Source organism: Kogia breviceps, chromosome 15, assembly GCF_026419965.1.
Source record: "Kogia breviceps isolate mKogBre1 chromosome 15, mKogBre1 haplotype 1, whole genome shotgun sequence".
NCBI lineage: Eukaryota > Metazoa > Chordata > Mammalia > Artiodactyla > Physeteridae > Kogia > Kogia breviceps.
The window spans coordinates 68393502-69546934 of NC_081324.1; the positions used below are offsets into that span (position 1 = coordinate 68393502).

Sequence of the window (1153433 nt, forward strand, 5' to 3'; positions counted from 1 at the left end):
GTATTTAAAAAAATAAAACTGAATTTATTTATAACGTTTTATCTAGAGATATTTTCCCATGCATTACACTATGATACGACCTACAATTTTCTTTCTATTATTTCTCCACAGACTGTGTGATGGAATGTTTGTGTTGGCATTGGTCCACCCCAGGGCGGGTATGCTCCTCCCTAACCACAATACACACTCCTGGGTGGCAAGGAGATTCAATTAAAGGCAACTCTTACAACTGCTTCAGCTGTCTTTCACTTTTCTGAACTCTAGAATTTCTGCTCATTAACATTATCAATGTTGAAATCAGTTTTTCACTGATAAGATGAGTGGTGTTTAAGACGTGGACTAATTGGAATTACTTTGGGGGTGTCTTCATCCTGGCATTAATAAGGTATAAAAATCTAGTGAGCCCTTCACCCTCTTGTACTCAAGATAGCATTCTTGGTTTGATTCTTAACTTGTCCTGTGCTCCACACTGGTGGGGAGGTTTCTTGGTCATACCCTGCCACTGGAATACTTTTTCATTTGCCTCAGATGAACCTTTTGTGTAATGAATTTTGGAGAAACAAAGAGGAACAGAGCTGGGACTTGGAGATTCTAGAATAAATCGTATCACTATTTTGTGCTTGCTTGCTAAATGTCCTTAGTGAAGGAAGAATTCTTTTGTGAAACTTGCTTTCATTAAAACCTAGTAGAGGGCTTCCCTGGTGGCACAGTGCAAAGAACACAGGTTCAAGCCCTGGTCTGGGAAGATCCCACATGCCGTAGAGCAACTAAGCCCGTGTGCCACAACTACTGAGCCTGTACTCTAGAGCCTGAGAGCCACAACTACTGAAGCCCTCGTACCACAACTACTGAAGCCTGCGTGCCCTAGAGCCTGTGCTCCGCAACAAGAGAAGCCCCACTCGCTGCTACTAGAGAAAGCCCACACGTAGCAATGAAGACCCAACACAGCCAAAAATAATAAATAAATAAATTTATTTTAAAAAAACCTAGTAGAAAAAGAAAACAAAAACCAAAAACCCTAGTAGAACCAAAGGATGAAAAAGAAATCCCAGGGGAAACTGGGAAATGCTTTGAGATGAATGAAAACAAAAATACAATATACCAAGACTTATGGTATTCAGTAAAAGCAATGCCTAGAGGGAAATTTAGCTATAAACACTTCCACCTTAAGAAACTAGAAAAATGAAGAGTAAACTAAATACAAAGCAAGCAGAAGGGAGGAAATAATAAAGATTAGAGCAGAAATAAATGAAATAGAGTAGAAAAAAATAGAGAGAAATCAAGGAAACTAAAAGTTGATTCTTTGAAAAGACTAACACAACTGACAAACTGACAAACCGTTAGCTAGATGGATCAAAACACAGAAAGCAAAGACTCAAATTACTAAAATTATGAATGAAAGAGGGAATTATAGGGGAAAATCATAAACAAATGTATGCCAACAAATTAGATAATTTATATGAAATGGATAAATTCATTGAAAGACAAATTAAAACTGATTTGAGAAGAAATAGAAATTTTGAATAGACCTATAATAAGAGACTGAATTAGTAGTTAACAATCTTCCTACAAAGAAAAGACCAGGTCCACATGGCTTCACCAGTGAAATCTACTGAATATTTAAAGAAAAATTAACAGCAATCCTTTACAATCTTCCAGCAAATAGAACAGGAGGGAAATTTTCCCAATCCATTATAAGAGGCCAGTGTTACCTTGATGCCTAAATGAAATAACTAAAGAATGTCACTCACCATCCAGCTTTATAAGGATTAGGTCATTAGCCACTGCAATAGCTGACTTTCAACATACTCTGAAAGGAGTTCAGGGCAGAGATCAGGAATGAGGCACTCTGCTCTGGGAAATCTGGCAGGTGTGCCGGTAGATAGATTTTGTAAAAAAAATTTATTTTATTTTTGGCTGAGTTGGGTCTTCATTGCTGCATGCAGGCTTTTCTCTGGTTGCAGTGAGCCGGGGCTACTCTTTGTTGTGGTGCGCGGGATGTTTACTGCAGTGGCTTCTCTTGTTGCAGAGCACGGGCTCTAGGCACGTGGGCTCAGTAATTGTGGCTCTCGGGCTGTACAGCACAGGCTCAGTAGTTGTGGCACACAGGCTTTGTTGGTCCACGGCATGTGGGATCTTCCTGGACCAGGGCTCGAACACGTGTCTCCTGCATTGGCAGGTGGATTCTTAACCACTGCGCCACCAGGAAAGTCCCTGTTTGTAGATTTTTTGTTGATGGCTATTCTGACTGGTGTGAGGTGATACCTCATTGTAGTTTTGATTTGCATTTCTCTAATAATTAGTGATGTTGAGCATCTTTTCATGTGCCTCTTGGCCATCTGTATGTCTTCTTTGGAGAAACATTTATTTAGGTCTTCAGCATAGTTAATATTTTGATCTTGTTCCTTTCATTAATTTCTTCAGTGCAACCATCTTCACATAATTGAGATCATATTGTCTGCACAGGTTTGTATTTTGGTTTGTTTCTTTTTCTCTAAATTTATTTATTTAATTTTGGCTGCGTTGGATCTTCATTGCTGTGCACGGGCTTTCTCTAGTTGTGGTGAGCGGGGGCTACTCTTTGTTTTGGTGCACAGGCTTCTCATTACAGTGGCTTCTCTTGTTGCACAGCTGGGCTCTAGGCATGCGGGCTTCAGCAGTTGTGGTACGCGGGCTCAGTAGTTGTGGTTCATGGGCTCTAGAATGCAAGCTCAGTAGTTGTGGCTCGTGGGCTCTAGAATGCAGGCTCAGTGGTTGTGGCGCTCAGTAGTTGTTCCACGGCATGTGGGATCATCCTGGACCAGGGCTCAAATCTGTGTCCCCTGTTAGCAGGCAGATTTTATTTTTAATTAATTATTTTTTGGGGGGCTGCATTAGGTCTTTGTTACTGCGTGGGCTTTCTCTAGTTGCAGCAAGCAGGGGCTTCTCATTGCAGTGGCTTCTCTTGTTGCGGAGCACGGGTTCTCACCACATGGGCTCCAGTAGCTGTGGCTCACGGGCTCTAGAGCACAGGCTTAGAACTTGTGGTGCATGGGCTTAGTTGTTCCATGGCATGTGGGATCTTCCTGGACCAGGGATTGAATCCGTGTCTCCTGCCTTGGCAGGGGGATTCTTAACCACTGCGGCAGGCAGATTCTTAACCACTGCACCACCAGGGAAGTCTCTTTTGGTTTTTTTCTTAGTATAACTTTAAATTGCCATGGAAAAGCCTGAGTACATTTTTGCATTTATTTATTCATTCTCTCAATCAAAATATACATGTATAAATATGTATGTTTATAACTATATGTATATATGTGAACACACATACATATATAGTGATACATTTGTATTTAAGGTACTATGTTGGCTGCTTCTCGGAAAGTTTATTGTCTTTCACGGCACAAAAGTTAACTATAATATAAAGCAGACTATGAAGAATGTCCACGTTCTCTTGTAATTCAGACAAGGAACCTCTCTGGATTATCTAAACTTTGTCTCACAAAGTTTCTTTGTTTGTAGATTCCTCTCTTTGGTGCTAAGACTATTGGCCGGAGAAGTCCTGATGGACCAGTGCTGAGCAAAGCTGAAATTGCTGAGAAACTTCATCAGAGTAATCAGGCCTGTCATGATGGAGATTTCCACACAGCTATTGTTCTGTACAATGAAGCCCTAGCTGTTGACCCTCAGAACTGCATCTTATACAGCAATAGATCTGCAGCCTATATGAAAATCCAGCAGTATGACAAGGCACTGGACGATACAATCAAAGCCCGACTTCTCAATCCCAAATGGCCAAAGGTAGAAATTTCATTTACTTTCACAGAATCTTTTGTGTTGATTTCTTATTTTAATGTAAATTTTTTTGTGTTGATTTCTTATTTTAATGTAAACTTTTTTGACTGAGTGCAGTTATTAATTTTTTAATAGTCTGTACTTCAGCAAGATGTGGAATGGCTTCATTGAGCTGGTACATTAGTGAATAGCTTCCTTTTTTTTTTTTTTTTTTTTTTTTTTTTTTGTGCGATGCAGGCCTCTCACTGTTGTGGCCTCTCCCGTTGGGCAGCACAGGCTCCAGATGTGCAGGCTCAGCGGCCACGGCTCATGGGCCCAGCCACTCTGCAGCATGTGGGATCTTCCCGGACCGGGGCATGAACCCGTGTCCCCTGCATCAGCAGGCGGACTCCCAACCACTGCGCTACCAGGGAAGCCCAGCTTCCTTTTTTTATGCTTTGGAAATATGCTTTCCATGTCTAAGTTTAATGCTTTTCCTGTATGTTTGAGATACAAATTTTTTTTTCACTCAATTTCTTGATAGGATGCTTTCTAGTTATTTCTACAGGTTTTGGACATCTCTTTTTTGCACAGATGTTTTAGATGGAGTATTATGATCAGCCACATACAATTACTTAACATAGTTCCAACCCTGTTATAAATTTTGACTATTCAGATAATATAGAAAAATCCTTAGGACTTGCCTGCTGGTGCAGTGGTTAGGAATCCGCCTGCCAGTGCAGGTGACATGGGTTTGAGCCCTGGTCGAGGAAGATCTCACATGCTGTGGAGCAAGTAAGCTCATGCACCACAACTACTGAGCCTGCGCTCTAGAGCATGCGAGCCACAGCTATGGAGCCTGCGTGCCACAATGACTGAAGCCCACGCACCTAGAGCCTGTGCTCCGCAACAGAGAAACCACCGCAATGAGAAGCCTGCACACGGCAATGAAGAGTAGCCCCCACTCGCCGCAACTAGAGAAAGCCCATGTGCAGTAACAAAGACCGAATGCAGCCAGAAGTAAATTAATTAATTAATTAATTTTAAAAAAAGAAATTGGTCTTTGTCTCTGGTTCCTAGAGGGAGATTCTAAACCCTTGGAATTTCTTGAGTGATAGGTGTGTGTGTTATTCATGAGCTCCTCAGATCACTCCTGAGTTTATGCTAATGAATGAGGTGACTCCAGATGGGGGCTGGTCACCAAACAAACCACCCACATGATTAGAGGATTGTGGCTTTGAGCCAGCCCAGCCCCCATGGAGAGGAGGGAGACTGAAGATTGAATCCAACCACATGGCCCAATGATTCAATCAATAATATTTGCACAATAAAACCCCAATAAAAACTCTGGACACCAAAGCTCATTGGAGCTTTCTGATTGGTGAACACATGGATATACTGGGAGGGTGAAACACCCTGAATCCATGGGGAGAGGGCATGGCAACTCTTCACTCAGGACCCTACCATACCTTGTACTATGTGTCACTTCATTTGTATCCTTTACAATGCAACTGTCATCATAAACATAACTTTTTCCTCAGTTCTGTGAATCATTCTAGTGAATTACTGAACCTGAGAGGTGTCATGGGAACCTCCTGGATTTGTAGCTGGTCTGTCATAAGTATAGGTGACCTGAGGACCCCACGTGATGCTGGCATCTGAAATAAGGGAAATCTTGTTTGACCTAATCCTGTGCCCTTAAACTTGTGGAGTCTGATGCTAACTGTAGGTGGTTAGTGTCAGAATTACACTGCAGTATTGCACTGGTGTCAGAATAGCAAGGGACCCAGAAAGCCAAATGATCTTAAAAAAGAAGAACAAAGTTGGTGCATTCAACCTCTCTTCTGCGATGAGAAAAACACAGAGTTCTGAGCTGCTGCCCAGGCATTTTACAATGTGATAACCCTGCTCACATCCAGAGTCTGAACATCTAGATGAGGACTTGAGTTTAGCATACCTGCTGTTAAGTTCCCACTTTGCTTTCCCCAGGGTACCTCTTAAAGTAACCACTTGAGAGTTAAGCCTGTAAAACTTAGTCACCTCTGCCCCAACTACCTAATAAGTAATAGGTGCTTACTACCCTGGTCTCTATCTCCTGCTTACTCCTGACCTGGGATGGAGGACTGCCCTTCCCCCAGCTAATTGTAAACCATCTCCCTTTCTGGGATCTATAAGTAAAAATTCTTGTGACTTTACTTCCTTTGTGTGGGTATATTGAAACTTTGCCTTTAATCAAAATCACCCTGTGGGTTTCACTTCCCCAAAGTGGGAGCTCGGATGCTGAGGGAACTACCTGGGGATCCCAAGTGGGTGGTTTGTGCCCCCTTATTCAGCAGGTCATAATCTGCATATTCTTTTTTAAAAAATAAATTTATTTATTTATTTTTGGCCGTGTTGGGTCTTCATTTCTGTGCGAGGGCTTTCTCCAGTTGCCGCGAGAGGGGGCCACTCTTCATCGCAGCGCAAGGGCCTCTCACTGTCGCGGCCTCTCACTGTGGAGCACAGGCTCCAGACGCGCACGCTCAGTAGCTGTGGCTCACGGGCCCAGTTGCTCCACAGCGTGTGGGATCCTCCCAGACCACCAGGGCTCGAACCCATGTCCCCTGCATTGGCAGGCAGACTCTCAACCACTGCGCCACCAGGGAAGTCCCAATAATCTGCATATTCTTAATTCAATACACCGGCTCCAGCTTCTCAACACATTTTCCAATTTCAAAACAGTGGGGTACTGGTATAAGGATAGACATATGGATCTACAGAATAGAATTCAGAATGCAGAAATGTACTACATTTATGATCAGTTAATTTTCAACAAGGGTGCCAAGACAATTCAATGTCGGGGGGGAAGGACTGTTCAACAATGATTTGGGGACAATTGGATAGTCACTTGCAAGAGTGAGGTTGGACCCCTGCTTCACATCATACATAAAAATTAACTCAAAATGGAGGAGAACATTTAGAAGTAAATATTTGTGACCTTGGGTTAGGTAATGGCTTCTTAGATATGACACCAAAAGGATAAGAAAAGATTTATAAGTTAGGCTTCATCAAAATTTTAAAAAAATGTGGTTCAAAGAATATCATCAAGAAAGTGAAAAGATGGTTCACAAAATGGGAGAAAATATTTGCAAGTCATATATCCAATAAGGGACTTGAATCCAGAACACATTAAAAAAAATTCTTACAACTCAGCAATAAAAAGACAACCCAGGGACTTCCCTGGTAGTCCAGCAGTTAAGAATCCACCTTGAAATGCAGGGGACGCCAGTTCTACCCCTGGTCAGGGAACTAACATGCCATGGGGCAACTAAGCCCACACACCACAACTAGAGAGAAGCCCGTGCACCACAACGAAGAGCCTGTGTGTCACAATTAAGACCTGATGCAGCCAATAAATAAATAAATAAATAAATAAAAATACACCCCAGTTTTAAAGTGGGCAAAGGATGTGAACTGACATTTCTTCAAAAAGGATTTACAAATGGCTAGTAAGTACATGAAAATATGTTCAACAACATTAGTCAGAAATGCGAATCAAGACGAGATACCACTTTATACCTACCAGAATGGCTAACATTAAAAAGACAGACAGGGCTTCCCTGGTGGCGCAGTGGTTGAGAATCCGCCTGCCGATGCAGGAGACACGGGTTCGTGCCCTGGTCCGGGAAGATCCCACATGCCGCGGAGCAACTAAGCCCGTGAGCCATGGCCGCTAGGCCTGTGCGTCCGGAGCCTGTGCTCCGCAACGGGAGAGGCCACAACAGTGAGAGGCCCGCATACAGCCAAAAAAAAAAAAAAAAAAAAAAAAAAAGACAGACAATAACAAGTGTTTACAAGAGTGTGGAGAAATTGGAACCTTCATACACTGCTGGCAAGATTGTAAATGGTACAACCACTCTGGAAAACAGTTTGGCACTTCCTTAACAGATTAAACACAGGGTTACCATATAAAATTCTACTCCTAGGTATATGCCCAAGAAAAATAAAATATATGTCCACACAAAAACGTGTGCATTTATGCTAAGTGAAAGAAGTCAGTCACAAAAGACCATTTATCCATTATGTGAAATGTCCAGACTAGGCAAATCTATAGATTATTATTTGCCTAGGGCAGGTGGTGGGGAGGGGAAGGGGAGGTGGGTTGGGAAAGGTACAAATTCCTTTTTGAGATGACAAAAAATGTTTTAAAATTAGATCCTGGATTTCCTTGGTGGCACAGTGGTTAATAATCCGCCTCCCAATGCAGGGGACACGGGTTCGAGCCCTGGTCTGGGAAGATCCCACATGCCGAGGAGCAACTAAGCCCATGTGCCACGACTACTGAGCCTGCGCTCTAAAGCCCGTGAGCCACAACTACTGAGCCCGCATGCCACAACTACTGAAGCCCTCACACCTAGAGCCCATGCTCCACAACAAGAGAAGCCACTGCAATGAGAAGCCAGTGCACCGTAGTGAAGAGTAGCCCCCGCCTGCTGCAACTAGAGAAAGCCCACGCATAGCAACAAAAACCCAGTGTAGGCAAAAATAAATAAATAAGTAAATAAATTTTTAAAAATAAAATTAGATCCAGGTGATGGTTGCACAGCTCTGTAAATATGCTAAAAACCATTGAATTGTACACTTTGCATGGGTGAGCTTCATGGTATATATATCTCAGTGCAACTTTTTGAAAAAACAAACCCAGTAGAAAGGTAGTGGGGGAATAGCCAACCTCACCTACCTCATAGTCTTGGTGGTTTCTGACACTTACTGAAAGGAACTCTATAGTTATGCATGACCGAGTTGGCTTAGGTCAGTGTGTGTTACAAACTATCTTGCTTGTTACTGGTATGTGCTATTTTTTTTCTAATATATATATGTATACCTAATATATACCAAATTTCCTAGGGAATTTGGTAACTCTTGTGACTAAGAGATCCATAGGTGTTATAGTGAGGTTTCCTCTCCTCTGAGAATCTGAAACTAAGGAAGCCAGACAAAATAGAAAATATTATCATAGGGATCAAAGCAAACATTATAAAAACAGCATAGAGGGAAATGATGGCTCCTCAGCCAACACTTGCAATATAATTGGTGGTCAGGACCACATTTTCCTTCTTTCTTTTTTTGGGGGGGGTAAAATATATAAAACATAAAATTTACCATTTTGACCCTTTTTAAGTGTACAATTTTAAGTGCACAATTCAGTGGCATTAAGCACATTCGTGTTGTGCAACCATCACCACCATCCACCTTCAGAACTTTTTCATCTTCCCAAATCTACACTGTGTACCAGCTGCCCATTTTCTGAAGTTAGTAACCCGAGTTTGATTTTCCCCCAAACTATTACTATGTGAACTTGGAAGAGCTACTCTGCTCTTCAAAGCCTTAGTTTCTCCATCCATGAAATGGGGATGATAGTTCTTGCCTGAAAGGGCCCATTTGAGGATTCAGTGAGAAGCGCAGTGTAATGTGCTTATTAAATGCCCACCCACCAGATCTGTGTCTCCTGCCCAGTCTTCCTCAGCTGCAAGCCATCCTCCAGTTGCCTATCGAACATCTATAGGAAGTTCCAAGGTCACAAATACAACCTGTCCAAGTGGAGCTCAGCGCCCCCCCCCACCACAAGCTGCAGCCCCTCTTCCTGGGTCAAGGCCTCTCCATCCCCCGAGTGCTCACACCAGACACTTGAGTCCCCTTAACTGAGCCCTCAACATAGCCCTATTAGCTGCCAAGTCCTAATGGTCCCATCTCCTAGAATGCTGTTGAATCTGTCCCCTTACCATAATGCTGCCTTCACAGGAACCATCAGCTCTCAACTCTACCGAAGTCCCCAGATGGGTCTCCTTTACTCCAATGTCTACACTGCTCCTCCTGATCTGGCTGCCTCCTTCTCAATAGCATCTCTACCCCTTCCCACTCCCACCCTCACCCAGTTGCAGTAAGATTCTTCTTTACTTGCATGCATGACATTTCTCCTGCTAACCTACTTGAAAATACAAATGCCTCTAATCCTTCAAGATTTAGCTCACTGGTCAAGGTTAGGGACCCCTCCTCTCTGTCCCCATCTCATTCTAGGCTTCCCACTAATATTTGCTGAGTGTACTGCCGGGCCTTGTGCTAAGCACTTTGTGTGCATTATTTTATATTCTCTTCCCTCCTGATGTCATATCTGTACTTTGTCACGATTGAGGTTGGTGCTATAGTTATCCTTGTCTTACAGATGAGAAAAATGAAACCTAGAGAACTTAACTGCTTAAGGTCATACAGTGAGTAACAGGAACTACCAGATACAAAAACCAATTCTCTGATTCTCTGAAATCTGCAGTATCACAAATATAATTTGTAACCTAACTTATTCCTTCCTTGGTTCACTGGGTGAACTGTCTCATTTTTTACCCTACTGCTCTCATATCACTTCCTCTGCAGCCCTTTCTCACCTCTCTCCTTTCCCCAGCTGACTTAGCTGTTTCTTGCTTGGTGTTTCCATGGGCAACCCCAGGGAAATTTCCTGTTAAAATCCCAGTTCCAGCTTCTCTTGAAACAATCCAGAGATTGTCAACATCACGTCTGAATCTCGCCATGGCAGCAATTACCAGGGTTGAGTAGCATCTCCCGCCTCCTCCCCAGCTTTGAGAAGGGGCGTGTGCTTGCAATTCTTCAAAGACCTCACCCCTCTCTGATAGCAGCCACTTCTGCCACCGTCACCTGTGTGTGCTTCCTCCCTGGAGCCCTCACGCCTCTGAACTCTGCTGAGTCTCTCTTGCCTCCCAACAGCAATACCTAGAAAGGAAAAGATGGTGTCTTCTCTTTACTTTTTCATCTGGCCACATCTGATACATCCAACATGTTATCAAAAGTGACAGAACCAAAGGAATTCTTTGTCAAAGCAAAGCTTTAGGTCTGAGTCTGCTGCAGCTATTTGTCACTTGCTGCTGAACACACTATGTGGCATGACTGCCTTTGTCCACTCAGCAGCATCTTTCTCTTTGCCTGGTGGAGGCCACGGATACAGGAAAAAGCCCTTTTGCAACGGAGGTGCTTTCCTCTCTGATTATAGATTACTTGTTATATAATTCCCTCAACTGTGACAGGATCGCCCCTTGACTTCTGTGCAGAAAAGAGTTAACCCAGCAGCCCCAAGACTGCACATCCTTATAAAGTCCTGCTTACAAGATTAGCCCTTGGCTGGTGTCTTGGATTTGGGGAGGGTTTCCCTATTTCCAGAACTGATAACAGTGGCTCACTCTGCCTAAATTGTTTGTACAATGTAATTTATGCTGAATACCTGTTTTCTTTCTTGGAGTCTGGAATTTTGGCACATGCTAGACAAAGAGTGCTTATGTGACCAGCACCAAAGAAAAACTCTGGGTACTGAGTTTCTAACAAGCTTCCCTTGCAGACAGCATTTTCACACGTGTTGTCACAACTTGTTGCCGGGGAATTAAGTGTGTTCTCTGTGATTCCACTAGGGAAAGGAGCCTTGGAAGCTTGTGCCTGGTTTCTGTCAGACTTCACTCCATGTGCCTTTTCTCTTTGTTGATTTAACTTTGTATCCTTTTGCTGTAATAAATCATAGCCATGAGTAGGACTATGTACCAAGTCCTGTGGGTTCTCCCCTTGAGTCGTTGAAACTGGGGGTGGTCTTGGGGACACCTGACAGTCTCTGCTTGTCTGGATGCCACTTCCCCTCTTCCCTGAAGACTTCTTCCCTGGTTACCACACCTGGGAGTGATCTTTCCCTGTGCCCAGTGAAGCTGTACGTGCAAACTTTGGAAACAGAGACTTGGATCAAATCCTGCTTTGGCTTGGCATGGAGCAGGCCCTGGTAAACGGCCCCTCTTGTAAAGATTGTTTAGTCCCCTTGGCTGGTACTTAATCTTGGCCGGTTCAGCCTCCCTAAGAGCAGAGGCTTTGCAGACAAGGCCTGGGTTTGAATCCCTGCTCCTGACTCTCTTATGTTCTGGGAGCTTGCTTCTTCATCTGTAAAATGGGTGGAATTGGGTTTAATTTGATGGAATCATGCAAAGTACTGCCCATAGTGCCTGGCACACAGTTAGTGCAAAGCAAATGGGAACTTTTATCATTATTTTGGTTATTGGTGTAAAAGTCTTCTCCCCAAATAGACAGGAATCATCTCACTGTTCTGTGTTACTCTCTCAGGTTAGAGCATTCTCTTATACAAAGTAGGTGGTTGAAACTTTGTTGAAAGGAGAATATTTACTCTGCAGTGAAAGGCATGACCTTGTTGCCAAAATAAAAACAAAAGTAGTCATTACCATTTAAAAAATCACATTTGAGTGCTTATGTGCCATGCACTGGGCTAAACAATTTGCATAATTTATTCCATTTAATCTTCAATATGACCCTGTGAGTGTGTTACTATTATTATTATCACCATTTTAAAGATGAGGAAATGAAGCTTAGCACAATCATTGACTTACAGCAGATTAGTGGCAGAGCTGTAATTCAAAACCAGGTGTAGGGGCTTCCCTGGTGGCAGTTAAGAATCTGCCTGGGGGCTTCCCTGGTGGCACAGTGGTTGAGAATCCATCCGCCTGCCGATGCAGAGGACATGGGTTTGTGCCCCGGTCTGGGAAGATCCCACATGCCGTGGAGCGGCTGGGCCCGTGAGCCATGGCTGCTGAGCCTGTGCGTCCGGAGCCTGTGCTCTGCAACGGGAGAGGGCACAACAGTGAGAGGCCCGTGTACCCGCCCCCCCAAAAAAAAAAAAAAAGAATCCGCCTGCCAATGCAGGGGACACAGGTTTGAGCCCTGGTCCAGGAATATCCACATGCCGTGGAGCAACTAAGCCCATGCGCCACAACTACAGAGCCTGCATGCCACAACTACTGAAGCCCATGTGCCACAACTACTGAAGCCCACACACCTAGAGCCCATGCTCCACAATGAGAAGCCACTGCAGTGAGAAGCCCGCACACAATGAAGAGTAGCCCCCACTCACTGCAACCAGAGAAAAGCCTGCGTGCAGCAACGAAGACCCAACGCAGCCAAAAATAAAACAAACAAACAAACAAATAAAAAACCCCAGGTGTATTAGTCTTCTAAGGCTGCCGTAACAAAATACCGCAGATTGGGTGTCTTATTTAAACAACAGAAATTAATTTTCTCACAGTCTGGAGGCTGGAAGTCCAAGATCAAGGTGCTGTCAGGGTCAGTTTCACTATCTGTTGAGGAGTCTCTTCCTGGTTTGTAGATGGTGGGTGTCTCCCTGCCTTTCTCAAAGGGCCTTTCCCTGGTGCATGAGTGTGGGAAGACTGAGCAAGGGTGTCTTTTCTTATAAGGACACTAATCTATAAAACCAGGGCTTCACCTTTACAACCTCATTTATCCTTAATTACTTCCCTAGAGTCACCAACTCCAAATACAGCCACTTTGGAAGTTAGGGATTCAACATATGAATTTTGCAGGGGTACACATTCAGTCCATAACACCAGGCCTATTTGACACTGGAACAGTCACAAATTAGTCAAAACTTCCGACTTGTTCTGATGCCATGTTAAGAACGATGTGGGGTTAGGAGGTGGGTGCTTAATTTCCTTTATTCAGTCAGAAACTTTAACCCCAATAGGTTAACCTTTCAGAGGTCTAGAAGCATCCCTCCCATAAGGCTTTGTCAGGGAACACTTGAAAGGGTTCCTGGATTCAGAAGGCCAGCTAAACTTGGAGTTTAGACTAAAAGGGAAAGAATTTGGGAGAGGGGAAAAATAAGTAATTCCACTGACTCAGAAGCCATGTCTCAGAAAGTCTTTTTAATTTATTCCCCCAATCAGAAATGTTTGCTCAGGACTTCCTTGGCGGTCCAGTGGTTAAGACTCCATGCTTCCAACGCAGGGGGCAGGGGTTCGATCCCTGGTCTAGCAACTAAGATCCCACATGCCGTGCTGTGTGGCCAAAAAAAATAGAAAAAGAAAAGAAATGGTTTGCTGGGAGGTCCAGTGGCCTTTCCATCTGATGGCAACAGGTAAGGGAAAGTTTCTTTGAAGTTCCTCCAAAGATGCTGTTTGAAGCAAATTTGTTTATCTGATTTCTTTTTGTGGTCAGACTGCTTCGGTTTTGATCTTTGTTCGAAGGATGGAAGATTGTCTACAGGCATATTTCAAACAGTACTTTCATTTTCTCCTTTTCAGAAGCACCCAAACTAATCAGGACATTTGCTTGCTTTGTAATTATTTACTTAAAGGACTCCCTGTGTGTGTTCAGACAAGTAACTCCCTCTTCTTGTAAATTGTGAGGGGGTTGGAGATTGTACTGATATTCCCCAGTACCATTAAGCCAGACAGCTGCTGTGGTTCATCTGCCTTCAGAAGATCCATAAATCCTGAAATGTTAACTGAGTATAACTGGATCAGGATTCACAAGATATAAATTCTTAGACAATGACAAGGGAGGATGCAAAGCTCTAGGAGTAGTATTTAAACCTTGGTTCAGAACCCTGAATTTTTTCACTTATAAACAAGCAATTCTCTCTAAAAGTTTGAATGCTGTTTCTCAGAATTTTTAATCCGAATTTTCTATTTTAATCTTCCTTGATCCAGAGACTTAAAAAAATTTTTTTTTCTTCTGGAAATGAATCAAGAACTTAAACTGAATTTCCAAAGATCCAAAAAGGGAAGGGAAGCTGCTTCCGGTGACAGGAGGGCAGCTGTTCAGGAATAAATTAAAAATGCTCCACTCCACGAAGGTGGAGCTGAACATGTGGTTAGTGTTTAATACCAGACTTAATTCATTTTTTTAAAAAAACAGTTACTAACTTTTTAAAACTAACTTTTATTTTTGGCTGCATCAGGTCTTAGTTGCAGGCACGTGGGACCTTTTGTTGCGGCATGCGGGCTTAGTTGCCCCGCGGCTTGTGGGATCTTAGTTCCCTGACCAGGGATCGAACCCACGACCCCTGCATTGGCGGGTGGATTCTTAACCACTGGACGACTAGGGAAGTTCCCAGACTAATTCTTGATAATATTACCTATATTTCATGTAGATAAAATGCATTTATGTATTTTAAGTGTAGACCAAAGAGACCCTTAGGCAGCTTTGCACGGTTGCCAAACAGAATTCCTTGAAGGACACACTAACAAGACTATCTATTTGTGAACGTCATGCCACTGGAAGGAAGATGTGGTTCTACAGCAGAGGGTGGCAAACCCATATCAAATCTAGCCTACTGCCTGTTTAGTAAATAATGTGCTACAAGGGCAGAGTTTATTTGCAACAGAGGCGGTATGGCCCACAAAGTCTAAAATATTTACTACTGGCCCTTTGCAGAAAAACTCCCCTCCCCTCGAGGGCCTCAAGTTGGCCTTATTCCCACCTCCTCATCCACAGGCCTAGATGAGGAACATGGTATATCAAGTATCCCATGAAGAACTGATCACTCAAACCCTGGCTGGGCTGTGCTTCTGCTGACATGACAAGCTTTGCAGTCCACTAATGCTTGAGCCACAGGTTTAATTAAGATGGTCAAAGCGGGCTTCCCTGGTGGCACAGTGGTTAAGAATCTGCCTGCCAACGCAAGGGACACGGGTTCAAGCCCTGGCCCGGGAAGATCCTGCATGCCGTGGAGCAACTAAGCCTGTGTGTCACAACTACTGAGCCTGAGCTCTAGAGCCTGCAAGCCACAACTACTGAGCCTGCGTGCCTAGAGCCCGTGCTCCGCAACAAGAGAAGCCATGACAATGAGAAGCCCACGCACCGCCAATGAAAAGTAAACCCTGCTCACTGCAACTAGAGAAAAGCCTGCGTACAGCAACGAAGACCCAACATAGCCAAAAAAAAAGCAAGCAAGAAAAAAAAGATGGTCAAAGCGGTTGAAACACCTCTACTCTGAATCAGCAGAGTCCAGAAAAGAAATAGATAAGAACTTTATTTTTAAAACTTTAAAATTAGCAACCATTAGAGGGGAATCTTCTTTAACTTAATCTTTTCTTCAACGTTTGAAAGGTATCTCATCTTTGTTAAAAGTTCCTTGGCTTTCTCAAAATCATCTGAAATAAAGAGAGACATTAATGCGAGGCTTCATTTCAAGCAAGAATAAAATCACTCTATTATCCAAAGCAGCTGGATCAAAGCTGAGCCCCAGGCTCTGGAAGGCTGATCAATTACTCAGTAGATTTGAGAAAGAGAAAACATCTGGATTGTTCAGGGGATAAAGGGCTTAACCAAAGGGAGCAAAAGCATGCTTCTTCACAGCATTCAGACTGGAAATGAGAAGCTGCTTCTTCTTCAGGACAATACCCAATAACTAAGTTGTGTTTTAAGAGTTTTCCCCTATCATACTCGGTGGTCTAACCCTGACGAGGATGTGGAAGCCCCTGGTGCTTCCTCTGGGCCAGGTGCTGCGATACAGAGCTGCCCCCAGGAGGCTCGCAGGTTCTGGAAAGATGCCCTTAGAACCGTGGTTCTTGACTGCGGGTGACTTCTCGCCTGTGGGGATGTTTGGCAATGTCTGGAGACATTTTTTGGTTATCACCCTGGGGAGGTGGCACTGACATCTAGTGGGCAGAGGCCAGAGGTGCTGCCAAACAGCCTACAGTGTACAGGACAGCTCCCCACGACAAAGAATTATCTGGCCCAAAATGTTGGTAGTGCCAAGGTTGAGAAACCCTGACTTAGATTTATGTGTAAAAAAATAATACACCGTTATATTCATATATGGTTAAAACTACCAAGAAAAGCAAGGGAATGGTTAGTACAAAAATTCAGGAGAATAGTTGCTACCATGGAAGGGGAATGCAATTACAAAGGGCCTAAGGCAGTGGTCATGTTTTATTTCTTTATTTCATTTGATTATTTTTTTGTACTTATAAATATTCTTTTAATTATGATAAAATATACATGACATAAATGTACCATTGTGACCATTTTTAAGCGTAGAACTCAGTGGCATTAAGTGCATTCACAAGACTGAAACTCTATGTATGAAACAATAACTTGCTATTCCCCACTCCCTTTGGTCCCTGGCAACCACTATTCTACTTTCTGTCTCTATGAATTTGACTGCTCTAGGGACCTCATGTAAGTGAAATCATACAGTGTTTATCTTTTTGTGACTAGCTTACTTCACTTAGCATAATATCCTTAAGGTTCATCCATGTTGTAGCATGCATCAGAATTTCCTTCCTTTTAAACGCTGTATAATATTCCCTTGTATGGATAGACCACATTTGTTTATCCATTCATCAGTTGATGGACAGTTAGGTTGCTTTCACCTGTTAGCTATTATCAAAAATTCTATGAATGTTGGTGCTGACAAAAATTATCTCCTTCACCAAACTCTAGCCAGGCTCCTCTGAGCCCTCTTCTTGACTAGCCCTCCACCTTGGCCTATAGGTACTTGAACAAACAATAACATAGTTACTTACAGCTCAAAGGCGGCATCCCTAGGATGACCCCAGCCCCACCTTAAAATGCCTGCCTGAGAACACAGGGCTGCCAAAAGAATTTATCAGTTTATACCTGAAGCTAGGGCCCCTGTCTCCCAGGGTCTGTGGGAGGGTAGGAACCTAACTTCAAGAAGTGGCTGTTAGCAAACCCAGATGGGTTTCACATGGTCCAACTCCTGCTTCCCACTTTTTGTACATTTTCACTTCCTTGGCCCTGTGTGCTGCCCCCCACCCCCCGGTCCCACTCCCTCATTCTCCCTTTAAAATGCCCAGTCACACACACATCGAAGCTGAGTTCAGTTCATGCTGGACTATTCCCCTACTGCAATGGTTATTACTGATTAGAACCTGTCCTTAGCACTTTAACTAACGTCTGGCTTTGTTTATCTTTGACAGTAATCTGGTGCCGTGACTTGGATCTAGATTGGAAACACCATCAGGCCCTCAGACATGATGGCTGGACCTTTCAGTGAGCAGAGAGACCTTGGTCTCCTCTCCAGCCCACCTGCTCATTTGGGAACCTGGGGTGAGTCTGACGCCTGCTCAAATTCTGCAGACACACCTCTGTTGAAGCACGGTGAGGACACATTTGGATTCTCATGATTCTGAGTATCCTCTCAGAAGGATAAAGTTCCAGCCTTCTTTTGAAAGGTAGCTCCAGGCTGGAATTCTTTCCAGCTCCTTGTTTTGAGTGGGGATTGACTTCTGGGCTGGACATTTTCTTTTTCCTGGCTCCTTGAGAGGCCTCTATGTTCTATTTGACCCTGCTCCTCCCATGGGAACTTGTCAGTCCTCTGAAACCTCCTTCTTGAACTTCTACTGACTGCGTGTCACCATGGTGCTTGGTCTACCTCTTTTCCTACTGCTGTGACTTTATAGGCAGATCTTGTTCTATCACGCTTTGCAGATACTGCGTATTTTACAAATTGAAGGTTTGTGGCAACCCTGCGTCGAGCAAGTCTATGTATAAGATTTTCCCAACAGCATTTGCTCATTTCGTGTCCCTGTGTCAGACTTTGGTAATTCTCCCAATTTTTCGAACTTTTTCATTATTATTATATTTGTTCTGGTGATCTGTGATCAGTGATCTTTGATGTTGCCATGGCTAAAAGATTATGACTCACTGAAGGCTCAGAGGATGGTTAGCAATTTTTAGCAATACAGTATTTTTTAATTAATTGGTTTTATTAGACATAATGCTACTGCACACTTAATAGACTACACTTAGTGTAAACATAACTTTGACATGCAGGGAAATAAAAAAAATTCATGTGATTTGTTTTATTGCAATATTTACTTTCTTGTGGTGGTCTGGAACCAAACCCGCAGCATCTTCGTGGTCTACCTGTACTTAGGAAAAATTGGAACTTCTCCGGCTTCTTTGGGAAACTTAAGATTCCCCACACTGCCTCCTCCTCCCTCCTCTCACCACCTTCCATATTCCCTTCCGCTCCCTCGCATCCTTTGATATGGTCCCCTTCAAGCCCCTACCTCCTCAGTCCCTCTGTCCATCCTACCAGACCTTTCCCTTCTCACTCCCGCCACCCAAATCCCTACAAGCAATGGACTTTTGGGCCTCCTGTCCCCATCAGGGGCTTGCAAGGACTCAGGTACCTCCAAAAGCAACCACCTGAAGCTGAAAAGAAAAAAAAAGCTAACTGGAAACAGATATTTAGTTCACAGACTCCATAACATTATATATCAGGGTAAAAAAAAAAAAAGAACCCCAAAACAAAAAAACAAACAACCAAACCAAAAAAACTTTAAAAACACCTCTACAACTCACATTGAGCAGGCAACCTTTAAAACTTGCTCCATCTGCCAGAAACTCAATTCAGATAAATACATAAAATAGAGCAAAAATGAGAACTACCCATATAAGCTAGAGAGTTTTTTTTTCTTTAATTTCCCAGTTTTACTGAGATATAATTGACATAAAGTCATATTAGTTTTAGGTGTATAACATGATTTGATATATGTACATATTGCAAAATGATTACCACAAAAAGTTTAGTTAACATCCATCATCTCACATAAACTGAGTTTTATATTATCTTATTTGTGCCTGACTTATGGCAGAATTTTTAAATGAAAACTGTAAGATCTATTTGCATCTCTCTGTATATTTATGTATTTATACATATACATAAACATATATTTTCCTACCTTCAGATGGTATTACGAAATTAATTTATAAAATCCTTTGAAGGAACTGTATCCTAATTTGCTTAGAGAGAAATGAGTACTTATATAAATTAAATCTTCCTAAAACTTCCAGAAATATAAGAACCAACTCAAATGTTTTCAATTTCATGTAATTTGGGTAAATCTTTGGTAAATAAAACTAGTGTGATGTTCTTTTTTTTTTTTGTGCTACGCGGGCCTCTCTCTGTTGTGGCCTCTCCCGTTGCAGAGCACAGGCTCCGGACACGCAGGCTCAGCGGGCATGGCTCACGGGCCCAGCCACTCCGTGGCATGTGGGACCTTCTTGGACTGGGGCACGAACTCGTGTCCCCTGCATTGGCAGGCGGACTCTCAACCACTGCGCCACCAAGGAAGCCCGGCTTATTTTTATATGGTACAGAGAGAACAAAGGTATTTGGGTCTATTTTTAAACATGTTCATCTTGCCACATTAAAAAAAAATTGTATTATAAAAAGCATATGCCTTGAGGGACTTCCCTTGGTGGTCCAGTGGGTAAGACTCCATGCTCTCAATGTCGGGGGCCCAGGTTCAATCCCTGGTCAGGGAACTAGATCCTGCATGCATGCCACAACTAAGAGTCTGCATGCAGCAACTAAGAATGCTGAGTGCTGCAACTAGGAAGTCTGAATGCCGCAACTAAGAAGCCCTCCTGCTGCAACTAAGATGCCATGTGCCGCAACTAAGACCCAGTGCAGTCTAAATAAATACTTTTTTTTTTTTTTTTTTTTTTTGCAGTACAGGCTCTGGATGCGCAGGCTCAGTGGCCATGGCTCACGGGCCTAGCTGCTCCGCGGCATGTGGGATCTTCCCGGACTGGGGCACGAACCCGTGTCCCCTGCATCGGCAGGCAGACTTCTCAACCACTGCGCCACCAGGGAAGCCCAAGTCTAAATAAATAAATGAATAAATGAATAAATATTTTTTTAAAAAGCATATGCCTCTAGAGATTATGAAGTGGTATATTCATAAAACTTGCTAATCTGCTACAGAATACTGGTATGTAATAGCTCATAATTTCTACCTCCTAGTTTTCTCTGTAAAATAAAATACTAATGGTTAAAATTTATAATTGGTATATGAAAATAAAACTACTGGAAATGATAAGAGTGAAGAAAAACAACTTTGTACACAAAGTATGGGAGAAAAGTAGGATGTGTTTCTACATGAAAAGCATGTAAAGAATGTAAATGTGTATTTGTTAAGATTAAAAAGGAGTAATTTTGTTCTAAAGTAGACCGTGAAAGAGGGAAAGAATAAGACAAAACCTGAATGAATGTAGAAAGCTGTAAAAGGTTTGTGGAAAAGAAATTTTATGTTGTAAGGTCAAAGCTGGCTAAGATTAAGTGGATTTATACATAAAGTGTTTTTTAAAAAAATGCACTTTAATATCAATAGTGTACTAACACAAAACCAGAGTAGTTTTCTCTCTGTCAAAATGACAAAGTTCCTTGGATTACTGGTCTGCTGTTAATAAAAGATTGTCAAAGGTTTTTCTTTACCTTTTGAGTAATCTGCCTAGGAAACATATTCTGTCTTATCAAAATAATTTCCTGTGCTTCATGTTGTCTCTATCATGTCCTCGATTATGTAAAAGAATCGAGCCTCCTCACTGTCAAAAGAGCTAAGGTTTTTTTTTTTTCCCCATGTTACCTCACATTTCCCTTCGAAATTTTATTTTTTTAATTTTTAAATTTTTGGCTGCATTGGGTCTTTGTTGCTGCGCATGCTTTCTCTAGTGGTGGTGAGCAGGGGCTACTCTTTGTTGTGATGTGGGGGCTCTAGGCACACTGGCTTCAATAGTTGTGGCTCATGGGCTTAGCTGCTCTGTGGCATGTGGGATCTTCCTGGGCCAGGGCTCGAACCCGTGTCCCCTGCATTGGCAGGCAGACTCTCAACCACTGCACCACCAGGGAAGTCCCCGAAATCTTTTTATTATTACTTCAGTTTGATAAATAAGTGTTGTTTCACAATGATCTATGATCCTATTTAATTAAATATTCAAACCTTTTAACATTTTTGACAACTTCCCCAAGCCAAATTCTAAATAAAGTCTTCTTGACTTTGAACTGACTTTGAAGTTTCTGAGAGGCCCCCTGGAAAACCTCAAAGGATTTGTTCTTTCACCTTGTAAAAACAGAGATGTTAAACTGAGTAGGTTTATTTGATATATTAAATTACAATGGAAGGCAGTGTCAAAAGAAAAGATACTTAACCTTCCCTAGGTTATTTTTATATGGTTTAAATGTTATTATTTCAGAAATTGTATAAAGTTCTTAGAATTTGTCAATGCCCTCATTATCCATGATATATCCTGGTAAGATGTTATCACCCAGTTATTATTTTAAAATGTGATATGTCACAGAAACAACCAGATTTCCTTTTCAGTTGTGTTCTTTTTATAATAACCTCTCATCAGATCTTTAACTATGGCCATTTTAAGTCTTTTGCTATCCATGGATGGTTGTTACTTTACTCTGATGCTTTCCTAAAAGCTCTTGCAACCAGCTATAAGCCAGAGTACTTGTGATCAATAAACAGGTACTGTACCACGTACTCTGTGGTACAGGCTTCTGATGGCATTGCTTACATTACTGAGTTCAAATCAGTCAACTAGGGCTTCCCTGGTGGCACAGTGGTTGAGAATCTGCCTGCTAATGCAGGGGACACGGGTTTGAGCCCTGGTCTGGGAGGATCCCACATGCCACGGAGCAACTAGGCCCGAGAGCCACAACTACTGAGCCTGCACGTCTGGAGCCTGTGCTCCACAACAAAAGAGGCCGCGATAGTGAGAGGCCTGCACACCACGATGAAGAGTGGCCCCCGCTTGCCACAACTAGAGAAAGCCCTCGCACAGAAACGAAGAGCTAACACAGCAAAAATAAATAAATTAATAAACTCCTACCCCCAACATCTTCTAAAAAAAAAAAAAAAATCAGTCGACTAAGTCAGGATTTCCAAAACGCTAATGAAAAAGCCAATAGGTTCATGAAACTGCTAACCCAAGATCAAGCAGAACAAAATTAACTACATAGGATTGAGTAAACTGATAAGTTGATTATAATTTTTTATATTTTTTGTTCGAACTACTGCTGGCTTTTAAATGTTCTATTTTCTAGATATGAGGAAATCCCCTTTCCTTTTCTCTTAAGCTATCTATGACTCATTAACAATCTAGTAAATTATACACTTTTGTAAAAATTAAAACATCTTCTCCCTGCCTGATCCCTCAAAAAGTTAGAAACTATTATTGAGTATTCTTGTTTTCACGGAAATATAGTTATTTGCCTAGCTTCAGTAAGAATCTATCCTCTTTGTGATAGGACATAATTAAAAATAAGGCTTTGATGGGAATGTCATATTTGAAAATGATGCATAAAGTCATCAATTTTTAGGAAATAAGGTTGATTTTATAGAGATAATGCTTTCCAAGCCCTGTTGCAAAAACTGGCCTGGTATCTGGTTTACAGGTTCCCAGCCTCACAGGTGATTAAGGGCACTCGGCAGGCCCATGAATCTTAGAATATTTGGGGGACATTGGGAAGAGAGGAATTCACCTGAAACTATAGGTAATGCAGGTGAAGAATTCTGATGGAGAAATCTTAGCCTGACTTCCTAGCAGAGAGGTTTTTCAAGTCTAATCTGAGATTCCAGGCAGATTCTAATCTGAGATACAGGCAGACCTCAGAGATACTGGGGGCTGGGTTCCAGACTACTGCAACAAAGTGAATGTTGAAATAAAGCAAGTCACACAAATTTTTTGGTTTCCCAGTGCATATAAACACTGATACTATACTATAGTCTATTAAGTGCACAATAGCATTATGTCTAAAGAAACAATGTACATACCTTAATTAAAAATATTTTATTGCGGAAAAATGCTAACCATCATCTGACAACACAGGAGTGCTACAAACCTTTAATTTGTAAAAAATGCAGTATTATTGCAAAGTGCAATAAAACCAGTTATGCCTGTAATAAGTTCCATTAGGAAAACTTAAAAAGGCCTTTATGGTCAATTACCATTCTTGCTGCACTTAATAAATAATCAGGTCAAATTTCATGAAACTAAATTTATTTTGTAAACAAGAACAATGTTACTTTATCTTTGATTAAAAAGAGGGGGTGATTGTGGAGAGAAATTTTATGTTTCAGTGGAAAAGAATAACACAACCTTGAGAGTTATCAGAATCCCATCCTGTTCATTGTCTTTGAGGTTTTATTATCTACTTGTAAACTGAACTGGATCCTTACACATTTTGTTGGCCCTCAGCAAATCCTCAATTCTTCTAGTTTCTTTCAACATCTGGCTACAACTTTCCAAACCAATGTTTCCAATGTTCCTCCCTCCCTCCTGACTTACTGTCACTAAGAACTAAAACCTGACTGCCCAGATCCTCAGTGGGACTCAGGCTGCCTTATAGCTGCCCCTTTCCTCCAGGATCTGGAAAAGTCCTGCAAGCTGAAGCTGAAGGACTTGATAGAAACTTCAAAGAACTCATCACAACAAATCATGGGCAACCTTTGTGCCTGGAGCTGCTGGTATGTGGGCCACTCAGAAAGCGTGCACCTTCCACACTGTGCTCTGGGGAATAACCATGACCGTGATGCTGATGTCTCTGCCATCACCACAAACATTCCAACTACAAGCCAGGAGATGCGTCAGATTGCCTCTGCTGTCGTCATGCCACCACCTAAAGACGCTTAAGCGGTCAGTGTCTTCTCAGGTGGCTGCCCTCTGGACTCAGAAACTGGGGTTATAGTCGGCTCCAGCCATTGACCTTTGTTTTCCTTTTTGTTTCCACAGAGATGCTCCTCATTAAATGAACATTTGCTCACATCATCCCCCAAATATCCTCTACTATCAGGCCTCAACAGATGGCTCAGCTAGTCCTTCATAAACAAAAGACAAATGAGCGAGAAATGGACTTATGTCGTTCGGAGGAAAGAAGTTCTCTTCTGTCTCTTTCTTGCTATTCGTTCCAGTCAACACATGATGATAGGGCCCCTGTCTCCAGGCTCTGTGAGAGGGTGGGAGCCTAACTTCCATAAGGGCCAATTAACAAACCCAGATGGGTTTCATAGGACCAACTCCTTCTTCCCGCTTTTTGTAATATTTCACTTCCCCAATTCTACTGAGCCCCTGTGCGCCCCCGCACTACTCCCTCATTCTCCCTTTAAAATGCCCAGTTACCTCTGTACAAATCGAAATTGAGTTCAGTTCACGCTGGACTCTTTTCCCTATCACCATAGTTATTACTGATTCAAATCTGTCCTTACCACGTTAACTAGTATCTGGCTTTGTTTATCTGTGACAGTGCATCTCTCTGAGTTCCTGCTGTCATTTCTTTAGGTGTACACCCAGAAGTGGAATTGCTGGATTGCACCGTAATTCTATTTTTAATTTTCTGAGGAACTGCCATACTGTTTTCCATAGTTGGGTGCACTATTGTACATTCCCACCAGCAGTGCACAAAGGTCCCAACTTCTCCACATCCTTGCCCACGTTTGCTATTTTCTTTTTTTTTAATAGCACCCGTCTTTATAGGTGTGAGGTGGTTTCTCACTGTGGTTTTGATTTTCATTTCCCTAATGATTAGTGATGTTGAGCACCTTTTTTCTATTTCTTAACTGGGGTGGTGGGGACATGGGTGTTTCTTCTGTTGTTATTCTTCCATTGTACTTATGTACTATTCATTTTTTAAGAAATTGTATGTTATAATGAAAAAAATAAAAGCCCACAAAGGTATAACAGGAACTGGGGGTGGACCTTGGTGGAACATAATCTGACCATCTTAGCCAGTAGGCTGGGGACATGGATTTCAGGCAGATATGTTGGGCCAGGTTCCTGTCTTTTCTGCTATTAATCTATATTCCTCCCCATCTTTTTAGAGACACCCCCCGCCACCTTCTGCCTGCTTCTCAGAATAAACTCCTACAGTCCCTACAAAGTAGGCAGTACACTGTGCAAGCTTATCTCCTTGGCCCTCAGTGATGGGACTGGAGTGGACATCTGACTCAAACTGGGGCAATCAAATCCCCCCTCCCAGGAATCTAGACTGGATCTAGAAGATTCTAGTCAGATGGTAAAAGGTCCTGTTCTTATGAGGTAATAGACCAAGGAGGACTGAGGAGTCATCCAGTGGGGGAGGCCAGTTTGCAGTACTGTACACCAATAAGGAAGCAGACGGAACTGGTGTATAGCGGTGGGGAGAAGGATGGAGTGGTCAGCTAGGTCACCAAGTTCAGGACCACAGTCTTGGTTCCAGACTGCTTTCTGGTTCCCAGGTCTTGTGCTAGAAAAGCTTTTATCACACAATACTATACTCATCTCAGGGACTTTGGATTCTGAGAGACAGCCCTGATTCCTTAGAGTAACCTCCTTTTATCTGGGCTAGTATGAGTTACGTTCTCCTTTCTGTAGTCCAACGATCCCTAAGCCAAAGGGCTATTAATCTCTATTTAAGGAGTGGCACAAGTCAGGGATAGAGAGAAAGGCCGTTCTTGCTTAAAAATAGCTAGAAATAGATCTAGTCTCTTTAGCCTGAGAGCCAGGAGCAGTGGGGACAAGGATGAACACGCCCTATTTGCCATCTGGGCACAGCTCGGCCATGGGATTCTCCTCCTGGGCTTTGCAGAAGAAAGAGGTGTGCGGGCTTTGCCAAATGTTGACTGTGAAGCCTTGCCCTCAGAGTCTGCCTGTGTTGGCTTCAGCCCACATCCCTCACCTTATCTTCTCCTACTTGCTAAAGGGGAATGGGAGCACTTTCTCTCATCTAATCTTCAATGGGTGTATCACTGGTTTTGGCACACCCCTTGTTTCTCTAGCAAGACTGTGAATCCTTGAGGGCAGAAATGTAGACTCATCTATATTTTATAGCTCCCACAAACCTGTCATAGGATGGGCATATAATAGCTACTTATTGAATGGATGGTTATACCTCAGTGCTTACAATTTCTTTCCATATTTAAGAAAGTCAAGAAATGAAGGAAGTACCTCTTTCAAAAGCTCTGCTCACATTGTCAGTCAATTCTTTCTGTTTAGCTGAAAAAGAAAAACATTATCTTAATTTTTCTACTTAAATACACTCATAATACGAAGACAACGCTTTGTCATCTTGTTGTTGTGAACACAACACAGCAGGGATTTTGGATTCAAGGGTAAGGCCTCATAACCTCGGTCTCTACAGTTCCATGACGGCAGCTCTTGTTTAGTGCAGCTCTGGCTGATCCTAGTTACACTGTTTTTCTATCCATGAAGGTCTGAGGGGCAATCACCAAAGCTCATAAAATGGTTGTTGAAGCATTAAAAAAAAAAAAAAAAAAAAAAAGACAAGGAAGTGCCTTAGATCATCTCCACCAAGCACTCTGAGTCTTCCAGATTTCAGCTAGGAGAAAATTAACAAGCAGGACTTGCCTATCAGCAGGGCATTAGAGTGTGTCAGGCAACTACTAGCAAATTATACAGCCTCTCAGGAAAATGAAACATTTCGATCATATTGTACCTTAAGAGAGAAGATGCCAGATGAAGTAAAGGAGCAGCTACCTCACATTTTTATTGTTTCCTCATTAGAAAATTGTATGATAAGTGCCTTTTCCAGATACAAACAGTATCAATCATTTATATGGTGCCTGCTTTCAAAGCACTTTCAAATACATTATATCCCCATGGTAAGCAATGACAGGTACTGGGAGAACGTATATGGTCACATGGTTGGTGAGTGGAGGAGCTAAGAGCAGACCCCAAGTCACCTGATTTCTGGTCCAGTGGTTGGAAACTCGCTTATCAGGTAGCAACGTGGTGTTGACGAAAGAACACTGGATTAGGAGTCTGGAGGCTCTGAAGTCCTGACCCCGAAACTATCTAGCTCATGTGCTTGAACGTTCACATTACCTGGGCCTTAGCAGGTAAAAGGAAATTTAGGAATTACTCGAAATGAAGGTCAGTGACCTGCTCAAAACCAGATGTTAACTATAGAGCTAGAAACAACGCCCACCATTGATTGGGAACTTACCACAGGCCAGGCACTGTGTCAAGTGTTTTATATGCTTAAACTTAATTGTTGCAACAACGAGTACTAATAGTATCTCCATTTTACAGATGAGGAAACTGAAGCTCAGAGGGGTGAAGTCACTTTACTGAAGGTCACATAAAAAGTCAGTGGCAGGGCTTCCCTGGTGGCGCAGTGGTTGAGAGTCCTCCTGACGATGCAGGGGACACAGGTTCGTGCCCTGGTCTGGGAAGATCCCACATGCCACGGAGCGGCTGGGCCCGTGAGCCGTGGTCGCTGGGCCTGCACGTCCGGAGCCTGTGCTCCGCAACGGGAGAGGCCGTGACAGTGAGAGCCCTGCGTACCGCAAAAAAAAAAAAAAAAAAAAAAAAATCATTGATTCAATATTCAATAAATATTAAAAAAAAAAAAAAGTCAGTGGCAGTGTTGGGACTGAACCCAAGTCCACTTCACCCAGAGCTTCATGAACCTCTGCCTTCCAAAGCTGTACAGCTGGGCCTTCTTTTTTTTTTTTTTTTTTTAAGATGTTGGGGGTAGGAGTTTATTAATTTATTAATTTTATTTATTTATTTTGTGTTGGGTCTTTGTTTCTGTGCAAGGGCTTTCTCTCGTTGTGGCAAGCGGGGACCACTCTTCATCGTGGTGCGTGGGCTTCTCACTGTTGCGGCCTCTCTTGTTGCGGACCACAGGCTCCAGACGCGCAGGCTCAGTAGTTGTGGTTCACGGGCCTAGTTGCTCCGCGGCATGTGGGATCTTCCCAGACCAGGGCTTGAACCCGTGTCCCCTGCATTAGCAGGCAGATTCTCAACCACTGCGCCACCAGGGAAGCCCAAAAGCATTTTTTTTTTTTTTTTTTTTTTTGCGGTACGTGGGCCTCTCACTGTTGTGGCCTCTCCCGTTACGGAGCACAGGCTCCGGACATGCTGGCTCAGTGGCCATGGCTCACGGGCCCAGCTGCTCTGTGGCACATGGGATCCTCCCGGACTAGGGCACTAACCTGTGTCCCCTGCATCAGCAGGCGGACTCTCAACCACTGCGCCACCAAGGAAGCCCCAGCTGGGCCTTCTGACTAAAAATCCTGAGTTTCTCTTTTCCCAACACCACCCAGCCCTAATGTTTCTGGTACAACCCTAGCTGACAGCTCCCTCACCACAACTTCTATTTTACTGCTTTTAACTTCTTTGTTATTTATTCACTCATTTGTCAAATATTTACTGAGTCCCTATTATACAAGCACTACTGCATGTGCTAAGGATGTGAGGGAAGCAAAAAGAAGACAAAATTTCTGCCTCTGTAGAACTTCTGGTCTAGTAGGGGAGGCTGATATTGGTCCAGTAACCTCAGATAGACCAGTGATTAGTCCTACAAAGGAGGGGTACCCACGACCAAAAGGTATAGACAGAGAGGTCCTCTGTGGACTCGCTGAGGAAGTGAGGATTGCCCCCAGATCTGAAGGAGGAAGAGTTAAATAGATGGGTTAGAGGAGAAGAGGGTTTCGGGCAGAAGCAACAGCATGTGCAAATGCCCTGGGCAGGGAGGTACAAGGTACAGATGAAGAACTGGAAGCAGTCTGTGTGGCTGGAGTGGAAGGAGCAAATGGGAGGAAGCAGAGGCCAAGCCATGCAGGTCTCTTTAACCTGAGGTGGGGGGTGGGGAGCCACTTAAAGTTTTTAAGCAAGGCCAAGGGTGATATGATTAGATTTGGGTTTCAAAAAGATCACACATGTGACAGTGTAGGAATATATCAGACTGAAGGTAGAGATGGACCAGTGTGGAGTTACTCCAGTTGTCCAGGTGAGAGAGAATGGCAGCTTGGGACAGGGTGGTGGCAGTGAAAATGTATAGATGGATCTGAGACACATTTAGAAGGTCAGCTTTTCAAGACTTGGTGATGGACTGTCTGTGGGGGTAAGGGAGAATAAGTTGTGAAGGACACCTCCTCGGTGTTTTGGACTTGTGCAACTGCAGAGCATCATCAACTTAGAAAGGGAACATCAGCAGAGGAGCAGAAGAGAGACGCTCATGACTTCCATTTGGGACATATTGAGTTGGAATATATAAACTCCAAGAAGGCCCAGGCCATGTCTTTCTTGTTCACTGCTGTATCCTCAGTGTCCTGCACAGTGCCTGATACAGTAGGCATGCCATAACATTTGTGAAAGTTCGTATCTGCATACAATTTGAATGAGAAACCTGGAGCTTTTCTATATGGCATGGTTAATTTTATGTGCCAGCTTGTTTAGGCTGTGGTGCCCAACTGTTTGGTCAAACACTAGTCTAGATGTTGCTATGAAGGTGTTCTGTAGATGTGATTAACATTTACAGTCAGTTGACTTTAAGGAGATTATCTTCAATAACATGGGTGGGCCTCATCCAATCAGTTGAAGGTAGTAAGCAAAAACTAAGGTTTCCTGAGAAAGGAATTCTGCCTCATGACTAACATAGAAGTCCTGCCTGAGTGTCCAGCCTGCTAGTCTATCTACATATTTTGAACTTGCTAGCTCTCATAATCACATGAGCCATTCCTTAAAATAAATTTCTTTCTCTCTCTCTCCACATACACATACACTACTGATTCTGTTTCTCTGGAGAACCCTGACTGATACACTATGGAATAAAGTGGAAAGTAAAGCAATATGGGATCATAAGATAAAGGTTTCAATCTTTGCTCTGCTATATCTGCTGTGTGACCTTGGGCATTCCCATGAACTTCTGAGGCCTATTTTTCTTGTCAGAGATAATATTATTATCCAAATGATGTCATGGGTGGGAAGGAGCACAGCAATCTGCAAAACACTATTACATTCTTGGTTTAAGCCCGCCTTCCATAGAATTAGGAATTTTGCAAGTCTAACCTCTACACAAAATGGGTTTCAGCGTAATCAAGAAAAATAATTCCCTGAATCATTATGAAGGCCAATATGTACTCTTTATATCCATTTTTCACTTAACTCCTACATGTACTCAAAATAGCAATAAAATACAGTCGGTGGTATTTTATCTTTTACCTCTGACAATAGATTCCATCTCTTTCATGGCAGTTTCACCTTGAGGTTCTGCAAGTTTTTCATTGATTTCCATTATTTCCATGAGGAATTGACTGTCCATGTTATAATCTGTCCCTTCGGGAATCTCTACTCCACAAAGTTTTAGCTATTGGGGCATAAAGCAGGGAAAATAAGTTTAATTCAACAAACTATGGCCAGTCATAAATCCTCCTCACCATAAATCCTCCTCACCATTCAGAATAGAATGCCACTCACAGGGAAAACTTGAACTGTCCCAATAGTGAAAATGTGAGGGTAGGGTGCTGGAAAGTTAGACTGAGATTGGAGTGCTGGGATGGGATCACTCCCTGCTACCTGGAACTATGTGACCCTGGGGGAGTCATTCTTCCACTTGGGAAAAAAGTGGAAGGAGGTTGAATTAGATATTTGTAAAAATTCTATTAAATCCTAAAATTCTAAGTTGCTCACTTCTCCCCCCCAAAAAAACAGAACAAAACAAAATTACTCTTCCCTAAAAGCCAGCACCATCTAATCCTTGAAATTTATAGAAAATGGTAAAAAAAAAAAAAAAAAAAAAAAAAAAAAGGCAATTGGGCAAGTAAGATTTACAGAGATACTCAGAGAAAACTATACTCATGTAACAGTATCTTTGAGGTTAATTATCATTGGGTCCCTAGATTAGCTCATGTCTCAAGCACTCTTCTGTTGAACACAGGGGAGCAGCTGTCCTACAGAGCAATGGGACCAGGCTGTCATGATAGAAGGGTGGGAAAATCACCTTACAAGGTATAGTCCCCTGCTCAGGGGGGCCAGAAGGGTCTCATAGGCATCATTAACAAGGGTCGAATGCTTCTCTGAGAAATCCTTTTCAGTCTGTAAGTGGAAATGAAGATAGTCATATTACCACACAAATAGGCCATATTACATTCACAAACTGTTTCATAAAATACTGATAGGCAAGCACATAAGGAAGTGACCAAAGGAGAACTGGTATGGGATAAGCTGTTTTTATTTTCAGGTGATGGGTTCTAATTCTGCTGGGAAATTAGGTAAAAGCTGTGAGTGTAAGACAGGTCCAGCATCTGGATGGCTGGGGTCAGGCTGCCTCAGGGTGAAGCTGGCTGTCCAGCTCTGTCCCTGATAATCACATAACCATAAGGACACTGCCACCCACCCAGGGTACACACGTGTTTGGGTGTGATTATGGGTGGCCAATAGGCTACCTGAGACCTCTGGCTGAAGAAATCTGGGTGGATAAGACGCTGTAGTTGCTGGTACCTATGCTGGAGCTTCGCAGTGTCAACTCTGAAGGAGCGGTTGCTGGAAGGAAATCAGGAGATGAAATTCATGCATCAAATATTTATAGATTTGTATAGTATGGGCCTGGTTCCTGTTCTCATGGGGGATGATGCAATAAACATATAGACAGAGCTATTTCAAAAAGTGGTAGGTACTGCAAAGGAAAACAGAATAGGATCAGAGAATGGTAGATGTGGTGGACAAAGAGATGACATTTGAGCTGAGACCTGAATGATGATGATGAGTAATCGAAGATCACAGGAGTCATTCAGGCACAGGGAACATGCAAAGGCCTTGAAGTGGGAACAAGATTGGCATGCTTGAATAACGTAAAGAGCAGTGTTACTGCAGTCCTTCATTAAGTGCTCAGTGACTGGTGGGGCCAGAGCTCAGAGTTAAGCGGAAGAGACATTCCTGAATCCCACTCTATTTTTCTAAGGCCCAGGCCCCTTCATCTCTACCTCTCACTTTATTTTAATCGAATCATCTTCGCTTTCTATTCCCAGAGCGTGCCCTATCTCATTAGTTTAGCTACGCCCAAACTTCACCACCTCTCCAAGCTCCTCAACCTTCAGCGGTAAACAGAAAAAACATCTATTTCTCAGACCTTCCAATTCTCACTTTTCCCTTAGACTCCGCCCACAGCACTAAGTTTTTCTTTGCTCTTACTCTCTCATTTTGGATAACACCTCAGTATTTCTTGCTTAAAAGTCTCAACCCAACTTTAAACCATCTGAACCTATTCCTCAAGACTCCATCCGCCAAAGACCGCGCAAGCACCCTTCCCTCAGGCCCCACCTCTGAACTTCCTTTTCTCAGATCCCGCCCCTCAAGTCTCCCTCCATTGCAGGCTCCAAACCTCAATTTCCCCTAATCACACTCCTCTCCCCACCAGTCCACGCTCCACTCTCGTCTCCATCCCACAAAGCTTCGCCGCTCAGTCCGGCCCCTCGATTTCCTCTCCCGACACATCCCACCCACCTTCTCCCAGGCCCCACCCCCAGCCCCGTTCTCTAGGGCTCCGCCCACCCGTGTAACTGGTTCCGCCTTCTCCTCCCTTAGCCTGACCCGCCCTCCATCTCGCACGCCCAGACGCATTTCCCGAAACCGCCTCCCGTACCAGTCCATGAGGCTGAAGTAGTCTCGCGTGGGGTCAGGTGGCTGCAGCGCGCGGCACTGAGGGCAGAAGAACCGGTCCCCCCGCAAGGGGCCCCCTAGGCCGCCGCAGTTCCAACACCGGAGGGAGTTGCTTCCCGCCAGTGACGCAGCACTGCAGTTTAGCGGTCTCCTCCCGAGCACCCCTGTCGGCCATAACCCCGACACCCGGAGCAAGGCCGTGGCCCTTCCGCACCACATCTGGCCGGTGGCAGCCTCCCCGCGGTCACCTGTGGGGAAGAGAATGTGGTCGACCAGACTGGTGCTGCTGATTGGCCGGGAAGATTCTGAGTCCCGCTCTACATTTTAAACTACAACTCCCAGAAAGCATTGAGGCTATGTGGGCCGCCACATCCGCTGTTTGTCATTGGTCCGGCGGGGGCGAAGGGGTGTTTTGATTGGCGGAGGGTGGAGTTTGTATCAGCGGGTTTAGCGCCACTCCGCTGGTTACGGCTGCTCTGTGTGCGGTTCTAGGTGGGCTCGCGGTGAGTCATAGTGGGAACTTCTCCTGGGTATTGAGGGGTTCGAATCCTGTCCTCAGGGTCTTTTTGCGAGCTGAATTTCCCGAGCTTCCGTTTTGTACTGTGTTTGAGCTTGGGAAGGGGGAGAGGGATGCGTGGGCGACTCTCTTCCTTCTTTGTAGATAAATTTCGAGGTGAAGGTCGCTTCCCGTGTAATTTTCAAGCTGAAACTGGCCCAGACGTAAAGGATAAGGAAGAACAAAAGTTGCCCCCTTCAAAATGAGAGCGAAGTTGCTCTGTAGAGAGTTTTATAGGTGTTAGTAATTATTTCCATATTTAGGTTCAATCTGGAAAATGCTTACTGAGAACCCGTTCTTAGCTGCAAGGCGCTGCAGGAACTGGAAACACCGACTTGTGTAGGAAGATGCTCTGCCAGTGTCCCTGAGGAAGTGTGGGGGATGGGGTGGCGAGGGGAGGGTAGGAGGGCACCAGTCTTTCTTGGGACTCAGTTTCTCTACTGGAAAAAATTGTGTTGCACTAGTAAGGCCTTTTCCTGCTTTCAGATTCTTTGGGCCCAGAATTCCCAATTATCAAGCATTACCGAGGAGTGGGGGGAGGAAAGTTAATGCATCATCTCATTTGATTCGCAAGCTCTATCTGCTTTTCTGGGTTCAGAGAGGTTGCGATCTACAGAGTTGACTTAGATATCTGACTCGACTCCAGATCTGTTTGCTTATAACCTCTCCACTATACTTTTTCCTCATGGCAGAGGCCAATGTAGTCCTGGTCTGGTGGACCCTTCTTATCATGAACGATGATAGCAGCTACCTTTTGACACACTGTCTTTTGCCAGTTTTCAGGGCAGAGAAGTCTTGCTCAAGAAGCTGCAGGAGGACACAGCTCGGCTGAGGTGGTATTAGAGCAGCAGGTCCTGAAGTGGCGTACCCAGCTCTGGCAGCACCTACCTCCCTGGTGTGCTTTCAGGAAAACTCATCAGGACCTTTGCATCTGGAAAGCTGTGTAAATGCAATAATCAGTGTGAGTCATGTTTACTATATTCTCCTTAGGGGGTAGCCTGAGTGTGGGATTCAGGAGAGAAAGCACTTAAAAAAAAAAAAATCAGATTAGGGATTTAAAGTTAGGGATTGAAAGTTACTCTGACTTTACTGTAGGTTCTGTTATTGGAGTTTAACTGTCCATCAAATTAATTCTAAAGCTGGGGTGGGAACCTCTGTTATGGTCTTCTGTGTCTCATCATGGTTTTCTTCAGGCTTCTGTTGGGCTGGGAGGCCATTTAGGATGCTGAAAAGATGAGCCCCATAGTTAATTAGCATCACAAAGGGCTAGGTGGAGTTGTTTAGAGCAGTTTTTGTGTTTCACCTCATTAAGTGGCCCAGCTCTTAGTGTGGAGTCAAGGAATCTAGAATGAACTTGGGTCCTACCCTCCAGGAGCGGGTTTGGGGGAGAGGGGCCATCAGTGACATTTTATGTATAAAATAGTCACCCCTGGGATGATGCAGCGAATTTCTGTAGAGTTTCTCTTAGTCTATGCCAAGCCACCTGACTCTTCCCTTTCTTTCTTTTCCAAAAATATATATGAAGTTTAAGTGTAGTGTTGATAGTATTAACGAATACATTTTAGGTTCCATTTTTAATTTTAAAAAATTTGATGAGTGTAAGCTGTTATGAGTCTCTCCCCCTCCCCAATTCAGTTTCATTGCTTTTTACTTATTTACAGCCTTCAAATAATTTCTTTGTTTCTGTTCTCTGTGGTTGTGGCTGTCACACAAAAACATATCAGGTGAAAATGATGTGATGAAATGCTCAGCCCAGAAGAATGATAGGTCTAAACTGTTAGAATTTTAATTTTTGCAGAGCATGCGTATCCTGGATCTTTTTTTGGGGGTGGGGGGGCTGTTGTAATATACCCATCCTTCACTCTTGACCTTTACGATGTCTTGTTACTTGAAATTCACCTTACTGTTGGACACTTATTTTTGAGGTGGTGATGTCTCGGGAGACGGATGTGGAGTGTCATCAGCCCCATGGCAGTGCCTCCCCGCAGTCCCAAGGTGGCTTCTCGCAGCCCCATGGTCCCTCCTCACAGCCACACGGCTCCTCTTCACAGTCCCAGGGCTCGTCCAGCTTCTCCACCAGCACGGTGCCCACGTCCAGCCAGTCCTCTCACTCCAGCTCGGGTACGCTGAGCTCCTTAGACACAGTGTCCACGCAGGAACTCTACTCTATTCCCGAGGACCAAGAACCCGAGGAGCCTGTCCCTGCCCCTTGGGCTCGATTATGGGCCCTTCAGGATGGATTCTCTAATCTTGGTAAGACCCTTTGTAATATTTTGTTCAGAAAAACAGTTTTAGAAAGTTGTTGCAGCAGACAGCTCAAGATACTCCTGGAATGATTCTGGAGTTTGAAGGTGATGAAAGATGGAACCAAGGAAGCAGTTTTGGGTTGTGCACTGGCTCTTACTTGCTGTAGAGCCCCTTCATTTACACTTTCAACAAACATTAATTGGGCGTCTGCCATGTGTTGTCCATCTGAAGAGGGTTGTGGATCTGTTCCCTAGAAAAATGCTGATCCATACAAGCTTGTAAACACTTGTCATCTACTCACAGAAATTTCACTACTTAACTCCTGCTGGTGGTGCAGCAGTTTCAGAGCATCAGTTTCACAGTTTCAGAATGGGGAAGGTTATTTGTTGACTCCCTGTTACTTATTTTTATCTCAAAATAGCCAACCTTGCTGTTTAAATATACTCATCCTTTCTGACACCTGGTTCCAACAGTAAGGATTTGCTCTCTATGTTTTAAGTAGCATTTTTCCTCTGTCTCGAATTAAAATGACCTCTTCATTTAAAAAAAAAAAAAAAAAAGAACTTGACATTAATGGAATAGAAAATAATAATGTAAAGAAATGAATGGCTAATGTACCATTTTGTACCTTGTCACTCACCCTTCCCTTTTATGTCATGTGCAACTTTGATGACTTGAAAAAAACAGTAAAAAATGGAGAAATAATATAGCAATATTCATACGTACAACTTTAAATTTAGAAGTAAGCATTTGAAGGTAATTATTACTCATTTAAACTATATATTTAAGCTAGGCTTAGGACTGATGTATGGTGAGTGGGACACAGAAATGGTGAGTGGGACACAGAAATGGTGAGTTAGGGTGAAGTTGGGTGTATCTCCTTTAAACTTAAGATTACATACACAAAGAGCTTGTTAGGGAGACCAGCATAAAGTAATTGCTCAATAAAGAGAAGCTATAATATTTTATTGTTATTGATTCACACCTATCTTTTCTTCTAAATAATTTACAGTTTTAGCTCTTATCCTTTTTTTTTTTTTTTTTTTTTTTGCTGTACGCGGGCCTCTCACTGTTGTGGCCTCTCCCGTTGCGGAGCACAGGCTCTGGACGCGCAGGCTCAGCAGCCGTGGCTCACGGGCCCAGCTGCTCCACGGCATATGGGATCCTCCTGGAGTGGGGCACAAACCTGTGTCCCCTGCATCAGCAGGCGGACTCGCAACCACTGCACCACCAGGGAAGCCCTGTTATCCCTTTTGAGTTGATTTTTGTACACGGTATGAGGTATTGTCCAAATTCATCCTTTGGCATGGGAATGTACAGTTGTTTGAGCACTATTTCTTTCTTTAAAAAAAAAATAAATTTATTTATTTTTGGCTGCATTGGGTCATCGTTGCTGCACGTGGGCTTTCTCTAGTTGTGGCTAGTGGTGGCTACTCTTTGTTGCGGTGCATGGACTTCTCATCACCGTGGCTTCTCTTGTTGTGGAGCACGGGCTCTAGGCATGAGGGTTTCAGTAGTTGTAGCACGTGGGCTCAGTAGTTGTGGCTCGCGGGTTCTAGAGCACAGGCTCATTAGTTGTGGCGCACGGGCTTAGCTGCTCTGCAGCATGTGGGATCTTCCTGGGCTAGGGTTCGAACCCGTGTCCCCTGCATTGGCAGGCGGATTCTTAACCATTGCGCCACCAGGGAAACCCCCTGAGCACTATTTTTTGAAGAGACTATTCTTTCCCCCTTGAATGTCTTGATACCCTCATTAAAGATCATTTGACCATAAATGTGGGGGTTTAATTCCAATCTTTCAGTTCTGTTCCATGGATCTATGTGTCTGTCCTTATGCCAGTACCACAAAATCTTGATTACTGTAGCTTTGTAGTAAATTTTGAAATCCAGAGTGAGTCCTGATTTGTTCTTTTTCAAGATTATTTTGACTACTGTGGTTCTTTACTTTTCCATGGGAATTTTAGGATAAGCTTGTCACTTCCTGCAAAGAAGGCAGCTGGGATTAAATCTATAGATCAATATGGGTAATATTCCCATCTTAACTGTATTAAGTCTTCCAATCTGTGAACATGGGGTAGCTTTTATTTATTTAGGTCTTTAATTTCTTTCAACAGTGTCTTGTAGTTTTCAGGGTACAAGTGTTGTACTTTAAAAACTTTATTCCTTCGTATTTTTTAAGGTTTACTTCTTTTCATTGTGATAAAATATATATAACATAAAATTTTGCCATTTTAACCATTAAGTATGCAGTCCATTGGCATTAGTGCTTTTACAATGTTGTGCAACCATTACCATTATCTATTTCCAAAATTTTTTCCTCTGGTAATTTCTTTTCCCCCCTAGCTTTATTGAGACATATATAAGTGACATATATAACATTGTGTAAGTTTAAGGTGTACAGTTTGATACACTTACATATTGCAAAATGATCTCCACCATAGCCTTAGCTAACACCTCCTTCACATCACATAATTAACCATTTGTTTTCTTCTAGTTTTACGGTTTCACTTATTCTGTTTAAGTCCTTAATCGATTTCAAATTAATTTTTGTGAGTGGTGTAAGATAGGGGTCCAATTTTATTCTTCTGCATGTGGTTATTCAGTTTTCCCAGCACCATTTATTGAAGAGATTATCCTTTCCCCATTGAGTTCTTTTGGTAATTTCTAACCTATTTTCTCTGTCTTTGAATTTACCTATTCTAGATATTTTGTTTAAGTGAAATCATAATATTTGTCCTTTTGTGTCTGGCTTCTTTCATGTAGCATAATATTTTCAAAGTTCATTCATGTTGTATCATGTATCAGAACTTTGTTTCTTTTTATGTCTGAATAATATATCTGAATAATAATATTGTATAAATATATCACATTTTCTTTATCCCTTCTTCTGTTGAGGGACATTTGGACCTTTTGAAAAATGCTGCTATGAATATTTGTGACAAGTATCTGTTTGAGTATCTGTTTTCAATATTTTTGGGGGTATTTAGTGCCTAGGAGTGGAATTGCTGGATAACATGTTTAAGTTTTTAAGAAACCACCAAACTGTTTTCCACAGCAGCTGCACTATTCCATGTTCCCACTACTAATGTATGAGGGTACTAATTTCTCCACATTTTGCCACCACTTAATATGTCTTTTGATTTTCATCATCATAGTAGGTGTGAAGTAGTATCTCATTGTGATTTTGTTTTACATTTCCCTGATGGCTCTAATGATGTTAAACATCTTTTCATGTGCTTATTGGTCATTTTTATGTATTTGGAGAAATGTCTATTCAGATCCTATGCTCATTTTTATTTTATTTTTTTAAACATCTTTATTGGAGTATAATTGCTTTACAGTGGTGTGTTAGTTTCTGCTTTATAACAAAGTGAATGAGCTATACATATACATGTATCTCCATCTTTGCTCATTTTAAAATTGGATTGTTTGTCTTATTATTGAGTTGTAAGTGTCCTTTTTTATATGGTAGATATAAATCCCTTACTAGATATGTGTTTTGCAAATATTTTCTCCCATTCACTTCTTTTCACTTTCTTGATGATGTTCTTTGATTCACACGCATTTTAAATTTTAATTATGTCCAATTTTTATATTTTTTCTTTCATTTCTTTTGCTTTGGGGTCATATCTAGACAGAATTGCTTAACCCAAGGTTACAAAGCCTTATCACTATTTTTTCTTCTTAGAGTCTTATAGTTTTAGTTCCCGCAATTAATCTTTGATTCTCTTTTAGTTGCTTTTTGCATATGGTGTGAGGTAAGTTCCAACTAGATTATTTTACATGTAGATATCCATTTGTCCTAGCACCATTTGAAAAAACTATTTTTTCCTCAATGAATTGTGTTGGCAATTTGTTGAAAATCAGTTGACTGTAAATGTGATTTATTTTCTGTCTCTTAATTTTTTTCCATTGATCTGTATGTCTAACCTTTCACTAGTACCACACTGTCTTGATTATGATAGCTTTGTAGTAAGTTTTTAAATTTTTATTTATTTATTTTTGGCTGCATTGGGTCTTTGTTGCTGCTCATGGGCTTTCTCTAGTTGCAGTGAGCGGGGGCTACTCTTCATTGCTACTCTTTATCGCGTGCTTCTCATTGTGGTAGCTTCTCGTTGCAGAGCACAGGCTCTAGGTACGTGGGCTTCAGTAACTGTGGCACACGGGCTCAGTAGTTGTGGCTTGTGGGCTCTAGAGTGCAGGCTCAGTAGTTGTGGCGCATGGGCTTAGTGCTTCACGGCATGTGGGATCTTCCCAGATCAGGGCTTGAACCTGTGTCCCCTGCACTGGCAGGTGGATTCTTAACCACTGTGCCATGAGCGAAGTCCTGTAGTAAGTTTTGAAACTGCAAAATGTAAGTAAGCCCTTTGTACTTCATTTTCAAGATTGTTTTGCTATTCCGGGTCCTTGCTTTTTTATAGGAATTTTAGTTTGAGCTTGTTAATTTCTGCAAAGAAGGCAGCTGGGATTTTGATAGGAATTGTGTATAGTTTGGGAGTTTTGCCATCTTAACAACATTAAGTCTTCCAATCCATGCACATTTACATAGGTCTTTCAAACTTTTTCCAACAATGTTTTGTAGCTTTTAGAGTATAAGATTTGCATTTCTTTTGTTAAATTTATTCCCCAGTATTTTATTCTTTTTATGCTATTGTAAATGGAATTATTTTCTTAATTTCATTTTAGGTTGTCCATTGCTAGTGTGTAGAAATACAAGTGGTTTTTGAATATTGATCTTGTATCCTCTAATGTTGCTGAACTTGTTTATTTGGGCTAATCTTTTTTAGTGGGTTCCTTAGGATTTTCTACATATAAGATTATGTCATTTGTGAATAGGATTAGATAGATCTGCTTCTTCCTTTCCAATATGGATGCCTTGGCTTTTCATCTCCCTCTCCCTCCCTCCGTTAATTGTCCTGACTTGAACCTCTTACACGGAATAGAAGTTTTAAGAGCAGACATCCTTGTCTTATTTGTGATGTTCCTCTCCCCTGTCACCATCTCACCTGTGCCCCATTCTTCACAACTAGGGGAAGGGGCCCATCCTTCCTGGGGTTCTTACTCCTAATTGCCTCACTGAGAGTTTTGGTCCCTTTGCCTCCTGCCTTGCTGTCCCTGCCCTCCTCCACACATCTGCCTGAGGGCTCCTCTAATGAGCCATGGTCAGAGCAGGCTCTTCCATGGGCAGCCTCCCTTTCCACTCTCTGTCCATTATCCCTGGACTGTTGGTGTCCTGATGAAATCTCCATGCCTTTCCTCCTCAACTGTCCAGAATCTCCTGGTTTCTAGTAGAAATACCACGGTTCATTTATACCTTTCCCTGTTAATAGATGCTTAGGTTGTTGCCAGTTTTTATTCCTGCAAGCAAGACTGCAATGAATGTCCTTGTCTCCTTGGCCATTTGGACAAATGTCTCTCTAGGGTAGTAGAGCCTGTGTTGAGTTGCTGGATCATAGAATAGGCATGGCTTTACCTTGTAATGGGTACTGCCATGTTGCCTTCCAAAAGGGCTGTTCAATCTATCCTTCCTGTCTTGCCTCATGAAGCCTTTTTGATAGTCCCAGGCAGAGTTGCCAGAGCCTTGCATCTGTGCTTTCCCTGGAGAGTCTACCTGCTGTATTGTTGTTGCTTCCCTGTTTGTCTCCCCACCAGACTGCAAACTCTTCAAGCGATTAATTTAACTTTTTGAAGAGGTTATATTTGCATTAGGTGCAAAATTCAAAACAGGTGCAAGGCCTTCCATCCAATTTCTGTCTTTCCCCCAACTACTTCCCAGGATTGCTGATTTCTTATGTAGCCTTCCAGAAATATTTGGTGTACATATAAGCAACTAAGCATCTATGTGTTCTTTTTCCCCCTTTATTATTATTATTATTTTTAAAATTTTATTTATTATTATTTTTTTGCGGTACACGGGCCTCTAACTGTTGTGGTCTCTTCTGTTCGGGAGCACAGGCTCCAGATGCACAGGCTCAGCGGCCATGGCTCACAGGCCCAGCCGCTCTGCGGCATGTGAGATCTTCCCGAACCGGGGCACGAACCTGTGTCCCCTGCATCGGCAGGCGGACTCTCAGCCACTGCTCCACCAGGGAAGCCGTCCCCCTTTATTATTTATACCAACTGTAATTTACAACACACTGGTTGTAACCTGTTGTTTATATTTAACAGTGTATCTTAGACATTCTTCTATCAGAATGTAAACATCCCTATTTCTTTTGTAGATATATAAATTTATTGAACTAGTCTGTTACTAATGGACATTAAAGTTGCTATAAGAATAATGCTGTAAGTCTTCCCTGGTGGCACAGTGGTTAAGAATCCGCCTGCCAGTGCAGGGGACATGGGTTCAAGCCCTGGTTCGGGAAGATTCCACATGCTGTGGAGCAACTAAGCCTGCGCTCTAGAGCCCAGGAGCCACAACTACTGAAGCCCACACACCTAGAGCCCATGCTCTGCAACAAGAGAAGCCACCACAATGGGAAGCCCGCGCACAGCAATGAAGAGTAGCCCCCCGCTCGCCGTGACTAGAGAAAGCCCGTGCGCAGCAATGAAGACCCAATGCAGCCAAAAATAAATAAATAAATAAATAAATTTTTTTAAAAAAGGAATAATGCTATAGTGAATAACCTAGTATATATGTCTTTATGTCCTTTCGTAATACATATGATTCTATCTGTAGGATAAATTCCTAGAAGTGGGATTTCTGGACCAATGCGTGTGTGCATATATAACTGAGGAATTGAGGTGAAATTCACATTACATAAAAGTAACCATTTAAAAAATTATTTATTTATTTATTTATTTATTTATTTATGACTGCGTTGGGTCTTTGTTGCTGCGTGCGGGCTTTCTCTGGTTGCGACGAGTGGGGGCTACTTTTTGCTGCGGTGCGCAGGCTTCTCTTTGCAGTGTCATCTCTTGTTGCAGAGCACAGGCTCTAGGTGTGCAGGCTTCGGTAGTTGTGGCACACGGGCTCAGTAATTGTGGCTTGTAGGCTCTAGAGCACAGGCTCAGCAGTTATGGCATATGGGCTTGGCTGCTCCGAGGCATGTGGGATCTTCCCAGGCCAGGGATGGAACCCATATCCCCTGCATTGGCAGGCTGATTCCTAACCATTGCGCCACCAGGGAAGTCCCTAAAATTAATGATTTTAATGTGAACAGTTCAGTGACCTTTAGTACATTCACAACATTGTGCAACCACCACTTCTGTCCAGTTCTGAAATATTTCCTTTACTCCAAAATGAAACCCTATATCCATTAAGCAGTTACTCCCCGTCCCTTCCTCCTCTGCCCCTGGCAACCACCAATCTGCATTTTATGTCTATGGATTTAACTATTCTGGATATTTCATATAAATACAGTCATACAGTCTGTGACATTTTATGTCTGGCTTCTTTCACTTAGAATAATGTTTTCAAGGTTCATCCATGTTGTAGATGTATGCGTTTTAGCATTTATTCCTTTTTATGGGTGAAAAATAGTTCATTGTATGTAAATATCACAATTTGTTTATCCATCCATTGTAAGACATTTGGTTTGTTTCCATCATTTGCCTGTTGTGACTAGTGCTGGTTTGAACACTTGTGTACAAGGATTTGTTTGGGTACATGTTTTCAGTTCTTTGAGGTATTTACTTAGGAGTGGAATTGCTGAGTCATAAGGCAATCCTATGTTTAACTTTTTGAGGAACCACAAAATTTTCCAGAGGTGTACCATTTTACATTCCCACTAGCAATGTATGAGGGTTCCTATTTCTTTGCATCCTTGCCAACACTTATTATTTTCCTTTTTAAAAAAATTGAAGCCGTCTTCATGGGTGTGAAGTGGTTGCATATGTAATTTTTTTTAAAGTTATTTATTTATTTTTTTAGGCTGTGTTGGGTCTTCGTTGCTGCGCGTGGGCTTTCTCTAGTTGCGGCGAGTGGGGGCTACTCTTCGTTGTGGTGCCCAGGCTTCTCATTCCGGTGGCTTCTCTTGTTGTGGAGCACAGGCTCTAGGCGTGCGGGCTTCAGTAGTTGTGGCACATGGGCTCAGTAGTTGTGGCTGGCAGGCTCTAGAGTACAGGCTCAGTAGTTATGGTGCACGGGTTTAGTTGCTCTGCGGCATGTGGGATCTTCCTGGAGCAGGGCTCGAAGCTGTGTCCCCTGCATTGGCAGGCGGATTCTTAACCACTGCGCCACCAGGGAAGCCTCTACATATGTAATTTTGGTGTTGCCAAATTTTCCTCCCTAGACGGTGTATAAATTACATTCTTACTGGAAACTATGGGAAATACCTGCTTCTTCATGCCTCTTGGCAACACAGTATAATATGAAACTTTTTGATTTTTGTCAATCTGAAAGTTGAAACATGGAATCTTTTTTTTTTTTTTTTTTTTTTTTTGCAGTACGTGGACCTCTCACTGTTGTGGTCTCTCGCGTTGTGGAGCACAGGCTCCAGACGTGCAGGCTCAGCGGCCATGGCTCACGGGCCTAGCCGCTCCGCAACATGTGGGATCTTCCCAGACTGGGGAACAAACCCGTGTCCCCTGCATCGGCAGGCGGACTCTCAACCACTGCGCCACCAGGGAAGCCCGAAACATGGAATCTTAATGTATGGTTTTCAGAATTTCTTGTATTGGGTTAGCTTGACCATCTTTTCATATGTTTGAGCCATTTGTATTTCTGTCTCTTACAAAATTTTTTGTATCCTTTACCTATTTTCTACTGGATTGTTTGTCTTTTTCTTATTGCTTTGTAGAAACTTTACAGATATTAGGGAAATAGTCCTTTGATGGTGGCATGAGTTGGTAATTATTTTCCCTAGTCTGTCTTTCCATGAACATTTTGCTTGCCTACCATGTTCATTGTCCTAGGTGCTGGAGCTGTATTCTTTTTTTTTTTTTTTTTTTTTTTTGCAGTATGCGGGCCTCTCACTGTTGTGGCCTCTCCCGTTGCGGAGCACAGGCTCCGGACACGCAGGCCTAGCGGCCATGGCTCACGGGCTTAGTTGCTCCGCGGCATGTGGGATCTTCCCGGACCAGGGCACGAACCCGTGTCTCCTGCATCGGCAGGCGGACTCTCAACCACTGCGCCACCAGGGAAGCCCCTGGAGCTGTATTCTTAAACAAGAGACTCAAGGCTGCCCTTCTGGAATTTGTTCTAACAGGGGGATGCCAGGAGACAATACACAAATAATCAAGATAATTTTCAGTTATAGAGGGAAACATAACAGGCTCTTGTGATTATGGTGGGTGGGTGGTGAGCTGGGAGTGTGCTTATACAGAAAGCTGAGTGGAAGATGATAATTTGCAGACACAAAAGGCAAGCTGGCCATTCATATCACTGGGAATGAAGAATTCAAAGGCCACAAGGGAGGTTGAACTCAGCATATTTGGGGCAGTGGAAGGAGGCCAGTGGAGCTGAGTAGCGATCAAGGGGAGAGGTACAAGGTGAAGTTGGGAGGGATGCAGGGGCCAGATCCTGAGCATCTAGCCTGCCATGCGGAGTGTAGATTTCATACTAAGTATGATGGGAAGCCTCAGGAGAGTAATAAGTAGGAAGTTATTATTATATCATAAGTATTTTTCCAAATCATTAAAAATTATTTGAGAATTTTAATGACTGCTTAGCATTTCATGGCTATGTATAAACCATAATTTGTTAAACTCGTTGGAAATATTTGGTTTTTTTCTCTCCACTGATTTTGAATCTTATAAAATCTTGATGGACAAATCTAAAATTTTGATGCCTTCTTAGGCTATTTTCCTACAAGCAGATTTTATGAGCAGTTTTTAAAGGTGTTTGATACATGAAATTCAACAGCCCTCTGGGATGTGCTTTTGTGTTACAGAGTGTGTTAACGACAGCTACTGGTTTGGGAGGGATAGAAACTGTGAATACTGCTTTGATGAGCCCCTGCTGAAAAAAACCGATAAATACCGGACTTACAGCAAGAAGCACTTTCGGATCTTCAGAGTAGGTGGCAAATATCCAGACTTTTGGGAGAACTGGTCATCTAGACATCACTGTTAGTTGTCTCCCCACTGAAACGCCCACCATTAAAACTTTGAAATAAAATGTTTTCTATTTTAGGAAATGGGTCCTAAAAACTCATACATCGCATATATAGAAGATCACAGTGGGAATGGAACCTTTGTAAATAGAGATCTTGTAGGGAAAGGAAGACGCCTTCCTTTGAATAACAATTCTGAAATTGCACTTTCAGTATGGAGTAATAAAGGTAATATTATTATCTTCTGGTCACTGGAATTTTTTCTTCCTGTATAAAAGGAAAAATGACATTGTGTCCTTTGCAGAGTATATTTAGGTACATAAAGTAAGTAGGTTAGTATTCAAGATTCACCTCAATCCTAGTTGCATTTTTTAACAATCAAAATTTCTATCAAGACAGATTTTCTAAGGTTTAAATGGTTTGATTAGTTTTATTTAAAGCCACATGCTTTAAATTATCATTTTGCTTAGTTATCACTCATTAATTGATTCACTTTTATCACATCAGTCTTAGCTATCTATGAGTTGTTATTTTAGGCCATTAGTTCATCCCTTCCCCCTCTTTTTCTTTTCCTTCCTTATTCTTCCCTTTCTTTATTCCTTTTGGTCATTAATTTCTGCATATATTTATTGAACTATTATATATAACCTGGCATTAGGCTATGGGTTTTTCTGTAACAATCTCAATTTACACCTTCTACCTTCTTAAATATGACGTGGTTATCCTTTGAAAGTGGAGATGTTTATCATCATTATTAGGTAGTATTTTATAAGTATCTATTCCTAAAACTTCATGAATATCACATCTAAAATGAACAGTTGTCATTCGGTGTGATTAAAAACAACCTACAGAATTAAATATAGCTCACAGTGATTTTGAAATCTTGGACAAGAGGGATACTCTCATTTCTTTAATTTGAAAAAAAAACTCACAGAACTTCCCAGAACTATCTGAGAGTTGAGCGGCTTGGAATGGTATGTGTTTGTATGGATAATACCTTAAAAATATAGATTCCCAGAGGCACTGTCCCATAAATCCTGATCCACTAGTTCCAGGGATTTCAAAAATCCTGCCCAGGTGATTCTCATGCAGCCAGTCTTCAGACTGGCATCTCGGAATTATGGCTATTCTGGACATCTTGTAGTACATTTTATGATTGCCTTAGTTTCTCCTGTTTTCTGACTATTTTATTTCCTGTCTGATAATTATAGTCAGGACAGCTGCACAGGCTTTTGCTGTTTGTGAGCACCTGGTCGAGGTGGGCAACTGGTCGCTGAAATGTGGCCTGTCCTTTACTTGACAGGTGGTGTGCCATCTTTTTCTAATTGTTCTATCTGAAGGGCACCTTTTCTTATTTGAACAAAAGTGTTATGTGGCCGTGATGGAAATCGATCAAACTGGTACTCTGCAGACTGATTCAGCCTACTGACATTTTTTTAGGCCTTTACTGATATTTGTGCTTTAATATGAAAATCCAGTTTTCTTTGAAAAGATGGAATATCTGGCCATACTTGAGCATATTATCCCTAATTTGAGGATTTGTAGGTGCTAAGTAGAGGTTGCCTCCTTTAGATGGATGATGTTTTCCTGTTCAAGTCTCCACATCTTACACTCACTCCAGCCTTACCTGTGTGCATGACTTTCCTGGCTTGTGTAGTCAACTGAGTTTACAGCCCCTGAAGTAGACCTCGACACTTGGGAAAATACATCTCCAGAGCCCCTGAAATTCCCTGATTCTCAGGTGTCACTGTAACATCTAGGTTCATCAATATCAATAAGCAGGGAGGAATGGTTGTATCCTACGTAGCCAGCTGGTCTCATTCATTAGGCAGCTAGCTGTCTGCCTTCCGGGGACCAGCCTGGATTGAAGCATGCTGAGCTGGTTCAGATTTGTGCCAGAGTCTGATCTCTAGGTTACTCCAGGGAGGTCAAGACCCATCACCTGAAATCTGAGAAACTCAAGGGTCTTAACAAATTTCACTCTTTCCAGATATTATAGGCAGTTGAAAATTTACCACTTTGTAGAACTGGAATGTTTGATAACTGATTGCAGGTTTGGCCCAATGGATGGTTAAATTATGAAATGAGTGGTTTTTTGGTTTTCTTTTTCTGAGTTACAGGCGGAATAGTGAAGAAATAAAGGGGATTTTGGGGGAAAGTGTTATTTAGTTAATTTTACAAGTAAGTTCAAGGTGGTTTGCACTATAAAATACCAACTAGGTAAAGGTAGAAATGGTTGAGAGAAGATAATACTAGTATGTGACCTCTGGCCTGACTTTTTTTGGATATTTACTTGCCTAGAACATATTTTCTAGATTCAAACTAATTGCCTTTTGGTTCTGGGCCTGTGCAGTTGATAACTGTTCTGAGGTCAAGGAATAAGAATAGCATTTATGTATGAGTTTCCTGCATTATAGTGAGAATGATGCTGTGTGTTTCCATTGTGGAATGAAGCTTGTCTGTCATCATTTTTCAAGGGTTTCACGACATGCATTAGCCTAGCTAAATGATTTCTTTGGGATTAGATGTTAAATGGAATTAAGAATGATTGTCTTATATTCCATACGTTTACTAAGTTATAGGACCATTTATCTTTATCAAATGGATTAATGAGACCTATTTCTGTCATTTTTTCCTTAGTTTTTGTATTTTTTGATCTGACTGTAGATGATCAGTCAGTTTATCCCAAGGAATTAAGAGACGAATACATCATGTCAAAAACTCTTGGAAGGTAATTTTTTTTTTCTTGTGGAACTTGCACTTAATTTCTTTCTAAACATTTGTCATTGGTTAATTTTTTGTTCCTGGTTTTATGGCATTCATTATGTATTCATAATATTTGTAGGGTACCTATTTGTGATCGGTATGTTATTGACTTATAATGATCAGTTGAACAGTTTTTCTTTATAAATTTTATTGGTGATAACTTTTTAAAAGCAGTTTTATTGAGATATAACTTGCATACCATATAATTCATCCATTTAAAAATATACAGTTCAGTGGTTTTTAATATATTCACAGAGCTTTGAAGCCTTTACCACAATCAGTTTTAGAACATTTTCATTACCTTCCATAAAGAAACATTTACTGCATTTCTTTTTTTTTTTTTTTTTTTTTTTTCTTTTTTTAAAAAATTTTATCTTATCTTTGTCTGCTTTGGATCTTTGTTGCTGCACGCGGGCTTTCTCTAGTTGCAACAAGTGGGGTCTACTCTTCATTGTGGTGTGTGGGCTTCTCATTGAGGTGGCTTCTCTTATTGAGGAGCACGGACTCTAGGTATGAGGGCTTCAGTAGTTGTGGCATGCGGGCTCAGTAGTTGTGGCTCACGGGCTCTAGAGTGCAGGCTCAGTAGTTGTGGTGCATGGGCTTAGTTGCTCCGCAGCATGTGGGATCTTCCCAGACCAGGGCTCCAACCCATGTCCCCTGCATTGGCAGGCGGATTCTTAACCATTGCGCCACCAGGGGCGTCCCAGCTGTGGTTTCTTAAATGGCGCCAAAAGCGCAAGCAATGAAAGAAAAAAATAGAAAAATTAGACTTCGTCAAATTTTAAAACTTTTGCCTCAAAAGACACTATCAAGAGAGTGAAACACAAGCCATAAAATGAGAGAAAATATTGCAAATGATATATCTGATAAGAATCTAGTATTTAGAATAGATAAAGAACTTTTACAACAAAAGTTAACCCAATTAACAACCCAAGTTAACAACAACAAAAAGATAACCCAATTTAAAAATGGGCAAAGGACATTTCTCCAAAGAAGATATAGAAATGGCCAAAAACCACTTGAGAAGATACTCAGCATCATTAGTCATTAGGGAAGTGCAAATCAAAACCACAATGAGATGCTGCTTCACACCCATTAGGATGGCCATAATAAAGAGATGGAAAGTGACATGTGTTTGTGAGGATGCGGAGAAATTGGCACCCTTATGCGCTGCTGTTGGGAATGTAAGATGGTGCAGCCACTGTGGGAAATAGTTTGATGTTTTCTCAGAAAGTTAAACAGAATTACCATATGACACAGTAATTCCCCTTCTTAGGTATATACCCCCCATATTGAAAACAAATGTTCAACAAAAACTTGTGCACGAACAGTTCACTGCAGCTCTATTCACAGTAGCGAAAAGGTGGGAACAACCTAAGTGTCCATCAACAAAAGAATGGATACACAAAACGTGATATATCCATAAAATGGGCTATTATTTAGCTATAAAAAGGAATGGAATACTGATACATACTACCGCATGGGTGAACCTTCAAAACATTCCAAGTGAAATAAGTCAGACACAAAAGACCACATAGTGTATGATTCCACTGATGCGAGATATTCTGAGCAGGCAAATCCATAGAGAGAGAAAGCAGATTAGAGGTTGCCAGGGGCTGGGGGCAGGGAAAAAAGGAGAGTGAACACTTAATGGGTTTGGAGTTTCCATTTGTGCTGATGAAAAATTTCCGGAACTAGATAGAGGTGATGGCTGCACAACATTGTGGATGTACTTAATGCCACTGAATTGTATACTTTAAAATGATTATAATGGCATGTAAAGCAACTATATACCAATAAAAAAAAAAAAAAGAATCTTTAAGATAAAGCAAAAAAAAAAAACCCCACAAAACAAAACAAAAAATAAAATGTCATTTTTGTTAAAATGTTAATAGGATTGACAAAAAAGAATGATTACAATGGTAAATTTTATGTTATGTATATACACAATACATAGTAAAAAAGATGTCTTGGCACCCCCCCCTCACCCCATCCCCCAACCCACAGTGGTTAGAAAAGTCTACTTGAGGCAGGTAACGGGGGACTGATGCTTGATTAACTCTACTGGGTGTCATCCTGGGTAGCAGTCCTCCTCCATTTTAGCATCCCAATTAATTGCAAATCTTCAAGAGCTTGCTGCAAGCAGATACACGGTGCACTTTTGGTTTCGTATGTATTGTGATTTTATTTCGGGTGCAATTCATGGCATCAACTGTTTACGCACTTCCTTTGAAGACAGGATAAGAAAGAAGAGAAATGGATCAGTGAAAGTAATTCATTTGCAGTTGCTGTTTACTATTACTTGTTTCAGGCACTCATTTTTAACTTGGACTTGGTCATATTTGGTCTTTCTCTGGCCCCTGGGATAAATCATTTCTCTCTGATTTGTTCTTAGTGTCTTTCTGAGAGTTTCACAATCTGGGGTGACAGCAAGACCTAAGTCTATATCACTCAGCTCAAAAAGTGGCATTTGGAGCTGACTCAGTGCTGCTGGATGGTCCCTATTCACTTGTGCTTTTGACATTTTACACTGGTGAGGTTTCTGAAAACAGAGACAATGGGCTGTCTTTAACTCGAAATGGTTGAGGCCAGTTCAAGAGTGGTGGGTCTCAGGATTAAAAACATTTTGACAGTCAGTCACTTTCTGTGTTTTTCCCTGTAGTGGCGCCTGTGGTGAGGTGAAGCTAGCTTTCGAGAGGAAGACGTGTAAGAAAGTAGCCATAAAGATCATCAGCAAAAGGAAGTTTGCTATTGGCTCCGAGAGAGAGGCAGTAAGTACCCTTGTTTGTGGCTGTTTGGTCATTCTTAACACTTCTTACCTTCCCCAAATAATTTTAGAGTGGTGATTTTCAATGTCAGGAAGGATTTATTGCTCAGAATTTGTATCAAAGAACATTGAAAATTTTTGAGTATATTCAACTAATCTAAACATTTACTTATAGATAATTTAGTTCCAAAAATATTTGGTTATACATTATAATACACATAGCAGGAACTTGTTTTTGCTTTTTTTTCCCTTCCAAGTTGTTACAAGACTGTTTTTACAATAAATGAAAGGAAATTAGGAAAAAAAAAAATCCAGCCGTATCCCCACCACTGTAACCCCACAGCTGTTTTCAGTTTTCTACTTCCTTCTAGTCTTTGTTCCTATGAATTTCTATTTCTTGATGGTTGAGATCATATTGTGCATACAGTTTTGCATTTTGCTTTTTCACATAAGCATTAATACATATACTTTTCCCTAATATATCCTTTTTGATGATCGAGTCTCCGTTTAACCAATTTTATCATAATTTATTCAGCCATTTCTCTGGTTGATCATTTAGATAAGTTAGGTCATTTAGGGAATTTCTAATTCTTTGCTCTTGCTGATAACGTGCCAATGAATTCCTTCATGTTTATAGATTTTTAAAAATCTTAATTAAATTATTTTAATAGTCTCTTTATATGGTAACCATTCATTTTATTACATTTTCTATAATACACGCTTATGAGTTGCTGAAGTGGCCAAGTGTATTTGTCTTTCAACACATGACCCAGCAAAGTAATGTGAAACATAGCCTCTAATCACGTTTTCCTTTGTGGCCAGCTGTTTCTGGCTATTATACTCTAACATTCTTTAAAGATCAATTTCTTTTTTTTTTCTCCCTAGACAATGCCATTCTCACACAGCAAGAGGAATTTCCTTTCAGTGTTCACATTGTTATAGATCTTTCCCCTGTGATTCTGGATTTGTTTCCCATTTTGGGGGGAAGAAAATAACCTACCAGATTCTTAATGACTTGGAGCACAATTTTACTTCTTAATTTCATCTTTCAAATCCTATCGGACTCTTTAGACCTCTCCATCATCAGAGTACACCCGGATTTGGTAATAAGTTTACCGGCTTACAGGAAGAGGCAGGTTTTTAAAATTAAACATCTGGGTTTCTTTGCTGAAGTCCATTTTACATAAATATGTAATTCTATATCCTCTTTGCTTTTGGAGGGTGTAGCCCATGAGGTTGAGTAACTCGAGTCATCCTTTTGGAATTGTAATGGAGAGCAACTTTGCTATCCTGAAGCCTCCTCTCGTTAGAGTCTCAGTAAATATCTCAGCTTGCACTTGAAATTGGAACCTGGGTCCCCTCTATTATTAGAAATGTGACTTGACGTTTTCTTTACACATTTTAATTGAATACCTTCTTGTCTATGGTTTTTGTTTGTTGTATCATTTTTATGAATGTAAGCAATTCCACAGTTGATGAGACAAGCAGAGCTTACCAGGTCAGTGTGAGAACAGTGGAAACACACATTGTTTCTGGCTGTGGGAACTGCAGCAAGTGGCTTCCTTTCTCTGAGCCTCAGTTGTTCCATCTGTGAAATGGGGATACTTTTAGAACCCAGTTCACTTGGATTATGAGGCTTACATGAGATGACCCTTTTAAATAAAGAGCTTGGCATAGACCCTGGTCATTATTGAATGCTTACTATTTGCCAAGCATTTTGTAGGGTGATTTTAGGTGAGCTGTGTAATTCATCCACCTCTGCGCCTTGATTTCTCTGTGAATAGTGCTGACTTTGGAACTCAGGCAGTCTTTTTTTTTTTTTTTAATTGATTAATTAATTAATTTAGTTTTGGCTATGTTGGGTCTTCGTTGCTGCACGAGGGCTTTTTCTAGTTGTGGCGAGCGGGGGTTACTCTTCATTGTGGTGCATGGGCTTCTCATTGCAGTGGCTTCTCCTGTTGAGGAGCATGGGCTCTAGGCAGGCAGGCTTCAGTAGTGGCGTGCAGGCTCCGTAGTTGTGGCTCGCGGGCTCTAGAACACAGGCTCAGTAGTTGTGGCGCACGGGCTTAGTTGCTCCGCAGCATGTGGGATCTTCCTGGACCAGGGCTCGAACCCCTGCATTGGCAGGCAGATTCTTTTTTTAAAAAATAAATTTATTTATTTATTTGTTTTTATTTTTGGCTGTATTGGGTCTTTGTTGCCGTGCATGGGCTTTCTCTAGTTGTGGTGAGTGGGAGCTACTCTTCATTGCAGTGTGCGGGCTTCTCATTGTGGTGGCTTCCCTTGTCGCAGAGCATGGGCTCTAGGCGCGAGGGCTTCAGTAGTTGTGGCTCTCGTGCTCTAGAGCGCAGGCTCAGTAGTTGTGGTGCACGGGCTTAGTTGCTCCACGGCATGTGGGATCTTCCCGGACCAGGGCTCAAAGCTGTGTCCCCTGCATTGGCAGGTGGGTTCTTAACCACTGCGCCACCAGGGAAGTCCAGGCAGCCTTTATTCAGCTAAATTGAACTGTAAATATTTTCTGAATATTGGCTATTATTATTACTAATAAACTCTAATTTTTTTTTTCAAAGGATCCAGCACTCAATGTTGAAACAGAAATAGAAATTTTGAAAAAACTAAATCATGTAAGTACTGCTGTAAAAAAATGACCCATACTTAAATTCATTTATGTCAAAATATGGGGAGAGTGCAAAGCACTTCAGTGTAATAAAGCTAGTATTAACCTGGATTCCTTAATTGTGTGTGTGTGTACATGTGTGTTCGTGTGTGTATGCATGCATGCATGTGTTTAGCTATCATTTAGCTGGGAAGAGCTTTACCCTGAAATTTTGTAAGGACAATACTTTTTTTTTTTTTTTTTCCGGTATGCAGGCCTCACACTGTTGTGGCCTCTCCTGCTGCGGAGCCCAGGCTCCGGAAGCACAGGCTCAGTGGCCATGGCTCACGGGCCCAGCCGCTCCGCGGCATGTGAGATCTTCCCAGACCGGGGCACGAACCCGTGTCCTCTGCATTGGCAGGCGGATTCTCAACCACTGCGCCACCAGGGAAGCCCAATACTTTTTTTTTTTTTAACATCTTTATCAGAGTATAATTGTTTTACAATGTTGTGTTAGTTTCTGCTCTATAACAAAGTGAATCAGCTATACATATACATATATCCCCATATGCCCTCCCTGTTGCATATCCCTCCCTGCCTACCTATCCCACCCCTCTAGGTGGTCACAAAGCACCAAGCTCATATCCCTGTGCTATGCGGCTGCTTCCCACTAGCTATCTGTTTTACATTTGGTAGTGTATATATGTCTATGCCACTCTCTTACTTCGTCCCAGCTTACCCTTCCCCCTCCCTGTGAAAGGACAATACTTTATAAAGATTTTTATACTTAAATAATTATGTGATATTTCCACTGACTTAGTTCTGGACCAAAAGAGACAGTAAGTCTCCTAAATACAATGTCTTATGGGTGCTTGATCAACTGATTGTGTTTGTGGAGACAATGCTCATTTGGTACATTTGGTTTAATTATACCTGAAAATTTCACACCTCTAAACACCTCTTGATGGTGCCGATTTCCCTTCACCTCAGTTGGAATAAATCAAATAAATCCAAGGGTATCCAATAAGTATGACAACATCCTGGATGATTAAACGGTGCCTGTGGCCTCATTGAGTATAAATAGTTCTTGTCTTTTTTGTGCAGTGATGACCTTTTCTCAATGGAAAGAATCTAAAGATGTGAGAAGAGAAAGTTGTACTAGTGGGACTGATCCCATCTTCCTTTTTATTTTTTCTGTTTTGTCATTAATTCATGGTCCCCCATGCAGTCCTGAGCTAGGTAGGCACTGGAGTTAAACTTGAAATGAAACCTCCAGTCTGTCCAGCTAAGGATTGTCTGATTCTGGTTCTTAACCTCCAAACAACAAAAGGTTTCTTCTCCCTTCTCTGACCTGCTCAGACCGTCCTAACAGCAAATAGAAACTAAGAACAACATCACAGGGACACAGTAATTCAATAGCTTCCTTTAGAACTTGTGGTGGATCCGAAAACCCATAAGAATGTGAGTGGCTGACCTTCCTGCTTGACTTTCTTCTAATGCCCTTGAAACTTCTTCCTCTTCCCTGCATTTGCCTCCTTTTTCCATAGGATCTGGAATCTCGTTAAAGAGAGGAGCCCTCTAATTTTCTGGGGTGTTGTTGCTTCAAACATCCCCCAAAGATAAACACTTAGAATCCTCAGAGAATTTTCTCTGATGTCAGAAGATCCCCAAACATAACATTTTACAAATCCAATGTCTGCTGCAGAGGAGAGGAACTTAAAACCCTAAAAAAGATCCTGGGAGGTATTTGTTGGCAATTTACAGGGCCACTTGGAAGCCCTTGGGAATTAAAGATGGGCATTTTGATGTTTGGGGGCATCTTTGGGGACAAAGATGGGCTCATGAGTGCATTTTGATGTTTGGGGACAATGTTTGGGGTATTTGTTGGCAATTTGCAGGGGCACTTGGAAGCCCTTGGGAATTAAATATAGGCTCATGAGTGCATTTTGATGTTTGGGGACAATGAGTAGAGCCTAGCAGAGTCCAGTAGACCCTGGCCTTTGGAGTCCGGTGTTGATTTATCAATTGTCAAATGTTTGTTGTGCCAGCCTGTTTTCTAGGCTCTGAGCAGTGAGCACAGATGGACTTGGTCATCCCTCCTCTTATGTGGCTTCAGTCTAGTGGGAAGACAGACTTGGGTTCTCAGCCTTGCTCTGAGCATGTCATTTCACTTTGCAGAGCCTCTATTCCCTCATCTGTACAGTTGAGACAGTAGGATACTTACCTCAAAGGTCAGCGTGAGACTTGAATGAGATGTGTTCATAAAGGTTTCAGCACAGGGAACACACTAGGGGAATGACGGTGATCTGTAATTCCCTACTCTTTGCCCTGTAGGACCTAAATGGAGGGTCTGGGTTGGTGGCTTCTGGTTTCTGAGAGACACTTTCAGCTATGACAGCTGCAGCCCATGGCCCTGGAGATAGTGGGGACTGGAGACAGCCCATGCTGGCTCTGTGTAGTGGGGGCCTGTTCTTGCTCTGTGAGCTCCCAGCCCTACCCATTCCCAGAAGAGCACTGCCAGTGATGAAACCAAGCAGACCAAGCAGTTTCCATTCCGTCCTCTCATCTCCTATTCCTTTTCCATGTGTGTGTCTTTTCTTCTGCTTTTCATTTTATCAAAATATCACATGCATCTCCCTCCCTGCATTTTAAAACTCTTTCAGCTTGTTTTTATTATTATTTTTTTTTTTGTGGTACGCGGGCCTCTCACTGTTGTGGCCTCTCCCGTTGCGGAGCACAGGCTCCGGACGCGCAGGCTCAGTGGCCATGGCTCACGGGCCCAGCCGCTCCGCAGCACGTGGGCTCTTCCCGGACCGGGGCACGAACCCGTGTCCCCTGCATCGGCAGGCGGGTTCTCAACCACTGCGCCACCAGGGAAGCCCTTCAGCTTGTTTTTAAAAGAATTTTTTAAAAATTAATTTTTTTGGGAGTATAGTTGCTTTACAATGTTATGTTAGTTTCTGCTGTGCAGCAAAGTGAATCAGTTATACATATACATATATCCACTCTTTTTTAGATTTCCTTTCCATTGAGGTCACCACAGAGTGTTAAGTAGAGCTCCCTGTGCTCTACAGTAGGTTCTCATTAGTTATGTCATACATAATAGTGTATGTATGTCAGTCCCAATTCATCCCACCCTCCCCTTCCCCGCTTGGTAACCATAAGTTTGTTCTCTACATCTGTGAGTCTATTTCTGCTTTGCAAATAAGTTCACCTGTACCATTTTTCTAGATTTCACATATAAGCAATATTATATGATATTTGTTTTTCTCTTTCTGACTTACTTCACTCTGTATGACAGTCTCTAGGTCCATCCACATCTCTGCAAATGGCACTATTTTGTTCCTTTTTACGGCTGTCATATTCCTTTGTATATATATGTACCACATCTTCTTTATCCATTCCTCTGTCGATGGACATTTAGGTTGCTTCCATGTCCTGACTATTGTAAATAGTGCTGCAGTGCACATTGGGGTGATTTTTAAAGAATTTACCTCTTTATTTCTACATAATACACATAAACTGCTCTCTCTTGGTTTATTAATGATAATAGCTCATTGCCTTCCTGTTATATGAGAATTTCAGCTCTCCTTTCCTTTCTGTTCCTCTTTTTTTTTTTTTTGGTACGCGGGTCTCTCACTGTTGTGGCCTCTCCCATTGCGGGGCACAGGCTCTGGACGCGCAGGCTCAGCGGCCATGGCTCACGGGCCCAGCCGCCCTGCGGCATGTGGGATCTTCCCACACCTGGGCACGAACCCTTGTCCCCTGCTTCGGTAGGCGGACTCTCAACCACTGCACCACCAGGGAAGCCCTCTGTTCCTCTTAATTTAATGCTACAGTGCATATTCAGTGTTTCCATTATTGTGACAATAACAAATGGTCATGCAGAGCCAAGTATACTATGATATGATCATAGGTAAGGAGAGGTGGAAATGGTTTGCTCTCAGCCTGACCCCATGGCTGTTTAGTCCATGACCAAAATATGGCTGGCAAGGCTCACCCTTAGTGGGTGGTGTGTCTGTTATTGATGTTGATGGTATTAATCTGGGCAGCATATGGGTGTCTCCTGTGTGCCAGCTGCTCTGCTGAGTGTTGGTCTTAGAAAGATAAATAAGACTTGACTCAACCCATGCAGTGCCTGGTGAAATGAGACTTGTGGTGGGTGTCAGTTTCCTTGAGGGGCAACACAGATTAGAGCCACTGCAGGAAGTGTGGATCTCAATTCCAAGGGGGACATTTGAGCTGGGTCTTGATGCCTGAGGCCACGTGTGCCCAGAAGGCTGGATCACCAGACCTGGAGGGTAGTGTGAGCAAAAGTGTGACACAGGGAGAGAATCTGAGGCGGGCCGGGGGTTTTATGGACTGGAAAGGAGGATGTCTGGGACTGTCCACAAGAGATGAGGCTGGGGTGGTGGGTGGGACAGGAAGAGGCTGGGTCTTGAAGGGCTTGCTCATACCAGCTGAGAAGTTGGAATTTAGCCTCTAGGCAGCAAGGTGCTAAAGAATTTCTTTTTTCTTGTCTTCCTCCCTTCCTTCCCTCCTCCTCGCTCTTCTCCCTTCCTTCCTTTAAATAATTTAAAATTATATAATATTTGACATGTGTAAAATAAGTGTAAGTTATAAAGCAAACCAATAAAGTGAACACCTTTGAACTCACCATTAATTTAACAATGAAAACTTTGCCCATACAATTAAATCTATCTCATACTCTTTAACGTCTGTCGAGACTTGCCTTTTCCACTCGGCATTGTATTTCCAAGATCCATCGTGCTGGGGAGGCTGTGGGGCATTCATTCAACACTGTCTAACAGTTCATCATGGGGAGGTACCACTTGGAGTATTTTTTTCTTTAAGATTTATTTATTATTTATTTATTTAATTTATGTTTGGCTGCATCAGGTCTTAGTTGCGGCACGCGGGATCGAGCTTCGCTGAGGTGTGCGGGATCTTTCATTCCGGCGCATGGGCTCTAGTTTGCGGCATGCAGGCTCTCTAGTTGAGGTGCTTGAGCTTAGTAGTTGGGACGTGCGGGCTTAGTTGCCCCGCAGTATGTGGGATCTTAGTTCCCCAACCAGGGATCAAACTTGTGTCCCCTGCCATTGTAAGGTGGATTCTTTACCACTGGGCCACCAGGGAAGTCCCTTCTTGGAGGATTTTAATCAGCGATGGAAGTGGTGAAATTTGCTTTGTAGCAAGATCACTCTGGCGGGTTTTGCTATTCTTTTTCATCTAAAATCTAAAAATCTTACTGGACTTCCCTGGCGGTCCAGTGGTTAATACTCCGCACTGCCAATGCAGGGGGCACGGGTTTGACCCCTGGTTGGGGAACTAGAATCCCACATGCTGCAGGTCGTGACCAAAAATAAATAAATAAATAAATAAAAATCTTACAGCTCTCTTCTCTTTAATTCTTTTTTTAAAAAAAATAAATTTATTTATTTATTTTTGGCCACGTTGGGTCTTCGTTGCTGCACGCAGGCTTTCTCTATTTGTGGCGAGTGGGGGCTACTCTTCGTTGCAGTGTGGGGGCTTCTCATTGTGGTGGCTTCTCTTGTTGAGGAGCACGGGCTCTAGGCACACGGGCTTCAGGAGTCGTGGCACGCGGGCTCTAGAGCACAGGCTCAGCAGTTGTGGCGCACGGGCTTAGTTGCTCCACGGCATGTGGGATCTTCTGGACCAGGGCTTGAATCCATGTCCCCTGCATGAGAAGGTGGATTCATAACCATTGCGCCACCAGGGAAGCCATTCCCTTTAATTCTGACATAACCACAATCCTCTTCTCTGATGGGTGGGAGTGTATGTCCCTAATAGATACTCACCACATCATTTTTCTACCCCGACCACTAGCTTTACTGTCAGTCATTTGTACTATGAAAACAGTAGGTGTGTTTTCCAAGTATAAAATCACGCTATTAAATATGCATTTTAAACTGTACAATACTGTTCTCTGTTGTTCTTCAGCAAATGCACCCAGCATTGATCAGAGGTCACAAACTATGAGCCAAAGGTGTGTGTGTGTCTCTCTCTCCTCCACCCCACAGATGTGCTGTAGAGTTCTTATGAAACTGGAATTTCCCTCTTCTCTTGGAAAATGGAGGATCTTGTCACATGGGGTCCCCTGTGGTGCCAGTTGCTTGGAGCTGAATAGCCCTGCTGTCTGGCAGGGTGGCTGGGCTCCCCACCTGGCCCGCTCCCTTTATTCATGCTACCTGCTACGCTCCCAGGTTCCTTAAGTGTCCTTGAGTCCCTATGCTTGGGGGTCAGTGAGGAGGAAGGCTGGGAGGAGACTGGCCTCCCTTCTTGGCACCAGCCTTGTATACAAAGCGTGAACTGCTCTCTTACCAGCTTGGTGGGGTGGAGAGTTTCTTGTATTTTCTCACTCAGGAGCCAGCTGTGTTGTGTTCTGCCTTCCCCCGTGCGTGGAATTCAGAGTGTGCCGAGGCAGGGGGCCCGAGGCCTGGTCTGGGCCTCCTTGACCCCTTGGGTGGATGTCCTGAGTTCTGCTCTGGTGGTTTTCCTCTTGGGGAGCTTCTCACTACTTTTCCTCTTTTTTCCCCTTTTAGCCTTGTATCATCAAGATTAAAGACTTTTTTGATGCCGAAGATTATTATATTGTTTTGGAATTGTGAGTAGTAAACTTTTTTTTGTTTCCATTTAAACGTTTATAAGCCACCAAAGAGCCTAATGCTGGCTTGCATTTATCCATCCTGGGGACCTTCAATGTATGTATGTGGTGGGGGGTTAGTATCAATTCCAAAATCCCTCTAGTGTGTCCAAAGGCATGTGGATCTGAGGCCTGTGTTTGAATCTTACTCTGCTGGTGACTGACTGTCTACCCATGGGTTAGTTTACTTCACCTCTCTGAGTCTTGTATTCCCTGTGTTAAATTAGGGTAATAATGATACTCCCAGGCACAGATGCATAAGGTTCAAATGCTATGAGGGCTGGAAAGCCCCCAGCAGAGCACCTGGCACACTAGGTGCTCAAACACAGGTGCATATTGTTACTCTGAAATAACCGGCCTGGGTGGCCCTTGCTGCTTGGGATCACAGTACCAGATTGCATGGTGACACCTGAGTATCTTTCAGGTGCTGGTTTTCTTGCAGGTTTATTTGGTGTGATTAAAATAATTTCCTGTCTCATTCCTGGAAGAGGCCTGTTTTGATGTTCGTTCTGCATAAATGTGCAGTGTTTCTGGGAGTGGCTGTCATGGCAGACAGACAAGGCTTTATCCTGAGCGGGAATCAGTGGCTATGCTGGCTGACCATTAAGATTATAGAGTAAACAGCAGTCCCAGTCATAGCACTAGGAGAGACTGGACGGCCCTTGTACTTAAGGGAATATCTGTTGCTATGAAATAGGAGATTGTTCTTTGACTGGATCTAGTTAAAACATTTTAGGGCTTCCCTGGTGGCGCAATGGTTGAGAGTCCGCCTGCCGATGCAGGGGATGCGGGTTCATGCCCCGGTCCGGGAGGATCCCGCGTGCCGCGGAGCAGCTGGGCCCGTGAGCCACGGCCGCTGAGCCTGCGCGTCTGGAGCCTGTGCTCCGCAATGGTAGAGGCCGCAACAGTGAGAGGCCCGCGTACCGCAAAAAAAAAAAAAAAGAAAGAAAGAAAAAAACATTTTAATAGTAATAATCATACAATAACAGTAACTGATACTAATTAAGCACTTAATATGAGCCAAGTCCTGCTCTAAGCAGTCACAGGGATTGACTCATTTAACTTTCCTAACTGTCATCCAGATTACTTACAAGTTATTGGTGAGTTACTATTTTTAGGTCCACTTTACAGAAATGAGAACTGAATTGCAGAGGGATTGAATAATCTTGCCAGGCATCTCCACTGTGCCAGGTGCTCTACCTACATCAGTTATCTCTTAATTTTTACAACAGCCATCAAGGTAGGTGGGATTTTATCCCCATATTTTGAGGAGGTAGAAACAAGCTCAGAGAGGTTGTGTAACTTGCCCAAAGTCCCACAGCTGGGAAGTGGTGGAGCTGGGGTTCAGACCCCAGTTGTCAGATTATAGGTTCCTGCTTTCTCCTCTACACCAATCTCAGAACCACCTGGGGTGCACAATAAAAATGCAAACTCCTGGGTCCCACCTCCGATCTACTGCATCAGATTTTTTAAAAGCTCCCCAAGCGTCTCCCAATTCCCACTGTGCTCTTCCTCCATTTTTCCTTGTTCCTTAGTTTCCAACGGGCACATCTTTGTTGTGGAGGAGGCTTATTACCTCACTACCTTTACAAATGGGAGTCAAGAGTGAATGAACACTTTGCTTGTCTTAATGAGTTTGCTTTGTTTTTGTTATTTGCTTCCCTCCAAGTGAGTTTCCCTCCAGGAATGAACCCCCTGCTTTGCCTGTGTGTTTCAGGATGGAAGGAGGAGAGCTGTTTGATAGGGTGGTGGGAAATAAGCGCCTGAAAGAAGCTACATGCAAACTCTATTTTTACCAGATGCTCCTGGCTGTGCAGGTAAGAGAAGCCCTTGCTGCTTTTGACAGTGTACTTTCTTTTAAGTGTTACTCTCCCAGTTAGGCAGGAGATGAGGGACCAGGGATAAAAACCCAGAGAACAGAGTGTGTGTGGGTTGTTCCATTCTTGGCAAAAACATCCCACCCCTTTGACTCAGATGAGAAAGCTCTTGCTGTGAGGCTTAAGAGAGTAAAAAAAACGAAGTTAAAGAAATAAACACAGACCCACATGGCCTCTCTTTAGCTTGGAGGTATTTCTGGGGGAGGGGATCTCTACTGCTGCCTGATCCTTGCAGAAATCCCCCTTACCTCTCAAGAGGGGAGCTGGGCAGGTATGAGGACAGATCACACCCCCATGGCACAGTGCTAGGGGTTTCTTGCACATGTAGCATCTTGTTAACTGTAGCAGGCACATATTCTGCCTTCTCTTCAATATTCGGGGCAAGTGTTGGGTGGAGGAACAGCTGATGGCACCCTGTATGCTTCAGAGAACATCACCCTTTCTCAACCCAGATTTGGTTGTGGCGATTCCCTGCCAAGGCCTCTTCCCTTGAGAACCTAGTGTGTGCAAGAGACACAGTGATTGGGAGCAGCTCTTGCATTGGGTGAGGATTGAGGTTAGATTTTCCAGGGGCTGGTCTACCTGGGTGCCCACCCTGGGGGCTTCACCAGATCCCTTTCCGAGTGGAGGTGTCTTGGAGGATTTTTCCTCTAGGCCAGAGGGATATCCAGAGAAAATTGAAGCCCATAAATACCTAACCAGTGCTTTACTCTCTTAATGGTTTGTTCCCAACCTTATATCATACCAAGAATATTAAGATGAATTGAGTGCAGATCAGTGGATGTGGGAAACTTTTTTTTCCTAAAGAAATATGACTTAGTATATAAAAATGAACACACAAAGAAATATCACCATTCTATTTCAGCCATAGTTTTAAAAGACTAATCTTTGCATCAAGGAATATGTTAACTGGGTGTTCAAACAGATAATCTACACATGTGTACTTTACAGAGTCCCTTTAAAAATATTCTCAGGGATGGAGGGCTTCCCTGGTGGCGCAGTGGTTGAGAGTCCGCCTGCCGATGCAGGAGACGCGGGTTCGTGCCCCGGTCCGGGAGGATCCCACGTGCCGCGGAGCGGCTGGGCCTGTGAGCTGTGGCCGCTGAGCCTGCGCGTCCGGAGCCTGTGCTCTGCAGCGGGAGAGGCCACAGCAGTGAGAGGCCCGCGTACCACAAAAAAAAAAAAAAAAAAAAAAAATATTCTCAGGGATGGAATAACCAAATATACTCTTTTGGTGGAATTTTTATAGTTTAAGGTGGTCTCATAATATTTTATATCACCCATTTACATTTTTATTATTGAAATTGACATCTATTTTTGCCAATGTGAAGGGATAGTTATTATCTTGAAGAGTGAAGTAAAATGTCTACTGTCATAAGTTGCCTTTTTCATTTTTCTACTTTTTAAGGAGTTTCTTGCAAACAAATTTGTAAACACTAATCCATTTATCCAGTGGTTTTCTATGATTGGGGGGAATATGGTTGTGAGTAACATGGCTTACAGTTGCATCCAATTGTAAAATGTGTGTGTGTGTGTATGTGTGTGTGTCTCTCTACTCACATACTACTCCATATATCTAAGGGTCATGCCTGTCTTTCTATGCAGTACCTTCACGAAAATGGCATTATACATCGAGACTTAAAGCCAGAGAATGTTCTACTCTCATCTCAAAAAGAGGACTGCCTTATAAAGGTAAGAAATGTGTGTTCTATATGTGGCCACTCCAGTAGATTTCTGTTCAGAAACTGTTTTTAAATTCATCAAGTAAAAGGTGGGAGCATAAAAAGGTAGAGAACTTGACCTTCCCACTCTTAGCAATTCTTTTAGAGATCAGGTGGTATTGCTCCAATCCAGATGTAATGAGCATTTATTGAGCTCCATTGTGTGTAAGCCATTTCATCTTCAGAGGGAGGAAGTAGGGGTCTAGATGGGAGAAACACATCCCCTGTCTTCCTCTGTTTAAAACAGTACTTCCCAAGCCTGGCTTCATTTTAGAATACTCTGTTGATTTAAAAAAAAAAAAACACAAAAAAAACCATGACACCAAGGCTATGCCTCAGAATCGCTGTAGGTGGTACCCAGGTCTAAATATTTTCCCCAGACTCCTCGGGTATTCCAGTTTGCAGCCAAGGTTGAGAAACTGGGGTCTTAGGAGAACCAGGAATAAATAATTAGAATTCTAGAGTGTCTGTTTAGGGTTATAAGCCTTTTGTAAGGTTACAGAAAACCCAGATCTAAGTCGAGAGAACCTGGGCGTTAAAGTTCCTTGGCTCAGGAATTTTCATTTAAGCAAAATTAAATAACTTGCAGAGTTTAAAATTACCTTACCAAAACATCAGTGTGTAGATTCCAGATTAATTGCAGCATGAACCATAGGATAGGAACTGTTCTAATCTGCATGTCTTTTGGGACTGGCAGACTATGTTACTCTTTATTTTAAGATGTCATTAAAAGTGATTCCCTTTTGTCCTTACTTTAGATTACTGATTTTGGGCAGTCCAAGATTTTGGGGGAGACCTCTCTGATGAGAACCTTATGTGGTACCCCCACTTACCTGGCTCCTGAGGTTCTTAATTCTTTTGGGAGTGCTGGATATAACCGTGCTGTGGACTGCTGGAGTTTAGGAGTTATTCTTTTCATTTGGTAAGAAAAAGTTTTCATCTCTTCAGACCCTGGTTGGAGGTATTTAGGTGAAATCAGAAATGTGCCCAGGTCGAGAGCTTGATTTTAATTTAGGTCACTTTTTTTGACCACCGATTTAAAGCAACACCTAATTTTTCATGATGCTGAAAAAGAAATCGATATATCCATGAATGCCACTGAGAATGCCACTTGATTTCTTTTCCTTTCTCTCTCTACCAATATTAAGCCTTAGTGGGTATCCACCTTTCTCTGAGCATAAGACTCACGTGTCACTGAAGGATCAGATCACCAGTGGAAAATACAACTTCATTCCTGAAGTCTGGGCAGAGGTCTCAGAGAAGGGTATGGATACGAAAGGGTTAAGAATTTGTGGTTTGCTAAAATGTGTGTGCCGTGGTGGGAATTTCTTTTCAAATTCTGTGATGTTTTCTCCTGTCAATCCTGTTCTTATTTTCTGTTGTTAGTTTTGCACCATTTGAGAGGCAAAGCAAATTATTAGGAACTTGGGCTCCAGAGCCAGGCTGATGTAGGCTCGTGTCCCGGGTCTTCCACTTCCTAGCTGTGTGACCTTAGGCAAGTTACTTAACATCTCTGGGTCTCCATTTTGTTTATTTGTAAAAGGGGCACAATAAACCCCTACCTTAAGGGGTTTTGTGAGGGTTGTGTAATATGCTCACTGTGCCTGGTATCTATTTAAGTGTGGAAAATAACGGGTAACTTTTTAGTTACAAGGTCTCCCTTGAATTAGTAAGCACAGCAAGAGCTAAATGTAATTACTTTGTATTTTAGAATTTAAAAGGGGAACTTTGTAATTCTCAAAAGGAAAAGTAGAAAACTAAAACAATATACCACAGATGATTGTGCTAAGTGTCACAGTGTCTAAGGAATAATATTGCAATATACAGCCAGCCTCCACTTGGTGCTGGCTGTCAAGCTTTGTTTCTGCCAAGCCTGGGATTTCAAGGAGTGAGCTCTCTGGCGGAGGAACTCTCACCATCACTCTGTGGGTCTTGGAGAGAGTTGGCTGAACATCCTGAGTTTTAGAACTGGGGGAAGTTCAGCTTTAATTAGTTTGAACTTGAGTCCAGCAAGGAGAGTAGGGACGGAAAGCTAAGAGGTTGTGATGTCTGAGCAGGGAGTGTTGGGGAGCATCATGGTCGTTCCTAGTGTTCTAGAGCACATGGACAAATACAGAGTGGGGAGGATTAGGGGGCCCTGCCTACTGTGCCTACTGATCACAATGACCTCAGCCTCTCTCTCCTCTTTCTGGATGTTGGCCTGTGATTCTGGCACACTCTAATTTTGTTGATTTAATGTCTTTATTCTTCTCACTGTGATTTGCCAAATTATCTTACTGCTTTAGCTCTGGACCTCGTCAAGAAGTTGTTGATAGTGGATCCAAAGGCACGTTTTACGACAGAAGAAGCTTTAAGACACCCGTGGCTTCAGGTGTGTATGGGGCAGTGCCTGCCAGCCTAAAATACCTGGGCAGCCCTGAACTGCCTGAGAGATGGGAAGGGGGATGAAAACATACGTTTGCTTTGTTGGGTCTGTGTAATGCAATTTTTAAAGACTGAGGTTTAGGTGTGTGGGTATGTGTATGTTTGTCTATGGGTCTGAGTGTGGGTGTGTCTCGTGTTTGTGTGCAACCTTTACAACTTGACTTGGATAGACAAGCTCACTTTATGGCCTGTCCTGGTTCCACTTGGCTTCCCTGAGTCTGCGGTTCAGTTGTGTTCCTTTGAGAGGTTGTTCTAACTCCAAACTTCCACCCTAGCTATGTCCTTCTCTTCCCTCAAACACAGTACCCCAGACGGGTGGGATGGGCTGCGTTCCAGCCATCTTCAACCTTAGATCAGGGAAGCACGGGTGGGAGGAGGGGAGCAGCCTCGCTGGGGGAGAATCTGGCTATTTCTTAAGCCCAGGTGATCGGGCATGAGGGGTCCCACTTCTCGTTCATGGTGAGTAAGCATGCCGTTAGCAGATTGTCACCTGTGCCTTTCAAGTCTGTCTTTCCTCTGTGTTCCTGCTGGGGGTTGTGGCTGCCATTAGATTATGCACTGATCTCATTCGAGCTGCCAGGGTTGGAAGTCCTTAGTGGCTTTGGTGAGCTAGTCTTTGGTTTTAGAATTCACTACGGCCTTGGGCAGGCTTTTTGATGGATGCCAGGTCTTCTGTTAAGTGGAGTTCCTTTTAGCACAGCCATATGCCTTTCTGTTAACTTACATTTGGTCTCTGTTTCCTGTGGGGATGGGGGACTTAACCAGGTTGCTTGAGCTGGAGGCTCACATACTGTGGGAATTTCTAGTCCAGGAACTCCTTGGGCCATCTAGTCTCAGCACTGTGCTTCTGGGGCTCTGGGAAGACTGTCCTCGTTCTTTCTCTCTTCCAACCCTCCACACCAAACAGTTCTGCTCAGGCCGGCTCAGGTTGAGAACAAGAAATCCTTACAAGAAACAAAAAGTAGATATATGTGTTTGGGATGTTGCCCCGGAAACAGCAGTCCCTCCAGAAAAAAATCTGTCAGATGATTTAGCACTTAATAGACCACACAGATTTGAAACTGCAGGACCCTGGAGAAAAGAAATTTGGAAATAAAGGGTGCCTTTGCATGTGGGGACTTAATTTTGATGAAAAAGAAAAACATTCCTTTTGGCTCTTTTCATGTGCCTTAATAGGGAAACTCTTGGGGGCCAGATATGGAGGTAGAGGAGCTGTGTTAGTCTTGAAGAAAACAGAGCTTGCCAGGTAGGCCTGGGAACAGGGTTTACATCTGCCCAAAATGTACAAACAAGCATAGCCTATTTTTCTTGTACTTTTTGTCTCAAAATTGTTAACAACTAAGGAAAAGGTGAAATTCAACCCTGCCACAGGGGTCTCACTTGAATACTCTTTTGTCCACATTTTATTTTTGCAACAGAAGGTGGGGTGAACATTCAGTGAGGACGAGGATGCCAAGTGCCCACATAAATCACCTGCTGGTGACAGTTTAGGTTTCATTTTGGGAAAATTCAGTGTTTTTGAGGAAACTAAATGGTTTTATGGGTCTGGCACTGGACTGAGTGTTTGGAATGTGAGTTCTGATCTCTTTTTTGTTATTAACAGTGTCCAATTTTGGGAGCATCCCTTATATCCACCTTTGACCTCATGTTCACTTCTTTTTTAAAAAATACAAAATTTGTTTATTTATTTCTTTATTTTTGGCTGTGTTGAGTCTTTGCTGCTGTGCGTGGGTTTTCTCTAGCCACGGCGAGAGAGGGCTACTCTTCGTTGTGGTGCGAGGGCTTCTCATTGCGGTGGCTTCTCTTGTTGTGGAGCATGGGCTCTAGGCACGCGGGCTTCAGTAGTTGTGGCATGCTGGCTCAGTAGTTGTGGCTCGCGGGCTCTAAAGTGCAGGCTTAGAAGCTGTGGTGCCCGGGCTTAGTTGCTCCGTGGCATGTGAGATCTTCCCGGACAAGGGCATGCACCCATGTCCCCTGCACTGGCAGGCGGATTCCTAACTACTCCGCCACCACAGAAGTCCATGTTTACTTCTTGAAATAGAGGATTTTTTCCTGCTTAACTTGGAGGCATATTACAATGTCGTATTTTTGAATAGATTGTAGACATCTCAAAGGAAGGGTATTTACAGATACACATTCTATCTGTGGTATGTAATGATCTCCTTTTTCAGATTACTGCTTACCTATGACTCTTTTTATTTTCATTTTTGCCGTGCCGTGGCTTGTGGGAACTTAGTTCCCCAACCAGGGACTGAATCCGCGCCCCAGCAGTGAAAGCACCGAGTCCTAACCACTTGACCGCCAGAGAATTCCCAACTGATGACTTGTTTTAAATACAGGCTTAAATAGGCTTGTGGTCATTTCTATTTGGCTGCGTGGTTTCATTTCTTCATGCATTCATTCACGCTTTCAGAGGACAGGTAAGGAGCTCATGTGTCAAGCACTGTTAGGCACTGTGGATACACAGTCCAGGTGGCAGCCAACCCTGACTACAGAGCAGTGAGATACATGTGGTAATAGGGGTAGGCACAGAGTATGGAGGATCCCCAGGATGAGGACTGCCCACAGGGCTTCCGGTGTCCACAAGTTCACACGGCGTGGAGACTGTCTAAGGGCAGGGTGGCCTGGGGATGACATAGCAGTATTACTTTGCTCAGGCTGCCGTAACAAAGTACCACTGACTGGGTGGTTTAAACAATAGAAATTTGGGGCTTCCCTGGTGGCGCAGTGGTTGAGAATCCGCCTGCCGATGCAGGAGACACGGGTTCGTGCCCTGGTCCGGGAAGATCCCACATGCCGCGGAGCAACTAAGCCCGTGAGCCATGGCCGCTGGGCCTGCGTGTCTGGAGCCTGTGCTCCGCAACGGGAGAGGCCACAACAGTGAGAGGCCCGCATACCGCAAAAAAAAAAAAAAAAAAACAATAGAAATTTATTTTCTCACAATTCTGGAGTCTGGAAATCCAATTTCAAAGTGCCAGCAGGTTTGGTTTCTCCTGAGGCCTCTTTCCTTGCCCTGCAGGTGGCTGCCTTCTCTCTGTGTCTTCACTTGGTCTTTTCTCTGTGTGCTCACATTCCTGGTGTGTTCTCTTCTTATGAGGACATCAGCCATAATGGATTAGGGCCCCACCCTAAGAGCCCAATTTAAACAAAAAAATTTATTTTATTTAAGTATGGTTGATTTACAATGTTGTGTTGGGCTTCCCTGGTGGCACAGTGGTTAAGAATCCACCTGCCAATGCAGGGGACATGGGTTTGAGCCCTGGTCCGGGAAGATCCCACATGCCACGGAGCAACTAAGCCTGTGCACCACAACTACTGAGCCTGCGCTCTAGAGCCTGTGAGCCACAACTACTGAGCCCGCAAGCCACAACTGCTGAAGCCCGTGTGCCTAGAGCCCGTGCTCCGTCAGAAGCCACCGCAATGAGAAGCCCACCCACCACAACGAAGAGTAGCTCCTGCTCGCTGCAACTAGAGAAAGCCCGTGCACAGCAACAAAGACCCAATGCAGCCAAATGTAAATAAATAAATAAATTTATATTTTTAAAAATGTGTTAATTTCTGCTGTACAGCAAAGTGATTCATTTATATATATGTATACATTCTTTTTCATATTATTTTCCATTGTGGTTTATCACAGGATATTGAATATGGTTCCTTGTGCTATACAGTAGGACCTTGTTATTTATCCATTCTCCATATAATAGTTTGCATCTGCTAATCCCAAACTCCCAGCCCATCCCTCTCCCTCCTCTACTCCCCCTTGGCAACCACGAGTCTGTTCTTCATGTCTGTGAGTCTGTTTCTGTTTCATAGATAAGTTCATTTGTGTTGTTATTTTTTATTTTTTTTTGTGGTACTCTGGCCTCTCACTGTTGTGGCCTCTCCCGTTGCAGAGCACAGGCTCTGGAGGCTCACGGGACTAGCCGCTCTGCGGCGCATGGGATCTTCCTGGACCGGGGCATGAACCCGTGTCCCCTGCATCGGCAGGTGGACTCTCAACCACTGTGCCACCAGGGAAGCCCGTGTTATATTTTAGATTCCACATATAAGTGATATCATACTATAATCTCTAGGTCCATCCATGTTGCTGCAAATAGCATTATTTCACTCTTTTTTATGGCTGAGTAGTATTCCATTGTATATATGCACCACATCTTTATCCATTCATCTGTCGATGGACATTTAGGTTGTTTGGCTATTGTAAATAGTGCTGCTATGAATATATGGGTGCATGTATCTTTTTGAATTATAGTTTTGTCCAGATATATGCCCAGGAGTAGGATTGCTGGATTATATGGCAACTATTTTTAGTTTTTTGAGGAACCCACATACTGTTTTTCCATAGTGGCTGCACCAATTTACATTCCTACCAACAGTGTAGGAGGGTTCCCTTTTCTCCAAATCCTCTCCAGCATTTTTAATTTGTAGAATTTTAAACAATGGCCATTTTGACCAGTGTGAAGTGGTACCTCATTGTAATTTTGATTTGCATCTCCCTAATAATTAGCGATGTTGAGCATCTTTTCATGTGCCTGTTGGCCATCTGTATGTCTTCTTTGGAGAAATGTCTATTTAGGTCTTCTGCCCATTTTTTGATTGGGTTGTTTGATTTTTATTTTTGTTATTGAGCTGTATGAGCTGTTTATATATTTTGGAAATTAAGCCCTTGTTGCTCGAATCATTTGCAAATATTTTCTCCCAGTCTGTAGGTTGTCCTTTGGTTTTGTTTGTGGTTTCCTTTGCTGTACAAAAGCTTGTAAGTTTGATAAGGTCCCATTTGTTTATTTTTGCTTTTATTTCTGTTGCCTTGGGAGACTGACCTAAGAAAACAATGGTACGATTTATGTCAGAGAATGTTTTGCCTATATTCTCTTCTGGGAGTTTTATGGTGTCATGTCTTATATTTAAGCTAAGAGCCTCATTTTAACTTAATTATCTGTTTGAAGGCCCTGTCTCCAAATACAGTCACAATTCTGGGGGTTGGGCTTCAACATATAAATGGGGTCCGGGGGGGGCACAATTCAGTCATAACTCACACAGTTCAGCCATAACAATCACAATTCAGTTGCCACAGCAACGGGGGAATAGCATTTTCAACATTGATTGAGTCCCTCTGATATGGAGGCCCCTGTGCTTATTACAGTGCCTGGCATCTAAGGATCCTCAACTGTTCACTGAGTGAATGAGGAAGGTGGGTGAGGTGGGTGGGCAGGGAGGCACAGAGGGCATAGGAGGCTGTAAGCAGGTGTAGGAGGAAATAAAGAATGGACCTTTGAGAGTGGCCTTGCTGAGAAGTGAGATCCTAGAGGACAGTGTGGAGTGGAATCCAGATGAACTTGGCACTTGGGCAGTGGGGAGCTACACTGAATGATGCAATAAACAGAGTGATGGAAGCAGGTGATTCTAGCTACTAGATGTAGAACAGGTGAATTCATCCTCGAGCACTAATTTTTCTATATCCATCAAATTGCTGAATATTGAAGGCCTTCACTCCTAGGTCCTTTCTCCGTAACCACTGTGGTGCACTTGGCATAGTGGGAGGCATGGAGCGGGGGTTGGATGGAAAAGTACATGGGGATTTGGAAGTGGGCTGCTCTGGGTTTGTATTCTGCATGTGCTACTTGTGAGTGGCTGAGCTCAGCTTTCAGCTGGCCCCAAAGCCCACAGTCCTAGTCATGGGTGTTTCACCTTTCTGAAGGTGGGGAGGGCTGTCACCTCTCAGGGCTCCCAGATGCAGAAGTGAGCCCTACAGAAGTGATTATCCATTGAGGTGGGCAGGAGTTTTCTGTGTACCCTGCCCCACCCCTCATTTCCCTCTCCAGCAGCAGGAAACACCTGTTCACTTTTTTTTCTCATTAGCTCTGGGATGTTGTGGGCTTGAAGTCCTTCTGGCAACTTGTGCAGTGCTTGCTGGGTGAATTTTCCTAGGGTGCATGGTTGCTTTGTTAGGGTGGCCCCAGTAACTGGTCTCATTGTTGGCTTTGGGAGGAGGGACCTCCTGGAAAGATCTGGGGAGCAGCATGGAGCCAACCCCAGCCTCTGACCTCCTGATCGCCATCTCTCAGGATCTGGGATGCTGGCTCTGAAAGATTGACTCCTCAGGTCTATGGTTCTCTCTGACCCACCTGGAGCTCTTTTTTTTTTTTTTTTTCAAAATAAAATTTATTTGCTAATGAAATTAAAATACAGTGAAAACCAAGTAAATGCTCTTTCAGAAGATTTTATCATATTTCAGTTATATTCTATTGATAATAATTACTTCTGTTTTTATTATTTGTATATCACCTTTCAGTTTACAAAGTCTTATCTAATAATTCTCTCCTACTTTAACACTAGTCAAACCACTTGAAACCATTTGAAATCGTTTGATGGGGCTTTGTGACATAGTGTAACGCATTTTCTGCCACAGATTGTCAAGGATCATATAATGAAAATAAATTTATATGACAGGTTTGGATAAGCAACTATTTCTTTGCTCCCTTTTCACAGATGAAATGATGTAATTCAGTAAGTATATTTTAGTCAACCAATCCTTTTGTTACATAGTTATGTAATGGAAAGGTGACAGTTGCTCATTATGTTGTAGTCAGTCTACTAGTAGTAGACATTCACCCGGAGCTCTTAAGCGTATAGGTTTGGTGCAGCCAGTGTTGGCTGAGCACTGACTGCTGATTAGACTTTTCCCTTTTCTCCACATTCATCCCCATCTTAGCCTACTTCCCTGTTTCCGGGGGCATCCTAGCCCTGCCTTTCAGGAGCTTTCTTTCCCTCATTCACAGCCTGCTTAACGTTTTTCATTTCTTCACAGGACGAGGACATGAAGAGAAAATTTAAGACTTTGCTTTTTGAAGAAGAAAAGTTGATGACTCTGCCCCAGGTTCCCACCCAGGTATTCTGGATCATGGTCATTAAATGTAGGCTAAGTTTAAAGAGCCAATGAGTGGAGGATAAGGAGTTTGAATAGTCTCTTTAGCAGTGATTGCATAACATTTTTTTGGTAAGGAATAATGTAGTAGATACTTTGTTTCAGCTTGATCTGCTCTGTCACCTGTAGAAGATTGAATAATGAAGTATGTTTAATGCATTAGAAAAGCATAGCTAGGGGTTATCATTTGGGAAGGCTCCTGTAAGGCAAGACTGGAAGACTTATTAGAGGCTCAGATTTAAATTTGTTGAAAAATTTAAAATTGGGGGGAGTGGTTGATGATTTCTGATTATAATCTTATTCCTCTAAAGTTCTTTGTAGGTATCAGTTAATATCTGTTTATTCCTGTCCTGCCTTCTTTTGGTAACACTCCTCTTCCTACTGCTCCCTTGCAATTTTATAAATGGGGAAACAAAGACACAAAAAAGATTGTCTTCCCACAAAAGAGCAAGACTTGAGGCTCCCTGGGAGAGGTATTGTGGTCCCTTTACATTTTCTAATTTAGAAGACAACCAAGAGGAGGCTGGTTATGCTGCTTACTTTGAATAGACATCATTGAGTGGTTGAAGCCCCAACAGAGAGAAATGTCAGTCCGATAATGGTGTCTGAGTTTGGGAGGGGTGTGGTGGGGATTCAGAGTCAATGAGGACAACCAGTATTCTTGGTCCTAGAAGTTTCACATGAAAGGCTCCAAGTTTACTGGAAGTATATAGGGAAACTTGGATAAATTGTAACCAAGCCAGAGGTTTTCTTTGAACATCTCTCCCTTTTCCTTTACTTTCAGCCTTCTACAAGTCGAAAGCGGCTTCTCGAAGGGGAAGCAGAGGATGCCGACCCCACAAAGCGCCTGGCTGTGTGTGCTGCTGTCTCATGAACACCGGTTGACCATGAAAGAAATGTACTTTCTTGAACCCTGCTGCCATGTTCTTTTTTTTTTTTAATTTTGCTGTACGCGGGCCTCTCACTGCTGTGGCCTCTCCCTTTGCGGAGCACAGCCTCCGGACGCGCAGGCTCAGCGGCCATGGCTCACGGGCCCAGCTGCTCCGCGGCATGTGGGATCCTCCCGGACCGGGGCACGAACCCGCGTCGGCAGGTGGACTCGCAACCACTGCGCCACCAGGGAAGCCCTGCCGTGTTCTTTAAATCTGTTTTGCATAGCTTGTATTTTCATTATGGGAACAGTTGCTTTTCCACAATCATTGATAGACAATTCAAAACGTAGTGGAACCTGGGCTTTGTGCTTTTGCTTGTTGATCAGCTCTTAATTACACGCCTTTAAGTGTGTGCATATTTGAAGTTGTGTGCCTTTCCTCTGGTGCCTCTACCTTGGCTGTAACCAGGCAGGTTTCTTAGGATGTATCCCTGGGTGAGCTGCATACAAATTCTAAAGTTGCATGGGACCGGGCACAGTGAGTCAGGGTGGGGTTTGTTGAGACTGGCCAGAGTCCTTACAAGACGGTCGGTACCTTGGTACATCTACTATGGGCCAGTTTTTAAATCTTTTTTAACTTTAATTTTTTAAAATTTTATTTTTCATTTTTATTTTTTTGGCCATGTGGCTTTCGGGATCTTAGTTCCCTGACCAGGGATCGAACCCGTACCCCCTGCAGTGGAAGTGCGGAGTCCTAACCACTGGACTGCCAGGGAATTCCCCCATGGGCCAGTTTTAGAGTCCCATTCTCACCCTCATCATCCCTGAAACCACAGAGCCAGATAAGTAGTGAAATTCAAAAACTTCCTGATTTTAGGAAGAGGACCAGGCACATCAACTGTGTTTATATGTAATACCCCACTGAATCCTATAACCAAACACTTTAATATTTCTGCAGCAAATATTCACAGTAAGAGGAATAGAGAAAACTGTAAATAGCTTCATGTCACTTCAGGTCCATCTTTTCTGCCACGAGAGTTATGGAGGACTCTCCAGTTTCAGAGCTGTTTGGATTTTGGAAATGTAACTAAGGCATGTGGGCATGTCATGTTGACCCAATGATGACCAAGGAGGCCCTGTGTAAAGCGCCTCCCTAGGTTCGTCTTGTCTAGTGATTCTATGGGCTAGGTCCTTGGATCACCTTTATGTTATAGGTGAGGAACCCAGGCTGAAGGACTAAGGTGACTTACCCAGTGTCACACAGCTAGGAAGTGGCAGAGCTGGGACCCAACCCAGGGCTTTCTGACTCAAATTCATGTTCCTCATCTCCGTCCCTTATTCATTCAGACTCAGGGATGTTGACTCACACTGACAAAACTCACATGAGACTGATTTCTACATCTTGAATGCCAGTATGTTCAGTCATGATGAATGGGTACAACGCCATGATCTGTGGAAGCTGGGACATCTTGGTGACAAGGAACAGAGGCCCATTCAAATTACTTCATGGAAAAGGGGATCTGTTTCAACCTTACAGAGGGCTGGGCCTGGGAGCCATCAGGAGCCCAGGCAGTTCTAATGGCTGGCTCTTCTTGTCTCTTTCTGACCCACTGATTTTGCTTCTTTTGTAACTTTGGCTGACTGATGCTAGGCCACATTGTAGCTTGCTGACTATGCCATGAGTTGAGTGTCTTGGTTCAGATGCCACTGGTGAGCCGGCCAGGGGAGGGTGAGGGGCACACAGCTGTTGCCCCAGGCAGTGAGGGTGGTGGTTGGCAATGGAAATTAGAAGGGTGTGCAAGCATTCTGAGGCTTGGCTGGCCTGTTGCTGAGGGTTAGATGGGGATTTAGGTGGTTTGCCTATTTAAAGGAATGAGGCTGAGATTGCCAAGTTAGATGGATTTTAGCTCATTTGAATATTTAATGTGAAGGCTGTGGTTTCTTAGGGCATCTTTTACTCTTGGGGTAGTCAGCGAGCCCTTCTCTGTTGCCAGAGCACTTTGTATTAGCTCTCTGATTATACCTACCATGGGAGGATGAATAATGGCCTCCAAAGATGTTCTTATCCTCATCCCCAGAATTTATAATTATGTGCCTTTACATGGCAAAAGAGACTTTGCAGATGTGATTAAGTGAAGGATCTCAAAATGGGAAGACCATCCTCTTTTATCAAGGTAGGCCCAGTGTTATCACAATGGTCCTTTTAAGAGGGACACAGGAAGAGTCAAGAGATGGAGTGGTGCTCTTTCAAAACAGAGGAAGAGGCCACAAGCCACTACAGGCAGCCACTAGAAGCTGACAGACAAAAAGCAAGGAAATGGATTCTCCCATCGGAACCTCCTGAAGGAACCAGTCCTTTTACTTTACACCTTGACTTTCGCCAGGTGAAACTGATTTCAGACTTGTGACCTACAAAAGTTGAGAGAATAAATGTGTGTTATTTTAAGCCACCCAATTTGTGGTAATTTGTTAGAGCACCCAGAGGAAACTAATACACTCATTACTAGTGGGGAGACATCAGCTGCCAATCTGGGGACACCCAGCATCTACTTCCTCTTCTTAACCTTATACTTTGGTTTTCTTTTTGGGGAATTCTTTCTCCCTATCCCATGAAGTCATAGAGGGAGGGGGAGATGGTACCTAGGTGTCTGCATCCCCCCTCCCCTGCCCCACATGCTGTAGAAAACAAAGGGGTCCCTAGAGGTGGCTCCTCTGGTAGAGCTCCTCTCACTGCCCACCCATCTGGAGGTGGGCACAGGATTTTGAAATGTGAGCAAATGGAGCTGGGATGGCAACATCAGTAGTGGGAGCAATATTGTGCTAATCTGAGATCTCTGAACTTCCTGACCTTTAGCTTTGGACAAGTTACCTCTCTCTAATTGCTGAGCTTTTATTTCCTTATCTGTAAAATGGGTGCAATAACATACCATCTTAATACGGCGTTTCTGAGGATTCAGTGGTGGAAGTTTCATTTACAGTGCCTGGTAGGGGATCTGTCAGCGTTGGCTTCTATCATTAAAGGTGGGAGGGTCACATACATAGCCAGAGGGAGCCATAGAAAGTTCCTGAACAAGGAAGTAACATCACCTGTTTACCTTTTTTGGGTTCACATAAGATGGGTGGATAACAGATGCCTTTGACAAGCAGATTTGGGAGATGCCAGGTCTGGGGTGGGTGGTGGGAGCAGAGGTGGAGGGGTACCACCCAGTGACTGAAGTAACTGCCAGTCCCTTCTGAAGAACAGGCATATTGCTTGGTGGTGGACCTCCGGTGTCTTGATGATGGTGCAGTAGACAGCTGTACTTTGTGTCTGTCCTGAACCTGATACGGCTTATGGTTAATTGCAACCCTATTTTTTCTGGGGGAGGGGAATGCCTCTTCCCACTTGCCCCAACCCGAGGTCCTTCTGGCAGGGTTGACCCCACCCCCTTCCTAGAGGGGCTCCATATAGTCAGATTTGGCCAATCTTGCTGTGATTGGCTCAGGCAGGTCACGTGACCCAAATGGGTCCAGTGAAAGAAAACCCAAGACTTTGGCTGGAACTACTGGGAAACAGCTCCTGCTATGAATATGTAACATTACATTTTCATAAATTCTGGGGAATTAGGATGAGAACATTTTCGGAAGCCATTATTCACCCTACCATGGTAGGTGTGAGTTCGGAGCTGCCCAGGACACTATGTGGAGAGAACTGCATGAGAATGAAGTCATCACAGAGGGAAGCAGAGCTGAGAGGCTGTAGAAACACTGAGGTTATCCTTGAGCACCTGGATCCAGCTATGCCTTAAGTGAGGTAACACCCAGGACTTTTAAATTATTCCCTTAATTGTTTTACTCCAGGTTGAGTTTTTAAAGTAAAAAAAAATTTTTGGTCGCTTGTGTCTGGAAAAGGCCAGACTAATAAATTCAACCACTTACACCTACAAACTCCAGGAGACCCTCAGGCACTCTTCTTCCTTTTTTTTTTTTTTTTTTTTTTTTACAAGTGAAAACATTCTCTGCTGTTGTTTTAGTGCCAACTTTAGGGTTTCCAGAGAGGTTTGGGGCAAAGAATGGAAAGTGAATATGTGGGAACTAAGTCCCTCCAGCCCCAAGGTTGAGCGAACCCCCTCCCAGCTAATTATACCACAGGGTTTGGGATCAGAGCCCCCTTCACTAAACTTTAGGAGTCTTGGAAGATAGGGCTGGAATTATACCACTGAAGCTTGGATAGCTTGATGTGTGCCAGGCATTGTGCTCAGAGAGGTGTGTGCCTCATCGCAAAGCTCATCTCAACCCTGTGAGGTATTACTACCGCTCCTCCCTTTGCAGATTTAGAGATCAAAGCTCTCAGGGTCTGTCAAGTGACCTGTTGAAGGTTTCCCAGTTTGCAAGAACCGGAGGCAAGACTTGAACTGAAATTTCCTTTTTCAAGGGCCCTTGGTTTTTGACCATAAAACAAAATTACTTAAGAGGTCTTGTCACCGGATTACCATTAGGTGAGCACTAGGTGCGGTGTTGACATTTTATCTGGATTATTTCAAGTCCTCCTAATTTGCTGGACGTTCCTGATTAAGGAGAAACAGGCTCCTGGAGACCTGACCTTAATCAGGCAAAGGTGAGTGGAGATGCGGGACTCGAATTTCGGATTCTCCATTGAGTCCGGCTTTCCAGGGACATGGACATCAACTGTGCTACTTAGGCTCGCGCACGTGCTCACACACCTTCGCGATGGGGCTCTCATCACCTTAGCGGCGTCTTCCCCCCGGACTTATTGGGATAATTCCCTCTTGGCTTGGACCATCTCCTCAAGCCCAAGTAGGTGAAGCAAAAGGGGCAGTGCCGAGGGGTCTGGTTCGGCGTCGTCCACAGTGCGGCAGGCGGCGGCGCCCAGCCCAGAACGGCGAGCTCTCTGGGCCGGCCGGACGGCTGCGGAGGGGGTGGACGCAACGCTGGGAACAGCAGCCGGCTCCGGAGGGCGCGGGAAGGGGGCGCGGCGAGTGCGCGCTTGCGCGGTCGGGGGAACTCGCGGAGGCGCGCGGGGAGCGGGCGCGGCGATGCGCGCGTGCGCTGTGTTGGGTGTGGGGGGGTGTGGGGGTCTCCGCGGCGGCGCGCGGCACGGCGGGAACATGGCGCGCGGGGCCGGGGCGCGCGCCTAGCTGGTGGGACCGTTAGCTCGAGGCGGACGCGGCCCGGGCCCCGCGGAGATGGAGCAGTCGCTGCAGCCGGCGCTCGAGCCCACCCCGGGGTCGACCCCGGCACGGAGCCGTAGGCGGCGGGAGCCCGAGTCACCGCCGGCGCCGCCTCCGGTGAGTGCGTGAGGGGCGCGGGCCGGGAGACTTTCTTTGTGAAACTCCGTCGGTGCGAGCCGGGCCGGGCCTCGGCGGCTGACGAGCGCCCGCGAGGCGGAACCCGCCCGGTCGTCCGGGTTCGAGCCCTGCCTCGCGCCGCTCGGCAGCGGGACCCGGTCTGTTGCCTGCCCGCCTCAGTTTCCGCGGGAGTGTGTGTGCGTGCACGGGGGGCCGTATACAGTCGGCGCCTAATGCGCGCGGTGCCAATCCCTTGCTTCCGTCCCCGCTGGGCGGTTGCTGCCCGTGACCTGGGCCCACGGGAGAGGTAGACCGCAGCCGCTGGGAGACAGGTGTCGGCGCAGCCCCGGGAGGCTCAGGTGCAGACAGCCCCAGGTGGAATCTAAGGCAGTGAGCTATCCGTTGCCGGAAGGAAGCAAGTCTGTCGGTGTCTCGGCACTGAGTGATTTTGGAATGCTTTACATCCATCTCAGCGTGGTGGTGTTTGGGGTATTTATCGGTCAGGGTGAAGGAAGTTGCGTGAAATGGACTTCGGAGGTGTGGCTCCGGCTGGATGGGATGGGATGCCCCTGAGCATTGGGCTCCCCAAACAGCCAGGGCATAGGAATAATTTGGAGCGCTTGATAAATAAGCAGGCGTCACAACTCACCCCAGGCCCACGGACTCAGACTCTCCAAAGCAGAGGAGCAGATTTTGAATTTTTAACAAGCTCCTGAGTGATTATATCAGGCACATTTGACAAGCACTGTTTTAGTGTAAGCTTCCTGAAAGCAGGGACCTGCTCACCATGGCATCTTGGTATCAGGCGCAGTGCTTAGCACATGGTAGATGGTCAGTAAATATTTGTAGAAAGACTAAATGACTTAGGGAGTTTCCAAAATAGGAGTTCTTGTATTTTCAGGAGCTTTTTGAAGTTATTATCTCTGTCACATTTACTGTATGATGTGATTTTTGTCAGTCCCAACTTAACTTTTGTAACTGTTTATAAATGCCTTGTTTTCAGTATATTTTAGGCGAAAGCAGGGTATACCTTGCTTAGTATAAACCATCAACTATGTATAATCAATCCTAGCTAAGTTAAAATTAATTCTGAAACTAAATTCTGAATTAAAAAATTGCATTTTTCTTTCTTTTCATCATTTGAGAACACTAGGCTTATAGGATTTTGTTCTTTTGAGGCAGGTAAATATTTACATTTTCATCAAAGCAAATCTGAATTACTGTTTATTCAGCAAAGTTGGCAATTTGCTTAAACCTCTGAGTATTTGTAATTTTTATGTGATATTTTGAAATTGAGATTTATGTTTAGTTCAGAGTCAATGCTAAAGTAGAATTGTTTGAAAGTTATTTGATATTTCAGGAGCTTTTTTTTCATGTTTTTTGAATTTCAATACTTAATTTCAGTAGTTGTTCATGGACAAAATATGAATGTATACGAAATGTATACAAAAACAAAATTTTAGGAATATGCATGTGAAGAAGAAAAATTGAAAATTAGGTGCTTTTTCTCTCAGCGTTTCATTTTTGTAGTTCATGCACATGTCTTTTTAAAAATTCCTTATTTTAATTGCGATATCAATATAATTGACATGTAACATATTAGTTTCAGGTGTACAACTTAATGATTTGATGTTTATATATATTGCAAAGTGATCACCACAGTAAGTCTAGTTAACATCCATTACCATACATAGTTACAGATTTTTTTCTTGTGATGAGAGCTTTTAAGATCTACTCTTTTAGCAACAGTCAAATATGCAATACAGTGTTATTAACTATAGTCACCATGCTGTGCATCCCTGTGACTTTTTTATTTTTAAGTGTCTTAAAAAACCCCAGCTTTGTTGAGATACAATTAATCTTACAATATGTGGTCTTTTTGTGACTGGCTTCTTTCACTTATCACAGTGTTTTTGAGGTTTATCTATGTTGTACCTGTATCATTTATTTACTGCTGAATAATACTTAATTGAACAGATATACTGCATTGTATCTTTTCATGCATTGATAGACATAGGTTCCCCCCCCCCACTTTTTGGTTATAATGAATGATGCTGCTATGAACATTTGTGTACAAGCTTTAGTGTGGACATATGTTTTCATTTCTCTTGGGCATGTCCCAATTGCTGGGTTACTTGGTAACTCTATTTTAACCTTTTGAAGAGTTGAAAAACTGTTTCCTAAGTCATTGCATCATTTTGCATTCCCACCAGCAGTGTATAAGAGTTTTACAGTCTTGCCAGTACTTGTTATTGGTTTGTCTTTTTTTTTTCTTTTAATTAATTTTATTTATTTTTGGCTGTGTTGGGTCTTCATTGTTGCCCACTGGCTTTCTCTAGTTGTGGCGGACGGAGGCTACTCTTTGTTGTGGTGTGCAGGCTTCTCATTGCAGTGCCTTCTCTTGTTGTGGAGCACTGGCTCTAGGCATGTGGGCTTCAGTAGTTGTGGCACACAGGCTCAGTAGTTGTGGCTCGCAGGCGTAGTTGCTCCGCGGCATGTGGGATTTTCCCGGACTAGGGATTGAACCCATGTCCCCTGCATTGGCAGGCAGATTCTTAACCACTGCGCCACCAGAGAAGTCCCATGGTTTGTCTTTTTAACTTAGCCATCCTAGTAGGTGTTAAATGGTATCTTATTGCAATTTTGATTTGCATTTCCTTGATGACTAATGATGTTGGGCATATTTTTGTGTGTGTGCTTATTGGCCATTTGTATATCTTTGGAGAAATTTCTGTTCAAATCCTTTGTCCATTTTGGGGGGGTTCAATTTTTAAATGGGTTATTTGTCTTTTTATTATTGAGTTGTAGGAGTTTGAAAAATATTTTGGATACTAAATTAGATATATGATTTGCAAATGTTTTCTCCCATTCTGTAGGCTGTTTTAACTTTTTTGACAGTGTCCTTTGTTGCAAAAAAAGTTTTAATTGTGATGAAGTTCTTTTGTTGCTCATGCTTTTGGTGTCATATCTAAGAATCCATTGCCAAATTCAAGGTCATGAAGGTTTACCCCTATGCTGTCTTCTAAGAATTTTATGTTTTTAGTTCTTATATTTAGGTCGTCAGTCCATTTTGAGTTAATTTTTGCATATGGTGTAAGGCAGTGGTCCAGATTCATTCTTTTGCATATTGTCATCTAGTTGTCCCAGCACTATATATTGAAAAGACTGTTCTTATCCCATTGGGTGATGTTTACACCCTTATTGAAAAATCAGCTGAATATGTGTTACGTTTTTTTTCTGGATTCTCAGTCTTATTCTATTGTCTATCCTTATGCCAGTACAACACTATTTGGTTACAGTAGCTTTGTAATAGGTTTTGAAATTAAGTGTAAGTCCTATAACTTTGTTCTTTTTCAAGACTGTTTTGACTTTTCTGGGTCCCTTACATATGGATTTTAGGATCAGCTTATCAATTTCTGCCCAAGAGTAGCTGGGATTTTTATAGAGATTGTGTTTAATCTGTCCTTTCAATGATGTTTTATAGTTTTCAGGCCCAAGTCTTAACACTTCTTCCAAAAATTTATCTAAGTATTTATTTTATTCTATTAGATGCTGTTGTACATGGTACTGTTTTTAACATTTCATTTCACATCATTGTTCATCACTAGCTCATTGCTAGTGTATAGAAAAAATAGTTGAGTTTTGGATATATCTTTTAGCTTCATCATTTAGTGGTAGTCTGTTCCAATTTTCTGTTTTCAGATCTTTCCTCGAAAATAGTGAGGAAGAATTGTCTTTGAAAGCTCAAGTATGGATGCAAATCCGGGTTCATACCTCTAAGTTTTGGCTCTGCTACTTACTAGTTGAGTTTTTTTTTTTTTTTGCGGTTCGCGGTCTTCTGACTGCTGTGGCCTCTCACGTTGCGGAGCACAGGCTCCGGACGCGCAGGCTCAGCAGCCATGGCTCACGGGCCCAGCCGCTCCGCGGCATGTGGGATCTTCCCGGACTGGGGCACGAAGCCGTATCCCCTGCATAGGCAGGCGGACTCTCAACCACTGCGCCACCAGGGTTGAGTTTTTGACAAATCTTAAGTGTTATATATCCAGTGTTCTCATATGTATAATGGGACAGTAATATCCATTTCAAAGAATTGTTAAGTAAAAGAGAATGTAGGTAGATATTTAGAACAATGCCTTGTGTGTGGTAGGGATTTGGTACTTTGTTGTTTATCTTCTTTTGCTAATTAACTCTATTTAAAAGCAAGCCCCAAAGCAAACAAAACTGCCAAACCAAAAAAAAAAAAAAAAAAAAAAAAATCCCTCCCCCCTCCAAAAAAAAAACCAAAAGCACCCCCCACACAAAACCAAAACCTCAAACCTCTTCCTGTCCCCGTCACTTTTCTGTGACCCAAGAAATCCCTGAGTGCTTGAGGAACAGTGACAGACAGTCTTTCACACCACACAGTTGTATTGTAAAAGGCTGCTAAATCTAGGCTGCTCTAGATACGATATTTGACAACATATTTGTATGTATTATTAAAAATAATAAAAGTGTAACTGAAAGCTGTTTGCTCTTACCCCATAGTTCTTATTAATGTCCTGTTCTTTTACTACTTATTTCTACTAAAAGCAGAAGCAGTATTTTTTCATTAAGTTTGTTGATTACAATTCTTGCTTCTTTTGAATGATTGCTATTTTTTTAACATCTTTATTGGAGTCTAATTGATTTACAATGTTGTGTTAGTTTCTGCTGTACAACAAAGTGAATCAGCTATATGTATACATAGATCCCCATATCCCCTCCCTCTTGCATCTCCCTTCCACCCTCTCTATCCCACCCCTCTAGGTGGTCACACAGCACTGAGCTGATCTCCCTGTGTGATGCAGCTGCTTCCCACTGGCTAGCTATTTTACATTTGGTAGTGTATGTATATCACTGTTACTCTCTCACTTCATCCGAGCTTACCCTTCCCCCTCACCGTGTCCTCAACTCCATTCTCTACGTCTGTGTTTTTATTCCTGTCCTGACCCTAAGTTTGTTAGAACCATTTAAAAAAAAATTTTTTTAGATTCCATATATAGGTGTTAGCGTTCGGTATTTGTTTTTCCCTTTCTGACTTACTTCACTCTGTATGACAGACTCTAGGTCCATCCACCTTCACTGCAGTACTATTTACAATAGCCAGGTCATGGAAGCAACCTAAATGTCCATCGACAGATGAATGGATAAAGAAGATGTGGCACATATATACAATGGAATATTACTCAGCCATAAAATGATTGCTATTTTTAAAAAACTCTTAGAGACAAAGCCTGATGTTTGAATTGAAATTTAATATTATTATTGTTTGTTTGTTTGTTTTTTGCGGTACTCGGGCCTCTCACTGTTGTGGCCTCTCCCGTTGCGGGGCACAGGCTCAGGACGCGCAGGCTCAGCGGCCATGGCTCACGGGCCCAGCTGCTCCGCGACATATGGGATCTTCCCAGACTGGGGCACGAACCCCGTATCCCTTGCATCGGCAGGCAGACTCTCAACCACTGCGCCACCAGGGAAGCCCAATAGTATTATTTTTATTTTGGTGCTTTTTCAGTAGCTGGAGTAGATTGCTATTTTGTGCAGGAGGAAACCAGAGACAACAATATAATGCAGATATAATGCTTGTAACATATCATGTTCATTGAATGTATATTCACTATGAACCAAAGAAAATAATTGTTTATACTGTAAATATTATTTAAACAATATAAACTTACCTTCAGAATCACAATTATAATTAAATTTATAACCTACAGATCCACAGATTGATCTCACAGACATTTGTATAAGAAAATTTTATTTATTTATTTTTGGCTGTGTTGGGTCTTCGTTGCTGCGCACAGGCTTTCTCTCTAGTTGTGGTGCGTGGGCTTCTCATTGCAGTGGCTTCTCTTGTTGCCGAGCACAGGCTTCTCATTGTGGTGGCTTCTCATTGTGGTGACTTCTCATTTTGGTGGCTTCTCGTTGTGGATACGGGCTCTAGGTGTGTGGGCTTCAGTAGTGTGGCACGTGGGCTCAGTAGTTGTGGCTTGCGGGCTCTAGAGCGCAGGCTCAGTAGTTAGGTGCATGGGCTTAGTTGCTCTGAGACGTGTGGGATCTTCCCGGACCAGGGCTTGAACCTGTGTCCCCTGCATTGGCAGGCTGATTCTTAACCATCGTGCCACCAGGGAAGTCCCTATAAGAAAATTTTAAATCAAAGTGTCTGTATTAAAACAAAAATAAAAACACAGCCTTTTATTATTACAAAAACTGCATGTGTGCATGGTATAAAATTAGAAAACATAAGACAAACAAAAATACCCCCCCCGTAACGTTACTAATACAGTGATTACTACTATTAATACCTTAATACATAACTTTCTGGAACTTTTTCTGTACATCTTTCTATACAACAGTATTTGCACATATACACACAAATGTATATAGGTATTTTCATTAAAATAAGACGGCACAAAATGTCTTTACTTCTAATTATATTTTAAATCATCTTTATTTAGGTATAATTTATAAAAAAATAAAATTTATCAACTTTAAGTGTATAGTTGTATGAGTTCTGACAAATATGTATAGTTGTATAATCACCATCACAGTCAGTAAAAGTTGTAGAAGACTTTTCCTTTTTATTACTGAGTACTGTTCCAATGTATGTGTCCTGCAATTTGCTATCCAGTTACTAGTTGATGAACATTTGGGTTTTTTTCTGGTTTTTAGTGATTGTGAATAGAGCTCCTATGAACATTCACATACAAGTCTTTGTGTGTTTCATAAGACATACAGACAGACACACATTATTATATATTTTGTAAGTATTTAGGAGTGGGATTGCTGGATTGTATGGTGAACATTATATAGATACTGTTTTGAAACCTTTTTTTTTCAGGCATTGATCCCCCTCCCCACCAACTTTCTTCCCATTTAAGTAAATTTTCCTCTTAATAAATTCTCAGACAATATTAAAAATTTTGCCTATGGGGCTTCCCTGGTGGTGTAGTGCTTAAGAATCTGCCTGCCAATGCAGGGGACACGGGTTCGAGCCCTGGTCCAGGAAGGTCCCACATGCCGCAGAGCAACTAAGCCCCTGTGCCACAACTACTGAGCCTGTGCCCTAGAGCCTGCATGCCACAACTACTGAGCCCACAACTACTGAAGCCTGCGTGCCCAGAGCCTGTGCTCCACAACAAGAGAAGCCACTGCAATGAGCCTGTGCACTGCAATGAAGAGTAGCCCTGGCTCGATGCTACTAAAGAAAGCCTGCGCTCAGCAATGAAGACCCAACACAGCCAAAAATAAATAAATATAATTAAAAAAAAAATTTTGCCTATCTAAGAATGTTCTTTGAAGCTGTTATGTCAAAATCAGTATCTAATCCAGGATCATGCCTTAATTAGTGTCACTTAAGTTTCTTTTAATGTAGCATGTTCCCTTTTTTCATGATTCTGAGTCACTGAGGAGACCAAACCAGTTGTCCTGCAGTTATCTTCTGGATTAGTCTGGTAGCTTCCATGTGGTGCCATTTATCTTGTTTCTTTATTTCCTGTAAACTAGAAGCTGTATAAAAAGACTTGATGGATCCAAGTTAAATATTTTGGCTAGATTATACCACTGGTAATGTCTACTTAATGTTGTGATATAAGGCTTGTTTTATCATTAATTTTCTTGCTGTTGAGAAACAGAAAGCAGTTATAATATCCTTCTATTCTTTAACTAGAGATCAGAGACTAGTCCCTTTTACTAGAGATCAAAAGTAGTATTGGGAGATTGAACAAGCAGTAACAGTAACTAGAGAGTACAACAGTAAAAGGGGGGAAGCAGGTGTCATAGTATGGCTCTAAGTGCCCTTACTGTGACCACTACCAAAAAACCCCTTTTTATCTCATGGCTGTATTACCTCTAGGAGAGGAAATTTTAGTCTGGAGAACATGCATTATTTAATAATTAATAGTGTAAAGTTAAATTGCAGTAATCTGAAATGTGAGTTGTTGAGATTCTAGCTGACAAATAACTGTTTGTAATGAGGATGTGGTACTATGTTGTGGATAAAGAACGGATTGCTAAGAAATAGCAGGTGGTCTAAGTAAAACAGCAAACCTGACTCTGTTGTAGCTTTGCAAGAGTGGAAAATAAGTTTAGCTGTGACTGTTAAATATGGAAGGCATCTTATTGTATACGGTTTTCCTTTTCAGGATTATATATCTGGCATTTCCATGCTATCACTGGCTAAGTTTGCCATAGTAGAAGTTCAAAAATTGCCATAGTAGTGTTTCAACTTACTGTGGACTTAGTTCAGAAAAGGTAGGAAAATTTTCTTATCAGTATTCTCTTCACTTCCAGAATTGCATAAAGAATATCACTTTGATGAAGATGAAACTTACTATGATTATTATTTCCCTCTGTCAGTCATCATAAAAGGAAAATCAGAAACCTTGATACGTATATTTTGCCAAATCATGCATGTAGAAAGCCATTGGTGCCCATTTTTAGATTATAGATGCAAGAAAAAATAATTTTTGAAGATGAGGAGGGGAAAGTAAGAATAGGTTAAAATACATATTGGAAAAGAGTCATCCAAATAAATAGAAAGTAGGAGCAAGTGGAGATGAGAGAAGAGGGTAATTATTAGATTTAAAGGACAAACATTCTAAAAATTATTATTGGGATCTCTTGTGTGACCTTTCTTTCTTTTGTGATTGAACTCTGCAGCATCAAGTAAAGCTGGAATGGATTCAGTTCCTTGGGGCTGAAGGTATTTTTCTTGGTTGTTTTATTTTAGCAGTTGGACTGGGCAGTTTAAGGAATGTAGTTTTAAAATAATAAGTCTAATCTTGACATCCTATGTTCATGGACCAGAAGACTTAACAGTGTTAATATCGCAGTACTCCCCCAAATGATGTACAGGTTAAGTGCAATTCCTATCAAAATCCCATCTGCCTTTTTTTTGCAGAGATTGACAAGCTGATCCTAAAATCCATGTGGAAGTGCAGCATACCCAGAATAGCCAAGACAATCTTGAAAAAGAACAAACTTAGAGGTCTCACACTTCCCAATTTCAAAATCTACTATAAAGCAACAGTAATCAAGACAGTGTGGTACTAGCTTAAGAATAACAGGTTGGGGCTTCCCTGGTGGCGCAGTGGTTGAGAATCCGTCTGCCGATGCAGGGGACACAGGTTCGTGCCCCGGTCCGGGAAGATCCCACATGCTGCGGAGTGGCTGGGTCCGTGAGCCATGGCCGCTGAGCCTGCGCATCCGGAGCCTGTGCCCCGCAACGGGAGAGGCCACAACAGTGAGAGGCCCACGTACTGCAAAAAAACCAAAACCAAAACAAAACAAAAAAGAATAACAGGTCAATGGAATTGAGAGTCCAGAAATAAATCCTCACATTTACGGCCAACTGATTCTCAGCAATGGTGTGAAGACCATTAAATGGGGGAAGGAATGGTCTTTTCATTGAATGTTGCTGGGCAACAAACAACTGGATATCCGCATACAAAGTGATGAATTTGGACCCTTACCTCACACCATACACAAAAATTAACTCAAAATAAATCAGAGACCTAAATGTAAGAGCAAAAACAATGAAAATCTTATCAGAAAACACAGGTCTATAAGTGACAACATTTTTATAAATTTATTTATTTATTTTTGTCTGCCTTGGTTCTTCATTGCTGTGTGTGGCTTTCTCTAGTTGCGGTGAATGGGGGCCACTGTTCCCTGTGGTGCATGGGCCTCTCATCACGGTGGCCTCTCCCATTGTGGAGCACGGGCTCCAGGCATGTGGGCCCCAGCAGTTGTGGTATGTGGGCTCAGCAGTTGTGGCTCGTGGGTTCCAGAGTGCAGGCTCAGTAGTTGTGGCGCACGGGCCCAGCTGCTCCGCAGCATGTGGCATCCTTCTGGGCCAGGGCCTGAACCTGCGTCCCCCGCATTGGCAGGAGGATTCTCAACCACTGCGAAGCCTGTGACAACATTTTTAATGCAAGCATGTTCACCTCCATGTGCTTGTGAGATATTATGCCAAATTGTAGTGCAGAGGAAGCCATCAACTCTGTAAGACTTAACCCTGTGACCGTCTTTTACTAAGAGCTTAGTTTCCTGAAATTGTTAGTACAGTTTGATACTGAAGAGTATATATTTAATAAGAGCAAACACTTAGGTTGAAACAGTACCTTTTATTTTGGAGTTAATTGGTCATTCCTATTCCCCTCTCAGGAATTTGCATGCTACTAATGTGATTTTGGAATTCAGGCACCTTTATTGGACATTTGGTCCTGTGTATAGTTTCTTGTCCTTGGGAAAATTATCTGACGGGATTGCACAATTTCCTGAGAGGGTACTAAAAAAGTATTAAAAACACTGCCACACATGCTTTTGTTCTGTATGTAATGTTTTTGTGTAGAGTGCTGTCTTGGATCCTTATGGTTTTAGCTTATGTAGATACAGGATTTTTGAAAGTTGCTCCACTGTCAAATAATGCTCTTCTTAAATTCATTGCTTCTTTCTTTCTTTATTTTATTTTTGCCTGTGTTGGGTCTTTGTTGCTGCGTGGGGGCTGTCTCTAGTTGCAGAGAGTGGGAGCCACTCATTGTGGTGTCTTCTCTTGTTGCAGGGCATGGGCTCCAGGTGCGTGGGCCTCTGTAGTTGCAGCATGCAGGCTCAGTAGTTGTGGTGCATGGGCTAAGCTGCTCTGCCGGCTGTGGGATCTTCCCAGACCAGGGCTTGAACCCATGTTGCCTACATTGGCAGGCGGATTCTTAACCACTGTGCCACCAGGGAAGTCCCAAATTCATTGCTTCTTAATCTCCACAAAGATTTATGAAAGCCAGTTTTAAAAATTGTTCAGGAAATTGGTCATAAATTCCAAATATATTTCATAAAAATAAAATTTTTGTTAGGTATATTTGGAAGAACCATGTAAATTATAGAGTACTGTGTGTAGGTAGTGTTCCTTCCATAAGTATAAGATCTGTTGGTTTCAGATTATTATCACTAACATGTTGTGCTTACTATGTGTTAAGTACTGTTCTAAGTCCTTTACATAAATTAACTCATTTAATCCTCACAACTATCTTATGAGGTAGTTACAATTGTTATCACTGTTTTACACATGAGGAAACTGAGATACAGCAAGGTTACTAAGTAGTAACTTACTCAAGCTCCACAGTTAGGAAGCTGAGTTGCCCTGGATTCTAATTTAGTAGAATCTAAGTTCTTAACCACTGCCCTAGACGATCTTTGATTTGAATGATCATTAAGGACATAGTCATCAATTGGAACTTTTGCTACTGAATGTTAGGCTTGTTGCAGAACAGCAGTATAGGAATTCCCCTGGATATTTTGTTAAAATCTAGTTTTCATGGTGGGGTTTAAGGTTATGTTGGCACAGTATTCTGGAATTTGAGTCCTTATGATGATAGAGCCAAAGAATGAGTACTTGTTACTAACTTTATTCTTTCATTTTATTATCTTGCAACTTTTTTATCAATCAAAAGATAAAATTAACTACGATGTAAGCAGTTTATTTTTAAGTATTTAAAATTATAAAGCTGTTATTAAACTAAAGCTTAATGGAGTACCTGACATAAATGTTTCTTAAATGAATAATGGAAATTAAACCAGATAATGAAGAAAAGTATTAAACGAAATGAGTCTATTTAAAAATAATAGTTTTTAAGATAGTAAAGGAATGATTCTAATTTCATATGCATCTCTGAAATAAAAGGAATTATAAAATAAAATCATAGCTTGTAGCTTCCGTGTTTATTGATGAAGGGAATCAGTCTTTATAATGCAAATTAAAAGTTGTTAACTAAAAACAAAGCAAAATTAATACTATAAGTCATTTATTGATTCAGAATTTTAGCCCAAGGTCAGGTTTGTGAAATTAATGTATAATTTTAGTTTCCTAAAAGAAGTTTTTGATTGTTTAAAAAAAAAAGGATTCCAGAAATATATTCTTCATTTGAATTTCCTGTGAGAGTAAAAAGTAAGTATTTACTTAATAAATATCAAATTTTGAGCTTTTCCTTATTCTTGAAGGAAAGTTGAAATAATTGAATGTCTAGAGACAGTTTTACACCACTTTTTTGTTTGTTTGTTTTTGTTGCACTGCACAGCTTGGGGGATCTCAGTTCCCCACCAAGGGATTGAACCCCGGTCCCGGCAGTGAAGGCACTGCGTCCAAACCAGTGGACCACCAGGGAATTCCCTATACTGCTTTGTTTTAAGCCATGTCTGTTTGTGAACTCAAAGCTATTTAGAGAAGGATTTAAAATTTTTATCCTTTGTGAGATGGGTTGTAAACAAATTGGCAGATATTGAGAAATACGATTACTCTTCTACTTTAGAGTACATATTTATTTCTAGTTGAAGTTGGAAGAGATAGAATTAGTCGATGTGTTTGCTAGTTAATTTTTTTCAAAATGTCCTTGGTTTCCCACCATTGTCATAGCATTTTGATTGATTTTATAGAGGGAGTTGTGAAAGTGAATTTGTGTCAATTTGGCTCAAACATTTAAAAAAAAGTTTTTCTTGTGTATTTTATCACTTTTTGTTCATAGTGAGTGAGTTTAGATACAGCAGTATTTCAACATTGGCTTTTAAAAATTATGACATTGAAAACACATTATGTTTAACAATACTGCAGAAAATAAAAGTTACTTTTATTAAATTTCCACTTATACAAAGTTTGTATGTAAGACATGTATTTACTGTTAAGGATAATGGACTCTTAAATTTTATATTCTCAGCCCAAGATATTTTTGAGCTTCAGTAAATAGAAACAATAATTTATAAAATAAATTGTGTATACCTACCATGAATTACCTTACTTTTGATTTCTGAATGGGACAATAGTGAAGGTAGTAGTTTTATTTTGCAGTGTGGAAGATGATTTCATTGCCTGATTTTCTACCCATTTTGTCCTGTATGTGTTGTCAGGTCAGATGTTCTCAACCAAGAGTCTTAAAAAATCACTCCATATGTGAGAAAATTATTTCCCTTATAGCTGCAAGTCCAGATACGAACTTTAAAAAGCATGTAAGCAAGTTGTATTTAAGTGTTCCATTTCAAACGCTGCCTTAAATTTAGAGAGTTGTGTATCATGGCATTGTAGCATATGTAGTGTCAAAAGCATGAGATCTGCACTTTATTGTCCCATTCATAAAGTGAGAATGCTACCATTGCTTATTTTACAGGGTTGTTGTCAGGATTAAATGAATTAATACATATATATTATTTAAAACACTTTCAGGCACATAGTAAGTGCTAAATAAATGCTAGGTGTGTGTGTGTGTGTGTTTTGTTGTTGTTATTACTATTGTTGACCTAAAACAAACAGACTGCCAGATATTTCTCCAGCAAAGACGGGTTTATTTGGGATCAGCAGAGAACTGCAGTTGGGGGTGGGCATCCATGGTGAGCACACACGGCAAGGGAAGGAGAGCACTTTTATAGAGAGGAAGTTGGGAGGACTGTAGTAAAGGAGTCCATGGCTTTTCAGTGGTTGTGTCCTTGCCAGGAAAGAAGAGGAGCCTTTCTTTCTGTTGGGCTCTGCTATCATTACAGGGTATGGGAGCTCCCCTTTCTGGTCTCCCAACTCTATTTAACTGAGGTTTCTGTTTATTAATTTTTAACATTTCTCCCTTTTGATCAGGATCTTTCTCTGAAAGCATCTTTTATCGAGTCAGGTTTTCTAGTTTCAGTGGCTTTTTGTCCCTCAATGCCAGGAAGGGCCTTTCCTGGGTGTGTAGTATCTCATGTTGGAGGGAAAGTGCACAGACTGGATAGTTAGTGATGTCGTATTTGAGTAACAAGGAGGGCTAGGAGGGAAAACTCTCAAGTACTTTTAATCTAAAATCCATATGTTATCAAGATCACAGACACTGGAGATCATCTGAAGTGCTATGTTATCATCAGAGGTTTGGTGGCAAACTTCCAACAGGCTGGGTCCAGATATCTTGGGAAAGCTGTCTCATCAGATGTCATCTGCTTCAATTCCAGGAAATCTTTACTTTCAGATCACCATATGATGGTGCAGGTCCATTCAGGGTTTGGTGCTTACTTTAGGTATGTCACATGAATCCAAGAGTCTGTTCCTTGAAGTTTGGTGGTATAAGGGTTGGTTAGCAGTACGTGATAGGGGCCTCTGCAGTGAGGTTGAAGAGAGCTCTTCTGGAGGTGTCTTTTCCAGTAGATGAAATCTTCAGGTTTCAAGATGTGATGCTTAAGTATTTTGTCTCCCCGAGTACACTATGAAAAGATCGCTCTACCAAAGCATGGTTATTTTTATTATTTATTTATTTATTTAATGACATGCTACTTAAAAAAAAAATAAATTATTTATTTTTGGCTGCATTGGATCTTCATTGCTGCACGTGGGCTTTCTCTAGTTGCTGTGAGCGGGGGGCTACTCTTCGTTGTGGTGCATGGGCTTCCCATTGTGGTGGCTTCTCTTGGTGTGGAGCATGGGCTCTAGGCACGTGGGCTTCAGTAGTTGTGGCACGCAGGCTCAGTAGTTGTGGCCTACGGGCTCTAGAGTGCAGGCTCAGTAGTTGTGGCGCATGGGCTTAGTTGCTCCGTGGCATGTGGGATCTTCCTGGACCAGGGATCGAACCCGTGTCCCTTGCATTGGCAGGTGGATTCTCAACCACTGCGCCCAGCATGGTTATTTTTATTACAAGCAATTTTACCTTTGCAAAATTTCAGTATCTCTCCTTTTATCAGTTGTGCATCAAAAGAACCAGGAGCCAAGTGCATTAGGCATCCTGTGACTATCTCAAAGGGTAAGAGTTTATGAATTCCAAAAGGGATGGATCTGAGATTTGAAAGGACCAATGGCAATGCTTTTGGCCAAGGTATTTGGAGAGCTTCTACAGATTTTTCCAGTTGAGTCTTAATAAAGCCCTTATTTAGTGCATTTGACTAAAGCAGAGGATTGAGGGTGGTAAGCACAGTGAAAGTATTATAAAACTGGCCAGACTGCACAGACTTGTCGAAGTACCTGGCCATTAAATGGGTTCCTGGATCACTATGAAGGTTGAGGGCGTTCCCTAGGTAGGGATAATTTTTTCCAAAAGGACTTTTTAGCCATAAAGGAGGCAGTAGCCTGTCTGCCAGGGAAGCCTTGTCTAGTGTGATAACATACAGACCATAACTAAAACATATTTATATCCATGAGACAGAGGAAGTTGTATGAAATCCGTTTGCCAGACCTCAAATGGTCCATTAGGCAGTTTAAAATGTCTGAGAGCAGTACGAACAGGCTTCCCTGGGTTGTACTTCAGATAAATGGGACAAGTGAGATAGGCACTTTTGGTGGCCTTATTAATGATTTCTCACCAATATTGATTCACGAAGGCTATCATTTTGTCAGTAGACTAATGGTTTATTGCGTGTACAATGGTGAGGACTGGGAATTTTAGAGCCGCTGGTAGAACTTGGTTGTTATCTGGTCCAAACCAGAGCTTTCTCTCTCTTTTTTTTTTTTTTTTTTTTGTGGTACGCGGGCCTCTCACTGTTGTGGCCTCTCCCGTTGTGGAGCACAGGGTCCGCACGCGCAGACTCAGCGGCCATGGCTCACGGGCCCAGCCACTCCGCGGCATGTGGGATCTTCCCGGACCAGGGCACGAACCCGTGTCCCCTGCATGGGCAGGCGGATTCTCAACCACTGCGTCACCAGGGAAGCCCCAGAGCTTTCTCTTTTTATCAAGTGAACAGTTGTTGAGTTTCCAATCTTGTTTTTTTTTTTTCTGAGGCCAATTGTTGGGCTTCTCTAGCCAGTTTTTCTAAGTTATCATTTGGAGAAATATCCCTTTCGACCATGACAGAGGTTTGGCTATTGTTGGTTCCTTTAAGGGCAGCTTTCCTTGCAGAAATATCAGCAAGGTGATTTCCCTTAAATTTCAGAGAGTCAAGTTTAGAATGCCCTGGAATCTTAATAATAGCTAAAGTAGTAGGTAAAAGTATTGCATCCAGTAATTCCTGAACATAGGGGCCATTTTAAATTTTATTTCCACTGGAAGTAAGAAAGCCATGTTGCTTCCACTACATTTCAAAATCATGAGTTATTTAAGCACATCTACTCTTAATATAAATATTGGCAGTTTTGTCATTGGCTAAAGCATACCTCATTTTACTGTGCTTCACTTTATTGCACTTTGCAGATATTGCATTTTTTTACAAATTGAAGGTTTGTGGCAATTCTGCATTGAGCAAGTCTGTCGGCTACATTTTTTTCCAACATTTGCTCACTTCATATCTCTGTGTCACATTTTGGTAACTCTCACAATATTTCAAAATTTTTCATTAATTTTATATTTGTTATGGTGATCTGTGGTCAGTGATCTTTGATGTTAGTATTGTGATTGTTTTGGGGCACCACGAATTGTGCCCACATAAGATGTTGAACTTAATTGATAGATGTTGTGTGTGTCCTGACTGCTCCACTCACTGGCCGTTCTCCTGCCTATCTCTGTCTCCTTGGGCCTCCCTATTTCCTGAGACACAATAGTATTGAAATTAGGCCAATGAATAAACCCTTCGGTTGACTCTAATCAAAGGAAGAGTTGCAAATCTTTCACTTTAAATTGAAAGCTAGAAATGATTAAGCTTAGTGAGGAAGGCATGTCAAAAGTTGAGATAGGCTAAAAACTAGGCCTCTTACCCAAGTTGTGAATGCAAAGGAAAAGTTCTTGAAAGAAAGTGCTGCTCCAGTGAATACACAAACGATAAGGAAGCGGGACAGCCTTATTGCTGATATGAAGAAAGTTTTTTTTTTTTTTTTTAAGATTTTGGGGGTAGGAGTTTATTAATTTTATTTATTATTTATTTTTGCTGTGTTGGGTCTTCCTTTCTGTGCGAGGGCTTCTCTAGTTTTGGCAAGCGGGGGCCACTCTTCATCACGGTGCTCGGGCCTCTCACTATCGTGGCCTCTCTTGTTACGGAGCACAGGCTCCAGACGCGCAGGCTCAGTAGTTGTGGCTCATGGGCCTAATTGCTCTGCGGCATGTGGGATCTTCCCAGACCAGGGCTCGTACCCGTGTCCCCTGCTTTAGCAGGCACATTCTCAACCACTGCGCCACCAGGGAAGCCCTGAAGAAAGTTTTAATGGTCTGGATAGAAGATCAAGCTAGCCACAGCATTCCCTTAAGCCAGAGCCTAATCCAGAGCAAGGCCCTAACTCTCTTTGCTTCTGTGAAGGCTGAGAGAGGTGAGGAAGCTGCAGAAGAAAAGTCTGAGTTAGTAGAGGTTGGCTCATGAGATTTAAGGAAAGAACCTGTCTCCATACATAAAAGTGCAAGGTGAAGCAGCAGGTGCTGATGTAGAAGCTTCAGCAAATTATCCAGATCTAGCTAAGATAATTAATGAATGTGGCTACACTAAACAGTAGATTTTCAATGTAGATGAAACAGCCTTCTATTGGAAGAAGATGCCGTCTAGGACTTTCATAGCTAGAGAGAAGTCAGTGCCTGACTTTAAAGCTTCAAAAGACAGGCTGACTCTTATTAGGGACTAATGCAGCTAGTGACTTTAAGTTGAAGCCAATGCTATTTACTATTCGAGAAATCCTAGGGCCCTTAGGAATTATGCTAAATCTACTCTGCCTGGATGACAGCACATCTGTTGACAACACGGTTTACTGAATATTTTAAGGCCACTGTTGAGACCTATTGCTCAGAAAAAAAGATTCCTTTCTAAATATTACTGCTCATTGACAATGCACCTGTTCACCCAAGCGCCCTGATGGAGATATACAATGAGATTAGTGTTGTTTTCATGCCTGCTAACAAAACATCATGGATCAAGGAGTAATTTTGACTTTTAGGTCTTATTATTTAAGAAATACATTTCGTAAGGCTGTAGTCACCATAGATGGTGATTCTAATGATGGATCTGGGCAAAGTAAATTGAAAAACATCTGGAAAGGATTCACCATTCTGGATGCCATTAAGAACATTCATGATTCGTGGGAAGAGGTCAAAATATCAACATTAAAAGAAGTTTAGAAGAAGTTGCTTCCAACCCAGGTGGATGACTTTGAGGGGTTCAAGACTTCAGTGGAGGAAGTAACTGCAGATGTGGTAGAAACAGCAAGATAACTAAAATTAGAAGTGGACCCTGAAGGTGTGACTGGATTGTAGCAATCTCATGATAAAACTTTAACAGATGAGGAGTGTTTCTTATACATAAGTGAAGAAAGTGGTTTCTGGAGATGGAATCTACTCCTTGTGAAGAAGCTGTGAAGGTTGTTGAAAGTGACAAAGGATTTAGAATATTACATGAACTTAGTTGATAAAGCAGCAGCAGGGTTTGAGAGGATTGACTACAATTTTGACAGTTCTACTGTGGGTAAAACGCTATCAAACAGCACTGTGTGCTACAGAGAAATGGTTCATGAAAGGAAGAGTCAATTGATGAGGCAACCTTCACTGTGGTCTTATTTTAAGAAACTGTCATGGCCACCCAAGCCTTCAGCAACCACCACCCTGGTCAGTCAGTAGCCGTCAACTTTGAGGCAAGACCCTCCACCAGCAAAAAGATTACCACTCACTGAAGGCTCAGACAATGATTACCATTTTTAGCAATAAAGTATTTTTAAATTAAGGTATATATAGATATATTTTTGGACATAATCCTATTAACACACTTTATAGACTACAGTTTAGTGTAAACATGACTTATAAATGCACTAGGAAACCAGAAAATTCATATGACTCACTTTGTTGTGATATTTGATTTATTGCATGGGTTTGGAACTGAACCGGCAATGTTACCAAAGTATGCTTGTATAAGCCTACCACATTTTGAAAGATGTCTGGCAAAAACAGTAGAGTAGTTGCTATCAAGATATTATTTCTGATAACCGATAGCAGAATTGGTTAACCAGCATAACCTTTTATTCTCTGTAGCAAGGAAACCTTGATCACTGCTTCCTACTGTTTTGTGGATTCTAAGGGAGGTCATGGTTCAATTCATATGTAGACCATCTGTAGACTGAGTAAATAAAGTAACTTTACACATGCCTCTGTTTTTTTTCAAATATGTCTAGATACTGTTTTTTAACTTTAATTAAAAAAAATTTATTTAATTTAATTTGTTGCTGCGTTGGGTCTTTGTTGCTGCGTGTGGGCTTTCTCTAGTGGCAGCGAGCGGGAGCTACTCTTTGTGGTGCGGCGGGCTTCTCATTGCGGTGGCTTCTCTTGTTGCGGAGCATAGGCTCTAGGCGTGCAGGTTTCAGTAGTTGTGGCACGCGGGCTCAGTAAGGGAAGCCCCTTATTACCTTTAAATACATGTATATTTTATGAATCAAAACAGTATCTAGGGCTTCCCTGGTGGCGCAGTGGTTAAGAATCCGCCTGCCAATGCAGGGAACATGGGTTCGAGCCCTGGTCCGGGAAGATGCCACATGCCGCGGAGCAACTAAGCCTGTACGCCACAACTACTGAGCCTGCTCTCTGGAGACCGTGAGCCACAACTGCTGAGCCCATGTGCCACAACTACTAAACCCTGTGCGTCTAGAGCCTGTGCTCCGCAACAAGAGAAGCCACTGCAATGAGGAGCCCGCACACCGCAAAGAAGAGTAGCCCCCAATTGCCACAACTAGAGAAAGCCTGCGCGCAGCAATGAAGACCCAATGCGGCCAAAAAATTAAAAAATAAAAAAAATAAAAAATAAAGGCAATAAGAGTAGCCTTTGCTATTTCTTTGTATTTTCTCAATTAGCTGTCTTAAAATGGACAGTTAAGAGATCAGAAAAAAGTTTTGATGCTTAAAGGGGGTCAAGAAAGTATTGTCAATGATTGATTTAGATCAGAGGTTGGCAAACTTTTCCTATAAAGCTCTAGGTAGTACATATTTTAGGCTGTATAGGCTACACAGTCTCTGTTGCAACTACTAAACTGCCACTGTAGTACAAAAGCAGCCATAGACAATACATAAACAATTGGGTGTGGCTGTGTTCCAATAAAACTTTATTTCCAAAAATGGGTAGTGGGTTGATTTGGATCACATGCCGAAGTTTCTTAAGCCCTGATTTAGATCTTCTAAAAGTTCTTTCAAATTCTAAGAATTAACTTTAAAAAGAAGGAGGTGAGAGAAGGAGTCAGACTACAATCCTGTTTACACCTCAGAGAACACTTGTCAGTTGATCAAGGATCATTCCTGCCAATCGCAACTCTTAAACTAGATTAAAGTATAGGTTTTGTGAGTATTGGTGACTGTAAAGTTCAGAATCCCATACTTCTGTACGTTGACCTAGGTTTCACTCTCCCTTGAATGGTGCTGAGTACACAGAGAATTATATTTTCATTTTCATGCATTTCTAGGTTCCTGCTGGGTTGAGTTTATTTGTAGCACCTCTTCCTTCTAATTATTTCATGGCAGGCTTCTTTTGATTATATTTACATATATTTATAAAAGATAGTTCCTTTTCCCTGATTCTAGTGTACTTCACTTTGGGACTATCAGGAAAAATTGTGAAGGACTTGAAATGGACTTGGAAAAAGATCACTGCCTATCTTCATTGGAAAACTAGGTTATTAGGAATGCAGTGTGCCCTTGTAGGTTGTCTGATTCTATGAAATTTGCACCTTTCATTGTCTTTGAACTACTCTATAGCTGTATACATTGTAGATGAGTGATAGCAATGCAAATTATTCTCTCCAGATGGAGGGATGATTGATTTCATTTTCCTCCTCCTTGAAGGGAAGTTTGCATTGTCAACGAAATAATTAATCAGTAGTCTTAGAAAGAAATGGAAAATTTTATTGGAGCCAACCTGAGGATTATAACACTGAGATAGTCTTTCACAAAACAACTCTGAGGACTGTTTTGCCTGTTGGAGGTCAAAGCACAGTTATATAAGTTTTGGGGACAAAGGGTTATATGTCAAATGATGTATTAACAGTTCACACAGTCCAGCTCTGTGCTTACAAACTAAGTAGTGCGTCATGGGTCACACATGACAGTCCCAAAGTGAAGTACACTAGAATCAGGGAAAGATAACTATTTTTTATTGAAATAAATATGATCAAAAGAAGCCTACCATGAAATAATTAGAAGGAAGGGGTGCTACAAATAAACAGACTCAAAGTGAGTAGTGGGTCATGGGTCATTGAGACTCCTTCTAAGATTAAAAAGGACGGTTATCTCCTAAGGAGGTCTGGGCATCTGCACAATACCCACTAAAGGGGAGGGAGGAGGCCCAAAGAAGCAGAGAAAAATTTAACGTTTAAACTTGTCTTGTCTTGCCATAAAATATGAACTTTATTTAATCAACATCTATTTAGAAATTCATTTCAGCATTTCTAATTGCCTGTACATTTAATTCAGTTTAATTGGTTGTAATATTTTACTGTTTTACTCATTAGTTAATGAGTTAAATAAAGTCTTTGATGTGTGTCATTTTTTATTTGTATGAGAGTCGTGATTTTACCTTTACAAAAATGGGTATTTTAACAGGAATAAGATCATTTAGTGTTTTTTTATTCACTTGCTCACTTCTCACAAAATGCCTATCAATTATGGTCATAGAATTAATATTTTCATAACTTACCTGATTCTGCTAGAACCTTGGAACTAAAGTGTGGTGAATAGGCCAGCAATGCCAGTATCATCAGGAGCTTGTTAGAAAGGCAAAATTTCAGGCCTCATTCTAAACCTAGTGGATCAGCATTTTATCAAGATTTTTCGGTTGATTTATACGTACATCAAGATTTGAGAAGTGCTTTCTTAGAGAACTTTAATTTTTTTTTTTTTTTTTTTTTGCGGTCCGCGGGCCTCTCACTGCTGTGGCCTCTCCCGTTGCGGAGCACAGGCTCCGGACGCGCAGGCTCAGCGGCCATGGCTCACGGGCCCAGCCGCTCCGCGGCACGTGGGATCTTCCCAGACCGGGGCACGAACCTGTGTCCCCTGCATCGGCAGGCGAACTCTCAACCACTGCGCCACCAGGGAAGCCCGAGAACTTTAATTTTTATTTATTTATATTTTTTCAATTAACTTTTATCTTAGAGAATGTTAGCCCCACTTATTTCCTATATCTATACCTACATATATCTTTTATCTGTAGGTATATTTTGTGTTATATATATATATTTTTTTGTATTAAATTTTTTTTAACTTAAAATGTAAATACCAATATCGGGCTGTACAGAAAAGAGTTAACATAAGAGGACTGGCACTACTATTCCTAAAAGGTCTGCTTATAAGGTTGGTTCTTTTTAAAACAAATTTTTTAAATTTAATTTAATTTATTTTTTTATACAGCAGGTTCTTATTAGTCATCAGTTTTATACACATCGGTGTATACATGTCAATCCCAATCACCCAATTCATCACCCCCCCACCCCCACCCCCCCACAGCTTTCCCCCCTTGGTGTCCATACATTTGTTCTCTACATCTGTGTCTCAATTTCTGCCTTGCAAACCAGTTCATCTGTACCATTTTTCTAGGTTCCACATGTATGCGTTAATATACGATATTTTTCTCTTTCTGACTTACTTCACTCTGTATGACAGTCTCTAGATCCATCCTCGTCTCAACAAATGACCCAATTTCGTTCCTTTTTATGGCTGAGTAATATTCCTTTGTATATATGTACCACATCTTTTTTATCCATTCGTCTGTCGATGGGCATTTAGGTTGCTTCCATGACCTGGCTATTGTAAATAGTGCTGCAGTGAACATTGGGGTGCATGTGTCTTTTTGAATTGTGGTTTTCTCTGGGTATATGCCCAGTAGCGGGATTACTGGATCATATGGTAATTCTGTTTTTAGTTTTTTAAGGAACCTCCATACTGTTCTCCATAGTGGCTGTATCAGTTTACATTCCTACCAACAGTGCAAGAGGGTTCCCTTTTCTCCACACCCTCTCCAGCATTTGTTCTTTGTAGATTTTCTGATGAAGCCCATTCTGACTGGTGTCAGGTGATACTTCATTGTAGTTTTGATTTGCATTTCTCTAATAATTAGTGATGTTGAGTAGCTTTTCATGTGCTTCTTGGCCATCTGTATGTCGTCTTTGGAGAAATGTCTATTTAGGTCTTCTGCCCATTTTTGGATTGGGTGGTTTTTTAAATATTGAGCTGCATGAGCTGTTTATATATTTTGGAGATTAATCCTTTGTCCACTGATTCATTTGCAAATATTTTCTCCCATTCTGAGGGTTGTCTTTTCGTCTTGTGTATGGTTTCCTTTGCAAAAGTTTTAACTTTCATTGGGTCCCATTTGTTTGTTTTTATTTCCATTACTCTAGGAGGTGGATCAAAAAGGATCTTGCTGTAATTTATGTCAAAGAGTGTTCTTCCTATGTTTTCCTCTAAGAGTTTTATAGTGTGCAGGCTTACATTTAGGTCTCTAATCCATTTTGAGTTTATTTTTGTGTATGGTGTTAGGGAGTGTTCTAATTTCATTCTTTTACTTGTAACTGTCCAGTTTTCCCAGCACGACTTGTTGAAGAGGCTGTCTTTTCTCCATTGTATATTCTTGCTTCCTTTGTCATAGATTAGTTGACCATAGGTGTGTGGGTTTACCTCTGGGCTTTCTATCTTGTTCCATTGATCTATGTTTCTGTTTTTGTGCCAGTACCATATTTTCTTGATTACTGTAGCTTTGGGGTATAGTCTGAAGTCAGGGAGTCTGATTCCTCCAGCTCTGTTTTTTTCCCTCAAGACTGCTTTGGCTATTTGGGGTCTTTTGTGTCTCCATACAAATTTTAAGATTTTTTGTTGTAGTTCCGTAAAAAATGCCATTAGTATTTTGATAGGGATTACATTGAATCTGTAGATTGCTTTGGGTAGTATAGTCATTTTCACAATATTGATCCTTCCAATCCAAGAACATGGTATATCTCTCCATCTGTTGGTATCATCTTTAATTTCTTTCACCAGTGTCTTATAGTTTTCTGCATACAGGTCTTTTGTCTCCCTAGGTAGGTTTATTCCTAGGTATTTTATTCTTTTTGTTGGTAAATGGCAGTGTTTCCTTAATTTCTCTTTCAGATTTTTCATCATTAGTGTATAGGAATGCAAGAGATTTCTGTGCATTTAGTATCCTGCAACTTTACCAAATTCATTGATTAACTCTAGTAGTTTTCTGGTGGCACATTTAGGATTCTCTATGTATAGTATCATGTCACCTGCAAACAGTGACAGTTTTACTTCTTCTTTTCCAATTTGTATTCTTTTTATTTCTTTTTCTTCTCTGACTGCTGTGGCTAGGACTTCCAAAACTATGTTGAATAATAGCAGTGAGAGTGAACATCCTTGTGTTGTTCCTGATCTTAGAGGAAATGCTTTCAGTTTTTCACCATTGGGAATGATGTTTGCTTTGGGTTTGTCGTATATGGCCTTTATTATGTGGAGGTAGGTTCCCTCTATGCCCAGTTTCTGGAGAGCTTTTATCATAAATGGGTGTTGAATTTTGTCAAAAGCTTTTTCTACATCTATTGAGATGATCATATGCTTTTTATTCTTCAGTTTGTTAATATGGTGTATCACATTGATTGATTTGCGTATACTGAAGAATCCTTGCATCCCTGGGATAAATCCCACTTGATCATGGTGTATGATCCTTTTAATGTGTTGTTGGATTCTGTTTGCTAGTATTTTGTTGAGGATTTGGCATCAGTATTCAGCATCTGTATTCATCAGTGATACTGGTCTGTAATTTTCTTTTTTTGTAGTATCTTTGTCTGGTTTTGGTATCAGGGTGATGGTGGCCTCATAGAATGAGTTTGGGAGTGTTCCTTCCTCTGCAATTTTTTGGAAGAGTTTGAGAAGGATGGGTGTTAGCTCTTCTTTAAATGTTTGATAGAATTCACCTGTGAAGCCATCAGGTCCTGGACTTTTGTTTTTTGGAAGATTTTTAATCACAGTTTCAATTTCATTACTTGTGATTGGTCTGTTCATATTTCCTATTTCTCCTGGTTCAGTCTTGGAAGGTTATACCTTTCTAAGAATTTGTCCATTACTTCCAGGTTGTCCATTTTATTGGCATAGAGTTGTTGGTAGTAGTCTCTTAGGATGCTTTGTATTTCTGCCGTGTCTGTTGTAGCTTCTCCTTTCTCATTTCTAATTTTTTTGATTTGAGTCCACTCCCTCTTTTTCTTGATGAGTCTTACTAATGGTTTATCAATTTTGTTTATCTTCTCAAGGAACCAACTTTTAGTTTTGTTGATCTTTGCTATTGTTTTCTTTGTTTCTATTTCATTTATTTTTGCTCTGATCTTTATGATTTCTTTCATTCTGCTAACTTTGGGTTTTGTTTGTTCTTCTTTCTCTAGTTCCTTTAAGTGTAAGGTTAGATTGTTTATTTGAGATTTTTGTTTCTTGAGGTAGGCTTGTATAGCTGTAAACTTCTCTCTTAGAACTGCTTTTGCTACATCCCATAGGTTTTGGATTGTCATGTTTTCATTGTCATTTATATCTAGGTATTTTTTGATTTCCTCTTTGATTTCTTCAGTGATCTCTGGGTTATTTAGTAACTTAGTGTTTAGCCTCCATGTGTTTGTGTTTTTTCCTTTTTTTCCCCTGTAATTCATTTGTAATCTCATAGTGTTGTGGTCAGAAAAGATGCTTGATATGATTTCAATTTTCTTAAATTTACTGAGGCTTGATTTGTGACCCAAGAGGTGATCTATCCTGGAGAATGTTCCATGCACACTTGAGAAGAAAGTGTAATCTGCCATTTTTGGATGGAATGTCCTATAAATATCAATTAAATCTATTTGACTTATTGTGTCATTTAAAGCTTCTGTTTCCTTATTTATTTTCATTTTGGATGATCTGTCCATTGGTGTAAGTGAGGTGTTAAAGTCCCCCACTATTATTGTGTTACTGTCGATTTCCTCTTTTACAGCTGTTAGCAGTTGCCTTATGTACTGAGGTGTTCCTATGTTGGGTGCATATATATTTATAATTGTTATATCATCTTCTTGGATTGATCCCTTGATCATTATGTAGTGTCTTTCCTTGTCTCTTGTAACATTCTTTATTTTAAAGTCTGTTTTATCTGATATGAGTATTGTTACTCCAGCTTTCTTTTGATTTCCATTTACATGGAATATCTTTTTCCATCCCCTCACTTTCAGTCTGTATGTGTCCCTAGGTCTGAAGTGGGTCTCTTGTAGACAGAATATATATTGGTCTTGTTTTTGTATCCATTCAGCAAGCCTGTATCTTTTGGTTGGAGCATTTAATCCATTCACGTTTAAGGTAATTATCGATATGTATGTTCCTATGACCATTTTCTTAATTGTTTTTGTAGGTCCTTTTCTTCTCTTGTGTTTCCCACTTAGAGAAGTTCCTTTAGCATTTTTTATAGAGCTGGTTTGGTGGTGCTGAATTCTCTTGGCTTTTGCTTGTCTGTAAAGCTTTTGATTTCTCCATCGAATCTGAATGAGATCCTTGCTGGATAGAGTAATCTTGGTTGTAGGTTCTTCCCTTTCATCACTTTAAGTATATATCATGCCACTCCCTTCAGACTTGTAGAGTTTCTGCTGAGAAATCAATTGTTAACCTTATGGAAGTTCTGTTGTATGTTATTTGTCGTTTTTCCCTTGCTGCTTTCAGTAATTTTTCTTTGTCTTTAATTTTTGCCAATTTGATTACTATGTGTCTTGGTGTGTTTCTCCTTGGGTTTATTCTGTATGGGACCTGCTGCACTACCTGGACTTGGGGGGCTATTTCCTTTCCCATATTAGGGAAGTTTTCGGCTATAATCTCTTGAAATATTTTCTCTGGTCGTTTCTCTCTCTTTTCTCCTCTGGGACCCCTATAATGCTAATGTTGTTGCGTTTAATGTTGTCCCAGAGGTCTCTTAAGCTGTCTTCATTTCTTTTCATTCTTTTTTCTTTATTCTGTTCTGCAGCAGTGAATTCCACCATTCTGTCTTCCAGGTCACTTATCTGTTCTTCTGCTTCAGTTATTCTGCTATTGATTCCTTCTAGTGTAGTTTTCATTTCTGTTATTGTATTGTTCATCTGTGTTTGTTTGTTCTTTAATTCTTCTAGGTCTTTGTTAAACATTTCTTGCATCTTCTCAGTCTTTGCTTCCACTGTTTTTCTGAGGTCCTGGATCATATTCACTAACATTATTCTGAATTTTTGTTGTTGTTGTTGTTGCGGTACGCGGGCCTCTCACTGTTGTGGCCTCTCCCATTGCGGAGCACAGGCTCTGGAACCGCAGGCTCAGCGGCCATGGCTCATGGGCCTAGCCGCTCCGTGGCATGTGAGATCTTCCCGGACTGGGGCATGAACCTGTGTCCCCTGCATCGGCAGGAGGACTCTCAACCACTGCACCACCAGGGAAGCCCTATTCTGAATTCTTTTACTGGAAGGTTGCCTATCTCCACTTCATTTAGTTGTTTTTCTGGGGTTTTATCTTGTTTCTTCATCTGGTACATAGTCCTCTGCCTTTTCATCTTGGCTCTCTTCCTGTGAATGTGGGTTTTGTTCCACAGGCTGCAGGATTGTAGTTCTTATTGCTTCTATTGTCTGCCTTCTGGTGGATGAAGCTGTCTGAGAGGCTTGTGCAGGTTTCCTGATGGGAGGGACTGGTGGTGGGTAGAGCTGACTGTTGCTCTGGTGGGCAGAGCTCAGTAAAACTTTAATCTGTTTGACTGCTGGTGGGTGGGGCTGGGTTCCCTCCCTGTTGGTTGTTTGGCCTGAGGCAACCCAACACTGGAGCCTACCTGGGCTCTTTGGTGGGGCTAATGGCAGACTCTGGGAGGGCTCACGCCAAGGAGTACTTCCCAGAACTTCTGCTGCCAGTGTCCTTGTCCACATGGTGAGCCATAGCCACCCCCCGCCTCTGCAGGAGACTCTACAACACTAGCAGGTAGGTCTGGTTCAGTCTCCCCTGGGGTGACTGCTCCCTCCCCTGGGTCCCACTGTGCACACTACTTTGTGTGTGCCCTCCAAGAGTGGAGTCTCTGTTTCCCCCCAGTCCTGTCGAAGTCCTGCAGTCAAATCCCACTAGGCTTCAAAGTCTGATTCTCTAGGAATTCCTCCTCCTGTTGCCGGTCCCACAGTTTGGCAAGCCTGATGTGGGGCTCAGAACCTTCACTCCAGTGGGTGAACTTCTGTGGTGTAAGTGTTCTCCACCCAGCAGTTATGGGATTAGAGTTTGCTGTGATTGCGCCCCCTCCTACCGTCTCATTGTGGCTTCTCCTTTGTCTTTGGATGTGGGGTATCTTTTTTGGTGAGTTCCAGTGTCTTCCTGTTGATGATTGTCCAGCAGCTACTTGTGATTCTGGAGTTCTCACAAGAGGGAGTGAGAGCATGTCCTTCCTCTCCGCCATCTTGGTTCAGGCTCTGTCTTATATATATCTTAAACTTCACATTACAGTTACTATTTTGTATAGCTGATGTTCATTTATATTTACTCATATATTTGCCTTTACCAGTATTATTCCTTCCTTTCTACATTTCCATATTTCTGTCTAAGATCGTTTTCCTGCAGTATTTCTTTTAGTGTGGTGGGCCTGATGTTGATGAATTCCCTCAGTGTTTGTTTGAACAAGTGTTTATTTTACATTTAAAAAATTACAACACCATAAAATTCACCATTTAAAATTGTACAATTTAGTGGATTTTAGTATATTCACTACCATCACCACTGTCTAATCCCCAAAATTTCCATCACCCCAAAAAGAATTCCAGTACTTGTTAGGTGTTCCATTTCCCCCATCTCTGGCCCTTGACAACCACTGATTTGCTTTCTGCCTCTATGGATTTGCCTACTATGGACATTTAATATAAATGGAGTCACACAAACGTGGCCATTTGTTTCTGGCTTCTTTCACTTAACATAGTGTTTTAAAGGTTCATCCATATTCTCATGTGTATTAGTGTTTTGTTCCTTTTTTTGGTTCCATTGTGTGGCTATGCCACATTTTGTTTATTTACCCATCATTTGATGGATATTTGTGTTGTTATACTTTTTGGCTGTTATGAATAATGCTGCTATGAACATTTGTGTACATGTTGTTGTGTGGATATACATTTTCAATTCGTTTGGGTAGATACCCAGAGGTGGAATTTCTGGGTCATATGGTAACTCTATGTTTAACTTTTTGAAGACCTGCTAACTGTTTTCCACAATGGCTGAACCATTTTAAATTCCACCAGTAATGTAGGATCAATCCTATTTCCACTTCATTTTTTTTTTTTTTAGCAAATTGTATATTTACTTACTTATTTATTTATTTATTTTTGGCTGTGTTGGGTCTTCATTTCTATGCGAGGGCTTTCTCTAGTTGTGGTGAGTGGGGGCCACTCTTCATCGCGGTGCGCGGGCCTCTCACTGTCGTGGCCTCTCTTGTTGCGGAGCACCAGCTCCAGACGTGCAGGCTCAGTAGCTGTGGCTCACGGGCCTAGTTGCTCCGTGGCACGTGGAACCTTCCCAGACCAGGGCTCATACCTGTGTCCCCTGCATTGGCGCAGATTCTCAACCATTACGCCACCAGGGAAACCCTCCACTTCATTTTTGAATAATATTTTCTCTGGGTGTAGAATTGTAGGCTAGCTGCTAGTTCAGCTTCCATCATTCCTGTTGAGTTTGCAGCTTGTAGCCCCTTTGAAGGTAATGTGTCTTTTTTTCTCCTTTGTTTGCTTTAATATTTTCTTTGTTTTTGGTTTTTAGTGGTTTGTGATGTGTGTTGATCTAGTTTTCTTTGTGTTAGCTTGAGGTTGGATGGAGTTCAGTGGGTTCAGTATTCTGAGTTGATGTCTTTCATCTGTTTTAGAAAATTCTTGGTCATGAGGTATTCAAATATTGCATCTAATCCCTTTTCTTTCCTTCTGGGATCCCAATTATATGTATGTTAGACCTCTTTGGCCCATTCCTCTTGTCTCTTATGCACCTATCATTTTTCCCCGTTTCCTTTTTCTATTTGAGTATATTTCATTTTGGGTATTTTCTATGGACTTTCAGTTTATTCTGTCATTTGTGGGTCAAATCTTGTGAACCCATCCACAAAGTTCTTAACTTCATGTATTATATATTTTATATATAATACATATATATCATGTAATATATATTATATATTCTACATATATTTTGGAATGTACACTGAGTTCTTTTATTATATGGTCAGTTCTCCAGTGAATTTTGTCTTACCATCTATTTTAAAAACTACATAATTAGTATATAGCAGCTTATCCATGTTTGGCCTTTGAGTGAATTAAAGAAAGATACTACTCCCTAGCCATAAGAATAGCTTGGTGAGTAGAGAGTGACTTTGTAAGAAAGTGGTACCTCCATTCTAGGCTTATGTAGCTCTGGGCCAGGGTGCAAAGGCTGGTTTTTAATTCCCTTTCATCTTCTTAGCCAGATACCCTTAGAAAGTGAACAGATTTTGCAACCATATATGAATACCTTGATATATAAAAGTAAGCTGTGCTCTGTTTTCAGAATGATTTTTTTCATGTTTTAAAAAAGTAGGTAATATATGCATATAGTAAAATATCAGACAGTACAAAATTGAAAAGTTGGTCTCCCTACTACCTCTGCCTTCCTGTCCTCAAACAACTCTCTCTCTCTCTTTTTTTTTTTTTTGCGGTACGTGGGCCTCTCACTGTTGTGGCCTCTCTCGTTGCGGAGCGCAGGCTCGGGACGCGCAGGCTTATTGGCCATGGCTCACAAGCACTAGCCGTTCTGCGGCATGTGGGATCTTCCCGGACCGGGGCATGAACCCGTGTCCCCTGCATCGGCAGGCGGACTTTCAACCACTGCGTCACCAGGGAAGCCCCAACTCTCTTTTGAGACAGTTACTCTACTGGTTTTTATATTGTTTCTGGCATAAGTAATCCATAATATATTTAAGTATGCAAGTGTATGTACATGTATATGCATTATTCCTCCCACTTATTTCATAGAAGATAACATATCCTACCTCTCTGCTCTGCATTTTGATTTTTTCTAACTTTACATATCAGTATATAAAATCTACTTCATTCTTTTGGCTGGCTTTATAATATCAATTATATGGATCTATTAAAACTAATTGTCCAACATTGTGGTTATTTCTAACCTCATGCTAATACAAATGATGCTGTTATGAATATCCTGGTGTATGTAACTTTGTTTACATAGGTTAATGTATCTGAAGGCTAATGTACTAGAAGTAGGAAAAATTTCTAGAATTCAAAGGGTATGTATCTTCTACATTTTTATAAATATTCCTAAATTGTTCTATAATTACATCAGCTTACACTTCCACGAACAATGTATGGGTGGAACTTTTTCTTTGTTCCCTTATTAGAGTGTACTGATACTTTTTTTCCATTGGTATGAGAGATGAAAAATGATATTTCGTGGTTTGATTTTCTTTTAAAATAAAAGAAACCACACATTAAAAATATGATTAAAAGCCATATAGATTTCCTTTTTCATGATCTATCTGTGCATATTTTTTGTTCATTTATTCCACTAGATTTTATTTTTTAAAATTTTATTTATTTATTTATGGCTGTGTTGGGTCTTTGTTGCTACGCATGGGGTTTCTCTAGTTGCGGTGAGTGGGGGCTATTCTTTTCATGGTGTGTGGGCTTCTCATTGCGGTGGCTTCTCTTGTTGTGGAGCATGGGTTCTAGGTGTGTGGGCTTCAGTAGTTTTGGCATGCAGACTCAGTAGTTGTGGCTCGTGGGCTCTAGAGCTCAGGCTCAGTAGCTGTGGCGCACGAGCTTAGTTGCTCCGTGGCTTGTGGGATCTTCCCAGACCAGGGCTTGAACCTGTGTCTCCTGCATTGGCAAGTGGATTCTTAACCACTGTGCCACCAGGGAAGTCCTCCACTAGATTTTTTTTCTGATTTATTTGTAGGAGATTTTTATATAGTAAGCAAATTAGCTTTTCTTTTTTTTTTTTTTTTTTTTTTTTTTTGTGGTACGTGGGCCTCTCACTGTTGTGGCCTCTCCCATTGTGGAGCACAGGCTCCAGATGTGCAGGCTCAGCGGCCATGGCTCACGGGCCCAGCTGCTCTGTGGCATGTGGGATCTTCCCGGACCGGGGCACGAACCCGTGTCTCCTGCATCAGCAGGCAGACTCTCAACCACTGCGCCACCAGGGAAGCCCAGCAAATTAGCTTTTTGTCATGTGTTACAAATAGTTTTTATTTTATTTTATTTTTTTTTACTGATTTGTGACTTATTTTTTTGCTTAATTAAAAATTATTTTTTCTATGCAGATATTTAAAACTTTTATGTTGTCAGATTTATCAGTGTTCTCTATTATGTTTTTAGGTTTTGTGTTGTACTTAGAAATGCCTTCCTCAGTTTATGTGGTAAAAAATTCTGTGTTTCCTTTTAGTACTTTTATAATTTTATCTTATCTCAAACAGTTAATTCTTTGATTCCCCTATAGTTTTTTAATATAAAAGATGATAAGTATTTTTCTTTTTAAAAAATAACTTAGGGCTTCCCTGGTGGCGCAGTGGTTGAGAATCCGCCTGCCGATGCAGGAGACACGGGTTCGTGCCCTGGTCCGGGAAGATCCCACATGCCGCGGAGCAGCTAAGCCCGTGAGCCATGGCCGCTAGGCCTGCGCGTCCGGAGCCTGTGCTCCGCAACGGGAGAGGCCACAACAGTGAGAGGCCCGCATACCGCAAAAAAAAAAAAAAAAATAAAAAAATAAAATAAAATAAAATAAAATAAAAAATAACTTATTCTTTTAAATTTATTTATTTATTTTTGGCTGCATTGGGTCTTTATTACTGCGTGCAGGCTTTCTCTAGTTGCGGTGAGTGGAGGCTACTCTTTGTTGTGGTGCGTGGGCTTCTCATTGCGGTGGCTTCTCTTGTTGCAGAACACGGGCTCTAGGCACGCGGGCTTCAGTAGTTGTGGTGCGTGGTCTTCAGTAGTTGTGGCTCGCTGACTCTAGAGCTCAGGCTCGGTAATTGTGGCGCATGGGCTTAGTTGCTCTGTGGCATGTGGGATCTTCCTGGACCAGGGCTTGAACCCGTGTCCCCTGCATTGGCAGGTGGATTCTTAACCACTGTGCTACTAGGGAAGCCCTGGTCCATATGTTATTGACACTCCTTCTACCCTTTTAAGATGAGTTTGTCAGAGGGTCAGAAAAAAATATCAACAATGTTAATATATGTTGACATCCATAAACTATACCTATATGAAATATGTGTGGAAAGAAAGAATATCAGAGGAATTAAATGAGTATTTGAGAATTTTATTTTTTTTTGTCTCCTTAAGTAGTACTGTATATTCATCCTAGTACTCTATGAATTTAATATGGCTGCTTGTTCCAAGTACTGTATATATATATAATCTGAGAAATACATGGAAGTCTTTTTTAAATCTGTCTGTATTGCCAAGTTTATCAATTGCTGAGAAGATAGAGAAGGAATAGGCAAATTATATCCCCTTTTAAAAACCATACACAAAAATGGCTATTTCTTAGCCTCCTAAGGACCACATTTTAACCAACTGAGTAGATACAGGCATATTTTGACAAATTAGATACTTCTATGAACACTTAACTAGAGTGCATTTTCTCTTAAATTTGTGGGTACTTGGTAGTGATGATGGTGTTGGAGTTCTCCTCTAGTATTTATAATCTTTCTGCACTAGCATTGACTTTTCCATGGCGTTTTTCTTTGCTCTCAGCGGCCTTATATTTAATAGTTTACATCAGTGTTTCAAGCATTTTCTGGTCCAGCTAGGTACTCCACCAAAAAGATACTTTGATCTCATAATGTAGGGTATCTCTTCTCTCAGATTCACAGTGTGCAAAATAGAAGCTCTTAGAGGTCTTCCACTAAAGAAGAAACTTAATTTAACTTTGTTCATCCTAGTCTCCTGAGGACCTAGGGTTCCTTGGAACGTGTTTTGGAAAATGTTACTTTGTGTTACTGTATATGGAGGTAATAGAATACAGACTCTTTCTTTTTTTTTTTTTTTTTTTTTTTTTGCGTTACGCGGGCCTCTCACTGTTGTGGCCTCTCCTGTAATAGAGCACAAGCTCCGGACGCGCAGGCTCAGCGGCCATGGCCCACGGGCCCAGCTGCTCTGCGGCATGTGGGATCTTCCCGGACGGGGGCACGAACCCATGTCCCCTGCATCGGCAGGCAGACTGTCAACCACTGTGCCACCAGGGAAGCCCTGCAGACTCTTTCTTTTCTTAATTTGATTCTTATCTATTTTGTCATTGAACCAAATTACCCTGGGAAGAAGAGAATGCTGTAATAGTAGGATCATGTCTTTTTCACGTTTACACTACATGTGAACCTAACAATTTTACTTTTAAAGGCTGCTATTGCTATTTTTATGTTGTACCCCTGAATTTTCAAATGTAGAATTTGTTTCTATGACTTATGGCTAGTACTGCCTTTAAGTAGAGTCATGATGACTGTATTTTCCAAAATGAAATCAGTCTTATATATTTCACTGTCTTACATATTAGTTTGATGATGTGGATGAAATAAATAAACATCAAGGCTGTTTAGGAAAATCCTGGTTGTTTGGTAAATGTTCTATAGTCCATTCACTTTCAAGCAATATGTTTCATGATAATTAAAAACAAAAAGCAAAACCCTAACTAGAGTACATTATTGGTCACTTCTAGTATGAGGTAGTTGAAGGATATAACTTGGGCACTGATATTTGAAACTTCTAGGATACTTTAAATTGTCCTGGAAATCTAGGATGTGATATTCCTATAAGCAGAGGAAAAAAATCTGGTTGCCTGTGTGAGAGATTAGCTCTGCCTTCTTCCTGCTCTCTGTGAAGTCTGCTCTTTTTAATGCAGATACCTCTGTGAGGAATGTATTACTTTTGTGCATGTTGATGTGTCACATATTAGATCTATCCACTTTTTGCAGTGGTTAAGAATCTGCCTGCCAATGCAGGAGACACAGGTTCGAGCCCTGGTCTGGGAAGATCCCACATGCCGCAGAGCAACTAAGCCCGTGCACCACAACTACTGAGTCTGTGCTCTAGAGCCCGCGAGCCACAACTACTAAGCCTGTGTGCCACAACTACTGGAGCCTGCTCACCTAGAGCCCGTGCTCCACAACAAGAGAAACCACTGCAATGAGAAGCCTGCGCACCGCAACCAAGAGTAGCCCCCGCTCGCTGCACCTAGAAAAAGACTGAGTGCAGCAACAAAGACCCAATGCAGCAAAAAAGAAAAAAAAAAAAGATTATGCACTTTTGAATAGAGGGACTGGACTGAGTCTTAAAGGAAGACACCAGGAAGGAAATCACACTTTCCGTTGTAATTTCACTTAGGGCAAGCCTGCTTGAAATTGCAAGCTGTCTCTTTTGATACTGCTGTCTCTTTTTTTTTTTTTTTTTTTTTTTTTTTATTGCGGTACGCGGGCCTCTCACTGTTGTAGCCTCTCCCGTTGCGGGGCACAGGCTCCGGATGCACAGGCTCAGTGGCCATGGTTCTCGGGCCCAACCGCTCCGTGGCATGTGGGATCTTCCCAGACCGGGGCACGAACCCGTGTCCCCTGTATCGCCAGGCGGGCTCTCAACCACTGCGACGCCAGGGAAGCCCGATACTGCTGTCTTAAGCTTCTGTCCTCGGGACTCTAATGCAGTTTATAATTTTCCTGTTTTAAAAATTAACAACATTTGACTCATTCACTCCCTTTCATTTTAAAGTCACTGCTGTAAAGTCATAGAAAACTTAGTGATTTGGAAAAATCAACATCAAAGACAGGTCTTAAATTGCCAAGATACAATTTACAGCAGATGTTTTTTTTCTTTTTGGTGATCTCCAAAAACTGATGTTTGTCTTTGAAATTCCATGGTAGTAGCAAAATTATAGTTACCAAATTTGCCAGTCTAAAAAGATTCATGGTACATGAAAATTTTTTTTAAAGTTTTATTTTTTTAAAATTTAAAACTTATATATGCTTATTGCCCAACATTTGGGTAAGAGAAAATTTTAAGAAAATAACTCATAATCTTATATCCAAAGATAACTTAGTATAGTTTATATATATATATACACATATATGTATATATTTTAAAATTAGGGTATAGTTGTTTTACAGTGTTGTGTTAGTTTCTACTGTACAGCGAAGTGAATCAGCCATATATATACATATATCCCCTCTTTTTTGGATTTCCTTCCCATTTAGGTCACCACAGAGCACTAAGTAGAGTTCCCTGTGCTATACAGCAGGTTCTCATTAGTTATCTATTTTATACCTATTAGTGTGTACATGTCAATCCCAATCTCCCAGTTCATCCCACCCCCCATTTCCCGCCTTGGTGTCCATACATTTGTTCTCTAGGTCTTTGTCTCTATTTCTGCCTGGCAAACAGGTTCATCTGTACCATTTTTCTAGATTCCACAAATATGTGTTAATATACGATATTTGTTTTTCTCTTTCTGACTTACTTCACTCTGTATGACAGCCTCTAGGTCCATCCACGTCTCTACAAATGACCCAATTTTTTCCCTTTTTATGGCTGAGTAATATTCCATTGTATATATGTACCACATCTTTTTTATCCATTCATCTGTCAGTGGGCATTTAGGTTGCTTCCATGACCTGGCTATTGTAAATAGTGCTGCAGTGAACATTGGGGTGCATGTGTTTTTTTGAATTATGTTTTTCTGGGTATATGCCCAGTAGTGGGATTGCTGGGTCATATGGTAATTCTATTTTTAGTTTTTTAAGGAACCTCCATACTGTTCTCCATAGTGGCTGTATCAATTTACATTCCCACCAACAGTGCAAGAGCTTTCCCTTTTCTCCACACCCTCGCCAGCATTTATTGTTTGTAGATTTTTAAAAAATTAACTAATTAATTTATTTTACTTTTTTCTGCGTTGGGTCTTTGTTGCTGCGCACGGCCCTTATCCAGTTGTGGCGCACGGGGGCTACTCTTCATTGTGGTACGAGGGCTTCTCATTGCAGTGGCTTCTCTTGTTGCGGAGCACGGGCTCTAGGTGCATGGGCTTTAGTGGTTGTGGCATGTGGGCTTAGTAGTTGTGGCTCACGGGCTCTAGAACACAGGCTCAGTACTTGTGGCGTACGGGCTTAGTTGCTCCATGGCATGTGGAATCTTCCTGGACCAGGGATTGAACCTGTGCCCCCTGCCTTGGTAGGGGGATTCTTAACCACTGTGGCAAGCAGATTCTTAACCACTACTCCACCAGGGAAGTTCCTTTTGGTTTTTTTCTTAGTATAACTTTAAATTGCCAAGGAAAAGCCTAAGTACGTTTTTGCATTTATTCATTCATTCTCTCAATCAAAAATATATACATGTATAAATATGTATGTTTATAACTGTATATATATGAACACACATACATATATAGTGATACGTTTGTATTTAAGGTACTATGTTGGCTGCTTCTTGGAAAGTTTATTGTCTTTCACGGCACAAAAGTTAACTATAATATAAAGCAGACTATGAAGAATGTCCATGTTCTCTTGAAATTCAGACAAGGAACCTCTCTGGATTATCTAAACTTTGTCTCACAAAGTTTCTTTGTTTGTAGATTCCTCTCTTTGGTGCTAAGACTATTGGCCGGAGAAGTCCTGATGGACCAGTGCTGAGCAAAGCTGAATTTGTTGAGAAAGTTCGTCAGAGTAATCAGGCCTGTCATGATGGAGATTTCCACACAGCTATTGTTCTGTACAATGAAGCCCTAGCTGTTGACCCTCAGAACTGCATCTTATACAGCAATAGATCTGCAGCCTATATGAAAATCCAGCAGTATGACAAGGCACTGGACGATGCAATCAAAGCCCGACTTCTCAATCCCAAATGGCCAAAGGTAGAAATTTCATTTACTTTCACAGAATCTTTTGTGCTGATTTCTTATTTTAATGTAACACTTTTTTGACTGAGTGCAGTTATTAATTTTTTAATAGTCTGTGCTTCAGCAAGATGTGGAATGGCTTCATTGAGCTGGTACACTAGTGAATAGCTTCCTTTTTTTATGCTTTGGAAGTATGCTTTCCATGTCTAAGTTTAATTCTTTTCCTGTATGTTTGAGATATAAATTTTTTTTCACTCCGTTTCTTCATAGGATGCGTTCTAGTTATTTCTATAGGTTTTGGACATCTCTTTTTTGCACAGATGTTTTAGATGGAGTATTGTGATCATGTTTCTTTCCTTCAATTTAAAATAATTTTATTCACTGTCAATGACTGCGCATTTTCAGAATGTTATTTAATCAGAGAAACTTTTTTTTCCTAATAAATCATTGTAATTATCTATATTCCCTTGAATAGTTTGTCTTGAGTTATTATCTTCATTTTGTATATACTTTATTTTCATTGTGCCTCTTCACCTCCTAACCCCCAGTTTATTTTAGAAATGATTTCTTAAGATGTGACTTGAAGTGTTGAGATTATTTTTTTATTGAACCACAAAACCATTTCATCCTATTTTTGGCTTTCTGTTGGGTTAACAAAGGTTAATAGAAATTTCCTAGAAGTTTAAGAAAGATTCTTACTGTCTTAATAATATGTCATAGTCATATCTTTCTACCTTAATTCTGGTAGGTATTTTTGGCCTCATTCAGTGGAATTTCTAGTATTGCTGCTACGTTATGAGTTGTTTAGTATTCTGTAATTCCCTAAAGGATTTCTTTTATAAGTATAACCATTGTAAATTAAACAAAATCTGTTTTAAAAAATTGATGTATGCCAACATTCGGGAGTTAGATTGCTGTTTTCAAAGGATAGACCTAGGTTCAAATTCCTTCTCTTCTGTTAATGACGGTATGGTTTTGGATAAATCTCTTAACCTCTCTGGGGTTAAGATAAGTGGAATGATAATGCCTATCTTGTAAGGTTATTTAAGAGTTAGAGGTAATATGTTACTTGTACATACTTGGTGTTTGGTGTATAATAGCTATGATTGTGCATTTTTATTAAATGTTCAAATTAGTGAATTATTCTAGCAAGGCTTGGCCTGTGTCTTCTCTTTTTCTTTCTTTCTTTTTTTTTTTAAACCTGTGATTGATGTAATGAGCCTGATAAATACAGAGAGCTTAAATTTCAGATAAAGTATCTTCATCCATTTTTTATTGTGGTCCACTTAACTTGTGTCCTTATATTTGGGAATAGCTATAAACTTTTATCTTTCTCCTTTTTCTATGTCATTTCTACTTTCTCTTGTCAACCTTTTGTGATTTTTACACAGAAAATGGCTGAAAAGTTGCACTTTTATGATTATAGATGAAAAGTCAACTTTTTTGGATAATTTCAAGTTTTCATCTCTGATTTTTTTCCCTTATAAGTAAATTTACTGTATATTTATAATTTGCATTAATATTTCAACTCTATATTTGGCTTTAAGCAATCTAACTTAGGAACATTTAGAATTATACAAAATATAAATTAGGGTTATTGAAATCATGAAGGGTCTTTCTGTATAATATGATTCATAATAAAATTAATTTATAAAGACATTACTACTGCATAAAAAGTTGCATTTTATAAAAACTTGCTTTTATACTTTCTTCTCTGGGAATATACTCATTATGTAAAAGAAACTTCATTTATACTCTCTGTCATGAAGATATGCCTGGTAAATTTTTATCAATTCCTTTTTCTTTTAATTTTGACTTTTCTAACTGACTTTTTCATTATGATCCTTTCTGAAATCTTTCTCTGAAATGTCATTGTTGTCTAGTTTGATGTGGTAAAACATACCTTCCAATTTATATCTCTCTGTAAAAGTTAATTTTTTATATTAAGATGTAAGGGCTTCAGAGGTTGGTTGGAGAGTTTTTTATTCACATTTATTTTGTCTGAATGAAAGAATGATTTTGATGTTATATGGGCTGCAAAAGAAGTATGAGCAACAGCACTATGAGAGCCCCCCCCACAGAAAAGAATAAGCCCAGTCCCATTATGATACCTTATGTCCAAGTGCCTCTTAGCTGTTGTCTGTATATGTTCATTCTTTCTGTCCTGTTTAAGAAATATTTGTCTTACTCAAAGTTATAAAGTTTTCTTATCTTTTCTTCTAGGATTTTTATAGTTTTTGCCTTTAAGTCTGTGATTCATTTCGAGTTAATTTTGGGGTATTGTATGAAGTAAAGGTCAAGGTTTATTTATTTTCCATATAGATAACCATGTTCCAGCAACATTTGTATAAAAAAGACTATCCTTTCCACATTGAATTATCTTTGGCACCTTTGTCACAAACCATTTGATCATAAAAATATTGGGGTATTTACTGGACCCTCTATTTTGTTCCTTTGATTTATTATCTATCTTTATAAAAACCATACTATTTTGATTACTGTAGTTTTATTTTAAGTTTCAACAGATACTGTGAGTGTTCTAGCTTTATTCTTCTTTTTCTAGGTTGTTTTTGCTCTTCTGTCTTTGCATTTTTATATAAATGTAAAATCAACTTATCAATTTCTTCTAAAAACCTACTAGGAAACTAGTGGGATTGCATTGAATTTTTACTTTGGAGAGAATTGCTATCTCAACATTCCAGTCCATAAATATGGTATATCTCTCCATTTATTTAGTTTTTCTTTTATTTCCCTTTACAAATTTTTGTAGCTTTCGGGTCTTGCACATCTTTTATTAAATTTATTCCTAAGTATTTTGGTTTTTGATGCTATTATAAATGGATTTAAAATTTTTTATTTTCTAATTTTTAATTGCTAGTCTATAGAAAAAATGTATTTTTTTACTCTGTGTCATGTGACTGTTGAGTTTTCTTTTAAGTTCTAGTAGGACTTTTTATAGATCCCTTAGGATCTTTTGTGTACATGATCATGTCATCTGCAGGTAATGGTATTTCTACTTCTTCCTTTTTTTTTTTTTGCATATGCCTTTTATTTCTTTTTCTTATTTCATTGTACTGGTTAGGATATCCATTACAATTATGCATAGAAATGGTGAGAGCAAACTTCCTTTTACTCATTCCTGATCTTAGTGCAAAAGTAGTGAGCTTTTTATTGTTGATGATGATGCCCTTAATCAGGTGGAGGATATTCCCTTCAATTCCTATTACAACTGAGTGTTGAATTTTGTCAAAATTTTTCTTCATCTGTTGAAATTATAATACATATTTTTTCTCATTTAGTGTGTTAATGTGGTAAACTGATTTTGTTTTGGGATGTTAAGTCAACCTTGCATTCATGGGATAGATACCACTTAGTCATTATGTATTATCACTTTTATATATTGTCAAATTTGATTTGCTGTAATTTTGTTAAGAATTTTTGCATCTTTGTTTATGAGGGGTATTGATCTATGTTTTCTTTTCTCATGATGTCTTTGCTGGTTTTGATATCAAAGTGATACTGGCCTCATACAATGAGTTGTGAAGTGTTCCTTCTTCTTGTGTTTTCTGAAAAAAATTTATGTAAGATTGGCCTTGTTTTGTTCTTAAGTATTTGATAGAATTGACCAGTCAAGTCATGTTTACTTGGACTTTTCTTTGTGGGAAGATTTTTTTTTTTTTTTTTTTTTGTGGTACGCGGGCCTCTCACTGTTGTGGTCTCTCCTGTTGCGGAGCACAGGCTCTGGACGCGCAGGCTCAGGGGCCACGGCTCACGGGCCCAGCCGCTCCGCAGCATGTGGGATCTTCCCGACCGGGGCACGAACCCGCGTCCCCTGCATCGGCAGGCAGACTCTCAACCACTGCGCCACCAGGGAAGCCCGTGGGAAGATTTTAATTATGAATTCACTTTCTTTGATTGATATGAGGCCATTCAAGTTTTCTAATTGTTAGATTAGTTTTGGTATTTTGTTTCACTTAATTTTTACATTTAATCTAGGTTACAAATTTATTGGCATGAAGTTGTTAATAACATTCCTTTATTATCCTTTTCATTTCTGTAGGATCTATAATGATGTCCTTTCATTCTTGCTATTGTTAATTTGTATCTTCTCTCTTTTGTCTCATTAGTCTGCCCAGATGTTTATCAATTTTATTTCTAGACAATCAGTTGTTGGGTTTATTGATTTTCAGTGTTGTACATTTCCTCTTTAATCAATTTCTGCTCTTTATTATTTTCTTCTTTCTAATTATTTTACATTTAGTTTGCTTCCATTTTCATTTCCTGAGATGGGAGGTTAGGCCATTGATTTTAAATCTTTCTTTTATAATGTAATCATTTAAAGCTAAAATGTTCTCTCCAATCACTGCTTTTGCTGTATCCCACAAATTTTTGACATGTTATGCTTTCATTATCATTCAGTTAAGAATATTTTCTAATTTTCCTTATGATTACTTCTTTCATCCATGAGTTATTAAAGTTCGTTACTTTAATTTCCTAATATTTGGGTTTTTTAAAAAAATTATCTTATTATTGATATTAACCTACTTCCATTGTGGTTAAAGAACATACTTGGTATGATGTTACTGCTTTTCAATTTACTGAGACTTGTATCATGGCCAACATATGATTTATCTTGGTGAACCTACTATGAGCAATTGAAAAGAATGGGTATTTTGCAGTTGTGAGGTATATTTCTATGGATATCAACTTGGACAAGGTGGTTGATAGTGTTGTTCATATCTTCTTTGTCTTTGCTGACTTATATTTGTCTAGTTATTCCATCAATTGCTGAAATAAAGATAAATAGTTTCACTTTATTCATAAAATAAATAGTTTCGTTCTTATTTTGTTGTAATAACTTTTTTTTTTTTGTGGTATGCGGGCATCTCACTGTTGTGGCCTCTCCCGTTGTGGAGCACAGGCTCCGGATGCGCAGGCTCAGTGGCCATGGCTCATGGGCCCAGCCGTTCCGCGGCATGTGGGATCTTCCCAGACCGGGGCACGAACCCGTGTCCCCTGCATCGGCAGGTGGATTCTCAATCACTGCGCCACCAGGGAAGCCCTGTAATAACCTTTTATTGTAACAGTTTTCTCATCAAAAACTTTCTGTTGTTCCATATTGCCAATTGGCCTGATATTCAAAACTCTGTGCAAGTGGTCACATTTCCCCATTTTTTTCTTGCTACCCTGCTGATAAACCTGCTCTTGTTGGTCCAGTCTTTTCCTTTTTCTTCCAATTTAGATTTTGGAATTGGTGATTTTCCCCTTTAATATTGTCAAATTTTGCTCCATGTTTTTTGAAGCTCTATTATTAACATATACACTTTTATTATTATGTCTTATTGATCCTTTTATCATTATGCAAGGTCCCTCTTTATCTCTGGTACTAAGTTTTGTCCTAAAATCTGTTTTGTCTGATATTAATATAGCCACTCTAGACGTCTTCTGCTTACTTTTTGCATTATGTATCTTTTTCTATCTGTATATTTTCAATCTCTCTGGGCCTTTACATTTAAAATTCATCTCTTTTGGACAGCATATAATTGTGTCTTGAATTTTTTTGTTTTTGGTACATGGGCCTCTCACTGTTGTGGCCTCTCCCGTTGTGGAGCACAGGCTCTGGACACGCAGGCTCAGCGGCCATGGCTCATGGGCCCAGCCACTCCGCGGCATGTGGGATCTTCCCAGACTGGGGCATGAACCCATGTTCCCTGCACTGGCAGGCGGACTCTCAACCATTGAGCCACCACGGAAGCCCTGTACGTTTTCTATGTTACTTTTTCAGTGTCTGTCATATGTTTTCTATATGTCTTTTTCTCTTCCTGCACTACTTCCTTTTTATTAATGTTAAATATTTTCTAGTATACCATTTACATTCCCCTGTTATTGTTGTTGTTGTTGTTTTTACTGTATATATTTTTAATTATTTTCTTGGTTCCTAGGCATTATAATTAACATTTTTATTTAAAATAATATAGTTTGAATTTATATCAATGTAGTTTCAAAAGTATACAAAACTTTGCTGTGATATAGCTTCATTCCTTTCTTTCCTTTGTGCTATTATTGTCATACAGATTACATCTTTATACATTATAAGCCCTTCAGCATGATCTTATACTTATTGCTTTATGCCATTGTCTTTTAAAAAAATACATTTATTTTATTTATTTATTTATGTGTGCATTGGGTCTTAACTGCTGCGCGCGGGCTCTCTATTTGCGGTGAGTGGGGGCCACTCCTTGCCATGGCACGTGGGGCTTCTCACTGCGGTGGCCTCTCCCATTGTGGAGCACGGGCTCCAGGTGCGTTGGCCTCAGCAGTTGTGGTTTGCAGGCTCCAGAGCACAGGCTCAGCAGTTGTGGCGCACAGGCCCAGCCGCTCCGCAGCATATGGGATCTTCCTGGACCAGGGATCAAACCTGTGTCCCCTGCATTGGCAGGCGGACTCTCAACCACTGTGCCACCAAGGAAGCCCTATGCCATTTTCTCTTAAAACAAACAATTTCTACCTCTTTATTGTTATTCTCTATTTGGTGAGACATTGTACTCAGGCTTTTTCTTTTTTTAAATTCCTTAGACATGATTTTCTTTAGTACTTTGAACATGTTTATAATAAGTGACTTAAAGTCTTTGTCTTCTAAGTCCAACATCTGGGTTTCCTCAGATTCTCTTGCCTGCTTTTTTTTTTTTTGCAGTGTATGGGCCATACTTACCTGTTTCTTTGGGTATCTCATAATTTTTTGTTGAAAAGTGGACATTTTAAGTAACATATTGTAGCAACTTTGAAAAAAAATCAGTTACCTTGTTGTCCCCCCTCCCTGGGTTTATTGTTGCTGTTTGTTGTTGTTCCTGCCTTTTGTGAATTAGTGGCTTTCCTGGACTAATTTTTTAAAGTCTATATTCTTTGTCATGTGTAGCCACTGAAGTTTCTGCTTGGTTAGCTTAGTGGTCAGCTCTTGATTGGACAGAGATTCCTTAAATGCCTTGAACCAATAATTCTCCCAGGCTTTGTTGAAGAATTCTCTGTGTTGGGGCATACTTTCAGCATTCTGGCAACTTGCAACTCTGTCTTAGCCTTCACTTCCTGCTTGTGTAAAACCTCATGTTCAGCCAGCAGTGAGAGATTAGTACATTCTCAGTTCTTTCTTGAGCATGCACAGAACTGTACACATTCCTAGATTCCCAAGAATGTTTTGGAGTTTTTCAAAGCCTCCTATGAACATCTGATTGTCCAGATTTTTCTTCTAAGTTTTTTCTTTGGCCTCTTGTTTACCCAACTTGTATTGCAGCTTCAGACAGCTGTGATGTTAAGCAATTGCCACTGCTTTTGTTTGACACATGCCCTGAGGGGAGGGCTGTTTGCACTGAGCCATCTCTGAGTCAGGTCAAATAAAGTCCTATGACTGGAGCTTTCTTAAGAAGCTGCCAAACAGGTCAGATAGTGGTGTTTTTCTGTGGATAGGGTGCTTTGGAAAGCTCCAAACCATTATTACTCCCACCATTGGCTCCTAAGCTTCTGGTTTTCACAAGTATTTTGCTTGGGAGGCTGCTTGGTTTTTACATTTACCACAGAGCTAGGAGAAGGGGATAAAAATAGTATAGGGTAAAACCCCACAAACTTGTTGTTATTTGAGATTCAGCTGTTTCTTCTGAAGAAACACTTCTTGGGCTGCTCCAAGTCATTGGTTAATTTCCAGAATTCTGAGAAAGTTGATTTTGAAAAGTTTTGCTAATGTTCTCACTACTTTTATGGAAAAGCAGATTTTTGGAGGTCCTTACTCTGCTATTTTGGAAGTGCTTCTTCATAATTTTCTTTATGGAAAAATATAAAAAACCACTATGAGAAATGGAAAGTAGGAGGGTGAAAGCAGAAGCAGGCAGACCAATGATGATGCTAATTTGGACTAGAGTTCTGGTGGGGAATGGAAAGAAATTGAAGGACTTGGGATAAGCTTTGTAAAAACTCACTGAATGTCATAACCGTAAGGCTATCACAGATTCTTATAACAATCATCATAGGTGGTGCTCTCTTTATTTCATAGGTAAGGTGAGGTTTAGAGAGATTTAAGCAGTTTGTCCAGAGTAAGAAAAAAAATCAGAATTAGAAACTCTATTTATCTAACTCCAGTTTTCTTAACATCTGTGCATTCTGTCTCATGACATTAAAATCAAAGTTACGAGTCAAATATTAAATTCACAATAAATATTTACAATAAAATTGACCATCTTCTTTACATAATTTCTTTGCATAATTTTATTCTTGCTTTTAAGGAGGTGAGACTTTAGTTATTCAGAAGTTTTTGGTAGACAGTTGGAATGATAGTCAGGAAATGGGATTTTTCATATGCAAGAATATAACACTTCCTTTAAATTTAAGTGGACTCTATATTTTACGATAAGTGAAATCCATCACAGTCAGCTGTTTCTTCTTTTAATGTTATTGATTACCAAAACAAATGTTATTACCAATTTATCTTTGGGAATAAATGGTTTCTTGTTATTAATATAGGCTAGTATTTCATATGTCTTTTTTTTTTTCCTGTGTGCAAGATGTATATTAGAGAGTGGCCCAGGAGAGACCCTATGGAAGGGAGGGGAGGAGGCAGGGTGGGCAGACAGAAGGTGAGCTGTGCTGCAGTCCTAAACTCGTATGTCTTAAAACACATGATTTTATGACAGGCTTATTTTTTGTATGCATTTGAAGCTATGTTTCAGGTGTTTTGGATTAATCTATAAATTGTACATTCCCACACACAATTTTTTTATTATTACAAAAGTAACTCAAAATTACTTTTGGAAAAATCTCAGACAATAAAAATTATATTCCTCTCATTCCATTCCTCATCCCCTATTCCAGTCCTAGAGTTAACTGTTTTTATTCAATTTAAATATTGTTTGAGATATTTTGTGATATATGTACAACTCTACATGCACATACACATATGCTCACACACATATACCTACATACTTTTTAAATGTTAGATTTGTAATGTGTTTATTTTTCTCAATTTATACACCTAATTATTTTAACAGCTATATAATATTCCACCTTATGAATATGCCAATTTAACATTTTTAATTTTTTATTTAAGAAGAAGATAAAAATCTGTAGTAAGAGATGAGGTAAAAGTGGTTGAGAGTTTCTATGTTTTCTTGGGTGCATCTAAAGGGCACAGTGTAGTGTTTGTTTCTTTGTTATTCCCGAAAAGACTACAGAGATGACGAACAAAAGTATATTTCCTAGTTGCCACCATTTGATTGGTAGCTTTTTATATTTGTTGATGAAGTGAGTTTTAAGCTCATTGGTCATTGTTTACTTATTTATACATTTAGTTTTTATTTTATTGTTGTTGATTTGATATGAAAATCACAGTTTTTAATGAGAGGAATGTTTCTCATAAATGTGAGCCTGAAGTAATGCAGAGTCCACAGCATCTCCTTGGAAACCAGCCTTTTGTGGGATAGAACCAAGTAATTTAAGATGGGTGCTTTATCCTTAGGAAATTATTCAAGAAGTGTGGCAAGAAGGGAAGTCTTGCTGTAAACGAAATTCAGGAAATAGGAGCTCAGTTATTAAAGTCTCAGGTTTGTTTGTCATAATTCATTTCAAGAATGTTCTAATGACCAATCTGTAAACACATGATAAGTAACAAGTTTCACTTCCAGCTCCCAGATGGTACGAATTTATCACTAAGGAATGTGAATGCATTGTTTTAAATGAAGTGAAAGTTTTGTTGTCATTTATACTTGACAGTTGATTAAGCTGTAGTTGTATGCTTTGTGGGTGATATTGTTCAAAATGTATTAGGTCATTCAACTTCTAAAGATTTCTGTTTGTCTTGTTCTGTAATAAAAGGTTGGTAGCATTTTTTATGTTAATGAAAAGAGAAAACTATCCTAGGGGTTTCCACAGTCATTTCATTAAAGTATTTTCCAATAGTCTCAAAGGAACGTTTCAGATTAGAAGTTATGAAAGCAACTCCAGAAACAGCAGCAAAGAAGTGTTTTTCCAAAAAAATTTTTTAAATGATAAGATTGGTAGATGGCCAATATGTGTAAAAAATGAATCTTTTTTTTTTTGGAAATTGAAGTATTACTACTACCAGAATTGGAATTCTTTTTACATTTGTATTACTATAGCAACACTGGAAGTCATTGAGTAAAGCTAGTGATTGATTAAATTTAGTGATTTTTTTTTTCACTTATAGGAGATTAAACTTTCAGTTTTGAAGGCTACTAAAAACATTATTTTTATATTTATTTACTTATTATATTTTAAAAGGTAAAAAATATTTTACCTGCAGATTGCTTTCTAGAATGTGTACATTATTGCCTTCATTTGAATTCTCTGGAAAGAGCACGGTCTCATTAATTTGAGGAAAATATTTTTTCATGTTAATTGAGGTCCACTGAGGCTTTTAGGAATTGAGGTTAGAATTGCTCCATGTGTTTATCAGTGTAGATGCTTTTTGAGATGTACTATACTGTATTGTCAAAGCATTTCATTTCTTTTGTTTTTTTACTTTTTATTTAAAAATAATTTCATGTGTTTATTAGTTTAGATTTTTTTTTTTTTTTTTTTTTTTTTTTTTTTTGCCTGTTCCACATTCCATGTGGGATCCTAGTTTCCAGGCCAGGGATTGAACCTGCGTCCCCCGCACTGGAGGTGCAGAGTCTTAACCACTGGACTGTCAGGGAAGTCCCCCAGATATTTCTTTTAAAATATGCTACACTCCATTATCAAAGCATCTATAAATTTTATTTACTTAATATAGTTTTATATTTTTAATTTTGAAATAATGTGAAACATGCAGAAAAGTTGTGATATTAGTTCAAAGGGCTCCTGTATGTCCTTCATCTAGATCCCCCAATTGTTAACATTTTACCATATTTGGCTTATAATTCTTTCATTACCTATAATTATTATTGTTATTTTCTGAACCATTTGAGAGTGAATCGTGGACATGATGTCCCATTACCCCTAAATCCTTCAGTATGTATTGAGAACACCCTGCTATATAACCACAGTACAACACTTAAAATCAAGATGTTAACATTGATTTAATACTGCTATCCAATCCACAGACCATATTCAAATTTCAGTGAGGCTCCAGTAATATTTTTTATAGAGGCCCTTTCCTTTCTGGTCCAGGATCAAGTACCTGGCAGGAAGTATATTAGGAGTCTAGTTCAGATAGATAAACTGTAGTGTCAAGTCTGTACCACCTGCTTGGATTTCAAGTAACTTATTTAATTGACTGGATTGTGACCAGTCTTGGGTTCCTGATTGTTATTCCCTTGATTTGTGCCCTTAGTTTTGATCGCTGAAATAATCTTTATCCTTTGTTCTGGATTGTCAGCCTTTGCCCATACTACCTAACCTGTAGCTCACTGCTGCTGGTCTGGGCTTTTTGCCTGACTCTCTTGATCCTAGCAGCCAGTTCATCTCTCTTTTTTGTTTCCTTCACATAGTAATGTGTATGGGATAAGTAATATTCAGGTGCCTTTTCTGTGTAGAACGGAGGCAACATATGAAGCTACTGGCATTCAGAATAATTTCATGTGTCACAGCCTGTATTAGGACTATATAAAGCTGAATAGAGTTACATACCTAGAACTCTGTGTGTGTGTGTGTGTGTGTGTGTGTGTGTGTGTGTGTGTGTGTGTGTGTAGAGTATATTCTGCTGTGAATCTTAGGCTGAATGTGCTCTGCAGTTATTTTGGATTATGCTGCTGCCTATAGGCTCTGTAATCTTAGTCTGATTGCTTTACATACAGAAACTTCTCAGATGGTAGCTTATTATTTTATGAGGGAGTGAACTAATGAAATCATAGTCTATTTGGGAGCGACTTGCAACCAGTTTTGGAATAGAATGTTATAGACAGAATATTAACTACTCGAGAATTAAATAGCTGATATTAGTTTGACATAAATTTGCATCAGTTTCCAAAAGTTGGAGGTCTGTTTCCTATAACTAAGTTTATTATGATTCTAATCATTAAATGGAGAAGCTTTAAGTTATTTGAAAATAGGCATTTTAAGAGTTGGCTAGCTTCTAAATAGTAGGTTTTCCAAGGAGAAGTTAGATTAAAAGTCATACTTTTTCTTCTTTTCTTTATTTATTTAAAAAATTTACTTAACTTTGGCTGCATTGGGTCTTCGTTGCTGCGCGTGGGCTTTCTCTAGTTGCGGTGAGCCGTGGCTACTCTTTGTTGTGGTGCGCAGGCTTCTCATTGCGGTGGCTTCTCTTGTTGCAGAGCATGGGCTCCAAGCATGTGGGCTTCAGTAAGTAGTTGGGGCACATAGCCTCACTAGTTGTGGCTTGCGGGCTCTAGAGTGCAGCCTCAGTAGTTGTGGCACATGGGCTTAGTTGCTCTGCGGCATGTGGGATTTTCCCAGACCAGGGCTCGAACCCGTGTCCCCTGCATTGGCAGGCGGATTCTTAACCACTGTGCCACCAGGGAAGTCCCTGGCAGGCAGTTGTTAACCACTGCACCACCAGAGAAGTCCCCATACTTTTTCTTAATGATAAAATATTAAAATGTAAGTTTAAGATCTATTTGGATAAGGAATTTGTGTTACAAAGAGAAGCAGTGATTTGATTTCTGGAGAGTATATTGAGAAAGGGAAATATTTTCGTTGCAATTGGCCTCTAGTACGTGTACGAAGACTCCTTTGTAAATCCATGTGCCTATGTAGATGGTTGAGCAAATGTGACTTGCCTTTGGTTTTATGAATTTCCCAGACTTGTGCGCCCTCTTGTGTTTATTTATAGTTAAGACTGTTCTGACTTTCAGTAGTTTGATAGGTTGGGTTGTTACATGTGCATTTTTTGAAGAGATTAAAAATTTTCAAGTATAATGATAACTATTCAATGCATGTTACCTAATCTCATTATTAGAAGAGGAAAGAATGTTAAGTGTCTCCCTGGTTCTGTTCCCTACATTTTACTTTCACATACTCCACATCAAATTTTATTATATTTAGTTAATGAATTTATGAAGTATATCGTTCTAAACATAAATTATTTTTTAAAAGGCTAAGAAGGGGCTTCCCTGTTGGCACAGTGGTTAAGAATCCGCCTCCCAATGCAGGGGACACAGGTCGAGCCCTGGTCCAGGAAGATCCCACATGCCACGGAGCAACTAAGCCTGTGAGCTACAACTACTGAGCCTGTGCTCTAGAGCCTGCGAGCCACAACTACTGGAGCTGGCACGCCTAGAGCTCGTGCTCTGCAACAAGAGAATCCACTGCAATGAGAAGCCCGCATACCACAACGAAGAGTAGCACCTGCTTGCCGCAACTAGAGAAAGCCTGCGCCCAGCAACAGACCCAACTCAGACCAAAAAAAGGAAAAAAGGCTAAGAAGATTTAATTATACCATTATTTTTATATGAAGGTTCTATGGCTGTTGTAGGCTCTATTGGGTGATCAAGATAGTAAGTGCTTGGCACATTGTAGGCCTTCAATAAATATTTGTTGAAAGGAAGAATGGAAGTATCATAACTGATGATACTTATTGACCAAAAGATTTAAAATTAGTTGGATAATTGCCACCTTGCTGTATTCTGAAGAACAGCTTGTTGCTCTGGTTCCAAAGGCACCTGGAGAATAAGTGACTTTTGATCTTTGGGTCAGTATTTAATTGAAGCAGGACCTTTATACCCCATGGTACTTATAATCATGTTAAAATCTCACACTATAGCCTTTTTCTAATTGATATGGACCCCCCCACACTTTATCTGGACTCATCATGACAGAATTACTGTGATTGATTTTGTTGATCCATTAGAATCAGATGAACTTCAGTGCAGGTTTATGAGCCACTGTGCCAACTGATTGTAGAAGCTTAGCAAATAGTGTCATAAAAAAAGCATTCCTTTCAAAAGGGGGAGGAATTTATTTATTTATTTATTTATTTATTTTTATTTATTTTTAAATTTTTTTGTTAGGGGGAGGAATTTAAAAGGTGGTTATAAAGGGTTCACTACCAGAGGTTCAGAATTTGAGAATGCCTTGCCTGCCCACTAGATAATAATAAAACCCTCTTACATTTGATTTGTATAGGCAATTATAGGCTAACTCATACACTTCAGAGCTGGAAATAAATGACTTTATATGGCTTTCTTGATTATATTCTCAAATTTAATACAAGTTACCTTTTACAGAATGAGATATAGGATTCTTCATGTAAATTCCACATAGGTATGTAACTATATAATGTCACAGAGAGGTACTTGTGTTCTTGATTTTAGTGTTAATTTGTCCTGTACAGAATCTTGCCTGCAGTTGTGCCTTTGTAATTTTCATCAAACAAGCATTCCACTGATAGTTGTTCAATTTACCAAATCACCAATTCATAAAGAAAGTACTTTTGGAAAAAGTTACACATAGTATATTTTTCTGAAGGCTCACTGTTCTGTATCATGAATAACCACGCCTATAATCCTGCCCCTTTTGTTCTTATTATATGCAGTCTCTAGGTTTGTATTTTGATTTTTCTTTTAACTTTGACCTCACCATTAACAGATTTAAGACAGTTCATTTTCTTTGCACCAAATGGATAGAGGAAATTTTGCTGTCCCTTCATATTCAGGACACTCTATAAATCATTTGACAAATATTTCATAAACATTAATTGCATTCATAGCACTGTGTTGACTGTTTCTTGGTTACAAGTGATACAGTTTTTGATTTATCTTTAGACAGTTTATATATGTGTAGAAGTGTTTACAACTTTCAAATTGTGTTTATATTTATTATTTCATTCTTTTCCTTGTTTCAACCTTACGAGGTCAGCATGGTAGGCATTTTTATCTCTTTTACAGAAGAAGAAAACATCTGAGGGGTTTTTACTTAACTAAATGAATAGTTGTATGTGGAAGTTCCTGATAAAATATAAAAATAAAAGGGAAGTTTATTATTGTCTATTAGGCTATTCTCAAACTTAAGTCTTTTTATTTTAAGTCCAGTGTTCATTCTTCCTATGTACTATGTATTTTTCCATATAAATACATTGTATAGTGGCCAGTAACCTTACTTCTCTATAATAATTTTGTTAGTATTCATGGTGGATTGGAAATAGTGTAGTGTGTATTACAGTGTAATTCCTGGTCACTTCTGTGTTCTTGCCTACATATTGGAGACAATTAGCCCTCTACTATCCACATTTTAGTTTAGGAAACAGGGATGAAATTGTATTTAAACAAAAGCAAACCAACTAAAATACCAACTCACAAGCTTGTATACATAGTTGCTTTTGTAGGAGCTTGTGTAGTATTACAATGTAATATTATAAGTAAAAAACACCAGGAAGTGATATAGAAATACAGAGTTGAATGGTGGTTGCCAGGGGTTACGGGGAGGGGGAAACAGGCAGTTGTTCAGTGGGTATAGAATGTCAGTTTTGCAAAATGAAAAAGTTCTGGAGATCCGTTGTACAGCAATGTGAATATATTTAACAATACTGAACTGTACACTTAAAAATAGCTAAGATGGTAATTTTATGTTACTTTTTTTTACCATAAAAATAAAAACACATTAAAAAGGTAGAAAATACATAAAGTATAATATATCAAATGTGCCGGAACCTGCTACCTAGAATGTGCAAATGATAATATTTTCTCTGCATTGACTATTTGTGAGGTTAAATTTAACTGAATCTTGGTGTTGTAGCTTGGAATTAGCCTTGAGGCTTCCACAGCACCTATATCATCTCAGGTGAAATTTAAACCTGTACTTAATTTTTAGGCTATTGCTGTATTTTGTTCAGTTAACATGGTGAGAAGTGTTCTCTCTTCTAAATGGATATTACTTTTTTCATTCTGGTTTCTCTGGTAAGAGGAAGAAATTTATTATGTTTAATGACACTTCCATACTTTCACTCAGAACCTCCTCTCCAGATGTCTGTCTGGCACTCATCATGAGCTATTTGGAGATCTTAGGCTTTGCAAAATTAATAAGTGATTAGCATAAGATCCTAGTATAGTCATCTATAATGTACAGTGGTTTATGCATGAGCTCTTCAATTTCTTCCAATAATGATCGTCAAAATCTCATTATTCTAACTTCTGTTAACATGTTAGTAGACACTGCTGTTTTATCCTTTAGTCTGAAGATTTAATTATAAAATAACTTTTCACTAAAAAGTAATTTATTAAAACAGAAAGGCTCCCTAACCAATAGCATAGTAATTTTCCTTTCTCAGAATTAATTTTCCTTTAGTGCTCCCAACTACATAAATGCAGCAATTCAAATTGGCAAATACATATTACGGAGCCTTAAAGAATTTTCCATTTCACTCAGAATAAAATTCTTATCATGGCCCAAGAAAGCCCTGATCTGGCCCCTGCCCACCTCTCTGATTTCATATTTTATCACTCACTCATTGGTCCACTGCTCTAACCATGGTCTTTTTTTTTTTTTCCTGTTCCTTGAATATTTCCATTTCTTGCCCACTTTGGCATTTGCCACCTGGAATTGTCTTTTCTTCATATAGTTATGGCTGGCTATTTTTTATATTCAGATACCAGCTTGAATATCACTGCCTCATCTGTTGTAACTATATAGCCAACTGTAGTCGCATTGCCCTATTTTTATTTTCTCTATAGCTCTTCTTACTACCTGATAGTTTTTTGTTTTTGTTTTTTTTGGTCATCTGCCTTTGCCTCCTAGAATGCATGTTCCATGAGAGTAGGGAGCTTGGCTTTCTTTTTCACCGCTGAATCCCGTGTCCAGAACAGCCCCTGATTTTAATACCTGGAAAATGCCCGAATGGTTCATTGCTGTGTCTTGCTATGTGCCAGACACTGTGCAAAGTCCTGTGGATGTACAGAGTTTAGTTACAGAGACTGCCAATTCAATAATCATAATATAAAAGTGTTAAGTCTTATAATAGAGGGATCTATAAAATGTTATGGGGCCACAGTTAAAAAAGTAATTTCTCCTAGAGATAGGTCATGGGGTATTAGAGATGAATTAATGTATTAATGCTTTGTATTTTACATTAAACCATTCTGTGGCACTTTGCTGATTAGAGAACTGACTAGTACTTCAATTTCTGATACTTCACTTAACCTTGCTGTTTTTACTTTTCTGTAAAAAGGTGGTGGTGATATTGACCTCAAGAATGTTCTAAAGATTAATCATTTAATGTTGGCTAAGTGGTTTGAAAATGCAAAATGCTGTATAAGTCCTGATGTTCTTAATCATATCAACAACCACTTTCTATAATTAAGTTTTGTTATGTACTTTGTTCCCAATTATTCAGATAGAAATAAATATGACAGTTAAAAATAGAGATTATTTAGGAAAGGCCTACTTGTTATTTGACATGAACCTTTTGTATTGTGTTTTTAGTAGAAAATAATATCTGTGTTTTCTGTTTATGCATTTTCTCAGAAGAGTAGTAATATACTATAACCCCCAGGAGGCAGTAGTATACCAAGAAGATTGTGTGCTTAGGCAAGCTAAATAGCAGTGCAAGTCTGTTAGTGATTAGTGACTTGATTTACCATGTAGAGACTTCCCTTCTTATTGATCAGATAGTGAAGGCTGCAACAAATATTTTGACTTTCATTTTCCCATAGTATTGTGTTATCTTGTGTTTAAGAGTTCTTCCTTCCTAAAGAGAGGATCCTATCTCTTTCAGTAGTTGAAGTGTAATGATATCTAGGGATTGTTATATACATAGGGGTACCTCACTTTATACTATATTATACTATCCTATGCTATATTATAGATTTTCTCTAAAAGTTATGAATCAATTGGAATTCTAAATTTAAATTGAATCTTACTTTAAATTTATTTTGGCGGTGAATTTCAACCTTTGTCTCTAGCCTAAAGTACTAAGGGATAAGATATATTTAAACCTCTTACAGTGGCTTGCTGCTTCAGTGATTCTCAACTTATGGCAATTTTTTTTTCCAGATCTTAGAGGGCTTCATGTTTCATTATATAATTAAAGAGTCCTACTTCAGAGAATTAGGGTCATTCATCTTCACAAAATAAGGGATGGCAGTCATCAAAAAGAATATTATTTTAAATGCTTAACCCCTACATCTCACTTATCCTTAAGGGTTTTTTATATTAAATACCAGCAACAGTGTTTTATAAAGTATGGAAATTTAAAAGATTCTTAACTGTGGAGCATTTGGGCATTTATAGATTCTTCTTGGGGGTCCCTATGTGTGTTCCCATAATACTCTATCCTTATCCCTACCCTACGTATTGACTGATAACACTGTATTATAACTGACTGTTAGCCTTCTCTGTATCCCTAGACTATGAATTTCTTGAGGGTGGGAACTTTGTCTTGTTCGCGTATGTGTTCCAGGTCCGTAGTGCCTGGTACGTAGTAAGTGCTCAACAAATGTTGTAAATGAATACTGGATTTGTGTAAACTTGAAATATTTTAAATAAAGATACTTCGTGCAGAAACAGAAGGATGCCATTTACAGAGGTCTTCTGCTGTAGAGGGCGTTTGGGAGTTGTTTTACACAATGCATTGTATCAGTGAAATTTTAGGAATTCCTGCTGGGAATACTGGTTTCAGAGCTTTCTGAAAGCACCAATGGACACTTAAAACTAGTTTTACTCCTCTGTGACAAAGATATGGATGCTGAAAGGCTAGATAATATTTTCTGAAGGTGGTTTGGCACATTGTTTCATTGATTACTAATTTTTGGAAATTACATGGAGTTGATGAGAACTAGCATTTAAAAAAATAAATTTATTTATTTATTTTTGGTGGGGTTGGGTCTTCGTTGCTGCATGTGTGCTTTCTCTAGTTGCGGTGAGTGGGGGCTGCTCTTCGTTGTGGTGCACAGGCTTCTCATTGTGGTGGCTTCTCTCGTTGCGGAGCACGGGCTCTAGGTGCATGGGCTTCAGTAGCTGTGGCTCGCGGGCTCTAGAGCGCGGACTCAGTAGTTGTGGCACACGGGCTTAGTTGCTCTGTGGCATGTGGGATCTTCCGGGAGCAGGGCTCGAACCCGTGTCCCCTGCATTGGCAGGTGGATTCTTAACCACTGTGCCACCAGGGAAGGTCCCGCATTTTAACTTAATTTCAAAATAGGTGTGAGGCTTGATTTTAATGTTTAGTATTAACTTTTTAAATTTATTTAATTAATTTATTTTTGGCTGTGTTGGGTCTTTGTTGCTGCATGCGGGCTTTCTCCAGTTGTGGCGAGTGGAGGCTACTCTTCATTGTGGTGTGCAGGCTTCTCATTGCTGTGGCTTCTCTTGTTGCGGAGCACGGGCTCTAGGTGTGCTGGCTTCAGTAGTTGTGGCACGCAGGCTCAGTAGTTGTGGCTCATGGTCTCTAGAGCGCAGGGTCAGTAGTTGTGGCACACGGGCTTAGTTGCTCCGCAGCATGTGGGATCTTCCTGGACCAAGGCTCGAACCCATGGCCTCTGCATTGGCAGGTGGATTGTTAACCACTGTGCCACCAGAGAAGCCCAGTATTAACTTTAAAATGTAGAATGCCTGTGTAAAAGGCATTCTACATTCTCTATGGAGATATGAAGTTGTGAAACCCCTACTCTTCCTCCTGTGGTACTGTACCCTTACACCAATACATGTAGAGTCAGCACATGAATAGTTTAGGCCATGCTGTCAACTCGGGTAGCTTAAATAGATCGGTGACATGAGGTACTGTTCTGTTGTTTAGTTCTAGAAATATAGTCTTTGGCTAAAGCTTGATTGTCTGAACTTTCATCTGCTTACAGTTATGATAATTACACCCTCATTACTATCATCTGTACTAAAAACTGCACAGCTTTATGTTGCTTAGGTTGCTTTTTTTTCTCTTCGTTTTCTGAAATCCAGAACATGGGAAAATCCTTTTAAAAATACTTGAAACTCTAGAATAAGACTTCTCACTACAATGATTAGTTGTTTAGGGCTCATTGACAGATAAGTGTAAGGAACATTTTTCCCCCATTGTGATTTACAAGAATTGAAAAAGAACTTTAAAAAACCCCTGTTCTCTTCTAAAAGCCACATAGAAATCCTGAATTCTCTGGGAGAGAGATACTACCAGTTGGTAATGACTTTGGTAGTGGAAGTTAGGGAAAATATTCTAATGCTTCATTTTCCTAGATTCCCCAGAATGTATATTTTAGGTTAAAAGATCTAGTAAACTGTGGTAATTTATGTAATCCCTGATTAAAACCTTCAATTTATAGAAATTCCCAAATTATACTTCTGACTAGTCTCCTACTTTCGGGGTTTATTAAATGTTGGAATTATCTCATAATAAGGTCAAAAAAGCTATAATTTGGGACTTCCCTGGTTGTTCAATGGTTACAAATCTGCCTTCCAGTGCAGGGGACATGAGTTTGATCCCTGGTCGGGGAACTAAGATCCCACATGCTGTGGGGGAACTAAGCCAGTGCTGCAACTACTGAGCACATGAGCGACAACTCGAGAGAACCCCCCAGGCTGCAACGGAAGAACCTGCTCACCTCAATGAAAGATCCCGCATGTTGCAACAAAGATCCTGTGTGCTGCAACTAAGACCCAACGCAGCCAAAAATAAAATAAATAAATAAATATTTAAAAAAACTATAATTCTTCTTGGGGATGAGAGATGAGATTAGCTATTAATAATTAAACAATAATGCTGGAGACTAAATGGTCTCTAAAACTCATATTGTCTTTTAAGTTTTAGGTACAGCATAGATGTCTCTCATCACAGCTTCCAGCACTTTATCTGTGCCTTAATTATAGCACTGGGGACTTCTTGTTTTTATCTTTGTATCTTTCAAGGGTGGTTGATAAATATACCAGTGAATGAATGAGAAAATTTCTTCTTCCAAGCTTGAGAAGCTTTGACCAACGGCTCTGTAGCTGATCTTTCACCTATGAGTACAAAACCTCATTCCTGAGAAGTCGTTCATCTTCTCCGTATTCTACTACTCCTTCCAGCTCAGAATTTTGAACAGTAAAACTAATAAATGACCATAGGCAGAAAAAACCTCTGGGTCCGTGGGGCCCTTAGGGGCATAAAACAATAATTATGTGGGTAGGTAACTTTTAAATAATTACTTCATTTTTGAATAGGTTATACATGCTTATAGTATGAAGTTCAAGAAGGTACAAAAGGGTATACAGTAAAAAATAAGTTTTTCCTTTGATTCCTTTCCTCTAGATATTCAGTTTCCCTCTCCAAAGGTAACTTGTTACTAGGTTGTTTTGTATCCTTCCCAGGTATTTCATAGATATATAAATCTCTCCTTTTGTATTTATATCTACATATAAATATACACACAACAAAAAGTAAAATTTTATATATATATCTGTCTATACATAGATAGATATATAAATATATCTGTATATCTGTACCTAATCTATTTCTTTATGGTTGTTAACAGTTTGGGATTGATAAGGAAAATATCTTAGGAATATTTAAGAGATATTAATAATATCAAATAATAATAAATTATATAAATAATATTAAAGATATTTAATATCTTTAGGAAAATAAAGGCATTTATCTTAGGAATAAGAGTTTAAATCTGGGAATTAGGGCTTACATGAATATTGGAAGAGCTGAGGGAGAGTGAATGTCAGGGAAGTTACTTTGGAAAGTCAGGGAAGCTTCTGCAGGAAGGTCAGGGAAGTAGACATTGAAGACCTTCAGGGTTCTCAAAAACTGATTAGGAAATTGCTGCAATCATCAAGTATCTTTGAGAATGCTTCTGTCATGTGTCTTGGGCTGCAGCAGTAAAGCAGGAGATTTTCAAGCACTTGCCCCAAAGCTACTATGAATCTAACATCTGCCTCCAGCCACTCCAAAAAGTAATGTAATGGCTTCTATTCTTTCCATATCTCACATGCATTCCTTTCACTAGTACAGTCTAACCCAGATCCATATAGGGAAGGGGTTTCTGAGAAATATAGAGGAGTCTTGGAAGAGTGGATGGTTTGTGCTAAGTTACCCAGACAACGGCCAATGAGATTTTTGACCTGGGAAAACTGCTGTGTCCCAAATGGGACTGTAATTCTTACTTGTACTCTACGAAAGGGGTCTGAGGTTTCTGATAAAAGGCAATAGGTTAGAGACAACAAAAAAAGACAACAAAAAAAGTCAAGGGACTGCAGTGTCCTAAAAGCCAATGAAGGAGAAAGTTTCCATAAGAATTAAGCAGTTAATTGTAAACAGTACTGTCATGAGGATGATTAGGAGGAAGAAAAAGAAATCTACCAGGTTTGAAATTGAAGGATGGCCATTAGTGACATTCAAGAGGAGTTTTTGTGGATTAGCCAGAGCAGAGATGTCTTTATAATTGGTCTGTAGCATCATAATAACAAATCACATAAATGAAGAAAAGTTTATCAATCAAATCAACTTTGCCCTCCTAACTTACTATTTAAGAGGATTACTCTGGATACTGTGTTGAGACTGGACTGTGGGGTATAGGAATAAGAGACCCATTAGGAAGCCATTGAAGTAATCTATGTGAGAAATAAGGGTGGAAGTGTGGAGGTAGTGAGAAGTAGTCAGATTCTGGATATATTTTGAAGTAGTGCCAACAGTATTTTCTAACAATTTGGAGGAAGTCAAGGATGATTCCAAGGCATTTTGCCTGAGTAACCGGAAGGATAGATTTGCTATCACCTGAGATGCAGAAGGTTATGGTTGGAGTTGGATTGGGAAAATCAGGAGCTCAGTTTTAGACATGTTGAGTCTGAGATACCTGAAAGTTATCCATGTGAAAAGTTGAGTAGGCAGTTAAATATATGAGCCTGGGATTTTAGAGAGAGATATGAACTGGAGATACAAATTTGTATATAAATCCATGATACTGGATGGAATAACCGAGGGGAGATAGAAAAGAGAAGATGTCTAAGACTGAGTCTGGAGGTGTTCTACCATTTGGAGGTCAGAGAGAAGGCAAACAACAAGCAAAAAGGAGATTGAGGAGCAGTGATGAGCAATGAAGAAATAGACAAAAGAGTGTGGCATCTTGCAGGCGGTAATATAACTCATTATTGGGTCAACTGTCATTGAGCATGATCAAGATACAGGAAATGTATACAATATATTATATCAGAAAATGCTTTGTGAATATCATTCCTGGAAGTAGTGGGTTTAGTTTAAGTGGGTGTGGAAGTTGCTGATAGCATTCTATAAATGTCCTTTAATTGAAAAATTTTTTAAAAATCACAATTTCTATAATTGTTTTGCAAAGGTTCATCAATCCTGCTCATTCATTGCAAAAGCAAATATTTTGCATCATTGTTGGAGATTTTGGGAGTTCTTGCAAATTTGTTCTAAATTTTCCATGGAGAAGATTACTGAGGCCTGCCAGAAGACTTAGAAATTGGATGATGCTCGTGAAATCAAATAGGAAGTTATAGGAAACTTTTCAAGATCTTTGTTATTTTTGTAATTCACATAGTGAGAATTGTGGGAAGTTACTGAAAGCCCCATAGATTTCATAAAACTGGATTTAAGTACAACAGTCCCTTTCAGGGAAAGTGTCACTAAGAATATACAACAAGGTTATTTAGATAAACTAGAGGACTTAGGAATGCCTGCGGTAAGAATTGGAGGGACTCATTTCAGAGTATCTCAGTACTACTTTATTTTCTTTAAGTGATAAAAGAGAAATGAGAGCTAAGAAGGCTTGAGCCTAGTATATACGGAAGTTAAGGATGATGCTCAGTGAAAGACGCTTACTTTTTCTCTAGGATTTGAAAACTTGAGCTAGATTATATAAATATATCTCATAAATTATTTTTGAGATGTTACTTTAAAAAATCATTTATTTAGGTATTCTAGTCTTTGGAGGAGAATAACTAACCAAAAGGCAGTTTCAAAATATGAATGAACAGGTTTTCAAGAGCCAAACGGGCAGCATACATACCCTGGGTTTAGGCATTACTAGTCAATTTGTAAAGGAGTAAAGGTGCAAAAGTCCATCCAAAATGGAAGCTTTTTCTATAGCCCTGGTATAGAATGGAGTTTGCTCTGTAGTGCCTTGTCTGCTACTGGTGGTTGAGGGTCTTCAAGTTCAAGAAGGTATTTCATTTTTTTGTATTATTGTGCTAATGTCAGATCTGCTGGTATTTGTACTTGATGCTAGGGAAGCAAAGAGAAATGAACTTAACTCTTTCCTTGAAGGAACTAAGAATCAAGTTGGGGAGATAGACATAAAGCTACGCCTTTTCCATTTCAACCATTGTCATTTTGAAAAAGGTCCCTTCCAGTAGTTAATCACAGTAATTTAAAATTCCTTATGTATTAGTTGAATATCTGGGTGGATTCTGTTGATTGCATTGTCTCTTGACAGTGTGTTATCTTTTCTTGGTTCTTTGTGAGTTTTACATGTTTTGTTTGAAAGCAGACATGTGTAGAACAGCAGACACTGGAGTCAATAGTATTTATGCCTGGAAAGGGTCATGCCTCTTCTTTTGCTTGGCCTTTGTTGTAGGAGTTGTGTCAGGTTAGTCAGAAACTCAGCTGAGTTTTGGTTTTGTCGTTGCTGTTATTATCCTCACTCTACCACAGACTTCAAATTCCTTTAGTGTTACCTTGTGCTTAGCTGGGGGGCTGGTTTACCAGACTTTTTCTCAAAGTCTGATCTACCCTCAGCTTCCCTTTGTACCTGCGTGTCAGAGAGAGGGTCATTTTCATGTTCTTGCCTTTCCCCCAGCAGTAGATCTGCCACTATTTGTTACTCGGTGCCTCTTAACTTGGTATTGGGGGCCAGGGAGGGGGTGTTTTCCCCTGTCCTGGTTCAGCTTCAGCCTTAGGCAGTTACTGTGTTGGGGCCTTCTTGGTGTTTGTGACCCAAGTCCCCTCAGAGGTGGGAAATGGTCTGGACCTGGAACATTTTGCTGTCTTTTTCCCCACCTCAGGTCTTCTTCTGATTCCCTCTCCCAGCTTCAGTCACCTTATGGCTTTTATTCTGTAGGGGAGAAGGGTTTGGATGGGGCTTCAGGCTTTTCTTGGAGCAGCTGCTGCTTCCCTCCCCTGGGCCTGCACCACAAGGGAGGCCTTCTCTGATTTCTCACATTGTCCCGGCTCCCCATTTCCTCCCCAGCACCAGGTAAGGTCTCTAGAGAAGAACCTGTGAGGGTGCAAATTCCCCTTGTTCTGTGGCTCCCATGGGTTCTACACTCCTAGCCCACACACTGAGCTATTAGCAATTTTTAAACAATTTTAGCCCATTTTTTTCTACCAGGTGCGTAGTACCTGATATTTGCTCCAGGTAAGCAAATGCTCATGTTCTATTTCTCCTTGGAGGCATCTGTCTTTCCTTAGATTTCAGGGTAGTTGGTTATCCTACAACCTTAGCTCTCTAACAGTTTCCAGAAAAGTTATATTTCTTTAGCTTATCCATTTTTTCCTTGTTGTAAGAGTGGGAGCAGCTCTTCAACATTCTACATCCTAAATGGAAGCCAGGAATTATTTATGATGTTTTAAAATTTTAAACTTTGTTTCTGTCATAGCCAAGCTTAAATTTTGGTTGTGCTGCGCAGATTGTGGGATCTCAGTTCCCCAACCAGGGATTGAGCCGGGCCATGGCATTGAAAGCTGCGAATCCTAGCCACTAGACTACCAGGGAACTCCCAAGCTTAACTGACATTTAAGGATAAATTAGTTCTAGTCATTAATGACAAAAAGTGTAATGCTTTATTACTGAAGTTTACAGCTTTATACGTACTTTAAATTATATTTTACTCTTAGTAACATCATATAACATCATATACATATATTTTTTCTACTTTAGGGAAAATCACTCATAGTTAGAAATTTAAAAAGTATTTATCTTTAAATGTTTGTTTAAATTATGAGGATTCTTTTACAGTTCAGAATTTAAGATAAATGATCTGAAAGGTCTTTATAAAAAATTCAAATTGTGGAGCAAATGCATGGTTTTAGCATTAATTGAAAAATTATCAAACACATTTAGTTTCCCCTAATTTGTGACAAGTTCAGTGAAAGGTGATGCCTCATACCTTTCTATTATTCATGAAAAATATAGCTATTGTAAATTTTATGTTAAATTATTTTACTACAATAAAAATTTGGAAAAAATATAGCTGAAAATTATGTGTCAAAAGAATTTTGATTGCATGTAAAACATTAGTTTAAGAACTTTCTACATATGCTTTTAATGTGTCAGCTACCCAATATTAGCTAAACATCAAGATCAAAGGACTGATATGATATCACTTTTGTATGGAATCTACAAAATAAAGCAAATGAACTTATGTATAAAAGAAACAGACTCACAGACATAGAAAACAAACTTATGTTTACCAAAGGGGAAAGAGGAGGGGGGAGGGATAAATTAAGAGTATGGGATTAACAGATACACACTACTATATATAAAATAAACAACAAGGATTTACAGCACAGGGAACTATATTCAATATCTTATAATAACCTATAATGGAAAAGAATCAGAAAAAAATATGTATAACTGAATCACTCTGCTGTACACCTGAAACTAACACAATATTGTATATGAACTATACTTCAATTTAAAAAAAGATCAAAGGACTGATGATAAAAGAGAAGTACCTTTTCTGGTCTCACATGCATTCCTCTATTTCTTCCCATCACGGCTAGATTAAACCATCATCTTTAAACTTTTATTCTCATCTCCTCACAGAAAGTCTTGCCTTCTGCTTCACAGGGAAAATAGAGATCATCAGGTTTTATTTTCATCTGTTTTTGTCATTCCTAAGCGCCTTGTACTATAAACATATACACATTCACACTCACTTGATTTCTATCTTTCCATCTCAGAGGAGGTGATTTTCCTCTTCTCATCCAAGGTTAATATCTCTTGCCTAGACTCTGAGTTCCGTTTCTACCTATCTCCTACAGAGCCTTGCTCCATCAGTTACTCTATCACTCTCATCCTTAATGTTTCCACCGATCCTGCTTCAATCCTGCATTTCTCTTGTCAGTTCTGTATTGACCTTTAAGAGAATGAATTTTGGCTTGAAAAAGACCCGAGTTTTATAATCCTAGCCACACCAGTGTGTCCCTAGGCAAGATACTTAGCCCCTTTGAGGCTTTTTATAAATGGAGATGAGGTTTACTACAAATTTGTTTTGAGAATTAAATAAAGTTAAATGGAGTAATCAATGTGAGGTTCCTTCTTTCAAATTCTAGCACATGATGGGTTCTTCATGATGTTTTTTCCCCACTTCTTTTCTTCTTTCAGAGCCAGATTTCTTGAAAGAATGGTTTGTATTTGCAGGCTCTCTTTCCAGTGAGGTTTACAACTCTGCTACTCTACCCGTAACTTCTCAGTCTAAAATTAGCAGTGATCTCCTAGTTGCCAGATCGAATGAGCACCTTTCAGACCTTCAGCATTTGTTTTCTGTTCCCTACTCCTAAAATCATACTTTCTTAAAGCAGCCAGAAAAAGCTTTCTAAAATGTAAATTCAATCTTTTAGTAGCTCTCCATCATTTGCATGGTAAAGTAAGTCATTTCTGGTAGGGAAAAAGGCACTCTTGTTCTAGATCTGTACTGTCTAATATGGTAGATTACTAGTCATATGTGGCTATTTAAAAGTAAAATCAATTTAATTAGGTCTGGATCAAGATAGCAGAGTAGGAAGATCCTGAGCTCACTTTGTCCCATGGATACCCCAAAACTACAACTACATATAGAACAACTGTTTCTGCAGAACAGATTTTCTATAACCAAAGATATAAAGATATAAAGAAAAGGCCACGTTGAGATGGGTAAAAGGGGTAGAGACATGGTCTAGTCAGAACCCACACCACTGGTGTGTTGACCCATAAGCAGGAGGAATATCACAACCATGGAGGTGCCCTCTGTGGAGCAAGGGGTCTGAGCCCCATATCGGGCTCCCTAGCCTAGGGATCCTGCACTGGGAGGACAAGTCCTCATAACATCTGGCTTTGAAAACCCGTGGAGCTTTCATCCAAGAGAACTATAAGGCTGTGGGAAACTGAGACTTCATTCTTGAAGGGCTAGCGCATACACCCACTTGCTCTGAGTTCCAGCACAGGGGGAGCAGCTTGTAAAGGGCCTGGGTCCTAAGAGAAGGAGACTCATTGACTAATTTAGGGTGTACGCTAGAGAGGCAGGAATCTGGTGGAACTTTCTCTGGGGATTGAAAGTGATATGTTGATTACAACATAATTTATAATAACCAAGATATGGAAGCAGCTCAGTATCCATCGATTGATAAATGGTTAAAGAAGATGTGGTATATATATGCAATGGAATATTAGTCATAAAAAGAATGAAATCTTGTCACGTGGGACAACATGGATGGACCTTGAGAATATTATGCTAAGTGAAATAAGTTAGAGAAAGACAAATACTGTATAATTTCACTTAAATGTGGAATCTGAAAAACAAAACAAATGAACAAAGAAAACCAAACAGAAACAGACTCATAGATACAGAGAACAAACTGGTGGTCACCAGAGGGGAGGGGCCTGTGGCGTTGGGCAAAATAGGTGAAGAGGATCAAGAGGTACAAACTTCCAGTTATAAAATAAATGTCATGGGGGTGTAGTGTACAACATAGGGAACATAGTAATATTGCAATAACTTTGTGTGGTGACAGATGGTAACTAGACTTATTGTGGTGATCAATTTGTAATGTATATAAATGTCAAATCACTATGTTGTACACCTGAGATTAAAATAATATTGTATGTCAACTATACCTTGATAAAAAAAATTCAAGTTAATTACAGTTGAATAAAATATAAAAAGTTAATTTCTCTGTTACACTAGCTACATTTCAAGTATTAAATAGCCACATGTGCCTAATAGCTACCATATTGTTGATACATTCTCATTATTGCATAAAGTTCTATTGGACAGTGCTGATCTAGATTTAAGACATTTTTAAAAAGGGAGACAGATTGGCATTGTACCAGACCTAGCTGGGTTGAGCAAAGGAAGCAGAGGTGATGATGCTAGAGAGCTCATATTGTTAACTGGAAGAGTTAAGGCTCCTGGAGAGAAGCTGGAGCTTCCTTGAAATGAGGAATGCTTTATTTATTTAAATTTTTATTGGGGTATAGTTGATTTACAATGTTGTGTTAGTGTCAGGTGTACAGCAAAGTGAATCAGTTATACATATATCCACTCTTTTTTTTTTTTAGATTCTTTTCCCATATAACCCATTGCAGAGTACTGAGTAGAGTTCCCTGTGCTATACAGCGGGTTCTTATTAGTTATCTATTTTATACATGGGAGTGTGTATATGTCAATCCCAATCTCCCAATTTATCCTTCCACTCTAGCCCCTTATCCCCTGGTAACCATAAGTTTGTTTTCTACGTCCATGACTCTACTTGTGTTTTGTAAGTAAGTTCATTTGTACCCTTTTTCTAAAAAATAAATTTATTTGTTTATTTATTTTTGGCTGAGTTGGGTCTTTGTTGCTGTGTGCGGGCTTTCTCTAGTTGTGGCGAGTGAGGGCTACTCTTCATTGTGGTGCACGGGCTTCTCGTTGGGGTGGCTTCTTTTGTTGGGGGGCACGGGCTCTAGGAGTGCTGGCTTCAATAGTTGTGGCTCGCAGGCTCTAGAGTGCAAGCTCAGTAGTTGTGGCGCATGGGCTTAGTTGCTCCGTGGCATGTGGGATCTTCCTGGACCAAGGCTCGAATCCGTGTCCCCTGCATTGGGAGGTGGATTCTTAACCACTGCACCACCAGGGAAGCCCTCTATCCTTTTTTAAGATTCCACATATAAGTGATATCATATTATGTTTGTCTTTCTGTGTCTGACTTACTTCACTTAGTATGACGATCTCTAGGTCCATCCATGTTGCTGCAAATGGCATTATTTTGTTCTTTGTTATGGCTGAGAAATATTTCATTGTATATATGTACCACATCTTATTTATCCATTCCTCTATTGATGGACATTTAGGTTGCTTCCATGTCCTGGCTATTGTAAATAGTGCTGCAGTGAACATTGGGGGTGCATGTATTTTTTCGAATTATGGTTTTCTCTGTGTATATGCCCAGTAATGGGATTGCTAGGTCATATGATAGTTCTATTTTTAGTTTTTTAAGGAACCTCCATACTGTTCTCCATAGTGGCTGTATCAGTTTACATTCCCACCAACAGTGTAGGAGGGTTCCTTTTCTCCACACCCTCTCCAGCATTTATTGTTTGTAAATTTTTGGATGATGGCCATTTTGACAGGTGTGAGGTGATACCTCATTGTAGTTTTGATTTGCATTTGAATTGAGGAATACTTTGAAAGATCACCAGGAGTGATCACTAAGAAAGGCAGGAGGTACTTCTGTCATTATGTTGGACTATGGATGAGGAGTAAAAGCAATCTCATTGATTGAGAGAAAGAAATGGAATATTGCTGGAAATTATCCTTTTTGCATCAGGTTAAGCATTTATCTCAGAAGAAAAAAGTGGTGTTTGCTTTTATTATTAAGAGAAAAGAATAAGTGATTGGGAAACGTTTTCTTGGGATTTTAACCTTTTGGTAAATGATACCTCAAACCTGCTATTAACCCATCTGCTTTTTTGGTTTAAAAGAATTTCTCAAGTATAAATGATCTTGCCGAGTCAGAAGAGATATATTTATCCTTATATTCTGTAAATAGTTATCTCCAGTCTTTAGATTTATTTTCTGTTTGGCTATAGTCAAGAATGCTGTGACTGTTTTATTCCCATCTGAATAAATTATTATTGCTGTGATTTTTAAGCTTCTGGATATTAATGGTTTAAGTTCCTGAACTTCCGCAAGACAGGGTCCATACTGAAGGAGGCAGCAGTAAAACGCAGGTGCTGACAAGCAGAAAAACAGAGATTTTCACAGGGAATTGTGGGTATTTAATGTAACTCTTTAGTTCACTGTTCAATAAAACCATGTTGTTTCCATAGTACTTACATTCTGCATTAACCTTCTGCTGTATTGCAAAGTTAATTTTAAGGAGGAAAGATGTGTTACATTTGTTACTTGCTTCCTCTCCAGCATTTTAACTTTCAGTCCTTAGAAGGCAGGAATTCTACTGTACCAGCACAATTTAATCTATTTAAAGTATTTTTGTACACGATAAGGAAAGTTTAGTTTGTATCTTATCATGCTTGTGAAAGTGAATCACAAATTATAAGTGAAACTGACTTTTTATTTATACTTGCTCTGTTTTCTCATTATGTCCTTTTAAATAATGATTTTGTAAAATGAGAATACTGAAATGCTATAGAGGAATAAAGGGAGAAGTGGTTGCATTGTGAGTGTGGATAAGGAAGCAGGCACTGAAATCACTAGGCAACAGGCTGTGAGAAATGTAGCATTTCTCATTTGTGTAGTCATGTAACTATGGGAGAACCACCAGAACCTAACCTGGTATTTCTTTTTAATCAAGTCCAGCTGTTGGTCATGTGAACACACTCTTTCCTCCGAGTGTTAAGGATGTGTTTTCTCCTTTCCTATGGTATCTTAAATGGCTACTTACATATCACCTAGAATGTACTCACATGCTCTAGGAGCTCCTGCTATACTGGTCATTTTTCTTTATGAATCACAAGTAGAATGCTCACCCCTAGTTGCATAAAAACTTTAGAACAAAGAATGTGACTTGACCACATAAGGTTTTTTTTTTTCTAATTTTTTTTTTATTTTTATGAATAGAGCTCTTGTTTTTAATTTGATGAGCAGGGAACTTTCCAACTGTAACCCTCCCTTTACAATCTGTCTTTAATTTGTGAAAAAGTTGCATTCCAATTTTTCAGACGTAAAACTTTTTAATGCATTTTTTTTGGATTCACTGGTTCTCCAGTCATGATGGGTTATCCTGAAATTCGGCATATACCATTTCATGGGTTTCAATCTCCTTTTCTTATTTGCACATTTACATTTACTACTTTGATATTAAAAAGTGATTAGATGGCATCTCACCTTAGTCCTCCTTAAGTAGTACACAGTTGCAGCTGTTAGACTGTTTTTATAGTGTTGTTACCAACCTGGTCTTCCTTGAAAGAAGTATGAAAGCATTTTCAACATCTTGGATCATTTAGTTCAGTTTACTTATCCTCTGTGAGGCATAATCTATGTGAATTTTGAAGGCTGCTCTGTGCTTAAGCATGAAACTTTTAAATTCTACTGTATCTTCTTGGTGGCACTAATAAACAGTTATTTTTTTCCTCTGTTTTCTGGGATCTTCGCATTGCCCCTTAGTGTTGTAGCAAATATTTAAGACATTTAAAGTCCCAACACTGGGACAGAGCTTGGTCAGGTAATCATCCTGATGTATTCAGATAAAATAATCTAAAAATCTGTATAGTAATCATCTATTCTTAGCTAAGAAAAATGGGTAGTAATTATACATATGAACATTTGCTTTTTTAGGCCACAAAATTATTTCAGTAATGTTGCTTTGTTTAAAAAAAAAAAGACACCACTTAATACTGAATATTACTTTGAGATAAAAACATTTTGCTTGTCAAAGCATTCTAAACAATGCACCCTTTAAAAAATTTATAAAGCCCATAACTCTGTTTTAGGCCTTATATCAGTTACTTGAGATGCCACATACACCAGTGGGTTGTTTATGATGTACGAACTACTAATAAGATGATGGCAAGTAACATAGATACCTAGGAAAGTAGCCATGTGACAAAAGGAAGAATGTTCTTACGGTGATATCCGTAGATAAAAATCATATAATTTTATTTGTGAATGGTATCCTGCTCCTGCCTGTTGCAATTACAGATTGTATGTATATGTTTGATAATTGCTCATGGTTATTAGTTTCCTTAAATACTTTGAATAGTTATTAGACTTTTCTTCACTAAATCATAACATGTTATATATTTATTCCTTCGAGTTTACTGCTGTTTCTTAGTTCACTACCATAGTCCTATTTTGTGACATTCTAGGGTATGTTAGTTATCTCAAGGGATGATATAAATTCTTTAAAGTAAAATTTATTTCATATAAATATAGTTTTCTTAATTATTTTTGAGGAAGAGCACTGTTGCAAAATCAGACAATGATAGAATGAGAAAATTTATTTAAAGAAATGCTAATTTTCATTTATTCCAAGAGGGTATAGTTTGAAGCCTCTGGGACTTAAGTTACCTAAGACAATCTTTGCAATGAGTTAGATAACTGAAACCTAAAGACACAAAATGTCATGTTTTATAAATTACTTTAGGAATGAATAGCAGATTTGTCAAAGAAGAGTAGTAGAGTCAGGTGAAAATAGTTACAGTTCTATATTCAGTAGGAAGAATATTTAATTCTGGATTTTATACAGTGTTCAGTACATTACTGGTATTTGGTAAATATTATTTTTATAATGTCTCTAGTAAATGCTTAATTAAACATAGCTATGTTTGAAATTTATATAAAAATGACATTATTATTTCTGAGCAGATAGGTAAATTCATGGGACTCCTGAAAAAATAAATTGAATACAGTGTAAAGGGAATCTCTGTAGAGAGGTAAAGAGATAGTACAAGATGACATGGTACCTTAAACAGAGAACAGATTCGTGGTTACCAGAGGTGAGGGTCTGGGGGTGGGGAAATGAGTGAAGGTGGTCAAAATGTACAGACTTCCAGTTATAACATAAATAAGTTCTGCAAATTTAGTGAACAGCATGATGACTATTGTTAACAGTACTGTATTGTATATTTGAAAGTTGCTAAGGGTAGATCTTCAAAGTTCTCATCATAAGAAAAAAACTGTAGCTATTTGAGGTGATGGATGTCAACTGAACATATTGTGGTAATCATTTTGCAATATATACACATATAAAATCATTATGTTGTATACCTTAAACTTATACAATGTTGTATGTCAATTATATCTCAATAAAACTGGAAAACAAAGTGAAAATATTCACTGAGGAAAAAATAAAAAAGTGGCGTGGTAGCTGAAGATTTGCAGAAGAATCATACTAAAAGTAACAGCACTGTAAGAGAAAAATAGGAAGGTGTGGTTATCCTTTCAGCCTATATCATTACTTATTATTTGGTAGAGAAAGAATAATAAGTCGAAAACTATCTCCAGTTCAGACAGAGTGCCCCTTCTCTGTGTTTCCTTGTTACTCTGTATGTATCCTTATCACTGTCTTTATCACACAATACATTGAAATTATGTTTGCCTATTTATATATATGTTTTTTTAAAGAAAGAATATAAAGTACAGGCAAAGTTTTTTTTCAAAAAAGATGTCTATCACAGCATCATTTTAAAATAATGAAAAACTGAAAACAACCCAGAAGTCCTATATTAGGTAGGTGGTCTATAAATTTCAGTTCATCCACATGAGGGAATGTGCTGTGTTGCAAGTTGCCCACAACAGTTCCAGACACAACAGCCTCCAGAGGGTGAAGAGGAACTCTCTTTTCCTATCACTCCTTTAGCAGTGTGAAAATCTTTCCTGGAAGTTCCCAGCCTTATTTCTCACAGCCTAGAATTGGGTTTCAGGCCCAGGCATTGGCAAGGGTGATAGGATCTATGATGAAAAGGATTCAATTACAGTGACTGCTACAACAGTATATACAAAATGTTAGTTAAGAGTGGTTACATTTTTGTAGTGGGAATAATAGGTGTATTTTATTACCTCATTTTTACTTTCCTAGAGTTTAGAAGGTTTAAATACTGAGAATATGTTGCTTTAATCATCAGGGGAAAATAGATATTAATTAAAGTATTTATCTGTTTGTATGTCTGTGTCCCCATGCCATTTGAGGGCAGTGCAGTGGACTGAGACTTCTCTGTTATGGTACTGCCAGTGTATGCAGTACCATGCCTGGTGCATAATAGGTTCTTAGTAGTTGTTGAACTGAATCAAGTATTTAAAGTTAAAAAGAAGTAATAGGGACGCCCCTTGTGGTGCAGTGGTTAAGAATCTGCCTGCCAATGGGGAGAACATGGGTTTGATCCTTAGTCCAGGAAGATCCCACATGCCGTGGAGCACCTAAGCCCCTGCACCACAACTACTGAGCCTGCACTTTAGAGCCTGCGAGCCACAACTACTGAGCCCGTGTGCTGCAACTAGTGAAGCCCGCATGTTCTAGGGCCCGTGCTCTGCAACAAGAGAAGCCACCCCAATGAGAAGCCCGTGCACTGCAATGAAGAGTAGGCCCCGCTTGCCATAACTAGAGAAAGCCCATGTGTAGCTACGAAGACCCAATGCAGCAAAAAAAAAAAAAAGTAATAAAGGAATGTAAAATTCTGTTACTTTTAGGTACAGTTCATGTTATGAACCACACTGTTAAGTGCTAGTAGGTAAAATGAAATAATTAATGAAAAAGTTATCATTTACAATAGGTTCACATTAATTGCAGTACACTTAGCTCTTCCTGATGTTTTAATGTCTTTCTCTTTATAGAATTAATTTTTCTTTACTTTTCTGAAATATTATATAACTATACATAAAAATATATAACTTTACACAAAATATTACATAGCTATACATAATATATATATAACTATACATAAAATATGTATAACTTTAAAGATTAATTATAAAGTAAACAGTTCTCTAACCACCCCAAAAAGAAATAGAACATTACCAGTACCTTAGATGCCACGTGTGTGCTCTTCTCTGCACGTCTCACTCTCCTAATAATGTAAACACTTCTGGTTTTTATAGTAAATTATTCTCTTACTTTTCTTTACAGTTTTGCTATCTATATGTAGATTCGTAAACAATATATTACCTAGTTTTGCTTGTTTTTGAAATTTTCATAAGTGGAGTGATCTTGTAATTTTTCTTCTGTGACTTCCTTCTTTAGGTCAATGTGATATTTTAATATTTATCCATTTTGATGAATTAGCCATAGCTTGTTCATTTTCACTTCTTTACAAAATTCCATTACTACAAGCATACTACAATCTATTTATGTAATTTCTATATTTGTTTTTACAAGTTTTAACTATTATGAACAATGCTGCCATAAACATTCTGAATGTTGCTGTGAACAATTCTTTATGAAAGAGTTTCTGTTGGAGTTAAATTGCTGGTTGCAGATGACACACGTCTTCACCATTACTATATAATGCAAAATTGCTTTTCAAAATTTTGTTCCGATGTACCCTGCCACCAGCAGGATAAATTTTGATAGTGCTTTTTGCTCCACATTTTTGCCAATACTTGGCTATCACAATCTAAATTATTTGCCATGGATAAGTTACAATGCATTTTTAACTACTTAAACAACTATGGCTGAGTCTTGATTTGGAAACACAGGAAATTAATCCTTAATTTTTAAACATGTTCTTAAAAAGAATGTCTTTTCTGAATTATTATAAACTTTGATTTTGCAGTATCTAAATTGCTAAGGGAGAATTTTATGTAATTTCATGTTAAATTCATTTATCTAAATTGTTTCTCTCAATTAGAATAGATATCCAGGGCTTCAGTTATGATATAGAAATTTCAGACAGGTGGAAGAGATGGTGCTAGAGATTTACTCTGCACAGTTTTATTTTGCTTAATTTGGCTACTGCCCCAAATTACATGTAGCCCCATACAACTTTGCTTTGAGTAATAGGCATAAACATATTCTTGTGAGCATAGACCTATTCAGGACACATGCTTTCCTCACATGTTCATGCATATCATTTTGTATGTTGTACTTTAAGAGCAAATGAAAAGAGTAGTCTTGGACTTCCCTGGTGGCGCAGTGGTTAAGAATCCGCCTGCCAATGCAGGGGACATGGGTTTGAGCCCTGGTCCGGGAAGATCCCACATGCTGCGGAGCAACTAAGCCCGTGCGCCACAAGTACTGAGCCTGCACTCTAGAGCCCACGAGCCACAACTGCTGAGCCCACGTGCCACAACTACTGAAGCCCACACGCCTAGAGCCCGTGCTCTGAAACAAAGAGAAGCCACCACAGTGAGAAGCCTGTGCACCACAACAAAGAGTAGCCCCAGCTCGTTGAAACTAGAGAAAGCCCACGCACAGCAATGAAGACCCAATGCAGCCAAAAATAAATAAATAAATTTATTTTTAAAAGAGTAGTCTAAATCTTATCCATACAGACAGAAAAAAAATAAGCAAGCTTTAAAATTTTCTGATTACTTTTTAAAATTTAGCTTTCATTTTCATCAAAGTTACCCATATAACTCTTTTAAAGACGCAAGGGATTCCTATACTCCCCTGTAGTGCCTTGCCTCTCCTTACCCTCCCTTAACCATCTAGCTTCCCATACTCTTTTTAAAAAAAAAAAAAAAATTTACTTATTTATTTTTGGCTGCAGTGGGTCTTCGTTGCTGCTCACGGGCTTCTTATCATGGGGGCTTCTGTTGTTGCAGAGCATGAGCTCTAGGTGCAGTCAGTAGCTGTGGCTCGCTGGCTTCAGTAGTTGTGGCACGCAGGCTCTAGAGCTCGGGCTTGGTAGTTGTGGAGCATGGCTTAGTTGCTCCGCAGCATGTGGGATCTTCCTGGACCAGGGATTGAACCTGTGTCCCCTGCATTGACGGGCAGATTCTTAACCACTGTGCCACCAGGGAAGCCTTTCCTGTGCTTTTAGAGGCAACAAAGTACTTCTCTTAGCAATTTGTTTTGTAATTTACCTCCCATATGCTTTTGTTTCTACCTATTTTCCTTTTCATTGTGGTAAATATACATAACATAAAATTTACCATTTTAGCCAATTTTAAGGGTACAGTTCAGTGGCATGAAATACACTCACACTGTTGCACAACCATCACCACTTTTGCTGTTACTTAATTTTAAAGTATTATCTATTGTCTTCCCGAAATGAAAGATGAGGATTTAACTCTTTTGTCCCTTTCTGGCACAAGTGCACACTTATTGTACTCTCATTCTCCCAATATAATTATATCATAAATTTGTGTAGGTTAGAGTTGATTATGTTAGTGTTACTCTGAAAAGGCCATTCACAGATGAATCATTTGGTGTACTGTGATTACATTTCCTTTCTTATTTTCTTTCCGTCCCCAAATAGCCCCTAGTTCTCTAAATCTCTCATTGCACACTGAATGTTCAGTCACTTTTTTTTAAACATCTTTATTGGAGTATAATTGCTTTACAATGGTGTGTTAGTTTCTGCTTTATAACAAAGTGAATCAGCTATACATATACGTAAATCCCCATATCTCCTCCCTCTTGCGTCTCCCTCCCACCCTTGTAGGTGATCACAAAGCACGGAGCTGATCTCCCTGTGCTATGTCACTCACCTTCTTAATGACGTTTGTTCGTCTTCTGGAGGACATCTCTTCTGACTGGTTTCAGTTAGGACTTGTTGCTTTTCCCCCACATACACATTTGTCATCTGGAGTCTCACTTCCTCATCAGTCTGAAAATTCCCTTTGCCTGTAGCTTGTGTTGAATCCTGGTTCCCAGTCACATATCTTCTTCATTCTGCATTTATTTCCTTGTTTTGATTGTGTACTTTCTTTAGTAGCTTCCTAAGAAAGAGTGGATAGGAGGTAAATTATTTAAGACAGTGTAAGTCTGAAAAATACCTTTTTCTTCTGCCTTACACTTGATATTTTGACTGGTTGTAGAATACTAGGTTAGAATAATTTTCTGTCAGATTTTGATTGTCTTCTGCCTGGGTTGCCCTTCTACCAGGCTTTCTTAATCAGAAGACATTCTGAATCCATATCCTTGTGTGAAGCCTGCTTTTCCATATGGAAGTTTTAAAGCATTTTTTTTATTCATAGTTTTATGAAATTTCTTGGTGATGTATTTTAAGAATACTGTATTGGGTCTTTGATGATCTCTTTCAGTGTGGAAACTCATGTCATCAATTCTCTTTTCTTTATTGTTGATTTAGACCCATTTAATGTTTTTAAAAAATTCTCTTTCTGACATTTCTCTTTTACAGATATCGGATTTCCTAGGTTGACTCTCTAGTTTTCTTGTCTTTTTTATTTCTATGATTTTGTCTTTTTGCTCTGCTTTGTAGGATATTTTCTGTTTTATCTTCCAGTCCTTTCATTGAGCTTTTTGTTTCTGCTATCCTATTTTTAATTTCTGAGAACTTCCCTCCCCTTTTTTTAAACTATGCTGTCTTGTTTCATGGATGTAGTGTCTTACCTGAGGATATTTATGATAGAGTTTTGAATCTTGATTTGTTTTTATGAAATGGAAACAAAGGAAAATGAAATGAAAAAAGAGAAAAAACTAAATTAGTAAGCATTGTTAGTGTAGCTGGATTGAAAATATCTCATCCTGCATTCAGATGCTCAAAGAAAATACAGCTTCTGTATTTTTTGTGATAGCTCTAATCTTTCTTATAAGCATTTTATCCAATTAGGTAGTGATAGGCAAGGAGAGGGCAGCGTATTAGTTTAAACTTGCCAGTTAACATCTGTTTCATTAGGTAATTCAGCTTCTCTTAGGTATACGCTCAGTCTTTCAGATGCTGTTTAAGTGCTGTGGGGTGTGTTCCTTAGTTGATTTTGTGATAGTGGTAGAGAGTATCTTGGAATTCTGTACCAGTCTTCGCTGGTATCTGCTGGGGGTAGTTTCTCCAGTCTTGTCCTGGACTGATTTGACTGCTGAGATGGTTTTTTTGTCCTTTGGGAGTGATGTTTCTAGAGCGTATGGAACTTCTGGATCCTCTCTCTATATGTAGGCCATGGGGAGTCAGGAGTGTTGCCTCAAGCTCCTTTACTTGCTACTTTCCTCTGTTAAGGCTCTGCTGTTCCTTCTACCAGACTGTATTGCCCCAGGACCATCCTGCATGATGGTCTTCCCTTAGGGTTTAATGTGGGGAGCTAGGCAAAAACCTCCCACTGCTTTTGATTTTTCTCTTGTTTACATGCTAGGAGAGGAAGGAGTGGGCTTTCTTTTTCTTCCTAATGTTGGGAAGAACATTATTTCATAGCCCTTTCTTTTCCAAAGTAGTATTTGTCCAACCCTCTTGACTGGAGCCATAATGGGGTATAGAGGGAGAAATTTACCTGTAAGGGAAAATCCAAAAATATTATCACAATTATGTTAACTAATCATTTCATTATATAGCAGGAGAAATTTTGTCATCTTCCAAAATTATTTAAGCACTTCTGAATTTTTTCCATCTTTAATAGTAAATATACTTTTCCAACTCTGAATCAGTTGTTCTCAGTCATGATTTGTGAGATGTAATCTCAAAACAAAATTTGAAATTGGTAAGCAGTTAGTAAAGAGCGAGTTTTGGGCTTCCCTGGTGGCACAGTGGTTGAGAGTCCGCCTGCCGATGCAGAGGATGCCGGTTCGTGCCCCGGTCCAGGAAGATCCCACATGCCGCGGAGAGGCTGGGCCCGTGAGCCATGGCCGCTGAGCCTGCACGTCCAGAGCCTGTGCTCCGCAACGGGAGAGGCCACAACAGTGAGGGGCCCGTGTACCGCAAAAAAAAAAAAAAAAAAAAAAAAAAAGCGATTTTTATATTCTTATGGTATTTCTATAAGTTGGCTGGAATGTGCAGATTCCATAGCTGCCTTTCATTTGGGAACTCTTGGATCAGATCCATTTCTTTGAAAGATGGATTATGTGAATATTTAAGTATGTTTTAAGAGTGTATCAAATGTGTAATCAAGGAATCCCTTTTGATAGTGTTCAAGTACTTTTAGGACTTACTACTCCAAGCACACTATCTTATTAATTCTTTAATATTCCTGCCAGGTATCATAAAGTGCCTTCTTTGGTACATTTTGGAGAAATTTAATTTTGTATGGAAACTTTGGTAGATTAAAATTGTTCTTAATTTTCTTTTTTGGAGACAGAGCATAGCCAAGTATTACCCAGGTATATGATTTCTCTTGTCTTTTCAGCTGAAGTGAGTAATAGTTGTTCTCTGCTGTGGATTATTAAGTACTGTTCTGTATATGGATGAGCCTCACTGAATATAGCAAAGATCCTCATCTTTGATTGGGAGGATTCATATTCTTCTTTGAGAGTCTGATGAAGGCTATTTATCACTTCCCTCCTGGCACCTTCACCCCAAAATAGTACCTAAACACACTGTTCCTTCTTTAGATTTTTGCATTGGAATATATATGATTTGTAGAGCAGTGGTTCTCAAGATTGGTAGCAGGGCTGGGGCAAGGTGAGATGTGTATGGGGAGAGAGGGATCAGAATGATATGGGATATTTTGAAATTTGTACATGTTCTCTTATTTGAGGTATTCTCATATTCCTTGTTAGGTAGATATGACTAGCCATTTGAAAATCTCGTGAATCACTATTCTTTATGCATTGTGTACTAGTATTCAGATGTTCAGAGTGTTGGGGTGGAAAAAGTGTGGAAAACTATCTCAGACAAAAATATAACAATTGCCTATAAAGCATTATGTTAATGTCATTTGAATGTAAACACTAATAAATTAATGGTTACTTCCTTTATTCAAGTGAAACCAAATTGTCAGATATAATGATTAAGTCTGAATAGACCATTAAATTTGTGGAGTACTCTTTGAAGTGGCATCTTGTAGTTTCTTCGACATTAATTTGAGTTCAACCTTAGGTTTTGTTAAAAAAATTATTTATTTCAAATATTTTACACTTAAAGATGGAGGTAAAATTAACACTATATAAAATTAACAATTTTAAAGTGAACAGTTCAGTGGGATTTACTACATTTTAAATATTATGCAGCCATCACCTCTATCTTATTGTTCTAAGACATTTTCACCTCAAAAGAAAACCCTATACCTATTTGTAAAAAATGTTATATATTTATTTATGGCTGCGTTGGGTCTTCATTGCTGTGTGTGGGCTTTCTCTAGTTGTGGCGAGTGGGGGCTACTCTTCCTTGCAGTGCGCGGGCTTCTCATTGTGGTGGCTTTTCTTGTTGTGGAGCATGGGCTCTAGGCACATGGGCTCAGTAGTTGTGGCTCCCAGGCTCTAGAGCACAGGCTCAGTAGTTGTGGTGTATGGGCTTAGTTGCTCTGCGGCATGTGGGATCTTCCTGGACCAGGGATCAAACCCGTGTCCCCTGCATTGGCAGGTGAATTCTTAACCACCACGCCACCAGGGAAGTCCCCCCCTCATTACTCCTTTTTTCAAATATCTTTCCAGTTTTACTTGCATGTTTGTTAAAGATCAGGTGTCTAATTTAAATTTTTTGTTGATAATTTTAGGGACTTACATTTATAAAACAATAAAATTGTATATCAAAGAATTGATGCCTTTATAGCATTGTCTTTCTATCCAAGATAGGATAGGTCATTACATTTAGTCAGTGTTTCTCAGTAGTTTTAAAGATTTTACCATGTAGCTCTTGTACTTTTCTTGATAACTTGATTATTAGGTCAGTCATCTTTTTTTGTTGTTCCTATAAATGGAATAATTTCTTCCTTTATAAGAAATAGTTGTTGCTTATATATTTGAAGATCATTTTTAATATTAATTTTGTTGCCTTTAAAAAAGTTTTTCTAGGAATGCAACCATATTATTTGCAAATATAACTTTAACTTCCCAATTTTTAAACTTTCATTCTCTTATCTAACTGCATGAACTGTTTTAGAACAATGCTAAGTAATCATGGTGATAGATAATATGTTTTTGACTTTTTCCTGACTTTGGTGGGAATACTTCTAAAGTTTCCTCATTAAATATGATGCTGGTTTTTAGGTTGAGATCTCTATAAATACATATATCTATTTTATTATGTTAAGGAAATAGCTATGTTCTTTTAATTTACTGAGATTTTTAAAAAATTCAAATTTCTACCATTTTGTGTTGATTTCATGTTACTGGTATTTTTATTTATGTGTTTCCTTGCTTATTTATTTATTTCAGTTTAATTTCCATGCATACTTTAGACAAGTGTTCAAACTATTCTCTTTAAAGCAGTCTGTTTGAAAAATGAAAAAAAAATCAAAGCATGATTGGTATTATAGAGATTGGAAAGCAAAGTAAATTTATTTCCATTGGAAATAGACTGATATTTGCAAAATCACTAGTATAATGTGAATCAAAATATTTCTGCATCATGTTAAATATTACAAAATTATGATATATGAACTTTAAATATTTCAATTCCTACATTGACTTTTTTAACTAACTTCTTTGCAGTTTTTAATATGCTGCTCTAGGAATTACAGTATGTGTCCTTGAGATCTACTGGTACCAATTCACGTAAAAAGTAAGAACCTTGCAACAGTGTATCTCTGTTTATCACCTCCCTGTCCTTGGTGATACTGTTGTCATATATATTACACCATACACTATCAACCCCACAATAGTGCTTTAATTTTTGCTTTAAACAGTCATGTACTGATTGGAGGAGACTAAGGAAGCATTACGATTATATGCAAAGTGGGGTCCTAGATTGAATCCTGGAACAGAAAATGGTCTATCATTTACTTAATAGTGTTGCACGAATGATGACTTCCTGATTTTGATAATTATACTATAGTTATAAAAACGTTTGGGGGGGGCCTGAATAGAGGATACACAGGAAATCTCAGTACTATTTTTGCAACATTTCTTTAAGTCTAAAATTATTTCAATTTAAACATTAAAAAAGACAAAAGCTATTGTAAACAGTCATGTGTCCTTTAAGAAATTAAGAGAAGATTTTTTTTGCATTTACTCACAAATATATCACTTCCGTGCTTTTCATTCTTTCCCCAAAATGTGTTTCATCTGGTATTAATTCCCTTCAGTTTGAAAAACCTCTTTTAGAATTTTCAGAGGGAAGGCTTGTAGATGATAAATTCTCTCAGTTTTAATTTTTCTGAAAATAAGTTTATTTTGTTTTAATTTTTGAAGAATGACTTCACTGGATATAGAATTCTAGATGTGCAGTTTTTTCTTTTAACATTTAAAGATATTCCATTGTCTTCTGGCCTCACTGTTTCTTATGTGAAATCTTTCCTATTTCAAGTTTCAGTATCCCATTCTTACTCAGTGTCCTAAATTTCACATGAGAAATTTGGTGAGACTATGAATGCACCAGTTGTTGTAATTCAGTAAACCATACAATTAAATTTTGTGTTTGATTTTTAGCAAGATCTTCCCTGTGTCTACATGGAATAAAAGATTCTTTTAGGGCTGTCATGGAAGCTCTGTGAATCTCAGACCATGACTTGGGCTGAGAGTCAACAGACTTGAATTTGTCCTTTTTCTCTTTGTTAGCACTGAAATGTAGTCAAAAGAATTCATCCCATAATACAGTCCTTATAGTTGTCATTGTCATAATTTGTGAAGTACATCAGCCACTTGAGTTACCTAGGCACTTGCTTTATTTATTTATTTTTTTAACATCTTTATTGGAATCTAATTGCTTTACAATGTTGTGTCAGTTTCTGCTGTATAACAAAGTGAATCAGCTATACATATACATATATCGCCATATCTCCTCCCTCTTGCGTCTCCTTCCCACCCTCCCTGTTCCACCCCTGTGGGTGGTCACAAAGCACTGAGCTGATCTCCCTGTGCTATGCAGCTGCTTCCCACTAGCTATCTGTTTTACATTTTGCAGTGTATATATGTCAGTGCTACTCTCTCACTTCGTCCCAGCTTACCGTTCCCCCTCCCTGTGTCCTCAAGTCCATTCTCTACGTCTGCATCTTTATTCCTGTCCTGGGTTCATCAGAACCATTTCTTTCTTTTTTTTTTTTTTTAGAGTCCATATATATGTGTTAGCATACGGTATTTGTTTTACTCTTTCTAACTTACTTCACTTTGTATGACAGATTCTAGGTCCATCCACTTGACTACAAATAACTCAATTTTGTTTCTTTTTATGGCTGAGTAATATTCCATTGTATATATGTGCCACATCTTTATCCATTCATCTGTTGATGGACACTTAGGTTGCTTCCATGTCCTGGCTATTGTAAATAGTGCTGCAGTGAACATTGTGGTACATGTCTCTTTTCGAATTATGGTTTTCTCAGGGTATTTGCCAAGTAGTGGGATTGCTGGGTCATATGGTAGTTCTATTTTTAGTTGTTTAAGGAACCTCCATACTGTTCTCCACAGTGGCTGTATCAATTTACATTTCCACCAACAGTGCAAGAGCGTTCCCTTTTCTCCACACCCTCTCCAGCATTTATTGTTTGTAGATTTTTTTATGACGGCCATTCTGACTGGTGTGAGGTGATACCTCATTGTGGTTTTGATTTGCATTTCTCTAATGATTAGTGATTTTGAGCATCCTTTCATATGTTTGCTGGCAATCTGTATATCTTCTTTGGAGAAATGTATAATTAGGTCTTCTGCCCATTTTTGGATTGGGTTGTTTTTTTTTTTTTGATATTAAGCTGCATGAGCAGCTTGTATATTTTGGAGATTAGTCTTTATCCGTTGATTCGCTTGCAAATATTTTCTCCCATTCTGAGGGTTGTCTTTTCATCTTGTTTATGGTTTCCTTTGCTGTGCAAAAGCTTTTAAGTTTCATTAGGTCCCATTTGTTTATTTTTGTTTTTATTTCCATTTTTCTAGGAGGTGGGTCACAAAGGATCTTGCTGTGATTTGTGTCATAGAATGTTCTGCCTGTGTTTTCCTCTATGGGTTTTACAGTGTCTAGCCTTACATTTTGGTCTTTAATCCATTTTGAGTTTATTTTTGTGTATGGTGTTAGGGAGTGTTCTAGTTTCATTCTTTTACATGTAGCTGTCCAGTTTTCCCAGCACCATTTATTGAAGAGGCTGTCATTTCTCCATTGTATATTCTTGCCTCCTTTGTCAAACATAAGGTGACTGTATGTGCATGGGTTTCTCTCTGGGCTTTCTGTCCTGTTCCTTTGATCTATATTTCTGTTTTTGTGCCAGTACCATATTGTCTTGATTACTGTAGCTTTGTAGTATAGTCTGAAGTCAAGGAGACTGATTCCTCCATCTCCGTTTTTCTTTCTCAAGATTGCTTTGGCTGTTCAGGGTCTTTTGTGTTACCATATAAATTGTAAAATTTTTTTGTTCTGGTTCTGTGAAAAATGCCATTGGTTGTTGCATAGGGATTGCATTGAATCTGTAGATTGCTTTGGGTAGTATAGTCATTTTCACAATGTGGATTTTTCTAATCCAAGAACATGGTATATCTCCACATCTGTTTGTATCATCTTTAATTTCTTTCATCAGTGTCTTATAGTTTTCTGAGTATAGGTCTTTTCTATCCTTAGGTAGGTTTATTCTGAGGTATTATATTCTTTTTGTTGCAGTGGTAGATGGGAGTGTTTCCTTAATTTCTCTTTCAGATTTTTCGTTGTTAGTGTACAGGAATGCAAGAGGTTTCTGTGCATTTATTTTTTATCCTGCTACTTTACCAAATTCATTGATTAGCTCTAGAAGTTTTCTGGTAGCATCTTTAGGATTCTCTATTTATAGTATCATGTCATTTGTAACCAGTGACAGTTTTACTTCTTCTTTTCCAGTTTGGATACCTTTTATTTCTTTTTCTTCTCTGATTGCCGTGGTTAAAACTTCCAAAACTATGTTAAATAATAGTGGTGAGAGTGGGCAACCTTGTCTTGTTCCTGATCTTAGAGGAAATGGTTTCAGTTTCTCACCATTGAGAACGATGTTGGCTGTGGGTTTGTCATATATGGCCTTTATTGTGCTGAGGTAGGTTCCCTCTATGCCTACTTTCTGGAGAATTTTTTAAAATCATAAATGGGTGTTGAATTTTGTTGAAAGCTTTTCCTGTATCTGTTGAGATGCTCATATGGTTTCTAACCTTGAATTTGTTAATACGGTGTATCACATTGATTGGGTTGCATATATTGAAAAATCCTTGCATTCCTGGCATAAACCCCACTTGATCATGGTATATGATCCTTTTAATGTGCTGTTGGATTCTGTTTGCTAGTATTTTGTTGAGGATTTTTGCATCTATGTTCATCAGTGATATTGGCCTGCAGTTTTCTTTTCTTCTGTGACATCTTTGTCTGGTTTTGGTAGCAGGGTGATGATGGTCGCATAGAATGAGTTTGGGATTGTTTCTCCCTCTGCTATATTTTGGAAGAGTTTGAGAAGGATAGGTGTTAGCTCTTCTCTAAATGTTTGAAAGAATTCACCTGTGAAGCCATCTGTCTGGTCCTGGGCTTTTGTTTGTTGGAAGATTTTTAATCACAGTTTCAATTTCACTGCTTGTGGTTGGTCTGTTTATATTTTCTGTTTCTTCCTGGTTCAGTTTTGGGAGGTTGTACTTTTCTAAGAATTTGTCCATTTCTTCCAGGTTGTCCATTTTATTGGCATATAGCTGCTTGTAGTAGTCTCTCATGATCATTTGTATTTCTGCAGTGTCAAGTTGTTACTTCTTTTTCATTTCTAATTCTGGTGATTTGAGTTTTCTCCCTTTTTTTCTTGATGAGTCTGGCTAATGGTTTATCAATTTTGTTTATCTTCTCAAAGAACCAGCTTTTAGTTTTATTCATCTTTGCTGTTGTTTCCTTCATTTCTTTTTTCATTTATTTCTGGTCTGATCTTTATGACTTCTTTCCTTCTGCTAACTTTGGGGGGTTTTTTTGCTTTTTTTTTTTTGCAGTACACGGGCCTCTCACTGTTGTGGCCTCTCCTGTTGTGGAGCACAGGCTCCGGACGTGCAGGCTCAGCGGCCACGGCTCACGGGCCCAGCTGCTACGTGGCATGTGGGATCTTCCTGGACTGGGGCATGAACCCGCGTCCCCTGCATCAACAGCAGACTCTCAACCACTGCACTACCAGGGAAGCCCTGGGGTTTTTTTGTTCTTCCTTCTCTGATTGCTTTAGGTGTAAGGTTAGGTTGTTTATTTGAGATTTTTCTTGTTTCTTGAGGTAGGATTGTATTGCTATAAACTTCCCTCTTAGTACTGCTTTTGCTGCATCCCATTGGTTTTGGATCATCGTGTTTTCATTGTCATTTGTTTCTAGGTATTTTTTGATTTCCTGTTTGATTTCTTCTGTGATCTCTTTGTTATTTAGTAGCATATTGTTTAGCCTCCATGTGTTTGTACTATTTTTTACAGTTTTTTTCCTGTAATTGATATCTAGTCTCATAGCGTTGTGGTTGGAAAAGATACTTGATATGATTTCAATTTTCTTAAATTTACCAAAGCTTGATTTGTGACCCAAGATATGGTTTATCCTGGAGAATGTGGAGAATGTTCCATGGGCACTTGAGAAGAAAGTGTATTCTGTTGTTTTTGGATGGGATATCCCATAAATACCAATTAAGTCCATCTGGTCTGATGTGTCATTTAAAGCTTCTGTTTCCTTATTTATTTTCATTTTGGATGATCTGTCCATTGGTGAAAGTGGGGTATTAACGTCCCCTACTATTATTGTGTTACTGTCGATTTCCCCTTTTATGGCTGTTAGCATTTGCCTTATGTATTGAGGTGCTCCTATGTTGTGTGCATGAATATTTACAATTGTTATCTCTTCTTCTTGGATTGATCCCTTGAGCATTATGTAGTGTCCTTCTTTGTCTCTTGTAATAGTCTTTATTTTAAAGTCTATTTTGTCTGATATGAGAATTGCTACTACAGCTTTCTTTTGATTTCCATTTGCATGGAATATCTTTTTCTATCCCCTCCCTTTCAGTCTGTAAGTGTCCCTAGGTCTGAAGTGGGTCTCTTGTAGACAGCATATATATGGGTCTTGTGTTTTTGTATCCATTCAGCTAGTCTGTGTCTTTTGTTTGGAGCATTTAATCCATTTACATTTAAGGTAATTTTCGACATGTATATTCCTATTACCATTTTCTTAATTGTTTTGGGTTTGTTTTTGTAGGTCTTTTCTGTCTCTCATGTTTCCTGCCTAGAGAAGTTCCTTTAGCATTTGTTGTAAAGCTGTTTTGGTGGTACTGAATTCTCTTAACTTTTCCTTGTCTGTAAAGGTTTTAATTTATCCATCGAATTTGAATGAGATCCTTACTGGGTAGAGTAATCTTGGTTGTAGGTTTTTCCCTTTTATCACTTTAAGTATGTCTTGCCACTCCCTTCTGTCTTGCAGAGTTTCTGTTGAATGATCGGCTGTTATGTTTATGGGGATTCCCTTGTATGTTATTTGTTGCTTTTCCCTTGCTGCTTTTAATATATTTTCTTTGTATTTAATTTTTGATAGTTTGATTAATATGTGTCTTGCTGTGTTTCTCCTTGGATTTATCCTGTATGGGAGACTCTCTGTGCTTCCTGGACTTGATTGACTATTTTCTTTCCCATGTTAGGGAAAGAAATCCTGTGTGGATTTCAACTGTAGGATTATAGGATTCAACTATAACCTCTTCAGATATGTTCTCAGACCCTTTCTTTTTCTCTTCTTCTTCTGGGATCCCTATTATTCGAATGTTGGTGCATTTAATGTTGTCCCAGAGGTCTCTGAGACTGTCCTCAGTTCTTTTCATTCTTTTTTCTTTATTCTGCTCTGCGGCAGTTATTTCCACTCTTTTATCTTCCAGGTCACTTATCTGTTCTTCTGCCTCAGTTATTCTGCTATTGATTCTTTCTAGAGAATATTTAATTTAATTTATTGTGTTGTTTATCATTGTTTGTTTGCTCTTTAGTTCTTCTAGGTCCTTGTTAAACGTTTCTTGTATTTTGTCCATTCTATTTCCAAGATTTTGCATCATCTTTACTATCATTACTCTGAATTCTTTTTCAGGTAGACTGCCTATTTACTCTTCATTTGTTTGGTCTGGTGGGTTTTTACCTTGCTCTTTGCTGCATATTTCTCTGTCTTCTCATTTTGTTTAACTTACTGTGTTTGGGATCTCCTTTTCACAGGCTACAGGTTTGTAGTGCCCATTGTTTTTGGTGTCTGCCCCCAGTGGGTGAGGTTGGTTCAGTGGTATGTGTAGGCTTCCTGATGGAGGGGACTGGTGTCTGTGTTCTGGTGGGTGGGGCTGGATCTTGTCCTTCTGATGGGCAGGGCTTTGTCCAGTTGTGTGTTTTGGGGTGTCTGTGAACTTAGTGTGACTTTAGGCAGCCTGTCTGCTAGCGGGTGGGGTTGTGTTCCTGTCTTTCTAGTTGTTTCGCATTGGGTGTCCAGCACTGGAGCTTGCTGGCCATTGGGTGGAGCTGCGTCTTAGTGTTGAGATGGGGATCTCCGGGAGAGCTCTCGCTGATTGTTATTACGTGGGGCCAGGAGGTCTCTCGTGGTCCAATGTCCTGGACTCAGCTCTCCCACCTTGGAGGCTGAGGCCTGACACCTGGACAGAGCACTAGGACCCTGCCAGCCACACAGCTCGGAAGAAAAAAAAGGATTAAAAAAAAATGAACAGATAGAACCCCAAACCAAATGGTAAAAGCAAACCTAAACAGACAAAATCCACAAAGAAACATACACATGCACACTCAGAAAAAGAGAAAAAAGAAAAAAAATTTATAAAAAAGGAAAAAAAAAAAAGATGAGAGCAACCAAACCAATAAACCAATCCTTCAATGAATAACAAGCATTAAAAACTAAAGTAAGATAAACATAAAAACCAGAGAGAAATCAGATGCAGAAAGCAAAACCGAAGTCTACAGTTGTTCCCAAAGTCCACCGCCTCAATTTTGGGAACATTTGTTGTCTGTTCCATAGATGCAGGGTTCATCAAAGTTGATTGTGGGGATTTAATCCAGTGATCCTAAGGGTGCATGGAGAAATTTCCTTTTCTTTTCTTTGTTTGCACAGCTCCTGGGGTTCAAGCTTTGGTTTTGGCCCTGCCTCTGCGTGTAGGCCACCCTCAGGCATCTGTTCCCCACCAGACAGGAGGGGGTTAAAGCAGCTGCTGATTAGGGTTCTCTTGCTTACTCAGGCTGGGGAGAAGGAGGGGTGCAGTAGTCATAATTGGAATGTGGGCCGAGCCTGCGGCAGCAGAGGCCAACATAACATTGCAACAGCCTGAGGCACGCTGTGTGTTCTCCTGGAGAAGTTGTCCCTGGATCTCGGGGCCCTGGCAGTGGCGTGCTGCATAGGTTCCTGGGAGGGTGTGGGTAGTGACCTGAGCTTGCACACAGGATTCTTGGTGGCACCATTGGCAACATTAACATTTCATGCCTGTCTCTGGGGTCCGAGCTGACAGCTGCAGATTGCACCCGTCTCTGGAGCTTGCTTAGGCGGTGCTCTGCCTTCTGTGGGCACTTGGAGCAGGAATCCCCTCTCATTGCGCACCCTGATACAGTGGTCTCTTGCCTCTTCGGCAGGTCCGGACTTTTTCCCTGACTCCCTCCCGGCCAGCTGTGGCTCACTAGCCCCCTTCAGGCTGTCTTCACTTGGCCAACCCCAGTCCTCTCCCTGGGGTCTGACCTCTGAAGCCCAAGCCTCAGCTTCCGGCCCCCACCTGTCCTGGCCGGTGAGCAGACAAGCGTCTCAGGCTGGTGAGTGCTCGTCGGCACTGATCCTCTGTGCGGCAATCTCTCTGCTTTGCCCTCTGCATCCCTGTTGCTGCGCTCTCCTCTGTGGCTCCAAAGCTTCCCCCCAGCCCACCCATTGTCTGTGCCAGTGAAGGGGCTTCCTAGTGTGTGGAAACTTTTACTCATTCACAGCTCCCTCCCAGAGGTGCAGGTACCATCCCTATTCTTTTGTCTCTGTTTTTCTTTTCCCCTACCCAGTTACTTGGAGAGTTTCTTGCCTTTCGGGAAGTCTCAGGTCTTCTGCCAGTGTTCAGTAGGTGTTCTGTAGGAGATGTTCCACATGTAGATGTATTTTTGATGTATTTGTGGGGAGGAAGGTGATCTCCGCATCTTACTCTTCCTCCATCTTGAAGGTCTCGACACTTGCTTTAGTTGGCACTGTATTACAGACAACTACAGGTGATGTTTTGATTAGCTGTGACAACACTGTATACTCTGGGTTATTAACATCCCATTTTTCTATTGGCAAGGAGCTCATACTTCCCTCAAACCTGAGGGCCCAAACAGACCAATCCCAGAATCTCATCTTTAGGAGTCTATTTCCTGGGGCCACACCCTGTGATAATTCTGTATCATTCTGATTCCAGTCAGGAGACAGTAATTTAAACAGGGTAGTATAAAGAATTATTAAGCTATGATAAAAGTGTGTCTGTAAGATTTAAAAAGACTCTCTAGAGTATCCTAAAGTTTAGGAAGAATATCCAAGAAAGGACAAATTTGGAAGGGTGTCCCTTCCCCAAGGCTGGAGACCTTATTAGAGAAGGTGTAGCTATAGCCCATTGGATGGCAGCAAAGTTTCCTGTTTGCCTGGGCCAGAACTGGTCTGTAGTTTCTAGGCAAGCAGGAAGCAACTCTTGGGCACAGGCAAGCCTTACACTGGTCACCTCACTCTGGTGACCAGTAGGATGGGAATCCAGAGGAAGTGGGGGCACCAGTGCATGCAGGAGACCTAGAGTACGTGGTGTCCACATAGGTAGGCATGTGGCATTGAGATGGTTGTAGGAAACAAACCTCTAGGGGACGGAGCAAGCAGAGGGAGTTGAGGCACCAGTGTGGGCAGGAGACATGGGGCATGCAGTATGTGTGTCTAGAGGGCTGCAGGAATGTAATCACCAGGCTGAGCTGAGGACTGTGAATTTGCTAAGGGAGTGCACGTTCTTAGCACTTGGCTGGGGGCAGAGTGCTGCCAGATGTCCTCATACTGACACCACTCTTCCCCTGTGCCCCAACCAGGAAAAAAATCAGAGCTCCTTCCTCTTGCAGTGGTCCTCTAGTGCCCTCTACTGAGAAAGCTCTATATGTTGACTGTAAAGGAGAATTCCTTTCATTATTGTGGAACAGGTATTGAAGGGTGAATTAGGAGCCGAGAGACAACTCCATCCTCTAACCCTTCGGGCCAGTAAGACTGACTTTCTCTTTGAGTTCTAGCTGCCCTTTGCTGTGTGGACTGGGAGTGCTCTCAGATGAAAAGCCATATATAAACAATTCTTGTCAGCTGCAGTTCTCTTCTTTCAAGGGTTGACTCCTTTCCATCTTCTGTCTGATTTCAGGTGTTATATTCCTTTTAATAGTTATTTTGTATAGTTTGTTCACAGTTTATAATGTTTATTTTGAGAGGATCCGTATAAGTTACTCTATCATTACTGGAAGTAGAACCTGCATTTTTATTGTGGAAAGAAAAAATTAAAGCTGGGAAAGGTATTGTTAGAATAACTATATCTAACATACATTTAACATTTACCATATATCAAATGTGTAATGTGTTATTTTATTTCAGCCTTAAAGCTAGGTAGTTATTATCTCTAGGATTTTTTCTTATCAAGGATATTGAAGCTTAGAGAGGTTCTCATTTTACTGAGATCATATGGCAGAGCTAGTATTTGAATGCATGTGTTCCACTCCACGGTGCACGTCCCACACTTAGAGATGTAAGCACGAACACAACTTTGTTCATAGTGTTAGTATAGGAAGCCAAAAATATGTTCTATAATTCGTGCTTTGACTTGTCCATTATAATTCTAGTCTCTTAAGTGCAAAAATGGTATGCTGTCTCATTTTTGTGATGAATTCTTATAGGATGTGGAGCATAGTAGGTTGTCAGTAGGTATTTAATAAATTGGATTCATTTCAATCTAAAAAGCTATACAAATATTTGTAAGTATTGTGTTATGAAGTTATTAAATAAAAATACTTTCAGGTTTTTAATAGGTCAGTTTATTCTTCTTAAATATGTATTTTGTTGGTTTTCAGATTTATTTTCATGTTCCCTTGAGGCTTTAATAAATACTCAGGATACGAGAATGAATCCTTTGTTATATTCCTGGCACCTGCACAGACTCCATTTGTAGTATTTATGTCCTCTTTATTGGAAACCTCATGGAATATAGATAATCATACTATTTAAACAAAATTATTTATAAAAGAAAAAATGCATTCTCTTTTCTAAGCTCAGATATTTTTCCCCATTCCCTAGAGTGATCCTAATTTTAGTCATCCATTTAAAAAGATGTGCATGTGTTTCTGCCTGAAAAATCTGTACTAGGGAATAACTAATAAAAACAAAACTTCGGATTAAAAGATTTTTAAAAATACAGCACATTTTAGTTGTAGATCATTTTAAAGATACATTACAAATAATTTAACCCCCAGGAGTAAGTTCAATAAACATTTTTTCCATCTGGTGTGTCCTGAGCACTTTTTCATGGCTATAGAAACTTTTGGAAAATGTGACTTAGAATAATTAAATACTGTTTCATTATATACAGATATTATAATTTTATTGTGATTTATTTGGGGACATCAAGATTGTTTCCAATTTTTCCACATTAAAATAATACATGCATGAATCTTTGTCTATGATTATTCCTTAGTATAAATTCCTAGAATTAGAATTACATGGTTCAAGAGTGTTATGATTTTTGTGGCCAACAATATGTAATTCCAAATTGTCCTCCAAAAAGGTTATACTAATTTATATTTTCATCAGCAGCATATGAGAGTGCTTATTTCACCATGCCTTTGCCAATGCTGGAGGTTATAATTAAAAAAAAAAACTTCATATTTTTGTGAGGTAAAGAATGGTTTCTTTTCAATTTGCATTTCTTTGATTTCTAGTGAGGGTAACATTTTGCATATATTTACTGGCTACTATTAATTTTTTGAGGGTAAATTACTTACTCATGTTCATTCATCACCCTTTGAAAGTGACTTTAAAAATTCAATGAGATTCTATTAAAAATAATTTTAAATAAGGGTAAATATTGATGAAATTGTGAATTATTCAGAATCTGTTTTTTCATATTCTTCCTCCTTCCAAGTTTTCCTACTAAGTACTCTTCTGCCTTTATGTAATATTTTAAGAAGGCAGAGGAAAAGTGGGGAAAAAGAAGGAAAAGGAGGGACAACATAAGATAATGTAAAGTTGTTTGGAATTTATTAAGCACTTTGCAAAAATCATTAGTATTGCTACTGCTATTATTGTTATTACCATAAAAACACTTGTTTTCTGTTGAATTTCTTTAGGTCCTACTTTTTAAGATTTTAACTCTTTGGGTCCTAGAGTCAAGCAGATCTAGCTTCAGTTTGCTGCTTTACTATTTATAGATGTGACTTTGAACAAATAACCTAATCTCTCTGAGCCTCAGTTTTCACCTCTAAAATGGAAATAGCGTTTATCTCATAGGTTTCTTATGAGGGTTAAATTTGAAAATGAATAATATTTAGCTCAGTGCTAGCACATAGTAGGTGATCAGTGTTTGTATTTGAAAAGTTATACTTGATCTTTACAAGGCCTCACCAATTATATGTTTTCTTAGTAAAATGGTCTTTCTGAAAATCATGCTTCCATTAAGAAGTAACTTCACTGGTGATGTGGGATTTCAGACAGTGTGGCAGGTGGTAGGGGAAAGCTTTTTGAGTAAAGGAGCATGTTTTGGTGGTGAGGAGGAAGCCTAAGGGAAGTAATTATATTTCTGAAAAGGAAGAAAAAAATTCACTAATACAGAGAAAAATTTTGTATGAAAGGTCAGCTATTCACAGGGAGATCAGCTCGATGCTTTGTGACAACCTAAAGGGGTGGGATAGGGAGAGTGGGAGGGAGATGCAAGAGGGAGAGGATATGGGGATATATGTATACATATAGCTGATTCACTTTGTTGTACAGCAGAAACTAACACAACATTATAAAGCAATTATACTCCAATAAAGATGTAAAAAAAAAAAGGTTAGCTATTATTAAGCTTGAAGCTCTCACCTTCATAGCTGCCACTGTTGTGCATTTTGAATGGTGATAATGTGTGTTCAACAATGACTGCATAGATTGATAAGAGTGGATGAAAAACTATTAAATAATGGCATCATTAGCTTTTTATTTTCCTAGAACAGATCCTTTAGGGAAGTGACTTACTAATGAAGCTAGAAAGGTTGATTTATCTTAATCTAGGTCCTGATATAATGTTATGATTAGTCTCCATAGTTCCCTGCCACATAGTATTGCAGGCTTAAAAGTTTTTATTGATAGTGATTTACAAAAGGCACAGGGAAACTGCCATATAAATAATGTTTGGCTAGTTAATTCTCTTTCTCCTGAAACTCAACAGACCTCGGGCTTTGGTAAATTATAAGGAACTGAAAAAAATGAAAAATGGAGGGGCAAGATCATCATTATCTCATTCCTTGTTAAATAATTATTAATATGATCTTCTATGTAATTTGTGTTTAGTTACTTTCACTTAAAGGCAACTTGTCGAGTTCTTTGTGATTTTGTTTGACTTAAAAACTTATACTTTTATCTTGTTCCTTAGATTTCTAATTTGCTCTATTTATCAGCCAGCCTTTTAAATTTTCTTTTTTTTTTTTGATGAGAAAATAATAAAAAATTAAAAACCATAGTTCTTTTTTCCCCACTTTACCTAAATTGTCTTAAGGTAGGATAAATTGCCTAAATGCTTCTTTAATTTTTCTATAAAAGTATCCCTAGGGCCTTCCCTGCTGGCTCAGTGGTTGAGAGTCCGCCTGCCGATGCAGGGGACACGGGTTCGTGCCCAGGTTCGGGAAGATCCCACATGACGTGGAGCGGCTAGGCCTGTGAGCCATGGCTGCTGAGCCTGCGCGTCCGGAGCCTGTGCTCTGCAGTGGGAGAGGCCACAACAGTGAGAGGCCCACGTACCGCAAAAAAAAAAAAAAAAAAAAAAAATTATCCCTAAAGACAGAGTTTATTACTTCTTGGGAGGTTTGGTCAGAGCTGGCTGCTGTGACTGGGTGAATTCTTTTTTAAACCTAATGATTCATGTGAATTTTGTATTTTACTTCATAACATATTGGTATTTGTTTTTAATAACAAATGATTCTGGTTAGTATACAGTGAGCAAAATTGATACTACAGGAAGATGCACCATTTTTTTTTAATGGTTTGAGCTTCCTCACTATCATTGCCTCTTTGCCAAGAAGTTTCCATATCAGTTTGGAAAGTACTGCCTTAGAGAGTGTTGTTTTTGCCTTTTGGATAAAGCCTAAATTAGATGGAGGGCCTGCTGGAAGTTTACAGATGATCCATTGCAAAGGCTTCATGCATGACTTGCTTTGGATCATATTCAGGCTGGTTGCCCTTTTTTCTTGCTTCCTTTAGGTTTTCTGGAAGAATGTGGTCATTTTAACAATAGGCTTGGCAACCTAAATGTCCATCAACAGACAAATGGGTGAAGAAGATGTGGTACATATATACAATGGAATATTATTCAGCCATAAAAAGGAACGAAATTCGGTCATTTGTAGAGACGTGGATGAATCTAGAGACTGTCATACAGAGTGAAGTAAGTCAGAAAGAGAAAAACAAATATCATCTATTAATGCATATATGTGGAACCTAGAAAAATGGTACAGATGAACCAGTTTGCAGGGCAGAAATTGAGACACAGATGTAGAGAACAGATGTATGGACACCAAGGGATGAAAGTGGCGGAGGGTGGTGGTGGTGCTGTGATGAATTGGGAGATTGGGATTGACATATATACACTAATATGTATAAAATGGATAACTAATAAGAACCTGCTGTATAAAAAAAATAAATAAAATCGGAAAAAAACAAAGCAAAACAATAGGCTTGACATTGAACCGTGGCTCTACTATTTTCTCTGCTAGCTGTGTGACCATGAATATAGCCCCCAGTCTTTCTGAGGGTCTGTGTCCTTGTTTATAAAATGGGTACAGCTGACTGATTGTGCCATTTCAAGGCTAAATGAGACAACATATGTGAAGTGCTGAGTACATAGAAGCCTCTCAGATACTGACTTTCCTTCCTCGTCCCCACCACCCCTGACTTCCCTTTGAGAGCCTTAGAGGGCAGAACTAGAGCAAGTTCGTCCTCACTGAGGTGCCCGAAGGGTAGATCCCTATGACTGCCCAGGCTGAGCATTGGTGATCTCAGTACTACCTGGAAAAGTGTCCTCAGAGGTCAGGCCAATCCTGTCCCAGTGATGGTGGCAGCTGTTTCAGGCTCTGCAGGTTTTCTTTTTAAACAGGCTTACACCCTTTTTACTGAAAAATTTCTATTAGTAACAGTAAGCACACAGATAACTTGGCTTTTAATAGCATGGAGTTGGAAGGGAGCAAACACACCAAGATTCAACAGTGAGGTCTCCTGGCAAACAGAGTGGGAAGACCCCAGTGTTTCTGAATTTGGATTTTAGAATTGTCAAGCCTCATTAGTACTGTAGTGAGAAAAGATCTGTGTAAATCAGCCATGAGCTTAAACTGAATTATTTATTTTAAAATTAATATACTAAATACCTGAGAACAGGCATCTTTGGGCCCCTTTTATTTTATTTATTCTTTTATTATTTAAAACATTTTAATAAAATATAGTTGATTTACAATGTGTTAGTTTCAGGTATAGAGCAAAGTGATTCAGTTATACATATACGTATATATATGCATACATATACATACTTATATTCTCTTTTTACATTCTCTTCCATTATAGGTTTTTACAAGATATTGAGTATAGTTCCCTGTGCTATACAGTAGGTCTTTGTTGGTTATCTATTTTATATATAGTAGTGTGTATATTTTAATACCAAACTCCTAATTTATTCCTCCCGCCCCCTTGGTAACCACAAGTTTGTTTTCTATCTCTGTGAGTCTATTTCTGTTTTGTAAATAAGTTCATTTGTATCCACTTATCAGCGATATCATATGATATTTGTCTTTCTCTCTCTGGCTTATTTCACTTAGTATGATAATCTCTAGGTCTGTCCATGTTGCTGCAAATGACATTATTTCATTCCTTTTATGGCTGAGTAATATTCCATTGTGTATATATACCATATCTTCTTTATCCATTCATCTGTCGATGGACACTTAGGTTGCTTCCATGCCTGGCGTATTGTAAGTAGTGCTGCTGTGAACATTGGGGTGCATGTATCTTTTCGAATTATGTTTTTCTCTCAATATATGCCCAGGAGTGGGATTGCAGGATCATATGCTAGCTCCATTTTTAGTTTTTTAAGGAACCTCCATACTGTTCTCCATAGTGGCTGTACCAATTTACATTCCCATCAACAGTGTAGGAGGGTTTGTTTTTCTTCACAACTTCTCCAGCATTTATTATTTGTAGACTTTTTGATGTTGGCCATTCTGACTGGTGTGAGGTAATACCTCATTGTAGTTTTGATTTGCATTTTTCTAGTAATTAGTGATGTTGAGCATATTTTCATGTGCCTTTTGGCCATCTGTATGTCTTTGGAGAAATGTCTTTTTAGATCTGCCCATTTTTTGATTGGGTTGTTTGTTTTTTTGATATTGAGCTGTATGAGCTGTTTGTGTATTTTGGAGATTAATCCCTTGTCAGTTGCATCATTTGCAAATATTTACTCCCATTCTGTCTTTTTGTTTTGTTTATGGTTTCCTTTGCTGTGCAAAAGCTTTTAAGTTTAATTAGGTCCCATTTGTTTATTTTTGGTTTTGCTTCCATTACTCTAGGAGACAGATCCAAAAAGATATTGCTGAGATTTATGTCAAAGAGTGTTCTGCCTATGTTTTCCTGTAGGAGTTTTATAGTATCTGGTCTCACATTTAGGTCTTTAATTCATTTTGAGTTTATTTTTGTGTATGGTGTTAGAGAATTTTCTAATTTCATTCTTTTTTTTTTTTTTTTTTTTTGTGGTATGCGGGCCTCTCACTGTTGTGGCCTCTCCCGTTGCGGAGCACAGGCTCCGGACGCGCAGGCTCAGCAGCCATGGCTCACGGGCCTAGTTGCTCCGCGGCATGTGGGATCTTCCCGGACCAGGGCACGAACCCGTGTCTCCTGCATCGGCAGGCGGACTCTCAACCACTGCGCCACCAGGGAAGCCCACTAATTTCATTCTTTTACATGTAGCTGTCCAGTTTTCCCAGCACCACTTATTGAAGAGGCTCTCTTTGCTCTGTTGTGTATATATTCTTGCCTCCTTTGTTGATTAATTGACCATATGTGTGTGGGTTTATTTCTGGGCTTTCTATCCTGTTCCATTGATCTATATTTCTGTTTTTGTACCAGTACCATACTGTTTTGAGTAGTATAGCTTTGTAGTGTAGTCTGAAGTCAGGGAGCCTGATTCCTTCGGCTCTGTTTTTCTTTCTCAATATTGCTTTGGCTATTCGGGGTTTTTTGTGTTTCCATACAAATTAAAAATTTTTTTTGTTCTATTTCTGAAAAATGCCATTGTTAATTTGATAGGATTTGCACTGAGTCTGTAGATTGCCTTGGGTAGTATAGTCATTTTGACAATATTGATTCTTCTGATCCAGGAACACAGTATATCTTTTCATTTGTTTGTGTCATCTTTGATTTCTTTCATCAGGGTCTTATAGTTTTTGGAGTACAGGTCTTTTGCCTCCTTTGGTCGGTTTATTCCTAGGTATTTTATTCTTTTTGATGCATTGGTAAATGGGATTGTGTCTTTGGGCCCGTTTTAATGGCACTTACCAGCTTCACATTGTACCTGCTTTATTTTTGACATTCTTTTATGCACTGGTGATGCAACAGTGAAAAAATAGATACAGAATCTGTGATTACAGACTTTTCATATTTATATACTAGTTGAGAAGATAGATAAATAAAATAAGTTGTGTTAAATGCTAAGAGGTAAATACATGGAGTATTAGAGAATAACAGGAGAGACCTAATTAGATAGGGTGTTTAGGAAAGACATTTCTGTGAAGATGACTTTTAACATGAGGCCTGGAAGCTAAGAAGCATCCAGTTTTGTGAAGAACGTGGAGCACAAATGCTTTGAGGTAAGAAAAATTCTATTTGTTCTCTGAACTAACAGATGGACTCCATGATGCAGTGTAGCACTTGGGGGCAGAGTGGTAGGAGTTGAAATTGGGCAGGTAGGCAGGGGCCAGACCATATAGAAGTTTTACTTAAGAGCAGTAGGAAGCCATTTGATGGGTTTAATTAGGAAAGTGGCATGACCTAGTTTGCATTTTAAAAAAGTCATTCTGCAAGCTGGGAGGAGGAGAATAGCTTATAAGGGGGCCAGAACTGGAAATGAGAAGATAAAAGACTACTGTAGTGTCTAAGTGAAATGTGATGATAGCTTGGACTTTGGTAGTAGCATTGAAGATGGAAAGAACTGTAGGTGTAGGGGATAAATTTTGGAGGTGGCATTGACCTGACTTGCTAATGAAATGTGGTATAGAGAAAAGAAGGCAAAAATGACTTTGAGGTTTCTGTCCTTATTAACTGTTGGGAAGGAACAAACTCAGGAAGGAGAGGGATGAAATCAAGTGTTCTGTTTAGGACATGTTAAATTTGAGATATTTCTAATAGACTCAAGGGAAATATCAAATAGGTAGTCAGATATTTGAATCTGGAGCTCAGAGAAGAGGTCAGGGCTGGAGATAAACATATAAATTGTATTTAAAGCCATGGGATAGGATGAGATTATTATGGATTATGTGTAGTTTCAGTAGGAGAATAGGGCTTGGTACTGAATCTTGTATAACACTTGCATTTAAAGACTGAGCTGAAGAGCCAGCAAAGGAGACTGAGAGGAAGCTGCAAGTGCAATAGGAGCAAAAGCAAGAGAGTGTAGTGTCATTGGAACTGAGAAAGACTATCGTTTCAATGAAGGTGACAGTCAGATGTGTCAAAGGCAAGTGAGAGGTTGAATAAGATGATTTCAGAGAAGTGACTGTTGCATTTGGCAATAGAGAAATATAGTTGGCTTTGGTAAGTGGTTTCAGTGGAATGGTGCTGCCAGATACTATATTTGCATGAGAGGAAGAGTGAAGGGGGAGAGAGGGTTTGAGAAAGTTGGGGGTTAACCAAGTTGGGGGGACAATATTTTTTGGGGAATATAGCTTTGAAGGGAAGCAGAAAAATGAGGTGATACTTAGTATTTTACATGCCTAAGCATTGTACATGACTTTATCCCAAACCTGTGAAGGAGGCATTGAAGGTCACAGTTTTTAAAGCTGAACTTCAGTCTAAAAGTCAGCTATACATAGGGGTTGTACTTCAGTTTTAGCCTTGTTGATCAGAATATGACAGGTAATACCTTCTGCTGCAATCTTGTCTGTTAAAATGATTACAATTTTATTATTAACCAAGGAGATGTTATACCAGTTTGTTATAATAAACCTAGCTGGATATTCAGTTCCTCTGTGTTTTTGTAGATTTTCTGTCTGCTTGCTCTATCAGCCATTAAAAGAGGTGTATGAAGTTTTCCACTGTAGTTGTGGATTTGTCTACTTTCCCCTTTTAGTTTTGTCAATTTTTTGCATTATATATTTTGATATAGTATTGTGTTATGTTAGTTGACTTTTGCTGCATAACAAACAACCTCAGGAATCTCTGTGGCATAATAACAATAAACATCTATTTTTTGCTCATGGGTCTGTGGTTGACTGGGTAGTTTGCTTCAGGCTGCACATTGAATTTATTTCTACTTCATGTGGTATTGTTTTGTAGCTCCTGTTAATGGGGTAAGGCTATCTGGGTCATTCTCTTCTTATAGTAGATCAGTGAGCACAAGATTCAGTCCAAATTGTGCAGATACATTTAAGGCCTCTGTTCATGTCATGCTCACTGACAGTCCATTGGCTGATGCAAGTAACCTGGCCAAGCCTAACATTAAAGAGAGTGGAGAGACTACCTTCAGTGAGATGAAGGGGGATATATATATTTGCTGAATAATAACCCAGTTTATCATATGGATATATATAGATTTAGAATTGTGGTATCTTCTTGATGGATTAACTTTTAAACTTATTACTATGGGGACTCCCCTGGTGGTGTAGTGGATAAGAATCCGCCTGTCGGTGCAGGGGACACGGGTTCAAGCCCTGTTCTGGGAAGATCCCACGTGCTGGGGAGCAACTAAGCCTGTGCGCCACAACTACTGAGCCTGCGTGCCACAACTACTGAGTCCACCTGCCGCAACTACTGAAGCCCACGCGCCTAGAGCCCGTGCTCTGCAACAAGAGAAGCCACCGCAATGAGAAGCCTGTGCGCTGCAACGAAGAGTAGCCCCTGCTTGCCACAACTAGAGAAAGCCCGCACACAGCAACAAAGACCCAACGTAGCCCAAAAAAAGAAAAAATCTTAAAGAAACTTATTACTATGAAATGTCTCTCTTTATCTTGAATGATATTACTTTTGTTAAAGTCTGATACTCAGGTAGTTATATCAGCCTTTTGGTTTGTGTTTGCATGTTGCATCCTTTTCTATCCTTGTACTCTTTTTAAAAAAATAAATAAATTTATTTATTTATTTTATTTTTGGCTGCGTTGGGTCTGTTGCTGTGCGCGGCTTTCTCTAGTTATGGCGAGTGGGGGCTACTCTTCCTTGCGTTGCATTGGCTTCTCACTGTGGTGGCTTCTCTTGTTGTGGAGCACGGGCTCTAGGTGCATGGGCTTCAGTAGCTGTGGCTTGCGGGCTCTAGAGTGCAAGCTCAGTAGTTGTGGCATGCGGGCTTAGTTATGCATGGATCACCACTATCTAAATCCAGAACATTTTTATCATTCCAAAAAGAAATCCTATACCCACTAGCAGTCACTCTGTATTTTCCCTACCCTCCTCAACCTCCCAGGTTCTGGCAGCTACTCATCTACTTTCTGTCTCTGTGGTTTTGCCTATTCTGGACGTTTCATGTAAATAGAATCATACAATATCTGGTCTTTTGTGCCTGGCTTCTTTCTCTTAGATTGTTTTTTAGGCTCATCTGTATCATAGCATGTATTAGTACTTCATTCTTTAGTATTTTTTTTCTTGCTCTGTTTCAATTTCTTTTCTTTAAATTTAATTATATTATTATTTGACTGCGTTGGGTCTTAGTTGAGGCACATGGAACCTTCGTTGGGCATGTAGGATCTTTTGTTGCGGCGCACGGTCTCTCTAAGTTGTGGCGCACGGGCTTAGTTGCCCCACGGCATGTGGGATCTTAGTTCCCCTACCAGAGATTGAACCCGCATCCCTTGCGTTGGAGGGTGGATTCTTAAGCACTGGACCACCAGGGAAGTCCCTGTTTCAATTAATTTTCTGTTGGCTGGCTTTCTAGTTCATCAGTAATCTACTGTTAAACTCATCTATTAAATTCTAATTTTAGTAGTTTTTCAGTTCTACTTTTTCCGTTTTATATTTTTAATATTTTAAATCTCTGCTGAAATTCTCAATCTTTTTCTCAATATTTTCCATCTGTTTCTTCATTTTTAAAAACATGTTAATTATGGTACTTTAAAAGTTCTTATTTGTTAACCCTATTTTCTCAATTGCCTGTGATTCTCTTGGTTGTCTGCCTTGTCTTTCTTGGCATATCTGGTAAATTTTGATAGAAAGGTGGCCATTGTATATAAAAATTGGTGAGTCTTCAGAGAATGTTTTCTTTTGGAGAGGTTCTTTCTTTCCTCAGGTAGGCACATAAAGTGGGGCTGATCATCTTAATCCAATGAGATATTGAGTTGAGGCTAGCCTTCTAGAACTTTCTATGAAGAGCTCTGTGTCTTCATCAGGGCTTCTTTCCCCATGGGTTCTGAGCTCTAATTCTCGTCTCCTCAGCATGCTGAGACTGCTGAAAACTTTTTCCTGCTTATTGAAGGCTTTCTGCTTAGGCTGTTGTCCTGCACTATTTAGCAGATGTCTTAAGGAGAAAGCTGGCTCTGTGTCAGGCTTAGTTCTCTACCTCCCTCTTCTCTCTGGGATCTTGGCCCCTCAAGTTTCTAATTTTGTTTTACTAGTCCCAGGAGACAAGCAAAAGCTCTGCATGTTTCTGTGTTTTCCAGAAGCAGCCTTTGCTCTGGAGAGGAAAGCCTGGATGGATTCTCAGCCTCTTGACCTTTGCCCAGAATTAGCAATACCCACAGGGAAAGAGAGGCAGCAGGACATCAGCTCACCTCAGTTCCTTTCTCCTCTCTGAAATCTTGGCTGCTCTAATGCTGGTTCCTTTATCAGCTCTCTCTTATGACTTTAAACAGTTAAAAAATATATATTATTTAGATATTTTGGAGTATTTTTGATGGGAGAGTTGGTCTGCCACTCCATCATATCTGAAATCAGTAATTTGACCTAACTGGATAATCTCTCTGCTTTTGTTTATGAGTGGGTCAAAGCAGTATTGGTCAGAGAAACACTAACTCTTATTTTGTTGTATACTAACTTTTATAGTTTATTCATATCTATGCAGTTGATCTCCAGTTATTCTCTGTAAGAAGGTAAAGTTTTGATGTGAATTACTCCAAACCTTGGAGATGGAGATTTGTAAGATGTGTATGTGAGACACTAGTTTGTGAAAGGCTTTTATATAATTGTGAAACACTTTCAAAGATTTCAATTCATTTGATCCTTTCAATTTTGTGAGGATAAGTATTATTATTTTCTTCATTTTCCAATTAAGAGTTGAGCTTTAAAAGACTATGACTTGTCTTCTGTCTTTCATGTGCTGCTTTTGGGTAGAATTAGGTCTCAAACCCAGAATATATGACCCCAGTTCTGGTGTTTTTCCTCATATACATCCGTTTGGAACTCTAGAAACTGGTTCTTGGTGTAAATAAATATGTCTTATTGCCTAATAGGGTTATTATAACTGTAAAGTTGTGTCTAACTTAGAGATATACTCAATGGACACACTTTCTCTTTAATTTTTTCTAAGTAGAACATAAGCTCACAAGTAGTTTTGTGTCTTACTTTAATTGTCAGCACTTGAAAGTGATAAATTTTATTTCTGTCTTGTCTGTTTTTCTTCATCATCTAGTTCAGTAAAATGACCAAAGCAAAATTGAAGTGCCATAATAGAAATAAGACCCTTGAATAGTCTATAGCTAGAACAGCTGTTTTCTTCTATTCCTAACAGACTCAGATTATTGTGAGTGTTCCTGGGTCTGATTGTTAAAATATTTCAGTCACCTCCTCCTTTGTCACCTGCCAGTTATGCCATTATCAATGGTTTGCTTCTTGTTATACCTTCCTCTTCTCTCTGTAATTGACTATTTTTGATCTGCTATTGCTCAGAAAGCTAGATAACCAAGGATGTTAAAAATGTCTTTAAAAATAAGAATACCATCTTAGGACTTTAGAGGGTAGCTGAAGTAGCTTTTCTTTATTTTATACATAATGAAATTGAGGTCCAGAGAAATTAAGTGCTTTGGCCCAGATGCACAGCCGGTTAGTTAACACAGGAAAAGAAGAAATAAATATTCTTTTCTATGGCCTATAGTATGGTCTTCAATTTTTCCACCATTTTTATTTTTTAGGGCCTGAATGAGGGCCTAGAAGACTCTAATGGATAAAGCACATCATTCTTGAATATTTAGAGACCTTCTTCCTTCCTTCCTAATTGATAGATGAATTCTGCCAGATATGCTGCTTCAACATAAGTTCGGTTGTTTGTGTGTATGTGTTTATACTTATTTAATCACATACACTAATTCTTAAAAACTTAAATTTGTCATCTGTGATGTTAGAACAGGTATCTGTTATTATAAATAAACCAGTTAACATCTCAGTTTGCTGAAGCCTATGCAACTGAAACCCTATGGCAGTCTTCATTTTCATGAATCTGAAATCTCCATGCTGAAGCCAGAAAAAGCCAATGACAGGAATATTTGAAGATATCTAAAAATTGCAGAGCATAATATATCTAATATTTGTAGTAGATATGTCATAGATGCTTAATAAATGTTTGAAAAAAATGCTCTTTCCGAAAAACTTCAGAAAAGGGAAAAATTGCTCAACAGTCACTTTGTATGAATTCACATTTAATACATTAGTAAGCCTTGAAGCAATGTTGAGGAAGTAAAGAGTTGAAAGCAGTCCTAATTAGAATAGTCAGAATGTTGCTCTAATAAGTATTCAGCAAGTATTTTTAAGAAATTTAAATGACTTTATGAAATGTTTCCAGTCAGGATGAATTGTGGGACTTTAGGTTAACCTGTCTGTTGGGAAGTCTGATGATTGAGACATTCTGTAGCTTAGGAGCTTAAAAGAGTTTCCTTACCACAAAGATAGCCTTGCCATTGGCTTGTATGCTGGACCCAGCTGGAAGTTCACTGGCTATGATTCTGTCTCCCCTAGGCTCTGCCTTGAGTTCTCTGTCTATATTCCTTTTTGAGGTGGAGGGGACGGTAGGTACTTGAGTATCTTTTGTGGAAATCTTCTTTTTCACTTTAGATTGCTGATTTTCTTTGGTATATCACATCTTTAATGATGCTCTGTTTTATGTTGGGCAAAAACTGATTGGAATAGCCACTTATTTACACTAGATTGTTTTAATATTTAGGACCCATCAATTTTTACCTTTGGGAAGGCAACTTTTTTTTTTCATAAATTTATTTATTTTTGGCTGCATTGGGTCTTCGTTGCTGCACGCGGGCTTTTTCTCTAGTTGTCGCGTGTGGGGGCTACTCTGTGTTGTGGTGCGTGGGCTTCTTGTTGCAGTGGCTTTTCTTGTTGTGGAGCATGGGCTCTAGGCACGCGGGCTTCAGTAGTTGTGGCACGTGGGCTCAGTAGCTCTGCCTTGCGGACTCTAGAGCACAGGCTCAGTAGTTGTGGCGCATGGGCTTAGTTGCTCCACCGCATGTGGGATCTTCCCGGACCGGGGCTTGAACCCGTGTCCCCTGCATTGGCAGGCGATTCTTAACCACTGCGCCACCAGGGAAGCCCGGGAAGGCAGCTTTATCTCTTGGTTTTAGGGGACTGTTTTCCTCAAACACTGGATAACAAATAGAATGGCAGAATTTTAGAAGTGGAGTGTATCAAGGAGTCCAGTAAATATTGGGGGTTGTGGAGTAGTTTGCTTAGTGTTTTGAATTACATATATTTTAATCAAATAGAATGTGTCTTTGATCTTAGTTAATAGATTTATCATTACTTTTGGCTGTCAAAGAATGCTGGAAAATTCTGCTTTTATCCTGTTTACTTTCATATTATGGAAACTATAGTTCCAGTCCCAGTCTTCTCTGCTAACTAGTCCTTAGAGAATTTGAGCTTTATACTTTTATAGTAAGTCTCTTTAGATGTGGTCAGTTTCATATAGAGGAAAGCTGGGAGGCTTTAGAGTTAGTAACACTTGGTTTGAAAACCTAGCTCGGCTTCTTACTAACTCTGCAACCCTGGGCAAGATATTTATTGTCTCTGAGCCCAGGTTCCTCAACTATAAAATAGGTTGTAGTGAGTATTATCTACTTGCTATTGAGTAGTGAGTTGTAATGAGTGTTACTGATAACATATGAAAACTATTCTATTATCCTGGAGCATGGCATGGCATGGATTTTACACTTTAATCATTGATTTTTCAGAATCATCCTTGGGTCATACATTTCTAAATAGATTTTGGTTTTGAAATGCTTACACGATTCTTAAGAAGTATCATAATATCTGGTAGGAATGCTCATGCCTCTGAAAATTCATAGCATCACCATATTAGTTTATTATTTACATTAAAACAAATAATGTAAATTGTTACATCTCTTTTGCAAATCACATGATTTCACTGAAATTTTTTGTAAATGGATATGTTACTATCCATTTTTATAAAAAGATATGTTTGTTATGTAATACCTGGCTTCTTTTATAATTTATGATATTTCAGACCCCATGTATAGTGGTTAGCCTGTAACCTAACCTCATGTGAAAAATGCTAGCTAAACAAAGAGATGCTGAGGCCTTTCAAAAAAGAGTGCTCTACTTGGTTGCATTGCCCAGAGATTAGGTTTCTTGACATTTGCCTTAAAACCCTGAACAGTTTGTGTTAAAAGCTCTGCTATTTGCTGAACTACCTCAGGTAACCAGCATGCTGTGAAGCAAGACCCCACCTGAAATCTTTCAGCAATATCTTTTTACTTTAGTTTTCCTATACTGTACTTACACGTGGTTATATCATAGACCACTGGAAAAAATTTTATGTGAGTAATGTTGCTTTTTCCTCTAATTTTTTCACTGGTTTGAAAAGTAATTAAGCAGGGCCTTTAATGCCTCTTTGAAAATTATTATTGAGGTTTTTAACTATCTTGAAAGATCATGAATCCATTATATAATCTTTAAAAAAATTTTTAAATGTGATGTTTAAATTAGAAAAATCAATATTATTGAAAGCTTTTCTTTGATAAAAAAGCTGCTTTGATTTTTATTTCATAATCATTAATAAAAATATCAGTTACATAAATTACGATTTACAACTCACATAGTAATTTTCATCTATCTTCATAATAAAAATTCACTCTGTAATCTCTTGCATAAAAAGACAGTAAACAACACCTGCCAGAGTACTGTAGCAATAAGAGCCATCAAGTGTGTATTCACTTCACTATGCAAAACAACAGTGAAAGAGTTAATAAAAGATGAATACATTACAAGATTACAAAGGTTTTTATTTATTAGGGGATAGGGAGGGTATGGAATATATGGGGATGAAACATTAATAACCTCTCCATTCTGCAGGACCGACCTGTTGCTTTGGAACTACTCGCTTAGCCCCATAGGGACTGTGAAGCTGTGTTTTGGTGGTCTATAGGAGAGGTTCGACTTGGCAAATGTAGTCGTGAATGATGTCATTGAATGCATACCATATGTATCGAGAGTCACTGAATACTATTCTCACTGCCGTGCACAGGCATATGTAAGTGTTGGAATGGAAAAATCATTTTTATGAAAATACAGAAAAGTAAAACAAGAATGTTCTGTTCCGAGCCTGATCAAATCACCAGTAGCTGCCAAGTATGAATACTCCCTATAAGGTTTTCTCTTCTTAATTCTCCAGCTTCCGGCCTTTTGTTGGCTCTCAAAGTAGTCCATTCGGAAGGCCTTATTCAGCATGTTCTTTTTATTGATATGATATGAGCACCAAATGAAAGTTCTATTTTCTCCATTAAGTAAAGCTGGGAGAGTATTTTAGTGTGCGTGGTTTTTAGCAGATGGAAATGATTAATTGATTTAGCTAACTTGCCAAATTGTTCTCTTTTTCCTGGTAGAACAGGGTTATCTGAGAGATTGGTACTGCTCATCATTGTTCCACTTATTAATATATCAGAAAGGATATAGTTGGATATAATTATTCTCATTGCCGTTATTTAAGACATTATGCTCTAACAGTATATGGATATGTCAGTAATGGATATGTCAAATAAATAAGGCAATTGATTTCTGTTGGGAATTTACAACCTGTAAGATAGAATAGAAGAATACATGGAGATGCAAAAAATGTGAAGTACCCAGTTATTTTATTCATAGTGTCCTTAGTAAAAGTCCAGTTTTGTTTTTCTTAAGCTTGAATATATGCTATCTTAAAATCTTAAACTGTTTTGTATTATATTCAAAGACCACCTCATAAACAGTATGATTTTAAAATCGTATAAAAATAAAAGAAGGGTGGGGGGTGGGGGAATTGGATGAAGGTAGTCAGAAGGTAAAAACTTCCAGTTATAAATAAGTACTAGGGATGTAATGTACAACATATTAAATACAGTTAACACTGCTGTATGTTACGTACGAAAGTTGTTAAGAGAGTAAATGCTGAGTTCTCATTACAAGGAAAAAAAATATTTTTTTCTGTTTCTTTAATTTTGTATCTATATGAGATAATGGATGTTCACTAAACTTATTGTGGTAATCATTTCATGTTCTATATAAGTCAGATTGTTGCAGGAAGGGAGACCCCTTCCAGGGCCCGAGAGTGGGCGCTTGTCTAACATTTGGAAATGAATTGTCTGAGGAGACACACATGCTGGCAAAGCAAGAGACTTTATTGGGAAGGGGCATCTGGGAGAGCAGCAGCATAAGGGAACCCAGGAGAACTGCTCCACCACGTGGCTTGCAGTCTTGGGTTTTATGGTGATGGAGTTAGTTTCCGGGTTGTTTCTGGCCAGTCATTCTGACTCAGGGTCCATCTTGGTGGCACGTGCATCGTTCAGCGAAGATGGATTCCAGTGAGGATTCTGGGAGGGTGGTAGGACATACGGATTGGCACCTCCTCTGTCCTTTTGACCTTTCCCGAATTCTTCCAGTTGGTGGTAGCTTGTTAGTTCCGTGTTCCTTACCAGGGCATACTGTTGTAAAATAACTCATGCAAGTGGTTACTATCAGGCCTGGCCAGGGCAGGTGGTTTTGGTCAGTGGTTCCACTAACAAAATCATTATTCTGTACACCTTAGACTTATATAGTGCTGTATGTCAGTTATATCTCAATAAAACTGAAAGAAAAAAAGCAATATTTGCCCATTAGAGGGCATTAGAACATATAGTAAATAACAAAATAAAAACTATTGTGTATATTTTGTATATATAACAGAATTCTGTTAATATTTGATATATTTCTTTCTAGATTTTTCCTGTGTGTCTGTACATACATAAATACATGAACATATGTGTGTGTATATAGATATGGATGTATATTTTTATTTTTGTAAAATTTGGAAACCCTTTGAAATTAACATTTTCTTGACTATTTTTACTTTATATAGCATGAGATTTTCTCATGTCATTAAAATGTTTTTAGAAATCTCATTTTTTTTTTTTTGTTTGTTTGTTTGTTTTGCATTTCGCAGGCCTCTCACTGCTGTGGCGTCTCCCGTTGCGGAGCACAGGCTCCGGACGCGCAGGCTCAGTGGCCATGGCTCACGGGCCCAGCCGCTCTGCGGCATGTGGGATCCTCCCGGACCGGGGCACAAACCCGTGTCCCCTGCATTGGCAGGCGGACTCTCAACCACTGTGCCACCAGGGAAGCCCCAGAAATCTCATTTTTAATGAGAATTGAGTTTTTGTTTATAAAAGGAAATGCTACCTTTTGGAATAGGAAAAGTCAATATACTATTTCAAATAATTTGTTTGTTTGTTTGTTTTTTCCGGAAAGCTCGTCCCAGCTTATCCGGGCTCTCTCTCAGCTCCTAAAATTTGAACCAAAGAAGCAGTGGGTAGGATTAAATAGTAAGGTAGCTGAAGCTATCACTTGACACATTAACTGTCATGTTGGCTCTTTTCATTCTGTGTCAGCATGACTGCTGTAGGTAAAAAGCAAGAACTAATATTTTCCTGACTTTACATCAGAAATTCAGAGTGTGGGCTGGTTAATAACCACTACTTAACTGTGTTGTCCTGAGTATGATTATTAAAGAAAAAATTTTCAGGTGAAAATATTCAAAGAATCATGATATGTAAAATTCATGTGGAAATTACTTTTTTTCAGTTAAAAAAGTTTCATAATGGAAATTTTCAAGCATATACAAAAGTAGAGAGAATAGTATAATGAACCAATATCAAAAATTCATAAATTATCAGCTCATAGGCAATTTTATTTCACCTTTACATCATCCTTCCCCCCTTCCACTGGATTTTCTTGAAGGAAACAACAGACATTATATTGGGAATGTATTTTTTATTAAGAGCATGTCTTCCTTCAGAGCTGGGAATGGACAACCCCAGAGGCTGACTGTGAATCAGGTGTCAGAAAAATATTATGATGGAGAGAAGGTGTAAAATACATTTAGCAAACATTCACTGAATGTTTATTATGTTGAAACACTGTACTAGGTGCTGAGGATAATAGAGAGGGAAGAGATATGGAACATATGTATATGTATAACTGATGCACTTTGTTGTAAAATAGAAACTAACACACCATTGTAAAGCAATTATACTCCAATAAAGATGTTAAATAAATAAATAAATAAATAATAAAATAAAAGACATTGACCATGCCTTCAAAGAGGTCACTTTCTAGGAGAGGGTACAGATAAATACTACATAATTATAATACAATAGAGCAAGGGTTGACATTATATATATATGTGTGTGTGTGTGTATATATTGTACTTTATAATGTATATATGTTGATGTGAGGTGAATATTTATACATACTTATATGTACACATATATACATATATATTTATACACACATATAGGATACTATAGGAATACCTAGGAGAAGCATATAACCCAAGATGTAAAATTACATATAATTAGTAATTACCCTAATTACATATGATTAGTAATTGTGTATCTAGCTTTTAGTTGTTTATGAAGATTTTTTTTAAGTCTTTTCATGAAGACAGTTACCAGAGATACCTGAAAGAGGTTAATGGACAATTTGATTTGTATTTATTACTCAGATGAGAGGGAAAATAGTTTTTTTCCCCTACCATATTCATTGTAGAACACAGGAAAAGAAATGTGTGTTATTTTATTGCCAGGTTTATATTAAAGAGCAAGTCTGTAAATGTAGCAAAAATAACAGATTATTGATTTACATGAGTCTATTGACTCAAGCATAGTTGTGAGTGAATTGGAAAAGCTCATTTTTCCACTATTGATCCATTTTAACTGGTGTATTTGTTTGTCTGGGGCTGACTCCATAGGAAATGCTTCTTTCTGAGGCATGAATTACAGTGGGCCTGCCAGCTTTCATGTGAGATGGACAGTTATTATGAAACTGGCAATCGTTAGATCAGTGCTTAGAATCTGTCATAGGCTGCTACTGACTGGAACTAATGACCACTTATTAATTTTTGTCAGATAGTTCCATTATTTATTAGCATCTTGATAATCTGTACGATTTTTTGAAGACCTTAGCTAAGATTATTATGATATAGCTAAAGACAACATTAGCTATAATATGATGTGGAATGTCCTTGCTGAGAATAATAATAAATTAACATTTTTATACAACATTTTAAAGTTTAGAGTTCACCGTAAATCCCAACAGTTTAGTAAGGTAGCCTTTTCATTATTGTTTCATAGATATAATAACTGAAGCTTAATGATATTAAGTGACCTTTTCAAATTTACCTAGTAAGTTGTACAGCTAGGGTTCAAACTTGTTTATTTATCAACAAAAACTCATTTTGATTCTGCTTGTCAAAGGCCCTGGGGGTAAAGTTGTGAAAACTCATGGCACTTACATCTCCAGGGAGAGCCAGATATTAAACTAATCAATCACAGGATAATTATTTAATTACAATTGTGATTAATGGTGTGGAGTACAATGTAAAATGAGAGCAAACAACAGGAAGACCTGACCTAGTCCAGAATTCCCTGGAGACACTTCATCTGAATTCTGAAGAAAGCAGAGGAGGTGGGAGGAGCAGGGGAAGAATCTGAAATTATAGGTGTGTTTGGAGCACAAAGAATGTGTGAAAAAGATGTCTGGTGAGGTAGTCAGGGGTCAGGGTCCAAATCTCATGCTTTTTAGCAGAAAAACTCAACAAACTGTTTAGTACCTACTACCTTCCATGAGGCAATGTGTGAAGCCATATGAAAAAATACAAGTGTCCAATCTAAATTTAAAAATGCAAAAATAAAAATGCTGCCGAAAGCTGGCCATGGACTTTTATGGGTATTGTGGTATTATGTGATCGATTTTTATTAACAATATATATAACCCAAGCTAGGATATGCTTGCTTTTATCCTTGGTTTGAAGGATCAGTCCCTTTCCTTTGACGTTTATAAAAATTGGAGAAGATCTGCATTATCCAAGATTTCTGCATCGACAGCCTAATTGTCAGAATCTTGTGGAATGCTCTGTAGAAGGACTTTTGGGTGCTACCTGTACATTTTCCTTTATGATTTAGAAAGGGATTCACACAATTCTTAATGTGTTGCCAGTCACTGAGTGATATTTAGTGATATTGATGTCAGTAGATAAACATTTTCCAAGCTGCAGCTCTCTCAGATGCAGGGATAACAGGGGTTTGGCCATATTAGACAGATATTGGTGCTCCAGTGTAGAAACAGCAATTATCTCTCTTTTTTTATTAGGGTATAGTTGTTTCACAATGTTGTGTTAGTTTCTACTGTACAGTGAAGTGGAGTTCCCTGTGCTATACAGCAGATTATTAGTCATTTCTTTTATACATATTAGTGTTTTTATGTCAATCCCAATCTCCCAATTCATCCCACCTCCACCTCCCGCCCCCCATTTTCCACTCTTGGTGTCCATACATTTGTGTCTCTATTTCTGCCTTGCAAACTGGTTCATGTGTACCATTTTTCTAGGTTCCACAAATATGCGTTAATATATGATATTTGTTTTTCTCTTTCTGACTTACTTCACTCTGTACAACAGTCTCTAGGTCCATCTACATCTCTACAAGTGACCCAATTTCGTTCCTTTTTATGGCTGAGTAATATTCCATTGTATATATGTACCACATCTTCTTTATCCATTTGTCTGTTGATGGACATTTAAGTTGCTTCCATGACCTGGCTATTGTAAATAGTGCTGCAGTGAACCTTGGGGTACATGTGTCTTTTTGAATTATGGTTTTCTCTGGGTATATATGCCCAGTAGTGGGATTGCTGGGTCATATGGTAATTCTATTTTTAGTTTTTTAAAATAGAAAAAGGAACCTCCTACTGTTCTCCACAGTGGCTGTATCAATTTACATTCCCACCAACAGTGCAAGAGCTTCCCTTTTCTCCACACCCTCTCCAGCATTTATTGTTTGTAGATTTTCTGATGATGCCCATTCTAACCAGTGTGAGGTGATACCTCATTGTAGTTTTTATTTGCATTTCTCTAATAATTAGTGATGTTGGGCATCTTTTCATGTGCTTCTTGGCCATCTGCATGTCTTGTTTGGAGAAATGTCTACTTAGGTCTTCTGCCCATTTTTTAGTTGGGTTGTTTGTGTTTTTTTGATGTTGAGCTGCATGAGCTGTTTATATATTTTGGAGATTAATCCTTTGTCTGTTTATTCATTTGCAAATATTTTCTCCCATTCTAGCAATTCTCTCTTAACTGGTTGTTATCAGATAATTTTCAAGACTTCAGTTATAGACCATCACCAAAATTAGTAATGCTGTTCTGTTCCATTTGGGAAATATGTATGAGAATACTGTATTAATTATGTAAGTCTTAAAAGATTTGGTGAAAAAACATAATGCTTTTATAGATACTAGAGAAAGCTTCTAGTACCAATCACCTCTTTTAACTTAAAGCATTAGAATATACTGTAAAACCCAAAACTTAATGGCAGTTAAAAAATTCATTGCATCAAAAGAGATTAGTTATAAAAAAGTGAATAGGTAAGTGATGATTTTTTAAAAGTGTATTTCCAACATTGCATAAATTATGTAAAAAAGCAAAAAGAGTAGCATAAAAAAAAGACTCCTGGCTCATTTATTTGTATTATTGTGAAAATATGAAGTTCCAAAATTTACTTGGGAAAGAACTGCTTAGTAAGGTTCTAATTCATTTTTAAAAAATCTGGATCAACAAATAGGATTTCTTCAAATGTATGTAAAAGTTGTTCTTGGAGGAGATCTTGTTAAGAAGTAGAATAGGGGGCTTCCCTGGTGGCGCAGTGGTTGAGAGTCCGCCTGCCGATGCAGGAGACACGGGTTCGTGCCCTGGTCCGGGAAGGTCCCACATGCCGCGGAGCAACTAAGCCCGTGAGCCATGGCCGCCAGGCCTGTGCGTCCGGAGTCTGTGCTCCGCAACGGGAGAGGCCACAACAGTGAGAGGCCCGCATACCGCAAAAAAAAAAAAAAAAAAAAAAAAAAAGAATAGAATAGGAATAAATATCATATATTTCAAACTGACTTTTATCAGATCTGCAGTACAGACATTCTGAGATTCAAAATGTGAAGCTTCTTTCTACATAAGAGTGTGAAATATAAGCTATTTGTGTTTTGAAGTAATGTCCTGCTCCTATATTTATTTTGTATCCCTTATTACATCAGATACAGCATTTGCAATTAAAAAAATTTCATCTTCTGCTGTCCATTCTCATCGCCACTTCTCGTTTTGAACCACATTAACATGAAAAAACTTCATTTTGTTTCCATATAATATATATACAGAAAAGTGTAAAATCATGAGTGTGAATCAAGAGTGAACATACTCATATAACCACCACTCAGATTGAAGAAATGGAATATTACCAACATTTGAGAAGCACATCGTTTTGCTCCCTCCCAGTCCTTACCCACCTCATTCTTCTCTAAAGGTAACCACTATTCTGGTATCTAGCAGAATATAGATATTTACCTTTCTTTAAATGGTATCTAACAATATTTATGGTTTGGTAGCTTTTGGTGTGTTTTGGGTCTTTTAGCTTCACTATATGTTTGCGAGATTGACATGTTACATGTAACAGTAGTTTGTTCACTTTTATTGCTGAATATACAGCAATTTTCTTTTACATCCTATTGGATATTTGGATTGTTTCTAGGTCTTAGTTATTATGAATAATGATACTATGATCATTCTTGGGTAATTCTTTTTTTTGTTCACATATGTGACACACTTCCTCCCATGCATACTATTAGGTTTTGTTTTTTTGGCTGCTTTGGGTCTTTGTTGCTGCGCGTGGGCTTTCTCTAGTTGTGGCGAGTGGGGGCCACTCTTTTTTTTTTTTTTTTTTTTTTTTTTGCGGTATGTGGGCCTCTCACTGTCGTGGCCTCTCCCGTTGTGGAGCGCAGGCTCAGCGGCCATGGCTCACGGGCCTAGCCGCTCCGCGGCATGTGGGATCTTCCCGGGCCGGGGTATGAACCCATGTCCTCTGCATTGGCAGGCGGACTCTTAACCACTGCGCCACCAGGGAAGCCCGGGGGCCACTCTTCGTTGTGGTGCGTGGGCTTCTCATTGCGGTGGCTTCTCGTTGCGGAGCATGGGCTCTAGGCGTGCGGGCTTCAGTAGTTGTGGTGTGTGGGCTTTGGTAGTTGTGGCTCGTGAGCTCTAGAGCGCAGGCTCAGTAGTTGTGGCACATGGGCTTAGTTGCTCTGCAGCGTGTGGGATCTTCCCGGACCAGGGCTCAAACCCGTGTCCCCTGCATTGGCAGGCAGATTCTTAACCACTGCACCACCAGGGAAGCCCTTTAATCCATTATTTTTGTATATGGTGTAAGGTAAGTGTTCAGCTTCATTCTTTTGCATGTGGATATACAGTTTTCCCACCACTGTTTGTTGAAGAGACTGTCTTTTCCCAATTTTGTGGTCATGACACCTCTATCAAAGATCATTTGGTTGGGGGGGTGCAAGAAGATGGCGGAAGAGTAAGACGCGGAGATCACCTTCCTCCTCACAGATACATCAGAAATACATCTACATGTGGAACTTCTATAGAACACCCACCAAACGCTGGCAGAAGACCTCAGACCTCCCAAAAGGCAAGAAACTCCCCACGTTCCTGGGTAGGGCAAAAGAAAAAAGAATAAACAGAGACAAAGAATAGGGACGGGACCTGCACCAGTGGGAGGGAGCCGTGAAAGAGGAAAGGTTCCCCACACACTAGAAGCCCTTTTGCGGGCGGAGACTGGGTGGCGGAGGGGGAAGCTCCGGAGCCGCGGAGGAGAGCGCAGCAACAGGGTGCGGAGGGCAAAGCGGTGAGATTCCCGCACAGAGGGTCAGTGCCGACTGGCACTCACCAGCCTGAGAGGCTTGTCTGCTCACCTGCAGGGGCAGGCGGGGGCTGCGAGCTGAGGCTTGGGCTTCGGTCGGATCCCAGGGAGAGGTCTGGAGTTGGCAGAGTGAAAACAGCCTGAAGGGGTTAGTGCACCATGGATAGCTGGGAGGGAGTCTGGTTGAAGTCTGGAGCTGCTGAAGAGGCAAGAGACCTTTTCTTCCCTCCTTGCTTCCTGGTGCGCGAGGAGAGGGGTTTAAGAGCGCCGCTTAAAGGAGCTCCAGAAACGGGCGCGGAGCTGCCGAAGAGACAGGAGACTTTTTCTTGCCTCTTTGCTTCCTGGGGCGCGGGGAGAGGGGATTAAGGGCACCGCGTAAAGGAGCTCCAGAAACGGGCGCAAGCTGCGGCTGTCGGCGCGGACAGTAGAGACGGGTGTGGGACTCTAGGGTTGCTGCTGCTGCCACCAAGAGGCCTGTGTGCGAGCACAGGTCATTCTCCACACCGCCCCTCCCGGGAGCCTGTGCAGCCCGCCACTGCCGGGGTCCCGGGATCCAGGGGCAGCTTCCCCCGGAGAACGCGCGGCGCGCCTCGGGCTGGTGCAGCGTCACGCTGGCCTCTTCCGCCGCAGGTTGCCCCGCAACCGTGCCCCTCCCTCCCCCCGGCCTGTGCCAGAGCCCCAGAATCAGTTGCTCCTTTAACCCCGTCCTGTCTGAGCGAAGGGCAGACACCCTTGGACGACCTACGTGCAGAGGCGGGGCCAAGTCCAAAGCAGAACCCCAGGAGCTGTGCGAACAAAGAGGAGAGGGGGAGATCTCTCCCAGCAGCCTCAGAAGCAGCGGGTTAAAGCTCCACAATCAACTTGAAGTGCCCTGCATCTGTGGAAAACCTGAATAGACAGCAAAATATCCCAAGTTGAGGAGGTGGACTTTGGGAGCAAGATATACTATTATTTTCCCCTTTTTTTCTTTTTGTGAGTGTGTATGTGTGTGCTGCTGTGTGAGATTTTGTCTATATAGCTTTGCTTTCACCATTTGTCCCAGGGTTAGACCAACCCGTTTTTTTTTTTCAAATAGAAATTTTTCTTCTTAATAATAATTTTTTATTTTAATAACTATATTTTATCCTACTTTATTTTGTCTTTTTCCTTCCTTTCTTCCTTTCTTCCTTCTTTCCTTCCTCCCTTCCTCCCTTTCTTCCTCCCTTCCTTCCTCTCTTCCTTCCTCCCTTTCATCTTCTCTTCTTTCCTTCCTTTCTTCCTTCCTTTCTCCCTCCCTCCCTTCCTTCCTTCCTTTCTCGCTTTCCTTTCTATTTTTTCTTCCTTTAATTTTGAGCCGTGTGGATTAAAGGCTCTTGGCGCTCCAGCCAGGTGTCAGGGCTGTGTCTCTGAGGTGGGAGAACCAACCTGAGGACACTGGTCCACAAGAGACCTCCCAGCTCCACGCAATATCAAATGGTGAAAATCTCCCAGAGATCTCCATCTCAACACCAAGACCCAGCTTCACTCAAGGACCAGCAACGAACAGTGCTGGACACCCTATGCCCAACAAATAGCAAAACAAGACTACAGCCCCATCCGTTAGCAGAGAGGCTGCCTAAAATCATAATAAGGCTACCAACATCCCCAAACATACCACCAGATGTGGACCTGCCCACCAGAAAGACAAGATCCAGCCTCATCCTCCAGAACAGAGGCACTAGTCCCCCCAACCAGGAAACCTACTCAACCCACTGAACCAACCTTAGCCACTGGGGACAGCCACCAAAAACAACGGGAACTATGAACCTGCAGCCTGCAAAAAGGAGACCCCAAACACAGTAAGATAAGCAAAATGAGAAGAGAGAAAAACACACAGCAGATGAAGGAGCAAGATAAAAACCCACCAGACCTAACAAATGATGAGGAAATAGGCAGTCTACCTGAAAAAGAATTCAGAATAATGATAGTAAAGATGATCCAAAGTCTTGGAAATAGAATAGACAAATTGCAAGAAACATTTAACAAGGACCTAGAAGAAATAAAGAGGAAGCAAGCAACGATGAGCAACACAATAAATGAAATGAAAAATACTCTAGATGGGATCAATAGCAGAACAACTGAGGCAGAAGAACGGATAAGTGACCTGGAAGATAAAATAGTGGAAATAACTACTGCAGAGCAGAATAAAGAAAAAAGAATGAAAAGAACAGTCTCAGAGACCTCTGGGACAACATTAAATGCACCAACATTCGAATTATAGGGGTCCCAGAAGAAGAGAAAAAGAAAGGGAATGAGAAAATATTTGAAGAGATTATAGTTGAAAACTTCCCTAATATAGGAAAGGAAATAGTCAATCAAGTCCAGGAAGCACAGAGAGTCCCATACAGGATAAACCCAAGGATAAACACGCCAAGACACATAATAATCAAACTGTCAAAAATTAAATACAAAGAAAACATATTAAAAGCAGCAAGGGAAAAACAACAAATAACACACAAGGGAATCCCCATAAGGTTAACATCTGATCTTTCAGCAGAAACTCTACAAGCCAGAAGGGAGTGGCAGGACATATTTAAAGTGATGAAGGAAAAAAACCTACAACCAAGATTACTCTACCCAGCAAGGATCTCATTCAGATTTGATGGAGAAATTAAAACCTTTACAGACAAGCAAAAGCTGAAAGAGTTCAGCACCATCAAACCAGCTTTACAACAAATGCTAAAGGAACTTCTCTAGGCAAGAAACACAAGAGAAGGAAAAGACCTACAAGAACAAACCCAAAACAATTAAGTAAATGGTAATAGGAACATACATATCGATAATTACCTTAAATGTAAATGGATTAAATGCTCCCACCAAAAGACACAGACTGGCTGAATGGATACAAAAACAAGACCCGTATATATGTTGTCTACAAGAGACCCACTTCAGACCTAGGGACACATACAGACTGAAAGTGAGGGGATTGAAAAATATATTCCATGCAGATGGAAATCAGAAGAAAACTGGAGTAGCAATTCTCATATCAGACAAAGTAGACTTTAAAATAAAGACTATTACAAGAGACAAAGAAGCATATTACATAATGATCAAGGGATCAGTCCAAGAAGATATAACAATTGTAAATATTTATGCACCCAACATAGGAGCACCTCAATACATAAGGCAAATGCTAACAGCCATAAAAGGGGAAATCGACAGTAACACAATCATAGTAAGGGATTTTAACAGCCCACTTTCACCAATGGACAGATCATCCAAAATGAAAATAAATAAGGAAACACAAGTTTTAAATGATACATTAAACGAGATGGACTTAATTGATATTTATAGGACATTCCATCCAAAAACAATAGAATACATATTTTTCTCAAGTGTTCATGGAACATTCTCCAGGATAGATCATATCTTGGGTCACAAATCTAGCCTTGGTAAATTTAAGAAAATTGAAATCGTATCAAGTATCTTTTCTGACCACAACGCTATGAGACTAGATATCAATTACAGGAAAAGATCTGTAAAAAATACAAACACATGGAGGCTAAACAATACACTACTTAATAACAGAGTGATTGCTGAAGAAATGAAAGAGGAAATCAAAAAATACCTAGAAACAAATGTCAATGGAGACACGACGACCCAAAACTTATGGGGTGCAGCAAAAGCAGTTCTAGGAGGGAAGTTTATAGCAATACAATCATACCTTAAGAAACAGGAAACATCTCGAATAAACAACCTAACTTGGCACCTAAAGCAATTAGAGAAGGAAGAACAAAAAACCCCCAAATTTAGCAGAAGGAAAGAAATCATAAAGATCAGATCAGAAATAAATGAAAAAGAAGTGAAGGAAACAATAGCAAAGATCAATAAAACTAAAAGCTGGTTCTTTGAGAAGATAAATAAAATTGATAAACCATTAGCCAGACTCATCAAGAATAAAAGGGAGAAGACTCAAATCAATAGAATTAGAAATGAAAAAGGAGAAGTAACAACTGACACTGCAGAAATACAAAAGATTATTAGAGATTACTACAAGGAACTGTATGGCAATAAAATGGATAACCTGGAAGAGATGGACAAATTCTTAGAAATGCACAACCTGCCGAGACTGAACCAGGAAGAAAGAGAAAATATGAACAGACCAATCACAAGCACTGAAATTGAAACTGTGATTAAAAATCTTCCAACAAACAAAAGCCCAGGACCAGATGGCTTCACAGGTGAATTCTATCAAACATTTAGAGAAGAGCTAACACCTATCCTTCTCAAACTCTTCCAAAAGATAGCAGAGGGAGGAACACTCCCAAACTCATTCTATGAGGCCACCATCACCCTGATACCAAAACCAGACAAAGACGTCACAAAGAAAGAAAACTACAGGCCGATATCACTGATGAACATAGATGCAAAAATCCTCAACAAAATACTAGCAAACAGATTCCAACAACATATTAAAAGGATCATACACCATGATCAAGTGGGGTTTATTCCAGGAATGCAAGGATTCTTCAATATACGCAAATCAATCAACGTGATACACCATATCAACAAACTGAAGGAGAAAAACCATATGATCATCTCAATAGATGCAGAGAAAGCTTTTGACAAAATTCAACACCCATTTATGATAAAAACCCTGCAGAAAGTAGGCATACAGGGAACTTTCCTCAACATAATAAAGGCCATATATGACAAACCCACAGCCAGCATTGTTCTCAATGGTGAAAAACTGAAATCATTTCCACTAAGATCAGGCACAAGACAAGGTTGCCCGCTCTCACCACTCATATTCAACATAGTTTTGGAAGTTCTAGCCACAGCAATCAGAGAAAATAAAGAAATAAAAGGAATCCAAATAGGAAAAGAAGAAGTAAAGCTGTCACTGTTTGCAGATGACATGATACTATATATAGAGAATCCTAAGGATGCTACCAGAAGACTACTAGAGCTAATCAATGAATTTGGTAAAGTTGCAGGATACAAAATTAATGCACAGAAATCTCTGACATTCTTATACACTAATCATGAAAAATCTGAGAGTGAAATTAAGAAAACACTCCCATTTACCACTGCAACAAAAAGAATAAAATATCTAGGAATAAACCTACCTAAGGAGACAAAAGACTTGTATGCAGAAAACTATAAGACACTGATGAAAGAAATTAAAGATGATGCAAATAGGTGGAGAAATATACCATGTTCTTGGATTGGAAGAATCAACATTGTGAAAATGACTCTACCATCCAAAGCAATCTACAGATTGAATGCTATCCCTATCAAATTGCCACTGGCATTTTTTACAGAACTAGAACAAAACATTTCACAATTTGTATGGAAACACAAAAGACCCCGAATAGCCAAAGCAATCTTGAGAACGAAAAATGGAGCTGGAGGAATTAGGCTCCCTGACTTCAGACTCTACTACAAGGCTACAGTAATCAAGACAGTATGGTACTGGCACAAAAACAGAAATATAGATCAATGGAACAGGATAGAAAGCCCAGAGATAAACCCACACACATATGGTCACCTTATCTTTGATAAAGGAGGGAACGATACACAGTGGAGAAAAGACAGCCTCTTCAATAAGTGGTGCTGGGAAAACTGGACAGGCACATGTAAAAGTATGAAATTAAAACACTCCCTAACACCATATACAAAAATAAACTCAAAATGGGTTAAAGACCTAAATGTACCAAACTCTTAGAGGAAAACATAGGCAGAACACTCTATGACATAAATCACAGCAAGATCCTCTTTGACCCATCTCTTAGAGAAATGGAAATAAAAACAAAAATAAACAAATGGGACCTAATGAAACTTAAAAGCTTTTGCACAGCAAAGGATACCATAAACAAGATGAAAAGACAACCCTCAGAATGGGAGAAAATATTTGCAAATGAAGCAACTGACAAAGGATTAATCTCCAAAATTTATAAGCAACTCATGCAGCTCAATAACAAAAAAACAAACAACCCAATCCAAAAATGGGCAGAAGAATTACATAGACATTTCTCCAAAGAAGATATACAGATTGCCAACAAACACATGAAAGAATGCTCAAATCAACATCATTAATCATTAGAGAAATACAAATCAAAACTACAATGAGATATCATCTCACACTGGTCAGAATGGCCATCGTCAAAAACTCTAGAAACAATAAATGCTGGAGAGGGTGTGGAGAAAAGGGAACTCTCTTGCACTGCTGGTGGGAATGTAAATTGATACAGCCACTATGGAGAACAGTATGGAGGTTCCTTAAAAAACTAAAAATAGAATTACCATACGACCCAGCAATCCCACTACTGGGCATATACCCTGAGAAAACCATAATTCAAAAAGACTCATGTACCAAAATGTTCATTGCAGCTCTATTTACGATGGCCAGGACATGGAAGCAACCTAAATGTCCATCAACAGATGAATGGATAAAGAAGGTGTGGCACATATATACAATGGAATATTACTCAGCCATAAAAAGAAAGAAACTGAGTTATTTGTAATGAGGTGGATAGACCTGGAGTCTGTCATACAGAGTGAAGTAAGTCAGAAGGAGAAAAACAAATACCGTATGCTAACACATATATATGGAATCTAAGAAAAAAAAATGTCATGAAGAGATTAGTGGTAGGACAGGAATGAAATACAGACCTACTAGAGCATGGACTTGAGGATATGAGGAGGGGGAAGGGTAAGCTGTGACGAAGTGAGAGAGTGGCATGGACATATATACACTACCAAATGTAAATTAGATAGCTAGTGGGAAGCAGCCACATAGCACAGGGAGATCACCTGTGCTTTGTGACCACCTAGAGGGGTGGGATAGGGAGGGTGGGATAGGGAGGGTTGGATAGGGAGGGTGGGAGGGAGGGTGACACAAGAGGGAAGATATATGGGGACATATGTATATGTATAACTGATTCACTTTGTTGTAAAGCAGAAATTAACACACCATTGTAAAACAGTTATACTCCAATAAAGATGTTAAAAAAACCCCACAAAGATCATTTGGTTATATTCACGAGGGTTTATTCCTGGTCTCTCTGTTTCATTTGTCTGTGTGTTTGTTTTTATGTTTTACTTCACTGTTTCGATTACTATAGCTATGCAATATGTTTTGAAATCAGGAAATGTGGGGCCTCTTTTTTTTTTTTTCCAAGATTATTTTGCCAATTAGTAGTCCCTTAAGATTCCATAGGAATTTTAGGATTTTTTTTTCGATTTCTGCAAAGGATGCTATTGGGATTTTGATAGAAATTGCGTGGAATCTGTAGATTGCTTTGGGTAGTATGGACATTTAAACAATATTAGATCTTCCAGTCCATGAACACAGGATGTCTCTCCGTTTATTTGTGTCATCTTACCTTTCTTTCAGCAATGTTTTGTAGTTTTCATTATATAGATCTTTTGCCTTCTTTTTACTTAGTTAAATGGGCTTGTTTTCTTAAGTTCATTTGCAGATTCTTCATTGTTAGTTGATTTTTATATGTTGATTTTGTATCCTGCAACTTTGCCAAATTCATCTATTAGTTCTAAAATTTGTTTGTTTTTGGAATCTTTAGGGTGTTCTACGTATAAGATTATATCATCTGTGAACAGAGATAATTTTACTTCTTCCTTTCCAATTTGAATGCCTTTTATTTCTTTTTCTTGCCTCATTGCTGTGGCTAGGACCTAAAGTTCCATGTTGAATAGAAGTGGTAAGAGTGGGCGACCTTGCCTTGTTTTTGATCTTAAGGGAAAACTTAATTTTTCACCACTGAATGATGTTAGTTGTGGGCTTTTCATATATAGACTTCATTATGTTGAGGTAGTTTCCTTCTGTTCCTAGTTTGTTGAGTGTTTTTATCATGAAAAGGTGTTGAATTTTGTCAAATGCTTTTTCTGCATCACTTGAGATGATCATGTGGTCTTTGTCCTACATTCTGTTAATGTGTTTTATTACATTGAATAATTTTGTATGATGAACCATGCTTGTATTCCAGGGATAATTCCCACTTGGTCATGGCATATAATTCTTTTAATGTGCTGTTGAATTTAGTTTGCAAGTATTTTGTTGAGTATTTTTACATCAATTGGTGTGTAGTTTTATTTTCTTCTAGTATCCTTGTCTGGCTTTGGTACTGGGGTAATGCTGGCCTCATAAAATGAGTTTGGAAGTGTTCTCTTCAATTTTTGAGAAGAGTTGGAGGAGGACTGCTGTTAGCTCTTATTTAAATGTTTGTTAGAATTCTTTAGTGAAGTTTTTGTTTGTTGGGAGGTTTTTGATTGCCAATGCAATCTCCTTACTAGTTATAGTTCTGTTCAGATTTTTTATTTTTTTGTGATTCAGTATTAGTAGGTTGTATGTTTCTAGGAATGTATCCATTTTTCTAGGTTATCCAATTTGTTGACATATAACTGTTCGTAGTCTCTTATAATCTTTTCATTTCTGTTGTTATTTGAGTCTTCTTTTTTTCTTAGTCTATTTAAAGGTTTTTCAGTTTTGTTGATATTTTCAAAAATCCAGCTCTTAGTTGTGTTGAATTTTTCTGTTGTTTTTCTTTTCTCTGTTTCATTTATTTCTGCTCTAATCCTTATTATTTCCTTCCTTCTTTGAGTTTAGTTTGTTCATCTTTTTCTAGTTACTTGAGATGTAAATTAGGTTTTTATCTGAAATATTTCTTCTTTTAAAATTTATTTATTACTACAAACTTCCCTCTTAGCATTGCTTTCACTACATCCCATGAGTTTTGGTATGTTGTATTTTCATTTTTAAGATATTTTCTAATTTTCCTTGTGATTTCTCCTTTGACCCATTGCCATTCTTTTTAATTGTATCTATTCTTTTGAATGTGTAATGGTATCTTATTGTGTTTTTAAACTTCCGTTTCCCTGATGAATTTGTAGTATTATATATATTTTTCTGTGGTTATTGGCCATTAGTATATCTATTTTTGTAAAATATCTGTTCAGATTTTTTGCCCAGTTTTTAATTGGGTTGCTTCCTTATTATTATTGAGATTTTAAAAATTTATGCTAGATACAAGTCCTTCATCAGGCATATGCATGAGAATGTTTTCTCCTAGTCTATAGCTTGCCTTTTGATTTTTTTTTTTTTGGGGGGGTGTACGTGGGCCTCTCACTGTTGTGGCCTCTCCCGTTGCAGAGCACAGGCTCTGAACGCACAGGCTCAGTGGCCATGGCTCACGGGCCCAGCTGCTCCGCGGCATGGGGGATCTTCCTGGACTGGGGCATGAACCGGTGTCACCTGCATCGGCAGGCGGATTCTCAACCACTGTTCCACCAGGGAAGCCCTGCCTTTTGATGTTTTGATGGCATCTTTCAAAGAACAAGTTTTAAATTTGGTAAAGTCAGGTTTATCATGTATTTCTTTTATGATTCATGCTTTTTGTGTTATGTCTAGGAAATCTTTGTGTACTCAAAGACTGAATATTTTCTCCTGGATGTTTTATAGTTCTAGATTTTACATCTGGTCCGTGATCAGCTTTGGGTTAACTTTTATGTATGGTGTGAGGTAAGGTTTAAGGTGCATTCTTTCCTTGTTTTTGGTATATCTAGTGCCTAATACAATGCTTGGCATGTAGTAGGTGCTGTACAAATATTTTGAGGTTTTGCAAAAGCTCTAGAGATAGATGGAACAATATTTTCCAAAATGTTCAAATTTCATGCTATTAAGAAATATTCCTCTGGCCTCTGAAATTTAGTCAAATAAGATATCCCATTTTTCATGTTTGCAAGCAAATTAAAGGCAAGTATAACAGAGTATTGTATGTTGTTTTTATTCCAACCACAGAGTGTAGTGCCTCAAGTGATCTGTTCTAGTCTCTCTTCCTCCTGTCTCATTTTGTGAAATTGTTAACTAAATCTTTATTCTTTGTACAGCTTTATGAAACTCACATTATCAGGAATAATGCAGAAGATTGTTAATGCTAACAAATAGAAATTTTTACTGCTATTGAAAGTTATGGGATTACTGTGATAAGGAATTGTCTATTGTAAATGTTGAGGTTTCTGCATATTGTAGACTTTAATGTAATTAGCTGTGTCCTAGCAAGATTTTATATTATTCAAAAAGATAAAACTAATCTGAATATTAAGGATAAATTGGACCTACATTAGACGACTTTTGTTACCATTTGGTAATTATTTTCTCTTTGTAATAATGGATCCTTCTATAAGAAAAATATTTTTGAAAGGTTATTACATGTATCTGACATCACCTTTGAATTCTTCCTACTTTGTGAGCAAGCTTGATAAAGCCATATGGACATAATGATTAAAATAAATGACCTTAAACGCACTGACAGTGGAATTCTAACAGCAGAACATGTGAGAGCAGAACTCTCAACCACTGCGCCACCAGGGAAGCCCTGTTTTCTCTTTTTGTGTTGTTAGCAGCCACTGATGATCCTTAAATGAATTTGGAGTTGCAAAATGAAGATACTCTAAATAATTTTATTTCATCTGTATTTATTAGCTAGAAAACTTCTATAAAGCAGTCTTCCACTTACCAGTTATTTGGTTACCTATGATGTGGTTCCTATAGAAAAGCAGGATGATTGTTTCTTTCTCTTATTTTCCTATTTTCACAGTTATGAATTGGTTCCTTCATGTCCTCCAAAGGAGACCAGTGAATTTTTTTCTTTTTCTTTTTTAAAGTATTATCATGAACCGTTGTACTTAAGTGGACTCAATGTGTGTCAGTCTGTTGTCATTATTATCCTTGTTAGTGACCAATCTCTGGGCCTTGAAGCCTCTTCAAGTTGGCTTCTGAGTCCTTTGACATGACTCCAATGATCCTTGAAAGCTATCTTATTTTTTGCAATGACAAGATGTTTTGGGCACATTTTGTACATTTTCTGTCTCAGACCTGGAATCAGCCATTTCGCTAGGGAATTCTTTTCCTTTTTGGGGACATGATATTTAGAGACCACAGTCTATATTCTAGGGCTTCTTACACAGATTTTCAGCCAGTCCTTCCTTTTCCTTTTTTTTTTTCTACTTTTGGCCATGCTGTGCAGCTTGTGGGATCTTAGTTCCCTGGGCCCTTGGCAGTGAAAGCATGGAGTCCTAACCACTGGACTGCCAGGGAATTCCCCAGTCCTTCTATTTTTTTTTTTTTTTAAACCAACCACCACATCTTTTTTCCAGAAGTACCTGGTGCTATTGCTTCCCAAGCCTTTGGGAGATTCATTGTTGTAAATTGGTTATTTCTTAGCTTTCTCTACTGTTGGCTTAACTTTCTTGGATATGCTTCGTCTGTTATGACTAGTTCATTGACTTTACAGTTTCCAAATTTTTGTTGCTCTTTTTTTCTTTCTGTTCCAGGTTGGTTCTTTTTTTTTTTCCCTTGTGGATTTATGACAAACTCTCTCATTTTAGGTTTACAGTCTTTTTTTTTGTGCTAACTACTTATATTTAATCTGTTATCTTTAACTAGAAGCCACCCATTAACTTCTTATGAGCAACAGTTTGGCTATCTTGACTTTACCCTCTTCAAACCATCTACATATTAGGATATTTTCTTAAACCAAGACAGTGCTCTCCTTAAGAGAAACTCTTAAAAATATCTTTTATCACTTACCTTCAATGAGGAGAAAAAGAGAGACAAAGAGATAGGAGGGAGAGAAGGGGGCAGGAAGAAATGACAAGGCTGAGGATTTCATAGATCATTCCTAAAGTTTAAAATCTTGACAGTTTTATTGCCCATGTCTTTAAAAATACCTTCTAGACTAAAAGGGGCTTAAACTACTATATGTTTGACTTTTATGTTTTAGGCAAAAAGGCATTGCTAGTGATATCAGAGGAATTTCTTTTAAGTGCACAGTATATAATGGTGATTTTTATTTGACTTCTGTCTATTGTGGTATGTCAAACATTTTCTTCTCTGATTAGAGAAACATTAAGTTAGAGGGGTAAGTTACTTGGAAGAGTAGAGCCCTGGATAACTGCTGCATTTACTCAATTGATAAGGGAGCCTAGTGTCTTGAAACAGTGAACACCTGAGGCTGTTGTCAAACCCACACTTCTCTGAGACTACCTCGTGGTTCTCCACGGAAACCTAGCAGTGGAATTATTACTTAAACTTTCAACTGCTTTCAGTTTAGCATTTCTTTGTTTATATTGCTAATGGAGGTGAGTTGAAATAACTGTATGTGGTGTCCCTTAGTGCTGTTCAGTATTTCTGGTTCTCCTCATTCTAGGCACGTGGTAGGCTGGTACTTCCCTACCCCTTGAATTTAGGCATGGCCATATGACTTGCTCTGACCAAGTACATGTCAAGGGATAGGCTCACAATTTGCCATGTGCCATGTTCTCTTCTATCTTGTGATCTGTCTTGTTCTACACGGTAGAAGCTCTTGCAGCCTGTATTCCTGTGTGAGGACTGTAAAGAGCAGAGCAGTGGACATGCAGGGAGGGCAGGAAAAAAAACCTTCTTACTTAAAGCCTCAGTGATTTGGAGGTTGTGTTGCCGTGGTGTAACTTAGCCTTTCTTTACTAACCATACTGTAATGTAGACTTAATTACTCAAAAAAAAAAAAAACCGCTATTGTTTCCCTTGATCCCTGCTTAGGCAGTTAAGAACAAAAAGATAGAGATGAATGTTTTTTTGTTTGTTTGTTTGTTTTTAATTTCATGGCTATTTTAAAAATTAAGGTTCAATTTATGAAGGATGAAATTTCAAGGTGAGATTTCAGTGCTTTCAAGGTGAGATTTTGGAGGAATATGTACTTCAGATCCTTGATAGTTATGGTTGTGTCATAGGGCACAGAAATAAAACATTTGAATTCTGACCTTGTGGAAAGGTAAATATCTTTTAATGTAGTGATAAAATATAGCTTTCTTTTATAAAAAGCAATAATACGCTTGGAAGTATAAATCTGTCGTATTGTTTTTACTCACACTCATGGTGGCTTATTTCCTTGAGTGGTTTAGTGATTTTTAAAAACAAATTCTTAGTGCATATTTGAACTTAATCTGTGAGAATCCTTAGGGCCTAAATTGGGGATTGTTTATTTCAGGGATAATTTGCATTTATTTCTGTCTGAAGCTAAGGATTCTATAGATCTGGGGCCAGTTTAGCATCATTCAAGAGGCTGGGCTGGATTTTGAGGCAGGAGATGCTCATTCTGTTCATCCAAGATTAGTTCCTCTGTGCCCCTATTCTATTTTAGTTCCTTCTTCCTTTCTCCCACTTAGAGCTTTCCGTTACTTACTTGCTTGCAAATCCAGAAATACATTAAAATGAATTTTTTATAATATATCCTGATCTAGTTGTAGAATAGAGGAAGAGTCTTGTTTGCCATGGAGCAAAAAAGTCCTAGAAAAGTAATTCCTACAAATATTGAGAGACAGCATATATACTTGAAATGTTCATTCAGAACCTACTATGTTCGATTGATAGTAATATGTTACATTCATATAATCCAGGTTTACCAAGAGTTTTCACCTCCCATTGCATTTAATCTCCATAGCAACAAAGTATAAAACCTTAAAAAAATAAAGCTAGGTATGCTTGTTATTAAAACGATCATTTCCAAGAATGAGGAATTGGCTTTATAAATCACAATCAAGAAGGATACTTTGATATTAGTTCTTATGACAAAGTATCTCATTTGCTGTATTCTACTAAAGCTTTTTCATGCAGCAACATAGAACATGCTTACAATGGATAAAGAAAGAATATAAAATTGTACCTTTTATGATTATGTCAATTACATATTTATATGGACAAGCATTAGAAATGGAAGTGGCAAAAATAAAATTATTTAAGGTGTTGGGATTGTGGAAGTTTTATTTATTTTAGTGTTATTCTTATGATTTTGTACAGTTAATGAAAGACACCTAGGGAATTCCCTGGCGGTCCAGTGGTTAGGACTCCGAGCTTCCACTGCAGGGGGCCTGGGTTCTATCCCTGACTGGGGAACTAAGATCCTGCAAGCTGCGCGGTATGGCCAGAAAAAAAGAAAGACATCCAAAACCTATTCAAAGGGTGTTACTCTCTTTTTATTAAAACCTGTATATACATTTATACAGAGAAAGAAGTCTAAGATGGGGGTATGTGTGTATGTTTATCAGTCATAATCTTAATCACTATTATCTCTAGGTGGTAGGATTTCAAATGATCTCAAAAATTTATTCTTTATGATATTTTTGTAATATCCAGTTTTTAAAAATCAGGATAATTTATTAATTTTATAATGATAAAAATGATAAAGCTATTTTCATTTTGGAAAAAATGCCCCATGTACTGTTAAATCTAGGCTTTGATTTAAAACTTTATCTTTTAGTGGGGCTGAGGAAAAAAAAGTTTATGTCTAAAGGAAAAAGAAATTTACAACAAATCTTTCCATAAGTTTACCTCTGTATGAAAGTATCAATACATAAAAATTGAAGACTAAATGTTGAGTGAGAGTCATTGGGCTTCAGAAGATCACACAGTATACTCAAAACTTTGATCATTTAACAGTATATCCCAATGTTTAAATAAATATTTGCCTGACTTGTGTACTTTATTGGAGGAATTGACATTTACTAAGGAAAGAGCTAGGTACTTTATGTATATGATATTTAAATCACAGCCGTCTTTAATCTCACAACATTCCTGCAGAGCTGATGTATCCTTCATTTTTGTACATTTGTGGAAATTGAGACTTGAGAGATTAAATAAATGACATAGTCATTTAACTAGGAAGTGGAAGAGTCAGAATTTAAACCCAGTTCTAAGGGATTTGAAAGGCTTTGCTCTGTCCAGCATGGCCTCCCATGAAGAGTATACCCTTCCTGCTGTTTATCTTATTTGGTTTTGCTCTGTTTTTATACCATTTCCATTTGGTAGTTGGTTATTTCAACAAAGGAAGATACTGAAAATTACACGTAAAAAAGTTGATTAGTCATAATTCTCATGAGATTTGAAGGATTCTCCCTACCCCACTTTGGCAGCCTTCAAATGGTTAAACTTGATGAAATACTAATAAAAAATTACAGTTATTTGTTTGACTTTGCCACTTGGGACACTTGGCAAATGAGACAATTCATCTCATTGTGCAGCTAGTCTCATTTCTTAAAGAAAATTAATTAATGCAGTTTGTCTTCCTCCCCTATCTCTGATTATAGTCCTTTTATTATACCTTCACTTTCCTGCTTTACTTTTCTTCCCTGGAAATATCTGTTTTTCCAAGGCTTCCTTGTTTCTTTTGACCTGATAAGTAAAAGCAATTTTCCTCAGTATGAGAGTGTATTTTTAATTTTAGTACACTTTAGACAAGACAAAGACATTTGTACAATATCCCATAGGAAGAAAATTCCATACTAAAGAGTTTCGAAAGCATCAACCTCTCTTTTAAAGTGATTCAGTCAATTTTCTTTTATACTTGTCTTTATCACTCTTTGTCTTTTTTTGGCAAGATGGGTTAGTATTGTGTATATCTTACCACAGTTGTCTTCCAGCATAACAGCTCACTACTTAAATTTATTAATAACATGATTTTGCTCTTAAAACCTTTACATTTTAAAAATAATAATACTTATGATTTTGGAGCCATATTTTAGTGGTTTTTGAAGAACAGGGGGTTGTTTTCTATAATTTTAATAGTTATAATCACAAATGTAATTTCTTTGCAGGAAATGGCTAGAGTAGTTTGTTACTCAGTCTCTTTGTATTTTTCTTTATTTTCACAGTGTGGACTTCTCATTTTAAAGATAAGTGACTACATGCTCATTTTCTTTCTCTTTTGATATTCATCTGAAAAAGTAGGATTTCAGAAAAACTAGCTCTTAAATCACTTTTAACATTTTTACCACCCCACAGACCCAGCAAGGAATCAGTTTGAAAAAAATAAGATTGTTATCAATCATTTCCCATACCAATGTTGTATAAAAAATTTTTAATCATGCTGGTGAGACATGGAGAATTGGCATGAGTATATTTAAAGCTAACCAAATGAGAAAAGATATGGGAAAGAATGGATGGAAATGAAGTTAATTAGGAATTAAGCAGATACCTCATGTTAAGATAGCAGTTTGTATTTTAATATTAAAATTAAATAAAGGCAATATAAAAGTCACTGTTATAGATTATTTTGGTTTTCAGATTATTTTATAATATATGTAGTATAGTGACTTCCATATAACTAAAAATGAAATGTAATGAAAGGGCTTGATTCAGTCATGATACGATACTAGTTTAACAATGGAAGGATTTTATTTTTCCTAAGATTTGGTCGTCTTTTCTAATTTTCTCATCAGACTGGGTTTTAGAATTGTTGGATCATTTCATTCACTCACAACCTTTAAAAAAATGTTGACTCTATGTAGATTACAGAAATACTACTCCATTATTTGCTCCTGTGATAGCAGATATCTGACAGTTGAAGGAATGGTAACCTTTAAAATGAAATAACCCTGTCATAATATCATGGCAGAAAACTGACAGGGTAGTAAAAATAATACTGGACTTTGAGGAGCATTCTAGGGGGAGCAGTTTACAGATATTTTTATTAAGGAGATTTACAGATGCTATGCTATTCAGTGTACTTAGTGTCAAGCTGAGGAGACAGATCAGACACATAAATCATGTTTGAGGATTCTGAGATAACCCAGAAGAGTATTCAGATTTCTGAGAATAGTTGTGAGGTTTGTCTGCTATTCTTTTCTCTTTTCCTTTTGCTTACTTACTCTTCTTACTATATACTTTCATTGAATTATTTTGGTACAAATCTATATAATTTTGTCATTCGAGGTTCTTTTGGGCTTGGAGTTATGGAGGGTTTTCCTTTCTGGCTCCAGTCTATCATGAGTTTAATATCCATGGGGTAGATCTTTGGTAGAGGACCTGGGGAGCAGGGGAAGAGAATAATCATAGAGTCAGACGTGAGGCGTGTGTATAGGGGACATTGCTGAGGTTGTCTACCCCTTAGGCTTCCAGGGAAGGATCAGAGGAGCTCCAGATATTAAAAATGACAAACTGTGGGGTTTGCCTGTTTTTATAAAAAAGTTTGATATTCTCAAGTGCTAGAATCATAAAACTTTTAATAAAACTTTGGGGGAGATGGGTAATGACTATAGCAGAGCTTTTGAAGAGCAAGGACAAAAGGATATTGCTTATCAGTCTTTACAAAGTTGAATTATATATTATGAAAAAACATAACCTTATACTAACTCATACTAACCTCATAACCTTCACAATTCCTGTTGTGAAGTAGTATATTTCATATCATTTTTTTATATTAGCCAAACATTAAGAATTTTTTACACTTCTTCAGTACCCTGTTGAATTTCATATTGGATCATATACTTGATAGTAAGCTATAAACCCAATTTCTTCCTCCAGTGATTACGAATTAAGTTTATGCTGTACAGTTCTTTCATTGCTCAAAGATCCTTCTGGCATTGCTCTGGACCTCATAGCAGAGAAAACTATTCTGGAAGGTTACTCTGTCCTAATATCAAGTAATGATTATGTCACAACTATGACCTAAATAAACTTTTGGCTTACTTAAGTTTAGTAGAACCTCAAATTCTCTGAAGAGTCATGAGTTCAAGCAGATAAAATGGCAAGCTTTTTCTGAGAATCCTCAATTAGCTGATACTAACATTTGTCTTGGGGAGGAATGTGTAGGTTCAGATTTCAGCTCTGCTACTTAGTAGTTGTGTTACATTGGGCAAGTTACGTAAGCTCTTTTTGTTTAGATCCTACATCTGTAAAATGTGAATAATGGTATTTCTTATCTCACAGAGTTGTTAGGCATTCATAAAGCATTTAGAACAAGGCCTGGTACGTACTAAATGCTCAATAAATATCAATGTAAGTATATATAATTAAGTATAAATATATAATTAAGTATATTTTAAACACTTTAGAACAAAGTTTCCTTCATTAATTTTAATCGTTTTTTTGAGAACCTACAATAATACAAGGTGCTGTATAAGTTCTCTGGAGATGGAAAGATGAATTAGACATAGATTCTACCTTCAAGTTGATAGGGTAGTATAGCAATAATTTTGACTTGTTAAAAAATATTGATACTATGTCTGTTGTGTCAATAGTGTCCATTTATTCATTTCTTTATTAAATATTTATCAAGTGCATGCTATGCAATAGGGATTTCTTTTGTTTTTGAGGTACTTGCGATACAACAATAAACAGAACAAACCAGATTTCTGCTCTCAAAGAACTTACATTTTTGTGGGAGGAAGCTAGATAAATACACTAGAAAAATAATCCTAGATAGTGATAATGCTCTTAAGAAATAAATTATTTGATGAGGTAGTGATTTGGTCTCACTGTGGAGGTAATGTTTAAACTGAGACCTGAATAATAAGATGGAGTTAGCTTCATAAAGATTTGGGAACAAAGTTTCCTGATAGGGGAAAACCACAAATACAAAGACCCTGAGACAGAAATGAACTTGGTGTACTTGAGGTACATACAGAAAGAGCAGCATGCTGGAGCACAGAGACTGAAGAGTTATGATAGGAAATGATGTGGTTTTGTAGTAGGACATGGCAAGACATTTGGGTTTTATTGAAGTGCAGTAGAAAGCTATTGAAGAGTTTTAATCCTGGAAGTCCCATCATCTGATTAGTGATTTGGAAAGATCACTGTGGCTACTGTGTGGATTATAGGGGGTCAGAAAGGGAGAACAGGTAGGAGGTGATTCTTGTTGCATAGTTTCAGTGAGTGATGGTAGTGACTTGTTGCATAGTTTCAGTGAGTGATGGTGGTGAGCAGTAGAGAAGAAGAGACAAGGACAGAGTCTAGGGACTTCCCTGTTGGTCCAGTGGTTAAGATTCTGCGCTTCCACTGCAGGGGGCATGGGTTCGGTCCCTGGTCAGGGAACTAAGATCCCACATGACATGCAGTATGGCCCCCCCAAAAAAATTACTAAAAAAGAGTGGATATATGTATATGTATAACAGATTCACTTCACTATACACCTGAAATTAACACAATGTTGTAAATCAATTATACCTCAATAAAAATTAAAAAAAAAAAAAACCTTAAAAAGGGGCTTCCCTGGTGGCGCAGTGGTTGAGAGTCCGCCTGCCGATGCAGGGGACACGGATTCGTACCCTGGTCCGGGAAGATCCCACATGTCGCAGAGCGGCTGGGCCGGTGAGCTATGGCCGCTGCGCCTGTCGCGTCCAGAGCCTGTGCTCTGCAACGGGAGAGGCCACAACAGTGAGAGGCCCGCGTACCGGGGGGAAAAAAAAAAAAAAAAAAAGTGCTGATTGGTAAAAAAAAAAAAAAAAAAAAAATAGAGGACAGATTCTAAATATATTTTGGTGGTAGAGCTGATAGGGCTAGGTGATAGGATGGAAATGGGGAGGAGGGAAAGTTAAGAATCAAGGATGAATCCTAAGCTTTAGCCTTGAGTGATCAGTTGGATAGAGGTGCTATTTATTGCAGTAGGAAGATTAGAAAACGAACAGATATGGCAAGGAAAAGATAAAATTATGTCTTGTTTTTATTCAAGTTGAGATGCTTTGAAACATCTAACTGGAAACATTTTGGAGGCCATTGGATATGAGAGTCTGCACCTCAATGGAGAGGTTAAGGCTTAAGATATAGTTTGGGAGTCATAGCATGTAGATTATAGGACTGAATGAAATCACCTGGGGAGAAAGTGTAGATAGAAAATGTTATGGAGAATTTTGTTCTAAAAGACATGTTGTCTGTGAAAAAAAGAAAAGTCAATTAAGTAGTTGAAAGGTAGTTTTGAATTTAGAATGTAGAAATAATGGAAGCAACTTTTAGATAAAGAAACTTAAGAAAGTTGATTTGATTTTAGCTAGGATTTTGGGTTTTGTTTACATCCTAGGTTTATTAATATAAATAAGATATTAAGAACTTAAGTGAAGAATGGTATCTTCAGTCATATCGTTAAGATCTTTAACTGTGATAGCAGACTTTTAGTCATTCAGTCCTGTCTGGATCAGAATCCCACTTTTTTTTTTTTTTACTACATCTGTCTGTGTGATTGTTAACATTTACTTGATCTAAGTCTTAGTTTCTCATGTGTAAAATGGGAGTGAGGATGCTTATGCATATTAGATATGTATTTCTATATATGTTCATATACATGTATATGATGATACATATTATATATATTTTGCCTAATTATACCAGGCCTGTATTAGGCATTCAGAAGACAGCTTTATTGATACTCTGTGCTGAATATAATTCTTTCTGTATATTACTGTACAGAAGCTTATAATTCTTTCTGTATATTACTTATAATTATTTCTGTATATTACTGCCCTTCAGTATATATTACGTTGATCCTAGAATTCTTTAGCAGTTTGGACAGTGATCCTTGTTTTGGGCTGTAAACTTCTGATTTCTCAATTCATCTGTATAAACTGGGGCTATTCTCTAGGTCCGATATGGATAGCCATTTTTTCACTCAACTAAATTGACTAAAGACAGCCAAGGCACAGCTATGTTTGAGATCCTTTAGCTCCCTCTTAGAGGCTTCCAGATGTACTATTCAAATGTATTTCTTAAACTTTAGACTGGAAGGGACCTTAGACATCATCTCTTGTCCCCCCACCCCAACTGCACTTTTTGAAAATTGAGATACAGAGGAGTTAACTGACTTAGCCAAGGTAGTAAAGCAGGAAGTAGAACTGGGGTTCCCAACCCTTAGCCAAGTGTATTTCCCCCACATTTGGGATTTAATACTTTATCTGAGTTATTCATAACTTGCTAGTTACATTCTTTTGGGAAATTAATGGTTTGAAATTACTATAGAGTTCTGACATTCCACAGCATTTTATTTGATGATTACCTCTAACTGTGATGATATCAGAAATGTAGGTTTATCACCATAGGGCATACTGGTGATCAACAAAATTCACCAGATGGGTTTTTTTTTGTATTGTACAAAATAAATAGCAAGAATCTTTATATAAAGTTACTAGGCTGAATTAACATTCAGAAAAAAATCACAAAGGCAACATTATTCAAGCCAAAAAGATGAAAGTATTACTTTGGAAGAATGTAATATAAGAAATAATGTTTCTTAAAAAATAAATAATGTTTCAGTGACTATTGAGGTATTCGAAAAATATTTAATGATCTCATTTCATGTTGTTTACATCAGAGAGGCTTTTCCTGACCATCCTATATAAAATAGTACCCTCCCATAACTCTCTGACCCTACTCTGCTTAATTTTTTCATATCACCACCATCTGACATGACACTTATATGTATATGTATTTACCTATATAATAAAATTAGTGATTAACTTGTTTATTTATTTTTTTCTCACTAGAATTTAAACTTCATGAGATTGGGGACTTTAATGTATGGTTGGTGCTCAGAAATGCTTGCTTGGCTGTGGGAAACAATTTGGCAGTTTTTCAAAAAGTTAAACATAGAATTACTGTATGATCTTGCAATTTAATTCCTAGGTATATACCCAAAAGAATTTAAAACAAGCACTCAAATAAATACAGGTACACACATATTCATAGCAGCACTATTCATATTAGCCAATAGGTGGAAGTGTCTGTCAATGAGTGAATGGATAAACACCTTGTGGTATATATGTACAATAAAATATTATTCAACCAGAAAGAAATGAATATGTGATACATACTACAACATGGATGAACCTTAAAAGCATATGCTAAGTGAAAAAAGCTAGACACAAATTGTCATATATTGCATGATTCCACTTACGTGAAACATCCAGAACAGATAAATCCATAGAGACAGAATACAGATTGATGCTTTCCAGGGACTGAAGGAGAGGGGGAAATGGGGAGAAACTGCTTAATGGGGATGGAGTTTTACTTTGGAGTGATGGAAGTGTTGTGGAGCAGTGGTGGGGTTGCACAGCATTGTAAATGTACTAAATGCCACTGAATTATTCACTTTAAATGGTTAATTTTATGTTATGTGAATTTTACCTCAATAGATTAATTTTAAAAATGCTTGCTTGCTGAATAATGAAAGTGGTCAGTTTGTTTTGAGTGCCTGCTGTGTAGGGTATTGTGAATAAGACTGCCAATGACTAGCCCTGTGATCTGAGGAAAATGGGAGAGTGGGAACAAGCAACGATTAGGCTAAAAATCTACAGAAGTTTTTGGTTCATATGGGAGAAGGAAAATCCTTGATTGACATGGAGCACACCTAGAAATAGTTCCTAAAACATGATGTAATATAAGGGACAGAGCAGAATACGATTGCTGGTGCATGTAGAGTCTCTGTGACTGTGATGTTCACTTGTCAAGTTCAAAATGCTAATTTTTTGGCTCTTTCCTTCCCATGAGACTGACTGCCTGTGTGACAGAGCTCATTTTACCTACTCTTCCTTACTTTACCCTTGTTGTGGATCCTATATTACAGCTGAAATCTTTCCAGCTTGGAGGTGCAATCCAAACCCATTCTTTAATTGGCCGGAAGTATCACTGTTGAGTGAGATGATCTTTCGTCCTAGGGGAATGAAGGAGAACAGCACCAAGAAATTAATCCAAATTCTGTCTCAACATTTGAATTCAGTCATTTTACCCCAGCAGTTAGAAAATCTTGCCCTTCTTCAAAATAGAACAAATTTCCTATTCACATCTTTTCACCTGGTTTCATTCTGTAGCTTTGTTGGGCTCCACGATGATTGTCTGTCACATGCACATGTCTGCATTTTGCTAATCAGAATCTAGATTAATTTGGATTATTGTAAATTATAACCAAGTGTCCAGACTTGGTGTTTTCCATACTAAAGTATAGCCTTTTATGTATGTATGTTCTGTAATCATAAAGTGCTGTTTTTTCTTAATTTACTCATGTTCTCTTTTTTGTTTCATATTTCCATGTTTAATTATTAGCAATAGTTTCTCTATTATAGGCATCTCTCAAAATGGGGGACTATCCAAGCAATAAGCCCAGGGTTATTCTTAAATGTAGATTATAACTGCATTTCTATGGAAATTAATAATGAACAACCAAAATTTCTGTGCATGCCACCTGTCATATAAGTGACAGAAATAAAAATTAGAAACATTTCATTCTTGCAAAAGTATGTGTCTTGATATAGCTACATTTTTATGTTTAGTAAATTTTACAGATGTAATGCAATATATAACAAATAATAAAATAAGAGTAGCATAGTGGTTAAGGGTATAGGATTTTAGAATCAGACCTGAACGTGCATCCCTTCTCTGCTATTTGCTGACTGTGTGACCTTGGAGAAGCCATTTAACCTTAATAATACTCATTTTATCCATTTATAGAATGAGGATGATCAACCTATGTTTTTGGTATGTAAATCCCTTTAAAAAAATAGGATCTGACATGTGATCAGGGGTGATTATTCTTTTAAATTAGTGATTTTGAAAATACAATAAGAAAATTTGCAAGGTAACTTCTCTTTTTTGCAGCTGTGAACACTTGACTGCACTTTCTTGTTCTTGGTTTGCTTTCTTACTGTTGTCTGATTTGATAGGAAATAGTCTTAAAAGCATAAAAAAGCATTAAAGGATGCTAATCTATAAATGAAATGCCCTTTCTTCATCTAGAACCTCAGCTTTTGACTTGGCTCTTACGTGTGTATGCAAATGCAACACTGAAGAACTGTAGAAAGGACCTAAATAAAACATTGGTTTACCAATCATCAGATTGTTAGTATGCTAGAGAAATGTGCCAGACTGCTTTTGACAGAACCAGAATGAAAGTCTTTTTAAACAGCATGCCAAATACTAATTAATTTTCTGAACATATCAAGATTCCTACTGAGTGTATATTTCTGTCTTTCTGTATAGTCTGTGACCTGATATTATTGCCAGAAAGTTGATGGTGAGGTCACAAGTGTAAAACTTTAGTTTTATGGCAAGATTGCTGGCATAAAACTTTAGGATCTTTGTATAGCTTAGTTACAAGAGAAACAAGTATCTGAAAAACAAGAGAAAGAAAATTGTTGGATATGTTTGCAAAAATTTCCCCAACTCATTAAACAAATGCTTTTAGAATGAATGCTTATAGCAGCACTCTTGTTTCTCATATATAGCTTTTGTGAGATTGCTGTGGTAATCATTGTGACTGACAGTTCACATCTGGAGACTTGTAAAATCTGCATATTGATAACCCCCATTTGGCTTTGCCTCATCTTCTGTAATGTGAGCTTGCTGTTTGCCTTTTTCTCTCTCTCAGGAAGGAGATGCTCAGTCTGATAGGTAAAAACAATATCTTTTTATAGTTTTATTTTTCATTTCTTATATATTATTTAATAAATATTTTAATAATGTGAATGAATTCATTTTATTGGAAGCTTGGAGGGGAAGGGAAGAAAGAGGGGATAAGAAAAGGGATTGAAATGGGTGTGGAGGAAAAAAAGAAAGGGAATGAAAGAGATAAATTGAGAATGGATGGCAGAATGGCAAAGATGAAGAGACTGGGGTGTTGGATGTAGGGGTGGGGAGAATGGGGAGAGAGAACAAAGATGATTATTTTGAGGTTGGTGTCAGTGAGAATTTACACACTTCTCATTTTAAGCTTTGAGGTTCTGATTATCATCTGTTACCTATTGTCCTTTGAAAATGTTTATTAATTAATTATGATTCATCAGGTCTAATACTTAAGTCATTAGAGGTTTTATTCCAAATGGGTAAATCAGAGCAGCCCACTAGAATAGAAATTGTCTTAAGGTGCAATAGCAGTGACTAGTATAAGATCATATTAAGGTCAGATTTGTCATTGTCTTGTGATTAGATAAGTCTTTTTGGTCCCAAAGAAAAGAAATACTTATTACCTTTTGAATGAGAATTTATTTTGAGGCTATATGTGCATAGCACTGAAAGTTACTCTAATGGGGTTGTACTCACACCTGATGCAAACAGTGGAAATGCAAGGGTTGTTATGGAGAAACCATCCTGCTAGTAGTTAACAACCTAAGCCAAAGTGGCTCTCCTCATTCCGTCTACCGTTTGTGTATTTTCAGGACAGACAGTTTGATTGTGTCAGCTTGCCAGTCTGCATTGAGTACCCCTTTTGGTTGTAGTTCTGTGAGGATACCTGAGAGGTGTTTCTTCTCCTTTGTACTTAGTCTATATTCATTGCCTTAACGTGTGCATTTGAAACTTGGTTCAGTCAGCTGTGGTTTGATTTCTTTCTGTAAGCACCTACAGTGAGCCAACTGTGTTCTAGTGGCTGGGAAATCAGAGCTGAGCAAGATAGCCTTCCCATCCCACCTCACCTCATATTATTTTGACATATTATTTTATCTAAGAATATTTCAGTGTGTGTATAAAATATAAGGACTCTTTTAAACAATATGGCCAGAATATTATCATAACTAGAAAAAAATTAACAGTGGTTCCTTAATATCATCAAATATCTAGTCAGTGTTGAACTTCCAGTTGTCTGAAAATGCTTTATCAGTTTTCTCTTGTCACAATTATGCAGTATACCAAACAACCACAAAACCTCAGAAGTTACAAGAGCAAACATGGAGTCTGTGGAACAGATGGGTGTTTCTGTTGTGCTAAGCTGGGCGTGGAGGGACTCACTCATGTACCTGTGGTTAGCTGTGGGTAATGTAGTTGATTTTGTTGATCTTGGTTGGGCTTTTTCACATATTTAGGGCCTGGACTGGACCATCTTGATTCTGCTCCACATGTTTTTTCCTCCAGTAAGCAATCTTGGGCATGTTTTCATGGTGAAAGCAGAGAAGTAAGAGCAAAGCCCAATTGTGCAAGAGAGCAGGTGAGAATGAATGAGTGCTTTTCAAGCTTCTGCTCACCTCACCTTTGCTACTATTCCATTGGTCAAAGCAAGTCAGAGTGGGAGGGGACTACAAAGATTCAGGACAAAGTGGAGTGGATTCAGGAAAGCCATTCATTGACTTTATTGATGCAGTCAATCTAATGCAAATGCTGTAAATGATTTTCTCTTGCATTTTGTTTGAATTAGAATCCAAATAAAGTTCACACATTATGATTAGTTACTGTTTCTAGATTCTTCCTCCTTTACTTTTTTACCTTGTATTTTATTTTTTAAAAGAAATTTGGGAATTTCTAATAAATATTGAGAAGGCCAATGTGACTGGAATGTAGTAATGAGGGATTGAATGATAGGCAAGGTTTGGAGGGTATAGGCTAATTCATTCAGTGTCTTGGGCAGCCATGTTGGGTTTGGAGCTGGGGAATGACATGATCGATTTATGTTTTATTTTGTTTTTGGTAAGTCTAAGGTACATTTACGTGCAGTAAAATACACAGATGAGTTTTGACAAATGTGTACACTCATGTAACCACTACCCCAGTCAAGGTATCAAACATTTCCATTACTGCAACAAGTGCCCTCTTGCAGCTTTGCTGTCAATCTCTTTTCCATTCTAGTGACCACTGATCTGATTTCTATTATCATACATTAGTTGTACCTGTTCCAGAACTTCGTATCAGTGGAATCATACTAATATCATACTTTTGTATCTGTCTCCTTTCACTCAGGATAATGTCTGTACTGTGCAATCATCTATGTTGTTTCAAGCATTAGCAAATTCATTTATTTTTATTGCTATGTGATATGTAATGGTTTGACTATACCACACTTTATTTATTTACCAGTTGATGGACATTTGGGTTGTTTCCAGCTTTCTGATTATTATGAATAAAGTTGCTATGAACATTTTTATACAAACAAGTCTTTTTGTGAACATGTTTTCATTATTCTTTTTTTTTTTTTTTTTGTGGTACGTGGGCCTCTCAGTTGTGGCCTCTCCTGTTGCGGAGCACAGGCTCCGGATGCACAGGCTCAGCAGCCATGGCTCATGGGCCCAGCCACTCCATGGCATGTGGGATTTTCCCGGACCAGGGCACGAACCCCTGTCCCCTGCATTGGCAGGCGGACTCTCAACCACTGTGCCACCAGGGTAGCCCTGTTTTCATTTTTCTTGAACAAATACTTAAAAGTGGAATTGCTGAATCATATGGTTTAGTATATTTCAATTTTATAAGAAACTGTCAAACTGCTTTTCAACATTGTACCACCTCATTACAATCAAAGAAATGCAAATTAAGACCACGGTGAAATACTATGGTCACCTACTAGATTTATAGAAGTGCCATTTGACACAGTTTTGCAGGGGATGATTATCATGAGGAACTGTTATAACTTGCTAGTGGGAATATTAACTGGTATAACTGATTTTTAAAACCGTTTGGCAATATTTTGAAAGTTTAAACTTTATACTCTACAACTCCTAGGTACAGAAACTCTTATACAAGTGCACTAGGAGCTGTGCATTAGAATTTTGTGAGTAACACTGTTTACAGTAGCAAAGAGACAGGAAACAACTCAAGTGTCCATTGACAGGATAAAGGATAAGTTGTGCATAGTCACACATTACAGTATTATACATTAGGGAAAATGAATGAACTACAATTATATGCATCATTGGTAAAGTTAATAAACAAGCAAAACTAAATAATATTTTGTTCAGGAATGATGTGATAAAACTGTGTCAAAAAAGGCAAGGAAATGATAAATACAGCAGTAAGATATTTCCTCAGGCAGGAGGGAGGTAGAGGGAGGTAGATGGAATGGTGGAGGTAGGTGCAAATTATTGGCAATGTTCTGGTCTTGGATTGCTTTATAACTAAAATATAATTGTCAATATAGCTCTTGGTATATCAAACATTTAAATGATCATACAAATTAAACAAGTACTCTGGCTTTTTGTAGAAGAATAGATTATAATCAGGCAAAGGAAGAACTGATTTCATTCAAATCAGAATTTGTTGCAACTATTGCAGGAAAAAACTAGTTCATGCCTTTTACTTGGAAGGGGATACTGTATTTGACAGGAGTGGACAGGCTTGGCAACCCATCCTAAACACTATGGTTCTTGAGTTAGTGATTCCCCATTCATACTTCAGTGTGTAGGTCCAAATTTCCATTAAATCGGCATTTAGAAATGTGGAAACAATTTATTTAAAGTACATTTATAGCATTAATTCATAATTTATTAATTCATTTAGTGTCTGAGTGGCATCTCCTTAATTACAGCATTTATGTTTTCACTTGGAATATAAATAAGAATAAACCTTTATTGATGGATTGATCTACACATGTATAAGAGCCAATCCTCCAAAATAGTATTTTACTTTGCAATTTAAGCCCCTGTCTCCTGCTCTCTCCTCCCTTTCTTATTTTATCTCTGCTGCATAGCTGTTCTCAAAGGATTTCCCTTTATCATCATTTGGGGAATCTGTTTGCTTCTTACCTTTTTGGATCTTCTTTTCCCTGGATCCCATCATCTTTTTTGGTTTATTCTCTCATTTTGGTAGAGCATGCTCTTCTTCAGTACCTTCCTAAGAAAGGGAGCACGAGAGATACTTTACTCTCAGAATTAATTTAGTTCTAGTTTAGAAATTATTTTCCCTCAGAATTTTTAAGGCATTGATTGTTTGCTATCTAGTTTTCATTGTTGCAACTGCAAAGTCCAGTACTATTCTGATTCCTGATTCTTTGTTTGAAAGCTGGGTTTTTTCCCCCCCTCTCTCCTTAGAAGCTTGTAAGATCTTTTCTTTATCCCCAGCATTCTGCGGTTTTACAACAAAATGCCTTAATGTGGACCTGTTTTGATTCTCTGTGTTCAGGTAAAGTTTTACAGAACTTACAGACATGTAGTTTGACAGTTTACCTCTTTCTAGTTTTCTCTATTCTCTCTTCCTAGAATTTCTGTTACTGGGATTTTGAACCTCATGGGCCTGCCATTTAATTTTCTTACTTTTTTTTCCCTCCTAATTTCATTATTTTTTCATTTTGCTGTACTTTCTGGGACATCTCCTCTACCTTACCTTTCAAATCTTTTATTGAGTATTTCATTTCTGTTATCATATTTTTAATTTCAAAAATTCCTTTAAAAAAAATTGAGGTGTAATTCACATACCGTAAAATCCACTATTTAAAAAAAGTATAATGCAGTGGTTTTTAGTTTACTCACTAGGTTGTGCAACCATTGTCATTTTCTAATTTCAGAACATTTTCATTATTCCAAAAGAAACCCCTACCCATGAGTCAGTCTCTATTCCCCTTACTCCCCAACCCCTGGCAACCACTAATCTGCTTTCTGCTTCTATGTATTTGCCTATTCTGGGCATTATCATGTAAGTGGAATCATATAACATGTGAATTTTTATTTCCCGTATTTTTCACTTAGCATAATCTTTTCAGAGTCAGTTCATGTTGTAGTGGGTATATATGTCCTTTTTCTCCTGAATGTTCTTTTTTTAGTATATCCTATTCTTGTTTCATTCAAGCAGTATTTTCTTTTATTATCTTTAAGGTTATTAATGGTAACTTTTTGGAAATTTTATCTATGTGCATATTCTTTAATTTCTCCAAGTTACTTTCTGTTTGTTTTGGTGTCTGCTTTTTATTTGAGATGATTTTCTCAAAAATGTCTACCATCCTTATTTTTCTGCTTAGATTTAAGACTGAGGTACAATAAAACTTAATGGAAGCTCTCTAAGCAAGGGTGAGACTGTGTTTTTCATCACATGGTGATCTGACTAGATAGAATTCCTTTGGGTCTTTTCCCCCCTTCTTGCTTGTAGTCAGATTCTCCAGCACCAGCTCTTCCATTTTTCTGTCTGAGGATTTATGTTTGGCTGCCTGTCAGTGTTCTGAGAGCCAAACATATAAGCCTGTAATTCAGCCACCTGTTTTTAGTATGGAACCCTCCAACCATGCCTGTTATCTCTCAGCCCAGAGATCTCTGTTTTCCTTTATCCAGGCTTCTGCCAGAACAGAGAGGAGCAGTCATCTGGAAATGTAACTGCTTCTTAAATAGACTTTCAACCTATCTTTCGCTTTCTAGCTTGTCTTCATCTCAGCTTCCAGAGGTACATGGTTCTGCTACTTCCTGAGACTGATAGAGATTCTGCAGTATAAATTAGCTTTTCTCAGTGGCTTAAGTTTTGGTTCTGTCAAGACAGTTACCACTTGTCCATCTGCTTTCTAGCTTTTAAAACTTTGCTGTTTTTGCCTCATCTTCTGATCTTTTATTTCCATTGTGAGTTTATGACATTTATAAAATCCTTTTAATGTCATTTTAGTGAAATTTTAGGACAGAGGAGACCTAAATGCTTATGTTTAATCCACCATGTTTAACTAGTAGTAATTATTTTAGCAGAGTATTAGGAGTATTAGCTAGCTAGGGCTGCCATAACAAAGTATCATAGACTGAATGGCTTAAACAACAGAAATTTATTTTCTCGCTGTTCTGGAGGTAGAAATCCAAGATCAAGGCGTCAGTAGGATTGATTTCTTCGGAGACCTCTCTCCTTGTCTTGTAAATGGCAGTCTTCTCCTTCTATCTTCACATGGCTTTTACTCTGTGGGTGTCTGGTATCTGTGTCCTAATCTACTCTTATAAGAACACTAGTCATGGACTTCCCTTGTGGCAGTGGTTAAGAATCCACCTGCCAATGCAGGGGACATGGGTTCGAGCCTTGGTCCGGGAAGATCCCACATGCCGTGGAGCAACTAAGCCCATGCGCCACAACTACTGAGCCTGTGCTGTAGAGCCCGCGAGCCACAACTACTGAAGCCTGTGTGCCTAGAGCCCATGTTCTGCAACAAGAGAAGCCACTGCAGTGAGAACCCTGCGCAGTGGTCACTGCAGCTAGGGAAAGCCTGCATGCAGCAATGCAGACCCAATGCAGCCAAAAAATAAATAAATTAAAAAAAAAAAAAAAGAACACTAGTCATATTGGATTAGGGCCCACCCATATGACCTCATTTTACCTTAATTACCTCTTTAAAGATTCTGTCTCCAAATACAGTCACATTCTGAGGTGCTGGGAGTTAGGACTTCAATATATGAATTCAGTCCATCGTAAGAATATTTTTGACATTTATTAAGTGAATTGATTTTGGTACTTTCAGCCTGTATTCCTTTTCATTAAAAAAAAAAATATTTATTTATTTGTTTGGCTGTGCCGGGTCTTAGTTGCAGCATGCGGGTCTTTAGCTGCGGCATGCAAACTCTTAGTTGTGGCATGTGGGGTCTGGTTCCCTGGCCAGGGATTGAACCTGGACCCCCTACATTGGGAGCACGGAGTCTTAGCCACTGGACCACCAGGGAAGTCCCACCTTTTCATTTTTATTTCATTATAATGTAAATAAATGTTGTATGTTTATAGGAATAATTATGGGTCACTTTCTCCTTTTATTTTTTGATTATGCTTTCCCCAAGCACAATGAGATTAGTAATGTTTTAGCTAAGGCTCTTTTGCCATTCTTTTGCAAGGATTAGACATTCACCTAAGCTCGCTTAAATAGGGTGTTTCTGTTGAGAAGTCTAAAGCCATTCTGATTCTAAATCCTTTCTTCTCGACTCTTTAATATCTTCCTTTCTCTCAAAGCTTATAAGATATTGAGTGTTCTGAAATTTCTGATGTGATGCCTTGATGTGAGTGTATTTTCATCCATTGCATTGGGTATTTGGTAGGCTTTGTCAGTCTCCAAATTAATATCCTTTGGAATTTTCTTGAATCATTTCTTTGATGATTTCCTCCCCCTGTTTTCTTTACTCTCCTTTGCTGGAATGTTTGTTATGCAGATATTGGCACTTCTGGACTGGTAATTTTTTCCCTTATCTTTTCTCTCTTGCTTTCAAGGTTTTTTCCTTTTCATTATACTTGTGGAGAGACTTTCCTAGGTTTTATCATATTACTGTCCTCCTAGTGAGTCCTTAATTTTTATTATATATTTAATTTCTAAGAGTTCTTTTTGATCCTCTGTAGTATGTGTGTGTGTTTTTAAAGTAACCTGTTTTTATTTAGTGGTTGCAGTTTCTCTTTTTATATATTTGGGGATACACACATACACATTTTCTTTTTGTTAAAATGTGGTAGTCTACAAACACAAAGTTTACAAAACAAGGTGTATAATTTATCACCAAGCAAACACCTGTGAAACAACCACCCAAGATAAGTAATAGAATGCAGTTTTTCTGTCCTCTCCTTTTGACCTCCTATCCCCTGTAAGAATTATTTCTTCACTGCTTGAGGCTCATAACCCCCACTGATAAAAGAATAAACTATACAAGTCAGTCTTTACCATTATTCTATATAAAGAGAATAGTAGCCATTTACCCTAAGAAATGTCATTGCACTAAAAAAAAAAAAAAAAAAAAGAGTGATAGGGACATCAGGAAGGAAATAATCCAGGGTGGAGAATTGGAACATGAATGGTAGATATGATGTTGATATAAATTAATAAAGGAATGATAGATGTAAATGTTTCTTAGTTGGTTAGAGTATGGTATTGTATTTGGGGCTTTAATTATGTATATAGGAAAAGCAGAATCTTTGAAGAAAGGTTTTAGATATTCACTTGTGTCATTCATTTATCAAACATCAATTATTAAGCACTAAAGACTCAAAGATGTTTTGAGCACAGTCACTGCCCTCCAGAGGCTCAAAGAGGCTCTCTGACTTCAAATGGACCTTTCTTTAAAAGGTAGACCTTAATAGAGATCAGAACACGAAGCGTTAAGTTTTTACCCTAGCAAAAGAGTTGTATCTAAGACTAGCCTGGCAAGAGATTGGAATATTATGTTAATGTTCCCAATGTCCTTTCTCAGAACACAGAAATCACACTTCACTGATTCTAAGGTTCAGTGGATTAGAGGAAAATCTTAAACCCAGGAAGATTAATTCAAATCCTGTATTAACCTATTTGATCATTTCACAGTATTACTAGGTAATTTGTAATTAGTGACAAGCATTTAGAGTTCATGAATAATCCTGTTTGGGTGATTGCTCCCCTGTTTTGACCTTCCATGCTCCCTGTTGTTTCCAAGAGATAAATGAGCATGTTAGTTATCTGTTGTTCAGGAATTCTGCTTTTTCTTCACTAAATGATACAGTATCTTCCCAATTTATGTTAAGCATGTATTTTCTCCCCCGGGTCTTTTCTTTTGTCAGCGACTCCCTTCTAGGTAAGTATATCTTTATTTCCCATGATTTTTAGCTGTAGCATTTCAACCTAGATTAGGTTTCTGTTATGTTCGGATTTTGTTTTTCTGCATCACTAATCAAACAGTCTCTAATGACATCTTTCTTTTCATGTGAATTGAAGATTGAATACTAGGAATTTCAGCACTACAAAGACCTATCCCATAAAGGTACTGCAAAGAAAGATAACACTTTTAGGAGAAAGAGCTATTCACACATACCATTAAAAGGGTAAATAACAGACTGATAGACTAATAATAATTCACAGAAGTACAACTTTCCAAGCTTTGAAAAATGAAAGGATTGTTTCTCATTGTTGAAAATGGAAAACTGCTTCTCTCATTCTACTGAAATGTAGTGATTCATGTTGGGATAGTATAATTTCTGTACTGAGCTTGTAAAATAGGTTTCATTTTTGAAGCACATTTTGGTTTCTCTGTTGATCTTCTAAATCTGTAGGCCTTAGGCTGAAATGTGGGGAAAATCTGCTCGTATCATCTCCAGGTTTTGCATCTAACCTTCTCTAGGTACCCACTTCTCTTACACTGTTCTCTACTTGCTAAAACCGTTTTCGTTGCTAGTGTGTAAGTTTTTCCCACACCAACAACCAGTTCTCTGATTATCCAGACACCAACTGAGGGTCCAACAATTCATTTCATTTCTGAACTAACTGGAGTTAGTGTAGACCCCACAAGGTTAAGGGCTCAGTTTCACAAAAGTCACCTCAGACACCACTTGTAAGTCCTGGTTTGCCACCTGTCCTTCTGACCAACTGACTATAAATCAGGATTCCATGACCCTTCCTCTGGTTTGATAATTTGCTGTAACAGCTCACACAACTCAGGGAAACAGTTTATGGAAGAAATGCATTGGGCAAGATATGGTGGGAGGGGCACAGTGCTTCCCAGGGGCACTCTCTGGGTGTGCCATCCTTACAGTACCTCAGTGTATTCACCAACCCAGAAGCTCTCAGAACCTTACCATTTAGGGTTTTTATGGAGGTTTCATTATGTAGGCATGATTGATTAAATCATCTGCCCCTGGCGATTAACTCAACCTCCAGTGCTTTTCCCCTCCCTCGAGGTCAGAGGGTGGGGCTGAAAGTTCTAACCCTCTAATCTTTCTGAAGACCAGGGCCCAGCGAACAGTCATCTCATTAGCATACAGAAGACACTCTTTGGGAGGCATTGGAGGTTCATTGGTAGAATTTTCCCCTCCCGTAGACACTCTCACCACTGCAGAGATACCAAAGGTTTTAGGAACTTTGTGCCAGGGACCAAAGACAAAGACCAAATATATATTTCTTATTGTATCACAGCCACCTTACTGAATTTTGCCTTTTTAGATGCTGTTTTACTTTCCAGCCTCTTACAAGTTCCTTCCTGCAAGCGTAACTTTTCTTTGTCCTATTTCTTTAGGGCCAAATATAAACTTTGTTACATTATTTTGTTGACAAATTCATGTTGATGTGTTCAGTTGATGCAATTATATTGGGGAATTCCACTTTTAGGTAAAAAGAGAGTTTCATTTTAAAGCAAGGCCTTTTGGAGATAAAGCTACAAGAGTGACTACTGGGGTGGAGATTTGGGACACTGTTTTCCACCTTGTGGCAAATACATTTTTATCTGGAGACCATGCATTATGGTTCTTTTCAAATTATACTGCATAGCTTCTTATACTTTATTGTCCCTCTTTACATCTGAACTAAGCCTCTGGTTGGCTTAAGCAAAATGTTGTTTCATTGTAGTGAAACACTGGTTTCATTGTAGTGAAACACTGGTGTTTTGTGGAACCTAATGGCAAGATGTGCCAGCTAGGCCACTTGAAGGAATAAAATAGGAAGCAGTTAGAACTCAGGCATCCATTTTCCCAGGCTCTCTGTCTAGGACCACATGGTCTGTGTATTAATTTCCTGTGGCTGTTGTAACAAATTACCACACACTTAGTGGCTTACACAATAAATTTATTCTCTTAAAAGTGTGGGGGCTCAAAGGGAACCCTCTTGCACTGTTGGTGGGAATGTAAAATGATAACAGCCACTGTGGAGGTTCCTTAAAAAACTAAAAATAGAACTACCTTATGACCCAGCAATCCCACTACTGGGCATATACCCAGAGAAAACCATAATTCAGAAAGACACATGCACCCCAATGTTCACTGCAGCACTATTTACAATAGCCAGGTCATGGAAGCAACCTAAATGTCCATCGACAGATGAATGGATAAAGAAGATGTGGTACATATATACAATGGAATATTACTCAGCCATAAAAAGGAACGAAATTGGGTCATTTGTAGAGATGTGGATGGACATAGAGACTGTCATACAGAGTGAAGTAAGTCAGAAAGAGGAAAACAAATATCGTATATTAACGCATATTTGTGGAATCTAGAAAAATGGTACAGATGAACCAGTTTGCAAGGCAGAAATAGAGACACAGATGTAGAGAACAAACATATGGACACCAAGCGGGGAAAGAGGGGGTGGGATGAATTGGGAGATTGGGATTAACATATAAACACTAATATGTATAAAATAGATAACTAATAAGAACCTGCTGTATATAGCACAGGGAATGCTATTTCACTTCACTGTACAGTAGAAACTAACACAACATTGTAAAACACCTATATCCCAACTAAAAAAAAAAAGTGTGGAGACTCAGAAGTCCAAAAACACTTTCACTGGGCTCAAATCAAGGTGTTGTCAGGGCCGTGTTCCCTCTGGAGGCTTAGGGGAGATTCTGTTTCCTTGCCTTTTCCATCTTCTAGAGCTATATTTCTTGTATTCCTGGCTCACATCCCTTTCCTCCATCTTCAAAGCAGCATGACATCTTTCTTCAGTTGTCACATGGCCTTCTTCTTCTGTAGAAAAATCTCCCTCTGCCTCTCTCTTATAAGGGCACTTGTAATTACATTTAGGGCCTACCTGGATAAACCAGGGTACTCTCTCCAGCTCAAGATCCTTAACTTGATCACATCTGCAAAGTACTTTTTGCCATATAACGTAATTTTCACAAGTTCCATGGATTAGGCCCTGGATATCTTTGGGAGCTGTTATTTAGTTTACCAGTCTCTAATCACTCCTGCTCTATCTGCAGCTGTTCATGCTGCTGTATTTCTTCTGAAGACCACCTTTCTCTGTTTTGGCCTGCCAGGTACCAAGCATGTGTAACCCACAATGGCAGCCTTAGGTCCTGAGTTCACAGGAGAATCGTCCAGACTAATAAGATAGTAGGTAATAGAATTGAGTATTGATTCCAGATTCCTACAAGGTAGTTTGAAGCCCTAACTTGGTCAGATGTCCAACACTGGTCCAGCTTCCTATGGCCAGGGGGTGCAGAACAAACACAGCTTCAGGCTCTCAATCCTATTGATAAGGTGCAGTTCTCAGAGAAAGAAGGATAAGTAGGGTACCTAAATTGAGGTTGTTAATTTAGTTATAACTAAAGACAGAATAATTGCATGTTCTTGAAAATCATAATTGGAGTGCTTTGACTTTACCAAGAAGGATGAATTCTAACAAGAAATAATAGGTTTCTTAGTGAGTTTTATCCCTTTGCTCTCAAAACCAAATGAGAGACAGTCCTGCAATTGTGACCCTCAACATAGCATAAGAGGTAAACTCTTATATGTATGAAAGAAGTAGAGGAAGAAAGAAATGATAGTCCAAAGTTGGAGGAGAGATAGGACCCATAGACAGAGATTTAGATAGTTGTGTGTCTTTACTATTTATATTTTCCCTGAGATTACTGATTTCAAATAGCTTTTCCCATGACTCAAATAGGTAGATTCTGTGGGTCTTGGGATTGCACCTCGGGCCTCTCCTTGTTTCATTGTGAACATGAAGATACCCCCCTTAACTGCTCCCACCATTTGTAGAGCAGCTGCAGATTTGCCATGGGGATTCAGCTTCTTCTCTGAGAGAATTGTGTCTGTTGCCCCCCACCCTGCCCCACCCCCCAATCATGCTCACATCTTTGAGGATATTTTCCTTTTGGACATACCATCATATTTTTGTAACATTCTTACTTTGTACCTTATTTCTCTAAAATAAACAGGTCTTTTCTGAGCTCTTTCAGATTTCTTTCATTTTAGGATATAACAAAAATTCTAAGCTTGTGAATGCTTAAGGCACATCTTTATTTTATATCTGCTTGTCATGTATAGTTCCTAACACGATAGTTCCATACTGAAAACTAATTGAGGATCCATTAATTGCTGGCATTTGAGGTATAAGAAAATGACCATATTCAACAGTATATTGTTAGTCTAGAAACAATTTGTCTAGAAACAAATTGCTACCACAGCTGCCTTACTGAATAGGCTCACATGATGTGTCTGGTTGGAACTAGATGCCAACAGATCAATAAGTATAGAGTTATTATAATACTTGAAAATCAGTATTAGAATTTAACAAATAAAAGCCTTGGTTTTATAATTTTTATTGAATTTTTGACAATATCAGATATTAGTGTGGATTTTTCTTTAAAAGATGGAATAGGATTTATACTAGTAAAATATGTAACTCTCATTTTTGGTAGGGGGTGTTAATTTTTCACAAACAGAATAAAATGCCCATTTTCAAAATTGTCTTCCTTATGTGTTCTAAGTTAAAGTAACAGTTGTCTCTTCACGTCCTCCTAATATATTACTTAGCAAGGTTACAGCAGATGTTGGCAGGGGTGGATACTGGATGTGAGAATGCTGATTATGAGAAGTGGGGAAAAATAAGAATAAAGGAGTTATGCTAGGAAACTAATGAAGGGTGAGGGGTGGGTCCTGCCAAAGCCTGGGCACCCGTAAAGTACAGAAGATGTGGGTGCTGACCCACGAGTATATGCAGAGTGCTAGTCTCTAAAGCCATCTGGCTTAATGCATTTATATGAGCAAATTAGAGATGTAAATGTGGCCATGCAGGATTAATCACACACTGTGCTGTTCTTTGCTAGTCTTAGTGCCAAATCACATTTCACATTCTTGGTACTCTGTATGATTTCTTTAGATTTATTACTTTTGTTTGGTATACAATCTTTTATATACCATTGATGCTTTACAGTGGAATTTTTTGGTGTCTCTACCTGCAACATGGCAGAAAGATCTCAAGGGGAAAGAAGAAACAGGGAGCATCAAATCAGCATTGTTTTATTTCCTTCCATTGCTCAAATGCCATTTAAAATCCTTGGGAAATTTACTGCTGTGTCTAAGTTAAGAGTCTCTTGGCATTCTCAATATAACCCTGTACGTTCTGGTATTTTTCTTTCTTTTTTTCCCCCCTGCTTTATTGAGGTATAATTGACATATAACATTGTGTAAACACATATACTGCAAAATGATTACCACCATAGGTTACATGATTACTGTTTTTTTTTTCTTGTGATGAGAACATTTAAGATTTACTCTCTTAGCAACCTTCAATTATATAATACAGTATTATTAACTATAATCACCATGATGTACATTAGATCCCAGAACTTACTCATATTATAACTGAAAGTTTGTATGCTTTATATTTTTCTAGTTGATATTCTTCATGCCAAGAGTTGGGAGACTTATGATTGAGAAAATGAAATTGACTTGCCTGAGGTCTTAAGTCCTGGTGCTCAGAAACAACAAAATGTGATCATCACTGAGGCAGAAATTGCTAGCTCTTCCCCAGTATTCACTTCCTTTTTTTTTTTTTTTCCGTTATTAAATGGAATAAACTTTGCTGTTATTAACTGGACCTTTGGCCACCCAGAATAAAGACTACTCAACCCCATAGCTAGTGTGTATTCATGAAACTAAATTCTGGCCAGTGGGATGTAATCAGAAGTGTCTAGTACAATTTCTAGGACATCTTTATAGGGAGAGATGTGCTTTTCTTGCTTTCTCCTTCCTGATGGCTGGGATGTAGATATGATGATGGCTGGTGCTTAAGTAGCTATTTGAACTGTAGTGAAAGCCATGTATTAAAGATTGGGGGAGGCAAGATAGGGGAATGGATTCTTGATGGTAGTGGACATAATATATCAGCCTTGAACTTCTGATCTCTGGACTTTGTTTATATAGGAGAAGATTAAACTTCTCTCTTAGGTAAGCCACTGTTATTTTGAGTTATCTATTACCTGGAGCTAAATCTAACCCTGGCTAACATAATCATCCCAAGAGAAGACTTCTTTTGTGCCTATTATAAACTTGGATAATTAACCATTTCTAGAATTTAGATATATATTTTTGAAAATTAAAAGTTAGCTTCTGGTTTTCTTCTCATTATTTATCTCTGACCTATTGTATTCCTGTAATTTGCCTACATGTAGAGTTCACCCTAATGATTGTGTTTCAGTAAGACAGCTGAAGAAAAGTTTTTCTCCCAAATGAGAGAAACCAAAGTTTGTAAACCTAAGTGAGTAACCAGAAATGTAAATCTATGATGTTTTATGGTTCTGCTGATTATATATGATCATTGGACACAGAGGCACAGAGTAGCAGTAAGAAATTTGGGGGAGTCTATAAAATGGAAAGCATCTGGTGTGAAGTCTATAAAAGACTACAATATCAGGTCACTTCAGATTCTTTTGTGAGTTGAAATTTGGCTTAATATAAACGGCTTCCAAGTGGTATTGCTTCCTTCTGTTCTGGAAGAGGATATTAAAGCAGTGAAGAATGCTGTAGTTCATTCAGTTAGGTAGATGTAAAAATCCTGGGAGGGATCACCAGGTATATCATCTCTTCCAGTGTTGAACATGAAGTGATAACAGGAGGAACTTAGAGATAGTAGAAAAAGTAGAGATAAAGAATAAGTCCTGATACTGAAAGAGAAAGAGGATATTTCATTTTTAATTCTGTTCTAAGGAATATACAAGCCTGAGGATTTTTTTCCCTTTTGAAGTGAGCACATGAAGATCAATAAAATCTTATCATACACAAATTTAGTCTTTTTTCATAGATAGGAAAAATCTTTCCTAAAGAAAATTGAAAAGTAAGCATCATCAACAGATTATAAAAGATATGCACATAATCAGGAAAACAAAGGTGTTGATGTGGTAAATTAGCATCTAGCTTATGGGGCTACAACCATGACATGGCTTTATTTTCCTATAATCACTTCCTTCAACCACGTTCTGTCAAATCCCTCTTTCTGGGCAGATTCCCAGTTCCATAACTTTCTGTGTACTTTGGGGTATTTAAAAAATTCCAATTTAAAACTCCAGTAGTATTTCCAGTTTAAAGTTCTTCCCTTCCCCTTTCTCCAGAGCCAGTGGCCCAGGCTTCATCATGAAGTTTTTTTCCCCATCTCTTCTGGATATCTAGCTCTTCCAGTGTATTAGAAGGAAGGAAATAGAAAGAGTTTAATGTCTCTCACTTTACTGGTGCACTTGTAGCTCACTCACTGTTGATTGTTGCAGTTTCTCTGGTCACCATTGGCAGGTGTACAAATGCTAGTTCTCTTATGGAAGCATGTGTATGAGTATTTTGAAGGACACTTTAGGAACTTCTTCATTGCTGTATCTTTTTTTTTTTTTTTTTGCGGTATGCAGGCCTCTCACTGTTGTGGCCTCTCCCGTTGCAGAGCACAGGCTCCGGACGCGCAGGCTCAGCGGCCATGGCTCACGGGCCCAGCCGCTCCACAGCATGTGGGATCTTCCTGGACCGGGGCACGAACCCGTGTCCCCTGCATCGGCAGGCGGACTCTCAACCACTGCGCCACCAGGGAAGCCCTGTTTGTTTGTTTTAAAGATAGATTCAGTAGAGAACCATATGATCCAATCGAAAGGGAGAACTAGATTGAGAATCATAATGCTATTTCTGATACTTATTAGCCATTTTTCTTTGGATAAGTCAATGGTCATTCATTCATTCATTCAACAAAGTAACTATTTAATATTATTGTGTACTAGGCACCATTACAGGTACTGGAGACATAAAGTTGAAATGATAGAGATCCTATCTTTAACAAAGTTTTAGGCAGTTGGAAGGTAACTATAGAAAATGAAATAATGACAATAGGCAAGGAGGCTGCAATGAAGAACAAGCACGGTAGTGTGCCAGATACTCCTGAAGAGGCAAACCATAGATAAACATATCCTACCAGTGGGTCAATTAAATTATTGTATTTTGAATATGATGTAGCCATTTTATTTTATTTATTATTATTTTTTTGGCCACGCCACATGGCATGTGGGATTTTAGTTCCCTGACCAGGGATTGAACCTGCACCCGCGGCATTGGAAGCATGGAGTCTTAACCACTGGACCGCCAGGGAAGTCCCTAATTGTCGCTATTTTAAATTAGTGGAGGTAGCTCATGAGATGTCATAGATATTCTTTGGGGTAGAAAAGCAATCTGTAGGTCCATATGTAAAGTATTATCTCATGTGAGTTGGAAAAAATGTTTGTATATGCATACAAGAGTTCAGGGATGGGGAGGATGGGTTAAAATTTTTATTTTATACTCTTCTATCTGTTCACATTTTACCATAATATATTTTAACTTTATAATTACAACTAGTTAAACAAAAAGTATCTCACCATAATCAACCTTTACCCATGACTTTATCTCTGGACTCAAACATCCTAATCCTAAAACCTTCATGTTAACATACTTCAACTCTGACCTGGCTTCTTTCATTTATTCAACTTTTATCCTGATAATCCTAGTTGTATCTCCTTTTAAAGTCTCATCAAAGAGCTACTCTTTTCCTATATATTTTGAGGTTCACTTCTGTTATTTGTTTTGTTTTCAATTTTTTTTTATTGTGGTAAAACATATGTAACATAAAATTTGTTGGTATTTAACCCTTTTTCTCAATGAATATATTCTTCCACCTCCCTATTCTTCCTCCACAGGGCAAGCAACATTTCCTGAAAGGACAGCCTTGAAACTGATAGTTACAACCAAGTCTGGGCTATTTGAGAGCAGAGGACAATCCAGAATAGGAGATACATACAAAAGATCAGAGTCAGATAGTATATAAGTCAGGTATCAAGTTGTTCTTGAGGGCAAGAGCCAGGCTTTGGTTCAGGTTTCTGGGTATTTGGAGACAAGGAAGAAAAAACTTGAATAAGGAATAGGTACCAAGGCATCAATTTAGGAGATTGAACACAAGATAATTGCATCGTTAATATGGAACAACAGCAGTAACAAGAAAGAAAAGAGCTTGCATTAATATATACTTTTTTTGCAAAAAGCAGAAGCTGATCTTGGAGTATGGGTGGACCGACCTGACCTGGAAGAGGGAAGCAGGTGGCACTTTGAGAGAAAGGTTGGCGGGCAAGGCAGTTTGTGTCAGGTTCCACTCACCTTCTTTAGGCTTTCTATTAGAAAAAAAAGAATAAGATCTTCTGAGTAAGAATATAAAAACTCCCAAGCCACTCTTAGCGCATGTGTGCACACACAACACACACACAACACACACACACACACACACACACACAAACACAAACACACGCCTACAGGTAGGAGATCTGTTTTCCTGGAATGCATGATATGCTAATGATCTGCTAAAACAAGACTACACTGTTATTATTGGGGTAACTATTTCAATACTACCTTTCAGAAACTGACTTTTAAAAAAAGATTAAGCCTCTTGTTTAGCAACATATCTTTTGATGTTTCTGTCTTTACCAAATCCTGGTTTGTATTAGAACTTCTATTTCTGGGGAGATTATTGAGAAAGTTACTGAAAACCAGGCTTAGACACATCTGGAATTTTTCAAATTGTCTCACCCATTTCAGAGTGGTTTTTAGATATAAGTTTGAATGAAGTCCATACTACCTTCAAGCTAAACTCTACTAGGTTTTGTATTTCTTTTTTGTTGTTGTTGTTTGTTTGTTTTTGCGGTACGCGGGCCTCTCACTGTTGTGGCCTCCCGTTGTGGAGCACAGGCTCCAGATGCGCAGGCTCAGCGGCCATGGCTCACGGGCCCAGCCGCTCCGTGGCATGTGGGATCCTCCCGGACCGGGGCACGAACCCGCGTCCCCTGCATCGGCAGGCGGACTCTCAACCACTGCGCCACCAGGGAAGCCCTGTATTTCTTTTTGGATGAATTTGTTACCTTTCTTCCCTCCCTCCCTCCCTTTCTTCCTTCCTTTCATCCTTCCTCTCTCTTTTTGTGTCTCAATCTTCAGACCCAGGTTCCTTATCCATTTAAATGCATTTTATTATTATTTTGAATTGTACTCTAAGCTTTTTGAGGTAAAACGTTTAAACAGGGTTTCATATAAAATTAAGACAAAAATACTTACAGGAAACATATTTTATACCTAGAAAGTCCAAATGAGTTGACTAAGATATAGAAAAAATGAGAGTTCAATAAAATAAATAGCATTACACTTAGCAGATATGAAAATTGTGACTGTTACTTGTCATTACGATCTGACTGCTTCAGGAAGCAGCGGTTTTGTTTTTTTTTTAAGATTTCTTTTTCTTAAGTTGGAACTTGATTCTGACACAGAATAGTCACTGTGTTTTAGGATTGAAATTTAAAAATTTTATGTTTGAAATGGTGGTGCTAAAGTTGGTGAGAATTATAAGAAACAACCTCTCCACCTACTTTTTGGGGGCAGTTGAGAAAGGTTGGTGCACAGTTTTTTTTTGTTTTTTTTTTTTAAGAGTTTGTAGTCATAGATGAACCGTATTAGGCTAGCATATGTTGTTACAAAGATACAGATTAGTTTCATCTTTATTTGGCCTTACTAGCTTTGTTCTGTTTCATTGGTTCTAATGTGTCTAAACAAGACACCATATGGAGCTATGGTGTTCTTAGTGGAATGCTATAAAATATTGACATTTTATTATATCTTTCAAATGTTCTATAGATGATAATTACAGAAAATGGTTTTGTGGTACATACTTACAATAAATTAATATCATCAGCACATGTCCATGAATAAAATAACCCATTTAACCAAGAATGTTGTTGATCTGTTTTCTCAACTTTTCATACTGACATTAGTTTGCTAATTTTAAATTTTTGTTGTCCGGTGCTAGAAGATGAATGATAGCTCATGCCAAAGATTTAAAAACTTATGAGAGAAAAAGTTTTAAGTAGAGAGAATTATGTATTAACTTAATTTTTCTGTGAATTGGGGAAAGCTGATCACCTTTTAAAAAAATAACAGCTTTATTGTGATATTTTTCACATATCATAAAATTTACCCTGTTAAAGTGTACAGTTCAGTGGTTTTTCATTTGTTCACTAAATTGTGCAACCACTATCCAATTCCATATCATGTTAATCTCTCGCCAAAGAAACCCTGTACCCATTAGCAACCACTCTTACTTTCTCCTACTGCCCAGACCCTGGCAACCACTCACTAATCGACTTTCTGTCTCTAATCGACTTTTTGCCAGTTCTGGACATTTCATATAAATGGAATCATACAGTATGTGTCACTTCCTTTTTTAGCAGCAGAACATCTGAATCCAAGTCTGGAAACACCAGCATTCTTTTTTTAAAAAAAATGTTATTTTATTTATTTATTTATACAGCAGGTTCTTATTAGTTATCCATTTTATACATATTAGTGTATATATGTCAATCCCAATCTCCCACTTCATCCTACCACCACTGCCCCCGCTCCCCGCCACTTTCTGGAAACACCAGCATTCTTAACAAAGCAAATTTGAGCAAAACTTCAGTAATATTGCTAGACTGGATTCCTCATCCCAGCAGGTGGGATGATACACGAAAGTGTTGATTTGATGATAGATTCATCAACCCAGTAAACAGAACATTTCAAGGAGATGCTCTTTTGTTTAGAATTGTTAGTGTTGCAAGAGGGAGGAATACCTAGTGGAAATGTGAACATGAAAACCCTTTAAGATACTAAATGAAAAAGGAAAATAATTTAAAATAGTATTTGTATATTTTGGTTGAATCTTTAACCCTATTTTGGTAGTTATTTGCTATTCAACTTTTGTCATTTACAGTATATAGCTAACCCTAGCTACTAACATGGAAAGTCATCCTTTGCACTGTATTCTATGTGCAGAAGACTGCCAATAATTGTGTTAGCTGGTATAATTGATAAGAGTGTTTCTGTGGGGGTTGGATCTTCTGAATTACCTCCCATGCAAGTTAGTTTTTGTCTTATTTGTGCATTCAGAATAAACAGAAACTTCTTATGATCTTAATTGCTATTGCTTAATTTGTAATCAGAGTGTCCACTATCTGACCCATTCATATACCTTTGAAATAGGAAGCAAAAGCCCTCTCTTGTTTTTATATGGATAGCCAGATAGACAGCACTTTAAAAATTAGCATATGAATGTTTTGACTGTCTCACTTAAGACAGCCTGTCAGTTTGGCAGCTCTGAGCCTGTTATTTCTGTGTCTTCTCTTTTCTCATTTTCATGTTTTGACAAATGAGATTGTACTTTTGACAAGTGATTTGTACTTCATCTAAGGTTTTCAAAGTGTTTTTAATTTATTTATTAAACTATCTTAAAGATCATTTTATCTACCCATTTTTGGGTTAATGTAAGATTCTCTTTAATACAAATGAAAATGGAAAGTGATAGCACTGGAGTTCTTAAATAAAAAACATTATTGGGCAATAATTATTTTTCAGAATAATTATTGCTTATTTTTCAGAAGGTTATATTTTTTTCTATTAAGCATCTTCAGACTTAGGCCAGGGTGTAGTACTGATTTAACAGGAAAAGCCCCTTCTGATGTAGTTACCTGGGAGAGTGTATCTTTCAGAACTGAATGTATTTACAAGTATCCTTTGGTAAATGAATAAATGCCATGCTGAAAATTTTATTGCAAAAGGAAATTCTGTGTATTCTTATCATATAACCAATATTAGTTTCACTGATTCATTGAATGAATATTTAATGAGTACTTAATATATGCTGGGACCTGTTCTAAGTACTGGACTTACAGTGGTGAACAATACAGATACCACTCCCTAGACCTTACATTCTGTTGGGTGACATAGTGATCAAATGAGTAAATAATGCAATTTCAAATTGTAATATGTGGCTTGAAGAAAACAAAGAAAAGTAAGAGAGTATGTAGTCAATTTGGGGAGGGTAGTTGATTTTGTTCAGGAGGACTTCCCTGAGGACTTGTTATTTGAAAAGAGACTTGAATATTGAGAAGGAATATCTATTCTGGAGGAAGAGATTTCCAGGCAGACATAACTGCAACTACCAAGGTCATGAAGGAAACATAAGAAGGCAAGTCTAGCCACAGCACAGTTAAGGAAAGGTATAGGGGGGGTGGAAGGGGAAGCTGGGACAAAGTGAGAGAGTAGCACTGACATATATACACTACCACATGTAAAGCAGATAGCTAGTGGGAAGCAGCCGCATAGCACAGGGAGATCAGCTCAGTGCTTTGTGACCACCTAGAGGGGTGGAATAGGGAAGGTGGGAGGGAGGCTTAAGAGGGAGGGGATATGGGGATATATGTATACATATAGCTGATTCACTTTGTTATACAGCAGAAATTAACACAACACAACATTGTAAAGCAATTATACTCCAATAAAGATGTAAAAAAAAAAGTATGGTAAGAGATAAGGGTGAAAGGTAGAGGCTAGATGACGTAGGGAGGGCCTTGTAGGACGTGGAAAAGGCTTTGTATTTCTATTCTTTGTGCAAAGGGAAGCCTTAAGCAGGTTTCAGACAGGGAACTGCATGATCTGATTCACATTATTGAAAGATCATCCTGGCTACACAGAGAGACTGGATCACAGGAAGCAAAATGAAGCTACTATAGTAGTCCAGTTGATATTAATGACAACTGTGGCTAAAGAAGAAGGGGTAGAGGTGATGTGAAGTGGCAGGATATGAATTAAAATTTGTAGATAGAGAGCTGAGGACTTGGTATTGGATTAGATGTTGAGGGTGAGGAAAGGAGCGGAATCAGAGGTAACTGTTTAAAGTTTTTGGCCTGAGCTGCTGGAGGAATAGAGATGCCATTAATTGAGATAAAATAAATAAGACTGAAGAATGACCAGATTCTTGGGGGAAAATCAAGAATTTTGTTGAGATGTCTTAGTGAAGATGTTGAATAGGCAGTTATTTATACAAGTCTGGAGCTCAGAGAGGTAGGAATTTGAGGTATAAATATGGGTGTCATCAATTAAGAGATGGTATTTAGATGCTTGGGACTAGCAGAGATCTGAGGGAGTAATTATAGGCAGAAAAGAGAGCAGAAGACTGTGCCTTGGAGCTCTCCAGCGTACATACATATCTGTTCATGCATATATATTCATGCAAGAAAAACTGGTGTCCCAATATAAACAAAATCAAATGTGTCTGTGTGAGTCAGCCACGGTTCTTAGTTGCAAGTAACAGAAAACAACTGTGACTTCTAATCAAAAGGTACCTGGATTTCAGCCATAATGGGCCCACAGTAACTGCTGTATCCTGGTTGCCAGAGCTGGAAGCACCACTGCGGCTGGATGTTGTATATGGTGATGAGCTCCATTGCACTGATGACCGTAGCAACCGGATGTTTCTGTGGGTCCTGCTAGAGTAAATTCTCTCTGTCATTATTCTGAGTCACTTGCTTCACTTTCAAACTTCTGGCAAAAAACTTTGCCAGAGGTATTATGTTTTTATCCCAGGTATCGGTTGGTGGATATCAAGTAATTATCTGACCTCTTTGATTACTGTCATGAGAGATATTTCCTACATTCCACCAAGACTCAGATAATGGGGAATTCCCCCAAAACAGAGGATGAGAGTTAAGATACCAGGCAGTTCAACAACCATAAACAGGTGTCCATTTGGTGAGTGTGATCCGTTTGGTTGCTTATAAATTCATAGCAACAAGTCAGTATAGTGTCTCCAAATGGACCTCAAGAATAATATTTTTTTTCTACTCACTCTTTTCTCAAAGCCTGTTTCCTCCCATAGGATTGAAAAGAGATCTACTTTCCCTGTGTTCCTTTTAAGCATAGCCAGAGAAATATAGCCTCTTTTGGTTAAAAACACACAAGTAAATAAGCCCCCAGTTCAAGCATCTTTATTAAGTAAACCTTAATGTATTAAAACGCACATGTAATTACTACCCTTGCACATTCAGGATTCCTTTAAGAAGGTTAATAAACCCAAAGCTGTATATTCTGCCCCAAATATCTGACCACTGAATTTACTCCAGATAAATTCTCTAAATTTTAACTAAAGATAACATATGCTGAAGTTTCTCCCAGATTGATAAATTATATAACAGCAAAATTACACATGCCCTATAGCTATGGCTGTCTGGTAGAGAGAAGTAACAAGATTGTAGCCCCAAATATTATAGTCCATTGATCTGATCTATATGAGAAAATTGTAACACAGCCATAGTATTCTTAAGATGGAAGATTCGGACTTCCCTCATGGTGCAGTGGTTAAGAATCTGCCTGCCAATTCAGGGGACACGGGTTCGAGCCCTGGTCTGGGAAGGTGCCACATGCCGCAGAGCAACTAAGCCTATGCGCCACAACTTCTGAGCCTGCGCTCTAGAGTCCGCGAGCCACAACTACTGAGCCCATATGCTTAGAGCCTGAGCTCTGCAACAAGAGAAGCCACTGCAATGAGAAGCCTGTGCACTGCAATGAAGAGTAGCCCCTGCTCGCTGCAACTAGAGAAAGCCCACGTGCAGCAATGAAGACCCAACACAGCCAAAATAAATAAATAAATACATAAAGTAAAATTTATTTAAAAAAAAAAGATTAATTGCTTACCAAAGAGATAACAAAGTATTTCCAGGCTAGTACCCATGTCCTTTAATAAGCTTCGTTAGAAAATGACTGAATGCTGGACTTCTTCAGTGAGTGTTAGATTTTGTTGTCTTCCTTCAAAGAGTATTGAACTTTGTTCTGCCAGATAGTTACTTGTAGATTAAATGTGCTTTTTACAAGATTTGTTTTTAAGCTTTGTTAGGGTGAGTTTACAGTATATTTTAGTTAACCTCTTCTGTTAAGAAATGACATTTCTGAGGTCTCTACTGAATGTCCCAGGTATTCCCTCCACTCTGGCTATTGGAATTTGAAAGACTTGCAGCCCTAGAGAGTTCTGACAATTGTTCTGGTTACAGCTTCCCTTCACTTAGCCTTGTGGAGTTTTGCCCTACATTGGGCAGCGTTGTAGTCAACCAGATCTCAAGAAGCCCCTGTGTTGATCTCTGGAGCGCCTGTCCATGTAGCCCCCTTAGAGTTCATTTTCTCCGTTTCTCTACCCGGTGTTCCAGCTTCGTTGGCTTCCTCAAACTGATCTCTCTCCTCACGACCATTGTGCTCTGCTTGGGATCCCCTTCCTGCTCTGTGGTCCGGAAAGTGCCTCCAGGCAGAAATCCAGGGTGATCATAGGGGTTACCTCATTTGTTTTGCTTCTCTCAAGGTTCATAGTACTCTGTGCATATTGTTGTCTGAAACAGTAAGAAAACAGTGTTTTTCCTGTATTTTATCCAGTTTTCTAGTTATGCCAGGAGAGTAAGCCTGGTCCCAGTTGCTCTGTTATGAACAGAAATCCCATTAGAAAAATGATTTTACCACTGAAACACATGAAGATTAGTTCTGGCAGCTTGTGGCCCTTAATATATAATCAACACAAAATCCATGGTATGATGAAGAAAGAGAAAAAACTTAGGGTTAGCATAGTAAAACAACCACAATAACAACAATGCTAAACATATAGCATTATATACAGGTTATACTATATATGTGTATAATTACATATATAGTTTCATAAAACTCAAATAGATTTGCTAATGCCTTTATTAAAACCCTGTGCTGCTCATCATTGTATTCTAAGTGAGGAATTAATAACAAGGCTTTGGAGTCTGACTCCAATTTCCTTTCTTCTAGCCATGGTTCTTTGGGAATTTACTTAACCCTTTAGCCTTAATTTCCTCTTCTGTAAAATGGACATAATGATATTTCCTCCTCATAAAGGTGTTAGGAAGAATCAATGAATAAAAAAAATATATAAAAAACTTCAATGCTTAGCACATACTCAACAGATGATAGTTATTATTACTATTGTTAAGGTAATAGCATTCACAGCCCTCTAACCTTAAGTCCACTATGCCTTGCCTTGTGTTATATGTGTCAGATCTGTGAGATGACTTGCTAATGTGGCCCATGTTTACATACGTCCATGTTTTGGCTCATGCTCTTTTCCTTCAGTCTGGCACATTCCTCCCCAAACATTGTCTCAGCTTGTTGAAAGGATACTGTGCCAGCTCTTCTATAAAACCTTTCTCTGTTACCACAGTCAGAATTAATCACTCTTTAGGGCTCTCATAGTCTTAATGAGAGAATATGTCATTAATTATTTCATTCTTTTATCACTTAGCTTGCTCTAAGAACTTGAGCTCTCAAAGTCAGATGAATGGCAAGATCAGTAGGGTTAGCTGCTATTGTTATTGTTATTTTTATTAGTTGTGTACCTGTCTTCTCCTTCAACCTCACAAGACTGCTCTGTCCTTAAGGGCAAAAATCATCTGATTTATTTTTGTCTCCTCTCACAGTACTTAGTACAGTCCCTTGTATAGAATGAGTACTCAGTCCATATGTGTTGAATTTACAGGATTGGACTTCAGCCTGTCTGACACTGTCTGATATAGTGGAAGGAAGTGAGGTGGATAAAGTTAGAGGTGATTTTCCCTGGATGTTGTAGAACAGTTTACTTCCCAAGGAATGGGAGCATGGTCCTACATCTACTTTGCTGTGTGGCAGAATTCTTATGCAACAGGTTATTTCAGTTTTCTTTTTTTAGCAAAGCAAGGCCTTTAATATTCTGAAAGCACCCAATTGTGTGAAATATCACTAATGAGGCCAAATTTTTTGGTCTCAAATATGCTTCTACTTTTGTCCCTTTATTTCCTAATATCTCTTTAGATATTTGAAAATAATTTAGAGGTCTTTGGGAAAATTAATATATTTTCCAAATACTGTTTCACATTGAGTTTAATATTCTAAAACACAATAAATGTAAATAACTATGAAACTAGTTTTTCTGGGCATTTACCCTGTGATCAATGTCAGACACATCACTCCTTAGGAAATCTTGAAGAAATTCACAACAATGAAAAAAGGTGTGTTTTCTCCATTCATTTCCTCTTTCTTGCTTTTGTTCAGATTTGAATAGACAAGTAGTTATTGAGGAAAATACTACTTTAATAGACTGTTTTTTTTTTTTTTTTGTTTTTGTTTTTGTTTTTTTTTTTGCGGTACGCGGGCCTCTCACTGCTGTGGCCCCTCCCGTTGCGGGGCACAGGCTCCGGACGCGCAGGCTCAGCGGCCACGGCTCACGGGCCCAGCCGCTCCGCGGCACGTGGGATCCTCCCGGACCGGGGCACGAACCCGTGTCCCCTGCATCGGCAGGCGGACTCTCAACCACTGCGCCACCAGGGAAGCCCTAATAGACTGTTTTATAGTATCTCCCTTTAGGGAAGTGATTTGCAAAGTGCTATGTTTAAAAATGGAGTGGTACAAACGCCTTTTAGTAGCTGCATATCTGAGAAACTGTGTTCTTACTGTTGACATTGGATCTTTGAAACAATAAGCTAAATTACAACATTTTGATCTGTGTTAGCTTGGTACCCTCTATATAAATAATTTCTAAGGGAGAAAGTATACTGGTTTAATAGTAATTCTATAAATATTTCAGATATAATTACCCAGTCAGTCTGGATTAAGCAAAATAAATAAACAAAGGCACAAAGAAAAAAAGCAAGATGATTTAATATAGTATTCATATTTACAGCCTTCTAGGTAATGGTCTTCTTTGAGTGGTACCTACTAAATGAAAGCTGAAACACTCACCAGTCAACAGGGAAAGAAATGCCATATAAATAAGTGACCCAAAGGAAATATACCTAAAAAATGAAAACCAATTTAAAACTTCGCTTTGAAGTCTTAGATTATGTCAAAACATAAATATATTTCCTCTGTCTCCTTTCTTGTTACAGTCCACTGTTCTCAGACTCCCTCTCCCCCAATTTAAGTAACTTTGTCTTTTATTAAGTCCAACAACGTCTGAGCATGGGAGATTGCTCTTCAATCCACGGACCATGCGTGGTATGCATATGGATTCACAGATGCTCTCAAAAAACCACCCCATAGATTAGGAACCATGTAGGTCTCTTAATTTACATATGGGAAAGTGAAGCCTTGAGTGGTTAAATCAACAGTCACAAATTATGACTTGCAGATGGAATTTAGACCTACAGGCATGTTTTGTTTGGCCTGTTAGAATGCTTTAAAACTTTTGAGCAAACAATTAAAATCAGGAAAATTTTAGCTTCTCATGAAAATTTAGAGGATCTGGCACCGTTGGACTGATATGCCTGTATGACATCAATTGACTAGCATTATGTATCATGTAGCAACTCCCTCTTTTACATGATTTATCTTTCTCCAGATTTACAACCCTTACACAACTCCCTTTTACCTTACACCTGACTGTTTCATTTATTCATGTCATCTGCCTTGCCCTTCTGATAATTTTTGTTGTATAGCAAGTTAGAGGCAGAGTAAAAAATAGAAACTTTCATCTTGATCTCTAAGCAATTGTAGGTTCCTCCCCCCATCACCCAGGCGTTGGTTTTTAAGCCTTGGATTCTAGTCCTTCCATTATCATTGACTTGCTGGGTGGCATCGAAGGGGTCAGTTAACTCCTGCGAATTTCAGTTTTGATATCTATCATATCTGTCAAATGGTCATAAGCATTTTAATTATGTACATAATTTAAAAATCCAAAGGTTTATATACAAAACAGCCTCGTAGAATCATGGTTAATATTTTATTATATTAGATTGCTTAAAAATGCTGCTTCAGTCATGCCTCTTGACTTCTGTTAATACCTTTAATGCCCTGCATCCTACAGGATAAAGTCCAAATTTCTTTGCCTTACAGTGTTCCCTACCATTTGGTTCCAACATACCTTGCCAAAGTATCTTTTACTTTATATGAAATGGAATGGAATTTCCTTCATTCATCATTCAATCTCTATCTTCCCTTCATTCTTTTATCCCATAAATATTGAGCACGTCTGCTATGCCAGGCGCTGTGCTGGGCACTGAGGATTACATAGTTGAACAAGACAGAGTTTCTGCCTCTAACATTCTCATTCTTAAGCCTTATATTTTAGGCAGGTCAATATATTTTGTATCTTGAATACATCTTGTATAGGCTTCCCTCCTTTGCTCACACTATTCTCCCTTTTCTTTTTCTTTCATTATTTCATTCAACAAATATTTATTGATTGCTTATTGTATCAGGCACTGTTCACTGGGTGTTGATATTATACAGAGTAAAGTCTCTGCTCCCTTGGAATTTATATTCTTGCGGATATAAGACATTAAATAAAATATATGTCATAAAGGCTATGAAGTAAATGTAGCAGGGTAAGGAAGATAGAAGGTAACAGTCATAGTGCTATTATTTTATTTTATTTAATTAATTTATTTTTAACATCTTTATTGGAGTATAACTTTTACAATGGTGTGTTAGTTTCTGCTAATGCTATTATTTTAGAAGGAATGATGAGAGACAGCCTTTCTAATATGATATTTGAACTGAAGGAACTAAGGGAGGGATCAAGAGGGTATCTGGAGGAAGGGTGATTCAAGCAGAGGGTGCAACACATATATGCTTGATATATTCAAGGGACAGTGAGGTGGCCATATGGCAGGGGCTGAGAAAGGGAGTGGAAGAGGGGTAAGAGATGAGTTCTGAGAGGTAGACAGGTCCAGATCCTGAAGAACGTTACTGCCTGTGGTAAGGAACTTGGCTTTTGTCTCTAGAATGAGTTGTATCTCCTCTGAATTTCTACTTCATATTCCTTTGTGACACCTTCCTTGACCATCCCTGTTTACAGTGGTTTCTCCTTCTATCTCTTGGAATGCTACTTACCACGTAATTCATTTGTTTAACTGACCAATGCAATGTCTGATAGTCCTCTTATAGGTCTTCAGCTCTGTCGTAACTTCTTTGTAACTTCCTCTAGCGTAGGGACTTAGTTTTATACCTTTCTATCCTACATGATGTTTTGCACCTAGTTGGGACTTAATATATGTTTGTTTTGTGAGGCTCCAGCCTCAGATATCAGCAGTAAGAATTTGAAAGCAATGTCTAAGAAAGAAGTGAAAGGACTTCGTGATAGATTAGACATAGGAATGATGTTAATTAAGGTTTTAGTTTGTGATCCTGGAAGAATAACAGTGCTATGGACAGATATAGGAAAGCTGGGAAGAGAAACTGATTTGGGGGTAGATTGATTAGTTTGGAATTTATTGAACTTCCATGGTAGTAGGATATCCAAGTTAAGCTGTGCAGAATGATTTGGATATGTTAGGACATATACAGAGTATTGGTGCTATTTGTGACTGCTGCCTGCGGTATGTAATTTCAAGAGCAGGGATAGCCTCTTACTCATACTTCTAGCATCTGGAACAGGGGCTGGCAAATAATAGGTGCTTAAATCATAGGCACTTAATAGTTTTATTGAGCAGAGAGGTAAGGTTGGTATGCAGCTATGATGCATATCATGGCTTAACTATACTTGTTAATATTATTATTTTTTAAAAGACAATGATTTCACCATTGAATTTCAGACTCTTAGGCTTAGAAAAAATTCTCAAAAGTAATTTGTTTTAGTTAACTGTTTTGGGTATTTTAATGACATTTACAATATATCTGATATAGTTAGTGTCCAATCTGCTTATAATCATCCACATCAGCCAGTTCTGCCAATGCATTATAGAACTCTGACACTAATAAGTTAAATATTGTTGAAACAATGAAGTGATGGTACATCAGTTGCTATTATTATGTTCATCAGTTAGTATTCTAGTTGTTTACACTACCCATTAATTCCCAGCTATCAAAGTAGCCTCATGGTGAGAGAAGAATTTCTAGACATGTTGGATGACAAATAATAGAATTACATTGTATTTTGTATTTGGAGTTGTGTCTCCTTAAATAGGATGGAATCATTTTATAGAAGCTGAATGAAACTCAATCTTGATAGCAATATTTTTTATAATAATAAAATTAGTGCTAAATTTAGAGAAGCAGAGTCCTTTCTTGATTAAAATTTTTATTTTGTCAGATATATCTTAAATCTTTTTCCTTCAAGTCACACTTTTAGATTATATAGCTTTTTGGTCTAGAAACCTTTTCTGTTCCTTTTTTCTCTCGATATAACTCACAAATCTAGATCTTTTGAAATGGTTTCCTGATTCCGTAGGTCTATTCTGGCTCTGATTCCTTGGGAGCTGTTAGGTGCCTCTGAAACTGTGGGCTTACTTTTTGCTTTGGAACGGATGTCGTGGCACTAAGACCCAGAAACCATTTGCTCTGTGTGGCTGGAGCTGGGCAGGCTGTGCTCACACTGAAGGGAAGGAAGTCATTAGTGCAGACTGAGCTGTGGAGTTGGGTTCTTGCAGGATTTCCTTCCAGCCTTTCCCCACTAAGGTTCTTGGGAATTAAAAAAAAAAAAATCTAAACACACAAACCAAGTTTTCCTATTTACAGTGTTCAGGGAAGGTAGGCATTTCGGGAAGGGCAGATCCTTTCCCCAAGCTATCCAAGAAAGAAGAGAAAACAGCGTAAAGAAGCTCTGATTACAGATCTTTGGAATTTTCTTTGCTAAATTTTACAAACGAGAAATACACCCAGAATTTTGGGAATTGCTCCAGGCTGCGCGTGAGGGTTTGATTGCTTGTCTAATCTTTTTTTGAGAAGAGGAGAATTCGCCAAAAGGGGTTTGGATGGCAGGAGCCCGGCTGGGTTTGTGCAGCAGCTTGCGTTCTCCCTCTCTTCTCTGAGGGAGGGTCTTTGCAGCCGGCTTGGAGACCCCCTGCCGCAGGCTCTTTTTGCTGGCGCTGGCCTGAGGGGAAAATGCTCCGCTCTGGCAAGAGTACGCTGGTTGCCGCTGGGACTTCCTAGCCCCGTGGGAAGTGTGTTCGTGGTTTGGGGATACTTTTCATTGAACTGAAGGCGAAAAGACTTGGACTCTCCTGGGCTCTTTCCCTTCGCAGTGAATATGGGAAAGAATTAGGGGGTGGGAGGGAGGCAGCATGACTTGCAGTCGCCGCTGCCCTGCATCTGTCCCCAGCCCCCAGCCAGCATCTTGATGTTCCACGTATCGGCTGTACAAATATGATGAAATGGCAGCCCCGGAAGAAGGTAAGTGTCCCGGAGTGGGGACGGGGCCCTGATGCCCGACCCAGGGAGGGGTGACAGGGGGCGGTTGCCCTCGGGTCCCTCCACTCCTTCCGTAGTTTGCTGGACGGGCAGGTCCAATAGCTAAGGGACTTACACCAGTCCCTTAGGGACGGGTTACCAAGTCTGATCTACGTCCATTGCCCTCTTAAGTTTTTCCTTCTTGGTATGCCCAGACTCTTCAGGGGTGACAGCTCAGAAACATCCCTTTGCCTTAGAAGCCCGGTGGAGCCAGCCACACGATTAGCTTTGCAGGAGCCAGCCAAGAGCTGCCAGGGTCTAAGGACTCGGTGGCGCCTCGTCTACGGGGAGCCATTTGGGGTTGTATTCCCGACACATTCCAGTGTCCCCGCAGGTGGGTGTTGTAGCACCTACTTCCCCAAGGGGTTAATAGGCTCTGAGCCGCTGGCAGCCGCTTCCCCAGGGCCCCGCTGGGGGGCGAGCATCCCTAGTACAACCGCCCAGCAGCTGGTTCCTGGGCAGCGGGGGCCGCGGGGCCTCCAGCCTGAGCTCCTGGGGCCGGGCCGGCCGGGCCTTCTGCCCGCGGGGCTCCCGGGAGGCTGCGTGGGCCCGCGCGAGTGCACGCGCCGGCCATTGTCACGGGTGTGTGTCTGTGCGTGGCAGCGTGCACGGGCGTGTGTGCATCGATCGTGGGGAAGAGGGGGAGGGGGCACTTTGCTTTTTGCGAGATTATTTCCTAATATGGCTCCTTTGTTGAGAACTCAAGAAAAAAAAATCCAGTGGTTCTATCAAAATAAATTGCTATTGGTCCCAGAAATAACGTTTCTAAATGTGAGACTGGTCGCTACCCCAGGACGTTCAGGGAGAAAGACAGCTTTCTTCAAGTTGTTGGCGGCTGTACCTTTGGCTAGGGCTCCCTTTTGCTAACTTGTCTGACTGGCGCTGTTAGGTGAACCCAGTGGTTCACTGCATAGCAGGACTTATTCCCCCACTTCAAATACCTCATTTGGCCGTGTTTTTTATTGACATTCTTTTGAAGGAAAACAGCGAACTGAACGTGCTGTGCCTCTCCCCAGCCATGACCTGTCTCTGTTAGCAGCTGCCTGGTGTTTTACTTGAACTAGCTAAACTGACTCTTTCTTTGTGGCATGATGTGTGATACCATGTTTTACATCAGAGCTGAAATAGAAATCATGTGTGAAATGCATGAGAAGATATTGTGCATTTGTTTTATTGCTAGAAAATCTAACAAACCCTGCTTCAGTACAGCCTGGTGTATTGAAAGGTTTTCTTTGATATCTAATTTGCTATCTGAAACGAAGTCATTTCTGCCGCATTCTGAAGTCAGAATCTCTCATATACTAGTTCTCATAGAGCTTCTTTCAGTGATATTGGTTTCATGTGTTTTAGTTAAGAGATCCATGCATCTCCCCCCACCACCCATAAAAATCAGAGTTAGGATGAGGAAAACCCATAGAAGAAACCATATAATTAAGAAATTTAAACATATTCTGTGTATTCCTGGAGCCCTCCCCCCAATTTCTTCTATATTTGTAAACTGCATATTTATGAGTACTTTTAAGATGTCTGCAAAGTATTCATTTGTAAATGTCTGTTTTTTCTATTTTACCCAATATGCAGTAACTCATGTGGTTATGTCTGTGGAAACCCCTCTGGGTACTGGTATTGCTTGAACCACGGAAGTATTATTCTTGGCAGTCAGGTGGATTTCTGGACTCCGGAAGATTCTGTTTCAAGTGTTAGGATTCACTCTGCAGTATTTACTCACTCTGTGATGCTTAAATTGCTATACCAGAAGGTTGTGTTTATTCACTGCATTCATAATCCCAAATCATCATGTTACCAGATATAATTCTGCAAAGTTCATAGAAGATTAAAAATTAAGCTGAGCCATTAAGTACTGTGTGATTATTTGGTGGTGGCTTGAGAACAATTCTTCCTTCTTCTACATAGGAAACGGAAGCTTCCTTGGAAGAATATTCAACTCCTGTAGGGTACCAATAAGTCTTTACAAAGATTAGGTTTATTTTTTTACTCTTGCAAGAATACTCACATGATCAGATCATTGCTGTGGTTTCTGGCTGGGTCTGCTAACACATTTGTAGCGGTACAGTCACATGCCATGTGTTTTGTCAAACTGTTTCATAAAAACCATTTACACCACAGATGAAAAGTGATACTACATTGATGTGATTTTAACAAAGCTAAGAAGATCATCCGTAGAATGCTGCCCCAAGCAGCATTTGCTATAGCTGGGCTTCATGGCTAGGATTGATGGTAACTTGCTATCATGGTGCCCTGTCAGCCACTACCAGTGCTGGCTTTTGTAAATTCTGGGCTCACTATAAGAGAATGACCATAGGTTCTAGGTTTCTTTGTTTCTAACTGAGCATGCAGCTGGGGTACATGATTGAAGGGGAGTTCTTTACTCTTCTTACCTCTCCTTGTTTGCTGGGTTTAACTAAATACTAAAATTCAAGCTGTGGGCTCTGGAGTATTCAATTAGGGTCTGCTACCTTTTTCACAAAGAAACCACCAGAACACGATTAATCATGTTCCCCACTCAGGACCAGTGAGGAGCTTAGTTAGCCATAGCTTTGCTCCCTGATTTCTGGATACTACCACCAAGATGCTCTTCTTCCCTCCCCTTCCTGAAGAAACAGTGATTTTTATCTACCTCTGAATTCCTGGAACATTTAGAATCTATGCCCTTTTAGGCTGATTGTCCTTTACTGATAGTAAACTTTTTAAGTCTTAGCCTCTCAATTATTCTTCAAGCTCCTTGAGTTCAGGAACCACGCTTCACACCTCTTTTTTGGTGCCAGGGATAATATAGTTGCTCAGTAAATATTTATTTGATGTAAAAGTAAGTAAGAACTATTGCTTTGTAAAACTTGTATTTATTTTTAGGGTGGTATGATCTTTAAATGTAAAAAGGTTCAGAATGTTTCAGTTGACTCATAGGTATTAGACTGTAGTGGATTATTAAAGAAAACCAGAATATTTTAGCACTCGCTTCTAATCTTTTGTAGACAACTTCAGGGGAGGGACAGCTACACTTTCCACACAGGCTCTGTGGCAGTCATTGTTAAGACACCACTACCAGGCTCCGGGTCCAGTGTCATGATCCTTTTATTAACATAACCTTATTGGCCTGGCAAAATATACTTTCCCATGTTTTCACGTTAATAGGCTATCATGCAGCACGTTATTTTTATCTTGTATTTGCAGAAATGATAGTAATTAAAATGCTCATCTCATAGGAACATGTTTGTTTACAATTCTGAAGTGATTTTTGCTCTTTAAAATCCAAGGATTAGTATCAGATGACACTGTGTTAACACTGTGTAAATAAGACTGCAGTCAAAACCTTCAGGAAAACTGCTGCTGATTGGATTTTTTCATTCCTTATCTAATGTTATTTTACTGTTCACACATAATAAAAGATCATTAATAGGAATATGTCATATAAGCTACATTAATTATGTCATTTGAGAGTCATATGATGTATTTATCTTGTTCTACTTGTCACATTAATATAATGTGAATCTGGCTTCTTAAATGACTTCTCTGATAGAGCTTCATTTATTTCAAAGCTCACTAGTAAGGATTGTGTCCTGTAAATTTGTGTCTCGGAATAGCTTATTGCTTTTACAAAAGAGTGTATTTCAAATCCCTGAACTTTTTCTATGATAAAGCATTTTGTTTCTGGATTAGAAAGCTAAGTCTCAAATTTTAATACAGCTATACTAAATTACTTAGTTACCTGCCTAAATGCTGTGCTAGTTGATATTATTATGTTATTCATTTTGGACCACAGTTTGTTTATCGTATAAAATTAGACTTAAAAATAAGCATTGTGGACAAAAGAAGTTTTAAAGAGAAGTCTTAGAAATTTCATGATAAAGGTCTTTCTGCAGATCCGTCTATATACCATTCCCAGATCAGTGCAATCTAGAGACACAGGTTTTGGTTCTGGTACTTCCCATGACTTGTGTCCTTGGGCATGTCATTGAATCTTTCACATCTGACTCCCCACTGTTATAGTTTAGCGCCTCATTATCATTTGCTAGATCTATTGCAAATGGCATCCTAATGATTTTTCTTTTTCTTGTCTCTTTTTTCCTCTAATTTTCCCTTCTTATTCCTTCTAGAGTAATTGTTTAAAGAAACACATGTATTTATTCACCTTCTTAAAACTCTGCCATGTCTCTCCATTGTCTAGTAGATGTCTCCAAAGTGGGGTGAACACACCTTGGGCTAGGGAGTGAGCAAGAAAATGACTGGGTTATGGGGAAATATGAGGACTTCTGTTTTTGTGTATTTTTTAATCTAAAAGAATAAGAAATAAATTAAGCTGTACTCTCAATACAGTTTGCCACTCTTCCCTTCTTTGTGTGGGGGCCACAAGGGGTTCTTAGTGGTGCCCTCTCGTTGTTCATGCCAGTCATTCGTTCACCTTCAGTGTGCTGTGGTGTACTTAGTTTCCATCATAAAAGATCTTGCCTTAAGTGATTAATTTTATTAAAGAGGAGAAGAAAACAGAAGAATGTAGTGTAGGTTATATAGTATAGTGATGAAGAGGATGGGCTCTGAAGCGAGACTGCCTGGGTTTGAATTCCAGTACAGCCTCTTAGTAGCTGCATAGCCAAGTTATTCAGCCTTTCTCTACTTCAGATGTCTCATCTATTTAATACGAGTGGCCACCTAGCTCTTGGTGTGACTTTGAAGATATAATGTAAAATGCTTACAAGGAGTGTCTGGTACATAAAAGGTGCTTACTACACTTTTCCTGTTAGTATGATGGTACCCTGTAATCTAGCTGGACACAGCTTACTGGGCTTCTGTGCATTTGTACATACTTCTTCCTTTGCGTAGAATGTCTTCTTATATTCTTAACTCGCTTCCTTTTGTCACTGGTCATACCTTAAGAATTTACTCAGTCTTCTCCTCCTTAGTGAATCTTTCTACATAATTGCTGGGTATAGTTGGCCACACCCTACTTTGACCATACTTGTATGAGCCACAGTCATAGCTCTGTACTGTAACTGTCAGTATGACTGCCTCTATAAGTGTAAGGTTGAGGGCACAGGCACAGAGTAGGAACTGAAAGAGTGAATATTTGAAAAAATGCAACGCATTTATGGAATATGATGGTCAGTGATCTTCAACCAGCTGGCAAGATTCTCTAACTTGCCAGTTATTGGAAATGCCTAACTTGCAAGTTTATCTCTTTTTCTTACCCTCTCAGAACACCATATTGACTATGAGTCGGGGTGATTCATTAAAGGGATAATCTTAACTCCTTACCTATTAAAAATAAAGTCCCAGTTATGAGGTGATGGCTGCACAACATTGTGTATGTGCTGAATGCAACTGAATTATACACTTCAAAATGGTTAATTTTATGTTATATGAACTTTACCTCAAATGAAAAAAAGGGGGAAAAAGTTACAGTTATTTGTGATACATCTCACAGCTGGATCACAAGATACAAGTGCAGCAATACCATGGTTGTAAACCACCGGAGTAAATCTTTATTCCCTTCAGCCCGAAATATTTTGGATCTTGTAAAACTGGTAGGGAATGGTCATCTACAGAAAACTACTTCCAGGGACATTTGAGAAGCTGGGAATAGTTGATAGACTTGATACGAAGTGAAAGAAGTCAATGATGAGGAAATCTGATTTGGCACCTTTACTGTTCAGGAGCTAGCCAGTAAACATTGCCATTGTGAGGGGTTACAGAGATGAATTGGCCCAACTTCAAGAAAAGGTGCCAGCAGCCACCTTCATTTTGCTGGTCAGTCACAGTGATGACATGCTGTGGAAAACACAGCGGAAGCAAGAGAAAACCTGAAATCCCAGCCGGCCTTGTCAGCTTTAACTTCCACAGCGAATTCATTATATCATTAATAACAGTGTATGTCTCAGCTTTAAGACTTTGCTTTTTATTGATGTGCTAAAACCATGTAGTTTTATTGAAAGCTATAAAAATTATATCATTCAACTGACATTTTTAGGATATATATGACGCTTTTGTCCTGTACTTTCTTGTTAGTGCCCCCTTTTAGATTTTTGTAGCTAAGAGGCGTATTCTCACATGATTGAGCCCTTTAACTATATTCCTTTTTCAGCACACTTTGTTATTTATTCTGTTAGAGTGTTCTGTCTTCATTATTTTGAGTATTCTATTCTTTTAGCATATATCAAGGAAAAACATAAAATTATATCCTTTGGCTTACACCTTCTGTGTAATAAACGTAACATTTCTGGAAAAAGTACCTGAAATAAACTTGATGTCAGTTGTCAAAGCTGCACATAAGCTTTCTGCTGGTAGGCGTCTCTCAGTTTGGACTATCAAAGGACTGAAATTTCTATAGCTTACGTCTGGTTATGTAAGCCAATGTCCATTCATGAATGCACTTATATTTCCAGCACTATTTACTTTATGGGAGGTAATATTTTGGATTTACATCAAGTTGGAAGACTGTGGCTTGTGGAAACACAGATTTCTGAGGTAGTTCTGAGTTAGAGAGCAGTTACCATTTGGAATAGGGACAAAGTGCAGTTGGGAGCCAGGAGCTTATTGCGGGAACTCATTGTGTTTGGATATATACTCTCCTAAACACACAATATACGTAGACTTGAACTGAGAAAGGTAATAGTGGGAGTAGAGAAAGAAGAAACCTTCAAGAAAACTTTGTTGTACATCCTGGGATAACTTATGTCCTATATTGACAAAACAACATTTATTATCAATAGATAAGAAATTAGGATTTTAAAATTGATAAGTGATTCCTTATTTTGACTTGTCCAATGTAGGCGTTCCTTGCTTTAAGGAAAATCAAAATACAGTATTTGAATCTGAAAACAAACTGAATGCCAACTTGTTTTATATAACTAAAAACTTTGAATGTCCATTATATTTATCTGGTTCAGTACGTCATTGCTCTGACAGTTAATTGTTAAGCATATTTTATATTTTAAATATTTATAAATGAACATAATGGAAATGCACACACTCATTTTCAGGATTATGTTAAACTGTGGTTATCTGTGAAAAGCTGAAATGCGTAAGCCCAGATCTGTCAGATATTTTTGGAAACGTGTTTGCAGAGTTGAGATTCTCAGGCATAAATAAATAAGATTATTATGTTTTTGAGGAGTAGAAAGAAAATGTCATAGTGTTTGAGTGATGGTGGACCCATGATCATTTTGGTGGACTTTGGGTCTTTATTACTTAATAATTAGTTTTTTTCCAACAGAGGGTGGGCTGGAGAAATAAAAGATAAATGCAAACTACTTTATTGTTAATAATTTTGGGAAATATATTAGGTTGAACTATATGAAACTGCTGATGTTTCACCATCTTTTACTTACAAAACTAGAAATTTACTTTGGTTCAGTTAGTATTGGGGGGTTAGGAATGGTGGTGATAAATATTGAAATTAAGACTAAAATGTGTTTGAGGGATTAGTTATGAATTTTAATATTCTGTAGTCACCATGGTTTTTATGGAAAATCACTATGCTAATATTTATCTGTGGTGTTCTTGTGAATTTCTTGTTAACTCAAACTTAATTCATTAACTGCCAGCCCTTGTTAAATTTCAGCCATTTTTAATGTGAAATTTTCTAAAATATATAACACATTTTCTGTCTTTTTAAACAGAAGGTACTAAGCTTCTCCTGATTACTCAGGATCATTATCACAAACATGAATTATTCTACTTTGGCATAATGCAGCACTACTATAGGAGCTTTTAAGGAATGTAGAATTATTTGTTCCTATACTGACTGACCCCAGATTGGTTTTTTGTGCCTTTAAAAATATTTTTGGGACTTCCCTGGTGGCACAGTGGTTAGGAATCCACCTGCCAGTGCAGGGGACACGGGTTTGATCCCTGGTCCGGGAAGATCCCACATGCCGCGGGGCAACTAAGCCCATGTGCCACAACTAAGCCCATGCTCTAGAGCCTGCGAGCCACAACTACTGAGCCCGTGTGCTACAGCTACTGAAGCCTGCGTGCCTAGGGTCCATGCTCTGCAGTAAGAGAAGCCACTGCAATGAGAAGCCCACACACCTGCTATGAAGAGTAACCCCTGCTCGCTGCAACTAGAGAAAGCCTGCGTGCAGCAACAAAGAACCAATGCAGCCAAAAATAAATAAATAACTTTATTTAAAAAGAAATACTTTTATGATGTCTTTGTGTGGTTTTTACCTTTCTTACCATGTTGCCCAAAGTAATGCTGCTGTCATGTGCCTACCTCTTGCAATTCTGTTTTATGTATTTGTTTCCTATCTGTGGTGGGTGAGAAGTGCAGCTAACTGAGCCTTAGCTTGTGACTGAGATGAAAGTAAGTAGACTGAATGAATGAGGGTTTCTCTTATGAGTGTATGAACTTTAGAGTACAAACTGTGACTTTCTATTTTGACTACTTAAAGGGTTTTTAAAAAATATTTTCTGGTTTTAGGCTATGTTTTAGATGTTTAAGATGGTTAATAAATGACCTTTTAAAACAAAAATTATTTTGGAGGGCAGACAGCAGAAGCAAGAAGAACTACAATCCTGCAGCCTGTGGAACAAAACCCACATTCACAGGAAGACAAGATGAAAAGGCAGAGGGCTATGTACCAGATGAAGGAACATGATACAACCCCAGAAAAACAACTAAATGAAGTGGAGATAGGCAACCTTCCGGAAAAAGAATTCAGAATAATGATAGCGAAGATGATCCAGGACCCCGGAAAAAGAATGGAGGCAATGATCGAGAAGATACAAGAAATGTTTAACAAAGACCTAGAAGAATTAAAGAACAAACAAACAGTGATGAACAATACAGTAACTGAAATGAAAACTACACTAGAAGGAATCAATAGCAGAATAACTGAGGCAGAAGAACGGATAAGTGACCTGGAAGACAGAGTGGTGGAATTCACTGCTGCAGAACAGAATAAAGAAAAAAGAATGAAAAGAAATGAAGACACCTAAGAGACCTCTGAGACATTAAATGCAAAAACATTCACATTATAGGGGTCCCAGAAGGAGAAGAGATAGAGAAAGGACCAGATAAAATATTTTAAGAGATTATAGTCAAAAACTTCCCTAACATGGGAAAGGAAATAGCCACCCAAGTCCAGGAAGCACAGCGAGTCCCATACAGGACAAACCCAAGGAGAAACATACTGAGACACATAGTAATCAAATTGGCAAAAATTAAAGACAAAGAAAAATTATTGAAAGCAGCAAGGGAAAAACAACAAATAACATACAAGGGAACACCCATAAGGTTAACAGCTGATTTCTCAACAGAAACTCTACAAGCCAGAAGGGAATGGCATGATATACTTAAAGTGTTGAAAGGGAAGAACCTACAACCAAGATTACTCTACCCAGCAAGGATCTCATTCAAATTTGACGGAGAAATCAGAAGCTTTACAGACAAGCAAAAGCTAAGAGAATTCAGCACCACCAAACCAGCTCTATAACAAATGCTAAAGTGGGAAACACAAGAGAAGAAGAGGACCTACAAGAACAAACCCCAAACAATTAAGAAAATGGTCATAGGGACATATATATTGATAATTACCTTAAACGTGAAAGGATCAAATGCTCCAACCAAAAGATACAGGCTTGCTGAATGGATACAAAAACAAGACCTGTGGGCTTTCCCGGTGGTGCAGTGATTGAGAGTCCGCCTGCTGATGCAGGGGACGTGGGTTCGTGCCCCAGTCTGGGAGGACCCTACATGCCACAGAGCGGCTGGGCCCGTGAGCCATGGCCGCTGAGCCTGCACGTCCAAAGCCTGTGCTCCGCAATGGGAGAGGCCACAACAGTGAGAGGCCCGCGTACCACACACACACACACACAAAAATTAAAAAACAAAAACAAAAAAACAAGACCTGTATATATGCTATCTATAAGAGACTTACTTCAGACCTAAGGACACATACAGACTAAAAGTGAGGGGATGGAAAAAAATATTCCATGCAAAGGGAAATCAGAAGAAAGCTGGAGTAGCAATACTCATATCAGATAAAATAGACTTTAAAATAAAAATGTTACAAGAGGTAAGGAAGGACACTACATAATGATCATGGGATCAATCCAAGAAGAAGATATAACAATTATAAATATATGCACCCAACACAGGAGCACCTCAATACATAAGGCAACTGCTAACAGCTATAAAAGAGGAAATTGACAGTAACACAATAATAGTGTTACACCAATGGACAGATCATCCAAACAGAAAATTAGTAAGGAAACAGAAGCTTTAAATGACACAATAGACCAGATAGATTTAATTGATATTTATAGGACATCCCATTCAAAAACAGCAGATTACACTTTCTTCTCAAGTGTGCATGGAACATTATCCAGGATAGATCTCATCTTGGGTCACAAATCAAGCCTCAGTAAATTTAAGAAAATTGAAATCATATCAAGCATCTTTTCTGACCACAATGCTATGAGATTAGAGATGAATTATAGGGAAAAGAACGTAAAAAACACAAACACATGGAGGCTTAGCAATACGTTACTAAATAACAAAGAGATCAGTGAAGAAATCAAAAAACACCTAGAGGCAAATGACAACAAAAACAGGACGATCCAAAACCTATGGGATTCAGCAAAAGCAGTTGTAAGACGGAAGCTTATAGCTATACAAGCCAACCTTAAGAAACAAGAAAAATCTCAAATAAACAATCTAACCTTACACCTAAAGGAATTAGAGAAGGAAGAACACACAAAACCCAAAATTAGCAGAAGGAAAGAAACCATAATATTCAGAGAAGAAATAAATGAAATAGAAACAAAGAAAACAATAGCAAAGAACAATAAAACTAACGGCTGGTTCTTTGAGAAGATAAACAAAATTGATAAACCATTAGCCAGACTCATCAAGAAAAAGAGGGAGAGGACTCAAATCAATAATATTAGAAATGAAAAAGGAGAAGTTACAACAGACACGGCAGAAATACAAAGCATCCTAAGAGACTACTACCAACAACTCTATGCCAATAAAGTGGACAACCTGGAAGAAATGGACAAATTATTAGAAAGGTATAACCTTCCAAGACTGAACCTGGAAGAAATAGAAAATATGAACAGACCAATCACAAGTAATGAAATTGAAACTGTGATTAAAAATCTTCCAAAAAACAAAAGTCCAGGACCAGCTGGCTTCACAGGTGAATTCTATCAAACATTTAGAGAAGAGCTAACACCCATCCTTCTCAAACTCTTCCAAAAAATTGCAGAGGAAGGAACACTCCCAAACTCATTTTATGAGGCCACCATCAACCTGATACCAAAACCAGACAAAGATACTACAAAAAAAGAAAATTACAGACCAATATCACTGATGAATATAGATGCAAAAATCCTCAACAAAATACTAGCAAACAGAATCCAACAACACATTAAAAAGGATCATACACCATGATCAAGTGGGATTTATCCCAGGGATGCAAAGATTCTTCAATACACGCAAATCAATCAATGTGATAAACCATATTAACAAATTGAAGAAGAAAAACCATATGATCATCTCAATAGATGCAAAAAAAGCTTTTGACAAAATTCAACACCCATTTATGATAAAACCTCTTCAGAAATTGGGTATAGAGGGAACCTACTTCAACATAATAAAGGCCATTTACTAGAAACCCACAGCAAAAATCATTCTCAATGGTGAAAAACTGAAAGCATTTCCTGTAAGATCAGGAATAAGACAAGGATGTCCACTCTCACCACTGTTATTCAACATAGTTATGGAAGTCCTAGCCATGGCAATAAGAGAAGAAAAAGAAATAAAAGGAATACAAATTGGAAAAGAAGAAGTAAAACTGTCACTGTTTGCAGGTGACATGATACTATACATAGAGAATCCTAAAAATGCCACCAGAAAACTACTAGAGCTAATCAGTGAATTTGGTAAAGTTGCAGGATACTAAATGCACAGAAATCTCTTGCATTCCTATACACTAATGATGAAAAATCTGAAAGAGAAATTAAGGAAACACTGCCATTTACCATTGCAACTAAAAGAATAAAATACCTAGGAATAAACCTACCTAGGGAGACAAAAGACCTGTATGCAGAAAACTATAAGACACTGGTGAAAAAAATTAAAGATGATACCAACAGATGGAGAGATATACCATGTTCTTGGATTGGAAGGATCAATATTGTGAAAATGACTATACTACCCAAAGCAATCTACAGATTCAATGCAATCCCTATCAAATTACCAATGACATTTTTTAACAGAACTAGAACAAAAAAATCTTAAAATTTGTATGGAGACACAAAAAACCCCAAATAGCCAAAGCAGTCTTGAGGGAAAAAAATAGAGCTGGCAGAATCAGACTCCCTGACTTCAGACTATACTACAAAGCTATAGTAATGAAGTCAATATGGTACTGGCACAAAAACAGAAACATAGATCAGTGGAACAAGATAGAAAGCCCAGAGGTAAACCCACGCACCTATGGTCAACTAATCTATGACAAAGGAAGCAAGGATATACAATGTAGAAAAGACAATCTCTTCAGTAAGTGGTGCTGGGAAAACTGGGCAACAACATGTAAAAGAATGAAATTAAAACACTCCCTAACACCATACACAAAAATAAACTCAAAATGAATTAGAGACCTAAATGTAAAATCGCACACTATAAAACTCTTAGAGGAAAACATAGGAAGAATACTCCTTGATATAAATCACAGCAAGATCTTTTTTGATCCACCTCCTAGAGTAATGGAAATAAATACAAAAATAAACAAATGGGACCTAATGAAACTTCAAAGCTTTTGCACAGCACAGGAAACCATAAACAAGAAGAAAAGACAACCCTCAGAATGGGAGAAAATATTTGCAAATGAATCAATGGACAAAGGATTAATCTCCAAAATATATAAATAGCTCATGCAGCTCAATATTAAAAAAGCAAACAACCCAATCCAAAAATGGTCAGAAGACCTAAATAGACATTTCTCGAAAGAAGACATACAGATGGCCAAGAAGCACATGAAAAGCTGCTCAACATCACTAATTATTAGAGAAATGCAGATCAAAACTACAATGAGGTATCACCTCACACCAGTTAGAATGGGCATCATTAGAAAACCTACAAACAACAAATGCTGGAGAGGGTGTGGAGAAAAGGGAACCCTCTTGCACTGTTGGTGGGAATGTAAATGGATAGAGCCAGTATGGAGAACAGTGTGGAGGTTCCTTAAAAAACTAAAAATAGAATTACTGTATGATCCAGCAATCCCACTACTGGGCATATACCCAGAGAAAACCATAATTCAAAAAGACACATGCACCCCAATGTTCATTGCAGCACTGTTTACAATAGCCAGGTCATGGAAGCAACCTAAATTCCCATCACAGACGAATGGATAAAGAAGATGTGGTACATATATACAATGGAATATTACTCAACCATAAAAAGGAACGAAATTGGGTCATTTGTTGGGACGTGGATGGATCTAGAGACTGTCATACAGAGTGAAGTAAGTCAGAAAGAGAAAAACAAATATCGTTTATTAACGCATATATGTGGAACCTAGAAAAATGGTACAGATGAACTGGTTTTCAGGGCAGAAATTGAGACACAGTTATAGAGGACAAATGTATGGACACCAGGGTGGGAAAGGGGTGGGGTGGTGGGGTGATGAATTGGGTGATTGGGATTGACATGTATACACTGATGTGTATAAAATTGATGACTAATAACCTGCTGTATAAAAAAATTTATTGATTGATTTTTGGGTGCATTTGGTGTTCATTTCTGGGTGCAGGCTTTCTGTAGTTGTGGGGAGAAGGGGCTTCTCTTCGTTGTGGTGCATGGGCTTCTAATTGCGGTGGCTTCTCTCTTCTTTTGGGGCGGGGGTTCTCTCTTTTTTTGGGCCTCTCACTGTTGTGGCCTCTCCCATTGCGGAGCACAGGCTCCAGACGTGCAGGCTCAGTGGCCATGGCTCACGGGCCTAGCCACTCCATGGCATGTGGGATCTTCCCGGACCGGGGCATGAACTCGTGTCCCCTGCATCGGCAGGCGGACTCTCAACCACTGCGCCACCAGGGAAGCCTGAGGTGGCTTCTTTTGATGCAGAGGATGGGCTCTAGGCATGTGGGCTTCAGTAGTTGTGGCACCCGGGCTCAGTAGTTGTGGCTCGCAGGCTCTAGAGTGCAGGCTCAGTAGTTTTGGTGCTTGGGCTCAGTTGCTCTGCGGCACGTGGGATCTTCCTGGACCAGGGCTTGAACGTGTGTCCCCTGCATTGGCAGGTGGATTCTTAACCACTGCGCCACCAGGGAAGCCCAATAAATGACCTTTTGATAAGTGAGATATTTATTATGCTATTGATTACTGAATGTTAGATACATTTGAGGGTGCTTGGTTACAGGGACTGAAAATATTTTGAATGATTTGATAAATATCACTCCAGTTTTTCCTTTTCTGACTTTGCTTTAGTATGTGGCTTGGCAGTTTTTTTCAATAACTTGTTCAAATATATACATATAATAATCAACTATTGTAGAGGGAACTAGTATTAGTAGTTTATGTGAAGGTTAGATTTGTATATCTTAGGGATTATAGCTGATTGCTTATGAGAAGAAATGACCAAGGAATGTGGGGTTTATTGAAATATTAATTAGTTATATATTGATTAACTAAAACATTATCTCTTTAGCTACATAAATATTAATTTTAAACAACCCTTTTTGTTTTAGCATAGGCTCTTGCTAGTCAGCATTTATAATACTGAGACTAAAACATTTTTTAGAAATGAGAGGAACTTTAAGGAGCATTTAATTTTACAGATTAGAAAGTGGAGTACCAGTAGGGTAAGCTGGCTCCCTCGGAATCATGTAGCTATTCAGAGGCTGGCCATAGACCTGGGTACTCTAAGGAGAGGGCCCTGTCCACTGGGCTGTACTGCTTCTGTCTTTTCTCTAGGAATTCAGAATCTAGGGTGGGGCTTGTTTTGTAAAAAAAAAGAAAAAAAAGAAAAGACAGTTATATAGATGATATATTCTGAAGACATAAGAAATCTATTTGCTTTCAGACACCTTTTCTGTGACTTATTTTCCTAAAATTCTTTTGTGCCAATGCTTTAAAAATCTGTAGTAAAATGCAAATATGACAGTAGCATTTGTTTGCTGTCTGTTAACTTTGCTGCTCTGTCACCCAGCAAGACATTCAGAAACAGGATCCTTATAACCTCTTGATATAGCTGGTAGGGAGGGATTCATGAAACATCAGGTCCCTGGTCACTGAGAGGCCTAGTTTGAAGTGGAGGATGGGGTCACTTTGATGGGGACCCTGAGTAGAAAAGAAGTAGCATTAACAGGTAGCATTTGGGGGGACAGGAGAAAAAGATAGCCGAGAGTAGAAATAGAGGGCGTTGACCATAAACATCATGTACTCTGTAATTTTAAGGTAAGACCAGCTCTAGGGGGGAGTAGGTGACACAAAAGGACCAAGAATAAGGAAGAAAAATTAATGATCACTATCCATAAAGACAGAATAACTTATCTGAAAAGCAAACAGTTTACATAGGTTAATGCAAATATGAAATAGACATCATTGATAATAAATTTATCAGAATATACTTGTCATGATTCTAATTATTTCTGATGATAGCTATGGTTCTCAGGAAATTTTAATGAACCATATAAATGCTATCCCATTTATAGTGGTCATGAAACAAACAATTTAGAAGAACTGGGCTACTATGGAACCAGTGTTTCTAGTATAACTATAATTGTGGGTAAATCGTCTGTATTAATTTGAACAGAACTCTCTGACTTAATTTTTAAAAGTGAATTCATAATATATTGTTGCATTCCATCATTTCTGGATTAAGAATGAATGAGAATGTAAAATCCCTAAAGCTAATTTTAAAATTATTATAAGTCTACAGAATATACTGCTGACATTTAGAAGTTGATTAAAATAGGATAAAATGTGGAGAAAATGAGTAGATTTCTTTATCTTTTTGTTTAAAATTTAAATTAAAAATTCTAACTTTAAGAGATACCAGCTAGGGGCTTCCCTGGTGGCACAGTGGTTGGGAATCCGCCTGCCAATGCTGGGGACATGGGTTCATGCCCCGGTCCAGGAGGATCCCACATGCTGCGGAGTGGCTGCGCCCGTGAGCCATGGCCACTGAGCCTGTGCGTCCGGAGCCTGTGCTCCGCAACGGGAGAGGCCACAGCAGTGAGAGGCCCGCGTACCACAAAAAAAAAAAAAAAAAAAGAGATACCAGCTAAAGGAAGGATCTTAAATTATAGGTTATTGATAGGGTCAAGACGGGAATAAAGATGCAGAACTACTAGAGAATGGACTTGACGATATGGGGAGGTGGAAGGGTAGGCTGGGACAAAGTGAGAGAGTGGCATGGACATACATACACTACCAAACATAAAATAGATAGCTAGTGGGAAGCAGCCGCCTAGCACAGGGAGATCAGCTCGGTGCTTTGTGACCACTTAGAGGGGTGGGATAGGGAGGGAGATGCAAGAGGGAAGAGATATGAGGACATATGTATATGTATAACTGATTCACTTTGTTATAAAGCAGAAACTAACACACGATTGTAAACCAATTATACTCTAATAAAAATGTTAAAAAAATTATAGGTTATTGACTATATGTAATTACATATGCAAATATAATTAACATTTATACTGACCAAATAAACTAGGGAAGATTGATATGCACAGAGGTTATAATATCACCATGGATGAGTTTTAAACACTAATTTAAAAATATATGATTTTTGATTAAATAGAACCAGATATTCAGAGTTTTAAAAATATATGATTTCTTAATGGACACTGTAGCCCTTTTAGAGCCTATTTCAATAATAATATTAAAAATCAAATTTCTTTTAAATGATCAAATTAGTAAGCATTTATTAAAGCTGTTGGAGATGCAAATATGAATAAAATACATTTACTCTAGAAGGGAGGTTAAGACAAGTGCACAAATGTCTGAAATATGAGGTGGCATATGTTAAGTATCACCAGAGAGAGTGACTAAAAGGAGAGGGCACAGCTGAGTTGGTGGAAGAAAGGGAGGGGTTTGGAGTTCGGGGTAGGAATTAGTTGACCAAGAGAGTTTGCATGGTGGGGTGGCATTTCAGCTAGACTTGGTGAGCTTACTAGAGGGAGATGAGACCATTCTAGGCAGTGAGAATAATAGAGGGAAAGGCAAGCTCTGAGCATGTTTTTACAACATGGTAAGGAATCCCAGTTTGGCTGGAGAATGAACTTCAAATGCCAGCTGAAATCCAGACAGTAATTGGCCCCAAAGATGGTGAATTAGGTTTTCACATGCTTATTCTCCTCTTAATGCTTGGTGAGTAACTGGTCTTTCTCACAATTTCTTATTAAAGAGAAATGAAAAACTGAGTAGGTTGTAAATGATGGGATTTTATTTGGCTCTGCGAGGATTTTTATAAATACTACAGCAGCTGTTTACATGTTTTTCATGATTGCTCTATGCATATCAGAATGATTCTCCTCATTGTTTCATGCATAAGTCACACTTGACTCAAGTTTATATCTGAATGTTTGCCATTCTCATGTTTGTAATCCTTTGGGTAGTGTTAGTTACCTGATGATAGGAGTATCATAAATTTGGAATTTCAAGCCTTTCCAACTTCAGAATGTCATCTCTTTACTACCTCTTTTGAGGTCTGTAGCACAATTCACAAAGCAACAGTCTCTCCTGTATTTCCACATAAAGTATTTGAAGGGAATGATATTTGCAGAATGTGCTATAGTGGTAAATTTAGAGAGTACAAGATAATTACTTGTAATTATGGCAATTTCTGTAAGGGAAATCATCTTAATTTGTTCCTACCAAGGAATAGAATTGCTCTACTCATAGCATTTGAATCTTTTTAGGAGATTAATGCTGTGTGCCTTCGTTACTTTGAATGGACATTACAGCTTTTCACTACATCTGAAATTACCCCTTGAATTCACATTTCTGTTTGAATTTCTATTAAATGCAGTCTTTACTTTAAAAAAAAATCACATTCCAGAGCCCTTGTTGGAGAGAACTTATATGTCCATCCTAAGCAAGTTGTGAAAGAATAGTACGTCTCTACTAGGAGAATAAACTTCCAAAGAAGTCATAGTCTGTATGGTGACAAGAGTCTTTTTAACTCATCCTTGGAGCATTCTCCTGTCATGCTTCTCCCTGAAGATTTTAAAATTTAGATGGCCTTTAGGCTGATGGGTAATTGCTGTAGCTTAAAAGAAATGCTGTATCTTTGCGCATTTTTGTGAAGACAGAATTCTGACTACTTTTTTATTTTTAAGTATTTAATTATACCATCTGGGAAAGATAACGTGTATGTAGTTAAGACAGGGAGAATATTAGAGTGGGAAGAATGGGTTCACACTAGAATATAATTAATTGGAAAGAATATTGAAAAAGAAGTGACGGACATATGTCTGCATAGGTGACAAAGGTGCTAAGTATGGGAAATCAACTCATTGTTAGGCTGTGATTGTCTACAAAAAAAGTGATTTCAGTCTTCAGAGCTGTTGGGGTGGCTTTAAAAATTCTGAGTTTTTCAATTAGCACCTATTTCTTTACCTTGTATAGGAATTTCTTTTGGCTGCAGGGAGTTGAGAATGGTGCCTTAGTGCTGAAATTTCTGTCTCTCCTATTGCCAGGTGCAGTACTCAGCAGCAGTTAGAAGCCAGGCTTGAGTATAGCAGCTTATAGGAAGGATCAGGTAGAGCTAGTTCTGAGATGCAAAACTCATGAGCGATTAAAGAGTTGTTCTTAGATTTTGAACTATGCTGCCCCTCTACTAAGACCTAAACTTGTGGTCAAACTTGGGTTAATTGATTGAATGATTATTTCAATATGCATTTATTAAGGGCCTACTATGTGCCAGATGCTGGCTATTTATATCATGAGGAGGAAAAATGAGTAATGCTTAATGGTGACTCCATTATACCAACATTTTGGATATTCAGTTAATCCTTATGAATGTTTGCTAAGTAAGTTAGTAATTACTGAATTTGAGAGAACCAATTAAGTTACTAACTATAAGCACTCTAATAATTTATAAAGTGTTAGATTCAGATATAATATCCCCATTCTCAAGGAGCTTACAGTCTAGACAGGAAGTTAGATGAGAAAATAAATTATTTCAATACAATATATTAACAGTAGTACCACTTGTAGGGTGCTATGGGAACATTGAAAAGCAGGAGAAAGAAGGAAGGTGAGGTGATGTGAGCTAAGCATTGAACTATGTGTGGAAGTTGTCTAGGTTAATAACCACCATATATTTTCTGTAGTATAGATTGTCTCACCACTTATCCTGTCATTTTTATTACAGTGATTTTAAAAAGTAACTAAACTAATTTTAAAGGAGTTCCACATTCCTATTTCATTTATAACTTCCATGTTGTAATATTGTTGTTTATAGCTTGATTTCCTCTTAAATACTTTTGGAAGATTAATGCATTTCCTACATACTCACCTCTAATTAGATTAGTTTTCACAGTTGGATCCTAATAAAATAAGTGCTACCTGTAGTCACCCCCCATTTTTTTATTGCCTTGTGGCATAATGTTCTCTTTTTCCCCCGAAACTTTAATATACACACCTTTTGCATGTGTTATACCCATATTAAATTTTTTTCCTTGATTTATTTTTAATTTAGGAAAACAGTTCTTAAAGTACATTCTACTGGATTCACTGAGGATGGAAAAAATTCTGTGGTTAAATAAATTTAGAAGAGGTGTACATAGTATCTCCTTTGGCATATTGTGAGGGTTTTGAGTAGTCCTATAATTAAAAAATAAGTATGGAGGGGAGAAGAGAGACTTCTTTACCTTTATTCAACCAAATATTTCCCAATATGGCCTCTTTTTTTTTTGTGTGTGTGGTACGTGGGCCTCTCACTGTTGTGGCCTCTCCCATTGCGGAGCGCAGGCTCCGGACGCGCAGGCTCAGTGGCCACAGCTCACGGGCCCAGCCGCTCTGCGGCATGTGGGATCTTCCCGGACCGGGGCACAAACCCGTGTCCCCTGCATCGGCAGGCGGATTCTCAACCACTGCGCCACCAGGGAAGCCCCTGGCCTCTTTTTTAATAACATGAAAATATATGTGTTGGGAACTGCTTTCTTAACATATCTTTGTTTTGGATTAGGTATAAGAATTCATATACATAGTCAATATGGAAATATTCTTTTCTACTTATGGCTGAAATTAATTAGAAGGAAATAGGAGAAAAGGCAAGAGAAGGAAATAAAATGAGACAACTATAGGGATAGAGATGTGAGAAAAATACTGGTAGCAGCAGGAAGGTAAAAAGAAAACTTATCTTGTAAAAGTTAGAAAGTGTCATTAAAATGTGTTGTAGTAAAATCCACTTATCAGGTTCTTGGATTTAACATTTCCCCAGAGATATGAACATATTGTTAAGTGCCGAACTATTTTTCTCACATTCAATTTTTTACAGTGCTTAAAACATTTCCCTACTGTTTTTCTTGAAAAACATTATGAGGGTTTCACTTTATTATTAAAGGACTAAAATTTTTAACAGTATAAAGTTAGATAAGAGGGTGTAGTTCCCTTGGTGAATTTAACAATTGGGAAAAAACATTTTCCCTTCCTGACTTTTTAAGGGCTAGTAAGTTTGACGTGGTAGGAAAAGAGTCTCTGTGATGGGGTTTCCCTGGTGGTGCAGTGGTTGAGAGTCCACCTGCCGATGCAGGGGACGCGGGTTTGTGCCCCGGTCCGGGAGGATCCCATGTGCCGCGGAGCGGCTGGGCCCGTGAGCCGTGGCCGCTGAGCCTGTGCGTCCGGAGCCTGTGCTCCGCAACAGGAGAGGCCACAACAGTGAGAGGCCCGCGTACCGCAAAAAAAAGAATCTCTGTGATGCTGCCTGTGATAGTGTGAACTGTAGTAGACTGTCTTTAAGTCATGAATGAAGGTATGAATTGTTCAATTGTTTGGTTACTTTTTTTGATGGAGTGCTATCATTCTTTTGGAGCTCTAATGGGGTGAAAGGCCATTCCTGAACTTGGTTAAGGGGAGGTCAGGGAGAGTCATTGAGTCTGTTCACCTTAATCTTCCCAGATAGCTTAGATAAGAACAGGAGTCTAGTGGGAGGAGTGTGCCCTAAGCCTTGTCAAAATATTCCAGTTAGCTCCTGCATGGTGCATCACCAAGTGGTCCCTTTACATCAAAGCAACCTTAGGAAGTAGAAAGTAAGAAACTTGGGAAGTTGCAGGGAACCTTTGGGGTTAGAATGTAGCTGTTTTAGGAATTAGAATGACCTGATCCAACTCCTGGGGCAAACCACCTAACTATATGAAGATAGATTTGGAAAGCTAACTAACTGTGTGTAAGTCAGACTTTTTATATAATTGAATTAGTTAAATAATTAATGATATTCTCTGCTTAGTTTTTTTTTTTTTTTTTTTTTTTTCGGTACGCGGGCCTCTCACTGTTGTGGCCTCTCTCATTGTGGAGCACAGGCTTAGGACACACAGGCTCAGCAGCCATGGCTCACGGGCCCAGCCGCTCTGCGGCATGTGGGATCTTCCCAGACCGGGACACGAACCCGTGTCGCCTGCATCGGCAGGCGGACTCTCAACCACTGCGCCACCAGGGAAGCCCTCTGCTTAGTTTTTTTAACCTTGGCATTTTGAGTCCTTTTGAAAATGTCATCAGCTATAGCTGAAGAGAATCAAAGGAAGGTTTTACTATTGTTTTTCTCTACTTCCACTAGTTGGGTCTTTCACTGAACAAATGTTTGCCAAGTGCCTGTTGAAGTTTGATGAGGGAAGCAACACATCTCTTGGTGGCAGTAAGATGGTGACAGCCACCATCAAAGTGAATGGACCCCAGGGGAAAGTGAGATGGAGGAGATATTGTTAGGCTCTGTTGTTTTAGTGAGGAAGGGTTTCCCTTACTCTGTCCCCAGAGTACCCCACCTCATCTCAACTTGCCCAGATGGAGCTCATTCTTCAAAACCTAATTCAAGCCTTCCTCTCCGTGAGGCTCTCTGAGACCCACTAAGTTGGAATTAATCCCTTTTTCTTTTCTTTCTTTCTTTCTTCTTTTTTTTTTTTTTTTTACTGTTTTACCCTTATTAGAGCAATTATTACAGTTTGATTGATTGATTAGTTCATTTGTTCAACATGTTTGTTGTACACCATGTATCAGCCTTACAACATACCAGGAGGGGACTGATGAGCTATCTTCAATCGTATCTTCAGTGAGCTAATTGTTCATTGCTATTGCTTGTTTATATCGGTTTGTCCCACTAGATCTTAAACCCCTAAAGAGCAGTGATGGCTCTTACTCATCCTCTCCCATGTGCCCAGCATAGTGCTTGACTGTACAAGGCATTCAGCAAGTGCCTTTGAGTATACTGAATTTGTTTTTGTTTCTGACACACAGAACTGAAGATTCATGGGTATTGCTTCATTATAGTTGAAATTTGTATAATAGACTTATATTGGAGGAAACCAGCATTCTGACAGCTTATTTTTAAATATAAATTTATTTATTTTTATTTTTAAAATTATTTTTGGCTGTGTTGGGTCTTCATTGCTGTGCATGGGCTTTCTCTAGTTGCGGCAAGCGGGGGCTACTTTTCGTTGTGGTGCGCAGGCTTCTCATTGCGGTGACTTCTCTTGTTGCGGATCATGGGCTCTAGGCTTTTGGGCTTCAGTAGTTGTGGCTCGCAGGCTCTAGAACACAGGCTCAGTAGTTGTGGCGCACGGGCTTAGTTGCCCCGTGGCATGTGGGATCTTCCTTGGACCAGGGCTTGAACCCATGTCCCCTGCATGGGCAGGTGGATTCTTAACCACTGTGCCACCAGGGAAGTCCTGACAGCTTATATTATGACGTAGTCAGTCAGTAACAGATGAATTCATATTCTGATACTTTTTATGTTAGTTTGCAAGCCACTGAACTATCGTGCCTTACTTTAGCTTATTTTAAATAAACCAAATAACTGAAGGAACTGTGTTTTAGAAATATAAATGGTAGTAGTAACAAAGGGTTGAATCTTTGTTTATATGCACAATGATTTAGTAAGCAATAGAGTCAGATGTCAAAAGGCTTTTAGGTCACTGGTTGAGTAGCATTGTGGTTCATTATTTACCTTTTGCCTACCACAAATGTTCTTCTAATCCAAGAACCCAGAGTAAATGTTTGCTGAGAGTCTCTGCAATGCCTAAACAATGAAATATTCACATGCTTTAGTGGTAGCAAAATTGAATGGCATACAGCTGCCAGCAGCCATTCCTTACTGATCTAATCCAGGAGGTTTGTGAAAAGGGAACATGTGGACAGGGGCTAACTGGAAATTAGCAAAGATATAAATGTTTGACTAAATGTGGTTATAGTTTGGTATGGTAAAGGCCAGAGGTGAGAAATCACCTCCTATCAAAACCAAGTGGTAAGAAAGAACTTTACTAGAAACAGCTAAGACACAAACACAGAATTGGGTATGAGATGCTTTTACTTCAGACTATAATAAAAGGAAATTGCTATCAGACTTATACTATGGCTTGGGTATATCAATTATACTTCAAAACAGCCTAAGAAAGGCATGATCCTTGCCAGGGTGTAGTTGGGAGGCATATATTAATATTCAATTATAATACATTGTTCTGAGTATTCTAATGGAAGTATGTACTACAGATCATGGGTTCACTGAGAAAGGAATGTGAGGGAAATAGAGAAGGTTCCCCACACTTGTGGGAGGTGAGAGGGTTTTGTTTCAGGCAGGCCATCACCACAGGCAAAGGCAGGAAGATGTTGAACAGTAGGACACATTTATTTATTTACTTATTTATTTGTTTATTGTGGGAATGTAAAGTGTGAGGTGCAAGTAATTACTTAGAGCCTAATTCTCTTGTGAAAGGACAACCTTTCATTGCATCTTTTTATGTGCAGTTATTTTATTAGGTATTTTTTCAAGTTATTTCATAAGGTTAATTATACATAAGTATGCCAAAGCACCTGGCATTTCCAGATGCATTAAGATTTAAGATTTAAATTGTTCTAGTGATCCCAGAGAGTGATATAGAAATTTGTGATCTTGATAAAGCACACAGTGGCCCTGTGAGTTGCTTAGCTAGTGAGTGAGCATAGCTGGCTACCCAGCAACCTTGTATTCAGCCACTTTATAAATATACCCACGTTTGGATTACTGCTAGTGTATACTGACTTCTCCCTGCTATACAATATCCACTGCCATCCCTCTCTTTATCATGACGGCCTATGTGCTATATAGTGGTATAGTGGCCATCATCAGCCCTTGGAAGCACTACTCTGGTTTTGTACAGACAGGTAAGGTTAATGTAGCTACTGTAATGATGTAACTTAATGGACTTTAGTTTATTTGCATGGCAGAATTTATTTTAATGTTATCACAAATTACTTTAGTCCATTATTTATGGAACCATCAAGGGTCTGAAAAGGGTCACCTAAAAATTTCCGTCATATTTTAGTGAATTTTGTGGGGGAAGGTATATGCTATAGTATCTTTTGCAAATTTGGGGTGTTAGAATGATCCAGAGATCTTTAGGAATGTCAGGGACCTATAGTAGTTTTTAAGTTCTTGACTATTAATCTGGAATCTTTTTCTTATCAGATACATGGTTTGTAATATCTGTATTTCTTCATGAAAAATACTGAACTATGCTTTCAGTATTTTGAGTGGAGAAGTAGGTGACTGGAAATAAGAAAGTGGCAATTTGTATTATCCATTGATAAGAATTGTTAATAATGTTTTCAATACATTAAAAAAATATATACTTGATTTTTAAAATAAAAATTTGACTTTTAGTGCTTATGAAATAAGGGCTTTCTCTCTGACTTTTAAAATGCTTCTTACTGAGGCCTGAATAAAATATAACTTATTTAATATTATTGAATGGCCAAAGGTGCAGACTACATAGAATTTAGGTATATTTAAGGTTTCAAATCACAAGTGAAAAGATGTGAGGGTCAGTGGTTGTAGTGTGAGTTATGTGACTCCAAAAAAGGCTTTTGACCACTAACCTCTGAAACCCATCCATACGTTTGCCCTTTTATATATAGAACCCATTATTGCTCATCAAAGTCATTTAGCAGGGACATCATTCAGATATAAAGTGAGAGGTAGACAGCTTGCTCTTCATGTTTTTGAGCATTGCATTATTACTATTACAGTGTTGAGTATAACATTTTCTGCTTTGCTGACTTAACAGATACTTATGTTCATTTACTCCCTTCCTCTTAAAAATAATCATTGGAATTTTTAAAGAGAAATACAACTGGATACCATAACATCCCCATCAAATCTGTTTAAAGCTTATATTAGACAACATTTCTTGCTCTTTTTTTTTCCTTGACTAGGCATTTATTATAACTCGATTTGAAATAGTAACTGTAGGCATTTTGATAAATGTGTTAAACAGTTATATAGTTTCATCTTTTTTTTTTTTTTTTTTTTTTTTTTTTTTTTTGCGGTATGCGGGCCTCTCACTGTTGTGGCCTCTCCCGTTGCGGAGCACAGGCTCCGGACGCGCAGGCCTAGCGGCCATGGCTCACGGGCTTAGTTGCTCCGCGGCATGTGGGATCTTCCCGGACCAGGGCACGAACCCGTGTCTCCTGCATCGGCAGGCGGATTCTCAACCACTGCGCCACCAGGGAAGCCCCAGTTTCATCATTTTTTGAGTGTTATTTCTTCTTTAAGCAGATAATCAGCCATAAATTAATAATCATTGCTAATATAGATGGAAAAAACCATTCCTACCTCATTAGTCAACAGAGAAATATGATACAGGGTTGTTTATTTTTTTTGCTCCTGTTTCTTTTGATGTTATGCTTATTTGTAATTTTCTTCAAAAAGTCAGTAAATTACCATGTAGAGTCAAAACAATTCTTTTTAAAGATCTCACTCTACTACTTATATTTTCCTAGATTGAGACAAATTAGTTTTCTAGGGTTGAAGTTTTATTTGTTTAATTTTGAAAGACGATATATGTTAAGCATGCTTTTGGATGTGTGCATATAAGGATGGAACTGGATAGGATATGCCAATTCCTTTTCTATAGTTAGTGGATATAGGACAAAAGGAAGAAAGAAAGTAAAAAGAAATACTTTGAAAATACATGGGAGCACAATTTGAGGCCACAGAGCATCTTTATAGATTGCTTTGTCAGGTAAACCAGAAATGTTGTGGCTCTTTCTTGAACATCTGGTTATTGGTTAGCAAAGTACTAGTCTTTACAGGTCACGTGCAACTCTATAGCAGAGTAAGGTCTCTCTGTACTTAAATCATTTTAGTGGTAAAGAATTTTTTTATTAGGTCAGTCACAAATATGATACATAGTTTTTGGATAAAATGTGGCATTATAGATTTGAATATATATCAATTAATATAAAATATAGCAAAAAGAAGGAAGACATCTACTTTCTTTTCCAGGTGTATCTCAGCTAAAATTGTGTATAAAATGTTGACTTTCTTGGTTTTGTGATTGTAGAAACAGAATTAAAGTTGCTTTCTTTCAGGTGCTTAGGGAGAAAAAAAGGTTCAGAGAGTTAAGGCATGTGCACGCTCTCCCTCTCAATCTTTCTATATTTTTAAGTGTAATTTTGAGAATTATTTTAACTGCAGAGAAGAGAAACTACCAGGAAAGTACTTAACTTTCACCTGGTTGTTTCTATTTAGTAATTTCTAATTGGTATAAAGTTAGAAGAAGAAACCTGTTTTTTCAAAGAGATACGCTTGAACTTTTATATTATATCCTTGCTTTTTTTTTTTTTTACTGCAGCCCTACTTGATTAGCTAATAGAGAATTAAAAATAGATATTTAATGTGGAAGGAGAGAAATAGGCAAGTTTATAACTCAAGATGAGCAGTTAGTCATCTGGCCAAAAGCTTTCATCTGTCTTCTTTTACAATTAAAACAAAATCTATTAGTCCTGTCAATCAGCAGTCATCTGGGGTGATGACAAGCCCTGTACAAACACCAGTAGCAGCTGCCAAAGAATCAAAGATGTAACTTTTTACAATCAAACTTGCCTAATACAAAATAAATCAGCCTTTCATGATAAGATTGGTAACTTGGTTACTTTACTTCTTATAAATCTTAATATCCTGTAATTGGGATTTGGGGGTATTTTCCTTTTACTTATAATCATCTGTAGCCCTTTTTCTTGAAAATACACTGAGTCTTAGTCTCATTTAGAGCTGTAGTTGGGAAAATAGCATTCTAAGCTATCTGGATATTTCTAATACTTGAAAGAAGTGAAACAGAAAAACTGTACAACCTTACATTTAGAGTGTAACTTTGAGATTTTATTTAAAATGAAATAAACAATTTCTTTGTCATGGTCAGTTTGCCTTTAATTGAGTGCTCTGGTTTAACCAGAATGCTGACATGCCATGCCTAGAAGGTGGTGGTTTTCTTATTTAGACTGTTGATTTGCTGTTTAAGATCATGTTTTCAACAAGAGTCCTGAATCAGCAGTGTTTCTGAATAATGCCCCCAGACAGAAAGAAAAGACAAGTTCTCTTCTAGTTTATAAGTTTAGTTCAATTAAACAAATATGTATGGAACATGCTCTGAGCAAGGAATTAGATGCTGGAATAGATACAGAGATTCAATAGGTGAGGTTCCATCTGTTGAAGAGATTAACTTCTTCTTAGGGTGACCAATGTAAGCCAACATATTGTAATGCAGGCAGAGAATATAAGAAACATATTGTAGGGCTTCCCTGGTGGCGCAGTGGTTAAGAATCCGCCTGCCAATGCATGGGACACGGGTTCGAGCCCTGGTCCAGGAAGATCCCACATGCCGTGGAGCAGCCAAGCCTGTGCGCCACAACTGCTGAGCCTGCGCTCTACAGCCCGTGAGCCACAACTAGTGAGCCTGTGTGCCACAACTACTGAAGCCCACACATCTGGAGTCCGTGCTCGGTAACAAGAGAAGCCACCCCAGTGAGAATCCCGATCACCCTAATGAACAGTAGCGCCTGCTTGCTGCAACTAGAGAAAGCCACACGCAGCAACAAAGACCCAGTGCAGCCAAAAATAAATAAATAATTAAATTTATATTAAAAAAAAGAAACATATTAAAGTGCTGTGAAACACAGGGGAGGGAACAATTCCTGCTGAAGGATCAGAGAAGAGTTATTGGAAGAAATTGCATTTTAATTTGTCATGAATAATCTGTAGAATTTCAACAAGTAGATATGGGAATTTTTTTTTTTTTTTTTCGTTACGTGGGCCTCTCACTGTTGTGGCCTCTCCCGTTGTGGAGCACAGGCTCTGGACTCAGGCTCAGCAGCCATGGCTCATGGGCCTAGCCGCTCTGCGGCATGTGGGATCTTCCGGGACCGGGGCACGAACCCGTGTCCCCTGCATTGGCAGGCGGACTCTCAACCACTGCGCCAGCAGGGAAGCCCGGGAAAGTATTTTTTAAAAATATTTATTTATTTTGTTTATTTATTTAGGCTGCGCTGGGTCTTAGTTGTGGCACGTGGGACCTTTGTTGCAGCATGTGAGATCTTTTTTTCAGTTGTGGCATGCGGACTCTTAGTTGCGGCATGCACATTCCTACTTGCAGCATGCAGACTCTTAGTTGTGGCATGCATGTGGGATCTAGTTCTCCAACCAGGGATCGAACCCGGGCCCCCTGCATTGGGAGCACGGAGTCTTACCCACTGGACCTCCAGGGAAGTCCCAGGAAAGTATTTTATTTATTTATTTATCTATCTATCTATCTATTTATTTATTTATGGCTGCATTGGGTCTTTGTTGCTGCATGCAGTCTTTCTCTAGTTGCTGCAAGCAGGGGCTACTCTTCGTTGTGGTGCATGGGCTTCTTCTTGTGCTGGCTTCCCTTGTTGCGGAGCACGGACTCCAGACGTGTGGACTTCAGTAGCTGTGGCACGTGCGCTCACCAGTTGTGGCTCAAGGGCTGTAGAGCATAGGCTCAGTAGTTGTGGTGCACGGGCTTAATTGCTCTGTGGCATGTGGGATCTTCCCGGACCAGGGCTCGAACCCGTGTCCCTGCATTGGCAGGTGGATTTTTAACCACTGCACCAGCAGGGAAGTCCCCAGGAAAGTATTTTTTTTTTTTTTTTATCTTTTATTTATTTATTTATTTATTTATTTATTTATTTATTTATTTATTTTAACATCTTTATTTGAGTATAACTGTTTTACAATAGTGTGTTATTTTCTCTTTTACAACAAAGTGAATCAGTTATACATATACATATGTTCCCATAACTCTTCCCTCTTTTGTCACCCTCCCTCCCACCCTCCCTAAAGGAAAGTATTTTAAAACAATGATATTCTTTTTTTGTCAAGTATTGAGTTTGAAAGAAGGAGATGGTGATACAATGAGAAATTATGGCTTCAGATAGTTCTATAGAATTCTTGGTTATGATTCAGTGTTTAATAGGGGTTATTTAGATTCTTAAGAGAGAGACAGTATTCACTGGTGATTTCTAAACCTGGCCAATCATCATAATTATCTAGGCCTAGGAGTCTTAAAAACTATATGTTTCTGGACTCTGCTTCTAGAGTCTGTCTCAGTAAATGTTGGGTAGGGTTCAAAATTCTGATTTTAAGTTCTCTGTGATTCTGCCCTGCCCGGTTTGGAAGATAAGCTTCTTTATGAGCTTTCATTGCTGACAGAACATACAGCCTTCCTCCTCTCATTCCTGTGTTCCCAAATCAAAATAAAACAAATGGGCATGTTTCAGTCTATGCGTAGTTATTTGATCCTTGAAATTTCAATGTTCAAGTGGGGTTGGAGTTTATTGTTAGCTATAGGCACTTAGGTGCTCAATAAATATTTGTTGAATATTTGTTGAATAGATGAATGTACTAAAAAATCTTAATGGAGAATACCCCCAATAAATTCAAGAGACTCACCTTTTTTTTGGAGGGGGTCTGTTCTGTGTTTGACCACAGTATATCATGCTCTTAGATTTTTGGAAAAACCCTACAGGTTCCTTGTGGCCCATGTTTTGAGCACCACTGATAGCTGTGTTCCTGTAACATTATGAAGGGCAGCTAGATTAAGTGAGTCATATTGCTGAGGATTTCTATAATTTTAAACCTCTTTTGTAGCATGTATTTTTGCTTCTTAATCAAAAATCTGTTTTCTGGAGATTCTGAACAGGGAATGTATGCTGATGAGTATTTTGAAGTTCTAAGCAGTTCAACTGCTGTCATTGGGGGTTGAACTGTGCAGTATATTTGATTTGTTATAGCTTCTTTATTCTACTCGCTCAGCATTTTCCTGGCAGTTAATTACACAGTGGCTTTAGGGTGCATTCCATAAGATGCTGAAGACACAGCTTTGCTGAAGTCTGACACACTTTCCTCCTTGGTTACATAGCTAATGGCCACTCTGGGATAATTAGTGAGTAGAGACTCCAATGGCCCAATTACTGTCTTCTCAAGGTTTTCCCTTTTAATTCTACTTTGCTCAAGTCTTGAGAGATCGACTCCATTGTAGATTATGCTTGTGTGCTGTTTAAAACTGGGTTTTCTTAGTCACAGTCAGACAAAATGTCTGTATAAAGATCTATCTGTATTTTAGTGTGTTGGGAGTACTGTAATAAGTTGATCGTATTTTAGAGAAACCATGGCGTAGTACCACTCAGAGCAAGAGATAGCTAATATTTTCAAAGCCACAGTAATTCCTGGCTTAAGACTCATACCAACTGTCCGCATCTATGTAGTGAGAGGGCTTGAGGTTTCAGGCTCAGAGCTACTAGGGTTTCCATAGCTTGGCCTGATATGTAGACTAGTAATCAAATGTAGTGCCATTTTTCTGTCAGGAAGCTTGACTTGGGGTATTGTAATTTACTAATGTAATGAAAATGCATGTGCATATGCCTCAGTAATAAAACTATGTGAACATGTCTACCACAGTGTTTGGTAGGTAGACAGAATCTAAATCTTGTAAACTCCTGAGTCATCTAAGTCAGCCATATGTTGTCTGCCTTTTTAGAATTTCTTTCCAACATAGAACACAGTGATTTCACTCTTTTTCCTAAGGTCCATGTCAACATAAGGTAGTCCTTATTGGAACTGCACAAGTAAGTGTCTTTTTCTGAATTTTTTCCAAACTGGGGAAAAAATGACTATGTTAAAAGAAACTCCTTTGACAAATTGCTTTATGGAAAGTTATTAATATTATGCCTGTGCTATGGATGTGCCATGTTCTATGAATGTGTTCTTTATATATAGAGAAGGTACTCAGTGAATATTTGTTGATTGAATGAATGTAATGAAGTTTTATCATAGGAGTTCTAAATCTTTCCTTTCACTGCAGTCTTCCTGTTTGGTTGAAGTGTCCCCAGTTCCTTTGCAGAGCATGTTACTATCTCTTTTGTTTCAGTGTTGTGTACTGTGCTCTCCCAAGTGGCTCGTGAGCAATGGTAGGGGTAACTTAAAACCTCGGAGTGATGAAACTTGAGCCAAGTCATTCTGGAGCTCACCCTAACTTGTCATGTTTTATTGAAGCAGTAAGATTGATGGACATAAGAAAAGAATATTCTAGGAATATTACAACAGCAACAGCAACAAGTTCCTTTTTACAGCCTGACAAATCTTCCTCTGGTTTGTCTCCAGCAAAGTAAAAGTTCTTTGGGTGTGGAGGTTGGGGGGAATTGTATTCAGTATGTAATGACCACATGATGTTCAAGTAATTTCCATCACTTCAGATTGATACCTGGAGGGGCAGCGCCTGTGAAACTGTTCAGAATTCTATAGGGAATTGTGACTGCACCAGTAGGATATTTTCCTCTAGTATCCTCTCAATTAATAAATATTTTTGCTAAGAGAAAATCTTTCAAAGTGCAGAGAAAAAACAACGAATCAATCCATAGAATATTGTGATCTAATACACTGAAATCAATGGAACCAGAGATGGAGAATATATTCTTTATAACCATTGATATCGGCTTCTCCAGGGTATTTTTTCGAGTTCTGTATACTTGCATAAAGAAAAATCAGGCAATTTTTAGTCTTCTTTCATAGATAGGTAGATATTTAGGAAAATTCAAATTTTAATCTGAAATGTTGGAACTCTTTAACATTCTTAAACTTTTTTGAAGGTTGCAAAATATAGAAAATATATGAATTTGGTGTTTAAATATTTTTAAAAAATTATTTTGGCCCTTTTAATAAGTTACATCATTATTTGGATTTTGCCCAGTTTAGAGGCTGAAGTGCCTGATAAAGCACTGCAGGAAGATTTACAACTGTAGTAGCATAAGCTTTTCTTCCAGTGATGTGACTCCTTTCCTTTCATTGGAATAGAAGTCAGCAAATTGAGGTTTGCTGGCATTTCTTCTGTGTCCTAGCTGTATGATCATAGGCACATTTTATACCCATTCAGAGCCTCAGGCTGCTTATCTGTAAAATTGGATAAGGAACCTTGCCTGTCTCAGAGGGCTGTTATGAGGATCTCACAGCATAATATATGTGAAAGCATTTGGGAAACTGTAAAGCAATACATTACTATCATTTCTGTAAAAGGGAGTTTCAAATCATATTTACTTTTTGGTTGATATGGTATATTATAAGAAAATCTTTATTTAAACTTCTTTTTACTAATTTCCAAATGTGATTTCACCATAGTTCTAGAGTCACATTGAACATATGTTTCAATTCTGATTCAGTAAAATGATAGATATTTCCCTTAAACCTGTACCATATATTATTTTTTTCTAATAAAAATTATAATTGCTTATCTGCATGCCTCCAAAGAATAGTCTCCACTTTTCTATAATTGTTTCTTCAATTAAAATTTCTCTTATTTACCTCAAGGGAATTTCATTTATCTGATATTATCTTATTTTTCTCTTGTCATTTAAGGAATGTGTTAATTAAACTCAGACCCAGTACTAACCCTGGCACGTGCAGCAGACCCTCCTCCCATTTGACATATTTTCCTTTATCATTTTTCTCCATCTCAGAACCACTTTTCAATCCATCTGGTAGTGCTCATATTAGGCCAATTTTAATTAAGCTTGTGAATTAGACTCTGAGACCCTGTCTCAGATATTTTACTAGAATGCAGTTTTAGATCATTGGTTTTGCCATAATTCAACAAATTATGCAATTAAAATATTAAAAGTAAATTGGTCAAGTCTGTCCAACCTGATTACATGTTTTTTAAAAGTTGTAAGTATTGTATTGATTATTGCTTTTTACTCCATTTATTTCAAAGGAAAATATTTCTTGAAGTTTCTATACAGAATTGGAAATTGAACTATACAGATTGTGAATTTACTGGACAATTAGCAGAATTTTGCTCCACTTTTGGTGCTTAGATCATTGCATATTCACTTTCCCTCCCTCAGGGGCTGACTTACATCCCCGTCCTGCCCATCCTTCTCTCTCCAGTTCTTCCCCCTTCCCACCCACTAATATAAATATTTGGACAGACAACCTTCACTTTTGAGACACTTGTTCCTGTTCCATCTTGATTGTCTACATTGCCCTTGCATCTCTGAAGCACATGCCTCTGGGTGGTTTGTCTTCAGGGAGAATGCTTTTCCAACCATAGGCCAACTCTGCTTCAGTTTTCAACTCGGAACTGACTTCTCAATATCTTCAGGTATCTTAGTCTGACAAGAGCCAGCTCCTAAGAACATAACACATTGGGCTCTCCTCACATTCTCCATCACCTTACATTATTTTAGAGGGTTGCAGTTAGTATCCCAGATGTTTCAAATATTCCTTCCTGCAGGCACTCCCCAGTGACAGTCTGATCAACTTCAGATTTACTGCTGCTCTCTAGAGAGCTATGCTGCATCTGTGCAGGGTGTTTGTTTTTGAAAGGTCATTTCCTGGTGTGAATTCTAACCACAGGGGATCAAGCCAGAGTACAGCCTTTTTTCTCTTGTGTACTTATTTTACGTGGAAGAGAAATTAAGGTTCCATTCAGATGTGCTGCACAGCAAACAAAATTAGATGATGATGTGACATATTAATGATTGACAGACAGAAATAGGTAAAAATAAGAATATTTAAGATCATCTAAGCTTTGACATGTTTCTAGGTTTCATAGTGAATTAGAGAATTGTTTCTGAGTTTGAATTAGTCAGTAGTTTATCTTTTTCCTTATTGTTTATAATATCCCCTTCAAAGCTTAAAGATAACATAGCTTTCCACCTCTCTGTTGGTTTTTATGTCATTTGGCTGTCATTGTACTTTGCTTTTGAACAACCCAAATCAAATAGTCCTCCTTCTTTTATTCTGCTGTCAGTATTATCATAAGAGATATAGAACACAGCTCATGGGAATGGTGGGGAGAAGTTGCCCAGTGTTTTTTGAACCCTCAATCTTAATTGAACATTTCTAAAAACGTAGATTTGTTTCTTTAGGATTCTAAATAATTTTGACAAGGTATTTTGAAGTATAAAGCATTCCTCCTTCATTATACATTTAAAGTAAGTTTTCCTATAACAAAATTGATTCTTTTAACCCCTGTGGCTGCCTTCCAGGCTGTTTCTGGTATCAGTATAAGTACCAGAGTTCATTGTAGCATTTAAGCTTTTATCTTTCAGTATTTCATGAAAATAAAATCCAATTCACATTGTTTTTCAGTAATACATCAGATGCCTAGAAATAGTCTGATCTATCTTAAAGGAGTCATTAAGCATGTTGGTGCCCAAATTTTTTTTTCGGTACGTGGGCCTCTCACTGTTGTGGCCTCTCCCGTTCCAGAGCACAGGCTCCGGACGCGCAGGCTCAGCGGCCATGGCTCACGGGCCTAGCCGCTCCGCGGCATGTGGGATCTTCCCGGACAGGGGCACGAACCCGTGTCCCCTGCATTGGCAGGCGGACTCTCAACCACTGCGCCACCAGGGAAGCCCGGTGCCCAGATTCTTTATAGAAGCCTACCTGAATGTGCTCGCAGGCATTAGTGATCTAAATAATGCAGCAAGTGAGATGATTTTTTTTAAAAGCTGACAACCAAGGGTTTACATAAATATTTTAAATGGAGAAAGTTTGCCTGCAACTACTTTGCATTCCTGTCTGCTTGCAGCCCACCTGCCCCATTCCCTGCCCATTCTGTCACCAAGCATCACCATTCCCAAATACAGAGAAAGTATTATAGAGAAACACGGTACGTGCTAAAACTGAAATGAACAGAAGAGCAGTAGAGTAAGAAACTTTAACTATGAGAGCAGAATTGGCACTAAAAATGGAGTAAAATTTTGTCGGGTGGCAGAAGGATGGGGGAAGGGTATTCTGGCACAGAATTGTGAAAACACCTGGCAAACCTGGTAGGTGGAGAAGATCACTGTGGCTGGTTCTTCATGAGTTTGGTGGAAAATTACAAGGAAGCAAGGCAGGAAAGAGAGACTGGGTCATATTGTGAAGGCTTTTTATGCCAATATGAGGAGCTTTGGTTTTGTTTAGGAGCCAGTGAACATACAAGAAATGTTTTCCAAACTTGGTAGAGAACCATGATCACCTTTTCTCTCTCTGTCTCCTTATGGCTGCATGGTAGAAGATGAACTGGAAAGAAGCAGCTGTGGAGAAGGGGTAGTAGGAAGACCTGGTAACTACTGAGGCACTAATATTTCTAATCGAGGGGTAACAAAGCTGGACTAAGATGTTGAATCTGACCATCTGGCACAGCCTTCATTCATCTTCTACATGACAGATCTTCAGAAGTCTGAAAGACAGATCTTGTGTCCTTTATCAAGGCATGTATTTGGGGAAACTTTTGAAGTCCTACCTTCCCTCTCCAACTGGAACAGGGTATAAGGGTCAGTGACTTCTCAACCTGCTTGTAGAACTTGGCCTTACTACCCTCTTCTCATAATTTGTGTGATTGTACTATTCTTATTGCTTTGAAATTGCAGTGCTTCAAAATATTTGATTATTTTGAAATAACATTGATGTGAGGTCTTTATTTTGGGAAACTCCAGCAGGGTCTAGAACTTTTGGAGAGCAGAATTCTGGAGATTTGTGTGTTATGATTGTTTGCCAGATCTCAGTCTGGAAACTTTGGTTTTGGTTGTTTATCATATCTCTTGTGAGGAAAACAAATGATTCAGGTGTTACATGTGTTTCTACTTGTATACTGCTACCTAGCTCTAGTTGTAGTAGTTGTAGTTCCTTCCTACAGTGGTTAGAACTATTCTATTTTTAAGGCACTACTTTCACTGCCTTTGGAACTGAGGAGATCATCAATACTGAAGGCCATTAAACTGACATTGTAACTGTTCTTGTGAAAGTAGTATTTTCTTGCAGGCATCATTTAATCCTGTGCTTTTTGGAGAGGTTGTAGTTCTCATTTAGTTTTCAAAGTACATGGTGCTATCTTATAGCACTGCTTTCTGATGAACTCTTGCAGGAAGGACACTTTGTATTCTTTATTTTTTTGCAGAACTACTTAAAAATTTTAATAATATATTTTATTTAATATTATCAAATATTATCATTTAAATAGGTAATCAGTACAAAATTTATTAACGTGATATTTTTCCTTTATATTAAGTTCAAAATCTGATGTGTATTTCACACTTACAGCACATCTCAATTTCTGCCACAGAACCATTTTTTGAGGTTCTCCAGATGGATAAGAATGATCTTTTGAACCAAAAATCTTTTCCAAGACTATGTTTTTATTTTTATTTATTTATTTATTTATTTATTTATTTATTTATTTATTTATTTTGCCGTATGCGGGCCTCTCACTGCTGTGGCCTCTCCTGTTGCGGAGCACAGGCCCCGGACGCGCAGGTTCAGCGGCCATGGCTCACGGGCCCAGCCGCTCCGCGGTATGTGGGATCTTCCCGGACCGGGGCACAAACCTGTGTCCCCTGCATCGGCAGGCGGACTCTCAACCACTGCACCACCAGGGAAGCCCCAAGACTATGTTTTTATAATGGACTCTTGGAAGAAGCTTGCTTTTAGATGAGTAAATATGATAAACATGGCTGAAATGTGGTGGAGGTGCCTTCTGTTAAGAGTTGAATAACTCTGCAGTTGCTTTTCCTGGCTCCACATAGCTAGGATCTGCAAGTGTAGCTGTCATTGACCCTGCAGCTGGACTTGAGAGAAATTTTTAAGGGTGATAAAACATCATAAAAATATAATACTTTTATCTAAAATCAGTTAGAAGGGTTTGAGCTGGAGTTTTGCTGAATCTGTTAAAAAAAAACCAATGTGTTCTGAACAAGTTTTCATTAGAGTTTTAAAATATTTATCTGTAGACAAGAGAATTTAGTTCATCACTTTTAAAAATAACGAACTTGAAAATAAAGGAATTGAGTAAAAATGAAGTCTTATCCATAGCATACCCAAATTACTGTTTTAGAAACAGTTGTTTGGGTTGTCTTTGTGTTTTGTTTTAATTCCATCCAAGGTAAGGAAAATTGTTAATGAAAAAGTTGTATATTGAAGTTACATCATTAAAAATAGAATTATTTTCTTTTGAAAAGATTGAAAAAGAAAGAATTCTACCCTATATATTCACTTTATTTGCTAGTTCACTAAATTACCATTTTTCTCTCTTTCTAGGCATCTTTTCTTTTTATCCTCACAAATGTATCCTAAACTCTTCAGTTAAATGCTTTCTTGTTTATATCTCAGTAAATACCAATTGTGTTATCCTCATTCTGCTTTAGCCTCTCGTGGGCTCCTCCCAACCTACTTGACTACTCTCTTTTTCAGTGAACTCTTTCTGGATCCCAGACCTCATCTATTAATTACTAAGGTCTGGGCTTAGAAGTCACAATTGTCTCTTCTCTCACAGCAGTACAATCAATCCATGTTCCTTCTCACAATGAAATGTTTTCTAGAGTTCTATAATTTATTTTTATTCATTATTTAGCATGTTATGATAAGGCAGATGTAATTTAAGATGAAGATAAACTGTAGTATGCTCAGTTTAGCCACCACAGCTGAGACTGGATGACAGTGTGGCTTTTCAACAATTTCAGATGAGGAATGGTAGAAGGAAATGGATATCTTTAGTAGTAAGAATGGGCATATAGGGCTTCCCTGGTGGCGCAGTGGTTGAGAGTCCGCTTGCCGATGCGGGAGACACGGGTTCGTGCCCTGGTCCGGGAAGATCCCACATGCCGTGGAGCGGCTGGGCCCGTGAGCCATGGCCGCTGGGCCTGCGCGTCCGGAGCCTGTGCTCCGCAACGGGAGAGGCCACAGCAGTGAGAGGCCCGCATACTGCAAAAAAAAAAAAAAAAAAAAAAAAAAAAGAATGGGCATATAATATTGTCCTCAAGTATTTGAAGGATTATCATGTGGAAGAGGAATTAGCCGTGTTCCACATTAGCCATGTTCCACATTCTCAGCTCTTTAATAATATAGGAGTCAGTAGACAATAGGCATGATTATGACCTCTTCTTTAGTTTTAAGTTTAGAACCATATTTTCTAACAATTGTTATTTTTCTTCCCATGATTATCACCAATTTTTCACAGCAGGAGAAGGGTGGAGTGAAACTCCCACATCTTGAAGGCGGATATTGTATAACATTGCAAGGAGGACAAGGAAGCAAGGATAAGAGTCATAAATTGCAGCTGGAAGCTTGGAACTGATTTCTTTACCCTGCGGTAGCTCAGAAAGGATTCGGCTCCAAGTTTAATGAATAATGAAACATGATCTGAAGAAATTGTATGCAAGAAATACTCTGTTGCTTGGTTCTTAAGTGACTAGTAACTGTATGTTCTGCTCTACATGAGCAGCAGTTCTCTTCTTCACCTTCTCTTTCAAGAGTTTGAGGTGATAGTTCAGGAGTCTCTTGCAAAGCTTATTTTAATTGCAGGTTAATTTCAAACACATGTTGGTAGCCTATGGTCATTGACGGGCAGATGTAGAAAAGTACTGGCTTTAAAACTGAGCTTTTAAAATGAGTTGGGACTTTTTCCTCATAGTGTTTGATGATTGTATTATGAAATGAAACATTACTTTTGAGAATCATGGAATCTTCTAGGTGGAAGGGACCTTAGAAGACACCTGGTCCAATCTCCTTGTTCTTCCTGAGGAGCTAAAACAATTCAGTGGAACTGGAAAGTTGTGTGTTTGCCACATGCAATAGTGATGTTTTAGAAACTTCGTTTATTATTATTCCATCCTTTCCACTTTTAGGAAGTCTGCTTCCTAGCATCTTATTAAGTCTATCCTATAAACGTGTTTACAAAACAGGGAAAACAGAAACTATAGCTTAATTTACAGTAATTCTTCCATAATATAACCAAATTATAAGAGAAATTATTAAAATATAAGTGAGATTACTAAGAATTCACAAACATCTTTTCTGGAATACTATTACTAAACAGAATCAGCTGTACCTCTACTTGTCATTTTAAGAGTTAAATGACACCCTATGGCCTTAACTTCTCTATCCAACTCACATCCCTTAGAGAGGATGTTGACTCTGTAGCATTCATTTCCTTGTGTACTTGGCAATGTGCCAGAGTCAAAAGACTGGCCCTTTGGTCATTAAGCACCAGTAGAAGTGATTGGCTGTGTGAGAACTAGAAAAATAGAGGAGATAAGACATTTGTCACCAGGGTGATTCAGTCCTTCTATTCATTATATGTGCAAATCACAATGCATATTATACCACAAAAATACCTAGACCAAAAATGTTATTGTACCTGGTAACAACTGTGAGTTTTTTCTTTCTTGTAAAATAAGATGAGAGCTCTGAAAAACTTAATCAGTGAAGCAGTTAAATGGATTATAAGCCATACCTACCTTGACCCTCAGCCTTATAATCAAAAGACCTGTCTTGTCCAAATACCAAAACCTTGTATAAAACACTGCTTGTGTGTGTGTGTGTGTGTGTGTGTGTGTGTGTGTGTGTGTGAGTGAGAGAGAGAGAGAGAGAGAGAGAGAGAGAGAGAGAGAGAGAGAACACATAGCAATTCTTCCATATTCCCAAACCTTGGAGCCCAGGGAGCCTGGGCATGCCAGACAGAAAAACCTTCATTCATCACACCCTTGGAGAAATACCAGGTACAGAGTACCATAAACCTTGGAAATAAGCATTATTATGCTTGTGTTTGCTTTCCTCCCTCTTCCTTTCTCCAGATGTATCTTTGTCCCAGGTCTAGAAAAAGACTAGACTGGCTGGAAGAGAACTCTATTACTTTTCTTTCTACTTAGGCTAGAAAATAAGTTAAAGGAATTTAATATGCCATTTTTTGACGTATTTGCTTTCAGTAGAAAGGTAGAGACTCACCTATGAAATATCACAAAGGATAGTACTTATCCAGCTGCTAAAGCATAAAATATATTCCTTTTTAGTTGTTGCTTTCTAACACATTTCCATCTTGCTTCAGGCCAGCCACATACATACCTCTTTAACATAGTTAGAATTTCTAGGGCATGTACCTCCTCAGAGAGCCCTGTATATTTTTCTGTAAATTTTGCTAACAGCCTTTTCCAAGGTTTAAAGCATTTCCATGAATTAATAATAAACTGAAAACAACCTCATTTCCAACAGAATGTGAAGCATAGAATAGAACTCCATTATGAGTCCTGTTTCTTGTCTGAGGGGAAAGGTCTAGTAGAGGTAGAGAGAACACTCATCCAGGTTAACCAGAAGGCTGGGCTTAGTCCTTGGACTCCTGATGTTCTTATTAGGTGTTCTGAGACTTTGAAGTTTAGAGACTTGTTTCTGAGACGAAGCATTTCTTCATTATTAGATGTTTGCTAGTGCCAGTGTTGAACTTTTAATGTAGCAGATGTTACCAAAGTTTCTGATTGTCTTTCTGGGTGTCTCTAGGCTTGTTTCGCTGAATCCCAGTGGAAAATGCGTTTCTAGGCCCACAAGGCTGTTCCTCTGCTACACAGCAGGGACAGGCTCTTCCCCATCTGTCTCAATCATAGATTTCCTCCTGAAATTCAGGAAAACATTTGCTGTGTTAAGTCATTAACAACTGTTTCAAAACAGTCTTGATTTATAACAGTTGGTGCATGTGGAGATAACTAATTAAAATAATTCCAGTGTCGTTAATAAGATAAGTGTGTTTTCTAGTTGCTATGGGATTATTGCTGACAAATACAAAGGGCATGAGGTTTAGCCGAGTGAATTATGTTTGTATTCCAGTCCCTTTACCAGTTTCATTTGTAATTTAAGAGTTTAAATCCTTATGTTTTTTTCTTATATTTTCATTTCAATGAATGGAAGAGGTGACTTGGAGAAATGTTATAGATAGGAATACTAGCAACAGACATAATACCAAATCTTGGAGATTTTGCTACCCAGAGAAGTTCACAGAAATTGACATGCTAATATATGGTGAAAGAGCCACTGTCTGAACTGTCCCACTACCACTGTCTTTCCCATGAGTCTGTTAACTGAAAATTGATCTCTTCCTTCTCTGAACTCCCGGAGTGCTTTATCTATATTCTTCTTATGGTACTTTCTACTTTCTGCTGTAGCTGTTTACATATACACGTTTTACAAATGCTTCTCTTTAAAGGCAGGCTCTATGACTGACGACTCTCTTGTCTTCCATGGAGCCTACAGCAATGGCTTGCACATTGTGGTTTACTCGGTAACATTTGTTGAGTAAATGACCAATAGAAAGAAATAACATTTTCCCATTGACTTTAATCTATTTTACATAATCATATTCCAGGTCTTGCGAAGGGACTTACAACCTGTTCTTAGGTACGTAAGGATGTTTTTATTTTTAAATCTCGAAAACACTAATCAAAGTAATTAAGAAACTTTTGCATGCCGAATTTTATATGAGAAGAAACTGACATATGATCCTCTTAGCAGAATCAACAGTCTTGCAGACTGAATAACAAGTGTACGCGCCTTCTTCAAGAAAATGCTGTATGGAAATAGAATTCTTCATTAATTGTACAGAGCTCAGAGCTATCACTAAAGTCTCCTGTCTTAACAACACACACTGTTAAATGGTAAACTTATGGGCAAACAGAAGAAACTCGCCATGCATCTGAGGAGGTATTAGAAAATTAAATATTTGATCAAGCCCTGCTTCCATTAGTCATTGGTCATTCCCAGCCCTGTATGACTCTGAAAACAAATTGTACCACTGCTGTCTGATAGTTTTCTGCCCCTTGGTGGTGATCATTATCATCTCACTCCCCAGACCTTATCTTCCTTAAAGCTCTGCCCTCCTAGATAATTCTCATAAAACAAACATTACGATTTGGGCAGCTAATGATAATGCCATTGTTAATGCTCCTAGTAAGAAGTCATGTAGGGACACCTGAGAAGATAGTGAGAAAGGAAATCAAGGGTGGGTGGGAGAGAGGTGATAGAATGACTGGAGAGAGGGAGAAACCTGGAGGTTGGGTGCTGGCATGCAGGCTGTGAGTGAGAAGCCGCAGAGCTGACAGGCAGGCCAGCGCCTTGGAGAGGATAAGTGTGTGTAGGAGAACAGTGGTTCACATCTGCCAACATCATTCCTTTTTGTGTGTATGTCTTAAAACAAAGCATATATTCACTTTTTTTCTATCTTATTAATATTCAGAATGTCTTTTTGTTAGTGGTTTTGTGTCCTTTGCTTCTGGAGCCTGTCATTGTAGAAGCAAAGAGATCAAAAGACAAGGCACAGTCACATGAAGATGGAAGCTTATTACTTCAGGTTTGAGGGCAGGTGTTTCTTTACTTAAAAAAATTTGTCTATCTCCCCAGCTCTGGTGGACCTCCTCAGACTTACAGTGTGAATGGCTGCAGAGATGATTTTCATGACAAAATGGGACTCGTCACTCTTTTGAACCACACAAAGCTGTTTACCTCTGATGGCAAGAAGCCAAGCAAAACCTGTCGAAGGCTCTCCTATAGCCTCTCACAACCTTGTTATATGTGAAGCAGAAGAAATGGGGCCTTTGTGAGATAGGATGCTATTTAGAGTCAAGAGACAGCTTTTTTTTTTTTTTTTTTTTTTTTTTTTTTTGCGGTACGTGGCCCTCTCCCGTTGCGGAGCACAGGCTCCGGACGCACAGGCTCAGCGGCCAAGGCTCACGGGCCCAGCCACTCCGCGGCATGTGGGATCCTCCCGGACCTGGGCAAGAACCCGTGACCCCTGCATCGGCAGGCGGACTCCCAACCACTGCGCCACCAGGGAAGCCCAAGAGACAGCTTTGATTGGCTTTGATTTAATGCTTCTCCTGAAGCACTTGGGTATGGTAGCTGGAGGAAAGGCAAAATGGGCCTTCATGGAGCTTGCTGACGTGGGATAGTATCTGTATACAGGGCTTAAAACAGGAGGTAACATGAACAAATGTTAGCCAGGCTTTGACTTCAGACCCTGAGTCATATTTAACAGGGATCAGGGCAGTTGTCCACTTAATGAGTTGAGTTGAATTGTGGAATCCATCTGCCCATTCACTTCCATGTCCCCTTTTAGACCTTAGTATCTCTAATATTATAGGGAGGTAACAGCTTTGTTCATAACCTAATAGCCTGTGGCTAAAACAAAATGTTTTGGGCCAGTTTTCTTCCATGTGTCAGCCTAGTAGTAGTCATGTTGGGGATCTAATCCCAGCAGCAGTAGGTGACTGCCAGTAGCAAAGAGCAGTGATTGTATTCCGTGTTGGGTTCCATAAGTTTGTCAAGAGCCTGTTGGTAAACTTCTGTGTATGTCTCCTGGTTTACTTAGCGAACAGATTGATGTACAGTTAAAAGATATAAAAGCACAATATCTGTAACGTTTGAGACTGACTACTTCCATAGGTTAAATTGCCTTCTGGAGACTGAGAGATTGTATAGATTGTATAGACTCTTACTAGTCTGTGACCACAGAATAATTAGACTTACAATAAGAAAAAAATCTGAAAATTTTGGTTATAAGAGCATGATGGAGATAAAACTTTTGAAATTCTCTTCCAGTCTCGCAGATGGAGGTAAAGCAGAGGCATAGACAAACAGGAGAAAAGTTGTCAATGCTAATGCTAATAATAGCTACTATTTACTTCGCGCCTCCTGTGAGTTCGGCACTGTGCTGACATCATTGCCTCCTTCACATCCTAGCAATACTGCAGGAGGGTTTTAGAATGACTGTTTTACAGGGACGGAGACTGAGTCTAAAACTGGGTCAGTAACTTGCTGATGACCATGAAACTAGTAAGTAGAGATCTGGGGTTTGAACCTGGATCTGTCTGACACAGGTGTGGTGCACAATTCCTGTAGTTGTGTGCTTTAAGATGAAAAAAAAAATTACAGACAGGCCTATGAAGAAATAGTGCCAAAAATTCTAAGGCATTGAAGCCCAGAAAGCAGAGCTTTCAACATGTTTTCAAAGATCACAAGCTAACAACATGTGATGATCAGAATGAATTAGAGAGTGAGTTACTTAACTAATACTCTGTGGTAATTTCAGGTAAAGGAAAGTATTAACAGCTCTTATTTTTGCATGTGCCACCACAGGATTTTTAAGGAACTGATTTTCTGTGCTTTAAATATGACAATGTGGGGCTTCCCTGGTGGAGCAGTGGTTAGGAATCCGCCTGCCAATGCAGGGGACATGGGTTCGAGCCCTGGTCTGGGAAGATCCCACATGCTGCAAAGTAACTAAGCCCAAGTGCCACAAGTACTGAGCCTGCGCTCTAGATCCCGCGAGCCACAACTACTGAGCCTTTGTGCCACAGCTACTGAAGCCCGCACACCTAGAGCCCATGCTCTATAACAAGAGAAGCCACCACAATGAGAGACCTGCAAACCGCAACGAAGAGTAGCCCCTGCTCGCCACAACTAGAGAAAGCCTGAGCGCAGCCACAAAGACCCAATGCAGCCAAAAATTAAAAAAAAAAAAAAATGACAATGCTTGTGAGCCCTGTGTGTCCTGTCACTGCATTAGGCATTATTCAGTGCAGACACCAGGAACTTATTTTTCTCCTTCATCCGTCTACTGCTGCCACTGGAAACAGATGTTCCCCTAAGCCTATCATGCCAGTGCTTCGTCTGACGAGCTTACATTAAGTGGTGGTATTGTGTTTGCTGTTCTTACCATTTCAAGGGTTAGAAGACTTCAGTCTCCAGTGTACCAGCATTTATAGATAGATGTACTCTTTGGGAACCCATATATAAGTGTAATTAGTACTGAAATTAGACTTTAAATTTGGACTAAAGGTAGGGGAACTTAACCAGTAAGCAGATGGGTGGGAGATCCTGGCTTTTATCTAAGAAAAGGGTCAGTTAAAAAATCCTGTGTCTGAAACATAGCAGCTGTGAGTTAAATGCACAGATCTTCTCCATCAAGTTGATATTTAGGTTTGGCATCATGGATCTCTAAATTAGTTGATTATGTCTATGTTCTGCTGTGAGTCTAATGGTTTAATTTGATAATGGATGACTTTGATCTTCATTAGGAGACTTTAGCCCATTGAGAATATTATTTGAACTGGGTAAAGTGATTAAGTTGTTGTCGGTGGTGGTTTGTCATCCTCTGATTCCTCTTCTTCCTTTTGCTGCTCTTCCTTCTCCCCCTCCCTCTACTCTCTCCTCCTCCCCACTCCTTTTCTTGTTCTTCTTCCTCTTAAGTACATTTTATGATTTAAAAATCCTATTGATATGCTGGTATAGAGACAACATTAATTTGGGAATAATTATCTTGACATTAGGGATGTGTGACATGTGCATGCTTATTGCTCAGCATAGTGCTTTTAACAAACGGTTGGGAATGAATGAGGAGTACCCATGTATTTCTGAATCTGACTTCTCTGAATTTCTTTTAAGCACATTTAAAAGCTTTGGTTTTTATTTTTATTTTGGTCTTGGATAATCACTTAGTGAGCAGTAACCCTTTTATTGCTAATCTAAGGAGATACCTCTAATGGAAAGGCCAGTTCAGCCATTGTATATTTACTTCTCTCTCATTGGTTCCCTGACTGGCTATAATATGCCTTTGAATTTTCCCTTTCTTTCTGGCCCTGTAGCAGTGTTTCTTTCTGCTTCATTTTTAGACTGTAAAGTATCCTGTGTTATCTTCATATCATACCTCCCGATCCCCCCTTTTTCCTGCCCTTATTACTCCTATCTTCCTTCTCAACCCAAATATAAATGAGAATTAAAGAAGCTGAAACATTAATTTGAAATAAGAATAAAACTTATGCCTTTTCAATGTTTGATGAGTATGTGTATTTTTAAAAATGTTTCAGAGTCTAAGAGTTGAAACTAAATTGGATCTTGTTGGATTTCTTATGTACACATACTTGTTTAGAATATAGAAGGCTGAAAGAGTAATACTAGAAATATATTAATAAGTGGCCTGAGGAGTTGGCACTACTGCTGTTACCATCTGGTCTGTCCTAAGTATTTTAGCCAATATTTATGTATTAAGTCACAAATTCATTTAGATCTTCTTGATCAGTCTGGGTAATATGATCTCTAACTCGAAGGTTCTGTTTTTTCCAGGTTGAGGATGAGCTGCTTACTAACTCAAAGATTTTGCTTTGCATTAAGCTTTTTATGTGCACGATAAGGAAATGTTTCCGGGTGAAAGGTGCTGGTATTGTTTCTACTGCTGCTGCTGCTACTATTACTACTATATACAACTATACATGTAATGGGGCTTAGAGGAGGAGCACGTTTTGAGATATTGAACAGAAGGACTTGAGCTGTGCAGATTTGCAAAGGGAAGAAGGCAGGTCATACCAGGCTTGGAAGAGATAGCTTAGAGTAAAAATTTGTTGATGATGATTCTAGATTTGATACTAATTGAGACAAACCAGCTGGGGTCATCTGGGATATTTGAATTTGGTTTGGATATTAGATAAGATGAAAACTTATTGAAATGGAAAGGCAAAGGCTTTAAAAAGCAGGATGCAGAAGAATCTGTAGAATATAATGTTATTTTGGTGAAAACATGTATGAATATGTGTATATAGGGCAAGGGGAAGGACCTAACAGGGTTTAGCTCAAGATGTTAAAAGGGCTGATCTCTGAATGATGGAAATGTGAAATGTTTATTTAGAAAATTTTTGCTCATTTTATTTTCTAATTTCTGCAATGCATGTGCTTCTACTGTTATAATAGAAGGTTGTCTTCAAAAGTGGCTATTGAAGAGGAATATCTTGTAACGTCTCCTTTTGGTAGTGGATGAGGATGACTATTGGTGTGGGCCCAGGCAAGGCAAGATGAGGGACTGGGTGCCTTGAAGGCTTAAATCTAGTGACTTTGATAATACAAAACATCAGAATAACAAACTTATCTTCTAACTGATAGTATTTAAGATGAATTTATCAACTTGTGCGATTATGAGAAATTTACCTTCCTCATTATGTTTCACAGTGATAATAAAATTAGTTTCTATTCTCAGATTGTACACAGATTGTAGTGGAAAGAGCTCAGAAATGAGCTGGGTGGCTGGGGAAGCCAGCCTGGGATTTAAATTTTACAGAGATAATGCAGAGTTCATGGTATTAAGAGTTTGGCAGAAATCCCCAGGAGTTAAGAAATTTCAAACAAAGACTGACAGGAGACAGTTGGCTGGAAAATGAAAAAGTCTGGTAGAGTTGAAGTGCATCGTATATTAGGATCATCAGCAATGCAATGAATTTTCATTGCCAAATCACTAAAGTTATAAATAATAAAAACTGTTTTGGTTTCTTTAGTCCATATTTAAGCTTAAAAGAATCACATTCTCTTTGAACCAGTTATTGTCCTATTTTTCTAGGTTGGAGTAGGAAGAAGGATATAGAAATAATAATAAACTGGAAATTAGAAGAAGGAATAATGGCAAAAAGCTGGAGATACACAGGGGTAGGGAAGTCATGTTGCCCTGAGAAAAATATTAATGAAGCTACCTACCTACACCTTACTTGGGCAGTAGGTTCCAAGGTCAGTACCTAAAGTGAAAAATGGAATAATCAAAATTACCTTGAAAAATCTCTTAAAAAATTCCATGTTAGAAATTAGTAAGTTTAATACAGCAGATTTTTCCTCCAGTGTTAGAACAAAGCAACGTTTCTTTGGTTGAGCCCCAACTCAGTTGCATTTATAGGCCATGATGTTCAGGGAAAAGTAATGCTCTACACACTAGAACCACCCTCAGCATGGCCTAGGTTTCACACTATGAGAGGCTTATTGAAGGGGGAGCACGTTTGTAACATCCATCCCACACTTAAAGTTCTTGTTCCCACATTTTCCTTCCCCCTCCCCCATATTCTCTCTCTCTTCGCCTCCTCTTGCCATCTCTTCTGAGCACTCATGTGGGGCCAGTGTAACCACTGAATTCCATAGTCCTCAGGGTGTGACCATTTTAGGTACTTACCAGATCCTCTTTGGTTTGGAATGGGTTGGGGGCTATTGTTCTGGCCTGACAAGGTTTACACTGCACCTGACAATACCCGTGTTTCTGGAGCCATTTAGTCTTGGGGCAGCTGGGTCTAAACTGGGCTCTCAGGGTGTCCAGTCTGGTCTAGGTTCCTTTAGGATGTTAAGGCCTGATATATCTGGAGAAACCTATAATTAAAAATGTTACATGCATCCCTGTGTTCATAGCAGCACTATTCACAATAGCCAAGACAGGGAAACAACCTTAATGTCCATCAACAGATGAATGGACAAAGATGTGGTACATATAATCCAGCGGAATACTACTCAGCCATAAGAAAGAATGAAATAATGCCATTTGCAGTGACATGGATGCAACTAGAGATTATCATACTAAGTGAAACAAGTCAGAGAAGAACAAATACCATATGAGATCACTTATATTTGGAATCTAAAATATGGCACAAATGAACCTATCTACAAAGCAGAAACAGACTCACAGACATAGAGAACAGACGGGTGGTTGCCAAGGGGGAAGGGGAGATGGGGAGGGATGGACTGGAAGTTTGGGGTTGGTAGATGCAAACTATTATATTTAGAGTAGATAAACAGCAGGCTCCTACTATATAGCGCAGGGAACTATATCCAATCTCCTGGGATAAACCATAATGGAAAATAATATAAAAAAGCATGTATATATGTATAACTGAGTCACTTTGCTGTACAGCAGAAATTAACACAACACTGTAAATCAACTGTACTTCAATTTTAAAAAAAGATGTTAAGGCCTGGTTTACAAATTCTGAGGATGTGTGGGATCCTAGGGATGAATTGTGAGGCTGAGACTTGGGATGTATGCAGGGATCCTGGACTGAAATCCTTCTGGATTATTAAAGGAGTCTCTTCCAAGGGGAAATTCATGTGACCTGGACTTCCTTGGTACTGAAAAGAGCACTGAATGAGAGATAAAAACTTGATTTTATACCACCACTTATCCCCTCTGTGTTCTTCGGTCAATGTTCCTCAGCTTTTTAAATTCATGCAACATTTTTAAAAAATTTATATATTTGTGGCATATTTTTAAATGTCATTTTGTGATATAATTGAAGGGAATAAAATCTCAAAACAGCACTAAACAAATCAGTAGAAGTTCAGCAGAGTTAGAATTAGAGTACCACATGGTCCTGGCACCTGTAAAAGCATCCTACTTACATCATCACTCTTTCAGTGCTGTTTTGCTGTTGGAGCTGTTCACTGCCAGACTGGGCTGTCTCATATAATCATGATGCAACACTGTTTGTGGTTTCATTAAATATACTTTCTTTGGCACTAACTTTGTGATGTGTTATTCCTCTTGCCTTTTATTCATAGCAATTTTGTACTCTGAATTTGTGCTTTCACCTGTTAAGAGAAGTAGTTAGGACAGTCTTACGTACCTCAGCACTGGTGTAGGGATCAGTGAGCTATAAAGGATGCAAAAGTTTTACACAAACTTTTGTAAAGTTATGAAGGGTTATAGAACTGTAAGGGATTTTTTTGTTAGATTTTTGTTTGCTCACTTGTCTCTTTGCCTTACTAGACAGTAAGATTATTGGAACCAGGGACTGGATATTTTTCCTTTACTTTGTTCCCAGCATATAACTCAATGTTTGGGATATTAAAGATAGTCAATAAATATTCATTCAACTGAAATTTAAAATTATTTTTATTCTTAATATTGGATTGGTTTGCTGCACAGCCAATATCCTTTGTGTAAAGTGGTATCAATAATGCAGAGACCCAGCTGCGTACTGGTAGATCTCATCCTGTGTACAGGAACAAGATGAGTGTTTGGTGCTTCTGGTGGGTATGGATGGGGAGCAGGGACAAAAAGGTAATCAGATTTAGGTGCTCTCTTTTGAGAAGCATTCTTCCTAAACATAGTCAGCTGGATTATCTCATGGCTGCTGTGTGCAAGTAGAATGCAGCATTTTTAGTCCGGTTTGAGATGTTCTAAGTGGTTTTTATTATAATAGTATGTCTATGGGAGGCTCTTCCACAGCCTTATAGATTTCATTTTCTTTAATTGGGTTGGGGAGGGAGAGAAAGAACAGCATTTACTTGGCATTCTTGCCTTTTAGAGCTGTGGGTTATTGATTCAGGGGCCTAGAATAGTAATGTTTGGAAGTAAAGTTTCCCTTGGGAGCACTGATGTTAAAGGGCAAAGGGAAAATGATTAGAATTTAAATCTCCAGACTCCACTGAATTTGTGGCTTCATTAAAAAAGGGGGGGGAGGAGGAAATGATTTGGGCGGCTGCTGTAGGCTTTGTTTAACACTTGCATACTCAAACTGATAACTCAGAATTACAGCCCTACAAGTTGAGCTACGTGGCCAAGTGGGAACAGCCAGACAGTGGACTGCTTTTACTGTCGGGCCTCAGTTTGGGCCATGTTCAGTTAGGGACAATCAATACTAACAAAATATCTCTTATTTTCTAAGGGAGAATGTAACCTTTGGCTTTCTTTGAACTAGTGAAACCTCTTCTGCCTGTTTGTGGAACATGTAATCACCACATTACATACATACTTTTTCTTTGATGTGTAGCTCTTTAGAAATTCTACTTCCCCAAAGTCAGGTTTTCCTTTTAGACTATTTATCTGATACCTACTATTGCTACTTTAAATAGTACATTCTCTAGCTTTTGTATTAGCATAGGAGGGCAATGAGGAATAATATTAGACTGTAATGACAAATAAGTTCTACCACCAAACAGCTGTGTGACCTTAGACAAATCACTTAACCTCTCTGAGTATCAGTTTCTTTGTGTTTAAAGTGAAAGAAATTTTATCATTCTATGAAATAATATAGTCTAGTTAATCTTTCAACTTTCAGCTAATCAAAAAAAAATCTGTTTTCTTTTGAAATGTATGATTTCCTTTTAGAGAGGCCCTGTAAGTATAGTGGTTAAGAGCATGGGCTCAGAAGCTAGAACATCTGTTCTGCAGTTTACTAGTTGATAGTCAATCCTGGCTATTTTATCTCTGTGCTTCAGTTTCTTCATCTATAAAATGGTGATATTAGTAATGCCCACCTCCTAGGGCCGGTAAGGCTTAAATTAGGTAATAAATGTAAAGCACTTATTATAGTGCCTGGCACTTAAGTGCTTATTAAGTGTACTATTAATTTGTTGTTTTCCCAATGAATTTGCCTCACTAGTGATTCTACTTCAATAAATATTTAATGTAGCATATATTTTCTAAGCACATCCCAATAGATGGAAAAGGCTGCCAAAATTGTTTGGAGTTGCAGGGGAATGTCATATTGGTGTTAACAGATATGGAACAATTTATAAGAAGAAAATAGAGAGTTAACCAAGTACATTTGCTGAATTAGCATATATATTTCAGAAGCTTGCCAAAGATTCCTATCAATAATATTTTACCAGTGCTTCAGTTTATTTCAAAATCTGTTTTAAAATCATTGTTTTCTGTGAGAAGAGGCATCGTGGCATTCAAGAATCAGTGGACCTGGGATTCTAGTGTTGTGACTTTATACTGGTCACTTCCTCGCTATGAGATTTAATTTTCTCATGTGAAAACGAAGTGGTTGGAATATCTGATCTTTAAAGTACCTTCAAGTTGATATTTTAGAGTTCTAGGATTTAGGGCCTAAAAACGTAACTTGAAAGTGGTTTCTTGTTTGTCTGTATTAGCCATAGTTGTGAATATTTTTCAGATTCTGAGAAATATGAAATTTATTAGTGCCTTTCCTGATTTTGCCTGCTTTGATGAAAGATAAGCCACAGTTCATATCCAAATGGTGGTTAGGCCTTGGTTGCATGGTGTTTAAAAATGTTGCTTTTGTTTGAATATATTTTGTAATGTAAATAATTTGGTTGAGCAGCATATGTCAGGGATGAAATAGCCCTACAAGGACATGGGGGTTGTTTACACAGGGTTTATATAAATACACAATAACAGTGAACATTGGGATTGTTGCTGTTTTATAGAGGAAAATGTTTTCTGGCACCACACCCGCCTCCCTCAAGAAGAAAAAGGAAAGGAGTGAAGGAAGGAAGGAAGGAAGGAAGGAGGGAAGATTGATTTCCTCTCTCCCTCTCTCTAAATTATGTATGGCAGATATTTGTGTGTGTTAAAAACAAATCACGTTGCTGTATCCTTGAAGATATGTACATATATGGGCACATCTCTAAACTGGGTTAAAGGAGCGTCCTCAGGCCTGATTGGGGATATAGTATAATATACTTCTGATCTCCAAGTTTTTAAATTGAAACTCAAGTCTTAAAGATCAAAGTGTGGAGGCTTTCACTTAAAATGATATGTTGATTATTCATCTTATTGACAATAAGTAGATCATTTAAGCTGGTTCAGTAGGAGTCATAGATACTATTACAGCTCCAGTGTGTTTCTGACTATTCTGAGGAGGAGAGAGACAAAATATCAAGCAACTGGCGAAAATATAATATCCTGAAGGCTGCACTATTGAAATGCTGTGTGTTCTACATGCTATTGGTTTCATAAAAACAAAGCAAGAGACCACCCTCATTATGGAGATTGGACAGTAGCCCAAGCAGCTGTGAAAGTGAATAGAAAACTGAGCCTGTTTGTCTCCGCTTTTCCATTCATTGTGTCCAGAAGTTTAGCGTCACCAAGCAGAGAGGTCACATTGCTTATTGGGGTTTGAGAGTCATACTGATGGTGTTACAGGTTAGATCTTTTTATAACAATAAGTTGAATCTTACATTAACAGAAGTGGTTTAATTTCAGTAGTGATTTTCGTGTGATGAATAGATACCTTAGCAGGGAAGGACTCCTTGTTGGGTCTGGGGGTTTAGGAATCACAGAAAATGGATTTTAGATTTAAGATCATGTGGACAATGGCAAAATACAGTGTTTTTACTAGTTGTTTTCAGAATTAAATGCAGTAACCTTTAAGTGTTATATTCAAGGTAATGTGCTAATGACTCGGGATAATCATGCATTTTACTGTAACATGTATATGCGGTGTGTTTGTGTATATATATAAAAATAATAGGGATTATGAGAAAAATAGGGCTAGATGTAGACTACTCAAAATGTATGCAAGTTTGAACCATGGAACCAAAAAAACAGTAGCTTGGACAGCCCAGGCAGGTAGCTCAGCATGGGTGGAAGTTGCCATAGATATTAAAAATGCACTAAAAAAATGCTGACTTCCAGGGCTTCCCTGGTGGCTCAGTGGTTGGGGGCCCACCTGCCGATGCAGGGGACGCGGGTTTGTGCCCCGGTTCGGGAAGATCCCACATGCCGTGGAGCGGCTGGGCCCGTGAGCCATGGCCGCTGGGCCTGTGTGTCCGGAGCCTGTGCTCCGCAGCGGGAGAGGCTGCAGCAGTGAGAGGCCCGCATACCACAAAAGAAAAAAAAAAAAAAAAATGCTGACTTCCAGAAATGTGAGATAATGCATTTCAAAGTGGAGCCCTAAGCCAATGGGGTTGCCATTAAGGAGCACAGAAGGAAGTAAGACTTGCCCTGAGATGAGAACCAGAAATTATGCCTCTCTTAGCCTGTATACAGGCATTCACTTTTCATTTTCCTTAAGTAGAGCAAAGGGCCTTCTCTGTGTAGCAGACTCTCTGAAGCCATTTTACTTTTCCTTCTGAAGGTTATAATTCTATTCTACACTTCCAGCTCTTCTTGCCTAAGAAAAAAATCACATATGAACCAATACGACTTCCATGCTCTATTGACATGAGCTAAGTGGTGTTGTGGAAATGTGTTGTAGTAGAACAGACTGTAAAAGTGCAAGATATGAACTTTACCTCCATGGAATTGATCATCTAGTTGAGAATATGAGAAATAAAGTTAAATGATGAAAGATTTAAAAATGGCTCAAGGAAATACTGCAATAGTAACAAAATGCAGGATATGATTATCAGATGATTAATGTGAATATAATTGCTCTAGGAACTTAGAGATGGGAAAAGAGCTCTTCAGAGAGAGATGGTCAGGGACAGTTTATGACAAATTGATTTTAGTTTCTTATTCTAACTGACTTTCTGGCTGAAGCTAAATAAAAGCATTTAACTTCATGCTACTGAGGAGTTATACAATTCTTAAGATTCTATAGCTCTCAGATATTTAGTGTTCTCCTTCCTCGTATTTCTTCCCTTCTTCCTTTCTACTCCAAGGCATTTTTAAAAAAAGTTCTCAAAGAAGAATACTTCATGGAGTCATAGTATAGAAAGAATACTTATACCTGACTCAGTACTCATTCAAAGATAAATATTCTAGGGATGGATCTTTAGTTTTCTCCTCTAATGTTGAGTAACTTGTGATTTTGTAGTCAATATGTTCAATTGAATTCAACAGTTTTCTTTTTTTTTTTGGTGGTTTTTTTTTTTTTTTTTTTTTTGTGGTACGCAGGCCTCTCACTGTTGTGGCCTCTCCCGTTGCGGAGCACAGGCTCCGGACGCACAGGCTCAGTGGCCATGGCTCACGGGCCCAGCCGCTCCGCAGCATGTGGGATCTTCCCGGACTGGGGCACGAACCCGTGTCCCCTGCATCGGCAGGCGGATTCTCAACCACTGCACCACCAGGGAAGCCCCACAGTTTTTCTGAATGCTAAATATTGCACAGCACTGTGCTAATTGCTGAATAAAATGTGGTCCCTGCTCATCAAGAGAGAGTAGGAAAAGAGGCATAAACAAAATAACATGAAAGTATAGGAGAAAGAGAAATAAATGCCAACTGGTAAAACTGTGGATGTCTTCTTATAAAAAATGGGATTTGAGCTGAGCTTAGAAGGATCTCAGATTTTGGCAGACATACTGGAGGAGAAAAAAGTATTTTTGGCAGAGATGGGGCAAAGAACAGATGTAGGAAAATGCTGAATGTGATCAGAAGTAGCGAGTAGAGTTGTGGGTGGAGTAAAATTTGCATGGGGGGGCTAGTGGATGGTGGTGTTTAGCAAAAGATAAAGCTGGAAAACTAGGTTGGAGCCAAGTTGTGGAAGTCTTTGGATACCAGACTGAAGAATTTGATTTATCGGTATATAGTGGTAAGCCAGTTAAAGTTTTGAGCCAGGGAATACATGATCAGAGTTTGAAAAGGAAAAAAAACCCTCATAATAGTTGAGTGCCTGCTATGTACATTGCTACTAACATTGCATACTTCATATTCTTATTTTACTTACTCCTCATAATAGTTCTAAAAAGTAGGTATTATGTATGGAGGGAGTATGTGGGAACTCTCTGTACCTTCTGCTCAATCTTGGTGTGAACATAACATTGTTTAAAAAAATAAAGTCTGTAAAATTTTTTTTAAGTAGGTTTTATTATCTCCATTTACAAATAAGCAAACTGAAACCCTGAAAATTTCAAATGTTTTGTTCAAGGTCACATAGCTGGTAATTGACTGCTCAAGGAAAGTCTATACCTGTCTAATTTTTAAAGTCCGTAATCTTTCCACTTATGAAGTGCATTAGACAAGAGATTGGATGCAGAAAGAGCACTGGTAAGCCTGTTGCAGACGGTAGATGAAGGGGGCTGAACTAGCATTGGTAATGGAAATGGAGAGATGTGAAGAAGTGTAATGGACACAGATTTGAAAGAACTTAGAGACTAATGGGATGAGGGTAAGAAGGGAGAGAAAGTATTGAAGATACCCATTTAACCGAGAGAGTATATTCATATGGTCACCAAATATTTAATGCACACCTACCATATGCCTGATACTGATTTAGGCAGTGGGGATTCAGCCCTGAACAAAAAGGCCCTGCTTTCACAGAGTTTATATTCTAGAGGGAAACAATGCATAAATACATTGGGATGGGATGCAGTTTTATCTTGAGTGGAATAGAAAGGCATGTCTTCAGAAGTGATGTATGAGCAAAGACTTGGAAGAAGTAAGGGGGAAAGCCATGTGGTTTCTAGGAATAAAAAAAGAGTAGTCCAAGCAGGGGGACCATCAAGGGTAAAGACCCACAGTAGGAAATGTGCTTGCTGTACTCACAGAATAGGAAGGAGAACAATTTGTCTGGAGGGAATGAAAAGCATAATGGTAGAAGATGAGGTCAAAGAGGTTGTTGAGGGAACGGCAGATCATGTAAGATTTGAAGGCCATGGTAAGGACTTAGGATTTTATTCTAATGGGAGGAAATCAGAGGGTTTTGAGCAAAGTAGTGACATGTTCAGATTAATGCTCAAAAGGGTCGTCCTAGTTGCTATGTGGAGAATAGGCTATGTGGGCTTAAGGGCCATGAGACCAATTGGGAGGCTTGGCCCAAGGTGATAGTGGTAGAGTGGTACGTAGTGGTCAGGTTCTGGATCTGTTTTGAAAGTAGAACTGACTGGACTTCCTGAAGGATTGGATCAGGGGTATGAGAGAGATAATGGAGCCAAGTTATTTGGCCAGAGTCATTTATTGAGAAAGGGGAAGAATATAGATAAAGGAGGTTTGAGGGGAAGGGAGGTTGGAATTAAGATTTCAGTTTTTGACTCCTGTTAGACATCTAAGTGGAGATTTGAGTACACGTTTGGAATTCAATACAGTTATAAATTTGAGAGTTCTAGGTTTTGACTATGGTCAGTTACCCTAACATCACAAACTGTAAATGGAGGTAGGTAAGGGGATGTGGACAGTTTAGGATAAACACATCACCAATGTGGGCAAAGGAAAGTGTCTCCAACTCAACAATGTAATTTTCATCAAAGAAAGTGCATAAGTAAAGCAATAGACATAATAGAGAAGAAGTCAAAACCAAGTACATATTGGGGACTAGAATATTTAGAAAAGAAGACAGAATCAGAAACCAGGAAGGGAAACCAAGAAGAAATGGCTAATGGATGAATGATTACAACTGCTCTTTCTGCATCCAATCTCTTGTCTAATGCATTTCCTAACTGGAAAGATGGTAGATTTTAGAAGAATGTAGAGAGAATGGAACCCTTGAGTCCAAAACAGAAAAATGTTTCAAGGGTGAGGAAGTGGTAGGTTAAGTAAGATAAAATGAAAATTGATCAATGAATTTGACAGCATGGAGATCACTGATCTTGCTTAGAGAAGTTTTGGTGGCGAGGATTCAGGAAAGTGGAAGATGAACTAGTGACAGAAAGAATAGATAGTTTCCTGTGTTTTGAAGTTCTGTTAATTAGGTGCATACACATTTATGATGATACAGTAATGTCTTTCTGATGAATTTGCCCTTTTGTAATTATGAAATGTACTCTTTATCTCTTTGTTTTGAAGTCTGCTTTATCTGATATTAATGTAGCCATTTGCTATAGCCACTTGTATATCTATTTGGTGTCGTTTAATTCTCATATTACTTTGATTAAGGAATTAAGACTCTAAGTTGGAGGTATTTGCACAGTGATATGGGTTTGGTCTAACGTCATTTATTCTAGCTCTCCTGTTCATTTGCTCATTTACTTGTGTTGGATAGCTGATGAACTTAGGAACAGTTACCAAAGGTCAGGTCCATAGATAATCCTGTCAAAGAATCAAATTTACTCTGTTATCTATACTTTGAAGAAGACATAAGGTGAATATCATTTGCTGCGCATCATTTTTGTCAGAAACAGCTTTGGGGTTCAGGGAATGCTCAACTCATGATGAAAGCAGCTCAGAGCTCTTGCCAAGTCCAGTAGAGAGTAATAAAATGCCTTGGTGTAGTTGTCATAATTGCTACTCTGATACTGTGGATTAGGATATTCATATCTGTATCTTGAGGGAAATTGCAGAGAATTTACTTTAATCTGACATTTGGTTGGTTTGGATGACGTTTACTTTATTCCTTTTGATAGCTTGGATCATACCAGCAATCACGCTGCTTCATGACTACTGTGCCCATCCCTTAATAAGGCTCATGTTGCTAGTTACAATAGAATAATTAAGTTCTTCTTGGGTCTGGGCTGCTTCTACAATGCTTACCTTTTGGCTGTAAATCTGAATGTCAGGCTGGCTATCTACTGGTGTCCATTTTATTCTTTAGCCAAATAACAAATAGACCCTTTCTCTTCCAGTGCCTCCTGCCAGTACACATCAAATATATCTTAGAGTAGCATGGAGATCGAAGGGATACTTAGTTTTTAATCTAATCTGTTAAGGTATCAGAGAGGTATGTTTTTTAAAATATAAATATAATTTTTTAAAGGAAAAAATAGTCCCTAAATCTTGCAGTTTTCTTTGGCAGAAGAACAGTATTAACATCTGTTACCAAACTGTGGTACCCTTAAGAGAATTGGAGGTGGTCCAATTTCCAATAAAATATTGGATTAAGTGACTTCACTTGAGTTTTTATTATTTTTAAGTACATTTTTAAACCTCTGTTCTCTCTGTAATTTGCAGTTTGCATTTACTTGCAAGCAGTGATTTTCGTTTACATGATGAATCACACTCTATACCAACATTTGTAGAATACCACAAAAAAAATATCATCAGAGTGAAAATGCCAGGTTACTAAAATGCAGCAGACAGGAAGGCACCATCTACTAATAAGGCAGCTCCATCCTTGAATCCTTGTGTTGGAAGGGAGGGAACTGATATCATTGGGCACTGATCTTGTACCAGGAGCTTTACATATTTTATCTCTTTTAGGTTTACAATAAGCCTCTAAGGTAGGCTCATTCATTCCTCATAGCAATATGCTGAATCAGAAAGGTCAAATATTATAGTTTCTATTGCATTGGTTTGGAATCTTAGATAGAGGTTTGTGAGTTGCCTAAGACCACATAGCCAATCAGTGGTGGAGTTGGGACCAGATCCCAAATTCCTCATCCCTAGTCTATTCGTTCCTCTGATGCTTTTTCTTTGAAGAATGTGATGGCAGAGCTGTAGGAAACTCTAGTGGTTCACTTTTCTAGTTACTTCAGTCTTCTCACCTAACATTCTTTCTTTCAGCAGCTGCAAATCTTGTGCACATATATGCCTAATACCAAGGTGAATACTGTCCCACCTTGTAGGAATTCAGAGTAGGAGAGGTAAGGCAGGCATGAAACAAATGCTAGCAGCGACATTTAACAGGTGTTGATCTCTGAGGGCCCAGAGAAGTTGTGATTCAAGATAAACTTTCCCAGTGACATAGTAGAAAAGCCAGGGCTGGAGCACTCATCTGTAAAAATGGAGATAATAGTACATTTTTCTCAGGCTTGTTGTGAGGATTAAATGGATTATCAGATAATCCATGTGTAAAGTATTTAGAACAGTACCTGGTACAGAGTAGCTGTTCAATAAATACTAGTTTCAGTTTCGTGCTGTTTCTACTCCATAAAACTGCCTCTCCAGATTGAAATGGGTAAGAAGGTTGAGAATTGATACGTGGATCTCATGGACAGGAACAGTAGGGGGAAAACACCTGTCTTCTTATGGAAATTTAACCAATAAATTATTATTCTTTAGCATAAGGGATTGATTATAAGTGATTGGATTTCATACAGCACACAGGATTACGCAAACCAATCCTAAAAGCCTCTTCCTTTCTCTTGGCTCCTCCTACATTTCTTATGAACCTAGATCCCCACATTTGTTGGGTTAATTTTGGAATTTGTTTTACTGTCACAGGTATCACAACTTTGGTAAGGAGGCATTTTTTATTGTTTTATATATAGACCATGATTTTTATGCTGTTCCAACAGTGTTTGTTGACCTTATTCTCCCCTATACTCCTGTTTAAAAATAAACAGACAAATCAAAATTGCCTCTGTCTCCTCTAAGTTGATCTAAAATGTGCTCACTTTGGACTTTATTCACCTATATTAACAGGGGAACTTTTAACTCTTGTTGAAGGTGGTATGCTAAGCATGCTTTCTTCTTACTTTTAAAAATTTTTTTATTTAAAAATAATTTTAGACTTACAGAAAAGTTGCAAAAACAGAACAGAGAGTTCCTGTGTATACACTTCCCATAGCTTTCTTTAATGTTAACATTTTGAATAAGAATAGCATAATTATCAAAACTAATAAATTAACATAGGTACAATACTATTTAACTAAACTACAGCCCATACAGATTTTACCAGTTTTTCCCTAATGCCCTTGTTCTGCTCTAGGATATTATCCAGGATCCCACATTGCACGTAACTGTCGTATCTCCGTAAGTGGCCTCTGATATGTGACTTGTCTTCCTTGTCTTTATCAGTCTTTCCTTTAGCATTTTTTTTTTTTTTTTGGTAGTACAGGTCAGCTGCTGATGAATTCTTTCAGCTTAAAAAAACTTTTTATTGTGGTAAAAATACACATAACATAAAATTTACCATCTTAACCTTTTTGTTTGTTTGTTTTTGTTTTTTTTTGCTGTATGCGGGCCTCTCACTGTTGTGGTCTCTCCTGTTGAGGAGCACAGGCTCCAGATGCGCAGGCCCAGCGGCCATGGCTCATGGGCCCAGCCACTCCGCGGCATGTGGGATCTTCCCAGACCGGGGCACGAACCCGTGTCCCCTGCATCGGCAGGCGGACTCTCAACCACTTGTGCCACCAGGGAAGCCACATCTTAACCATTTTTAACTGTACAGTTCTGTAGTGTTAAGTGCATTCACATTGTCATACAACCAATCACCAGCACTCTTTTCATCTTGCAGAAACTGAAACTCTATAGCCATTAAACAACTCTTCATTCCTGCTTTCCCCCCATTCCTTGCCAACTACTATCCTACTTTCTGTCTCTATAATTTGGCTATTCTAGGTACCTCATGTAAATAGAATCATACTGTATTTATCTTTTTGTGACAGGTTTATTTCACTTAGCAGAATGTCCTCAAGGTTTATCTTTTGTTGTAGCATGAACCTGTGTATTTGTGTATCAGAGTTTCTTTCTAAGGCAAATAATATTCCATTGTATATATCATATTTTGTTTATCTGTTCATCTCTTGGTAGAAACTTGGGTTGTTTATACCTTTTGGCTATTGTGAATAATGCTGCTATGAACACTGATGTACAAATATCTATTTGAGTCCCTGCTTTCAGTTTTTTTGGGTATATACCTAGAAGTGGAACTGCTAGATGCTATGGTAATTCTATTTTTAATTTTTTGAGGAACCACCATACTGTTTTCCATTTCAGCTTTTATATGTCTGAAAATGTTTGTTTTTTGCTATGCTATTTGAATATTTTTACTGTCTAGAGATTTCTTTCATAGATGTAAAGATGTTGCTTCACTTGTCTCTCCTGTACGATTTCCAGTGAGAAGTCCACTGTCATTCTTAGCTTTGTTCTTGTATAAAATCTTTATTTTCTCTGGATGCTAACAAGATATTTTTTCTTTATTAATGTGCTTAAGAACATTGATTATGATGTGCCTTGTTGTAGTTTTTATTAAATAGTTTTTATTTTAAAAATAATGGTTTTTATTAAACCTGGACATATTTTAGTTCTTATTTCCTTAAATAAGGAGATTTTTTTCCTGCTCTTTTCCTCTTTCTCTTCTCCTTTAGAGACTCCCATTACACATACATTAGGCTGCTTGAAGTTGTACACAGCTCACTTATGTTCTGTTGAAACACTGTTTCATTTTTAGTTATTTCAGTTTGTATATCTTCAAATTTACTAATCTTTTCTTTAATTTCTAATTTGATGTTAGTTACATTCTCTGCATTTTGAAGTTTGAAACATTATGGTCTTATCTCTATACCTCTGATACATATCTTAAAAAATATATCTTCCAGGTCTCTACTTAACATGACCATGTTTTCCTCTATTTTCTTGAACATATAGAACATTGTTATAATAACTCTTAATATCCTTGTGTACTTATCTGTGTCATTTCTGGTTTGGTTTCTATTGAATTATTCTTCTCCTCATTTTGGATGGTATTTTCCTGCTTATTTGCTTGCCTGATAATTTTTGATTGGATGTCAGACATGGTGAATTTTACTTTATTGAATGCTAGGCACTCTTGTATTTACAGAATTTTTTTTTTTTTTTTTTTTTTTTTTGCGGTACGCGGGCCTCTCACTGTTGTGGCCTCTCCCGTTGCGGAGCGCAGGCTCTGGACGCGCAGGCTCAGCGGCCATGGCTCACGGGCCTAGCCGCTCTGTGGCATGTGCGATCTTCCAGGACCGGGGCACAAACCCGTGTCCCCTGCATCAGCAGGCAGACTCTCAACCGCTGTGCCACCAGGGGAGCCCTACAGAATATTTTTGAACTTTGTTTTGGAGCTTTGTTGCTATCAAATTATTTTGGAAATGGTTTGATCTTTCTAAGCCTCTCTTTTAACATTTGTTAGGTGGGACAGAGCAGCCTTATCTAGGCAAATTTTGCCCCACTATTGAGGCAGTGCCCTTTAGAATACTTCATGTCCTGTGTATTGTGAGGCTTTTTCACTCTGGCTCATGAGAAGGCTATTCCTGGGCCTGTGTAAGTTCTAAGAGTGTTCCACCTGCTTCTTTTCTGGTGATTCTTCCCCCAGCCTTGGATAGTTTTCTCACATAGCTGCACTACCCAGTTCTCAGGTGAAGGCTTGGGGTGGGGGGCCCCTCTTTTCTCTTTGTGTAGCTCTCTCCTCTCCAATATTCTGCCCTATGAATTCTACCCATCATAGCCTCCTTGAGCTTCCCACTCTGTCATCTCAACTAAGGTGCTTTTCTTGGGTTCCCCTTCCCAGAGCTGCAGCTTAAAACTCTCCATGCAGTGAGCTTGGGCACTCATAGGGTTTACCTCAATTTTAGACCTTTTTCAGGGATCAATGTCCTTTACCGCCTCTTGCCCAATGTCTGAAAACTGTTATTTCTTGTATATTTCTCCCCAGTTTAAGTAATTAGATAAATAAGTCTTGTCCCTGTTATTCCATCTTACCTGGAGGCAGAATTTGAGCCAAGTTATTCCATCTCCTTATGTTCTAGTTTACTCATCTATAAAATGTAGATAATATTTATGGATTTGTGAGGATTGAATAGCTCTAAAGCTATTGAATAGTTCTAAAGCTCTTAGAACAGTTCCTGGCACATAATAAATGCTCGGTAAATGTTAGTTGTTGTTATTATTGGCACCAAAAAAGGGAGAGAATGGCTTGTGCTAGTCAGAGAAACTAAGATGGTGAGCCAGTCCTTTTTATTCTGACTCACTTTCTCTGACATACAAGTCAGAGTATTAAAAAGCAAGAGCTGGGACTTCCCTGGTGGCACAGTGGTTAAGAATCCACCTGCCACTACCATACTACCCAGCAATCCCATTACTGGGCATATACCCTGAGAAAACCATAATTCTAAAAGAGTCATGTACCACAATATTCATCGCAGATCTATTTATAGTAGCCAGGACATGGAAGCAACCTAAGTGTCCATTGACAGATGAATGGATAAAGATGATGTGGCACATATATACAATGGAATATTACTCAGCCATAAAAGGAAACGAAATTGAGTTATTTGTAGTGAGGTGGATGGACCTAGAGTCTGTCATGCAGAGTGAAGTAAGTCAGAAAGAGAAAAAAAAATACCGTATGCTAACACATACGTATGGAATCTAAAAAAAAAAGGTTCTGAAGAACCTAGGGACAGGAATAAAGACACAGACGTAGAGAATGGACTTGAGGACATGGGGAGGGGGAAGGGCAAGATGGGACTAAGTGAGATAGTGGCATGGACTTACATGTACTACCAAATATAAAATAGATAACTAATGAGAAGCAGCCGCATAGCACAGAGAGATCAGCTTGGTGCTTTGTGACCACCTAGAGGGGTGGGATGGGGAAGGTGGGAGGGAGAGAGATGCAAGAGGGAAAAGATATGGGGATATATGTATAGCTGATTTACTTTGTTATGAAGCAGAAACTAACACACGATTGTGAAGCAATTATACTCCAACAAAGATGTTAAAAAAACAAAACAAAACAAAAGAATCTGCCTGCAAATGCAGGGGACACGGGTTTGAGCCCTGGTCCCCGACGATCCCACATGCTGCAGAGCAACTAAGCCCGTGAGCCACAACTACTGAGCCTGTGCTCTAGAGCCTGTGAGACACAGCTACTGAAGCCTGTGTGCCTAGAGCCCGTGCTCCACAGCAGGAGAAGCCACTGCAATGAGAAGCCCATGCGCTGCAACGAAGAGTAGCCCCTGTGCGCTGCAGCTAGAGAAAGCCTGCGCGCAGCAACGAAGACGCAACGTGGCGAAAAATAAATAAATAAATAAAAAATGTTAAAGAAAAAAGGAAAGCAAGAGCTATAGTAAAAGTGGTTTTCTCCCTCCTCTTCCCCTGCCCTCCCCTCCTGTTCCCTCCTGTATTTATTTATTTTTACCAGGCCTAAAATATCATTCTTAATACTCTAATCATTATAGGAAGTAGTAACTTTCTCTGAAACCATTTTTTTTTTCAAAATCAGAATAGTATAGTGATTAGGAGCATAGTCTATAGCATCAGACTTGAATTGAAATCCTTGCTTCCCTTTTTACTAATCTGCAGCAAAGTTATTCTGCCTGCCTAGTCCTCAGTTGCCTCATTTGTAAAATGGGGCAATATCACATATTTCATATGGTGTTGGAAGAATTAAATAAGTTAATGTATATAAAGCCCTTTAGCACAGTGCCTGACACAGAGTTAGGACTTAATAAATAGTGACTGTAAACTTTACTGGTAGTAAAGTTCACACCAGAGGTCTAAAACTGAAAAATCCCACCTAACTCCAACTTTCTAGGCCATGATTTATTTTTAGTGGCCTATTTTTTTTTTTTTTTTGCGGTACGCGGGCCTCTCACTGTTGTGGCCTCTCCTGCCTGTCACTGTTGTGGCCTCTCCCGTTGTGGAGCATAGGCTCCAGACGTGCAGGCTCAGTGACCCAGCCGCTCCGTGGCACGTGGGATCTTCCCGGACCGGGGCACGAACCCGCGTCCCCTGCATTGGCAGGTGGACTCTCAACCACTGCACCACCAGGCAAGCACTCTACTCTTTTTAATATACAACTTACTTAATAATATTTGTATATCACCTTATAGTTAATAGAATGTATTCACGTGCATTATCTTATCTGATGCTTGAATCTTTGTCTCTGTTTTCCAAGGAAGAACCTGAGACTCAGAGAAGATAAGCAGTGAACTTAAGGCCAAACATCTAGTAAATTACAGAACCACGACTATATCAGTGATGGGAGAACAACTGTTTAAGTATTTTTTGCACTATTCATGTCGCTTCCTAGTGAAGCATTTTACTTGTGTCTAGATTTACATACTGTCTCATCGACAATGGAGTTTATATTCTTTCTGGACAAGGATCCTGAGTAGTCTTACTCTTTTTATTTTGCTTAGTGACAGCATTCAATCTGTAGATATTATTTGCATGATATCTATGAAAAGAAAAACATAATTTTTTTACCCATTACTTCCTCAATATGAGAGTGACTATTGAGTAATTAATCCATATTTGTGACACTGTTAAATGATAATTCTTCCTTTAAAACGTAGATGTGTGGGACTTCCCTGGTGGCCCAGTGGCAAAGAATCCGCCTTCCAATGCAGGGGACTCAGGTTCGATCCCTGGTCAGGGAACTAAGATCCCACATGCCACGGGGCAGTTAAGCCCTCATGCCACAACTACTGAGCTCGTGTGCCTCAAATACAGAGCCCATGTGCCCTGGAACCTGCACACCACAACTAGAGAAGAGAAAACTGGCATGCCACAAGTAGAGAGGAGCCCTTGCCCCAACAAAGAGCCCATGTGCCACAATGAGGGATCCCACATGCCTCAACTAAGATCCGATGCAGCCAAATAATAAATAAAAATTTAAAATAAAATAAATTAAAAAAAAACAAAACGTAGATGTGTAACTGTACTCTTGAAAGATTTTAATTTTGAAGGCAAATATCTTCTATGTAGGTAAATTTATTGCATTTTCTTTTCAGAATCACATCAAATGGAGCTGCTATTTGCCAATTTCATGGAAGTTATGATAATTCCTTTAGTAGATTCCATTTATAGATCAAATGTCTATGACTAAATATAATTACTTACAGCTAAATCTGATCAAAGCAATAAGCTCAAAATAACCTACATGGAATTTAAAACAAAGAAAGGAGGCAGGATGTTTCAAATGATGGACATTTCCAAGTGTTTCTTTTGAAAAAATAGTCCTTATTTTGAAAAATGTCTGTGTTCCTTCATGTTTGCTTTCAGAAACAAAACAATACAAAAAAAACAAAAAGCACCTTTAACATTTATTTCATGGTTTTTGCTGATAGTATTCTTACAGGGAGACAGTTAAAATGACCTTGAGTAAATAGAGTTAACTGTCATAGTGCCTGAATTACCTGGGATAGTCTTAAAAATACAGATTCTGATTTAGTGGATCCTGGGACAAGACCTGAGTTCCTGCCTTCTAACCAATTCTCAGGCGGTGCTAAAGCTTCTGGGCCAAGGACAGCATTGTCTAACAAGGGTTTATAGTGTGGCTTCACTATCTTACTCTCCTCCTTTTCTCTGTCTTTCTTGATCTGTGTGTCTCTGCATCTCTGTCTCTTTCTCTCTCTGCTTCTGTTTCTCACTGTTTCTGTTTTACCTTCTCTGTGTATCTCTGCCTGTCTGTCTCTTTCTCTGCTTCTCTCTGCTTTCTCCTCTGCTTTCCCCTTTTTTGTCTCCTCTCTGTGACAGCCTGCTTCTCTGCTTATCTTCTTTTTTAACGTACCCTTTCAGTCTGTTTCTATTTCTCTCTCTGTCACATACACACACACAGGCACACAGACTACTCAGAGAGTTATAATTTAGGGAACAGAGATTCTCAGTGAAAAATGTTGACCAGTATTTAATGATGTTGATGATGTATTTCCCACTTTGAGTCTAAGCCAAACCATTCTCCCTGTTCTCAGAGATAAGGAATGATGCCAAGGGTGCATGAGGAGTCTGAATTTTTATTCAGCATCAAGACTCTGGACTCTGAGACATCCTTCTACGGGTGATCATGGTTCCCTTAAAAGTATTAGAAAAGCACATAAATTCCCCGAGCTGGCTTGATCATTACAGAAAGCTTACACTGGTAATTCAGAATCCAGCAATCTTAGCTGATAAGCGGAATTTCTCCCCCTAATTTAAGCACTCCCCTTCAAGGAGTCATACTTCTTATAGCCATATATCTTCTTGCCCCCAAGTTCATGTCCTGATAGAGTTCAGACCAACTAGCTAGTAATTTTGAACTAGTTACGTAAACCTTGGGCATTAAGTTCCTCCTCTGTAAAATAACAGTTTAACTGATGGTCTCCATGCCTCCTTTTAGCTGTTACATTCTGTGATTTTTAAAATCATTAGGTAAAGAACATTTCAAATATTGGCTGGTAGTTTGTTTAAGTTCTTGATTGAATCACTTCCACATCATAATATAAATTTCTTTTTCTGTAGAATGGGGCTAGACTTGATATGTTCTAGGTTTAATTGGAAGATTAATCAATATATTGCATTCATCTCTCAGTTATCTCTACTAATGTAGGTAAAGGGTAATGTAAGCCAAAAATCATTTTTATTTATTTTAGAACATATTATCTAATTACAGTGGAAACCTACAAACAGTAGGTTTGCCTGGGCTAACATATTGGGTATAGTTTCTATTTTGGAGGTACCTGGAGCTATCAATATACAGGTATAAAATTTAACACTAGTTAATCTAAAGCCAGAAAAGCCCAGCTGAGTGCCTTTTACTTTTCAGTGCTCTGGATACTCTGTACTTATTGTCACTGGACAGAAGTAGAATTAATAACTATCTTAGAAGATACCATGGATTTTGGAAACACCCATTATATTTTCTTTTGGTTTTGGTGGAGAAGAAATGATGATGTAAAGTAGAATGAGTAGGGCCCTGAAAAGCTGAGTTCCTTATGTATCTGAGCTTTTCTTCTATAAACAGTCTGTTTACTTATTAGATGCAGCACTCATAATACTAGCACTAGTTTGAATATTCCCCGGATTCAACATCTTAAAGTTTCACAGATGATATGTTTTCTATTAAATTATTTAATTACCGAGAAACCATAGATGTTTATTTTCTGAGATAAGATATATGATTATTTCCCAGGAAACTTTTGGATAAATAGATAATTGTAAATGTGATAATGCAGATTGGTGTGTGCAGTCACTTGTATCACAATGAAGGTTCAGATAGGTGGGGGATATAAGACTGGCCAAGATGTAGCATAGTCTTTATGTAAAATGTTCATTTATCCCTCAAAACAGGGACTGTCTTGCTTTAAAGATATGCAGTATGTAGAAAGTCAGGGGTTCACTGAAGAGAATTTAATGAGGACACTATTTACATAGGTTTGGGGAGGGTTAAGGAAACTGGAAAATGATAGTGAGGTATCTGGGATTAGCATCCCTGGGAAGCTGTCACCACCTCCCCTAGTCCAGAAGTAGAAAAGGAAGAAACAGTGTTATTAAAGCCTGATGAGAGCTGCTATTGTTGAAGAAGAGCTATGAGGTAGAAGCTGTAGCTGCAGAGGGATGAAGCCACTGAAAACAACTGCACTGAGGCAGAGTGAGAAAGCTGAGGGGTCTTGGGAGAGGGATCAGGAATAAGTACTCTGATACCTCTCTTCTCTTGCATTCTGATTTCTTGCCAGTGTCTCCCATTGGCTGAGCCCAACCTGAAGCCAAGGGTAGAGGGAGCCATAGTTTTCCATAGAGGTTGGCCTCCTGGTGCAGAGGGACCAGACAAGGGCAGGTATGGTTAAGTTGGGGGGGGGGGGGCGGGAGAGACAAACAGAATAATCAGCACAGAAATGATACATTTTGATTTACAAATAGAAGCGAGCTTTAATGTAAAATGAAGCACATCTATGATTTCTTCTCATGCCTACTGTATATTCCTGTTAATCTTTGGTATATATATATTTTAGCATCTATCCTTTAAACTTTTTACAAATAATAATTTTCACTATGCCTTATAAATACTTTAGGAAGAGGGAGTTCTATATAAATCCTAAAAGCCAAAATCAGCTTGTTCTGTAGATTTTGTTTATTTCAGCAAATCTTTATTACACTCAAGAAAAGGATATGTGCTAGTTGGTCAGGTTGACATTTTTTTTAAAGCTGATGAAAGATACTTTAAATTAAGCATGAATCTTTTTTTTTTTTTTTTTTTTTTTCCGGTACGCGGTCTTCTGACTGCTGTGGCCTCTCCTGTTGCGGAGCACAGGCTCCGGCTGCGCAGGCTCAGCGGCCATGGCTCACGGGCCCAGCCGCTCCGCGGCATGTGGGATCTTCCCAGACCAGGGCACAAACCCGCGTCCCCCGCATCGGCAGGCGGACTCTCAACCACTGTGCCACCAGGGAAGCCCAAGCATGAATCTTTGAAGAGCCTGTATATGGACTGTATGAAGAAAGGATTCTTTCTGTTTTAGTATTCAACCTTTTGAGTGATTTGTTGCTAATCTAATTATAGTACTTGTTACAACTGATCACACAGTGGATAACCTTTTTCAAATATTTCTGTAGTTGACATACCTACATGATACAACTTGGATCTTCCTATAACCTATCTTTCTAGAGGTTTACAAGCCCAGTTTTATTTGTGGCCCATCAGAGTCCCATACGGTGCTGTGAGACCTTATCCCTCGAATGAGACAGTTTTGTGGTAAAAACAAAACAATAACAAAATCCAACAGCTGTTTAATACATGTATAAGCAAGAGCTTCAGTCTGCTTCCCTTATATGTAGCCCTTTTGTGTTCACAATATGAGAGTTCCCTAGCCTGGTGAGTCTCTCTTGCACTGTCCACTCAGAGAAAGCTACTCCTGAGAACTAATACCCCGGCCCTGATAATGGGGCCAGATATCTTGCCAGTCACCTTGGTTCATTTCTAGTCCCTGATCGTCACACTCTTTTAGAGTATAGTACTACTCTATTATTAGCTTTTCATATCTAAACTTTTAAGAAAAGAGCTGATGTTTTTTGTTTTTGTTTGTCTCAAAAGTGGTTTAAGACAGACAAAAAGCAGTGGATACTCTACCTAGTGACTCTTTGAAAAGTCAGACATCCTTTTAAGTCCTTGATTCAGATCTAAAGAACATGGCTTGCCATACTATTGTAATTTGAGAAAGTAACTTCAAGTGTATGTACCTTAGCCAGGATATGACCTCATTCTGGACTGCTGGATTTCTTTCCCTTCTAGAATTGTTTAATAGTTATCTTTTTTAGAACTTTTTTTTTCAGGGCACGTAGAGGAGAAAGCCAAAGTATTGAAGGGTATTTATTTTGTTGGTATATTTTTATGAACTCTTGAAATAGATTTTAAAAATGTTTGTCTTCCCATTTTTTAAAATGTTTTTGCACGTTCTTTCAGTACCACCCACTGTTTTATCAGTTTAAACACTCATCTTACTAGACAGAGCATTTACATGTTTTAGTATACACATTCAAATGTGATTTCACAGTAATATCGAAGCCTCCTATTACCATGCCGGGTTGGAAACATTCTTTGTAGGTTTTCATCATTATAGTCAAAAAATTAAAAAATCAGACTACTGTGTATCACTAATTTTTTGCAGTCATGGGAAAAATAAGGAACTAAATAAATTGTTTGGGTAGTTTAAGGGAAACAAAATAAGGAAAAACAGATACTTTATAGATACCAGATTTCTTATGGAGGTGCCTAAAAAGTTTGGTCTCTACCAACTTGTGTATTCTATCCTTGTCTACTTTATTCATTTTATCATATGTAACTTTGTCACAAATGTGGAAAACTACCAGAAAATGCAAACCTTAGATAGTGCCTTTGTTGTACTGTCTCACATATTCAGTTCTCTTGCAAAGAAAATATGAAAGCAGGGTAGAAATGAAATGATTGTTAATGATTGAATATACTCAGTACTTTTTAAAAACAGTTTTACTGAGATATTGACGTTCAATAAACTACACATATATAAAGTGTACAATTTGATAGGGTTGACATGTGTATATGTCCATGAAACCATCATCCCAATCAAGATAGTGAACATATTCACCATGCCTGAAAGTTTCCTTCTGTGTGCCCTTGTAGTTCCTCCTAGCAATGCCTTCCCCAGGCAACAACCAGTATCCTTTCTATAAATTACTTTTCATTTTCTAGATTTTTATATAAATGCCGTCATATAATGTGTACTCTTCTGTGTCTAGCTTCTGTCACTCAGCATAAGTATTCATAATTATTTTGAATTTTATCCATGTTGTTGCTATATCAGTAGTTCATTACTTTTTATTGTGGAGTGGTATTCCATTGTACGGATATACCACAATGTATTTATTTATTCACATGTTAATGTGAATTGTTTCCAGTTTCTGGCTGTTATACATAAGATTGTTATAAGAATTTGAATATAAATCTTTGTGTGGATATATATTTTATTTCCTCTTGGGTAAATATCTAGGAGTGGAGTGGCTGAATCATATGGTAGGTGTATGTTTAACTTTTTAAGAAACTGCCAAACTGTTTTAAAAAATAGTTGTATCATTTTACATTCCCACTGTCAGTTTACGAGAATTCTAGTTTCTCCACATTCTTGCCAATACTTGGTATGTATGGTCAATCTTTTTAATTTAGTCATTTTAATAGGTGTGTAGTGGTATCTCATTATGGTTTTAATTTTAATTTCTGTAATGACTAATGATGTTGAACATCTTTTCATGTGCTTATTTGCCATTCATATATCCTCTTTGGTCAGGTGTCTAAATCTTTTAGCATTTTTTTCCCATTGGGTTGTTTGTCTTATTGTTGAATTTTGAGAGCTCTTCTTGCCCTGAACATAAGTCCTTTATCACATATATGCTTTGCAAAGATTTTCTCTCAGTCTCTGGCTTATCTTTTTATTCTCCTAATTGTCTTTTTTTTTTTTTTTTTTTTTTGGCGGTACGCGGGCCTCTCACTGCTGTGGCCTCTCCCGTTGCGGAGCACAGGCTCCGGACGCGCAGGCCTAGCGGCCATGGCTCACGGGCTTAGTTGCTCCGCGGCATGTGGGATCTTCCCGGACCAGGGCACGAACCCGTGACCCCTGCATCGGCAGGCGGACTCTCAACCACTGCGCCACCAGGGAAGCCCCTCCTAATTGTCTTTTGAGGAGCAGCAGTTTTAAATTTTGATGAAATGCACTTTTTTATTTTTAAAATTTTATTTTTTATTTTTGGTTGCCTTGGGTCTTCGTTGCTACACACGGGCGTTCTCTGGTTGTGGTAAGTGGGGGCTACTCTTCGTTGCAGTGTGCAGGCTTCTCATTGTGGTGGCTTCTCTTGTGGAGCACGGGCTCTAGGCACGCAGGCTCAGCAGTTGTGGCTCGCAGGCTCAGTAGTTGTGGCACCCAGGTTTACTTAGTTGCTCCACAGCATGTGGGAGCTTCCCGGACCAGGCCTCGAACCCGTGTCTCCTGCATTGGCAGGTGGATTCTTAACTACTGCGCCACCAGGGAAGCCCTGAAATGCATTTAAAAATTTTTTTATTTTATAGGTTGTGCTTTTGGTGTTATATATAAGAAATCTTTGGGAGTACCCAAGTCATAAAGATTTCTCCTATGTTTTCTTCTAGATGTTTTTAAGTTTTAGATGTTATATTTTGGGCTATGGTTGATTTTTTTTTTTTTTAAGATGTTGGGGGTAGGAGTTTATTAATTTATTTATTTAATTTTGCTGTGTTGGGTCTTCGTTTCTGTGCGAGGGCTTTCTCTAGTTGTGGCAAGCAGGGGCCACTCATCATTGCGGTGCGCTGGCCTCTCACTATCGCGGCCTCTCTTGTTGCGGAGCACAGGCTCCAGACGTGCAGGCTCAGTAGTTGTGGCTCACGGGCCTAGTTGCTCCGCGGCATGTGGGATCCTCCCAGACCAGGGCTCGAACCCGTGTCTCTGTGGCATGTGGGATCCTCCCAGACCAGGGCTCGAACACGTGTTCCCTGCTTTAGCAGGCAGATTCTCAACCACTGTGCCACCAGGGAAGCCCCTATGGTTGATTTTTAATTGATTGTTGTATATAGTGTGAGGTATGGATCCACATTCTTTTTTTTTTGCACATGTATATACAGTTGTTCTAGCACTCTCTTTTCTCTACTGCATTGCTTTTGTGCCTTTGTCTAAAACCAGTAGATTGTTCCCTTCTGCTTTTCTGCTCTGTTGTTTAGCACTATGAAAACAAAAGAACAGATAAAGACAAAACTCTTTGGAAAATAAACGAGACTTTTAATAATCATGCCCAGTTTATGCTTGTTCATCTCCTGCCGTAACTGGTGTCTTCCCATCTACCCCTGTTTTACTGTGTGAAATTGTTCCTTGACTGTGTCATTGGCTTTCTGGTCTCTGTGCTTTTTCACAAGCTCTTCCCTCTGCCTGAGTTATCCTTTCCCTAGTGAAGTATCAACTCCTTTGTTAAATCCATACAAATGCCACCTCTGAGAAACCTCTTAAACTGCTCCCTTCTTTGTATCACCAAAGCAATGTAGATAGACCTCTATTGAGCAGTTATTACTTTCTATTGTGATTGTCTGCATGCATTTCTGTCTTTCCTAACAGACTGTGAGCTCCTAAGAAGACAGGGACCAGCATCATGACTAATTCATCTTCGTATCCCAGTGGGTAGAACTCACTAAGTAAGAAAATGTTAAAAGAATGGGTGATTGAGAGAGGAGAGAGGAAATTAGGAGTGAATTTTTTTTTTTTTTTTTTTTGTAGTACGCGGGCCTCTCACTGTTGTGGCCTCTCCAGTTGCGGAGCACAGGCTCCGGATGCGCAGGCTCAGCGGCCATGGCTTACGGGCCCAGCCGCTCCGCGGCATGCGGGATCCTCCCGGACCGGGGCACCCGCGTCCCCTGCATCGGCAGGCGGACTCTCAACCACTGCGCCACCAGGGAAGCCCAGGAGTGAATATTTTAAGAGAAAAATTCATTGAGAAGAAAATACATGGTGTTTAGATGTTATTTGCCTTTGTGGGCAGAATGTCAAGTGGGCTATAGGAAATCTCAGAGCTGCATATTTTTCCATGGGTTTCTTTATCAACAGACTTCTTGGTTGAAATTTGGCATAGTTTCTTTATACAGTTAAATGCAGTTAGTAAGTGACAGAAGAAAATAACAGAAGATAAAAATCAGGAAAGGTATGTTGAGAATGGTATTTTCCACATATATATACACATAAAGGAAGAGGAAAGAAGTTGTTGAATCAGTAGCTGCTTGATTTGGGGCACATGCCTTTCCTTTTGGGTTCAGTTTTATATATTATTTAGCACTTAGCCATGTGCAAATTGGTGTTTAATAAACATGATTGATATGTGCCATGTTTTGTATTATTGCTTTTAAGTCGCTTGTGGTGAATGACTTTCAATACTACTTTTTACACAGTTTTTAAAAATTCTTAATCCTGATGAAAGGGATTTAATTAAAAATGTCCGTGAGATCTGATTTTGGTACTAATTTTACATTATATTATTCAGTAATGTTTGGCAGGATTTCTAATGACTAATAAATTCAAGTTAAAGGGAAAAGTGATCAGAAGTAATACACAGACAAATATGCATGTGTACATATGTCAATTTCAACACATAGATTTCATTTTTTTCTTTATGAGAATGGACTTCACCAGAGAGAACAAGATTTGTGTTCTAGCATCTGTAGAAACAGCCTCTAAACAGAGGCCCTGAGCCCATTAGCACTAATGAAAAGAGTCACCCAAGGGAATAAGATGGATGTCTTGTGTTTGCACGTGGTAATCTCATGTATGTCTTATGCTGAAGTTTCCCAAAGCTTGCTTCTGTGTTGTCAGGTTCATGTGCCTTTTTCCTGGTAGCTTTTAGGAATGACACTTATGTTTCATTACTATCAATCATCTCATGTCTTTATTTCCTAATTTTAAATATCACCTAAATAAATCTATCACATCAGATGGTTGTTCGTGTGTGCTGATGGTATTGAAAGAAAATTAATGTTTCTCAGTTTCAGATTTAATGTCGATGTCTTAAAAAAAAACAAAACCCAAACACAAGAAAATAACTTCCACTCCAATGTATATTTTACCATTGTTTCAGAAAATATTAATTTTATGTAAAAATAACACAATCCTAATTAGTGTTTGAAACTAGCTTTATTGCAAGTTACTAAGGAAGAAGTTTGCCTGATCTCAGGCACAGTATTCACAGGGTTCTGCCCAGGATCCCAGAGGAGGCTGCAGGCTCATTTAATCAAATAGGATTCTAGCACATACATTCTGTCTCCCTTCTCTGTCTGCATCTAAGCAGGCCTTTTAAAATCTGTTTTGTATATTGGACTTCTGGTTAAGATTTTGTTTGAAGATATTGACTGCTTCAAGATGATGATAATAGGGAGAGGGAGGAAGAGAGGAAAAGAGTGAGAGAGGGAGGAGGAGGAGGAGAAGAAGGGAGGGAAGAAGAGAAAAGTTTGGGTCTAGGCATCAGGTTTTAGAATCAGACCTTACTCTGTTATCTCTGTCATCTTGGGCAAATGACTTCTGGGCCTTACTTTTCATTTCTGTAAATGGAGGGAGAGAGGGTTTAAAGTAGATTATCTCAAGGTATACCATATAATATTCTGTGTATTGCTTGGAATAGGGGCAGCCTGAGCACACGCAGATCAGAGCTCTTTGCCCTGGCCTTGTCAGTCTCATACCCCCAGGCTAAATGATTTCATAAAGAGACATTGAAGCCTAACATTAGTAAGAGGGCACTCCAGTGTCTCAGAATTTCCCTCTGTGCTGAATGGTGCCCAGTAGGCTAGCCTATCCTGATCCATAAACAGGGCTTCTCTGATTACCAACATGCATCTGCTTGACAGTTGGCAGGTGGCACATGGGCCTACCATGAACCAGGTTCTGTTTCTTGGGATCTGCCCATACCTGTTACTTGACAGGCAGGTGAATGCCACCGGGTCCAGAAAGGATTTCCTTCCCAAAAGTCTTAGCCACTATGAAAGACTGTAGCATATGCAGAAGCACTTATTCTCTAACTCCAATAAAATGTGTCTCATATGAGGTAAAAGGGATTATTGGATTTTTGCTGGGTAGCTCTTTTACTGCACCCAATCACTAAACCAGATTTGCCTCATCAATTCAAAATCTGATTTGAGAGCTACACAAAAGTTGTTTATTTTATTTAAAATTTATTTTTAATTCTTATTTATTTTTTGGCTGCATTGGGTCGTCGTTGCTGCATGCGGGCTTTCTCTAGTTGTGGCGAGTGGGGGCTACTGTTGGTTGCGGCGCATCGACTTCTCATGGTGGTGGCTTCTCCTGTGGCTCGCTGGCTCTAGGAGTGCGGGCTACAGTAGTTGAGGCGCACAGGCTGAGCTGCTCCGCAGGGCATGTGGGATCTTCCCAGACCGGAGCTCGAACCCATGTCGCCCGTAGCGGCAGGCAGATTCTTAACCATTACGCCACCAGGGAAGTCCACAAAGGTTGTTTAAATGGGTGAGGTACATGACTACAGTCAAAGTTTTTTTTTTTTTTTTTTTTTTTTTTTTTTTTTTTTTTTTTTGTGGTACACGGGCTTCTCACTGTTGTGTCCTCTCCCATTGTGGAGCACAGGCTCCGGACGCGCATGCTCAGCGGCCATGGCTCACGGGCCCAGCCGCTCTGCGGCATGTGGGATCTTTCCGGACCGGGGCACGAACCCGTGTCGTCTGCATCATCAGGTGGACTCTCAACCACTGCACCACCAGGGAAGCCCTATGGTTTTTTTTTGTTGTTGTTGTTGTTGTTGTTTTCAGTCAATCTTTTTTTTTTTCCTGATATTATTATCCTGATATAACACCTAAGATAGCCACTAGGGATAATGGGAAAGATTTTAAGAAGTCTTTTAGATATATTTCCTTTACTTACTATTTAATATTAGTCATTCCAATCCATATTCTAGAATTCAGTCCATACGCTCAAACCTATTAGTTAAAATTATGCCAAAGTTTTTTACCCTTGAAGCGGGGTGTTCTTTTTTTTGGGGGGGGTGTTCTTATTAATGAAATAATCTGATTGTTAGAGTTATCATTATTCCTCTGTTTGGAATTGATTTTGTTATATAGTTCAGTAGTTTTTCTAGAAGGTTAGAGGAAACAGTAATTCTCAGGTAAGATCCCATCCCATTTTACTTAGAGAGCTCAAGATAGGAGATGTGAAGGCCACATAGAAAAGGGGACAGCAAAATAGTAAAAAGGAGAGAGTCAAGAATAAGAACCCACTGGGAACTGAAAAGAAGCCACAAGTGAGAGGAGTGTCAGGAATCACAGTGGTCCTTACTTCCTGCAACTCCTCCATTATAGGCCCATGGGAACATGTGTACATCAGGCTGGAGGCAGACAGTTACTTCAAGATAATAAGTTCCTTGGCATGAAATGTTTCATCTGTTGAGTAGTAGAATGAATTTTGTGATACATGAGGATATTATTGGCTTAGGACAAGGCTTTATTTCCTAATTGGAGGTGCTTTGTGGGCTCACTATTAGCATACCAGCTGATCCCTCTTGTGTTGCACTGCAAATTGCTGATTAACTGCATTTATGTATGCAGAGCTGACAAGTTGCCTCATTTAGAAACAAACAATAGTGCTCTAAGGAACTAGTCAGAAGTTCAAACTGACATTTAGAAATTGTAAACCCACAGACTTCATGACAAGTAATGCTGTCAGTTTAAATTATAGCTTTTCTACCTAGAGATAGGATAAAAAGAGCTAGTAATACAGCCTGTGACCAGTGTATTAGAGAGAGATTCTGCTCTAATGATCTGAGAGATTGTGCTATTTGGATCTAACATTCAGTTGCACTTGTTTTTCCTTGGATATTTTCTGGGTGATCAGGCAGTGTGAAGGGTCGATACTGCCAGTAGTTGTAACAAATGCATATTAGTTCAACCACAAAAAAATGCTCTCTTCTTGTTTTCAGGGGAGAATTTTGAGTAACTGAATTAGGAAATTGACAGTTCAAGTCTCAAAATAAAGTATTATCTTTTACATTAACATGAGGAAGTTTAGCAACAATTTCACTATCTGGAAAGATTGAATTTATATAAAGTATGTGGAATGTGGGTAAGGAAGAGTCAGGTTGAAGAAACTAGCTCCCTCCCTGATATTGGTATCTCCTAGCTACGTATGTGCCTCCCCATTATCTGTTGTTACTGTCTGGCATTTTGATGAACTTTCTTCCAATGAAATCAAGGGATCAGCTCTCCTATAGTGAAAAGTGTATTGTATCTCAGAGTGGCTTGGTCTCAAGGTGCATATTGGATGGGGTTCAAGCTAACTTTACACCTGTTGCTTTTACTTTTTTTTTTTTTTTTTTTAGGCTAGATATTTATATAAAGCCATTGAACTCTAGAGAGTAAAAGAGCAAGTTTTAAAAAATCTGACTGGAATTGACAGAAGTTTGGCAGAAATACTTTCCACCTGATGACTAAACCAGTGGCTCACGTACAGAAATGGTCGCTGTTCTAGTCCCTTCCCATCTGCCCTTTGCTTAGGAAGCACATTACACTAGAAAGAATCCTGGACTTGGAGTTAGGAGGTGGGTTTAACACTTGCTCTTCTGTGCCTTGGGCAGTGCGGTTCACCTTTCTGAGTCACTTTTTCCTCTGTAAAATGAGATATTGATCCATTTCTATTTATAGGTTTATTGTGGGGTTAAAATTAAATTGGAACTATTTGTGGACTATGATGTTTTATGCAGATGTAAGGTGGTATTATTATGATTATTAGGTGGTGTAGTCAGGATCAGGGTTTGCAGTCATTGTAGTTACCTAAAATATCATGCTCAGAAGGGGTGCTGTGCTTAGAATTTAATGCTGTGTGGTCATCATATTGACATTCTGCCTAGCTGTATCTTTGAAATTGTATTTTGTGAGTGAAGTCAGATGGGACAGTGGCACTTATGCTGGGGGCATGGAGCTTCTACGATCTAGCGTTTTCCTACTTCTTTTTTGTTTTGTTTTGTTTTGTTTGTGGTACACGGGCCTCTCACTGTTGTGGCCTCTCCCGTTGAGGAGCACAGGCTCCGGACGTGCAGGCTCAGTGGCCGTGGCTCATGGGCCCAGCCGCTCCGTGGCATGTGGGATCCTTCCGGGCCGGGGCACAAACCCGTGTCCCCTGCATCGGCAGGCGAACTCGCAACCACTGCGCCACCAGGGAAGCCCGGATTACTATATTTTTGTTTCCTTACCTGTGAAATGGGAATAGTAATCCCTGCCTCACAGAGGATTAAATGAGATAAGATATGCTTAGTACATTGGCACATGATTTGATGCTTGACAAATATTAGTTTCCTTCTTCATCCCTCTTCCTCTCACTGGGACGAAGTGAGAGAGTGGCACGGACATATATACACTACCAAATGTAGAATAGATAGCTAGTGGGAAGCAGTCGCATAGCACAGGGAGATCAGCTCCCTGCTTTGTGACCACCTAGAGGGGTAGGATAGGGAGGGTGAGAGGGAGACGCAAGGGAGAGGAGATACGGGGATATACGTATACATATAGCTGATTTACTTTGTTATACAGCAGAAACTAATACAACATTGTAAAGCAATTAGACTCCTATAAAGATGTTAAAAGAAATTATTGGCAAAATGTGCATGGATAAATATAGTAACACCTATATTTTAAAAGAAAATTTAAATAAGAAAATTACTGGTTAAAAAAAGATAAGTGTTGTGTGGCTATACCTTTCTTGATGCAATAGAGATGGTTGCCTAAATTATGTGCAAAATTAATTAAGAATTTTTAGTTAGGTTGGATGAAATTTCTGTTAAAAGAAAGCTTTCCATGATAATTCCTTTTCCAAAGACGGGGAAGTACTTTTGTAAAGAAAATAACTCCAGTTTATTTTTTAAAATATTTTTCTGTGTAATGGCAAATAGATTTTAGCCTCTGTGGCTCCCCCTTTTCTTATCTGTAAAGTCAGAATAATAATATACAATGTGATATATTGTATGTGTTGTTATGAAGTTCTTGCAAGAATGGTGGCTAGCACATTGTAAGTGCTCAGTAAATATGAGCAATTATTATTTTCTTCAACTGCATATTATTTTGAGATTTAGGGATCCAGTATTTTAAAGTACTTATACCCATATTTGTGATAGTAATAGAGTATTCTATATTCTTAAAGGTGTTTACAATATGTTAGTATATATCAATAATATTAGAAGGAGGCATACTGTGAGTCACATGCCATTTCTCTGTTTATTTGTTGTGGTAAAATATACATATCAGAAAATTTATCATTTTAACCATTTTTAAGTATACAATTCAGTGGCATTAAGAACATTCACAATTGTACAAACAGCACCACTCTCCAGTTCCAGAACTTTTCATCACCCCAAACAGAAACTTAGTACCCATTAAATACTAACCCCCCATTCCTCTTAGGTTATCCCAGTCCCCAGTAACCTCTTTGCTATTTTCTGTCTTTATGAATTTGCCTATTCCAAGTATATAATATAAGTGAAGTCATAAATTATTTTTTCTTTTGCATCTGGCTTATTTCATTCAGCATATTTTCATGGTTCAGCTATGATGTAGCATGTATCAGAATTTTGTTCCTTTATGTGACTGAATAATATTCCATTGTATGTATATGCCACGTTTTGTTTCTCCATTTATCTGTCGATGGACACTTGGTTATTTCTACCTGTTGGATATTGTGAATAATGCTGCTATGAACATTGACATACAAGTATCTGTCTGAGTCCCTGCTTTCCAGTTTTTTTGGGTATATACTTAGAATTGGAATTGCTTGATCATATGGGAATTCTATGTTTAGCTTTTTGAGGAACTGTGAAAGTGCTTTCCACAGTGGCTGCACCATTTTATAGTCCCACTTGCAATGCACCAGAGTTCCAATTTCTCCACATTTTTGCCAACATCTGTGTTTTTTCTTGCTATTTTTTTGATAATAGCCTTCCTAATGGATATGAAGTGATATCTCGTTGAAGTTTTGATTTTCCTAATAATTAACAAGCACGTGAACATCTTCCCACATGCTTGTCGGTCACGTATATGTTTTCTTTGGGGAAATGTCTATTCAAGTCCTTGGCCCATTTTTAATATATATTTTAAAATATATTTGTTGTTGCTATATATATATATATATATATATATTTGTTGTTGAATTATAGGAGTTCTTTATATATTCTGGATATTAATCCCTTATCAGATATATGAATTGCAAATACTTTCTCCCATTCTGTGGGTTGTCTTTTCACTCTCTTGATAGTGTCCTTTGTTACATAAAAGTGTTTGGGTTTTTTTTTTTTTTTTTTTTTTTGCGGTACGTGGGCCGCTCACTGTTGTGGCCTCTCCCGTTGCAGAGTACAGGTTCAGCGGCCATGGCTCACGGGCCCAGCTGCTCCGTGGCATGTGGGATCTTCCCGGACCGGGACACGAACCCGTGTCCCCTGCATCGGCAGGCAGACTCTCAACCACTGAGCCACCAGGGAAGCCCAAGTGTTTGGTTTTGATGAAGTCCAGTTTGTCTGTTTGTTTTCTTTTGTTGCCTGTGTTTTTAGTGTCATATCCAAGAAAGCACTGTCAGATCCAGTGTTGTAAATCTCTTCCCTTATGTTTTCTTTTAAGAATTTTATACTTTAAAAAAAAAAAAGAATTTTATACTTTTAGCTCTTATGTTTAGGTCTTTGATCCAGTTTGAGTTCATTTTTGTATATTGTATAAGGATCAAGCTTCATTCTTTTGAATGTGGATATCCAGTTTTCCCAGCACAATTTGTTGAAAAGACTGTCCTTTTCTTATTGAATGATTTTGGCACCCTTGTTGAAAATTAATTGACCATGTAGGTGAAGCTTTATTTCAGGGCTTTTGTATTGTATTCCACTGGTCTGTGTTTGTCTTTATGCCAGTATGACGCTGTTTTGATTACTGTAGCTTTGTAGTAAGTTTTGAAATCAGGTATGGGTCTTAGAACTTTGTTCTTTTTCAAAATTGTTTTGATTATTTGGGCTTCCTTGAGATTTCCAAATGAATTTTAGGATAGGTAGGTTTTTTTTTTTTTTTTTTAATTAATAAATTAAGTTATTTTAGTTGTGGCTGCATTGGGTCTTTGCTGCGCATGGGCTTTCTTTAGTTGCAGCGAGTAGGGGCTAATCTTCGTTGTGGTGCAAGGGCTTCTCACTGCCATGGCTTCTCTTGTTGCGGAGCACCGGCTCTAGGTGTACGGGCTTCAGTAGTTGTGGTGTGTAGGTTTTGGTAGTTGTGGCACGTGGGCTCAGTAGCCATGGCTCGTGGGCTCTAGAGTGCAAGCTCAGTAGTTGTGGTGCACGGGCTTAGTTGCTCTGTGGCATGTGGGATCTTCCCGGACCAGGACGTTAACCCATGTTCAATCTGCCTTGGCAGGTAGATTCTTAAAAACTGAGCCACCAGGGAAGCCCTAGGATAGGTTTTTGTTCTATCTGCTTTTAATATAGTCATTAATTTAATGTTAAAAATAGCAGATTGAAATAGTTTGTGAGTATTCCAAAAAATAAAATCCTTAAGGCTTCCCATAGTTGTCAACATATAAGGCAATACACAATATATTAAATTGATTCATAGTACAGTCGTCCCTTGGTATCTGGGGGGATTGGTCCTGGGACCCCTCACAGATTACCAAAATCTGAGGATGTTCAAGTCCTTTATATGAAATGGCATAGTATTTGCATATAACTTACACACATCCTCCCATATACTTTAAATCATCTCTAGATTACTTATAATCCTAAATGCAATGGAAATGCTATATAAATAGTAGCCAGTGCATGACAAATTCAACTTTTGCTTTTTGGAACTTTCTGGAATTTAAAAATATATATATTTTCCACTTGTAGTTGGTTGAATCTGTAGATAACAAAACCTGTGGATATAGAGGGCTGATTGTATTTTTTAAAGATCATACTCCAAGTGTACAGTGAGACTGTGATGTAATTAAATTGATCTTTGAATGTAAATTTTAGGAATGCCTTATTATTTTAAAGCTATGTCACTATAGAAACATTGTTATATGGTGATTAAGAGTATGCCTTTTGGATATATGCACCCCATTGTTCATAGCAGCACTATTTACAGTAGCCAAGACAGGGAAGCAACCTAAATGTCCATCAACAGATGAATGGATAAAGAAGATGTGGTATCTATATACAATGGAATATTACTTAGCCATAAAAAAGAATGAAATAATGCCCTTTGCAGCAACATGGATGGATCTAGAGATTACAAACCAGAGAAAGACAGATATCATATGATATCACTTATATGTGGAATCTAAAATATACAAACAGAAACAGACTCACAGACATAGAAAACAAATTTATGGTTACTAAAGGGGAAAGGGTGTGGGGGAGGGATAAATTAGGAGTTTGGGATTAGCAGATACAAAATACTATATATATAAAATAGATAAACAACAAGGTCCTACTGTATAGCACAGGGTGCTATGTTCAATATCCTGTGATAAACCATAATGGAAAAGAATATGAAAAATAATTTATATGTATATAAGAATACACACACACACACACACACACACACATACATACATACATAACTGAATCACTTCGCTGTATACCAGAAACTAACCAACATTATAAATCAACTATACTTCAATTTTTTTAAAAAGTATGCTTTTTGAAATCAGACACACATTTATTTGAATCCTGGGTCAGCCATTCACCACCTGTATGATTTTGGGCAAGCTGCTCATCTTTGAGCCTCAGTTTTCTTACCTGTAAAATGAAAATAATAATAGGGTTGTTTTGAAAAACAGTTGTAGTAACACACAAGGATTTTAGCACTATGATACACTTAAATGCTCAGATAGTTTAATAACTAAAAGAAATTTCAGGCTGATATATATTTTTTTTAAATGGGGTTCTCCATTTGGAAAGATGTTTGATAACAAAAGTGATCAGCTAGTGATCTGTGTGCTGCCAGCTTTTCCTCTAACACGGTGTATGATTGAAGACAATTCTGGGCTGTGATTTTTCTCTTTGTAAAATACGGTCTGTTCTAGATACTGTTTTTCAATTATGTCTTTCATTTTTCTCTCTATTCTCTTCTGGGATCCTTCTTAGATGTATTTTGAACTCTTATTCTATCTTCTTTGTCTCAACCTCTTTTTCCTGTATTTATCTCCTTGTCTATCCTGAATTTTGGGTTTTTCCTTGAGTTAATATTCCTAGTCTCTAACTATCAGCTGTGTACTGTTCAGACCACCTGTTGAGGTCCTACACCCCCTAAATCAGGTATACTTCCTCTTTTATTTCTAGAGTTTCTATTTGATTCTTTTTCAGATCTGCCTGATCATTTTCTATACTGTCCTTTTTAAAAAAAAAAAAACAACCTTATTACTTCTCTTCCTGTCTTTATCTCTTTTAACATTTTAAAAATAATTGTTTTAAAATTTTTTAGTCTGTTGAATTATGCCTAACTCTTGTGGTGCAGATGGTCCCATCTACATCACCATTCTGGGTGGTAGGTAGAGTTTTTTCCTAGTCTCTATTTCATGCATAGACCTTGGCGATTCTTGATTTTATTCAGGTAATTCGTGTCCATCCAGCAGCATGCGTGAAGCTGCAACCTGGGCACCTCTTACTGAGGTGGCATCAGGGCGCTCCTCCAGTGGCTGATTCTGTTACTTTTCCTGGGAGCTTTATTGGCTTCACCTCCTGCTCATTATTCTGTCTTTATTTCCTCTTTGCTTGTAGCAGTTGAGGGATTTCCCTTCCTTGAATATGAGCTCAGACATGTAGCCTAAAACTATTTTCATATATTCTACCCCTTGTATGTTTTCAGATCAAAAGCTGTCTCTTTCTGCAGAGGCCTAGTACACCATTTTCACAATATTGACTGGAAGCCTCTGCAGATATCTAGACATGTACATGTATATTCCCCTGTTTAATAAATCTTTAGAATATTTGGTTAAACATCTCATCTTTTTTTAGCCCTGGCATAATACTTTGTACAGAGATGGTTCTCAGTAACTAGGTGTTGAATGAGTGAATGAATGAATGAAATCTAAGGCATTGGTTTCCAGTTTTGAAGTTTAATAGCCCATTGGTGAAACTTTAAACTTCCCTGTTGCTTAATTTTTCAATTTTCTTCTGCCTTATTCTCTTTTTAAAAACAGTGAACAAAGTTAGAGGTGAGCCATAGAGGGGAGAATACCCAGAAACTAAAACACAGTAGAGAGTTCAAAATTGCATCAAGAATTAGTGATCCAAAGAGGAAGGTAAATATCAATAAGCCACTGAAACAGAATCAGTGAAAAGTCCCCAGGGACCCTTTTGAAAGGAGAGAGCAGTGTTATCAGCTCCCACTGTTTCAACCATTTGTGTTTTTTCATGAAATTCAGCTCCTTATCTTTGTAAGCAGACTTTGATAAAAGATTGCCAACTAAGTAGTGTGTTTTTTCTTGACTTCCAAAGCTGCTTTAATTTTCTCATAAATACCAAGATAATCTCACTTAAACTAAGTGCCTCCTTCCATCTCAGACAGAGCCTGTTTTCCTGCTTTTTCAGCTTGAGGAGGGTTAATATTGGCTCTGAATGAACATCTGCTGGCCCCATATTGACACAGGAATAAATTATTCAGCATGTAGTATTTGGGAATTTAAAAGCTCCATGATGAATTCTACAAAACTATATTATGTCTCTGACGTTCTAGGGTTTCATTATTTTGTCTTCAATTATTCACAAAGGCTTTTCACCTCTTAAAGCATATATGGAATTCTTCAGATCAAGTGAGCCCAAGGCTGAAAGGATGGAAGACTATATTAAGACATGATGTTCTCCTTTCTGTTTTGGTAGTATTTTTCTTTTTAAGTGGACTAAACAATCCTTTCTCTACACATATAAAATGGAATCTGTTTGTTGTGAGAGTGAGCTCTTTTGTTTGCAGAACACAGGTTGTTAGGAGACACTCTCTTTGTGCAGTGTTGCCAGTCCTCTCCTGACACCTCTGGAGAAATGTTTCTTGAGGATTTTAAAAGTAATTCTCAACCTTATGTACTATACAGAATTATCTGTTTCCTATATGTGCATAGAATGGTGCATTAAGATTTAAAATTGAGCAAGGGGGTCTCCTAAATACTCCTTGAATCATTTTCTGTTTCTCCACTATCAGTGCATTAACTCCAGCCCTCTTTGTTTCTGATAGCATTGCTGTGATGGCTTCCCACTAACTCAGAGATTCGTGTGTGTGTGTGTGTGTGTGTGTGTGTGTGTGTGTCTCGGATTGCCTTAGCATTCTGGTGGAGCCTGTGATAACAAGAGAGAATGATTGTAGAAATACAGTTCCATCCATGGAAGTGCTGTACAGCTCAAAGTGTGAAGTAATCTTTTAGTTTAACCTAATCCAGACCTCAAAAAATATCCCATCAAAGCTAAAACTTTCCATTCTTGTGATTAACTCCAAAGAAAATTTTTGGAGAGTTTGAGCAAAACACATTAAGCATGGAAAAAAAACCTCTTTTTTTTGATGAACAGATAACTAAAAACTATTAGTACTTTAAAAAGACTAGAAACTGAAATAAAGATTTTCTTAACAACATTAATCATACACACAATACATTTGAGTCCTAAAATTGCTAGTAAATCTGCTAGATACACAAAATGTATAATAGAAAAATAAGTTGATACAGTTTTGAGAAAATTGTACTTTATCTGGAATGCAGTTAATGTTTAAACTTGCCACTTTAGTACTGATCTTATACTCTTCTTTAGTTGCTATTTTATATACAATGTGTGTAGGAAGGGACCAAGAAAGGTGAGAGATAATGGATCTGTTTTTCTCCAGTGCTTATGTCACTCTCTGCTAAGGAGTTAGATATGAAAAGCAGTAGATTTATTTACTCTTTCCCCTCCTAGGTACATACTAGACAGGTATGTCTGTGTTTTGTACATGAAGACTATTGTCCCATCTTCATTGTAACATAGTGTTGAGTTAATTTTTTTAGAAGTATTGAGCACTCTGAGGGGTTAATAGTAATGCACTGAGAATGTGTCATTCATCCACCTTTTTTTTTTTAACATCTTTATTGGAGTATAACTGTTTTACAATAGTGTGTTAGTTTCTCCTTTACAACAAAGTGAATCAGTTATACATATGCATATGTTCCCATATCTCTTCCCTCTTGCATCACCCTCCCTCCCTCCCTCCCTATCCCACCCCTCTAGGTGGTCACAAAGCACAGAGGTGATCTCCCTGTGCTATGCGGCAGCTTCCCACTAGCTGTCTAATTTACATTTGGCAGTGTATATATGTCCCTGCCACTCTCTCACTTCGTCACAGCTTACCCTTCCCCCTCCCCATATCCTCAAGTCCATGCTCTAGTGGCACCTTTTTTTTTTTTTTTAACCAACTGGTTAGTGGAAAGTTAATTCAAATCTTTTCTGGGCTACAGTAAGTAATGATTTGTTTTCATATTTTGCCCCCAATACATAATGGAATAAATTATAATGATTGTTTACATTTGTATCTAACTGTTTACAGAACATTTTTACTTATTTGATCTTACTTTATCCTCACAGCAACTTGTGACATGAGTATGTCAGGGATTATTTTTCTCTGTTTCACAGACAAGGAAACTGAGGCCCAGAGAGGTTGTGACTGTGGCAGAGCTGAGACTGGAACTCTGGCCTCTTGGCTCCTTTCCAGTGCTCTTTCTGTAACTCCAGTCAGAGAGGGTTTGTTCTTTGCTTTCTCTGTAGTATCTTTTTGTACTACTCAGGCAGATGGATGAGCTTTTGTTCAGTCATGGTAATGGACATGGCTTATGTCCCCACCTGCTTGGTATACAATCAGTGACTATATGGAGCAATGTCCATTTAAAATATTAAATTGCATCAAAACTTATGACATTTAAAGTACATTTACAATTCAGTTAAGATAACAATTTCATCTGTTTCTATGTAATTACAGAGCTTTTCAGTCACTTTAATTTAGCAGGCTGGAAAAATATGACCTCTGGCTACATGGCCTTTTCATTTTATGTGCGCACATGTGCGTGTTTGTGTGTGTGTGTGTAACTGATGAACTTGGGGAGGTTTCATTACTTTCTGCTCTGCTTTTCCAAGGGCTCTAATTGTTCTACTGCAACCCCCAAGCCTCCTCCTGTCTGCTGACAGCAGTCAGGATTTCCATGTGACATAGAGCAGCAGATTATTGATTTTGTTTTTTGTGTCAGAGCACTGTGGTGTCACCTGAGGTGGTCGTGTGGGCATTTAGTTCATCAGTGATTATGCACAGGCCCCACTTTAGCTTGAGCGAGGAAGGAAATGTCAAACAGGAAAGGACTGGGACGATTCTTTTAAGAGTGAACACCAGGGAATTTATACTAGAAACACTGAGCTGTCACTTCTCCTTCAGTGTTTCACTTTGATTTCCAGTTGGCATGTTTAAAGAGGCTGACATTTCGTTTCTCCATGTTCACTTGAGCAGGGAGTATGGGATCAGAAGCCATCGATTGGTGAGAAGTAGTCTCTAACTCTTAAGTAGCATTCGATCATGAATGAAAGCTCCACATGTTTGGAAGTCAGCTCCCAAACAACTGGGTATATCTACCGCCTGTGGAGGTCTGTCTGTTCTGATTCAAACATGGAGAAGTTGTTCTAGTTCTTCTAGGCTTCAGGGAAGGGTTACTTCCTCTCAGGTGAGAGCTAATTCCAAGGATTTTAGGAAATCTCTGTGCTCTATCTTGGGCTCAGGTAACCTCTGGAGGCCTGTGAGGCTAGGCCCACACCTGGTATCCTCTGGGAACCCCAGGGAGTGCTAAATATCATCTCTTTCCTTTGACCCTTCAGCTACATTCCACCTTTCAAGGACGGGAGGCAGATGGGAGGAATTGAGGCCACTGTGCATGTGGGGAAGGGCTAGAGTTTCATCTACTGCTTTCACTTTTTTTTTTTTTTGACAACCTGAGACCACATCTATAAGTTCTGCAGTTGTTTCTAGTATCTAAGAGTGTAATGGTTATTTTCTTCTATAGATTTTACCCAAGGGTGAATCTTCTCCTATCACAGCCCTCAAGCACTAGGTGGACTGTCTGAAATCAAGGTACAGATTCTATCTAGACTGACTTGGAATCGTGGAAAGGCATGTGTTTGGCTCTTTCCTGCTTGCTTCAGACTCAAGTGGCAAGCCTGCTTTTGGTTTTGATTGGTTGATGCCAATCTGATAATTCTGAAGGGAGATGTCAAAACCCCATTGCTTTAAGTCTCTCTCACATTGTGTGAGATGCATAGTGCTGTTCTTCCCACTACCCTTGCTAGTGGGCCTCACCTGCCCCAGATGGGTTAGGAGTACATTTGATGATCCGGGGCATTAGGTGTTCCATGCATGTATATTGTTGCTGAGTAATATATTGATCATTGCTTCTCAAGCTACCTGTGGTGAGACTCTATTATGAAACTCTAGGGATGAAATATGAACTCGAATGGAGTGCATGTAAATGAAGAAGAGTGGTAAGTAGAAGGAGCATGTACTGAGGAGAAAAGTGATTTTCAAGAGCTTTTCCTTTAAAATCTTTAGTTTGTTTCTACCCTGATCACGTCACTGAATGTTTTTTGAATGTATTGCTTGCTTGTTTTTTGACTTTTAATTTTTTTATTTTTGTGGTTTTTTCCTTTTGATTTAAGTTGATTTCTTTCTTGCTGTGCTATGAAGTGTGCTTGTCCATTGCTCTCCTGCAGCTCCTACCCCATCTCCTGGAACAACGGGATGGGCACTTATTTTTACCCTATTCTCTCCCTGCTCCCCTTCCTCTATATGATCTACATTGTCTGTATGTAAAAAGTCCTGTATGTTACAGAGATTGTCGATCTGTGGAGTGTATACCAAGGATGGCTATTAAGCAGTTTTCATGGATATTTATTTCAACAAGTCCCACTCCTTGTCACTCGCAAGGGCTACTGTTGGCCACCTGCCCTAGCAGGTGGTAGCTTTTGGATCTCTCCCCCATAGTCTGTGGCCCATTTTCAGCCAGCTTGGATCTCTTGTTCTCAAACTCTGTTGAGAGTTTGGAGTTGGTGTGGCCCTCCTGGCTTTTAGAAGTTTCCAATGATCATAAAGTAGACCCAGTGTTTCAAATAAGAGCTGTTGGCCAGCACATGTCTTCATCCCCAGCTATTCAAGTTGCTGTCCCTGATCCAGTCTGACACATTAGAGTGAAAGCAATGTACAACCACTTTGACGAGGTTGGTATCTCTGGCATAAAGGATGATGAACTATGAACTGACAGGGGGATAGTTAGTTAGGTAAACCTGAGGTAACGTCCCAAATCTGCCACCTAATACCTTCTGGCCTTGGACATTTTATTTACCCTTCTGAACTTTAATATCTGCTAGTAAAATGGGCTAATAGTACCTATTTCACAGATTGTTGTGGAGATGAAATGATACCATATATGAAAGGTAGCCAGGGTAGTTCCTGACATTTAACGTTTGTTTTCCTTTATTTCACACAAGCCATCCCTACCACCAACTCCCACCCTGAAGATTTAATAAGAACTCACAAGTTTATAAGGGAAAATGAGTGTTTCACATTAGTTATGTGAAATAATTTGCCTGTGAATGCTGACTTTCTTTTCTGAGAGAAGGTTTTAACATTGAATAAATTCCCTGTTATTTAAAATGCTTCAATACATTTTGTTTGAAGTAAAGATGATGGTCTGTGTAACTACTTAAGATCCCTTCAAGCCCTGTAATTTTATAATTCATTGTTATCTCTGAAAAACCAATATAATATGCCTTTCTGGGTTTTAAGTTCTAATATTTATGCAGTAAAAGTCTTTGAAAAAAAAGAGTGAGCTTCATAAGAAATTTTTCTTGTTTATGTACCCGGAGCATTAATACTTTTGTGATGATGTTTTCTCTTAAAAATAAAAACAACTAAAATTTAGAGTTTCTTCGCCAAACTCTCAGTTTCTTTGCCTTGGGCTCTGTGAGCAAACTCAGGCAGGCAGATCCATAAAAGGTCACTGAAGGCACCTCAGCTAATTCAGTGACCATAGCTCTCTGAGACGAGTGAGGCTGAGGGAAATGGGAGGGCAGGAGGGCTGGGAAAGGAGATGGTTCAGGACTTGAGGACTCAGTAGTCCCACGTGCTGCGTAAGGATCTTCAGGGGGTGATTTTTAGCATTTTGGCAGCAGTTATTTTTTTTCCCTACCTGTGAGGTTTTTTTTCAGGGGTCTAGCTTTGGAAGTTCTGTTAAACCAGCACTTTATTGGCTGTAATATGACATATCCCTCTGTGGTTCCAAATATTTGTGGTTGTTGTGTTTGTTTGTTTTAATTTCAGTTCCTGTGATATTAAGCCCAGCTGATTAAAGTTATTTATTTCAGTAGGGAAAGGTATTATGACTAAACTGTGCTGAACAAAACTTCAGTCAGGGCAGCAGCATACTTCCATAGAAAGAGCAGGGCCTTTGAAGTTAGATCTGAGTTTGAATCCCAACTGAATTGCTTGAGTGTGTGTGACATGGGGGCAGCTGCTCAGCCTCTCAGAGGCTCCTCTCCCTTACTGGAAAAATGAATTGGTAATTCTTACGGTTTAGGGTGGTGAGAGCATTGATTTATGTCAAGTGTCCTATGTGTAAAGTTATCCCCATGTTCTTCTACTTCCCCTTCCACTCCTTATTCATAAAAGAATTCAACCTCTGGTTTCACGTGGGGCCAGAGCCTTTCCAGCTCCTTTGGCGATGAAAGGAGAGAAAAAACCCTCCCTTTCTCCTAATTAAGGTCAGAGAGACTCATTTTCTCACCCCTTTGGGAAACTTCCCTATCCCAATGGGCTATATCTTATTTCATGCAGATTATAGAATTAGGATGATTATAAAATAACTTTGAGAATAGAGCGTAAGTGGAGTGCCTGTGTGGTTGTTAATTGTAATAATTCTCATCGCTAATAATACCAATCAGAAGAATGGATTTATTATTTTCAGTTTTGTTTTCTTTAAACATTCCAAATCTTTTAACATGTTAGAGACTCAGTCCTATAATTTCCTTAATGCTTTCAGATTCTTTGGTTTGGCAGGTGGTATCATGATTTAATACTAGCAACAAGGTATTTGTTGTATGTTAATTCTTAAGCCTATTTCAAAAAGACCTTAATATCTGATTTTTTTAATCAGGAAGGAAAGCTGAAGAAATTTTGAGTTGAGATTATTTTAAAGGAAACATGGTTGAATTTGCTGTTCTTTCCTTGGTAATATTGCTTCAGGTAGTGAATGTTTCATTATTCTCTCTGGTCAGTGGCTGTTCTTTAAGATTCAGCTTGAAGGCACTTGTTTTAAATGTAGTCTAATTTCTGACTTGTGTTGCAAGATACCACACTAAATTTCTGGACCTGTGATCACAGGATTGGTGATGGTTAGCACACTTTTTCATAGACATAGAGCAGAAGCCAAATGACTAGTAGAATGACTAAGGCTGTTTTAAAATAGTAAATGCTATTTGTTTCTATTGAATTTTATAATACTGCTAAAGGGTAATCAGGGATATATACATATGTGGTTATGTTCATGTATAAGCAATAACATATACTTAATGTTGAAATAAAGAATTCTTTTCTTTGTCCTTTCTGTATGCTCCCAAGGAAATTAAAAACACCAGAACACTGAGTTAATCCAAGTTTTTATTGTTCATGTTCATGTAATTTTTTAAATAGGAAGAAGCTAGTTTTATATCAGCATTTGAAAGCTATAGAGCTGCTGTACTGGTGTGCAGAATACATAACTCAGTGAAAATGTTGCTGCATACAGACTCCAACAGATGTTTATAGATGGTTGCACATGTTCCAAATTAAATTATATTCATCTCCAGTGCCACGTTCTACAAGTCTCACAAAAAGGACTTACCTGTGCTCGATAAAAGTAATCCTTTAGAATTCTTGAATTAGACTTAGGACAGTGTTACTCCTCTGTATCAGAAACTTTGAAAGACATATGTGGTTTTCCCCATCCAGGATTTTCTGTCTAATCTCTATTGTATTTTATTCTATATTTAAACAACTTTGTGGATTATACATTTTGGAGATGGTTCTTACTATTAAGTAAATCTGTAAGTTTAATATGCATCATTCATAAGGTGTTGTACTTTTCCATTATGTTTACATGTGTATGTATGCCCTTTGCCACCAATTAGAAGTTGTCACAGTGAAAATATTTCTTTTGCTTAACCAGAATTAGCCTGGTTCTCTAGTAGCAGAGGCTGATGTGAATTTAAAAGTTTTTGGAATTTCCTCTCATGGGTCTAATAAAATTTGTAGTTTAGGTCTGAGTATGTATATGTTAATTTCTCACATTCATTTGAAAAATACTTTATACTTTAAGCTATTCTAGTTTCTCTTATCTGGTTAGTTTCCATAATACAGTTATAATACGATCCACAGTTTGTTCTACAAATTAGACATGCTGCATGGATACATTTATCTGATAAAATTGTGATATGCCTTCAGCTCTGATATACAAATTTGATTGGATCTGTATGAAAGATATGTTCTTAACACATGCTTTTACACATATATGCATGTACATATAATTTTACACATACTTTTTTGCATGTATCATACATATATAAAATCATAAGTGTCATAAATTAATTTCATCTTGCTTTGTCCACTTTTATCTGTGAAGTTTATATAACCAAATGACTATTTTAATAACCACACAAGGCCGGCTAGAAGTCCAGTGCACTGTTCTTTGTGCCACAGAGCCAGTTCAAATGACTATTTTAAACCAATTTAAATCAACATAAAAAATTAGAGAAATTCCAAATTTTGTAAAATAATATATGTTTGAATAGAAATATATTGGCAATATATAAGCTAAAATGAAAGTAATGATCTCTGGGTAATGACATTAAAGGATGAGCTAAATTTTTGTTATGCTTTTTATTTTTCCTAAATTTTCTGGAATGAACATATATTCTTTAATTAGAATAATATAAATAATTTAAAAATAAATTTATTTATTTATCTTTTTATTTTTGGCTACATTGGGTCTTTGTTGCTGCACATGGGCTTTCTCTAGTTGTGGTAAGTGAGGGCTACTCTGTTGCGGTGGCTTCTCTTGTTGCGGAGCATGGACTCTGGGTGTGCGGGCTTCATTAATTATGGCACGTGGGCTCAGTAGTTGTGGCTCATGGGCTCTAGAGCACAGACTCAGTACTTATGGCACACAGGCTTAGTTGCTCCACGGCATGTGGGATCTTCCTGGACCAGGGCTCGAACCTGTGTCCTCTAGCATTGGCAGGCAGATTCTTAACCACTGCACCGCCAGGGAAGTCCCTAAATCTTTAAAATAAGATAAATGTAGGGAATTCCCTGGCAGTCCAATGGTTAGAACTCTGCATATTCACTGCCATGTGCGCAGGTTCAATCCCTGGTTGAGGAACTAAGATCCCACAAGCCACCCAGTAAGGCCAAAAAACCCAACCAACCAAACAAACAAGATAAATGTAGTTTAAATTTTTTTGAAAGAAACATTTGAAATTTATTTATTCTACCTTTTAGTTGAGAAATGTGTTTTTACTTGATTACTAATGTGATAAATATATTAGCATAAAAATTTTGAGTTTAAATTATGAAATTAACTGTAAAATAATTTTTTAGTAATACTAACTTTTTTTTGCACCATCACATTAGCATGTTAATTATGCTCTGAGAACATAGTTCTCTAACCTAGACCATATGTAGCAATTAGGGAATTTAACACAAGAAGCAATTTTAGCTTTTATAAACCAAAGATCAGTAACTTTTTTTTTTTTTTTTTTTGTCTGCACCACGCGGCTTGCGGAATCTTAATTCCCTGACCAGGGATCGAACCCGTGTCCACTGCAGTGGAAGCACAGAGTCCTAACCACTGGACCACCAGGGAATTCCTCATATCAGTAACTTTTTTTTTGTTTTGTTTTTGTGGTACGCAGACCTCTCACTGTTGAGGCCTCTCCCGTCGCGGAGCACAGGCTCCGGACGCGCAGGCTCAGCAGCCATGGCCCACGGGCCCAGCCGCTGCGCGGCACGTGGGATCCTCCCGGACCGGGGCACGAACCCGCGCCCCCTGCATCGGCAGGCGGACTCTAAACCACTGCGCCACCAGGGAAGCCCATCAGTAACTTTTTATTACAGAGTTTTGAAGTATGTTCAGAGTACAAATACATACCAAAATTCACTAACGTTGAAACGTGTTTATGATATAATCTGAGCTAGTTCAAAATTGCAAAAACCCCTAAGGAAAGAATCAGGAAGTCTGACAAATTCCAAAAGAAACATGAAATTTACTCATGTTGTTATGACTTTGCAATTAATTGAGCAGCTTTTTTTCCCTTCCTCTGTTTTTTTGATGTATTGGTCTCCAAATGCCCACAATTTTTGTTTGCGTTTATCTTCAATTCATCTTAATTAGGGAGCTGAACAAAGGCAGTACTCTTTTGACCTTAGAGTTAGATGCTTCTTGGGATCCTCAGGGCATTTGTCATCATTAGGATTATTTTAGCCTCTTGAAGATGCTACAGGTTGTACTCTTTGGAGACTTTAAAGTATTTTCTCTTTCTAGTCATCTAGTTTAATTCAATATTTCAGGCTATATTTAATGCTGGAAAATGACATCTGGACAATAAAAAAATGTGATATTTTCAGAACATTCATTAAACCTGTAAAATGTTATTTTCTCTACTCTGGTCTTTTTATAGAGGACCTTGATTGTAGACCCTGTTTATTAGAGACTCTTGAATGCATAAATCAATTTTGTCATTTTCTTTGGTCTAATGATAATGTGACTTGTTAATAATTACTCTAATAACTTCTAATTAATGAGAATTGTGACTTCATATTAGATTCCTTCTAATTAGTACTTTGTCATTTTACATCATCAGAAAATGGTGTTTACTGGTCTGGAATTAAGGAAAGAGTTCCATTTGGTAATAGGTGGTTCATTAACACATGGAAAGAAATAGACTGGCTCACACCCTTCTTGCCAGTTGCAAATGTTTTTGTTAAAAGGGAAAGAAAGCTTGCCCTGCCTTGGGGGAAGGATGGTGGTGGCAGATATCTTTTCTAGACCCTTATGTTAAGTTTTCTTTTTTGGAAAAAAATGTTTGAAAAAGGCGACACTGAAATGAAACCAAGTATGATAATCACAAGATTCCAAATGATAGTGAATGTGGAAGTATTAAGGAGAAATTTAGGACCCCATAGCAGTTAACCACTCTATAAATAGTTAAAGAAGATCACATTTCATAGAACAGGATTTTAGGATGTTACACAGTTCTAAAGACCCTTAAGAGATCATTTAACCCAACCCCTCACTTTAGAAATGATGGAGTTGAGGCTGGGAGAGGGAAAATAATTGAAATTCATATAACTGGTCATTTACAAGGCTAGTACCAGCCCTAGGTTTCTTTACTACCTGTCTAGTGTTCTAGTTCACTACCATATATTATCACTGTCTTAATTAGTGTGCGACCAGGAAGATTAGGCTAAATGTGATTATGATTGAACTAGAGGCTAGAAAATACAGTGATTTGTTTTCTTTAGGTTTGTCAGAAGTTTGGTATAAAATTAGGCCAAAGAACTTTAACTTCTTTCACCATAATTGACAAAGTAAGTGATGAATAAGTATAAGGATTTTTTTAAATTTGGCATGTAAATGCTTTTTAAATTAAATGTCATAGGAATAAGGAGCCCAATTGTGTAATTTAAGAGATTTTCCTGTTAAGTGTAGCTACTATAGAAGTGTGGAAAGAGGCACAAAATGATCAGGTCAGTATTGAATGCTAGCAGAACAGTGAACATAACCTAGTTCATTTTCATATGGAAGACACCCCCTGGTATAGGACGGAGGGACATTCCCTTTTTTTTTTTTTTTTTTTTTTTTTGCGGTGCGCAGGCCTCTCAACTGTTGTGGCCTCTCCAGTTGCGGAGCACAGGCTTCAGACACGCAGGCTCAGCGGCCATGGCTCACGGGCCCAGCTGCTCCGCGGCGTGTGGGATCTTCCTGGACTGGGACACGAACCCGTGTCCCCTGCATCGGCAGGCGGACTCTCAACCACTGCGCCACCAGGGAAGCCCCAAGCCTTTTAAATTTTTTTTTTGGGGGGGGGGCAGTCTTACTTCATGGCTTGAAGTGCTTTCTCTGCTGTTGCAGTGTGAGACAAACAGCTGAAAAGATCAGGTTTTGAGTAGATAACTAATGTCTCCAAACTATTTTATTTCAAGTATACTGATACCTGTATACTGTTATATCTATTTATGTTGAAATCTAGAAGCCTTCACTCCCAGGGGAGGATGAGTGAGACAGCAGGAAGAGATCAACTCTCTAAGCCTCCCTTTCTGTTTTTATTACAAGATGTTTGTACAGTTGTTACTTTTGTCCAGTTTAAAAAAATATTCAGATTGTTTGAAATAAACAAAAGAAAACTTGAATGATTTTCAAATAGACTAAATTGACCTCTTGTAATTTAAAATCGTTTTATTTTTGTTTGCATTGGCTCTACTTATTGCACTTAAATATTTCTTCTGGAAGGACCTCTTCTGATCTGTGGTCTCACTGGCAAATGAAATCAGTGTAAGCACTTGAATTTCAAATGCATGTCTTTTACATTTAAATTGCTGTTCTCTGCTGTAGGAAAAGCTCATGAAAACCATCTATAGTTCATAAGACTGGACTCTTGCAGTGAAATTAGAGGCCATTAGAACTATTGGTCTTATTTCCGACTGAATTAGTTAACTGCCTGTTAAGGTTCAGAGCTTATTGACCAATAGGCATTTATTACCCTGGCCATAATGACACAATGATTTCCATTAAATTCTAGAGTTTATGGAAATAAAAAAGAGATCTTGCAAAGAAAGTGGTTAGTGGCTGCATTTAATTATTAGGATTAATTAGGCATTTAAATGTGGATATAAAGTATGTTTTAAAAACATGTATTTCTGTTTCATTGCTCTGAGCCAATTGCTGAAAGGAATGAAGATTTTGTTGTTCTTTCTTGAAAGTACTTCTGGTTCTCTTGTTTCACAGTGTATATACTGAAATTGCCGAGCCATGTCATCAGAGAGAACTTATCAATAGTACAGGATATTTGGTAGTTTAACATTTGCCATTAATAATATTCAGGATAATTTTGAAAATAATCAACATGGTTGGTATAGGATATTAAGTGTACTCTCTGGGAGCTTAAGAAAATGATTTGTCTTTTTTTTCAAGGACTTTTAATGTGAGAAATTCAGAACCTTTATTTCTATCACTTCTATATTTTTATTTAATTATAGTCACAATTGTATAACTAATAAGGATTCTTTACATAAGATACCAATTAAATTAGGGCGTTTATACATCATTTTTGAACTTGTAGTGGTTAAAAATGTATCTTAGAAGCTAGTTAAAAGAACTTCTTAAAAAATTAATGTATCCTGAAAGAAGGTAGAGAGAATGACAAATTATGAAGTGGAACCTAGTTTTTAAGCCTTTGGGATTCTATCCATTTCATTAAATGTTGATGTGGGATCTGAATATTCATCTCTAAGACCATATGAAATGAAAAGCTGTGGAATCAGAGCTACTTCTCTGTAGAAGGCTCATTTGCAAGTGTCAGCCAAGATTCCTTTCAAACAACTTGAAATGGGTTTCTTAATTTGCTGAAGAAGTGTACATTCAGGAACTTGATGCAACTAAGTTCATTTGCATTTCCTCTGGACAAAATAAATAGACTTCATTGATACTGGTTTGGATAATTCTCCCCAAGGGGCAGTGCATCTTTTTCAAACTCCTAGGTCCAAGAGCATTATGGGTAAAGCTTACTAGGTTAAATTCATATCTGTCCTGGCTAGGGAGCTTGCTGAGACCATAAGAGATGTAAATATAGATTTAGTCTTCTGGATTTCAGTATCTAACGAAAGGAAGGAGGAGAGAACTGAGATTTTGAAAGACATTGAGTTCAAGGAATGAATTTGAAAGCAGTCAGGATTACAAATTTAGGAAAAGCAGAATGAGAGGTGTGCTAGCAGGATGGAATTCTTTACTAATAAATATTTATTGATGGGTAGATTATATGTCTATGGTAGGCTATATGTATTTAGATATGAATTAAAAAAACCCCTGCTTTTGAAGAACTCATTTTTTTGTTAATTTGTTATTTGTTCATTCATTCATTCATTCAGTAATCATTGGGTAACTACTCTGTGTGAAACACCACATTGGAGATACAAAGATGAAAAGTCATTGTTTCTGCACTTCAGGAGCTTTTGGGTTGTGAAATATATTTCTGACATTCCCATTTGGCATACGGAAAAAGTGTTCCCTTATAAATGCTGTTTTAAAAGGAAGCTGCATGTTGTAGGAATGGAGTCCTGGCTTCAGAGCCAGGCAGTTCTGGGTTTGAATCTGTTCTATCATTTACAAGCTATTCCCTTGGGCAAGTTACTTAACCTTTATCAGCCTCAGGGTCCTTATCTTTAAAGGAAGACTTAATAATCTACCTTGCAGGATTATTCAGACTAAATAACATTACTTGTGTAGAAGTGCTTGTCACATACTAATGAATATCAGTTCCATTTCTGTTCCTTTCCGTAATATTGCTAGTCTTGTAATCCAGTGGCATTTTCTATGAAGTAGGTCATTGTGAACTGGCTGGATAATATAACTACCCTTTACAGGATAATTTTTTTAACGGAAAGATGCTTAAAACATTCTGAACAACTGGCTTGAAAATGAACTTTTAGAAAACAATATCTCTGTAAATTGGGGAGGATCCATATTCAATTTTATATGCACTTGTTCATATGCTACTTTGAAACAAGTCTTTAATTATCTAATGTGCAGCTTTTACATATGTTCCCAAGTTGATTATATGCTTTCTGAAAGCTGAGATTAGTTATCTCTTCTTGGGCTTCCCTGGTGGCGCAGTGGTTGAGAATCCGCCTGCCAATGCAGGGGACACGGGTTCGTGTCCTGGTCCGGGAAGATCCCACATACCATGGAGCAGCTGGGCCGGTGAGCCATGGCCACTGAGCCTGCGCGTCCGGAGCCTGTGCTCCGCAACGGGAGAGGCCACAATAGCGTGAGGCCTGCATACCGAATAAAAATATATATATATCTCTTCTTATATGCCTCTGTAGCACTGAATACATGATACATGGTAGTTAGAGAATATGTTATTGATGAAAGGTTAAAGTTACAGAAAAATGCCAAAGGTGAATTTAATTAAAAATATGAAATCATTTTGACTGCAGTTTAAAACTTGTCAACAAATAATACTAGAAAATATGTTTCAATTTAAAAGTTTTATAGAAAGAGAGCTTAAAGGATAGAGGGTACAATGTTAGCAATTTGTGATCTTTGGAAGGGGTGCGAATCACACCATTGCTGCACCAAAGGTACCTGTCAAATAGCACACCAGAATTATGTGCAAGAAGAATCTAACAGGTCAAAGAACAGCATTAATCTGGAACTGTTTAGCCAATCGAGGCATCAGTTGTCTGTGAATGTTATTCTTTGTGCATGATTACCAAGACATAGATTTATTAGTAGAGTTATGCAGTTGTATTCAGTTGTTGTGCTTGTTTTCACATGATTTTATAAAATACAGATAATACCACTGAACAGGTAATTTTTTGCACATTGATATTACACCTCAATAAAATTTCTGAATATTTCTCAATCAAAATAATTTATTAAGTTTTCTAGTTATGTAAGAACTGCTGTGCTATTCTGATGGCTCTTTTGAAAGATAATTCATTAACCCTGTTTCTGCTGTTTCTGTTTTGGAATTGCTGCCATAATTTTATAGGAATGCCTCACCAATAGGACTGTTACACAGATGAATGAAAGCATCCTGTGCTTGTTGGCAGGCACTAAGTAGGCTCTAAGCAAACTGAAATTCGTTGAATCTTAGCAGGGCTATTAAGAAAATAAGTAAAAATTGTCAGGAGAAGAGAATTTGTTCCTTAACATCATCACTTGACTCTTGGGTAAGAAATGTTAGGCAAGAAAGAGACTGTTTCAATTTGTCATACTCCTGAGACCTCAAGATGTTATCTGCAGTGCTGAAATAAACCATTCCTTTCTATAAGCAGAGAAAATGAGAAAATGGTTTATGCCCAGATTGGTCCATTTAGTTAGGAGGACAGTCACATAAATAACTACCTAAGAAAACAAAAACCAAGAAGGAAAATGGGAAACCTGAATCCCTGGCATAGACCCTTTCAGGATTAAATCTCTGTAAATACTATGTGCAAAACAGAACTGCCGGTTTAGGGTAACTGTGATGTGTGAAGAGGAAGACATTGTGAACTTTAACCTTTCTTTACCTTAGTTTTTCTATCTATAAAAATAAAAGCCATTTTCTTTTCATGTCTCATAGGGGAAAGCTAGATTAGCTCATGATTGAGAGAAAGCACTGGCATCAAGGGGTTACAGGGATGTAATGAGGATAATAACGTAATTACTGAACATGTGTCAGCAGTAGGATGTGACTATTTAGAAGTGCATAAGGTCCCAGGATGTACACAGACAGAGAGAGAGCATATATCAACTGTACTTGTTGACATCAAGTCCTATTTATTACATTTCTGTGACTTAGTTATTTTTCTTTAAGGTATATAAATATATCTACCTTAGTGAGACAGGAGAATCTTTGGAGGTGAGTCATAGGATAGCGGGAAGAAAGTGGGAGGCAGCATGATGTAAGTGAAAGAGTATGGATTTTGGCATCAATCCATCCTGATTGAATTTTTGCCCATGAGCTGTGCAACTCGAGCAAGTTTCTTTACTTCTCTGAACTCTTCAAGTTCTTCATTTTAAAAATAGGGTTGATAATGCCTACTTTCGAAAGTCATTATGGGAACTAAATGACTCATCTCATGCCATTCTTTCCCACTGAGGTGGGGTTCTTTGAATTCCATGAGCATACTACACTCTTTCTAGTCTCAGGCCTTTGCAACCCTGCCTGCAGTTATCTTTCCTTGGTTGGCTTCTTACCATCCTTAACTCTCAGCTTAAATGGTACCTTTTCTGGGTATGTTTTAAAATAACATATGTCTCCCCCACCAGTTATTCTTTATTACTCTCCATGTTTTGTTTCTTTATTGTACTTTCACAACTTATTTTTTCATTGTGTATTTGTTTACTCTTGCACTAGATATGAGCTTTAGAAGTGCAGAGAAAGTGTCTATCTTCTCTCCCTTGGGTTTCATTGGCACAGGGCCTGGCATGGAGCTAATCATGCAAATATTTGTTTAAAGAATGAGTGAATGAACGTAAAGCACCTGGAAGAGTGTTGGTAAATTAGGAGGCACTTAATGAGTAGTAGCTATTATGGTTATTGTTAGTAATTGTACCTCTCCTTATAGGTGGAGGTATCCATTCTTTCTCTGCTTCCTGCCCTAGAGCTCCAGGAGAGAGCAAAGAACAGGAGAGCTCTTGCACATTTGCCACTTCACTGGGTGTCACAGCCAAGGGGAAAATGGTTTCCTTTTCCTCTAATTAAAATTAACAATCAGTTCTGGTTATTCAGGGTGGTTATTATGTTCTATGAGTTGAGCAAATACTGAGTTAGCAAATACTGAACCATTACTCCTATGGGAAATACAGGGTTAGGTTCCTGCAAGTCTCTGGTCACAACATTTTTGTCAACTGATCAACACATAACTTTGTTTTATGTGTGCTTCTGTTTAAATATACCTGAGTTAATATATATTGTTAATTCATTAACATTGAACTCATGGCCAGCAGCACTGTAAATCATTCCTGAACAAAGCTTATCTAACACATGTATTTTCTGTCTAAGGAACATAACAGGTTTGTCCTTAGGAACACTCTAGCACTACACTTGGGGGCCATTTAAAACTGAAAACACCAGTGAAAAGGATACTTGTTTACTTATGACAGCTGAAGTAAGAAGACAAAGTGTCAGCTTGTTTTAGGAATATATGGATTGGGTGACTCAAATTTTTTCTGCTCTGCACTTGTCCTTGAATGAACATGAAAGCACCAGGAGTATTGATTTTAGGGTTACAAATAAATTTTAGTAAGTAGTTGAATTCACAAATATAGAATCTGTGAATAATGAGATTAACTATACATATTACTATCCATTTTTTATATTTAATCTCTTAACTTCATATTTTTGGCTTTACTTTAAACAATAATTTATATAAATATAATGTTTGTACAAATAACTCTACTTCCATGGTAGTTTTGTTGTTCGTTTTATACAAAGTGCATTGTATTTTTAAGTATTCTTTTTGTTTCATTATAGGGTTTGCAGTGTGTATTGTCTGTTTGTGTTTGTGCATGCTTCTCATTGAGATGCCCAAAGCATCATTTTACTTTTAAAAACACCTTTAAAATTTTAAAATCATCCACATGACTCACAACCCTGAATTGATCTTAATAGATTTATCCCTTGACTTTATTTGGATTGTACTTTGACCCTGTCTGGAGTAGTTGGCAAATGGGCGAAATGATAGTAATAAAAATCAGACCTGAAACATAAAAGAGTTATCTGTTCATCGTTTGAAGGATATTTGGATTGTTCCCAGTTTGGGGAAATTATGAATAGAGCACTGGTAAACATTCATGTACAGGTTTTGTGTGAATGTCTGTTATCTCTCTAGGACAAACACCTAGAAGTAGGATTGCTGGATTATATAGTAAATCTGTATTTTACTTTATAAGAAACTGAAAAACCATTTTCCAGACATTTGCATTATACCAACAGTGTATGAGAATTCTAGTTGCTCTGTATCTTCACCAACATTTGGTATTGTTTTTGTTTTGTTTGTCTGTTGTTCAGATAGGTATATAGTGGTTTACTTTGCATTTTCTTGACTAGTGTTGGCTGATGGCTAATGATGTTGAACATCTTCTTCTTGTGCTTATTTGCCATCTGAATATCCTCTCTGCTGAAGTGTCTGTTCAAATCTGTTGCCCATTTTTTATTGGGTTCTTTGTTTTTTATTTTTAAAATTTATTTGTTTTATTTATTTTTGGCTGCATTGGATCTTCGTTACTGTGCACGGGCTTCTCACTGCGGTGGTTTGTCTTGTTGCAGAGCATTGGCTCTAGGCGCACGGGCTTCAGTGGTTGTGGCACGTGGGCTCAGCCTGGGCTCTAGAGCGCAGGCTTGGTAGTTGTGGTGCATGGGCTTAGTTGCTCTGCGGCATGTGGAATCTTCGTGGACCAGAGATTGAACCTGTGTCCCCTGCATTGGCAGGCGGGTTCTTAACCACTCTGCCACCAGGGAAACCGCTTTGTTTTTTAACTCTTAAGTTTTCATAGTTCTTTGTATTTCAGCATCATTCTTGAAGGATGTTTTCCTGAAGTATTATAGAATTCCAGGTTTACATTTCTTTTCTTTCAGCCCTTTAAAAAAATGTCTTTCCGCTGCTTTCTGGCCTCCATGGTTTCCGATGAGAAGTCTGCAGTCATTTGAAATGTTATTTCCCTGAAAATATTATGGCATTTTTCTCGGACTGCTTTCAAGATGTTTTTCTTTGTTTTTAGTTTTCAGTATTTTGATTATGATGCTTCTAGGCATGGATTTCTTTGGGTTAATCCTTTTTGGGGTTTGCTGACTTTGAATCTGAAGGTTTGTGTCTCACGTATTGTGGGAAATTTAAAATCATTTCTTCAAGTTTTTTTTTTTCCCTGCTCCACATTTCTTATCATCTCCTACTGGGATACCAATGACATGAATATTAAAGCTTTTGTTATTGCCCAACATATTCCTGAGGCTCTGAATATTTTTGGTTTTCAATTATTTTTCTCTCTGTTGTTCAGATTGGGTAATTTCTTTTGGTCTATCTTTAAATTCACTGATTCTTTTCTCTGTAATCAAAGTTCTGCTGTTGAGCCCATTCCTAAATATTTCACTTTAGTTATTGTATTTTTATGTTTAAAAATTTTAATTTGTTTTTTCTTTATATCTTTTATTTCTTTGCTGGGAATGTCTGTCTTTCCATTTTTCACAAGACCATTTGCCCTTCTTGCAGCATGGATATAATAGTTGCCTGATTATTTTAATTTCTTTGTCATTTCAGAGTTGGCATCTGTTTATTGCCTTATTTCCTTGTGAGTAGAGATTTTTTTGGTTCTTCATAGGCCAAGTAATTATGCTTATATCCCGAATGCTTTGGTATTATTCATTGCATCTTGTTTACATTTTAAGAAGAATATAGTTTGTTTTAATAGACAATTTACCTGGTTAGGTTCAGGCTATAAGTCTCAGCCCATATTTTGTGGACTTTGGTTCCAAAGTCCGTTAAGTTTTCAGAGTTTTTGTAGTTCTACTGGGACCTTTCTTTTGTATGCACCACCCAGTGGCCAGTTTAAGAACCAGGTGGTAGTCTGTTCCGTAGTTTAGTTCTCAAAGCCTTGGTATGCTGTTTAAGGTCAGATCCAAACACCTCTTTATGGGATCTCTCATAAGCTCCCTCCTATGTCTTTGAAAAATTCCCCAACACTTTCCAGTTCTCTGGCTGCCCTCCTCCCTTCCTATCCTCTAGCCAAAACTAGGGCTTTAGTTTCCTTGCTCTGCCATGCATGTCCTATAATCATGTCTTTATGAGGCATCAAGTAGTGAGAGGGCAGAGAGAGAGAGAAAAAAAAAACATTAGGACTCATCCTGAGCTCTGGGGACCACAGCTCCTGTGATGAGGGTCATCTTCCTCAGAATTTTATATGCCTGCTCAGCAGCCACTGCTGTTACTGTCCTTGCCTGGGGTGTGGACTGGGAAAGAATGGAAAGAGGATTTTTAAAATGGGATTTCTCCACTCTTTCTACCCTTGGGAGTTCTCTTTCTTGCTTCTCTGATCAGAAGAAGAGGACTTTACTTGGAGAGCTTTCTGTTTGCACCAATGAGTACTTCCTCATTTTGAGCTGCTTTTGAATCCAAGATGGGTGATACCAGATGGGAAGAATAAACAGACCAACAGAAAACCCATTGCTGATTTGGTACTGCTTTGAATTCTGGTCTCCTTCCTCAATTCATCTGCTACCATTTAGAGAGCTCTTCCATGAAGAGCTCTTCCATGAAGAGAGCTCTTCCATGAAGTCTTTCCAGGATGTGGTTGTATTCAGTGGGAGAGATTGGATGCTTACTCTATCTTGCCTAGAAATGGAACCTCTTCTCTTTTGAAAAGATATAAAGTGTATTATTATGTTTTTGTGCTGGTAGGTATTGAGGGGCAGACATTTTCCTTTTTCTTGTTTTTCATTTTGATGTGTGGCACCTTAACACATGTGCCAGTGTAGAAAGATTACCTAATATAGGAAGGGGAAAGAGGTAGACTGTGAAGTTTATTGTTTAGAAAAGCATGTGTGAAATATTTGTGTAAGTTTTTTTGGGCATATATTCTTGCCTTTCAGCCCTGCTCTTACCACTTGCTCATGTCACCCTGTCATGTTCCTCTCCCCAATACATATTCTTTTCTGGAGACTCTTTGTGTGAGCTAGCAATTGACAAAGGTAAAGGCTATCAGTGGTTTAGGGAGCACTTCTGAAACTTTGCTTTCCCAAATACCTAAAAAGTCAGAAGAGAGGTACTATTCCAAGGATTAGGGCTATAGATGGAATGGAGATGGGTATTTATTTATGTTTTTAAAAATTGTGTGAACTCTTTTATTTTCTTCTATAATTTTCATATAAAAATAATTCTCCATTGATTATAAGAAAGTACCACTGTGGTGCAGGAAGTTATGCATATGTCAGAACAGTGGTTATATGGGAGTTCTCTGTACTTTTCACTCAGTTTTGTGGTGAATCTAGAACTGCTCTAAAAACTAAGTTTATTAATTAAAAAGATTCTCTCCCAGAAACTTCAAATAGATTTGACGTTTCAGGAGATATGTTATGTTATTGTATGACTTTGACCTTCTGCATGGTATAATGCTGTGGACTCCCATTTGAATTATAATTTGATGAGAAAAGCAAGAGTTATCAACTATCAACTATCACGTCAGAAAGATCAGGGAGTGAGCCACTAATGGTGGTGTTTCGTCTGCTCAGGGAAGCCTTGTGTAGAACTGCTGTATCGTAATATACAGCACTTATGGCAATAATTTTTAATAGACTGCTTTCTGGTAGAAGTGGATTCTGATTAATCTAGCATGGTTTGGGTAGAGTTACATTATGGTAGGTGAGATACCAAGTGTTTTTTTCAATAGTTAGTGAATTCTTTAATTCCCATATTGTTGGCATCAGTGTTTTTCATAATTCTCTCTGCCCACCATTATTTTTTTTCCATTTTGCTTCTGGTTTTAGCACTTTCCCCAGGACCAGTCTATATGTGTGAAGGCACGCATGCTCTGTGTTCTGGGGTAGAGGGAGGGTTGGTAGGGCATGGGCACAGAACTCATGCTGAAGCCAGATGATTTCTTGGCGATTGTTCAGAAAATTCCCTGGTTTTCTTCTTGGCATGACTTTACACTCCTCCTATGCCACACCGGTAGAGTGAAGGCACAAGATATGGGCAGTTCAGAACCATTATTCTAGGGGACTTCAAACTTCTTTTGTTGTTTACTTTTAAAGCTTAAAAGGGAAACTCCAGATGATGGTAGACACATCTTATAATTTGACATAGACTTTAACATAACTAGCACTGGGAATTCCTCCAGTGCTAGAAATTGACACCTACTTAGTTATTTAACTCCTGGTTGTCATTTCATCTTTAACTGCTTATCAGATTTCTGGTTTCTTTTCAAAATATGATTTTCCCATAAACTTGTTACTTTAACACTTTTGATATAATTAGTTTAAAACTAATTTTGGGGAAAAAAGTTGATATGATATGAAACAATTATGATTGAGAGCATATTTCTTTTAGAAATTGATATTCAATGTACCAAAAGCCATGTTGAAGAGAATAACAATTCACAGCTTAAGATTTGGTTAGAACATTACATTTAGGCCATTTGGGCCTCTGACTCTGGGTTGCAAACTAAATAATGGTGTTTTCTAAAATAGCTTTCAATCTCTTGCATGTACTTTCAGCATACAATAAGACAGACTAGTAAAAAATAGAAGCATAGTTTTCTGGAGGGATAGGAATGATTACTCCCAGCTGAGAAGGTAAAACATTGCTACATGAAGAATGTGTTCTTTGCTGATTCTCAAGGTTTTATTTATTTTTATTTTTAATGTATAAGTGTCAGCAAATAGAAGCAAAAGAAAATCCACTTGAAAATGTCAGAAAATAAAAGAAGCATAGCAAATTGTATTGCAGGTAAAAATCCATTTTAGCCCGCAAACAAACAAGTGTTGGCTGAGAAGCTTACTGATGGCTCCTTTTGTTTCTCTTTGATTTAAAGCCTCATGCTTGTAATCTAATTAACATCGAACTGAGTTGCAAGTACAGTGGTCTGTTTAGTTCAATAATAATACATTTATATGAAAGGTTAATGAAATGAATTTTCCTTCCATTCAATTCATTAAAAATTGTTCTACAATCAACGGTTGCTAATGGAATAGAGATTAAATATTCATGTTCATAAATTTTCTGTGTCATTTCTGATTTTCCTTCATTTCTGCCTCCATAGGTTGAATTTTGCAAGTATAAGAATTCTCAAACAAAAAGCTTGATTTAGGGGTTAATTGCACACCATTAATTCTTTTATCAAAGAGGTAGTGTGGGATAGTGAAAAGAGTTTTTGGCAGCAGGAGCATGTTTCATAACCACCTCTTTTGTGTAATAGTTGTCAGAGCTTCTTGCAGAATATTGTGAGCATTAGTGATAAACTATGGAAAACAGTTAGTGATAAACTATGGAAAACAGCTAACAGAGTAGAGGTTCAACAAATGATAGCTAGAAAGAGTTTTAGAAAATAAAACATCTGTGCACTAAAAGTTATGATAATTTTTAGTGGCAAGACTGATATGGTAAGACTGGGCTCTTGTTAATTCTAAAATAGGTGTAAGGCTTCGGCCTCAGAACACCTTGTAGTAATTCTAATAATCAGTGATCAGGGTAAAGTCTCTGAGAGGAAGGACTTTTTCATGTTTCTACAGATAGATTTCTGGTCATCTATTTTTGCCACCTCTTTCTTCTTTTCCACCTAGGCCAAAAGGACTTTATTTAACCTGCATATGATGTTTTTCCCAAATAACAAACTTACTAGATAATTGAAGCCTACCCAATCAACTGCCAAAAGTGTAAACATTTTTTTAAAGATTTTTTTGATGTGGACCATTTAAAAAAATCTTTTTTGTATTTGTTACAATATTGCTTCTGTTTTATGTTTTGGTGTTGTTGACCCTGAGGCATATGGGATCTTAGCTCCCTGACGAGGGATTGAACTTGCACCCCCTGCATTGGAAGGTGAAGTCTTAACCACTGGACTGCCAGGGAAGTCCCCAAAAGTGTAAACATTTTTAAAAGCAATTTTGATTTAAAATTTCCCTTAAATGTATTACCTAGTTTATAGGCTTTTGAAATGGAAGTTGCCAAACATAACTATTTCCTTAATGACTGAAGGTTATCATTAAGATCATTAATTTTTGTTTTATGCCTAATTTTTGTCAGCCCCTCACCCACTTTACCAAAAGTAATTTCTATTCTGCAAGCTGGTAAAGCAGAGGAGCCACCTGATTAAATAGCAAATGCCGAACTGAGAGTGAATAGTGAGAAATTCACTTCAATTTTTAAAAATGTACCCACTCTTCATATATGTGATATCAGTTAGCAATCATTGTTACAACCCTTTGAGGTCATCCTTATCATCCTCTCTGTAAGTGGAAATGGCACATAAATTTGGGTGAAGTTAAGTGCCTTGTGTAAAGGCACACAGCTAAAAAGCAACTGGGATAGGATTCTAATGTCAACCTTATGAGTCCTTTCTCTTCTGCAACAGCTGCCCTGGGAGTAAGTCACATAGCTTCAGTTCAAAGCTTTTGTAGTAGTTATTTTTATTTGTTTAGTATATACCCTTTCACTTTGTGTTTGGAAGTTTGTTGTTAAAGGAAGACCAAACTCTAGAGCTGCACTGTCCAATACAGTAGCTACTAGCCAGTTGTGGCTATTTAAATTTAATTAATTAAAATGAAAGGAAATTTAAAATTTAGTTTCTTAGTCACACTAGCCATATTTCAAGTGCTCAATAGCCACATGTGGCTGGCCAGAGGGTAATGTTATTAGTACAGAGAACAGTTCCATCATTGTAGAAAGTTCTATTAATTTCTCCCTTGTTCTAAATGAGCATACATAACAAAATATATTACAAAAATAATTTGTGCTTATGTATCCATATAGGTGCCTATTTCATGCGAGACAGTGGAAACTGACTGAGGACATGGGTTCTGTCCCTTCATTTTTATATGTCATATTTTAATGTGACAGTGTATAATTTGTAATATGTTATAAATTTTATAGTGGGTAATATGTGTTTATTTACATTTTACTTGTACGATGGATATGTTTTAAGTAATACAAGCAGTCTTATTTTCCTGTATAATGCATTCCTGAAAAAGTATATGAAAGTCAAATATGTGGAATATCAAATATACAAATCTTAAATAAGAGATTGACATGTTCAGTGAGTGGGGAGCGTTAATTCCTAGAGAACTGAAAAATAAAATCTCAAATCATGTCTTTCCTTTTAAGAATCATTTTTTAATATATATATTCTCTAATTTTATCTTTTCCATCAAAAATGAGCATAGTTAGCTGTTCTTTGTTCATCCAGTAATGTTAAAGCTTTTCTGCTTTTGGCACCTTGTAATCATTTTCATTTTTGATCCAGTTGTGGTTAAAATATAGATTAATGCTGCTGCTTTTTAAAAACTAGAATCAGCATTTCTATTTTCCCAATCTCTACTCATTTTTAAATAAAATAATAAGGGAAAAGTCAGGAAAATAATTATGTAATTTACAAACATTGATGACAAAGATGGTGATGATGTGGTAGCAGGTGGTATGATTGGATTGGCTAGCAGGTTATAGTTAGAGATATTTATTCTTCAGAAGATGTAAAAAAATTCAAATTCAAACAGTGAAAGACAGGTTAGGAACATTAAAGTATAACATTTAATATACAGATTAAATCAAAGGCAGAGTATTTGGGAACACTTGAACTAAGTAATAGATTGTATTGTATATATAAGTAAACAGTTAATTTTTTAAATAATTTTTTTTTTTTTTTTTTTTTGCGGTACACGGGCCTCTCACTGTTGTGGCCTCTCCTGTTGCGGAGCACAGGCTCCGGACGCTCAGGCTCAGCGGCCGTGGTTCACGGGCCCAGCCGCTCCACGGCATGTAGGATCTTCCCGTACCAGGGCACGAACCCGTGTCCCCTGCATCGGCAGGCGGACTCTCAACCACCGCGCCACCAGGGAAGCCCTGCTTTGGGTCTTTGTTGTTGCTCATGAGCTTTCTCTAGTTGTGGCGAGCGGGGACTACTCTTCTTTGCAGTGCGCAGGCTTCTCATTGCGGTGGCTTCTCTTGTTGCAGAGCACGGGCTCTAGGCACGCAGGCTTCAGTAGTTGTGGCACGCAGGCTCAGTAGTTGTGGCTCGCGGGTTTTAGAGCACAGCCTCAGTAGTTGTGGCGCACAGGCTTAGTTGCTCCACGGCATGTGGGATCTTCCTGGACCAGGGCTGGAACCCGTGTCCCCTGCATTGACAGATGGATTCTTAACCTCTGTGCCACCAAGGAAGTCCTTAATTTTATATATCATTACATATTATATACATTTGTTCTATATTTTATGTTATAAATATACATGTGTACCTATGAGCATAGGAATTTACCTCATTACTCATTTGAGCCATGGGAGAGTAGGAAGTTTAGGTTATTATTGGGTTCAGTGATGATTTAGAATTGTGAACCCAGTAATAAAATGTTGAAAGAAAAGACTTAAAGGTCCTTCATTGCTTCCAGGGGTACTTGAAGGGTGAATGGCTTACTGTTTCCCATGTTTAGTCTTTGAGTGTTTTTACTTTAACCGTGTCATAGTCTGTTTGGACTGCAATAACAAAATACCATAGACTGGGTGGCTTAAATAACATTTATTTTTCACAGTTCTGGAGGCTGGGAAGTCCAGGATCAAGGTGATGGCAGGTTTGGTGTCTGGTGAGGGCCCACTTCCTGGTTAATAGATGGCTGTCTTCTTGCTGTGCCTGTTCTCATGTGGTAGAAGGGAAGAGGGAGCTCTCTGGGGTCACTTTTATAAGGGCACTAATCCCACTCATGACGGCTCCACTCTCATTACCTAATCACTTCCCCAAAGTCCTACCTCCAAATACCATCACACTGGGGATTAGATTTCAACATATTAATTTTGTAGGGACACAAACATTTAGTCTATAGCAAACTCTCTGAGATGAGAATGTCCACTTATTAAAGACCAAATACTAACAATTTTAACAAAAGGGCATAAATACTTTGGTGATTAGTTACATTTTCATTTCTGCTAAAATGTTAACAAACCCTAACTATTAGTAAACAGTTACTGGAGGTAGCAGTCAAGACATTTATAGCTTTTTATATTCTTCCCCTCTAGACTGTGAGCACTTGAGGGTACAAGCCCTGTGGTACACATCACAGTGACTGGTGCTATAGATTTTTAGAGAATGTTAATTGAAGGCAGGATGGAAGGAATGAAAACTTATACTTGTAGCCTACTTGTATTTCTGTTATTTGTGAGATTAAGTAGCATGTGTGGAATAATCACTGAAAGTTCTTTGTGGTGAACAACAAAAAATATATGAATGACTCTGCAACACTTTAAAATCTAGGCATTCCTCCTTTAGTCCAGTGTATTAACTAGCTCCCTATAAGTCTTTTTTTTCCCCTTTGGCTGCCATGCATGGCGTGTGGCATCTTAGTTGCGTGGCATGTGGAATCTTAGTTCCCCAACCAGGGATCAAACCCATGCCCTTTGCATTGGAAGCACAGAGTCTTAACCCTAAGTCTTTCTTCTTGGCTAAAGCTTCAGGTTAAAACCATTGTTCTCAGGGTTTAGGTGCTCTCAATAGTCAGTCCATATTGCCTTCCCTTCTCCATCTGCTACATAACTAGTGACCAGAATGTGGGTATATGTGTGGGGAGTGCTGAGGCAGGGGGTATGTTATCTGAGGTTGGCTGGGCACCAAGTGTTCAACGTTTCTTCATAGGCCCCACTTTTCCTCAGTGTGCTGCACATATACTGCCTCTCCTCAGTCCTAAGTGACCCAAATTTGCCCCTTTCTCAGATGACGCTGCTTCCTATGAAACCTGTGATAGTAAGAGATTAGGTCACATCAATCTTCTTGAAGTTATAGTAAACAGCTGTGAAACTCAGCACTTCTTGACCTTTGCTTTGGAAGAGGCTGGCGGAGAATCCTCTGGGTGGCTGCTACATCTCCCAAGACCTGTTAGTACCAATTTCTTTTAGTCAGGTGGTTCAGATTTTGTCTGGGAGCCTTACAGCTCTGAATTTCCCCGTTGCCAGCAGTCTTATATGGAGCAAGGGGGAGGAGTGAATAAAGCAGTGATAGGAATTGGATAATATTATATTGAATAATGAAATATTTTCAATATTTATTGGACTGTCCTTATATTCTCTTTGTCTATAATTATGTTTTCTTGTTATGATTATTTTCTCATTAACTAATAATCAAAATAGCTCACTTTATTAAGTATTTACTCTATGTCAGGCACTGTGCTGAATTCTTTTTATTCTATCACAGTAACCCATAATCTAGGTTTTATCATCATCAACCTGAACTGCATAGTGGCATATCTCTCACAGAAGTATAGATAACTAATTTTTATTCAACAGCTATTCATACATGCAATTAATATTACATGAGAGTAAGTTGGGAAAGCCCCACTTTGTAAATTAGGTGCAGGGATATGTCAGAGCTTGACTCATTATGCTATCTTGACAAGAATGCAACTCTAAGCTTTTAACTGAGAAAATCTTATAAAGTTGAGCTGGGGATTCTGGACGGACATAAGGGAGGATCAAGGGAAACCTTGGAGCCTTCTCACCTATATCTCTTTTCAAAATCTTCTGAAGAAAGGAAGCCGAGGCTGTGGGCAGCATGATCCAGTCATATCTTTTTTCATCTAATTTATGAGTGTCCTAAGAAAACAAAACATGCATGCCCTTCTTTAACTCCTTTGTGTATTTGACACCATAACTTGCCATTAACGCTGAACTTTGCCTACCTACTAGGGAGTGGATGTCATACTTTTCAGTGATTTCATTTGGCAGATAGGAAAATCAGTTATTTTCTCAGTGAAGTAATGAACGATAATGCTTTGCTTTAAACATGCAAGAAATTATCAAAATTCATTGAGACTAAATTTTTGTGTTTTTTTTCTCCAATTTTATTGAGATTTAATTGACTTACAGCACTGTATTAGTTTCAGGTATACAGCATAATGATTTGACTTACATATATTGTGAAATAATTACCACAGTAGATTTTTGTGTTTCTTAAAATATATATCTGAAATCATTACTACGGACACATTTTGTCTCTCTCCATAAATAATAGAGTTTACAGATATTTGGTGTGTATATATATATATATATATATATATATATATATATATACACACACATATAAATACATTTTTAAAGTTTAGCTTTAATATAGAATTTATAGAATTATGTAAACTTTAGTTAATTTTAGTTGGAATGTGGTACATATTGCCTCTTGGATTATAGAAGTCACCTAAAATATGAAATGAAAAGGGTGGTGAAAAATGTGTATAAAGACATTAAAGATTAAAAAGTGGCTGAGTCCAGTGAAAGGAAGTGATCTTATCAATTAGTAATGAAAGTGCATTTACAGGTTATTGTCTTACTGGAGTCTGAGGTTTAACAGCTGCTAGTAGTTTAAACTAATAGAAGTCTGAATAGCCCATAATCATTTGAGTATTCATTCTGTTTATGGATTGTTTCTTTTTTTTTTTTTGTGGTACACGGGCTCCTCACTGTTGTGGCCTCTCCCGTTGGTGGAGCACAGGCTCCGGACGCGCAGGCTCAGCGGCCATGGCTCACGGGCCCAGCCGCTCCGCGGCATGTGGGATCTTCCCGGACCGGGGCACGAACCCGTGTCCCCTGCATCAGCAGGCGGACTCCCAACCACTGTGCCACCAGGGAAGCCCGGATTGTTTCTTAATAGAAACACTGAATAGTATTGCCTATATTACATTACCTCAAAGTGTAGTTACAAAAATGAAATAAGCAAATATATTTGATAAACATGAAAAGTGCTCTTTCACTCTGTATGTGTGCATAATATAAAATTATAAAATTATGTATTAAATTTATTGAGTAGTAGTTTTAGGAGTTGTTTGAAACTTCATTTATATTCCATGAATACAATTTGTTATAACTGCAAAGTATACTGGACTGAAAAATTTACATTTGTGTTACAAACATAGAGTATTATAAAAGTATTTAAGCTAAATAGGAGGCCAAGTATTTTAGAAGCAGATGTCATATAAGCAATGAATGCATTAATAATATGTCAGTTTTATGTGTTATTTAATCAGGTACAAGGTCCTTTGCTGGTTAAATACTGGTAACACATTGATCATTTACTTGTTTTTACTCTGTTCAAAAACAAACTACACATTCTTAAGATCATTCTGAAGTTTAAATATTTTATTAATTTTCTGGCCCTTTCTGCAATTAGCTGGAGGGAGGGTTATTTCCTTATATTCACAGTTGATAATACTAGTTTTTTTAACCAATCCAATTAAACAATACAAAGGACAGCGATCTTATTCTGTTTCTAAGCAAAGCACATGTATTTTTAATAACAGTTTTAAAATATTATGTCTGAAACACCACATTAAATGTAACCATGTTGTGTTACTTATTATTACAGTTATCTTAATACTAATCACATATTGATTTATCCCTTTAATTAATGAGGAGAACTATAAAATAAGTGGAATTTGAATATCTCTCATTTGTCTTGCACTATACCAGATACTTTGGTGAGATGTAAAGAAATCTCCAAACCCCTGTCCTTGAGGAGCTTATGCTGTTAAAGTTGGGATAAAAGATTTTAAAAATCATCAAAAAAACAGTAAAAGTACTATGTGAATAAATACCAAAGAATGTGATAAAATCAATGTGTTCTAGAAGGGAAAAGAATGAAAGTTTTAAACATAATTTGCCTGAAAGAAGTATGCTTACATTTTATGATGTTCAGAGAAATCAGATTTGACTATAAACACTTTACTAGGTTTTTGAACCAGGATCACCTCAATTTTAGTTCTGCTGACCTGTTGTTCTAATCAAGAATCCTCATCAGCCTTGGTGGAACATTGTGTATAAGTAAAACATGCATTATCTTTTCTTTATTTCCAGGCGTATAAGTAAAACATGCATTATCTTTTCTTTATTTCCAGGCATACTTCCGACAGGGTGTTGCCCTCCAGTACCTTGGACGTCATGCCGATGCCCTGGCAGCCTTTGCATCTGGGCTGGCTCAGGACCCCAAGAGTCTCCAGCTTCTGGTGGGGATGGTAGAAGCAGCCATGAAATCTCCCATGAGAGGTAAATATGATGAACGTATTTGGTCCAACACTAATTTACATTAGAACATTTCTAGCCTTTGAAGACTTTAGACTCAGGCATTGAGAATGGATAGGTTATGAAATTAGCTAAGATTGGATATTTTAGACCAAGGAAGACCAGGAATCACTGTCAATAGGTGACATTAAGGAGACACAATGGGATGGTGGTAAGGCCACTGGCCTGGAAGTTTGTGGACCTAGATTATATTTTTGAATTTTTTGTTAACTAACTGTATGAATGGGTAAATGAATCAAATTCTCTGGATTTTAGGGTTACATAAGGAATCCTTATGTTTTTTGTAGTCCTAAGATTTTGTACCTCTAAACCAAAACACCTCTACTAGTAAGTTGATCTGCTCAGTTGGACCAATATGCCATCTAGAAATAAACAGATAAGAGAAGACATTAAACATTTCATGAGAGGAAATATGGCTCTAACTGTAGGCTATGTCTAACATTTTTCAGTGGAGCATTAAAAGATTCTGTTGACTTGAAAGAGAGAGAAACATGTTAGATACATGGTTTTCTCCTATACTACTTCTGTATTATACCAATTGGTATTCTGGGACAACAGTAGATTGAAAATAGTACTATGGAGGTTGGAGGAGTTCTAAGGCTCAAATCACATTGGCTTCCCTTTGAGAAACATTGATTTTTTTTTTTTTTTTTTTTTTTTTTTTTTGCGGTACACGGGCCTCTCACTGTTGTGGCCTCTCCTGCTGCGGAGCACAGGCTCCGGACGCACAGGCTCAGCGGCCATGGCTCATGGAGCCAGCCGCTCCGCGGCATGTGGGACCCTCCCGGACCAGGGCACGAACCCGCGTCCCTTGCATTGGCAGGCGGACTCTCAACCACTGCACCACCAGGGAAGCCCCGAAACATTGATTTTTGAGGAAGGAGTTCTTGGGAAGATTGGGTTGAAAGTGTACACCAGTTGTCATCTTTGCAAAGTGATGGAGACACTAAGGCAGGTTGATGGCAAATAGTAGACAGCTAATGACGTTTCACACTAATTAGGTACGTCAAGCAGAACTCTATTTTTGTTTCTGAAATGGTACGTTTTTGAATTAACCTTAAAATTTTGGTGGCAGTATCATTAGGTAATTTATTTAGTTTTGAAAATGTTTGTAGCATTAGATAATTTTAATAAACAGGCTAGTATGGTACTTGGCTCAGAATATGTGCTAAGTAAAAGTTTGATTAAATGGTACTCGTATGGCCTCTGAGCAATTCATAGCTATAAAAAAATACTTTCCTGAAAGCGAAGATTTCATGTTCTAGGAAAAAAAGTGGAAAGGAAGCCTCTCTTCATGCGATTTTATAACCCCATACAAAGCTGAGTTTTTGCTGCAGGAACCTAATGGCTTCTCCCACTGGGGGACCTGCTGTTAATAAACTCTGACTTAAAGCAGATGTACTTTGGAGCTCCATGACTTGAGGTGGGGAGGGGGAATGGACAACAAAAAAAATCAATCTGTCTCTCCTTTCCATTTTTCTAGTATTTTCTCATTCTCTCCCTATATCCCTCTGCAAGTAATTTACATGGAACGTTTTTTATTTAGTTCATTAAGATATCCCTTCTTTATTCTGAGGTATTTCTGCTGCTGCCTTAGTATACTGGAGTGAATGTGTTGAGATCAGCAGAATCATACTTACCATTTTGCCTTTGAAGCAATTTGTTTAGATAAATATAAGAAAATCTTCTCTATACTGCAAGAAATATTGCTCAGTGCTTCTTTCAGCCTTAGGGTTTTCTGTGCCATGTTCTTTCCCATCTTATACTGAGTGACCTAAGGGTGACCCTGGAGAAAGCTGCATCTTACAGGTGCCTGGAGCACTTAATATTTTCTTCTCTTTCCTTAAAGCAATTTAACTTATTTATTTTTGGTATTGCCTTTACCACTGTAGCTATTCCAGGTGGGCTTTTCTCATCAACATTTTATAGAAAGACTGTTGCTTTGCACAGTGTTGTTCTGTGCATCATTTAATATCTTAATAACCTCTCTTTTTGTCATATGGTTATAATTCACAAAATCTGTCATCATTTGCTGCCCATTTTTTACCCACTGTTTATTTTAGCCTCCTGCAGCATTCTCAGTTTCTGCCATTGTTGCATAACTGTGCAGTCCAGGACACTTTACATGTAGGTCTGATCTGTTGTGTCAGTTGTTTTTGTTTTGAAATTCTGAAATGCAATAGGGAAGCTCCCTTGTCCAGTGCTTCTGTAAGCAAACAAAGCTCCCACGATGTGCACAGCATTCCTGTGGTTTGGCTTTTTGGGGACGTTTCAAGATTTTTTTTGAAGATAGGGCTAATCTATAGTAATATACTCTTGTTCCCAAATAAATATATTAATCCACTTTGGAACTTACTTGATTTTTTAAATATTGTTGTTGCCTATATTGCTAACTGCATTAAGTCTTTTTTACTTTACTTTTGTGGTTTCATTCATGCTCACCAACCAGATATCAGATAATCTACTTTTCCTGTAGATGTATTTACATCACTATATGTAATATATTTACCTTAAATCATTTATGTAAATGTACAAATAAGTATTAATATAAAATGAGACTCTTTCATGACCCTCAAATTTTACTATTTTCCATTTCTTCTTTTTAGATAGTCTTTCAGCAATTTCAGTTCATTGTATATTATAAATGTTTATGTAAATTTGGATGGTGTAGCATAGTACTACTGCCAACTGCAGATTTAATAATGTAATTACAAAGTGAGATTGTGTTTACCTTTATTTGTTCCTCTAAAGACGCTAGGGCTGCTTCTTGCTGAGGGTTCTCTTGTGTATATTTTCTCTCCTCTTGTTAATTTGGTAATCTAAAGACTATTACATTTATGGGCTATCACCTGTCGTGGTGTTTCTACCAGCTTCAGAGGATCCAGGAAGCTGATTTTATGAAGTACTGGTAGAAAATGGCTCGAATGTATAAGCTTTTCTCTCAGAGTCAAATTGGGGCTCACCTTTTATTTACCTGATTGTCCACCCTTGATAACTCTTTCCCTCTGATTCTCTTTTAAGTGGCAGTCACTTTGCACAGAGGGCCTGTTTCTGAAATGTTATATTAAAAAAAACCCCGACTTTTCCCCCAAAGGTTGGACTCTAATTCCAGTACTGCCCTTTGCTATCACCTTGACTGAGCAAGGTTGCTTCCTTTCTCTGTATGTCAGTTCTTATCTGTAAAAGGGGTGTGATAATAAGTACTTCCTAATTTGTTTTAAAAAATATTTATTTATTTATTTGGCTGCATTGGGTCTTAGTTGTGGCACACGGGATATTCGTTGTGGCATGCAGGCTCTTCATTGCAGCACTCAGGCTTCTATAGTTGCGGCGTGTGGGATTCTCTCTAGTTGTGGTACACGGTCTCCAGAGTGCCCGGGCTCAGTAGTTGCGGCGCATGGGCTTAGTTGCCTTGTGGCATGCGGGGATCTTAGTTCTCCAACCAGGGATTGGACCCGCGTCCCCTGCATTGGAAGGTGGATTGTTAACCACTGGACCACCAGGGAAGTCCCCTAATAATTGTTTTGAGAATCAAGCCTTGGCATGTAAAGGCAGGCCCCTTCAGGACAGTTTCCCTGTGCAGTGTGATGCCCTTCCTCTCTCTGTGGAGAGAAGTAGCAGCAGTGGTAAGCTTGCTCTTGTATTTGTGTTGTGGGTGTGGAACAAACACTGCACAGCACACATGGTCCTTTTGCTGAGCACTTGGTACCTGGAAAAACTGCGTTTCTTTCTCCTGAGCACTGGTGTATTTTTATCTAAAAGGTCTGGGAATTATCTGAAGTGATCCTTTATTCTTTTGTTTTGTCCTCTGTGAAGTGTTAGAGCCTACTGTCCTGGCCACCTTTAGGAAGTGTGCCAGGGCTTATAGTCTCTAAGCTGAGTTTTCCTTACTTTATTTTCCACTCACTCTGACTTCTGTATTTTCCACCTTATTTCTATAGAAGGCCTTTGAATCCTTTTGTAATGAAGTAGGATATAAATAAATTCACAAATGAACCCAGGAAAATATGAAGTGGCTTAGACAAAGAGCTAAACATGTCAGTTTTAATTTTCTTTTTTGAGGGGGAGGGTTGTTTTCCTTTTAGTGTGAACCAAAAGTTGTTTGTTTTTTGTTTCCATTTGTGGTAAAATGTACATAACATAAAATTGACCATTTTTAGTTATGCAATTCAGTGGTATTAAGTATATTTACAGTGTTGTGCACCCATCACTGCCATCTGTCTCCAGAACTTTTTCCTCTTCCCAAATTGACACTTTGTACCCATGGAACAATAATTCCTCATCTTCCCCCACAGCCCCAGCTCCTGGCAACTACCAGGGTACCTCATATAAGTGGAGTCATACAATATTTGTCCTTTTGTGACAAGCCCATTGGGCTTTAATTTAGTTTCCCCTATAAGGAATTAGCCTAAGAAAAGGTGAAAATTAAAGTTAAGTAGATATTATGAACCTTACCTCTAAATTTTTGTTTTTGGGCTATACTTTACTCTCATTATACTTTGCTTACCTTCTTACCTTGTCAGTAGTTGCTGTTCTCTCTTTGGATTCATGTTTTGGAGATTCATTCCAGAATTGTTTCTCCCAGTCTTCTGAGTTTGCAGTACAGTATTATATTATATCCAGTAATAATTGGTAGTGGTATCACCAGGTTTTTAGGAAAGTTGAAGCTTTTTAATCATGTATGCTAATTAAATATTATAAGGATAACTTGGAAGGCTCCAGAACGTCTTCATAGTACCTGAGACAGATTGAAGTCTATAAAAATTTTAGTTACCTTGAAGGTGATTCATAGGAGACAGTAGAGTATCATTACTTTGGAATAAGGCATTGTGCCTATTAATGCATTTATTCCTCAAATTCTGTAAATTTTAAAATTCTAAGTGTCTGAAATTTATCCCTTGCTGTCCATCTGTTTTATCATTGCAAATACAGGACTTTTTCTCTAACTGGTTTTCCTGGCTTTTATCTCTTCCAAACCAGTTCATGCTTTGCTTCCCTTCCAGAATGAACTTTCTGAAGTGTAAGTCTGATCTGTCATTCTCTTATTCATAATTCTGCATTTTCCCCATTGCCTACAGGATAAAGGCCAACTACCTTAGTATAAAAGATCTTGCTTCTCTTTTATTCTCATTACCAATATATTCCCAGCTACAACTGCCTGCAGTTCCTGGAAAACACTGGTTTCTTATAGCTCCGATTTCTATTCAGATGTCATTACCTCTGGAAAACATTCCTAGACCTACCTGAGTAGGGCTAGCACCTTTCTCCTCTGTGGTCCCGTAGCACATCCTACCAATGCTGAGAAATTTGGATTGAAAGTTGTGTCATTATTTTATATATTACTAAGAAAAAAGAAAATGCTGGTAAGTAAATGATGATACATTTCTTTCTTATCACTTAACTTTTTATTTTATATAAACTGAAAGAATTCTTTTAGCCCCATTTAGACATAGAAATAACCAACCATTGTGAGGCACCATTGAGTTCATGGACATTAAATCTCAAATTCAGAGATGTTAATATGTGAATAAATGTGCAGAACTGATGAAATAAATATAGTATATCTTTTAGCTGAGTGTGATTATTTGTTTATTATTAGCCTCTACTACATTCTTACAAGGTTTTCAAGTGTCAGGAAATGTGACTTTGTTTATCTTAACTTCTTAAAGCCTTTACATTTTGAAAGCACATAACTGGTGTTCAATGATTGTTTCAAAGTGCCTTTACATTTTTTTTTTTTTTTTTGTGCTACGCGGTCCTCTCACTGTTGTGGCCTCTCCCATTGCGGAGCACAGGCTCCAGACGCGCAGGCTCAGCGGCCATGGCTCACGGGCCCAGCCGCTCCGCGGCACGTGGGATCCTCCCAGACCGGGGCACAAACCCGCGTCCCCTGCATCGGCAGGTGGACTCTCAACCACTGTGCCACCAGGGAAGCCCGCCTTTACATTCTTATGAAGTTGTTTTGACATTGGATATTTTATATATTATGCATGATTTCTATAAAGAAAAACATCTTTACATCTATAGGCTGCCAAAACTCTGTTGCATCTAGCCTGAGAAAATCACACAATTAGTCCTTTTGCTAACAGCCTAAGTTTACTGTAGAATAGGAATTAGAATCATAGAATAGTATAATTGGGAAGAATCTTATAGATCACCTAATCCAGCCTGTACAGTTTTTTTTTGAATTTTTGAATTTTATTTTATTTATTTTTTTATACAGCACGTTCTTATTAGTTACCTATTTTATATATATTAGTGTATATATGTCAATCCCAATCTCCCAATTCATCACACCACCACCACCACCCCCTGCCACTCTCCCTCCTTGGTGTCCATACATTTGTGCTCTACATCTGTGTCTCTATTTCTGCCCTGCAGACCGGTTCATCTGTACCGTTTTTCTAGGTTCCACATATATGCATTAATATATAATATTTGTTTTTCTCTTTCTGACTTACTTCACTCTGCAACCTATACAATTTTTATACATTAAAAAAACCTTATTTTACCACTTTTATTTATCAAATGAGTGTACAACTGCTAACCAGACCTTCTGATTAGTGAGTATGGACAAATGAGACGTAATTACATGCCCAAAGCAGAGAAGTTTGACATTAAAGTTTTTTAAATTTACGTCAAGTGAAATGAACTTTTTGTGTAAATATCTCTACACATGCATAGATGCAAACATAGATACATTTACATGTATATACACATATGTATTTAATATTGACATATACTTATCTATAACGTGTATAGATTTATGTAACCATCACCACAATCATAATTGTGATACATTTGACAAAGTGAGGAAACTGAGGTTATGTGGCTTTGAAATCCAGATCTCTTTGTCCTTCACTCAGTATTTTCTGTGTTATTTCCCATCAGCTTCCTTCCCCATAAATATTCTCTGGGCCATTCAAGCTGCCCTGTTCATCATTCCTTTTCATTCCATGTACCTATCTTTCATTCCATGCACCTTTGTTCAGGACAAACCTTCTGCCTAAAATACCCTCTACTCACAGAAAAAAGTACAAAGACTTGTCTAAGTCCTACCCTTTCTTTAAGAAATCAGGTTCTGTTTTTATGAAGACTTCTGATTACCCTTGATAATCATTCCCTTTTCCAAACTCTTCTAACATATACTGTATTTGAGCTTGCATTATACTTTATCTTTTAATATATGTATAGTCTCTTCCCTATATACTACAAATGGAAATTTGATCTCTTACCTCTTAATCCTTCCGTTTCATTTTTATTTAGTAAAAATTAGTACAAATGAAGATTTCGTTTTCTTTTGAAAATCTTCCAGGTATTTCCCTTGGTCCTCTAACTGTGGCAATGTTCTCTCTTCTTTCTACTGTGTAGTTTTAGAGGCTCTATTGGATGACTCTTTTTTTGAACTTAGCCACGGTTGCAATGGTTAAAAAAATCACCAGCTGGAAAGTAGAATCTTTGCTGGCCATCAGTCATTTTGTGACATCTGTGTCTGAACACTCTTCCTGTGTTTTGGCAACTCCCTGTCTTTTACTTCTGCCTCCTTGCCTTCCACTATAAAAGTTGAAAACATCAGATCCTAATTTTTGCATCCTCCTTTGCATCTGGGACTCCACCTTTGAATTAGGAGCTAAAGGCTGAAAGAAGAAAGGATATACAGAATTTGTTCCAGTGGTGGCAGGTGGCAATAGTGACATCCGTTTTCCAGGGGTGGCATTTAGTAGTGGTGGAGGCAGAATTACAAGCTGCAATGTCCTGTATTTACTTGCAGTGGTGGTGTTGCCTTTAGCAGGAAGCTTTTGTGACATGATTTTGACTGTGGGTCTGGAGGCCTGGTTTTCCCCTCTTCCCAGTAGCCACTCAGTGCATTTCTTCTCTGCGTAAAATCAGCTGGAATTGACTTCTTGTGTGAACAAGAATTTTGCCTGGTATGGTATCAGAGAGCCTAGACTTAGAGCCCTGCAATAGGATCTTGTCTTGGCATTGTCCCAAGCTAGCTGACCTTGCGTGAATACTCAATACTTAAATACTCAGATTCTTCATTTCTAAAATAACAGTGTTGGGCTTCCCTGGTGGAGCAGTGGTTAAGAATATGCCTGCCAATGCAGGGGACACGGGTTCGAGCCCTGGTCTGGTAAGATCCCACATGCCGCAGAGCAACTAAGCCTGTGCGCCACAACTACTGAGCCTGTGCTCTAGAGCCCGTGAGCCACAACTACTGAGACCACGCACCACAACTACTGAAGCCCGCATGCCTAGAGCCTGTGCTCCGCAACAAGAGAAGCCACCACAGTGAGAAACCCTCACACCACAACAAAGAGTAGCCCCCACTCGACACAACTAGAGAAAGCCCACGCACAGCAACTAAGACCCAGCACAGCCAAAATAAATAAATAAATATAAATAAATAAATTTAATAAATAAATAAAATAAGGGTGTTTTCAAGGTCTTTTCAGCTCTAAAATTCTGTTATTTTTGCTTCTGCTAATTGGCCAGTGGGATGCAAATATGTGATCATCACTGGCTGCCAAATCCATCAGTGGGTACCACCAAAATTCTGCTCACAGTTATTTCAGTATGGCATTGTTCTTTTCCTGTTCTAGCAATTCCTGGGTTCTTGTGCCTGTATTTAACCCTATTGGTTAGCAAGCGTTTACTGGTACTGTGTACTGCTTGCATCTTGATAGGTGTAAAAATGTTCTTTGTTCTCTGTTTAGTGATCTGATTGAAGGGAAAAATGCTTTAGGCACCAGTAGGTTTCGAGGTTTCTGTGGTAATGTTGATTCAGATGAGAGCTCCTTAGTGGCAAGTGGAGATTTGAAGTCATAAATTGTAAAAATTAACATTTTAATGCAGTACTGTTGGCTGAGAGATTCACAGTTTAAAGAGACCAACTTTTCAATAGTTTTTTTTTTTTTCACATAGGCACACTGGAACAACTAATGTGAAACAGTTTTTCAGTAAAGCTAACAACAAAAGTGTTACAAGTGCTACCTCATTGTAAGGTTATAGTCATTAGCTCTGCAACAGTCTTTTAAAAAAAAAGAAGAGGAGGAAGAAGGAGCTTAGAGGTCATCCACTTTGAAACCTAGCTTCAAATGGAAGGAATCTCCCTGTGGCTTCCTGACCCCTAATCTGTTTCCTTTCCACAACATGAAAATAAAATGAGAGAAACATTAATTTTGTCTTTCATCTTACCTTAGTAAACTCAGACGATTTCTTTTTTCTTCTTGATATGCACAGAAACCAAAAATTTCATGTGATTTGCTTTATTGTGATATTTGCTCTGTTGCAGTGGTCTGGAAGCAGACCCACAGCATCTCTGAGGTCTGCTTGTATATAGTAGGGGTGGGACTTGAGTGGTGTGCCTGTGATATTTTGAGAGGGCAGGAGGTCAGAGAAGGGAGAACCATTCAGGGAAAGTGGTGGGTCCTGATCAAAGGAAGACCAGAAGAGAGGACGAGTGTGGCGTATGCATGTGAAAGTGATGTAAGGAAATTACTGGAAAGACATTGGTATTACCCAGTTGTGTGAATGAGTGGACAGTGAGGGTGGTGCTAGATCGAAAGGTTGAAGAGTTTGTACCTGAAACAGGCCATAAAAAGGTATGATAAACATTTGTTTCTAGAGCCTATTGGAAGAGATTGTTTTGTGTATAAGCCTACATTCTCTTATTTTCTTTTGCTTTTCTTCAGACTCCCTCGAGCCCACTTATCAACAGCTTCAGAAAATGAAACTGGACAAGAGTCCCTTTGTGGTCGTGTCTGTGGTTGGGCAAGAACTCCTGACAGCTGGCCATCATGGGGCCTCTGTGGTTGTCTTAGAAGCCGCTCTGAAGATTGGCACCTGCAGCCTCAAACTGAGAGGTTCCGTTTTCTCTGCGCTGAGCAGTGCTTACTGGTCTCTCGGAAACACAGAGAAGAGCACTGGATACATGCAGCAGGACTTGGATGTAGCCAAGACCTTAGGTAGAGTTATGCTTTTCTCCTTTATTTCAGTACAGAAAGGAAATGAAGAAATCTGATTAACCTGAAGTGAATGGGAATAATATGTGCAATGAAAAGTGATTGTACCTCGGGAACATTCTCTGTTTTAGAGTACTTAGGTCTTTAGGGCTTTTCATTTAACAAGGTATCAAGCTCCCAAAAGGCCAAAAGATATGGATTAACATATTCATTGCCTCCTCAGAGATATGGGCTCACAGATTTAATATCTCAAATGATAGATTTGTGGGTGAATCTTTCACCTTAATTTTCATTTTTGCCTACATTAGAATGCACCGTCATTTTGTTGGAGGAAATAGTGCAGTGCAGTGGTTAAGACTGTGGACTATGGAGCCAGACTTCTGAGTTTAGAATCCTGGCTCTGCCACTTAACTAGCTGTGTGACCTTCGGCAAGTAGCCTAATCTCTGTGCTGCTGTTTCCTCATGTAAAAAAAAAATGTGGTTTATGATAATCATCTCAGTGATTATTCAAGGACTTGCAGGATTGCACTAAGAGAAGAGATATGGTGAGTCTACCATCAGCATACTTGTAAAGAAGCAACATATTATGGTAGGTGTGGAGTAAAGTGACTGAACCGACAAGCTGATGGTTGTTCAGAAACAAAGCAATGACCTCTCATTTCCAGAACACTTATGTCCCTGACTGCAGTTGTATGTTATAACATCAATAACAGTTGTCCAGAGATTTAACTTCTAGGACCATAACTTCCCACATAGAGTCTTTTAAAAGAAGAAAAGAAAGCAAGTGAAATCTTAGCTAGTAAATCTGTGGCTCTTGAATTAAGATGGCCATTATATATTATAAATAATGCTGTTAACTTAGGTAAATTTTATCTTTTTTTTTTTTTTTTTTTAACCCAATTCAGGTGACCAGACAGGAGAATGCCGAGCTCATGGGAATCTGGGCTCTGCATTCTTCTCCAAAGGAAATTACCGGGAGGCTCTCACTAACCACAGGCATCAGTTGGTGCTTGCCATGAAACTCAAGGATCGAGAGGTAGGAAGTTTACCTGCAGACCAAAACCAGTGTTTTTGAAACATGGGGTCTTTTTTTGCTGCTCAAAATGTTTTAGGTATCTTAAAATATTACTTTCAGGAGTTGATAATCATTGCTTGTAATTTTCATCAACAACGAGGTGTTGGACATCTATCACATACAGGACTTGGGGATGTAGAGGTAAATGAGACATGGTCTCTGACCTCAGGATCTAACAGCTTGGTCAGATACAGTGTTCTTATTCTCTTCAAATGTGCTATGGATATATGTAAAATTAGCAAAAAGCTATATCATTATGATATATTCATTAAATTAGAGAAGCACACATTATGCTTTATCTGAGATGGAGTATTATTGCTGTGAATCCTTCACATTGTTTCTTTGGTGGATTTTTAACTCTGGTGGTAGAAGCATGTGAAGTCTCACTGAGAGACCTGAATTGTAATGATAGAGAAATATCATCCTAGTCTTTTCTAGATAAATGAAATATTCTCAGAAATTTGATATCCAGTAGATGCAACATGATGGTGCCTGCAGAGTAGAGAGAGGGTGGGGTTTGGTAGGAGACAGACCCAGATTTGAATCCCTGCTTCAGTTCTTCCTGGCTTGGGGATCTTGGGGAGGTTATTATTTAACTTCTCTTTGCCTCTTATTTCTTATTCAGAAAATGACGATTCTGTTTATTCCATACACGGTTATGATAGGATTATAAATAATACATGTAAAGTACCTAACGTGGTACTGGAATTCCGTAAATGGTAGTAGTAATATAATATTATAAATAAGAATGAAGTTAATAGCAGAGGCAACAATAAATTTATGAATTAATCTATGTGTTGGGAAATATGTTTAGTTACATTTACATCTCAGAATGTCACTGTAGGACATTATGGAGATTAACGATATTATTTAAATGACCCAGCGTCTTCATGTCTCTAGAACACAGTCAGGCACTAGAAAGGAATTGGGAAAAAAAAAACCTTTTACTTCAGTGGCATGCTGGAATCTCCCCTTGGGAAAGCTGGACTCCTAGAAAGACTCTCTCATCCATGGGTATCAGAAAAAAGCCTTTGAAAGCTCCAAGGGCGGTGAATTTTTGGCAATTTTATTCTCAAGAGAGTTGCCTAACCACTTTTTTCTTTACCTATTTACTCTTAGTTTACAAACATTTCTTATAAGCCAGATTATCTGATTTCTTGATGTTAAGAGAATGAAAAGAGGGCTCAGATTTCTAGAGGCAGATATACTGATGGCATTAAGAAGTGAGAGCCAGGTTTAAGAACTAAAACAGCATCAGTATCTAGATAGAGCCATTTAGTGTAGGGACAGATAGCTATAAATATGTCAAGAGCTGAATTTATACCCCATTTTCCTTACCTTTGAGGTGTATATATTAGCTCGATTACTGGATAAGCTAGAAAGACTTTTAATTAGGGACATAGGGTTGTGATAGTTATTAAAAAGGAGAACACTCAATTGCTGCCAAGATTCTGGAATTCCAGAGGAAACAGAGACTGATATAGACCTGAGGAAGCTTTGTGAAACAGGTAGAAATCAAGCTGGCCCCCAAGTGAGATGTAGAAATTGCCATACGGGGTTCTAAAACCTGGTCAGCAGATAAGTCATGTTTTGCTGAGTGATAAGATAGTTTATTCCTTTAGCAAAGAACAGATATTTTCCACCATCCTATTATATATATTATATATATAGTCACAGATTCTTGTTTTTTTTTTTTAAATTGAGTTTTGAACTTTATTTATTTATTTATTTTTGCTGCGTTGGGTCTTCGTTGCTGCACGCAGGCTTTCTCTAGCTGCACGCAGGTTTTCTGTAGCTGCAGCAAGTGGGGACTACTCTTCGTTGCGGTGCTCAGGCTTCTCATTGCGGTGACTTCTCTTGTTGTGGAGCATGGGCTCTAGGTGCACAGGCTTCAGCAGTTGTGGCACGTGGACTCAGTAGTTGTGGTGCACGGGCCCAGTTGCCTTGCGGTATGTGGGATCTTCCGAGTCCAGGGCTCGAACCCATGTCCCCTGCATTGGCAGGCGGATTCTTAGCCACTGCGCCACCAGGGAAGTCCCCATTGTTTTCTTAAAAGGTGATATTTATTAGTTTTATCTAATTACATAAGAAATACATGAAAATAACCAACTATAAGCTTATCATCCTATTAATATTTTGAGTATAATATTTTGATCATATATGCAGTTATAATTGTTCATATGTATTCAGACAAGAATTGAAATCCTACTATATACTGTTTTAACTTGTTTTTTCATTGATATTTTACATTTTTTTCACATCTTTATTAGAGTATAATTGCTTTACACTGTTGTGTTAGTTTCTGCTGTATAGGAAAGTGAATCAGCTATATGCACATGTGTATCCCCATATCCCCTCCCTCTTGCATCTCCCTCCCACCCTCCTTATCCACCCTTCTAGGTGGTCGCAGAGCTCCAAGCTGATCTCCCTGTGCCATGCAGCTGCTTCCCACTAGCTATCTATTTTACATTTGGTAGTGTATGTACGCTACTCTCTCACTTCGTCCCAGTTTACCCTTCCCCCACCCCGTGTCCTCAATCCATTCTCTACGTCTGTGTCTTTATTCCTGTCCAGCCCCTAGGTTCACCTTTTTTTTTTCTTTTTTAGATTCCATATATATGTGTTAGCATATGATATTTATCTCTTTCTGATTTACTTCACTCTGTATGACAGACTCTAGGTCCATCCACCTCACTAAAAATAACTCAATTTCGTTTCTTTTTATGGCTGAGTAATATTCTATTGTATATATGCCACATTTTCTTTATCCATTCATCTGTCGATGGACGCTTAGGTTGCTTCCATGTCCTGGCTATTGTAAATAGTGCTGCAATGAACATTATGGTACATGACTCTTTTTGAATTATGGTTTTCTCAGGGCATATGCCCAGTAGTGGGATTGCTGGGTCATATGGTAGTTCTATTTCTAGTTTTTTAAGGAACCTCCACACTATTCTCCGTAGTGCTGTATCAATTTACATTCCCACCAACAGTGCAAGAGGGTTCCCTTTTCTCCACACCTTCTCCAGCATTTATTGTTTATGGATTTTTATTTATTTTTATTTTTAAACTTCTTTATTAGAATATAATTGCTTTACAATGGTACGTCAGTTTCTGCTTTATAACAAAGGGAATCATTTATACATATACATATGTCCCCATATCCCTTCCCTCTTTCGTCTCCCTCCCTCCCACCCTCCCTATCACAACCCTCTAGGTGGTCACAAAGCACCGAGCTGATTTCCCTGTGCTATGTGGCTGCTTCCCACTAGCTGTCTATTTTACGTTTGGTAGTGTATATATATGTCCATACCACTCTCTCACTTTGTCACATCTTACCCTTCCTCCTCCCTGTATCCTTAAGTCCATTCTCTAGTAGGTCTGCATTTTTATTCCCGTCTTGCCCCTAGGTTCTTCGAACCATTTACTTTTTCTTTTTTTATTTAGATTCCATATATATGTGTTAGCATATGGTATTTGTTTTCTCTTTCTGACTTACTTCACTCTGTATGACAGACTCTAGGTCCATCCACCTCACTGCAAATAACTCAATTTCGTTTCTTTTTATGGCTGAGTAATATTCCATTATATATATGTGCTACTTCTTCTTTATCCATTCATCTGTTGATGGACACTTAGGTTGCTTCCATGTCCTGGCTATTGTAAACAGTGCTGCAATGAACATTTTGGTACATGACTCTTTTTGAATTATGATTTTCTCAGGGTATATGCCCAGTAGTGGCATTGCTGGATCGTATGGTAGTTCTATTTCTAGTTTTTTAAGGAACCTACACATTATTCTCCATAGTGACTGTATCAATTTACATTCCCACCAACAGTGCAAGGGGGTTTCCTTTTCTCCACACCCTCTCCAGCATTTATTGTTTGTAGATTTTTTTGATGATGGCCATTCTGACCGGTATGAGATATCTCATTGTAGTTTTGATTTGCATTTTTCTAATGATTAATGATGTTGAACATTCTTTCATGTGTTTGTTGGCAATCTGTATATCTTCTTTGGAGAAATGTCTATTTAGGTGATCTGCCCATTTTTGGACTGGGTTATTTTTTTGTTGGTTTTTTTTGGTTTTTTTTGTGGTACATGGGCCTCTCACTGTTGTGGCCTCTCCTGTTGCGGAGCACAGGCTCCAGACACGCAGGCTCAGCGGCCATGGCTCACGGGCCTAGCTGCTCCGCGGCATGTGGGATCTTCCCAGACTGGGGCATGAACCTGTGTCCCCTGCATCGACAGGCGGACTCTCAACCACTGCGCCACCCGGGAAGCCCTGGGCTGTTTTTTTTATATTGAGCTGCATGAGCTGCTTGTATATTTTGGAGATTAATCCTTTGTCAGTTGCTTCATTTGCAAATATTTTCTCCCATTCTGAGGGTTGTCTTTTCATCTTGTTTATGGTTTCCTTTGCTGTGCAGAATCTTTTAAGTTTCATTGGGTCCCATTTGTTTATTTATTTTTTTTAATTTCCATTTCTCTAGGAAATGGATCTTGCTGTGATTTATGTCATAGAGTGTTCTGCCTATGTTTTCCTCTAAGAGTTTTATAGTGTCTCGCCTTACATTTAGGTCTTTAACCCATTTTGAGTTTATTTTTGTGTATGGTGTTAGGGAGTGTTCTAATTTCATTCTTTTACATGTAGCTGTCCAGTTTTCCCAGCATCAGTTATTGAAGAGGCTGTCTTTTCTCCATTGTATATTCTTGCCTCCTTTATCAAAGATACGGTGACTCTGTGTGCATGGGTTTATCTCTGGGCTTTCTATCCTGTTCCATTGATCTATATGTCTGTTTTTGTGCCAGTACCATACCATCTTGATTGTTGTAGCTTTGTAGGATACTCTGAAGTCTGGGAGCCTGATTCCTCCATCTCCGTTTTTCTTTCTCAAGATTGTTTTGACTATTCAGGGTCTTTTGTGTTTCCATACAAATTGGCAGTTTTTTGTTCTAGTTCTGTGAAAAATGCCATTGGTAGTTTGATAGGGATTGCATTGAATCTGTAGATTGCTTTGGGTAGTACAGTCATTTTCACATTGTTGATTGTTGCAACCCAAGAACATAGTATATCTCTCCATCTGTTTGTATCATCTTTTGTCTCCTTAGGCAGGTTTATTCCTAGGTATTTTATTCATTTTGTTTCAGTGGTAAATGGGAGTGTTTCCTTAATTTCTCTTTCAGATTTTTCATCATTAATGTATAGGAGTGCAAGAGATTTCTCTGCATTAATTTTGTATCTTTTTGTAGTTCACTGGTAGTATCTTTAGCATTCTGTATGTATAGTATCATATCATCTGTAAACAGTGACAGTTTTACTCCTTTTCCGATTTGTATTCCTTTTATTTCTTTTTCTTCTCTGATTGCTGTGGCTAAAACTTCCAAAACTCTTCAATAATAGTGGTGAGAGTGGGCAACCTTGTCTTGTTCCTGCTCTTAGAGGAAATGATTTCAGTTTTTCACCACTGAGAATGATGTTGACTGTGGGTTTGTTATATATGGCCTTTATTATGTTGAGGTAGGTTCCCTCTATGCCTACTGTATGGAGAGTTTTTATCATAAGTGGGTGTTGAATTTTGTCAAAAGCTTTTTCTTCATCTGTTGAGATTATCATATGGTTTTTATCTTTCAGTTTGTTAATGTGGTGTTTCATATTAATTGGTTTGCATATATTGAAGAATCCTTGCATTCCTGGGATAAACCCTACTTGATCATGGTGTATGATCCTTTTAATGTGCTGTTGGATTCTGTGTGATAGTATTTTGTTGAGGATTTTTGCATCTATGTTCATCAGTGATATTGGCCTGTAGTTTTCTTTTTTTGTGACATCTTTATCTTCTTTTGGTATCAGGGTGATGGTGGCCTCGTACAATGAGTTTGGGAGCATTCCTCCCTCTGCTATATTTTGGAAGAGTTTGAGAAGGATAGGTGTTAGCTCTTCTCTAAATGTTTGATAGAATTCACCTGTGAAGCCATCTGGTCCTGGGCTTTTGTTTGTTGGAAGATTTTTAATCACAGTTTCAATTTCAGTGCTTGTGATTTGTCTATTTATATTTTCTATTTCTTCCTGGTTCAGTGTTGGAAGGTTGTGCTTTTCTAAGAATTTGTCCATTTCTTCCAGGTTGTCCATTTTATTGGCATATATTTGCTTGTAGTAATCTCTCATGATCCTTTGCATTGCTGCAGTGTCAGTTGTTACTTCTCCTTTTTCATTTCTAATTCTATTGATTTGAGTCTTCTCCCTTTTTTTCTTGACGAGTCTGGCTACTGGTTTATCAATTTTGTTTATCTTCTCAAAGAACCAGCTTTTAGTTTTATTGATCTTTGCTATTGTTTCCTTCATTTCTTTTTCATTTATTTCTGATTTGATCTTTATGATTTCTTTCCTTCTGCTAACTTTGGGGTTTTTTTGTTCTTCTTTCTCTACTTGCTTTAGGTGTAAGGTTAGGTTGTTTATTTGAGATTTTTCTTGTTTCTTGAAGTAGGATTGTGTTGCTATAAACTTCCCTCTTAGAACTGCTTTTGCTGCATCCCATAGGTTTTGGGCTGTCATGTTTTCATTGTTATTTGTTTCTAGGTATTTTTTGATTTCCTCAGTGATCTCTTGGTTATTTAGTAGTGTATTGTTTAGCCTCCATGTGTTTGTATTTTTACAGATTTTTTCCTGTAATTGATATCTAGTCTCATAGCTTTGTGGTCAGAAAAGATACCTGATACGATTTCAGTTTTCTTAAATTCACTAAGGCTTGATTTGTGACCCAAGATATGATCTATCCTGGAGAATGTTCCATGAGCACTGGAGAAGAAAGTGTACTCTGTTGTTTTCGGATGGAATGTCCTATAAATATCAGTTAAGTCCATCTTGTCTAATGTGTCATTTAAAGCTTGTGTTTCCTTATTTATTTTCATTTTGCACGATCTGTCCATTGGTGAAAGTGGGGTGTTAACGTCCCCTACTATTATTGTGTTACTGTCGATTTCCTCTTTTATGGCTGTTAGCATTTACCTTATGTATTGAGGTTCTCCTACGTTGGGTGCATAAATATTTACAATTGTTATATCTTCCTCTTGGATTGATCCCTTGATCATTATGTAGTGTCCTTCTTTATCTCTTGTAATAGTCTTTATTTTAAAGTCTATTTTGTCTGATATGAGAATTGCTACTCCAGCTTTCTTCTGGTTTCCATTTGCATGGAATATCTTTTTCCATCCCCTCCCTTTCAGTCTGTATGTGTCCCTAGGTCTGAAGTGGGTCCCTTGTAGACAGCATATATATGAGTCTTGTTTTTGTATCCCTTCAGCTAGTCTGTGTCTTTTGGTTGGAGTATTTAATCCATTTACATTTAAGGTAATTATCGATATGTTTGTTCCTATTACCATTTTCTTAATTGTTTTGGGTTTGGTTTTGTAGGTCTTTTCCTTTTGTTGTGTTTCCTGCGTAGAGAAGTTCCTTTAGCATTTGTTGTAAAGCTGGTTTGGTGGTGCTGAATTCTCTTAACTTTTGCTTATCTGTAAAAATTTTAATTTCTCCGTCGAGTCTGAATGAGATCCTTGCTGGGTAGAGTAATCTTGGTTGTAGGCTTTTCCCTTTCATCACTTTAAACATGTCCTACTACTCCCTTCTGTCTTGCAGAGTTTCTGCTGAAAGATCAGCTGTTAACCTTATGGGGATTCCATTGTATGCTATTTGTTGCTTTTCCCTTGCTGCTTTTAATATTTTTTCTTTGTATTTAATTTTTGATAGTTTGATTAATATGTGTTTTAGCATGTTTCTCCTTGGATTTATCCTGTATGGGACTCTCTGTGCTTCCTGGACTTGAATGACTAGTTCCTTTCCCATATTGGGGAAGTTTTCAACTATAATTTCATCAGATATTTTCTCAGTCCCTTTCTTTTTCTCTTCTTCTGGGACCCCTATAATTCGAATGTTGGTGCATTTAGTGTTGTCCCAGAGGTCTCTGAGACTGTCCTCAATTCTTTTCATTCTTTTTTCTTTATTCTTCTCCTTGGCAGTTATTTTCACCATTTTATCTTCCAGCTCACTTATCTGTTATTCTGCCTCAGTTATTCTGCTATTGATTCCTTCTAGAGAATATTTAATTTCATTTATTGTGTTGTTTATCATTGTTTATTTGCTCTTTAGTTCTTCTAGGTCCTTGTTAAATGTTTCTTGTATTTTCTCCATTCTGTTCCTGAGATTTTGGATCATCTTTACTGTAATTAGTTTGAATTCTTTTTCAGGTAGGTTGCCTATTTCATCTTTATTTATTTGATCTTGCAGGTTTTTACCTTGCTCCTTCTGTAACTTTTTTTTTTTTTTTTTTTTTTTTTTTTTTTTTTTTTTTTATGGGTGTTGCTGTATTCCTGTCTTACTGGTTGTTTGGCCTGAGACATCCAGCACTGGAATTCCCAGGCAGTTGGATAGAGCTGGGTCTTGGTGCTGAGATGAGGACCTCCAGGAGGCCTTACTCCAATTGATATTCCCTGGGGTCTGAGGTTCTCTGTTAATCCAGGGGTTTGCACTTGGAACTCCCACCACAGGAGCTCAGGCCCAACCTCCAGCCTGGGAACCAAGATCCAGCAAGCTTTGTGACACAGTTTAAAAAAAAAAAAAAAAGGAAGAAAGAAAGAAAAAAAGGAGCAGTACAATATCAAAGAATAGAAAACAAAATAAAATTAGAAAGATAAAAAATGTTAGGTAAAATAAAAGTATAATTGAAACAACTGCAACAAGGTAAAAGAAAACCACAACAAAAAAAAAGAAGAAAGGGTGGGGGGCGAACAGGCCAAAAGGAGAGATCACTAACAAAGTATAAAGAATAAAATAAAATTAGAAAAATAAAAGATTAGGAAAAATAAAAATATAAAAGAATCAACAACAGTGAATCAACAAGGTAAAACAGAACCCCAGTCTAAAAGAGGAAAAAAGAAAAAAAGCCTTGGCTATGGGGGCAGAGGTTAGGTGAGGGGTGGAACTTAGGCAAGGGTGTGGTTTAGGGTGGGACGGGGCCTAGGTGATGTTCAAGTTTGGGTGGGGCCTCTGCTTAGGACCTGCGCAGAAGGGGAGAGGCAGCATGTGGAAAGGAGGGCTTCTGGAGTGTGGAGTTTGGGAGCTTGGAGGTTGGGCCCTGAATGGGGATGTGTGGGTGGGATTTAGGCCCAGCTCATTGGAGGGGGTCTCTGAGTATGGAGGTGGGGACCTGGGTGGGAGTGTAGGTGCGGGGCTTGAGTTCTTCGAGGCAGGAGGGAGGCTCCGAGGGCAGAGGATTAGGCCTGGGTTCTTCCCAGTGCCTAAGTGGACAGGGGAAGCACTGGCCTGTTCCCTTCTGTTCCTTCTCACCCCTCCCTCACCGTCTCCCCCATCACTACTGGACCCCTAACCATGGGTGGGTTCTGCTGGGTGTAGGGACTTCTTCCCTACCCCAGCCACCCCTCAGTCATGCCAGCCCTGGACCAGCCTTTACTTTTGCTCCCCCTCCCCTCCTTCCCACTCCCTCAGGACCCATGCGGGCTGGAGGGGACCTCGGTGGGCAGAGGATCAGGCCCTGGGAACTCAACAGGTTCCTATGGGTCTAAGTGGGCAGGGGAAACCTGGCCACGGCTCCCTTTTGATCATCTGCCCCCGCAATGGTTCCCAGTTTCCCCCTTCGGGGGTGGGATCCCTTCCCCTCCCCCAGCTGCCCCTCAGGGGCGCCAGTCCCTTCCCCTCTCCACTTCTCCTTCTGATTCACTCCCCCCACACCCCATGTCCTACCGAGTTCCTGGGGGTTCCTCCCATCCCCTTAGGTGTCCGTGGTCCCCCACTGGTGCCTGGTAGGTACCCTAGTTGTGAGGAGATGCGAATTCTGTGTCTTGATAGTACGCCATCTTGGCCTGTCTTCCACTTATTTTTACACATTTCTTCATTTTATTAAATGTTCTACTGAAGGTCTTTTGGCTTTATCATAGTTTATTTAATCTTTCCCCCTACTGTTATACATTTAGTTTGTTTCACAATTTTTAGTATTATAAAATCTGGAAAAACATCTTTATGGATAAATCTTTGAACATATCTCTCATCATTTCTTTTGGTTAATGTATTAGAAGTGGGCTTGCTTAGAAAAAAACACATTAAGGCTTCTGATATTTATTGCTAAATTGCTCTCAGAAGGGCTGTATCTGTTTTCAGTTCTATGAGCAGTGTGTAAAAGCTTTCATTTCCTTGTACTAGCTAACACTAGGCATTACTGTTAAAACTAAAAAGTCAGTTTGATATTTTAAAAAATGATATCTTATTGTTTTAATTTGCATTTCTTTGGTCACTACTGGGTTCACTATTTTTAAAAATTTCTTTTATAAAGATCTTGAATACTCAAAATATGTTTTTCTATTGCAATATTGGTTATTTTATATTGATCTGATTCTGGGCGTTGCTGTATCATTCTACTGAGCAGTTGGGCAATTTGTGTTCTAATTTATAGTTTTAATTATTATTGCTCTGTAATATATTTTACATCTGCTACAAGTCCCATATCATTATTATTTTTTTTAATGTCTAGGATATTCTTGTCTCTCTGTCCCCCGTCAAATGAATTTTTAAAGCATTTTGCCAAATTTTGGAGACTCTTCCATTGTGGTATTTACTGGAAATGTATTAAATTTACTTGTTAATTATGGATAAATTGATGTCATTTCAATAGTTGATCTTCTGTTTAAGAGCCTGGTCTGTTCTTTCATTTACTCTTTATTCCCCTCGCTGATCTACACTTTTGGGGAGGTTTTTCCTTAGATATTTAATATATATTGTTGGAAATGTGATATTTTTTCCATTGTGTCTTTTCTGAAAATTAGTTATTGATGCCAAAGAGGGAAGGTGTTTTAGTTTGCATGTTTTGTAATTGACTATGTGAAAATTGTCATTACAGTTCAGTATTTTTTGTTGATTCCCTTGGATTTTCTTGTAATGCAGACTTTCTGCAAATAATGATAATTTTGTGCATTTCTTTCCTTATGTTATACCCCTACTTTTTTTCTCTTAATTATTGCACTGGTTAGAACTTTGAGAACTCTCCCCCAAAGCAATCATACCCTTTGAGTTTAAAAAGTTCAGAGGATGTACTTTTTATTGATTATTCTACTCTTACATTTTATCTGTGACCTCGAATTTTATCTTGGTTTTCCTTTTGCATTACTTTGATATTGAAATAAAATACAGGAAGCTGCCTTTTGAAGCAAAAATTAACCACTGTGAATGCTATGATTGGTGAGAAAACCAAGCTGCATCTGTCTGCCTCGTACGTCTTTGCTATAATATATTTTAAGATTTTCCCAAGTAGCAAGATAGCAGCCTGAAACCACTTTGGCCACTTACCTTAAAAAAACAAAATGTTTTTCTTTTGTACTATTATTCTCAGATACTTAATAGCAGAGGTGATATCTACGCCACAGGATTTTTCATTCTAACTAACCTTCTGTCTGCTCTAACAGTTTCAAAATTAATTTCAGATGGCCACAGAGACCTTCCTGTGAGCTAATATTAATTGTCAGAAGAATACACTAATTATATTGTTTTAGAGATTTTATTCTCTATTCAGGGAATCTGATATGCACATATGCTGATGAATGTGAAGTTTTTTTTATCAGTCTGATTTCTCTCCTGAGCTTCATATTTCTTTATCCAAATGCCTCCTAGACACCCATCTTCAATTTAATATGCCTGACTTAGCCCTCAATCTCTGCCTACTTCTGCATTCACCATTTGTCCTGTTGCCCAAGCCACCTCACTCACATGTTTGATTTGTTACTGGGTTCTCTTCTTTCTATAAAAGAAATCTTTTTCCTGCCTCCTTCCTTCTGCCATATCATCTTTTGTCTGGACTATTGGAGTAGCCTCCTCTCAGAACTTTCTATACTTTTTAACACTCTCCTCCAGGCAAAGAAGAGAGTGTGTCTACTACCTGGATCTATGAGCATAGCCTGAAGCCACTGCCATAGGAATATAATTTCTTTCAGGTGTAGTGTAGTGGCTGAGAGTGTGAACTTAGATATTAGACAGCCTTGGGCTTGAGCTCGGCTTGGCCATTTATTACTCTGACCCTGAAAATTATATAACTTTTCTAAGTGTGATGGACATGTGAGTTGTTTCCGATTTTTGGCTGTTATGAAAAAGCTGCTATAAACATATATTTTTTGGTAAACATCAGCACTTATATCTGTTAAATGTTTGGTCATACATATGTTTAGATTCATTCGATTTTTACCAGTTTTCCAAAGTAGTTCTACCAAGTTTTATCATCAGCAATATAAGGGATTCTTAAGACTTAATTAAAAAATAAATAAAAAGTAAAAAGGTATATAGAAATTCAAAATGAGTAAATAACTATATTGTAGTTAGATAGAAGTTATTCTAATAGTACCTTCTTGCTTATTGTTGTGAGAATTAACTGAGTTAGTTTATTTAAAGGGCTTGCTTTAAACAGTGCCTGAGACATAAAGATTCAAAAAAGCATTATTATTGGCATTATCATTGTCATCATCATTTAAATGATGAATGTTGCATATGCCTGTATAACATCAGTGTTTATTGTAGTGTAAAATTGTTTTCCCCCAGATATTCAAGTAAACTGGATACTCTTCGAAAAAGGGCTGTTTGTTAGGAGTTTTGCATACCTCTTGTCATGCTGGAGTATGTAAATATTCTAATTTGTGAAATCTGTTTTAACTCTGCCCCATTCTAGTTTCTTATGTATCCAATCTGTCACCTACAGAGCTCTTTGAGTTACTCTTCTAAACTTTAGTTCTGATCGTGTAATTTTTCTGCTTAAAAGCCTTTGACAGATTTTTGTTTCCTTTAAGATAAAGTCCAAACCCCTTCATAACCTTTTCCTATTACTTTTCTTCAGCTGCTTTGAGTGTCAAACAGCTTATAATCTCTTCATACAAGTCTACTTGCCATACTTTGTTAAAAGTGCCTTATACTTTATCCTCTGTATCTTTACTTATTATGGTCCCTCTGCATAGAAGACCTTATCTTTAAGACTCCTCAGCAGTGTTTTTCTTATCCAGGTTTGTTTGAAGTGTCTCTGCTCACTAAAACTCTCTTTCTAATGAACTTGAGGACACGGGGAGGGGGAAGGGTAAGCTGGGACGAAGTGAGAGAGTGGCATGGACATATATATATATATATATACACTACCAAATGTAAAATAGATAGCTAGTGGGAAGCAGCCACATAGCACGGGGAGATCAGCTGGGTGCTTTGTGACCAACTAGAGGGGTGGGATAGGGATGATGGGAGGGAGACGCAAGTGGGAGGAGATATAGGGATATATGTATATGTATAGCTGATTCACTTTGTTATAAAGCAGAAACTAACACACCATTGTAAGGCAATTATACTCCAATAAAGTTGTTTAAAAAAAAAAAAAGCTCTCTTTCTCAATTTCTATCTTTTCTACCCAATATCATACCAATGTTGGTGAAGGCCGGTTTACCATTCCTTTCTTTAATGGTTAGTGCCTTTTGTGTCCTGTTTAAGAAAATGTTTATGTATCCCAAGGTCATGAAGATATTTTCCTATGAGGCTTTATTGTTTACCTTTTGCATTTAGCTCTGCTGTCACCTGGAATTTACTTTTGTGTTTGGTTTGGGGCAGGTATCAAAGTTCAGTTTTTCCCGCATGTGAATACCCTGTTGACCCAGCACCATATATTCACAAGATTGCGCTGTGTGCCACTTTTGTCAGAAACAAGGTGATGTGTGCTGTTGATCTGTTTGTCTATCTTTATGACAATAGCATATTGCTTAATTACTGTAGCTTTTTAATGACTCTAGAAATTCTTGTAGCTTTGTTCTTCAAAATTGTTTTGGCTATTCCAGGTTCTTTACATTCATGTATATGCAAGTATATATTTATATAAATATATAAAACATATATATGTCTTAGAATTAGCTTATAGTTCCCGCTCCCATCACTCAGACATCCTGCTGGAATTTTGATTGGGATAGCTTTGAATCTATAAATATATTTGAATTTCATAGTCCATGAACATGGTATATTTCTCCATTTATTAGGCCTTGTAAACTCTCTTCCAGCAATGTTTTATAGTTTTCAATGTAGAACTATTGCATATCTTCCTTTTGTTTTATCCTTAGGTTTTGTGTGTGTGTGTGTGTGTGTGTGTGTATACTGTGTGCATGCACACATATTGGTGTGTTATTGTAAATGATATTGTTAAATTTTATTTTTCCCTGGTCCCCCCTACTCTACCTAGATATTCAGTAACTCTTGGAATAGGTATATTTGCTCAGCCATCTATATTCCCATACTGCTTGGTTTTTTACTGTTGTGTTTTTACCATTATGTAAGTAATATATGAGTTAGTTATTGATGTAAAAGATTAAACACAATCCTTTCCAGAAGTGACCACTGTTACCAGTTTGAAGTGTATCCTTCTAGACCTACACTGTCCACTTTGGTAGCCACTGCTTCATGTGGCTGTTGAGCATTTAAAATATGTGTAGTTTTAACTGAGATGTGCTATAAATGTAAAATCCACACTGGACTTTGAAGACTTAGAATGAAAAAAAGAATGTAAAGTATTTCATTGCTTAGTTTGCATATTGATGACAACATAGTGATAATATTTTGGATACATTGAGTTAAATAAAATATGTTAATTTTACTTTTCTTTTACATTTTTCTGTGGTTACTAGAAAGTTTAAATTATTATATTTGTATTAGATAGCATGGCTCTAGCCCATTTTCTTTCCTTTTAAAAATAAATTTATTTATTTTATTTATTTATTATTTTTGGCTGTGTTGGGTCTTTGTTGCTGCACGTGGGCTTCCTCTAGTTGTGGCGAGCGGGGGCTACTCTTTGTTGTGGTGCATGGGCTTCTCATTGCAGTGGCTTCTCTTGTTGCGGAGCATGGGCTGTAGGCGCGTGGGCTTCAGTAGTTGTGGTGTGCGAGCTTCAGTAGTTGTGGCTTGCGTGCTCTTGAGTGCAGGCTCAGTAGTTGTGGCGTGTGGGCTTGGTTGATCCACGGCAGGTGGAATCTTTCCAGACCAGTGCTTGAACCCGTGTCCCCTGCATTGGCAGGTGGATTCTTAACCGCTGCGCCACCAGGGAAGCCCCCAGCCCATTTTCTATTATGGTTTTGTTTTTCATAGGTGGGAATATGATACGTTTTCCAAATGTTTTTTCACTTAATAGTGTTGAACCTCTTTTCATGTTAGCACATACAGATCAACCACGTTCTTTTGAACTTCTGTGTAGTGATATGTATTATGGATGTGCCCTTTGTCTGCTGATGGAATGTTCAGGGAGGTGGTTTTTTTTTTTTCCTTTTACAAACATGGTTGCAGGAAAAAAAAACATTTTACAAGTCTGTCTGTATACGTTTAGGATGAGAGTAGTGTGTAACAAGTGGAATTGCTGGGTCAACAGGTGTTATACATATTTTAAATTAAAAGTTTTTCCCAAGTTGCTCATCACAAAGGCTGTTCTAAAGCCAGAAGCACTTGTTATTAATCGTTAGATTTTTTTTCAAATTGTTTGGCAAATCACAGCCCTTAGTGATGCCTCAGTTATGGTGCTTATTGATTATTTGTTTGTAATGGTGGTCTTCTCCCCATTTTTAACTGGCAGCTTCTGGAGGGAAAGGAGAATAGCTTATTTATATTGATAATCTCATTCATTCATTCATTCAACAAATGCTTACTGGGGACTTACTTTGTGCCAGGTGCTATAATGCCTTTGGGTATACAGCTAAATATGCCATTGTTCATGCCCTCAAGGAGCTCAAATCTGGCAGGTCTCCTGTGGTGTGCCAGCCCAGTGTTGGTGAGTGCTTGTTGCCTGGAGGAAAAGCACTGAGGGTGTATAGTAGGTAAAGAGTGATCTCTCCTTGGCTCTTGTGAACGGTGGTCTTTGTTTTACTCACATCTGGAGAGGAAGCGTTTTGAAGTCCAGTAGTAAATACCAACTAAGTTTACTCATTTTTTCTTTTCTTTGCTGTCAGTAACTAAAATCTGAAATTCACATTTAATAAGGATGCTTTTTGTATTTTCATAATGCCTCCCACATTAAAGATCTTTTACAATGAAATTTCACTCTTTGTGACTTTGAAGATTTAAGGTAAATAATAATCATTATCAATTTACCACCTGTGGGTTCAAAGGAACAGTTAGTGTCCCCCCAGAAAGACTACTTGACTGTGAGAAAATTGAGCCTTCTGGATTTCCTTCAGGATGTGGTACAGGAAATTGATTAGTTGATTTTTTATGACATCATCCTGACCACGGCAGTTTCTCCAAAAACAATGCTGTTTATCTTGGACCTTTTTGCAGACATTTTTCTACACCATGTATATTAGTATATTAGTAGTGCTAGTATGAAATCCACACAAAGGTTTGTGGGGGGTGTGTGTGTGAAAAGACAGAGACAGAGAAAGAGAGAAAGAATGTAGTGAGGTAATTATTTTACTTCCAGTAGTATAGGAGAGTGGTTAAAAGGTAAAAAGCATTCCATTTTAGCAGAGAGCCGTATCCTCATAGGGAGTATTAAGTTCAGGAGGGGAATGCTTGGCAACCTTTCCAGTGGTGTGTGTCTTACAGGCTTTTGAGAAACAAATAAGTGTTAAGCTGTAACTCTTCAAGTCACTGAAGACTGTAGGACTTGGAAAGTGGACACTTGGTGAAGAATGGAGGTAGGACATCAACTTCTTGATTGTGCTCTTTGTATAAATTGTCTGAGTCAGACCTTTTGGGCCTGTAATGAGTTATAAAAGGCTCTTTTTGTCCTACTATCAAAACAGTTATTACCTTAAAAGAAATGAGCACACTCAGTGAATATGTGTGTATGTATGTGTAATGTATGATATGTTTGCAAATCATTCTGCTCTCAGCTGTTCCATTTTTTTCCAGCTATATTTTTTCAAGTTCTAATTTATCATTAGTCACCTATTATATTTTTGGTTGTCCTCTTCCAGTCATAGCATTTTGCATTGTCTTCCTCTACAGAGTAGCAGGAGCTTCAGACTAGGAATTGGGAGGTTTTGCAACTAACAGCCATGTATCATGGGCAGGCCTCTTCTGGAAACTCTTAGTTGCTGGTTCATCATCTGTAAACAGAAAGACCACATCAGATGATCTTTAGAGTCATATTGCCCAATGCAGTAGCCGTTAACCTCATGTGGTTATTTTAAATTAATTAGAATTAAATAAAGTAAAAAAAACTCAGTTCCCCAGACACAATAACCACATTTTAAGTGCCCAGTAGTCTGTGTGCCAAGTGGTTACCATATTGGACAACACAGAAGAAAATCTATTATCTCAGAAAGTTCTACTGAATAGTGTTATTAGAGTCTCTTGTGGCTCTAGTCTTTAATCAGAAGACAAAAAGTACATCAGTGTGAATCATAGAACACCATCTTTTTCCCATAGTACTTGGTAATTATAGTAGAATCACCTGTATTCTTTGTAGATACACAGGGAAAGAAGGAAGTTTCAGTTTCTAATAATGGCAAAGTAGCTTATATCAGCTCAGCTACACATAACAATTATAAACTCTAAGCAAACTGTAAAACAAACAACTATGTGAAGGTACTGGAGAGTGACCAAAAGTGGCAGAAATTGGAGAATATTAGAGATGACAGAGAAAGAGGCATGAGCTTGTAGACAGGTCAATAGAAATTATATAACCTGAAAATCAGAGAAAATAGGTTGAAAAGAATTAACTGAGCCTTAGTGTCTTGTGGGACAATATGTATAATTAAATGTGTTGCAGAAAGAGAAGATAAAGAAAATAATGGAAAAAAAGAATATTTGTAGAAATAGTGGCTAAAATCTCCCTAAATTTAGTAAAAATAAATAAATAAATTTGCAGATTCTAAAAATCCAGCTTAGCTCAAGGAAATAAATACAAAGGAAACCATAGCTATGCACTTTATAGTCAAACTACTGTAAACCAATTATAAAGGGAAAATCTTGAAAGTAACCAGGATAAATGACATATTAGAAAGAGAAGGAGCAACAGTACACATGATGGCAGATTTCTTATGAAATGGAAGTAATGGAATGGAGAAGACAGTGGAACAGAATTTTCAAAATGCTGAAAGAAAAAAAACCCCAAAACTCAAAACACTGTCCACCGGGGCTTCCCTGGTGGTGCGGTGGTTAAGAATCCACCTGCCAATGCAGGGGACATGGGTTCGAGCCTTGGTCCAGGAAGATCCCACATGCCACGGAGCAAGTAAGCCTGTGCATCCCAACTACTGAGCCTGCACTCTAGAGCCCGTGAGCCACAACTACTGAGCCTGCGTGCTACAACTACTGAAGCCCACGTGCCTAGAGCCTGTGCTCCACAACAAGAGAAGCCCCTGCAATGAGAAGCCCACACACTGCAATGAAGAGTAGCCCCTGCTCTCCTCAACTAGAGAAAGCCTGCATGCAGCAATGAAGACCCAATGCAGCCAAAAATAAAGAAATAAAAATTTAAAAAACAAAACACTGTCAACCCAGAATTCCATAACCAGCAAAAATATGTTTTAAGAATGAAACTAAAATACATTTTCAGATCAGTGAAAACCGAGAAAATTATCAACAGATCTGTACTATAAGAAATGCTTTGGGAAGATTTTCAGGCTGATGGAAAAATGATATCCAATGGAAACTCAGATCTTCAGGAAAAGAGGAACAGCACCAGAAATAATACACATGTTGATAAGTATAAAAGACTACTTTTATTTTTTTTCCTCATACGGTTGGCCCTCCTTATCTGTATGAGTTCTGCATCTGCAGGTTCAACCAACCTGGATTGATTTATGTTTTATATAAGGGACTTGAGCATTACAGATTTTGGTATCCACGGGGGTCCTGGAACCAATCCCTTGCAGATACCAAGGGATGACTCTATTTCTTTTCTATGTATATGTCTATTTAAAGCAAAATTATAACATTAAATTGTAGGATGCATGGCATACATGGGTGTATATGTTTGATTCTCATATGTTGTTGCTGGAAATGTGAAACAGTACAACCACTTTAGAAAAATGTCTTGCAGTTTCTTTAGAATGGAAACATACACTGGCCCTGTGGTCCAGCAAGTCCACTCCTAGGAATTTACCTCAGAGAATTGAAAACATAAGTCCACAAAATGACGTGTATAAGAACGTTTATAGCATTTTTATTTGTAACAGAAAAATCTGAGAATAGCCCAGGTGGTCTTCAGTGGAAGAATGGATATATAAACTGCTGTATAGTTGTAAAATACATACAGCAAAATGAACGAATCTCAAAAACATAAGATTGTATGGAAGAAGTCAAATACAAAAGAGAAGATATTGATATTTTATGATTCCATTAGCAACAAGTTTTAGGACAGCAAAACTAATCTGTGGTGAAAGCAGATCAGTGGTTGCCTTTGGGAGCAGAAGCAAGGTTAGGATTGACTGGAAAGGGCTATGAATGGACTTTCTAGGATGATGGGAATGTTTTCTCTCTTAATGTACGTTTGGGTTACGTAGATGTACGCATTTGTCAGACTCATCGGGGGGTAACACTTAAAAATTATGCATTTCACTATGTGTAACTTTTTAATAGAAAAGTAAATATTGAACTCTAGTTAGTGACATACATGCTGTGGTATTGGGGGAAAGTATACTAATGTTTGAAACTTACTTTAAATTGTATCCAAAAATGGATTGATGAAAAGATGTATAGATACGTGATAAAGCACATTTAGCAAAGTCATATTTAATAAAATATTAGTAATTGCAGAATCCTAATGTGAATATATAGCTATTCCTTGTGTAATTCTTTCAAGTTTTCTGTGTCTTTGTAATTTTTTACCATAGAAGTGTTAGAAAAAATAGAGGATTTGGTGATGAAAGAGGGATGAGCAGTAATTCCAGTGATCACACCTCTTGGTAGGAGCTGACCCATGTGGAATAAATTTCACTGGATACCCCTGTCTCTACCCACCCCACCCCCAATGCCAAGAAAAAATAATTACACCACACCTCCCCTTTCCTTCCTGGCTATACATGCACAGTGTGTCCTAGAATACCATCACAGAAAAATATTCATATATGGGTGAAACCAGTTTCAACTAAATGTCAGAAACCAATGAATTGCACATTAGCCTTCTAGGGCACTTTGGATGGTCTAAGCGGAAGGAGAGAGTGGCAATCTCATCATCTCTGCCTCAGTGAAGGTGGGAGTGCTCACCTTGATTGCATGGCCAGTGGCCTTTTCTTATAACACTGTCTGTGAGGAGCCACCTCTTCCTTGCAAAGAGGTGACAGGTTGGGGCAGGGAGTAAGATGTAGGTCCCATGGAAAAAGTACTTTATGCAATTTAATAAAAATCACCGGATCTAGCCCTCTCTTTTTATCCTAAGGAATAAGAAGCTTATAGAAATGAAGTGACTTGCCCCAGGATCAACAGTGAGTTGCTTAAAGTTGTTATATTTAGGAATAGTTTTTTTTCTTGTCATCATGTGGCACTTTACTTCTAAAGATCCTAAATTTGTCTAGTATTTTCTCTATAATGATGCAATTTGTAGAATGTTAACAGAGTCCTAGTCATTTGAAATCATGATTATCAGTGATAACTAATTAATTATTATATGTATGTGGTTAATGTTTACCATTTACAAATACATTTCTTATTTTCTTATACATTTCTTCATTGTCACAAAACCCCAGAGCATTTTTTGGATTTCAAGAATGGAATTTTGTATCGTTTGATATAGTTCAGTAATTTCCCAGAGAGACAGGCTCCCTGGGCTATACCAAAAGCCTTTTGCTTGATTATGCACGTGCTCCCCATGTGAGGGACTGCAAACTGAACCAAGAGCTGAGAGATAGGAGCATAAAGAGTCAAAATTAAAAGACTCAGAGACAGGTAGAATGTGACATATTGGAGACTGCAGCATCATCTGAGGATGGAGAGGAATGTGAGTGCTACTCTTCCTGAAGGTACTGATGACCATGTGTAATGCTACGACGCTGTCATTCCAGTATGATGGTAGCAAGCTGTCCTGACAGAATAGCTGCTGGATTAACTTGCACTTCCTTGATTTTTAACTTTGGATTTATCTATTCTAGGGACCATGGAAACTTCAGAAACTGAAGCAAATTAGTGATATTATTTCTGTTTTTTAGATGAGAAAATGAAGGCTTAAAGAGTATGGGTGCTTTTTCTTTAGGCCACACAGCTAGTAAGAGATAGAATCATGACTTTGGAAGACAATATGAAATATGTTCTGCTAGCTATTTGGAATAGAATTTTGATACAAATCATTAATCCTTGCTGAAATGAAATTTATCCTGTGTGTCCAGTTTTTAAAAAGATGATTTCCAAAACAAAAACAACAACAAAAACTATAATTTCCTACAGTCCATTTTAATTTTGTAAGGCCATCACTGAGATTTGTTTTAATTTTATGTTATGGTGGGTTAGAACAATTAAAATATGATGAAAGTAGATTGTAAGTACACTGCCCTTCCCATCCATTGCTACAGATGATCCAAATTAGGAATCCTTTCTTATTTTTCAATTTTAGTTCACTGTTGGGAAAAAAAATAAGTTGGTTTTCAAAGCAGTAATCAGAATCTTTTTTATTCCCCCTGAATAAAAGCACTTTTAAAAAATTACCATAAAACACATATGAATCTCAAAGTTCTCCTTTCTACAGAGAAATCACATCCCAAAGAAATCACCGTTGAATTGCTTATCACTTTTATTCCTTAATCCACATTTTTCTGCAGACTATCCAGGTGTCCACTGGTTTCTGGAGATGTGTTACAGCACATCTTTGGGCCTTTCCTGGAAGATAGAGCTTGAGAGTGCTAAGAATCTTTAAATTTTTTTAGCATTTTAGTCTCTGATAACACTTCACTAATTAAACTGTTTCTATTTAGAATTTGTAATTGGTTAAGCCTAAATTTTTTTTTTTTTTTTTTTTTTTTTTTTGTGGTACGCGGGCCTCTCACTGCTGTGGCCTCTCCCGTTGCGGCGGAGCACAGGCTCCGGACGCACATGCTCAGCGGCCATGGCTCACGGGCCCAGCCGCTCCGCGGCACGTGGGATCCTCCCAGACCGGGGCACGAACCCGTGTCCCCTGCATCGGCAGGCGGACTCTCAACCACTGCGCCACCAGGGAAGCCCTAAGCCTAAATTTTTACTTTTAACTATCTTTTAGGAGGTTTTCTAGGCAAACCAAGAGGTTAAACTATTACAGGGTGAATAAATCTTGAAGATTAATAAGCATTCCCAAATTCTCCAGAAATGTAGGCATATAAGGAATTGATTATGCTGATTGGAATTTATGAACAGAATGTGATTAAGATCAAATAGACTTTGGTTGAGTTCTCACTCTGACATACATTTCTTTAAGCCTCAATCTCCTCATCCCTAAAATAGGGATAATAGGCAATAAAATGTTTAGCACAGTGTTTAGCATAAAGTGTGTGGTCAATTGGTAAGCCGCAGGAGTTGCTGCAACCATCCTCATCACCTTCATCTTCCTCCTATAGCTGTGAAAGCTATTAGAGAAGTTCTAGTTAATATGTATACTTGACAGTATCATAACTCTACCTATTTATCTAATCAAATCTTATAGCGGGGACTTCCCTGGTGGCGCAGTGGTTAAGAATCCATCTGCCAATCCAGGGGACATGGATTCGAGCCCTGGTCTGGGAAGATCCCACATGCCGCGGAGCAACAAAGCCCGTGCACCACAGCTACTGAGCCTTCAGTCTAGAGCCCACGAGCCACAACTACTGAGCCCATGTGCCCCAACTACTGAAGCCCACGTGCTCTGGGGCCCACGTGCTGCAGCTACTGAGCCTGCATGCTGCAAGTACTGAAGCCTGTGCACCTAGAGCCCGTGCTCCGCAACAAGAGAAGCCACCGCAATGAGAAGCCCACACACCGCAACGAAGAGCAGCCCCCACTCACTGCAACTAGAGAAAGCCCGCATGCAGCAACAAAGACCCAACACAGCCAAAGAAAAAAAAAAAAAGAATGACTTGGCCAGCATCTCTAAACCAAACCTTCCAGCTCCCCCCTTATACTCCATCTACTGATTTGATGTTTTCACCATCTCAGCATCATAAGAGTGGAGCAGTAGACAACATAGTTGGAAAAAAAATTTTTTTAAGCATCCTCTTCTCCCACAATAGGTTAAAAACCTATTACTTTGCTCTACTGCAGAATACCTTTACTCTCCAGAAAAGCAGCTGGAGTGCTTTCTTTCATAAAAGAGAGGAAGAAAAGAGAATTTTCATGTAAGAACAATTATAAGGTCAAGTATGAATATTTCTATCAGTGACTGTTTCCCAAGGTTTAGCAGAGTCTGATAAAGAGTTTCCTTTTCTAAATTACCGGAGTGGAAGAATATTCAGTACCTGTAAAGCCTGTACTGGGTTTCTGGTTCCTAACATTGTTCAGTTATAAAGCCACTTTTACTGCATATGAGATCCTGTAAGAAAATGACTAGAAAAAAAGAACTGCCAAATCAGTAAGATTGCTTTATTAACAGTCTGTCTCACAAAACACATAATGATTTTACTGTTTTAGGCAAACTCGTGGTGGCAGGAATTTACTTTAAGGGCCCTCTCTTTGTTCCAAGTGAAATATGCATGAGGTGGGGAAGGGCTTTGCTAAAGTGTTTATACCCGATTGATGGATTTTCTGAAAGTTCCTCTAGAAATGTAGAATTTCTTATAAAACTTACGTAATGCAGCCTAAATAGTATATCCTGTTTTAAAGTTCTTGTTCTTCTAGTGATTGATAAATGTTCAAATCTATCACAAATGGACCCCTTACTGTGAAGTTTAAGTTACTGTATTTATTTTATTGAACCACCTTATCAAATTACTCATTTCCTAATGCTCCTTACTGGAATCTTTTCCTGCAATCCTTTCTCTCTCTTTCTCTCCCTCTCTCTTTTTCTCTGTCTCTTTTGTTACTCTTAATAAACAATTCTTTCCCTCTTCTCTTAAATTCTTTTTGTTTGGCTTATCCTTAAAATTGGTTCCTCATAGAAATAGATGTCTTTTGCAATCAAGTTCCCAGCCTGGCCATTAATACCTTAGTCACTTCATAATCTATAGATGGATTATATGCTGAAGCTCCTATTTTTAAGACTGTCTCATTCCTGGGAGTCTTCTAAACCCAAAGAATGGGGTAGTTTGAAGATACATTAGGCAGAGAGTAAAAAGGAGGAAAGGAGGAAAGAAGTTGTATATGAATCATTTGTGAGAAGAATTTGCAATTCAAGGACTGCTGTTATACATTAATGTGTGTATTGTTTAAATAAACTTGTATTGAAGTATAGCATGCACACAGAAAAGTACACAAATCATTTTTTAAATGAATTTTCACAAAGTGAACATACCTATCTAACCTCTGCCCAGATGAGGAACTAGAATGTTACCAGCAACCCAGTAGTCTGGTTCTTGTCTCCCACTCCAAAGGATAACTTCTATTCTGACTTATAATAGTTCTTGTTTTTGAACTTTATACAAATGGATTCATAAAATATATCCTTTGTACTTGGCTTCTGCTGCTGAATATAATGTTAGATTCGTTATTGTTGATACCTATAGCAGTACTATTATGTATTCTTATTTTTATAGAGTATTCTATTATATGAATATATACACTTCATTTTGGTTATTTCCTTTTTTTTTTTTTTGCGGTATGTGGGCCTCTCACTGTTGTGGCCTCTCCTGTTGCAGAGCACAGGCTCCGGACGCGCAGGCTCAGCGGCCATGGCTCACGGGCCTAGCCGCTCTGCGGCATGTGGGATCTTCCCGGACTGGGGCATGAACCCGTGTCCCCTGCATCGGCAGGTGGACTCTCAACCACTGCACCACCAGGGAAGCCCGGTTATTTCCATTTTTTGTATTGAAAAGTCTGTCTCAGCGTTACTGTTGATCCTTTGAAGTTGTCTTGTTTTTCTCCGTCTTCTTACTTTTTCTTTTTGTGTTTGGTTTTTATCACTTTTACTATGAAGTTGCCTAGATGTGGTTTGCTTTGTATTTATCCTGTATGAAGTTCTCAGGGCTTCTTAAATTTGTGGCTTGATGCTTTATCAGTGTTGAAACATTCTCAGCTATCATTTCTTCAAGTATTGCTTCCACCTCATTTTTTTCTGTCCTGCTAGGAGTCCAGTTGCATGTAACTTACACCTTTTCATAATGTTCCATTTGTCTCTTATGCTTTATACTGTATTTTCCATCTTTGGGAGGTTTTTAATCTCTGTGTGTTTCAGCCTAGATATTTTTTACTATGCTATATTCATGATAATAAATATTTTCTCTTTAGCTATGTCTGACTTGCTGTTAAGCCTGTATATTACATTTGTAATTTCGGTTATTTTTCTAGAATATCAATTTGATTATTTTTTATAGATTCCAGTTCTCTTGAAATTCTTCATCTTATCATTTTTTTCTTGAACATATAAAGCACAATTATTTTAAATTCCATGTCTAATAATTTGTGGGTTTGTTTCTCTTTTTCTGTTTTTTCTCTTGGTCCTATTTATATTGTGCCTGGTTCAGCTTTTTACTGACTGCTCACCATTGTGTATGAAAATATTGAGATCTCAATGTTGTTATGTTCCTCTAGGTAGAATTTTTCTTAATATCTTGTTGGCACCTAGAGCAGGCATAGATCATTTTAATCTAGGCAAGAATGAGATATTTCCCAGCTGGAGTTTAATCAGATCAATTTCTGGTTCAGTTTTCCTCCTAGGCTTTAGTCCTTCCATTGTCCCAACTTTAAGCCTGAGGTACTTACCAGACCCCAGCTGTTGTGGGCTCCGAACTTCAATTTTTATCTTACCAGTACCACGGGAATGCCAATAACATGGTTTATTGCAATTACTTTTTACTTCTCTTCCTTGGGGTGTGTGGTAGTTATAAAATAGTGACTATCTTAAGGATAAAGATGGCTCAGACTCTTGGGCTCGCTTTTCTGTAATATTGGCCATATCCTGACTTCCTTGGTAAGTCCTTAACTTTAGGTTTTATCTCCCTAGTCCCATGTGATTGCTGAAAGCTCTGCTACTTTTTTGTGCTTCATAGTGACCACTTTATGCTTGACCTCTCAACTTTCTGCCCATGACTCTTTCAAATTGGAAATTTTCTCCAGAGAATGTCATGTTCACTTCAGTGAGTCTCCTTTTGCCCAGGATTTTGGTCTCAAATCTTGAATGCCTTGATACCACTCTAGTGCCCTTAAATGGATTTTTTTAAAAATCCATTTTTTTCCTAATTGTTCTTGGCAAATGAATTCTTCTGCTACAAACTAGTCTGTCATGACTAGGAGTAGTTTATTATTTGCTTTTTAGTAATGAATGTTTAGATTCCTGATGGTTATTTATTTAGATTCACAACTTCTGGGTCAAACAAGAATCTTTTTTTTTTAAACATTTTTATTAGAGTATAATTGCTTTACAATGTGTGTTAGTTTCTGCTTTATAACAGAGTGAATCAGTTATACATATACATATATCCCCATATCTCTTCCCTCTTGCATCTCCCTCCCTGTCACCCTCCCGAACCCACCCTTCTAGCTGGTCACAAAGCACCAAGCTGATCTCCCTGTGCTATGCGACTGCTTCCCACTAGCTGTCATATGTCCATATATATACTACTACTCTCTCACTTTGTCCCAGCTTACCCTTCCCCCTCCCCATGTCCTCAAGTCCATTCTCTAGTAGGTCTGCATCTTTATTCCTGTCTTGTACCCAGGTTCTTCATGACCATTTTTTTTTAAGAGTTCATATATATGTGTTAGCATATGGTATTTGTTTTTCTCTTTCTGACTTACTTCACTCTGTATGACAGACTCTAGGTCCATCCACCTCATTACAAATAGCTTGATTTCGTTTCTTTTTATGGTTGAGTAATATTCTATTGTATATATGTGCCACTTCTTCTTTATCCATTCATCTGTTGATGGACACTTAAGTTGCTTCCATGTCCTGGCTATTGTAAATAGAGCTACAATGAACATTGTGGTACATGACTCTTTTTGAATTATGGTTTTCTCAGGGTATATGCCCAGTAGTGGCATTGCTGGGTCGTATGGTAGTTCTATTTCTAGTTTTTTAAGGAACCTCCATCCTGTTCTCTATAGTGGCCGGATCAATTTACATTCCCACCAACAGTGTATAAGGGTTCCCTTTTCTCCACACCCTCTCCAGCATTTATTGTTTGTAGATTTTTTGATGATGGCCATTCTGACCGGTGTGAGATGATATCGCATTGTAATTTTGATTTGCATTTCTCTAATGATTAATGATGTTGAGCATTCTTTCATGTGTTTGTTGGCAATCTGTATATCTTCTTGGAGAAATGTCTATTTAGGTCATCTGCCCATTTTTGGACTGGGTTGTTTGGTTTTTTGATATTGAGCTGCATGAGCTGCTTGTATATTTTGGAGATTAATCCTTTGTCAGTTGCTTCATTTGCAAATACTTTCTCCCATTCTGAGGGTTGTCTTTTCATCTTGTTTATGGTTTCCTTTGCTGTGCAGAAGCTTTTAAGTTTCATTAGGTCCCATTTGTTTATTTTTGTTTTTATTTCCATTTCTCTAGGATGTGGGTCAAAAAGGATCTTGCTGTGATTTATGTCATAGAGTGTTCTGCCTATGTTTTCCTCTAAGAGTTTTGTAGTGTCTCGCCTTACATTTAGGTCTTTAACCCATTTTGAGTTTATTTTTGTGTATGGTGTTAGGGAGTGTTCTAATTTCATTCTTTTACATGTAGCTGTCCAGTTTTCCCAGCATCAGTTATTGAAGAGGCTGTCTTTTCTCCATTGTATATTCTTGCCTCCTTTATCAAAGATACGGTGACTCTGTGTGCATGGGTTTATCTCTGGGCTTTCTATCCTGTTCCATTGATCTATATTTCTGTTTTTGTGCCAGTACCATACCATCTTGATTGTTGTAGCTTTGTAGGATATTCTGAAGTCTGGGAGCCTGATTCCTCCATCTCCGTTTTTCTTTCTCAAGATTGTTTTGACTGTTCGGGGTCTTTTGTGTTTCCATACAAATTGGCAATTTTTTGTTCTAGTTCTGTGAAAAATGCCATTGGTAGTTTGATAGGGATTGCACTGAATCTATAGATTGTTGAATAATAGTGGTGAAAGTGGGCAACCTTGTCTTGTTCCTGATCTTAGTGGAAATGGTTTCAGTTTTTCACCATTGAGGACGATGTTGGCTGTGGGTTTGTCATATATGGCCTTTATTATGTTGAGGTAAGTTCCCTCTATGCCTACTTTCTGGAGGGTTTTTATCATAAATCGGTGTTGAATTTTGTGGAAAGCTTTCTCTGCATCTATTGAGATGATCCAAACAAGAATCTTAAAGCGTAACTCGTCCTCATTTTACAACTGAGATAGTGAGGGCCCTGAGTCAGAGAGACCTACCTAAGGACACACAGCCCATTAATAGCTGTTCTCATTTCAAGGACTCCCAACTTCTAGTCCATTGAGTTTTACACTGCATCACTGGTAATACAGTATTTGTGTCTTGTACTCACTTACTGAGGTCATAAACCATGTCTAACCAGCATTCTATAAAATCAACTCAACCTTGATCTGGTTGAGTGATGATAGTGCTCTGATGGACTTCATATTATGAGAAAAGAGCTTACATTTTGAAGTTGTGATAACATTGTCAAATTGCAGGCATATCCATGAAGCCCTATCTGGGCTATTTAATACACCCACATTTAAGACTCTAAAGTTATCTTTTCCCCGTTTGTTAGACTCTACATGTAAAATGAATTGTTTTCCAATCTAGAATGGATAATTCATAAAGAACATTACCAGATTATGCCCATCTATCATGCTATAGAGGAGTATTTATTAACTACAATAGCTCAGCTCAGAGGTTATGCCAGAGAAGAATAAAGTATATATGACTGTGGAATCACATACAGTCAAAGGGTGCTAAACCAAAGAATATTGTTTTGGACTTTTGCAGTTTACTTTTAGAATGTTGGAATAATCTTAATCTTATTTATCAGTCAAGTTGCTAGCTTCTCTTACAAAGGATAAACTTATTTGTAAGTTCGGAGGATACACTGTAGAATGAATGGAGTTGACTCTGGCTAGAGTTTGATCTGGTTTATGGATCCCACAGAGGAGCCATTGACAGTGGCTTTATGGCAACATAGCTTGATCACCCTCTTTCTCATGCTGTACAAGGATGTATAAGGTACCATCTGGGTTGCATATCTGTTTGCCTTTTACTTTTTATGTTGGGGAAAGTGAAACACAGGTAATGGAAATAGGTAAATAGAAAAGGACATTATGGGGAATAAATTCTGCTTAGCGTTTGACCTCTGTACCTATAAAAGCTACTTTAAAGTGTTTTGTTTTTAATGACCCAACGTAATCTGTACTTGATGACAGTCTGAAAAAGAATTCTAGTGTTGCTTTGGGCTTTAAGCTTCTCCATACAAAGTACATTTGTTTGGCAATGTCTGATCCAGAGATTATTACTATTTAATAGTATTGCCAGAGCCATACTTCTGTGTGCTTATGAGTTTTCTCATCTCTCTCTATTTTGTTTTGGAATAAATGTAACCCTGAAGAGTAACATGTCTAATATTTGCTCCTTTTTTAATGTAGTTTTAGGATTCAGATGCTTCCTTCATGTGTCTCTTTTTGTCTTTTGCCTCTTGGTTTTTTTCACAAGAATTAAAGGAATAATGAAGATAGTTCAGGTAAGCAACAGGAAGTAAACCAGTGATTCATTTGTATCTAGGCCTGGGAGGGATCAGTTAGAATTCTAGATACATGGAATTTTAGAGGTGGAAAGGACTTAGGGAGATAATCTATAGCACTCTTCTCATTTTATAGATGAGAACCAAGGTGCATGGGTTGTCTATGGGTCTGATTAGAAATAGATTTGGAACTAGTCTGCAGCCCCTCTGACTCCCAACTCAGTGTTCTTATCATCGATCAGTCCCTGCTCTTCCACCTGTGTTTTCTTTCAGCTGAAAGTCAGGGTGCTTTGGTATTTATAAACGTGCAGCTTGGGCTATATCTTGGGCTTTTTTCCCTTTTTTTGATTAAAGGAATTGATTGGGATGATGCAGTTTGGGTCCAGGGCATTTGATTGTCACTTTCCTATGTGAGAGCTCTGCTTATCTCAGTTATTAAAAGAATGTTTCTAAGAAAAACACATGGTTCTCCCCTCCACCGTTTCATAAATATCTTCCTTTTTCCCAGTGAACCATCCTTGAAAACCACTCTACTTCTTCAAACTTTTTTTTCTGATTAGCATAAATTCAGCCAGTCTTCCTGAAAGCTCCCATCCCAAAGTTACATGTAGAATGACATGAAGCAAATTTGGTATTTCTTCATGTAAGGTCTTGTTTACATCATGTGTTGTTTTGTTGTGTTACAGAAATGACTATTGGTACATTATGCAAAATGTCTAAAACTCATCCCTCGAGACAGTGTTGTTAAAAGTAGCTAAGTAGGTCTGGCTAGAATGAGCAATGTACAAAAATAACTTTAAAGAACAAAACTGGGAAGAGTGTTGAGAGACCACAAGGACTTGAAAGCAGAAATTAAAAGGAAAATGCAGAGAGCAAAGCAATGTGTTTCTCGTTGGGCAGAGTTCCCATGAGGGACCCTGTGTTCAAATACTCTTTGACATTGCATTTGAATCCTTAGCTTCCAAAGGCCACTGATACCACAGAGGCCCGTGTGTAATGGTTCCTTCATCTCCTGGGCCTCTAGCCGCCTCCTATTACAGCCCCACGTTTAAAAATAGCAGGGAAATGAGGGAAAATCATAAACTGGCTATAATAAAATTAGTGCTTGCGTGAAAGACTATTGCCAGAGAACAGCTTTTAGAAGGCCCAGCGCTGCCAGAAGGCTGCTGGGTGTTGGCAGTTTTCAAGCATTCACTGGCCAGCACACTGAGACCTGTATTAGGCGTTTTATTAAAGATAGAGTGTCTTTTCTTCATGATCATAAGTGTAAAAGGTTTTTTTCTGTAAGTAATAGAAAATGGATCAGAAAAAATAGATTGTCATAATAAATGTGTTACTCTTTTTTGCCAAAATGGAGAAGTAGAAATTAAATAACTTTGACTGAAGAAGTAATATTAGTGCTTTTCTCAAAAAGACTGATTCAGTGATGGGTATCTCAGAGCTAACATCTAAGAAACTAGATATCTAGTTAAGGAATACCACCACCACCACCAAAAAACTAGCTCTTCATTAATTTGTAAAGGGGAAAAAAGTAATCTGTAAAGGGGAATTAGACATAAAGGTGTGGTGAGGATCATTGCATTTCCCATTAAATGCATATTTGTAGAAGATCTGGAATTCTCATTATCACTTGAAAGGAAAACTGATTCTCTCTTAGAATCAGATATTTTCAAACTCGTATGTCACAGAGCCTGCTCTGGTTCAATGGTTCTTGCTACTAAATATGCATTACCGTGGCAATTGGCTTTCCTTCCCACATAAATCATTAACACAGATGAGTCTTGAAGTAAATCTGCCTTCAAAGATGCGTTTCAGTGACCTGGATGAAAAGATTTTTCCCTAACCTCATGAATCATTGTTTTAAAAGGACTTCTGTTAGCATATGCCCCACCCTGTCTCTGCTGTTGAACTTGTAGCACTCCTTTCCTGTACCCACTGCAGGCAGTAATCTGGGTCAGGTTTTTCTGCAATGTTCTTGTTTCTAGCAGCCTTGGAAAGAATAAGCTGGAGGATTTCAGTACTAATACTATGATGGGGGCCATTCGAGTGAGAACCTTTGTTAAGTGTAAAAAGTTGGTTCTGCATCCAAAGCTTTCGTCTTAAGTAAACTCTCCCCTAGGGCTGCAGGGACCAGACCATTAATCTGGTTCATATACTCCATTTGCTTTTAAAGATTTTTTTCTTTTTTTACGTGGACCATTTTTTAAAAGTCTTTATTAAATTTGTTACAGTGTTGCTTCTGTTTTATGTTTTGGTTTTTTGGCCTTGAGGCATGTGGGATCTTAGCTCCCCTACCAGGGATGGAACCCATACCCCCTGCATTGGAAGGCGAAGGCTTAACCACTGGACCTCCAGGGAAGTCCCTCCATTTGCTTTTAATCTCTTGAGTGTATAGAGTATGCATCTCCAGTCTGAATGACCAAAAAAGAACCCGTTAGCTCATTCTTGATGGCACACTAGGCTTTGACATGCCCTTTAGGTTTAAATAGGATAAAATATCTGATATTAAACTTTGAAAATGTCCGTTAAAGGATTTCACTGCAGCTGACCAGCTCTAATCTCAAAGGACTTGATCTTTGTCCTGTACTATTACTTAGAAATGTGGGAAATGAATCATTTTAGAGAGATTCGAAAAACAGTTACTGAAATCTTGAGCAAAGACATTTGAATTTAGAAAAACTAATTTGTGTTATTGGTTTTATTATGTCAGAAGAATGCCCGCTTCTGATTAAGTTCTGCAAGTTTAATTCTTGTGTGGTCATCGAACAATAGGATTAATAGTACTAGGTTAATGAATATGATGCTCTTCTCTGAAGAACTCAGAATATTTTATTTGTCTTAGCACATTCAGTATTATGACTCTCAAACATTCATGTTTTCTTCTTGTTCTACTTTATTTCTCTCAGTTACAGAAGGAATTGGACATAGGTAAAGGATCAAAAGAAAGCAATGACTTAGGTCCTTCTCCTACCAAATTTTAGAAACAGATATTTTGGCTTGCTTTATTCCCGTTTGCTAAGTGTGAATTGCTCTGGCACCTGGCTGTTTTAGTGTCCGGTGTGGCTATTAAAAGCAATGGATTTCCCAGCTTATAAAGTTTCTTCTAGATTGATACACAAAGATAAGACTCTTGAATACTGGAGAAGACTTTCCAGGAAATAGGAATAGAAATCCAGCTGCTTTTTCTTCTCACTAGAAACTAGTGTTTCTGTATAGTTAGGCAACTGGGTTCTATCAAGGTATAGAATGAGAAATCACAGAAATTGGAAATAGGAAAGATACTGTAGGCATTTAGCCCAGGGTTTAGTACAGTAACCTGCTACTCCCCTACATGCACCTAGGAAGTCAACTATTAAACAAGATGTTTTCAAATGGATATAATCTTAGTAACTCAGTATCATTGACGCCTCCTGATTTTGAGTTTAAAAGTAGTATAATAGGAAAGGTCCCATGTTTGATGAAACTCTGTTAAAATCTAACGGTTTACAAACACCTGAAGAAAAGTGATTTCCCAGACCCTCGTTCAAACACACACAACGCATGTCATAGTTGAGATGCTGTTATGTAGTCATTCTGGTGGAGTCTGGGCTGTTATAGAGTTAGTGAGTAGACAATTTTCACATGATTAATAATCATGTATATCAGTTTTCTGTTGCTACAGAAATGCCTTATGACAAAACAGCCACAAAACCTCAGTGGTTTAAAATAATACACATTTATTTTTGCCTATATATCTCTGATCAGAGCTAAGCTCAGCAGGGCTAACTTATATGTCTGCAATCAGCTGAAATCAGTAGGACGCTGGCTAGGCAGCTTCCCTGACCTTGCCCTGCCTTTCTCACATATCTGAGACATCCCCTGGGACTACCATATAGGGCAGGCTCTGTTCCATGTGTCTCATTCTCCAGAGGGTCACCCTGGGCATGCTCTTAGGATAATGACAGAGCAGCAAGTTCTTGTCAAGCTTCTGCTTGAATCACATTTGCACATTTTATTGGTCTAAGCAAGTGAACTTGACTGGGCCTTGAGTAGTTACCACGACCTCAGTGGGAGGAGTGAAGAATTGGGACTATCAGTGCAATCACTCTACCACAGTGTGGTGGCTTAATTTTCTGAAAATGATATACCCAGGTTACAAATTCCTTAATATGTATTGTTTTCAATATGATTCCCGTTAACTTACTGTCCGTGTCCTAGGTGAATAGAATCAGTTTATCTGGCACTTTCACATTTTTTTCCATTTAATCTGTACAAAAACCTACAAGAGGAACCCTTTTAATAACTCTAATAATTATTGCTATCCCTGAAATACTTGGGCTTTCTCACTCCTATCTGGGTGCTGTTGAAGGAATGTTGATGAGATAACTTTTAAAGGCCATTTTCTACTCTTAAGATATTTATGATTCAGTGGTTACTGCATGGTTTTTCTGAGTCTTTGTGTCATTTACTATGTTATCTTGGCCAAATGACTTCCAATTTTTCAACATTACTCTCTCTAATATTTGTCTTGTCCCAAGAATTTTAAGTGTATAGGTAAGTTGGTATAGGTCACTCATCAGCAACCTGGCATAGGAGATGATTTTTGAGTAGTACTGCTGGTCATTTCACAGATCTGTGACATAATAACAACAGCTACCATTTACTAAGCCTTTCTTGTGTCCCGTGGGGTCCATGCACTATCTCTTTTAATCCTTACAATAAGCCACAAAGTTACAGAATATCATCTTTGCTTTACATATGTGGAAACTGAGGTGCCTTATTTGAGGAAGTATTTCAGCAGGTGATCTGGTACCCACCTCTTCTCATTTCTTCCTTCCACAAAGACTGATTGGGAGGGAGTAAATTAGTGAGCACTGATAAGCCATTCGAAAAGCTATGCATAGTTACTAGTTCTTCGCATAAGCAGAAAAATCACAGGATGGATAACGTGGTATGCATGACCCTACAAAACACATTTGCTTGAAATTACAGTTGGGCAGTCCATCAGTCTTACAATTCCATTAATTATGTTTTGTGCAAGTTGCTAATAATAATAATTTCTCAAAATCACATTTAAACAAACAATGGGCACAGGATACATAAATGTATGTTAATTGCTTTATTTCTTCCAGGCTATTTGTGAAACATCTATTGCAGATTCTATTTTACAAATACTCTATATTCACATGTTGTCATATTTCCAAAGAGCTCATGGATAAAGTAGATTATCTTATTGAAATTGCCATTTTGGTAGATCAAAAAATTAGAATACTGGTAGTTTCATATGATTTAACCTAATATTCAGTACTGTCATCTGTGAGGGAAAATGAGGAATAACTCAGAAATCACTAGAATCACATCTTCATCCTAGACCTTGCTCTTAAACTTCAAATCCATATTTCAGGCTTCATTCCATACAACTCTACCAGTGTGTGTTACAGACACCTTCAGCGCATCGGGTCTCAACCCAAGCTCTTCAGCTCCTCTCCCTCCCACGTGGTCTCTCTGATTCTCCTGGCTCCCCTGATGCCCAGTGCAGGAACCCAGCAGTCACACTAGCCTCTCACATTCTCCACAGCCAAGACAGTCCTCAGGCCCTGTCTAAGCTCACACACACACGTGTGTGCGCACGCATGCACACACGTGTTCATATGTATTATATGTGATAAATGAGATATATATGTATCTCTTTTAAATATCCTTTCTTCTCCTTTCCAAGAGACCATCATGCAGACCCTCATTATCTTTCCCTTAATTTATGTTCCGTGTTGTTCCACACATGATGGAAAGGACAACAATCTCTGAGTTGGTCTTTCTCCCTCCCTTCTTCCTCCTTTTGACCCATCCTCCCAAAGACTTCAGAGCAGAATTTCAAAGTGCAAATCTAAACATAGCATTTCCTTGTATCAAATCTACCAGTGACTCACCATAGCCCACAAATCAAAGTTTAAACTCCTTAGCTCTGGCCCTTCCTGGTCCAGCTCCTACTTGCCTTTTCACTGTAATTTACTCCTACTCTGTGTGGAGCCTATCCTCTAGCCTGCCTAGTCTCCTACTCTCTTTGTCCTGAGATCACACCTTAGATCAAGGCTCATCCTCTCTGGTTAGCCTTCCCTAAATGCTGCGTCAATGTCATCTCTTGCCAGATAGACTCTGAGGAAGGTTTAATGAAAGAACATTATGCATCCCAGCTTCACTGATCTGTCAACATCACCCCATTAAGAATACACAGCACTACATTCTTTTGTCTGTTTTGCTTCACATGTATATCAGAATTGACATAGAAACCTATTGAATAGTGTAGATATAGGAAAGTAGAATGATTATATGAAATAAAAGGCAGACTGCATCTGTATGTTGTGAAATTGTCCCAGTTCGGAACTGAATGTTTATTATTAAAGAAAAAATAATGTATATATGCTGATTTTTTTGGTTGCTATTCATTTTTGTGTCACTAGGCATGAGATGCTTATTTTGGACTGTTGTATATAACCTAATATGCAAAGCACAAATGTAATAGAGTTTTATAATTTAAAAAATTTTTATTGAGGTATAATTGACATATATTAGTTTCAGATGTGCAACATGATGATTTGCTATTTCTGTATATTGAGAAATGATCACCACAATGTCTAGTCACCATACATAGTTACACATTTTTTTTCTTGTGATGATAACTTTTAAGACATTCTCTCAGCAATGTTCCAATATTCAATACGGTGTTATTAACTATAATTGCTATGCTGTGCATTACATCCCCATGACTTATTTATTGTATAACTGGAAGTTTGTACCATTTGCCCATCCGCCTGCCACCATCCCTGGCAACCACCAATCTGTTCTCTGTATCTATGAGCTTGGGTTTTTGTTTGTTTGGTTTGGTTTGGCTTTTATTTATTTATTTTTGGTTTCACATATAAGTGAGATAAAACGGTATATGCTTTTCGTTTTTCTGACTTATTTCATGTAGCATAATGCCCTCAAGTTCTATCCATGTTGCAAATAGCAAGATTCCATTCCTTTTTAATGGCAGAATAATATTCTAGTGTGTGTGTGTGTGTGTGTGTGTGTGTGTGTGTGTGTATCACATATTCTTCATCCATTCATCCATTGATGACACTCATGTTGCTTCCATGTCTTGACTATTGTAGTTAATGCTGCAGTAAACATGAATTAGTGTTTTCATTTTCTTTGGATAAATATCCAGCAGTGGAATTTCTGGATCATAAGGTCTATTTTAAAGTTTTTGAGGAACCTCCATGCTGTTTTCCACAGTGGCTGTACGAACTTACATTCCCACCAATAGTGCACAAGGGTTCCATTTTCTCCACAGCCTCACCAACACCTGTTGTTTCTTGTCTTTTTGATAACAGGTATTCTAACAGGTGTGAGGGGATATATCATTGAGGTTTTGACTTGTATTTCCCTGATGATTAGAGACGTTGAGCATCTTTTCATGTACCTGTTGGCCATCTGTATGTCTTCTTTGGAAAAATGTCTATCTGAATAGACATTTCTGCCCATTTTTGAATTAGATTGTTTGATTTCCTTTGCTGTTGAGTTGTATGAGTAGAGCCTTATTATCTTTAAAAAATTCGAGTTAGCTGCTCAACCACTCTCTAAACCTTTGTTTACTCATCTGTAGAATGGGGATAAAAACAGAAAATACTTCATGGGGCTATTAAAGAGATTAAATGCACATAACAAATTAACATCATGCATAGTACATAGTAAGGATGTAATAGATGTTAGCCATTATTATTGTTATTTATCTCTTGATGCCAGAAACTGTCTCATTTATCTCTTATTCATCTTATTCAACACCGAACATAAAGCTTCACCATGAAAACCTATCCTGTGGCTTCCTTAGAAACCACTTTGCATATCTTAACCCTTATTCTGGAATTCTTCCAGACCACCTTCTCTGCTTGTCTGCCCTCCTCTTCCTTGTCTTTGCCAGTCCTAATTCCTGACCACCCTTGCCTCTCACCCCTTATTTAGGCTCTGTAACTTGTCTTCCACCCTGCATCTAATATGCTCACTTGTCAACCATATTGCACCTCTCTTGATCTCATGAGGGGCTGACTTCTGGTAGTCATTCTCAGGTCTTATGAACTACCCTTTCCCATGAGAAAAGCCCTGGTTCTTCATTGCCACTGGGGCTTGTGGGATAACATATTTGTCATCTTTGCTTGCCCTTAGGAGAGAAAAGTTAGACCCCTTAGGCTAATATTTGGCCAATCTCTGCCTTAGAGCTTAACTGAGTTATCTGTGTATAATACGTTACTCCTTGGGATCCTTAGCAGGTAGAAGTCTTATGCCTAGATCTGTCAGTCTAGGTCCCTTCACTAAGACTGATTTTATATATATATAAAGCTTTATATATATGAGCTTATATATATATATATATATATATATATATATACACATATATAAAGCTCATAGTTAATTGTGTCAGATATGAAGCTATAGAAATAGGCTGTTAGTTTATATTAAGTTTTAGTGACTAAGTGATATTGTGGCTATATGAGACATTTGAGATACTATGATGTGAATAAGAGAAGATCAGAGAAATAAACTGCAAAATGAATGTATTGTTTTGAAAAATGTAACTTTAATTTAGCCTTGCTGCAGTGTGGAAAACTCTGTTTTTCTAGTTTAGTGGCTCAGAACTGTTGTTTGCATAAAGTCTAATTTACAAAGTCAGTAGCTGAGATAAACATTTGTGTCAGATATAAATGGCTTCAGGGTTGTGTTAGTTGTAATAGTTCAAGCTGTAAAACTACGCTTATGTGACAGACGAGAGCCACTGAGGGGGTCTCTGCTTGAACTGATGACTTTAACTTTGATTTTGCCTAGTATCACAGTATGTTGAGGGAGATTTTAGCCCTGATTTCGCTTCCGAGTATTCATGATTCCCTTCTCTTTGTTATTATTTCACTGTAGCAAGAGAGAGAAAAAGGATAGACATCTAAAACCCCAAGTTATTTCATCTGTTTTTCATAACCAATTTTCTTGACCCTGTATAATATCAGCTTAGTTAGGAAACTTCTATTAAAATGTTTCCAGGGCTTCCCTGGTGGCGCAGTGGTTGAGAATCCGCCTGCCGATGCAGGGGTCACGGGTTCGTGCCCTGGTCCGGGAAGATCCCACGTGCCGCGGAGCGACTAGGCCCGTGAGCCATGGCCGCTGGGCCTGCGCGTCCGGAGCCTGTGCTCCGCAACGGGAGAGGCCACAGCAGTGAGAGGCCCGCATACCACAAAAAAAAAAAAAAAAAAATGTTTCCAGTTAAAAAATCTTAGAATATTAGATCTCAAAGGACCTTAAAGATGATCTACCCCAGTATTTCCTGTATTCTGTAAGATATTTGAATAATCAAAGAATTGTATGGGCATAGTAGGTGTGTGACATCCAAGGTTAAAAAGTAAGCTTAGTAGGGGTCTTTCTGCAGGAGCTCTCAGACCTTCAAATGTGTTAACGTACTTTGTTAATCATAAAGGGATTAATTAGAGAGGGTTTATTAATTAGGGAGCATGACTCAAATTTATTTGAATTCTTTTTAGTGGAACACGTACTAACAGACAGACAGTTTGTCTCTTTGATGCTCAAAACCATTGAAATAGGTTCCCATCTCACATGGAATAAAAGCCAGGATTCTTAGAGCGGCCTCCAAGACTCTTCAAGGGCTGATCTTCTGTTCTTCTCGAACCTGCTCACTTGGCTCTCCCTGCCCTGCTCCAGGCACGCTGAACCTCCTCGTGGAGGCCTGCTCAGATCATCCTGTCCAGCGCAGGTATTCCCTACCCCGCCTTCCTTCTCTCTTTTTCTCCATAGCACATAATGTCTTCTACTATACTAACTACATCATTGCCTTATTTAATATTTTATTATCTGTTTCCTTCTACTAGAACATTGTTCCACAACGACAGAATTTTTTGTGTATTTTGTTCTCTGTTGTATCCCCAACATCTAAAATACTGCTTCACACAAGGTGGATACTCAGTAATTATTTGTTGAATAATTATTTGTTGAAAAATAATTATTTGTTGAATGAGCTAATTGTCCTTGGGAGAAATCAAGCGTCTAGATTAGGGTGGTATTCCTGAGGCTAGGAAGAAAGGTACAGATTTTTACCACCTCCATCCCAAGTGGGCTGAGCAGAGGCACAAGCGGAGCAGAAGAACCCCCTCTACAAAGTCCCTGTATAAGGAAATGAGTCATATTTGAGTCATATTATGATGTTGTACCATGAATGTGGTGACGATATCCTTCTCAGCACCAAGGATAAGAAGGGGTATAGGAGGAAATAGGAATGATGCTCCTGAAATAGGAGTGATGGTGCTCATCTTAGTATGCTAGGCTCTCCTTTAATTACAGCCAGAGTCACATGAAAGGACAGGCAGCCCTCTGGCACAGCTTGATGGTGAGCCCTGAGTCTAGAGTGGTCCTGACTCTGGGAAACACTGGCCTGTCATTCTTTAAGTACATATTTACAGGATGCCAAATCATGCCAAACAAGTTATAGAAAGAACAGATTCATTTGGGGGATACTGTTTTTCCAGTGACTGATTTTGTTATTGTTGTTTTTGTAAAACTTGTTCATTTGGTTTCTGGATTTTGATAATTTCACCTTTTTTCCCCAAGTTCATATTAAAAATGAATTCCTTTTTGGTGTTTCAAAAAATAATAGAAAGCAGGCTTCCCTGGTGGCGCAGTGGTTGAGAGTCCGCCTGCTAATGCAAGGGACATGGGTTCATGCCCCGGTCCGGGAAGATCCCACATGCCACAGAGCAGCTGGGCCCGTGAGCCATGGCCGCTGAGCCTGCGCGTCCAGAGCCTGTGCTCCGCAACGGGAGAGGCCACAGCAGTGGGAGGCCCTGCTTAACGCAAAGAAAAAAAAAAGAAGGACGTCTCCAAAAAAATAATAGAAGGCTAAGTTGGAGATTTAGGACTATAATGATAATTCTAGTTCTTGCCCCCAAGAAATAGAGCTTTTATTTTTTAGCTGTTGGAATTCCTTTCTGCTATCATATATTTATCAAAAAGATACAAATGAAAAACTTTTAACCTCACTCTTTTCCAGATGGGTAAAATATACCACTTCTGTTTCATTAGCTAAAAAGAATGAATACAGTAGTGTCCTCAAGAGTTAGTCTAAAATTTGTCCCCTTTAATGCAACATGTTGTAGTGCAAAATCACAACTACTAGTTTTCCACTTCTTCCACTCCTGCTTCATAAAAGGAGAATTATTTAGAAGTATGTTTATGTCCAATGAGATTATGCTTTGGGACATGTGATTGCCCTGAACAAAGCACAAGCTCTGCTAATTCCTAATAAATTATTACATTTTCCACATCTGTTCCTGTCTTTTCTCTGAAGCATTCATCCAAGAGAACACAGCATTACCTGAAAATACCGGAATTGTGGGAAGACATTTTTCTAATAAACGCATTGACAGTTGATTTGTTGTGATTAAAAGAAAACCTCAGGAGTAGAGGGTTTGGAGCTGAAAACTGACTTTCTGCCTCTACTACCAGACAGTTGTCTCCTTGTGCTCTTTTCCCCTCTCCTCGTGATTTCTTCTGAGAGAAATCATGTGACCCTGTCACCACAGTTTTTGATGCCAAATATCTAAGTGTCTTTAAAATGCAGCACAACCCTTTTAAAGGCGAATAGTGAAGTACTTTCATCCAACATTTCCATTATAGCTGCTCTTAGTAGATTCTAGACATCATACATAAAGGTGGCTAGCTGATTCTTTTTTAAAAAAATCATGATGCAAACCCATTGAGCTGTCTTTTCATATTTGATGCTCCATCCATTGAACATGCAACACATTTTTTCTTAGAAATGTGACTTGATCTGAGGATATCTGCAACTGCCTGGACTAGATTTTTCTAGCATTTGTCTTATATCCTAGAGATAGAGCCATTTCTCATAGTTTTGTGACATACCTAAGTATTTCTGAGCTAACATCAATTACTTTGTTATCTGTGGTACTCTGAGTCCAAACTGGAAAAAAAAAAACAAAACCCAAAATGTTAAATCGCCACCATTATTGCAGTTACTGTCACATTGTTGCTTTATGTAGAAGTGAAAATTGTATTCTGAGACATTGTATACACTGTTTGTTTTTGCATCTTAAAAGTTTTATTAAATCCATTTTTATTCGTTCATTAAATATTTAATGAACACCTATTATAGGCTAGGAACAGTGTATGATGACTTCAGTACAAAGATGAACAAAATTCAGTCCCTGCCTTTGAAGAGCTCACAGTCCAGAGAAAAAGACAGATAGCTGAACAGAAAAATTACAACAGTTACAGCAATAATAAATTGCTTCTAAAGAGCTATTGCCTATCTGTGATATGTGTATATCCACCACATTTTACCAATTGAGCCTCCCGTAATGGACACCAGAATGTCTTCAGCTTCCCACCACCACAGCAGTGCTTTGAAGATCACCTTTGGATTTGTTCCCTTCTGGACCTGATGAGAATTTCTTTGGAATATATACTCAGCGGTGAAAGTGTAGAATATGCATATACTAGATTTAACCAAAAACTGCCAGATTCTTCCCTGGAGTGGCTGTATCAGTATTTATCTCCACATATGTATTCCTGTGTTCTACATCTCCATTAGCACTTGGCATTCTTCAACATTCTAATTTTTGTTGGTCTAAAAACTGTAACATGCTTCCTTATTGTTTTAATTTGCGTTTCTTTCATTATTAGCCGATTCGAGCATCTGCTTACGTTCTTGTTTGCCTTTAAGTTCCCTCTTCTGTAAGTTGTTAGACATTTTGCTGTTGGCGGTGGTGGTGTTGGGGTTGCTGCCCTGCTGTGCTCTAGATCTCAGGTCACTTGCCAGTTTTAGACATTGCACATGCTTTCTCCTATTGCCATCTTTGTTGTGCGTGAGTTCGTGTAATTTTTTGTATATTTTATTGCATATTGCCCTTATTTTATAAAAATGAGTGGGAAATTTAAGTGCTAATATTAACAAAAAGATATGTAGGTCTCATAAACTAATACAATTGAGATAAAGATGGAAAACTATTGGCCCTGCTCAAAATAGTATATCTTTATCCTCAGTTTGACTTTCTTTGACGTGTACTGGTAAAGGAAGGAAAAGATTAAGGCTAAAGAACGTATATAAAATGCTGAAAATATAACTGTGAATAGGTTGGGTGTAATCGTAGAACCAGAACTTCCCTTATAACATGAAATTCCATTGTTTGACATGTGCACAGTAAACCTTTGTTCATATTTACAGCCTTTGTTCACATTTGGTACAAATTATGCACCAAAAGTCGAGAGTTCTGTCTGAGAGACCGGTTACAAGGGCATTGCTAGGTAACGTCCACCGCTTTAGGGCACCGACTAATTCCAGCTATAATGTGTTAATTTATAGTATGTTGGTTTCTGCTAAGGAAGGCAGAAAACGGGAGGACTAAAATAGGAGTGTAGAGGGCAATTATTTTATTCTATGGGGAAAATTTGGAGGCTGTCTTCTTCAAAGGAAGAAGAAGTATAAAGAAAGGAAGTAGGATTTAATTAGTATAAAGAAAGGAAGTAGGATTTCTGTAAGGACAATGGTGGTAAAAATCAGCTAAGACTTCCTGTAAGATTTGCTTAAAGAGCTTAGGTGAGGTGAATAAACCATATATAGTTCTTCCTTTCTGTCTTTATCCCTTATGTTAACCTTTTTCTCTTCACCATTAGCCCTGTGTGGTCTCTCCTATCTTAGGAAAAAAATTCCCTTGAGCTTGTGTTCTTTTTTAGCTACTATGCTATTTTTTTACCACCAAGGTGAGACATATTTCTCAAAAACATAATCTACACTTGGTACCAACACTTCCTGACTTTTTAGTCATTCTTCCCTTTTTTAAAAAAACCCTCTTTGATCATGTTAAATTATTTATTTTATTAGCTTTTCTAAATTATTTTCATTTCAGACAGTACAGGCTAGGTTATCCTACAATAACAACCAACCAAAAAAATCTCAGTGGTTTACAACAACTCAGGTGCATGTTTTGTTTATGCTGTATGTTCTTTGCAGGTCATTAGAGAGTCTGCTCATTACAGTCACTCAGAGACCCAGACTGAGAGATCAGCCACCATCTTGAGCATCTCCAGTTGTCGTATCAGAGTGAAAAGAGGGTCTCACACTGGAAGTGACACATGTTACTTGCAGGTTGGCCAAGAGGTGCAATCTTACATGTCCTGGAGGCAAAGGGCTGGAAATATTTGGTATCAGCACTAATGACAACCACATTTATGTCACTTTTCAGGGGTGGTAATTCTCAGTTTATCGTGTCTTGTGACTCCCTCTTGGTAAATGGCTTTCTTGTGTGATCCGTGCTTTTCTCAAATTGCAAGATCATCTTTATTGGGAGTGATTGAGGAAGTGTTCCTACAGATTGGCTTTACATTTGCTTCTGCTGAAGAAACTCAGGGGTTTCCCTGGTCTAGGACTTGTTCTCAGTGTTGATTTCTTGTTTTGAGATTCTATACAATTTGTGAGATTTAAATTCCTACTCCACAGCTGTGTATACCACGGGTCTGGGGTTTTAATTTCTTAGGTTGATAACAGTGTTTCGGTATAGAAGACAGATGACTAAGGTTCCTTATATCTTCCAAGGATAGTTTTTTAGTCCCCTTTTCATCGAAGGGAGAAGGCCTTTTCAGAGTCCTTGCTTTATACAGGAGTATCAGTTCTGGTTCTCTGCCTTCTGTGAACCTTAGACCAGGTTCCTCCAACCCATTCGGTATTATTCCTCATCAGATGGACCCTGGGCCACCACTGTATTTGCTCCTATACTTGATATTATGGTTTTGCGTTTCCTCTGTTTCTTGCACCTGGGGGACTTTAACATGTTATTTATTATATCTGACATTTCTATGTGTTCTGATGGAAAGAGGGCTATGCTAGGCTTCAGTCACTCTTCAACTATTCCAGTACATCTTTTCTTTCCCTTATATACTCAACCTTTTTTCAGTGGTTACCGATTGACTTCCATTTTACCAAATCTCAGGTTACTTTTCAGCCTCTTGTCTTACCAGACTTTTTCTGCACGTTCAGTATTCCTGAATAAGCACTCTTTTGAAATGTTCTTCTTCCTTGACTTTTCTGATTCTTTCAGTACTTGTTGGTATTTCTTCACTTTCCTGGGCTTTTCCCACTCACCAAATGTTGATGTTCTTCAAGTTTATTTTTCACTGTGTTCTTTTCCACATTCTCTCTTTGTATGATCCCATATATTTTCATGATTATAACTATTACCAAACTATATTTCCAACCTTACCCTATCCTTCCCTTGTATATTCAGAGGCTCACTGACATGCATTTAGGTGCCCCAAACTAAGCTTATCTAAACCTGGACTCATTACGTACCTCTCAGAACTCATTTTCTCCATGAATTCCTGATGTCACTTACTGACATCCCCTTTTTCCTGGTCATTCAAACAGGAAATCAGGCCTCCTCACCTTCAACCATTGTCTAGTTAGATACCAGGAATTGCTCTTTTTGCTCCTAAATATTTTAAAAATAAGTATTCTCTCTATCCCTACTACCATACATGGTTAAGGTCCTCATTATTCATTCATTTGTTCATACAACAAGTATGTATTGGTTGCTTACTATGTGCGCAGTACTGTGTGCTACATACTGAAGTCACAGTTGTGACTAAGACAGCAAAGTCCCTGTCCCATGGAGTTTTTATTCACATGTGAGAGATAGTGAACAAATAAATATATAACATATAATATGATGTTAGAGAGCAATAAGTCATTGCATTGCAATGACATTCTTTTGTTACTTACTGGTGATTTAGGTAATTTTCAGATTTAGTTTTTTGGAATGTGAATAAAATCTCTCTTGAAGATTCAATCCATAATGAAAATAAGTGCCAGAAAATGCCATACTATAACTATTTCTCTGAGTTTTAGATATGCAAAACATAAATTCACTTAAAATTGTTTGGAAGTCTAAACAGTTGTTTCCTTTACATTATTGAAATGTATTCCTTTAAATAATCATTTGATTATATAGGTATGTTATTTTATGTGGTGGCCTTTTCTTTATATTTAGAAAATTTCCCAGAAATATATACTCTCTCTCAAGAGTACTTATAATTTTCTTGTAGTATTTTGTTTTTCAGTCCATTTTCTGAAATATCTATGTAAACTTTTTGTAGGTGTCTTTAAAGTGGTGTGACTTTTTCAGAAAACAACAAACTATAGCTGTTGAGTGAGTGAGCACTGGAGTACTCAAATCCTGTCTCAGCATTTAACAAGAAGGGTGTATATTTGGGTATCTTTACGCCCACATTATGCTGTTCTTTGGCTTGCTACACGTGGTGATGAATCAGTCAACGTGTTTCTAAAACCAGTAGCTGAACCATGTAACTAATAACTCCTGTTGGGGTAGGAGCAGAGGGGCAGAACATTGATCTAGGCTTGCCAGGTGGGTTAACTACCATCACACCTGTCCCCACAGTCAGTCAGTTTCTGCCAGAGGATGGTGCCAGGTATTTTGTGACCTTTGAACACAAACCTGAGTATTTCCCCTAATGTCCACACCTTTAAAAACTTCATCAGTGCCAATGAAGATGAACCTGGCAGTGTGAAATGAGACAAAAAAGATCCGAGCATCCAACTTATTGCAAATGAATAGTTTCTCTCTGATTTCAGTTGTTTCAATTAGATAAATACTGCTAGGAAGATGAGATAACACCATTTGCATTTATGGGCTTAGTCATGGCAGTTAGAGCTTAACTATCTGGCTTCAGTTTTGTAGAAATATATACTGTCATCTGCCTCCACCCCTCCTTTTTTTGATCTTGCAGCCGTTCTCAACTCAGTACATTTCAATAGTTGAACTACAGAATAGCAGGTGTGGCAGGTTAAAAATGATGATTGGGAGACTTCATCTCATTTTTCACAGTGAATTCTGGTGTTCTGTTTTTATAGGGAGTTGTAGCTGATGTTAGACAATGACTGTCACTACTCCTGGATAATGGGACAGGAGTTGTTGAAAATCTGTTGGAATTGCCCATCAAATGAGTTGGAGCAAAATAGAGAAATGAAATTACTCCATACTGGCCCAGGGCTGTTCTGGAAAGAGAGATGTAGCATGTTACCATGTAGCCCTCTCATGTGCACAAATTATGATACTGAATCATTCTGTGGCTATTTCTGAATTGTGTCCTCACTGCATATAATCCAATTTAATTTCCTCTTCTGAAAAATAATTAGTAACTGAGTGAAGAACAGCTAGCTGACATGGCTAATAACCAGTTGTGTTGGGGGTCTAGGATAAATGCTCGTGGTCTTGGTGTGTGTTTGTTTTGCTTTTGATCACATGGAATATGGAATACTGAGAGAAAAGAGAGAGGGGAGAAATTAATTGATTCAGATTCAGGATACTTTTTTATTCCATCTAAAAGTTTATTTTAAAAACTTTCAGGGCTTCCCTGGTGGCACAGTGGTTGAGAGTCCGCCTGCCGATGCAGGGGACACAGGTTCGTGCCCCTGTCCGGGAAGATCCCACATGCCGCGGAGCCGCTGGGCCCATGAGCCGTGGCCGCTGAGCCTGCACGTCCGGAGCCTGTGCTCCGCAACGGGAGAGGCCGCAACAGTGAGAGGCCTGCGTACCACACACACACACACAAAACCAAAAAACCAAAAAACTTTCAATACTAAGGAAAATATACATTATTAAATACACGAAAAAGAAAAGTCAGTTGAACTCAGCTTTAAGTACTTTTCAAGAAGCTTAGCATTTCTTTTTTTTAATTTTATTTTTTCATTAATTTTTATTGGAGTATAGTTGCTTTACAATGTTGTGTTAGTTTCTGCTGTACAGCAAAGTGAATCAGCTGTACATATACATATATCCCCTCTCAAGATACTTTTTTAATAGATAGTGGAATGGGACTACCCTATTTCATAGCTCTTTTAGTGTTTCAAAGTCTGTATTTTCTCATGTTTTCTTATCATGGATTAGAGTAAATATTACTATTTCTTACATTAGGCTGTGAAACACAGCTAAAAACAGGTTAAATAAATTGGTTAAGACTGCTCAATTAATTACTAATCATATGCCATCATATATTTGTGAGTCACTTACATTTTATTAATAATTCATACATATTATACTTTTGTTTCTCCCAACAGTGTCAGAGTTAGGTATGGAGTCCAGCTCTCTCATTTCCAATTCTGTGGCTATTCCTCTAAACCTCGTGTTGGCAAACGTTTTTGGTAAAGGGCCAAATGGTAAATACTTCAGTTGTTTTTTTTTGTTTTTTTTTTCTCTTGGCCAGACCATTGCAATGCTATTGTGGCATGAAAACAGCCATAGAGAGTAAATAAATGGGTATGGCTGTGTTCTGGTAAAACTTTATTTATAAAAATATGTGGTGGGCAGGATTTGGCCAACCTTTTTTTCTAAACCAGTAGCTGCCAAACTTCTCCTTACTAAAGGGTCTGATATGTTTTCAATCTGTGACTCCTTCTAGTCCCCCATATTTTAAAAGTTGGACTTTCAGGGCTTCCCTGGTGGCACAGTGGTTGAGAGTCTGCCTGCCAATGCAGGGGACGCGGGTTCGTGCCCTGGTCTGAGAGGATCCCACATGCTGCGGAGCGGCTGGGCCCATGAGCCATGGCCGCTGAGCCTGCGCGTCTGGAGCCTGTGCTCTGCAAAGGGAGAGGCCACAACGGTGAGAGGCCCGCGTACCACCAAAAAAAAAAAAAAAAACAAAACACAAAAGTTGAACTTTCAAACAAACTCAATATTAAATAATAATGAGTTCACTCTCTCATTTTAAAATTAATGCCAATCAAAACCTGTCATGACCATGTTTCTTAAAAGCTGTGACCATTGAGTCACATGTTGTCTTGTGATACCCAGAGTCCATTTTCTTGTCAAGGGCACAGCCACCTAGATGATGACTTGAAAATTAGATAATGATATAACTCAAGCCCTGAGCCCCCGGGGTAGATGACTACCTCCCTCTTTAGCTTCTGTAACCTGTTATGTGCCAACTGCAAAAAGGGGTCCACCTTCCCATCCAGTTCTGAGAATAATTCCCTGATATTTGCATCTGTAAACTTGCATCCCAGTCAGTCTCTCAGTTGCCATGCAGCCTTACCTAGCTAACTTAACACCCCAAATTGCTTCCAAAGATAACTCCCATTTTTGTTCGTGATGGCATAATCATTTCCTTAGGTGTAAGCATCTTTTCAGAATTATATGTTGAAATATAGAGCTGATTCAAACCCAAGTATTAATATTTTTGTGTTAGGCAATATGTACTTTAAAGTTTAAGAGAATTTGGCCTATTAGAGCAATGGGTCAGCCTTGTGTTCTTAATATATTTAAGTAATTGATTAGAGTTATAATCTTGAGTTAGAACTCTAAGTTTATAAACTTTATTGGAATATTTTAGAGAGCCCAAGAATTATCATATTTGAACATTTATTTATAAGAATTAACGATACTCTTTGAAAGGGCTTGTTTGTCAGTCAGGTAACTAGAGAACTTAAGAGAACTGAATATGTTAAATTTATAAATGTAGTTTAATGCATTTAAGTGAGTATAAGTTAACATTATAATAGTCTCTCTTTAAAAGTGATGTTATAGAAAACAAAAAAATTTTTAATTGTTGATATAGAGAGAATAAGAAGAAAAGTAAACTTGAAATCTTAAGAGTGAAGTAAAGTTTTGAATTTTGAAATATAGCAAAAGGATAAATAAACCAAAGGATGCCTGAAAGTGTTTTCTGTTTATGTCCTCTAGGGCATTAAAAGGAAAAACCTCACACTGAAGTGATCAGTATGAGTAATATTGTGACTATGCTGATGGTATTCCAGGCACAGTGAGGAAACGTGACATTTTAGATTTCAGTTTACAGTTTCCTAGAGGCTTTTGAAATATTGAAAATGGTTTATGAATTTGCACAACTCTCTTCCAGGACTTCAATTTGTCAGTTACTTACATTAGACACCTCTCTTATGTGTAGAATTAACTTCTTAGTTGAGTGTTAATTGAAATGTTATATTTAAGTGGCTGAGAGTCTTCATTTTAATCACAAGAGGAGTGAAACCTCTGAGATGCTGCTCAGAGGCACAGTGAATTGGTCTCAACATGAAATAGCGAGTGGCTGGTCTTCAGGCCTGACCTCTGAGGTAATGTCTCAGAACTGAGTTTTCAATAAAATAGATAAAGAATTTTTATTAAGTTTCCTGAGCTGGAAACACATCCATCCTCTCATTTTGCTGGACAATGTGTTTACCATTAAGGGCCTGCCCGTCTCAGTGAGAGCTCAAGGGGGCCATGGAGGGCATGTATCCCTGCCACGGGACGTGAAGCTTGGCTGAGTCCTGGTGACATTACAAGTCCTGGTGGAGGTGCTGCCCTTTACCCTTGTCCTTGGGAAATTCGTCAGTTCCTAGAGCTACTAGAGATTGCAAGACATTATCTCATTCATCCCTCTGACTCCAAGTAGGAATTCACTTAAATTATCTCTGGCAGTGGAGAATGTCTTCATGTACTACTGACATAATTCAAAATTAATTTTAAAGCTGTACTTAAAAAAAAATTAACTGTGGGAGATTTTGTTCTACCTGCTCCTAAGATCTGCAAGGATGCTGAGTCACCTTGCTACCCTTTGAGAAGTAACAATGGTAAAGATAATTAGAGCTTACATATATTGAGCATTTTCTGTGTGCCAGATACTGAAGTAAAAAGTTCTATACATTCACTTATTTAATCCTCACAGCTACCCAGTGGGACAGGTACTGTTCTTGTCCTCATTTTACAAATGAGAGAACTCAGGGTTAGAACTCCCAAGTGGCAGACTTGGGATTTGTCTCATTTCAAAAACTGTACTCTCAACCTCTGTATTATTCTGCCTTCACCAGTTATAGTACTTTGTCTTCTTACTGTGGTTTTTTTTTCTGGGAATAAATTATCAGGCTATATAAAGAATTATGTAACAGTGCAAATTGATGAATTTGGGGAATTAAAGAATTAATGTTATTTCTATGAGTCCTGCCTATTATTAATTAACATGTTCATTATGGTTGGAAGGACATATTTACCCACATGGTAAAACTGGAATAAAAGGAAAAATTTTTGTAGTTCTGCATTTTCTCCCTTTGCTGAATACCCCATACTGCTTTAAGTTTTAGTTTGTCTTATTATATGGAAAGGTTAGAAAAGCTAAACTAGTGAATAATTAAGCCCTCATGGAAACAGAAAACAAACCTGCAAGAAAATTTTGATTTGAAATCAAGAGTGTGGACCTTTAATTCTTGGTGCCATGGAAGGCCCCTATAGGTTTATAGGGCACTTCAGGTAGCATCCTTTCTCTCTTCCCAACTAAACATCAGTGGAGAGCTAACTCTAGTGTGGCTTCAGTGGGTGTCTACTATGAAGGACAGAGCTGCAACCAGAAAAGTGGGATCATATTCCAAGTCTTTCCTCCTTTTTACTAACTACTGAACTAAAAATAACCCTCTTTATTTGGGTAGTGCATACAGTAGGGTATGTATTGGTTACCTTCACAATATTTTGATGGTTGAGTGTTGAGAACTGTGTTCTGTCTTAAATTCTAATGTTCTCCTTAATTAAAGAGCACCTCTGGAATTAACTCTCATTTTTCCATGGCAAATAAGAACCTGAGAAAGTTGAAGAGATTAAAGTAAATTCCACCCCCAGCCTGGCCCCTGGTTTCCAGGCTGGCTACAATGAGAACTGTCAGGGAGATAGATGGGGGCTCTAAGGTTTCCTGGAGTTTTCAGCCATGTGTGGGCACCACATGTGGTGTGTTCAGTGAATACAAATACAAGAACACATGCTGTTTCCATTAGGGACACTTCAGACCCCTCTCTGTCCCCAGCCTTACTGCAGAGTTGAATGGGTCATTTATCACAGGCCACTTACTGATACTGACTGGCACTCAGGCCCTGCTACAAGTAAGCAACAAACAGTGTGACTTCGTTCTTTGAGAATGTTTATCGTACAAGGATATGATTTCTTAACAATTCACAGATTCATTTGTAAAGAAGAAGAGTTTTACTAGCTGCTTCTTGAGGAGAACGTATTTAAAATACAAATCTGATTATGTGTCTACCTTGCTTAAATCTTCAGTGACTCATGATAGTCAGAGTCATTCAAGACTGGGCTCTGCCTTCTCTGCAGCCTCATCCTCTTCCATTACCTCTAGGAGGCAGAATTCTGTTAGCTCTCCACATATATCATACAATTTTTGGCCTATCCTTAACCTCTGCTTCTTTGTTCCTTTTGTTGAAAAAGTCTTTCTCTGCCTTCTTTGTCAACATGAAGCATTCTCATTTTATAAGACTTAGGTCAGATATCACCTCCCCCAGCAAGCCTTCCCTATTTCTCTTCCCCCAGTCTGGGTTTGCACCTGCTCTGTGTACTCAGAGAATGGTGAGATGCCATCTGTCATGGGTAGCTCTTATCTCACAGTATTGAAATAATGTTTCTGTCTCTGTCTCATGGTGTGGGCAGCCTGAAGTCTGGCTGGTGTTTGTTCTCTTGCCTGCCCTCAGGTGCCCAGTCCGGTGCCTTGAGCAGTGCAGAGGCAGCCACTAGTGATTCTTGAACTGACTTGAACTGCCTGGTAAGCAGCTCTGAGCTTCACTCAGGCAGTCACATATGATTCTCGTTGTGCTCCTTATCCCAGGGCCTTACACACCCACGTGATGAGAAAGTTCACACTGAAGAACTGGCCGGCAGTGTGACTCCCTCAATTTTCCGTGATTGAGGAACCCAGATATACAAACGGTACAATCTATTTTCCTTCGTGGGTATTATCACTAGAGACACTATTTATTGGGTGTTGTCTCTGGTGGTCCTATCAGGCACCTAGCAGCCGCATCACCTTGTTTACACTTAGGAGAAAAGTAGTATCTTAGAAAGAGTGCCTGGTATCCTAATGCTCTTGTTTCCCCATCTTATTTGGCATGGCTGCCCAGGTTGGAACAGATCTTGTCCTCAGCCAAAGGTCTAATCGAGTTTCTCACTGCTTCTGTGTGTGCTTGCATGCTGTTTACTTTCAAGAAGTGCATCTTCTTCCTAGCCAGGTGCTGGCAGGTATGCACAACGGTTTAAAAATGGTTTTCACTGAAGGATAGTGCATCCCCACCTTTTATTGTCTTATATTTTTACTAATTTGCTATATTTGGTCTTCCTTCTACTTGTCATTTTTTCAAGAGGCCACATAGCACAATGGGAATAAGACCTGGGGTGAGAGCAGAACTCCACCACTTACTAGATTGTGATTGGCCTGTGGCTTAACTTCTGTGAGCCTTAGTTTTCTCATTTGAAAGTGGAGATAGTTCCTATGTCATCGGGTTAGTGTGAGGATTCAGTGAGATAATGTTTACACATAAAACGCCAAGTACTCGGTCACTGTGATCATTACCATATGCAGCTGTGCTAGGGTCTGTGTGGGATATGAAATACTGTCCCATGAAACAAGTAAGTAGCAATATAATGTATTATATATGAAGAGTGGCAAGATTAGCTCCTCACAGAGTCACAGAATGTTAAAGACTGGAAGAGAGCCTTAGAGACTGTCTAGCCTAACTGCCCTCCAAAAACCAGAGTTTAAGCTTTGACTTTTTTACATTTATTAACTGTCACCTCAGATTCAGCTTCGTTATCTACAAAACAGGGAAAGTCATTAATTGTACCCCTTTACTTTGCAAAAGTGGACTAAGGGTGAAATGGAGTCATTACCGTGTGCTAGCAAAAAATCATATTGGTATTGCTGTTAATAATAGGAGCTACATAATCTTTCTACTGCATTTTGGTTTTGTATTAAATATAGCTGGAAGTCTATGATTTTTTCCCATCATGAAGCATGGAAAACTGTTAAAAATAGTTATTCAGTTCTCATGCTTCTGTTAAAGAAAATTTCTGCTTCAAAATGTTATCAAACCCCCAAAGGGTAGCTACTGTTCCCTGCCATTTGTGAATATAAGCATGACTTCTAAAAAACAGCTTTCCACAATATAAAAATGAAAGGTCTGGCTTGCTTTCTCTCTCTCCGTTCTGTTCTAGTGAGCTCTAAGGGCATCTGAATGATAACTGCTTTCTCTCTTAATACATAATGTCTCCACTTGAACTTATCTTGCTTGTAGGCATGACACAAGCAACATCAAGGCTGGGTACTCTCAGTACACCTCCTCCTAGGTGTATGTGGATGGCCAGCTAGATCACTTTCACTTCACTGAGCTGTGAAATTGACACCAAATTGTGCCATTAGCTTGTTTCTGAAGGGTATGTTGTGCTGGATGTTCTCTTCTTGCTTGCACGGTACATGAAAAAAGATGACAAGATAAAAATGTCCCATAAATGAACATGAGCAAGGAAATTTAGACGTAATTTGTCATGAATTAAAAACATTGAATAATGTATCAAGAGCCCCTGGAAGCAGAGGTGTTGAGAATTCAGAGCATGTATTTAGTACTTGGGGAAAAGAAAATGTGGAACTTTAGGTTTCTTTTTTGGAGCTTTTTCAGATTTTCATTTGCCTTCTTTATACCCTACTAGTAAGAGGACAATCTTGCAATCAGTTAACTAAGTCATTCAGTAGCACTTATCTGTCTGTTCACTGATTTAGGTGTAGTGGTGTGTTTACATGAGCTTTATTCCTCTCTATAGCAAACTCATTCTTTGCCTACCTTTTGATTAGAAAATCAAGGTAAGCTGTTTCTCAGTAAAATCTTTCCCCTGTGCTTGAAAGGAGGCAAAGGGTAACTGTAGACCTGGTGGTTGGAAGAGATTTATTTGAGTGGAACCCACATGGTCCCTGCAAAAGCATTCTGCCTGGTAAATCTGGTCTCCATCTCGCCTCTGTGCTTTCCATTTGCTCTTCTCCCAGGTACCCACTTAGCTCACTCTTTCACCTCCTCCAGGTTTTTACTCAAACCTACCCCAATCCTGCCTGTCTACCTGCCCTACTTTATTTTCCCCTCAGAACTTAGCGCTATCTAACTTATTGCCATGTTTATTGCTTATGTATTATATTTCACACTTTAACATCTCTGAAATCTCACCTCTAGAATATAAGCTTCATGAGGGCAAAGATTTCTGTTTATGTTGTACATTCTATATCTCCAGCACCTCTAGAAGTGCCTGTCACATAACAGGTGCTCAATAAATATTTGTTGAATGAATTGAATAGTTCAAGGGATTTGGGGGAAAAGCTATTCTGCATTTACTCCTCTGTCCTTGTCTCACCACCCACCTCCTTACTCCTGTTCGCCTTTATCTTAGCTTGCTTGTCTTTTCTGTGCCAGAGGCCACTCTCATTTTATCTGACCCTCTCCCACCCCACAGAGCTTGTGAAGTCACTAAAGCAGTGAGCTGGGTGTACAGTGGATATCTTTTCCCCATTCCCTGTAACTTAAGCCTAAAACTCTTAAGAATTTCCCTGCTGGCTCAGATCTTTCCTTATCTAGCTCTGTAGTCTGCAGTCATGATAGGAGCAAAAAAGCTTACACTGTATTAGGGCAGTACATTTCAAACTCTTTGTGGGTAAGGATTAGTCTTAAATTTCTAACTTATCACAAATTGACACATTTGTAAAATACAACCCTCCTAAAAAAACACAAAAAAATGAAATAAAATTTTTATAAAAGGTACAAGCCCGGGCTTCCCTGGTGGCGCAGTGGTTGAGAGCCCGCCTGCCGATGCAGGGGACACGGGTTCGTGCCCGGGTCCGGGAGGATCCCACGTGCCGCGGAGCGGCTGGGCCCGTGAGCCATGGCCGCTGAGCCTGCGCGTCCGGAGCCTGTGCTCCGCAATGGGAGAGGCCACGGCAGAGAGAGGCCCGCGTACCACACACACACAAAAAAAAAAAAAAAAAAAAAAAAGGTACAAGCCCCAATTTTTAAATTATTAGATTAAATAGGCATAATATTACTGTGTCAAATTGATAAAAATATTTCTAAATACTTACTCTCAATTTCTGTACATGTGTCAGTGCACAACAGTAACAAACAGTTTGCAGATCAGTACTGATGTATAAACCACAGTTTGAGAAGCACTTTGTTAGGGCGTGGTTGCTCAATCTGATGTTCATTCAATTTTAGCATGTTATCTAAAATGAATCTGCTTTTTATTACTTCTACCTTTTACAGGCTATTTGTCATAGATGGTAAATAAAGTTGAAACTTATCTAACCCAGTCAGTACCAGTAATTGATTGATTAATGTAAAAAGTCATTTAGAATAGAAATCATAACAAGGATACATATATATCCAGACATATTATTTCAACTAACAAACTGAAAAAGAAGTCTCAAAATAAATTGATCTGCAAATAAGTGATGCAGATGATGGAATTAACAGACAAGTACTTTAAAACAGGTGTTGTAAATACTTTCAAGGATTTAAAAGAAAATATTTGATATAATGAAGAGAGAAATGAAGACATCAGACAGAACCAAATCAAACTTCTAAATTGTAAAAATACAATACTGAGAATGAAGAATTACTGGATGGGCTTAATAACAGATTAGACACAGCTGAAAAAAGATTTTTAAAAAACTCTAAAGATGGAGCAGTAGAATCCATCCAAACTGAAGAAAAGGAAAAAAAGGCTAAGGAAAATGAATAGAGCCTAGGTGCTGTATTGGACATGTCAGGTGGTCTCTCATATGTGTAATTGAATTCCCAGAATAGGGCATACAAATATTGAAGAAATAAAGACTAAGGAATTTCCTAATAGTGTGAAAATTATACCAAGAAGCTCAATGAATCCCATCCATACAGGATAAACACAAAGTAAACCACACCAAGGCATACCATAATCAGACTGTTGAAAACAGATGATAAAGAGAGTGACTGAAGAGCAGCCAGAGAAAAAAGACATTACATACAGAGGAACAAAGATAAGAATGACTGCTGACTTCTCGTCGGAAACAATACAAGCCAAAAAAGCAATAGAATGACATCTCTGAAGTGTTAAAAGAAAAAAACAGTCACCCTAGAATTCTATATGTAGCAATAATACACTTCAAAAATGAAGATGAAATAAAGACATCTTCAGACAAACAAAAGCTGAGAAAAATTGTTGCCAGCAGACTTGTACTAGAGAAGTGTTAAAGGAAGTTTTTCAGGTGGAAAGAAAACGATACCAGAGAGAAACTCAAATCTACACAAAGAAAAGAAGAGAGCTTAACATGCAAATATGCAGATAAATAGAAATGACTTTTCCCCCTCATTTTTTCATTTACTTAAAAGATAATTGTGTAAAGCAGAAATAATGGGAGTGTATTGTGGGGCTTATAACATGTTGAAGTAAAATGTATTTTAATAATAGCTCAAAGGACAAGAGGGGGAAATGAAAGTGTACTCTTGTAGAGTTCTCACATTATTTATGAAGCAGTGTAATATTTAAAGGTGGACCCTGATAAGTTAAAGGTGTATAGTGTAGACCCAGCAGCCTTTCTCAACTGGAGTTCCTCGTTTCAACATCAGAACACAGAAAATTATTTGAGTGACTGTTATCTCAATTCTCCTAAGGATGAACTATAGTTAGTACCATTCTACAATGCATAGGAGAAGAGTAAAATCATGACATACAGTGGATGCCTTAGGGCATCTGAGCTTAAATCTGCTGTAGAATCCCAGTCAAAGAGGGCTGTGAGAGCAGCCGCTGAGAGAGAGAGAGACAGAGAGAGACAGAGAGACAGAGAGAGAGAGAGAGAGAATGTGAGGGGAGAGGAGGGGAAGGGAGGAGGAAAAAAGAAAGAGAGAAAGTAATAAGCCAATAGAAGAGATTAAATAAAATTCTGAAAACTGCTCACTTGACCCAGAAGAAGGCAGAATAGAAAGGGGAAAAAGGAACAAATGAGAGACGAAAATTCCAGGTTTTAGTCTCAACCATCCAAATTGCTAGACCCATTCTCAGTTGCTTGAGCTCAGTGAACTTCCATGAATAAATTTGTCCTGCATTATATTCCTTTCATCTTAACACACTTAAGATCATTTTTTACATATAGTCCTCAGGTTTCTGTTGATAAGAATTGTAAAACCTTATAATTCTACTGGTGTTTGCTACCTCCACATGTCATACTTTCGTACCTGACCCCCTGGAGCTGCCAGGACTTGAGACTAGTTATTGGCCTAGAACAGTTGTTCTAACTGGAGGCAATTTTGGCCATGTCTGGAGACATTTTTGGTTGTCACAACTGGGAGTGCGGGCTACTGGAATCTAGTGGATGGAAGCCAGGCGTGCTGCTAAGCATCCCACAGTGCATAGGACATGCCTACCCAACAAATGTCAATAGTGCCACAACTGAGAAACCCTAATCTAGAAGCAATGAAAGGTGATGGTGCTGGGGTCCAGTCTCAAGATTAGCATCTTCTTCAAGGCAATTGCTTCAGGAGAGGCTGTTCACTATAGGTTATCAGGCAAAGGAAGACTAACCCTTGCAATGTGAGGTCCTCAGTTTCATCGGAATATGCCTATATGTCTTCAGTCTATTTTTCAGGGTCGCATTCCTTCTCAGTCTATGTTGTAATTAGTTTTCAGAAATCTTAAACCTGGCTTTAGAAAATAAGGACTTCTTTCAGGACAGTCATAGAAGCTTTCTGGTTCCTTTCCCTGACTTTGGGCTGGAAATTTAAAGTGCTGAGCTCATAATTTTCTTCCTTCAAGTTCTCTACCATCCTTAGGAGCAACCAAACCTACAGTCTTTATACTCTATTTCCACTAATATCTACCATGGCAGCAGCTTCTTGGTCACCCAAAGTCTTCCCCTTTATTGGCACTTGACTTCAGGTGATTCCAGGTAGTACTTTTATAATCTATTTTGCCTCTATATGCCATACACTCAGTATCCCATTCAAAACTGGCAAAAAGGTCACTAATGCCTTTGAGTATAGTTAGATCAGAGAACTAATTCTAGATTCCCTTTCATTCTATTACCTTGGAATTCTACTTCCAAGACTGGTAGTTATATCAGTCATGCAAGCAAATCCACAGTGAGTGTTAGGGGATAAGGGAGTTAATATAGGAATTATCAATACACAAATGTGGGAGTAGCTAAGGAAATGAAGGTCAAGAAGGGGTTTGGAGGATGAGTGGAAAAGTCACACTCTGTCCTCCTGAGGCACTGGCACAGGTGGACTAGTTGGAGCTTGTGGAGGAATCTAAGAAGCTGAGCATGTCTGGCTACTGACGTCGGACTGTGAAGGGGGAAATCATGGAAGGGTCTGTGAGGAAGCTGTTGCCTCTGTCTACTGCCAGGCCTCTGGGAAAGGACCTGGGACTGCTCTTGGTCAGCAAGACCAGCAGTTAGGAAGAAAACCTGGGTATGGAGCAGAGGAGGAAGACAAGCTTGAACACACTAGGCGTCTCTCTGTCTGTTCATCGTCATGTCAGATCATGAAGACTCTCAGAGAGTAGTAGCTGCTGCTCACCTTCACCCCGCCCCCCCCCCAAATTTCCCATAAGTTCCTCTTTTGGCCTCCTCTAACCTGAAACCACATAAGGAACAGGAATCTAGGGAATGTAGTTCCAGACCTAACCAAGGTAACAATAGAACAATCACATGGTTGCAGGTTTTATATTATTTTTATCTATGATCCATTTTGAGTTTATTCTTATCTATGGTCGGAGGTATGGATCTCATTTTATCATTTTCCCAAGGCTATTCAGTTTTCCCCATCAACATTTATTAAAAGTCCATCTCTGTCTCACTGTCTTGAGATGCTACCATTATCCTGTTTCCTTATGTACTGCATTGGTTCTGGACTTTGTACTTTGTTCCATTGTTCATTCTGTTTGTTCAGGTACCAATACCACATCGTTTTATCCTAGAGACTTTTAGTATGTTTTCATATCTCATAGGGCTAGTCTTCCTTTATAAGTTTGAAAGGCCATATTTGAATACTACTCTTATCTTACTTTAGTTAAACTTTCACTTAGATCAGTGTTTCACCTTGAATATTAGGACTTGTTAATGGAAAGGAGAAATTTGAGATTTAGAGACTGATAAACTTCGCCAGTGATTACTGTGGAGTTTCAGCTGGGGTGAAGCTTCTTTCCTATTCAGAGTTGAGCGGAGACCAGACATCAAATGCTAGGCCAAGTGTTACTTCCTTCCCTGGTCTCTTGGTCTTGCCTATTTTAGAACAGGGAAAAAAACCCACACAATCAAAAAACGAATGAGGATCTAATGAGAATAACTGGAGGAGCAGTAAAGTCTGGATAAAGAGAAAGTAATATGAGGACTGGGAGTAGCTTTGACTCTGGGAAAGTTGTTTCATCTCTTTGGGCTTTGATTTCCCATCTGCTCGATGAGTGGGGTAGATTAAACACTTCAGACAGTCTTTCCTTTTCTAATATTATATGACTAAACCTTATAATACTGTGTATCAAAAAAGCCTCAGAGAGGAAGCACTTGTAATACATAAGAGCACCTTCCTTGGAGATAATGTAAAAGATCACTACTCAAGTTGGGAAGTAATCATTGGCTGATTGTCTATCAGTGAGTATATTTTATTATTATTTTTTTTTTGCGGTACGCGGGCCTCTCACTGTTGTGGCCTCTCCTGTTGCGGAGCACAGGCTCTGGACGCGCAGGCTCAGCGGCCATGGCTCACGGGCCTAGCCGCTCCGTGGCATGTGGGATCTTCCTGGACCAGGGCACAAACCCACATCCCCTGCATTGGCAGGAGGACTCAAACCACTGCGCCACCAGGGAAAGCCCAGTGAGTATATTTTAAGGGCTTATTACCTGTAAGTTCACAACCCCACAGGAACAATTCAGCATTGAAGTTCTAATTTAGAAGTAAATTATGTAATTTTGGTGTTTTTTTAGCAAGTCTCTTAAGAGTTCAAGGGTTTTATTCACCCCCTTGTTTCACTATGTATGGACAAACACTTCAAGGGACCTCAGCCTCTAATTCTATATAGTCTGTAGGTTATAAGATGAGGCTAGCATAATAGAAAATGGAATTTGAGATCCTAGTGAATTCCCTTTCCCTAACAATTTTAGCAAATTCTTCCATTGTCATTTAGCCAGTGATGTATGAGGCTATAGAATGCACATTAGTTATGGCTCCTTGTGCTCTTGTAACAAATAACACACATGGCTTTGAGTGGTGTGATGTATTGCTGGTGAATTTTTAATGTCTGAACGATACTTGGAATACATATGTTCAACAAGGGAATTAACCCCTGGGTTGTTTTTTTTATTTTCCACTATTTTACTAGTTGTATAATGGACAAATATTCATGTATTAAATAATATGGTAATATTTTAGAAGAGTGTATAAATAATGCATTAATAAAAAATGTGTGCATTTTGTGAGGTGTAGAGAAATCTTATAATGAAGGTAAATTAATTGAAATCTGAGCATAATTATGTGATATATATGTTGTAATTTAAAAGTCATAAAATATGAGAAAAATTGTCTAAAATTCAAATATAAATTGATGAGGAGCACTTGCAGCTGTTCTTTCTACCAGTGTACTTAATTTTCTCTAAAATTATCACTGAAAAAATCCAGAATTTAAATGCTCAAATAATATTGTATTATAATAAATATAAAGCAATAAAAGGAAATACAAATCAAAATTAAAATGGCAATTTTAAGAAACTAAACAATGTAATGTCATGAAAGGAACCCGAAGTAAAAGAAAAAAAACAGCCATAAATTTGCAAAAGATATTAGTCAAATTATTTTATCTGTTTATGCTACTTTTCTGTCTTGAGCCACATACAGGAATCAGTCCTAGTTCTACCACTTAACCAATAATTTAATTACATTCTCTCAGTTTCTTCATTTGTAAAATGAAAACTGTACTCGGATTTTTTCGTTTCAAGACGCAGAAATCTGTGAAAAACACATTAAGTGAAAGGGGATTTATTATGAGGATACATTTACCCTGGAATGGACACTCCAGTTAGGACCACCAGCTTTCTCTATCTGACGGGTCAATTAATGTCTTCTGCGTTCTCTCTAGATCTTTGCTGCTCTTTGAGAATCTGTCATCATTTGGCCTTGCCATGAGCACCCATACCCACAAGGCTGCCTCATGAGGCTTCTCTTTTTATGCATTCTCGCAGTTTTAGTTTCACTTTTAACTGCCTAATTCTCATAATATTTATTAGTTTAGTTTCCTGAAAGTGGATTGATCTGATTGGTTTGGTGCTCTTGTTTTTTCATTCCAGACCACAAAACAGGTCATTGGTCATCCAACTGATTGGCTGTCTTTCAGTCAGGTTCCCACACCTGATTCAATCAGCTATGAGGGGTGGTTGAAATACTGTGGTACTCAACATGGCCAGCTGTGGCTCTCAGCAGAGGCTGGGATGAAGAAGCAGTTTATCTTAGAAGGGACTTGTGGGCTGGCATGCCCCGTCATTGTCTTGTCTGATATAAGAAAGCCGATACCTGACCTACATGGTTATAGGTTAATAGTTTAAAAAATAATCCATGGCCCCTAATTCTCTGCTGGATACTTTCTCAGACATTGTGCACCACTGTAGCCCCTAGGTGTGTAAGTCTGGAATAAGTATTTAAGCCTTATATCCAATCAGAAAGAAAATGTCCCTTAAATTTTCAAGCCATTGATTGATACTTTAAAGTTTCATATAAACAAACCATTTTCCATTGTCTCTTTGCTATTATCAAGGCTGGAATTAATGTACGATTAGAGGGGTAAATGACCTGATGTTTGACTTCTTTGAATCCTTGGAACAACAAATATCTTCCTTCCAGACATTTATTTTCATGGACTTTCCTCATGGCCAGGTCTTGTCTGTTAGAGCTGAGTTCCTGATGGCCCTTGCACAGCCTCTCCCCATCAGACATGTGTAAACTGCTAACATTCCATGACCCCCCGTAGGACTTGTAAAACAAACAGAACCCAGAGCTCTTCTCAGCTGTGATCTGCAGACACCAGCCCCTCTTGTATTGGGTTTATCTTGTGATTCTAGGAGGATTTAGAAGAGTTAGATACAAGCTGTGCATTTTGACCTCTGCAGGGATTTAGAATGAAAATTTAGAAATAGGACTCTAGGCTCATTCTCCCTGTCTCCTGTTCAAAACCCAGACTCAGGTGTTATGATCTTCTCTTTGAGTTTCCTTAGCTCCTGTATTAAAGTGCTTATCATATTATGTAGCCATTTGTTTTACTGGGTTGGCCAAAAAAATTCATTTGGGTTTTTCCATAAGATTTTTAGGAAAACCCGAACGAACTTTTTGGCCAACCCAATATATATCTCCTTCTGTAGACTGTTGGTTCCTCAAGTGCAAAGACCAGGTTTAATTCATCTGCTCATTCTCCTCCCCGCCCCTCACCCTCCCGCCTCTGTCTCTAGTGCAGTAATATATGTGCTAGGTCTGTAGACAGCATTTGTGGCATGAATAGGTTGTTGAAAGGAAAGCTAGAGATATTAACTTTAGAATATACCTAAATACGTGCAAATAGAAGGATCACCAATGTTAATATTTATTATAATTCATACCTGTAAAATAGTTGATACATTTGTACCAGTACACACTTCCCATGTAGGCACACATGTCTCTCTTACTTAAACATTTTTGCCTAAAACTCACACAAAGAATTGCATAATTCCAGTTGGACTTCGCATTAGGTCATTCCTCTTGGCTAAGGAGGAGTAGAATCCTGGGACTGGAATGAATGAGAGCTCAGTAGTTTACAGTTATGGGAAGCGTCTCCTGCCCATAAAGAAAAAAATTTTGTTCAACTCACACTTGACTTAATTTTCAGGCCCTTCCCAGCTGGCACACTATAGGGTATACTTCCAAGGGAAAATATCCTGTTTTCTCTAAACCCCTCCTAGCCTCTCTCTGTAATACAGTAAAAGCTTCCGGATGAATCTGTCATGGCATGTGAAGGAAATGCTGTGGAAGAATCTCCTTTGAAGAATCTCCTGTGGTGTCCAGGTATCACTTAAGAATAAGAGGGTTGTTTTCTTTTCTGGACAATGAAAAGACAAAAAACTTACCCCTGCTGTGAAGGTGCAGTCTTATGTTGCAGTCACCTGTGAATGGATAGTAATAAGTCTTGTCTGGATCTCTTGAGTTAGATTTAATAACCTGCAGAACGTTTCAGCAGGATCAATAAGCCTTTTACAGCCAACAGAGCTCTATGTGTACTGCTGCCTATCCACATGAAATTTTGTCTCAGCTTAGCTAGAAGGGGCCTTTCCATGGCTACGGACATTTGCTTTCACTCTTTGACTCTTGTACATCATACTGCCACTTGGGCTGCTGTGACCATTGCCAGTAGAAAAAGAGCCTGCATTTTTCTTTATCAAGTTCTTTTACCTTTCACAGTAGAAGTGATGCCAGTCAGAATCTGCTGTTGCAGGATGCAGGCTACTACCACAATGGCTTTTTCCATTCTTTCCTTTCCAACTGGTGTCTGTCAGCTGGTGACCAGGCTGGAGAGCAGGTTCCCACTATTTGAATATTCTGTCTGGAGCCCAGACACATTGTATGTGTGCATCCTTTTTATTACCATATCATGAGGCAGTCATTAGGAATAGAATTTTTCCTTTAGATTTTTCTTCAAGAAGAATTTAAGCATTTCAAAATGTTTTATGGAACTGTAATTTTCAAAATCCTCTCGTTGAGCAGGGAAAACACTTGTCATCTATATCTGGTAGAAGAGGAAATTTTTGAGATGTTATGCTGTGTCTAACCCAGAGAACTCAGAATGAGGCTTCAGAGTTATTTCTGTCCACACTGGATGATCGGTCTTAACTCCTGATTCATATGGTTGTAGAATTGAAGGGATTGGTGGGGAATAAACTTTTATGACTAGCAGCCCTTAGGAACCTGCTTATTGCCTAACCACCCTGCTAATCTATAACATTGTTCTGAGGACTGCTTGACTTTAATTATACAATCACAAATAAATGGTTAGGGGAAAATGAAAATAGTGAAATTAGTTGAATCTGGAGTATTTAAATAAGCTAGTTGGTTCCATGTTTTATATGTCTATATTAGAATAGGGCTGCCAGGTTGAATTTAATAGTTTTGGAGTTGGCTTTTGCTGGGAACAGTTGATAGTAGTTCTTTATGATAGCTGTTAAAAGTTAATTATCTTCTTGATCCACATGGTCACTTCTTTGTTTTAGTTAGCCTGACTTAATTTTTTTGGTTTGTATTTTAAAGCCAAATGGAGTACTTATTTGTTCTTTGTGTGATTTTTAAAGGCAGTAGATATTCTATTCAAGAGATACAAGATTAGCTATCTTTTCCTTTGAAACTAACTTTATTATCTAATTGGGGGTTGTTTTTATTTTTAAACCATCTGGGAAATATTTATATTCCATTTATTGATTTAAATAAAAATTTTTAAATGGTTCCTACCGGTAGAGGGGATCTTCACTGTCTTAGAGTGACTCTCCTCAAATCTGGGGTGTAGTCTGAGCATGTGTACTTTTTAAAATTTATTTTTTATTGTGGTAAAACATAACATAAAATTGACCAGTTTAACCATTTTTAAGTGTACAGTTCAGTGGCATTAAGTTTCTTCTCATTGTTGTGCAACCATCACCACCATCCATCTCCAGAACTTTTTCATCTGCTGAACTTAAACTCTGTGCCCTTAAAACACTAACTCCCCATTCCCTTCTCCATCACTCCTCCAGCCCCTGGTGACCATTATTATACTTTCTTTCTCTATGAATTTGGCTCCTCTAGATATCTCTTATAAGGGGATCATATAATATGTGTCTTTTTGTGTCTAGCTTATTTCACACAGCTTACCGTCATCAAGATTTATCCATGTAGTAGCATGTTTCAGAATTTCCGTCCTTTTAAAGTCTGAATAATTTTTCATTGTATGTGTATATACTACATTTTGTTTATCCATTCATCTGTGATAAACACTTGGGTTGCTTCTGCCTTTTGACTGTTGTAAATAATGCTGCTATGAACATGGCTATACAAATATCTGTTCAAGTCCCTGCTTTCAGTTCTTTTGGGTATATACCTAGAAGTGGAATTGCTGGATCATATGGTAATTCTGTGTTTAATTTTGGAAGAACTGCCAGACTGGTTTCCACAGCTGCTGCACTATTACATTCCCACCAGCAGTACACAAGGGTCCTAATTTCTTTACATCTTCACCAACACTTATTTCCTTCTCTCCTTCCTTCCTCCCTCCCTCCCTCCCTTTCCTACATGTAATAACATCCTAAAGAGTATGAAGTGGTATCTCGTCATGATTTTGATTTGCACTTCCCTAATGGCTAGTGATGTTGAGCATCTTTCCATGTGCTTGTTGACCATTTGTATATTTTCTTTGAAGAAACGTCTGTTCAAGTCCTTTAGCTATTTTTGAATTGGGTTCTTTAATTTTTGTTGTTGAGTTAGTTATAGGAGTTCTTTATATCTTCTGATATCAATCCCTCATCAGGTATATGACTTGCAAATATTTTCTCCCATTCTGGGAATTGTCTTTTCACTCTCTTGATAGTGTTCTTTGCACAAAAGGTTTAAATTTTGATGAAGTTCAGTTTCTCTATTTTTTTTTCTTTTATTGCTTGTGCTTTTGGTGTTATACTTAAGAAACAACCGCCAAATCCAGGGTCATGAAGAATTCCCCCTATGTTTTCTTCTAAGAATTTTATAGTTTTAGTTCTTACATTTAGGTCTTTGATCCGTTTTGAGTGATTTTTTTTTTTTTTTCTTTCTGTATGCGGGCCTCTCACTGTCGTGGCCTCTCCCGTTGCGGAGCGCAGGCTCCGGACGTTCAGGCTTAGCAGCCATGGCTCACGGGCCCAGCCGCTCTGCGGTATGTGGGATCTTCCAGAACCGGGGCACGAACCCCTGTCCCCTGCATCGGCAAGCGGATTCTCAACCACTGCGCCACCAGGGAAGCCCTTGAGTGAATTTTTATGTATGGTGTAACGTAAGGGTCCAAATCATTCTTTTGCATGTAGATATCCAATTTCCCAGCACTATTTGTTGAAAAGACTGTCATTTCTCCCATTGAATGGTTTTGGCACTGTGATGGAAAATCAATTGACCATATATGTGAGGATTTATTCTGGGGCTCTCTGTTCTATTCTATTGGTCTATATATCTGTCTTTATGCCAGTACCACAATATTTTGATTATTGTATCTTTCTAGTAAGTTTTGAAATTAGGAAGTGTTCATTCTCCAACTTTGTTTTTCTTTTTCAAGATTATTTGGCTATTTAGGGTCCCTTGAGATTCCATATGAATTCTAGGATGAATTTTTCCCTTTCTGCAAAAAAGTGCCATTGAGGTTTTGATAGAAATTGCATTGAATCTGCAGATCATTTTGGGTAGTATTATCATCTTAACAATATTATGTCTTCCAACCCATGAACATGGGATGTCGTTCTGTTTATTTATGTCTTCTTTAATTTACTTCAGTAATATTTTAAAGTTTTCAATGTTTGTATCTTTTGTCTCTTGGTTAAATTTATTTATTTATTCAATTTATATTTACTATTTAAAAGTTATTTTTATTCTTTTGATGTTATTGTAAATGGAATTATTTTCTTGATTTCCTTTTTGTATTGTTCATTATTAATACATAGAAATGCAACTGGTTTGAGCATGTGTATTTTTGAAAAGCTTTAGGGAGTTCTAATGCATGTTTTTGGTTAGGCACCGTCCTCCTTGGTCTTTCCAAACTTCCCAGTAGTATTTTGGGCTAGAAAATGTTTAAATCTCACCTCCACCACTTATATCCATTTATCAGTTTATGACCTTGGACATTTCTTCAGAATTAAGATTGAAATTCTACTATTGATCATACAGGGTTGTTGTAAGGATTAAATATGTATATTATCTGGAATTTAGTACCCCTCAACAAATATTAGCATTCATTCTGTTTATTTGTTTATTTTTAAAATTTTTATTTCACTGTTATTCCTAGATAGGTAGTGATTGAAGTGAGTTTGAAAGCCAATTAGAAGTTAGGTAAAGGAAGAGTGTTATGGCAGAAATAGCCCATGTATGAAGATATGGAGGCATGAAAAGGTTTGCCATGTTGGGTAACTACATAGTGATTAAGGACATGGGCTTTGGAATTCGGTAGGTTTGGATTCAAATTCCAGCTGCTCTGCTTCTTTACTCCATGTCCCTGGGTCAGTCATTTATCCTTTCAGACACATGAATCAAAAAAAAACCAAAAAGAATTCAAAATGGAAATTACCAAGTATTTTGAACTGAATGAAAACAACGTATCAAAGTTTGAGGATGCTGCTAAAGCAGCACTTTTGGGGGACATTCATGGTATTAGTGGCTATATTATTAAAAGGAGAAGGGTCTCAAATCAATGACTTTAACTTTCACTTTAAGAAACTAGAAAAAGAAGAGCAAATTAAACTGAAAGTTTAATTTGAGAAGAAAGGAAATAATAAAGATCAGAAATCAATGAAATAGAGAAAAGAAATAAACCCAGAAAAATCAATAAACCTCAAGGCTGGTACTTTGAGAAAATCAGTAAAATTGATACTCTAGCCAGACTAATTGGGGGGGGAAAGACACAAATTACTAGTATCAGGAATGAAAGAGCAGGTATCACTACAAATATTAAAAGGTTAATAAGGGGATATTATGATTTATGCCAATTTATCCCAATAATTCTGACAACTTAGATGGAATGGACAACTTTCTTGAAAGATAAAAACTACCAAAGCTCACTTAATAAATAGATGACCTGGATAGCCCTGTATTTACTAAAGGAATAGAATCTATAAATTGGACTTCATCAAAATAAAAACTTCTGCTCTTTGAAAGACACTGTTGAGAGAATAAAAAGAAACAAACAACCATTTAAAAATTGGCAAGAGTTGAACAGACACTTGATCAAATAATGGCAACAAATAGCAAAAACAACATAAAAAGATGTTCAACATTAATAGTTTTTAGGGAAATGCACATTAAAACCCTACATACCTATTAGAATGGCTAAAATTAAAAAGTCTGACTATGCCAAGTTTTGATGAGGATGTGGAAGAACTGGAACTTGTATATGCTGCTGCTGAGAATTTAAAATTGTACCACCTCTTTCAAAAACAGTTCGGCAGTTTCCTAAAAAGTTAAACACATACCTACCATATGACCCAACCATATAACTCTGAGGTATTTCCTCTAGAGAAAAGAAAAGCACATGTTCACACAAAGTCTTGTACATGAATATTCATAGCAGCTTTATCTGTAATAGCCAAAAGAACTGGAAACAACCAAATGTCCATTAACACGTGAATGGAGAAACAAATTGTGGTTATATCCAAACAATGGAATGCTTCTTGCTAATAAAAAGGAACAAACTATTTATACACGCAACAACATGCATGAGTCTCAATTAAGTACGTTGAATGAAGGAACCTCCCCCTATATGATTTCACCTATATAAAACTCTGGAAATCTTTAGGCAGAGAAAGCAAATCAGTAGTTGCCTAGGAATAGGGGCAAGTGGGGAGGGGCAAAAGAATAGGGATTACCAAGGGGCAGGAGGAGACTTTTGGGGATGATGGGATGTGTTCACTATATTGTCTGTGGTGATGGTTTCACAGGTGTTGATATCAGAGCTTATCAAGTTCTACTTCAAATATATGCTGTCTATTTTGTCAATTACCTAAGTAAATAAATTGCATGTTATTTTGAATTATCTGTGCAATTCTACCCTTCCTCAGATCATTGTTATACTTTTCCTTTATATTCGTGTTATTGTCTGTCCATGGCAGAAAAGCTAGTTTATCTCAATTTGAAAAGTCAATTGGAGACATTCCTCCAGGTGGAAGCAAGGAGTAACTTGGAATCATGGAATGAAAATTTGAGTCACTGTTGTTTTTCTGTGCGATGTGGCATAGTTTTGCATTTTATTATGGGATCATTAAAGGGCAGACTATGTAGTTTAAGGAGCTGGGGGTTTGGAGGCAAAGAATCTGTGCTTTGCCATTTACTGGTTCTTACTAACACTGGGTAAGTTTGTTAACCTCTGAGTCATAGTTAACACTACAGCGTTGAGGACAGTCATTGTGAACACACTTTAGTCAGGAATCAATTGTTTTAAGTGAAGACACCTCTTTAAATTAGTTTAAGCAAAAAAAAAGGAATGTAATCACAGGATGTAGAGGTGTCTAATGAATTCTGGGGCAGGACGTTCAGCTGGAGCCTCAGGAGGGACTGGAACCAGAGTGAGGTCACTCATATTTGCCTCTCATCAGGCATTCCTTCACTCCCACCCTCCCTTCTTCTTCCTCTCCTGCCTTCCCTCCCTAGTTCAGAACCTTCCGTTTCTCTGTGCACATGGACCAGACACAAAGCCATCCTGAAACCTAGCTCTGCCTTAGTGCCTGGCTCCCAGAATTGATTGCTAGCTCCTAGCTTTCAGCAGACACTCTCTAGAGTCCCTGAGGCCTGATAACAAATTCCTAGGTCATCTGACTGCTCAGCTGGGTTCTGGGGTGCGTTGAGGTATAAGAACCATGGCTGGAAGGCTGGAGTCATGTAGCCCACTCACTATGGGCTTTGAGAGTAGGTTCTTGAGAATGTCTGCATAAGATAGGCACACTGAGTACTACATGTGATCTACAGAACCTTGATACTCCTTTGATCAGCCATCAGCATCACCTAGGAGCAGAGAGAAATGCAGAATCTCAGGGCCTGCCGTAGACACTGCATTTTGACATGACCTCAAGTGATACACATGCACTTTAAAGCTCAGCACTGCTTAGAGCAGGATTTCTCCATCTCTGCATTGACATATGGGGCTGGATCATTATCTGCGGTGGGGGGGCTTTCCTGTGCCTTGTAGGATGTTTATCAGCACCCTTGACCTCTGCCCACCCCTACTCTAGTTGTGACAACCAAACATGTTTCCAGACATTGCCAGATGTGCCCTGGGGTTGGGGGGAGCATCACCCTGGTTAAGAACTATTGCAAGAGAGGCTTAAAAGAAATAACAGGTAAAGTGTTTTATAAACTATAAATATCTGCATAAACATTAGTCGGTCTGATGGGATTTGCCCTCCAAAAGCCAAAGGCCGTGTAAAAGGGTAGGTTTAATATCAGGATTGGGGTGAATTTTTATTTCTTCATAATGTTAACCTTTGTGACATTCTTGTACACTTTACTGCATTAATTTAGAAAGCCATTTCTTTTCATTTTTCTGGTATAGTGGTAAAATGTTTATTCACATAGATATCATGTACACATTAAATCTTGAACTTAGCCACTTGTTTAATTGTATTTGTTTTCTATAAAATACCTCTTGTCATTTAACAGTGAGATCTTTTCAGAGAAATCTCTTTGGGAAGTTCAAGCTCTAATCATTCAGGAAGTTCCACTGCTGTGGCCAACTGTGGAGATGTAAAAACAGATCAAATCCAGTTCAGATAATTAAGTTCTAATGCACAGATGTTTGAAGCTCATGGAAATGGATTATAAAAGCCAGAATTATTTTAATAGCTTTCCTTAAACTTTTAACAATGAACAGTGGAAGTAAATATTTTTGCAATTTCGATTTCTTTTTTTGGAGAAGTAAGCCAAGTATGCTTTCCAAAGGGACTTTGTCACCTTCACCTTATGTGGTTTAAAACTTCCTTTTTTATGTCTTTAATTTCTTACTTATGCTACTATATAAATTCTATTCTTGGAGGAAGGAGTCTATCGTAGTAATAGCATTGAGTAAGCTTTCAATGAATATTTGTGGAATGGAGGGAAGGACTGAAGAGCAAGCAGACAAGCCACGATGGTACATGAGATGCTGGCTCTAGCTGACACCCTGCATAGGCTTCACCTACTGTGTTCAGTGTTATGCTGAGGGTATCTTGACAGAAGGGCCGTCCAGTTCCTGGACACATTCTCTCCACAAGGCCAACTCTAAGGACATATTAAGCAAATAAGTTCTTTTTTTCTCTGCATATCTAATGCTTGTCCCTCATTATGAATGAAGTTCTTTCATTGTCATAGGCCAAAGGGCCATTTTAATACATGGATCTTTGCATATTTTAAAATAAAATGATCAGATGTGTGCATAATTTGTTCCCATTTCCAGGGTTTAATGTCTGTATTAAGAGGCCTAAAAGGCATCATGCAAATTAGCTGAGGCCTTGTTTCCAGCCACTCCCTGTTGGGGTCATCTTGAGCATTAACAATCAGATTTGAAAGATTCATTTCAACTTAAAATCTTTCAGCACAGAAAAGAATTGACTGATACTGTTCTGCATGTCTGATGATGATGAATAACCCTCTTCTCTGTTGCCCAGTAGAAGGCAGACAGCTTCTGAACATTATTTAGTGCCGAACTCAATAGCCAGCCTTAGAAATAGTCATGGCTGTGTCTGTGATCCAGCTTTGTTCTTGTACATTAGGTTTAGTCATTAAAGTCTCACATGCAAGGGCAGAAGGAAGCCATTCTCACATGCAGAATGAATTTTGAAGAGGAAATACTTTTACTGAGCTTCAGACACTAAAGATACCAAGTGCCAAGACTTATGTTTTTCTTGTCAGCAGAGGGAGAGGGACTTAGAATCACCTTCAGGTCATGTGGACTTTCTGGGTTGCCCACAGTGGCAGCCGCGAACTACACTTGGGATTTACTCTCTTTTGAAAACATGTGGGTGTTGTGTTCTGCTTTACCTCTCACATCTGGTGATCAGAGCTCAGGGTCAACAAGGGAAATGTCTGACTGTGCATGCAGATTTGCAGTTTGTCCATAAAAGATTTAGTGCTGTTTTTTCAGCCCTCTCTGTCAGGCTTCAACTGCATTAATGCTCATTAAAGAGCAGCAGTTATGTGAACCCAGACATATACACAGAGCTCCCTCAATACTGCAAGAAGTGGGTGTGTAGCAAAGAGATGAGAAGGGTGTCAATGAGGGTGGAGGAACAAAATTAGGCTCCTAAGGCAAGATCAATAAAGAGTGATTTAATTGCTTCCTGGATTTTTTGTTTCAATAATTTTTATTGAGTAACCATGCAAGCAAGCCCCACCACTATTCCAGGTGGGAAGGATACAAAGTTGAATGGTTAGATGTAACCTTTTTCCTCTCATACTCATAGGCTTGTAAGGTAAAGACACACTGAGTAAAGAATCAAACTGGGTAAGTGCTGCAAGAGTGGCCTGGACAGTGGGCATATTTCACAGAGAAAGTAACATTTGAACTAGGTCCTGAAAGGCAAGTAGGAATTTTCCAGATGGAGATGGAGGGGATAGGGCACTCCAGGCAGGGTAAACAGAGGATGAGTCTCAGAGGCATGCAGGTTCATGCCAGGTTCACAGCATGGCAGGCCAGTCCAGTAGTTTCAATCTAAGGAGTGTCAACATAGGTGGGCAGACTGAGGCTGGATTATGGTGGTGTTCATACTATACTGTGGATTCAGACCCCACCCAGTGTCGTAAGTGATGGAGAACCATCAAAGCCAGTTCCTGTCTTCTCTTGCTAAGCTCCCAACACCAATACCTTAAATTTCAGCCTCCCTAGTCAGTCCCTAAGTCAGTCTCTGGAGCTAAGGTAGCTTTGGGTTATTAGCCAGTGGGATCTACAATTAGTCTTGCTGCCCTAAACTATGGTGTGCCCAGATGCTCCCTAGCTCCCTAGCTCCCTGAGCTCTGTAACTGGAGCCTCACTGTATTCTTGTTCACCAGGTTCTTGTGACTGGGCTTTTGTTTTGATTTCTTACTCAACTCTCTGATTCCCAGAGCTAGAGCTTGCTTCACCACGCTTTTGCCTCCTCAACTAGAGCCCAGACACTGCATCTGTCTTACCAGTCATCCTCCTCAAGCCTAGATTCTTCTTTCCATATTCCCAGCTGTTCCAACTGACAATTTCCCAGAGCCACACCATTGTCACTTGCTTATTGTGAGCGCCTGTTACTCTTACAGTGGTATCCAACTCACCAACTCAGACTTTCTTGTATATTAGTATTATCTCAGCTCTTGTCTGGATTTGTTGTGTCTCTATGGACATAAATTTATATTGGTAATAAGCCTATACCCCTCCTTTTCCATAGCTTGTTAAACTCATTGCTTCTTCTCACCCTAATCTTGGCTCTTCCCAACTTCTTATTCCCCTCTAGCCACCTAGTATGCTGCAATATGTCTATGGTAAACACACTCTTAAGGTGGTCCCCATGATCCCCCTGACCCCTGCTTCCTGATATTCATGCCTTTGTAAGATCCCCACACCTTGAATGTGGGCGGGACCTGTGACTTGCTTCTAACCAATACAATATTTCAGCGGTGCCAGAATATACATGATCATGTGTACATGGTTATGTTATAGAAGATTGTAGCATCTGTCATGCTGGAGTCTCTTCTTTGCTGGCTATGTGGAAGCAAATAGCCATGTTGGAGAACTCCATGTGGTAAAGAACTACAGGTGGCTTGAGGAGCTGAAGGCAGTCTGCACTCCCTACAACCACATGAGGGGAGGGGAAGCAGATACTTCCCTACCTGAGCCTCCAAATGAGAACCCAGGCCTGGTCGACACCCTTGCAGAAGACCCAGCTAAGCAGTGTCTGGGACTCCTGACTCAAAGAACCATGAGATAATAAATGTGTGTTATTTTTAAGCTACTAAGTCTGTGGTAATTTTGTTACACAGCAATAGGTAACTAATACAATGTCTCAGCGGAACAAAACAAGATACAGCCAATAGAATGTCTGTTCTAGTTAAATACTTGATATCTGGTAATTAGATGTGTAATTGTGCTTTATTAAACATTTTTCTCTCTCCTACTAACATTCCTAAGGAAATGGGAAATTTTTATTTTCTGTGAGGAAATGGTTCATCACTTTAATTGTCTCATTCCTGAAACAGGTGTCCTAGATAAAGGACACCAGATGGGATCCAGCAGCTGGGGTAGGAAAACTATAAAATCATGGAGATTATATTGAGTGTAACCTTGTGTGTAGCAGAGAACAAAGAAAAAACTGAATTCTTAAGAGATTTTCTTGAGAGTGTTGGGGAAGGTGTCAGTAGTGTCTGAAGCAGTAATAAGTGGTTCAGGGTGAGTACCATCACTTGAAATTGAGGCAGTTCACAAATGCTTACTAATAGAAAATATAAACATTTGTCCAAGGCATTTAAAAATCAGTTTCATAACACTATTAGATTGATCTGTTATTTATGCATCATTCTCATAGTAATTTTTCCATTTATTTTAGTTCTTCTGTTCTTCAGTCATTTAACCTCTCCTGGCTTCTGAATATATTTGAAAATAGGCTAATCTCCATTTCATGTAGGGGAAAGAGAGTTAAAAAAGAATATTTTGTAAACACCTACTGAGTACTTTGCTACTTGTTTCACATCTCATATGATCTTCACAGCAGGTCTATAAAATGAGGGTTTTTCTTTTTCTTTTCAATCTTCATTTTGTTAAGTGAGCAAACTAAGGCCAGATAAGTTATGTGCCCAAGAACACACAGCTAGTAAGTCTCAGAGACAGAACTTTAATCTTCATGCCTTCAGAGCTGTCTTTCCTATACACCAGCAGTTTTTGAAGTTTGTTACATGGACTCCTGGGGTCCCTGAAATCTTTTCAGGGACTGCATGAGGTCAAAATTAGTTTCATATTAATACTAAAATGTTATTTGTGGGTTGTTTTATTTTAAAACCATGCTGATGTTTTTTGCACTAGTGGTACAAAAGCAGTGGTGGAAAAACTACTGGCATCTTAGCATGAATCTGGGCAGTAGCACCAAACTACTAGAAGTCATTATATTCTTCACTGCCATAAACTTGCAGTTAAAAGGAAAAGAAGCCAGTTTCACTTAAGAATATCCTCAGTGAAGCAGTAAAAAACATTAATTTTATTGAGTCTCAACCCTTGAGTACATGTCCTTTTAATATTCTGTGTGACCAAATAGGTGGTTTTTTGTTTTTTTTGTTTTTTTTTGTTTTTTTTGTTTTTGTGATATGCGGGCCTCTCACTGCTGTGGCCTCTCCCGTTGCGGAGCACAGGCTCCGGGCGCGCAGGCTCAGCAGCCATGGCCCACGGGCCCAGCCGCTCCGCGGCACGTGGGATCCTCCCGGACCGGGGCACGAACCCGTGCTCCCTGCATCGGCAGGCGGACTCTCAACCACTGCGCCACCAGGGAAGCCCATAGGTGGTATTTTTAAATCAACTCTGCTGCATACCAACCAAAGTATTGTGGCTGTCTCAAAGAAAAGTACGTGTGCAGTTGTTTGAATTGTGGGCTGAGTGGATGTTTTTTTTTCATGGAGCACATTTTTTACTTAAAAGAATAACTGACAAAAAAACTGTGGTCGGGCTTCCCTGGTGGTGCAGTGGTTGAGAGCCTGCCTGCCGATGCAGGGGACACAGGTTCGTGCCCCGGTCCGGGAAGATCCCACATGCTGCGGAGCGGCTGGGCCTGTGAGCCATGGCCACTGAGCCTGTGCGTCTGGAGCCTGTGCTCCGCAATGGGAGAGGCCACAACAGTGAGAGGCCCGCATACCGCAAAAAAAAAAAAAAAAAACCAAAAAAACCCAAAACCTGTGGTCACCCAGACTTGAATATATGGAGAGGTTTTATCAAAAATGAATGAGTGGAAAAAAAAACCTGAATGAGCCTATTGCCTCAAGGAAAACAGTATTTATTTTTGAATTCAAGGCTTCAAGGAAAAGTTAGAATTTTGGAAAACTTGTATTCACCACTGTAACTGTGAGCTTGACAATTTCCCAATACTTAAAGATTTTTCTGATGAGATTGGTGGTGAGTGTTCCATATTGTATAATGAAATGTGTCAACATTTGGAAGATCTGAAGACTGAGTGAACAATATTTGCAAATAACCAATGCATGATGGTACAAAGTCATGAGTAGGTGAAAGGTCCATTCAAAGTGCAAGATAGACCAATGTATTTTTACAGAACAGAGTACAAAAACTTTGTTGATATAGTCTCAGATTCCACATTGTAGCTAACCTTTAAAAAATATCACTTGTCAAGTTTTGGTACAGTATTAAAGAGTAATATCTGCAATTATCCCTTTTCCAATTACATATATGTGTGAGGCTGGATTTTATTCATATATTTCAATCCAAACAACATATTGCCACAGATTAAATACAGAAACAAATATGAAAATCCAGCTGTCTTCTGTTAAGCATGTATTAAAGATTTTAAAAAATATACAGTGATGCCACTCTTTTCATTATTTTGTTGTTGTTTTAGAGGATCTAGTTAGTTTTCATAAAAATGTGTTACTTATATTAAACCTGTAATGGGTTTATACTTATGGTTAGTAAATATTTAAAATTTTTCATAGTTTTAATTTCTCATATAATAAATATTGAAATGTAGAATCCACACACACAAAAGCTCTTTAGTGTTGTACTTGTCAAGAGTACAAAGGGGTCCTGAGACCAAAATGTGCTTTTAGAACTGATGCTTTATACTCTGTTTCCTGTACCTACATGTCTATTCTGAAACTAAAGTGAAATGTTATAGGCACTTTAAAGATGCATAGTCCTGTCACTAATGATGTTGAGCCTGTTTCACCTTTATTCAAACTATTCACCTTGATAGATTATATACAATTACCACTTTCCTCCATCACCACAATTCCTTTTAATTGAATGGAATTCATAAATTAGACATGACTTGGCTGAACTGATATAAATAGGTATGTGGTAAAACTCGTTTTATACTCGTGTGAATTTATTGTTAGGTCATTTGTAGATTTTTCTGGCAAGTTACACTCAATTTTAATGGTGCAAAACTGTAGACTGTTTTACTGACCAGTTTATGTAGGTTGCAATCAAACTTGCCATTGAAATAATTCCTTAGCCTTGCAATCCTGAAAGCAATATAAATTGGGGTTGTTAATTCCTCCCCTTCCATCTTTCCTGTATCGTAGAGTGATTCTTGCGACCACAGCTTCAGGATGATGTATATCTTGTGTAGTCATTAACACTCAGCTATTAGGAGCAATGAGTTCTCTGACCTGGACCATTTAAGACACTTAATGAATATGCTAGAACTGACTACAGCAAATCTCTTGCCTGTATCTGAGGGTATTTAATATTTTCTCCAAACTTGAGTTTTCATCACATGAAGTTTATTCTTGAAAATAATATTTGCTGTCATTAACATCTTTAGTGGACCTTAGGATCAGTAACAACTGTGGTCTTGCTGGACCTTGGTAGAAGCTGCCAATATCTTTTCTTCCTTGGTAACTACCTCTTGCCTTGTTTTTTTAACTTTGTAAACGAGGCCATGTAAGACATATAAATTCAGCACCGTAGGATTACACATAGCAAAGATGATATAAACACATCTATTCCTTACTGTACCCCACTTCACAACACACAACTCACGTGTTACCACATGTTTCACTCCAAACACCTTGTGATTAAAGGACAGTTACACTCGGGGCTTCCCTGGTGGCGCAGTGGTTGAGAATCCGCCTGCCGATGCAGGCGACACGGGTTCGTGCCCTGGTCCGGGAAGATCCCACATGCCGCGGAGCAACTAAGCCCATGAGCCATGGCCGCTAGGCCTGCGCGTCCGGAGCCTGTGCTCCGCAACGGGAGAGGCCACAACAGTGAGAGGCCCGCATACCGAAAGAAAAAAAAAGGACAGTTACACTTATGAGTGAGTTTGCGCACTGAACGCTCAGTCCAAGCTCACCTCCTCTCCTGAGGCTTTTCTGACTTTCTCTCCACCCCACCCCCACTCTGTGAACCCAGTCCAGCTTGACTGGTCACTCCCGCCTTCATGCCGGGACCATGTGAACTTCTTTCTCATCAGCTATGATAATTACTGCACTTGTTATGGGCCCATTGTCCAGACTGCACTCTCATCTCTTCAGCAGCTCCTTCACTCTGCCAACATCGATGCCTCTCTCTGTCTCCGTTGCTGTGCCGGGTGCTGAGGATGCAGCAGTGACCCAGGCGCGTGGTTCTCAGCCCACAGGGTCCTGCTGTATAGTAAGGGCTAAACAAAGATTGTCTATTGTATGATGCTTTTCATTCACAGTGTTCTCTGGTATTTAAGTTTGTAACCAGTTACAATTTAATGAGCCTGTACTCTGTGCAAGTCTGGCCTTTTTCTCTCTGATTTCAAGGTACCTGTTGTATGTAAGAGTAAGAAAAGTTAATAAAAACATGCCCCATGCTTGCACTATGCCTAACAAATCTTTTTCTGTGCTTCTTTCATTTGATTCTTATAGTATCCCTAAGATAAGTGGAGAAGATGGTTTCATCCTCTTTTTGCACATGATCACTAGCGTCCTAGTCTTCTGACCCAGCCCCAACATCCCCACACCCACAGACCTATCCTCACACAGGTGTGCACGCTTCAAAATCACTTTAGAGATTTGTCAGCTTGAGATGGCCTTGCTTTTATTTCCTTAGAGATAAATTCCAGAGAGAGGCCACTATTGTGGGGAAGAAAATTAACTGCCAAATTAGGAAACAAGGAACAAAAAGGGCAGGGGAGGCATTATTTTTCACAGTAAAGCCCAATTACTGTGATCCCTCCCTGGACCCTCTACCTTCCTTTTGTAGTGTGGAAAATGGTAGCACAGCGGTGGCCCTCATGAGTGAGCCAAGTACTGGATTGCAGTGTCAGAAGGCACCACGTGACCATCTGATCCAGTCTCCTTTTTTATAGCTAACGGGAGTGAAGTACAGAGAAGTCTCATCTCTAGATCACTTGATGTGAAAATATGAAACTATGAGAGCCGTGGTCTCTTGGTGTATATGCTAAGCCTGTTTTACAAGGCAGTGTGTCTGAGAAACCTTTTAATTCAACTGATCTGTTTTGAGTCAGTGGCTACAAAGCACGTAATTTTCCTTGGCAGGTCCCAGATGATTCTAATGAGCAATTGCTCTTCTGAATGATTGGAGATTGACCCTCTAGTATGTAAAGGAAAAGCATCTTCAGTCTCAAATCTGAGCACACAGTTTTCCGACAGACCTTTTCTCAGAGGCTGAAATTGGTTTCAGGTCTGTCAATTCTTTGAGTTAGTTCCAGGTGTTGACTGAAGCCTTCTTGCATCTTTTTTTTTTTTTTTTTTTTTTTTTTTGTGGTACGCGGGCCTCTCATTGTTGTGGCCTCTCCGGTTGCCGAGCACAGGCTCCAGACGCGCAGGCTCAGCGGGCATGGCTCACGGGCCCAGCCGCTCCGCGGCACGCGGGATCTTCCCGGACCGGGGCACAAACCCGTATCCCCTGCATCGGCAGGCGGACTCTCAACTACTGCGCCACCAGGGAGGCCCCTTCTTGCATCTTTTAAGGTTTGAAATATATATATTTGGTTAGAGGTCAAAATACCATATTTTACAAGACCATGGATTGTTGTAACTTGAATTCATAGGATACTAGTTTATGTAGAAAAAGACAAGTTACCTTTGTGTAAGTGTGGACTATAACTGTGCCTGGTAAACTAGGGGAGGCCATAAAGGTCATATGTGGGTGTGTGGCTATTTTTATTCATAGATTTCCAGAATCTTTGAATTCCCGTTGTTTTCTGGCTGTGTCACAAAAGCGTTTAGAAACTGTTCTGATTAAGCTGAGACTTGAAATTGGTTCTTCTGATTCCTCTAGTGTGGTGCCCTTTTCACCGACCCACCCTGGAAGTGTATGGCAATTCCAGCATCTCTGCCATTTCTTTGTTTTAGTCACATTATTATGTGGATGAAGAACCAAATGTAGTATGGAGTTTTGTGGGCAGGGCTGGTGAAGGAGAATACTGCGAACCACAGAAAAGCACCATTAGGCTTGACTAATGCTAAGTTACTTTGCCTTTACTTACTAAGAAATTAGGACTTCTTGGGAAGTCCATGTGTCCTTTATTTATTTAAGCACCTTGCAGCATTTGAGGCAGGTTACAGAATGAAGGGAAGAGACTTCACATACACACAGCCACATACCTACTGCAAATTCTAGATTTATTGTGTCATGTGTATAGGACTCGTGGGAGCAAGTGGCTATGCAGAGTAGTCATAGGTGCGTTGTAGTGTTCTTGTTGCCCATTGGTTGCCTACAGGGCACACAGCTTCCTAAGACAATCCCTGTGCAAGTCAAGTTCTGCCAGGTTGAGTACCTCCTACTCTACAATCTATTTTTTTTTGAAATATCATATTTTATGTATTTATTTTAAACCACTTTATTATGGCATGATTGACACACACAAAACTCTACATATTTAACGTATACAACTTGATGAGTCACATCTTTTTATTTTGAGGGTTTCATCACTGATCCAGAAGAGCTTACATGTAGAGTATATGTACTTTAAGTACATATTTACAAAGGCAGGGCTCTCCTGGATCCTCCATCAGGCTTAGTGTGAGCAAGGCCAACTCATTCTTGATGGAGAGAAAATAGAGAACATTCCTATGTGTCCCTGAATCATGTCTCTGCCTTCAGCTTTCCAGTGTCTCTGAAGCCCATACTTTGATGTTGATATTTATGGTTCTAATGCTGAGCTTAGAAAAATCTTTTTCTTCTGGACACCTACTGTGTTCTAGGTGCCCTGCTAGGAGTTTACATTGTCAAGAATCTACAAGGGCAGGTATTATTGACCTTATAGCCTGAATAAACTGAGATCCAGAGGTATAAATAACTTACTGAAGGTCATACATATAAGTAGTAGAGTCTAGATTCATTTCCACATCTATCTGATTTCAAAGGTGTGGCCTTTTGCCCTTTTCAGTGTACCTTGTAGTCAAGTGTTTCAGGGTCAGTGTTTTTGTGTTCCTCTAGTGGAATGCTACAGTGATTTTCAGGATGAATTAACCCATAGTGATTGTACTATGTCACAGCAGTCAACAATTACTTATTGAAGGCCCATATACTGTGCCCCTTTTACAGTTACTTGGCCTCCACAAAATCAAGTGGCATCCTCTTCAAAGGGCTTAGTGACTTGTTAGTTATTTGCACTCAGAATTTTCTTCTTAAGGGTACTATATTCAACTTGTAGATAACTTTCAGTAATAGATAATCCCACCCCCCCACCCCCAGAGTGGAGACTTTTCCCCCATTATCTGTAACAACTTGAGTCAGTTGCACTTAAATTACTTTTGAGTGCCTGTTTCTTGCAATAGTGCTGAGTAAAGTACTAATGAAGATGGCAACTAGAATGTAGTGTGGCTCCCAGGGTAGAAATGTGTCAGTTTTCTTTTTTCTGGTTTCCCTGTAGCCAACATTCAATGATTTTTCAAACCCCTGGTAGGACCCATCTCTTTTGTTTATGAAGCCCTAGTGCTATTTAAGGCAAAATGCAGCTCTCAGGTCTTAAATGATTTAACAGAGAAAATACTAATCAGAGCTCATCTACTGCAAGGGATAGGTTAACCAGATTTGTGCTTCAGCAGAGTCGGCTAAATTTTCCCTTTTGGCCTAACCTCTGAGCAATATGATAGAATAGGTTGTCTTTACTAGCTCTGGACACTTAACTGCTGCTTGGGCTAGCACAAGCACTGTAATTAGCATCTAATGTTATTAACGTTGAAAGATAATTAGCAAATGGACACATTTTGTTAATTCTCCAAAGAATTAAACTACAAAAGATCTGGAGGTGCTGTATGACCATAACTTGAGTCAGAGCCCACAGTGAGCCAATATTTTATACAAAGAAACCCGAGGGGACTGGAGCATTTATTAACCAAAATCTTCTTAGGTTTCTCCCATCTTTTGTAAATGCATGCATTTACCGTCACTTACCAGTCGTGATCATGGGCTTTTGTATTTTAATTAGCAGTTACTGCAGAGTATTCACAGCTGACCCAATGCATAATTAGAAAAATCGGGAGTAGATTTTGCAAGCTGGCTTCCACGGGACTTAGGTGGAATTTTAAATGCTTTGCTTCATATCCTTGGACTCTAACCTCTCCCCTTCCCAGTTTCTAGTAATGTTCCCCTCTTTTTTGACATCCCATGGCTGTTTAGAGGTTTATGCAGACAGTCTCCAGTAACCCTCTTCTACATATCAGATACTCAAACCTCAGCATGAATCAGTGTGTTGTGGGGTGGGGGATGGGGTGGAAATAAATGTTATTTCATCAAAATCAAGGTGCTCCTTCTTCCAAGGGGTTATGTCCATTTAAGCCTGATCTCTAATGGTGAAATAAATGATTTTGTGGCTTGTTAAAGGAATTCATACATGGGGAAAGGAAGAAGATTTGGGCTTATGTGGGCTCCTTCCCTGATATAGGAAATCATACCTTCATTTCAGATGTTCTCAAATGTTTAATTTGAATATATTTATCCCACCAAATGTTTTATTCTGTTACTCATTTAACATCTTCATCATTGAAAATTCTCATTTAATTCATACCAGCCAAATCGGTGAATCATTCATCTGTCTGATATTTTCCTATGTTAATCTCAATTCCCTCAGTCCTTAGAAAACCACTAGATGGAAGTTTCATTTTATTAAAATTTAATATCAACTTGACCCTGAAGTGTGGGGCAGTGGGGCAGAATTATCATCAGGTGTAAATTCTAGTCTGGGTTTCAAGGTACACATGATCTTTTCTGGTCTTGTCACATGTTTTAATTACTGTGCTATACCACCTTGAACAGAAGTTCTGAGAAAAAATGAGTCTTGAAATTTGAGGATATTTATAAGGAAAAAATATCCAGATCTACTATGGAGAAATAAATTAGGTTGAACAGAGTCATTTCCCTCTCTCTCTCTCTGTCTCTGTGTGTGTGGGGGGGGGAGGGAGGGGGTGATTCTAGCATTAATGTAAAAGAGCATCTTTTCATCTTCACTGTATTCATATAAAAGGTTTAAGCCCTTCTTTCCCCTGTTTCAGTCTAAGAAGGAGCAAAGAAACATGAAAACACTGTAGGTAGTATTTCACAAGGACCCTTATGATGGAGATAAGGCTGACAGTGAGTTGGTGGTATGCTCTCCACTAAGATCGTATTTTACTGGAACACGTTTTAGTTTTTGGCCTTTCGTCTGAAATCCAAGAGAATAAATAATACACAGTTTTAAGAGAAGGGTGGGGAAAATGCAAGTAATAAAGTCGTGTTTACTGCTACCAGGAGTCCTCATCTAGACACTTAATTTTCTTCAAATAAGAGTGACGATATATAGCAGTGTTTTTCTCATGCTCCCTGTAGTGTCTAGCATTTATGAATATTTAGTAATTTTTTAATCATAATTAATATCCTGAATGGATATTGTGATTTTCTGTGGGGGATGGAAGGACCAGAGGCTTGTGAATCTTGGGAAAGATTAAGTGTATTTTTTATGAATTACTGTTTGGCTGTGTCTGAGGGCATCCCAACTGCCTTATTCATTGTGTTCCTTGCCTCAAGCTCAGTTATGTGTGGCAGGGTGGCCACTTTGCAGAGCCATGAGAGTCAGACTAGTGTTTATAATGTTGGACACTCGAAGTGGGAAGAACATGGGCTTCAGAGTTAGACAGACCTGGATTTCAGTTATAGTTCACTGCAGTCTGGAAAATGGGGACAATTCCACTTCTCTTACAGGATTAATATAAGAATAGAATTGATGCATATAAAGGACCAGGCATGGCCGAGGTTCCTGATTTTAGCTATTACTAATAACCTTTAGACAGAGAGAGATTGAATCCATGTGGACATCAGAATCAGCGGGTTGGCCTGCACTCGGTGGTGGTTATCGTTTGCATAGTGGCTGCTGTCCCATCACAGTGTACCAAGTCCTAACAGTTACTGAGTTCCAGTCAGTACCTTCTTAACAAGCTCTTCTAACTCCTGTGAGAGAAGTAGGATGTCTTTCCCGGGAAAAGCTTGCAGTTTAATCAGTGCTGCATAGGGCTAAGTACATGCTGAGCTCTGTGCAACAGGTGCAGGCTCTGGATTCAGAAGAGAGAGAGAGATTACCCCTTTGAGGCGGAGGGAGCGTCAGGATGGACTTTGTGAAGGAGTTGGTAGTTGAGAGGAATCATGAAGAATGGGTGAAGTTTTGACCAGCAGAGGTTAAGCGTAAGTCAGACTGAGGTATTAAAAATAAGGCAATGAATAAATGTATTTTTCTTTTTTCTTTAAAAATGGAGAAATAACATAATCAGAAGAGCTTTTGAAGGCACAATATCAATCTTCTTGTGACAGGTGAAGCTGAGATTATATAAGCACCACCATGCTTCTGCTGGTGTCAGTCCTGAGCCCATGTTTAGCATCTTTATTGAAAACACAGATGAATGCTCATTAAATTTATGGATAACACAGAATTGTAGTGGGATGGGTTTTTCCACGGGAGAGGTGAAGGGACTGGGGCTGGGGGGCAGGATTAGGCTTTAAAAGACTTCTGCAAGTTATACACAGTCATATGGAATGGCATTTGGTAGAGATCAAAGAATTAGCAGTTTAATTCTACCATTAAAATAAACAAGCCAAGCCCAGCTGGATAGGGGGCTATGTAAAAATTCACAGAGACTGGACCTGGAAATTATCACACCTCCTGTTACAGGAGCACAGTCAGACACTGGGGACCTTGGGGCCATTCAAGGCTTAGGATTCTAGAACAAATATAAAGAACTTTTACAGGTTACAATAAAAATAGCTCCTATTCATTGAGTATATACTATTTTATTGTGGCAAATAATGGCTAACATTTATTGAATATCTGCTTGGTGCCAGGCCTAAAGATAGGTATTATCTTATACCTCCCAATAGCCTTGCAAGGTAGCTCTTTATCTCCATTTTACAAATCAAGAAGCTGGAACTCTGGAAGGTTCAGTAAATTGCCTGAGGGCTTAAGTGAAAAAGCCAGTGTCTACCTGGCTCTCCCAGAGTCCATGCTTGCCTCACTTTACCATGTTGACTTCTACCAAAAAATACAAATAATGCAAATACATGTAGATAATAAAATCTACAGGATGATGTATGCAGTATGTTACCATTTCTATAAAATTTGAAAACATACAAAAATGCTAACAATTGTTGTGGATTCATAGTACACAGTAATAGTATCAAATATGCATGGGAGTGGTAAACACCAGACTCAGAATAATGGTTACTCTGGAAAGGGAAGAAAGGGGTAAACTGCATCTGTAATATTTATTTTCCATAAAAAAGAAAAGAAAAAATCCTGAGGCAAATATGGGAGACCATTAAGATTTCTTAAAGTTGAATCATAGGTATTCATTATATTACTTTTCTCTGTTTGAAAATTTCGAAAAACTAAAAACAGAAAGAAAACCAGTCCTAAATTACGACACAAAGCTTTGGTGGCCCTTGCGCTGGAAGGACAGAAGAGCTAGACAATGCAGGCACTTTGGAAGCCCCTCTAGGATAGCTATAAAACTCTATGGCTGGGCTTCCTTGGTGGCGCAGTGCTGAGAATCCGCCTGCGGATGCAGGGGACACGGTTTCGTGCCCCAGTCCGGGAAGATCCCACATGCCGCGGAGCGGCTGGGCCCGTGAGCCATGGCCGCTGGGCCTGTGCGTCCGGAGCCTGTGCTCCGCAACGGGAGAGGCCACAGCAGTGAGAGGCCCGCGTACCACCAAAAAAAAAAAAAAAAAAAAAAAAACCTCTATGGCCCTCTGATGACAAAGGTCCCTGCTAGTTTGACATCTTTATAGCTTTATAAATCTAAGGTACAGAATGATGATGCAAAGAAAATTCTTTTTCCTATCCTTGTTTCTCTTGTTTTTAAACTATTGAATAAAAGCAGGAGTTTAAAGTTTCTGAATCTATTCAGGTGCAGTACGGTATTTTGAAACGAGCTGGGGCTTTATGAAGTCAGACTGACTAAGGTCTGAATCCCAGCCCTGCCACTTGTCAACCATGAGACTGAGGACAAGTTATGAAATCTGAGCCTCTGCCTCTTCTGTGAAGTGAGGAAAACACTACCTCATAGGATTGTCATGGGCTACAGAGGACATGTTCGAAGAGTTGAGCACATAATGTGCACTCAGAGAAGGTTATTTCATTTGGCCTCTGAAGCTCTATACGAATACTAATTCCCTTAAGTTCTGTGTGCTGAGCGTTCCTCATGTCTGCTCACTTCTCTAATCCCAGGGCCATCACCCCTGTTCTGGCTACATTCATCTCTCATCTGGACTCTATGAACAGCCACTTAACTGATAATTCTATGTCCCCGCTGGCTCCCCTCCAAGTTTTTTGCTTCCTTATAGTCACATCTTTCAGAAACCCAAATTGGGCCTTGCTTATTTTAGCCTGTTGGGTGCTCCTGGCTGTCCCTGTCGTCCTCTCTCATCTTCTTTGTCACAACTCTCAGTCGCACTGCATGTCTCAACCATACTGAGTTTTCTTCAGTAACTTGAAAGCTTCATCCTCTCTTTTTGCCTCTTACTTGTTCTTCTCCCTCTGCACCTTGTCCCACCTCAGCTTTCTAATTCTCACACGTCTTTCAGGCTTCTTTTTTTTCTCCCTTTTAAAAATCAAGGTATAATTGACATATAACAAATACATGAACTTCACATGTACAACATGATGATTTGATATTTGTATACAGTGTGAAATGATCATCACAATAAGTCTAGTTCAGATCTGTCACCATACATAGAAAAATTTTTTTCTAGTGATGCAGACTTTTAAGATCACTCTTAGCAAACTTTCAAATATGCAATACAGTATTATAAACTATAGTCACCATGCTGTACATTATATCCCTATGACTTATTCATATTATAACTAGAAATTTGTACCTTTTGACCCCCCCTTCACTGTTTTTGTCCCCATCCCTACACCTACCCTTGCTTCTGGCAACTGCCAGTCTGTTCTCTGTATCTGTGAGCTTGTTTGTGTTTTGTTTTTGTTTTGTTTTAGATTCCATGTATAACTGAGATCACTTATTTCACTTAGCATAATGCCCCTCAAGGTCCATCCATGTTGTTCCAGGTGGCAAGATTTCATTCTTGTTTATGGCTGAGATATATATGAGTGTCTATGTCTATATCTATATCTATTTCTATATCTATCTTCTTTATCCATTCATCCATCAATGGACACTTAGACTGCTTCCATGTCTTGGCCATGTGCTGCAGTGAACATGGGGGTGTGTGTATCTTTTCGAGTTAGTGTTTTAATTTTCTTCAGATAAATACTCAGAAGTAGAATTGCTGGATCACATGGTAGTTCTATTTTTAATTTTCTGAGAAATCTCTATACTGTTTTCCATAGTGGCTGCACCAAATTACATTTCTACCAACAGTGCACCAGGTTTCCCTTTTCTCCACATCCTTGACAACACTTGTTGTTTCTTGTCATTTTGATAAAAGCCATTCTAGCAGGTGTGGGTGATATCTCACTGTGGTTTTGAATTATGTTTCCCTAATGATTAGTGATGTTGAGTACTTTTTCATATACCTGTTGGCCCAGGCTTCATTTTAAATCTGCTTCTCTGGGAGGTCTCCGTTGATCACTGCCCGAGGTTGAGTTCTGCTGTTTCACCTCATCTCCTACACTTCCCCAGTCTTCATCAAACACTGTGTTGTAATTTCTTGTGTGAAGTCTGTGCTGTACACTAGCCTCGCACTTTTCATGAAAGCAGAGTTTATCACAGTCATTGTTGTATCCCCGGCCTAGCTAGCAGGTAATAGGTGCTCAAAAATATTGCTTTGGTTGTTTGAATGAATGAATTTTGAGATTGATCAAGTGCTGCTCCTATACTTTACTCACTGTGTGCTCTTGGTTAAATGACCTGACTGATCCTTAATTTTCCAACCTTTGAAGTGAGATAACACCATCCAACCCTAGTGTGTTCTGAGTTTCAAGTAAGCCAACATGTGTCAGCTGCCTGGCACATAGTGGATGCTGAGTGAGTACCATTTTTTCTTCATAAATAGATAAGCCAGAAGATAGAGATTTTCCAAGAAATATAATTGTGCTTTTTAAAAATAAAAACAACCAAAAATTATTTGCACAGTAACACACAATATGACTTAATACTTGTAAATCAAGCAGAACAAGTCTCTCAGAACCTATTATCAGTTGCTTATCTCAGCAGAGTTTGCAGTCTTTTTCCTACCAGGCCATTTCCAGCCTTCTAACTAGTCTCTCTGTTTATATTGCTCCTTAGTTGCTAGTTGGAGATGGCATGTTCGAGACTGCATCACACCCGTTTGTTTGTTCCCCATTCAGGGCCCTAACTGCCTTCCCATGGTTCTTAAGCTCTTAGAGGAGCTATCTTCCTAGCCTTGCAATTCTTTCTTCCTCTCCCATTGCGGAGCACAGGCTCCGGACGCGCAGGCTCAGTGGCCACGGCTCACGGGCCTAGGTGCTCTCCGGCATGTGGGATCTTCCCAGACTGGGGCACGAACCCGTGTCCCCTGCATCGGCAGGCAGACTCTCAACCACTGCGCCACTAGGGAAGCCCCACTCTTTGCTTTTTGAAAGTTGAAGTTGAATCTTTTCTTTTGTGTTCCCTTAATTACTAACGAAGATGAATTTTTCATGTTTGATTTTTTTTCACATTCTTTTGATAAATTATATGTTCTTTCATCCCTTATTTGTGACAGATATTTTTTTCAGCATATTTTTGCCACTTAATTTCCTTTATGATGTTTGTGACATAAATAAATTTAAATTTTTTATTCAGTCATATCTTTTTATTTTATTCTTTGGGATTTCTATTGTTTCTGGGCTTAGAAAGCCCTTCCCATTCAGAGATTAAGTAATCTCCTATATCTTCTAGTTATTTGTGTTTTATTTTTTATGTTTAACCTTTTTTAATCTATCTAATTTTTAAAAATTGTATATTTTTAACCAATTGTTCCATCTTCATTTACTTGATAATCCTTTATTTCTCCATTGATCTTATAAACCAGGAGTTTTAAAGAAGCCTCTAGCATAATTTGAAAAACTAAACTTGCATTTAAATATTTCTTATCATTAAAAATTTAACATAAATATGGACCATGGCCTAGAAGCAGGAAATTAGCTGGATGTTTAGAGAGCAACAAATATGCCAGGAGGTCTGGGTTGTTAGGAGGGAGATAATAGTAAAAAAGAAGGTTGGCATCACAATTGTGAAAATCATTACTTGCCAACCCTAGGGGTTGGATTAATAGGCATTGGGAAGTCATCAAAGGTTTTTAAGCAAAGGATGGCATAATCAGATCTACACTTTAGGGAAATTAACGGAGTAGTAGATGGAGGGGGTGGAGGCTGGATGACCTGTTAAGAGACTGTTAAAGCAATACAGGTGAGAGATAAAGAGGCCCAGGGTGCGAAAGGTCTGAAGTAAGAACAGGGGTCTCAAAAGGCAGATGCCCAAGGGAGCCAGGCAGTACTGCAAATGAATGCAGTGTGTTTGATGTGGGGAGTGGTGGAATCTATGGAGAACTTGAAAACGCGTACATGCAGTATCTGACAGGGACAGCCATTATTCAGTTAGGTTGTTTTTCCTGTGTGAGAGAGAATATGAGTTGATGTTGTCAGAACTGGGTTTGTTTGTTTGTTTTTTCCCTAGGGAAGTTGAAAACCTGGATTTTTGTATGAGATTTCCTAATTAAAAGAGAAACAAAAAAACACTGCGTGAACCAAATAAAGCATATTTGCTGGCCACCAGGCCACCATGTGCTACATTAGACATACATACCTAAGTAAAATTTGCCCATCATTGCCCATTACTGGATTTAGGGAAAGAAGGAGATTTAGAGGAATCAAGGTAACTTCAGAGAAGGTGATATGGTCCAGTGGTACAGGAGGCAGCACCCTATAGCGCAGCTCATTTTTAATAAGCTGGAGTGACTGGGTTTGAATCCTAGCACTTACTAATTAGATGGCCTTCGGCAGATCACTTTCTCACCTGTGAAATGGGGATGATACTAGTATCTATCTCATGAGATTGTTCTGAAGATTAAATGTGTTAACACATGTAAAATATTTAGCCCAGTGCCTGACACAGAGTACTCAGGAGGTGATAATTATTATGTTAAGTAGTTATTAGAATGAACCCTGCAGTTAAGAGACTAGGTTGTGGGGACAGCTGGCTTGGGTTTGACACTTTTCAGCTGGGTGACCATGGGTGCATTACTTAACCTCTCCAGGCCTCCTTAGTAAAATGGGGAATAACAATACCTTCCTAATCCTGTTACTTATGAAGGGCCAGCACAATGGTCTAGTAGTAGCTAGATTTGTTGAGTCCTCTTGAAACTACTTAGGCATCTTAATGAGAAAAGCAATGCTTAGTATTCCATGCAGTTAATTACTGATTATGATGATGCTCCCTTTTTTTTTTTTCCCCTTTTAAAATTCTCTTTTTGCCTTAGCTGTTCATCAGCAAGACTGTATGGTTAAAGTTACAGATTGAATTTGCATCAGAAGTTACCCTCCTAGCTCTCCATTCCCTTAAATTGCCCTCACCTTTATCCCTACTACTGTTGCTCTGGTTCAAGCCCTGTAACTTCTTCCACGCTTTGTCAGTCAACTCCTAACCTATCTCCCCTGCCTCCAGTCCTACCCCTGCCACCGTCCATTCTTCACACTGCCCAGTGATCTTTCCCTATTGCAAAATCAGAATTAATTACTACTTTAGTTTTTGTTGTTGCTATGGTTTTGCTTGCTTTTCTGTGTGCCAGTCACTAACATAAGACTTCCCAGCTAAGCTAGAAAACTCCTTTCTAGAGTGCCAAACATATCAGATAATCTAAATCTTTTATTTTTTTCTGGCGAAATCCTTCTTGCAGGCCTTTCTGTACTGCTCCAAACTTAACCAGTTGTTCTGTAGGCCCCTGCACAGCTGCCCTCCCCTGTGATTCTGAGAATTCCCTTTGCCTCTTTCCTGTCTTATAGCCTTTGTTTTCTAGATTGCATGCATCTTCTTTTTTGGTTTATACCCATATGTTACTGGAGCACACCCTCATTAGTTCCCTGAGAAAAGATGCATGATAGGTAAAGTTTTTGAGACTTTAAATGTCTGAAAATTCTTTAATTCTGCTCTCAACCTTGACTGATAGTTTGGCTAGGAATAGAATTCTAGATTAGAATGATATTCTCCCAGAATATTGACAGTATTTGATCCATTGTCTTTTAGCTTTTAATTGCTGTTGAGAAGCCCAGTGCTACTCTGACTCCTAATTATTTGTTTATTAGCAGATTTTTTTCTCTGGAATATTTCCTGTTCATAGTGGGCTTTTTTCTTTCCTTTTCATTGTCTAGGTCTCATGTGTAAAATTTCTGGGAAATTTTCTTTCTTTTTTAATATTTATTTATTTGGTTTCACTGGGTCTTAGTTGCAGCTCATGGGCTCCTTAGTTGCAGCATGTGAACTCTTAGCTACAGCATGCATGTGGGGTCTAGTTCTTATCCACTGCACCACCAGGGAAGTCCCCTGGGAAATTTTCTTTAAAAAAATTTTTTTTGACTGTTTATTCCTGTCCTTTCTCTTTGTTCTCCATGGCTAGAGCTTTGTTAGTCAGATGTTAGGCTTCTTGGGTTGATCCTCTAATTGGATTATCTCTCCTTCTCCCTCTTTTCTGTTTCTTTGTTATTGTTTCAAATCCTACTTCCTGTGATGTAATATTCTTCTTCAATTTGTTCTACTTCATACACTTATTTTCTTCTGTCATTTAAAATTTTGAAGCCTTCTCTCTGAATGTTCCTCTGTGTGGTACTTTGTGTTCAGGGCTGCAGTATGTTATTTTATGTCCCTGAAGATATTATTTTGAAAGGTTTTTTTTTTTTCATCCTCTAATTGTATCTCTTCCCTCTTAATTTGTTTGTTTGTTTGTTTTGGTTGTTGTCTTTCATGTCAGAGATTTCCTCAAGTGTCTGGTAATCTTTGGCCAGCTGCACACATTAGGAGTGAGGCACTAAGAACTGATGAGCCTCTGTATGCTTCAATGCAAGTTGAAAAGACAGAGAATTTTTTTTTTTTTTTAATTTGGGGAATCCCCTCGTGTTAGTATGTGTACATCTTTTCTTTGGACCAATTTCCCCAGAAACTTCCAGTCCACTGCCAGAAGATATGCATGTAGCTGCCAGCTTAGCAGAAACTGAGCAGAGCAAAGGGACTTGTAATGTGGAGAGGGGTGCCGGGTGAGGAGAATCTCTCCATTCAGAATGCAGATTTTTACTGATCTCCCCGGTTTTTAGTATAGCGTTTCACTTCTATCTTCATCTCTAAACATCTGCAGAAAGTAGGCTTCCATCTTTTGCCAGATTGGGGGAGCAAATCTAGGCTCTCATTGTTTCTTATATAAATTTATATCCCATCCTCAGTTTCAACCCTGCATCCCTTCCCCTGAACTTCAGAAGCCTCCGTGCGCAACTCCTGCTTCTTTCCAGCCTTCTGCAGCTGGACTTGGCGCTCCTCCTTGCAGGCAGGTTCGTTTCCGCTTTTCCCTGTCCTACTAAATCAGTTACCACTCATCCATCTGCTTTCCACCCTCCAGAATTTGGTGGATATCTGTCTTCTGCTGGCATCTTTCTCAATCTTTTTGTTTTTATGGGTTTGAAGGTGTTTTTTATACTTTCGCTGTTGTTTTACTGAGATTTCTGACAGAAGCTGAGAAACTTGGGGATTTCTATGTGTCCTAGTCACCCAGAGGTCTATTGCATCTACTTTTCCCAGTCTGTCTCCCAGACCGGGAGTGACTTTGCAGCAGATGCCTTGTCTCATTTGTCTTTATCTTCGCAGGGCCTAGGACATAGTAGGCTCTCAAATGTTTGTTGAATGAATGAGTGAATAAATAAATTTTAACTCTTCTTTGTTAATTTTGCAAAGCATTCATTTTCTTGATGTGTCTGGAAGCAAGGTGCCTACAATGCCATTCTAGATTCTGCCATTGGATGAGGCCAGTCTCCTTTGAATGCAGCTGGTATTCACAGTATGCTCAAGTTACTTAGAATTCCTAGCAGGCATTGTTATATGGAGGATTTTATTAAGTATCCAATGATGAATATGTCTCCCAGACTCTTATTACCAACCCCCTGAAGCACATCCTTGATGCCCCCAGCTGACTTAATCACCACATTGCTCTCAAGTACCCAACACATGTTTAAAGCACTATTCTGTTTTTTGCCTCTGATGGCACCCATGAGAAGTGTGAAGACCACTATTTATCTTGTTAGAGAGAAGATGTTAGAGGAAGCATCCCAGGGGGAAATGTAACTCACTTGGGCACATCTGGATGCTGCTGTAAAAGATGGGTAAATCCCTGACTGGAGCCTAGAGTGGTTGTGGATAGTGGTCTTTGCCTTTTATCACCGGTTCAGCAAGTTCAATTTTGTTACACTAAAAAGCAGGTTAAAAAAATCCAAGTTCCGTCTTTTTGACAACTCACTGAATGCAAATCAAGGCTTTGTGTTTCTTTTAAATTAAATTCAAGTTGTCGCACTTTCACATTTATGAAAAACTATTTCTGGTAGATTAATGTTTTAGTACTGACATTTTTCTACTTCTCTCCATTCTTTATTTTGCATCCCTTCTATACACAAGAGGTTAATCTTAACTCTTACTCTCACTTAACGACTCCCTCTATTCCACATTTCTATCTAGTTTTCTTAGATTCCAGGCACATAAGTAAGCACAGAATGAAGTGACTACCAGTAGAGTAACCTTAGAACCTGGAAAGCAAAACTTTATTTATCCTCCTGTTTTCTCCTTCATTTCCTCTTCTTCTGAACTATAAAAACTAGGTAAAATAAGCTTTAGGTGTAATAAAATATGATACAACATGTGCTTTATTTTGGGGAAAATGTGCTGCTACTTTCTTGGGCAGAAGCCAGAGCAGGAAGAGGCTGTATTCCACCCCCATCTGGAAGGGGGCATCGACAGAAGTGTCATCACTCACCACTTCATCTTCTCCTTCCCACTGCTTTTTCTCTTTAACGGTGACCGAATCATCACCTCCCCTTTCACCATTTACTATGAGCAAGGTAAACCAATCCATTCTAATCCCAGATTTTTTCAGAAAGAGGCTTCTGAGGTTTCCATAAAACTATACAACTTACAGCAGTTTCTATTTAATACCATAATACTTTGAATGGATCCTTCTGGAAATAGACCCTGCCATTTGAAAAGTTGGGCTAATTCTTTCTTCCTCTTCTTTCTCTCTCCCAGCACACATACATTATTACGAAGGCACATTTAAATGGTCCTGCCTGAACTGGTAGCCCAATACCACTGTTGAAAACCATCTCTGTCCCTAAACGGAATAAACTTAAACCTGAATCATAACACATCTTTCGAATGTCTGTAATTGCAGACATTTGGGAGCAGCTTTCTGGGATTTTTCAGGCATGCCAGACACATTAACCAGTCCTAGACTTGGCACATTCCTAAACTTTTCATTTCGTATCTCAGCATTTATATATAATCCTGAGGATGATATTAATCAAATAAAATATCTCTTGAGACTCAAAGGTTGGTTGGCAAACTTGAAGCCATCCAAAGGTAGTTTTTGTATCTAGGAGGTAGAGAGTAAAACATTATTTTACTCAGAAAACAACAATGTAGACTAATTGTTACAGGTTATTTTTTCCTTTGGTTCTGGAAAAATTCTGAGTCTGTATCCAGTTTGTGATAGAATTTGACAATAGCCATTTTAATTAAATATTGCAAATTAGAAACATCTGCCTGTTAAGCTGTTCTAAGCACCTAATTGTGAACAACAATAATAACTAGTCCCTTTCAGAACAAGTGCTGTTACTGTTTTCCTCATTTTTTGTCTGAGATTTCTGGAGGAGGAAGTGCTGTATGATGGAAATATTCAGATTTGCAGTCAGGTAGGCCTACGTTTAAACCCCAACCTTGTCATTTTATTAGTTACCTTGACTTTGGAGCAATTGCTTAATGTGGTCTGTTTCCTCATCTGAAAAATAAAGGTAAAGATTCCTACCTCTGAGAGGTCTGGTGGGGATTTGGGATGATGTAAATAAGGCACCTGATATATCATAATTTATTGACTCTGAAATACACATATTTTCGTGTTTTAGTGTCTCTGAAATCAGGATGATTAAAAAAATTTTTTTTTAAATTTCATTGTGGTATGGTTGATTTACGTTAATTTCTGCTGTATAGCAAAGTGACTCAGTTATATGTATATATATTCTTTTTCATATTCTTTTCCATTATGGTTTATCATAGGATATTGAATATAGTTCCCTGTGCTATACAGTAGGACCTTGTTGTTTATTCATCCTATATATAATAGTTTGCATCTGCTAATCCCAAACTCCCAATCCTTCCCTTCCCCACTCTTCTTGGCAACCACAAGTCTGTTCTCTGTATCTGTGTCTGTTTCTGTTCTGTAGATATGTTCATTTGTGTTGTATTTTAGATTCCACATATAAGTGATATCATGTGGTATTTGTCTTTCTCTTTCTGACTTACTTCGCTTAGTATGATAATCTCTAGGATGATTTTACAATCAATAAGAAAGCGTGCTCTCATTGTTTAATTGTAACATTTTGGTCCCTTTATTTGTGGTACATATTGTAAAGTGCTTCTTAAATTGATGGCAACTTTGATTTGATGAAATGTGGGATGCCTGGCTCTCAATGAATAATAATCATACTTATTATTATGATATATTTTTTCTAAGAAATATTTCAATGGCTCCCAGATTAAATTCCTTAGACTCCAATTGGGGGCTACCATTATAATCATTCTTAGGAAAAACAGTATTATAATAAGAATAATAGTTGCTCCTGTTTAATCATTTCATGTCTCATGTGAACAATTTAAAGGTAAAAGGGAGAAGATTTCATAAGACTTAGCATGAATGTGACTGATTAGATGAGCAGCAGCAGGTAGAAGAACAAGGACAGAGATGAAGGACCGTGAGTTCTGGGTATACAGACACCAAAGTGGCAGCTGAGAAACACCTGTGTCTATGGACCTCCTATTCTTAGAGCTGTAGGAAAGTTTTAGTGCCTCAGAATTTTGCTTAAGTAGAACTAGAGGTTGAGGTATTGGTACCACACATTCATTCTGGCATTCTTAGCTTGGAGGATGGAGTTTTCTTCTTTTATATCCTTGTGCAGACTGAAAGTCCCATGACTGGCAGTTTGGTTTGTTCTTCAAGTGTTTGCTGAGTGTCTGCTATGTGCCAGGCATTATGATAGACTCTTAAGTTTCAGAGATGAATAAGACAACTCCTGGCTTCAAGAAGGCCCAGTCTGACCTATCGCATGCTGTGTTCCTCTTCCCTTCACCCATATCCTGTATCTTTTCTTATTGCTTTAAATAGAAAATGTATGAATCATGTCTTTTTGCTTTAGAACATAGTTCCTTTAATGCTTTCGTACATTTTCTGATATTCACTTTTATCCAAACAAGCATACCACTGAAAAACAAATTTAATAACTAATAGGATGAAGAATTTGGTCACAGTAATTAAAAATTTTATCTATCAGTGTAACCTGTATTTAATCCAAACCTATCATTTGGATATTTTTATAATAAGCTAATATTTTAAAATGTAATTTAGGATCTTAATTAAAATTTTAGTTTTTCTTCAGTGAACTTATTGTGTTCCTTTTTTAGATCTTGGTATGCTGTCTTCTTTCTTTGGGGATTCCCAAAAAGGAATGTTTATGTGCTTGCATGCCCAAGTAATTTCTTTGCCAAAGGAACAGTGACAAATGTCACACAAGGGAAATGACATTTTCAGGTTTTTAAATTAATATAATGAGAGAGAGGAAGGCAGGCACTAATTTAGTACATTTAAATTTTAAATAAATGTGCAAAACAGGTTAAATGAATGTAAATATATGACTTTAAAATTACTTAATTTACTCAATTTTATTGGTATTTAGCATCTATAATAACAGCTAGCAGTAATTGAATACTTGTAATGTGCCAGGCACAATTCTAAGTTCTATAAGTTTATGCTTAACACAATCCCAAGAGATAGATATCATTACCTCCACTTTATAGATAAGGAAACAAGGACAAAGAGTCAGGAAGATGGCCAGCAGAGACAGAATTTAAACCTAGACAGTTCTAGTCGCTGTAGTACCCTGGAATTACTAAGTTCATTATTATTCAGGAGACAGAATCAGTCACTGTTAGAAAAGTTACTAAAGTAACTTACTAAAGTTATTAAAGTTTGCCACTGAATTTGTCACTAAATAGCTGGCTTGGATTTTAGAGGGAAGAGCAGTATGTATTTAAAATATATTACAAACCTCATCTGTTAACATCGTCACATAACTTTAAAGATAATATTTATTATTTAAAATAACACTGTCAGAAATTAATTCTAAGTGGTTCTCTTATATAAATAATTGGCATTAAAGTGAAGATTATTAAATAAAAACTAGTATGATTATAATTTCACAAGTCTAATAAAGCTGGTCTTGGGTGGCTGCTGAATATGAGGGCCAAAAGAAAGGAAAAAGTCAATGCTAACACTGAGCTTTTAACTAGTTGTTGGAAGAAATAGTGACAACGTTCACTTCTTTCATTAATCATGGAAATCACAAGACAGACTTAGGAAAGGCAGTGAGGGCTTGAGTTTGAGGTGACTATGAGATGGTGTGATGGAATGTGAGCAAAGCGCAGTGAGGAGGGTACCAGCTGGGGGCCTGAAGATTTGGGCTCTAGTCCTGCCTTTGCTGGTCATTAGAAGGTTGACCTGCTGTCAAGGTACTTGACATCTCTTGGTCTTAGTTTCTAGATCTAAAGACATTGAGAAGTAACATTGGTAAGTGGTTTTCAAACCTGCAGGGTGCCATAGATTCTCCCAAGGGTGCTGGGGAGAAAAGTGCATCCTAATCTAAGTAACCTAAACAACAACACTTTTAATCACGTAAATCACATGTATTTTAAATATATTTTAAAAAATAAATTTATATTTTTAATTTTTGGCTGTGTTGGGTCTTTGTTGCTGCCCGCGGGCTTTTCTCTAGTTGCCGTGAGCGGAGGCTACTCTTCTTTGTGGTGCGCGGGCTTCTCATTGGGTGGCTTCTCTTGTTGCAGAGCACGGGCTCTAGGCGCACGGGCTTCAGTAGTTGTGACGCACGGGCTTAGTTGCTCCTCGGCATGTGGGATCTTCCTGGACCAGGGCTCGAACCCGTGTCCCCTGCATTGGCAGGAGGATTCTTAACCACTGCGCCACCAGGGAAGCCCTGTATTTTTAATTTGATTTAAACAAAGTTTGAAAACCAATGAAATTAGGTGATCTATAAGGCCTCTTCCAGCTCTAAAATCCTCTGTCTCTTATTCTGAAATCTGAGTTTGGAATCATCCAACAGGGATAGAAGTTGAATCTTGCCAGGCTGAGCGAAAGTACAGAGAGCTGAGATTGTGGACCATTTATTCCTGAACAGTTAGAAGGAAGCCATGAATTTCAGAAGCCCTCAGCCTGCATTAGGGCCTGTTCTTTAAAGTGGGAGGTCCATAATGATATTCCTTCATGGATGGTAGCAGAAGTTCTCAGTTGTTTCTTAATTTCCTAACATCTTTCCAGGATCCTTGAGGACTCCTTTCCACCCAGTTAAAAGGTTTCTTGTTTAAATTGTTATCTGCTTATCCTAGCAAATAAGCTGTCCTTTTCTTGGGTTTTCTTCCTTCCAAGAAATGTCTCTTCTGCCTCTTGTATTTGCACTTGAACACATATGTGTTTTCCATCTTTCTTTCTCTCCACATTTCTCCATTATATCCTGCTCAGTCAAAGCCAGATTTTATGATTCGGTCTTCAAAGGGTGATTGACTACATTCCAACTCCCTACAAAACAATGTTTTATAGTCTACTAAAATTCAGGTTGGCTGGCAAGTGTGGAATGGAATAGTTTTGACTGGACTAAAACAGCGCTATGGTAGAATGTCTCTTAACCCAGGTCAAATTATTGCATAAGAAACTTGAGTGAGTTATGTTGTAAAAAACTAATTTGAAACCAAGTTATCTGCCTATCACTCCCCCAAATAAAACTGAAGATGTAGGTGAAACTGAGAGTGGGAAATAACTTTCCAAAAATCATCTTAATTGATTATTTCAAGTGAGTGAGAGAATTTATCCCCAATCAAACTCAACTCCCTAATAGGACTACCAAGACTCTAAGATTATTACTTGGTCATCATCTTGTGGCCAAAGAGCTATGTAGAATGGAATTCTTTATAAAAATCTCTCTAGAGGGATAGCATATGGCTGCAGTGGAAGGTGTTAAGATGTAAAGGAAGGAGGAGAATCCCTAAGTAACCTGGAAGAGATGTTAGGGAGGAACATTTCTTTCCTCTGTCATTCAGCATCAACCTCATCATTTGCAGTCCTTCATGAGGAAGTAGCACACACTCTTGCATTGGCTGCAACTTGGCAGTTACAGCACATAGCACAGATGCCTGTTGTATTGAATCAAGTTTACATGGAGCATCAAGTTTAAAAAAAAATGAATTCATTATAAATTCTGGCAGTTTTTATGGTATAATTAAAATGTCTAACAGGATACCTTTGGGAAACTAAATGCAGTTTTACTGTTTATAGAGCCAGCAGAGGTAGTGTTTCTTGCCAACTTTCATATCTTATGACCTATAAATTGCTCTTAATAGCTAATCTGTCATCCCAGCTTCTCAAACAAGAAAGCTTGTTTCCTTATTAATCTGTTAATTTGCATCTGCAAAGGACATTTACAAATACTTGGTTTGAAAACATTGCTGTATTAATGCTGGGCATTATAAGTAATTTATCACCTGTGATAGCAACTCTTGGGTCTAGGTAATAGATCTTTCTGACATTGTATTATTCTTCCAACCCTAATATAGTTTTGATAAAAATAATTATTGTGAAAGCTTCTCTGGCCCCACAGTATTAGGAAAAGCTGACAGGTTACCTATGGAGAACCTATAGCTGTCACTAACTGCTCTCTAAGCTCATAGTAATAGATTCAAACCAACTATTCCAACTATAGTATAGTGATATGGCAGAAAGAATTCAGATGTACACAAATCACTATCTTACTTTTTAGTAACAACTGCAGAATATTCCTCCAACGCTAAGTTTAGGAATTGGGACAAACTGGTTAGACTGATTATCATAAACCCAACACCAGTTATTGAGCATGCACAGCATGAAATGATTGAAGACTACTAAAGACCACGTAATTAAAAATTTCCCTGTTTATGTGGTATTTAAATCTCTTCTTCAGGCTGTGGCTTTGAGTTCACAATTCTTAGAGATCCCATTTCAGGAGCTTTCTCCCTACCAAGAGCCTTAACATTTAACTGTTTTTTGTTTTTGTTTTGCTGATTTGTTTTTTCTCTATTGTAATCCAAGAAGGATTTGTGGGAGCAGGAAACAAAACATAAAAGGGAAGAAATCAGAGTAATGAGAGGATTAGGATCATATCATATGCTGAAGCCAGGGTAGAATTTGTACATATTTTGGGATTCTATCTGGCTGTTAAAAGGAGGCTCTGTATTAAATCATAAGCTTCCTGGTGACTCAAACAAGAAGGTAAACATGACCGCTTATATGATTCACATTTTTCTTAAGATAAAACCATAGCAGCTGCATTGAAATCTGAAAGAAATTTTTCCACTGGTCCTTATAAAGATGACATCAGGTGGTATCACGGACAACATCCTCAACAATATAGATTATACATTTTTTGGATTATTTTTGTACAGTGGTTTTTGTGTGGCTATTGAGTAAGCAACTGTAGACATTCATGACTATCATTTAACTTTTTATACAGAATTACTTTATCAACTCAGCTGCTGACTAAGGTTAGACTTTTCAGGCTATAGTACACTCATTAAATAGGGAATGAATGTTATTTAAGACTGTAGGAAGTGTATAGACCTCACAGACATGATTCAGTCTTCTGTTTCTACAGGTTTGTATTTGGGTGGCTATTGATTCCCACTAAATAGATCTGCAATGCGGGTAAATTACTACCAGGTAGACCCTTGTATCTGGGTTAATACAGATTTTTAAAGATTAGCTAAGTTTCTGTTTTTAGTACCTAATTCTCCTCAAATTTAGTTTTTCTATAAAAATGACTAAAATTTCATCACCCGGAAACCTATGGTAATTCAAATAATTGAACCACTAGATAGTGTTAACTATAACTATAGTGACTGGAGCATGAAAATTATTAATTTATGCTCAGTATTGTACTGGTCAGGCTAGGCCAGGTTATGCTGCAATAATAGTAAATTCCCAAATCTTAGTGGCTTATTTCTTGTGCCCGCTGTGTATTCATTACAGGTCAGCCAGGGCCCACATTGCTATGATTGTCACTTAAATTTCAGTTTTGATGGAGCATTGTGTAGCAAAGAGAAGAGAAAATGTGGTGAAGTACGCACTGGTTCTTAAAGCTTTACGTGGATGTGATCACATTTATTGGCCAAAGAAGGTCACGTCGCCACTCACACCTGACTTCATGCAGTCAGTGATATGCAGTCTTACCTGCTTCGAAACAGAGATGCCAGCATATTTGTGAATATCCCTAAAGCCTACCCTAATATCATTAGTGCTTAACATTGATCTTACTGTATTCTAATTGCTTGTTATTTTAGTTAAGCATTTTGTTGTTGTCGTTACTACCAATCTCCCTCCTTTTCAGCTACTTCATGGAAATACATGAAAGTATAAATCTGATCTTGTCAGCCCCCTGCTTAAACCTGTGGCTCTTATTGCTCCCTGGGTGGATTGTAAATTCTTCAATAGAGGATAAACTGTATGTAGTTAAATGAGCACAAGAGCTAGAGTCTGATGTCTGTGGACCTGAACCCTGGCTTTGCCATCAGTGCTATCAACTGTGTATTCTTAGGCGTGTCATTTTATCCCTTTGAGTCTAGCGTTATCTCACAAATGGATTTAATAATAACACACAATTAAAAGGATTGTTATTTAACGATTAAATGAAACAACATACCTGGAAAATGCGTTAGATTTTACAAATTGATGGACAGACAGAATTCATCCAAACCTGCCTTTCCAGACTCCCCTCCAGCCATTATCCCCACTCCCAGGTCTAACCAGCTTTTTGGTCTCTAATCATTACATACTCTGTCATACTTCATGCCTTTGCTTGTGCTGTTTCCATTTCCTAGAATTACCCACTCCCCCAACGAGGAAAACTCCAATTTATTTATTAATTTTTAACTAATAGACTTCATGTTTAGGCAGTTTTAGATTTACAGAAAATTGAGCAGCTAGTACAGAGAGTTCCCACATTCCCTTTCTCTTCCCCATTCAGTTTCCCCTCTTTGTAACATCTTGTATCAGTGTGGTACATTTGTTACAATTGACAAACCACTATTGATATAATATTGTTAACTAAAGTTCATAGTTTACACTACGGTTCACTGTTCGTGTTGTACAGCCTATGGGTTTTGACAAATGTATGATGCCCTGTATCCATGATTATGTGTCATGCAGAATAGTTTCACTGCCCTAAAAATCCCCTGTGATCCATCCTTTTCTCCTGCTGAAACCACTGATCTTTTTGCGTTCTCTATAGTTTTGCCTTTTCCAGAGTGTCATGTAGTTGAGATCATACAGTGTGTAGTCTTTTAAGACTGGATTCTTTCATTAAAGAATATACATTTAAGGTTTCCTTCATATCTCTTTGTGCCGTGGTAGATCATTTCCTTTTAGTGCTGAATAATATTCTATTGTAAGGATGTATCAAATTTTATTTATCCATTCACCTATTGAAAGACATCTTGGTTGCTTCCAGTTTTTAACAATTATGAATAAAGGTGTTACAAACATTCACTTGCAGGTTTTTGTGTGGATGTAAGTGTTCATTTCATTAAGGTAAATACGCAGGAGCATGATTGCTGGATCATATGCTATGAGTATGTTTGTAGGAAACTACCCATCCATCTTCCAAAGTGGCTGTCCCATTTTGCATTCCCATTAGCAATGAATGAGAGTTCCTGTTGCTCCACATCTTCACCAGGATTTGATATTGTCAGTTGTCTTGGATTTTCACCATTCTGATAGATGTGTAGTGGTATCTCGTTGTTTTAACTTGCAGTTCCCTGATGACATATGATGTGGAGCATCTTTTCATATGCTTCTTTGCCACCTATATACAGTCGGCCCTCCATATTTATGGGTTCTGCATCCAAAGATTCAACAAACCACATATCAAAAATATTTGAAAAAATTCCAGAAAGTTCCAAAAAGCAAAATTCGAATTTGCAATGTACCAGCAACTATTTACATTGTATTTACATTGTATTAGGCATTATAAGTCATGTAGAGATGATTTAAAGAATATGGGATGATGTGCATAGGTTATATGCAAATACCATGCCATTTTACATAAGGGACTTGAGCATTCGCAGATTTTGGTATCCATGGGGGTTCCTGGAACCAATCCCTCGCAGATACTGAGGGAAAACTGTATCTTCTTTGGTGAGGTATCTGTTCAGGTCTTTTGTCCATTTTAAAGTTGGGTTGTTTCCTTGTTGAGTTTTAAGTTTTTTGTTTTTGTATATTTTAGATACAAGCCCTTTGTCAGATAGGTATTTTGCAAATATCTTCTCCCAGTCTGTAGCTTGTCTTTTCATTCTCTTCATGGTATCTCTTCCAGGGCACAGTTTTTAATTTTAATGAAGTCCAACTTAGCAATTTTTTCTTTCATGGGTCATGCCTTTGGTGTTTTATCTAAAAATTCATTTCCAAACCCTAGGTCCCATGGAATTTCTCTTATCTTCTAGGAGTTTTATAGTTTTGCATTTTACATTTAGGTCTATGATCCATTTTGAGTCAATTTGTATGAAAAGTGTAAAGTCTGTGTCTAGATTCACTTTCTTTGCATGTGGATGTCCAGTTGTTCCAGCACCATTTTTTGAAAAGGCTGTCCTTTCTCTGTGGAACTACCTTTGTTCCTTTGTCAAAAATTAGTTGACTCTGTTTCTGTCTAGAGAATTTTCTTGAGTACATGAATGAATGAACAAATGAACCAACCAACAGACCTTAAAACACTCTAATATCCGTGTAAGCTTTGACCACTTAAAGTGTTTTTACCAACATTATGTGTTGGATATACCAATGATTCCAAAATGCCCCGGAGTAAAGGGTGAATTTTCTTATGTCTACACTTGCAGAAGAGTAATATGAGTAATATGCTTTAGCGTATGAAAATAATAACCCTTCCTGCCATCAGTGGGGCACGCTTCTTGTGTTGTTTTTTTAGTTGTGGTGACATATAACATCATGTTCTATTTTCTGGTCATCTTCTACCACATCTTTGAAATGAATAACGCTAAGTTAGGGTAGGAAGGGAAATGAAAATCTAAAATTTTTGAGCGTCTTCTGTGAGCCTTGAAATGGGCTCTTTACAAGTTCTATCTTATTTAGTACTCCAGAGCACTGTGAGATATTAATATTCCCATTTACAGATGAGGAAACTGAGGCTCAGAGATGTTGCATAACTTGTGTAGTATCACACAGTTTGTCCTTTGAACCCATGCATGCCTGATTCCAGAGTCTGCCCCTATTCTTCTACATCCCTCTGTCTCTTGGGTTGCAGGTGGTTAACCCAGTACCTTGGGTTCGTGGGCACTGAATTGGCAAGGAATACAGAGTGCATGTGGATTTGGACAGTGAAGATGAAAAACTGTATTTCTGGTACTAGCTGTGGGTGCATTTCCCCTTTTCTTAAAACTACATGCCATTAGTCAATCTGCAGTTATATCAGATATTCTCTTTATGTGCATTTAATCATCCCACAAAATATAACCCTTATAAAATACATAAAATAAAGGGAAAACATGCTAGTTGTGAGGAACACGTTTAATTCTGCAAAATAATGTTTAATGGTAGTATCATCAATGTGGTTTTTTGGGTAGTTTAAACTTTCTCTATTTCATGTCTCAAACTGAAAGTCCTTAAAGGTGGTTTGAAAAAATATAAGCAAATTTCCTTCTCTAGCTCCATGTCCCACGAAACTGACTCATCAGGTGCAGTTCTTCTGCAAATATTTGGGTCACAGAGCAAGGGTTAATGACTCCTGTGTGCTAAGTCTGCAGCTGGAAATCATGCTTTGGCAAGAACATGAGTAATTTATATCTTGTAAAAAGAGAAAAGTATTGTCTTATTCCAACCAGAGAGTTTGTTAGCATAACTGTTTGTGTGCATTTTGGTATTCAAATACAGATGTTCCAGAATGTTTCCACTGTGGGAAGCAGCTGCTGCTATTCTAGCACAAAAATCTCAAAGAGATTAATATACAAAGGCAGTGTGAACCTTAGTGGCAAGTGCAGCATCTGCTTGAGGTGGGGCCTGTGTTTCCCTGTAGATAGTGGGTCTTCAGATTCTCCTTAACAGCCTGAAACAATGTTTCAGATCTAAGCTTATTCCACAGGAACAGGAACAAAGACAAGTGATTAATTTGTAATTCACTTAGCTGATAAATATCATCACATGTTATTTGCCCAGCAGCTGTAAAACACTGGACTTCATTTCCTGTGGTAACTGATAGGAATATAGATGTTTGGTTGTAATGACTGATGTTTTTGATGCTGTTACTAGCTTCTGCTTGGTAACAGAGCTCAGCCCAGCCCACCTGAAGTCATAAAACATCCATCCACACCTTAGTGATGCATTTACAGAGAACTTTACAGTTTACTCAGGACATTCACCTGCACTGCTTCATATGATCCCATCCTAACCTTGGAAAGTACATACGCTGTCATTATCAGAACGGTTTACATATAAAGAAAATACAGGTGAAGAAGTGAAATGACTTATCAGGGTTACACAGCCAGGACCTTTGACTCTAAATTCTATTCCATTCTTATACTACATCAAGCTGCCTTTCTAATTTCAGAGGCTATGATGTGTGCTTCATAAACTATATTGACCTTTCTAGAGTTGCTGGTTTCCAGGACACCTGCGTGAAGAGTCCCAGCCTGATAGCGCTGCCTGTAACTGGAAGGTGCCAGGGAAGAGCTCATGCAGTAGTCCTTCCCTCTTTCCTCACAGCCCTAGAGGGGAAATGCCCCAGTACTCCCTTTCCTTGTGTTTGGGAGAGCTTCAGCAAATGAGCTCCTATGTCTCCCTGGCATTTACAGAAATGAAGAACCAGAAGCAGAAGATCCCTGGGCTGAAGTTTAGAGTTGCCACATACCACACGTTTCTAAGAACAGTAATGCCTGGGGTGCTGTTCCTGCCCCAGGCCTTATTAATCTATTCCCTGCAGTGTTCAAGGGCTCATTGCCGCCAACCAGATCTACTATTTGGAATTATCTAGTGAATTATTTATGGTTTACACATTTGACAGAGGCTCATGGCTAAGTTTGAAAACACTCAGTTCCTGGGACCTAGAAATGTCTGTCTGGAAAACCAAGGCTCAGAGAAGTTAAGTTTCTGAAGGTCCCAGGGCTAGTAAACAGCAGTGCAGTTTTGAACCAAGGGTGTCTGATTCTAAGTCACACTAGCTCCGTAGTGAAAGAGCCATGTGTTCTACTTTGAGGGCAACAAAGATTTGCAGGTGGGAGGGTTTGTGGACTGTGTCCTGCTCTCTAGCCTGGCTTGGGCACAGAAGGACCTCAGAGAGTAAGGAGGGGAGGGCCAATTACAGAAGGAAAGGAAAGAGACTGAGTGCCCCGTCCTGCAGCAAAGGAGGAAAGGAGATTGTCGGGTGTGGGGAGGGGAGTTGTGAGTAGTAGAAAGGCCTATGTGCACTGTGCCAACAAGAAGTCTTAACCTCTGATCCTGAAGAGGTTCCCGAAGTAGGAACCCGAGGCCAGTACACGTCCAAGTGGCATGCTCTTGGGTGACATCATTGCTGTGTCTGCCAGAATCACATTGCTACAGGATTGTGATTTTCATGGAATTGTTTCTGCTCTCCACCACTCAGGGAAAAAAAAAAAAAAAAAACACCCCAAAAGTACATTTCTAAGTGTTTATTTCCTCTCTATTTTCCTCAAGCTTTTTGTTGGAACATCTGTGAAATGATAAAAGCATGATACAAAGCAACTTAAAAACTTATATGCAACTTAAAAGCAACTTATATGGAACCTTTTGCAGATACACAGTTTGCAAGCATTGTAAAGGTGGTCAGTGCTATTTTGTGGGCAAAGAAATAGGGTAGCAAATCACTCACAACTATGAAATATTAATAAAAGTGTTCTGAAGTGCACATAGAACACATCTGATAAAGAAATACCCTTACTCCAGGTGGTACGGCCTTCCCTCATTGTTATTCTCTAGCCTGGAGGCCCTGGTGAAGATCACTTGCCTACTTGTGACAGAGTTTACCCTTTGTTCTGCCAGGATCACATATTCATGGTACGAAGAGGGAGCATCATGAAGAAAAGGGCTATGTGGCTCTAGCTGTAGGCACGGTGTGAAGGAAGGGAAGGATAGGCAAGCTGTTGAATGAAAAGAAGTGCGGGAGAGCTCGGTGTAACTTCTCTTTTATGTCTCTGCAAAGGAGTTAGAAACTAAAGACGAGAATCTAAGACTATGCGCTTGGTAAGATTCTAGAACCCGTGTAACATCTCCTGTGTTATTTTTGTTTCCCTTTGGTTCACTATGCCAATATGGAGTCATTTTCATTAAAACCTTTAAGACAAAAAGGGCTCATGTTCTTTTCTTTAGACAAGAACTACTTGAGTGGCAAGCAGTGTGAGGGGACTAGGAAGATAGCATCTTTCTGCACAGAGGCTGGGGTCAGAAGAGAGAGTCTCTAGGCAAGAAAAGCAAAGCTTGAAGAGCAATGTGAGCCTAAAAAGGGGTGGTGAGGCCCCGTGGGGACTACCCCATTCAGAGATGTAGTTGTAACTCCCCTGTTATTTTCCTCTGGGGCTCATCTAATCTAAGCCCTCCACAGTAACCAGCACTGATGAAGTCACATTGAGGTAACAAAGATAAGAGAACAGGACCCTCCAGTGGGTCCTGGGTCACAAAATTATCAATCATCAATCTAAAGATCTCCCTTGCCATTAATGTATCCATTTGCTTTGGGAGAAGACAAGAATTGAGAAATGCCAAGGGTGCAAAGAGCCTAGCATGGATTTCTCCTATCAATTTCCTATGCTATATTACATGTAATAATTAATTTTGATTTTCTTGAACATTTTCTTATGCTGCAGAGGTTAGTAGCTATTAACAGAGATATAATATCACAATATTAGAAATGTCAAGTCCTTAAACTAAGATGAAGGTTATATGGCACACAACCTGTTTCTATGGGATTCGGTATTGAATGTTACTGATTAAATTGCCATTGTCTTTTATTAGGAGCTTGCTGTTTGGATGTGCTCTTTTTTCAGTTCTGCATAGGTCTGCGGACCACGGATAGAAACACCATTAGAAATAGGATTGGACAGTTATGGGAAACTCTCTAACATTTTATCTGCTGAAACAAACCAAAGCCCTTGTCTGATGTGCTTTCTTTTCTCTGCCTTATCCTTTCTCTCTAGGCAGCTTCATCAGCCCTGAGCAGTCTAGGCCACGTGTACACAGCCATTGGAGACTACCCCAATGCACTGGCCAGTCACAAGCAGTGTGTCCTCCTCGCCAAGCAATCCAAAGATGAGCTTTCTGAAGCCCGGGAGCTCGGCAACATGGGAGCTGTGTATATTGCCATGGGTGATTTTGAGAATGCTGTGCAGTGCCATGAGCAGCATCTGAAGATAGCCAAGGACCTGGGCAACAAGCGAGAAGAGGCCCGCGCCTACAGCAATCTGGGCAGTGCCTACCACTACAGGAGGAACTTTGACAAGGCCATGTCTTACCACAACTACGTGCTGGAGCTGGCTCAGGAGTTGGTGGAGAAGGCCATTGAGATGCGGGCCTATGCCGGCCTGGGCCATGCTGCCAGGTGCATGCAGGATTTGGAGAGGGCTAAACAGTACCATGAGCAGCAGCTGGGCATCGCTGAGGATCTCAAGGACCGGGCTGCAGAGGGGCGAGCGTCCTCCAATCTGGGTAAGGACAGGATTGCTTGTGGGACCCAGGGTCAGGGCCAAGGGCTGGAAATAGCTCGAGTAACCCACTATCTTTTACAGGAACCTGTGTGTTTATATTCAAAAGAATCTCCTCATTGTGTGTGTTTTATATTTCCTTCAGATATATTTCCTTGGAGCCTGCCTGCTCTAGATCACAGGATCTTTTCTGTCATCACAGTGCTCTGAGGATTAGAACTCTGAAATACTGGAAAAACAAAACACCCCAACCTTTTAATCTGTCTAGAGAGAAGAGCAACAGATTTATCTAATGAGAGAGAAGGGGGATGAAATGAAGAGGCAAAGCTATGTTTGGTTTAAATGAAAGGGAAGCTTGCTAGGAAGTCATCAATGGAAGGGAATCTGAGAGGATTTTTGTTTAGAGGGAGTTCTTTACTTGGTGACTTTAACCCCAAAGGAAATGTATTTTTTCCCCTCAATGTATGTGTATTCACAAGTGATGTTATTTAAATTTTTCAAAAAAATGTAAAATTATTTTTTGAAAAATTTAAATAGGATAGATTTGCAGTCTCTGTTTTGATAGTACTTGGTTACAGTTAAGATATTTATAGATTTGGGGGAATTTATATGGAATGGTAAGAGGCAATAAGTATTAGTAACTGGCTACTTTTTAGAAGATATTGTTATCTCTTCTTGGTACCCAAACAGATGTTGGTACATAATGAATGAAAGGAACAGATGTATTCAGAAGTATAAGCGGAACTCATCCTTGTGCCTGGAGCCCATGGTTTGTTATGTCCACAGGGACTCAGGGTGGGGAGAGGACAAGGAGACGGTGACCTTATTCGTATTAGTGTATGCTTAGTGGATATTAGTGGCAATGCACTGTAAAAGTCAGTCCCCTTTTCTTTCGTGACCTACAATACCCTATTTCTCTTTATATAATTTTAGCACTACTTCTCCCTCCCCTCTACCTCCGCTTATTGTAACCATATGTTTCGTGAATATGGTTGTTAGAAAAAGTCTGGCACGTCCCTGGAGATGATGCTGAAGATGGTATTGAGATCAGAATGAGAATCTAGAGAGCCTGATAAAAACCATGGAAATAAGTTCTTGGTATGATATATTCATTCAACAGATTTCAAGTATTTATGGAATCATTACTATGTGCTGAATCCTGGAATAATTGCCTTACGTGATAGAGAAGTTTGAAAAAAAAAATCCTTGCCCTCAAAGAGTTTATAATTTAGTTGGGAAAATAAGATTAATACATAGGACAACAGTGTTAATGATGTTGTGTTGCCATGAAATTCTCAGAAGGGAGGCCCTGAGGGCTGGGAATAGTCTGGAAAGCTTCTTGGAGAAGATGATGCCCAGGTGGACCTTGAAGAATAGCTGAGATTTGGTCAGAAATGGGATGGCATTGATGGCAAGGGGTATGTGAAAGACGAATTTGATGCAATAGGTTGGCATATCTGAGGGATAGTGGCATGATTAGCCTTCAGGAATGTGCTAGAGGATGGTAGAAGATTATTATGAAAACTAGGCAAGGAATTGTTAGTGAACAGGAACTCCTGAAGGTTTTGAAATGTAGAAGTGAGAACATTGACTGGATATTTAAGGAAGACAAGTCAAGCAGTGGCACATAGGATAGGTTGGAGGGCTTGAAACCTGGAGTGCAGAAGGCCGTGCATATTGGACAGTTCATATTTTCTCTATCATTTTGTGTCAGAAATCTATCATTTTGATTAGTTGTATTTATTTTCCAAAGACTTCATTCTTTTCATCTAAATTGTTGAATTTATTGGCATAAAGTTATTTATAATACTTACTTATTTTCCTTTTAATGCTTGTAAGATATATAGTGCTATGTCCTCTTTCATTTCTGTTATTGGTAGTTTGTGTTTTGTACCTGTACTAACCCCCTCCCCCTTTTCTGGATCATTCTAGCTAGAGATTTATCAATTTTCTTGATCTTTTTAAAGAGCCAACTTTTGCTTTTGTTAAGTTTTTTCTATTGCTTGTCTATATTTTAATTTCATTTTTCGGGTCTCATTTTTATCATTTTCTTCCTGCCGCTTTCTTTGGGTCCTCTCAAGGTTGAAACTTAGGTCATTGATTTTAGACTTTTTAAATTTCTAATACAAGCATTAAAAAATATAAAATTTCCTCTAAACACTGCTTTAGCTGCATCTAATAATTTTTGATGTATTATGTTTTTACCTTCATTGGGTTTAAAATATTTTCTAAAATTGTTTGTGATTTCCCTTTAACCCCCATGTTGTTTAGAAGTGCTGTTTAATTTAAAACATTTGGGATTTTCCTAGAAACTTTATTGTTATCAAATTCTAGTTTACTTCTATTGCAATCAGAGAACATACTTTGTAGGATTGCAATAGGTGTCTCTACAGATGTTGTTTAGGTCTAGGTAGTTGATGATGTTGTTCAGATCATCTTTGTCTTTTTTGATTTCTTTGTCTATATGTTTTGTCAGTTGCTAAGAAGGAAGTTGTTAAAATCTACAACCGTTAGTGTGGACTTGTCTGTTTTTCCATTTAACTCTGAAACATGGCTTCATGTACTTTGAAGCTTTCTCTTCGGGCAAATATTCATTTATGATCGTTTTTGTCTTTCTGACAGATTGGCCCTTTTATCATTATGAAATGTCCCTTTTTATCATTGGTCATGTCTTTTTTTTCTTGAACTACTTGATCTGATACAAATATATCCACTCCTACCTTCTTATGCTTACTTTTTGTGTTTTCCATTTTTTTTCTGTCTTTACTTTCTATTTCTCGGTGTCTTTAGTTTGTTAACTGCAGATAACATCTAGCTAGGTCTTGCTTCTTTATTGATTTTCACAATTATGGCCTTTTAATTAGAGAATTTCATCATTTAACAGTTAATATGATTATTGGTTTTGTTGGATTTAGGTCTGTTATTTTACTGTTGGTTTTCTGCTTGTCCCATTTATATTTTGTTCTCTGTTCTTCCTTTCCTGCTGTCTATGGGTTAATTTAATCATATAGATTTTATTTTAACTTGTCTGTTTGCTTTTTAGCTCTACCTTTGCATTATTTTTTAATGGTTGCTCCGAGGATGGCATTATATATCCTTAACTTTTCATGGTTTACTTTGAGCTACCATTGTACCACTTCCTGTAAAATATAAGTACATTATGACCTGTAGGTCCACTTACTCCCCACTCCCTGTACTTTATGCTGTAGTTGTCACATTTATTACTACACCTATATTCTTTTTAAACTCCACAGTGCAATGTTAGTTGTTCTATTTTATATTATCATTTTACTTTTTTTTTTTTTTTTTTTTTTTTGCGGTACGCGGGCCTCTCACCGTTGTGGCCTCTCCCGTTGCGGAGCACAGGCTCCGGACGCGCAGGCTCAGCGGCCATGGCTCACGGGCCCAGCCGCTCCGCGGCATGTGGGATCTTCCCGGACCGGGGCACGAACCTGTGTCCCCTGCATCGGCAGGCGGACTCTCAACCACTGCGCCACCAGGGAAGCCCTATATTATCATTTTAAATAATTAAGAGGAAAAATAATGTTTTCTGTTTATCCACTTATTTATTTCTTGTACTTGCATTCACTCTTGAAGATATGAGTTTCCATCTGGTATTATTTCCCTTCAGCCTAAAGAACATCATGTAGCATTTCTTGTAAAGCAGGTCTGCTAGTGATGAATTCTCTTCATTTTGTTTACTTTAAAATGTGTTTATTTCACCTCATTCTTAAAGGATATTTTTTGCTAGATACAGAATTCTAAGTTGGTAGATTTTTTTTTTAATCTTTCAGTGGCTTAAAGTAGTCTTTCAGCTCCCATTATTTCTGATAAGTCAGTGGAATTAATAATCTGTATGGTGTATGCTAATTTTTTCTTGACAGTTCACAAGATTTCTTCTAAATTTGGTTTTCAGCAGTTTAGGATATGCCTAAACGTGGCTTTCTTTGTATTTTTTCCTTCCTATGGTCCTTTGAGCTTTTGAATCAGCACATATATATCTTTGCCTGAATTTAGGGAATTTTTACCTATTATTTTTAAAATATTTCTTTTTGTTCACTCCCTCTCTCGTCTGTTTATAATGTCTCTGCATTACTTTGGGCCTTTTGATTTTGTCCTATATATTGCTGAGGCTCTGTTCATGTTTTTAATTTTTTTTCTCTGTATTCTTCAGATTTGAAAATTTCTGTTAATCTTTCTTCAAGTTCACTAACTCTTCTGTCATCTCCAGTCTTCTGTTAAACCTATCTGGTGATGCAGAGTTTGGGATTCCTCAAGACTACTCTCACTTCTGACATCAACAGCAAGCAAGGGTCACCTTCAGGTTCAGTAACTAGGAGGACTCACAGAATTCACTGAAAGTTATTGTTGTACTTATGGTTATGGTTTATTACAGTGAAAGCATACAGATTAATATCAGCCAAGGGAAGAGGAACATGGGTTAGAGTTCAGGAGAATTGTAAGCAGAAAGCTTCCAGTTGTGTCATGGATGGTGCTAACTCTTCCAAGCAGCAATATGTGACAGTATGCACAGAGACTCCCTTGAGCTTTCTTTTCCAAAGTTTTTATTGGATCTTAGTCACGGAGATATGGTTGACCACTTACATGAGTGACCTTAGTTTCCTGCCCCTCTGGAAGTTGAGCTGAAAGCCCCCACTGTAAATCATACTGTTAGCATCGACTCTCTGGCATGGTCAACACCCTCAGGTAAACAAAGACTCTTAGGCTGGGCATTCTAAGGGCTTCGAGATTATCTCCCAGAGCCAGGGGCAAAGGCTGGACCTCTCTGGGCAAGGTTAATTCTTTACTGCATTGGTGCATGTTAAAATTTAGATAGCTCTAGAATTTCCATTTGGTTCTCTTAATTAACATTTCAGTTTTCCTGATAAGATTTATGTGTTTATTCATTACATGTATATTTTCTTTCAAATAACTGGCCCTAGTTATTACAAAAGCTTATAAAATGTTGTCTGCTAATTCCATGTGGGTCATCTCAAGTTAGACCCTATTGATTGCCTGTTGTTGATGTTGTTGTTATTTTTTAACAGCTTGATTGAGATATAATTCACATAGTATACTATTTATACAATTAAGGTGTGTAATTCAGTGGTTTGTAGTATAGTCATAGAGGTGTACATTGATTGCCTTTTGTTTTGAGTTGTTAGTCACATTTTAATGTACTCTTTGAAAAGGGATTATATCCAACATTGTCAGTGACACTTTATAGAGACTCTGGATTCTGATATATTTCTCTTAATAGTATTGATTTTTATTGTAGTTGTTTTACCAGTTAACTTGACTTAATTCAAGTTCCAAATTCTGTCTTCCCTGTGTTGGGCAGCAGCTGAAATATCTGTTCAGGTCTTTCAGCTTGCTTAGATTTGGCCTTGCACATGCATATTTCATGAGTTAAACAGAGATTTGTGTAGAATTACAAATCCAAGGCTCTCCACTGTGGCTGTCTCTGGGATTTTTCCTTTGGTTCTTCAAGCCAGAAAGACGGTGTGTTTCTACCTGAGTTTTAGCCTCACCACACGGCACTAATGGGGTTTGCCCTCTGGTCCCTGCCCCTGCAAAATGTCCTCTGGCATTTCAAAAATGGGAAACTTACCCAATGCCTTTCCCTTCTGCAAAGAGTCAACTCCAACCTCCCTACAGTTTCTCACTGCTTTTGGTTGCACTCCAGTGTTTTTAGATGAATTCCTCCCCCTGCTTCCTCCATGCTGGCCTCCTGCCCCCTCCATGCCAGCCCTCCTGCCCTGCCCCCTGTCAGACTTTATAGTTGTTATCTGTAGGAGGTGGCTCTGAAAGGAGATACTCCTCCATTACTGGAAGTGGAACTCCTCCTATCCATGTTTAACCCATTGCAATTTGATTTGCACCTTTTGTCCCCTGAAAAAGATCAACAGTGATCTCCAGATGGCTCAGTTGAGAGATCTCTTGACAGTTCTAAATTTCCCTAATCAGTATGCAACATTTGGCAGCCTTTACTAAGTTTTCCTTGAAATTCTCTCCTCCTCTAGTTTCTGTGAAGCACCACTGTTCTGATTTTCTTCTTGGCTGCTCTTTCTGTACCATCTTCATTGGCTTTTCTTATCCTTCTTTTAAAAAAATGAACAATTTTAAACGTTACAAAAATGGTACTTACTTTGGTAAAAATTCTTATGGTATGAAACTGTATAAAGTAGGAAAAGAAGGTCCACCCCGGTCCACCCCCTTGCATACCTTCCCATGTCCCACTCTTCAGAGTTAAGTACTATTAAATTTGGTTAGACTCTTTCCAGACCTTTTTACTATGCACATAAACACATGGTAGTATAATCATATATGTAAATATACACGTGTGTACAGATTGTTCCTTTTTTAAAAACTTGGATCATAATATATGTGCTTTTCTGCCACCTGCTTTTTTTATTCCGCCTTCCCTCTTAGGCTTCCCTCCGTGTCATTATTCAGTTTCCCTACTTTTTTTTTTTTTTTTTTTTGCGGTATGCAGGCCTCTCACTGTTGTGACCTCTCCCGTTGCGGAGCACAGGCTCCGGACGCGCAGGCTCAGCGGCCATGGCTCACGGGCCCAGCCGCTCCGCGGCATGTGGGATCTTCCCGGACCGGGGCACGAACCCGTGTCCCCTGCATCGGCAGGCGGCCTCTCAACCACTGCGCCACCAGGGAAGCCCCCCTACATTATTTTTAATGGCTCTTTTCCATTGTATTGCCACTTGTTAAATGTGGGAGTTCTTGTATTTTGTTCCTTGATTCTTTCCCGTTCTTTCTTTGTATCTCTCTTTATCATTTTTACCACTATACCTTCAACTACTGCTTCAATGTCCATTGTTTCTAAATCTATATTCACCAGCTCTGACCTCCTGCCTGAGATCATTTTCACATTTTCATATGCTTAGTAGGTGCTTCGTTTGATTTTCATGCTGATCAGTCCAAGTTTGTGAGTTCAAATGTGAAATATCTTTTTCCTAAATTAACTGCTTCTCTTAGCTTTCCTTATTCTGTTGATGACAGGCCCATTCTTGTAGTTATCTCTATTAATTCACTATTGCTGCGGTGACAGATTGCCACGAACTTAGTGGCTTCAAATAACACAAATGTTTTCTCTTACAGTTCTGGAGATCAGGAGGCTGAAATCAATTTCACCAAGCTAAGGTCAATGTCAACAAGCCTGGTTTCTTGGCTCTAGGGGAAAATAAGCTTCTAATGGCTGCCTGTATTCCTTGGCTTGTGGCCTCTTCCTCCACCTCCAGAGTGCATCACTCCAATCTCTGCTTCTGAGTCATCACATTGCCTTCTCTTCTGTCCTAACTCCTCTTATATCCCTCTTAAAAAAAAAAAAGACTGTTGTGATTACATCAAGCCCACTTGAGTAATCCAGAATAATCTTCCCAAGATCCACAGTTTAATCACACCTCCAAAATTCCCTTTGTCATGTAAAGTAACATTCCCAGGTTCCTGGGATTAGAATGCAGAGATTGGGGACCGGGGAGCGGGAGGATCATTCAGCCCGTTACACAGTCCTGACTTAGAAATCTAAAGTCATCATTGATTTCTTACCCCATCACCCTTTTTTTTCAGTTGACATTCAGTCTAACAGTTGTCAAGTAAATATTCTCATTAAGGTTTTTTCCTTCCCTTGCTCCTTCCTTGTTGCCCAGTCTGTTGCAGTAACCAACTAGTTGGATTTTCCTTGCTACCATTCCCTCCCTCCCATGTCTCCTCCATCCCACACACCAATAGTAGACTGACCTTCCTAAACTGTGTCTTAAAATGGGGACTATCACGATTTCCATTCTTTAATTCTACTACTCCTCTGTACATACTCTTTACCTAAAACTGTGTTTTTCCGTCTTCCCTAATTTAGCCACACTGGCTGTACTTCTTGCTTTAATATATTTTCTCAAGCTATTTCTTCTACTTAGAAGAACTTCTCTGTCCCTATCTTGCTTATCTAAAGTTTACCCGTCTTTTTAGGATTATCCCAAGTACTATTCACTTTTTTATTTTTTAACTATTCACTTCTTGAAGCCTCTCTTGATAACAAGTTCTTTACCTTGTCTGAGTCCACTTTTAAAACTTCTCTTATTCTATTTCTATTCAATCATAAAATATGGTTATTGGTGTACTTGTATAGTTACCTCCACTGGATTAAAACTAAATAGAAGTATAAACACTATTCTACTCCACAGTCTCTGTATCTCTGAGTATAACCCCTTAGACACAGTGAGGACTCAGTGTTTATATGGTTAGATTGAATGAGTCAAAGCTTATGCCAAGATGTTGTGCCCCAGTGATTGGAAGAACAGTGGTACCTTTGGAAAGAAACAGGAAAGCTGAGAGGAGGAACTTCCCCAAAGTAGTTCTTTATCAAACATGGTAAGTTTGTTTTGTACATGCCCAGTATGTGTTTCTCTCAATGTAACATGAGCAAATAGAATTGGAAACAAGTATTAAGATGGCATCATGCTAATGACATCTATGAGATAAGGGAGGAAAGCCAGTCAGGGAGACTGAGTCAGGATCACAGAGGGTGGAGGTGACCCAGGTAGAGTTCAGGAAGAAGAGAGCTTCAGGATGTGGAAGGATTATCACTTAAATCAGAGAACCCAGGGAGAATGAGATTTGAGTCACTAAGAAGGTTTTTTGACATTAGAAGCTTTCTGTGCACATCTGAGGGGTAGTGGATAGAACTTATGGAGATGGAGAAAAAGAGAAGATAGAGATGTTGAGAAATCTTTATCCTTTGGTGGTCAGCATGTATTAATATTTACTATCAACCTTGTAGATGCTTTAAAATAAAACAAGTAGAAATGATTTAGACTCTTTAGATTTCTTATGAACAACAAAGAATAGCCTAGATGTTTTCTAAGTATGTCTTACTTGTGAAAGTAATGCCAATGTAAATTTTGGCTTGGAAAATGTCCATCTTTTCTTTTATGCTCAAAACAACTGTAGTTGCATGACAGTATTTCTGTAGCCTCTGGTTTTTTGGTAGCCTTCTTTATGGTTCTAATTTAGGCAGTTTGGAGTCAAATCTCAGTTAGGCTGCAAAGTAGGTCACTAGAGTAAAGCCTCAGTTAAAGTGCTCTCGCTCTGATCATCCCAGATCTTCTCATTCACTGGGGAGGCAGGCAGAAATGCCTCTCATTTTACTTTGAGATAAACTGCAGTTAGGAAAATGAGACGGGAGATAATTAGAAGGATGGCCTCTTCCTTCCTCCCTCCCTCCCTTCCTTCCTCCCTTCCTCCCTCCCTCTCTCCCTCGTTTCTTTCCTACATGCTCTCTTGCACTCTCTCTCACTTTCTTTCTCCCCCTCTTTCCCTTTCTTCCTCCCTCCCTCCTTCTCTTCCTTTTCTTTCTTTCTCTTTCTGGATGATGGTGACCACTTAGATTGCCACCATGCCCCTGGAATACATACAAAAGTGAACACATTTTAGGAGCCACTTCCCAGGTACAGCAGTGTAATACCGGTGGTTCTGTTTCTAGTATTCGGTCAAACATGAGAGATGGAAAGTTTTTCCCACCAAGGCCTAGGGTGAAATATCTAATCATCTATCTATGGAAAATAATTCAAAATTTTAAAATATCTGTACCTTTTTAGTCAAAAAGATATTTGCTATCTACAGAGTAGCTTTTTTGGGAAAGAAAGGGAAATGGGACCAGTGTTTTTTTTACTTATTTTATTTTATATTGGAGTATAGTTGATTAACAATGTTGTGTTAGTTTCAGGTGTACAGCAAAGTGATTCAGTTATACATATTCATGTATCTATTCTTTTTCAAGTTCTTTTCCCATTTAGTTTATTACAAAATATTTAGCAGAGTTCCCTGTTCTGTACAGTAGGTCCTTGTTGGTTATGTATTTTAAATATAGCAGTGTGGGACTAGTGTTCATTAATTCATTTGTTCACTTAATCATTCATTTGCTCAACAAATACTTATTGAACATTAGTTATGTGATAGGCACTGTGCTATATTTTATGAATAAAACTGACATAGTTCCCATCCCCATGGAGCTTATGGTTTTTCATTTAACAAGCATATATTGAGACCTGCTCTGTGTCACATATTTATATTAATTTTCATATTTAATCATCTCTACAAAGAAAAACCTATGAGGTCAAGAGTATTAATTAATTTTACATATGAGAAAATCACAGCCCAGGTAGCTTAAAAAAATCTTGACCCATTTAATTTCAAAAGACCTGTAGCATAAAAGATGTATTAAGATCTCATAAAATGATGCTTGGCTTTTTTTTTTTTTTTTTTGCATGTTTTCAAACCAACCTGGTAGTTATGTGTTGAAGTAAACGTTTGGTAGCAACTCTGGTGGGTATACATCATTCCTCTTATTTATAGTGCAGCAAAGTGATAGTCAACAGAAATGGTGACTCTCAGCTGTTCTAATTCTAGGATTTAAGAAATATCACCTAAGTAACTTTTATAAAAATTATATTTAAAAATTAAATTCTGGCAATCTAAATCAGAAAAATTTGAATTCCCAAGGAAAGGTGGAACAATATTACATGTTGTATACATAACAAACATACATTGCACCTTAATTATATAGTATTCCTGATTACATTTTATGAATTAAATATTCAATAAATACTGTGAACACATGTAAAACACAGTATCCTGAAAAAATCTTATAATAAATTTCTTTTGTAAGAGAAAAATATTCTATAATATGACAATCACTCTCTTTTACCTGTTTTTCACATATCAATTTTTATATGTTGGGTTTTCTTTTTATATGTTGGGTTTTCTTTAGGTGGAGAGAGGTCTAGCTTTACGAGTAAAATGTTAATAATAATTGTAGGTAGTATTTAATTTACACTAATTGGGTGTTTTTCTTTGAAAATCCACAGTATGATTATGGAACCATGTTCAGAATAACCATTCAAGATGTTGAAGAGTCCATGAGACCTCACATAGAAATTCTTGCTTCAGCAATGCAGTTCCATTATATTTGTGTCTTACAGTACTTGTTTGCCTTTCTAATAGCAAACAAGTATGTTATGAGTTAAATTATTATTATTCCTTTTCACTGACAAGGATCCAGAGATTAACAAATGTCTGTAACTCACCCAGGGTTGTAGAGGCAGAGTTGAGGCTAGACTTCAGGTCTCTGATTCCATGTTCACAGATCCTGCCATGAGGAAACATTCCCACTAGAATGGTAGATTCCAGTGGGAGCCGTGCTGAGATTACTCAGCCTAGGGCTAAAAGCCAAAGATGTTTCTTCTGTACCCACCCCCACCCCCCATATACAGGAAGATGAGAAAGCAGAAACACCACTGGAAGGGCTCTAGGCCACCTTGCAACAGTGGTCCCTGCTTGTGCCCATGTACAAGACAGCCAGTGCTCCCAGAGAAGTACAGGCCCTGTCAAGATGTAACAGCCCTTTCTCTTCTTCTCCTAGAGAATCTACTTTCTGTTGATTACTTGCACTGAGCTAGATACTGTGCATACATTATTTCATTTCATCCCCATTACAAACCTTTGTGGTAGGCACAGAAGTAAAGGTACTGGCCCAGAGTCATACAGTTTATAAGCAGCAGAGGCAAGATCCAAACCCTGGTCTGTGTGCTCTCTTCTGCGACAGCCCACAAGCCCCCTCTGAATCCCACATATTTATTGAACTGTTAGTTCTTCTGCTTGAGAAGCATAGACGAGACTACACAGATTGTCAAAGTCTAATAATGTCCACAATACAGAAAGCCAAACCACACACCTCTGCTTTTCTTTCAAAGCAGTTCCTGTTCGGGTCATGAAAAGGGGAAAAATGTGTCCCAGAGCTTGAAACAGATTTTTCTAGACATCTAAAAGAAAGTAACAAGAATGTACTTTCCCTGTTTGAAAGGAGAAATGAAAAATGGAGAGCATCAACCAAAGCAGGAGATTTTTCTGATCAAGCACCAGAGGACTCACAGAAAATGACTCAGACCCTCATTACGGTTGTGACATGCACATCCTGTGCTATGCCCCACACCTATCAGTACCTAATAAATATTAATAATATTTATTCTCTCCTTTAGGTCAAGATTTGTCACCCTGCTTGTCTAGACATTGCTATTTAAAAGGAGCTATGATTTGCTTACAGATACAGCACGTCTGTAAACATGTGAGCAGCGGCAGACGGAGCAGTAAATCTGGTCAGAGCTGCACTTTGGATGGTGGCAGGAGAGGCTGCAAAACTGTTGTTGGAATAATGAAGTGGATGCTTACTGCCAGGTCCCAGAGTTCTGTCTCCAGCAGGCAGAGTCTAGCAGTAAATTAGCTTATGTTTCAGCTTGGCAGTTGGCACTTGGTTCATTTGTAGATGCTAATTATAATCTGATGTTATCAGCAGTAGGTAATTGAAATGGGCTTGATGAATTACTTAATTTCTTTTAATAGCTGAGTCTTCAAGAACTGAATAAAGAAGATAAGGTGATCAGGAGGAAAATACAACAGCTCTGTCTTTCTAATTAGTGCTTGGAGGTTTTTTCTTCTTTACACAAATGATTATGAACATGTGAGGCTGAATAGGTGTATGAGTCAAAAGGCCCCCACGGGGGCATTTCCCATTAGGCAGCCCAGTTCTGAGCATTGATAACACTTCTGTTAGGATTTCAGAAGGGAACATTTGAGGGATCACTTTGGAGAATGTTGATTTCCAAACACCATTCCGTTTTCCCAGACTTAGGTGGGCCTTCTGGGGGTGTTGCCACCTTGGCATTCACTCTACCTTCAGCCCTTCTTGTGTGGCTGTTTCCTGTGAGCAGTGCTGCCTGGCACCATGCAGTGAGCAGGGGAGCCTCACGATGATGTTAGTCTTTGTCTGCTGCCACCCATACCTGGCACTGGCACCTCCCACACCTGCCCGTCCCTAAGTCTTTCCATCTGTAGCAGCTCCTGTGTAGCCATTTGCTTTGCCAACAATGGCGGGTGCAGATATGACCCTGGGTCCTGCCATCTGTGCTGGACACTTCATATGGGACCTATGCCACGTGACTGCAATGAGCTTTGGTGGGGGGGGGTCTTTCTTCTGGAATCATTTGGCTGTGCTTTTAGTCTCATGTTCATTCTTTAAGGAAACCATCTGTTTTGAGGTGACTCTAGAGGAATTTACTTTTGACTAATTTTTTTAGAAAATCAAATAACAGTGGAAAAAATAGAACATTAGAACCAGGTCTCTTAACATTCACATCACCTCTGTTGTTCTTCTTCATGGTGAGTTCTGTTTAAAGACAGCTTATTTTTACAGGTGATGATTCCAGGTCTCTAAGCCACGAATACAGTATTGGCAGTAAATGTCTCTGATGGTAAATTCATTGCAGGGATTCTGATAATGTTCTACTTCTTGATCTGGGTGGTAGTTACATGGCTGTGCTCACTTTTGAAAATTCGTTGAATTGTATGCTTAAAATTTTATACCTTTCTGACTATATATTATACTTTAATTAAAGGTTTACTTTTAAAAACACATTGCATTCTGGGGGCGGAGTAGAATTGGAATGGTATGCCTTTCTTGATCCTATCCGTGCCCATGGCTTTCACCACCATACACCAATTCCCCAAACCCAGACCTTACTTCTATCTGAGATGTCTTTCTATTCCTGCTTCCTAGACAGCTCCATCTGCTCCAAAGAGACCTCTCTCTAAGTCTGTGATTTCATGTTGTGTATTCCCTATTTCTGAGAATGGCAGCACAAACTCAGTGCCCCACCTAGAAATCTCAAAGTTAGCCTGGGACCCCTGCCTCCTTCCCTCGTAGCCCAGATCTAGTTGGTCAAAAGTCCTGAGAATTCTGCCTCTCCAAACAAGTTCTGTTGTATCTGCCAGGCTGTGTTTTCAGCCTTCCATCAACTCTTGCCTGGATCATTGCAACAGATCCCGCCATACTGGTCTCCCAGCTTCTCCTTGAATTCATTTTCCACATGGCTTCCAAGGTAACCTTCTCAAAACCCCAAGTGCTCAATCTTACCGATGCTCAATCATTTATATGCTTAAAACCCTGCAGAGGTTGCCCATTACCTTCAGGATGAAGTCCAAAATCCTTGGCCTGGTGTGAGACAATAGAAAATATGTATATTGGTCTCTGCCCCCAGTTCCTGGCACAGAGCGCCTAAAACCCTTGTAATTTCCTAAGGCATAAGGGCACTAAGAGCATCTTTTGTTCTAATGAGGCAACTCTGGGTGGGCTCCTATGTGGGAGCAGAAAGACCAAGCCATGATGAGAAGCTTGGAATTTTCAGTCCTGCCCTCCCATCCTCCAGAGATAGGAGAGGGGCTGGAAATGGAGTAAATAATTGATCATGCCTCCATGAAGAAGCCTATAAAATCCCAATAGTAGGGGGTTCAGAGAGCTTTCAAGTTGGGGAACACATCCACACCAGAAGCGTGATGCGCCCCAACGCCACAGAGACTCCTATGGAAAAGCTCCTGCACTCAGGATCCTCCCAAGCCTCTCCCTATGTATCTTTTCATCTGGCTGTTCATCTGTATCCTTTATCATGTCCTTTAATAAACTGGTATTTGTAAATAACTATTTCCCTGAGTTCTGTGAGCTGCTCTAGCAAGTTAATCAAACCTGAGGAGGAGATTGTGGGAACCTCCAGTCTGTGGCCAGTTGGTCAGAAGCACAGAGCTTGGGACTGGCATCTGAAGTAGGGGTGAGGGGCTGGTCTTATGAGACTGAGCCCGTACCTGTGGGATCTGATGCCAGCTCTGGGTAGACAGGGTCAGAATTGAGTCGAATTGTAGGACATCCAGCTGGTGTCTGAGACTCTCTTGTTGTTGTGGGGAAACCCCCCCTCCCATCATACTTGGTAACCAGAAGTGTTGGAAGTGAAGTGTTCTGTGTGAGTAGTAAAGGAGTCTCAGAGGGGGGACACAGTAGGGAGGAACTAGGTTTTTCCCTACACAGGATGGAAAAAACTGAGGTTTTCCGTTTACACCTGGCATATATATTTTTCAACAACGCTGAACATTCAAAAAGTGTTTATTGAGCGCCTACTATGTGTCAAATACTATTGCCAGTGACTGTGTGGTAGACAAACTTAAGTGCTTAAAGGAGAAGAAGTACTTAGCGATTTCAGAAATTATCACATTGGGTGTAATTTTAATTGAGGTGGGGGTGTCAGAAAACTTCTCTAAGGAACTGGTCCCAATTTATGTTACTAACGCCATTTTCTGCCCCCTCACCCCTTACTCTCACTGTTCTCCAAACCTTTACGCTCTTTCACTCCTCCATGCCTTTTCTCATGCCATTTCTTCTGCTCTGAGTAATCTTTCTCCTTCTGTCAAGCCTTTGAAGTCTTGCTTATTTGTCAATACTTCAGTCAAATGTCACAGTACTCTTAAGCCTCTCAGGCTCTTCCAGGAAATTTAGTGTTCATCTGTGTTCCCTAACATTTTGTATATGGGACTTATTAAATATCATAATTGTTTACCAACTAGATCATAAATGCCAAGAATGGACAGGATATGTTTCTTTGCTTTTTTGTGGCCTTATTTCCTAGTGGCTGATAAGTGGCCACGCCATACATGTATCTTGAGTAGACGAAGGGCGACAAGAGCCAAGCCCTGTGGGAAATGCCAGGAGCTAACAACTGGAGTTTCATGGAAAAACGATGTATATGGAAGCTGGAATGTGAGTCCTAAAGGCTTTTAAATGAACCAAAAATGTAATCAGCTTGAGAAATGGTTAAAGCAGAAGGTGGTGATTAGGTTTTATGACACCATTTTAATTTTTCTCCTTACAGCTAGTAGGGATACTGAATTGAGCAGATAGTTCTTTCTTTTACATAGTTCTTTGCCCTGTAGCTAAATGAGGCAGTCTGAGTAGCAGGCAAACTAAATAATATATTAACCTTTTTGGATCTTTATCTAAGAAGTTTACAAAGCGTGGCTAGAATGAGGCCTTTTGTGCAGGTTTGAAGAACTGTAATATTTATTACTTCTGGACAAGAAAATCCCTAAGATATCACACTCTCTCTTCTTTTAAGTGCATAAACTTAGCAGTTTTTTGTCCTCTGCCTTTGTTATCTAGTCTTAGGAAACTGATACTAGTTCCACTTTTTACGTATTTAAATTACAGTTTCCCTAGAGAATATATAAAAGGCCTTTGTGATCTCTCCAACACACCTTTGAAGTGGCATAAAAGTCATGATAATAATAAAAGTCATTTCACTTTTTGGAATGCCTCCAGTGTGCTAACACTATACTTGGGGTAGCTTCCTCTGCAGTTTCACTGTTTCATTTAAAAATTCAGAAAGATTGAGCTTATTATTCCCATTTAGAAATAAAAAACCTAAAGAACAGAGAGGTTAACTTGTCAAAGGTTCCACAGCAAGTGTGTGGGGTTTGAGCCCAGAGCTCTCTGGATCTAAAGTCTGTGTTCTTATACTATGTCATGCTGCCTGCCTCTCTAAAGAGAGTGGCTACAATCCTTTAGGAAAGAGCTGAAGCTCTTGCATTTTGAAGTGGCTAGGACAGTTTGACATTGTAACTGGAAAAAAACTGGATATGAGCATTTTTCACAGCTTCTTTTTTTTAAAAATTAATTTAATGGCTGCGTTGGGTCATTGTTGCTGCACGCAGGCCTTCTCTAGTTGTGGCGAGCAGGGGCTACTCTTCGTTGCGGTGCGCAGGCTTCTCATTGCGGTGACTTCTCTTGTTGTGGAGCATGGCCCCCAGGCGCGGGTGCTTCAGTAGTTGTGGTGCACGGGCTCCCTAGTTGTGGCTCGTGGACTCTAGAGCGCAGGCTCGGTAGTTGTGGAGCACAGGCTTAGTTGCTCCACGGCATGTGGGATCTTCCTGACCAGGGATTGAACTTGTGTCCCCTGCATTGGCAGGCGGATTCTTAACCACTGCGCAACCAGGAAAGTCCACTCACAGCTTCTTTTCATACTCATTCACTCATCCCGACTTCATGCTGGGCGCACACAGGCACACCTTCAGACCGATGCCAGGCAGACATGTGGCTGCTCGTAGACCACAACTTGAACTCACCCCTCTTTCCCAGCATGAAATACACAAGAGGCTCAAATGTTTAAGACTCTCTTCAGCATAATTAGTAATTTCATGGTGCCTTCAAAAAGTAGCTTTCATCGAGAACAATTTTCAGCATGTTGTTCCAGAAATTCTTCTTAAGGCTGTCTCTGACACAGCAGAAAATGCATTTGTTGAATTGGATTAAAGCCTAAATGCGACTTTTTAGTTGGTATTGCTGACTCAGCCTGTCCCCACTTGACTTTCAAACAGCTTTGTTAGCTCCTGAATACAGACAGGCTCTCAGTTTTCAAGGGATTTCAAAAAGTGGTCTTTTCTGCCCTCCTCTGAAGAGTTAAGTTACTCTGGGAAGCAAACACTTTCATTTTCAAGTAAAAATTGCATTGGTGCCATTTAGAATGTTTCCAAGAGCAATTAAAAAGTGAAGTAAATGCTTTGTTGTTATGTGTCCAATGTGCTTGTAAAGCAAGCCCTCATCAGAACAGCCCCAGTGGCAAAAGAGTAACAGATTTGTGTTCCTGAGCCAGAATGTCAGAGTTGGCCACTTATTTGAAACAACAGCAATTCTGTAATTGAGTTTCCCTGATTCAAAAGGAAGGTCCTATCAAATCCATTATTTAATATCGAATAAGACAAAGACAGCTTATAACATGGCCCAGCTGTTGGAGTGCTCTGGAGGGAGATATAATATGCTCTGTGACTCAGTAAGCAGAAGGTAATGGACTAAAAGTTATCAAGCCCTTCACAACAAGGAGATCTGGAGTTTAACCAGAAATTTCAGACTGTCAACCTTAACAAAACAGATGGTATTCTCCAGTTCGTGGCACCATCCGGTGAGCTGGCATGTCTGCCTTGACAACTCCTGGTACTTCTTAAATGCCTGATGGAGAAAGACATTCTCTTTGTCATGAGTGAAGAACTCATATTACTTTGTGTGTGACAAAGTGAATAAGAAGCACCTATGCGCTAAATCTTTTGGTGAACACTGTTATGATCTTTCTCCTCTACTCCCTTCTGTCCTTCAGGGCTATGACGTTCTGCATAAGAATCCTGTCGGACTGTTCTTTTTCTTTATCCTGGTGACATATAAACCACTCAGCTCATAAGCTGATTTCTCTCCATTTTGATCACTAAGAAGCCCCACTCACAAATGGCTCCCCTTCACTGCCACTGTTATGGCTTTTACAGTGTTGTATAGCTAGGGTGACTATAGAATTTATCACTGGGACAGTCCCAAGCACCAGCAGGATATAGGATATAGAGTCACCCTATATCTGGTGTACTTGTAAAGAGCCTTACTGCTGAAATCAGTAAGGCCTGGCTTGAGATGCCATCTATGCCACTTACTGGCTTTGTGACCTTGGACAAGGTGCTTAGTTGCTCTCTGCCTCAGTTTCTTCATCTGTGAAGTGGGCATAATTATAGCACCAATCTCCCAAGATGGCTGTGAGGATTGAGTGAGTTAATATGTGTAAAGCCCTTAGAACAATGCCTTACACATAGTAAACACTCAAAAATGTTTTCATCCTTTTCATCATCATAGTTTTATATCATGTATGGGAAGATGCTAAGAGAAGGTGAAAATGCTACTGAAATATGTAGCATTTCTTACCCTTCAGAATGTTCTGATCTATTGAAAGTTAAAGGTGGTTATCTGGGGCCAGCAATACATGTTGTTATAAATAACAACATCTCTTCATCTCTTTTTTCTCCCAGCTTTATTGAGATATAACTGATATTTAACATTGTGTAGGTTTAAGTTGTACAGTGTAATTATTTGATACACATATATATTGCAAAATGTTTTACCACAATAAGGTTAGTTAACACACCCTCCGCCTCTCATAATTACCATTTTGTTGTTGTTGTAATGAGATCATTAAAGCCCTACTCTCATAGCAAGTTTCAAGTATACAATACAGTATTTAACTTTAGTCATCATGCCATGCATTAGATCCCCTGAACTTATTCATCTTATAACTTAAAGTTATATACCCTTTGACCAACATCTCCCCATGTCCCCTACTTTTCAGCCACTGGTAGCCATCAGTATGCTGTTTCTGTGAGTCTCAGTGTTTAGACTGTACCTGTTAGTGAGATTATATAGTATTTGTCTTTTTCTGTATGACATTTCACTTGGCATAATGCCCTCATGGTCCATCCATGTTGTCACAATGGCAGGATTTCCTTCTCTTAATAACTGAGTAACATTCCATTGTATGTATGTAAAACACAGTTTTAAAATCCATTTATCCACTGGTGGACACTTAGGTTGTTTCCATGTCTTGGCTATTGTAATGCTGCAATGAACATGGGAGTAGATATCTCTCTGAGATAGTGATTTCATCTTCAGATAAATACCCAGAAGTGGGATTGCTGCATTATACAGTAGCTCTACTTCTAATTTTTGAGGAACCTCCATATGTTTTCCATAGTACCTGCACCAATTTGCCTTCCTACCAACAGTGCAGCAGGGTTCACTTTTCTCCTCATCCTCACCAACATTTGTTATCTCTTGTTTTTTTTGATGATAGCCATTCTAACTAAGTTGTGAAATGATATCTCATTGTGGTTTTGATTTGCATTTACCTGATGATTAGTGATGTTGAACACCTTTTCATATACTTGTTGGCCATTTAATTGTCATCTTTGGAAAAATGTCCATTCAAATCCTCTTGATTATTATTATTATTTTATAAGTTTATTTATCTTATTTATTTATTTTTGGCTGTGTTGGGTCTTTGTTGCTGCTCATGGGCCCTCTCCAGCTGCAGCGAGTGGGGGCAACTCCTTGCCATGGTGCATGGGCCTCTCACCACATTGGCCTCCCCTGTTGCAGAGCATGGGCTCCAGGTGTGCAGGCTTCAGCAATTGTAGCACAGAGGCTCAGCAGCTGCGGCTCATAGGCTCCAACGTGCAGGCTCAGCAGCCGTGGTGCACAGGCCCAGCTGCTCCGCGGCATGTGGGATCCTCCCAGACCAGGGCTTGAACCTGTGACCCCTGCATTGGCAGGCGGGCCCTCAACCACTGCGCCACCAGGGAAGCCCTCTTGATTATTTTTTAATCAGATTGTTTCTTTGCTATTGAATTATATGAGTTACTTATATATTTTGCATATTAACCTCTTGTCAGATATATGGTTTGCAGATATTTTCTCTCATTCCTTAGGTTGCCTTTTCATTTTGTTAATTATTTCATTTGCTGTGTATAAGCTTTTCAGGTTGAGGTAGTACCACTTGTTGGCTTTTGCTTTTCTTGTTTATGCTTTTGGTGTCATATCCAAGAAATCATTGCCAAGACTGATGTCAAGGAGCTTTTTCTCTATGTTTTCTTCTAGGAGTTTTATGGTTTCAGATCTTAGGTTTAAATCCTTAATCCCTTTCCACTTAATTTGTTGTGAATAGTGTAAGATAGCAGTCCAATTTTATTCTTCTGAGTGCAGATATCCAGTTTTCCCAGCACCATTTATTGAAGAGACTGTCATTATTTCCCCATTGAGTTTTCTCGGTTTCCTTGTCAAATATTAGTTGACCATATATGTGTGGGTTTAATCTGTGGCTCTTGATTTTGTTCTGTTGGTGTATATGTCTGCTTTTTATGCCAGTACCGTACTGTTTTGATTACTATAGCTTTGTAATATAGTTTGCACCCAGACCATGTGGTGCCTCCAGCTTTGTTCTTTCTCAAAATTTCTTTGCTATTTGGGTTTTTTTGGTGTGTGTGTGGTTCCATATGAATTTTAGGGTTGTTTTTTCTATTTCTGTGAAGAATGCCATTTGAATTTTGATAGGGATTACATTGACTCTATAGATGGCTTTGGGTAGTATGGACATTTTAACAATATTAATTCTTCCAGTCCATGAGCATGTGATATCTTTCCATTTATTTGTGTTTTCTTTGATTTATTTCATCAGTGTCTCACGGTTTTTGTTCATAGTAACTGCTTAAAATCCTTTGTATTTCTGTCATATAAGTTAGGATGTCTCCTTTTTATTTACAGTTTTATTTATTTGGATCTGCTCCCTTTTTTTTTCCTTGATAAATCTAGCTAAATGTTTGTCAATTTTCTTTATATTTTCAGAAAACCAACTATTAGTTTCACTGATCTTTTCTGTTGTTTTTCTATCGTCTATTTATTTTTACTCTGATCTTTGCTATCTCCTTCCTTCTTCACTTTGGGCTTAGTTTGTTCTTGTTGTTCTAGTTCCTTGAGGTGTAAAGTTAGCTTGTATATTTGAGATCTCTTTTCTTAATGTGGGTGCTTATCACTATAAACTTCCCTCTTAGAACTGCTTTTGCCGTGTTCTGTAGGTTTTGGTATGTTGTGTTTGCATTTTCATTTGTTTCAATATATTTTTTGATTTCTCTTTTATTTTCCTCTTTGACCAATTGGTTTGTCAGGAGTGTGTTTTTTAATTTCTACATATTTGTGTATTTTCTAGTTTTCCTCCTGTTATTGATTTCTAATTTCTTACTGTTGTGGTCAGAAAAGGTTCTTGGTATAATTTCAGTCTTTTAAAATTTGCTGAGCCTTTTTTTGTGACCTAACACATGATCTATTGTGAAGAATGTTCCATGTGTGCTTGAAAAGAGTGTGTTTTCTGCTGCTATTGGGTGGAATGTTGTATATATGTCTGTTAAGTTCATTTGATCTAAAGTGTTATTTAAGTCCAATGTTTCCTTATTGATTTATAGTCTAGATGACTTATCCATTGTTGACAGGGGGGTATTGAAGTCCATTACTTTTTTTTTTTTTAAATTTTATTTATTTATTTATTTATTTAATTTTGGCTGCGTTGGGTCTTTGTTTCTGTGCAAGGGCTTTCTCTAGTTGCGGCGAGTGGGGGCCACTCTTCATCGCAGTGCGCGGGCCTCTCACTGTCATGGCCTCTCTTGTTGCGGAGCACAGGCTCCAGACACGCAGGCTCTGTAGTTGTGGCTCATGGGCCCAGTTGCTCCGCGGCATGTGGGATCTTCCCAGACCAGGGCTCGAACCTGTGTCCCCTGCATTGGCAGGCAGATTCTCAACCACTGCACCACCAGGGAAGCCCTGGAGTCCATTACTTTTATTGTATTGTCTTCAGATCTGTTAGTATGTGCTAAATATATTTAGGTGCTCCTATGTTCAGTGCATATATATTTACAATTGTTACATCCTCTTGATGAAGTGACCCCTTTATCATTAAATAATGATCTTCTTTGTCTCTTGTTAGGATTTTTCCCATAAAGTCTGTTTTGTCTGATACAAGCTACCATTTCTCTCTTTTGGTTTCCATTTGCATGGAATATCTTTTTGATTCCTTCACTTTAAGCCTATATGTGTCCTTAAAGCTAAAGTGAGTCTCTCGTAGGCAGCATAGAGTTGGTCTTGTTTTTTCACCCATTCAACCAGTCTGTGCCTGTTTTTTTCTTTTTTTAAAAGAATCAATTTTATTTATTTATTTATTTTTGGTTGCGGTGGGTCTTCGTTGCTGCACATGGGCTTTCTGTAGTTGTGGTGAGTGGGGGCTACTCTTCGTTGTGGTGCATGGCCTTTTCGTTGTGGTGGCTTCTCTTGTTGCAGAGCACGGGCTCTAGGTGCATGGGCTTCAGCAGGTGTGGCACACAAGCTCATTAGTTGTGGCTCATGGGCTCCAGAACGCAGGCTCAGAAGTTGTGGCACATGGGTTTAGTTGCTTTGTGGCATGTGGGATCTTCCCGGACCAGGGATTGAACCCACATCCCTTGCATTGGCAGGCGGATTCTTAACCACTGCGCCACCAGGGAAGTCCCCAGTCTGTGCCTTTTGATTGGAAACTTTAATCCATTTATAATTTGGCATGTTCCCTCATGGCTTCACAGTCTTCTTCTGGTTGTGTGCACAACAGTAGAGGCCATGGATGAGGGTTGGGTTGGGGGTGTGCAGATGGATGGCTGGAGGGGCTAGCCCTGAGCATGTGCACGGTGGTGGGTGTCAGCTGCAGGGGTCTAGGCTGGCTTCTTGCACTAGCACAGCTGCAGAGGCCGCAGCTGGCTTCCTGTGCAGTTCCCGGGCCCTGGTGAAGAAGTAGGGAGGCACTCAGGTGGCTGGCATCAGCAAACACGAATACCTGTGGGGTGAAAGCCAGTGAAATCCACAGGTGGTCCATGGCAGCTGCGCTGGTCATTGGTCTCTTCAGTGGTAAAAGCGCTGGGGTTGTCTACAGAGCAGGTCACTAGGAAGTGCAGATGCTCCTGCTGCATGGTGGATACTGGTAGCCCCTGCTCTTCTTCCTTGTTCCTAGTCTTCTCTGTACATCTAAGCTTTTGCTGGTCTCTGGGTGGAGTGAAATGGAAGCAGATCCTTCATGTGGTGCTGGGGAAGCTAGATGCTAACTCCACTCTTCCTTTCTCAACAAAAGGAACTCTTGCTAGCTGGAGGGTTCCCTTTTGGTACTGAGCAATGCTGGCTTGGGGAATGGGATGATGCAGGCAAATCGAAGCTGTTCTTCCTTCACTTTTTGTGTGATTATTCTCAAATTTTTTTGTTCCAGTATGTTGATGAAATTTCGTAAGTGGACTCCAGAGTTCCCCAGAGCTGTTTTTGTTCATAGATAGCTCTCTGTTGATCTTTGTGAGGGACAGAGGCTGGGGTTTCCTACTCTGCCATCTTGGTGACATCACTCCTACTTCTGATCTTTTCATCTCTTGCTGACAAACTCTCCGATATCCCTGCCTGACGTTTTTCTGATAAGAAACATTTCAAATGAAAAAGACCCATTAAAAAAACATCCAAACCAAAACATTGACCACAGAGACCTGACCCCAGATTCTAAATCTGCCACACTGTTCACTGATCTTTGGAGTAAGGCAAGCAGTTTGGGATACCAAGAAAGGAAAAACTCAAGCAGGTATGATAAGCTAATGTTCTGTGGCTTGGAGAATGGCTGGACTGGGAATTAGGCATTCAAGGGCCCCAGACTGAGCTCTGAACCTTAACTTGTGCAAGTTGCTTCCCCTTCCTGGGCCTCAGTTTTCTCACATGCAAAGAAGAGCACCATATAATATCTTTGTTCTTTACAAGATGGTTATTAGGCTCAAAATGTGAATGTGAACATGAAAAAGCTTTGATGACTGTTAGGTACTAAATAAGAGTCATGTCAGTATGACTCTACTGAGAACCTAGAAGTAAGTGTAGTTTTTGTTTAGTGTTTGCCCTGTAAGATAAAGGTAATCCTGTGACAGAAGCTTTAAGGAGCATATTTTCCTGTGAGGCCACAGCAAGTGATGCGAAGAGCAAGGCTCTGAAGTGAGGCGAACCTGAGCACAGCCCACCTCAGAGCTGTGCCCCTTTGCATTGCTTAAACTTTCTGACCCTCAGGTTCCATCCTGAGGTGTTGTGAGGAGACCCTGCCTCTAAGGAGGCTTCCAGGATCCACATGGGTGCTCTTTGGCACCCTTGCAGTGCTCTGTGCCCGACAGGCAGGGGGCGCACTTCTCACTGCTCTGCGTGGTTGGCTTCCTGCAAGCTGCGGGCCCCTGGAGAAGCTGCAGGCTCCCCCTCTGATGCATTTGTATTCCTTGGGCTTAGTGCTCTGCTTGTTAGTCTTTGATGCTGTGTGAATTGATGAGCAGTGCTTAGCACATAGCAAACACTCAGTAAATGGTTCTGCTGTTTTTATGCTCCAAAGAGATTTGTCTCTTTTAAAATCAGCTTACAGATGTCTCCACTCATCTCAATTAGCTGGATGTTAAAATACAGACTTGGGTAAGGAATGACCATAGCACAGCAATTTTTGGCTTTCCAGAAGGTTTTTACCAAAGAAAGACAACAACTGCCAGTTGTTTTGTAATGGTAAACCCAGATTTTTGAAACTCTGACCAGCAGTCTCAGATCATAGTCTTGAAAGAACTTGAAGGTATACCTGGTAGATTTCCAAACCATGTATTAAGCCTGGTAAAGCCATGACTTTCTGGGATTCTCAGAGGGGAGGGAGACTGTGGCAGCCAGGAGACAGAAAAACCTGAGCGTTGGTGTCAGACCGGACTGGGTTTGAATCATAGCTGTGCCATTTATGAACTGTGTGGCTTTGGGAAAGTTATATAAGCTCTTCAGACTTCAATTTCTTCATCTGAAACATGGAGTTAAGAGTAGAATCTCCAGGGTGGGGGTGGGGGTAGAGTTCTTGTGAAGATTAAATGAGACTATGTATGTGAGCGCTTTGTACTGTGCCTGGCACACAGTAGAGGCTCAGAAATCGTGTCTGGTATGGCGCTGAGACTTCCCACGCCTCAGGGCACTAATGGCACCACCAGGCTGTTTTCCTTCTTTCTTCTGTACTCCTTTTCCCTCCTCCTCTGAGTGATGTTAAGGCTCTGGGGAAATTTAAAGCAGTTCTTCTTTGTAGAAAACTTGAATATACCTAACCTAGACAGATGATTGGAGCTAGTTTCTTTTGTGCTCTGGGATTTGCTAGAAGAAAAATTTCCTCCTATCCTGCTGAAAAAACAACTTTCTTCCCGTATATGGTTTTAACTTGTACTGAGCCCCCTTTTCCTGTTTTAACATTTTAGACCTTCTATCTTGAAAAGAATTTTGTTTTCTTCTAAATATGTTTGTAATAATTGCAGAAGCAGTACTGTGCTCAAAAAGTACATGCCTGACTTTTCATCCATCTGTGCTGGGACCTTTCCCCCTTCACCTCCTCTCTTCTCCCTCAATTATGGTGCACCTTGAAGAAGGGAGTCATACTAAATATTGCCCAATAATAGCAGTCCTGCTTAAGAAACATGTTTGCCTATGTTTGTTCTCATGCTCATTACTCCTTTTGGAGTATACATACATATGTATGCATACATACATATGTCAGTGCTCTCAAGTTATACTTGAAAAGAAAGAATTCTTGGAGTCACATTGTGAATGGTTGCTAAGCATGATCCAACTGGCTTTTCAGTTCTTTATTTTATTTCTAAAGTATTTCAATGTTATGTTCTCTTTGACATTGACCCATAGAGGATTATTTTTATTTCATTCATTCGTCCATTTATCCATCTATGCACCCATTCTTTCATCCATCTGCCTGTCAAATAATTTTTGAACACTGACCATGCTTAAGGCATCATTCTGCAAGATGAAACTCAGTGGGTTGGGAGTCAAGAGATGGGGTTTTAGTTCTGGCTCTGCCATTACCTCAGTTTCCACAGAGAGGAGAAATGACCTGGCGATTCAGAGCTCTTTCCCTCTGACATTTTTATAATATATCTCAACAGAAAATTCGACCATTGCCTGGGTGCTGTGATTGAAGGACATTTCACACCTCTTGAGAATCATGAAAAATGTACAGATGGCTCTGTTGTACGTTTAGGCACTTTAATTTATGTCAATATTCAAGCTTTCTTCACAAAGCTCACTTTATTCTGGGGAATCTCATAGTGGTGGTGGTGTTTATAAATGACAGTATGCCCATCATATCACTTTTGGCTTGTCTGATGGTTTCCCAAATGTTACATTTTCATTTTGTGAAAGCATTAACAATGGCGGACAAGAAATGTCAGAAAAGTCCAACCCTGATTTTTCTTCTTTGCCTTTCTTTTGTTCTGTTTTTATGGCTCCAGTAACAGGAATTTTATTACAGCAGTTTGTGTCCTCAGCTCTTTTGCTGAGGCTCTGCATAATTTATGATCTAGATTCCAAAATGTTAGTGAATTGCTCCACCAGAAATAATGGAATGTGACAGCAATGGATTCCACATTCTTGGCCCAAATATTTGTGTCTGTGGTTTACAAGTCATTTCAGAGCACGATTGCTACATTGCTCAAGCTGTTACTGAGAATGAATTTTGACAAAAGAAGAAAATTTGGGTAATTATAAAAACACCAAATGGGTCTGTGCAGCAGTGTTCTGCTTACAAGTATCAGGAAGAAGAGCATGTCTCCCTCCCCCCATGGTTCACCCCTTGATTCTAGGCCACATTGCTGAACATTGGGTATGTAATTTAGATCTCAGTGTATCTCTTGTGTGAAAGGTATACATGATTGGTGAATCAACATTTATTGGACACTCATTTTGCCTGAATAAAGTATGTATGTGCCCTAATGATGTTCCCTTGGAAGCATCACTTCCTTTTTAAAGTCTTACCTTCCCAGGGTGATGACCCAAGAGCTCCATAATCTGCTTAATTCCTTTTTGTTGAAATGTATTTTTATTAGGTATATCTTCCAACTATTTCAGAAAGATCTGGAAATAGAGCCTACATTAAATGCAAAATTATTTAAATGACAAAAAATTGCAGTTACTTCAGAAGTTCTGAAGAGACTGTTTTGGTGTAGTAAATGAATCCCTTGCTCCCATGTTGATGTGGCTTTTGTTGGTAAGTCAGAATAAGTTTAGTGGTTGTGGAATTAACTGTATGAAGGATCTGGGAGGTGTGTTTGGTGTTAAATTGTTCTTCGTATGGAAAAATAAGATAAAAATCATCTTACCAAATTTTTGGACTCTTCATGAAAAGAGTACTATATATTAATTCTTGTAACAAAGGACATAAATGTAGTGTGTGCAAGAACGTGCTGCTACAGATGTAAGGGTGTCCTCCAACTTCTAGGACACAGCTGCTCTTTTCTCTTGGTAAAAAGATTGATGAGTTTTCTCCACAACCAATTTGAACCTTTACTCTGTGACCATACCACCCAGATCATGGACAGAATTATGAAGTAGAATGTATATGTATGTATGTGTGTACATGTCTGCTTTCTTACTGTACCCTCCAGTGAGATGTGATGAAAAACACGTGCACTTAGGATATTTTATTCTTTTGTTTATTTAATATTTAGTGAGCACCATGTCTCCAGCACTGTTCTAGGCACTGGAGATAAAGCAGTGAATACAACAAAAAAATCCCTGCTTAGCTTACGTTCTAGTACAGGAGACATATTTTTAAACAAACAAATAAGTACTGTGCAGGAAAGTAAAGCTGGGAAAAGAGGACAGAAAAGGACAGCGAGTGGATGGAGAGGAAGGAGGGAGTCAGGGTGCCCACTGTGATATTTTAGGTGGTGAATGAAGCAGAGTGAACTTGAATGAATGAAGCAGAGTGAGCCAAACTCGGGTTTGAATTCCATCATTATAACTTAACTCGCTGTCGGACCTCTCTGAGTTAGTTTCATCTTCTTGCTTGCATGAATGTATTTGGTGTTTGTTGATATTCTTTACCCTTCTCCTCCTTCTCCTCCTCTTCTTCTTTTGCAGTTAAAAATTGAATACAGCTTTATATTCTCTGACCATGTAGGTTTACCCAGAGTTTACAATATCTACAGTAATCATATTTTCCAAGTAAAAATTCAAGAATCGGATCTGAAAAAATATTTAAATCTGTTTTATGAATATATTTATATGAATAAATATCCAAAGGAGTTAGAAAAATTAATTATACTTAGTTATACATGTAATTAATCTTTGCCTTTATTGAGAAGAAGATTGCATGAAATTGGCCATTTCTGGAAAGTCCAGGCCCATGGGTACTTTAACTACCTTAAATGTGCACAGTCCCATAAAACTCTTCTGGGGGAATCCAGAAGTCAGTTTTAACAGGATAGAGATCTTAACTTCTTAGAACTCTACATGGGACAGTGGGTGGCATGAATGTTGACCTAAGTGGGAAGTGACAGAAAAGTTCTACAGTTAGAGTTCTAATGCGGTATGTTCCGGAGACTGTGGTAATGGGATTGATGTGGACAGCATTACTGTCAGTTCACAGTAACATTAAAAGCTTCTTTAGAGAAAGAATCCGCTGGGACCTTATTAGTTCTAGAACCACTAGCTGCTCTGGGGAGAGATTCAGAGGCACATCAGCCTCAAGGCTGTGTCTGTTTTACATCAGGTTTCCTCTCAGGGAGCAATAAAGCACACAGTTCTGTCCTGGCAACACCTCCGGCTGGAGGAGCCCCTGAATTCAGAGCATTCAGTCATCATGGTCATCACTGTAATACTCTCTGTTTGTACAGTGCTTTATGAATCACTTCATTTTGTCCCCATTAACAACCCTGCAGAGAGTCAGGGCAGACCCTCTTGCCCTGGTGAGTGGGGAATTCATACGTCCAAGATCACCCAGAAGCCAGGACTACACCCAGATTCAAGCTTATGAGAAAGCTTCCCCTGGGCCACCGTGCAGGGAAGGACCACCCTCCTTAGCATGGGAGCTGCTGCCATGTGGCAGATCCTTCTAAGAAGTCATCTGGGAGGTTACGGCTGGTGCTATGATCCTGGTCGTGTGTGGGAGGTAAGTCAGGAGAGGAGAGAAAGGAGGTTCGGCTCCAGGCCTGAAGCCAATGAGAACCTTGCAAGGGAGATGGCACCTGAGAGGGGAAAGAGGCTTTCCTTGGAACACTAGGATCCCAGATTTTGAGCTAGAGAGGGACTGTAGTGATTGTATAATCCAGTCCCCTTAATGTTAGGAAAGCAAAACAAAACCGCAGCTCAGAGGAGTTGAGGGATTTACATCACAGAGCTGGTTTGAGGCCAACCAGTGTGAGAGTCTGGTGCTTTTAATGCCTGGACAAACAGGTTTCTGTAGTATTTTCCTTCCTCATATCAGGCTTACTTGCCTTAATCTCCTTCCTGCAACAGAAAGCCCTTTAATTTTTGACAGTTTCATATTTTAAAATTGTTCATCTGGTGCTCATGATTCCTAAAAGAAGTCCTAATTAAAATGCCTGTAATTGAAACAAGAGCAGTGATTAAGGGCATCCTATCCTTGTTATTGTGGGTTTATTCTCCTTACCATCTCTTCGATTTGTGAATGTACCACAGAAACGGAGCTGACTGGGGCCTGGAGGCAGTTGCTCATTTCACAGAACCATGTTTTGTTTTCTGGTGTTTCTTGTATCACAGCGTGGTGTTCTTATTTCTTTCCATGTCTGTCCTCCCATGTAGGCTATGAGCTCTTTGAAGGCCTGGCACCAGGCCTTTTGAGCCTGTGGATTGTGTATGTGTGACCCTCAGAAGGCATTCATTAAATGTGCTTGTTTTTATTTTTTATTTTATTTTTTTAACATCTTTATTGGAGTATAATTGCTTTACAATGGTGTGTTAGTTTCTGCTTTATAACAAAGTGAATCAGCTATACATATACATATGTTCCCATATCTCTTCCCTCTTGCATCTCCCTCCCTCCCACCCTCCCTATCCCACCACTGTAGGTGGTCACAAATCACCTAGCTGATCTCCCTGTGCTATGTGGCTACTTCCCACTAGCTATCTATTTTACGTTTGGTAGTGTATATATGTCCATGCCACTCTCTCTTTGTCACAGCTTACCCTTCCCCTGCTATTTACAATAGCCAGGACATGGAAGCCACCTAAGTGTCCATCAACAGATGAATGGGTAAAGAAGATGTGGCACATATATACAATGGAATATTACTCAGCCATAAAAAGAAACCAAATTGAGTTATTTGTAGTGAGGTGGATGGACCTAGACTCTGTCATACAGAGTGAAGTAAGTCAGAAAGAGAAAAACAAATACTATATGCTAACACATGTATATGGAATCTAAGGAAAAAATAAAAATGTGCTTGTTTTAGTAGCAGGTTAACACTGTATCTCCCTCAGTCCCTTCAACTCCACCCCATCCCCTTTTGCTCCCCACCCCACCCCCCAAACTCAGGACGAAAACAGTTGTTCTATAGTCCTAATAGTTAACAGACTGGAAACATTGCAGCCTCATGATTCATGCTTATGTTTGTCTTTTAAAGTATCTGTATTTTGAGAAGTAGTGGTCATTGTTATTCTTTGTTCATTTGAACTGTCATCTATTTTTGTTCGTATCTTTGAGTTCAGTTCAACGATACTGATTTCCTTTTAATGGAATAGAAGCCACCTCAGATCTTTCCTGCATATTGAATTATGTTTTGGTGTTTAGGAGAGACAATGCCACCTAGTGATTAAGAGTTCAGGCTGTGGAGTCAGAGTGGCATAGGGTTGCTCATATCCTGCTTGTGGGGTTATCTCTGGGCAAGTTGTTAGGCCTTGATAAGCCTCAGGATTTTGCCAAACTATTAAAGCCAGAGCTGCTTTGACCACATCAGTTTCATTACAGTTCTAAATAGCAATGTGTTCCTGGGTTGTTTTCTTCTTTGATCACCCATGCAGATGGAGAGATGGGCTTCTGCCAGAGTAGGCATCTTGATGGTAGTACTGGATAGGAGGAAAGATACAGAATATCATACCTTCAACTCTTTTATTAGTTATTAAAGCTTCCCTTGTGCAAATACTTTATAACATTTGTTCAGTGTTTTTAAAAAATTGTGCAGAAAGAGATTTATTGGAGCATTTGAAGAGTTTTGGATCTCATTTCCCAAGAGTCTAGTAGTACCTCCCTCTCCGCCTTATTTATAAAAGCAAAGGGTTCTAACAGCTTTTGACAGTATCTTGAGATTGTAATGATTTCTGTGTCAGACATTTGTTTGATTCAGACTCTGGCTGGTTGATACTATAGTTCATTCCACAGACTGAGTTGGAAAGTTTTTAAGGAGAGTTGTGGTTTAAAATATGTCCACAAATTCATTAACACTTCTCCATTCAAAAAGTAGAGCCTAATTTGCCTTCCCTTGAATGTGGGCCAGACTTAATAACTCCCTTCTAAATAACAGAATATGACAGAAGTGATGCTATAGAACTTCTAAGACAAAGTTACAAAAAGAATACAACTTCTGCTTGACTCTCTCCCTCTTGGACCACTCACTCTGGGGGAAGTCAGCTGCCATATTGTGAGGATGCTCAAACGTAACCTCCCAGTGGACAGAAGTGGGTATTTACCCTCCAAACCAAGAAGGGGCCTCCAAGAAAGCTACTCACAGTGCTTGAGGTACCTGCAGAAATGGGAGTCACATTCTGCAGACACATGTCTGACTACATAATGAACTTGTCGGTCTGCTCTCTGTACCTTCCTGAAAGGGAGAGGAGAAAGATGGAGAGAGGGGCCAGTAGTGAAGAACTGCATTCCCGTGTTTGGCAAGTCAAGCACACACTAGTTTCCCATGGACCAAGGAGTAAAGAAGTTGGTTTGAGACAGTTCTCCAGAATCCCTCCCAAGAGGGCTACCTCTGGATGAGCAGACCCTAGCAGCACAAAGCTCTGGAGTGTAACTCTGTGGATGGGATCCAAAAGAGGGTTCCCACATCAGGGAATTGCGCAGTGGGTAGATCTCCCCGCAGAGCTCCAGAGAACTTGTACAAGACCCTTACAAATGAGGGCAGAATTTCGATGCCTTCATAAGTGCAGCATCAGTAGCCAGTCTTGGGCAAAAAGCCAGCATAATCAAGAGAATACTGGTTAAGTAAGAGTCACCGTCCCTTTCCAAATCTCTTTGCCCAGTACATTGGAGGACTGAGAGGAAGAGAGAAGTAGTTCTCCACCAGTTGATTTACAGTAGAACTTCAACAGACCTTCCTCTGTGTTGCTTATGGTTAAAGCAGTGTGGGGAAGTTTCCCAGCTTCCTTGACATATGGGTGTTAACTACTTCTAGCCAATAAAATGTGAGGCTGTGGAAAGCACACATGGAGTTCTTCAGTGTCTGTTTTTCTGCCGCAGCCACTGGGGTGGTGGGTGTGCAGAATAGAGCCTCCTGCTGACTCACCTTGGACATGCAGAGTGAGCAAGAAACACATGTGGTAAACCTCTGAGACCAGAATGTTCTTTGTGACAGCATAACCTAGCCTACTCTTGATTAATACAAGCAGGGGCACAGAAATGGAATGCCCTCATGTTAGACATTTCCCTGGACATCTGGAGCTTGGCTGAGATGTCAGGTTTTGAATTTGAGGTCTGTGAAGCCTGAATCCAGCTTTAGAGAGCAGCACTGCTGTAAGCTGAGCCAGTGCCAGTCCGTGAACTATCTATTCCCTGTCCACAAGAAGATACGGAAAGAAAGCGAGGGTAAGCATTTTGAAACCTTTATAGCAGTTGGATATTGCTATGATATTTTATTGCATTTTATAATAGTATTAGTTTGCAATAGATTGTAAAAAGCAAAGAATCCCCAAACTGGCCCTTCACCAAGATAGTTTTAGAATAAGTACTACTTAATAGTCTATTCACATCAGTCTTTGATATAGTTAAAAGAATAATCAATTTTGGAATTATTTCTTCTTTGTATTTGTTCCATATTTGTCCATTCTGTTTTAAGTCTTCTTGATCTTTCTTTGAAAATGATTCTAATACAGTAACAATTACAGTAGTGATATCAGAATGTAAATGTCCGTAGTTCCTCCCCTTCACTTTCAAACTTGGCTTCATCTCTTTATTCCTCTTCCTCTTGGGTTCTTCTTCCTCAACTCCCATTTACTTCTCAACACCCTAAATCTGGCTTCTTCCCTACCACTGTTTTAAATTTCTTTTGCTAAAGTCTCGGTGATCTTCTAAATGTCAGATCTGTCCACCTTGCCTTGTACTTTGTTTACTTGAACTCCCCTCCCTGTCTGCACCCCTGACACCCTTTCCCAGATTGCACCTTCACTTGGCCTCCAGAGCTCTTCTTAGCCCTGGGGTTTTACTTCTCAACAACTCTGCTTAGCAAAAACTGGACATAAACCATTGGGAGGGTAAAATTTTTGGAAATTTAGTTCATTAATGGATTTAATAAACCACTCTGCTTATTTCGTAAAGAATACTTTTATAATGTGAATAAGCATTGTCTTCGTTTTAAATGGTAAGTTTTAAAAAAATTATAGTTTTTTTTTTGTTTGGAAATCAAACACACACACATGACCTGATTCACTCTTAGTTTCTCTTCACTCCAAAGCATGAATGAAACTGTGTCTTCATTTTAAGACATTTCAATTCATTTGAAGTACTTTAATCATCATTTACTGAGTCCTTTCCATTGGTTAAGCACTGGCACATTAATTCCTTATTAGAGAGGTGAAATGACTCACTCATGAATGCATCACCAACTTGCTTTTAAGGGAATGGAATACACACACTTTCCCTATTTCTCCCTCTATGTACAACTAAAAACTCTAAACATTATATATAAAACAAAAATAAGACTCAGAAAGGTAGAGTGAAAAAAACAGACGAGCTAGGGAACCTCAGGACCCAAGAAACAACATAATGGTGAGTTCCCTGTGTCACGTTTTGCTTCATATACCCCAGACTGGACATTGGAGAAGCTAGCAACTTGGAACTGCCATGAATGCATTAAGGGGAAAAAAAAAAAAAAAAGCCCCAAGAAAAGCTTCTCTAGCTGAAGGATCAGTCTACCAAGACAGAAAACTTTTAGACAATCTGCTCTACTCCAGTAAAACACCATAGAAAGAATTGAGGCTCCTCCCCCACCAGGAAAGGCTGACTGGAGAGCCTCTAAACTTTCACCCTTGCCAGGCTGTAACAAGGCATCTCAATGCACCTGCTGGGGTAGTGCCAGAGAAGGCCAAGTGAGGAGCCAGAACTTTCGTCCCTGCCAGGTGAAACTTTAATCTCCCCCACCTCCCAGCTCTGTAACAGCAGAAACCACGTGGGGAGCCTAGACCTCCACCTCCACCTGGTAGTAACAATGCACTCCTCCCTCTCCTTCTTGAGGTGGGGTCTGAGGAGACATAGTGGAGAGTCAAGATTTTCATCATCAGTCAGTAGTAATAAGGGCGCTGTCCCCCCACTCCTACCCCATATCCGTGAGGAACACATGATGAGCCTGGGCTTCTACCAGCAGTAATGAGGTACCTCTCCCATCTCCTCTCTGAAGGCTTATTGGAGAGTCAGGACTTTCACCATCTCTCAGTAGTAACAAGGCCACCCCCTCCATGGTGTCAGTGGGAGGCCATGTGGGGAGCAATAATGAGATGACCCTACCCCTCCCAGCTAGGGTGATATAGGTGGAGGCCTGAACTTTCACCTCATCCTGCAAACAAGAAATGCCTCCTCCATCCCCTCAAGTACAACTAAAAAATCCTGAACATTATATGTAAAACAAACATAAGAACGCTCAGAAAGGTAGAGAGAAGGTAGACCAGCTAGGGACCTCAGGGTCCAAAGAATGACAAGGTAATAAGTTACATGGTAGTGAGTTCCCTCAGAAGGCTAAGTGGAGAAAACTGGACTTCTTCCCCCACCTCTCAGTGATAAGGTGGTACCGCCCCCTTCACCCACCAGAGTGATGTCAGAGGAGACCCACTAAAACACAAGATTAAAATAAGGTCCAGAATCTTATAATATCTAAAAAGACCAGGTTTCAGTTGAAACTCACTCATCATATCAAGAACCAGGAAGATCTCAAACTTAATGAGAAAGGATAATAGACAGTAACATCATGATGGCACAGATGTTAGAATTATCTAACAAAGATTTTTAAAGCAAACATCACAAAAGTGCTTCAGTGAGCAATTATGAACAGTTTTGAAACAAATGGAAAAAATGAAAAGCCTCAGCAAGGAAATAGAAGGTATAAAGAAGAACCAAATAGAAATTTAGAACTGAAAAATACAGTAACTGAAATAAAAATCTCAACAGATGGGCTCAATAGCAGAATGGAGAGGACAAAGGAAAAAATCAATGAACTTGAAGATAGAACAATAGAAATTATCCAATCTGAGCAAGAGAGAAAAGAGACTAGAAAAAAAAATGAACAGAACCTTGGAGACATGTGGAACTGTAACAAAAGATCCAACATTTATGTCATTTGAGTCCTGGAAAGAGGGGAGAGGGGCTAAAAATGAATATGAAGAAATAATGGCTGAAAATTTCTTGAAACTGACAAGAAATATAAACCTCAGAAACTGAGCAAACTCTATAGGAAAAACCCAGAGAAATCTACAGCAAGACACATCCTAGTCGAACTTTGGAAAACGAAAGACAAAGAAAAAAATCTTGAAAGCAACCAGACCATATGTATCCTGGGCCATAAAACAAACCTCAGCAAATGTAAAACAGTTGATATCACAGTATATTCTCTGACCATATTGGAATCAAGCTAGAAATCAATAACAGAAAGATAGGTAGAAGATCTTCAAGCACTTGGAAACTAAACACACTTTTAAATGATAAATGGGTTAAAGAGAAAGTCTTAAGGAAAATGAAAAAAGTACATTAAACTGAATGAAAACAAAAATGCAACATCTAATTTGTTGGAATCAACTAAAGTAGTGCTGAGAGGGAAATTTATAGCACTGAATATTTATGTTAGACAAGAGGAAAAATCGCAAATCAATAATCTAAGCTCCCCCCTGAAGAAACTGGAAAAAGAAAGGCAAAATAAACCTAAAGCAAGCCAAAGGAAGGAAATAATAAATGTAAGAGCAGAAATCAGTGAAATTGAAAACAGAAAAAACAATAGAGAAATCAATAAAACTAAGCTGGTTCTTGGAAAAGATCAGTAAAATTGGAAAACCTGTAGCAGCACTGACAAAGAAAAATAGAAGACACAGGTTACTATTATTGGACGTAAAACAGGGAATATCATTATAGATCCTGCAAATATCAAAAGGATAAGGAAATACTATGAGCAACTTCACGACCATAATTTGACAACTTACATAAAATGGACTAATTCCTTGAAAAGTACAAACCAGCACAGCTTACCCAAAGTGTACTAGATAATTTGAATAGTCTAACTACTAAGTCCTAACTACTAAGGAAATTGAATTCTTCATTGAAAACCTCCTCTCAAAGAAATCTCCAAGCCTAGATGGTTTCACTGGAGAACTCTACCAAAAATTTAAAGAAGCATTAACATGAATTCTGCAATCTCTTCCAGAAAATGGAAGAGGAGGAAACACTTCCTAACTCATTCTGTGAAGCCAGTATTATCCTGATACCAAAACCAGGCAAAGACATTTAAAAGAATTATATACAGGGCTTCCCTGGTGGCGCAGTGGTTGAGAATCCGCCTGCCGATGCGGGGGACACGGGTTCGTGCCCTGGTCCGGGAGGATCCCACATGCCGCGGAGCGGCTGGGTCCGTGAGCCATGGCCGCCGGGCCTGCGCGTCCGGAGCCTGTGCTCCGCAACGGGAGAGGCCACAACAGTGAGAGGCCCGCGTACCGCAAAAACAAAACAAAACCAAAAAAGAATTACATACATATATACATACATGTATAGGTAATGAATACAGATGAAAAGTTCTTAACAAAATATCAGCCATTAGAATTCAGCAACATATTAAAAGACTTATATACCATGACAAGAGGAGTTTACACGAAGAATGCAAAACTTGCTCAATAGTTGAAAATCAGTCAGTGTAAGCCATCACAATTAACAGGCTCAAGAAGAAAAATCACATGATTATATCAATCAACGGAGAATGGGAAAAGTGTAATTATTTCAAAGTAAAAGCTATTAAAAAAAAAAGATCACAGCGTCAGTTTAGGTCAGAGCCAGGATTGAGAACAAAGTCTTTTTGCTCTTATCAAAAGCTTGATTATCGAGAAATTTAACTGATTTTTTGCTTCTGCAATTTCAAAATGCCGAGTCTGGATGCCAGAACTGGTGAACTCTTCTAGTTCTTCAGCCCCCTTGACTTCCAGAAGCACTTGGAGCCATTTTCAAGAGCCACTGGTATATTCTACAGTCTATTGCACTTGTATTTGCTGAAGAGTTTGAGGCATCCTTTGTCCCTGGTGCACTTGGCTTGTGACCCGAATAAAGCTGTCAGTGGGGTGCTGCCAAACATTGTCAGAGTCGTGTTAGAAAATCAGAATATTGGCATGTCCTACCATTAAAAGCATCTTAGAACTATGGGATGTTAGAACTGGAAGGGCTTTTTATAAATATTATTCAGTCTAATTCCTTCACTTTATAAGAAAGTGAATATTTTTCACTGATAAGAGGACTTATGTTTGGGGAGATTTATTGACTAACCTGAGATCACACAACAGATTAATGACTAAGCCAAGAGTAAATAAGCAAAAAACAAAACCCCGATACCCAGAATCCATAGGGCTGGGGGAACTACTGTAGAGGTGATCACTAATTGAGGTGATTTAATCCACTTATGTGAAAAAATGGAAATCCAGGTTTTCCAAAAGACAAAGTAGACTTTCAAAGGTGGTTTTCAGAATTATCTTTCATAGAAACCTTAAATAGCTACTTTTCTGCATCTAAAGTATGGTTTGATTCACCTAGAAGTTTCTCATGCTCAGTTTTTTGAGGACATATTTATATGTAAATCTGGATACATATGTATAAAACAAAAATTCCATTATCATTCAGATAGAGCACATGTAGGACTAAGATTATTATGCTCAAATGAAACAGTTGACATTGAGAAATACCACCATCATTGTGATAAAGCTAGAGAAATTTCTGAAACATCAAAGAGTTTATTGTTATTTTTCCAAAGTGGTAGAAGAAGCCCAAAGCACCTTGGAGGTTGTAATGAATCTTCTGACTCTTCAGGAGCAAGCAAAGGGAGAAATAGGAGGGTAAGTGTGTTTTTCACACTTGTGATTCAGATGTGTGTTTATTAAGTTCAATCAGATGGTGACTAATGGAGAGAATAGAACCATAAGGTGAAAAACAATGAGCTTAAACCTTCAAGTTTTTCATATAGGATCTCTAAGTATACTGGTTCCTTTATAGGCATTCAACTTAATATAAAGTCTCTCAAAATAAAAACATTTGAAGATTGAAGAGAGTAGGTAATATGGTGATACTTCCCTAAGGTAAGTTAAGGAAGTACTATTAGCACTTTACTTCGGTGAAGAGCTTTACCATTTATACTCCAGGTACTCAAACTGTGGCCCATGAATGAGTAGCGTCTCATCTCCTGGGACTTATTAGAAATGAGGACTCTCAGCCCCACCTCAGACCTAGGAAGTAAGCTTCTGTATGGTAACAGGGTCCCCAGTGATTCTTATGCACATTAAGGTTTGAGAAACCTTGGTCTGCAAAGTACTTTTATGTGCATCATCTCCCCTGCCAACATAGGATGAACACAGGAGAAAGTGATACTGACCTGACCACACACAGGAATCATTTCCCTTGAGGTGAGGGAATAAGGACAGTGATCGCAACTATGGTTCCTTAAGCCCTCAGTGCACACCAGTCACTCTGCACAGGTGATCATATTCATTTCATCCTCATCACACGCGTGAGGGAGGCATTATTAGCTCCATTTGACAGCTGAAGAAAAAGAAGCTCCTGAGGGTAAGTAAATAACTCTCCCAAGATCACACAGCCGGGGCTTCCCTGGTGGCGCAGTGGTTAGGAATCTGCCTGCCAATTCAGGGGACATGGGTTTGAGCCCTGGTCCGGGAAGATCCCACATGCTGTGGAGGAACTAAGCCCATGCTCCACAACTACTGAGGCTGTGCTATAGAGCCCACGAGCCACAATTACTGAGCCCATGCACCACAACTACTGAAGCGTGTGTGCCTAGAGCCCGTGCTGTGCAACAAGAGAAGCCACTGCAATGAGAAGCCCACACACCGCAAGGAAGAGTAGCCACCCCCCCCCCCCGCCCCCGGTTCGCTGCAATTAGAGAAAGCCGCGCAGCAATGAAGACCCAACACAGCCAAAAATAATAAATAAAATAAATAAATAAGTAAAAATAAAACGTAAAAAAAGAAAGAAAAAAAATCACACAGCCAGCAAGTGCTAGAGCCCCCTGATTTCAGAGCCTCTGCTTTTTCCTCATTTAAGAACATGCTAGAATGAGAAAGAGATTATCACAGTGGACTTCAGCCTTGGCTGGTTTTAGAATTGCCTGGGGAGCATCACAAAGTGCTGATGCCCACTGTCTTAGTGTGTTCGGGCTGCTGTAACAAAATACCACAGACTGCATGGCTTATAGACAGCAGAAATTTATTGCTCACAGTTCTGGAGTCGGGAAGTCTGAGGTGAGGGTGTCAGCATGGTTGGGTGAGGTTGGGTGACCCTCTTCTGGGTCATGCCAGAAGAGGTTAGGAATCCCTCTGGAGCTTCTTTTATAAGGGCACTAATCTCATTCATGAGGGTTTCACTTGCATGACCTAATCACCTCCCAAAGGCTCCACCTACCAGTACCATCACCTTTGGGAGTTAGGATTTCAACATAGGAATTTTGTGGGGTTAGAAGCATGCAGACCATAGCAACCCCACCTTAGAGATTCTGATTTAATTGATCTGAGGTCTGGGCTTGGCACTGGGATTTTTAAAAGCTCCCTCTAAGAGTCTAACGTGTTCCCCAAGGTTGAGACCCACTAGTTTACAGACTGGCTAAATGTCTCTCTATGTGGCACTGTTGACAGGACCTCCACTGGGAATAGCTCACCTGCCTTGGTTCACTTGTTGCCTGGGTATACTTTTAGATTGCCAGCACCAAGAATACTGGAGTGGTGGTATAGATACCTAAAGCATTTGATGCATTGTTACGTGCAATAACCTCATTGTGTTCAGGGAGAGAGAGGTTGATTAGGGCCATCTAGATCTCGCTAAATGTCTAAAGGCAGAGTAAGCATCTTTTCCAATCTTTGTGGTGATTGCAAAGTTCCCTTTTCTTACTCCTCACACAGCCTGACCCTCATCTCCAACCACCATTTACTTAAAATCGTGTTTAGGTCTGCAAGTGGATCTCATTATTAGCCACAGAAGTGTTAAAAATAGATACCAGAATTCGAATCCAGCTCCATGGTTTGGCAACAGAAGTTGGCTGTTTGCTTTACATAAGTATTTCATTGAATCCTCACCTTACCCTGTTTCTCAGGTGAGCAAACTGAGGTTCAGAGAAAGTAAGCTATTTGCTGGAGCTGCAATTCGAGTTAGTTCAGCAAAGACTTTTGGAGTCCCTGATGTGAGCCAAACATTGAGCTAAGTCCCAGGGCTCCAGAAATGAAGAAGGTACAGTCATTTGCTTCATGGAGCTCACCATCTTGAAGGGTAGACAAATGGGCCAGGGCAGCACTGTCCACTAGAAAGATAATGTGAGCCACATACGTAACTTAAATTTTTCTAGTGGCCACATTTTAAAAGGTAAAAAAGGTGAAAATAAATTTATTAACGTATTTTGCTTAACTCACTACATAAAACATACTGTCATTTAACATAATCAATATGACAATTAATGACATTAATCAATATGAAAATTGAAATCCTGGGTGTGTTTTATATTACAGCACATCTCAATTTGGACTAGCCACATTTCAAGTGCTCAGTAGCCACGTGTGGCCACTGTATTGGACAGTGTGCAACTAGAGAAACGTCGAGGAAATATCTTTGTTGTTTTGGGGGGAGCAGGGGTTGGGGAAGTTGGTGGTTTATTGCTACCATTTTCCTACTTTAAAAGGTACCTAAAAGCCCCACCTTGGGCTAAGTATAATGCTGTATTCCTTATGCTGTATCTTTGCATGCAGTGAAATAATGCTATGCATTAGAGACCCTCAGTTGTAATTGCTCTCATATATCAAAATTTTAGCAAAAGTGCTGATTTCAACCCTTGACAGAGAGTGTTTCCCAAGCTAGCCTAGAGAAGAGTTACCTGTGTCTCCCAGGCCTGGTGACCCACTGGTTCTTCCTGTTGGTAACTAATGTTTTTAATCGGGCTTAACTTTGTAATGATTATAGTTTTATCAAACCTTTTAAGAATCAATCTAAACAATAAGTGTTTCACTTTATTAGAATATTTTAAAAATTGGCAAGATCACAAACTGTTCTATAGAACCCCTCTTCCACGAGATGTAGATAAGGCTGTTTTTCTGTAATCAAATAATTTGGGATACTAGATCTCTCTCCAGGAAATTTATCCTGCAGGTTAGCATATGAAAAGCTTTGAGAAGTCCTGTATGTTTCACACTCACTTGACCACAGAAGACACATGAGTCTCATAACATCTTTTAGTGTCTTATGGGACACAGCTGTTCCCAAAGCAAGGTTCAGAAAACACAGAATTACTCTTGATTACTTTTGTTACTTTGCCATGACCCTATATTTACATAATGGCAGCCTTTCCCACTAGAAGGGTAAGGCATAGAACCTTTCCTTTTTCAGTCTAAATTTACACAGTGTAGACTAGTGAGTGACTCTTCAGGCCAACAGACCTACTTAGTCACTCTGACTGCTGGAGTCACCTGTTTAGGTGAACTGCTGTAGAGTGTGGGACTTGAAGAGGAACGCGGGACATGGATTGACCTCAAATGCCATGAGAGACTGGAAGTGCTGCCCCAAATGGGCTAGAAACAGTGGAAACCCATAGTTCTCCATGGTCAAGCCCAACTATGGTTACATTTGTGATTTTGATGAATCTGAATGGTATGTCCAGGGTCCAGCCCCATAATTAAACAATTTCATGATTAGATTATTTCATTATATTAAAGAAATGCCAGTTCTCTTTTTGGGGAACCATGCTTGTCCTTCACTGGCAACCCCTGGCACCATGTAGTTAGGAACTGTTATCAGGATGGGATGTTCATTACTTCAGACTGAACGGAGGAACTGCTCCGTGCTGCACTCAGTCATTCCACACCTGCTTGGACAGAGAGCCAAAATCATTCTCTCTCTCCACTCCTCTCCAGTCCTCTCTAGGACTGAAGTATTCTCTCTTGTTTCGTGTGTTGCTTTTAACCTCTGGGGTACAATGTCTTTCAGTGATAAAGAATATAGTGACTTTGCTGCTTTCTAATTTCCATTTCCTTGGTTCCTCTAAGGATTGTAGATGGGTATGTGCAGTCTCTAAGCTCCCAGTGTGGCTTTTTTTTTCACCTAATTTATGCAGATGCCTCATAATAGAAAACTTACCCTTTTGTGTCTTACCCAGTTTTTTGTAATGAGCTGTGCAACATTTTTGTAATTTAATGGATGGGTATGTTTAAAGCATGTGTGAATTATGTACATATTTTTATGCTGAATAAATTTCATTAATCATTTTTAAGTCATTGTTAAGCAAATTAACCTGTTTTATTAATGATTGGTGATAATCCTTTTTTTCAAACAGACCTTTAGGAACTACTACACATAAACACATCATAAAAAGAAATATGAATCCTCTTGCTGTAAAGCCTACACAGTATTGATCTGTACTGTTTTCTGTTACCAGAGTTCAAGGTATAAAAGCATTCTTTATACTCTTTTTTCCCCCATGTTGCAGAGCCTTTGGCGTCATCGGTGGTTGTTCGAGCGAGCACCTAGTGGCCAGGGGGCTTTGTGTGTGGTTTGGGGTGCCTCCGTTCCTACACCTGTTACCCCATGTTGTGATCGTGTCTCCCCCACCAGGTCCTGAGCAGGAACTCATGATCATCGTCTCTCATCCCCAATGCCCACTATGGCACTGTGGTAAATGTTTGCTGAACCAGTGATAATGGCATTTTAGCAAATTATGTCCCAGCCAACAGAGATGAATAAATTATTTTTTACTCTGGAGGCCTCACAGGACCTCATCCTAAGGAGATGAGATAGGAACCAGGTTCATACTAACAGTAACCAGCTGTCTGACTTTGGGTCGGTTGCTCCCCTTCTTTGTACTTCAATTTCTCCATCTGGAAAATGAATGATTAATAACTTTGCATCCCACCACCCCGAGTAATGCTATAAAGATAAAGGGGAGAGAGAGATGAGAGCACAGTGAGCTTTTTGGAGGCGATATCTGTGTAACACTCAGTCACCGTAATTGCCACTGTTATTATTTCTCTAGGGTGTGCAGTGTATTCAATTTACTCCTTTGAAGAGCACAGAAGAGAGCTAGCTGGAGTGGAGGGTTCAGACTGGTGAGACGTGGAAGGTGAGGTTGGTTAAGCAGTTTAGAATTCACCCAGTTTAGAATCCATTTTTTCAGTATTGGAGAACCTATGGGACTTTGTCCTAAAGAGTTACCCGCCCCCCACTTCCATCCCAAGCTGATGAAGTGAAAGCCTCAGGTAAGTGATCTAGAGATGATTTAGAAGTCGCCAGGCATAGATAGTGCCTCCCCAAATCCCACCTTCTCTACCTGTATCTTGCTCACAGAAGCCTTGGTTTATTGCCCAGATGCCATTAAACGCTATCAAATATACTGGCTAAGAGCTTGAACTCTAGAATCAGGCTGCCTGGGTTCAAATCCCAGGTTGCTACTTTCTAGTCATATGACCTTGGGCAAGTTCCTTAGCCTCTCTGTGACTCGTCTGAAACGTGAGAATAATTATAGTACTTAAATCATATGCTCTTGTGAGAATCACACTGACACATATGTAAAGTGTCTAAAATAGTGCCTAGCACATAGTAAGTCCTCAGTAATTTTCACTATCAAAATGGATATTATTATACACTGGAAATTGAGCGAGGCATTATGTCCATCATCATTCTGTCATCTAATGATAGATCTGGGACTGGGATTTGGCTAGAGCCCAAGCACATGGAGGATGAGGCCAAATCCCACCGGAGCACAAGCTCTGTACTTTATTTATGACTAAATATTAGATACAGCTTGCTTCATGTGAAGGTTAAACAGGAAAAAATAGAGATAAATGAAAATTTGCTACAAAATAAGGGAGAGGCAACAGTCATTCTCAGAAGGTAAGCAGACATTTAAATATTGTTTACCATAGGAACTAGGAGAAAAGTTTACACGAGTTTGGCATCCTTAGTAGATGCAAAAAGACATGAGACAGGAGTAGAAAACTCGAAGAAGAAAGCAGGTTAATATGGAAAAAAGGATCAGATGAAAAAGAAGATGGGTGATAGAAGGAAGAAGAGCAGGGAACCTAAAAATGTAAAATCTGCAAATAAAAGTAGAACTGAGCGGTGGGAAGCTGAATCAGGGAAGTAGAGAGTGAGCTCTATCAGGATATAGAAGAGAAGAACCAAGAAACAAAGATAAGAATTAGGAAGTGTTAGTATAGGGCTCTGAGGGGTCTTTTTCTCATCTTGCTCCCACATTTCAGTTGACTGGTGTATTGTGAGGTGACTTCTGTTGCCAGGAGAAGTTTGAACTTGCTGTGTACCTGCCAACTGCCCTTTGGCTCCTGACCAACACCAGAAAATTTGTTTCTTTTGCCACATCCTTTACCCCCCATTTCAAATGAAACCTCTTGTCCAGTGTGATACCCCTCAAAGCTATAACTGATGTAGTTCTGTCCCAGCACTTCCTAAGAATGGCTTATTTTTGCATTGTTAAAACACTATCAGAAGAGTTCCTGAACTTAAGAACGGTTTTTATTCTACAAAGCAGACCTATAGAGAGCAACATAATAACTATTTTCATTACCAAGAAACTTGAGAAATGGTTGTCTACATCCTTTAAACCCATATTGAATGACCTAATTAAGAGCATAGACCTAATGGCAGATATCTATCATCAAAATTCTTTTATTATTATTTTCCTTTAAGAACCTCATTTTGTTTTAATTGTGTTTAAAAATCAGTACATATAGTATGATCTCAATAATATAAATGAAACAGTCTACACCAACACAAAAACAGATTGTCAGGAACTATACTAAAATGTTAGCAATGATTATCTCAGACAGTCATGAAGTGAGATAGATAGGTAGGTAGATAGATAGATACATACATAAATAAATAGAGTTTTTCTGTGTTTCATATTTTCTACATTGAATATAGTAACAATATTGGCTGAAAAAGAGGAAATCTGATTTACAATGGCTTAAACAAATTAGAACTTATTCTTCTCATAGAACAGCAAGTGTGAGGCACCTGATGTTGGTTCAGAGGCTAAGGGTAACAGGGACTGTTACTCTGCTGTTCTCACGCTAGTCTCTTATGCCTCATGGTTACACAGTGGCTACTAAAGCTCCAAGCATCATGACCTGTTCAAATCAGGAGAAGCAAGGGATGCCGAGCCAGCTGCTTCTGTATCCGTTTATCAGGAAAGCAAAAACTTTCTCTAAAATGCCAACAGACTTCTGCTTTTGTCTACTGACCACAGTAGTGTCACTTAACCAACCCTGACTGCAAAGAAGGCTGGGAAAGTGAATATTTAGCTTTCCAGCTCCATATTCAGAGGCAGCAAGGGAGGAGGAGGAAGTGAAAATGAATGTTGGGTGAGCCAAACTTTGTGGTCTGCTAGAAACATTTTTTAACATGTATTATTTTTATAATTGAAAAATATTTTTGAGATTATTATGTTCAATCTTGATGATAGAATCTAAATAATGTAAAAATATGCATGCCAAAAGGACAAAAAGAAAGCCATAAAAGCATTAAAGTTGTCTGCTCTGCGTCTTGACAGCAGAAGTATTCTGCATCAGTGTTTCTGTGTGTGATAGAGGGGGAGAGATTGATTGGTTCCTCTATTTATATGTACGTGGAAGAAGTGGTTGGCTGGAGATAGGAGTGTAGACGGACAGGGGACTGGTCTGGCAGGATAGACAGACAAGGACCCACCCCTTCCTGATGTAACAGGGTTGAGGTGTGTCAAGAACCAACAGATGTTTTGGGAAACCCAAGTTTAGGTGATTTCTAAAGATTTCTCTGATCCTGTGAGTTTACACCTTGAATAAAGGAGGTAAATGGGGTTTCACATTTAAAGCGGTTCACAAGAGGAATACGCGTTTAAATCTTCTGTGATGTGCATGAGTGAGCCAGCCTCAGGAGCCTCTAATTTCCTAAGTAAATTCCTCTCAATTAAACAGAAAGGGGAGAAAAACTGAAAGCAGTAAACGGATTCACAATTTCAATCCCATTCCATGTTTTTGAAATTGCCCTGACCAAAAGCCCATGTTCTAATAGAAAAATGAGCAGAATATATGAATCACTTGTTTTGATAGCATTATGCTTAATCTAGCTAGAACACTTCACACAATCATAGAGTTTGAGTTTTCTATCCAGTGTGAATTTTTTAAATGAAGCTTTTCAGACGCGATTGCCTTGGGAAAGCAGATTTCATAATTTGCTCTCCAGCCTTGCTGGAAAATCCATCTGTCTTTGCAATTGAATTTGCAAAGTGAAGTCATTTTGAAGAGCTGTTCTTTTGGCCAGCTCTTCTGCTCCTCCTCCCTTTCCCTGTTCGTTTCCAGGGCTTCCTGTTGGTCTGGGCAGACCATGCCATCCTCTCATCCTCTCTGGGCTGACAGAATGCTGTGGCCTCAGGAGATGGGCTTTGTCCTCACTGCAGACTGTACAGTTGAATTCTGTAGCAGTTGCTGCCTCAGACTTTCAGAGGGTCGAAGTAATCCAGGGGAAAAATGCTGGGTTGGGAGGCTGTGGGCCTGAGCTCAGGTCCTAGCTGTATAATTTAGTGACCATGTGGCCTTTGTGAGTGTCTTCAAAAGCAGGCCCAGCTACCCTGCCTTTGTCCTGGAGTCAAATAAGATAATGGAGGCCTGAAGACTTTGCAAACTGACAAGTGCCGTAAAATGTTAGATTTAATTCTGTTCAATAATTCAGTGAACATTTTTGGAAACTGAGTTTTAGGTTGTCTGAAGTATATCCATTAGGCAGTTAGATTTATGAGACTAATGTTTAAGAGAGAACTCTGAGCTGGAACTGCATATTTGGGAGTCACATAATTGGTTCTTGTCATAGTATTGAATGAGATCACCAAGGAGAATTTTGTATATTATTGTCATTATTACTGCTACTACTATTTTCATTATTTAGGGAAAGGTTCCCCTCTTCCTTGTTAATTATCATAATGAAATTGGGAGGAAGTCCATATATGCTGTCTTTTGATTTGTAGTCTCAGTGAATTATATTTCACAGGTAAGAAACTGGTAACGGGGATCAGTCAGTACACCAGATTTTAAAATTAGGGTTTCCAGTTTCTTAGTCTTTTGCTTAAATTATCGGATACCAGCCAAAAGACTTCCTAATTTATTAGTTTTGCTGATTTATTTTAACAGCTTCAACTATATGACAGTACAGAAGTGAAGTTGTTTTTTTCAGATTATTAATGAGTGCCAGGGTATAAAATCACCTCAGCATCCAGTGTTTCTCAATGTAGTCTCTTGGCATTTGGGGATGCAATGGTTCTTCATTGTGCAAGACTTACTCACATGGTGCAGGCTGTTTGGTACCCCTGGCCTCACCCACAGCCTGCCATGGTGGGCCCCCAGATATTCTGACAACCCAAATTGCCCCTCTGCATTTCTAGATGCCCTTGGGGGCCTCCTCTCCCACATGCACACACTGAGACCCTTAAGGAAATGGACTCCATTTCTCTCATCACATGTAGAGCTTGGCTCTAATATTCTTAGAGCCCTTGATTTTGCACTCTCCTTAGATGATATGACCTGGTATCAAGTTCCCTTTGGTGTACTCACTTTGGAAATAATGATGGCATCTTAAGGTAAACTGAATTATATTCTATAGTAAGATAATGTTGAGGGAGTGGCATATTTTGATTTTGTTATTTATAATATCAAGCACTATGGTAATTGAGCTGTTTGGAATAATAGTGATACCCTAGAAAATGGAGTATCACACCTTGGTATTCACTGGTTTATTTGATCTTCATAATAGCCATCTGAGAAAGATGAAAACTTGAGGCCAGGAGAAGTAGTAACTTTCTTAAGAGCATGAAACAGCGAAGTGGTAGAACCAAGAATAGGGAACTTTTAATTCTGGTTGCAATGTCTTTCCATCATAAAGTACTGTCTCTAAGTAACTGGCATTTCTGGGTTACTAAAGCTCGTAGAACAAAACCAATGAAACAAATTGCAGCAAAGTCGAGAAGTGACAGGCTAGGGGGTTAGGCAGATTATTGAGGTAAAGTCAGCTGAGCATACAGCAGATGTGGAAGGGGTTTTTGATTGCTTCCTTATTTATAACTTGTTTCATTCCATAAAGGATTTTACTTAACTTATCAAATGATGATACAGTAGAAATAGAAAATCAAGGAAATACAAATAAAAGTAGGAAACCAAGATTAAAGAAAAGAGCCTAAACATGCAGCCCGTAAAGGCTAAAATATTTAGTTGTTAAACAGTTTCATATTCGAGTCAGAGCTTCCTGGTGACCAAAAGCAAAAACAGAAACACATAATTCTCATTACCCAAAAGATAGGAGTATAGAATTCCACAGAGGAAGGAAAACAGAATTCTGAAAGAAATCTCTCAAGAGAGGTTTTATATAAGGGAATTTGGTAACAAAATTTATACCTGTCAAAAAATTTTAACAGCAAAGATTATAATAGATTTCAGTGCACTTTTACTACTGTCAAACTTGAATCAAAAACAAATCAACTAATTAGGGCATTAAGATTAAACCTAAATTCACTTAAGCCTATTCTGTGTGAGTCGAAGGTAATTTGGTTCAAGTTTATAGATTTTAGTGGTCTCACTTGATCCAGGGCTAGAATTTAGAACATCCAGAGGTCTGGATGACCCCAAAACCACTCATGAAATAAATATCTATGAATAGGTACCTCTCTTCTGACACAGTTTTTAGGACAGTTTGAAATTGTATGTTATGACAAGGCTTGGAGTATTGATATTGGAAGGCACATCCATCAGGATGTGTTAGGGTCTGGTGCAGTAACAACAGCCCACAAGTCTTAGTGGCCCAGAACAACAACGTGTTGTGTTCATGCACAGCCTACCACAGGTTCATGTAGCCCTCTGGGGCACCTCACTAATCCAGGCCTGCCATGGCTCCATCTCCCTACAGCGGCGCCATCTGGAACACACAGCTTCCACAGTCAGTGGGGCAGGGGAGGAGAGTGTGGAATATTGTAGTCCAGCCCTTCAGTGCTCTGTCTGGAAGTAACATATCACTTCTGCTCACATTTCATTCGGCAAAGCAAGTCACTTGGCCATGCGTAACTTCTAATGAGTGGGAAAATAGATAACCTGGATGTAGAAGAGAACCAGAGAACAGTGAGCATTAATTAGTAAAGTCCATCTCAGAATGGGGAGAAAGGCAGGCCAAGCCAAGTGAGTGGGATGAGAAAGTCAGGCATCCAAGGCAGCGTGGGAGTGAGCAACAGGGCAAGGGGGCTGCTTCGTGGCTGGCACAGTGCAGGGGGCACGGGGCAGGGGTGGCTGGGCTGGACCTGGATCTGGAAAGCTCGTAAATGCTGTTTTAATTAGCTTATTCTTTACCCTACAGGCAAGAGGAACCCTCAGAAGGTGCTCCAGGGAGGTGGGACGGGTCCAGTGTCTAGAGGCTCAGCTCAAGGGAGGAGCAGAAGCGGCTATCTCTGCATTTCAGTGATTCTACCCCAGAGCTTGAGACAAAAGAAATGTTTGTTTCATATTGAAACTAACTCCCTGTAACATTCTCTGCATTGTTAACTTATGAGGGTGCCTCCCACCTCTTATTGTGAACCAGAATGAAAACCAGGCATACTTTGCCTTTTCCAAACAGTGACTAATGGCCAGGCTTGGCCAGGCAGGCCCAGCATATTTTTCATTCTGCTCTGGGCTTCGCACCAAGTTCCCTCACAGTGGCCTGGTCACAGCCATTAGGGATGACTGTGCCTAGCACTTCCTACCTCATCATCCATCTCCAGAGCCCCCTCTGCAGCCACCTTCTTTTTAATGGGTTTAATTATTACTTCCCCTACTTCATGGCACAATTAATCTTCCCCACTGCCTCAGGATTTACAGCCGTACAGGCCCAGGGAATTACTGAGCTGTTCACCTGCAGTCTTGGTTTTTAACTATCCGAGGGAAGGTAGGAAGTGGGGCCATGTATGAAGACAGTGAAGTATTTGTGAGCTGCAGTGGCTCCAGGCTGGTTTCTTGTCGCCTTCACTCAGCCCAGGCCTTTGGGGCGGTGGCAGGAGGGGACTACAGAGGAGCTGCCTCTGTCTCTGTTCAGCCTTGAGGGCTGGGGATGGAGCAGCTAGTGCCTCTCTCTTTCTCTTTCGACTGCATTTTATTAAGTTTGGTTATAAGATGAATAAGTTCTACGGATCTAATGTACAGCATGGTGACTATAGTTAATAATGCTGTATTGTAAGAGAGTAGATCTTAAGCATTCTCACCACAAAAAGGTGATGGATGTGTTAATTGACTTGATTGTGGTAATCATTTCACAATGTATATGTATATCAAGTCACATTGTACACATGAAGTGTATGTAATTTTATTTGTCAGTTATACCTCAGTAAAGCTGGGGGGTGGTAGGACAGGTAGTCTGCAGTGAAACACGTTTATGGGAGGGAGAGGTGGCACGTGCAAGGATTTCCTCGGCTTTATTATAGCCACCCCTCAGGACTGAGACAGAAGGGAAGGGCAGTTGGGATCTGGGACAGAAGCGCCACTGTACTCTCAATGTCTCTGAAGACATCCTAAATTGCTGTTGAAGCAAAAGAAGATAACAGGCTCTTAACTTCACTTACCCTTTGGAGGAACAGGAAGAGCCTGGCGGGTTTGGTAGAAAAAGTAGACAGATGTAATTAAGATAAATGAGGGCAGAAGAGACAGATGATGGCCCAAGAGTTCTCCGGAGGTGATGCCCACACTGACAATTACATCTGCCGCCTCCCCCTACATTCCAGAGTCTCTTAGGGTTTTCTGGTCTCTAATGTATACCTCTCTGCTCTAGAAACAAATTTAGGCAGCCCATCGGTCTGTTTTTACATAGCTGCCAGAGGGTTGGTTTGCCACAACAGTATACTAATGTTAATAAAGAAGTGGGTATAAAATCATGACCACCTTTCACTAGAAGGTATGCCAGCTTCATTACAAAAGGGGGAGCAAGTGAAATAGCATGGACTCCTGAGTCAGAAGAACCAGGCTCCTCTATCAGTCCTGCCACTTAGAGCTGTATGGGCCCGATTAAGTTCTTGAACCCTATATTGACCTCACAAGATTGTTTTGAGGCGTGAATGAGATCATCAAGTAGAGAGCCAGGCACAGGTTCTCAGGAAAAGCTTACCTACCAGGAAAATGCTTATAGCTGAAATCATATGATAAGCAATTTTGGAATGATCTGACATTTTAAAATATCTATACCTTTGCTGTCTTCCACTGGCAAAAATAATGGAGACTCGTCTCCGGGAACATAAATAGTCACCTGAAAATGAGTTAGTTAAGACATCTGGTTGGTTGTATTTATAACACAGAGCACTATGCTCTTGTGCCTTTGTAGACATTTGTTTACTAACCAGATCTGTCCCCTCTTCCCCACCCCAAGCTTTGAGATATTTTGAGTACACTGTAGAGAAATCTTATGTGGAAACTTGAGAGGGAGAGAGAGGGTCCAGGGAACCTAGAGATGTCTGGAGATGGAATAACAGGTCCCCAGGAGAAACTGGGGCCCCTTCTGGGGAGGGGGAGGATTGGGAGAAGCAGCTAAGAATATGCAGTGCTGCAGAATATTCTGTGGAGCAGGTTTTCTCAGCTGTTTTTACCATCCCTTCCCACTCTGCCTCTTTGATAGACAAAGTATCACCCTATCTTTAAGATGATTTGAAATTAAAGACAAAACTAACTATCATGATGATAAACAAATCAGGGCAGTGGGACAAAGCGCTGTGTTGTTCTGTCTACACATGTCCTCCTCCCAGCCTGGAGGAGGATATGTATGGAGGCTGGTATAGCTGTAGAGGCTGGTGACCAGCCTGTTTCTTTTTTTCTACTGAGGTTCTGAAGACGAAAAGTAAACTTAAACGTCCATATTGGGACTTACTTATGAGGGAGTTTCCTGATCCAAAAGGAGCTACAGACCTCTCTGCCTATCTCAATTATTTGATTTAACTTTTTATTATGGAAATTTTCAGACACGTACATATACACACAGAGAAAATAGTATAATGAATCCCCATATGACAACAATCCCCAATTATCAACATTTTGCTAATATTATTTCTATTTCTATCTATTTTCATAAACACCAACATGTATTTACTTTTCCCCTCTGCTGGAGTATTTTTAAAGCAAATAGTAGACACTATGTTGTTTCATCTGTAAGTAATTCCATCTGTATTCCTAGCAGATGAGAAGTTTTTAAAGTATAGCTACTGTCCTGTGTCACACGTAGTGAGACTAAATACAGTTCCTTTATGTCTTCTGCTTATCTTGAAAGCAGGTGGGCTGGTACAGCTGAAGGTCTATGGGTCAAAAGTCCTTCTCTCTGCTCTGTTGCTAACTCACTTCCTCTCACTGGGCCAGGGTCACGTCATTTACAAAGTTAAGAGGACTCTTCCAGTTCCCAAATCTTGATATTTCCTTTGAGAATAGCTGGTGATTTGGCTAGAATGTAGCCTACCTCAACCTGTTTGAAAGCAGTGGGAAATAACAGATGAGCTCTTAAAGCCCCATTTGGATCGTGTACTATTAATAATCAAAATAATAATATTTTCAGTAAATGAGAAGAATGCACACATCCTTTGTAGAAGTACAATGAGGCCCTACTTTTGGAGAATTTGCAAGAGAAAAGGCTGCCAGAATTCACTGCTAAGATGCTAACTATTCTAGTTTCTGTAGAGTTCTGTTAGGCTTGTCCTGTTCCCACTTCCCTTGATCTTTGCTGGTAATGGTTAACAATAGAGGCAAAATGTATTGAGCACTTACTGTGTCCCAGGCACTTGTGCTAGCTTCTCATAAGCATGACTCCTTGACCCTCACAACAGGTCTTTGCAGTAGCTCTTATTATTCCTATGGTGACCATTCCTGATGCATAGATGGAGGTTTACTGTGGGGATGGATGTATAAATCCATAAGCATGTGTCATTTCTCTACATACCCTGTGAGAACTGGGCTTTGTGAGGATCTTCTGCCCCACTAATCTTCATTTAATTCCCCTCCCTGCAGCACGTTGTCACCTAGCATGCCCTCTGACAGGCCCTCTGTAAGTCTTCATCTGAGTGACAGCCCTGGAAAATCAAGCTGTGGTCTCGAAAGGGAAGGAGGATCTGCAGATTATCTCCTCAGCATGTGCAGTCACTCTGCTGGCAGCTCTCAGGGCCGCTTTTATGTTGCCTCAACAAAGAGAAGAGCTGCCAAGAGTGTGTAATGTTCCGTTCAGAATTCTCCAGGCTGGCAGCGGCTGGGACAGAGCAGACACAGGGCAGAAGAAAAAATTCCCACCTCAGCCGGCCCATCTCCTTTACCCTTGCCTGTGTCTGGAAGTCTTTGTTTTGAGAATCTTCCTATGCTTCTCTAGAGACCCTTGGAAGTGTCAGCTGAGGGGGAAGGTCGGGGTGAAAGGGAGTGTGTGGGCAAGCTGGCTGGGGGTCAGATCATTTTGCCATAACCAGCAGGCAGTTTCTTTCACAAATCATTGAACCCTGGGTAGCCATTATCATCCCAACTGCTCCCTATTAACTAGCCAGACTCTTGAGGCCCTGAGAGCAAGAGAAATGGAATTACTTTTCCTTTGAACGCCTGCTCTCTGAATACCGTTCATACTGTGTTTAGGAAGCATGCGATAATTAGCAAAGCCTATTGATATACACTACTGCGTTTCTCATAGCATTTCTTTGAGATGATTATAACCTGGCCTTATTAATAAGAAAACCAAAAACACCAAGAAGTTTTCAATTAAAAATAAAGAAAAGAAAACAAAGGCTCAGAGACAGAAACTTAGGGTCTCAAAGATACTCAGCTGAATGAGGTGGGAGCCAGGCTTGTAAAATGGGACTTCTGACTTAAAGTTCTGTGCCTTTTCCATTACAGTGTGCCTTCCAGATACTTAGCCAGCTTCCTATAGGATGGGGTACAAGTGGGGAGGATGGGGTGCTAGCCAGGTGACCTGTTTCTTTAGCGGTAGGGTGCATACAAAAAACCTGAGCTTCCTCGGTTTCCTTCTCTGAAGGTCCCACACTGCTTGCTTCCTCTTAACACCGCCTCAGCAGCCAATCAGTGATCATATTGGCTTAAAAATCATTTCAGTGAAATCCAAAAGCTGTGGGGAAAAAAATCAATGTAAAGGCATTGCCCGGGCGGGAAGTGCTCAGAGGGATGTATGGGCACTCCTGCTGCCCTCCCCAGCTCTGGCTCTGCTCATGACTGTGCACTCATGGCGGGTCATGCAGAAGCTGAGGAGAGAGGGAATAAATGATTCATTTCCTCTAAGGATACTTGGAAATTTGAAACCTACAAGTTTTTTCTTTAGATAAAAGCCGTTTAGGGATACAGGCCACATTCAGGTCTTCAGAACTGAAATGTTTCTGTCACTAAGAGGGCTTCCTTCAGGTGATGCTAAGATAGTGCCTTTTGTCACCTGAGAGTTTCTAACCTTGAGACAGGCTCTGAAAACCTGACCTTTCCAGCTAGGACGCCAGTGACATCTCCAGTCCTCAGGAATGTTGCTCTAATTAGAGCAGAGTTTCAAAAATTTGAGTAATTTTTAACCAAGTGTTGTGCATTCATCATAGAAAACCCATTTAAAACACAGATAAGCAAAATTTCACCACTCAAAGATTACTACTGTTACCTTTTTAAAAAAATGTATGCTGTATGCATAAGTGTAAACATGTATGTATATACGTACATCCTATTAATGTTTTTATTAAATATACTGTTTGTGCCTATATAACCCCTTAATATATTATAATTTTTCCCATGTCAGTATATAAACTTCTATTTCATCTTTTTTTTTTGGTCACCTTTTTTTTTTTTTTTTTTTTTTTTCCGGTACACGGGCCTCTCACTGTTGTGGCCTCTCCCGTTGCGGAGCACAGGCTCCGGACACGCAGGCTCAGCGGCCATGGGTCACGGGCCTAGCCGCTCCGCGGCATGTGGGATCCTCCCAGACCGGGGCACGAACCCGTGTCCCCTGCATCAGCAGGTGGACTCTCAACCACTGCGCCACCAAGGAAGCCCTACTTCACCATTTTTAATGGCACCATGTTATTCTGTCATATAGAATACTGTGATTTGCTTATTTTAAACTATGAAATATTTTACTCATAAAAGAAAATACACAGAAGAATTACCATAGTTTGTTTAATCTCTGTCACCTTGAGAATTCCCCTCCCTAGAAGCATATAGTAATTTCAGTAACTAATATTTGAATTTCACTTTATAGTTTACAATGCACTTGCACATACATTATTTCATTTGATCCTCACTGCTATCCTCTAAGGTTGGTATCAAGATTATTATTTTCCTCAATTTATAGATGAACTAAAAAAAGCTCAAAGAGGTTAAATGATTTATTCAGTGCCCTAAATCCAGTTAATGTCATACAGATGGCTGGACCCAGAGCTCAGCATGACTCCTGGGGCAGAGCAGACCTCCACTGCAGGCAGGGGAGGAAGTCAGGACCAGAGGAGTGGCCCTGGCATGCTCCTCTCTCTCCCATGCCCCGCTCACTTCAGCTTTTATTGTGTGTATTGACATTATTTGTTTCATGACTGTCTCCCTTATGACCCTGTGTGCTTTCTGAGGGCAGACATGTGTCTTCATTTCTCTCCCTGTGTGCTGCCCTCCACAAAGCTTAGTACACAATAAATATTGTTAATATTTGTTGGGTCAGTGTGTAAGTAAATGAATGAAGGAAGGAAGGAATGAAAGGTGTAGAGATAAGCAAATTGCAGAGGCTGGATTTCCATAGCTTGCTTTCTCAGTGCCTCTATTTTCAGTTCAGACATTTTAGCAACCCATCTTGGTGTTTTTGAGTTCTTATACTTCTGCAGGTTTTGGTCACCAGTGCAAAGTTCACACGTTGATGCACAGAAAAGCATGTTCAAAACCAAGGGCAAAGAGAAACCTGTTTGCATACTAGATCCCTCCGCCTTTTCTGTGCCTCCCCATCCCAGCCCCAACTGAAATGAACCAGGCTGTCCTTAAAGGCTCTTCCCAAGTTACTTTTATTATATCCCTCGTTTGGAACTACTTTATATTTATGATATTTATGATATATCTCATTTTGAACTGCTTGTAAAAACAACAGCTTAGCTTAGCAGCTATAGCATAGTTTATGAGGGCTGTTTGAAGTGCAGTTATTGTTGACTGTAAAAGCTAGATAGCAGAATTACAAGAAATTCTGGAACAAAAATCATTCAAATCCTATCACCTAACAAGGCAACTGCTTTTATTTTTGCATAATACCCTCGAGGTCTTGTCCATGTGCACACATTCATTTTCCTAGTCATTGTCAGGGAGCGTGCAGCATTGTTTTCTGCTTTTTCCACTTAACATTATTGCAAGAACTCTTTTTTCCCCATTTTTCTGCATAGACTTCGTAATTATCTTTTTAATGACTGCATAATCCCCTATTGAGTTGATATACCAAAATGTATTTATATAATCCCCAAGCGTTTGCCATTGAAGATGTTTCTGATTTTCCACTAATCTATAATGGTGCAGTGAAGATTGTTACGCATACAGCTTTTGCGTTTGTCCTATGTTTGCCTTAGAAGACATTCCCCTGAGCAGGATTGCAGGGTCTGAGCAGCACCGTGTGTGATTCTTGCCATGCTGCTCCTCCAAAGGCTGTTCCCGTTTGTGTCCAGCAGTTGATGTGTTTACCAGCTTCAGGGCCACCTCATCAGTATAGGGTATTGTTTAAATTTTTTGTTTGCTAATTTAGTAGAAGTAAAATGGTACTTCAGGGTTGCTTTATTTTGCATTTCTTTGATTATTAGAAGAAATTAACATTTTCCCCTGTGGTTACTCTGTATTTCCTTGGATGTGAGTTGTCTGCTCACTTTTACTATTTTTGCCTATTTCAGTAAATTGGGGTCTTGAATTTTTTTAAAATGAAACAAGTCAAATCTTTATACACGATAGCTATTGAATTTTTTTTGTATAATTCATATATTTTCCAGTATTGTTTGCCTTTTAATTTTAGATATATACTTATAGTATAAAACTTACTATTTTTGTAACTAAATCTGTCAGGTTTTTTTTTTTATTCCTGTTGCTTTGAAGCTTAGAAAGCTATCCCCCCTCTGGAGAGCTGATAAATATTTAATTCTACCTTCTATTATTTTAAATTCTTTAATTCATCTGGATTGTATTTGAGTATAAATCGAGTTGCAAATTACATTTTTTCTAAATTGCTGATCAGTCATTTCAACCCTTTTCCATTGTTTTATTCTCTTTCTCAGGAATCATACACCAGATGAAAGGTGATTATGATACTGCACTGAAACTCCACAAGACCCACCTGTGCATTGCCCAGGAGCTGAGTGATTACGCCGCCCAGGGCCGTGCCTACGGGAATATGGGCAATGCCTACAATGCTCTGGGCATGTACGACCAGGCTGTCAAGTACCACCGGCAGGAGCTGCAGATCTCCATGGAAGTGAATGACCGTGCCTCGCAGGCATCCACACACGGGAACCTTGCCGTGGCCTACCAGGCCCTGGGTGCCCACGACCGGGCCCTGCAGCACTATCAGAACCACCTGAACATCGCTCGGGAGCTGCGTGACATCCAGAGCGAGGCCCGGGCCCTCAGCAACCTGGGCAACTTCCACTGCTCTCGAGGGGAGTACGTCCAGGCCGCCCCCTATTACGAACAGTACCTCCGGCTTGCTCCCGAGCTTCAAGACATGGAAGGAGAAGGGAAGGTCTGCCACAATCTTGGCTACGCCCATTACTGCCTTGGAAATTACCAGGAGGCGGTGAAGTACTACGAGCAGGATCTGGCCCTGGCCAAAGACCTTCATGACAAATTGAGCCAAGCAAAAGCCTACTGCAATTTGGGCTTAGCATTCAAGGCTCTGCTGAATTTTAACAAAGCCGAAGAGTGTCAGAAGTACCTACTGTCCCTAGCCCAGTCCCTGAATAATTCCCAGGCTAAATTTCGAGCCCTGGGGAACCTGGGCGATATATTCATCTGTAAAAAAGATATCAGTGGTGCAGTAAAATTCTATGAGCAGCAGCTGGGCTTGGCTCACCATGTAAAGGACAGAAGACTGGAGGCCAGTGCATATGCAGCCCTGGGCACTGCATACCGAATGATCCAGAAACACGACAAGGCCTTGGGTTATCACACGCAGGAACTGGAGGTATATCAGGAGCTGAGCGACTTGCCGGGAGAGTGCAGAGCTCATGGGCACCTGGCAGCCGTCTACATGGCCCTTGGGAAATACACGATGGCATTCAAGTGTTATGAAGAGCAGCTGGATCTAGGGCAGAAGCTGAAAGATCCGAGTCTAGAAGCTCAGGTCTATGGCAACATGGGCATCACAAAGATGAACATGAATGTGATGGAAGAAGCCATCGGCTACTTCGAGCAGCAGCTGGCCATGCTGCAGCAGCTGAGTGGAAATGAGTCTGTGCTCGACAGGGGCCGGGCCTATGGCAACCTGGGGGATTGCTACGAGGCCCTGGGTGACTATGAGGAAGCTATAAAGTACTATGAACAATATTTATCTGTTGCCCAGAGTCTAAATCGCATGCAAGACCAAGCCAAGGCTTACCGGGGCCTGGGAAATGGACACAGGTAAAAATGACAGAGGACACATGCGGTTGATAAACCTGCACAAAGAGCAGTTGTGAAAGTAATGGCCACTTAATGTCTTCGTGGCAGCTTATTGACTAGAAATCATTTCCTTGCATACCGCATTTTGTTCCTCCAATAATTCTGTGAAATTAGCAGGGTATATTTTTACCCTTATGTTATATAGGAAGAAACTAAGGCCCAGAGTTTATGTCCAAGATTACACAGTTTAAAAGGGACAGCTGAGAGTTAAACCCAGGGCTCTCTGACTCCAAATGCACTACCTTTCTGACTACATCATAATGAGCAGAATAAAAGAGATAATAGGAATGGGAAAGATGAATGAATCGATCTAACTTATGTTTTCTGAATGCCCCTCACATTATATGGATGTGTTCATTAATATAACACCTATACCCACCAGTTACTTGGACCCCATTTTGTTGCTTTTAGGGAAAGCCACCTCATAATAGTGGGAGTGAATAAACATATACTGTCATGCTAGCCACCTTGCATAGATATCTTGCTAAATATTTATAGCAATCCTGTATTAGTCTACATTTATTATCATCTGCTATGGGGTGTGGGATTTATTAGCATCCAGAAACTGAAGCTCAGGAAAAGGAATTCATGTGTCCTACACAACTGGTTTGGTCTGCCGCCAGAATCCATGCTCTTCTCACTCTTAGCGTGTCATCTCTTAGCAGCACAAAAAGATACACTGTTGGCCAAGGTGGTGCTTTCATTCTGAACGTGGGCAACCCAAGAAGGTGTCTGTGTCTGCCGAATATACGGCCTCTGCAGATAGGCAGGGGATTAGGGCTCCTGGAGTGGAGGAAGGGCAAGGGTCAGACTAAATCATCACCCACAGAGTGCTCTGAGAAGCTAAGGGTGAAAGATTTATAGCCATTGTAAAGTGATTTCAAAAACATAGTCTAAGCAGTAGTGGAAATTGGGAGGCCCAAAGAACCAAACAGTTCACTTGCTATCATTGTGCCTATTAATATATTTTATGTTTCCTCTGGGGTATATATCCCATTGAATCTCAAGCTCTTGGGAAGGTCACTAAGAGATGACTTTTGAATTGCTTTCCAGATTATGAAATTCCCCTGCATCTCACTCTAAGGGCACATGATAGATTTTAGCTAGAAGAGGAGTTAAGAGCTTCTATAGTAAGTGACAGTGACAAATGCTTTTCATTTTCTCAGGGGCTTTAGCATGTCTGCACCTGCACAAAATAATATCATTGCTTTTCTGTCTACATTCCCCACAGGGCAATGGGGAGCTTGCAGCAAGCCCTTGTGTGCTTTGAAAAGAGGCTCGTGGTTGCCCATGAGCTCGGGGAGGCCTTTAATAAAGCCCAGGCCTATGGAGAGCTGGGAAGTCTGCACAGCCAATTAGGGAATTACGAACAAGCCATTTCCTGCCTTGAACGCCAGCTGAACATCGCTAGAGAGATGAAAGACCGAGCTCTGGAAAGTGATGCCGCCTGTGGCCTGGGGGGCGTTTACCAGCAGATGGGGGAATACGATACAGCCCTGCAGTACCACCAGCTGGATCTGCAGATAGCAGAGGAAACCAACAACTCCACGTGCCAGGGACGGGCCTATGGGAACCTGGGCCTGACCTACGAGTCCCTGGGCACCTTTGAGAGGGCCGTGGTCTATCAGGAACAGCACTTGAGCATCGCTGCGCAGATGAATGACTTGGTGGCCAAGACGGTGTCTTATAGTAGCCTTGGAAGGACCCATCATGCTTTGCAGAACTATTCCCAGGCAGTCATGTACTTGCAGGAAGGTAAGTGAAAAGGTCTGCCGTGGCTTCTCGGTCTACTCTGAGACTGAGCTCACAGTCTGCTCAGAAGGAGGTGTGCACGGTGTGAGTGGCCACCTCTGCTTGGAGTGAGGATCTCAGAGGCCACATCATCAGTTCGACTCCAAAACCATGGTGTCCCCCACTGGGCGTTCCTGAGTAGTACAAAGGCTTTCCACTGTCTAGGATGCATTACCCAGCTTGTCTCGCTCTGCTTGCCAGCTGTCCAAGGAGCTGACACCCTCCTTGCTTTTCAGAGCTCTCTACTGAGTGAAAACCACATTCTCCACAAGGTCAAGTTAGATCTAATAGTGTACAAGTTAAGGGCCTGAATCAGAGGAAAACTGTGCAGCTGTTCCAGGCCCATTGTCCCTTTAGAAAATAAGCTGTATCACAGCTGTGTAGACGTCCATTTCAATGTGGCAGCCGGGGTCTAATCCAGAAGCACCCGTCTGAGGGTCGCTCAGGCCATCAGCCAGGTTTCCCGGGGCTGGTTACCCACCGTGCTGGGCTGGTGCCACGGTAGGCTTATTTCAGGCAGGCCCAGAAGGTGATTGCTTCCCTCCCTCCCCACTTTTTCACCCCCTCCTCCCACTCCCTCTCCTTTCCGGCAGGCTCCATGCAGTTACCTGCACACAGTCAGGCCTTGGGCGCTTCCTTCCTTGCCAAGCAGGCCCTCCACCCTTTGGAACCCTCCTCTGGAAAGCACTTCCTCTCACACGGGCACATGGCATCCTGTCATCCTGGGAGGGAAAAACAGCAGATACGGTGTTCTTGGCTCACTAGTAAAAGGAAATGGTTGCTGATTTCAGGCAAAAACTCATTTATAGTTTCCAAAATTTTTTGGCATATATAGTTTATCTAATTGGATTTCGTTCTCATAGTAACCATGAGAGTTGTATCTTTTTATTCCCATTGGCAGCTAAGTGACCTGAGGCTCAGAGACTACAGTGGCTTGATCCTGACCATGCGGTCAGTCAGTGGTGGCATGGGGCTCAGCCCAGGTTTCCTGACCTCAGGAACCACACAAGACCTTGTATGCAGTTCTTTCAGCCTCCCAAGAACAGAGCAGGGCTGGGGCAGTCATGTCCACGATTACCTCTGATCCCCAGCTGGAAGCCGGGAGAGAGGGAGGCAGCACATGAAGTGGAGAATGGGCCAGGGGCTGATGGTCGCTGTGGACCTCTGCACAGACCAGGCTTGCTCTGGCCTGCAGGCTGAGAGATTACTGAGAGGCTAGAAGCCACTTCCCAGACATAATTTGGCTCCCACTCAGTGGGAGCTCTGCCTCAATGCATTAAATATGAGAGGTGGCTTTTGGTTTCCTGAAACTAGACTGGTAAAATTCTAACGGACTAGGGGCCATTTTCAATTGAATATGTGAAAACTATTAAATTCAGACCCCAGTATATGACAACCTTTCAACTGTGTTTTTTGGTACTTCCTGAAATGTTATTTCCATGAAGGAGCTGCTTTGCCTGAGATATTGTAACAGAATTCTATATTTATGGAAAACTGTTTATTTTTATTGTTGTAATTTTAAGTCTTGCAGAGATCTAAATTCTCATCGCACCATCTCCACAGTGTCTTTTTTGTGGATGTGCTCTACCAGAGAGCCTGGTGTACCTCGTGGACCTGACCAGATGCCTCTTCGCATGAGTTGTTTCAGGTGCAGGACACCTGGAAGGCCCTTTCTGAGTGCTCTGAGTTGGGTCTGCAGCCTCTTGAAGTGAGGGGACAGTTCAGTTGGAAACCACTTCGGTACTCTCTCTCACTCCTGTCTTTCAGACACAGGGCTGTGGACTAGCGTTCCCCTGCCCACATGCAATAGAATCTCACAGGCAGGCCTGGTCAGAGCCTTTGGAACAAGCTCTCTACGTGATCTGTATGGTTACCCGTGATTAAAACCACTGTTCTCATCCAGCTTTTTTTCTTTTTGCAAATGAAGAAAGGGAGGCTGGAGCAATTTAGTGACTTACCCTCAGTCGTGTAACTAGTTTCTGGCAAACTAGGCTTCAGGAGGGCTGGATGGGTGGGTCAGATTCCTAAGAGACAGAAGCAGGTAGAAACTGGGGAAGGACAGATACCATGTCTGTCCAGTGGGCTTTTAGCTCTTCATTGTTGAACTTCTGACTATGGGCCAGGGAGTGTCCTACACGCTGGGGATCCAGGAGGGAGCAAAGTCAAGTCCCTCCTTGTACAGAACATACCTTCTGGAGGAGCTGCCTCAATGACTTTTACTTCCAACTCAGAGGCCCAGGCCTAGCAGGGAGAGCTATATTGCTGAATGAATATGGTTAGCTTGTTGAAGGTTGAAACAACCGGTCTCCTCCTGGTTTTCACCCAAGAACCATTTCTTTTATTTCTGTTCCTATTCTATGAAGTATTTTAAAATGTGAATAATTTGCAAATACATATTGTTTTTGTTACCCTGTGACATGATTTAAATTTTAAATGCTGTTTCTAAGTTTTCTGAGTTATGTGCATTTTGAGATGCATGATATTTTATGAGTTTGAACCCGAGTATCACTTTTATTAGCCTCCCAACTGACTCAGTTCCTTTTCGAAAGTCTGAAATTGTGTGGGCCCAGCATGCTCAGAGGCAGGTTCCCATTCACCCTGAATTAGATTAGAAAGAACAAGTCCTTCCTTTGTGTGTGCAGTTGTAGTGTGGGAGCCTTCCTGCTGTCTCAACACAAGCTAACTCCTACGTACGGAGAGCAGGATAATGAGGGCAAAGTGATGCTGAGAACTGCTTAGTGGCCAATACGATAAATGGTTACCTTCAGATTTGACTCTCACAAAGCCCTGGAGGTTGCTGGTGTCCTGAAATCCAGAAGCTTGCTGTGGGTAAGTGACCCAAACTGCAGGTGCCTATCTGAAGGCCATTAGAATGAGAACAATCTCATTTAAAGCTTTCAACTCATAATATCTCTTGTTCTGCAACCCCACTGAGGCACATCAAAGTCTCAGCCTTAAAGGAAAGGCAGATTGGATGCGAAATGCCTCAGAGGCATCAGTAACAGAAGGCAGGGTCAGGCGGTGTGAGCATTCTGCTTCCAGGAGGACATCTGATGTGTCTCTCATCAACACTGATTGGATGCTGTGCACATGTGATAGGAAAGAGTATTAGCTGGGCTTCTGTACTTGACTATGGAACTTTCAAGAAAGACTTTTGCCAGCCAGAGAATTGGGTTAGGTAAACTTACAGGCCAGGAGTTTTCATTTGCAAAGCTAGGGATTTCACAGCTGGGAGGGCTGCCAGTTAGGTTCCATTTGTTTCAGTGTTTCTGCCTGCCCTGCAAACCTGTCTCCTGCTGATAGCTATCACCTGAGCTCTTGCTGGGGCAGCTTGGAGTGACCTGGAAAGGTCACTACCAACACAGAATTTGAAAAGAATGCTTACTCTGCCTTGGCTGATTCTGCTTTTGTCCTGCATTTTAACTAGCTGTGTTGCTCACACTTTATATACACCTGAGCCAGAGTTACCCTCCAGAGCTCCTTGGCAGGATGGAATTGTCTTTTATGTGTCCTCAGAATTTCTCTCTCTGAATTCAGGTTTAAGGTTAGCAGAGCAGCTGGGCCGAAGAGAAGATGAAGCCAAAATTCGCCATGGTCTTGGCCTCTCCCTTTGGGCGAGTGGGAACCTGGAGGAAGCCCAACATCAGGTGAGCAGGAGAACCCTGTCCTGAGTGGATTTTGTTTCTAGAAGCATGGAAGACCTTGGGATTACTATCCTAGTAGTGATGACATTTGCCAGAAGGTGTTGACCTGTGCTCTTGGGTGTGACATACAAGATTTCCAGCCTGTATCAGCCCAGAAGTGTGGAACCATAGTAAAGACTCTTACTCACTTGTATGATAGATTTCTCAATAATTTCTTTGGAATTCTTGTATTATGTGCTCCTGTTCCTCATTAAACCTTAATATGAAATTATATACATTTTATGACAGAAGTAAGTAATCCAAGAATTTATAATTATTGGATTTACTGTCTTTGTAGGTTTCTAGTTATATCACTAGATGCTTCTCTCCCCTCTTCCTCTCCCTCCCTTCTCTCTCTCTCTCTCTCTCTCTCACACACACACACACACACACACACACACACACACAAAGTTCATGTTTCTGCATACACACAAATAGTTGAAGAGAAGCCTGCCCTGTGCTGGCTCTGCAAATTAGAAAGATCCCTGGAATTATGGGTTCCTCTGTCAGGTTGGAGGAATTGTGAGATGGCACCTGAAATCACACACTCAACTGCTTAGGCAGCGCTTGCTGTGGAGGGCGCTGTGCTAGCAAAGGGGGCCAAGGATTGGTGAACCCAGGCTCCTGTCGTAGGTGCTCACAGGGAGTGAGGACATGATATTGCTTGAACTTGTGCCACAGCATCCTGGGATGTTATGATGTTTTACAATTTAAATAATTAATTCTCTAGTTTTCTGGTTTCAGAAATTAAAGTTTGTTTTGATATAGTGATTTATAGTTTTCAAAGTACTTTCACTGACTGGATTTATTCCTTAATAACCCTGTGAGGTAGAGTGATAACCATCCCTTTACAGAGAAAACACTGAGGTTCCGAATCTTACCAAAAGTCACCCAGCAAATTAGTGGCAGGGTTGGGAATACATTCCTCTCTCCTAGTCTAAGTCCCTTAGTCTTAGAATTCTATTCTTTAAATTTGCATCAATTTAAAATTTTATACTGTTTCCACATATAAATATCAGAGAAAGGCCTTGTCCCATTGACCTTGTTGGTCCCCTTAGAGCAGCAGGACAGTGTCTCCTTAGGAGTGTCGTGTGTCTGGTCCCAGGGTGTCCCTGTAAGTGGACGTGGCTCCCTGGAGCACTGCCGTGCAGAGCAGCATCTGGTTCAGCTGAACTGCCTGCAAGAAGCCCTCCTCCTCCTCCTGAGAGTGCGGCTGCCGTCAGGGTTTCCCCCCAGCCTCAGGCGTCTCCAGCCTGGCTCCCCCTCACCTGCTCCAGTTCCAGCCCTTCCGCACTGTGAGGCATTGGGGTGGTGAATTACAGTTGCTTGAAGACAAGAGGAGAGGCTTTTTGTTTGTTTTAATCAAAATCAGCACTTGATTGCGTTCATAGCTGATTTTTTTCCACAAGTTTCAGACTATGAGTCTATAACCCCTGTCTTTTAGATCCCCTTGTCTGTCAAAAATTGATTACACGAACTGTAATTTACTGAGTAGGATCTAATTGATGCCTTTTCAGGTCCACAGAGACCTACCTGGAAATAAAGATTCATCCTTTCAAATCTCTTAAAACAATTTTTCTGTTGTGTACCAAGATGTGAGCAAAAATTGTCTCTAGTCGGTGAACGGCTAGACAGTGGTTTCTGGAAAACAGATAACGTTCTTTTCCCCTCCTTGCAGCTCTATAGAGCATCAGCCTTGTTTGAAACGATCCGACACGAGGTGCAGCTGAGCACGGACTACAAGCTCTCCCTCTTTGACCTGCAGACATCCTCCTACCAGGCCTTGCAGCGAGTGCTCGTCAGCCTCGGTGAGAGCAGCGGGGGTTCCCACCTTGTGTGCGTGCACCCCTGTGTCTGAGTCGTTTAGTGAGTGCTGTGATGAAATGTGATTTGTTGTCACGGCAGACTGAAGCCACAACCACAACGCAGCCACTGAACATTCGTTCATTCAAGCAACGAATATTTATTTGTATGTGCCGAGTGCCAGTCAAGAAGTCCCGGTTCCTGACCTCTAGAAGTTCTTAGCCTATCAGGAGACAGAAGTCGGGAGCCCAGGAGGGTGTGATTGGCACTAGAGTAAAAGGGACTCGGGTGGTGTGCAAACGAAGTGGCTTGGCAGGCAGACCCAGGAGCCAGAGAAGGTGTCCTGGAGCCAGGGATGCTTGAAGCAGGCGCTCCCACCAGGTTCCCTCTGCCCATTAGTACCTGGGGGCAGGTACCTGAGAAGACACTGGTCTCTTCCCTATTTTACTGCCACACATCTTTTAATGTTGCTGTCTAATAAATGTTTGTACTGTCTGCCCCCAAGGCTGTGCCATAGTCGGTGACAACGCTCCCAGGCCCGTGGGCTGCATTGCACTGGGACAGCATCCACCTTCCCTTACCTGGGCCTTAACTGTTTCAGCCACCCTATTCCAGCCACCCCGTCCTCAGCCTCTCCTCAGGCCTGTCCACCTCTGCAGACCATTTTCCCCAACCCAGAACTTGGGTTAAGGAGGTATTCATTGGAATTAACAATGTCTTTGAAATTGGATGTTGAGGCCTTATCAATAACCTGTCTTTTGCTTTATGGGTATGAATACTCAAACTTCCCCTTGAAAAATGTACCTACTAACTGTGCTCATTGCCTACGATTACAGTTTATTATCTACTATAATCACAGTGTTAAGTCTGTCTAGCACTCTGGGGCCAATTTTCCAATGTGTACAGAAATCGTCCCTGCTGTTCCAGTTAATAACTTAATAGGGTAAAAGAAGACATTTGCATACACACATACAAATCCCCGCTTTCTACAGATACTCAGACTGTAGGAAGCAGGGCATCCTTGAAGCACTTTGGGGCTGTGGCATCTGGTCTCCTGCCTCTGCCTGCCCTCTCTTTGGACCTTAGTTCTAGCAACTCTTCCATTTGTCTATTTATGATGCAAGCAGATCCTTTGCATTGTGTTCCTTCTAATAATCCTAACTTGAAAGGATGTTGCTTTATCTTTTGTGCGCTCATATTTGAGCATTAGCTTTTAAACTAGATTACGGACTAGTTTCTTAGATGAAGTGAGATTAGAGGTTGTATCGAAAGACTGAGGAAAAGCTTGAAAGAGAGAAGCAATTTCAAAGAATTTAGAGACCTCAGAGGTTTGAACCCTTTGCCCATGGGAATGAGAAGAGACGAGAAGCAAGTGTGTGGGAGCCCAGAATGGAATGAGGTATCAGCTCTAGTGATTATAATGTCACTTGTTATATACACTGTGCTTTGAATAATGCCTACCAGCCACCTGCACATATAGGGCCTCGTTTAGTCTATGAGATAGGCAGGACGGCTATCGGGATTCCTTGTTTTCAGTAAACAGGGAAAAGGCACACCGAGCAGATGGACCAGCATGTGTGAGGGCACAGAGGTATAATTTGGTGGGAAATGTGGAAACAGGGCTGGGCAACGTGATGCACAGAGGGGCTGCATCGAGGAGAAACAGAAAGATGGTCAAGAGCCATGTCCTGCAGGGCTCATCTGCCAAGGCCAAATCAGAATCCAAGCTGAGCAGGGAAGTGAGAGGGTAACCAGAGTGCAGAACACCAGGTGCAAAGAGCCAGGTGAATGGGGTCAGAAGCCGGGAGGCCGGGGAGTGACTCAGGATGTGGGAGGAGAGTGGGCAGGGCTGAGGATGAATGCTCTGAACAGTCAGCCCTCCGGTGGTGTGGCTGCCAGACAGGGAAGCCTGGTGGTTTACGGTGGTGCGGAACCTGAAAATGTGGGGTTTGAGCAGAGTGGTCACTGCACCCGTCATCTGAGGCAGGGGGTTGAATTTGAAACAGTCTCACTGAGAGTCTGCCACACGTTGGCGTGGAGAGACAGTGGGGTTTCTGCTTGCCCGGGGTCTCTGTACCTGACGGCCCTCTCTGATAAGCATACTCCCCGTGGACTCCTAGCCTATCCCTTTGTCTCCTAGGCCATCATGATGAAGCCCTGGCCGTGGCAGAAAGAGGACGGACAAGGGCGTTTGCAGATCTCCTGGTAGAACGGCAGACAGGACAGCAGGACTCCGACCCCTACTCCCCAGTCACTATTGATCAGATCTTAGAGATGGTTAATGGCCAGAGGGGACTAGTGCTTTACTATTCCCTGGCTGCGGGCTACCTGTACAGCTGGCTGCTTGCTCCTGGGGCAGGTAAGATCTCCTTCTGTGGGAACAGGGCAATTAAGACACTAGGTTGTGAAAGTCTAGTGAATAGAAGTGGGAGAGGTGCATTACCATAGATCAAATCAAGGAGCTGATGTCGGCTTTCAGTAGTCCGTGGTGGGGCATTCAATTAATAAGACAGCCCAGCTTTCTCATTCCCCCAAGAAATCACGGCTCCTCGCTGGTGAATGTGGAAGCATTTATCAAGGAAGACTAAGAGCAGGAGGATTAATTTCACCAGCAGCCCTATTTTTAGGCAGCTGTTGTTCATTAGCTAATAAAATAATAAGTCCGAATGAGTTCTTTCTAGATATGATTTAATAATTGTGACCCTTTCTCATGGTACAGTTAAAGAGACTAAAATGATAATGGCAACTCTATCACAGTATATAAATGAAGTCTTATGCTTGAAATTTCTGAGTTTAGCAAAACCCATTTTTAACCAGTTCATTTGTAAATCTATTTCAGAAGTAAAAATCCCCTTTGATTAAATCAGGATTAAATGTTCAGGCTTTAACAGTTTCACTAAATACAGAACCACTAATTAGCTGTTAGGGCCATATTTTTTGCATAACAAAATGCTGATGGTTTTACCATGCTGGAGACACACCAGATCCAATTAGAGTTTATTGACTGGGGAAGTGGATCTTATAATTGGGAATCTTGAAGAATGGGCTTCTTGAATATCTGTAAGCCAATTTCAAAAAGTTCAACTGCCAAGGAGAACTGACAAGATTTTCTTGATTATGTTTCTGTCCCTTTGATTTAAAAAGAAAATGATGGCTGGATGATAGCTCTGAGATGCTTCCTGGGTTCTGATTACATTCTGAGAATGCCTGTATGTTCTATGCTTCAGCCTCACTTTTTATAATTTTACCCTTAATTCCATGTTTTTTATGGGCTTTCCATAAAGAACATGCTTGCCTCTGACCTTTTTTTTTTTTGCGATACACGGGCCTCCCACTGCTGTGGCCTCTCCCGTTGCGCGGAGCAGAGGCTCCGGACGCGCAGCCTCAGCGACCATGGCTCACAGGCCCAGCCGCTCCACGGCACGTGGGATCTTCCCGGACCGGGGCACGAACCCGTGTCCCCTGCATCAGCAGGCAGACTCTCAACCACTGCGCCACCAGGGAAGCCCTGCCTCTGACCTTTTTACGCTAAAGGTTTTAAGTTGTGGTGTTCATGGTGACTTGGTGAGCGTCCTGCTCACTGGGCTGAGTCCCTGTGTGTCCCAGCCCCCGGAGGGCCCTGATGCTCAGGAGAACGCAGCTGATGATGGAGGCATTGAGCTCTTTCTCTCGGTGGTTGTTATGTTTTGGGAACATGATTTGACAGGTGGTATATCCAAATCCCTGTAACAATGAGCCATGTATAATGAGGTTCCTATTGTTTCTCTTTCAGTTTCTCTTTGCTCTTAATGAGACTCTGAAGCTTTCACCAGGGCTTTAATACAATCAGAGAGGACCAGCATTTTCCAGGGCTGACACACCTCATCCCCATTTGAGAATATGTACTGTGTTTATTGCTAGAAAACCACTGCGGATTGCCTCAGTTTCATACAGCCATCATTTTTTGCTCCTTTAATCCATTAATGACCATTGACCAGTTGGTCTTCTGTAAAGATGGTTTAAAATGTTTTTATCTGGCCTGTACACTACACATTTATTTTGATTTGCTTTTGTGAAACGACAGGTCTTTGAGTAACGCAGTTTCCATTTGGCTAGCTATACTTTTTGTCAGGAGTTCAGTTTCTGGGGAGAATACACCTTGGCATGCTCATGCACTATTCCTGAAAGGAAACTTTCCCTGTTTGGTGCTTCTGAGAAGCATCTGTTTTGAAATATGTGAACTGATGTGAACTAATCATCATTCCAGGAGCTTCTGAATATATATCGTCAAAATCAAAAGCCCTGTCTTGAATTCCCTGTTTCTAAGCACCAAACCTTCTGGTGAAAGCTGTAGAAAGTGTACTGACCAGACTTCTGAAAGCCCTCTCGGCACCTCAGATTTCAGGATTTCTTCGCATGGTTTGGAGGACAGCATGCTTGTCAAAGAGGTCACATAGCATCGACCTTGCTGCCCACTGTCCTCTGCCTTCCCTTCCCCCACCCCAATCGTGTATAATGTTGGCTATGCCTGGGCCTGTCTTGTTTCAGGGATTCTGAAGTTTCACGAACACTACCTGGGAGACAACACGGTGGAAAACTCGAGTGACTTCCAGGCTGGCAGCAGCGCAGCCCTTCCAACAGCCACTAGCTCGGCCCTAGAGCAGCACATCGCCAGCGTCCGGGAGGCCCTGGGTGTGGAATCTTACTACTCAAGGCAAGTAGTGTGGTGCTCCCAATCCCACCTGCAGATATGATCTCAGGGGTTTTCGTTTGTTTTCTCTTTTGTAAACGTCCTGCTTGAGCTAATGGAGGAAATCTTCTGGAATTTACGCGTTGTGCTCAGCCTATTCACAGTTGCCGCAGCAGAAACAAATACATGTCTCTGGAGTGCAAACCCCTCAGCAGGATGTCTTTATTATTTTTGGTAATTTCCTTTCAGACAGGGAAGGGCCTTATCAGACACGCCCATTTTCTAAGATGGGTTTGTAGAATGTTTAACAACATAAACACGACTTCGAATTGAACATATTAGCTAATTAAAATTGAGTTGCTTTTTTGGTTATAAACAGATTCACGATGGGTTTGTTTGTGCTATAGCTGAACTCCTGTTTGCGAATGTATTACCCGTGACAGGATCTGTGTATTGAGGGGCAGAGGTGAAGGAAGGTGAACTGCCAATATCGAGGATGGGGAGGAAAAGTGCTTTTTTGCAAATATTGTAAAAGTTATATACTCATGGAAATGTCTTATCGTGATTGCCTATTTTATATATAGAAAATAATTTCCACAAGGACCCTGCTTCTGGGAAAATGGAAAGAAGACAGTCCCTTAGAGCTGGGTCATAGCCAGATTTCCCAGGCGTCTCAGTCCCCCATCCTGTGATTAACAAATGTTGAGAAGATCCGTGTCAGAAAATCTGCTGTGTGAACTGGTGTCAGGTCCCAAGGACATCTACTTTTCTCTTGAATGATTTCTTTTGTAGTCGTGAAAATCCTAAGATATCGCTGTGATTTCTTCAGAGATGCTTAACTCAGACTCTCCGAGTGTGTGGTAGTCATTGCCAGCAGCTGGATTGATCTTTGGGTGTTTATGAAGTCTGAGACAAGCTCTTAGATGAAAAGTAACCATTCGAGAATGGAATGTCAGGGCTGGAAGGGGCTCTGGTGGTCATCTAGGCCAACTCCTTATTCGGCACTGAAATGGGACTTGCCGACAGCGAGTTAGTGTCAGAGCTGGGATCGAAACAATCTAGATCTCACCCAGACTCCCGGGCCAGTGCTTGTTCTGCTTTTAATTATCAAAATTAATATCATACTTGAGACAATAGCCAAAGCATGTAAGAATGTCATCTCTAGCTTCTGTTTTTATGAAGCATGAACAGGAGTCAGCCACATGCACACACTGTTGTCCTGTTTCTCCCGCGGCTGCCGTGAGTCCTGGAGCATCCCTGTCCTTAATACTGGGTGATGCTGTGGTGATCACAGGGGCTTCACAGTGTGGGAACCCCACAGACTTGGAAAGTAAGGCTACTCCCTGAGATTTCATTATAAATGACCATAAAATAGGTTAGGCCAGGGGTACACAGAACTGCTTCAGCAGACAGAAGGGCGCTTAGGCTAGTCTGACTAATCTGTAACCTGATCAAAGGTATTGCATATCCAAAGCTTAGAGGGGAGGGGATGGCCAGCAGTAGAAACACAAAAAAAGGGAGCGAAAGCAGGGCAGACTTTAGCAGTGCCCATTTCTGACACTGTGAAAAGGGGGAGAGAATCTTGGCTAAGGGACTCCAAGTCCCATTGGAAGGCTGTTCTTGTGGTGGACTTTGCTGTCATTATGCTCTCATCCTTCCTGCCTTCCCTCCCTTCTACAAATATTTGAGTGCCTGCTATGTGCTGTGTCTACTAGAGATGGGGGAAAGAGTGACGAATGAGGCAGGAATAGCTCCTGCTCTCAGGGAACTGAAAGAAAGTAGACACAGAGCATATACAGTCTTGTAATGAAAATCGTTGTAAGTATTTAGATGAAAATGTGGGGCATAGTGAAAATGTATAAGCAGGGGTGGGGAAACCTATACTGGGAGTTGGGGAGGCTTCCTTGAGGAGGGGGTTTTTGAGCTGAGCTCAGAAGGATGATGAAAAATAAACTAAATGACGGCCAGCCCAGGCAGGATGTGCAAGGTCTGCACATCTCAGGCTGTCCCCCTTCCTTCCCTTGTTCAGGCCTCTGCTTTCTGGTTATCATTTGGTTTCTCATGACATATACTTGCAGATATAAAATGTACCTAACAAACTGGCATTCTGGTTTGCACCACTCTGCGACCTTGGTTAATGAAAATGAGCTCCCAAGAGGCAAAGCCTCTTTGAGCACATTAACAACAGCAGGTTTTCAAGCTTGTAAGGCCATAGTCCAGAGCTTGAACTGAGATGAAATTGTGAAGGGACCCGGGTGTGCAACACCTGCCATCCGAAACCCTGCCCGTGTAGAGGTGCACTTCTCCCTTACTGCAGTGTGGTGGCCACAGCCAGGGTATTGCAGTCCACACAAACCACTGAGAGGGCTCAGTCTGTGTGAAAATACAGATTTCTCTTGATCCCAATTTTCACGTACCTACGTTAAAATTCATAATGAGAAGGAAGGGGGTTACCCTTTGACTCTTCCCAGCTCGCCTCCTGTTGGACACCATGGTTTAACTCCAAACACTTGTGCCTCAGCAGTTCTTTTATATGATACTGGAGGTTGACTAAGTTTGCTTCCTGGTGCCTTTTGACTTAAAAAAATGACTTTTGGGTTATAGTTCAGCTCTTCTTCAATGGCAGGGAGAGAGGAAGCATTGTAACTTGCTTCTGTTCCCCACCGTAATCTTTTCCCCTCTACCTTGTACAGAAAGCTCACAAGTCGGGATGAGTCCCCAGGGGTCTCTAGGATGTTGGGTGGCTTGATGCTCAGGATGCATTTGGGGGGCTGCCCTCGGTAGCTTCGATCCCCAGTTTGAAAGGCAGAAGTGAGGTCTTTCCTGTTGCTTTGGACTAGTCTTATTAGAAATTGGTTCATCTTTTGTGAACTTAAACTCAAGTTCTTGATTATGATATTAAAACTGAATACTTTAGTGGCATGGTTTGAATTCACGAAAGTGGAGTTTTTTGTGAGACTGGTTTCTGCCTCAGTTTCAAGAAAACATTTCAATGACAGCTAAATTATTTTTCATCTATAAAATTAGTAAATATTTTTAAAGTGTGGATGCAGTGAACAGTCTCATACTCTAGGGATATAAAATGGTTTAGCCTTTCTAAAAATAATTTGCCAGTAGTATGAGAAATCTTAAAAATGGGCCCTTCGACCCCAAAATTCTCATTTAGAAATGGAGTAAAGATGTATACATAGGTATATTTATAATAGTTCTATATATTATAGAAAAAAACAACTGAAATATCCATAATTATTGAATGTCAAATTATTTTATATCAATATAATATTATTTATATCAATATAATATTATGTTGCAATTAAAATCATGTTTAGAGAGATTTTTTTTTTTTTTTTTTTTTTTTGCTGTACACGGGCCTCTCACTGTCGTGGCCTCTCCCGTTGCAGAGCACAGGCTCCAGACGCGCAGGCTCAGCGGCCATGGCTCACGGGCCCAGCCGCTCTGCGGCATGTGGGATCTTCCTGGGCCGGGGCACAAATCCGTGTCCCCTGCATCGGCAGGCGGACTCTCAACCACTGCGCCACCAGGGAGGCCCTACAGAGAATTTTTAAGCACATAGTCAAATATTTGTGACAAAATAGTAAGTGAAAAAATAAGATGAGAATTATTGTATATAGTATAATTCAAATTTTGTAATTGTAATATATACAAAATACTGATATGAAAAGTAAGAAAAAGTCCTTGGAAGGAAATAGCCCATAGTGTTAGGGGTAATTACAGGTGGATGATGGAATTATAGATTCTTGGTATTTTATTCTTTGTACTTTCCCTTATTTTCAGTTTTTTAACAATGAACATATATTATTTTTAAAGTCAGAAATAAATAGCCATATATAAACATCTCTGCAATTCAAAGAGAAAAAAAGAAACCTTTCTGTAATTTCAATTTACAGAGAATAAAATCCAAGTTTTGGAGCCTGACACCACGATCTAGTTGTAGGAGGGCGATCTGGGTTTCTTTTCTGTTCTTGCCTCTTCGTGAGCGCCATGCTCCAGCCACCACACCTTCCTCTCTGTTCTCTAAATGTACCCTGTGACTCCTTCACTCTAGCTCAGGCATGTCTAACCTCTGGATCTGTAGCTGCAGTTGCCCACTAACCAAAGCTGTCTCAGTATCTTCCAGGCATCTCTAGTCTAATATATCTAAAGGCCAACTATTTCTCCCCCAGATCAGTCACTCTAATGCACCACATTAGCAGATCTTGAGTTCTCCTTAGACAGTTTGGACCATGTATCTTTCTCAAATGCCAACCTCCTGCCCCTGGCTGTGGGGTGACACCACCCTCCATGGCCATACAGCATCTGGCCCCTTCTAACCTCTACAGCCTGTTTCTAGGGGTTTTTGGGTCAGAGTTCTCCCTGAACCACTGCTGCTACCTCCCCTCTGCCCTTTCTGCTCCCTGTCCCTCTCACGGCCTTCCAGTCCCCTTCGGTCAGAGTGACCTTTCATAGATGTATTGGCATTATGTTTCCTTTTTTTTCCACCCATCTCAGAGCTCCCCCATCACACTTTATCCCTTCAAAGGTTCTGATGGTCTTCAGACTCCAGCTCACATTCCTTACACTGGCCTGTGAGCCCATGTGATCTGGCTTCTGTCTGCCCCTTGAATGACACCTCTAGTTCTTCAGTTTGGCATCTCCCTGTGGCTGCCCCAGCCTCCGTTCACTACCTGGGGTAAATCAAGGGCTTTCCCATCTTAAAGTTTTGCACATGCCCTTCCTTGTCTCTGTAAAGTTCTGCCCACTGCTTTTGGTATGGCTGGTTCTTTCTCATCCTTCAAGTTCCTACTTAAATGATAACTCCTCAAAAAGGCCTTTCAGATGCTTCACTGTCAGGTTTATTCACCTCTTCATACCCAGGCCCTCAGGCAGTCCTGCAACATAGTAGATGTTTATTAAAAGTTTGTGTGAACAGCCAACTGATTCTGTGAATGAAGTACTTCTCCCTTCTCGCAGAACTGTCCTTCTACTTTTCCTGTAGATAGTCTAATCTCCCTTTAGATCCCTGTTCAAATCTCACACTGTTTCTATCAGGACCACCCAATCCCTGTAAGTCTAAATCAGTCTTTGCTATTCTCTGTGGTCGCTAACAATAGCAATTATTTCATTCTTCCTTGTTTCATAATCACCTGATTTGTGTGTCTTCCCAAGCAGATGGTGATGCCATGGAGAGCAGGTGCAGTGTCCTTCTCTCTGACTTCTCACTGTCTAACAGTGCCTGGCCCACAGTGAGACATCAGTGAATTTGAAATTTAGTCACCAGAAGGTGTGCTGTGAGCAGACTCTGTGCTTATGCTGGGCTGGCTCACTGATTCTCGTTTTCTTGTGGATGTAAAGTACACAGTGTGCCCCTAGAAATTGAGTCTCGGTGCCTGGGGGAACACCTTCATTCAATTACCCACAGTCTGGCCATGATATCCTTGTTATTCTGCAGACCATTTTTGCTGTCCTTAATGGCATCTTGCTGCTAAAAGGAAGTACAGTGCTACAAAGGAGTTTCTGAAAATGGATTTAAAATAAAAAAACTGCTTTTATTAAGTGTTTAATAAGAACTTCCAGTCCCTTCTTCCCAGATCAAAAGAGGCATAGATTGAAATCACCGTATAGAATACGAACCTCCCATAAGGGAGATGTTATGAATTTCAAAGCACATCTTCAGCTTTTAATTCTGATATTTAGCCAGTGTCTTGCTGCTTCCTGGGCACCTGGGACAGCGCAGTGGCACTTTGGGGAAGCTAAGCTGACTGGTTAGAACACTAGCAGGGCCCGTGTTCAGTGGTAGGTCTGGTCTGAAAGGTGAGCTTCCTCGGGGGTTCTAAATAAATTGCAATTGTAGACTGCCCTGATAATAGGGTAAATATTCCTTCATTGTAAATGAATATGAAACCTTGATAAACTATAGCTGTTAATGATTTTTTTTCTTTTGGTGCTTTTCTATATTGCTAAATTTTCTACAGTGAAAGTTATTTTTATAATCAAATGTATTTTCTTATTTCAAAACATGTATTAATTTAGATTGCACCAATTCATAAATGCTGATGACTCCAGTTGGTTCTAGCCTGATAACACAGGGCAACTGTTAACAAGTCTGACAATCCCAAGTGTTGGAGGAGATGTGGGTCCACAGGGTATATTATATGTGGCTGGGAAGAAAGTAAATTGGCCTGATGTATTGGAAGATGGTTTGGCATCACCTTCTGAGCTGCATATTTGCATGCCCTTTGACCCAGGTACATACCTTAGGTGTAATATCCAAGAGAGGATCTTGTACATGAGCAAGAATTTTCAGAGCTTCACTGTAAATAATAGCAAACTCCTGGAAACCCCCACATGCCATCAGTGAGAGAATGGATGAGCAGTTAGTCCCCAAATGGAATATTAGGCAGCAGACAAAAGAGATGAGCCATAGTGAACCCCAAAATGTGCCTAAATCTTAGAAGTATAATGTTAAGTGAAAAAGTAGTCCCAAAATACTACCTATAGGATGACATCCTTTTGATAGAGTTAAAACAACTAAAATAAAAATACACTTTTAGGAATATAGCTAGATGCAATAAAACTTGTGTGGAAAGGACAGGTAGGGAATGATGGCCATGGGATTTGGGATGGCACTTGCCTCAGTCTGGGAAGGGGAGGATGGGCTCTGGGGGAGGCAACAAATGATTAGATGTCAGTTATTCTCTGGTTCTTGTTTTGGCTGGTGGGTTTGTGAGTACTTATTACATTATTTAAAATTACTCAATAAATACATGAAAACAGGCTGTTCATGGCTCAGTGATGAACCAAAGATTATGATTAATTCAGTTCCAAAGAGATTTCCCGCCCCCCCATCTCCACTAAAAGAGGAAAAAAAAAAAAACGGGGTTTTTTAAACAAATGAGTTGCAAAAGCAAGATTGTGACTAGGACACATTTAGTCAATGTAAATGGACACTTGATAAACTGGCTTAAATTATTTGTATCTGTTCTTTTAAGCAAGTACCCAAGCACTGGTCATTGCTACATCATTGGCTTATTTTAAATTACAGTGGGCCTTTGAAAGTTTAAAACTATATTTACGGGACTTCTCTGGTGGCACAGTGGTTAAGAATCCGCCTGCCAATGCAGGGGACACGGGTTTGAGCCCTGGTCCAGGAAAATCCCACATGCCGCAGAGCAACTAAGTCTGTGCGCCACAACTACTGAGCCTGCGCTTTAGAGCCTGCGAATCAGAACTACTGAAGCCCGCACACCCTAGAGCCCGTGCTCCGCAACAAGAGAAGCCACCGCAATGAGAAGCCTGTGCACCTCAACAAAGAGTAGCCCCTGCTTGCCGCAACTAGAGAAAGCTCATGTGCAGCAACGAAGACCCAATGCAGCAAAAATAAGTAAATTCATTTTTTAAAAACCCACTATATTTACAATATTTTCTAATTCTGGCAAATTGCTAATCAAGGCTGACCTCCCAATTAATCCAAACTAGTAAGGTTTTATTTTACAAATTAAATTTTTGTTTTTACCCCCCAATTTTTTTCAGAATTCTGTGGAATACAAGTGGATATAATATTTGGGGGCATTTATTTTGTCCTTTAAAACAAAGAGTTTCCAATTGCATTCTAAATTAGGGCAGTGCCATTTTGAAAATATATTATGAGCATGTAGTCAGTCTGTGCCAGAGCTGGTCCTGAGCCTGGAAATATATGCATGAATAATGGCAGGAATTCTTGGCCTTACAGTAGCTCACAGTGTGGAACATGCAACAGATGTGTAAATTATCAATCTACCATGTGCGAAATGCTATGGTAAAGGTCTAAAAAAGAAGGCCATGCCTCGATCTGCCTACTTGGGGGCAAGGCAGTAGTTCAAGAGGTTTCCTGGGAGGTGACATTTGAGCTGGGCCCTGAAGAGTGAGAGAAGCCATCACAGGCAGAGGCAGTTCCTCACCCAGCAAGGGCACGGAGGAAGGAAAGGGCCAAGGCCTTCAGGTGATGAGTGGTCGTTGCAAGAGGAGGGCCCCCATCCTTTGCTGAAGGAATTGTAGTCTCTGTGTCACAGCCGCTCAGCTGCTGCCTCCAGAGGCCCACCTCTTTCTTGTAAGATAACAGGTCCAGCTCCCTTTCTGATAGGGTGGGTTTGCCTGGCTGAATGTCTTATGTCCTGTCTTCTTGTGACACGGCTCAGTTCCAAAGGGCAGGCCTTATCTCTGAGGTGACTCACTCAGGCTCAGCTGCATCTGTTTGAGGGGAAAAAAAAGATGATGCCAGGTTAGGGATTAGAGCACTTGAAGAGACACAGCTGCAGAAATGAGTGGAATGCTCTGTAGACTCTGGTCTTATGCCCCCTGATTCCTGAATTTGGATTCCCTCCAAAGAGCTGAGCACAAAATGAGTATAGAAGGCTCTGGTAAGCTTCTTAGTGTAATTCAGCAGCTTAGTGAGAAGGATAAGTGTAGCTGGTCTTTCTGTATGACCTCTGAAATAGCCTAAGTTGAATCTCCTTTTGTATTTCTCATGCACTTTTTAAAAGCAGAGTTCTTGAAATTGCTAGATATGAGTTTTCCCATTATTCATCTGGTGAATGGTAGAATCAGCCTGAAGACATAAAGCAGACAGTGGTGATACAGGGAAAACCGTTCGTGCCTGTCATTGAGCAAGTGTGGGGCCCCCGGGCCTGGAACTGTGAATGGCCTGGCCTTCCCTGGGCCAGGGGCTGACACTTTGGCACCTGGGCCACAGGGCAGGGGCCACTTTGGTGGGTGTCATGGAGCCCTGGCAGGGGCACTATTGGACACCGGACACTTCTTTAATGTCTTGCCCCAGATCCTTTGTTCATGGTCCCAAAGCTTGGAAGGACATTTCTGTTAGAACAAGGGCTGGGGGAGAAGGGGTGGGGTGAATCTACTGACCAATCCAGTCACTGCTTCCCCTCAGGTCCACATCAACCTTGGCTGGCTGTTGCCATAACCAATTTTATAAAAATTCTTTGAACTAATCAAATCTCAATATCTCTGACTTTGTATATCCTGCCCTTTGCCCCAGTGAAATTCCCTGGCCTTTTCTTTCTGATTGATTCTGTGCAGCTTTATCTAACAATCAATATTTAAGACATTTAATATATAACTCTTGACTTACCTTGCTTTGGGAAAATAGCCTCAGTATAGCCGCCACTTTCCTCTTTGAACTGGCTAAAATAGGTATTGTTTTCATCCCTTTGTACTTTTATCATTTGAGCACAGTGGTAAGGAGGCCCTGGAGAGGCGCCGTCCTTAAAGGAGCACATTTTACTGTGTCCGACCCACAACTCACACTGTGCTGGTGAGGTTTTCCTCTAGTAATGCCATGTAGCACCTCAAAATTTCAGAGACTTAATACCACAAACATGTATTCCTTGCTCTGGGTCTGCAGGTCAACTGGGGTGGTTCTGCTTTAGGCAGCCTGTTGGGCTTAGGTCCCCGTGTCTCGTCTTTCTGTGACTGGTGGTGACCAGACAACACTCTTCTCAGAGCAGAAGTCAGGATCACAAGAGACCAAGCAAAACAATCAGGCACATTTAAAGCCCTGCTCACCGCTCACTCCTGTTCCATTGGCTAAAGCGAGTCACGTTACCAAGTAGGACAGCGATGGGACAGGAGTCTCTCCTGAAGTGACTGTGTGCTGAACAGTAGCCCAGCCCCCCACTCCCACTGCCCCTGGAGATTGGGGAGAAAGCGGGATGATGTTTGCTTAGGCTTCACGCTCCTGTTCCCTTCAGCATCTGATGTGGACCACTTTCTGCTGCTCTCTCTCCCTTCTGAACACGGCGCACACCCAGGTGTGCAAGTGCTCCTCCCTCTCCTCTGATGCCTTCTCACCTCCCTCTTGCTCTGAAACTGTGGGCATTTGCCCTCACTCACACTTGGTTATTGGGCTTTCCCTTGGAAATGTAGTCTTCCTCACGGACACAGATGTGCATGCCTGGCCCAGTGTCTCACTTGATTTCTAGGCTTGACCTTCCCCCTGTATACAAGCAGGTCCCCTGGAAATCACCTCAGGCTCAGCACATCCAAAGTCATACCTTTTCTCAGGTAGCACCCCAATCTGCTTCATCTTTATTTCCAGTTTTTCCTATTTATTTTAAAGTCTCCATCTTTTCCCCCCAAATTCCTTAGTTTTGAGGCCTTTGAATCATGTGTCCTTAAATTTCCCTCTCCTTCATTGCTGTTTATGTAATCTGTCACTAGCTCTGATCTTACCCATTTGCTTCTAGAATCCCCCTTTCTTCTCGTCTGCTCTGGGCCAGGCTCTTATAAGAACATGTCCACGTTACCAGCCTGGCTCTCTGCCTCCTGCCTCCTCCTCCTCCTCCTTCAGTTCTCCTGGCCCTCTGCTGACTGAGAAGTTTTCCAAAAGCTCCACTATCATCTGACTGCTCCTGCACACATCATAGCCTACAGAGAATGCTGGTGGCCAAGGAGTCCCTGAGATGAGTTGGTCATCAGGCCCCATTGTTCCATACGGCTCGTCCCACTCCAGCTCCTGGAGTCAACCCTCTGTTCCCACAGGGGCCAGGTCTGTCCCCCACCACCTCCACACCATGCACCTTCCCCTGAATTTGCATTTACTGTCTTCTTCTGCCAGTGTGGGATCCCCTGGAGTTCTACCCCCCGGGGCATTGCTTTTCCTGGAAGTCTTAAGCACACATTGAAGGCAGGATTTGCTTACACAGGTGGGTAGAAGCCAAAGTGGGGGAAAGTATTAAGGGGAGAGGACAAGTTAGGGGATACCTGCTGGGCCTTTCCCCTTTTCTCTACTCTCAACCAGGATTTAGAAAAGTCTGGGCACATAGTACATAGAACTCTGATGTATACTCGTTGGGTAACTAGAATTAAATAGGACAAATTGGCTCAGTCCCAATGGTGATGTCCCTAAATAGTGATCGTGTCTAGTGATGGTGTCTTATCTCTACACTCCAGCTCTTAACAGTGCCTGGTACCTAAGAGGCCCTCAATGAATGTTCCCTGGATGAGTGGATGAGTAAAGGAGGGAGAGAACAAACTGCTGGGGGCTGGGAGGACTGCTTCCCCTGAGCACATGGTCAGTATAGCATCCTTAATGTAAGGTCAGCGTGGCATCATCAATGTAGCAAAGCATGACACAAGTGAGAGCATGTTTCATAGTTACTTCTCATGTTGCCCTACCCCTTTTCTTCCCACTTCTACCCCTGTGAAGTACTGTGAAAGCACAGTATTATCCTCAACACTCAAAAAGGTGGACTTACCCAGATCAGATAATTAGTGCAGACTTTGAACTAACATCCACATTACAAAACTTGGCCCCCAGCACATGAAACTCATCTGAGTCTCAGTAACACATTAAACTAGTTAAGCCTTCAAAAGTAATGAGGTGTTCTTTGCTGGCTTTTGATAGACTTATGCTAATGCAGTGAGGAGTCCCTGTTAATAAACAGGGAGTGGCAGAATTGATTTAAGGACCTGTGTCACTTCCAAAAACATACTGTCTGGTGGAGACAAAGTTATCATCGTAAACTAGTCTTTTCCTTTATTCCTGTGTGTGCTGCTCATCCCCCTGCTAATTAGAGACATCAGGAAGTAACACTTCGTTTTCTGGCAGCCCTCATAGAAGCGTCCTGCTTTTCGGAGGGACTAGGTCCCTTCCCATCTCCGGAGTCGGCCCATAGCTGTCCTGCCCTTGTCCCCTCCCTGCCTCAGCTCCAGGGCCTCCTGTGAGCCTGTCACTGATATGGGCTTCCGTTCATTTTCTGTGTCCTCATCTGCAGCCTCACAGGTGGATCAAGCAACAGTGGATGCTTCCACCTAAAATTAGAAGTTGGATTGACACATCCCATCCATGAAATGATAGAGCCATGGGATAACTTTAAGATCTCACTATAAGTTAATATATACATTTACTAATTTAGACTGATGAGGTTGACACTGTATGTGTCATGTATTGATTAACACCTCAAGGTTGGAGACAGCCTTTCTTGAGAAGATTAAATGGAAAGACCGAGTGATACACAACATTGATTTCCTTTCCTTTAGCTAGCCACTCCAGACTTGGGTGCCACATCCTGTAGAGAACTGAGACAGCTCTTTGGGGTTTCCAAAAAAGCTATTTGTTAGGTCTGTGTAGTTTTAGCGTTGTGGGTTTCTACTGTTTCCTTCTATCTCAGCGCCTTGTAGGTTTCGTTCTTGGCTGCCCTAATCACAGTATTATTTGTTGTATGGAGTTCATTTTGTAATGTCTCTCTCTCTCACCAGACTAGAAGTCCACTGAGTGGAGGGATTGGGTTGTCTGATCTACCGTCAGTACAGTACCTGGAACGTGGTCAGCCCTCAGGAAATAGTCATTGAATGACTAAATGAAATGGACCTACCCTTTTTTTTCTTCCATATAAACACTGTCAATTCATAGTTATGTTAATGCTGAAGTTAGGAAAGTTTCCCATCAATGCTGGAATTGATCTGGCTACTCATGAGAAAAAAAAATTTCCAGAGAAGGACACAGATTGAGCAGACTGGACTTAATACTAGAGTGAAATGAGGGGGAAAAAAAAAGGCGGGGGGGGACTGTGTGTGTGTGTGTGTGTGTGTGTGTGTGTGTGTGTGTATACAAACTTTCTTTCAATCAAGCATAAGCTAATGCTTTTATTATTTTTTTTTCTTCTTGTCTGCTTCCTCCTACTTTAGTCCAACGTTGACTTTTTTTTTTTTTTTTTAACATCTTTATTGGAGTATAATTGTTTTACAATAGTGTGTTAGTTTTCCCTCTACAACAAACTAAATCAGTTATACATACACACATGCTCCCACATCTCCTCAACGTTGACTTTTAAGTCCTGGAGAGAAAAACTCAAGAGAGTTTATAGTGAGTAAGGACTTTGGATTACAGTGTTTTTGAATGTTGGAAATGGCTACGTTTAGAAGGATAGAGAATTATAGTTGGAAGACATTTACAAGGAGAAAAAAAGCTATTTGTTTAACTTATCTTTGAAAATTAGTCAAATAGGCAAGAGAATCCAGGTTCTGTAAAATACGAATTGTTTCAGTTTCCCATGGAAGGTAGGATTTTTCAGTATATGCATGCAACTTTGATTTCATCTTACACTGCTAAATAATATTAACAAGACAGTGCATACGATGCCTTGCTGAGTGCTCTGTTATGCCAAGTTAATGCTCATGTTTTAACTCTGACTCCCTGTTAGAACCGCTCAGCTTGCTTCTTCTGGGAAAGAAGAGAGAAATGGCCTCTGTGGCTGTTAGCAGCCATGTGCCAGACACAGGCATACATACTTTGCTAGATGTTTCCAACATCCTCTGAGGTGGTGATTGTGGTCCCATTTTACATAGCAGAAAGCCTAAAGAAACTCAGAGCCATTCAAGGAATTGTCGGGGGTTCATAGCTAGTTAAATGGTAGAACTGGAACTCAGACATGGGCCTTAGAAAGGGTTTCTCAAAATCAGAGTGCTATACCTCCTGGGGCTCTAGAATTGCGTTTTCAAATGATTTCGTTTGAGGATGAGAAAAAGTCAGACAGAAAATGACCCATTCACTGACTTTCCAGACTTTTGCTGGCCCTTTGGAGATTTTGGTACACTTGTCTTCTCCCCTTTTGAAAACTTCCATTGAGTCTCCAAGTACTGGGTATTCTCCAGTCTCATTGGTCTCAGCAGTAAAATGGAGCAGAGAGAAATGTAGAAAAATATACAAGATGAAAAAGTAGAGAAATATTCTGTCACAGTGCAATCCAACACAGCATTTAAACAATCTTACTAAGGTGAATTTGAAAGCAAGGAGAATGGTTTCTCACTGAGAAAAGTCCTTTGGCTTAAAGAATATTTTCAAAAAATAAATCCTTCATTACCCAAGGTATTTCTTAAAATGAATAGAGTACATATCAAGCCATATCATGAAAGCATGAAAGAAGTAATTCAGCAGTCCTTGAGAATTTACCTAGTTTCCATTCAAACATTAAAGTGATTGTTTAATCTTACATACAATTCCCTGAACTCTCCCTAAATAATTGCTTTGGTGATTTTAGCTCAACCTTGAAACAGACTTGCATCTATTGTGTATTTGACTTCATTTGAACGAAAGAAACAGTTATAAGGAAATAGAGACTTCAGAGGTTTAAACCCTTTGTCCACAGGGACTAGAGGAGAGGAGAGAAGTAAGTGTGTACAAGCCCAGAATGGAATGAGGTATCAGCTCTAACAATAATAATACCACCTGTTCTATAGGTGGACTTTATATAACATCTACTAGGCATCTTCACATATATTCTTCAGTTAATCTTTACAGTAGCTCTTGGAGATAGGAAGGACAGCTATTAGGATACCTCTTTTTGGGACAAGGAAGTTGAGCCTCAAAGACTGACTTATCCAAGGTCACAAAGCTAAAGGATAAAGTCAGAACTTGAATCCAGACCTCCAGGTTCCAGTCTATTGCTCTTTCCAACAGAGCCATTTGTCTCTCTCAAGAGGCAAGTATTTACCACGGATAAGCTTTTGTTAGATTTGCCAAGGCTCATGCAAAGTCTCTGATTGTAATAGAAGTTTTCCTGTGTTTGAAACAGATGGGCATTGCCTGCGATTTGTAACAGTATTTATAGAGATGGAATTTGAGCTGTAATAATGAAGTTCTGAATTATTTTCTGTGTAACACTAAGCTTTCAGATGAACTAAATTTAAGTCAATAGTATATGAATAAACTGAACTACTAAACTTCTACATGGCTTGGGCATGTGGGTTCCAGGATAAACCTGAAACCGCTTAAATCAAAGTGGGATAAGAGGGACTTCCCTGGCACTCCAGTGGTTAAGAGTCTGTGCTTCCAATGCAGGGGGCGTGGGTTCGATCCCTGGTTGGGGAACTAAGATCCCACATGCCATGAGGTGTGGCCAAAACAACAACAACAACAAAAACCAAACAAACAGAAAACAAAGTGGGATACGAAACAGGCAGCAGGGAATTCCCTGGCGGTCCAGTGTTTAGGACTCTGTGCTTCCACTGCTGGGGACATGGGTTTGATCCCTGGTCAGGGAACTAAGATCCTGCAATCTGCGTGGCATGGCCAGGAGGAAGGAAGGAAGGGAGGGAGGCAGGGAGGAAGGAAGGAAGGGAGGGAGGGAGGGAGGAAGGAAGGAAGGGAGGACGGAAGGGAGGGAGGGAGGGAAGGAGGAAGGAAGGAAGGAAGATGTCACTTAGTGTGATGCAACTCTAGTTAAAAGAACAGCTCTGAAGGGTTTGCAATTAATATAGTGTGGACAGTTTTAGAAGCATTTTTTCTGAGTAATTTAGCCTTTCAAATAGAATTTGACTTTTTTTTTTTTTTTTTTTTTTTTTTTTTTTTGCGGTACGTGGGCCTCTCACTGCTGTGGCCTCTCCCGTTGCGGAGCACAGGCTCCGGACGCAGCACAGGCTCCGGACGCGCAGCCTCAGCAGCCACGGCTCACGGGCCCAGCCGCTCCGTGGCACGTGGGATCTTCCCGGACCAGGGCACGAACCCGTGTCCCCTGCATCGGCAGGCAGACTCTCAACCACTGCGCCACCAGGGAAGCCCGAATTTGACATTTTTTATCCGTTTATTTGTTCAACAGCTATTTGCTTAGTATCCCCATAATGCCAGTTACTATACTGGGCCCCAAGAATTCAGAGAAAAGACACGTTTCCTGTCCTTAGGAGTTCACAGGCCAGTAGATTAGTGGGTGTCATGAATAGAGACACTCGAAAGCACAGATGAAAGTTTCACAAAGGTCATTCATCTGGTGGACACCAAGTTTACCTGCCCCCAAATTTTCAAGTCTTTTATTTTCTTGAAGTTGGAATTTTCAGTATTTCATATTACAAGAGATAATGCAGTCACTCTAATTTGTAAGAAATCCAATTATTGAGACATTCATTCATTCAGCAAACATTTGTCAAATGTATACTATGTGTCTGGTTGTCTGCTGTGTATTGGGGTTGCAGAGATGAAACCAGTAGATTCCCTGCAGTAAGAAGCTCTCAATCTACAAGGAGAGAGGGGCTTCCCTGGTGGCGCAGTGGTTGAGAGTCCGCCTGCCGATGCAGGGGACGCGGGTTCATGCCCCGGTCTGGGAGGATCCCACGTGCCGCGGAGCGGCTGGGCCCGTGAGCCATGGCTGCTGAGCCTGTGCGTCCAGAGCCTGTGCTCTGCAACGGGAGAGGCCACAACAGTGAGAGGCCTGCATACCGCAAAAAAAAAAAAAGTAAAAGGAGAGAGACGATAAACAAATATGCCCTGTTTGGATTCTGCCACTTATACCTGCATGATCTTTGGCAGGCAATTTAATCTCATGGAGTTTTTGTAACAATAAAATGATAATGCCTGAAAAACAGCAGGAGAGAGCTGGGCACATAAGAAGCCTTCATGTAGCTGCCACTGTCACTTATGAGAGAAGCGGGAGAGGCACACAGAGGTCACAGGAGCCACTTGTGCCTCCAGGAGGGCTTAGTCAGGAGAGGCTTCCTGGAGGAGGTGCTGCTTGAGCTGCATTGGAGATGCAGTGAGTTTTTGCCAGGCTGGCAAGGCAGTGTGAAACCCAGGTGGAGCGTGCAGCACAGGGTGAGGCTTGGGATGTGGGACAGCTGCCACATGCAGGGAGAAGCAAAGAGGGCAGCACAGTTGGAGCATCAAGTACAGGGAGAACTTTGACCCAAACACCCCTAGAAACAGGCTGGAGAGGTGTGAAGGGGCCAGATGCTGTGTGGCCATGGAGGGTGGTGTCACTCCAAAGCCAGGGCAGGAGGTTTGCATTTGAGAAAGGCACATGGTCCAAGTTGTCCAAGGAGAACTCAAGATCATTTTGCCCTGTTCTCTCTGAAGCTCTTGGGTTAAATATTCTACATGGTCTGTTATTTTAGGGGAAAAGAGAACCATTTGAAAACCTCCTGGACAGTTAAAAGTCATGTGGAGCATCTGCCTTCAACCTAGAAATATTGTACATACAAGGGAGAAGCCCCACTTTCTAGTTCTAGAGAAAACCAGAAAATTAATATTCCGATTTGGTCCAGCAAATGCCATAAGAGTAAGTCAAGTATAAAATATGTACATTTCCTGGTAATGTCTTTGATTGTGTTGGCAGAAAATAGCCTATCTTGGGTAAATGTTCAGGGGACAAGCAAGGTTTTAGCTGTGCATAGTCCAAACCAAAATCCCTTCTCTTTAAACCCAGGGCCAGGGCCTGACTCTGTGACAGCCTTCAGTATGAAATGGTATCAAATGCTCTTTTTACCCTATACTCTATTAGAATTAAAGTTGAATACTTTTGTCATGGTGTCAGTAAAAATAAATTTAAAAAGAAGACAGTAGGAAGAAACGGTCTCCTTTTTCTGAAGGGCAGATGACGCTGTGAGGCTTGAGCTGTCTTTAAACACTGCAGCAGCACAGCTGTCAAAGGAGCTCATTCGTCCTCAGTTTAACCATAGAAAACATGTTTTCTTAAATTATTTTGGCCTTATAGGGTGTTTCTTAAATGAAAAATGATCACAGTTAGCATGCCTGACCCTTGTTGGCCCGATAATTTTATGAAGAATAATAATGTTATATGGCAGAGCAGTCTGGAAAGAATGTCAGCTTGCCTTGGTCACAGGTCCTCAGTGACCTCGGAGCATATGCTAAGTCAGTGGAGGGCTAAGTATGTAGACTGTGTACTGCGACAGAGGAACCAGTACTTTGTTCGGAATCCACGGGTTTTCACTTCCTTCTTTGGAAGAATCTCATCTTGGTGGGAAGTATAATTACCCTTGCATATGCCACTTTGGGAAGAGAACGTGTGTCCATAATCACTGAAAGGAAACACCCAGTGTGGTCAGAGTCCGTCCTGGCTGGCCTCGTGAGGTTTAGCAGCTGCTGCCAAGACGCCGTGCAAGGGGGGTGGCCTGGCTGGAATACCAGAGGCATTGTTGGTTTCTGGATGCGATAGGGAAGGCCACACATTCTTGTGTATAATGTATCAAAATGATGCACTGATGCATTGATAGCTCTCTTAAATGCATCTCCTATTCACCATTTACATTTTTATTTTAGTTTTTGAATAACTAGTACTTGGTACAAAATACTAGGATTCAAAAGAGAAAATGGTGAACAGTTTCCCTCCCATCTGTTTTTCTCACGACCTAAGTCTCCTCCTCAGAGTTGCCAGTGTTCCAGTTTCCCTGGTACCTTCCCAGAGAAAATCTCACCCGTTTACTTCTGATACGTCTGTCTCTCGCTGTTTCTTTTTTTTTTTTTTCCCTTTAAGCACGAATTTGTTTTATTTATTTAGTTATTTTAAATATTTATTTATTTATTTGGCTGCACCAGGTCTTAGTTGCAGCATGCAGACTCTTAGTTGTGGCATGCACGTGGCGTCTAGTTCCCTGACCAGGGATCGAACCCGGGCCCCCTGCATTGGGAGCATTGAGTCTTAACCACTGGACCGCCAGGGAAGTCCCTGTCTCTTGCTTCTTGAGGGCAGTGATAGTGTTTGACCATAGGTGTGGTAAAACTACTTTGCAACCTTCATTCTGAACATAGAGCTGATATTGAAAGTATATGAAGTTATTTGGGGGAGGGGTGTAATTAGGCCTGTTTAACAATAAAATATTAATTTTACATGACATTTTATAGCAGTGAAATATTTTTATTCCATGTCTCATTTTACCCTTATTACAATCTAGAAAATAGATAAGAGCAGGTATTATTATTCCCATTTTACAGTTCACAAAACTTAGGTGAAGAGAAAGTAAGTGCCTTTCATCGTGTCTCATAGCTGATCAGTGGCAGAATTAGATTAGAGATGATTCCCCTTGTATTCATACTTCTGTCCAGTGTTGCAAGCCTGATTTTAGGGGCATGGATTCTCCATTACTGTATATTTTGAGTTGTAATGGAATCTGTTGTGATTTTAGAAATACTCTGTCTCTTGCTTTCAATAAAATATTGGAAGAAGCAATATTGTGAAGGGTTATTAAAGACCTATACTAAGAAAATTATTTCATTGTAACTAGTCTCTGAGCCCTCCTCTGTTTTAGTGTTGTGCTGGGTGCCTTATGTATGTCATTTATTGTCATATATTTAATGCCTGGTATTCACCCATTTTACAGTTGAGGAAACTGAGACACAGAGAGGTGAAGTAAACTGCCAGTGATTATACAACTTGAAAGTGGTAGAACTGGAATTCAAATCCAGTTTGTGTCTCTTTCTGCCATGAAGGGCTGTGTCCCCAGATTGGGTGGCCAGAGCAGAAATGATTATTATCTCCGTAATACGGATATTTATTTATTTATTTATTTATTTAAAAATTTATTTTGTTTTTGGCTGCATTGGGTCTTTGTTGCTGCACGCGGGCTTTGTTGTGGTGCGCGGGCTCTAGGCATGCAGGCTTCAGTAGTTGTGGTGTGTGGGCTTCAGTAGTTGTGGCTCGCGAGCTCTAGAGCACAGACTCAGTAGTTGTGGCACACGGGCTTAGTTGCTCTGGGACGCGTGGGATCTTCCTGGACCAGAGCTCAAACCCGTGTCCGCTGAATTGGCAGGCAGATTCTTAACCACTGCACTGCCAGGGAAGCCCCAGATATTTTATTTATTTAAAGATCCAGCAAATATCCTCGCCCGAGTCCACATAGGGGAGGGTGATAGCATTGCTTTTGTGTAAATTATGTACTCCAAATTTTTTTTTTAATCTCTGCATTAATACTTGTTCTTTTTGTTTGTTTTATTTTGAATCGTCAGCCATCGTGGCCCCCCTTCTTGTCCCCCATCTTGAGATGTATGAAGGCTTTTGGTCTCCCTGGGAGCGGGTTGAGGTGCGGAGGTAGTCAGGGCTTACCTGTACACTGACTTGAGACCAGTTCAATAAAGTGCACACCTTGAAGAAAAAAAAAAAAAAAAAGATCCAGCAAATAAACATGGGTCTTGATTATTAGCAGTTATTAAAAGATGATAAAAATTCAAGTGTCAAGCTCTAGTTTAAAATACCATAGAATATTAAAGAAGTAAAAGCTTGCTTCCTGCTTTCAGGATGTTACCATCAAGTTGAAGGCATAGAAGTAACACAAATGAGCTTCAGAACATAACATGATCATAAAACCACACTCGGAAACATGGAATCAGAGAAGTTTGAAGTTAGAGGGGCCCGGGAGGTTATTTAGAGACTCCATCCAAGACTGAAGTCATCCCTTTCCCTCTGATTTGTGTGTCAGTGATACCATGAGCCTCCCAAGACACCAAACCCGCAGACATGGAGTTCTAGTACATTCCTTCCACTCCTTCATCTCCAGTCTTCTGAGAAACAGCCTTGCAAACTAAATTTAAAGCGGCCGTCGCTACTGTACCCCTCCCTTGTCCACAGGAAAAGTAATAAGCCCATATCTGTCCTTTCACCTCCATGTCCGACCCTGCCAACCATGTTTCTCCTGGTTCATATCCTGTCAAATGTGTGCGGAAAAAAGGACACCAAAAAATTGCACCAGGTCTCTGTGCAATCCAGGACAAGCTCTCTGTGGGCACAAGGTCCCTCCTGAACCATGGCTATCCTGCTGCTCCCCTGATGGATGCTGCAGAGACCCATTCCTGCATGGGTCCCCACTCCAGCTCTTACTCAGCCTCCTCACAGCTGTGCTAGTCTTGTCTCCTCCGCCTCACGTACCAGATTCACATCCAGGATGTGAAGGTATCTCCGTCCAGACGCCTTCCCACCACAGAGACATGTGGGAGAAAGGGCCCTGGACTGTGTTGTTTGTGTTGATGGGGAGTTGGAGTCAGCCTGAGCGTCCATCACTGTAGAGGGATGGGCAAGTACAGTGGGAGTGCGCCGTGGCATTGAGTGCAGCAGTGGATACTGCAGTTGCAGTGGTTCCACTTCCAGTATGGTAAAATAAGCTCCTCCCACAAATAGCAACTAAAATTGTGGGGAAGAAAAATACCAAGTACCTGAAGGTACTGAGAGTGAACAAAGGCAAACAGATTCTGGAGAGGAGTCATAACTTGGAAGAAAGGGATGGCACAGAGGCCCACGTGTATGGCTTTTAGCATAGGGTCAGACCACAGTCAGCAGCCACATTTGGCATTTAGAACTCCAGTAAAACATGACACCCTTCTGGTCTGAAGAACCGGATGACAGTACCCAGGACAACTACAGCCTGTGTATAAACTCTGACCCATCTCTGGCTGACCCCTGAACTGCAAATGCACAGGACAGATTCTGTCTAAAGATAGAAGAACCGAACTGAGATTTGAACTGCCACTCAAGAGACAGAATTTTTCATTTGAATCCAATCAAGTGAATTGCCTGCTTTTAAAAAAAGAAAATCAACACTCTTTAGAGGAATGTAACAGAATTCACAACATAGCTTTCACAACACCCTGGATACACTGAAAAAAATTTTGACATACAAAGAACCAGGAAAATATAACTCAGTTTTAAGAGAAAAGATAGTCAACTGATGTCAACCCTGAGCTGACTCAGATGTTGGAATTAGCAAAGATTTCAAAGCATTTATAATGTTAAATAAACTATGCTCACAGTGAAAGAATAATATTATATTTAAATATATAAAATATATTAAAATATATTATCGAATATATTTCAAATATACATATAAAGCAAAATATATAAAATAAAATATAGAAATATAATTTAGCAGAGAGTGAGAAACTTTTTAAAAGAATACAATGGAAATTCTAAAACTGAAAAATATATCTAAACTTTAAAACTCACTGGATGGGCTTAACAACAGATTGGAGTTGACAAAGGAAAGATTGAACTTGGAGATAGATCAATAGAAAGTATCTAATCCTAAGAAAAGAGGGATTAAAAAGATTGGAGAAAGAAAAGAATAGAGCCTCACAGATCTGTGGAATAATACCAAAAGATCTAACATGCCTATAATTAGGGTCCAAGAAAAAAAGGAGAGAGAGAGAATGAGGTAGAAAAAATATTTGAAGAAAAACATTCCCAAATTTGAGGAAAGACATACAATTCAAGAATCTCAGAGAACCCCAAGCAAAATAAATAAGATATATACTTTTGTAAATAAGATAGAGAAAATTCTGAAAGTAGCTAGAGCAAGTCAACATATTGCATGGAAGGGAACAGTGATTTGAGTGATGTGGATTTCTCATCCAAAAGGATAGAGGGCAGAAGACATTGGAATGACATCTTTAAAATGCTGAAGGAGGAAATCATTGATCCAGAATGTTAGGAACAGCAAAAGAAATATTTCAAGAATTAAGGCAAAATAAATATGTTTTCAGATTTTTTTTTTAAGTTGAATATTGATAGTCAGAAGACCTGTACTATAGGAAGTACTAAAAGAAGCTCTTCCAGTTGAAAGGTTAATGTTGGGTGGAAACTTGGGTCTTCAGGAAGAAAGAAGAACGTCAGAAATGGAAAATAAATGGGTAAAAACAAGACCTAGTTTTCCCTTATTTTTAAAAAAGTGCATAAGACTATATGAAATAAACAAATCATATTGTCCTATGGTGTTCATAATGAACATAGCTGCTATACATATCACAATTATACAGTGAAAGTTGGAGGTGGTGTTCAATGGATCAGTTGTGTGATACTTTGAAAAGTTAAGGATACATGTTCTAATCCCCACACAACCACTGTACACGACAAATGATGTCAGAGTAAAAAGCCAATATAGATCAAAATGGAATTCTAGAAAACATTCAGGTAATCCTAAAGGAGGTAGGAAAGGAGGGAAGGCAGAAAAAAACCCACAGGGGACCAACAGAAAATAATAAAATGCTAGGTTTAAATCCAACATATCAGTACTTTCATTAAATATTAAGGAATTAAATGCGCCAATTAAAGGACAGACATTGTCAAATGGATTTTTTAAAAAGCAGAACCGAAATATCTGCTGTTTATAAATAGATTGAAAGTAAATGCATGGAAAAAGATATACCATGCAAAAAATAAGCATAAAGAAGGATGAAGTGCCTTCAATCAGGTAAAATAGACTTCAGGACAGAGTATTACCAAAGATAAAGAGGGATATTTCTTAATGATAAAAGGATCAATTGACCCAAAATACGTAAAATCATAAATGTAATCATAATGACAAACTTTCAAATTACATGAAGCAAAATTTAACAGAATTAAAGGGAGAAACAGACATTTCTGCAATTGTATTTGGCAATTTTAACTCCCCTTTTTATTGCTAGAACAATTAGAAAAAAAAAACAGGTGATACAAAAACACCAATCATCTTGACTTAATTATATTTGTAGAACACTACATCCCCAAACTGAAGAATATAGGCATGCCTTATTTTATTGCATTTTGCTTTATTGCACTTCACAGATATTGTATTTTTTACGAACTGAAGGTTTGTGGCAACCCTGCATTGAGCACGTCTATTGGCGTCATTTTTCCAACAGCATTTGCTCACTTTGTGTCTCTGTGTCACATTTTGGTAATTCTCAGCAATATTTCACACTTTTTCATTACTGTTTGTTGTGGTAATCTGTGATCAGTGATCTTTGATGTCACTATTATGATTGTTTTGAAGCATTGTCTTATTTTAAGTAGTTGCCACGGCCATCCCAACTTTCAATAACTACCACCCCGATCATCAATGTCTAGGCAAGACCCTCCACCAGCAAAAAGATTACCACTCACTGAAGGCTCAGACAATGGTTGGTATTTTTTAACAATAAAGTATTTTTAAACTAAGGTATGTACATTGTAATATCTCCAAGGTCTGCCTGTACATATTCTTTTCAAGTGCCTATGGCACATTCAACAAGGTAGACCATAAAACAAATCCCGGCAAGTTAAAAGATGATTGAAATATTATATAGAGTATGTGTTCTGACCTCAGATATTTGGAAATTAAACACACTTCTGAATAATTTATAGGTCAGAGAAGAAAACAAAAAGGAAATTTAAAAATATTTCTAATAAATAATGAAAATAAATATATCAAAATTTACAATATGTAGCTAAACATACATGGAAGGAAATTTATAGCTTTAAATGTTTATATTAGAAAAAGAGAAATGTAAAATCAGTGACCTGTGTTTACACCTAAAGAAGCTAGAAAAAGAAGAGCACAGTAGAAAGAAGGAAATAACAAGGATAAAAGCAGAATCAGTGAAAGGAGAAAGCATAAAAATGATATAGAAAAGTGCACAAAACTAAAACTTTTTTCTTTGAGAAGAGCAAACAGTGCAGAAACCTCTGGTGAGGCTGGCTAAGAAGAGAGAGAACATGGATTATGGATGTAAGAGCTGAAAGAAGCATTGTTGCTGGAGATCTTATGGACACTACAAGGATAAGAGAAGATTAGGAGCAACTTCATACCAATTAATTCTGCAACTAAGATGAAATGGAAAAATTCTTTGAAAAATGCATTTTATGAAAACCAACAGTAGATGAAACAAAATATGAATAGACCTACATCTATTAGTGAAATTTACTTCAATAACAAACCGTTTAACGATAACAAACTCACTTAAAGCTCAGATGGTTTCACTGATTAATTCTATTAAATACTTAAGAAAAAACCCACAATTTTACACACAAAAAGTTATATGAATGGCAATGTGCACATCAAAAAAAATTTTTTTAACATCATTAGTTTTTGAGGAAATGTAGTTTAAATCACAAGAAGATACCACTACATTCCCACCAAAAGGGATAAAATTTACAAGACTGACAACACAAATGTTGGTGAGGATATAGAGCAACAGGAACACTCATGTATTATTGGAGCTACTGTAACTATATAATCACTCTGGAAAAAGTTCTAACAGTGTTTATAAAACTAAACATATACCTACCCTATGAGCCAGCAATTTCACTCCTAGATATTTACCCAAGAGAAATGAAAATATATGTTCACAAAGAGAATTCTACGTGAATATTATCAGCAGCTTTATTTATAATATCTCCAAACTAGAAACAGTTTCGGTGTCTGTCAATAGGAGAACGATTAAGCAAACTGTGCTGTAGTCATACAATGAAATGGTACCCAGCAATAAAAAGTAACAAACCGCGAGTACAAATAACAGCATGGATGAATCTCAGAAATACTGTAAGTGAAGGGAGCCTTATACAGAAGAGTATGTATATGTATTATTCTATTTATATGAAGTTGTAGAACAGGCTTAATTAACCTATGGTGGAAAAAAATCAGAACAGCAGCTGCCTCTGGGGTGGGGAGGGCAAAGATTGACTAGGAAGAATCATGAAGGAACTTTCTAGGGTGAAAGTAGTGTTCTGGGGCTTCCCTGGTGGCGCAGTGGTTGAGAGTCCGCCTGCCACTGCAGGGGAAACGGGTTCGTGCCCCTGTCCGGGAAGATCCCACATGCCGCGGAGTGGCTGGGCCCGTGAGCCATGGCCGCTGAGCCTGCGCGTCTGGAGCCTGTGCTCCGCTACGGGAGAGGCCACAACAGTGAGAGGCCCGCGTATCGGAGAAAAAAAAAGTAGTGTTCTGTATCTTGATCGGGTTTTTGAACACAAGTGCATGCCTTTGTCAGAACTCACTGAATCCATAATGAAGATTTGTGTAGTTCATTTCATGTAATAGTTTTTATTTCTTTACTATAAATAAATTTCACATTAAAAACTGTAGACAAATAATTGTACTCTAGCTAATAATATGCCTTCTGAAGTATTGAGGGGAACTTTAATTGAAGTCTGTAAATTTATTTTGAATTGCATCCAAAATACAAAATGAATTGATGAATGGAAAGAGAGAAAAATCGTTGAATAAATATGTGATGAAGAAATTTTACTAAAATGTTAATGATAGAATCATCTAGGCAGTAAGTATTTGGGTATTCACTATAAAATTCTTTCAACTTTTCTATATGTTTAATTCTTTCATAATGAAATTTTGGGAAACTGTAGAAGTGCAGCATGGACATATGGATCTTAAAAATAGAGTGGAAAAATGAGAAAGAGGAGGAAGTATATAATACAATATTATTAACATGATTAAAATACCTACATCCAGATTTGGGAGAAGAAATTCAGGCAAAATGATATACAGCAAACACATTAGAACAGTTGCCAATGGGAAAAGGAATGTGAGTGGGATCTAGGGATGACGGGATAAGTGACAGATGAGTGTTGGATAGGCAGCATTTGCACGGGTAAATGGTGATAATGGGGGAAGAGGGAGAGAGGGTGGATGGGTAGATGGAAAAGCATTAAACTTAGTCAAATCTTGGCCTCACTGCTTACTACCTATGCCATTTTAGACAAGTTGTTTAACATTCTTTAGACTCACTTTTCACATCTGTAAAATGGGGATTATGATCTCTACTTCACAGAGTTGTTGTGAGCCTTAAAAGGAGAGTGTCCAGGAAGTTCCTAGCACAGCCCCTAATCTATGGTAGACACACAGCAAAGATCTATCATCCTTTGCTTTTCTTTCCTCTCCTCTGAATCCTCGGTGTCCTTCAAGGGGCTTACCTTCTCTAAGTCTACAGCACTATGCCTCTTTTTCCTGTTTTCCAAAGACCACTGGCACTTCCAGACCATTCCTTTCAATCCCATTTTGTCTCACACGTGTAGAGTTGCTCTCTGTATATCTATCTTATCTCTTCACTAATCATTCCACAGCTTCTTGAGGACTCAGAGTGTAGTTTTGAGTGTCCCTCTGCTCAGTTGTTACCCAGTACTGTTGTTGTGTAGTCACTTGTGTGTCTCTCCCTGACTAGAAAGGCAGGGACAGTGTCTGTATTACTCCTTATTTTGTCTCCACATGAAAGGGGCTCAGCAAATGTTTGTTGAATGTATGAAAGAATAGACATTACCTTTTGTTCACTGCTCTTTTAACTCAGCGCTGTCTGGTAAGCACATTGATTTATCATTGCTTTTACCCGCCGTCAGACTTGCTGAACTTCTCCAAACACACTGATGCAGTTGTGTGAGCACAGCCCAGATCTGCTGCGGCATAGTACTCCAGAAACCCCATTGGACTCAAAGACAGGGACCCTCTCTTTACTATGGTAAAAAAACACTATGGCTGTTTTTTCAGCTATTCTGTTAAACTATGGATAACATTTTAGAGCTGGAAGTGATCTTAGATTTTATGTAATCAAACCCTTGAATACTAAATTTAGATGAAAGGATCTAAAGCCAGTTGGGATTAGTCAGTGGGAGTGCCTTCATGGAGGAGGTAAATATTAAGCAGACTTTATCAGTGGGGAGAGATGTAAGTTGTCTAAAGAGAGGGAGGAACATTCCAAGGATGTAGAATGACATGAGCTGGGGATTGGTGATGGCAGCAGATATGTGCTGGAGGGGAGCCCACAGTGCGGTGCCGGCTGCTTATCAAGATTATCACATGACTTAAAGGGGTCAAGATGACTAGTGGACCGGTTGGAAGCCATTACCCTCTCTGCTCTGTCATTTGTAACAGCCTTATTGCATCCTTGATTTGGTTCTGACCTCCTCCTTTTATTTGGGCCAAAGACAAACTCAAACCCTGATTTTTTATTTTTATTTATTATTATTTTTTTTGTGTGTGGTACGCGGGCCTCTCACTGTTGCAGCCTCTCCCATTGCGGAGCACACGCTCCAGACGCGCAGGCTCAGTGGCCATGGCTCACGGGCCCAGCCGCTCCACGGCATGTGGGATCTTTCCCGGACCGGGGCACAAACCCGTGTCCCCTGCATCGGCAGGAGGACTCTCAACCACTGCGCCACCAGGGAAGCCCTCAAACCCTGATTTTTAAGTGAAATCCAAATAACCCATTTGGAACCCTGTATTTCAGCCTGGAAGTGTTGGTTTTGCATTGTGTTTGGCGTAAATGGAAGCCAGCTGAAATGGCCCAAAACCCAGGAGGGACCTTTAGCACAGCCTCAGCCTGATGTTTCCTTGTCTTCAAATCAATCCAAGCTACTCATTAGGAGGCCTCGTTTCAGCAAGTGCTCTGCTGCATGTGGGCCCATCCTGGGATCACCAGGGCCTTCCCTTTGGTCCATCTCATCATTCCTTCTCCACTCCTGCCTTTGCCACATTTCTGGATCCTGGAAGACAGCTGAGAAAACCAGCCTCCTTACTTTCTCTCTGGGAGGGCCAGATACCCAGCATATGTGCCCTCTTCTTCTTCTAAAGGGGTCCATATGCTATTTTCCTAACTCAGATCATCCCCTTTAACTGGGGTTTGTATAAGCCTTCCTCTGGCTAACAAGCATCAGGTTATATTTACATTTAAAAGAATTGTTTAATGTATTCTTAAAACCTTAAAAACAAAATTGTCCACCAAGGGCCATTACTTGTTTCTCCAAAAGGTACCAATGAGCACTTTCTTCAGGTAAAAACTGTCTCTCAAGGGCTTCCCTGGTGGCGCAGTGGTTGAGAGTCCGCCTGCCGATGCAGGGTACGCGGGTTCGTGTCCCGGTCCGGGAAGATCCCACATGCCGCGGAGCGGCTGGGCCCGTGAGCCATGGCCACTGAGCCTGAGCGTCCAGAGCCTGTGCTCCGCAACGGGAGAGGCCACAACAGTGAGAGGCCCGTGTACTGAAAAGAAAACCACCACCACCAACAAAAAACTGCCTCTCCAGAAGAGCTTGCCTCTTTTTGTCCTAGCCTATCCTTCCTTTTCTTTTCTCATCACTAAAAAATAAAAAAGAACTGTAGCTACCCCAGTAACTGCTTTCCTGGATTCCAGGGCCCCTTGGAGTATGTACAGTCGAGAGCAGGTGATCTGTGAAACAGTTCAGGGTTAAGCAGGGTGAGACCATAGTTCACAGTCTTAGGGATTCCGCTTAATGGGCAACAGCATTTCTCCATTTAACAACGCTTCACAATTTATGCAATGAAAATAGCTCTGGAGAAATCTAAGCAGTTATTATCCTTGGTCTTTGAATTTGGATTTTCCAGTATTCCATCCTCAGTCTTAATGGTGGAGATTATTGCAGTTTGTCACTTTTCATGATACACATAGGAAATCCTGGATTCAGAGGTGGCAGTTCTCAACCCTATCCTATCTTGAATGGAAACAACTTTTCTTATTTGGTTTCTCAGTAGCCACTATCTAGTTTTGCTTCTTTAAGTTTGAAAAAAAAAAAAAGAAAAGAAAAGAAAAAGAAAAGCAGACCACCAGGAGAATAATTTGGATCCGTGTAGATTCTGCTCAGATGCCCCATGGGAGAAGATAGGCTACCCTTATCCAGAGGGGCGGTGGATAAAGCCTCTGCCTCCCATGGTTCTCATGCCTGACACAGCAGAAGCCATTTCATTCTTTGCGTTTCTTTGTGACCAACATGCCTATACATCCACCAAGCTCTGTAGATAGTCTCTCTAGCACCACCAGCTTTTATTCCCGCTCCTACCCTGTTGTAAACCTGGAAACAAATATTTAGCTAGCTGTGGAGTGCCATCTACATGAGTGCTCTCCCTCTGGGGGTCTGCTGCACACACAGCGTGCCTGCCTGGTCCTTTCACGTTGTACAGGACATATAATATATTTGCATCTCGTGTAACCATAGAAACCTGTTGTGTCAGAGAAGACTTTATGATTTCGCTGCTCTCCGGAAAGAGAAGAATAAAACCACAGGGCAGCATGCCACCTCTTGTTTAGTTACTTTGTAATCGTTTAGCAATTAAGACTGCAGAACATATTTACTATAATTTTCACATCTGTAGACAGTTTATAGAGTATTGAATATACATAATGAAATAAAACCACTTGAGACATTATTTTAGAAGCCCCATAGCCAACTCAGTTCTTTTTTTTTTCGTATTACTTATACAATTTGTACTTCATTAATTATTCTAAAAACGGCTGGTCCTTTTTTTCTTTTTCTGTGATAGGTTTTCCTTTAGAGAATTCCTGGCATAAGGAATTCATACATTTTGTTATGGTGGCTATACGAGAGGGCTGTAGAAAGAACAGCAGTTTGGGAGTTGGGAAGAGTTGGATGTAAAGCCCAGTTTGAATCTGGGCTCTTCTACTTACTGGCTGGACTTCCTGGGGCAAGTGACCGAATCTCACAGAGGTTTCAGGGGCTTTTGACAAAAGCCTATGAAACGGTCATAATAATAATATCTTCCTTGATAGATCATCATGACGAAAGCAATAACATAGGGAAAGTACCTGGCACGTGATAAATGGTCACTATATGGCACTGTTATCATTTCTCATTAACTTTTGTGTCTTTTGATCTAATATGGAATGTACCACAGGTATATTCTGATGCTCACAAAAGCTTGTTTTGTTTAGCACATATATGGTACTTCATATTTGACAAAGGCTTTACAAATATTTATTAATTACAAAACCCCCAAGGTTGCTAAGGAATACAGATTTCCTCTTTTCCAATTAATTCTGCACCTTTCCATTTGGCAAATACATGTGTTTCAGGGCTTTTAATAGAGCAAGGAACCCCCTTGGCTCTTTTGTCTATGCCTTGGATTGTTTAAAGGAATTATCCACGGTGTCTTGGAAGCTTGAGTTAGCTGTTAAATGGCTTGGGCGACCCCTGCTGTCTGGCTGCAAAATCAGGAGCATCCAGCCAGCCAAAGCTACACCCTCACCCCCAGGCCCTTTGTGAATTAGCCATGGACTGTGGGTGGTAGGGTATAATCATGGCTGCGAAGGCATGGAGTTTATTCTTATTGTTGTTATTTATTTATTATTGTTATTTAAATGGAGGTATTAGAATGCAGTAGATGTTTCCCACCAGCTAATAACCATTTAAGTTGCATTTGGGGGCTTTCACGACTTGACAACAGCTTTTCAAAATCTCGAGCTGTTAAACCCCCTACTGGGTTAATGTGGCAGAAAAAGACAAGAACAACACCAGCCAGTGGCTTTTTGTACAGTGCTGTATTGTAAGCATCTGGAATAGAGGAGGGGAAACAGATCCTTTTAGAAAATCCAATTAGAGAGAGAAGGAAATATGCTTTGCTGAGAGAGAAAGAGAGAGGGAACAAGTTCTCCCCCCCCACCCACCCCCAGGCCAAAGACTTTGATATTAACAAAGGAAAATCCTGTATCACTTTGACTTGTTTCAGAAAACCAGTGTTTCTCCTCAGGAAACAAACAGTGCAAGTGAACAGGGAACTGTTTCCACCCAAAGTTCAGTTTAGCAATAACAAATGTAACTATGAATATTCAGAAATCATCACAGAAGTCAGGGAAATCAGAGACCTTTCACCATTCCTCCTAGAAGCATAGGAGTCACATTCCCCCTCAACTCCTTTCTCTGTTTTAATTAAACGTCTTAACAAAAGATCTCAGGAATAGGGAGTGATTTTAGAAGCTAATAAGAGACTGTGCCCCACATGAAAAAGAACTCCCCTCCCAGGCCTTTGCCCAGTGCTTAGCCACGCCTTGACCTTCTCTGTCCACTGGTCTCTTTACCCAGACCTATTAAGCAGAGTTGGTTTGGTAGTTCTTGGTGACATAATTTGTAGAGAAATTTCAAATGCATGCAATTTACCTAGATTTAGAGGATTATAAATAAAACTACCATGCAGCCCCTCCCATTTTCCTCATTAAGGAGACTATGTTGCATTAGAATATGCATTTCCATTATGACATATTAGGGCTGGTTGCATTCGTCACAACTCTGAGGGGCTTTCTTACAGCATAACATGCAGGTCTAGCTGCAGGGCTCCCATTACAAGCAGACGCAGTAGGAGCTTTGCTATAATATTCTCATTATCCTAAACCCTCATCTCTTTTTCTTTTGTTAAAGGGCTCATTTGGCTTTTTAATATAATTTGTATTAGTGCAGTTGTAGGAAACAAAAATCTTTAAAGACCAACTCGGGCAGGTCTCTCATTAACCGCTGGTAAAGGAACGTCCACACTTCAGCTTCCTGCCCTCAATCCCTCCACATATACATGATCCTAGATAATATGTAGGGTGTTCGTCATGGATGCAAATGTTCCTCCCACAGACCTCCTTGGCTCTTAGTGGACAAGGGAAATGGACCTCATGGTAATCTTCGAAAACCATTTTCAGTTATAATAGCCTGTGTTTTCCGCAAGAACATAGGATCAAATGAAATTAAAAGGCACGTAGAGGGCTTCCCTGGTGGCGCAGTGGTTGAGAGTCCGCCTGCCGATGCAGGGGATACGGGTTCGTGCCCGGGTCCGGGAAGATCCCACGTGCCGCGGAGCGGCTGGGCTCGTGAGCCATGGCCGCTGAGCCTGCGCTTCCGGAGCCTGTGCTCCTCAACGGGAGAGGCCACAGCAGTGAGAGGCCCGAGTACAAAAAAAAAAAACAAAACAAAACAAAAAAAAGGCACGTAGAGCATATGGGAAGGGCTGCTGCTAAGAGGGCTGAGGTAATGGAACCACCTCTGTGGACTTTGGGCTCCACAGTCCCCAGTTGCCTTGGATGTTCCTTGGATCAGGCAGCTTCCGAGCCCGTGGAGGCAGGGATGGTGGCGTGGGAAGGCACAGGCCTGAATTTGCACCCCGCTGGCTCCTGGGTGCAGTTCTGCTGCTTATTCCTGATAGGGCCTAGGACAGGTGCCTGCACTCTTCTGAGTCTCCCTCTCAACATCAGGGCCCTGGGGCTCAGTTACTTCCTTCTGCTGTTACTAAGAACATGTCCTAGCTCTGTTGCCCTTTGGACTGGGAATTGGGGGGCTCTACGGATGAGAATGGGTACCTTATTTCAGATGCCTGGGGAAGGGCCTAGAGCCACTCCCCTGATAGAATGCTTTGTCTGCACACACCCTCACCTACCCTCACAACACACACCCCTCACATGTACAGCTCTCACATAACACGCTCACTTCACACACTCATCTTGTGCCTTCACCACCACAGGCTGTGGACACCCTCACACGCTCCGTGACGAAGTGAAGCAGGGCCATCCTGAGCCCTTAGTCTCCAACCAGGGTGGGAAAAGAATAGCCACGCCCTGTTATAGAAAGTGCCGGGGATTTGGGACCAGCCTCCAAGGGCACAGGGTCCTCTGGTGCTCCAGAATTCTGGCCCCAAACCCAACCATGCTTTAAAAAAATCCTTTCTGTAGCAATTTCTTTGGTCACCTCACATAAAGAAAGTTCAAGATTCAAGGAGGGAAATGGAAGAAAGGCACTTTACAGTTGCTGTAGGCACTGTTTACTTAAAGGTGCGTGTTTTGCTTTTCCAGTGACTTGTGCGGTTCTCCTGGGAGGGGACTGAGGCTAACCTGTGGGTGGGTTTTGCGGTAAAGCATTTCTCCGTGGTGCTGGTGGTGCAGTGCTGGTGCTGAGATGTGTCTCCCAGGAGCTGAGCTCTGCCCTGTGCTAGGCCTTGTGAGGGCCGGAGACATGTGAGAAAGGGCCTCACCTCCACCCCTGTCTGTCCAGCACGGGGTGAAGATGAGCTGGCTGCAAGGCTCCTTTGTCTGGACCTTAGGAGTTGCCCACCTAGAAATATGCAGGGGATGGAGCGGCGTTCAGGGAAGCTTTCTAGAGGAGAAGGCCTCTGAGCTGGCTTTGAGAGAAGGATGTGGTCTCCACATGTGGAGGCAGGGCGGGGTTGGTGTGGAGGGGAGTCCAGGCCGAGGGCACGGCGGCCGCAGCAAAGCTGAGAGGCGGCATGCTGCTAGGTGTGGGCGCGACTGGAGCGCTCCCTGGTCTGGATGAAGCAGGCTTGTCTCAGGCGGTGGTGGGAGGAGAGACCCGAAAGGCAGACATGCGCCAGATGGCAGTGACCTTGAACAGCCTGAGTCTGCACCCCATCTCCTGGGACAGCATCTGTGGCACTCACACACTTAATGCTGTATCAGGGTGCTGGTTTTAGGAAGATTAGTCTGACAATAGTTATGCCTTTTTCCTTAATGCCATTTTTATCCTTTTACTTTAGCTGTGTCCTCCCCGCCAGATACTCCACTCTGTCATCCCCACCTGCCCCAGCCCTGGATCTTTCCTCCATGCATCTCAAGTGCCGCTGCCTCTGAGGGCACAGAAAGGATCTTCCTTGACTACTCCCCCGCCCTGCAGCCCCCAGTCCCCCTGCCCTGGAGACTTCGCAGCTCCTGGCTTGTGGTAGAATCAAGTCTGTCTGCGTTTCGGCTCCCCCGCCTCCAGGCTGAGGGGTCCTGAGGCCACAGACTCTTACACTTTGTGGAATCTTTTGGCATCTTGCACCGTGTAGGCCCTCAGAATATCTGGGAGAATGAACTACCCTGTCCGGGACTATGTGTTTTTGACACTTTAGCTCCCCCTTACTTCACTGCTCAGAGAGCAGGAACCCATTCGTTTGTGGATTTTCCTGGCAGAAAACATCTCCCGCCTGGATAGAGTGGCTGCCGCCCCGTGGCTTGTTGCACAGGATGGGCTCTGAGTGCCGGGCCCCATCGTGATGAGTGGGAAGGAGCAGGGCAGTTCTCTCCTCAATTTTGAGCAAAAGCTTGACTTTAGGAAATAATCCAGGAAGAGGATAAGGATGCTTTCCTTCCTCCATGGCTAAGGGCAAGATGGTTTCCTGGGCCAGAAGAGAAGAAAGCCCAGGATACACTCTTGTTATCAAGTAAATTAGGAGCCCGTTTAAATTCCACTGGCCACTAACCTGAATTCGGTCGTCTGTAGCAGCCAGGGTTGGTCCTACTATGGCCTAGGAGACACTCGCCTGGGCCTGCCTCGGGCTGGAAGGCTGCTGAGGGTGCGGGACAGGCCTCCATCCACCGTTACTGCTGTCGCAAGGGGTGGCGGGAGGGCAGGTAAGGAGACTTTTCCTGCTCGGTAGGAGGCTTTGGGAATGTTGCGTTTGACGTATGGTTAAAATGGAATCTTGATCTTTGTGGGCCCTTTGAAGGCTCTTTGGAGTTGCCCTGCAGCTTGCTGGACCCACGTGGATGTACCTCTAGTCCTCCATCTTTCTCATGCATGCTCCCTGAGATACCTTCTCAGCCCTTGGCAGCCGGTGCTGCACTTCCTCGGGGCCTCTCCAGGTGGCCTTGTTGGACAGAAGCTGAGATGAGTCATGTCTGCTGTCCCCTCCCTGTGGACCACAAGTGGGCCCGACCCCAGCAAACTCTAGCAGTGCTGGCTGGTCCCTTCCCAGCCGGGCAGGGTCAAGAGTGGGACAGTGAGATCCCCCCGCCCCCAGCAAGCATTGGGCTCCTGTCCCTCCAGTCTCTCTTCCAGCTTCAGGTGCACATTTCCAGGCTCTGTGAGTGGTACCCCCTGAAAACACCCCCACCAGGCTCGAGTTGGGAGAGGCACCCTTCACTCCTTGCGCAAGAGGGTGTGATGGGGACTCACTGTGTGGGGGGAGCTCTCACCAAAGGATCTGTTCACGAGTCTCCTTACCCCCTACTCTCTGGGCCCTCTTTGACCTTGATCTTGCTGGGTACCCAGGAGTCCTAGAGTCCTAGGACAGGTTCTCAGAGCCATTTCCTGTGGGCATCCGCACATGGGGAGCTGAGGCAGAGCACCTGCCCCTCAGTGGTGACGTTAACTGGCACCTCAGTTAAAAAGGTCTCTTTCTGACATTCTGTTCCCTACACACACACACACACACACACACGTGCATGCACGCACACACGCACGCACGCGCCGCTATCCAAAGGTTTCTCTGCCCACACGATGGGAGCAGTGTTCGCTTGGTGGGGGGACAGAGGGGCTTTTTCATCCTCACTTGGTTTCCTTTTAAACCAATTTAAATATTTACCTCAAGTATATTTTACTTCTAGAGTTAAAAGAAAGTAAACAAGATTGCCACCATACTATTTTTTCCCTAGCTTTTGGTGTTTTCACCAAGGAAAGCACATATTGGTATGGCTAAAAATCCTATTAAGTGCTTATAGTACAACACAGTGATAACTTTTAACTGTACAGTCTGCCTTTTACAAAGGGCTTCACCTATGCTCTCTTTTGGTGCTCAAAGCAATTTTGTGTGGTCAGGATGACTTTCTTTCCTGGATGTACCTGGGCTTGTGAATGCGTGTCTCCTTCTCATGCAGTGCACACACGTATTGGCAGAATTGGAAAGAGAAAAGTGTCCATTGCCTGCTGGTTCCATCATTTCAGCAGTCCCATCATTATCCCCACTTTAGAAGAGAGGCTTGCTTACCCTGGGTTACAGGTGGTGGCCAGGAGAGGGGGAGTCAAGCCTGGGTCTCCCCAGTGCTGCGCCTTGGCTCTTTCCACTACAGAACACGGTGTCTGTGTTGACTGAAAGGGTCTTTACTGATGTGATGAAGCCAAATCGACAGTGGAGAGGGTTCTGGAGTTGCATCGTCAGGAGAGCTCTCCATTGCCAACACTTTCTCAGCAGAGATTTCAAAAATGAGAGACCAAGTAATGGGACCTTCCTATTGGTTACAGTATTTCCATCCTCCTGCACAGAGGCTGTTGAGCTTGTAGTGGAAGTGAAACCTTCTCGTTTGTTTGATCACTGTGTTTACTGAAGGAAGAAAAGCTAGGAAAAAACCCATGTTCCTCCTCTTAAGTACAGACTAGATAATTCCAGGCCGTGATATACTCAGGGTATTCGCAAAGTGCTTCTGAGTTAAAACTGTTCTGGATCCCAAAGGCAGGTGGCTTTTTTGTTTTAAATTCAAATGATCACTTTAAGAAGGCATTTCGGAAGAGGACTTTTAATATCACTTTAACAACCATAGCACTTATCAGAACTTACTGATTGTGTGTGTGTGTTTAGATTCCTGGAAGGTGAATATAATCATTCGTCTTCAGACCAACAGGTTTGTTCTGTAAATACTAACTGTTAGATAATAGTGTAGATTACCATCTTGAGATGAAGCAAAGAAAAGTAATTTCTAGAGTCAAGTAGAGGAGCAAGGAACTAAACCGAGTTTCATCCTAATATAAGCATTTCCAGCGAGATGAGTAGGTGACAGTGACTTTGACTTTCTGATAAGAAACAGCAATACTCCTGGGCAGTGCTGACAGTGAATGCTGTGGTGGGGTGGGGGGAGGCGGGGGTGGTGGTGGACACCAGTAGTGTGGACTTGAACCAGTGGATTTAACCTCAGAGTCTGCCCTTGCTGTACGAATTCCCTCTGGTTGTGAAGTCTGGTGCATGATATGAGTGGCCTCACTGGGAAGGGTTTTCTGAGAATAGCCTTCACCTTGCTCCTGCCCTCCCGGGTGATTCTGGCACATCTTTCTCTGGTGTGCAGCTCACACTCTTCCTACCCACTGAACTCTTGCTGGCCTATCTTCTGTGTGCCCCACAATGTGGAATGATGCCAGGGCAACTTGGGCAGCTGTGGCACTGGCTGTCTGCAGTAAGGCCACATAGGTCTCCAAGGACACCTCTCAATCCTCCTCTTCCTGTCCCCCAAAAACCATCCTCTCAAAAGTTTGCTTAAACCAAAAAGGGGGATTTATAATAAGGTTATGGGGATGAGGAGTCCAGTGAAACCCAAGGGCAAGCTTAGGATAGGAAAGGAAAGCTGTGGGGAGCCCTGGGCTGCACAGGGCAGCCTAGTTCCCATCACTGCTCAACCACTTCCTTGTGCACCCCCTGCTGCAGACCCTCCGGTTTGCTCCTTGCTTCTAGTCCCAGAGTGGGAAAAAGGCCACCCTAAGCAGCTGCTGTACTCACAGCCACAGGAAGTCACCCTCAGCTTTCCCTGAATTCCAGCACACAAATTCTCGGGAAAGGAAGCTGATTGGCTCGCTTAGAGCAGATGTCCATCTCTGGTCTAGTCAGCAATGGGCATCATCAGGTATAAACTTGGTGCTAGGAACTCTCCTCTGTGGCCCTATGGATCAGGGAGGCAATTTCTAGAAGTAGAATCGTTATGACCAGGGCAGATGCCCCAAATTTGTCTACTACACCACCACCTCCTCCCATCCTGAAGTTATAGCCTGTTTTCCTGCTTTAAAGCCTCACATCAGCATCTCCGTTTCTTTGGTTCTTCTGTATGAGACACCACGGAGTAGGACGCTTCTTCTCCACCTCCTCCTTTCTTTGCTGTCCCTAAAAGTAAGCTCCAGGCTCTTTTCATCTTAAGTTTCACTTATAATCACTATGAAAAAACAGACAGGGACTAGCAAGTAATTCACATGGGAAAATTTCAAAGGTCTCAGAAATCTTGAGTTCCTAAAGTCGCATGTCTTTAGTTTCTGAGACTCTTGCTAAGTGGCTTCTGGGATTTTCAGCTTCTGGTCTTTTCAGCTATTGGCTGACTGGCTGTGCGAAGCCCAGGAAATGCCCATGGTACCTGTGTTCTGTGCATCTTTTCATATCTCCAGGACATTCTCTGCCACCTAGCTCTGGACTCCTGTAACGCAGGTTGCTGGCAGTCAGACCTGGCCTCGTTATCAGGAAGCCCAAAATGATTATACACAGTGGCAGCAAATGAACTAACTCTTGCCTCCTCAAGTTTTTTCAGTTATAAAGAGGTCTTTGTTTTGAAAAAAGGGGCATTTCCTGCCCTTGAGCTGATTCCATCAGACATGGGACTAGTGACACAGGAGCTGCCTCACTGACCTGTGTACCCGAAACTGAAGATGGGGCTTCTCACCCATTGTTCTAGCTTCAGGGTTGCAAATGGTTGGTCTTTGTCAAGTAACTGGTTACCAGTGCAAAAGAAGTCTAGAGACAGGGTGGGGGTGGGGGGTGAAGAAGGAATGAGTTAGCAAAGGGTTGTTGAAACATAAATTAAAGTGTGCTTGTATAGAGCTTCAGTCACAACTGTCAGAGGGATGACAGAGAGCGTGTACTTGGAGAGATCAGGAGGCCATGCTTGCCAATGAAAATCCTCTCTGGAGCCTCTAGCCAAGCCCTGTCCCTGAGAATAGGACAGCTCTGGCACGGCTCTGTGGCGGTTGATTCATGGGCCGTTTCCATCTCTGGGGAAAACTGCATGTGAACAGCATTCTTGCCTCTGTGACGGCATGATTTATATTCCCCAGAGCAGGGGGCGCTGGTCTTCTCACAGGGTCCCAGGAGCAGATGCTGACAGGGCAGGTGGGCGCCATGGAGAAGCCACTGCCCACCTGCTGGACTCACCATCTCCCTTCTCAGCCCCTCACCAGGACCCGTGCCACCGTCCAGCACCTAGGCCAGCTTGTACTGACTTTAACCTTTGCCCTCACTGTTCTCCATGACCAAAATGATCTAAACCTCAACCTCCCGCCTGTCCCCATGCAGGAAGCTGGGGCGAGGTCCAGCCAGGACTCTGGCTGCTGGGCAAATGCTAAGTCAGGGGCCTGGAGCAAGAACAGAGAACTCTACCTCCGTCGAGCGTCCAGGAAAGGGCCAGGGAGGCAAGTCTGAGCCAGAATCCTTTGGCCTAGAGAGCAACAGAGGTGGGGAGATAGTGTCAGGCCCAGGGGGCAGGACAGGCAGGCAGGCCAAGGGTCCAGAGCTGGGCCAACAGGACTGGAATGTGGGCAGAACAGGGAGAAAGGCGTTCAGTGCAGCCCCAGCTTCCCAGTGCTGTGCAGCCTCCCGTCTCCTCTTCTCCCACCTTGCCACCCAGCCCACATCCTTTCTCTCCTTCCAGGCCTCTGGTCTCCCCTTTGCTGAACTGTGACCACCAGTTTTGTCTGCAAAGCCGGAGCTTCTCTGCCTTTCCTTCTGTTTCAGATCATGGCCATCAGAAGGGTGACCAAAACCAGGCCATGTGTCCAAGTGCTCCAGGGGCTCTCTCTGCACAACCACTGGCTGTTTATCCATTCATATTCTCATATTTGGCCCCTCTCTTTCTCTCTCTCGCTCTCTCTCTCTCTCTCTCTCTCATCCCCTGCTGGTACTTCATTTAATCTATCTCTGGACACATACACATACACAGCACTATGTAATAATTTATTTTTTGTGTTGCAGAGATTAGTTTGTCAAGGATAGAGGCTGTCTTCATTTGGAGTGATCCCAGCCCCAGCTAAGGGCCTGGCACACACTGGTTGCACAATGAATGGTTTTGAGGGTTGGTTGACCTGATGGCCAGATGGATGAATGAGTGGCACCAAAGTTTATCTTGCTTTTCTGAATTCCTCTCAGGATTTAGTAATAGCAGGATTTAGTATATGTTTTTTAATTAACATATGGTATGTATCAGTCAGGATCAAAGCAAGAACAAGAAACCACCCAGTAATTTAAACATGGATAGATAGATACTTTAACAGAGATTAGGATGAAAAGGGATTGGCTAGTAAAAGTATTCTAAAGAATACAGGAATAGCAGGTGTAAGGAGCAGTCACTACCCCTGAGATTGAGTACTCAAGGAGGAAGGCCCCAACCAAACCCACCCCCATCGAGGGCTGAGGACCTTGTTGGAGAGGCACTGTCATGGCTCACTCAGTGTCAGAGACGTTGCTGTGGTGCCACACCAGTGGAACTTGCTGGAAATCCACCCTCAGAATTTGCTGGAAATATGCTGTCTAGGGTGCTATGGGAAGCTGTTCACAGGGAGGTGTCTCAGTCCACTACAGAACCACCCTAGGGGTGGTCACCAGGGCAAGTTGATGGCCACTGGAGGCTGCCGGCTGCCATGCACTACAGAACTGGGGTTGTGGAGAAACCACCCAAGCTGCAGGCACTGGACACTGGGGAAGGCACCTGCCCAGCAGGAGCCTGCTGAACAAGCACGGCAGAACCCCTTCCTCCTGCCTGTCTCTCCAGAGCTGCCTACTGACAATGCTCAGAACTGTGCCCGCTGGCAAGGAAAAAAATATTTAAAGGGCTGTGGTCCATTATCTCAGAGCAGGCAACGCAGAGTGAATTTGGAGCACAGAGGCAATAAATGGATAACTGGTACACAGTAAATTTTATTCTTCTGGTGTCAGTTCTATGAGTTTTAATACATGTATAGATTTGTGTGACCACCACCACAATCAGGATACAGAAAAGTTCCATAACCCAAATAACTGTCTTTTTATAGTCATATCCTATACCTCCCTCTGCCTCTAAACCCTGGCGACCATTGTATGGAGGTACCACAGTTTGCTTATCCATTCACTTGCTGAAGGAACTTTGGGTTGGTTCTAGTTTGGGGTAGTTAAGATTAGACTGCTATAAATATTCATTGACAGGTTTTTCTGTAACATAAGTTTCCGTTTCTTTAGGGTAAATAAATTCATTTCTTCAGGAGTGGAATTGCTAGGTCATATGGTAAATATGTATTTCATTTTATAAGAAACTGAAAAGTATTTTTCAGAATGACCATATCATTTTGCATCCCCACCAAGCAGTATATGAGGGTTCCAGTTGATCTGTCTCACCAGCACCTGATATTGTCAGCATTTTAAACTATGAGCCATTCAAATAGATGTGTAGTGACATCTTTTAATTTGTGTTTCTCTAATGGCAAAATAATATTGAACATTTCTTCATGTACTTATTTGCCATCCTTATATTTTCTTTGGCGAAGTGACTGTTCAAGTCTTTTACCCATTTTTCAAATTGAGCTGTATGTTTTCTTGTTGAGTTTAAAAGTTCTTTATATATTCTAGATATTTTATATATTCTAGATATAAGTCCTCTGACAGATATATGGTTTACAAATATTTTCTCTCAGTCCATAGCTTGTCTTTTTCTTCTCTTACCAGTGTATTTCACAGAGCAAAAGTTCTTAATTTTTATGACATCAGTTTTATCAATTTTTATTTCTGGATCATGCTTTTAGTGAAATGAATCTAAGAAATATGCCACTAACCCCAGGTCACAAAAATTTTCTCCTATATTTTCTTCTAAGAGTTTTATAGTTTTACATTGTTATATTTAGATCTGTGATTCATTTTGACTTAGTTTTTTTTGACTTAGTATAGTGTGTAAGATTTAGTCTGAGGTTCATTTTTATAAGGTTCATTTTTTTGTATGTGGATGTCCAGTTGTTCCCAAACCATTTATTGAAAAGACTTCCTCTGCTAAGCTGTCTTTGCACCTTTGTCTAAAGTTAATTGTCCATATTCAGATGGGTCTATTTTTGGACGCTATTCTGTTTCATTGATCTATATTTCTATCCTTTTACCAATACCACACTATCTTTGTTACTGTAGCTTTATAGCAAGTCTTAAAATCTGGCAGTGTCATTCCTCCAACTTTATTCTACTTCTTCAAAATTGCTTTCCCTGCTCTAGTTCATTTGCCTTTTCATATAAATTTTAGAATCAGCTTCTCTACAGTGACATAAATGGCTTGATATTTTGACTGGAATTATGTTAAACTTATAGATCAATTTGGGAAAAACTGCTGTCATTATTATGTTGAGCCTTAAAATCCATGAACAGGGTATGTCTCTTCATTTATTTAAATCTATTTTTTGATTTCTTTCATCACATTTTGTAGTTTTCAGCATATATACCCTATACATGTTTTGTTAGATTTACACCTAAGTATTTTATTTTGGGGGAGCTATTATAAATGGAACCATTTAAAAATTTCATTTTGTAATTGTTTGTTGCTAGTATATAGAAATGCTGAGTTTTTTGTGTTGATATTGTATCCCACAACCTTGTGAAACTCAGTGGTTTTAGGAGTCTTTTTGTATAGAGTCTTTTCTACATAGACAGTAATGTCTTCTGTAAGTAGATTCTCTTCTTCCTTTCCAATCTGTTTACTCTTCTATTTCCTTCTGTTGCCTTTTTGCACTGGCTAAGACTGCCAGGACTGTGTTGAATATGAATGGTGTGAGCTGACATCCTTACCTTGTTCCCAAGGTAAGCATTCAGTCTTTCATCATAAAGGATGGTATCAGCCATAGGCTCGTTGTAACTGCTCTGTATCAGGTTGATGAAGTTCTCTTTTATTCTTAGTTTGTAAGTTTTCATTATGAATTGGTGTTAGATTTTGTCAAATGCTTTTCTGTGTCAAATGATTTAAACATGTATTTTTTTCTTTAGTCTGTTAATATGGTGGATTATATTGATGATTGATTTTTCAAATATTGAAGAAACTTTACATTCCTGGAATAACCGTACTCCCCTTTGACTGTGGTGTATAATACTTTTTGTTTGTTATGTCTGTTTGCATTTGATCTGTGGAATATTGGTCTGCAGGGTTTTTTCCCCATATTATCTTTGTCTGCTTTTGGTATCAGGGTAATACAAGCCTCATAAAATGAGTTGGGAAGTGTTCTTTCTTCAGGTTCCTGGAAGAGATTGTGTAGAATTGGTATTATTTCTTCTTTAAATGTTTGGTGGAATTTGCCATTGAAACCATCTGGACCTGGAGATTTCTAGTTTGGATGGTTTTCAACCATGAATATAATTCTTTAGTAGTTATAGGACTATTCAGGTTATCTGTTTCATTTTGGATGCATTTTAGTACTTTGTGAGTAATTGATCCATTTCATCTAAGTTGTTGAATCCATATGTGTAGAGTTGTTTGTAGTATTCCTTTTTTATCCCTTTAATTTTGGTGGGGTCAATAGTTACACTTCCTTTCATTCCCAGTATTGATAAATTTTGCCTTTTCTCTTCTTGGTCTGCCTGGATAGAGATTTTACTGATTTTTTTTTTTTTTTTTTTCTTTCCCGCGGTACACGGGCCTCTCACTGCTGTGGCCTCTCCCGCTGTGGAGCACAGGCTCCAGACGCACAGGCTCAGCGGCCATGGCTCACGGGCCCAGCCGCTCCACAGCATGTGGGATCCTCCCGGACCGGGGCACGAACCCGCGTCCCCTGCATCGGCAGGCGGACTCCCAACCACTGCGCCACCAGGGAAGCCCCGATTTTACTGATTTTTAAAATGTTTTTCACGGAACCAACTTTTTGCTTTATCATTTTTTAAAAAAGATATTGTTTTAATTTCATTGATCTTTTCAATTTCATTGATCCCTGCTCTATTATTTTACTGCCTCTGTTTATTTTGGTTTATTTTGCTCTATTTTTTTCTAGTTTATTAAAGTGGAAACTTAGTTATTAATATCAGCCCCTTTTTTCTTTTTTTTAAATTGAAGTATTGTTGATTTATAATGTGTTAGTTTCAAGTGTATAGCAAAGTGGTTCAGTTATATGTATATCCTTTTGCAGATTCTTTTCCATTATAGTTATTACAAGATATTGAATAGTTTCCTGTGCTATACAGTAGGTCCTCGCTGTTCATTTTATATACAGTAGTGTGTATCTTTTAATCCCATCTCCTAATTTATCCCTCCCCCCTTTCCCCTTTGGTAACCATAAGTTTGTTTTCTATGTCTGTGAGACTGTTTTTGTTTTGTAAATAAGTCCATTTATATCATTTTTTTAGATGCCACATACAAGTGATATCATATGATATTTGTCTTTCTCTGACTTACTTCACTTAGTATGATAATGTCTAGGTCCATCCATGTTGCTGCAAATGGCATTATTTCATTCTTATTTATGGCTGAGTAATATTCCATTGTGTGTGTGTATATATGTACATGTATGTATGTATATATACACACATATGTATATACATACACACACACACACACACACACACACACACACACACACACACCCCACATCTTCTTTATCCATCCCTCTGTCAATGGACATTTAGGTACTTCCATGTCTTGGCTATTGTAAATAGTGCTGCTATGAACATTGAGATGCATGTTTCTTTTTGAATTAGAGTTTTTGTCTTTTCTGGATATATGCCCAGGAGTGGGATTGTTGGGTCATATGGTAACTCTATTTTTAGTTTTTTGAGGAACTTCCGTACTGTTCTCCATAGTGGCTGCACCGATTTACATTCCCACCAACAGTGTAGGAGTGTTCCCTTTTCTCCAAATCCTTTCCAGGATTTATTCTTTTTTAAAAAAATTAATTAATTAATTAATTAATTTGGTTTTGGTTGTGTTGGGTCTTTGTTGCTGCACGCAGGCTTTCTTTTTTCTAGTTGCGGCGAGTGGGGGCCACTCTTCCTTGCAGTGCGCAGGCCTCTCATTATGGTGGCTTCTCTTGTTGCAGAGCACGGGCTCTCAGCATGCAGGCTTCATTAGTTGTGGCACATGGGCTCAGTAGTTGTGGATCACAGACTCTAGAGCACAGGCTCAGTAGTTGTGGCTCACAGGCTTAGTTGCTCTGCGGCATGTGGGATCTTCCCGGACCAGGGCTCGAACCCACGTCCCCTGCATTGGCAGGCAGATTCTTAACCACTGCACCACCAGGGAAGCCCCAGGATTTATTCTTTGTAGACTTTTTGATGAAGGTTGTGCTGACCAGTGTAAGGTGATTCCTCAGTGTAGTTGTGGTTTGCATTTCTCTAATAATTAGTGATGTTGAGTGTCTTTTCTTGTGCCTCTTGGCCATCTGTATGTCTTCTTTGGAGAAATGTCTATTTAGGTCTTCTGCTCATTTTTCGATTGGGTTGTTTTTTTGTTTTGATATTGAGCTGTATGAGCTGTTTGTATATTTTGGAAATTAAACCCTTGTTGGTCGCATCGTTTGCAAATATTTTTTCCCAGTTCGTAGGTTGTCTTTTCCTTTTGTTTGTGGTTTCCTTTTCTGTGCAAAAGCTTATAAGTTTTATTAGGTCCCATTTGTTTATTTTTGTTTTTATTTCTTTTGCCTTGGGAGACTGACCTAAGAAAACATTACTACAATTTATGTCAGAGAAGGTTTTGCTTATGTTCTCTTCTAGGAGTTTTATGATGTCATGTCTTTAAGTCTTTAAGCCATTTTGAGTTTATTTTTGAGTATGGTGTGAGGGAGACTTCTAACTTCATTGATTTACATGCGGCTGTCTAGCTTTCCCAACACCACTTGCTAAAGAAACTATCTTTTCTCCATTGTGTATGTTTACCTCCTTTGTTGAAGATCAGCTGACCATGTGTGGTCTATTCTGTTCCATTGATCTATATGTCTGTTTTTGTGCCAGTACCACACTGTTTTGATTACTGTAGCTTTGTAGTATTGTCTGAAGTCTGGGAGGGTTATGCCTCCAGCTTTGTTCTTTTTCCTCAGAATTGCTTTGGCAATTCTGGGTCTTTAGTTGTTCCATATAAATTGTAGGATTGTTTGTTCTAGTTCTGTGAAAAATTCCGTGGGATAATTTGATGGGTATCACATTAAATCTTAAATTGCTTTGGGTAGTATGGCCATTTTAACAATATTAATTCTTCCACTCCAAGATTGTGGGATGTCTTTCCATTTCTTTGAATCATCTTCAATTTCCTTTATCAATGTTTTATAGTTCTCAGCATAATAAATCTTTTACCTCCTTGGTCAGGTTTATTCCCAGGTATTTTTTAAACGGAATTTTAAAAGGGATTTTCTTTTTACTTTCTGATATTTCATTGTTAGTGTAGAGAAATGCAATAGATTTCTGTATGTTAATCTCGTATCCTTCTACCTTGCTGAATTCATTTACCAGTTTTAATAGTTGTGTGGAGTTTTAAGGTTTTCTATTTAGAGTATCATGTCATCTGCATATAATGACAATTTTACCTCTTCCCTTCCAATTTGGATGCCTTTTATTTCTTTTTCTTGTCTGATTGCTGTAGCTAGGACTTCCAAAATACTGTGTTGAATAGAAGTGGTGATAGTGGGCATCCTTGTCTTGTTCCAGATTTTAGTAGGAAGGCTTTCAGCTTTTCACCATTGAGTGTTTTGTTGGCTCTGGGTTTGTCATAAATAGCTTTTATTATGTTGAGATAATCTCCCACTATACCCACTTTGGTGGGAGTTTTTATCATGAATAGATGAAGCATTTTATCAAATGCTTTTTCTGCATCTATTGAGATAATCATGTGGTTTTTGTCTTTTGTTATTGTGGTGTATCACATTCATTTGCCTACGTTGAACCTTCCTTGTGACCTTGGAATGAATCCAATTTGATCATGGTTATGATCCTTTTTGTGTGTTGTTGGATTTGGTTTGGTAATATTTTGTTGTGGATTTTTGCATCTATACATCAAAGATATTGGCCTATAATTTTCTTTTTTGGTAGTGTCTTTGTCTGGTTTTGGTATCAGGGTGATTGTTGGCTTCATAGAATGACTTTGGGAATGTTCCCTCGTCTTCAGTCTTTTGGAAGAGTTTGAGAAAGATTGGTATAAGTTCTTTGTATGTTTGGCAGAATTCCCCAGTGAAGCCATCTGGTCCTGAACTTTTGTTTGCAGGGAGGTTTTTTTTAAATTTTTTATTACAGATTCTATTTCACTTCTAGTGATTGGTCAGTTCAAATTATTTCTTCTTGATTCACTTTTGGTGGGCTGTATGTTTCTAGAAACTTGTCCATTTCTTTTAGATTGTCCAAATTTTGGGTATATAATTGTTCATATAATTGTTTTTATGCTTCTTTGTATTTCTGTGGTATTGGTTATTTATCCTTTTTCATTTCTTATTTTGTTTATTTGGGTCCTCTCTCTTTTCTTCTTGGTGAGCCTGCCCAGAGGTTTGTCAATTTTGTCTATCCTTTCAAAAAACCAGATCTTGGTTTTATTGATTTTTCTATTGTTATTTTTATCTCTATTTTATTTATTTCCTCTCTTTATTATTTCTTTTCTTCTGCTAATGTTAGGTTTTGTTTTTTCTTTTTCTAATTCTTTTAGGTGGTAGGTTAGGTTATTTGACATTTTTCTCTTTTTTTGAGGAAGGCCTATATCACTATGGACTTCCCTTTTAGGACATTTTTGCTGCATCCCATAGATTTTGTATGGTTGTGTGTTTATTGTCTTGAGGCATTTTAAAAACTTCCCCTTTGATTTCATCCTTCACCCATTGGTTTTTTAGTAGCATGTTTTTTAGTCTCCATGTAATCGTTTTGTTCTTGTTTTTCCTCTCTGTGGTTGATCTCTAGTTTCATGCCGTTGTGGTCACAAAAGATGCTTGAAATAATTTCTATCCTCTTAAATTTGTTGAGGCTTGTTTTGTGTTCTAGTATGTGGTGTACCCTAGAGAATGTTCCATGTACGCTTGAAAAGAATGTATATTCTGTGCCTTTGGATGTAATGTCCTGAAAATATCAATTAAGTCTAACTGTTCTATTGTGTCATTTAGGATCTGTTGCCTTACTGATTTTCTGTCTGAAAGATCTGTCCATTGATGTCAGTGGGGTTTTGAAGTCTCCTACTGTTATTGTATTCCCATCAGCTTCTCCCTTTATGTCTGTTAGTATTCATTTTATGTACTTAGGTGCTCCTTTATTGGGTACCTTTATGTTAATGAGTGTAATATCACCTTCTTGTATTGATCCTTTTGTCATTACATAGCGTCTTTCTTTATCTTTCTTTATGGCCTTTGTTTTAAAGTCTGTTTTGTCTGATATGAGTATTGCTACCCCCACCTTCTTGTCATTTCAGCCCTTTCTTTTTTAATATAAGCATTTAATGCTATTTACTTATCTCTAAGGCTTTATCTATGTCCCACAAATTTATGTTGCATTTTCAGTTTTGTTCAGTTCAAAATATGTTCCTAGTTTCTCTTAAGGCTTCTCCTTTGACAGTTATTTAGAAGTGTGTTGTTTAGTTTCCAAGTGTTGGGAGATTTTCCTGTTAACTTTCTTTTTTTTTGCTTTCAAATCTAATTCCATGGTGGGCAGAGGGCATATTTTGCATTATTTAAAATTTGTTAAGGTTGTTTTATGACCCAAGGTATGGTCTATTCTAAGGAATATTCTCCATGCATTTGATAAGAATATGTGTTGTACTTTTGTTGGGAGGAGTTTTCTCTAAATTTCAATTATATTCAGTTGGTTTATGGTATTTTTCAGTTCTTCTGTATCTTGTTGATTTTCTGTCTACTAGTTCTGTCAACTACTAAGAAAGGAATATTAAAATCTCTGTCAATTTATCCACCTCTCTTTTTAGTTCTGTCACTGTTTTTTTTTTTTTTTTTTTTAAATTTGTTTTTGGCTGTGTTGGGTCTTCGTTTCTGTGCGTGGGCATTTCTCCAGTTGCAGCAAGCGGGGACCACTCTTCATCGTGGTTCACGGGCCTCTCACTGTCATGGCCTCTCCCATTGCGGAGCACAGGCTCCAGATGCACAGGCTCAGTAGTTGTGGCTCACGGGCCTAGCCACTCTGCGGCATGTGGGATCCTCCCGGACTGGGGCACGAACCCGTGTCCCCTGCACTGGCAGGCAGACTCTTAACCACTGTGCCACCGGGGAAGCCCAGTTCTGTCAGCTTTTACATCATGTATTTTGAAGCTCTGCTGATAGGTGAACACACATTGAGAACCATTTTATGTTCCTGGTGAATTGGCCCTTTTATCATTGTGTAATGTCCCTCTTCATCCCTGGTAATTTTCTTTGCTTTGAAGTCTACTTTGATATTAACATAACCACTCCAGCTTTGTTTTGAATACTGTTTGCATGGTACATCTTTTTGTATCCTTTTACTTTAAACCTTCCTGTATCATATTTGGAGAGAATTTCTTGGAAGAGCATTTAATTAGATTGTGTTTTAAAATTCCATTCTGTCAGTCTCTGTATTTAGACCATTTACTTTTAATATAATTATTGATATGTGTGGATTTATGTACGTCATATTAATATTTGTTTTTCGTTTGAGTCTCTGTTTTTCATTCCTCTGTTTCCCCTTTCCTGCCTAATTTTGGGTTATTTGAACTTCTTTTTTGAAGTCCCTTAATTTATCTCTTGTGTCTTTGACTATGTTTCTTTTTATAGCTTTTTAAATAGTTGTTCTAGAGATTATAATATATAATACTTTTTATAGTCTGCAGTTTACTTACTATTGATACTTTATTAATTCAAGAGAAATATAAAAGTCTTATCACCATATGGGAATGTTTACCAGCACCCTTCCCCATCTTGTATTTGTCTTACATACTACATCTACCTACATTAAAACTCCAGGGATTTCCCTGGTGGTGCAGTGGTTAAGAATCCGCCTGCCAATGCGGGGGACATGGGTTTAATCCCTGGTCCGGGAAGACGCCACATGCCACGGAGCAGCTGAGCCCGTGCGCCACAACTACTGAGCCTGCACTCTAGAGCCCACAAGCCACAACTACTGAAGCCCATGCGCCTAGAGCCCATGCTCCACAACAAGAGAAAACACCGCAATGAAAAGCCCATGCACCGCAATGAAAAGCAGTCCCTGCTCACCACAACTAGAGAGAGCCTGCGCACAACAACGAAGACCCAACACAGCCAAAAATAAATAAATAAAAAATAAAACTAAATTTGTAAAAAAATATATAAATAAAAATAAATAAATAAAACTCCAGCAGACAGTGTTAGGAGAAGAATAGTCTATCTACTCAGACATTTGATATTTCTGTTACTCTCCCTTCTTTCCTGATGTTCGTAGTTCTTTCTGGTGTCATTTCCCTTCTATCTGAATGACTTCCATTAGCAATTATTTTAGAGTAGGTCAACTGACAGGATTTGTTTGTGGCCTGGAACATGAGAACAGAAATGAAAGAACAAGAAAAATGGGAGATTTTCTGTAGTGTCTCTGAGCCAGAAACAGAGGGCTTCTCCTGGAGGTCTCTGTTCACACTGATTCCTGCTTCTACATCTGGGGGTTTCAGAGAGACCTGTCTGATGGATTTCACAGGGACAAAGAATGTGAAGCTCAGTACCGATTTGGTGGCACTTTGAATTCTCCTCTTCCTCCCTCATTTGCCTGATATTGTTTACTTTTCACATTCCTCAGATACCCTGTTCTGTGCAGCCCATCAAGAATTTATAGTTGTATTCAGTCGGAAAGGTGGGGTGGAATGTGTTTTTACTCCATTTTACCTAGAACCGGAATGTGGTATAGCAGGATATTTATAACAAATTCTTAATAACATTTATTAAGTGAATAAATGATTGAGATATCAAACAGTTGGTCCCAGCCTCTCTCCTCAGCACCAGACTTGGATTTCTAATAGTCTCCAGCCCTTCTGGAAGGAAGACCATCTAAATAATTGAATCAGTATCTGCATACTTGGCATCACCAACTCAGTGTCCTGTCTGCACTTTCAGCATGTCCAAACTGAACCCCTTCCTCTTCCACTGAAGACTAGCTTCTACTTTCAGTTTCTCTGTCTGCCATAAATTAACTGCTAGTTGTCTTTTCCCTTTTCCCTTCAGTGAGTTTCAGGAAGATAAGTTCTCTGTTTGGTAATGTTTCTCCTGTTCTCACTTTCTCACTCTCAGCCTTGCCACCCTAGTTCACCAGTCTAGACTAGTGAGATAGCCGGCACAACCACAGGACAAGCACAACCATTGTTGGTGACAAGAGAGAGTAAAGCATGAGGAGGAACCAGGAAGGTGGGTTTACAGCCAGCCTTGTCCATTTGTAGGGAGACAGGGGATGGGAGCTCAGGGCAGAGGAGGGAGCCACTACCCAGATCTCAGAGCCCGAGGGCTTGTGGAAAGCTTGCCTCACCTGGTGTGTTGAGACCCAGGGCACATTAATGTATTAACACAATAGTAACTCCTGAGAATGGGGTTTCTAGTAGGTGTGAGGGGCCAACAGTCCCCACTGGACTCGACCCCGGGCCTTCAGGGCTGCTTCTGAGTAGGTGCTGGTAATAGCCACCTGACTTTCTCCTTCCCATGTAATCGGCATTCTCCAGTCTGGGCCAGTTGACTGTCTCTCAGACGGCAGCCCTGAGCCCACTACGCCCTGCTTAGAGGCCTGGACTGACAGCTCTCTACTGCCTTCCAAGTTCAAGGCCTTCCACCACTCTCTTCTTCCTCTCTGCTACTCTTTCCCTCTGCTCCAGCTCACCTGGGCTATTCCCTGGGCCCCAGAGAGTCCCCACACTGTCTTATCTCCGCATCTCCTCATACTGTCCCATCCCCTGACTCCCAGCCACCACCCCAGCCTCTACCTGTCAAAGTTGTATCCTTCAGATGCCGCTCAAATGCAGCTAATTCCAGGAAAGCTCTTACGCCCTCCCTCTCTTGGCTATAGGCTGATACCCTCCTGCCTCCTTCTTAACCCACCTTAGCCAGTAGTCACTAGTCATACAGGATGGTATGTGCCTTGAAGGCAGGCGTAGTGAGACTCTCTTCTGTTTGGCCTTTGTGGTTCTTGCACGTAGGTCCCGCTCGGTAGTCCTTGCTGGATCAAAGTGAATGGCATCAGACTAGCTGATATGCCATCTCTATAAAGTCTCTCAGAGAAGTGAGGGGGCTGTGATTGTGATATGGCGACGGTTGATGGCAAGACACTCGGGATCCCTGCTGTATAGATGAGGCTTGTTTTGTAAATGGGAGATTCCCTTATCTGTGACATCGCCTGTTTGTTTTTCCCTTCAGTGTTAATACTCTGAAGGGTCAGGAAATAGGAAACAACCCTATTAAGTATGAGATTCTGAGGGCTCAGTCCACAGCTGACAGCATGAGCGGAGCTGCAAGATAATGGAGGCTGATACCGGTTCCAGCCAATTCTTCTTGCCTTTGCAAAGCACTGAATGACAGGCAGATTTCTCAGCTCCAAGCAGGCCGTCACGTTCAGATGATAAATGTGTCCCTGGACAGAAGAGCTTGTTGAGTGATATTTACCAGGGTCTCTGTGAAGGGCCCTCAGCTCCCAAGGGAGCATTTTAAGCCTTCAGCTGCTCACCCTGTCGACTGATGCCCGTGGGGTGGCGAGAGGAATAAAACCTCTCTCCTGCTCTCCAGCAGGATGGAAGCCATGGTGATTTGTTTAGGTGCTTGGAAGTTTCCTGGTTCCTCTTGTTTCCTGTATTCATCCCCTCCCTCCCCTAGTTAAACCCCAGCAGAGAGAGACTTGGAATGTGTGAGGCACTTAGAGCCTTAGACGGGGAGGGGCGGGGAGGTCAGGTCTGGCTCTACTACTTAGTGCTTCTTGGCCAAGTTCCTCAGCTTCTCTAGACCTCAGTCTCCTCAGAAATAAAGTGGAGATGACGAGAACTGCCTCACAGCCTTGTTGGACAGATAGGATTAATTCTGTGTAAAAATACTTTGCATGTTATAAAATGCTCTCCAGTATAGGCATTCATTCAGCAGTTCCTCTTTGCGTACCTGCTGTATGCTGGGCACTGTGCTGGGTTTGAAGGGTCATGTCCAGATTGTGTGGCTGGGAAGAAAGGCAGGCTAATGCCTTTACCAGCCATCAGTGTGGTTCTGGGACGAAGGACAGCGGCTGGCTCAGAAATCATACCTCTCTGCCGCCCTTGAAGACTGCCCCAGTCCTGACACTTCTCTGGGGCTCCGGCTCCTTGGATCCTCTCCCAGTGATGGGACGTTTGCGTGACCTTCTGCAAGGAACACGGCTGAGTCGGAATCTGGTTCCTGATGCCAGGTTCTCCAGAGGAACAGATAGGGCACGTGCGCGCACACACACGGAGACACATGCATACGTGCGTGGAAGTTTATTGTGAGGAATTGGCTCACACCGTTAAGAAGGCTGAGAAGTCCCAGATCTGTTGTGGGCGAGCTGGACACGCAGGAGAGCCGGTGATATAAGTTCCAATCTGTCCACATCTGAAGGGGGAGGAGGCCCGCGTCCCAGCTCAAAGGCAGGTAGGCAGGCAGGGAGTGCTCTCTTACTCCCCCTTTTTGTTCTATTCAAGCCCTCAGTGGATTGAATGGGGCCCACCCACATGGGGAGGCCAGTTTGCTTTCCTCAGCCTACAGGTTCCAATGTTAATCTCTCAGAAACGCCCTCACAGCCACACCTAGGATAACGTTTCACCAAATGTCTGGGCACCCCAGGGCCCAGTCAAGTTGACACATAAAATGGACGTCTCACCAGGGTTGACGTTCACTTAGAGCCTTCAGGTTTACTAAGCACATTCACACGCTGCGTCTCATTTGGCTCTGTGATGACCCGGTGAGGGGGTCATTTCCCTTCTCTGTCCTGTAATCCTGATGCCACGGGCTCACCAGCCTAGCCATTTGAAGCAGGCCATGCTCACCTTAAATCCAAATCTCAATGCGCCGAGCCTTTTCCCTCTGGGCAGCAGGAAGTCTGTTCCTTTCCAGATCCCACTTCTCCAGCATGTGAGTGGCTTACGTGGCTGGTCTGTGCGTCTGTCCTCTGCCTCCAGTGCCCTGGCGCTCTCCACTCTTCCCCTCTGCTCCTTAGGCAGCAGGAGACTTTAAACAAAGTTGCCACATGGGTTGGGTGTCGTCTGTGGGCCAGACATCACTCAGGATTTCCACAAAGTCTGCATGTAATCAGGATACTGAAGGAAGACGGGGCTCCACATAGAGGTCTGCCCTCGCTGAGCCTCAGCCTCAGTGGACTGGGACGCGGTGAGGACCGGGGGAGGCCAGCGCCCCCTCAGACACCTTCGTGACCATGTCATCATGTCTGTCTTGGCCTCACAGGGCCACAGGACACAGCTTTTACGTTTAATATGCCCTTTGTTATTTTAATCATACTGATGAATCAGGGCACTTCTGGGTACTTCTGTTTATTCAAAATCCATTGTGAGTTGTTCTTTTACAGTCTGTCACAGGGGAAATATAAATTTATTAATTCAAAAATTATAACACCCTCATGCTGAGCTTGGAAATGGGCTCCAGTCAGCGATGTTTCTCAAGCCTACATTTCACAGTCCCCCTCTGCCTGGCATTGCAGCCACTCGTGTGCATGTTTGTCTCCTCGTCTGGAAAAATGCCTTTGGGGGCTGCGTGTGCCCCCACCTGGCATGGTGCCTGGCACAGGTAGGTGCTTAATTACTGGTTCTGGGCTGGAGTGGACTGGGGCTCCTGCCACACAGCACACTCACCCAAGCTCTGCGCTGGCGGAGCGCCTGGCTGGCGGTCAGGACACAGCAAATGGTGGTTGAGCACCCGGTCTGTGTCGGGCACACGCTGGATGCAGGGAGTGCAGCCTGGGTGCCGGCCCAGCCCTTTCCTGCAGTGGGTTCACAGGGGATGCAACCAGCGGAGTGCGACACGAGTGGGCAGGGCGCAGGCTGCGGGGAGCAGGAGGGGGACACGGGACATGGGGAGCAGGAGGGGACTCAGGAGGTGCCGCGCTGGGCCGTGCTGGGTGCTGGACTGACGGGGCCTCGGAGCAGGCTTGCAGCAGTGCTCAGCACCCTTTCTCTGCCATTTCCCCACAGGGCCTGTGCCAGCAGTGAGACAGAGAGTGAAGCCGGAGACATCATGGACCAGCAGTTTGAGGAGATGAACAACAGGCTCAACTCGGTCACCGACCCCACTGGCTTTCTTCGGATGGTTCGCCGCAACAACCTCTTTAACAGGTATGTGTGGCCCTGCCTCCTGGGCTGGTGCCAGGCAGGGCGGCCCGGCAGCATGGATAGTGTGCTTTCGGGGGATGCTCCTTCTGGATGCTTGGGCTTCTGGCTGGGATGTGAGTCTTCAGGAGCGAGCGTGGTACTCCCGGGCTCCCGCTCTCCGGGGCCTGGGCGTCACAGCAGCCCCTCCGGGTGAGGGGAGGAAGCGGTAGCAGGCTTGATGTGACAGTCCGCCTTGGCTGGGACAGGAGGCCCAGGGGACGGTCGGCCGCTTCTTCACGTGACCTCGGAGCTGATTTCCCAGACACCAGGCAGAAGCCACACAGAGTGGCTTCACATAGTTCTTTGCCAGCTTTTGCCAGTAACTCACGGCCAGGCCCCTGTGTTGACCTTCTTGGCCTGAGACTGAGGGAGGCCTGGAAGAGTGGATGCCAGCATTGCTGGAGGGAGAGCCCGTCCAGACCCAGGCCCCATCTCCCCGTTACTTGACCAGATAGACCTCAGCGGCTCCGAGATGGGTCAGGGTTGAAATTGCCAACCAGCACACCACTGCGCCTTTTCACTGGGGGTGACAGTCGAGCTGCATCCAGATAAACAGGGGCAGGTGGTTGGGGTTGAGGGGCACCTGTCCCGCTGTCGTTTGGTTGCCTGGCAACAACCTGGGAGTCACATTTGGAGAGACCTTTCTAGAAAGACATCCCAGACTCTCTGAGGTCCCTGCGTTTGAAGGGCAGCGGGTTGAGCCAGGCACGCAGGAGGGAGTGACTGTGCTCTGGGTGGAGGCAGCCTCTGCCCGGCTGCCCTGTGTGGGGCGCATTGTGTGCCCCGTCTGCTCCTACTTCAGGCCCTGGTTTCCTCTCATTATTGTGCTGTCTCGGTGACAAACGTGTGTTTACTTTCCCAGAGGCTATCCGAATGGGACGGGAGCCAGGAGCTGGGGCTGTAGGAAGTGGCAACTTGGTTGAAAGGATGCCAGAACCTCAGTCTGGTTCACCCCCAGCTCCCTCTTCGGCCCTGCCCCCTTTGCAGGTGTCCCTCGTGGCTTTAATTTTGTGGAGGGACAGGACCAGGTGCGAGGAGGTGGGAGATTCTCGACTCTGCCTGCTGCCGTGATCCATGGTTGTGAACTAGGGCACGAAGAGCTTGGGGCTCAGGTCTGGCCTTGCTGCGTGCCAGCTGTGGGACCCTAGGCAGGTGACTTCACCACTGTCAGCCTGTTTCCTCGTTGCTGAAGTGGGAACAAGCTTCCTACTTTTCAGGGTTCCCTTAACATGGGAATCGAGGAGCTAATGAATGAACAACACACGACAGGCTTCCTAATGCACATGTACTCGTGGCGACTTTCTACTGTTTTAGGTGGGAAGGACAGTGCTAAACTTGGATTCTTATGATACTGTGGGTGGGTAAACTTAGAAGGGATGAAATTTGTATGTACCTGTGGAACAGGTGTTGACCACCATGGGTTGCAGCCTCACCCGCCCTTTTTCTTCCTGTCCCACCTCATGTCCTTTGCTCGCAAGAGAGAGAGAGCCAGCGGCAGGCCGGCAGGCATCCACGGCCAGCCTCATCACAGGCATGCCTGCGGCCGGGAGCCCCTCCTCTAGGGCCTCGGGTGCTAAGGCAAGAAAGGGGTCAAACCAGGGGTACCTGGAATCCTAGCTTATCACCCCTGGATGGTAGGTGGTGTGAATTTTGGATCATGGAGCTGCTTGCTTTGGGAAAATGTTTGTTGTCTTTCTGAGCAGCTCTGAGGTAGGTCCAGTGAGCACAATACTGTGGATTAGTTCATTGGTTCACTTAAACAATGCGGTCTGTGCCCAGGGCCAGGCTGAGGACTGGGCCAGCCCTGAGGCTGGGAGGGGGCAGCAAGGCCTGCAGCATGGGAGCCTGGGCCTCGCTGCCTGGCTGCTCTGTGCCCAGCTCCCTCATCAGGGCCTGACCTGCTCGAAGCCTCAGGCCTGCCCTCAGGAAAACAAAGGGGTTAGAAGTGGTCTCTGCACACCTTTCCAATCCTGACCTTCTAGAGACTTCTGAGGGCAGATCAGATGAGGGGAAACAGGCTGCATTCTTTCAGCTTCAGTGCAGGGAGCCAAAGGCCTAGGACAGTTGCCATGCTGTGTGCTCTCTGCTGTTTCCTGACAAGCCCAGGAAGAGGCGTCTCTGGCCTCCATCCTTCCAAGTGACCCACAGAGGCCAAGGTATCCTTGTCGGTTAGGATGGTGTGGGCCCTTGCAAACTTCCAGCCCATCCTCGAGTCTTGCAGCCGAGGGGCACGCACAGGCTGGGAGGGTGGAGACCTGCCCCCGCAGCAGGTGCAAAGCTGGGTTTCAGGTCCCACCTCCCAGCTGCCCTGCCCTGCATGGGATCCCAGGCAGGCCTTTATTGCTGCCCCTTCGTGACCAGGAGGTGGGCTGGTTTGTCACTGGCTGGGACGGCAGAGCGCTTGTCCCTGGAGCCACAGAGGTGAAGTGGAAGCAGCCGTGTGTGTAGCAGCACCAGCTCCCCTCTGCAGGGCCCTCCAGCCCCGTGATTCATGGGCTGCTTGGCTCTTTTGTTCCAGGCAGTTTGCTGGACTGGTTTGGCAGTGAGGCTGCTGCAGCAGAGGCAAGTCAAGTGAGACTTGGCCTTAGAATTCTCTTTCTCCCCCTCTTTCTCTCTCTCTCTCTCCCCCCACTGCACAGCTAGCTTGGTCTTTGTTCTTGAGGTCTCCACAACCACTATTTTTCTTCTTGCCTGTGCACTTTGGCAGAAAACACAGTTGCATGTTGAGCCCAGGGCAGGCACTGCTAGTGAGGAAATGAGCAGTCTTCTCTCGTTTAGCACCTGATCCTGGGTGCCCCCACTGGGCAAAGCAGCAGCCCCCAGAGAGGGCTCTACCCCTTAACCTGCAGAATGCTTGGGAAGTTATGCTGAGGGCTGGAAGGCCAGTGTGTGTGTGTGTGTGTGTGTGTGTCTGAACCTGGGGCAGTCAGCAGATCACATTTGCTGCAGAAAAGAGAAGAGGAGCAGGACAGGCTTTCAGTTGCACCTGGATTCTGGGTCCTAGGGCTGTGCCTTGGCATTGTAGGTGCGCCCAGCCAGGATCAATTAGGACCAGAATCCGAGAGAAATGTTCTGACTTCCGTTGCCACCACTGGTGCAACATGCGTGCTAGGTCTTTACTTTTTCACTTTATGGCAGTGTGTGTGATATGGTGCAGAAAGGGGCTTTCCTGTTGCCCAGACATCAGTGGCTGGAGCCAAAGCAGAGGGCAATGAAGTGTGAGGGCTCCCCATTCTAGAGAGGGGGCCAGAGCCCTCCCTCAGCTTTGCAGCTTCCAGCTAGCACCCTGGCCACACACACACCCAAAAGAAGACTGGGTGGGCGAATCGGCAAGTGAGCCTCCTTGGCCCAGTCGGGGTCCTCCAAGAGAGTCAGTGACCAAGACTGGGGGGTCCTGCAGGAAGAGAAGGAGGCACCACCATCCTGTGGGACCAGCCTCCAGTGACTGGGCAGGAGAGAAGAGACCAAAGAGAGGGGCTGCCATGGTGTGGCCTGGCTGCCCATACAGTGTGGCACAGAGGCGCGCCTTCCCAGTGGGCGGGTCACACGGGCTCAGCGACAGAGCTAGCATTAGGATCTGTGTCTGGCCATCTCCCAAGACAGTGCCCTAGCTCCCAGATCCCCACCCATCTAATGCTCCTGCCAGATGATCACTCAGCCTTTGCTTGAACTCCTCCAGTGAGAGGGAGCTCACCACCTCCTGAGGTCGTGCATTCTGTCTTTGGATAATAGCTCTGGGGTTCTTTATAAACAAGTGAGTGAGACTCCACAGGTTTGTGGGGGGACAGGCTTGGACCCACAAATCACCCAATGGTGCAAGGCCCTTTGGAAAGGGGGTTTCTGTGTTAGCATCAGCTGGGCAGGCCACCACACACAGGATCCTCTTCTCTCCATCCTTGAGCACATAATAAGCTCGTCCCACCATGACTGCCCAGCTTGGGCCCTGAATGGGGTCAGCAGGCAGAGCCTGTGCAAGGCTGGCCTGGGCATCAGGCTTTTCCAAGGCGACCATCCCCAGGCTTGGCCATGGAGCCGTATGCACATTGAACAAAGAGCAGAGTGGGCAGCGGCTGTGGTTTCCGCGAGGGCACTCCCAGGCCCCTTGGTGGTACCTGTGTCACAGCCCTTGACCACCATTCCCAGGAGAGCCCAAGAGCAAGAGAAGAGAAGCCTCGTGCAGCCCAGATTCATCCCTGGGCTTGAGAGGAGTTGGCGTCACTGGCAGAGCAGGGGTCTCTGCCTGAGCCCACCTCCCGAGGAGGGACCAGACCAGTGAGCCAGGTGTTTGGTGATTAGGTAGGTGAGCAGGCAGAAAGCACCGACAGCTTATTGAATAAGTACTTAAAATGCAGCACTTGACAGCCTTCATCTCCCCGAGGAGACAACCCTTCATGTGAGGACGTTCATGGCGGAGAGTCACTGAATGCTATCAGAGTCCTTTTTTTTTTTTTAATTGAATTGAGGCATCTCTGGCTGCTTGAATATAATGGATTTGCGAATTAATCTTTCCACTGGTACCTTAAAGCCCAGGTGCTTGTTCAGATCTCAAGCCAGCCAGCCCCTGTTCCCTCAGAAGACGCAGTTCAGAGCCTCAGAGGGGATTTTGGAGCATCCAGGTCAGGGCTGGGGGTGGGAAGGAGGGAACCCAAGTGGTTTCACAGGCAGCAGGTGCCATGGAACAGGAGCTCAACTCTGTCTGCCAGGGCTGCTCCCAGCTCCTTGGTTGTGAGGCAGGAGGCCCCCCTGAGAAAGGTGGGGGGCTCTCGAGGAGTGGAGGCAGGATCTCCCCCAGGCCCGGGCCCCTGCTGCTGTGAGCACAGAGAGGAAGCCTCCTGAGCTGGCCACTGGAAAGTGAAAACATGTGATGAAGACCTCAGAGAAGGTGAGGAGCCAGGTGCCTGGGCAAAGCGGCCGCACCTAGAATGAGCTCAGCGCTGTGGCGGGAGGCCTCCTCCTTCTCCTGGCCCTGTGCAGCCTGACCTGGGTGCACCCCGCGCACAGACGGCCTGGAGTACAGCACTCAGTGCAGTGTCTGCCATCCTGGGTGACGAGGCACTCCAGATGAGGGTTCAGGGCCTGAGGCTGTGGCAGCGCTGGGCCTTGGGCTCCCCAGCCCCCTGTTGCCTGACTGCATTGCCATCGGGGCCCTGCCCACGACCTGGGCCTTAGGTGAGATGCTTAACCTAGAGTCTCTGTTTACTCAGCTGTGACACTTGAGGTGCCAGGGGTGCGGGTGAGACCTGCCTGGTGGGAGGATTCCAGTGATGGCCCCGGGTCAGCCCAGCCTGGCCCACCCCAGAAGAGGCCCCCTGTCCCATGGTCCTCTCCTGTCCTCTCCCTCCAGTTGCCCTAAAGATGCCAGACGTGCCCCGGTGAGTGCTCCTGGCTCAGCTCACTCTGCAGCCCTGTCAGATGGGAAGGACCCGAGTGCCTGGCGGGGAATTGAGCACAGAGGGGAGGACACGGGAAAGGTGGAAAAGGAGAAGACCCTCCAAGGCTCAGGAGGGTAGCCTGCGAGGCAGGCATCCCTGCTTCTCAGCACCTGGAAGAGCAAAGCGGGCTCCTCGGTCAGCTCGCCTGTCATGCTTTCATGAAACGCCCTTTTCCTCGCTGCTCCCTTGTATTCTGTCTGGTCCCTGCCCCTCCTCAGACAAGGGAGGCCTGTTCCCAGTCCCGCCTCTGGGTGGAAGTGCATGCAGAGCCCTGTTAAGTACTTGAGAGTCTCTGGGATGCACCAAGCTTAGGTTTGGGCTCCTCCCTCTGCGCCGAGAGACAGGCGGGACGGGCGGGATCTCTGGTCCAGGGTGGCTGCCACCACCCCTGGGGTCTTCAGCCTGGGTGGGGTCCCTCCCTTAGTCTCACCTGAGGGGGGCTGAGCCCCTGCTCCCCCATGTCTGCTGCTCTCCTCGCTCTCCGTCTTTGACTGTGAAAGCTGAGAAACCTGTGTGTGTGTTGGGGGTCCCCCCCACCCCCCACTGACTCTGCACGTGACCTCACTCCCCTCTTCAGCAGACAGGGCAACCAGCTTGTGCTGAGTGTGGCAGTTCGGGCCGAGACTTCCAAGTGTACATCCCCCAGGTGTCCCACGGCCTCCCGGGACGCCTGGTAGGCACGCGCCCGCCCTAGACAGGGCCTCGGTGTGGGGCGCATCAGCGTGTGAGCCCGAGCAAGTCCCAGCGCACAGGGTCTTCTGCAGGCCCAGGCAGTTATAAATCCCCCTGCCTGGGGAATAGATCTCTTCATCCCTGCAGGGAGATTCATGAGCTGCAAGTGCTACCCAGACCGCCTGGCTTTTGTCATCATTCCGGAGACATAAACTACCGGATGCCTCTGCCCTGCCCTGGAGCGCTCCACATATCACCTCTGTAGCTCTGCGTCTTGCTGGTGCAGAGACCAGGCAGCTCCCCCCTTGCCTGCCTGCCTCCTGTCTCCCTGGATGCGTGCTCAGTCCCTCCGTTTCCCATTACCACACAGATGGCCGAGCCGCAGAGAAAACGAATATTTTTCCAGAAGTAGATTAATAAGCATCATCTGAGGCATGAGCTGCTAAAGACCACGATGTGGTGTGAGAATATCCTCTCTGCTGAGAGCTGGACTATCAGTTAGACCGATGGGATCCCTGGCAATAAATGGAGGCCTCAAGAAAAGCGAGCCAGCGCCCCCTGCTGGAGCCGCGTGGCGGAGCAGCTGGGAGTCCCGGGAGCCCGGCCCTCCTTCCTGCTCCCACGAAATCTGGGAGAGGCCGCCCGCTGTCAACGTCACCTTTGTGGACCCAGCAGCGGGGAGGGCAGGGATCGAGGCAAGTGCAGGTTGCTCAGTGTGTCCTGAATGCTGGGAGGACACAATAAAACCCCTCCCTCCCCGGCAGGTGGGAGGCCTGACCCTGCCCTGGCCAGCAGCCTCATCCAGGCTCTTGGTCTCTCTGATCTGTAGAAGAGGAACCTCCCCACCTCCTAGGGTCCTGAGAGCGAGATGTGGGTGTGGCCGGCTTGGCAGGAGCCTGAATAGGGGCCCAGCCCCTCCTGCGGCTCACCCTCTTGCCACAGGGAAATGTTTCCACCCTGTCAAAGCACCATCCTCTCATCTGCGTCCAGATTGCCCGGGCAGAGAGGTCAGCCAGGCTGAAAGGGTCCGCAAAAATCAGAGCAGTGCCATCACCGAGGCCCCACCCCGTGGCCGTGCTTCTGCAGTGTGATGGACGCACTGGGCCGTGGCGACAATGCCAGGAAGGAGGACAGCAGGGAGCGGACCATCCCACACATCCGCTCACACCTGTCAACCACTCCGGCCCGTGGCTCAGAGCCCAGGGGGCCGCGTCCGCTTGGCTGTGACTGTGAATCCCGACCACGGGGACATGCATTGGCGACGCCGACTTTCCAGACAGATTGCAGCGCCAGAGGGCTGTGCTCACGCTCTGCCGCCGACACGGGCAAGTTCAGGGAGGGCTCTTAGGGCTGTGGCCAGCGGAGCAGTTAAAAGAGCCACCGCAGTTTTGATGGCTTCCTAGAGTGAGTAGATTTTTAATTTTTTAAAACTAGAAGAGACCTGCAAGGCATTTAGTCTACCCCTTTCGTTTTACAAGCAAGGAAAAGCAGGGAGCAGAGAAGTGACATGCCTTGGCAGAGTCACACGGCGGCAGCTGTGTTGTCCAGGAACGTCCCCCCGGCTCAGGGAAGGAGCTTGACCGCTCGGCTCCTCTGAAATATGGCGCATCTTTGTGCAGATCTCCGGGCAGGCGCACCCCTGTGAGAGCCGCTGTAGGTCACTGTGAATGTTGTAGGAAAAACAGAAGCAACACACACAGGGAGCTTGTTGATTGCAGTCTGTCCAAGGCAGCTTTGTGGAGGTGAGGAAACCACTGCTCGCTACTGTGACCCTGGTGGGTCCTAGCCTGAGACCCGGCACCACCCCGCCCCCCGCCACCCCACAGCCCCCGGAAGCATACAGATGCCCAGAGAGAGTGTCCCTGGAAACCTCCGCCAAGCAACATGTGCTGCAACCGGCCGTGTGTTTACCAGCCCTGACCAAGGACATCGACTGGCTTCCCATCTGAACTGGCCGGGGGTGAGGGCACTGAATCCCAGGCTGGTCCCAGCCCTGGAGACCAGCAGGAGGCCTTCCTCTGATGAGCCCTGCAAGGAATCGGCCTGGGGGAGGAGCTTTCTGTTCAGGCAGGCCTGGTGCTGAAGGGGGTGGGCTGGCCGCAGCAGCGCAAGCCCAGAGGCCAGCCGCCCTGCCGCCTCACCTCTCCAGCCCTGCGCCTCACCTCTCCAGCCCGCAGCTCCACCCTCCACACATTTGCCCCCAACACTCTGCCCCAAGCTCCCCAGTGCTCCATTCCCAGCGCTGCTGCCTCCCTCTGCGCTGTTCCCTGGGCTTGGAAAGGCCTTCCCCTTCCTTGTCCACAGGCAGTCTAACTCCAAATCTTCCCCTGTGCCCACAACAAATGGTCCTCTCCCAGAAAGCCCTCCCTCGGCTGCTCTGCCTGACCAGCAGCTAGTCAGGGTCTTATGCCCCGGACCCCTGCTGGCGCTCGTCCCTTCCCTACATACAGCCCAGTGCCGGGACCCATGGGTCAGCCCCTCTGTGGACCCACGTGCCTGGCACATCGCAGAGTAGTGATGCGTGTGGCGTGGGTTAGCATTGTTGGGCCCCTTTAGACGCCTCTGGCACTTCATGGCTTCAATAAAAAGGCACCCCAGCCCACTCCCACCCTCCTGCCCAGGGCTTCTCACTCATTGTCCCATCAGCTGAGACTCCCAACACCTTTCGGGTTCTGGACGCTTTGCAGCCATCCTGCCCTATCTGACACTCTCTGCAGCATTTTCCCTTTTTGCAGATGCAAAAAGTGAGGCCCAGAGGGCGAGAGACTTGCCCCAGGCTGGGACCCGTGCCCACAGGTCTGTCCATCGTACAGCTCCCCACCCCCTCCTGCCTTCCCTGTGCAGCTTGGTCATGCTGGTCTCCTTGTACCAGGGGAGCTCGGGATGTGGAGCTGGATCTTGTTCTCCAGTAGGAGCTATTTAGTTTAGGGCCTTGGGGTTTGTGGAGCGCCCCATCGGTCACTGTTAGGACTTGTGGCTACACCGTTGTCTGGGAACATGGCACTCCCTGGATGTCTGTGGCCAGATTAATCAGACTCAGGTGCTTCAAGTGGAGTAACAAGCCCACAGTCCAGGAGACACATGTCGAAGGAGTGAAGTGAGGGGTGTGTGGGGCAGGGTGCCGCAGTCCTGCCACCCCCCACCCCCCGTGCTGTTCTGGTGGCGGCCCGGGCTCCCGAGGCTGCAAGCGCACACAGGCCGTGTGGAGGAGCATACGGTGCCATGACAGACACTGCGCGTCACTGCAGCACGTCTCTGGAGGGCAGTTTGGTGCTCTCTCCTTCAGGGGAGCAATGCTCTTTGCCGTGTATTCCAGGGAATTAAGTGAGCCTCTGAGTGTCACCGCGGGGTTATCTGTGCTTCACTGGCTCTGACGGCAAAGACATGCTGCAGCCCCAGTCGCTTGTAATTACATGCTTTCTGAGTGAGGGTGATGTAGCAGCGGCCATAAGTGGGCTCGCAGGCCCTCCGAGCCCCGTCTTTTTTCTTCTCTTGCAGGAGCAGGGTAGGGCTGAGGGTGCTCACAGCCTGGCTTGGCACGACCCTAGGATTTAGAAGTGGGACATTGCTGAGAATGGCGCAAAGGGCGGGGGAAGGCCAGGGACAGAAGCCATGCCTCCTCAAAAGTGCAAACGCATCTTTCAGATCGTTCCTCTAGATGGTCATGGATCCTGGCCTGGCCCAGGAGGGAAAGCCGCGTTCTGCTTTTCCTTAGGTAACGACCACAGAGCTGCCACTGCCAGCTGCCCAGAGTACTCACTTGGCCACGTGTCTGGTGTGAGACCTGGTCTCTGCCTTTAGGTCCTTGAGTGCATAGCAGGAACTCCAGAACTGTGCACAATGTCTGGATCAAGGTTGAGAGACTACTGACTGTCCGATAGTCATGTGGAGACCGTCACCAGAGGCTGTGCTGAGGCCACGCTAGCCACGCCGAGGGGCTGGCTCCGAAAGACTCGTGGGGGCAGCCTGGTCCTTGCAGTGGAGATGGCTTTGTTTCCCTACCTGCCGTCTCTTCTGCTCACCTGTGCCGTTTGTCCTCTGCTGGTCCCCAGGGCCTGCGTCAGTGCCTGGCAGGTAGCCAGCGCTCAGGAAACATTTTCTCAGTGCATCAGTGACTCAGTGGATGTTGTCGGCCTGTGTTGGGAGTGTGAAACTTGGGGTTGAAAATACCACCTGTCCTAATAAAATTTTGCCTGAAACTTTGGAACATAAATTAAAAAGGGAAACAAAACACTGCAGCTGCGCCTGAGCTGACCACCCCCCCCAAGCGGGGCCTCGGGCTGTGCTGGGGCTCCGGTGGGGGCCGGAGGCTGACCTGAGCCCAGATTGGGGCCAACAGGCTCCTCGTTGGCCCCAACAAGGCCAACGCTCTGGACATTAGTTGGTCTTGGGGCACCGTCTTCTGAGCAGTTTGGTGGCTGCCCCGATTCTCATGGTCCTCATGTCTGCCTGCCCAGTCGCACCACACAAGGATGTAATTAAATCCTTTGAAGAGCACTTCAGGACATTGGATTGTGCAGAACTCCACAGCCATATAAGCTGCTGTGTGCAGCTGGTCCGCCCTGTGGTGTCTGTCAGTGCTCACTGTGCTGTGAACAGTACCTGAGGGAGAGGGGGGGAGGCCAGAGGGAGGGAGGCCGGCGCATCCTGCTGAGTGGCCTCCCAGCTCCCTCCTCCAGGAACAGGAACGGATCCCGTGCCCGACGTCACCCCCGTCCTTCTCTCCCCAGGAGCTGCCAGAGCATGACCAGCCTGGTCAGCAACGCCACATCGCCCATCAAGGACGGGACCTCCTCTCTTCCCAGGAGGCAGAGCTCGTTCGCCAGGCCGCCGCTCCGTGCTCTGTACGACCTGCTCGTGGCACCCATGGAAGGGGTAAGTGCCCGGCCCAGGGCTCCTTGGCATCAGGATGCATCACTTCCCGCTCAGCACCCCCACACCCCCCAGACAAAAAAGAGGCTCCTGAGACAGAAGAGGTTTTCCAGACATGGGGCTTCTCCGTCCAACTTCTCAGTCAGCGTCCGGAAGCCCAAGTGGACGTGTGTTCTGGGTTGGCTGCTGGTTAGTGGATGGGCCCTGAGCTCCAGGTGGGCAGATCCGGGTTCAGGTCCCAGCCCGGCTCCTTACTGGCCGGCCGGTCAGTTTGGCCTCTGTGACCTCAGGTGCAAATGAGACGCTGCTCCTTCCCACCTTGCTCGTCAGACTTGGGCAGGCCTGGGGGCGCAGGGCTGCACGCGTCTCCCCTATCTCCTCAGCAGTCAGTGCTCCCCCGCCCACTGCTCATCTGAGGGTCTCGCCTGAGCAGCTTCAAGCCCAGTGCTGCTTCCTGGTGAGAAGAGACCCTTGGCCTCTGCCCTTGTCAGTACTCACTCCACCACAGGGTCCAGCAGCAGAGACGCCCTCGCACTTGTGATTTCTCGAGAAGGTTGAGCGCGGCTACTGACAGGTTTCTGTGGCCCTAGTCTTTGCACATCACTTTTCAATCCAGACGTGGCTGTGTAACTGGCGGGAGGGTGTGGGGGGAGGGCTGCCAAAGGGCTCAGGGATCTTGTGAATCTGAACGGTGAGCCCATCAGATGCTTTTGTACGCGACTGTGTATTAGTCAGCTCTGGCTGCTGTAACAAAATGCTGCCGACTGGGGATTAAACAACTGACATTTATTTCTCACAGTTCTGGAGACTGGAAGTCCCAGATTCTCGGTGGGAGACCTCTTCCTGGCTTCATAACAGCTACTTTCACACGTGTCCTCACGTGATGGAGAGAAAGGCAGAGACAGAGAGACAGGGAGAGCGAGCACACTCAGGTCTCTTCCTCTTCTTCTAAGGACACTAATCCCATCATGGAGGTCCTGCCCTCATGACCTCATCTAAACTGAATTACCTCCCCAAGGTCCCACCTCCAAATACCATCACACTGGGGGCCTAGGGCATGAACATATATATTTGGGGGGAACACAAGCATCCAGTTCATAACAGACCCCTAGGAAAGTCCAGGTACCTGCAGCAAGTGGAGGCTGTGCTCCTGGGAGGGCCCAGCTCTCAACTGGGGAGGGTGGGGATTGACGGGCCCTTGGGGAGCCAGCCTGTGTGTCCCTCCTAGCAGCTCCCCACAGCCAGGTGGGAGATTCGTCTCACAGGTGTTGGAGTGGCCCATCAGCAGCTCTCTTCCACTTTAGCCGACTGACAGAGGTGAGGTGCATCCTCAAGGTGTCCTCACCTTGACAGGGATCCCTTCACCCTCAGGAAATGCCAGTGCATCTCCTGGCCTGGCCTTCCCAGGATGTGTGTCAACTTGCCTAATATTTTTCAGGAGGCTGCATTGCCTGGTGGTGCCCTCTGGACTTCCCTCACTCAGGGACACGGGGGTGGAGGGAAGCACAGAGCCTCTAGGAGCTGGAAGCCTGACTCGTGTCTAGCACTGCCTTTTCCTGGCTAGGTGACCTTGGCCAAGCTGGTACCCCTCTTTAAGTACCTGTGTCCTCATTAGAAATTGAGGACGATGCCACCAAACAGAGCCATCTCTGTGTCCCTAGCAGCTGGCACGGGGCCTGGTGCATGTTGGCACTCAGTTAAGTTTATAGATCCCACGTGGTCCAAAGCTGCATTTGGTTTTTGGGTCTAGTCTGGGTACAAAGCAGAAGACAGCTAATGGGTTTTCTGTGGCTGCTCTTTTGTGGCAGCTGGGAGCTTTCCAAGAGGTTATCAAGCAGAAGGAAGGGGCTGGGCCTGCCCTGGAGCCGTTTGGACTCGTGAGCCCCCGACCCTGTCAACCAGCCTGGTGCTGGTTCCGGCTTACTTCTGGGTAGATCCCAAGTCCAGTGACGTGCCTGCAGGGGACCCACACCTGAGCGTTGTTTGTTTCGCTCGTTGACACCGCCCCTTTTGGCCAGGGAAGGGGCTCTTCCCTTGTATCAAAGACAGAAATCCTCGGGGTGGAGAGCAGCGGGAAGAGACTGCGGGCGGAGAGAGGCAGCCCCTCCCTCCATCCACTGCAGCGTTTCCACCAGGAGAGACGCTGCTACAGCCACGAGTCATCCTTGAAGGGGTCCCATGAGTTCATAAACTCCGCCCTGTGTTTCTTAGACAGTTTTTCTCTCTGAGGACTTTCCCCTATGACTGAAAAAATATAAACATGCCAGTGGGATTAGTGATTGCTTGTGTCTGGACATCTGTGCTCCTCCAGGGGTGCCGGGAGGGGGAAGATTTATGGACTCGAGCCCCAAACGAGTTAGAACAGTGATCGAAGTCATGTCTTTATACAGTTGACTAAGGAAGGAAACTCCGCCGCCCCCCTCCCCCACGTGCGTGCCGGCATCCTGAGGCTGCGGCGGCCCCTCTGTGCTCGGGAACTACACGTGTGAACGGGTATGACCCTCAGGAGTGCGTCTCGTCTTGAAGTGAGGCATTTAGTTTGAAAGCATTTGGTTCCTGATATTTAGTCCTTTTGTGACTGAGGAGTTTGAACACAGTGAAGGAGTTAGGCTGCCTCAAGAGAGATGTGGAGTAAAACCTTCAGAGGTCGTTAAAGTAAATGATCAGGGCAAGAGCTTTTCCTTGGCTGACTAATGGGACTCACTGCGGTTCAGTAAAACGAGTTCACCGAAGAGCTGAGATCTAATCAGGAGTTCCTTCCCTCCCCATTTCATCCCCTCATTCACGTGTTTATTGACACGTGCCAGGCACAGCCGGGCGCACACCGGGCACAGAGGAGACCGGGGGCGGGGGCGGTTTGCCAGGTACGGCGCTCACGGCCTGCGCTCCGGCTCGGCGCACTGCGCGGTGGAGGACGGCTGCTGGTTCCCGCCCTGCTCCGGAGGCCACTAGAGGGCGATACTGCACCATCCACTGCTCCCGCTGCTGTCAGCTGCCAGACAGAGCCAGGCCTTCTCCACATTTTCAATGAAAATACAAATCAAAACCGAACGTCCAAGATTATGAATTACTGACACTTCAAGACTAAAACGATTAGCCTCTTCACATGGGACGTATAATTATTTGAACAACTGCCTTTGTTTAGCCGCAGTCCTGTTGCTAAGGGACTAGGTTAGGCGGTATGAAAAGTGGAACAGAATAATATTTTACCTCAGGCTCGCACCAGGACTTGATTTAATTTAGCTGAAGGGAAACACTGCTGTGGCTCTTTCCTGGAAGCACGCTGTCCTTTGCTGTCAGGACGGGTGAGCATGTCCAGTTATCATTGAGGAGGCCCCGTTCCATCTGCACATGAGCCATCATCAAACATTAAGTCAAATCGTGTCTCAGACCCAAAGGAGAAAATGTCACCAAAGTGGCACGTGCTAGTGTGAGAGGGACCGGGACCCGGTTTGAGTCCGTGGCATTCGTTCTTCATCACCGTGGAGTGAAGGGTAGTAACTCGTGCCCGAGCCTGGACTCGCCACAGGGACCCGCAGAACCACGCGCCCCCAGGGCTGCTCCACGTGAAGCGCAGGCTCTGAATTACCCCTCAGTTTGCAGACCGGGCTTCGTCTGAAGCCAGAAGCTGCTAGCATTAAGGAGCCAGGTGTAGAGTCTAAAATTCCCCTAAGATTTGGTCAAATCACTCTTTAAATGTGATTTAACAAGTCCCTGGGCTTGTTCTAGTTATAGTCTCTGTCATCCTTATAATTACTTCCATTTATTTAAATTCCCTGTTTGCTAAGTTTACAGTCGTCAAAGCCAAGATGATAGGACAGGTAGGAGGAGTGAACGACTCTGGTCAGAAGGAACGGTCCCCCTCGTCCACCTGTGCTCTTGACTAAAGAAGCCTCCAGGCCAAGCGGAGTCATCTGGTTCAGGACCCCAGAAACTGCCTTAAAACTTGCCGTTCACATAGGTCAGGTTGGTAAACTGCCTTCCTAGACACCAGAGCTCCAGGATGGCCCAGGACCTCTCCTCTGAGAACTCGAGGTAGGGGTCTGGCTCTGCCAGGGGCTTGGCCAGGAGGAGAGCTTGGCTTTGGCAGGGTCGTGACTGTGATGTCTGCTCTAGGGGAAAGGGACTCTTGTAAAGCCGTGTGATAACCTAGCTTATCCTTACCCGGTAGATGAGACCGACTGGTCAGGCGCCTGGTTTTGTAAATAGACTGGAGGCTTTGGAGGTCGTCTTCGAAGGCTTGTCACACAACAGTCCAACCTTGACTCCAGAGTGTGGAGGGGGGAGAAGGCCCACGAGATGGGTACCGCCAGGCTGTCTGATTTCTGGTTGGCACTCTGTGGTAACATTCACATGGATAGGACAGACGTCATCCAAGGACTGCAAGTGTCACCACAGCTGATTAGGAGAAGGAAAAACGGAGGCAACGACTCCCAAGCTGTCTGGACTGCTGAAGCAGTGGTGAGAGCACCAGACCAATCAGCGAGCTCCTGCCAGGCAAGCGGTGTTCTCACCTGGGTCAGGGCCCCTTGGGTCGATTCGAGCTGATGTTCAACTGCCCCCGTCTCAGCCTGACCCCGGTAGGTTCTAGGGGAGCCAAGGCACGCCTTCCACTGAGGGCGTGTGGGCTCGTTTTCACCAGTTCGGCCACAGAGAGGCCTCTGTGCGTGAGCAGACCCCTGGGCTGACTTGGCTGAGACTGGACCCTGGGTGGCCGGCAGGCTCCTCTGGCTCTGGTTGGCCACCGGTCATGCATCTCCCGTAGCCAGATTACTCTGGTTTGCCCCTTCTCAGAATCTCCAGGCAAACCAGTGGTTTGTTTTCTGTTGTTCAGAGAGGACAGTTGAGTGTGTTGAATTTGGACTTTTGCATTTCTGGTTGGAGTACAGTACCTACAATCCTGGTAGCTCTTAGTCATGGTTTCAGGGTTTTTTTCTGAACAGCTTTGATATTTACTGAGACTGATACAACCATCCATGACACCAAGATTTCTCAGAAGTGTCACATAAAAGGTTTCTCTACCTTAAAAAGTTCCGTTTGATCAATTCGCTCAATCAAAAATATAAGTCAGGGGCTCCCCTGGTGGCGCAGTGGTTGAGAGTCCGCCTGCTGATGCAGGGGACACGGGTTCGTGCCCCGGTCCGGGAAGATCCCACATGCCGTGGAGCGGCTGGGCCCGTGAGCCATGGCCGCTGAGCCTGTGCGTCCGGAGCCTGTGCTCCTCAATGGGAGAGGCCACAACAGTGAGAGGCCCGTGTATGTCAGGAAAAAAATCTCTAAGCCCTGTACATGGTTCTGGGGTATCCGGATTCCCAGCAGTCAGTTCTTTGCTTCTGGAATCCTTGTTGTACACAGTGAAGTCCATTTCATCCGAAATCTAATCTGCCGGAAAGTTCATGGACCCAGGAATTTTCTTGCCCTCCCCCGTGGTGATCAGGGGTGTTCATTCTCTGGCCTGTGATGCTGCAAGGCTCTGAGAGGCCTCCTGTCCTTCCTTGAAAACGGAACTCCCCACATATGGGGGCTGCAGACTGCTCCTCTGAACCGTGGTGCTGTGCACGGAGCACGTAGTGCTTAAGCCAAAGTTAGGACGCATGCAACATCACGTTTGATATCAGTGCTTTCCAAATGGTTCAGTACCCCCCGGTCACCATGAGTGTATATGGGAGATCCCATTGACCAAAATGGTGATCGAATCAGAGTTCACCACCCAGGCAAACACTTGGGACCCGTGGGGGTTGCCTGGGGGAACTGCCGACTCGGAAATTGGACGTCAGGGTAACTGCTCGGCGGTGGGTTTCACAGGTGTCAGGTGTGGTGGATACTCAGTGAAGAGCTGTGGATGATGGTGGTGGAGACGTGCAGGTGAGGAGGACCGTGGTGATGGCGGTATCCCTGAGTCCCTGGGTTCCATGTGGAGCTGGATGCTCCAAAGAGGCCATTTACGTGTTTTGGCCATGTTTACAAACACAGGAGGGAAAGGGAATGAGTTGTACTAGAAAAGTGATTGAGACCCAGCAGGAAAGAATAGTATGAATAATAGGACCTGTGTTCCTCTTACTTAAAGCAGCTGAAGGCAGTTGAGAATTCACGTTTGACCGGTATGTGCTGAGGGCCCACCTGGAGCCCCACGCTGCCTGTGAGGTCACGGCGTCAGTGCGGTCCCGTGGGTTCAGGAACTGAGGGGCAGGGAGGTGAGAGTCTTGTTGATGTTCTCAGAACCCCCTCCACCTCTCCCCTAACCACACACCCCATCATCTAGCAGTTCCGGGTCCACCAGAGCTCCCGATCCAGCACAAGGGCCCAGACCCCGTGGCGAAGGCCTCTCCCGGAATGTGCCTTCCCTTCCTGGTCACTGGGCAAGGCTTTCCAACCTTCCAGATCCCTCTCAACAGAGGGTCTGGGTCTGGTCCGGAGCTAGAAAGCACAGGTAGGTTAACCAGGGGAGATCAGTATCAAGACTGTTCCCCGTGGTGAAGAGGTAACTGAGATACAGGAGATTGTGTGGTTCTCCTGGGCTGAGGGAGCGCCCAGGAAGGACAGACACTGATGAGGTGTGGTTCCCCCTCCACCCACTCCCCGGGGGCGGGCTGTTCCCTGGTCAGGCGAGAGCCGGGCCACCCCTGAGTGTGGGTGGGAGGAGGCCGGGAGCCACCGCCGCGGGGCCACAGCGGGGCTGCGTGCAGTACGCAGTACACACACACACACGCACATGCACGCACGCACGCCTCAGGGCAGCACATGTCGCTCGGGAGAACCGGCTGCAGGAAGCAGCGTGTGAAGAGCAGGTGTGGACAGGGCATTGGGAGCTGAGGTGGAAGCTGATAACAGCCGCCCGGAGCCCCCTGTGGAGAGGAGCCCCCTCTCCTCTGCAAAGCCTGGGCTTTGCCCGTTTTCGTCCTCTCACTGCCTGCCTCCCCTCCAGCCCGGCCCGCCTGGCGCCGCGAGCCCTCCAGCCATGTTTGCTGCGACAGGCAGGGTCACGGCCCTGGTGAGAGCGAAGGGACGCTTCCTTGGGGAGTAAACAGATATTAGGGCACTTGGCCTGGTGTTTTCTACTTCAGAAGACGCCTTTCTAGAGACTGCAGGGGTCAGAGAGTCGGAGTCCTTGCTGGCATTTGTTGGACTGTGCTCATGGTGGGTGTGGGGCCGATGCGGAGCCCTTTTGTCCTTCAAACCCAGGGCTTCAGAAGCCAGCGAGCCCTACCCAGACTGACAGACGGAGGCGCAGAATAGCGCTTCCTTGAATCCTCCCTCCTTTTCTGTCTGACAGACGAGGTGCAGCTTGCATAGAGACATCACTGTGCTCTCTGTGTTTAAGTTCACGTTGGATTATGGCTGATCCTTCCATGCCAGGGTGACGCTTGTGTGTCCTGGAGGCAGGATGCAGAGGACAGCTCCCAGAGCCCCTGTTCCAACACGTTCGGTCAGTGTTCCAGCTGCCTTTAACCGGAGCTGCCCGTCTGCCGTGCAGCCCGTCTGCCACCACCCACCTCCTTACCCTCTGCTGGACAGGGGTCCCGTTTGGAGCCCTCGCCCAGGGCTGTGTGTGCCAGGCCAGTACCTGCTGCGAGGTGCTGTCCTGGGAGGACCTGGACCTATGAATTCAGGTACATGGTTCAGAGACAGGCTCGCAAGCTCCCAGGCTAGAGTTTCAGAGGCGTTTCCCTCTCCTCGCTGCCAAGGCCACTCTTCACCAAGTCCTGGCAAGTCCTGTTCCCTTCTCTCCGCTGCGTTTCCTCGTCTGAATTACCACGTGCAGCCCGTCTCGTTGGTGCAGGCTGCCTTTCAAGGCTTCATCAGAGATTCCGCAGCAGAGGATGCAGCTCCCCACAGCCTGCGAGAGCCACACTCCCGCTCAGCCTCAGGCCTCCACCATCTGGCTCCCGAGTCCCTCTCCAGCCTTGCCCTCCATGTGCCCCGTGGGCCTCGTCTGCCCAGGTGGGGCCTCCCCACCCTCACGTGCAGAGCAGCAGCTGAGGGGGCCCAGCATCGTGTCCCACCCTCTGGGGCTGGCGTTTTACACTTCCGTGGTCTCACTCAGTAGTGGTTTCTCGCGCACGTGTTATTTTCTGGGACATTGCATCATTGTGAGCTCTCGAGCAGGGACTGAGTCCTGAACTGACGTGGCTCCCTGTCGCCCAGTCACCCACCTTAGACACTAGTGGCTGATGGAGAGATGAGAAATCAGTCGTCGGAGGAGACACCTGAGCTCCTCCCAGGACGTGACATCACCCTCTTCAGGCTTGTGTCTCAGACAAGACAGTCCTGTGGGCAGTTAGCGGAGTCCCTTCAAAGGCATGCTGCCTGTGGACCTTTTCTCTAAGCAGCGTCCAGCCTCTTACCTGGCCCAGCACCCCTCGACTACCTTCACTTCATGTGACAGGTGCTGTCGTGACTGGGGACTTGTCTGAGAGTGCTGTGTCCCCATGAAGCCCATGACCTGTGGAATGACACCTGACGGAGACTTATCAGGGTTGGGGCCCTGGCAGGTGGAGTCCAGGGAAGGTCTGCAGGGGTGGAGCTGCCATCCCGTCCAGTGATGCCTGGTGACCCTGGATCAGGCGAGGATGGGTGTGGTTCTACCCATGGCAGGTGGCCTGAGCCCCTCCCCCCCGTTGCCCATGTGCCGGGCAGCAGTGCTCTGGCTGGGCAGCGAGCAGCTGTCACTGTCACAGCTGCTGACCCATCCCCGAGGTCAGGGTACCATCAGCCCAGCTGCTCCGGCCCGGCCCCCAGGTCCTCTGGGTGCACTGCAGCAGCCAGCAGTCTGCCCTCCAGAGGGCCTTCCAGAGTCTCCTCCCTGTGCCAGGCCAGGCAGGGGCCTCGGTGTGGCCCACGGTGGGGACACGGAGCCCAGGAGTTGACCGCTGGAGTGGTCTCTGTGCACATCCTACTTCTTCCTTCCTGGGTTGTACAGCGATACTTTTACCTTTTCTTGGAAAGTAGCTCTTAAAGAAAAAAAGAAACAGTTGGCCCAAATAATTTTTACTTCCACTTTCTTTGGATGCATCTAGAATTTTAAAAAAAGAAAAAAAGCCACAGGGGGTTTGTACAGACAGAATGTCCCACCAGGCGCGTGTCCCTTTGGGTTAGCTGAATGCCCTCTGCACCCTCAGCCAGCGCCCACAGCAGCACGGCCGTGGACGCTTGCTCCTCCAGAGTGTGGCGGCTTGGGCAACAGAGGGATGGGGGGGGCGACCCAGCTGTGACCCTCCCCCAAGCCAGCACCCCAGGGCTGAGGGCCGCCCAGCACCTGGCACCTGGCGCCCACGGTCTGTGGGCCCTGCACGTTCTCCCCACAGGCTCCTGTGGCCGCTTCATCTCTTTATTCACACCTAGCCTGTGTCTAGTCTGGTTTTCACAGTCGTTGCCACTTGCGTTACCCAGATTCATCCGGCTTTAGTCTCCATGAGCAATTCTGTTGGAGCATGAGGCGTGTCTGTCTGCTGTGGGTCCGCATGCACTCACCCTTCCCTCAGGTCCCCGCCTGGGCCTTTCAGGAGTGATGGGGGTCCCATCAGTGTCAGATTCCCTGCCAGCACCGGGGGAACGAGTGGGGACAGCCCCTGCAGAGCCCGGGGCCATGGGGCCATCCTGTCCTCGGGGGAGGGACACAGAGGCCTGAGGTGACTTGAGGTCCTGGAATCCGGAACCCTTCTCCTCCGGGGATGTCATCCTGGTTCCCAAAGCTTCTGTCTGCACGCCAGTTCTCTCGCCTCCTGTCCGCTGAAATGGACAGCACGTCCCACTTTGGTTGAGACCTCACTGCCTGTGTGACAGGGTCATTCCTACACTGCCCGTAGGGTCCCTGTGCCAACGCAGCATCTCCTGCCCTGGTCCTTCGGGTGCATCATGACTCACTGAGTGCTTTCTGGGACAGCTGCCCTTTGCATGAATCCCCTGCCTTCTGTAGGAACATGTGGATGACCCGGGCTGATCCTTGTCTTTGTGGGACACCCTCAGTGACGGGTGACCGCAGTCTGCCTCCTGGCCTTGCTTCTCTATCCTCCTCCTCGGGTGGCGCCTGTGAGGCAGGTGGGAGGGAGCCCCCCCATCGCCCCCACTCCCTGAGCAGACCCCCTGGGGGCAGGGGTGCCTGGTCCTTCCCAGGCGTCCCCCCCGCTGGGTGTGTCAGCTGCTCCACTCACCCCGCAGGGCCTGATGCACTCCAGCGGCCCTGTGGGCCGGCACCGGCAGCTGGTCCTGGTTCTGGAGGGGGAGCTCTACCTCATCCCGTTCGCCCTCCTGAAGGGAAGCTCCTCCAATGAGTACCTGTACGAGCGCTTCGCCCTCATCGCCGTCCCTTCCATCCGCTCCCTCGGTCCCCAGGCCAAGGTAAGTCAGGCCCGCCTGCGTGTTTGGGGCGCCGTCCCTCTGGCTGGGCTGGTGACCGCAGGAGGAGGTGTGGACTCTCTAGTTTGCGGCTGGTGGGGTGACTTTGGAGCAGATCCGTCTGAAGGCAGGGGGACAGCCTCCCAAACCCTTTGCCACCCCAGGAGGCCACCGTGTATGTCATTTCTCTCTGCGTTGCTTTGCTGTGACACGAGGGTCGGGAGCTACTCCCAGCACTGAGTCAGGCTGGAGGCCGTGCCGCCTGTCTGAGGAAGCGGGTCACCCCCTGGGGGCCGCGCTCACCCGCCAAGCTGACCGCTGAGTGGGCGCCGAGTGTGCCCAGCAGAGGGGCCGCAGGCAGGGAGGGCAGACAGATGGGATTAGCGTCAAGTGGGCAGGGGCCCCGCAGGCCGACAAAGAACCGAAAACAAATGGGTGACTTTCAGGACCTGGGTCTCATTCAGCAAAAATCAGTGTGGGATGAACTCTGTGGACTCAAGGGGGTGACAGTGGCCCACTGCAGGTCAGGGCTTAGCCCACAGCTGCCCCTGGCCCTGCCCACCTACCTAGAGGGCCTTGGAGGCAGCCCTGAGCCCTCTTCCCTTCTCTAAACTCGCCCAGGTTCCCTGAGACGCGGGCTCCCTCCTGCCCCGACACTCCTGCCCCAGTCCTGGGTGTGGGCGGCCCCCATGGGACCTGCCTCGGCCTCTGTTGACCTTGGTCATTGGCATGGTTCCAGCCAGGTCAGTTGCTGCCTCCCGGGTTTTGGAGATCTTAGTTATGACTGTTTTTGTTGCTGAATTGTACTTCTCATGGGACAGAATCAGTTCAAGGTGAAAGAAATGATTTTCTCCAAGTTTTCCTCGTGTCCATGGTTGACTGTGAATCCCATCCATGAGCCAGCTGTGTGCCGTCCGGCACGGAGGGTCGACTCGCCCCTCCTGCTGCCAGGGCACCCTGGGAGGCAGAGATGAACCACAGAGTGGAAGAGTCCCGTCTCCCGACAGGCACCGAGAGGCACTTCTCTTTCCCAGTTTAAGGCATCACCAGGTGGAAACACCAAAAAATTATTTTGAAATAATTTGATACGTGATGTTTGCCCAAAAAAAATATCAGAAGGCATCGTGGGGGGAAATCAGAACTTTGTTGGGCTTCTTTATGCTGATTTTATAATTCAGTGATGTTTTTCATCTTTCCAGTTGTAGTGCCTCTAAAGGATTTAATTTGGCCCTGTCTCCCCTGTGACTTGCTTTTTGCAAGTTTAAACAAAATCACCCCTCAGAGCCCCTGTTGCATCAGGAGTGGGTTCCCCCTGATTGAGGGGCTCACAGGGGAGCCTGTGGGAGGGAGATGTAGGGCAGGTGATCATGCCCTGAACACCCTCGCCTCCTCCACGCCCTGTCCCACCTCACTATGGCCTGACAAACGTCAAGGGGTCTTCCTGCCATCTGTCTGGTCTCATTGTTTTCAAGAGCTTGTCACCAGCAGGTGTGATTCTCAGTCAGACAGGCACCTGTGTCAGAAAGGTCTTGAAAAGCAGAGTGAACAAGGTTATCAGGAGAACAGGTGGAACCACGCCGGATGCAGCCTTGCTGGAGAGCTGGCGTCTGCCTGCCGCAGAGAAGCCCTAATGGGTGGCCCGCTGTCTCTCCTCCCCTCCAGTCTCACCTGCGGAAGAACCCTCCCGCCTACTCCAGCTCCACATCCATGGCGGCTGTGGTCGGCAACCCCAAGCTCCCATCGGCGGTGATGGACAGGTGGCTGTGGGGCCCGATGCCGTCAGCCGAGGAGGAGGCCTACATGGTGTCCGAGCTGCTGGGCTGCCAGCCGCTGGTGGGCAGCGTGGCCACCAAAGAGCGGGTCATGAGCGCCCTGACCCAGGCCGAGTGCGTCCACTTTGCCACCCACATCTCTTGGAAACTGTCGGCCTTGGTCCTCACGCCCAGTGTGGAAGGCACCCCCGCTGGCAGCAAGAGCTCCTTCGGCCACCCCTACACCATCCCTGAGTCCCTGCGGGTGCAGGATGACACCAGCGATGGCGAGAGCATCTCGGACTGCCCGCCGCTACAGGAGCTGCTGCTCACGGCCGCCGACGTCCTGGACCTGCGGCTGCCTGTGAAGCTGGTGGTCCTCGGCTCCTCCCAGGAGTCCAACAGCAAGGTCACAGCCGACGGGGTCATCGCGCTGACGCGGGCCTTCCTGGCAGCCGGCGCACAGTGTGTCCTCGTGTCTCTGTGGCCTGTGCCTGTGGCTGCTTCCAAGATGTTCCTGCACGCCTTGTACTCGTCCCTGCTGAATGGCCTGAAGGCCAGCGCGGCCCTAGGCGAGGCCATGAAGGTGGTGCAGAGCAGCAAGGCCTTCTCACACCCCTCCAACTGGGCAGGTAGGGGCTCGGGCGCCTGTCAGAGGGCCTGGGGCGCAGTCAGGGGCGGGGGGTGGTGAGGATGGGGGCGGTGGGGGGCTGGGGAGAGACAGTGCGGAGAGGCTCAGAGAGGGGGCCTCGCCGTCCAAGTCAGTCCCTCCTCACTGTGGCATTAAAGTGGCCTTGTGAGCAGGAGCCTCAGAACAGTTTGCCGTCAGAGCACGTGACAGGCCCCTCCTGACATTGTGTACACCGGGTGACCCATTTTACGGCCCTCATAGGAATCCCAGACTGCAGGAAAGAGCAGTCAGTGTGTTTAGAAAGACCTGAGATTTGGTCATCGGAGGACTTGGGTTTGGTCCAGCTCCACATCAGGCTGTGTGACCTGAGACAGGTTCCTTACCCTCTCTGAAGCTCAGTGTCCTCAGTGGTACCAAGGGGATGACGGTGATGGTGCCGGCATCTCCCTGTCCACATTTGAGACAATCTGAGGAATGGGTTGAACATCTTGTGGTGCGTGAGGGGCCGGCGGCGTGTGTGCCCGGTGGTCCCACCGCAGGGCCCTGTGAGGGGCATGAGGGCCTGGGGGTGGAGGGAGCATGTTCCCCGTGACATCTGGTCTGCCGCTCAGCTCCGTGTGATGACCTGCGACCCGCTGTGGACCCTCCCATGCGGGAGACCCTCCCTGACAGGCTGAGACAGAGTCCAAACCCAGACCCAGGCCTCTCATGCGGCAGGGCCGTTTTGCTGACGCACTTCATGATCATTCAGTTTGTGGTGGTCTCTCTGAATTGGTCCCTACGCCTCCCCTGGACCTCCAGAGCAGAAGACAGTCCCACCAATGCCACAATGAGTGTCTTAAACCTTGAGAAGCAGAGGAACACCAAAAATACTATTTTCAAACATTTACATTTTATTGTTTTAATGGCAAAAAAAAAAAAAACCATTTTAAAAGTTGGGAACAAAGTGGCTTTCACCTTACTCTTCCCCTCAAAGTAAATCCAGTTGCTGGTGTCGTTCCCCAAAGGCAGGTGAGCCCTGAAGCGGGGCCGTGGCGTCCCAAGCCCAGTGGCCAGCAAACAGGAGCCCACGGGGGCCGCCCTGGGCATGGCGCTGTGTTACTCACAGCCACGGGCTGGTGCCGGGTGGGTGAGCCATGTTGTTGAGGAGTGGAACGTGTTTACTTCACAAACGCATCATAGCTGTGGTCTTGTTCAAAAAGGTATTCAAAATTCAAAGCAGAATCTATCCTGTTTCCTCACGTGGCCGAAGAGAAACATTCAGCTGGCCCAGCAGGCCTCCTCTCTGGCAGCCCTCAGCTCACGGCTGGGCCCTCCCTCCACGAGGCAGTGGGCAGGCAGGCCCTGTGGGTTTGGGCCTGGCCATGTTGCCAGACTTCTGCCAGGAGATGCGGAAATCAGAGGCGATCACGCCCGGGGTTTCCATGATTGTTCTCAGCACATGGTGTCTGTTTATATCTGTCCTCAGCAGTCAGAAGGGGCTCTGAGCCCCACGTGGTCCCGCAGAATGTACTGCAGGGTTTGTGGGGACCCAGCCCCTGTGCTTGGCCATTTATTCTTGACAGGGCCTCCCAGCCCCACCCTGCATCTTCCCAGTGTGCTTATGGACGCGATATTTTTTGTCACTGTTTAGTTTCAGTGACAGACAATAGAAAAGCCAACTCTGTTCTGTGGGAGATGGTGTTTAATGATGCTGCCCTGTTACCCTTAAAAACAGCCCTGGCACATTCATTCTCAGAAAACCCTTCCGCTCCATTACTTGAGGCAGGTTGGTCCTCAAGTTGCTGGGGGAGGCTGCTCTGCTGTACCTCCCCCAGGCCCTGCTTATGGAAGTGGGTGCCGGGGAAGAAGAAGGGGGACAGGATCCAGGCAGACGTATGGCTCCTTCCTCCCCAGCCTAGGCTCCGTTTGCTCGTCTTACAACTGGGGGATACCTCCTCCTGTCCCCTCGTCTGGTGGCCCCGAGGAGTCAGGCACACCCGCCCCTCCATCCCTGGGCATGTTCCAGACCGACACAGATTAATTTCAGGGAAAACAAGGCAGATCATTCCTCGGGGCGGTGGCCAAGCCAGGGAGGGGCCCTGGGGGCCACACAGCCTTTTCCTGCCTCGCTCACTGCGCAGTTACCTCAGCAGCTTTCCTGAGCAGCTCACCCAGCAAGAGTATCAAACTGCCCCAGTGAGTTAGCCGTCCCGGGCCAGCCCGTGGAGCAGCTGTCCTTGGCAGGCCTCTCTCTGGCACAAATGAGCTGTAGAGACCAGCTGGGCTGGCTGAGGGCGGCTCTGAGGTGCTTTCTGGGCTCCCCACAGGGTTCCTGCTCATCGGGAGTGATGTAAAGCTCAACAGTCCCTCCTCGCTCATCGGCCAGGCCCTCACCGAGATCCTCCAGCACCCAGAGCGGGCGCGGGATGCCCTGCGAGTGCTGCTGCACCTGGTAAGGGGCGCAGGGCCCTCGCGGGAGGCAGCTGGAGATGCACAAGGAGCAGGGAGAGGCTGGAGGGATCCCACAGCACCGGGGGGGTGCGAGCAGGTGGAGGGGACGTTGTCCCCAGACGTCTGTGCGGTGGGCACGGTGTGCAGTGTCACACCGATGGGCTGCAGCCATCCTCGCCCAGACCCTGGTGGGAGTTGGCAAGGGGCGCCCTGGAGCAGGGCCTGACCACAGGTGCTTCCGCCCCATGGCTTTGGGCAAGTGACCTTGTTCTCCGAGCCTCAACTTCCTCGAGTAGAAGGGGGGAATAAAACTTTTACCTTTTCAAGGCTCTTGTGAGGGTTAGAGAAAAGGTGAGTAGCTGGCACACAATAGGGTCCCGGTAGCTGAGAACTGGTATTTTATAATCAAAGGACACTGGCCTTTCCCTAAACTCAATTGCAAGAGTCCAAGCCCAACCCTACTCTTGGCGGGGCCCTGGTGAGAACACAGAGGCCCCACGCCATTTTCTACAGAATTGAAAGGTTATAAATCAAGCCAGAAAACAGTGACATAAAACTTGTTCCACCCTTCCACCTTGATAACTAGAAGGCAGTTTCAAATAATTTAGAATTCTTAGCTTTCTTGGAGTTCTGTGCCAGAAAGACCAGTGCAGCCCCAGCCCAGACCCCGTGAGGCAGGGGGAGGTGGGGGACAGCCCACGCCACAGCCGAGCTCTTTCCAAACCCAAGGCAAACCGCCACCCCGTAGCTTAGAGGTGCACACACAGCTCTGCCTGTGCTCAGGACGGACCCAGTGAAGGCTTCTCTACGGGTCCTGGCAGTGGGCTGGGGCCGGCTTCTGGGTGGGCATGTTCCCTTGGCCAGGCGCATGGGGCTGGGCATCAGCTCTGTGTGGACTCCAGTGAGGGATCAGTCACGGACATTTCCTAAGCTCAGGTCTGCCTGAAGGAGGTTTTTTCAGGCCTGACAGAAATCAGTGTGTGAACAAGAATGCTGGAGCCTGAAACCTCTGACAGCTCTTGGGCCAGACGCAAGGTACCCACGCTGCCTGCCACCGGGTGGATGTGCTCTTGTGCTTTGAGAATTTGGGGGAAGACTTTCTCAACTGCTTTTAACCTGTGCCTGGAAGCTGCACGGAGCCTTTATGTTGCTCAGCACTAGGACCCTTGTCAGGTCCCTCTCGCCCCAAGAGGTGCCCTCCTTCCTTGCCGTAGCCCATTTGCTTTCTCCTCCCAGGCCAGGCCTCTCTGCTCCCATTCGGCCTTGAGGCCCCTCGAGTACATCTAAGGGTTTTCTCTTTTTTCTTGGCTTCATCTTCTGGGGTGAGTGTAGGGGCCATGGGTCAAGTTCACCAGTCTTTTCCTCCTTCTAACTATCCACTGGACAGTGTCTCTAGGGCCCTTCTAGCCCAGGGGACAGCCAGCTGGCTGCCTGTCCGTCCTGCCCGGGAACGTGCGTTTCCTCCTGCCTCTGATGTCAGCCCCCAGCACCCCAGGGTTTTACTCTAAGAAAAGTCTCAAGTGACATCCTGGACAACTCTCCTTCCCCTCCAGTGACGGCACATGTGCCCCAAAGCAGATGACATCTCAGAGGGACTGAGGTTTCCCTTAGAGAGAAAAACCGCTGAGGGAAGGCCTGCAGCTGTTGCAGGTGCTGTGGATGCTTCCTGGGAGAGTTAAGGTGGCAGTTACCTGGCAGCACTGATTTAGGCCCTGGAAGGTGGAAGGGGCCCGTGTGCAGGTGGACACAGGTTCCAGAGGTCGGTGCTACAGGATGAAGGAGGAGTCGGAGGCCTGGGGGACGAAGGCCCCACGGTGGGCACTGCTTGGTGTGTGTGAGGTGCATGAGCAGTGAGGGGGGCGTCGTGAAGGCCTGAGGGTTCATCCTAGTGATGGGGCGCAGCCATTGCAGGGTTTGGGGCAGGTCCCTGGCCGGAGATTGGTTTTCAGACAAGTCACTTCAGTGTCTGTGGAGGACAGCCCAGAGCTGGGTTAGGGAAGGGACAGGACTCTTCTGAATCTCCGGCCCTCGGCTCTGATGGTAGCAGCCCCTCCCTTGCAAGACACTGGCTGCTGCTGCAGAGTGTGGTCCTCAGGCCTGGGTGCCTGGTGGCAGCTGCCAGCCCTGCAGAGCTTCCCACACGGGCTTTGTGTTCCCCCAAAGCCACTTGGAGAGAAAACAGGGTACCGCCCACCCCACGCAGAGCAGCACCTCACTCCCCTCTCCCGTGCAGGTGGAGAAGTCCCTACAGCGCATTCAGAACGGGCAGCGCAACGCCATGTACACATCCCAGCAGAGCGTGGAAAACAAAGTTGGCGGCATCCCTGGCTGGCAGGCCCTCCTCACCGCTGTGGGCTTCCGGCTGGACCCCCCGGCCAGCGGCCTGCCGGCAGCCGTCTTCTTCCCAACCTCGGACCCGGGCGACCGGCTCCAGCAGTGCAGCAGCACCATCCAGTCCCTGCTGGGTGAGCCTCGGCTGACAGCTCGAGCAGGGTAGTGGGTGGCCGTGGTCCCTGCCGGGTCTTAGATGCGGAGGAGTGAGGGTCTCCCGAGAAGTGCCGAAGAGTCCCAGACACAGACTCCTCCAGATCTGGGGGAAAGGAGTGCTCCTGACCTGGTGTTTCCATCTGATGGCAACACATCCTCTGCCCCTTCCTGGGGTGACATGAGGTCTTGCTGGGCAAACGGTAGCTGCTATTAATCAGCAGCTTCGGAGCTGACAGAGCTGTGTGGCTGACCCCAGGGTGACGAGGGGCACAGATGCTCAGGGCTGCCCTTTGTGCTTCACTCGAAGCGGGTGATGCTGCCTGAGCGACTGGTTGGGGGTCCTGGCATGTGACTGTACGCCTGGAGGACACAGCAGGGTCAGGACTGGCCCTGCCTCCATCTGTCCTTCTCAGAGACAAGTCAGACACAGATACACACATCTGGCTGTCCCGAGCTTCTGAAAATGCCACCAAAGCTGAGCGTTTGGGGTGCGTTCCCCCTCGGAGGTGCAGGACTGTGGGTGCAGAGGCCCCTCCGGATAATAACGCCTGCCTCCTCCTTGCTTTAGGTCTGCCCAACCCTGCCCTCCAAGCCCTCTGCAAGCTCATCACTGCCTCGGAGACGGGCGAGCAGCTCATCAGCCGGGTGAGTTGAGCCAGGACAGCTGAGCCCAGGTCTAAGGACTGTGCCGGGTTGGAAAGACAGTGATTTGGCCCCAAATAGGAACCTGCATGTGATGCAGCCTCACTGCTTTTTTTTCAGCTTTTATAATGAGAAGGAAAAGGCAAGGGCTGGGAGTAGAACTGCCCTCTCCGGCAGGTGCAGGCACAGAGGGGCAAGTTCTCCCAGTGTCCTCCCTGGGCGCCGAGTCCCAAGGGCCTCAGAGGATGCTTAAGGGCCCCAGTCACCTGCAGTCTCAGGGCATTTCCTGAACGCTCCATTCAGTGGTCTCCTGCACCTTATCATCCCTAACCACCAACTGTTTCTGCTGATTGACAAATGTTGCAGCCACCTTACCCAAGCCAGCAGGTGTAGGGCCATCCCGTCAGGGTGGCTACAGGTGCTCCAATACTTATTCTTAGATCAAAGTATGACCCACCACAGTGGTGAACACAAAGTCAAGTCTCATGAAAGATACTGCCTAGCAGGTTTTCAAAAAGTGCTTTCTTTTAGGAGAATGTAGATCTAATTCAGAGAATTGGAGGATTCTAACCCTTAGCATCATGTAGGCCCTTCCCAACTTGGCCTAAGAGCTTCTGATCTTCCTACTGGCCAGTGAGGGTCTGGAACAAGCACCGGGGTGACAGCATGGCAACCCCTAAAGAGCACAGAGCAGTTTTCTCTGGTCACCTTAGAGTGTAATAATTTGAAAAACACGTTATTAGATATCAGCAGATTTCATTTTAGCAGAACTGTTTCTATGTGGAAATAAAGCTGCTCCATCTAGGGTTAACCTCTGCAAATCTGATTGGCTCCTGGAGCCTCCCCCTACCTGGGCTGGTTTCCAGCTTGGATTTGGAACGTAGCTTACCGATCTGGCCCCTTCAGTGAGTTTCTGCTCATTTTGTAGTATGTGTGTTAGACCTGCTTGTTGAATGGAATCAGGAAGACACTTAAACATTCTGAACCCAGGAGGGCTACAAGCCTATGCTCTACAAAAAGAAAAAGCTAGAGTTAACATTTACAGGGCCAGGCTGAGCATCCAAACAGCCAACAGCTTAATGTCTAGCTTTTGGTGGCAGCACAGGGGACCTCCACAGGGAAGCGTCCTGGGCCACCCCCAGTGGCTGGGGGATGGTAGGCATTTCCGAGTCACTCTGGAACCAGAGTGGACTTCGCTCTACAGAGTGGCCTATCCGTGCCCACTGTGCCCCTCCCCCTCTCCTGGCGAGGAAGGGCAGGGCCTGGCCGACCCTGGCCCCACCCCCACCCCCAGCGCATCTGGCCTGGGCGTGGCTGTGCGTTCTCCTGTGTGTCCCTGCTGACTCTCACTCCTCTCCCCTCCGGGTCAGAGCCGCAGGCCCGGTGCGGTGCTTCCTACAGCAGTGATCAGCTTGTGTTGCATAACTACCTGTGCTTAAGTCTAAATTCTCTTCTTTCTCTCTTTTTCTTTCTTCTTCTTATAATCTGCTGGCCGAAGGCTGTTAAAAATATGGTTGGAATGGTGAGTACCACTGAGTAGCACTGTTGTCAGGTGAGCCCCTCAACCCGCCCACCCCGAGGTCCCCCTGGCACTGCTGTCTCGCCAACACGCGCTCAGGCTTGGGGGGCAGTGCCGCTGGCTCAGATGATCTGCCCCGTCTCCGCTCTGGCTCCCCTTTCCTGCTCCACCCTTCTTGTGCTCTTGATTTGACCTTTCAAGTTCCCTCAGAACAGCAGGGGCAGGAGCAACACACTGTGAACCCACACGAGGCCCCGGGTGGAGTTCACACATTCAGCAGGTTGTGTCTGGGAGAACCCACCCCTCCTCTAGGCCCCGAGTCCCCTCCTGCACTCATAGGCCCGTGGCCAGTGTACGTGGCCAGTGTACGAGGCAAGAGGCTGGAAGCAGAAACCCTGCCTGGGGGCTGGCCCTCGAGCTCCCACAGAGAGGACAGCAGGACAGTAGGCATGGAGGCACCATAAAGAGAATTTCAGATGCTACCCACGTGTTAAGGTCATTAGCGATGATAATGACAGGTGACACAAGAAAAACTTGGGGACAAACCCCTGGGGGCCCAGATGCAGCGGATGCTGACGCTCTCCCCGCTCAGCTCCACCAGGTGCTGGTCCAGCTGCAGGCCGGTGAGAAGGAGCAGGACTTCGCATCAGCCCCCATTCAGGTCTCCATCAGCGTCCAGCTGTGGCGGCTCCCGGGATGTCACGAATTCCTGGCGGCTCTAGGTAGGATAGAGCATTCTTGACTTCACTGGTTTCTTTCATTCTATTTTTTTAAAACCTATTTTTCTCACTTCTATTGGGTAAAGTTGATAGACTTTTAGGGGTCTTAGTGTTTTGTTTATTACTTAAAAATAGCTAATGCAAAGACTCTAGTGCTTTAGCACAATTTCCAAATGGCCTTCCAGCTTTGTCCCACTCTCCCTACATTATGATTTCCTCTCTCCCATTTGTAGTCACTGCGTTACGATGAATCTGTTAGATTCAAGTACTGTTGGGAGTCAGGCCATGATTAAAGAAAATGAAGTCAAGTCATAAAACAATATTGGTCCCTATCACTGGAACTTGGCAGAAAAAACAATTGAAACCACCTTTGATTGACCATGGGGACCTAGAACTGCGTATTCCAGGATCCTCTTTCAATCCAGAACACTCTTCCTTTCTCGACATTGTAACCCAACTGAGGCAGCTCCCAACAATGTTGCTACTTTTTTACTACAGGTGCGTCTGTTGAAAAAACACCTTGGGAGGCTAAGCTGCTCTCCTCCTGCCCCACTTAAGTGCCTGTGTGACTTGCCGGAGAGCCATTCACTCCATGTATTTTTTTTGTTTTGTTTTTCAACACCTGTTCTATGTCAGGCAATGTTCTAGGCACTGGGGATGCAGCAATGAGCAAAGGACAAAAAGCCCTGCCCTCTTATCAGAGTTTTCATGCTAGAGGGGGAGACAGGCAGACATAGAAAGACCTAATCTAAGGGGAGCACCTCAGAAGGTGAGGAAGCACTATGACAGACAAAAGCATCGGGGTCACAGTGATGTGCTGGAGGGGTGGATGAAATCCAGGCCGAGGGAAGAGTTTCGGTGAACCTGGGGGCAAGGTGCAGGGGACACGGGGGCAGATGAGACAGAGGATGGGGTAGATCCTGGGGCTGTGAGGCCAGTGGAAGGCCCTTGGTTTTTAACCTGATCGAGTGGGGCGTCTTTGGAGGTTGACATGGCCTGGATTCACTGGTACAGGGACCAGCCATCAAACATGGCAGGGCAGAGATTCCTTTTTAAGGAACTTCTCTTCTGCTTGGGAGGCCTTGTTATTCAGTATTGGGCCATCTTTGCTAGCCCATTTGTAGATGACCTTTCCCAGCCCAACTCTGCTTAGGGCAGGCTCCATTTGTTTTTGAAGGTAAAGGGGGAAAGCCACACAGCCCCACAGGGGCTCCAAATCCCCTGTGAGTAGATGCTTTGATGTCCTTTATGATTTGTACTATTTGCTTGTTTTCTGTGGACTTAAAACATAGGCTTCTTGGTGTAAACATAGTAAATTTATATCTGAATAGATAAGTCAGGAGCAGATGCAGCAAGGGTGAGAAAGATCAGGTCCACAACCCAGGTTGGGTCTCTTCATCTTTGTGACAGGCTGCAGGGTGAGGCAAGAACGAAGCCAAGGCCCTTCTGTATAAAGGAAAAGCTCCTGTCCTCAAGCAGGGGCTCAGCCCCCCTTTGAGTGCGGGTGTGACAGAGCCAGCCCTCCTCCCCTGCGGACAGGCTGTTTCTGATGCCCCTTTGCCAGGTGTGTCACTGGCTCTCTCTGGTGCTGGGGTCCTGGGTGACTTTCATTCATGCTCCTCTATGTCTCTGTACTTTGCAAAATCCCAGTGATACTCAAGGGGTGAGGTGGGTGCACCTACTTCTGATTTTTAAATCCTCTGGACTGAGACTGGGGAGAAGTGCCCCCTCCAGCCCTTGGCACCATCACACCTGTCACAGAGCTGTGGTTTATTTAGAGGACTCAGTTCTATTAGAGCAACCAGTTCAAATTACTTTGATAGAGTTTTCTAACTAAAAGTTACATTTATATTATTAGATATTCGTTTTCAAAGTGCTGAGTTCTCTGAGACCTTCCTGTTGTTTTCAGGGACTGTTTATTTTTGAGTTCAGAGAGCAAAATGTCCCATATTAACCCGAATGCTGAGTGGCTACTCTACTGAAATCTAATTCCCAAAGGACTGAGTGTCAGAACCAATATCAGAGTTACAAGAATAAAAAAGGCAGAGACAGATTTCTCCTTTGGCAAATGCTCTCCGTCATCCGTCAAGTATCATGGGTCCCTACTGTGGGAACACTGTGAGGTCAGAGGAGGGGAAGGGCCTGGGATCACAGGGCCTGCCCCCTGGCTGCCGGCAGGGAGCGTCTGCACTGTTTCAGGCAGAGCTCAGTGATCCGCTGAGGTAAGTGAAGGCTGAGGTGAGTGAAGACGTTCCATGCTGAGGCTCCCAGGCCCTAACTCCTTGCTCGGTGGCACCACCTATGGACACAGCACTGGCTCTGGTGTCTGTTTGGCTTCTTCCTCCTACATTCTTCCTGGGAGACATGCTGGTTGCCTCTGTAATGGCCCCTGCTGTCTAAGTGCTGTGGCAACAGCTCGTTAGGCAGCCTCCTGCTCAGGAGGCTCCTGCCCTTGGCTGTGCCAGCTCCGTGTCTCATTAGAACTGTTAGGCTCAGGAGCAGCCCCTCGGGCTCTGGCAGAGAGGAGTGGAGTTCCTGCAGGGCAGTTCAGCCAATACAGCAGATTCTGCAGCATCAGCATCAGAGAGCGCTCATCTCAGAGCCCTTGTGGCAGACACTGACCACGCGTGGAGACACTGTCCTTGCCCTTGAGAAGCTTCCACCTTCCCCTGCACTGGCTTTAAATATTGGACCCAGTGCCGAACGGAGTGGCCAGTGTCTGTCCTGGACAGTATTCTTTAAGTGGACTCTTCTTCTGCAAAAGAATGGAGACAAGTGTTAATGAGCCTTACTAATTCCCACCCTCCCCTCTGGAGAATGGAGTTCAGCGCTCTACAAAGGGAGAGAGGTCCACACACAGCAAGGGGGAGCCACGCTGAGCAGGTGTGATGGTCTCAGAGCTGGCCCCCGTTGGTTCACGTGACTTGACGTTCACATGATGGACGTGCAGATGGGGGGCCCAGGCGTGGCTTTCTGAGCGGCTCTAATCCTTTTTAGGGCATGGAATCTTCCCTAAGGAAGCAGGTGTTTATATTCTTTGTTTCTATAGGTTTTGATCTCTGTGAGGTTGGTCAGGAGGAAGTAATCCTGAAAACCGGGAAACAAGCCAATCGACGGACCATGCACTTTGCGCTCCAAGCCCTGCTCGCACTCTTCGGTAAGAGCTCCGTGTGGTGCCACCCCAAGTGCCCCCCAGGAGCCACAGGCATGACCCTGATTATGGTTTGGGAAGAGGAAGAATTAAGTGAATGAACCTTTTTTGTGTGTTAGGGAATGGTCAAGTAAACAAACTCCCTGCTCTCGTGGAACTCAACTTACGATGAGCATACATGTAGTATGTGTTAGATGAGGTGTCACCATGTGCTCTGCAGAAAATGTGCAGATTAAGGGACTAAGGAAGTGAGGGTGGCATCGCAGCAGAGGTGATGAGGGAGCAGTGGTGCCCAGAGCCAGGCCTGTGAGGCACTTTCAGACCCTGGGGCAAGCCTGCCTGCCATTCTCAAGAGGCCAAGTGAGGCTAAATGCTGGCTCGGATGGTGGCCAAGGCTTGAGGGCAACCAACAGGGCCTGCTGATGAATGTGCTCAGAGAGAGAGGGCCAAAGGTGACATCCTGTTCTTTGGAACGGCTGCCAGAATGGGGCTGCCTTTGCTGAGACCTTGAAAGTGGCAGAAGGAATGGGATGGGTCTGAGTTCCCTCTTGGACACCTTCATAGGCAGCTGGTTAGACGTGTCCAGTGTGGAGACATAAATGTGCACATAGGTCCGAGGGGAAGAGGACTGTGTCCTGTGGGCACTCCTGGGGTCAGAGGTCACAGAGATAAGGAGGGGCCCGGGAAGGATCAGTCCACAAGGGCCAGGTGTGATTGTGCAGAATACCAGATTTGGTGGCCACTGTTAACCTTCACATGAACTGGGGAGGACGAAAGCCTGACTGGAGTGGGTTAAGAGCAGCTGGGAGGAGAGGCCGTGTGGAGAGGATGGAGAGGAGGTTGCTGGGGTGTGGAGCGATGGGGCTGGAGCTGGAAGGGATGGCGGGTGAGGGTTTAGGACAGGGGGCATCACAGATCAATCACCCCATTCAGAGCAGGAGGCCGCCATGGAGTCCCGTGAGATAGGGAGCAGAGTGGAGATGGGCACATGGTGGGGTCTGCAGCGCGCGGGGCTGTGGGTGCTCTCGGGGTATTTTTGGCCCTAGTGTAAGCTTTACTTTTTCCAACAGGACTGTGTTTTTCAGGCTTATAGGATGAATTCAGTTGTGTATAAGTAACTTGCATAATGCTTTGCTAGCTTCTATGCATACAAGGATGCTTGTGAAAGAAAAATCAGAACCATACAGAATTCTAACTGTCCTCTGGGCGCCTATGTTTTGTCTTAGATTCCACTGAGCTGCCCAAGCGCCTCAGCCTTGACAGCTCGTCCTCCCTGGAGTCTCTGGCCTCAGCCCAGTCTGTCTCCAATGCTCTGCCTTTGGGCTACCAGCACCCTCCTTTCTCTCCCACCGGTGCAGAGAGCATAGCCTCAGACGCCATCTCTGTGTACAGTCTGAGCTCCATCGCCTCCTCAATGAGCTTTGTCTCCAAGACTGAGGGTGGGTCAGAGGGCGGAGGTCCTCGAGGAAGGCAGGACTACGACCGGTCCAAGAACGCCTTCCCACAGCGATCCACCTTGCCTCGGAGCCAGCTGTCCCCCCCGAACCGCCCTGCAGACAGCAAAGATGAAGAAGAATACGAAGGGTTTTCCATCATCAGCACTGAGCCTTTGGCGGCCTACCAAGAAGACAGACAGACTCGCTTCTCACCAGATCACAAACAGTCCCGCGTCGGGACAGCTGGCAGTGTGAAAGTTTCGGTAAGCTCCAAGGGGAGCATAAGCACTCCAAACTCTCCAGTTAAAATGACTCTGATTCCCAGCCCAAACTCACCCTTCCAGAAGGTTGGAAAACTAGCAAGTTCAGATACGGGAGAATCAGACCAGTCTAGCACAGAAACAGATAGTACCGTGAAATCCCAAGAAGAAAGCAACCCGAAGCTTGATCCACAAGAGTTGGCCCAGAAGATTCTAGAGGAGACACAAAGCCATCTCATGGCGGTGGAACGTCTTCAGAGGGGCGGTGGTCAAGGTAAGGGCACTAATCCTGAAGATGGCATTTCCGTGCCCAACAGCACTGCTGTCTTCAGAGCGTCAGAAACAAGTGCGTTCAGCAGGCCTGCCCTCTCCCACCAGAAGAGCCAGCCGTCGCCAGTTACTATCAAACCAAAGCCCCCAGCCAGAAGCTCTTCCCTACCCAAGGTGAGTTCGGGATACAGCAGCCCCACCGCCTCAGAGGCATCCATCAAAGACAGCCCGAGCCAGCACAGTGGCCGGCCATCGCCCGGCTCCGACTCCCAGATTTCCCTGACTGACCAGCCTCTCTTTAAGCTGAAGTATCCCAGCTCTCCTTACAGTGCTCACATTTCCAAATCACCAAGGAACATGTCCCCGAGCTCAGGCCACCAGTCTCCTGCTGGAAGTGCACCGTCCCCAGCTCTCTCCTATTCCTCAGCTGGCTCCGCTCGCTCGAGTCCAGCCGACGCTCCTGACATAGACAAGCTGAAGATGGCAGCCATCGACGAGAAGGTGCAGGCTGTACACAACCTGAAGATGTTTTGGCAGAGCACACCCCAGCATTCCACGGGACCAATGAAAATATTTCGGGGGACCCCTGGAACGATGACTTCCAAGAGAGATGTCCTCAGTTTATTAAACTTGTCACCTCGGCACAACAAGAAGGAGGAAGGAGCAGACAAGCTGGAACTTAAGGAGCTGTCTTTGCAGCAATGTGGAGAAACGCCCCCAAAAGCCCCTCCCAACGGACACTGGCATACAGAGACCACCTCGCTGAGCACGTTGCCGCTGCCCGCCAGCCCTCCTGCCGCAGTGCCCACGCGTCCTTTGAGACTTCCTTCTGGAAACGGATACAAGTTTCTGTCCCCAGGAAGATTTTTTCCTTCCTCTAAATGCTAAAACATCTTTTATACCCACCAACACCGACTTGGAGCACAGCGGCCCACAGCCCAGCTCTCCGCACTCACTTGGCCTGCTCCTGAGTGCGGCCACCCCAAGCATGGGTGTGCTCTCGGGGCGCGGGCGCCACCACTCCCAGATGCCACACACACACACACACTGGTAGCCCCTCTGGGACTCTGGGCCAGATTCACCAAAAGCCAGGACTTCGGTGGGGTTGGTACAGGAGGCTCATGGAATTTTCTACACATGTCACCAAATGTTTACCTTGGAACTCCCTGCGCTTCTCATCTTTGATGTGATTCTTCAACAGGATTTTTGTACAAAAATGGTCATGGTTCTGGGGTGGGGAGAGAAAGGGAGCACATATTTTGCTAAGAGGTATATATGCAGTACCTTTTATACATAGAAATACAAACAGAGCTTTTTTAAGGCTTTCAGGTGCTGGTTGGGGGTAGGGTATATAAAATATCTCTAAGTTGAGTTCTACATGAAAGTGTTATAGTAGCCAAAAAACAGGATACTGGTTTTAAAAATGCCAATGATTTATAATTAAATTGTAGCAGTTTTGGTCTCATGATATTGTAACATCAGAGTAACAAGGCAATAATTCACTTCCTGAACTCTGCTGTTTGAGGGCTACAAATGTCCCTGGGGCCCCACTGTCAACCAAACTTGAATTTTCTTAAAAAAATTTATGTAACTCTTATCCAGGCATTTTAGAACTATGCAATTGTGATTTTAAAATGCAACTTTGTGCTTTTAAAACATTACTGACCTTTTTTGTACGTGGATAAACAACTTGGTTTTATTATCAATAGTACTTTGCATTTATAGCTATTATTTTTAAAAGCTCAAAAAGTTTTTTAAAATGTCAAATTTTGAATAGTCATCAATAAGCAATTATCAAGTTTGGAGGGGGGAGTTTGAAATTATTCAGTTTCCTTATAAGCAAAAAAACAAAAAAAAACCCAAAAAAACAAACAAAAAAAAAACCCACCAAAAAACAAACAAAAAAAACAAAAGAAAAATCCCATGGCTAACCAGATTTAACCAGAATCTAGCCTTCCAGCTCTTATTCCCTTTATTACCTGCTTAATTTTATTATCTTTTCCCAACACCAGGCTTCTAAAACCCCTTCTGTCTAAATCTGTCACCAGGTTCCCACAATCCCAGCACCTCACATCTGTGAGCTGCATTTGGACCCTCATCTTAGTGTGACCAGCGCCCCTTGCTCCTGTGGTCCAAAGGACAAATCCCCTCCCCATCCCACAGAAGACTTTAATGTCCACAGCCTCAGAAGCAGGGGGCCTTCTGCTGGGATATACATCTGAATTACTGCTGAACAGGGAAAGAGATATTCCTAAAAGTGTTGTCATAGAAAAAAAGAAAAAAAGAGGGATTTTTCCTATAGCTATGACAGTTCACTGATACTGTTGCCAGCTGGGACAAGACAAAAGAACAGTCTAGGTAGGGGTAACCATTAACATATTTAAATAAAGAAAAGTACTGAAAATCATGTTAGTCTTAAGTTTAGTTGGAGAATTTACATAAGCCTCTTTTAGGTAATTCTAAAATTGAAATCCTACCATCCTCACTTTGAGGGTCCATCATACAACGGTGGGCAGCCTCTTGTCCCAGGACACGAGCCACACAGGGAGTGGACAGAAGGGGCCTGGCAGGAGGGACACTAACATCAAGACCTCCAGGGAGAGTTTTTAACCCTGGATAGGATCTCACTTTATAAACATGCACTGACCAGTTAGTTGCCCTGTTCCTCACTGTACTCTGAAAAGAGGAAGAGAGAATATTTATTCAATTTGTCTTACTCTCCGGAGCTATGTCATAGAAGCTTTTTGTGTTTAACCCAATAGCCATGTTGACAAAAGCAAAAGAATGTCCCATTCTAACCCTGATCCCAACACTGGAAGAGAAATACTTTATAAAGAAGCAAGCAACTATGAGGCTGTCTTTATGTCTTTTATAAATGGTAATAAAAGTACCAGTGTAGCAAATGAAAGCCAAGTTTATATAGCACTGTGCATTTAGATAGTAAAATCAGGTCCTCAACAACAAGAAGTAAACCTCAAAGTAAATTTCTGAATCCACATATAGATAGTTGGGCTGTTCCTTTCCCAGCAACTCTCAGCCTCTTTCCCAAGTGCCAAGTAGCCCTGGAGGAAAGCCCGGGTCTCTGCTCCATCCCTGAGGACGAGGGCACAACCCCCTAGGCCTCCCTCTAGCGCACATCCTCAACCACCCAGACTGCTCAAGCCAGAGGACTCGAGGACTAGTGGACCCTAACCTGGTTTTAGTCCTAAATACATTTGTTGTTGTAGGTTTCATGTTGAAAAGCCAAATGGAATATATGATTTTTTTTGGTCCTAGATATAAGTTTCAAGGAAGCAAAGCAAAGATGATGAAATAATAGGACCAATCTAAAAATCACTGTAGAGTCGCCACTTCTTTATGTTTACTGTCAGTCTTGGTGTTTTCTATACAAGTGAAATGGATGTAAAATCAAGGTGAATTTTTCAGGCTACCTTGAAAACAGTATGCACTTAAAAATTACATGAGATTGTATAATTTGCAAATTCTTTGTACAGATCAGGGGTTGGCAAATGATGACCCACAGGCTATATCTGGTCAGAGGCCCGGATTTTTATAGTCATGAGCTAGGAATGGATTTTACATTTTTAAATATTTATATAAATAAGTACCTACATAATATTTTTGATTTTACCTCTTGGTCCACAAAAACTAAAATATCTAGCCTTTTAAGAAAAAGTCTGCTGACTGCTGGTATAGATGACAGAAAACACAATCAGCATAATGTTTTGTTTCTACAATCTTGGGAAAGTGAGTGTCAGGCTGTGGATAAAACTGACAGGAATGCGTGGGAACCTGAGCCATGTGGATGGAAGCGAATGACCCCTGCATAGTCCTCGGCTCTTTGCCCCACTTGGAAGGAGTCGATGGATGTGGGTGAAATTTACAAAAATATTTTTCCTCACTGTATGCAGACAGCATTGGATATTATTTCTTTTTCAGCTCAGGAAACTGGAACCCCTGCCCCTACTCTACTCCCATCAGATGCAAATACACCAAATACAAGCAATAAAATCTCCCTCTCCTAGAAACCTTGGTATGACCACAAAGCAAGGTAGTCGAATCTGTCTTACTTCTCACCAGTGAACCATGCAGCTACTTCAGTGATCTTTAAGTCAGCATACCAAGACAAAATTAGCTACTCAAGCTTACATTTTGATGCGTTTTGGTATTGGTGTGTAGTAAAATGAAGTTCTCACCTCCATCCACTTGAAACGGTCCCTGGTCCATGCGCTGCTGCACACGCTGTCCTCGCTGTGCTTGTCTGTCCCCGTGAATCCTGGTAGGCGGTCACCTTGGCAAGTCCCCAGCTCAGTGCCTGTCCTGCCACCACCCCCACCACAAGGAGAACAGTCACTTCGTTAGTTTCAGTTCAGGCTGGAAAAAATGCCACACAATAATTTGGTTTGCATTTATTAAGTAGGCAGAATGTGAAAAATGTATAATTTTCATCACATATTTTGTTGTTTTACCTAAAGAATTGTACATGTGCTTTGTGAACTGGGCCCATGTCTGTGCCAGACCCTTCAAAGATGTTCCATGTAAGGACACACGTGGTCACATCTCCCCTCCTCAGACACCTTCCCCACTTGGCACTCATGCCCCTTGTATGCAGTGTTAGCCATCTTTGGCCTATGTGGACTTCTTTTGTAAATGAGTTTCCAGATGGCATTAAACTTTTTATATTATGAAATTTACCATGTAAAAAGAACTTCATATTTTTATTGAGATTGCTGAGGCACTTGGCCTTCCTTTGTGATTTCAGTGTCTATTAAAGCATGAGTTCCCTTGGTTTTAAGTACTGTATCTGAATCACTCACTTTCTATGCATGTTCCACACTTCCTAGGTTTCTTTGCAGTACACAAAAGTGGTCATGTGTCATTAATGAGCATGTATTTCTGTCTGGAGTTTATCCTTATAACCACACTGGAGCCTCAAGTTTGTCAGGAGCAGAGCCAGAGAAAGCACACAGCTGAGCGGACCTGCATGCAGCTCATCTGGTCCCGAGGCCTGAGTACCGGTTGGTGGTAGTGGTTTAGATGGCTAAATGCTTCTGATCTTCTGTGTTGCAGGACAGAAAATTCTATGGTTGTAGACAAACAGAGTTCATTACCACTAGATCCCCGTATCTAAAAGAAACTTGCAAAGGAAGTACAGCTGACCCTCAAACAACACAGGGTTGAAGTGCGCGGGTCCATGTATATGTGGATTTTTTTCAGTAGTAAATACTACAATATTAAACGATCCACAGTTGGTTGAATGTGCAGATGTGGAGCCACGGATATGGAGGAGCCGTGAGGAACCACATATAAGAAGGGCAGACTATGTGTTATATGCAGATTTTTACTGTGCAAAGGTTTGGTGCCCCAGCCCAGACGTTGTTTAAAGGACAACTGTATTTCAGAAAGGAAAACAGTCCTACCTGTGACAGTCTGAGATGCATGAAGAAATAATGAACACAGAATTAGGTGAATGTAAAAAAAAAAAAATCAAAACAAGTATTGATTATATAAAAAGAGTAATGTCTCATTTGGGTAGCAATAAAAAATTAAAGCAAGGAAGTTAAAGTGTTATTTGTTTGGGAAGAGAAAAGTAGATTTTTAGAGATAGTAAGTTAAGTATGCATAACCACACACAAAAAATAGAAATAGAGGATTATACCAAACTAATTAGCAGAGGAGAAATAAATTTTTAAAAACTTAGTTGATTTAAAAGAAAAAAGAGGGAACAACAAAAACCATTTTAAAAGGAGGAGGAAAGAAAAATGAAATAAATTTTAAAAATAAGTGATAATCAGTAATCACTAAAAATGTAAGTGAACTTAAAAAGGAGGCTGACAGATGGCAACATGCCACATGTTCTTTAAAAAAAAATGCTGTTTGAAAAGAAAAAACCCAACTACCAAAGCATAAGGGCCCCAAAATGACTGACAGTAAAGCATCAGTAAAATAGATGTTAAAGTAAAAGGCACTAATAAAAACAAAGAAGATCCATTTTCTAATGTTAAAAAAAACTTAGAAAGGCAAAATTCTAAATTTGTATGCAGCTAACATTATAGCCTCAAAATTCATAAAGTAAAAATTGGCAGAACTACAAGTTTGGAAAACTACACTACTATAACAGGAGATATTATTACCCTTTACTCTCAGTACCTGATGGGTTAATTAGACAAATATTTAGAAAGTATATATGGTGGGTTTAAACAATCAGCAAACAGGCTTATGACTTGGAGAGAACCTAGTTTCTGATAGTGAATCAACATTTTTCATAAGCAAACACAAACTATTTCATGAAAAATAGACCATGTTCTGGCCTCTAGCAATCAATATCATTGCCACCAACCTAATGAGAATACAATTCAGTTAAGCATCAATAACAAGAAGATAATCGAAAAGTTGCCAATCACTTAGATTTTTTTTTTGTTTTTTTTCCTGGTACTCGGGCCTCTCACTGTTGTGGCCTCCCCCTTTGTGGAGCACAGGCTCCTGACGCGCAGGCTCAGCAGCCATGGCTCACGGGCCCAGCCGCTCCGCGGCATGTGGGATCTTCCCGGACCGGGGCACGAACCCGTGTCCCCTGCATCGGCAGGCGGACCCTCAACCACTGCGCCACCAGGGAAGCCCTACTTAGATATTTTTAAATGCACTAAATAACATGAACCATAGAGGAATTCATAATAGAAATGAGAAAATATTATGTATCTAAACAGATAGATGCTTCCATGCCACCTTGGGAGTTTCTGGGGTTTACTTTTACTAATGACAGAGGTATTTCTTATTTGTTCTACTCAAGATCAGAAGTTTGCACAATAGACTACAATCTCATTTTCACCTGATAAAGTAAAAAATATATACTTATTATTTCTGCTTACATACCACTTTCAGGAAATACATAAATTATATAAGAGCTTAAGAATAAAATTAACTTAAAATTTCATAAAAATTAGTGGGATGCAGTTAAAGTGGCATATTAAAGAAAAAAATTATAGCCCTAAATGTTTATTTTCAAGGCTAATTTTAAACATGTAACTGTTTAAGCCCCAACCAATGAGGAGGGATGCCATCCTAAATAGACAGTGCTGTGGTACAAGTGCATAAAGAATGACGCCACTGAGCCAGGTGACTGATCCAAGAAGTTAGCAAAGGAATAACAAGAGAAACCAAACCCAGAGAGAAGGAAAAACCCAGAGAGAAAAGAAGGGAGGGAATAACAAGAGTCAGAAATTAATTTTAAAAAAGATAGTACAGAAGATCAAGAAGGGTAAAGTCTGCCAAAAAGAAAAAATACACCAATTTCTGGGAAGGCTGATCGTGTGTGCATGCACACACGTGTGTATTTGAGACAGAAAGAGCAAAGGATAAATGGTTACAGCTAAAGATGCAGCAAAAATTAATAAGAAAATACTATGAATACGTTTATGCCAATATATGTGAAAATGCAAAATAATACCTAGTATGTTTTAGGCATACATATGTAGTTGAGGAATCCCAAAATGTAGGAACAATGGACCTCAGATGCAGGAGTGGTGCCACCTTTGGGGAGGGAAGCAATGGAACTAGAATCAGGAGTGATAAGCAAGTGACTTCAACTGCAAAGAACTGTAGCTAGCATACATCTCCTTGTTCACACATACAAACTATTTCATAAGGAATTTAAGAATGAGTGAAAAATGTTATTAGCAACTATACAACAATAAATTAGACTATATAAACTTTTAGAAAAACTATTAAAAGCTCTGGTGCAAGAAAGAAAAGAAAACGTAAAAAAAACAGAGCCCATAAAATTAAAATGGTAATCCTAACTCCTTGTCCTTTCTCCAACTCTCCAAAAAATACAGGCCCAGATGGTTTTACATGTATTTCACCAAACTTTCAGGGACCAGCGATACTCTGTATTTTCAAATTGTTTAAGTAAATATAAAAATAAAAGATATTAAAGTCACTCCATGATGGTATTCTTAATTCTAAGATCAACAGATAGTATAAGGATAGGCCCAGTTCTTGTATGAATCCAGACATAAAAATCCGAAATAAAACACTGGCCATTAAATCCTTGTGTTTTTAAAAGTAGGAAAACACAGATTGAAAGTGGATCCATCTATTATTAGTCACTGGTGCTTATCTTTGCTGATGAACACGCACATGGTATTCTTAAGGGCCAGAGCTCCGGCCCTAAGGAGCATCTATAAACACATTCATATAAGGAAAACCAATCAGCATTAAACTACAGAGCACATTACCACCCTGAGAACTGGAGTGCTGAATTCTACAGCTTACATTGTAATTAGACAATAAGCAAATCTATTACACTCCTAGTATAAGAACAATGAAATATGTATGCAAATGTAAGGGAAATTCCAAGCAGTACTATCATTTCTTAAGAAACAATGTGAGAACTATACCCTGCTATTAATGTTAAAGTAGAAATTGACTTTAGTACAATAATCTATAGTGTAGATCTAAGGACTCAAGGTTAACACAGCACCAGGCAAAGATTTTTGAGCACAAATCACGTGGTGTTTATTACCTTAAGAAATATAATTTATGTTATCTGTTAATGTTTGAGAATTTGTATGTTCAGTTATGGAATACATGCTTTGTTAGGTGCTTCCCTGAAGGAGAGACTGGCCCTTAGTGAAGATCTAGTTATGTGCTGGGGACCTTGACTGACAGCTACTCCCAAGACTGTTCTTAGCTACTGTGGTGCTTTTTTTTTTTTTTTTTTTTTTTTTTTTTGCGGTACGCGGGCCTCTCACTGTTGTGGCCTCTCCCGTTGCGGAGCACAGGCTCCAGACGCGCAAGCTCAGAGGCCATGGCTTACGGGCCTAGCCACTCCACGGCATGTGGGATCTCCCCGGACCAGGGCACGAACCCGTGTCCCCTGCATCAGCAGGCGGACTCTCAACCACTGCGCCACCAGGGAAGCCCAGGTGCTTTTTAATATTAGTATTCTAATGCTTTATTTATAGTCACTTTGTTTTGTTGTTTTTAACCTCAGGATGTCTGAACAAGGACCACAGCTTGGTACCTTTTTCAATTTAAAGCCTTTCTTCAACTTTCCCAATGAGTATGCATGCTTAGCAGCCTCTAATATTAAATAATGGCAAACAGGGAACTGACAGTCTAATGCTGCATCCACTCCAGCAAATAAGGCCGAAACATCTGGATCCAAATACATTAAAGGGACATGTTGGCATTAAGGAAACATTTTGCCTTGCAAATGAATTTGCATCCAATCTCAAGATATTTATTAGATTTGTAGCAATTGTGCATTTGGGCTTAAGGGAACAATAGTGTTCTTAAATATATAAATATTCTCAATATATTTATATTAAATAAGAAGTTCTAAAATTCTAAAATAACTTTAAATCCCAATAGCAGGGCTCAAAGTCTGTCCTTTTAGTTAATTGGGACAGGTAAATGAGTTTGAATTCTGATCAGTCTGGCAGCATTCTGCCAAAAGTCTGACGTTTTTTCCGTATACAGAGCTTTCTTTCTTTTTAAAAAAAAAATAAATTTATTTTATTTATTTATCTTTGGCTGCGTTGGGTCTTCGTTGCTGTGCGTGGCTTTCTCTGGCTGCGTCAAGCAGGGGCTACTCTTCATTGCGGTGTGCAGGTTTCTCATTGCGGTGGCTTCTCGTTACAGAGGACGGGTTCTAGGTGCGCAGGCTTCAGTAGTTGTGGCATGCGGGCTTAGTTGTGGCTTGTGGGCGGTACAGCACAGACTCAGTAGTTGTGGCGCATGGGCTTAGTTGCTCCGCGGCATGTGGGATCTTCTGGGACCAGGGCTCAAACCCGTGTCCATTGCACTGCCAGGTGGATTCTTAACCACTGTGCCACCAGGGACGTCCCCAGAGCTTTCTCAAGTTATAGCCATTTTCTTTTTGAACCAAAAATGCAAATATAAATAAAATTGTAATGTAATTAAGAAAAAAGAGGCAGTTCTTATCTAACATTTCGAAATTCATTCATTCTACAAATATTTGCTGAGGGTTTGTTGTGATAAATAGAATGTAGCCAATAAAAAATAAACAAGCAGAAAGGTAAAATAGATGTTAAAAAGTCCATAAAATAAACTTTGTGCACTTCACTTAGATTCTGTTCTCTCCTGTATTACAAATAGTCCAAACAGCTTGATGAATGAAAATGCCAATCACTGTGCCTCCCCACCCAGTGCCCCGGCTAAGAACTGCCTGCCTCAGCCTGAGGGATGAGACAGCATATGGAGGCAGAGGTGTTCTATGTGGAGGGACTCTACTCTTCTGCTGCAGCTGATGAGTCCTGAGCAGGGCCACCAATCCTGTGGGAGGTCAGAACCTTAGGAAAAATCCCTGCGACCAGATTCCTTTCCTCATGAATTCAGTCCAGGTCTAGATCAGGTCTCTGCAGCTGAAGCCAAAGCCAAAGCCAAAGGTAGTGATGTAAACTGAGGTCAGTGGCCAGCATAGCCATGTGCAGGCCAGAGTTGCAAAGGTGCAAAAACTGAGTGCGCAGAGGAAGCCAGCAGTGGAGAAAGGAGAAAAGAGCAGATGCAAAGGCACCTTGAGGGAGACAAAGTCCCTGAAGTAGCTAAGTTCCAGGCTGCTCTCCACTTCAATGCTCAGTTACTTCCCACTTGGGTTAACTTAAATGGGACTTTATTTTCCTTTTGATTTAATGGCCTGAGTTGTGGATGTTTGAACATATGGTATAAAAGAAGCAAGTCAGAAGTAGAGCAGGAAGGAAGGCTGTAGAGGAGGCAAACTGAAGACAGAAACGACAGCAAAGGAATAAGAAACACAAGTGAAATGGAAGAACACATAAATCTAAGGCCATCCAGTGAGGGGCCTCTATGATCTTGGATGCTTGGATGTAAAAAAAAAAAATAGAGTCAATCAGAAGAGAAGCCCCACATCCCTTCCTGTGGCTTACGCTCAGCCTGCCCTCCCATCACTGTAGATGCAGACACCTGGGCCCCTCTCCAGGGCCTACACCTCCACTTGCTAGACCCGCTCTTGGTTGTCCGCTGCAGGACAGCGTGTCAATAATCCTCCCTCTCTCTCCCACACTGATTTTTCCTCCCAGGTGAATCATTCCTATCAGCACTTTAATGTGCTGAGATCTCTCCCGTGTGGCCCCATATCCCCGTCCTGCAAACATGCCATTTCTCTGCTTCTTTCAGAACAAAGAGATTGCTCTATACTCAGTGTCACCACTTCCACTCTTCCGCTTCTCTCTTAAACCACCCCCTCAAATCACACTTTTGTCCCCAACACAAGATCAGGAGCTACATCCAAAATGTTGCAAAATCTAGTAGTTAATTCTTAGTTCTCTGTAATGCAGTACAAACCACATAGCATCACATATGAGGCAGACCTGAAATAAAAGTGTAATCTGCATTTAATTAAGCTTTTAAATATAGGTATGTAACTTTCAACTTACTGTAAATACAGAGATTGTTAGAACAGGTTATACAACACCATGAGTAAACAGTGAGGTAACTCCCAAGGTGGGGCCACCCCATCACTCCACTCAGTGCTTTTGAATACAACTTTCTGCAATGATGAAGAGCTGTACTGTCCAATCCAGCAGCCACTAGGCCCATCTGCAGCCACAACACAGTCAGTGTGACCAAGGATATGAATTTTTATTCTAATTTATTTGTACATATAGTGGTCTGGACTGGTCTCTTAAGCCAATAATATAGACAAAAAGGAGACTATGAACTCTTCAAGAATAAAGAATTTTAAGTAAGTGACATCACAACCAAATGTAAATACAATTGTATTTCTATATACTAGCAACAAACACTAGAAAACAAAACCCATTCTATTTACCATTAGGTCAATAAACATAAATTGATTAAAACACATTGATCTCTATAGTCAAGATGGTTACAGTTCATAATATGTAGACTACACCTCAATAAAGTTGATAAAAAAATACTTAGGGATAAATTTAACAAAGGGCAAGTAAGATTTCTATATTAAAAATGAGAAAACACTGCTGACAAAAATTAAAGAAGCCGTAAGTTGAGAGAGATGTTGATGAATGGAACACTGAATATTGTTATGATGTCAATTCTCCTAAGACTTATCTATAGAGACAACAAATTGTAATGAAAATATTTACAGGAAAATATTAGCAGACTTTTTATTAGAAACTGACAAGTTAAATTTAAAATTTATTTGGAAATGCAAAGAATCTAGAAGAGTCAAAACAAACTTGAAAAAGAAGTTGCCTTCAAAATTTACTTTGAAGTTATAGTAAATAAGATTATGTAGTTTTGGCATATAAACAAGTAGTAGACAGAAGAGAGTCCAGAAATATATATATAGAGAAAAGAGTCCACATGTAGATGGCTAACTGATTTTCAATAAAGGGTGCCAAGGTAATTTGGTAGGGGAAAGAACAGTATTTTCAACATATGGCATTAAAACTACATTTCATTTAGAAAAATAAAACCTCAATGACTACCTCAAACCATACTCAAAAAGTAATTCAAAATGGATCATAAACCTAGACATAAAAGGTGAAGTTATAAAGCTTCATTCATAGGAAAATACCTCTTTGACCCTAAGTCAGGCAAAGATTTCTTGTGACATAAAAAGCACCAACTACAAAATAAAAATTAATTGTAATCTATCAGAAGGAATATACACAAATGATCAATAAGCACATGAAAATGTGCTCAGAATCATTAGTCATCTGTGAATGCAAATTAAAATCACAATGAAAAAAATACTTCCCACCTTTATAATGGCTAGAGACTGACCACACCAAGTGTTGGTGCATATACAGAACCACTAGAACTCTCATACCTTGTTAGTAGGAGTGTAAAATGATACAACCATTTTGGAAAACTGTTCAGCAATTTCTCATAAAACTTAATATACAGCCACCCACTCCTATGTCTAAGTATTTGCCTGTGAGAAATGAAAACAGATGCCCACAAAGAGACTCATACAAGAATGTTCATAGTTGCTTTACTCATAGGAGCCCCCAAATGGGGAAGCCCAAATGGCTGTCAGCAGGTGGCTGGATAAGGAACTGTGGTATCATCATACAATGGATGTGCTACAGTAAGAAGGAATGAAGGATACAGGCAGCAGTGGGAGCCAATATCAGAAACAATTAGTTGAGCAAAAGACGTCAAACACAAAAGAATTCAGACTTTATGATCTCATTTATATAAAGTCCTAGAACAATCAAAACGAATTTATGGTGATAGAAATCAAGAGAGGTTGCCTCTGGGAAGAAAAGGGGATTTACTGGAAAGAAACATGATGGAACTTCCTAGGGTGATGGAACTTGTCCTATATCTTGACTGGAGTGTTGATTATGTGAGTGTATACATTTGTCAAAACTCATCGAATTGTACCCTTAAAATTTACACATTTTATTATGTGTAAATTACATAAAAGCCTCAGAAGGGTTTTTTGAAGAGGGGGTGGGTAGATATAAGCTGATTCTAAATTTTATATGGAAATGCAAAGGAGCCAAGAATATCCAAGGGAGTCTAGAAAAAGAACAAAGCTTGAGAAGTTCCACTGCCAGAAATTAAGCTCTATTATAAAGCTACAATAAAGACAGAATGGGACTGGTGCAAGGTTAGACAAACAGATGAATCAAACACATCAGCAAGTCTAGAAACACACACACCTGATTTATGACAAAGATGACACTACAGTACAGTGGAGAAAGAATAAATTTCAATAAATGGAGCTGGTTTGATTGGATACACACATTTTTAAAAATCAGTCTTGGGCTTCCCTGGTGGCGCAGTGGTTGAGAATCTGCCTGCCAGTGCAGGGGACACTGGTTCGAGCCCTGGTCCGGGAAGATCCCACATGCCGCGGGGCAGCTGGGCCCGTGAGCCACAATTACTGAGCCTGCGCGTCCGGAGCCTGTGCTCCGCAACAGGAGAGGCCGCGACAGCGAGAGGCCCGCGCACCGCGATGAAGAGTGGCCCCCGCTCTCCGCAACTGGAGAAAGCCCTCGCACAGAAACGAAGACCCAACACAGCCATAAATAAAATAAATAAATAAAAATTTAAAAAAAATAATAAATAAATAAATAAATAAATAAAAATCAGTCTTGACCTCCACATACCATACACAAAAATCAAGTTTTGGTGGACTATACAAAACAAAAAGGCAGAAAATCTAGGGAAAATATTTAGAATAAAACACAAGACTTTACCTCCATAACCTTAAGGTAGGCAAATGTTTCTTACACAGGATATAAAAAGTTGATAAACTGGACTATCAACTATAGAACGAATAAATTGATGATGGTGTATCAGACAATGGAAAACTCTATGGCAACCATGTGTAACAGCATGAATATTTCAAATAGAAGGTTGAGCAAAATAATCCAGACAGAATATATACCATGTTTCCATTTATATAAAGTTCAAAAACTAGCAAAACGAACTGATGCTGTTCAAAGTTAGGATATTGTTTACTCTGTGGTGGAAGACTGGGACTTGCTTACCTGGATGGGTTCACTTGGTAAAAACCCATTATGCTGTACACTTATAATCTATGTACTCCTCTGTGTGTGTGTTATACATCAATATTTATAAAGTTAAAAAACCACCAACCTAATTTTTCTCCCCAGTCTTCTTCCCTCTGAAGTCTTCCACATCTCAGTAGAATGGCAATTCTATCCAGCTGTTCAGGACAATACCAGGGAAGCCATGCTCACCTTCCTCCTTTCTCTCAAGTGCCTCATATAATCCATCGCAAACTTCTTGGCTCTCTTACCTCTGCCAACTGCTGACTGGCCCGTCAGATCTCCTCCCTGGTCTCTCCTGCTCCCACCCTTCTTCCCTTTAGTCTGTTCTCCACATGGCAGCCACAGCAACCATTTTATAACATACATCGGCTCCCCTTACATGTCTGCACCAAAGCCTTCATTCAAAGCCAAAGCTCTTCTAATGCCCGTGAAGCCATCCGTGATCTGACCCCCACTGTGCTCCCTGCTCACTCCAGCCACAGAGGCCTTCTTGTTGCTTGGATGTGCCAAACATGCTCGTGCCTCAGGCCTTGACACATGCTGCTTTCTCTGATGTCCACACGGCTTCCTCACTGGCCCCGTTCAGCTTCCTGCTCGCTCACCCTTGAGAGGCCGTCCCTATATTATTGTACTACTTTGCAATCACGTTCTATCTCCATTACTCCAAATGTAGTTTTCTTCACAGTTCTTACTATCAAATGTAATATATTAATAGTTTGTGTAAGATCCATTAAAATAGGTATTTTGTTTTGTTCACAACTACGTATACTGCCACCACCTAAACAGCAGATATTTTTTTTTACTGTGTTTAATTACTAAATATAATGAAAGAGACAAAAGACCTTCACGTAGAAAGACATAAAGCTTTAAAGACATTAAAAAGATGGATCATATTCATGGACAGGAAGCCCAAGTATCATAAAGAGTCAATTATCCCAAAATTAGTCTGAAAATTAGGTATAAGTTCAATTAAAGTCCTGAGCTTTTCATAACATTTAGCAAGATCATCTCAAAGTTCATATGGCAATGCAAAGGACTCAGAGAAGTCCTGACAACGAAAGGGTGTGTGTGTGTGTGTGTATGCAGGGAAGGGAGGATTGTTCTAGATATAGTGAGTCTAACAAGAACCTAGGCCAGAACGCCTGCAGGCAATTCATACCCTCACGCCCCTTCTCCAACTCACAGGGCTGGATGTCCAGGATCTACATTTCCCTGGGTCCTGCCAGCAGGTTTCTGGTTAGATTCCCAATGAAAGGCACTCATAAAACCTGAGGGCAGGGCTTCCCTGGTGGTGCAGTGTTTGAGAGCCCGCCTGCCGATATGCAGGGGACACGGGTTCGTGCCCCGGTCCGGGAAGATCCCACATGCCGCGGAGCGGCTGGGCCCGTGAGCCATGGCCGCTGAGCCTGCGCGTCCGGAGCCTGTGCTCCACAACTGGAGAAACCACGACAGTGAGAGGCCCGTGTACCACAGAAAAAAACAAAACAAAAAAACAAACATGAGGGCAAAAGAGAAGCAGAAGAATATTTTTGCTCCTTTGTTTAGGATGGGCAGATGCATGATAAGCTTTAGCAAATGTGAGATTTTGCAGCATTCTTCAGGTGTTTTTTGTAAATCACCAGTACTGGTGACAATTGATTATTTCCAGAGATTTTCTGTAGTTTCTGCATCTTCCTGACTCCCTGAAAGTCAGTGGCGAACCTGAGGTAGCAGTCAGTCACTTCCTGCACCTTCAGTCCTCCAGTCCCGCCACTGTTTCACTAAGCACCCAATTCTCCACACTAAATCTGGTCTAGCTTGAATACTTAAGAGCGGTTGTTCTCCTGAATGGACCCTGGCTGAATGGTTATGGTAAATAAGACAGAGTGGTAATGATTAGCACAGAAATAAACATCTAGGCTAAAGAAAGAGAAAGCTCAGAATTAGACTCATGCATATATTGAAACTCGGTATTTACAGAAGTGAAACTGCAGATCAGTTTCATGGATAGTTCATAGATCAACAGTAACTTATAGATCAAAATATGAACTATTCATTAAAGATTGCTTGGACCCATTTCGTAAGAAATATGTTTCAAAAGAAAAAAAACAACCTGGATCCCTACTACTTACATACACAAAAATCAATTCCAGGTGAATTAAAGCCTTACATGTGAAAAATAACTTTTTAGGGCTTCCCTGTTGGTGCAGTGGTTGAGAGACCACCTTTCAGTGCAGAGGACACGGGTTTAATCCCTGGTCCTGGTCCGGGGAAGATCCCACATGGTGCGGAGCAACTAAGCCCATGCGCCACAACTACTGAGCCTGTGCTCTAGAGCCCGTGAACCACAACTACTGAGCCCACATGCCACAACCACTGAAGCCCGTGTGCCTAGAGCCCATGCTCCGCAACAAGAGAAGCCACTGCAATGAGAAGCACGTGCACTGCAACAAAGAACAATAAATAAATAAAATAAAATAATAAAATAAATTTATAAAAAAAAATAATAATAACTTTTTAATAAAAGCTTTATAGAAGAATTTTATCATTTCGAAGAAAAGATTTCTTAAAATAAGACACAAAAAACATAAACCATAAGGGAAATTAACTTCTATGCATCAAAAAGCATCTTAAGCCCTCTCCCTCCTCTTTTCCCTCACATTAAGAACAAAATCCTGGGGTGGTTCTGAGCAAGGTATGTATCCACATAGCAGGAGGTATCCACATAGCAGGAGCGTGGTGGCCCGGGGCGGGGCGGGGAGGTGGATAACAGCCTCATCAGGATGAGGAAGGCAGCGCAGGGTGTCAGAGCACAGGCTGGGGGAGGAGATGCCCATGTGAAGGACTGGTGGTGACGACAGCCCCATGTTGGGTGCTGGGGCCTGAGTGGGTGAGGGGAGCATCCACCCAGGTCAGTGTTAGCAGTGGGACTGATCAAATACACAAATATATTAAGGATAATGGGAGTCAGGTTTCTCACTGATGGAGGAGTTACAAATATAGAAAACTAGAATGAACCCTACATGGTGCTGGACTGGAATTGGAGGTATTGGTGTAAACTGTTTACAATTTGTTGATTCATCAATTGATAAATATATATATTCCCTAGCTCCAACTTGGGGGGGGAGCTGGCAGCAACAACACCCCAGTAGGAATGAAAATACCAAACACTCAGATTGTGGCTTCTAAATACCATTCTTCATTAAAAGGAACCAGAGCTCTTTGGAAAACGCCTGATTCCAGGGCTAGAACATCTTGCGCATCTGAAAGTTAAAAAGCTCTCAAAAAATGTTTGGAGGTTTCCCTGGTGGCGCAGTGGTTAAGAGTCCACCTGCTGAAGCAGGGGACGCGGGTTTGTGCCCCGGTCCGGGAAGATCCCACATGCCGCGGAGCGGCTGGGCCCGTGAGCCATGGCCGCCGAGCCTGTGCGTCCGGAGCCTGTGCTCCGCAATGGGAGAGGCCACAAACAGTGAGAGGCCCGCGTACCGAAAAAAAAAAAAAAAAAAAAAAAAAAAATGTTTGGGACATGTCAAAAGCACACAGATGACAACTTGAATGGGCTCACTGGCCAAGTCAGGTTCAACTTGAATATCAAAATAAATAGTACTAGTAACAATGTATAATCCATTGAATAAAATAGGAAACCAAGAGTCCAAACTGATATAAATAAATGAATAAATTGAAAATTTGACGAGACATGAGATAGTTTCCATCCGTATAATTTTTTTTTTTTTTAAGATTTTCCACGTCACTCTGCATTATGCTCTCCTCTATCTCCTGGGCTATACGACATACACTTGTAAGTGCTGTTTTAATGTCCATGTTTCTTTAACTCCACCACCTGTGCCATTTCTTGTCAGTTTTGAATGCATTTTCTCCTCATTAAGGGTCATATTTTCCTACTTTGCATCCCCTAATTATTGGTTCGATGCTGAAACATTTACATTGTTGGGTGCTGGATTTTTTTGGTTGGGGGGGTGGTATTCCTTTAAAATGTTTTACACTTTGTGCTGGGACATGGTTAAGTTACTTGGAAACAGTTTGAACCTTTGGGGGTTGCTTTTGAGCTTTGTTAGGTTAGGACCAGATCAGCCTGTAGTCCAAGGCTAATTCAAATTCAGTTACACCACTGAGGTGATCACCTTCTGAGAACAATCCAATGCCATGTATTATGAGATTTCTCCATCCTGGCTGTTGGGAACATGAACTCCAGTAGTCCTCCCTTATCTGAGGGGGATACATTCCAAGACCCCCAGTGGATGCCTGAAACCAAGGAAAGTACCGAACCCTATATACACTATGTTTTTTCCTAGGTCTCCTGTCAATAATTTCTTTAAAGGTCAACAGGGCCATTACTAAGTAAAATAGGGGTTACCTGAACACAAGCACTGCAATACCACAACAGTCAATCTATTAACCAAGAGGGCTACTAAGTGACTAATAGGCAGGTAGCATATACAGTGTGGATATGCCAAAGGGATGATTCACGTCCTGGGCAGAATGGAGTGAAATTCATCACACTACTCAGAAGAGCAAGGCAATTTAAAACTTATTATTTCTAGAATTTCCATTTCATATTTTCAGACTACAGCTGGCTATGGGTAAATGAAACCACAGAAAGCAAAACCGCGGATAAGGGGGGACTACTGTATTCCCAACCCTGTGAGCTCCACAAACTGTCCTTTCTGATCATTATGGTGGTTCTATCCCCAGCCTCACAAAGGTGCTGAAGACTCGAGGAGAATCCTTTGCAGATCTCCAGAGCTCTCTCCCTGCTGCTCTCTGCTCTCTGATACTCTGTCCTGTGAATTCCAGCCACGTCGACCTCCCCAAATCCTCAGCCTCACTCACCGAGACCTCTGAGCTTATGTAAGTTCCCCTTCCCTGTGATAAGGCCTGGAAACTCTCTCTGGGCACCAAGCTGAGGCAGTCATGGGGATCACCTCCATCTGAGGGATCAACATCCACATGGCCTAGGATCCAATATCAAGAAACTACTGTTTCCCATATTCTGTCAGATTTTTTGTTATTAAGCTGTAGTGGTAAGTCTGGATGCTGTTATTCCATCATGGCTTGAGGTGGACGTGGAGAAGAGAATATTTTACATTGTTTCAAAATACTTTTCCATAAAATATTTACCAATTACAAAGAGAAGAAGAATGACTTTACATAAAGCTTAGCAGACATCATTTTAATGGAGTGAACAAAATAAACATCATCAGAAATGGGACAATGTGGAATCATGTGCCATTTTATAAAGGTCCTCATTGGATGTAGAGCATTACTTCTGTGATACTCCTGCCAAAGACATACAGCCTGAATCTAACCATGAGGAAACATCAGAGAAACTCAAACTGAAAGACATTCTACAAATGGCTTGTGAACTGCATAAACATTTTAGAAAGTAACTTGATAACTATGAAAGGTATTTCTACTCTATGACTCAGCAATTGAACTCCTAAATACCTATTCTAGAGAAACTCATACATGGGTACAAGAATAGACCTATTGGAAGGTCCATCATGGTGTTATTATAGTAAAATGTTAAAAGCAACTTAAATACCCACCAAGAAGAAAATGATGAAGTAGAGCAATGAAAGATAATGAACTAGGACTTCCCTGATGGCACAGTGGTTAAGAATCTGCCTGCCAATGCAGGGGACACAGGTTTGAGCCCTGGTCCAGGAAGATCCGACACGCTGCGGGGCAACAAGCCCGTGTGCCACAACTACTGAGCCTGCACCCTAGAGCCTGTGACCCATAACTACTGAGCCCGTGTGCCACAACTACTGAAGCCCACGCACCTAGAGCCCGTGCTCTCCAACAAGAGAAGCCATCTCAAGGAGCTTGCACAACGCAATGAAGAGTAGCCCCCGCTCTCCACAACCAGAGAAAAGCCTGCACAGCAATGGAGACCCAATGCAGCCAAAAATAAATAAATAAATAATATATATATATAAAGAATGAACTAGGGCTACCAACACAGATAAAAACCCATCAACAATAATGAGTAAAATTAATCTATTATAGATATGCATGGGAATTATAATGGAGACAATATAATCTGGGAGGAATATACCAGCAGTTTCAATTATATTTATAATGTTTTATTTCCTAGGATAGATGGTAGACACATGGGTTTTCACTGTTATTCTATTTACCATTCTTTAAGCCTGAAACTTTTATATTAAAAAATGTTACTAATTTAAGTTGAAAAATTTTCATCCAAAGTGATTAAAATAAAAACCAAAATATGTCTTATTTTAGCATACCACCAGTTTTCTGAAAAAGGTACTCATAAAGAAGTTCTGTGCAGGTGATATCAGATGATAATTTCCTGATAATATAGCTGATTCTGACAGTGTAGCAAGGTCATCAACTTCATCTAGAACCTGACCAAATTGATAATTAGTCCAGATTTGAGTAACTGATAAAGCTCTAATACATCTTGAAAGACCGAGTGGGATGGCCATCCAGAACTGACTAGTAAGACAGCTGTATATATCCAACTTCATAAAAAAAATTAGCCTACCAACCAAGAATTGTATTTTATTCAGGAGTCATGCACACACATCAGATGAGTATAAAAGATAAGAGAACATTTTGGCGTCTAAAGTTTTCTATCAGAGGTTACAGGGTAGAGCTGTTTTTTTCCTAGTCTTTGGGTAAAAACAACTGCTGGAGAAGTGAAAAATTCCTTTAGGCTGGCTATGGAGGTCAAAGAATGGTTACTTTGATTTTATTTATTTTTTTATCAGTAAAAAGTGGTTCTGTGTACAGGATTCTAAAGATGCCAGTGTCTTCACAACTGATTGAGTAGATGCCAGATTGCTTTCTGAGATCATCCCAATTCCCAGCCCTCTGTCCCCTATTCTTACCCAGATCCTAACATATACAGAATTGTGTATGTGACTTTTCAAACTTTTAGAATTCACAGAAGGATGCCACAAAAGAGCATCTGGCATTTGGCATATTCTTTTTGAAGAATAAGTTGTAAACAATGACATTTTTTCTTTGAAAATCTGTAATCAAAGAATTCTTTTGAAAGAAAACCTACATGTAATACAATTTGCATAATGCTTTCCATAAATCATGAAGAACCTGTTTTTATGTATATCAGTTTGTATATTCTTATTACAATAATGTGTTAAGAAATACATACATATTCTTCAACTTCCAAAAAGGTTTTGAGAAGCTCTAAATAAAAGCACAGAATCCATAAAAGCAAAAATAAGAGTCAAGTAATGAGGAGGGCAGAGGAAGAAAATAAGTGAATTACACACACACACACACACACACACACACACACACACACACACACACACGAGGGTTTTGTTGTCTGTGATCATTCACACAGCCTCCTCCCAAGGTCTCCTCCAAGTAGGGATGGTACGGAGCAGCAAGCATGGCATGGCACTTTTTTTTTTTTTAATTGAAGTGTAGTTGATTTACGATGTTGTGTTAATTTCTGTTGTGCAGCAAAGTGACTCAGTTACACACATATATATTTTTCATATTCTTTTCCATTATGGTTTATCACAGGATATTGACTATGGTTCCCTGCTCTATACAGTAGGACCTTGTTGTTTATCCATTCTCTATATACTAGTTTGCATTTGCTAATCCCAAACTCCCAATCTAACCCTCCCCCACACCCCCTCCCACTTGGCAACCACAAGTCTGTTCTCTGTGAGTCTGTTTGTTTCATAGATATGTTAATTTGTGTAGTATTTTAGATTCCACATATAAATGATATCATATGGTATTTGCCTTTCTCTTTCTGACTTACTCACTTAGTATGATAATCTCTAGGTACATCCATGTTGCTGCAATGGCACTCTTCTCTTTGAATCTATGTTAGCGGTAAGTGGCATCCAAACTCTGTGCTCAAAGACTTGGCCTGAGTCCCACACTGTGCTCCTTCTTGAGGCCTCCACCAGCTGCCCAGGCACCTAGGAACGATCAAGTGACTCCTTCCACACAAAGGGCCAAAGCCCTTAATGATGCTGTTGCTTGCTTTCATCTTTTTTTTTGAATGACTAAAAAGGCTTTGAGATGCCTTCCAGAAAACATTATCTGGGGAATCCCTGAATCTTTAAGACCACAGATGAGTTACTAAGCCACTGAGAAGGAGTCTCACCACAGCCAAATTCTGCTGGTCCCAGCAGTGCACTAAAGCACTGGACTTCTTGTCATGAGCTTGAGGATCTTAAGGTTACTGAACATTTCCTACTTACTACTTTCTGGATTTTCTGTTCTGGCTTTTTCCTCTCTCCCTTCCTGTGCTCTGAACTCTAGGCAGAGGATTTTATGTTTATTGTAGAATGAACTGATAAAGGGAAATGGTGGAACTGACAGGGCTTTCTGTTAACGTGACTCATAAACTTTAACGGTTTATTTCCCTGAAAGACATCCAATTACCACAGCTCTAATATCTTGCTAATCTTCTATTAAAAAGTTTTTTAAAGGGCAAAATGTCAGTGAATAGTATATCCACTTCTCATTTTCTGAAAATTAAGCTGAACCTTTAAACAATATCATGAAAGTAAACATTTTAATTAATCAGGATTAGAATATGGTTAACAGATAAATGTTTCCCAACTTTTATTTTCCAAATAAGCTTAGAATTCCCTTCTCAGAACATTATATCATAGAATAATTTGCCAACAAGAACATTCAGTATGACTTATGGAAACATCCAGTATATTCTAAATTTCTTAACTTGAGAAGCACTCTGTATTCACTGGCCCAGTTTCCATAGTTCACATGAAGCAGCAAAGTGGCTGCACCATTTTACATACCCAGCAGCAGTATATAAGGTTTCCAATTTCTCCACATCTTCACCACCACTTGCTATATTATCTATCATTTTGATTATGCCCATCCTAGTGGGTATGAAGTGGCACTGTGGTTTTGATTTGCATTTCCCTGATGGCTGATGATGTGGAGCGTATTTTCATATGCTTATTGACATTTGTGTATCCCTTGGAGAAATGTCTATTGGGATCCTTTGCCCATTTTTTATGTGGGTTGTCTTTTTATTACTGAGTTGTAGGAATGCTTTATATATTCTAGACAGAAACCTGTTTTCAAATATAATTTACAAATACAGGTGTACCTTGGAGATATTGCAGGTTCAGTTCCAGACCATCAAAATAAAGCAAACATTGCAAGAAAGCAAGTCACACAAATGTTTTGGTTTCCTGGGGCATATGAAAGTTATGTTTACTGTAGTCTGTTAAGTATGCAATAGCATTATGTCTTTAAAAACAATGTTCATACCCTAGTTAAAAAATATTTTATTGCTAAAAAATGCCAGCCATCACCTGAGCCTTCAGTGTGTCATAATCTTTTGGCAATAGTAACATCAAACATCACAGATCATCATAACAAATATAATGATGAAGAAGTCTGAAATATTTCAAGAATTACAAAATGTGACCCAGAGAACTGAAGTGAGCAAATGCTGTTGGCAAAATGGTGCCGACAGACTTGCTTGACAGGGTTGCAACAAACCCTCAATTTTTAAAAATGCAGTACCTGCGAAGCTCAATAAAGCAATGTGCAATGAAATGAGGTCTGCCTGTAGTTTCTCCAACTCTGTAGATTGCTGTTCACTTTCTTGACGGTGTCTTTGGAAGCACCTGCTGTATTCGTTTTTTCTTTTGTTACCTGTGCTTCTGGTACCATATCTTAAGAAACTATTGCTTAATCCAAGGTCACAATGATTTTATGCCTATGTTTTCTTCTAAAAGTTTTATAGTTTTAGCTAATATTTAGGTCTTTAATCCATTTTCAGCTAATTTTTGTATATAATAGGGGGTCCAAATCTATTCTTTTGCATCCTTGTTTTGGCAACCTTGTCAAAAAACAGTTGACCACATATGTGTGAGTTTATTTACGGACTCTCAATCATATTCCATTGGTTTACATAATGGAAAACCTCAGTTTTTTCCTTCCTATGTAGGGAAAAACCCAGTTCTTCCCTACTGTGTTTCTCTCCTGTGAGTCTCCTTTACTATTCACACAGAACACTTCACTTCTGATACTTCTGGTCACCGAAAGTGTGGTTTTTCTCCACAACAAGAAGCAAATCTCCAACACCAGGTGGGTATTCCACAAATTAATTCAGTTCTGACACTATCTACCCAGAGACAGCATCAGAGCCCAGGCTCTGGCTCCAGGCTGCACCTCCCACCCCAACTTCAGACACCAGTCTCAAGCTCAGGTTATCACCTGGTCTTCTGACAGACTACAGATGGGAGGTTCCAACAATCCCCTCCTCAGGTTCGATTAATTCATTAGATTGGCTCACAGAACTCAGGGAAACACTTACTCATGTTTACTAGTTCATTAAACAACATGGTAAAGAGTACAGATGATATGGATGAACAGCCAGATGAAGAGATACTTAGGGCCAGGTATGAGAGGGTCCCGAGTGTAGGAGCTTCTGTCTCTGTGGAGTTGGGGTGCATCACCCTTCTGGATGGTTGTGTTCCACAACCTGGAAGCTCTCTGAACCCCATACTATTGGGATTTTATGTGAGCTTCCTCATGTAGGCGTTAAGTCCATTTTTAGCCTTTCTCCCTTCTCAAGAGAATGGGGAATGGAGCTGAAAATTCCAAGCTTCTAATCATGGCTCGGTCTCTCTGGCAACCAGTTCTCATCCAGGAGCGCACCCAGAGTTGCCTCATTAGAACAAAAGACACTCCTATCAACCAAGAGTTTCAGGAGCCCTTTGCCAGGAACTGGGGTCAAAGACCAAATATTAGAACAAAAGATATTCCTAGGCTCTTATCATATAGAAAATTACAAGGATTTTAGGAGCTCTGTGCCAGGAACTGGGGGCAGAAACCAACATATATATATATATATATATATACACATATACATATACATACATATATACATATACATATATATACATATACATATATATATACACATATACATATATATACACATATATATATATATATATATATACATATACACACACATTTCACAGTCAACATGCCTACCCTTTTGCCAGTAATACACTGCTTGATTACTATAGCTTTGTAGTAAGTTTTGAAGTCAAGATACGAGTCTCCTCAACACTGTTCTTTTTCAAGATTGTTTTGGCTACTTTGGGTCCCTTGTATCTCCATATGAATTTTGGACCAGTCTGTCAATCTTTGTGTAGAAGCCAGTTGAGCTTTTGATAAGGACTAACTGAATTTGTAGATCAATTTACATAGTATTGCCATCTCAAAAATACTAAGTCTTCTGACCCATGAACATGGAATGTCTTTCCATATATCTAAGTCTTCCTTAACTTCTATGTTTTGTACGTTCAGAGTTTAAGTGTTATGGGTTGAATTGTGTCCCTTGCAAAGGATGTTGAAATCCTAACCCCCAGTACCTGGAAATATGATCTTATTTGGAAATGGAGATGAGTTAAGATGAGATCATTAGGGTGGACACTAATTCAATATGACTGGTGTCTTTATAAAAAAAGAAAATTTGGACACAGAGACAGACACACACTCACAGGGAGAACACCATGTGATCAGGGTGCTGCAGCAGAAGCCAGGAAGGCCAAAGGTTACTAGCAAACCACCACAAGTTAGGAGAGTGGCATGGAATACATTCTCCGTCACAGCCCTGAGAAGGAACCAACCCTGCTGAAACCCTGATTTTGGACTTCTAGCCACCAACTGTAAGACAATAAATTTTGTTTTTTAATCCACCCAGTTTGTGGTACTTTGTTACAGTACTCCTAGCAGGTTAATACAATATAATTTGCACTTTTTTGGTTAAATTTATTCCTAGCCGCGGAGCAACTAAGCCCGTGCACCACAACTACTGAGCCTGCACTCTAGAGCCTGTGAGCTACAACTACTGAAGCCCATGCACCACAACTACTGAAGCCTGCGTGCCTAGAGCCTGTGCTGTGCAACAAGAAGCCACTGCAATGAGAAGCCTGCTCGCCGCAACTAGAGAAAGCCCACATGCAGCAACAAAGACCCAACGCAGCTAAAAATAAATAAAATTAAAAAAAATTATTCCTTAGTATTTTACTCTTTTCAATGCTACTATAAATGGAATTATGTTCTTAATTTCATTTTTGGTTTGTTCATTGCAAGTGAATAGAAATACAAATGATTTCTAAACACTGGTCTTGTATCCTGTAGTCTTGCTGAACTTGATTATTAAGTTCTAATAGTTTTTTTTTTAGTATATTCCTTAGGATTTTCTATATTCAAGACCATGACATCTGCAAATAGAGATGGTTTTCTCCTTTGTGTCCAATCTGGATGTCTACTTCCTTCTCTTGCTAACTGTCCTGGCTACAACCTCCAGTACAGTATTGAGCAGAAGTGGGGAGAACAGACATTCTTGTCTTGCTCATGATCTTAGGGAGAAATCATTCAGTCTCTCTCTCATTAAGTATGATGCTAGTTTTTCTAAAATGTCCTTTACCACAGAGGAAGTTCCCTTTTATTCTTAGTTTGTTGATTTTTTTTTTATCACTGAGTTATGCTGACTTTTGTCAAATGCCTTTTCTGCATCTACTGAAGTGATCATGTATTATTGTCCTGTATTCTATTAATATGGAGTACTATAAGAATTGATTTGGGGATGTTAAAACCAACGTTGCATTCCTGCAATAAATCTCACTTGTTTTTGGTGTTTAATACTTTATATGTATGGCAGGCTTTGGTTTGCTAGCATTTTGTTGAGGATTTTTGCATTTGTATTTGAGATGTTGGTCTATAGTTTTCTTTTTCGGTAATGTATGTCTGGTTTTGGTACTAGGGTAGCAATGGCCTCAAAGGATAAGTTGTGAAGTGTTCCCTGCTATTTTTAGGGAAAAGTTTGTGAAGAATTAGTATTAATTCTTCTCCAAGTGTTTGGTAGAATTCATCAGTAATGTCATCTGAACTGGAGCTTTTTCTTTGCTGAAAGATATTTAAGTACTAATTCAATTTCTTAAATATATTTTCAGTTACTATTTCTTCTTTGTTTTCCTAAGAATTTGTCTATTTCATCTAAGTTGTCTTTTCTGATATCTAAGTTGTCTAATGTCTATTATGAACTTAAAGAAGTTCATAATATTCCCTTACAATTCTTTTAATTTATGTGGGTTTATAATTATGTCCCCTTTTCAGTCTCAATTTTGGTAATTTGTATCTTCTTTTTCCTTGGTTAGTATAGCAAAAGACAATATTTAAAATCTTTTCAGAGAACTATTATTTGGTTTCATTGATTTTATTTTTAAAAAATATTTATTTAAAAAAAAAATTTACTTTTTGGCTGCATCGGGTCTTAGTTGCAGCATGCAGTATCTTTCATTGTGGCCCACGGGCTCTTCACTTCATTGTGGTGCATGTGCAGGCTTCTCTCTAGTTGTGGTGCATGGGCTCCAGAGCACGTGGACTCTGTAGTTGCGGCACATGGGCTCTCTGGTTGTGCACACGGGCTTAGCTGCCCTGTGGCATGTGGGATCTTAGTTCCCGGACCAGGGATGGAACTGGCATCCCCTGCATTGCAAGGCGGATTCTTAACCACGGACCACCAGGGAAGTCCCTTCTTTTGATTTTGTTTTCTGTTTCACCGACTTCTGTTCTGAATTATTTCCTTCCTTACATGAGCTTTATTTAATCCTCTGTTCCTAACTTCAGGTGGAAGCTTAGGTTATTACTTTTGGATCTTTCTTTTTTACCAAGGTGTTTAAAGCGATAACTTTCTAAGCACTATTTTTGCTGCATCCATACATTTTTAATGTTGTATATTCATTTTAACTCAGTTCAAGTAATCTATAATATTCCTTGTTATTTCTTCTTTGACTCATGGATCACTTAAAAGTATATTGATATTCAAGTATTCAGGGATTCCCCAAGTTTCCTTCTACTGTTAATTCTGTTGTGATTGAAAATAATAATTTGTTGTTGATTTCAAATATAATTCTCTTGCACTGAAGTACATAATTTGAGTAATTTCAATCCTGAAAAATTTGTTAATAATAGTGCTCCATAGGCACTATATAAGAATGTGTATTCTGCCATTGTTGGGTAGAGAGATCTATTTCAGTTAGATCAAGTTAGTTGATAATGCTGCTCAAGTTTTCTACATCCTTGATGACACTGTTTAGTTTCCCTACCAATTGCTAAGAGAAGAGTACTGAACGCTACAACTCTGTTGAATTGTCTCTTTTTCCTTTGAATTTTATCTGTTTTTGCTTCATATATTTCAGGACTCTGTTGTTAGGTGTATTTATAATTTTTTAATCTTTCTGAATTTTTGGCTCTTCTATCATTATGAAATGTTACTCTTTTGTTTTTAGTAGTATTTTTAAAAGTCCATTTTGCTTGGTATTAATACAATTCCTCCAGCTCTTTTACAGTTGTTTGCATTGTGTATCCTTTTCTATCCTTTTGTATTCAACATATTTGTGTTTTTGAATTTAAAGCCTCTTGTAGATAGCATATATTTTGGATCTTGCAGTTTGACAAACCTTGTCTTAGGTTGGAGTATTTACTCCATTCACATTTATTTATTTATTTTAAAAAAAGTTTTGGCCATGCCACACAGCAAGTGGGATCTTAGTTCCCCGACCAGGGATCAAACCCACACCCCCTGCACTGGAAGCGCAGGGTATTAGCCACTGGACCACCAGGGAAGTCCCTCCATTCACATTTAATGTAATTACACATGGCTGGATTTACATCTGCCAATTTTCTGTTTTTTTTCTATGACTCACCGTTATCATTATTAATGGATTCACAGACCCTACAGTATACATGACCATAATTAACTTTATCAGTTCCCTATTTTATATTTGGATTTCCAATTTTCACTCATAACTAGTGCTGAGAAAACCTAGTATATCTGTTTCTTTGAAATAAATTTAATTAAGATTACTAGGTCAAAGGTTTTACATATTTTATATGTAGATATATGTAACCAAACTGCTATTCAAAGAAGCTGAATTCATTCATACTCTTAAAAACAACACTTGAGCCTGCCTGGTTCCCCATCTTGTGACCAGATTGGGTTTTGTCCATGTTTTGAATTTTAACCTTTGGCAATCTGATTGCATTTTATTAACTTCCATTTCTTTATTAATATAGCTGGTTTTTTCCTTTAAAATTTAAAATTTTATGATATGCTTACAAGGGTAGACGCAATTCCAAAATTATAAATGTGCAATCCACATTTTCTTGAACTCTGGTTAATAATAGACAGCTGATCCTTGAACAACACAGGTTTGAAGTGTGCAGGTCCACTTATATGTGGATTTCTCACAATGATAAATACAGTACTATACAATCCATGATTGGTTGAATCTGCAGATAAGGAACCAAGGAGGGCAGGCTATAAAAGTTATATGTGGACTTTGGACCACCTGGAGGGTCTGCACCCTTAACCCCCAAGTTGTTCAAGGCTCAACTGTACGTGCTGAAATATTTAGGTGGAATACTGATATCTGAAGTTTACTTTGAAATGAATAAAAAAATTATAGATTGATTGAGGGATGAATAGATGGATAGGTATGTGACACAGCAAAAACACTAAAAATCTAAGTGCTGAGTATATAAGTGTTTGCTTTAAAAATCTTCCAACTTTTCTGAATTTTGAAATTTTTCATAATAAAATGGTTGGAAAAACCCCCCATTTGCTTCTGGTACTTTAGTGGTTACTTCTTTTTTAAAAAATCCAATCTGTTTATGCCAGATATTCGCACTATTTAAAGTACTGCAGCTCTATAGTGCATTCTAATATTTACAGAGAAAATCTTTCTCATGCTTCTTCAAAATTTTCCATGTTCTCTTCTTCTACATGAACTTTAAAAAATCCTGTTTTATTCTTAAAATAAACTCTTCAATTTCCAAATGATTCTGCTGTCATTTTTGTTGGAATTGCATTAAGTATAAATATTATTTAGGAAAGTGTTACAATACTGTTTTCCCATTCAAGTATGTTTCTCCATCTATTCAAATGTTTTTCATTTTCTTTATTAAAACTTTTACAATTTTCTTCAAATAGATCTCTGCATATTTCTTGTTAAACTTATTAATCCTAGAAAGTTTACAGTTCTGTTGCTACTGCAAATGAGGTCTTTCTCCCATTATAGTTTCTAAACTGTTAGTTCTGATATACAGAAAAAACTACTAAGTTTTTAAAAATTTGCTTATACCTGGCTATGTTTCTGTGTTTTTTGAGTTGATTCTTTTGGGTTTTCAAAATACCTAGGGTGATTTTAAAGTTCATTTGGAAATATAAAAGGTAGAAAAACTCTGAGGGGGGAAAAAATATATATACATATATATTTAAAACAAATAAGTGAATAACAGGACAAGCCATACAAAATAGTAAAAGCCTCAATAAGTGTGGTTCTAGCATGTAACAGGAAGGTCAATGAAGCAAAACAGAAAGAATAGACTAACACTTGAAAAGCTAATATGTGATAAAGGTGATATCTCAAATCACTACGAGGAAAATACGTTGTTCAATAAACTGTTAGGATAACTCACTATTTAAAAAAACAAGAACACTATACACCAGGATATATTCCATATGAATCAAATAGTAAAATGTAAAAAGTGAAAAAATACTAGAAGGAAATATGGCAAAGTTCTTTAATAACTTTAGACTGAGAAAGGCCTTTTTAACTGAACTCAAAATCCACAAACTGACAAAAATAAATGGAAAGATATCCTGTGTTCATGGATTGGAAGAATTAATATTTTTAAATGTCCATACTATCCAAAGCCATCTAGATTCAATCCAATCGCTATCAAGATTGCAATAGCATTTTTTAAAGGAGTAGAAAAATCAATCCTAAAATCTATATGAAACCACAAAAGACCCCAAAGAGCCAAAGCAATCCTGAGAAAGAAGAAAAAAGCAGGAGGCATCACAATTCCTGATTTTAAGCTATGTTATAAAGCTACAGTAGTCAAAACAGTACAGTACTGACATAAAAACAGACATATAGACCAGTGGAGCAGAACTGAGAGACTAGAAAGAAACCCATGCATGTACAGCCAGCTAACATTCGACAAGGGAGCCAAGAAAACTCAATGGAGAAAAGTGTCTCTTCACTAAATAGGGCCGGGAAAAAAGGATATTTACATGTAAAAGAATGAAACTAAACCCCTATCTGACACCACTCACAAAACTTAATTCAAAATTGATGAAAGACTTAATAAATATAAGACCTGAAACCATAAAACTCCTAGAAGAAATCATAGGAAAAAAACTCCTTGATGTGGGTCTGAGCAACAATATTTTAGATATGACACCTAAAGCACAAGGAACAAAATAAAAAATAAATACATGGGACTAAAAAAGCTTCTGTACAGCAAAAGAAATGATGAACAAAATGAAAAGACAACCTATGGAATGGGAGAAAATATTTGCAAACCATGTATCTGATAAGGGGTTAATATCCAAAATATATAAAGAATTTATACAACTTAGTAACAGAACAACAAATAATCTGATTTTTTAAATGGGCAAATGATTTTTCTTTTTCTGGCCACGCTGCATGGCTTGTGGGATCTTAGTTCCCTGACCAGGGATTGAACCCAGGCCCTGGCAGTTAGTCCTAACCACTGTACCACCAGGGAATTCCCAGGGGCAAAGGACTTGAATAGACATTTTCCCAAAGATGATGTTCAAATGTCCAACAGGTACATGAAAAGGTGCTCAACATCACTAATCATTAGGGAAATACAAGTCAAAACCACAATGAGGTATTACTTCACAGCTGTTAAAATGACTATCATCAAAAAGATGAGAGATAACAAGTCCTGGTGAGAATATAGGAAAAAGGAACCCTTGTGTACTGCTGCTGGGAATGTAAATTGGTGCAGCCACTATGGAAAACAGTATAGAGATTCCTCAAAAAATTAAAACTAGAACTGCCACATGATCCAGCAATTCCACTTCTGGGTATATATCCAAAGGAAATGAAATCACTATGTTGAAGAGATATCTGCACCTCCATGTTCACTGCAGCATTATTTACAATAGCCAAGACATGGAAACAAACTAAGCATCCATCTACAGATGAATGGATAAAGAAAATGTGGTATAGATATATACAATGGATTACTATTCAGCCATAAAAATAGGGAAATCCTGCCATTTATGACAACATGGATGGACCTCAAGGGCATTAAGCTAAGTGAAACAAGTCAGAGAAAGACAAACACTGTATGATCTCACTTACGTATGGAATCTAAAAAACAAAACAAACTTCCAAAAACCCAGAACAAAAAAGCCAAACCCATAGAAAAAGAGATCAGATCTGTTGTTACCAGAAGTGAAGGGTAGGGGGTAGGGGTACTGGATGAAGGTGGTCAAAAGGTACAACCTTCCAGTTATAAGATAACTAACTACTGGGGATGTAAAGTACTACATGATGATATAGTTAACATTGCTGTATGGTGTATTTGCAAGTTGCTAAAAGAGAAGATCCTAAAAGTTTTCATTACAAGAAAAAAATTTTTTTCTTCTATTTTTGGTATCTATACAAGATGATGGAACTTAGCTAAACTTACTGTGGTCATCACTTTACAATATATGTAAGTCATTATGCTGTAAAGTTATACAGTACTGTATGTCAATTATAACTCAATAAAACCAAAAGGAAACAATAAATCAAAGCAAACTAGAAATAAATTTAATTACCCAATTTCCCCTCCTTAAAAAATAAAAAAAGCATGTGGCCTCAAAAAAAAAAAAAAAATCCACAAACTATGAAAGAAATTTAACATCATAAAAATAAGGAACTTCTATATATGGAAAAATATAAAAGCCCACCAAAAGCAAAGTCAAAGCACAACTGACAAAGTGGGGAAAATATCTGTAACTCATATCACGAAAGATTTAATCTCTCTAATGTATAAGATCGGCAACTTAATAGAAAACCAACCAAAGGGTAAAACTAAAATACGATAAATCCAAAGACTTGGGAGCAAATTCTGCTGGCATGGCTGAAGGGAAATAGTCATGCTCATACATGAGTGGTAACAGTGAAAATTGGTATGATCCCTACTGACGGCAATTTGTTAATACTCTTCAAAATTAAACATGTACCTTTCATTTTACCTAGCAATTCTAATTCTTGGAATTTATCCTATAAATATATTGCAAACATGTGAAATGGTTTTGCCTTGCAGCATTGTAATATCAAGACAGTATTAAAAAAAAAAGACACCTTAATGTCGATCAGGAGAGTAGTTACATAATAAATTACATACCCAATGGAATATATTCTTAAGTTGTTAATAAACTTTTTAAAAAACAAAACCCCCAAACCCTACAAATAGGCTCCCCTTTATGTACTAATATATAAAGATCTCTGAGATATCTTAAGTGAAGAAAATAAAGTATGGAACAGTGTGTAAATGAGGCAGAAATCTGTGTGAAAGGGGGAAAATGTTAATGTCTACTTGCATATATATGCATTAAATAAAATCTCCATAGCAAACACAAGCAACTAACAACAGCAGTCTCCTGTCGTTTGATGAGATAGGACCTATGCAGCAAGAAAGTAGACTCCTGGAAATGGAACCGCCAGGCCAATGGATAAATGCACATGTGATTTTGTTAGATATTACGAACTCCCCTGCATAAAGGTTGTACCATTTTGCACTAACACCAGCTAGGCATGAGAATGCCTGTTTCTCCACAGCATCTCCAACAGTAAAACTTTTAGATTTTTTAAATAAATTGGTAAGAAATGATACCATAGTGTGGTTTTTATTTGATTATTTTTAAATTCAGGTTTGTTGAGGTATAATTTACACAAAATAACACCCACCTTTTTTGGGTTACAGCCTGATGAGTTTTGACGAACATATATTCGTGTAACACTACAACCAAAGTATAAGACATTTTCATCACTCTGAACTGTTTCCTCATGTCCCATTCCACCACCCCTACCCCCCTGACCACTACATATCTCATTTCTGTCCCTACAGTTTTGCCTTTTCCAGAACGTCATATAAATGAAACCACTGTATGAAGCCTTTGTGTCTGGCATCTTTCACATAGCATAATTTTGGTATCAACAGTTTGTTCCTTTTTATTGCTGAGTAGTACTTCACTGTATCACATCATAGTGATTTGAACTTCACTTATTATGAGTGGGTTTGAGCATCTTTAAATACGTTCAAATGCCATGAGACATTCTTTCCTATGAACTGGATTGTTCAAGTTTCTGCCTAGTGTTGTACGGGGTTTCTGATCTCTCATTTTTTGAGAGCTCCTCGTATATTGAGATTAGCCCCTTGTGACAGAGTTTGCAAATACTATTTACCAGTTTGCCATTGATTTGATAGTATTTTTGGTATGCAAATACTATTTTTATGTAGTCATCGAGTCAGAGTTTGAAAGGCTTTTGACACTACCAAGTTATAAAGGAATTCATCTATTTTTTTTCTTCTAGGTCTTGTATGGGTTCATTTCTTACATTACGATTGACCCTTGAACATGGCGTGCAGGGGGGCGGGCAGTGAGGAGGGGGTTAAGGGTGCTGACTCTCTCTGCAGTCAAAAACCTGCATGTAACTTTACAGCTGGCCCTCCCTATTGGCAGTTCCCCATCTATGGATTCAACCAACTGCAATTCAAACCAATGTTGTTCAAGGGTCAACTGTTTTATCTCTGACCCACCTGAATGTATTTTGGTGTGCAGTATGAGGTCTAGATGCAATATTATTTTTTTCCAAAGTGCTATCTGATGATTGCAACACTACTTATTAAAAAGTTCATCTTTTCCATAGTGATTTGACATGGTGATATCCATACATCAAATCTCCTTAAGTATGAAAGTCTAGTTTTGGAGTTTCTATTCTGTTCCATTGATTTGTCTATGGTTTTACCACACCACTCTCTTCTAACTGTAGAGGCTTTATAGTTATAGTATGTTTCAATATTTGGTGGGGCTAACCACACGCAACTTATTGCTCTTCTCTTTCAGGGATTTCCTGACTATGACTGTTTATTTTTCCATATAAATTTTATAATTAATCTTTCTGTGTCCTGATGAAAAAAACTTGAGTTTTTAATTGGGATTGTGTTTATTTTTTAACATGGGGAGAAAGTGACAACTTTGTGATACTGAAACATCCTCTTCAATAATACAGAATACCTTTCAATTTGTTCAAGTCCACATCTGCATATTTTAGGAATATCTTAAAGTTATCTTCATATAGCTTTTAAATTTTTGTATTAACTTCATTCTTAAGTATTTCTTTTTGTTGCTACTGAAAATGAGAATTTCTATTCCAGTGTATCTTCTAGGTGGTTACTGTATATAAAGGTTATAGATTTTTGTGTATTAACCTGAAGAAAACACTTTCAACTGTACAACCTAGTAATTTGATTTCAAACTAGATCAAAAATTGTTGGATTCAAAAGCATGTTACATTTGAGTTCAAAGTAGGTTTAGAGTTTTGGTCTTGTTCTCTGTAGCAAGTATTCACATCACAAAATTCATCCACACTAATAGCACATTCTATTGATAATCCTAGTAAAGGACAAAATAAACCTAAAAGATAAAACTAGACACCTTTTCTTCAAGATGGTCTTTTTAGGTTAAAATTAACGCAAACAGAGGAGAATGCTCGTATCAGTATCTGTTTGGAGAAAGAACTTCAGAAGTGAGTATGTTACTATATGGTCACTTTTTAAAAATATGGGGCTTCCCTGGTGGCGCAGTGGTTGAGAGTCCGCCTGCCGATGCAGGGGACACGGGTTCGTGCCCCGGTCCGGGAAGATCCCACATGCTGCGGAGCGGCTGGGCCCGTGAGCCATGGCCACTGAGCCTGTGCGTCCGGAGCCTGTGCCCCGCAACGGGAGAGGCCTCAGCAGTGAGAGGCCCGCATACCACAAAAAAAAAAAAAAAAAAAAAAAAAAAAAAATGAAATGTGGGCTTCCCTGGTAGCTCAGTGGTTAAGAATCTGCCTGCCAATGCAGGGTACACGGGTTCGAGCCCTGGTCTGGGGAGAATCCCACATGCCGTGGAGCAACTAAGCCCGTGAGCCACAACTACTGAGCCTGCGTGTCTGGAGCCTGTGCTCCGCAACGGGAGAGGCTGTGACAGTGATAGGCCCGTGCACCGCGATGAAGAGTGGCCCCCCGCTTGCTGCAACTGGAGAAAGCCCTCGCACAGAAACAAAGACCCAACACAGCCAAAAATAAATAAATAAAAACATGAAATGTACTTAAAATGAGTGGAGAGAAAGAAGCACTCTCTTTCTCCTATATAACAGAGATACTAATACATTTGAACTAAGATCTGTCTTCAGGTAACCTGATACAGGAATGCTTGAGGGTTATACTAACGTTTAATCTAAAAACATTTTCATCTATTAAACTATACTCATGATAGGCCAGTCACAGAAGTGAAGACTTAGAATTCCAATGGAAAAAATCATAACACGTGAAACAACAAAGACATGTCATACAAGAAGTTCACTGTTCATATACACAACAGCAACAACTTTACTATGTACCCATTTTTATAAGGTAGAACATGTTTCCATTGTCCATGATTGTATTACTATAAACAATAAAAAGACTATATAGATTTTTTTCCTTTCTTTTCTTCTTCCCCCCAGCCTGTTTTGTTTTGAACTTTACAGGTGTGCTATCAAGGTACTCTAGTATTTCAATACAGACTCAATGATTATTTACTGATTGCTTCCTAACCACTTTAATTCAATAACAAAACTTTACAAATTTGACACTTTCAAAATGGTATATATTCTGGAATCTCTCCCCTGCCACCAGCTAAACCTTATGAGAAGTGAATTGTAAGAAAAATTAGAGAAACCAGAAAACTTTATTTATTACAAATGGCAAGGAAAGAACTCCGAAGTCACTGTACTACTTAGGCTTAACAGAATATTCCCTCTATCACCAAGTCTTATCTCTAACAGATAACATGTGAGAAGATTCCACATGAGTGAAAACAGAGAATGCAATTACATTTTATTGTAAGAAATTTGGAAAAGTATTTTAAACAAAGTTAGCTATTCAAAAAGTGTTACCTGGGCTTCCCTGGTGGTGCAGTGGTTGAGAATCTGCCTGCTAATGCAGGGGACACGGGTTCGAGCCCTGGTCTGGGAAGATCCCACATGCAGCGGAGCAACTGGGCCCGTGAGCCACAACTACTGAGCCTGTGTGTCTGGAGCCTGTGCTCCGCAACAAGAGAGGCCGCGATAGTGAGAGGCCTACGCACTGCGATGAAGAGTGGCCCCTGCTTGCCACAACTAGAGAAAGCCCTCGCATAGAAATGAAGACCCAACACAGCCAAAAATAAATAAATAAAATTTTAAAAAGTGTTACCTGAGGCTGTCTCTTAATAGCTCCTTTTCACAAGTGTGAAATTTAATGAAGGCAACAGCCATTTACAAGCAAGACCAAAATGGTATCTTAATTACTAGCTGCATTTTCTTAGGCAACAAGAGGTTAAAATGGAAAGAGAAATTAGTTTTACAAATGGTATCATGCATCTTTATGTTACATCCCCCCCTCCATCAAGCTACAGATGGTTATGTTTCTTGAACTTACTAATATTGTAGGCAATTTTCTTTTCCCTGGGCACACTCCAATCCATCACAACTCTATATTATATATATTTTTTGAATCATTTATAAGGACTGAAGCTGTTTATCAGAGTGATTTAACATTTACTGACCACATGAAATGGGCTTTTGCCTTATTGGGCTCTATAAGAATATGAAGTTGGACTCTTGTTGAAACTACTTGCCCTGTAAGTTTGCAGTGTTCTCAATACATACAGTTTGGAAGAATACTTTAACCTGACCCAATGATCTGATCTAACTAACTCTAATAAAGGGTTCCTGGTTCAGTTACTACTGCCAAATCTAACAGCCAAACTCACGACTAATGTTATGTATGCCTGTCATGTAACTCATGTCTTAAAATAGGTACTCATTAAGGCCTACTGCTCTCCTCAGATGAGCATCTATAAAGCTCATGCATTACAAAGAGCCCAGAGATTTTGCTTCTAATCATGGCTGAGTAACAATTCTACATATAACAACTATAAATTCTGGACAGAAACAAAACAAAACACCAACAACTCCCTAAAAGCACTGGAGAGAATTCAGAAGCAGAAAGATTCTGTAGTGGAGGGTTGAGCTTTCCATTTTCTAGCTGGGCAGGACCCAATCCATGCCATGCCAAGAGGCTCAGATAAAAAACTCTATAGTCGTACTTTCTTGTCTCAGAGAAAAGACTTCATGGCAAATGGAAAATGCCATTTCCTAAGGAGGAAAATGCTACAAAGAAGGGAGCAAAACACAAATATCCCCCAAATGTTTATAAACAGTGCCCAAATCTCTAGCTAACCCCTGAAGCACATATGTGAAAAGCATACTCCAAGTGGCCCTAAAAGGTTAAAAGAACTAAAGAAAAATTTCACCTGCTGCCCACTGCAGAGGAGATAGGTTTCCAGTTTCAGTTCAGCCAACCTAATGGTCTGTTTTTTTAAAAAGAAAAGATCAGTACTCTTAGGAACATAAAAGAATACAAAGTCGTTACAATATATCATTCACAATGTCTAGGATGCAATCCAAATGTACTCCACATAAACAGAAACAGGAAAATGTGAACCATATTCAGAGACATTCAATGGAGACTGACCCTGAGAGGACCCCATACGTTGAACTTTACATACAAGGAATTTAAAGCAGCTATGACAGCTATGTTCAAGGACATCAAGGAGAATATGCTTGTAAGAAATGGAAAGATAAAAACTCAGCAGAGAAGCAGAAACTATATAAAAGGAATAAATTGGACATTTTAGAACTGAAAATTACAATATCTGAAACAGAAAACTTCACTGGATAAGCTAACAGCAGATGAAGATAACAGGAGGATATATGAAACTTGAAGAGACATCAACAGAGATTAGACAATATTTAGAGAGAAAAAATATTTTTAAAAACCCAGAGCCTCAGGGACCTATGGGACAGCATGAAAAAGTATAACATGTATGTAACTGGATTCCTAGGAGAGAAAATACAAAAGAAAAAACACCTGAAGGAATGAATAATGGCCAAAAACTGACTAAATATGCAAGATATAAACTTGCAAGCTCAGCAAACCCCAACAAACACAAAGAAAAATATGCCTAGGCACAGCCATAATCAAAATGATGAGAATCAAAATTAATGAGAATAATCTTGAAGCAGCCAAAAGAAAAAAACACATTATATGCAAGGAATAATGAATGATTCAAAATGTCTGCTTTCTTCTCATCAGAAACAATAAAGCCCAGAAGAAACAATGGATCAGCATCTTTAAAGTTCCAAAAGAATAAAAAATAATAAATCCAGAATTCTATATCCAGTAAAAATATCTCAAGGTGAGGGACTTCCCTGGTGGTGCAGTGGTTAAGAATCCACCTGCCAATGCAGGGGGACATGGGTTCAAGCGCTGGTCCGGGAAGATCCCACATGCCGTGGAGCAACTACCGTAAGCCACTACTACTGAGCCCATGCACCTAGAGACCCTGTTCCACAACAAAGAGAAGCCATCGTAATGAGAAGCCCGTGCATCGCAACATAGAGTAGCCCCCACTCGCCACAACTAGAGAAAGCTGGCGTGCAGCAAGGACCTGAGGCAGCCAAAAAAAAAATAAAAGATAAGGTGAAATAGAGAATTTTAGATAAAAGAAAACTAAGAAAATTCATTGTCAGCAGATCTGCATTATAAGAAATGCTAAAGGAAGTCATTAGGCAGAAGACAAAGGATACCAGATGGCAACAGACCTTTACAAAGAAATGGATTAAATGAACCTATCTGGCTGATTCTTATATTTTATATGCTGCGGAACATAAATTTTAACTCTAAGTAGATTATTTTAAAAAAAAGTTTATATATTTTAATTCCTAGAGTAACCACTTTTAAAAATACACAGGGGAATAGTTAAAAAGCAGAAACAGAAGAACAAAAAATAAAGGAAATAAACAACCACATCAAAAATTACATTAATTTTTAGTGGATTAAACATTCCAAAAGGCAGAGGTTGTCAAAATGGATAAAAAAGACTCAGCTAGATGCTGTCTGTGAGTGATACACTTTAAATAAAAGACACAAATATGCAGAATGTAAATCAAAGAAAAGACGTATCATTAAAAAATTAAAAAGTGTGAAAGAGGGCTTCCCTGGTGGCGCAGTGGTTGACAGTCTGCCTGCTGATGCAGGGGATGCGGGTTCGTGCCCCGGTCCAGAAGGATCCTGCATGCCACGGAGCGGGTGGTCCCGTGAGCCATGGCCATTGAGCCTGCACTCCGCAACGGGAGAGGCCACAACAGTGAGAGGCCCGCGTACCGCAAAAAAAAAAAAAGTGTGAAAGATGAATGGAGTGTCTACATGAATATCAAATAATGTAGACTTCAAGATAAAATATATTACCAAAGACATAGAGGAACATTCCATAATGATAACAGGTTCAATTCACCAGGAACATGTAACAATCATAATATGTATGTACATATTAACTGGAAATTGAAATTTAAAAAATTGAAATTTAAAAAATAATGACAACATCCCCAAACATAAAATGCTTAGGGATAAATTTAATAAAACATGTTTCTAACCTTTACACTGAAAAGTATAAAACACTGCAGAGAATTATTAAAGAGGACCTAAAAAAAACTGGAGATAAACTATGTTCATGGATTGGAAACCTCAATACAGTTAAACAACATGGATTTGAACTGTGCTGTTCACTTACCTATACGTATATTTTTTCCAATAGTAAATACTACATTACTACACAATCCCCTGGTTGGTTGAATCTGTGGATGTGGAACCATAAATACAGAGGGACAGCACAGTTGAAGGAACCATGTAGTTGGAGGGCCAACTATGAGTTGCATGTGGATTTTCAACTGTGCAGAGGACTGGGGCCTCGAACCCCTGTGTTGTTCAAGGGTCAACTGAATTGTTAACATGTCAGTTCTCCCCAAACTGATTAATCAATCCAACCCTACTCAAAAGCCCAGCAGGTTTGTGTTCATAGAAATTGGCAAGCTCTTTCTAAAACTTATATAGAAATCGATGGCCAAAATAATTTGAAAAAAGAAAAAAGATGGGAGGTTGATTTCAAGATTTACAACAAACTGATTTCAAGATTTACAACAAACTTATAAAAATCAAAGCTGTTATTGGGTAACATACATTCTGGAACACCTGAATACACAACTGTATAAAAAAATGAATGTCAACCCTTACTCAACCCTTACTTCACACCACAGACAAAAATTTACTTGAAAAGGATGGAAGACCAAACCTTCTAAGAAGAAAATGTAAGAGAAAAATCTTTGCAACTTTGGGGTAGGAAAAGACTTCTTAAGATAGGACTTTAAAAGCATGAACTCTAAGATTTAAAAACTGATAAACTGAATTTAAAACTTAAAATCTTGTTCCTTAAAAAGACCCCACCATTTAGTAAATAATACATTAATTATACATATATCAAAGAACCCATATCCAGAATATATTTTTTAAAAACTCACAACTCAAGACAAAAATAATCCAATTAAAAAAATGGGTAAAATAATGGATTAAAACTTGAACATAAGGCCTGAAACCTTAAAACTCCTAGAAGAAAAACACAGGCAGTAAGCTCCTTGACATTAGTCTTGGCAATAATTTTTTTGGATTTGACACCAAAAGCAAAGGCATCAAGAACAAAAATAAACAAGGGGGACTACATCAAACTTAATAGCTTTTGCACAGCAATGGAAATCATGAACAAATCGAAAAGGCAATCTACTAAATGGGAGAAAATATTTGCAAATCATACATCTGATAAGGGGTTAATATCCAAAATATATGAAGAACTCATGTAAGTCAACAGCAAAAAAAACATAAGCAATCCAGTTAAAAAATGGGCAGAGGATCTGAATAGACATTTTTCCAAAGAAAATATACAGATGGCCAACATACCATGAAAAAGTGCTCAATATCACTAATCATCAGGGAAATGCAAATCAAAAGCACAATGAGAGATCACCTCACACCTGTTAGAATGGATGCCATCAAAAAGACAAGAATTAACAAGTGTTGGCAAGGATGTGAAGAAAAGGGAACTCTTGGGCTTCCCTGGTGGCGCAGTGGTTGAGAGTCCACCTGCCAATGCAGGAGACACGGGTTCATGCCCCGGTCTGGGAAGATCCCACATGCCGTGGAGCGGCTGGGCCTGTGAGCCATGGCTGCTGAGCCTGTGCATCCAGAGCCTGTGCTCCGCAACAGGAGAGGCCACAACAGTGAGAGGCCCGTGTACCCCCCCCCCAAAAAAGGGAACTCTTGTGCACTGTTGATGGGAATATAAATTAGTGCAGCCACTGCAGAAAACAGTATGGAAGTCCCTCAAAAAATTAAAAATAGAACTACCATATCATCCAGCCATTCCACTTCTGGGTATTTATCTGAAGAAAATGAAAACACTAATTTGAAAAGATATATACACCCGCATGTTCACTGCAGCATTGTTTAGACTAACAGCCAAGACACGGAAGCAACCTAAGTGTCCATCAATGGATGAATGGATAAAGAAAATGCCACATATTTAAATTTTTAAAAATGGAATATCATTCAGCCATAAAAGAAAGAAATCTGGCCACGTGGGACAACATGGATGGACCTTGAGGGCATTATGCTAAGTAAAATAAGTCAGACAGAGAAAGCCAAATACAGCATAATCTCACTTATATGTAGAATCTTAAATAAACAAACAGAGCTCATAAATACAGAGAAGAGTTTGGTGATCGCCAGAGGCAGGGGTTGGGGGGTAGGGGGTGTAGGGTTGCACAAAATGGGTGAAGGGGGTCAAAAGGTACAAACTTCCAGTTATAAAATAAATAAGTCATGGGGATATAATGTACAGCATGGGGACCATAGTTAATAATACTGTATTGCATATTTGGAAGTTGCTAAAAGAGTAAATCTTAAAAGTTCTCACCACAAGAAAAAAATTTGTAACTACGGTGATGGATGTTAGATAGACTTATTGTGGTGATCATTTTGCAATATATACATATATCGAGCCATTATTTTACACCTGAAACTAATTTAATGTTATACGTCAATTACATCTCAATTAAAAACTGGGTAAAAGATTTGAACAGATATTTCACAAATGAAGATATAAGAATAGCCAACAAGCACATTAGTCATCAAACAAATTCAAATTAAAGCCACAAGATTGAGAACACCAAAGCTGATGAGTTTATGGTGCAATCAGAACCCTCATATATTTCTGGTGGGAGCATAAAATGACATAACCACTTTTGAAAACTATTAGGCAGTTTCCTACTACAAGCAATTTCACATCTAAGTATATACACAATAGAAGTTAGTATAAATGTCACTAAAAGATTAGTGTCACTATTCACACTATTCATAACAGTCAACAACTGGAAACAACTCAAATGACTAGTAACAGTAACATGGAATATTCTATGAGAATGAACCAAACTGTTGTGGAAGAATTTCACACAGTGCTGAGCAAAAGCAGGCAGACACAAAAGAAAGCCTATTATTCCATTTATGTAAAAGTTCAAAATAAGAAAAAACTAACCTATCATGGTATAAGGTGAGACAGTGATCATTTTTAGATAGTAAATACTGGAACGGGCTACAAAGGTAGACCTCTGTGGTTCTGGTAATGCTATCTTTATATTTCTGTGTGTGGTTTTGTAAGTGTTTTTATTATTGAAAATCCACCAAGCAATATATTTATGATTTTTTGCACTTTTCTATATGCATATTTCAATAAACCTTTTCTTAGAAAGCTAGAAAGAAAGATGTATCACCTACAAAGGACCAGGAATTAGATGACTAATTTACTTCAACAATGAAAGCTAGAAGACAGGGCAACAGTATCTCAAATATGCCCAGAAAAAACATATCTCAGCCTAGAATTCTCTATCAAAGTGTTTTTCATGAATGAAGACAAAATATAGACATTTTCAGACTAAGAAAATATCATTTGCCACTGATAGACCCTTATTAAGGTAAATTTTAGAAGACAAATTTCAGGCAAAAGTAAAATTATCTAAGATGGAAGAGCTGAGATGTGAAAGGGAATGATGAGCAGATATACTGATTAAAATATGGGCAAATCTAAATAAAATACTGATTGTATAAAGTGGTACAAAAAATGTTTGACTTGTAAGAGAAAAATAGAATGGGAACAATATAAAATCCAGTGTATTGTTCAAACTTGTATTCAAAGTTAGACTATTCTAAGCTCCTTGTATTATTAATGAGAATAAAAATACTGCTTATTTTTATACTTTACATGTATGTTATAAAAGCTAGAATAATAATTGAAATAGGCAAAAGCATATAAATTCCCTAAAAACAGATGAACAAAATGGAGAAAAGGAGCAAAACTGAATAAGAAAATCCCTTCAACCCAAAAGATGACAAGGAGGAATAAAAGGAATACAAACAGTGAGATGAACCTAAAATTGTAGAAATAAATTCACAATGAATGAAATGGACAATTACATTAAAAGACAAGATATCAGAACTTTAAAAAATTAGAATGAATGTTAAACAAACATACAATCTGTTAACAAGAGCCACGCTTAAAACATAAAGGTTGAAAGGAGATGGGAAACAATAACTCTTGTAGGAGAAATTATGTCTTTGATTTGCTTTAAAATATTCCCTCCAAAGAAATAAACTGGGGAGGAAGAGTAGAAGAAACAAGAATGCCACATTGATAATTGTTGAAGACAGGTGATGGACACACAGGAATTCATTACATGCTTCCAACTTTGCACATAAAATTGCTTTTGTAACAATAAACAAGTTTAAAAAGACAAAAAGATATCCCAGGAGAGTACTAACCCAAAGTAACTTGGTATAGCTAAATGAATATCAGATAAAATGTAAAAGCATTGCTAGAAGGACATTACATATGAGTATCAATTCACCTGAAAGAAAAAAATAAAGAACTTCTCAAGCTACTGTTTTAAGTATCATTTGCCCCTCTTTGAAAAGTACTATCTGAATCTCATGATACTACTAGTTATCTTGTTAAACCACATTCTGCTATAAAGTGTGAAATGGGGGAAATCAAACATCCACTTCAACAATAACAAATATTTCTTTCAGTAAATGATGCTAAGATTGTTATCCACGTGAGGGAAAAAAAAAGAAAAAAGATGTGAAAACTTGACAAAGAAAATCCTAGTTAGAAGGTAGAGGAAGTGAGAGTAGTTAAGAACATCTCTTCAGATATGGAGCCTAGGAGAATGAGCAGAAAACCAGTCTTTGTACAGCGCTTATAATGTATGCTTTAAAAAAAACCTTCAACTTAATCTTATGAAATGCTTTAAATCATATATTATTACTGTATCACAAATAGGATTCAGATACCATAAATGGTGAGCCAGAGTTTTTCTGGCTCCAAAGCCAATACTTTCCACCGTAACATGCTGGCATTAACAGAAATGATCCAGAGGGGAAGGTAACACACGTGCATATATGCAGGTGATCATCAAATAGCTTTTAAAAGATGTTTGCACACAACAAAAATTATATGGTCTTTAAATACAGCAGGGCCATTGCCTTACCTGACAGAACCAAAAAGTCACAAGATTACAGAATTTATTCAACCCAGCATAGTTGTGCAGAAATAAAAATAAAAACTTCTCAAACTATTGTTTTAAGTATCATTTGCCCCTCTTTGTAAAGTACTATCTGAATCTCATGATGCTACTGGCTACCTTGTTAAGCCACATTCTGCTATAAAGTATGAAATGGGGAAAATCAAACATCCACTTCAACAATAACAAACATTTCTTTCAATAAATGATGCAAAGATTATTTGTTATCCGTGTGTGTGGGGGGAAACAGGATCTCAACACCTCACACCATACACGAAAACTAAACCCGGGTAAAGCCCCAAATGTAAAATGTGAAACTTTAAAACTTTAAAATATCTTTATCACCTCTAGGACTTTCATAGCTAGAGAGCAGAAGTCAATGCCTGACTTTAAAGCTTCAAAAGACAGGCTGACTCCCTTGTTATGTGCCAACACGACTGGTGACTTGAAGTTGAAAGCAATGCTCATTTACCCTTCCAAAAATCTTAGGACCCTTAAAAATTATGCTAAATCAACTCTGCCTGTGCTCTATAAACAGAGCAACAAAGCCTGGATGACAGCACATCTGTTTACAACATGGTTTACTGAGACCTACTGCTCAGAAAAAAAAAGATTCCTTTCAAAATATTACTGACATTGACAATGCACCTGGTCACCCAGGAGCTCTGATGGACATATACAATGAGATTAATGTTGCGATCATGCCTGCTAACACAACATCCACTCTGCAGCCCATGGATCAAGGAGTCATTTCAATTTTCAAGTCCTACTATTTAAGAAATACATTTCTTAAGGCTATAGCTGCCATAGATAGTGATTCTTCTGATGGATCTGGGCAAAGTCAACTGAAAGCCTCTGGAAAAGATTCAGCATTCTAGATTCCACTACGAATATTTGTGATTCAGAGGAAGAGGTCAAAATATCAGTATTAACAGGGGTTTGGAAGAAGTTGATTCTAAACTTCATGGATGATTTTTGAGGGGTTCAAGACTTCATTGGAGGAAGTAACTGCAGATGTGGTAGAAATAGCAAGAGAAATGGAAGTGGAGCCTGAAGATGTGACTGAATTGCTGCAATCTCATGATAAAACTTTAATGAATGAGGAGCTGCTTCTTATGGATGAGCAAAGAAAGTGGTTTCTTGAGACAGAATGTACACCTGGCAAAGATGCTATGAAGATTATTGAAATGACAGCAAAGGATTTAGAATACTATGTGAACTTAGCTGATAAAGCAGCAGCAGGGTTTGAGAAGATGACTCCAATTTTAAAAGAAGTTCTAACGTGAGTAAAATGCTACCAAACAACATTGCCTGCAACAGACAAATCATTTGTGAAAGGAAGAGTCAATTGTTGCGCCAAACTTCACTGTCGTTTTATTTTAAGAAATCGCCACAGCCAGCCCAGCCTTCAGCAACCGCCACCCTGATCAGTCAGCAGCCATCAACATCAAGGCAAGACCCTCCACCAACAAAAAGATTAAAACTCAAGGTTCAGGTGATGGTTAGCATTTTTTATCAATAAAGTATTTTTAAATTAAGGTGTGTACATGTTTTTAGACATAATGTTATTGTACATTTAATAGACTATAGTAGTGTATAACTTTTAAATCCACTGGGAAACCAAAAAATTCACTTGGCTTTATTGTGATATTCGTTTTATACTGCTGTGGTTGGGAACCAAACCTGCGTTATCTCAGAGGTATGCCTGTATTCTCAATAGCCAAAAGGTGAAAGCAACCCACATGTCCATCAATGAATGAATAAAGAAAATGTGTATATACATATAATAGAATATCATTCAGCCTTAAAATGGAAGAAAATTCTGACACATGCTACAATATGAGCCTTCGGGATATTATGCTAAGTGAAAGAAGAAGCCAGTTACAAAAAGATAAGACTGAATGAGTCCACTTATATAATATTTACAGTAGTCAAAATCATATAGACAGAAAGTAGAATGGTGGTTGCCAGGGGCTGGGGAGAGGGGAAATGGAGTTATTGTTAATGGGCAGAGAGTTTCAGTTTTACAAGGTGAAAAGAGCTATGGAGATGGATTCACAACACTATGAAATTAAAAATTAAAGATGGTTAAGATGATAAATTATATATATTTTACAATTTTAAAAAAGAGGAAAAAAATCTTATTTGAAATAGAATGCAGACCTAAATGTAAAAGGTAAAACTTTAAAACTTCTATAAGAAAACATTATAAAATAAGATTTTTGTGACTTTGGGGTAGGCAGAGATTTCTTAGGTAGGACACAAAAAGCATGAACCATAAAAGAAACAATAACTTAGACTTCCTAGAATTTAAAACTTCTGCTATTTGAAATATACCATCAAGAAAGTGATAAGGTAAGCTGCTGAGAGAGAATATTCACAACAAATACCTCCGAGAAAGAACGTATATCTAGAATATATAAAGAACTGTTATGACTCAATAATAAAAAGAAAACCAATTTTAAAATGGTCAAAAGATTTGAACAGACACTTCACAAATGATGTACAAATGACCAATAAGCACATGAAAAAGTGCTCAACATCATTAGTCTTCAGGAGAATGCAAATTAAACTGCAGTGAGATATTACAACGTATCCACTAGAATGGCTAAAATGTTTTGAAGGGGATGTGAAGCAACTGGACTCTCTCATACATTGGTGGGAATGTAAAATGGCACAAGCACTTTGGAAATCTACTTGGCAGTTTCTCCTACAGTTAAATGTCTACTTCCCTCATAATTCATGAGAAATTTTCCCAAGAAATGAAAACATGTCTACAGAAAGACTTCCACACAAACATTCATAGTAGCTTTACTTATAATGGCCAAATGCTGGGAAGAACTCAAAAGTCTATCACCAAGTAAACGGATAAACAAAATCTGATATATCCTTACAAAGGAGAATCACTCAGCAACAAAAAGGACTGAACTACACACAACATTAATGAATCTCAAAAACACACTGAGTGTAAGAAGCCAGAAACAAAAAAGGACATAGTACAGTCATTTCTCAGTATCCATGGGGAATTGGTTCCAGGACTGGCTGCGAATAACAAAATCTGAGGCTGCTCAAGTCCCATAGTTGGCATATCTGAATTTCCACATCTGTGTATTCAACCAACCAAAGGTCATACCGTATTTACTATTGAAAGAAATCTGTGTATAAATGGACCCACGCAGATCAAACTTGTGTTGTTCAAGGGTCAATTGTATATTATTCAATGATATGAAACTCTAGAAAAGGCAAGTCTAATTTAGAGTCATGGAAAGCAGTTATGCACATGCCTGGGGCTGGGAGTGTGGGGGAACCGAATGGAAAGGGGCACAGGGAAACCTTTTATTTTATCTTAATTTTTAATTTTTTGGCTGCGTCGGGTCTTAGTTTTGGCACACGGGATCTTTCATTACAGCCCACAGGCTCTTCATTGCAGTGCATGGGCTTCTCTTTAGTTGTGGTGTGCAGGTTTTCTCTCTCTAGTTGAGGTATGAGAGCTCAGTAGTTGTGGCGTGCGGGCTTAGTTGCCCCACGGCATGTGGGATCTTACTTCCCTGACCAGGGATGAAACCTAAGTCCCCTGCATTGGAAGACGGATTCTTTACCACTGGACCACCAGGGAAGTCCCCAAGGAAACCTTTTAGAACGATGGAAATGTCACATATCTTGTTTTTGGTAAGGATCACTGGAAGTATATATATTTGACAAACTTCAAACTGTACACTTAAAATGGATACATTTTATTGTCTGTAAATTATAGCTCAGTAAAGTTGATTAACATCTCCTCTACATTAGAAGACATAAGGTTTCTCCTTTATAAAACAGGGATAATAATAGTACCTATTTTCTATGTGCTGTGATTAGTAAATGGGCTAAGGTTAGCATTAGGTCATATGAAACTCTGAGGACCTGCCGTATAATATAAACCCAAAAAATGTTAGTGGAATAAAGTTTTCTTAAAGATAAATAACTCTGCACAAGAGTCACTATAAACCAGTGGTTCTCAACCAGGGGCAATTTTGCTCCCAGGGGACAATAGGCAATGTCTGGAGACATTTTGGATCATCATGACTGAAGTGCTGCTACTGGCATCTAGTGGATAGAGGTCAGGGATGCTGCTGAACATTCTACCATGTACACAACAATCTTCACAACCAAGAATTATCTGACCCCAAATGTCAATACTGCAGAGGTTGAGAAATTTTGCTGTAAACAAAGTGACACAACAATCCACATATGGAAAGAAAATATATAAGTGCACATAATCAACATGGAATTTCCAGTCCAAAGTGACTACAGTATATATCTTCTACAAATCAAAAAGAAAAATCAAAACAGGAAAATGAGCAAAGAATAAGAACATGGCCAGTAAACGTGAAAAGATCCTCTCCCTGTAGAAAGATACAGTGAGACAGCATTTTTAAACCAATAAAGTGGTAAAAATGAAAAACTGTGACAATACCAAGTGTCAGTGCAATAGAGAAGAGAAATCTACACTATACACTGAAGGTGAAAGAGTAAATTACAGCCATATATCAATACATATATGAATGTATGTACATATATCAATATATGCATTCCTATTCATGCATTAGTTACCCCTAGGGATGGAGAGGGGAGGAACTTAATTACATCTTCATTTAAATTACAGTTCTGCTCTCTGAAAGCTGTTTTAAAATGATACCCATTCACCGAACGAACACCTAATACATATCAGGTAATGTGTAAGAGACACTTCATACTTTTATTCCTCACAACAAATCTATGTTGTAGATATTAGTAGCTCTTTAGGTACAGAGCCAGCTAGTGGCAGAGCCAGGATTCAGGCCAAGGGCTTTCCACTGCAAGGACCAATCCTGTCTCTCCCACAGCAGTACAATATTATGACCTATGCTCTAATGTTTGACAATTATTAATGCATTCTTGGAAATATTTCTGGTTTTCATCAAAGTATCTCAATCAAGATAATTCTGGAATGGGGAGAAGATAAAGAAAACAGGATGGCAAATTGCAGAGTAAGCAAGGCAAATAAAAGCTATAGACATCTCCCCTGAAAAAATGTGCATAGACATGAAATTATGTATATAATTTCAGTGGTTCACAAATTCCCTGGGAACACTCATGAAAAGGTCTTTGGATCCAGGTTAAGAATGTCTCCTGAGGGGGAAAAAACAGGCCATATTCACTTATACTATGTGAAGGACCATCCAAATTTCTTTGACCAGAGTTGTACTTTATCAACTAGTGCATAAATGTTCTAAACATTGCTTGTGTTCAGAAATCTTTTGGTTTGCCTCAGTAAAATCTACCATCATTCTTACTGTATCGAGCTCTGTTCCAAACTGTACACGAGAAATAATGAGACTGGTGGTTACATGAGGCTTGTAGAATTAAATTCAATTAGACATCTTGTGTGTAAAGGTTACCTTTGCTGAAGGATGAAAGTTAGAACAAGGGACAACAGATATCAGGCTTAAAAGATGGTGGATCTTTTCCACATCCAGAAACAATTACTAATAAGTTATATCCCATCGTATGTCCACATTTGCAAAAATGCATAAGATTCAACATCTTTAGTTTTAAAACAAGAAAATGCCACACAATCCATTAGCTTATTTTTTTTCATGTCATAATGTTTTTCTTTATATTTCCTTCTTTGTCATTTTGGGGTGATGGTTCGTCTTTCCTACTCTCTAGTCTTCTTCAATATTCCCTCATTCTGCCTTTTTTATCTCTTAAGCAGATGTACAGGTATTTAGGTATACAGATTTCATATTTTCTATCAACCTAGTTAATTCTGAATTAGTATGTTTTGTTGCCCACAAATATATACACCTAAACTGGCTAATTTGTCTTTTTTAAAAAATTAATTTATTTATTTTTGGCTGTACCAGGTCTTCGTTGCTGCATGTGGGCTTTCTCTAGCTGCGGCGAGTGGAGGCTACTCTTCGCTGCGGTGCCTGGGCTTCGCATTGCAGTCGCTTCTCTTGTTGTGGAGCACATGCTCTAGGCGTGGGCTTCAGTAGTTGTGGCTCGTGGGCTCTAGAGCACAGGCTCAGTAGCTGTGGTGCACGGGCTTAGCCGTTCTGCGGCATATGGGATCTTCCCGGACCAGTGCTCGAACCCCTGTCCCTTGCATCGGCAGGCGGATTCTTAACCACTGCACCACCAGGGAAGTCTGTATCTTGCAGTTTTCAACTGACTGTTTTACTATGAATCTTTACATGGGGAACGGAGACAATGTCCATGCTGTACACTAGTTCAGACTTATGTTCCACCCAGCACACAATCTCTTCATTTACTTTACAAACATATGAGTGTTACTAAAAGCAGCACCTGTACTATGCACAGAATGGAATTAGTCAACACTTGTGGGAAGACTTCAGAAGTTACAGAAATGTTCTGCAACGTTCTAATTTTTCTTAATTACTAATTAAGCACGTCAACCGCAACTTTATTCACGTTTTTAAAGGTATTTATATATTCAGCCTGCATAACACCTGGAGAGAAACTACTAAAATGACTACTTATAAGTTTGGCAACGAATGTTACCTCCTTGGACCTTAAAAAAAAAATCTTCCACTGCTCATATTCATTGGTATAGTATTCAAATCTGTAGATTGTCTATTCTTACCTTTAAGTATCTTCTATGTTTTGACCATAACCTCCTTCTTCCCCTAATTGAGAACAATTATTTGTCCTAAATATTGTCTACATGCCTCAACTTTTTATTTATTTTTATCTAGAAAGAAGTCAGTAGGCATACTAACAGAAGATTCCCAATCAACAGAAGCTACTCCTCGTTTCTAAGCTCCCTGAAAGTAAGAGCATGTGTTTACTTGAATCTTCACCATCACAGTAACTAGCATAGTGCTTCACACATCAAAGAAACTCAGTGGATCCCAGGGACTGCCTTAGGAGAAGTTTCCAGCTTTAGGAAAACATTTCACTACTATTACTTTTTTTGGAGGCAGCCCTAACTCCACTGGGTGTATTCCATGTAAATTTCTGTAGAAGTGTTTTAATGATTTTTAAAATTCCTTTTTATAAACTTTCAACAACTTCTCATGGTTCTTAGCATACAACGCAAACTCTTTACTATGGCATAGTTGCTAGTCCCAGCTTATTCCCCGCCCCCCGCCCGACACACTTAAGACATCCTAGCCACACCTGGCCTCCACCTGGTCCTCAACTACTACTCTAAGCGTATTTCAGCCTCCCAGTCTATTTTCCTCTAATTGGGATGCCTCCCCAATCTCCACAGGCTGGGCTATTTATAAAATCAGGCTCAACTGTGGCCTCCGGAGAGTCCTTCCCTTGATTACTCCGCCCTCGCCTCTACCCTGTGTTATCGTACTCACGGAAGAGCACTTACCACTACGTCAAATTCTCTTGTTTCCAAGTGAGGGCACGGACCTCGTCTATTTTGCTTCCAGGTGTATCCCAGGGCCTAGACCTGAGACTAGCACAGAGCGAGTGACCCTGCACTACAACTCCTCCTAAGGCCACCTCCTGGCTTTCAGGCTGGCGCCCGGGTCGTGTGGGGCCTTCACCAGGACCCGCTAGCGTCTACACCACAACAGGCCTCCTTTCGGGACCTAAGGGCGCGCACCCCCTTTCTCCCCAGGGGGCTGGTCGGGAGGGTCGGACGCCCCTGCGGTCGGGTCACAGCCACGGCGTAATTCTGGATTCGGGGGCAGGGAGGTGTGGGCGTTGGGAACTCGTGCAGCCACAGCTGTACGCGGCTTGGTTCTGGGTTCGTGGAACCGGCGCGCGAGCCGCCCACCCATCCAACCCTTCTCCGACCCGTCTCGAGTCTTTAACACGGACTTCTGAAGTGAGGGGTCTGTGAAGAAGGCGGGCCTCTTTCTCAAGAGCAGTGAGAGAAAGTTTAGCTCTGGTTACCAGAAAACGACTTCGAGGGAACCGACTGGAAAACTCACCAGAGAGCGTAGGCTGCAAAGCCGCCTCGAGAGAACTTGACTGACGGGAAGAAACGCCGACGCAAGACGACCGAGCGCGCGCTGAGCCCGCACAGCCGCAGTAGAAGCCTCGCGCGCCCAGCGTGGTGAGCGGAACTGGGGCGGGGCCAGCTCCTCTCGCGCGCTGACGTGACGGGTCGTGGCGGAAGGGTGTGGACGCGCAGGCGCAGCACCGGCCCGGGAGGCAGGGGGCGGGGCCGCGCAGGCGCCGTGAGAGGCGGTAGCGGCGGCGGCAGCGGTGGTGGAGGTAGTGGCGGCAGCTGTGAAGGGGTTCCGGGAAGATGGTGCTGATTAAAGAATTGTGAGTAGGATCGGTGGGCGTGAGTGAGGTTCCGGGACGGCGGTGGTGAGAGATTCATTGATTGAGAAGTGGCGGAATATTCCTAAGAAGGAGCGAGCCTCGGGCCGGCCGCTCCCTGCGCGCACCCCCTCCCCCGGCCCGCGCCCCCGGCCCGCTCGAGGCCCCTCCGCGGCGCGCCCCCAGGCCCCCCTGGCGTTGTCGTGGTAACAGTGCTGCCCTCTCCCCACCCAGGGGCGGAGGCAGCAGGGTCTCAGCCGCCGCGCGTGGCTCAGGAAGGCGCGGCCGGGAGTTTCCGCTGGGACCCGCCTTCTCTCCCTAACACCCCAGTCTGAACCTGGGCCCATCCCCAGGCTCTCGGGTGGGACCCAGCCGAAGCCCGAGGGTGGGGGAGACGCGGTGGGTCTGTGATTTTTCGTCCGGGGTGGAGCCTGTCTGTAACCTGCGGGAGGTGGGCTTGCCAGGTAAAGATAGCACTGGTGTCGGGACTGGAGGTGGTACGTAGGTGCCGTGAAGTTCATGCTGGAGTCGGGAGTCCGGAAAACATGCTCTTCACTGGGCAGTGAAGCTCTCCCCTCACGGGAGAGCCATCTTTCTGCTCTGAGTCTCAGTTTCTACATCTTTAAGATGGGGTGACACTCTGGGCTCCGTGTACTTCCCGGGGTTTAGATGAGGCGTTAACATGTGGTTGGTCAGATAAAAGGGTTTCCAGGTGCATCAGACCGGCGAAGTGGTTTTGTTGAAAAGTTACGGCATTTCCTACCGGCAGGGATTATGAATATCACAGGAAATCTGGTTGGTAGGGAATGTTCAGCTGTCACAGCAGGTTCGTGTTGTCAGCATCCCTTGGGCAACTAGGTATTTCGAGTGTGGCCCGTTCTTGGGTTTTTCAAATGCTCTTTTGATTTTAAACTCTTAAAATTCTTGGCTTAATTTAGCTAACTCCGGACAGCTTATTTTTAGCGTTAGTTCTCAAACTTATTTTTAAAAGTCACTCCTGTCGCTTCTCTGCTTAAAATCCTTCAGACTCCTTATCTCACTGAGAATAAAAGCCAAAAATGCCTTTATTATAGCCTAGAAGGTCTTAACACTATTTTGTGCTGTGATTTCAGTTACTGCCCTTCCCTTGCCCCTTCCAAGCTCACAAGTGTTCTTGCTGTTCCTCCACTACTCCAGGAAAAGTTCAGTTCAGGGCCTTTCTGCTTGCTGTTCCCTCTGCATGAGCTCTTCCCTCATCTCACTAACTCACCTCCTCTCAGGTCTTTGCTTAAATATCACCGTAAGGAATCCCTCTCTGAAGATCTAATTGCGACACCCCCCCCCATTTGGTGTTTGCCTTCCCTGCTTTATTGTTCTCCATAGCAGTTATCACCACTAACATGCAACACAATGATTATTTTTTCTATTTTACTAGATGTGTTCTCTCACTGCATGTAAACTCCACGAATGTCTGTTTTTCTCACTCTCACATCCTCAGCTCTTAGAATAGTCTCCAGCACATAGCAAGTGTTCAATAAATATTTGTTAAATAAATTAATGAAAAATTATAACTTTATTCAGTGACAGGGATCCTGAGAAAAGACACATTTTCAGTTAAAGCTTATTTATAATATTGAACTTTGGATTTATAAAATTTTTCTTCCAAGTCGTTTGTACAAGGTATCATGCAAGTGTTATCTCACTTATTACTCTGAAGTTTTTGTAACTGATAAGTGGCAGGTATTAAGACTTCTGGAGGAAATAAGACAGGAGGAAATTGACTTGGCCCGAGTCACATAGCAAGTACGTTGCAGAACTGATTTTAGGTCATAGATCTAGTCATTTTTCTTAGTTATTTCCTCCCTCCTAAAATGTGAATTAAGTGTTCAGTAGATCCGTTTGACAGTTATGTGAGTAGTATCAGGCTAAATCATGGAAAGAAATTCTCATTGGGAATTTGCATGCTGTGCTTATTGTGAATCATTACTTTCTTTATAAAAAATTTAATGTACCAAGGTAACAAGTGTTGAAATGTGTTCAAGGTGTAATATTTTTTCTGGAGGAGTTATACAATTACATTTCTTTATGTTCACTCATGTATGTCTCCCCTAGATTTTTTTTTCCTCCTAGAGGTTTTTTTTTTTTTTTTTTTTTTTTTGGCTGAGGCGTGGCTTGTGGGATCTTAGTTCCCCAACCAGGGATTGAACCTGGGCCCTTGGCAGTAAAAGCATGGAGTTCTAACCACTGGGCCGCTAGGGAATTCCCATTTTCCTCCTAGACTTTTTGAGGTCAGAAGCTGTTTCTTATTTTATTTAAGTATTCCCGGTATCCCGCACAGCATCTAGTCTAGCACACTGTAAGAACTCAGTGTTGTCTAACAAAAAAAATGATTCTTCCTACAAACACGTCAACTTTCTAAAACGGTTTTTGGTCAGGAGCAATGAACAGGTCATTCCTATGTGAACATGTTGGTAAACTGTAATATACTTTGGCAAATGTTTGTTGTCTTAAAAAATGCCATCTATTTTTGACATGAATTAAAAGGTTAGAAATAACTTTCTCAGGTTGGGGAGTTCCCTTCAGGTTGTTGCTTAAGCAATAGATGAAATTGCCATTAGTGTAAAAGTCCTGGTTTTAAAGAACTATTTGTAGTTCGATCTGGAAAATTATTTTAGAAGGATTTTCAGAGAAGTTTGAAAAATTTCAAATTGCTCTAAAAGTTGAATATTGCTTTTAGAATAATAATACAAAATCAAAGTCTGTTTCTTTTCTCTTTTACTTTTTCTTAAGCAAATCTTGAAGAAGTTACTTGACTCATCATTCATTCACAATGTCTTTATCAGTCATTTTCATTTTGTGAAGTAAGTTTCCCTGAAAGTGTTAGTATATAAAAATAGGGATCTTCCTACTAGTGAGTAGTTGTTAAAATTACTCAGCAGTGGTTCTTTGGTTTTGTGAAACTTTAGGGAAGTCTTTAACTGTTTCCTTTCTGTTCTTTCCTTCCATTTCCTCTGCATCCCAGCATCCTCATTTGGACCTTTGTACATCCTTGCCCTGCCTCCCAAAAGATGGCTTTTCCCCACCTTCCTGCTTCTCAATGTTTTTAACCACCTACAGATGACGTCTTCAGGTTAGCTGTAGTTATGTCACTTACCTTTTGGAACAACCTTCCAGGATTCCTTGTTGTCTAATAAATTTAATAGATTTCTTACCATTGTATTCCAGACCCTGAAAATATGCTCCCAAACTGTATCTTTGTCTGTATCTCCCAAAAATATGCTCCCAGCCTGTATCAGAGTCTTCCCCCTGCCTCCGCCCTAGTTCATTTTCTGTTACTGAGACAGTGAGCAAGTTAGTGTGTACCCTGAGGAGACAGCTAAAATGATTAGGTATGGAAGGATTTTGTATAACAAGTTTATTCTTGATGAGAATAAAAATTAGTAACCATTGTGACTTTGAGAATGTTCGTTGTCTTTAGATGGCCATTATCAGAAAGATAGAGTGATGAGTGACCCCCAGTAGTCAAGGAGGAGGGAGTTAAGAGGAGACGTGTTTTACACGTGTTGGAGATTAAGGTGATGTGGGCTTTCACGCATCATTGTTTGAGAAGACTAAGGAGAGAGAAACAGGTGAAAAGTGAGCTGAAGAGAAGTTGGAATGAGGAAAACTACTGGGAATTTTCTGTAAAACGAAAATTGAGGTGAATGCCATGATATTTTTTTTTCTCTCCTCATAGTAGAAAGAGTTAAAATAAGATTTTAAATGGCACTGCTATGGTAGCTTGATGGTTAGGAGGGAAAAGTCTGAGAATGACCAGGCCAAAAAAGAAAAAGTTGCTATCTTGGACACCAGCTATTATCATGAGACATTTGATATTCAGGGATGGCCTTGGTTTTCAGAGCTTATTGTGGAAATAAGTGTGAGGGTACTTCCCTATAAAAATCTGGAGATAAAATGCAATATCCTGATATATAAAATAATTCATCATAGAATTCTTTTTTGAAATTCATCTTTAGGAGCATTATGCCTCTGTACTGGTCCTTTTGTATGTACAGTAACAAACTCTTGTACAAGATCAAACACAGAAACCTTATATTGAAAAGGGGTTATATTTATAAATTTCAACGTATTTTCCATGGTAAAGTTTTTTCTTACTAAGTCTAAAGGACATTTTCTCAATAAAATTGAGGAATAATTGGGTAGTGGGGAACAATTTTTGGAGGCATTCATTCGTGACATTCAAGACATGTATTCTGGGAGAAAGTATCATAAAAACAAAATGCGCAATATATAGATGGAGAATGAAACCATACTAAAAGTTTCACAAGGGCAACCTGACCAGGCAGTCTACAAATAATATATCCTGTACCCTGCAGTGTTCAGTGATGAGTTTTCTCTTGTTCCTTTACTCCTCACAAGAATCTCTACAACTGCATTTTTGGGGTCCTGGTATAATGAGGATGCTAAATGCAAGTGATTGTTGAGAGCCAGGAATGGGTAGTTTTATTTTCCCCATTTGAAAACTCTTATTTAGAGCTGTAGTCATTGCAAAGACCCTCTTCCATAAACAACATCTTGTACTAAGCTATCGAAAGCTCTTTAATAGTGGAGATCTGTGTTTTAAAGCCAACTATTTCATGTGTAACATATTTGTTATCCTTTTGTCTTTTTAGCCGTGTGGTTTTGCCATGTTCGGTTCAGGAGGTAAGTCTTGCTTACATAGTTTATTTTGATACGCTAATCTAAAGACATATTTTCATTGTATTCATTTACTTTTACTTTGCAGTTTATGTGACAGAGTGAATTATGATGTGTTAGAGGTAATTAATTGTAAATGAATTTCTGTTAACACTCCCTTGTTTTGGAAGGGTCTCAGAATGTAGATTAACTTCCTGTCTAGTGCAGGAATTCTATCTACAGCATCCCAGAGAAAGAAGGTTCCAGCCTCAACTTAGGCACTTTAGGGTTAAGTCACTTGCTGCTTGGAGAAGCAGCCTACTTTACTGTTGCATATTTTAAACATTTGTCATTACTTTAAACCAAAATCTGCTTTCCTGTAAAGTTTGCCTGTTGTTTACAGTTCCTTCCACTTGAGCAAAGAGAAGTAAGCCTGTTCTGTCTTGCACATGGTGACCTTTCAGGGTATTTTTTGGCAATTCTCCCTCCTCCTCCTGGCCCTTTTGTTCCATCTTCTCTGTGTGAGGTCACAAGGTTAAACATTCCCAGCACATTCATTTGGCCTAATATAATGTGATCTCCAGACTTTCTCACAAGCTCATCTCACCGCTCACTGCACGTGCTATAGTTGTTGCTCCCAACTGAAAAAGTGTTCCCAACACAGTCTGACCACAGAACCGTGAGAGATCATTGTCTCCCTTGATCTGCATGGTACAGAAATGCATCACCTATTCAGAACTTGCATGTCCTGCAGTTGTAGCTTCCTGTAGTATAGCCAGGAATAAGGATAAAAGCATAGGCGGCTTCTGAGAAATCAAGATACATGTAGGAAAACCCATAAAGGCCTTTGGGTCCTTCTGTAACTTACACACAGCTTGCACTCCTAGGTTATCTGGTTTTCCTAGAGCTGACACTCGATTAGAAGCAGTGAATTGGAAGTGGGACAAAACAAACTGATAACCTAAGACGTGACGGCTGACAGAAGGCAGACAGAAAAAAAATAAAATGCAGGAACTGAAAAGGAGTAGCTGTCTGTCACTGTTTCATGTAGATTTGAACATAGTCGTATGTACCTCAGTAGTGCCTGAGGTTTCTGTATTAAAGTGAATTAGAACACTCCAGACAGGCCAGGCACCCGTATTCTTTACTTGTACAAGTGTTTGAACTTGAATGTGGAAATTGACATTTGTTTCTGTTAAATTTTTCTTTTGGTTTCAGCTAGTTTCTGAGTCTTGGTATTGTCACCCAGAATAGTCTAAGCTTTTTGTTATATTTGGACTTAATAAACATGCCTCTTGTCTTTAAGTTATTCTTAAAAATGAGAATGAAAGCCTAGTAGCATGTGGCAAAATATCAGTCCATTAATAACATATTTTTGGATACCGTTGTTCTTTCTGTGTAAGTTTTTGTTACTCTGTTCCTGACCAAGATCAAATTTACCCTCTGGCTTAGAGACATTTTAATCATATTTTCAAAATATCACAGTATTGAGAAGTATATTTTGAAGGACGTAAGGATTGTAGCGTTACTGGACTAACCCTGGTGTTGTATCATGAAAACCAAAAGAAAAAAGACAGCCCTTTCTGCAGTCTAAAATCTCTACAAAAACTTTTTTGATGCGTTTATGAAACCTTTCCAAATTGAGTGTGTGTGTGTGTAAATTAACCTGCAAGATAGCATCATATTCCCATGGGCTTTTTAGATACGAATAATTACTGAGCTTACAACCACCCCTGATTTTTTATTCCTCAAATAAAATGTTAGTTTTTAATTATTACTTTTGAGAGGTAGCTTTTCTTTGAAAATATGCTTAAAAAAGAAAAAACCTTTCTTCAGGCTGTCTTCATTGGAAGGAAGAAATTTAGCCAAATCTGTAGAGACTGGATATAATGCCATGATTGAGTCACTAAAACAAATTAGAACACATGAATTTTGCTTTTTATCATTTGTTGGAACTGTTAGAAACTCCAGATTGGCATAGAACAATACTGCCCACCCACAGGTATTGGTGAAGTCCACTGAGAATTCTCATTCACTTTAAAATGAAATAGAAACCACTATCAGCAATTTCTTGCCTTTTATGGTAATACTTGGATATTTATAAATACTTTAAAAACAGTTTCTGTTTACTGGGGAACTTCACAATTAACTGTTCTGACCCTGGATACCCAGTACTGTTTGTGTTTAGGTGGGCAAGGGCCAAATCAGCCATGTCATATACATAAGCATGGAAAAGAGCACCCCAGAGGTCTACTAAAATGTAGACTGTAATGGTTCTTTGTACTTGCAGGCTTTTATTGTTACACTCTATATCCCTCCTCATTATTGAGAATGGTATTCTGATTGCTCAGCTTTCTTATTTGGCGAAGTAACAATTATGTTCCTTCCATACCTTCTTTAGAAGTTTGTGAAACTAAATGAGGTATAATAGATATGAAAATGCTTTGGAAAATACAAATGTGTATTTATTATTCAAAAAAACTGAAACAAGTGTCAAGATGTCTTGATCAGTGGATAGTATATGTTAAAGCACCAGAATATTTGTAACCAACAGTTTTCTTAAATAATGGAAATCTTGTAAAATATTATAGTTTCTTGAAGCTGTATGATCATCTGGTGTTTGTCTCTCTAAACATTGATTTCTGATTTGAGTCATGTTTTCATATAGAACATATGTGCTAAATGGTTTGGATGTGCTTTTCTATATCTATAATAAGATTTTAGCACAGGAAGTTTCTGCGTTTATGCTGACTTATTGAAATTCTGTACTCTGATATTTCAGTATCAGGTTGGGCAGCTTTACTCTGTTGCAGAAGCCAGTAAGAATGAGACTGGTGGTGGAGAAGGAATTGAAGTCTTAAAGAATGAACCTTATGAAAAGGATGGAGAAAAGGGACAGTATACACACAAAATTTATCACCTGAAGAGGTAAGCAGGGTGTTCACATTTGGTGCCTAGTCATCATATTAAACAATCACGCTTTGACTACCCAGCCTACTTATTCAGTATGTAAGTACCTAACTCACTAGTAGATGTGCTGAGGTGCTTTAAAAAATTTTCATGTGACCCCCTCGCCCCCAATTTATTTTTCATCGTGCTAATATGTTGCATTTTAATTTTTTGAGAGTGTTTCTCCCCCTTTATTAGTTATTTTTAAATTATAAAGTGATCTGTCTGCTTATTTAAAAATTCAAACAGAAGATTATAAATTAAAAACTTAGTCCCCATCTCACGTCATCACATACCCATAACTCCAGAGAGAAACTAGAAACAGCCTAGAGTTTATCCTTACAGATCATTTTCTATACGTATTCAAATAAGTTACATAGAAATATGTCACTTGTATCATTTATTGTTTCCCACAGCAAATGGGATCATACCATACATGGGGTTATACACTTTGCATTAATTTTCATGCAGTGATATATCACGAGCATCGTTTCATGTTGTTATTATTTAATGCCCTTTCCATTCTTTTTAAAGCTGAGTAAAATTTCTTGGTGTGGACGTAAGCATAGTTTACTTGACCATTCTCTAAATGGTAAGTTGATTTAGGCGTTTTAGGTATTTTCCTTTTTGTCTGTTACAGGTAGTATTTCTGTAAATCTTTATGCCTTAGGTTACTATTTCTCTAGGAGAAATTCATTACAGTAGGATTGCTGGAAGTCCATGCTCTTTTAAAATTTTGATATTATTGCCAGATTACCTTCCAGGAGTTTGAGAACATTCATTTTCCCATATTTTTCTATCTTTTTAATTTTTGCCAATTTGATACACAAAAAATAGCCCCTTATTTAAATTTGCATTTCTTTATTAGTGAAGTTGAATGTCTTTTCATATTAATTTGGCCTTTTGAATTTCCTGTGTGACTTGACCCTTCAAATCCTATGTTCATTGTTTTTATCTCCTTTGTTTGCAGAGATTCTTTTGCACATTCTCCTAAGTTTGGCAGTCTAATCTCTGTCTTTGGCATAAATATTTTAAAATAGAAAATGCATACCAATATTTATCCAAGGGCGAAAGATCAGTAATGGTTTTTAAGAGTCTTTTTGTCAGTAGTGTCCCCAGTTTATCAAAGGAAGAGGGAATCTGCTCTGCTCTTGGCTTTCTTCTCTTCATGTTGATTAATGCCAGGGTTTTATAGAGGTTTTTAAAGTTGCAGATAAGCTGTGATGATTAGTATTTTTCATATTTTCTCAGTTTGGGGCTATTGCTTCATTTATAATGACACACGAATATAAAGTGGGTCATCACTTTGTAGAACCTTAAATTTTACTTTTATTTTCGCTTAGAGCACAGCATTTCTTTGTTTCTGATGCAGGTTTGAATGAAGGCGATAACTTTGATTAATCAATTATCCGTAAAGACTGTGTTATTCATGGTTTCTGTTAATTTGTTAGTATCTTAAGCATATCTGAAAATGTGCCATTTGAGAGAATTTTAGCATTCTAGATGGTATAACCTATATAATATTTATAGTATTGAATTATGTTTACTCAGTTTACTTTTGTAGCATTTTACATTTACTCATTAATTGAATTTTACCAATATATAAAAACTCCCTTTATTATAAACATTCAACTCTCTGGAGCATTTAAAATAAACCAAAAAAAATTGATATATAAAATTTTCTGTTGGTCTATGATGTCCATATAAACTTGAAATAGATTTAAAATATCCTTCATTTGAAAACTAAGAGTTGGAATATTGAGAAAATGTTTGATATATTATTACATGGGAAAGACCAGTTGCTAAATTTGTACATAAATAATATGTTGTATCTAATCTTAAAAATTAATCAGAAAAACACCTAGAAAGAGATTCATTAAAATGTTAAGAATGTTTTTCCCTTGGTGGTGGAGTTATGGGTGATTTAAATTTATTTTACTCTTCTGTATTTTTGTTTAATGAGAAAGTAAAGAATGATAAATATTAATTTTGAAATATTTGATTTAGGTGACACTCCAGCCATACATAATGGATCTGTTAAGTTCAAGAGGGCTGTATAAATATGGTTAGTGCAAGAGATATTATTATTCTGGAGGGATTATTGGGATGAGGTTCGGAATTCCTTTCAGGCAATTAAATAAAGGAAAACCTTGGCTCTGGAGGCCAGCCTCCCAGCACAGTCTGGCTTCTAGAGCTGCTTCTTCAGTCCTAGAAGGAGCTGAAATCATTCCACAGTACCCTTTGGTTTCACCCTTTCATGCACTCCTTTAATCCTCATTGCAGTCCTGAGACATGGGCAGTATACACATTATACATAAGAAGACACTAAGTTTCATATTTACTCGAAGTCACACAGCTAGTAAGTGGTGGGATGGAGACTGAGCCTGGATTCTCTGATTTCTAATCCCATGCTCTTTTGGTCACAAGTCACAGTCTCAAGGGCCTGTACTGATGAGAACAGGTGTCCCATAGAAGGGTGAGATGGGGTCTGATCAGATGGTGAGGACTATTTGATGCTCGTAGAAGGCTGGCCTTGTCACACCGAGATGGCAGTTCTGGATGGAAGCATGGAGAGGCATGAGACAGGAAAGGGAAGAAGGAAAGAAGGTGGCAGTAATGGATCTCAGACAGTGTGGCAGATAATAGCCACTCTGGTGGTAATGAAAAACAATAAAAAAGCTGTCCGTTAATAAAGACAAAACAGGGACCCACTGTCACTGTGGTCCCGCGGGGAGGGGTCATGGAGCAAAGGCAATCAGATGTCCACGCTCAAAGTCATCAGTGTCATGCTGAAGGCACAGTAGCCCCAGGATAACTGTTATGGAAGGGTAAAGAATTGTTTAGCAGCAAGTGCTCAGACCTTGCTGTGGAGGAAAGACCACAGTCATGGCCCAGGGCTGTGGGTACAGCCCCATCAGACTTCAGTGTCCTGCAAGGGCATCCATTCAGCATGCTGAAGACATACCCACAGTCCCTAGAGAGTTTTAGAGCTCTCTCCCTGAGGTAGTTAAATTTGTGTCCAGAAATATATGTTCCCTTTTCCAGGATTTATTCCATTGGGAAACCTATAGTGCTCTGTGCAATGTCACTGTATAGCATCGATAGATAGGCTTGCAAACTTGGCAAACCTTGCTGGGTAAGTTGGTTGGCTGAGGCTGCCAGCACCTTACTTTACATTGGGACACTTGAATTCTGAGGTCTGCTTTACCCAGTGTTATCGAGGTCTCTGAATTCCCTGGTCAGTATGCTTTCTCATTTCAGCAAAAAACACTTCATGGTAAGGTATACACACTTAATCTCAGCCAGAAGATTGAGAAACAATCTTGGTGAAGTATTAAAAAATTCAAAATTTAATACATCCATAACATGCTACGTTAAAGAAGGAGTTCTCAGGGCTACCAGCCTTACAGTAGAGGTTGAGGAGTAGTGTATTTTTCCTACATAAAAGTAAAATAAAATAAATACAAAATTTAGTGATCATCGCAAGGGACATTTCAAATGTCTGGTTTCCCTGGGTCTCAGGTAGTAGTCCTCTTATGGGATGATATTTCCATTTCCTTTGATAACTTATAGTGAGTGTTCACCCATTGTGATTCTAAGCAGAGGATCTAGTACTTCCTGTGTACGGGTCACTGTAAGTGCTCTAGGTGGGAGCTCATTCATTCCCCATGTCAACCTTTGCTAGTGAGGAAACTAGGTCCAGTAACTAAGATTTCAGTAGCTGGCTGATATGTTACTGCTGTTTGGTAGCAGAGATAGCCCAGGGACCCAGGAAGCATTGTGGCTCCTTTATCGCTCTCTTTACTGCTGAGCCCTGTGGGAGGAAATTTTCCATTTCCTAAAGTGAACTCCAAAAGAGTTTACAGAGAAATTTCTTCCAAGACCATGGATTTCACCACATCCCATTTTCTCCTAAGTCTTTAAAGTCGCCAGTCTTTATCCAAAATAAAGTTGAACTTAACAAGGTACTTACTCAAGATTAGCCATGTATCTCCAATTGTTATAACTCTGTCCAAAGTAAAAACCCTTGGCTCTAAGCAAGCCTGTCTCTTTATTGTCCTCGAGAAGTGACCTGTTCTGCCTCTGTCAGGTTGCTCATAACCTGCTTGGTTTCCTGAGCGCAGCTCAGATCTGTCCCATGCACTCCTTGACTACTTTCATTCATATTGATCCTTCTTCCCTAAACACCATCACTTTTTGTCACTTCTCCATTTGACACCTAATCAGGTATTTCTGTATGCATACATTTTTGTCTTGTTGTGTACCCCGTTTGCCAAAAAAGTTTGAGGACGTTTCCTAAGGTTGTTTAATATACACTTAATAGTGGATGGTGGGGAAGGGAGACAGAATTTATTGGTTGAAGAATTTTGAAGCTGGTCAAGGAAATGTGGTGCAGCTTTTTTTTTTTTTTTTTTTTTTTGTGGTACGCAGGCCTCTCACTGCTGTGGCCTCTCCTGCTGCGGAGCACAGGCTCCGGACGCGCAGGCCCAGAAGCCATGGCCCATGGGCCCAGCCGCTCTGTGGCATGTGGGATCCTCCCGGACCAGGGCACGAACCCGCGTCCCCTGCATCGGCAGGCCGACTCTTAACCACTGCGCCACCAAGGAAGCCCATGGTGCAGCTTTTAAGATGGTATTTCAGAGAAAAACTTGCAGCTGTCCTGAGACTTCATACAGACACACTGACCAATCCTTTTGCTATTGTTTTCTCTTCCTTCTTGGGGAAAATCAGCATTACTGTTTTTTATTCCCCATAAGCAGTATAATCTAGCCAACTTCAGTCAGTCCTGGATGATGGAGAATTCATAAAGCTTTACCAGCTCCAAAATGGCCTCGTTCCTCAAAGGTTGAAGCAGAGGTTTTATTGAAAATCATTGTTTAAAAGTTTCATGTGGTTCAAGTTAAGAGCTCATTTTTGTAAGCAACAAGAGTCATTTGCCAGGAACTTAAGTTATGTTCGTGTTTAAAAATGAGAAGTTTAAATCATCTGAGAATTCAAAGGTTGATTACATATGATGTTTCACAGAGATATGAGCATCACTGAGTAAGTATAGTAAGTAAGAAATTAATAAATATCAGCCAAATAGAGTAATTCGTTCTTTAGTCGAGAATTAGCTGTCAACACATAATTTTTTTCTCTGTATACTCTCCTGAGTCTTAAGATTTGCATAGTTCAAAGTTTTCTACATCAGGAGTGATCCTATTTCAGAAGAATGTCAGACATTTTCCGATGTAGTTTCTTCTTTATGGTATATTTCCGTTCCTACTTTCCTTTTGTTCTGTGAAAAATACTTCTTTCTCCTTTTGTTTTTTATAATTCTCTTGAATTTTAGAGTCTTGTCATACCTTCCAGAGGTTATTCAATTTGTGTCTGGCGATTTTATTCCTCTCCCACAAATTGGGGAATTTTAAGTCAGTTTTAAAGTTTTTCCCCCCTTATATATCTCCCTTTCTTCCATCTCTAGCACCACTGCATTAATGCAAGCTCCATGTCTCTCAAACTTCTCCGGTTTCCTCCCTGCATTCATCTCTTGCTGTTCATTCTTTTGACTGTTACAAATAACGCTGCTATAAACATTTGTGTACAAGTTCCTCTGTGAACATATGTTTTCATTTCTCTTGGGTATGTACATACACATGTACATGTACCTACAATTGGAATTGCATACGGTAACTCCTCACTTTTTGAAGAAGTGCCAGACTGTTTTCCAAAGTGATTGTACCATCTTACATTCCCAACAACAGTGTATGAAGGCTCCATTTTCTCCACATCACTGCCAACACTTGTTATTTTTGGAATTTTTTTTTTTTTAATGGCAGCCATACTAATGGGTGTGAGGTAGTATCTCATTGTAGTTTTGATTTGCATTTCCCTGCTGATTAATGATGTTGAGCATCTTCTCATATGCTTTTTTTTCTTTTGAGTGGTACGCGGGCCTCTCACTGCTGTGGCCTCTCCAGTTGCGGAGCACAGGCTCCGGATGCGCAGGCCCAGTGGCCATGGCCCACGGGCCCAGCCACTTCGCGGCACGCGGGATCCTCCCGGACCGGGGCACGAACCCGTTTCCCCTGCATCGGCAGGTGGACTGTCAACCACTGCGCCACCAGGGAAGCCCTCATATGCTTATTGATCATTTGTAGATCTTTGGAGAAATATCTGTTCAATTCTTTTACCCATTTTTAAATTGGGTTGGCTTTTTATTGTAAGAGTTCTTCGTATATTCCAGATACCAGTCTCCTATCAGATACATGATTTGCAGTATTTTTCCCCCATTTATGAGTGGTCTTTTCATTTTCTTATATCCTTTAAGGCTTAAAAAGCTTCTAATTTTGACATTCAATTTATGTTTTTTTCTAAGAATTTTATACGTTCAGCTCTTTCATTTAGCTCTTTAATCCATTTTTAGTTAACTTTTGCTGCCGTCCATTCTTGCCCACTCCATTTAATTTTCCACACAAAGCCAGAATGATATTAAAACTTAAATCACATTGTGTCATTCCCCTCCTTAGAGCCTTCAGTAGCTTCCCATCATACAAAGAATAAAATCCAAACTCTTAGGCCTGTGAGAGGAGCCCCGTGTGATCTGTCTGCACCCTGCGCACCTCATCATCCTTGTCTTGTATTCCTCTGTTCTTTGTTCACTACAGTCTCGCCATGCTGGAGGCCTCCCAAGTGGCCCAAGCAGACCAGATCTTTTGCTATCTTAGGACCTTTGGTCATGCTGGTCCCTCTGCCTGCTCTGGTGTTCGCTGTCTCTTCATGTAGCTGGCCCTCTGCACCCTCCAGTCGCCACTGTAGGGTCACTTCCTCAGGGAGGCCTTTCTGAGCACCCTGGCTGCAGGTACTCACTTGCCCACTGCCATGTTCCTTAAAACTCATAGCCTTCAGGAAAAGTAATTTTCATTGTCATTTGTTGTTTGCTGGCCTGTTTTCTGTTTCCTGTCCTGGAAGGTGAGCTCTGGGTAAGAATTGTCCCTGTTTGTACACATTATGTACATGGTCCCTGGCAAAATGGACAGGCAGTAAATACTTGAGTGGATGAATGAATGAGGTCTCCAGTGTCTTTAAGGTATATTTTAGTTGATTATAAAATGAAAGATTACTTTATGGCAAATTAATGTAGTCTTCAAATTCTTCCCTATGTTTTTCTACATTTTGATGTTTATCCACAGTAGGATGGAGAAGGATGGAAAAGTGGAACTTTGAACGGTTTTGTTCATTTTGTCTACAAGAAGATGTAAACATTTCATTGGAAAAAGTGCAGTTTGAAATGATTTGCCAAGGTATTATTTATCTCAGGAACAAGATTTTTTAAAAAAGCTCCTACAGAAGTTCAGTGTACACAATGGTCATTTATTATGTATCTTTTAAATCATATAAGCCCTTTGTTTTCTTCTGCAACTATGACGAAGTTGTCTTAATGCACAACAGATGGGTTCACAACCATTGGTATATTGAGATTAGATCTTAATATTGATAACACAACTGATAAGACACTTCAGTTGAATTTTACCCTGAAGTTAAGTATTCTTATTTTGTATTCAGAGATGGGGTAGGGGAAGGGCTGTGTATTGGCAAAGTACCTTCGTACATCTGGACGTTATACTATGGCCGACTCTTAAACTCTGAAATCGAGATGTGTTTACCTTGAGGTAAGCACTGTCATGAATGTTGGTTTATCATGAGAGGACAACATTTTGTGACTAGTTTGGGGGAATAAGAGGAGGAATGTCCTTTTTAAATTGTTTGTTTTTGAAGGTCTAGCTCTATTTTGTTAATTTGGTTAATATTTGTCCCTTTTCTGAGACTCTAAGCTTCCAAAACAGACTTTCCTGCATGTTAACGAAAGTGACTTCCTAAGTGATACTGAGGTGGAAAACAAGGTATATGCTTTCAGTTGTGTACGAGTGGCACACTTGACCTGCCTTGTTAGGAATATATTAAAGTTGCCATTAATGAAAATTCCTCTCCTTTAAAGTAGAAGTGAAATTCAGTTTTATTTTCTCCATTTATACACTTTCCCTAAATTTAGTCAGATTTATTGAGGAGAGATGTATGTTAATGTTCTCATGTTAAACGTAAAAAACCAGTAAATTTGAAACAAAACTAGCTCAAAGGATTGGTCGTTTTTAACTAAGTCAAAACATAAAATGAATTGGAATTGGCATGGTAGGAAAAGCATGCTGGAAATAAGACAATAGGCATTTGGAAGCAAGATGATGAAATACTAAAACTTCCTTACAGATTTGGCTCATGCTGGCCTTCAGTAACTGACTGCCAGTTTTCTTGTTTGTGTCAGCAGATTTTAAAACTTGATGAATATTAAGGTTTTTAGAATATTGGGCACTATAGGAATAAATAGAATAGTTCAGAGTATGTTTCTGAGCTGGTACACAGCTATTTTTCTCCTGCCTTTTTCTAAGTTGACCAAGTGAACCACTGATATAATCTGTTCGTCATTCTCTCAGATGACAGGTAATCTTGTAGCTAGTATTATAAAACATTCCCCATATGTATTATGTTATACCCTGATTAGACCTCTCCTACATTTAAGGGAGTTTTGGTTCCAGTTTTTTAGCAATGGAAGAAATAATTTGGACTGCTTAGAGATTCCTTGACTTTTAATGTGATATTATTTTCATGTATCCTGTCTTTTTTTGTTTGTTTGTTTTTTTTTTTTTTGGTTGGAATACATTTATTTCATCTGTCTGTAAACAAGGCACTTAATAGTTACAGCATTTTTTAAAATGCATATTAAATCAGGTGAGTTAAACTGTAGGGAATTCCTAAACTATACCATTCTTAGTACTGCAGAGGCAAGGAAAGGACTGTCCACACTACTGTAGCTGTGCAGCTCTCTGGCTGGTGTAGGGTTCATTCAATCTACCTTGCTTAGTCTCCAAAATTCAACATAGGAATATCTTTGGTCAACTGCTCAATCTTACTATGGGGCTAGCAGTCCTCTCTGGGTCTCATGTATCTTTAGTTTGTTCTTTCTCTTAGTTTAGGAAATTAAGTTGTGCTTGAAAGTTATCAGAAAGCAGCTATGTTGGAAAAAATATATGCAGGGCTTCAAGTTAGAGGATATCATTTTGACATACAGTTATTCAGCCACTTAAATGCTGGTTACATGAAATAATGAATTAATGCTTAACTCATAGTGTTATTGAGGGATTAAAGTGAAGAAAGGCACATGAAAGCACCCAGCTGCATGTCAAATTATAATTAAAAAGCAGTAACCACCATTTAGTGAGCTCTCATTGTACTGCGCCATTGCCAAACACATTACAGATACTATCTGATGGAATCCTCTCAATAACCCCGCAGAGTAGATAGGATGAACTCCGTTGAACACAGGAGGAAGTTAAGAGCGCCAAGTAATATGCCCCAGGTCACACAGCTTCTAAGTGGTAATGTTGGGATTTGAATCCAACCTGTAGAAAGCCCGTGCATGTAAAACTGCTTTCTGTACTGTAGGTACCAATCAGTAAAATGGTCATTTCATTTGCACTGCTTTGAAGACTGATGAAACTGATTTTCCATGTTTGTTAACCGGTTGTGTTTTCTGTTTGTGGTGTGTCTGTGGATGTCCTTTGCCCATTTATCTGTTGGAATCTTTCCTGATTATCTCATGAATTTGCAGAAACTCATCATGTATTAATTACATATTTAACCCATCTACTCTGACCATACTTGAGGCAGCAATTAACATTCATTTTCCAAGTCTACAAAATTTTATACTTGAACATATTTGAATATCTTACTCTCTACATGGATCCTCCACATTATCATTTTTCTTTAAGTTTATTCTGTAAAATGTATTAAAGGACTTTTATTCAGAGTTGTTATCTTATTTGGGTGACTATATACTGCATTAAGAAACAATGTGGTATAGTCTAAACTGCAGGAGAGAACTTCTGTGTTGTATTATTTGCAGGTTGAATAGCTTCAGTTAACCCTTAGATCTCATATTAGGGGAGTAGGTCAAAAGCCTTAAGAAAGAACTGCTTCTATTTTAAAAAACAACCCTCTGTTTGGTTAAACACATTCTTAATCATTTTGTTGTTTTTACAATAATTTTATATTTGAGTACTCTTTGAAGCAGTCTGATAGCAGCCAACAAAGAATTAATGGTGCTGTTGAAAATATATCCACTATTTCTCTCCTCAAAGCAAAGTCCCTGCATTCGTGAGGATGATTGCTCCCGAGGGCTCCTTGGTGTTTCACGAGAAAGCCTGGAACGCATACCCCTACTGTAGAACAAGTAAGTCTGGTTCCCAGAAACGGTTTCACCCTTCTACCCTGCGGCTAATGAGGAAAGGCACTGCGGTGCCCGCGCCTTAGAGAAAGGTAACACGAAGCAAGGCCTTCTTTGGGTTCTTGGGGAGTCACTGCACGCACTGTGTCAGAGAAGCAGCTGCACTGGGTCCCGCCCCCAGGCCCTAGTGAGGGACACGTGTTCTTTCCCAGATGACAGGCACCTTGAGGTCTTCCGTTGACCAAGCAGGCTCCACGGGGAGCAAATAAACTTAAAGTTTATTTTTATTAAAGTTTATTATTATTTGTGCATTCTCATGCACAAGTGTCATTTGATGTAGTTTCAACAGTATTTTACTTGTATTGCCACATAGTAGAGGAGGAATATGATGGACAGACTCCTCAAGCATTTTCCTGTGGTTTGCTAAGTTAGCCTTCTAAATGATGTTTTGCTTTTGTGACATTATTCTTTTATCATTGTTTTAAAATTAGATTATTGATTCCACAATCTAAAGTATCCTAGAGTGTCACTGTTTAGAAGTTGTGTTTTACAGATATAAACCAAATGTTCTGTGTTGGCAGGTAGTTTAATCTTTGTGACATTAAATATTGTGACAGACTATTTTGGCTCCAATTAATATTCTGACATTTTTCCCCTTTTGTCGCCTACCTGTTCGTTATGCCTCAGTTGTAACGGTGAGTAAAACTCTTTTTGTGTCTACTCTTCATCTTTAAACCTTGCTTCACATAGTAATATCTTCAACTATTTCTTGCTTTTTTCTTAAAACTGCCCACTGCTGCATGGCTGCTCCTCGGTGCTCCTGGCAGCAGCTCACCCTCCACCTCGTGCTCCATTGTTAAGGGCCTCTTTCCAGCCTTGCCTCAAAACTCTCCCTATTCACTTTATTTTGCTTCTGCTACTTCCTTTGAATGCCAGATTCACTCGCCAAACCTCACAGCTTCTTTAATATTAGCCCTGTGTGCTGCATGACAAGCAGGGTTGTTTACATTATTTAAAAGCATGCAGCAATTGGTTTGCCTGACAAGTCTGTAAAAGTAGGCAGCTAATGATTCTTTGTCACTTGAGGATCAGTGTTCCTATGTCAGTCTTCCTATAGAGTCAAAGCATGGATACTTGTGCTGGGGAAAGCTCCTGCAGACATGAGCCCCAAGAACCAGTGAAAGATCACTATCATTTTGCTGTTGTGTTTTCTGCAGAATGAATATATGAAAGATGATTTCTTCATTAAAATTGAAACATGGCACAAACCAGACTTGGGAACATTAGAAAATGTAAGTTTTGACTCTGGGCTTTCAGTGTAGAAGGGCCTGGAAATGGGAATACTGTAGTCATTTTGTCATCACCAAAGTGATGCCATCTGCCTTAGATGAGCACGTGGCCACACCGGGGTGTGTGTCAGATTGCGGTGAGTCAAGCACGCAGCCAGAAACAAATGGGCCTTCCTTATCAGTCCCTTGCCCTGGTGTGTGAGTGGACTTTGGTGAGGTTGCTGTTTTTATCAGCAGCTCTCTTTTCCTGGGACAGGGAGAGCATAGGTAAAAATTCACAGATAATTTTTTTCATCTTTTCGTCTCTGTATTTGCCAGAGCTGCTCTGCATAGCAAAATTGATTGCTTTAATTTTCACCTCCATTCCATTTTGCTGGAATATGGGTTGATTTCAGAGAAATGGCCAAAAGGCAGGAGGGGGAAGGTACTTTTGACTGATTTACAGAAATGTTGACAAGCTCCTGCCTTTTACAAATTGGTGCACATTTATCCCTGAAGTAAATGACCAAAAAATCAGTTAAGACTCAGTGTAGTCATTAACTTGGTAAGGTTTGGCAGGGAACTTGGGAGGGCATCTGGTATAGGTAATCCCCTGGCCCAGTGGTTCTCAAAGGTGTGGTCTCTGAACCAGCAGCAGCATCTGGGAACGTGTTAGAACTGCAGATGGCTCAGGCCTCACTGCATACCCACTGAATCAGAATCTCTGGAAATGGGGTCCAGCAGTCTATTTTCTGGTGGGCATTCCAGTTTGAGAACTACCGTTCCAACCTTATGATATGCTGTTATGGGAAAGTAAGTTTATGGTAATTGTGGTAGATTCTTTTCTCCCTGTGGTTTAAGGTTATTGGTGCCAATCAGTAGAACTTTAATGATAATTTGTAGTATTTGACTTGAGTTTTTCTTCGAGATGATCATTTGACTTTTCACTTTTTTTTTTTTTACAGTAGCTCTAAAATTTAGAGTCAAAATGAGGTATTTTGGTATGCTTTAGTCTGTATGATTTAATTTGCCATTTTTAGTTTTCAAATGGGTGTATCTTTGGCAGTTTTTAAACAGTTCTTTATGGGTTCATAGATGGAGTTTCAGAAATAAATGATTGAACAACATGAGGTATAGAGGAATTGACATCCTACTGAAACTGAATAGCTTTAGGATAATCAAATACAGGAGAGCATTTAGACCATACACTGCAGCCTCTTAAAATGTAATTATAATGTCACCTTCTGTTTGTCTAGGACTTAGAGGTTACAAGGACTTTGTCATGTACCATTTGGGTTAAACATAGGTCAGGTACATTTTTTGTATAAATCATCTCTAAGGGCTACCAGAAAATAATGGTGACAGATTTCTGTTAATTTGGCATTATCCTCTTCCCTCTCCCCCTCCCCTGTCCCCACTTATTATTTGAGGTTACAGGGGTAAAAGATTTTGAGATCCCTCCAGCCTTCAGACAACTAATTTAATGAAATAGCAATTTGGATTTTTTTTGGTCCAGCCTTCAGACAACTAATTTAATGAAATAGCAATTTGGATTTTTTTTTATTCCTCATAATGTACTCCAAGAGTCTAAAGATAAAAGATTATGTATGTAAGTGTAGTCGTCTTGCCTAACAGTTTGCTTTGTTTCCTTTCTCTTTGTCATATATAGGTACACGGTTTAGATCCGAACACATGGAAAACTGTTGAAATTGTCCACATAGATATTGCAGATCGAAGTCAAGTTGAACCAGCAGTAAGTATGATGTACAACTTGATGACGTTTTAACCTGTTGCCTTTTACATCTAAAAATTGTTTTATTTTTTTTCTGGTATGACCTACCTTTCTACACTGAAATAAGCCTGGAACTTGGGTGTGGGTCCAGAAAGAGATCAGAGCAGCAAAAGAGATCAGAGAATAAGAGAGAAGGTGATTTGTCTTTTTGTGCGATTTCACCTTTGCACAAGTGATCCCTCTGAGAAATCCCAGTATACCCAGGATATACATAGGAGTTTGTTTTCATTGGGGGGGGGGGAAATAACATTATTTTACAAAAGAATTTTCTCTTGAGCTTCTTTAAATACCATGGGTCCATTATACATTTAAAGTCTGATTAAGAAAGGAAAAATTTTATTTACATACAAATTTTCAGTAATTCAGGGCTAAAGTTGTCATTTGTGAGAAACCATTGATGGTAGATTATCCCAGTCTAACAGTTGTTTAGCTTTCTCTTTTGAGTCTTGCTAGATGTAATTATTTGTACTCTAGACTTTTGACTTAATTTTAAAAAAATTTTTTCCCAAGAAGTAAGGACCCTTACTCCTCACCAGTCAGTCACTGTCCCCCTCTCCCCAACCCCAGCAATTAAGACCCTTGTTATTACTTTGCCTCAGTTTATAAATGTTAACTCAGTTCTTATAGTGTGTGGGGTACAGTTGTGGATTTTTTACGTGCTAAAATAACCAGTGGCCCTCTTCCTGCTAGTCTAGAGAACTAAAGCTTTGCAATAAGAGTGGCACTCCTTGGTTTGTCATGGCAAAGCACGACACATTCAGTTAGGATCCCTTTCCATTTCATTTTTGTGCTTATTCCCTGAACTTGAGCAGTGTGGTAAGCCGAACAGAAATAACCCAGATAATAAATGTCTGGTTTTGCCATTGAAATTGAAAGGTAAGCTTTCAGGGCTTCCCTGGTGGCACTCCTTGGTTTGTCATGGCAAAGCACGACACATTCAGTTAGGATCCCTTTCCATTTCATTTTTGTGCTTATTCCCTGAACTTGAGCAGTGTGGTAAGCCGAACAGAAATAACCCAGATAATAAATGTCTGGTTTTGCCATTGAAATTGAAAGGTAAGCTTTCAGGGCTTCCCTGGTGGCGCAGTGGTTGAGAGTCTGCCTGCCAATGCAGGAGACACAGGTTCGTGCCCGGGTTTGGGAGGATCCCACATGCCGCGGAGCGGCTGGGCCCGTGAGCCACGGCCTCTGAGCCTGTGCGTCCGGAGCCTGTGCTCCGTAACGGGAGAGGCCACAACAGTGAGAGGCCCGCGTACCGCAAAAAAAAAAAAAAAAAAGAAAGGTAAGCTTTCAAATGAAAGGTTCAACCTCAGAAATCACTGGGGTTGGGACTGCCAGCAGTGACCCTCTGCTAGGCCAAGTCCTGTCTGTTTAGGGCCCCCTCCCCGATAAGAAGTGTGAGCACTGATAAGGGACTCTTGTCATAGAAATTCTTAAATTTTAGTCATGCTGTGATTTGAAGTTATTTCAGTTTTAGTGATATTTCCACCTCTGAAGTTATATTGGACTTTTTTATCCTTAGAAATGAATGTATGTTCTGTTTTAAAAACAATATGCAGGTGTCTGTTTGGCCCCTTTATCTCTCTTGGTATCTCTTCCAGCCATGAGTCCGTGTATGTTAAAGCGTGGTGGTAGGGTGAAAGATCACTGGGAGTGGGTCACTAATGGCTAGGTCAGGGTAGCTCAGATGCCTGGAGCAGCAGTGCTGCCCACCAGAATTGGGTGAAGGCACTCGGATCGTATTGCGGGTGTTTGACCAAGTTGTGCTGGCCAAGCAAAATGGTCCAGTCTTGTGGCTCAGAGGTTTGCATTCCACCTTGTTCTCCAGCAGAGCACAAGGCACCTTTGATTTTGCCAGGGGCACAAGAGTAGTTCTTTGTTCCTGTCCTCAGGCTAAAATGGGCTCCCAAACAATGTTTGCAGGCAACAGTGCAAGGGGAAAGAACAGTTCAGGCCCATCGTGCAAGAGCCCTGGAGGCCCTCATTCCATTCCTTCCACCCCAGCCTCACCTCCAGAGAGGAGGGAAGGCACTGCTGGTCCGGGATGCACAATAGCAGCATTGCCACAGGGGCTCTGGCTGGAAGGCACCAGAGTGCAGGGGCTCAGCATGTGGCTCTGTTTTTGGAAGGATGTGGTGGAGGGGATAGATAGTGAGAGAGAATGGATTGGGCCCAGATGAGAGGGGTCTGCATTGTTGAGTCCATGGCGCTGTCACTGAGAACATACACTCTGAAACTAGATGGGCTTCAGATTCAAATTCTGAGGTCTTGCTACCTACTGGCTATTTAGTTACTTAACCTCTCTCCCTGTTTTATCTTGTGAAAAATGGGGCTAATTATCTCACAGGATTAAATTTGAGCACTTAGACCAGTGCCTACTTTAATAAATGTTCGCCATTATTGTCATTATTCTTAGCAGGAGTTCTGAGAATCTGTACACCAAGCATTGTTTGGGGAGTGAATAAGTGTTCACATATGTATGTGTGGTTTTGTTTTTCACTGTTCATAGCTCCTGTTTTCCAAGTTACACTTTAGTTTTGTTTTTTTTTTTTTTTTTTTGTTTTGCGTTATGCGGGCCTCTCACTGTTGTGGCCTCTCCCGTTGCGGAGCACAGGCTCAGCGGCCATGGCTCACGGGCCCAGCCGCTCCGCGGCACGTGGGATCTTCCCGGACCGGGGCACGAACCCGCGTCCCCTGCATCGGCAGGCGGACTCTCAACCACTGCGCCACCAGGGAAGCCCCCCAAGTTACACTTTAAAGATTAGTTTATTTTAAAGTTTACTGAATTCACAGTAACTTTTTTTATTGTAATAAAATACACATTAAATTTACCACTTCAAACATTTTAAACGTGCAGCTCAGTGGCGTTTAATACATTCACAGTGTTGTACAACCATCACCACCATCTAGTTCTAGAACATTCTCACCTCCCCGAAAGGACACCCTGTACCCATCACTCCTCACTGCTCCCTCCCCCCAACCTTTGGCTACCACTAAGTGTTTTCTGCCCCTATGATTTTACCTGTTTGGGATATTTTATATAGATGGAATCATAGCACTATCTGGCATTCTGTTTGTGGCTTGTTTTACTTTGGTATAATGTTTTCAAGGTTCATCCACCTTGTAGCATGTGTCATTTTGTCATTCTTTTTTATGCATGAAGAATAGTCCAGTGTATGAATACCATGTTCTGTTTATGCATTATTCTGTTGGTGGACATTTGGGTTGTTTCCACCTTTTGGTGATTATAAATAGTGCTACTGTGAACGTGTGTGTCACAGTCGCTTTTCGTTTGTGTGTTTTCTTAGTTGTGGAAACTACAAGTACAAATGATATCGTGTAGGGATTCTCAAAACCTTTTGACATTAAAAAAAGAAAGAAAGAACCTTGACATGCATATTTTCTGCTATAAAAGGGGAGAGGGGAACTCTTTGTGGTGGGAGGTGAGGGTGCCCTTGACAATTTGGGGCTTGGGGTGAGGAGCAGAGCAGTGAGCTGCCTGGGGGCATGTGAAGGCTGAGGTGGGTGGAGCAGGGGGAGTCATGGGGCTCTGGCTCTGCCTCTGCCTTCTGCACAGCCTCCTCTGTCCCCTCTGCTGGCACAGACCGTTGCCCCACACTCTCCCTTCAGATTCCACCCCTCATCTGCTTGGCCTCCACTAGTTAATGTTTGCATTAGGATTAGCTTCTGTTGCAAACACCTGGACCACCTGGCTATCCTTACTTCTTGCCAGATCCAGTTTGGTTTTCTGTTGAATTAATTTGTTCCTTTGATTCTGCACTTTTATGTTCCTTGGAAATTATAGCCCATGGTGTCAAAGGAGGCTTTAAGAACGCACTTGCATTTCTGAAATGGCCATGTTGTCATAGCAGTCAACTCATATCGTGGGGCTCAGTCTGTGCTGCTGGCATAGCCCCCGGTAGCTCCTCAAGATTGGTACGGCACCCTCAAGAGGCTTACACTCTGGGTGAGACAAACCCCGTACAGTGAAATAGTTAACAAATGGTGGAGGTGTATGCTTGGTCCAGAGCTCATCAGGATTTCAGAGAATAGAAATGATCTGTGAGGACAGAGGTCTGAAAAGACTGAGGAAGAGTCATAATATGAGGACGAGTAGCGTTTTGATGGGTGGAGTGGTCCACCCCCACTCTCATTACAGCTTTTCCTCTTACCCACCTTGCTCTGATGTATTGTACATTTGTTCTTTTTTCTCTCTCCTTTCTAAATAGAAATTTAACCCCAGAGGGAAGAATCTTTGTACTGTTAACCCTTGCCTCCCCAGCTCCTAGAACAGTGACTGGGCTGTAATAGGTACTCAATGACTGCATGTTGAATGAACGAGTGAATTGCAGGCAAGCAGAGTAGAAGCAGAGGTACAGGTGCATTATCCAACACTGAGGGAGAGGTTGGAATAGTAGAGTTGAAGGGAACCTTAGCTACCTAGGGCTCAGTGCTTTCAAACTGTGCTTTCCATACCCTAAGTTTCTTGGAAACCACTCTGGTTGTTAGGATGACTGCCTGGGGCTGGGAAGTTCCCTCTGCCCCTCCCCCAGCACGCTTCTGCACCTTTTATACTAGTCTTCACCGTGCGATTTACTTTGAACACAGTTCTGCAGCTACACATAGTTTGGTTTCAGGGCTAAACAGGGAGGTCCTATTTTACAAGTAAGGAAACTAAAGGCCAGATAAACTGCATTTTTCTCAAGGTCGCTGAGCTGATGCCTGAAGTGGAAATTCTAACTCAGTTCAGTGTTCTTTCCACTGACTTGACTCCTTCCGAGTAGAGACCCTGTCTGCTTTGTCCCTTTTCAAGCTGCCACTTGAGCACTGTCTTCCTCTCCTCAAGCTGGTCTGCCACTGGCCAGTCACACTGCTTGTTCTGGCCTCCCTTCTGGGAACCTTCCTCTCTGTCCAAAAGCCTGTGTGTCCTGCAGGATCTGCCTCCGGGGTTGGCATCAGTTTTCCCCTCTGCTGAGTTTCAGCTCTTGTTCATTTCTTTGCTGTGTCTTGTTCTGTGTTCAAGAACCCATCCCCTCTTCACAGAGTAGCGACTTGTGAATAGGTGTCAAATGAACCTGATGAGCTTGAGGGCAATGAAGAAAGTAATCTGTAACACCTGGGTTGGGGGGGGTGAGGAATCAGGCACTCACATACATTCCCTGTGGGTGTGTAAGTCACACAACCTCTGTTGCAGAATTACAAATGCACGTGCCTTTTGCCCCAGCAAAATTCCACTTCTAGGAATTGGTCCTACTCAATGTGAAGTACCAAATGTATAAGCATAAGATTTTTATAAGGAAACAGTCTGAAGTCTTAAATGTTTCTCCATCAATGGGGAACTGATGAAAAACGTGGTTCCACCTGTATGGTGGAGTTCAGTATAGTCACCAGAAGGGAGTGAGTCTTTTTTACTGATAGGGTATCCTTTCCAAGATAATGTGGAGGCAAAAAGATAATATCTATATGCATGTATTTGCTTGCTTACGTATAGAGGTCAAGAAATGTGTATAAGATGCTGGTGACAGTGATTCTTCAGCAAACGGGAGCAGCTAGATTAGATGGCAGGGGGATGGGGTAGAAGAGTCAGGGTCTGGCAGAGACATGCCTAGTGGACTGGGGGCAGGGATGTCCTCACTCAATGTTCAGTTTTCTGTTGCTACATGACAGATCACCACAAATTGAGTTGCCGTGTAATGTAACCTAATCAAAGAAATGACAGCCCATCACCTTTGCCATAGTCTCTTGGTTAGAAGCAAGTCACAGCTTCCAGCTGTTCTCAGGGGAGGAGATTACACAAGATTGTGACTCACTGGGGGAAAAGGGTCATCTTAGGATATGTCTGCCATAACAGTGGCCAATTTTTAGTACCTAAAGCTTGCTCTTTAAGGATTAAAGTGATGCTAGAATTGGGAGCTTGGTAACTGTGCATGGGCCAACAAGGTGGATTTTCAGTAGGGAGACCTGAAGGTGTAGTCACCTCTCCATGCTCAGCCTGGCACCTTAACTCCTGGAGGTTTTAGTCTCAGTCTGGCTTAATTCCTTGGGGTTTTTTTTGTTTTTAATGAACTCTGGTTTTACTTGAATGAGCTAAATTTTCTTAAAACGTCTTAAATGGTTGAATTTCTGTCCTGAATATTACTTGCTTTAAAAGAAGTAAAAACAGTTGGTTAGTAATTTTGAGAGGATAAGTAGTCAACTCTCCCAAATCAGGACAAATGTGAAATGGTTGGGAGTTAAGAAACCAGGAAGTTGGAAGTGAAGCTTGAATCTTTTTACTCCACCTGGTGGGGGGTGTCTGTCACTGCAGCTGGATTTAATACAAAGGGGAACGTTATTCTAGTTGAGAGTAACTGTTGACTGCTTTTAGCGTTTAACTCTCTGCTGGGTTGCTCTCCTTGTAGACTTGCTGGGTTTTGGTCATGCTTAGGCACTGTACTTCACTATGCATAGAAGGGATGTGATTAGACCCACAGTGTAAGTGAATACTTGGGTGGATGCTTTGACATATTTACATAATTGAAGGGTGACCGTCAAAATAACTCTAGGAACAAGGAGTTGTAAAAACTGTCAGTGTGATGCAGTCACAGAGTAATTTGCTACAGAAATCATATATACATTTAAATTTATGGGTTATTTGGTTTCTTCCTTGATGACTTATGGGAAGTCTGCATAGGACTGTTACTATAGCCACCATTCTCTGGTATTTTCTAGAAGATAACAGCACTGCCTAATGAAACAAGCTGAGCAGTCTGAGATTTCTGCTTAAATGTCCCCCCCCCCAGTTTCTTTTGGCTACCATGCAAAACAGATTTCTTGTTTTAGTGGAAAGAGGCATTGGAGTGAAGTATTAAGATGTTACATCCTTTTAGAGGGAAGGCTCCTTCTGCTTGTGATCGCAGCAGCCACTGAGCACCTCACATTCCATCAGAACACACCCCCTGCCCCCACATCTCCTCCATCCCCTCAGCTTCTTGCCCCTCCCCCATTTCAAATATAACCCAGATAGCACGCTTGAAAAGCCTTCCTCAGTAAATTGGGTGCCCCTTGGGGGCCTGGACTGTACTGATCATCTCTGTGTTTCTAGGACCTAACAAGATGCTCAACACCTGACATGCAGAGAGCTCTTCAGTAAAGGTTTGATCAGTCAAAGAGAATTTGCAGATTTTTTCCTCTGTGGTGTGAAAAAAAAGCAGGGCAATGGGGAGACAGTTTGGAGGAAATGAAGTTTTTATTGTTCAAATGTCAAACGGACAAATGCTACTTTAGCTCCTTCTTTACTAATTCTGGATCATGAAGTATATGTGACATGCCTTCAGTTCTAAAAACTGTGTCCTTTCTGAATGAGCAGATGCCCTTCTGTCAGATTAAAAAGTGTTTCAGTTAGATCAGATGGTAAGGAGGAGTCAAGGTGTCCAGCGTAAAACACCAGAATACAAGTTTTAAAGTATTTTAAATTTCTAAAGTCGTTGTTGATACATAACCACAATAAAAAGTTGAGAATTCTTTAAATGTCCTGATGAAATGCACATGCATATCTTCAACTCATTTCCAAAATATACACAAATGAGTCAGTTGACATCTGCTTCTGCTTTTTTTTAAGGTACGAATTTGAATCAGGCCCCTTTTAATCATCTCCAGCACTTTGTCTAAGTAGCTTTCCATGATTTGTATACAAAAGTCACTTCCCAGGAGAGGAAGAGTCTTTAAAGTGTAAGCTGAAGTGTACACATGATTAACATCAGAGAGACCTTCGTTTTTGGAAGTAATTTGAAAGAAAATGAGCACAATTTTAAAAAAAGAAAAGAAAAGAAAAAGAAATTGGAACCACATTTTAGGTATTTATGTGTAACCGGGAAAGGATTGTATCAGCCTTCCTCTGTAGTCTATGCTTCCTCTGAAGTACATGCTATGGGACTTTATTTTTATAATTTATCATTTTTTTTGTGGGAATAAATGTTCAATTCAAATTTTTAAGGCTCACAGGTCTAAAATTGATAAAGCTGAACATCTGCTTTTTAGATGTCAGTAATAAGCAAATATTAATGGCATAAAAGTTTGGGAGATATAGTTGAAAAATATAGATCTATGCCAAATTAAAATGCAGCAGGTCTAAAGAGAGAATAATTTTTTCCTTTTTTCATCATCTTAGGGTGTATTAATTAAAGGTGAAAGATTTTTCCCAAATGAGGCATTTCAAAGCCAAGAGTTGCCCAGTTTTTTAACCTTAGTGTTGTTTCACTGAAGATGGTATTCCTAAAAGGAAGAGACACAAGCTAGAAACTCACATGCCATATTGTTTCTGGGTCACAGAAAGGATGTGCAAGGTGTGGTCTGATTGATCAGGTCCTTAGTAGAGACTCCTCAAAGAGCTCAGAGGGGCACTTTCATTGTGAGTGACCCAGGAAGCTTGTGCTCTTAAGATAAAGCTCAGATTTCATACATATCTCTTCCTTCTTCTGTCCTTTTTAACCCCTCTCTGCCCCATTTGTTACTCTCAGGTTCTTATTCTTACAAGCTCATGAGTATAATTGCCTTGGTTGCCATGTCGTGTTTACCCCAAGTCCTTTTTTTTCCTCCACATTTGCGATTGTCCCCCCCGGGAAGTGGTGGGGAGGAGGTGTCTCACACTGGACTCAGAGCTCTATGCTCTCAGCCCTGATGCCTGCCCCCAGTAGCCAAACCTCCCTCCCTGGGCTGTGCTCCTTGGGTCGCCACTGTTGAACTCCAGACGGCTCTGTGCCATCTCCTTCCAATAGAAAACTTCTCCTGAGCAGCTTTTTCAGCAGGAGCTCCTAGAGCAAAGTATGGCTCCACTCACTAGTCCCGCTTCTTTCCTTGCTACCCCAAGGGACACAGGAACTCCCAGGTGAGAGGCCAGAGCTGCTCATAAAGTTCACTCCCTCACAGGGCCTGGAACCCCTCTGCTCCATTCCAGCCTACGTAGTTTCCCCGCTTGTTTGGGCTCCTTTGGAGAACACCCCCACCACGGCCACAAGGCCGTACATGTCTGGATCTCAGTTGTGGCTGGATCTGCCCACTGGTCCAATTCTCTGAACGTTCTTTAGAGGTTACAAGCTTCTTTTTTAGGGCCCCTGAGGCCCTCTGGGATACGGTGTGGCTAACTCCTAAGCTTGCCACTCAGAACCTTAGCTACTAGGACTCTGGCCAAAACACTTTTCTTTTAAGCAAGGTCTGCCGGTGGGCAGCTTGTTAGAGATGTAAATTCTCCTCCTCCCAGGTCACAACCTTTCAGGCCCTGGGGTCTGTCCAGCTCTCTAGGTGATTTCTGCTCACTCTTGGGAAGTGCTCTAGTATGCTGTTACTTGTCAACATTGTAGAGGGGGCACTCTCCTAGGATTTTGGAAGCAGAAGGAATCTCAATTGGAGGCCATGGTCCCAAAACATTCACACCAGTCACTAATTTTACTGTTTAGGAGTTTCAGCTCAGGGAAGTGCTGTAACTTTCCCACAAGCCACGTTACCAATGGACTCAAAAGCAGAGCTGCTGACTTATTTTTCTAGAACATCTCACTATATGCTTTTCCTTCCTTTGCATTATGTTGATTAAGAGCATTCTCAATTTATTTAAATCAAGCAAGTGCTGGCTCTTCCATCCATCTTCTCCCCCACCCCCGAAATAGCAGCTTTCGTCGGTGGCCTTTGTTACCTCCATCCATAACTGCTAAACTCTGGCATATTTGGAAATTTGCATACATACTACACAATAGAAGGATTGGAGACCCTCTAAGATGTCTTTTGGTGTGAGCACCACTCATATATTTTCATGTTCATTTAGCAAACATTTATTGGAACTTGCTATTTGCTCTGTGTTGGCGTGTGGTAAACATTTTTCCAGATAAAGTAATAATTGTATCTGTCTGAAGAGCCTGCAAGATTCTTAATCGGTGAACATGTTAAAGTGTTTCTAAGTGACTTGGAGTTCATTTTTTCTGATTGTGTAGTCTGGTGGTGTCAAGTGCCCTCCACCAAAGAGCTTTTTTTCTCACAACTGACAGAGACCAGTGCTGGGCTCCAGGGTGCCTGCAAAGTCCGGGTTCAAAGGCTGACTAGATGGCAGATTTGGAGTTTAGTACTTTACTAAATGAAGAGCCCCCACCATTCAATTGCGTATCCGAAGGCAGTAATGGGATTGTTGGGCTCATCCAAGCCGCTTGTAGGAGTCCCGTGGTGATGGGACTTGCTCCAGGAAAATGAATTGGCTCTTAAAGTTTGTGCTTTTTGCGTGTTCTTTCCAGCACTGACCATTTGTCCCCCGGTTATGATCCATTTGTTTGGTGAATATATTTGGTGGGCCCATTTTAGTTGAGAGCAGAGTATGCTAACCTGTATCTGATTTTCTGAAATCTTGGTTGCCTTTGGAAATGAACATGTAAGACTTGCCTTTTCCACCCATTTAGCTGTTTTCACTTTGAACACCATTCCATTATTTGAGTATTGAACAATCTGACACTTTATAATTGTTTTAAACCATGAGTATGTATTGTTTTAAAGTTACTGCTCGTTTTAAACATACTTTTCCTAAATGTCAGCCATGTAAAGCTGATGAAACTTGGTTTAATTTATTTAGGCATGTAAGTTTTGGTCACACTTTTAAGCAGTGCTTGTTTCTTGTGCTCTAGCAAGGATTCGGGCATATCTTTTCTTTTGATCAGACATTCTGTGAGACAGTACCCAGATGTTACACATTTGAGTAGATAGTCTTGGCAACATATGCTTTATTGCACTGCCTTTAAAAAAAAAAAACTTCATAATTTTAAAGAAATGTAAGAATCATAAAATATGCTTTCTAAATAATCTTTATAAGATTAAAATTTTTTTCTCTTTAAAATCAGAAACATGATGAAATTCGGCTGGAAAAAGTTAAATATTTGATCAGACCATATGAAATTGTTAATATTTGTCAGCTTTTGAGCCACAAAAGTGACACTTTTGGGGTCAATCTAATAGACTTCGGAATTAACCACTGGTAGCTGATAGCCCTAAATGGTCAGCGTTGACCATCACTCCAATGCATTCTTGGTCACAGCTTTCACAAAGCGCCTGCATCTTAGATGTTACTTTTGTTCCAGCTGTTGCCTCTCACTTCCTAAGAAGGGCTTTCTGCCTCCCAGAGCTGTGGCTGCCCCATTCTTCAGCCGTGAAGAGAGCCTTTGTTTATTGGAAGTCTGTGGCCGGGCTCCAGCAAGTGCGAGGAGCCTGTGGTTGCCTGATGCTTCAGGTCTCCTTGGCATGAGCAGACACTCAACCCAGTAGAGTACCTCTCCCTTCTGCCACTAGAATGAACCTAGACGCTCATTTCTATCTTGAAAGGGTGTAACTTATCCCCGGTATATGTGCAAGAGCTCCAAAAGCTCTTTATTAAAGTGTGTGCATCATAAAGAGGTGAGAGCTGTGATCCAGCTCCTGACTTGTAGTAGTAGCCTCCTTGACCTCTGGAAAAGAAACAGAACAACTCAAGTACAGGTTTTGAGGTAGTGGTGGTTTTGCTTTTGCTTAAGAAACTTCACTTGTCAAAGGCTTATCTCATCTCCCTTCGCTGTGCTGTGAAGCAAATCATTGTCAAGATCCTTTTCGTAGTGAGTTGCAGAGGGTTTTTTCTTTTCTCCGTTCTCAAAGAAGATATAAATAAATTTAAGCATGGTACTTATTAAAAAGAAATGTGAAAATGTTTCCCACTTTATTCTGCTGCCTTACATGGTCAAGTACTCTGGAACACTTAGATTTGCATCCAGTGGTGGATTTAGAGAATGTCCTGTGTATTTGAAGGCATAGTTGGATGGCAGTGCCCTCTTGTGGGAAAAGAGCACATTGCTTATTTCATGCTTGCTTAAATCTTAGCAAGAATTTTAAAATTTCTCTGAAAACTCTGTGTGTACGAGTTTATGTTGCAGAAAATACTTTTTCCACTAGAACCTGTTATTGGTGTTTACTTCTGATCTCTTCCATGATTTCAAAGTAAAAAAAGCAGGGAGGGTGGTGGAGGTGGTCAGGTGTGAAGTAGTTCCTAGGGGGGAGAAATTGTCTGGTAAGAGTTAGAAAATGGTTTTTTTTTGAGCAGCTAACGGCAGATATTTTTAAAGAAATTAGCATAAACAGCTCCAAATCAAGTTTTTAAAGTCTATTCCTTATAAAAGCCCTTTTCAGCAGTGTAAAGCCCTCAAGGAGAGGTTCTCTAGACTGAGTGGGAGTAAACATCCCTTAGGGTACTTGAGTCTTATCAAGTGATGAAGTGTAAATCACATCACATTTTTGCAGTAAAGTTTCGTGGTGCCTGGTTGTCCACAGAGCAGCATCTGAGTCCCTGCTCTGCTCAGCCACCGTGAACTTAGGCAAGGAACTTCACTTCCTCACCCCCAGTGGCAATGCTAGTAACTTTGTTCCAAGTTTGTGAGGGTTAACTAGGAGAAAGTGTGTGCCTGGAACATAAGTATGTTTTCCTAAAATGGTAGCAAGAATGATGCTGCTTATCAGATTTTTTTTTTTTTTTTGCGGAGCACAGGCTCCGGACGCGCAGGCTCAGCGGCCATGGCTCATGGGCCCAGCCGCTCCGCGGCATGTGGGATCTTCCCGGACCGGGGCACGAACCCGTGTTCCCTGCATTGGCAGGCGGATTCCCAACCACTGCGCCACCAGGGAAGCCCTGCTTATCAGATTTTGCTCTTGCTGTTAAAAAAAAAAAAAAGTTAAAATTTTTTCTGCAATTATTTCCCATTTAGTGTTTGTTAAATTGGTGCTAATGGAATTAATGGGGTCCTGGGATTTAGATTCAGCTGTGCCTGAAGCCCAAATCATGAACCAAAATGGACATTTTACTGGAGAGGGCTCACCCTGTGAATTTTCAAAAGGACACATTCCCATTTTAGTTTAAGGAATTGGATGTAATATGTTCTGTGATCTACTGTCATTTAAGGAAATAAATGCATTTATGTTAAGCAAAACTTTCCTAAACATATTTATGTTTTAGGCATATGCGGTTTAATTTTAAAATATATATTTATCAATCATCTTTAATAAAACTGACTTGTTGGTATGTTGAAACTTCTTTCATTGGTTTTAAGAGTTTAAAATGTCTTCATTTTTAAATGCTATACTATATAAACGTAATAATAAATATAATGTAACAGTAACAAATATATTGTATATTTGTGTATGAAACACAGCCTTATCCAAACCAGTAGCCTACTGACTCCTGGGAGAGGAGGGCTGGGGAGTACGCTCCAGCCCTGGGCTCTCCTGGAACCCAGCCTCTGGAGCCCAACTGTTTAGTTTCCCTGCCACGTTGTAGGAGATGGAGTCTGTCACATCAGGCTTTTGGTTGTAACTTCTTTTCGTAACTGAAATTCTGAGTTTTTTTCTCTTTATCCATTTGCAACCTTCCAAAGGCTTTGGGGGTCTGCCTTCATAAACATGACAGTGTTGGCAGGCTCTGGCTGTGATTTGGACAAGATGAGAAGGAATGGAGGAGGCGATTAATCTAGCTGTGCTCCAGCCCAGCAGTGCCCTAGGCTGTGGCCACCTTTCAGCACAGAGCTCTGACAGCGTCTGTCCCCCTCCCCTGTCCGCCAAGCTCACCCACCCCAGGTCTCTGTGCAGCGTCTCTATGAGATTGAAAAGATTACAAGAAAAGTGTTCTGTTTGGGTGTGTAGGTTTGACTGCATTTCTCAGTTCTCAGGGCAGTTGTTTAAAAATTCAGCTTTAAGGATTCATTGGTGGAAAGCCAGTAAGGATTAATGAGAGTGTTGAATTAGAGAATATTTTTTAATGCAGTTTTGTTCCTCTGAGGTACATTCAGTAACAGAAACTAGGCCAACAAGTTATTGACAATTAGTGGTCCTTTGGGAATCTGCTTTAATGAATAGATAAGAATGATTTGTAATTAGCATAATAATTATATGCAAATGAATGCTTCTGAATTGCTCTAAAACACTTCTGAACTGTTTAAACAGCCCTCCTGAGATCTTGTTACTCTATTAATTTGTGTAGCAAATCTTTTTTTCATAGATCATGCAAAGATAAACTTCAGTCTAGCCCCTGTCCGAATTATTATGAATTCCAAGGTGGTAGGACCTGAATTAATGAGATTTACTTATACTACATTAATGGTACTCTATGGGAACCTGAAAGGGTGAGGAGTCACTGGGGAGATGTGATTAAAAATAGGAAAGAAAACTGCTTATTTGAAAATAACTGTTGGAATGAGTTTCTTAAACAAGTTAGTAAATGTTTTCTCTTTACACCTCTGTTACTTGCAAATTTAATGCAAACTTTTTTTTTTCTTTTTTTTTTTTAATGGGCTTCCCTTTTAGAGTCTGGCTTGAGTTTTCTCAGCTCCAGTTAGCTATGCCCTGGGTCAATGGTGATAGGATCTGGGAACTCCTTTTTTCTAAGTGCCACAGTATTGGAAAATACAAGGCAGTGCTAATAAATGATGTTGGTTGTTTATCTACATATTTAATTCAGCTCTTTCCCCCATCCTGGTCTTTACTTTTAGGATGTGATTAGAAGAAATGAGCTTTGCCAAGTTGAGCAGCAATACCTGTGCATTTTAAACTTAATGATTATCTTTGAGCTATTTGAATAGACACCTAATTAATCATCTAGTGCTAAAGGAAGGCATTTTACAGCAGGCTGCAGGATCCTAATATCTCTCTCAAGTTTTTGTTTACCCTGTAGAATTGTTTCTCTTTGGGGAGAGCTGGTGTCAAGGAGTTGCTAATGCATGTGGATTGGGCACTCTTTTCCTTTCCTTAGTTTTCTGTAACCTCACCTGTGGTAACCCAGGCTATGGTTCTTTAAGCAGTTTCTGGTATCTGGAGCTCAATCTTGATTTTTCCACAAGCTGTTAAGAAGCTCTTACCAGCCTACCCCCATCACCTGCTCACTCCCCCATTTATAATCATGAGTTCAGTCTGGCTCGAGGACATTGGGTTGGCTCAGCACAGATTTTTTACTTGCATTTTGGGGGACAGCCACTATGCTAAAAGATTCATAAAACTAATATTCTTTGTCTTCAAAATGAATCTGGTTTCTGTTGAGAGTTTCTATTGAGAACTGTAGTGAGTAACAGATGTACACCCAAGAGGTAGCGCAACTTTTGTATTCCAGTGACAGAAAACAGTTATTTATAAGAATTTAATTAATGTATTCTGTGGCTCTAGCATGGAGGCTCAGTAATCCATTTATTTACCATATTTTATTTTATCTGTTCTCCAAAGGGTGTCTTGACTTGCCTTTTTTACTTAAATAAGAGTTTTCAATTAAATAGAGCTGTATTAACATTTATCTGAATCTACCTTATGTTGATACCATTGTGTTTTTCTGTTGTTCAGGTGCTAGCATTGGTGGAGCAAGCAGTGTCTGGGGACATTACACCTAACTTGATAACGATGGTTTTACTAAACCCTTCCTTATCCTGGCCAGGCCTCTGGGCATTATACAGACAATTAAAATTTGATCATAAAAATTTTTAAACACAGTGCACCTTAGCAATAAGATTTTTCTACTTTTAAACATGATTTTAAAACTCATTTTAAAAATACATTTCCTTGGCCTAGTGAATTTGCTTTCTTTTTTTTTCCCAAGGATTACAGAAAGTGCATAGCAAATTCAGCCTTCAGAATACCCAGGAGCTGAAGACTCAAGTAGGCTACAGCTGTCTTCACCCACAGTATTCTAAAAGAACTAATGAGATGAGAAGTCTGCAGCTGGTGGCAAGCACAATAAACCATGAGCCAAGGGCTTCTCTTCATCAGAGCCTCCCCTTTCCCCATGGGATCCCAAAGGAGACAGAATACTAACAAAGCCAGCAGGCTGTCTCATTCCACACTATTGCTCATTTGCAGCTATAATTGGTAGCGGAGGTTGCATTCTGTATGCTGAAACTGTCATACATGAAGGAATATATTTGTTCGTTGTGATACGGATATAAATTGGCCGGTTTTCATATACAGAAAGACCAAACTAGCTACCCAACAATAAAATTGTAGCAAAAATGATACTGTTCAAAAAATTAAATGTTTGTTATAGAGATACAAAGTGAGGTTGTTAAAACCACACCTGCTTCCTGCTTTTTAATATCTTGCTACTTAATTCAACTGATTAAACATTTACATATTCAAACTAACATTAAAAAGCACCAAAAAATTCCTAGGTTTTGACAAGATGCATTATCCTCATCTGTCAAGGTTAAGGTGCTATTGTTAATAATTGGGTTTTGTTGCATTTTCAGTATATCCTTAATGTTTGCTGCTTTGTATTCAAGAGAAAAAAGCAGAGAGGAAAGACTTAGCTTTGGAGATATATGTATATATGTGTATGTGTGATATTTTATATGCACACACTCATGCCTCATAGGAAAATCCACTTTGGTATCTCTGGTGCTGCTGCTGCTTGGTGTTTTTGACATGTGTTTTGCTTATCTGGCTTTTGTGGACATCCTTCTGCTGTCCTCCTGTGTGCTGGACTAGAATGAGCCCAGGACAGACGGTAAGAAGGCTTGTGTTCAAGTCTGCAGGTAGGTGAGCCATGCCACCTTCTTGTTGGACTGTGGTTTCCTTATTTGTGAATTGAAGTGACTTGGGTGGTCTTCAAGGTGTAGTTCACCTCTATAATTTTGTGAATCCATAATTCAGAAAAGTTATCCAGTGAACAGCACTAATAATGAAGGCTCAGAAATAAACTTTCAGGATCAGTATATTAGGTGCAGAGTGGAGAACTTTTAAAGTGTTATTCCATGTTCTTCAGTTAATTAATCTATGTCAGATAGGTATTGAAAATCCCTTAAGGTGTCACCCTGGTATGGAGCTCGGTGGGGTTAGGAAGGAGAAAGGAGTGTTGTCCAAAAGTCCATCTAATCCAACCACTTACATTTTCACATCCTCACTGGTGCTATAATCATGCTTAGACCCACCTCCTGGGGTGAGTCACCCCTCTACATGAAAATAATTTAATGCTGATACAATTTTTAGACCAAGCTTGCTTTTCTTAAATGAGTTCTGCCTTGGTTTATGTACTACCCTTATTGTATACTTGTCAGCCCTACTGATACTTGTGTATACTTTGTTTTGTGGATTTTGTTTTTTCTTTCTCTTGGAGCTGGCGAGTTTAGCATCCTCAGAGATAGTTCTACAGTCTCTATTTTGTCAGATTTGTCTTCCAGTTGTGGCATGTTTTATTGGCTTAGTGTTTTCCTTCTTTTTTTTTTTTTTTTTTTTTTTTTGCCTTACGCGGGCCTCTCACTGCTGTAGCCTCTCCCATTGCCGAGCACAGGCTCCGGATGCGCAGGCTCAGCGGCCATGGCTCACGGGCCCAGCCGCTCCGCGGCATGTGGGATCTTCCCGGACCGGGGCACGAACCCGTGTCCCCTGCATCGGCAGGCAGACTCTCAACCACTGCGCCACCAGGGAAGCCCATGTTTTCCTTCTTAATGGTACATAAAATAATGAAGCATCCTGTAACTGGCAGCCTCTTAGATTCAGGAAATGTGGTGTTTACTATTCAACTCATGCCAGGCTCCATAATACCTTCAATTTTGTAAAAAACAAAAAGTTGAGCATCATGCCCACAGTAAGGTCACACCCCAGTTAGTAAAAAAGAAAAAAGGAAGTATTTTTCCTTCAAATGGGATAAACTGTTAAATGTTAAACACTGGTCAGACCTCTGGGCATTATACAGATAATTAAAATTTTATCATAAAAAATTTTAACACAGTGTTCTTTAGCAGTAAGATTTTTCTACTTTTAAACATGATGTTAAAACTCATTTTAAAAATACATTTCCTTGTCTGGTGTCGGTTGGTTTCAATTCTTTCTATAATTCTCCTTCCCATTCTCTGTAGGCAGTCAACATGTAGTCCCTGGAGTTTCGATTACCTATTCTTTGTCTCTCTTGCTTTGCTCCCAGCTAGACTGATTTTCTAGGAGCCAGAACCAGGTGTTGGCTCTCCTTGTGTCCTTAGATCCCTTAGACTACCTCTTAGCTTAGCATCGTGTGCACTGCATGGTGCATATGTAATGCACCTTTTCTGTGATGGCTGTTCAATAAATAGACCTTGAATCGAGGGAGATGATGTCAAAAGTGATTATTTGTTATAATGTTAAATATTTTCAGTTTTGGAAGAAACCGAGCTTATCTCTGGGTTTCCAAGCCTCTGACCTAGAAGAAAATGTGTTATGGGGTTACAAGTATTTGTTAGTAGGACAGCTGATTTCACTGTGAATCCAGGTCTTGAGACCACCTGTACAATTGATTCTTTTCTCTGTCAGCAGTGAAGTTGTTAATTTTTAGGGTGCGGTTCTAAATTGGAATTTAAGCATTCATGTTAGCTGACAGTAATTGAACTTTCTGCTGATGTGCCCAGACACCCCAACTAACTCCAGTTGTCTGACTCCTTGCAGTTGGCTCATCCCAGTTTGTCATTCCTGACTGACCTCGTGCCTGTAGCTGCACCACGTTGTGTATTTTAGCAGTAAGGCCCAGCATGGCCAGCCACGTTGTTTGCCTGTGTAATCGTCTTAACCCTCTGGGGAGCCTTTTTGTAGCTTCTTAGAAGATAGTGGTTAGGGCGGTTAGGAGTTCAAGGTCACACATTTGCCCAGTTATCTTTCTTTGAAGTTTTGTTGTCTACCTGAACCTCACTTTTCTCCTTCCTCACATAATTTATTTATAACTTTCCCTTTAGGAATTATTAACATGTCATATGCATTTACTGAATAACTGTTGAGTCTTGATTGGCTGCTTCTCAGCATGTTTTCTTTGATTTTGAAAGTTTGTATTATGCTTTGGCATGTGTTCAGTGCTTGCACTGCCCCTATCTCTAAAACAATGATTTTTTTTCATATTGACTTGTCTGGGCATTTTTCTCAAAGTATGTGGTCCCTACATAAATGCTGTGAAGGACCCCTGGTTGAAAAATTCTGCTCAAGAAGAAAGGGGCTCTCCTTTTGTAGTATTTTCAACTGACCTCTGTTCTCTGTTACTGTTACAACTCATTTCTTTTTTTATTATTTATTTATTTATTTTTTGTGGTACGCGGGCCTCTCACTGTTGTGGCCTCTCCCATTGCGGAGCCTAGGCTCTGGATGCGCAGGCTCAGTGGCCATGGCTCACAGGCCCAGCTGCTCTGCGGCATGTGGGATCTTCCTGGACCGGGGCACGAACCTGTGTCCCCTGCATCGGCAGGCGGACTCTCAACCACTGCACCACCAGGGAAGCCCTCATTTCTTTTTTTAAATCTGGATGTTAGCTCTTCAAGAGTAGTTTTTTATTTCTGTCTGTAGATTGTGTGTAATGACAAAAGAACTTTTGTAAAGCAGATAGGATTAAAAAGGTTTACTCCTTTCATGTTTTCCATTCTATCAGAAAGAGGATATTAAGGGAAACAGAATTTACACAGCAAAACCTCCTATAAAGCCTAGCTTTTAGGGCTGTTCCCTATGGCATGATATAACTGAGTCCCACATGGAGTTGTAAAGCCCTCGCTCACCTCACTTGGCAGTGCAGGGCTGACATGAGTGTAGTCCCTAAGGTTTGCCTGTGTACCCATGGCTCTCCACGAAGAAGGCTTTGGAGTGGCTGGCCTCCTAACTGAGGCATCCACCACAGACCCAGCCGTGGCAGAGCTCAAGGGGACGCCACAGCGTCCGTGGTTCTGATCGGTGTTCCCAGTCGTGGTGGTTGCTCTCCAGCAGGCGTTAGAGCCCAGTGTCTTCGTCTGTGGGTGTTGTGAAAACTGGTATGGGTCGGCTTTAGTTCTTGAGTGTGATTATATGTATATCAAAATGCTGAAACTGTTGAAAAGTTTCGGAAGATTTCTTAGAGATAGCTATCCAGCAACCAGTCATGGTGGACTGTTAGTCAGGACTTTTATAACTTTTTATTATGTAGTTGTTTTGCTACAAGGTAAAAGCTTAAAGCAAAGAGAACCAAAATGAGAACTTAATATCGTATAGAAACATTTTCCTGCGTTTATGCAAAGCACAGGAAGCCCCGTCAGTTTCTGTCATGTGTTTAGTAGCTGCAAAGGGCTGTTCTGGCAAGGTTAAAGAATTTTCTCTGGTTTTCTTCTCTGCTTCTGACTTTGTTTTGCTTTGCAGGACTACAAAGCTGATGAAGACCCAGCGTTATTCCAGTCAGTCAAAACCAAGAGAGGCCCTTTGGGACCCAACTGGAAGGTACTGGATGCTGACCTTTCTGACAGGCAGAGTCTTGGCAACAGAACACTTGACAGGTCCTGAGTCTGGAAGAGCTGGTGACGTTTAAGTGAAAAACAGAAATGGCACAAAAATAGTTTTATTTGCGATAAGGACTCACAGCCAGTTGCAGTTGGCCAGCAAGTCTGTGCTGCATTAACAAACAGAACAGAGCCAGGCTGTCACTTTCAGCATAATGCTATTCTGATAACTCTTAAAAGAGACAAGTGATTTAGTCTTTGGGGATTGTAACGTTCTCTTTTGAGACTTGAAGCAGTACAGAAATCCATGTTAAATGAAGGTTGATAGTTTAAATTTCGTCTTAGTAAAAACTGAACAAGTTCCCCTTCCCTGGTCTCATGTTCCTGGCCTTTTAATAGTTATATTTCGGAAAGCAGGGCACCAGAGAACAATTTTGATGGCAAGTAGTTGTTTTCTAATAAAAAGCACATCCTTACTTTATTCATGGAAGTAAGAAAAGCAATGTTAAGGTAATAATTTAAATTGCTATAGAAATATAATGGATTTTAAAGACATCCGCTAAACCAAATGACAGCCCCTTAGAGAAGGCTTAATGTGTTGATGGCAAGTTATTACAGCTAATTTGACAGGAGAAGAGGAGCATAAAAACCTAAACATGCCCAGAGCAGATTTTCCGCCAACAGGGTTTTACTTGGTAACCAATCTGTTGACGCTGAAGCCAGTCACAGGTCATCGATAAATGATGTCTAGGTGCTAGTTGTTGCTTGCAGATAGGGGATTACTGTAACAGCCCCACAAGAAGAACCCAGTGAGTGGTTCTCCATGGGTGTTGGACTGTTTTGGACAGTCTTGCACATCAATTAAAATGAAGAATGAGTCTGACTTTCTTCTATAAGAAATGATTCATAATTATTTTCACATTTGTTCTCTGGATAGAGTTTGGTTCAAGATTCTCTCACTTTAATGGCCATGACTAGAGACTTGTAATACCCAGAAAGTGATATATGTCACTTAAAAAAAAAATTAAAGAACAAGTTCAGTATGCATGTTCTAAATTTACTCTCATGGATTAAAAAAAAAAATTCCCCACCCCTTTCAAGATTTTTCACTGTGAACTTTAGAACTCACCCAGAGTCAGAGGAGAAGCCTTTCTCTGAGATTTAACACTGGCCTTAAAAGAGAGTGCTGTGCTAGAGCAGACAAGTGTCTGCTTCTAAGGTTGCCATATCTTCTCAAAGGCCTTCTGGCCCCAGTAAGTACCAGCTCTTTAGCTGATGATACTTTTCAGGGAATAGAGGGCCACGAAGTTGAGACTTGGAGGTGGATTAAATATTGAATTTTCTTCAAATTTTCAATTTTTCAGGTATAAACTTGAAAAGGTGATGCTATATTATGTGGTGGGCTATTGTGTCTGGGTGCACATCTTTCCTGTAGGACCTCCTAACCAATTTTATAACAGGCAGCAAGGGTAGTTTGACACTATGACTTTTACCTGATTTCCAACCTTTAGGAACTTGGAATATGATTTTTACTGCTTTTTTATTTATGATTTTTACCTTTTTAACTAACATTGCTTTGTCTTTTTTTTTTCCTTTTTTTTTTTTTTTTTTTTTTTTTTTTTTTTTTTTTTTTTTTTGCGGTACGCGGGCCTCTCACTGTTGCGGCCTCTCCCGTTGCGGAGCACAGGCTCCGGACGCGCAGGCTCAGCAGCCACGGCTCACGGGCCCAGCCGCTCTGCAGCACGTGGGATCTTCCCGGACTGGGGCACGAACCTGTGTCCCCTGCATCGGCAGGTGGACTCTCAACCACTGTGCCACCAGGGAAGCCCTGCTTTGTCTTTTATTATCCATTAATGGTTACTTAAAATTCTAGAATAGGTTTCGTTTTCAGAAATTGTGAAATTTTGCATTTTTCAGGTTGCAGTATAGCAAATTATTGCCCCATTTTGTGTGTGTGTGTGTGTGTGTGTGTGTGTGTGTGTGTGTGGTGAGGGGGTTAAACAATAGCTTATTTCTCAGGGAGAGTGCTGGCTGGTAGTGATATCATTCTACCTATTTGCCTGTCGGTTGTTGACTTGAGCCAAAAGATGGTAGGTGCAGCTACTCTCATAAGTTGGGTTACTGTTTAACTGAATTTCAGTGAGTTACTGTGATCTCAGAAATAACTCAGGTAGTCGAGAGTAAGTCAGAGGAGAAGTCTTTCTCTGAGACTTAACACTGGCCTTAAAAGCATCGCTTACTGCTGAGATAGAAACTAAAGAGTAAGAAGGATTGACTAGCTGATGATACAACATACAGAAAAACAGGAACCTCTGGACTGACTTGCTCTTATCAGCATCTCCTGCAGCTGTTCAGCAGGCCCTATTTGCCTGGCACCAAAGGGAGCACCAGGGAAGGATAATAGTTGAAGGTTTCTATACTTCTGAAATATGAGAATAGGGAAGAAATACATGGTACTTAAGGCAAAAAGGAAGAAGAAACCCTGTTCTGGACCCACTCACCCAGGATCGTATAGAAGAATGCCCCAGTCTGAGTGCTGCCTGGTGGTTCCTCTGCCGCTCCAGAGGCCCTCCGTGCCCCTCAGCGGAGACTCACCTTACCAGCACACATTCCGAAGGGTAGTCACAGCTAAGTGCACACCCCGTGATTGCTTTGAAACTTTCCTTTACTTATCCCACAGTGATACTTTCCTTCTGAATCACTGCAGTATTTACTGCTTGTCTGCACCAGACTGGATGAGGGAAAAGAAGCTTTGTTTTGGTGCCAGGCATTATACAAGGTTGTATTTAATCTTCACAACCTTCCTGTGGGGTAAATACAGCTGCTTCACTTTATAGATTAGAAACTTGGACAGAGAAACATGGATAATAGTTACAGGAAAAACGTCTGCCATTTCTGTAGCACCTGATTCAGTGCTAGTCACAGAGATGTGTAAGGCATGGAGACATAGCAGATTCTGGCTCTTAATCCAGAGACCCCGGCTCACCAATCTGCACCATTTTGCCCTCCTGCATCATGGCAGTTGTGTGGCTCTCTTATTCATGGTATTTTCCAGAATTTGATACTTCTCTTAATACCTGTCATATGTTTCCAGTGGTCAGGGAATCTGTTAGGTGACAGTGGCACTAAGGGAGATCCATTAAAAACCCATCATGAATCTATCACAAGTTGTGACTTAAATAACTTAACCCTAACTCTGAACCTCGGCTTCCACACCTCTAAAATGGGAATGATATTAGTAACTGCCTCAGAAGGTTTGTGTGAGGACGAAATAATGAATGTTATAATCCCAGCAGAGAGGAAGTACACAATAAATGGTAGCTTTTATCATTGTTGTCATGCTTTTGTCTTTGGAAATAAAGATAAAAATAAAAAATAAAAATCCTCTGTCATCTCCTGGGGTTAATGAGGTCAGTGAATATGCTACCCTATTTACGACACAGTTATTCCTTTTCTTTGTCTAGTGTCCAGAGTTCCCTTGGTTCTGGTGTCTGGGGATTGTTGAACATGTCCTGGTTCCCCTGTCCTTACCCCTCGTGGTTATGAGTGCTTAATGAGTGCTTGACTCGAGTCAGCCATAAAGCAGAGGCCACACAGTTTAGAGAGCCTTTGCTAGCAGAGGATCACGGGATTGCCAGGGAATAGATTTTCATATTGCCTGTATGTGTTAGGAGTACAGACTTCTTTTTAGTTTATGGTATGATACATACTTTTTTTATTTTTTTAAAACTACAAACCCAGAGGTGCAGACCTTAGTTGTATATGTATTCATTTTCCCTCTAAAAAAAGAATTTTTAAAATCTGAGCACATGAATTATATTTTGTTATTTAGGGTTCAACACTTAAGTGACTCTGCATAGTAATAGGAGAGTGATTTATGACCTATAAAGATTTTTGCTTCAAGGCAAAATTGTGCATTTCTCATGGATGTGAATGTCTTCTGTGTAGCACCACACATGCGTGTGTGTGTGTGTTTGTGCACGTGTCCATGTTTTGGTTCATTTTATGTTTCGGGGGTTGTGATGTTGGTATGACTACCAATACCAATGGTTTACCCATTTGCATGTGGATTCCTGTAGCTCTCCAGTTTGCCTTCTCTGATGAGGTGAGGAGTTGTCATTTTAACCAACTGAAACAACACTTTTGAAGATTATGGCAAGGTCTCATTTTTTTCTTCATTTAATCCAGATGCCTCATGAAGACTTCAGCCTCTATGTCTACATATATATGATAGTTAATAATTAGGCCTGTAAAGGTCTTTGTAAGAGGCTTTGCCGAAAGCATCTGCAGAGCCCCTACAGTGCTTGACATGTTTCAGAAGACTCAATGGTGTCTGAACATTGGGGTATTAGGGGATCAGGTCGAGTAAAGAAGTTGATGCAGAAATTGTGGTGGCTTTTTTTTTTTTGCGGTACGCGGGCCTCTCCCTGTTGTGGCCTCTCCCGTTGCGGAGCACAGGCTCCGGACACGCAGGCTGAGCGGCCATGGCTCACGGGCCCAGCCGCTCCGCGGCATGTGGGATCTTCCCGGACCAGGGCACGAACCCGTGTCCCCTGCATCGGCAGGCAGACTCCCAACCACTGTGCCACCAGGGAAGCCCTGTGGTGGCTTTTATATTAACTTTTTATATATCTTTATATAAATATTCTTTCTAATCATAAAGACACGTGCAGTTTGTCTTCTATGTCAGTTAATTTGATTCTATGCAAAAGCTCCAGCAGTTGGAGCTTGGCCTTGCAGAGCAGTTTGTTGTACAGTTCACCTGCGCGGTCACGCTTTAGATTCCTTTTGGACTTACCGCGGAGGCCGTTCTGGATTCTCCAAGCCGGTGGAGGGCAGCCATTTCTGGGTTATGGGGATGCTGATTTGTTTTCTGCTGTGCTGCCAAGACTCCTTTCTCTTCTCCCCCCACACCTGTGAAAAGAAGGCAGTTTTGGTTGTCTGTGGCCTAAAGTAAAGATACCACAAGGTTCTGTTGGCTGGGGATGGGAAGAATGGAAGTAGGGGATGAGGGAGAATTTGAAACCCCTCTGTGGAAATCTCTTTGAGGTAGAGACTGGCAGGAAAGCAGCCCAGATCATCCATCCTCGTCCTTTAGAGGCTAATGAGCACTGTCTCTTACTGAGCCACCCAGGAGGAAGGCTGAGGGTGCTCTCCTGTGTCTTCATCTAGACCTGGCTCTGAGTCCAGGAGGGATGTGAAGGCGTTTTAAATGTGCTCCCTCCCTGTAGTCTCACATTTGAAACCCCATAGTGGGTGGTATAAAGGGGCTTAATAGTTTCTAGTTGACCACACTGTGGCTTATGTATACTATAGCAGACCTCAGAACATGGCTCATTTTTTTTGAGTACTTGGTTTGGCAACTAGGTTTTTAATTCAGTATAAAAAATAGGCATTTTGCTCTTAGTATGTGTCAATTATGCAACTCCTAAGAGGACACCAAAAAAGCCGTTCTGTGTCTTCCAGAAGCTAAGTGCCCCAGGAGCGGTACATGATTTGTTCTAGCTTTATCTCAGGTACCGAATGCCTCTGTTCTCGGGCAGAGCCAAAGGACTAGGCGTGGACGGATGGGATGTCTCACTCAGGTTCAAGGAGTGATTTGACAGGATGGGCCTCTTGCGGAGTGTCTTCCTGACACTGTCAGGGCCATAAAGTTTTCTTCATGAGTTTCACTTGAAGCGTGAATTTGTGATTTCAGTTGTACTTGGTGTCACTCCTGGAGTAATTGGACACAAGCATGAAGCACATGCTTAGTAAAGTTCTGATTAGTAAAATGGGTGTGAGCTACTAAGTTTGGAGGCATGGAAAATGTGACTGATCATTCTCTCACAGGCTGTAAGCTTCACTGTCCATTTTTGTGAAATTAGCTTAACCTACGATTAGTTTAATCTTTTGAACTTTATTCCACATTTACTTCTTCCGTTTAACAGTTAGCATTTGCCCAACCAGTTAGGAATCTCCTGCTCTGAACCCTTCTGAGTCCTTTGCTGATGACCTGCTCATGGAATTTGGTGTGTCCTGCGTCAGGGTGGCGGTTCACATGTTCATACTCCTTTCCTTCCGCCACCTCCTTGTCCCCATGTCACTCTCCTAACTCTCAGCCGTAGGCTCTGTGTCCAGCTCACTTGATATGTGCAGTGCTGAGCGTGGGGTTTGCTCATAGTAGATACTTACAGATACTTAGTAAGTATTTGCTGAATTCAAGTTAACTGTCTTAGACCAAATAAAAATCAGTGTTGGACTTGGCCATGTACTTACAGAGAATATAATGTCCAGTGTTGGTCTGTCCAAATGGCTACCAAAAGCTAAACCAAATTGAGGGAATGGCTGTGAATTGTAGCATCAGGCTTTGCTTGAATTTTTGGTATGCATACTCCGCATACATTCTGTAATCTTGTGTTGATATTTACTGATGGCTGTGCTGGCAACAGACCCAGCAGTGCATTTATTTTTAACTTTATTAGTGAAGTCTGGGTTGGAAACTTAACATTACGAAACCAGGAGCTGAAATTGAGCGTTCAGATTGCCTAAAATTGAAAAATTGAAATATGAAGGGAGCATCAGCCTTATAAAAACTGCTGTGTCCTTGCAAAATATTAACACTGGTTCGATGTAGCTTATACCTATTCTGTCTTTATCCCAACACATTTTAAATAGGAAAAAGTGTACATGCAGTTGACATGTAGGATGAAGCTGTGAGAGGACTACATTTTTAGGAAATGAGTTTGCAGAATGCCTTTGGGTGGTTTTTTCCCCCCCTCTTTTGCATTTGTATGTATTTGTTTGTCACATATATGAGGAACTAGTTCTTGTGGAGAGCATGGGCTGATTGCTCACCATTCCAATTAAACACCCTGCGTTTTGTTTAGTTACGTTGTGTGGCTTCAGTATACATTACTCTCCCTTAGGCCTCATCCACATACCTCAGAGTAACCTAATATGTGTCCTTAAATTAAAAACATGATTTGAGCTTAGGGGTTTCATTTATAGTTAGAAAAGTGAAATGTAAGGAATTCAGTGAATACACAAACTATTTAAATACAATTTGGGAAACATTTCACAGTGAGCTAGTATTACAGCTGAAATTTAAATCGTGTAGAGATGGGTGATTCTTCTGTTAGCCCATGACTTTATTTTTTATACAACTTCTGATTCTTATCTTTTGGTGACCAACCATTCTTTACCTTTTATTTTCAATTGTTTTTTAACATTTTCATGCTATAATCTGTATAAAACTTGTATTTTCATCAGCAGAATAATTTTATTTACTGCTACATTAGGTTAAGAAGTGTTAGGTTTGGGCTGGATTGGAATTAGGTGTGAATGATCTGAATTCAGATTTTGCCTTTATTTGCTTTGGGGTTATTTTTTCAAATGATGGAGGAGGAAAGAATCAGAAAACATTTGTATTGTTTAAGGCCAAAGAGGAAACTTTGCTTTGCGCCAGCAGCGAGCCCCCTGAAGGCTGGGCAGACAAGCTGAAACTCCTTTGGGTTCTCTGGATTCTAAAACACTGCTCTGAATGTGGGGTCGCAAATATCTGTCCCATTGAGATTTTTCACATTTTTTTAAAGGTTACACATGTTTTTCACAAGAATACTTCTGATAACTCTGAAGCTGATAATACTTTACATGTTATACCTTGGTTTTGCTTTAGAAGTTTAAGATGAGGAAAAATTAAATGTGGGCTGAACTAAAGTTACGTATTAAAGATCTTAATTCAGCTTTTAGCTTGATTTTATTTAGCTTTGATTTATGAAACATCAAAAAGAAAAGAAGCAGGAAAATATTTAGATTGTTTACAATCAAAGATGAATGAAGATTTAAAATAGTACCCAGATAATTTAGGGTGAAGTAAATCTTTGTCCTAAAATACTCAGCTGAAGGCAAAAACTTTTTTAGAGTTTGTTTTTCAAGCGTGTTAATTTTTTTTTCTGATTATAAAATAATACATATTTATGAAGTTTTGAAAATAAAAGTCAGTTGTAGTCTCAGCATTTAATTACCACTATTTGTTTTATTTCTTAATTCACAGTTTATTTTGCGTAGATGTTTATATTATACATAGATACCTATTTTTATTCGTATTATGACTTTTTTTTCTTCACATTCTTTGAAAAGATGGTTTTTAATGGCTGTATGCATAGTAGCCGATTGCGTGGAAGAACTATGACGTATTTCACCAACTCTCTTTCAGTGGGTGTTGAGTTTAGTAAGTCCAAGGTTTTGCTATTCTGAGAAAATCTACAGTGTTATTTTCTTTTTGTTTTTTTTTTTTTATTATTTTTGTATTTTTTGTTCTTCTTTCTTTTTCTTTTTTTCTCTTTTTCTATTTTATTTTATTTTTTTTTTCTTTTTTCTTTTTTCTTTTTTTTTCTTACAGTGTTATTTTCTTACCTGATGAATTGGGATACATTTCTGAAAGTGGAATTATCAGGGTATATGGTATATATAGGATACGAGCAGCTTTAAAACTTTTTAATTATGTAGTGTCAGACCCCACCCCAGAAAGATTATGCCAAAAGGATTCTTTTACCTTTTATTTACCACATGTAGGCAAGTTTACTATTTTCTGTGTCATCATTAAAGAGACTTTTATTTATTTGTTTGTTTATTTATTTATTTATGGCTGTGTCGGGTCTTCGTTGCTGTGCGCGGGCTTTCTCCAGTTGTGGCGAGTGGGGGCTGCTCTTTGTTGCGGTGCGTGGGCTTCTCAGTGCGATGGCTTTTCTTGTTGTGGAGCATGGGCTCTAGGCGCGTGGGCTTCAGTAGTGTGGCACACGGGCTCAGTAGTTGTGGCGCATGGGCTCAGTTGCCCTGTGGCGTGTGGGATCCTCCTGGACCAGGGATCGAACTGGCGTCTCCTGCTTTGGCAGGCTGACTCTCAACCACTGCACCACCAGGGAAGTCCCAAAAGAGACTTTTAAAGCTATTTTCTTAATTTAGTCACTAGTTTTAAGACCATAGTACAGATTAAGAGGTGAATTGCATAAGTCATTTTTAGAATTGGGTGAGACCTTAAATATCACATACATATTAATAATAACAGCTGATAAAAATACATAGATTCTATGTTCTCATCTTTCTCCCGGGGATCTTTGAGATTATGTTTCTGTAAGTCACCTTCTTCTGTACCTCACACTAGAGTATTGATACTGTGGAGAATTAGGCCAAGAAATAAAAGCAGCAGGCTGTTTGTTCACTTGTTTATTTTTTTAATTTGTTTACATATTCTTCCCTGCACTTTTTAAAAAAAATAATTGTAAATTGGATGGAAAAGAGAAAGCAAATTGAGACTGAATGTACATTTTAGATCCATGGAAGATAGCTCAGATAACTGGTTCCTGTTTGTCCCATCACTTACAGTTTTTAAACTAAATGCTATAGACCTGTGTTACTTTGTAAATTACCAGTAGTACTTTAATTGGTTTGAGCAGCCTGCCAAAGTCACTAGAAAGAATGTGAGAAACAAACTTGGGTAATTATTGAAGTCACGTGTGTGTGCTTTGTTCTTGGAGCCCCAGTTTGGTATAGGCATGTGAGTATTAAATTTAGCTTACTCTTTAACTAGAACCATGCTTCATCCTGCTGTTTTTATAAAATGGTGGGGAAATTCTGAAGAGTTGGTGTTTTAGAAACACCCAGGGTTTTCATTTAGCACAAGGTATCCAAAGATTTGGAGTTTGAGAACGAAGCTCTCAGTAGCCCGTAATTAATAGGACCTTGGAATGTTCCATCTGGAAGGTATCTTAGGACTAATCAGTGGTGCATCAGAGGTTCTCAGTCAAGAGGAAATTTCAGCCAGAGTAGGTGGGCAGGAGGATATTTTGTTAAGCCTAAGCATATTATAGAATAAAATGCAAAATTATAGGAAGTTGTAAGACAAGCCATTGAATGTCAGGAACATGAGCTTACCCCCTGCAGCCCTGGGCCAACCCCAACCCTCACACTCAACTCCTTCACCCCTGCTTTTAGTGGCGCGTCAGTGGAAGATGAAAAGCTCTAGTGGAGCCCAGCCTTTGCTTCTACTGACAGAGAAGTAAGGCCTGGGGAGGTAAAGGATCCTGCCCACGTTACATGGGAAGTTACTTTGCATAATGGGAACTGCAACCCAAGTCCCCTTACTCCGAGTCTAGCACTACCATTTGGCAGGTGTACCTCACAGTTTTAAGTGTCTTATTCTACATACACCCAAATTGTATTTCATGTGAAAGTTTCATGTCAGTGACACTCATTGGATTAGAGAGTACCTCCACTCTGGCTCACTGCTTATTGAAAAAGTGATCTGTAGAAGACCAACCTTGTCATTATTTCAACAAGGCTGGGTACTGAGAAGCTCGCTACATCCTGGGGAAGGCTGTGGACTGCTCTTACAGACACCAGAGCCCAGCTTAAGTGCTGGGTCTGCAGGTCAGTGACAGGAGGGGGAGTTACAAATATGTGATTTTAGTCTGGGGCCACAGTGTCCACAACAGAGGTGTGTCCCTTCTGATAGGGATTGTTGGTATAAGGATAGTGGTTTCATCATTATTTTTATACACAGTCACTCTCCTCTCTACCAGCCACATGTGTGTCCTCTAATACCACCTAGCACAAATTGGATTGTAAATGGTGCCCACTTAATACTTGCTGAATTAAACTTGTTCATAAAGTATGGACGTATGTGTGGGTGCACGCATGTGCACACGTACACATCCATGCTGAATTTTCACATTGGTACTCTGTTTAATGGGAAGGAAATTGGAAAACTAGAGCTTAGCTAGCCAAGTCCTTCTGTTGACATAGAACTCACCTACAAAAGGACAGTTTGCTGTATGTAATGTTTGTATTTAAATGCTTGTGGTGTTGCCTCATTGATTTAATCCATGTACCAGGTCATTATTCAGAAGATGAAATGTTATTACAGAAGACATTTTCTGAGAAGAGTTGATCAGTCATGCAGGACTTTACGGAACTTTGAGTCCTATTAATAATACCAAAATAGAATTTTTTCATATATTGTATCATAGAATTCACTTGACACTGGAACATTATTGAGGGTTTGGGGGGAAAGTGTGGTCTGGTTGCTATGATTGTGTAAATGAAGAATAATCTTGAGGTTTTAGAATAACACCTAGAAGTTCATCATTTTAAAATTTTATGTACGTGTGGCTGAATGGAAGTAATATTTGTTCACACACAACGAACTTACTGAAAGTGTGGGGTGTGTATGAGTGCAAGCTGACAAGAAGTAATAGTGGCACAAAGTGTGACTGACGCCAGCACTGCGATTTGAGTGCTGTGTGAAGCTAAGAACAGTGGTGAAAAAGGGAAGAACGCTTATAAAAGGCTGCTTAATCTTTTCACTCTGTAATTTAGTTTTTATAAAAAGGGTCCTCATAACTTTCTACTCTTTTGAGAAACTTTATTTTAAAATTGTTTTGCAAATTCAAGGTGGTAGGTACAACTCTATTAAAGAATAAGGGAGGGAGGACTAATCTGTATTAAGCTCCGAGTCCCACCAACTAAGCATGGAGCGTACTCTGCCTTATTTAGTCTTTACAACAGTCCTGAGACATAGCTTTCTTCTTGGAATTACACCAGAACTGGGGCTGAGAGTTTACTGGATGGCCCTTTCCCTAGACCATACCTGCAGTCCGCCTCTGTCACCTGGGATTCTTTGAACCATACCTGCCTTCCATGCTAGACTGGGAGCTCCAGAGGCAGGTCGATGGCTGCCATTGCTCTGGGCCCGTCCCAGGCTTTCTCCTCGGTGAGCTTGGGAGCGGATCGGTCTCCCGCATATACCACCTTGGGAGAACAGTGGTGCTAAGTGGGTCCATGGTAAAGACACTGATGTGTGCGGTGAGCTCCTTGTTCACCCCTCCCCCACCACTCACCCCTCTCCCCCAAGTAAATATGCTAGTATATTGTGCTTACTAGGACAGTAGCCTGCACTAAGTTTCACAGAAATCATCAGCAATATTATAGATTGCAATCCTCCCCCACCCAGTTTTTATAATGAAAAATTTCAGAAGCAGCGATAAAAACCGAAAGAATAGAACAGTAAGCACCTCCATCTAGATTGGACAGTTGTTAGTACTTTGCCGTATTTGTTTTTTCCCTCCTCTTCTCCCTTTTCTGCCTCATCTCTCTCCTTCTCTCCACCTATTTATTTATTTATTTATGCTGAACCTAAAAATCCAGAGTAAGTTTTTATACTCTGGGCCTAGGGTGACATGTTTTGAGGATCCAAATTCTAATTGCTTTTTCATGTTTTCTTATGAAAATAAATTATGAACATTTTGTTTTTTCTGTCCACATAGTCCCCCATCTCTCTCCCTTGCTCTTTTTTTTTTTTTTTTTTAATATTTTTCCTTTTTTACCCTAACTCTTGATTTGATTCCCTACTACATTTAAACTATGAGGTATAATCATTTATGGAAGTTAAAGTCCGGATGTATGGGATTTGCCTTCAAATACTTGATAATTTTAGATCACTTTTGCTGCTACATCCCTTTAAATGTCCCCACTTTCGGTCGAAAAATACCTCAGTTAATAAACAGTGCCCCAGACTTCCCTGGTGGTGCAGTGGTTAAGAATCCGCCTGCCAATGCAGGGGACACGGGTTTGAGCCCTGGTCCAGGAAGATCCCACATGCCGTGGAGCAACTAAGCCCGTGCGCCACAACTTCTGAGCCTGCGCTCTGGAGCCCGCGAACCACAACTACTGAAGCCCACACACCTAGAGCCCGTGCTCCGCAACAAGAGAAGCCACTGCAATGAGAAGCCTGCTCGCCGCAACTAGAGAAAACCCACGCAGCAATGAACACCCAACACAGCCAAAAATAAAAAATAAAATAAATAAAATTTTTTAAAACCCCCCAAAACAGTGCCCCTCCACTTGCCAGTGTTTGAAGACAAGACGACGACTAATCTTCCTCATGGTTTTTTTATTGAGGCTCAATAAAATGGATGAGACCTCACCACATCCACAGTGGGAGTGCGATAATGGTGTTACAAGAACCTTTACATATTAAAAGCTCACTATTGATATGATGTGAATTGAATTTGGTGTTTAATGTGAAATATGAATAGTGTAATTTGAGGCGGAGCACTGCGCCTATTAAATTGTAGAGCCAGGAAGTAACTTGGTCTGTGGAAGGAGGGTTTGCAGCAGGGGAATACTGCTGCTTTTGCTAAAATGATTTCAAATTTCCAAATACCTGAATTAAACACATAGGAGATGGTAATTTTCTTCATGTACGTCTGTGATGTTGTTACGCAGCAGTCAATTTTAAGTCACGATTGCCCATTTTCAATTTACCTCATGCAGAAGGAGCTGGCAAGCAACCCTGACTGTCCTCAGATGTGTGCCTATAAGCTGGTGACCATCAAATTCAAGTGGTGGGGACTGCAAAGCAAAGTAGAAAACTTCATTCAGAAGGTAACGTCTGTTCAGAGCGTGGTGACTTAAATTTAGGTTAAGAGTTGAAGTAGCTATTAATGGTATATTTTCTCTTTTGCCACTTTTTCCTTCTCGTTTAGGTGAAGTTATTGCCCCTCTGTGTAATTCCTCTCTGCCCTCCTTTTTCTGCCTAAAAACAGCAAAAACAGATGCCAGCAGAGGTTTTAAGGGGCTTTCTTTGGAGAAAAGCATAGTAGTTTTTGGTGCAAAGTGCTTTCCTGATGGTTTGCCCAGCTCTTCTGTAGAGCGCCCTTTCCACGTCCAGCATGTCTCCAAGGGGACCTGGGGTCCTGGCACTGGCTGGAGGGAGAGGCCACGCCTTGATGTTGAGGCTCCTCTGTCCCAGCTCGGCTGATAGCCCCTGCACACAGGTCTCTCCTGACACTTTCTGTGCCATGTGCACTTTCCACCTTCTGGTGAGATGTCTTCTTCAGAGATCCTCACTGAGAATAGTTACGCTGAGCCTAGGGTGACATAATCTGAGGATCCAAATTCTAATTACCTCTTTTTTATGTCTTCTTTATTCAACTGAAAGTAACACAAGTATTTTGATGTAGAAAGGGAAGAATTGCAGTTGCATAGAAACACATGGTTGTATAAACGTGTGAGGAACATGGAAAGTTTCTTTGGTCTTTAATTTTCCTATAGGGTGAAAGGTTCATTCCATTATCATTATATAGAGGCCCCTGTTATATCTCTGAACTTCCCACAACTAGTTGCATCTGAGTTTCACTGTAACTTTTCTACTTTTAAACTGTAACTGCTCTAACATTTTTTTAAAAGGATCTTATACATATAGCTGATTCACGTTGTTATACAGCAGAAACTAACACAACATTGTAAAGCAATTACACTCCAATAAAGATGTTTAAAAAAAAAAAAGGATCTTAAAGTGCAGGAAACTTTCATTATTTTTAGGCCTGCTTGCCGGTGGCCACAGTAGGCACTCTGTAAATATTGGCTTCTTTTCTTCCTCTTGGATCACAATAATAGATTACCAATCCAGTTCTGATAAATAGAAGGTACACATGTAATTGATGAAGTCCATCCTGTTCATGGAAAAAAAAATTTAAGTCGATTGTCCAAATGTACTGCAGTATTCACTGTTCATTGCACTTTTCTCGCTTCTTGGGAAAGTGTAGTAAAACTTAAATAACCCAGCAATTAAAGCCACTAATTATATATGTTAAAGCCACTAAATATATATATATATGTGTGTGTGTATATATATATATATATATATATATATATATATATACATACCTAGTAAGGATAGAGCAGAAAAATTAATGGAGAGTATATAAGAATTCTTAATTTAATAAAACATTTTATTCTAAAGAACCCAGGACTCTCTTCTTTAAGTACATGTTGTATTCTACCTCACAATATTTCTTTGAATTGCAGAGAAGTTAAGAATGACAGTGTATGGTTTTATAGCAGAAGAAATCGAGTTGACCTTTAGTCACTGACATTAGAAAAAGGTAAAAATAAGTCGGGTCCAGCAGGAGTTCGTGTTGGATCAGAATGCCCACCACATTTGTTTTCAGTTTCTGGTAAATCATTATGCCTTTGCAAGGAGGATTGTTTCACATTTCAGAGGGAGATTTTTCTTTTTATTTTATTTTACAAAATGTTAATAGGATGGAATTAAGACTTTCACTAATTGAAATAGTGGTCTTTTCAAACCAAGAATATGTAGATTTCATGGGTTAATTAGGGCATATAAAGTTAATGTTATCAATGTTAGAGTTTTGCTGTCTTATAATCATTTTCTTATTTGTTTTAAAAGCAAGAAAAAAGGATATTTACAAACTTTCATCGCCAGCTTTTTTGTTGGATTGACAAGTGGATTGATCTGACAATGGAAGACATTAGGAGAATGGAAGATGAAACTCAGAAAGAACTAGAAACAGTAAGACTTCCCATTCTGGGGAAATTCTGTAATTTCCCCTTTCTAAAACTGTGTGCTTAATAAGTATAGACTTAAAATTAGGAAAAGTGTTATTGAAAGCCATTTCTTAATCTCTATATCCTCAAAATCAAAATCCAGTTTCTTAGACACTAATATCCTTTTATTCCGATTTCTCTTTTGTTGAGCATCTTTCGTGAAAGTAAACTAGAACTTTGTTGATCCAGAATTTGTTATGTGTAAAATGTTCAGCGGTCTTGTATTCTTTTTCATGCATTGGTTGTCCATGCTGGTGCCTGGTTCGCAGTCTTTTTAGGCATTCACTTTATCAGGCCAAGTTGCCTTTGTCATTTTGTTATCACAGTAAGTTATTAATGCTAGCAGAGTAAGTCCTAGTTCCCTATTCTGTAGATAAGATAAGGCTAGTAGTATTGTCATTGATTGCAGAAGTGCCTCCTCCCATCCCACAACTGGCAGTGTCTCCTTATTTCTTACAAGCTTTAGGCAGAAATTCAGGTGATCCTTGGGCTGGAGGTCTGCGTGCCATTTCTCAAAGTTAAGCCCACCCCAGCTCCTCCCGCACCAGAGAGCCGGCCCTGCAGCTCAAGAGCACCCCCTTTCTCCCAGAGTGGGTTCTTCCCTGACTTACTCTTGCATGCGTCTGGTTTTGCTTTTGCTCTGGGCTGCGCTTTTCTGTTGGACGTAAGGCCCCACGGGGGAAGTAAGCCCTAGGAATGTCCAGGGTAGGCTGTGGTTTCCATGTAGGCATCCAGAGTCCTGCCAGCAGTCCCAGTTTGGGAAGCCCCGTGGGCGGGCGGGAGTGTTTGACGAATGCCTGTGTGTGAGGCAGGAACTCCATTTAATCACAGGAGTATGGCAACAAATCAGGTTCTTTGGCACAGAAGGAAATCTATTTGTCTGGCACATAGCATTGTAAAGAATCTGTGTTTAAAATTGCTTACTTTTGGTGATTACAGCAGATCTGCTTCTAATTAGCTTTATACAAACCTTCTGAGAGGACTAGGACATATTTTCTTTATAAGGCAATAAAATGTTTTAACCTTATCTTATACATAAAGTAAACTTTAAGCAGCCTCCAACTTATGAATGGATTTTGTCCCAAAAGTTTTTAAGTTCAGTTTTTGAGATTTGGAACATGTTTTCCCATAGTGACAACATTATAAATTGGGGTTTGGTTTGCAGGCCAGACAGTAGAGGCCTCTCTGACCTCAATTTCTCATACTAATAGTATGGCTCTGAGTTCTAGATCTTGGGAGTAAGGTGATAGGATGGCAAGCCTGGAAGACCATCCCTTACACCCTTATTTTTAGGCTGGCCCCAGGCAAAATATTTAAACGGACAAGAGTAAGTTGTGGGTACTTGCTACCATTCTTCCAATGCCTCTCTCCCACTTTTGTCTTCCCTTTCTCAAGAGTCAGGTTCCCTTCTCTGAGAAGCACCCCTCACCACCACCCAGTCTTAGTCCCTTTCCTCTTGCCTTGCCTGGTTTTGCTCCTTCCAGGTGCTCCAGGCTCCAGTAATAGCTGCCACCTCTGCCTCTAACCCCTCCAAGCAGCCGGTGTCATCTGAACATCAAAAAGAAAGCAGCAGGATTACACACTCATTCTCACTAAGCTTATGGTACAGCCTTGGCATCTCCAAAAAACGATTTGCCAACACCAAGAAGAAACAGAAAATGGACTTATATTTATTCATTCGAACTCTCAGGAAGGAGGCTTTCATTTGGTTTTGATTTCTATGCTGAAGGCCGGTCCATAGCACGAGGAAGAGTGGTGATGGCTGAAGGGGTAACGAATGGAGCCCTCCCTGGTTTGGGCTCTGAACCCCTCAGACCGAACTTGGCCGAGGCCTTGTCTTCCCCCAGGGGAGTGCTTACTTCCCTCACAAGTTTTTAGTCTCAAGGTGCCTGAACACAGCGCCAACAGGAGAGCCCTGACAGGAGGTGGTGACTGTGGCTGCCACCTGTGGCAGAGGGCCTGCAGGCTCAGCTGCTTCTCCATGCACATCTGTTACTTGTGAGTTGGGGATCGCACTTGAAAAGAAGGTGTAAGAAGTGTTACACAGAAGCCCAGTTTATTAGAAAGCATCATTATTGTATCCACATGGCTTAAACCGACAAATTCCCTCATAAAGTTGGTAGAAATCTGTCATTGGTTCAGGGTTGGGAATCCATGGCAGTTTCTTTGTTAAATATTTCAATAATACTTCAAGTCAAATTGCAGGGTTAAATGCTGATCATCTTAATGTTAAATCCCATTTATTTTGTTCTAGGTCACTGGGGAGTGCTTTATTCCGCATCACATTGCTGCTGCTCTGAGTCCTAACAGTTGGTTTGTGAGCTTCTCAATCTGGGCAGCATCATATGCCCACAGGCCAAAATGCCTACCCAGAAAACACCTGCCTCCTGAAGAGGCTTAACATTTTCAAGTCCTCTTCACCACGGAGGAATTTCCCCTTTTCTTGAGGTCCTGTTTCCCTGACACCTGATGATAGAATTTGATGTGTTATAATTCTCTTCTTAACTCACAAATATCTGAAGAATTGGATTTCTTTCATATGGGTTTTGGCCCTGGAGAGAAGGCGTAGCATCGGAGAGGTTAGGCATGAGAGGAATGCCCCTGCCTGTAATCCTGCAGAGGAATACTGGGGTTAGGCCCAGCAACTGGAGGAGTTCTTAGGGCAACGTTATGCCTGTTCTCAACTGGACCTTCAGGAGGGGTCGGGAGAAGGGGGGAAGGGTTGAGCTTCAGAAATGTGTTTATTACATGTGTTCCTTTTCTGTCCATTCTTAATTTTCTCATTGAGTGGTCTCTAGGCCGTTGTTGTTAATGCCTGTCCTTGTGTCTGCTGTTTCTCATACATTGTTCCTGTGCTCGCTTGTTCTTCCTTTTGTCCTCCGTCTTTTTAATAAACTTCCTGTAAAGAACTCCTTTGAGGGACACTGGTCTCCGAAGCCAGAGGTAGCCACAACTCATGGCTTCCTGTCTGGTCCAGGGACTATGAAAAGGTGAACCAGACCATCGGGGCATTTTCTCACACTGTATTAGTGAACAGTTCATTCACCCTGGCTACCTTTGATAATTTCACATCATCAGTGTGCAGGCTTTTGTTTCCTAGATTCGAGGATAGATACATTTTTTGTGCTGTGGTAAGAAAAGCCTTTTGCAAGATTTACTTTAGATCAAGGTAACTAGAAGGGCCTCGGAACTTCATTTTTAATGTGGATATGCTTGTAAATAGGCAGCGGTCACTTCACAATCTCTTCTAGATCTTTTTTCTCCCCTTGCTTACTAACCCAATTTGGAGTCTGTGATTTCAGCAGCTCATGATTTTATTTTACGTTTAGATGCGTAAGAAGGGTTCCGTCCGAGGCACGTCGGCTGCTGATGTCTAGATGAGTCCCCTGTAGGGTCAGAGACAATATCAAACTGTGTAAGTGAAGACCTGGGTAAAAAGAATGTCTAAAAACCAATACCTTTTTGGTAATGGGTAGTTAACTTGCTGAGTGGAGACAACATATCAAGTATGGTTTAATTTTTAGAACGTAAGAGGTGTATATTTCAGACATTGACAGTGAACACCTGAGTTATTATTCTGTAAGAATTTTATCTGTGGAAGAGGTTGAATTTAGTAATCCTAAATTAGTTCTTAGTGTTATGGGTTAGAATCCAGCTGCCAAGTACACTTACTCATCATGCAGCACTGTCCTAGAAACTAGCTGAGTTTTCATCGATAGCCAGTTAATTGACCTATTTCTCACTAGGACCAGTTGTTGTTAGTACGGAAATATGTAAAAGCATTTAAAGTCAAAGATCCTTCATCCCATGCCATAAGGGCCAATCTCAATAATTCATTTTAGTTGACATTTTTTTGAGTATCAGGAAGTCTTCCTTCATGTTGACTTTTCAGTTATCTTTACATTTAGCTTTAATATGTGTAAATACACTGCTTTTTGTTTACAGTGTAAAATATTTCTATGGTCTTATTTCTTTCACACAGATTTATATGCCTAGATAAGAGATCTTCCTAGAGGGGAAAAAAAGAGCCTCAAAATCTACCCCCACATATTGAAACCAGGATGAAAAACAAAAATCGGCAGTACACTGTCGTCATTTGTTAATATTGAGCTATGATATTTATTGAGGAAAATGACAAGACAGAACACACTTCTTACCCCACTGTTTCTTCGCTGCCCCCTGACATGTGCTACCTGCTCTTTAATTATTGAACACCGGAGAAACGAAATGTTCAGTCCTGAAGAAAAATACCAAATAAGAATGGATGAACTCTGCCAGGGTTCCTCCAAAGCCCTTTTCTTAAAATTTAGTGTTCACTTACAATTTTTTTAGAATTTATTATTACTTTCATTAAGGTCTTCTGAGTTTCTGTGATTCTGCTTCTAATTTATTTTCCCTCTGATGAAACAAAATATTACGCCCTTAGTAAGACCAAAATCAAGAGATTAAATGTTAAAAATGCAGTAGTTGGGGTGCATTGTCTGCCAGAAGTTTTGTTACACTGAGGATTTTTTTCCTAGAGAATGTTTGTGACAAGCTGCGGTCTAACATTTTTTGCGTCTCTCTGTATTTTAACACATTGCACTGTCTCGCTTTCCTTACAGTTACGTAATCAAGGTCAAGTAAGGGGAACAAGTGCAGCCAGTGATGAGTGAAGAAGAATCTGACCATGTCTTGCAGTGTTGACGTTTCCCAGACGTGTGCTTGTGGTTATGTGCCCACAGGCACAGGTCCCAACCACGTGTGTATATATGTGTGTCTATCTGTAGCTGTATATAAAACGCATGTAGAGCTGCAGATCAAAATACACACACTTGTGTATATATGTACATACAAACATACTGAAGGGATTAGTACAATTTCTCCAAAGTACTGTACCTATCTTCAGCAAGAATGCAAAAGAAAATATTTTCAATATATATACCTGGAACAGATTTTAATAATTATCAGAGTAATACCATTAATGGACGAATTGACTGCAGTGTAATACTAGCTGGTATGTTTCATAAATGGCAAGTTGTGGACCAATATATATATAGCCTTTTATTACTTTTCTGTTCTTTTAAATCAGTCTCTTATAAATTTTAATTTTAGTGCCATAATCAACAGACTCCCACAGAAAAATTTATTAGAAATCTTTTGGTATTCCAAGGAATTTGGAATGTAACTCTGAATGTATTTATAATCATTTATTTCTGGATTTTCATTATCATACAGCCAAACTGGATAATATCTATTAGTAAGTAGTAGAATTACAGACCAGTTTTTACTTGTTTGCCCCAAGGAAAAGATCGTTTTTAAAAAAATTCCATTTTTTATTGGATTTTTGTATGTTGAATTTCAAGTATTTTTCTACATCAAGTCTAGCAAAAATGGAAATGACAGTCTGTGATTTATAACAAACACTATACAATTTTCAGGCTTCTGTTAGGCAAAGAAAGAAATTGATGAAGAAATTAATAGGATTGTAGGCTGTTTAGAAAAATTGGACGTACAGCACTTCCATGGAGTTTTGTTTCTGAAATGACTGCTTTCTGAAATTACAGCTTGGAAACTATGCAAAGGATCTAGATTCCTCACAGCTTACACGGTAGAATATAGATAGTGATGACATTTTGCTCTTTTCATGTTGAAATATACTTTTAAGGGGGAGATGCTGCCTTTGAGATAAGAAGAGATTCAGAGGCAGCATGAGGCTTGTCTGCACATGGTTAGGAGGCCCTGCCAGGGGCCAGCGCAGTTCCACCCGTTGGGATGTGCTCTCAAGTAGGACGTCATTAGAACATATCCTGAAAATGCTGGTTAGAAGCTGCTGCCCCTTTTTTCTTTCTTTTTTCCTTTTTTTAAAGAAAGGAACAATAGCTAGGTAAGATTTTTATCATCTTTCTCTGTCCAAATCCAGTTTTTCTCCTGTGAGTCCTGGGAGCTTGAATAGAGTGATATTGTTGAAGCCTTCAAGTCACAAACCATCTTCTTTAACCTCCCGTCCCTCCTACAGCACACAAGCCCCTACGTGGTCATATCACATTAGTAATCTGATTTGCTGACAGTCCTGCCCTCCCTGCTCCTTGTTTTCCCATGACCTGTGTCCCCACTGAAGTGATCACAGTGACTTAGACAAGGATGTTTAGGATCACTCCTGCGCTGTGATACCCTTTATCCTCGGCTGCAGACCCCACGTCGCACATGTCCTCTGTGTACTCAGGATCAAGACTGATGTTTACTCTCTGGGCACTGTTGTAAGATAGGTTTTGTCAAAGCATAATCATTGTCTGCAAAGTGATGCCAGGAGGATTATTGCTAATTTTGTGAAATAAAGAGTCTAGCCTTCTCCTTTTAATGAACTTAACTCTCGCTGGCGTCTGTAGCATCATTGGGAGCTTAGGCGCACATGGAAATGAGAGCCCAGCGCATGGATTTTAATGTTTTTCTAACAACTGTGGAGATTTGAGGGAATGTGTGGTGAATGTAAAATATCTAGTTTACTTGGCAGTCTCTTGTGTAAATTACAGTAAAACAAAGTAAATGAAATTTAAACAAAAAATAAATTTGATCACAAAATGCCACTTGTGTGCCTGAGTGGTTGTTTCCCTGATGCCACGTCTGGTTTAGAACACTGTGGACCACTTCTCTGCTGTTTTTTCAAGAATTCTCTGATTTGAAGCACTACCACTCTGGGAAAAAAAAATTTTTTTTTAATTTGTCTTTAAAATCTGAGCAGTAGGGCTTCCCTGGTGGCGCAGTGGTTGAGAGTCCGCCTGCGGATGCGGGGGACACGGGTTTGTGCACCAGTCCGGGAGGATCCCACATGCCGCGGAGCGGCTGGGCCCGTGAGCCGTGGCCTCTGAGCCTGCGCGTCCGGAGCCTGTGCTCCACAACGGGAGAGGCCACAACAGTGAGAGGTCCGCGTACCACACAAAATAATAATAAAAAAATAAAATCTGAGCAGTAAAGAAGGATTATATATTAGTCTCAGGGTTTTTTGTTTGTTTGTTTGTTTTTGCGGTACGCGGGCCTCTCACTGTTGTGGCCTCTCCCGTTGCGGAGCACAAGCTCCGGACGCGCAGGCTCAGCGGCCACGGCTCACGGGCCCAGCCGCTCCGCGGCATGTGGGATCCTCCCGGACTGGTGCACAAACCCGTGTCCCCCGCATCCGCAGGCGGACTCTCAACCACTGCGCCACCAGGGAAGCCCTCGGGGGTTTTAAAAAAATTATTCTTAAAGGGGCAAAATTAAGGAAAATCCATAGTATTTTTTAAAGTACTCAGTAAGCATTTTGCAGTTCTGCTGATTTCAGGATCGTGGCTTTTTGGTTTGGGGCCATGTTTTACATCTCCTCTTTCAGGACTTGGTCACTTCCAATCTTCCGGTTTTGGATACATAACAACTATTTTCTTGTGGTGCCAACTTACATTCTAGAGCGGTTCAACCTTCAGAGGTGGCCAGGTATCTGGATGGATTTAATAAAGTGTTATATTTCCAGGGTGTTCTTGTGTTTGCTTTCTGAGGTGATTTTTTTTAGTGTTTTATTTCAGAGGTAGTGTTTGCATTCACATGGACCATCTGTCATTCGTGCGTTCAGCAGTGTGAGCTCTTCCACGCCCAGTATTCGGGTCCCCTGGAGGTGCCAGAGTGAGCAGCAGTGCAGAATCCAGGGTGGGAGACAGACGTGTTAATAGGTAGATGACAGCTTAGTCTGATAAGTAGTCGTTTGACAGTAGAGAATTGGTGGAGAGAGATATTAAAACATCATCCACATTGTACAGACGAGAAAGCAAAGTCCAGGCCAAAGGCAGCTTGGCAGTGGGGACCCTTGGAGCTCCCCTCCTGGCCCCTCGCCAAGTCTTGGACTCCTCTTCTGTCACTGGGGCCCTGGTGCCCTGTAGTGTTCAGGGTCAGCTGAGGCACTGTATCCTCTAGCGTATGTTGTGTCCTCTTCAGTGTGATTTCTCCCCTCCCGTTCTACCCATTTACCAAACTGCCTCCTGGTTGATCTAAAAATCACTGTGGACCTAACACCTGGCTTTTAAATAGCTCACTTTTCCCTCCCCTTTTCAACTCGCTAAGCTGTAAAGTTTCACAGCCCAACCTCCCCCTCAGATCTTGTCTCTGAGGAAGTAAGAGACATTTATTAACAGTTGTTTTGTCCATTTCTCCTCAGCAGTCAAGTTGACAAGAGGTCGGCATAGAATTCCCTGTTCCTGACGATTTGGAAGGAGAATGTTCTGACTTGTTAGACCCTCACACCTGATACCATTGAGAGCCACTGAATGTTAGGAGGTAGAGTTCAGTGAGTCCAAAATTTGATTTTTTTCAATGTTGCCCTCACTGTCAGCTTTAGAGTTTGGGACATCACGTGATTGGAGGGAGGGAGGGAAGGTGCTGGGGGATAGGTTAAAGATTTGTCCCGCTGATCCTGGAGCATCTACAGGGCGTGCTTCCTAGGAACCCTGCCAACATCACTTGGGGTTATGTTTTCTGACTTGGAAATATTCAACAACAGCGATCCCTTCAAAACCAGTTCTTAAACCAGATTGGATTAGGGAAAGTAGAAAATTTTGAGTGTTCTGTTATGCTAGGGCTAGTGGTTCAAAAAAAATTCACCATGTGTCAACCAGAGGTTCTCAACCTTGGCTCCACTTAGAATCATGGGGGGAGCCTTTAAAAATATCCGTTGCCCACCAGTTGCCTTTCTATGGCTTGGGTTCAGTGTGCCCTGTTTTCAAAGGCCAGGGAGAGAGCTTAGAGAATTCCTACTCCTGGAAGATCATCAAGAAGACCTTCTCTCCAAGTAATCAGACTCCTACCCATTCTTCAAAGCCCAGCGCAGCCTTCCTTAACCTGGAGTGACCTCTAGCAGTCTACACCCCTCCCTTGGCTCTTAACAGACTCTGCCGCCTTGGTTAATACATCTGTATATTTTGCTTCCCAAGTGGGCTCAGGAACTCCTCATGGGCAGGAGTCACACAGTTGTACCCCAGAATCACCTCTCCCGATGGAAAGTTTGACTCTGATCCTTTTGCCCACAACAGATTCCTGCCTATTCTACGCACGGCCCCCTTTGAGTCCTGGGGTTAGGGTGGAGGGGAGTATGATGAAAAACTCAGTAAGATCAGATTTCTACCCTCAGAGAATCAAATCCTGACAGCCAGCTGCAGCCAGAGGTAGCAGTTCTGGTAGCTCAGAGTACTAAGTACGTTGAGAGAACAGACGAGGGAGCTCCAGGTCCGCATTCCCTCCTCGCTTTCCAGACGTTAACAGGAGCTTTGGTAGACTCTTCAAACTGAAGGAGTCTAAGACCAAACTCTTAAGTCTTTCCTCTTTCTCCTAAATGTACTTCTTTCTCCCATCAGTTAACTGTGTCGCTGGCTGTGCTGCCCAAGCTAGAAATCCTAGCTGGTCACCGAGTCTTAAAAGTGCCCCAAACACTTGTGAAATCCTGCTCCTCTTGAATATCCTGGTCCAAGCCATGCTCTGATGAGTTGTCCTCTTATCTAGGGCAAGGGTGTACAAACACAGTAAATATGCTAGGCTGTACAGACCACATGGTCTGTCACAGCTATTCAGCTCTGCCCTTGCAATGCAAAAACAGCTGTAGACAATAAAGTAAGTGTGTCTGTTCCGATAAAACTTTATTTACACAAACAGGCAGTGGGCCAGATTTGGCTGGTGAGGCCATAGTTGCCAAGACCTGGTCTAGAGCATGGAAAGCCTTAATCAGTCTCTGCCAGAGGTGACTTTCTGGAACGCCCCTGATGGTGCTACAACCCTGCTTGAACACCTGCATAGCTCTGTGAGGCCCAAAAGACCAGTACAGTCAAGACCAGTGACCAGTGAGAGCCTCATTCTGCTGTTTGTAAAGTGGAGCCAGTGATGTTCATCCACCTCATGGCCGTTGGGTGGGTGAAAGGGACTGAGCAGATTTCTGCTCCCCCCGGCATGTGGATGCTGTCCCTAGAAGGGCTCTAAGCTTAGGAAGACAGTTGCTGCTGTCTGCCATCTGATTCCCAGCCAGTACCAACGGGAAGTTGAAGGGTAGAGCTGTGGTGTGCTAACAAACGCTGCTGATGTATAAAATACAATAAAGATAATGCTGGTAGCTAAAGTCTTCTCGATTGGCATATTTTATATCGCTGTATGTCTGTTGTCCAGAAAATACCATCTGTGGCTGTTAAACTAAAATGCTATTCTCATGGGAAAGCTCACAGATGCCCTATACATTTTCCACAATTAAAACTTGGCTCCTTAGATACCACTGCCAACGTGTTAACCTGAGCTCGGCTCCGTGGCTCCGGACTGGGCACGGTAAGGTTAGGCCTTTGCCTAGAAAAGCAGCCCGGAGTTTCCGTGAGTCAGTGACACTCAACTTTGGGTCGAATCTGTTTACTCCTTGGATTTCTGAGAAGCAGTAAAGCACTGTGACAATGCCTCCGCCTCGTTGATCCCTTATATATTCTGACACCACCTGCTAATCAGCCGATAGCAGAGTTGCCTTGCACTCCAGACTGAGGGAGCTTCATGAAGTGGAACAGAGGAGTGGCTTACGGTGTTTATTTATGTATGTGCTAAACAAAAGCCTCGCCTCTGGGCATCCCGTTGCACGCTGGCTCCCTGCAGCCTGGAATACTGATGGCATGTTCTCTCAGAGCCGCCTCTACTTTCCCATGGCCCAGGAAGGCCTGAAACAACTCAGCCTGCCAAGAGGTGCTGTGAGTGCTTCCCATCCAGGGTGTTCTGTAGCCATCACTCCAAAAATGTTGTTCTCAGAGAGACACTGTGTAGGCTGAGACTTCTCTCAAGTAAGTGTGGAGGGAGCCTTAGGATCAAGCCCAGAACAGCCATTCCTTCATTTAGATCAGAGAGGGTGGCAAACTTTTTCTATAAAGGGCCATATAGTAAATATTTGGGGCTTTGTGGGCCATACAGCTTCTGTGGCAGCTACTCAACTCTGCCTTTGTAGCTTAAAAGCAGCCTCAGATGTTGTGTAAATGAATGGGTGGGGTTGTGTTCCAATAAGACTTTACACAAACAGGCGGTGGGCTGGATTTAGCCCCAGGGCCCTAGTTTTCTGAGCTCTACTTTAGATTCTTTCCGGCCAAAGCAGCCAACGCTTAGTGTATGTCAGGCATTGTTCTAATAAGCACAACAGGTAAATGGCCTCCTTTAATCTTCACTACCACCCTATGAAGTAGGTGCTGTTATCACCCCTTTTTACAGATGAGGAAACTGAGACCCAGGTAAGTGTAGTTTTGCTAGGTATTATTACAGAAAGCAGTGGAGCCAGGGTTATAATCCAGGGACCACTCCGGAGTCACGCACAACCACTGCCCATCATCCCGTCTCCCTGTGTCTGAGAGCTGCAAGTTTCCATGCCTGTGGCATATACTAAGGCCAACATAAGGAGCAGCCATCACGATAAAAACTGAGGACACTCTGTGTTCTTAACCACTTAGGAGCAAAATTCCATGACCGATTCTGCCCAGAGCCCAGAGCCAAGACAACTTCCTCAACAGTGTTGAATTTCCCCCTCAGCCTTGGTGTCAGGAAACTCCCATGTTGCATTTTACGTGCAACTGAGGCAACCTCTTTAGGCAGGCTTCCTGGCATCACTCCACCCCCACCCACCCAGTGCCCCTGCCACCCCTCATACTTGAATTCTGTGACGGTGCTGTGAAATTTGAGGGTTTGTGGTTCTCCTGTGTCCACTACTGCTAGGTAAGTCCCCTCAAACTCCTTGAGGGGAAAGGTTTAGTGATGATTCTGATGTATGTAGAAACACAACGTCTGTTCCATTGAGGTGAGAAATCAGAAGAACTGCGATCACTCTTCAGCTGCAGGAAATCTCGAGGCCTGTGACTACCTGGAGGGGAGCCACCAGGGTTGTTTTGTTAGCTTTGCGGGCTTGTGGGTAGTTTTCTCCTCCAAGAATTGTCCTCAGTATTTCACTTTACAAGAGATTCTTCTTTGAAACTATTTTTGTAACGCACGAGACCTTGAGAGCACTTCCCCATATGCGAATGCCCAGTCGTGCCTTCTATCACCGGGGATAAGAATTTTTAGTTTGGCATCTGGTGGCCCGTGAGCTCACTCCTCTTCCTAGGTGTGTGCCAGAAAGCCATCGGGGGGGATTTCACGACTCCTCCTGGCCCCTCCCAACCCAACAGGCTCAGATTTTCCTCTTGTGTGACTGAGGTCAGTGCCTGCATCCGGCTGGCGAGCTCCCCACATAGGCTAGTGCCAGGCCTTAGGCAGGGGCTTCTCTCATTTGCCCTGGAATTCACTCCCCTAGTTGGCCCTCTCCATCCTGCTTGCCACCATGGGGTGGGGAGGCTCCATCGGAGACTGGGGACAGCCTGGCCCAGCTCTGGCTCTGGGCCGCCAGGCTGAGATGCGGCCCCTGTGTTTGCTCAGGCCTGAGAGTGAGTATGGAAGAGTCCTCTGGCCAGGAGAGGAACAGTGGGATTACTGTTGCTTGCAAAGAGCTCCATCCCTTCCTTGTCAACCCACCAGAGAATGTGGAGGTTGGCAACCATGACCACTGCCATGGGGTTTACTAATGGTCACTGCCGCCGACTCTCCCGTAGAGGCCCCGCTGGACACGGGGGCTTTGCCATCCGCCACCTGCATTCCAAGCCTGCCACGTCCACTTACTGAGCAACGGGCCAGCAAATGAGTCCTGGCCCCTCTAAGCCTCACTGTCTTGCCAGTGAAGGTTGGGGTAAAAATACCAACATGGAATGTGGCCAGGAGACACAAATGTGTAAGTAGTGTGTGAAAAATCTCTCCAGCACTGGATTTGCCCTTGGGTTGGTCTACTAATCAGCTAGGTGACCAGCCATTCTGGTTCGCCCAGAATGGAGGGGTTTCCTGGGAGGCTGAACTTTGGGTGCTACAACCAAGACAGTCCTGGGCAAATTAAGACCATTGGCCACCTTATTTTTAGCCCCAAATGTCAAGATTCTTGAAGCCAGCAGCTTTCATTTAAAAACAAATAAATAAACAACCCAAACTGTATAGGAAACAGACTTGTTTTGTAGCCTGATGTGCCCCAAACTAACTGCCTGTCTCTCTCCAGCCCGAGGAGGTTTTTGGCCGGGAGGGCCTGGAAGTGCTTTCCTTAGGTGGGATGACTCATCAAGGACAGAGCAACTCTCTTCTCCATCCAGGCCTCCTCTGCTCCAGCTCACAGGTTCACCCTGACACCATCCCGGGGAACAGGAAGTTCTCACACCTCCCATAGGTCAAGAAGCTGTCCTCGGCTAACAAGAGGCTGCACTTCCTGCAGCCAAGGCCTCTCTCCCAAAGCAGGTGGGTCAGGTCATTCCATCTTTGCTTCCAGGACAGAGACCAACCTCCTCGCTGGGTGTTGGCCCGGCACCCTCTCCATCCTCACCCTCACCTCCAGGCTTCAGCCACATGTGCCTCATTCCAGGTTCTGAGACCAAAGCCCAAGGTGCCCTCTAGGCCTGGAGCCCCCTTCCCTCCCCTGTTCATCCTTCAAACTCAGCCCAGGGGCCCCGTCCTCCAAGATGCCTCCCCTGACCTCCCGAATAGGCCAGCATCCCTACTGGGTGCTGCCGTCTCAGCCAAGCCGGGAGCACCTAAAGGCGGGTACCAGGAGCACTAGCGGCACTCGCCACCATAGGCTCAGGGCCTGCCACGGAGTCATCCACACTCCACAGATCTGTTTTGAATGAACGGGGCCGAGGAGCCCCAAATTTAACCCCTCTCCTCCCATGCCTTTCCCGCCGAGCAGCAGGCAGTCTCTCTCCATCATTACCTGTTAACCATTCCCCTGACCCTGCCTGCAGCCCAGCCAAGGCCACATCCCAGTAAGAGCCACCCCACCTCGCTCCCCTCCCATCATTTGCGAGGAAATATTTCTGTTTTATGACTAAACTCTGCTCCTCATTTCTCTCGCGTTATCTTAATGAATTAACTGGGTCCCCATCGTTCCCGCGGCCCCCTGCGGTTTAGAAGCTGTACAGCGATATCTGCGATCTTAGTCAACCCACACAGTTGTTGTGCTGGTTCCTATTACAGTAATTGGCATAAACTTTATTCTTTTGCAGAGAGATTTTTTGGCCCGCTGAGACTGCATAACCATCTGCCATAAATTGAGACTAGTACGGCTTATTTTGGTGAATGCAAAATTGGATCCCATTCTTTACTCTGTGGCTTGATTCAACTTCCAGATGGTTAATCCACATGAAGTAATAGGAATGCACCACAGCTCTGCTTAGTTGAAGATGGAGACGTAATATTTATTTGCTGATGTGGAAGCCTCCAAATGCTGCCCTGTCGGGATGTCAGTATATAACGCAGCAGCACAAAAAATGTCGGCTTGTCCACAGGAGCGACAGTGTTCCTCTGAGTTTTCATGGGGGACCCCTGATGTCATTTTTTTTTTTTTTTTTTTTTTTTTTTTCTGGTCTGCCCGTGACCTAATCTCAAGAGGTTTTGTTCTCTCCTGGGCTGTTTCTTATCAGCTATGTCTGCCCATGTAGCCGGCTTCACATCTGCTTTGACTTTAGTGCCTGTGACATTTTCATTAATACTTCTTCAAGGTTGAGCCTTGATTCCAAATATCCTGCCGCTCACGGAAGCTGTAGCTCAGCTGTGCCCAGCTGGGGGCTGCTGGGAAGTTTGGCCCAGTGGTATCAACAAGCTTGGACATCTCCACCCGGTTGGGTTAATCAATCCGTTTTTACTTTTATTTCTGCCCACACTGGCCTGCCACGCCGGGGGATGGGATGCTCTGAAAGAGATCTAGGTCAGCAGATTCGGGGGCTTAAGTCTCAATTGTGTTTCCACTCCCGGGAGTCTTGACTGCCTGATCTGCCTGGATTACGCACCCCCGCCAGCCAACCTTGCCCTTGCAAACTCACCCTGCACTTCCCAGCCCAGCCATGTTTCCCCCGTCTACCCTGGGGAAGACTGGGACTCAGGGCCTCCTCTCTGTACCCACCCAGGTCCCTGGGAACCACCTACATTTGAATTACCAGAGGATGTTAAAAGTGCACACGCCTGGATTGAGGGAGAGAAACCGTCCTAGTTTGCTGTGTCCTGGAAAACCCCGCCAGATCTGGGCAAACCAGGATGGTTGGTCACCCTACTTGGGCCCTACCCCAGACCCCAGAATGAGAACCTCTGAGGGCTCATGCCTAGGGATCTAGTTTTGATCAGTTCCCATGGGTGATTCTGAGGAGCTTGGAACCACAGGTACCCTCAGGGCCCATGTTCTCTCACTTTGCATGAATGTGGCACATGCTACCCTCATCACTTTGTTTGGTAGAGTGTTTGACTCCCTCACTGTGAGATCTTCAAGGGAAGGGATCAGCCCAGTTCGCTCTTGCCTTCAGTTCCCAGCTCTGTGTCTGGCCCACAGTCGACACTCAGAACAGACCGACAGAAGAAATAACTGGATACAAGCAAATACCCATGCTGGGGAAAGTGACCCAGACCTGTTTCCCACGTACTTTTCCAAAGTTCTAGGGTGGACTCGATTAGAAATTAGATCAAGGAAATTCTAGTAGAGCAGGAATTGGATCTAGGATATTTTTTTAAGGGAGTGAAAACCTTGAACGTTCCAAGATGGAACAAATAAGCAATGAGATCTAAGAAATTCTAAAATGGAATGGACTGGAACCTGAACATCCTAAGACAGAATTGTTTTCTTCCTTAATTGTCATGGGAGCTTCTGCAGGCAGAGAGAACAAGAGGCCATACGCCTTGTACCTGATTATCAAAGCCTAGCATCCCTTAGTGGTTTCAAATGTTTAAAGTCTGCAGCTCCTCAAATAATCACAGCTGTGCATGAAGACGGACTCAAGTGTGAGGTCTCCAGGCTGGGCAGTGGGGATCAGGGAGCCCAGAAAACAGGCTGAGCTGAGGGGAAGGAGTGGGAGCCAGTGTCTGGCCCTGGCAGGATCCCAGCATCACAATCCTTCGCCCCTCAGCCTGGACAGGGCTCAGCCAGGTGATGGCCATCTTCCCATCACCTGAGTGCAACCCCCAGCTTAACTGAGTTGCCCTGTTGCCTCGGGCAGCAGATCCTGCTGCTTCCTAATTTAGTTTCCTTGTCTTTTCAATAAAGATGGAAAGACTCTTTGGTTATGGCTTTAAAGTGGGTGCAACATAAAGGATTATTTGTATGGGTTTTATGTGTCTGTGAAAACACTGCGGCTGACCCAGGGTCCTAGTCCCAAACCCTGTTCATGATAATCCCGTTGGTAAGAGGGAGTGCACACGAGGAGTAGAGTCTGCGAAGCTAAAAGGGAGCCTAGGGGTCATGCCCGCTGGCTTGAACCCACTGGACTTGGTGGCTGTCGGCATGCTTGTCCAAGTGGATAAAGCAAAGCCCAGTGACAGGCTGCAGTGGAGGGAGCCTGGGGCACAGCTGAGCAGGAGATGTGCCTCCACACCCGCCTCCATGTCCCCCCTCCCAGCCCCCCACGTCCCCGCCGACCGGGTCAAGTGCGCCTCTCCCACCCCATATCCCCACATCGGTTCCTATGGGCTCCACCTTGAACACGCATCCAGAATCTGACCCTTCTCACCACACCCACAACGACCGTAACCCAGCCCAGCCACCATCTTCTCTCCCTGCATTGTTGCTCAAGACCTTCCTAACTGGCCCTTTCTCTTCCCATAGAGAAGCCAGAGTGGTTCTTTCAAGTATCAAACAAGTTGTACCCCCCTCTGCTCAGAGTCCCCCTGCGTAACTGACAGTGACCCGCCAGACCCCTCTCTGTCCCTACCGGCTCCTGCTCTTCCTCTCCTTCACTCCACTCCAGCCACACTGGCCTCCTGCTGGCCAGTTCTGCAAAACACCAGGCGAGTCACCTCCAGGGCCTTTGCACTGGCTGCTCCCGCTGTCTGGAACACTTCCACCAGAGCCCCGCCCAGTTCCCTCTCCTGCCTCACTCAGATGCTCTAACGTCCAGGAGGGCCTTACCAGGCCACCTTATACAAAACAGCCCTCCCCGCATCTGTCATAGCTCTTTATCCTTCATAGCACTTATCACTACCTGCATGGTGTGTGTTGTGTGTGTGTATTGCTTGTCTCTTCCCACTGGACTAGAAGTTCCATGAGAGCCGATTTCGTGCTGCCCTCCGTGCCTGGAACCCTGCGTGGTCTGTACTAGGTGCTCAGTGAGCATTTGCAAATGAGTAACTCCGGCGTTTCTCCCATGTTAGAAGAGGCTGGTGACTCTCAGCGAACCACATGGTAGATGCAAAGATCACAGCATAACCGAACAGGGCTGTGTCCAAATGTAATGATGGCCATTAGCGTCTCTCCACCCCAGAGCAGCGATTCTGGAGGAATCTGTGTAATTGGAGTACAATTAAGCATATGGCAGTGTTTCCACCAGGCCACAGATCCGATTCTGAGCTTCCCCGACGTGGGCTCTGGTTTCTTTCTTTTTCCCCGTAACAACAACCTGGATGCACCATCGGGTGGGCCCCATGGTCTGGATCACAGGGGAATACTGGGGAATGAGATTCATGCTAACAGGATTTAATCCTGAGACACCGGGCTATATATCCAGTGGCGATTTCCTGGATTTTGCAGCCAACATAAATAACAGCGAGAGGATTCCTGCTGCGTGACGTGAGGTGTGTCCTGCTGGTCTGGGGCAGGAAGCTGCCCAGCCCGGGCTGCTATTGATGGACGAGACTGGGCCCCCTTACGGAATCAGTGGAGCTGCACCCCCTTCCCCCCTCCCCCGCCACCCCCATCCCACATGCCAGATCACTCACTGGCCTCACTCAGGAGTGCCAGTCGCTCTGCAAAGCATCCTCAGGGGGAGAGGGGCCAAAAACAGAGATGAAAATTAAGACATACATTTGGCGCCCAGTTCAGCCAAGTAGTGAAATCCCTCGTTTGTATGTACAAATCATGACTTTTCCAACTGGACTGTGAACTTCCTGGGGGTGAGTTCTGCATTTTAGGCAGCCAGCTTATGGAAACTTGGAAGTCATCTGTGGCACCTCATTTTCATAAAAGGAAATGAGGTGTCTGGTAGGGTAGGGTTAGAAATAACTTACATTGTGGGAGAATGGACAGATAAAATAAGGGATGTTTGTAAAAGGGAGTATTATATAGTAGCTAAAAGGAGTGGGCAAGGATGAACCTTGAAAATTTATATTGACAAAGAAAAGAAAATTGCAAGTGAACCACAGAGGATGATATCACTTACATTCATTTTAAAACCACCTACCCCAAGGCAATGTCCATAAAGGGGTGGCAAGCATCCTGGAAGTTTGAAATTACATTAAATACGTTATGCCCATGTCTATGGTAGCGAGGAGGGGGAGAAATTGGGGGGGAGGGTCTGTCTAGACTGATGATGATATTGAGCTGCTCACAGATGAGTGTCCTTGAGGGAATCAGTTCATCCCTGTGCATCTGCCAATTAAAAATAAGTAAATCAGTCTCCCAGCATCTCCCAGCCTATGGTGGCACAGCCTGGGCCTGGGTCCCTGGAGCCTCAGTCTGCCTTCTCAGTGGGTCTTTAATAAATATCTGTTCAATTCATGGGACTCCTGCCTTCATAAAACCAATATACTAGGAGCATTTTCTCAGCCAACAAAAGATCCTTTATTGAACCCTAAAGGTGAAAATCCACCACTTAGTGCATTCTCCTCTCTCCCTGTGAGATTCTATTGATCCCTTGATTTGCATGGAACATTGGTATGTCTGCTTGTTCTTGCTGTTGTACCCATTTTGTTTTGCTGTCTGCTTATTCTCACTACAGGAGTTTGATTCAGCCATAGCATCCCTTTCCTTAGCGGCCTTCTTTTCTCTTCCATGACCAAAGTTCTTCTTTGGTTCTTTTTCCTTTCTTCTCGTTTATTCAACCCACTTGTCTTAAAGAGCTTCTCTGTGCCATAAACTTGGCTGGGTGGGATTCAGATGTCAAAGCAAGATAGTTCCTCTTCTCATGGGACTTCCAATTTAATACCTCTCCTTTCCCAGGCAGGTCAACAAGCATAGCGCAAGGCCAGGGGTAGAGAAACAGGGATGCCCAAAGAAAGAGATTCTCTGTTCCAAGCAGGAACTTTCAAAAATGTCATCAACAACAGGGCATGCGTGCAGAGGAGGGCATGCAGTGGGAACTGGGTTTATGAGGAACGGTGGAAGGGCCTGAAAGTCCAAAGTCCATTTCGGAGAGATGGGCTCTCTCCACCTGCCTGCAGCCCTCCAGGATCCAGTAATGTGTGTTTGGGGGAAGGAGGGCCTCAGCTGGGAGTCCACACAGGTTGATACAATTAGCAGGATAATTTGGGCTGAGTCATCTTGGCAGAGGCCCGGAGGAGGGTGTTGGGTGGGTGGGGCCTCCATCAGCATAATTGCTCCCTACTTCTCCTTCTCTTTGACACGCAGTAAAATAAATTAATCCATGGCTCAAAAAGGGCTGAGTCTCCTCTTGCAACATGGCATTAACAGTAAAGTCTGACTGAACCTGACACCAGAATGACCTGGTGAGGACCCTATCCCTGGGCAAGAAGCAGGGAACATGGGGGAAAAAACAGGCAAATTATACCCCTGCCCCAAGCCTCCACGCCTCAATCTGGGCAACAGGAATTATGCTGTATTCCATCAATTCTAAAAAGTTATTTTTTTCTCTCTCGCATTTTAATATCTCTAAAATTGGGATGTAGTGTCTTAGATTTGTGACATATGGTGATAAGAAGAGAAAAATACAAGAATCACTACCATCTATAGAATGCTTACTCCATGCCAGGTACCATTTCTAAGAACTTTACCATTTAATCCTCTCAACAACTTTCTGAAACGAATACTGATTTCATGCCCATTTTGTGGATGGAAAGACCGAGGTTTCAAAGGTGATTCCCATGCCATAGGTTCCACAGCCAGTGAGTAGAGGATGCAAAATCTGGTGACATGGTTTTTAAAGAGACTATGGATTTAAGTTTTCAGCTGATGCACAGTAGGTGCTTATTTGTTCTACCCTTCCAGGCTGTCTCTGTTCAGAGCTTAGCACCACCAGGCACCTGGGGACTCAAGAAAGGTTTGCTGCCTGCCAGAATGCATGGATGGACAAACTTCCTGTAATCGATGCTCCAGCCATGTCTCCTGGCCCACCCTGGAGGTCACCTGCAGACTGCCTCTGTGCTCTCTGGCCAGATGAGTGGGCAGGCTGGCTAGAAGCCCTGGAGAGTAAACACCCACCCCAGAAACAGCCTTCAGCCATAGCAGGATGGGCTTTGGGGGATAAATACTCCAACTCCCTCATCCCTCAGGTGGGTGGGGCAACTCAGGTGGGTGGGGCAACCCAGGTGGGTGGGGGCAAAACACTCTCCCAGAGGTCCCAACAGGAACGTGCCCCAGTAGCCCACAGTGGAAACCCACTCCTGAATGCATCCTCAATGGCTCTCCCCAGTCTCATTTCCTCGTTCCCCATTCTACCTCCTGTATCACCTGCCAATCAAAGTGCTTGCCTCCAAGTCCTTTCCTTGGGGCCTGCTTTTAGGGGAACCCAGAGTGAGTGTGCCTAGATGCCTGCTAAGGTTGGGGAAGGTGGTGTCGAAGGAATCAAGTGATAATGTGAGGGGGGGCCAGGCCCTGAGATAGCAACAACGAGATGGCACTGGCCACTGAGAGAGCACAAAGTTCATCAGCTGGAGGTTGCTCAGCCCATGGATCTGCAGAAGCTGCAGATAAAGCCACAGCAGAAAAGAGACGTGGAGCCAAACATGAATCCCTCACCCATGTCTGTGCACAGGGGCAGGGCTGGCTTCAGCCAACAAACATTTTGAAGCTGGTGCAACTTTGATACTGTAGAAACCGCCCTGGACTTAGAGCCAAGCCCACCGGGATTCAGACCCCAGCTCTGCAGCTTCCAAGCTCTGTGACCTTGGAAGGGTCACACACCCTGCCTGAGCCTCACTTTTGGTCATCTCTACCATGGGTGTAGTAAAGGTCCCTGTTTCACAGACTCATTGAAATAATGTGTGCAAAGTGCTTCACACAGAGCCAGGCACAGTGTGACACCCCCTCAGTCAACTACCAGTTTTAGGGAAATACCCTCATCATGGAAGCACTGGAAGGATTTAGACATTTTGTGCAAGAAGCTCAGAGTCAGCGTGTGTTGGCCACAGGGCAAATGTTAGCTGGAATCACTTGCATCAGGAGTTTATCAACATTTATCTTATTCCCTGGACACATCTGTGCTTCTGTCACATTTACCTTTTTGGGTCTCACCACAGGGCCTTTGCACATGCTGTTTCTGCCGCATGGAATACTGCTCCCCCCCCTCCACTTCTTTGCTTTGTTACCTGCCTTCAGCTCTTAGCCCATGTGGCACTTCCTTGGAGAAGCCCTTCATGGCCCCCACATTCTCATGGTATCATGTACCCCTCCTTTCATTGTTCAGACTGTATAACTTCCTGTGCTGTTGAATGTTGCCTCTCTCTTTGGTCTATAAGCTCCATGAGGGCAGGCACTGTGTCTTTTTTTGCTCATGACACTTTCCCTTCCTCCAGGCACAGATTCTGGCATATAGTCAACGCTCAATAAATGTTTGTTGAGTGAATGTCTGAAAACGGGGCTTGTATCTAAAGAAAACTCCTGAAGGAGTGACTCAGAAGCAAAGAATTTGGGGCTGGGGTAGGGGAGGGAAGACAGTTATATTTGCTTGCCTGGGCTGGAGGACAGGGGCATATTCAGGGCCAGACAAGCATCCTTCATGCTCCTTGTCTGTGAAACAGGGAGAAAGACAGGTACCTTAATGAGATTTCAGGAAGAGTAAATAAGTTAACATGAGAGCCTGGTCTAGCACAGCCAGCTCTGTCTGTAGACACAAGTTACTTCTTCCACTTGCCTTAAAAGAAGGGGCTTTTCACCCAGCATGTGACGCTCTAGAATTCTCTGCAGAGCCTGGAGCCTGAAGCCTGGGGATGCACGCGCTGTGGTTATGAGGCCGTCGCCTACCAGGAAGTCATAATTGCTGGGTCAGATTTAATTGCACTCTAAAGAGCAGATGGCCACGCTGGGCGGCTGTGACACATTGCTCTGTTTGCCCGACTGGCAGTGCCGCCCCGGTGGGCACAGGGGCCTTTGTTCCGAGACTCACACAAAAGTCAGGCTGTGGCCATGTGGATATTTTTCAGGCAATTCTTATCTGTCGTGGGGGCTTCTCCGGCCATTGCTCCCTCTTGGTCTGCGATGGGGGGCTTGAGGCCAAGTCTTAGCAGGGACAGTGAGGGTGTAGGAACAGTCTAGGAGGAGGAGAGAAGGCCCTGGAGGCAAGAGTTTTGTCTTCAGGTCCCAGGAGGGCTGCGGAAGTTGCAGGCCAGGTGGGGACAGTGGATAGGATCACAAAGGGGCTCAGAGCCAACTGCCTGGTTCGTCCCAGCAGCCACAACATGCAAATGGTTTCACCTCCCTGAGCCTCAGTTTCCTCATCCGTAAAATGGGAATAATAGTATCTGTAGGATGAGGGAATAAAACTGGAAAGAAACTTTAAGAACAACCCAAGGTGCTGTCATTCTGAGCCCACAGCTATTTCCTTCCTTGCAAGTTCCCACTCCGTCCTGTCTGCACACACTTGGCTTATGTGGCTGCAAGCATAGCATGCATTTTGCTTTTCCTAACCTTCTGTTAGATCACAATTCCCCACATTTCTACATGGTTCTTGCGGTTTGCATTTTTAATGGTTGCTTAATTGTCCATTATAGTTGACTCAGGAGTAACTAAAGCACACTCACATATACACATCCACACAATGTATACACAAGTATACACATACATACAATCTTTGCCACCTGTGAGGTGTTCAGACTGCTCCTAGATTTCCACCATGGTAGACAACACTAGAATGAACATCTTCATATGGATAATTTGTTTTTGCCACTTTTAAATTCTCTCCTGAGGATGAATTTCAAATTGGGAGATCCCTGGGTCTTGCTCTGTCATTTTGCCATTTGGAGGGATTAAGGACAGCATTTCCAGCAGGGCTGTTCAACAAAGGGACAGACCATCTTGGTGGCAGTGAGCCTCCAGTGCCTGGGGATGTGCAAGACAACTGAGGCAGCCATTCGTTGATCTAACAACTATTTGTCAGGCCTCACAGTGTGCCAGGCCTGTGTTAGGTGAGGACACAGGCAACATGACCCCCGCCTTCCTGGAACTCACAGCCTGGGAAGGAGACAGAGAGGTAAAGGACAGAGACCTCGCAGCGTGTGCTGTGCTGTGTTGCTCAGGGCTATTTATTCCCCTGCTTATGCGGCGAAGCCCCCCGCTCCAGGCAGACACAGCTCTGCATGTCAGAATGCATTGTGCCCTGGCGACGGTTCACTGTGGTATCACATGCTTCATGGACCCCAGCTCCATGACCTGCAGCCCTTTCTTCATGCCTCACACAGGAAGTGATTTGTCCTGGGGGCTTCCAGGACCCGTTCAATCCTGACTCTAGACCAGAGATGTCTTGAGGCTCCCGCCCTTTTAACATATGCCTGCAGAATGATTGGATATTGAGACTGGGTGTGCAGGAAGGCAGCTTTTAGAGATACTTCTTAAACTTCTGAGAGTCCATGGGGCAGCTTCTCTAGGCAGTTTTCAAGGAGTGTGCATAACTCTTACCCTGCAGGGCCCACAAGGCGGACTGCTGGCCTTAACAGTTGTCTGAACAAAGTCTGGAGACCTTGGGTTCCTGTGTGACCTTTGTGTAATCCGGTGGATTCCAGCCCAAGGCTGGGCTACTTCGCTCCTTCCCTTCACGGTCTATTCTTGGTTCTGAACGCCAGATCAGGCAAACTTGGTCACAAGAGTTGTAAAATTATGGGGGTATGTGGGAAGGCCCAAGAACAAGCGTTCACAGAGCCATTAGAACGCAAACTGGATGAACACACTCCATTCCTCCCTATCTGTCCCCGAATGCCCTATACCCCCGCTAGGAAGGGATATGTTACATAAATAGGGAGCTGCTGTCCACCTATTGGGAGGCAAACTGGAGATTGGCGTTCCCTAGACAGTGGGCACAGATGAAAACGCTAATAGCTGAGGACAAACCTCCCCGGACATGACAAGTCGACCTCCCTGGAGTAAATCCCGAAGGCTGGGCTCAGGGACCGGTGGGACCAGTTGCAGGAGCCAGTCCTGTTGACAGTCTGTCTAAAACCGGAACGTACACAGCCAATAGAAAACAGTACCCTCTCTGTCAGGAGGCCTTCTTGGGTATTGCCCCGTCATACAGAGCCTAATTGACCTTATTAGACCTTAATAGACCAGGGCCTTATTAGACCAGGAGAATCAGCCTTTACCCCCATTCTCCCCGTAAAGAAACTCAGTGGTGGGGGGACTTCCCTGGCAGTCCGGTGGTTAAGACTCGTGCTTCCGCTGCAGGGGGCGTGGGTTTGATCCCTGGTCGGTGAACTAAGTCCCGCATGACATGCAGCGCAACCAAAAAAAAAAAAAAAAAAAAATCCAGTGGGGAATACTGGATGGCACAGGACCTCAGGGCAGCCAATGAAGCCACCAATGACATACAGCTGGTGGCCTCTAATCCCTATACCTATACTCTACCTATACTCTACCATCCACCAGGACCTGATGTCTGTATTAGATTTAAAAGATGCCTTCTTCTCTATTCTGTCAGCCCCAGAGTCACAAGACATTTTTGCTTTTGAGTGGCAGGACCCAAACACACAACGCAAACAATACTGCTGGACAGCCGTGCCCCAATGGCTCAAAACTTTCCCCACTATCTTTGGGGAAACTTCAGCTAAAGACCTAAAAGATCTACAGCTGGAGGAGGGGTCCCTCCTCTGACTTGCAGACAACATTCTCATCACCGGCCTCACCAAGGAGGCCTCTGATAAAATACTGTAATCACCCTGAGCCACCTAGCTGATAAAGGATATAAGGTGTCCAAGCAAAAGGCTCAAATGCCACAAACTAGGGTGACCTACCTAGGTTTCATTCTCACAGAAGGTCCGAGAAGCCTACCCCAGGAAAGAAGTAATTTGCAGCTTAGGGGTTTCCTGGGGATGGCTGGGTTTTAGGCATCTGGATCCCTAACCTAATACCTAGGCCTCCAACTGAAACGTGAAAGGAAAGGATGGTGACCCTTTTGAATGAATTCAGAATGCAAAGGGGCCTTTCAAGAGTCAAAACAGCAATTACTGTACTTCAGGCCCCACCCTGACCCTTCCAGATTTAGCTAAACCCCTTGACCTTTATATTCAAGAGAGAAGGGGGATGAGGCACAGACGGAGAGAAGGGAAAAGGCTGGCGGGACACGCAGTGACCGCCCAGACCCAAGTCACAGAGGCACGAAGCTTCCCCCAGGGACTTCTGCCCAAAGAGGCTGAGCTGACAGCCCTCCCCCCAGCTCAGGACACGGAAGATCTTAAATGTTTACACAGACTCCCGGGATGCACTTGCCACCCCACAGGCCCCAAACTGGGGCTCGTCTCTTTCAGTAACACTCTAGCCACCTTGGGTTGCTGAGGGACGCGGACAGTCAGGGCCGAGGACGGGTGAACACCGAACACATCTAAAGGCGGCCAGGGAAGCAGTGCTGCTCCTCCACCCGGTCGCCACGAGGCCCGCGCTCGGCAAGAAGCAGTCACAGAAGACGGACCTGCACCCCCAGCGCCCCTGGAGAATGAGGAGCAGGAAAAAGGCAGAGGAGGGGTCAGTCACCGGCAAAGCCCACTAACAGTTCCTGGGAAATAAAAATAGAATCTGGGTATAAAAAAGTCTAACCTTTTTTCTCCTTTTCCTCTGTGGTCAGTCTAGTTTCGTTCGCTCATAGGGGACCACGTGCAGAGGCCTCGAACCGGGCACTTCAGACCAGAATTCCTGGTGCAAACCGGATGCGCGGACACGTCAGCTCGGCGGGCAGTGTGCCGAAGCGCTGCACGCGGCACTCAACCCAAGATGGCGGTCGCGGGCTGTGTGCAGAGGCGCTGCACCCTGCACAGCGATCTGGAGCCGTGAGCAGCACAGCTGTGCAGAACTCCGCCCCCTCACCGCTGACCCTATAAGGCAAGCCCTGCACACTGGGGCGGGGAGCCTGCTGGGGAGACCCTGGAGTGTAGAGCTCAAGCTCACATTTCTCCATTTTTTTTTTTTTTTTTCCGGTACGCGAGGCTCTCACTGCTGTGGCCTCTCCTGCTGCGGAGCACAGGCTCCGGACGCGCGCAGGCTCAGCGGCCATGGCTCACGGGCCCAGCCGCTCCGCGGCATGTGGGATCTTCCCGGACCGGGGCACGAACCCGTGTCCCCTGCATCGGCAGGCGGACTCTCAACCACCGCGCCACCAGGGAAGCCCTCTCCATTCTTTGATCAAAGAATAAAGCTTTCCTTTGCTTCTGAACCGAACTCCGTCACATTCTATCAGCTCAAACGACACTGGGCAGAAGAACGCTTGTTGGGGACCCACTTGGGAGGGTGGGTTACAAAAGTACAAATTTGACCTTGTCATTACTCTTTAAACCCTCCCATATCTTCCCAGTTGCCCTCAGCTTGAATTAAAAGTTCCTTAGCCTGGCGTTCAAGCCCTCCAGACCTGGCTTTGTCAACAGCAGCCTCCTCTCCTGCTCTGTCCCTCGAGGGGATTATAGTCAGCTACACACTCACCAGCCTCCACCACCTCTGTGCCTGTCCTCATGCTATTCCCTCAGCTCAAATGCCTGTCCCCACTGAACTTGCCTTTCCACGCTCAGTTCCAAGGCCATTCCCAGCAGAGCTTGGTTGAGTTTTGCACATTGAAATTACTTGCTCATAGAACCACTGGCAGTGTGTGCTATAAATGCAGGTCCCCAACTACCGAGTTGAGGCCCCCAATGGTCTTCCGCTCCCCTGCTGTTTGACTTCCCCCTCTGAGTCCCAGTTGCCTGGTCTGTAGAATGAGCATAAGCAACATGAAGATGTAGCTGGGGAAATGAAGTGTGACAGTATTTATATAAACCCTAGTATGACAAGGGACACTTAGCAGATGCTCTATAACGGTTACAATGGTCGTCATTATTACTCTCTTTTGTAGGGTGACCAACTGCCCCCATCTACCCTGGACTGAGGGGTTTCCTTGAATGTGAGGCTTTTAGTTTTAAAACTGGGAAGGTTTCGGGCAAATTGGGAGGATTTGGGTGCCCTACATCTCTTGCTTTCTTCTCCCCAGATCAAATATCTTGCTTGCCTGCACTGGTCCCACTGGCCAGTAAGAATCATTGAATCTGGGGCCCCAATGAAAGGGCTGGAAACTCAGTGAACAAAAGCACAGTTTTTGAAAATATTAAGAATTGGTGTTTTCCTTCCAGGAGTGATGTGTTCTGCATGTTGCCCTTTATCCCCCTGAAGGGGTCACATTATAACCTCCCCCCGACCCCTCATTCCCTTGGCCTCTGAGCCTCACCCACGTGCATGATGGAGCTGAGAAAGTCACATTGGCCAAACTCTGGCTTTATTTTTCTGAGTTCTTGATGATCCAAACTATACATCTAAATATTCCCTCCATTAGAGTCTTGGGGATTTTTTTTTCTGCGTTGAGTTCCTGGACTTATCTTGAGCCAAACGTCTCCTCACCCAAACTCCTCTGCCTCCTTTTAAAACCCAAGGCCACGTCCAACCTCGCAGGCCCAAACCGCGCTTACATAACCACCAGTGACAGTAAGTGTTTGTGAGGCCAGTGGAGAGGGGCCTGGGCCGCCCACTCTGGAGCACAGGGGATATTTTGTCCTGCAAAATGATGCTGTTTGGGGTGTGTGTGTGTGTGTGTGTGTGTGTTTCCCCTCTGAAATACAAAAACAGCTCCTTTTGCTCAAGCTGTCAAAAGGAGAAGAGGAGAAGAAGAAGAAAAAAAAGGGTTGCAATAATTTCAGTGTTGGTCCCAGATCAAGAATTGCAAACGCTAAGAGAATATTTTCCAAAGTTAGGAGTTGAGTAGGAGTCTCCAAGTTACAGTAAATCAGAGACCAACCTTGTGTAATTTCCAGGGGCCCTGTCTCCTGGCTGGTTCCTCAACGGTGATGGGTGTTTTCTCTGACCATTGTACTTGCAATGATCTGGCCCTTACTGTGTGCCCCGTGCTTCTATTCTTTATCTTATTTCTTCCTCACACACAGGTCCTCTTCTTATCCCCATCTTGCTGGAGAAAAATCAAGTTCAGATAAGTGGAAGGGACTTATCCAAGGTCAGTATATTGATTACTGGAGAGCAGTGATTTGAATCCAGTTCTACCTGACTCCAAAGTCCAGACTTTCACCACTGCCTGATCCTGGATGGAAGCACCTACTGTGTGCAAATAGATACGTTCTCATCTTTCATGTTGCTTTCTTGCTGAATATCCAACCAAGACAGCTCCAGGTTTCTAACCAGTCCTCCCAATATGGCATGTGGTGTTTCCATAGGAGGAAGCTGTGTTCGGGAAGGTGACACCTGTAGCCACACTGTGTGATTTGGGCAGCTGGGCCTATGAAGAATGCTCCTATAACCTACATCTTTGATGGAGAAATCTGAGGCCTGGAATCAGCCCCAAAGGATTGCTTAACTCAGAATCTGCCTCCATGAAATTGGTCAAAGAGATAAAAGAACGGCTGTTTGGTTGAACACCTACTATGTGCATTATGGACTTTGTCTGGCTTAATTCTTGCAAGAAACTCTGAAGCCAGATGCTGCTGAATATACCCACTTTAGTGCTGGTGACACTGGGCTCAGAGAAGGAAAGGGATTGCCCATGGTCACGTGGCCAGAAGCAGTGGAGTTGGGATGGAACCCAAGTTCACCCATTCAACCAATGTTTCCCAAGTGTTCACTATGAGCTAGATGGGTGCCCTGATGAGACGCAGGTGAATGAAACACACTCCCTGTCCTTAAGGAACCTAGTTGAGGAGATGGGCCATTCACTTTACAAGATGATGGTATTGAGATGGGGGTGACACAGGGGGCCAGGAGAGCCCAAAGGAGAAGTCAGGACAGTCAGGGAAGGCTTCTTGGAGGCGGTGATTGTCTATGCTGAGACCTGCCAGCCTAAGAGATCCATGACGGCAGAGGTTGCATTTGTCCTAGTCACTGCTGTTTTCCTAGCACGGTGCCTGGGACATTGTAGGCACACAAAATGTATGCATTGAATCACTGAATAAGTAGGAGTTAGTTAAGGTAAGAGGAGGTGCTTGTGGTAGACAGAATAACAGCCTCCCAAGAAGCCCACATCCTAATCCCTATACCCTGTGATTACATTTCCTTGCATGGCAAAAGGGTCTTTGCAGATGGGATTAAGATTCGGGATCTGTAGATGGGGGGATTATCCTGGATTATCTGGGGCAATGTAATCGTATGAGCCCTTCAAAGCAGGGAACCCTTCCTGACTCTGTTCAGAGGGAGATGTTACTATGGAACAATGCTTGGAGAGGTACAGTCCTGCTGGCTTTGGAGATGGAAGAAGAAGGCCATGAGCCAAGGAATGCAGCAGCTTCTAGAAGCTCAAAGAGGCAGTAAACTGGAATCTCTCCTAGAGCCTCCAGAAAGATACGCCTTAATTTTAGCCCAGGGAGACCCTAACCTCCAGAACTGGAAAGACTTCTAACCACCAGAACTGAAGTAATACATTTGTATTGGTTTAAGCCATTAAGTTTGTATTAATTCATTACAGCAGCAACAGGAAACTAGTACTGTGGAAGAGAGCTCCAGGCAGAGGGAACAGCATATGCAAAGGCCTGGGGGTGGGAAAGAACATGCAGAGCCAGCAGGGGGCCTGAGGCTGGTGTGCCTGCTGCTACTTCGTGCCCTTACTTGCCAAGACATATTGCCAGTGAGGTGAATGGGCACCTACCAGCACAGGCAGGCATCTGAAGGCCCCCCTCGGTACACCCATGGGGTGTGCTCTGGAAAGCTGGCCAGGGTGGATGCGCTGGCAGGTTGTGTTTGGAGAACACCCCTCAGCCCTGGCCTGCCTTCTTTCCAGGGATTTTGTGAGAACAAAGTGAAGTAGGGCCCTTTGGAAAAAGGAGGGAAGCTTGAGCAATGTTAGCGTGGAGCCCAAGGGTTCTACTCCTGTTTGCTCTCATTGTCATGATATGAATTTTTTGAACAATATGGTCTCCTGCATGAGCTTGCCCTGAGCCTGTGAGATCTGCAGGGCCAAAGGCAACAGACCTTTGGCCTGTTGCACAGAGAACAAAGATGCTCAGAGAGGTGCACTGACTTGCCCAAGGGTGCCCAGCAGGCTGGACAGAGCTTAGCTGGGACCTATGTCTTCTGATGCTCTTTTCCTTGTTCTCTCAGGTCACCTCTTGCCTGGAAGGGGACTGACATACAGGTGTGTGTGTGTGTGAGTGGTAAAATACACATAACATAAAGTAATCATTTTAACCATTTTAAAGTGAATGATTCATTGGCATTAATTACATTTACAATGTTATGCAACCATCACCTCTAACTAGTTCTGGAATATTTTCACATCAAAAGCAACTCCTATACCCACTAACAGCCACTCCCTATTCCCCTTCTCCCAACTCCTGGCAACCACTAATCTACTTTCTGTTTCTATAGAGTTGCCTCTTCTGGACATTTCATATAAATGGAGTCACACAATATGTGGTCTTTGTGACTGACTTCTTTCAATAGCGTAATGATTTCAAGTTCATCCTTGTTGTAGCATGCATGTATCAGTATTCCATTCCTTTCATGGCTGAATAATATTCCACTGGATGGATAGACCATGTTTTGTTTATGCATTCATCTGTTGATGGACATTGGTAGTTTCCACTTTTGGCGGTTGTGAATAATGCTGCTATGAACATTCATGTACACATTTTTGTTGGAACGCCTGTTTTCAATTCTTTGGGGTATATTCCTAGGCATGGAATTGCTGGGTCATATGGGTAACTATGTTAAACTTATCAACAAACCTACAGGTTCAAGTTGAGCCACCAGAGGTTGGGTGCACCATTGAAGGTCAATAAATGTTTGCAGACGCCTGTTAAATTCCAGCCACTGTGGTTGGGGCTGAGGCTGCAGCAGCTCCCTAGGCAGACAGGTCTTTCCTCCTCATAGACCATCTGGGAAGCACGTGAATATGATGCACCCCCTGAGGAAGCACTGAGCTGTGTAATATTGGGCCTTCAACTAGGAGGTGGCATCCAGGTGATCTGAGACAGGTGAGGGAGAGGCATTAGCTGGGGAAGAAGAATGCCAGGAGAATTCCAGGCAGAGGGGACAGCATTGCAATGACCTGTAAGCTGGAGAGAGCTTTCCATGTCACCCAAACTCACCTCCTTTTATAAAGAGGGAGAGACCGAAGCTCTGAGAAGGGAAGGGACTGGTCCGAAGCTTATCATGGATAAAGTTTAAATTATGGCCTGTGTCCACACCAGCTACTGAGTGAGAGGATCCTGGCCAGTTTTAAGAGAATGAGAGGGGCCTCCATGTGTTGTCCCCTGGGTCCTCCTGGCGAGCGTGCGTGTGTGTGTGTGTGTGTAAACGTGTGTGTGTGCATGCACCTGTGTGTGTGAAGTGCTTGGTGCACACACTTCCTCTGCAGGCATGTTCCCTGGCCCTTGCTCCCACAAATGGCCTCCTATTAAACCTATCACATCCCCCCACCACTCTCAGCTCCTGCTGGACCCCAGCTGATACAGGCACTGAGTAAGCGCTCAGTACATAAACGTGGAGAGTCTTCTCACATGCCTGTGATGCACAGAGCCCTGATCCAATGAGAAAAGTCAGAAGCAAGGGCCAGACTGGGCACAGGGTCTCAAGTCCTGGTTTGACTTGGCACTGAAAAGGTCAGTCAGTGGCAACGTACCCAGCAAAGAGTCGGGAGTTGATGGCAACTTTTAATCGGAACGTTCTCTTTTCCAGAGATGTAACCATGACAGGGAGGACACTGCTGAGGTCCAGACAGAGCAGCGTTCAGGGTCTGCCACACCTCACCCCTGAGTATTGGCTCCCTGCTCTACAAAGGGAACCAAAGAGCGGTTCTGAGAATTAAAGTAAAATAAAAGAGCTGCTGCCATTCGCTTGGTGTCAAGTTCTTTAAATATGTGATCTTCTTGGATCCTCACAATAGTGTGTGAAAGTAAGGGAAACAGTCAAATTAAAAATTAAAATTAAACGTAAGGGAAATAGTAAAATTCACATAGCATAAAATTCACCATTTAAACTGTTTTAAAGTGAATGATTCAGTGGCATGTAGTACATTCACAATGGTGTACAAACACCACCTCCATTTATTTCCCAAATGTCTTCATCACCCCAAAAGGGAAGCCCGTACCCATGAGCAATCATTCCCTATCCCCCTCTCCTCCGAGCACGAGCCCATCATTAATCTGTTTTCTGTTTCTATGGATTTGCCTGTTCTGAACGTTTCATATGGATGGAATCATATGTTATGTGACGTTTTGTGTCTGGCTTTTTCACTTAGCATAATGTTTTCAAAGTTCATCTATATTGTAGCTTGTATCAGTATTTCATTCTTTTTCATTGCTGAATAATATTCCATTATATGAACGGACATTTTGCTTATCCATTCTTGTATTGATGGGCATTACGTTGTTTCTACCTTTTGGCTATTATGAATAATGCTACTGTGAACATTCATGTCCAAGTTTTGTTGAAACACTTGTTTTCAATTCTCTTGGGTGTCTACCTAAGAGTGGAATTGCTGGGTCATAAGGTGATTCTAAGTTTAACTATAGAGGAACTGAATTCACTTTTAAGTTGTCCTCGGTTACACAGCTTGTGAAAAATCTAGGTAGAGCTGGTGTTTCTGATCCAGGTCCAAGTACTTCACCCAATTGCTCTCCAATGCTGAGGGGTATGGAAATGTCTGCATACTTTAGCCTACCACACAGCCCTGAAGAACTGTCACTGTCATTTATTAAAAACTCAAGGGTAGGCATGGCCTGACCAGTGGAGTTGCTTCAGAGGAGGTGAGACCAGTTGGCAGGAGAGGTTTGAGGGAGGTGCTCCTGTGTGAACTTGAAGGAATAAGGTGCATATGGGGTCAAGTGGCCATCAGCTGTCCTCCTGGGTGACCAGTGAGACAAAGCTCAGAGGTGGGGATGTACTTTACGTCTGTGACCATCAACAGCGTGAAGAGAGAACACGGGAAGCAGTTTAGAAGATCCAACAGACCCAGTTCAAGCCTGGCTCTGTCACTTGGGCCAAGACTTTCCTAAACCTCAGTTTTCCCATCCACAGAATGGTAGCATAAGTCTAAATCTGAAGCTTGGAAGTAACTGAGGAACTTCTGAGGATTGGAAGTCACAGGCGTAGGCGGGCTGGCACCTGTCCAGGGCTCTGTAAATCACAGCTGGCTTTGTTGTTATGATGGCTGTTAGGATTATTTCGCCACTGAGATTTCCCAGCCCAGGTCCAAGGGCCAAGTCTGCCCTGAGCTAATCTTGTTCCTGATAAGAAAGCACAGGGCAGATTCCATTTAAACAATCACCCCCAAATTTGAAACATGTTCCTTAAACAATTTCTGAACCAGCTTGCAGTGTGAGCTCCCCAGCACTGCTAATATCTTTAGGGATTTTAAAAAAATATGTTTGCAACAAAGAGACCTTTGTCTGCTGGGCTGGGCAGCCTGGCGGGGATATTACTCGAAACCTGATCGGCAGATGCAGGCCACAAACCTGCTGCATTGTGCCCCAGCTGCCACAGCAGTGATGGCAGCTGGATTAAATTGGGCCTTTTGTCAGGGTAAGAAAGGCAACCAGCCACGTGACATGGCAGGGCCTTAAACCTGCAGAGGTTGACAACCCCCTTCCCTGGTGTGTCCTGGCCTTGGTGATCCATCAGCAGCCTGGAGCCTGGAAAAGGAGCACTAGCTTCATCCCTGCTTTCTAGATGAGGAGCTGGCGAAGGACTTGGCCAAGGTCACCCAACATGTGAATGGCACAGCTGGAATTTGTGTTTGGTTCTGAACACAAATCTCTGAGCACCTCTGTGGGACCAGGCATCGGGTTTCAGGTCCAATGATTTAGCAATTGTATGTTGAGTACCTACTACACGTAGCCCCGGTTCCAGGCACTGGCGAGCCAGTAACGAACAAGGCAAAGACATTGGTTCATTCCTCCATCCATTCATTCACTCATTCATTCAACTAATATTTATTGAGCTCCTACTTTCTGCCAGGAGCTGGAGAACCAAAAGAGGAACTGCCCAGCAGGTAATCCACTTTATAATTCACACACTTCATCCCATGCTGTGTTGCAAAGAGCTCAAGGGAGCAGATATGTTTCCAGCTTATTCCCTGTTACTTTTCCAGAGCCCAGTACCATGCCTGGCACGTAGCAGATTGCTTCAAAAAGCAGCAACTTTATGTACGTTTGTGTTCATAGCAGCATCTTCACAATAACCAAAAGGTAGAAATAATCCAAGTGTCCATCAGTGGAGGAATGGATATACAAAAGTGGTCTAATCTGTGCAATGGACTACTATGCAGCCATGAAAAGGAAAGAAGTACTGACCCAGGCTACAACATGGATGAACCTCAAAAACATTATATGAAGGGAAAGAAGCCTGGCACAAAGGGCATATATTGAATGATTCCATTTACAAGAAATGCCCAGAATAGGCAAATTGAGAGAGATAGAACGCAGACCAGTGGTTGCCAGAGGCTGGGGAAGGGTGGGGGGAGAAGGAATAAGGAGTAATATGGATACAGGATTTCCTTTTGAGGTGATGGAAACATTTGGAACTTGATAGAAGTGGTGGTTGCACAACACTGTGAATGTACTAATTGCTACTGAATTGTTTTCTTTAAAATGGTTAATTTCATGTTATGGGAATTTCACCACCATTTAAAAAAATGTGACTCTCACAGTGACTCTGGAAGGATAGGATTTCTGCAGCTCCATTTTACAGGTGAGAAAGTAGAGGTTCTGGGAGGATTCCAGGTTTGCTGGATGTACAGGGGCTCGCCTGTGGTTTTCTGGCAGTTCTGGCCTGTCTTCCACATGCCCCCTACAGGGGCCTTGGAAAGGGGTTTGCATTGTGTCCCCTCCCCACCCCCCAGGTTTGTGTCAAACCCTCTACATGGTTCCCCCAATGGTCCAAGGTCAGGGTGAGCGTGGGGTCCTGTCAGGAACCTGTCTTAACAATGAGGACCCCAGAGAGGTCTGGAGGGAGCCCAGAAAACCAAGGTGAAGGGTCTGCTGTTACTGAAATATATTTCCATGGGGCAAGGTGAACCATACTCATCAGCTGCCTTCACTGTGCCTCAGGCTGCCAGGAGATACCCAAACTTCTGTGCCTGGGGAATTCATGTTTCTCCAGATGTCCAGGGTGCAGTGGAGACACGTCTGCAGTGAGATGTGCAAGGGCGAGCAGCCCCTTCTGACTCTTCCAACCCTGGCTTCTCCACGTGTGTGCAAAACTAATCCCCGAGCTCTGGTCACCTCCACGTCAAAATTAGATTCTGCAGGACTTCACGTACTTCTTGGGAGGTTGTCTTTGGTTGGAGGAGTTGTGCTGACATTTCTACTTCTGGAGATTGCAGGAAGGGGGTTCTGATTTTCTGGGTCTAAAGAATTTCACAATCAGGGGTCAGGAGATCTGGTTCTTGCCCAGGTGGGGGAGTGGTTTCTGAGTTGCTGGTGATCCCTGGAACTCCTGCATCTTTCTCACTGTGCCATGTCTTGGCCCAAGCATGAGAAGGATCCAGAAAGTTGAGTGGGGTCTCAGTTGGCTCATTTAGCCCATGCCATGTGCTATAGAAATATTATTGTCACCACTCAGACTCAGCCCTCGTCCTCTCCAGGCCAAAGTATTGCACACAGATTTTTTTTAAAGTTTTAATATTTGTCTCGTTTTCTGTGACTGTAAAGCTCTAAGAGTTAGAGTATTTTTTTTCTGTCTTAAGTTATCATTGTAGTTATTTTAGTAATTATTAGCATACAATTGATGAAAATAACAAATGGATTATACATATTATAGTAGATGTTATAAAACATTTCCTATAATACTATAAGATTATAAGTATAAAACAACTATTTATGAAATAGTTTGTAACTATATATTTTGGGAACTGTATCCCATAATGAGGTGAATCATAATCAAATTTTTCCTCTGCCTTGAGTGAATGATAAATGTGTAGACTGCTCAAACCTAACCAGTCTGCAGTTAGATTTAAAAAAAAATTTTTTTAAATTGGGGTTCAAACCTATTAAATGTTGTATGAGATGAAATGCAGATTGACTGTGACTGAAATGAAATGCTTTGTGATGTTACTCGACAAAAGATATTTTAACACCTAATTGAATAACACATGCTGAATCTGGGCACAACTGCATGAAATTTTTATCTGTGGGTTTTTTCCAGCGTGTATCAGAAAAAAAGCTGGTGTTGCTGGAAAACGTTCTAGTTGATTTAAAAGAACCAGAGTGTACTGATTTGAATAGTGTACCCCCTAAATTCATGTCCACCCAGAGCCTGTGAATGTGACCTTATTTGGAAACAGGGTGTTTGCAGATGTCATCAAGTTAAAATGTAGTCATACTAGATTAGGCTGGGCCCTGCAGCCAATATGAGTGGCGTCCTTATAAGGAGAGGGAAATTTGAATAGAGAGACACACAAGGAGAATGCCACATGAAGATAGAGGCAGAGACTGAAGTGCTGTGTCTACAAGCCCAGGAATGTCAAGGGTTTCTGGGAGCCACCAGAAGCTGAACAAAGCAGGGAAGGGGCCTCCCCTAGAACCTTCAGAGAGAGCATGGCCCTGCCAACACCTTGATTTTGGACTGCTTTCCTCTAGAACTGTGAGAGAATAACTTTCTGCTGTTTGAAGCCACCTGGTTTGTGATACTCTGTTATGGCAGGTCTAGGACACTAACACATGGGGTCACCACCCATCTTGTTCAGCTGCTTAAAGATGATTTTTCTCCAGCTGGTGATATGACATAAGAACATTGAGATTGGTGGGAAAGGATGGCTTAAGTTAAGAAAAGGGAAGGAAGGAAGGAGGGGAGAAAGGAAGGGAGGGAGGGAGGGAGGAAGGAGGGAGAGAAAAGCAAGGAAGGGAAGGAAGGAGGGAAAGAAAGGCTTATGTGATATCACAAATCTGGTCTTGAGAGGGTCAGCTCTGTGAGTTTTGGGTCCTTGTCAATTTTATTCAGCCTTGTATTTCCAGAGCCTAGAACTGAGCTGGGCAAAGAGGGGCCCACAGTAGAAGCTGAATGCATATTGATTTGTTGAATGAATGAATGAATAAATGAATAGATATCACTGCCCCTTAATCTTCAAAGGCTGCCTTTGGTCAACGAGTCCTGCGGGCCTGGACCCTGTCATCGTCTCTGGTCCCTCTGATCATTTCTTGAACTTTGCATGCTGCTTCCTGCCTCAGGACTTTCGCGTATGCCATTTTCTCTGCCAGGAGCACTATTTCCTTTTCTCTCTGTCTCTGTCTCTCTCTAACCTGGTTAACTCTTATTTGTTCACCCTGTGCCCCAGGTTTAGTCAGTGTCTTTTGTTGTGGGCTCTTATTGTCTAGTTTCGCTCCAGAGCCTTCAGGGCTCTGACCTCTCTGTAATGGTCTGCTGTTCTTCTCATTGTCACATTAATACCTGGTTCCCTCTAGACTGTGGGGCCCTTGAACGCTGGAACCACGCCTGTTTGAACTCATCGTATTCCTTGTGCCCTGCACATAGTCGGTGTTCAATTAAAGTCCGCTGAAGTGAACTGCCTTTCGTAGGAGTTCTAACCTTGTCCCCTCCCATCTCTTGGCCTCGGTTTTCCCAACTGCAGGGGCTTGCTAGAACCCACTTTGCATGGTGTCTGGCTCAGGGGTGGTCTTGATGTGTAGTTAAGACTTTGTCCGACCCTCTCAAGGGAAAAAATCCGTGGCTATGGAAGGGATCTCTCCTGCTCTTTCATTCAGCCAGGGGGTGTCTTGAATGATGATTCTGGGTTACCTGGGGCCAGGCGGGGCTGGTGCCTTCCTGCCTCCCCTGCAGCTGAGTTCCCTCCACTCCTCCACTCTGCCACCATCCCTCCCCTTACCTCTTCTTTTCTTCTTCCTGCTTCCCCACCAGCCAGTGCATCCAGGACACACACACACACACACACACACACACACACACACACACGCAAACTAGAGCGAGGACCAGCTTTGCCATCCAGCCCTCCAAGCAGGAAACAGGGAGCTATCTGGGGCTCCTCCCAGGTGGCTTGCTGTTCCACTGGAATGCCCTTCCTGCTTCTCCTACAGCACTCTGCTTGGGTGTCACCTCCTCCAGGGGGCCTGCCCTGACCCCCTTTCCCCTCCAGGGTCTCCTCCGTGCTCCTGCAGGCCCAGAGCTTCCCCCGTAAAGGCATCAGTGACCGTTCATGTGTTTATCTCCTCAGCCAGCGCAGGGCTGGTCTGACACACAGTAGGGCTCATGAAGCCTTTGTGGGATGAGGAAGAAATTGATTCTTCTCTAGTCCTGGGGCTGTGACCACATGACCCTCGTAGGGAGATGGGAGGCAGCAAAGAGGCCAGGCTCAGAGTCAGACAAAAATTCCTGGCCTCAGTTTTCTTGTCTGTATAATGGATGCTGGGAGGATTTGCTAAGATAGAGCTCCATAAAGATAAAGATCCAAGACCTGCTTGTCTTGCTCACCTTTTAATCTCCAGGGCTGCCCAGTAGTGGGTGCTCAAGCATCTGTTGAATGAATGAGTCAATGTTTATAAAACACTTAGCCTTGCATATAGTAAGTGCTCAATAAAATATAGTAGGTAATATTATTATTATTAATGGGAAATGGAGGCCCAGAGAGGTGAAGTGACTCGTCTGAGCTCACACAGCATATCAGTGGCAGAGCTAGACTCGGCATCGTGGTGAATCCGAAGCTGGGACTGCTGTACTCACCTACTCCCCGATCATTTCTAAAAAATGCTGAGTACCTACTATGTGCCAGGCACCGAACTTGGTATCTCGAGGGCACAGAGAGGAATGAGACACAGTCCTTGGCCCTGATGAGCTTGTGGTCCAGTTCTGGTGACCAACAGATAAACGTGAGATTAGACCACCAGGGGAAGCTTGCCGAGTGCTGAGAGCCAGAACAAAGGGGCCTGGGAACAGAGGGGGCAGAACGTCACTCGGCTCGAGGTCAGGGCAGGCTTCTGAGGATCCGTGACCCCTGAGTGCAATGTTTTTCAAAATTATTTGACCTTGACCCTACGTCGAAAATATATTTTACACAAACACACTAAGACACACACACGAAACAAAAGTTTCACCAGATAATTCTTACTTGTGTACTTACTTGGCTAGCTTAATGGGTTTTTTTTTACTGTGGTAAAATATATATAACATAAAATTTACTATTTTAACCATTTTCAAGCGTGCAGTTCAGTGGCATTAAGTACATTCACGGTGTTGTGCAGCTATTACCACTGTCCATTTCTAGAACTTTTTCATCATTCCAAACAGAAAATCTGTCCCCATTAAACAATAACTCTCCATTGCCCCCTTCCTCCAGCCCTTGGTAATCTCTGTTCTGCTTTCTGTCTACAAGTTTGCTGATTCTAATTACCTCATGTAAGCAGAATCACCCAATATTTGTCCTTTTCTATCTGGCTTATTTCACTTAGCATAATGTTTTCAAGGTATTTCTATGTTGTAGCATGTACCAGAATTTCACTTCTTTTTATGGTTAATATTCCATTGTATGTATATACCACACTCCCTAAATGATTTTTAATCTATGGATTGGTCACAACCTGCAGTTTGACAAGCACTGAGTGGGCCCTTGTAGGGTAAATAGGAGTTTATTGGGCCTGGAAGGGAAAGTAACAGTGAGACCAGAGAAAAAGGTCACAGAGGGGATGGGGCTGAACAGGGAAAACTGGAATGTAAGGGCCCTTCTTGGCCGGCAAATCTGTTGGGTTTGACCTAATAAGTCTTAGATATGCTGCTCTGGACCTAACCTTGTCACTTTCTCTGTCTGGCCCAGAGAAAGTGTCTCATTTCATTCATTCATTCATTCATTCATTCAGCAAATGCCTATGGAGTACCTATATGGTACCAGCAAACAGCAGGGACCCAGAAACAGGCAGAGTCCCTGCCCACCAGGCGCCCGCTATTGAGTGGGGGTGGACAGAGATTCATGAAAGGATCCCAAGCGGTAATGCTACTTACTGGATGTCACACTCCCTGCTCCTCAGGCTGAGAAAGCATCCCGAAGTCGGCTGATTGGCAGGAGTGTCTGGGAAGATTTCCTGAAGGACGTGGCAGCTGAGCAGAGGTATGGCTGTGCCTTCTTACCTGGGCAAAGGGGGCGTGGGCGGGAAGGAGCTCTCCAGCCTTGGGCACAGCACCTGCAAAGTCCTGTGAAGGGGAAAAGAAAGAAGGACGGAGTAAGGGCCAGTCGGCCTCCACTGGGGAGACTGGGGTGGGCACAGCGAGGTCTCCAGGGCTGGGCAGACTGTGGCGAGGAATTTGATCTTTATTCCCAAATGATGGGATCCATTGGCATGTTTTAACGAGGTAGGTGGAGCCGGAGGAGGGACACGTGTGACTGGATTTGATCAGATTTAGATCCTGGCTCTTGTCCAGGTGGGGAGGGTAGTGACCAGGACCAGAGCAGGGATGGAGCCCAGAGAGATTTCAGTAGGACCTGGGGAGGGATAGGATTAGTGTGCCCACGCGTGTGCGTGTGAGTGTGTGTATGTGTGTGTGTGCAGGTCCACGCACCCCCGGTGAGCGTCCACGTTGGACAAGCACCTCCAGGCCCCCGTCCCTCCACCTGAGACTCCTCCAAAGGCGGGGCGGCCGTGACCAATGGTGGGAGGAGGTCTGGTGCCCGGTAACAGTCTCTCCCTCACGGCCCCACATTTGGAGATCACTGGGTCCCTGCACCTCCTGCCCCTGTACTCTCCCGGCTCCCTGTGATTTAAGAGGCATTTTCCTTTGGGGTGATAGAGATTCCAAAATGCCACATTCATCTCCCGGGCCTGGTGAAGCCAGCCTGTCTGAGTTATAGCAGATTGCTTTCTGTGTGTTCGAGGGGGGCGGAGGGCAGAGTTTTGCTCCTCTGCTCGCTGGGCCTGGAACATTTGAGCAAACATTCCTGGCCGCTTTGGAAGTTACCAAACCCAGATGAGCTCATCCAAGCCAGAGATGGGGGGTGGGGGGCAGCTGGCGCCTGGAACCCACCCGGAGCTCACCAGGTGGCCCGGTGGCAAATGTCAGAGGCTGCTGGGCCTCAGATGGGGAGGCGGCAGCCAGGGGAGGGTGGGCCTAGCACAGCTGCGGCCTAGCCTGGAGAACCCAGGGTGGGGTCGCCGGAGCGCTGCCCCTCCTCGGAGCTGGCAGCGTGTTGGCATTGCAAAGCCTCTGGATGCAAGCTGGGAGCCTCGGGACCGCACAGCCAGGGTCTGAGAGGGAGCAAAAGTGTGACACAGGTACCTCATCAATCCATCTCAGGGCCGCCCTGTGGGAGCCGGCCCTCCCTGCAGGGGCCTCGCTCCGTGCAGTAGCACTGCTGTTTATTGAGTGTTAACTGTGTGCTAAGTGCTCTCTCTGCTGGGTCCCCCCTCCCTGGCAACCCTAGGAACTATCATTCTCCCCATTGGACAAATGGGGAAACTGAGGCTCTGAGAGGGAAAGCCACTATAAGCCACTATAAGCAGCCGAGCTTGAGGTTGACCCCATTCACTCCTAGGCGGTACTGTCCTCCTGGTTACACGCAAAACAACGTTCAGAAGAAGATCTGTTCGTACTGTCACAGGCCAACTAGTGAGAATTTGTGAACTTTTCCAAGGATCTGACTCAAATAAGCACATTACTTACTCTCTCCGGGCTCTATTTCCTCATCAGAGTGGGAAGGGCATGCAAAGCCCACTGATCCTGGGTCCGCTTCACAGCCTCAGTGCCAGGGTTGGGGGTTGGGGTGGGGGGAGTCTGAGGCTTCCCTGGAGAATTCTGTTGGATTCCTGCTGGGGCCCTTTGGGCGACAGGTGTGGGCTTTGGTTTCGGAGGAACTCTCCCCATGCTCCTTCCCAAAGCGGTGTGCATTCCTCTACATTCCCTTCTGCAAAATGGGCACACGCATAGGACCCTGTTGTAAGGTTGCTGTGGGAATTAGAAATAACCTTATGGCAAGGTCTCAGCATGGAGCTCAGCACACCGTCAAGACTGGAGACCACTTCCCTCTTACTGTGAGTCACTGGAGGAGGGGGTGCATTTCCTACACGGGGATTCATACTTCCAGGAAGCCCTATAGAGGACACCTCTGTGTCCTTATAACCCCTCCACTTACCTCCTAGGGGAAATGTGAGACTGTGACACTTAATCTATCCTCACAAGTGCCCTTTGACAACTGCTTTTCCAGATGAGGAAACTGAGGCACAGGGAAGGGAATGACCTGTTTAAGGTCACAGATCTCAGATCTGTGTGATGCTCTGAGCCACACCAGCTTGCCCCTCTGTGATGGAAAGCAAAGACGGATGGGACAGCGCTGATCAAACAGGGACCTACCTGACCACCCTGGCAGCTGCGGCTGCTGCTGATACACAGAGCAGTTCCCTTCTGGGAGACAAGTCCTTGGCCCCACGCGCTGCGGGACCAAGTCTGAGTGACCTTCCCCTTGCCTTGGGGGTGATTCTCCCAGCCCCATGGAGACACCGCATGCAGCAGCCTTCCCCAGCAGGGGAGGGGTGGGGATGGGGGAGCAACAGAGACGTGACTTGAAAAGCTTTGGCTAATGACTGGCTGGTCCAAAGTTTTCCCATCATGTATGCTTGTTTGGTTCCGTTTATGAAGCTGGTTTGCCAGCTAGATTCTCAGTGGTAATGAGCCCACATTGCTGATTGCTGCAGGGAGAGAAAACGTAGGGGTCGGGGGGGTGGGGATCAAGCTAAATAGGTTTGTTGAATAATTATGAACCCTCCCGAACTTCCCATTTTCTGACTAATTGTGTGGTGTGTGATGCTTTATGTACGATGCCTGTTTTTTTTTTTTTTTTTTGCTGAATGGGAACTTTTTCAAGGGGAGGCTGGACTGAGCTCTGGAGTCGCCAGGGGCCTCAGTTCCAGCTCGTGGGGCTGGTTTGAGTTATTTTGGGACCAGGGCCTGGGTTCAGTGCACTCAGCTTAGAGAATGGAAAATAGAAGCTCATAGCTGGATGCCATCTGGGGAAGAGAAATCCTCATAGATGGAGAGGTCCGCTGAATCGCCTCAGGATCCTATGGACCCGGGTTTGAGACTGGGCCCTGCCATGGACAAGCCTTGTGGCCTCCAGCAAGTTCCCAAGGATAACGGAGATTCTGTCCTCCTGGAAGTGCTTTCAAGATTAAACGAGGTCTGGGAGAGCTTCTGTTCTCAGATAAGGGGCAGCTCTTATCAGGGTTGCTATTCATACTTCCAGGCAATGGTCCTGTTTCTGACCCTCCAGGTCACAGCTAAGCATGTTGCCCTGCAGTTTGGATGTCCATGCTGGCTCTGAGCTAGATCCTGGAAAGGGAGTGTGTCTGAGGGAAGGCTAGGTTGTCAGGGAGGGCTTGATGCTGGAAGCAGGCCCCTGTGTGTCTGGTTCCCTGGGAAGTGGAAATGCCTTATGGTGGCCAGAGCTCTTGTCCTGTGCAGGTGGCCCTACCTGGCCAGGTGAGCTGGGAAAGAGCCACTTCTTGTCCAGCTATTGTTCAAGGGGAAGGTCAGTGGCTCCCTTGTATTGAAACTCTGTGTGAGGCCCTGGGGGCCTCTGGGAAGCAGGGAGGTACAGGAAGAAGCAGAGGAGGAGTATCCTTCCCCAGGCTGGGCATCTCCTGGGGCAGAGGAGGGGGCGTTTCTTAGGCCCTTCCCATGCCCCTCCCTAGCCCCAGACTCTGGGACTCAGACCTGGGCCCAAGTCGTTTAGACTGTGGACTGGTTTGCAGGCTGATGGTGGGGTCACACTGGGACTGGTGGGAGTCCCACTCTGCCTTTCACTTGCTGGATGACCTGGGCCAAATCCCTTCACCTCTCTGTGCTTCAGCTTCCTCCTTTGTAAAATGGGAAAAATGAACAAAACCCACCTCACAGGGTAGCTATATAATATAATAATAGGATATATAATATACTGTGAGAATATCTATTGTATATGATACATGTTATAGAGTGTAGGCTGGGTGCTTTCCCACACTTTTAACCTTCCGGACACCCTGGGACACAGGTATTACTATAGATCCAGAAAATGGGGCTCCAGTCCAGGGCTTGCCCAGGGTCATGTGGTCAGAACTGTGTGTCTGGCAGAACTGGGCTTTGAACCTAGAATGTCTCTCTTGGAAATGCCCCTTGGCCTCCCCCAGCTGAGGGTGGGAAGTCCTACTCAGCAGGAAGCAGCATCTGTCGTCCCTGAGGCAGGAGGGGACCCTTGTCTGTGCAAGCAGCCCTGGGGTGGGAGAGCCAGCAGGTATTGCCTTGATCTGTGCTGGCTGCTTGGGGACAAACTCGGGACTTTCCCTCTCCCAGGCCTTGTTTTCCGGGAAACCAGTGAAGATGGCTTCTGGGGTCACCTTGGAAGGCAAAGAAAAGGGAGATCCTGAGGTCCTTTATAAACTCACCTCTGATTATATCACTTGGCTTTGCTTAAAACCCTTTCGTGGCTGGCTCCCCCGAACCATGTCCAAAATGTCCCACCTGCCTTTGTGGTCCTCCTGATCTTGGTTCCTGTTGACCTCTTGAGCTTTAGACCCTGCCCCTCCCTTGTCCTGCTCTAAACAAAGTGCTGCCTAAAACTTCCCACACTCCTTCTGATCTGATTCCTCTGCTTGGGAAGTCTTTTGACCCTGGTTGTGTTGTTAAACTCCTATTCTACCTTCAAAACCCACCTCTGGGAACACTTCTCAATTATCCATCTCTCCTAGGACAGTTATTTTATCCCTTATAGTGTGTAATGTACTCTCTTTTGCATAGAATACGAGGTTTTCTTTGATCTGGCTGGGACTGGATCTTCTACTTTTTCCCCAAGTTCCTAGGCTGAACCCTGACATTCAGTAGGAATTCAATATGTATTTATTCAATGGAGAAGAGACCCCAGAAGATATCAGGCATCGTGCATAGAGAGAGGGAGGGGATACTGTTGCTTAGCAACTGGCAACCTGTGGCTACATGAAGGTCTCATCCCTTCTAACCTCTAGCCAGCTACCATATCCTCTATCCTGGCCATAGCTGGACCTTCCCCAGAGGCTTCAGCCCTGGATGCTCCCTGAACAGATGCTGGGCCTGTACCCATTTACGCCAGCACAGTTGGGGGTGGGAGAGATTGAGGTGACCACCTAAGAGAGTCATTCTTTCTCTCAAAGACTGGCTGATGAGGCAAGGCTGATTTGTTAAATAAACCCAATTTCTCTGGCATCCTGGTTCTGCTTTTCACCTCCCTGGATCCAAACACAGAAGAAATAATAATGATACTAATGGTAATAAGAGGCTACCATCTATCTAATGAATGCCCGCCATCTGCCATGCTCTGTGCCACTTTTAAAACCTTGTCTCCAATCCTTATGCTCCATATGAACTGGCTATGAGTCCCCTTCCCAGCAGGGGAAACTGAGGCTCAGAAGAGGAAAGTATTTTGTCCAAGGTCACACAGATGAGAAGTGCTGAAGCCAAGATCTGAATCTGGAAAGCTCACATGCTTTCCACCACTGACTCAGGAGAGAGAGGTGTCAGTGGAGGCAGGTTCCCCTCCAGGCCTCCTGGGGACTTTGCCTGCAAGAGAGACTAGGTCTGCTCTGATTCCTATGAGTTTCCAAGCTCTAAAGGGGATGGGGGTTAGTGGGGAGAGGGCTGAGAACAAAAGTGTGTGTGTGTGTGTGTGCGTGCACTTGCACACGCGTGCACATGCACTAATTTCTCACATTGGTGTGGTAGAGAGACACCCAGAGAATAGTACTAATCATCATCACAATAATATTAATGATGATCATAATGGCAATAGTGATAAAAGGAGCTAACATTTCTTGGCACTTACCATGTTACCCGTACTGTGCTAATCGCTTTATCTGAACTAGTACATTCAGGTAGAACAGGTGGTAATTAAGAGCCAGGGGTCAGGGTCTGGCAGATTGGTTTGGAATCCCAGCTCTGCCACTCCGTGACTTTGGGAAAAGCCATTTGACCAGTCTGAGGTTCCATGTCCTCATCTGTAAAATGGGTTCAGAGTCCCGATCCTGAAGGGTTGCTACAAGGATGAAGTGGGACCCTGGATGTAAAGCAGGGAGGCTTCAATAGCCAGCAGCCAGTGTGATGATCTGTCCGCTATGGAGGTGTGTGTGAGCGTGTTTCTGAATGCGTGTGCCTGTACTGGTTTTGGGGGCCTGACGGGCAAGGGTGAAGGCTGTGTGCCTACTGAGGAAAGGGTGTTGAGTGTGGGTTGTTTTGTGCTTTTTTGTGGAGTGGGGGGCTCACTAGTTGCAGTCTCCTTTGGGACTGGAGCTCCTGGGGCCATTCCGGGCAGCTCCCCACTTGTCACCAGCCGGGAGCATCCCTCTTCAGCTCTGGGGCCCCAGTCCAGCTGTGTCTCCTCCTTTCCTTGCCCGGGAGGCCCCTTCTGACTGTTGCCAGCACACTCAGCCCCCCCTTGAGGGAAAGGCTGAAGGAAGGGGAAGAGGAGGGAAAGGCCCCGGGGTTGGGACCCCTGCTGCTCCTGTCGCTGCAGGCTCTGCAACGGCGGGCGGGAACTTTGAATGTGTCTGAGCGCTAGGGGGCAATGTGTCTGTTTCAAAGAAGCTGTGGGCCGTTGCAGGCAGAATGCACACACAGGCACACGCAGGGGCGCCCACACCGTGGAGGTGCACACACCAGCCAGCACGTCCACGGGCACAGATGGGCACAGGCAGGGGCATGGCCTCTCACACTCGCAGAGAAAACAGACACACGTGAGCAGAGACGCAGACACGCAAGGTGTGAGGCAGCCACGCACACACAGGTACTAACACAGAGGCATCCACAGAGAGGAGTGTGGGTCTGGGGGGCAGACAGGGACACTCACGGAGACACCCAGAGACACAGGAACGTGGGCACACACAGGCATGGACACAAACACGCGCAGGTGCCCTGCACCGGCACACACGGGCCAAGACACAAATGCAGGCACAAGCCACACACCCGCACAACATTCTTTAGTGTTAAGGAAAGGTGACCCAGACACACATTCTGAACAGAAACACAGCCGGGCCCAAACACACTCTGCTTTCAGACACTCACACACCTTGTAGACTTAACTCTTGGAAACAGCCCCAGAAAAATACTCCCACACCCCCCTCCCTGGAACGCACAGAATTATTCCACAGGAAACCTGCCCAGGTGTTCAGGGGACCCTCTCCCTGCCCCGTGTGAAGTCATGCCTCAGCCAAGAGCACACCCCAACCAGGGTCTCCCCAGACCTGCCGGTCTGCGGGTCATTTTTCCCACCGCCCTGGCCCACCCAGGGCTCCAGACAGGCCCCAACTGTCCCTGTTCTCTACAGAAACACAGAGACATAAATCCCTTAAACGGTGCCTCCTGTGGCACCCAGAACCCAGAACCCACCACTCTGGACCAGGTATGTGACGAGATGTCATGGGTTTTGCATAGGTCTTTGCCCATGCAGAGTCCTCCTTCTGGCAGCCATTCCTTCTATTGGTCTCCTTCCTGCCTAGGAGGCTCTGGGTCTCCCCAGCTCTGGCCTGGGGCCGCAGGGTGGGGGTGGGGAGGTCACTGGAGGCTTACCCACGCCCTTTATTTCTTTGTGCTGAAATCAGCCAAGCCTCAGTCTTTTCTTCGGCTCTCACTTCCCTGTCACTTTGCTAAGTAATAATTTCCATGTCCAATTCCATTTCTTTTCTAGTTCTGAAACCTCTAAGCTATCAGCAAGAGGATAGTTCACATGAAAACTAATTACACAAAATCAATATTTAATCACAGACCAACAACCTGATCCTGCAGAAAAATCCTTTTAAAACTCCACCTCCCTGTACAAATACTTCTTCCCGGATGCTTATTTATGGACCTAATTTTTGGTGGGGGTAATTTTCATTTTTAATTTCTAAAAGGAATAAAATATCTGTAGACATCCACAACAGGGAGGTCCCATGAAGGGCCTTGGATCTGAGTTTGCTTCTGCCCTCTGAGTTTTAAAGTTGCAGGTTTTTATTGTTTGCTTTTATTTTTATTCTTATCGAGGGGTGGGGTGTTATTTTCTCCCGGAGTCCCTGAAGACCCTGCTTCTTCCTCCCCTCCCTCTAAATTGAGCCCATTTTCCTGGCATTTTCGGTTCTGGAACACCCAGTGTCTGCCTTCCCAGCAGTAACTCCGGGGAGCGATGAATCCGCACGCTCGTCCTGGTAACTTTTTAACTCTCCGCCCCGCGACGGTGAAGTGCAATCTGAGGTTTTTAAATAAAAAGGGCTCAGGGGTTGGTTTTATTATAACGTTTATTTCATTTCAGATTTCATGCGCAATTTAGCAAACGCTAGACAGTCTTGGGCGATAAACACTTTCTTTTGTTGGGGGGAAAAGGCATTTTTATACACCATGCTTAATTTTATTTAGATTTAATAGCGATATCAGGGGCACTTTAAAGAAAGTTCCTTTTTCTCCCCTTCTGCTAAGAATGCTGGTCTGCTAGCAAAATCGCCTCGTGCTATGTTATGGCAAGGAAAATTAAAAGCCTGCTTCCCCTTCCTCCCGTACAAACGCTTTAGGGAAGAGAATACACACATGCAGGCACAGAGAATAAATACTTCCTCTACCCTCCATCACCTCTAACTTCCAACTTCTAATTGCAAGATAGATTGCAGCCTCAGTGGGGATCAGGAAGATCTAAACATTTTAACTAAGATTATTGGGATAAATATTTCATAAAGAGCAGGGCAGATATTAAATTACTCGTATTGATTTTAGTATCACAACCCAATTCCGTTCTTTGGGCTCTTCAGTTTAATTGATCTCTTAAGGAGGCCAACCTCGCGCCCCAACAGGGCCTGGGCCTTGACCGGGGTGCCTGAACTAGGGTGCTCCGGCCGGCCAGTGTGGCCCTCTGCACGCAGGTCTTCTTGGGGCTCCTAACTGCCTCGCCGCTCTGGCGCTGGGCTCCTCCTATATGCCCCCCATAAAGTGGCCCAGTGGTTATGGTTCCTCCGGGCGGAAGCCGGCCACTGAGAACCGGGAGCCCTAGACAGTGGGGATAGGAAACAATTGTGCGCGCCCTAGTGAGGGAGGCGATTCCTAACTTCGGGGTTCCCCGTCTGCTTTCACCTCCAGGAAAATCCGAGGGCCGGCTAACTTGGGTGCGACAAGTAATCAGACAGCGGTGGAGAGCCGAGGGAGGGTTCGCTCTCGCTGAAGCGCAGTCGACACTTAGCGACTTTCCGCGGTGAGACCAGGATCTTTGCCTGGCGACCCCATTGTCTGAGCGCCCCGCACCGCTTACCGCCCACCTCCCCGCCCCCTACTCACACCGCAGGTCTCACTTCAGTTGGGGGTGGGGAGTTGGGAACTGTGGTGAATGGGAAGGGGGGTGAACAAAGCCAAGCTCCCGCCATTCTCTGTCTGCGCCCTCTCCAGACCGATGCGCGGGGAGGCCAGGGTGCGCCCGTAGCGCACTGGCACCGGACCCCGAGGCTGACCGGCGCTGGGGACCCCGAGCTGGCGAAGTGCGGGTTCGTGGTGGGGGCCTCAGCAGTCAGCACCCAGGACCACCTTAAGAGCGAGCCCCGCCCCGGGCCCGGAGCTCGGGCTGCGCTGATTGGTGCAAATGTAATGGCTGAAATTGATTGCTGAAATGCAAAACTTGTTGCTGCTTCTCCGGGCTCTGGGCGAGAGGCAGACACAGAGAGGGGAGCCGAGACCCTCGGAACGCCCCACGCAGAGCCCCCCCGCCAGCCAGGAGAGGGGTGCGCGGACCCCCCAGAGCTGTCCCCGCCTCCCTCCCATTCCGGGCTCCGAGAGCGCAGCCGGAAAGCCTTAGCCTGCTAGCCCAGCGTGGCCCCCAACCCGCGTACGCCCCCCTCCCTGGGTCCGAGGGCGACTTGCGAAGCACCTCGGCGCGGAGGCAGGGAACCCTAGCCTTGGAGCGACCCAACCCCTCGTCTTGCTGCCCGCCCGCGCCTGGAACTGTGCGCGGAGATCCCTGCGAACTCAGAGACCTAACAGCGGAGGACAGAAGCGTCAGGCGGCGGACGTGGCCGCGAAGCGGCGCGCCGGGGTGCAGTGCACCCGCCACGGAACAGGGGAGTCGCGCCTTCCACCAACCCTCGGTTTCAACCCCGGGCGCCCGCCGCCTCCTCAGCCCCGCTGAGCTCCCGGCTCTGGGACCGGCACCGGTGATGCCGAGCGGAGCCTCCAGTCCTCCGACCCGCTGAAGAAGAAGTAGCCGCTTGTTCGGGCCGACGGGGACTGTGCGAGCGGATCCTGCTTGGCTGAGGCTCGGGCTGCGGAGCGCGGGGACTCCGGGGGGAGGGGGGAGGGACCGCTCGGTCTTTGCCCCGGCGCCAGCCACGGCTTTGAAGGGTCTCCCTGCTTGGCCCCTTAGCAGCTCCGCCACGGACTCCGGGAGGCTTCAGGCAGCGTCCAGGGACTCCCCACCCAAACCGATCGGACTTAAGAAGGTGATTGCTCTGCTTTCCCTCCCTCCTTCCCGCCTCCTTCCCCCCACTTAACTTTTTGTCTTCAGTCACCCGCAGCTCCGTTCCCTCCCCGCAAACCCACCCGCGGCTGTGCTAACGTCCCGGGGCATGGGCCCCCCAACACGGCTCCTGGAGGCCCCGCGGCGCCGCAAGATATGAGAGGCCCGCGTCGGGCAGAGCTAGAGCTTCGGGAGAGGAGCTGATAACCTCCAGCCTTCACAAGCCAGGCGAGGTGGCGGTGCGCGCTGCGCCCCCGCGCTGCTGAGCGTCCCGGAGCGCCCAACCCAGGGCCGGAACGAGTAGCTGGCCGGAGGCGCGCCGCGGAGAGCAGGCTGTCATGCCCTATTGATCTCCCCGCCCCCCGCCAAGTATGTTTGGGCTGGACCAATTCGAGCCCCAGATCAACAGCAGGAACGCTGGCCAGGGCGAGAGGAACTTTAACGAGGCCGGACTAAGCATGAACGCTCACTTCAAGGCCCCGGCTTTCCACGCGGGGGGACCCCCTGGCACCGTGGACCCTGCCATGAGCGGGCTGGGCGAACCCCCGATCTTGGGCATGAACATGGAGCCTTATGGCTTTCACGCGCGCGGCCACTCGGAGTTGCACGCGGGGGGGCTGCAGGCGCAGCCGGTGCACGGATTCTTTGGAGGCCAACAGCCGCACCACGGCCACCCGGGAGGCCACCACCCCCACCAGCATCACCCCCACTTCGGGGGCAACTTCGGCGGGTCGGATCCTGGGGCCTCGTGCCTGCACGGGGGTCGTCTGCTTGGCTACGGCGGCGCGGCCGGCGGCCTGGGCAGCCAGCCGCCCTTCGCCGAGGGTTATGATCACCTGGCGGAGAGCCAGGGGCCGGAGAGCTTCGGCCCGCAGCGACCTGGGAACCTCCCGGACTTCCACAGTTCGGGCGCCTCAGGCCACGCCGTGCCTGCCCCATGCTTGCCGCTTGACCAGAGCCCTAACCGAGCCGCCTCCTTCCATGGCCTGCCCGCCTCCAGTGGCTCCGATTCCCACAGTCTGGAGCCCCGGAGGGTGGCGAACCAAGGAGCCGTCGACTCGCTGGAATACAATTATCCGGGCGAGCCGCCCTCGGGACATTTCGACATGTTTTCCCCCTCTGATTCTGAGGGGCAGCTGCCTCATTATGCAGCGGGTCGTCAGGTTCCCGGGGGCTCTTTCCCGGGTGCCTCGGCCATGCCTAGAGCTGCAGGCATGGTGGGCTTGTCCAAAATGCACGCCCAGCAGCAGCAACAGCAGCAGCAGCAGCACGGAGTGTTCTTCGAGAGGTTCGGCGGGACCCGCAAGATGCCCGTGGGTCTGGAGCCTGCAGTAGGCTCCAGGCACCCGTTAATGCAGCCTCCCCAGCAGGCCCCGCCGCCGCCGCCGCAGCAGCCCCCGCAGCAGCCGCCGCCGCCGCCTCCGCAGCAGCAACAGCCGCCGCCGCCGCCGCCACCGCCGCCGCCTGGGCTTCTGGTCCGGCAGAATTCGTGTCCGCCTGCGCTCCCGCGTCCCCAGCAGGGCGAGGCGGGCACGCCCAGCGGCGGCCTGCAGGACGGGGGCCCCATGCTGCCCAGCCAACACGCGCAGTTCGAGTACCCCATCCACCGGCTGGAGAACCGGAGCATGCACCCTTATTCTGAGCCTGTATTCAACATGCAGCACCCTCCTCCGCAGCAGACGCCCAACCAGCGGCTGCAGCATTTCGACGCACCCCCCTACATGAATGTGGCCAAGAGGCCGCGCTTTGACTTCCCGGTCAGCGCGGGAGTGGATCGCTGCGCTTCGTGGAACGGCAGCATGCACAACGGCGCTCTGGACAACCACCTCTCGCCCTCTGCCTATTCCGGCCTACCCGGCGAGTTCACGCCGCCTGTGCCCGACAGCTTCCCCTCGGGGCCACCCCTGCAGCATCCGGCCCCGGACCACCAGTCCCTGCAGCAGCAGCAGCAGCAACAGCAACAGCAGCAGCAGCAGCAGCAGCAGCAGCAGCGCCAAAACGCGGCCCTCATGATCAAGCAGATGGCGTCGCGGAATCAGCAGCAGCGGCTGCGCCAGCCCAACCTGGCCCAGCTAGGCCACCCCGGGGACGTGGGACAGGGCGGCCTGGTGCACAGCGGCCCAGTGGCCGGCTTGACCCAGCCGAACTTTGAGCGCGAAAGCAGCGGCGCAGGCGCCGGGCGCCTGGGCACGTTCGAGCAGCAGGCTCAGCACTTGGCGCAGGAGAGCGCGTGGTTCCCAGGTCCGCACCCGCCGCCGGGTGACTTGCTGCCCCGCAGGATGGGAGCTTCAGGCCTGCCCGCTGACTGCGGCCCGCACGACCCCGGACTGGCGCCGCCCCCTCCGCCCGGTGGCTCGGGGGTGCTGTTCCGGGGGTCTCTGCAGGAGCCGCTGAGGATGCCCGGAGAGGGCCACGTGCCCGCGCTACCCTCCCCTGGCCTGCAGTTCGGGGGCAGCCTGGCCAGCCTGGGGCAGCTGCAGTCGCCCGGGGCTGGGGTGGGGCTGCCCAGCGCTCCCTCCGAGCGCCGGCCCCAGCCGCCCGATTTCACAGCGCCCGCGCTCGGGGGCCAGCCTGGCTTCCCGTTCGGCGCAGCGAACCGGCAGGCCACGCCGCACAGCGGCCCAGGCGTGAACTCGCCCCCGAGCGCGGGCGGGGGCGGCGGCAGCACGGGCGGCGGCGGCGGCGGGGGCGCATACCCTCCGCAGCCTGATTTCCAGCCCAGCCAGCGCACCTCGGCCAGTAAGCTGGGCGCGCTCTCGCTAGGCTCCTTCAACAAGCCCAGCTCCAAGGACAACCTGTTTGGCCAGAGTTGCCTGGCTGCACTCTCCACCGCCTGCCAGAACATGATCGCCAGCCTCGGGGCCCCCAACCTCAACGTTACCTTCAACAAGAAGAACCCGCCCGAGGGCAAGAGGAAACTGAGCCAGAACGAGACCGACGGCGTGGCCATGGCCAGCAACCCGGGCTCGGATTACTTCCCAGGAGGGACTGCTCCTGGGGCCCCAGGGCCCGGAGGCCAGTCGGGGACCAGTAGTAGCGGCTCCAAAGCCTCTGGGCCGCCCAATCCGCCCGCCCAGGGAGATGGCACCAGCCTCTCCCCCAACTACACCCTGGAATCAACGTCGGGGAACGATGGCAAGCCGGTTCCCGGGGGCGGCGGCCGGGGACGGGGTCGCAGAAAAAGGGACAGTGGTCACGTGAGCCCCGGGACCTTCTTCGACAAGTACTCGGCAGCGCCGGACAGCGGGGGCGCGCCTGGGGTGAGCCCAGGGCAACAGCAGGCGCCAGGCGCAGCCGTCGGGGGAAGCTCCACAGGCGAGGCGCGCGGGGCGCCTACGCCTCATGAAAAGGCCCTCACGTCTCCTTCGTGGGGGAAGGGGGCCGAGTTGCTCCTGGGGGACCAACCGGACCTCATGGCGTCCCTGGACGGTGGGGCAAAGTCGGACGGTAGTTCCCCGCACGCGGGTGAGTTCGCCTCGGACGAGGTGAGCACGAGCTACGCCAACGAGGACGAGGTGTCATCCAGCTCCGACAACCCCCCAGCCCTGGCCAAAGCGAGTAGGAGCCCTCTGGTGACAGGCTCGCCCAAACTCCCTCCCCGCGGGTTGGGCGCCGGGGAACATGGACCGAAGGCGCCCCCAGCCCCTCTTGGCCTGGGCATCTTGTCTACCTCTACCTCCACCCCCGACAGCTACGGCGGCGGGGGCACGGGCCATCCCGGCACGCCAGGCCTGGAGCAGGTCCGGACCCCAACGAGCAGCAGCGGTGCACCGCCGCCTGACGAGATCCACCCCCTGGAGATCCTCCAGGCACAGATCCAGCTGCAGAGGCAGCAGTTCAGCATCTCTGAGGACCAGCCCCTGGGGCTCAAGGGTGGCAAGAAGGGTGAGTGTGCTGTGGGGGCTTCTGGTGCGCAGAATGGTGACAGCGAGCTGGGCAGCTGCTGCTCCGAGGCCGTCAAAAGCGCCATGAGCACCATCGATCTGGACTCGCTGATGGCAGAGCACAGCGCCACCTGGTACCTGCCGGCCGACAAGGCTTTGGTGGACGGCGCAGATGAGGACAAGACGCTGGCACCCTGGGAGAAGGCCAAACCCCAGAACCCCAACAGCAAAGAAGGTATATGCACTCATTCCCTGTTCCCTTCTCACCTGGTGGATACCCGCCCCACCCCCATTGCAGGCCTTAGCTTCTGCCTTGAAGGTTCCATGAAAGGGGAGGGTCCCCTGGGGTCAGGAGGGCGCAGGGCCTTCCTAATGCCCAGCTCAGAGCTGGGTACCCTTCCTTTGGTTACACCTAGGGCTCTGTGGGCAGACCCCTTCCCTCCCCCCAGGTGCTGCCAGGTAGATTCTGCTTCCAGAGGGTGGTAACAACTTAGGTGGCAGCCCTTTGAGGATTATTGTAGAGCCCCACCCCCTCAAGCTAAAACTCAGTTTTAGCTGAGTTGCTGGGTGCCCAGAGCACTAGGCCCCTTCCCTTTCACACTCAGATTCCCTCCTCACCTTCAACATTCAGGCTCGGTCCACTTTTCAGGAGTTGCGTGCCACCCACCCCCCCCCGCTCCCCCTTCCTTGCAGGACATCTGGGAAGTTGTGTTAATGCCTCCCCACCTTTTCCTAGTCAGCCAGCCTACAGCTTGAGTTCCCTTCTGTGTGTCAGCATCTTTGGGAAAAAAAGTTACCAGTTCTGGTGTCTGCATCATCATTGAGAGGCAACGCCTAATTTGACCTTTGTTCCTAATGAATAACTGTTTTGTCTCTTCTTAACTATTAGAGTTTCATTGAAAAAATGGAGACCTGTCGGGATGGTAGGAGGCAGGCAGTCTTCAGAGTGCACCTCCTTGGCATTTGATGAGGGGGCCAGGGCTGGAGTGGGGTCTACTTGGCAGAGACCAGACGAATCGGCCAGGGCATCATTTGTGTATGGGGATATGGATACATATTCTTAAGACACAAAGGACCTGCGTTTGTCAATATCTCGCCTAGCTTTGGTGACAGATGTCCGGTCCCAGTTCTCCTTTGCATTCTAAGCACTCTTTCCCCACCAGGCCTGGAGGCCTTTAAGGTGGGTGGGGTGGGGGTCAGTAAATGGACCACCATTGCCGTTAAAATAATAATAGTTTTTTTTTTAACTTAAGGATGACTGGGCTGCGATAGCTATCGATTTTATTTTTTAATGGGGCCTTTTTATGTAACATCATTTCCTACCTCACCCCGCCACCTCCCCACAATTCCTACCTTTTTCTTTTAAATACTCACTGAATTTCCTTGGTTTCACCAGGCTGAATATTATCATGGAGTCAGTAGCTGGTGATTTAACCGTGTCTTAAAAAAATACATCCCCCATCCTCGCCTTCTCTTAAGGTTCTTTTCCTCCGCCTTAGTTTTCCTAGTCCAAATCCTGCATCTTGTCATCTCTTGACCCAGGGTTTAAGGTGATGGTAGGTTTTAGGAGAAGGGGATGGGGGCGGGAGGAGGGGGAGGGAAAGTGCGGCAGGAGTTGGGTGGCTCAGAACTCCGGGCTTTCACGCCCGCCTGTGCCGGGTAGCTTTCCCGCTTGGGTTTTCTAATTCATGAATGCGGCCTTGCTGCTTTTCTCTTTGTTCGCCTACTGCCCAGCCCGGGACGCCGCTCTCTCATTTGAAGCTGGGTGTTTAGCATGCACAGCAGACGCTGCGGCCAGCATCAGCATTCTCCAGGCTTCTCCCAGGCAAGGCCATAAATTGGTTAGTTTGGGACCCTCCGCTGCCTCTCCCTTTTTCCCCCCTCCCTCCTTTTTAAAATGGAGTTGGACCCAGCATCCTGTTTGCTCTGCCCCCCTTCTCTTTTATTTTCTTGTACACAACATCTCGGGCCTGCCCGATCGATAACTGGTTAGCACAAATCCCAGACTCTGTCACTTCTACCTGGCTTGGTCTGGCTGCCCCTCCCCCTCCCCCTTCTCTCATCCCCCACCCCACCACAGTAATTAAGACCACATTGGCCAAAATGGGGTGAGAAGAGTTAAAAAGAAAAAAAAAAACACGATTTAAAGAATTAATAAAGGAAAACCAGTAGCGCTTTGCCTGCAAGTCTTTTGAAGGGCCTTAGGTGCAGAGGAATTGGGTAGTTTTAACGAGATTTTTTTTTAAGGTGTTGCACTGTTCCCTTCTCAGTCCGACTAATGTTCCTTTGCAGAAAAAAAAATGCAGACTGTGAATGAAGAAATGTCATTAAAGAAATGTTTTGTTTTGTTTGTTTCATTATCACAGTCAGACGAAGGAAAATATTTTTTTGGAAACAGATGCTAGTCACTTTGGGGTTGATTTCCCCTGTATACTAAACTCAGCCCTCCCCTGCATACGGGAGACGGAAACTTCCTCCAGGGACCAGCTTCGGGGCTGGCCGCCTTAGAATCCTCTGCAGGGACACCCACTTGACCTCCTTTGTTTTCCACTCTGTGATGTGGGAAGGACAGTTTCCTAGATAAAGCCCCGAATTGAGGTCACTCGCAGCTTCTACAGCCTTGGGGCTGCTAGTTAAGGCTTTATAAGGTATCTGCATATGATTCCTGCTCCCTTACTGGTAGTAAATAAGGATGATTAAACTTTTCATTACGATAACACCCTGCAGCTCCATCTGCACATGTTGTATAAATAGGTACACAGAGCCTTCAACGGGCCCCCGATTGACCTGGCTGAAAATCAGAGTGAAGTGCACCACTTTGAAATAGAGTTGAGAAAAAAAGAATTGAAAGGAAAGCGTCCTGCTTTTCCATAAACACACGCCCAGGATCCCATCAGCCATGAAGCAGCTTTGAAATATACCTTTTCCAGGTTCCAGCCCCAGCGAGCACTTTCTTTGACCACCAGTCCCCACCTTTCAGGCAAAGCCCAATTTTGTAATGATATTTTATTTTGTCACGCCATAAAACACGCCAGTACTAATGTGATTAAATATTAACACTGTTTCTGAAATTCTTCGCTCCGATGACAAAATAGTAGTCGGTCTTTAACAAAGTGATCGTGCTCAGGTTGGAGAGAACGAATAAGTCTTTACAACTGCACAAGCTGTGTAGCCACTGGGACGTGCCCGGATTGTCTTATGGGGTTTAGATGTCCTTTGGAGGGGAGGGAACTCTACTGGCAAGTAACACTTCTTACTAAGTCTAGGCCCAAATCACATGTGATGATGATTTTTTTTTTTTAACCAGGAAAGTAAGCCTCTCCAAATTATACTTCCTCTGACTTCTTAACCCGCCAAACAACTCTTATATCATAGAACTCTACGTCTCATCATGAGATTTTGTTTGCACAAAGTTGGGGTGGGGGAAGGGTGAGGTTGTGCAAAGGGGAAAAAACAACAACAACAAAAAAAACCAGCCTGAGTTTGGGCCTATTCGGATATCTATTAAATCAGTGAGGATCACATAAATTTGAAATTAGTTTGCAAAATCATCCACCTATCTTTGTAATAATTGTGTGGCTATGGAGGAATTTCAAAACAGAGAAGGAGAAATAATGATAGTTTGTAGATAAAGGATTTTAAGCCTAAAAAAGTATGTCCCCCTCCTCCCCCTGACCCCTTACGATTTTCAAAACTTGAATTGACTGTATTCCCGTAATAAGTTTACCATTGCCAAACTTCTATTCTGTTGGTTGTTCTCTACCTTGAAATCCGGAGATGTCTAGAAACGCTCTTTCACACGCAGTGAAATGGGAGAGGTCTCTGTATACACTTTTGCATGCAATTCTGCCCTTTTTGGAGGTATGATATTTTTACAGTGATGCGGGAGAAATTTTTGGAATTTCATGCTTCTCTCAGTGTTCCAGTCGGAACACAGTAAGCAGTGCTAAGAAATACTAGTCAGGCAGGATTTGAACATTGAATTTCCTTAGACATGGGGCAGGCTTGGGTTAAGAGTGGGAGGGCTCCTAGTGCTGTTTTTCTGAGTCATTTCTCTCACTCCTTACACCGTGGAGAGAATTTTTAAGGCTCCCTCAAAGTGGTTTTGGGAAGGCAAGGAACCTCGCACTCCTGTATCCCCCCAAAATCACCCAGCACGGGTTGCATGCCTTCATGTGACTTTTGCAGCATCCGGAAGATGTAACCCAAAACTTCGCAGGTGTTAATCAGGGGTAATGTAAACAGATAGGAGCCCCCTTTGTGCAGCTGACAGTCTGGGTCTGCCTGCTCCCTGGCTAGTCCGGGACGTACTACTACTCTTCTTTGGTGCTTGTTCAATATTTAATGGTTGTAATAAACCCGTCTTCTTTGCCCGCATCCTGACATAAAATCCCCACCTAGCACACATCTGCAATTATACATTTCTACTAAATATTAATAAAGGACAAGGATTTCTAAGGGCCTGAAGCTTATTGGTGTTGAACTTATGGTTTCTGCCACTGGATTTTTCTGGCTGTTTTGATTTTAAATAGCCTCTGCCTTCTAATATGTAATATATACTGATATATTCTCCTATATATATATCTATACAATATTTGTAGATTGAAGGCATTTTCTCAGGATTGCTTTCTTTAGTTTTCTTAATTTAAATCTAAATGCATTTAGATTTCTTGTGAGGCCCCCTCAGACCGGAAGTAAGAGACTGTTGCAATGTACTTCTATTTTATTGAGATTTCTAGGAAAGGAGTGAGGGTTGGTTAATCTAATTTCTCTTTCTAGAAATGACATTCTGTGATTCCTGATATGATTTTGTTTGCCTGACAGAGGTATTTAAATTTCCAAAAAAAATCTTAATAGGTCCTGAAAATATGTCTGCCCTTGCCAAGAAGTTACTTGATACTCTCTGCTGATATAAAATATACATCTTTAATAAACAGTCCAGGAGGACCAGGTGAAATTAGAGGAGGGACATTCTTCCCACTCTGGAAGGGCAAACTTGAGTGTATCCTTGGGATTTCACAGGATCTCCTGAACTCACTCCATGCTGGAAGCTTTAGCAAAATCACCTTTCTGTCCACTTGAGTGGCGCTAACCTTGGGTCGTGTTATTTGCCCAGGGAGTGATCTGCTTTGCCGAAAGCATTTAGGAGATAAATATTTCTAGTTAGGAATACTGTATTTGCCTCAGTTTGGTTCATTTTAGAGATTAAAAGTCAATAACTTTATGTAATAGGATCAAATGTCCGGGGAGTGTGTAAGGGCAAGTAGGCCTCCCAAGCACACTGCAGTATAAAAGCACCAAACATCTTGTGCCAGAGGGGACCTGAATCTATTGGGGGGGGGTCCCCTGTAACTAGAGGGTGCACCTTATATTCTTCCCTCTATGCTCCTCTGCTTGTTCCACCCAAGTCTTCAGTCTGGAAGGGCTGGAATAACCCAGCTTCACCGTTTTGACACAAGTCAGATTTTGACTTGCCCAGCGATGTGTTTGTTTTAGGATGATGTCTATTTTTAGGCGTGTCTTGGGTGGACAGATTTGAGTGTGGGTTTTGATTGCTAGTGGCGGACATGTTGATACATACATGAGTACATGATTGAGAAGAGAGACATTTGGGGGGACATTTTCAAGTTTCCTTGCCTTCTGGTACACCCTGGAGCTCAGCAAAGTGGTCTGGGGGCTGGCTTGAAAAAGTGTGGCTGAGGTGCGATGTCCGGTCTGGGTCTATCTGCAGCCCACAGGAGGAGAGCAGGGTCCGTGCAATTCAGCGTGGGAAGGAGCCCCCCCCCCAAACCCCTCACCCCACCCCAACGTACGCACATATACATATGCATAGCCAAGTGTATTTCCATCAAATCATCCAGCTACTCCTTTAGTTTACCGTTAATCTGCTTTCCGAAAGCAGAGTTGGGGGGCGCGCGGTGGCAGGGAGAGAAACTAAACCTTCAGTCTCTTTGGCCTTGGCTGACAGGTTCTGATTCTGTAAAGGACTGAATGAGCGCAAGTCCTAAAAATAGAGGAGGATTTTGAAGATCCTAATTATGAAATCTCGGCCTCCCGGGCCTCCTGGGCTGGGGGTGACTTTGATCTGGAGTATTTCGGTAGCAGACGTACGTCGCCCCTTGCTGAGTTTTGCGCGTGGAGGTGTCTCTCTGTCTGAGTTCAGCTAACGCCACTCTCCAGCCGGGAGAGGAATCTTTGAATCGGTGCCCACCCACCCCTCCCCCACGCCCCCTCCCAGTTGTGGGAAGCGGGCGCTGCTTCTCATTTATGGAAATTCCTCTCCTTTATTGTAATCTTTTGGTACCAACGACTTGGCGGAGAGGACGGTGGGCTTTTGAATTAGTCACAGCTTTGCCTTCAGGGACCCTCTGTGTCCTGGTGCACAACAGCTCAGCCTATGGTCTCCTCAACTCATGAATGGGACGGGAAGGAAGAGATGGTTCTGGGACCCTGGCACATCATGTTTTGCTGGACGGGTCGCCCAGTGCCGAGGCGGCCCTGATCATTTTCTGCCATCTTCCAGTGACACGACAACACACATCCACACGCGGCCTCACGGGGCCATCAGTGACTTTAGGGTGTGGGTAAGAAGCTACCCCACGGATGTGCACTTCAGGAGCCCAGAACCCCCAACTTATTTTGTGACCGGGATGGAAAAGCAGAGTTAAGTTTAATATACTTGAACAAGGAGGGGCGTTTGAGAGCCATCATTCTCACCGGGGGTAATTATTGCCCGACTCCGAGGCCTGCTTTGTTTGCTGGCTTGCATTTTAATCAGCGGCCTCTGAGGTTTGGGAAGCAAGTGGAGGGTCTGCTCCCAACATGATGTTTGCCCAGAAAGGACACGGGGTACGGAGTGGCGGAGAGGCTTCCCGGCATCGTGAAATCCAAGGGGCTCTTTCTGGGCCCTGATAGCTTCAAGTTTTGGCCCCGCAAGGCCACTTCGAACTGGCATCCCTGATACCTCCTACTGGGGGGGTCCATCATAGCCCCAGCATCCCAAATTCTCGTTTTCCTTCTTGGCTGAGAAAGCTGGTAGGTTTTCATCACCTCCGCATCCTCGCCAAGCAGGATCAGAGGGAGAACTTTAGAGTGGTCGTGTGCTGATCCTTTCACGATTTATGCATCATTATAAGGACCCCAATGCCCTTTAAACATAACGGCAATTGAATTTAACAGTTTGGAGGTCTTAGCGCATTCATGATAACAAATTGGCTCTCTGAATGTCCCAGAAGGAACATCTTCTGTGGGATAGACTTTTCCCCAAAGAGGGGGAACCTCCAATAAACATCCCAACACAAACTCACATGGTAGGGGGAAAGCAGGTTTTTACGTTCTGATCATTAAAGCTCAGGGGTCCAGCGAACTCAGCTCGCCGCACTTCCTCTGTAGCTGGTAGGATGGATTGTGTGACCCAAAGACTCTACCTTCTTCCTGTCTTTGACATCTCTGTGGAAGATCTTGGGCTCTTCATGGAACTCTTGGCCCTGGGATTCCGATTCTTAGGAGAGTTCTCTGATTTTCTGGGTCTCAGTATGACTTACCTCTGCTAGTGTTCAGTTTAAGTGAATCAGGTGTGTTGGAAAATGATTTAGGAAAACAAGGAGACCCTTCTGTGAAGGCATCTTTGGGGCCCACTGACGCGGACGGTCTTTGGAAAGTCGGAGGGAACCAACCCTTGTTTTTATCCTGCACGTGTCAAAACCCCCTCCAGGGTGACTCAGAAATAGACGACGTGGTCATGCCTTCAGAGGAGATGCAGACTAACTTGGGTGCTGAGACCCCCCTGGGCCTTACCCCACCCTGCTCCTTCCTCCAGAAGACCATCCTGTGAGAACTCCATGCCCCGGAGATGCAAGCTGAGGACTTAAAATAAGTTTCCCCTTGTAATTGCTGATGTTAATTTAAAGAGTGTTTGGGCACTAAGGTTTCATTGGCTCTCAGAGCTTGGGTCAACACTTTCACTGGCATGGGGTGGGCTTGGGCCTTTATGACACAGCTGGCTTTGCCTGGTATGACTAGAGGAATCTGTCTGCCCCCAGTTTGAGAGCCCCATTGGTGGTGCTCCTGGTCGTATTTGGGAGCTCCTGCAATGAGAGGAGGCACACACACACACACACACACACACACACACACACACACACATGCACACACAGTTGTACACAACACACACACACACACACCCTGCCCCCTGTTCATCCAATCATCCAGGGCAGGGTGAGATGTGGAAAAGACATGACCCTTTAAAGTTACCACGAAGCAGTGTTTTTCAGATGCCCTTGGATCTGGGGAACACAAGGATTGTCGAGTGATTGGCTACGACCACCAGGAATAAAATACTTCGGAGGGACCATCTTATGATCAGAGAAGGGCTGGGGAAGTCGGCAGAAAACAGCCTGCTTTGAAATCCCCAGAGCTCAGCCTTCCAGAGAAAGCCAGGCTTGGTTGAGAGTTCACTGGGAAGTAAGCGTGTTCTACCCTGACCGCATGGGCTGTTGGAAAAGTCCTTGAAATTCAAGGGCCTGAGTCCTGATGTGGACACTCTGTCCTTTCCTCTGAGCCAGAAGGCAGAGAGAGAAACAGCCCCAGTTAGGAAGACTGGATGGAGATGGTGGTGCAGTTTATTTTCTCCGGGGGCGGGGGCAGGTGATCAGGGGATGGATGGAGAGGGGAGAAGTGTTTCCCTATGAGTCGAAATGTTCTTTACCGACACGGGGTTTAGGAGTGGAAAATAATATGTAAGTGTGGAAGTCATTTATAATAACACCTCCCGGGCGGGGCTGGGAGTGAGGGAATTGCTTGGGGGCTGGTGTTGGCCATCATAAAGGACAGAAAGTTCTTGGCTCAGCTCTCCCTGCTGGGCCTGGGGCTTCCACGTGACTGCAGATGTATGGGGGAAATAGATGTGGGGAACCCAGCCTGGGGCTGATGACCACGTCATGGGTCTCTTAGCAGTCAGAGACCCTTTCTGTGTAGTTAGTGGCCAAGCCAGCGATGCGGGGCTGGGGCGTGGGGCGCGGGGATGAAGACCCAGATGGGCCCTGGGTGGATCGAGCTTCGTAATGTGGCTAACTTCTCCTGCAGAGGAGCTGGTCCCACGACTCCTGCTGCGGAAGCATCGAGTTTCACAGATGCACCCAGATCTTTCCATAAAGGAGGGACGATGGGGGTGGGAAAAAGGAGTGACCTTTTCCCTGGTGACCCCGTAAAGTGACCACTGATGCTTCTCTCCCAGCACTGAGCCTCTTTAGGCATAATCTTGCCTATTACAGACCTCGCAGGCAGGTCCCCACTGTCTTAAAACGCAAGCAGTGCCCTCCCACACAATACATACATTTTTTTTCCATTTTCTGAATGGTAGGCAAAAAGGGAAGGCAAGTAAATGACAAATTCAGCAAGAGGAAGATTTCCCTGACTCGAGATAAGCCAAGTGTGGAAAGGAGCTGGATGAATTAGAGGTTCACTTTCCTCCCCTTCAGGGGACCCACGGTCCAGCCATCAGCAGGCCTAATTGGCTCTAAGCAAATTGACCATTTTCATCTCCTGCAATGTAACTTTTGGTGGTTGTTTAGTATTTGAGGGAAGGGAGGTTGTGGACCAGAATTTGGCTTTTTTAAACAGGAGCAATTTCACGATCCTTATGCCGTGACTATTTCTAAATTGTCTGGGCATAAAGCTCTGGATGCCTTTTGCTGGTTTCTGCTTGTGCCTGCGGGCATGCGCACCCCTACTCGAGTATACACACGAGCGCACACACACACACACACACACACACACACGAACACACACAGGCCTGAGAAGTCTTAATAAGAAATGAAAAAATAAATTAATTTTTTCCCCAAGAAGCAGCTCATGCAAAGTTTTGGCCCTGTTCAGTTTTAAGCAGAAGCTTATTGATCTCCGTGTGGTCAATTTTTGCCGAATTTGTAATCCTGTTAGGCCTCCAGGAGAGGCGTGATTAATTTACTTGTACATTTCACTATTTGGGGTCAGTTTAGTTAATAAGCATTTATTTTGTGCTCAGTGTGTGTGAAGCATTTTGCCGGGATTAGAAGTGTGTGTGTGTGTGTGTGTGTGTGTGTGTGTGTGTGTGTGTGTGCACTAATGGGCTCCCTTGGCCGGCACGAAATAAAAGCCCCCAGTTGAGGTTCCCACCACTTCCTCAGGACAGGAAGGGAGGGCGAGGCCCCTCCAAGCATCACTTGTCTGGGAGGAGGGAGGAAAAGCCCAATCCAACAAACTTAGCCCCCCAGAGCCTTGGAGATGGCCAAAGAACATCGGCTTCCTTCTGGTGTCTTGGTCCCCGGAAAGTTTTCAAGCATTAATTCTTAATTGACTGGGAGCTGAGCACAGACGTGGAGAAGAGTAAAGAATCTTAAACCTCTCTCGGCACCTTCCATGCTGCTCCTTGACAAACAGTGGTGCTGGGTGTTTGTGTGTGTGTGTGTGTGTGTGTGTGTGTGTGTGTGTGTGTGTGTGTGTGTGTGTAACTTTTAAGGAAACGCGTGGTTTGACTTCCAAAGAAGGAAGAAAAAAGTATGTGTAATCGAAAGCTGGGAAAAAGAAAACCAGAGCAAAACAGCCTGCAGCTTTGGCCTTTCCCAACACCGAGTCTCAGAAGGGGAGAGTGTCATTCTTGATGGTGCGGGCTCTTTAGCCCGGCATCTCTGGGTACACCCCCTCCCTTTCTTCCTGGGCTTCCTGTCTCTCTGTCTCTGGATGATGGGTTAAAATTCCACTTTTATTATTATTTTTTAAAAGGCAGATTTTGGCTTAACAATTGTAGAGCAAATGGGTTTCCTGAGCCATCCTCCCCTCCCCAGTTGCTTAATTCCTTGAACATCAGTTTCTACTGAGTCCTTGCCTTTGCAGAGTGAGGGCTGGACAGGAGTATTTTCGGCGCTGAGCCAGCCTGGAATGAACTTGAGGCGCTGGGAAAACAGGCACTTGGAGAGATGAGGATACAATTTCTTTTTTTATGTGGGCCTGTTAAAGTCTAATGGACATCGGTCTGGCCTTAAATTTGGAGAGGGTCTTTATCTAACCCTTAAAACCAGAATCGTTTCTGGTAATTACGACACCCCTGGCTAGACCACTAAATTTTCCAGCAGCTTGCCTGGAAGGTGGTGGCAGAGGTGGGAGGAACAGAGGGGCACACCTGTTACCTGTATCAGCTATAATTATGACATTTCTGGGCTCCTGGTTTGAAAGGGAGAATTTATGGACTGAGCTTTCCCGGAAGAGAGCGGCCCAAGGCGTTCTGGCTCATGGCAGTGAAATCACAGGGGCCCCCACTCTCGGTGTCCATCACAGCCATTGCACTTCCTTAATGAATTAATTTAGCTCCCCAATATTTGGTATTAAGTAAGTAGTTATTTTGGAAATCCAAGAGAGAAAGAGCTGGAAGACTTTTTTAAAAAACCCAAAAAACAAAAAACAACTTTTTGGAAAAAAGAAAAAGTATTGCATTTTGAAGTTGGAGACCACTGGGCATTCAGGCATGTGCTACTGTTGGGGGAACCCGTTTGGTGGGACATGGCAGGACGTGGCAAAACCGCCGGGCCCCATCCCCGCCTGTGTTTTTGCTTCTCTACGGAGGGGATTTTTCCATTGTTAAAGCCGATGGAGGCCGCAACACCCAAGCTCCCTGCAGTTTGTTTGGAAGTATTGTTTAGATTATTCTCACTTTTCAAATTGAGAGAAACTTAGTTTAATGGGAAAATAGCAGTATTGCTATCTTGGTGTGTTTGCTTTAGTGTTTAAAAATAGTTTGTTTTCATATCCTGAATTTCATCCTTTCCTTGTTTGCTTGTTTGATGGAAACCCGTGAGTGAGTGAGTGAGTGAGTGAGTGAGTGTGTGTGTGTGTGTGTGTGTTCGGGGTGGATACACACGCAGGCAGTCAAATGGTTGCAATCATGCAGCCAAAAATCGGTTGCAATTTTAAAGCTGGCTAAAGGGACCCAGAGCGCTTGCTTTTAACTTAAACCATCTTGTCCCTTCCTCTCCCATCAGCACACCACTCCCAACCCCCTCCGCAATATTTATTTCTTCCTTAAAAAAAGGAATGCCGGGCCTGTTTGCTGAGGTCCCTGTTGGAATAGATTTTCAGGGGTTATGTATTAAATGTGTTTGAGGGCGATTTCAGCCCTCAGCCTGGTCGTCCTACTACTAATGGTAGCAGGGCCTATTATAGAGAGGCAAAGAATATTGTAAATGGCTTATGCAGAAAAACCATTTAGATAAAAATGCAATTTTCCCTTCTGCATAGAGTGCTAAGAATTAATAGCATATTCTTTCTAAATGGGTATTTTTATATTATATTTTCCTCCTAATGAAATTCTTTTCCCAAACAGGAACATGTTTCATTTTAAACTTTAGAGTAAAATTGATCTGTTTTTAAGCCTGCAAAAACTGGTGTCCCAGTTTTCAGTAGGCCCCTTCCCTCCCTACTCTGTGCACAAGATTTTTGAAGTTAGATCCTGCAGAGGATGGAATGGTGATTCTGTCTGTTCCCTGTCCACGTTAAGTCTGAGAACAGGGAGAGGGGCTGGGTTCGCCCACATTTTGGTTTTTTTCGTCCTTCTTCCTGGGGTGGGTTTGGGAGGGTTTGGTGGTTTCCACAAATAGAGAAGCTGGTCTTGAAATTTGAACTGTCTGTGTTTGGTGCCCCTCAACCCCTCACCTTCCCTGGGTAGGAGGCTCACCTCTCTTGCCCCAGGGAATTCCCCATCATCCTCTTGGTGTGTCCCTTTCTCCCCTGCTCTTTCATTGCTTCCGAGGAAGCCTGGGTGCCCACTGCCTGCTCCCCTTTATGTGACATCTGTGAAAGAGGATGCTTTTAGCCCCAGAGCACCCACCAAGGGGCGGTTCTGTGGGTCAGCTCTCTGCCAGGGCCTCTGTGGCCATTTTGGGAGGAGTGAAAATTCAGAACTTCTTAGAAGGCCTACTTTGTGCATTCCAGCAGATCTTTGCGGCAGCATTGCTGTGGAAAGTCTTTGAGAGCTTATTTTGCCGGCTGCCGTGGGCCACTGTCTGCTGACCCAATTTTTCCCGCCAGGGTGTGCGTATGTGGAGATACTGGGTAGATCTGTGTTGGCAACTGAGACGTCCAGACGTGACGGAGGGTGAAGCTGCAGTGTCATGGTAGATGGATATCCTGGAAAATATGCTTGTAATTTTCACTATTGAAATAGCACGAAGGTGAACGTTTAAACAAAATTATAGAATGGGAAAAATACTTCTCTCATTTTTGTGCCCCTTGTCCACAACATTTTCCAGCTGAGAGATCCAAGGCCCAGAGAGGGCAAGCAACTCAGCCAAGGTCACACAGTACAGCTGCACAGCAAGGATTGCACTATAGCTGAACTTCAGCCTTGACCTTGCCTTACTGCCTCTTGGCCCCTAACCTGGGAGCTAGGATCTGATTTCGCTGAGCCTGTGCAAACCAGGGTCCAGGTCTTCTTAAACCAGAAGTTTCCAAACCTTTTGTAGGAAGCACCAATGTAGGACACATATTCCTGATGACAGCAGCACTGTTCCCCTTCCTCTTTCAGAGCTACAGGAGGTATAGGTTGTATAGGAGATGATTCTTCACCTTGGGGAAGCCACAGTAGCACCAGATCTTGCCAGATGGGTGGTCTAGATTTCAGGCCTGGCTCTTTGACTCTTCTGAGCTATGTGACTATCACCTCTTCAGTGCTCCCAGCTTGGTTTCCTCATAAAATTGAAAAAAAAAAAGTAGTGCATATCTCATGGAAGTATTATGATGACTAAATGGGATAATTTTAGCTAAATAGGACTAAATAGGATGATTATAATGATGTGGTTAAGAGCACAGGCTCTGGCAGATTACTTGGGTTCAAACCCAAGCAACTCCACTTCCTAGCTGTGTGACCTTGGGTAGGCTACTGAACTTCTCTGTGCCTCCATTTCCTCATCAGGGAAAGAGGATAATAGTTCATACCTCGTGGGTAGGTGGTGGGGGAGGATTCGGTGAGTTAATATATGCCTGAGTAGATGCTCAGAAGACTGCCCAACAATGAGGAAGTGCTGTGCCAGCACCAGCTTTTATTAACCTCCTGCTGTATGCCCGGTGTTTCATTTGTAGTGTCATCTGACCCTTCGAAGTGCAAGACGGTGTTGCTGCTAGTGTTTGTCCCATCTTAGGGGCGAGGAAATGAATAACAGAGAGGCCTTGTGACTTGTCCTGGGCTATGGAGTCGTGCCGGCTGGAGGGGAGCCACGCCAGTCTGTACATCAGGCCCTTAGCACGGGGCCCGGTGCCTGGGGCCATGCTCAGTACATGTTACATGGCCTAGGGCAGGGCTGGGCTGGAACCTGCTTCTCCTGCAGCAGCTGTCTGAGGCCTCACTGTCAGACCCTGTCCTTGTGGGGGGCAGTCAGACCACGTGTGGACCTTGGTGAGCTGGCCCCGGCCTGGTGTGGGCAGCCATGGTGAGGCCCGGGTCCCTGGCGGTGGGATGGCAATGCTCTGGTATTTTTCTTTCACTTGACAGCTCTCCTAGGCTCTGAAGGAGCAGTTTTCTGATACGCATGAGGAAGGGTCAGCCTTCTCGTGGAAGGAATCTTTGAAATGAGCTGACCCACGGCCCCCGAGCACTTTGATAGGAGCCTGTGCCAGCCATAAACAATCTGGGAGCTGGCAGTAAAGAAGTTAGACCCCCGTGTCTAACTTAGACCTCAGGTGGGGCCTCAGGAACCTGGCAGGCTCGGGCTAAACGGGAAGAGAGCAAGCATGAGAGAAAGAGAGGGAGAGAAAGAGAGAGAGAGAGAATGTGCCAGGGAGTGAGTGACTGAGGTCCCTGCTCCAGGTGAGGGTGGGAGGGCTTAGCTGTCACACGGGCCTGGCTTCGAATCCCAGCTCTGCTACTTGGGTGCTGTGTGACCTTGGGCAGGTGAATCACAGGTTCCAGGACCTACAACACAGGTGTAGTTTCTGTGCCCCTCTCAGGGGGTTGCTGAGCCCTGTGCCCTAGGGCAGCAAAGCAGCAGGGTAGGTTGGTGAGAGCAAGGGCTTTGGAATCAGCTGGAGGGGAGTCATTCTTTGTTCCCACAGGGGACCCTCGGCCATGTCCCAGCACCTCTCCCAGCCTCAGTGTCTTCGGTGGCAAACTGGGGAGAGTAACAACGCTCCCTGAGGGCCCTGGCCGTGGTCCTTATCCTGGGGTGATGTGACCTCCCAGGGGACGCTTGCCAGTGTCTAGAGACATTTTTGGTTGCCCCAACTGCAGGGAAGGAGGGCACTAGTGGCATTAGGATAGAGTCCAGGGTTGCTGCTAAACGTCCTACAGCACACAGGGCCCGTCCTCACTCCACCTCCTCCCCGACAAAGAATTATCCAGCCCCAAATGCCAAAAGTGCCAGGGTTGAGAATCCCTGAACTACAGTGCGGGATTGAGGTGAGGTTCAAAATAATACTGCAAGCATGGTAGTGAAGTCTGAATGCAAAATGCCTGGCATATTTATGCATTCAACAAACGCGTATCAAGCACTTACCATGCGGCAATGCTGTCCTAGGTGCCGAGATGCAGTGAGGAACCAGAGAGACAAAAGCTCCTGCCCTCACGGAGCTTACATTCTAGGGGAGGGGACAGACCGACAGACAAACAACAAACAAGAAGAATGTGACAGGGTGAGCAGGGCTGCAAACAGAGAATCAGAAGGGGATGGGCATGAGAGGTTCTAGACGGGGCCACCAGGGAGGCCTCTGGGAGGTGGTGATGGTTAAGCTGAGCCCTGAATGATGAGGAGTCCGCCAGTGGTGTGCTGGTAGCCGTTCAACAACTGGCTCTCCAGGGAGGGGGAAAGTTCGGCTTAGAGCATTTGCCGATTGCCGTGGTGTAAATACTCCCATCATGGCCCATGTCAAGCTGTAATGTCAGCTGTCAGCCGGCTTGCAGGATTCCTGAATATTTAACAATAGGTTCCCACACCCTGGAGCCAGTCTGGTCCAGCTCTGCAGGAAGGGTGTTCCAGACAAGGGGAGAGCAGGAGCCCTGAGGCAGGACTGAGCTGGCAAGTTCCAGGAACAGGAAGGGGTTGCGTGGGGGGAGAGCCTGTCCAAGTAGGAGGGGCCGGACCACTCAGAGCTTGTCATCACACTCAAGTCAGGAGGGTGGATTTGATTCTCAGTATGATGGGGGGGGGGCAGGGGCGGGCCTTGGGCACAAGAGGGATGGGACCTCACGGCACATAGTAGATGTGTGATTAATGGTGGTTGCATGTGAGCCCAGAGTAGCTGAGAAATGTGTTTCCCTTCTCTTCCTTCCTGCCTCGCCCCTTCTGAGGAGGGAGAAACGCTCTTCCAGTTTGGCAGCACCCGGGCCGGGCCACAGGTTAGTGTAGGGCGTGTCCCCACCCTCCCCAAGGACAGGGCACTCAGGGCCCAGGGGAGCACTCAGCCTGCCGCAGTTGGGGGTCGTGCGGGATGTCTGTCCTCCCCCTGATCCGGGCAGGGCATGGTTCATGTCCTAGCCCAGGGAGACTGTTTCCTTCTTTTCCCAGGCATTGTTCTCCAGGCCCGACAGAGGTCACCGGACAGGAAGGCACAGGACCAGCCGGACTGAGCCTCCGGGTGACCCTGGCCTGGCGTCTACCTTCTGGAGGGTTTTCTTTTGCTTTCCTCCCTGACTCTCTGAGTTGCACAGGACTCCTAACAGGCTGCAGTCACTGAGAGCCAATCACACCAAGCCCCATTTTATAGTTGAGAAAACTGAGGCTCAGAGAGGGAAGGTGACCTGCCTGAGGTCACCCAACTGGGAAGTGGGGACCAGAGGGCGGATGCACACCCGGACCTGTCTGCCTTGGGAGCCCGTGCTCAGAACCACTGAGGATGAGCTGAGAAGCTGATTTCTCACCCACGGAAGCTTGAAATAATCACTTTGCTCCACACCTGAAACTAACACAATATTGCAAATCAACTATACTTCAATAAAAAAGTAAATAAAAAAGAAAAACAGAGACTGGCAAAAACAAACACCAAAACCAAACCAAAGACCAACTCCCAGTCTCGCACACCCTCCTCCTGACAACTGTCAGTCATGTCACTGATTATCCAAATCGTCACCATCTGTTCCCCATGGGTGAAGGGGCAGCAGTCAGAGCCCCAGGCCTGGGAGCCAGGAGGTGGCTTGGTGTGATTGGGGCAAGGCTGTGCAACCTTGCTGAGCCTCAGTGTGCCTGTCGAGTGGGTCAATTCTGGCATCCCCAGCAGTCAGAGCCCCGTGAGCAGGGAGCATCTGCCTGTGTATCTGTCACGTGCTTTCTCTGCACCCTGCACCGTGCTGGAATTGGTGCCGTGAACAAAACAGACGCCACGCCTGTTGAGAGAGGAAATTACCCAGTAAATATATAGAGAAAAAGGACAGTTGCATTAATGATCCACAGGAAATTGGCCAGTGTAAGGAGAGAGGGTCTGGGGCGGGCCCGTTAGCCAGGATGGCAGGGGGGCTCGATGTGTGAGTGGAAAATGAAGACGAAGCAGCATTTTCCCCCCAGGACCTGGCGTTGGCTCCATGGCCAGTAGATGCCCAGTGATTGGATGAATGAAGGAAGGGGCTTTGTCAGCGGTTGGGGTGCATCCTTATGTGGTCCCAGGGCTGGGGGTCAGTGCCACCCGAATTCTCCTGAGACCTAGCAGGGATGGTGGGGGTTTCCTCCAGAGGAGCTGGTCCAGGGTCAAGGGTCCCAGCCCCTGTCTCTGCAGGGGTGAGGAGGAAAGGGAGGGAGCCGTGAGCATCGGAATTCCTCATCCCCACTTCACTTGGCCCCCCTCTCCATCCCCAACACTGGTCCTCACCAGACCCTCCCTTCCACGGGCTCTGCTTGCCCGAGACCCCGGGGCCCAGGACGTAGCCCCTGTCCCAGCCAAGGCTTGTTAGGGCCTGACTGACCCTGGTGGGCTGTGAGAGGAGGCCAGAATGTCCTCTGTTAGTCACCTGACCACTGGCCATTGGAACTGGCTTTCACATCCCAGGCCTTGGGCAGGAGGACGGCGCAGGAAGTCAGTGCTGCAGCCGTAGCAGCCCTGCCTCCCCCTGCATCGATCCCTTCACCGCCCGCCCTGGGCCTCAGTCTCCTCATCTGTTTTTTGGGTTAAACAGGGTCTTGGTGAGGATCAGGGGAAATAGTGAGAAGCACTCAGTCCAGTGTCTGGCACATCACAGTGGTCACTAAACCCTGGCGTAAGTGAGATGCTTTCCACCTCCTGGGCAAGAGGAATTGAGAAGCTGCAAGGGGAAGAGGTGGCACACTGCAGAAAGTGGAGGAGCGGGGGCCCCTTGACAGCATCGCTCCTTTCCTGTCAACCCTGGGAAATCTGCCTGCAGAGTTTTGGAGGGTGATCTTGGGTGCCATGGATGGTAGCGATGGTGGCCACTGCAGCTGGCAGAAATTCCCCAGACAGCAGGCTAGATGTTTTAGAATGCAAGTCAGTGAGAAACAGCTCTGAGATAAAAATCGTGCATTTTCTGAAGCCCCTTAGAGTTTTCAATACCCTGGCCCCGCAGACCCACTTCTTAGCTTCTCTCTTTGTGGAAGGTCTGGAAAATCAGTCCCTTGCTAATGTTAGGAAACTTTGCAAAATCACAGTAGCAATGCTCATGACATGTAAAGCATATTACTCGCACTGTACGTGGATGGTGTGATGTGTTCTCCATGGGCAGTTACGAGACAAACCACGAGTCGCCCTTCAAAACTGTGCCTGCCAGGGAGGAAGCACCCATAACTCTGACCTGCTACTTTGTCACTGGCCTGGGTCAATGACTTGGGACAGAAGTGACCCGTACCCTGTAGGACTTTTTGCTTCTTGCTTGTGTTTCTCTCCAGATCCGTGTGACAGTGAGCAAGTCCGTTTGCTGGAGATTTTTTCCTAGATTTTGCTCTTGGAAAGAAATCTCTTCTGATTCTCTGCCTCAAGCGTGAATTTATAGTTTAATCAGACAAAGCTGGGTGGGGTGGGGGGCAGTGAAAAGGGTACATATAAGGAGCAAAATCCTATCTGCCCAGCGTGGGGTACATCCATGTCCCCCTTGTGTTTTAAAGACTGGTGCAAAAACTTTGCAGGCCATTCCCCGAGGGACAGAAAAACATCTCCAGCTGTGGTTCCCCAGGTGTTTGCCCCATCTCCCTCTCTGCCGTCTCCCCCCTCCTCCTTCTTTTTCCTTCTCCGCCTTTCATTCCTGGAACAATTGTCCGGGCCAGTTCCTTTGGGCTCCTCCACATTCCCTGCCAAAAACAAAAACCATTCTTAACCCCAGATGACCAAGGCCTGTAGTTGTTTTGTCTGGTATGTGGCGTCCGCCTGGGGTTGGGGTTAGATGCATGCTTCTAATTTATGTTCGGCGTGCCAGCTTCAAGGGGAGCAGGGGCTGGGGGAGAAAAGGCTTCAAGGAGCAGAGAGCCCAGAGCTACCAGATTTCAAGAGAGGAGAGAGAAGGACCACAGGCTCAGGGTCTGAGGCCAGCCCAGGGGGCACAAGCCAGTGGATTCTGGGTCAGGCCATTCCCTGGCCCTTCATACCCCCTGCCCCCCTCTACTTGTTAGCCACATTGTGGACTTCAGATTTTCCTCTGTATTCTATTTGCTTATTATTAATTTTTAATGAGGTCAGACTGAAAATCCATCTGCCTGGGCCTGCTTGCCTAGGTTTGAAGGCAATTAAACTGGAGACTAACCTCTTAATTAGGGTTTCCCTGTGTAAATCTCATTTGATAAATTCCTTATCATCCTTGGCTTTAACTGCAGCGTGGCCTGGAGAGGGGATTGAGCTCCCCCGGGACCTCTAAGTGAATCCCCCCCAGAGAGGCTGCCCCGCTCTGAAAACGGGGCTCTGCCAGCCAGAACCTCCCCCAGGAAGGGCTGGGAGAGAGGCCCCTTTCAGGGTTAATTAATCAGAAAATGTAGTGGTACCCGGTGATTCCAGAGAACTTGTCTGCCACCTTTTCATTCTTCCGTTCCCCCTTCTAGGTCTTTCTTTAAAAAAAATTTTTTTTTTTGGGTGAACTGAACTCAGTTAAAGGAAATCTGCAGCATCCCCCCTCCTTCCTTGTCACCCCCCTACTTCTACCCAAACTGTTGGTCTGTGTGGATGGTTAAATTTTTTTCCTTCCCTTTTTTAAATACAAGTGCGGCTGGGAGTGGAAATGTCAGGGGTCAGGCTTCAGGCAGCGGGGAGCAGGGGGGCAGCCTCAGCTGCTGTCTTTGCCATTCGGGAGAAATCAGAGCTGAGCTTAACCCTTTGGAGCCCAGCCCCTGCCTGTGGGTTCTGGGCGCTTCCTCCTACTCTTTTTCACTAGAATCAAGGGGACTTTGTCACCAAGACTTCTTTTTTAGCGTTTTGGGCTGAAAACTACTCCCGTGGTGCTGGGGGGAAGGGGAGTCACAGTGTGACTCCCACATTCACTGCTCTAACCCCGTCAGCATCCCAGGAGGCATCCTACTTCACAGATGGGAAAACTGAGCCTCAGGAGGCATGGTGACACACTGAGTCTCCCAGCTGATAACAGTGGGGCTGGGATTGGGGCCCAGCTCTTCTTGTTCTGAACCTTTGATTCCTATTTACCGGAGATCCCCCCCCCCCCACCGCAAACCTCCAGGGTCCAGTAAAAGGAGAAGACCGACTCAAGGATGGCGTTTGGACTCCTTAATCACTCTGCAGCCATTGAAAGGGCACGGGGGGCAGTTTGAGAGCCGAGCTTGTTCCAGTGCCTCCTCTGAGACACCCATGGCATCCTCACCCCACCATGAAGCAGCTACTTCCGTTGACCCATTTTACAGATGAGAAGGGTGAGGTGCAGAGAGGAAAAGGACCTGCTTGTGGGTGTGGCCGGCAGGTGGAGTAGCCGGATCTGCCTCCCCAACACCCATCTTTCTGCCCATTGGGCCAGGCTGCCCCTAAGCAGGGGGACACTGACAGTCCATGGAAACAGGAAAAACAGTACAGAGCTCGTGCCTCGAGACCACTTGGTCTCTATCACCCATGGAGTTGCCCAAGGGCAATGGCGAGACCATATGGTGTTGACCCCCGAGCCTCGGTTCCTCATCTGTGAAGTGAGGATGATGGCAGTGTTGACCTCGCGGGGTTCTGTAGGGGGTGCTATACCCATTCATACACATTAAGCCTTATGATCAGTGATTTGTACCTGGTAAGCTTCAATACATGTTACTTGTTGTTATTATCATTATTTATTCCTAATCATGGAGGGAAAAAAATGTAGGGCCTGATGAAGTCCCAAAGGGAGGAAGCCCCATGTCATGATCAGCACCTCTTCGGCGAGCCCGGAGCCAGTGAGAGTTGGGAGTGGGGGGCTCTGACCCAGCCCAGTTCTAGGGGTTGACCTTGGAACCCAGCTCTGCGGCTCTGGGCAGGTCACCTCACCGCTCTGTGCTCCCGTGGTGAGGAGGGAATGCCAACTTCCTAGGTGAGCAGTCAGATGAATCTGGACCTTGAGTCTGCAGGGGGAGCAGAGGAGGGTTGCTTCATCACTTCGCCTTTAATCGGGCAGCAGCTTTGTGATCCACCCTGCTGGCTGGGCCTCAGTTTCCCCGTCTGGAATGGGGAAGCTGCTATGAAGCGTCGAGGAAGTGATATACCCAGAGGTGTTTGGCAGCCTCCAAGAAAGCTGCTCAGATGTCAGGGATTATTAGAATAGTCGGAAGTGGGATTGTTCTCTGCAGAGTGGAGGGAAATCTGAGCACAGGGGAGGCACGGCACCCGGCAGCTCCACATCTGTTCAGGGGTCCGTTTGCTTGGGATGTGCCCCTGAGAGGGTACCTTGAGGGTGGTGAGTGATAGTTATGTAGATAAAAGGACCAAGATGATGTTTGGGAGCCTGAGTTTGAATCTCCGTGCCCTCTTTTGTTGCGTGGCCTTGAGTGAGTCATTTTGCTACCCCGTGCCTCACTTTTCTTATCTGTGAAGTGGGCCTAGTAGAGCTCCTCTTTCCTAGGGTGGTTGTGAGGCCTAAGTGAAGTGAGGCATTCAAGGTGTCAGCCTGGCCTCCCACACGATGCCCTGCACTTGGCCCCCAGGGCACCCGTCAGCGTGACGACTCAGGCTGAGCCGAGCCTGGAAAAGTCTTTGGAGCCGCCTGAAGCGGAACTTGAATTCCCTCCTTGCTGGCCTGTGGCCTCCCTTCCTCCCTCCCTCTGAAGCCAAAGCCCAGCATCTGTTTCCCCAGGAGCTGTTTAATATTCCGCCGCGGTAAAATGAACTCATTGGAGCCACCCGAAAACAGCTGAATGAACCCCCGGCGCCCAGCGCCCTTTCAGAGCAGTTCCAGACCCCCCCTTGGGCCTCGGGGAGGCTGGCAACGATAGCAGCTGTGGGAGAGGGGGCCCCCTTTTCTTCTTGGTGCCCAGGGGAGCCTGTGCCCCCAAATGGGGGCTCCTGGAGGGCTGGGTTGGGGGCTGGAGCCTGGGGAGGGGCGGCCTGGGTTTCCCAGCCTGTCCGGGGCCTCATTTGTACTTCTTGGCTCAGAGGTTCTGTGTGTGAGGCCTCCGTGGGGAGGCTGAGAAAGCTAGGCTTTCTTCAGATTCTTCTCCTGATCCTCCCCCAACCCAGCCTCAAACGGGGGCCTGTGGAGGCAGGAGGCCCCAGCCTGCATGCAGCGCTGCTGGATGATGACGATGATGAAAGTGCCAGCAGCATCCTTTGAGCATTTGCTGAGCGCCCCTTGTGTTAAGTGTGTCGTCTGCACTATCTTATTGACTCTTCAAAACCACCGGGGCAGTTTACTGTCCTTATTCCCATTTGCCAGATGAGGAAATTGAGGCCCAAGATTGTACTGCTAGGAAGTGGCCAGGCAGGGCTTCAACCAGAGTCTTCAACCAGGCTCTCTCCTTGATGGCACATCGATGTCTGCTCCTATTCCTTTGGGATCCAGTGGCCTCTTCTGCAAATGGAGGGCGTGGGGGGGGTGTTCTAACATGCCCACCTACAGGATTGTCCTGAGTTAAAGTGACATAATACGAGGAGCATTTCACACAAGCATACAGTTGGCACTCACTGAAGTGCTAGCCGTTATCTTCACTCAATTACTTTGTGATGCCTGTTGCTTGTTCAGTCCCAATCTCAGCAGCCTCTCCCTTCTCCCCTCCTGTGGTTGCTCCTGGGATGGGGGTGGGGGCTCAGTACTCACCCCAGCGCCCTCGGAAAGCAAATGAGAACAAAGTGCTTCCAGGTAAAGCTGAATTAATTTCATGTAATTATCCTTGATAAAATTAAATATTACTTACAATTCGTCTCGGGCAATTTCTATACCAAGAGGTGGTGAAGCATTGGGGTGAGAACAGGCTGAGTTGGCACCTGCTGGGCCGTGTGCTGGGCTTGCTGGGGGCTGGGTGTGAGCTGCCCCCGAAGGTGTTCGACACCAGAACTTAAACCCCCAGTGGTGATTTCTCCCCAAGGTAGAGAGTGCTGGGGAGGCCTGAGCAAGAGGACACAAACAGCCCCTTTCCCCATATTTTATATCTGAGGAGACTCAGCAAGCAGTACCGGGCTTGGTTTTTCCAGCAGGTGGCCCTACATGCGTCCTGTCCCGCAAACCTCTCTGGAAGATCCCAATAGTTGACCTCCAGAAATGGAATCCAAGGTTTAGTGTTTTTCTCCCCAGGGTTCAAAGCCCAGCAACACCACTTCCCAGCTCTGGGACTTGGGCCAAAACACCTTCTTTCTCTGAACCTCAGTTTTCCTCATCTGTAAAATGGGGGCAATTTTGATCATTCCATGACTTAATGTGGGGGATTGTGGGATCCGTCGGCTGTGCTGGCCAGAGAGGACCTGGGGGAGTGTCCTGTAAGATGAGATCAGTGATTGTCTTGGGTTAGAGTGAGGACTATGGAACTGTGCATGGTCAGTGCTGAGTGCTCTGAATGCCAGTTATCAATATCAGATTATGATTGTCACTTAGTGATGATGTGACCTTGGGCGGGTCCCTGTGGGTCTTCCAATCTCCCTTTACTCATCATCTGGAAAACGCGAATAGTATACTATAGGATGTCATGAGAATAATGGAAGGTACTGGTGAGAAGTGAGGCTTGGGGTCAGCCACAGAGCAGGTGACCAAGAACCCGGCATCGTCACTATTATTGCTAATATTACCATCACACTTCTTAGTCTTTAGTCACTGCATTTCCTGGCCTCTTTTTTGAGGATTGTGAACTTGGACTATCCAGAGCTTTCATGGGGGAAATGTGATGGGGAGAACAGGAAGCAGAAGGTGTGAGTTTTAATCCTAGCCTGACCTTGACCCATCATCTGACCTGAGGGAAGTCACTTAATTTCACTGGGCCTCACTTTTTCTTCCCCTCTGTGATTGGACTAGGTCAGATTTACAGATTCAGTGTCAAGTGCTAATCTGGATGGATTGGTTCTGGCTGCCTAGAGCATTGTGTTGAGAAAGACTCTGAGGCGGTATCTGGGTTCCATGGGAGGGAGAGCCAAGGCTGATGAGCAATGTCTGCCGTGAGCGCAAGAGGAAATAAGTTTCAGTGTGAGTCCCAGGTGGTTGATGATCCTGGAAAACATGACCCTTGTGGCTCCTTCCGGCCCAAAATTTACCTCCATCTATGGAAGCTTCCTATTTGAAAGACGGTAGGGCTTTCCTTTTGTAAAAAACTAGTAGTCACGGCAGCCGCTGATGCAGATTGGGAGAGACTTTGTAGATTATAATTCTGGACCAGTGCTGTCCAATAGAACCTTCTGCAGTGATGGAGATGTCCTATATCTGCACTGTCCAGTACGGTAACCGCTAGCCACAGACAGCTGTCAAACACTTGAAATGTGGTTAGTTGTGAATGAGGAATTGATGTTTAAATTTTAGTTAAATTTCAAACAATTCATGTGGCTAGTGGCTACCATATTGGACAGCCTGCTTCTTGACTCCTAGAGCCCCTGAATTCGTAGCGGCCCCCAAGATCATCAGCTTGTTATACCCCAAGCGTGCCATGAGCTCTGGATAGGTCGTTGGGTGAAAGCCTGTTGCTTAGCAGCAGCCACCTGCCCCCAGGCAGCTGGAAACCACCTCTGCAAGAGCTTTGCTCAGGTGGGTGAGCTCTGCACAGGACAATAAATGCTTTTCCCTTCTGCTCTGCTCGCCTCCCCAGGGGGCCTGGTTCCCCAGGACTCAGACCCTGCAGTGGGCAAGGACTGGTCTGGATCAGATCCCCCCCGTCAGGTCATGACATGGAGGCCAGCATCTCCTCATCCTGTGGTACCCCAGGAAACAGGCAGGTGTTTCCAGACACAGAGTGGATGGGCCAAGAGGTAAGGCCAGGTGATGGCCTTTAGGAGAGTGAGAATCATTTTTTACTCTTTCCTCCCCTTCTCTCTTCCGCCCTCCCTCTCCCTCTCTTTCCGGCATGGGGCAAAAGTAGAAAGTCTTTGGAAACTGACTTGGCTTCATCCTGCCTTGGTCACTCCCTAGCTGTGTGATGTTGGTCAAGTCACCCTGCCTCTCTGAACCTGTTTCTACATCCTTTAAAAAGGAATAACGTGTACACACAATGAGCCAAACAAAACCCAAGGGCAAACACCGAAAAGGAAACAAAGGAATAACAGCTCCGCCCTCCAAAGATTAACAAGAGGACCCAATGCAGTGATATGCAAGAAATGTGTAGAATGGTGTCTGGGGTGTGGTCCTTTCCCTGCAGGGTAATTTAACTGATTCCCATGCCTGGTGTCAATTTAAAGCTCATCTCAGAGATTATCCCAGCAGGTTCAGGCTCAGGGTCCGTAGGCAGGAAGGGTGGCCGCTCGAGGGTGTGGTCGGGACTCCCTGTGTCATCACCCTCCAGCAGGAGGAAATTGCTGGCATTTGTCAGCAGACCCTTTGCGTTTTTCTCTCCATTAAAGGCACCTGCTTCTTGTGCCTTCCTCGCACACCAGTGGGGTCTAAAATAAAAGGGGGAGAATTCTAACCTCCAGGCTTTGAAGGAAATCTGTTGGCTGGGTTGGGGATCTGGAGAGTAAGTGGCTGCAGTTCCTCCATTTCTGGATAGTCTGGAGGGGGTGGCCATCCTCAGTAGATTTTGGGGAGGAGAAGTGGGCAAACCTCCTAATGAAGTCTTGCTTCATTGGCACCCAGGAGGCCTTGAAAAGTTCCTATTTAGGTCTGTCTGGAGGCCCAGGTGACGTGGTTTGAATCTTCCTTGTTTTGATGATTCTTTAGGGTTTGTTCCTGCCCCCAGGAATTGGTACAGTCAGCACATATTGGTTGAGAGCCTTCTATGTGCCAGGTGCCAGGGCCACAGTGGTGAATAGGAGAGACAAGCCTCCTGATTTCATGGAACTCACCTTCTAGAGGCAGTAGCACAGAACAGGACAATTATGAGAAGTTGGGGTTAGCACCAGATGTTACAGCCTGGTGGGCATTGGAGCCCACTGAGGGGCTTGGAGAGCCTACCTGAGTGAGGGGAAAGTGGAATTGTTAGTTAGGTGAAGGGAGAAGTGACAGTAGTGGTCCAGGAAGGGGGGAGAGCTGGCAAGAGAAATGTTGCCACCACTTGGTTACAGCCTACTGGAAACTCCACCGTGAAACCTTCTGAATGAGGAGACAACTGAGTGCTGGCTTCAGCAGGCAGGCCAGAATCCTCTGATTCGGTCACACTTCTTCCCCCAACTTAAACTTCTCTGGCCTCAGTTTCCCCGGTGTACAGCACCAGCCAGCCCAGTCTTCCTAGGATCCAGTTCTGCTTTCCTCAGATCACAGGGACAAAGGTCTGTGACCTCTGCCATGGGAGGAGAGGCACTGAGTCTTAATCCTGCCTCTCCATACCTGAGACTTAGGCCAAATCTAGAAAATCCTTCCAAGAGGTGGGGGTACAGGTGTTGCAAAATGTGTCTGGTCCTGGGAAAATGTGACAGAAGGCGAGACTGGGGTCGGCTTAGTCACCTAACTCCCACCCTTGTGCCTGCCTCTTCCCACACTCCCTGTCTGGAAGGAAGGCAGCGGCCCCCGCCTTCCCAGGTCGACCTCAGAGACACACTGTGTGCATTGCAAGCCCAGCAGGAACACACAGGGCTGAGCCTGTCCCCTCCGCCATTCCAAGGTAGAGGTTAGCTAGCATTTCCCATCAGTCTATAGCATAATTTCGGGTGGGGAAGACCTAGTAGGGTGGCTTCTTTTTTCCTTTTTTAAAAAAAATTAATTAATTAATCTCTGGCTGCGTTGGGCCTTCATTGCTATGCGTGGGCTTTCTCTAGTTGCAGTGAGCGTGGGCTACTCTGTGTTGTGGTGCACGTGCTTCTCATTGCGGTGGCTTCTCTTGTTGCGGAGCACGGACTCTAGGCACACGGGCTTCAGTAGTTGTGACACGGGAGCTCAGTAGTTGTGGCTCTAGAGCATAGGCTCAGTAGTTCTGGTGCACGGACTTAGTTGCTCTGCGGCATGTGGGATCTTCCCAGACCAGGGATTGAACCTGTGTCCCCTGAATTGGCAGGTGGATTCTTAACCACTGCGCCACCGGGGAAGTCCCTTGGGTGGCTTCTTTAGGTCATAGAGTTACAGGCCTGGCAGCCAGGACTCCTGACACTTACAGTGGCAGCCCAGAGAGGGCAAGTGATGCACCTGAAGTCACACAGCCAGCCTCAGGTAGGGCTGGTGCTTGTCTTCCTGGAGTAGGGGAGGAGAGCCTAGTGTGGAGGGAAAGCAGGTTGGGGTTTGTTTTTGGCAGACGCACCTCTAACCCAGAAAGCCCAGGTCCGGACCTATTGGAACCCCTGGGTGGGTGTGCCAGGCCGGGCGCCCCAGGAAATTTGGTCCCTGTTGTTTGGATGGGAGTGACGAACCAGCTTCTTCCAAGTCCAGACCAGCTTCTACTGCTCCACCCGTCTCCCTTCCCAGGCCAAGCAGATGCCACGGGGTGGTTAAAAGAATAGACTCTGGACTCACACAGACCTGGGTTGAGATTCCAGCTCTCCACTTTCTAGCTGTGTGGCTTTGGTCCTCCTGGGGCTGTTGAGGGGTTAAATGAGATCAGCCAGTGAGAAGGTCCTGGCCCAGCCCCGGGGTGGATGCTCTGCCTGCCTGGCCTCTCACCGTCCACTTTGCACATCACTCTGTCCTTCCTTGAGTTGAGGCTGAGCTGAGAGGGTGTACTCAGGGGCTGTGAGTGCTGGGTGGCTGCCCATCTCCTCCCGCCTGATGTGGGCGACTCACATTTCCTCAGACAGCTCACCTTTCTCCTCTTTCATTGCATTTATGGACGTGCTTTTGAATGATTAAAAAAAAAAATTTTTTTTTACAACAACCCCTCTCCCCTACAAGCAACATTTTACTGTTTTATTAATTTTTAAGTAGGAAGGCATGACGGTTTCCACTATAGCCAGAGAAGGAAGACCAGGGCCACGTGAACGGGGAGGACATTTCTGATTCCCAAAGGGTCACCGTGCAAGTCCTCACAGATCAGAGTTGTTTACATACAAACACCTTTCTCAGGAGCATGTATTGAGCACCTACTGGGTGCGTGGCTGCTCCTTTCTACTTGTGTGAACTTGGACAAGTGATATCACCTCTCTAAGCCTCGGGTTCAGGGGTTGGCAAACTTTCTCTGTAAAGGGCCTGATAGTAAATATTTAAGGTTTGTAGGTTATACAACCTCTGTCACAATGACTCAGCTCTGCCACTGTAGCATGAAAGCAGCCATAGACAAAATGTAAACATTTGAGCATAGTTGTGTTCCAATAAAACTTTATTTATAAAGACAGACGGTGGGCTGGACATACCCTGTGGGCTGTAGTGTGCTGAACCTCGCTGGCTCTTCATCTGTGAAATGGGGCTAAGAGAAAAGAAGTTGCCCTCCAGAGTTATGGGGAGGAAGGAGTGAGTTTAAAAGAAAAAACACGTGATAGGTACTAATTAGTTCTTGTCTGTTGGTTAATTGTATCAGATGTCAATCTCCCAGCAGCATTGCCCAGTTGGTGTATGGTCTTATTTCACAGGCAGGAAACTGAGAAGCAGGGGGGTCAAGCGACTTGCCCTCAACCCTTTTGCTCATCCACAGATGACCTGGGATGCAGTCTTGCCCCCTTTGTGCCCCAAGTTCCCCACCTGTATCCTCAGAGAGGATTCACTGATGTAAAAGCACAGGGCATGAGAATCTCATCCATTGTGCGGAGGGGACGTGGAGGCACAGAGAGGTGGAGTCTTTTGGGCCACCAGCTGAGACGTGGCAGGGCTAGGATTAGGACCCAACCTGGGTTTCTTGGAGGCGTGGGTTACAGGCGTCTGACTCAGAAGCTGCCAGGGAGGAATGGCAGGTCCAGCTGGACCAGAGGTCTCTCACAGTACCATTCTCATGGGGCTGCAATCCAATCCTCCCACTTGCTTAGAGCTGGGGAGCAAGGGACCTTGTCCCCAATAAGGGGGTGTGTTTCTGCATCGAGTGTCCTATGCCAGGGCTGGAATGGATAAGGTGCAAGCCTCTTGTTAATTCTGACAGATTCCTGATGCCCCTCCCCTGCTCGAAAACCTTCTTGTCTCCTCTTTGCAGGAACAAAGCCAAATGCTTCCAGTCCTCCATGACTGACTCCATTTGAGCTTTGCTGCCTCCTCTTCCTCTGGGTCCCCCGGGCCCTAAATCAGGGTCCCTGGGCTGGCCTCTTGCTCTTCTGAAACAGTCACAGCAGAGCTTGGAGCGCCCCCTCTCGCTTCTCTTGATGCAGAGCTTTATACTCATCCTTAAGTCCCCCTGGTGTGTCCTCTCCTCTACAAAGTTTTCCCGGATCCCCACCTGTCCCCTGGGTCCACTTTGCTCCGACAGGGATTGTCTCTGTTGTGCAGTTCCGTGTTTATCAGAACATCTCTCCACCAGGCTGGGGGTGGGGGAGTCTCTGAGCCCAGCGCCCAGCACACGGCTGGGAGCACGTGTTTGCTTGTGATGCTTTAGCTATTATCACCGTCTCGAGGACTCCCTCTTACAGGCTGCCCCAGGCCCGGGTTTGGGGAAATGATTATGGTAACTGGATATTGAGCATTCCCTGGGCACCAGGCATTTCATCCACCTCTCCGCAAGGCAGCAGCGACCAAACTCACTTTTTACATGAAGGAATGGAGACTCGGGGAGTCAAAAGCAGCTGATCGTGGGTCACATAGCCTGGCAGTGACAGGGTTGGCATTTGAACCTAAGCCTCTGTCTCCAAAGTGCATGACTGTCCCATGACTGACCCCCATGCAGAGCCCTTTCTCGAGACGCAGTGGCGCTATGGGAAAGTTACCTGGGCCTACGGGCCACTTGCCTCCCTGCCGACCTGCCATGGAAAGAGCACAAAGCTTCCACAGCCCAGTGGATGGGTGACCAGGGCAGATGTCCCCAAGAACCTCCACCCAAAGCATCAGTGCTTTGAAAACTTACTTTTTAAAATTCAGACTTGTCACTGAATCTGTTGTGTGTTTTTCCAATGGGCTGAAAGGAATGCGGTTCTAATCCTATAGAAATACATGTGTATATTTGTCTTGTTTTATAAAGATAATGAATGGCTTACCACACACCAGGCAGAGGGGGGAGCTCGGTGAGGTGTTGGCCCTGCTGTAAAGTTGCCCCCAGTGTACGGGTGGGATACTGGGGCTCAGAGAGGGACAGTGTCCTGCCCAGGGCCACACAGCACTGGGCCCAATGTCATGGGGGTGAATTGTGGGTAAAAAGGCAAGAAAACAGAGTGGGAAGGGCTCTGCTGGAGACAGGGCTGGAGAGAATCTCCAATATAATCATCATACTAGAAATACTAATAACAGCTACTATTTCTTGGGCGGCCTTGGTGCCTGGCAGCGTGTTAAGCGCTTTGCTTGTGTTATCACTGGACTCTTTCCCAACAGCCCTGAGAATAATACTGTCTCCAGCCCTATTTCATGGGTGAGAAAACTGAGGCTGGAAGGAGTTAACATCCCCAAAGCCAATCCTGAAGCCTGGTGCTCTGGACGCGCGCTGCAGAGCTCCCCCTGCACAGGCACCCTTGATGCACCCCTGTGGACACTGTCAGAAGGAAGGTGCAGGCTGAGGGGTCGGCTCACGGCCCCCAGCCTGTCACGTCTCGGCAGCAGGCAGGCGGGGAGTGGCCCGGGGGGTGCACAGGGCTGCATCTGTCACAGGTCATTGGCCACGTGGCCGTAGGCTCCAGGAGAAGGAGCCTGATGGAGGCACTCAGGCCAGGGAGAGGGACCAGCCCCGTCCATCCTTGGGCTCTGGTCCTCAAACACCACCCCAGTGCCTCCTCCTTTGGGGCTGGGGAGGATCCCTGGAATTCAGCCCCCCGCCCCAGTCCCGGTCCAGCCCCCAGCTCTCAGCAGCTTGGTCCCAGTGATGCCCTTGCTGCTTCGCCTCAGTGGAGCCCTCAGCCAGTTCTCAATCTAAATGACAGCTGCCCTCAGCCAAGTCAACTCCAATTAATTTCCGAAGGCTTTCAGGGGCCTGGCTGAGCCTCTCCCCAGGCTGAGCTACCCCAGCAGCTGGAGCGAGGCCCCTTCCTCACCCTCATGGGGCCTCCCGATTGTTGGTGGGGGCCCTACCAGCCCCTCAGGAGCCCCCATGTGTGCCACGTGCTGCCCCCCATCTGATGGGGCCAAAGTGGAAATGCTCGGGCAGCGTCCATGGAGAAAGCACTGAATGGGGCCTCGGGTTTTGTCCTTGGCTGCTGTGTCACCCGGGGTCCTTCTCATCCCATCTGTGTGCTTTAGGGCCCTTTCCCCAAAAGCAGGAGTGTTGATCCAGAGAGAGAGGGTGGGAGGGAGGGAGGGGGAGGGGGAGGAAGAGAGAAAAAGATAAAGAGGGAGGGAGAGAACAAGAGAAAGAGAGATTGAGCGAGAAGGAGAGGGGGTGGGAACGAGAGAGGAGGAGGAAGTGGGTGTACCTGCCATTTGGCTGCGACATTTTACTTTTTCCTGTGACTTTGGCATCAGACAGACCTGGGAGTTACCCTGGCTCTGCCACAGGCCGGCTGTGTGACTGTGAGCCAGTGACGTCCCCTCTCTGAACCTCGGTTTCCTTCCCTGTAAAATGCCCTCTCTCCCTGGGTGTTGGGTTGGTCCAATGAGATCGGCCCCATAGGGAGCCTGAGGTCAGTGTATCTTACTGTCCCTTGTTTTGGGAGGGCACCTGCCTTAGCCTCCTGCCTTCTTTGAATGTAAAATCTGATCACCCCAAAGGGATAGAAAGATTCAGGGGGCTTGTACATCTACTCACCACCACTCCTTTCTAAGAGGACCAGATAGGCCTGGAGATGGGCAGTGACTTACCCAAGGTCACACAGCAAGCAGGTAGAGAGCTGGGATGAGAATGTGAGTCTTCATTCACAGATTTCACAAATCCTATCAGATGCCTACTGCATGCCAGGGACAGAGAGACCTCGGGGAGCCCCATGGACGTGTCTGCTCTCAGGGTCTCCATCCAGGCCAGGCTTGTCTGATCTTTACTGGTGGGAATGTTATTCCCCTTCTACAGGTGGGGAAACGGAGGCTCAGCAAGCTGAGCTTACCCAAGGTCATGGAGCTGGTGAAGGGCAGGGTTGAGACTCAGAGGGAGGAGGTAGGATTTGAGTCCAGGTTTCTGAACGTCCCAAAGCTGCCAGGTGTAGGGAAGGAGAGGGGTGGGAATTTGGTGTGCCGTCTTCCTGCACGGCTGGTGGCATTATAGACCATCTTTGTGCCACCCGACATCTGGCTTAGAGTTGCTGTTCCTGGCCCTGAGGCTAGAGTCGGTGAGTCCCCCAGACCCCGTCTAGCTCTTTGAAGGAGGGGACACGACCCAGGGACTGAACGTGGACGGGCAGCCAAGGTGGGGTCCTCCTTGGGGTTGTGAGACCCTTCAGAAGGATTCCAGTTGGGGTATGGGGACCAGTTCCACTAGGGTTGGGTCCCCCCACATCCCCAGGGGCGGGTTCTTGAAGATGGGCCTCTGTGTTGCCTTAAAAAAGCCTTGGACTTTGTTAACCACCGACAAGACTCTCTACTCCTGCTCTGATTGCTTGTGGCCTTTACCTGATAGAACCTGATGGAACTCGGTGAGGACCCGGGTGCTGACCTTATCCTATTTCGTAGAGAAAGAAGCTGAGTCTCAAGGAGGAAAAGCGACTTGCCCAAAGTCGCGCTGCTGGGAAAAGTGCCAGGGACCGAGTTACAGGCTTTGGTCATCTGACTCCAAAGTCTCCCCATGATGTTTTCCATCTTTGGTGGCCTGTTGCTAAGGGGCTTGGAACTCAGGATTCCCCCTCTTCCCCGGGGAGATGTGTCAGCACTTCCCTGTAGCCAGTGAGGCAGCCGCTGCTGGCATCATTACTATTATGGTGGCTGATGGTGGGGTGCCATTTGCAAGCGGGGGGTGTTGGAGCAACATCACCATGAGGCTGACAGCCAGGTAGATGGTAGGAGTCAGCAGAGGTGAGGAGTGTGTTCTAGGTGGAAGACACATCAGGAGCAGAGGGGTGGAGGTGGGAAGGATCAGGACCTCTCCTAGAGACGGTATAGCTGAGCGGTGAGGCTGGAGGCCCAAGATGGAAGCAGGCCAGGTCGTGGGAAGCTGGAGACTTTATCTTGGGGGCACTGGGGAGCCATGGAAGTTTTAAGCAGGAGAGGAACCTGCTCTGGTTGGTGCTTCAGAGTTTCTCACCCGGCTCACAGGGGAAGATGGGCGTGTGGGTCAGCGTAGAAGCAGAGGGAGCAGCAAGGTTGTTGCTGCAGGCAGGAGTGGGGACCTGGGCCAGGGTAGGGGCAACGGGGCAGGAGAGCAGTGGATGAATTTGGGAGGCAGGCCCTTCCCTCCCTGGTGCTTGACCCTAGGCTTGGGGGAGAGTGATGCCCAGAGCTAGCCTGGCTGTGATGGCCTGGCCTTTCTTGGAGATGGGGACTAGGAGCTTCTGGGGGGACACAGATGTGTCTGGGGTTCCCTAAGGGTCTTCCGGGCTGCTGCAGGACAGAGGTGCCAAGAACAGGTGGCTCAGCCCTGTGGCTTCCAGGCCGGCCGGCCTGCCTCTGCTTCCGGGCCCAGTGGCCCAGCCGCCAGCTGAGTGGCAGCTGTCACAGACACCAGCGTCTTCCCCCCCACACCCCCTGCCAGGTCCAAATAAAGGAAAACCCAAAATACATTTCCCTTTGTCGGAATCTGGCGAGGGTGAGCCTGTGAGAGTCATTCGCTATTGTGTTCTGGGGCCCACACTGCTCCTTACATAAGCTTCGGGTTAAAAATACACACGGAATTCTAATTCGCCTCTCTGCCTGGGATCGCACCCCGGGGGGGGCCCCCCAGCCTCGGAGGGCAGGGGGTGGAGCAGGCGCCTGGCACCCAAGGAAACGAAGAAACTGCCCCACGCACGAGGCAGGTGCGCAGCAGTATTAGCTCTGCTTGCCTCCAAAGCCCTGGGCTGTTAAAGTACAGTAACTATAATAATCCTAAGAGCACCTAACCTCTTCTTCAGGCTCATCATGTGCTGAAGTTTTCACCCGTGTGATCTCACTTCATCGTCCTCCAAGCCTGTGAAGTAGGTTCCCATTTTACAGCCCAGGTTAACACCTTGCTTAGGTTATACCCTGGGTTAGCACCCAGGGAGCCCCTGACCTGGGTGCAACTTGGAGCCCACATTTGACCCCCTTGGTCTGGCCTTCCCTCTGGGAAGAGGGACAGGAGGTGGCCCAGCAGGAGTCCCCGTTCAGAGGGTTTGAAGACAGAGTGGTTTCTGGGCGTACCACCAAGGCAGCACTTCAGCTACTCGGGGTGGGGGGGGGGGCGGCAGCTACCCCCACCCCGTCCCCCCCTGGAGCTGAGGATGCCTGAGCAAGTGGCCCACCCAAACTGGAACCCATTCCCAGGGATACTGAGTGCAGAGCAAGGCAGTGACAAGGCCTGTTTTGCTGACTTAAAAAAAAAAACTCAGCCCCCTCCATGGGTGGCACCTCCCGAAGTGAAATTAACAATGAGATGTCCCCAGGTAAAGACTTGCACATCTTTTCCCTTCTCCCGTTACCTCAGCCGTGGCCAGCCAAAGGGTCACTCAGCTGTCCCAGTTAGCACTCCAGCCAGCTGTCCCAGCCCCGCTGGTCCCTGCAGGCTAGTCGACAACCACACAAAGCAGTCCTCCTGGTGCTGGTGGGAGTGCACTGTGTGCTAAGCACTTTACATGGATCATTTCACTTAATCCTCGTAACTGCCTCCATGACGGCCAGTCCTGTTATTTCCCCCATTTCCTAGGACTGAGGTTCTGAGAGCTGAAGTGATGCACGAAAGTCCGTGCTCCCCAAACGGTAGGCGTGATCATCGTGGAACCCGTAGGAGGAGTGGAATTCCATCCGTTATTCACGTGGTCACTTTTTGGGCACTGGCTCAAGGTTCTTTCCTTTCCTCTGTGGAATTTACTATCCCCTTTGTGGATAGGGAAGCACTGAAGACAAAATCTGTTGTGGTCTCACGTTGGTGGCAGGGTGAGCCCAAAGCAGCCGGTGCCTGGATAGCATGTTACCAAGCCCGCAGCGTTCAGCGAGGGGGTTCTGGGAAGGGGCTGGATGGATCAGCCAGGGCTTGTGCACGTGGAGAAAGGGCAGGGAGAGACTTTGGGGGGAGGAAGAGCGAGGCATCCCAGCTCCAGGCCCCGCCCCTGTGCGTGGGGACTCAGGTGGTCTGTTCTGGCCAATAGGGGGATGACCTGAAAAACCACGCCATGGTCCTTCCTTGCCGGGCAGGCACGCCATCCTGTCCTGTGAACCGGAAGCCTCTCATCTCAGCTCCTATGCTGCCCGGGGTGAGGCACCTCCTGGTTATACATTTTGAGCCAATGTCACCCCTGCCTCAGGAGCTGACCACCCACAGGCAGGGCGTCATCAGCTCTTTCTCTTGTATGGTCTCCCCCAGCTGCCTTGAGCCAGGCCCATGGGAATCACCATGCCCAAGATACAGATGAGGAAATGGGGGCCAGCTGCCGAGGCTGGGGGACCCGGGATTCCATCTCGGCCTGACCTGTGGGGAATCCTGGGCTAACAGGAGAGGGCCGGTCCCAAAGCTGGTGACCTGGCCTCGGGTGACCCCTGGGCAGCTCCCTGTCCCTTGGGGTCTCAGTCTTCCCATCTGTCAAATAGGGCTGAGCGGCCCTTCACAGTCAATGCACAGGCCCCAGCGGAGCTGAACAGGCCAAATCGGCCCCTCCCCCCCACAGCCACAGTCTGATCGGGGAGGCTGACAGCCAACAGTGGAAAACAGGACAACACCCATCAGGTTCTGCGGTGTCTGCTAGTGCCGGGCGCTGAGTACCTCCAGGGTCTCCCCAGACCTGGGAGCTGGGCGAGGGGGTGGATTTATCTCTGGGTCCTGGTGTGGGGGCCGGCATGCCTGCTGCCCTGAGGACTGGGGATGGAGGGCCTCTCCTGGGCCAGGCCAGGGCAGGCCCTGACTTGAGGCAGCTCCCGTGGGACTGATTTATCGGCAGCCACCCGGCAGCCCAGTGGAGCCGCAGTCCTAGGGTGTGTTGGGTCGCCCCAGCTGTAATGAATCCTGCGGGAGGATGAGTTTGGTCATGCTTGGGTTGTCAAGAACTGAAGAGTCAGATTCTCTCCTCAAAATATTCCCCATGGATACCAGACTCGCTTGTTTGTTCCAGGCAGAGGCTGGGGAATCCTGTGCCCATGCTCTGTGATGTGGGGCAAGGGCCTCACCTTCTCTGAGCCCCAGGTGCCCCCTCTAAAGTGGGGAGAAGGGTCACCCAGCTGCCGGGCTTGCTGGGGGTTGGAATTAGATAATACACGGAAGTGTTCAACTGGGTGCCTGCGATGCCCTCATTAAATCCACCCCAAGTAAGAAGAGCAGCTGTCAGTGGTTTTGGCGCACGGCATGCGTTTGAGTCGTCTGTAACTTGGGAATAAAACATCTTTAGGAAATGTGGCCATTTGGAGCAGTCTGGAACCACTGCTGAGCAAACCCAGCTCCCATGAGAGTCCTAGTCCTCCTGTGTCTACCTTCCTGGTGCTTCAGCCACAGAGCAAGGGAGCCGGGTGTCAGGAGCTCACGTGTGGGTCTTGTCTTTGTTTAGCTGTTGCAAACTTTGGCAAGGGGCCTCAGTTTCCTACCTGTAAAATGGGCACAAGCATTGCTGCATTGGTTCCTTGAAATAATGTGTGTAAAGTGAAATAAGGAACTCCTTTCAGAATTTCTGTCTCTCTCTCTCTCTCTCTCTCTCTCTCTCTCTCTCTCTCTCTTTCTCCCTCTCTCTCTTTTTCTCTGACAGATGCTACTCGTTCCCCCAATCTAGACCTCGCAATGTTCAGAACAAAATTCCTTTTGCAGGTATTAAGCAGCAGGGTGTCACTGGGAGCAAGGCAAGCGTGGGCTCAGGAGCAGAGGTGTGAGGGCTGTGCATCAGCATGGCTGGAATCCAGGGTCCACTGTGGGTGAGGGGACCCTGAGTCTGGTATCTCTAGCTAGCTGGGGTCACAGCATCCCAGCTCCACCTCCTCTAACCAACTTGGGAAACTCAGGCTCAGAACCTCAACTTCCCCGTCCATGAAATGGGTACAAAGACTCCAGTTTTATGGGCAGGAACATGCCCAGCTGGCCAGTCTCAAGGAAGGAACAAGGCTTGGAGGCGTCTAGATGGTTGCAAGGACCCCTCACCTCCTGACTCCCCTCCCCTACCTCAGACATGAATGACAGTCCCAGTAGCCCTGTCTGGGGATGTCTCTGTATGCCAGGACATCTGTTACAAGACCCCAAGGGAGACAGCATCACCCCCACTTTGCCAGTGAATAGAACTGAGGCTCAGAGATGGAAAGTGTTGGATCCCATCCACAGAGTGGTGGGGCTCGGATTCAACCCGCAGTCTGTGACTCTAAGATGACTGTGCTACGATACTGTCTCCCACCTTCACCGTCAGATGCAGGAGGAGGAGGAAGACAGTGCCTTGTTTCCTGCTGGAATCTGCAGGCTTACACCACACCTGGCACACAGTAGGGACTCAGCTTATTAATTGAATGAAGGAAGGAAGAGGCAAAGGAGAGAATCTTCCCTCCCAGCCCCAGCTGCTCCCAAGAATGCAGGTCCCAAAGCTGGGTATCTCTGGGGCTCCAGGGTGGGGACCGCAAACCCAGTTAGTCACGCCTGGCCTTGGTTGCCTGGGCCCATCCCTCTGAGAGGATTTTCTCTGCAGGCCATGGCTCAGCTCTTGGGGGAAGACTCAAGGCAGATCCCAGAGGGCGGGATGGGCGGGGTGACTCCTGCTTGGCACCGGGCCCTGGCTGGGCCTGCACAGTGTGCTGAGGAGGGCGGGCCAGTCGTGGAGTTCAGTATCTGGGTGTGCTCCCTCCACGGGAGCTGGGCCCCCGCCCCCAATTCCAGCTTTTCTCACTTCTGCTGAGTCAGAAGTTCACCATCAGCCCATCTTCAAACCCAGCTCTGTCCCATCCTGGCTGTGTGACCTTGGGCAGGTCACCTTGCCTCTCTGAGAGTCAGGCCCTGAAAAAGGAATAATGAGAATAATCATGATTCAGTAGGCCTCAGAACAGAACTATGGGTCACTGGGCAGCAGTAAATTGGAAGTCCTCTGAAATGACTGCTCCATTCCTTCCCTGCCTCAGGACTCCCAATTCCTTGTTCTCTTCTAATATAATTTGTGCTAAGGTGTGAACGGTTGTCAAATTTCTTTCCTGTCAAGTGAGTCTCATCCAAACATTACTATGGTCTGTGCTGTTTCTGGTGCTGTGTGACTGAATGAGAAAGAAATTGAGGGGATTTTCATTGAGGGTGTAAGAGAGGAATAGATTCCCTCACCCTTATCACCTCAAGTCCTTTCATGCAGCAGCTGGGGAGGGGCAAAGGGCACTGGTGTGGTTGGGGAGTCCACACTCTTAGTCTCTGTGGCTCTGAGCAGTTTGGCACTGTGTAAGGAAGTTACCAGCGCATAGCAGGCCCTTAGCAAATGTCTGTCTGGAGGATGACAAAAGAATGGGCTGTATTCGAGACCTGGACAATCCTCCCCTCCTCTGTTTCACTGCATCTTATGAACTCCTACACATCCTTCAGTGCCCAGTTTGGGTGTGTCTCCTCCAGGAAGCCTTCCCAACTAACTTCAGGTCCAGTTAATCTTTTGGGAACTCTAGTCCATCAGAGATGGGCAAACCCTGAGTTTGTCCGGTTTAACTCTCCTATTTCCCAAGGGGGAGGGGAAAAACAGACCCAACAGGAGGTTTCCCTTAGCTAAGGTCTCAAAGCCCAAGTCAGAGGTGACGGCAGGAGGATTCAAACCAAACGTCTTTAGATCTCCTTAGACCATCTTTAGGCATGAAAAGAGGGCCTGGACATGGCCTCTCTTCTGCTTCTGCCACTTTACCCCCATTAGGGCCTCCTGCAGAGTCAAGCACGCAGCTAACATCCTCTCTTCCTCCTTTCTCTGCAGCCCACGACCTCCCTCCGAACAAGGCCTCGGCAACCCAGCCCGGCAGCCACTTGCAGTGCCTGTCTGTCCACTGCACAGACGACGTGGGCGATGCCAAGGCCCGAGCCTCCGTGCCCACCTGGCGGTCCCTGCACTCCGACATTTCCAACAGATTCGGGACATTCGTGGCCGCCCTAACTTGAATTGACAAGAAATACTCCCTCCCCAACCAGGCCCTTCCCTCCTCCTTTTCTCTCCTCTCCCCCCTCCACCTGACCCCACCCTTACCTGCTCTGTTAATTTGAAAGGGCCACTATTGCTGAGTGGATGATTTTTTTTTTCTAGGTTGGTACCTGCTTAGTGGCATATGGACCGGAAAGGGTTAATTTAAAGGGAAAAAAAAAAAAAACCTCAAAAAATTTTTTTAAAAAAGAAATTTGTCTGCCACGGTATGTTACCAGTGTTAACCCTTCTGCAGTTAGCAAACTTTTGCTGAAGACTTTTTCCTGCTAGATAATTCCCATTTTTCTGTAATCTTGGCATACGTTTTTTAGATGACCTCTTTCCTTGTTTTATTTTCGTGCTGCTGTATGTCCAAGTATTGTTATTTCATAATAAGACAAGAGTTGCTTTCCTTTTTTATTCTCTTTTAGTCTTGTTCCTCCCCACCTCCCTCCCCACTGCCTGTTTTTTTTTTTTTTTTTTTTTTCCTTTTTGCTTTGTTCACTGCTTATTAAAATGGAAATCCTGGAGAATAGTAGTTCTGGAATATTGCCGGGTGAGAGTCAAATTGTCATCACAATATTATATATTGACACCCAACTGTCATCAGTCAGGCTGGAGCCAAACAATTAATGCCCCCCTTAGGTATTCCGCCTGGGATTTTGTTTTGTCTATTCCCTAAGAAAATAGAGATATATATTTTCGTTCCCACAAACACACCCTCAGCCTTCAGCTCCGTTCTCTCTTCTGCTGGAAGCTGCCTTTCACTGCCATGGAGGTGATGACGTATCCAGTCCGCTCTGTGGGAAGGAGTCGGAATGTTCAACAGTGGTGTTTTCTCTCCTTTTCTGGGCCTCTGCACGAACGCCCAGGCTCTGAATTTTCACGCTGTGCCGAGCAGCCCTTGTCCACGTGGGGATGGTGCCTGTCCAGCTTGCAGAGCCTCTAGAGGCTGCAGGCTCCCGGCTCTGCTACGGCCAGGTCAGCTGGGTCTTGGGTGCTGGAGTTGAAGGATCAATTCTTAGCCCTGACCTTTCCTGACATCTCTTCCCAGCCAGGCATTGGGGGACGAAGGAACAAGACTGGGTTATATCTCCCACTTCTCCCGTTCCGTCTCCAACCTGGGCAGCCCCCCATCGCTGGGAAGGACCAGGCTTTCGCCGGCACTTTTCGAGGGGCTTGTTGAGTGAAGGAGCTTCCAGGCTCTGCCTACCAAGCCCCCCTCCTCCAAGCCTGTGTGTATTCTCTGAAGGGGTTTGCAGACTCCTGAGGGCTAGAGGAGGGAGAAAGGGACCTGGAACAAGTGACTTTGATTCTTGGGCCTTTTTTCAAACCCAGGAATCCTCCCTCCCCCTTTTGATTTAATCTCAGCCTGTTGCAAAAGCAGAGCCACGTCCCGTACATCTCCTGAAGGAATAACTTCTTTGAGGAGAGGTGAGGGAGCGGCTGGGCGAGCAGGGCAGCAGAGAGCAGGGCTCCTGGACCCAGCTGAGGCCTGTCACCTGGTCCTCCCAGGGCGGTGGTCAGTGGAGGCCCAGTGTCGGAGGGGTGGGCACCTTTGGGTGCTGTTGATGACTCCCAAGGGCTTGTGTGACTCATGGGGGTGGTGGGAGGCACCCAGATTCCACGGTGGGCCAGACAAGAAGTGACTGATATCACTTCACCCAAATCAGTAACTCTTGTAGTCGATTTCAGTTTCTGTGAACAAGCATCTTGCTAAATGTGCCATTTTGAGCCTTGCGCCCCCTCCATCCTCACCCCCGTCCCATGTCCCCAGAGTTTGCAGACCCGGCTTATTTTAGCAAGTGACCTGAAGGCTTTGGGCTCACTGTACAGCACCCACGTTGTTTATTTCAAAGAACTTTTCAGCAAAGGGAGAAGAGCGTACAGAAAAAAATCTGTCTCTTTCCATTCCCCCCTCCTGTCTTTCCTTGGGCCGTATTTTTTGGCTCGGGCCTGAGTCTGGACGGTCCGAGGTTCTTGCACGGGCAGTCTGACCAGGGTTGACCCCGGCCCCCGCGGAAGGCAGGGAGAAGCAGGTGGTGTGAACTGATCAGTGAGAAGCAAGTGGGAGCTGACTCAGCCCTGGGTTCTGCCACCAAAGGAGAGGAAAGGGGAGGAAAAGCCCCCCGCGCCCCCCGCCACGGGCTGCAGGAGAGCCAGCCATAGTCTGAGCGAAACTCCATGCCCACTCTGATTCCACAACGTACAGCTGTTTGAGAGCGTCATCCTTTTATTTCTTAAACAGGCATGATTTCTCCTTAATTGCTTAAGGCCGGGGAGCCAAGTGTCTTGACTTCTGTCTTTGACTTGCCCTGTGTTGAGTCCATCAGCACATGGCCATCATCTCATGGTCCTAGCAACCTCGGAAACCCCTGAAGTTTTCAACTTTCTCGCTCCCCACGACCCCAGAATTGAACAGCTTTAAAAATAGCCTTAAGCAAAAGGATGTTATTTCATTAAATTTGGTTTGATGGAAAGAATAAAAGCAGATTAAAAACACACCCAACCCACGAGACTCCACAAACACTGGTAATCGGTACTGCATAGCAAAACTCTTTGGGAAAGAATATGAAAACGTTATTGCACATGTAAAATATGAAAACTTAACTCTGCTGTGTGTTAGGCAATCCTGTAATCTTTTTGACTCTTAAAAGAAATTCATTTCTGAAATGCTTGGTTGGAAGACTGTGACAATAGCTCATGAAATTGAGTGTTATTTTTTTCTTTCTTTTTTAAAAAAATATGTAAAGTGCAGTCTTCTGTATTCATGCATATTGTATATACCTGTATATGTTTTCCTGAGCAGCTAAATAACAATAAATATGACGTTAATGGTGACTGTGGTACATTTGTGGGTGGGGCTTGCTTCATTTTTTTCTCCACCCCCTCCCCTTTTTCCATGGGTCTCTTCAAATTCCATGGGGGTCTGGATGCTGTAGTGTGTGTGTGTGTGTGTGCGCACACACGCGTGTGCCTGCGCACATGCACGTGTGTGTTGATGCTGTTCTAAATTGGGTCATCTCAGAATTTCTCTAGTTTGCACTATTGACCTTTGGGCTGCATAATTCTTTGTGGTGGGGGAGGGGCCGCTGCCTTGTGCACTGTAGGATGTTTAGCAGCATTCCTGGTCTCTACCCACTAGATGCCAGTAACATCTCTTCTCCTCCCCCCTCCCTTGTGACAACCCCAAATGTCTCCAAACATTGCCCAATGTCCTGTGCGGGGCATGACCCCTGGGGCTGAGAACCACTGGTGCAGGAGGGAGGGGAGGGGCAAGGGGGGGAAAGCCATCCAGGTGGCCGTGCTGTGTGATGGTTATTCTTTTGGGTCCCGGCGTTCAGATCCCAGTAAGCTTTGTTACCACTTTCAAGTTTCGTAGGTTCTCAGCTCCTGCTTTTCCTCATCTGTGAAATGAGTAACTCATGGAGTCGTTACGGGAGACGGTTTGTGTGGACGCAGCCCGTGGGAGGGCTCCATATGCATAAATTGTTAACGTCACGCCATGATCAGCTCACGGCACAGCTGACAGTGTTTTGGAGGTAGGCTGTTCTGTGTTGGATGCTGCTTCCTCGGCTTACAGTTGTGGGCTATGGGCAAGTGGTTTAACCCATCTCCATTTTCTTGTCTCTACAATGGAGCAAATCACATCTAGCTTGAAGGTTACTATGAGCACTAGCTCGCAGGCCCTGTAAAAGCTCTGGCTGCTCTATGGGCCACTCTTTGGGCACCAGCTTCACTCTGGCAACTGTAGACTCAGACTTGAGGTCATTGCAGAGCCTTAGTCTACAGAGGGGGAACTGCGGTGGGGAGGGGATAAACAAGACAAGTAAATTGACAGGTAACTGTGAGGGGGATATGCCCAATAACCCATGGTGGTACAAGGGATGAATGTCACTCTGAGAGATCCATGAACCCCATGTAGGAGGCATAGGTAAGGCTTCCTCCAGCAGGTCATGCCCAGGTAGGATTTTGAAGGATGAATAGGAGTTCACCTTATTCATCCGAACATACAATGGACCCTAATTTGGCAGAAATTTTGTTGTATTTCTTCCCTTCAGTTTCTAAAGTTTTCTTTTTCTAAAATATTATTTATTTTGGCTTCGCCAGATCTTAGGTGTGGCACATGGGTTCTTAGTTGCACCCTGCAAACTCTTAGATGCAGTGTGTGGGATCTAGTTCCCTGACCAGGGATTGAACCCAAGCCCCCTGCATTGGGATCGCAGAGCCTTAGCCACTGAACCACCAGGGAAGTCCCTAAAGTTTTCTTTATACAGTTGACCCATGAACAATGTGAGTTTGAAGTGTGCGGGTCCACTTATATGCAGATTTTTTTCAATAGTAAACACTACAGTACTACATGATCAGAACTGGTAGAATCCATGGATGCAGAGCACAGATATGGAGGAAACACACGTAAAGAAAACCGACTGTAAATTATATGTGGATTTTAGGCTGAGGGCAGGTCAGCACCCCAAAACCCCCCATTGTTCAAGGGTCAACATTATATGCAACAGCTTATTTGTTAGAATGTAAAGTTTTAAGGACATGGCCTCTATATTCACTGTAATTTGGAGGAGCTTAAAAATCTCTTCAACCAAAGGTTTCCGCTCAAAGTGACAGTGGTATGTGACGGTGTTCAGTACCCAAGGAAGGGAAGAAAAGTGACAGAATGGTGACCACTGGGGGTGGGCATTTGGGAACCTTCAGGTTGGTGTGAAATGAATGGATGAATGGGTGAAGGGATTCATGTCTCAGAGGGTCCGTGAACCAAAATGACCACGGACTGGTGTACTGTTGGCGGGGGGAATCATGTGACATGGATGGGGCTGCAACACTGGGGTGTGTGTTGGCCCTGAGGAGGGCAGGGTGGGACTCCAGCTTCAGGCTGGTGCGTCTTGCAGGTTGGAGGAATAGATGCCTCCTCCACCAAGCGGTGACGATTCCAGAGGGCTGAGGGGCTGTCTCACAGGGGATGATGAAGGAGCAGTCAGGTGGAAGGTGGCCCTCAGCCCTTCCAGAGCCGGGAGGTGGTACAAAAAAGATATCCCATCCCACTTTCTTTTTAAAAAGATTGTAAAAGGATCCCAAGACCAGAGTAAAACATGATTTCCCTAACTGACGAGGGAATTAGTAGGAAGGACCCCACTTGGGGCACCACAATTGCACTGTAAGGGAGATAGAAGGTGTGAGAGATGCCAAGCTTTTGTCACCAGACTGGGCTGACCTGACCCGGAAGTGATTGGGAGCGAATACCCAATTCTGCATTTATAACAAAGTATCATAGATGGGGATAAGACCCTAATATGGCAATTATACTATAGTCTGATGAGGTATCCCAGGAACCTTGGAAAAAAATTTTTGTTGAGATAAAAATTTGCATAACACAAAACTCAGCATTTTAATGATTTTAACCTGTATAATCAGTAGCTTTTAGTATATTCACAGTGTCATACAATCATCATTGCTGTCCAATTCTAGAACATTCTTATCACCCCAAAGAGAAGCCCCATACCCATTTGCAGTCAATCCCAATTACCCTAGGTAGCCCCTGGCAACCACTAATTTACTTTCTGTCTCTATGGCTTTGCCTATTCTGGACATTTCATATAAGTGGAATCATATAATATGTGGCCTTTTCGTCAGACTACTTTTACTTAGCATAATATTTTCAAGGTTCACGGCTTTCTATGGCTAAATAATATTCCATTGTATGACTATACCGCATTTTGTTTATCCATTCACCAGTTGATGGTAATTAGGGTTGTCTTTACTTTTTGGCTATTGTAAGAAGTGCTGCTATGAACGTTCACATACAAATTTTTGTGTGGATGTACTTTTTCAATTGTCTTGGGTATCTCCCTAGGAGCAGAAGTACCTGGTCATAGAAACTCTATGTTTAACTTTCTGAGGACCTGTGCAGCAGCTACACCATTTTACAGCTTGGAAGGAGGTTTCCGTTTGTTTACTTAACCAGGGTTCCCCACTCCCCCATTTTCACATTAAAAAAAATTGAGGCATAATTTATGTACAAAGAGATACACAGATCCTAAGTGTATAATCTGATGTGTTCTCATGTGTCTACACCTGTGTAACCCAAAGCTCTATCAATATTATACACTATGGGGCTTCCCTGGTGGCGCAGTGGTTGGGAGCCCGCCTGCCGATGCAGGGGGCGCAGGTTTGTGCCCCGGTCCAGGGGGATCCTGCATGCCGCAGAGCGACTGGGCCCGTGGGCCATGGCCGCTGAGCCTGTGCATCCGGAGCCTGTGCTCCACAGCGGGAGAGGCTGCAGCAGTGAGAGGCCCGCGTACCGCAAAAAATAATATTATACACTATGACACACTTCCCAGAAAGTTCCCTCCTGCTCCTTTCCAGTCACCAACCCACCCCTAAAGTAACAATGGATCAGATTTCTATCACCATTGCTTCGTTTTGCCTGTTCTTTAATCTTGAATGTCCTGTAAATAGAATCAAACAGCCTGCGCTCTTAGGGGTCTGATTTCTTTCACTCTGTATAATGCTTTCGAGGTTGCATGAGTCAGTAGTTTATTCCTTTTTATTTCTGAGTAGTATTTAATTGTATGGATATAACACAGTCTGTTTATTCATTCACCTGTTGATATGCATGTCAGTGGTTTCAGTTTTGGGTTACTAGGAATAAAACTACTATGGAGATTTGTGTACAACTTTTTGGCTGGGTCATATAGGAGGTGCATGTTTTCCTTCTTAAGAAACTGTCAAACCATTTTTCAAAGTGGTTGTGCCACTTTGCATTCCCACTGGCAGCATCTGAGAGCTCCAGTTCCTTGTAACATCCTTGTCAACACTTGCTACTATCTATCTTTTTAACTTAGCCAGTCTAGTGTGTGTGTGTAGTGATATCTCATTGTGGTTGTAATTTTAATTTCCCTGATGATGTTTCATGTACTTTCATGTGTTTTTTTTGCTCTCTGTATATCTTTTTTGGTGAAATGTCTGTTCAAATCCTTTGCCCAATTATTTATTCGGTTGCTTGTCTTTTTGTTATTGAATTCTAAAAGTTCTTTATATATCTTGGATACAAGCCCCTTCTCTGTGTGTTGCAAATATTTTCTCCTAGTCTGTGGTTTTTCTCGTAGTGTCTTCTGAAGTGCCAACGTTTTAAAATTTCACAAGTTTCACAAAGTCCATTTTATCAAGTTTCTTTTATGGTGAGAGCCATTTGTGTCTTCCCCGGGGTCCTGCTTTCTTCTAGTAGCTATATGGTTTTACATTTAGCTTTCACTAACTAAATGTAAACTCACCTTTAGTTGAGCTTTCTATGATACATTTTAAAAAATATATTTATTTATTTATTTGGCTGTGCTGGGTCTTAGTTGCAGCATGCAGGAGCTTCGCTGCTGGGTGCGGGATATTTTTAGTCACGGCATACCGGCTTCTCAGCTGCCTCGTGTGAACTCCTAGTTGCGGCATGTGGGATCTAGTTCCCCGACCAGGGATTGAACCCACGCCCCCTGCATTGGCAGCGAGGAGCCCCAGCCACTGGACCACTAGGGGAGTCCCTCTATGATACATTTTGATTGAGGTTTGCATATGGCATGAGGCAAAGGTAAGAGTTCTGTATTTCCAGAATATCCAATTGTCCCAGCATCATTGGTTGAAGAGATTTTCCATCCCTCCATCAGACTGTTTTGGCACCCTTGCTGAAAATCATTTGACTGTATATGTGGGGGGTTATTTTTGGACCCTCTGTTCTATTGATTTAGTTGCCCCTCTTTTGCCACATGGATAAGTGTTAAGCTGGGGTCACATGGGAATTTTGGTATGCTTTCTCTGAAGAATGGACAAGAGAGGGAGTCTAGAAGAAAGGGATCAGTGTGTCCTACCATAATTCTAAAATAAACACTTTGAAAACATGACAATGTCACTGTTGCCTGATGAAGGCCCCTGGCCTGAGAACTTTTTTTTTTTTTTTTTTTGAAAATGAGGTCAACTCATCTGAGAAAGATGTTGGAGACTGAGCAGCCGTGAGTGGAGACACCCTCCTTGCACCAATGGAAAGGCTTGGAGAGAGTTGAGAAAGGAGTGACTTCATCACTGTAAGGTAGGGGATTGCTCAAGGCTGCATTTGGGCACCTCATGTGCCATCCTGCCCCAGCCTTCCCAGAAACATTGCTCAGTCTCTCTATTTTATACGCAAAGAAATGGAGGCTCGGAATGTCCAGTTCAAGGTCATGCAGCAGGTCAGCAACAGAGCCAGAACCAAATACCCTGCCTCCCTGCCTCCTGCCACTAACTGTCCCTTGTCCCAAGACCTGGGCCCAAGCTAACTGGAGGGCAGGACAACTCCACACAGGAGGAAGTTTGTTTTGTTCACCTCAGTATCTGCAGCAGCCAGCACAGGGCCTGGCACACAGCAGAACCGCACTAGATACAGGTCGAATGAAACGTGCTGTTGGTGGTTCCCTCTTTTTTTGCTCAAAGCCCTCCTCGCCTTTGGCTGCTTTTGGGTTAATAGGTGAAGAATGGGGCTTGTGTCTGGGGGTGGGAGCTGACTGTTCAGACTCTGACTCTGGCTGATGTACACTCCTGGGGCCACTCACGGCTGTGCTCACAAAACCCACAACAGGTGATAAGTGAATCCTGTTATGAGACAGGAGAAGATAGAGGAAGGAGAAGGAGATAGAGGGTGACAAGGGATTGCTCAGGAATGCCTCCCTGAAGAAGGCCAGGGGAAGAGACAAAGAAAGTCGGGGAGGGAGCCAAGCAGATATCAGGACAGAGGGAACAGCACGTGCAAAGGCCCTGTGGTGGGAGTATCTCTGGCACATTGGAGGAAGAGTGAGGTGGCCAGGATGATAATGTTCTGATGGGCCGAGAATTTGTAGAGAGGCAGAGCATCAAGAGGCTTTCAGAAACTAGTCCCCGTCCTCTGAATCTCTTCTTCTGGTACATTAAAAGACAATAACTGAAATGAACATCCTCTTTTTCTCACCATTCTCTCCTGGGATTCCAGAGTTTTGATTCTGACCCCACTTGCTACCTTATTACCTGGGCCTGACCTGTGTCCCAGGGTCTCTGAGTCTCTGGCTCCACTCAAACCTCACTGGTTATCAGCCGTTCAACCCACTTTATTTTGCCGATGGAAGTGATACAAAGATCTGTGTGTGCAGAGGCTGACAGGCCCAAGGGGACAGCACCAGGGTCTGGGGAACCCCGGAGGTTCCAGGAAATGGCTGTGATGCTCCCTGACTTGAGCTGGGAGCTCAACTTTAGATATTGATGGTTTGGGGTTTCAGTACAAGTTCTGGCTTGCAGGGATGGGGAGGGAATTGCGAATAATGCTGCTGCTGCTGCTGATACTGACTGCCGTTCACTGAGCACATGCCCGGGGACTTCCCAAGCATCAACCATAAGCCCAGGCTTCTTGTCCCCATTTTCTGGGATTCTAACCCAGGCCTGCCTGACTCCCTGACTTCCACAATTCTGCCTGCTGCTCTGCAACCACCAGAAGGCCCTGGTCCAGCAGGGTGCACGGGGTGTGTTTTGAACAGATGGTGCGAGGAAGCCTGTGCTGAATTCCCCCTTAACCAGCCAAGGTTCCTTTCCGGGCTTTAGTTTCCCCATCTGAAAAATAGGCTTAAGCAAGTACCTGCCTCAGAACCTCCCAAAGCAAGGCTTCCCTGAGAGAAAAAGAGAAAGGGGGAAAGGTGAAAATGGTGAACTCCAGCGGGAGTTGGGGGAACACCCTTGTCCGTTATCAGAACCTGTCCAGCCAAGGGTTCTTGATCTCCCACGGTATTCCAAGTGCTGCCTAGGTGCTCGCCCAGCACATTCAATGCTCAGGTAGACGTGAGAAGCGGTCTCGGAATCCTTCCTAGTTTACAGACAGGGAAAGTGAAGTTTAGGGACCTGCAGTCTGCAGGCTGAGGTCGCCCAGGAGGTGAGTGGCTGGCTGGATGCACATTTGGGAAGCTCAGAGCTCCAAGCTTGGGGCTGGCTGCGGGGGTGATGGGGCTCTTCTTCTATTTGTACTTTTTTTTTTTTGCGGTATGCGGGCCTCTCACTGTTGTGGCCTCTCCCGTTGCGGGGCACAGGCTCCGGACGCACAGGCCTAGCGGCCATGGCTCACGGGCTTAGTTGCTCCGCGGCATGTGGGATCTTCCCGGACCAGGGCACGAACCCGTGTCTCCTGCATCGGCAGGCGGATTCTCAACCACTGCGCCACCAGGGAAGCCCTATTTGTACTTTTTATAGGGATTTGAGCAAGCAGGAATAACCTTCCCCTTCCTGCAGGGTCCTATGACTACCTTGTTTTCCTAGGGAGGGTTTTTCTAGGGGACCCAGGAGAAACTGGAACCCAGGTCTGGCATTGTCACCTTAGTTGTTCAGATAGGGGTGTTAGCCTCATTCTATGATGTGGGAGGTAATGGGGAGAAGGGAGGGGCTGAGTGGCAGACAGCCCATCAGCTCTAAATCTTGCTCCCTGGCTGACGGCTGCTCTCTGAGCCTCAGTTTCCTCATCTGCAAAATGGGGCTGATCTTAGCACCTACTGCATAGAGATGCAAGGATTAAATGCAGTAAAGAGGGCTTTGCACAGGGCTGCTCTGAGCAAGCATCCGGTACATGTCAGCTGCTCTTGGTGGTAGAATTAACCATTATGTGCCTTGGTTTCTCCCTTTGCAAAATGGAGGTAGTGATAATGAACAATAATAGGAAACACTCATGTGATGCTATGTGCAAGGGCTTGATCGAAGCATTTTACTTCCACTGATGAGTTATAATAACAGCATAGGAGGCCGGCTCTATTATGAGCCCCATTTTCCAGAGAAGGAAGCTGAGATACAGAGAGGTGAAGCCACTTGGCCAAGGTCACCTGGGCCAAGCTCCCCATCCTGGGGCCCAGTCAGGCTCAGCGTAGGGCCAGGATTGGCCAGCCCCTAATGGGTGATAACAATGAAGCTCAGAGAGGTGTAGCCACTTACCTGAGGGCACACAGCCTGCCCGTGACAGAGCACAGACCTAATTTGGGTCTTTCAGGTTTAAGGCATCAGGTCCTTTTTGCTCTGCCTGCTCTGCTCTGTGCCCTGCATGCAGTAATCACTGGACCAGTGCTTTCTCTATTCCCTGCCCAGGCCAGGTCCTGGTCAAATCTCCCATCCTTTTGGCTGCTGTTGGCTAAGGAGGTGAGGAGAAGAGGCTGGGGAGGAAGAGCCTCCTGATTTTCATGCCTCCCCTTGCTCTGGCTCTGGCTCTGGCAGCCTCCCCTCCTGCCTTCCTGTGGGAGGTGGGAACTCCCTCCTCTTGGGGCTGGAGCCTTGCAGATCTGGCCAGTGGGATGAGGTCTGGAGTGGGGGGCTGGGGTGCCTCAGGGACTGCGGATCAGTGTCACCAAGCACTGTGGCTGCAGCCTTGGTCCCATCATCACAGCCCCCTCCTGCCGTGTTGGGAGAGCCTGACCCCATGGGACTCTCACCCGTGGGAGGAGCTCACTCTTACTGGCTGTACCTCCGGAGCCCCGCCAGCCACCCCAAGCAGCCTTTGTCCCAGGGAGGAACCCTCAAGAGTTCTGAGCCCCTTGGAGGACAAGGGGCTCACTGAGGCGCCAAGGCCAGGCAGAGGGGGAGGGGAAGGGGAGGGCAGAGCCACTGACAAGGGCTGACAAGGCTGTTTGTGCCACACAGACTCCGCAGGACCTTGAAGACCTTGCCTCTGGGAGCATCAATTTACCCATCTGTGAGATAGGGTGACTGGGAGGTGCTGAGAGCCCACGGTGGCTGCTTATTACCTGTAGCTGTTATATTCATAATGTAAGGGGTTGAATATTGTTGATATAGATACCGAGCCGACCATCTTGTGTGGAACTCCTGGCACCAGCTATGTTTCCAAATCTAGAATCTGGGAGAACTTAGAAAATTTGGGTAAAGTAGGACCTATATCACATGCTCAGTGACACGCCTGGGGGGCTGCAGTCAAATGTTAGAAAACATCGGAATAGTGTCATTAGTGGGATTAGTGGGACCTCCAGGCATGAGAATTTGACAAGAACTTTCTGTTTTTAGAGCCCTCTTGGATTTCAGGATTGCGTGTAACAGAATGTGATCTTTTATTGCTATAATTCGTTCACTCATTCATTTATTCATTCACTCTGCAAATATTTGAGCATCTGCTGTGTGCCAGACACTGCTTCAGGTCTGGAGGACCCGGTAGGGAACAGAGCAAGGGCCCCATGGAGCTCACACCGGGGTCTGGGGGAGTGATGGCTATGCCTGCGTTGCGTCTACAGGTACCTGCAGGTCTGTGGGGTCATCGCACCTTGTTTACGGATGAGGAAGCCAGTATTACGCACACCGAACACGCACATTTTCTTAGAATCTTTTCCCTGGATCGTGTTAAAGGTGGACATGGGGATGGGAGAGTGATGGGCTTCTGAAGTGGTCCCCGTGGTCATGGTCAGCTTGAAGATGAGGGAGCAGGCCTGTCATGAAGTGACTTCATGGCAGGCAAGGCAGGGCCCGAGTGGTCTGTGGCCCCCAGAGCCCGGCCCCACTTGGGGCTGGAGGAGTGCTGTGCGGATGCTGGGGTGTTGGATGGGCTTGGGTTTGAGTCCTGTTGGACCTCCTGCTGGCTGTGTGACCTTAGGCAGGAGAGGCTGCCTCTGGGGCCTCAGTGTTCTCAGCTGTAAAATGGGCTCAATGATTCCTTTGAAGGGCTTCCAGAAAACTGAATTACTGAGCTGGATGCTTTAGGTCTGAAGCAGCTCAAACTGAAACAAAACGGCTTTTGTCTCTGGAGTTTGGAGCAAGGTTTCCCCCTTCAGTGAGCAGCTGTACCACTTGGAGCGAAGGCAGAGGGACATATAAGAGGCCACAGAGGCCCAGGTCCCCATCCAGATGCTCTGACCTGATCCTCTGGTTGTGGCACCTGAAATGCTGACTTCTGGGCCATGTGGTGAACCTCAGGCTGAGAGCACCTCCCACCCCCAGCTGCTCGGTCCTGGTGACAGCTGACCCTTTGTAGTGGGGAGGAGAGTGGGTGGCCAGGCCAGCTTGGGATGGGGATAGAGGACCGAGGGCTGTGGACCATGAGCTCAGACACAGCTGGGCTGGCTTCTTGACCATTCCGGATAGGTTGGCTACATAATTTGGGGGGCTCAGTGCAGAATAAAAATGTGGGTCCCTTGTTCAAAAGGCAGGAAAAAAACACACACACAAAAGCACTAACATACAGAGCTTCTCCCTTTCTTCCGTGGTGACTCCCTCAACTTCCGGTGTTTTTTATTTGTTATTTAATGTGGGTCTAAGTAAAGAAAAATTAAACTTGTGAATTATTAGCATGAATTTCACTACTCACCTTTATATTGTGCAATGCCAGTTCACAGAACAAATATAAGAGCATTTAGTGCATGTGTGGAATCGAAATTACACAATTTGTATTGGTAGTTGGTACGTGCATGTGTACTTTGTTTTAACCAGAACTGTGGAAATGCTGCTGAAAACGAACTCAACTTTTTTTTTCTTTTTTTTGGAACTCAACTGTTTTTATTTCACTTCTTGATACATGCACATTCTACCAAGACTCTCCCTTTGGAGGGAGGCTTACTGAAAGGAAGAGAATTGTGGGTTACTCTCTCTTTCCTTTGCCATCATTTTCAGCATCAGTAAACACAAATTGGAAAGGATACCATTGTGTTCCTTGGCTGTCTGTGTTTCTTAGTGCCTTCTTCTGTATTTGAAGTAAGTTTGGTGGAAACGGAGGTTTCTCCGGGCTGGCAGCGCCTGTACTTACTCAATCTTAGATGCAAACTGCTTACCTTGTACTTGATTTGCCTCTCACTGAATTCCCATTATGTAGGGCTTTCTGCCCAAGTTCTGTGCTCACAGAGCATCGTGAAAGCTACACGGGTACCAGGCAACAAGAAACAGTAGCGGACATACATTATATGTATCTTCTCTTCTTGCACACATGCTCCTTTGTCCCATGGGACTTCACTTAACAAAACACGTTTGCAGATAAAACTATTAAAAATTTTAAGACGGCGGCAGCAAAACATTAAACCAAGCGTGGGGCCCTGGTGAGCGTGGGGTGTGTAGACTGTACACGTCACATGCTTGTGAAGCTGGCCCTGTTCCAGGGGCACTGCTTCCCTTGCAGATGGGGAAACTGAGGCCCTGCCTGAGAGGGGAAGGGACCCAGATGAGGTCATAGATAGCCAAACTAGGACCTCTCTGTACCTCAGCATCCTCATGATTGGATTGGATTTGCCTCATGGGGACGGGAGCTGGTGAGGAACAGAAGTGGGACTGAGTTTACAGAGGACAATAATCTTCCTGCCTTCTGCAGTTCAAACCCTTGCTTATTTATTCATTATGTTGGCTGACTATTTACTATGTGCCCGGCAAGACTGACCTGATCCTAGTCCTGAGGAACTTCCCATCTGGGGACAGGACCCTTCTTCCAAGCCTGGAGACACTGTGTAGTCCAGACCCTGTCAGACCCTGAAACCAGAGGCCACAACTCTGATCACCCCTTGATAAGTGGCCAGAGGGTGGGACATTAATGACAGCATCTGACTGAGGTGTCATCGGGGACAGGCTGTGAATTTGCTGAGCATTTCAACAGCTAAAGAAAGGGCATTTAGGAAGAGGGCATGGCCCGGGCAAAGGCTTAGGGGTTTGCAAGGGTTTCAGGGGAAAACTGCCAAAGCCTAGAACGTTGAGGAGGAGAGGTGTAGGCAGAGATGGAGGTTTGAGCCAGAGACCCCAAAGGAGAGCCTCAGGGGTCACGTGACTCTAAATCCCATCCCCCACCCAGACAATTCTTGGGCCAGGCCTCCAGCCAAGATTTCTCCTTGGAACTTGGCTCTTTGTACAGAGCTGAAGGATCCCTGACAGCCCTGGCTCATGGCCTAGATGTGCCAGATCTATCTTTCTTTCCCTTTCTTTCTTTCTTTTCTTCCTTTCTTTCTTTCTTCCTTTCTTCCTTCCTTTCTTTTCTTTCTTTCTTTCTTTCTCTTTCTTTCTTTCTTTCTTTCTTTCTTTCTTTCTTTCTTTCTTTCTTTCTTTCTTTCTTTCTTTCTTTCTTTCTTTCTTTCTTTCTTTCTTTCTTTCTTTCCTTTCTTCCTTTCTTTTTCTTTCATTCTTTCTTTCTTCTCTCTTTTTCTCTTTTCTCTCTTTCTTTCCTTTCTTCCTTCCTTCCTTCCCAGGCCTGGGGCCTAGAAGTTCCTCCACTGCACAAAAATACCAGTGACTTTGCTTATCCAGCTGACAGTGTGTTAAGTGCTGGGCCAAGCCTGTGTGTCTTCTCCCCAGATCCTCTGAACCCCATCATCTTCGAGATGAGAAATCTGAGCTCAGAGAGCTGAAGTGACTCCTCCAAAGTCATTGTGAATGGGGGAACTGGGTTTAAGACCAGGCCATTTGATGCTCCCATGTGGGCCTGGAACCACCAGGCCACACTGTCACAGGCCTGCATGCTCCCATCTCCCTGCCCTTTTTGCTTCCTTACCTCTTTTCCCTCCACCTATTGAACTCCTACTCATTCTTCAGAACCCTGCTCAAATGGCCTTTTCTTTGTGTCTTTAAGCCCCCAAGCAGGGAACATTCTACTTCTCCCTCCCGCAAATATTTGAGTTCCTCTATGTTCCAGGCATGGTGCCAGGTCCTAGAGAAACACTGATGAATAAACTTACCTGGTTCTGCCAAGTAGGAAGTAAGCACAAACCGATACATTGTTACTAGTTGTGAAAACAGGTATGAAGGACATGAACTGTGTGCTTTAATAAAGAATGATAGGTTGGGATTACTCTAGGTGATCAGAGAAGTTCTTTTGAAGAGGTGAGATTTGAAAGTGCCTTTCAGACTCAGGAACTGGCAAGTGCAAAGGCCCTGAGGCAGGAAGTGCTTGATGTGTGCAAGAACAGCGAGGAGGCCGGGGCAGTTAGAGTGGAAGGAGAGAAGAACGAGTGGTTGGAGATGAGCCCATGAGATGGGCAAGCGTCACATAGAGTTGTCCCCTGAGGCCCTGAGGTTTTGGGGTCTCTGCTTCCCTCCTGGAGCAGAGAGATCAGATTAAATCCTCCTGGTATCCCCAGAGCAGGGCCTGACACTAGGAGGTGGTCAGCAGGTAGGTGACAGGCAGCTCTGACCCCTCCCTCCTCTCTTCTGCTCAGGAAGGCAGCTGGGCCCTCCCCACTTGGCTGCCCCCTCGGGGCACCTCCTGAGGGGCGCAGTGGGTCAGCTGGATGGTGGGGGAGCATGAGGGGTGCTGATGTAGGACCCGAGAGAGGGCCAGGGAGGCACTCTTTTGGGAGGCAGGCACCATCTGCAGCTCATTTTCCTGTGTCATTTGCATTTTCTCTGAAATCATTTGTTTTTTACGGTTCCAGCCAAATGCTCTGTCACGAAGGCTACAGCTTTAAAGGAGCATCAGGGGAGCTAGTGGGCATCGGGTGTGGCCCCTCTGGGCATCTAGCCTTACTGGGCTCCTTCTCCAATCCCTTCTCCTGCCCAAGGCAACTGCACTCTTGGAGCAGAGGGGATAAGAGCCATGAGTCATGCACAGCTAGTGTTTGTGGAGGCTCTCCCCGTGCCAGCCTCCATGTTCAAAAAGCACTGTTCAGTCTCCACGAGAGCTGGGCACAGGCTGGAGGCCACTGTCCACACAGGTCAAAGCGTGCTGCTTCCAGCAAACTGGCAGGGAAACTCCTATTCTCATGTTAAGGGTGGGCAACTCTGCCAGGTAGGTCTGCCAGCTTCACAGCCTGCATCTCCCTGCTCAGGACAGGAAGGGTTCCCTGAGGTCTTTTGCTACAACCAACCCTTGTATAGTTGAGGAAACTAGGTCCTTCAAATAGACCGGAAAGGGCGGATTTGGGATTTAAACTAGGAATGTCTGCTTCGGAGAAGGGTAAATGATGTAACTTCAGCCGTAAAAAAGGCGAAACTTCTAAAAGTGTGGGGCTGGCTCTGCTCAGAGAGGATGTTGGGGAGATAGAGTCCTGCATGAAGCACCTGTGGGGCACGTCCCAGCTGCCACTGTGTCTTGAAGGGTGGGGTTCAGTCCCCTCAGTGGGACGTGTGATGAAGCATTTTGAATTCCCTAGTGAGACGGCTATTTCTTCCCAGTTCCATGACATCAGGGAAAGGCTCCTGCGGGTGCTAATGTGTCTTTAACAGCTCTCTCCACCTCTTACTCATCTGCCTTTTTAACAAAGAAGCCCAGAGCCTTCTGCAGACAGTGCTGTCTGGCTAGAATTTAGTGGCAGTTTGGTTAAGAAGGAACCATCTGAGGTGATCCCAGAAAGGTCACTGGGAGTTTGCCAGGGAACAGGGAGAAGCATTCTGAGTGGAGGAACACCTGGGGTGTAGACCTGGAGGCCTGGGGAGGTGTGGCATATTTGGGAGAGAGGGGTACTATCTGATGTGACTAGGACTGTAGGGTGTGGGTGACAAAAAGGGAAGGGTCTCGAGGGGGAAGGGCCCCAGTACCATATACAAAAGGGCTTAGGATTTATTCTATGGGTGATGGGAGTTGGGGAAGGGCTTTGATCAGAAGCAGGGGTTTTGGACACAGTGAGACTGGAGGTAGGCAGGCAGTCTAACGATGCTATTGACTTGGAGGAGGATGGTGGCTTTGGGGAAGAAGATATCAGAGCTGGCCTGACAAGTAGGCTTTGCCTAATGGTAATGGTGACGAAGATAGTGTTGATAATGGTCATGATAAGGTGACAATAATGGTCATGATGAGATGGTGATGATAATGTGGTGGTGATGGTGCTGGTGATTATGATGATTATGATGGTGATGCTCGCAATGACGGTGATGACGGTGATTATGGTAATGATGTTGATGGTGGTAATGATGGTGTTGGTTATGGTGGCGGTGATGGTGGTGGTAACAGCATAAACACTACTAACGACTGACATTGACTTTTATATTCCTCACTTCACTGATATTATTAAACCACTATCGTATGGGATTGACGTCATTTTTATCCCCATTTTTCAGATGAGGAAACTGAGGCTAGCCCACGGACAGCTAGCTAAAGAATGGCAGGGTGGGGGTGGGGTGCCAGGCTGGGCTAACAACTGAGCACTGAGCTCTGGACTCCATGCCTCCTGCTTCCAGGCAGCAGGTCGGAGAGGCTGTGCCCTAGCCTTCCCCCAGCCCAGGGCACCGAGATAACAGGTTTCCCTCATCTGTGGCCTTTGTCCATCTCTGATCCTATGAGTTTAGACTTTGAAGGCATTGACTGCACCTTTGGCTGGGAGCTTGTCATCCTCTTGGCTTTGGAGCCTGTGCTCTGGTCCCCAGGGAAGGAGAAGAAGCCTTTCCATAGTCCTTAGTTCTTTTGTGCCAAAACCTTGCCCATGTGAGATGAGTGTAGAGGAATTTGGTCCATGTGGATCCAATTTCTCTTGGAATATACAGCAAATGAAGCTGGACAAAGGCAGGCGGCCTTGGCTGGACCTAAAATATGTGGGCAATTGCTTCTGAGATGTTTGACAACTCCAAGACTCAGCAGAACGGCCGGCAGCACTGGGCTATGGCAGCCGGTCCAGGCACGAGGAACCAAACGCCACGGCTCATCCTGTGAATGTGCCAGAGACACATGGACAGGGACCAAGATGCAGGGGAATTCAGCCAGGCTGGGTGAGGTGCTGAGCAGGGCTGCTCAGACATGAGAGACTCTTCCCTCTGGGAAATCCAGTATCACATTGTGTAGGGAGTGAGGTTTTTTTTTTTTCCGGTTGTGTGACCTGAGTGTGTCCCTTGACCTTGTTTAACCTTAAGGGACTTTCTCTGGGAAATGGGGCAGGCAGAACTGGGGAGTATCAAGCATAGCCAAAGCAAGTATTCTGGTTTTATCCAACTTCCTTTTCCTTCCAGACATCTGTTCCTCCTCTTCTTAACATGTGCTTTTGCTGGGGGCTGCCAATCATAATATCCCACCCTCTGACTGCAGTGACTGGTCTAAAGATGGGCATGTGACCTACACTGGGCCAATCAGAGCCTTCCCTGGGATTCCTGCTCTTGGGCCGGGTAAAGGTAACTCCTTTTCCTCCAGAGAGGGAGCTGTCCCCTGCTCTGTGGAGAGTTTAGTCTGAAAGAAAGAAGGTGACCAGTAAAGAGAGAAGCAGATGAAGACAAAGGAAATGTCCAGGTGAGGCTGGCATCCTGTATGCCTGCCTCACACCTGTCCTCCTCACAGAATTTTTGGTGACAAGAGCCAAGAACATCTTTTGCTTTGCTTAAGCTAATTGGACTTGTGTTTCTGTCCCATAAAACTAAAACAGGGTTGATAAATGCAAGCTTTTCCTGGCTTCCAAGGTGTCTCCATGGTTCATTACCCTCATTGTTCCTCAGAGCCACTCTCTGAGATAAGTACTACTATTCCTATTTACAGATATTAATGATCATAATCACTCCTATTTCCCAAGAACTCAGTGCTGTACCAGCCACTGAACTAAGCCTCTAGCTGGAATATTTTATTGCATTATGCCCTGCCCTTGGAGGTAGTATTGATTAACATCTCCACTTTACAGATAAGGAAATAGAGATGCAAAGGGGTTAAGGGACTCACCCAAGTTTACACAGCTGGCAAGTGGCAGAGCCAGAATTCAAACTCAGGTCAAGTTTTCAACCCTCTTGTTACTGGTCTGTGATGGCGGTGTTGATGGCGGTGAGCAGAGAGTTACTGAGCACATACTGTGTGGCCATCACTTCAAATACAACGTCTTTTAGTTCTCATGATGACCTCATGAGGTAGATCCCATTTTTATCCCCATTTTGCAGATGAGGAAAAGAGGCTTAGCGAGGCTGGCCACTTACCAAATGTCACATGGTGTGAAAATAGCAGACTCGGGATGCCTGTGCTATTCCGAGATGGTGCACATAAATTCTATACCGGGGTGGCTGGTGGTGTTAGATTGACTGAAGAAAACCTCAGTTCTTTATCCAGGCCCCTTCCTCTATCAATGTCTCTTTCTGATGTGGCTTTGTATCTTCTTCCATCAAGAGGCCGAGTCTTTTCCCATCCCTTGAATCTGAGTTTGGCCATGTGACTTGTGTTAGCCAACAGAATGTGTTAAAAATGGGACTATGCCAGTTCCAAGCTGGGTTTAAAGAGGGTTTGCTGGTTTTACTCTTTCTCAGACCCCTGACCAGCTGCCATGAGAATAAGCCTGGGCTAGCCTTCTGGAGCATGAAAGTCACATGGAACAGAACTGAGTCACCAAGGCCAGACTAGATCAGCCAACAGCCAGCTGAGCTCCAGACCAGAGAGGAAACCCAGCCAAGCATTGGATGCCACTGACGTTGTCATTCTTTTGTCACGTGGTTTTATTGGGACCAAGACAACAAGCAGTAACAGTGGGGGAGAAGGGGAGAATGTCTTTCTTAGGCCATCTCTGGCTGTGCCTTCTTTGTGGGTGCCATAGTGAAGGATCATGAGACACCGTCTTCATCCCCCCTCACACACCCACCCTTTCAACAGCTGAGAAGGTATGACACAGGTTTCTAGAGCTGTGCTTAAGTGCTTTAATTAATAGCAGGTTTGACTCAGAAGGCCTGTCCTGACTGTCCACCCCACTCAGAGTGGAGTTTGCAGGAGTTGAGTAATTGTATTGTTTATTTCACTAAATGGAACATTAGTCAAGCGGCATGAAGGCGCTCAGGCTGTCCCCATGGGTCATGCTCTTTGCCGAGTATCTTGATGGGAAGTAGGGTCTCGTTGGATCTGCATGATGGATGTGGGGAATTCCAGTTCCAACCTTCTAGATGCCTCCACATACCCCTTCCCCCTTTGCCAATGCCTCTCTGGTCTCCTTGTGTTATGGGATCCATTTTACAGATGTGAGAACCAACGCCCAGAGAGGTCAAATCACTTGTGCAAGATCACCTAGCAAGGAAGGGAGAGGGAGAGGACTTGAACCCAGGTGCACTGGTGTTCAGAGCCAGGCTATGCACGCTACCCCCCACCCCCCAGGCTCCCCTGGATACCAGCTGGCTCCTTGATGACTGCAGGCATTTCTTTTCAGCCTCGTTGAGTCCTGAGAGGAGAGAGAAAGAAGCTGGCAGGCGTCGTATCACTGATCCCCAGGATGACTTGCCTAAAGCAGCAGGAAGATTCCCGAGCTCAGGGCTTCAGTAAATCTCTGCAAAGTTGCCTTGATGCAGCTCTGGGTGGTGAGGAGGGGGCGGCAGTGACGGGCACAGCTCTGCCACGTGATGGTGACTTTCCACCTCACTCCTGTGGGTGGGGAGGGGGTGTCTCTCTTCCCTACACCTCGTGACAAGGTGGCTATTTTTAAACCCCTCTTTTTATAGTTAAAATGTGTTCACGTCAAAGCCACCATGTAAGGAGCACCCCAGGCATCCTGGGAAGTGACGATCGGGCGGACAGAGGCCTCAGGCTGACGTCAGAGCAGCCCGTCTGGCAGCCTGGAGTGGGGATCTGATGAGTCACCCGCTCTTCCTCACATCTCTTCTATCCATGGGGCTGTCTTGCTGGAGTTTCCTAAGGACAAGGGACCCTCCACTCCATCCTCTAACCGGAGTCCTGGCCTCCACTGAACACCAAGGGCTGATGGTGCTGTCCTTTTCAGCCCCAGGATGACTAAACCCCCTCCAGTCCAGCCACACCCTCTCCCCAAATCCAACACCCATACCATGGCCAGAGGACTCCTCCTAAAGACCAAATGTGATCATAACTCTCCCTTCACTGCCTCCCCCCTCCCCCTTTCACAGATCTTTCCCCAGAAGATTTTATTAGAAAGAAACATTTTGCAGCTAAAGAGAAAAATAAAAAGATTGAAAACTTAAGTTTTCAAGTCAGGCTGCATATGTTCAAATCTTTGCTAGCTCACTTAGCTGTGTGACTTTGGGCAAATTACTTAACTTCTCTGAACCTCATTTTTCCTCATCTGTAAGATGGGAATAAGAATCCTACCTACCTCACAACTGTTTTGAAGGATGTGACAGACCGTATTTTCCAGAGATGATCCCAACACTATTTCCCATCCCTCATGCCCTAGGAAAACCTCACCAGTCCCTTAGCAAAAGGTGGAGTCTAAGTCCCCTGCCCTTGACCTGGATGGGCATTTGTGATTGCCTCAGCCAAAAGAGTACAGCGGAGGTGATGCTATGATTTCCAAGGCTAGGCCATAAAAATGCCATTTATCGATACTTGTGCCTGTTTTTGGGGGGATGTTTATCCTTAGAACCCATCCACCATGTTGTGAGGAAGCCCAAGCAGCCTGGAGAGAGGAATGGAGACCTCCCAGCTGAGCTTCCAGCCAACAGCTAGGACCAACCTGCCAGCCATGTGAGTGAACATTTTTGGAAGTTGATCCTCCACCCCATAGGTGAGTTGTCTCAGCTGATGCTGTGTGGAGCAGAGGTGAACTATATCTGTTGAGCCCTGCACAAATTACAGGTTCATGAGCAAACAAAATGATTGTTATTGCTTTAAGGCACTGAGTTTTGGGGTGATCTGTTATGTAGCAGTAGATTACTGGAATAGGAATAGGTGACATAATAATGCACATAGGGGGCTTAGCCCAGGACCACGTGCGTAGGAGACACTTTTTACACAGGAGAAATTGAGCACAGAGACAGTGGTGGATTGGCCCAAGGTCACACAGCTACCGTGCCTGTTTTCCATCTACTTCTGCTTCTTCTCTACAAGTAGAACTCATGACTGTTGGGTTCTGAGCCCATCCCAGAGATGGGGCCCTAACCCCTCTCCCCAAATATTTAACTTGCTCCAGTTGCTTAGAGCAGGGTTTATCAACCAGGCATGTGCATCTCTAGACAGATTTGCTGCAAACCATCTCCTCCCTGACCCTCCATTGCTGCCCCTGGGAGGTGGGGCCAAGTGGTCCAGCTGGGCATTGGCAAGTGAAGGGCCCCAGAGGCAGGGAGGGGAGCATCTCTTGGCATCAGCCCCTGTTTCCTGTCTGCCTGCAGCTCGTACTCACAAGCATGAGTTGCTATGAGAAAGGAGCTGGGTGACTCTTTCCTCTTGGCATTAATAATACTGTTAATTAAGCGGCCAAGAGAAGAACACGGCTGGAGCCAATGAGGGGACAATGGTTTGAAAAGGGAACAGAGAGACACATCAACAGCTTCCCATGCAGGGCTTTCAAAAGAGCAGCTGTGGGGAGCAGGCAATGGAAAACAGAAGGGATGTCGCCAGAGCGACGATCACAGCGTGGACGTGCAGGGCAGTGTTGCAAGGAGCCCATGCCAGCTGCCCAGCTGTGCTCCTCTCTGGCATCCCTGCCTATCCAGCTAGACAAGGGCTTCTCTGGAGCTTCTGGAGAGGCTGGGTGAATCAGGCAGCCAAAGGGCACCAACTGGTCCATGTGGACTTCTCATGGGACTTTCTTTTGTTTCTATTTCCTCATCTGCAAAATAGGTAGGTTCAACTAAATCTCATTTCTTCTTCTGTGTCGATATTGATTGGAGGTGGCTACATGGGGTGTTGACTTGAGAATATAGAAACCAAATCAATGCTCCATGGCAAAGCATGCTGGGATTGATTAGTGATGTCTGCCACGGGCGTGGGATTGGCAGTTTGGGGCCTGAGTGATATCCATGGGTTGGATGTCCAAGGCCCATTCATTCATCCAATAAGTTGATTTAAAAAACGCCCCCTTTTCTGTGCTCTTTTCTCCAGGGGGAAGTTTGTTCTTTTCCTCTAGGCTATGGAGATAAAGAAAGTGGGAAGAACTTTCTTTAAGTGGGAAGAGTTAAGAAAGTAGATACACACTCTCATCACTCCATGCATCTCTCTTTTGAAACACTCCACGAACGTTGTCTCTCCCAGTAGTCTGTGAGCTCCTGGTTGGGCCCCACACTCACACGCACACAGATCACACACATTCCCACGCTCAGCCTGGTCCGCACACCTACACGCACCCACACTCACAGTGACATGTAGTCCTCAGACACAGACACATACACTTACGCCCTCAAAGATCCCTCCAGTCACGCTCTTACACACACTTGCATGCGTGAACCTGCAGTCACGTAGCCTGCACACACACATCTCACATGCACACTCTAATGCTCACACACAGTAGATCACACAGAAATCATGACATTTGCTCCTTCTCAAGTGACATGGTTTCACGGCCTCCTGCTCTCCGGGTCTGAGTGTCCAGCTCTGGCCAGCTTGACCCTGCTGTTGTCACACCCCGAAGGCAGGCTGGTGGGTCTGCTTGAAGCCTTGCTCGGAGCACCCCCCCCAGGAGTCTTGATGCCTCCATAATTGGCAGTGTTGGGCGGATCAATCAGCCTCTGTGTACACTGGCCATGGGAAACATAATTAACAGTGTTTAGGATCCGTTAATTGCACTGGTTAGGAATTCCAAACAACCTAATTTGGGACTTCACTTCTGAGTGCATCTTTCCCTCGATCAAGCGCGGGAGACTGGAACTAGCTGCAGAGGGCGATTTACGTGGGTCAGGAGCCAGCAAACCCAGGCCCAGTCCCCAGCTGGGCAGACAAAAGGCCTGTCTGTTGTCATAGGAGGGAGTGGAGGTCACTGAGGTAGAGGAGGAGAGGCTTCCCTCTTCCAAGAAGTCCTCCTAGATTGCCACAGCCCCCTCCAGCAGCCTCTGGAATCTCCCCACATCCCAGTTCAGCTGTAGCCTCCTGCCTCAGTGGTTTGAGGTTGTTTTATGAGGATCTGAGTAACCTCTATTGTGGTCGGAGACCTTGTCCCCTCAAGGAGATTGTAGCCTGTGTTATCATTATTGTTGTTATTTACCTATTATTATTTACCTATTATTTACCTCTGCCCTCAATCTAGTCAGTGCCACAGGGCAGTGGCTTTTGTATATTTATCTTCTTCGTGAAACAGGATTTCATTTATCCTAAGCTTTTTAAAAGCTCAGGTCTGAGGAAATGAAAAGTCAAATCAGTGTGTCAGTCTTAATGGCACTGAGAAAGGTTATCACCAAAAATGTTTTGAGCTTCTTAACCTCTGAGACATGAATCTCTAACTTAAAAATAAAGAAGAAAGAAAAACTGCAAGAAGTTTTGGAGTCACCTCGTGCATGTATTTGAACCTTAGATCTCTTGCCCGTTCCTGTCCCTGTCTTGTCCTGGAGTCTGAATTGCTGAGAAACAACTAAAGATCTGACCCCAAGGCTTAATTACTTCTCCTTTCCCAAGCATTTCTTAGGCTGAAAGGTCAGGGAAGGTGTTGTGGATGAGACCTTTGCCATCATGGGTTTTGCAGGATGAGTAGGAGTTCAACAACTCTAGAAAGGGGTTGGGAGAGGGCTTCTCAAGCAGAAGGAACAGCACATACAAGGTGTGCTCCATGGAAGGTGGAAACAGCATGGCAGATGCAACTGAATACAAGACCAGGCCAGAACTTGAGGGGCCTGGAAAGTTTGGTCTTTAGTCTGAGGGCACTGGGCAAGCAAGGCAGAGCTTATGCAGAGGGTGATATGATCAGATCTGCATGTTAGGAATTTCCCTGCCTCTGCGACGGAGGTGAGTGGGTCTGGAGGGAGTGACTCGAGTCCAGCAAAGAGCTCAGGAGGGGCTGCTGCTGGGGTCCAAGGGAGAGGCGGGGGTGACGTGGCAGAGGGTGGAGAGGATGGGAGGGCTTGAGTCTTATTTGGGAGGCTGACTCCCATCAGGGCATGGCACACACCGCGCACCTTTGCCTACACTGAGCCATCTACTTATGCCTCCAGGCCTTCCCTCCTGCTGTTCCCTCTGCCAGGAATACTCTTCCTCACTTTGTCTGCCAAGGACATTCCTACTTATTCATTGAGATCTGGCTCTGGTGTCTTTTTCTGGAAAGTCTCTCTGGTCCACGTTCTCCCCACAGGCTGGGTTGATTACCCCCTCCCCCTCCCTTTCCCCTCCCCCCATCACTGTGCATGTCCACCTGTTATTGCATCAATCAGACACATAGGGACCATGAGTGAGGCCAGGGGACTCCTTCCTCATCTCCACATTCAGTTCCACACACGGGTACCCGGTGTGTGCCTGTCATCTGGTCATTGGCTAATACACATTTGCTGAATGAACAAATGCATGTGAATGAAGCTTCAGACCATCTTCCTCGGTTGCCTGAAATTCCGCCATCAGGGAGACATTTGGGCGAGGGGCACGGGTTGTGCACAGGTGCGTGCGTGTGTGTGTGTGTGTGTGTGTGTGTGTGTTGTGCGTGGGCAGCCTGGCGTGCACATGGGTGGGCATGTGTGAAATGGGGCGTGTGTGCACCAGGTGGGGAGCAGAGTGTGGTGTGTCTCTGTGTGCAGGGGAGGGCACACGCGTGTGGCCAGGGCTATGAGCTGGGTGGGGGCCGTGGAGGTGTCTGGATTCATGGGTGCTTCAGGCTTGCGTGCGTTGTGCTCTGACCTGTGCTTCTGCTGATGCTTCTCAAACGTGGCTGTGCTCACACAGGCCTGCCTTCGGGTGGGGTCCTGAGTTCCTGCATCTCCAGCCACCTCCGAGATGCTGCCTCTGCTGCTCCTGCAACACCCCCCACCACTTGGTGCCACCAGGCCACTGGCACCCAGGCTGGGCACAGGACCCACCACAGCTCACCCAGCTAGGCAGCACTGGGAGGAAACCCAGGCCTCTGTCCCCAGCTCCAGAGGCTGCTGCAGTCCTGAGGGCTCAGTGGCTCCCACGAGGGCCCCCATTCTCTGGCACCCCCTGTTTTGCAGGCTCTGTGAGGGTGGCTCTGACATCAAGGGGCATCAGCGGGTGGGTTTAATGTGCCTGGGTGATGGTCAGAGCTCAGGTGCCGGTAGCCAGAATTTCTCCGCTAAATTATGGCCATAAATTTCCTCAAAGAGGTGGCTCCCCAGGCGGGTGGGTGGGTTGATGCTGGTATCATTGAGCAGAGTTCAGTCTTCTATCCTAATTAAACAGGAACATGGGCCTGTGCAGGGCCAGGCTGACCTCAGAGCTGGGCCCCGCTGCTCCCGGAGCCCCCGTCCCTGGGCATGAGGGTGGCGGGACAGGCAGCCCGTGATGGCATGGTCAGGGGAGGGAGGCTCTGGTGTGTGTGTGTGTGTGTGTGTGTGTGTGTGTGTGTGTGTGTGTATGTAGTGGAGGGAACCAGGAGGCTTCATTCTAGGCATCAATCCTGATCCCACTTATAGTGGATCGAATGGCAGTCCCCCCAGAAGATGCCCTTGGAACCAGTGAATGGCATTATTTGGAAAAAGAGTCTTCGTAGATGTAATTATGTTAATCATTTTCAGATGCAATTAACTTGGATTCGGGTGGGCCCTAAATCCAATGACAAGTGTCCTCAGAAGAAGAAGAAGTAGCACAGAGGAGGAGGCCACAGGAAGATGGAAGCAGAGATTGGGGTGATGCAGCCAACAGGCCAAGGAGCCCTGGAGCCACCAGAAATGGGACGAAGCAAGAAACAGTTTCCCCCTGGAGTCTGTGGGCCTGCTGACACCTTGATTTCAGACTTCTGGCCTCCAGAAGTGTGCGGGAATTGAGGTCTGCTGTCTCCAGACACCAAGTTTGTGGTCACTTGTTAGATCAGCCACAGGACACTAATACATGTGGCAGTATGACTTTGGGCAAGTCCTTCAGCCTCTCTGAGCCTCAGTTTCCTCCTCTGGCAGGTGGGGTTCATGTCCTGCCCCCCTCCCAGGCTAGGAGTAAGGCACAGTTCAACGATGGCTGCAAAATGCCCAGCACAGCCGGTGATTGACAGTTGGGTGCTTACAGGATGTGGCTGTGGACGAGAGCCTATAAAGTGGGGTCACTAGGCATGGAGGCATCAACCACGTGCTTGGGCTTCTGTAAACTGTCATGCGAGTGCTCGCTCACGACTAGCTGGCCAGGTAGTGGCTGCTCCCACGTACCCCAAACAGAGCCCCTGGGCCGGGGTCTCCCCCACATCCACACTCATCTACCACTTTGCTAGTCTCCCCGATTTCACATCCACCAACGCTCCCATTTATTCAATGCTTTTCTTTATGTCAGTTCATTCTTTCAACTCAAAGGAGTGTATTTACAAAAGACATTTTATACTGCTGTAGTAAAAAGGAAGTGTGTTTCACTTGCCCTAAATAGAGGGCACCCTTAAACCAAAATGCAATGAAAACAGATCAGAGCGATTCTCTGAGAATCCAGCCAAGGTGTTGCAGTCGGCAGAGGGCTCTCAGACCTGCTGAGTTTTTGTTAAAAAGAGAGGTAGCCAAAGGGGAGGTGTTAAAGACATATTAGCACCAAACGGAAACTTTCTTCTTGTTAGAAATCCGGGAAGTTATCAGAAAGGAGACAATGTTTTCATTAGGTAATTCTTAATGCTGGCTCCACATGTCTCCCTAAAATCATGTCTCAGGGCACACTGTGGGAAACCACGCTCTCGTCCAACTCCCTCCCCTGTTTCTACTCCTGGAATACTGAGGCCAGGGTAGGTGGCGGGATAGACTCAGCCGAGATCAGAGTTGATAGAAAAACTGCCACTAGAACCTGGTTCTTTTAATTCCTAATCCAAGGCTCTTTCTACTGTACTAGACTCCCTTGCTGCTATGCCAAGGAGGCTTTCAGGCAATACGTTGCTTTATACCAAATGCGTGAGACTAATGGTGGGATTTTAGGCATTGGGTGGCAGACAAGTCATGCTTCCTGTGCAACACCCTCAGAACAGGGCCAACCCCGATGATAACCCTTTAGGGGTGAGGACCAATGTGCTTGGGGCTGGGGCTGTGCCTTCATCTCTTGGAGCCTTAGTTTGTCTACCTGTTAAATGGGCAGAGTCACCCCATCTAGGAAGGATTATTGAGAGGCTCAGCAGTGACAAATGGGCAGTGCCCACCTGGGGCACTGGAGCAGGCATGGGCAAGGTGCCCGCCATCAACGTGGCTCACAGAACTCAAGGCCATTGTTGTGATGGGTGAGGGCCTGGGCCTGAGGCTGGGGTCTCTGTGTCAGCAAGTGTAGTTTAACAATGAGCAGTGCTGGTTTGGTGGATTTGCAAATTTCTGAGGTTAGCACGGAAGTAGGAAGCCCCTGCCTGTCCAGGTGGGCTCAAGGGGGCTGGGTCCCGAGATGTAGGCAGTGATTAGAGCCAAAATGTCCTGGTGGTTTTTGTGGCCACAGGAGAAGCAGCACCGGGTAGGGGCAGGGGCAGCTTCAGTGTCTGCTCTGCTCCAGACTCACTGGGGTGCTGGGCCCATCGTTCCTCCTCTTGGGCCTCGCTTTGCTCATCTGTGAAATGGGGATGACCCATCACCAGACGTCCCAATTGTCCCTCAGTCACTCATTCAGGCAACAGTGACTGGGCCCCTCCTCCGTGCAGGGTCAGGTGCCAGAACAGATGGAAAATATCAACCCTACGTCCAAATCCTCACCTTAGGTGACAGGAACGAGAATTGCCAGGTGCCCGGAGGCGGATGGTGACCCGGTCCTGCTGCCAGGATGGTGTGTGGGGGGGTGGGAGGTCTAAGAGATCCTGGGCCTGGAATCTGGGGACCCCAGGCAGGTCAGGGGTCAGTGCTGATCTGATGGCAAGCTTAGGAGTAGTTCTAAATTCTCCTCCACGGGGAGGAGGGAAGGGACACATGATTTTGGGGGGATGAGAGTGAACGTTGATACTCCTCCAGCCTGCACCCCACAAACCACACCTTGGGGTTCTTATTCTGTCATATGAATGACGGCTGTTCTCTCCACTTTCTGTAAAATGTGAAGAACCCTGTTTCGTTACTGATCTGAAACATGGTGGGCTGGCGATGCACCTGAGGATTCCAGATGGGTCTCCAGCCCCTCCCACCCCCAGGCCCACCTGGGTGCCACCCCAGCTGTGAAACCCCTCTTGGGCAGCATACCGGGTTCAACCACAGAGGGTTTCCGAGGGAGAAGGTGGTTGTGCCTGAAATCCTCTTTCAGACCCTCCGTCTACCCCGAGGAGAATGTCTCCACAAGATGCCCACGTGTGGAGGCTCCTCTCTGGCTCTGGCTGACCCCCACTTAGCTCAGAGAGCGAGCAGGCAGGTCTCCGGCTCAGCGTGTGAAGCAAACAGCAGTACTAGTTGCCTGGGACTTAGCGACATCCTTTTGTTTCATTGGATTTATCTTTATTTCCTCTTCAGGGTCTCTTATTCTGCTTTTCCAGTTTCCTCTAATGATGATATAAAGTTTCTTGCAAAATAGATTTATGTAAGGGAATCGATCTGAAGAGAAAATAATGTCCAGACACTGTTCCTTCAGGTGCCCCGTGGAGGAAGCAGGACTCAGGAAGGCGGGACTGGAGTTTGGGGACCGTTGTCCTGGGTGGTGGGAACTACTGCAGGTCTGGGAGCAGGGGAGGGGCTGCCCATGACCGTCTCCCTGGAGGTGCCAGGGACCTGTAGTCAGGCCCAGGCCTATCCGGGGTCCATGAGGCCCCAGGTGCTGAACTTCCATGGTGATGGAGAAATATAGAGAGACAATAAGGCAGTGAACCATGGCGGAGGGTTTATGACGTGGCCATGCTCGAATGGCTGAAAGTTAGGGAAAATGTATTTATTACAACACTTTTTATGGGCAAGTTATCATTTTGTCAAACTTTATTAGAGGGACTAATTAATGGGTTGTAAAAAGTACTAGTGCGTGGCCAGAGAAAGAGCTGGTCCCAGGGACATTGGCAGCCCCAGGATTTATAACCCTTTGGTTCCCCATTTATTAATTCAGAGAAGGCACGTGGAGTGGGTTATATATGGGCTGGTGCAGAACGGCCTCCCCTCCTGGGAGGCTGGTGGGCTTGGGAGGGGTGTGGGCAAAGATCCTCCAGCCACTGCCCTCTGGAGAAGGTGGAGAGGCAGGTGGAGAGGGGCAGGGGCTTGGACCAGGAGGGGGACACCTGGCTGTGTGACCTTGGCTGACATTTTCCTCTCTGAGCATCAGTTTCCTCGTCTATGCTCCTCAGGGCAGATGTGAGGAGCTAAAAAGGTCCTGAGTAGGAACGTGCCTTGTGAACTATGAAGGGCTTTGCAATATGAGACCAGCAGCTGAAGGATGGTATGGTCACATAATGGAGAGCCAGGCAGACACCAAGATTGACCCTGATGGAGCAGGGGCTGGGCAAATCCTTCTTTCACTCTATTCCTCTCACCCATGCTCCCCCCCCACCCAGACCTTTGCATGGCAGCTCCTTCTCATTTCTGAGCTCTCAACTCGGGGGCCTCCTCCTCCAGGCAGCCCTCCCTGACTTCCCCACGGGCTGTGCTCTCTACACGGTGCCCAGGTCACTTCTCCCATGCCTCACCCAACCTTTACTTATTTACTGATTGGTTCGCTTACCTGTGTATTGTCTGCCTCCTCCATGTGATGATAGAGCAAGGACTGTGTCCATCTTCTGCCCTGTTCTGTGCTAAGGATCAATGTTTGTGCTCTGAGAGGATGAGGGAGGATGTGTGAGTGCAAAGTCTGGGAGGTGGGGTCATGAAGGGCACAGACAAGGAAGAGACAGAAAGCCACACCCTGGGTTGCGAATGCAGTAGCTACTCAATAAATGCCGGTCATGGACGGGAGGGTAGATTGGGCCTCAGCCTGACCCTCCCCAGGCAGCAGCTGGGTCAACTGGGGCTCAACCTCTGGCACAAGTCCCCTCCGTTTGTGAGTTACAGGGGCAGCTCAGCTGGGGTCCTGAGAGGAGAAGCCCTCGGACCTTTGGTGGAGACAGACGTTCCCCAGGGTCCTTGAGTGAGAACCCACATCTCATTCATTCCTCCCAGGCCTCCTGGCTGTACACACAGAGTGAAAGTGAGAACATGGGGGTGGGGGAGGGTGTTCCCTGGCTGAAAACACCACCGGCAGAAACTGCCAAGTTTAGGAAGCACGGAGGGTCGGGATGTCCTACAGACACGGGCTCACATTCCGACTCCCCCACTTGCTATCAGTGAAAGCTTAGGTACATCACTCGACACTCAGCCTTGGTTTCCCCATCTGTAGAGTGGGGATGCTTAGGGTACACACCTCACTGGGCTGGCGTTTGGGAGGCTCGTGGCTCCAGGAGGCCCTCGGGAACTGGGGGTGCTCTTGCTGCTTCTGTCTCGGTCTTGGCCAGGCCTCGGGCAAAGGCATGAGCCTCAGTGACTCTTGGGCTCAGTTTTCACCTGTGCCCAGCCTTGTGACGTCTGTGAGGACAGCTGGCCCCGGGTTGGGGGCAAGTTCTCCTTTGGGTCTCTTGACCGGTGTGGTATGAGGCCAGCGAGTGTTAACCTGGCAGGGACGGCTCGGCAGGGTCATGGGGAGGACGGAAGAGGAAGGGGGCCCGGAGGAGTAAATGGTCTGCGCTTGTACTTGCTGCCTTTGTTCCCAGCAGGAGTCTGAGGCACACAGGTGTCACCTTCACCCCTACCCCAGGTGGGGTCTAGCCCTGCTCGGCCTCCCAGGCTGTGGTGGGGGGTGGCCAGTGGCTTCTCCTGCCTTGTGCATCTTCCATGGGGGGCTTCACCTGCCTCGTTCATTTCCTCCTCCCCACGGTGCTGAGAGGTTTGTGTGATGATCCCATTCTCCAGTTGAGGAAACCGAGGCTCGGGACTTTAAAGTGTGAGGCTCCAAAGGACTTCCTGGTACTGGGTGCCGGCCGACCATGAGGGTGTCAGACACAGTCCCCACCCTCAAGAACCTCCCAGGCCAATGAGAGAGGTGGACCCAGAATGACAGGCTGGAACCAGAGACAGACTCAGGACAGAGGGACTGCCTGGAGGAGGAGACATTTTAGCTGGGTCCTGAGCATGAATTTTCCAGGGTCAGAAGGAGAGGAATGATGTTGCCAGCAGAGGGATCAGTATGTGCAAAGGTGTAGAGGATAAAGGGGGACCGTTGACTGGTCTGGTGAGGCTGGAATGAGGAGGGGAAGTTGAGACATGGAAGTCAAGGCACGCAAGCTCAGCAGGTGCAAAGCCATGAAAAGCCCTGGAGGGCAGGCCAAGGAGTTTGGCTGAGAGGAGAGATCTTTCTGGGAGCCCCTCATCAGGAATTGGTGACCCTGCCGCGGTGGCTTAGTACTACCCACAGAGGTCCCGAAGCCCGGTCTGTACTAGCGGGTACTAGTTGCACGGGGCACATTTAATCCATTTAGGAGAACAAACTCTCTGGAGTATTTTGGCATCTCCGTTATTTGCATGCAAATGGAGGCCGCTAATTGTAGCAGGAACTTGGGCTCCATTAAAGCAGCCCCCAAGGACTAGTTAGGAGGCTGTTGGCAGTGTGAGTGCCTTGTGCTTTCCGGAGGATGCTCTGCTTTACCTAAAAAGCCGATTTATTGTCAGCCACTCGACAAACATTTATCCGGGGTGCCCAGCACACCAGGCCCTGTGCCAGGTTCCAGTGACACGTGGTAAAGGAGAGGGGCACAGCCTTGCCTCCATGGGGATGACGTTCCCAGCCGGAAGACACGGGATTACAGTTGTGTTAGGCCCTGGGAAGGAAGAGAAGGGGGTGATGAGAGAGAAGATGGGTCAGGAAGGGACTTGGTTTGGTTTGGGCAAGTGATTTATTTGAGAGATAATTTCAGAGAGCACATAAAGAGGAATGAGGCAGTGAGACAGGGCGCGGAAGACAGCTCATATAAGGTGGGTGAGTTGAGCCAGTTACCATATGGGCAAGTGAAGTTCCAGCATAGGGGGGACCCATGGAGGGACATGTAGAGCATGCCCCTCAGAGGGGTGACCCCTTCAGGAAGAGGGAGCTGGGGTGTTTATATACCAGCTTCCAGACACGTTAGTTTCCCAGAACTTCCGGTGTGCCTTTTGCAGATCTGGAAAACCCTCAGATAAGTGATGCTGGGACTGGTAGCTGGATGTCCCTGGAGAATACAGAGAGGGTCAGGTCTGAGGAATCCAGGGGGGCACTGTATTTGTTTCCTGTTGCTGCTGTAACAAATTATCGTGAACTTAGTGGCTTGAAATAACACTCATTTATCGATGCTTATAATTCTGGAGGTCAGAAGTTCTAAAATCAAGATGTCAGCAGTGTTAAGGAACAAAATTCAGCTGAGCAAAATTGTAAATATCTTATTGGCTTTATTCAGTGATTCATGAATTGGGCAGCTTCTGGTGTAGCAGTAGAGAGGAGCTCTGAAGAGCGGTGAATAGAAGATGTTTATAGGTAGAAAGGAGCAGGAACAAAGAAGTTGTCCTGGACAAAAAAGCAAGTTGGTTATCGCAAGCTTACCTTCCTTTAGGGGATGGAGTCTATCAGGCAGATAACCTAACTAGTGCTGATCAGGTGATCCCTGATTGACTGGTTTAAGATTCCATTTCTGGTAGAGCTGAAACTGTAATTACATTAATCTAGGTTTGGCGATACGGGACTTAGCATCAGAGATTTCATTTTGGGTCTGGTGTCTTGTTTTTAACAGTAGAGGTGGTTTCTCCTGGAAGCCCCAGGGAGAGAATCCATGTCTTTGCCTTTTCTACTTTAGAAGCTACCTGCATCCCTTGGCTCACGGCCCCATCCTCCATCTGTCATCACATCACCTTTTTTGATTCTGACCCTCCTGTCTTCCTCTAATAAGGACCTATGTGATGACATCGAACCACTCAGATAATCCAGTATTATCTTCCCATCTCTAGATTCATATCTTAATCACATCTGCAAAGAACCTATTGCCAGGGTTTCCCTGGTGGCGCAGTGGTTTAGAATCCGCCTGCCAATGCAGGGGACGCGGGTTCAAGTCCTGGTCCCGGAAGAGCCCACATGCCGCAGAGCAACTAAGCCCATGTGCCACAACTACTGAAGCCTGTGCACCTAGAGCCCGTGCTCCGCAACAAGAGAAGCCACCGCAACGAGAAGCCCGCGCACCGCAACGAAGAGTAGGCCCCGCTCGCTGCAACTAGAGAAAGCCTGCGCGCAGCAATGAAGACGCGACGCAGCCAAAAATAAATAAATAAAAATTTTTGAAAAAAGAACCTATTGCCAGGTAAGGTCACATATTCCCAGTCTCTGGGGATTAGGACACAGACATCTCTGGGGGCCGTTTTATTCAATTTATCACAGGCACCCATAGCACCTGTAGGTGGGTGCAGGGAGGCCTTCCAAGGGCAAGGGCATTGAGGCTGAATCTAAAAGATGAAAAGGAGATTCCTTGTAGGGAAAGGTGACTGGGCAGTGAACGTGCCTCTGTTCATGTGGCCTGAGCTGATGTCATCGTAGGACACGAGGCCAGCGTGAATGGCGTAGAGTGAGTGGAGGTGGGTAGAAGGGGCAGAATAGGTGATGACATAGGACTGGCCAGTGGGGACCAGGTCACCCAGGGGCTTGTAGTTTATTCTGAGCATGAGGGAAACCGATGGAACAAGTCAAGCAGGGGGTAATCTGATTTGTATCTTGGGAAGATCACTCGGGCTGCTGGTTGGAGGATGGGCTAGTGGGGTCAGCAGAAGAGCTGGGAGAACAGTGTTCTCAGCAAGGCCTGAGATGGTTTCTGGACAGAGGAGGGACTGGGGAAGGAGAAAGGTGGTGGGGCTTGTGGAATATTTCAGAGGTAGAAAGAAGGAGCTTGGTGATGGATTGATGCCAGCAGAGGAGTTAAAAAGGGCTTCCCTTCTGTTGGAGGCAATCTGGGGGCATGGACCCCAAGTATGGATTTTAGATAAAGTGGTTGAGCACTGTGTATGAAAACATCATTGGCAAATAGGAAAGTTCCCAGCCCTATCCTATGAAGCATCACTAAAACCAGAGGTTACAGCCACAGCTGGCAAGGCTAGAGTCAGGGAGCAGTCTTGGAGAGGGGATGGGGGCACAAAAATCTAGCTGCTCTCCCATCCTCTTTCCCCATCACTCTCCTGCATTCCTTCCTTTTTTTCCTTTTCAACTCAGGTATCTCTTATTTTAAAATGGAAAGAGGAAAGCAGGATAAACTCATTACTTTAAGAAACTCAACCTGCCTTAGATGTGTATTAAGTGAAAAGCCACAGCCTGGCTCCACTTTATCGGTTCATTACTGCTCTTCAAAGGCAACAACTACCGTCAGTTCCTCCTGTGTCTTGCCAGACATTTGTGTGGTGGTTTGCTTTCTCATACAGTTTATAATTTGGGATTGCGAGCTCATCTTTGGCATGGCTGTATCTGTGGAAATCCTGGGTGCTGTGGCTGAGGGTGTGTCTGGTACTCTCTGGGGAGGTTAGCATTTGATTCTGCCTGGTTTGCCACGATATCATCATCCCCGATCTGTGGATGGTAACAGTTCCTACATCATAGGATTCTTGAAAGGGTTAAGTGAAGCAATAAATGTGGTATATTAAGCCCTTGATGCTGGGAATGATAACAAATGTCCTTTTGTTTTTACCCAAGTGGGAACATAGGAAGTTTATTGTTCTGCATCTTGCTTTTTCTGCAGATTGTTCCATATCAGCCCAAAGCACTCCAGGTCTTTTTTTTTTTTTTTTTTTTTTTTTTTTTTTTTTTTTTTGCGGTATGCGGGCCTCTCACTGTTGTGGCCTCTCCGGAGCACAGGCTCCAGACACTCAGGCTCAGAGGCCATGGCTCATGGGCCCAGCTGCTCTGCAGTATGTGGGATCTTCCCGGACCAGGGTACAAACCCGTGTCCCCTGCATCGGCAGGCGGACTCTCAACCGCTGTGCCACCAGGGAAGCCCAAGGTCATTCTTTTTAATAGCTGCATAGGACTCCCTTGCATGGATGCACCAGAGTTTATTTAATCCATGTCCTGTCAGTGGGCATTTCAGATGTTTTCAGTTTTTCGTTATGACCAACACTACTGTGACCAGAAGCCATGTAAGTCCATCTTCACAATTCATTCATTCCAGTTTACCTTCAGATCAAGTCCAGGAAGTTGCATTGCTGAGGGAAAGCAAAGCCTCTTTCAGTGACAGTTTCCCTCCATCTTCTTTTCTTTACCCGCTTCCCTGACCGAGATCCAGGGGATGTGATGGCTTAGGGGAAATGCACAATGAAGGACCCGAAAGTTGCATGCACAAACATTTCCCCTTCTCATCTGTCTTATTTTTTTTTTCTACAATGAAAGATATCTTCATTAGGCAGTAATTAAGAATGTTTTGGACAGCACGAGGCACTAACAGCCTCTCAGGTGCTTAATAAGTGCCAAGGCTGCCAAGAGAAAAATTTATTTAGCATCATAACAGGCTCTGTGGTTGCCAAGTTTGCCTTCAGCCATGGCATGGTAATGCTGGTGAGTGAAAATAGGGTCAGGGCTTAAATGCCCGCTGGAGAGGGCAACCGAGGCAGCAGTGTGGGTAAGGCAAGCACACTAGGTTGGGAGCCAGACAGCTCTGGGTTCTCAGCCAGTCACTGCTTCTTACTAGTTCTGTGACCATGGCCAAGTTATGGACCTCCTGTGAGACTCGGTGTCCTCACCTATAAATCAGGGCTTGTAATAGTTACCTTATTGGGTTCTCTGGGGGTGGGTGGGGGCGAGGAGTGTAGCAACCAAGAATGTAAACTCTGGGTTCTAATCCAGATACTTCTATTTATTAGCTGATGAGCCTGGCAGGCTTCTGAATGTTTTTGAGTCTCAGTTTCCTCATCTATAAAGTGGGAATAATAATAATCCTGTGAGTCCACCTTATAGAATTGTGGTTAAGACAAAGAAGAAAATATGTGCAAAGGACTTAGCTCAGATTGTTCCAGACTTGGCACACATTAAGTTTAAAAGTTTGCTGAGTATTAAAGCAGACAATGCATATACAGCTGAAAAAATATGCGTGTAATGTATACGTAATAGTTAAGGCAATGCTGGCTGCATTAAGGGATAAAATCGATGCCTCCGTAGTTTAACACAATAAAAGTTGATTTCTTGCTAATGTCACAGCCCACTGCTGTGGGTGGCCCTCAGCATGCAGTGATTCAGGCACCCAGGCTCCTTCTATCTTGTGGCTCTACCATCTTCAACATGTGGCTTGGAGTCCACCCCTTTCAGCTGGCAGATGGGGAAGAAAGGTTGGGGAGACACACCCACTTGTTAACTACATCAGTCCTGAAGTGATGCATACCACTTCCTCTCACCATCTATTGGCCAGAGCTAGTCACATGATGCTACCTATATGCCAGGGGTGCTGGGAAATGTAGTCCCAGCCTGATCAGCCACTTCCCAGCAACAACTCTATGATATGGAAAGGGAGCAAGACTCCTTGGTGGTCACCTCAACGTAGTCCAGCACCCTCATTTCCAGAGGGTGACCTGGAAATGGCCTGAGAGTGGGATAGTCCTGCCCAAAGTCATCCAGTGGGCTGGAACTGGGGGCTGTGTAGGGGTGTGTCTCCCCTCCTTGAGCCGGGATGATGTTGGAGCTGGAATCACCATCATCCCCTAGACAGACAGTAATGAGACCATTGATTCCCACTGGAGCCTGCAGGACACTGAGCACAACTACCCCCTAAATAGCCCCAAAGGAGCATTTTTATTAGTACCATCACCTATGTCACAGATGAGGAAACTGGGGCACAGCATGGTTACATGCCTTGCCCAAGGTATCACAGAGGGGCAGGGGAAGACCCAGGACTTGAACTCAGACCTCGAGTTGAAACCGGTCATCTTGGAGGCCAGGGTCACACAGAGGGTCCCATACTTGGGGCTGGGGAAGGGGATCCTCCACCACCCCCCAGCAGGTTTCAGACACCAAGGCTTGATGGACATGCCTGGCTCCTATGAGGCTGAACAAACAAACCAGCAGAAGAACAAAGAGAAAAGCTTGTTCATTCCGGAACCTCTAGTTTGTTTTTTGAGCAGGTTAAACATGACCCCGCAACCTCGCTGACCCTCTTCATCGGCTCTGTAAACCCCTGGGTGGCTGTCGTGGGCATTTTTGTCCATCCAGCACTTAACCCGGAGCCAGACACACACCAAGAGGCTCAGCATCTATTTGCTGAATTAAAGAAAAGAAAGCCTCAAGGGAAAATTTATCCAAATGACAACAGCGTTCATGTTTGTGTGCATAGCTGTGGGCTGTGGAGGTTGACAGAGCCCCTCCTAGGTGCTAGACCCCTGAATCCTCATTTAGCTCTGGGAGGTAGGCTCTGTGGATGGCGCCACTTAGCAGACAGGGTAACTGAGGCACTCCCCTCCTGCCGGGCTCCTTGTCCCTTGCCCTGTCAGCTGCCTGGTGCTGACTCCTGTGGTCCAGGTCCTGCAGAACTGGGAACAAATGGGAGTGGGCCAGCCTGTGAGCAGAGACCATGTGACTGGAGGGAGAACCTCCCTTGGGTGGGTGGCCCAAGCTTCCCTGGCCCTGGTCCTGACTCACAAGGGGCTGAAAAGTGACCTCTGGGCATCTATAATTAGGCCTTGCCTGGTGTCAGGGGTGATGGATTTTCTGTCTTGGCTCATGTTGGCTGAGCACTCACTCTGTGGCAGGCACTGTGCTAAGCCCTTTCCACCCTCAGTCTGACCCTCACTACAAGCCCCTGGCAGATGCAGGAGCCTCTCCATTTTCCACTGAGGAAACTGTGGCCTGGCCCGAGAGGGGCCTTGTCTGAGATCACTCAGCTGGGAGGTGATTGAAGCAGGATTTGAACCCAGATCCCTGCAGCTGTAGCCTTCAGAGGGTAACCACCAAGCTCTATCTATGGATGGTAGCTTGTAGCTCATTTGAAGATCAAAGCAGAGTTTCAGCTGAGCAGGCAGGAAAGTGCTGAGGGCCTTGACTGTTCTCATGTGCTTTTCCTTCTGCCTGGAATGCTCCTCACATAGATCTACATGTCTGGCTCCTTCCCCTCCATTGGGTGTCTGTGTCATTATCATCTCCTCCAGGAAGCCTTCCCTGACCACATCCATTCCCAATCTGCCCAGATTATTTTCTTCTCTGAACTGATCTCCAGGTGAAATGATCTCTACTTGTTTATTTCTTGTCTCCTCCACTAGACGGGAACTCCATGAGGGCAGACTGTGTTTCTCTTCTTCCCTGTGGCCTTGGGGAGCCAAACTGGCACATAGTAGGTGTTCTATAAATAGTTGTTAAGTGAGTGACTGACTGAGGGTGAGGGATCCTCAGGGGCAAGAAACCACCAGGATGGATGGGCAGGTGAATGTCTGCGGGGACAGAGCCTCAGGCCACCTGCGTGCCCTGAAGTGGGGCCTCCTCCAGCTGTGAGGGAACGGGGAGTAGGATCAAGTCCTGGGAGAGGGAGTCGGGCAGGTGCAGAGATGCTGAAGGCAGCCAGGTCCAGGTCAGGGACAGGGTGACCTCTCCTTTCTCCAGCTCAGCCAGTGGACATCGGACATTGGCAGCTCCTGGAGCAGGGCCGGTTGAGTGTCCTGCTGAGGGTTCGGTGTCCTGCTGAGCTGCTGATCTTTGTCAGGACTGGCTCCAGGGACCTGTGTGGTGGGGCAGCTGGAAGGTGAGAAATGGGTGGGACCTGGGAGTAAGGAGAGAGGGGTGTTTGTTATGACTTGCCCAGGATTCCCCTTTCTCAAGGCCTGGCATCTCCATGAGTAGAGATTGTTAAGGGAATCTTTGAGGAATGAGGAGGTGGTCCTAGACAGACTCCAACATCCTTTTTCTTTAGCAAATACGAGATGCTTAGCACAGTTCAAAGTGCTGTTCAAACATGAATGCATTTTATTCTTGTAGCAACATGCAATTTGGGTCCTATCATTAAACCCATTTTACAGAGGATGAAACTGAGGCACAGAGAGGGGAAGTGACTGCTCCAAAGTCACACAACTGGAGCTGGGATTCAAACCCTTCTTCTGGCTCCAGAGTCTGTACTTTTAGTCCTCTACTCTGCTGTTTGTTGTGAGCTAAAATACTCTGACTCCAAGACCAAAAGGTAGAAGTTACCAAACTCTTGAAAAGCAGCTGAACCTTCCACAGCCACATTCTTACTCAGAAACCCAATATGCAAATACAGAAGATAGGAGTCGCTCTGGCCAAAGTGGGACTTGGGGTACCAGAGACCTCTGTGTCCAGCCCCATACCCCCCACCACAGACAAACCTACCCCCAGGGGTTCTGGCTCCAAGTCCTGCCTCATATCCCCAAGGCATTCTATCTCCCTAAGACAATCTAGCCTTCTAAAGATTTTTTTAAAGTGAGAGACAATTTGTGCACAATAAAATGCACAAAGATTACGTTTCCCCTGTATAACCACCACCCGAATCAAGATAAGAAATATTTCCAACCCCTGACAGCTCCCACATGCCCCTTTCTAGTGTTCTAAATTTTTCTAACTTTCTGAGATCCTTAAGTTTTCTTTTAATTTTTTTTTTTTTTTTTTTTGCGGTACGCGGGCCTCTCACTGCTGTGGCGTCTCCCGTTGCGGAGCACAGGCTCCGGACGCGCAGGCTCAGCGGCCATGGTTCACGGGGCCCAGCCGCTCTGCGGCATGTGGGATCTTCCCGAACCGGGGCACAAACCCGTGTCCCCTGAATCGGCAGGCGGACTCTCAACCACTGCGCCACCAGTTTCTGAAGAAGCCGCTAAAGCAGGAATCAGCAAAGTCTGGCCTGTGGGCCGACTCAGGCCCACTGCCTGTTTTCGTAAATAAAGTTTTATTGAAATGCGGCACAACCATCTGTTTACATATTGTCCATGGCTGCTTTTGTGCTGCAACGGCAGAGGTGAGTGGCTACAACAGAGGCTGTATGGTCCACAAAGTCAAAACTATCTGATTCTGTAGAGAAAAAGTGTGTTGAAACCCGTTCTAAAGCAGAACTTTCTAGGAATATTCTAGGCCCATGCTATCTGATATGGTAGCCACAAGCCACATGTGGCTTTTGAGCTCTTGAGATGTAGCTCATTTGACTGAGAAACTGTATTTTTAAAATCTAATGCAAATTAATTTACATTGAAATCGCCTCTTGTAGCTCCAGGGCTAAAGGGTCCAACCCAGGGAATCTAAAGATTCAAACATCCACACATCCTCAGAGAGACTAACCCCCAGAGCTGGGTGTCCCGCAAGTGGCCCCACCATCTCAGGCCAGAATCTTTGGGGTTAATGGAGAAGCCGCCTGGGACTGCTGGTATTTTCTCCAAAGATATTGTTTGTATTGATAGATTTTTGGATGATGCTCTAGGATTAAGAGAGAGAGAGAGAGAGAGAGAGAGAGAGAGAAAGGGAAAAAAAAAGAAAAAAAAATCAATGCACGGCTGATTGTACCGGGAAGGGCAGTCGATTGGTGAAAAAGCTGCAGCCGCATATTGGGAAATAGATTTTTCTGCCCTCCAGACATTAGCTTGAAATTCTTTGAAATGAGGGACCACAATCTGTGTCAGAAATGAAAGATTAAGGAGGTTAATATGCTGGGCCTCCCCTCCCCCTTTTTAATTTCCACGTCCCGGGTGCCCTTGGCCTCCCGAGGAAGACGCACAGGCTCCTTACATGCTCCACCCCTTCCCTCATTCCTCTGGGGGCTCATGGAGGGACAGATGCCACCGGCACCTGCTCCTGGGGCTGTATGCAGACAGCGGGTAGAGGCTGGCTGGCCTGTGTTCCTGGGGGTGGACTCAGGGTCTCCAGATCTGGTGGTCTTCTCCCTGGAGGAGACTTTTCTGAGGGCTGGTGGCTGGGCCCTGGTCCCAATTCCAGCTCCTCCCAGACCTCCAGGGTCCCTGGGCTTTTGGCAGCCCTTGTGCAAGCCCTGGGGGAGGCCCTGTGCTGAGGACACAGCTCCCTCCAACATCCCAATTTTTTTTTTTTTTTTTTTTTTTGTGGTACGCGGGCCTCTCACTGTTGTGGCCTCTCCCGTTGCGGAGCACAGGCTCCGGATGCACAGGCTCAGCGGCCATGGCTCACGGGCCCAGCTGCTCCGCGGTATGTGGGATCTTCCCGGACCGGGGCACGAACCCGTGTCCCCTGCATCGGCAGGCGGATTCCCAACCACTGCGCCACCAGGGAAGCCCCCAACATCCCAATTTTATGTTACAGATGTGTGTGCATGATATGAAATTCAAATGTGTGAAAATTGAGCAATAAGCTCGTATGTTAGAAAAAGGTGAGGATTTTATTCCCAGAGAGCCAGACTGTATTATTAAATCCCTGAGCAGACCATGTTTAGGTAAAGTCACTGATAGCCTTTTTTCCAGAATTTTATGGAAAAATTCCATTAGTTCAATCCCCTAACAGTTGAGCACACAGCCAGATGACTTTCAATGCGATAAGCAGCCGATGGAGGTGAGAGATTTGCCACTTTGGGCCTATTCCATGGGGTTTCCTTCGGTAACCTGGTCTCCCAGGTTTACGAGATCCCCCCTTCTCAGTCCTCGGATCCACCCTTCCAGATGCCTGCCCCTCATACATTCTAAAGCCTTTACAAAATCAAGGTTAATGTGATAGTCAACCAATTATGCAGAAAGATCCAGAGCACCAGCGAATAGTGAGAGAGAAGTTTTAGGGAACCCAGGGCCCCAACTAGTTGAGACAGCCACGTGGTATGCACACAGAGGTACACAAGGAAGAAATTCAGCTACTGGTGTGCACAGCAAGACACACACAGGGGCTGTGACACTTCCTCAGGTGGCCCGGGGACTGGGCAATTCCATCTTGGGCTACAGGTCCAGGAAGTGTGGATGAAACAGAACAGACAGATTTCCTGGACCAGCAGGACTTGGAATTTTATGAGAGATCTTGAACTGGAAGATATGTGAAAGATCACTTCCTTCCTTTCTTCCTTCCTTCCTTCCTTCCTTCATTCGGCTGTCCAATTCTCCTGCTCAGACTCTAGGTAACCTACTGACCATCTGATACTTGAATCCTTTCTCGAGTGTCTCTGCCAGGCTGCCTTTGCTTGTCTGTCTCCAGTGACAGGGAGCTCACCCTTTAACGAGGCAGGCCACTGCATCTCTGCACAGTTCTGCTGGTTCAAAGTCTTTCCTCAAGTTGCTTCCTGGGGACTTTCACTTTCACTCAGTGGCTCTGGGAATAAATAAGGAAGCCACTCCCTCTGTCTTATGGGAGCAGGGTGGCTACTAAGTTCCAGGTGTCAGGGACACGAAGGAGAATAAAACAGGCCCTTGCTGGCAAGTAGCGCAGGGTCTTTAGGAGAAGTGAGATATATTCAGGTCTCATATGACATATTATTATCATGCTATAACACTAAATTGTAAATGCCAGCTTGCTTAAAGCATGGAGAAGGAAGGAAATAGAGGAATCATTCTACTTGGGCAAACCAAGGAGGACATCGTGGAGGAAAAGGTATTTCTGCTGACTGGAGGGCAGAGAGAGAGAGACCCATGTGAGCTGGGATGGGGTGGGGTCTCCTCCCTGAGAGGAGACTGTGGTCGGGCAGTTTGGCTCAGAGTGAGCCCCAGCTCTGTGTGAGAACTGTGCTCTGAGGGTGTCAGGGTGATGCTTCAATACATTAATGAATGTCTCCTTTGCTCCCCACCCATCCTTCCTCCATTTCAGGCAGTCACAGGACATTTTCTGCCCTGGGATGGATGTAACAACAAAGAAGAATAAAAAAGAGTTAATTTTGTGGCTTTTTGATTTCAAAAGTCTGTCTTAAGTTGCTAGAATCTGGCTTCTGAGCTTCACGAGTCTAAGTCTTAAAGGACCTAGGGCACAAAATTCTGACTATAATAGACAATGTAGAAGATTGTTCAGGCAAAGGTGATTATGGTCATCCCAGATGAAAGGGCAGCAGCTGGGCTGGTGGCAGAGGAGGATGAGACAGTACCCCATGGAGGGCAATGGGGACCTCATCTAGTAAGCAGAAGGCATGGGCCTGTAGATGAGCACATTTTCTTTTGAGAGGATGCAAAGATTGACTAGAGTGAAAAAGCAGTGGTGAACAGCTCACAAATATCCTGTTACATGAGTCTGGGCATTTGTTCCCACCTCCTAATATCCTTGTTGCTAATCAGAATTTTCTCATGTCAGGCCAGGGTCTACTGGAGAGATCGTCTCTCTTCTGCTGGGTTTGCTTAGCTACCCCAAGGGGAGCCTGCCTGAGAACAAAGTCAATCAGGAGGAAGGTTGACTTGAAAGAGACAGGCAGCAACTTACACAATGTTATATGTCAATTATATCTCAATAGACTTGGAAAATAAAGAAAAAAGAGATGAAAACAAGAGAGACAGGAAATTTCTTGTTGGCATTGTTGACACCCTGGATCCAGCCATACCTGAAGTTGTCGTTTCAGGAATTTTTCAGATATGCGTGAGAAAACAAATTATTGTTCTTATTTGCGTTTTTCTGAACCCAACAATGAGTTGGGTTTCTGTTACTTGCAACCAGGAGTCCTGGTGATGCCATGTAGCAGTAAGGAGTGTGGGGGAGGTGTTGCCATGTACTGAGCCAGGCAGGACACTTTCTCATTCAAGTTTCCCCTCAACCCTGTGAACTTAGGGAGCACTCTCATTTTGTAGACAGGATGGCTGAAACTCAGAGAAGGCATGACACAAGCCCAGGATTCATGGCACAGCAGTGGCGTGGCCAAGGTTTGAACATGCTCTGCTTTATAATTCAGATCCACTCCGTGCCCTGATGTGCTCCTCCTGTGGTCTGCCCTGCTGCCGATAGCGCAGAGAGAAGATGGGAGAACGGCGTGTCCGGGGTATGCGTGGAGTCTCAGAAGCAAGCCACTCTGCTGCGAGCATCTGGATTGGCGAGCAAAGCAGATGGCCCATCTGACTCCACCACATCGTGTAACTTTATGGCGTCGGCAGGTTCTCCTCCCCGCTGCGTTTATAGGGATGTCTTCAGGATTTCCTTTTTGATATATGAAAGAGGCTCGTCAGCTGCACTCCCCCCACCCCATCAGAGCATAATCTGTGAGTAAATCACAGCAAACCAGCAGCAAGTGTTTGCACGGGGCCTGCGCCCTGTGCGTGCTTTGGGATAAATCTTCTGAGTAACGTGCTTACACGTGTGACCCTGGGGGCCAAGCAGCAGGAAAAGGTCAAGTACAAGGGGCAAAAGGGAACTTGTCCTTTGCTCCTGCTCCGGACCAGAAGACAGAGCAGGAAGAAGATGGTTTCCCAAGGCTGCTGTAACAAAGGACCATAAAACAACAGAAATTTATTCTCTTATAGTTCTGGAGGCTAGAAGTTTGAAATCAAGGTGCCCACTGGGCTGTGCTCCCTCTGAAGGCTCTAGCGGAGAATGCTTCCTTGTTTTTTTTAGCTTCCGGTGGTTGCCGTCAACCTTGCTATTCCTTGGCTTATAGACCCATCACTTCAACCTCTGCTTCCTTCTTCACCAGGCATTCTCCTGGTGTGTCTCTGCCTCTGTATCCACATGCTCCCCTCCTTTCTCTTCTCAGGACACTGATCACCAAATAAGAGCTTCATCTTAACCTGGTTATGAAAAGACCCTATGTCCAAATAGAGTTGCATTCTGAGGTTCTGGGTGGACGTGAATTTTGAGAAGGGGGGTACTATTCAATGGAGTACAGAGGGTGACAGGGCAGTTCTTGCATGAAGAAGGGGCTTGTCTGGAGGTGGGAGGGGCTTCAGAATGTGCACATGCCCCTCTGGGGGATTTCCTTAAGGTAAATCTCATACCAGCTTCTGTTCATCCTGACAAATAGTTATGTAGGCTGAGTGAAAGCATTCTCGATAACCCAGCAACTCCACCCACTACGAAAATCCCCAACAGAAATGAATCTCGGGCTTCCCTGGTGGCGCAGTGGTTGAGAGTCCGCCTGCCGATGCAGGGGACACGGGTTCGTGCCCCGGTCCGGGAAGATCCCACATGCCGTGGAGTGGCTGGGCCCGTGAGCCATGGCTGCTGAGCCTGCGCGTCTGGAGCCTGTGCTCCGCAATGGGAGAGGCCACAACAGTGAGAGGCCCGCGTAGCACAAAAAAAAAAAGAAAAGAAAAGAAAAAGAAATGTATCTCATTGTCATCAGAAGACATGCACTAAAATGTTCACAACAGAATTATTTATCTTGGCTGAAAACTGGAAATTACCAAATGCCCATCGTGGTAGATTGCAAAACAGCTCCAATTCTTTACAGCCCATCTCATTAAGAGGCAGAGTCTATTTCTTCTCCCCTTGAATCTATTGTTGTGGCCAATAGAATGTGGCAGAAATGATGTGTGCTTCTTCCAAGGCCAGACTTCCAGAGCCCTTACGCACTTCTCCTTGCTCTGTGGTCTCCATGTGAAAAGTCCAGACTAGACGGCTGGAGGATGAGAGATGGGTGGAGCAGAGACAAGCTTTCCCAGTTGACATCATCCTAGACCCTCCAGCCCCAGCTGCAGATGGCAGACACGTGAGCAAGCCCAGCTGAGATCAGCCCAGCCCAGCCCAGAAGAACCACCCAGCCGATCCCAGTCCAAATCAACTAGCAGAAGCACGTGCTAAATAAATGGCTGTTGTTTTAAGGCACTAAGCATTGGGATGCTTCCTTACACAGCAATAGCTCATTGATCATCAAGAGTAAAATGGATACATTGTGGTACAGTTGCACAATGGAATAACATACAGCATAGAGAATGGATGAACTTCTGCTCTGCAGGACATCGATGGATCTCAGATACCTTGCAGAGCAAAAGAAGCTCAACAAAGAAGAGTGTGTACTGTATGATTCGATTTATACAAAAAGTGCAGAAATAGGGGAAAGTAATCTATGATGAGGTAAATCAGGATAGTGCTTACCCTTGAGGGATAGTGACTAGGAGGGGATGTGGGGGGCCTTCCAGGGACTGTTTATCTGGGTATGTCCACTTGGTGAACCTTTGTTGAGCTGTATACTTACGACGTGTGCATTTCTATGCATATAGGCTATCCCTTGGTAGAGATAAAAAAATGCCGGTTCTCTTGTTTTTTTTTTTTTCTAATTGCCAGTAAGCCAATGGGATCGCATCTCATGCAGAGGACAAGCGTGTAAGGGGAAATTCACGTATAGTCAACTGCCATCTCCTGATAAATCCAGCGTAGCCAGTGTTTCCTTCCACGTTGAGACAGATTACGATTTCTCCTGTCAGACTCCAGATGAAGTAGAAGTTTGTGACTGGCACAGGAGCTAGAGCTGTCGGTGCTCACGCCCAGAGGGACGTGTGGGATGGGAGATGAGGTCTTGGCTTGGGGAAGACATACCTCAAAGCCAGGGATGTGGAGAATCCCTCATCCTATAAACCTCCCCCCTTGGGAGGGGGGCAGCCAATGAGTTTAGTTAGGTTGACCTTAACCAAATTGAACTTAATTCAATTTAACAATTAAATTTAACAATTTACGTATGATTCAAGGCCAGGCATATGAAGGACTTAACTCTTGATTGACCGACTCTTCTTCACCTCTAACTCCAGTGCCCCCAACACCATCCAGAGTTGTGTCAAAAAACCTGAATTGTGGTCTTAATGTGATCCCAGGCAAGTCACACCTTGCTGGGTCTCGGTGTCCTCATCTGTAAATGGTGGGAGGCGTGGCCTTGAATAAAATGGGTGCCCTCTGCCACTTTGAGAGTCTGGGGTTCTAAGCTGCCCTCTGCAAGATAAAACCACCCACGACCCAGGTTGTAAGGGCTGCCATAGACTTTCTGGGTGGTTCTGGACCAGTGTTCCCTTCCCCACCCATCTCCCCATCTGTGCAGTGGGTGGCTGGGTCCCGTGGGTTTCTTTTTGTGACACTGGACGGGGGTTGGCTCCAGGGCTGCAGAAGAGGACTGTGATGGCCACGTCTGGGAGGAGGAATTGCCTGGAATGGAGACAGAGGCCACCCTTCTGCAAGATAGAATCCCGAGTTCAGGCAACGTGCTTACGGCTTCAGGGTTGGGGCAGGGAGGGGGCAGCTTCTCCAGCACAAAGGCTTTCTCTTCAGCCCCAACATTCCTTTCTGACCCCATAGACCAACCCAAAGCTGGCCGGAGATTGGGTGGTCCCAACTACTGCTGGTGGACCCAGGGTTTCCCAAGCATGGCTGCTCACCAGAAGTGTCTGGGAGACCCTCAAAGAAACTACAGCGTCCTAGGCTGCAGCTCGGGCAATTTGGCAGTAGGGCTGTGGTCCAGGGCCTGGGAATCTGTATTTCAGCAGCCTCAGACTCTGGGGCTAAGTGGCCATGGGAGCCCAGGTGGTGGACACGTGCCCCCGGGGGGCCTCCCCGGGGGCTTCTGCTGCTGTCACAGCCACACACGTCCTTTAGCAAACACACATGGCCCATGATTGATTCTCTGCCTTTTCCCTCACAGCCCAGCGGGTCTGACTGAATGGCCGACGTGCTGCCCAAACACCCCACTGGAACCGCTTCCCTGCCCTCTGCTCCGGAAGTCGTTTGTTTGTTTTTAGACACAGCCTTTATGTCCAGCTAAAAGGCCACCGGCTTCCCTGGAGCCACCCATCCAAGCTGGAGCCAGGCTGAAGACTGTCCCTTCCCTTCTTCCTCCCTTCTTTTAACCACTGTGTATTAAGCACCTACTATGAGCCAGGTGCTTGCAGCGCCAGTGCCTTTGTTTTCTATGTGAAATAATCCTCGGGCAACCTTTGGTTGTTAAAAGACCAGGCTCTGAAACTCAGCAGACTTGGGCTTGAATCCCAGTCCCACCCCTCCCGCAGTGCCTCAGCTTCCTTGTCTATTAAATGCGGATGATAAAGCCAGCCTCCAAGGGTGACTGTTTGGGGGTGTGTGTGGGGGGCTGTCCCAACATGCTGGATGGGAGAGAAATGCCTGGCACCAGCCTGGCACACAGTAGGAGCTCAGAATTTCTTCCCCTCTGGTCCCTCTCCAACTCCATCTCTCTTGGTCTCTATTACCCAGCCTCTCTCCCCACCTGGACCTGTGCTGTAGAGAAAGGAGAACCGGGCCAGGAGTCTAGAACCTTGGGTCCTCTTTCTCACTTTGCAGTACCCTGCTGTGTGACCTTGAGTGAATATTTGTCCTTCTCTGGTCTGGCTGGATCAACTCAAAGGCTTGTTCTCAAAGGCCCGCCCAAGTTGTTAGTTCCTGGGGAAACTGGACTCAGTTCTATCTTTCTATCTTGCCTGATACATAGAAGGTGCTCCAAGAAGGAGTGTGGAGATGAGCTGAGTGGGTCATTAGCAACATCTGGGTCCCAAATTGTACAGATCTGGTTGGAAGGCTCTGGCTGGCAGAATGGAGCTCATTCTCCTGGTGGAGCTGCACCAGGGTAGGGGGTGGAATGGGAGAGGTTGCTGCACTTCTTATTTTCATGGAAACACTGCAGCCTCAGTCTCTGCTACTGGCAGCGCAAAATGGAGATGGGGTGGGATTAAGGGGCCAGCTCTAGCTTCAGAGAACCCCCCCCCACACACACACCAAACTGCCACAATCCTCTGATGGGCTGGAGAGAGAACCATCCCTGCCCTTCCTTCCCACCCAGCATTCTCACCCCACTACTTTACTTCCTTCCGTTCCAGAAAATAGGGTCCTGCACATTCACCTGTTACTTCACCCACACATCCATCCATGCACCCGTCCGTCCATCCACTCAACTATGCATCCACCCATCCATCCACCACACACACCCATCGAACTCACAAGCACTGGCAGGGCTAGGCCAGGCCCGTGCCAGGCTCTGGGGGATGCAGAAGGGAGCAAAACAGCTGTGGTTTTGCCCTTAAGGGACTCTGAGCCTGGTGGGGGGTGACAGTAGTTCCGTAGATAAGATAATTTAGGGCGTTGGGGGCTGTGATGGGGACACACAGGGCATGCGGGAGCCCATAGGAGGCCCCTAAATCAGCTTCGGGTGGTGGCTGTCAGGGCAGGCTGCCTGGAGGAGGGGGTGTTTAGGGAAACACCTGTGGGAGTTAAGCAGGGGAGGAGTGGAAGGGAACGGCATGTGCAAAGCTCTGAGAGTAGACGGAAACCAGCTCAGAAATGGCTGCAGATGGGAAACAAGTAATAACAACAATAATCACCTTCCCTGTATGCATTATCTCACTGAGCCCTCCTGGACATCCACCCCCATTTTACAGACCAGGAAACAGAGGCCCAGAGAGGAGACTTGTGGAGGGACCCAGGCCTCAGCTGCGTGAGCCCACCTCCTCACCAGGATGAACAGCCCAGCCCCAGTGGGAGCAGACAAGGCCCAAGGCCCGGACAGGCTTCCTCTCAGACCTCCCCTGGGCTGGGCTGGAGGCCCCGGGGAGGCCCTGCGGGTGGGGGCAGGGCGTGGGAAGGCTGCAAACTGGTTTGGGGCGGTAGGGCTTTCCTGCCACTGCCGGTGGCCCCCGCCTTTGTCCTCATGTGTCACTGAGGAATGCAGCTACAGTCTGGATAAAGGCAGCTTTGTTTGGAGGCCTCAGGAAGGGGGAGGGGGAGGATGGTGGGAGGGAGAAGAGCGGCCAGGAAAGGGTTACTGTCCCTCCCTTCTGGCTGGCCCTGGCCTCAGCGCTGGGCAGGAAGCACCTATGCCCTGTGGACACCCGCATCCTCTGCTGCGCCCTTAGTGTACTTCCTGACCTTGGGCAAGTAGCTTCCTTTTCTCTGAGCCTCAGTTTCCACATCTGGATAATGGGAATCACCCACCAACCTCTGTGGATTGATTTGAGGCTCCACCCAGATGAGCCATGTGGTTGATTGCACCTGTAAGGCCTGTTGATGAAGGCGAAAAGGGCAGCCCAGAGAGGCAAAGTGACTTGCCCAAGGTCACACAGCTTGCCCTTGAAAGGGGCAAGAAGTCAGGTGCTCATCATGGGTGGTCGGGCAGGGAGATGGACACCTGTCTGTCTCCATCTGCAAGGGGCTGAGTCTGAGGCAGGCCCTTTGCCTTGGCGAGGAAGAGTGACAGGTGTCACTTGCACTGGCTCCTAGGAGCCTCATGAGGGTGGTGGGCGCTGCGTCTGCCCTGGGTCACCACTGCCCCAAGTGCCTGCACAAGGTGGGCAGGAAAGCCCAGTGGTTCCAGCCACAGCCTCTGTCTGACCTCTGGCTGGTCCCAACCCCTCAGCATGTCTCAGTTTCCCCCTCTGTGACATGGATCTAATATGAGGACACACGTCCCAGGCTTGTGGGGAAAGTTCAAGGAGATAATGTGAACAGAGTCCTGGCACCAGGTAGCAGGATTAGCGGGGACAATGGATATCTGCTTGCTGGCTGCACAGAGGATTTTCTCAAGGTCATGGCCGAGGGGGAGCTGGGATCAGCTCAGGGCTCCTCCTGGCTCTTCCTGCCCAGGAAGGAAGGATGTGAGCCTTGGAGGGGCTGCAGTCATGCAGTGGGACAGTGGAATGGAGAAGCAGGCAGGGTGAGCCGCCCAGCTCTGCCCTCTTGGGAGGAGGTGTCACGTGGGGCTGGAGCTCAGGGACATGGCCCTCCACCCCCTCCCCACAGTGACGGACGTGGACAGACAGATGGGGCAGGGCTGAGCACGCTTAGTCATGGCCCAGATATAACCTTGGCCCCAGGGGCAGCTACCTCTGTCTAGCTTCCTCCCAGCAGCTGTGGCCAATCCCAGTGAATCTGAAGCTTCAGTTTTGCTCAGTGAGTGGGTCTGAGCTCACCCTCTTTGGATGTGAGAGGAAATCGAAGCCCAGAGACGAGCAGTGACTTACTCAAAGCCACACAGCAAGAAAGGGGCAAAATCATTTACTCACTCACCAATTTGGCAAATATTGGGGGGCGGGTTAAGTCTTTCAGGAAGGGCATTCCTGGAGGAAGGCTTGGCTTATACTAAGGTTCAGGGGAGAAGTCCTATGATGGTTAAGGGTGTGGGTGTTGGAGCTGATCTGTGGGGTCAAATCCTGGCTCTGCCACTTGCTGTGTGACCTGAAGCAAGTGGATGAACTGCTCTGTGCCTCTGTTTCCTCACCTGTAATTTTAAGATATTCATGGTGCTTATATCATGGGATGACAATGAGATAATCCACGTAAGGTGCTTAGATAATCCATGAGACCTGGTACACAGTAGATGCTCAATAAACACAAATTGTTAAGAGGTTGTGGGGAATACAAGACTTGGGAACTTGGGAACTGCCAGCCAGTGGTTGGTGGGGAATGTCTGCAGCCCAGAGTGGGAGGTGGTGGTCCAGTCGGGAAGCCTGGGGAACCAGGGAAGGGGTCCTGTGGTTTGACTTGCCCCTGGCAGGCGAGTGTGTAGGGGTGGGGGAGGTCAGGTGGAAACAATCCAGAGGGCCAATACTGGGGGACTGGGCTGGAGCAGAGGCAGCGACAGGGAAGGGAAGGACTTGGCGCTCATCTGGATGTGGCAGGAGGAAGAGGGGGCATCTTCCAGGATGCCACCCCCAGGTCCCAGTGGAGGTGGGAGCCAAGCGGGGAAGGGGGATCTGGAGCAGGGAGCTTTGTAGGTGCCAGGAGAAGCCTGGGAGGGGTCGTCTTGCCCAGAGCTGGCTACGTAATTTGCGGGGTCCAGTGGAAGATGAAAATTCAGGGCTCCCTATTCAAAAAGCTGGAGTCGGGGCTTCCCTGGTGGCGCAAGTGGTTGAGAGTCCGCCTGCCGATGCAGGGGACACGGGTTCGTGCCCCGGTCCGGGAAGATCCCACATGCCGCGGAGCGGCTGGGCCCGTGAGCCATGGCCGCTGAGCCTGCACGTCCGGAGCCTGCGCTCCGCAACGGGAGAGGCCACAGCAGTAAGAGGTCCACGTACCGCAAAAAATAAAAATAAAATAAAAGCAGGAGTCGTCCCCGTAAATGTACTAAAATATAAAACCTTCCCTTTTTTCTTCCTATGTCCTCTGTTCACCCTCCATTATCCCACCAGACTTCATTTACAAAGCATAGGTTCAAAGATAAAATTATTACAAATATCGAGAAGGCAAGAGCAAAATGTGAAAGCCGCTGTGAAGCCCTTCTGACCGCAGAGACCACATGTCCATAAAGCGAACTCCGGTCGAGCCCATTTCACAAATGAGAAAACGTGAGGCTCCGGGGAGTGACACGGTAGGGACTACAGCGCTGGTATTCTCACCCATTCCAGAGCACCCTATATTTTTCCCCACCTGTGTCCACTCAGCTGCTTTCCCCCCGCCAAACTCCAAAAAAGGGTCTGAGGCAGTTTACTGTAAAACACAGGGGCTGTTAACACAGACGCAGACCTGGCCTAGGAGCTGTGTGACCTTGGACAGGATACACGAACTCTCTGTGCCCACAGTCTATCGGCAGAGACAGGCTTAGAGCCCAGAACTCCTGTCCGCCACCCCCCACCAGCAAGGCCTCTATCCCCCCTCAGTGTTGGAGGCTTGACGCCGTCATAAAAAATTAAACCACAGTCCCCCAATGTTCTTGCCAGCTTCTCAGGTCTTATTTTTTTTGGCCACTAAGGAGACTAATAAATGGCTTGCCACTTGACGTAATCATTAAGGGCTCCGCTGAGCTGTGGGCAGCATTTCCTCCCCTCCTTGGCTGGGCCTGGGGCGCCCAGCCACCGAGGGTGACAGTGATGGATGGTGTCATCACGGGGCCTGCCCAGCGGGGAGTGCAGCCGGGGGTTGGGCACGGCCCTCTCTCCTGCAGGCTCCTGGGCTATTCATTATGGGAAGGAGGAGTTGATGTGTGGGGCTTCCAGAAGGGGCACGAGCAGGACTTCCAAGGGGACCGTGGTCAGGGCGGATGTAAAGACTAGTGTTTGAGTGCAAGGAATCAAGTGACGAATGGCCAATAAGCAGATGGGAGGGGAAAAGGGTGATCTCAGTAATAGGTGATCCCAAAATACACATTAAAACACATTTTTTTTAAGTTACAAAATTGGTAAAAATTTAAAACAATTTAAATGATTTTAAAAATATGCGATAAATTGGTCACAAAAAAGTTCTCAATTCTCTGGCCCTCCCTGTTTCTATTCCCTTTGCAATGAGGTTTGCAGTTCTTCCCATCAGGAGATAGAGTCTACTTCCCACTCTTGGTATCAGGCTCAGTCATGTGACTTGTTTTGGTCAATAGAATGTGGCAGATGTGATACTGTGCCTGTTCTGAGCCCAGGCCTCAAGAGGCCTTGCAGCTTCTGCTTGCTCTCTTGGAATCCTGGTGACACCCTGTGAACAAGCCTGAGTTAGGATGCTGGAGGATGAGGGACCATGTGGTGCGGAGCCAAGCTCCAGACACATGAGAACGCCCCTTCAAAGCCAGTAAAGCCAACCAGTGGTGCAGAAGCGAGCCTGGTAGAACTGCCTAACTGACTTGTAGACACAGAAGCAATAAGAAATGCTTATGTTTTGAGCCATTGAGTTTTGTGGTGGTTTGTTATGCAGAAATAGCTAACTGACACAAATCATAATGCCCAATGTTGGTGATGGGTAACCGTGGGGGTAAATAGGCTTAATCACATGTAACTGGCAGGGGAGCAGTTAGCCTACATTTTGCATATCCATTAAAGTAACTAAATATGAAAAGGCTTTACAAGTGCAAGGTGATATTATCATTTTGGGGCCTCAGTTTCCTAATCTGGAAAATGGGGGTAAGAGTGCCCATCTCACAGGTTATTGTGGAGACTCAGTGACTGGGTCAAATGCACAGCATAACACTTGCCACTCAAGAAATGCCCCTAAAGTGTTGGTCGGCTTCTCTACTAGCATATCATGAGGACAGCAACACTCAGGGAAGCTTATTTATGGTCTCAGCTTTGAGGATTCGTTTCTTTGGAGATCCTAAAACATTTCTTTTTTGCGGACAAAGATTTATCAACAAGAATGGCCACTGCAGCACTGTTTATATTGAACAAGTAGAAACAAACTAAAAGACCAACACAAAAGAAAACCATGGTTGCTTATTTGCTGTTTATTTGCTATTTCTTATTGTTCACTAATTTTTACTAATATTGCTTGAATATGTTAGGATATGGCTATATGCTGAAATACAGTTCAGCCATGAAAATCAGATTTCAAAGAGAATTTGACGTTACAATGTCCAGGCTGTTAAATGAAAGAAAGAATCAGATTACAAAATAGAACTATCACATGATCCCAATTGTACAACTTCATTGTATATCTCTATCTCTATAAACCTGTGCAGAGAAAACATATCGGGAAGGAAATAAACCAAAATGTCTGGGTTTGTCCCTGATGGTGAAGCTATGTGTCTCTTTTTCATCTTCTTCATATTAACATGTGTATTTTGAGTTTCTTCAGTGCCAGTTACCTGGCATCCATCTGGAGACTCCTTTAGTTCTCACAATGAACCATAGAGATGGGTTCTAGGACTATACCCATTTCTCAGATGGCAACATTAAGGTCAGGAGGAGCTCAGTGCATGTGAATTAAGGGAGAGAATGAGTGAATGAATGAATGAATGAAACCAGAAGCCTGTGGCCAAGATGAGGGGAGGGTTCTGTGGACCTTGAATGAGAAATAATAAAGGAACACATATTGATGTCTACCCCACCAGGCTGCTGTACTTCCTGAAATTTCCCCATCTACACTTCATCTGTTTCAAAAAAGACCAGGGTTCTTCCTGCCTTCTTTTGTTCAAGCTCCTCACTGCCTTTTCTAGACCTGGAGGAACCCTGAGAAATTATCTAGCCCTGCATTCTCAGATGATTTTTCGAGTTTTTTCTTTAAATAATCTTTTATCTCTGATGAACAAAGAACTATTCATTGTGGAAAATTTGAAAATTGATCAAAGTATGAAGGAGAAGACCCCCCCCCCATATTTCTACCATCAGAATAATCAAGGTTGGCATTTGGGTGTGTTTGGCTCCCCCCATATTTCTCTTTACACAGCTGGCCTCATCCTGGAGGTGCAATCTTGTACCTTGCTAGTTTTATGCCACGTTGATAGAAGTCCATGTGGATATAAACACAGCACTGGGATATTCCAAGTGTGGGGATCCCTGATGGAAGATGACCAGTCCCTGGGGTCCGACGAGCCCCACAGTTTTGCAGGGAAGGATGGCAAAGGAGGAACTGGGCACCCAGGGTCCCAGACCCTCCCCTGTGAGCAACTGTGTCTGAGTTGCTTTAGATATTGCAGGGCCACCCCAAATTTTGATCATAAAGGAGAATTCCTCTGCTTCAAAAAGGCCAGGCCTGTCATCTAGAAAGGAGGTGTGACTTGTTCAATGTCTGCCAACAAATCGGGAGCAGCCCCGGGGCTGGAACCCAGGCTGCCTGCCTCACAAGTTCATTGGATAATCATTAGTGGGCACCATCTGTATGCCAGGAACTGGGCCGCGTCCTGTGGGATCAGCACTGAACCATACTCAGTCTCTGCTCTCCTGAAACTTCCGTTCCACGAGGGCAGCTGCAAAATCCTGGTTATCAGGCAAAGGATTGAACGGTTGCAGTTTGCGATTGGAGGGATGGGAGCTGAAGACGGAGTGAGGTGGAGAAGACCGAGTGGAGGGAGAGATGGTCTCTCTGGGAGGCGACCTCTGAGCTGGGGCAGAAGGGATGGGAGGTGTGAGAAGGCCGGGGGAACCAGCAAGGGAGACGGCCTGGAGGACGGCTTGGCTGAGTGAGGAGACGGGGTCAGATTGCCTGGCAGGGCCAGGACACACAGGCCACCGTCAGAGGTGAGCGGAGGGTTTAAGCAGGGGAGGGATGTGACCGGATCCACGTTCTGAAAGGTCACTGACTGCTGTGGGGCCGTGACTGGCAGTCTGCCATGGCCCTGTACGTCTAGACTCCTGGGGCGGGGACGCTCCCCTACTCCCACACCTCTGGCATCCCTGACGCGGGAGGAGTGCACAGTGGGTGGATCCATCAGCTGGCCCACAGGCCAAGGGCCCCTTGCACCTGTGGGAGTGGGGGACCCCCTGCCCCCACTGCAGGGGGATGGGAACAGCAAATCCCTTCCCGGGCCTGGCCAAAGGCCTGCCTGCCTTGCAAAGCCCTGGTGTCACCCCCGCTTCCGGGCATCACCCAGAGCAGGGCTGGCTGTACCCTGCTTTGCTCAGCCTCCCAGTCACCCTCTGACCTCGGTGTCATGGCAAGAGGAGGCCTGATGGCCACTGCTCACTGGGCACCCAGGTGGGGCCAGAGCCTGGGCCGAGTGCCTTCCTCTCACCAGCTCAGCCTTGCCCCACACGCTCAGACTCAACAGATCTGCGGGGCCACCAAGTCACTTGCCCAGGATCACACAGCCCAGCAGGGGCGCAGCTGGCCTGCTTGACAGGTCTCCACAGACCCCATGTGCTCCACCCTAGGCTCTGCTTCTCAGCCCCCAGGGGGATGACACCACTGGTCAGAGGAAGGGAGATGGGGAAGGGTGTTCCCACCAATGGGAACGGCATATGCCAAGTCCTAGATAGGACAGGATATAAATATGTGGGTGTTTTTATTGTAACTTCTTTGTTGAGCTATGATTCACATACCATACAGTCCACCCATGTGAAGTGCTCAATTCAGTTGTTTTTAGTATATTCAAGAACTGTACAATTATTACCACAATGAATTTTAGAACATTTTCATCACCTCAAAAAGAAACCCTGTACCACCGCTAATCTACTTTGTCTCTATAGATTTGCCTATTCTGGACATTTCATATAAACGAAACCATACAACACGATCTTCTGTGACTGGTTTCTTTTACTCAGAATAAGGTTTTCCTGGTTCATCTAAATCGTAGCATGCATCAGGACGTCATTCCTCTTTGTGGCTGAATAATATTCCATTGTATGAATACACACCACGTTTTGTTTACTATTCATTTGTTGATGGACATTTGGATTGTTTCCACCTTTTGACTGTTATGAGTAATGCTGCCATGAACATTTATGTACATTTTTCTGTGTTCATGTGTTTTCATTTCTCTTGGGTAGATGCCCAGGAGAGGAATTGCTGGGTGATATGGTAAATCTAGGTTTAACTTTTTGAGGAACCGCCAGATTATTTTCTGAACTTTGTTTTTAATGGTAGCAAATGTGTGTGTGTGTGTGTGTGTGTGTGTGTGTGAATATGTGTGCATGGACATTTGCATTTGTACGTGCATATTAGTTATATAAATACATTTGTATATGTGTCTGAGAGATGAATTGGCCTCAAATAGTAGCTATTGTGATAGTTTCTGTCCTATTGATTGAGGTATGTGGGTGGGGCATTCCTGGCAGTGGGATGATATGGGTAAAACCTGGGAGGTGAGAGTGAGAGAAGTGAGTTCTCTTTGGAAAGTGCTGGAAAGTGACTGAGTCCACAGCACAGTCCCCCACATTTGAACCCATGTCTTCCTATCACCCTCCCAGCCAGGACCACCAAACCCACTGCAGCTTATGCAAATCATATGCAAATATCTCCCCTCCCATCCACCCCGCGGCACCCAGAGGAGTGGGAAATATTCTCGTTTGGGTCCTTCCCTTCATTAATTTCTGAGCCGTAGTACATTACTCATGGATAATTAAGAGTGAGCTATTAATACAACATTTAATATTCAAGTGCAGCGAAGAGGAGAGAACTGTAAGTCACAGAATCCTGTTCGATGAGACATTGCATTTCAGCAATGAGATATTTTTTTCGCCTTCCAGAGGCTCAGGACTGCTTGCATCGAAATGTGGGCCTGAGAACTTCATTTATTGATAGAATAGGAACAAGATCTTAAATCACTGGGAAATCCATTTGAAGAACCCAGTGGAGACAGCTGGGCAGTAATTACACCCAGAAGTATAACTGTCTTCACCGGGCACATCCAGAGACAGGAAGTGGCTGGGTTGTCCCATGGCTGGTAGGGGGACTGATGGCATACAGGTTGGGCAGAGACGGAGACAAAGGAAGAAACGTGTGTCCATCCACCCCTGGGAAGGGGAGGAGGTGAGATTGGAGCAGCTGGATTCTGGCTGCCTACACACCTTGTTCATCCTGGCTGGAGGCGAAGGCAGCCTGGACTGTCCTTACTCTCCCCACATGTGACCTTGAAAATAAGGCTCCTCCCGTGTTGCAGCTTTACTGATCCCTAGCGCCTGACACAGAAACAGAGCTCAACAAATGTCTTTGAGCCCCTGGAGGCCTCAGTTCCCAGTGCCAGAAAATGGGGTCTCAGTGGAACTTTCTTTAAGGGTCAGTTCCCATCTTCCTCTGCCTGATGTGGGGGTCACTTAAACGTCAGCAGCTGTCAGTCACGGTGGCGTGTGTGGGTGGCAGGCCTGGGTCACATCGCCAGGTGTGTGGCGAGTCCTGTGGACCCGGCTGGCAGTTCTCCGTCCCCGTCAGTAAGGTGGGGCTCGGTTGTCCCGAGGCCATCCCAGGTTAACGTGAGGTGAGGGCTGCACGCATCGTGAGCACTCGGTAGATAAGAGGTACCTGCTGCTGGGAGAATGGGGTTCTGTTGTTTTGGCAGCGGCTTTCGCTGCGGGCTGATGGAGTGGTCCAGGGAGTCGGGGCTGGGATGGTGGGCAGAGATGAAGAGCTGGAGGGAAAGCCAGCTCTTTGCCAAGTGTGAACGGGGGTGCTCCGTGTGAATTACCTAACTCTCGCACCCAACCTTCAACACATGAGTTCTTCTATTTTACGAACGAGGCAGAGGAGACCCAGAGATGCTGAGGAACCTCCCCAAAGTCACCCAGCAGAGCCCAGTTCTGGGACTCCTGGATCTCTGTCTCCAAGGTCTGTGCTATATGCTCTGCTTGGGACCCAGTGGGGTGCTTGGCAGATGGGCGGGGATGTGGTGGTAACCAGCTGGGACTCAGAGTCAGGCTGACCCAAGTTCGAATTCCAGCTTTGCCCTGTGTGATCCTGGGCACGTTATTTCCTGCCTCTCCACTCAGGCCCCTTGTGTTGAAGTGGGAATAACCAAGTGGGAACCAGCCTCCTTGGGTTGTTCTGAAAGGCAAATGAAGCAGTGTTCTCCAGGCTGCTGCTGGGCCTGTGGGAACGTCTCAACACATCTCACCGCTGGGAATGATCTCTATACCCATTTCACAGATGAAAAAAACTGAGGCTCACAGGGGCAAAGAGGCCCTCGAGGTCATTAAATAGCAGGACTGTGTTTGAACCCAGAGCTGTCTGAATCCAAAGTGAGCCTTACTACATCTTGGCCATGATTACATTAGCTAATATGATAATAACAGTGATCTTATTATTGATTTCTTCACCTGCTGACCACTAGGCAGGCTCCCTGTCCCTTTCTGTCCTTGCAGAAGGTTGGGGAAGATTGATTTTCACATGGGTTACCAGAGGCCTGGCAATGTGACAACCAGGACGCCCTGCCTATGGCGCTGGCAGGGTGAGTTTGTGTTCACATTTTATTTGTGAAGCATTGTGAGCAGGCTGTGAGCTCAGGAGCACTCACTGGAGGTGTGGGGAGGGGGCGAGGACCTCTGAGCCTACTACAAGGACCCTCAGGTGATGATGATGGTAGTCTCAGTGATGATGGCCATATCTGATAACGACTGCCAGGATGGGGGCCAGATTTGGTGTTGGCTGACAGCTGTGACATAAGCATGGTACTATGATCCTGGGCTACATCCAATAGTGGGCTAATAAAATTTCTAGATTTTCTGCTGAGTTCCCCAGTGGTAAAGGGAGCATGGCAGGAGGAAGAGAAATCTAGGGAGCTGGAAGGACCCAGACATGGTCCAGCTCCTCATTTAATAGGGGAGGAAACAGAAGCCCAGAGAGGGACTGTGTCCAGGACCACACGGTGGGTCTGTCTGCAGTGGCGACCAGACGTGGGGATGAAGTGGGACCTTCCTGAATTGGTGGCTCCATCATATATGCTTTTCTCTGAACACTGTGCACCACAAGGTGTCCTATAGCCCCAGGTCACTCAGCCAGTAAAGGTGACAGCCTCAGGGCATGTCAGATCCTGAAGCCTGGCCCTTCTCTGCTAGACCCTCTGCTGAGGGAGAGTCCAGCTATTCTGTGAGATTTGTGAAGGTGGGGACCATGCCTGCCTCCTTCCCCTTTATGACCCCAGTACCCAGACTGACCCTCAGTGCAGACGCTTCAGGAGCGCTTGCTGGATAAATGGAGGAATAAGGGAAGGATGTTAAGCTTCCCCATCCACCAATCCATCCACCCATCTACCCGTGGACTGAATGTTTGTATCCTCCCAAATCCATACATTGAAGATCTAAGCCCCAGTGGGGCTGTTTGGAGATGGGGGTCTCTAAGGAAGGTTAAATGAGATCCTAAGGATGGAGCCCTGATTCGATAGGATTGGTGTCCTTATAAGATGAGACCCCAGAGAGCTCTCTCTCTCTCTCTCTGTCCAGGTATGCACAGAAGAAAGGTCCTTTGAAGCCACAGTGAGGAGGCAGGTATCTACAATCCAGGAAGGAAGGACTCACCAGAAACTGGACTGGTTGGAACCTTGATCTTAGACTTCTAGATTCCAGAGCGGTGAGGAAATACATTTCTGTTGTTTAAGCCTCCCAGTCTATAGTATTTTGTCATGGCAGCCCAAGCAGACTAGTACACCTTGCATTCCCCTTTCCCCTTCCTTCGTTCCTCTTTTCCTTCTTTCCTTCTACCCACCCATCCTTCCATCATTTCATTCTTCCATCCATCTATCCATCCACCCATCCATCCATCCATCCATCCATTATCCATCCATACATCTATTATCCTCCCTCCCTCCCTCCCTCCTTTCTACTTTTCCTTTCCTTCTTCCCTCCACCTACCCACCCATCTTTCTGCCCCATCCTGCCTTCTACCCACCTCTCCTCCATCCCACCCTGGCACTGCTGGCGAGGGTTTTTGCAGCCCTCACACCCTCAACCTGCACCACAGCATTAAAAAGCCTGCTCTTGGGACTCAGCCCAGGGCCCGGATGGGACACCTTGACATCTTTCATCCACGGCACCTTACCACGGTACTCTCTCTTAACTCAGCTGTCACACAGGAATATCATGTTAAGTCATCCCAAACTTACACTCCTAATTTGATTAAAAAAAACCCAACCAACTAGCCGAGGTTTGCACCATAAGATAACAAACAGAAAATTAATTTTATTTACACACATAGAAATGATTAAACCCCAACAGCTGTCCAGGTATCTTGTGCTGCAAAGGCCGGGGCAGTGAGGGAAACCTTTCCTGGGGGAGGCTTGCCTAGAGAAGCCTGGTACCTGGGGGAAGGACTCCCAGGAGGGCTTCCCAGCAGCCTCTCCCACCTGCTCCTCCTTGGTCCCGCCCAGGCTGCATCCATGCAAAACACCCAGGAGCCTCATCTGCATACCCATCAGCTCATTTCCATATCCCCCAGCTCTGGGTGGCGCAGCCGCCGCAGGGCTGGCTGACAGCAGCCACTTTTGTTTTCACATGCCATCCAGGGACTTGTTCCTTCATCCTTCGAATTGGGGGGTGGAAAAAAAGAAAGCTGAGAAAAAAGAAAAGGGAGAAAACCCCTCAAGACAAAGAGATGGGCACCATCTGGGTAGCAGGAAGAAAATGGCACCGTCTGGAGCTGGAACCCAGGGGGAAGCAGGCGACGGGGCACAGGGCCTGGGGGCTGGTTGGAGCAGGAGATGCTAGACTTGCCAGCCTCCTTGTTTACTTGACTCTGACATCCTGTGCAGGTGACTGTGAGGCGTGTGCCTCTGTTTTCCCGTCCGAGAAATGGCAGCCTCACAGCAGCGTGTGGATTCTGCCGGCACGGAACAGCCCCCCCAGCTCCTGCTCCTGCGTTTATTCACTGGGCCAAGCCTTGTACCGCTGTTTGCTCACTTTATTCTCCTAAGCATGGTGTGGTCCGTGTTTTAGTACGATCTCCAGCTTACAGACAAGGACATGGAGGTCCAAACCAAGGCCTCAGCCTGTGCTTTCTGCAGGCAAAGCTCTCATCTCCTAGAGGACTTTTACCATTTTCCCTCCCGTTCCCCTCCTCACAAGCAAGGACTCCAGCCACCTCCCTGCCCACAGAGCAACCACTAGACCCCCCTGCAGTGCGTTACTGGGAGTGGGTTGTACACTGGCAGTGCCAAGGGACGGGGGGCTGGGGTTGCCCTCTCTCAGAAAGGGGGGCCTTGCCCAGAGGAGCCTTTGTTTAGGCAGAGCGGGCCTGGGGCTCGGTGGGCAAGAAGTTGGAGTGCCTTGTGGGTGGGGGAAGGTCACAAATGTTTGTCCCTGACCTTGTGATTCCCCCAAGCCCTGATCCTGACCCTGCCTCGAAAACTGTCTGCCCCTCATTTCTCACTACACCCCTAAATTTCCTTCCTCCTTTAGGTTCCTGGATGAGTGAATGTGGTGCAGAGGCCCTGTGGTCCGCATACCTTAGGGCCTTTCTCCCTCCTGTTCTCACACATTTGATTTCAGTGTGTGTGTGTGTGTGTGTGTATCCCACGAGCTGAAGAAACATGCTCAGTGCTTGTCTGTGTGTTGATGTATGTGCAAGGGCCCTTGTATCTCCATGGTGGTTACAAACATGGATTCTGCTGCCAGCTTGCCTGGGTTCAAATCTCAACCCTGCTAGTCGTCAGATGTGTGACTTCTAGCAAGCCACTTACCTTCTCTGAGCCTCAGTTGTGTCCTCTGTAAAATGGGGATGATAATAGTACTTAACCTTGTGAGAATAGAATGAGTAACACATATACAACTATGGAGAATGGTATTTGGCTCATAGTTAGCTCTCTACATGAGTTACTTACGGTGATGATGGAGTGTGTGTTTCTGCGTGTCTGTGTGCACGTGTGCAGCAAATTGGGTCCAGAATTTTATGCGAGCACATGTGTTGTGCTCATTGCACTCGCATGTTCACACGTGCCATGTGGGCGAGTGTTATACACACATGTGCAGACACACATGCCCCTATTTTATGTACTTGTGTGCGTCCATGTGAAATGCACATTCACGATGAGTGGTTCAAACCTAGTAGACAAGAGACATTTGTAAGGTATGGATTTGTGCTTGCTCTGAACATTTCATATCAGTATTCATGAACTTAATACCTTAATTTGTGTAGAGGTGTTTGTAGGGAAAAATAACTTGCTCCTTCTGCAAAAAGTATTAGTATTTGTCTCAGGGGCCAGTATGGAGGGTCTTTCTCTCCTTCCATAGTGGAATCAGGAACAATGCCCTCCAGGCAGGAACCGGAGAGCAGAGAGCATCTCACGCGACCAGGGCAGGCTTGCAAAGCAGGCTGGTAACCCTCCTGCTATCTGCAAGGCTGGCTTTGGGAGCCTCTCTCTGGGTCCACCTGGGAACTACCTCCCTCCCCTGTACTCAGAGGGCCTGGGGAGGTGTCTGAAGCTCTCCATTAGGCCCCAGTATTTCCCCCAAGTGTTTTTACTCTGTCCCGAGGTTCACATTGCAGTTTTAAATTTAGCAACAGGCAAAGCCTTGTGTAACTCTGACAGATTCATCTTTCCAACCTGGCTCCCGTGTGGGATCTGGGGACCTCTCAGAACCTTTTTGGAAGGGATAAGATTGGAATGGTCAGGAGGGGGGGTCAGAGGAGCAAGAGACCCTCAAGTCCCTGTCGGACACCTCCCGGAACACATCCCATTTCTTAGTTATTCCTCTCTGTCCAAGAGTCTCCAGGCCACGTGGCCACTTGCCTCTCTTTTGGTCAGATAAAGCTGATGCCAAGACATGGACGCTTCGCTAGAAGTCCTAAGATGCTGGCATGATACCTATGCAACTTGGGAAGGACATTTCAGCTCCATGGACCTCAATTTCCCCACGTCTCCCTGGTTGTCCTGAGGGTGGTGTGAAAAGTGAGGGTGTCTGTGGTCTGTGATGAACTACAGCTTCTCTTGAGTTTCTCCGGAAGCCCTAGCTCTAGAAATCTCCATTGATTAATCTGTTGCTGGGTAGGGTGTTGGTGGGGGACCAAAAAAAGGGGTCTTTTTGTTCCCACAGAGCTTGGCACACAGAAGGTGCCGTGTGAATGGGGGTCAACAGATGACACTTTCTAGGGGTGATAATTTCTGGAATGTGGCCCGCCCAAGGTCACACAGGTGGTGAGGGCCAGCTGGTAGCTGTTGTCTCCACTGTGAGGGCACGGACCCTGGGGGTGACTTGGGCCACCATTGTGTAAGTCTCCTGTGTGCCTGTCCAGGAGGAGGGGGAGGGATTAGCACCCAGGGGCACTGGCCACTCGAGGAGCCCGCCTGCTCCCTGGGAGGCCCAGCGCCGTGGACATCGGGCCAGCTGGTCTCGGGGGGAGGAGGGGGAGAATCTGACACCCCTGGACACTTGGCCCTGTCACTCCCAGGGAATTTGGTGAGCTGGTGGGAACCTGGTTGGGTACATGCTGTGCTGGGAGGCTGGGAGGTGGGGAAGTTGGTACATTCTTTGTGAGTCCAGTGCATGGCCAGGCACATAGTAGGTGCTCCATGAGCGTGTCTCCATGGATGGATAAATGGGAGAGCACTTGACATCCCACCTAATATCCTAGACAGGCTTCTCCAGCTCAAGCTCTGTTCCCACCACGATCTCAAAGCTGAAATCCAGAAGCCTGGGCATCACCCTTGCTTCCTGAACTGGCCCATTCTCCACAGGTCACCCATCTCCAAGACCTGACAATTCCACCTCCAAATGTGCCCGAGCCCCCCCTCTGCCCCCCCCCCCCCCGCCTCACCACCTCTCTCGCCTTGCTCCGTCTCTCACTCCCATCCCTGCCCCTTCTCCCCTGGGAGCAACGGTGAGCCAGGCACCGTGTCAGTGGTCAGGTCAGTCCTCTGTCCGAAACCCGTGGCTTCAAACGCAGTGCAAACTCCACCCGCGATGACTTCTTCTCCTCCTTTACTTGCAAGGCCTCAGCCCCATGGCTCTCAGTTCTGCTCCTTAAATGCGCCCGGTTCCACCAGGTCCCCACATCAGGCCTTTGCTTAAGCTGTTCACTTTTCGTTATGTTCTCAGAGCTGGTTTCCTCTCGTCTGGCAGGCCTCACCAGTATTAGAAGCTTTGTTCTTATTTCCTTACAGTTCTTTCTTGCAGTCATTATCTTGATATTACGTTATAGGGATGTGTCTTGGACAGGATCGGGATGAAGAAGGTGGTAGATGACTGGAAGATTCTGGAAGAGGGCCGAGGCACCCTTCATGAGGAGGAGCTGTTTGTCCTGTAGTCGTCCATTAAACGGTCCTCTCTCTCTCCTTCCCTTCCCTCCATCCACCCACTCACTCATCATCTACCCATCCTTCTATCCATCCATCCACCCATTTACCTGTCCATCCATCCAACCATCCTTCCATCATCCATCCACCCATCTACCCGTCCATCCATCCAACCATCCTTCCATCCATCCATCCATCCATCCACCCACTCATCCATTCATCCAATCTTTAGTAAGCTCTGTTTACTGACCTGACCAAGATGTAGAATCTTGTTGCACCTCAGTTCTCTTTTCTTTAGAATGGAACCGACATACCTACCTTACGGGGCTGCTGTGAGGATCACAGGAGCCGATGCCTGCAAGGTGCCTAAGGCATGCCTGGCTCAGAGGAAGGGCTGAGGCAGCCTCCCTCTCAGAAGCGCTGGCAGCAGCAGCACCTGCATTTGGAAAACAGGAACATCCCCCTTCCCCAGTCCGAGTGCTTGTTGGGGTTCCGCCGCCTCTTCCTACAGCAAGCTCATTCCTAGAGGGCAAGGTCACACATCACCACTCCTGTGGGAGGAGAGCGAGGACCCACAGCTGGCAGGGAGGGTGGGCTAGGGCAGCCTGTCCCCTAGCCCCGGGGAAGGGCAGGAAGGGCGGGTTCATGAGGGGCTAGGTGTGTGGGGAGGTGGGGGCTTCTCTCTCTTTCTCCAGATCTCCCCATCTCTCTTTGTCTCCTTTCTGTCTCCCCCTCACTCCCTCCTCTCTGCTCTCTCTCTCTTCCCTCAGTTCCCTGCTCTCTGTCTTTCCAATTCCCATCTTCTGTCTTTCCGTCTCTCTGCTTTTTCCTCTTCCTCTTTTTCTCTGCGTGTCTGCCCCCTCCTCTTCCCCTCCCCCTCTGTCCTCCTCCTTTTTCTCCTCTCTCCTACTCCCCCGCTCCCTCCCTCCCCCTCGCTTTCTCAGCATCAGCCAGAGGACCTGCTTCTGCAGTCTTGGTCCTGGCTGCCTCATAGCAAGCATCACACGATTACAGCCAGGGTCTTAGGGTCTTAGAGCAACCGCATACACATCTGAGCCGCAGAGGGCCTTAGGAAAGGGGAACGATGGCATTGGAGAACCACAGAGCCAAGATCCTGGGTTCCCAGCACCCTAGGACTCCAGAATCAAGGTCTGTTGAATCTTGGACAACAATAGACTATCTGGATTGGAGGATTTTTAGAATCGCAGAGGAAGGGGCTGGCTCCACAAGTTTTCAATACCCCACTCCTGTATCTCCACCGTCTTCATTTCACGTATATTTATTGAGCACCTACTATGTGCCAAGCACTGTTCTAGGCCACTTGGGATAAATCCATGAACTAAGCAGGCAAAAATTCCTGCCTTCTGCAGGGCAGAGGCAATGACATCACACTGACATATGATAGAAGAAGAGGTAATGTCTGTGGATTTGGGGAATGACTCATTACCACCTGTATTATTTACCTAGTATTTTCTTTAAGTCACTCACTTCAAGCACACAAAAAGATTTTTAAAAGGAAGCTTTATATTGCTGAACATAACAGAAAATCAGTATCAGTGGCCGTCGACAGAAGGTGTCTTCAAAAATAAACACAATGGAAAGAAAACGCTGTTATGAGAAACCTGCCTCGATGGCGTTCCCTGCCTCTCTGAGATCTCACGAGGTCTGCACTCCCGTTACTGTGAAGGCGGGTGGGCATGTGTTGGAGCTGCCAAAGACAGGAAGTTGTAAGGATATAAAGAGGGTGAAAAAGAAAATGCTATTATTTAAAGATCCCCTCCCCATACCACTGAAATCCTCAAGCCTGGTCTCAGTCGGCCTCTTCTGCAGTAATTAGCTGTGTGACACGGGGCACGTCATCGGACCTCTCTGAGCCTCAGTTTCCCCATCTGCAAACAGGGACATGATGAACGCTCTTTCCTCCTGGGGCCTTTGTAGGGATTAATTCAAGTAGGTGCTTCAAGGGGGCTGAAGGCTCAAAAGGATTAGTAATTCCTCCCCCTGAATGTTCCAGGCTGATCTGGACAGTGTTCCAGGCTGCTTGGGGGAGGGTCCACCTCCCCGCCACCACCGCCACCGCCACCGTGGAAACCGCTCAGGAAGCCTCCTCTGGGCTGAGCCTCTAGGGCAGCAGCTTCGGGCAATTTATGAGCCTGCAGCTCTCCCCTCCCTAGTTCCTCCCAGCACTGCAGCTCTCACCCACCCCCTGGCTATATTTCATGCCCATCAAGATTTAGGGTTCCACCATTTTCCTGTAGGGAAATCAGGCTGAGGGGAATTTGAATGCAGTTTTATCAGCTACATGACGCTCACTTTTCTTGGAGGGGGAATTACAGGTGGGGGCGGATGAGTGCTCGGAATAGGCAATAAACTTCCTACAGCTTTATTCCCTGCAAGAAGGGGCTGTGGGCCGTGCAGACACCCGGAGGCCTTGAGTTCGGATGGCTTTGAATACCTTTGAATGTCTGGACCTTCCAAAGGATCCTGGGACTTAAATCCAGGTGTGACGGGTGTGGTTTTTTCATTCATTCATTCCTTCAACAGGTATGTAACCAGTCCCCGCCCTGGGCCCAGCACTGGGGTTACAGTTATGAACAGAACAGTGGGGCTTCTGCCCCACTGCAGCTCACACTTCCTAGCGCAACAGGCTTTGTCGCAGGAAATCCAGGGTGCTGGGAGAGCCCCCGCCCGGGAAGTCTAGGAAGGCTTCCTGGTGGTGGTGGTGGTGTGGGGACTTACATATAAGCTGAGTTATTGAAGGACAAGGAGGAATCGTCCAGGGTTGGTGGCTGGGGGTTGCGAAGGGGGAGGGGGAGGGGAAAAGGAGTGAAGGTAGCAGTGTGTGCAAAGAGGGAGGGGACCTCTGAGGAAGCACCTGCAGCAGCGTGTGGGGGTGACTGGGGGGTGACTCTGGGAAGCGGGAGGCAGGGCCTCTGGCTGCGGCACAGACCGCAGCCCCAGGGTCATGGGGGCCGTGGAGGCAGGGCCAGGAGAGGGGCCTGGTCAGCTGTAGGAGAGGTTTGGGAGTGGTCAGAGTGGTCCTAGGGGGATGAGCCCTGAGGCTGCTGCAGGGTCCAGGAGACATGGGGACTAGGGATGGAGAAAAGTGCCTGGGAAAAACTGTGGGAGGGGGGAACCCAGAGGACCTGGGCTTGCGGGCAGAGGGTGTCTGGCTTGGTGGGTCTACGTCGGGTGGGCGACCTTGACCTCAGGCCTTTGGGGGAGACCGTGATGGTAAAGAACACGGTTGTTCTGGGCCCAGTCTCACTGCGTTTGTATTTCTTGGGCTACCCTGACTCAGAGATGACAAACCTCTTTCATACCAGGCAGGCGGACTCCCCGTGGCCTCATGGACCCCGTGTCCTGCCTTCTTTCCCAACAGATGGGAACAAGGGCTGCCCTCGTACCACAGGGTCCCGTCCCAGCTCCAGGGAGGGTGTCAGGTGCTTGGGGGTCCCTGAGTCATGAGGTGGGGCAGCGGGGACCCTCCGGGGCAGAAGTGACAGAAGGGGTGGTCTTTCTCCATTTTCTCAAGCCACCCTCTGGTTTCACCTGGGGTTCTGGTGTTTTCTTTTGTATAAGGAAGGTCTTGTGTTTCTCTCTGCAATGCTAAGTTATTCCCTCTCAAGCATCTTTTCTTTCCTCCCTCCCTCCCTCCTTCCCATTCAGGACGTATTTACCGAGAGCCTACTCTATTCCAGGCACCATTCTAGGCTCTGGGGACACAGCACAGACCTAATCAGGGCAAGATCCCTAACCTCATGGAGCTTACATTCCTGTAAGGAACACTAGCGATAAACAAAAAAGGTTAAAATACATATGTCAGATAATCATAAAACGAAAGCAGAGGAAACAGAAAGGGAGCCTTGGGGTGGCCAGTTCCCCCCAGGAGAACCACTCTCCTGAGTTGGTTTCTATCACTCCCTCCACCTGGTCTTCATTTCCATCGCCTACGTGTGTATCCACACATGGTCTATGGCACGGCTTGGCATGTTTTAGAACTTTCTATACATGCAAGCATCCCATATGTGTTTTCCATGATTGCTTTTTTGGCTCGACATCCTCGTTTGAGACTGATCCTTGTTGAGACGTGACGCTCCAGTTGACACACTGTCGCTGCGATAGACTCGCGCACAGTATGAATATGTCATTACTCATTGAGTCATCCTCCCGCTGATGGACATTTAGGTTGTTTCCAATTTTTTTTTTTTCTCTTACCGCCCAAGCTGTAGGAACTATCTTGTACCCATCGACACCCCTGGCCTCCAGTGTTCTCTAAAAGATAAGCACCTGGTGACAGAAAGCCAATAATATCTGTCAAACTACTCAATGTGCTGCACAACGGCGAGGATGACGATGATACAAAATAGCTTCCAGGTCCCGAGTGCTTAGTTCATTCAGCGCTGTTCCAAGCACTTTAGCCCATCGCCTCCTTTTCCTCCTCGTACTCCACCAGGCAGATCCCAGCATGGAGCTTGTGTAACAGACACAGCTGTGGAGACCGGAGAGGTCAGGCAGTTTCCCCAAGGCCACCCAGCAAACCCAGACCCTCGAAACTGCCTGGTCCCCCTCCCTCCATCTCTCCCCTCCATCCAGAGTAGCCCCCATCATCTCCCTCAACCTCTGCCCATCTCGGCCCTAACTCTGAGCATTTGCACCAGCTGTTCCTTCAGCCCAGAATGCTCTTCCAGCCTCATCTCCAACCCTGCCTCTCAGTACCCTTTCCTGGACCCTTTACTCTTTTTCCTTCCCAGTATTCACGACACAATAATGAACTAGTCACGTGGTTGTAAGTTCCATGCCAGGCCCTGCGCTGAGTGCTTTACGGCTGTGATCTCATTTCAGCCTCACAGGTATCTCTTGAAGTGAGGGGATAGTCTTCATTTTACAGGTGAGAAGGAGAAGTGGCTCACAGGCATTGAGTAACCGGCTTGGGGTCACACATCAAGGGCAAACAGAGGCGAGATCTGAAACCAGGCCGCCGGGCTCACGCCACCCTTGCCTTTATTTGTCTCCCCGGACACTTGAGCATCACAGAATGCAGACGTTGGAGCTGGGATGTGACACCTTCATTTCACAAAAGGGGAAACCGAGGCCCAGAGATGCACCAGGACTTGCCCAGGGTCACGCAGGAGGTTAGCAGCAAGCGAGGCCAAGCTCTGGTGATCTCCTGGACACCCAGGCCCCTGGCCACACTGTCCCAGGCTCCGTGGCCCCGTCAGAATGTCCCATCTCTCTCTCCACATTGGGGGCCGGTGGCCAGGGCTGTGGCCGAGAAAGTAACCCTCAGTGGCAGAGTGTGAGAGGCCTGGGTCCGAGAGGTGTCTGGCACTGTGGCTGGATGCTCAAGGCAGCTCCATTATTCAGGTCATCAGGCTGGAGCCACCAGGTGGGAGAGGGAGGGCCCGCTGTAGCCGGGATGGTCAGCTGGCTGGGCTGCAGGGGGCCGCGGGGCCCCGGGAGCTGTCACCGCTGACTGATGGATGGGGACAGCTTCCAGTTGCTGGACGTGCCCGCCACGAGCCCCGTGGCCATCTCTGCGGCCGCCCACGCTGGCCTCCCGCCCGGTGCCTCGCTTTGAACGTCCACAAGGCCTTTTGTTCTCACAGCAGGGGCTGGGCGGGCAGCGTTGAGGGGCCCCTTTCTGAGGAAGGGGCTGCCTGCTGGGGCTTCCCCCTGCCCTCGACCCCCACTGAGTTCCTCTAATTACCTGTGGGCAGGAGGGGCTGGCTGAGGGGTCCAGCTGAGCTGTTAGGAATCCGCTCGGAGGTTGGTGGCGGGGGTTGGGGGGGGCTGGCTGGAGGAGCCTTGAATTCCAGCCCCCAGATCGCAGATGGGAAACTGAGGCCTAGGGAGGGCAACAGCCCTGCTCGAAGTCACGTAGCGAGTGAGAGGTAGGGCTTGGGCTGGACGCAGGTTCGTTTAGGCCCCCCAAGGCAAGGGGCGGGAAGGAACTGGCACTTAATATGTTCTGAACATCAGTTATGTGCCGGGCACTTGACACCCACCTTCTTCTTGAGTTGGAAGGTAACCTGTTTCAGGTCACCCTCGCTTCCCTGCTCTGTGTCCTCAGGGGGGTTAATTTCCTTCTCTGAGCCCCATTTCTTCATCTATGAAATACACTTATTTATTGAGCACCTCCTGTATTCAGGACCACGAGGAGACATACATTAGACACGGTCTCCAACCTCAAGGAGCTCTCCACCAAATAAGGGGACAGGTGAGCCAGTAGAAAGCCCAGAGCATGAGATAAGTGCTGTGGTGGGTGGACAGTGCAGCAGCAGGACCTCGGGGGAACCCGCACCCAGCCTGGAGTCAGGAGGGCTCCATGGAGGGCACCATGCCTGAGAATTTTATCCAGAGAGCAATGGGGACCCATGTATGGCTCAGCCTTGGAGCCTGAGAGTTTGGAGATGATCTCCCCAGGCTGGAGGAGCTGAGGCAGAGGCGGGGCAGCAAGGAGTCTCCCGGGAAGGTTCAGGTGAGAGGTTACCAGTGCTGGGACACGGTGCCTACACGGTCCCTACATCTTCTCACGGGCTGGGCTCCGAGCCGGGGGGCCACAGGCTCCTGGTGCAGCCGCAGTTTGGCAGGCCCTCAAAAAAGCTAACATAGAGTCACCCCGTGACCCAACAATTCCACTCCTAGGTACTCACTCACCCAAATGACTTGTAAACAGGGACTCCAGCAGATACTTGCTCACCCATGTTCACAGCAGCATTATTCACAGCAGCTAAAAGGTGGAAACAGCCCAAGCGCCCATAGCAGATGAAAATAACAAAATGTGGTATATATCCATCCAACGGAGTATTATTTAACCCTAAAAAGGAATGAAATACTGACACATGCTACGATGTGGATGAATTTTGAAAACCCAAAGTGAAAGAAGCCAGACACAAAAGGACAAATATAGTGTGATTCCACTTATATAAGCACATTCATAGAGACAGAAAGTAGAAAAGAGGTTAACAGGGGCTGCGGGGATGAGGGAATGGGGGTGTGGTCATTGCTTGATGGGTACAGAGTTTCTGTTCGGGGTGACGAAAAAGTTTTGATAATAGTGGTGATGGTTGCACAGGATTATGACATTATGAATGTACTTAATGCTACTGAACTGTCCACTTAAAATTGTTTAAAATGGCAAACTTTATATTATCTATTTTACCACGATTTTTTTTTTTTTTTTTTTTTTTTTTTTTTTGCGGTATGCGGGCCTCTCACTGTTGTGGCCTCTCCCATTGCGGAGCACAGGCTCCGGATGCACAGGCCTAGCGGCCATGGCTCACGGGCTTAGTTGCTCCGCGGCATGTGGGATCTTCCCGGACCAGGGCACGAACCCGTGTCTCCTGCATTGGCAGGCGGATTCTCAACCACTGCGCCACCAGGGAAGCCCTTTACCACGATTTTAAAAGCTTACTTATATAATATACCAAAACCCTTTGAGTTTACACTTCAAATGGGTAAATTGTGTCATATGCGAATTAAAAACAAAACAAAATGGGGGGGAGCCACTCTAGAGGTCCTCGGGCTCTGAGTGAAATGAATAGGAGGGGAAGCTGCCATTGGGGAGACAAAGGCCACTCTGTGTCCAGTCTGACAAATGGTGGCCACCCGTCTCTGACCCCTCCCTGTGGAGATATCATTTCCCCAGAGCCTTCTGAGAGATTCCAGTCCTGGTCCTATGCTGACTCGCTGTGTGCCCTTTGGCAAGTCACACAACCTCTCTGGGCCTCAGTTGCCTCATCTATATATCAACTCCGTTTGCTGAGGCTGACTGTGTGCCGGGCACAGGGTCAGGTACGGCTGTGAGCCGTCTCTCTTAGTCCTCACCATACCTGAGAGGGGGACCTGGAGGCCCAGAGAGGGTGGGAGCCTGGCCCGGGTCTCCCAGCCTTGGAGCCTGGTCTGGCACCAGCCAGAGCTTGCCTCGGCCCCTCTCCCATTGGCCTCAGTGCTCCCCAGCCAGTCCCCCCTTCCCTCCCCACTGCGTCCGTTTGGAGCTGGTGGTGGATTTTGTTCCTTCTGCAAATGATCTCCATGTGTCAGGGATTGGGTTTCCCCTCGTCTGGCCCTGTTCCTCTGGGAACCGAGGCCCCCCATGGTCCGAAGCTGCTGGGGTGAGGCCAGCCGCTCCATCGCTCCTTCTGACCTGGGATGGGGCCCAGGCGGGGTGGGGCCTGGGCATCTGGTTTAACGATCAGAGCAGGGGCTTGTTTCAGTTTCAGTTACCCATAGAGCCCCCGTGAGAGGGAGAGAGAGCGGACTGGCAAACGGGGAGCAAGGAGGCAGCAGGGGGCTTGGGAGAGCTGGAACTGAGCAAACAAATACCGGGCACGTTAACGGGGGATCCATGGCAGAAAAAACACGCTCACGCTCACGTGTGCACACACACGTGCACGGATGAAGAGCCACCTTCCACACACCTATTTGCGGACCTTCACTCATCCTGAGCTCCAGCCATCCGAATGCCTTGCTGTTCTCCACGCATGCTCCCTGCTGTCCAGCCCCCGGGCCTTTGCCTTGCCTGCTTCCCCCACCCGGAGTGCCCTTCTGGGCTATTCCTGCAAATGCCAATCCTGCAATTTCCAATGCCCAGGCTCCTGGGGGCCCTTCCCTGACCCTCCCTCCTCAGACCCGTGGGCCGGGTAGGGGCATCGGGAACTCACTGTGATCTCGGGCAAGTCCCTTCACTCCACCAGAGTTTCTGGTGCCTCCCCTGTGAAAAGGCAACTCCACACCCCCTGCCTCACTGGGTACTCATGACAAGCCTGCTATGATTGTCCGCATTTCCAGGAGGAGAAAAGAGAGTTCAGAAAGTTTTAGTAATGAGCCCAGGGTCACCCAGCAGGTTAGCAGGAGCCTGGATTAAACCCCAGCGCCTGTGCTTCCCCCTCTTCCGTTGTTGAGAACAGCCAGCCCGTGGGTCAGAAAAGCCCTTGCCTACCGCCTCTCGGCACTGCTAACTTGCCCCCACTGGTCCTTGGCTCCCCCTTAATGGTCACTCTGACAGTGGTGTATGATTCGTAAGGGCCCATTTGGTCCCTGCCCAGCTGGGGGGCCTCGGGCATCTCCCAACCCCTCCTGGCCTGTAGGCAGGGAAACATTTTCCTGCACACTTGACCCAATGCTCCATGCTGGGAGGTAGATTGGGTGGGAAGACATGCTCCCACTTCTCAGAAGGGGAAGCTGAGGCTCAGAAAGGCCGGAGAATTTTCTAAGGAAGCACAGCTAGGCTAGGGCAGAGCTGGAATTTGAATCCAGGCTTCCGGCTTTGCCTATCAACCCTAGACTGCCGACTTCCACCTGGCAGGTATAACCAAGCCCAGAGGATGCTGTGCCTCTGGTATCTTGTTAACCCCCTTGCTGGCCTCTGCCTCAGGGGCCCGTCAGAGCAGGAGTTAGGGCTGGGAGGGTTTGGGGAGGTGGTCTGGGGAGGGAAAGGGTCACTGGGAACTCAGGTCTCCACAGACCCTCCACCTGACTCCCAAGTTGGGTAGCAGCTTGATTTCAGCTATCAAATGGGCACCCTATTAGTATCTGCTTTGTAGGTGGTCATGAGGATGAAAATGAAGTAGTAATAAAATGCATTCAGTGCTTAGTACAAGGCCATGTAAGTGCTGGCTGTCACAAGTATTATTAATCACCAGCTTGGCGTGGTGTTTGTTAGACACTGAGGCTGCCTTTTAAGCAAAAGTCTAGTTCATTGTCACAAGGACTTGGGGTTCAGTTGGTCTGTGACACTGGCCTTGGCCTCTCCAAGCCTCAGTTTGTGCACCTGTGCAAAGGGGATGATACCACCTGCCTGGCCATTCTTTTGCGACCATGGAGTCACAAGCTACTTGGAACCACCAAGTGACGGGTCTGACGCAGCCCACATGGGCTTCTCCGGCCCATCTCTCACTGCAAAGCCCCCAGCCCAGGGCTCAGGAGGGACCAGCTTCTCCAGGGTGGGTGAAGGGCGGTGGGTCATATTCTATTTCAGCACCTGGCTTCTTCTCTTGCAGGGCCGGCCAGCTAGGGCCAACCTGACCCTCCATTGGGACTGAAAATACCCGTGCAAATCCCCCTTATAAAATACTCAGTCTCCTCCCATTGGGCCTCCCGGGGACACACCAGAAGCTAAAATAAGACCTGAAATCAGCAGGAGCCAGTCCTGGCTGCCACCTGATCAGCCCAGCCACTCAGGGGGCTCAGTGCTCCTGGCACGGCCAGATTCTGAAATGACAGTCGGCAGGCTGGTGCCAGGCTGAGCCCTCTCCAACCAGTGTGGGTTTTTAGGATCCAGATTCCCGGCCCTGATCCCAAGAGGCAGAGTCAGCGGCTTGAGGCCGGGCCTGGCAGTCTTTGTTTCAAGGCTCCCAGGTGATTCTTCTGCCAGCTAGTATTGGGTGTCCACCTTCTATCACCCTTGACACCGATTTGCATTTGTTTATTCTCACCTGTCTCCCTCCCAGCAGCACTGGGGACCTCTGAGCACAGGGCTGGATCTGAGTTTTCTCTGCCTGTCATTCTGCTTGGGAGAATGAATGAATGAGTGAATATCCAGCTTCCCAGAGAATTCTGGACTTTCCTTGCCCTTGACAGCAGGGGGAACTTTGGGACCAATATTGCCCTTGACACCTGAGCTCAGTTTAGAGGCACGAGGAGGCGTTTTCTAGATTGCTTGGGGCCCCCTCCTCCGGGCAGTCTTCCCTGATGCCTTCCCCACTGGCTCTGCCCATGACCTCTGGACTTCCCTCACCTGTCTCACGTGACCCCTTGTTTGTCTCCCTCTCCCCAGTTCCCAACAAGGCCTGGCAGGGAGTAGGTAAGCAGTAACTGTTGGATGACCAAGAGGGTGAATGAATGAAGGACACACATGACTGAATCCTTCCCTGGCTTTGCCCTCTAATGTGGGAAGTTTTGGAAAATGCTGCCCTCTCTTGCCACCTTCCCCTTCTTTCGATTTGCTCCAGTCCTGTTGCACTGAACTCTTGGCACTTTCTCCAGCCCCCAAGCCTTTGTATGTGCTGTTCCTCCTACCTGAGACCCCCTTCCCCTAGCTAATTCCCCTTTTACCTCCTCCTCCTTCACATCATGGCTTCAGTGCCTCTGCTGTGAGTGTCCCTGTCTGTCCCTGCAGAGCCCCCTGTTCCAATTGAAGCCACTATCCTCCTGCTTGAAGTGTGAGCTCCTTGAGGGAGAGGACATGTTGCCTCTATCTCAGCTGGAATATTTGCTGAATGAAAATATGACCTTGTTGAAAAACCTCAACTGTGGCTTCTTTTTATGTTGGTTCTAAACCCCAGTGTGGCTGAGGGACCTGGGCTGGGGCCCCAGGGAGGTGGGTGAGTCATGAAAGAAGTGGCTCTGGGGTAGGGACTTAGATAGGTCCTGTCAGGTCTGGGAATGCCGGCCACCAGCCCAGGACCTCAGGCCGTTTGTCCGCTGAGCAGTGGTTCCTTGACTTGGGGTTGCACTGACACCCCCAGAAGCCTAGCTGACCCCTCCCAGAGCTCAGAGAGGGACCAAACTGGCCAGAAGTCACACAACAAGGGGTGGAGAAGCAGTGGGCGAGTTTGCTGAGTACGGCCTCAAAGCCATGCTGGAGAGAATTCTGGGCTTCCATGTCCCCTCAGACAGGAGGAGGAAGTGGGACAGCATCAGGGTAAGCTCTTGGTAGCTTTACAAACCCGTGTGAATGGCAGGGGTTAATGTCATCGTCAAGATGAGCGGCTCCCATTACCAGGAACGGCCTGACCCATCTTCCTGAGCGATGGCGTGCTGCTGCTGCTGCTGCTGCTGCTCGTGGTGGTGGTGATGATGATGATGCTATATTGATTGATTAGAACCCACGAGTGCCCGGCCCAGTGCTGAGTGCTTGGGAGGAGGAGAAAAAGAATATTACAGTGACCACCCTTCTGGGCGTCTGCAATGTACCAGACACTCTCCTAATTGCACTTTGTGTATTAACTCATTTAATCCTCTGGATAACCCATTTTACAGATGAGGCAACCAAGGCCCAGAGAGGCTAAGGGAGTCTCTTGAGGTCAGAGAGCCAGTAGTGGGTAGAGGCAGGTTCTGACTCAGGGCCTCTCTGTCCCTGACAAAAACACAGGCGTCTGGGTCAGCCACGGTTCCTGCATTGAGGGGGCTGGGCCCACAGACGCTAAATTCAAGCTCCGTCCCTGCTCTGGCCGTCCTGTTTCCCACCCCAGACGCTGATGCCCGATGACATCCACGTCTTGAATCTGGCCTCATCATCTTCTCCCAAACCCCAGCCTGGCTGGAGATCAGCAGGCCTCCTGGCCAGTGGGGGTTGGTGAGGGGGCGGTTATCTGGCTTGCAGCAGGTGGAGGGCTGGTGAGCAGGGCCTGCAGGCCGCCTGGTTTGTATTTTTAACACCCGGCTCTCTGGCGGTGACAAGGTGTCTGCTAAGTGAGGTAATAGGCAATTGAGTGGGTTCCGCTTTGCCGAGGACCCTCATAAATCACGTCTGTCAGGGGCCTGTGTCATGGTCCAGGGCAGCGGCCGTGCGTCGGCAATTAGCCAGCCTGCGCCCGGTGGCTGGACTGTAGCCCACTCACCCGGCACCGTGTCCCTGACTGGGGAGTGGGGCTTCAGCCCGCGTCCCCTCTCTCTGGTCTCCCAGCCCACACCCGCTCAGCCTCAGACAGGCAAGGACGGACGGACACGGTGCAGGACCAGACCCTAGAGGGGCGGCAACCCTGCTGCTCAGGATGCCAAGGGGTGACCTGGGCCAGTAGCTTTCTCCCTCTGGCCTCAATTTCCTCATCTGTCAAGTGGGTGGGATCATTCCTGCTTGAGGACTAGTAAGTGGAAGTGACAAGGAGGGGGATGCATCTGAACACAGGGAAGGGTTCTATGAGTGATAATAGTATGAGCACTTTGATGGCACTCGCTCTGTGCCCGGCACTATTCATCCCCACGCCTTCCTTCTTTGGTTCCAATGCTTCCTTTTTGGGGGGCGTGGGTGCAGGAAGGATGCACAGCATTTCATGTATCATTACAGGCAGCTACTGAGGCAGAGTGGATCTCTTGTAATCACCTAAAGTCCTGTGAATTAAATATCCCCATTTTACAGATGGGAAAACTGAGGCACTGCTAGGTTAGTAAGGCACAGCTGCTATGATGTGAGGCAAGTCTAGAACCCAGGCAGTCTGACTTCTGAGTCCATATGCCCCTCCTGTGTGGCTCAACTGGCCAACAGTGCGACCTGGTGCTTTTGGAGGGAGTGAGCTCCCCATCTGGGGAGGAGTGTAAGCAGTAGTTGGGCGGATCTCTCATTAGTTATTAGGGGAAAGGGGGCGAGTCCTGTATCAGGAAGGAGAATGGAATGGATCCTCCCTGAGATCTAAGCTTTTGGAAGAAGTGGTGCTGAGGGGAAACAGACCAGAGGGTGAGGAACTTGCCCAAGGTCACACAGCCAGTTGGTGGCAGGTGTGAGACTGAAAGCCTGCTAGAGTTTCTTGGGTTGGGTTCAATTCAGCTCCACAAACATTGTTGCGCTGGGCATGTGACTTAAAAAATTCAGCCCCGAAGGGAAACCTAAGTTCCTTTCTGTCTGCAGGGCAGCGTTCTCCTCAATGCCTGCTTTCATCTGGTCTCGGCACCCCCACTTGGCACCTCAGCCCTGACCCCTGGCTTCTCCCAGCCTCACGCTGCTCATCTGTAAAATGGGCTCTTGTCAATAACTGCCCCATAGGGCTGTGAGGTGAGCACTTCCGCTCAGGCACGTTTCTCAGTGGTGTCACTAGAGGTGATTTTTATTTTATTCTTTTTATAGCACTTTGTCTTTCCAAATTTGTATTTTACCCGCACTTGGGCACGGAAGCTCCCACAGCAGGCGGCTGGGGTGTTCCAGGGCCTGGAGTATCCCAGGCAGGAAGCAAAGCCCTCAGGTCTTTTCTTAGATACACACGCTCGCCCAGAGGAAGAAAACAATGCCACATGGACGTGCAAATACACACACACACACACACACACACACACACTCCCTTAGAGGCCCATTCACAGGAGCTCAGCAACACAGACCCCACATGACCCCCATTCTGCAAATAGTTCTTAACACCTACTATGTGTCCTCATGGGGGATAACAGAGTAATCCAGACACAGAGAAGTCCCTGCGCTTGGGCGGTGTAACCCTGAACCCCACGCAATATGCCCCCACGGCCTTACCCCCAGTCCCCACACATGCAGGAGGCCCACGTTGCCTCCCTGAGTCTCCACACCCCTCGCAGGTTCCAAAGCTTCCGTCCTGGAGCGACAGGAGATGGGTGGGGACTCAGGCAGCATCCATGGTGGCAACCAAGGCAGAGGTCCCCCCCACAGGCCTCCTCATGGTCCCCAGATGGGAGTCCGGTGGCCACCGCCGGCCCCCTCCCCCGTGCCCCCTGCCAGTCTGACCAATCTTTGTGATGGGAAGGGAGCCGGGGAGGGCCCGGGAGAGGATTCTTCAAAGAAAGCTCCCGTCTGCCTCTGCCCGGCTGCATTCAGAGCCTCTGCCGTGGCTCCCCTGGGGGGGCCGCGCCTGGTCAGAATAGGGGCCACAGGGGGCATCCGGGGGTTTGGAGGGATGAAAGATGCTCCAGTTGAGGGGGATACTTGGACCCCAGCAGGACAGTATTTCCTGAATATTTCTGATTCTTTTGGGGGATCAAACACCAAAGTCCAGCCTCCCAGGTTCATCTGGGGTAACCACCAGGAGCAGAGGCCTGTCTATCCATCCACCAGCCAGCCCTGGGTCGGGCTGAGGGCAGAGGACCCTGGAGACTGCCATCTGCGGGGCTGTCTTGGCTGCCTTGCCTCCCTGGGGGTCACCAGGGGCTGGGATCAATGCGGGGCCCAGCTGCCCAGCGGTGCCCCATTATGTGCTAGGCCTGGCCTGGCTCTAATTGATTACACCGGGGCATCTGCGAGGGCCCAGGTGGCAGGGCCTGGGCACCTCTGGCTCCCTCAAGGCACGGCCCGGCTGGGGACAGGGGAGTGGGAAAAGAAAGAAGGCAAGGGGCAAGGGCGTCTGTGAGCCCCAATTAAGCCAGCAGTGGCGCAGCCCAGGCTGCTCCTAATTTGGTTGGGGATAATGAGCTGGGGAAATTGGCTCCTGTCTGACTGGAGTTTAAGCCCCATCTGGGCTGGGCCCTGGGAATAACCTCTTCTTCCTGCCCAGTGGATTGGTGTGGGGGTGCTGGTGATAGAGCAGGCTCCTCGGGTAGGCACAGCTCTCTGCAGTGTGCAAACACTCTCTCCTTTGTGCTATCCATGCCATCTGTTTGTGGGGGTGGGGGGTGGGGTTACCATTACAGCCCCACTTTACAGATGGACAAACTGAGGCTCGGAGAAGGGAAATGAAGGAGTCCCTGGCTGGAACTAAGACTTGGACCCATATCTTCCCATACAGGTGCTTCTTTTCTTCCTGAGATAGTTTTTGGCTTTTAGGGTTGCCAGACTTAGTAAATAAAAACACACTGGATGCCCCGTGAAATTTGAATTTCAGATAAACAAGAAATAAAGCGTAGTATAAGTATATCCCATACAATGTTGGGGATATACCTATACTACAAAATGTATTTATTTTGTATTTTATCTGACAGCACTGTCTACCGATCTTAAGGGACTTGTGGAGTCTGGGAGGAGCAGAAACCAACTTTGGAGCCAGTCAGGCTTGGGTTCAAACTGGTTTGGGTACTTTCTTCCTGTGTGGCTGTGGAAGGCAGAATTAGTGCCCCCCCACCCCCCACCCCAGACATCCATGTCTTAATCCCTGGAAACTGTAACATGCTACTTTACATGGCAAAAGAGACGGTGAAGTTAAAGATCTTGAGACAGGAGATTATCCTGGATTATCTGGGTGGGCCCACGTCATCACGAGGGTCCTTACCAGAGGAAGCGGAGAGGGTCAGACAGAGAAGGGGATATCATGAGAGCAGCAGAGGTCAGAGTGATGAGCTTTGCAGATGCAGGAAGGAGCCATGAGCCAAGGAATACAGGAGACCTATAGAAGCTGGACAAGGTAAGGAAACCAGTCCTCTCCTAAAATGTCCAGGAAGAATGCAGCCCTGATGCTGACCTCTAAGAACGGTAAGATAATACATTTGTGTTTTTCTCAGCCTAAATGTGTGCTGATATGTTACAGCGGCAATAGGAAACAATACAGTGGCCTTGGGTGAGTTGCTTAAAATCTCTGGGCCTCTGTTTTCTCATCTGTGGAATGGAGATGGTCCTCCTTTCCACACGGGGTTGATGTGAGGTTTATCCAGGGCAGAGCGGCCAGATGTCTCTCTGGGCTGTTTTATTGTAAAACCTCAGTGGGTTCTGAGGACCCAGCCACAACCTGCTACCCCAGCACCTTGCTCAGCCCCAGCCGGAAGCATCTTCAGATGCCGGGAGGGAGCAAGGTAGCAGACCTGCCTCGCTGGGGAATGAGCTGGGCCCTAACTCAGAGAACCTCTGAAAAGCATGGGTACCGGGGTCTTGAGGGACCCCTAACTCTGCCATTTCCTGGCTGTGTGACCTTGAGTAACTGAGTCACCTTCCGTGGGACACATCAACCTCCCAGGGCCCTTCTGAGGATAAAATCGAATGCAATCACAGGCCCAAAGGTGGGAGGCACCCAGGAGGCAATGGACCCTGGGTTGTTCCCATTTCACAGTTGAGGAAACTGAGCTCCGAGAGGATTTGCTGAAAGTGGCACAGTGTGCGGTTGCCAGGCCCTGGACTGTACCCTGGGCCTCCCGATCAGCCCCGTCTCTTCTCGTAGACCCAATGCTCCCTTTGGCTGTTGGTCGGGGGCGAGAGGGGAGAGCTCAGAGGGTATGCGCAACCTCTAGGGTGCGAGGATGTCAGGATCAAAAAAGAAGAGGACCTCTTATATTGGACTGAAGGGCACAGCTCTGGGATGTACCTAACGACCTGTACGTGGGCATCAGGTGACTGTGGACCCTGCCAGGTGGCCCCAGGGGGTGGGGCTCTCATTCTGATGAGGGGCAGCTGTGTTCATCTCATGCCCAGTGTTCCTCTTTGAGAGCCACTCAGAGCCAGGAAACAAGCCAGCCATGCTCTAGCCCTGCAGGCCTCTCTCTCCCCTCCCTGATGGGTTTGACAAGAGCCCTCCCTCCCTAACCCTCTCAGGGCTGCAGAGTCCAGAGGCCTTCCACCCACCATGCACCCGTGGCAGGTGTTAGCCTGGTTAACTGAAAAACTAAGGCTAGGAGCAGGAAAGGGACTTGCTCAGGGCCACTCAGCTAGAAGGTATTGGGGAGGGAATGGAATCCAGGACTTCTGGATGGGCCCGCTCACCAAGAAGGAAGAATGATCTAGTGATCACACGTGAGGTCTCTGACACCACGCTGTCGGGGTGGGTTCAAATCTCATTCCTGCTTTGCACACACTGTGTGACCTCAGGCAAGTCATCTAATCTCTCTGAGCCTCAGTTTTGTCATCTGCAAAATGGGGAATTAAATAAACTAATAGAAGTGAAGTGCTTGGAACAGGGCGGGACATAGAAGAAACCCCCCTTGAAGCACGGATATCCTCACATAAGCTTACCTTGGAGATATCGTGGGTTCAGTTCTAGACCAGCACAAAAAAGCAAATATTGCAATAGAGCATGCCACATGAAATTTTTGGTTTCCCAGAGCATATAAAAGTTATGTTTACACTATACTATTGTCTATTAAGTGTGCAATAGCATTATGTCTAAAAAAATGTACACACCTTAATTTAAAAAAATACTTTATTGTTAAAAAATGCTAACCATTACCTGAGCCTTCAGTGAGTCGTAATCTTTTTGCGACGGTCACAGCAAAGATCTCCAGTCACGTAACAAATATAACGATCATGAAAAAGTTTGAAATATTGTGGAAATTATCAGAATGTGACACAGAGACACAATCTGAACAAATACTGTTGGAAATACGGCGTCACTTGACCCAGGGCTGCCACAAGCCTTCAGTTTGCAAAAAAAATTAAAAAATAAACCCCCCCCCGCCCACCGAAAAAACCACCATTGTCTGCAAAGCACAATAAAACGAGGTCTGCCTGTATTTATTTCACAGCAAGGGACATACGCTGCCCATGAGACAAGGGTGGCTGCTAAATGGCACATCGGACAGGGCAATGAGGAACATCAAACCCCAGTGAGAAATGTATTCCCTTTGTAAATTCCTGTTTGGTCCTGACTTGCTGTGGAAGCAAGCATCTGAATTGCGTGCCCTGGTAGCTTTCACACCTGCCTGACACTTGCTCATCTTCCTTTTGAACCAAGAGGGGCCAGGCAGCAGTCCAGAGAGGTGGCAGGCAGAGGCAGCTGGCTGGAACTTAGTCACACGTTGCTACTGGGCTCATTTTTATGGTTACTTTTATTTTGTGACAACCGATACCAATTTCCCATGTATGAAGCTCCTACCAAATGTACTTTGAAATCACATTGCCTTGAAGAAAAGAGCATCACGGAGGAAGGAAGCACTCCCTGGCATTTTCCCCAGGACCTGACCCTGTCCCACGATGGGTGGGCCTCTGGGTCCGCATCCCATGTGATACAGGTCAGGAAGTCAGAGAGGGAACTGTCAAAGACGTTTCAAAACTTGGGGTGAAAAATCTCTTTTCGCATAATTTATCTTTCTGAGACTTGGTATCCCTGACTATATATGACGTGGAAGATATACATATATAGATATCCTTCTGAGCTGAGCACATTTTGGAGAGCATGGTGTTGTGTTCTGGAAACACACAAGTGACTTTGGATCTCCAAAGGCATCTGCGAGAAAGAAATTGTCCCTGTTGCATTGATGGGGTTTCCTCATCCTTCACTTCTCTCCTTTGCTCCTGTCTCATAGAAAACGGCCTTTAACCCATGCTTTCAACGTCTTGGGAACAATCACATATTTTGCTTCTTAAGACTAAGAAATTCCTTAACTTTCTCCTCCCAGTCCCACCGTGTCCCCTCCTCCTTTGGGAAAGTCCACATTGATACAATTTATTTTGGAGGGCAATTTGGAAGTAGACGTCCAAAGCATTGTATATAAATATCTATCTATTTATCTCTCTGCTCAGCCCTTCCACTTTTAGGGTTCCATCTTTAAGAAATCACAGTGTCTCATAAAGATTCAGCTATAAAAGCATGTTCATCTCAGCAAACGTTGAGAAGAAGCAACCTAACTGTCCAACCACAGGGGATTGGTTAAATGAATAATGCTACATCCCCACAATGGAATATCATACGACCAGCCCATTGGTTAACAGGATGTAACAGAAGAATGTCATCTCCATGGGAGAAAGGCTTTAGTTCATCCATTTGTTTTTAAACTGTTGTATTTCCAGGATCTAGGACAGTGCCTGATATGCAGTAGATGCTCAATAATTTGTCAGAAGAGAGTGCATGAATGAATGCTTAACAACACGGAAAGATCATTTTACTGATGTCAAATTATCCATGTTATCCCATTTTGTGTAAAGATGCATAACGTGTGTATGGAGAAAAAGTTTAAAGGTAATAAAATGATAAGCTTGGTGATTTCCAGACTTGCTAATTTTAGGTGGTTTTCCTTCATGACTTTACAATTATAAGTATTTTCTAAAATGTATTCAATAAATGTATTACATCTGATACAAGAAATAACACACGTTATTTCTTGGTGAAACTATGAAATCACATATAGGATGATGACGAGGCAGCCCTCCAACCCTTTTGATGAAAGGTCTCTACTGTCCAGATTCAAAGTTCTCCAATTTGAAGAGCTCACATCTCCCAAAACTCAGAGATCACAACTCCTTGAGAACATGTGGTTTCAAGTGCCAGGAGTCCCAGGTTTTTACCATCCAGCGCCAGGTTATGCTTTAACCGTCAGTTCAAAGCTCCATGACCAAGATGTCAAATCTGGAATTTTAATCCATGACATAGCAGGAGATTTTCTCCTGTTTCACTGTGGAAATTCTGGACTCTGAGTATTAAGGAGCCCGGCCACCCCCATCTGGATGGAGCATTCAGGATCCACGTGGCCCTGGCCTGCACAGCCTCTCTCTGCCGCCAAACCCTGCTTCCCCAAAGGCTGGGATTGGGGCAAAGTCCCCTGATGTCCTCAGGGGCCCCCCAGGACCCACAGGAGAAGATGCTCAGGGGGTAAGAGGGATGGGGAGTGGGGTGGGGCTGGGTGGGGGGCGGTTAGACCTGATAATGACCTACGGAGCTTTGTAAACTAACAAACAATATTGGTTAAAGGATTTTCAGACATCAGGGCACAAAGGGGAGGGGAGAGGGGAAGGCTTTGTAGGCGGGGGGTAGGGGGTGAGGGAGAGAGGGAAGTACACCCTGACCCCATCCCAGGTGAAGGAGGCTTTCTCCATTTGCAGGTAAAATCAACTACACCAGACACACTAGAAATTGTTAAGAAATAGGAAAAATCCCTGTCATTGCCTTTTTATTCTTTTCTTTTTCTGTACATTTCTCTCCCATCGTGGGATTTGTTTTGTTTGTTTTTTTTTTTTTTTTTTGCGGTACGCGGGCCTCTCACTGCTGTCGCATCTCCCCTTGCGGAGCACAGGCTCCGGACGCGCAGGCTCAGCGGCCATGGCTCACGGGCCCAGCCGCTCCGCGTTATGTGGGATCTTCCCGGACCGGGGCACAAACCCGTGTCCCCTGCATCGGCAGGCGGACCCTCAACCACTGCGCCACCAGGGAAGCCCCCATCGTGGGATTTGAATATACTAAGGTTGAAATTGCAGTGGTGTCTTGTCAAACTCAGGTTTCACTGGAGACTGCGTGTGGGTCCCACCACCGGGCTTTCGTAGGAAATCTTCAACGGCCATTTGGATGATTCACAACAATGTTAGAAACCAGCACCTGTTTCTAACGGGACAGGGCCCCGGAAAACCTCCCAGGCCTTCCAGTGGCTTCATGACGACCCTCAGTGAGCCTGTGGGTCCTCGGTGACGGGGTCACAGAGGGCGACATCATTTATTATTACAGTGTGATAATTTGAGGTGAGGCCCAAGCGTGGGGATGGAAAGGGAAGAGTGTGATTTGGGGCTGGGGATGCACTCGAGGAAGCCTGAAGGTCACCTCTGTGCGTGTGGCCGGGCCCAGAACGCCAGGCTGCCCTCAGGAAGAACCCCGGATAGATGTGCCCACGTAGCCACAGCCTGCAGGTGGGATACCTGGGTACGCTGCAGGCATCGCCCAGCAGTCCCCGGAATTCTGGGCCTGCAGCGGGGCCATAGGTCCCGGGTTCAGCCAGTGTGCTCCGGAGGACGCCCACCCCTCCAGCCAGGCTTCAAGTGGCCCCCTTTACCCTTCCCTCTGACCCCCGGGGATGGGGAAGGAGGCAGCCCCCCAACTTGCTTGTCAAGGTTCCGCAGTGCCAGAGCCTGTATTCTTGGGGTGACGCCTGTATGATGGAAGAAAACAACTACTGATTTCTCTTCGGGTACCGGGAAATTCATCCTTGACGCATTGAAACGCCAGCTGTGACTGCACTGCATTTCCTTGGAGAAACACTGGTCTCCTTTCCTGCTCTCCCCTCTCCTTCTATTCTGCCTGGCTTGGTTGTTATTCTGATATTTTCTATTTAGCCGTGGCACTGTGGTTCAAGCAAAATCTTGCAGGATCTCAGAGATCAGACATGCAGGGCTGCCCTGTCTGGGGAGGGGAGGGAGCCTGGAAACCCTCTCTGCTTCCTCCCATCCACACACCCCAGGGGCGCTGGAGGGTCTCCCGGGAACCCCCATGGTCTGAGGGGAGGCTCATAGGGGAGGATATACTCTCTCAACCTTGACAAAGACAACCCTCACCCCCTAAGGACAGGATGCTTAGGAGGAGACCAAGCTCCTCATCTGAACCCTAGATCACATGCAGGAGGGTTGAAAAGTCCTTCAAAGGCCATCTGGCTCATCCTCTCACCCTCTTTGAGCAGATGAGGAAACTGAGACCCTGAGCAACAAAGTGACTCGCCCAAAGCCATGTGGCAATTCCGTGGCCGCGTGGGGACCTAGATCACATAACGATGCTGTCGCCTCTTATCCAGGAGACCCGCGGATCGGGGGCCCCAGAGGCATCCGACAGCAGTGAGCCGTGGCGGATTTCTGTCACGTTACATAATGGCGGGCAGGTAATAACCACTCAGTCTCCGCCGTCTCGGCTCATAATGGGCAGGAAAATGAATTCAAATGTCATTCGTTACAATAAAAGAAAGTATTCTTAGTGCTCGCAGCGTTCAGCGGGGCTGAGGCGAGGGCGAAGTGCATTCTCAATGAATCAACTGGTAAAGCAGGAGCGAGGGGATCTCAATTATTCCCTGGCAACGTCAGCCCGATGAAGTGTAATCACCGAGGCTATTTTTATAAGCGAAGCTGATGAATATGTGCGTGTGTGCGCGTGTGCAAACGTGATCGGGGCCAGGCGTATGCATGCGGGTGCCTGAGGCGTGTGTATGTGTGTGCGCACGTGGGCCCGGGAGAGGGCGAGAGTGAGCTTGTGTAGGTGTGTGCAGGTGCGTGCGTGTGGCACTCACAGATGTGGGTGTATCTGTGACATGGGCCCCCCTGGACAGTCAGCTCCACGAGGACAGGATTCCTTCTCAGTGTCATTCAGTGTTTCCCTGGTGCCCAGCCTGGGGTCTGGCACTTAGTAGGTGCTTCATAAATATCTGTTAACGGCACACAAATCACCCGGTCCCGCTGCTCCTTTTTCCAGTATAACCCTCAGATCGGACCCCTTTCCTGTACCTGCTTTCACCAGCCCAGTTGAAGCCCCCTCATCTTGACCTCCCCTCCTCCATGGTGACCGCTTCCGTCCACCGTCCAAACAGTGGCTGGAGGTGGGGGGTCTGCTTAAAATTCAAACTGGAGCAAGTCACTCTCCTGATTCAGAAAAACAAAACAAAATAAAAACAACCCAGTGGCTCCCCACTGTACCCAGAACAAAACCCCCAATCTACCCCAGAACCTTCAAGGCCTGCCTAGCCTCATCTCCCACTGCCCCACCCCTTTCCCTCTTCAATTCTTCCAAGGGGCAGGGATGGCCTTTTCCTGCCTCAGGGCCTTTGCATCTGCTGTTCCCTTTGCTCTCAACGAAGCCTGCACCTTCTCGTCCCTTGGGTCCCGCTTAAGTGCTTAAGTATGGCAAGCCTTCCTGTCCATCCCCCACCCCTCCTTTGATTTCTCTAGCAAAACTGTGGGTCCTCAGGACATTCATTACCATCCATGAGGATCTGATGTACTGGTTTCCCTGCTGGACCATAAGCTCCAGAGGGCAGGGCCATGTGTGTATTGCAAGCCACCAGCCCAGCACCGGGCACGTGGAGGGTACCTACTAAATGTTAGCTGAAGGCTGGTGAATGGCCCGTGTGGGCACCCTCCTGGGGGAAGGGGAGGTCCAAAAGCTACCCATCTATTGAGCTGAGAAAAAACACGCTTCCTAACTGCCATCCCTCCTTCCCAATATTGCCCTTCTCTGCACCTCATCTGGACTGTTTCTTACTTACTATGTATTTAAAGGGATATCCTTTTCATTTCAATTCAAAACTTTCGATCACTATTTTGAATTGACAATTTGCCATAAAGGAAAACTAACTACTGACTTAGAAATGCAAGTGCATTTCAGGCTAGCTGGCAGTGGTGGCTTGTTCTGAGGGCCCAGGTTGACAACTCCCTCTGTTAGATGTTTAAGACTCAGCAGCCCCCAGATGGGGCTTTCCATGCCATATCAGGAGACTTGGAAGAGAACCACGAGGCTTGTGGCACCCCGACATTCAATGGCGTTTGTCTCGATGTCTGTGAACAGCCCCCAACCCACTCTGTGGCATCTGCTTTCCTGCCCACAGCCTTCTGGTCTCCAGGGAGAAGCTAAGCACGTTTCTGGTCCCTTCTGGTCACTCCCGTGACCCCTCGGCATCCTTACATCACACTCTAGGGGGCAATTCTGGGTCTAGGGGGCCAGACTGGCTCCTTGGAGTCTCAGTTTTCTCTTCTGGCAAATGGGGATACCTACCTGGGACCTCTGCCTGACTCTCGGCCAGCTGTGAGGATGAACTGGGATCCCGGAGGACCAGCCCTCATGCCCTGGGGGAGGAGTCTTGGCTAGGGTCTTTCCTGAACCTCCAGCTGCCTCCTGGGACAGTTTGGAATTTTTATTTTTCAGTCTTTGTCTGCAAGGGAGAAGTGTGGGCCTCTTTACATAATTTTCATTCCACGAGGCTGGAAAGGGGGGGGCGGTCTGCACAGGTGTTTTCAAGAGGGAGGAGGGGGAGCTGGGAACCCCAGAGCGGCTGTCATTGGCAGGAGGCCAGATGTTCCTGTTTTTCAAGACAGAGGCAAGGGAGCATGGCAGCATGACTGAGCACCTACTGTCTACTCATCTGTGCACACAATCCTTAACTTATTAACACCTTCAAAAACCACAGGCAAGGACTGCTGCAACCCATTTTACAGATGCAGCAACTGAGACTCAGAGAAGGAAGGAACTTGCTCAAGGTCACACAGCTGGGAAGCAGCAGAGTCAGAATTTGAACCCAGGTCTCTGTGGCTCCAAATTTGTGACCTTAACTACTGTACTGTCCTTTCAATCTTTTTTTTTTTTTTTTTTTCACACGACTAACAGGAATAACAATACCCCTTCCATTTGAAGAGCTCTCAGGTCCCGTCCCCTGCTGCATGTTGTAGGTGATTTGAGCCTGAGGATCAGAGAGATTAAGCATCATGCCCCAGGTCACACAGCAGGTTGCTGGAGGGTGGGGGGGGGGGGGGCGGTCCTGGCTTGAGCCTGGCGGGCCTCTGGGGCAGGGAGGGGCTGGGTCTGAGCCAGCTGAGATTCCTCTGGGCGGCCCCCTGTCCACCCTCCGCTCTTGGACGCATCCAGGGGGCACGGCGCCCATGACATTGGCTGGAGCATCCAGGCCCGTATTTCAGCCGCCACGCCGAGGGTGCGCGCAGTTAATTAGCGGGGCTCGGAAAGTTCATCAATAATAGATCTAGCGGCAGCGGCTGATTGCCGGCGCGCGGCGGGCTGGGAGGGCCAGTAAATCAGCCTGACGGCTGCTGACCATGCCGGCCTCGCGCCACCGGAGCGCCACACTCGGAAGCCAACGGGGCGCTGGGCGGCGGGGCAGGCCCAGGGCGGGGCCGCCCTCCAGCCCGGCCCGCCGCCCTCCCAGGCTCTCTTAGTTCGCTGGTCCTTCTCTCTCCCTGGCTCCCCACCCGACTGTCAGCCTGGTCCCCGTGGGTCCCTCCACTCCCTGCTTGCTCAAAGTGCATCTTCCGTGCTTGCAGTGCCTGGGGTGGGGATGGGGGGGTTGGAGCCCCTGCAGGACTCGCCCCTCGCCAGCCCAGCTTTGGATGGGGATTCTTATAGCCCCTTTAGGGTCAGGGTTCAAATTCCCCAGAGAGATCTTGGATGCCTAGGTTTCTGCCTCTATGAAATGTAGATAATACAAGTACTCGCCCCCCTCCCCCATGTCAGGTTAATGGGCTAATGCACAAATAGGCTATGCAGTGCTGGGGACCTGTCAGCCCCCAGAAATGGAAGATCTGCTCCTTTTCCCATCCCACCTGGGGCCATACCCAGCCCTTGCAACACACGTATGCATCGCCACCACCCCAGCCCCAGGCCCCCGGATTTTCCTGTACATGAGACATGCCCACATGTGTGCCATGGACACAGGCTTCAGGAACCCACTCATTCAAGTATGCATCGTGCACACGTGGCTACATGTGTCAGCTCTACATGTGCATCCTGGCTAACTATGCAAATCATTGTTTGGGGAGAAGGTTCCCCCCACCCCACCCTCCCAGAGGAAACAGCATGTGCAAAGGCCCTGTGGTGGGAGGGAAAAAGATGTGTTTGGGGACTACAAGAGACAATTGCAGCTGCTGTGGCCACATTCTTGTTTTCCCCAAAGGGACCTTAGATAACAGGCAGTTTGTAACCTCATGTAGAGCGTGATGCTCTTTTGTACAATCTTGCCAAGTAAATGCTTCTCAGGTCCAGGTCTTTCAGCTCACATCCACCCTGCCTTTAACCGCAATGTTTTAGCCTCTCTTAATTCAGCCCCTCTTCCCCTGTCCCACTGAAGGGCTCAGGTCTCTGTGGGACCTGAGTTTTGGTGAGAGTTGGGCTGAGGAAGGGCAGGCTAGGAGGGAGGAGGCCAGCCATAAATTTCCAGCGAACTGCTGCTGGCAGCTCTCTGCCTGCTCTCCGAGGCCATAAAATTTTACTAGAGCAAGAGCTTCTGCCCATCAGGGCAGCCACGGGGTATTAGAGCTCACCAGGGTGTCAGCCCTCAATGCCTCCATCACCTGCCGGGCTGCCCCACCTCAGGGCTCATCCTCTCTGCCTGCCACCCTAAGAGACTCAGGATTGGCCACCACCTGCCCAGGGCAGAGCACTTTACAGTTTCGGAAGTAATTTCCACCAGCCTCATGAGAAATCTTCCAGACCTCCCAGGGAACTGTCAGGGCAGAGTCACCAGGCTCATTTGACAAATGAGGAAACAGGCTCAGAGAGGATGACCTCACTGACTAAGGCTACACAGTAGATGAAGTTGAGGTGGCAAATGTGAATCTAGGACTTCTGAGTCCTACAGCCAAAAAGTATTTTTTCACCCTTGGTTTCTTTTTATTTATCCAATCACCCACCCATTCTTCTTTCCAACTACCTATCCATCTACTCTCCTACCCATCCATCCATCCATCCTTCCATCCATCCTTCCATCCACCATCCATTCAATAAATATTTGTGAATATTTACATATATGCAAGGCACAAAGGTAAATAAAACACAGCCTTGCCCTCAAGGAAACAAACAAATGGTGACAAGGTAAAAGGTCAGCACACACCCCTAAGCACACTCTGTTCAGAGAACAGCTTACTGAGTGCCGAGGATGGGAGGCTAAATACAGCAACGGGGCCGTCGTCATCCACAATTACTCTAATACTCCTTTTTGTCTGAGACTTGCTGTGTGCCAGAAAATGTGAGAAGTATCTTACAGTCAAGCCACTGATTTGAAGCATGAACCTACCACGTGCCTGGCCTTACTTGGTCGATCTAATTAATTGATCGTCTCAGCCTTGTGAGGTCTGGGTATTCTGACTCTTGTTCGGGCACTAGGGAACTGAGGCTGGTGGGATGGGGTTGTTGAGGGGTGCAGTGGAAGCCAGGTGGGGTGTCCGGGGCTCGTTCCAAGGTGGCCAAAAAGCAGAGACTTCTGGGAGGAGCTTGCGGTGGGCACCAGGCAGGTTCATCCTGGCTGCAGCCAGCACAGGAAACATCTTTGCCTGGCAAACAGGATGGTCGTTTGCCGTCTGAGCCTGGGTGCATGGGTGCGGGGGGAGAGGGGCCCAGAATAGTTCCTGCCTTCTCTCTGCCCCTGCCAGCCGTTCTCAACCCCGTCCCCCCAGTGCCCACAGCTGGGAAACTTCCCCAGCGAGGCTGTGTCCTCTGAGCCTCCTATAGTAGTCCTGAGCCCACAGAAGGGAAACAGGCTGACAGAGGGGAAGTGGCTGGCCTGGTGAGACCCTGCTTCCAGCTCCAGGCCCAGGCTCTTTCAGGGTCTGGGGTCGGGGGAGACGGCCCTGCATTTGGGGGTCTTCCCTTTGTCTGGCAGAGCTGCCATATGAGCAGATCTAGGTCCCCCTCCTCTTGGGGCTCCCAACCCTGGTCTCTGCACCCGACCCCCCCAGGCACTGCTCCCAGCAAGCTCTCACCATGGGGATAATGGTGCCCACTTTGCTCCCTTCCCCGCCTGCAGGGGGAGAGGTGGTGTCACTGTGGGTGATTCTTTCTGCAGGAAAATTGGCCCTGTGAAACACTGCCACCAGGGCTACTATTTTGGTGGGGAGACCAGACATCAATTGGGAATGGGACAGTCCGGAGAGCCCAGCGAGGGGCCTGAGGGCCCAGGAGGCACCTTGGCGACCCCAGCCAAGCCTCAAAGGCCCATGTGGTGGTGAACCGCGGAGCTTCCGTGCTGCAGACGCCTCGAAGCCAGGCGTGAAATCTGGGCGCACGCGGCGCGGCGAAGCAAGGGCTGGGCTGACGCGGACCGTCCTTTGATGTGCTTTTGGGGTGTGTAATTAACTGTAACTGAAATATTATTTGATCTTTTATGTGGAAAATCAAATTGTGTTGTGTCAGACATGAATAAATACACACTGGTCTGTTTCTGAGGCGGCTGCAGCTCCTCCCCAGGCCCGGCTCCTCTGCTTCCCCCACCCCACCCCCTTCGCCTTGGTGGAAACGAAATTCTCGCCTTTTAAACTTTTTCCCTTTGTCTGGTTGTGAAAGGCTCTATTGTCCTGGGGGAAGGGAGGGGGCTGGGGCCCGAGCTGAGGAACTGGAGAAGGGGTGTCCTGCCCACGACCAGGGCTGGGGCTCAGGGGCCTAGCCTTGGAACTGCATGTCTCTGTCCCCCCAGCACTGGCTGACCTTGGGCAAAGCCTTCAGTGGACTGAGCCTCAGTTTTCCCACCTGGAGAGCACTAGGCCACTGAACCCCTTGGGCAGGGGGCGTCACATTTTGTAGGCAATGGGCCTCATGGCTCTGATCGTGGCATTTGAGGAACTGGCAGTTACTTTTACACAGAGGTAATGGCGTCTCTGGAGACCCCAAAACCAATCCCAGTAGGTGCTGTGGGTTCTGACCTTTGCCTCCAGCGAGGCCAGCGGAGGGTGGGGATGTTGGAAGGATGGAGGCTGTTGGGGGTAGGGGGAATAGCATAGCCTAGTGGTTACAAACCAGCTTTGGAAACAGGCAGCCCTGGGTTCAAGTGGTGCCTCTGCCAATTACCAGCTATGTGACCTCTCTGAGCCTCAGTTTCCTCACCTGGAGAATGGGTATGACCTCCCCCATTGGGCCGGAAAGCACCTTAATACTCGCACATTCTGTTGCGCCTGCTTAGGGTGCCCTTCCCTCCCTCTCCTCCTAGTTGACAGCTATCCATGTGTCCATGATGTTTAAACATCACTTACTTTTAGTGGGGAACTTTGCTGACTCATCTGAACTTGTCTGCTTAGGAATTTCCTCCCCCCTCTTTCCCAGGTCGGCAGTCGTGATCCCCACCCCCACCCCATGTGCTTTCCTTGTTCTGTATCTGCCTTACCCTCTGCCCCGTGAGCGAGCGGAGGAAGCTCCCCAGATATGCCTCTGATCTTTGCAGCAGAGTCCCAGGGCCTGGAACAGCATCAGCAAACTCCATCAGGAGTTTCGCCGGGGCCCACAGCGTGCCCGCCAGCCCCCTAGAAGACATTTGGCCCATCCCTACAGGGAACTCTGGTGCTGGGAGAGGGAATCAGACATGGCCAAGTGAAAACACAGGGAACCAGGCCCCGGCCAAGTCAAATATCCGGGAATTAAAAAAATAAACAACAAAAAAAGAGAAGCCACAATTATTGTCTGAAACTGTAATCTTTACTTGACTAGGGGACGAGATGATTTTGAAGAGTGGGCTGTCCCGCTGCTGTCAGCTGGTCTGTCTCCCGGGGGCGGGGCTTCTTGCCTCCCCAGGCAGAAAGGCAGAGAATGAGTCGGAAGAGGATGCCCGACTCCAGGACCCTCACTGAACAGCTGGGGAAACTGAGGCCAGCCAGGGGACGGCTTCCGAAGGTCACACAGAAGGGGACAGAGCCCAGAACAGTTCCCGCATCCTGTCTTCTAAACCAGTGCTCATCCTTCTAAGAACCACATCGACGAGAAGAACAATAAAAGGGTTTGTTGGATACATACCAGGTGCCCGGTCTCGGGCCAAAGGCTTTTCACACAGGTGCTTGTTTTCTTCCGCATTCTACAGAGGCCACATTATGGCTTTTGTGGGCCTCTTTCTCCATTAAAAAAGATTAAACATTATATTTTATGACAGTTGGTATAAAGATGAAAATATTAATTTTAGACATTAAAACATGATCTTCAGAAAGTTCTTTTTTTTTTTTTTCCCCTTGGGATTTTAAAAGAAATGAAAACATTTTCAAAGCCCCTAAAACTGTCGTGGGCCCTAGATTCTGTGACTACCATGCCTGGTGGATAAGTTGGTTCTGTACAGAAGGGAAATGGAGGGGAGAAACCTGGGGCTCAAAGATGGATAAGGGACACACAACCTGTTAACAAAGGAGCTAGAAAAACCAAGGCCCAGTGTGTGCCTGTGTGGAGGGTGGGGGATGGGTGGTGCTTGCCAGGTTCCCGCAGCAAAGGATGCGGCAGCCCTACTGGGTCCCAGAGGCTTTGCCCTTCCCCCAAACCTCCACTGCCCACATGTTCTCCTGGGGCTGGGCTGCAGCCATGCTGGCTGGTGGACAGTGCCTCTGAGGCCTATGGCGGTCCATAGGGTGACACATTGCCACTGTCCCCAAAAAGCCATCCTTGATTTCTGCAGTTTGCGGACCTCCTGCCCCTGCTCTGACTGTTCAGTGGGGGGCTTGGACAAAAAGCCATTATCGGGACCCCTTAGATAACCTTCTCCCTGTCTCGGTCACTGGAGGTCAGGACCTCAGAGCTTCCTGAGGGCTGGACCACCTGCCGGGGGCCAGGAGGGATGCAGCTGCTTCCCAAACCAACGGTGAGAAAGTGGCTCCCTTCAACCTTCTGGTAATATCAGGGATCATCTCCCCTGGGTGCTAATGTGTCTTTAACACTTCTTTCTAAGGTTTACTAATTGAAAAGACTTGGGGGTCCAGGAGGGCAACAGTGTTTTTCTTCATTTTTAGGGTTCCTTTTTATTTATGGCATCTAATGTTGATTTCCCGTTTAAGGGGGTGATTAAAAGTTTCTTTAAAAATAAGTTTATTTCAGCAAAATAAGGAGATCAATTTAGAGAAAAATACTAAGTAGATCACCACAGAGAGGAAGGATGGAGAGGGCAGAAATCGTGCTGGAGGCAGACAAACCAGTGGAGTCTGGAAAAGCTGCTGGAGGCCACAAATACATGCTCGTTGATTTGACATTGACTGCTCAGAGAGGGGCAGTGACTTGCCTGAGGTCACACAGTAAGTGTGTGTCACTTAGAAGGGACTCAAACGCAGGTCTTTGTGATCCCAAAACCTTTATTTCGGGAGTTGTTCACATTTGGGGGTAGGGTGGGGTGGAGGTCAGGAACCCCTTGGTGGACTGTTCTTTCGGAAGAGCTTGTGACAATGTGGGCATGATTTTGCTACAATTTCGGGGGTGTGGTGATTGAGGCTCAGGAGCCCTATTCTGCATACTCTCCTGCCACGTGTCCTCCGTTACCTCCACCCCTGTGTGATGACAGACATCCTCCCTGGCTGTGACTTGATCCCTTCCTGAACATGCTCATAGGGTCCCAGTGGTCTTTTTCTCTAGGGACGACCATGGATGTGGCCGGAGCTAGAGGTGGTCAGGGGAACCCCTGTCCCTGTCTTGTGTTCCCGAGTCCCCAGAGGGCAGTGCAAGGAGGCAGGCCTTCCTCAGTGGAAGGAAGCTCGTCCTCACAGCCTGTCCCAGCAGGGCTGCCTGGCTAGAGAGTGATCTCTCCATCTCTGGAAGTATGCAAGCAGAGGCTGGGGGCCTTGTGGTTGGAATTTGCATTCTGGGATTGAGACTGTTTGTAAGGCTCCTCCTTCCTTAGCAGACATGTCCCCAGCACGTCCATGGGGTTGGTGGACACATCTTGGCCACTGGGACCAGGCGGGGCTGGGTGGGAGGCCCATCTCTGCCATGCTTCACCTCCCACTGCTCCTCACATTGACTCTCCTTTTCTCCTCACTTGGCTTGATTTTTCTTTCTAGCACTCATCATTACCCCTCACCTCTTATTATTTCATAGGCCATTCTAGTTATCTGTAGCTGTGTAACAAACTACCCCATAACTTAGTAGTTTAAAACAGCAGCAATCATTTATTTGACTCAGGAGTCTGTCAATTGGGAAGGACTCAGCAGAAACGACTCCTCTCTGCAGTTGGATTGGAGACTTGGAAATTCACGTCCAAGATAGCTCACTCCCAGGGCTGACCAAATGGCCATTGTCTAGGGACTTCTTTTCCCCTCCATGTGGGTGCCTCCATGAACTGCTTGGGCTTCCTTATAGCATGGAGGCTGGGCTCCAAGATGAGTCTCCCCAAAGAGCTCGGTGGAAGTACATGATGTTGCTACAACCCAGCCTTGGAAGTAACAGAGCAACACTTCAGCCCTGCTCCGTTGGTCAGGCTGTCACAAAGGCCAGCCCAGTTTCAAGGAGAAGGGGACAGTGGCTCCAACTTTTTTTTGTGTGTGTGGTACTCGGGCCTCTCACTGTTGTGGCCTCTCCTGTTGCAGAGCACAGGCTCTGGACGCACAGGCTCAGCGGCCATGGCTCACGGGCCCAGCCGCTCTGCGGCACATGGGATCCTCCCGGACCGGGGCACGAACCCGCGTCCCCTGCATCGGCAGGCGGACTCTCAACCACTGCGCCACCAGGGAAGCCCTTGGCTCCACCTCTTGAGTAGACAGGAGAGATTGTGTGGCCACCTTTGGAAAATATAATCTACTGCATATATGTATTTGCTTCCTTGCTTACTACCTGTCTCAAGAGCACAGGGACCTTGACTTACTGTGATATCCTCAGCTTCTGGAAAGTGTCTGGCAAATAGTAGATGCTCAATGTATATTTGTTGAACACACAAGTGGGGCAATGAATGAAAAAAGAGGCAGAGATGGAGACATAAAAGGCAAAGATGGAGAGAGACAGATAGATTTGGCAAGACACGGTCAGCGCCTGGCAGAGGGGCAGCTGATGTCGACTGGCCTGAAGGCAGAGGACTCTTGGGGGGGCTTTGGCTGGGCTTACCGTGGGGAGATGAGAGTAGGACAGGTTCCGGGCTCTAGGGCTCTACAGCCAGGTAAGGGGGGCCAGCCCGGGAAGGGTCACAGTCAAGGTAAAGAAGGCCATGTTCAGCAGAGGCAGGCCTGCCAGCTGGGGCCAGATCCAGCCATGACAGGGGGTGCAGGCACCCTCCCTCCTCTAGCAATTTCCCTGCGGCCAGAGCCTCGGCAACCAAGAGTAATGAAACAGAGGAATGTCGGTGACATTTTCTAAAGAGGAAAAATGTGAGGTTTCGAGTCAAACTGAAAGACTTATTGGGTTCGCAGCGAGGCTAGAGCTCCCCTTTGAGAACAAACTGCCAGATAAGGAGCACGATTGAGTCCCCGGTAATGTTCACTCCGGCTGGCTTGACGCCTGCCGACACTGTTTTGACTACATTGTTTGCCCTGATTTTCCTCCAATTCCTCAGAAATGGAGGCTCGGGCATCTCTGGGGAGCATCGTCATCGGGGAGGCTGGAGAAGGTTCTTCGTAGAGCGGAGCCAAGGATGCTTGGGCATGGGGGGCGGCGGGGCTGCAGCCCCGGCTGGGTGGGCACAGCCCTGGCCCCTGGGGGGTCATTGATAAAACTGATGAGAATACCAAGCATGAGTCGCCCGGCATTTTCCACGATCCCCCTGAGAAAGTTTCCTTTTTTTCCCTCTCACACACACACCGTTTTATTTCCGATCCTCATAGCAACCCCAGGAGGCTCAGAGAGCTAAAGGGACTTGCTCAAGGTGACACAATCAGCCCAACGCAGGCCCAGGTCTCCTGGTTCCCAGGTCCCTGTGCCCAGAATGTGGTCTTCTGGTTAGCAGAGGTCTCTGGTTGAGAAGGCATCCTGGCCAGTCTTGGGGGTTTAGAGGCACCGGATTCCAGAGACTGCATGTCACCTGTTCCACTTTCCTGTGCATATGCCTGTTCTGTGGGTCAACATGATTGTCAGCTTCTTCGTGTTTGTTCTGGAGCATCTGATGCGTTTCGCTGCAGACGGTTGATGTCTTGAATTCAACACGTTCCATACTGAACCCACCGTGCCCTCCCCTTCCCTCCTCCGCCTCCTCTGTGGTCGCTGTTTGTCTCATGAATAGAGGGTCCTGGAGGCCCCCTGGACTCGTTCCTTCCCCTCCCCGCCAGACTCTAACAGCTATCCCCGAGGCCTGGAGCATCTACCTTCCAAGTCTCTCGAATCGAACTGTGTCTCCACACCCCATGGCCACCAGCCCCTCGAGGCCCCCCTCTTCTCTCTCTGTGACACGGCAGCCCTAGGTGTCTCTCCAAAATGCAGCTCACTCCCTGCTTCACATCCTTCCGCTGGTTTCTCAGGAGCTCTGGGGTGTGGACCTCGCCCACCCACTGGCCCCGCCTCTCTTCCGCAGCCCGCGTCACTCACCTGAGTCCCACCCTCGTGACCAAACCTCCTTCAATCTCCCACTGTTCTTTCTTGTACCTCTACCCGTCAACGCGGCCCTTTCTGCCTGGAAGCCATGATGTATTGGAAAGATCTGCTTTCCTGTCCTCCTGGCCCAGGCTGGGAGCTCCTTGGGGACTAGGCTGGGCTTTATGTGATTTTGCACCCCTGGTACCTACCACACACCTTAGCCCAACACTCAGACTGGGTGCGTGTTCACTGAAGGATGGAATGACTCCAGCCTGCTGGTCAACCAAATCCTCAGAAGAGGTGGCCTCAGGCACGGGGGGGCTCGTCCAGGCAGGTGGTAATTCCCAGGGGTCTGGAGATCCAGGCTGGGGTGTGGCAGGGACCACCTGTGCAAAAACGGTCTTAGGGGCCAGGGATAAAGTGGGGCTCACTATCTGGGAGTATATGGTTGTTCGGGGGAGATTCTCAGGCAAAGATGGGCATAATATTGTTTGGGGGACAGGGCAGGGAACCTTGCCTGGGGAAGGCATTCTTTGGAAGGGGAGGCAGCCTGTGCAAAGGCACGGGGGCCTGAAAAGGAATTTGCTCCAGGCCGGGAGGAGGGAGGTATCCAGCACTGAGGTTGTCTGAAGCCAAGACCAGTGCAGTATCAGAAAGGCAGACTCAGAGATAGGAGGGCCTGCCGTGGTCTTACAGCAGAGCTGGGTGGAAAGCCGGACTCCTGACTCTGAGTCCAGCTCCTTTCATCTGGGACTGGACTTGCCATACATTCTGAGTAGGGAAACGGGAGGTTCTTGGCTGACAAAGAAGCATCTGGGGCCAGGGAGGGACACGTCAGTTCGCAGACCTGTTCAGATCACCTCAGTTTTACTTGAAGGGTGGAGGGTCACAGATGGACAGACGGCAATTTCCTCAGAGGAAATGAGCTGCTGTGTATGGGGAAAAATGTCTGGGGCCAAACACTTGGAAACTGGATGGGTAGGAAGGGGATGCAAAGGGAGGTGAACCTTGGAAATATCTAGGTCACATCCCCTGCCAGCAGCTGCCCCGCCCTCTGTCCACAGACAGGTTTCGAAAGCGCTTTCTTTCTCATCCCCTTCTAGCCCTGTTCCGAAGGGTGGGATGGGCTGGTGTCTGGTCCTTTCATCAGCTGAGGCCCTGATATAATAATAGTAACAATAAATAATAAAAGCTACCTTCAACGGAACAGTTTCTCCAGGCCCTGCATTCATTACACGTAGCCTGTTTCACTTCATTGAATCCTCAGGAGTTAGGAACCTGTGATTCTCCCCAATTCACAGATGAGGAAACTGAGATTCAGTTGTCTGGATTCACACCCAGGCAGGTGTGCTGGTTTCAAAGCTCTGTGGTATGAAACTGAGTGTTATGGAGAGTCCCAGGCCCTGGGCTCAGTGTTCCACCTGGGGTTCATGTTGGAAGCTGGCCGGCCCCAGCTTCTACTGGAGTGTGTCTGGGCTTCTGGGTTCTGTGGTCTAAGAATGTTGATAAGCAAGGCACAGTATGTGCCCTCAGGTGCTTGGTCTAGTGGGGAGGCAAGGCGGCCCTGTAATATACCTTACAGAACACCCTCCCAAGGATGCCTTTGGCCCCGCACACCAGGGCAGGGAGCTCTACCCCACCTCCCCACCCTGGCTCTGGCCTACAGTGATCTGCAGGCATTTGCTTGAGGTCTGCCCCTCCCATCAGATTTGAAATTCAAGAAAGCTGAGATTACACCCTTAGCACAATGCCTGGGCCTCATGGGTCCTCCATCCATGCTTATTTAATATTGCAAAATAAACACACACACACACACACACACACACACACACACACACACACACACACACACACCCAAAGTAAGCCAGGATATGTCATGAAATAAGCCAGGATAATTCATAAGTGGATCACAAGCCAGAAAGTGCTATGAAAGGGTTATTATTTTATACATTTTACACAAGTGAGCCATGTTCATTATAGAAATACTAGTAAACCACAACGAAGATTAAATATCTCCCCTCCCCAATAGCCACTATTACCATTTTGGTAAATAACCTGTCATATTTTTTAAGCTATATGCAGGGATGTGGCATTGCCCAACTCCAGAGGGCAACGTTAATATTGTGTTCTGAGTGACTGTAGTTGTCCAGTGTACAATCTGGGCAACTGTGTATGGCAACCCTGGATATGTATATGTCTGTTGGTGTTCATTCTTTATAGAAATGACACCGAATGATATATGCTGTTTGAAAAGCTGCGTTTCTCACTACAAACATATTGTGATTATCTTTAGTGTTAACAAATATCTCATTTTAAATGTTTTTAAAATAATAATTTAAATTATTAGGTTTTTTTCAACTTTATTCCATTTAAAACAATACCACGATGAACATGCTTTTGGGGCATTTCTCTAAGTTCTTGGGATAAATTCTAGGAATTTCAAGCGAGAGCTGATTTGATGTTTGAAACTTTTGAAACACCAGCTGCCAAACTGTTCTCTAGGAAAGTTCCACCAATAATGCAGGAAAGAAAAGGGTTAGTGTAAATTTGATAAAATTGTGGGAAGAGGAAAAGGAGAGGGGATGATGGGATATTTGATCCACTAGTGGTCTATAGGGAGAGCTTTCTCTTTAGGATCTTGAAAGAGGAGCAGTTTGTCAGTGAGGGTTCAGCCTCCTGACCTATAGCAATAAAGCTAAAGCAACCCAGCTTCTATCTTAGACTCTACCCTTAATCTCTATTTGACTTTGACCAAGTCATTTCCCTCTCTGCAGCCTAGTTCCTCTCCGTGTAAACTCTTGAGACTGGACTAAATTAAGATCATTTTGTGATTGATTGGTAATGCCTGCCTTGGAGTGCTGTGTTGAGATTCCCAACTGTCTAGACTTGGCAGGAAAGAGTGCTGTGATCAATGAATAATGTCTGCCAGGGGTGTGGGAAGTGAGGTGATGGTACCTTTGCCACGTATTAGCTATTCCAGAACTGGACACTCTTAGAGATTATTAATGTTCTGAAAAAGCAGGGACTTTTCCTGATATGTTGTTCCTCATAGATGTCTAGATTATGAGGAATGCTTCATCGATTTAGCCAGATGCTCCCACCCTGTCCTGTCTCATTCTGGGTGTGTTGTAATGGAGCTAAGAGGCAAATGACATTCAATTTCTGTCTCTCGACCCTAATCTGCATCTCGTGACATCGTCTTCAGCCTGCAGAGGGAGGATTGGGGATTTCCTGCAATTTCAGTATTCCATTCAGTTTTTATCATTTTAAGGTTCATGCGTTTCTAATTGTTATGAATACCATGGCAAAATTAATAGTTCTATGGTTGGTTTATTACATTTAGTAAAATTATGTGCATGCAGTGTTTGCCAAGAGAAGACGCGGCAGGCTCCTTAATCATGTAAAGATGATAATTTAGTTGTTACACTTGTTGAAATGATGGGATTAATTTTTTAAAAGTTTGCAAACTGGAGGAGAAATGTAAAGCATTAATTTAGTTAGACAAGCAAGCCGACAACTGACAAATCCTTTCAGCCAAACTTGGTAATGGAGATGCTACAGACCCAGTGGGGAAGAGACTCATCAAGGAGGCATAGGCACTTTCAAGGAATTGGGAATGTGATGATGGAGAGTGCTGTGTGACTTTTGGGGAGCCACTTTCCCTCTCTGGGCCTTCAATTTTTTTTTCTGTAAAATGATATTAGATATGTGGTTTTCAAATCATGTCCTGCAGAAGCCCTGGGGCTTCAGAACATGTCTTGGGGGCTATAAAAAAGGCAGATGGATGAGAATGGATGCTGTTTCAGTGGAGTGGGTATTATTTTGGGAGAGCCTGTCCATATTCCTTTTGGGGATGCTAGCACCCTGATTTTACCTTGGACAATCTCTCTTCCCTCTTTGTCATCAGTGCATATAGTTCTGAAGAGGTTAACCAACCCCTGGCTTGAGAGGGCAGCCAGTGACCCAGGATTGGCCAGTGAGAGCAGCATACTGACCTGGCCACAGTGATTGGTTTGGAGCAACCACATGGCTCAAATCTCGCCAATCAGAGCCAATGAACCTTTCTCCTGGTACATTTGATGGAACTTCAGAATGAGACTCTTTCTCATTCTCTTTCTCTCATCCCCCCTGGCTGAGCCAGGGGGGATGGGAGACCAGAGCTTTGGGGGCCATCTTGGTCATGATTTGGGGAAAAGCCTGTCTGAGAACGAAGCCAATGCAAAGGAAAATAGAACCAAAATGCAAAACAGATTCCCAATGTAATCCTTTCAACTCCTGGATCCAGCCATACCTGATGTCTTGGGACTTTTCAGTTATATGAGCACATACATTTCTTGTTTTTGCTTTAGCAGTTTTGAGTTGAGTTTCTGTAACTTACTACCCAAAGAGTCCCAACTAATGTGGTCTCTCATCCCATTCGACTGGGGCCGAGTTATGTTTATCCATTTTATACTTTGGAATTCCACTGAAAAATTCTGTTTGAATGAAGGATTCTGCTGCTAAAAAGCAGAACTAAGACTAGCTGACTCCTAAGGGCCCTTTTAGCTGTGACAGCCTGTGTCTCCACGGGTGATACCATAGGTGTGTGCCCAGAGGTGAATTAATTAGGTGAGGGCACACGCAGAGGAAGGAAGCTGACCCTGCGTCAGTTTCACTGAGAAGGCACCATTTGGAGTGGATCTTGAAGGATTAGTAAGAGTTCTCCAGAGGGTAGGGGGAAGAATGGGATTCTAGGCAGAGAGAACAGCCCGTGCAGGTGGCCTGGAGGTGTAAAGACTGGAAGGCATTTGGGGAAGACTGGAGAATCTGCTGTGGCTAAAGTAGGAGATTCGTGGGTAGTGAAAGGGAGGAGGCTTGAGGGAATGAGGTGGAAAAAGCAAAGGGAAGCCCCCTGGGAAGGGCCTCGAATGTCAGCATGAAGAGTTGGACTGTGGTAGGCAGGCAGTGGGCAGCCATGGTGCGTTCTTGAGCAGGAGAGAGGCAGGGCCCAGTGGGGGCTGGTGGCTGGGAATGGGACAGACTGTGGAAGGGAAACTGGTCTTCCCGGGGACCTATGCCCCAGACTTCTTGTCCTTCTGTCTGAAGCAGGAGGCGAGGAGGGGTCCCAGGTCCCCACTTCCTGCATTCCAGAGCTGGCTGGGCCTCACCATTCCCAGCCCTGGAATCTGGGCTCTATTTTGAAGAGGGAGGCCTGAGAGGCTGCTTGGTGGAAACTGAGAAGGAATTCCCAACTCTGGCTGGCTCCATTTAGACAGGGGTGATTTACAAGGATGTTGCCCGGCTTCCCGGGAGAAACCAATCTTTCCCCGTCACATTGCGGACTTTGATAATTCTTACAAGTTTTGAGGGGCCTAAATGGTCTCTTCCCCCAAATCCACCATATGAGCCATGTTATATTACCTTCCGGGGCTTTCACCCTCACTGTTCCATCTTCCCAGATCACCCTTCCCGGCTTTTTCTTGCCTAAGGGTAATAGTAATAATAATACTTGCCTGAGATTAATAGTAATAATAATGGTAACAATGATAAAGGCAGGAGAACCGGCAGCCACAACCACAGCCATAAATATGTATTGCACACCTGCTGTGTGCAGGTACACGGCTAAATGGCTCATGTGCACTTTCTCTTGAAATTCTCTCAACAAGTGGAAAAGGGGGGCTTCCCTGGTGGCGCAGTGGTTGAGAATCCGCCTGCGGATGCAGGGGACACAGGTTCGTGCCCCGGTCCGGGAAGATCCCACATGCTGCGGAGCGGCTGGGCCCGTGAGCCATGGCCGCTGAGCCTGCGCGTCCAGAGCCTGTGCTCCGCAAAGGGAGAGGCCACAGCAGTGAGAGGCCCGCGTACCACCAAAAAAAACCAAAAACAATTGGAAAAGGTAGAGACTTTTAATATCCTGAGTTTAGAGAGAAGAAGGCCCAGAGAGATGAAGTCATTTGCCTAAGTAAGGTCTATTCCCAGGAAGAGGAGTAGGTGGGATTTGAACCCAGGGCTGTCTGGGATGGGACGGGCCTTGGATTTGGGGAGGCCTGGCTGGGAATCTGGGAGAGGGGAAGAGTGAGGGGAACGGGGCGATGACACACAGAGGTGAGGAGAGAGGAAGAGTCGGAGAGAGAAACGGAGTCGTGGCATGGCAACCCCAGTTGAGAGAGTTCGAGAAGCAGCAGAGAAGCAGCAGCAAAACCGTTTGCAAAACGGCCTTGAAGCTCCAGGTCCAAAGCAAAAGGGAAAGATAGAGGCTGGAGAGGGAACATATGGGGGCTCTGTGTTAGGAGAAAGGGGAGTGGGGAACCCACCGCGGGCGAGAGATGGGGAGCAGTGAGCGTCAGGTCCCTGAGGACCCCAGCCTGGGAGGAGGCGGGGGGCATGGGGCTTGACAAGAAGAGGTGGAGGCCCAGTCCCAGCTGCCTCGGCCATTTGAGCCTCCTGGTCTGTATTATCAACCAGAGGGGGCTGCAGAGTTACAAGCGCCCAGGTGCCTTTCACATGTTTACAAGCGCCCAGGTGCCTTTCACATGTTCACCTTCACCAAAGTGCAGCTTCTAACGCAGAGAGGCCGTGAGGCAGGGAGATGGGGTTGTCAGGGAAAAATTACTTCATTAAAAAAAAAAAAAGGGCTTCCCTGGTGGCGCAGTGGTTGAGAATCCGCCTGCCGATGCAGGGGACACGGGTTCGTGCCCCGGTCCGGGAAGATCCCACATGCCGCGGAGGGGCTGGGCCCGTGAGCCATGGCCGCTGAGCCTGCGCGTCCGGAGCCTGCGCTCCGCAACGGGAGAGGCCACAACAGTGAGAGGCCCGCGTACCACAAAAAAAAAAAAAAAAAGAACTTGCAGGGCACCATGGACAGTGTGGTGGTCTGGGTACCAGGCAAAGCCAAACACATTCTGCCTTTATCTCTGGCCACATGTCTCCATGACGGAACTCCAAGCTCACCAGGAGGCACTGTCCAAATCTCCAGGTAAGCATTTGAGGCCCTGTGGGCTTGGGAGGTGGGGTGTGTGGGGCAGATGGTCAATAGACCACCCCTTCCCCAATGGGCACAAACACACAAGGCGACTCACAACCAGTGCTGTGACCGAGTACTAGCACCAGCCCCATTTTACAGATGAGGAAACTGAGGCTCAGAGAGGGCAGCTTGGAATCTGAATGTAGGGCTGCCCTCTTGCTTCCTCCAGGGCCTGAGAGCTCCAGCTCCTGGTTTCCCATGGTGATGGGTGTTGTTTGGTCGGTTCAGAAGGAACCCCCTTCCCACATCCCCCGCCAACCCCTGTCCTTTGTGGGTCACCACTCCAAGTGCAGCTGGAGGTCTGAGAGTTTGAATGCCACTGTGGCCAGTGCCTCCAAGGGACCTCAGTTAACATTTGCTCCCAGACCCTGCGTCTTGCCTAGGGGGTCCCCAGAAGCTGCAAGCCACCGATAAGATGGGGAGAGAGGGGGAGACAGAGGGAAGAGGGGAAAAGGGTGGGAAAGGCTGGCACTAAATTCACAGGAAGAGCAAATGGAATTACACCCATCAGCAACAGATATGGTGATGATGATGATAATAACAGCGGCTGGGCGTTCTCTGAGCGCGTGGCAAGTGCTGTTCATGGATGATCTTACTGAATCCAGACAAAAGCCTTAGGAGGCAGTACTTTTATGAAGCTGTGGCTTCCAGGGATGCAGTGTGTTGGTTCAAAGTGAGCTGGGCCGGGCAGGTGCCCTCCCCAGGGTGGGGCTTTCTCCCCCAGATCTGAGCTGGTTTCCAGAGCAACAAGAACAGGGAACACGGGCTGTGCTCCTACTCTGTGCCCTGTGCAGAGCCAGGCCCTTGCTGTGTGATCTCATCTAATCTCATTAACATCCCAGTGAAGTGAGACCAGTATCCCCATAGATTAAGGCTCAGAGAGGACAAATGACTTGCCCAAAGATACGCAGCAGGGAGCAGCAGGGCTGGGGCGTGAGTCTCTGCCTTCCTCGGGCTTCTGGTCATCTGTTGACCCCCGCTTCACTAGCTCCCCAGCACGTGCCCCTCACGGACCTGCTGAGCAGGACTCCTGCCCGAGGCCTGACACGGGCGGTGATGAGAGTGGCCAGCGTGGGCTGCTCCTACATACCCTGCCCTCACCCAGCCTGGACCAAATCAAATGCGTGTGATTGATGCCAAAACAAGCCACTGTGTGTGTTTAATCCTGAGGCTGTGATGACCTCGGCTTCGGCCTGATTGATGAGGCTGTCGTTTTTTTTTTTATATGAAAATCACTACCTGAACATATTCCAGTCCTCCTAGTATTGATGGAGCCCGGCCCTTTGCTTGAGAGGCATTGAAAGGAAAGGGGAGGCCCAGTTTTTTGGCCTCTGGGGATTGCGGCCGAGGCTGCCCCGGGATGGCGATGAGCACATGGGCACGTCCCCTCCACAGCACACGTTCATGACTGCACACACGTGCACACACTGCAGGCGCGCCCGCACGTGGAAACACGTGGAGGGATGCACTGTCACATACACGTGAGCTCATGCCCATACCCAGCCATGGTGCACACACACATGCACCCGTCACGGTCATGCTTACGTGTGCACACATGCCCACACACACAGACATAGGGATGCACCCAGTCATCTGTTTAAGACCGTGCACCACCAGCCTTAGTCCACGTGACGTTTGTACAAACCCCCCAAAAATGTACACAGCAGGCACGCTGACATGTACACACCATGCACCAGGACCCCTCACACACATGTGTCCACATTGCAGGCTGCTCACACACACACTCATGGGGGCATATGCATTTATTTGCACACACACACATGATCCTCTACTACGTGTACACACTCATACACATGTACAATTTGATGTCACGTACACTGCCCCAGCCCAGGCCTGCAGGTGCAGAGGAGGCTGAATGAGAAAATACAGGGAACTGTGCTCAAATCCTGGCTCTTTCCCATCCTAGCTATGTGGCTTTGGGTAGATATGGAACTTTCTGGGCCTCAGTGTTCCCTTCTGTCTGAAGGGTGACATTAGAGCCAGCTCTCAGAGTGGTGGAGGAAGGTAGCATTGATAAAGACCCTGGCACATGATAGGGCTGAGGAAATAAATGGTCACTCTTAGGACCAGTGGCTGGATCGCCAGGAGCTGTGAATCTGGCTGGTGTCACGGCTTCTCAGCTTTGTTCTTTAGGCCTGATCAGTTCCTTCCCCTCTGGCCCCATATGTACTGCACTGCACTCCAGCTATCTGGAAGTATTCATCGTTCCCTTTCAGGCCTCCAGGGTTTTAATCATGCTGTTCCCACTGTCTCAGATGCCTTTCCCTTACATCTCTCTGGAAAACTCCTACTCACTCTGCAAAACCCAGCCTAGGAGTCCTCTCCTCAAGAAGCTCCTCCATGAATATATCCCCCCCTCTATGCATGCCTACAAGCACCCGTATTTGCCTGTCTTTCCCCATCAGTCTCCAGTGCCTGGTGTGCAGTAATGACTTACCCAGTTAAACACTTAATAAGGGATTAGTAATGTAGTTCTTACTCTCAGGACTGTGCTCTTTTTCCAGCCCTGAATTATAGGATTAATGAGAACAATAATGGTTGACACAGCTGCTTCATGCCGGGCCTTGTGCTAAACACAATACCTTCACTGACTCATTAAAGGCCCCCATCAACTCCAGAAAAACCTATTATCCCATTTTACAGATAAGCAAGGTGAGGCACGGAGAGGTGAGGTGATGGGACCGAGGTCACCTGACAGCAGGGAGCTGAGCCTGCTGGACTCCAGTGTTTGAGTCTTTGCTGCATCCCTCCGGGGTTGGGGGTGGGGGGTGGGGGATGAGATAAATGACTGAGTGAATGAATGAATGGATGAATGAAGTGAAGAAAGGCAGACACAGAAACCAATGGCTGCTTCACCTCCTCAGCCACACACCGGCTGACCCACCACAAGCCCCTTCAAATGCATCACCCCCGAGGCAGACGCTGCGGCCCCCTCCCCAGCCAGCTGGCTGTAGGTGCCCTGGGTAGCCTTCATTTCCTGACAGGCTCCTTCCACAACCAACCCTCAGCTCCCTTCAGTCTGTCTAGATGCTAGGGGCCCCGGGGCCATGGCACCTTTTGGGGGGGCACTCTGGGTCTGAGCCCTGGCAGGCATGTTTGCCCCCTGAGCTGGGACCAGCTAGGTGTCACCCCAGTGCCCAGCCCTCCAGCTGCTGGACGGGGATCGTCCACAGTGAGTTAAGACCCTCTTGGCCACGGCCTGCAGCCTCCCTATCTGCAAAGAGAGGGAAGCAGGTCAGCGGGAGCCTCTTGCCTGTGACGTTGGCCCATAATTCATATGGGGAGAGTGTCAGGGGTGTATTTTGACTACAGTCACAAGCTCCAGGATTTGGGTCTGTGAGTGCTGTCCTGACAGATAAATTGGTTGAAATTCAATTGTCTGTGACAAGAGGGCCAATTTCCCAGACGGCTTTCCAACTGGGACTGCATCGCTCAGTGGAGGGAGACTTGGGAGGCCTGGGCTTGCGTTATCTGGCTTCTGGCCGGCTGCCGGCCACGGTGCCTCCCCATCTCCCAGTGCAAGGCTGGTGCAGCCTGTCCTGATGTGTGTGCAGAAGATGGGAGAGCGAGCGGACAGATGGGGCTGTGTTGAGAGACTCTGATACCTGGCGACTTGGCTGCTGCCTTGCTGTGTGACCTGGGGCAAAACTCTTTCCCTCTCTGGGCTTCAGCCTATTTTAAAATATGAGTGTTCATTCTCTCTCTCTCTTGTTTCTTCCCCTCCCTTCCCCTCCTTCCTTCTCTCTTTTCTGCTTTCTCTACAGACCCTCATGGAATTCCTATGCGTCATACACTGTGTTGGGTGCTGAGTACAGTAAGACTTACAAGGGTCCTAGTCCTCGAGACAATATATTCATACATTCATTCATGCAACAAATATTTATCCAGGGCCGATGGTGCCTGGAGCTGGCAAATAGCAGGGCATGGAGCAGACAGGCCTCTTATCCTCCTGGAGTTCCTGGTTCTGGGGGAAACATTAATCAGATCAACCCACCAGTGCAATCCCGATTCCAAATTGTGCTGGATGGCGATAAAGTGAAAACATAAAGAGAAAGTCTGGGACAAAAGAGAAAATCGGGGCATCCCACCTGGAGGGGGTGGTCAGGGGAGCTTGCAGAGCAGGGGCGTTTACGTTGAGCGGGCATGGGTGAGTTTGGAGTGAGGAGCACCCCAGGAGGAGGGGCAGCCCGTGCCGAGGCTAGGACTGCAAGACTCCAAAGGGGTGACATGGCTATTCCATGAATTCTGTCCCCCTGTCATGTCTCAGAATGTCTCAGGAAGCAAAACAGATAGCACAGGAAGCAAAAGGTAGGCATCAGGCATGGTGCAAGGAGGAGAAACAGCCTGCGGAAGACCCCATGGGGCTGTGGGGTGTTGGGGAGGAGGCTGAGAGGTGGGGCCTGCCTGTGGAAGAGTGATCTGCCCACCAAGCCCTCAGTTTCTGTATCTGTAAAATGGGAGCTGGGCTGATGGGGTGGTTGCTTTCACCTCCACTAATCTATGGTTATTGAGTAGATTTTAAAGCCTCCTGGCATGTTTGACTTCTAGAAGCAGCCGAGGGATGGGCTTTGAGCCTACCCTTGGATTCACACCAGCCCTAATCTGAATCCTGGCTCTGCCTCTCCTGGTCCAGTTAACCAAGCCCTTTTTTACCTTCAAGCCTCAGTTTGCCTCATCTGTGAAATGGGCAGTCTACCAACCACAAAGTGTCATTGTGAAGATTAAACAAAAGGACACAGCGTTTGCCAGAGGGTGGTTTGCATTTCATCAGCAAGCAGGACAGGAGATGAGTGAAGTTTCTATTTTTCATATTTATGTATCCATTTTCTATATTGGACACAAATCTAATGAGCACATCTTACCAGTGGTTTCATGGATATTGTTGCTTCAGATGAGGCTGAAGTTGAAAAAAACAAGGTAAGTTTTAAAAAAGATGAATAAAATAAATAGTTCGGAGGGGTACTTGGGGGAGGCAGAAATGGGGAGATGGCCCAAGTGTGTTAGGTACTAAGGAAGCTCGTGTAATAGCATCATGTGGGGGCTTAGCAAGGGCCCCAGGATGGTCTGTGGCTGTGATGATGGTGATGATGAAGATGGTGGTGATGATTTTTGTTTTTGAGGTGGCCATCTCCTGTGTTACTAGGGAATTGCTTTGGTCAGATTGCTGTGTGGCCTCAGGCAAGGCTCTCCCCCTCTCTGGGCTGGGACTCACCCACTTGGAGATCTTGGTGGACCACGATGCCCTACAGTGGCTTACAGCCCCTGAGCCTGCCCGTTTTGCCGAGGTTCCTAATGATAAGGCTTTGCTGAGGCAACCTCTATCCCCAAGCTCTCGGGAAACTTCTGGTGTCAATAGCCAGGCAGAGCCCAAGCACAGGAGCATATGGTTGAAACCTGGCAGGGCCTGCCCCCTGCCTCCCAGACAGAGGTGACACGGACACAGTAGTGTTCCTGCCAAACCCAGGTGATTTATGGACCTGCCCTGAAGGCGATGATGTTTGTACTTTTTCAGCTTGGGAGGCAGGGAGGCCAGGAGGGTCCTGGAAAGAGGGTGTTTAATGAGGCAGGTAAATATTAGGTGAGCGGTTGATGGCCACAGGCTGGGGGCGGGGGGAGGGCATCTCCTGGCTGGGAAGCACGAGGGTGGGGTCCCGACCATGTCTGGGGCCTCTGATGGCTGCTTCAACCCCCAGCCCCGAACTCCAGAGCATGTGTCTGAGCAAGGAACCACCTGAGATGGACAACACCAACCCTCATACGGCTTTGCCTAAACCAGATTCACAACTTGTCCTCTTTCTCCAAGGAGAGGCCAGAGCGGCTCCCCAGGAAGGAGGCCGGGCCTAAGGGTCAAGGTCTTGGATTCAAATCCTGCCTCCCCATTCATGTGATCCTGGGCATATCATCCTGCCACTCTGAACCTCAGTTTCCTCCTCGGTAAAATGGTATGAACCAAACGTGGCTGCGAGTCTAGAAAGGGAGTCAGACTTGGATGGAGGTGACGCCACTTGGCGAGAACAATGTGCAGTGAAGCAGAGAAGAGCAGAGCCTTGAGGATCCTCAAAAAGAGGCCACGTTGTGATGTAGCTGCAGGAAAGGGCATCCCGGGCCGAGAGAACAGCACGAGGAAGGCCTGGAGTTAGGCAGAATCTGGATGTGGTCAGGAAACCATCACGTTGCAGGCGGTGAGGAGGCCAGAGGAGAGGGGGGCTCCATCAGATTAGAGCTTTCTGTCTCTTCAATCTTTGTGTTGAATTCCTTTATACGTTACCCACGTGTGTAATTTTATATACCTGCGTGAATGTCCTGTCGTGTAGGCGTTTCTTTAGCGCTGACAGTTTTATTTCCTTTTTTCTTTTTCTTTGGCTTCCCCCATCCTCCTCCCAACCAGGTCACCCAAGTTAACAACCTAGTCTTAATCCCTCCCCCTCAACTGTCATACCTGTCCCCAATCCTCCCACCATCATAATCGGACACGTGCAAACACACATGTGAGGCTTTGTGATTGATTTCCTTTTACAGCAACAGGATTGCATTGCAAACACTTTTCTCCACCTCGCTTTGCTCGCTCAAAAAGTCTCCTGGTCACCTCTGGAGCTGGCTTTGCTCCCTCTTGTCGAGGGCTGGGTAATATTCTGTGGCACAGATGCACCCTCGTGCCCTCACCATTCCCTGACTGAAGGGCATTTGGTTTTGCCTGTCTGATCTTTTGCCACCACAAACTATCCTGCAGGAGACATTCTCAGGCACACGGCCTTAAGTGCTGTGCATTTGTTTCCGTGGGACAGACTCCCAGGAGGGGGATTTGCTGGGCCCTAAGGTAGTTTTTACATTTTCAGGAATGTAGCACGATTGCTTTTCTAAAAGGCTGTAACACTTTACATTTTTGGCAGTGATGACTGAGAGGGTATTTTCTCCCCAGTCTAGTGGGGGGGCAGGGATTTGGGTTTTCCCAGGCTGTCTCTGGATTCAGAGTTGGGAATGTGTTAGAGGCGAGATACACTGATTCAACTGATTATTTGATTGATATCTGCCAGATTGTGAACTCCATGAGGGTAGAGCCTGGTCTGTCTTGTTCAGCTGTGGATCTTTCAGTAGTGGGACACACAGAGGAGGTGCTCAATGAACACTGGTTAAGAAAGGAGGGGTGGGTGGATGGTGGGTAGATGGGGAGGTGAAAGGGTGAGAGATAAGTGGATAGGGGGGTGAATGGAAAGGTGAGTAGATGGGAGGGTGGATGGAACGATGGATGGATGGATGGATAGATGGATAGATGGATGGATGGTTAGGTGGATGGTAGATGGATGGATGGATGGATGGATGGATGGATGAGAGCAAGCCATGATTTCTAGGGCTTCCATCTTTCTTCAGCCCTGAGTGTGAACAAATTTTAAAAATTAGTAAATTATCAGCTCCTCCCCTCACACTGAGGAAATGGCAGCAGGACAGGCTGCTGGCAGGGAGCTGGGAAAATGTGTCCCTGAGAAGAGAACTGGTGGACAGTCATAGCGGTTATGGCCAGAGGGACTTGGTTCGCCTTGCAATGCTGGTGCTGCCTTGAGCTACACTGGACCCCTGTGCCCATGGCAGAGGGAGGGCTGTCGAGGGTTGGAGATGAGGCTCCTGGTGGGGGACCCAGCTGCAGAATGAGAGGCTGGAGAGATGGCTCTTCTCAAGATGTGAGAACCTACATTTATTTATGGAGCACTTACTGTGTGCAAGCACTTACACACATCTCATCACATCCACAACAACCCCACAGCTACTCATTACTGCTGTGTCATAGATGAGGAGAGCAGGAATGCTCTCCTGTATGTCACCTCAGCTCCATTCAAGATGGAACCTGCGGGCGTCCCTGGTGGCTCAGTGGTTAAGAATCTGCCTGCCAGTGCAGGGGACACGGGTTCAAGCCCTGGTCCGGGAAGATCCCACATGCCACGGAGCAACTGAGCCCATGAGCCACAACTACTGAGCCCGTGAGCCACCACTACTGAGCCTGCGTGACACAACTACTGAAGACTGCTCACCTAGAGCCCGTGCTCTGCAACAAGAGAAGCCATCGCACTGAGAAGCTCGCGCACTGTAACAAAGAGTAGCCCCCGCTTGCCACAACTAGAGAAGAGCCTGCGCGCAGCAACAAAGACCCAACACAGCCAAAAATAAAATAAATAAATTTATTTTAAAAAAAGAAGGGGACCTGAGCATTTTTTAGCCTTTGTTCAGTGTGGTCCAAGTGATGGATGGATGGAGCTGATGAAGTTCAATATTCAACAGATTTGTCTGTACCTGAAATGGGGAGTGAGGTCCCTGTCCCTGGAGGCATGCAAGCAGATTCTAGACAAAGCATTGACATGGCTCCTGGCACCAGTGAAAGGGTTTGACCAAGGGACTTTTAAGGCCCCTCCCAGCTCTGGGTGTCTGGCACTGCTGACTGGACCCTGGCCAGGATCCCCTCCCACAGAATTGCGCCAAGCCTGATGGCTCTGAGCCCATTTGTGTTCAGGCTTCCTCACTCCCAGCGTCACACTGGCTTCTGGCTCCTCAAACTTGTCAGGTTCTGCCAGCCCCCCCCGCCCCCGCCCCCCCACAGCAGGGCCCCCTCCTGGCCTGCTTCCTCCTGGGCCTGTCCTGTTTATGAGGTTATTGTCTGGGGTTGCTGGGGCAACGCTGGATCTGGGCCCCACTCTTTGCCCACCGACTTTTGGCCTTTTCCATGCTCTTTGGACCCAGCAGCTGCTTCTGTCTGCTCTCTGGGCGGGTCCCTTGGGTGGAAACCCATTGATGTGGGTGTTTGCAAGAACCCTGAGCCCACCAGAGCTCTGGGGTTTTCCCTCTAGTACCAGCCTGAGGTCTTCCTCCTGGCTGTGTAGCGTGGAGTAAAAACCCAGGCTCTTACCATCCGCTGTGCCTTAATCCTCCCGGTGGAGATGCTCTGCCCCAGAGTGTCTGGACCGTCTCTGCGTCAACCTGAATATGACAAAGCTTTTGCCTCTCTGAGGGAAACTGGACTGACCTGGGGGATGAGGAAGTCCCCTCTGATGAGGGGACAGAGCCCACTGCACCTGCCCTGACACTTCCACCCTAGAGGTTTCCTTTTTGATTCCTGGCAGAGGCTGGGCATCTATAGTGACTGATAGTCACACTTATTCCCTGAGATCCCTCAGCGTCCCTGTCATTCCTCTCCCGTCCATCACGCTACCCTGTGTCTGAAGTGGGGCTGGCCTCCCAGAGGCCTTGTCCTTCTAAAGCCCCTCTTCCTCCTGGACCCTGCATCCCCTCCCCCACCTTCAGTGAGACAGAGAGAGTTACGAGGCCCGAACACCTCCCAACTTTACTAAAAATTCACTGTTCAGCTTTAGATAGGTCACATCCCCTCTCTGGGCCTCGGTTTCCCATCAGATCAGTGATTTCAGGGAAGATGAAATCTCAGGTGGGCAGCGTGAACCAGAGTGGGGCAGACTGGACACAGGCGGGGATCTAGAAAATTCTTCCCTGGAGGCAAAGGCAGGGGTCGGGGCTGGCTAGGAAAGAGGCTGAGCAGGCAGGATTCAGAATCATCTCGCCAGGCCCCCATCCTATCAGAACTTGCCTCTCCCTGGGCCCTTTTCCTCGGGCTCCTGTCCCCTGCTTGGAGCCGCAGGAGTAATGGTTTCTACGCAGGTGAATGGCTTTGCGAGCTCAGAGGGACAGGTGGACCGCGGGCGGAGTCATGAGTGAGCCCTTCCCAGCAGCGAGCATGGCATTCTGTTTATGCTGGGAGGGTTTCTGACTTCACAGGGTGGGTATTTGGGGAGAGGCTGCCTCTCCTACATCTGGATCGGGGTGTTGCTGAGCAGCCAGCTGTGGCTCCCGTCTCTGTGTCAGTGCTGTGCTCACGAGTGGGGATGGGCCGCCAAGCGCCGGGTTGGGGCTGGAGAGGGGGAAGTTCTCTCTCTGGACCTCCCTGGACCTCCCTGGACCTTCCCTCATCTCCTCGGAAGACTCTGACCTGGGCAGTAGGACCCCGGGGGCTCAGACCCCAGAGCCTAGTTTTGGATCCTGACTCCCACTTGCTAGCTGTGGGTCCCTGGGGGCACAGCTTCCCCTAGGGAGCCCTGGGTTCTCCTCTGTAAGTTGGGGGTGACTCGTGGGACCCACCTGGGAGGGAGCAGGGAAGGGAAAATGAGTCCGGGCACCAGGATATGGGGGCCCAGCCACGGTGGGTGCCTTTCTCCCCCTGCACCTGGGGGTTCTGCACACCGTTCCCTGATGGAACCAGGGAACCTGCACAGGATGGAGGCAAGGAGGCACCTCCCGGACTCCGGCCAGTGGATTTAGTTCCAGGACATCTTTCCCTGATACACACACTCACTCTCTCAGATACACGGGCTATCTCTGGGTCGAGACGGACACAGTCACAGGACATAGACACCAGCACGGGAGCACGCGATCTGGCCTAAACACACACACACACACACACACACACACACACACACACACACACACACACACACACTTTCAATCCAGTTCAGCCCAGTGACTGTATTTTGAGCAGGTCATGCTATGCGCCTCTTCTCATCTCTGAGAAAGGCAGATGAGAGCCTCCCGGAACGTCCAGTCTAAGTGGGGGAGGCAAACTCTTCAAAGAATCTAAAACAAAGCACACGGAACAAAATCGTTCATATGGGGGAAGGGCCATGGTGGAAATAACCACGGGTGTGGTGGTGAAGGCCTGTGACAGTGTGGGGTGGAGGGGTTATCATTAGATGGGGAGTAGATCAGAGAGACACCCTCCCCCCAGTACAAGGCTTTACTGAAATGGTGAAGGATGAGAAAGAGCTGGTCATGGGAAGATTGGGGGGGTGGGGGACAGAATGTTCCAGAAGAGAGGACCTCAAGGACACAGGTTGTGAGGAGAGGGGTGATGGTAGGACAGAGTGTGTCCTGCAGCTTCAGGTGTGGAGCCAGATTTTCTTCTACATGTGATGGGAGCTCTTGGGGGTGGTGAGCATAAAACCTTATCAGAGATTGTTCAAAGACCTCCACACCCACCCAAGTAACCCCCCACTGTTCACACATGTGCACGGTACACGTTCAGGCACACACACACTATCCACCCCGGGGCCCACTCGTGTGCGGTACCCACTTGCGTACACGCCTGCGTGGTACCCGCAGCAGCACACAGGCATGTGAGCTCTTGGGCACACACCCAGTACACATGGGGGCACACCCACGCCTGGTGCCCACTGGGGCCCACTCTGCGGGGCAAACCGAGGCTCAGAGGCACTGTGGCTTGCTCCTGAATTTGAAGCTGGGAAAGGAAGAAGCCAGAATTTGAACCGAGCTCCTCTGCAGACTATCTGGGGAGTGTGACCCCAACCTGGGTTCTTCCTGGACCACCCTGATGCTTTTTTGCTCCACTGTTTATCCAATGTCATGTTTCAAATCAACTTCACATTAAGTCGCTTAAAAAAGATGTTAGCCTCAGCCTTAGCAGCAAGTTCCATGACTTCCTAGGACAAAGAGGGGATATTTTTAACACATGTTAAAACAAATATTTGAGAATTACCAAAAAATAAAAATAAAAGATTTTTGGTTTTTGGTTTTTTTTGCCTGAGTGTCACCTATCACCATGTGTTGGCCACTGCAACGTTTAAAGCTCATTTTGGAACTTGCTGATCCAGTTCAACTATCTTATTTCATGGAGAGAGGCACAGAGAAGGTCAGTGATTTGCGCAAAGCCACACAGCCAGCACAGCTCAGGCCTCTTGCCGCCCAGGTCTAGGGGAATCTCCTGCTGCTCAAACAGGTGTGCCTCAGGAGAGGCAAAGCTCCCCCAGGAATGGGCCCTGCCTAACTCTGAAATGAGAGCAGGCCAAGCTTCACAGACATCATCTCTGTTCATCCTCGGAGGCGTGCCTTCTTGGTCCCATTTTAAAAAAGTTTTTATTTTATATTGAACTATAGTTGATTTACAATGCTGTGTTAGTTTCAGGTGTACAGCAAAGAGATTCAGTTATACATATACACATATCTATTCTTTTTCAAATTCTTTTCCCATTTAGGTTATTACAGAATATTGAACAGAGTTCCCTGTGCTATACAGTAGGTCCTCGTTGATTATCTATTGTTCCCATTTTAAAGTTAAGGGAGGGACTTCCCTGGCAGTCCAATGGTTAGGACTCTGCGCTTTCACTGCCGAGGGCATAGGTTCTATCCCTAGTTGGGGAACTAAGATCCTGCAAGCCATGTGGTACAGCCAAAAAAGAAGAGCTTTAAACAAACAATAATAATAAATTTAAGGGAACTGGAGCTCAGAGAGGTAAAGCAACTCTTCAGAGGACACACAGCAAGGAAGGAGTGGAGCTGGGATTTGAACCCCAGATATGGGTGTTGTGCTGCAGAGAGAGTGGCTGAGGATACGTGGACCCAGTAGAAGGAATGCTACTTCCTGGGGTATTGATACTGTGGACACAGGCCAGCTGGGGGTTTGGAGCCAACCCACCTCCTTTGCTTCTCAGGCTGAAGCATAGATGCTGCTGTACCTTGCTGCTTTCCGGAATGGATTTAGTTCACAGAGGCCTGTGCCTCGGCTGACGTGCTGCATATTTTTAACTCGGAGAAGAATGTCCCGGCCTTTCGGAGCCTCCCGCCAGCCTAGCCATACCTCCTTGGGACCAGGAATGTGGCTTGTTTCCTGCCTTCGGTAGCCTCGAGTTTTCTCCCTGGCCCCAGCAGCCCCGTCTTCTCAAGTCGAGACGGCAAAAGGTCTTGGGAATTTTCGTAAAACTCTGAAACCTGGCCGCGAGCCAAAGGGAAACTGCTCTGAAAAGGCTGATGCTGTCTGGGAGATGATAGAAATACGGCATTCCTGTGGCAGGCGGTTCCTGAATTTACAGGGGGGCAGCAGGCAGGCCCACGAGCAACAGGGAGACACAGCAGGCAGGAAAAAAAGAGGAATAATCGTGGCCAGTTATGCAGCTTTTGCAGTGGGCTGATGTTAATCGGTCTTTGTGCATTAACTCAACAAATGTCACGAGCTGGAGGAGGTAGTTGTTTACATCAGCTGCCCACCATCTCAGACGTAGAGGCTCAGAGAGGTGTAGCAACTGGCCTGGGGTCACACAGCCAGGAAGCGGTGGAGCCGGTTTTTGAGCCCAGTCTTTACCTCTAAGTCACCATTATGCATACCTGGACACACACGCACCCACTTGTACACACACAAAATCACACAGACACAGTACATGCACGTACACAGACACATGCACACATATGCACACATGTTCACACTTGCACTAACTCATACACACATTCCGAGACCTGAAAGCAAAGTACTCACCTGGCTCACTGGATCAGGGCCAGAACTCCGTCCCTCAGACCCTGGGAGCGTCAGCTTCCTTCCGCCCCTTCCTCCTTCTCTCCCCCAGATGTTTGCTGCAGCTCCCGCCAGCCAGCCAGATGTGCACAACGCCCCAGGATGTCTCAGAGACCCAGAGGCTGAGGGGGCTGCCAGATGACCCCCAGATGTCTCTGTGACACCACATCCAGCCCCAGGTTTAGAGGACCCAGGCACCCACAAGGGACCCATTGCCCTGCAAGGTCGCCAGGCTCTCACCATGCAGGGACCAAAGACCAGGGGACTAAGCTTTGTTCTCCAGGTAGGATCCCTAAGGCTGAGTCCAGCTTGAAGCCACTGTGGGACTTGGGGCTGACCCTCTGCTTTCTCTGAGCCTCAGTTTCCACGTTCGTGCAATGAGGACAGCACGGCCAGCTTGGCCGCACAAGGATGTTATGGGGACTGTTGACACTTAGAAAGGAAAGGAATCCCAAAGATCGCCTAGTTCCTAATTTGCAGATGGCGAAAGTGAGGCCCGTAATCATGCTGTCACACGAGTGGCAAGACTGGGCTCAGAAACTGGGTCCTGCAAATCCCGGCTGGATAACTTTTTATATTTAAAGTAACCAGCTCCTACAGAGGCAACATGTAATAGAACACAGGAATGAAAAGATTGTTCTGTCTTCTCACTAGCAGGCTTCTTCTGACATTTCCTTTCTGCCCCAAGATATTTTGCTCAGGGATTACTTACCAGCAAGATGGAATTTCTCCCAGAAATGTTCAATCGGCCCCAATATTAACACCCTTGATATAACATTTGCTTCTCCCCATTTCACCCTAGGCTCTCCCATCCAGCGTGGGGATTTCAATGGCAAGGACACAAAGGCCACAGAGCTGTGTACAGACAGGACTGTGTGCTGCATGCGAGACTGGCCCCCTCCTCCCAACGAGTCACCTGGGAGGCAGAATATCCCAGTCTCGGGACTGTGGGCTCCTGAGTGAGGCAGAGGTGAGCCCAAATCCCCGTCAAGCCTCTCACCGGCTGGGTGACCTGGGGCACATCACCTGATCTCTCTGAGCCTTGGTTCTCTCATCTGTAAGATGGAGATGACCACATTTCACAAGACTTAATAGAAGTAACAGATGCGCGGTGCTCAGAGACTCTGGCACAGGAAGCTCTTGGCTCTTGGATGTTAAGGCCCTTTTCCAGGGAGACGAAGGGATGCACCAAGGTAGCCCAGCTTCATGGAGAGGCAAGCGGCCACGTCAGAGCCTGGGGCGGGCTGCCCCACAACTTGGCTCTGACTGAAGGCCAGGCCACTGGGTGATGTGTGATGCTGTCCTCCAGGCCTCCCCTCTACAACAGACCTCAGGTCCTCCGCAGACACCGCACTTGCCTTTCCTAATATCTCTTCTCAGACAAGGATCTGGTAGTTGTTCCCTGTACAACTCGCTCAGGCTCAGACAGACCTATAAAAAGCTGACCGGGAGGTTATTTTAAGGGCTGTCACTGTGTTTCCCTCAGAGGGTCCCTGCTGGAATTGAACTCTGGTTCCCATGGCTGGTGACAGCTCAGACCCGGTTTTCAAGGATGAGGGAGAGACAGACAGTGGCAGCTGCAGCCAGGGTTGGGGCAGTGGGGCAGGGGGTAAACTTACACTCTGAGGACGGTGGCCCCCTGGCCCTTCCTCTTCTCCCTCCCTCCTCCTTCAGCAGCCTGCACATCTTCTGTGTATACCCTGGGCCTCCTTGATAATCCTTTCACAGACAAGGAGTCCACAGCTCAGAGAGGGACAGCACTTTCCCCAAGGCCACACAGCACAAGAGTGAACAGTTCTTCTAGACTCTCAGCTCTGCACCCCCTGCCCCACTGCCTCTTCTCCCCTTACCTAACTTTCTCCTCTTCTTCTTCCTGCATTTTTTTCCCTTTCTCCTCTTCCCTATCCTTTCCCTTTCCCTTTCCCTCCTCTCTTCCTGTTCTTTCTCTGGAAGTCTCCTGAGCCCACCTGTTCTTCCTGTCATGATTGTCATCATAGCATGGAAAACACAGCAGAAGAGGGAAAACACTTAGCAGCACTTTCAGGCTTTCCTTATATCCCAGGTCGTGAGCCAAGTCCATCGTGTGTGTAACATCTTTAGACACCATGGGAGGTGGGCACGTTACTGCCTCATTTTACAGGTAAGGACGGGGGACCAGAGGAGGAAGCTAGGGCTGGGGTCTGAGTTTCCATCTAGCTGACAGCAGAGAGCCCACACTTCATCTTTGTGTTGTGTGAGATGTGCGTGCCCCCCTGCCCCCCTCAAACACGTTTTAAAAATTAAGGTTTAACTTACAAACTATCAAACGCGCAAAGTTTAAGCAAGAGCTTGATGCATTTTTACATCCATACGCTGCCCGTGACAAAACATAGCACGTCCCCAACACCCTGGAAAGTTCCCTTGTGCCCCCTCACAGCCAACACCCAGAGTCCACAGTCTTAACCCTGAACTGTGGCCCTGGCCATACCTGGGCTGGAATCCCTATTGCGTCACTTTGAGCAAGGTGCTTCACCTGTCTAAGCCTCAGTTTCCTGATCTGTACAGTGGAGCTACAGGCTCCTCCCTCATAGGCAGGGACAGAGAAACCTTGTCCTAGAGAAACACACGCAGAGGAAAGGGGGCTTATTGTCAATATTATTAATATGCCAGAGCCTTGGCTCCCCCCCATCACTTCCTGCAGTCCTGGAGGCTGATGTCGTCCCCCAGGCCCCCAGCCTGAGAAGACCCCCGGAGCCAGGCCTGCTTCTCCAGGGAAATGAGGCACGGTGGCCCCTGACCCCAGCCGTGGCCCGACCCCTGGACCACAGCCTGCAAGAGGCTAACCCAACACCCCACCGCCCAGGGGCCCCCCTCGGTTGGCGAGGCTGCCCCTGCCCGCACCCATTCATGTATTTTGTATTATAAAATGACTGCCGTCACCATGGCAACATAAAAGGAGCCGATCTCATTACTGGGGCCCGGACACATTATTTTCTCCAAGGAATTTCTTCTTTTCATTATTTCCCTCCAAAGGTCAGTTATCCTCTCAGGCGGGGCGGGGGGCGGCAGGGGGGTCCACGAAAGGTGAGCCGGATGCATGGCAGAAGTCCCCTGGCGGAATTTACAATCATTTTGCCTTTTTCCCCTGCTCTAACACCATTGGAGAGATTTTCTTGCAGCCGAGCGTTTCTCTTTAACCCCTGCAGCCCTGGCAGGCAGGCCATGCCAGCAGCAGACTGGGCTGTCCCTAGTGTGGGGCGGGGAGGGGGGCCCTGGGACTCTCTACCCATCTCTGTGCCTCCTCCAAACCGCCACCTGAGGCCACCTGACTTTATGTCCTGAGGACAGGGGATCTGTGCCATTTGCCATGGAGGACTGGGTGGGTGGGTGGGGGGCTCAAAGATAATTTGTTTCTTCTCTTAGTCTCCCAAAGGGGGAAAAACACCTCTTCATAAGTCAATAATAGTGATCATAACGACAACTCATATTGCTTTCTGGAATTTGAGACGATGATGAAGAATTTGCTTCAGAATTTTGTTCTAGAGTCAGAAAGCCCTGGGTTCAAACCCTGGCTCTGCCACTTTCAGGCTGTGTGATCTTGGGCAAGCTATTTTGTCTCTCTGAGTCTTGTCTCTAAAACAAGCTTCATGCTGGAGTCTACCTCACAGGTGTGGGGTGAGGATGGAATGAGATATGTAAATATATGTAAATTACCGAGCAGCATGTCTGGCTTACAGGAAGCAATAAGTATTTGCAATATTTATCTTTACGTATATATATAATTATATGCATGCCAGTTACTGTGTGTATCAGTTACCTATTGCTGTGTAATAAATCACCCCCAAGATTCAGTAGCTTAAAACCATAATAATTATTTATTATCTTTCATAGTTTCTGTGGATCAGGAATGTGGGAGCTGCTGAGTTAGGTGTTTCTGGCTCAGGATTTCTCTTGCTGTTGCAGTCAGACGTTTGAGGCTGTCATCTCTCAGGTCTTGACTGGGACAGGAAAGTCTAACTCCAAGGTGGCTCACTCATGGCAGGCCGGTGGGCAGGGGTTTCAGTACCTCTGGTCTCCACATGGATCTATCCTCAGGGCTGCTTGAGCATCCTTACAATATGGTGGTTGGCTTCCCCCAGAAGGAGTGATGCAAGAAGCTATGATGGCTTTTATGACCTAGCCTCAGAAGTCACACATCATCGTGCCCACCGTGTTCTCTCTTGGTCACACCGGCTAGCTCGATTCCATGTGGGAAGGAACTACACAAAGGCACGGTAGCGGAAGCCAAGGATTATTGGGGGCCTTCTTAGAGGCTGGCTACCACGCAGCACTACCTCCTTTACACAAATGATCTCATTTAATCTTCACAATGAATGTTGGGGGCTGATTCCCATTTTACAGAGGAGGAAATTGAGGCTTAGAGAAGGAAGGTGACTCATGCAAGGCTTGGAGATGATCCAGTACGATTCCAGGCCTGGTTTCCTGATCCCACCCATTTCTCATGGACCCACTACCTAGGTTGTTCGGATTCTGCTGGTCTGAAGGGATGGAGATTTGCTGGGAAGAGAAAACTTGGGGCAGCCTGATTCTACCTTGCATCTGGTCGGGGCAGAACAGTGCACAGACGCTCAACAAGTGAAGCCAGTCAAAACACTGCCCCCCCCCCACCCCCACCCCCCGGCAAAGCCAGTGGAATAGTGTTTGTAAAACTGACGGCGTTTTTGTTAACAGGCAAATGTCTATATCGCATGGCAACAAATGGCTGGGAGATGCAAAAATGCAGTCAATCATCATAGATTCCGCCCCCCCCCTCTTTAAAAAGAAAAGCTCTCCCGCCACCAAACAGGATGAGTGATGGTTGCATCGTGTTTGCAGACCTTTCTCCCTGATCTAGCAAGTTCTTGGGGCTCAGCGTGGAGACCTGGGAGCAGCCCAGGTCTGTTTGAACCAAACAGGGCGGGGTTATCAGGGTCTCCTCAGGAAGTGGGGAGTTACTGACCTGAGGGAAGAAGGGCTGTCCTGAGATGCATTGATGCTCAAGAGTAGAGAGAGGCCTGGGAGCGAGAGATGCCAGAGCACCAGGTTGTTGGAAGCGACTTGCTTTTTGGCTCAGTTTGGCTCTGAATTTCTGGCTGACTTGGAGACGTGTAGCATTCGGCAAACTCTGATGTGCTCAGAATCTCCTATAATAGCTGGTGAGAATACAGATGCCCAGGCCCCAGCCCCAGAGATTCTGATTCTGCCTGCTGGGAGGGTGGCCCAGGTATCTGTATTTTTAATACGTTTCCACTTCCCAGAGATACTGATGCGGGTGTTTCCGGGGCCACTCTGAAAAACACATGGTGTGGAGAAAAGACTCCGTGCCTGCTATTTCCTTGACCCAGCACACTCCTGGTCTCCGGGAAGCCATCTCTGACTCTCTCATAGGCTAGATCACTCTTGTAACAATACTGTGTCTACCCCCCTCATTTTTTCTGGCTCAGTCTTTTAGAGCCACACAAGGGATGTCTGATGTTTGATTCCTCTGCCTGATACCAGTCTTTCAAATTTGGAAGCCATTGTTTCACTCATCCATTCATTCATCTGACAAGTCTTATTGAGTACCTGCTGTATGATGGTGGCTGGGGATACAGCACGTGGCTGCAACAGAGGTTATACCTGCTCCCGCAGAATCCACAGTCTAGTGGGGGAGACAGAGCAAACAAGCCAGGAGACAAATGAGTAAAATATTTGCAAGTTATAAGTGTCCCTGAGGGAAAAAACAAGGGGCTGAGATGGAGAGTGAGGGGACAGCTACTTTATGTTGGAGGGCTGGTCAGGGAAGAACTCTCTGAGGACAGGACTTTCAGTTTAGGATCCAAAGAAGAGAGAAGGCTGGTTACATGAAAAGTGGAGAAAAGCCATTCCAAGCAGGGGAAACAGCATGTACAAAGGTCCTGGGGTCAGACAAGAGCCAAGAGTATTCAAGGCATGGGCAGAAGGTCAGTGTGGCTGGAGTGGAGTGGGTGAAGGGCAGAGAGCATGGGATGGTCAGGGTCCTGACCACACACAGGCTACAGAGTTTGGATCGTATTCTGAGTCTGATGGGAAACTTCTGGAGGGTGTTATGGTTAGAGGTTAAAGAGCTCAGTTATCCTTTGGCTCAAATATCTTCATATGTAAAGTAATATCATTTTACCCATTTCCTGGGAAACTTCCAGTAAATGTAGCCATTACTATCGAATACGACTAGACCTTCGATGCCACCACCTCCAGGATGCCTTCCTTGCTTTTGCTCCAGCAGCTTCATAGGCATCTCCACCAAAGCATCTGTGATGGATACAGGAATATACCACAATACATCGACACTTGTGGAATTGTAGCCAATGCCCATTTAGCTGGATGGCAGACTCCATGGGGGCTGAACTTTGTCTTACATCTACATCTCCTCAGAAGGCTCCTTAACCCCCTGTGCCTCTGTTTCCCCTAATGGGTGGTAAGGAAGAGCAGCCTCTGCCAGCGTGGGTTGCTGTGGTGCCTGGGTAAGTGGATGCCCACAAACTGCTCACCAAGTGCTTGGTACACAGTGATACTACTAGGTTGGGTGCACTTCTTATATCCTCAGAGGCTACTTAATTGAATGAAGGTTTTTTGGGGGCGGCCCCCACTGCACCTACCGCCGCACCCCTGACAGGAGTTTGGCTTATCAAACTCTCCAGGATTGGCCAGGGATGTGTTTAGATTGGCTATCTGGCTGTTCTTTTAATTTATCAGATTTAATGTTAGCAGGATACACCCATACATACACTCATACACTCTGGGGATCCACGTGGGGATTTATGGCATCCTGGTCCCTTTATCATCAAAGATCCAGAAGGAACAGGGAGACGGGCTGGGGCTGGGGAGCAATTACTCCTGGCTCTTGATTCCCTGGTTGAAAGAGCAGGATGATGTTTCCTCTGGGAAGGGGCAGGGCTGCAGAGCATTTAGTCCCTGACCTGATGCCCAGAGCTTGGTACTCTCTATATCCATCTGTCCATCATCTATCCATCCATTAGACAAATATGCACCGAGCGCTATTGTCTCTGGCACTGAGGACCCAACAGTGAACAATGCAGATGCCATCCCTGATCTCACAGAGCTGACTTTCCACCCAGGATGGAAAAGGAGCAAATATTTTGTGAGCACCTATGATGTGCTGGGAATTCTTTTTTTAAAAAAAAAATTAATTAATTAATTAATTAATTTTTATACCTCAGGTTCTTATTAGTTATCTCTTTTATACATATTAGTGTATACATGTCAATCCCAATCTCCCAGTTCATCCCACCACTCCCCCCCCCGCCCCCACCCTGCTTTCCCCCCTTGGTGTCCATACGTTTGTTCTCTACATCTGTGTCTCTATTTCTACCTTGCAAACTGGTTCTAGATGCCACATATATGCGTCAGTATATGATATTTGTTTTTCTCTTTCTGACTTACTTCACTCTGTAAGTGACAGAGTGACTTCCAGAGTAAGAGACTCTGACAGTCTCTAGGTCCATCCCTGTCTCTACAAATGACCCAATTTCGTTCCCTTTTACAGCTGAGTAATATTCCATTGTATATATTATATGTACCACATCTTCTTTATCCATTTGTCTGTCAATGGGCATTTAGGTTGCTTCCATGACCTGGCTATTGTAAACAGTGCTTGCTGCAATGAACATTGGGGTGCATGTGTCTTTTTGAATTATGTTTTTCTCTGGGTTTTATGCCCAGTAGTGGGATTGCTGGCTGTGTGTGTGGGGGGAATTCTTGACACAGTTTTCATGCTTGTAACCACCCAGGGTTGGTTTTATTGTCCCACTTTCTAAATACCAACATGAGAGGTTCGGAGAAGTAAAGTCTGTTGCCCAAGGTCACCGACTTGTTCACACTGGAATTTGGACCAGGCTTGTCGGATTCTCCTGCCCGCCCCCCTTTCATAGAAGGGATCATCTAAATTGGAGGTTGTCATTCTCCTCCCTCTGTAGTGATCTCAGTCTTGACCTCCCTGAAGACAGAACCTGTGTCTTCTCCATCCTGGTTTCCTACAGATCCCACATATTTCCTAGTTGGTAGCAAAGGCATCTCATAAGGCTGTCAAACAGAATCCACTCTGCCGTCTTCCCCCTTTTGTGCACTGGTTAACCCACCTCTCCCAAGAAGCCTGCCCTGATTGCCCCAACCACAGGGAACTCACCTTCCTCTCTCTGACTCCAAAGAGCCCAGATGCTCCAAAGAGCATCATTTGTATCACCGTCCTTCTCCTCTTTTCCTTCTCTCCCCCTCCTCTAACTGGCAAATGTGAATTAAGCACCTACTGGGGTAAAATGTACAATGGTTAAGGGTATAATCTCTGGGTTAGGAGCGTCTGAGCTTGAACCCTAGCTCTGCTACTAGGTATGTGGCCCTGGACAAGTCCCTTTTCTGCCCTGAGGCCCACTTTTTCCACCTGAGTATTCTGAGTATTCCATAAGATAGAATATAAAAATTTCTTTCATTTCAACTACTAATGGACTGAATCTGGGAGACTTTAGAAGCCAAGAAGAAACTTGCTTTCCCTAGCAGAGCTCCTGATGACTTGCTAAGAGCAGGTGAAGAGCTGTGAACAGTGACTCTTGCTTAGGCATCAGAGGAACTTTGCAAGAATGCCTGTCACATATTTAGTGCTGAGAAGGGATCAAGGCACATGAACAGACAGTTTCGCTAGGTGTGTGTCTGACCCTTCTCTCCTGAGCTCAAGCTCCTCCCCTGTGGAGTCCATGACATACTTGGGCCACAAACCTCAGGTTCCTAAGAACTTTTGTTGGATGGATCTTGTTGACCACCCTCTGCTCCTTAGTATTCCTGCCAGGCCCATCTGCCTGAGAAGCCCCATTCATCAGGCAGTTGTATCAATAATCCAGATACTTCTTTCAGGTGGTTTTTTGGTTTTTAATGGATGTTGAGAATTTGTTCTCATTAAAGCCCTGGGAAAGGTGAGCTTCCGTGCTGGAGCAGTTGGCTTGCGCAAAACACTGTGAGCGCTAAAATTTGCTTCTTTTTGATTTAGTCTCTAGCTAGCTTGAAGGACTGGATTTTATAACAGGTCAATTTCAGACCATTTGATATTGATATATGAAGATCCTTAGGGATTATTGAATGCATTTTTCATCCAGCTGAGATAGTATCATATGAGGAAAATGGGATTGACTGTTAAATACAAATTGAAAAAGACATGGTCATTTAAGATAACTCCTTATCTGTATACAAGGAAATAGTATCAGGGAAATAGACCACCAGTTGACAGAAATAAATTTCACCTTGGGTTCCTCCTCCATATGCCTCCTTCACTGCTGTTCACACTTGTTGGGATTATTCAATTACTCTGAGAGCCTTTTCCAGGGCCCCTGTTAGAGGATGCATCTGCTGCTTTATTCTGGAAGGAAGGGTTGGATAGGAGGAGCTAGGACCATTCATAGAGCAACCTTTGGGGAGTTTGGAATGGGGCAGCTTCAGCCTGGAATGTGGCAGTCTCTCTAGCAGAGCCCCTGACAGCATGCTAAGAGCAGGTGAAGAGCTGAGAAAAATGATTCCATGCCTTTCTTTTCATCTACCCGGCTCAGTCACATGACCACTAGCATGGTCTTATCCAAGCAGGGCCCCTCTCTAGGTGACAACCAGCCCTGGAAAATTTCCTAAATTTTACCCAAGCAGAGCGGGTTTGAAAATTGCTTGGAAAATTCCCCAGATTCCCAAATATCCCCTTCACTGTGGTTGGGGTGGCTGGGGGCTTGTGCCTGGTCCCCTAGAGGTCAGTGCATGGATCTATTTCTGCTCCTGCAGTTTCCCTTCTCTAATTCCTGGAGTGGAGGATGGAGGAAGAGGGCTGCTCCTTCTCTTTCTTCCTTGGGTCCCATCTGCAGGAGGTCCGCTAGTAGATGTGTGCTGGGCTGGGACCCTCCAGGCCTTTGGACTCCTGAGAAGGACAAGACTTGGGGCAGGTGTCTGCCTTACCCTCAGGTGAGCAGGGGCCGTGCTCTAGCCTGGTTTCCCTCACCCCCCAGTGGGAGTCAACATCAGAAATTCCCCCGAGTCCACAGAAGAAAGTGCTTTCAGAGCCCCAAAGAGAGCCAGGGGATCTTAGGCCTAAAAGTGAACCCCCCTTCCCAAAGCTTCCTGAGGACCTACTATGTGTCAGATGAGCCACCTCCAGGAGACTCTGAGAACGGCGTGATGAAAACTGGACCAGTCCCTTTATATGCATGATTTTCTTAGGACTCACAGCAAGCCGAGCATCACCACCCGCTGGTGACAGCTGAGGAAACTGAGGCTCAAAGACAGAAAGTAACTTGAGCAAATCTTATTCGTGGAGGAATAAGAATTTAAATCTGAGTTTGTTCGGCTCTGAAAGAATCCATCCATCCATCCCCTTATCTATTCATCCATTTACCCATCTACTTGTCCGCCCTTCCTTCTTCGCTTCCTCCACCTCTCCTTCTCTTCTTCCCATCCATCCATCCACCCTTCTACTCCTCCAATGTTAATTAACGCACGTGTCGGGCAATAACCATCCTAATCATTAGGAGTGATGTCCCGGGGAACAGAAGGGAACTTAGGGATGTTCCCAGGCCCACAGCATCCCAGGTCTGACCATCAGTCACCACGACTGGACCACACTAGTCTAAGCTTGCCAGCAAGAGGCAGGAGGCAAGGGCGTGTCTCCCACCCAGCATGGGGACCGGGGCTGGGCAGCAGAGGCTCCGTCTGGAAGATGGGCTGTGTGAGGAGTTGGGTGGGGAGAGGCTGACAGAAGTTTGCTTCCACACCAGAGACCAACAGGCAAACTCTTCGCCAGCCTGTAGTTCCATTCTACCTGTCAACGCGCAGGGGACATGGAGCCGGTTCTTCCCGAGGCCCATGAATCACAGCACTTGACTTTCTGGTACTAATACTATGCAGCCTGTCTCAGAGATGCCCTGGGGCTGTAGTCGTAGCGCCAGTCTGTAAGGTGCAAAGGGTGGCTGGGGAGCGGGGGGACGCAGAGGCAGCACGTCAGGAGGCTCTGAGCCCTCCAAGGGGGAGGGACCCCAAATCCAGAAAGATGAGCCCTAACTCTACTCAGAGGCTGGGCCGTGACCACTGGGATACCCCGAGGGGCTGCTGTCACGACGGACCTCAGGACACATGGAGGGTCCAGGCCATTGGCATCCGCTGGGCTGAACCAACGGGCTGGCAGGTCTGAGCTGGTCAGGGTCTGGTGAGAGGTCGTGTGTGTTAACAACACCTCACATGCTCATGGGATCTGCTCAACCTCACCTGGGACGTCCCATCCTGTCCCTGCCTTCTTAGGGTCTTTGCACTGTGGACAGTGATCCTTCCAAAGCCTTCATGAGCTCAGCCTCTCCAATGTCTACCCCATGCCCTGAGAAGGAAAACTGGATTCCTCCCCACCCTTGGCCCCCAGACCCCTCAGGTCCTGCAATGCTGCCCTCACCTCCACCATCCCAGAGACACGCTCCTTGTCTCCGTTCCAGAAACATGCAGAGCTTGCATGGATCTCAGGGCCTTTGCATGCGCTCTCCTGGCCCCTGGAAAGTCCTTACCCTGGACCTTCCTATGACTGTCTCCTGCTCAAAGCTCCCCTCCACAGAGAACACCCGCCCCTGACCCCCCACTGACAATCACTTCCTCTACCTCCATCACCTTTTATTGTGAGATTTCCTCCTTTACTTGTTTATTGGTTTAACACCCAACTTCTCCACTGAAGAGTGAGCTGAGCCTGTCATGTTCATGGGGCCCTTCCGGCACCTGGAACAGCACCCCACCCAGAAGCAGTGCTCAGTAAACACTGGTGATGGGACTCAGTGTGTTCTCAGGTATAGATGAGAGGCCCAAGAGAAGGGACGCACCCTTATCCAGCCGTGCGGTGAGCCAGGGGAGGAGACAGTCTCTGACTCCCAGCGCGGTGGGCACTCCTCCTGCCCCTGTTCTGGGAGGTCCCACACTCTGCCACGCTCAGCACAGCCCCCACGTGAGGTGGGTGCGGGGGGAGTGGCAGGGAGCCCAGCCACACAGGAGGGCGGGGACAGAGCCCAGCGCTCCAGGACCGTGCTGTGACCCCTGCCTGGGCCTCGCATGTCTTCTCCACTCCCTTCCAGCCTGGAGCCTTTGCAGGGCCCAGAAGCTGAGTCGCCACACCAACCAAAGGGACAAAGGGGCTTCCGGAGCCCAAACTGGTGAGGTATAGGAACCCCAGGCTGGCATGCCCATCGATGACACCTCCTATGACCTGCGGATTCCAGAGCTGGGGATACCTAGGCGGTCCTACAGCTGATGGGTTTTCAAACTGTGGATGCCCTGGAAGACAGAAGGGAGGCTGCAGGCCAGGACCCCGATTCAACCAGAGCATCTCCACTCACACCCGACATACATCTTGGGCTGCAGAACATACTATTTGTAAAATGGGCTCTGTGATTTTTAATCTTTATTTTTTAATTAAACTTTTTATTTGGAGATCACTGAAGAATCACATGTAGTTGTACGAAATAATGCAGAGAGATACCATGTCCCCTTTACCCATTTTCCCCCGATGGTGACATTCTGCAAAGCTGTAGGGCAACATCACAACTCAGATACTGACATTGACAGTCAGGATACAGAACATTTCCATCACCCCGAGGATACTTCCTTCCGCCCCTTTATGGCCACACCCACTTCCTTCCCACCTCCACCTCCTCCTTAGCCCCTGGCAGCCACTCATCTCTTCTCCATTTCTATAATTTTAGCAGCTTAACCACGGCAACTGAAAGGAATCCTACAGGATGTAACTTTTTGGGATTTGCTTTTTTTTTTTAATTACTGTGTATTTATTTTTTTTAATTAATTTTTTTATGGCTGCGTTGGGTCTTCGTTGTGGCATGCAGGGTCTTCGTTGAGGCATGCGGGCTCCTCTCTAGTTGAGACACATGAGCTCAGTAGTTGTGGCATGCAGGGTTAGTTGCCCTGCGGCATGTGGGATCTTAGTTCCCCGACCAGGGATTGAACCCGCGTCCCCTGCATTGGAAGGCGGATTCTTTACCACTGTGCCACCAGGGAAGTCCTGGGGATTTGCTTTTTTGACTTGACAGACCCCTCTAGAGATTAGTCCAGGTTGTGTGTCACCATAGTTCTTTCCTTATCACTGCTGTGTAGTATTCCATGGTGTGGACGTACCATCATTTGTTGATTCTTTCACCTGTAGAAGGACATCTGGGTTGTTTCCAGTTTGGGGCTATCAGGAATGAAGCTGCTATAAACATTCATGTAGGTTGTTTGTGAGAATTGAGTCTTCATTTCTCTGGGATCAATGCCCAGGGGAGTTACTGCTGGGTTGTATGGCGAAGTCTTTCCTTTTGGAAGAAACTGCCAGTCTGTTTTCCCCATTTGACTTTTCCACCAGCAGTGTACGAGCGATTCAGTTTCTCCTTGTCCTCACTGGCATTTGGTGGTGTTGCTGTTTTTTATTTTAGCCATTCAGAGAGGCGAGTGGTGATATCTCATTGTGGTTTGAATTTGCATTTTCCTAATGGCTAATGATCTCTTGCTCTGGGGTTTAAAAAAACATTTTGAGCCTCTATTGGGTCCCGCTGGCCCATTTCACAGATGAGAAAAACGGAGGCCCAGGGATTGAAACAGACTTGCCCAGCTGCAGCTGGACCCCTCAGGCTTCATCCTGACTCCTGGTCATGTCCTCTTAAAGAAGTTCTTTAAAAGGATGCTTACTTTTACTGGGAGGTGTGGAAGGCACTATTGTGATATTCTAACTGATGGTGTGTGCTTTCAGTGATATATCCTGTCTGTATTTTTACCGATTTGGAGAGCTGAGGTCAAGGTGTCTAAAGGGATGAGTTGTCATAGCAGAATTTTTCTGGATGGCCGTCTGACCACAGCATGTGACTCATAATCTTTACAGCCCTGGAGCCCTTGTAAGCTGCTCTGAGTACGATGGTGGGGTCTGGCCAGCAAAGGGGTTGCTGGACATTGACTCCCCAGAGGAACAGAGGACTAAGGGCGAGTCACTAATCTCCACCCTGAGAGAGAAAGGTGGCACCAGTGAGGTCTGAGGCCAGAGCTGGCTGGGCCGAGCCCCAGATCAGCATTGAAGTCCTAACGGTACCCTCCTCCCTCCGCCGGGCCCCTTGTCCTCTGTTCCCCACCTGCACGCTAGCCGCTCCCAACAGAGCGTCTTCTCCTATCCTTGGTCTCCCAGATCTGTTGTGTGTCTTATTTTATCTTATTTCATTTTGGGAGAAAGTAGCATCCAGAAGACCCGGGAAGCAGGGAAACACAGCATCTGTGAAGGAAAGGCGGCTGCAAAGAGAACACAAAAATTTTTTGAAAGCATGGTAATAAATGCTATTCAAAAAAAAAAGAAAGAAAAAAAGAGAAAAACCCACCCCACAATCTCTGAAAAACACAGACCATTGAAATGACAAGCCGAAAATCATTTGCTAAGCGCTGAAACTGGTCCCTTTGTCCCCCAAATCCTTCTGTTGACAGTTACCTTTCAATCCTGCAATTGTGTGGAAAGGGCTGATTTTTATTCAATGTTCTATTCACCCTGCGTATTAATGAAAAGGGAGAAGGAAAAAAAAAAACTTGTAAGAATGGTGTTTAATAGGCTGATGGACAAGCCGTCTGGATTCGGCCGCCGAGCCCCTCTTATCAGCGGCTCACAGTGGGGCTGATGCGGGCGGCCTGTCCCGGCACAACTTTGCTCACCTGCCCGGTCCCTCGGCCCCTGCTACCGAAACCCTGGGATAGATGGATGGATTTTTATTATTATTATTTTTTAAGTGGGAGCTTGGTGATCTTTTCTCCTTACTAGGGAGGAGGCAACAGACCGGGTCATGACTTGACCCTGGGATTTAGACAGGCACCGAAACATTCATTGAGCATCCGCTGTGTGCCGAGGGCTGTGATGGGTGCTGGGGTCTGGCATGGACAAGGCAAACAAGGTCCCCAGGCAGGGAGATTCCAGCTGGAACAGAGATAGGCAAACCAGGGATTTTACCTGAGCTGGCTCGGGTGTCAGAAAAGGTCAGGGTGGCCCCTGCTGACTCTGGGGAGACCGTTTGCCCCAAATTGTTTTTTTCCAGGTGCTGCCAAGGCAGGCAGAGGAGCCCGAGAACTCTCCAGCCCCATCTTCACACCAATTGACTGGGTTTTGCCATCATTGTGCCTGCTGGGATGCAGGAGGCTGGACAGAGGAAGTTCCCTAGTCGGTTCTGTTCAGAGGCCATGTGGGGATGCTAAGACTGGGGTAAAGGTGGGGCCCCAACCTGGGTTTGAATCTTGATTCTCCCATGCACTTCCTGCAGGCTCTGGGCAAGTCTGTTCACTTTTCTGAGCCACTGTTGCCTAGACTGTCCCTTGGGGGTGGTGACAATGTTGTAGCGGAGTTGCTGGCAGGATGTTAGAGATTGAATGAATGTTCATGTCCCCCACCCCTCCCAAATTCATATGCTGAAGCCCTAAACTCCAGTGTGGTGGTATCTGGGGCCTTTGAGAGCTGATTAAGTCAGGAGGGCAGGGCTGTGGTCTGATGGGATTAGTGCCCTTAAAAGGGGTCCCAGAAAACTCTCTTTCCCCCCTCCCTCACCACCACTTGTTCCCCCACCACGCAAGGACACAGTGAGAAGGTGGCCGTGTGCACCTGGGTAGAGTGGTCCAGGCTGGGCTAAGCCCTGTAGCCCTGCTTTCGAGAGAGAATGTCTGGACTGGTACAGCACCCCCCCACCCCCACCCCAAGCTTGTATGGATCTGGCTATTTTGTTCAGCCCAGGGTGGGGAGAGGTGTGGGTGCTGGGTGAAATGGGGTCAGGGCAGTGTTTTTCCAATTCCCACTATGTGTCAATCATCGTGCCTGACCCTCAGGAGTTTACATTCTCATGAGGAACACCGATAAGAACAAATTAACAACTAAATAAATAATAGTACATTGGAATAAGTGTGGCATGGGAAACCACATAGGTGAAGTGACACTCTTTGGGGGTGTTTCCCTAGACACAGTGGAGAAGGGGATGGGGAAGGCTGATTGCAAAAATGTGCCCAGCCTTTCACTGCTCCCTGTAGCCATTCCCCCTTGCAATGCACCTTTGCATCTCACTCCTTTAAGAGAGGCATCTGTTTCTTACCCCTGGAATCTGGGCTTGACCATGGGACTTGATTTGGCCAGAATGATGTGGTGTAAGCGATCCAACCTGAGGCCTCCAGGGAAATTGCACATTTTTGCTTCCTCTCTTGGAACCCTGCCACCACCTTGAGAATGATCCCAGCAACTCCTGCTGGAAGATGAAAGTCAGATGGAACAGAGACAAACCATCTCAGTCAAGGTCAACCTAGAGCAGACAGAACCCAGCTGATCCGCCAGCTGACCTCAAATGCAGTGATCATTGCTCAGATCAGTAGAATTGCCCATGCAACCTGCAGATTTGTGAGCTAAACAAATGCCTGCTGTTTGAAGCCATGACGATTTGAGATGTTTTGTTATGCAGCAGTAGCTAACTGATGCAAAAGGTCCCTCTGAGTAACATTTCATCTGAGACCCAAAATATGAGAAAGTAGCAGTGGTGAGAAAAGCTGCAGGAAGAGAATTCCAGGAAGAGGGAACAGCAAGTACAAAGGCTCTGAGGTGGGCAATGTGAAGGCAAAAAAGGAGGGTGGAATGGGATGTAGGTGAGAGATGGGCAGGGACTAAATCACATTGGACACTGTAGATGCTCCTGGTGTTTGAAGAGTAGTGGACGGTGGAAGAACAAGGAGACGAACATGTATAGCCCACCCCAGAGGCTTGTGGTGAAGGGCCAGACCCACCTTGATTAACCCGCTCCAAACCCCACCCCCACTGTGGAGGAGGGTTCGCCTTTTAGCCCATTGCTTTTCTGCACTGGGAATAGTTGTTTCTGGCATCTATTTAAGTTTTTCCTTCATCGGGTGATTTCTCCTGTTTGTCCCCCACCTTCCAGTTGAGTCCAGGTACCTGGGAGAAGGGAGTTGGCATGCCATGGGGCATACAAGGGAAGGTTGTAACAGGAGAAAGGACTGCCCAGTGAAGGAGGTGGGCGGGGTCACATCTGCCTGGTGTTATATGCCCTTGGGCCCACCTCTGGTTTCAGGACAGCTGTGTGGACAGTTCCTTGCATGATGCTGGCACCTCACCTGAGCTCCGGCATTGCCGCCTTGTCTGCCTGGCACTGTGGGATGCCATCCGTAGGGAGCAGGGATGGTGGATAAGTGTCCCAGGCTCCCATGCTTTGGAGGGACAGCCCTGAGGCATGTTTTCTGTGGGTCCTGGAAGGTTCCCAGTGAGACAGAGCCCCAGGCACCCACACAGTGATCCGCAACATCACCTCCTTTCCTGGCTGTCCGTCCATCCCTGTCTCACTCTCTGCTCCCTCGTCACTCTTTTCTGGGACCCCTTCCCAATAACCTCCTGCACCCAATCCTTGTCTCAGGGACTACTTTCTTGGGAACCTGAACAAAGACCGAACATGCTAGCCTCAGCCTCTGCTGGGTTAGGTATGGGCTTGGCTGGGGCACCCTGAGGGGCGTCATCTGGAAGTTGCAGGAGGTGTCTGGTCGAGGGCTGGGGAGAGCCACTGACTCAGGGTGGATGCAACACCCTCCCTAATGTGGCTCCTGTTCTGAAATCACTGGAGGAAGAAGGGTACAGTCAAAAGGGAGGAGGCTGACCCTAGGGCACAGCACTTTACAGTTTATAAAGCCCTTTCCCCGCCATTGGTCCTTTGCTGGTCACAACAACTCGGAGACATCAGCACAGAAGGCACAGTTCTCTCCATCCAGAGATGAGGGCAGGGGGTGCTCACGGACCCCCAGAGAAATGCCCAGAGCCAAGGTCACTGCCGCCTCCCAGCAAAGTGCTTACTCCTGAGCGAGTGCAAGGCCACTGGCTGTGGTATGGGACAGACTGGCTTCTGATCCTGGCTCTGCCCCAGACAGGCTATGTGACCTTGGGCAACTCACTTACCTTCTCTTGCCTCAATTTCCTCATCTATAAAATGGGTGTGTATGATAAAGGTTTAAATGCAGTGAGTGTGTTCCCACCTATAGCAGCCTCCACACTGGCCTCCCTGCCTCCTCCTGCCCCCTCCAAATCCCTTCTCCAAAATGAGCTTTCCAAACCACAAACCCGGCTGTCCCTTCTGTGTGTAAAACCCTCCAGTGGCCCTTTATTGTTTTCAGGACAAAGATTGACTCCATAGCATGGCTGATCAGCACTCACCCCAGTGAGCCCACCTCCCTCTCCTGCCTCACCCCTGCCCTCCCCAGCTACCTTCCAGGCCACATCATGTCCTCTGTCACCCCAGAGAGCAAGCACAGACTTTGCACTTGTTATCCTTTCCCCCGGGACTCTTGCTGTCTTTCTGACAGCCTGGTCAGTCTCCTCGTTTTTTAACATTCCATTTTTGAATCAGTATCACATTCAGATGGATCAAAATTCATCAAGGTGCAGAAAGGCACATGTTATAAAGCTCCCTCCCACTGCACTCCTCGTGCCTCCAAGGCCCCTCCTCCCAGGCAAACCCTGTGTTCAATTTGCACAAGTCCTTTCAGAGACATTTTGTGCAAATGTAAGAAAATACTTAAAAAGATTATCTACCTGCTGCCTTTTCCACAAAATCTGCTATACTCAATGAGTCTTTCTTCACTCCTCATAACTTGGAGATCTTCCATGTTAGTAAACAAAGAGCATCTGTGTTCATTTTATACAGCTGCATAGTATTCCACAGTGAGCCCGCATCATCATCTATGTATATAGTCCCCTACTGATGGGCATCTAGGTGGTTTCCACTATTTTGCTGTTACTTAAATACTTCATTGAATAACCGTATACATCTATGTGTGCATATGGGAGAAACTGTCTAGCATAAATTCTTAGATCTGAAAGTGCCAGTTTATGATATTGATATATTTTATCTAATTATCCCCCATAGAGGGTACCAATGGACACTCTCCCCAGCAGAATATGAAAACAGTCTGTCTGACCCCTCATCATGTTTAAGACTATAAACAGTTGCCACCTCCTCCAGGAAGCCTTCCCAGACCTTCCATCTGGCTCATTAGCCTCAAATGGGCCCCAGCCTCAGTGCCAAGTTTGTGGCACCCTGTATTGCAATGGTCTATTTCCTTTTCTGTCCCCGTCATCAGACTGGGAGCTCCCTGAAACCAACCTTTGCTTATCAAGAAGTCCTCAGGCTTACTCAGGCCTCAACCCAGGGCTCAGGGCTGAGTAAATACCAGTTCCCTTTCTGCATGCTCCGGGGGCTGGGGTCCCCAGGGTGGGCTGCTTCTGCTTGCATCTTGCCTTTGGTGCCCCAGGGAGAGAGCTTCAGCCTCTGCCCCTGACACCTGCAGGCCACCCGGTGTGCTGGCAATGAGCCCCTTCCCCCAGTCACCCGGACCTCCGCCTTCTCCCTTGAACAAATAATAATTGTTAGAAAAAGGCCAGTGGATAAATTATTATTGTGACCCTCATTCCAGTGCAAAAAACTTTTGCTAGCTGCCAAGTGAAAAGTCAAAATTTGCATTTAAATAGAAAACGTTAGGCCAGCTGAACAGGGAGGCCAACGCCCCCAAGAGGCCCCTCCTGTCTGGATGGGGAGCTTGATCACAGCAACCCTCCCCAGGAGCTCAGCTAGGGGCAGGGGAAACCTTCAGTGCCTGAGTTGAACTGATTTTTTTCTGTGGTTCATGGCCCCTTGGGGTCTACGATTTCCAGTTCCTGCCATGGTTCTGCAAAGGCCCTGTGGTCCAGCCAGATAGACCTCTTAGATGCCTTCCATTCAACCCACCTTGAACTTGAGTCTCCCTTCCCGCACACCACAGTAAGCAGGTAACCACAAACATTATGGGCAGGTAGAGACTTCATGGGTCACATTACACGGAATGTCTAGAGCATGGTTTTAGAGCTGTACAGGCAGCGCTGGGAGCTCGGCAATTTGCTAAGGCTCTCGGCCTCTCTGAGCCTCAGTTTCCCTGTTTGTTAATGATAGATAATAATGCCTTCTTGGCTAGATGTTATGTAATCAATATAATTTATTATAATTAATAAATGTAGTTGTTTCTGTTAGTTCAATTCATATTGCTGGAATTCCACTCTGCAGTCCTCAACAAGTGCTTGGATACTTCTCATGACAGGGTACTCACTTCCACACAGACCAGTCTGTTCTATCTGAACTCACTTCCATCCCACATGCTTGGTCTCCTTTTCCAGGATGGTCCCTGTAATTGTGGGGAGACCTAGGTGTTGCCTTGTCATAGTCTCTGATTCACTTTTCTGGCAAAAACTCCAAATCCTCTTCACCCAAGAATCCACCCAATCACCTAGGAGTTTCACTCCTCTGGGCAGCCAGGAAGTTGATAGCAACTTCCCAAAACAGAAAGTAAAATCTAGAGAAAGAAAAGTCACAACTGACGTGCAGGGAGGAACCTAGACTCAGAGTGACTTGACTTTGTGTCTCATTTCTACCTGGGTCACCTTGGATAATTCAGCTTCTTGAGCCTCGGTTTCCTCCCTGTAAAATGGGGAGGCGGGTACCTATCTCATGGATCATACGTGTCCAGGGCCCATGCACCACTTGGCTCTCAATGAGAACTCATAAGCAGTTCATGTGGATATAATCTGCACAAAGTGGAAACAGGACTTTCTATTCAATTCAGCAATTGTATCCCGAGCTCCCACTCTGTGTCCGGTGCCAGCAAGTGACCTTCTTTTATAGATGTGATTGAAGGCATCTTTGAGAGGGCAGGAACCTTGTCTGCACTGCAACAATTGCAACCATGCTGCCTGGCACATAGTAGGTGCTTAATAAATGTTTGTGTCTGAATGAATGAATAAATGACTGCTTTGTCCCCGGCCCCCAGGAGAGGACCAGGCACATAGTAGGTGTTCAATAAACACTTGGTTGGCCAAAGAGGGAACGCAGACATAGAAAAAAAGAAGTGGCCAGTGTTCTGACCGGCTATATCAGAAGAGGCATTTGGCCCCACGTGGATCCCACATGGGACGTTCATCCTCTCGCTGCTGCCCTACTGTGTGCTTGCTTTGTTGAAGGGACCTGAGTAGGAGGGACTAGTAGAGGTCTCTGTATTTAAGGACTTATGATGCTGGGGCGAAACCAGATCTGGATGGGACAACTTGCATCTGACAAGGGTGGTCGATGCCCTCGCTGGAGGGTCCTCAAGACTGTGGAGGTGGAAGAAGTCTTGGGATCATGGGCGTCCTCCTGGACGAGGGGCCCTCTGAACTGGGCTTGGGCAAGCTCGGGACAAGGTCAAAGGCAGACATTTGTCAAGTGAATTGGGGTCTGGGGAGGAGACCTTTCTGCCACCCTCTCCTCTCTGGTACTTTGAGAACATCAGGAAAGGGAACTGTCATTTTCAGGCCTTCAGTGTGCCCGACATGGAGCTCCTAGTTTTCTAAGGGGTGAGTGCAGGAAGCAGGCCCCATGACTCATCTGGGATCTGAGACGTGAAGGTGAACTACTGCTGCAGTTTATCATATGCTCCTGGAGTGCCAGGTTTACACAATCATCCTCTTGGCTCAGAGAGCTCAAGAAGCCAGCCCAGGACCACACAGCGAGGAAGCACTGGAGTGGAGCATCGAACACAATGTTTGTTGGACTGTAAAGCCTCTCCTTAAAAAGAAAAAGAAAGGTATATATAATATTTTTATACAGTTAAAATTGAAATAGCAAGACATGTAATATACACAGTATTCAGAAATACTGAGTTAAGAAACAGCAAAAAATGTGGAGAGTAGCTGCCTTCAGGCAGCAGTGTGCGGAGTGGGCAGATCTGGGGCAGGGATCACTGCTTTGGCTAAAAAGCCTTTTAGTGCCATTGGATTGTTTTAAACCTATGTGCCTGAATTCCTTTTGCAGAAGATAAAAGATTAATATTCAAAAGGACAACTGCCGACACTATTCAAATCGTCTTCCAGGTCCTTAGGTAGAAGCAGGCCCGAGTCAGCCAGCATCCCACAGCGGCCCACAGGGGTTTGCCTTTTGGTTTTAACGCTCATATGGCCTCCACCATCACTGCAGCATTTTGACTCCCAGAGTGAATCCACTGCTAGTAGACACGGTGCGGGTTGCTTCCACACGTTTGCAGGAAGCAGCTAGGTTGGGACCCGCACGCGAGGTGGACTTCCAGCCACGATGCTCCTGGGCGCCAACCGTGGGCTCATTCGCCCCCGCATGCGATGGGAGTCCCTGAGCTCACACGCTGGAGCTCCCTGGCTTTCTGCTCTGGTGCCCAGCCCCTGGCCTGGCACAGGGACCTTCCACCAAGGCAGGATGACCAGGCAGACCTTTGCCTGCCCTCCAGGGACCCCCTAGCTGAATTCAGAGAGACAGAGGTACTCAGATCAACTTCCCTAATTACGGATGGTGACAAGCCTCTGCAGGAGATTGCTGGCACTGAGTCAGTGACTGGGACAGCTTTCCCAGTGGAAAGCTGTGGTGTCTGAGCTGCAGTCTGAGGAATGGAGGGCTATTAGGCTGCCAGAGGTGCTGGGCACAGATTTCTAAGCCAAGTGAACAACATGGGTGAGGTTACAAGAAGGGAGAGAAGCTGACTGTTCAAGGAACAGCCTGGACCCCGGAGGAGCTGGACAGATGGCAGGAGGTGGGGGGCAGCGATGAGGGGAGAGGGAGGAGTGGGGGGCTGGGTCAGGAAAGTCTGTGGGGCTTCACCTCAGGAGGACAAGATCGGAACCCAGGAGGCCGTGGTCCTGGGGCGCTCTATGCAGGAGGGCAGCCGGGAGCTCTGGAGTCCCCTTTATGGCCAAGGAGAAATGCCCCCCAGGGGTGGGATGGACCTTGTGAGAGACACACAAACGAGTTGAGTCCCATGGAAAGGTTAACGAGGTCCCTGCTGTCCCTCACTGACGTCGCTTCACACGTTTACAATGTACCAGTCAAACCAATTAGCTGTGAAAGTGTTGCAGGGCCTGCATTTTATTGGATTCTGGTCAACTCAGAACTGGTTAAATAATGTCTGCTAAGATACATAAAAGAGCCACACGTGAGGTGGGATGGGTAGTTCTGGGTGGTCCCAAGAGGCCTGCAATGCAGAGAGGGATGTGAGGTTGGACTCGGGGGCCACAGAAGGCTTCACTGAGCTTCTGTGAGGAGCACTCTGCCCAGAAAAGGGGGAGTTTCACGCTCTTTCAGCCCCACCTTGCTGGTCTCAAACCTACCCGATCGTTAGAATCACCCTGGGAACTTGAAAAAATACAGCCCAGATGCCCAGGGCCACCCCAAATCAGCTGCATCCCTTGGAGGAGGGAAGCAAGGCATCATTCCCTGTCCAAGTCCTCCAGATATTCTGAGATGCAGCGAGGGTGGAGAACAGACCCTGCTCTATTGCAGTGGTCTTAACTGGGGGGATGTCAACCCCCACCCAAGGGACATTTGGCGATGTCCGGAGACATTTGCGGTTCTTGCCACTGGCATCTTGCGGGTAGAGGCCTGGGATGCTGCTAAACGTTCTGTGATACACAGGTTGGCCCCACCACAAGGAAAGACCCAGCCCCAAAGGTCCATAGTACTGAGGTTAAGAAATCCTCCTCTAGTCGACTCCACCCATTAGACAGATAAGGAAACTGAGGCCCAGACTGGCTGATAAGGTGTGTCTGGAGTCATACAGGGAATATATCCAGGGTCGGGCAAGCAGGACGATGAACTTCTGTGCCTAGATGGTGTGCCTGGTACTGTGCTAAGGGCTGTGGGTTTCAAGATCATTCTGTCAGATTCTGTAGGGCCAAGTTGATCAAGCTGAATCCTGGGGACATAGCCTCACCCAGACTTGGTTTTGTCTGAGGGCCTGGGGACTGTACAACTTCTAGAAGTTGCTCATCTGCCCCCGTGCAAACCCCAGGCAGAGCCCATCTCTTTAGCAGGCTTGACGCCAAAAGATGGATCGAGAGAAGGAAAGTGGCCTGTTTTGATGTCACTGTTGATGTGGGTCTGAGAAGGTCTCAGCTCCATGCTGCCTGTCTTGGACCACTGAGGGTCTGTCCATTTGTCCATTCATCCATCCTGTGGTGGTAATCTGAGCCATGTGCAGGGCGGGGTGGGTGGGGGACCAGGCTAATTTCAGGCTCGGGGAAGGCCAAGCAGAGATTAGCCCACAGTGAGGAGCCACGGCGGGCGTCTGGGGCCAGGATGGTACCTGATTAGTTAAATTGCCAGCACCTGCTTGCTTTTATTGCAAACATAAACACGGCCGCGCAGACAATCGCCAGTGATCCTAATGCTTTCCTCATTTGCCACATCTGCAGGGTTCGGGGTCGGGCAGCAGGCAGGCTCAGGCCTGGACAAAACAGGGAGGCAGAGGAGTTCGGGTGAAAAGACGCTGGATTAGGAATGGGGGGAGGGAGTTTACACTTGGTGAGGCCTCCTCTGCGGCAGGCACTGTGTGAGGCCTTTAGATCCCCATGCAAAGCCATCTGACCCTCAAAACTTTCCTGTGAAATATTATGACTTTTCTTATTGAGGCTCAGAACAGTTAAGCGACGCCCTCCAACCAGGAGGCAGCCAGTATGGAATCTGAACCCAGATCTTTCTGTCCCCAAAGCCCTCACTCTTTCTGCTCACTGGGTGTAGGGAGCCCTGGGGGGTTCTTGCTGCAGTTTATTGAAGTTCGCATCTGCAGTGCCAAGCCACCAGCTTGCGATGGCATGCGTGCTCAGGAAAGGAAAACACGGTTTCCAGGCCTCCAGACAATTTGCCAGGTGAGCACAGGCTCCTGTTTCCTCTTTCTGTGCCTCAGCGCCTACATCTGTAAAGTGGTCATCTAGTTGCCCCCCTTCTGCTGTTGAACCCCAGGGAAAAGAAGTTAGAGTGTGGGCGCTGAGGTCAAGTCCAGCACCAGCTGAAATCATCCACTTGGGCTCCTCAGAGCTTCATTACATAGCGTCATGTTACCTTGACCCGGGGACATGAATCCTGCAGGACCCCACCAGGCACAGGCAGTATTGACTCTAGCCATTGCCCAACGATTGGCCGACAAGACAAACGGCAAGGAAACCATTGCAAATGAACTCCGTCTCCATTACAGGCGCTTTTATTAAGATAGACTATTGGGGGGATGTTTACAGGAGAGAGCCTTTTGGTGTCGGCAGAAGGTCAGAGGGACAGTCGGAGGGAACTGCACAATTGTCATTCGAAAGCTTAGGGCACTTCTCCCGCATTCAAATGTGCGCCTCTTCCCCTCAGTGACAGATGCATCAAGCCTGTGACATACTTTGTCAGAATTTCATTTGTCCGAGCAGCTTCAGCCTTATTCTTGGCAGATGTGGGCGATAGGAGAGAGTGTGAGTTTAAATTCCCTTCTGTGGTCCTTGAAAAGGAAGTGCAAATACTTCTCCACAACGAGCACCGAGTTTCACCCAAAGAGGAAAAAGCAAAACATGCCTCACAGCCTGGGAGAGGGGCAAATGTATATTCATCATCCATGCAGCCAAGCATCCATCCAATCATGCCTCCCCCTGTTTATTAATTCATTGGTTTATTAAATGATTCACATCATCCTATTCATTTACATGATCACTTTGGGGTTTTTTGGTTTATAACTACATTTTTTTATTGAAGTATAGTTGATGTACAATATTATATAAGTTACAGGTGTACAATATAGTGATTCACAATTTTTAAAGCTTTTACTCCAGTTATTGTGGAAACTAAAAAATACAAACTACTGAATATAGCAAAAAAAGAAGCAGACTCACAAATATAGAGAACAAACTAGTGGTTACCAGTGGGGAGAGGGAAGGGGCAGCAGAGGGGTCGGGGAGTACGAGGTACAAACTGTTGCATCAAATAAGCTACACTTTGGGTTTTTGTTGGAATCCTGACTTCTCGTGTGTCCTTATGTACACCAGAGCCTCAGTTTCTGCATCTGGGAAATGGGACGATGATAGGCCAGGATTGCACTAGAGCTAAACGGGTTACTTTGAGTTAGACACTTGGTGTGCAGGATGGGGCTGGCGCTGTGACGGTAGTGGTGGAAACGTGCTCCGTCCCACAGAGGTTAGGTTGCTGCTCACAGCCACACGGTGGGCGAGTGTGTCAAGCAGGTGGGGTTGAGCCCCGGGAATCTGGTTCTGGAGCCCACCTTCCTTCCCTTTGCCCTGCTCTTCTGCTAAATCTTAGTGCACGTGTTGCCTGGTCTTGCAGACCCAGCCCTGAGCCATCGGCCCCGTGCTTGAGTGGTGTTTGCCAAGCACAGAACCAAATTCAGGTTCTTTGTGTCTCCTCTTGGACTTGTCCGGGGTGGGCTGCCTTCTCTGGGAGCCCCAGTATCCAGTACCTGCCACCAGCGGTCCTCATCGCCATCTTTTCCCAAAAGCAACATCAGGCAAAGACCCTCCTGGGTCCGAAGGATCGCCCTGGTCTCCAACCTTGGGCAAGCCCTTCTCTTCTCTGTGGGCCTCAGCTTTCTCCTCTGCACAATGGACACCCAGGTGGTCTTGGAGCTCACTTCAGACTCTGAAACTCTGATGTTTTTTGAGTAGAGAGGATAGATGTCACTACAACCATGGATCTCCTCTTTGGATTGCCCTGGGGGTCCTGGCCGCACACAGCTGACCCTGACCGGTGCTTGGAACCCCCTTCCCCACCTTTCTGTCCCCAGGGATCTTTCCCTCCATGGAACCCTGGGTGCTTGGGGGCACCTCCCCCCACCTCTGAGTTACTCTCAGAATCTGGAGATTCTCTCGCCCTAGATGCCCACCCAAAGAAGTCACCTGCAAACATCAAAGACATTTCCTTCCTCTGGAATTCTCCAAGGATGGCAAACACCTTTGTTTCTTCTATGCCAAATTCCTTCCCTCTGCCTGGGGAGAACTGTCAAGCCGGAAATGCCCCTTTGCTGTGGGCGATGTGTCACTTACGCGTGGGCACAGGGAGGGGTGAGGGCGGGGGAGTGTATTAGTGCATCATGACGGACTCCTGCACATGCAAAATGCATGGGGGGTCGGGGGCGTGGGATGTGACCGGCAGGCAGAGGGGGTAGATTTTCCTGGTTGAGCTGAAGGTGGGTTTCCCTCGGCTTTGCCAGAGCACGGCTGTTCACTTAGAGAGAAGTGGGGTCTCAGAAAATGACCAAGTCAATGGCAAAGGAAAGAAAAGAACTTTCCAATATCTATATTTAGGAGGTTGAAGAAGGGAAGGAGGGGGGATCAAGTTAGATTCTAAGAGTTCGCAGCCTAAGCAGGTCTCAGAGGCCCCCGGAGAGGTTGTGGGATCCAGATGTGGACGGGGAAGGCCGAGGGGGGAGGGGAGGCAGGGCAGGGGGGGTGGGGGAGGTCTGTTCACAATTAGCCTTGATTTTGTGTGATGACATTGAAATTGTGGGCAAACATGAAAGCGGAGTTGGGAGGACATGTCTGTCCGAGCAGCCCGGGGATTAATCCGACGTGAAGGACACAGGCCGAGGGCTGGCACCACGTGGAAGCATTTTGTGTGGGTTTTGATGTCCCGCCAGCTGAAGGGGGGCTTTGCCGCTCAGGTTGAACGGATCCTCCACCAGCAGCGCAGTGCCCTGAAGGCTGGCCGACTCTGGCCGAGAGGTTAAGTCGAGAGCATCAGAAAGTTCTGCCTCCTGCAGGGCCCACCCAGAACTGAAACCATCATGGCGGCCCCGAATGTCTGCACAAAGCCGGGCGTTGGGGGTACCCTGCCAGCCCCAAGGTCAGTGACCTTGGGGCTGGCAGGGGGAGAGTCTGCAAGCTAGTTTCCATATTTCTGATATTATAAGGGCCGGGCTGACCCATATGCTGGGGGTTTGCAGGCAACAGCTTTGTAACAGGGCTCTGCTGAGACGAACCTTGACTGGGAATCTTGGAATTTTATGAGGACACCAGGGGCTGGGGGGGCAGGTGGGAGTCCCTGGGTCACCCACCACAGGCTCCAGCTCTGGGGGTGCCTTCTTGTTGAGCTAAATCCAGGAAGAAACATCATTTGGACATCATGCTGCGGTGAATAGTCGGAATAGAGAGAAAGGTGCAGCCCCAGGTACAATGCCAGGCACCACCCTGTACCATGTGGGTGTCCTCGGGTGAGGGAGCCCATCTCTTCTGAGCCTCAGTTTCCTCATCCATAAAATGGGGAGAGTAATCCACCCTCCTTCAATAGGACAGCTGTGAGAATTGGATACCCAAATGTTTATAAAATGCTAGCATCTAACAAACGCCCAATAAATAGTTGTCATGGTTTCCAGCTTTATTGGAGATAGTGAGCTGGCATATAGAGCTGGTACGCTGATCAGTGTTATTATTGATATACTGTTTGTTAATATTCCGAAACAGTTTTGCTCATGATGCAGAGTGTGTCTGTTGCTGAAATGAGGACAAGGATTCCTTTCTGTCCGTTCAGGCAGTGGCTCAGCGTCAGGCCTCAGCCCCACTGTTTGTGACCTAGGGCCCCATCACGTACCGGGCGGGCGGACTGCCAGGCATCTAAAGCCGTCTGGAAGCTCGGAGCCCCGCGGATGGGAGCAGAGGAGCGTATTTCACTCAGTCCCTGTGACCCCTGGAGGTCCTTGGGGAAGCAGGAAGGAAGGGGCTATGTTTTGGTGGGGGAGGGGTCTCTCTGGGGGGGAAAAGGAGTTGATGAAATTTCAGGATGTACCGAGGTCAGCTTCCAGCCGGCTCGTCTAGGTTAGAGAAAAGTGATCGCCACCCCAAACACGCTTCTTAATGAAGCACAGCCTGTGCTTACAAGCCTTCTCTTTCCGGCCTTTTCCCTCTAGGAGGAAATTCTAAATCCTGAACACAAATGACCACAGAATTATATTTACATGTATTTACATTTTCTAGTCACACATATTTAGCGAGCTGAAAGCAGGAGGGGAAAAAAAGATGGAGGATTATTCTAAATGGAAGTAATGTTTCATAACTGAGCCTCTGACCATGTGGTAAGAGCAGGTGAAGAGAGGTGAATAGTGGTCGAGCTTGCTTAGTTGGTGTTTGGGCTTTCAGTCGACACAGAACTAAGTCTGCCCTTCTGAAGAGTAGAATTAAATTGTACAATGCAATAAATATGACAAGGTTTTTAAAGGAGAGATGGACGGGAAGAGGGAGATTGGAAGGTGAATTTCATATGGTTGTCAGTGAGGTTTGATCCAACTAGGCTGGGGCACAGGATCTGCGTGTAGGGTCTAAGGGGCTCATTGCCCGACCAAGTCAAATGCTGAAGCTGGCCTTGCTCTAGTTTGCTGTGAAGGAGGAAGGCACACGAGAGAAAGCCAACAAGGTCTGCATCTACGTGGGTAAATTAGAGAAGAGAGAGAAAACAAGGCAGCTTGGCGGCTTCCATTCAGGACGAGACCCCGACCCTTCCATGAGGAAGGGAAATAGAGAAGAGGGTCCCAGTGACCCTGCCCACTAGCAATCCCGGCTCAGCCTCTGCTCCAAACCTAAGCAACTCAGGGTGCCTCCTCCTTCTGGGTGGAAGAGACAAGCTGGGTAAGGGTGCTGTTGAGAGAGCATGCACGTCCCCTCTCCCAGCATAAAACTTCAGAGACATGGGTGGGGTCATCACAGGGCCATGGAATTGGATGAAATGGTCACCGCAAGCCTTACTCAGTCCCCATGGAAAAGAGAGGCCCAGACATCGGGAGCACCAGGAGGGCATTTCCCCAGGAAAGGCACCCAGGGTTTTCTGTCTTTCTGCCCATCAGGCTCCACGTGGAAGACCCCTTGGAGACCTGGGGATTTGGAATTGAATTGGAGTTGCCGGAGCCGTACTTGAGTGGCCATTTGATGCCTTACTACGCTCCAGGGCTGTGCTAAGCCAGCACACACATATCTGATTTTAAGCTTCCCCGGAACACTATGGGGTTTCAGGAGGTGAGGTGACTTGGCCAAGGTCACTTTGGACTGCCGAGGGTCAAAGCTAGCACTGGACCCAGGCCTTCCTGACCCCAGTGATCAAACTCTTTTGAACAAATTTATTTTTACCGAGATATTTTCATGCGCATAAAACGTATAACGTTGGCCTACGACAATATAAAGCAAAACAAACAGCCTCCTCACCACTGAGCTTGAGAAATGGACTGTTACCCGTGCTGCCAGCGTCTGCGGACCTGTCCCCATTCACGCCCCCTACCTGCTGCCCACATGGGTCCCTCTTCTGCATTCAGGTGTGACTCTTTGCTTAGCTAGTGACTTACAACACGTGGAAGACTCTGAAATAATATGTGGTTGCGGTGGCCCTTTTAAAACTCAATGCAAATGGAATCGTACTGAGTGCTTTCTTCTATCCTCTTTCTGTTTTTGAGAGTCCTTCGTGCCGTTGCCTGTGCTGTGATTCATTCATTAATCATGTTAAGGTTTTATTTTGAAATAGTTGAACACTCACAAGAAGTAGGAAAAATAATACAGAGAGTCCCCGAGTACCCTTCCTCCAGCTTCCCCCAGTGGTCAGTTCATATTCAGTACAATGATCAAAACCAGGAAACTGACGCTGCTACCATACTCCTAACTCAGGGACAGGCCTTATCCCCAGGTCGCCAGTTTTTATAAGTGCTTTTTTATTTTTTCCCCTCTTGTGTACGGTTCTGTGAAATTTTGTGTAGATTTGAATGATCACCATAACAATCAAAGAACTCTGTGGCATTACCCCTTAATAATGTGAAGCATTCCTTTTTATTGCTGGGTGCAGCCTCTCCACTATCTCCCGATTGGTTCGTCTGTTCTCCTGTCCATGGGCGTCCAAGTCGGGGTGGTTTCTGACTTCAAGGTTTGTTTTTCTAAAAAAAATAGCTTATGATATCGCTTATAAGTGGAATCTAAAAAGTGGTACGAATGAATTAATTTGCAAAACAGAAATAGAGTAACAGATGTAGAAAACAAAGTTACGGCTACCAGAGCGGGGAAGGGGGGAGGGATGAATTGGGAGATTGGGATTAACATATACGCACTACTGTATATAAAATAGATAACTAATAAGGACCTACTGTATAGCACAGGGAACTCTACTCCATACTCTGTTATGACGTATATGGGAAAAGAATCTAAAAAAGAGTAGATATATGTATATGTAGAATTGATTCACTTTGCTGTACCCCTGAAACTAACACAACATTGTAAATCAACTAGACTCCAATAAAAATTTTAAAAAAGAAAATTGTATTAAATTTTTTTTTTCATTTTTTATTGAGAAATAACTGACACCCATCACTGTGTAAGTTTAAGGTGCACAGCAGGATATGGTCTGATTTACAGCTACTGTGAATGATTACCACAAGAGGTTTCGTTAACATCCATCATCTCATATAAATACAATAAAAAGAAAAAATAATTCTTCTTAAAATGAGAACTCTTAGGAGCTACTTACTCTCTTAACTTCCCTACTTATCACACCGCAGTGGTAACTCTAGCCACACCCTGTCGTACATTACATCCCTAGTCCTTATTTATCTTTTACAACCGGAAGTTTACACCTTCCTCTGATTCCTCCTCCCCTCACTCCCGCCCCTGGTAACCACAACTCTGATCTCTTTTTCTGAGTTGGGTGTTTGGAGCTCTCTTGACCAGCGTTGCTCTGAGCGTGTGTGTGTGTGTGTGTGTGTGTGTGTGTGTGTGTGTGTGTGTGTGTGTGTGTGTGTGTGTGTGTGTGTGCGTCTCCTGGAGCACAAGGGCCAGGATACTTCTCGGGTGTATTTCTAGGAGTGGAATTGCTGGGTCAGAGGGTACGTGCATCTTTCCCTTGCTGCCGTATCACCAAATTGTTTTCCAAATGGTGAAGACAGTTCACACTCTCACCAGCAGCGTATGACACTGTTTCCGAAGAGGCCCCAAGTCGGGGTCACAGTAACAGCATCTGTGCAGAGCTGCTTTTCCAAAACCCATTCACATTCCCCACCCTGGGTAACCGTTGCAGCCCCCTGAACATGCACATGAGCTGTTCCCCACATTTGAGTACAGATAAGGAATACAGGGCTGAAGCGATCCACCCGAGTTCACTCGAGATGCGAAGTCCAGGCTGCAGGTTCCAGACCTGTGACCTTCCCAATCACGATACAGTCCATGCTTGTTTAGTTCTTACTGTGGATCGGGGACCGTCTTAAGGGTTTCCTGTGTATTAACTCAGTTTAATTCTCATAATCCTATGAGGTAGGGATCATTATTTTATTCATTTGATAGATGAAGAAATAGAGGTATGGATGGAGAGGATAAGCCACTTGCCCAAGACCACCCAGCCAGGAACGACAGTGCTGGGATTTGAACCCAGGTGGCCCCCTTGATATCTTGTCTGTCCAATCTTGTGCTCAAAGATGCACCCCTATCCTTCTGGTGCATGACTCACGAGGGACCCTGCACTGGGCTTCACAATTAGGAAGGCAGCCTTGGGTGTAGCAATTAAGGAGAAGGACTCTGAACTTGGTTCAGATCCCTCGCTCGGGCCCTTCTTATCTGGGTACTCTGAACAAGTTACAACCCCTCTCTGAGCCTTCACGCAGCCCCAGTCAGGTAGCTGGCAGCATCTTGCAGCACTGAGAGCACAGCTTGGCTCGGCAGGGGAGGCACGAGACCTTGCTGGGCCTGGGTCGGTGCCTGGTGGGCACTGGAAGCTATGGAGCTCAGTGCCTGCCCCCGAGCATCCCACAGGGATGTAGGGAGCATACGGAAGGCTCAATCCTGTTATGCCATTAGCTTGGGTGTTCTGGGGTTGCGTTCTGCGCTGACTTGACGAAACCCAGCCCCCAAGCGGAGCCCTGATCTCTTTAACCAGGCGGAATTGAGCTTGTCCATCAAGTGGCCTCTCTGTTGCAACCGGCTTAGTGCTGCTGAAGAGCCAACAGCAATAAATACGCCACCAATTTGCTCTCTGAATGTTCTTATTTGCAGCACGCCATGCAGAAAAAATATTAATAAAAACCAAACTCCTCACTCTTAGCAGGCCGACGAGGGCCTCCTTAGGTGGCAATGTGCCTCCATCTCCTCTCCCCTTCTCGTTCTTTCTAAAGAAGCTATCACTGGAGTTAAGCAGCCGCTGGTACCGTTCTCCTGGGGCACTGAGCTAAGAGAGGCGCACGGCTCTGGAGAAGAGGGGCCCTCGAGGAGGACAATGGAATGAAGAATCGCCCCAGGGAACGAGAGGCAGAGGAAGTCGGGAGGCCTGTCAGCTGAATGGGAAGAGCCTGGGACCCAGAGTACTGTCTTCAGGAGTGAAGGGGACTCAGGGGTCCCAGGTACCAGGAAAGCTACTCCCGCTTTCTGGGGCTCAGCTTCCACATCTGTAAACTGGGTTGTTTTAATGACCTTTCCCAGCTCCAGCGCTCTGTATTTGCCAACATATTTCGTATTCTTTCCGATCCTCTGGGTCCTGATCTAGCAAGGATCTGAGGGCATGGGGACTGTCCTGTAATTACAGCATCACCGAGATTCTTTCGACTCCAGAATTCAGTTGTTTCGTTGTTCCCTGACTTGAAGTTCCCAGGCACATATGAGCAGGAAATTGTAATAAGAGTAATGGCAGCTAACGTCACCTGCGTAGCCAGGGCCAGCTTCATGGGCGTGTGACTTGTGCTATCACAGAGTGCCCTGTGTTCAATTTCATGCTCTACTGTCACTGACCTGAAATTCACACATTTTGAACAAGGGCCCCTGCCTTTTCACTTGGCACTGGGCCCCACAAATTAGGTAGCCAGTCTCCTGGGTGTAGCATTTCAGAGAAAAGACTCTGGAGGCAGGAGGACTTGGTTCCAATCCTGGCTCGGCCCCTTTCCAGCTGTGAGACACTGGGCGAGTCACAGCTCCTCTGTGTGTTTCACGGTTCCCGTGAGTCAGGAGTCCCGACATGGCTTAGTTGAGTCCTCGGCTAAGGGTCTCAGAAAGCTGCCACCCAAGTGTCAGACTTTGGCTGTGGTCTCATCTGAGGATCGACTGGGGAGAGATCTGTTTCCAAGATCACTCGGACTGGGGGCAGAATTCATTTCCTCCTGGCTGTGGGACTGAGGGCTTCAGCTTTTTGTTGTTGGTCAGAGGTCACCTTCAGCCCCTAGACACCATCAACAGTCCCTTGCTGTGTGGGCCTCCCGACATAGGTAGCTTACACCATGGCAGCTTGCTTATCCAAAGCCAGTCTGTGACCTGGAGATTCCGGCAAGACAGGTGGTATATTTTACGTAGGTAATCCTATACATCCCATCAACTTTGCTGTATTTTATGGGTGAGAAGCAAATTATGGGTCCCACTCACACTCCAGGGGAGGGGACTATGCAGGAGCATAAATATCAGAAGGTGAGGATCTTGGGGGACCGGCACCCTAGAGTCTGTTGCCACAGTGGCTCATTCATTCATTTATTCATTTATTCATTCATTCAACTAGTTCCTCCTGATAGCTTGCACTCTACCAGGCATGGAGGCTAAAACATTGAGCAAGACGGATCAAGTCCCTGACCTTGGAAAAGTATGGAGAGAGGGAAGCATGGGCCAGTGGGTGACTCAGGATCCTACGAGTGGGGTTGGGGGAGGGCAGACTCAGCTCTGACCCTGCTGGGAGTGTTCTGACTTGACCTCAACCCTCCTGGGTTTCCCTTGGCCCCTCTGTCCCCTCTGTCCAGTGGAATGCATGCCACAGAGCCCTCCCTAACTCAGAGGTGACTCGAGCCTGCTCATCACCGTGAGCATCTGTTTAGCGGATGTGATCCGCCACACATTAGCTGTGGTGTCCCAACTTCCCCTCGCCACAGCCAGCGCCCAGGAACTGGGAGCCTGCTCTCAGCTGCAGCCCCTATCTGCCACGCACGAGAATATGTTTGCCAATGGGCTCTGGAAAGAGTCAGAGGAGTGACTTTTGGGTGCCCTGGGTGCATAGAGAAGAGCTGGGCCGAGAAGGAGTTAGGAAGAGAGGTGATTGTGGTGGAGACCCGCTCTGGGGCCAGAATCTAGCTCTCTGAGACCTTGATCTTGGACGCAAATGTCTCCACGTACCGACGTATTCATACCTGTAGAACCACATGAGGCCCCACGTGCAGGAGGGCCTTACACGTGGTTTAATGCACCACTGTTGCCACCTTGCTATTCTTGATCATTTCTGAACGCAGGGCCTCGCATTTCATTTTGCACTGAGTTCCCCAAATCATGTAGCTGGTCCTGTGAGACCTCGGACAAGCCATTTAACCCCCTGGGACTAACTCCTGCTTTGGATCATCCTAAACTCAAGGCATCACTGCAACAACAATAACCTCATGTACATAAATAATTACTATAAGTTGCATATACGGAGCACGGGCTTGTTGCTGGCTCTGTGCTAAGTGCTTGAGTGATTTCACTAACTGTCCTGGTTATCCCACCACGAAGGAACTATTATCATGTCCATTGTACAGATGAGGAAACTGAGGCTCAGAGTGGCAGAGTCGCCTGCGGGAAGTTCATGGTGGAGCCGTGAATGCAACACGATGGGGATCCCCTCGGATCCCCAGCTCCCGCCGCTGCTGCCCACAGACTCCGCAGGGCGCGGGAGGTGCGCGTCCTGGCACACCACCTTCTTCTGGGGACGCAGATGTCCAAGAGTAACGTTTCCGCTGTCTCCCCTCTTTCCTTTCTGAGCCTGAAGCATGAAAGCCTCACATTTTCAAAAAGCCATTGGGAGAACAAACCGTCTCTAAGGAGGAAGGCTTTGTTTCTCCCCATCCCCTTCCCCAGCGCCGCCCCCACCTCCAGCCTCCCCAGCAGACCTGAGCCAAGACCTGAAAGATTTCAGCTGCTTTGGCAAGAGCAGCAGTGAGATCACAGGCTGGTCTGGGGCATGCGGCCTGGGGATGGGGGCGGGGCCTACGGTGGAGGGCGGGGCTTGTGGAGACGGGCACCCTCCTGGGAGGCTCCAGGAAGAACTCCTGGGGCAGGTGGGGAGGGGGGGCGACAGGGGCGCCCTCCTTTGCTGTGCCCTGAGACTGTGGGTGCTGCTAGATGCTCCCTGCCCACCTTACCAGCTGGAAGGAATGGAGTAAGATGACCCGCCCCCGAGTCCAGCCTCTGCCAATCAGTTACTGAGTGACATCACTGCAAGGCCCTCCCCTCTTTGGGCCTCAGTCTCCTCTTTATTAAAAGGGGGCATATCTTTCTGCTCCTTCATGCTGTTGATGTGAAAAGCAAAGAGGAAAACGAAGAAACCGTGCTATCAATAAATCAATAGTTTCCCCTAGCTGCCTTCTGCCTGCTGGCCTCTGCACTGACCCTGCCCTCAGCCTGGAAAGCTCTCCCCCAGGTAATCAAAAGGCTAGTTCCCACACCTGCCTCATGTCTTTGCTGGAATGTCACCTTATCCTGGAGACCTCTCCACCACCCCCATGTAAAATCGCAGCCTGCACCACCCACCCTGGCACCCGCTGTCCCTTAGCTCTTTGTTTTAAAAATATATCACCTATCAGTTCCTAACCTCTAATGTATATTTTTCAAACTTATTGGAGTGTAACTGTCATGTGCATTTAGAAAAGTGCCCCCACCTTGAACGTAGCTTGGCACACTTTGGCAAACCAAACACATCCCTGTAACCATCCCCAGATGCCCCTTCACGCCCCCTTCCTGCCAAACTCTGATATTTATTTATCATTTGTATTGTTTGCACTCCCCCCGCCCCCCACTAGAACGGTGCCTGTTCGTGCACTAAGTGTTTTATGAAATAAGTACTATGATTGCCCCCATTTTATAGAAGAGGAAAACTGAGGCCAAGAGAGGTGAGGTCATGAGTGATGTGCAAATTGTAAGGTTCTGTGCCTGTGTGAGGATGGGCTCAGGAGTGGGACCCTTCCTGCAAGCACATTCTAGAACAACTCAGGAAGGCTGGTTTCTGGGAAGTGATGCAATGGGGCCATACAAGGTCTTCATGACCCACAGAGGTGGGGACCTCTATCACTTCTTAGCAGAGAGGCCCTGATTTGGATAGTCACGCGAGAGCAGGGCAGCCCTGGGAAGTGGGTTGCCCAGGGTCGCCCCAACCTGACTCAGCCCTGAAATTTCAGGAGAGGCTCCGGGTTGCCCCTGACGTGTACTCCTGCCAACCCAACCCCCAAGAGAGGAAGGAATTTAGGGGTGGGGAATTGAGAGATCAGCCAGAATGCAGTGTGGATTTAGCTGGGGAGCCAATGAGGTCAGATCTGGGGGGAACATAAGACTGGAGGTTTGAACCAGAAGAGGGTGGTTGAAATGAGACCCTTTGGGTGAGGTTGACATGACACGTCCTGTCCAGCAGAGATGACTGTGGGTGTTCCTGTCCCTGTGGCCGTGTTAGCAAGGAGGGGCTTCCCCAGGCTTGCCGGAAGAATGTGGAAAGTGGGGGCTTTGACAGGAGAGCAAAGGATATAGGGGTCCTCCAAAAGGGGCTTAGGTAATCAGGGTGGATCACGAAGGCATTGGAAGCCATTTCCCTAAGAGCGGACCAAAGAGAAACTTTGTGAGTGTATAGGTCAGATTCCTTTGTGCTGGCAATCCAGTTGCTCTGAGATGCTCATTGGTTTTCTTCCTTCTGCCAGATCCACCTTCTGGAAACATGTGTTACATGATGTCATTCCCCTGGCCCTGTACCCTCAGTGGTGCCCATTATCTGTAAAGGATCACCTAAGCTGCTTTTTCAAATGCAGATGTCCAGGATCTAAGTTCTAGGCATTTCCTGTAACAGCTTTATTTAAGTACCTCCAGAGATACCCTGTGCCCTTTAACCATCAGCCCCAATCCCCTGCCTCCACCCCAGCCGCTGGCAACCACTAATCTATTCTCTGTCTCTATGGATTTGCCCATTTTGGACATTTCCTAGAAATGGAATCATGCAATAAGTGACCTTTTGTGTCTAGCTTTTTTCTTTCTTTTTCTTTTTTTCGCTGTGCCACGCAGCTTGTGGGATCTTAGTTCCCTGACCAGGGATTTGAATCTGGGTCCATGGTAGTGAAAGTGCTGAGTCCTAACCATCCCAGAATTCCCTGTGTTTAGCTTTTTTCACTTAGCATAATGTTTTCAAAGTTTATCCGTTATATCAGTGCTTCATTCCTTTTCGTGGCTGAATAATATTCCATTGTACGGATAGACCACACATATTGTTTATCAGTTCATCTGTGGATGAGTACTTGGGTTGTTTCCACTTTTTGGTTATCATGAATAGTGCTGCTGTGAACAATGGTGTACAAGTATCTGCTTGAGTCCCTACTTTCAGTTCTTTTGGGTATACACCTAGAAGCAGAATTGCTGCAACACATGGTAACTTCAAGTTTTATCTTTGGGGGAACAGGCATTTTGACTTCACAAGTCTGGAGTAAGGGTGAGGAACCCACATTTCAACCACTTTCCCCTTGTACCAAATAATAAAGAATAATCTTCTCATTTGAACTCCTATGACATGACCCCCAGTTACTACCCCAGCTACTCTCTATAGCTCCAACCAGAGAGGCCATTTGCTGTTTCTTTAACAGAATGTTCATGGTCCCACCTCTGCACCCCTGCTTATAAGCAGTTCTCCGACTTAGAATGCCTTCTCCCTCACATCACCTCCCTACCCAAATCCTCATGGTCTCAAGACCCACATCAAAGGCCACATTTTCCAAGACGCCCTTGTTAACCTCCCCAGGCTCTGGTGCACTGGCTCTGTTTTAACAGCCATCACCCATTTTCATCAATTCATAATCATTGATATACAGGCAGTATCCAATGGATTGGATTTTCTAGGATCCTGAACTGTGTCTTCTTCATCTTTGCATTCCCCACTTTGGTACTGTGCTGGGCATATAGGAAGGGCCCCATAAATGTGTGTGAAGCTGAGGTGACTGAATTTCCAAGACTGAGAGTGTGCTTACTGAGGTGACCAGCTGGAAACTCCATCACCCTGGACTATTAGCTCCCCGAAGGCAGGGACCATGCCTGGGCTTGCTCACTGCTGTCTTCCTGGCTTCTAGCATGGAGCCTGGTATATAGTTAGTATTCAGTGAATGTTTGTGAAATGAGTGACTCAAAGACCCTCTAGGTAGGACAGTGAGAACTTTGGCTGAGAGAGAACTAGCCTGGGAGTCAAGGAACATGGTTTTGAATCCTGACTCTGCTCCAATTCTCACCCTTTGACCTTGGGCAAGTCCATTTCCCCCTCTGGGCCTCAGTGTCCCCACCTGTAGAATGGGGGCATTGGAGATTGAGGCAATCTCCAGCTCTTCCATTCCTGAGATTGCCATCATCCGCCTGAGAAACTTGCCTTGGAAGGGGACACAGGGCAGCCCTTTCCTGTCTGTCCCAGGAAAGGTTATCAAGGCGTTCTCAATTTTCATTTGTGAAATTGCTAGGGACGTCTGAGCATGCAGGGAATGCACATTGTCCCTGGAGACTGACCTCTGGCCTCTGATTGATCGGGAGGTATTTTCAATGCACATTTCATGGTGGAGTAACTCAGAGCACACTGCACTGGTCCCAGCCCCACAGCTGCTCCGTGCAGCGCTCTCTAAATCCATGCTCTGCCTCCTTCTGACCCAGGCCTGGAGTGGCCTGTGCACGTTGGTCCAGTTGGTCAAGAAGACCTAAGAAAAGAGAGTCTGGGGGCTCTGGGAAGACAGGCGCCAGGGGTCTGGGCTCTGGTGTGTGGAACCCACCTTGGCCTGCCGTCTCTCAGGCCGTGGGCCTCTGTCCCTAGACTGACTGTACACTGCTGAACCCACCACTGATCATGAGACTGGGCTGTCCTTTGCCTATACCTCTTGCTACAGAAGTCCTACCACTGTTATTGATAATAATAACCAACATGGTTGAACTCCTGCTATGTGCTAAGTATTTTATACACCTGCACTTGAAGTTGGGGGTTAAGAGCATGGAGCTTTGGTTTCAGAAAGACCCAGGGTCCAAGTCCCATCTGAAGGCTGTTATAAATCTTTCAGTCCCCGTAGTGTTTAAGTCCCCAGAACCAAGCACAACTGCATTCAAACCTCAACCTGCCACTTAGCTCCTTGCTTGACCTCGAGCACAAGACTTCAGCCCTCTGAGCCCCAGTTTCCTCATCTGTGAAATGGGTATAAAAACATTTGAGGATTCAATGCACAGAGAGTGCTTGCCACGTTGCCTGGCTGCAGGGAACACTCAAAACCACTCCATCTGTGAGAACTATTCTCCCTTTCTAGTCGCTCCCCGCCTTCAGCAGGTGTTAATCGGTATCTTGACTTCTAAGGTTCCTTGTTCTTGGACGTCACTGGAGCGGAGTCGTGCGTGTTCTTTATGCCTTGGTTTCTTTTGCTCACACTGCATCTTTGAGATTCACCCCTGTGGTTGTGGTTATTGGTAGTTTGTTCATTTCACGGCTGGGGAGTTTTCCATTCTGCGAATCTTCCAGGGTCTGTGCTCCATCCATTACTGAATGGAGTTATTAAGAAGAACCCGCTGCCAGCAACCTCCTGTGGGTCTCTGGGGCCCACGTGCCGCTTTCTGTCCAGCTTCATTAGATCCCGCCGAGCAGCCCCCAAAAGGGTGCACCAAGGATCCGCTTTCATGTTCAATTATTTTTTTAAGTTGAAGTGAAATTTACATAACATAAAACTCACCATTTTAAAGTGAACACTTTGGTGGCATTTAGTACATTCACAGTGTTGTACAACTACCACCTCTGTCTAGTTCCAAAACATTGTTATCACCCTAAAAATAAACCCTGTACCCATGAGAGAGCCTGGAGATTAAACTCCTCATTCTCCCTCCCCACCCAGCCCCTGCAACCACCAGTCTGCTTTCTGTCTCTATGGATTTACCTACTTTTGTTATTTCATATCAGTGGAATCATACAATATGTGGCCTTTTGCTTCTGGCTTATTTCACTCCGCGTCATGTTTTGGAGGTTTATCCATGTTGTAGCATGTGTCAGCACTTTGTTCCTTTTCATGGGTGAATAATATTCCACTGAATGAATGCATGGTATTCCATTTATCCATTCATTGGTTAATGGACAATATTTTAACAATTTAACATAAAGGTCCAGAACATACATATCTTTAGAGAAATTCAAGCTGTTGGGAGGGCTTAGTGCCAAAAACAAAAATCACCCTTTCTCCCACCCCTTCCCCAGATAACCATGGTCAATGGACCATCGTCATGAACCTACACACACATCAGACACACGCACACATTGGCCTGGTGACACAAAGGAGATGCTGCTGGGTGTCTTGTCTTGTAGCTGGCTTTTGTCCCCTCCCTTTGCAGTCCCTGGAAAGAAGGTGGCATCTCTATACACCCTCCTCTGGAAATCTGAGATGTGGTGGCTTCATTCAAGGCCCCAGCCCATACATAGCCTGGAACATTTTTCCTTGTCACCTGAATCTGGGCTGCAAAGGTGTCTCCTGTGGGGGGAGGAGGCCTGGTGGCAGCTGGGGACCAGGTGGGGGCCAGGAAGGCAGTGGGGAGGGTCTACTTTCCTGGGAGGCCTTTGCTCCTTTCCTCTCTCCCCCCATGACTTTGAAAGATGCCAATCCAGACTGTGCCGTGCTAGGGATTTCAGGAAAGCATCACTCAACCCTCATTTCTTTCTTTAAAAACCATTCCATTCTTCAGTGATTCCTCAGGGCTACATCTCCTTGGTCAGTGACTTTTAAAATAATTTTCTCCCCTTTTTTGCCCAGCTGGCCCTTCCGCCCCTCCACCCCCCCACACCTCTCCCACCCCCCAACACCTCTCCCACCCCCCCACCCCCATCCCCCACCCCCCCACACACCCCCGGGCTCACAAAGCTTTCTAAAATGCTCAAGAATAAGATGCAGCCTTGGGGGAGGTAGGAAGGGGAGGGGCCTGTGGGGCCCATGGGAGGCGGGGTGGGACAGGCCAAATTCTTCAGGGGTTGGATTTCCTCCAGGTCGGCTTCCCGCGGTGTCTCTCCACCTAAAGAAAACAAACTGAAATCCAGTCCAGGCGGCTACCTTGGGGTCTTTTCACCTGGTGGATGGATGGTGCGGGCTGCCCCCTGGGAAGGCAGCTGCAGCCAGGATCTGGGAGGCATCCTGTGACCCCCATTGTGTTTGCAGACTCTCATCTGGGGACTCAGTATAGGGCACAGCCAGGAGACCTGGGGACAGGCCAGTCCATGGCATCGGACCTCTGCTCTTACCCAGAACCCCAGGCTCTGAAGGGCCCCACACTTTGTTTCACGCTCTGCTGTTGCTGTCTTGAAATTCTTAATACATTTTCAAACAAGGAGTCCTGCGTTTGCATTTTGCACTGAGCCCAGCAATCAGGCAGCCATGTTTTCCTGGGGCCCTAGTCATAGCCTCAACCATGTCACCTTGGGCCTGGCACTTCATGCCCTCTCTGAACCTCAGTTTTCCCAGCTGCAAAATGGGAGGACCTATTTGCAACTGGCTAGGTGGAATAACTTATGTGGAATGATTTTGGGGGTACTGCAATTCCTACCCCAAATCTCTCCTTTTGAACTCCTCAAAATGCCTGACAGGCTGTCATTCCAGTCACTTACTCTCAGAGCAGGGTCCCTGGGACAGAAACATCAGCTTCACCTGGGAACTTGTTAGAAATGCAATTTCTTGGATCCACTTAGACCTTCTGACTCAGAAACTCTGAGGGCAGACCCAGTAGTCTGTGTTGTAACGAGCCTTTGAAGGGGATATAGATGTTGACAGTTGAACTATGGGATCTCTGCTGCGCTATGGGATCCCGGCCTGGGAGTCAGGGAACTGAGAGCTCCTTCTGGGTTCAGATAACCACCTTGCGACCTCAAGCAAGTTCCTTCCCTGATCTAGGTCTCAGCTTCCTCATCTGTAAAATGGGCAGGTCGGATCTACCTTGCCGGTGGCTGTGAGGGTGACACGCTGCCTTGTGCACAGTCAGTCTAAAGCATCCCAGGCACAGATCAGTTTTAAAACACTTTTATGAATAAGGAAATGAATGACTCTGACCCCCCTGGTTACCTGTGTGGGCCGTCAGCACTGACCTCGGTACCTGCAGGTCACCCTCTCCTTGGTGCACACTGGAAGCTTCTCTAACCCCTAGAAAAGGATTTTGTTGGTTTGTTTTTGGCAACTAATAAATGATGAGGGTGGTAGAGAGAAAGCTGGACTTTTGAGTCCTCTTTCTCTTCTTTAAAGAGAAATGCAATTGGGTACATTTATCAACTTCTCCGAACCTCAGTTTCCTCATCTGTAAAACGGGGAGAGTATTACCCGCCTTTCAGAGTTGTCGTGTAGATAAATAAAATAATGATTAGGAAGGGCTCAGCCAGGGACTGGAGTGCAAGTGTGGATCAATAAAATACTCATATGATCACTGTTACTAAAAGATCATCATCAGTACCTTGTTTTAGAGGGGCAGGGATTCTAAGAGCTAGAGTCTCCATCTTGGAGAGCGTCATCTGAGCAAAAAACCTTGAAAGTAGAGATGCTAAGGCCAAGATGCTAAGACCCCTGCAGTCCGTCCCTGCCCACTCCAGGTCTCCCTCCATCCTCACAGAGGCCCCGAGGAAGGCCGGGCATTCAAGACTCCACTTTCCAGGAGGACCGCAGTCCCAGGAGGGGGCTGCAGTTGCCCAGCCAGGAGGTACAGACCCCGTCTCAGCTGCTGTCAGCCCAGCTCTTGCCAGATTCCCCCTGGGCGGGGGAGGGTGGGGTGCATGGATAGCTTGATGTGTGCATTTTAAGGCACCTCCACTCTCAGAGTCAACGGAGGCTGCAAAGATGACCACAGAGAGATCTGCTCCTACAGCAGAGCGATGGAGCACTCTATGGGTGGATGCTCCCCCGGCAGGTGAGGGCCTGGGCCTGGGGAGGCTGAGAGCGTCCAGGAAGCACAGAGAGCAGGTCAGCTGGTGGTCCTGATACCTCCACCCTCAGTGGGAACTGACTGGGGATGACAAGTTTCGGGGGAGAGAAGGGGGAACAGAGGAGGCAGAGTCCCTAGGACTTGGTGGCCAGGGGCAAGGGTGAAGGGGCAGGGGAAGGGAAGCTACACAAAGGCAGCCTTGGGGGAGGGGAGGGAGGCAGGAGGGGCGTGGGGTCCCCATGTGTTTTGAGTTCCGGGCTGGCTGCTGCTCTGAGCCCTGTTTGCTTTGGAAGGGCCTCCAGTTAACTCCTTCCTGCCTGGGGGGGCGCCCGAGGCTGGATGGAGATGGAGAGGGCTGGCTGCTGGCAGGTGGTGGCCAGGCCGGGAGGCTCCGGCTCATTTTTCATACCTGGTAATCCAAGGGGTGTTGGTGTGATGGCAACAAGGACCCCCGCCAGGGCTGGGACCAGGCGCCTCCTTAAAACTTGTGCCCTGGGCACCTGGCTGGCCTCACCCCAGTCCTGCTCTGGCCCTCACGCCTGCTAGGAGCTTCACACCCGCTCAGCTCTCTGCCCGTGCTGTGCACACTCACCGACACAGAATCACACTCGTTTTCACCCCTAGCCTGCACCATGCCCTCCACGGGATGGGGCAACTGAGGCTTGGAGAGTGGCAGGGACTTGCCCTCGTTCACTCCGTAAGTGGCTGAGCCAGAATTCAAATTCATGTCTCTTGGGCATCAGGGGCTGGTTTAAAAAACCCACCCCCTCCTCCAGTCTGGGGTGTGGCCGTGGGTCCAGCTGCAGGCCCAGAGGGAATGGGTCCTCACCCCCATCTCCCGTCTCCCTCCTGTTGGGGGTTGAGCCACCACTCCCAAGTGTCTTTTGTCCACACTTGGCCAGAGTTCATCCTCTGCAGTGAATCTTTTGAGCTAGAAAAATTGCAACACAGACTCTAAGGGCTTGGAGGAGTGCAGGAAGGAGGACCCTCCACCCCTGGACACCCTCAGAGAGAGGGCGACCCCAGCAGCCACCTCTCAGATGTCTTCCTTGGGAGACGCTTCAAAGGCTGTCATTTTGTTTCTATCCACATTTAAAATTTTATTTTTGTATTAGTAGACTGAAAGGAGGTGACCAAAGCCCCAGGGCTGTAATGACAAGAGCTAATATTTACCGAGCGTCTGTTACATACCAGGTCCTGTCATCCCCATTTCACGGATGAGCAAACAGAGGCCCAGGAAGTTGCTGCCATTCAGCCCCACTATCTTGTGGCCAAGCCAAGAGTTTGAGCCTGGGATGGGCTAGATGGTTAGTAACTCCTACAGCTGCATCACCAATTTTGGGTTCTTCCTGGCGCCCCTGAGACCTCTCAGCAGCTCTTCACGGGGGGAGGGGGGGGGCGGTGTTGGGTGGAGTCAAAGTTTGTTGACTGAGTCATCACACAGAAGGGCCTCTGGCTGAAGAGCAACTCTAGATTTCTTTTTTTCTTCAGTTTGGGTGATTCTCAAGGTCACCACTGGTAGTTATCCAAGCTCAAGAGAGACTGGATTTCAGAGTCAACTTCTTCCCACCTCCTGATCTCAAAAATCATAAAGTTTTCCTTGCCTCTGAAAACAGCTCTGATGGCTTTGCTGCTGGAGAGAGCCAAGAAGGACTTTCTTAATCCAAAAGAAATGACGTGGTCTGGGGGAAAGGATCCTGTCTCGGGAGTCAGGCGCCCTGGACTCCCGTTCTGTGCTCCTCACCTATGGCTTTGGGGCAAGGCCATCACGATCTCTGGACTTGGGGGTTCCCCACCAGGAAGTGGGGGACGACTCTCAATCCAAGGCAACAGAATGCGTCTTGAAAAGGCTACTGAAACTTGGAATCGAATCTAATATGCTCGCTTAGGAACGTGTCAGGGAACCTTGGGGCAGGACGGCAAATCGAGACTTCCTGGGTCTCTTTGGCCTCATTTTCCCTCCCTGAAAATTGGGGCGACAGTACCCACCCCATTAGAGCTGTTGAGCTAATGGATGGAGGGACCTTGGTGCAGACCTGGTACCCAACAGGTGTGCAGGGACTCAGAGCAATCAGCTAAATTCTGTTCCTCCAGCTGACAGTACAGTTATTAGGGCAGGAAGGTCCTTAGAGAATCTTGGTTTACTTTGAGACTGGGGATGCTGGGGCTCAGCATGGAGGGGACTTTTCTAGGGCTCAGAGGAATGAGTGACGCAGCAGGGACCAACATGCATGTCTCCTAAGTCTCAGTCCCAAAGTCTTACTCCCCAGCAGGCTGGGCCCCGGCGAGTGAGGGTGAGGAAGATGCTTGTTGGCGTTTACACGGTGGCATTCATACCACAGCACACTTAGCTCTCACACGTGAAATGTCTTCTAATTCTGACAACGCCCCATGAGGCAGGTGCTATGGTTATTGCCGTTTTACAGGCGCGGGACCTGAGGCTTGGAGGCCTTGAGTGGCAGGACGTTTGGGTTGTGGGGCACCCGTAATTCTTGCAGTGGGTCAGTGGCAACTCTCTGCCTTTCTCTCCCACTGGAACAAATCCACTGGAAGGCCAGGGAGGGAGGATGATGTCATTAGATTCCACACTCAATGAAATGAAACAGGAACTAAGTCAGTCTTCGGTGTCAGCACTTGGACTGCTATTGGCAACCAATGGTTCAGGACATAGTTCACAGCCAAGGGTACCAGGGAGGGCCTTAGTCATCACGTGCTAAAACTCAGAAGTGACGCTGACATCTGCAGGGCCCCAGAGCCACGCAAGGGACCAAGGTTAGGTAAACGTGGGGGGCTTTGTGGAAAGATCTGGGGTGTATAGACAGCAATGCAAGGTGGGCTTCTCTGTGACCTCAGGTGAGTCACTTGGCTTCCTCAGATCTTGGTCTCCTTATTTGTGAAATGAAAGGGTTTGGATCAAACAATACCTAAGTTCCCTTCTGACTCCAGTGCTCAGGACAGGGTTACCTTATAGGTAGGTTAAGAGGGTGGGCATCGGAATCTAGCAGTCCAGATGAGAAACCCATCCTCTCAGAGGCTCAAGCAAAACAAACCAAAACAAATTTTAAAAATTAAAAACACAAAAGAACAGGGGGAGTGGGGAATAAAAAAATACTGGCTACAGTAATTGGCATAAGCTTCAGGAATGGATTGATCCAGATGTTCAAATGGAGTCACAAGGGCTCCATTTCTCTGCCTCTCCAGGCTTCTGCTGTTTTGGCATCAATCAATATGAATGAACATGGAGTACCCCAGCCCATTAATTCCAATTCTATTCCCCTCTCAAGAGATCAATTCATTCAATACCTTGATATGTCCTTCCAGATCTTTTTTTTTTTTTTTTTAAAGTAGAAAAGAATAGCTTTATTGGTTTGCCAGGCAAAGGGGGACACAGCAGGCTCCTGCCCTGAAAACCTATGTGTCCCCAGATCTTTTTTAGAGAGGATTTTTTTTTATTTTTTTATTTTTTTGTGTGATACGCGGGCCTCTCACTGTTGTGGCCTCTCCCGTTGCGGAGCACAGGCTCCGGACGCGCAGGCCCAGCAGCCATGGCTCATGGGCCCAGCTGCTCCGCGGCATGTGGGATCTTCCCGGACCGGGGCACGAACCCGCGTCCCCTGCATCGGCAGGCGGATTCTCAACCACTGCGCCACCAGGGAAGCCCTCCAGATCTTTTTAAAAGTGTTTTCATCTATCGCCCACACTCCCCAGCATGGTTTAGCTTTTTCACATACATGAGACTGTACTTTACGTGTAATCATTATATTTGACAGAGCCTTTAATGTTCACCTAATATCTACGTACTCCCCCAATTTCCTTGCCACTAGGCAGAGCATGTGACCTGCAGCCAATGGGCGATGTGTGCTAGAGGGGGTGTGAGCCTTTTATGCCTGTTCCTGCTGTAGTGATCATGGGGCCAATATTGAGAGAGTGGAGCCCCACAGTGGACTCAGCCTGGATCCCTGAGTCACTGCATGGAGGGTGGCTACCCTGGAGAAGGACTGAACTTACATCAGACTGTATGAGCAAGAAATGAACCTTTTTTGTATTAAGCCCCCGAAGTTCTGGGACATATTTGTTATTGCAGCATAGCCTGACCTATGCCAACTAATGTATCATGTAGCTTTGTTTGTTTTAAGGACATCTTTCCCTGCCCTGACTCATAGATAGAACTCACTCTTTTTAATATCTGCATAATATTCCACAACTTCCACAGCATGGCTACACCTTGGCTTATTTGACCAGTCCTCATTAAATAATTTGTAGATTATTTCCAATTTTTTACTATTACTAACAATGGTGCTTAAACAATGCTATCGTAGCCTTGTACATCCCTATACTTCTTTGTGAATATTGCTTGCTGGGTCAGTGGGTGTGTGCATTTAACATTTCTATAGATATTGCCAAATGACCCACCAAAAATATAATACTGACTTTTACTCTCATCAACAGTTTTTGAAAGTGCTTGTTTGCTCTGCCCTTACTATGATATCCTGAATGAAGGATATTATTGATCTTTTTATTTTTGTCAATGTGGTAGAAGAGGGGGGTCTCATCTGAATTTGTGTTTCATAGCAAGTTTTTTTTTTTTTTTTTTTTTTTTGCAGTATGCGGGCCTCTCACTGTTGTGGCCTCTCCCGTTGCGGAGCACAGGCTCCGGACGCACAGGCTCAGCGGCCATGGCTCACGGGCTCAGTTGCTCTGCGGCATGTGGGATCTTCCCGGACCAGGGCACAAACCCGTGTCTCCTGCATCGGCAGGCGGATTCTCAACCACTGCGCCACCAGGGAAGCCCCAAGTTTTTTTTTTGTAGGGTTGGATTTTCCAGCTATCCTGGCAGTTTGCCCCTACTTGTTTGGGAGAGAGAGATTCTGACTCCCAAAGATAGATTCTGGGGACGCGCGCACACACAAACACACAGGGAAGTGAGACAGACATGATGGAGGTAATGAGCGATGCTGAGACACAGGTATAAAGGTGGATTCTGAGACTCTTACATGGCGGAGCTGGAGACACCCAAGAGAAGAGAGAGAGAGAGAGAGAGAGAGAGAGAGAGAGAGAGAGCAATGCACCCGTCTCCTGCTTCTCCTCAGGTTCCCACACAAGCTCCCCCATCAGTCTCACTCAAGAAGCAGGGCTGAGATCCCAAAGCTGGACCCCCATCACCTCTGCAGCCAATAGCTGGGGGACCAGCCAGCATTTGGATCAGGGCTGGGGCTGGGGAGAACTTCTGGCTCTGTTCCTTTTGGCCTGGAGTCATGAGCCTGGCTTGTTTGTATCGTTCTTCATGCTTCTTCCCCATATCTTGGTGGTTTTGGCTCTGAACTAGCCCCCTCCCAGCCAGGGAGGAGATAACTATACTCGGTCTGGGCCTCTGGGGCACTGGGAAGGACGGCAGGAAATAGCCAGAGCATTACACGCCTCCCTGCCCTCCGCCGTCCGATTTCATTTTCATAAAGTGTGGAAAAAGAATGGGGTTGTTGAGGGAGGCTTGAACATTCGGAGTTACTTCCTGTTTTCTCTCAAATTAATCCTTTTCCGCAAGACATCGTCTCTGGGCCTGTCAAACCCTGTCTTCTGCTGGGTGTGTGTCCTGCGTGTCTACACAGGCACGTGCAGATGTGCACGCACTTGTGTGCTCTGGATTCAATGAGCCAGTTGACAGACAGACCTCAGGAGCACTAGAGGTGGACCCCTTTTCTCTTTACATTCTTGCGACCTCCCAAGAAAGAAAGGAGTCAGCCAGATAGATGCCTCTTCTTCCATGCACCTACCGTGTTGAGTGCAGGACCCAATAGTATATAGTAGGAACGAATGACTGAACTGGGGCTACCCTTCTATTATAGAACTGGGAACATCTATGCTCCGCAGAGGACAAGGGACCTTCCGGAAATCACGCAGAGCGTCCGTGGCTGAGTGAAAAAGTGGAGCCCAGCCTTACTGGGTCCCTCGTACAAAGTTTATCTTAGGATATTCAAAGAAACCAACAATTACTGAACAATGACTTCACAAGTTTATTTCTTAGGAACAATCTATAAAAACAGGAGCCATGATTTCTCCGACATTATTGATGGAGAGAAACTGAGGTTCAAGGAGGTTAGAGCTGGCTCAGGGTCGTTCTGTGGATGATCCAGGATTTGAGAGTCGAGGGGGCTGTTTCCAAAACCTGATTATTTTGTTCAGTAGGGCAGGCCAGTAGCTGGTGACGCCAGAGCTGCCAGGCCAGGGTGCCCAGGCAGCGAACAGCAATTCCGGTTGAGCCCAGTTGGCCCCGTTGTTGGAAAACAGAAGAAACGTGTAGAGGTTCCCAGAGGGGTGGGGTGCCCACTGCAGCTGCATTGAGGGCCACACCTGCTCTGAGTCCCCAGTCCTCCCTGTGGCCTCCCCCCTGGCTGGCACTCACATCCTTGTGCACACACACACCCACCCTCACACACGCTCACATGCGAATGGGCACCCCTAGGCTGGAGGACTTTGGAACCCAGGCCCCGTCTTTATCTCTGGGGTCACCTGGTGACCTCTCCAAACGCAATTACTTTCCTCTGTAAAAGGGGGTGAAACTCCTAGGGATGAGTTAGGGACGCAGCGCGACATGTCCCACTGGTCCCCAACATCAGCCAAAGTCATTGCGCACTGCCCATCCGTCTCTCACCTCAGTAGGGTCTATTGCATCCTTTCCTCTTAAGAAACTTGCTCAGTGCACATTCTCCTAGGAGATACCTGAAGGGTCCAGTTCATCCTTCCCAGCCAGACCCCATAAGTCCCTGACCAGCCAATGAGTGTTTCACTCTAGGGTGGATGCCATCGATTTACCCAATCAGTGTGGCCAAGGGCAGGTCACATGACCCAAACAAAGGCTACTTAGGGAGTAGTAGAGGGTTGGTAGGTGGGGATCCTCCTAGAAATGGGTGAGGGTGATCTGGCTCCCAGAAACGAGCGAGGAGCAGCCAGGGAGAAGCAGAGGCTCAAGCCCTGCTCTGTTATCTGGGTGCTTTTGAACAAGTCCCTGGAATGAAGCTCTGTGGTGTCATTTGCCAGGTGGCATAATAATAAGGATAGCGCTGTTTCCCAGCAGCACTGTGTATATCGGCTGCAAAATCTGAGCCAGGTTGCTGGCACAGACTTGGCAACAAGTAGATTTTCAGTACATGTGGATTCCCTTCGACTCCAGAGTTCAGACACTGAGGGGTTTGGACTACGTCCTCTCAATCCTTTATTGAAGACAAGTTTCCTGATGCTGACAGCAGTTTGAACCCAGAGGCTCCATCTAATTTTAAGTCCCAGTGTGCCACTGATTTATTTTGGTCCATGAACTGTTGCTCGGCACCTGTTGGCATCTTGGAATGCAAAGTCCTTCTAATTTTAAGCGCCCGCGGGGCAGGTCTAATTTTAGATGGTTCCTGTGCTGGGGGCTCCCAAGGGGATGCAGGCTCTGTCATTCGGAGCGCCTGGGGCGAGGCGGGTACAGATTGGGGTGGTGATGTGTTGCAGAGGGACTCATGCAGCTTGTACCCAAACATTAATTGCTATTCCTTCAGAACTTTTCTTTCAGCAGGTTTTGTACCAAGCCAAGTGCTTTTCATGTAGCATCAGATTTGCTTTACCCTTGAAGTTCAGATCGGCCAACACTTACTGAGTGTTTACTGTGTGCTCGTTGCTGGGGATGCCGACATGAATCTGACCCAGCCCCGCCTACAGAGGACTCATGGTCTAGTGCTCAGAGGCAAGTCTAGGGGGGTTATAGTGCAGTGTGATCAGAGGCCCGAGCAGTGCCTGGTACCCAGATGCATTTGCAGAAACATCTAGCAAATGAATGAAAGAAAGCAATGCTCGTGGTAGAAAGACAAAATTGCTGCAAGAAGGCACATTTCAGTTCTCCTTGGGTATTTGGAGAAGGTTTCCCAGAGGAAGTTGTACTCTGAGCTGGGTCTTGAAATAGATAAAACGTTTCTCCACGTGGAGAAGGAAGGAGTGTGTGACTTGTATTGTTGGGGCCCCACCTGTATCCCTTGGCACTAAGTGTTTCTGGGCACACCAGCCACATCCAATGGCCAGCACCGAAAGCTCTTTGTCTGAGGGTTTGTCTGGCCACCAGAGTTTGCTCTGCCCTCTCAAGGGACAGGCAAGAAGGGGCTGGCAATTAATAACCCCCCTTCCTGGGAAGCCCTCAACCACTAACAGATTGGAGCTGGTGTATCAATACCCCAGCTCCCTCCCTTTTGAGGTGAGAGACCTCTGAGGTGTGTGTCTGTAGAATCTCCAATGCTCCCCAGTGGGATGGAGCCCATGGTGGTGCCTGCCTGTGATAACACATCCTTTACAGCTGCCTTCTTCTCTCACTCATTCTCCTGCTCTTTAGCAAGAGTTACCGTGCAAGTACCAAGTAAACTACTCATCTCGAGGCCTGCCTCTGGGAGAATCCAAAGACAATGGAATAGTTGGTTAAATTTTTCTTTTAGGGAATTCCCTGGTGGTCCAGTGGTTAGGATTCTGCGCTTTCACTGCGGTGGCCCAGGTTCAATCCCTGGTAGGGGAACTAAGATCCCTCAAGCTGCGTGGTGTGGCCAAAAAAAAAAAAAAATTTTCTTTTAAAGGAGAACAGAGAGACGTATGGATCGCTAACAAGCCACATTCCTGAAATGCGACAAGGGACCCACATCAAACATTAGGGTTGGAATCTGTCATTGTTGGTCATCTCCATTCTGCTCTGGTTTGGATTAACCCAGTGAGGGAATGTCATCATTCTCATGTTGCAGACAAAGACTCCACTGCTTAGAGGAGCGAAGTGACTTGCTCAGAAACACACAGCCAGTGGGCTGTGGAGCGCAGACCGGAGGCCAGGAGGCCGTGATCCACATCCATCTTGCTGGATGTCTTTCAGGCCCCGTGACTTGGTTTCTCCACATGTTACTTTACGGTGCTGTGGAGTGGCCTGCAAACCCTGTGGGCTGATGAACACCCTCTGTCCCTCAGCCACAAACCACCTCCTTCCCTCGGGGCAGGCCCCACAGTCCCCTGGAATAAGGCGGGGGACAGTCAGGAGGATGTGTGTGTGTGTGTGTGTGTGTGTGTGTGTGTGTTAGGGGGTCCATGTCAGTGCAAAAAGCTCAGTCCTGCTGAGTTGGGCCTGGGTGCTTGCAGAGCCCTCCCTAATCCACTCTGACAATGATGTCTCCACTGAGGAGGTCAGATCTGGAGGAAGACATTTCTTGGGCTGATCACCTGGCAAGGACCAAATTCAGCTTTCCCCTCCATCCTTCTCCCGCTGCACCTGTTCCAGGGTCTGACATGGCGGGGAACAGCCTTCCTTCTCCCTGGAGGAGATCTGTTCTTCTCCAGCTTCAACCCTTTGGTAGAAAGAGCTCCAGAGGTCAGAGAGCCAGAAGGACCTGGGTTCAAGTCCTGGCTCCGGTGTTGATGTGAAGAAAAGGCTGCAAAGACCCTGTGTGTGTCGAGGGCTGGGAGGCAAGAAGTCCAGGGCTCCAGACGCTGTCCCCTGGAGGACTGATCACCTTCCTGCAGCAGGTGGGTTCCAGGAATGCTGGGGCGGCCCCCTCTGTGGGGGTGGGAGGGAGTGGCCATGCCCCGAGTGTGGGGAGACCCAGGGAAGGGCTTACCTTCGCCCAGCGTCTCCGGGTTGGCACGGGTTTTCCTCATTTAACCCTGACTACAGATTACAAGGCTAGCATCCTTACCTCCATTTTGCAGAAGAGAAAAACAGAGGCTCAGAAAGTCTCAACCATTAGCCTGGGGCTGCACACAGGGACCTGGGGAGTGTGAAAGCCTTGTTCCAATGTCCCCACTGTCCCCATTTTCAGGGGCATATGGGGCAAGCCAAGCCCCCTTCTCTAGAAACTTGACAGCCCAGAGGCAAAAAGGAAGGGTGGGAGTGAACTAGTCAGTGGTCCTCAAACGGGCATGTATCAGAATCCTCTGGAGAGCTTGTTAAAACACAGACTGCTGGATCAGCCCCCAGCCATGAATTGCTGCTTCATTAGGTCAGGGATGAAGCCTGACAATGTGCATTTAGAAGCTGAGGCTTCTGGTCCGGGGACCACACTTTGAGAACTAGGCCAGATGCGCTCACATCCTTGTGAGCAGTGACATTGAATGTTGTCTTCGATGTCCTGCTGCACCCTCTCCCTACCCCCAAGATTCCGGGGGTTTTTGGAGAGGCTGGCAAGCCCAGAAGAGGAGCCCAGAACCTTGCACTGAGTTGGCTTTGAGCAAATTCACATGCAGCACAGGTGAGAGGACATAGAAATTCTGGGATCAATATTCCCATGAAGAACTGGAGAGTGGGGCTGGGGGGCAGTGGGGGTCGAGGTGACAGCTCCCCAGAAGCCTCGGGCCCTCCCACCAGGTCGCAGGATTCGCACTGCCTCTGCCAGGCTGCTCTGATATATCGGCTCTCCCCTGGGAGCCTCCCAACTTGCAGTTGGTAAACAAAGCCTTTATTTCCCCCCGGCTGGTAGGGAAAAATTTCAGGCCTTTATAATTAAGTGTCCTGGTGAAGGGCAGCTGCCGAATTCTGGCACTGCGTGCCCGTCAGGAGTTGATGGATGGTAACAACACATCATCCCAGCGGCAGCCCGGCTGTGAGCTATGGGGGTCGTATATCACAGCAGGGCAGTCTGATCTTCACTGTACACGGGTGCAGGAAGCTTGGGCTCTGGCTGGGGTGGGGCTGGCTGGCGGGCTCCCCCGACCTCTCCTGGTGCAGACGAGGAAGCTGGGGGCTAGAGCAGGCTGGGGTGAGCCCCCGTGACTAGCCTTTCCTGTCTCCCATAGTCTACCCCGTCTACCCCATCGCTGTGGGAGAAATTCAGAAAACAGACTTGATTCTACCCTTTTCCTTACTCCTTACATCCAATCCATCAGCACCATTCCTATTGATTCTGCCCTTAAATGGCTCTGGCCTTCGTCTACTTTTCTCCATCTCATGGTGGTCACCATCCTCATCCCAGCCACCATCTTTCTCTCATGCTGTGTCTTCCCACTATTGGTGGGATGTCATTCCCCCCGCTCCCCCCAACAAAGGTGGCCGTGAAAAGTGACTTGCTTTGGTCAATAGAATGAAGCAGAAGTAACAGCATGTCAGTTCCAAGTCCAAGCCCCAAGAAGCGTTGCAGCTGCCACTTGCTCTCTTATGCTCCCGCCATCACTGTGAGAAGGTCATAGCCAGGCTAGCCCTCCAGGTCTAAGGAGGAGGGTGAGGGGCATGAGGAGCAAGGCTTTTCCAGCTCAAGTGACTCAGCCAAGTTCAGGGTAGAGCAGAGCACCTCCCAGTCCCCAGCTGACCCCCAGAGTGTGAGCTATAATAATAGATGGTACTTCTTACACAGCACCAAGTGAGGGGCTTGTTTGTTATGCAGCCATAGCTAGCTGATACAGCCCACAACCACTACAGGATTTGAGCCCTTCTGACTTCCCAATCTCATCTTATGCCATTCCTCTCTGTGATTATTGCTCTGCTCTGCCCTGCCTCAGAGGCTTTGCCCAGGCAGTGCCCTCCACCTGGAAAACTTTCTTGTGGTTCTCTTATTCCCACCCTTTAAGTCTCAGTATAAATACCAACTCCTTAGAGAGACTTCCCTTGACCACCCCATCAAATTAGGTTTCCCAGCTCATTACATTCTCTCTTCAGTCTCTTGTTTATATCTTTTGTGAAACTTGAAACATTTTCTTGGAATCATTTTATTTTTTCCCTCCCCACTGTCTCTCCATCTTCCTTTTGTTTCTTCCTATCTCCTTCTCTGTACTGCAGGCCTTGTGATGGCAGGGGCCAAGTCTTGAGATCTCTCTTATTTGCAGCTGTGCCCCTGGCACTGAGCTCACTGCCTGGACTTAGTAGGTGCTCAGTCAGTACTGTTGATTAAATGTTGTCCAGATGTATCATAGTGTGTCCACAGCAGCCCTAGGCTAGAACCAGGTCTTGATGGCTTTTGCATCAGCCCCTGCTTTTGGCTGACAAAGGCTTTATATGTGCATGAATGCTGTGTGATGGGAAGGCTGGAGTTGCTGGCAGGAGCAAACCTGGACAAAAGGGCCATTAGCTGTGGGCTCACGAGGCAGGGCAGGGACACATGCCTATCACATCACCATTGTGTCCCTGGAGGTCACACCACGCCTGGTCCAGAACAGTCTCCATAACTATTGTTGGGCCAGCAGATGAAAGAAGAAGTTTCCTAACTCAGGGCTCAGATGGACCCCAGGGGCCCATGAACCTTTGAAATGGTGAGCACATTGCAGAAGTCCCAGCTCTAGGAGGGGCTATGTCTCAGGACAGGCCCTGTGGAGCGGTAATGCTCTCCTGGGCCTCACAAAGTTAATCAGGTCTATTTCCTGCAGACCTTTTCAGAGCCTTTAATATGCTAATGCACATTGGGACTCCCAGAGGGCATTAAGAATGACTTGTTGCCCAGCAATATTGACCAGGGGACCAGGGAACCCTTTAATCAGGGATCATTTTGTGGATTCCTGGTCTGCAGGAAACACTAGCTTGGAATAGGGTCATGAACTATGGCCTTTCTGGCCATATCCAGCCCTCAGATATTTTTCATTTGGCTCATGTAGGATTTGGAAGGTCAGCAGCTCTTACTTTTTCAAAAAAAAATTCTGCAATTCCAGCTTCTCTCAAAGAACTAAGAAGAAGTGGGCATTCTCAGTGCACATACCTGCATGAATAGCTCCCTACAGGCAGGGCTGGTACTCTACAGTTGACCGTAGTCACCACTACTCCCTACTGTCTTGCATTCTGTTCTCTTTATGCATTTCCCTTCCTTGTTTGGCCCCAAGCTTTCTGAGTTTGTTACCTGTGGCCCAGGATGTCACGTGCAGCCAGCAAGCTGGTCTTCACCCTGGAGTGGAGTATGAATGTCTGAATCTCCTAACTGGTTGGCACATTTCCTAGGGAAAGGAAGTATGGGCTCTGAGCCTGTCTGGGGATAGAAGATGGCTCCAATGACAGCCCCACCCTGGGCAGGACAAAGGGAAAGAGAGATAAAAAGGATTTCTTTTCAGAGGGCTTTGGGCTGTGGGGTGGTTGGGGGTTGAGGGGGAGTTGAGGGCAGGCGGGTGGGAGGGGATGGGGCCTGAGACCAGCTCACATCTCCCCAGCAGCTAATTGTTTTACCTCCTTCTTGCCTGAGAGGTCAGAGCTGGAGCGATAGCAGGCCAGGTCGGAGGAGTCCTGGGAAGGTCAGGGGCTGCCCCTGCTGACCTGGGGGCCTCGGCCTGGGCACAGGGGTTTGGGTCAAATTCCAGGGTCTGCATGGCCAGAAGTTCTAAATGAAAGAGGACGATTATTACTATTATTATTTTTTAGTAGCATGACCAGAGCTATAATTTGGAGAGAAATGTACCATGTCTTCAGCATTGTTTGGCCTTTACATGCATAAGACCAGTGGTTTTCAAAGTGTGGGTCCTGGACCAGCAACGTCAGTATCACTGAACAACCCTCCGGGGTTGGGGCCCAGTGGTCTATAGACTGAGGAGACCTGTAGGCCACTTCTGGTCCACTTCATTTAACCCACCACACAACCTGGTGGGACAGATGCTGCAATGGCCTTGATCTTACAGATGAGAAAACTGGGGCACAGAGAGGCAAAGCTACTTGCTGTGAGGACTTGAACCCAGGCCGGTTCCAACCCAGAGCCCCAGTTTGGGCCCCAGTAATAATAGAAATTCATTTACTGGCAAAGCATCTTCTGAGTTCCCATCCCAGGCTTATCAGTGAGGACGATAAGAGGGGCGAGGGAACAATCCCATCTCAGAGATGAGAAACCGAGGGCCAGAGAGAGGCCTCAGGCATGGCTCCAGGGGGCAGGACTAGAGCCCAGTCTCCTAACCTCCACTCGGTGCTAGGATAGAGACCAAGAATTTCACAGGAGGGAGGCCTGAGTGTTCGTGAGGGCTTACTGTGAGTCAGGAGCAGTCCATCTTTTCTGCAACCTGCTGATTGTGCCCATTGTACAGATGCAGAAACTGAGGCAAGGCTGACTGGCTTGCCTGAGGTCTCATGGACAGCGAGGGGGGAGCAGAGGTTCACCTCCAGCAGGCCTGACCCCAAGTCTGCTGCTCAGACCCCAGTGCCTTGCAGGAAGACTCCTCCCCCTAGCCCACCTCCCTCCCACTCAAAAAAAGTGATGCCCCAGGTAAGGCCTCCCATGGCCATGCCTTTGCGCACGTGGTTCCCTCCACCTGGAGGACCTTCCTCTTTGTCTGATGGATCAGCTCCTCTCTGTCCTTCAACAGGTCACATGTCCCTTTGGCTCTGCAGCCACCCGTGATGCTCCCCAAAGCTGGATAAGCTCCCGAATGGGCTCAGCCTCCTGCCCCCCACCCCGGGGCCCTCCGTGAAGCCCCCTTTCCATGGGCTCAGGCAAGGGAGGGGCAGTTCTCCCTGCTCCTAACTCACCCTGTTCCTCACACCCCCCATGGCAGCACATTTCCTCCCAGGCCAGGAGCTCTGGGGGACACCGGCAGGGTTTGCCCTGCCCCTCACCCTCATCAGGTGTCCTCCGAGCCCGGCACCCATGCCTGTGAGTGAACAGGGCTGCATCTGAGCCGGGATGGGGGTGGCTCCATGAATGGCCACCGTGTCTGGGCTGCCTGCGGCTGCACCCCTCACCCCGGGCCATGCAATCATGTCCTGTGTGGGGCTTAGGTAATAGGGCGGCTGGTGGTGGAGCAGGGACCCCAACCAGGAGGCTGGCCTGGCCCGGCTGCGGGATGACCCGACTTTTCCAGGTCCTGCCGAGCGTCGGTTCCTCTCACAGTCTGGCCCAGCTGTCAATGCAAACAGGGGGGCTTTTCTCCTCGGGGCTCTGGCAGTTGAAACTGGGGTCTGGAGGCGGCACATGGGGCTCCTTTCACCTGGCCTGTGGGCGGTTAACCTCTTGCACCCCGCCCCGGCCTTGGGACCGGGACGCCACAGAGGGGCAGTTGAGGCCAGTGACTCAGTTTCCCCCAGAGCTCCACAAAGTGTCTGGGACCCTGGTGAGGTTGTAGTGCAAGGACTGGGCTCTGTGCCTCTCCAGGAGCACAATCGTTACTTGTCCCAACTCCTCACCTAGCAGGTAGAGAAACCAAGGCCCAGAAAAGAAGATGGGGGCTTCTGTGGGATTCTGTGAACTCCACTTTCTACCCCCTTTCTGGCCTGTGCTTTGGGTGTGGAAGCAGGAACAGTAGACACACAGAGCTGCTAGAGACCATCAAGGATCATTGTGCCAGTGGGGAAACTGAGGCCCAGAGAGGAAAGGGGACTTACTCGAGGTCCCATTGCTGGTTGGCTGGGGGGCTGGGATGGTGATGATGATGATGTTGATGAAGATAGGAAGGAAATAGTTGTCCTGTTTTCCATGTGCCAGACCCTAAGTGCTTTATGTTTATTGACTCATTTAATCCTTACAATAGCGGCAGGAGGTAGGAACTCATTATCCCCATTTGACAGATGAGGAAACCGAGGCACAGAGAGGTTAAGCCACTTGCTGAACGTCCCACAGCTGATCTGTAGCAGATCCAGGATTTGCTCCCCTGAGTCAGGGCCTCCACCAGCTGCCTCCGCCTCCTGCCCAACGCCCTTCTCAGCTGAGTCCTGGTCCTCTCTGACCTCAGGATCCTCATCTGTTGAGTGGGGATAAGAATCCCTGTCTTCCCTGCCTTGGGAGGCTGTTTGGTAGAGCCAGGGAGCTCTCATGAAGGAAGGGAAGGCACATCGCAAACCATGAAGGGCTGTGGATCAGGCTATGATGGGCTTTGCGGCTCATTTGCACGTGCATGAGACTGTTTTTCAAGGTATTACCTCCACACTCCCCGGGGTGCTCTGCCCAGCCTTAGAATGTCCTGGGGACCCTTTCCACAGTGCTGATCCCCAGAGCCACCCAGGAGCAGGGTCCACTTCACAGCCCTGGGATCCTCCCACCAGCCCAGCGTGTGGAACCGTGATGGCCCCCACTGACAGAGTCCCAGAAGTGGCTGGAGGGGAAACTGCCAAGGAAGGAGCAGTCCAGAGCATTGGGAAAGCAACGGCTCCCGGTGGCAGGAGTTCCAGGTGGGATGGTGGACACACAGGTAGGAACTGAGGCTGTTGCATTGGTCCAGGACTAGGTGGGTTGGCTTGATCAGGAACACAAGTTTGTAGGGGGGCGGGGGGAGGAGCAGTGAATCCAAGGACCCCGAGGGGTGGCTGGCGGTACAGCCTTCCCCTAAAAGCACTGGAAGGGGGGACCCATGGTTAGTGAGCCAGGCCGGGCCCCAGGCGCTGTGCAGGGGCAGAGATAACACACATGCGGTGATACGAGGAAAGAGCCTCAGGCCAGGGCTGACCTCTGCGGGTCTTTCCGTCATTTCCAACCTTGAGAATTTCACTGGAGGAAATAAGATGGTGCATTTGTCCTGTGGGGTCTCGAGTCCTGGGAGGAGCTACTGTCCTATTTTCCCCTCAAGTACATGAGCTTGCTTCTTGAGTATTTGTCAGTAGAGATGAGTTTCAAACATCTAATTGTTGGAGGAAGTCCTGCGTCACCTGGTTCTACGTGAGGCAGGAAGCTGGAGGAGACCCGGACACAGGTGTCTCCCAAACAAGGGGGGAGAAATCTGTAATTGCTTTTGCCAGCTCAGCGCTGTTCCCGGGGGGTCTGGCACTATCAGTAGACCCCTGGCACAGGCTGATGGGGAAAATGGCTCATCGAGGTGAAAGTGGCCTCCCTCACAGAGGGTTTCAGAGCCTGGCTCTGGAAGGCACAGCATCAATAGCCTGCCTGGAGGGTTATTAGGATGATGAAATTGCCCCAAGCAGGTAGAAGACCCAACACACAGGAAGTGCCTCCCACATCCTCTCCCCAGCGTTCTGTCCCCTTGTCCCCCTGCACACCCCGGAGTCGCTTGTTGGGATTTGCTGCCTATGGAGGATGAGGAGCTGAGGCTTTGCTGGCTGCCCCCACCTGGCGTGACCCTACAGTTGCACCCCTGCGAATTCACCTTGTATCGTGGGCTACCATCTGCTGCGACACTTCCCATGCATCCCACTAGCCCCAGCTGAGGCCAGAACACGTGGGTTGTGAATGTTTATCCTCTGTAGGGAGAAAGGCAACCTTTCTTTCCCCATTTCTTAATTTTTTAGGCACCCCACCCCTCCTCCTTTTTTTCTGTAGTGGAAGGATTTAAAGGGCTGGAACAAGGCATGTGGTCAAAGTGCCACCTGGACAAGGTGAGTCCAGAACACCACGGGTTGGGTATAAGGTGATGCCAGCGGTTCATTCACCAACGTGCCATGTGTGCCCCAGACCTCAGTTCCCCCTCTGGACAGGGTATTTCAACAAACCGCTCTCTGAGTTTCTTTCCATTTGAGCTATTCCATGGCACAAGGTTAACCCTTCTTCCGGGTCTGGGTGCTTCCCTGCCTCCACTGTGGCCTTGTCTGCCCACCCCTGGCCCCTCGGTCACCCCATCTCCACCTTCACCATTTCAGAGCACCTGCTCTCTGTGTGCCAGTCACGACGCATGTGGCCTCACCCTTTGTCACCATCTTAGTGGATGGTCCAAAGCCAGGGACCAGATCTGAGTTGACACTGAGGAAATAGGCCCAGAGAGGTATAGACAGCTGTCCAAGGTCACCCAGCCCTCTATGGCCAAGCCTGGACTCATACCAAGACCTCCCAGTCCCCGTCTGCTCCCCTGTTGCAAATGGCAAGAAAAATTTCCAGCTTGGACCCTGTTTCATCACTTCTCCTCCCAGTTGAAAATTTGGGGGCAAAACTCAACTCACTAAACCAACCATTAAGAAAAAAGTAAAATCTCATGGCTAAATCTCCCTGCTCTGCTCCTTCCAGACCTGGGGATTCTTTTTTGGCATATCTGCAGGAGGTGGGGGGCCAGCAAGGGAGGAGGGGTCACCCTTCGATTCTTTGTGGCCCACTCGGGGGAACGTTTCTGAGGCCCCTGAGCCCTCCCCTCACTCCCGCAGCAGCCCCCTCCCTTCCTCAGGTCTCTGAGCAGGGCCGAGGGGGGCCTAGGCCCTTGTCAATGCATCTTAGCAATCGGAATGTGCCCTCTGACCCCGGCTTCGCCTCCCCGTGAGTTTCAGAGAAGGTTCTTTTTTCCAAACCACTGCCCCTCGGCCTTCTGGAAACAAATGGAGCTTGATTCAGTCTGTGTGTGGCTTGAAAAGCCACTGTTTGGGGGGTTAAAAAAAAAAGTCTTCGGAACCCCTGCAACGTTTGAAGGACTTTTCTTTTCGGCTGGGAGGATCCAACTGGTGCTCGGAATGCGCTGTCTGGGAGAGGGAAAGGGATCCGGCCCATCTGGGGGAGAGGGAGGCCCTCCCTTGGCCGAGCTGCCCACCTGATAGCCCAGATTGGGTTTCTCATCGACTTTTCATTGTCTGCCGAGTTGGCGCTCCCTTGGGGGCTGGAGAGGCCTGGTGACTTAGAAGGTCAGGGGCTACATTTTCTAGAATGTGCAGAAGCCTTGGAAGGAGGCTTGGAGCTGGAGAAGAAGGAACAGGGTGGGAGAGTTGCCTGAAACCAACTTGACTGAAAAGTCAGAGCAGCCGAGATGGCTGGGCTTTTCCCCTTGACTAGGAGAGACGTTCCTTCAACAGGAAAGGAGTCTTCATCAGCTGCCCTTGCCTTCCCACCAGTTCACACCTGTCCTGGGCCCACGTCTCAGCACTGTTTCTTGGGGTAAATAGGTAAGGGGCTGAGTCATGAGGCCTCTGATCTTATCTCTGCTCTGTCACTGTGTGGCCTCAGCAAAGGGGATCCCGTCCTTTGGGCATCGTTCTCCTAATTTCAATAATGAGAAGCCAGGATCCAACCATCCTTAACTCCAGATCAGGGCTCAGCAAACTTTTATCTGTAATGTTAGGTTTTGCAATCTCTATACTACTCATCTCCGCCACTACAACACAGATGGAGTCACAGACAATATGTAATGGAATGAGGGTGGCTGTGTTCCAATAAAACTTTATTTTCAAAAACTGGTGGCGGGCTGTTTTTGGCCCATGGTGGGCCGTGGTGTGCCAACCCCTGGTGTAGATTCTTGGGTCAATGTCCTTGGAGTGACTCTGTTATGAGTCCAGAATGAGAGTATGATTGTGTCAAAGATGGTAGAAGGCCAAGGTAAATAGTTGAAAGTTGGGCTTTGGGATCAGGCAAGCCTGGGCTCTAGTTCTATCTCTGAGGCATGACTGCTGTGTGACCTTGGACAGTCACTTCCCCTCTCTGAACCCTAGATCCCTCCTTTGTAAAACGCAGACTATAAGAGTACCCACTCTATAGGGTTGGCTGTTGGGGTGACAACTTAGCAATGCCTGGTGCATGGTGAGACCTAAACAAAGACTAAGTTATTGTTTTTATCTGTAATAGAAGGGCAGCTCTCCCATCCAGCCCCTTGGGTCCATGGGGAGCAACAGGAGTAAGATAGAATGCTTCCTGTTTCTTAACCAAGATTCGAATTCCAAATCTGAGACCAAATTGCTGGGTGACCGTGAGCAAAACACTTCACCTCTCTGAACCTCAGACTCTTTCATCTCTAAAATGGGGCTAATCATCCCAACTCTCAGCATCATTGCACATAGAAGGAGCTAACAGAAGGAGCTCCCTCCCCTTCTACATGCAGCCCTGTTTGTTAGGTTGGATGGCCAAGTGGCCACCTGGCAGCTCAGTATCAGCAGAGCCCAAGCAGAACTCTTGACTCTCTTTCCTGCCATTAGTCTTCTTCTCCCTCAATCTTCCTTATCTTGATTAATGGCACTACCGTCCTCCCAGCAGCTCAGCCGAACTCCTGGGGGTTGTCCTGAGTTCTCCCATCAATACACATCCCATCTTGCCAGTCTTTGGCAGGTAGGGCCGCCACAGATTCCTCCCGGCCTGTCCATGCGTGCTGCTCCTCCCATTAGTACGTGGAATCTGTTTGCCTGCCCTGGATGTTGGGTTCGGCCCTGTGACTCCCTTTGGCCAATAGAATGTGGTGGAAGTGACTCTGTGTGGGTTCTGGCTTGGGCCTCAAGAGGACTAGCCGTTTCCACTTTCATTCTGTGCTGCCCTGAGCTGCCATGGAAGGTAGCCCAGGCTACCCTGCTGGAGAGACATATCACCTAGTGGGGACTGAGATGCTCCAGCCGACAACCAGCCTCAAAGCCTCAGGCATGTGGGTGGAGTTTTGGGGGACCAACCTTCCAGCCCAGCCCAGCTCCCGGCTGAATGCAGCTGTACAAGTGGGCCCCTGAGACACCATGTGGAACAGAGACGAGCTGTCCCCGCTGAGCCTGCCTGGACTTCTGACCCACAGTCGTGAACAATAAAAGGGTTGCTGTTCTAAGCCCCTAAGGTTTGGGTGGCTTGTTATACATGGTAGGCAAGTGGACCACCGTCCACCAGCACATCCTATCCCAGGTCCCTCCATCAAGTCTCCAGAATCTGCTCTTCCCCCAACTTCCAGACACCTTCATTTGTCACCTTCATTATGGCATCAGCCTTCTCACTGGTCTCCCAGCTTCCACTCTGCTACCTTCCAAACCATTAGGACCAGAGAGCTTTTAATATAGATCTCAGGCTGCCTAATCTCTCCAATAACCCCCCTTGACTTGGAACAGAACCCACCCTATGCCAGCCTGTAAGGCCCTCATGACCCAGCCTCTGGATGACTCTCTAACCTCAGTCCTCACCTGTCCTGTCCACTGTGTTGCAGCCACACTGGCCTTCCTTCTATTCCTTGGAAACACCCAGCTCCTTCTCACCTTGGGGCCTTTGACCCAGCTGTTCTCTCTGCTGGATCATGTTGCCCGTAGGCGGGCTCCTTCTCATCACTCAGATCTCAGTTCAAGGCTTTCCTGACACCCCAGCTATGGTTCCTCCTATCCTCACCGCCAGAGTCACTCCAATCTCCCTCTTATTTTCCTGATAGTACTTGATGTCCTTTTTATAAACTCCTACATTACCCTCCTGAGCCCCTTCTGATATGTCCATTCCCATCATAGGCCAGAATGTCTAACTGTCCACAGAGGTGGGTGAAGACAGGTGGTAAAGAACTTTGCCTTTTCATTAAAACAGATCAACAACCTGCCTCTTACTGGTCCCTTGGCATACGCTGGGCCTCTGGCTGAGCATGTGTCCGTCTAGGGCCTCATTCACTCTTCCCGATGACATAGAAAGGGAGGTCCAACACTAACCCCACTTCACAGATGAGGAAACCAAGGCTCAGAGAGAGAAGTGGCTTGCCTGAGGCCACACAGCAAGTAAGGAGCAGAGCTGGAATGAGTCTGGGTTTGTGGTGACACTGCCTGATTTCCTTGCTGCCTCCCCTGACCACTGTGTGGCCAGCCCAGTGCAGAGAATGAATCAGGGCTTTGGGCTCATTTTGGGGTGAGGTCAACCTGGCCTCCTCTCTCTTTCCTTGAGCTGCATACCTGCCTCTACTAGACCTTCCCCGTGCTGCTTTTTTGCTGGGGAGAGCTGTTTTCTCCTCTCCTCTCTCCAAAGCCAATTCAAGTTTCCCGTTTTTCTGTAGACTGTATTACACACAGGTTACCACTGCTTATAGCAAAAGCCAAGATCTAGATACTTATTTCAAATGGATGTTTTTTGAAGAGGGCGAGTACGCTCATCCCCTCCCCCACACCATCTACTGCCCCCTCAGAAGTGGGAAATGGATGTTTGTGGTTTCCAGGGGACCTACCGCCAACCAGGCCCCAAGGAAGCCCGTCTCATTCTCCATGCTGCTGCTGGAGCCCATTCTCTGCAGTGAGACCAGACCTCCTCCGAGTCCCAGCGCAGCGCTTGCTGGATCTGACTGTGTCCGCTCACCAGCTGAGTGACCTGTGTCCGGGTGCGTGACCACTGTCCAGCTGAGTGACTGCTCATGCGTACTTCCCTTCTCTGAGCCTCAGTCTCTCATCTGTAAAAAGGGGACGCAGCGCATCCACTGCAGGAGAGGATGTGGTGACAGCCGAACACGGCACCGTGTGCATTGTCAGCACTCGATAAATCCCAGCGATGACCCCGGCTCATGCAGCCAGCCGCCACGCCAGGCTCTGACACAAACACACGTCTCTCTTGAGCCTAGCGAATGAGCATGAGAAGTCGAGGGGTAAGTGTGGTTATTCTCATTTTATAGATGGGAAACCAGTCCAGAAGGGAGGCGACCTGTCCCAGGCCAAGAGCAACTGAGGATGAAAATAGGGTTTTGAAGCCAGGTCTCTGAGCCCACCCTCTCCGATGTGTCGGGACCCTCTCGTGCTCCCGTCTCCTTTTGGACACTTAATGAGCACCTACTATGTGCATGGGATGTGCCAACAATGGGAGCATGGGCCTCGCTCACAGGGCTGCAAGATGACTTTTGTGGGCCCTGGGGGCTTTGCCTTCATGGGCCCCCTCCCCAATAACAAGCAGAAAAAAAGTATACTTTCCCACTGTGTTGTTTTCCAGGCTGGATTATCTTCATATTTTTCTTCTGATTTTAAAAGAGAGCACGTTTATTGGCCTGTCAATGTAGTTGTGGCCCTAGGCACTGTGCCTCCTGCACCTGATGGAGACGTCAGCCCACCTGCCAGACACAAATAAAAGAATCCCACGAGTGAAGCTAAAATTACAACCGTGGTGAGTCTACGAGGGAGAAGTTCTGGGTCTTATAAGGATTTGTAGCTGGAGTTTGGTCCAACATGGAGGAGCATCTCCAAGGAAGCTGCATCTGAGCAGAGAGGAGATCAGGCAGGAATCTGTGACAAGTGGGGGAGGGAGAGTCCCAGGCTGAGGAAATAGCCTGTGCAAAGGCCCTGTGGAAGGAGCTGAGGGCACAAGGGGGTACAGGAGGCCAGGTCAGGGTGGGGAGGCCTCTGGGGTTAAAGCAGGAGGGTCTCATGGTCTCTCCGAGGCTCAGGCATGATTGATGCAGAGTGTCTATAGTGGGTTGAAGAACCCCCCAAAAGATATGTCCACACCCTAACCTACGGAACCTGTGAACGTGTCCTTACTTGGAAAAGGAGTCTTTGCAGATGCAATTAAATTAAGGATCTTGAGATGAGATCACCCCGGATTACCTGGCTGGTCCCTAAATCCAATGACAAATGTCCTTATAAAGGACACTGGAGGAGAGACCGAGAAGAGGAGGCCACGTGGAGACGGAGGCAGAGGTTGGAGAGGGAGGCGGCCACAAGCCAAGGAAAGCCTGGAGCCACCAGAAGCTGGAAGAGGCCGGGAGGCATGGTCCCCTGGAGGCTGTGAGGGGATCGCTGCCCTGACAACCCCTTGATTTCAGATCTCCGGCCTCCAGAACTGTGAGGGAATAAGTTCTTGTTACTGTAAGCCACGCAGTTTGTTTGTTACAGCAGCTACAAGACACGAATACAGGGCTTCGCCCGGCAGGAGAGGATCATCCTAATCACACCGACGTGGATGGGTCAGGCAGCCTGGCGAACTGGAAACATCCCCACCTGGAGACGTGGGATCTGAGCGGGAAGTTCCTCCAGAACTTCCTGAGATGAAAACTGAGGCCAGAGAAGGATGTGCTCATCCCAGGCGCCCAGCCTATGGGGGCACAGGGCTGACTAGGACCCGGGGGCTCCCCAGCCAGCGATTCCTCCTGCATTCACAGCCTCATAGCGGTAGCATCACATGGCTACTGGCTCGTTTATTTATTTGGACACCTCCTTGTCCTGGCCCTTGACCTCCATCAGGATGGCTCGTGGGTGAAGGTGAGGTGGGCGGGGCCCCTCAGTGCCAAGGCCGTCCCTGGACATCTCAGGATCCCAGACAGGGTCATCGGTCTTCCCGCTGTCCATTATGTCAGCCAGGAACTCACTTGGAGAATAGACAGGCCAAGGGGCTGATGCTGGGCACTGGGTTCAAGTTTCAGCCTAGTTAGCGTGACCTTGGCCGGCCATGGTGAGAAGCAGGAGTCATATATGTAAGGCTGCCTGCAAGTTGCCTGGCCTGGGTTCAGGCCTCAATAAATGGAAGCTGGTACTGTGGTCACTACTACGATCATCACCACTTCCTCTAGTTCCCCGCTCATGCTGCCGTCACTGTGACTCACCTATCTTTATTTTGCTGAATGCCTGTTGTTCTAGGGAAGATCATTAAGAACTTGACTATCAGGACACCTGAGTATTAACTCTAGCTTCTTGCTCAATTTGCTGTGTGGCCCTGGGCACATCCATGACCTCTCTGAACTTTTTCTTGAAACTCTTAATTTTGAAATGAGAAGTTGTGAAAATAATACAGAGTCCTATGGGCCCTTCCCCCAGCTTCCCCCAGTGGGGACATCTTACAGAGCTGGAGCACGAAATCAAAATCAGGAAATTGACCTTGGTACAAGCTTTTAACTAGACCACAGGACCTTGCTGGGTTTCCATCAGTTTGTACGTGAACCTGTGTGTGGAGTTCTACGCAACTTGCTGTCACGTACGGATACCCAGCCCACCCCCACCCCCATGGTCAAGATGCAGCACTGCTCCACCCGTGGGGAAGCTCCTTTGTGTGACCTCTTTAGGGTTGGGCCCATCCTGACCTTCTCCCCGTTCCCAGGCAACCACTCAGATGTCCTCCGACGCTGTAGTTTCGTCATTTTAAGAATGCCATATAAATTGTTCTCTCTGAACTTTTGATTTCCATTCCCAAATATCCCTCTTTGAAAGTGCCACAGTCCTCCATGGGGCTGCAGGATGCCGTCAACTGTGCTTGCATCCCTGTCCACAGAACAGAAGGGCAATGAAACAGATGGGGAAACTGAGGACCAGCAGGGCAAACCTATTGGCCTCAAGCCACACAGCCAGCAGGCCGACAAGCCTGGCTCCCTCCCTCTCTGGCCCCGAGGATTCCGTCAGCCCAGTGAAAACACAAACAGTCTGATCAGGTGACAAATCTTCAAACAGCCCCATCGACCTCCCACCCACCTGGTTCTTCAGGTGGCACTGGTTTTGGGGGCTCTCCCTCCTGGGCGGGGGTTGTGGGTCACTCCTTGCTCATGACAGTTTTCCCAGATGCTTACTCCCTGGGACACCAGATGCTTAGTCCTGGTAGAAAAACTGAGACCCTGGTGCCACTTATGGAGAGAGCTGGCAGGTAGGCCTGTCCCTGTCCAGGTGAGCTGGGGCCACCAGCCCTGCCACAGACAGGCCCCTCAGTCTTGGGGCGCTGGACAAAGAAGCAGACTTGAACGTCAATAAACGCCGCTGTCGGAGAGCTGACCGACGCCCTCTCTGGAATTAAGAGCTTATTCATAACTCTCTCCCACCACCAAAACATACTTTGGAGAGGGCTAAAGTAAATATGCCGCTTAACCTGACCTCCTTGGGGTACATGGCCCTGCCCAGGTCCTGCCACTCAGAGGGGAAATTTGACACCTCTCCCTCCAGACCCCGTGGACCACCCCCAAAATCTCCCCCTTAGAGAAATAATCAGATCATCTCCATAGTCCAGCCGGGGTGGGGTGAGGGGGGATGAGAGTTTGGGGGGGGGGGCAGGTGGTGATGGATGGGGTCGGAGAGGAGGTGACAGCCCACTATTGATTGAGGGCATGTTGAGGAATCTGGATCCCATTCCAAGAGCAGTGGGAAGCTCTGGAAAGGATTTTAAGTGGGGAGATGATGTGAGATGATTTATGTTTTTGAAAATATTGCTCTGACCGCCGTGTGGAGAATTGACTGCAGAGGGCAGGCGTGGAAGCTGAGAGGCTACTGAAGGCACTCACGTGGGAGGTGACAGTGGCTCGGGCAGGGGGACAGCTGGGAAGATGGAGGGAGGTGGTCGGACCCAGGATGAGGCGACCGCGGGAGGGGATGGAGGACCCACCTCTTGCTAGAGGCAGATGAGGGATGGGGGCATTTTTTTGGGGGGTGGAATCAATATGTCTTTTTCTTTTTTTTTTGGCTGCACTGTGAGGCATGTGGGATCTTTGTTCCCTGACCAGGGATCGAACCCGTGCCTCCTGCAGTGGAAGCTCTGAGTCTTAACCACTGGACCGCCAGGGAAGTCAGGGGTGGTGGAATCGAGCCCGAATCCTGGGCGGTATGTTGTCTGAGATGGCCACGAATCAGCCAGGTGGAGTTTAACAGGCCACTGGCTACACAGACGTGGAGTTCCGGGAAGGACCAGCCTGGGACTGAGCCCCTTAGCATGAAGATGGCATTTAATTCCACGAGTAAATGAGATTACTGAGAGAGTGAACAAAGGGTGATTGACTCCAGGACCCCCGTGTCAGGTAGGAGGGACAGCTGGCATAGGAGACCCATGACAAGGCACCTTAAGCCTGGGAAGAATGGTTCAAGAGGGAAAGAAATGTCCATGGTACCCAATACCTCTGAGGGGTCTCGTGGGGTGAGGTCTGGAAAGACCCAGTACAATTCAACAACATTGGTGACCTCAAACTAGAGCATATTCAGACGGATGGTAGGAGCAGGAAGCCCACTAAAGCAACAACAATAATAAAAGAGACCAGAAACGGACTTCTGCGCCTATGGAAAATTTATCCGTGATGGAGAAAGCATTACCGGTCAGTGGAGAAGAGGTTGGGCCATCTACAAAAGAATACTGATGGATATTATCCAGCACTAAAAAGAAATGAGCTATCAAACCACGAAAAGACATGGAGGAACCTTAAATGCATATGACTAAGTGAAAGAAGCCAATCTGAAAAAGCTACATACTGTATGATTCCAACTATATGACATTTTGGAGAAAGCAAAACTATGGAGACAGTAAAAAGATCAGTGGTTGCCAGGAATTGGAGGAGGGAGGGATGAACAGGCAGAGCACAGAGGATTTTCAGGGCAGTGGAAGTACTCTGTATGATACCATAATGATGGATACATATCATTACACATTTGTCCAAACAAATAGAACGTACAACACCAAGAGTGAGCTAGAGTGTAAACTATGGACCTTGGTAGATAATGATGTGTCAACGTAGTTTCATCAGTTGTAACAAATGTCCCACTCTGGTGGGGGATGTTGATAATGGGGAAGGCTATGCATGTTGGGGGGATATTTATGGGAAATCTCTGTACTTTCCTCTAAGTTTTGCTTGAAAGTAAATTGCTCTAAAGATATAAAGTCTTTAAAAAAGAATACTGGAAAATGATGGTCAATACGCAAAACATGCAGACAGTCTTTCAGGTGGTGCCTTGATCCTACCTCCTGATTTTCAGGCCTCTGTGCTGCTCTCTCCTCTTGAATGTGGGCAGGACCAGCAACTTACTTCTAACCAATAGAATATGGCAAAGGGAATGGGATGTCATTCTCTTGATCACCTTACATTATACAAGACTGTCTTGCTGGCAGTCCCTCTCTCTCTCTATCCTAAACTCTTTTTCTCTCTCTCTCCCACTCTCTCTCTTTCTTTCCATTGCTGGCTTTGAAGAAACAAGCTGCCATGAATCCTACAGCTGCAAAGAAATGAACTCTGTCAGTAACCTGAGGAGTTTGAAAGTGGATCCTTCCCCAGTTAAGCCTCTGATGAGAACTCAGCCCCAGCTGACTCCTTGACTATAGCATTGGGACAGACTCTAAGTAGAAGCTCTTGCTAAGCTGTGCCCAGACTGCTGACCCACAGAAACTGTGAGATAATAAATGTGTGGTTTTTTTAAAAATAAATTTTTAATGTAACTTTATTATGCAGTGTAGACAACTAATATAAACAGTATTACTTTAGATTCCAAACTACATAGCACACATACACACAAACAAATGAATTCAAGATGCAGTAAAGATCTAAATACAAAAAGGAAAAAAAATTTAAATTCCAGATGAAAATACAAACCATCTGTATAACCCTGGGGTAAGGGGAGATTTCTTAATCATAGCACAAAAAACTTAACCCCCAAAGAAAGAGATGGATACATTTGACTATTAAAATTAAAAACTTCTTTTCAATCAGAGTCTTCATAAATAAGTTAACAGAGAAGACAAAAACTAGAAAAAGGTATCTGAGCACATATAACTGAGAGAGGATTAAATCCATAATATGTAAAGAGCTCTTGCAAATCAACAAGAATTACACCAACCACCCAGTAGAAAAATAGGCAATGGGTACAACCAGACAGTTCTCAAATGAGAAAACCCAAATGACTGAGTCATGAAAGATGTTTAACCTCACCAGTAATCAGGAAATACTAATGGAAAGAACCACAAGGTACCACCCATCTGCTTAACAGAAATTTTAAAAGTTGAGAATGCCAAGTGTCAATGAGCCTGCAGGGAAGCAGGGCCTCTCCTCTGTTGCTGGTGGGAGTGTGAGTTGGCACAAGCAGGTTGGAGGGCTATCTGGGAGTATCTAGTCAAGTTAAATCTTTGTAACTTGACTGAACTATTGCTTCTTGGTGAATATTCTCTAGAAACATTAGCCTGTTGCCCAAAGGGATATGTCCCGAAATGTTCATTACAGTGTTGTTAGTAACATGCTCCTTAAGATGAGAACTAAATAGCAGGATGCTTGTACAGTGGGATACTATACATTGGTGAAAATGAACCAGTGCTATGCCGATTTGGAAAACAAAACAAGCAAGTTGCAGAGTGATGCATAGAATAGGTTGCCGTGTATATAAAGTATTAAAATGTGAAAACGATTGCAATGTAGTGGATCCATATATAGTAAAAGCATAAGAACATGAATGGGAAGGATAAGTACTGAGACATAAATATGCAAGACAGTTGATTAACTCACTAGAGAAAAGGGGGAAACAAATCCATAACATCTAATTACTTAAAAAAGATCGGAAGCAGATATGACCAAATGCAGATATTTGATAAAGCTGATGGGCGATGGGTGTGCAGCTTTCATTACGTGACTCTCTAGAGCTGCGTGGTTCCATGCGGTTGCCTCTCGCCAAATATGGGGACTTCAATGTAAATATAAGTTTATTAAAATTAAATAAAATTTCAAATTTCATTTTAAATAAATTGCTCAGTCGCACTAGCCACATTTCAAGTGCTCAATAGCCAGATGTGGCTAGTGGCTCCCATATGGATGGTGCAGATAGAGAACATTTTCATTACTGCAGAAAGTTCTTTCAGACGGTGCTGTTCTAGAAGGTTCTGTATGCTTTTCATATTTCAGAATGATTTTTTTTAAAGCAGGGACTGGAAGGTTAATAAAGGAAGTAGGGAGGGTGAAGTGTTCTTCGGAAGTGCTTGGTTTTGGAGAGAAGGAGGAAGATGGCAAAAGAGTTGTGGGGGGGAGGTCAGAGGAGCTGGTGAAGAAGGGGTTCCAGGGTCTTTACTTGTTACAGTGAGAGATGCCCTTGAATGCTGATGGGAATGGTCAGTAGACCAGGAAGTTCAAGGCGGGGTTGGTGGGGGCGGGGGCAGGAGACAATGGAAGGGGTGAGGCCGAGCAGGGAAGGAGAGGTGGACATTGTCCTCAGCGGCCCCCCGAGGCCCCTACCTGGTGCCCCTCTCTGAGGACTCCCACCCTGCACCCTTTCAGGCTCCAGCCAGTGGAGATAAATAATGCCTGCCACACCTGTCACAGATGTTTGAAAAACATATTAATCACTTTAACAAATATTAGCTCAGAACAGCAATAAACAGCCTCTAGAAGCTCTTCTTTGTGGCTGTATTACAATGAAAAATATGCTAATAGGGGTGCCTAATTGATTGTGTTTGAATAACTTTCTTTATGACAATAAGACTTGGAGGTGGCATCACTCAGAGTCATAAGTGGTGTCTCCCCAACCCTGGAAAGCCTCCCTCTGTTCCCACAGACTCACCCTCTGGGGAAAAGTTCTTCAAATCAACAAAATAGGAGAACTCCTGGCTGCCGATCTAGAGAGGCTTTTCAGAAGCCCACAAAGGGGCTGGCATTTGGGCCGTGGCTCCTATTGGTGGGCCTCTCACACACAAAACATCTCCTTTAATCTTCATGGTATTTCTACAAGGGCAAGATTATGGTCCCATTTCACAGAAGGGAAAACTGAGGCTGTGAGGGATGAAGAGACTCACCCAAGGTTCCTGAGTCATGCAGCCAGAAGCCTCCTGTAGGCTTTTGAGTCTGGAGCCTGTGTGCACCCTCTCCACCCCCAAGCCAGTAGAAACCTCTGGAAACATCCCATTGCCACTGTTCAATATTAATGCAACAATTCTCTGTTCAGTTGGATGGACAACTGGGCCAGGTGATTCTCAAATGTCCTGGGTGCTCCTCCTATAGTGCCAAACACAAATAACCACCCTTGTCGGTCATGCGGGGTCTTCTCTCCCCTCATACACACCTCCTGCTATCAACAATATTGATTCTTGGGCTTCCCTGGTGGCGCAGTGGTTGAGAGTCCGCCTGCCGATGCAGGGGACACGGGTTCGTGCCCCGGTCCGGGAAGATCCCACGTGCCGCGGAGCGACTGGGGCCGTGAGCCATGGCCGCTGAGCCTGTGCGTCCGGAGCCTGTGCTCCTCAACGGGAGAGGCCACAACAGTGAGAGGCCCGCATAACGCAAAAAAAAAAACCCCAAAACAAAACAAAACAAAACAAAAACCCACACAATATTGATTCTTCTCCCTCAATTCCTTCCCTTGGTTATATGCATGCTGCAAACTTGCACCAAGCACAGGATCACGTGATTGGTGGGGTGATGGAGGCTAGTAAGTGCTTCTCCCATATAGTTCCTGTATCTTCCTCTCCTCCCCTCCTTCTGCCTGCACATCTCTCAGCCATCACGGCTGCTGGTGTAACCCCCAGACTTGTTCAAGTTCATTTTCTCTTCTCCATCCTTGCTGCCTTGCCCGAGTCCAGGCTGCAGCATCTTCTACCTGGGCTCTTGCTGCAGCCCCCGCACCCACCCCCCCAGGGGGCCTTGGAGGCAGATGACTTGGGATCCCATTGCAGTTCCCATCCCTGAACGGGACAGTGTCTAGGTCCCTTCCTTACCTAACGAGTGATGAAGCTTTGGTTATGGATTGGCAAACGTTTTCTGCAAAGGACCAGACAGCAAATATTTTCAGCCTTGGGAGCACAGGGTTCCTGAAGCAACTCCTCTACTCAGCTGTTGTAAACAGAAAGCGATCAGAGACAATCCATACATGAAGGACATGCCTCCCTTCCAATAAAGCTTTATTTATGGATGCTGGAGTTCGAATTTGATAAAATGTTTATGTGCCACGAATTATTCTTCTGTTAGTTTTTTACAACCATTTAAAAATGGTTAACAATGGTTATCATTTTAAGCCCGTGGACCATGCAAAAAAGGGCTGTGAACTGGATTTGGCTGACCTTTGTTCTTACCAATTTACTCTTCCTTTAAAAAAATAAGGCCTTTTTTGCTTTGAAGTTTTCTGGATTCTGCTTGGGGTGACACTGGCACGGAGTGTGGACGAGGCAGGTTGGATAGGGGAGGGGGATTTTAATGAGCAGAAAGGCCTGACCAAGGATCCGGGTGATATTGAGAGGGGCATGATCAGCAGGCTTCCGGGGCTGGCAATGTTCTAGGTCTTGATCTGGGCATTGGTTACAAGGGGTGTTGACTTTGTGAAAATCCACTGGGCCAGACTCTGATGACGGGTGTGCTCTTTTATGCGGGAAAAGTAAAGAAGAACCAAAGGGCTGATGCTGTCCTGTGCTGGCAGGACGCTGGGCACACAGGTGCTCCCACGCCACGCTGGGGACGGTGTGACGGGGCCACCCCACGGGGGAGCAAAACAGTGGCCCAGCTCACAGGTGTGCAGGACGTTCCCACACTTGTGTGCAAAGGTCCGTGTGCAAGACATTCAGGTCAGCTGGAGTAGCGGAAAGATTGGGAAAACTTAAATGCAGACTCACCGGACACTGCTTCTGTAGATGGGGTACCACAGTCACTGAGAAGAAGGAAGGCGCTGTTCTTGGGGGGATGGAATGATCTCCCGGTGCAAAGTGTAGCGGGAAAAAATGACGTGGATATGAAAAAAAAACCCAGCATGTACACACACACGCATATGAGGTTGTCTACAAGCAAGGACAACTCTCTGGAAAGATACACAAGAGGTATGGACGTGACTGTGGGCTCAGGGTGGGAGGCAGAGTAGCCACGTCCTTGGGGCTATTTCGTTTTCTGTGTTAGCGTGTGTCTGGGAACTTTACATCAAGGGCAGTAGACAACTGAAAAAAATCGGGGCGATGGTTTCCCATACACTGAGTATCTACTAATCCCCCAACATATCCCAAGCCCCTAATGAATCTTCGGGCCCATCCCAGGGGGCCCCCTGGAGAACTCGAGACACCCCAGCTGCTCTGCAGACCCAGTGCTGTCCCTTGGTGGTCCGAGGGGAGCAGCGAGGCTGGCTGCGCGTCTGAACAATGGGGCAGGACAAAGAACCCTTTGTGCTTTTCCACCTGCCCCAGCAGGGCCCCAAGACTGGCCTCTTCAGTTACAGCCCCCGAGGGCTTTCCCTCTTAGTCAGCTGAGCCCCAGGGTAAATGCTCTCCAGGATCACCTGGCAGGCCTGGGGGAGGGTCCCCTCGGAGTTGGAATCTCCTCCACCCCCATTTCTCAAGTCAGCCTCCAAAACATTACTCCTCGGTGGCTTGGTTAGGGCCAGACAGTTAGCTGGAATCCTGGACACAGGCTGGGTGACCTGGGCCAGTGGATCCACCTCTCCAAGCCTCATTTTCCTCATCTGGAAGACGGGGCGAAAGTCCTGTCCACCTCCTCCACAGCTTGTGGTGGGGATTCAGTGAGGTGATTTGCGTGAGCCCCTGCCTCAAGAAATGGTACCTCTGAAAGTTTGGGGAATGAAAAAAAGGTGCAGCTGCTTAGGAAAAGAGTTCAGCAGTTCCTCAAACAATGACACCTAGAGTTACCATATGATCCAGCAATTCCATTCCCAGGCATCCACCCAAGAGAGATGAAAACATATGCCCACACGAAAAATTGCAAATGAATGCTCATAGCAGCATTATTCACAACAGCCAAAAGGTAGAAACAACCCCTATGCCCATCAACAGAGAAATAGATAACCCAGATGGGGGTCCAGCCACACCAATGCAATATTATTCAGCCATGAAAAGGAACACACCACTGACACATACTACAATGTGGATGAACCTTGAAAACATGATGCTGAGTGAAAGAAGTCAGACACAAAAGACCACATATTCTATTATTCTCTTTATATGCAATGTCCAGAATAGGGAAATCTCTGCTCAACTTCTCTCCTCACCTGGCAAGTGGAACTAACTTTCGCTGCTTCAGTAAATGGTGGTGAAGTTTGAAACAGATGATGGATGTTGGGACGGTTGCACATAGTAGGTGCTTGTTAAATGTCAGGATGGGGGGAGAGGAGAGAGAGAGAGAGAGAGAGAGAGAGAGAGAGAGATTCTTTGCTTTTATTTCGGCAGCATCAATTTTCTTTTACCCCAGATCCACCCAAAGTCTAAAGAAGGAATGGATAGAGCAGAAAAGAATAGGTCCTGGGCTTGCCTCCAGGAAAACAGAGTGGTACCAGCATCCAGGGGATAAGAGGAGGGAGACTTTTTCTGTTTTCAGCAGCTTTATTGAGATATAACTCACTTCCCGTACAATTCCCCTGAACGCGTACATGGGTTCTGCATCTGCCTGCAGGTTCAAGCAACCTAGGATGGAAAATATTCAGGAAAAAAATTCCAGCAAGTTCCAAAAAGCAAAACTTGAATTTGCCGTTTCGAAGGCAACTATTCATGCAGCATTTACGCTGTCTTTACAGCTATTTCCATAGCATTGACGTGGTGTTAGGTATCATAAGAAATCTAGAGATGACTAGGACGTGCATATGTTATAGGCAAATACTGTGGCCATTTTATACAAGGAACTCGAGCGTCTGTGGATTTTGGTACCCATGGGAGTCTGGAACCAATCAATGCCCTGCAAATACTGAGGGATAACTGTACTGACAGACTCTTCAGTGTATATCCTTTTGTACCTTTTGAATTATGAACCATGATAGTGTATCGACTACTACAAAATAAATGAGTGAATGAATACAACAAGAAAGAAGGAATGGGAGAGGAAAAGGTGAGAATCGGGTAACCTGAATTCCTGGCTTGTCACCCAACCTCCTTGGGCCTCAGTTTATGCCCTGCACCAGCTTTTTTCCTCCTCTCCTCCTTCTCCATCGCTCCAGGAGCTTGGTGGTTCATTCCAGGCTCTGACCCTCCAGCCCGCCTTCCTGGACTTTGCTCCAGGCACATGACAGGTGCCTCCATCGTACTCATAGCAGGACCAGGTCACGGGTCAGCAGGGCATCCGGCCTCCCAGCAACGCCCTTGCCTCCACGTGGTGTCTGGCAGGGGAGGAATCCCATCCCTGGTAGCTCCACTCATCCCAGGAAAAGTTCTGCAAGTAAAGGAACACCTCCTGCCTTTCCTTCTGGACCCCTTGTTCAAGCTGCAAAAAACCAAAGCAAAGCAAAACAACACAACGCAAGCAAGAACAGCAGCTAAGGTTAATTTGAATGCTCCTGCTGTGAGGAGCATTTTGGAACAATCTCTCAATGTGTTTTTCTTTGCTGGAGCCACTTTCTGACTTAAGGATCCCTGCACACTCAATGGGTCTCCTGTTGGTTTGCTGAGAAGTCTCCAAACTGGTTAGGAATTCAAAGTTCCTTGTTTTTTGTTTCTTTATTTTTAAATAAATTTTTATTGGAGTATAGTTGCTTTACAATGTTGTGTTAGTTTCTGCTGTGCAGCGAAGTGAATCAGCTATGCGTATACCTATAGCCCCTCTTTTTTGGATTGAGAGAGAGAGAGAGAGAGAGAGAGAGAGAGAGAGAGAGAGAGAAGGCACAGCCAGTGGGGAGGGTCCTCTGACAATCAGACAATGGATAAATCGATCTAGGCGCCTGCCAGAGAGCCTGGAGGCTGAGTGGGTGCATCTCCAAAAAAAAGTCCTCCCCACCTGTCAGTTATCTACATTTTTACCAGGCATGGGTTCATTGCCTGGGTCTGTTTACTCTGCTGGACTCCGATTTCTCTCATCAGGAGCTGGGTCTCAGAGCTCATCTTGGAGGGGCTTGCTGCATATCTGATGATGGGAGAAATGCGTGGGACCCAAGCAAGTTAGTGACTTTGGAGCTGAGGGAGGTGGACGGGCCCGAGGGCCACAGTCACAGCCCTGAGGGGCAGGCAGGGGTGGGGGGCCCACAGGGGTGGTGCTTTGGGTCTTGGGACAGCCCAGGCAGGGTCAGCCGAGGTCGTGCGATGAGCTGGGCTCAGGCTCCCAAATGAAGGCTGTCTTTGAAGCCTCTTGACTGCCCTCCCTGCCTCCCCAAGGACCCACCCAGCCCTGGCACTACAGCCCCTCTGCCCACCTGCCCAACCCCTACCCAGGCCGGGCCGCCATGTTTGCTCATCTCTGTTAAGAGGTGGTCCTCCTTGGTCAGCTCCCATCAGCATCCATGTAGCAGCGGAGGGGGTTTTAAAATCTGATCCTGACACCTCTAGCTTTCAGACTTCCACGCTGCTCCCACCCCAGCCTACCTCCAGACCCGGCGGCCTGGCCTTTGCTGTGAGCTCACTCCTCCCCAGCCCCCTCCACGCTTCCTGACCCTCCCTGGGCCTTCCCCAGCCTCCCATGCAGCGGGTGCAGCCTTCCAGGTGTTACTGTATTCTCTCTTTACCTGCCTGCCTCCCTCGCGGGCGGAGTCCCAGGCTGTCTTATTCACAGGCAGCAGCAGCAGCAGGAGAACAACACAACCTCAGGGGCTCTGTAAGTGTTTGCTGAACTAACTGGCCTGGCCCACAGCCCCTGAAGCAGATGAGGCCAAAAAGGGGCCCCGAGAGAAATGACTACTGAGCACCTACTGTGTGCTGGGTCGGGTCCACAGCCCTTCTGCACACGTTCCCTTGGTGGATCTTCACGCTGCCTTTGTGAGGGGGGCTGATCTTGTCCCCACTTTGCAGATGATGAAACAGAGGTGAAAGGGAAGTGAAGTCTACAGCTCAGCTCAGCATCATGAAGCCAAGAGAGGTGGACCAGGGTTTGAACCCAGGGCCTGGGCCAACTCTGGAGCTGGTTCTCTTGGGGTTAGAGGCCAAATACCTGGATTTGTGGCCCCCTTTTGGCCTCTTATCAGTGATGCATTTCCCCGGTCCAGGCCTCAACTCCCTCATTTGTAACGTGGCGGTGGTACCGATGTCTGCAGGTGATGCTGGGGAATTACAGGTGAGTACTGTGCAAATGATAAAGCTCTGTGGACAGGCCAGGGGATATTATTCTTAGTTGTGTGAGTGTAGCAGACACCGTTGGCGCTCACCCATTACCCCCTTGGCTCTCACCATCCCCATGCAGGCCCACCCCACATTTTCCAAATGCCAGTCCTTCCCTGATGAAGTGACAGGATTAATGTACCAGGCGAGTACCCTTTGGCCAATGGCAGGTCCTATGGGAGATGGAGGATAAATACCCCAGCTCCATCCCTCCTTGGGTGAGACATTCCAAGGCATAGTCCACAGGTCTCCCAGAGGTTCCCAGTGGGATGGAGCCCCAGTTGCTCACAGCAGAATCTTGCCGGGTAATGAACATTTCCCTTCCTCACTTCACTCCTGACCCTCTTACATCCTTTGCACTGCTGTGCTTGTCGGAGGTGTGCTTCTGGGGCAACACACACCAGACAGGCAGGAAAGGGGGATGCTCCTTTGAAACAAGACCCAAAGCTTTTCCTCTAGCATTCCTGTAACCCCTCTCTTTCCCTGCATCAGACCATCATGGTAGGGAAGCTCTCTGCTTTTATCACCTGGAGGAGGGAATGAGAACTTCAAAAGTCAGAACCTCAGATACAAGCAATTGGTCGGGAAGAGCTGGTGACCCGTGACCTGCTCCCCAACCCCACCACAAACTAGACAGAGGCTTCCCAGGTGGGGCAGCCAGAAAAGAAGTGAAGCCGGAGCTGTATGCCATAGTCACCCTATGATGTGAGTTACATGGCAGGTGAGATCAGAACCTAGCTAGTGTGGTTTCGGTCCTGCAAGTTCAATTACAGGAAACTAACATTTGTGTCCTGCATACTTGAGTTCAGGCCAAGAGATTCTTGATATTATTTGGAGAGAAGCTTGTTTTGCCTGACTCACTGACAAAGAACTCTCTCCCCCAGAGCCTCCAGCCTCTTTCTCCCTGAGCTTCCCCCTACCTGGCTCTGAGTCACCTTGCTCCTTCAAGCCTGGAGGCCCCAGGATATTTTCTGGGGCCCAGTCCATTTGGGGAAGGAGGCACCTGAGGGGAGCACCTGGCTTGGGGGCGGTGTCTTCTCCAGACAGGAAGAGGCGTTGCGTGTTGGGATTGGCCTGATGGGGAGAGGTGAGGGGGAGAGGGCTGAGGGAAACAGGAGGCGGGATGTCGGGGAGCTGGAGGCTGGTTGCAGGAGTTGCGGGGGTGCGGGGGCGCTCTTGGCCGGGGGCCTATTCAGCCAGGCTCTGCTGTGTGACCCTGGAGAAGTCACCGCCTCTCTCTGGGCTCTGTCTCTGCAGAGTAAAGGGCTTTAGACTGGTCTTCTGTCTCCCAGTCTAGATACTCTTTGATTCTGGAGCAGCTGGGCTTTCAGTGTCATAAAGACACATGTGCTTTTCCTCTTTCCTCCCTCCCTTCCTCCTTCCCTCCTTCTGTTCCTTCACTCATCCCCTCCCCCTCCATCCCGGGCCCCACATGGGATGCTGAGGGTACAGTGATCATCCACACTGGCCCTGCCTTACGAGCCCAGTCTGGCAGCGGATGGGTGTGTAACAGCCAGTTGCAAGAGAAGGCAGGATGGGTATGTTCGTAATGACCAGCCTCGCTGCCCGAGACCCTTCTTTGTGCCAGGCCCTGGACAATGCCTGACTTCACTGAAATCCCAGAACCTTCCCAGGGTCAGGGTTCTTGGTCATCTCCATTTTCCAGGTGAAGAAACGGAGGGGTGAGAGATGAGGGTCCCACATCTAGGAAGGGAAGGTTTGGATCAGGATTTGAACCAGGCCTGCCAGGCTCAAGGCCCGTGCTCAGATTCACGTGTTTGACTTCATCTTAGAACAGGAGCTAGCAAGGGCCTTTCAGGGCCAGGAGAGAAGGTTCCTAACCTGGCCCTGCTGGGGAGAGCAGGGGTGAGGGCACTGGTGTCCTCTGCCTAAGGATCCCAAACCTCTTAGTTCCCTTGCCTTTCCCGTTCTCTAGAGAGGCTCAACTTGGAGAGTCAACTTTTGTCACAATTACGTAACAGCCGTACTAGCTAATATTCCTTGATGAAGAGCCTCGTTAGTTCTGATTGCTGGGCTTGAGTCGAGGGCTTGATCCAGACCAATCCCTGTAGCCAGAGGAATGGACTCTGCTGATTGGTTAGTTATGGGGGATGTGCCCAAGTCCTTGCACTGGTGGGTGGGGCCAGTACCATCCAATCCGCAGTGAGAGTCAGGGAGGGTATTGCAAATCAAGGTGCTCTTAACAGAGAAGGTAAGAACAGAGACATCCCCTAATCTAGCATTTAGGTAAATCAGCTCATTACTCCCCATAGTGACCCTAAGTAACAGAGAGGCTAAGAGACTCACCCAAGGTCACACAGCTCATAAGTGGCCATGCTAAAGTTTGAGCCCTAAAAGTCTGGCTCCAGAGTCTGTGTTTTTAATGGCAGTGCTATGGTTCCTGTCAGAATACAGCTCAGAGCTTGAGCCAATAGATCCTGCTTGGAAATGGGGCAGGGAAGGGGGCGGGAGGTGGTGGTGCTCTAATGTTGCCAAACTCCTCCTCCCCCAGACCTGACTATTGGTCCATAAATGACAAAGATGGCCAAACCTGGCTGACACCTGCAATTCAAACTGGGCTCCATGGTTACCGACGGTGGGATCAGCGTGGCTTCTGAGGAAACAGATCATATCACACCAGTTCCAGCCCCAGCTGCTGCTTGTCAGCTCTGCCCGGAGACCCGCTTTGGGCAGCGTCTGCAGCAAGTTCAAGTGGCTTCTTGAGGACATATCTTAGAGAAGGACCTCAGGGTCAATAGCCCAGGCTTCTTGACTGTGTGTGTGGGGGGGTGGGGGGGTGGGATTGAGGGGGAGGGTGGTGGTTTGGAATACCAATCTGCCATCATTAGCATTCTTTGTCCTCCTGAAAAGATTTCTCTTGCTTTCACGTATCTAATTTTATTGTTGCTTAAATATCCAGTGAGATGTCCTTAAACTAGCACTTTTAAGCCCAAATGTCCTTTTGGTGGCCTCGGCTAAACACATTCTGGAAATAACTCCAGAACAAACTCGCCTTGTTTATTTCCCTTCTTTCGTGTCTCTCTTCCCCCTCCCTGTCCACCATCTGGCTTTGCATAAACCTATACTATGCCTTTACTCTTTGTTAGGCCCCTGTGTTAAAATCCCAGGGAGACACAAGGAACTTGCCCTTGGCTTAAAGAAGCTCCCAGTCTTTTCAGAGGAAACGGATGAGCAATCACCCCGTAGTGGGGGCCCTTGAGGGCAGGAGGAAGGGAGTCACCCCTGCCGGAAGCACATTGCCAGGAACCCCGAGAGGTTGGGTGGGGGAAGGGAAGACGCCCTGGCCAGAGGGCACAGCACAGGCAAAGGAACAGAGGTGTGAAGAAGTTGAAGCTCATGAACATTACGTGGTCTGGGGAGTCGCAGGGGTTGAGACTGGAGGCATGGCCAGGGCTCAGACAAACCACTGAGGGCTGTGTCATGGCAGAAGAGGGAGGGCGTGTGGTCCAGGGCCGAGAGAGCACTGGACTAGGAGTCCGGAGAGGCAGTCCAGGCTCTCTATTTTGAGGCTGCCTTGGTGAGTCAGGGTTCCTCTTTGAACGTTGGTCTTTTCATCTGTAAAAGCAGATGCTTGTTCTGTTGGCCTTTAAAGCACTTTGTGAGTCAAACCTCTGATGTATTTCAGTGATGTTTCTTCCCTTGTCCTTCCTGGAATCCCTCCCCAGCTCGAGCATCCTGCAAAGGCCTTGACCCCAGGCCTTAGCTGGTTCAGAGATAAACTGATCTTCCTCATCCTGGTAGGTCTATCAATTAAAGCTTTGAGGGGGTGCTCCTGGGGTGTCGTTTCATACCACCTAATTGATTTTGATTTTATTTTCACGGTCGTGAGGTAATTATGAAAGCCTGCTGCAATTATCAAAACATAACTCCAAATATTTCATTATTAAAATACCCCTATGACCTATTATTAATTCACTAGATAAATTTGGATTATATCACTCAATAATTAACGTGCAGGCATGGATCTGGGGAGCTTGGCCATTGTGAGTCATGTGACAAATGCTGGAAACAAAGGGATGCTGGGAGATTGAGGATGGAGGTAGGAGCGAATGGAATAAATAAGATGAAAAACAAGTGCTTATGGCGGGATGGTGACCAGCTGCCCTCGGACATTCATTTAACCATCAATTCAATAAACATTTATTGCCGGCCTACTGTGCGCTCAGAACTTTGAGTACCTTACCATCCAAATATTAACTATGAAAAGACGGTTTCTGGGGTTTTCTTCCATCTGTCTGCACATTTGTCCACCCATCTATTCACCATCCCATCCTTCCATCCATCCATCATTCCATTTATCCATTCATCTACCCATCCATTCATCCACCCTCCCATCCACCCATCCACCATACCATCCATCCATCCATCCACCATACCATCCATCCATCCATCCACCATACCATCCATCCATCCATCCACCATACCATCCATCCATCCATCCACCATTCTATCCACCCATTCATCCACCCATCTACCCATCCGTCATCTATCCATCTATTTATTGAGCACATTCTATGTTCCAAGCACGGGAGGTACATTGAGGAACAAAACATGGCCTCTGCTCTCAGGAAGCTCACCTTCAATGTGGGGACAGGGGACAGACATGCAGACCAGTGCTTATAATAATGTGACACATATTTTGGTGGGAAAGGACAGGGGGTGGCAGGAGCCCAGGAGGAGCCTGACTTTGCTTTGAAGGGAGGAGGAATGGTTAGGGAAAGCTTCCAGAAGAAAAACTGTTCAGCTGCGGCAAAATGGAGAAACCAGGGTTGGGGCAGCCAAGCTAGGAGGAATGGCTTATGAAGCCAGAGGCCTGAAGTGGCTGCACGTGGCCTGGGGTGGCTGGGGTGTGGACACATGGCCTGTGACGTCAGTAGGGGCAGATATGGAAGCCTCTCAGCCCCATTAGCTTTTTAGATTTCATTTTGAGAATGCTGGGTGTAAAGCAGAGAACGAAATGGTTCTATCTGTGTTTTAAAAATGTTTCTCCAGCTGGAGTTTGGAGAACTGACTGGAAGAGGCATGCCTGGAGGCAGAGAAATGGGGGGGCAAGGGGGGGGCAGGCATCTGTGTAAGCGGTAATGGTGGCCCTTGCCGGAGGGCTGGCAGGGCACAGAGGGAAGGAGCTGGACTGGAGGGACATCGAGGAGTGAGCTTCCTGGCTCTGCGGGTGAAGAGCTCTGTGGGTGAAGCCAGCCCTGGCTCTGGGAGTGTCAAGTATGAGGCCCCATATGGTCTGGGCTCTATCCTGATGGGCTCCACCTAGACAGGTCGCTCCAGTCCAGCAAAATTTTCTAGAGTGCCTGCGTGTCAGGCTCTGTGTAGGAAACCAGGGGTCCCTAACCTGATAATTCAAGAAGCAGCCTGATGTGTGCAGAGATCTAACTGCAGACGATCTGGAGGGCAGTGTCCCCCCCTCAGGGGACACTGAGGCTGTGGAGGTCAGCAGAGATCATATCACTGAGGGTCTCAATGGTCAAGTTAAGGAGGTGAGATGTTTCTTGAGATCCCTGGGAGCATGGGAAGATTTGCAACCAAAAAGTGGCATGATGGAAGGTCAGGTTACGGGAGATGGATGGCTCTGGTTACTATCCTGAGGATGGGCTGGAAGGGGTAAGCCCAGGGCCCAAGACGTGTTGAGGAAGTTGCTGCTGGAGTGTAGGGGAGAGATCCCATGGGCCTCATAGGAAAGCATGGCTTTTCCACTCGCTTGCTGTGTGATGTTGAGCACGTTACCTAACCTCTCTGTGCCTCTGGAAAATGGGGATCATAATAGTTTCCATCTCACAGAGCTGTCACGAGGATTAGATGAGGTAACACAGGAAAATTTCTTGGAATAGCGCCTAATGCATAACAGCTCGTATTGGGACCTGGGGGGATGATGATGATCTTAGACCTCTGACCTCTTGGGACTCAGTTTCCTCATCTGTAAAACAGACATCACAGCAATGCCTGCTTTAAAGAGTTGTCCAGGATTAAATGATTTGATACCACAATGTACTAGAATAAAGACCGACTGGAATTGCTAGGGAATCCAAGGGGCCAGTTGCAAAATGAAAATGCCGGGCCTCTTGTTCAAAAATACTTAAGAATTTCAAGGCAGCCACAGCAGAGCATTACACCAAGCGCGGGCCCCTTCATGTCAACTTGACAGGTTGACAAAGGGGAAATTCCAGGCAAAAGGAACAGCTTGTACAAAGGCTCACAAGGAGCCTGGAACAGAAAATCTGAAGCTGGGATTGTTTCGGAAAATGCAAACCTGTGTCTGTTATCATCCCGGGACATTTGCAGGATGCCTCAGACACAGGGTGTCACCCTGGGAGATCCTCCATCCCCGGTTTTGGGCAGGGGCCCAGCTCGACCAAATGTGCCCCTTTCCAGGCCAGAGACCTGCGCTGACTTTTCCAAGGACATACAGTCTGCTAGGGGCAGGGCCTGGGCTGTAGCCGGTGCTCAGGGCTCTTCACCAGAATCCCTGCTGACTCCAGGTGCTCTGCGGATGACCAAGAGTGGAAACAATTCAAAGCCGTTTTTAAAAAAAAAAAACCCAAGCTGGCCTGTCCTTTCTGTCAGTATCATGCTTCAGAAAGGATCTATTGGGGGCGATCAGAGAAGAATGGGTCTATAAAACGCGGCATTTCCCTGTTAGCTTTTAAAAGTTTTGCACAACATACTTTATGTGTTTATAGAGAAAAAAAATCCCAGACCCAAACTGATTGAAAAAATGTGTTGTTATTGAAAGGGCCGAGTTGAACTCTCTGCAGAGCGTGGTGCTCGACAAGACTTGGAAGGCGAAGATTTCACATAAATAGTTGTGCCGAGTTGTTATGGCAACTGAAATTTGAAAAGTAAATAGGTTTGAGGGAAATATTTTCCCTTGTCTCTGGAGGAGTTTTCTGTCGGGGATCATTTGCAAAAGGAGGAGTTAATTCAATGCCCGCTGGGCTTGGCGTCTGTTGTTGAAGGACAGAAATGGGGTGTTCCCATGCTGAGGGTCTCCATGCTCATGGAGCAGGTTCTTTCCTTTCCTCGAATGGGGGTTGAGATGGATGACATGAGCTAGGTCTTTTATGCTGTGTGACCTTGTGCCAATGACCTGCCCTCTCTGGGCCTCCGCTTCCCTGTCTGTAGAATAGTTTGGTTGCGACTAATAATCACACAGTTGAATAGCTATTGTTTTGAGGATAGGTACCTACTTGTGGACTGAACCCTCACAGCGGCCTGCTGGAGTAGGCGTGCTCCTCTCCATTGGATGAGAATTGGGGAAACTGAGGCCCAGGGCAGAATGGAGTCTTGCCGGCCATAACACAGGAGCCAACCGCAATGCTTGTGTTCCTGCCCCAGTCTTTTTTCTGCCGCATTCCTGGGTGCCCTTGTTCATGCGTGCTGGCAGCCAGCCCATCGAGGTGAGGCCCCAATGAACACCCATCCCAACTCTCCCTGAGAAGTCAAGGCACTGGGGGCCCCTAGCCAATGACCATTCACCTGCAAGAGTCTGGCTGGGCCTTGTGAGAGCTGGAGACCCTCATGGGTGGAAATAGGGTGGCTCCCAGGACACGGCACTCTCCCTCCAAGAGGAGACGGCCCCGGAGCTCCATGGGTCCTCTGCATCTCCCCTCTCCGCAGCGGGGACACCGTGCTCCAGATGGGGAAGGACCTGCTGGCTGCAAGGAAGAATAATTACTCTCTCTCTTACTTCCCCCGCCTCCTTGGGGAAGAGCTATACGTGCCTGATGGTGTTTAAGCCTCGTGGTGGCAGAGACCAGGTGGGTGGTGGGTACTGAGGCCCCATTCGTGTTTGTAAACTGAGACACAGAGCGGTAAAGGGGCTCTCTTCAAGTCACGTGGCTGCAAGCAAGGATACTTCCCATGTTATGAGCTGCCTGGCACTGGGGTGGGTGCCCAGGAATGTCATGAGCTCCCTGCCCCTGGGGGCATTCAAGCCCATAGGCTGGACTTGGGAGAAGTTTCTGCAAAGAGGAGGCTGAGCTGGACGATTCCAAAATACTCCCAGAGACCCCACGTGGGGGCCTGAAGGGTTGAGGTTGGATTGGGGATTGAGATCTTGGGGACTGACCTCAGCTCTGGGCTCTTTGCTTTCTCCACCCTTGGCTGAGTCTCCAGTGTGAGGCCACAGAAAGGAGAGTCTGAAGACTGTCCCCTCCCCCATACTGGGGTCAGAGAGACGGTGTCCCTGCTTGGAACACGGGGCCTGTGCCCATGTGTGCATTGCGAGCATGTGTGTGCATATGCACTTGTGTGCCTGCTCGTGCCCGTGTATGTGCACGTGTCTGCACGCCCATGCTTCATTGTGGCCGTGTGCGTGCGTCTGCGTGTGTACCTGTGGATTCGCGTGTGAAAACTCCTTCCCTTCTACAACTTGTGTCTGGATCACCTAGGCCTTTGCTGGGACCTGAGGTCACTATGGATTTGAGGACCCAGCACCTCCCTGGGATGGGGCTTGGATGGGGCTGTGAGGACACAATTAAGGGCTGGAACTCTGGAGCCACCCGGTTTGAATCCTGTCTTTGCCTCTTTCTCTCAGGGAGGCTTTGGTTCGAGCACAGTAGCCCCTAAAACCCCAGTTCCCCACCAGCGAGATGGGACACAGTCAGGGCACACCTGCCGGGCCATGGCCAAGGTTCAGTGATGTCTGTCTGTAGGAACCGCCCGCCCCTCTCCCCAGGCAGGAGTCCTCAACACATCTGCCTCTGCAGGCCCTGATGGCTGCAGGAAGGCCAGTGTGACACCAGGTGTTCAGGGCAGGCGCGGACAGGCTCCGCAAAGCCCAGAGACACCAAACTCCAGCTCCTCCCAGCAGAGCCCTGGCCCCGTGCCCTACTCCCTCTTTAACTACACGGCTGCCCCCCCCCGCCCCCGAGGGGATCCGCAGACATGCTGTTGGTGGGAGGTTCCTATTTGGGGAGCCAGGAGGCAGGGGTGCCCGGGCTTATCGGGAGCATCTTGGTTGGGAAGGGGGAGCTTTGGTAAATTGAAGTTCTGAATTGTTTTTCAGGAAGGGAGGGGAAAAGGAGAAAGAGAGAGACAGAGACAGGGATGGAAAGAGACACAGGTATCGGTCTCTCTCTATGTATGTGTATGTATCTCTCTCTTTCCATCTCTGCCTCTCAGAGCCAAGACAGAAAGGGAATGAACATATTCGCAACAGCTCAGGGTGAGCTTTATTGGAAAGTGGTCAGAGGTTGGCCTCCAAGAATCCCAAACCTAGCCCAGTTGGGTGACCAGTTGGGTGACCTTGGGGAGGTTCTCCCCTCTGACCCTGGACTTCCTCATATTGTACTTCACAACACAAGAATGCCTGGCATGCTGCAAAATGCCACCTGAATGAACATGTTCCTTCTTACCAGGTCTGGGACCCTCCAAAGATAATCCTCCAGTAGGTGGGTTCCAGGCTGCCTTGAGGGACCCCCCCCACCCCCCAATAACAAGGGTAGCAGAAACTATGAGTCGCCTACACTGAATGAGTTTGCTCCCTCTTACTAATGGAACTTGCAATTTTTGGCTGGGTGCGTGGCCTCCCAAAATAAAGACTATATTTCTCAACCTCACTTGTGACTAAATTTTGGTGAATGAGATACAAGCAGAGTCATGTGGAAAGAGTTTCAAGGAAACCTTTTAAAAACAGAGTGGTGGGCACCCCTTTGCCTTTTCTTCCTCCTTGCCAACTTCCTGCTAGCTGGAAGGTTGACATGATGGCTGACGCTCATGCAGCCATGTTGGACTGTGAGGAAAAAGTTCCATATATGGGGGAGTCTCCCCCTGGACTTCTGTTATGTCAGTGAGAAATAACCTTCTTTCTTGTTGAAGCCACTGTTATTTGACTTCTCTCTCAATCAGTCTTAATCCTAATGGATAAAATAGGGAAAAGGTAATTTCTCTTATCTAGTTTTCTCTTCTAGGATAAGGGGATATGGGCTGCTCATCATTGGCAGAAACATGGGAAAGTCTACTTATCTTGAAGTGATCAGTCTTGCAGAAAAATACTGTCAACAGCAATGACAATGTTGTAATAATAATAATGACAATAACAGCAGTATTGTTTATTGAGCACTTAATATGGCCCAAGATTGTACAGAGGCAGGGCCCAGATTCAAGACCACATGGTGCCTGGTCGATGCCAAGACCTACAGTCTTTCATTCAAGGCCCTTCATATGCTGATGTTTTCCCAGCCTGTCACACTGACCCCACAGTGGGTCCTTTGCCCGGCTCACAGTGGGTCTATGATGTTGGGCCACCCTCCCAGCAGCCAGTCCCAGGTCCACAGCCTTCTGATTTAGCACTGACCCCTCTCTGCCCCCCATCACGGCCACTTGGATGCACATCTGTCTCTCCCACCAGGCTCTCCGCTCCTTGGGGGTGGACAGAAGCTCTTGTTCATGTCTACTTCCAGCCTAGAGCCTGGCACACAGTGGGTGCTCGGGGAGGTCCGATAATGGGTCAAAGGCCCGTATCCAACTAGGCGGAGGACATGGCACGACACAGAGTGGGTCCCTCGTCAGCAGCTTGATCCACACGTTCGTTCTCCAAGCACTGAGTCAAGAGCATCTGTACATTCTCAGAGAGAAGAACTGAGGGTGGAAAAGAAGGGAAGGGGCATGGAGAACTGGGGAGTGGGGAAGTGCGGGGGCTGGAGAGAGGGCAGGACAGGTGTGGAGGCCACGGTGCCTGGCCAGAGAGTGCTGGGCCAGATGCCCCGGGCCTCCCCCAACCCTCCCCAGGTGGCCCTGCCTTCCAGGAAACCAGACCAGCGGACGACAGTCTGACTGGCCTCTCCAAGCAGAGAAGCTGCTGACAGATGGAGAGCAGGGCAAGCAGCGGGGTGGCTGCACTGTCCCTCAGGCAGATGGGAGAAGCCACACCTGGGTCCCTTCTGTCCCTGGAGGTCAAGAGTGTGGGCTCTGAACTCGGGTGCAAATCCTGACTCTGCTGCCCTTAGCCCATGTCCTTGGGCAACTGACCGCTCTTTGAACCTCGGTTTCCTCACCTATCACAAGGCATGGGGGCCTCAAATGCAAGAGAGCAAGTTATCCCTCTATGTATGCAGACCGGTGCTTCCCAGACTTTGCCGGGGTATTTATTAAATGCTCCCTTTGATGCAGCGGGTCTGGGGTGGCGCCTGAGCTCCTGCATTTCTAACAAGGGGACGCCCAAGTTGCAGGTCCGGGGTCGGCATTCTGAGTAGCGAGGCTTTAGCTTAGATCAGGGGTTGGCAGACTATGGTCCAGCCGCCAAATCCCGCCCGCTGCCTGCTTTTGTAAATAAAGTTTTTAGGGACACAGTCACATATTCACTTATGTATTGTCTACGGCTGCTACAAGGATGGGGTTGAGAGCAGTGGTGGAGACCCTGTGGGTGGCAAAGCTGAAAGTATTTACTCTCGGACTCTTCACAGTCCAGGTTTGCCGACACCCAGATGAGTTGTCGCAAGGAGAGAGGAGGTGTGGTGTGGGCGTCCCCTCTGCATCCACCGTGGGGATTGTTCTGGCTACCGAGCTGGCCTCGTGGGCATCTCCTCGTGACTGACCCAGGAAGGTCCCCTTGGCTGAAACAGCAGGGAAGAGGGAGGCCAGGCCAGGCAGAATGGCATAGAAAGAGAGGGAGCCGGAAGAGAAAGTCACTCCAGAAAGCCCTTCTGCACAAGCCCCAGGGCCCCTCCAGCCCACCCCGCTTCCCCGCATCCCCCAACCTCTGAGAGAGGCTCAGGGTTGCCCTTGCAAGCCTGGCTCCAAGAAGCTCATCAGAGGAGGAACTCTTGGGTTGCATCCAATTTCCCCGGGGCTCCTCATCGAAATGAGAAATCTGAGGCCCAGGAAGCCATGGAGAGCTGATAACACTCTCCCAGGTGAACCTTCCCACTTATCACTGCCGGGGTCACCTCTGTCTTGAAAGACTTGTTTTCTTTAAAAAAAAATTAAAAATTACCTGGGATGTGTGATGGGGTTGGACATGATGGGGGCTGGGGGAAGGGAAGAAAAAAAAAAGAAAGAGGCAGAGGCACACTTATTTCTCCAGACCTGGGGAAGGGGGGCGTTTTGCACCCCTTCCTGGCCTCCATTCCCCGTCCAGCTGAGGGGGCCGGGTGCTGGATCCAGGGGAGGAGGGGGATGTGGGATATTTAGATGGGGGTGTCTCTCTCTCCACGTGGCAACAGTTGCCACACGAAAGAGATGCAGCTGAGACTCCACCCAGGTTTGTCTGGCTAACCAAGTGGGTGTTTGTGCAGGAAGGCGCAGTGAGGGTGACGGCGGGGATGGGGTGTCCGCGAGCCCCTACCCCACAGCCTCTTCTTGCCGTCTCCCCTCTCGCCCAGCGACCTGTGGATCCTCGCCTGCCTCTGAGTCACGCTGGCTTCTCCCTGGTCTCTCTTGGTTTCAGGGTCTCTGTCTCCCTGTTTTTCCAGCCCTGGGTGTCCTTGTCTTCCTCCTTTGTCTCTGTGCCTTGGTGTCTCTGCCTCCCTCTTGCTATCCTTTGTCCCACATGATATGTGTCCCTCCCCATCCACCCCCCCCCCATGGCATTCCCTCTCCCCCACCTCTTCTGCCCTCTCCTCTTTCTGTCTCTCCTCTCTCTCCCGTCTGCGTCTGCCAGTTTCTACTGGCATCTCTCCCTCTCTGTCCCTGCCTCTGTCTCTCTCTCTTTCCCTCAACACTTCTCTCTTCCCATGGGTCTCTGTCTTCCTCACTATCTCTGTCTCTCTCCCCATCCTATGTCTGTCCCTGGGTATCTTCCCTTCCGTGTTTCCGTCTCCTCTCCCCTCCTGTCTCTGCATCAACCTCCCCACTCATCTGGAAGAAACTTTCTCTGCTGCTGGCCTCTCTGCGTCCCCACGCCGAGGGGATGGACCATGCAGACCCTAGTGTGGACTCTCTCCAATACTCTGGGTCCCCGCTGTGCCCTGCTGGGTCTGAGGAGAGCCTTAGACTGTCAGAACTGCCCACGTTCCAGGATGCCTCCTCCCCAGAACTCTCTACCTGATGAAGGGGCAAGTGTGACAAATGAGACCAGAGTCCCCAGGAGTGAGGGTGGACCCCTGGGATGGGAGGGGGGACTCAGGGCTTTTGGTGGCAGGAGAATTGGGAGGCTCAGAGTTAAGTCAGACCAGCCTCATTCTCCATGAGGTCAGAGGCCCGTGGAACACACCCAGGTACCAACTGCCTGGCAAGGTGGCAAGGACTGATTGCTTAGGGCTCAAATCCTGGCTGTGCCACATCAATTGGGTGACCGTGGGCAAGTCATTTCATCTTTTTGTGTCTCATTTCCTCACCTGCAAAGTGGAGATCACAATAATACCCACCTCATCAGTCAGTGTGAGGATGAGAATTATTTAAGTTGTGTAATACTCTTAGAACAGTCCCTGACACATAGTAGGCATTCAATAAATATTAGCTTTTGTTATTTTTATAGTGTAATCACAAGACACGAGAGTTACTGTATCCTATGTGAGGTCAGAGAGGAAAGGACATTTTAGTTGGGGTCTTGAGGGTTGAATAGGAGTTTTCTGACCACCCCCCCCCCCCAGCTCCCCATGCCCCATTATTTCTCTTTACACTGTTTCTATGCAGCAAGGAGTGCTCAGGTCATAAGAAATGCTTTTCCTTCTCCTCACTGCCTGGCCTATCTGCTCACCCTGAGGTCTGCCCACACACCCTTTGTTCAAAGAGAGTCTGTGTCATTGAGAAAAAACATACTGCCTGAGTTTGAATCCTGGTTTCCCAGAGTCCTCACATCATATCCTCTCAGCTTAGCACCCACTTCCCTTCTTCTATTGCTACATAACAAGCCACCCCAAAACTGAGTGTTAAAACAACACCATTTATTTTGTTCACAAATCTGCAATCTGGGCAGAGCTCAGTGGGAAAGCTTGTCTCTGCTCCACTTGGCATAACCTATAGTGACTCAAAGGCGGGGGTGTGGAATCATCCGAAGTCTCCTTTGCTCACACATCTGACAGTTCATGCTGGCTCTTGGCTGGGAGCTCAGCTGGGGCTGGAACATCAAACATGTGGCCTCTCCATGTGGCTTGGGCTTCCTCACAACATGGTGGCTGGGTTCCAAGGATGAGTGTCCCAAGAGAGGGAGAGCCAGGTGGAAGCTATGTCACCTTTTATAACCTTGCCTTAGAGGTCGTGCAGCATCTTCTGCTATATTCTGTTCACTGCAGCAGTCACAAAAGGCCGTCCAAATCCAAGGGGAGGAGAACCAGAGTCCACCTTTTTTTGGGAGCAAGCAGTGTCAACGAATTTGCCACCATGTTTTAAAACCACCAAATAGCCTCTGCTCTGTGGTCACTGATTGCCTTTGTGGTCTCCTGTGCACTCCTTGGACCAGGCCTTCTTGTTGGAGGATGGGATGTTGTGATTGTCCAGGCTTGCGTCACACCCCTATTTCTGGGGCCAGTGTGCACATTGACTGCAACCAGGCTGGAGGCACACACAACAAGAGACTCCAAATCACTTTGGAGAGATTTCTTCAAAGAAGGGAGGGTGGGAAGCAAAAAACAACATGTGTCCTCTCCAGAGAGTAAACAAGGAAACAAACACTCAAGGACATAATTACTCAGGGTGATAAATGCTCTGTTGGCAAAAGACAGGATGCTCTAAAGAGCTCGTGCTGAGGCGGGCAGTGGGGATGGAGCCTTGGACGGTTGGTCAAGGATGGTCATCACAGGAGTGATTTACACTGGAGGCTGGAAGGGTGAGAGGGAACCAGCTGGAGGAGGGCATTTCAGGCAGATGGCTTAGCCTGTGCAAAGGCCCTGTGGTGCAAAAGCTTGACATATTCAAGGACTTGAGTGACAATGTGGCTGGAGCAGAGTGAGTGAGATGGGGTGTGTCAGAGGCAAGGCCTGATCACACCGTTCTCAAAGGCCATCCATGGTCAACAGTTTAGAAGGGAAGGCGCTGGTGAGATCCAGTTCAAGTCTACATGTATCACGCCCCAAGTGGCCGGCAGGGAGTCACTTATACATGGTACCTTTTCAAAGTCTGTTGGTTCCTTACTCCACTGCCGTTCAGCCCCTCACTGTGATTTCCCTCCAAAATCAGTCCCAGCGTGGATGTGCCATTTCCCACACCCCTTACTCCCTGTCGTATTTCCCGTGACTCCCTCTTCCTCCAGCTTCCTGTCTCTGCTCTTCTCACTCCATCCGCCATCAGTCACCGGGCCATGTCCCGCTGAACTCGAGACACATGACGTCAACAGGTGGCAGCAGGAAGGTGACATTTTCCTCCCCCAGTGGCCACCCATGCTGCCAAGCCCATCCATCACTCCCTGGCGCCCCCAATCCATCCAATTTAAATAAACAAATCCCCCAAACAGGGCCCAGTAATAGAAACTCTGACAGGGCCTTCTCTACAGCGTCTTGGGGTGGGTGCACAGGTCCAAAATAATTTGGGCCTCACCGAGGCGGAGGAGTTATTGCAATTGTGTTGTACCTATGACAGTTTAATCAGATCTTGAAAATCAGGGACATTACATTGTGCACCTGCTCACAGGGACAAAAAGGGAAAAAAATGGCTGGTAGAGTTTTCTATCATGGGCTTTTTTTTTTTAATACCTAGGCAGGACCCCCGTCACCCAAGGATGTAATTCATTGCACGTGTGTGTGGGAAGGTAGTGGGCGAAGGAAGTGGGAACTAGACTTGTCCTGAATGACGACTAGGCAAGAACTAGGGAGGGCGCCCACCCAGGGGCTTCTTTTGTCTACACTGGCTGCATGTCTGGGATATGAAGCAAGACACACCCAGGTTCAAGAACTGTATCCTTCTCTGCCTCCCTTCCTCTCTCCCTCTGTCCCTCCTTTTCTTCCCCCTTTCCTCTCCCTCTCTCTCCCTTTCTTCCCTCCAAGGTCATTTTTTGGCCAGGTCCTAGGCACGGGATGCTATAATGACCCCAGGATGTCCAGGCTCTGCCTTCAAGGAACCAGCAAGTGTGGCCAGGGAGAAAAAGCTGCTCATCAAATGTCTTAATGCGGTCCCCATGAAAGCAGGACTGAAGACACAGATTTAGGGACAAGGAAATGTATTTGGAGGTGATTGAAGGAAGCAGGAGTGAGGGAACACAGGGTGAGACAGAGGAGGAAAAAATTCCGGTGAAGGGTGTACTACTCATCTGGGTACCACTGTGGGCAACAGGGGCGCCACGCCAGTGGGGACCTTCTGAGAAACAGCGTAGACTGTGTCTCAGCTTCGAGAAAACCCTGAGGCAGGGAAGCAGGGTAGTGTCCACTCCTGATGTGCTGAAATCAGTGGGTCAAGAGGGTGTGGCATTGTGCACCATGGACAGCTCCCACACTTGGATGATGGTGGGCTTCCTGGAAGACGTGATATATGAGAAATCTGACAGCTGAGAAGCAGTTAAATAGTCACCAGGGTGGGGTGGGGGGGGTGAGGAGGAATGAGCATTCCAGGAAGGCGGAACAGCACGTGCAAAGACCCAGAAGCAGGAAGGAGCGTGGTGCCTTGGAGGACTGAAGCCACGTGACTGATGCAGGAGAATGAGGGGAAGAGAAGCAGTACCCAGGACAAGAGGGGGCAGGACCCAGACCCTGTGGGCACTGTGGGTCTCACTGGAAGGCTGGGCATGAGGACATCAGAGACATCATCATGGCTTGTGTGGAGAGTGGATGCCTGTGGTAGGTGGCTGTGGGGAGATGATGCAGGGAGAGCAGAGACGATGCTGCTGAGGTTGTCCGGGTGGCGGATGAGGGTGCGCTGGCCTGGACTGGTCACCACTGACTCACTATTTTCACTAGAAAATCCCTGGGTTTTTCATTCATTCACTTAGCTGTTCCTTTGATGTCCTTTCTAAGCATTCACTCATTCATCTATTTATGTTTTTCATGCACCCGTCATTTATCCGTCCAACTATGCATCTACCCACCCTCCTGACTATCCATCCACCCATTCATCCACTCACCTATCTTTCTATCCACTATCCATCCATCTACTCACCTCACTGGTGTATCCATCTATTCATCTCTCTAACTACCCACCTACACATCCACCCACCTACCCATCCACTCATCCATCCATCCATCCATCATCTCCAGGGCTCTCTTCTAGAAATATGAAATCAGGTTGGTGTCTACCTCTGAGGACATGTACCTGTGTGAATGTTTCCCAGAGTGAGCTCTGACTCTGAGAACATGACATTGATGCCTTTGCTCTCTATTCTATGCTCCTTTCAGACATTGCTAACTGATCACAGAACTATTTACACTGAACTGGACATGGCCTTGAAACAGGGCAATCACATAATTTACTATGCAAACCACGACACTTTAGAGAGTGAAAGGGGACATGATTAAAAATTATTTCTGAACAACAGGTGTAAACTGGGACAGTCGTGGGAAGACCAGAGAGTTTGGACATCCTACTTCAAAAACTAGCTCAGTTCAATGTTCCTGGCAGCCATTATCAATCGATTACCAAAAAGGGCATGTGACATAAACCTTATTTGCTTTTCCAGGTCTGGACAGACAATCCAGAGTACCTGATCTTTCTGGAATGGCATTCGTCTGGATCTGGTCAGACACCTGGGCTAGTTTCAGACTCCTTCATCCCCTCCCATGCCTGGGTGGCCATGTCATCCTTCAAGGAGTGAGCTACCTTTTGCTCTGTATTTCTGAGCCTCCATGACAGGGGGCTTCTGCATGGCAAGCCCCCACCCCAAATCCATGTCTCATAGATGTTCTCAGAAAGGACCTGGGTGGGGGCGTCTAACTCAAAAAATGGCTTTGGAAGTCCTTGCTGCCCCCTTGAATGACTGAAGGGATGGGTCCTTACCACAGTGGAGCCAAGAGTTAGGGAACAGTGGGACCAGCCCAGGGGAACTTGTGCAGGGTAACAGCCATCCTCGGTTCTAGTAAATTCTGACACTGTCTCATTTATGCTGGCTTCAAGGGGGCTGCAAAAGGCACCCCCAAGCCCCTCGATGTCATTCCTCTGAGGATTCCCAGTGGCTGGCCATTCCTGAATGCCTATGAACCACAGTGAAGGTTGGGGGGGTGTGGTCAAAGGACTTTCCTCTCCCCTAGAAGTGATCATGGCTAACCATCTTTACCTCCTCAATTCACAAACCCAGAAAGCGAGGCTCAGGGGGGAGATGCACCCTGCTCAAGATCACTGAACAGATTCATGGTAGGACTGGGTTCCCCAGCCTGGAACTCCTGAGTCCCCGTCTGCTTTCCCCCACACTTTGGTACCCTCTGAAACATCTGTAAAATAGGTACAGTTAAAGCTGGATATCTGTGACTAAAGCACACCTTTCCCTATCAAGTAAAATGTGGTAAGTCGCTTTAATAAAGATAGAATACGTGACTCGAGCACGAAGTGCCGAAAGAGAGCATTTATCCAGCTCCTACTGTATACCGGGATGGTTCTCCCATTAAGTTAATGCAAGAATGTTCTGCAACCTTTCTGAGGTAGGGATGCTCTGTGCGTTTCACAGATGGGGAAAGAGACTCAGAGAGGTCAGTTGAGTTCACATAGCTGGGAGGGCCAGGGCTGGGATGTGAACCTGGGCCTGGCCAGGTCTGGAGACCAAACTCTTGCCATTTCTCCCCTTGGCCCCGAGCCGCTCAGCCTGGGGCTCCTCCAAACACCGCTGAGTCTTTGAATGACTCCTAAATCCACTCACAGTGGATAAATAGTGTTGTCCAGGGTTTGGAGACTGAAGCAGTGGTTCACGCGGCCGCTGATTCCATAGTAAGGCCGACACCTCCTGTTTCCTGAGCACTTGTGTGTGTCCAGCATGATTCAAGCTATTGCACCCACCAATCCTGAGTGTGACCCTCGTTTTACGGATGAGGAAACTGAGACCAGGAGAGGGGAGGCCACGCAGCAAGGAGGAGACAAAGTCAGGATCTGAACCCTCGCTCCGACCCCCGTGTTCTTTCGGGATAACCTCAGTGGGAACACGCCATCCCCAGGGCCATAAAGAAAGGCCTCGTCTCTAATTCTTCCCTTCCTGGGATGCAGGGGACAGCTGGGATGTGATGCGGCTCCCAGACAGATGAGCAGCATTCTCGGATCTTCACGGCGCTAATAACCGTGCCAGCACGTGGAGCAGGCCCAGAAGATGGATGGTGTCTCCAGCCTCCTCTGCCACGCCCAGCCCTGTCTCTGAACTTCCTCAGGGAATGTGGCCCTTGATGGGAGGCTGCCTCTGGCTCCTCTGCCGTATCCAAGGAGGGCATGCTGGGGCCGGGGCCCTTGACCTCGGCCAAAGCATTCTCCCCATCGTGCAGCGGACAAGACTGAGTCCAGGCTAAATCGGAAGGGCCTTCCCTGAGGACAAGAACCAGCTCAGAGACCCCAGCATATCAGGTCCTAGGAGGACCAGCGGTGCTCCTAGGGCCTGGTATTTAAATAAAGCAACGGTGACGCGAAAAACCTAGTGATAACGAAGAACTTGATCATATACTCCTACAGTCAGTGCCTTTGTGTGATCATCAGGCAGCCTTGGGATGCTGCTGCTGTTCCCATTTTACAGATGTGAAAGCAGAGGCTCAGCCCCATGAGTAATTTGCCTGAGGACACAAGATTTCAAGAAGTGGGGACTGAATTTGAACCCAAGCCCAGCTGAGCCCAGGCCCTTGTATTTTCATTTTCCACCCGTGCCGCCTCTCTCCTAGTGGTCTGATCTCCAATGAACTCCTTGACCTTGAACTCTCTGTGTTAAAAGTGGAGCTCAGAGTGCGCACGGTGGGGTGAAGACAGTCAGCCCTCCGCATTCACGAGTTCCACATCTGTGGATCCAACCTACCTTGGATCCTACGTCTTTGGGGGGGGGGGGGAAATTCCAGAGAGTTCCCAAAAGCAAAACTTGAATCTGCCACGTGCAGGCAACTATTTGCATAGCATTTACCTTGTCTTTGCAGTGATTTTCATAGCATGTACATTATATTAGGGATTATAAGTGGTCTAGACATGATTATTCGGGAGGGTGTATATAAGGGACTTGAGCAGCTGGAGATTTTGGTACCTGCCGGGGTTCCTGGAATCTGTGTCCCACGGATACCTAGGGATGACTGTATTTCTAGTTAAAAATAATGATATTGGGCTTCCCTGGTGGCACAGTGGTTGGGAGTCCGCCTGCCAGTGCAGGGGACACGGGTTCAAGCCCTGGTCTGGGACTTTCCCACGTGCCGCGGAGCAAAGAAGCCCGTGCGCCACAACTACTGAAGCCCACGTGCCTGGAGCCCATGCTCCGCAACGGGACGAGCCACCGCAATGAGAAGCCCGCACACCACGAAGAAGAGTGGTCCCCGCTTACCACAACTAGAGGAAGCCCGCGCACAGAAACAGACCCAGCGCAGCCAAAAATAAATAAATAAAATAAATAAACAAATCTAAAAAAAAAATGATATTGGCAGTGACCACTTACGGAGCCCTTACCCTGAGCCTGGCAGTATCAGTGCCATGTGAGTCTGTGAGTGGGGTCTTCTTGTCCCCATACTGCAGATGAGGGAACTGAGGCAGCCCACCCCACCTCGCAGAGAAGCAGGCTCGTGCTTCTCCCTGCGTTCATTCCAATTTTGCTTTTTGCGTGTGTGGGCGGATCCAGGCTTGGGGTCTCCTGGGGGAGATCAGACGGAGGCGTTCTCAAGGGGCCTCTCTCTCCCCATGGTCTGTCTGTGGTTCTGGAAGCCGGCAGCCAGATGTTTGGTGTCCACGGAGCAGGCCCCAGCTGTGGCCCTGGATGCTGAGGGCCTCCTTGGCTGACCCCATGAGGCCGGGCGGGGTGCTCTCTGAGCCTCGGGTTCAGCCCGAGGTCGGGAGTGGGCTGGGAAAGCACTTGTGCAGGGGTGCGGGTTTGCAGGAACCTTCTGGATCCTCCTCCCAGGGCTGGGAAGATCCCATGGAACCCCGCTCTTCAGTCCCCCAACACCCACGCATGTGGAGGTCACCCTGGGGCTGGCTTCCTTGGGCCAAGCAGGAGGTCCCAGCTGTCTGGCTGTGTGACCAGGGAAGGTCACTCACCCTCTCTGGGCCTCAGTCACCTCACGTGTAAAGAGGGGTCAGACCATCGGGATCATCTGTCTCCCACAGTTTGTCCGGCTTGAGAGGCCTGGACCCCAGTGCAGGAGGACAACTGGCCCCTTACTCAGCCTTCCCCAGACTCCCCCAGCCCCGAGGAAGGCATTTCTTTCCCCTCCCTGTGCCACAGTGTCTGCACCTGTAAAATGGGTTCACGAATAGTGCCTGCTTCAGGGGTATGTGAAGCGGGGACCTTGGCACAAGGTCCACGCTGAATAAGCAGAAATGCAGCCTGATAGGAAAGCCTGCACACTGAGGCTGGCTCTCTCCTCCTGGGGGAGAGATGGTGGGTGGCATCCGTTGACTCTGTTGTGATTTTTAGATGATGGCGTTTATTGGCCAGTCCTCCAAATTGTGGGCTGGCGTCTGGGATTTTAAATCAGCGTCGATCAAACTTCACTGCGCCCAGGAATCACTCGGAGAGCAGGTTAAAATTCAGATTCTGATTCGGCAGACCTGGCTCTCTGATTTGCAGGACCCAGTGTTAAGTGACAATGCGGGATCCTTGTTCAACAATTGGTTAAAAGGATTTCAAGATGTCGATCTCAGAGCATGAAATTAAACACATGAGCCAGCGCAGGTCTGACGCCCACAAAGCTGGCCTGAGAGTCTGCATTTCTAGCAGACTTTAGGGGAGGCCGCCGCTGCTGCTCCCGGATCACACTTGGAGGAGCTGGGTTTAGAGTTTCAGGGGCAGCCTTGGGAAGCATTAAATGCTCAGCTGGTGTCGGTTCTGGTCCTCTGCCTTGTGGTGTGAACTTGGACAAGTCTGGCCTCTCTGGGCCTCAGTCTCCCCAACTGGAAGGTGACTGGGTCAGACGAGATGACCAGTAAGCTCCCCTCTGGCACCCTGTCCCCCCACAGAGCCCCCAGCCTGGACCCCCAAGCCTCTGGCCAGGATCAAATCGCCACAGCCTCCTCCTCCATCCAGCCTGGCTGGAAGCGATTTTTAAACAAAGCCCACGTTCCTTCCCAGCTGTCAATTTCCCGTGTTCCAAGCCCACCACCATGCCTGCAATTTCCTCATCAAGCCAACGTCTTGGAATAAACAAATGGTGAAACCCTGGCAAGCAAATAAATAAGCAAATCGCCACCACACCCCACCATGTCCCATGTCACTCCGGCGTCTTTCAGAACAAGTGTCCTGGAGACAATGTTGAGACATGAGGGGCCCTGCCAGGGGAGGGGGTGGGGCTGGGGGGCTGGAGAGGACAGTTGGAATAAAACAGGTCAGAAGCCCAAGGAAGGTCAGTTGACTTTAATCCCATAATGGAAGTCGGGGAGGATTTTGCGTTCGAAGACTTCCAGTGGACTTTTGCCCTGAAGATGACATGCACTGTACACGGAGAAAGTGGCTTTTAGAACTATTAGAAAGTGGGTGTGCTGGCGATGGGGAGGGGGTGCCCAGGATGGGAAAATTAAAATTCCACTCCTGCTGAAGGTTCCTGGGCTCCAGCTCGCCGCGCAAGCATCGATCTGTTCCAGCACTTGACTTTCAACCATGACAAAACTGTGGGCAAATTAATTGTTCTCCAGGATATTAAGCATCAGACTCCATTAATCCTTTCTGAGCAAGATGCTTGCTGAATACTAATCGGGAGGGTTCCAGGCTGCCATGGGGTGTTTTTCCTGCTCCCCGAGGCCCCACCGTGTCCCACCTTTCTCTGTCTCCCCTGGGTGTGGATACCAAGGGCTGAGCCCCTGCCCCCCCTCCCCTAATTTCTCTTTGTGGCGGAGGACAGATTGGGGACAGGAGGGCCCGACCTAAACCTCCCCGCCCCCGCCTAGGAGGCTTCTTCCCGGGAAGCAGTGGGACTGGTAGCAAGATTGTTTTATGCAAATTCCAATATCTGTATGCAGGCGCGGCCGTGAGGATGAACGCAAGAAATAATTGCCAAATTGTGCACGTTGCGTTGGTTTTCCTGAATCCGGAGCCCCTTTTAAAAGAAAAAGCGAAAACACAGAGATGCATGTGTATAAAACAGAAAAACAACCCATGGCTCTGGTCACCCGAGGTGGGGTGGGCTGCTGCAGATTTGGAGGGGTATGGAGGGGAGGGTCCAGGACCAGGAGTCAAGGTTCTGGGCTCTAGGCTGCCACCCAATGGCAAGGAGCCCTTGAGCAAGTCACTTCCCTTTCGGGGGCCTCAGTTTCCCCATCTGCAGAAGGGGAGGAGGGCAAGAAGTCTGACAGTGCTGGGGGGGACCCACTGAGCTTCAAGTGAGGCTGACTCTCCTTGCACAGCATGGCTCTGTGGGGACAGGGAGGACCCCTGGGACCTCCCCTTGCCCTCTAGATTCCCCTGTCTCATTGTCAATGGCAACATCCTTCTTATTCCAGTAAGGTTTCATGCCATCAACTCATCTCAGGATGGTTTGAAATTATCACCCCATTTTGATGACTGCAGCTCAGATCAGGAGAGGGACGAAGCCAAAATCATATCCTGTCGGAGACAGAAGGAGGATGAGATGGCACATCTGTAACCTCATCCTCGGACAAGTCTACCCCCTTGCCACCCCGAGCTGCCTCTCCTGGTTAGCTGCTGCTGCTACTTGCTTCCCTCCCATGTGGAGAGCTCCGAACTGCACTGAGCAGGGTGCTGTTCTTGCTTCCTACTGTCTCAGCTCTGCCTGGTGCATCCTGAACCCAGAAGATTCACCTGGGGTCAGACCCCAATTTAGAGACTCCCAGATCTAATCACAAAAGGAGGCTAGAATCACCCCCACATATCGTGGAGCAGTTTGTGATAAACACTTTCCATGTATCACCCCTTCGACCTCTCACAACCACTCCATAAGGGGGTCCTATCATGCTCCTGTTTTCTGGATAAGGAAACTGAGGCTCAGAGAAGCCAAACCACTCACTCAAGGTCACACAGCAAGTCAGTGACAATGCTGGGTTCAAATCTGCATCGGACTGACTTCAGAGCCCACTAGCTATACGATATAAGTAGCTTATCTTCAGTTCCTCTTTCCCCCCATCCTGGGGGATGGAGAGGCTTTCCTTGCCCCCCACCCTCCCTGCTGACTCCACTACTCCCCATTTTCCCCAGGATGCCTTCTCTGACCTCAGTGGACACAGAGAAAAGCATGCCAGCCACTTGGTAACTGAGAGGATATTTATGCCTGTGCAAACACCACCCAAGGCTTCTGCATGATTTGGAGCTAAATGCAGTGTGACTTAATTAATGCACGTGTAACATGCGAGAATATTACACCTATTAGAACTCACAGACAATTAACGCTCCCGGGCCAGTGCTGCCACCGTGTCCCATGATAAAGGCTCCGACATATCCCCTGTGCTGAATCAGTAGCTAACAGTTATGTCTCTCCCCACCTGTGCTCCAGTCCACTTTGCCTCTTTGCCTTGGATTTTCTCTCTTCCCCTTTTATTTATTTTGGTTTTACTTATTATTTTACTTTTTTCAGCTTTATTGAGATGTAATTGACATATAATATTGTGCAGGTTTAAGGCGTACAATGTAATGATTTGATGTATGTATATATTGCAAAATGATTACCACCATAAATTTAGTTAACATATCCACCACCTCATATAGTTACAAATTTTTTCTTGTGTTCTCTTTCCCTTTTATTTTAAACTTTTCTATATTTAATCTCCCAGCTTAGGCAATTTGGAATCATTACATATTAAAAATTATTACATATAAAACTTTACATTATATGTTACATTACATATTTTAAAAATTCTGATTTGGAAGTATTTTGTGCATAAAAGTTTCTAAGCGCCATGCTGCCAGGAGTACTGGGTCATCAAATATTTTTAATTTCCTGCTTTCCCAAACTTCAAGGGACTACCTTTCTTTCTTGTTTGACTGTTTATAAGAGAGAGAAAAAAGTCACCTCTTCCAGGGAGCATCCCCTGATTGCTTTACTTCTTTTGGATACTTTTCTTCACTGATATTCTCCAGCACTTGATACTATAGGCTCCATGAGAGAAGGGACCCCATCTGCCCTCCCCCACTACCACCCCAGAGAGCCTCAGTTCTCACAGTTGTGAAATGATGTCCAGAAGACTTTCCTACCTGTTCGTTGGGGCTGCAGGGAAGAAGAAGATGTGGGCATTATGCAAATCCACTGCTGAGTTTGATGCAGTGTCTTCTCTGTGCATTCATCTTTCCATATGTCAAGTGGGCATGCCAATACCTTCCAGAAAGCTTGGCCTGAGTGTTAAAGAATCTGCCGTCACATGTAAAAAGCCGAGCCTGGTGTCCAGTGCTGGGGTAAATGACCTCATGCCTGGAGCGTTGCACGAGTCAGGCATCCCCTATCCATTCTGAAAGCGTTTGTTGTGCACCTACTTTGTGCAAGGGTTATATCGGAGGTTAAGTTAGACTCAACTCCCTGCTTCAAGAGGCTTTCAGTCCAGTTGGGGTTGATGGACGATAAACCCACAGACAAACACATGGCTGATCCTGGCTCATGATACAGGTTAGGAAAGAAATATCTGATGACAAGGTCCTAGTCTCTTTCTTGGGCTGGTCAGGGAGGGCTTCCTGGAGGAGATATCCATTGAAGAAAGAGGAGGAGTTGACAGGCGACAAGGAGGATGAACAGATTCATGAGGTCGGTGCCCAGCCATATCACCCCCTGAGAGCTGAAGAGATGTCTGCAGGTGCACGTTTGGTCTGAACGTGGGGCAGGAGAAAAGTATAGGGGAAGGACCGCCCCTACCCTAGGGGAAGCAGCCCTCACCTGAAGGCAGATGGGTGTTGGGGTACAAATCCCCCACCTTCCTGGCCCCTTGGGGAGATGACCCTGAGATGTGTGTTCTACGTAGTTTCCCAGAGGGCCCGGCACACCTGAGCCCCAGGTGCCCACAGTGGAAACCTGCTCACTGATGCAGCCTGATTTGGCTGCTGGCTTCTGTGGGTGCTTCTTGAGATCTGCTCCCAGATAAACTGGCCCTGGAGTGCTTATGGCAGGGTCTGTGGCTGACGCCTCCCATACAAAGACTCTTGGGGGTCAGGGGGTGGCAGATTGCTCTGGGTCCCCAGCTTGGGGTACCCCTAGAATCCTCCCAAGAGACCCCTCCCCTCAGTGGCCCCCGGGCCCCACCTGCAAGGCAGGGGGATTAGGAGGGTCTCCAGAGCTGCCCGTCAGATCCCTCCCCAGACACTCTTTCCAAAAAGGATTAAATAAATATGTCCAGCAGGAGGGGGAGCCCCGGCTTTCACTGCCCGCTGGCGGGAAATTAAATAATGTTCATTTCTGCTGCTGTGAGCTGAACAAGGCTGGCCAAGCCACAGGGCCGGGCCGGGAGAGGCGGCTGCAATTGGCAGCTCGTGGGGAGCCCTAAATCAGAGGAGCCGATGAAATTTCTAATAACAGGAGCGCGACTGGCATCAGCGTATAAATAAAGTTCCCCTCTTGAAAGGCAGCTTATTCCAGCCTTGCCGCCAAGGATATTAAGCCCGGAGGACTGGCGGCTGCGGCCAGGCTGGACCAAGGCCAGAAGCCAGCTGGGCCCGGGAGGCGTGAGTTCTTCCCCGGCGGAGGCTCTGCTGCCCCTGAAACCTTGCCTGGGGTGGAGCCCCTGGGCGTGCCCAGCCCTGAGCTGGGTGGGTGCATGTTTGCAACAGGAGGGTATTCATTTGCAGCGCAGATTTTATCTTTCCCATTGCCCAGATGAGCAAACCAAGGCTCAGAGGAATTAGGTGTCTTGCCCAAGGTCATACAGCTGGTAATCGGTCCCTTTGTGTGGGTAGGGTGGGAGAGAGGGAGGGATTCAAGGCCAGGTCTGATTCCACAACTCCTTACAGCTGTGAAATGGCCCAAACCACCCTATCTGGCATCCGGGCCACTTCCCAGGCTGGCCTCGCCCTGCTTCTCTGTTCTACATCCAGGCTGCTCCTTACAGAGATGAGCCAGCCCCATCCCTGCTCCCAGGGACCCACAGTCCGGTAGGGGTGGGGCAGACATGTCTACAGAGAACCCTCAGGATCTCTTCAAATTGGCCCCAGTCTAGCTGGAGTCACTGAGCCCATGTGGTCTGGAACCAGACTGCCAGGGACTGAATCCTGTCTCCACCAAACTGGCCATGTGGCCTTGGGCAAGTTACTTAACCTCTCTGGGCTCCCGCATCTGTAGAATGCGGATAACGGTTGATGTGAGAATCGAATAAGATGATTCATGTAGAGGGCTTGGCATAAGTGCCTCGTAAGCATGTGCTTTCATTTCTTACCATCCATGCACCCATCTATCCATCCATCCATCCATCCATCCTTCCTTCCACGCATCCACTCATCCAGCCATCCAAGTACTGTGGGCACCGGCAGGGGAAATTTCTATCTCTTCATAGAAATAATCGGTGTCATAAAGTGATTGTTCAGGGTTACGCTCATGAAATCTGAGGCCCCCCGGTCCGCTGAGGTTCAGAGAGGACTTCCCCTAGCAGGAGTCATCTCCCCTAGGGCCTGTGGGTGAGGGGGAGGGCCTTCCAGGCAGGGGGAGCTACATGAGCAAAGGCCATGAAACAGGAAGGAACTGCAGGGAGATGTCCTGTGAGACCCTCTGCAGGCCAGGCTCTAGGGCAGTTCAGGAAACTAGGAGGATGTGAAAGGGCTCAGAATCCTGCCTGCCTGTTTTATAGATGGGCAAACTAAGGCCTGGGGAGAGACGAGAGCCAGAGTCAGGGCGGATCCTGGGTTTGCTACCTTCTAGCCCAGTGCTTTCCTCCTAGGAGGAAGAGCTCACTCCAGCTGGGAGATGTTCAGGCCACCAGCTGAGCCGGGTGTATGTCTCAGCTCAAGCGAATTCTCTCAGCAGCCCCTGGAAGGAGGCACACGGGTCCACTTCACAGAGCAGGAAGCTGGGACTCGGTGGGTTCAGCACAGCTGTCAGGGAAGGAGCTGGGATTCAGAGCAGGAACAAAGGCTGGAATCTGGGTTCACGCCCTTGGGCTCTCCTACCTGGGGAGGAGGTGAACAAATAGAAGGGGGTGATGGTGGGGCGGGGGGGCGGGTACTGAAGGGATGGCCAGGATGAACAGACTTTTCCACTCTGTCCTTCTTGGGCCGAGAGTGTCCGCTCAGGCCCGGCCACCGCCTGGATAGATGCTCTGGCCCCTCTCCCCTTCTTTGTCCCCGCCCTATTGTCTCCAGATTCTGGTTCCATTTCAGAATCTGACTTCACAGGGCTTGGCCCTTTTGTGCAAACTGCAAAGCCCTTTTCTTTGTGATTATAATTTTTTTCTTTTCTTTTTTTCTTTTTTGGAATCCAAAATCTCTTGACAGGAAAATCGCTGCTTGAGGTTGGAGAAGCTTGTTTCCTCCTCCATGCGAAAGCCATTACGGGGCTGTCCAGGACGGAGCCCACGCATGTGTGCACAGAGACGGTCCAACTCCCTTCCCTGCACCCTGGAAAAGTGTGTCCAGCTGTCAGGCTGGAGCCGGCCTGGCCGGAGGTAATGCAAACCAGGCCGCCCGGGGAAGCACATTCTTTAATCAGGACTCATGTCCCTGCAGCCCCAGCCCTGCTTCCATCAGGTACCTGCTTTTTCACTCGGGGTGGTGGCTCCTTTGTGGCTACGGATACAGCCAGGGCTGTGGCCCGGTGGTCCCGGGGGAGGGAGGGGTGGAGCGGGGAAGCTTCCTGGCTGGTCCAGGCCCCTCCGTGGAGCTCGGGCTGGGGGACTGGGCAGAGCGGTGCTGATGCTGCCGGGGTGGGGGGATGGGGAGGTACCCTCTGAAGGTGATTATGGGGAGGGGGTGCAGGGGAGAGGAAACGGGGGTCTTGGGAGAAAAAGGGAGGACAGGGAGAGAATTGAGGAGGATGGAGGGAGAGTGGGATGGGAAAGAAAGTGGAGAAATGGAGAAAGTAAGACAGAGAGAGAGAGGCGGAGGGAGCCAAGGAGAAAGAGACAGGAGGAGGGGCAAGTGGAGGATTAAATGAGGGAGTGAAAAAAAATGGAGAGAGATAAACAGAGAGAGAGGAGCAATTAAGGGAAAGAAAAGGAAAAAAGATCCCGAGATTATTTTCCAGAAGTCTACGGGGATGTGGCTGGAATCCGTGGGCTTGGCCTCAGAGAGGCCTGGGTTTGACTCACTTCCAGGCCATGTGACCTTGACGAGTTCCCGCCCCCTCCCAGACCTCAGTCTCCAGATCTGTAAAATGAGCCTACGCAGGCTGAGGCTTCTCCTGGGAACACAGAGGAGGGTGAAAACCGGGTGGCAAGAAGGAGGCTGTGGTTACTTTGTCATGGACTCGGCCTCTATCACAGCCCACGTGATGGGAGGATTTCTCGGCCCTACAGAAACGGGTTGCCAGTCCTGTTGAGAGAAGTTTGATTTCTGTGTTTACTTTGGTGCTGATCCTGACTTCGAGCAGCTAGAGACTAGCTGCTTCCAAGGCCCAAAAGATCGCATGTGTGTGTGCACGTGTGTGTACGTGTGTGTGTCAGTGAGTTCACACTCACCATAGTGACCCCCCATCCCAAGACTCCACAGCACGCCAGAGTCCCCCGTCATCCCGGGAGGCTGGATTCTGGCCCTGACCGGGGAGTCCATCTCAGGCTCTCAAGCCTGCTGGTGGTGCTGGTGGATGTCCAGGGCTTGCCGTGGCCCAGCCAAGCCTCTGCCATCGAGCACGGGGACCAGCAAAGAGAATCCAGGTTGAGGACGGTCCTGAGGATGAGAAGGGCAGAGAGATGATGGGAAAGGGAGCCTGAGGTCAGCTGGGGCCTAAGTCTCCATCCCAGCTCTGAGCTCCTCGTCCTCATCTGTGAAATTGGTGTAGCATCACCCTGCGGTCTGTCTCGTAGGACTGCTGTCAAGTCAAGTGCAGCAAAGGAGGTTCTCTGAGCCCCACCTTCCTGGTCCCTATCCCTGCCCATCTCACTGCACCGTCCTGCTTGTGCTTGTGTCTCCGCCTCTGGCTGTGAGCCGTGAAAGGGTAGGGACCGCCCCTGTCTGGCTCACCTGATAATCCAGTGCCCAGCAAACGGGAAGTGCCAACCAACATTGGTGCCGTCCTGCTGTGCCCTTCTCCCCGTTTCCAACTTTGTCCAATAATGTGTGTGTCCACCTTGACCTCGGGCCCAGGGGTTTTATCCCAACCCCTCCCCCATCCCTCTGTGAGACTGAGGGTACAAACTCGGGGCCTCAGTTTCTCCATCTGTGAAATGGGCCTAGGCATACCCATGTTGCCTCTCCGGGTTACAGGGAGGACAAGGGAAAGGGGAGGCTCTGTCTGAGGTTGGTGGGGTGGGGGGCTTGTTCTCGCCGTTTGCAGGAGCACTGGATCAGGAGTCTGGGGGTTTTTGCTCAGGGGGGCAACTAAGAGTCAGTGGGATACGGGGCCTCAGGTTTCTCATCTGTGACTAGCCCATCCTGTGCTCTCTCCTCACTCCCAGGCCCCCCTGGTCCCTGGTCTGGACTCTGGCTGCACCACCCCAGCTGTCTTTTATGCTCTTATCTCCCCACTCTGTTCCGCCGCAGCCTCGTCTCTGCCTCTTGCCCCCCAACCCCCGCCCCCATTCATCCCTTGTCAGAGGTCATGGGTTGGGGAGGGGCCTCCCCTGCCTGCCTGGCGGGAGCTTTATCTGTAATCTAATGCTGGCCCCAGGGACAAGGGGTCAGGGGCACTGCTGGAATGAAAGAGGAGGCCAGCGAGGACTCCTGGAAGAAGGAGATGGGGGAAGGGAAGATGGTGGTGGGAGGGTCCGGGCGCTCTCTCTCTGCTCTCCGAATGCCCCTCGGCGGCGGGTGAACCTCCAACTCCTTGGGCAAATGATTTATCCTGTTGAAGTCTCAGTTTCCTCCCCTGCACAGTAGGGTCAGAGAAGAATCAAACGAGCCCTTGTACCCCTTACGTGGCTTGACGGATCCTTGGCTCTTACACTCCACCAGCCACTCTGGTGCCTGCTGAGAACACCGAGCCTCTGAGAGGGGCTCTGGGGGAGGGCGAGCTGGGATTTAAAACCAGTTCTGTGTGTCTCCAGGGCCATGCTTGTACTCCCCACAGCAGACTGGGGGAAGTCAAAGGTCAAAGTCCCAAACCAATCTTTCCCGAAGTTCCAGGAGGAGAGTGAATTATCTCCCACTCACAGATAAAGGCTCCTCTGGGATGCTGCACCTCTCTCCCTTGTGGCAGCTTGCAACTTTCCGGAGAAGGTAGCACTTGCAGTATTTACGAGGGAGTTTTATAGAAAGTAACCACGTGAAAGAGGCAGGGAAGGGCATCTATGGCAGCAGGAACAGCACATGCAAAGGCACAGAGTCATGAAGCAGGATGGTGTTTTCAGAGAAGGTGGTGGTCATTCTGTGTGCTGGAGTGAAGGACGCTTGTGGGAGTAAAGTAGGAGTATGCGTCTGGGGAGGCAAGCCAGGCTGGGGTGCATTTCTGGCTGTTGGAGGATAGTTTTAAGCAGAGCCCCTTTTAGAAAATTCTTCCTGTGGGCGGTGCTGGGCGGATACTCAATTGGCAGGGACAGGTCTGGATGCAGAAGACTAGTTCAGAGGTAGGTGATTGGGGGAGTAAACCAAGCTTGAGAGCCAAATGTTCAGGTGAGATGAGTCCAAGTCCAGACACATTTAGGGGTGAAGTTTGTGGCATAGCATCTATCAGTGGGAAGGGTGATGGAGCAGGAGAAATTGAGGGTAATGCCCAAATCTCTGGCTTGGGCAGCTGGGGGGAAGGGGCGGGTGTTCCATGAGATGGGGGTGACTGGGCAGTTTCGGGGCAAGGAAAATGAGTTTAGATGGACACATGTCACACCTGAGGAGTTGGTGAGTGTATCAGTTATCTATGACCACAATAACGCTGCATAACAAACAGCCGCTGAAGCTCAGTGGAATTCAGTGATCAATAATTATTCAGCTTGTGTGTCCATGGAGTCCAAGTGATCTGAACTGGGCTGGGCTGATCTAACCTGAGACGGTGCAAAGTCCTGGAGGGGACCGGCTGCCAGCTGATCTAGGCTCAGCTTCACACATCCCATACTCCAGCGTGCTAGCCTGAGCATGTCCTCATGGCCTCGGCAGAGATGCAAAAAGCCTAGTCACGCAAGCCCTTTTCGAGCCTCTGCTTGCATCATGTTTGCTAACTTCCCATTGGCCAAAGCATGTGGCTGAGCCCAGAGTTGGGGTGGGGGGAGGGCTCTGCAAGTCACGTGGTCAAAGGCATGAATATAGAGGGGGGGGAAAGATGGCGGCCAAGAGGGGGTGTCCAACCAGCCATGTGGAGAAACCAGAGGACTGTTGGGTATCCAGGACTGGAGATTTGAGGCTGTTGACCATGGAGAGTCCCTGACGCCATGGGAGGCGAGGGGCTGCCCAAGCCAGTGGTGTGGCTGAGAGCGGAGCTGGATCCTTGGGTGATCCTCTCCTCTCCTGCCACCTCCCAACCCTCCTCTGCATCTCATGGGAGAGAAAACCTCAGAGCTCAGATGGCCACAGAGGCCTCACCTGGCACGCATATAGTAGGTGCTCAAGAAAACGCCAGCAGAAGAAACACAGCTAGGCAGGCTGGGCGATTAACCCCTTGTGGGTCAGCAGGTAAATGCAGGTGCCGATGCGCATTGTGGGAGGCTATGGAAGCAGGTATGACCCAGAGGCGTCCCACCCCACAGGGGAAACGCCCACCCCAGGTCCCGCTTTGAACAAAAACGGTGGTCCATTTTCAGACCAGAACAGCATTTGACCTGAATGAGTTCATTCCTCTCCAAGGTTCTAGACCCTCTGCTCTATCTCATCCCCTCCTCCCAACAGTCCTAGGAAGATGCAGACCTTGTACCCCTCCCCCCACCCCTTGCAGCTGGAGATCCTGCAGGAGCAGCAAAGCCCAAGCTCACAGGGACAGCTCAGTGGCAGAGCTTGGAGCCCAGTGCCACACGCCCAAGCCTCAGCTCTCCCAACCACAGACCCTGGCCCCGCTCTGGGGGGCTTCGCCCTTTATGCTGTGGCACGGAATCCATGGTTCAGCAGGGGAGTGTTTGGTCAGGCAGCTTGCCTGGATGTTGACCTCCCACAGAGCCACCCAGCCCTTACCCTCAGCCAAGACTGATTTCCTTGGAGGGATTTTTTTTTTTTTTTTTTTTAAGGCAAAAAACAGCAGGAAAATCTCTCTCCCGCTGCTTCTTGTATTTCCTTTATAGTTTCCTTTGTTCTATATTTAATTTTTTGTTTTAAACCCAGTTGAAGAGGGATGGGCGAATCACTGAGGGTTATTGATTTATTATTTATGGCGACTCATACGTTGCTTTAATCGTGTCTTCTGTCCCTTTCCTATTCTGCATAGTTGAAGGACAACCCAAGGAAATCATTTGAGGCATCAGAGGCTCCTGTTTATTTCTGCCTTGCAACCTGTTGGAAGAAAACGAGGCTCATTTTGGGGGCTATGCTGGCTCTTAGCTTTTCTCACAAGGGCGGAGATGTGACCCTGGGCCTCAGCTGAGGCAGAGGCGTGAGCCTGGGGTAAACCTCTCCTTGGTGACTTGGTGTGGCCTTTGGGCAATGCTGAGGGGTGTCACGAGGCTGCTTGTTAGTTCCCCAGCTAAATGGCTCCCAACGTCTGTGTTTTCTGGTTACTCTGGCTTCTTCTCCTCCGATTACTACAGACACCCAGTTCCCTGCCACACCTCCAGCAGCACTCATGCAAAACAGCAGCCCTCTTCCAAAATCCCAGTACAAATAATAACGATTAACAATTCATAAGAACTGATATTTATCGAGAGCTTTGCCATAGACAAATGCCAAGTACCTTTTATATGAATCGTCTTATTTGGACTCAGCCCCTTGAGGTGGGTTTTGTTTAGTCCCATTTTACAGGTGAAAACACTGAGACCACGAGGAGGTGAGGAACTTGCCCGAGGAAGCGGTGGAGCCGGACGGGAACCTGGTTGCTGCCTCTGAAGGCTGAACTCTTATCTAGGAGCCCAACCACCTCCTTGGAGGACAGAGCAGCCAGGCAGGGAGCCCGTGGCACATGCAGAGGGAGGTCCACTCTGCGTGTGCCCAGAACCCAGGTGCTGGGCTCTGGGACCAGGAAGGCTTCCTCCTTGCTGCTGGAGTGATGGTGTCACCAGCACTTGGTCAGGGCCCTGGCTCCCGGCTCTCTCTGGGATGCTGCTTTCTGCAGCCAGGGCTTCCTGTGCCGGACACTGCATGACCAGGCAACCCGCAGCTTCTGACTTTAGCAGAGGATGCTTCTGGAAGCCACAGAACCATGTGTGAGTATGAACACTGGAGAATGTGAGTGTGTACACTGACTTACGGGTGGCTGGAGGTACATACGGGGACAGCAGTCAGCAAAGACCCACTGCAGTCCCCAAGGACACTCCTGATGCTGGCTTCTGCTCTCTGCTGCGGGGCTGAGGACCCAGTGGTGCCCGGGTCCATTCCCTTCGCCCTGGCATTCAAGGATCTCACCACACAGCTCCCCACTCCTTCCACTGCCACCTTCCCACCGTCTCCCTCCAAATGCCCATCTGCCTGTTCTCACACTCCACCTTTTATTTTCCCTCCTTCACACATGTTCCACTGCCCTTGCCCTTGAAGTTAGCTTTCCCACAATCTCCTTCTTTCCAAATGCTTTCCACTCCTCAAAATCCTGTTCAGTTAGCACCTCCTCCATGAGATACATATGGAGAGATGCTCACTATGGGACTCTCAAAACACAGTCTTTGTCCCAGAACGTGATCCTCACAGGATGGGAGTTTGTCTGGCTCACCGCTGTGTCCCATGTCTGGGGCACCACCTGGCCCAGGGGATGTGCCCACGAGATACTGGATGAACCCATGGGTAAATCCCTTCTCTCCCCTGCTGTGCCATCAGCTTCAGGAGGTCAGAAACTTGGGAAAAGGAAAAAGCGGGGCTGTTGGAGTCAACAGACTGAGTTGGAATCCTGGCTTCCCCGTCTATTAGCTGTGGGACCCTGATCAAAATATACTCTCCAAACCTTTCTTTCTATATCTGTGAAATGGCAATAATTATACTTCCCTGGACAATTGCATGGCACCTGGCCCACCCTGGCGCACCATTAGTGCAATTGATGGAAAAGAACCGGGGGCCAAGGGCACCTCACCTGGAACAATGGGAGAAGGTGTCTCAGAACAGACAGGGCCACGCCCACCCCCGCCCCCACCTTATCAGGATTGGTTTGCACATGCGCTGAAGAAAACAGTGTTGGATACGGTGATTGCAGGCAGCCAGTCAATTAGCTGGTGTTTAGGGATCTGATCATAGCAGTCAATCGGTGATTGCCAATCTGCATATTTATTCAGTATCATTAATTATGCATCATGCAGCATTAATCCCCGTCATATGCGTGTGTGCATGCGGTGGAACAAGGCTTCGGGTCCTGTCTGGAGGAAGCGGCTGGCATGGTGTGTGTTGGGGATGAGGGACACATACAAGGGGTGGCAGCCAATTGGCACAGAAGCAGATTGAGCGCTGTTTTGCGCCGGCCACAGAAACTGGGCCCGGTCTGGCTCTTTATTTAAACCTGGTGTTGCAAACTGGTGGATGGCAGGGCTGAGCCAGGCTACAGATGTGTTTTATTTTGCCTGAACAGTAATGAAAAAAGAAAATGGAAATAATGCATTTAGTGTGGGCATGCCAGTTTGCCAGCACCCCCACTCCCCCTTATTGTCTCATATACCACTTACTTTACTCCCTGAGTTTCCTGCTGGGCCCCTGGGGGCATTTGAATTGGTCACCTGTAGATCAGGGTGTCCTAAGTCTTTTAAAAATTATTGTCCCGGGCTTCCCTGGTGGCGCAGTGGTTGGGAGTCCGCCTGACGATGCAGGGGATACGGGTTCGTGCCCCGGTCCGGGAAGATCCCACGTGCCGCGGAGCGGCTGGGCCCGTGAGCCATGGCCGCTGAGCCTGCGCATCCGGAGCCTGTGCCCCGCAAGGGGAGAGGCCACAACAGTGAGAGGCCCGCATACCACAAAAACCACAAAAAAAAAAAAAAAAAAAAAAAAAAAATTATTGTCCCCCTAAGGAACTGATTTAGACATTTTTCCCGACTTGTCCCTTCTCTCTCCGGTGAAATTTTAATACCACAGATATATTGGATAACTGTTCATATTCTGTATGTATATCTGTAAGATTTTTTGGTTCCCCAAGGGGCAAAGTTCACCCTTGCTGAGAATGCATCCTCTAGGTTGTAAGGTCTCTCTGCCTGTCTCTGGTTGCTCGCATGGAAGGGCAGGGATGGGGAGAGGGCTGGCAAGGAGGTGGTTGGATTTGTATAAATCATTTCTCTTTCCTCTTCCACTGGATGAACCCTCCATAGGGGCTCCACGGCTCTCCTTACTTGCCCCTAAACTAGCTCCGGGAGGCCCATATTCTACTCCTATGGTGATGCTGCCCTCCACCCCCACCCCCATCCAAATACTCAAGACACAGATCAGACGTACTCTCCTCCAGAGTTTGGCCAGTTAAAACAATTAACAATTGTTAAAACAAAATAGTAAAAAACAAAACCAAACAATTAAAACAGAGTATTTTAGTGTCAGAGGAGGAAGTCTCCTTGGGAATCACAACTTCTCAACTTGTACTTTGCAGATGAGTAAATGGAAGCTCAGAGAGGGCAAGGGATTTGCCCAAACCTGCACAGCAAATCAGGAAGAGGTAACGACCATGACCAGATTTTAAAACCAATACTTCCCATCCACCCCATTTACTCACTAAGGCAGGTTTGTTCACCCTTGCATCATCTGGGCCTGGCACAGGGAGAGTCACAGTGCACAGCAACACGTGAATACATTAAAGGCTCTGACAAGTCCTGCAGGAAACAAGCGATTTTAGTTTTGCGTAATGCAGCTTTCCTTGATCTTGTGTTTGATCACAGACTGTAAAACTTCTCTATGCCACGTACTTGGGCACCAGAAGATAAAACCATAGCCTTAAAATAGCCCCAAACTGGAAACAACCCAAAATCCATCACTAGTAAAATAAAAAAACTCTTCTATGTTTACACAATGGGATATTATACGGCAGTGAAAAATGAATGACCTATAGCTCCTGGCAACAACATGAGTGAATCTTACTGCACAATGTTGAAGGCAAGAAGCCAGACACAAAATAATACTGACATGATTACTACTATTATTCCATTTATATAAAACGCAGAAATAGGCAATACGAAACCATGTTGTCCTCGGGTCTAAAGAAAACCCAAGGAAGTGATGATCGTCAGAGTCAGGAGGGAAATGAAATCTCACAGGGAGAGGGGAGGGAGAGGCATGGAAGAGGGGCAAACAGGTGCTTCCGAAATTTCATTTCTTGTCTGGTACATAGGTGTTTGCTGGATAATTAATCATTAAATTGTGCTAAACTACATTTTCTGTGCTTTGCTATATGTTAGTTATGTTTCACGATTGAGAGAATAAAAAAAGCTTGCGCCGGCTTTGGCTCTAAGGGCAGGCTGGGAGGCCAGAGGGGAGGCTGCCGCAGCCATCAAGGCATGAGACAATGGTGGCCTGGACTGTGTGTGTGAGAGTGGGGGTCGGGGGGACGGGTGGGTGGGACAGAGAGAAGCAGAGGGGTTCCAAAGGGACTTAGCAGATAATTTGGCGACCCCCCGCCAACCCCAGCGTGCTCACTGATGCATTTGGCTTCTGGCTTTTAACCACACCCTCGGCGACCTCTTCACCATAATCCTTGGTCATCAGAACAGGGAGGCCAGACGGGGTGCCTGGCAGGGGGCAGGATGTGGAGAGCATTGGAGAACCCCATGGATAGGTAGCCGGGAAAAGAGATGGGGAACTGAGTGCAAAGAGAGAGTGGTGAAGAGGTCATTGCTCAGAACTGTCAGCATGTGGGCCCCAGAAACCCAGCGCTCCATTAGCTGTTTCTTGGGATCATTTTATTGGCCCATGTGCACAGGTGGGGTGGCGGGCTGGCCAGGATGACCCGTGCAGATGTGGCTGGAGAAGGGGGCGGCGATCAAGGATGGACCTAACCCTGGCCCCCAGGCCCCTGCCCAATCCTTATTTTCTAGTGCCTTCTCTCCCGCCTCCTGGGGACAGCCACAGTGTTTTCTGTCTGGCCGGCCATGCCTGGCTGTGCTCAGGAACACAGGCCCCTTCAGAGGTGCCCCCCGAGTCGGCTGAGCTGTCCGAACCCTGACAAACTCTTGAGGGAAGCGGGCGTCGCAGCCCCAGCTGTGTAAATGTTTTTGGTTTTCCTGCTGAGGCTGGGGGTTGAGTCAGCGCCAAGACAAGCCTCACTTGAGTTTTCTTTGGCAAGGCGGCCCGGCTCAGGAATGTCAGGCGAACTTTCCAAATGGGATGGTTTGTCGGTGGGACCTCAGGCTGAAAGCTGAGCCCTGGGTACACTCTGGCATCATCTAATTGCTGCATCCCAATTAGAGTCGAGAAGCGGTGGCCCGGCCTGCTCAGATGGGAGCTATTTTCTCTGCTCACCCTCCTCCTGCCGGGAGGGGCTGGGGCCGTTTAGGAGGCTCTCCGTGGGCTCCTCAAGTGGGCCTGGGTGGGAGGGTGGCTTTCACCATCCAAAGGGTGATGGAGTTTTCAGCGGGGTGGGAATGTGAACTCCATTCCAGGCCCCGGCTGTGAAGTTGTGAGAAAAGCCCACGGAATCACTGTGAGGTGTACATTTTCCTTCTTGTTGTTGAACTCCACTTGGTTAATGATGACTTGGACATTCCTCGGTACATCTCACAGCAGAGAAAATCTAGAGCAGGGCTTCCAAATGCAAAACCCTCCAGGGGCGGGTGAATTACCTAAATGAGTGAAGCTGGCCGGGAGTGAGGCAATACGGAGGGGTGGGGACTGGGGCAGACTGGCGAGCTCCTGCCGCATCCCTAGGGGTGGATGCTTCTTGGCTTCAGCTGTCCTTGGCTCTGGCTGAATGTGATTCTGATGTGGCCCAAACTTCTGAAGTTCCAAGAGAGATCAAAAAAAAAAAAAAAATCTATATTTTATGTGAAATCCCTCAATCTTGAAATGTTGGCAACTAATTCAATTAGAAAAAAAAATTGGATGAAGCGCCATGTCAGCCAAACCAAACACATCTGGGAGCCGGATGAGGCCTCCAGACCATGCATGTGTGACCTCTGGGCTCTAATTTCCTGACCCGTGACTGCAAGCTGAGGGGACAGATGGAAACGGCGACTTCATCCACAACAATGACAAGAACAAAACCCTTTTGTCTGCGCTCTGGGCTGACCCAGGTGTGGTGCTGAGCACTTTATATGCTGCACTTCCTTTAATTCTCACGCCAGTCTGATGGGCAGGCATCACCATGCCCACTTTACAGATGGGAAGACTCAAGTCTCCAGGGAGGGATGTAATTTGGCCAAGGTCACACAGCTGATAAATGGCAGAGCAAGGATTTGATCCCGGGTCTGTCTGGCTGCCAGCACTGGGCTGAAGTCATGAGATTTGCTTTTTTGTTGTTGTTGCTGAATTCATTCACTCATTCACTCATTCATCTTTTCCGTAAACCTTTATTGAACTCTTACTATGTGCCAGGCACTGTGCTCAGTGCTTTGCAAGGATTAAATGAGGGAATATACGCAAAGGGCACAGAGCATGTAGTAAGAGTCCAGGTTGTTAGCTACCTACATGGGGTGTGTCCTGCCCAGGCTATGGGGGCGGGGGGATGGAGTGTGGAGGAGGTTGAAAAATATGAGTAATGTGTAGACTCTTCTTTTTTTTTTAATTGAAGTCTAGTTGGTTTACAATATTGTGTTAGTTTCAGGTTACAGCAAAGTGATTCAGTTATATATATATATATATATATATATATATATATATATAAGAATATATATAAAAATATATTCTTTTTCAGATTCTTTTCCATTATAGGTTATTACAAGATATTGAATATAGTTCCCTGTGCTATACAGTAAATCCTTGTTTATCTATTTTATATATAGTAGTGTGTATCTGTTAATTCCCTACTCCTAATTTACCCCTCCTCCCCTTTCCCCTTTGGTAACCATAAGGTTTTTTTCTATGTCTGTGAGTCTGTTTCTGTTTTGTAAATAAGTTCATTTGTATTATTTTCTTAGATTCCACATGTAAGTGATATCATATTATATTTGCCTTTCTCTCTCTGACTTACTTCACTTAGTATGATCATCTCCAGGTCCATCCATGTTTCTGCAAAAGGCAATGTTTCATTCTTTTTAATTAGCCTCTTCTTTTGAAGATGCCCAGCCGTGTGGGTCTCAGCTAGATGCTTCATTGACTCTATCCATGAATCCGGCATTGACTCATCTCTAATCTGTGAAATGGGTACAATATGGACCCAATCAGAGTCACTGGGCACAGAAGTTCAGCTCGGGGTGGCAAAGCTCTAGATGGTTAAGTACTAGGAGGAGGCCTTGCTCATCTCGGTCTCCCCACGGGGCAACAGTGATGCTTGTGAAGGTGACTAGCCAATTTGGGAAGCTGGCAGGTTTGGGCAGAAGCCAGCCAGGCCTGCAGTATTGAGGAGGCAAAGTCGGGGGGCAGGGATGGCACCAGCTGGGGCTCTGAGTCCTTCTCTGTGGGGTCAGGGGAGTCTGGACAAAGGTCCCCAGAGCAATCTGACATTTACAATTTGCAAAGCACTTTACAGTTTGCAGGGCCAGACGGTGCAGCCAGCTCTCCCCCGCTCTCAAGCGTTCGCCGGCTCCCCTTTGCCTCTTATGTCGCCCTCAGTGAGCCTCGGATAAGAGTTTGAATGTGTGAGTGCACATGAGCAGGACTGGGCCAGTCCTTACTCATCTACCTGGTCACGGCTTCAGGTCCATGTGGAAGGCAATTTGGATGGCGTTGGGTGGAGAGAGTCCAGAACCTGGCATTCTGGTAGAATTTCAGGGGGATCCAGGAGTTGGGGATGCCCTGTAGAGAGGCAAGGTCAATCCAAGTGCTGACTTCTGGGTTTTATTTTGGTCCCATTTCACGACAAGAATTCCTGCTGGGGGAGTACCTTCACAAGCTCGGGCTGCCATGACAAAATTACCACAGACTGGGTGGCTTATAAACAGACATTTATTTCTCACAGTTCTGGAGCCAGGAAGTCCAAGATCAGGGTGCCAGCGTGGTCAGGTTCTGGGGAGAGCCTTCTTCTGGGTTGCAGACTACCCACATTTTGCTGTATCCTCACGTGGCGGACCCAGGAGAGGAAGCAAGCTCCCTAGTGACTCTTATAAAGCCAGTAATCCCGTCATGAGGACGCCACCCTCATGAACTCATAAATCCTAATTACCTTCCAAAGGCCCCACCTCCTAATACCATCCCATGAATTTGGTGGAGCGGAGGAGGGGAGACAAACATTTAGTCCATCACAGGGAGGGAAATCCCTCAGGCTAGGGGGTGAACACCAATCTTGACAAAGACACCCACCATATTTTATGGTTATTGAGTGTTTATTATATGACGGCACAATGGAACTACACTTGCCTATCATACCCACTCTACAGAAGGGGAAACTGAGGCTCAGAGTGATGTCATTTAGCAGATGAGCGGTGAAGCCGTATCTTGAACCCAAGCCTGTTTGCATCCAGACAGTGCTTTTAGGAGCACATCCTGTTTACCCACAGTCCTCGACAAAGCAGACGATACTGCCACACCCACTTCACGGGTGGGAGTGGAAGCCCATCCACAGGCCCACAGCAATGCACAGTGGACCCAGGACTCAGGCCGTCTTCCCAGCATCACCATCCCACAGCCCCAGCCCCCTGCCACGGCCAATTCAACCAGTGCTTCCCATCCGCCCATTGGATGAGGTTAAAGGCTGATGGGACATGAACTATCTAACCAGGAGGGTTTCTAAGGGCTCCCTGAAGCCCCCAGGCTGAGGGTGTGCAGGGTGGGCTTGCAGCCTCTCCCCAGGGGCTGTTCCAGAGCCCGGAGCCCAGCTAGCCTCCAGAGGTGGGTGATTTGGAATCAGAACACATGGCTCTTGCTGGTATGTAATGAGCAGGGAGTGAGCTGGTAGATATGCTAATTTCATTATTCATGTACATAATTACAATCTAGAAGTTGGCAGCTTTCTAGGTAATGACAGGAGGGAAGGGGAAATTTACCTAACTTTTGTAATATATGTGTAGTATTATTTAACTCTTAAATTAAGGGACTTAATTCATTGCACGAGGCCCACAGATGTGAGGCATCGATGCAGAACTTCACCGAGTCTCTCTACCCAGTAATCCTCCCTTCCGTCAACAATTATCCACCATGTGCCAGGGCTTGTGCCAGTTTGAGGGTTGCTGCGGTGATGGAAGCCCAGTCGGATGTCCTCGGCATCTCACGGTCCAGGATGAAGATGAGTAAAGCAAGAATTTGACAGCGCGGCGCGAGAGGGGCAAGATGCAGGAGAGGAAGGGAGTCAGAGAGGGCTTCCTGGAAGAGGAGGCATCAGCTCTGGTCTTGAAAGGTGATGAGTAAGAGTTGTCCATGCTGAGAAGAGAGGAAAGGCATTTGAGATGGACGGTAGGTAGCTTGGGCCAAGGCCAAGAGGGGAGACCCTGCGACATTTTTGAGGATGCTGGGCTGGAAAAATGGGAGGGAGGGCTGGCGTATGGCTCTGAGAACAGGTCTCTCCAGATTCAAATCTTAAAAGCAGACGTGCTCAGCCTCACTGGGCACCTCTGCGTGCCGGTTGCTGATGTGTCTGGGACCCATCCTCTCTCCCCACCCCCCCACTGATAAGGCCTGGGAAAGGGAGATGGCAGGGGGGCTCTTTGAGGCCCGTTTGGTGCCTGCTGGCCATTGGCGGAACACCCAGCTGGGGGAAGTGGGGCTCAGGCCTGGAACAGCCCTACAATGGGTGAGTTTGGAGCTCAGCCCTCTGAACTGGGTGGGGGCATGTCCCGGAGTGGGGCCCCTGCCGTCCCCAGCAGCCCGGTGAACAAAGCCAGCTTTGGGCTTTCACCCAGCTGGATGCGGGGTTTGCAGAGGGGCCTGGTCCCTCGATGGGGGTGTGAAATTCTTGATTAGGGCTGGCCATGGCCTGCCCCCTCCCCGATGTGGCTCTTCCTGCCCCCTCCCCACATTCGGAGGAGAGGGAACAGCTGCACAAACACAAGCTCAGGCAGGGAGGCAGCCGGGATGTGAGAAGCCGTCTGTCCAGCAGCCGCATGCCCCACGCCCCACGCCCCAGGCTGGCGCTCACGGACGCTTTCCTGGGAGAACCTGCATGTGTGTGGCACTTGGGCCTGCGTTCTGGTGGCCAGGAGGGTGGGAAGGTCACCGCTTGTCTGTGTGTGCGCACGTGGGCAGAGGTGCATGCTGAGAACGTGGCTGAGTGTGTGGAACATATGTCAGGTGATGGGTGTGTCGACCGTGTGTGCACACGCGCGTGTAAATGCAAATGACCGGGAGCGTGTGTGAGGGTGGGTGTGTACACTGAGCACACACGTATATGCGCGTGCACACGGGCAATTGTGCAGACACACACATGCAAGTGGGAGTGAGGTGTGGCAAGAATGCACGTGTGTGCTTACACTGGCACATGTGTACAAGAAGTGGATGTGTATGGGAGCACATGTGTGATTGCTTTGGAGGGTGTGTGAGTAAGTTAGGCCGTGTGCATGTGCATGTGTGACTGTGATGGCCTGTGTGTGTGGAAGGCATAGGTGTGTGTGATCGTATTTTCTGTGTGCATGTGTACACATGTGTGAGATTGTGTTGGCCTGTGTCTACGTGTATCTATAAGTTATAGTGTGTGTGTGTGTGTGTGTGTGTGTGTGTGTGTGTGTGTGTGTGTGAGATGCTTGCCCTGGTAGGAGAAGGGGTTTATTTGGCATGTCGTGGCAGGTGAAGGTCTGAGTCAGGGTTCAGGGCCCATGTGCCAACCACATGGAATGTCACCACCTCCTGGAGGGCCTGTTCCCCCCTGCTCGGCCGCTGGCATCTCCCCCAAGGCCCCAGTTCCTCCCTCTGGCTAGTCCTCTGTGGCTGTGTTCCCTGGAGGGAACGGTTTGTTTTCCCTTCCAGTGCATCCTTCTATAATTGTTTCCATGTATTTCCCTTGATTTGTAGTTTGCATTTCATCCCCGCCCTCCTCCACTCCCCTGCCCAGGACCTAGCTCCATTCTGGGACCGCAGATGGAGGGCCTGCAGCCGGGCAAGGAGACAACGGAGCTAGGTGAGGACCACGACGCACAAGGCGCCTCTCCAGTCACGGAGCCCTCCCAAGTCTGCTGGAAAGCTAAGACTTTTACATGAAACAACAGGACCCTGGGATCTATTATGTCCATCGATTAGACAATCTGCCTGAGGCTCACAGAAGGTGGGCAGCTGGCAGAGCCCCTGGGAACACCAGCTGGGATGGGAACTTAGATCCGATTTCCTAATCCATGCCCCGTCATGCTTTTCCCACTGCCTCATGGACCCACCTCACTGCCCCCTTCCTGGCCTCTCTTTCTCCACCAGACCTTCCTCTCCAGGAAGGGGGAAAGGATTCAGGATGAGTTTGCAGTTCTGCAAGTTAAAATGGAGACCAAGGAAAATTTATACGATTCCACTTTCCGCTTCTCTCTGGATCCCTCATTGAGCCCGTAATGTATTCCCCCTTCTTGCTAACACACTTTTTAAAATGTTAATAGACTGTAAATTACTTTTCTTTTTATACTTCTTAAAATAAGCGTTTCCTCTTGTGGATGGCAAGGCAATGCTGGAGTTACGGGCTTGGTTTTATTACTGTCGAGATGAGATGGACTGGAGAGAGCTCATACAGCTTTTATAGGAACTATTTTATTTATAAGAATTTTCCTAATGTCAGATGGATGTGACGTGCCTGGTTTCTTTCTGCCCAGCCTCGAGAGAAGAGGGGAATATAGCATGGCTCGGGCCTGGGTCAACGTGTCTTTGCCTTGGAAACTCCAGAACTGTGGACGGAATCTGTTCTTTAGCAGCCCTAATACAATCGTCTTCTAGTTTCTACTTGCACACTTCTGGTGATGGGGAACTCACTTCCTACCGAGACAGCCGGTCTCCAGTGAAAGGTCTAACTCCTTTCCTACATTAACATCACTTACTGGTCCTAGCTCTGCTCTCTGGAACTGGAGAGGAAATACTAGTGTCCCCACAGAACAGTTGGGAACCTCCCAGGGATTTGAAAGTGGCCACCATGGCCACCATGCCTTTTTCTGCATCTTCATTTCTCTGCATGAAATAGCTCCCCTGGTTCTTTAAATATTTCTCCCTCACTTCATCATCTCACCCACCCTCCAAAACATTCAGATTTTTTTCCTCCAAGGTCAGACGGATTATTTTAGCTTCTCTTAATTACCAAGACCAGCATTTCCCATTACCACTCCTGGGAAATCCCAGTTCTGGTCATGTTTGTAAAGAATACCTGCTCAAATGAATTTGGGAAATGCTGGGCTAAAGAAATAGATACAGGTTCCTTTGCAGCAGGACTTATCAGAGCCTTTATACAATGAATACACATGGCGACTCTCCAAAGTGGGTACAGTAGACAGCATATTACAAACTCAAAAGGCTTGGAACTATGGATTTTTTAAAGACATCTCAGAGGGTATGTGTACCCAAAACTGTTTGGAAATGCTCTATGGTGGTGAATTTCAAACAAAAAATAATGCCCGTTAGCTCATAGAAAACCAGCACGTTGGCTCTGGCATAACAGTTCCCCGTGGTGGTCTCTGCTTTATTGTGGCCCCCTTGGGGGGCCAATGCAAGGGTGGCAGATTCTCAGCATGGCGGTGGGAACCTTGCCTCCCCTGTGCCAGGTTCAGTTTTCCTGTTACTAACCTTTCAAAGTCACCTCCAGGCTCTGTCCTGCTGGGAAGATATGGTTTGGGGCAAGTGGGTTTGGGCTCATGGGACAAGTCATGCTAGAAAAGGAATCCAGCTCCACCATGTATTACCTATGGGACCTTAGCGATGACTTCACCTCTCTGACATTCAGACTCCTCATCTATGATCTGGGATTCATCTCAGAGCCTTCTTTGTGGGGCAGACAGAGCCCAATGCCTGCAGAGGAAATGCTTGAGAAATGTCAGTGGCTCATTCACAGCTTTCAAAAGACCTCATCTGGTGCCGTCTTCTCCCAAGCATCCTCACTCCAGCCAGGCTTACCTTCCTGCATGGCCTCAAGTGTGCCAAGCCTGCCCCTACCTCAGGGCCTTTGCACACAGTGCCCTTTCTGCTTGGAACACACTTTCAGGCTGTATCCTCGTGGTGCACGGGAGATGCTCAACAGATAATGGCTGAACTGCTGTGAGTTGATGGCCCTTACGTATCTTCCCCTCCCCGAGGCCACCCAGCTCATGCCCACAGTCTGGCAAGGCCTGAAATCTGCCGTTGTCCTGCCTTGAGAGAGCAGGCAGGCCCTCGCACACATCCAGCCCCAAATGCCCATTTGAGCAGCTCTCAGGAACCCCTGGTGCAGGGGGGCTGTCGGTTGGGGGTTGGCAGTCATACACCCTAGCCACCCAACCCAGCCCATGGCCCCTGCCACATGCAGGTGATGTGATCAGGGAAGATTGCTGTCCATTTCCCAGTTGCTGGTGCTGGCCACCAACTGAATCAATCTTGAACAATTGGCCACAGCCTTGTTTCCTTAAAAGTGATGTTACCTCTAATTATCTCCGACAGGATGTGATGCAGGTTCTTCATTTTCCCTTTTCAGCTCATCAGAGCAAGCGTGTGCACCACGGCTGAGATAATTGAATCTTCTTTAAACCAACAGACTGGAAGGGGGGTAGTCTGGCCTCCCCGGGGCTGAGCAGGCCTCCTATCATGACCTCATGAGGCCAGTCTGGGGCATCTGCTGAGAACAGGGCAGTGTCTATGACCCCAGAGGCTCTGCTCACCCAAATGTCACCTGCCATTGATCTATAGCATACGAGATATTCCATTGCTTGTTGAGGGGGCGTTGGGGTTGAGAGCCCAGTGGTCTGGGTTCAAATCCCAGCTGGACCACTTTAGAGCTGAGTGATCTTGGGAAAGTTGCTTAACCTCTCTGTGCCTCAATTTTCTGATTTCTTCATCTGTAAAATGGAGGCACTGGTCGTATCTCATGGTTGTATGTAGAAGAGTACCTGGCACATAGTAGGTGCTGTGTCACTGTGGCCACTATTACTGTCAAGAGCCCCCTTTTTTGGGGGGGTCGTGGGCAGAATTGGGAGGGTGATTTTTTGGAGGATCTATCTCCTTTGTGAATTATATTTTCAAGTTAACCTTTCGACCCTTTAGGCTGATGCTTCTGGGAAATGAGCGAATCTAATCATGGCTGCAGAGAAACAGAATTCGAGAGACAGAACTTGGGACCGGAAATGGTAAAATAGTATGAGTCCCAGGAGGTCATTTGGACCAACCCTCTTGCTTTTCAAATGGGGAAACTGAGACCCACAGCAGAGTAAGGACTTGCCCAAAGTCACATGGCGAGATGGTGATAAACTCGGTGGGAACCTAAGACTTAATGAAAATTGTCAGGATAAAGAAGATGCATTTATTGAGCACTTATTCTGTGCAGAGCTGCTTGCGCTGTTTTAACCCTCTCCACAGCTCCATGAATGAAGTAAATCTGGGTGCTGTCCCCATTTCTCTGATGGGAAAACTGAGTCTCTGAGGTAGTTCTGAGCAGCATTCAGCTTGCAAGTGCAGAAGCAGGATTGGTGTCTCTAGTCCAGATCTGGCATTCATATCCATTTGGAGGGGCTTGGAGGATGGAGTGAGGCTGGAACCCCTTCTGTAGTTACATAGTAGACCGTCTGCTTCCCTGGGCTGAATAGATGGGCCTCCAGCTATGTGGAACCGTGACTCCCAGGTGGAAACCTTACCCTGCAGCAAGGGCTGGTCCCCTTCAGGAAGAGGTAGCCCTGGGGGTCTCTCCTGACAAGCAGATACTCTTGTGTGGGCTGGACCAGTGGGGGTTTCCTCCCCGAAGAGACAGCTAAGGTAAGGAAGATAATTTTCTCCTTCTTCCACAGCATCTTGATGTCTGTTGGGAAAGCCGGGACACAGCAGGCTGGAGCAGCATTGCCTGATGACGCCTTCCTGCCCACCGCCCCCTCCTGTAGGGCCTTTGTCCACACTCGGCCCTGCTCATCTGCCAACCATGGATGCCCTCACGTGCGGGGCACACCGGCCCCCGTGCAAATCTAGCCAGGCTGATCCCTGCCCCGGCAGCCAAAAGTCTCCTAATAAACAAGTGTTGGTTTGCTGAACAGGAGAGACCCTTGACATCAGGGGTAGAACTTTCTGGGAGGAAAAGACTTCATTTCCAGGGCAAGTGTTGCTCGGCTGCTCTGAGACTCAAACATGTTCTCAGTCTCACTGTCTGCAGGGCTGCAGGACACCAACCACAGGAGGAAGAGGCAGCATGGGTGTGTCAGCTTCTGAGGCGGTGTGGGGTTGGGGGGCAGCTCAAAGAGCACTGGACCAGGAGTCCTGAGACCCAAATGAGAGAGAGCACTAACAACAACAACAACAATAATAATAACGATAACCGGATGCTTGTTTGTTTATCGAGGGCTTACTATGTACCAGGCATGGTGGGAACATCTGATGCACCCAGCCCTTTGAAGAAGAAATTTTCTACCGTTCTCAATTTGCAAAAGGGGAAATAAGGCTCAGGAGGTTGGAGATGATAGGAAGGCTTTCCTGCGGAAGTGGTACTCTGCCTGGAGTCTGAAGGATGACTTAGATGTTAAGTAAGTGAGGAGGGGGAGGGAAAAACGTTGTAGCCCGCAGGGACAGCATGTGCAAAGGGCCTGTGGTGGGCATAAGCCTGGTGAGGCTGAACCCCGAGAGGAGCAAGTTCCATGTGTCTGGAGGGAGGGCTACTGTGGGTTACAAGGAGCTGACAGGGGCTCGTCCCTGTGGCTCCTGTGGGGTTTGGGCCTTTATTCTAAGACCTCAGAAGCCATGAAAGCTTTAAAGAAAGATGTGACAGGCTCAGATCTGGGTTTTTGAAAGCTCCCTCTGGTGACCCCAAAGTTGGGTGGACAGTGGCCTCAGGATGGGAATGCATACAGCTGAGACTTCATGTCAACCAGTCTTGCCCAGGGCAGCCCCGGGGGAGGCTGGGGCCTGCACAGCCTGTTAGGAGGCAGGGAGCCAGGAGCCTCCCTTACCCCCAAGCTGGTGGGCTCATTTACATGATCCCAGCTTAATTCTCTCAGGGTATGCAAATGTATGCAAACCACGATCCAGGAGAGGCAAAAATAGCAGGGCGCATTAGCATCCCCCACAGGAATATTGTTTTATGCAAAAGACGGGCTTGGGGCCTGCTGAGTGGGCGGCAATGGAAGATGCCAGGGAGTCCAACCTCCTGGCCTGTGCCCTCCAGGGTCCAGGCCAGGTCCCTGCTGCCGGAGAGGTTCCAGGGTCCAGGGGCAGGTGGTGGACGGAGGGCCCTGGCTGCCCAGTGTCCAGGGCCCAGGTAGGGTCTCCAGGCTGAGAGGACCCCTGACCTCAGGGCCGCACTTGCCCTGGCCTGGCCTCCACCCTCTGACGGTCTCGGATCTTGTCTTCCTCCCTCCCATCTTCCCTGTCTGGCTTCTCCCCCGTCTGCTCTCTCAGCAATCTCAGCTTCCTCTTTGCTTCTCTCTGACCTTTTTTTTTCTCTTCTCAGCTTCCTCCAGCCCTTCCTTTTCGGTGGCTGCTCTCTGCCCAACCTCCTCGTGCCTCTCCCCTGAGAATTCGCTCTGAGGTCCTTCTCTTGGTACTTGTCTCTCTCTGGGTCTCCAACTCCAACACGACTCTCTCTTGTCTCTGAGACTCCCTGTCCCTTTTTCTTTATCTGTCTCTGAGATTTCCTGTCTCTCCTTGTCTCTGTCTCTCTCTCTCCATCTCTCTCTGCTTCTGTCTGTCTGTCTGTCTGTCTGTCTTGATATGCATCTTTCCCTGCCTGCTGTCTTTCTGGCTCTGCTGGTCCCTCTCTGTTTTGTTTGAATTTGTTTCTCTCTGTCTTTCTGGCTCCCTTGTTCTCTTTCTGTTGCTGCCTCTATGCTGTCTCTACTCTTTCTACTTCCTGATCTTTCCGTGGCTCTTTCTCTGTAGTTCTCACCTCAGCATCTTCTTCCTTCAGGGCATCCTGGAGAGCATTCAGGGCCAGGCAGCAGCATCCCTGAGCTCATGTCTGGTCCAGGACCCATGTGGAGAGGTGCAGGGACCCCTCCACACACCTCCAAGTTCCAGTGGGCACCAGACCCCCGACTGCAACCCAGTCCAGCCAGCTGTGGAGGCCAGTCTGGACGGCTCTGGGTTTTGGGAAGGGGCTGGGTCTTTCCAGATCCCTGGAAGCCTAGGTCAGGTCATACTGGCCGGGAGTTGCCTGAGACTGGGGTATTGGGGAGAGAGGGCGGGAATCAGCCAAATCCTCTCTGGACAGGAGCAAGTTCTGGCAACAGACACTTCCCAGCTGTGCAACCTCTGCAAATGGCTTCCTCTTTCTGATCCTCATTTTTCATATCTTTAAAATGGGTTGATCCTGGTGTCCAAGCCTCGGCCTTGTTGTGGGACTGGCCAGCTGCATTGGCATCATTTGCGATGTGTAGCGACGCTCAGTAAATACTGTCTACGACAGTTACTGTTATCATCCTCGCTCCTGTAGTTCCACTTAAGCTCTCTGTGCCTCGGCCTCCTCATCTGGAAAATGCGGAGAGCAGTTCTCACGTCACTGGGCAGTTGTGAGAACTGGATGAGATAGCTGCAAACCTGGTACATAGTAGGTGTTCAATAAAAGGCCTATTTTCTTTTTCTTCCTTCTCGGACTGTGTGATTTTGGCAAAGTGCCTGCCCTCTGTGGGTTTCAGTTTCCTCATCTGGAATGAGTGCAGCACAGAACACCCTTTCAGACTGGTTTTGCCTCCTCTGAGGTCTTTTGGTCACACTATACTGGACTGGGCTTCCTGGGTTGGCTGCCAGTCGGTGGCAACTCCACAGTGCCACCAAGTGGTCACCCAGGTCAACATGGTGCAGGCTTTGGGGTCTTTGGCTGGGGGCAGGAGTGGGCCTGACCTCTGTGATCTTGACAGAGCCAACAGGCCCATTACTCAGAGGAGAAGAAATCTGCCTAAGGGACCACTGGCTTGTGGTCCTGGAGCTGCCTCAGATTGCTGGGTGACCTTGGGTCAGTGCATTCCCCTCTCTGAGCCATGCTTTCTTCCCCACATCAGACCAGAACAGAAGCCCCTCCGGTAGCCATGTCTTCCATCCTCATGGCCAGTCCAAGGCTACATTACCTTGATTGTTCACATTTTTATTAGGCACCTACTCTGTGCTACGGACAGGGCAAACAACAACAACAATGACTATGATAATAATAGTAAGTCATCATCAATAATGAGACTTATTCTAGGTCTGGCATTATGCTAAGCATCTGATCTGCACCAGCTCATTTAATTAACATGAGGTAGAACTTTCTAAGAACTTTACAGAAATTAAGTCGTTTAATTCTCCCAGCAAAGTGAGGCTCGGGAAGGAGAATTGACTTTTTGTCATTAAATGTGTTCACTATGTTTTTGTTGAGAACCTACTACGTGCTTAGCACTGGGCCCAGTGGTGAAGAACACAGATTCAGTTGCGGCCCCCGTAGGTTCACAGTTTAGTGGGGAGACACACAGTAAGCAAAGAAAACAGCAAGGAATACAACACTGGGAAATATAAGAGATCTAAAGGAAAAGAACAGGGAATGGTGAGAGAGAAGAGGATAAAAAGCCGGAGAATCAGGGAGAGACAGCTTGGAGAAGGTGGTGTTTAAGCTGAGGTCCAAGGGAGGATTAGGAACCTGCAAAGGGTGGAGTGTAGAGGCTGCTGCGGGAACAGCCTGTGCAAAGGTCCTGCGGCAGTGACAAGTTTGCCCCATCGAGACACTGACAGGAGACCTAAGGTAATCCTCGAACCCAGGGTCGCCTCTGCACCTCCAGATTCCCAATGAGGCTCATATCAGGTTCTCCGAGTCTGAGAAAATCTCCAGGGAGCTTTAAAGAAAAACCTATGCCTGGACCCTCCCCAGGGCAATCCCATGAGACTCTTTGAAGGTGGGGCTGGCTCAGGTAATTATTTTAATCCTCTGGGTGATTTCAATGGGGCAGACTGGGGGTCCTTCAGACTCCAAGGCTGGGGTCTTGCTAAACTTTCCTGACCCAATGGCTGGGGTATGCACAGGGAGAAGGCTTCCTCTTGAGGAAAGTATTTATCAATAATTTTCCCCTTGGTAGGCCCATCTATGCCCACTGGATAAGACTCTGTGTAGAATCCTGGCTTATCTCACAGATGCCATGTGACCATAATGCCACAAGGGCCTCCTGGGGTAATATTTGCACTATAATAACCCGCACAGAGCCAGACCAACTGCCCCAAAGGGCTATCCGAATAGGGCAGCCTTAGGCAGGCCCCTCTGAGCTGTGCCCAGGACCATCTGTCTTCCTCTGGCCATTCCTGGCCCCCATGGGACCGCCTGGCTGGAGAAAGAGATTCAGGTCACCTTGGGGCTGGGGGAGAGTGTGCTGCAATGGACTGGCAATGTCTGCCCTGGCAGCAGCTTGGAGTTTTTGAGTAATCAGTGCTGGTTTACTCTATCTAGCTACATTCAGGCCTAGCACATGAGATCACCCCCGCCCCCCCAGAGAGGCAGGAAGGATCCAAGCCCACTCTATCACTTGCTAGTTGGGCAGCCTGGTGAGGCACTAACTCTTAGAGCTTTGTTTTCCCATCTGTAAAGTGGGTTCACTGATTATATTAGTTTTCTAGGGCTGCCATAACAAAACACCACAGACTGAATGACTTGAACAACAGAACTTTATTTTTTAACAGTTTAGGAGGCTGGAAGTCCTGGTGTCAGCAGGGTTGGTGTCCTCTGAGGCCCCTCTGCTTGACTTGTAGATGGTTACCTTCTCCCACTATATTCACAGGGTCTTTCCTCTAAGAATGTCTGTGTCCTAATCTCCTTTTCTTATAAGGACACTAGAATATTGGATTAGGGCCCACTCCCATGACCTTATTTTAACTTGATTGCCTCTCTAAAGGCCCTATCTCCAAATACAGTCATATTCTGAGATACCAGGGGTTAGGATTTCAACATGATATGAATATGAATTTTGGGGGGGACACACTATGAATTTGTTGGGGGACAAAGTTCAGCCCTTAAGAATGATGGAGCCTTTACCTTGTAGGGGAGGTGGCGGCCCTTTGAGAACTGCCCATCTGTCCACAGCAAACATCTCAGGAGTGATAGCAAAGCATCAGGTACTCTGCTGTTCCTTCTAGGTGCCTGCTGCTGTATAGCAGACCATCCCAAACTTAGCAGCTTAAAACAATGATATTTATTTCGTTCATGGATCTTGAGTTGGGCAGGGTTCAGCATGGATATCTGGTCTCTGCTTCATGGGGTGCCAGCTGGGATGGCTCAGAGCCTGAGAGTGGGGACTTCTGAAGGCTTGTCCCATCATACGCCTGTGGTTGCTGTTGGATCGGGGGCTGTAGGCTGAGACTTTAGCTGGGGCTCTTGTGTGAAACAGCACGCATGGCTATGTCCTCCCTATGTGGGCTGGGCTTCCTCACAACATGGCGGCCAGGTTCCAAGGGCAAATGTCCACATTACCTTTCACGACCTCGTCTCAGAAGTCAGGTAGCATCTGCTGCATTCTTTCAAGTCCACGCAGCTGCAAAGACCTGCCCACTTTTCAGAGGGAGGGGAATTAGTCTGTATTTCTCGTTTGGCGAGTTCTGAAAATGTTGCTGCAGTCATTTTTGGAAAACACAATGTGCTCTAATTACAGATGAAGCAGGTGAGGCTCAGAGGAGGAGAGACTCCCCAGGCCCACACCACATAGGATGCCTGCCCTCCCATCATCCCTGAGAGCCCCTTGGAATGTGTCCACCGCCCACGGTGGGGACCAGCGAGGTGGCCTTCCTTCCCCAGGCCCACACAAAGGCCTGTGGCTGAGCCTCCATCTGGCTTGTGGGATGGATTTGTCACTGGGAGGAAAAAAACTTGATTTTCTGCTTCTTTTTTCTCAGCTCTTTTTTCACGGGTTGCCCGGCAGGGAGCAATCAGGACTCTGTGGTCCTCCTGGCTTGCTTAGTTCATCCAAGACCCCTCCCTCCTCCCCCCTCTGCCCTCTCCCCTGTTTGTCCCTCCCTGAGTTTCTCTCTTACCGCTTTGTTTCTCTCTCCCTCTTTCCCCATCTCTCCCTCTCTCTCCCTGTCTCTATGGCCCTGTGTCTTCCTCCTCCAGAATGTGCACCCCACTGACACCCTGCGTTTCATTTCTGCCCCCTTGCAGGGATTACCCTCGAGGGACACAGGCTGCTTAGTGCCTGGGCATGTTTGCTCAGGAAGCCTGCCCTGCCCCAGCTTTCAACCCACCGTGCCGCTTCCAGAAGGAAGCCAGGAAGGAATGCGCCAGCTGCCTTCCTAGCTTATTTTGTTTAAAAAATGTTTTTAATTGAGGTGAAATTCACACGGCACGGAACTAACTGTTTTAAAGTGAACACTTCAGTGGCTTTTAGTACATTCACGAGGTTGTGCAACCATCACTTCTATCTAGTTCCAGAACATTCCCATCATTCCAAAATTACCCATCAACACTTCACTCTCCAGGAGTTCCCTGGTGGTCCAGTGGTTAGGACTCGGCACGTCCACTGCCGTAGCCCGGGTTCGATCCCTGGTCGGGGAACTGAGATCGCACCAGCCCATCTCTGCCCCAGCATCCGCTAATCTACATTCTGCTTCTTCGGATTTTCTTATTTAGCACCTTTCATGTAAATGGAACGGTACAATCGGTGTCCTTTTGTGTCTGGCTTCTTTCACTTAGCATACTGCTTTCAAGACGCGTCCACATTGTTGCATGTGTCAGTACTTCATTCTTCCTTTAGGGCTGCAGAGTAGTCCATTGTATGGATAGAACACATTGTGTTTATCTGTTTATCCGTTGATGGACCTTTGAGTTATTTCCATGTTTGGGTGATTGTGAATAATGCTGCTATGAACATGTGTGGACAAGAATTGTTTGAACACCTGTGTTCAGTTCTTTTGGTTATATATCTAGGAGCGGAATTGCAGGGTCATATGGTGATTCCACGTTTAACTTCTTGAGGACCTGCCAAACTGCCTTATTGTCTTACCGTGCAGACCTTAATGATGCCTTTAGAGGAATCACATTGGTGTCCTGAAACCTTCTGTCTACCATCAATGTCCTATCCATTTCTATCTGAGAGTTAGCAGGGAGACCTCGAACCAGGTACTAGCTCTTTAGTGATGAGATACTACTAGAAGGACTATGGAAGGAGAGACCAGTGCAGTAATGGACAGGGCTGGAAGGTCAAGATTGTGGATTCCTTCATTCATTCATCCATCCATTCATTTACTAATTCATTGGTAAAACGTTTACCTAGCACCCACCATATGCCAGGCTCTGTGCTGGGCACTAGGGAGAGATGAATAAGGTAGATTACATGCTCGCAAGAGGATCACAATCTGGGGGTGGGCAAAACATTCACATAAATAAGCAGTTAGGAAAGAGGATAATACAGTCCCATATGGAGGTTGTTTAAGGTATCGGGGAAGCAGCTGCCTGGGAGGACCAGGCAAGGCTTGACAGATGGGATTGAAAGGTGAGTAGGAGTTCATCCTGAGGCCAAGGCAGGGAGGGACACTCCAGGCTTAGGGAACAGCACGAACCAAGTTGTGGAATTTGCAGTTATGGTGAGTCTTAGGTGTGCCTGGGGCACAAGGTAAATCTGGTGGAAATAATACTGAAATGGTTGGTATGTGTTTATAAAATAACCAAAGCTCATTAATATATGCTAAGGAGTTTGAGTTTTAATCTGGAGGTGGTGGGGAGTCATCAAAAGATCTAAACCCGAGTGATTAGGGGCAATAAATGTAGCTTTCATTTCCCTGTCTATAAAATGGAAGCATTTTAGTAGCTTGCATCTGTCAGGATAAACTGAGCTATGTTGCAGTAACAAATATCCCCCCAATCTCAATGGTATGAAACAATGTTTTTCTCTGGCTCACACTATACGTCCATTGTGGGTTGGCTGGGGGGATCTGCTACATATTTCCATTATCTGTAGCTTAGAACCTTGATGGGTGGAACAGTCACCTTCTGGAGCATGGCTGGCCGCAGTGGCAGAAGGAAAAAAGAGAGGAGAATCTCAGTCCCAAAGCTACTATGCAGGAAATATATGACATATGACATTGAAGCCAGTCCCAAGCCACACCTATCTCTAAGTGGGCAAGGAATCACAGCCCTACCATGGGGAGGAGAACAAGACATATGAGGTGGGCAACGTGAGTGACTACCACATAGGTCCTCTCTGAGTTCCTTCCTCATTTATGAAAACAGAAATTTTGTTCAGGGATGTTCACCACAGCACTGGTTGCAATAGCCTAAAGCTGGAAGCAACCAACATGTCCATCAATGGGCATTAATTAAATGTTGCTACAGGTACACTTTGCAGTATCACGCAGCCATTTAGAAAGAAAATTAGGCAGATTTTTATTTGCTAAAATGAAGAACAATGCCACAAATATTTTCTTAAATTAAAGAAGTCACTCTAAGGTGTAGAACATAGTGCCTGGTATGATCCAACTCATTAAAATATATATATATATGTATGTATGTATGTATGTGTGTGTGTGTGTGTGTGTGTGTGTGTGTGTGTGTGTGTGTGTATGATTTCCAGAAAGATAATGCAATAAATAGTTAACATTAATTAGCTCCGAGGATAGGGACTGGGGCAGGGACTCTGCTGTTCTGTTCAATTCTATATCCTCAGAGCTCAGCACATAGTAGGTGCTCAAAAATATTTCTCAGATGAATTAATATTTCTAAGGAGAAGGAATTTGACCTTTTAGTTTTATGTCCTTCTGAACAGTCAGAATTTTTAAAAATCTTATGTGAACGTAAAACACAATGTGATTTTTTTCTCTTTTTTTAAAAAGAAAATGGGGTAATTCTATTTTCTGATCTTCCTCTCCCATCTGCTGCCATGAAGAAGACAAAGACTTGGGGTCACATTTCTCTGAAGATGCACAAAGAGCAGTAAATAAGTGTAGCTTTTGAAAAATCAGGGGAAAAACTGCCATGTCAGTCCTATAAAAAAAAACACACACACAAAAAGCCTGAGAAACAAACGAGGGTGTTCCTGCTAGCCGTTCCTCGTGCGGCGGTGATATTCGTCTTGGAAGGCGCTCAACAAGCCCTCCCTCGTCTGCCTCCCAGGATGAGCCTGCCAGGGGAGATGGATCGCTCCTGAGGTCCCCCTGCAGCCCGCACTACATGAGGGTTCAATTACGGAATCCATTCCTACATTCCCGCTTCCGAATAGCGCCGGGCATCTGTGCGACCCTCCACCAGGATCTGCAGCCCGTCGTGCGGAGGAAGCAATATATTTTTTAAAAATCTTATGTCTTTTAATTGCTTATGGGCTGATTTCTTGCCTGCCACCCCCTTCCCTCACCCACCCCATCCCCCCAACATCAGAACCTCGCTTCCCTGCAAGAATAATGTTCTTGCTGGGAAACAGCTCAGCTTCACTGAATCATGGGGATGAGTGTAACTAACTGCAGGGAGCAGTGAGGTGGGGGTGTCTCTGGGGGGGGGATGTTGGGAGATGGGAGCTGATGGCCAGTGGTGCCGTGACCTCCATCCTCTCAAAGGTGGAAAGACCTTGCTCCGTACCATGAAGCCTTGTCATTGGGTCCAGACAGTCTGGGTTCAAACGCTGACTCTGCCCATCCACAGCGGTTGCAGGCCTTGGCAAAATGACTTCACTGCTCTGGCCTCACTTTGCTCATCTGAAAAATGGGCGTGAATAATAGCAGCTCCCTCATAGGGTGTTGTGAGCATTTAAGGACATAGGGATTATAAAATAAGTGTTGAAGTGTGCTTATTTCAAGGCATACTTTTATTTCATTGTAAAATGACTTTGGGATAGACTTGCCAGAGATGGAAGAGCAATTTTGCGGATGAAATCAGTACCCCATCTTAGAAGATTTATATTCAGAAAGCCAATAGCCAGCTCGCTCTCTCTCCCAAGTCTGATGGATGAGCTTCCGAAAGTGGAAGTAATACTGGGTGAATGGCCTCAAAAGTTCTTCCTAAAACTTACATTTAAGTGGAAATAGAGAAAATGAACTTACTGAGGGTCCATGTGCCAGGTACAGTGCAACTGGCGTGTGTATCAGGGGCTGCAAACCACCCATCTGTTTTGGTAGGATCTGTGGGCCCAAAATAATTTTTTACATTTCTAAATCATTGAAAAAAAATCAAAAGAAGAATACTATTCTGTGACACATGAAAATTATCTGAAATTCAAATTTCAGTGTCCAGAAATAAAGTTTTATTGGCACACAGCCACACCCATTCGCTCACATTTTGTCTCAGGCTGGTTTGATGCCACAACGGCAGCATTGAGTCGTTGCAACAGAGACCATCTGGCCTGCAAAGCCGAAAATATTTAATATCTGGCCCTTTACGGAAAACGTTTACTGACCTCTGGTATCTATCACGGCACTGAGGGCTCCAGGTAACTCTGTGAGGCTCATTATTATTGACCCATTTTATGGGTGAATAAATTGAGGTTTTGAGAAGGTAAGTGAATTGGTGCCAGGGTTGTGGGAAAGGTGGTTATTAAGTGACATTATTGTTATACCCATTTTGTAGATGAGGAGACCGGGGCCTGCAGAAGATAGAGCAACTTGCTCAAGGTTAACAGTGAGTAAAATAAGGGCAGTGTTGGCACCAGAATCTTGCTCTTAAGACTGGGGCCATTTTTCTTTGCCCCTGCCTCTCTTCCACAGGACTTAAAGGTGACTCTCCCAGAGTAACTGGGAGGGGCTGTCACTGATGGCTGATCCTGCCTCTGGGAGGACACAAGCCCCTGTAAGCTGGCGACTGAAGCAGGGCTGCTGATGGATTGGGAGCTGGTGGTGGTGCTGGGCCAGGCTTCCAGGAGGGCAAGCGGGGAGAGGAGAGTTGGAGTTGCGTGTTTCCTTTCCAGTTTCCTCCTTGGACCTGCCATATCTCTGCCCATTGTTCCAGCAAGGGAAGCAGGTATAACTGGGATGCATAGAACACGTGTTCTTGTCACCACTTGGTAAATAGCTAATCCCTTGTGTCATAAGTCACATTCTCCAAACACAGGCTCTAAAAAGACAACTCTCCCGGGAGGAATCACACTATATTTTGACCTTAAAATGCTTTTCATCTGGGGGAGTCCTAGATGCCCATGTGGAGGGACTTGGCCTTCCCCCTCCCCACCCCCCACATATTGAGATTGATGTGCGGAGACAGAGAATGCAGCAAACTTGTATTTCCAAGCATACATATAGCAAAGGGAATCCATGAGAGGTACAGGTCCTGGTGTCAGACAGACAGGATGTGAGTGTGGACTCTGCCTATGAGCCATTGACCTTCACCTCCTTAGCCTTCTCAGTTTTGTGACCTATAAAATGGGGATATTGAGAGTGTTGTCTTTCAGGGTTGGCAGTGCTCATACGTGATAAGGTATATAAATATTTAGTTCCCCCATTAAAAAAATAAAGAACGAATAGAATCTATTGGTAAATGTGGAGAACTACTGGACTAAACCAACCTAGGCTATAGGTCATGTAATTGTGGCTCAGAGAGGGTGAGTGATTCACCCAAGGTCACACAGCAAGTGAGGGGGAAGGTGGAAACTAAGACCCAGGAGAGCCCTGGAGCCTCTTCTACCAGATCTCAGAGTTTTCAAGAAGCATTCACAGGCACCCGGTAGGTCCAGGAAGGTCCTGATGCAGGCTGGGGTGAGGTATATGTTATCTACATCCTGACTGTAAAGACGTGCTCACTGGGTATGGGCACATCAGGCCGCCTGTGGAGGCCTTTGTCCACGCCATCTCCTTTAACCCTCACGGCAGCCTCTGCTGGATTCCTGCTCCACGTCCTCTGGGAACGTTAAGCTGGGCACACAGTAGGTGCTGGGCAAATATCCGCTGACTGAACAACCTCCACTAAGAAGACCTCCTTAGCCCCAGAGTCCAGGACAGAAACTGAGGCCCGGGGATGTGAATGTGGAGTCCAGAGCCTCACAGCTGGTTTCAAGTCTGTGACTCCAGGGAAAATTCCAGAGAGCTCTCCCAGGTGGGGGACCTCCAGACAGCTGGGCGGCTGCTGGAGCTCTCCTCCCACCGGGGAAGAACAGTAACAGGCAGGGAGAGGAGCTCAGGGCAGACCCTTTGGGGACGCAAAGCACGGGAAATAGAATATAATTTCCCTCTTTTTAGATCGGTTTGGAGGAGGGCTCACTATGGAATGAATGATTTGCTTTGCCAGACCCAAGTCCCTGTGCTCTGGGTTCCGCATTGATATGCTAATACGAGAAGCCCAAGGGACCGCTTCCTGGGTCTCTCTGCTCCCAGAGCATTTGTGGAGGCGCCTTTGTGCTGTTTAGGGGTGTGTGTGTGTGTGAGAGAGAGAGAGAGAAAGAGAGAGGCATAGGTGGGGGCCCCTGCAGGAGTGATGAGAACCTGACTGTCTATGTGTGTGGTGGGGATCAAGGGATGGGAGAGAAACAGGTGCCATTCAGAGAGGAATGGCCTTTCAGAGGGAGAAATATCACTTGTGGCGTGCAGGGAGTATTTCAGTGTTCACCTACCCTTCCTTCCTTCCTTCTACCCACCCACCTGTTTACTCACTGACCCCTCTACCCTCCTACCCACTCAACTGTCCAACCACCCACCCCTCCATCTGTCTACTAATACATCTACCTACTCATCCATGCACCTACCCTTTCCCCCATTCCCCCATCCATCCATCCATCCATCCATCCATCCATCCATCCACCCATCCATCCACCCATCCATCCATCCACCCATCCACCCATCCACTCATCCATCCACCCATCCATCCATCCATCCACCCATCCATCCATCCACCCATCCACCCATCCATCCATCTACACAACCATCTGCTGTCCAGCACCTTCATCCATCTACCTTTTCTTCATTCCACCCAGCCACTCATCTGCCTCTCCACTCATTCTCTATCCACCTTTCCATCCATCCATCCATCCATCCATCCACCCATCCATCCCCCTACCCCAATTCTCTGGCCAGCCCACACCAATGGTTTGCAAGGTGACTGCTGGCGTGGTTCTTCCCATTTTACAGATGAGGAAACCAGGTAGAATGACAGGGGACTCGGGTTCTGAGGTCAGATGGAGCTGCGCTCAAATTCTGCCTCTGCCGTTGGCTGGCTGGGTGACCTCAAGCAAGTGGCTAATGATTCGGAGCTTGCTTTTCTCTCTGTGAATCTGAACTGGTCAGATGGCACCTATCTCACAGCTGGTATAAGGAAGAACTGAAAAGCCACCTGAAAAGTGCCACGCATGGGGCTGGGCGGGGCAATGAGCTCAATATATACCTTCTCTTCTTATTTGTTGAGCACTTACTGTGTGCCAGAGATGCCATACGTGTGCCCTCTCATCACTATTACTTTGGGGCTGATAGTACTCTCCCCACTCTTTTTTTTTTTTGGCTTTGCCGCACGGCTCGTGGGATTCAGTTCCCTGACCAGGCACTGAACCCGGGCAGCAGCAGTGAAAGCCCAGAGTCCTAACCACTAGGCCACCAGGGAACTCCTTCATCCCGCTCTACAGGTGAGAAGATTGGGTCTCTCAGAGCCTAAGCGGAAAAGCAGAGCTTGGCACCAAACCCGGGTGGTAGGTCTCCAAATTCCACCTTTCTTGCACTCCACCACTTGGACGCTGGTCCTCCCTCTGCCCCAAGCATGAGGTTTGGCCTCAGGCAAGTCCCTGAACCTCAGTCTCCCCACGTGGGCGATGAATATGAGGGGCTGGACTAAATGATTTCCAGGGCCTCACTCGGCTTGGCGTGAGAACGGCATCCAGTCAGCACGTGTCGATGGAGCCTCAGAGCGCCCTGACCCCATAGCATGGCAGGAAACCGACAGGAGCGGGGATGGCTCAATTCCCCTCTCTGTCCCTCCCTTCCTGAGCAACCGCAGGGAAATAGCTTCACTTCTGGAGCCTCAGGTTCCCAACCTGTGAAGTGAGGCTAAGAAGACCCTTCACTTTACTGCGTTGCCGTGAAATCAAAGGAGATGATGCTTATAAGCGGATTGGGAAGGGCGCTGAGGGCAGAAGAGGGGAGCAAGCAAAAGCCGGGAGCCCCCGTCCCCCACCCACCTGCGAGGTCAGATCATTAAATCACTCAACAAACAGGTACTGAGCACCTACTGTGGGCCTGGCCCTGAGCTCAGCACTGGGAATGCAGAGGCGACTGAGAGGCACGGGGAGCTCCCTTTCTCCTGGGAGGAAGCAAAATAGCCACGGCCACAGGAAGATGTACAGATTACTTTCAGAAGTGGAGAAAATTGGAGAATAATTTAAAGCAGGTAAGAGAATAGCCTGCCTGGGTGGGCGCAGCGTGGAACGGTGATCAGGGAAGGCCTCCACGAGGAGGCGCCGTTGGAGCTGAGAACCAAGTAAGCAATAAGAAGAACGGCCTTGCCAAGGTGTGTAAGGAATGGAGTTCCAGGCAGAGGGAACAGCAAGTGCAAAGGCCCCGTGGTAGGATGAACTTTCTGGGGAAATCAGGGGCCTTGTAGAACCTCCATCTGGGGCACCTCCACGTGGCTTCCATTACACTCAGAGCAGTAACTAACCACCGGTTCCAGAGGTGAGAGAGAATCTCTCATTAAACCAGGGGCCGGAGAAACAGTCAGTGCATAATGTATATTTTTTTGCAAGAAGGCAAGTGTGCTCACTCAGTGTGACCTCGTTTGCTCACCACTTAAATTCCAGGCTGTACAGTGTGGATTGTGTGTGCATGCGTGTGTGCGCACACACCAAAACTGAAAGGCTCCCACGCACCGGGTGGCTGCTAGATGCTCGGGGCATTTAGTGCAGGTTACCAGACACTCTCACGTTTGGCCTGGAAGGCTATGACAGCCTCCTCCCAGGCCCCGCCTCTTCTCCCCTCCCCACTCGAATCTGAATCCGCCCCCTCCCTCCACTGCACGCAGCCCAGGATGAGCTGCTGACGGTAAAGCAGATCTGGCCACCCTCCTGACCTCACCCTCCAGCCCTGGCCCCTCCCAAAGGAGAAGCCAGAGTCCTAGAATGGCCTACGGGGTCCGGAGTAATCACTCCTATGACCCACCCTCACTGGCCTACCCCAGCCACACGGGAGGGTCTCCTCCGGAGCACAGGCCAGACTCAGTCTCACCTCTGGGCCTTTGCACGCACGAAGTCCTCTGCCAGGAGTGCTGGTTTTCCAGTTAAATGCCTGCCTCCTTCCCTCCTCTCTTCTGCTTGACTCTAATCTCTCTGCCCTCCTCTGCTCTATTATTTTCAGCTTTTATCACTACCTCTCATGATACATGTTTATTTGTTCCTTGATTATCATCTGTCACTTCCCCCCTCCCCCTAGAATTTCAGCATTACGAAGGCAGACGTTTTGTCTCTTTAAGTCACCGCTACATTTTCAGTACGTGGACAGTGGCTGGAACATGGTTGGTGCTCCACTAATAATTCTTTGAATGAACGAAGGTACCTTTGCATCTACAACATCCAGTGCAGTAGCTGGCATTCAATAGGGGCTAAAAGGTTGTTCAACTAAATGTGGGGACCAGTAAATAGAAAATAGGCTAAAAGGAGATCAGTTACATTATGCATGGATGATCAAAGAGTCACAGGAGAGTGGGAGTGCCATGGGGGTCCTAGGAGGTGGGGGATCTGTTGGGGGCATTTTCCAAAAGCTAATGACACTCAAGCTGGCACATGAAGAGTGAGCAGGAGTTTGCCATGTGCCTCGTGTGGCTTAAGGGTCCAGGAGAAGGAGACATCACATCACTTAGGGAGACCTGACAGAGCCTAGTGTCAACGTCTGCCAGAAGGAAGGATGGACCCAGGGCCGAGACGGGGACCCATTCTTGGAGAGGCCTGAATGACAGGCTAGGAATGAGGACTTAAACCTGAGGGCCCCGGGGGGACCCCATTTGGGGATGCTAGAGCAACCTCTTTGATGCTTATGGAGATAGCATGGTAGGAACAAGACAGCCCAGGAAAGAGAGAATAAGGGCTGATCTGAGTTGGTGACACTGGAGCCAAGGAAAGGAACAGACCTGCCCCCGCTGCCGAGGCGGGGCAGGGTGGTACAGATGGGATCCCTACATGGCTGAAGAGACAGTACATGGAGAGACTAAAATTCCAGCCTCCCCAAACCGGCAAGACGCAAAGAAAGCCGGAGCACCTGGCTCCAAACTCAATTAACCAGATTTTTTTAAACATTGTAATTGCAGCCCTCATCTTTCTCCCCTTCTTCCTCTTCTCTTAAAAATTTTTATTGTATATGATCTTTGACAGCCAAAGACTCTCAGATGCTTGACAAGCTGTATATTAAGCAGAGTGGCAGCTGTGATATTGCCAAGCGAGACAAAATACAAAATTTACAGCAGTAAACTCTTCTCTCTTCAGGGTGGTTAATTATCTTAATTACTTTTATTATCTTTTATCTTTTAAGATCCTAAATTGCTTATTTTTGCCTCTCCCGCCAAAGGCAATCACATATCTTTTATTAGTGCACGCTGAGTAAAGAGTCAGATTCACATCTTTCTGGTGAAATGTAAAGGAACTTTGATTTATACCTGACTTCTCCTTGTGATGTTAATTGTACTAACTAGTGAGAACAAAGTTCTGTGAAATATCAGCTGATGGCAGGAAATATACAGTGCACGTGTATGTGAACGCATGCGCGCGCGCACACACACACCTGTACGCACACTCTCCAAATCTGACAAATGCTTCCTTTTTCTTTTTTTATATCCCCTCCTCTCTCCCCTGCATTCCTCGTGCGATGTGGGGAAATCCATTTCTCTCCAGCAAACCTTAACTTGGGAGAAAAGAATTACAGGCCTTGCAAACTGTCATACTTTCCCAGGGAAACGGGGAAAGGAGATTTGGTTTGAAATAAATCCATTCACGGTTAACATTTTAAAGCAAAGGGAGAAAAAGGGGGGAGAAAATCACCAGGCACCTAGACCCGAGGATATTTCAGGCTGGGGGATTCTGCGACAGCTCAACCAGCTGAAGATGGACGCGCTGAAGCCTGAGTTGGGGCAGCAGTGGTGATGTCAGAGGTCAGATGCTCAGTAAGTGACTTCATTAAGACTCAGTTTTGGAAGAGATGGCTCAGAGGCCACAAACCAAAGCCAGAGCCTTGGGTCCAGATTGTGTCCTGGAGTTGAGAATTACTGTCGGAGCTTTGAAAGGAGTAACTCTCTGGGGAGATCTCTCTGTAGAGTTGTGACTCAGAGCTGCAGCTTGAGATCCAGGTGGACTTGGCTTTGAATCCTGTGTCTGCCAAGTTTGAGCTGTGTGACTTGGGCACACCCCCAAGCCTGTCTGGGCCTCAGCTTCCTCATCTACAGAGTGTGGATGTTAATAATACTCTTTTCTTGGGACTGTGGTGAGGACTGACTAAAAGGGTGGCACGTGTACAATAGCATGACTTCTGCTGCCCTCTCAGTGCGATGGGAAACTAAAGCTCAGAGAGGTCAAGTCACCTGCCTAGGGTCACACAGGGAGATGATTACATCATTCTATCGCCTCTTCTGATTCTACCTGGGGGCTAGGGTTCTGCAAACTCAGGCTGGGAAGCTTCAGGACCACCTGGGAAGGGGTGTGAGACAGATACCCAGATGGGGGAGGGCAGGGGTGGGAGTGGGGCGTTCCGCTGGAGGGGTGGGGAGAAATGTCTGTGGTTTCCTTTGTTCAAAGGGGAGGTGGCATTAGGGAGGGATAGGTCTCTTGGCTCAGGCTGCCATAACAAAAATGTCATAGGCTGCGAGGCTTATCTACAGGAGAAATTTATGTCTGTCAGTTCTAGAGGCTGGCAGTCCCAGGTCAAAGTGCTGGCACGGCGGAGTTCCACTGACTCCTTGTGTTCTCCCATGGTAGAGAGAGGAAGCATGCTCTCTCCTGACTCTTATAGGGACACTAATCCCATCCGTGAGCGCTCTACCCTCGTGACCTCATCTAATCCTAATCACCTCCTGAAGGTCCCACCTCCTAATACACCATCCCACAGGAGGGGTAGTGTCCCAACATATGAATCAGGGGCGGATCCAAGCATTCAGTCCATAACAACAGGTATCCCCTTCCTGACTCTCTTCAAAGAGAGGAAGGTCAGGTTCATGAGCATTTGGGGGAAGATTCTTTGAGTTTTGCCTGTGGGATTGGGGCCCCGTTACCCCAATCAACCCCCCAGGGCCGCCCAGCAATGGACCCCAGCCTGGCCTGGGCTTGGGGCACCTACCAGCCCCTTTCTGACCATCTCCTACTCTCTCCCTACCACCCCTTGCATCTCTCAGGCTTTACCTCTTGGTGTCTGTGGTTCTTGGTGAGGTGAACCCTTCCCCCCGCCCCGAACTTACCCAGTCTTAGCAGCAAAAGCCCCACATCCCATGTGCCTTTTTATGTGCCTTTTTGGTCCCAGGCAAACTGGGACGGTCGTTCATCCTATATCTTGAGCCCTTTTCTCTCAAGGATTCTCTGGTCCTTTTTCTGTTCCTGTCTCTCTGTCTGGCTCCATCATTCTGTCTGTCTGTCTCCTACCGTCTCCCCTTTCTCTTATCCGCCCCTGCTCCCCTGGCGTCCCTCCTTCCTTTCCTCCAGACTCTCCATCTCCTACTCTTTGGCAAGAAAAGCACTGCATCTGCGTCTCCAGAGCGGGCCGGGCAGCCAAGTCTAGAGACAAACGTCCAGGAGGATGAGGGGAGGGCAGGGGAGGAGCCTCTGCCTGGGAGGAGGGAGGGGGCTGGCAGGTGGAGGGGAAGGCCCCCGCATCCTCCAGCGCCGCAGAGAGACTTTCTAAATGTTCCCGGTTCTTCACATGAGGCTGTTTCCATGTTGTGCCAGGGCCACTGGAGAGGCCTTTCCCGGGCTGGGAGTCTGGGGACAGGGAGCCAGACCCCCTTCTGCCAGTTCTGTGAATGTCTCCAGGCTTTGGGGGGACCTGCAGCAGGAGACACGAGGGTGTAAGAAAAGCAGGTTTCAGGGTGGAGGGAGCGGGAATGCCGCTGACCCCTGAGAATTCTCAGGGGTAACCGCTTGCCCTGTGTGGCTACTCGGGGTTCTACCCAAGGCTAGTGGGACCGAGGGACTGAATTTTAAGTTAAACTAGATTTTAATTAGTTAAATCTAAAAACAGATACTCTATTCAGTTACTGGTAAATGTTTAAGTGTATTTGGAACAACGTGGCCACGTGAATCTACATTTTCAAATGAATTGAGACGGGCCATGAGGGTAAAATATACACTGGATTTCAAAGACTGGGTCCCAAGAATGAGTGTAAACTTCCTGATTAAACATTTTTAACTTTGGCTGAAAGTGGGAACAATAGTATTTCTGATACAATGGGTTGAAGAAAAGATATTAAAAGTAATTTCTCAGGGTTTTTTGGGTTTTTTTTTTTTTTTTTTGCTTTTTAAAAGGTGGCTTCTAGAAAGTTTAAAATGACGTATGTGGCTTGCATTACGTTCCTCTGGGACTGGGCTGCTCTAGGACTTGAGGACTGTCCCTGTCACCAAGGAGGTATTCCACAGGCCTCACTGCACTGAGATGTGAGACCACTTTCTCTGTGGTTGCTTTTAGCTTCTGGACTGTTCTCTTATTGTAGAGAAAAGAAAATGTTCCATCCAACGGAAATTCACAGTTTTTAGAATGGAAGGATTGATGAAACCTCAGACTGGAAATGTCAGCTTGAAGGCTCCCCTGGCCATTCATACCCGACTCCATTCCTGCCACCCCTTGGGCACCAGGCAGCTGAGGGTGATGTCTGCCTGGATTAGAAGTCATTTTTATTTTTATGTTTTTGTTTGTAAAATTTCTATTTTATTTTTTAAAGTTTTATTTTATATTGGAGTATAGTTGATTAACACTGTTGTGTTAGTTTCAGGTGTACAGCAAAGTGATTCAGTTATACGTATACATGTACTTATTCTTTTTCAAGTTCTTTTCCCACTTAGGATATTACCGAAGAGTGAGCAGAGTTCCCTGTGCTATACAGGTAGGTCCTTGTTGGTTATCTATTTTAAGTACAGCAGTGTGAATATGTCTAGACTTTGAGGTCTTGAGTCTCTTCCTCTGACTGCTGGCTAGAGGCTCATCCTTTAAACTGGTTGGGTGGTTCCCCGGGCTGGTATGACTTTGCTAGGACGGCTGTAGAACCCTGAGGCAGCAGAAGGGGCTGATCTGGCACCCAGAGAGATACACATGGTCATGCAGGAAGCTGACATGTGGCTCAACAAATATTCTTTGAGTGTTTCCTGTGTGTCAGGCACCAACAGGGCAGAGAGGGGGCTATGACACTTCCCAGTGTCGGTGGGGAGACAGACATTGAACAAACCACCTGCACTGCTAAGCATGCTTAGTTATATGCATTATCTCATCTGATCATCACAGCACTACCATAAGGTGAGGCTTAACTGCTCTCCCCATTTCACAGAAGAGCCTGAGGTCAGAGAGGTGGAAGCCTTGCTCAGGGTGTACGCACATCGGAGCTGGGGCTGCAAGCCTGGCTTCTGTGGCTCCAGAGTCCCGTAAACCCCTCCTCCGAGTTGCCACCCCAATGCCCCCAGAGGGGTCGGGATTAGGGGGATCCTCTGTCCTCTGTGACCTCGCCTCCTTCCAGGACTGCCTACTCGCCTAGCTGCTTCGCTTTCCTTCATAACACTCTCTGAATCCATCGTCCCTGCTTTTAATCGAAACCCTCCGTGAACCCACATGTATTTTTAGCCTGCACCACCTCTTGGGATAATGAGTCTGATATGTTTACTTCCCACTGAGTAAAGCACTACAGCACTTTAATTTTTTCCTAAAATCCCTTTGAGTGTCCCTGTAGTTGTAAGTGAGGGGAAGGTAGTTGTAGGTGAGGGGAGGGGAGATATTTGTGTGGCTTCTCCTCCACCATGGACCTCAGTCTCTCTAGGGCTGGCCCTGCAATGGAGCCCTTTACACCTGCATCTGCACCTCCCCCACCCCTGGTCCTGTGTGTGAGGCGGTGGGCAAGAGACTTCACCTTGCCGAGCTTGCTCTGATCCTCTGTACCTGGGGAACAAGGAAACTGATCCTGCAGACTGTGGGTACCACTGATGGGGTTGTGTGACACGTACAGGGAAAGGAAGCCTCTCTGCCCACCTTTGGTGAGGCAGTATTTCTTGCATACAGGTAGAGTGAGAAAAGTGTGGATGGGGAACCCTACTTCTAGTCCGTGAGTTGTGAAACGCTTAGAATGCCGGCCAGAGTCCTCATAGTGGCCCTGATGCCTCTCTGTCCTTGTCCTCTCCACTCTCCCTTGGTCACTCTGCTCCAGCCCCACTCAACTCTTCCAAGCCAGGCATACTCCTGCCCCAGGGCCTTTGCATAGGCTGTCCCCCCTGACTGAAACTCTCTTCCTTGCAATAACTACCTAAACACCTCCCTCTGATGCTTCTAGTCGTTCTTCAAATGTCACCTTCTCAATGAAGCACCCGTGGACCACTCTATTGAAAATCACAACCCCTCCCTCTGGTCCCTGCATTTCCCCTGCTCTGTCCTGCGTTTTTCTTCTACAGCATTTATCACCTTCTATCAAACTCTATAACTTACCTGCTTATGAGTTTCATTTTGTCCACCTCGTCAGGGGCAGGGATTTTTCTTTGTCCTGTTCCCTGCTGTATCTTCAGCACCCATGATGCTGCTCGACACACACCAGGTTCTCAATAGATGTGGGTGAAGTGAATGCATCGTCTTTACTCTCAGCTTCCCAAGTGGTGTTTGCACATTGGTAAACGTTATTATGCAACAAAAGCAACAATAACAGTTGTTGGGGGAATGTCCATGGCCAAATGCATTTTATAATAAACTGATGTCTTAGAGGAGGGCCTTATATTGGACAGGATGCATCAGACTCACATCCGTGCTGGGAAAAGCCAATCGAGACCCACCCACCCATTTCATATGTCAGGAAACTGAGGGTCTTGGTCTCTGAGTCTTGACCCAGATCTCTGACGTTCTAACAGCTCTGCCTGGTTCTCCATACCCCCTCTTTATCCCTGCTCCCATCTACCCCGTTAGTAAGGGGGTTCTTAAAGATCTCATGAGGGTGGCCAAAGTCTGTAAGAAATGGGGGGACCCTCCCAGAGCATGTGGGGAAGCTCTGACAAATATGGTTCTGAGAAACTTCGATTCAGGTTTGCCTTCCTTTATTAGCTTGTGGCCCAGATTCGGAGGACCATTTAATTTTAAAAGATTTGTTATTTTTTAAAATATGCAAAACTGAATGGGCTTTGATTTTTAAAAATCTCTAATTGTATTGAAAATGATCATGACACTGTTATGTGATGACCAATACTCAGGTTGGCACTGAGGACTTTACACCTTGATTTCGTTATAAGTTCCCCTTAGTGGTCTCACAAGGCATGAATGGGCCCATTTTACAGATGAGGAAACTGAAACACAGAGGAGGTGATTTACCTAAAGTCACAGCGCTGGTGAATGGAAGAGCAGCTGAATGGGATTCAGCCCAGCCTGCCTTATTCTGAAGACTGAGATTTTTACCTCTGTGTGGGAAGGGAGATAAACGATGGGGAAAAAAAACCTCATAATTCTTAGAAGAGAATAGACTATGGTAGACCCTCTCCCCTTCTCACCAAAACAAAACAGATGAGATTTCCATTTCCATTTCCATCAATGTAACGAGAGGGTATCTTATTGTTTTATTTAGAGTCTCTGCCCTGTGCCTTTTTCTTTTCTTTCTTTTGTATACTTGACATCATATTTGCTATATAATCTTGTGTCTTTTTTCCTTTTCAATTACTATTATGTTACAATTATGTTTCCATGTTGTTACTCATTTTTGTAAACATTTTAATGGCTGCATAATATTCTGCCTACAGATAAGTCATAATTCATTTTTCATTTTCCCTTGGGTAGACATTTAGGTCACTGCCCATTTGGGGGCTCATATATAATGCTACAAGGAGCGTCATTCTCTGTGCATTGTTTTCTTTCAATATCGAAGGTGTTCCCTCAGGAGCTGGAGCCCAGGGCCAGGGCATGTCTGTTTGTGAAGAGCTTAGCTGGTAGCCTCACATCGCTCCGAAGACATCCTGCCCTTGTGTTACATGCCCACCAGGAATGCATGAGGGGGCCCTCTTCACCACATCCTGATTTTCTTGGACAAGTCACCTTAACAACAACAACAACAAGATTTTTTTAAAATTAAAGGCTTCACATGTTAATTGCTTTCATTTCTTTTTCTCTGATTCCCGTTGAAGCTGAGCTTGCCCTATGTTTGTCAACCAGGTACATTTCCACTTCTGTAAAGACTCTGTTTATGGGAGGAATAATCTTAAAGTTACAATGTGAAAAATATTCAGATGCAAGAAATGACGAGGGGGACTAGAGAGCAGGTAGCAGACCCAGAAATTGTCCCCGGAAGGCTGATTTCACTTCCCTCCTTGGATACAAACTGTACTGATTCACTGCAGTGGGCACTGGGTCTAGGATGGGACAGGGGCTGGAAAGACGAAAATATGGACACGGTCCCACACGGAGACGGCCCTTATGTTGGAGCCGAGAAGATGGGTGGGTCGTCTGTGACCCACCTACCTTCCAGAATCCAGCCCCCTCCCCACTCCACGTATAGACAAAGGAAATGATGCTCCACGGTGCTCTGGGCTGTGATGGGATCCCTCGGGGGTGAAGGGAGTACAGGGCAGAGCCTGATCCAGACTAGGGATCTGGGGATGGGGAGAGGCAGCCAGCTGGAGAAGCACCTTTCCCACCCCCTCCCCGCCCCCAGCACAAACACCCACTTTTCTGTCCCTCAGACACACCTAGCCCTTGTAGAACCTTCACATATGCTGTTCCCTGTGCTTGGAACACTCTTCCTCAGATCTGCAGAGGGTCCTCAGCATGGACGTCCTGGCTCAGCTGTCATCACGTCAAGGAGGTGATTGCTTCTCAGCTTCTCCCTTCTGAGACCCTCTCTTCCCTTCACGGCTCTGAGCTGAGTTGGAAATATCTGTGAATCCTATGATGCTGTGATCCTCTGGGGAGCTTTCAAAAAATAGTGATGCCTGGACTCGGCCCCAGACTAATTAAATCAGGACCTCCGAGGGGTGGGTGGGGGCCAGGGTTTGTCCTCACATCTCCAGGGGGTTCTAACATGCAGCCAGGGCTGGAAGCAGGCAGTAAGAGGCCGCTTGTTTATCGCACATTCATTGCCTCCTCCTCTCACCCACCCAGCTCTGCAATGAGAGCTTCTCAAACGGCAGAAACTGTGAATCATGCCCTGGGCTCTACCCAGTACCTTGCCTGGCACTTCTGCCCTGCTTCGTTTGTTTTGAAGAAATGATTATTCAAAAGAGGCCCCAACATATTGCAAGTCAGACACCACATAGTAATGCCCCCATTTTCCAAATTAGGGATCTGAAGTTTGGAAAGAGGAAGCAATGTGGCCGCTGTTCCCTGCGTGGATTGGAGGAGCGTCTGAAGGCAACGTCGGGGTGGGGAGGCGGACCAGCCCGGTGTCACTTAGAAGACTGACAATTAAGATTTGAAAAACACGGAAGGGAAGTGAGCGGGCTTTGAGTCTATCTCTTTTGAAAGAATAAATAAAAAGACTGCGTGTCTTTAAGGCAATGAATGTGGAAAAAATCATAATAAGGCACCTCATTCTGTGTCCGTTCCTGGCTTGTCTGTATTCCTGTGGCAGCCCGGTCCACATAAACATTCGGCACACAGCACTTGCAGACGCTTTTTAATAGAATCGCTTAAAACAATTAATTACCAGAGTTTTCATTCAAGCTGCAGCGAAAAAGATACGCCGGCAATAAAAGGCATTTATCCGCGGGTTTCTCGAGGCCTGTTTGTTATTAAGATGTAAATTAAATCATCACAGATGTTCCATTTTTTAATCTAGGCCTGGGAAGATCAGGGCCAAGCGTGGCCTAAACGGGTTTATTTCATTATCTGCACATTCATTAGAAACCCACCGTCTTATTGGATATCATTTTTCTTGGGTGCCTTTTTCCCCCCTCTTCTTAAACAAATTATCAGGAGAATTTGTTCATTTCCCTTTCTATTTGTTTTTAGCGCTCAGCAGTCCCGGGCTGGGGTCCCAGGGCTGCAGGGTGAGGGGCTCTGTTTGGGGTCCTCTGGGGGTGATTGGCTCTCCCGGAGGTGGGGAGATGCAGCATCTTCTCCAGATGTGGAGTTGGGGAGGATGGTCTGGAAATTCCTGTAAAACATTTCCCTCCCCCAGTAGTGCTGCAGAGTGGGTGGGGTTGAAACCCATGGCTCCAGCTCATAAAGAGTTTAATTTCTGAATCAGAATGAACTGTCACGTGATTAATAACCTCCTTCCCATAGCAGAGCCCACCTCTCTACCCTGGTCACCATCTGAAATTATCCCACAGCCTCTGCTTCTTTATTTTCCGCCTTCCGTCTGGGCTGTCAACCCCAGAAGGGTCAGCGCTGCATCTGTTCACCGCTGTGTGCTCAGAGCCCAGCCCAGTGCCTGGCACAGAGTAGGTACTCCGTTAATAAATAAACGCATTTTAAGGGTTACTATTAAAACACCCAGCATGGCGCTCCACACACACCATCTCATTAAACGTTCCCCCCCGCCGCCACCCCCGCCTCCAGCAACTTAGAAAAGAGGTAGTATTATCACACCCATTGTCACCATGAAGCCACCAAGTTGCGGAGAAGGGCAGGGTGGTACCTAAGGTCATGACTGCCAGATGGAGGGGTTAGGATTTGAACCCAGGTCCCACTGGTTCCAAATCCCTGTGGTTTAACTCCTCACTGTGCTATGGAAGGGCACTGGGCGTTGAGTCCCAAACTCACCAGAGTGTTTTAACACATGTATTTGGGGCCAGGCACACTGCATGAGGCATGGGAATTGCTCAGCAGAGCCCAGGAGGCCCTCAGAAGAGCACAGGCATCATTTTGTCACTTGTAGCATCCTGTTGTCACCATCCAGTGTGCCTGTGTTGTAGACATCGAAGCCGACATGCAGCCATAGGACACCTAAGTGGGCTGAGTCTTAGGACCGGCCACATAATTTGCAGGGCGCAGTGCAAATTGACAAATGGGGCTCTTCCTTCAAACTTTATATGAATTTCAGGAGCATGAAAACAGAGCATGAAGCCAAGTGCAGGGGTCCTCGGGACCCTGAGTGACCGCAGAGGTGGTATGCCCATGCAGCTGGTCCTGCTGAGACCCCCAGCTAACTTTCCCAGTTCTTTCCACCACCTACACAAAAGCAGGACGATCCCGGGCAACCGAGCTTCTAGGCTGCCCACGCCCCACCTCCCTGACCCCCCTGTCTTCCTGCCTCTCCTGCGTCTTCATCCTATTTACGGTTGAAATAACCCATCGGAGCTTGTGTAATGCTCGTAAATGGGAGAGGATCGACCCTTGTGGTCACAGGCTGTGCTCTTAGGTCTTGCCTTTCTCCAACAGCCAAATGAAGTAGATGCCCCTATTCCCATTTTGTAGGGCAGGAAACAGAGAGGGTGGGTGACTTGTCCAAGGTCACACAGCCAGTAGATTTCAATCCTGCTCTCTTGTGTCACCAGTGTCTGTTGGACTTGCTTATTTTTAAAAATAATCTTTTGCAGAAGCCTACTACTCCAACAAAGTAGAAGCCCGAGCGATTTGCCAGAAGTGGGGATGAGTGTCTGAGCCTTCCCCTTCATCCCCAGCAGCATCAGGATTAGGAGGGATGCTCTTTCCCAGAGGAATGGCCTTTGACAAGGGCAAACAGTTAGTAAGAGGTGCATGAACCTGGATCTGTCCCCGCCCCTGAACATCTCCTCCCAGAAGTCAGAAAGTGTTTGCTGGACCTCTTTAACATCTAATGCCACCCCTTGTTGGGGGGTGGGCTAGGGCAGAGTGCCAAGCTCAGGCAGCCCTTGACCTTACCAGGGAATCCGGACCTTGGGAGACCATCAGAGCAGGAGGGTCTTGGAGCAGCGATGGGGACCCCAAGAGGTGAAGGGCCCCCACTGGGCGAGAGAAGACCGTCCCTCAGAGGCACCGGCCCGCTCCCCGCTCCCATTCGACGTGCCCTGCGTATAGGCGCAGCGGCTGCCCGCTGTGAAATGATCATTTTCTGCTTTACTGCCTGTGCACGGTCTCATGTTTTCATCAAGTTCTGAAGAAAAAGAATGGGAAAATATTGTGGCTTTTATCCCCCCCTGCGTGCTGAAGAAATTGCCTTTTTATGAAAGTCCTTTTGCTTTCGTGAGTATTTCACAGACTCCCAGGGCCAGGGGGACCCCTTCAACATCTAGCCTCATGTCCCCAAACCTCCGTGCCTTGGGAAGGTCCAGAAATACCGGGTCGGGACCTGGGGACTGAGCAGGGCAAGTGGGAGGGATGAGAGGGAGACACTCTTGGAGAAGAGAATTGAAAACACGCCGCGCGCGCAGCTCAGCTCCCGGGAGGCTGTTAAGAAGGTGTTGGCCCAGTCGCCTTTGGCATCCGGACAAAACTTGGTGTCAGGCGAAAAGGCACAGGCTTTGTGAGCACACAGACCAGCCTTCGAGACCTCCCTCCACAGGCTGAGTGACCTCTGGCAGCCGCCAGGACCTCTCTGAGCCCGTTTCCTCATCCAGGAAATTCGACGGCGATCCCCACCACGTAGGGGTGTTAAGAGGGGATGTTTATAAAGCCCCCAGTGTGGCGCCTGTTATGCAGCATGCTCTCAACACAGGACAATTTGCCACCCACCCACCCTCCTCATTTCCCTTTAAGTCATTTTACGACAAAAAATAAATCTCATGAGATTAAAATCTCTTTCTTACCCACCCCCTCCCTCCCCCAGTCGGGTCCATGTTGAACGTATAAATAGTGGGGGGAAAAGAGCTTGGCCACGTTCCTGCATAATTGCACTCTGGAGTCATTAAAGGTAGAACACCTGCCGTAAGACACCTGGCAGCTTGTGCTCACACGTCTCTGGGTGTCGGGCTTGGTTCACGTATGGCCGGAACCGGGAGAGGCAGCCCCGGGTGAGGTCTGCCCGGCCAGGGACCTTCATCGCTGTGCAGAGGTCATTGAAGGAGTCATGTTTTCTCATTGCCTTTTTCTTCTTTTTCAAAATTGAGATCTTCGTGGTGAATGAAATTGCAACCTTCAAGAACAAACATACACTCACATATGCATACGCAGGTATGTATGTCTGCAAAGCACACATAGGAACACTTGCGTAGATACATAGGTGCGCACATATGTATACACATACATGTACACATCTATTTTATTACATATATGTGATAAAATATATTTTAAATCTTTAAGTAAGATTTTGGTACAAATGGGTACCTTTCTCACTGCTCTTAGTTAAATGGGTCCCCGCGAATGTCATGTATTGAATGTACATAATATATTTATAACAAAGCAGCAAGAGTCTACTTTAAAAAAAAAAAAAAAAAACGACTAGGCCTCTTTAGCAGCTAAGAACAAAGCAGCCAGGAAAAGCAAATTAGCAAGGAGTAATAAGAAATAGAATTAGAACACACTAGCATAGTTTTTTGCAGAATTCTCTTTCTTGGGGTGATATCACTATGGATTTTGCTCCTTTGAGGGCACTGCTCGTGAATCATTCTTTTGGTTTGTAAATAAAGTCCCATTTGATAGATGTCCTTCAGAGTAAGGATACGTTTGGTCAACATTAAGAAAATTTTCTTACAAAGTTCTTTCATCTTCTTTTTAAATGAATTCTTTTTATTTTTTCCCAGGCTTCTAGAACGTTCCAAGCAAGATTTTACTTCCCATGCCAGAAATTTATTATTGGGGTTTTAAAAAATTTTGTTTTCCTTTTGGATTCTCCTAGTTATTAGTCTTATGGTATGATTCTTTTCATTTTTCTAAAGAAGTTTCTGAAATCAGTTTTCCCCAAAGTAATGGGATACAAATAGTTTTTATAAAGCAGAAGACAAGGAATTGAATTTCTATTTGCTTTTTTAAAATATAAATTTATTTTTTATTTTATTTATTTTTGGCTGCGTTGGGTCTTCGTTGCTCCGCACCGGCTTTCTCTAGTTGCGGCGAGTGGGGATTACTCTTCGTTGCGGTGCACGGGCTTCTCATTGCGGTGGCTTCTCTTATTGCGGGCTCTAGGCACACGGGCTTCAGTAGTTGTGGCTCACAGGCTCTAGAGTGCAGCCTCAGTAGTTGTGGCGCCCGGGCTTAGTTGCTCCGCGGCATGTGGGATCTTCCCGGACCAGGGCTCGAACCCGTGTCCCCTGCATTGGCAGGAGGGTTCTTAACCCCTGTGCCACCAGGGAAGCCCTCTCTTTGCTTTTCAATGTTCAGTGTAGTTGGTGTTTATGGTACAGATCTTATGCACCCTGCATCGCACAACACACTAAAGGGTTTATGTAAGAGGGGCTCTATGCCAAAGTATCTTTCTCTGAGATCATCCAGATGGGGACATAATATGCCTTTGAGTCATTTGAAGTTCATATAATATACATATACTGACATACAAATAGTGTTAACTCTCTGAGAGGCTTGGGGCTGCCTTCTCCCTAAGGGTGAAGTGTCCTTTGGCTTCAGTTGGGCCCATGGGATGGGGGAGGGAGGCACAGATGGATTGATCGGGGTGCTAGACCCAGCCCACTTGGGGACACTTAGTATTCTGTGGAAAGGCGAAGACCCAAGTTGTCTTTGCTGCTGGTGCACTGCTTCCGCTCCACTCTAGGGCCACTGGGGGGCTCAGAGTGGATTTGCAGCCACGTTTCAAGCCATCCGAATTCCATTCTGAAGGGCAGAGAGGACAAACTCACGGGGACCTGGGCACCTCCCCTTGCTGTTTAGGTCTCTGGTTTCCCCTGAATCTGTCTGACAACCGCCAGCAATAACACTCCCAAAAAACCCTGAGTGTCCCTGACACCCTCAGCGGGACTCTGGGAGCACTTCTGGTCCCTTTCCCCTTTCATTCTCTTCATCCTCCTCCCCTTTCTGTCTCCTAAATGCCTTCTCTATTTTATTTCCTCTCTTCTTTCTCCCTTTTCCTTTCCTTCTCTCTTACCTCTTCAGTCGTTTTCTTTTTTCCCTTTTCTCCTTTTTCTCTGGCTATTCAGCTCCCCTCCTTCTCCTTCATTTCTCCATCCCTGTCTCTCCTCCCTCTCTCCTCATGTCCTCACAATTTCTTCGTCCCCCTTTTCACTTCCCTTTTCTTACATCTCACCTTCAAGCACCTTCTCTTTCCACATCCTTTTTACTTTGCTCTTTTCTCTTTCCTACTAGGCTCTTCTTTGTCCTGACTCCTCCCACCTCCCAGTTTCCTGTCTCTGTGTCACATGCACTCCCCCTCCCCCCCCCACACACACTTCCTTGAGAACACAGTAGAGGACTCAGGACCCAAACATTTTGTGCCCTTGGTCTGTACTAAAGGCACAGTGTCCTTACCGACCTGACAGACCAAAACAAACCCCCCCAAACAAAACAAAACAAGAAAACCCAAAAGCAAAAAGAAAAAAAAAGAAAAAGATAATGCAGCCAAGTCACTCTAATGCCGAATGCCCTGTGTCTGACACAGACATGAAGCACCAGGAGGTTCTTCTATTGATTTGCTCGAAGGGGCATCACCTCCTCTCCCAGAACTGTCAGCTTCTCAGATGGTTCTGGAGGTTCCAGGAGCCTGGGAACAAAAACACCTCTCCAGGCTGCCTGACATCCCACGTTAAGCACCGGGACAGATCTGGTTGGACTTTCTGGGGGCCAGGGCTCCTGGGTGGCTGAAGGTCATGTGTCTTGTGATTTCAGCCCTTGCGGGGCTGAGGCCAGGGGCGGGGGAGGGGCCTGGCTCGGATGGAAAGCGGAGGGGTGTTTGTGGGGACCGTGCAGGAGTCTGGAGACCCAAGCATCGAGGGCTGAGCTGGGTAGGCGAGCTCCCCATCCTTCCCGTCCTTTTCACATGCGGGGCTGGCAACTCTGCTGCCTCTGAGTGGGGACACCCACCCTCCGCCCCAAGGACCCTCCAGGGGTCAGGGAGCAGGTAGGTGTGGGAAAGATGAATAGGCAAGCCTGGACCTGCCATCTGGGCTCATCGTCAACCTTCTCATTCATTCCTTCATTTATTCGACAAGCATTCATTAAGCACCTGTCGCGTACAAGGCACTGGGCAGATAGGGAATGACCACGGGGACCTGGCACTCAAGTATAGCTGAGGAGACAACTTCAAAAGGTCAAGAAGGATCTTAGCATGTAGATCTGGACACGTGCTTACCTATGAGCCAGAAATTCCACTGCGAGGCATGCATCCAACATTCCTGCCTCTGTGTGTTCACCAAATACTTACGGCAGCAGTGGTTGTGATAGGCACACACTGCCTATCCGTAGTAGAATGGAGACATAAATGGTGGTCCACCGCCATGATGGAGTCCTGTAGGGTGGTACAATGAGTGATCTACAACTCCATGCAAAAGAGCACTGATGAATCTCACACTGAATGAAGTGAGAAGCAGAGGAGATCAAACTATGGTGATTCCATTTTTTAAAAATCAAGAAACTAACGTGTGGGCTCCCATGCAGGGTAAGAGTTACCCTGGGGGGTATTGAGTAGAATGGGATGCTTGGAGGAGCTTCTAGGGTACCGAGTGTATTCTATTTCTTAATTTGGATGCCAGATACATGGGTATATTGACTTGGTGAATATCCTTTGAGCTGTACATTAGGATGTGTATCTTTTTCATGCTTTTGTATGTTATGTTTCGACTGAAATGTTTTACTAAGAAAATGAGATCATGGTGGACTTTCAGGGACATGGTGGATGGAGCTGGTGTAGACTCAGTCCACCCCCAGTACAAACACACCGAATTCTGGATACAATATAATAATAAAATAGTAGATATGATTATAAAAATGTTCCTAAGATGACAGAAGAAGAAAAATCCCCACGATCCAGAAACAAAGACAGAAATGGAAGACAGGACCATATGAGAAGCTGGCAGGAAAGCACCCTGCCGGGGTCAGGGCATCTATAGACACCGAGGCCAGGTCTTGGGTCCTAACAGCACTAGGACCCGGAGATGCAGCAAGGTAGAAGGCTCAGAAAAAGCCTCACTCACTAACCCACCCCCCACCACCTTGGAAAAGTGGGATCCCACAGACTAAAAGATATGTGCCCCTCCCCCCTGCTCCAAGGAGCTAAGAACTTATCACTTATCACTGTTAGTTTATTTACTTGTTTTTCTTTTCTTTTCTCTTCTCCCCATGAGACCTTCAGCTTCATGAGGACAGTGCCTGAGTCTTGCTCACGGCTATAATCCCAGTGCCTGGAATCGGGCTGGGACCAGAACTGTTAGTAGGGTGACCAACTGTCTGGTATTCCTGGGGCTGTCCTGATTTTAGTCCTATGTCCCAAGAAACCCTTGAATCTCAGGCAGACGAGAATGACTGGACACCTTAGTTGTTAGAGTATATATATTTTGAAATTAAAAACACCCCTGTTAAATTTCAATATGTAGTCTAAGAAAATAATCACTATCATTTGAATAGAGCTTCACAGTTTACTGAGCTCCTTTACATATATAATCTTAAAATTAGTTCTAGGATAACCTTCATAGTAGGCGCGGACACTCTGTCGGATCTGTAGACCCTTCAAGAGCAGGGGTCCTCACCTTCCTGCAGGTGTCCTGCTCTGCTGTGGCCCGGCGAGGAGCTGGAGGAACCTGGCTACTCCTCCTTCTTATAGCTGCTGAATCCTGGAGCAAGCAGGCTTTGTATAACCTTCTTATTTTGCAAAACCCGTGTCAGCCAAGAAATCACAAGAGAAGCGTAAAAGGCCAGGCAAATTGCTTTATTAACTGAGTTAATAGGCCCAGTAGGTGAGAGTGCCTTGCTACCTCTCAGGTAATTAGCCATCCTGGAAGTCTTCTTTGTCCAAGGTCTCGGAGAGGAGAAGTCCCCCTTTGTCGCAGGGAAGCAGCCCACTTTCCAACCAGCACACTAATTGCCCGATCAGGGGCTCGCACATCTGCTGGAGCACACCTGCTGGGTCAGGGAGGTTGAGTGTAGACACATGGTCCCAGGGGACCTGGGTGCCTGGGTCAGTGGGGATTGAGTGGATGCCCTGGGCTGGGCACCCAGAAGTGTTTGCAGCCAGGATAGAGAGGAGGGATTCGGCGCTCTAAGAGGGTTCCACTCCTGCATACAGTTCTCCCTGGCTTCTCACATCTTTTCTGAAACACGGAGACCAGCACTCTTCCAGCATGAACGTGCTTTCCCCGGGGATTTTGTTAAAATGCAGATTCTGATGCAGTAGGTCTGGATGTGGCCGCAATTCTGATTTTCAGCAAGCTTCCAGCTGACAGGCATGCCACTGGCTCCTGGACCACACTTTAAGGAGCAAGGCTTAGAGACTTCCCCGCACAGACTTGGAAACTGGGTCCAAATGGGCTCTATGCCTGGCCACCCTTCAGTCTTGGCTCAGAAGCCCCTGCTCCTGGCGTCCTGGGCTGCTGCCTGGCCCTCTGGTGCTCTCACGACCTCCCTGAAGCCCATCACCGTGGGGACCACGCAGCATTGTAAATACCTGTTTCCGTGTCATGCCTGGGCTCCTCCTGGAGGGCCATCTGGGCCCTATACATCACGACCCCATTGTCTAGCATGGGGCTTGGCAGAGGGCCTCCCTCACAGGTGGCACCAAATTGAGCTGGATCGTGTGCCTGCTCTGCCACTGCAGCCAAGCATCCCTTCACCATTCTCAGCCTTGCTTTTCTCGTCAGCCAAGTGGGCACGGTAATAGGCAACCTGCATCACCTACTCACCAGCTGGGGGATACAAACGAGGTCAGGCTGCTCTTTCTCTCTCCTTCTTTTTTACTTACTTTAGGGAAAGTTTATCTTACATAGAGTAAAAGGCACAAATTGCTGGATGCGAGTTTATATATGTATATACCTGTCTTAGTCATCTTGGGCTGCCATAACAAAATGCCACACACTGGCTGGCTTAGACGACAGATCTGAAGGCTGGAAAATCCAAGATGAAGGTGTTGGCTGATTCTGTTCTTGGTGAGGACTCTCTTCCTGGCTTGCAGAAGGCCACCCTCTCACTGCATCCTCACATGACCTTTCCTTGGTGCTGTGTTAAAAAACAAAATGTAACTGAGTAAATCTGAAGACCTAATTGGCTTTATTAAATGATTCCTGAACTGGACAGCATCTCATATGACAGAGAGATACTCTGAGGGGTTACATGACATGGAAGGCTTTTACAGTAAGGAGGGCAAGATAAGCAAAGGAAGTAAGAAGAAAGAAAGAAGAAAAAAAATGTCAGCTCAATGGAGGCAAGTAAAAATTCAGGTGATGACGGCTTCTCATTGGCTGAGCTGCAGCATTTTCCATTAGCTGGGCTTGTTGCTGGGCAGGAAGGAAATCCTCCTTCCACCTGCTGGGGTGGAGAAGTAGTTGTACTTCCTATGTGGGAGGGCAAGGTACATCACTCGCTGTTGGGGTCAGTTACTGAGGTCTTCCTGTTGGGGTAATTGATGGTGAGTGGTAGGGTGTGAGAGCTTCCTCTGCAGGACTTCTTGACTCCAATTTTAGTTGAAGTTTCCTTTTATTAATTTTCACGGTGCAGGGGGTAGAGAGAGCACGAGCTCTTTGATGTCTCTTATATGGACACGAATGCTATCATACAATGACCTCACCACTCACATGACTCATTTAACTTTAATTACCTCCTAAATGCCCCATTTTCAAATATAGTCACATTGGAGGCCAACCTTTCAACATATGAATTTTGGGGCGACACAATTCGGTCCATAGCGATATCCATAAAACTACCACCCAGGACGAGGCAAGAATATTTCAGGCACTTCAACAATCTCTCTTATGCCCTGTCTCAGTCAGTGGTCCTCTGTCCAAAGGTGACCACACTCTGACTTCTATCACTCCAGTGTTTCTAGCTCTTGAACTTCATGCAAATAGAATCAATCAGTATGTACTCTTTTGTGTGTGTCTGGCTTCTTTCCCTCCATGTTATGACTGTCACATGTTTTTCCTCCTCCTCTTTTTCCTCATTCTGCTTCTTCCGCTTCTTTTCTTTTTTTCTGAGTAGTATTCCATTATGTGGATATACCACAGCTTGTTTATCTTTTCACCTGTTGATGGGCTTTTAAGTAGTTTTCAGTTTTAGGCTATTATGAATAATGCTGCTGTGAATATTCTTGTAGGTCCTTTGTTAAAAAAAATATGTATACACTTCTGTGTATATACATGCATTATGACCCAGAAAGGAAATTCTTGGGTCACAGTCTATGCATTCAGCTTTTGTAGCTATGACCAAACTGTTTTCCAAAGTTGCTGAACCAAGGTGCACTCCCATCAGTGGGTATGAGAGTTCTAGTTGCTCCATACCTTCCCCAACACTTGATAATATCAGCCCTTTTATTTCAGCTATTCTGGAGGATGTGTGGTGATACATCATTATGGTTTTAATTTGCATTTCTCTGATGAAGAATGATGTTGCGCCATTTTCATATGCTTAGGGACCATTTGGAAATTTTCTTTTTTGAAACCAAAGTCTTTTTTAACGATTCAAATGTATCAATCAACCCTCCACCTGCCAAATTTACCAGGGGGTCCAACCTCTCCCTCTACTCCCTTGAGGCCTCTTCCTTTGCCAGAAAATTTTCCAAGAAGTATGATCTGAAAGGGTCATTCCTGCTTCTAAAGCTAAACAGAATACACTACAGTCTCATCCATAAAGTATCAGGATCTAGTTTCCAGGCCCCATAAGGTGACACTGTTGAAAACTAGCCTAAGGCAGCCTGGTGCACCCCGGTCCTCTGCTTTGAGGATGCTGCTACACATCCTTGCCCAGATTACAGGGATGCTCCAGGATGAAGGTCTGGGGCCAGGTCTTTTAGGGGTCACAGCCACCCCTCAGTCACTGAACACCCTAGGTCAGTGGTTGTGTTTTAGAAACGATAAAGTTTGAGGGCTGTGGCCAGAGCCACATACCTACTTCACCCACATCCATTTCCCCCAAACACCTGGTTGTTACTGGGGGTGGGGGCTGCACCAGCGGACCAGACTCCCCTTCTTTCACAGCAAATCCACTGCAGGGCCCTCCACGTTCTCACCAGCCAATTCACTTTATCTGGGACCTCCCCAGGCCCGCAAAGAAGTTCTTAAAATGTTGAGTCGTCAAAGGAAATGAGCCCAGGTCTTAATACACTTCCTATCAGGAGGCTCCTTTCCCACTAGGCACATTTATCCTTGCTGATGGAGAAATATAAGGGGCATTCATGTGTCAATGGTTCTGCTGCACTTTTCCCTGATCAATGGGCGTCCATCCTCTTAACTGAAGGGACCATGTATGTGGCTCTTCTATGATCCAAAAGTTTACCTCTGGTGACTTACTGGGTTGCCTTAGAGAAGTGGCTGGTAGGTCCTTTCAATTAAAATAAAAATAATGATAAGTTCCTCTTCACCAAGTATCTCATTATAGATATTTATTCTACAGGAGTGTTATCTTGATTAGAGATCATGGATTAAAGCACATAGGATACTGGGGTTTGAAAGGTGGTTGGGAGGTCTGGGTTTGGGGAATGATCTAGGAGCCTTAGCAGCTGGCCCCTAGGTTTGAGCAGGTAACTGAAGCTGTAGAAGTGGATGAATGTGTGGAATGGGATTGAGTCCTAAGGAAGAGGAGGCCGAGGTCTGGCTTGCACTTCACAGGTCTACCAGGAGACAGTGATGTTATGGACATCGGGACTGGGTGGGGGAGGAGAGGGCAAGGTGGGATGTTTCAGTGGGGGTGGGGATGCACTGTAGAAGATGCTCCTTGCTGTTCCGAAGAAGAGGCTGCAGACGGGCAAGGTGGGATGCAGGGAGACAGCTGGGGGCTACAGGAGAGGTCCAGGGAGGAGAGGATGGGAACTTGGGCTTGGGGCCTTGGTATTTGGAGAGTCAGGTCCATGGGAGGAGTAGGAGTGAGGAAACAGGGAGAACAGAGAACGTGTCCTAGCCCTCCAGCTGGTGTTGGTAGCACTCTGCCTACTGGGAAAGAGGAAAGGGGACCAGGGGGATGGGCAGAAGTGTAAGATCATGAGGCTGAGTTTGGGAGGGCTGAGCTAAAGGGGTCTTGGAGCTACCCAAGTAGGGATGCTATTATGGGCTGAATTGCATCTCCCCCCGGATTCACATGCTGAAGTCCTAACCACACTGAGAGGACCTCAGAATGGGATTGTATTTGGAGGTACGGCCTTTAAAGAGGTGATTAAATAAAAATGAGGCCATTAGTATCCAATCTGACCAGTGTCCTTATAAGAAGAGGAAGTTTGGACACACAGAGAGACACCAGGTGTACATGCAAAGAGGGAAGATTACCTGAGGACGCAGCGAGAAGGTGGCCGTCTGCAAGCCAAGGAGAGAGCCCAAACCTGCTGACACCTTGACCTTGGACCTCCAGGCTCCAGACTGTGGGAAAATTAATGTCCATTGTTTAAGCCCCTCAGTCTGTGGTACTTTGTTACAGCAGTCAGAGCTGACGGATACAGACGCCCAGGAGGCTGCAGCCCTGCTTCAGAGATGCTGTGACTACCAGGCCTGAAGGAGAAAGCTGAAAGGAGCCGACTGTAGCTAGAGGCCTCACTTGGAGGCATCTCACTGTCTCCTTCACCCTTCAGTGCTGGTGATTCCAAATTACACATCACCTCTCAGGGCCCACGTCTGCGCTCTCCACAGACCCCACGATGGCATCCCATGAATATTTGCTGAGCTGCTCAGATATGCAGTGGGAAGAACAAATAATAAAGAGGAGAGAGAAAGAGAGAGAGGCAGGGAGAGAAAGAGAGACCGAGAGAAGAGAACCCACTTCACATTTGCATCTCATAGACAGGACAGAGTGGAAGATGCTGGTACAAGGGGAATCTGGTTTGAGAGCGTGAGCTTTTCCAGTGGGATCAAGGGAACAGCTTCTTGTATAATGAGATTGACTCTTAAATTGCAAGTGCTAGCGCTTGTGCTGCAGTTCAGACTCCCCTACTGTGCGTTTATTCCCAAGGCTCTAACATTAAGACATCGTACATACAAGCTGGGAGCATTCGATTAGGTTTTCTGTTATTAATCAGTCAATTAAGCCACAATCTCGGGGATTTACATTTTCACTCTTAAAGAGGTGAGAAGCGTGCCAGGGTCCCCAATCAGGTTTGGAATGCCAGCATGGTCTGGAGGGAGAGGCCAGGGACCTGAGGTTGTTGGGAGAGGAGAGAATGGCATGGGGTAGCAAGGGAGAGTGGGGCCTCTGGGCGGCGTTGGTGTTTTGGTTGTGGAGGCTTCTGGGAGGATGACAGTTTGAGGTTTTCTTGTGGAGGAAATGACAACCGGAGACCAGGCAGAAGGACCACGGACGGTGGAGTCTGGCGGACTTTGGAACGAGGTCAAATAGGGCTTTGCTACTCTGAGACTCAGTTCTCCCATGTGCAAAACTGGCAACTCTAATCCTTATTCTTGATTTCTCCCTCTTTCGCGAGATGCAAGTCCAATAGGGTAATGGATACAGAAAGTTTTTGTAAGCTATGACATGCTAGAGGAGGCATAAGAAGTTAGTAGTGGCCATGATAGACAACATAATGACATTTTTGTATAAACTGACTGAGGACAGCAATTGCCCCCTTGAACGTGCAAGATGATTACATAAACTGAGTGGGAAATAAACATCTGTACTTCAGTTATTAATTTCTTTGGATAGTTCCAAACAGACAAAGGGAAGAGAATATTCTTACCCTGGATAACACCTGTGAGCCTGCTCTAAGAGATGTTTCCTCAGATTCACAGCACCCCCCAAACTATGACCAGACTGCCATAATTAGGCAGGATTAAGGGAGGAAGGGAGGATAAAGAGACAGTCCTAAAAATTTTTCATTATGGACTCAAATTTTATTTGTATTTATAATGAGTATCAACCAGGAGAAAGCTGTCAATCTGTCGATGAAAATGGGTCGTTAAACAGATAAGAAGAGCTAATAATTAGTACATAAATCAATTGCAAGGAAGTGTTTGGATTTGTGATTAGCATACAATAATTTGTTGTTTGACATTTTTGAGATTAAGTGTTGGTGTAATTAGCACATAAATCATTTGCACATGGGTGTTTCTGAAGTGTCTGGTGTGTAATTAGATATAAAGCATTTGAACTTGGGAGTTTCTAAGGTGTTTGGTGTGTCGTGAGCACATAAATCATTTGTACAGTAGTGTTTTTAAAGTGTTTTTTGTGTAATTAGCACATGGCTCATTTGCAAATCTGAGTTTCAAATTATTTGTTGTGTAATTAGCATGAAAATCATCAGTGCATAGAATTTTCTCAATTATTTAGTGGACAGTGAGCACATATTGAATTTGAAAATGAGAATATCTAAAGTGTCTTTCGCAATTAGCACACAGACTAGTTGTATATGGGTGTGTTTAAGTTGCTTGATTTGTAATTAGTGCACAGATCATTTTGTGAATGAGCTCTCTTAAGTGATTTAGAATCTGCATAGAAATCATTTATCAATGGGCGTTTCTAGGGTACTTGAGTTATAATTAACATATATGCAATTTGTAGATGGGTCTTTAATAACTGCTTGAAAAAGTTCTTCCTCTCTTTAAGAGATACTCTTTTATCCTGTTTACATTTGCTCAGCCAGCCTAATTGCACTTGTAGAAAAAAAGAATTTATCAGTTGTTGAATTTTTATGCCTTCTCACTCACAGAAAGTTCAGAATGCAGGTCACTAATTTCAAAATGTTTCATGAAAGTCTGCTGTTGGTTTATATGAGACTAAAAAGCCTGGTGCTTCTCTAGAGATTCAGGTCAAATCTCAAATCTCTTTCACTGAGGTGAAGGTGTCTCTTGTGTTCTAGGAGATCAGAAAACACCCTGTTTTGGACCTAACAAGAGAGATCTGGCAAACAATAATCATGGGAAACACCAACTTATGAATAAATACAAAATTTATCCAAATGAGAAGCTCAACTATCCCCCAAATAACTATGAAGGAAACAGGAAAGGGGTTTAAAATTTTGAGCCCTAAGCAATGCCAGGAATCACCCTAATTGCACTAGAGGAGAAATCTCATTTAGTTATAATGACCATCCTGAGAGGCAGTCATTTCAATTCCAGCATTAATCAAAGATGCAATGGAAAGAAACATCTTGAGAATGCATTTGAAAAGCATCATCACGTATACACATATACAACTGTACATGTGCCAATTACAAAAGACATTATAGATAAAATAATGAAAAGATGACCATGACTAGATGAATTCTGGCTTTGCATCCCAAAGGCAAATAAAAAATCCTATAAGAATCTAGACAGGAAAAAATGAAACCTTAAAAGAATCATTTTATCTTTGAAAGACCATGATTTCTCCTCTACAATAATAAATTCTCCCAAAACGGAATATTAAAAGAATAAAAGTTGTGACCCAACAATTTTATACCCAGCCAAACTGCTTTTAATGTATGAAAACAGCAGAAAGAAGCATTCTTATGCATTGAAGGATTTGGAAAATAAAAACATAGTCTCATGTACCTTTCTGGAAAAAAAAATTAATTGAAGTATTCCAGCCAACAAAGGGACGAATCAAAATCCAGGACTCAAGAACGGCTAAATGATGGTAAGAAAGGACTTGCACATAAACCATTTCTTGGTTTGGATCCAGCAAGAGATTCTATCTGAATAATGTAGTGAATAGTAGGGCTTAGAGGTTGGTCCTGGGAAAGGAAGAGAAGACATACAACTGAGTTGAACTGAACTTACATTACATTCCTTCTTCCTTCTTAGCCTCAGTTGCCCCATCTAGCAGAAAGGTGAAAATGAGCCAAATGTTCATTTAGGGTATCTCCAGTCACAAGGAACTCTCCCCCAGTATTCACAAAGGCTTGGAGATGACATAGCACCCATGCTTTGCCAAATCATTTGCAACGGGGTTTCCCAATCTTTAGTTGTTCATTAACCAACATGTAGTATCTGTATCAGGAATGCTATAATTCGCTTAATATTTCCCTTTAAATAAATCCATAAACTTATTTAATACACATATTTACTTAATATTTAATTTACAGCATTTTATTAACTAAAGTAAAATTTAATGATTAAAATTAAACAGTCTAAATATTTTATTTAATAGACATATTTATTTCCAAAACTAATTTATATAACCACTTTAAATGGGAAACCCTCATTGCCAGCCATAAATAGAAGACAACCGCAAATATAAAAAGAATGAAAATACTGAACATTGTTATTAATAGGATATACATAGTTTTTAGCTGTTGTTAATTTGTATTCATTTTGTCCCTCTCTTATTTTTTTACTTTTTTACACATTTTAGCAACTTTGAAATTGGGATGGAACTTATGGTGAACGGTCTTTTACAATTTATTGGAATTTTTTTCTTTCTTAGAGGTATGCAAAAATAACGGTGCATCTTGCAATCACAGTGCCTTCAAGTGGGTGAAATATGGTAATTCTATGTTATTACATGTAGTTGGTCAGATAGCCTGCCTTGTTGAAAGTTCTGTGTTTGAAGACCGCTTGCTGCTAAAAAAAGAGAGATTAGCAAATGCTAGAGAGGTGTTAAAAACAGAGTAGTAACAAGTGGGATCTTCCCATGTAATCAGAAAGATGGAAAGGGATTTGTGGAAAGGTCTCCCTCATCCCATGGGTCAGGGCTATTGAAAGTTCGGTAGCCTGTGCCCCAGAGCAGCTGTTTACACACCCAGTGGGGAGCAGGGATGTACAGGATTCTTAAGCAATCTCCCTCCCAACAACGGTCCTTAAAAGAGCAGTGCAAGGTTTCACTGGCCATTGCCCCAGCCTCACCGCCAAGCCAAATCTGTCCAAGTACAAGCGGATTGTCGCCAAGCCCACAAGAGCAAAATGTCTTCGTATACCTTTAAGATAAAACACAACTGGGGGGCTTCCCTGGTGGCACAGTGGTTGAGAATCCGCCTGCCGATGCAGGGGACACGGGTTCGTGCCCCGGTCCAGGAAGATCCCACATGCCGCAGAGCGGCTGGGCCCGTGAGCCATGGCCGCTGAGCCTGCGCTTCCGGAGCCTGCGCTCCGCAACGGGAGAGGTCACAACAGTGAGAGGCCCGCGTATCACAAAAAAAAAAAAAAAAAAAAAAAAAAAAAACACAACTGGGGCCCAATGATCTCTTTAATGATATCAGGGAAGAAGCCTAGGCTCAGGGTTTCCTGGGCTGTTGCTAGACGTGAGCAGAGCCCTGGATGGCTAAGTCCTACTTAACCCTACGCTCACCTGGACACACTGATAACTCCTAAAACATATTCATTCTGTCTCAGCCCTGGCCAGCAATGGTGGGAGCATTCACACAGGGCGGGGTCGGGGTGGGAGCGGGGCACTCACCGGAGGCAGGCGAGGGCATGAAACCACATGGCCTGTTCTGTGCCCACAAAAGCAGAGCCTCAGAAAGTGTCACAGAAGCTACTTTTTCTACTCAGGAAGTTGAGAAATTATTTTCCAAATATAAAACTGGCATTGAATGACCTGAATCTCTGGGTTTTATTTAAATAGAGAAAGACAAATTGGTTGCCTAGTGGTAGATATTAGGTGACATCACAATGCTAAGTCTTTCGCTTTCTGCCTCGGACCCCTAAATGATCTAGTGTTAATGCTACTACATCTATCTATCTATCTATCACACAATATATATGTGTATTGAATATGTATATTCACTGTAAGATGTATTGAATAAGTAAAAATAATTTGAATATATATTGAGTATATATAAATATAAATTGAATATATATTCAATTGGATATATATTCAATAATATCTATTGAAAAATTGAATATACATTGAATAATTGAATATAAGTCAAATATATATTGAATAAAAATTGAATATATATTCAACAATATATACTGAATAAAAATGGAATATATAGAATTGAATATTTATACATATAGATGAATATATAAATATCTATATTGACTTATTCAACTATATATTCATAATATAATGATATGTAATATACAGTATATATCATACACATGAAAAGATAGTTGGAAAGTTAAAAAACAAATCTCACAAAGTTAACAGAAATGATCTCATTGTTGGTTGGATACCGATTGATTATTTCTACTCCATAATTTAATCTCTTTCCCAAATGTTCGACCATGAGTGTTTATTGATTTTGGAATCAGAAAGAACAAGGCAAACATAAGAATTTATAATATTTATATACCTATCAATCTTAAGGATTTTTTTTAAAAGCTCAGCAACAAAAGGCTGGCTACTTCTGGATGACAAGTCTTGAGGTAATTTTTATGTTTTTCTCACTTTTTAATATATTAAAAAATTGTTTTCTAAAACGACCATGGATTTATTTTGTAATGGCAACAAATAACATTATTTTTAAGAGGGACAAAAGCAGTTGGACTGAGCTTACCTAAAAGTACTCCACCCCAGACTTCCTAGTTATATGAACAGATTACATATGAAACAAAATATACAAATGTGTTTGTATACACATAACACACATATATATTTATTAATTTAGTTTGAATTGGAGCATATGATTTACAACAGAAAGAGTCCTAATTAATACACCGTAGGAACCCAGGTTGGACTTTAGCTCATTCCAAACTCATGTTCACCCCTCCATCCCTCTCAGTCTGAACTGAAAGGCTCCTTAATGCAAGTCATTTTGAATGGTTTTGCTTCCAAACTGCTTCTCTAAGAAAACAGTCCTGGAGTTTGACGGATTATATGTAGCCTGGAATAAGTCTGGGAGGAGAGCCCTCCAGATTAAGTTCCCAGCTGCAAGGGAAAGTGGACCAAGCGTGTTTTCTAAATAAGCCTCCACACAGCCTAACTGAACATCCCTGCTTTATTTCTCCTCCTTAGCACTGACCTCTGTCCCCTCACCCAGAGCTCTGCCATGCTCTCAAACCTAATTTGTCCAGATAAAACCCGACTGTTTGCAAGCCCAAGTGAAAGAGTCATAGCTGCATACATCTTTAAAGCCAAATATTATATGTATACACATATATTATCAGAACCCAGTTCTGGCTTTATGAGCCTCAACTGAAAAAGAAGGAGAGGAGGGGAGATTTGGGGGTCTGATTCTCTGGCTGTGTGGCCTTAGGTAAATTCCTTGCCTTCCCTGAGCCTCTGCAATGGGTCACAATGACCTGCAGGTGTTCCTTTCTAGCCCTGGCAGTTTTGATTATTTGTGAGAAATGAGGGGACCCACAGACATCCTAAGTAATCCTACATGTGTTCGCTCACTTCATCTTACCAGTTCATTCATTCGTTCAGGCCCTTTAGTGAACAAGCCAGGTGGTGAGGTAAGAGGGCAAGTCTAATCAGACAGACCTGTATTCAAATTCCTGTTCTGGGACCTTGGACAGCTCTTTCCAAGTCCTGGAATCTTGGTTACCTGCTCTCCAAGTGTCAGAGCAAGATGATCCATGCCAAGGGCAGTTTGGAGGGCCTGGTAGCAAATAAATGCCTAGATGGCACCCACTTCAGAGACTCACTTCACATTCTTTTATCAAAACTTGATCATATGAGGACCTTTGCTTCCAGCCAAGATGGAATAACATGGCCTGGATTTACCTTCCCATCTGAAAATAAAATGAAAAACATAACAATAAAAGGAGTATAACCTTTAAAAGTTGTGAATCACTGTATTGTACACCTGTAACTTATATAATATTGTACACCAATTAAGTTTCTATAAAAAAAGAAAGAAAAAATAAATAAATGAAAGCCCAAATCACAAAAATTTTTTAAAAACATATGAAATAATGGTTTTTCAGGACATTGGGTATCTGGCAACAAAGAAGAGTGATCCCAGAGAGATGGCAAACCAATGAGGGGAGCTCTGCAATGACTCCAGCTTACTGCTCAGAGAGAGACTCTAGGCTACTGGCACAGAGAGGGAGGGACCCAGACAGGTCAGGGTGCTCTTGAGTTGAGGAGATGGAGCTGGGTGTCCAGGGAGGCCAAGAGAGCTCCAAGTTGCAGAGTACCAGAGAGGAGAGGAGTGAGCATAAAAACAGCTCCAAAGATTTGCAGAGGGTTATCCTCAAGTAGTTGGCAGAGTACCTATCAGCACATGCTTGTAAGGAAGTGACTTGAAGTAAAGGAGAAGAGTGCCTGAAAGCAATAATAGAACAATATCCAGCAACAACCCCTGTTCTCTCAGGTGGGACTCTCTGGGAAGGTTATTTTCTCAATCGTGGGCAATAATTAGTCTGAGACCAAACACTTCTCTGGTCCCACCTGGCAAAGCTTAAAGAGCAAGACCTGAAAGAATGAAACTGTTTCCAAGTGACTTAACTGCATCCAAGAACAAAGCTCAAAAATATTTATAGAAATGCAAAAATATCCAGCAACTGAAAGTGTAAAATTCATAATAGCTAGCATGCGATTAGAATATTACCAGGCATGCAAAGAAGCAGGAAATAACCCATGATGAGGAGAAAAATCAACCAACTGAAATTGACCCCAAAGTGACAAGAACTTTGAAAGCTTTTATCGTTGTATGTTACACGTTCCATAACCTAGAGAAAAGATTGAGCGCATTAAGTGGAGACATGGAAGATACAAAAACAGATTCCAGAAACGAAGACTAAAATGGCCGGGGTGAAAAAGATAACATCGGTATTAACAGCAGATTAGACATTGCAGGAAAAAAGATTAATGAACTTGAAGACACTCAAATAGAAACTATTTAAGCCAAACACAGAGGGAAAAAGATGATTTAAAAATTGAACAGAGGGCTTCCCTGGTGGCGCAGTGGTTGAGAATCCGCCTGCCGATGCAGGAGACACGGGTTCGTGCCCCGGTCCGGGAAGATCCCACATGCCGCGGAGCGACTAAGCTCGTGAGCCATGGACGCTGCGCCTGCGCATCCGGAGCCTGTGCTCTGCAATGGGAGAGGCCACAACAGTGAGAGGCCCGAATACCGCAAAAAAAAAAAAAAAAAAAAAAAAAAAAAAAAAAAAAAAAAAAAAATTGAACAGAGCATTAGTGAGTTGTGGGAAAACTTCAAGCAGCCTGATACACATATAATTGGAGGCTCTGAAGGAAGGGCAAGTGGCCGAGAAAACCTTCGAAGAAATGACGACTGAAAAATATCCCAGTTTGATGAAAACCCAGATTCAAGAAGCACAACAAACTCCAAGCACAAGAAACCAAAAGTAACTACCGCAAAGCAAGTGATAATCAAATGCCTAAAAGCAGTGATAAAGAGAAAATAATCTTAAAAGCATGCAGAGAAAAAAAGGATAAGTTACATACAGATAAAAAAAGGCAAGAATTATCAGAGTTCTCACCAGAAACCATGCAGTGGAAAAGTATGGAAAGAAAAAAAAAATGTGTTTAGAAGTCTATATCCAGAGAAAATACTTTTCAAAGGCAAAGGTGAAATAAATATTTTCTTAAAAAGGATACATGAAAGCTTAAATAACTGCTCTGTGAGAAATGCGAAAGGAAGCACTTTAGGTCAAAGGAAAATGATACCAGAGAGGAATATGGGTATATGAAGGAAAAAAGAGATGATCCCTGCATAGGAGAAAACATTTGCAACCTTGGTTTAGACAAAAAGTTCTTTGATACAACCTCCGCCCCCAAATCATGATCCATAAAAGAAAATATTGAAAAACTGGACTTCATAAAAATTAAGAACTTCTGCTCTTTGAAAAACATTGCTAAGGGAATGTAAATATATACAGACTGGGAGCAAATATTTGCACAACACATATCTGATAAAGTACTTTTATCCAGAATACGTAAACAGCTCTCACCTCTCAATAATAAGAAAACAAAAAACCTGATTAAAGAATGGGCACATGCTCAAAATGGATGTTACAATTATCTTAAAATAAGATGCTTAGTTTATAGGAAAAGGGCAAAAAAGTTTGAATAGACACATGAGCAAAGAAGATATACAGGTGGCAAAGAAGCACGTGAAAAGATGCTTAACATCATTAAGAAAATGCAAATTCAAATCACCGTGAGGTACCACTGTACACCTCTTGGAAAGTCCAACATTTAAAAGACTCTCCATACCAGCTACTGGTGACATAGAGAAACTGAAACATTCATTCACTGCTGTTGGGAATGTAAATGGTACAGCTTCCTCAGAAAATGGTTTATAGTTTTTAAAATATTTAAACATCCTGCTACTGGATAATCCAGGCTTTCCACTCCTGGGTACTCACCCAAGATAACTGAAAGCATGTGTCCATAAAAAGAGTACACCAAAGTTCACTGCAGCTTTATCTGAAATCGCTCAAAAACTGGAAGCAATCTGCATAATGCCCATCAGCAGGTGAATGGATCAACAGACTAGCATATTCATACAATGGAATACTACTTAGCGATAAAAGGGAATGAGCTATTGACATTTACAAAAACTTGGATGAACCTCAAAACTATTATTCTGAGTGAAAGAAGCCAGACACAAAAATTGCATGCTGTAGGACTCCATTCATACAGAATTTTAGAAAAGGCAAAATCATCTGCATTGACAGAAAGCAGATCACTGGTTGCCTGGCTGGGAGGGTGGTAGAAGTCAAGGCTGGAGGAAGGGAGAGGTTACAGAGAGGCTGGAGGAGACTTCTGGGGGTAACTGATACATCTGTGATCTTGAGGGTGGTGATGGTTTTATGGTATGTACATATGTCAAAACCCATGGAATAAGAAAGAATTTAAAAGGTAAACATAATCACAGACTCTTGCTCCTGGCAGTTTGTATCCGCTGTCAGACTTTGAGCATCAGGCCACACCAGTCCCCTCTCATCTCCCCAAGGTCCAACCACTGGGCACACAGGAGGCGGTGGTGAAGACCTGGACCATTCATATCAAGTAGATCTGGGTTCAAATCCCCACCCAACCTCACGCTGGCTTGCTTGCTATGAGAATGAGAACAAGTTGCTCAACTCTTGGAGTCTCAGTTTGCCTTTCTGTAAAGTGGGCACATGAGCAGACACCCAGATGTTTATTACCACCTGCATTACGATCAGTCTGCTTGTCTGTCTAGCCTCCCCCTGGCTGGGACCAGGCCCAGCAGACAGGGGGAGCTTTCACTGTCCACTCACCATCCCGAGTGAAAA

General features: G+C 43.9%; 5 protein-coding genes, 1 long non-coding RNA gene and 1 other non-coding gene across 15 annotated transcripts; 5 read left to right on the forward strand and 2 right to left on the reverse strand.

Annotated features, from left to right (window-relative positions):
- Positions 1-15589: 15589 nt before the first annotated feature.
- On the reverse strand, positions 15590-33096 carry HSCB (HscB mitochondrial iron-sulfur cluster cochaperone). 3 transcript variants are annotated; one of them, XR_010837050.1, is made up of 6 exons: positions 32777-33096; positions 31581-31677; positions 31136-31230; positions 30358-30502; positions 26335-26382; positions 15590-15737 (listed from the first exon to the last, which is right to left on the reverse strand). XR_010837050.1 is itself a non-coding variant. In XM_059040247.2 (6 exons), exons 1-6 carry the CDS (start codon positions 33010-33012, stop codon positions 15646-15648), a joined length of 708 nt encoding a protein of 235 aa, XP_058896230.1. In that variant the 5' UTR covers positions 33013-33096; the 3' UTR covers positions 15590-15645. The 3 variants fall into 3 exon arrangements, 2 of the variants coding, with proteins under 2 accessions (XP_058896230.1, XP_058896233.1); XM_059040247.2 differs by having other exon boundaries at positions 31141-31230; XM_059040250.2 differs by lacking the exons at positions 31581-31677; positions 32777-33096 and having other exon boundaries at positions 31136-31208.
- CHEK2 (checkpoint kinase 2) lies at positions 32747-76651 on the forward strand. 3 transcript variants are annotated; one of them, XM_059040230.2, is made up of 16 exons: positions 32747-33296; positions 34126-34310; positions 35275-35602; positions 45429-45553; positions 45671-45818; positions 48231-48321; positions 51019-51127; positions 53694-53747; positions 60283-60344; positions 62101-62200; positions 63866-63952; positions 64740-64903; positions 65130-65245; positions 66267-66352; positions 73214-73294; positions 74115-76651. In XM_059040230.2, exons 3-16 carry the CDS (start codon positions 35281-35283, stop codon positions 74202-74204), a joined length of 1635 nt encoding a protein of 544 aa, XP_058896213.1. In that variant the 5' UTR covers positions 32747-33296; positions 34126-34310; positions 35275-35280; the 3' UTR covers positions 74205-76651. The 3 variants fall into 3 exon arrangements, with proteins under 3 accessions (XP_058896213.1, XP_066871977.1, XP_058896210.1); XM_059040227.2 differs by having other exon boundaries at positions 33224-33296; positions 34133-34310; XM_067015876.1 differs by lacking the exon at positions 53694-53747 and having other exon boundaries at positions 33207-33296.
- Positions 76652-79278: 2627 nt separating this feature from the next.
- TTC28 (tetratricopeptide repeat domain 28) lies at positions 79279-653087 on the forward strand. Of its 4 annotated transcripts, XM_059040205.2 has the most exons (23): positions 79279-79489; positions 116929-117207; positions 367804-367951; positions 377683-377955; positions 378859-378989; positions 488023-488530; positions 546331-547672; positions 548943-549466; positions 553040-553149; positions 554864-554993; positions 557129-557347; positions 559516-559681; positions 614460-614600; positions 625471-625615; positions 635771-635950; positions 637610-638330; positions 640639-640763; positions 642996-643227; positions 643818-643894; positions 645390-645413; positions 646003-646132; positions 649179-649286; positions 650507-653087. In XM_059040205.2, exons 1-23 carry the CDS (start codon positions 79388-79390, stop codon positions 652132-652134), a joined length of 7443 nt encoding a protein of 2480 aa, XP_058896188.1. In that variant the 5' UTR covers positions 79279-79387; the 3' UTR covers positions 652135-653087. The 4 variants fall into 4 exon arrangements, with proteins under 4 accessions (XP_058896188.1, XP_058896189.1, XP_058896190.1 ...); XM_059040206.2 differs by lacking the exon at positions 645390-645413; XM_059040207.2 differs by lacking the exons at positions 79279-79489; positions 116929-117207 and adding an exon at positions 250505-251298.
- LOC131742439 (uncharacterized) lies at positions 645861-705455 on the reverse strand. The gene is made up of 4 exons (XR_009331438.2): positions 705325-705455; positions 655443-655620; positions 652402-652474; positions 645861-648884 (listed from the first exon to the last, which is right to left on the reverse strand). It is a non-coding gene; the product is annotated as an uncharacterized lncRNA (long non-coding RNA).
- Positions 705456-705562: 107 nt separating this feature from the next.
- PITPNB (phosphatidylinositol transfer protein beta) lies at positions 705563-768513 on the forward strand. Of its 2 annotated transcripts, XM_059040253.2 has the most exons (12): positions 705563-705664; positions 710314-710344; positions 713100-713245; positions 723439-723530; positions 724212-724219; positions 724742-724816; positions 726462-726545; positions 746700-746777; positions 760091-760201; positions 762012-762134; positions 765499-765584; positions 766774-768513. In XM_059040253.2, exons 1-11 carry the CDS (start codon positions 705645-705647, stop codon positions 765544-765546), a joined length of 816 nt encoding a protein of 271 aa, XP_058896236.1. In that variant the 5' UTR covers positions 705563-705644; the 3' UTR covers positions 765547-765584; positions 766774-768513. The 2 variants fall into 2 exon arrangements, with proteins under 2 accessions (XP_058896236.1, XP_066871860.1); XM_067015759.1 differs by lacking the exon at positions 765499-765584.
- LOC131742966 (small nucleolar RNA U109) lies at positions 716590-716711 on the forward strand. Its single transcript, XR_009331622.1, has one exon. It is a non-coding gene; the product is annotated as a small nucleolar RNA U109 (small nucleolar RNA).
- A 44492-nt stretch (positions 768514-813005) lies between the features above and the next one.
- MN1 (MN1 proto-oncogene, transcriptional regulator) lies at positions 813006-859023 on the forward strand. Its single transcript, XM_059040210.2, has 2 exons — positions 813006-816837; positions 855984-859023. The coding sequence occupies exons 1-2, from the start codon at positions 813090-813092 to the stop codon at positions 856163-856165; spliced, it is 3930 nt and encodes a 1309-aa protein (XP_058896193.1). The 5' UTR covers positions 813006-813089; the 3' UTR covers positions 856166-859023.
- The last annotated feature ends 294410 nt before the right edge of the window (positions 859024-1153433 follow it).

Coding starts and splice junctions, on each gene's coding strand:
- PITPNB (XM_067015759.1), top strand. CDS start 705,645: ATGGTGCTGATTAAAGAATT. Junction 713,246..723,438: donor AAAATTTATCACCTGAAGAG/GTAAGCAGGGTG, acceptor CTCTCCTCAAAG/CAAAGTCCCTGCATTCGTGA. Junction 746,778..760,090: donor CTTTGGGACCCAACTGGAAG/GTACTGGATGCT, acceptor TACCTCATGCAG/AAGGAGCTGGCAAGCAACCC.
- HSCB (XM_059040247.2), bottom strand. CDS start 33,012: ATGTGGTGCGGAAGGGCCACGGCCTTGCTCCGGGTGTCGGGGTTATGG. Junction 31,231..31,580: donor TCTTCAGCCAGAGGTCTCAG/GTAGCCTATTGG, acceptor TTCCACTTACAG/ACTGAAAAGGATTTCTCAGA. Junction 30,503..31,140: donor TGAGCAGGGGACTATACCTT/GTAAGGTGATTT, acceptor ATGCCCCAATAG/CTAAAACTTTGTGGAGTAGA.
- MN1 (XM_059040210.2), top strand. CDS start 813,090: ATGTTTGGGCTGGACCAATTCGAGCCCCAGATCAACAGCAGGAACGCT. Junction 816,838..855,983: donor GAACCCCAACAGCAAAGAAG/GTATATGCACTC, acceptor CTTTCTCTGCAG/CCCACGACCTCCCTCCGAAC.
- CHEK2 (XM_059040230.2), top strand. CDS start 35,281: ATGTCTCGGGAGACGGATGTGGAGTGTCATCAGCCCCATGGCAGTGCC. Junction 53,748..60,282: donor TTTTGAAAAAACTAAATCAT/GTAAGTACTGCT, acceptor TTCCCCTTTTAG/CCTTGTATCATCAAGATTAA. Junction 66,353..73,213: donor TAAGACACCCGTGGCTTCAG/GTGTGTATGGGG, acceptor ATTTCTTCACAG/GACGAGGACATGAAGAGAAA.
- TTC28 (XM_059040205.2), top strand. CDS start 79,388: ATGGAGCAGTCGCTGCAGCCGGCGCTCGAGCCCACCCCGGGGTCGACC. Junction 645,414..646,002: donor TTAAAAATATGGTTGGAATG/GTGAGTACCACT, acceptor CTCCCCGCTCAG/CTCCACCAGGTGCTGGTCCA. Junction 646,133..649,178: donor CGAATTCCTGGCGGCTCTAG/GTAGGATAGAGC, acceptor TTGTTTCTATAG/GTTTTGATCTCTGTGAGGTT.